This window comes from Panthera leo, chromosome C2, assembly GCF_018350215.1.
Source record: "Panthera leo isolate Ple1 chromosome C2, P.leo_Ple1_pat1.1, whole genome shotgun sequence".
Lineage (NCBI taxonomy): Eukaryota > Metazoa > Chordata > Mammalia > Carnivora > Felidae > Panthera > Panthera leo.
The window spans coordinates 34,377,666-35,531,098 of NC_056687.1; the positions used below are offsets into that span (position 1 = coordinate 34,377,666).

Sequence of the window (1,153,433 nt, forward strand, 5' to 3'; positions counted from 1 at the left end):
GAGAAAGGGAGACAGAGGTTCCAAAGTAGACTCTGTTTTGAGTGCCGAGCCTGATGTTGGGCTTAGACTCACAAACCGTGAGATCATGACACGAGCCAAAGTCAGACACTTAACCAATGGAGCCACCCAGGTGCCCCTAAATGTTACCAGTTCTAAACAAGTTTCAAATTTCAGTTGCCATGGTCTGTTGGCCATGTAATTGCATAAAGTATGAACTTTCTGATAGCTTTTTGGTCTATAAATCCTTATGTAAGTAACATCTCTACATCATGATTAGTGGCCAATAGCATCACTTCTTTCAAAGTATGTTGGTTATTCATCACTGTATGTCTGGTTTTCCATTCACGCAAATTTCATATAGTTGTGTTGACTCCTTGTCTTCCATGATAAACCCACAGGCTATTTTCACAAAAATGAATCATTGGAAATGGGAATTGGACAAGAAAAATGAAAGTATAGGAAAGAAATGGTAAGTTATAAATGCTGGAAGGAAAATTAGAATCAAATGTAAGTGAAGTTCTGGGAAACAAATCTCTGACTGTGGAAATGTTGCCACTACCAACATTCAAGAGACTCTTGATGTGTAGCTAGATACTCACTTGTCTACTGAAGGTGGCTTATTGACATAAATGAGGCAAGTGGTTTTGGGAAAAAGGATAAAGGTGTCCCAGAGGAAGTGATGCTGGCCAAAAAAACTACATTCAAGGAATCCTCAGAGATATTTCATGGCACTGAAAGTTCAAAGCATAAAATATTGGCAGCTGATTTTAACTGATAAAGGAGTACAATTCGCCAAGACATAGAAACGATGTTCTTTCCATATCGGAAGTTATAGGACAAAAAGGCAAGCACTGTTCAAACTACTCTTGACGTGTTTTATACAGAGAAATCGAACACATTCATTGTCAGTGTTTCAAGTGTTTTCAATCAATGTGCATCAAATAAATATTAGTTTTGCTACTTTTTTTTTTCATTTTCCTTTACATTTATCACCTAGAGTAAGAGACATTTTAGTGCTTTGACAAAAATTTTGCAAGGTTGTAAAACAATGAAAACTTTCTTCTTGATCACAAGGTGCTTTTGCATGGTTTCAGCTTGTTCAGTCATCTTTAGGATTTCTCATTACTGTGCAAGCAAGGACTGGGTACACGACCAATTCAGTTCCAACAGTGGTTGCTTGTGTCCTGTGTTGTATTTTGGTATTTTTGCTGAGGAACTTCCTCAACCTCCTCAGAGAAGGTCATTAGCAGATGGCAGGAGGGGGGTATTGCCAGGGGCTTCTAGGCATTCTCCTGAGAATTACCTACGTTAGTGCTGTAGGCAGCTGCAATAATCAACCGCAGCTTCTAGCAGTATCTGGGCATCCTCCTGAGAATCACTGGCTTTGGTGTTGCAGAGAGCCAAGTTTATTAGTAGTGGCTTTTCTGTAAGTCTTATATTTCTGGAATTTCTGAAGGCCTGAAGTAATCCTCCTTACCTTTGCTTTACCAGCCCTTTCATGTTCTTAAAATAAATCACTTTGTATTTGTAATACCTGTAGTGATGTGTGTTTTCCTGACTGCCCCCGACTGATACAATATTTGGCACCAGAAGAATATCCTAGGTAAAGAGCCACCTAAAGATGAATCTTTGCATCGGTTACCCTGCATAGTAAGAAATGAAGGTAATAGTGACTCCATCATTAGTGAAAAATGAGATGGTAGTCCATACGATACAGTGAAAAACATTATTTATCACTGGAAGTTAGCCGGAATGTAGAGCCTAATGAAAGCAAATATGGGGACTCCAAGTGACTCTTGGAAAATAATGGCAAGATATAGATGAGCACAAGGACTATAGGAAAGATGCTTACTTCTGAGTGCACTAAAATTAAGGGGGAGGGGTGCCTGGGTGGCTCATTCAGTTAAGTGTCAGACTTCAGCTCAGGTCATGATCTCGTGGTTGGTGAGTTTGAGGTCTGTGTCGGGCTCTAGGCTAAAAGCTTGGAGCCTGGAGCCTGCTTCGGATTCTGTGCCTCCCTCTTTCTCTGACCCCCCCCCCCCACTGTGCTCTGTCTCTCTCTCAAAAATAAATGAACATTTTTAAAAAGTTTTTTAAAATAAAATAATAAAATTAAGGAGGCAAATTCTCAGGGTTTAAATTCTCCAGCCAAAACATTACCAGGAAATTAGCCTGGAATAATCTTTCATCTCTTATGTCCTCAGGACTGATGAGTCCGAATGTCCGACTGAACGTTCGAGGCTACAGGTTGCAAAGTCACAGTGCAGGTTCAATTTTTGACCTCACCAGTTCTCTTCAGCAAAAAGTAGGGCACTGATCTGTGCCTAAGTCAGGATGCAACTAGAAAAAAAGAGAAACCATTGGACTATTTAAAACACAGGGAATTAAGAGCAGGAATTTGGTTACAGTGTCAATGAAAGGGGATTCAAATGCATTTAGGGTGATTGACACATGTTCCTACCTGTGCAGTGGTACTGAAGCTACTCTGGCTTCAGGCCATCCCCGTGTCTGGAGCAGCAATCACATTGGACTTTACAAGCAGTCTCCCAGTCACCAACATTTCTCCCCTAAAGAGTATACTTCAGAGCTTCCTCCCGAGGCACAGTGCTATGTGCACCATAACATAATAGAGGGATTTGGCTCATGTTCTGTAAAAGTGTGGTCAAATCTTAACTATAGTGGAATCATGGGCAAAAGGCTCCTCTGAGTCAACATTTTCCAACAAGTAAAAGGGAAAGGATTGGTATAAGTTGGTAGATTTCATACTTTTGTTTGCCTTGGAATATTCTTTTCAAAAAATACTATGTGGAATTACAAACAGGGAAAAGTAGAGTTACTCTGAATGAGAGATATGGTTTACATAGACTTAATGACCCCGAATTCTTTGCCCCAGACCTCCGACCACCTTGTAGTTCTCATGGGGATCCCTCATAGCACATTTTGAAAACCACTAGAGTAGTAGATTTTAAGGTCCATCCATTCATCTCTAAATATCATTTTTTCTTACATTGTGAATAATCCTAATGACTATATCATAAGTAAAATAGAATTCAACCTTCTTAACTTAGACACTGAAGGACACTGGTCCAGATTTATCATTCTATCATTATTCTTTATCTTTTTTTTTCTAGTTAGACTTTAAACTAGGTACTCATGTTGAATGAATTAATATGTGTTTAGAAAATGCTTAATGTAGTTTCCTCTTCTAATATACTAATATTCATTCTCTCTATATATCAACAGCCTTATTCACCTACTGGAATCTTATATATACGAGTCCTAGCTCTTGATTTTTTTCATCAATTTGATCATTTAGTTTCATTGATAAGTGAATCATTTATGTTTGGATTAACTACATGTAACAGAAAAATCTTAAATAGATTAGTAATATATAAGGGCTGATTTTTCTTTTACAAAAAATAAATCCAGGGGTGCCTGGGTGGCTCAGTCGATTAAGCATCCAACTCTTGATCTCAGCTCATGACTTCAAGCCCTGTGTTTGGCTCTGCACTGGGAATGAAGCCTACTTAAAAAATAAAATAAAATAATAAAATAACATAAAATAATTTTTCTAAGTTTATTTATTTTGGGAGAGACAGAGACAACACGAGTGGGAAAGGGGCAGCTAGGGAGGGAGAAAGAGAATCCCAAGCGGGCTCTGTGGGGCTCGAAGCCACAAAGCCATGAGATCATGACTTGAGCCTAAACCAAGAGTCGTATGCTTGAGCTACCCAGGCGACCCTAAAATAACATAAAATAAATCTGGAGTAAAGGTAGTCCATTGTTGTATGATTGGCCTACAATCATCAAGAATCTAGCATCTTCCAACTTTCTCTTCTACCATCTAGCATGTAAAGATGTCTCATGAGCTAAGAGAGATGTAGACCTCCAGCCATTTTATCCATATACCAAGCAGCTGAAGGAGAAGGTAAAGGTTGTTATTAGTAAATGCCTTAATTGTCTATTTTCCATTTTAAGGAGACTTCCTGGAAGTTCTACCCAACATCTTTGCTTGGAATTTAGTCACACGGATGGAAATATGATGTCTTTTGGCAACTAAATAATGATTCTATTATTATGGAAGACAGAAGAATGGGCATTGGATAGAAAAGTTGTAGATTCTGCCACAACAACAAATCTATTTGCTCCTTTGAGACTACAGTCAGCATACTAAATTGTGAAATTCTATTACTTATTTATCTTTACATTCCTAGCACCTGGCACAGTATCTCAATACACAAATGAACAATAATGAATGAATAACAACCTTATCTTTTTTTAAACTGACATTTGGCTAGCCAGCCAGAAAGTCAAGAAGGGGCCCACATAATACTTGTACTAGGACTATGAACAATACCAGAAATAACTGGCCAAAGGGGACAAGAATCATTTGTATTTGGGAAAAGGGGACAAGAATCATTTGTATTTGGGAATGCTCCTTCAAAAGAAAGAAACTAAAGCTGAATATTATTAACTTCATTTCTGTAACTGTCAATAAATACATATCATTTTACCCAAGTTTAATTTTTACTTTTGTCCAATATTGAGTTTATGTTAACTTTTTATATTACCTTCAGATTTCTAATATAATACATTTTGAGGTACATATGTATATATGTATTATATAGAGAGAAGTTTGTAAAGTACACACAAGAATTTATTGTTTTTGTCACACAAGGAAAATTCATCATTTTTTCATATATATTTTAATATGTTTCACACATTATAATTAGATTTAACATCCTGCTGCCACAATATTGGGTAGAAACCTTCACGAATCTAGAAAATCCAGGTTTTAGATTAATGAAATATCAAGGGAAGCCCCTGTACTTCTCATTACCTCTAAGTGGTTCCTCAGCAACTAGTCGCAGAATACAGAAACGTATAGCTACGACTATGCCATCAGAACAACAAAAACCATATTTTAAAAATTTATGCCTCTATCCATCCATCACCTATTGAATCTATAATATATCTACACATCATCTATTTACTTCCTTACCCCAAAAATGATTTCAGTGGTTTACAAATATATACTACGATAAGCAAAATAAAAATGATACTTAAATGTATAGATAACAATAATCAGGGCAAAGGAAGATACGGGCAACAAAAACCGAGATCAATTCAGAAATTAGGTAATGAAATGACACGCATACCAGGAAATCTTACTCTCTTTCCAGAGGAAGTCAGCCATCAGTCTGGTTCTAAGGTTTCTCATAACCAGGGAAGCTGGTTCCAGAGAACTTGGAGATCAGTACAGGCATGCCTCAGAGATATTGTGGCTGCAGTTCCAGACCATTGCAATACAGCTAATATCTCAATAATGTGAGTCAAATGAATTTTGGGGTTTCCCAGTGAGTATAAAAGTTATGTTTACATGATACAGTAGTCTATTAAGTGTGCAATACCATAATTTCTAGAATAAAAAGTATATGCCTTAATTTAAAAAAATAAAAAAAGTACATACTTTAATTTAAAAAATACTTTACTGCTAAAAAATGCTAGCCATCACCTGAGCTTTCAGTGAGTTGTAATCGTTTTGCTGACGGAGGGTCTTGCTTTAAGATGATGGCTGCTGACTGATCAGGGTGGTGGGTTGCTGAAAGTTAGGGTGGCTGTGGCAATTTCTTAAAATAAGACAACAATGAAGATTGTCACATCAATTGACTTTTCCTTTCACAAAGGATTTCTCTGTAGCGTGCAATGTTGTTTGACAGCATTTTACCTACAGAACTTGCTTCAAAATTGGAGTCAGGCCTCTCACACCCTGCTGCTGCTTTACCAACTAAGTTTACGTAAAATTCTAAATCCTTTGCTGTCATTTCAATAGTCTTCACAGTATCTTTACTGGGAGTTTTCATCTGAAGAAACCACCTTGTTCATCCATAAGAGGCAACTCCTCATCTGTTCAAGCTTGATCATAGGATTGTAGCAATTCAATCACACCTTCAGGCTTCACTTCTCATTCTAGTTCTCCTGCTATTTCCACCACATCTGCAGCCACGTCTTCACTGACATCTTGAAGGTCATCCGTGAGGGTCGGAATCAACTTCTTCCAAACTCCTGTTCAGGCTGATATCTTGACCCCTTTCTAGCTTTAAAAAAAATTTTTTTTAATGTTTATTTATTTTTGAGAGAGAGAGAGAGAGAGGGAGAGAGAGTGGGGGATGGGTAGAGAGAGAGGGAGACACAGAATCTGAAGCAGGCTCCAGGCTCCGAGCTGTCAGCACAGAGCTTGACCTGGGACTCGAACTCACCAACTGTGAGATCATGACTGAGCTGAAGTCGGATGCTTAACCTACTGAGTCACCCAGGCACCCAACCCCTTTCTAGCTTTTAAGAAATGTTCTTAATGACATCTAGAATGGTGAATCCTTTCCATAAACGTTTCAATTGACTTTTCCCAGATCTATCAGAAGAATCACTATCTATGGCAGCTATAGCCATACAAATAAACACTTCTTAAATTGTAAGATTTGAAAGTTGAAATTACTCCTTGATCTACGGGCTGCAGAATGGATGTTGTGTTAGCAGCCATGAAAACAACATTAATCTCATGCATCTCCATCAGAGCTCTTGGGTGACCAGGCACATTGTCAACGGACAGTCATATTTTGAAAGGTATCATTTTTTCTTAGCAGTAGTTCTCAACAGCAGGCTTACAATATACAGTAAACCATGTTGTAAAGACATATGCTGTCATCCAGGCTTTGTGTTCTGTTTTATAGAATAGGCAGAGTGGATTTAGCATAATTCTTAAGGGACCTAGGATTTGGGGGATGGTAAATGAGTACCGGCTTCAACTTCAAGTCACCAGCTGAATTCTGCCCGGAAAGCAGAGTCAGCCTGTCCTTGAGGCTTTGAAGCCAGGCATTAACTTTTCTCTAAGTATGCAAATCCTGGATAGCACCTTCTTCCAACGTGAGATTGGTTCATCCACTTTGAAAACCTGTTGTTTAATGTCGCCACCTTCATTAATTATCTTAGTTAGATCTGCATAACTTGCTGCATCAGCACTCATTGCTTCACCTTGCACTTTCATGTAACAGAGATGGCTTCTTTCCTTAAGTCTCACGAATCTGACTCTGCTAGAGTCAAACTTTTTCTTCTGAATATTCTTCATCTCTCTCAGCCTTCATAGAATTGAAGAGGGTTAGGGCTTTGTTCTGGATTAGGCTTCAGTTTAAGGGAATGTTGAGGCTGGTTTGATCTTCTATCCAGACCACTAAAACTCTCCATATCAGCAATATTGGTCTTTCATTTTTTAAATCATTCATGTGTTCCTCAGAGTAGCACTTTTAATTTCCTTCAAGAACTTTTCCTCTGCATTCACAGCTCAGCTAACTGGTGCAAGAGGCTTAGCTTTCAGCCTTTCTCACCTTTCAACATGTCTTCCTACTACACTTTATCATTTCTAGCTTTTTAAACATGTCTATTTATTTTTGAGGGAGGGAGGGAGAGAGAGAGAGAGAGAAAAGGGAAGGGGCAGAGAGAGGGGGGCAGAGGATCTGAAGTGGGCTCCACACTGACAGCAGAGATCGCGAGGCAGGGCTCGAACTCATGAACCATGAGATCAGGACCTGAGCTGAAAGTCGGACACTTAAACCAACTGAGCCACCCAGGTGCCCCTCATTTCTAGCTTTTGATTTGAAGAGAGATGTGTGACTCTTCCTTTCACTTAAACACTTAGAGGCCATTGTAAGGTCATTAATTGCCCTAATTTCAGTATTTTTGTGTCAGGGAATAGAGTGGCCTGAGGAGAGGGAGAGAAATGGGTGAATGGCTGGTCAGTGCAGCAATCAGAACACACACAACATGTATTAAGTTCACCATCTTATTTGGGCACAGTTCATGGCACCCAAAAACAGTTACAATAGTAACATCAAAATTCACTGATCACAGATCACCATAATAAATATAATGATAATGAAGTTTGAAATATTGCAAAAATTACCACAATGTACCACAGAGACATGAATTAAGCAAATGTGGTTGGGAAAATTGTAACAATAGACTTGCTCCATGCAGGGTGTCACAAACCCTCAATTTGTAAAGAACATAGTATCTGTGAAGTACAATGAAAGGATGCATGCCTGTACTGAAGGACTCAGTTAAACACCTATCAGGAGAATTCTGAACCTAGGGAAATTAGATTGCCCACTGATGGTTAAATTATGAGATCAAGAAATGATTTTAATGGAACAATGACTCTGAGATAAGCTGACCTTGAACTGAATACACACACACACACACACACACACACACACACACAGATTTTGAAAGAAGAGTTATTGGTCATAGAAGCACAGAAAAAGGAGAGCCATACATTTTCAAGTTATTGTACCCAAATGGTGTTTTTTTTAATTTTTAATATTTATTTTTAAGAGAGAGACAGAGCATGAGCAGGGGAGAGGCAGAGAGAGGGAGACACAGAATCCAAAGCAGGTTCCAGGCTCTGAGCTGTCAGCACAGAGCCTGACGTGGGGCTCAAACTTACGAACGAGCCGTGAGATCATGACCTGAGCCGAAGTTAGACCCTCAACCGACTGAGCCACCCAGGCACCCCCCAAATGGTGTTTAAACAAATATAGTGGCTTTTTTTTCAAGATGTTTATTGACGTTCCTTGAGGATAAGAACTGAGTTGAACAATATTAAATAAGTTTGGGAAACACTGATTTAAACAATGTTAGACCAGTTTCTTTATCATACGAATTCACAGGGTATTTAATATTTAATTTGCATTATGAGCCTATAAGGGGGATTAGGTATATAAGATTTTCCAAACGTAGTTGACAATTATGGCAGATGCTATGCTATGTTTTCATTGTACTGTTCTCCCTTCCAAATATAGAGAGATCCAGCCTCTTTCACAGTGGGCAGGCCAATGTGACTGACTTCTAACAAGGTGGGACAAAAGGGGTATAAACTACTTCTAAGCCTGGACTTATTCTTGCAATTCTTCAGTTTTCTCTTCTTTTCTTGTGACTTTGGAGGCCACATATTCCAGATAGCCAGCATGAATGAAAAAATACACTTCCATTTTGTCTAGTGATCAAGATTTTAGGGTTTATGTATAATTTCAGCCTAGCTTTGCCTAGTCTGCGGATTGTGGTCAAGCTCTTAATTTTTGGAGAACATTTACAAACATTTTATATCTTAACATGAAATGTTTTTCTAAGATAAATGGTTGCAAAATATATACCCGAGTATCTGAATGAATTACTTTGCATATAAGCTTGCTAATAAGTTACATGTGGAAGAAGTTTTACCAAAAATCCTGTGTATTGGTTTCATAATGTTTTTATTTGCTCATTTGGAAGTCACGACCCAAATACTAAGTATAATATCTTGGAGGAAGTAATCCAACACAGACCAACAGGGCAGAAGTTTTAGACATTTACTTCCACATAGTCATGATTTTAGACTTTTGCTTTGTCTCTTGGTCAGGAAAGAAGATGGCAAAAAGACAATTGGTCATCACTATTTCTGTCACTTTAGAAAATTGCGGTCAGGCTCTTAGGCTTCTACGCTTGGTCTCTTTTCAGTCTTGGCTTGTCTCCCTGGGAACACAGATGTGATCTGTGGTGACACTGTCTTTTCTCTGTAAGAGAGAATTGTCTGTGAAGACATCTGTCTTCTTTTACACATTTTTTTTTTTTTTGTAAATTATTAAGTAAACTACATCTTATTTGAATTTCACTCGTTTTCCCCTAGTGTTTCTTGTTTCAGAATTTTGGATATCACAGTACCTTTAGTTGTCATGCTTAGTTAACCAACTCTGGGCCAAGATAGTTTCTCAGACTTGTCTTGTTTGGCATTCCCTTGGCTAGGCAGGTATCTCTGCGATGGTTACTCTTATATATCAACTTGGCTAGATTATAATACCTAGTTATTTTAGTCAATATAGTGGTTAACATCTGTAAAGGGTTGACTTTATAAGTATGGGGCACCTAGGTGGCTAGGCTGGTTAAGCATCTGACTCTTGCTTTTGGCTTTGTTCCTGAGTTGAAGTCCTGCATTGGGCTCTGGGCTGATAGCGTGGAGCCTGCTTGGGATTCTCTCTGTCTCTCTGCCCCTCTTCTACCTGCTATCTCTCTCTCAAAATAAGTAAAAATAAACAACAACAACAAAAAGGAATTGACTTTATAAGATTACCCTTGATAATGGGGGCGGGGCCTCATCCAATCATTTGAAGATCTTAAGAACAAAAACTGAGGTTTTCCAGAAAAGAAGTAATTCTGTCTTAAGGCTACAGTATCAGTTCTTGCTCAAGTTTCAGTTTGCCAGCCTACGCTGCAGACTTCAGACTTGCGTTAAAATACAACTCTTTATATATGCCTTAAATATTATGCAGATATATACACAAGTATATGAAATCTTATGCACACATATAAACACAAAAGCTTGTATGCATGATCTCCTGATATATAATCTATACACACACAATCCCTCAAATTTTTTTTATTTTTTTTCATGGTAAGACTAGCGTTATAGATTCAGAGGATTGTTTTTTTTTTGTCATTCTCATTTCTTCATCACATTTTATCAAGAGTACATGCTATCAACATGACCCCCTGATGGTGCTAACCACAATCACCTGATTGAGGTAGTTTTCCAGGTTTTCCCGCTACAACTTATTTTTCCCCTTTCCTTACTCTGTTCTTTAGAGGGTGATCACTAAGTGCAGTCCACACACAAGGGAGAGAGTTGCAGTGGGGAGAGTCAAGCTCTACCTTTTTGAGGGGTAAAATTATTTAGCATTCTCCTGTGCCAAAGATTTCTCTCTTCTCCCCCATTATTTTACTTATTCAATCATTTATTTATTATCAGTATGAACTCATGGATATTTATTTTATACTTTATGCAGTAATACATTATTTATTTTGTTGCTCAAACTATTTCAGGTGCAGCCCTTGGGTACCTTTCAATTGATTCCTGTGTCCCTTTGACATGCTCCCATTCTTTTGATTTGGAGGCACTTCCTTACTTTCTGGCACTACACGGAGCTCCGGGCACATCTTGTCTATTCCCTGCTCCACCTGTAGAATCAGCCATCTCTCCAAGGAGTCCTAGTTCCTTTTACTGGAGAATAACATTAGAAAGCAGGAATTGGGAGCTGGGTTCACGATCTTTTAACTTTTTATTTTGATGAGATTCATGACAAAAATAATTCCTGGTACTTGAACACCATCAGACAACAGAGTGTGGAGCATTACACGGCCGGATGTGGTTTCAAATGTCACCTCCTTCGTTCACCAAAGACATTCAAATCCAAAGACAAAGTAATAATACAAATGAGAGTTAAATGTTGACCCCTGATCTCGAGATTGCCAAGGATCTCCTGTGGAAGATGGCAGAGTACAGTAGGATGAGCAGGAATGGTGACTGGAACAAGGGTAATAATCATCATTTTGCAGTTTAAGAGACTCGGTGATATGTAGAAAGTGCCAGCACAGGGCAGAGTAAAAAGAAAGCACTCAGTACATGGCAGCCAATGTCTTCTAAAAAAATGCATATGTTTGGTAAAGAATTCGGCATTCTACTGCAGTTTTGGTATAACAGTGATAGAGGCGATAGAGAGTGACCCTGTGTGTCTGTTGGGACTTCTACATCACATGAGGTTTTAAGCAATAGTTGACAACAAGGCTAGAGGCATTCATGAAATGCAATTACGTGCGGTGTTTTTCATTGTTTATATTACTGTTGTGAATGGAAAGTGACACTACAAACTCAGTTAAAAAGAATTCCTACGGATATACATAAAGAAGTGATCGAGGTATTTCATTTCCCTCCTCTTCTTTTTCTAAAAGAAAAACAAGACTCATAGCCAAGGAGTTTGGGGTGAGAAATTCTCAAGAGGGTGTGAAACATTCACTGCATTTCATTCCAAGGTTTGAAAACTTCTTTAGATCCAAATAAAATCACATATTTAGATTTGATGTTCATAATACAACCAGGAAAGCGTCTAAAACTGGGTAGTATCACACATAGTGATCATTGGGTTCAAGACAAATACTGGAATCGGTGAACTTCATGGGTTTTCAGGTTACTTACAAATTACATATGTATGCCTACATGTCTTCATATAGCCCTATATATGTTGTAAATACATATATGCTGGATGGATTTATTCATGCATTTACAGTTTTCTACTGCCTGTATTACTGGAGACAAGCATGCACAATTTGACCACATCTCAATTTATATCCTCTGCGGTGAAGTAATTTAGGGTGATAGCTTTTTTTGCTAGTTTTCTGCTGGGCACTGTCTTATTGTAAATGCCAAATGACTGGAAGTTGCAGATCAATGATTGATATCACTCCCCCTTCTTGAAAAAAAAATATTTAGTTGTGCAAACCTTTATTTAATGAATACGTGTATTTCTGATGAGAATACGGACTTCCAATTCGAAAAATGATGGGCTAAACTGTTTCTAACCTACGAGCTCTCCTTTGCAATTCTTGTTTCCTCTGGAATTTATTCCTTCCATTAGTGGAGTGAGCAGCAGGGGAAAAGGGAGAGAAACATGGGCCCTGGGCACCTGTGGCTATTTCACTGCATATACAGTTTACCTAGTTTACCTTGCCCTACTGGTTACCATAAAGGGGTTGTTAACTTTCCCTCACAAGGCTGAGTTACAGAAGTGCAAAGTCTGAGAGTAATTGGCACATGAAAGGGGCAGAACACTGACTGCCTGGGAATGGAATTCACTGAAATGTCCTCATACACTCAGAGAAAAAGCTAAAATAAGCAAATGAAAGCAGCGGTGGAGGAAGATTGACATTTTGGTCACCTGCATAGGTGGAGGAAATGCAAAATCCCCTTCTCTGTAAAGCAGCCCACACATCCCAGCCTGGGAGAGGGTGGATAACTTAGCGCAGAAGCTTTGAAGGATAGACAGGTGATGGTGACAGTGTGTCCCTGACAACGAACTCGGAAGATGTCTCCACTGACTCACCATCCATTCGGCTATTGATCAAACAATAGCATTTACAAAACTGATGTCCCCCCTACCTTTGTCTTATTGGTCTAAGTAAGAACTAACAGTCTGTGAGTGCTTTCTAAAATGCGGTACTGAAAGTAAGAGCTATAACCTGAACTCAGGCCTTCTGACCATTATATCACACTGTTCTTTTAAAATACAGTGCGGCTTTCTAGGTGAGATTGTCTACACAGAGTATGTGAGGGCCAAATACCTCTCTCTGGCCCAGCACAGATCATAGGAAAAACTGGAAATCATAAGTAAAGTTCTGAATGACATGCCCTGTAGCATAAGCATATCTACCACAAAAATACATTTTTTCATGTAAATAAACATTACATTCTCTGCACAGTTCTTGCCAAGGGTTAAAATCCAGATGTAATGTTTTAAATTACAGAGAGACAAAAAAAAAAAAAAATACTTACAGCTACTGTATCTTAATTTCTCATACTACCAATTAAGAAATTCTGCCCTAAACTATGAATGTTTCTCTGCAATTCTCTACAAATCACCATTAATAAGATAATAGAGCAGAAAAATTAGTAGGGAGTTCATTTGATTCTTTTCCCCCCGAAGGCTGGCTTTAGTGGGAAAATTTATCTACATTTTAATTCTAACGCATCGTGAATGATAAATGAACTCTACTGCATAAAGGACATGACATTGGTATGCTTAGATTTCTATTTTCTTTCATCAAAACATTCTACCTAGCAAAGTTCATAGCTCAGTGCTTGTCTCTCTGAAAGGAATATATAGATGAATGGAACCCACGACTCTAAAGGACCCCCCGTTCAGGACATGACTCAAATAGGCAAAAAGAAATCATCTCAGAGGTGTGAGGCCAGGCAGAAAGCTGTGTTACCGTTTAGGTTTCTATAGGTATGTCTGCACTGGCTTGTTCTAAACAGGAAGAGCAACAGGAAACCTATTTTATGTTGCTTTCATCACCAGATCCAATGGCTGCAGAACCAGAGACAGTGAAAAGATATTTGCCCTGCAGCTGCAGCTGAACACGAGAGGAAAACATATTACCCTTCATCACTTCCCCCAGATCTGTCTGCGCTCTCTCCTGTATTATTTGAAGAATAGGCTCCTTATTCAGACAACCTCCTGTATGATCCCGCATAGCAATGGCTATAACCCTGATGGTTGACAAATGTTGAATTGATATTGCTAAGGGGAGTGCTCGAGTCAGAGGAAAAAATACGTGCATTCTTTCACTGTTGCCACAAGAAAAGTCCATTTATTGTCACTGGTTATTTTTTGAACTTGAGGAACATGGTGGCTAAATCCCTCATTTTATGTTGGAGATGAATACATCAGTTAAGAACAGGGCAAAGTGAAAAACATCAAATGAACAGGAAAAAAAAAATATGAAAGGAGCTGACCATCAGAGTTCAAGTGTTATAAAGTGGGAAACATTCTAGGGAAAATGTTTACAGTTCGAGTTTTGGTTATCAAAGACAGGTATTTTCTGAGTAAACTAATATTAAAGGGTAAATATAAGGGCTAATATTAAGGGGTAAATTCTTTTCTGGGTAATAATTACTAACACTCATTAATATTAAAAAATGATGGAAAGAAATCTTTATGTTTTCTAGAACATCAAAGATTAGAAATGGTAAAAACACTTATTCTAAAATAGTCAACAAAGAGGACTCTTGGGGCACTTTGGTGGCTCAGTCGGTTAAGTGTGATGCTTGATTTTGGCTCAGGTCAAGATCTCACAGTTTCTGGGTTCAAGCCCCATGTCAGGCTCTGTGCTGATAGTGCAAGCCTGCTTGCGATTCTCTCTCTCTCTGCGACTCCCTCCGACTCTCTCACAATAAATAAACTTATAAAAAAAAAAAGGTACAGGACTGTCATTTTTTTAATGCTTATTTATTTATTGTGTGTGTGAGAGAGAGAGCACACATGGGAGGGGCAGAGAGAGCTGAGTTATTACCTGAGCTGAAATCAAGACTCGCTCAACAGACTGAGCAACCCAGGCACCCCCAAGGACTCTCATTTTGATGTGAGTGATAACCACATCAGAGAAGTAGACATTATCATAAGGCACACAGAGTAAAATTTTCCATCTCTCTGTTGTGATTGTTGAAAATGTTTAACCAATAAAAAGAAAGAACTTCTCACCTAATTATATAATGAGAATGTTATTGATACAAAAATTGAGACCTAAAGTGAAATACAGTACATTACAATGTTCTAGAAAGACTGTCTATTCTGACAGGAAAAATAACAGCAAAAAGCAACAGCAAAAAACTACATTCTATGTTGGACTCCTAATATTTTGTGTGTATTTTTTATAATTTCTACAATATCCACTTATTGTTCTCTTTTTTTTTTGGTGGGGGGAAACACTTGATAAAGGCAACTTATATTACACTGTTAAATTCAAAGTTTACACTGTAGAATCTAAATATCATATTACTAAGGTAAATCACTACAATGAAAACATAGCATTGTTATTATTCTGGTCTTTTTGACTTTGCCACAGAGGTGACAAGGGAAAGAAAATGGGTTTTAGATGTGAAGTAATTTCTGGTTATTTTTAAAGAGCTATGATAGAAAATTCCCATATCTCTTCATATATAAGAAATGAAAAAGAAATTATAAAGAAGAACACAAAGCATCATGGTTGTATGTTGTGCTGTTATCCATAACAGGTACAGTGCACAGATCATGAAACTGTTAAGACATTAATAACATTCCTGTAACAGGAAAAGAATCACAGAAGGCTTTCAGTAATGTTCCCTGGTATGTATCATCATTAACTCGCATCACGGATTCTTTCAGGAAATCAAACTATTACTTTACTTTGAAGTTAAAGCAAACAACATGTTTCAGACCCAGATTCAAGGCTTTACTCAAAAAAGTTGTAAGAAAGATGGTTAATATATAATAGGTTTAGCTATAAAAGTCTCCTTCGCTAACCTTTTCCAGTACTGAATAGGTTTTTGATAGAAAGACATCCAAGTACCGCTCATTAGTCATGAACAACCAGGCTAAAAACATACAATAACAAAAAGAAGCCGTCACTATTAATGTATTAATGTAAAGGCGCAAGATAAGACCTTTAAAAAACGTGAGATACTTTGTCTTATAAATGCATCATAATTTCTCAGTTATGAATGAATTATGTATCAATGATTTTAGACTTGTGTCCTACTATTTAATGAATTGAGTGGCGATTTCATGACTGAGTGTTCCACTTAGTTTGAGATAGTTAATTCAGCTTCGAAAAGTGTTCAGGTTTATAGCTGGAGAGTAGCCTGGATATCTGAGTTAGTTAGTATAATTTCACATTACAAAATAGTACCTAAAGACAAATATTATTACCTCCCATCCCCATGCCTGGACGATTGTGCACATGTGCATATATGTGGGGAAGGTATCAGAGTTAAGATAAGGCATTTTAACATTCGTCCTAAATTAATCTTCACAACAGTACAGCAAAATAAACATTAGCAAAGGCAATTTTGCAATTTTTAATTTTATTGATCTAAAGTAAAAGACGTTTTGTGAATTGTTACACTTACTATTTCAGGCCTTCAGAAAGACTGAAATATCAGCATCCACAAATATACTAAGTGAAGCAGAGATCATGAGATAAAACTTATGCAAAATGAAGCATGGATGAGTTTATAGATAAAGAATTTTATATTATCTTTGATTCAAGTCTTAATGTTATATTATTACTACATATTTATTACAGTATTTCTAAACACAATTTGAAAAAAAAGCATAGTGACAATCTTGGCACTTTGTAATTTAAACCAAGAGATACTTAGAACAAATAAAGTCATCAAATATTCATCTTAAAAAAATACTGTATACATTCAACAGAAATAATCATACATGACACATGATTCAAATTTGAACTTTAAGTATCAAATATTGGCATGGAAAGTAAAGCTGTTTAAAGACATTACATATAATACTCCATTTGAGAATCCTAGCTGCTCAGATGCCTGGAAAATATAGTCTAGAATCCTTGAAATTGCAAAAATATTTCTCCCTCTCCTTTGATAAAAGTCTGACATTCATTTGCATAAACCAATATTAAATTTCAGACACCTGATGTTTCGTCTAGACAACTGTATTTTGAAAGGCTTACATACTACAAGCTCTGTGACAATGAGAACAGGAAAACAAAGCACACATCTTCTCGTGAAGCTGAAACCACGTCTCTTCAATTGGGCATATCCACGTTCTGAAGGATGAGGCCCACTCGGTTCGGAATGTACACCTAAGTCAACACAATCGTGTCAGTGCAATGGAAAGAAATACTGAGCATGGTGACATTATATCAAAGGGACAAGATTCAGCCTCCCATTTGCTTCAAGTTCCAGTTATCTTCAGTTATAGTCTGCAGGCACCAGGGAGACAGTTCTACAGTTCCTCAGTGCTGGCAGCAACGTTGAGGCTCCTTTGAAGCAATCACCACTAGAGGGCTCCATACACTTTACAAAACCCAGTGTTCCTCAGACATAGGCAAAGAAAGGACACTGGCTGAGGTTGAGGCACTTACCTGGTGGTACAGGGAGGCTGCCCTAAGGTCACAAGGTTATTCCATTCAGGTGAATAAAAGTAATATACAAAACACTGCTCTACACCAAGACACCGGTCTGTCATCCTGTTTTGCCTTCCATCATTTTAAGAACTAATTAAATGTAATATAAGGGATCCTAAAGGTTTTTAGGTCCCTCCCCAATTTAAACCGTTCAAAATGCTTGCCACTGCATTTAAATACAAAACACATCCTCTCCCTGCCTGCAGGGTCCTGACTCCCCTTCTGGCACAAATACAATACATCTTCCATCTCAGCTCAGTGTGACACTTGTCTCTTCTCCCCTCACACCAGGCTCCAGCCACAGGGGCCTTTTGGATCCTTAAACAGGTCACATCTTCCCTCCTTTGGGTCTCTCAGAACACTCTTTACCTTGCTAGTTCCATATCTCTTGCATCTGAAAAAATCCCAGCTCCATGGAGAGGTGTCCCTTGCGAACACTAGGTATGATACTTTTCCAACTTCATTATCTCTTACAGCTCCGTTTATTTTGTGTGTGTGTGTGTGTGTGTGTGTGTGTGTGTGTGTGTGTGTGTGTATTTGTACAACCTTGGATGTGTTGCTTTTCCTCTCTGGGTCCCAGATTTCCCTTCTTTATGGTGAGGATGCAAACCAATAATGATAGCAGTTAAGAGTTACTAAGTGCTTAATGGGTGCTGTGCATTACTCTACCTGTCTTTTAAGTACTTGCTCATTCACCCTTCACAATGACCCAAGGACACAGTACTATTATTATCTCCTTTTTGCACATGAGGAAATGGGAGGCACAGGGCAGTTAAATAATTTTCCCATCCTCACACACTTAGTAAGTGGCAGAGAAAAGAGCTGAATCCAGGTCCTCTGGTTAAAGGGCATTTTTAATTCTTTCTGAACACTTAACACAATTTGTGATTTTGTTTTTCAAGTTTATGATCTGAACTCCCTACCAGACTATGAGCTTTACGAGGGCAGAGCCCTGTGTCTTCATATTTCTAACTCTTAGTAAGGTGCCAGTAGACAAAGTAGTTGCCAAATGATGACTAAATAATGAATAATGAATAAAAGAATAAATAAAAGTGGGACCAATATGTACATGTATCATAAACTATTATTTAATATACTTCTATCTGAAATACTTTTAATAAAAATGAGAAGTGATCTGATGTGTATCTGTCTATGTGCTATTTCACGTATAACATACTTACTGTTAACAAACAGTAAAAATAATATTACAGACTGCTGTTGTCATTGTGACAGTATCTCTCCATTTCCGACATTGCGAGTATTTTATTATTTCAGTCATTTTATCTTTAAGTGAAAGTCTGACTGATGGTTAAAAAAAAAGAAGAAAAAAAGCTTTTATAGTTTAGAATCAGAATGAAAGAGGCAAAGCAGAAATGGCATAAAGAAAAAAATAAATAAAAGAAGAGAATAGCTGATTTTTACTGAATGAGACTATTGTATATCCAATATATCTCAACTCTGAGAATGAACACAATGTTTTCCCTTACAGTTTTTGTGATAACACAACTCTTAAAAAAAAATCAGATATACCAGTATAGTTGGTTAGTTTTGAATAATAAAGATTAAAGCAATTGTAAAATGATAGCATTTTAAGAAATGTATATTATGAATGCAATAACCAGAGAACAGTTTTTCTAATCTTCAATTAATAGTGATTTAGAAAATGATCACCATCATCTGAGAAAAATTTCACAAATGCTAACAGACACTGACTGGCTCAATTTCTCACAGTTTGATTTGCTTCCAATACTTTGAAAAGATAAATATTATATCCTTGCAGTCATTAAGTGTAGGGAAACCCTTTACATCAATGCCATAATCTGTTTCCCTACAATTTTCCTATAATTTACAGGTTCAACCAATTCTCTCTCCAACTTTTATCAAAATAGGCATGAGTCAAGAGACACTTCTGCCCTTTCAAGGTTTGCCATATACTTACTCTATTACTGTGTGTGTGTAGTTTGGGGAATCATAGAAACTAGGTATAACTAATCAGTGGGACAGCAGGTTAGAACACAATGATTCTGAATTTTTCTAAGCATTTTAAAACTGAAGACCAATCTAAATTTTTCAGTAGCACCAAAGTTGGACAAAAGATTTTCAGTTCCCTTTACCTGAAAAACATTTCTCTGATATAAGACATGGGCTTCTATGCGTATAAGAGGATTCTGATAAGTCCAAGTCTCTTGGGAAAGATGCAATGAAACAAGTCAGGCCTAAATAAATGCTGATAGGCCTCTGTCAGTGTGGCACAGTGATATATCAGGACAGGTCATATCAATCTCCTACTTGAATCCTACACAGTTTTGGTATCTGCTTTGTTTGGTGTATAACCTCATAGGTAATTTCGTTAATAAAATACAATGATAACTATAAGCCTATGATTTATTTATTTATTTTTTTTCTTTTCAACGTTTATTTATTTTTGGGACAGAGAGAGACAGAGCATGAACGGGGGAGGGACAGAGAGAGAGGGAGACACAGAATCGGAAACAGGCTCCAGGCTCTGAGCCATCAGCCCAGAGCCTGACGCGGGGCTCGAACTCACGGACCGTGAGATCGTGACCTGGCTGAAGTCGGACGCTTAACCGACTGCGCCACCCAGGCGCCCCATATAAGCCTATGATTTAGAAACAACCTTACTTTCTGTGATCTTTTGGCGTTTCAGCCACCCCCAATTTGAGAGTAAAACAAAAGGGACGATAGAAGAAGTTCAAGGTTTGCAATACATGCATTGAGTTTCCTGTTTTGGCATTTAAGGGTTAAAAAATGCTCCAAGAACTCTTACTAAATGATGCTGGTCATTTTATGTAAGGAACTTTATGATGCCAATTCCAGTCACAGAGACCTCTTAACACTATCTGCTCAAAAACCTTCAGTTGATAATTGTATAGTATCATTAACGGGAATATTATGTAATTATATTTTCCACTGCAGTGTTAATTACTACAATGTGTTTATGTTGCTCTAGAGTCCTTGCAGTACAGGCAACATGAGAGAATTTCCCCAAGCAAGTGATTTCTCTTAACTATGGCTATTTATGGAATTTTGAGTTTTCTTCTTTATTAGGGTTCTGAGTATGTAAATCAATTTTCTTAGTGGTTAGAAATGACTACCAATTATACTAAAGGTTTAAGATGATCAGAAGTAATCCTTATGATGAGACAATTACAGACATGAACAGTTTGGGGGCTCTATTATTTAGTGCTAAGTATTGGCTATGTAACTCTCATTTTATAATTTTAATTCTAAAAATAGTTTTGATTCATAGAGCAAGGGAAAAGAAATATGAACATAATTTAAGTAGGTTTATACATAAATGTTTACGTATACTTAAATATAAACAATTAATATTTAAGTACATGTATATAAAACTGTTTAGTAAGCACATCACAGTTAATATATGCTGATTAACATATATGATGCTGTTTTAGCCATTAAGCCTTAAGGATTTTGTAGTTAGGATCATATTAAGAACATATGAGACAATGTAATGTATGGCCATGAATTTCATGTTTTCTAGCTATATTTATAGTCAACACCTCAGAAGAAATCAGACTGCCACAGTACAATCCAATTCATTTATTAAGAGAGGCAAAATACATGCTAACCTACCCAGTTACTTTGACTACCTTAGTGATTTAATCACTATGCCAACCACTAACATGGCCAAAAAACCCCCCAAAAAACAAAAAACACCCCAAAACCCCACAATGGAGCATACAATAATCTACTATATTATGTCATCCAGGCAAAAGTATTATGTTCTTCTAGGATCACAACTGAGCTGCAAAAAGTAATTATATATTTTTGAAAACAGGGTGTCAAAATTAGAATCACAAAATCTTAAAATAATTTTAAATAAAAAAAAAGTTTAAAGACTTTCAATATTTACAGCTGAGGAAAAATAAAAGGTATATCTATGCCGAATTCCCTATTTTAACCAAAAGTCTACATTTGAATTTCCAAATTTAGAATGAGAATAAATAGACTACTTCTTAATAATAAGGAGCCTAACTGGCAAAGTAATAAATGCGAAAACTATTGCCTTACTCAAATTCACCCTTGAGACTACCTGAGTTACTGTAAAGGAAACTAATTCATTTTTGATTCAATAATCTGTTCTTCCATTTGTACCACGGAATTTGAATTTATGAACCAGAGAAGAGCAAGCAAGCCTCCCTGCTCCCACCACACTGGCTGACATATAAGTAACATCTGAACTCATATAGGTTCCTATATTAGAAACCAAAATACGGAGAAATGATTGCGCTAAAATGGAGTTTCCCAATAATTGTCAGTAAAGCAAATAGAGAAATTCTGCCCTATCACTTCTTGGCATTTGTGAATGCTCTGATCTTAGCAGATATGTTTCAATGGTAGTACACACACGATTCTCCTCCGGCTTCACAGTTTCAACTGATGGAGTACATACAGAAGACGCGGGAATGTGGTACCTGCTAATGCTGCAGCATATATGGCTATTTTAAGATTCCTTCAAGCTCTATTTGTTACTGTCTTTGAAAACAGATTTGACACTTATTCAGCAGATCCTTTGGATGACTGAGTTTGCAAATTAAGCTTTAGTAAATAAATACTGCGTAGTTGTTGTGATGGACAGAAGTTTCATGGAGAAGGAAAGAAGCCTTCTCTTCTGCCCTTTATTCAAGGCATGTGGGAGGCAAAAGTGATCTCTCACTGGTGGTGGAATGAGACCTGTAGTGCCCATAGTCATGTTCAAGAAACCTGACTGGATCCCAGTACCTATGAACCAGTTTAACAAGGAATTCCATTATAATTGAGGCATTCTTAGAATACATTTGTCTTTTAATGCATTCCTCCCCCCCCCCCCCCCCCCCCCCCCCCGCCACCCCGCCCCTGCCCCGGCTCTTCAAAGGATAACTCTGGCATGAAGGAACATGTTTTTACTGGATTTTCTAGTCTATTTGGGCTGCTTTATTCTTATATTAAAGCCAGTGTTGTTGAATTCATCTGGACCCTAAAGACATTTAAATGAGTGTTTCCTGAAGCACCGGTAGTCATTGAAAACAAGATGCTGCTGCTGCAAAGACAGAGCTAATCTTTACCTTTTTGACAGAGTTGGAGAATTCTGATATGGGCAGTGGTTAAGCTACGTTCTCATGTGCTTATGTGGGGCTTATGTGATACTTTCCACTCCGCCTGCAAATTTAGAACTGCACACATCTTATTTGTAAGATAAATTCAATTAGTACATGCAAAATAATCTCCTGACTTTTGCTGCCACTGGTTAGTTGGCTTGTTTTAATTATGACAGGATACTTTTGCTCTTACAAAATTGAAAGGATGGCAAGATATTTTCTGCCCATTCTCAAAGATTAGGAGTCCTTGCCTAAGACTATAATTTCCTCCAAATTGGGAGAAGGTCTTATTAACTGCATGTCCTCAAAGCATCTAGTAACTTGATGTGCTTAAAATACACACAAAGATAACTGAAGAGCCCTGACAATAATAATCTAAAAATACATGTGCGATAGCATTTTGCAGTTTCTAAAAACCCTGGCCACGGTAATGAATGAGTTTATGCCTCCTAAGAATCTCTTGCTGTAGGGAGGATACCATTACTAATTCTCATTACACAGATGAGGGAAAATGCAGCACAGAGAAGGTTAAATTACTCAAGGTCTCACAGCTAGGAAATGGCAGACAGGGGGCTTGATACCCAGTTCTCTGCTGAAACATTGTGGTTTTTTCAATGTGTTACCAGGCCTCTCTCCCCGATAGAACCTTCATTGGATACATTTAGGTAACCAATTGCATACATTTTGAATCACTGAATTCAAAATTTTAGAATGTTCACTACATACAAATTTTGCCTGAACTTTTCAAATTCCTTTCAGTCTGGTTTGATTGGTTCAAGTTCAGCGTTGTTGCAGTCAGTTGCTACTTCTCCATGATTCCTCTTTGCAAGCTGAATGATCTTCCCTAATCCCTCAGGGGCCTTTAATTCTTTCGGTTACTGCAGAACTTTAAGACAACTTTACAAATTTATTTCAGAACCTATTTTTTATCAGTCTTTACATGGCAAAACTTAATATTCTGCAAAACTACAATAATTTTTCTTTGTGGAAAGCATCTGATAGTATCATTAAGCCCTCCCTCTTAAAAATGCATATGTATCTATACTTGTATCTAAAAAGTATCGCCACCATCATTGCATACTGTTAGTGTAACACTCAAGTCTCCTGTGGCCATTGAATTTTCCTCAGAGTTAATAATCCACAGCTCAATCTTGCTCATTTCTGCTCTGCTCATTTATTTATGCCACTGTCTTTGACAAGCCAGTTCGGCATATAATATGGTGACTTACCAAGTGACATACTTGCACAACTTTAAGAGGTGGGAATATAGTAGAAAAATGAAGGAATTAGGGGTTCCTTATGAATTCTCCTTTTTGACTTATACCTAAATTTTTGAAAAACAAGAGAATTTAACAGCTATGATAACAGTGTCTATACTTTTGTTAGATATATCCTGGCTTCATGAAAGTGAAACAAATCTTAATCTAAGACCTCTCATGGTGAAAAAATTGCAGATTTGAGCCATAAAGAGAGAGCGAGGAAGAGAAAGAGGACAAGAGGGTGAGAGAAAGCAAGAATGAGTTAGAGCTAGCAACAGCATGAGAGGGAGAGAGGAAGGAGGTATATGACTGGTCAGGAAAAGGAAAAAAATAAAAAAAACAACATAATGTAGATGTATGGACTTGAGCTTACTACCTGGACACAAAGTAGACAAAGAATTCTTCCTCCAAATCTGGAGAGTTTCTAAATTCTACATTTTTAAAAGAATCTAAACCTAGTATTTTAAAGCAATATTCTTTCAGGTGCTAACAACACAAAGTAAAAATGAGTTATATAATTTAATGTTTTCCTCAGTAATATGAAGAAATAAGAAAATCTTATAATTAGAATGAATTCAGTCTTTAATTGACTACAGGGAAGAAAAAGATATTTTTTTTTATTTACCCTTTTAAGGTGTTTTAAATTACACTTCATTAGACAGTCAATAATGGAGAATCCTGCTTGATGCAAAATATTACACAGAAAGCAACAACAGAAGGGAAGTAAACTGTTGTATAAAAATAGAAAAAAAATGCCTTCCCCTTATTTTTTGAGAAACATTTTTAATCCTATTAATAAACAAACTTCCCCAATTGTCCACCAAATACCTCTTGCTATTATTTTCCAAAACTGAATTCATCTCAGTACCACATACACTGCCTCTGAATATTTCAACTCACTTCTTCCCTATCATCCCTGACCCCATTTCTTTGTTTGTTTGTTTGCTTTTGTTTTCTCTTTTAGCAGGTCAAAGACTTGTTGTTTCTTTGGATAAAAACATCACTTTAAAAATAAAGGGTTGGGGCACCTGGGTGTCTCAGTTGGTTAAGTGTCTGACTTCAGTTCAGGTCACGATCTCATGCACACGGTTTGTGGGTTCGAGCCCCTCGTCGGGTTCTGGGATGACAGCTGGGAGCCTGGAGCCTGCTTTGGATTGTGTCTCCCTCCCTCTCTGCCCCTCCCCCCCCCCCCCCCACACACACTCTCTCTCTCAAAAATAAATAAACATTAAAAAAAAATAAATGGTAAAATTGAAATGCAATGAAAAGATCTTAAAAAGCTTACTTACCAAAAGAGAACAGGGACGTTCATTATGTTTAAAAGGTTGAGAGAAAAACTCGGTACTATGGTCCAGTCTCTGGTGCCCTCCATACTCTGCTGCATCTGTATCTAGCACAATTCTGAATGTAAAGCTTTTAAGGAATCACAATGGTTCAGTGGTTAAATGAGACATTATAAAACACGTTCTGAGACGGCAATTTAAAAGTGAGTATTCTGAACACTGTTAAATCATGATTTGTGTTATTACGCACTTCTTTTCTAGTATTTCAGAGATTCTTATGTTTGAAAGGGGTGCTGGAGACTATCTGGTCCACACACCCATGTGATCCTTGCTATCCTGTACCAGCTTATCACATGATCATCCAGCCTGGGACACACTATACATCTTAACAGAGAATCTACTTTTCTCTTAATGTGACCTATTCTATTCATTAGGAATTCACCTCTTTAGTAAGTGGAGATTTTTGACTCCTTGGGAATTTTCAATCCAGAAAAGCCATAGAGAACAGATTCAAAATGCAGTAACCTTTCAAATATTTAATAATAGTTATGCTATCTCCATGTATCCTCTGCATCTATTACTAAATACATACTAAATACAATCTCAGAACCTTTAATACTTCCTCATTTGATATGTGTTTTTACGCATTCCCCATCTCTGAATTCATTCCAGTTCTAGATCCTGGTTATCGAAGTGAGGAACACAAAAGTGAACCAAGTGTCCACATGTGTCTGAAGATGCAGAACTAAGCAGGCCTCCTGTGCACACACAGGATCTCGTAAACATACTCCCCGCCCATGCTACAGGTACATTCATGTTGCCATCCTGTGTTCTGTTCCAGTGTAACATCCGATTTTTCATGCTGAGCTATTAGATATGTTTCATTATTGTCTTTGCAAGAAAGTAAAAGCTACGGCTATTATGTTCAAATTTATGATCAGATTTTCATTAAAAAGTATCACACTGGGGTGCCTCGGTGGCTCAGTCTGTTGAGCGTCAGGCTTTGGCTCAAGTCATGAACTCACGGTTTGTGACTCTGAGCCCCAACATCGGACTCTGTGCTGTCATGCAGAGCCTGCTTCGGATCCTCTGTCCCCCTCTCTCTCTGCCTCTCCCCTGCTTATGCTCTTTCTCTCTCAAAAACAAATAAAAAAACATTTTAAAAATATATCACATTAAAAGTATGTGTGGGTGACAAACAATGACCATAATTTCTTGCTTCGGGAACCTCTGTCTGGGTAAGAGATGCGGAAGAATTCACTAAAGGAACTGTTGCTGGGAGGGGTGGCTGCATTTCATTCAATCTAGGTCAGCCTGCTCTGACTCAAATTCAAACTGATAATCATATTATTGGCATTTAATGAGAGAGGAACAGAGAAAGAACAATTGGTTGAGATTCAAAAGATGACAATTGGGCACAGGCACATTCTAAAGTCACTCAGTACAGCTGAAAATGACTTGAGCACACCACATCACTTAATGGTAAAACACAGATAGCGAAATTAAATAACTGGAAACATTGTAAATAAATGGAGCCTTGTGGAATGAAAGGAACTATTAAATTTAAAGTTTAGCTTTTGCTCATCCTAGTTCATTAAATACAAATCCTCAAAAAACAAAAAGAAGAAGAAAAACAAGTACAATTTTAGAGAATAACGTCCTAGAATACTTTAAAAACTTTTGTAATAGAGTATCAATTATTAGATTACTAGTTAAAATTACATTATTATTGGTAGTAGTGTCTGCAGACAGAAAGTATCTCACCGAAAGCAGGGGTTCCCATTCAGTGGGCTGATATTCACTGGTAGCTGTGTTATTATAAGGATCTCATTGAATGAGTAATTACGTTACTAGAAGGGACTGGGGATCTATATTTGCTTCAGACATTGTCTGAAGACTACATTATATTATTACATACATCTGATACTGTATTTCAAATAATATGTATTTTTTTGATTAATAAAATGCAGATTCATTTAAAAAGTCACAGGACTTAGAGTAAGGTTTTGCTTATATATATATTTTTTTCAATCAAGGATGCTGAAAGAACAATTGTTACAAAATAATCCATTTCTTTTTGACATTGAAAGGGATCATCACACTTAAAATGGCTGGAATCTACTCACTTAATATATATAATTTGTAGCTATAAAGCAAAAGCTTACAAAAGCCATAATGCAACTTTCAAAACATCAGTTTGGACCTGTTTCTCTGATCTATAATTTAAAGGAAACATTCTGCTGTGGCCACTTTTGGAATTACCCAGCCCTGTGTCCATATTACTCAGGGAATACAATAACGTCCTTTGGGAAAGCAACCCTTAAACTCCAGAAATGACAATAATTTAAAACACTAGATTAAAAGTAATAATTGTGGAAGAGTCTTAGAATTGTGAATTACTACCCACATACTATTCAAGAATTAAGAAACCCATCTTTTAAGGATGGTGCTTAGAAGGACAACAAACAAAAGCAGTTATTTGAGCAACTGGGTTGATTGACTCTTGTGCTCTCACTTAGGCATTTCCATACTCCTTCTTCCTCACATGCACATGCATATGCACACACACATGCACAAACACATGTGACAGGGCACTCATACAGCACCAGTATCCCTGCAAACCCCCATCATCCACTTAAGAACATCTCTCTGAAAATATAACTCAGAGCCAATGTACACTTATTTAAAATTATTTTTTAAATATGGCTTCCAATTCCACAGCAGACAACAAATTTAACAGGATACTCTCAGCAGGCCTTCTTTCATTCATAGCTACCTCCCAACACTGAACAGAATATCTTTTCATGAAAGCTTCTCAATACATCTTTGAAACATTCAGGACAATTCTGATTCACCAAAAAAGGCCAAATTCCATATCTTATATTTTTGTATTAAAGGAAAGTAGAATAAGTTCTCTTTACTCTCCCACTAACTTACTGGATACACACAATGTGTAAGGCACTGTGCATGATAAAAAAATGACTAAGATATAGTCTTAGTTTACATACAACTTGCAGCCTGTAAGGAGAGATGATACGTGCACATGAAATGTCTATAAATAAAGCAGAAAGCAATATGCAATGAGAAGTAGAGCCAAGGAGGAAAGGTAGGATTGATTGTCTGTCTATAATGGGTTTTGAAAGCCGGGCTAGGCTGTTAAGATTTAGTTTGGTAATTAAGTATGAGAATGTTGAAGACTGGTGAGAAAGAGCTTGACAATTAAGAAAATTAACCTAGAGGTCAGGGTAGAATAAGATGGACAAAGGAAAGACCAGGTCAGAGAGAACACTCAGGAGTCTTACAAGGGTCCAAAAATAGTAGTATGGTTAAACCTGGAGAGAAGGAATGGAGAGGCATAGATACATCAATGAGATTTTGGATGGAAAAGTAAGGACACCGATGCACAATTTGGGGAGACAAAAGTAGAAGGGGAGAATGTGTGTGTCCAGAAACATGCAACCAGTTTAGTAGCAGAGCTGGGATGAATATACCAGTCGAATGTAATCTAATTGCCTTACTCTCTACATTGGGGCATCTATTTTATACAGAGAAGCAGGCAGAATCATTTTGTAAACCGTTTCTTGTTTAATTCTAAAGGTGAGATTCTAAGGATAAAGTGACCAGAATGAATAGGATATGAGAGGAATAAAAATTTAAAAAGCAGATAAAGTGATATTCATCTAAATGATTAGTCTAATTCAATTTAAAAGATTGATGTTAAAAAACTGAATTCTTAACATTCCTTATGGTGTCTGAATATCTGACATTTATTGTATTTGTTCTAGATCCATCTTTATTCATTAGGTTCATTCAGTCATTTTATTGGTGAATACAAAATATTGGACCGAAAACTTTACCTTGCTCAATTTGGCAAATTATAGTGGGAAAAAAAAATGATAGAATGATGGAATTATTTTATGAAGATTTTTCTAAAAAAGAGATCAAATAGGTCCCTATCCATTTGAATGTCATTTAAAAATATTATGATTTCTTCTTATTTTAAATTCAATAGCTTCCTAAGTATTTGATATATCTATCAACAGGTTGAAATAGATAAGTTTTAAGCTTTATTGTATAATCTATGTCCTTAAATTTGAACCAAGAAAGAGCCATGTTCTGGAGACCTGTACTAATAAGATTAAAGAAGAGTGAGGGCATGAAGACTCTTAAATTCAATGGCTCTTCAAATACTTCAAAAGCTGCTGTGTTTGCTCAGCCACTTGATAAAGTGTCTGTTCAAAGTATAAGGATTTTGATGTAAGAAGTACCATCATTTATATCATTCTGTACTAAACTCACTTCACTCCTGCTGATGAAGCTAAGGAAATTTATGGTAAGGTCCAACCCCCAAGGTTTCAAATTGAGCAACAATGAAAGGGGCTCTCCAGTCACTAGGTGACCATAAAAATGGCAAAGATGGTAAGTTACCATATATCTTTACATCTAAGCCATCATCAATTTTAAGGTGCATTATTTTATATATCCCCAATAAAGAGAGAAAAAAAAAATCACTACCATGGCATTTATTGTAGGACATACCCCAATGGAAGACATGCTAAAATGTGGGAAAAAATGCACCCCTTAGAATATATGCATTTATTATGTTATTTTCAGATCTGATTCTTTAATCAACCCACCCACATTATTACAGCTGCAATAACTTCTGGGAGCTCAATGATCCCAGGAGAGAGAATCTACGTCAAAGGCAGGAAACATCCTGTAAGAAATTTAAGGAATTGTGAACAAACATCTGGTAGAGTAAGAACAGGTGCTGGAAAGCAAAGACAAGTTTATATTTTTAACAGCCTAAAAATAACTACCAGCACAGGACTTGGCACAGTGTTCTAACATAATCCTCCCATTTTTATGTTTCATGAATTTAATTTTTTTATTGCCAGCTACATTCCACAAAATCTTCAGTTATACCTGTTGACCATCTTAAATAGACGTCCCTTTATTTTATAAATATTGCTAAATTGAGCCGAGGCAATACTCTGGGTCATACATTACAACTTTTATTTACTCTCTCTGGTCTTGTTCCAAATACAAACTAGCAAAGACTTGTGATGTGTAGTTATGTATATTATTAATCTGTATGTGTGTTAATGTGAGGTGTGTGTGTGTGTGTGTGTGTGTGTGTGTGTGTGTGTGAGATTTAGGCAGTCCCACAATTAATTCTGTGACCTTAAATATATATTAACTTAAAAATTCATTGTTGAAAAGGAATTTTGGTATTTTAATTATTTTTTCAAAACTATTTTACGGCAATGTGGCATTCATGACTACATTACTTTTGATGGAAAATATCCATTTTTTTTCTTTTCTTCAGTTTAAAAATCCCCAAAGATTATATTTCTAAAACAAAATTAAAACAGGGAGAAATGTGAAATACATAAAGGAATTTACTATTGAATATAACCAAAGTATATTTTAAGATATAATAAATGCCACAACACAGCATCTCTCTAAGGTGACCATCTTTTTTTTGTTTAACTCTAATTAGTTCATATTAAAGTTTTGGTATCTGCAAAAAGCACCATCTTCATGCATGAGCTACACATAAGCATTCAAGTTTGCGAGCACTGTCTTCATTAAAAGTTTAAATGACAACCACATGTTTTAATTAAGTACAAAATATATTTCTAGTATATTTTAGGATGTGCTCGTTTCATCAACAATAGGTTTCTGCAATTAACTACAATTCCTTCAAGTTTACTTCCTTGGCTGTAAAATTTTTAGAAACTGTATAATGCAGAATAGCAAATAAAACAAACTCAAAGGATGAGGGGTTCAAATACGATCTACCATATTAATTAATGGAGTGCTATGCTTTTTGAGATAAATTTTCATGCAAATTATTAGTTTATTCTTCAGCATGCATGCTTAATGACATACATCAGTAAATAGCAAATTGAATGATAATACCAAGTACTGTGTGTCACATATCTCTCTATGCAAACAGGAAAATTATTCTAAATACTTTACAGAATACTTCGACTGACCTAACTAGGAACTTTTTATTTGTCTTAGAAGATTATATAACTTGAAATAAAAAATTCCATTGTTTCTCAATAACTCAAGAAAGAATAATAATGAAAAAACATGCCCACAGTTAAAGTCTAATAATGAAAAAAAATATGCCCATACTTCTAGCCTAACCATCCTCTAAAATTGTTGCTTTTTGTCTGTGACATGAAGGATTACCCAAAGAACTTGTAAATTCAATTATTTGATGAAGCAATAGCAATTATTTAGAATTGAAAAAGAAAAAAATAAGATTTTTATTCACCTTATAACCACATACTTTGTCATCTAAATGAGTTTTGACCATGCAGATTCAACATTTTTTACAAACACATTGTGCTTTTGAACTCAAAATAATTTTGACTTAGGCTATAAAGAAACACCTTTCCCCAAACTTACTTAATACAGCCTTCAATGGAATCCAATGAAATATACATAAATGGAAAAGATAATTGGAAACTTCAAAGTCCCTGAAAAATAATGACAATTATAAGCAGTAAGTAAGTGTCATCTGTGGTGCCTTGCAGACAGACTGGGATAGGAGAAATCATCCTTTAAGAGTAAAATATGGTGGGTTCATCCACATGCTTTGGGGACCAACAATTACTTTCGAATCCCAATTCTGGCAATTGCTAACTGTGTGTCTCTAAGAAAGTTACAGAACTTCCTAGAGGCTCAGTTTCTCATTGGTAAAACAGAGGTGCCATATCAGAGGCTGAGAAGATTCACTGAAGCAATGTATAACCAGTGCTTAACATTGTGTCTAGTGTTGGGGAAGATTCTCAAATGATTAGCTACTGTTTATATTATTATTACAGACCCCGGACCATTTAAACTGATGTCATAACAGATGAAAAATGTAAAGAGGGTCTATTTATTCTCTATCTTACTTTTTACACCCAGTTTGGCCTCTTCTTCCTTAATGACATTTACTTTCATGCCCTTACTCCCTTGACTGTGTTCTCACTAGAATTCTAACACTTTTCCTATTATATAGAAATTTAATATTAAGGATTCGTAAGACAGTACATCAATCTCTTTGAGAACTAGATACCTTTTTAAATTTTCAGGTTTTTAAAAATTTTTTATAGGCTTTTAAAAATGTTTATTTATTTTGAGAGACAGAGAAAACACACACACACACACACACACACACACACACACACACACACACACAAGCAGGGAGGTGCAGAGAAGGAGAGAGAGAATCCAAAGCTGGCTTCATGCTGTCAGCGCCGAGCCCAACGTGGGGCTTGATCTCATGAAGCTTGCAGTCATGACCTGAGCTGAAATCAAGAGTCAGATGCTCAATCAACTGAGCAACCCTGATGCTCTGAAGTTTTATTTTTTTTAAAGAAAAGTTCTCCTCAAGCTTCTGAGAAAGATTGGGAAACTACTCTGAATACTCTAACTGAAAACTAGCACCTCCCTACGCCCTCCTGTACATGGTCTAGTTTTTCACCATACCATTATCAACCTTTAATATACTATAAGCTTAACTATTTCATTTTTCTACCTTTCTTTATTAAAATGCAATATCTTTAAGGGATTTCTGTCTTTACCCACTCCTCTCCTTACTTTCCTACTACCTAAGGCCTGGATTAATACCTGACATATTTATTGAATGGATTTTCTTTTCATTAGATTTTCTTTTCATTATTGGAATATAATTTACATCCTCTTTGGGTTTTGATCTATGAGTGCTTTTGCCAAACCTGGTGAAATAATTTAATACTACTTTGGTTATTAAAAAAAACAAAAAAACAAAAACCCAACCTTGATTTTCTTTCATTGTGTTATAGAGTTAATATTTCACATCTGTACAATATCTCTTCTAATACAATCCCATTTCATTATCTACAAAGTTTTACTTGGACATTTTAAAAGATTTATTTCCTTCTTTTTGGAGCAGTCACAATAGTAAAATAAATGCATGTCAGATTGAGCTAGTTAATTCTTAAAGTGATTGGTATGTGCCCTGGAGACAGCCATTTTATATAATTGTTAGTTTAAGTGGATGATTGATTACATATTTACTAAAGTCAGCATATAAAGACCTGTATTATCAACTTGACTGGTTAGCTTTCTTTATACAGATGACTGAACTTAAGCATAGAACATTAAAATGACTAGCCAAAAACCATACATATACATACATACATTAATACATGTATGTTTGTATATAAAACATAAAAAAATACATAAAAAATAATTTGGCAGGGCCAGGGTAGACATCTAGGTATAATATGTTCTACCACTCTATCACCATTGCTACTGAAAGACTGAAAAGTGTATGGACATTAAAATACTTCAACATTTGAAAGCTGATTATTTAGCATTGGTAGTAAACATTTTTTTCTTTATTTGAAGTTATAACTTATGTGTGTAGCTAATGTATATTCCTCTTTCTCTTGTAGGTTTCAGACCAAATAGAAAATCATAATACCCTGGGGCTCACTCAGTGCTTTAGAAAACTAAATGAGAATGGGTTGAGCTAGTTTCCCTAGAAAAACTGTAAAGAAAAGCCTGCAGGCCTGTGTGTGTGTGTGTGTGCACGTGTGTGAGCGCGCATGTGTGTGTGCGTGGGCATGTACCCATACATGCCTCATCACTCCCTGTTATTCCTGAGCACTTCTGGGCACTCAGCCCATAACTATCATAACTGTATCTAGATTGATGACTGAAAGGGAAAAGATTTGAAGTAAACATTTCCCCACAGGCACTAAAAAAATGAGTGACACAGTTTTAAACACACACACATGTGACTGCTAATAAATACATTTTCCAGGGGCATAATGAATCTGATACAGTAGTTTGCAATCATCTTTAAAACAGTCATATTGGTTAATCTTACTAGGTAGACATGCAAAATAATACAAGCAAAGAGCAAAGCTGAGAAGTTATTTCCGCAAAGTGCTTGCTTGTACAATTCAAAATGAAATAACAAATGTTTTGGTATGATAGTCAGACATGGAAATGAATTATATAATTCCAATGAACAAAATTTCTGGCAGGTTTTGAATCAAATTCTATGTAGATTTAATTATTTTTTCATAGTTATTTCACAAATGTGAGCTTTATTTGCAGTATCCAATTATTATTAAAATTCCAAAGTGATGACACTATTATGGTCATGAGAGAGTTAATCGAATGCAGTAATATGATTCCGTATACGCTTTAGGTACATTGAGGCAGCCAGTAGACAAAATGTCACCAGGAGTGAATATCCTACATTCAAAATTATTAAGGTAAGAAAAGGAAATATATACAATTACATGCTTCTAATATAAATCTACACGGAGGCTCATCTCCCTAAATCTGTCCAAGACTGTGTCTCTTGTGTGGGGCTAAAACAAATCAGAACTCCCATGCTGTAAACCTATGCCGGTGATATGGAGCTCCCATGCATGTCATAACTTCCACTACTCGGGGAAGAACAGGAGCAACAGATTATCAGGAAAGCTGATGAAAGCAGACCTCTTATCCTTCACTTCTTTGTAAGTGTCTTCTTCTGTTCTATGGGATGCTTAATCCTCAAACCCTTTTATCCTTCAGTATCCTTCAGGATCTACACTTTCCCAGTCAGCACTTGAAGCTGAAATATACTTAGGTTTATATTTTACCCTAGAAATATACTTAGGTTTATATTTTACCCTAGAAAGTTATTTTACCCCTAGAAAAGTTTACTTTTAAAATGAGTATATTTGTTAAAAAAAAAATCCTATTTAAACTGATCTGTGTTTGAGTATGTTAGAAACTAGGATAGTTTAACACTGGAAAAATGACATTTAGTCAGGGTTACCATTAACTCTTACAAAGAAATGCAAAGAAAACATAAAATTATAAGTAATTAGTGAGACACCCTTTACTGATTTTAATGGCATTTTGACAGGGCAACAAAAAAAGTGAATTATCTGGTGCCCATATGAAAGACTGCTGAAATTAAGGGAAGTAGATTTAAATCACATTTATTCACTTAACTAGGAATATGATCTTGTGAAAGTTATAAATCTTTCTAGTGCTCATATTTAGGTTGAGGATAAGAGAAGTCAAGGTGAATAAAAGCATTCACACACTGTAAAGTGTTATGCAGATTTAATTTTTGGTACTAATTTAGAAACCATGTCCTAAAATATATCTTCTAACCCAACCAATTTTATCTAATTTCAATGGGCTGAACCAGGTCATGCTAGGCTTCTTCTACCTCTCAAAAATCTATGCTTCTATGCTGCTTGGTATTTCCCAGTGGTCATTAAATACCACAGAACTATAGTCGATGTAGGGTACACCTCAGCATAGGAGGGGTGATTAGGGACCATCTTCACAGGGTTGAAGCTCTGAGTGTGTGTGAGTTCTTCAAAGGAAGAGCACAAAGAAGGAAATAAAATAAAAACTTGGATTTGGACCTGAGGAAACAATAGCACAAAGTGGGTACAGAGGAAAGGGGAATCAAGACAATGCTGCAGCAGATGGAAAAATGGAGTGGGAAAGAAAGGTGAGCCAATGATAACAGAATGTGGAGAGGATTTAGCCAGGAGAAGACTGAATTCCAGGATGGTAAAAACATAGAAATGAGCTTGTGGTGGTGAACTGGGGAGCAGGAAATGAACAAAGTAGGACGTGACAATGTAGATAACAGAGGGGATTTGTAGCTACTTCTCTCATCCTTTCCTTCCCTTCCTTTTTTAAAAAAAATACATTTAATTTTTTAAATTAATTTTATTTTATTTGAGAGAGAGAAAGAGAGAGAGAGAGAGAGAGAGAGAGAGAGAGAGAGAGAGAGAGAGAGAGCGCATGCACAGGTGGGGGACAGGGAGAGAGAGAATCGTAAGCAGGTTCCACACTCAGCATGGAGCACAATGTGAAGCCTGATGAGAAGCCCGATGAGAAGCCCGATGGAGGGCTTGATTCTACAACCCTGGGATCATGGCCTGAGCTGAAATCAAGAGTCAGATGCTCAACCGACTGAGCCACCCAGGCACCCCACCTTTCCTTCTTTTTATGATCAAATTTCTAATGCATTTTTAGGTCAACGATGATGCCAGTAATGTTGGCTATAGCAGGTAACACTGAGCTCATGGCACGTGGAGGACACTATCACTAAGCCTTTCACATGCATTAATGCATTTAATTCTGACAATAATTCCACAAGTAGGTGTTTTAAAGATGAGGAAACCAAGAAACAGTGAGGTTACTTTCATAACACGAATAAGCTGCAGGGAGAACTTGAATGCTTAGACAGTCTTATTCTACCTTCAGAGCACAAGGTTTTAACCACTATTCTAGTAATGAGAACAAATTTCTCTACATCTGCAAATATAAGAACTGGAAATACAACTACTGAGCCATTGGGAGATAAAAATGTTACAGTAAGAGAACAAACTGAAGAAAATAATGTTTCAGAATCAGAAAAGAGTGCTACCATCAGACAAACATTTTTCATGTTTTCCTTAGCTAGGAAGAAAGACAGAGTGTTGAAAGGGAAGGTACTAAAGGGAAAATAATTGACTATCTCTAAATATAAACTGATGGAGAAAAAAAATTATAGTAACGTTTATAATTTTACAGACAAAATAATTTTCTGTCTTAATGTTCCTGTGATGAAACACTTATTGTGCACCAGTAAAAGGTAATATGATTGCATTTCATTAAGTTATACGTTAATTAAATAATTATTCTCAGTAACATCTAAAGAATATTTTCCTTATTCAATAATTAATACCATATAGCAACCAAAAAGAATCAATTAATTTCACAAATAAACTTCACATACATAATAGGAATCAATTAGATATTTTCCCACCATTCAGCCAACAAATACTATATTAATAGAATTAGAAATGGTTTTTACACATGGTTATAACTGAAGCCACTGTTTCCAAGAACACACTGTGTATAGCTCTACTTTTGCCACTCTTCTCTGGAGAAACAGAAACTCTTCTTTTGGTTGTGGCATCCATATATTTAATAAATATATTAATTGTAGTGAACCTGTTATTGTATCATGGTTTAATTTTAAGAACCTTCTGGAGTATTCAGGTAGCATTTTCACATATAAATGAAACACTGACTATTCAATTTGATCCTGTGAGATTCTCAGAACAGCTTAACAGAAAATGATGAAAATGAAAATACCTCACTTATATAAAATCTAAACAGCATTCTGGCATACAGGAGATATTTACTGAAACAAAAAAACAAACAAACAAACAAAAACAAAAGCAAAAAAGCTAATTTCTACTGAGATCCAGAAGGAAAACGTAATTTAAAATTCAGTATTAGAAATTTATTTTAGACACAGGATGTTCTCTTAAAAAAAAAAAAAACAAAAAACTGGCATCAGATATAAAGAAAGGTGATGAATACAATTATACAACTTTTTTTTTTTTTTTTTTTTTTTTTTTTAAGGAGTAGAGAACCATCTGTTTTGGACTACTTAAATACAGGACTATTTTAAAAGAAAGGTCAGACATGAAATTTTTCAGGCCAATGTTTTCTTTTTAGATTTTCTCCTTCTATAGTTGCAATGCTGTTCCCTATGAAAGGAAAAGGTTTACTAAGTGAGATAATAAGTGTAAAGTATTTGCAAAGTGCACTGTACATAGGAAGTTTATAAGGGAGGGTAGATCTTATTATGAAAGTCTGTTCAGCAAATATTCTGACAATATACTCTAGTGTGTTAATTTTGAATATTACAAAATCATGATGTATCTTCTTGACAATATTTGATCAAGTTTCCCTTTATACCATTTAATATCTACTTTAAGGGAAAAGCAATAAATTCTAGTTAACTTTAGTGTTTTAATTATTTAATTAAAGAACTCCAGGGGTTCTTTTGCTATTAGGTAGCTGTTATCTTCCATCCATCCATCTATCCATTCATCCATATGTCTGTCCATCCACCCAGCTATCCAACACCCATCCAGCCATCCACTTCTGTCTGCCCATCCTTCTACTCATCATTATCCATCCATCCAACAAAAATTTAGCTTTATGTGTACCCAATACATTTTCAAAAAAACTTAAAACATTTCTTTAAGTTTATTTATTTTGAGAGACAGAGAGCACGAGCGGGATAGGAACAGAGAGAAAGGGGAGAGAGAGAATCTCAAGCAGGCTCTGTGCTGTCAGCACAGAGGCCAATGTGGGGCTCAACCCCACAAACTGTCAGATAATGACCTGAGCCGAAACCAAGAGTTGGGGGCTTAACTGCCTGAGTCACCCAGGCGCTCCGAGTACCTAATACGTTTTAGCTAAAGATATAATTGCTAATGTGCGGGTAAAATTCTTAGTCTTACATGTATCTTGTCATCAATTTCCACATACTAGTACCTTTTTTTACAGAATAGTAACAATAATCAACCTGGGCACACATGTTTTTCTGCCCATTAGCAATACAATTATTAGGTAAGTATGTATTGTTTTTAAAGGTTATAACAATGTTTCTGATTTCTTTCTCCCCCACAAATGGACAAGAAATAGAGGACAGAAATCTTGACTGAGCTATTGTTAGATGAATTTCTGGAACCAGAGGAGACCATTCCCGCACAACTGAACTATTAAACAAAAAATGCCAGAAATGCTGTTGAATATCTCAGAGCACTGAGTGAGATACTACATAGCACTCAGACATTTAAGAAAAAAAAAAAAAAAAGAAAAAAAAGAAAGAAAGAAAAGACAAAAAAACACACTTAAAACCATTTGTGTTTTAAGGGCCTGCTCATTATTCATTACTGCCTATAGTCTTATGAATATATATTAGGCCAATCTAAAATTGTTACAGCAGTGGCAATATTTTAATCATGCAAAATATTTTCTTACTCTGTTATTCATCTTAAATTCCTGGGTAGAAAAATGATGCTAAATCATAGGCTCTTTATTGCCAGTGGAGGTGGGGATATGCATCTGTCATTATCACTAAATCACAGGGACTGTTGGACAGTGTTTAACAATAAAAAATGATCAAAAGGACCTCTAGATAATGTTTAAATGTATTACTATCATCTTGAAACTAAAGAGGGCTAACCTGGCAATGAATGTACATTCACTTTGAAGCTATAAAAACAAAAGTAGGACCTATATTAAATATGAAATTGTTAGTCTCTGCTCACATAAAAAATAGCGTCATTAAATTGTAGTATAGAGTAAAAGCACACACACACACACACTGACACATACACACACACAGAAAAGAAACATGCTTACATCTGTTCAAAGTCATTGTTGTAGATCTTTTATGAGAAAACCTTGTATATTTTAACATGTTTTTCTTTTTTTTAACCAAAACATATATAACCTGGAAAACCAGGTTGAGATGCTCTTATTTTTTGGTCCAGAAATTAACCTTTATATATAAATTCTTGATGGAATGTGACATTTAGCTAATCCAAAATTAAGTCCTTTGTTTTTGTTTGTAGCATAAAGCATAGCTTCTATTAAGCACAGTGTTACATAACCATGCTTCAAAGTCTTCTGTAAACTAAGCAACGCACAGCAACCTCTCTGCCTTCAGCAATCACACTCCAGTGAATCATCCAAGTGACCTTATTTGCTCATTAGAAACTCTGTGTACAGGTTGCAAATGTCAGAGTCTGAATTTACATCTTAAAAAGTACATCTTGCGGCAGTTTAATGAAAATATTTCAAAGATCTCGGGTCAGCTTCAACTATTTACTCATCTGTTCCCTTCGCTTTAAATATTTTTGGCTGGGATTCACATATTTTTCACAAGCCATACTTCATGATCACTCCTCTTAACATTTCAGGATTGTAACAGTTTAAAGCGCCATGTGGAAAGGAGGCCGCCCATACACTATTGTTTCCGCCCCCGTCTCAGCATGGTGACAAATAATTTAAAAACATTTTATTTTAGTGTTGTTCATGCTCTCGGAACAGTGTGAATCTGCACATCCCAAGACACGCACATTACAAATAAGGTGTGGAGGCTTCAAGTTGACTCTGAATGTTATACAATAATGTTAAATTGATGCGACGCCTTGAAGGAGTTTGTTTGGCTTTGGACATGGAATGAGGACACATTCATATTCTACTTGAGAATACAGAAAAATTCCCTCGACTGGAGTATGTACATGTTACTCAGGGGTTGTGAGGAAGAATTTCTGGGAAAGAGCCTTTGGGGGTGATGGCGGGATGCTGAGGGAAGTTGGTTGAAGACAGAGAAGCTTGCCTATGCTGTGAATTTGTGTATAATTTTCTCATGCTACCTACTGTCCCATAGAACTATATGTAAATTATTTCAAGCATTCTAGAAATAAGTCATCATTGGCAAATACCACTATTGCTACCGCCCCTAACCACACGTAGGCACGCATGAACTGAAAGAGGCACCATGGCATAGTAGAAAGGACATGAGCTTGGCAGTCCACTGCTCAACCTTTATCAGCTGGGGGCTGGAGGGAAATTAGGCAGTTACTTAAGGGCCTGAGTTTACTGACCCGTCACACGAGGCTAACATAACCTACCTCATAGAGCTGCTGGGAATACGAAACTGGATACTTATTAAAAATGCCCAGGTAGGGCACCTGAGTGGCTCAGTCGTTACGCACCCCACTCTTGATTTTGGCTCAGGTCGTGATCTCACAGTTCATGGGTTCAAGGCCTGCACTGGGCTTTGTGCTGAGAGCGTGGAGCCTGTTTGGGATTCTCTCTCTGCCCCTCTCCTTCTTGTGTGCCCTCTCTCTCACTCTTTCTCTCTCTAATAAATAAATAAATAAATAAATAAATAAATAAACATTTAAAAAACATAAACAACTTTTTAAAAAATGGCCAGCAAACACAAGGTCCTCAAAAGAGGTCCCCTAGCATCCACTCCTTCGTATCACTCAAAATGTGGTATCATTATTTGTGTTATTCAAAATGGATTAGAAAGAACAGTTTGTCCTTGGGGGCTTAGCAGTTTTCCTTTTGATTCAATGCTGATTTGATGACATTCTAAGTGAAGAAATGTGATGAAAGACAATAATGATTCTGATAATATTAATGACATTATGTTTTTTTTTTCTTTCTTTCTCTACAGCTAAACAATATTAAATCGCAGGCAAATATGACAGATTAAGTAAATGTTTTTTATCTTCCTAGGTATGAAATGTGTGACCTGCCTACTTGTCCGGTATATTTAGATCTGAGTTCTGCATCACCCACATTGCTATTTACTAATTAAAGAACGTTGGTGGTTAAAAGACCAATGTGAGACAGTGTGTAAGCAAAGGGTATTCACTGGTTTTTTGTTTTGTTTTGTTTTGTTTTTAATTTTCTGGAATACGGCTATAGATTCCTTTTGCAGAAACATTACTATGTCCCTTAGCAGTACCATTAAGACCACATTTCAAAATCTTAGTGATACACATCAGACTTCTCTTTTAGCTTTCCGAAATGTATCATCTTATTCTGAAGTGATAGTTAAGGGCATCCTTAAAGTGTTTCTTCTACTTTGCCTGGCATTGTCCCCAAAATAGTTCACCTTCAAACAGTTTCTTGGGAAGACAGTCACCACCTATTTCTACAGATTTGAGTGAAAGTTGATGTCTTGCTATTTGATAGACACACAGGATATACAGGTTCAAAAAATGGAACTTGCTCAAGAATTCAGACATGTTACCTATTCGTGGTTTATATTTCACAGTGACAGAAAAAGTTCAAATGATGTCTTTAGAAACTTTAAGTTTGTTCTGGCACCAAATCCTACTTTGCAGGGAATTAAAAATTTGATGAATTCCTTGACTTGATTAATATAGCCAATCTTGCCACTGTGGATTCTTCACAGTGAAAATCTGTATTCAATTCACTGGCTCAGGAGTTGGAAATACCGATGGCACAGGACAATTCGGCAAAGTCAGAAAACACAGCATAGAAATCCTAATTTTTTTTTTTTTTGTACTTTCCATATCTGAAATGATTCTAGAATGCTGAGCTACAATGTCTTTTAAAGGTATAGGACTAAAGTCAGAAAGATGAAAGACCGAAAAGAAATGAGACTTGTAAAATGCTAAGGATAATAAAGAGAACTCTTAAAGCTAAGCTTGAAACAATAAGAGCTGAAAGAAAGCATAGATGTATCTGCTGCTGATGGAAGATGGTATGATCGTAACATTAGTAACAGAGAACTGTTGTCTTCCCCATTAACAGGTTAGAGGCAAAAACCAAAACATATATTCCAGAATTCCAGAATTCTAAACATCATCATTGAAATTCTAAACATCATCATTGAAATTCTTCTAAACATCATCATTGAAATTCTATGTACCTCCATTTATTAAAATCCCAAATTAAAACTTATATTTTACATACACATATATATTTTTTTTAAGTAAGCTCTGTGCCCAATATGGGGTTTGAACTCCCAACACCTAGATCAAGAGTCACATGCTCTACTGACTGAGCCAGCCAGGTGCCCCTAAACTTATATTTTCTATTCCCCTAACTGGTTACTCCACCTTGCTTTGCTATCCTAAATAATTATACCACTACCATTCTTCCCCTTGTTCAAAATGAAACCTTATATTTTCTCTTCTACATCCCAAGTCCAAACAACTGCTGAGTTCTTTCACAAGAAAGCAGTTCTATCCTATTGTCATTCCTTCAGCTCATGCCCTAATTATCTTTTACATGTACTGTAATTTCTCATAATTAATATCTGTACTTCCAATCTGTTTCTTCAAGAAAGCTCTCTTACACACTGGGTACATGAGAACTTTTCCTAAAGCATACATTCTTATCAAGTAGTTCCCCAGCTCAAAAACCTTCAGTGACTCACTATGAAACTATGGAAAAAAGTCTAAACTAATTAATATGGCACTGAAATCTTCTATTAGGTGATCTCAATCTATCTTTTTGGCTTTATCTCTTAGTATTCCTTTTTAAGGTCATCATTCTCCAATTAATTCATTGTGCTATTCATTAAGCATGTTCTATGCTTTCCAACAGCTGAGATGGCCTCCCTTATTTTTTTTTTTCTACTACAATTTTATCCTTTTCTCAATGTCCAGGCTTAACGGTCTTTTCCTTAAATGAGTCAATCCATCTATCAATTTCTCTCTCATACTCTTTATTTTTTCTTTTACTTATCTCCTGTTCTCCCATGGAACCTTCTCAGTCCCTTCTCATTTACTGCATTATGCCTTACAGCCTAGTTTGTTTTCATACATCTCTTCTCCCCCACTGGCTTAGGGTCAAGAACAGTTGCTTAACAAAGGCTGCAGTAGATCCCAAGTGTACTGTAAATTGTAAATGTATTTTGGCTTGATTATAAAAAATTATATTTGACTGTATTTTTATTATATCACATTTTCAGGTATAGAAAGATTTAGTGTAGGGCATTAGCAGTTTGGGGCTGAGAAGGGTCATGTTATGAGTTGCTATATATCTAGTATTTATTTGCATTTCTTTACAGAAATGGTGAGTACATTTGCTTCTTGGAGCAGTATAGCTATTCTTCAGTGCAGGTAATCCCATCACATTGATGGGAGCATTTTATATGTTAACTGGGGCACATTGGGCTAGTAGTCACAGCCACAGCCATCTCTCCTATGCTCTGAAGTGATGTGGAACTGTGCTCTGCTGGGAAGGAAAAGGGCAGGGAACCATCGCTCACCATACTCAATGTCATGGAATAGCACAGGGTAGTGGTAACTGCTGTGGGCTACTTAACTAGATAGCACTGTCCTGTTCTTTACTGTTGGAGAAATGGTCTGTCTGGGTAACCATTTCACTTCCAGAATCCTACTTCCCGAGTCCACTTTCTACTTCCTGGAAACCCAAGGTAGTTCTCTCGATCAATAAGCCAGTTATGGTGATATAATTCTACCTCCTAGAAATGTCTTTGAGGATGTGAGAGTGAATTCTGGTCAACAGAAAATAAAAGAAAATTTCCTAAAGTGACTTCATTCTTAAAAAGAGGAAAAAAGAAATCCATTTGCCTTATGTTGTGCCTGAAGGTTACGTTTGGAACCATAGCTGTTGTCTTATAACTATAGCAGGTACCATCCTGTGGACACTGCTGGCACCTTGAGAGTTGAAAGCAAAAAGAAAGAATGAACCAGGGAACTTCGTGATATTGTCACAGTGCAGGGGTCACACTACCTCAGGGCTTATTATGTGGCCAAATACATCTTCCTGACCGTTCGAGTCAACTGAATAGGGAGTTTCTTATACTGTAGCTAGAGATACCCTGACACATCGGACTTCATGGTGGCACCAGGCACCTGCTCAGGTGGCGGATGGTGATCACTGGTAGGACTTCAGGGAAGAAGAACGCTATTTACACTGCCTGCTTCAAAATTTGTGTTGGGTTGTTGCGAGGTCCTGAATCTTTTTTTTTTTTTTCCATGGATCTGGTAAATCATAAGGTCCTTAAAATACACTGCACTTTCCCTTTTGCAACATTTACCACACTTAAAATTCCTAACATTTTTCTTCTTCACTAGTTTAAAAGCTCCATAAGGGCAGTGAGTGTATCTGCCAGGAGAATTCCTGTATTTACAGGACCTAGCAAAGCGCTGACACACCAGTGTTCAATAAGCAGACACTCAGCAAATATCTGGGAAATGAATACATGAATGACTAAATGAACATCAGAAACATTCTCTCTGTCATTTCCTCTGCTCACACTCCTATGCCCTGGTTCCTCACTGGTTCAGGCCTTCAAAAGTGAGCTATGTCCTGCATTGGAGGAGACAGGAAAGAGAAAAGGGAAGGAAGCCATCTTTACAGCTATGGTCTGCATCCTCAGTAGATAAGGGGAAAGGAGATGATTCTCAAAGGCAACTTACAAAATATTTTCCTAGAGAAAAACTACAGTCATCTCCTGACGTGCATATGGGATCAAAATATCATTAAAAAAAAAATGTTCAGAATCATACTTTTTAGAACCAGGATGAAGCTTAGGATTGATTCAGCATAATAGAGCTGAGCAAAGATTTACCAATCAACTATTTCAAGTTCCTCATTTTTCAAAAGAGGAACTGAGAGCTACTGTCACCAAGATCAGCATTAGTCTTTCTTAGTTTCTATGATGTAATAAATAATTGAAAGCAGACAGTAACATTCACTGGCAACAAAAAGGATATTTTCCTGGCAATGTTGTTCCAACTCGGTAATCAGTGTAGCTCTTGCTTGGATGAAAGTTGAAAATAAAAACAAGACCTGCTCTCTCAAAAGCGATGATCTTATTGCCTTCGTGCTTTTCACTCACATAGGCCTGCAAGAATTAACACATACATCACATCTAAATAATACCTAGATGCTGTTATAAGCAGATTATGTATTAAAAAGTGTTTTGGTCTTTATTGATAGCCCTGTTAGCTATTAAGTCAACAAGTGAAAATGCCAGTCCATTATGTTTTTTAACATGTTGCAATAGTGTCATATCAAACTGTAACAATAGTCTCAAAAATGGCTTAAAGTATAAAAATCTCACTAGCTATAGACAACTTCAAACAAAGCATAGATGATTAACATTGTGGCTCAGGTTTTAAGAACACAGTATGTATGCTACATGTAAAATGTGTGTGTGTGTGTGTGTGTGTGTGTGTGTGTGCGTGTGTGCGTGCGCGCGCGCGCACGCGCTTGTACGCATGCTGGATGTGTTTACAAGTGAATTTTCTTTAAGACTTTTAGTCTCCAGACTAATGACTTAAGCTACATAAAATTACATTTTAAAATAAAATGTAACATTGTTATTGTACTGAGATTTCTGAAGTTGTAGTTATCTTAAAAACTTTACATTATTGCCCACCTTTATCAGATTCAATGGCAACATAATGTTCTTAACAATGTATCTCTTTTTTTTCTAATAAAAGAGAAGGTCTAAAAAGAAATTATATCTACAAGGTCTCCCATGTTATACATCATGTTTTCAGTAGGCAGTGAGAAGCCTTTGCTTTTTCAACACCACCCCCTTGCAGCTCCAGCTTTGAAAGGACTTATTTCCATGCATATCAGCAGAGCCACTCTTGGTAATTTAGCAATGTGAACTAAGACTCTAGAGTAAACAGCATGCCTTTTGGTATTCAACATTGTTCCTGTTGAAAAGGAGCATCATTTTGCTCTCTCTTTTGGAAATTGCATTACTAATAAATGTGATTAGGGCATTCGTGTCATGTAGCCAATCTTAGTGAATATATAAGTACCTTTGTTCAACCATTAAAAAAAAAAAAATCATAGACACCAAAGTAAAAACACATCAACAGTAATTTCAAACAGCACCAGTAAAAAGTAAATGGATTATAAGTAACACATACTATATGCTAATTTTTGCAAGGGAAAAAAGCCTGTATAAAATTTGCACCTGTTAATTACATTTTCTAAAACTTATTGAAAACGGGGACTTTAATTCCAGAGGAGAATCAAGCTCATGAAAAATACAAAACAGCATGCAGGTGTAATGGCATCTAGTGAGATGACAAGTTAGAGCAGTAAAGGAAGGAGGGGAGGGGGGAAGAATAAAGAAATCTACATGTTGTCCGAGTAGTCTCTTTATGACAGCAAAATTATTTATATAAAGAAAAACAGTCAAAACAATTAAGATGTTTCTACAGTAATTTCCAAAATGGACTCCATGCCGAGCTTTTGTCATTTATTTTAACCAATTGAAATAAAAATTACTAAATTTAAACAGCAACAAACTAAACAGGAGAGTAAACAGGGCATTATGTTTAAGATTTTCATTATCTATCGGAGAGACTTCAATGACATGTTTTGACAACCCGAAGTATGTTACAGGGCACTACACACTGAATAATAAAGTGCTGTTTAAAAGATCTGCATATAGATTTAAATCGATTGCCATTCCAAGCATGTACAACATTGGTGACTAAAACATAACATTTAGAATAAAGAGCTTACCTGTGGAGCTGAAAGCCAACCACATCTTTCTTCCAATTTATTCATATCCCTGTCAAAGTTATTTAGGAACTTATAGCGAAGGAGGTCATCATCAGTTAAATGAAACTGCCTTCTGGCATAATGGTAGCTCTCATTATTTCCTTTTCTTGGGAAGTCTAACCATTCAGGATGGCCAAATTCATTACCTGTGTGGAAGAACACATATAAGCCTCACCCAGTAATATTAGCATTTCTTCCTAAGGTGACTAAATAATTATATCTGTTAAAGTCCTTAAAATCAGTGTAGGTTATAATTTACTATAGCTGCACCCTGTGAAGGATGTACAACCCTGCTTCAAAGACAGCACAGGGCAGCACAAAGGGTACCGACCGCATCTAGACCCAGAATTTCAGGGTCCGGTGTTAGTCCGGTCACATAGCCCTTGCAACCTTTGTAACATACCTTTTCCTCACGCAAAACTGAGACCAGTTATCTCTATCATACTTATTTCATCTCTGAAATAAACCCACTAGCTCTGAGTAATTTCAAAAATCTGTTTCCATAATTTCTGTAATCTGTACAATGCTTTACAATTTCCAAAGGCTTTGAAGGCACATATTTTGATCCTCAGTGGGAATCTTTGTTATATCCATCTCACAGATGAGAAATCCAGAGCGTTGGACAGTTAAGAGAATTGCCCAAGCTCTCACAGATAATAAGTACAAAAAACAACTATTACAAGTTAGTTCTTCTGATTAAAATCCAAAGGTTTTAATGAGGTGCTTTCTACCTCATCTCCACATTAGGCAAGTACGTTTTAAACTTCAGGTGCCGTAGAAACCCAAGTCTTCACTCGTTTATTCATTTTTCCTTATTTCTTTCTCAGATCCATGTATTACCATTAGATGTATACCTTTAATTTCAACTGCATGTGTGTGTGTGTGTGTGTGTGTGTGTGTGTGTGTGTGTGTGTGCATGTGCTTAGCTAGGACACTTGACTTAGAACTATTTAAATATTATTTCTCACTATAATGATGAGAACCAGAAAGTCAATACACTTGAAAAATGAAATATAATAGTAACACCCACATATTCTTCATTCTCAAAATTGAATTTAGATATTGGTTGTCTAATAGATTGGCCCTTATTGTTTTCCCCAAGGTGGATTTCTACTTTACAGTTTTTTTTCCCTTAAAAATTAAATACTACTTTCCAAAATTTACTTTCATTTGCCACTTTAACGCTGCAATTTTCTGAGTCACAAGTTTCTCCTTTGTGTTAGAAAGTATTATAGCCAATACGAGTGTCCTACTTTAATGAAACTAATACAATGATATTCCAATAAGTAAAAACTAGGAAACCAGGATGCAGTTCAAAATGATTTACTGTAGACTTGCTTTAAAATGGTAACCTCTGTTAAGAAATGCTGCAATTTACATTTAACTGTTTGAGACCAAAGTCATTAAAATAAAAATAATATCCAAACAAATATATCTATAGCAGTTTCATAACAAAGTGTCTACAAACATTTTGCTGAATTCTAGCATTTCAGTCTAAATATTTCTTACTATTTTGCCTGCTATATGAAGAGGAGGGAACTGGATTTCTGATTCTATGGGTCTATATTTACTTTAGGATATCTTCAAGTGACATAAGGAATTTTCCTCTGCTGTGCTTAGGAGTCCTGCTTAGATCTGGAGCCTGATTCACAGCAGACCATGGGGTACCTGCTTGATCATCCATTTAGTTTGCAAACTCATGCACCTTCAGAATTGTAGTAGAGCACATTCTTTACCGATAAGGAAGATACTGCCAGCCTGGGGGAAATTAGATGTCTAAGTACTTGTGAGATTTCAACTAGGGGAGAACTTTGGAAAGACTAGAAATGACAAGATGTAGCTAAAGTTTAGTAGCCTACATATTGGATCCAGCCTTTCTATAGGCACAATATTTTTATTTTGGTATGGCCGGGATCTCTGGCTTGACTACCATATTAATCAGCAATTCCTTTAGCCTTTTCTGGGGGAGACTTTTACATCGTTGCCAACATGATTATCACACAGAGGCAGCAGCAAATGCTTAATGTCTCTTATTATCTGTCAGGCACATACATTGCACATGAATTAATTCATTCCATCTTCAACAACACTAAAGTAGGTAGTATTACTGTCCCAAGTTTATAAGTAAGGAAACTACAGCATAGAAAGTTATTAAGTAGAGGGACCTATGAACCCAGACAGTCTGGTGTCAGCACCCTGATTCTTAACTCCACCATATTGTCAGAAATAAATACCAGGGAAATACAGTGCAAAGAATGACCAACCTCTCCTACATGGACAGATTCCAAGCTAATGGAATGCCATGCACAGATGCATTGGAGTGAGAAGGTGAGATGTAGTGAAGAGTTGGTCTAGCCATGAAACAAGGTTAGTGGCAGGGAGAAGTGGGACAGACAGGATTAGGTTAGATTAGGACAGGCCTCATAAAATTAGGACCTTACATTACAGGCAATAGGGAACTAAAGGCTATTTTCTAAGTTGGGGAATGAGGAGTCCAAATGCATTTATTATTAAAATACCTTGACAGTGTGAAAAAAGACTCTGCATATTGGGTATAGTTGAATAGTACAAAAACTAACATGGAATCCAAAATATAAGGTAAGAGGTGACAAGAGGCAACAGGAAGAAGGAAAAGAATGATTCAAATTCATTTCATGTGCACTGTTGATGGGACTGTAAATTGGTACAGGTACTGTAAAAAACAGTATGGAAAAGTAGAATTATACTATATGATCCCATAATTCCACTACTGGGTATTTATTCAGGGATCACAAAAACACTAATTCCAAAAGATATATGCACCCTATGTGTATTGCAGCATTATTTATAATACCCTAGAAAGGGAAGCAACCTAAGTGTCCACTGATATATGAATGGATAAGAAAGATGTGGTGTGTGTATGTATGTGTGTGTGTATAAAGTATAGGAATATTATGCAGCTATAAAAAGGAAGAGGTTGTGCTATTTGTAACAACATGGATAGACCTAGAGGGTGTTATGCTAAGTGAAACAAATCCAACTGCAGAAGGCAAATACCATATGGTTTCACTCATAAGTGGAATGTAAAAAACAAAACAAAATAAACAAAAACCCCTCAAATCAACAAAAAGCAGAATCAGCCTTGGAAATACAGTAAATTAAAGACTGCTGGGGCACAGTGGCCAAAATAGGTGGCTGGAATTGGAGATAAAGGCTTCCAGATGTGGAATGAAAAAAATCACAGGAATAAAAGGTACAGCATAAGAAACATAGTCAATGATACTCTAATAGTGTAGCATGGTAACAGATGATAGCTAAGCTTGTGGTGAGCAGAGCATAATGTATACATTTGTCAATCACTATAACACCTGAAGCTAATGTAACATTGTGTGTCAACTGTACCCAAACAAAACAAAAGGAAACAAACAAAAACACAAATGACATTTACGAGGTGGAAAATAACAGGATTTGATGACTGCCTGATCAATGCAGGTTGTAAAGAAAAGGGAATTCTAAGGGTAGTTTTAAAGTCCCAAGCTCGGTTGACTGAGTAGTGCCAGCATTAACCGCACTAGAGAAAAATGGTGACAAAGGAAGTGTGTGGGAAGGAGATAATGAGTTTTTTGGCATGCTAAATTTAAGAACTGAAGAATACACAGGCATCTGTGGATATATAATAACATTGATAAAAATAAGGTACTGAAATTCAGGAGAGAATTGGGGGTGAGGACCAAGAGTAATTTGTTAAGGCCTCACTAAGAGACAGTAGATATACACACAAAAGGAAAAAGGCCTGTGGACAGCATCCTAAGGAACTGCCAGCAGAAGATTAATTAGAAAAGACTGAGGAACAATGGTTACCAAAGTAAGAGGGACATCCAAAGAAATATATCAAAGGCTAAGAAGAGTTTCAAAAAGGATGGTCAGTGACAAATGCTATAAACTAAGAAACACTAAAAAAACAAAACAAACCACAAACCAAAACAAACCAAACAAAAAAACAAAACAAACAAACAAACCCCAAAACCAAAACCAAACCAAACCAAACAAACAAAAAAAACAAACCAACCCAGAATTTGCTATATTACCATCCATTTGGTATAGGAATAAAATAATGTAAGCCTGTGCTTTTCCATCTATAGTATGCTCCAGAGGAGGTTTATAGATTCCAAGGAAGCTTATTAAAAATGTCCATCCTCCAGATGAACATTCAGTACCTGATTCATTACCTGTGCCTTTAGGCACAGTCCCAGACAGGAATCTACATTTTCCTCAACCTCCCTGTACTGAAAGGAGGTGCGCTAAAGGCCACACCTGAAGGAGAACAGGGTAGAGATTTGAAAGTTCTTTACATGTCTAAGTAAAAGACAGTTATGCATTATGATGCCCATGGACACAGCAAGACTTGTGTTTTAATTCTAGTGAGCCGCTTGTACATGAATGTAGGCAATCTAATCTCTCCAGTGCTCAGTTTACTCGTTTGTAAAATAGGATAATATGTTTCATAAACACTCTTTTATGATTCAAACATGGTAAATGAGGTGCGGGGCACAGGGTCTGGCAGTTATCAGCTTCTAATGTACAGAAGCTTTCATGTTACACACGTCTGCGCATTACTGATGCTGCTCAGCAAAGAATTACATAAAGGGCAATACATGAGAGTTATAATAAAGCTAAAATCTAAGTGAGGGAACTGATTCACCCCACTCTACAGCATACATACAAGTAACCAGGATGAATTCAACAGGCAAGTAATTAGTTGACTCCTCTTATTTTTCATGGTACAAACTTATTCCTTTCTTTAAAGTACTGAAATTCTACACTGATGCATTTATTCATTTTTTTTTTTAAGTAGGCTTTATGCCCAGCATGGAGCCCAGTGTGGGGTTTGAACTCAGGACTCTGAGATCAAGACCTGAGTTAAGATTAAGAGTTGGACACTTAATTGACTGAGCCACACAGCTGCCCCCTTTATTCATATTTTTAGTAATACAAACGAATTTCCCTAAGCCAAGTGTTAGTGACCTTTAAATTATCTACTATTTTAGACATTTAAAAAGCAGAATTTAGTGTGAAAAAATTTTGCTATAAGACACCCATACGGATGGGGTAAACCAGACGGCTATGTTAGGAATCCCCTCTCTACTTTCTTCCTTTGTTATTTCTACCTGTTCATTTTGTAAAACCTCTGAACATGTTCTCAAGGGTTATACATATATATATACGTACATATGTACATATGTATATATGTATATAGGGTTGTTATATAAAAAATATAATGGTATATATATTACACATATACTATATATAGCATATATATTTATATACTATATTTATCATTTACTATATAAGTATATATAGTATACAGTTGGTTACATTCCACTTAAAATTAACATTTTAGGAACCGTCTAAAACTAGAGTTCTGCTTTAGCTGGAACACTATTGACACTTGAGGCTCCCGTATCTCCTAATTTCTCCCCAGCTTTCTAGAAAATGTGACCTCAGCTTATAGCCTCTGTTGCTTGTTATCTTTTCCAACTGCCTTAGGTAGACTAAGAAGGTGAAAGTATAAATTCTCCACTGTATGGTTTAGTTTCTCTCTTAGAATTCCTCCTTGGCAGCATAGTTTTCATCAGTATAGAATGGGATGGTGTTTGACCAAAACAACTGAGGATGGTATGAACCCATTTCATAATCTGATTAAAAGCTAAGTACCTGGTCCCCAGAAACACACACACACACACACACACACACACACACACACACACACACACACACTGGATATAGCCTTAAGGGCTTATGAATTCCATTCAAAAACTGATACAATGTGAAATCATATTATCATTTATTTCTAACATTCTAGCATGAAAATCCACATCCTTATAATCTATAACATAAATAAGGATTTAAAAGTAGCACAATTACAATGAGGTAAGGTATACAGATTATTTAGAGGAATACAAGACACATAATGTGTGACAATAAATATTACTTTCTTATAGTATTATACTTTCTTTTATTATGGAAGTAACACACTCATAGACACATTTTTTTTTAAAAAAAACAGAATTACACACACGCCCACACACATAATCTAAAATCTTATGAAATAACCTCTTGCTATGGTCTGAATATTACTGTTTCCCCAAAATTTGTATGTTGCAATCCTAATCCTCAATGTAATAGTATTAGGAGGTAGGGCCTTTGGAAGATGTTTAGGTCATGAGGGTGAAGCCCTCCTGGATAGGATTAATCTTCTTATAAAGAAGACTCCACAGAGCTCCACTGCCCCTTCCACCAGGTAGGGATAAACTAGAAGTCTGAGAACGGGAAGAAGGCCTTCATTTGACCGTCCTGGGACTCTGATCTTGGACTTCCAAACTCCAGAAAGCATGAGAAATACATTTCTGTCATTTACAAGCTACCGGCTCTGTGGCATTTTGTTATAGCAGGCCAAGTGCACTAAGATAACATTGTTTTCTTTCAGTAAATATTTTATTTATTTTCATTTATATCTATAACTGTATATCTGTATATCTAGATCCATAAACATAACCATCCTCTCATCTATCTTATCTCCCTATAACTTGTTTTGAAGAAACATAGACTTCTATGCTATTTTGAATTTTAATATAAGCATTCTCCATCTCAAGAAGTATATATCTCCCCAGGATGGTACTTCCTTATGTGTATACAATCCAATTTTATTTAACCATTTTCCTCATGTTAGTCATTTTGGCTTTTTTTTTTTTTTTTTTTTTTTTTTACTATTTTACTCTTATAAAATGTGAGCAATTTTATAAATACATCTCTGTACACTTGCCTGGTATTTCCCTCACAAAACTGAATATGTAGAATAGCTGTTGAGAAGGTAAAAAGCAGATATGATTCTAAGAGAAAACATTTCCCAGGTTTTGAACATGACTAATTATTTGAAGACATAGGCACAAATTAACAAGCTGTTACTGGAAATAATGTTCACCACACACCCACAATTATATTCTTCAGTGCATATGTTTAAAATTCTACTTTAAAAGTATTTTTAATCATTTGAATTTAAGATTTCACTTTATTGTGCTCTAAGACTTGTTAACTTTAAACATTCATCTTTTTAACAGCATATTAAAAATTATTAACAATTAATAAAAAGCAGGTTACATGAGGTCAAATTAAGTACTTGAAAAAATAAAAGACAACGATGAAAGCAAGACAAATGTTTGGTGTCATAATCCAATTTAGGATTTGTTTTATGTATTTTAACTTTCACCTCATTTATCCTTTATAAGTATAAAGTCACTACTTTAAAAAAAAATTGCAATAGCATATTTATATATAATGGAAAATGAAATTGAATTTCTAAGTTAGAAAAAAGAGTCATTTAAAAAAATTCAAGATTTAATGAAGACCCTATTCTAGTAGAGAATTGTTTATTAATCTCTATTAGAGACTAATTTAAATTTTCTGAAAATCTTCTGGACAGGCTTCTTTTTAAACCAAAAGATAGAGAAAGTTGCATACAACAAAGAAATAGATAGAAAAATTATGTTAGTGATTGCAGACAAAACATTCTACAGGGTGGCTTTTGAATGTTATCTCTGTTGTAAATGAGCTGACAAGGGGCAAATTAAGTTTAATGTAGACAAACGCAACATTAAATTTCATATTTGGTCCAAAACTGTAAACACAAGCATAAAATAAATGGAAGCAAATCACAGAAAGACTTTCAAAGTGACCTTGGAATAATAGTGAACCATTCTCAGACTGAACAGAGAAAACTGGAAAATGCCTGTTAGTATCTTACACTAGCTCACAGCTCACAAACCTAATGAAGAAAAATACTACCATTAAAACAAGTTAAGAATGTTCTTCTCAGCTATGGTCTACAAATTACTTAGGAAATGTGGCAGCACTTGAGACAGTACAGTGAAATATGGCCACCCAAATAAGCTTATAACTAAGGGCTGCTGTATATAAAGATGGATAAGAAATCTAAATTTATTCAGGTGATGGCACAAAAGGTAATTGATTTGTTTTAGTACAGATAACTTGATGGAATAGTAGACACATAATATGAATAAGTATTTTAATTTAACAAAATAAAAATAATGTATGTATATATACTTCCAAATCATATACAAATGTTATGTATACATTCATATATAACATATGTATATATTCCTCCATGAATGCAACAAGTATTTGTAACTTGGAGTTCATGCATTGCTAGGGATTTCCTGATATTTCATGCAAAATGTTGTATGCATATTCCTCTGTGTGTGTTTCTGCGAAGAGAGATGTTTCCTTCACATTCTCCGGGAGTCTGAGTCTTAAAAAAGGTAAGAACTACTCACTGTATTAGTAACTAGAAGAATGGGTCATAAGGTAAGAGTTTCTAAACTATATAAAAAAGAAAAGAAAATGTGGAAGCCTAAATTGAGGGAAGCATTTTTAAAACCTTGAGTTGGTTTATTCAACAGATAAGAAGCTTAGAAAAGTCACATTTAAACTGACTCTAGCACACAGAGGCAATGACTATGACACTCAGGAACAATACTTCTAAGTCAAAAATATGCATTGCAAGTAACTTGGCATTAACCATCAAAGCATGATCTTTCTGCTTGTTAAATTATGACTATGATCACTAATGTAACACATAGAATGTTACTTATTTCCAAATGAAGGGAAGACAGTAATTTTTTGAGCTGTCACTTGGGCTATTTTGTCAGAGAATTCACAGTTCATGCCATGATTCACTGCACTCACTATAGTAACAGAACTGGGTGCTTCCAGAAAAACTGAAAGCTCTGGCTAATAAATAAGTTTAAAACAAAAACAGTGAAGCAAGTGACTAACATTGCTATAGTTAATTAATGATTCTAGAAAATTCTACCAAGTTCCTTCTTTCCTTTCCATTTCCTCTGTAAACAGCACCATTCATGTCTGGTTAATTGTGAAAAACCTCTAGGCACAAAATTCCTATTGGGATTGCTTTTCCTGTAATTAATTTTTTGCTGTTTGATGTAAAGGTCCAAACTATAAATTGACAAGAAGCCAGCTGGTTCAGTGATGAAATTCGAGACAATACAACTAATGAAAAAAAGCCCCAGCTCTATTAGCTGAACATTTTGATTAGCAGGTTTGTGTGTTTTGTTTCTCTAAACTGTAATGCATACTAATTTTACCTAGGAATTAATTAAAGTCTATCACAGCCTCCATACTGTGGATGTTATACTGAATGAACGTAGCTATGAGAATAAGGTATAGTGCTCCTAAAAATGTAAAAAAAAAAAAACTTTAGTTCCTACTCCTTTTAACTGTACTGAAGACTACCTCTTAGAAGGAAGTATCTACTTTCAAATCAAACACTTTGGTCTTCCTCTAGTCTGTTAGTGATTACTCAACTCACCAAAGGATGGGGCACAACATAAAATATTTTTCCAAATAGAAAAATAAACTTTCTATTCATTCCTCTGTCCCACCTTTGGTACTGATCAATGTGGTGCTGATGGTTCTGATCTCTGGGTTCTGTGGCAGGTGCCACACCCCCTTTTTTTTATCCCCCTCCATAGCATGCTCCACTGCACTATACCTACAACAGAGACTCCCTTAATATTTGTTAAAGTTGGATTTTTCCCTCTACAATTGTTAAAGATCTAACATCATCTCTTTTGAGGCACAGAAATGAACTATAAAAATCAGACCGAGAAGAGGGTATGTCAACAGAGGCAAGCAGAATAAAACTCAGCAGTGGTGCTGGGGATTTACCATTACAGTCCACCCCAGCCTCTGTGCTGTGGATTTTAGGTAACTCATGGTTGATGCCAAGTGTATTTATACATACACTTTAAATAAATATGTGTATAAATACATACGGGAGTGCATGTAAATATGTATATATGGTACAGTCCTAATGAAAATAGTAAAAACAGAGTTCAATGTCCCGAAGACTGTTTTGAAGTCAAACGCTCAACCTAGTTTGGTCTCTAGGTCTCAGGGATCCCTCCGTGGAACCTCTCTCATGCACACTCCTCCTTTAAAAGGTACAAATCACTGATTATATTCTGAGCTCCAGGACTCGTTGTATTGGTCATATGCTCACCTACAACACAAGATTATATTTTTTAAAAATAATTTTTATAATGTGTACTTATTTAGAGAGTGAGCAAGCAGGGGAGAGGCAGAGAGACAGGGAAAGAGAGGATCTCAAGCAGGCTCTGTGCTGTCAGTGCAGAGCTCAACACGGGGCTCAATCCCACCAACCATGAGATCAAGACCTAAGCTGAAATCAAGAGTCATAGATGCATAACCGACTGAGCCACCCAGGTACCCAGATTGAGTATAATTTTAAGAGCATTAAAGTGTATCCTGTGCATCAGATAACATGCTTACTGCATATCAGCATGATCCCTGTCCTCATAGAGCTCACAACCTAACAGGGAAGAAAGACAAAATTAAACAAGTATAAATATATATATTTCCTTTTGAGAGGGTATGGAGGACAGGGCTCAAAAAAGTGAAAGGATAAGAGTAAAAAACAACAGAGTAGTAGGAAAGGAAAGGAGAGAATGCCAACAAATTCCACCAAGTCCTCCACCTCCCCTTGCAAAAAGGAAACCATGGAGGCACTGAGATGGAGGCAGAGCAAGGTAGAGGACAGGCCCGAAACTATGCCAATGGACAGGCAAAGTGGGGAGTGGCTGTCTTAGAAACCTAATCTGTGAATTCTAGAAAATACCTGTGGTGTTCAGAAATAAAAACTGTCTTTGCATACTAGGCATGTATATGGCTTTCAGAAACATACAGGGTAACTGATGTCATGGGAATGGATGAAATTGCCCGGGAAGAACATGCAGGAAAAAGAGCATAAAGGGACAAAGCCCGAGGAACACTCACATGGCACCATGGGGCAAAGGAAGAGGGGTCTGGAAAGAAACCTGAGGGGGAAGGGCCAGAGAGAGAAGAGGAAAGTCATGGCTAGGGGTAGTGGGGGAGACTGGAGACTGACCCCAGGGAAGGAGGGTTTTGTTGAGGAAATAGTGGTCAACAGCAACAGGAGTCATGGTTGAACTAAAATCTCAAGTCCTATAGCAAACAGACTGAGTAACAAGACAGAATATTTGTGAATAGAAAGGGAGCAATAGCGTGACGTATACAGTAAAACCAAAGAATTGAAAACTGTATGTTGAGTATTAGATGCTTTATTTTTCCTCTTTGTTTATTCTAGGATATTCTGACAGGGAGTATCTAACTAAATACCTAGGAGTGAATGGTCTGCCTTAACTATACGTAAGCTTTGGACTCATAAATTTTAAATTCTGAGGTGTTTTATAGTATATAAAATGCACCATATCTTAAGACATTAAAAAAAAAAAAAAGACTAGTATACTATTAGATCTTCTTAGAATTCCTACAACAAATTTACCAACTAATATTTTGAATAAAATACATGAGAAATTCTAGTCGTTAGTGTCCTAGGTAAAGGGGACGGTGACCTGAGTCAAACACCATATGTGCTCTCCCTTTCCATCTAGTATTACCACCCACACCCCTGAAAAAGGCCAGGAATGGTGCTTAAAGTTAGAACCATTGTAGCAATGCTGGTGGATACCCTTTTTCTGTTCTGCTCTCCCCAATCTTCTCCTTGATAAATTATGCATAAAAAGTCTTGAAGAAAGGGCCAAATGAGCTCTGGGCACTTAAAAAAAAAAAAAAAAAAATTCCAACTTAAACTATGGGTGGACAATGGCCAAACCCATCAATCCCTCTACTTATCTACATGATTACAATTGCTATAAAGAGTAAATTCCTATCAGCAAGGCACGGGATAGTGGATGAAGTAAATGGTTAGGTTAAGCATTTTGATAAGAAAGTTGTCAAAATAAAACAAACATAAAACACTCTTAATTATCAATGTTCATATGTACAATATAAGGATAACTTTATATTGCATATACATGTAGTAGAATAAATGAAGACACACTTATAATCCAGTCTTACTAGTTATGCTGAAGAATTAGCATTCTTATATTGAAGGGTAAGGACTTATCTCATCATGCTTTTATTTAAATCAAGAATATGGAAGAACATTTTAAATAAATGAAACATAATCATAAAACTGTATTAAGATAATAAAAGCAACAGTAATTCCTTGAGAACCCTCTGTATACACAGACTCTATGCTAGAATTTTAGAAGTTATTTCAAATAATAGTCACAAAAACCTTCAATATGGGAGGGGACTTTATTCCCATTTTCAGACAATAGTTCAGGAATATAATGTGACTTTCTAAGATTATGCATGTATTAGGTGTCAAGGTTGGTATTCAAAGTTAGATTTGTCTGTATTCTTTCTAGGGTATCTGGCACTAGGTATTTGATTTGAGCAACATTAGCTGGAAATCTGTTATGAATGTACAGACATTAGGGAAGATAATAAAAAAGTATAAAAAGATGTATAAGAATGCATTTCCAATTTCACTATCAAGTTTACAAAGAAAGTAAATTTATTACTGACTTGTGCCTTGCATGTTCTGCTATCTGGATGTTACTTCATGTTATAGTTGTTTGGTCTCCATGAGGCCTTTAATATCCTGCAGGAAAGCTTTGGTGCTTGAGTTTCCACTTACACTTAGATATATATTTTTCCTTATTGAAGCAATTATTGAATACTATGATTTTTTTGGTGTTGTATCCGCTGTTTTGTTTTTGCCTGTCTCCTTAATAGACGAAGGATAGATACACCATAATTTCACCTCTTATCGTTACTGCCTAATTTAAGTAATAGCAGGCATATATAATACACATTCAAGGATTTATTAAATGTGTTGAAAGAAGAAAATGAAGGAAATCATGTCTGCTTCCTATAGTAGGCTATATATTACTTAGAGTAAGTTTTAGCTTACTTTTGAATACCCAGTTCAAAGCTGAAGGACTCAAATAAAGAAAGTGGGTAACAGATGATTCCTTACTGATTGCAAAATTGGTCTTTAGGAGGGTCATAAGAAAACCCGAGGAAGCTAATAATGATGAGAGAGCTTGGGGCAAGCTGAGAGCAAAATACAGGCTGCTCCCCACCCCCACCAAGGTGGAATATGTGTGATATTCCTCAGACACTTCTGGCTACACAAGAACAAAGGAAAGGGGTTTAAGTGCTTGCCATGTGGAAAACTAAGGCAAATGAAAAATTAAAATTCCTTACTGCCTGCAGTCCATTGACAAGTCCTTGAAAACTGCAGAGTGACCTCCCTCTAGGAGCTCAGCTGCCTGGATGAAGACATTTTGCTGGGGGCAAAAGAGAACCTTGGCTTAACATTGTCCCAATCTCAAGGATCTTGTAAATGTACTTCCTTTATCCCAACTGCCCTGGGATATATGCTGGCAATCATGCTCCAAGCTTATGGACCCCCATATGCATCTGAGGGGTATCATGACTGAGGTTTTATTAAACTATGATAAATGGTGTTTCCCTAGCAACAGTTAGCCCCTCAAGTCCTGGAAACCTCACTTCCAAAATTCCTTAGAGACTTACCCTAACCTTGACCCCCTCCCAACCTGAGGGTATATATTGAGTTAAGTATCAGCACCCCAGTGCAGCTCTTCCTGCCCAAGGGTCCTGTCCCCATGCTTTAATAAAATCACCTTTTTGCACCAAAGATGTCTCCAAGAATTCTTTCTTGGCCGTCTGCTCTGGACCACCCCACAAGCCCCCCACCACCCCAAAACTTCATCACTAAGGGGTGGGGAGGGGTAGATAAAGCAGAGCCTATCCACACCATGGGAGGAGGGGGAAGAGTGGATGTAAATCAGGAGAGAAAAGATAAACCATGTTTTTACAGCCCTTTTATTATCTTACCTAATTGTACATTGGCTACTCTGAAAGCCAAGTCAATAAGAATTTCAAATGGTTTCTGTTGCTATGTATACTTTGACCTACATGCAATTTTTGTGGCACAGTTTTGATTTAAAATAAATAATAAAGGTGTAATCAAACCAAGAATAAAACAATGAACAAAACAAGTAAGACTAAATAGAGAATAACTGTCACTTTTAGGCAAAAATACAAAAATATTTAAAAAACTAGACATTATTTTCTTAAGAAAATTCATAGCAGCAGGTAGTGGGCTTTGACATTCATTCTGAAACCATTTTGAAGCTGCAGGAAGCAGAGGACCCAACATTTTCTGTAAGGGGGGAGAAGCAGGGGAATAAACCACACTAAGAAAGAGATGGGAAGAGTTTGAGTAATGCAATCTTAGCTGAATTCAGACTTTTTGCAAGCAAATTACAAATGCCTTAGAAAATGGTTTGTTAATGGATAGGATTGTAAACAGTGTTAACGGTTTGCATGTGAATAGGGCACCAGCTGAAAGACTCCACACCTTTTTAGGTGGTAGAAAACAAGTCAAGAAAACAGGAATGTGAAAAATAATATATTGGCTGATTACAAAATTGATTATACACATGCGATTTTGTGGCTATTCTAACTTTAGGTGTAGACTCAAAAGTTTAGTAATGGAGTCAAATTGTGCTATTTTCCCCTACAATTTGCCTATAATTGGGATATGCTACCACTGAGTCAGAGTTGGTGCCTTTTGCAAACATCCATAGTAATAGAGATGAACAGATTTCCCGAATGAATTACCGAGAGCTAAGTAGAGACATTTCAAGGCGAAGCATATAACCACAGGAAATGAGACTGGAAAGAAACCGCTCACTGAAATCCTCATGTATGGCACAACTGACATAAATTTAATTCAATCCTGGTCTCATTCCAGGCTAGATGAGCACAAGAACCTCAGGCTCTTTCAAGGCACAGCCTGCTGAAGCTTTCCAAGGTTTCAGTCTCCCCTCCCCACAGCCTTTTTTCTGCAGCCGGCAACTCCAACCCCCTAATAGAGACACTTAACTACCTGCTTAACTTAATCAAAGGACCAGTATCAGTTTGCCTTTGGAAGATGCTTCCCTTGCTCCAAGTTCCTGCCAACAGCCAGTTAGCCTTCTCTGCTTCCCTGCTGTCAGCTCTTGCTTCCTCTCAGGCCACTGGTGCCAAAAAAAATGAGAAAAAAGTTCCAGAGCAGCATGATGGCTTGCGGGGAAACACTGTGAACTTCCTCCCCCAGTAAGAAGAAAAGTTCTCAGTCTTTGCACTGACTGGCTTCAGGTGTCTCTGTCTCTCTCTCTTTCTTTGCTCTGGGTAACACTGGTTTTGAATAAAAAAAAATATATATATATAATAATGACAAGGTTGTGAATTAGTCTATCAACTGTCTTGAAGGAAATTAAAAGAGAGGGTTCAAAATTACATAAGTCATTTTAATGTCTTAAAAGTAATATTTAAATTATCATACACAAATGTCCCAGAGAGGATTGATACAATGTACCCACCACCTCCATCACTCTCCACATAAACCATAACATTTTCCATTGGTCTGAATCGTTCTCTCCATTTCCATACAAGTTAAAATTCTAAATGAGGGAAACAATTTGGTAAAGAACATAGAAATGAAGCAATACCCATTAGTAATTTAATTAATTTTGTGTTTAACTTTTGTCATACCCAACAATTTCATGAAACTATTCCATTTAGAAATGCTCATCACTATTATTTGTCCCTGGATGAGTAAAGTTTCTGTGCTCTCCTTTGACTTTTATGTCCCAATATTACAGATACTGCTTCAAACAGATGACACATGGTAATATGATCATGGCCAATGTTTCCTGCCTGTACATCTTCTTTCCGGTTAGTCCTTGACTTGTAATGCTTGTTTTTGCCTCCAGAAATCCTGTCTATTCTTCAACAACCAGCTTAAGTATCATCTCCCGTGTCAGAAATGTATGTCTCCTTCAGTCAGAGAAACATTTTTTTATTGTTTTCTTTCTTTTCGTTTTTTTTTTTTTTTTTTTTTTTTAGCTAGATAAACTGCTTTAAAGAAAAGACACATTTTGTAAGTTCCATTTATGGCTCTGTGTCTAAATTTTGTCCAATAATATACAAGCAGAACTGTTATGAGAAGATTGTTTGAAAAGAGCTAATTCAAATGGGAGATACTCACTTTTTGTTCCTCTTCCTTCTTCCTTGTGTGGGAAGTGTGTTTGGTACTCTGACTGGACTATATAGGAAGGGCAGCATTTCAGTTTTGTGCCTTTCATTCTATACAGTGAAATGTTTCTACATATAGATATACAGTTAAGTGAATTTAACGTAATTGTACCAAAAGGCCAAAGGGTGTGACAGATACCTAAGTAAACTTCCATTTGTCAGGTTAGAAAGTATTTGTATAGTGCAGAGGGAAACAATATAAAGTATGCTATTTGCAAAGAACATATTAAAGTCAATCTGAAATAAACATAGTGTATTAAATTTTAAATAACATAAAGAAAACTATTCAGAAATAATGCTATAGTTTGCCTAAAGGGTAAAGAAATATCCAAGAGACTCTAATTATACTAAAAACAAGATTAAAATAAGCAACCAAAATTATGGCATAATAGTTATCTGGGTCCTTCACAAACTGTCAAAGTTTTTCCAAACTTCTTGAAGTTTTACAAAGAATCATTAAATGTGTCAGGTATTTGGGGGGAAAAAAGAAACTTTTAACATTCCAAGTGACAGATGTCAAGACTCATGAATATTTAAATATTCATAAGTTATCAGACATTCTAAACAACTGTCTAGGAATATGTACATATTTGCTTTAATATTATTCCTGGGATCCATTAAAAAAAAAAAACCTTATAGGAATAGTGGGAGCACAGAATGAAACATGCAAAGAAAGTAAACTCTACTGACTTACAAAACTACATACTCTATTGCTCATTTTTATGCTTTCAAATAATTTTCTGAGTATAAATTATGCCATCCAATAAATAAAGAAATTATCTTTAGAAAATAGGCAAAATTGTGTCATGCAGCAGGGGAAGCATGGGATATAGATATAAAAGACACAAATTTTCGGACTCTGTTTTCCACCTATGATATATAACTTCAAGCATATGACTTTTCCTTACTTGCAACATAGTTAGAACTTGGATTCATCAGGGGTGCCTGGTGGTTCAATTGGTTAAGTGTCTGACTTTGGCTCAGGTCATGATCTCACGATTCATGGGTTTGAGCCCAGCTTGGGCTCTGTGCTGTAAGTGTGGAGCCTGCTTGGGATTGTCTCTCTCTCTCTCTCTCTCTCTCTCTCTCTCTCTCTCAAATAAATACACTTAAAGAAAAATAATAACTTGGATTTATCAAATACTTATTACATGTGTGACATCACTGAAAACTCTTATCATCATTAAATATTTTAATTGTTACAAGGGCCCAGTAAAATAGGTATCATTACTGTAATCTTTATTTTTGAGATGATAATGATGAGGCACAGAAAGATTAAGTAATGGGCAAAGATGACACCGATAGGAAGTAAAGCAGCCAGAATTAAAATTTAGGCAGAGTGTCTCCAAACCTAACTCTTAACCATTATGTTATACTGGCTCAAAATCAACATTATAAAAAGGATACTGACTCTGCAGTTTTCACTAAGTGAAATCATGCATGTGAAAATAAGTTAAAACTTTAAAAGTCTAAATAAATGCCACACACATAGAAAATGATGTGGGAGTGCATATGGGAAAAAGGACACGAATAAAAAGGATGCTGTGACTTGGCCACTGGCTGAATGTTAAGAACAAGCAAAAGGAAGGAACAACTAAAATGGATCTTACAGTTTAACCACCTGCTACTGGAAAGAGATGATAATACTAATAGTAATAACAATTCTAAAAAGGCATCAAAATTTGTTCAGGGAGGATTTCAGTTTTGGGTCCAGTGACTTTGAGGAGTTGCAAGACACCACATAGAGATCTCAGGCAGGTAGCTTCAAAATTTGTTTGTAGCTTACAACAAAAGGTTGAATTTTGAGTTGCTGGTTTCAGGATTATCTACATTAAAAAGATGTCCAAAGTCTCAAAGTAGATGAGCTTTCTGAGAAATAAAGACTAGGGAAGACATAAAAGAGGCCCAGGACAACAACTGGGCAAACATGAACACTGTAGGGAGAAACAAGACGAAAAGGAGCCTGTGGAAGAGACAGAGGAGGCACCACTGGTTGAACACAGAAGGCAGGGAAGATAAAACACAAGGAAAGCCAACAGAATCAGGTGAAAAAAAGTTCAGGGAGTGGGTGCAGAAATCTGCAAGCCAATGATGTCTTTGGAAACCAGAGTTTCCCCATTGTATAGAGGGTGGCAAGACACCTGAGTGTGAAATATGAGAAAGCAGGGTTAGCACACATAACTACATCACGAAGTGTCGCAAAGTAGTAGAGGGAAAACAGATATTAGCTTCAAAGGTTAGTAACCTATTCCTCAATTTGTAAAACGTGCATTTATACATTTATTTATTTATTTATTATTTATTATTTATTATTTATTTATTTATTTATTTATTTATTTATTGGAGAGAAACAGAGTGCCCGTGGGGGGTAGGGGCAGAGAGAGAGATGGGGACACAGAATCCAAAGCGGGCTCTGGGCTCTGAGCTGCCAGCACAGAGCTTGACACCGAGCTTGAATCCACGAACTGTGAGATCATGACCTGAGCTGAAGTTGTACACTTAACTGAGCCACCCAGGCACCCTGTAAAACGTGCATTCTAAAGCAGTGTTTAAATTTGTTCTGATATTGTCTCAGATTCATTTCTTATTTTATTATAACTATCAAAACAGTTTTAAAAAGTGTGTATCAAAATCATGGTGAAAAGGACTACTCCAGTCCAATGCTTACTATGGATATTGCATGTTTCCAGACACTGCAAATGGAAACATTTTATTTAAGAACAATTCAAAAACAAAAACAACTTGGGTGTCACTAATGTGTATCATCAATTTCCAGAGGAAATGCTGCTTGGTATGAAATATCTTGTGCTAAGGGTCAGAAAAGAGCAAATATACTGATAATTATTTTTAAAATGCAAAAAGAATTTTTTTCTACCAGTAAGTCATAATAATTATATTTGCCTTTTACAATTAATCTTTCCAATATAAAACAAGGTATCACTAGGAAAATACTCCTGACTCATAAGAAAACAAGTATTCTGTGTACCCAAGTTTACATTAATAGAAAATATTGGGAAACAAGACTGTTTATACAAATGGATTTCAATGTTAAATGCTAATGTGTATAATGATTATAGTATTTTCTTCTCTAAGAAACTAATTTTCACAATATGCTTATAATAATATAGAGATATTAGAACTGTTTCTAATTTAAACATGTGACCTACAGTCAACTGATTAAATATGAATGGATATCCTTGTCTTTTACTAAAAAAATGATGGGTGTCTACAGGAAGGAAAATTAGAATTTAAAAATTGTCTCTCTTTATCTTAAGCTGTCTTGGCCTTTGATGTTATATTTGCTCAGGCAACTCTTGCCCTCGTTTAGTCAGGGGCAGCATATACTGGCTGGGGAAGGAGAAAAAAAGCAAAGAATAAAAGAATTAAGTTGGAAGTAAGCTGGCAGCAACTGAAGAATTCCTCCCCCACCCCTCACTTTCAAAAACATTTAAAACTTAAACCTGTTCATTTTTAGCTACTTGAGAAATATTTTCCAAGGGAATAAGAACTCATCAATACCTGTTGGGAAAAATAGGAAGCCAAAGTCTTCGTTTTATTTTACACAATAGAACATTGAGTCACACGGGAATGGCTGAGCTGGGACTCAAGTCTTACCTGTCTATCCTACATGTAGAATGTACACATCAAACCAGAAAACTGAAATGATTATCTTGGAGACAGTTTTAAGAAACAGAACCCAGTAGACAATACTTGAGTAGGAGGCCCCAGGGGTGACAATGAATAATACAGTATTTAGTGTTTTTCAACCTTTTTGTCATTATTGCCCCCCACTCCACACTCACTCTGGAGCCTTTTCAGACATTTTTTTTTTTTCTAATTGCTTCCACCTCACAAAATTTAAATACTACAGATCTACCGTGTATGTGTTTATATGCTGCGATGCTCTGGAGGGCAAAAAAACCTATCGTAATATCTAAGATTATTATTAATTATATTTTGCCCTCCTCTAAAATCAATTTTTACTCCCTTCAGGATGATATCACTCCTACTGAAAATGAGTGAAAAACGCATGTGTATGAAACCAGGCAGCTAGACACGTTGCTGGAAATGGGTATACATGGTTTCTATGTATAAAAGGTGCACATTGTCTGTGTAAGGTAGTCAAGGAATTGTTTAATTATATATCTTCCAAGAACATATAAAGAGATCCTACCTTGCCATGTGATTGCCACCCCCTGGAATTTAGTTCCATCAAGCTCTCTTCAGGAGCTGTCCCAAAGATCTGGTTCCAACAATATTGAGATCAACTAGCAAATATCATAGTAGTAGCTTTCTAACTTTGTAACCAAAAGAACATGTTCGACTATTTTTATTTATTCTGCTGACATTTATTTGGCCTCATTTGTAGGAGAACCCACATACAGAAAGAATAAGTCTCCAAATTAAAAGACACACACACAGAGATTACTATTAGTTCATAGAGCTTTCAGAAGACTCTTGCTTTAATAAATAAAATGTCTTTCAACAAGCCAATAAGTGGATTTTTTAAAATGTACCAGGGTTATAAATTTTTGTATGTTCAACATGTGATAATTAAGTTCTCATGCCATACTACTATTTTAAGGCTAAAGCTAGGGATAAAATAAGCTGATCCTCAAAACAGTATTTTTAAGTGCACAACATTTTTACATTATAATAAAGCAGAAGGAAAGTTAAGAAAATACAAGATGTGGAGTGACTTTTTAACCACATACCTTAATTAACTTTTTTTATTAAACCATAGATAATTTATTGGAATGATAATCCACGATATCTGGATGTTTTCTTTGTGGAAAGGTGCTATTAAGGCTGACTAGTGTGGTGGGAAGGCAAGACCACAAAAATAACTCAGTGTGACAAGCACATATTAAATTTATTTACCCACATTATCAGTTTGTTACTAAATATAACATGAAACTTTAACTCATGACCCATACATAATGAAGCATGACATCTATATGATTAAAGGATCGAAAAGGTATGGATTATCTAGATTTTGAAACTTTTATTTTTCTCATCTCATCTCCCCATCACAAAATGGTCATCTCAGCAAATGTCAAAATGAGACCTTTCCATGAGAGTAGTTTTGGGTGTGTTGGTGAAGATCAAATACCTATCATCTTATGTTATTGAAAGTAATTCATAAGAGCCCATTTAGACCATGGTGTGCAAACAAAATTGCAAAGCTGTTTCTGGGTGATTTCTCCCAAGCTAAAATTCCTCTATAAAAATTGAATGTTGACTTATATTTTTAATAATAATAGTTTAAGATTTTTAGTTAAATGTCAATGGATTTCTTTAATGTGTTTTTAAAGGGAAGATAACTATTGCAGAAATTTCTACAATATAGTTATATAAAGTATAGTTATGCTTTAAAGTTACACTATTATTCTTTTTTCATTTGTAGTTTCTGCTTCTACAGGTACAACTTACTTACACAACTTTATTATATGAAAATGTTTCCATGAAAGATAAATCAGGTGATAATTCTTTACTATATCACAGCGCTCTTCAACAAAGCGTTTTCAATTACACCCCAAAGTATTCATTTTCTGAACTCTAAATTGAAGAAAAATTTTCCAAATGGTAGTTACAGTATAATGTGAGTTATACCTATACTACCACATATTTTTAAAACTACATAAATCAGGCACCTGGAGCATTTTTGAGTTATGAAATAAAGTGCACAGGTTGATTCAAACTTGCTCACCCAAAGAAACACATCTCTTAAATGGTCCACATAGGACAAAAAACCCTAAATGTTTGGTTACAGAGGATGCAGTGAAAATAACTTACCTAAGTAATATAATGTTATTTTTATTTAATATTACATAACTTAGAGAGAGTTGACCATTAAATATCTCTTTCATTTCAGTTAATAATCTGAATGATGCTAGTATCTGTGTGGCCCTGAAAAATGTCCACTTTATTTTCTTCATAATCTTCAGAAAAATATTACTCAAAAAATGAAGTAAATGATTTTGAGCCCATGCACAGGGGATACATCTAATTTACACAATGATGTGAACAGTGTGGAAAGAATTTAGACCTACAATTTTAAACCAATTTTAAAGAATTCCGGTAGCAGAAAATCTCGCAGTGCTATATTTAGTTTGAGGTGACTGCCCCTCAAATCTATCTTTTACACTTTTAGTTGAGTAACATATCTAAACTGTGGATCTGACTCTGTCAATCTCCTATAAAACCCTTCACTAGCTCTCTAGGACTTGGCCTCCGCTTCCATCTACAGCCTTCTCTCTTACCACTCATGTTCTAAATTAACGGGTCCCTCATTCAGTTTCACCTTCTTAGCTTTGTGTAGGTACCACTCCAGTGAGGGATCAGGATAGAGAGGAAAGGGATACTTCCAACTCAACCCCTCTCACCACAGTGAGCCTCTCCTGACAGCTCAAACCCTTCCTTTCCTATCATTTCAGTGTTCTTCCAGAACTTGCTCTGTGCAGAATGTTCAGGTAACAGATGTCACCTAACACACCTATCTCCGTCTGCTTTGTCTGTAAGCAAAGGGGACTAACAAGTGATTTGTAAAATTGGCCCACAATTTGGAAATAGGTCACTTTCTCCCTTGATTTGTGTTATAGATCACCACACAACATGAAATTTGGTGTGCTGTTTTCCTCTTTGATTCACGTCCTCTGAATGAATGTCTCTGGTCAGAGATCTGCCAACACTACCACCCATCTCAGCATTCATTTCAGATAAAGTAATAATACTGGCTTGTATGGGGTAGTGTGTTTTAGAGGCGGACAGAGCTGGGTTCAAATTCTGACTCCTGTATTAAAGATTTAACCTTTCATTTTCCTCATGTGTGAAATGAAGGGAATCATTCCTACTTCTCAGGGTTGCAGGGCTGCAATTCAGACTTAAATGACATAAGTAAAACATTTAGCATACTGCCTTGCTCAGGGTAAATGTTCAAGATGTAGCTATTTTAAGAACAGTATGCTCAAAGACACTAATGTGACAATAACATGTCAAATGAAGACAAGTCACTCAAATAATCCGCATCCCGCAAACCCTCAAGGAAAATATATTCTCAAAGAGAAACCTATGTTTCTCTAGTGAAAAAAATAAAAAAGACTATGTTTTCCAAAGAACTTAGAAAATATAAATTACTATTCTTTACTATTAACGGAGATTATTGTATATGGTTCACCTTCCTGCTTTGTTTTGGGAGTAAGCTGGGGTAAGGTAAGACTCAGAAAATGATTTAAAGTTTTAGAGACAAAGGAATTTATCTTTTAAATTCTTGTCTCCTTTTGGCAAGTAGCTTAGGAGAAAGGGTGCCACAGCAGATTATTTGTGTTTAGAGCACTCACAACCACATAGCTCACCAGCTCTAGCAATGCAGAATCAATCACATTTTGCATCCTATGGTCATAAGGTATTTACAATCCGCTTGAATAGTACTGGAAGAATCAGCATTTACTCTTTGAGCTAAACAACAACAACAACAACAAAACTCTCTGATCAATTCTTTTTGGAAGGAAGATCTACAATTTCATAAAAACCTCTAGAAACCTATGGAAAATGCTAAGAGACTATGAGCCAAATAATAAAACTTACTATGTAATAAAACTGGAAAGGAGGGAATTAGTGAAGGTAGCAAATAGTTCAAGAGCCTAACACCACAGAAGAACTATTTTGAAGCATGAAGAAAATACATACCATGGGATGGGGTGGGTTGAGTGGGATGCTATTCATTTACTGTCATCTCATTTGGGAAGATTCCATCAATAAGATGGGGTTATCACTTAAATAGATCTTTGGGTTGGATTGGGAGAAGGCTTAATTGAAGATATAAGACTAAATTAGAAATTCAGGGCTAGGTATAATGCCCATTATATATTAATTTATCTTTTCTCACATCTCCTAGGATAACATCCTATTCGTCCCTTCTTAGAAAGACAAGCAATGTGATAGAGGATCCTGGACCTAGCTGATTTTCTGAATTTAGGGGAAGCTCTGGCGAGACACTGAAGCTCATGAAGTGAGGTTTTGGAGTTGTTCCAAAATGTTAGGTAATACAGTAATAAAGAAGGTTTGATACAATTTCTGTATTTATGAAAATTGTTAAAGTAGATAGTGCTGCAAACTCAACCATCTACAGCTCAACAATGGAGCTGGTGAGGTTTATATACTAGGGGTCTCCTTCTAATCCAGGGCTATGTAAATAGTGAGTCCATTCAGTGGTAGTATATGTTTATCCATGTGTGTTTACATATACATATGTGTATATATTCAGTGTGTGTGTGTGTGTGTGTGTGTGTTAGCCTAAGAGCAAAGAATTCAGATACTCATTTTATTTTTTTTTATTTCATTAAAAAAAAATTAACGTTTATTTATTTTTGAGACAGAAACAGAGCATGAACAGGGGAGGGTCAGAGAGAGAGGGAGACACAGAATCCGAAACAGGCTCCAGGCTCTGAGCTGTCAGCACAGAGCCTGACACGGGGCTTGAACCCCCGGAACGCAAGATCATGACCTGAGCCGAAGTCGGACATTTAACCGACTGAGCCACCCAGGAGCCCCTCAGATACTCATTTTAGAAGAAAAAAAAAAAGTGCTCCTTTCACCGGGGCTTATTCTAAGATCCAGGCCTACTGTATTATTTTGTTCAATTAGGAAATATGCCATGTGGCCTCCAAGTTGAAATTCCTATTTGTGATTACCTCACCTTGAGGAGATAGAGATGAAAAGAAAAACAAGTGCCTTCCTATACACAGGAATTTTCTTTTTTTATGATGATATGATGATAGACCTTCACTAGGAGAAAGATCAATGTCCTCGATGGTAGGTTCTGGTTTAAAGTTCATAACACATGAGGGATAACATTGCACAGATTAGCATGTTGTGCACGGAAAAAACTTTATTTTACCAACAAGTCTTTGTAATGAAAATAAACAAGTAAACTGATGACAATAATTAATATCTTCACTTTTCTGGCAGGGATTTGTAGAAATAAACCAAAGAGAAAAGTTCCTGTCTGGTATAAAGGGCTTAGAGGAAAAGGACCAGATAGCAGTAGACCTTGCAGTGAATTCCACCCCACTGCTCTCTATCTGGAACTTCAGGAGGAGGTCAGCCCAGCTGAACAGCAGTTCAGGGAGAACCACTGACACCACACACACGACAACCACCGACAACTACACACATCCCCAAAGAAGAAATGCAGGGACCATATAAGTATCCTACCCTGAGAACAAGGCTGAAAGAATTAAGAACAGAGAGTTAGGTTCAGTTGGTTCTTTGTTCCTCTCAAAATCCAGATTTCTAGTAGGCTCTTTTCCTATTGTAAAGGTGTGATGTACTCAATTTGGTCAATGTGAGTAGGCAATAGGAAAAATGTGCACTAAGTTACATTAGAAGCATTTCCCATTAAGTGAACACGTAACGTTTCTTGAAAGTGACTCTTCTCCCAGGTTATGATCCCCAGTGAAGATTTGAAGGTTCTTTTGTGAAAAGTAACCTGGCAGAAAGAACATGTCCAGGACCGAGGAGGGCATTTAATTCCATGGGGAGAGCAAGAAGAGATTCCATCTGCTAACTTCCAGGGATTCTGGATCTGTCTGTTCCATAGTATGGACCTATCTCTGGCCCAATCTTTTTTTTTTTTTTTTTTTCCATTTCCCTCAATCAGTTGAGTGTATCTCTATGTTGTATCTCCACATATTAAAACCACTTGGTGAGTTTTATAAAAATTATTACTGTTGGAAACTCACACTCAGTGACTCTAGCTCAAATAGTTGGTATGGGGCTCAGGCTTCACTATTTAAAGCTCCCTAGGTAACTGTAGCTGTACTTCCTTAACTCTTAGCACAATGTCAAACTCATGGTAAGTTCTCATCGAATACCAGCTAAAATTGGTTATCAGTGTGCTGTGAATCAAACTGGAGCCATTACTTTCAAGTCTATGCCATTTAAAATAGATGCTATTTGTGTCTCTGAGCATTTAAACAGGGCTTCGTGCCATTCACAACTGCTCATATTGAGAATTTTGCAGTTTTTCACAGCTCAGTTTTAGAGACATCTACTAGTCTTGTTACATTCAGTAAACTTGCCCCAACAAGCTAGGAGAAAATGCCAAAAATTAGCACTCCTACTGTTCAGGAGAGTGTGTTTTGTCTTCCTATAACTGCTTCAATTCCAGCGCTTAGCAGGAAGACATTTAAATTTTTATTGTATTCCTATCTATCAGAAAAAAATAAGAATTTACAAGTTTGACACTAAACAATCACAGATGGAAGATTTGAAGTAAGATCACACATTTTACACTGAAGTATAATGTAGCTATCAGTAAATGCAGACTGACAGGACAAAATCCACCCAACTTTCCCCGTGACTTTAGGGAGAATGTAGCATCTTCATTGAAGAATGTCCCGCAAAATTTCAAATGTCAAAATACAATATAATATGTTGAGAAAATTCTTCAAATTTAGTAATAGAAATTTCATGATACTGCTGAGAGAGAAAATTGCCAGTTTGTAATTATGCCTCTTTCTCCACAGGTATCACTCATTACAGAAACTATAATAACATCATGGTAATGAGATTCCTAAACAAGAAAGTAGTAAAAACACATGCACACATATCAGATGACCCACATTATGGACAAAATATAGTTTGCTCTCTATTGTCATGATTTTAGTTTGTTCATAAATAGAGCAAACCATGTGAGAGAAAAGCAGAAAAAGGCTCTGATTTAAATTTTACCTATTGATATAAATATATTGGAGAAAGCTTCTTGATACTAAGCAGGAAAATTCCAGGAGCACCCTCAATCGTATTTGCTTTGCTTGCTTACAGGAAGTCCAAGTCCAGCCTTCTGGTCGTTAACTTACAGTTGGACTCACTACCCACCATCATCTGTCCCAACTATTCTTCTCTGCCCCCAACATCCTTCTCTTGTGCCTTCGATGATTTCTGTTATATAAACAGAGAACTTTCCCATATCTTGTACATCATCTTAGAATTCTCTTTACTTCCTAGCCTTAAGAATCACCGGAGACTCTTTTAAAAATTCCAAAGATCAAGCTATGCCCAAGACCAATTCAATCACAATTTCTAGTATTTTTTTAAACTCCACACGTTATTCCAATGTGCAATTTTAAGAACCAGTGATTTATTGGTTCTCTATTATATGAATTATTTTCTAATACTTTCAAAACTTGTCCCTCTTTTTGACAGATGCCTGACAAAATCCTTCATGATTAACCATGCCTTCTAGAAAAAGAGTCACACAATCAAAAGGCTGACTCAATTTATAGTCTTGACTACAAATCTGAAAAATATCATTCAATATTACCTGTATATCCTACTATGGTTCCTTCGTATTTGCACACCTGGAGTGATGTATTTCATGCTTCTACTTTTTTCTCAAATGTCACTTATTCCTTCCACACTCAGATGATGACCTCACTTGAGAGTATAAAGCTAGCAAGCCTGAACTCTTTGACTTCACACAACTCCACTTACAAACAACTTACACTTCTATCCAGAAACTGACATGGAAATAATGAATTTAACTTGAATGAATGAATGAGCAAACACACCAACGAGTTCGAGTCTCACCGGTTCCAGATTATTTCTGACATTTCAGTTTATGCATTAACATCTGATGTCATGGGGAATATTGTGTTTTATGATTACATCGGTTTTCAGTTTTCTAGACTATTGTGCTGTGTTATATTAGTGAAACATTACTAGTTTTGTTGATTTAACTCTGCTAGTTCAGTATTTTTTAAATGAGAAATTTGAATCATTTATGTGTTGAGATATACCCAGAGAGTTATATGCAGCATTAATATTTCAAATTGAAGGTGTACTCATTTAGAAAATGTTCTTCTATAACACTATCCCCAAGAGGAAGAAAATGACAACCGAGAAAGCAAAGCTTCTGTTGCAAGAATAATTCTTACTTTAGTTCAAAGGCTTTCTGAACAAGTGGAATATGAACATGCCAGTACTGAAAGTGATGCATTCACTCTGCATTTGAATCTCTATCTATAGATGATAAAACTAAAGTAGATGAAGTCAAATCAGAAGGGAAAACAAAACTTCCTTTGAAACAAAACTGGCAGCAAGCTCCCAATAAAAAGATTTGCAGTCCCTATCCTCCCCACCCGCCCCCCCCCAAAAAAAAGGTATTTGAAAAGATTTTCTTAAAGCTATTCCATAAGACACCTGATTACCTGAAAATGAAGAAAATATTTGGAGTTAGTCGTTTCAGGTAACTTTCTCTTTACCACTGCCTAGTCTAGGACAGGGTTACAGAGAGCTTTCTGAAAATCCACAACATTTTTCACCAAAACCAGCTTGAAACTCAGTGATGGCAACATTTTAATGCAATTTATTTTTGAAATTTACATTTAAAAAACTATTAAATGATATTATTTCATTTTCAAATTTAGGGTTAAATTTTCTTCATTTACTTTGTATAGCTGATTCTTAAAATTACATTCTGCCAATATTTTAAATCTGCAAGGTATGTGGTTAATGCTTAGATTTTAATTTATGTTCTACTTGATATGGTGAAATGTTTATATACATTTATATTTAAAATTAATTACTTTCTTTTCTTTTTCTAAACAGTCTTTAATAAAAAATACTATCAATGATATTATTTTGGCATTATATGAAATTAATACTGTGGTAGTTCCCCTTATCTTCAGGGGATATTTTCCAAGAGTCTTAGTGGATGCATGAAATCACAGATGGTACCAAATCCTACATCTACTATGTTTTTTCCTATATATACATACATACATACCTATAATAACATTTATTTCATAAGTTAGGCACAATAAGAGATTAACAAGAATAACAAATAATAAAAGAGAACAATTATAGCAATATATTCTTCATATATCTTTCTTCATATATCTTATTGTACTCTTTCTTCATATAGCCTCTTCTTCATATATCTTATTGTACTAACGCTTTTTCCTCTTGTTATGATGTGATATGATAAAATGCCTACATGATGAGATGAAATGAGGTGAATGAAAGTAGGCAATGTGACACAGCCTTAGGCTACTATTGACTCTGACAATAGGTTCAGAAAGAGAATCATCTGCTTCCAGATGGAACTGGGTGGTAAACTGAAACTGTGGAAAGCAGAATTGCAGATAAGGGGGGGGGGACCACTGTACCCCCATTGAGGTTTTTCCCTAGTGTTGTGATCACTGAACATAGTAGCACATGTACTTGCCTGCCCACACCTCTTTATAGCAATTCCTGATAAGTCACATGGTGAGGTCATGTGACTACTCCCTCTCCTTCAGAAGACTGGATTAGGAAACAGTAGTACTTCCAAAAGAACCAAATAGTCACCAGAAAACTGGGCAAAACATATCCTTATCCTCACTTCTCCTTTGAATAGCTTTAGCAGTTTATCTACATGCAGTTAACATATACTTACTGAGGTTATCTTATATGTATAGCAGATATTTTTTATATTTATTTTTAAACTATCTATTAAGCATTCTTTTTTTTTTTTAATTTTTTTTTTCAACGTTTTTTATTTATTTTTGGGACAGAGAGAGACATAGCATGAACGGGGGAGGGGCAGAGAGAGAGGGAGACACAGAATCGGAAACAGGCTCCAGGCTCGAGCCATCAGCCCAGAGCCTGACGCGGGGCTCGAACTCAGGGACCGCGAGATCAGACCTGGCTGAAGTGGGACGCTTAACCGACTGCGCCACCCAGGCGCCCCTATCTATTAAGCATTCTTAAACAACCAATGATTATAATGGTAGCAAAGGTTTATCCATATAGATTACCAATAATCTTATATCTTATTTTTCTAATCTGTATTCTTTCAGTTATATTATAAACAGAGGGGAAAAAAAAAAAAACAAAAACCATAAAGCCATTCAATCATGAATACCGGGTCTTCCTTGCTGAAGAATTCATGATAATTTAAAGTGATGACAACCATATTTTTTCATTAAAATTTCCAATCAATGAATGATCACTCATTTCATTTCCTTAGACCCCAGTTTTTTCATTTATTTGAGGTTTACTATTCCAAAATGACCTAGTCCTACTTAGACTTACTGATTTCATTATAGAGCTTTCTTGTGCCTTTCTATTCTAATCTAACTGAAGTAGCTCATAAATTCTACCGACAATCTTTTAACCCAGTTTCCTACATATTTATATGACATTTTCTACTTATCTCTATCACTGTATCTAATACATGTGGTAGTATAAAGACACTTGTCTGTTTACTTGTCTGCATTCCCTTTTGAGTTTTGAGACCTTGAGGGCAAGAGCTATTTTTCAACTCAGAATATCTTCCACTTAGCAACACTTGGTACATAGTAGATACATATAAACTTTGAAGAATGAAGGAATTTTATAAATTGTGTTAAAACACATTCTAGAATGTGTTATGAATATGTTAAATTTATAGTTTAAATTGATACATATCTCAAATTTACTAACTTTTAAAACTGAATTTGCTTTAAGTTAATCTGCCTTCTTTCTCTCTCTTTCTCTCTGCTTCTGTGTACATAGAAATTCTCTGTACAGGCATGTCAGAAAAACGTATTAAGTTTTATCTAATGCACAAACTAACATGCAAACGCCATACAAGAGATAATAATAAATGCTAACCAATCAATATATATCCTAGAAATCATCCTAGAAATTAAAACTAGCTGAGGTTACCCTCAGACCTCCTCATACATGAAAGATAAGGTATTTGGGTAGCAATATTCAATGAATGTCACTATGAATTGAAAACAAAAAAATATATATTATTTAGTCTTAGTGAGACTAACTACAGAAATGGCTTAATTTACCACATATATCAACTTGGAAAATGTCATTTGATTTTTAACAAAGAATTCTTATTTTACTGATGTTTTAAAGAGGAAATGAATTAAACATTTTAATAAACTTTTATATTAAACAACGTACCATCAGGCAAAATTATAAAACAATACTCTTAGATGAAATTGGAACATCAGTATCTGGGACCTATTTATTTAATGGAATAACTAAAAATATTAAAAATAGCTAATTAAAAATAGTGAACTAAAAATAGTTAATTTAATTTTATTTTATTTTTTATTTAAAAAAAATTTTTTTTTCAACGTTTATTTATTTTTGAGACAGAGAGAGACAGAGCATGAACAGGGGAGGGGCAGAGAGAGAGGGAGACACAGAATCTGAAACAGGCTGCAGGCTCTGAGCAGTCAGCACAGAGCCCGATGCGGGGCTCGAACTCACGGGCCCCAAAAATTGTTAATTTTAATTGAAACTTAATTTAAATAAAAGTTAACTATGAGCTATGTGCCCCTGGCAATATTCTGAGTCTTGTATCTATATTAAATCACTTTACCTTCAAAACAATCCTCTGTGGCAGGCGCTGCTCCATTTTACCACTGAACAAAGGCCCAGAATGGTAATGCGTCCTACACAAGTCACACAGCTAGAAATCTTGGATCCCACTCAGATAGTTTTCTTAACCACTATGATCTACCTCTTCCTAAAAGATATTCATTAATTATACTTTGGTGGCTAATCTACATATTGACATAGATTCTTTTTTTTTTTTTTTCTTAAATATTCTCAAACTGGAAATCAGAAGAAAGAGACAACTGACAAGCTGCTGTCATTTTCTGGCTGTACAACATTAGTTGTGTCTCTTTACCTTCGTTAATTACAGTTGCAGCAAAATGGGACTTGTGACATTGACCTAGCACACCTTAATACTTGTCTAACTTTCTCTCCAGGTTTCTTTTGAACTAAGAAAGCGCTAAGTTAGATGATGCATATGAAAATGCTTTAGAAAGTATAGAATGTTATGCCAATATAAATTTACTTTTATTCATATTTATTATTTTATCTCTTGTATGATCAGTGATATAAAAATATAAAACATATGAAAATAATTTAACCATCCCTGCTCCCCTCTCCTGTATTTGATTCTTTCATGACTGCATTGTAGAAGAATAAGAAATATAAATGTATTTATTCATAACTAATTAAAAAATAATCTAGCAAATAAAAAATTCACAGCAAATATTGTTCTGCTTTAAACAGAGTGAAAGAATTTGTTGAAATTCAAAATTGTTCTGCTTTAAACAGAGTGAAAGAATTTGTTGAAATTCAAAATTGAAGTATATAAGGCAAAAAAACAAGCAAAACAAAACAAGTCAGCCAAATTGGTATCATTCTGAAAAAAGTCAGTATTGGCCTTGATGATTTGTGATGAATAGAATACATATCTAAGTGCCTAATGAATTTATGTACAATGTTTTAATAAAAAAACTATAAAAATGTGTTTTCTTTTCTTAATTCATTCTTCTTCTACTAAAGGAAAATAAAAAAAAAAAAAAATTCCAGAAAGCTAACAAGTTTAAAAATGCCTAAAATATGAATAAACAACCAGATTGCTCCTCAGTCTTAAAAAAATTTCTTAAACTGATCTTTTTAAATATTAATTTCTTATATGCCACTTGAAAAAAAATTACTCTACTTACAACTACAACTGGTGATTGCAGCTAATGAACTACTGCTAAAAATATTACAAGGTAATATTTTATTTATATATACATCTACCTATTTATTACATACATATACATCTACCTGATATCCTTTTTTAGAAAAATGTGGAAGCCTTGTGATGTGCTGCTAGATATTATGCCAGAGTAGTTCCTGGAGATATAATAGTGAATAAGATACAGATGACCCCTATTTTCACTGAGTTTTAAATTTACCAAGGGAGTCATATATTTAATAGTTTTTCAAATGTAATTTTGTTAAGTGCCATGAAAGGTAAGGATGGGGTAATATAAAAATGTGTAACAGGGGAAACTGGTGTAGCATGAGGCTTTAGGGAATGCTTCCCCAAGGCAATGAGATTTGCAGAGGAAGGATTTGGTCAGGTATGGGAGGGGGTGTTTGAGTGGAATGATTTCAAGAAAGGAGAACTGCAAAATGTATAGAGCTCAGAGTGGAAGGAGGTTGGTACATTCAGTGAACTGAAAGAAGGCTTGCTTGGCTGGAGCAGAGCAATCAACAGGGAGACCCACAGGAGACCATTCATGCGAGACTTACAGGTCAGCTGGAGGGCACTAGTCATTGAAGCCATTAAGCAGGACAGTGACATGATCAGGAAATGGAAAAAGAAAATATTTGAAGTCATGATAGCTCATAGGGAAAGATTTCATAAAACAACATCAATAATCAGAAATTATAGAGCTACTCGGAGATTATTGATTTTAAAGTTTGCACAGAAATGCTAGATTTAGATAATAAGACAGATGGAATAAAAAAAAAATAGGTGTTATACTGGTGTTAAACATTAGAAGCCATTTGTTTTAAGGACACAAGAATAAAACGTCAAAGATCTTAGTTCTCTATCAAAGAATAATTTCAAGATTAGATTTGATACCACAAATATGCTCACTTTATAGGCCTTATAGAAAGAGGTGTTAGAAACAATTATGTTTCTTTATTGTTACTATGGGAAGAGTTTCCAAAACAGAACAGGTGCTCAGCCTGTCTTAGGAGGGATATATATTTCACAAAGCTTATGAGTTACTGAGATTTGTTAATGTCCTGGCTGTCCAAGACCCATTTTTACCATTATGGAATATACACCAAGACTCAGGAAATCATTCTTATTACGAATTTGCATCAGACCTTTCTTATTTAAAAGTTATCAACATTTATTTAACTAGGACCATTAAGCTCCATCATCTGTGGATAGACCGTTTTACTCTGAAATTTGCCTGAAGGTTCTGTTATGCGCTTCAGGCTAGAACTGTCTTTGGCAAAGGATAGTCTCAGGTAAAGGACTTTATTAAGTACTTCAAACTACTGACACTCTCTACTCAAAGGTACAGCCTCTGAGTTGACAATGCTTACACAATTTCCAGACTAAAGCAGTAAACTGAGTCAGGTTACTAGAGTTCTTGAATGCAGTGGGTTTCTAGAATTAATGACATAGGACCGAATTAATGACATAGGACTGGCTGCATAAACTCAGAGATGTTCTTTTATTTCGGTTCTCTGTTTGGAAAACTGTTTCATTTCCACACATACAAGGAAGCCCTCTCAGTTTCTATTTAAGCTTAGACTGTAACAACTTAATTAACTGCTTTTATAAATGAAATGAAACATTAAAAAAATCTCACACTAAAACCTCAGCTCTCCTTACTTTACATGGTGACACAGTTATTTACATACATTCATGGATTCTATCTTTTTCTCAGGATATAATTGAATGAATTGACTGCAACTAAGGCCTTACTAGGATGGCTATATTTGTGGACAATGTTCACAGAGTCAGGGAGGACCAGTTGCTTTTAAGCAACTGAGGATGATTTTACTTATGGATATCATGCCTGCAAAGTCCGCTCAGGAAACCTGGCCTGTGGCATGGCTGACACAATGCAGTCCCTCAGGTCAGGAAGGTCACTTCCAGACAGTTTAGGAATATTAACAAATTTCTGTGATCCTAAGAGGAGAGGAATACACCCAAGGGTACAGTCCATACGGGTGAAATCTGGTGCATAAAGGGTTGGGCTTGCTAACCTCAAGCTAGCAAACAATAGAGACTATTTATTTATTTAACAATAGAAACTTTTAAAAGTCCAACCAGAGGTTCCTTATAAAAATTTCCAGATAGAAATGAATTAACTTGAAGCTCTAAGGCTTTTACTTTAGAAAAATAAGTCAGCCTCCCACATACACTTCCCGTCTAAAAATGATGAAATCTCCTAAAACTCAAATTCTCAAATAATCGTTGTTGACCAAACAGAACAGAAAATATTAGTTGATTTCTATATTGCAGCATTCAACATCCTTCAGACAACAATGACCTTGGAATATTCTTATTTTTAAAATAATCTTCTATTTTTAATATTAAAATATTAAATATTTTAATAAAAGTCTTCCTATTTTTAAAATAAATACACATTTCATTTTTGTACATCACATATTCTTAGTCTTGGTTTTCACATTTATCATAGAAACATGCTGGTGTACAATTACCTCAAAGACCAATAATCTTAGCTGAATATGTTATGATATGACAATGATATCTTTCTTATGTTCAATATGTGTGAACACTAAAGTAATAAATAAACTCAAATGATGAAATTCAGAATAATAACTCTAAGCTTTAAAAATAGTTCATGCCACTTGTTGACAAACCATTACATAAAGTGCCAGCTATCGCTGTACTTTTGTATTGTATATGAGTATAACAATGATCATACAGTAATTTAATTTCTGCAGTTTATATGTGAGTGTATTAAAAAAATAAAGTTGTAATTTTTTATTTTAAATCTGAACAGCCAATTCAAAACATTCTACGTGATTTATGTTATAGGTAATATTAGTTAACATTCTGAACACAGATGGGGTATGTGTTCAACTCCTACTTACCCATGAAATTGAGATAGCCTTCTCCACCGAGAGCATGAGTAATGAGTCGAATCATTTTATGAAGCTGTATTCCACGATCAATAACTGGAGTAAACGGGGTCAGAACACTCATGTTGGTATACATTTCAGCATCCATCAACCAAAATGCCAGTGTCTTATCCCCAACTAGTGCCTATAGAAATAAAAGTCAGTGAGATAAATGCAAAGAATAGGTACTAAGCAGTTTTAATTTGCACTAGAGTAACACGTGATTACACAGGATGGGAAACAATCTAGGAGAGGGTGTTAGAATTAGTATTAATTTCATGTATTTTCCAATAGTTGCTTTCTACACTGAAGGTGAACTGGTATAATCATGTGAGCTGGTCAGAGATCAACGCATATATTTTCAGGACTGGTTTTTATTTTTAAAGAGCTTAGTGAAAACTCAGGATAAGCCGCTTAAATATTTGTTATATCTGAACTGATGCTTCGAGTTTTCTGAAATTGGAACAAATATTTATTATAATTGTTGAGAATACTAAATAAACTTTAAAAATAGTTTGCATTACCATTTTATTTGTTTTGAAAGAATGGAAGATTTTCTTAATCATTTCTATATATTTATATTTATGTTTATGTATTTATATACATAAAATATGTACATAAATATACTAAAATGGACCCTATTCTCCTTCAGCAGAGGGTTGACAGCTTTTTCTTAAAATGTAAAATTTGTTTTCTCATGGAATCTGTCATCTAATCTAAAATTAGTTTGCTTTATTTTATTTAAAAAAATTTTTTTTAACATTTTATTTATTTTTGAGACAGAGAGAGACAGAGCATGAACGGGGGAGGGTCAGAGAGAGAGGGAGACACAGAATCTGAAACAGGCTCCAGGCTCTGAGCGGTCAGCACAGAGACCGACGCAGGGCTCGAACCCACGGACCACGAGATCATGCCCTGAGCTGAAGTCAGACGCTTAACTGACTGAGCCACCCAGGCGCCCCAAAATTAGTTTGTTTTATATGAAAATATAACAGTTGGTAAATGGGGCAGGTAACTCAGAAACATAGTAGAAGAGAGGCCTCTTAATAATCCAAAATTTTATGGCTAAAAATGGCTAACTAACACAAAATGTTTTTTACTGACAAAAATAATTTATAGTGAAACATACAATAGAGCATAAACTGTAATCTCCTTATCCTATTATAATAATTTTCATTTTTAGAAAAATATTTTTACTTATAAACCTATTTTAATCTCAAATCTATTTTGATTAAAATGATTTTTCTTTAAAATACTGTTTCAAGACTATCTACTCATTCTGTCAGTCTTGTCCTTATTTTGAGGGCCAAGAAAGAATTAGCTCAGAATATGGCTGCTGGCACAAGAATTCTGAAAGTTTGATTAGATGGTAATTGTCGTCTATCTTACTCCAGTTCAAATTATTTCACTTTATCAAAGTAGACTCTTTGTTCTCTGACTCAAAGGTAAATATTTTAAATCTAAACATATGAAGTGGAATGTGTACAGTTACAGACTGAATTGTGTCCTCAAATTCATGTTGAAGTCTTAACCTCCAATGTGACTATATTTGGAGAGAGGGTCTATAAAGAGGTAGGTAAGCAAGATTAAATGAGGTCATAACAGTGAGGCTCTAACCCAATGAGTGGTGTCCTCATATGAAGAGAAAGGGTTACCAGGGATAAGTGTACAGAAGAAAGACCACGTGAGAAAAGAAAGATGGCCATCTGCAAGCCTCCGGGAGAGGCCTCGGGAAAAACTAAACCTGCGGACACCTTGATTTTGGACACCAAGAGCTGGGAGAAACACATGTCTGTTGTTTATACTGTCCTGTGGGATTCGGTTATTGCAGTCCTAGCAGACTAATACATGTACCAATAAAATGCAGTTTCAATCAGACATACAACTCAGAGCGCTGTACAAACTTAGTTCAAAAATAGGCTCCATCGCTAAAACAGTTTGAAGATAACGCATAGAAGATATACACATTAGTTAATAGATAATACTGGTTCTTAAACAATTTTGCCCTTTTCACTTGTTTTAAATTGCTTTGTTATATTCTTATGTGTGACTGGGTTTATTTCTTTAAGTTATGATTATATTACAAAATTATTTTGATAAATTCTGATTAGATTTTTACCAGGATGTCGATTTTTCTATAGTATTCATCTTATAAATACACATCTTTATAATTTTATCAGATTTAAGATTCAATGTATTTTTGCTTTTAGAAAGAGATACAAAACTTGCATCTTTTTGTACATTACTGACAATTTGTCATACCGGGCAGAATTACATCAATCTTTAAAGTATGAAATAATTCTTGGTAAATCCATAATTTTCTGTACATTTTGGGAGTAAAACTATGAAAATAGTGTAGGTGTTGCATCCTTAATTTATTTAACCCATTCATTTACTCCTTCGTTCATTTATCTAAAATAAATATATCTAGGGAGCTCAAATATGTTAAAATTGCTAGGAGTTTGCAATATAAAGAATTTATGCATTTATTTTAGTTTTCATTATTGTTATATATCTGGTGAGAGTTCCTCCACACTTATTAATACCTGTTTTTTTTAATTTTTTTTTAAATTTTAGTTCTCCTTTTTTTGGTAGGTATTGATTTGATCTGCTTTACAGCCAATTTAAGTTGAAAAGAAAGCACTGCTCTGATTTGGAAGATACAAAATTTAATATACATTTACATCATGAATCAGCAAACTTTTTGTAAAGACTGCATAGTACATATTTTAGGTACTGGGGCTACTTTCTCAGTCTCCACCACTTAAATCTACCATTATGCCTCAAAAGCAGCCGCAGACAATACATAAGTGAATCAGTATGGCCATGTATCAATGACTTTTACAAAAACAGGCAGCAAGAAGAACTTGGTACATGGGCTTTAGTAGCTGACCTCTGGTCTACTTAACTGTTTCTTAATAATTAAAGGAGACAGCTGAAAATCTACCTGTTTACCTTAAATGGTCAAATTCTGCTAAAATAACAAGATTATTGTTTGAGCTTCAATTTCCTTGATGCACATACTGCAAATAATCTCAGAAATGTTTACTGTCTCCTTTATAATGCATACATGTTGTTTATGTTTATGAGGATTAATATGGCTTTAAATAGCTAAATGGCCTTTGTTCCTACCTTTACTTATGTTTATTGAATGACTACTAGGAGCAGTCACAGTGCTAAGGCTGGATATATAAAGGCAATGGAAACTAATGTTCTGCCTAAAATGTGATGAAAGCATAGAGAATGAGGCCACTATTTTTCCCCATACAACTAGATGAAGACTTCAGGGAGAATATGACATCAGAGTCAGGGCAGGAGGGCTTCACAGGAGCTCCCAGGTACACTAGGCATTTTCAGGTGTGTGGGGAAAGTACCTGATTGGAACAAGGATGACCTAGTCAGGAATGGGTGGGAATTTTATAGTCCTGAAGAATAAAATGCTTGGAGAGTTGAGCAGAGAATAAAGGTGGAAACTTTGGCTTGGGACAGAATATGAGTGGCCTTGAATAAGAAGATCTAATCAAAAGATGTGGGTTGACAAAATGAGCTTTGCTCTTTGGAAAATATCTCAGGCTGAGTTAGAAAGGATGGGCTGAAGCCGGAGAAACAAGGGTCAGGGTGATTACTTAGCAAGAGAATTCAGTGATTGCAGGAAAAAATGATGAAAGCTTGTCAAAAGGCATAAAAGAAAACCTCAAGAAGGAAAACTAAAATTGAAATTAAAATTAACCTGGATCAGAACCAATATTCCTCTTGTTACAACAAAGGAAAACATGTAGGAGAACACTTGCAACTGTCATTTACAATTTTTTAATTACAGTTTTGCTTAGTAAAAATAGTACTGCGTTTTGAAGCTAGAATTTATAGATCTGTAAAATATTTTTTAAATGTTTTCTAAGTCTGAGCAGTTTTCACATAAAGATAGCTATAAATTATATTAACTGTACTAAACCTCAGAAATTTGTATTTGGATATTTTTGTATTAGATATGTTAATAAATACAGAGAGAGACACAATTAATTTATATACATATTCATTTACCTGATCATGGCTCTCTGCATAAGCAATGCATTTTTCAAGGTAGCGTCTGTTTGTGAGTGTGTATACAATATTGCCCATATTCCAATCTTCATCTTTAAACTCTTTAAGTAGCTAAATACAAGAGAGAAAATAATTTGAATAAACCATTATAGTTCTTACTTTATTTAAATCACTATCTGAGGGCATCCATCGCAAATCCAAATTATTTGACATATAGATACAAGTGCACCCACATAGCAAAAATATCTTAGGTTAAACATTTACTAAAATCGCAGATTTTATACAGATTGTCCAAATGACAGTGATGTGGTGTGTATGTGTGTGTGTGTGTGTTTGCTTTTGTGCAGATGGTTTGATCAGTGCACTTTAGGATTTTTTCAACTTTTTTCCCCCGTAACAACCGCTACCTCTTGATTAATGACCACAGTGAAGTGTTATTGTGCAATATATCTGTAACTTTCAAAAGGGAGAGATATTCTTGCTACATTTTTAGGTTTGAATAAAGAAAATTTTAGCAGGAATAATGTTTTGTTCCATTCTTTTAAAAAAGTGATAACTAAAGAAAAAAAAAACAACTTGAAAGTTTAAAGGCTAATTATCATGAAATAATTACCATCTTAGCAGACCACACACCTCTCTCTACTTCAGTCTCCAATCTGGTTTCTGCTGCATTTTGATGCAAATGACCTTGCCAAGACTGCAAATGACTAACTCTTAGGTAATATTTTCTCTATCTTAGGCAAATATTTGCTGTACATGTTGAGTGCTGACTCTATACTTTCCCAAGAATGGCTTTTCTTCTTAGTCTACCAGAGTGAAACTCTGGATTGTTTTGTTTTCCCACCTCTCTAGGCATCCTGCAGGCTCCCCCTCTGCCTATCCTATAAAGTTGATGCTCCACAAAGTTATTCCTAAAAATAGCCTCTTTCTTCTACTCAATACACTCTTTCTGCATGGGCTCATTAATCTGTCCAAAGTGTCAACTGTACTCTGATATGCAGAATTCCAAGACGGTCCCCATAATTCTTGCTCCCCCATATTCACATTTCTGTGCAATCCTTTACCTAAAGTGGAGGTGGAACCTTGTAAAATATGATAGATGTCCTCTGAGGAAACCATGAGGTAGCAAGTGAGTAATGTTTTAAGTTATCAAGATTGTGAAAATTTGTTACACAGCAACTAAAGCAAAACTGCTGCAGATTTTGGTACAAGAAAGAAATGGGATTCAGGCCTGTTCATATCTTCCTTTGTTGACTTTTGTTCTATGGAAGTCAGAAGTGCTTATCCATGTCTCATAATTTCAGTGTGAATTGTTGGGCACCAGACAGCAGATTGTGTTAGGCAGAATAATGGTCATCCATAGGTTGTTCACATCCTAATGCCCAGAACCTGTGAATACGTTCCCTTACATGGAAAAGGACTTTAGAAATGTGATAAATACATTGAGGTGGGAAGATTATCCGGGATTACTTGAATGGGTCCAATATAATTGCAGGGACCTTTGTAAAAAGGAGGCAAGAGTGGTCAGAGTAATAGAGAAATATGAAGATGCTACTCTGTTGGCTTTGAAGATGGAGTAAGGGGCTATGAGCCAAGGAGTATAGGTGGCTTTTAGAAAACTAGAAGCCTTTAGAAAAGGCAAGGGAACTAGACCACCAGAAGAAATGCAGCCTTGTCAATACCTTAATTTTAGCCTAGTAAGACCCATTTCAGATCTGTGACCTAAAGAACTTTGAGAACTATATAATGGCTAATTGGTGTTGTTTGAAGACACTGTTGTGGTAATCAGGTACAGCAACAATTTGACACTAATGTATTGACCTACAAAAATATGCTCACTTAAATTTGACTAATGTGCAAAGATAATTCAATGGAAGGATAGACTTTTCAAGAAATCATGCTGGAAGAGCTGGAAATCCACAACAACAACAACAACAACAACAACAAAAGGAAACTTGAAATAAGGAACTAGGTCTTACACATTTGTTGCACAAAAATTAATTCAAAATGGGCCATGGACTTCAAGTGCAAAAGTACAAGTATAAAATGTTTAATAGAAAACATAGGAGAGTCAAAGAATTTTTAGTCTTGATACCAAAAAAGGTCCCTGTAAGAAAAAAATGATAAATTTGCCTTCATCAAATTTATTATAGACAAAGAACTTTTACTCTGTGAAAGTCCACATGAAAAGGATAAAAAGATTAAGCAACAGACTGGGAGAAAACATTTGCCAACTTTATATCCAACAAAAGAGTTTAATCTAGATTATATAAAGAACTCTCAAAACTCCAGAGTAAACAAATGATCTAATTAGAAAATGGTCAAAAGACACGAATAGACATTTTATCAAGGAGGATATAGAGAGGGCAACTACACACATGAAAGATGTTCATCATCATAAGCCACTAAGAAAATGCAAATTAAAACCACAGTTAGATATGACTACACATCTATTATAGAATAACTAAAACAGGTGCAAGGATGTACAGAAAGTGGATCTCTCCAACATTCCCAATGGGCATGAAAAATGGTACAGTTATTCTGGACAAGTTTCATAGTTTGTTAAAAATTTAATTATCCATCTACTTAAACATCCAACTACTATATGATTTAGTAATTGCACTATTTGTCATTTATCTTAGAGTAATTAAATTTTATGACCATACAAAATCTGTACACAAGTGTTTATAGCATCTTTATTTGTAATAGCCCAATCCAGAAACAATCCAGATGTCTATAATGGGTGAATGATCAAACAAAGTATGGTCTATCCATACTATGGAGTACTATTCAGCAATAAAAAGGAATGCACTACCGATACGTGCAACAACCTATATGAATTTCCAGAGAATTTTGCTGCGTGAAAAATGGCAATCCCAAAAGGTTAAATATTGTATGATTTCATTTATATCAGATTCTTGAAATGAAAAAAAAAATTACAGAAATGGAGATCAGATTAGTGGTTGCCACAGGTTAAAAAGTGATTGGGAAAACATGAAGGAACTTTATGGTGATGGAGTATTTTATATCTTAACTATGCCAATGTCAGTATCTTGGTTGTGGTACTACACTATAATTTGCAAGGTGTTACCACTTGAAAATACTGGTTTTCTCACTGTATCACAACTGTTCTTACAACTGCGTGAGAATCAACAATTAAAAAACCTTCTATAATAAAAATACAAAGTGCTCAGTAATTTTTGGTGGAATTAATGTATAAATGAATGAATTCAATTAACCACTTATCTCAATTTAACATAAAACGGTAATAAAAGGTAGGTAGGTAATAAAAATGATAAAATAAAAGGGATTGCAGCAAATTTGGCATATTTTAGATAGGCAAGTATTTGTTCAGTAAATGATTAAATATGATTAAATGTGGTATTCCAAACTACTGATTTTGAACAATACAAGTAGAAATAATTTGCTTTTGAACAACAAAAACATGAATGAAATCTAGCATTCTGATTTAACTCAGACCCTATGGGGAAATAACAATGAATGCCATATATTCTGAGTACAGCTACCATTTGGATTAATACTCCTGTGTACCTTTTGAGGAAATAATAGTCATTTATGAGATTATTTTTTTAAATGCACAAATTACAAAAGTAGGGGATATCACTGAGCTTTTTATAATATTATTTTAACTTTCTCTTGTCTTACTAACTAGGGTTCCCACTTTGGTGATGCAAAAAGATTTTTAAATAATTACATAAAACAGAAGATAACATCTGCCTTTAGACAATTCACAATCTAAGAAGACATGATGATCCTAAACATAGGACAGTATACTTTTCCGTTTGTATGAAGTACTAACTAGTACAGTACCTTGAGCATACAAGGTACTAAATGTTTTATAAATTAAATTAAATTAAATTAAATTAAATTAAGTATTTTTTAAAAATGTCGTCATTGGTAAGAGAAGGAAATACCCACTGTGGGCTATGAGTGATGGGAATAATTCTAGGTTGATGTACCCCTTGAAATATTCTTAAATCTGCACAAAAACTGATGGAGGCTTTTCAGTAGGAGGTGAGAAAAGTAATACTTGGCACTTGTGAGGGGAAAAAAGTCTGCATGGAAGATTGGAAATCCTAAAAGATGGTGGGTAAAGACCTTTAGACCAAGGTGAGAAAATTGAAGACCACACCATTTTTTTTTTTTAAATGACAGATATAAAGCAACTTTCCCAGGTATTAAAGCTAGAATACATATTTGTTTCTTTGATTTTCAGTCTAATCATCTCTATGAAACATTTGCTTTTTTGACTTGACAATGTTTAGGAATCATTATAAATGGAGAAGCAAAAATTATGTTGGTAAAGATTTAATGTCACAGTTGTGTTTTGCACAAATTGCCTGGAGAGTACAGGGAAGAAAGTTAAGATAGGATTACAATAATTAGTTCCTTCAGAGCAGGCTCCACGGTTTTTCTATCCAAGGTTAAACACATCTACAGTTCACGGTGTACTAAAGGGCTCATCAGAAAACTGATTATTTGATACAAATATGATTATTTGATACAAATACAAAGCTGACTCCTTATGCATATTCAGCCTGTCATCAGGGACATAGCCACTCAGAGTGTTCTATGTCAAATCTAAGTCTACATAAAAACAATGGTCTTTTAGGCAAATATTAAATAAAACAAAATATAATCGAAGCTATTTAACTATAATAAAATTTAATACAATTTTATTACAAATAATGTGCAAGGTGTCATCTACAATTATGCATTCCTAGTGCTTGGCACACGGTAAGGATTTCTTTTTTTTTTTTTTTTAAATTTTTTTTTTAATGTTTATTTATTTTTGAGACAGAGAGAGACAGAGCATGAACGGGGGAGGGTCAGAGAAAGGGAGACACAGAATCTGAAACAGGCTCCAAGCTCTGAGCTGTCAGCACAGAGCCCGACGCAGGGCTCGAACTCACAGACCACAAGATCGTGACCTGAGCCGAAGTCGGCCGCTCAACCGACTGAGCCACCCAGGCGCCCCTAGGATTTCTAAATGTCAAATAAAGGAATGGATGAATCCAAATCTGCTGAGGTAAAAACATACTATGAAGCAAGTAAGGGGAATTAAGGAGTAACTTTTACATTGATGAATTGCAGGCAGAAATGGATGCTTGATGAAGCTGAATGTGTTTTATACAGAGAGCAATGAAGTTTCACAAAACTGCAATGATAATGCAAAATTTCATATACAGAGCTCACGTTATGTTAATATTTTCTCCTTGCCTAAATAACACAAGAATGAATACTTTAAACTAGAACTTTTAGAAGTTTGTGAAACATCTTATTAAAAAGCATAAGAATCAACACACTAATGAGAAAATTTTTTAATACTTCAATTATAATGATTATAACATTTATAACTAATGATCACAAGTTAAATAAATCAAAGAGATAAAAAATAAACCAACAAAATACATAGTATTTTTAGGGAAAAAAATGCATAAATCTTACCTGGATCCATTTATCTGGAATTGCCATAGCTAATCGATAGTCAAAGCCGACTCCTCCCTGGGAAATCGGAGAACAGAGAGCTGGCATTCCTGACACATCCTAAAACAACGTCATCAATAGTATCAGTTCACATTGTTCAAATTCTTAGGAAATATTCTTTTGACAGTAGAGAATAAATAAAATAAATAGCCCTATAAATAAAAACAGTAAATGGAGGCATATCTTTTTGGAGTGTTTTGGTAGCATAATTGTAAAAGTAGTTAAAACTGTAATGGGAGATTTCATTTCCCACTAAGTTTTTGTGTAATTCTTTTCACTGCAGGACAACTTCAATCTCATGAGGCGTTTTTTTCATTTTTTTTTCTTTTCCTTCGTATGACAAAGAGAACAGAAAATAGTAAAATGATTACTGCTAAAACATAGTATCTTAGACTTACTTTTGAGCCACTGTATGAACACTTAGCTCTTGCTTTCAAACACAAAAATACATGTGGCATATATCTGCTGTACTTGCTCTCTGCATAAAGTACTGACATGGAGTGTATTTTGTGAGCATCTAGCTTCTGATGAGACAGAAGACTTAGTATATTAAGAATGAAGCAATAAGATGGCTTTCACTATAGTCAGTCACACTTGAAATGGATCTAAAGGGTATCTAGTGGACCTTCTTCATCTAGAAGACACAGAAACTGAAGCTCACTCAGGTGAAGGGATTTCTAAAGATATGTTTCTCGATAGGGTCAGATGGCAGGCACTTCAACAAAGTATCTTCCTCCTCTGTCATGCCACCACTAGATTACTGATAATTGGGAAGTTAAAAAAAAAAAAAAAAAGATGGTATAAGGAACCAGATGTAGTAAAATATATTATAATAGCAACTCTGGTCTCACGCGAGACATGTATTAGCAATTCTAACTCTACAATATCTTTGAAATCAATTCTTCTCCTTTGCTCCATTTCTACGACCATCATCCTTCTTATTTAATCTTCATTACTCCTTGCTTAGACCATTATGCTCCCAAAAGGAATTCCCATCTCCAGTTTCCCTTCACACTAACTGCTGCCAAAACAACAGTTTATGAGACAGCCTGCTATCACTCCCCAACAATGGCTTTCAATAGCCAACAATCAAACACTCAAATTCTTAAGCTAAAGATTCAATTCAACAATCATCCTTTAAACACTGACAAAATAATTTCCTATTTGATTATCTGCCTCCTTACGTGTTGTTAGAATGTAGGATCCATGGGGCAAAGGTGTTGTTGTTCACTGATACATGCCAAGAATTCAGAGCAGTAGGAGAGTAACTGGCATGAAGCAGGAACTCAATAAAATTTGATGAGTGAATGAATAAAGGCACTGTCAGGAATTTAAAGGTAAATAAGGCAGAATATTTGACCTTTGGGATTCATAAAGACCTAAATAAACATATACACACTTATTATCATGAAATGATAATGCCATATAGTTGTTACAATTGTTAACTAAAGTACACAGAAAGCAGAAGGGAGAAGCCTACATCTTTCCAGCATAATTTCTAGTATATTTCAAGTACTAAATACATCATCCATTTTGAAATATTCACTCTTCCCTGTGCTTGTCACAAGCTTTTCTATGCATGTCACTGCACAAACTCTTCCTTGTATTATTATCCTTACTTTCTAAAAAGACTGTTATACACTCAGAACTCTCTGAAATTTAACTCAAATACTTTTTCATCTACAACACCATCCCCAAATTCTTCCCACAGAAAAGGTGGAAAAAAGAAATATATAATCTCTCCGGACTTATAAAATACTTTATTAATTGCTTTTTAATGGAAGACAGATACACTTAAATATAGTGCATAGTGAAATACATTCTGTAAGAAAAAGAAATATTTGTCAATAAAATCTTAGTTCTACATAATATTTCATAGGTTATAAATGTAAAAGGAGAAAAAAGTGAAAGGGATGCATGCTTAATAGAAAAAAAACATTTTCAGAGAAGTTGTATCTATTATATATGTCACATTTTCACTGATACAGTAGGTATTTAGTTTGATTCCTTACAAACATTGGCTGTATATGTTTTAAATACCAGGTACTCATGTTAGGCACTGGAATTATAAACAAAAATGCCTTCACAGAAGAGTTCTCATGAGACTAAGTTTTCCTAAGACTGGTGATAGGCTGGTATTAAAGATCAAGATATTTTTTTTCTCAAGAAACATTAAGGTGCATTCTATATTTTCTCTAAAGGTAGTTTTAGGAAATACTTTGATAGGAAATAGAATCTGCTAAGAAAAATATTTGGACACCACTTGGTCTTGACTTCTAAAACTGAATCCTTAGAAAGCTACTCCATTAATATATATGAGATATTTGCAGTTCTCTTTTGAAAGAGGAGAGTTAATGACTATCCTTTTAAAAATCTTAAAAAGAAAAAAAAAAGGTAAACATAAAGGCCACTAAAATAAATATATTTTAAATATAAAAAAGTTGATACCTACCAACATAGAATATAAAAATGATTATGTGTTCCAAATAAAGTTAAAATAGTTTTTATTTTTATATTTAAGGATCACTTATGACTATGTCAAAGGGAGAGAAAACCTCAATCAAAAAAACATTTTTAATTAATATACCAAATAGAACCATGGGAAATGGTAGGTATATTCTAGGAAAAAAGGTTTCAATTTTAATAACTGTCATTGTAAATAAATTTAAATTTCTACTATAGGACTTTATATAAATTGCATTACTTATTTGTTACACCATATTCCTTTCTTAAAAAAAAAAAAAGTTCATGAGGATCAATTTCACATTTTGAAGAGACTCCCACTAGACAGAAAAGTGATGTACTGAAATTGAAGTAGTTTTCAATTTAAGTAGAATAAATTGAAGACACATCTTGTTAAAAAAAAAATCTAAAACCAAGTAATATAAAGTAGACTAAAGTCTCAAAGTTTCATTGGTAGAAACACTGATAATCAGACAAGGGCTCCCTAGATGATGAAACTATTTTACTTGAAATGAACGGAGAGATCAATGTAACAATTTTACATTTCATGTATTAAATAATTGCTTCTTTTTCTTCAGTACCCAATTTTGATTTGTGCTGTCATTAATTGTTTATAGTAATTTTTCACTTAAACTATCTCTGCTTTGAATTGCCATAAACATAATCGACAAACTTTTTTGATGTTTGACAGATAAAATAAAACTATATAAAAGACAAAATAAAAGTTTAAAATACACTCTGACATTAAAAGATATTCAGTGCATAAAGTATTTGCAAGATTTGTAAGATATGACTGAATTTAAGTAGGTAGGAAGTGTGGAATAATACAGGATAATCAAAATGGTATTATAATTGCGTGTTTTAAAATTCTATATAAAAATTTATTCCAGAAATTTAGGATCCACTGCTCTAGTCCTAGAACATATTTAGAAGGCAAAATGTCTAAAGGAGGTAACTGTTCTCTATCCAGAGATAAACAAGGAATCATTCCACCTAGTTGAAGATTCGGGGTTTTGAGAAGACATGGATAGAAATAAGTCTATACAAATAATAAATACCACAGGAAGAAGGCTGTCATTACTACATTTCACGCCCATGAACTAAATGCCAACAATGTGAAAACACAACTGAACTCTGACTCTTCTAACGATATTCTTGCTATTTTTATATGCCAACCGCCACACTTTTTACAGAACAGTTTTAACATACTAAATTCAATTTTAATAATAATTTCTAGTAAGAGGACTCAGAAAACCAGAGGGATTTTAGAACTAAATCTAAATTAGCATAAGCATTTAACAAACTTCTTAATTTATCACATTTATCACCAAGAGGGGAATTGTCAATTATGCATATACCGAATTATATCATTACAGTGCAGCTTTGGGACAGTTAATCATGAACCTTCAGTAATCATGAATAACTAGTGAACATTTGGCAATCCAAGAGCAATAACGTAAACAAGAAAGGTAATCGCATCAGAACAAGAGAGACTTCAGAGAAGCTTGCAGGCAGCGATCCATGCCATCTCTAATGATTAAACCAGGAAAGAAAAAATAAATAAATAAGCAGACACACATTAATATTCAATTCTTTTCTCTGCTGAAGGTCTCACGGTGGAAGGACCTGTCCACTGATGAGGATATTTTACTTTCTAACCATTGGCATTTTCTTTTTTAACAATGGAATGATGACAAGTAATTAGTGCACACTATCTCCTAATAGAAAAACACTGAATTCTAAATAATGTGCCACCCATACAAGATAGCTGCACTATGGTCAGGGTCCAATTTCAGTTATGCAATTATTGACAACATGAGATTAATCATTCAAATATTGTATGCCAACAAAATGTTCTATATTAAAGGGGTTCAGAGGGTAGAGATCATTATGGCTTTACCTCAGCTACTGTTATAGAATCGGGATACAATGTGTGAACCAAATGATTTGCCAACATGAGATAAATCAAGGCATCTTCATCAACTTGAAGTCCAAAATATTCATGGTAATCACCTGAAAAAGCTTGACCTAGAGAACAGAAAATCGATACAGATGCATTACGTTAACATGCAAGTCTCAACTCAGCACAAATGCCCCCACCAATTAGTCTATTGAGATCAGTTTTGTTATCATACCAAAGTGTAATGAGCCTTAATAGCACAGAATATTATCATCAGCAAATATATGTTCTAACTTAGAAGAGTACTCCGTATCAAACATTCAGAATTCAGACAATCCTGCAAATCAATTTTTGCTTTTCAAAAGCAAACAAAGCACTTTAATTGAAAATTTGAATTTAATTTTAACATAATTTTGAAGGAAAAACATGAAATGCTACCAAAGGGAATGCTAGATTTCAACTTTTAGATATATATTTTTTTGCATGTCAAGAGATCCCTGTGAAGTAAAGAAAATACGAAAACCATCATAAAATTGAGACAAAATGTTTATATTATTTTAAATATGTGCTTCAATTTATGCCATACAGATTTCTTATGATGACAAAAAGATTTTAACATCCTCCAACTTCCTTTTACCTTCTCTTCCCCCACATCCTAATTTTGGTTGCTTATAGTATGTATCACTTATTGGGGTTATACTATTTGCTTTCTATTCTTTGAATTGTTACTCATTTTTCATTAAATTGAATTAGTGTTCAACACCTGCCTTTCCCCCAACCCCCCCCCCCCCCCCCCCCCCGCTTCCCTACATCAAATTTTTTATTTTGACTCATTGTTTTTTCAGTTTGCTGGATTCCATCACTATATGGTATTTTCTGGAAGTTTTATTCATCAAGCTCTTTCAAATTTATACCTGAATGACAATTCAATTATCAATTTTCGAGTCAAACTTTGTTTCCCTAAGGATTTTGTAGACATTGCTGTTAGCAATAGAATAGTATGAGTTCAGCCATTGTTTTCATCTATACAGGTAAATTGCTTTTTCTTCCTAAGATGTCATATGCTGAACTTCTTTTTATCACTGAATTTTATAAATTAAACACTTTGTGTCTTGATGTTAATTGCTTTGCCTCATTTTTCCCCCCAATTCATTTCCCTAACTCCACAATTCCTTGGAAGATACCAAGGCCTCAGAAGAGAGAGGTTCTACAGGGAAATGCAGGAGTTGCATATGTAATCTAGAAGGTGTTGTAATCTAGGAGAGACTCCTTCTTAAATTTTGCCATGTTTTCCTTTTTCATTCCTTAAGTCAGTTTCTCTCCAAACTGGAAGATATCAGTGAAATCTATCATGTTTTAATAGATACAACTTCTTTCCTAGAAACATTTCATGGGGGCAATACCATGCATGATTAAGAGCAGATAGCAACACACTCTGAATATAGCTTCATTTCTTGGCAGCCACTTTTCAAAATTTACAAAGTCCTTGTTTCAGACTGGTTGTTGCTTGGTAATATTTGGCCATTAAAAAATAATAATTATTCTCCATGTTATCTACTAAGCGATTAGGATTCCGTGATCCCATTTCTTTGTGCAACTTTAAAATTTTTTTTAATGTTTTATTTATTTTTGAGAGAGAGAGAAAGACAGACTACAAGCAGGGGAGGAGCAGAGAGAGAGAGGGAAACACAGAATCTAAAGCAGGCTCCAGGCTCTGAGCTATCAGCAGAGCCTGACACATGGCTCACATGGCTCGAACTCACCAGCCATGAGATCATGACCTGAGGCGAAGTTGGACATTTAACTGAAGAGCCATCCAGGTGCCCCTCTTTGCACAACTTTTAAACTGAAGGTCTCTGATCAATGATTTTAATTACAAATTCATTTATAATTAAATTTGAACTGTGAACACCTCTATCTAAAATATACATATTTTCTACAGTGTTTAATATGCAAATGAATCCACACATTCACAAAGGTTCTCATTTTTTTGTGTTGTTGTTGTTATTTTTTTCTCATTACAATTGCTGTCATGTTCACATCCTATGGGTGCTGCAATAAACTGTTTGCTTAAAAATATTTTATTTCTTTCACTAGGACTTCTAGTGCTGTGTTGAATAAAGTAGTGAGAGTGAATCTCCTGTCTTGTTCCTGATCTTAGGGGAAAAGCTCTCAGTTTTTCACCACTTTTAATATTTGCAGATGACATGATGCTATATATAGAAACACAAAAAACTATTAGAACTGATAAATGGATTTAGTAAAATCGCAGGATACAAAATTAATATACAGGAATTTGTTAAATTTCCATATACCAATAATGAATAGAAAGAGAAATTAAGAAAACAATCCCATTTAGAGTGGCAGTAAAAAGAATAAAATACCTAGGAATAAACGTAATCAAGGAGGTGAAAGACCTGTACTCTGAAAACTATAAAACACTGATGAAAGAAATTAGAGATGACATAAACAAATGGAAAGCTATTCCATGCTTATGGATTGGGAGAAACAATATTGCTAAGGTGCCCATACTATCCAAAGCAATCTACAAATTCAATGAAATTCCTATCAAAATATCAATAGCATTTTTCATAGAACTAGAACAAAAAAACCTAAAATTTATATAAAACCACACATTACCCCAAATAGCCAAAGCAATCTTGAAAAAGGAAAACAAAACTGGAGCTATCACAATCTCCCATTTCAAGGTATACCACAAAGCTGTAGTAATCAAAACATAGCAGTGCTGGCACCAAAATGAACACAGAGATCAATGGAACAAAATAGAGAGTCCAGAAATAAACTCAGACTTTTATGGTCAATTAGTCTACGACAAAGAAGGCAAGGATATTCAGTGGGAAAAAGGCAGTGTGTTCAATAAATAGTGCTGGGAAAACTCAACAGCTACATGCAAAAAAAAAAAAATGAAACTGGACTCCTTTCTTAGATCATATGCAAAAATAATGTCAAAATAGATTAAAGACCAAAATGTGAGATCTGAAACCATAAAACTCCTAGAAGGAAACATAGGCAGTAATCTCTTTGACATTAGACATAGAAACATTTTTCTAGATAGGTCTTCTTTGGCAAGGGAAACAAAAGCAAAATTATACTACTGGGACTACAACAAAATAAAAGGCTTTTCACGGTGAAGGAAACCATTAACAAAACAAAAAGACAACCTACTGGATGGAAGAAGATATTCGCAAATGATGTGTCTGATAAAGAGTTAAATATCCCAAAAATATAAAAAAACTTATACAACTGAACCTCAAAAAAACAAATAATCCTATTTAAAAATAGGCAGAGGACATGAATAAACATTATTTCAAAGAAGACATACAGATGGCCAACAGACACATGACAAGATGTTCAACATCACTAATCATCAAGGAAATGTTAATCAAAATCACAATGAGATATCACCTCATACCTGTCAGTACGGCTAAATAAAAAACGCAAGAAATAACAAGTATTAGCGAGAATGTGGAGAAAAAGGAACCCGCGTACACTGTTGTTGGGAATGTAAACTGGTGCAGCCACTGTGGAAAACAGTATGGAGGATTCCACATCGCCCCCCCCCCCCCCCCAATTAAAAACAGAACTACCATATGATCCAGTAATTCCACTACTGGATATTTACTCAAACAATACAAAAACACTAATTAAAAAGATATATGCACCCCAATGTTTATTGCAGCATCATTTACAATAGCCACGATATAAAAACAACCCAAGTGTCTACCCAGAGAAGAATGGATAAATAAGTTGTGAATATACATACATATATACATACAAACAATGGAATATTACTCAGCCATAAAAGAGAATGAAATCTTGCCATGTGCAACAACATGGATGGGCCTAAAGGGTACAATGCTTTGTGAAATAATTCAGTCAGAGAAAGACAAATATCATATGATTTCATTCCTATGTGGAATTTAAGAAACAAATCAAATGAACAAAGAAAAAAGAGATAAACCAAAAACCAGACTCTTAAATACGCAGAATAAACTGATGTTGCCAGAGGGGAGGTATGTGTGGGAACAGGTGAAATAGGTGAAGATGATTAAGCATACACATACCGTGATGAGCACTGAGTAATGTACAGAATTGTTGAATCATTATTTTGTACACCTGAAACTAATCTAACACTGTATGTTAATTACATATGAATAGAAAAGAATGAATGAAACATATTTAAAAGAAAGCTACATAGTAAGGATAGCATATTAAGTAGATATATTTCACAGAAAGCATTATCTTTTATTTACTTATAAAATGTATTTATTTCTGACCTCTTGCCAAAAAGGGATCAGAAGTCTCTAGAGAAAAGACATACACATTGGAACTAATAAAAATCAAGCTAACACTGATGGTCATTGCAAGCTCTGAAACTGAACCCCAAACCTGGTTTTAATCTACCAGTAAAAAAAAAAAAAAAAAAAAAAAAAAATCATTATTTGCATATGTAATATATCAGTTTACCTACCCATTCCATGGTGATGATACAGCATGGATGTAACACCATCAAAACGAAATCCATCAAAGCCATATTCTTCTAACCACCATCTTATGTTTGACAGAAGGAATCTTAAAACTTCCCAGCTATAGTATTAGAAAAAAATATATTTAAACACATTGTATATTGTGGTTTCTTTAATTGTTATACATTGTTTGCTAAGAGTATTAATTATAAATTTCTATCTTAGGAATCATGATGTTCAAAGAAATATATCACTTAAAAAACGGAAAACCACTAATATTTATCACATTTGTTTGATGAAATTCATTCTAAGGATTATTAAATTTCAATAGTTGCAAAATCACTTAATACCTAAGAAAAATTGAGGAAAAAATGTCTAAGTTGGGTCCAAAGTACAGGGCCTCTCTTGTTCATACCTATGTCCTCAGTAACCCTATAATGATTACTCCATAGTAATGCTTACAACAACAACAATGAAAAAAATCTATTACTCATCTCTAAATTTTCAAGATTTTTCATGTAATATATCCAGTACATAGTTCTTCCTTTCAGAAGATATAATGTCATTATCATTAGAAAAACTGCCTTCAATAAGAGACTCTTAAAAACTGAGAACAAACTGAGGGTTGATGGGGGGTGGGAGGGAGGGGAGGGTGGGTGATGGGTATTGAGGAGGGCACCTTTTGGGATGAGCACTGGGTGTTGTATGGAAACCAATTTGACAATAAACTTCATATATTGAAAACAAATAAAAATAAATTTAAAAATATTGAAAAAAAAAGAAAAACTGCCTTCAATGGTTGTCTGCTTAAAATATTTCCTCCTTCTACAATTTGAAACAGATACATTAAGAAAAAAAAAAAAAAGACTTAAAGTCAACTACATGATAACCAATATTACATTTACTAGAGTATTGTTTTGTGAGAGTAAAGAAAAAGAAATCTAATTACTAAAACACACATATATAATAAAGTAAAAAGTTTTACTAGTTGGAATCCTACAACCATAAAAACAGAAGGAAAACAAAGAACTGTTATAACTCAATTAAAAACGCCACACGAAACAAGCCTATTTCGGACAACTGAAAAGAAGGCATCAGCAATTAGTACTTTCTTTAGTCATACAGTTATGGTTGAGTTCTTTATCTTATTATAACTCTGGTTTTAAGACTTTAATACCTCATTTAGCTTAATGACAAAGCAGTTATAGTGAACACCAATCTTTAACCCAGTTAAAATTTATGTATTTTTTTTAAACTGTCCATATATTAAAGAGCAATCTGACATAAGTAGAGATTAAGTCATCACAATCAACTTTGGAACAGTAAATCCAAACTTTGGGGAAAGATGAGTGTTGGTAGTAATTAAGTGCTTTAAATAAGCTACTTTGAGTTTTGAGAATTTACTGAAAGTTAAAAAAAAAATGAAAAAAAACAGAAATACATGTAATCTGGTAGATATGAAAGATAGCCAGGAGGTTTTAGATTGCTAGGTCCAAGCCATGATGAAGGTAGAATTTGCTAATGTTTCTACAAATGCATATTTGTTTCGGAGTTAAGTAAAAAACAAAAACAAAACAAACAAAAAAAAAAACATGTTCAACAAAAATAAAAAAAACAAAGAGGTATTCTACACCTGAATGAGATCAAAATTACTCTGTTTTGCATAGGACTAATTTCTATACACTTTTTGAAGTTTTATTTAAATTAACAAACTTGATTTTTAGAGCCATTTTGGTTCACATTAAAATGGAAAGGAAGCATGTCTATACTTTTCAACCAAGTTGCTATAGGAATACCTCAGAAAGAGGATGTGAAGCAATTTGCAATCATTAACACTTTGTAAACAATATTTTGAAAAGGATATACTTTTCTAATTTGGTTATTCAACTTGTAATGTATATTTTAGTCATAAAGGTAAACTGAAAGATATTTTTAGTCAAAAATACCCCAGAGTAGAAACAAAAACTTGTTTAAATGCTATATACCTTGGGTAGATGTATGAAGATACGAATATGCAAGCCAAAGATCGCAAGCTGTCCCTGGGCCTTGTCTGTCACGCACTACTATTCTGTTGCCTTGCAGAGTACTTCAAGTTCTTACTTTGAATGCCTGGAGATGGAACATGTTACTCCCAGCTCTTTCCAGTCTTTACTACTCTGCATTTTCTAGTACCAGCCCTATTTACTGATTTATATCACTGGCTTGGGTTTGTAGACCGTTGCTGTCAATTTCTAATATAAATACTACCGACTGAGTGTTTTCTAGGTAGACACAGGTTCAAATGTAAAATCTGTGTCCTAGTATCTACAAAGATAAAAGAAAAAAGACAATAATAGTGCAATCCAATAAAAATGAAAAAGGGAGGTGATGTGAATTTCATAACTGAAAAGAAAGCATTGCCCAATATCACAAAGTTGATTAAGGGCAGCATTATTAAATGGCCTATTGGTTCCTGTTACTATACTATTTATTCTCTTCTTGACCAAAAACAGTAATAAAACTTCACATAACATATTAAAAGAAAAAGACAACTTAGTTGTTACTACATGATTAGACAGATTCTTGGCATGGATGAACAGGAAAAGAATTCCCTGTGATAATCTGAAAAGAAATGACAATGGAGCATCTAAATTAACAAAATCTAATGGGTTAAAAAAAGAACTAAATTCTATATTTTATTTTATTTTTTAATTTTTTCTTTAACATTTATTCATTTTTTGAGAGACAGAGAGAGACAGAGTGTGAGTGGAAGAGGGGCAGAGAGAGAAGGAGATACAGAATCCGAAGCAGGCTCCAGGCTCTGTACTGACAGCCCAGAGCCCCACACGGGGCTCAAACTCATGGACCGTGAGATTATGACTTGAGCTGAAGTCCAATGCTTAACTGACTGAGTCACCCAGGTGCCCTAGATTCTATACTTTAGAGTTTAACATGCTCTTAACCTGGGGCACCTGGGTGGCTTAGTCGGTTAAACGTCTGACTCTTGGTTTGCTGTTCAGGTCACGATCTCACAGTTCATGAGTTCGAGCCTCACATCTGGTTCCATGCTTACAGTATGGTGCCTGCTTGGGATTCTCTCTCTCTTCCTTTCTCTCTGCTTCTCCTCTGCACATGTGCAAACTTCTCTCAATCTCCTGAGACAATGTCTAAACAACATCAACAATCCTAGGGGGAAAAAAAATCACTGCAAAGTTAAACTGACAGGAATAAATCAAATTTGTAGTGCTTTCAAAATAATTTATTTTGTTATGTTTTATAAATCATGGATGAAGCATAAAATAGATGTGTTATCTGTAGAGACAGAAAAGAGATATACAAAATTTTATAGGAGACCAAACTAGAACAAAAACAGTAAAGAAATAAAATCTAGAGAGTTTTATTTTGTATTAACACAATCTCAGGAAATACATTCAGAAAAATAAAGTTGGTGGCAGCAAATGGAAAGCAAGTTTATATACATTTTCTAAAACTAGGATATTAAGAACAGTAAAAACAACAACTAGTCGTGTAAATCTTATAATTATTTTATAAATAATGAAATTTTGTTGATTAAGAAAAAAATGAACTATTAGTTCAGGAAATAGGGGGGGAAGGATGGACTCACATATATTACTCACATATATTCCTCACATATATTCCTAATAGTTCTGTGGTCCCAATTTGTCTTATCATCTTACATGATAAATCTAGACAGACTAATTCACTCTTTGTAAACTCAGTATCCTGATGCAACTAACTTTAAAACACAGACTGCTTGTACAGAATCAGAACTTTAGAGATCAACAAGACAGAGAACCAGGAAGACTGAGATGTGAGTCTCTAAAATAACCAGACCATACACATGAGTACTTTCACAGACACAAATCTGAATTCAAAGTGGAGAAATAGTAGGTGATAGAGTGTTTATATTGTAATTGGAATGAAGATATAGCTTTCCCCCCCTTTTTCTTCCACTATGCAAACATCCAACTTGATATAGACACTGTATTTAGCTATTACATAAATATATTTATCCCAGATCACTGAACTTAAATTATAAGAGGAAAGCTATGCCAGGAATTCTCCAGAACCTCCAGGTTCAGTGATTCACTAAGAGGACACACAGGACTCAGCATATAATTGTGCTCACAGCTCTGATTCATTATAGCAAAAGGATAAAAAGTAAAATAAGCAAAGGAAAAGGTGCATGGGCAAACTTCAGAGGAGTCTAGACACAAGCTAGACACAAGTCCTCTCCTGATGGGGTCGCACGTAATTCTTCCAACAACAGTCACAACACTAGTGAAATACCTGCTGGGGAAACTCATTAGAAACTCAGTTCCCAGTGATTTTTTTGGAGGTTGGTGACCTGGTATATCATATCAAAATCTAGATTTTCAGAAGGCAATAGTGTTTAATATAACACATATTGTTTATATGAAGAGTATAGGTGCAGTCGCGGCCAATATTGTAGGCAGGTGTTTCTAAGATTAGCAGTCTTCTCCTCCTCCTCCACTCCCCCTCCTCCTCCTCCTTCTTTTTTTTTTTTTTTTACATTTATTTATTCTGGTGGGGGAGGGGCAGAGAGAGAGGGAGACACAAGATGCAAAGCAGGCTCCAGGCTGAGAGCCATCAGCACAGAGCCCGACGTGGGGTTTAAACTCACAAACTGTGAAATCATGACCTGAGCTGAAGTTGGACACTTAACCAACTGAGCCACCCAGGCGCTCCTAAAAATAGCAGTCTTAATTGTGCTATAGTAACTCTTTTCTTCACAAAGCAGAGCCTAACATTTATTACATAATTATAAAACACTTACCATAGGTTTTTGGAGATAAACTTCTTCTAAAGTCATTTTATCTCAGAAGTACTCAGATTTCAAAACCAAGTGGAACAATCTAAATACACTTTAAGAATCTAAATATGTGGGTCGCCTAGATGGCTCAGTCAGTTAAGCGTTGGACTTTGGCTCAGGTCATGATCTCACCGTTTGTGGGTTTGAGCCCCGGATTGGACTCTGTGCTGACAGGTCAGAGACTGGGGCCTGCTTCTGATTCTGTTTCCCTCTTTTTCTGGCCCTCCCCCATTTGCTCTCTGTGTCTCTCTTTCTCAAAAATAAACATTAAAAAAATGTAAATAGGTAAGGAGCCCAGGTTGAGGTGCTCTGTCTGCAAGCTTACCTTCCAGTAGTCCCATGGACAATGAACTCATTCAGCATGTACATGAGCGCATTAGTTCACTGAATCTAAGATGCCTTTTAACTAGAACACCAGAACAAGCTTAAAAAATAGGTACCAGTGAAAACACAGATTTTTGGAAGATGTCTATTTCTATTTCTACTGTCATATTTTCAAATTCTGCACCCATAAATTCCATTTTTCCTTCTTTGAGGCAAGGGGACTGAGAAGAGGGGTTATGATGTATTCTAAATTATGACTGAATTAGAAATATTACTCAACATGCCCTGCAGTAATAAATGAACTGAATCATCTCAACTGTATGGTTTGATCAAAGTATGAAAATGTCTGGCAAAGGGTACGATAAAAAATGCAATTCACATTTTCTACCTCAAAATGTCATCAGACAGCCCATAACACAGTTGATATATCCAGTTGATTAGAGTCCCATAAAATATAAAGCAAAATTTAGGAGCACAGTTTTATTCTGGTGTGTTCCAGCAGACTAGGTAGGACTTTGATTTTTAAGATTTCTGCACTGACACAAGGCTTTCAAACTTATTCTTAGAAACCAAAGCCTAGTTTCCAAATAATTAGAAGAGTTAGATGCTAAATTTAAGAAGGTGATACCACCATAATATATACTCTGGGGACCAGGAAGAATGTGTATGAGAAGTAACCTATGTTAGTTATTAGCTTTATATCTTAAACTAATTAACAGGTAAGTTAGAAACTAATACTATGTCATCTACACTGCCAAATTAATTGATTAGTTTACTCATATTTTTTTATTAAGCAAAAACAAAATCGCTATAATCCAGAGAAAGCTAATAAACTTCAGCTTTCTTGTGAATCATAAACCACTAAAAATGTTTAAATCGCAGGTGTCTGATGTAAAAAATGAATATTGGCTGTATAATATATACATTTAAGAATTTCTGGCAATCAAAATAGTCATGATTCTAATTGATTTAGATGTCTGAAATATTCAACCTGTAATCAAGTAATGAAAATTTATTAAGGAAATTTTGTTCCACAGATAATTCCAATATTAAGGTTTTTAGAAAATATCCCTAAAATCAAAAACTGTTGATTGTCTCACATTCTGCCAATGAACTTTACGATGAAATAAAACATAGTCCAATTTTCTTAGTGAGCAAGTATAATCAGATATAACAACATTTATTAGCTGAAGTTACACTTTGTAATTTAAACCTATTTGCATACATGTTTTTATTTTTGGTCCTGAGTAACTTTTGAGATTTTCACAGTAAGCAACTTTGTCCACTGGATGTTATTAAAACTACTGGTATTGTATAATTAGTAGGAGATATTATTGAAGAGTAGTTAAATATAAAAATATAAATAAAATAATTTTTTCTTAGTTATTCTAGAAGCTTTGAAGCTGAATAGCTATCAACAGTACATCATAACACGATGAGACAAAAACAACATTTTTATTTTAATGTGCGTGTGTGTGTGTGTGTTTTTGTTTGTTTGTTTGTTTGGTTTTTTTTTTGAGAGAGAGCACAAGGGGAGGGGTAGAGAGAAGGGGACAGAGGATCCCAAGTGGGCTCTGAGCTGACACTGTGACAGCAGTAAGCCCAATGTGAGGCTCAAACTCGGGAACCATGAGCTCATGACCTGAGCCAAAGTCCAGATGCTCAACCGAGTGAGACACCCAGGTGCCCCTAAACCACATGCTTTGATCTGGGTATTTCAACTCTGGCAGTAAATCTAACTTGAGCAGAGAAGGAACTTTAAGACTTTCTTTTATGAAGAAGATATGGTATATCAAATAAAAGGACAGAGTCTGAAGTACAATAAAAATAACATTTTCAAAAGGAAGATACTCTATTGAGGCTACTGCCATTGAAAAGCAGGTAATATCTACCTATTCCATTTTTTAAAATTAAAAAAAAAAACACCTCACATGTGAATTTAAATTTAATTAATCACTAAAGAAAAAAAATGTATTTTTTTGCTTATACTTTGTCAAAGAAATTATACTTTGTCAGTCAATAGAAAATGATTAAGTGAGAAGCTGGAAATGATCAATATAATCTAACGATCCTATCCAATACTAGACAGTAGTGTCACCAATGATAAAATGTATCTAGATTTTCAGACACTGAGAATTATATTGAGGCTATTGTATACATTAATTTCAAATAGAATTAGGTAGCAAGTAGCACAAAATGTTAGTGAGACAGATTGTTAATTCAACTACTAAAACTCTGTAATAATATAAATTTCAGAACACAGGTGGTTATTATAAAATATGATTTTGAAGATTTCAATATCACATTATTTTCTGTATTTCAACCCACACAACTTTATTTTATATGAATTAATATGTTGTTTAATCATATTATATCCACTGAGCCCTGGTTATCTACATTCAATATTACAACACAACGTTTTCTTTCCCTGAAGGCCTAAATTGTACTTAGCTTATTAAATATTTTATAAAACTTACCTCTATTTCTATTACCTATAAGTCTAATCAGTTATTCTCTAGGAAATAAGTAGGAAAAGATAGCATATCGTACCTTTATATGCTAAATGCTTCCAATTATACTTTTGCTTAAAAAAATACTTGAAAAATTTCAAGTCTCTTTTTTCTCTCATTTTATCTATATTCTTAACAAGGATGGTTACCTCCTCAAGTAAGATTAGGAAAGGCAAACTTGAAGGGGCTTGTGTTTTTACCTGTGTATGTATGTGCATGTGTGTGTGCACATACAGGTGTGTGTGTGTGTGTGTGTGTGTGTGTGTGTGTGTGTGTGTGTGTGTTTGGGGAGTAGTACGGGACCGGAGGGACTAGCAGTGAGAGCAAAAGTGAAAGTTTTCAGTCCGATATAAAAGAAAGAGACAAATATAAATCAAATAATAATCCACTCTGATAATAATTAACCTTTGTGATTAAGAAATTAATATTCATATCATTTGTTTGTAAATTGCTCTATATTTTTCTGCTTCCTCACAAAGATTGTTACCAAAAGTGATTTTTTCAAAGCATTAATGCCTATAAAATATCCTACTAAAGTTTGGAGAGAACTTAGGACTTTTTCAAAGTAGAGGCTCCAAAAAGTTGAGCAGGTCAAGAAACCAGAAAGCCAAACTAAGTCACTCTCTCTGGTGAAACATAGGTAAGGTATTATGTGAAATTATTACACATCTCATCTGAACAAAACATTGCTCTTCTCCAGAAGAAATCACCATAAATTAGCTAATTATATTTAAATACATATAGACAAAAGTACCTAGATACACACATATCCATGTCTTTCAAACAAGATTAAAAAATCCTCCCTTACTTCTAGAATGAAGCTAATTTCTGCTCCAGATCAAAACAAGTGACAGTGACTTGAACATATATAAATACATATTATTGACAAAGACTAAACCGTAATAGGTAGTCAGCTTTTAAAAACTTATTTTAATAGTAAAAGTTTAGAAACATTAACTGTTCATATGCTTCTGCTTTTTCATTTTTTCCCTTCTAATTGATTTCCTTTTTATTTTATGGTTTATTTATTTATTTTTTGAGAGGGAAGGAGGGAGGGAGGGAGAGAGAGAGAGAGAGAGAGAGAGAGAGAGAAACGCAGAGACAGGGAAAGAGAGAATCCCAAGCAGGCTCCATGCTGTCATGCAGACCCTGATGTGGGGCTCAATCTCACAAGCCACAAGATCATGACCTGAGCCAAAATAACAGAGTTGGACACTTAACTGACTGAGCCACCCAGGTGCCCCTAATTGATTTGTTTCTAATAAATTAATATTTAAACAAGCTATTATAATACTTGTATTATACACAAATACATTCCTGAACTTGATAATTTCCCACCATCTATTCAGATTTATAATTAGGTATAAAATACTTGTTTACTTTTATTTAGCCAGTTTCATTTCAAAAGATAGTTTGAGGCAACTTATAGATAAATACATCTGAACAGCATCAAAAATAAATGAGAAAAATACAGATGAAAGAGAAGAAAGACCTTGCAGATATATAAGCATAGGCATCTGGCAATTAGTTTTCATTTCCAGTCCAAAATAATTATAATTTCACACATCATAGTGACTACAAGAAGATTTTCCTTGACTATCACCCCCAAATGATGAATATTTTTAGGGCAACATTTGAGGAAAATACTAGTATTGTTTATATAAAGATATAAATATTTAGAACACTACGGAAGTTGTTTCCAATATGCAATAATGTACTCTAAGACTAAAAATGGATAAGTACTCCAGATAGGAGGTGAACTGGGGACAGAATTAAGGCAGGGTGCAAAAAGAAAAGTACCTAGTTCCTCAGGAAATGTGTGTGTGTGTGTGTGTGTGTGTGTGTGTGTGTGTGTGTGTGTGTTGGGGTGGGAAACCAAGTAAAATAGTACAAAGCTGGTTTTAGTCATATTTAAATTTCAACCATCCTTCCTTCAGCAATTTTCAAATTTGCCTTGAACTTACTAAATAGCAGATAGCTCTCTAATGTGTATTTGTACACATTCTTACAAAGGGAACTGGCTTTTGGTAGGCTGGCTAGAGTAGAATAGAAAGGGGAAATGTAAATATTAAATAGGAAAGAAAAAAGGAATTCAAATTCCCTGAGTCTCTACTGGCTTCCAGACTCCACATATTATATAGTCTCACTTTAATGAGACTATGATATCAAGTATGTTTTATGGCTGAGGAAATGGAAATTTAGAAAAGTTAAATAAAATACTCAGGGTCACGTGGATAACAGGTACAGATGAAACTGAATCTTTTAAGTAAGTCCAAAACCACAATTCTTAAGTATAATCTTATACTACCACATTCAGCATTACCAAGAATATATTAATTCTTGTTTTGGGCAATTTCCTTGGTACATACCCAGTGCTCTAATACACAGTCATATTAATTGAATGAACGTGAACAAGGTATTTAACTTCTCCAGGCCTCAGTTTTTCAACTGTAAAATGGAAGATAATTTTAGCACCCTCCTGAAGGGGATTAAATGAGATAATGGAATGATCATACTATTAGCAGTTTGACAATAAGGAATTAAAGAGAGCTTCTATTAGAAAATAAAAAAAAAATTAAATGTTTATTTGTTTAAATAATAGGTTAACTATAAATTAGAATATGCCAGTGACTTCTAATACTACCTTTTTATATTGAAAATGAATCTTTGGGGCACCTGGGTGGCTCAGTCAGTTAAGTGTCTGACTTCAGCTCAGGTCATAATCTCACAGTTCATGAGTTTGAGCCCAGCTCTGGGCTCTGTGCTGACAGCCCAGAGCCTGGAGCCCACTTCAGATTCTGTGTCTCCCTCTCTGCCCCTCCCCTGCTCATGCTCTGTCTCTTACTCTGTCTCTCAAAAATAAACATTAAAAAAATTAAAAAAAAAAAAAAAAAAGGAAATCTTCGTGAAGGTAAGAATGTTTGGGCTAATATCAAAGAAAACAAACCTCACATTTTAATTTGGTATTTATTTTTTTCTCAGGAGTGGTGTAGTATTTACTTATTGATGCATTCAACAATTATTTCTTGAGTATGTACTTTCTGCCAGGCACCATGCTCAGTGCTGGGGTTAGAATCATGAATGAGAAATACACAATACCCATTTTATTGTTTTTTTAATTTTTAAATTTTTTAATGTATTTATTTATTTTGAAAGAGAGAGAGAGAGTGTGAGCAGGGGAAGGGCAGAGAGAGAGAGGAAGAGGGAGAATGCTAAGCAGGCTCCATGCTGTCAGCACAGAGTCCAATGTGGGGTTGATCTCATGAACCTGAGCCAAAATCAAGAGTTAAACACTTAACAAACTGAGCCAAGCGGTGCCCCAACAATACCCATTTTCATGGAGTTTGAAGTCTAAAGGGAGAGACATACGTTTTCTAAGTAATACCGGAAATATATTTATTTACAATAGTGATTAATAATACAGATGGGGCGCCTGGGTGGCTCAGTCGGTTAAGCGGCTGACTTCGGCTCAGGTCATGATCTCGAGGTCCGTGAGTTCGAGCCCCGAGTCGGGCTCTGTGCTGACCGCTCAGAGCCTGAAGCCTGTTTCGGATTCTGTGTCTCCCTCTCTCTGACCCTCCCCCGTTCATGCTCTGTCTCTCTCTGTCTCAAAAATAAATAAACGGTAAAAAATATTTAAAAAAATAAAACAAAATAATACAGAGAAAAATATGGTAGTATGACACTGTATTTTGAGACGATCTGTTAATCTACTCTTGGGAGGTGAAGCTAGGCTTCTAAGATAGTGGTATTGAAGACTGAGGTTCCATACGATAAATTAAACAATATATTGCCCACTCAAATTTATGAGAAATAAGTTAAATTTAGTTCAGAAAAGCTGCCAATCCATGTCTGAGAGACATAGCAGGAATACATTTTATTACTTACTATCAGTTCTCTAGTGTATTATTTATTTATTTTTCTTTTTTATTTTTTTGCCAGTGTATTATTTAACATAGTGCCTCCTTTAAAAATTGATGCCAATATGTGGCCAACACAATCAGATTTTGTAGAAAGGTATCAAATTAGCCGTCAAATAAACAAACAGGTGAGGGTTAAGAAAAAATAAGGTGAACATATTTATGTGATCACTTTGTGACTGACCTCCCCACATAAAGCTCAAGTATTCTTCCCTATTGTAATCATGTTTTTCCAGAATTTTTCTCTTTAAAGAGAATATCTTTGGAATAGTACTCTTTCTAGTAATATACCTTCCTGAGAAAACCCCATTATATGTCATAGCCCCTTTACCTATCAAATTTCACTATTCTCTTGACTCCTGCCCCAATTCCTGTCTCCTTCAACCCAGACAGATCTTTCATTCCATCTTGAGACTCTATTCCTTTCCTCTGTTGTTCTCTGGGGCTACTTCATCCCTAAACTAGCTCTCCGTATGATCTCTTTTTCTTTTCCTTTTCCTTCTCTAATCTCTTCTCCTCTTTTTCTTTTCTCTCTTGTTAGCCTCTTTTCCTCCTAAATCTTCACTGAAGTAGCAAAATTGAAAGCCTATCAAACTAAACCAGCTGCTGTTCGAAATCCATTAAATATATATATATACATATATATATATATACATGTATATATATATATATGAATTTGGAAAATTAAAGAAGCATTTTGAAGCTGATTTGCAGCATTTTATGAGAAAATCATGCTTACTTTATTTAATGAAAATTAACAAGACATTTGTATTCACAAAGAAACAGCAGTAAATTAGGAGTCAAGAAAACTGTATTCAAGCCAACTTTTTAAAAATCAGTATAAACATATAATTGCCCTGAATCCTAATGTGATAATTTTTAAAAGAGAGTACTACATTATTTGTTTTTATAATTTCATAATTTTTTGTTAAAGTGAAATATTAACTGAAGCTAAAAAAAAATTCTGAGTCTTACGATATATACTAAATAATTTGAATCATTTCACTATATGCTAACAGAATTCAAACTGAATGATTTATCACATCAAATACTGTGTTTTAGACAATAACACAATTTTGGATGACCTGGAAAAATAAACATCCACATTCAAACACAAAACTAAAACTATCGAGCCTACTACCCCTTCCCAAATCAAATATAAGAATCACTGCTATTTCCTTCCTATCCAAACACTACTCAATATTCAAATCCTGACATGTGCATCATAAAATCTTCCTGACAATTTCTTACATTAGTGCTATATAAAAAACAACAGGAGATAAACTGGTTCATGCAAATAAATCTGGTCTTTCCAATTTAACCATAAATGTCTATGTGGTAGGAACGATGTCCTATATTTTTTTTAAATTAATTTTAAACAAATTGACCTGAACTCAATTAATAGGGTGCACAGAAACCTAAAAAACTCAAATAACAAAAAGTAGCATTTACTTTTAAAAATCCAACATTAAAACACTAAAAAAAACAAACCAAAAGAAACCAAATTAAACTAATACATATTACTTAAGTAATCCCATTTTCAGAGTCATCGAAATAGGAAATGGAAAATAAGAACGACAAACTCTATTTCACTGGAATGACTTAAACAATGATTATACTTTGGACACCTACAAAAGGGCCTCTGTAATTTGTATGATGTAGGCTTTTAGCAACATATTTCCATGAAGAAAACAAATTAAGAAATAATTTACTGGGGTGCCTGGGTGATTCCGTTGGTTGAGGGTCTGACTTTGGCTCAGGTCATGATCTCGCGGTTCATGAGTTTGAGCCCCACGTCGTGCTCTGTGCTGACAGCTCAGAGCCTGGAGCCTGCTTCAGATTCTGTGTCTCCCTCTCTTTCTGCCCCTGCCCTGCTGGCACTCTGTCTCTCTCTGTCTCTCTGTCTCTCTCAAAAATAAACATTTAAAAAAAAATTGTTGGAATACTCAAATAGAAGATTATCCCCTTCCTTTTTCCCCACAGTTTATAATCCTTGTTTAGGGGATTTTACAACATGTTTACCACTATGAAAAGTAAAATTGTTAAATTTTTCATTAATCTTATTGCCTTATCAATGCATGTATTTCTTAGAAATTTTAACACACATGGGCATTTATGCAAACATATACCCCAATTAAAAAAAAGAAGTAATTTGTCCAGCCTCTAGTTTAGAGTGGCCTGTCTGTATAGCCTACAGTGGAATAAGAATGCTTATGATTAAATATTGAAAATTTCCCCAAATGTTATATAAATCTCTGGTGATGACAACAAAAAGAAGAAACCACAAAAACATCAGTATCCTTAAGGAATCATCAGTTTCTTTTTGTTTGCTCCAGTTATAAATTTTGCATTTGCACATTGCTGGCTAGATTTTCAAAGGATTCTGCAATGACTAATTTAACAATCTACCCAGATTGCTGTAATATATCCAAGGACTTTTACCTATATATAATTTATAATATCCATATCAAGGACAGATTAGTGGGCAAAATAAAACTTCCAACATCCAGGAGTATTATTAATGCAGAAATGGGCAAGTGTTGTCAAAATACTACTACTTAAAAACAGACTTCTCAGAGTTGGATTGGTATCCCCAAAGATGTACATAAACAAAGATCCATCTTCAGAACAGTCAATTTGGCCTCACGATTTGGAAGTAAACAAAATGGATTTTTAAAAATTCTAATAATTACAAATATATATTGAATACTTACTAAATGCCAGACCCTACACTAAGTGCTTTGCATGAAGTGCTCAGAGGCCATAGTTTGTTTGCCTATGTTTGTAATTAAAATTCACATTTTCCCAGTGTCAGTATGTAACTTTCACAGAGCCACAGAGCTGACTAGTGAAGAAGGAAGAATTTGAACTCAGGTCTCTTTCACTGCAGAACCAAAACAGCTTGACTACTAGGAGTATCTGTCTGTTGATAGCAATTTAAATAACTATTTAGGAGTAAAATAAACACAAATATATTTTAGAATAAAAGATAAAACAATAGAAGAACTTAGCATTTGGAACGGATGCAGCCCCTTGGAAATAAAAACTCAGAATATCAGGATATCTGGTGAAAAGTTTGAAAATTTAGCCTATGTTTACAAAATGAGCTTTTTAAAAAAAAGTCACAAAATTATTTTCAAGTCTCATGGTATGGTTTAGGATTCCTTTTCCCACATAATGACACAGAATGAACTGTTAAAACCATCCACTTAGAAATATCTATCTATCTGTCTATATGTGAAAAAAAATATATATATATCTGATATATATAGTTACAGTTATAGTTACAATATTATAGTTATTGCTATTAATGCCCAGGCACTTTGCAAATATAGAGTGTGATGCCAGATAGAGAACAATGACACACAGTCGGTCCAAATTCCCGCCTATTCAGAGTGACACTGCCCTATTAAATCAAGTCTCATCTCACTTGGAATAAAATCTAGTCTGTAGAGCTGGTTACAAGATTCAATATGATCTTGCACCAGTCTAATATGACTTCCTTCTCTCCACTAAGAACCAGCTACAGTGGCCTTCTTTTTGTTCCTCAAGGACAATCAAGCTCACCTCAGCAATAGGGACTTCACACCTTTGCCTGGAATTCTCTGCCCCGGAATGGGACTCCAGCTTAACTGTCAAGTAGATTTCCCTAATTAGGACATCTGAGAGGCCATCTTTGGATGCCAGGCTACTATAGCAACAACAACATCCTCATTCTCAAATAATTATGTTTTGCTTACCTTATGTGATACTGTGATCTTTTTTCTGTTTTAGTATTTGAGTTTTTGTTGCTATTGTTATTGTTCCTTTATTTTCTATGTAGCAATTATATAACAGCATGTAGTTTCAAAATTAATTTATTATTTATCTTTGACATAATACATCTATGCTTCTGAAGTAGAGGTGCCCTGTTTCATTGCTACTGTATCCCCGAGCTTAGCAGAGTGCCTGGCACTTAAGAGAAACATGGTAAATATATGTGAAATGAAAGAATAAATGAGAGATGGGAGAGGAAGCCCAGACTTAGACATCAGAACTTCCAGTCCTTTGTTGTGCACATTGTATCACATGGTCCCTCCTGGTTATTTACTCAACCTTGGAGAACCACGCATAGGAAAGAGGGCAAAAAGCATCTAAGCCTCATAGAAATTACAGAATTTACGCTATGCTTTAACTCTTTGTAATTAAGTTTCTCAAAAGTGAAGCTTTGTTTTAATTCATTAACTTTTATGATAGACTTTTAATCATTTCTTACTATTATTTTCATATTTGTTATCGTTTTTAGTTTATTGTAGGACAGCACAGAGAGTACAGATAAATGGGGATTGCATATAAGAAGAAATTATGTCTTGAGCAAGGAATTTTATAATGCTGTTCATTTATGATTAGTTTTGTATTGGCCCCTCAAGTTCCTTAGAATTAAATCTGCTATTTTTACCAAAATTAATTCTTGTTGCTAAAAATCACTAAATTGGACACTGGTTGAATATCAGCATGTCATTATAACCACTAACGGTTTTCTGGATCAGTGGTCAACTTTCCACACCAACCATTTATTTCCACTAAGAGGGAATCTGCAACCCATGCACTATGGTTTTCTCCTTTGTAATCACTGGTTATGGGCTATGCCACATAACATCACCTTTGCACAATACGGAAGTAAAGTAACGGCCTGCGCTATGTAGTTAAATATACTATGCTGCTTCTACTGAATATTGTTCTCAAGAGAAATTTTATTTAAGAAATATAAATGCTGAATGTTATTCTCTTATTAAATGAGGCATTTAGGAAAGCTCTTTATTTGGGCTACAGCATCTTTTTCCCTTTCAGAAAAGCCCTCCCAAACTATATTTTCAACACCTTTTTCAACATCATGCACTGAAAGTCACTGAATAGGTTTCTGATATTTGCTTTTTCATTGGCATATAGAACTGTCACTGTGAACAGTTCCCACTACATTACTCAATGACCCCCAAACAATAAGCAGGACAAGATAACTGGCAGTCATGATATATTGTGTTAACTCCTGAAGATGATTTCCTCTCCCCTTTGGCTGCTGGCAGTTTGTATGCTGGGGAAACAGAAAGAATAGAAAATGACCCCTAAGTTTACTAAGGATCTATAATGGATCAAATGCTTTATCCACTTAATTATACTTAATGTTCTCACTATATTTAGAGCAGAGATTATTACACTCTAATTAGAGATGAGGAAACTAAAAGAAGAGAGGCTACGTGATTTTCCAAAATCACCTGGGCAGATAGGTGAAAGACTGGGACACTGGTCCACATCTGTCGGACTTTCCCTCTTCCAAAACAATGTTCACAGACAAAAAATGATAATGTCAGATTTTCTTCTCAGACACACCAAATATACCAATGATTACAACCCACAGGTTCCCCTGCCACCCAAAGTATTCTGACATTTTGCTTCCTAGGTTTTTTGTTTTGTTTTTATTTTTTGCTGTCTCATGTTATTTTGCTTGTTACGATTACAGACAAAGTTAATACAATTTTAGGTATAATACAGGAAGCCAATGGTGTTTTACCACAATGTGCCATTTTACCAGTCATCCCAACATGCCTTTTCTCGAGGCTTCTTGCTCACAAATGCTTTCTACTAACTTACTACCACCATAATGTATTTCCTTGTTGACACTGTTGATTGCTAATTTTCGAAACTACTTTAGAAATAATTATAATATTAGAACAGTTTAATGCAGATGTCAGATATTGTAAGCACAAAAATTTCTCACAAATGAGCCTCAAACAGCTAAAATTTGGCATTCTGCCTTTTCACTAACATAAAAATGTGATTTGAATTCATTCATAGTCAGTTACATGAGGGATAAAGGAGGAAAAAAGAGAAAAAAAAGGATGCACAAAGTTAATAAAGATATAAATGTGAGCAGAGAATGAAATAGGCCTGTAAATAAGTGGAAAGGTCAAAAAAATAATGGCCATACATAGAAATCAGTATTGCTCTCAAGTATTAATTCTTGTGATAATTTACTGATTTTTTTTCAACAATTATGATGTCCTGTGTTACATGTCTACCCCATTAGTTCAAAATGCACCTTCTCTAACACTAGAGCAACATCAGTATTAGGCCAGCAAAAGCAAGTCTGAACACGATGTTTCCACATCTCTCCATTACCATCCTGGGATACAATTCTATGAACTTTGCTTGATATAGCAAGTTAATTAAAGAAATAATTTGAAAGATGCTTTGTTTTATAGTTCCTTGTTAGTCTTTGGCAATGGTTTATTTGATAAAAAGCAGTCTCTTTAAAGATAAAATAGAGGAATATGTAGTTGAAGACAAATACACTTTTGTGAATAAAATATTTGTCGTGTTTATAGATAAAACGCTTGCATTTGTTTCTCATAATTCCTAACACTTCATAAGCAAAGGCTTCTTTGACAGTTTATGATCTTATTAAGAGAGGAAATAAAAAGTGATTTTGATAAATTGGAGGTGGGATATACATTTCTAATGTGGCTTTTCAGAGACAAAAGTTTGAAAGTGGCCCAGGAACTTCAGAAAGGCTATTATCACAATGGCTGGCTGAAGCAAAAATAACAATGGCTTGTTGATAACACCTGTGATAGCAGGTGGCTCTGCTTGAAAAGAAACTACCACTTTCCTCTTCAGTGGTGACCACTGTGTTCCACAGTGGGTCAGAGGTGACCAGGGTGCTTTCAAGTTCAGTTTTATAATTCTGAAGAACTGGACTGTGAGCACAGACAAGATTTCAATTTAGCCTGTTGAAAACATATACGTGGTCTGCTTTTCCTCTTTTAACATATTACCTTCATTCACTAAGTATAGCAGGGGATTTAATCTAGCGATCTTTTGGAATTCAATTCAAATTAAATGATTGGTTTTAAGATTTTGACTACATATATATTGAGTTGTTTTTTTAAAAAAAGGTAATCTTTACAATATTCTCAGTGGAGATTAAATGAGGTTAAAAAACAAAACAAAATGAAACATTGTCGCTAAAGAGTGATTTCCCCCCCCCTTACCTTGTTTACAAATTATTTAGAAATCTAGAAGACAGAACAGCACCAATTCTTTTATAAGACTAGCGTTTTGACACAGTTGTAGTTTTGAAGTATAAAGTAAGGGGTAAATAACAAGAATACAAGTTATGCCTGTGCTGGGCAATGGCTAAGACATTCCAGACTAAAATATACTATGATATAGTTACAACTCATCTGGTATGTGACGTTTAGTTTAGAATTCCACATTTAAGAGGGATATATATAAATTTATACTTGCTAAATAAATAAGAACTCAAAACCCTGTAATACAATAGGAAAAACAATTGGGAAGAAAATGGAAATACTTGCTCTGGAAATAGAAAGAACCCCAGTCTATAATATTCAAATACACACACTATGTAGAAAAGCAACTGGATCTCTTTTGTGAACTTTCATGGGTTACAAGCTGGTAGACAGGTTTTTTAACTCAATATGACAAAAATTTTTTTCTATTTGGGAGACTGGTCCAAATATGGAATGGCCTACCTCATGAGATAAGTTTCACACTAAGGAAGACAGGCAAGGGCAAGCAGAATGAAGGATACTGAAGAAAGGACTAAAGATTAAACTATGATGCTGAGGCCTCTTTAAAGTCTTGTGTCTATGAACTTTCTAGTATGAGAATTCTCTACAGTGAGACAGCTCGCAGACTGAGAAAGAAAACATCTCAGAGTAAAATAAATACCAGCATATAATGAATAACATTTGTAAGCAGAAGAAATAAATTTAACTAAGATATAGTTTATAAATAACCATCCCCCTTTTTCTTTTTTGATGAGGAGTTACAGAATACCCAAATACAATCACGGCGACAAATGTGAATTGTCAAAACCAGCATGTACTGAGGAATGTGAGAAAAATCTCAAGAAAGTTCATGTATTGATGAAAGAGCAATGATCTGTATTAGGCCTAGTAAAAGCAAACACTATTACTAATCTTAATAATATGTATTTAAAAACATTTTTTTTTAAATGTTTATTCATTTTTGAGACAGAGCTGAGCTGAAGAGGGTAGAGAGAGAGAGGGAGACACAGAATCCGAAGCAGGCAGGCTCTGGGCTGTCAGCAGAGAGCCCGACGCAGGGCTCAAACTCACCAGCTGGGAGATCATGACCTGAGCAGAAGTCGGACACCCAACTGACTGAGCCACCCAGGCACCCCAGTAATATGTATTAATCAGTACTAAGCTAGGAGTGGTGGGAAGAAAGGAACGCTAGGTAATGAACCCAACTTTCCAGTTACATAAGGATAATAGCACTTGTTAGACAGGAGTGGTTCATTAGAAATTTACTAAGATTACCCATCTTCTAAGACCATGTTACTATTATAGTGTTAATTCTATGCTCATTTAAGAAACCTTAAAATTACTTATTTGGATTAAAAAACTCTTTGGAACCAAACAAAGGTAACTTGCTTATTGAATACAAGGATCTTGATAACTTTTTAAGGCATACACTCCATCGACTATTATTAGATCCACATTTGTTTTATAGTTTTCTCTTACAAATTGAGTGTATTTCCTCTCTGGCTCATTCTAGTCTAAGGGGAAAACCTGAGTTTTAAAGTTAAGGATCGGCTTTGAACCACAATGATTTTAATTGGCATTGATGTTCTAAGACTGCATGCACACCAGATGTCTTGATTTCACTAAATTTAAACACAAGTTACTTAAAAAAAATCTATTTGAAAAGTTATCACCTACATCAGTTTTTTTAAAATGAAGCTACTGTCAAGTGCCTATGAGTGGTAATAGTTAAATAACCATTAACATTTTTATATGCTTTCTCCCAGCCACTTTGTTTCTTTTGCAAAGAGGCTTTTAAATTTTTTTCAAGTTTTTATTTAAATTCCAGTTAGTTAATATATGAGGCTTTTAAAATTTTAAATTAAACTTTTGATTTTGAGATAATTGTAGACTACCATATAGTTATAAGAAATAATACAGAGAGATCCTGTATACACTTTATCTGGTTTCCCCAAATGGTAACATTTGGAAAACTGTGGTACAATATCACAGCCAAGGTATTGGCACTGATAGTCAAGATACAGAACAGTTATGTAACTAGAAGTAGCTCACCTGATGCCCTTTTATGGTCACACCCACTTTCCTCCTGGGTTCCCACCATGATCCTTACCCCCTGGCAAGCACTAACTTATTCTCCATTTCTTTATTCTGTCACTACAAGAATGATATATGAAAGGATATATCATGCATGTGTTAAGGATAGGCTTTTTCCTCTTAGCATAATCCTCTGGAAATTAATTCAAATTGCTGTATATACCATGCAGTGTTCCTTTTTATTGCTGAATAGTATTCCATGGTATGGAGTACAATTTGTTTAACCATTCACCCTTTGAAGCATACCTGGGTTGTATCTGTTTACTGGGCATTATGAAAAAGCTGCTATGAACATTGGTGTAGCTGTTTTTGTGTGTGTGTTGGGGGGGGGGGGCAATTTCTTTGGGATAAATATTCCAAAGTATGATTGTTGGGTTGTAAGATAGTTGTATATTTAGCTTTACAAGTATCACACTGTTTCACAGAGTGATTATAACATTTAACATTCCCACTAAGAATGATGTCTCTTGACATCCTTGCTAGCATTTCGTGTTGTCACCATTTTTAATTTTAGCCATTCAGATAGGTATGTGGTGATATCTCATTGTGGTTTTAGTTTTCAATTTTTTTAAAGTTTATTTATTTTTGAGAGAGAGGGAGAGAGACAGAATATAAGTGGAGGAGGGGCAGAGAGAGACGGAGACACAGAATCCGAAGCAGACTCCAGGCTCTGAACTGTCAACACAGACCCTCACGCGGGGCTCGAACTCACCAGTCATGAGATCATGACCTGAGCAGAAGTTGGACGCTTAACCAACCCAGCCACTCAGGTGCCCCTCTCATTGTAGTTTTAGTGGCTAATGATATTGAATGCATGAATGCATTCTCATCTGTTTATTAACCAAATATATATATATATATATATTTTTTTTTTCTGTCCCTCCACTGATACCACAGTCTTGATTACTGTAACTATATAATAAGTCTTAAAATTGGGAAGCCTGAATCCTCCCATTTTATTCCTCTTTTACAAGACTGTTTTAGCTATTCTAAAACAATTGCTTTGCCTTTTCACATACTTTAGAATGATCTTTATATGTATAAAAATTCTTCATAAGATTTTGATAGAATTTTTTTTTTTTTTATTTGGGAAGAAATAACATCTTGGCTATGTTGAATCTTCTAATCTATGAGCACAGTATGCATTTCCACTTATTTAGGGTCTTTTTATTTCATTTGTTTTATAGTTTTCAGCATACAGTTCTGTATATATTTTATTAGATTTGTACCTAAATATTTCTTTTACAGGAGAAAAGAGATGGAACACAGGAGGGACAAAGAAAGAGAAGTAAAGATGAAGGAAGGGAGGTAGGAAGGAAGGGAGAGCAATTATAAAGGGCATATTTTTAATTTTTAAAGATCATATTCACTGCTAATATACAGAAAGAGAATGATTTTTTTTTATATATATATATTTTTCTTGCATCTTGCAACCTTGCTAAACTTCTTAGATTTTGGAGGATTTTTGCTTGTATGTATGCCTTGAGATTTTCTACATATCTTTTGCAAATAGTGACAATATTATTTCTTCTATTCCAATCCATCTTCCCTTCCATTCCTTTTATTCATTGATTAGGACTTCCAACACTATGTTACATAAGAATGATGAGAGCAGACATCCTTGTCTTGTTCCCAAACTTGGGCGTGGAGGGAGCACTTAGTCTTCAGCCATTAATTATATTATTAGATGTGTGGTTTTTAGTAGATACTCTACCAAATTTAGGAAGTCCTCTATTTCCATTTTTCTGAGACATTTCATTATAAGTAGGTATTAAATTTTATAAAAGCCTTTTTCTGTATCAACGAATATGATTATTTTTTTTTTGTTAGTATAATGGACTACATTAATTGATTTTAAGTATTGAAAAGCCTCACATCACTTGAATAAAGCCTCTTGGTTATGGTGTACAATTATTTTTATGTATTGCTGAATTGTATTTGTCAATATTTTGTTAAGAATGTTGGTGTCTACATTTATAAGGAACACTGATCCGTAGTTTCTTTTTTATTATTATCCTTATCTGGTGCTGATATCAGGGCAATACCTGCTTCATAAAATGAATTTAGAAGTGTTTCTTCTTTTACTATTTTCTGGAAAAGACTGTGCAAAATTAGTGTGAATTCTTTTTTTCATTTTTTAAAAATGTTATTTTTGAGAGAGAGAGAGAGAGAGAGCAGGGAAATGGCAGAGAGAGAGAGGGAAATGCAGAATCCAAAGCAGGCTCCGGGCTCTGTCAACCCAGAGCCCTATGCAGGGCTCAAACACATGAACCATGAGATTATGACATGAGGTAGTGTGAATTCTTTAAATGTTTCATAGAACTAACCATTCAAAACAGCTGTACCTGTTGATTTTTTTATGTGCGTGCTTTTAAGTTACAAATCAAATTTCATTAATAGTTATATGCCATTCAAATTATCTTTTTCATAAGGGAGGGGTTGTGATAGTGGTGTTCAAGGAATAGATACATTTCATCTTAGTTTGTAATTTGAGTAAGTAAAGTTGTTCCTTGTATTCCTTTATTACCTTTTTGATGTCTGCAGAGTGACATAACTTAAAAACTAAAGACAAGGAATTTTGTCGTATTGTATTTACCTGCATTTTTTTTTTATTTACCCACATTTTTACTTTTTCCATTTTCTTTCTTACTGATATTCCAGTATTCCTTTATCACTCTCCTTTCTGTTTTGAGAACTTCCCTTAGCAATTCTTTTAGGATAGGACTGCTGCCCACACATTCTCTTTCTTCCTCTCTCCCAAAATGTCTAATTTCCCTGTCATTCCTTCAGTGTATTTTCTACTGGTTTCCTGGTAATAATCTTGTGATAAATACCTTTATGTATAAAGTATTTTATTTTCAGTATATAATAGGTTTATACAGCCTTAGAATAAAATGCCTTAATTGGAATAATTCAGTGATCATGCTATAGCATTTTTAAATATAAGTACTGACAAATTGCTTTCCAAAAGGATTGTAGAAAACTATACACCAAGAAAAATGGTGCATAGATATAATTCCCTACTCCTAAAGACAGGGTGGACTAGTTCACATCAGAAGATCCTTACAACTCCACAGTCCATGAATTCAAATGATACCGATGAAAGTCATTTGTTAATTTTTAAACATGACTATATTAGTCGAGGTTCTTCGGAGAAACAAAACCAATAAGATATATATGGGCATATATGAGTGCACTTATTATAGGAATTGGCTCATGCAGTTGTGGAGGCAGACAAGTCCCACAATCTGCCTTCTGCCAGCCGGAGAACCAGGAAAGCCAATGATATATATAATTCAGTTCAAGGCGGAGCTGATGGTGTAACTCTCAGCCCCAAGCTGAAGGCCCGAGAACCATGGGGCTACTGCCATGACTCCCAGAGTCCAATGGCCAAGAACTCCAATATCCAAGAGGAGGAAAAGATAGATGTCCCAACACAAGAAGAGAAAGAATTTGCCCTTTCTTCACCATTTTGTTCCATTCAGGTCCTAAAAGTATCGGATGATACCAGGCCCACACCGGCGGGCAAACCTCTTTACTCAGTCTGCTAAATCGTATGCCAATCTCTTCTAGAAACACCCTCACAGACATACCCCAAAATAATCTTTACCAGGTATCTGGACATCTCTTAGCTGAGTTAAGTTGATACAAAAATTTAAGCATCAGAATGACAGAGAATAATGAACTTTGAAGAGCAGTGAGAAGTTTTCTTTTGCCTTTGACATTCTCAGTCAACACTGGTTTACTTCCACTCCAGTTCACTTTGATGTTATTGCCTCACTTGTCTCCCATAGCTCAGAAGTTTCACTGATAACATCTCCTACACTGAATTCTCCTTTGTAGAAACAGTTTAGGGATGAGTGTATGCCAAGCTACAATATATATCTATAGAATACGTCACTGAGAAAGTAAGATTACTTACTTACACACCTACTAGAAAAGTTATGACTAGAGCCAGAGATATTTGTGTTCCATTATTGATTTTTACCTTTTAGTAAACCTACTCATCAAGCACTTTCTGGACCTGAAAAACTGCCACATACTCAGAAATGCCTTACCTAATACACCCTTGAAAATCTTCGAACTTGTATATGAGACACTTTACAAACACTGATTCTTTCAATTATATCAAAATAATATGAATAAAATTATAATCTTAAATAATTTATGATTTTATAACAAATATTAAATATATGAGAAATATATTAATATGAATTATATTAATACAAATATAAATTAATATAAATACATGATATTGACACATTGGGCTCCATCATATAAAAAGCAGCATAAATAACCATTTTATGTAGATGTTGAGCACTGCAGCTGAACTATAACTGTGATATTCCACATCTATACTGAGTTGACTCAAATTTATCCATCTATAGAATAGATATAGATATATGTAATTTTTCAACTTAAACTTAGAATGAACTTAGGGGTTTCATAGTCTTCTGCTATATTTGCCCATGTTGACGTCGGAATAAAGAGAAATGAGAATAATACATCTGACATATATTAAATGTACAATTCTAGGCTACTATGCTAATTAAATAAAATTGACAATTTGATCACTTATTTCTATATTTAAGTGCATATTTCTGTATTTTTATATTTATATAAATTGTTTATAAATAAAAACGATTAATTTGGCAGTTAATTATATGCCATGATAGATATGATAGATAATGAAATGGTAGTTTGGAACTTAAAAATCATTTAATACTTAACATATGTTTCATGGGGGGGTGGGTAAGAGAAGTACTTGATAAAATTATGACTATGTGGAATTGAGAAAAACTGCACAGCAAATAATTATATACATAATTGTTTGAAAATTATCCTCTAGGTCAGAGACATTCACATTTAAAAATTCTTTAGGGACTTAATTAAAATAGAGAGTTATCACTTTTCAAAAATGTGATCAAGAGATTTAATTTTGGCTTTACATGTTTTATTTTGACATTTTTAAATGCATTTTAATGTGAAGAAGCAAAGCATCATTTTACATTTAAAATAAAGTTTTTCTATTTGCTTTCTTTTTAGTGGGTCTCTTAGAGTAAAACCTTTCCATCGTAAGTAAAAAACAGTATAGTATTAAAATGTCATGACAATAAATATATATATATATATATATATATATATATATATATATATATATATATTTATAAAATAAATTATCTCCACACTTAGGAAGAAGTAGACTTTATATATCAGTTGATATATTAAAAATATATCATGATTTCTTATTTTTTAAAAGTTTCATAAATTACTCAGAGCACCCATAAAATTAAAACAGAACGATATAAAATATATCAGTTAAAAGTCTATACTGCATGGCAGCATAAGAAGATGAAAATATTTTTGAAATAGAAATAATTTTTAATATCAAAAGCCAAAGGGAATGGGCAGAGCATTTTGCATCAAAATATCTCAAGAAATGTACAGAGTACTACTCTCTCAAGATATATACTTTTATTTTAGCTATGATTCTAGTAGTTAATAAGCATCTGCATTGGAGAACAAACACATGATGTGGAAATAAAGTCAAAAGGCAGGTCATTGGGGGCACCTGGCTGACTCCTGAGCTCAGGGTTGTCAGTTTGAGTCCCATATTGGACGTGGTGCCTACTTTAAAAAACAGAAACAAGGCAGTCCACTGAAGTGACATGTTGTCCAGTACAAAATATTAACATGGGGAGTTTTTCAATGTTACAAATTATTAGGCCTATAAATTAAGTATTTAAGAAGGGGAAGTCCAGATTACATCTGTTGAAATGAATAAGGAAGGAGAACAGTTAAGGGGCAGGTACTGAGGTGGTAACGGGAAGGCTTTTATGAAGGTTTCCTATGAGGGGAGATAGATATTTGGTCTTGAAATATAAGATACTTCAGAAAGTAGAGAAGGGAGAGCGTTCCAAAGGAGAAGGAATAACTAGCATGTGTAAGGCACAGACTCAGTGTGTGAGAGGAACTCTACATTGTAGAATTTAGAGAGTTAGTAAGAGGTCAGATATTAATTAATTAGAGCTCCTAGTTTGCCAAGAACCTAGAATTCATCATCTAGTAGAATTACTTTAAATATGTGGTCCTTTCCTCTCTGACATACCTCAGCACTCACCGGATAGGAATCAAGGGGTTGAGAGAGTAGACAGTTGAGCAAACACCCTACCTTGATGCCTCAGGACACAGGAATGACTCATTGCAACTACTGTCTATTGTTTTTAAGATTTGTGTGCTTCTTCCCAGAGACTGGCCAAGGGCATCCATACAATATAGAAGAAATGTCGCCACATCCCTATTACAAGTAACTTTTAAAAATAATGCCACATCTTTTAATATGTGTATTTTATTAAAATTTAGAATTAGATCCTTTTATCCATCAAAAAGTTGTAATTGAATGTACCCATGAACCTAGTTTCTGACCTGGAGAAAAATCCAAGGAGTTAGGATTCTGTTGGCACACCCCATGTACTATTTCAAACACATGTGCACATGCACATGCACATACACAACCACCAGGCTTTTCCTGACATAGCTGCCAACTGGACAATAGCCATGTGTCGTCTACTACTAACTGCAATTCTAACTACCTAGCGAACAATGGCATTTTTGTGCTCAGGACCATTCGGGCAATCTAAAGGATCCCAGCTTTGGTCAGTGGGACTAGAAACAATAAGGATAATATCTGAGAAATACTTGGAGTCATATTTGATATAGATTAACTGGCATATGAAACGCTGTTTTCTATGTCTCTGGGTCCCATATTTCTATCCTATATGATCAAGTATCCAGCTATGACATAATCTATAAGGAGGAGGCAGCCTCAAGTGTGAGAGATTCTACAAGCGACAGTAGATCTCCATTTTCACCAGAGCTGTTAGCATCCATCTGTTTAGATGGCTATGGCTTACCACACAATGATTTACCTTTGTGAGTCACACACCAAATCTGCATTTGAGAAAGATCACTCCAGTAAAACTATAAAGAATGTACTTGGTGATGAATTGAGTATATTCAAATCACTTGTCTCTCAAGCTTACTTAACTTATAGTTAATTATACCCCCTGCTGTGACTGATTACTTAATAGATCTTACCTGAAAAAACTATGACTCTGTTATTAACTGGAAAAATTAACTCTACGAAAATATAAGGGAAATGGAGAAGGCAAATGTCACTCGAAAATCTATTGAGGGAATCCTAGGAGACTGTGCTTCTCCCAACTTTAAAACAGCCCTCAGAGGGATTTAAGAGAAGGCCCCGAGTCCTAGCAGAACCCTAGCCCTGATCAAATTTAACTTTTTTGCTTAGTTCAAACCTGGGTGGGTCCTCAGAATTACTCAGGAATCTCATCATATTTCCTTAATGAAACAACTCCCCCACTCTCTCACATGACAATTCTACACCTCTTCTCACCTGGAATTTCTAGTACCTCTCCCTTAACTTTTCACTTTCAGTGGCTTGTCCAGCTTTTTATATTTAATTGGAAAAATAGAAGCAATTAGAAGACATCATCAAACCCTGATCAAATCTACCCCCCTCACTGGTTAAAACCCAAAGACTCTGCCTCCTATTCCATCAGTGAATTGTCCCTGAACTTTTCCAAGAGCAACCCTCCACTGGTACACCAAATCCCATCTTTTCTTCCCTTCTGAAGTGGTTTGCACCTGTAGTTACCCATTCTCTGCTGACTTAGCAATTTCTCCTTCTCTATCAGTTCAATTTCATTGGCTGAAATATTCTTACCTTAAAATAAATTTTCTAATGTTAACCCTCCCTTTTAGCTCCCCGTTAAAGAATAACTCCTCATCAAATTTATCTATACTTGCTGCCTTGATTTTCTCACTTGCCATTCTCTTCTTAACCCATCTGAATCAGAACTTTATTTTTTTTAATTTTAATCCCAGGGTACCTTATATTAGTTTCAGGTGTATAGTATAATGATTCAACACTTCTATATATTACTCAGTGCTCATTGAGATAAGTGTACTTTTCCTCCTCATCACCTATTTCACACATCTCCCTACTCACTTCCCTTCTGGTAACCCTCTGTTCTCTATACATAAGAGTCTGTTTCTTGGTTTCTCTCTGTTTTTCCCCATATGTTAATCTGCTTTGTATCTTATATTAATAAATTAATTTAAATTCCACATATGAGTGAAATCATATGGTAATTGTCTTTCTCTGACTTATTTCACTTAGCATAATACTCTCTAGATCCATCCATGTTGTTGCAAATGGCAAGATTTCTTTCTTTTCTATGGCTGAATAATATTCCATTTTTTATATATACACCACATTTATTCCTCACTGATGGACATTTAGACTACTTCCATAATTTGGCTGTTATAAACAATGCTGCGATAAACACAGGAGTGCTAAATGCAGCCCTTCAAATTAGTGTTTTTGTAATATTTGGGTAAATACCCAGTAGTGTGACTGAATCGGAGTTCTAGCCCAACCATTCCACCAAAACTCTTTTTACTCCAAATAAACAACCATCAGTCCAAATCTGTGGTCCTGGGCCCTGCAGATGCAGTTGGCATTGGTGGACTCTACCTCCTATTTCACCTGCGGATCCTTCCCTGTCTTCTTGGCTGCCTTCCGTTTGTCTTCCTGACCTCTGCCTGGGAGAGTAACTCAGAGCTCAGGGGCAGACCATGGCTCTCCTCATCCTCACTCTTTGAGTGCCCTGATACAACCTCATAACTTGAAATAACTTCCATTAGCAGGTAACTTCTAGTTTTAAACTGCCAGCCCACCAACTGCACACTTGCCCCACACCTCTCCACCATCTACTTTATCCTAGAGTGGGCAGAATTACCTTTTCAATATTGTCACACCATTCCCATGATCCAAATCTTTTAGCAGGTTCCCATCACACAGAGAATGAATTGACTAAAATAGAAGAAAATCCAAAATCCTTATAAGGTCTTACAAGGCTCCAGGATCTGAAAACTGCCACCAAACTCTCTGGAGTTTCCTAAAATTCTCTCTTGCTTACCATCCTACATCTCTCTTGCCTTCTCTTGAAGACAGCAAGCCTGTTCATCCCCCCACACAGGGACTTCACAATTGCTTTTCTCCTCATGGTTCACAGTGGATTTTATACTGAATTTTATATTGTACCCTTCCATTCAGCTCTCTGTTTAAATATCACCTCTTTAGAAATGATAACCTTGACCACACTAAAAGACAGCTGCCATGCAACACGATACTGAACCAGCTACCTTTGGTTTTCTTCATGGAACCCGCCACTATCTGGAAATTTCCTTTATATGGTCCCTTCCCCACAGGCAGGATTCTGAGGACTGGTGTCCTACTGTTTTTTGTTTTGTTTTGTTTTGTTTTTACTGCCTCATTCCCAGGGTTTAGACATGTTGGGTACACAATGTATTCATTGTGTAAGTACTCAATACATCTTTTGCTAAATAAATAACTTAGTTAAATCAGCATTTCAATGTGCCAAAAATATTTCTGATAAGTGATTCTCAACAACAAATTACTTAATCATCAACAAGTGTCCAGAAAGTCTCCGGCTCCTAATACTTATTTACTCATTTTAAAAAGCTAAGACAGGGGCGCCTGGGTGGCGCAGTCGGTTAAGCGTCCGACTTCAGCCAGGTCACGATCTCGCGGTCCGTGAGTTCGAGCCCCACGTCAGGCTCTGGGCTGATGGCTCGGAGCCTGGAGCCTGTTTCCGATTCTGTGTCTCCCTCTCTCTCTGCCCCTCCCCTGTTCATGCTCTGTCTCTCTCTGTCCCAAAAATAAATAAAAAACGTTGAAAAAAAAATTTAAAAAAAAAAATAAAATAAAATAAAATAAAAAGCTAAGACACTGAGAAGTTCACTTTATATACATATGTAATATACATATTGAACACACTTATGTTCTCTTAACACATTTAACAGACATTTCTAATACAGAGAAAGCATTTCATATCTATTTTTAAAACAAAACTCCCTTTGCTTTAAAACAAATCCACTTGAACAGCCTAGAAATTTATATTCTATCCTATTTTCTGCCAATCTTAGGGGTGTGGAGATTATGAGCTGTAGTGAAGTGAAAGAAACCAAAATGTTAACTAATCTATGATTAATCTGTATAAACTTTCAGATTTTAGATGCGTATACAAACACACACATATGTAAATGATGAGAAAACACAGGAAAACAACCTACGGCATATTCATGTGAGCTAGTTAATATCTATGCAGTAATACAATTTATAAGCACATACAAGAATCACCTTTCAACTTTCTCCAGGATGTTAATGCATCCTGCAGAAAAACCTCCCTCAGGTTTGTTCCTGGCATCTCTAAATTACTTAAGTTTAGGGGTGCTTGGGTGGCTCAGTCGGTTGGGCATCTGACTCGGTTTCAGCTCAGGTCATGATCCCACTGTTTGTGGGTTTGAGCCCATGTCGGGCTCACTGACAGAACATATATTAAGGCTTTTAAAAAGAACATAGAGATAATTTTCCTTTGGCTCTTTTGAGAAATTGACAAGCATAAATAAACAATAAAAGTCTTCACTTTTTTTGGCTCTCTTCTTTTAAATATCATAAAGCTGAAATTGCTAAATGTACAGCTGAGATCTATATGGGGGGGGGTAGAAATACAATGAAAATAAGGAGAAGAAAGGCAGCTAGACAAACTTTTGATGCGCTGTTGCAGGAAGACTAATACATAGTATTTTCTTAAGTAAGTGCAAATCCTGAAGCAGGTTGTGCTATTATTTTCTGCTTGAGGAAATAATAATAAAGAAGTTTCATTTCTTCAAAACGTACATTATAAATAAAGGATACAACATGTTGATAGGGGTTTGGGAGTGGTAAAGAAGAGATGGAAATATAAAGGTTTCAGTGAAGTAAGTACATAATTAAAAATGATGAGCCCCCCTTGGGAAGGAGCTGCACATAGCCTAGACACAGAAGAGCTTGAATGACAAAGCAAATCTACCCTAATTCCCTCCCCTAACTACCACATGTTACTGTCACTATACCTTTATTGGTTAAAGGATTAGTGAAAATTTTTACTTTATTTCAAGGATACAAATTTCAAGTAGGATATTCTTTACAAAAATATAGACACCATTAACAATGTTTATAATATGGAATTTTCACATGCCCAACTGATACAACGGTATATTTCCTAACTATGAGATCAAAGGAAAAATAGGTAATTTGTAACAATTTTAAAATACAGAATGTGACTATCACAAATTTTAGCCACAGATTATCATAAATAAATGACAGATAAAAAGAAGAAGCCACAAATAAGCATTCCAGGGGAATTTACACTGGTAAAGAAGGGGCTTTTACACTGTGGACTGGAAAACACATAGGAGATAGCCATACAAGGGAAATACTTGAAGCAGAGAGAGAAGCATGTGCAGAGGCCCCGATGCAGGAAAAGCACCAGAGTGGTAAGAGATTAATGAGCAATAGAAAGAATATGTTAAGATGAGAGCAGATACAGGTCCTTCAAAAACCTCTTAAGCCATGTTAAGAATTTTTTAATTTTTTTAATTCTCATCAAAGTGCACTGAAGTACTTCAAGGTCAAAGAAATGTGAGAAATAAAGTATTATTGTATAGCCCTTACTAGGAGGTTCAAAATGCACATTAGCTAATTAAACATCCCAAGAATTTTAACTATAAAGAAATGTGTTGAACTTGATTTAGTTCAAGGTTTTCCAAATTTATTTGAGCACTGAACACTCTTCACGTGACACACATTGATATCCTGCTGAACTTTCTTCCTCAGTGGATCATTTCCCACAGTTATACTGGAACAAAGAGCCAGTGAGAAACCTTGATGCTATTGTTACTTCATGAATTAACTGAAAGACTATTTGCTATTACTGGGAATAAAAGGACCTAAAGTATTACTCTGTAGAGATAATGGGTTTCATTGTTGCTCAGCTGGACAAACATTTGACAGTCTGCTCTGGTACGTTCTGAGAGAGTGTGCTAAACAATAGGGTTATAAGATGGATGAGATCTATATTGTCATTTGGGAACACTAGAAAGCATAAATACATTCATTCATTTATTTATCCATTCAATAAATTTGTGTCTAAATGAGTCAAGCATTGTTCTAGAGAGAAACAAGGCAAACATTGTCTTTGCCTTGCTGAAGCTTACATTCATGCTTGGTATACAGGAGAAAAGCTAAATTACAACAACATAATTCAATAACTGACATAAATAAAACATATATTTGCAGGTAAGAGAGCAAGGAGTGAAGGTAGATAATCAAATAAAAGCATTTAACTCAGTGCAGGGAGTAGAAAAGACAATCTTGATTTGAAAAATAATTTGGACATACTATAAATAAGAGTTGTAATTGTTAAATGGATACGCATTCAGAGTTTGTATGACACATAAATATGAGCTCAACAATTTAGTCTGGATGTGGAATAAACCATGGAAGTTTTAAGAAACAAAACTGATTCTTACTCTATTCAGGAACTATGCTAAGAATTTTACATATTTTTAACATTTAAAATCTTCCAGCAGCATCATGAGGTAGGTCCCTTTAATCACCACTTTAGAGACGGATGTGGACACTAGAATATTTAAAATTAAGTACGTGGTTTACATTATATTTCTTTTGGACAGTATTATTCTATATGCTCCTCAGTAGGATTGTTGGTTTCTGTTTTGCATGATTATTTAATGTATACCTTGCCTCTCATTTCCCATTTTTCCCACTGACCCTGCCAGCCCGCAGCCTGACAGCAGACACAGCGGCCCTCAATGCTTCTCTCACCACCCCTATGGCCTGAAAGTGTTTGCTACGTTTATCCACTTCATTTCATCACTAAGCTCCCTAAATTCTCTTCTTGTACAGGAGATGTGAGATACCTTACTTCTGGAAAGGTCTGGGAAAAGATGGAGAGATAGACTATTTCTGATAGCCTTTCAAATGTAACCACACAAGTTGGGAGATGAGCTCATGGCAGAAGCAAGAAGGACAAACTGTAGGTCAAGCAAAGCCTATGCTAGCTTATTATAAGGAGACTCTGAATAATAACACTTTGTCAGAGTGCCTGGCTGGCTTAGTCTGTTTTAAGCACCTGACTCTTGATTTCGGCTCAGGTCATGATCTCATGGTTCGTGGGTTCAATCACTTGTCAGGCTCTGTGCTGACAGCTCAGAGACTCCTTGGGATTCTCTCTCTCTCTCTCTCTCTCTCTCTCTGCCCCTCCCCTGCTCACTCTATGCCTCAAAAATAAATAACATTAAAAAATAATAATAACACTTTGTCAGAAAGAAAAAGATCAGGGGTAAATGCTATTCCATACAGGGCACCAAACAACAAGCATAAAGGTATGATCTCCCTACTTATAACCATTGTCACAACATCAATGGCCAGTCAAAACAGAAAGAAAAAAAGGACTGTGGCCCTTCCTGCCTGAATTAATCTAGATACTATTACCAAAAACAGCTTAGCCATTATACTAAAAAACTCCATTACTGGAAAAGAATAAACAATCTGATTTACAATGAACACTCTGAGACTAAAAATCAGAATAGACCACCATACAGTAGTGTCCTAAAAAATATAAACATGGTCCCTGATTTAAAAGTTAATTCAGGGGCACCTGGGTGGCTCAGTCATTTAAGTCAGCTCAGAGCCTGGAGCCTGCTTCGAGTTCTGTGTCTCCCTCTTTCTCTCTGCCGCTCCCCTGCTCATGCTCTGTCTGTCTGTCTGTCTCTCTCACAAATGAATAAACATTAAAAAAAAATTAAAGCATCTTTAAAAACAAAGTTAATTCAATAGCTGTTTCATAAAATGCCTTTTTCACCAGAAAATTTAAAAATAATAGTAAGTAGACAGATGTTTTGCTTATCCCACATTGGAAGGGAAAAAAGCAATACACACAAATGAAGTTTTTACAGTAATCCTCATTAAAAAAAAATTGTTGACAGATAACTTTAATTTAATCCTTACAACAACTTTTAAAATTTTAACAATTTTAATGGAAATACTTTGAAATTGCATTTTCCTTCTTCCTGGCATCTTAAAAGAAAATTTTCGAACATGATAGTTTTTTTAATGACTCACGTTCATTATGATTATTCTACACTGCAGTTTAATGATGCCCAGAGAGACAACTGGAGTGTGGAACTGTTTGCTGCCGCACCTACGTGGCCTTACACTGCCGTGGTTTCACTTCTGGTTTCTGACCTTGATGGGTTTTCTCTCCCTTTAACATTGCTCTTGGCTGTGACTTCTCAACACCGTTAGATGTTGACTATCATTGGTCATTTCCACAAATGTTCCTAATTCTGTGCTTCTACTAAAAACAAAACAAAACAAAAAACAGCTTAATGTGCTTTTAAAAAAACAGTGTGAAACCACACGAACAAACGAACAGACCCACAGAGATCACGGCATGTCCTTTGGCTGATGAAAACAAAATGCTGTTCCTTGTCTTCATGCCTCTGATTCTGTTTCAGAGGATGAGGCTGGCTGGCTAATCTGCCCACAAGAAAATTATGACAATTATATGGTAATAATGGTGACAATGCAATTGTCTCGACTGTAAGTCAGACGTGGGGATAAATGTGTCACTAAACCTTCACAATCACAGGAGTCAGGTACATTTAGAATCTTATTTTATTGGGGCGCCTGGGTGGCTCAGTCGGTTAAGTGTCTGACTTCAGCTCAGGTCACTATCTCGCGGTCTGTGGGTTCGAGCCCCGCGTCGGGCTCTGTGCTGACTGCTCAGAGCCTGGAGCCTGTTTCAGATTCTGTGTCTCCCTCTCTCCCTGACCCTCCCCCGTTCATGCTCTGTCTCTCTCTGTCTCAAAAAATAATAAATAAACGTTAAAAAAAATTAAAAAAAAAAAAAGAATCTTATTTTATAGAGAGGGATATCAAATTTAGAAAGATTCATTAATCTGGCTGTATTTACATGCTAATCAGTGGTACAACTAGTATTTGAGTCTAGGCTTGTAACTAGAGTCAAGACCACTACCCATTCTCTGTATTGCCTCCAAAGGTCAATAACTACATTCACTTTTTTTTTTTTTTAAGAAATCACAACTAAGATACATGGTCTTAAACAAAGGTTACTGCATTTTAACTATGTAGATTTCTTCAATAAATGTACATTGTTTTATTGAGCCAATCTTAAAAGGCACTTATTTATTTTGTTGATTTGTCTGCTACCAAAATCAAGGAGATATTAATGCAATTTTGCTGAGTGATAATATCATACAATCAGTTTAAGTTTATGAAATTCTCACTGTTAATAAAAAAAAAAGAGTTACAATGTTGTGTTTAATCTATAAAAGTATCATTGTCCTTATCATATTTGATTCACTACCTAATTTACTACTTAATTTTAGAAGTTTGGTAGAATCTGATATTGTCACAGCCCAAGGCATATTTTAGGGTACAGAGATAGCCCTGGTGGCCCAGAGATTATAGCCACCTCAAATGTGTGTTCCTTTGGTCTGGTAATTTCAAAATTTTATATTAATTGCTGTTAGTTTGCAACTTCAGGAGCTTTCTAGGTATGATCTGAAACCTGAATACAGGAAGGGTGGGGAGAGATCATGTAAGAGGCAAGACAAAGACACTTCAGATTGGTAGGTGTCAGTTTTAATAAGCAAGGGAATTTACATATGAAGCTTGTTTTGGGCAGCTGCAAGATGAATAGATTCCCATACCTGCCTACCAGAATCTGAAAATTTTGTATAGAGGCCTTAACTGGCTTCAGGTACATATACTGCTAAGATAGTCTCAACAACACTTTGCTCTCTCAAGGCTTTGTCCTTGGAACAGCTCCTATTGTGGAAATGGTAGGCAGAGTGGACATTCCAAGGACAGACGAGGGGGTGAGGAGCCTCTGATTGCCTGAGTCCAGCTTGGAAGTCAATCAGTGGTTACATTCTCTTGCTTACCTCTTCCAGCAATTGTAGACATTTAAAAATGGAGAGATTTCAAATAAAGTGTGGAATGCTGACTTAAAGAACTGGACGATGTGGCGCCACAGGTTACATTCTCATGTGGAAACTGGCAGGAGCCCTGGGTGGTGGTCCCCTTAGACACAACCTGTTTGCTCCAGATTACCAACAGCACCACCTGGCCTGGCTCCCTCAGTTACCTGCCTGATTTGTGAGCTGAGCCCTGCTTTCCTTCTTTACTAAAACTTGGAAAGTACGTCTCCAAGCTTTCCTTAACAGTCTATATTCTAGTTCACCACACATTTTCAATTACTGTTTAAAATAGTTTGAACATCTGCCCTGTGGCACATAAATAATATCATTATGAGTTCTTTATACATGAAACAGATTCAAGTGCTAACCTACTCAGTTCAAGATCCAAGTCACCTAATTCCAAAACCATCTCTTTCATATTATACCAGATCTTATCTATTTAATTATATATATAAACAATATTATATATTATATACGTATGTAACTATATTATATATCATATATAATATACACATATAACTATATATATGTATGTGTGTATACATCTATATGTATATGTATACATATAGATGTATGTATATGTATAGATGTACATACATCTATATGTACATACATATGTACATACATCTATATGTATATGTATACATACATATAACTATATTTATGTATGTGTGTATACATCTATATGTATGTATGTGTGTATAATCTTTTGTAGGCTCCTCCATTGAATTCAGTTTGAAAGAAAGGCAACCCCACTGAATCAATATGGTACAGTGTCATTTTCATGGAAAACAAATTTGTTTAATTTGTTAATTAATTAATTAAATATTAATTAAAATTAAATTTTAATATTAAAAATTAAAATAAAAAACAATATTTAATTAAAAATTAAAAACAATATTTAGAATGTCACAGAGTGGGTATAAGTACAATGGACAAAAATTAGACATGAAAAGGAGAGAAGGAATGGTGGGGGACGAGAGGAGTCATTTTACTTAATTATTTTTTAATATTTATTTATTTATTTTGAGAGAGGGAGAGAGAGAGAGAGAAAGAGTGAGAGAGAGAGAGATTGCACAAGCAGAGGGGCAGAGAGAGAGGTGAGAGAGAATCCCAAGCAGGCTCCATTCTGTCAATGGCAGAGCCTGACATGGGGCTGGAACTCACAAACTGTGAGGTCCTGACCTAAGCCAAAATCAAGGGATACTTAATGGACTGAGTCACTCAGGTGCTCTTGGAGGAGTCATTTTATATCAGGTAATCACAGAAGGAAGTTCAATAATATATGTAAAGTACCAACTGCCTCCAAATGGAATGTTCCTTAACAATGGCCACCACTGTAATCATCATGATTATCATCAGACAACAAAGACCAGGTGAATAGACCTGGACATCCAGTTGGGCCCATTTGCTATCCCTAACACAGTACTAGGAAAAGATCTCAAGTTTCAGAACAGTTAGCTATCATGCTGTTTTGTTTCCTGAAGCACTGAGAGAAAATGTTAACTCTAACTGCCCCTGAGTTTTACTGATGCTTTCAGCAGACAGAATTTTGAAAGGCTACACAGGCAAAGGTCTAATCTTTGGGAGGCATATTATTAGCCTGGAAGGAGACAATGAAATCAATCCTGAGGCTGAGGGCTTCTCTTACTAACAATGAAAGGAAAAAAAAAAAAAGACAGACTGAAGACCTGAGGTACAACCAAACAGGGATATCTCACCATCACAAAATGTGGAGTGGAAATTCAGGAGTTAGAGACAAATAGGCCTGATTGGTAATCTAAATGAGTAGGGGGAAAGCTCTCAAAGGTGAATAATCTTTGTAATACTTACAAATGTGTCCTTCCAAAATTATGAGATACCTATATTTTCTGAAAATAATTGGCTCAGTGTAACATGGATTATTTATCTGCAGCTTAATGTTAAGGAAATCATTCATCTAGGAAACCATGAAATACTGCTTTATAACTTCAAAACTGCTAGTCCATTCCCTAGAAAATAGACCTGTTTAAACAAGTTGTTTTGTTACACACAGACAGGAAATAGATTTTTTGTCACCTTTTACCTGCTTGTTTATAAAGGTCATTAACAAAACCAGATATTATTATTATAGACTCCATGAAATTTCCACATTTAAATGAATAATCATTGAATAGGGACTTTTAGACCATTTTCACTATCATGGACCATTGTTTTAGGCTAAAGAAGCAGCTTTTAGAGCACAGCATTTTCAAATTTAAGGCAAATTACCAAGTAGAACTGTCCTACTTTTAAAGTGAGTTTGGACTTGAAAAAGTGAATGGTACTGGTGAGTAAGACCTAAATACTCAAGATATTTTCACAATATCCCTATGTACCTAAATTTTAGACTTGTGGGGAATAAACGGGGCAGATAATACCTGGAACAAAGTTCATACAAAGACTGTAAATCCTCACCCCTGTGCTGTGCTCTGCATCGACAGAAACCTTTCTGCTAGGCTGAATAATCTCATAAACCCTGTGAGAGAAGCTACATTTCTACTATTCACACTGAAATCCAGACAGATTAGATTGATATAGCAACTTTCTTAATCTTTTTTAAAATAGAGCATTAGCCTGTCTGAATTTTGAATCTCACTCTACTTTCTTTGAAATAGTAGATTTAACCATTTTCCTTAATCAAGCTGAAATAAGGTTCTGGCTTATACAACAAAGAAATACTAAAGGGAAAAGAAAATGTACTATAAAAGAAGAAAACAGTTAAGACTTTTTATGGCATATCCAGCATTCACTGAAGCTATTAACAACAATCTTACTGTGGGATTTTAATGTTCTTAATGAAGAATAGAGTATTATTTGTTTGTTGTTGATTGACTGTCTTAGCCATAGTTAGCTGTTTGCTATATCAATGTTCAAAACTGTCTTTTAATCATCTATCATTTGCTTCATACAAATCATTTGTTTGCTTTTTGAAAATTTATAAAGCAAATAGGACAGATATTTGTCTGTCTAAAATGATGATGTATTACCTCAGTTAAAAAAATATATAAATGTTTGGAAACCGATCCAAAGAAATTAAAAACACATATTTTATTTTAGGGTTTGTGCTACATTTAAATATATTGAAAATATCACGTCTGTAAAGGCATGATGCTTGGTAGATATTTCATGTTTGTTAAATAGTCAATAGAATAAATGAACTATTCAGAAAAAAAAGTTAATTTAAAAAAAGTGTATGATGTTAACCTAAAAATAGATTATTTTTTTAAAAAATTGTGATGTTAACCTTAATTTACCTAAAAACTGATCTAATTAAGGGATCAGTAAACTTTTTGATTGTGTGCCCTATCAGTGAAAACTTGTCAACATCCCTCCATATATGTATACATCCCTCCATTTATGTATTTCCATATGTATGTATTAGTTATTAATTGCTTTTTTTGTGACACTTTAGTAACACGTTAAGTGCACTGTTAACTCATACACACAAAGAAACTAATTTTAAAATAAAGATAAAATAGTCAAGGGTCTGGTTAAAGTTAAAAGTCACCTTGATATGTGATTTTAATGCTTCTCCTGGCTGTAACAGCTCACTAAAATACATAGATATAAATGAGATAATCAATGGCTGGGATTATTAAATTATAAAAGTTTTTTTTTCCAACTCCCTCCATCATCTATCATCTTTGCTAAAATTTGACTTGTATATTTCCACTTTCCCTGAAGTTAGGTAACCACAAGAGGATTCATTTATATTTATATTTACATTTTATATCTATATTTATATTTATTTATATTTATATATTTATAACCAATGGGCTTGCAAAATACTAAAACTGAAACCCTTTTAAAAGTTCACCAAAAACTACTTCCAAGATTTATGTGTATGAAAAGAACTTTTTAAAAATATTTATTTATTTTTATTTTAGAGAGAACGCACAAGCAGGGACAAGGGGTGGAGGGAGAGAGAGAGCGAGTGAGCTGAGAGAGAGGGAGAGAGAGAGACTGAGAGAGAGAAGGAGAGAGAGAAAGAATGAATCTCAAGCAGGCTTCACTCTCAGCACAGAGCCCCATGAGGGCCTTAATCCATGACCCTGGGATCATGACCCCTGCCAGAATCAAGGGTCAGATGCTCAACCAACTGAACCACCCAGGCACTCCTGCAAAGAACTTTTATGAATGAAATTGTGGCAATAAAATCACAACGATGGAAATTTTTTTCTTGACATTTTCCCCAAATCCACAGAAATTTCTTTAAAAACCATTATTTCAAATTAATTTTTAAAATATTATCCATACCCTGAAGAGAATGACTTTTTGGTCTATTTTTTCCCAAACTTCTGATTAGCATATGCTCAGGAGTTTCCCAAGCATATATATTTTGCAATGCATCCTAGGACATATGAATCTTTAAATTTTCCAGATAATACCAAACTGTTAGTTGCACACATTAACTTTTCTATGCTATTTTCTGTTATTGTGGTCATTTTTACTACCATAAAAAGAGAAATTATTTCACCCCATGACACATGACTTTTTGATTTTTTTTTTTTTTTTGCTTTTAAGAAACCACAAAGAAGTACATGCCTTTTAAGTTCCCTTTAAAGTAATAATATTACAAGTTTCTAATCATGTCCTGAATACTTAGCTTTTAAATGTCTTGCAAATCAAGATACACCATACCATATACTCGTTAGCTAATACATCAATGTACAATAATCCTTAAGATTCATCGTTAAGAACTGATTTGGTCATGGTAAAATATTATATATAAATATACTAAAATTTTGTCTAGAATATGAGCAACTATGTTCACGAGGGTTTACCCCAGGAATGCAAGACTAGCTTAACCTTCAAAATTTAATAAATGGAATTTACTATATTCACAAACTAAAAAAAGAAAAACCATATAAGATACCATAGACCACTTAAGATACAGATATCCATTCTAAACAAGAAAGGCCCCCCCATGAATTTCCTTCCACATTTTAACTTATGGAAAGGACTACCACAATTAAAAACACAATTATTATAGTGTCTGTACTAAGGAGTATTTCATTCCATGTGATTATGACGCTAAAAAGCAAACCGGATTTACTTTTGTTCCTAAAAGGAACTCTAGTAACTCAAGATAATAGTAGAATATCTTTCTACCTAATAGTTGTTTCATCATGAACCCATGCTGAAGGAATATGATTACAATACCTTTGTGCCCAAATGTAAATTTCAGAGAAAAAAAGAACATTAGCTCTACTATGTTATCTCCTTTGAGATTCAATATCTTATCTCTGAGAGAAATACTCAACAAAGAAAAGGTACTCATTTGAAGCTTTAGTAATAGTTAAGGCACAATTGTTTAAGCTCAACAAATCTGCAGTTATCTTGTTATTTTATCAAGGGCATTTACACAGTGCCAGAGGAATAAGCAAAACAGAATTTAAAACTTGGACCTCTAAATTGTATCCATTATTTCTTAACTCTAGAAACTTCAGAAACTTATGGATGACAAATTTGTCAGAAGGTTCTCTTTAGCAACTAAAGTAAGGACATCCCAACCTCTGTTATGAACTGTCATTAGTAATTTAGCAGGGCTAGAAGGCAGTTCAGCCAAGTAGACAGAAAATTAAAACATGGGCAGCTCTTGATTGGAAATTTATTCATAGCAGGTAATGAAATAGCACAGACAGATCTCTGGTATTACTCGGAGAGATTTAATTCTGATAACTTTGATGATGGCACTTGAATCAGAGAGCATAAACGGTGACAGGTTATGACATATAGATAGGATGAATAAGCATCAGCAACATATCTTTACAGAAGCTGATTCTATATAAGATTAATTTTTTTCAAACAGTAAATACAATTATTTCAAAATTATTACACGTTTTCAAAACAGAGGCTTAGGCCTTACACAAGCCATGTACCATATTTATATATGCTTTTCCATGGAGTGTAATATTAATCAACAAATCAAAGATAAGCAGGAGAAAAGAACTTGTATTTTAAAATATGTAGCTTCTGATTTTATCTGGGTAAGGAATCAACCCAAAATAACAGGCAGAGTAGCTTTTCCATGGGGAGAGTAATAGGTTTCCATGTGTGTATACATATGTTTAATGAGTTTATAGTCATTAAATGCACTCACGTACAAAGAATATTATTTATACTTATTAAGAATAATATATTTTTTTTATTTTGGAAAACGTGGGTCTTTTTATATTTTCTAATTGACAACAATGACATTATTACTTTCATAATGAAAGGTACATATTTTAAAAAAAAAAATTCTGTTTCAGGGGCACCTGGGTGGCTCAGTCAGTTAAGGATCCGACTTCAGCTCAGGTCATGACCTTGCAGTTCTGAGTTCGAGCCCCACATCGGGCTCTGTGCTGACAGCTCAGAGCCTGGAGCCTGCTTCAGATTCTGTGTCTCCCTCTCCCTGCCCTCCCCCGCCTCACATTCTGTCTCTCAAAAATGAATAAACATTAAAAAACTTTAAAAAAATTTTGCCTATTTCAGACAAAACTCTCTACCACAGAAATACAGCTGAAAAATAATATTTCCACATAGACAAATATTTCAATATATTTTTGAATTTGTCAAGTGGTATGTTCATTGTATGCGGTCAAAACTTGTTATAGATGGGTATTTTAAAACACAGAACTAAAATTCTTTAATGCTTCTGTCCCTTGAATCTATAACTATTCAATCTATATAGTTTAGAGCAGAAATGATGCTGTGTCAGCTTCTAGATCCAGACCATAAGAAATGGCAGCCTGAATGTCATTTGGGAATTCACTATTGTAAGAAAGTCCAAGTAGCTTGTGCAGTGGGCTACAAGAGGCACTGAAGCCCTTTGGCCCACAGCCATGACTGAGCTCCTAGCTGAGAGCCAGCACCAACTGTCAGTCATGTGAATGAACCATCCTTAAACAAAGTGGATGTTCCACCCTTGAATTAAACCACTCCAATTGACCGGACATACAGAAAGGAAGAGCATTCCTCTTGATCTATACCCAAATTGCTGGTCTGGAACCATCTCTACACCCAACATGGGGCTCGAGCTCATGACCTGGAAATCAAGAGTCTCATGCTCTACTGGCTGAGCCATCCAGGCGCCCCAACAACTGCTATTATCTGAAGTCACTAAACTTTGAGCTGGTTAAGCAGCAATAAATAACCAAAAGAGCAGGATAAAAATTAAAACATAAATGCTGATTATAAAAAAGGCTTTAGCATTGCAGCAAAGCAATGTTACTGTCACATTGCATATGTTATAACTAATCAGAATAGAAGGAAGAAAATCCTGATAAGTTTCATCAAGCTAATATAAATTTTGTCAATAAAGTTTTTAATCAATTGTATACAGTAGTGAGAAAATAATTCAAAGAGCCCTAGAATCTTTACTATTTTATATATTGAGCAATCTAAGTATTAAAAAAATATTTGTTTAAATTTGGTGATTTAACTTGTTTAAATTGGCTTTGTAGGGTTTTATCTATATTGTATAATGATGTCATAACCGATAGTATTAACCTATATACAAAATACTAATTCTCTTAAATTGGAAAATGTAGGTACGGTATTGTCAAACAGAACAACATATAGAATAATAAAATGCATTTTACATGGAACTATATTTACAAAGTACTAAGCCTCTACGACATAATGTAGCCAAAAGAATTAGTCATATTAAAAATTATAAGCCAGAATCATGCTATATATTATTTACCAAAAGCAAGCACCTGAGAAAGGTTAATAGTTCCATAACAAAACAAGTATTAAATAAAATGTTAAATATGTCTTAATTTCTATGATAGAAATGTTTCTTAAAAAAGTTATGTATAATCTCTTTTCTTTAGAAAACTGGATGGCTTTTAATGGACCATGGGAGCTCCAGGTATAGAAAAATACACTATAATAAATATTTTAATAAAATAAATAATCGTTTTTGTAACATTTAAAAAATCCACCTAAAGTTTTTTCTTTAAAGACATAGTTCTACAGAAGAATTGTGTCAGAACACAAAAATTTAACTATTTAATGCATTTCTTTCATAAGGCACAGTTCTATAGTACAGAGTCTACTCATTCATCCAGATATGAACCAGAGAGTACAATTAATTGTATCTCTTGCCCACAAACTACTTTTACAAGATTTTCTCAATAGTGGAGTTATATCACAGAATTAGCATGCGTTCAGTCCTTTTTACTTGTTATACATCCATAGTATGAAAAGCAATGTTCAAAAAGGTGACACAGATACAAAATACCTTTACAAAGGGAATTGTATTAGCCCCCAAACTCTGCTTCCTCTTATAATGAAAAACCTGAGAACCAGAATGATTAATCGATTTGTTCCAGACCAAAACTAGGCCTGGAATCCTGCCACCCGCTTCTACCTCTTGTGTCTTTTCTAATATGTTATGCTCCTTCATCTGGCATGAGTGATTCCTATACAGTTACGAAATACAAAACAATGTATAACATTCAGGAAAGAGCAAAGCAAAACAATTTCCTCCATATGAAAGTCATCTAATTTATGTTGAAAAATTAGAAACCTTCATTTTGTCAAAGTACTTGCTACAGCAAAATACATCCAGATACATAAACATCCAGATACATGTATGTTTATGTATATATAATGCAGCATACAAAAGAAAATTCGTTAAATACTTTCAAAAATATTTATTATAAAAAGTTAGTTATATGTTGATACTCTGCTACTTTTTATATTCCTGACACCATATTTTCATTATATTTTCACTTATAATCAATAATGGATACAGAGTATTTTTGATATTTTAAAATATTTTGCCCTATTAAGCTATCTAGATTTAATCACCTAAAACACCCTTCTGTTTAAACAGTAAAAGAAGTCAGAGATGTGTTTAATCTTAACTGTTTCAACAATAAACTTTAGCTTACCTTTATGTAACATGATGCTAACAATAGAACTTACCAGGTGTAAGTAGAGTTGTTACGCAGAATAAGGAAAATAAAATATGTAGCTAATATAGCTAAAACACTTGGCATCATACCTGATATATTACATACTAATAAATGTTACTTGTTATTAAAGTTATGTTAATTTAGCTGTGATCAGGAATATGGCAATATTATTAAGATAGCAAAATATGAAGTAACATTTTAAAAAATTGCTTATTTTATACAATATATATTTCTACTAAAAGGAGACTTGCTACAGTTAATTCAACTTCATAAAGTATTATTTTAGATATTAAAGAATTATTCATATAAATCATTTTAAGTGACCATATAACCAATATATTTTAAGTGGCCTAAGATTGGTAAAACTGAAATTTAATGAAACTTACCACAAATACATGGGCTATTCAAAACAAGGAAAGTCTATACATATGGTAAACATTCCTTACATAATTTTTAAAAATCAGCTTAACAAGTTATATACCAGTGAAAGACTACACACACAATGAATTTAGCAATATTCCTTGAAATATTTTTTCAGTAAAAACATTTCCATATTACATGTACCTACCTGGAGTAGATAAATAATCGACTGTCCCAAAGATCATGATTCCCTCTAGGTCCAGAATGAAAATAACAGGAATCTGTTCCATCAAACATATTCAATCCATCTTCTGAATTTTTTGAAGCATGGCTATGCACCACATCTAAGAGGACTGTAATACCCATTGAGTGAGCTGTGTCAACCAGTTCTTTCAGCTCTTCAGGCGTTCCATAACGGCTAAAGGTAAGAATAAAGCAGAAACAAAATCATATCATATTTAAATCAAAGAACCATTTACTGTGTATCATTTGTTTTACCAGTGCAGTACTAGGTACTTTAAATATGAAAACGCACTACGACATAATACTTGGGTACAAGTCAAAGTGGAATAGTATTTCTTAGTAAACAAATTTTAAGGCATTCCATAAAAAAATAATTAAAATCCAGCTACTAGACATAGATTCATATCCCAATGAAAATTCACATTTTGAGTTAGTAGGTAGTAAATTATTTTTCTTTTAAGTGTTTATTTATCTTTGAGAGACAGAACATGAGTGACGGAGGGGCGAAGAGAGAGGGAGACACAGAATCTGAAGCAGGCCCCAGGCTCTGAGCTATCAGCACAGAGCCTGATGCAGGGCTTGAACCCACAAATCATGAGATCAAGAGCTGAGCTGAAGTCGGATGCTTAACCGACTGAGCCACCCAGGCGCCCCAGTAGGTAGTAAACTCTGTTTCTCTAAACTCAGAGTTTCTGACTTTCTTTTCCAAGGCTATTTTGCCTGGGGAGCATGGTAATCCCTGTTCATAAACCTGGCCATTCCTGTGAGTATGTATGCTTGGAATGGCAGTCTCTTGGAGTATTTCTTTCAATGTCCTTGGTATCTTGAGTGAGGTCATCCCTCTTGTACCTACTTATTCCCAAACTGGAATGCCTTCAGGTGCCAGAAGGCCAAGAGGATAGGCCATGTCTGTCACCACCCAAGCAGAAAACATGGGTAGCTCAAAGGCACGCATGTTTGTGTTAATAGCAGCTTTCTAGTCTGCATGAAAAAGAAAACAAAAATCACTCCTCTAAGAGGGAAGGCTTTTCTTAACCTATGTAAAATCTCAATATTGGCCTTCCATAGCATCAACTTTACTCTTTAAGTAAATAATCACCCAATCACCCTTGTGATTATTTATTATCTCACTTCCTCACTACATCATATGTCCCTTGAGGGCAGAGGCTCTTACTATCTGGTTTACCATGATGCAGTACAGTGCTTAGTATATCGCAGGTCTCCTGGTAGTCAACTACATTGGGCAGCAAGAACTATCTTTAAAAAATGAAAATGTGATCATTTCATCCTCTACCTGAAGTCATATTTATACTCCCATTGTGCTTAGGATGAAGACTGTGGACATTATCAGGACCTACTGCACTGCCTAATTTGGCTCCTTCCAATAACTTTAGATTTAGGACACTTTACCCCTTTCTCTCCTTATCCCAGCCTTTTTTCTACTCAATGAACAGCGTGTTCAGTAAATAAATAGCCTTAAAATCTCTTTCATTCATTTGTGTTTTCAACGAATACTTATTAAGCCATCTACCATGTGTCACGAAATTGTCTGTGCTCTAAGATTCAGCAGTGAACAAAATAAATATCCCTGCCCTTATGGAATTTATATTCTAGTTTGAGGATTGGAGGACTACAAATAAATAAGCAAAACATGGGGGATGTCAGATAGCATTAACTTCTCTAAAGAAAAAAATGAAGCAAAGCCACTGGTGGAAAGGGCAGGTATGCTATTCTAAACAGGGTTATCAGTGAAAGTTTCATGAAGAAGGCAATGTTCAAGGGAAGACCTGAAAGAAGTAAGGAGCAAGGTGTGTGAATATCTAAAAGATAGGATGTCCAGACATAAAGGGTATTGGGGACAGAGTTAAGCTAATAAGCTAGGAACACTGGAAGAATAGCAAATAGGCTAGTGTAGCCAGAGTGGAATGATCCAGAAAGAGATGAGCCCCGAGAGTCCACCAAGACCCAGAACACATGGGGTCTTATGGACCAATATAAGGCCTTTGACTTTTGCACTGAAAGAGATAGGGAATCGTTAGTGGGTTTTGAGCAAGAGAGGGGCATGATCTGACTTTTATTTTAAAGTGGTTAGTCAGGTCACCATGCAGAAAGTAGCCCATGTATATGGAGGAAAGAAGGCTAGGGAAGGGGTGGAAGAACAAGAGGAAACAGAGTGACAAGTTAAAAGGCTATTGAAATAATCCAGGTTATAGATAATGGCAACTTGGAACAGGATGGCAGCAATTGAAGAAGCCAGATTTAGGATATATTTTGAAGTTACAGGTGGTTAGGTTTTATGATAGCTGAGTATAGGCAGGTACAGAAAGGGAAGAGTCCAATATAATGTAAAGTATATTTAAGGCATAAGAATGGATGAGCCTTGATGAGACCCTCAACGTACATCATACATATACAGAAGAGAATGGAACCAAGGGCTGAACCCTGGGAGGTCCAATATTTAGTGGTCAGAAAAAAGCAAAGCAAATTAAAAAAAAAAAAAAAAAAAAAAAAAAGCAGCAAAGAGATAGGAAATACACAAACAGGAGAATAATAGTTTCCTGAAAACTAAGGAAAGAAAAATGTCCTAACAAGGTACAAGTAATTAATTGTGCCAAATGCTGACAGTTCAAGTGGGATAATAGCTGATCATTGGACTTAACAGTGTGGAGGTCATCAGTATACTTGACAAAAGCAATTTCAATGAAGAGGAGAAAAGCCTACTCGGAATGAGTTCAAGAAAGGAGAGGAATGAAAGATTTAGAGATCACAAATACAGGTAATTTATTCACTATATTAGAGAATATATAGAGAAACAGGTAAAAGTATCAGTATTTTTTCTCTATGCCAGAAAAACTATCTCCTTATTCCTACTTTACTCCTCCCCCAGTTCACTCTTACTTATGTTTTATATGTCAGTCTCAACATCAGTTCAGATCTAATCTAAACTGATCAGACCCCTCATTCTAGGCTTTTATAGTACCCTGTCATTTTCTTCCTAGCTTTTATTACAGATAGAAATCAGTATGTATGATTATTGGTGTCTATATTAAACCAATATGTATGATTATTGGATTGATGTCTATATGCCACAACAGTGTAAGTTCCATGAGATGGAGACAATGTTGGACATGTTCAGGTCAATACCTCTTCAATTACACAGGACTCTTTGGTGTCTTTCTGCCCAGAGATCCACATTCTTTGGATTTAAGCCCAGAAAGAAGGACAATCCTTCTGTGGGCAGTAATATGTCCTACCAAGAGCCTTCTCAGTAATGTTCCTACATGAGCCAATCTCTTTCCAGTAAAGGATGTGAGCTCTGGCAATAATGACTTCCATGAGGCATGATTTTCTGATTAAGACTTGGGCCTCCAAATGCATGACAATTTCAGCACATTAACTGGATACTTTTTAACAGAAATCATTTCATGAAAAGCAATGTTGAATCATGGCTAGCCACTAAGGCTTGATGAAAAGAGAGTCTATGATTGTAGTTAAAAAAAAAAAAAATGATAAACTGTTAACCCCCAAATAGATTACAAAACAATATCACATAAAGTGTAAAAATTACTTTTATTTATTTATTTATTTATTTTTCTCAAATAAAAATGGTTATAATTGAGACTTCCATTTTACCTTGAAGCTGCAAAGAAGCTTGTGATCTGGTAACCAAAACTGGCATAGTAAGCATGCTCCATGATTGCCATCATCTGAATGCAGTTGTATCCTATATAGGCACAGATCAAGTAGAAATTAAAAGCAATATTAAAAAAAAATAAATGAAAAAGAAATTATATATACACACACACACACAGCATCTTTGTTCTAAGGACATTAAATTTTACATACGATCATTTACATACAAAGGATTTGATCACTTTGAAAAGTTCTACTTCTTTAACATCTTTGACTTGTCTGACCTTCTAATACGAAATTGGACAGTTAGTTCTTGAGAGTGGTACTCTAGTTATTTGAAATGTCTTCATTTTAACAAGTAATAAATGATATGCAAATATACTCTTAATTTGACTTTAGAATATTAAAGATGGCAATCTACATATGCTAAACTTCAGTTGCACTTATAATATTCACAGTGAAGATTATGAAAGCTAAATAAAAGTAACCAGTTGCATGCCATATACTTTTTATTTTACCTTTTTCTTTATATTTCAATTATTTCTACCATGTAACATAAGATATCCAGTAAATCCATGTTTCCACTAGGCAGCTATTACAAAGCCAGCATTAATTCTTCTACCTATACAATTGCTCCAAAGTTGTATGTGTGCACGAATAGCCACACAGAACCTTAAAAGTATTTACTAATGTGTTTTTTAATATAAGCCAATAATCAAAGAAGAAGAAACTTGTGATTTTTAAAATTACAACTAAATGAAATATTTTTTGCATCTTCAAATTTGGCAAAATTTTCAAATATGATTTGACTGGTTTGAAAGCTACATTTCTCTAATATACATAGAAAATACTCTGTCCTCAAAGGCCAATTAATGTCAATATAGCTTCTCATGTACATATATCAGTACATAATTAATTTTGCAACAACTGCAATGTCACATTCCGAATTAGAGATTCATGGTTAAAGAGTAACATAAACTATACTTCATAATCTGCTGAGAAGTTATTATTCCTGGCTTTTTCATTGTGAAAACAACCTCATTCACTTTATCATATTTCCATCATGACAGAAATATGTGTATAAACTGCTGCTCAGATAGCATAAATCAATTATATATCTTACAACAAAATACAGAGTTTGTAGTTTCTCTATTATAAAATAAAAATCATTCTTATGATCAAGCTCCAACTTATAGTTTTTATTATTAATTTTATGGCATTACTCATTCTTCGATTCATTTATGTTCTGAGTACTGGGCTATTCAACTTATGCACAACAATGAGAAGAAGAGAATCCTTGTTCTGTCCAACCTTTTGCAAGATCTGGGTCATAAACAATGTACTACAGTATGAAATGGCAGCACATCTCAAATATAACAATTTAAATATAATATCTATTAAATATAATTAATATTAAATTATTCATACATTTAATTAATTTGGGTTTCACGAATTTGACTTCACTATCACAGACAATTAACAGCAATGTACAACTAAAAACTTTAACAGTGAGTTGCAAACCTTTCTTCTAGCCAAAGTTTAGACTGCCTACCAGAAGCAGAATAATTAAATGTACTTTATCTTCCTGCCTAGCTGTTGGAGCAGGTGCTAATATGCTGTGAAATGATAAAAAGTCATTACCTATAAAAAGAAAAATAACAAATTTAAAGCATACTGAATCAATAATTCAGCAGTACACTATTAACTCTCCTGGCTGTTCCCATGAAGACAAGAATCTATGTCATTACAATCCAACATACAAACATCTAGAACGATGTATCTCAGAAAGATGTACCATAAATATCTGTCAAGTAAGTCATCCTGACTGGAGCTATATATACCTAGATTCTGATACAAAATGAGTTCCAGTAACCTTAAAAAAAAATATATGATTTTTTTTCCCCTAAAAGACTAAAATGAACATGCTATAATCAATGACCACTTAAATTGATAAAAGTTCTCTCCTGTAGAAAAGTAATTATGCTTACATATTTATCTACAATTTGGAAGCCATCAGTTCACATTACTTAAAATTGAAATTGGAATAATATCTTGAATTCTTACACTCTATCTTATTCCATTTCTCTTTTCTATGCTATCACTATTACAGGGCAATTTGAGAAGCCTAAAATAAAATGCATTTCTATTACATATTTAATCTCTTAACACAAAAAAAGAGACACTTGTAATTAGCTTTTCTAATAAGAGAACAGACTCATTAAAATTTTATCTGAATAAAAATCACAGTTATTACTTACCAAGGTCTTTGATTCTTGGTAGTACATTGTATGTAAAATGTTTATAAGAAGCTATTTTTCCTTCATAGGAAGAAATTCCCACATGAGATTCATAAATTCTTACACCTCTTGGCTTCTTTGGTCTGGAATGCTTAAACTACAGAATATAAAATTACATAAAGAATTAGATTAGAAATGCAGGTATGATACTATCTGATTTAGCATGTTAAATGGAATGGTGAATCAACTCAGTCAAACAGTTTGGAACTGTTTTTGCATATAAAAGGCATTTGGCTACATCCATTAAATTTTTCTCTTAAAAGTAAATTCCTTTTTAGAACCATATTAGTGGATCTGTTTGAAAAGAGTAATCATGCAATGGCTTATACCTTATCATTGAGCCTTAAAGAAAACATAAGAGCTTAAAATGCATACATAATTATCAAATGCAAAGCATTTATCAACATGCTCCAATAACTTAAAAGACAGAGATGTGAGTTCAAACATACATAGAAACCTTGAAAATAACCCTAAATAATATATTCATGAGGTATCTTCCCTATTCCTTGTTCCTAAGGACATTGATCCTGCTTCTAACTCATGACAATGAGAAATATTACCTCACTGAAGATTCCATGATGAAACAGAAATTGTGGTTTAAAAAAAAAAAAAAAAAAAAGCAGTATCCCTTACAGGTCAGTATGTAGAGATTTAGTTTTCTTTTTCCCTCCTCCTAACCTCAGTAACACATGATAAAACAAGAACTCACTACTATATTTTACTGGCTACAGATGATGGACTCTGATAATGTGTAGAGCATATCGGGTACACTATGATGTAAAATATAAAACTGGCAGAGAAGAGAGAAGTTGAACATTACTATAAAAGGTATAAAAATAAAAATTAATTTTCCTAGAAATATTGGAACAAGCATGTATTTAAAGATTTGTTGTTCTCACTTTATATGGGTGTTCTGGATCCCAGTGTATCCAATCATAATTCACATTTTCACCTTCACGAGTCACATACTTCGCCCATGGTGAAATACGATACAAGATCTCTCCACTTTTACTCCTAATAACTACCTAAAAAGAGAATGAGACGTTATTGCTTTAAAATACTTCGAAAGCTCTAAGATAATGCCTAAGTTTATGAGCACTGCTACAATTAAGAAAAGGAGGAATGATCTTAAGAATCTAAACTACCACACTGATGTGTGGCCTTAAAAATGTTTAAATTCCATGGAGTTTACTTTCTCATCTCATCTGTTATAGTATATGATTATTTAAGTAGATTCCAACTTAAATATTTTATGATTCTCTGGCAACTGCCAACATTGCCAACCAACCATTAGAGTGCTTAATTAAAGTAAACATAAAATAGATAGTAAAAAAAAACCAAGAATATTATTTGGAAGCTACTGTCAATAAATTAATCAACAAGAAGAAATAATCTTACTGTATTAAAAAAAAGTAATGAGCTATATTGCCATCTCTTGCATTTCTTTTTCATAGCAATCATAACATTTTCAAGAAGCTAAAGGAGAAAAATGGATTTTGATTAGCATTTGTATTGTGCACAGGCACATATACATACATACATACATACATACATACATACATATATACATACACACAGATACCACCCTGCAAATATTTTCCACCATTTTCAACTTCCTCTGCACCCTATTCCAAGTATGCTTTACCATATTAAACCAATAATTTCCCCCTTTAAACATCCATTCCTATATTTGCCAATAGAATCACTATTATTATCACTAATAAAAAAATCAATAAAATGCAAATCCACCCTTTTAGAGAGGATACTAAATAAAGGACCTTGAATTGATCGACAAGGTTAGATAATAAAGTGAGTCACATGAGCAGAGCTTCCAAGTGAATGAAATGGTACCTTTTTAAGAAAGTTTTTTAATTAAACCTTCTAAAAGATGGTATACGATGATGAAAATTGTTCAGATTAGGAGCTATACCATTAGCATTGAGAGAGAATATATTCTTCAGTCTCCTTTAATAGTAAAAAGTCTAGTGTGCATAATTATTAGAAATTAAATATTTGTATAATACTTTACAGTTTAGAAAGGACTTTCATCATCATATCTTACTAGATTCTAGAGAAACTTTATAACCTAAATATTACATGAGATTGAATTGCCAAAAGTCCCAAAGTCACCAAGTAGCAGAGCCAAAGCTGAACACAGAGCCTCTGATACTCACTTCCTTACTCTTAACAGGTAACCACTGCACTTCCTACAGATACTAAAAAATAAATAAATAATAAATCTTGATTTATGATGGAGGGGGCAGGTTAGTGGTGAAAAGGAATATCTAACTTAGACGAACAAAATTCTTTCTCCTTCATTATTATTATATCCACTGATTGAACCCAATGACAGCCAAATATTTCTATCATTCAAATCATTATCACCAAAAAATGAATAGGATTAATCCACTTCAGTAGTAGTTCATCCCAAAAAAATATGTCCCTTGAGCCACATGAATTTCTGGTATAATATATAATAGTAATATGTTTAAAGCATATTACTTTTTTCTCACTCATCAACTGAGTACAAGCTATGGGAAAGTAAAATATTAGAAATCGGTTTTCAATAAATAGCACTTTGCCTAATCCACCCATCTATCTTTTCTCTCTTTTGGAAAATGGCTCCACAGTCCCTGCAAAGGACGATCATGAACCCACAATTATTTGTAAAAGTATCTGTTGGCAGAGAGAATGTTTGAAACTTTAAGTAGCTGACATCAAGAATCTCCTCATGCTAAATACAATTTTCATTCTTTAGAACACTGCTTGTACACATGTCTTTAGACAACATCATTAGAACATTGCTTGTACACATGCCTTCAGAGGCTACTGTGTGATGTATGTTGAAAGGAACAGTCCTCTATGGGTCTCTAATATTCCTACATATTTTGCTGGGTAGGCCAAGAATACAAGGCCCTGACAGTTATTGACAAAAGCCATTTCTCAGAGTTGTGTTTGTAGCATGCTACCCTGAGGAATGAGATAATGTCTGCCTTGAAGATACAGAATAGGCTTGCTTATTGCTTGCTATAAAAGAATGGATTCCCCAAGATGAATGTTCCTGAGCTATGATGCAAACCAACTGTGTCAGCAGCAACCATCTGGACCGTGTGGTGTCACCCATGGGATTTGAAAACAAAGATAACCAATGCAAATATGATGCTCATACTGTTTACTCTGCTGTGACTAATAAAATCATTTGTCTCTGACCCAGGAGTCCTGTGCATTCTGCCAGGTTCCATAAAATAATAACAAGTAATAAGCTTGTAGGTAGGGTAAAATCAAACTCTACACCTGACAAAGGATTATTTAATCATTCACTGAGTGACCTCAATATCCTTGTTTCCAAAAGTTCTATTTCTTCCCTCACTAATAGTCTATTAGTATTGTTACTTAGGGTAGAAAATTTTAAATATCCAATTGCCTCTTTCCTTTTCAGCAACAGAATTATAACCCAGGTACTTCAATGACATGTAAAGCAAAGCTTGTCATCAAATCTGAAACACTTATCTGTGATCATTATGTAAAAGGTAAGTAAAATCTCTTCTTTAGGCCCCTGATTTGGAGGCTTCTTTCTTACAATACTTCAGTTTTTCCTAAGCACTCACCTGTAGAAGCCACCTCACCTTGTTTTTTTTATTTTTTTTTCATTTGCTGTCCTTAAATTGTTGTGGTAATCAGCTAAGAGTATTATAAGAAATCTAAATAAATCTAACTTGAGAGAAGTTCCAACGAATAAGGAATATAATCTTTCTGAACTAAGTTTTGCACACATTTGGGGAGGTGCAATACCTAGATTTTGGCTCTCATGAGTTCAGATTCAGATAAAAGGATTTTTAGATGATGAGATAAGATTTTACATCACTTAATTTATAACCTCAAAATAGCATATGGTATATAGCAAACTGAAAAGAGATAGCCAGATTGATCTTTCAAGGATAATAAGTCTAACAGCTGAAGTATAAGAATTCTCTTGAGACTATCAAATTAAAAGGCTTATACACTGCTAGTATAAGTGTAAAACAGTATAAAAGCTCTGAGGAGCAATTTGGCAATATGCCTAAAAAAATTTTTCAAAAATTCTCAATGACTCAGCAATTCTAATTATAGAACTTTGCCATGGAAGTAATCAGAGATGTGTCCAAAGAACTATATCCTTGTCTACTGACCTTCATGTTACTTTTATTGGCAAAAAGAGTGAATGACTGAAGAATGTATAGCTGTAAAAACTGTAGCAATGAATTATATTGAAGGTTGTAAGAATATTCTTTCAAGTTATGAAAAAAAATGGGCTGCATCTTCCAAATGTAAATGCATACAAACCCATGGACTGAAGTATTTAAACAAATAGAAAAAAAAAATATTTAGATAGTTGGCTATGGATAGATTATTAGCAGCTTTTGTTAGCAGTTTCTATATATTACTTCATTTCATTTATATAACTTTGTTGATCAGAAACAAATAAGGACTGTCAATACATTTATACAGCTGCATATACATTTGTAGAGCTGTGCTAGTCAAGTTGCATATTATGTACCTTAAATATATTGACAGTGTCAGAAATAAAACTCCAAAAATATATCAAATTACTTTAAAGGAATATGCTAATGAAGATAATATTGTGATGAAGTTTTTATAGGGCAAATAGATACTTTTAAAAATTATAACATTTTCTTAGATTATAAAATATTAGCAGGCTCATTTTTTAATAAGCCAAATTATCTCTTTGACTTATGGGAAGCTGCCATCAAAAGATGTTACTAAACAAACAAGTGTATAAAAGAAACCTCTACCTGTGCAAAAGCCAAATTGACTTACTGACTATATGCAGTCAAATTTTATTTATAAAATGTCATTTAGAACTGACATAAACAATGTAAGGAAGTTTGGTAAAATAGAAAAGATCTTTAAAAAAAAATGTCGGGCACCTGGGTGGCTCAGTCGGTTAAGCACCCGACTTCAGCTCAGGTCATGATCTCGCAGTCCGTGAGTTCGAGCCCCAGGTCCGGCTCTGTGCTGACAGCTCAGAGCCTGGAGCCTGTTTCACATTCTGTGTCTCCCTCTCTCTCTGATTCTCCCCCGTTCATGCTCTGTCTCTCTCTGTCTCAAAAATAAATAAACGTTAAAAAATAAAAATAAAAAAAAATTTAAAAAAATGTGTGTGTGTGTGTGTGTGTGTGTGTGTGTGTTCATTCATTCTAGGAGTATCTGTTGAAATGCTTCTTGCCAGAGAATAATGTTCCTATGGACTGAAGAATTACTGACATAACATGCTCCTCAGGTGGTCAACAATTGCTTATAAAAACAGTGGAAGTGTTAGCATACTCTAGAGAATGGTATTGAATGTAACTCTGGGTTTCGTGAATGAATGTGTTGAAGACCAAGAGAAAAGACAGACATGTTGAATATTATAATTCAATTTGCCCAAATTATACTACTAAAATTACAACTATGTGATACATGGTAAACTTTTCCTTAAAAAAAAAAAGTGTACAAGGAGGATTAATTTAAAAGATATTTATAAAAATAACCATTTAGTGGGGCACCTGGGTGGCTCAGTTGATTAAATGTCTGACTCTTGTCATTGGCTTAGGTCATGATCTCACACTTCATAAGTTCAAGCCCTGTGTCGTTCTCTGCGCTGACCGTGCAAAAACCTGCTTAGTATTCTGTCCCTCCCTCTCTCTACCCTGCCCCCTCTCCTGCTCTCTTTTGCTCTCTCTTGCTCTCTCAATATAAGTAAATAAAAACTTTAAAAAAATAACTATTTAATGGGGTACAGGTTAAATAACCAAGCAAATTTACAAAGCAATGTTGTCTTCACTTTTAAATTATCTCTAATTTATAGAACATCTAAATTAATACTATATATAAAAATATATAAATATAATAAAATATATTGATATATTACATATTATGTTATGTATTAATATATATGGAAATGTATATTATTATAGTCATACCAATGTGCAATGCTGAATATCAGTATTCTGTCTGCATGTGTTTAAAATGTTACTCAAATATATATATATGTATATATAAATACATATAGTTGTACAGAGAAAGAAAATGTACATACATAGAAAATATATTGCAATTTATTCTTAAGTAATTTTTACAAGTGTATGGAATAAAAATAAAAAAGACATTTTTAGAAAAGGTAATCACCATTCATAATTAAGTAGGAAAATAAGTGATATTCCAGAGAAGAATGTGATGATTCTATCAGTGAGCAGAATCCTGAGGAAATGTTTTAATGTATACAAATAATATAGTATAAATATATATCATCTTGGGGCGCCTGGGTGGCTCAGTCGGTTAAGCGGCCAACTCTGGCTCAGGTCATGATCTCGCGGTCTGTGAGTTCGAGCCCCGCGTCAGGCTCTGTGCTGACAGCTCAGAGCCTGGAGCCTGTTTCAGATTCTGTGTCTCCCTCTCTCTGACCCTCCCCCATTCATGCTCTGTCTCTCTCTGTCTCAAAAATAAATAAACATTAAAAAATATATAAATAAATTAATAAATAAATAAATATCATCTTAAACAAACACATAGAATTATTAAAACTTTAAAATAGCTGAATATATTTTCAAAAGCAGCTTCTACATCTCATTTTAATTCAACAAAAATTTTACTACTAATCATTGTTGAAAAATGATGTAGGAGTATACATTTTTTTTTTTCAGTTTTGTTTGTTCTTCCTGCTTGGATCAGTTTTAAGATTCACCAAGATTATATAAGAATGAATCACTTTGCCATTTTGGGAGGTTCAAAAATAGCCCCTCAAAAGATGTTCACAGCCTACGCTCTGGAATCTGTGAATGATACCTTATGTGGCAAAAAAAAACAACCCAAAACAAACAAACAAACAAACAAACAAACAAAAAAACAGGATCTTTTCAGATATGATAAAACGATCTTAAAATGGAGACATTAACCAGATTATCCAAGAAAGAAATCACATTTATCATTATAAGTGGGAAACAGGGATATCTACGAATAGAAGAGAAAAAAGCAATGTGACCAAGGAGGCAGAGACTGGGGTGTTGTAGACACTAGCCAAACAGTGCCAACAGCCACGAAAAGCTGGAAGTGACGAGGAAGAAAGTCTCCCCAAGAGCCTCCAGAGGGAGTGTGGCCATTCCAACACCCTGATTTCAGACCAATGATGCTGACTTTGAACTTTTGGCTTCCAAAATTGTGAAAGAAGAAATTTCTACTATTTAAAGCCACCAACTTTGTTCAGCAGCCACAGGAAACTAAGTTAGGAAGAAAACATTAGAAGCAATCACAGTTTAAGAATAAAATGGAATGTATTTAAATTTAGCTAAGCTTTGTCAGTGCTAGAAAGAGTTAAAAGATGAAGTTATTTTAATGAATAGTCTAAATAACACATTTTATCTTATTAACTGCTTACTCCCAAAAAATATACCAATGCATTTCAGTAACCTTCACTAAATGAGGTTTAGTCTCCTTGACAATTCCCAGGAAAAGTAAACTCCTTCAGAATAACTGCTGTTGAGTTTCAGAACTGATAGGAGCCCACAAAAAAAAAAAAAAAAAAGTAAATTTTTAATACACAGTTTTTATTTCTAGTCTACTCCCATGTAATTGTATTCAGAGATTGAATAAAAAGAACTATTCTACATGATGGAAATAAAAGCTCTGAATTCACCACAAGCAAAGGCTACAGAGCTATTTTTTCTACCTTGTATCTGATATATTTGCTTCATTAAACAGAGATGAGACTATTTCAATAATCAGTTGCCAGTAATAATAAAAATATTTATTGAAGAAATTGCATTCTGAATTTTCAATTAGGGATCTTAGAAACACTACCTGATATTAAACGTATTTCATTGTGAATTTTGAGTTTATATTTCAATTAATTGAGGGGAAAAAAGAAGATATCAATAAAAGTATCAAGGTAGTTTTCCATTTATAATAAACCTGTAATATGCAACTATTTTATAGATGAACCTTCATAAAATTACATATATTTGATTGGTAAAATTATACAAATCAGGGTTATATATGAGCTATAACTGACATTACCATTGTTTATAAACTGAGACCACTATGGGTACCAAATAAACATTAACTTTGTTATTTGAATTTTTAAAAAGATCTTGTTAATTTTATCTGAATATTAAAGTTCATACATGTTAGATATCTCCATTTTTTGTTTGATAATTTATATCATAACTTTATTTAATCAAACAACCTTACATAAGCCATGTGCATACACGATCATCATAAAAATTTATCACATCCTAAAAGACACATGCACATTGAAAGTGAGGGTGTGGAGAAACATTTATGAGGCAAATGGATGTGAAAAGAAAGCTAGAGTAGCAGTACTTACATCAGACAAATACACTTTATTTTTTTGATGTTTTTTAAGTTTATTTATTTTGAGACAGAGACAGAGACAGCATTAGTGGGGGAGGCAAAGAGAGAGGAAGAGAGAGAATCTTAAGAAGGCTCTGCGTATCAGCGCAGAGCCCAAAGAGGGGCTCAAACTCATGAAACCGTGAGATCATGACCTGATCTGAAACCAAGAGTCGAACATTTAGCCGACTGAGTCATCTAGGTGGCACTCTTTTTTTTTTTCTTTTTCAAAATAGACTTTAAAACAAAGATTGTCACAAGAGACAAAAAGGACACTCACATATACAATTTAAGAAACAAAACAAATGAACGAAGAAAGAGAGACAAACAAAGAAACAGACTCTTGACTACAGAGAACAAACTGATAGTTACCAGAGAGGCTGGTGAGAGATTGGGTAAAATAGGTGAAGGGAATTAAGTGTACTCTCATTTTTATGAGCACTGAGTAATATATGGAATGCTGAATCACTGTAGTGTCCACCAGAGACTTGTATAACACAGTATGTCAACTACACCGGAACTGAAATTTAAAAAAAAATAATAACTGAAAAAAATTATCATATCTTTTGATGCACTTTATATCCACATTGTTCAGAGACTGAGGTAAATGGAAAAGAGATTAAATGATTAGATTAAGTCTCGGGCTCTTATGTTATGCAGTATGAGACAATATACAAAAGACAAAAACAAAACAAAACAAAACAAAAAAAAAAAACTGTGATATCCTTCCAAGTAGCTGTACTAAGAAAAAACAGAAATCAGTTGAATTTTGAAAGCAATAACCTACTGTTTAATTTTCATTGACTCTCATTATTTTAGCTTTGTGTGGATTTTGTTATCTTAAAATAATGCATTACAATTCATTTTGTTTTCTTTCATAAGAAACAAGAAATCTTTCCAATGTGGAATCCAGTAACAATGCTTGAGTAGAAACAGTTAAAGTATTTCTGTCAAAAAATGAAGCCACTATTAAAAAAAATGGTTTTAAAAGAAAAGATTAAACATACTAGCTATGGAAAATAAATCTGTAAACTGACACAAAGTAGCATCTGATCAAATTATATCAAACTTTGACATCAATGACACCAATGTACAGAACAAAAAGAGACTATAGTCAAGGCGTAACACTAATAGCTACTTTGCTCCTGATTTAGCACCAGCTGTAGAATGACAGAGATATAAACATCCATTTCTGTAATACTTTCACATGGGAGAGAAAAGACCTCAGAATTTTATAAAAAAAGAAATACATGAAGATCAGTAGTTGCTCCTTATAAAAGCAGGTTTTTATTTAGAATGATTTTTAAAGGGACAGATGCTGCTGTACTTAAAACAAGGAGTATTACTCCCAAAGGTTTCCACCCCAGATCCCCAACCTTCTAGTCTAGTTAAGAAGTATTACAACCATAATATTTTTTCTGTCTCTGCCTTTGACTGAGGCAAATCTTTAAAGAAATAAAGAAACAACGAAGTAGAACTGATAAAGTGTTCGCTTCATTTCAAGTACATTACCTGAACAAAAACCTTATAAAGTGAGGTCACTATAAAAAGACAAAATCCAAAGGGATTATGCGAGATTTAGGAAGCAGGCATTGAAAAGGATACCCCTGAGCAAGTGAGAATAACTACTCCTAAGTGAAAAGAATAGGAACAATGCTGAAATGTTGTAATCGGGTAAAGATTGATTAAGTGTCTTAGACTAGAAAACAAATGAATTACACATGATATAAAAATATAGGATTTAAACTTCCAAGATATTGAAAGATCAATAGAGTAATAAAAGAAAAAAGCTATGAAAAGGGGAAAAAATCAGTGAGTTTTCATTACTGAAAAAGTGTGCTTCAAAGAGACTCATCCATGTGCAGTGAAGGCTAGAATTCTATTAAGTAAACAGAGTTATAATCTGGTATAATGCCAATAGAAAAAAATCTGAGAAGTATTTTCAGAAGTGCTAGGATAGGGCAGGGTACTATCATAAGATGAGTTAAAGTTCTCTTTAAAAATATAAGTATAATTACAAAAGTCTATATGGTAATAAACTGAATCATTTGAAAGAAAATATGATTCTTAAGCCATCACATGAAGTGCTATTGCAATGAGGTAAACTATAAAGTGTGGGAGGAAAAGAGAAATAATTCAGTCTCTAGAAGGTATGTACAGAAATTCCAGAGATATAGATATCTCTGGATAGATATAAAGTTCATAATAGATGATAGATATACATAGATAGATAGATATACAGATAGATATGAAGTTCATAATGGTAAAAATTATAAGATTTGAGAAAACATACAATTATATATTTAATACATATTGAGACAAATATCTCCCAGAATGTAATTGATAACTACTAAGAAAACAGTTAATGATGAAAATAATTCTTCCTGAATATTTAACATTCTTTATATGCTAAGCTATCATAATAGAGATTACAACATTAACAGTCTTTTCTCTCTTTTCACCCACAGAAGACATGTATTTTCCTAGGTACACATGCTATCAGGGGAAGAACAACAAATAAGTATGTATAAATATTGATAAGGAAATAAGTATACCCATCAAGAAATGAGAAAGCAATCAAACAGATGATTAAATGGGGGAATAGAAAACTACACGTGAAATGGAACTCAAGATAAACACTTGGATAATTTCTTGTCAGCTGATTTTATAGCATTTTTAAAGTTTTTATTTCAATTCCAGTTAGTTAACGCACAGTGTAATACTAGTTTCAGGTGTACAATAGTGATTCAACAATTCCATACATCACCCAGTGCTCATCTCAACAAGTGTACTTCTTAATCCCCATCACCTACATAAGCCATCCCCCCAAACGCTTCCATTCTGGTAACCATCAGTTTGCTCTCTATAGTTGAGTCTGTTTCTTGGTTTCTCTCTCTCTCTCTCTCTCTCTCTCTCTCTCTCTCTCTCTGTCTGTCTCTGTCTCTGTCTCTGTCTCTGTCTTTAATTTTTATTTAATTTCTAGTTAGTTAACATACAGTGCTATATTGGTTTTAGGAGTAGAATTCAGTGATTCATCACTTACATACAAGACCCAGTGCTCACCATAACAACTATCCTCCTTACTACCCATCACCCATCTAGTACATCCTCTACTTACCTCCCTCTGTATTAGTTTGTTTCCTTCTTTCTTTTTCTCCCCCTTCCCATATGTTCATCGATTTTATTTCTTCAATTTTACTGAGTGAAATCATGTGGGTTTGTTTTTCTCTGACGGACTTATTTCACTTAGAATTACACTCTCTAGCTCTATCCATGTTGTTGCAAATGGCAAGATTTCATTCATTCATTTTTTGTGGCTTAATAGTATTGTTTTGTTTACATATACCACTTCTTCTTTACCAATTCAGCAGTCGATGGACACTTGGGCTGCTTCCATATCTTGGTTATGGTAAATAATGCTGCAATAGACATTGGGGTGAATGTATCCCTTTGAATTAGGGTTTTTGTATATCTTTCGGTAATTGCTGAATAGGGTAGTTCTATTTTTAACTTTTGGGGGCACCCCCATATACTCTTTTCCACAGTGGCTAGACCAGTTTGCATTCTACCAACAGTTTAAGAGGGTTCCTTTTTCTCCACATCCTCGTCAACACTTGTTGTTTCTTGTGCTTTTCATGTTAGCCATTCTGACAAGTGTGAGGTGACATCACACTATAGTTTTGATTTGCATTTTCATGATGATGAGTGATGATGAACATCTTTTCCTGTGTTTGTTGACCATCTGGGTGTGTCTTCTTTGGAGAAATGTCTGTTCATGGCTTCTGCCCATTTTTTCATTGGATTGTTTTTTGGGTGTTGAGCTCTGTAAGTTCTTTACATGTTTTGGATACTAACCCTTTATCGGATATGTCATTTGCAAATATCTTCTCCCATTCTGTAGGTTGTCTTTTAGTTTTGTTGACTGTTTCCTTTGCTGTGCAGAAGCTTTTTATTTTGATACAGTCCCACTGGTTTAATTTTGCTTTTATTTCCCTTGTCTCAGGGGACCTATCTAGGAAAAAGTTGCTATGGCTGATGTCAGAGAAGTGACTGCCTGTGCTCTCTTCAAGGATTTTTATGGTTTCAGATCTCACAGCTAGATCTTTAATCCATTTTGAATTATTTAAGTGTATGGTGTAAGAAAATGGCCCAGTTTGATTTTTTGCATGTAGCTGTCCAATTTTCCCCATATCATTTATTGAAGAGACTGTGTTTTTCCCATTGGATATTCTTTCCTGCTTCATTGAAGATTAATTGGCCATATAATTGTGGGATCATTTCTGGGCTCGCCATTCTGTTCTATTGGTCTCCGTGTCTATTTTTGTGCCATTAGCATAATGTCTTGATTACTGCCACTTTGTAATATAACTTACAGTCTGGAATTGTCATACCCCCAGTTTTGTTTTTCTTTTTCAAGATTACTTTGGCTATTCGAGCTCTTTTGTGGTTCCACACAAATTTTAGGATTTTTCATTCCAGTTCTATGAAAAATGCTGTTGGTATAATGGATTGCATTATATACATAGATTCCTTTGGGTAGTACAGACATTTAGAAAAATTTTGTTTTCATAATCCATGATCATGGACTATCTTTCCATTTGTTTGTGTCATCTTCCATTTCTTTCATCAATGCTTTATAGTTTTCGGAGTACAGGTCTTTTACTTCCTTTGTTAAGTTTATTATGAGGTATTTTATTATTTTTTGTATAACTGTAAATGGGATTATTTTCTTAATTTCCCTCTCTGCTGATTCATTACTGTGTATAGAAAAGCAACAGAACAGGGGCCCCTGAGTGGCTCAGTTGGTTGAGCATCCGACTTTAGCTCAGGTCATGATCTCGTGGTCTGTGAATTTGAGCCCCGCATCAGGCTCTGTGCTGACAGCTCAGAGCCTGGAGCCTGCTTTGGATTCTGTGTCTCCCTCTCTCTCTGCCCCTCCCCTTCCCTCAATCTCTGTCTCTCTCTCCCGAAAAAAGAAAAAAAAAAAAAATTACAAAAAAAAAAATAATGAAATGCAATGGATTTCTGTAGATTGGTTTTGTGTCCTGCAAGTTTACTGTAGTTTTTTGGTGGAGTCTTTTCACATAGAGTCTCATGTCATCGGCAAATAGTGAAAGTTCTACTTTTCCCTACTGATTTGGATGTCTTTTTTTTTGTTGTCTGATTGCCATGGGTAGGACTTCCAGCACTATGCTGAATAAAGTGGTGAGAGTAGACATCCTGTCTTGTTCCTGACCTTAAAGGAAAACTCTCAATTTTTCCCCATCAAGGTTGATGTTAGCTGTGGGATTTTCAGATATATACCTTTACCTTTTTGAGGTATGTTCCCTCTAAACCATTTATGAAGGGTTTTTATCCTGAATGACTATTGTACTTTGTCAAATGCTTTTTCTGTGTCTATTGAAGTGATCATATGGTTCTTATCCTTTCTCTTATTGATGTGATATATCACATTGATTGATTTGCACTTACAACGTTTTGTAGGTCATATAATAAGGCAAAGTATCAAAGCAAAGGTGGTAACAGTAACGATGGGAAGAAGGAGTGGTGAATAATAGGAGTCTTCACAATAGAGCTACTTATATTAAACCTTAGTAGTTCAGGTGTATTTAAATTATTAAACATAGATACTCCCATGTTATGTAGAAAAGACAGGCACAGGGAAGCAAACAAGCCTTGATCTCCAAGTTCTCTTAAGAAGGAGACAAGAGCTCTGGAGAAGCAGGAAACTTCTTTGGCAGCGTAGTCTATAAGGCATAGTTTAGAGAATTGCCCATCTCACATTTTGAGTGAGGCTCAGAGAATATACATGTAGTAAGATACAATGACCTATATTTGAGTATTTAAAAAAATTATCTATCTATCTATCTATCTATCTATCTATCTATCTATCTATCTATATCTGTCCATGAGACTTTTTTTCCCAGTCAGAGCACACTGAGTCACGTGGAGAAATTTATAGTTACTAGCATATTAGCATAGGTAAAGATGAACAGACTGCAGAGTAAAGAAACCAAACAAACAAACAAAAAAAAACAACAAAGAAACAAAACAAACAAAAACAATCCCACATTAAATTGAAGAGAATTAAACATAAATGTTGACATTTAACATATATTTGACTGTGCTGCTCAATAAAATAACTTACTTTAAAGGTAAATATTTAAATCATAAAAAGATTATATAGTATGTGCTTTACCATGAGAAAAAGGTTATGTCCTGTAGGCATACCTATATTCACTAATATTTGAAGGCATACTCTGCCAACGTGCAAATACTTCTATTAAATATAACCAAAAATAATACCTACCTTAACAGTCATAAAATGCAATTTCCTTCCTTTTTCTGGCACAGCATTAAGGGATCAAATACTAAATAAAAGCCCTATAAAAAAAACTGATGCCTACATAATTTAGAGGACAAAAGCATGAACTACTTTTATTAAAAAAAAAAAAATACTCCTAAGGAAAAATGACAGTGTTCAATTCCCCAGACTTTATAATCATATTTAAAATCTAGTATGCCCAGATTGAAGGACAAGAGAAGGTTATAAGTGTAAGATATTTCACAGTACTTGGATATAAGGAAAAGAAAGTCTGCTAATGCATTTAAAGTATTTCTAGAATTAGTGTTGACATAAAGAAAGCAATCAGGCAACAGATATTTATGGACAGTCTGATTTTCTAGATACCTTTGTGATTCACCTTTATAAGCACTAAAACTGAAAGAGGAAAATAATATATATATTTTTAAAGGTAGCTCTCTAAAATGTATTATACATTCCCTTGTGGCTTTAACAGAGGGAATTAAACACTTGTTGAAATTGATTTGTATATGCTGAACTGTGACATGTTTGAAATATGAACATTTTCCTCCTGAATTCAGTAAAGAGAATATTAGACTTTTTTATATGTGTCTTTGGCAGCAGTTTTCAACCCTGGATGTGCAATGAGGACTACCTGAGGAACATTTTAACATAAAGATGACTGAGCCCTATTTATATCCAGTTACCACCACCACTACCTGTCGCCCTTGATTCTGATTCTGTGGTCTGCAGTCTCATGCCTTAGCAGATAAAAGCCAGACCTGAGAAAGCAAAAAATAAAGTGGATACAAGAACCAGTGTCCCACTGATGAAAGGACAGGTTTTTATTCAAAAACCGAAGGAAAGGAGAAGGGGAGGAAGGAAAACTCACATTAGAGTTATATGGAACGGATTCTCTAAACCTTGATAGTAACGAATACCTTTTACAGATGATAAAATATATTTTGCAATGAAATTTGTCTCAATCTCTATTTTTTAAAAAAAATTAATGTTTTTATTTATTTTTGAGAGAGAGACAGAGAGACAGAGAGACAGAGCACAAGCAGGGGAGGGGCAGAGAGAGAGAGTGAGAGAGACAGAAACTGAAGCAGGCTCCAGGCTCTGAGCTGTCAGCACAGAGCCTGACACAGGGCTCGAACTCATGAACTGTGACATCATGACCTGAGCTGAAGTCGGACACTCACCGACTGAGCCACCCAGGCGCCCCTCAATCTCTCCTTTAAATTTCTAATTTATTTCTTATTCAGTACTAATTTATAATGTTTTCTCATTCTTCATAGTCCAGTCTCCCTACTAGTTTCTTATTCTTATTTTGTAAACTTAATCTCACTTCAATTACTAAAGGCATCCATGCCGGCTCAAAATTTATTCATTTGTGGTCCTGAGAATGTCTATGAATGTCTTCATACCATCTACTTTTCCTATGTTTTCCACTGTAGCTAGGAATGGCTTTATTAAAGGGTATGGTGAACCTACTCAAGTTTCTGATCTTATCCTATAGTTGTTACCCATTATTTAAAATATTTCACAATTTCTCTACCATGTATCCACACAAATCATTTTTGCAAAACAAAATTTATCATTGCTACTTTAAATGACATTAGTAAAATTGGGTGATTGTCTTTTCAACACTATTTTCTTGGGAATTCTATTTATGATTTTTTTTTTTTAAGTTGTAGCAGATATTAGCTCTTCAGTCAGTCAAACCCCTTTCTGACATTCCTTCCTGTAACACAGAGGATGTGAAGCTTAAAAATCACATTTTCCACACTCCCTTGCAGCTACGTTTTTGCACGTAGAAGACACACCTATAGGTGCTTTGGGAAGAAGAAACTAGTGCATGAGATAAATCATGAGAAGATCCATCTTCTTTGACTAAACCCCAAATGATGCTTAAACTAATCAAGTGCCATTTTCTCCATAGGCATGAACAGTGGAAAACTCAAAGGTAATTGACATGCCACAATTAATTAGCTCACACATTCATTATTTTCATTTGTACCTTTCTACACATAATTACATACACATTCAGAATCACCCTGTTGATGAAACACAATCACAAAAAAATGTTTGACCTGGAGGTAGTTCTTTGCTCCCTGCATTTGGTTTCAAAGTTGAAATTTGAAAATTCAGATTTTGTATTCAGACTTGATTATCACATGAAAAGAAACAGATGTTGACAAAACATCAGAATGCTAGGAGGCAGAGAGAGGATTGAAAGGTGGGGATAATCTGTACCTAAACTGGGATTGATGCAGTACTCTTTCTATGAAAAATTAGAGGAGGATGTTCTGACCTAAGACAGGACATGACTTTAAAAGAACACATCAAATTGGGAATATGATACATAGCAGAATCAAAGTAAGTTTGAGAAAATAAGTGGAATAAACAGGCTCATAAGAGGAAAAGTTGGAAGTAGAAATTGGCAACTAGTGGCCTAAAGAATTAGGGAATGGACCAAACTTCAAAATTAGATGGGCAAAAATAGAAAACTCCTAAGATGTGTCAAAAAAGTGCCAGCACTAAGACAAATTTCATAATGGTTCCCAAACCTGGACCTAAGACTGATGCTGCCTGGGCCCCTCTGGCCAACCTGAAGTCTTATAAGTTTTGGCAAGCACCCTTAGCCCACATGATTGATGAACTAAACCTTTTTTTTTTTTTTTTTTTTTTTTTTTTTGTATGTTTATAGATCATGCGTTATCTCCTATAAAGAGAAATTTGACATGACACCAGGCTCTCCTGCACCGCCCTGGACACCAAAGAACCAGACCCCCTTGCGCAACCTCTGAGCACCATGATAAAGTCTATAGCTGGCACCATTGAGGCTGCAAGTAATCAAGAATTGTCACAGACCACTGCACTCCCTTAACCGATTAACTGCCCTAAATCCCTTTCAAAATCTCTGGGCCAGGCAGAAACCTCAGAGTTGGCTTTTGGAGAAAAGTCCACCTTCTCCCCAGGTGGCTAACCTCCTGAATAAAGCTCTTATTCCCTTCCAATCAAAACTCATCTCTTGAATATTGGCCTTTTGAGAGATGGTCAGCCAAACTTGGGTTTCGGTAACAAGAGGACCAAAAAGCTTTGAAAAGAAAAATAAAACACCTACAAGATTAATTTCTTCAGATGTTAAAATTACTTCTGATATAGCCCTGACTCAGGAACAAATGGAATGGGTTGCTCCTCAGCTGAGAAGCAAGCGTTTATGAGACAGCTTATAGCTGTTGCTCAAAGAAAAGACCATGTTTATGGGAAAGCTTCCAGTTGCTTTAATCATCAACCAAATATTTATTAAAAGTAAGCACAGTAAAATTATCTATTTGTTAGAAATAGTGTTTCAAGATTTACAGGTGAGTGAGGTGTTACTTTCATGTCTGACTTACAGATTCATTTGAAAGAACAGTATAAATATTCACATGAACAAAGACTTGCAAAAATCACCCACTTGCAATTACCAGTGTAAGACATTATGAATTATTATTTCATTATTACTATTATCACAAACCTCGACATGACTGTTTATGAATGTGACTTCTTAAGTCAATGACATAGAATTAATTGGCCATCATACACTAACAATATTTAGCATAATGATAGAGTAAATCCGGTTTAATTAAAATATGCAAATGTCAATGACATTGTTATTTACAAAGGTAACAAACAAAAGGCATTACCTGTATATTCTTCAACTTAACAGTATTTTATTAAATCCTGATGTGTATAGGAAATCAGGCCTATTCTGAGAGGTTGTTTTTGTTTTTTGTTTTTTTGTTTTTAAGAGTATTTATTTTGAGAGAAAGAGAGAACATGCAAGTGCATGTGCAGGGGAAGAGCAGAGAGAGAATCCCAAGCAAGCTCTGCACTATTAGCACAGAGCCCAGCTCGGGACTCAAATTCATGAACCATGAGATCACAACCTGAGCCAAAACCAAGAGTTGGATGCTTAACTGACTGAGCCACCCAGGCACCCAAAAGTCTTTTTCTCTTAAATTCAGGGGCAGTTTACAATCATGTTTCATTATAGTTATAGGTAACTATAACTATAAATATAAAACTATAACTAGAACTCTCTCTATATATATACAGTTCTGAAAGTTAATTTATGAAAATTAAACAAATGAAAACTATCAAACTGATATTAGACGTGAGACTGTTTTAAAAAAAATTTTTAATGTTTATTTATTTATTTTGAGAGAGCAACCACACATGTGAGGGAGAAACAGAGAAAGGGAGAGAGAGAATCTGCTGTCAGCGCAGAGCCAGAGGTGGGGCTCAATCTCACAACCATGAGATCAAGATCTGAGCCAAAACGAAGAGTCAGACACTTAACAGACTGATCCACCCAAGCGCCCCTAGATGTGAGACTTTTTTAAAGTAAAAGAACCTACTTTGACTCTTGCAAAAATTATCTTTTTACATGACACATAAGCAGTGTTCTTGTGATATGGTAATGGTTAAATGAAAAATCTCTAAACCAGAATCCCTTTATATTTTGTAGGCAGAGTTTCAAAGGAGTACAAAACAAAATCTAAGACCATATCCACCAAGATACTCAGCGCTGGTGAACAATTTACAGGTTAAGTCAGAGCACTTCCTAAAGTGCTGATACGGACAGAAAAGAGTACAGAAAAAAGAAAATGTTCTTGTAAACAATGGTAGTGAAGGTAAAGTATTCATTTTAGTGAAGCACAAAAAAACCACAAAATTATTATAAAATTAGTTTAGCTATTAACCCATACAGATTTGTGTGACATACATTAAGTATATTAATAAGTTTTTATTTTTTTATGATAGTTTGTTATGCCAAGGTAGAATGCTATTAATTTCTAGCTTTAGGCATCACTTCATTAATATGAGTATGGAGTTGATTCAAGTCAGAAAAATACTAATGTACCTTTTCAGATTTGTAAGATATATTGAAGGGGGGGGGGTTAAATGGGGGAAAGGAGAAGTAAATTGGAAAACAATAAGCATGGAATAATCATCTATTTATGATAATGCAAAGCATATAAATACAGAGAAGCAGAGTGACAAGCAGAAAGACAGCTTATAAATGCCTAGAAACAGATCAGAAACAACACCCACAAAACCTAAAACAGTAGACGGTAGGAGATGAGCGATTTTGCTGTTTTCTTTCTCCATTTCTTGTTGTTTTAAGTTCTGTTTCTTAACAGACATTATAAATCATGTTTAATAATTTTGCTTTAACAAAAAAGTAAAATCAACTCTCTAAGTAAAAATGAAAACATTTCAAATATGAAAATAGAGTTTCCCTGGATGCAAACACATATCATCAAATGGTCTATAGTTCTCAAGCTTAAACGAATAAATATATGTGCATGTGCAAACAGAAGTTTAACTTTTTTATAAATGTTATAAAATTCCAAAAGAAAACTATTCCAAAGAAAAATATTATTTTTACAACTATATGCTCAGAAAATTTTGTAAACTGAAAATCTATAAAGAATAATTTAATTGCAATTAAATGCCATGCCTTAACTTTCCAAAAGAGGGAGATATAACTCCATTTGCCACAAATGTATCTATTTGATACATAAATGATATATTCAAAGACACAACTTATTGAGTTACTTAAAAAAATAATTTTAAGAAAAAACTTTAAATTATGTGTTTATTTTAGCCTTATGATTTTAATTGCCTAAAGAGCACAGTTAAATCTATGAAAAATATCATGATCCACAATAATAAAATGGAAGCTGTTCCAACTCTCTTATAAAACTCTCCATAAGAGGTTTTTGTAGAATAAAAACAAGACAGAAATCTTATACTGTCTGTAATTTGAAAAAAAACACAAATTCAGAGACCACAGATGTTATAGTTATTAAAAATTGTGAGTTCTTATTGTTATTTGAAAATAAGATTTATTATTCAGAAGAACCAGAGACAGAATGCTGTTTCCTGTAGTTGTTATTAAAAATATGAACATTAAATGCTGTACCTGGGGGCTTCCTACTGAAAACAATGTTCACAAAATTTACTTTATAAATTAAATCAAATCTTTAAAAAAGGCACTGCATCTTTTGAAAAAAAAAAAATAAAAAGAAGAACCTAGTTTATAACCTAGTTTCTAAATCAAGAAAAATAAAATCAGCCAATGAATTAAAAAACTCAAAGTAAAAAAATATTTGAGTTATATTATAACCAAGAAGACATGACAGTGATGTCAGAAAGGATATTAGCATTAAATCGCAGATATTCAACTTGATAACAGCAACAGTATCACTTTCTGAAAAAAAAAAAAAAATTCTAAAAAGAATGTGAAATTGTTCCAGGTTATACACACACACATATACATTCAAATAAGAAATGCAAGTAAGTAAAAACAGTTGAAAACAGGGCACCTATTTATTCAGAATGCTATTTACCATATTTCTTTATTTCATCCACTTTCTATGTAATTACAGTTAAAAATAAATGGTTTGTTTCTCTTGATCAGCATGTGGCCAAATCACCAAGTTTCCACACAATTAAAATAAAGTTTGAGCTAGCTGATTACTATCACTCTCCCAACTTCAACATAAGTCAGTATATTGCAGAGGAGAGACTAGAAGATTAACATTTCGGTTTGATTATTGTTTCAGCCACTTATGACATTGGACAAGAAACTTAATCTAGCTAACATCCACTTTCTTCAGCTAAAACTGGGAATAATTATAGTATCTATACCTCATAGGACTGTTAAATAAGGGCTATACACCAGAACAAGCTGTTAAGCAAATAAAATGCTTAAAATAGTACCTTTAACATACTGAATACTCAAAATGATACTTTTCAAAATTCCAACTAAAATACTCTAACAATTTAAACTCATAAAGGAATAATGGTATCCATTAGAAGACCATTCACGGTCAGGAAACATACTGTAAATAAAAGTAACCATACTGATAATATTTTCTTATTTATACTTTAAGCAACAACAGACAATCTATTTTATGATGAGTATGAGCTGGTATTTTGTAGGCACAGACCTTACTAACATGAAGAGGTGCATGATTTTGGGCAAGTTATAACTTCTCTGAAATTCAATTTTCCTAACTAAATCAAGCATATTTGACGAAGATGACCTCAAAGTTTCCTTCTTGTTTGCAAGCTCTAGGATGCTCATTACAAAGAGAAAGTAATATTGTGTGTATGTGCACACACAGATTTACATGTATACAGATAAATAGAGAAAAACAGGATAATGAGAGTAATAAAAGCAGAATCTGTAAGTTCTGAGGTTATGTAAATAGGTGTTTACTCATAAGGGTTATTTCATTAAAGAAGGGACTTCTAAGCCATTTTGAAGGAGGAAATGGATGTGGAAAGGCAGAAACAAAGAAAATGGGCCATGGAAATGGAAATGAATAAAATAAAATAGGAAATGAATAAAAGGAAATGAATAAAATAAAACAGATATTCAAAGGTGGAAACAAATTCAATGAGAATAACAAAATGTGATTCTAGAAGATTACACAAACCTCCAAATAAAAAACTGGCAAGCTGAACACAAGAAAGTTTAAAACAGCAACAATTAATTAATTAATGAAGAAAATTGAAATGCCATACTGAAGAGTTTAGGATTGAGTAACAGCTAAATAAGTACTTATGTTTCCTAAGTAATCCTTCAGAAACCAATAGTATGATATAAATAATAATGACAGATCATTAGATCATTTTTATCTTTTAAAGGTATCTTCACAAAGTCATTAGGTGGGACTGGTAAAATATATTGAGCAAATAAACTGAGGAACCAAATATAAAATCAAATAGCTAATTACTAATAGTGAAACAATACCCAAAGTGCCTGACTGACCCCAGCCCAAAGTTACTTCTAAAAGGCCTGTAGTTCCAAACTTGCCACCCACCAAAATCATCCGAAGCTGTTTAAAAATACACATCCCTCTTCCTCTGTGATAGTGATACAAAGCTATCTTTGAAAACTACTGTCTGCTGTGGTGGAAAGGGAAAGCCACTGAAGTAATTCAGACAAAAGGCAATAAAGGCCCAAGCTACAAGTGAAAAGGAACAATAATCCAGAAATCCCACATAGGTAGAATCAGCTAAATTTCTCAACTGATTGAATGTGACAGTAATAGAAAACAAGAAATAAAAGAACTGTAAATTTACAGTTTTAGGGTATCAGGAGTATGGCAGACTCTTTGAGAATGATAAGGAGACTGGAAGATTATTCTGCCTCACAACTGAAAAAATTAGCTTGTGTCCTTATATTAAATGTCAACTGTATACTTGAATCTCATCAGATTTACCTCACTTAGACAGTTTTGATTCATACATGTAACTGAAAGATATATGTATTTTCGCAATATATTCAGAGATTTTTTTTGTTAATAGTAAGCGACTTAAAGACTGTATGTGCTATATGAATGTTTATGTATGAAAATACTTTGTGTTTATGTATAAGTTTACCTTTCCTCATCCCCCACCCTAGCCCAGAAGAACACAAGCACTGTTAAAATCCAGAGCTAAAAAGTTAAACTATATTAATCTCATTATTTACTCTTCTAGATAAAAATGTTTTTTAGCTAATTAGGCCAGCAAAACAGGGCTGCCTAATAAGTCTAAATTATAAAAATCCTTATTTTCAAGTATTTGTTATTTTCAGAGTTTAGTCTAATTTTAATTAGTATCCTACATGTAAGTCTAGTAGAAGTCTTCTCATAAACAAGTAAGGATCATTTACAAACAATATAAAGCACTTAAAGTAAAGCAAACATTTGCTTGGTAAGTATACAATTTACATGTGTGAACTACTGTTTAATAAAGTTGAATCACATTAAAGCTAAGGATCCTTTTGCAAAGGCATCTTCCTTTTAGAATACATTCCTCATTAGCCTAAGAAATTTGCTTTATCTGTATATTACTTATAAGTTATGATAAATTAAGACAACTTTTATATTTTTAGGCAAATTTCAGTGTGGTTATGTTTGGACAATTACATAAAACACAAAAATTATTGTACTACATGTCAAGTCAATATATAGTTGATAATCTTCAGGAGTTATAAAAGCAGAAACAGCCAAATTTGTTCTTGTGACTTGTTAGAGGTCACTGAAAAGACTAAGGGAATTGTCTTCACCGAAATATGAAAGGCTCTCTTGGTTATCGAATGGACAAAAACGTGTGTGCAATATGAGAACAGTATCCAAATTCATTCCGGTGCTCACAGTTTAATACATTTCCTATGATATGCTTTTTCACATTGATTAGATCTTATTGATCATTCACATCCAGTCCTTGTATTTGATTAGTTTCAAAACAACTAGCTTTTCTCATTTCCAATGGTTCCTTTCTTCATTAAGGATTCTCTATCCATCTTCACTGTGGTAGTTTCATTTTGGTCTCACCGTCTCCTTGATCTCTCCCATAACATTTCATTAAGATTTCTTTTAAAGTTGTACAGAGATTTTATACATAGTTTCAAGATTCTTAAAATGTAAACTTTGAATAAAATGAATGCTCAAAAAGCACATAAAATCCTTTATAGGAATAAGTGCTGGGCAAAGCACGCGCCTTTTACAAACACTCATGAATTTTTAGACATTGGTGGGTGAGCCCATGAACACAACAGCTGAATCTCAGGAAACAGAGCATTTTGTAAGGAGGAAGAACAATGCTGATTTACAGACTCATCAGGTACTGCCTTATTTTAGATTTATAAAATATTTGGCCTGCACTCACAAAATCTGCAAAGATGTTGATTACTGAAATATGGCTCTGAGCACTTGCATGCAAAATACATAGCCGAAATTACAGAGAATTAACTTACTACCAAGCATTGTTGTAAATGCTTTTATACCCTCATCAAGTCTATGGGGTACTATTATTAATCCCAGTTTAGGGGAAGGAACTGAGATATAAGAATGATTAGCTGAAGGTACCGCCATTAGTAGGTGCTGGAAACAAGTGAACACAAGCAGTTTGGCTGGAGTCCATATTTATGTGCATTATGCTTTTACCATGACTCAAGAGAACATGGAGAAATTTATCCTCTGAAATATAGGTAGTACTGGCATGGATGTAAAGCCCGAACCATCTAATAGGCAGAGTTCACAGGAGTAATGTCACATGGTATCAGCACGCAGATGTATTTGGGTATTCAGGTGAGACATGGTACTATGATGAATAATGTTATTGGGCAGTATACTCAAAAAGATGATTTGTTCTATAGATGGATTATGAAAGGACAAAAATTTAAATAATTAAATATGTACCTTAAGAGAATAAAAACAATCACCATATTTCCTATTTATTATAAATACAAAAAAAAAAAAACACAGAAAACTGACATCTACTTGAGTACCATTTATGTGAAAAATTTTTCAAATACAAGTTACATTTTTTTAATGCAAACTTGGGAATACCCAAACGGCTCAGATCTGTAACTTGCTCAAAGCCATAAATGGCATATAATAAACTTATATATTTCAAAGTCCTTTATCCCACCTCTATATAAAATAATTCATCATGACACCTAGTTAACAAAATAGTAAATGAACTCTTAGTAAACACTGACTTAGTTATTCCAACTTCCTCCCAGATGCTTTGCTTTTAAGAAAACTGCTATAGCAGGGCTCCCAGCACTGGCTTAATATAAAGTAACTACATGAATCCATACGTCCTAATCTTGTATTATGGGAAAATGGCTGAGGAATTCTACAACTGTGATTATATAAGTGTCACCAATTAGCGTCATTTGACGTGGAGCAGTGAAAGAGCATACTTTGGGTAGTAAGAAAAATAGGGATTTAATGGAGAGTTTCCCTGCTCAACAAAATAAAATAAAAACTCTGTTCAAGCATTCTCTTATCGCCCCTCGCCCATATTCTTCAAAATCATAATTAAAACAGTTGTATATAACTAATCCAAAAAAAAAAATCACATTTTTTTAAGGGACTTTGAGATCTACAAACAAACCCAAAAAAAGAAAGACAAAGAAATAAGATTTGAGGATGCAATCCTGTTTTTTAAAGCAATATCAACTAGAGGCAAATGCTACACAGTAACAGAGTCCTTTGAGCAGTTCTCAGTGTGGGCCTCACACTAGCAGCACCGGCATCATCTGGGAACTTGGCCATTGCAAATTGTCAAGTTCATCCCAGATCTACTGAATCAGACACCCTGGGCAGTGTCTTTTAACAAGCCCATGCTAACATTTGAGAACCAGTGCTTTAGGGTACTGTTACACAGGTTGTTGTGAACATGGCAGGTAGATGGCATGGAATTGGGGAGTGGAGAGTTTATGGGGGGAGACAGTATTTGCAGTGTGATCACCATGGTACCCACCCACTGACAGCCATGCAATTGAGGGGAGTGAGTTGAGAGAAGGGTAAGACCACTGAGCAGAGGAGGTGAAGGAACTGAGAGGCCAGTAGGCTAACAGGTCTCCTAGGAGGGTACTGAAATCACCAAAATTATTTTTCTTTAAAATATTCTCTCAGGGCACCCGGGTGGCTCAGTAAGTTAAGTGTCCAACTCTTAATCTCAGCTCAGGTCATGATCTCATGGTAGTCGAGCCCCACGTGGGGCTCTGTGCTAACAGTATGGAGCCTGCTTGGGATTCTCTCTCTCCCTCTCTCTTTGCCCCTCCCCTACTCTCTCTCTTTCTCTCACTTTCTCTCTCTCTCAAAATAAATAAATAAACTTAAAATACAAAAATAAAATATTCTCTCATGGGTACAACTGAACCATTTTAAAGTGTTTCTGTCCTATTTTATGATTTTTCCCTGAAATATCTTTTAGTAGATCAATTTAAGACTATAACTCTTTCTTTAGTAAGATTCAGTTTACTAATGGTTGCCTTTAAAATATTTAACCAGTATTAAATTAAAAAAAAAAAAAAACTTGACCTTTAAAAAAATAATAATAAAATGTTTAACCAATTTACCAGTTCTAAAAAGCAGTTTTCTTTCTAAAGCTCTAACACTATGTAAAAAAAAAATTAAGTCCTTTCATTAATTACAATAATTTTACAGATAAAGGCTGACTCATACATTTTCCTTCTAATCTGATGTTCCTACAAATTTATTTCAGAAAAGGATGAATTCAATATGTATATTTAAAAATGCTCACCACCAAAACAAAAAAGAAATGATTAGAGCCAATACCTATTTAGGTTTGTTAACAAGGGAAGGGAAATGATTCTTCTTAAAGCTTAAATTGTAGGTATCTCAAATGTACCCATCCAGCTGTCCTATGAATCCTCCATTATAGAGGCAGTCAGCTTACATGCTCAATTTTGCTATTCGAGAAAATGAGGTTAGAGCCCGGTTGCTGCCCAGTTGGAAAATCTGCTCAGTATGCTTTTACATCCCACACTGCTATATTTACATGCAGTGTTTTCATTAAAATCCTACTCTTGTGCAGAAGTTGTTGTCAAATTAAAAATAGCACAGCATTAAAAGTGAGACTAACAATTCATGATAATTTGGACATCCTTCAAAAAGTGGAAGCATTTTAAGCCCCACATAGTATTGTCTAACAAATTCCAGATCGCTTTAGGATTTTACTTTCACTTTATTTGTTTAATGTTGGAGTTTACAATGATCTAAAGTATGTCATTATAGTTGTACACTATTAATACTAGTTATATCCTTGAGTGTATATTATTATCAGCTGTACCCTGTAAATTCTTTTTTTACTATTAAGAACACCATTCTTTTTCTAAATTATAATGATTGAACTCGTGAAAGTTTTAAAACTTTTTTTAAGTCTTAAAGGATAACATTATTTACAGTTGATCAGGGAAGTATAAAAAAATAAAAAGTAAAAACTAAAGTAAAATAAGATAATAAATAAAAGTTTCTAGCACAAGGTTAATTCTTCCATTTCCTTAAAAAGTTCCTTTTAAATGGCTATGACAGTAAATGCTAATTGCATTGCAAAATCAATGCTCCATTTTTTTCTTGAAGACAGAACCTGCTGAATTTTAGCTGGACAAATGGCCCTCAAGCTAAAACCACATTTTCCAACATTCCTTGTAGCTAGGATGGCCAACGAAACTAAGATCTGACCAAAGGGATGTGTATAGAAATGATGTGTTCACAACCTTAAATGGGAATGCCTTGACCTGTTTTCCTCTTTCTGTGGGAAACACAGAGATGGCAAATATTTTTTATCGTGTGAGTAACACCCCTGGCAACAGAAGACCGATAGGATGTAACAAGGAAACCCATCAGAGACTATCCATAGAACACCTACTGACCTGAACTTTTACTTTAAAGAGAAATGAAATCATCTATTTTGATTAAGACACTGCTATCTTGGTGCTTGACAAAGCCAAATAACCAATATCTTACCTAATATTATAGCTGAGAAAAATTCCTATGTCCCACTGAACCAAACCTTAATAAAGTCAACCCAGTGTAGTGCTGGACCAGCAAAACACATTACAATTAAAAATAAATAAATAAAAAGCAACAGCATGGTGGAACCTCACTCACCATAGCCGGCTCACATCACACCTTATTCTGTTTCTTTAACCACATTAATTACAGACTTCTCCAACCATACTCTGTCTACCCACACCAGCTTTATAAACGACTGGGTTTCTTTCATGCTCTATCCTCAGCTTTTCTTGGTAGATATATTAGTCTCTTTGTTTTTTGACTCTATAACGACACTGATGGCCTTCCAGGTACCATGTATAGTCTCACCCAACCAGCAGATCCTTGCTTTCTGAAACTTGTCCCTTCATCAGAGCCCAAGCTGACAGGTCTAGCCAGAGAGGTATGACATGGATGTATGTTCACACCAGGTATAGGACTAGTCTAGATTTAAAAAGGACAAAGTAAAATCCACCTTACTTTAGAATGTTTTGGCTTACATAGCTATAAAACCAACTACACACACACCTACCAACACACATCTACACACACGCGCGCGCACATGCATATGTACCCAGTGGCTAGCAACATCATAAGATGAAACCGTTTCAATTTGTGTGCCTATCTTCCTTTGAAAATCTTCATTGTAAGCTGCCCTCACTTTGACATCATGGTGTCATCATTAGTAGTCATGATTCCATCAAATACCTAACTTGCAGGGCCCCTGGGTGGCTCAGTTGGTTGGGCCAATGACTTCGGCTCAGGTCATGATCTTGCAGTTTGTGAGTTCGAGCCCTGTATCAGGCTCTGTGCTGACAGCTCAGAGCCTGGAGCCTACTTCAGATTCTATGTCTCCCCCTCTCTCTACCCCTACTCTGCTCACGCTCTGTGTCTCTCTGTCTCTCAATAATAAATAAATGTTAAAAAAATTAAAAAAAAAATACCTAACTTGAAATGTATATATATTATATATAAATACATGTATATGACTAATAGCATAAGTACTATTGAATGTTCCTAACAATTAAAAAAAGATATATTTTTTTTTTTGTTCTCCCAAATTTATTACAGTCATTGCCACTTGCTCATAGAAAAACATGTACTGTAAAAACATATCAGAATTTGCAAAGGTTTATTATTAAAGCCAAGGGTTATGCTTGGTAGTATTTTCAAGTCAAGTTCTCAAGGAGTCACAGGAAGTATAATTAAACTAGCAAATTATAGCAGCATAGCATAATGGTTAAGAACACAACCTCTACAGTCAGCCTTCCTGGGTTTGAATCCCAGCTGTACCAACTATCAGCTAGCTATGTGACTGGGCAAGTTATGTAATCTCTGTGCCTCATTTTCCTCATCTGAAAAATGGGAATAATGATTATAGGACATTCCTGATAGGGCTGCTATGAGAAATGAATGAATTAATATTTATAAAGTGTTTAACACCTGGCACACAGTAAGTTCTATAAAATAAATAAAGGAATCTTTTTATAAAGAAACAAACTGATTATAGCCTAGCTTAGGCTATAAATTCTTTACAATCAATCACTGCATATATTAAATTATGAAATAATTGTTTTACATATTGAATTCTTAGAAGGAAGAGTAAAACATAGGAGAAAATGAAAAAAAATCAACAGGTTTATAAGATTCTTTCTCTTGTGCTTGTCTCTGAAGGTGACCTTTTTGGGAAAACGTATGTTATTTGTTCTCTGAGCTGTGTATGATTAGTTTCTTCATCATACACAGACAAATTAGAAAGGCTGCTGTGGTGCCCAGAAATCATCCGTTAAACAAAGTCAAAATTAATGATAAAATTGAGTTCCCTTTGTGTTTGATTTTCATCTATCTGCACTCAATTATAAACGAGCTACCAAAGAACGCTACCCATTAGCTGTTAATTCATAATGACTTCAGAAAGCAATCCCTGTACTGCCAGTAACAGCTCACCAACCACCTCGTCCTCTACAGGGCTTTAGCTTGAAAATGAAAAGGGAAAACAAAACTACATCATCCACGCTGCTCCTCATCCCGCCATGGAAAACTCCAATGCACAGAAATCAGGCTTAATGCAAACAAGCTGTAGTAAGATTTCATCTATATATCTAAAAAAGAAAACAGAACTAGTTTGATAATTTATTATAGCTTAAGTAAAATAGACAGAGATATAGTAATAGTACATCCCACATTTCTATTTCATTGTATCAAAAGTAAATATTCCTTAAGGTTAGAAAAAGTTTTCAATGAGGAAAATGTCTAAAACAGAGACGAGATGTGTCTCACCAGGAGAGAAATAACATAGAATGATTAGTTTGGGGTACAATAAGAGTGACATTATCCCATAACTGGACTTTTCCCTTTTCGTAGTACTCGTCTAAATATTCGGACCTCTGGCACATCCCATAGTAAATCCATTTTGTAGCCTCCTAACTGGTTCTGAACAATAAGGAAAAAGATTTGGGCACCATCTATTTACTCACAGGTGATGTAAAATGTTAAAACAACATTTTGGGTCTTGACCTGAAATAATTTGAAGCCCTAATTCACAAATTTATATACATTTAATTTTTTCTTACTTCTAAAACAGGAGAAAAAAAACTTAAAATTAAAAAAAATATGTAATAGTTAAAAACAAAATGAAAACAAAAGAATCAGTAGTTACAATGAAAATGGTCCAAAGGAGAGGGATGCTTGAGTGTCTCAGTGGGTAAAGCGTCCGAGTTCAGTTCAGGTCATGATCTCATGGTTTGTGGGTTCGAGCCCTGCGTCAGGCTCTGTGCTGACAGCTCAGAGCCTGGACCCTGCTTCAGATTCTGTGTCTCATTCTCTCTCTGCATCTCCCTGACTTGTGCTCTGTCTCTTTGTCTCTCAAAAATAAATAAATGTAAAAAAAAAAAAAAAAAAATTAAAGAAAAGAAAATGGTCAGGAGGAGAGAAAGGCTGGAGGGCAAGAAGGTGAGATAATGGTGTAGGACTCTGGAGTTGGATGGTTATTGCCATTGTATGTTTCACTTAATTTTAAGTTTTCTGACAGACAAGAGAAAAGGGGGAATAATCGTGAGATAAAACCAGAGGCCAGGACATGGAGGGCCTTGTATGTCAAGCTAAGGAGTACAGAATTTAAACTAGAGGCCAGTATTGTTCAATTCTCTCAAAACAGAAAAGCTATTAAACATAATCATACATGGGAGCCAACTATAAAACAGAGAAAGGATCTCCTTATTTCAAGTGAGTACTGGGGAATCTGAAAACTCCCCAGGTCAGCTTCTAGACACAGTATAAAAACCCAGGCTATAACCAAATCAAGGACTGGGAGAGTTCATCACAAGTTTAAAGCAGATAATATGAGCAGATTTAAACTCTTAGAATGATGACTGTAGCTATAATATGAAAATGGACTGAGGAAAAAATGAGAACCACGAAGAAGATGAGTTACAAGGATAAGACCATTTCAGGAAAAGAGTAAGAAATAAAACCATGTGTTAACATAGATGGTAGTGGCATTTTTACAATAGCAAGGATATAGAAGAAATCTAAGTGACTACCAGGAGAAAAGGCCAATTACATGCACAGGAATGAGAATAAAATAATCAAGATTTTTATCAGTAACACTGGATATAAGAGAACTGCATCAATGTCTTCAACACGCTAAAAGCAAACCACTTCGATTCTATTTTTTTTTTTTTTTTTCAAAATTTTATTTAAGTTCTAGTTAGTTAATATATAGCATAATATTGGTTTCAGGAATAGAATTTCATGATTCATCACTTACATATAACACACAAGTTTCCTCCTTAATACCCATCAGCTATTTGGCCCATCCCACCACCCACCTCCTCTCCATCAACCCTGTTTGTTCTCTATAGTTAAGAGTCTCTTATGGTTTGCTTCCCTCTTTCCCCCCACCTTCCCTTACGTTCATCTAAACAATTCTGAATCTATATATCCATAAGGAAATTTTAATCCTTAACGAATATAAAATACATAAGACCTCAAGCCATGGCTGAAAGAATTTCTATGGAATGTGCTTAGGAAAAAAGTGTTAACAAGTAAACTACAAAAACAATGACTTATGACAAGTTTTGAGTTGGCAGGTAGTATACAGCAAATGGATGTATTTTTTTCCAACAGAATAACTAGAAATGATCCCTCAGAAACTGCAGAAGATTGAGACCCTATCATACGTCATGACACATTTGAAACTCACATCAATTTATATGAAATACTGATACAAATATACAGTTCAAATTATTTCTAATGGTAGAGGAGATTTACATTGCTTCATTCATAGGTCTTAAGTTTAAATGTGCCACCACCCAGTTATTTGTACTATTTTATTTTTTATTATTAAGAGTAAGGGAGGATAGAAACCAATGAATGGAAAAAAAAAAAAAAAAAAAAGAAACCAATGAATGGGATGTGGGGATCTGGAAAGAGCACATGCATATGGCAGTAGGTTCTTCTTTCTAGGAATCCCTACCATACAAGAGAAAAAAGAGAAAATATTCAGGGTCCACTAATAGTGGCAAATTTTTGTTAATTGAAAATGAAGTTATTTTTACATGTTATAGAAGAGAGAGTATGAATATTTATGAGGGAAAATAAGATCACTAATGGTCAAAATGGGGGCGGCAGAGTTAAAGAGTAAGTTGGTCATTATTAAAAATTGAGATTTAAAAAAATTTTTTTTAATATTTATTTTTGAGAGAGAGACAGAGTGTGAGTGGGGGAGGGGCAGAGAAAAAGGAAGACAGAATCTAGAACAGGCTCCAGGCTCTGAGCTATCAGCACAGAGCCCAATGTGGGGCTCGAACTCACAAACCGTGAGATCATGACCTGAGCCGAAGTTGGATGCTTAACCAACTGAGCCACCCAGTTGCCCCCCAAAAATTATTGAGATTTTTAAGAAACGGATTTAAAAAAAAAAAAGCAGAATTAAAGAAAAAAAAGCAAAAAAGTTTAGCAGTTATGTTATCCTGCACATTTTCAATGTATAATCTCCTCAAAGAGATTCTCCATTTTTTTTTTTTAAGTCTCCCTATACATATGATATTCTCATCAGTCAAACTGGTCACTGTCTCCTATATAGAACTGCTAATTCCTGCTAAATCTTGCTTAACTTCACATACTTTTATTCTCTAATTGACCCCAGACAACTATTCATTAATCTGCATCTATTAACTCCCACAAGCCCAAACTTAAAATGCATCTCTTCCCATAATCATTCCCTGACTATTAAACCTATGACCTTTATTCTTCTCCATCTCTCCACTTCCCCCCAAATTTATCTCTAACTCTTTGTCCTCTCTCCCTGTCATGTTCTCTCTTGGGTTCCTTCTTGGCCCCATTCATATTTAGCCAAAAATGAACAGAACTAAACCACTAACAAAGAAAAAAAGAGAAACAACCATATATGCCATTTACTTACTCCTCTTTTACTGCCACGACCATCTCAAAAAAATATAAGCATATTCCTCTACTTCCCAGCCACAGAATGCTCAAGCCCACCCATTTGTTAATGGAGAGTTTTCTCGAATGGACAATAAACTCAAGGTGCAGGCATTTTATCATTTGTCTCTCCACATACATCTGGAAAGACACTACGTCATGTGCAGAAAACATGAAATAAAATATATGTTAACTAATATATTAAGAAAGAGAAAGAGCAAAATTTGATAAATTAATGTGGAACAAACTCAAAGTAGAAAAAAATACTCCCACTTTCTACCTCACCCATCTGCTCTAGGCAAGCAGAGTTAGTCTTTAGACAGGCAAACAGACTCCTCTGGAAATTTACACATTTATTTTGTGTTTTCTATCAACATTTTAGAGAACTTCAGGAAAAAAAAAAAGAAAAGAAAAATGAATCAATTAACAAGTCTTTATTCTTATCTACAGAGGAAGACCATGTCCTGGTATGCTATTTAGGTTTATTAACATTCATATTGTATTTTGAAAACACAAAGAATTAGAATCTTTGTGGTAAGGGAAGGAGTACCTAATTCTAACTATGCATTCTCTCACAAATTAGATGTTTCAGGTTCTTAAAGATTGATTAAGTTGAACCAGGTAACAAATGAAGTGAGTAGAGGATTTTCTGTGGGTCATAAAGAGGAAAATCTTTATCATGTATAATAATATGTAAAGACATCACAAGCAAGAAATAATCAGTTTGACCAAAATCTTATAATCATGGCACACCATGAGAATATAATGACCCCAAGGCCCCAGAATTATAAAATATTCTTCTATCCAGCAGAGGTACTGTATTCTTCTTTAATTTAAAAAAAGGTGTTTAGAGGTATGAATTAAAAATGACAAGCCTAACAAATGCCTGTTGAAATCACAGCAAAGCAACACAAAAAGTATTAAAAGAGAAGGAGGCAACAAGAGACCAGTAATTTCAACAAAACTTTGAAAGACAGAAAGTAGCTTAAGGGTTAAAAACCAAGGCAAAAAATTAAAATGGGGTATTGCAGAAGAAGAACCTGAATACAGCTGGTCAGCTTGCTTCACAGCACCTCTAGGAGACTCGGTATCTGTGGGCTCCTAACACTATGGAAGTAAGATGCAGTGTTAAATAAGGGGGCCGTGGGCTGTGGAGCACATCTCCCTAACCTGTACAGATAAATGTATATCCCTCCAAAACACCACCTCTTACCCCTCAAACAGGAGACTAGAGGTTCATGCTCTAAAAAACAATGAACTAGGAAGTCTCCAGAAACAATGAGTACAGCAGATGACAGAACTGACTCACATACTGAAAGTAGGAAGATTGTCTCAGTAGCATCTTTCAAGGTGGAACCCTCCTCCACTTTCCCTGTCTTCATCCATGAATGCCTAGAACCAGGTACACTCCACACCCCTTCCATCCACCCCCCCTGTAGGGGACTGGAAGATTCATCTTTGGTTAAGGGGTGAGGAGGGGTGGGAGATCCCATAGAAAAACCACTTACTGTTACCAATTTAAAGGCTGCCTCACTTTCTTACTACCCAACAGTGAAGCTTACCATGAATAAAGCTCTGTTCATGTGCACAGAATTTTCAAAAGTTTTTTCTTGCCTCATTCTAAAATATGATTATATAGCCATGGATCACCAGGCATTTGGAAACAGCCTGCAAAATGAAAGACAGAGACTAGAAGAAACCCAAGAAAATGAAATCGAGGGGGGGAGGGGGTGGAAATAAGAGAAGAAAGTCAGGAAGTAAGAAGCAAACTTGAGGAAAAAAATAAAACAAAATATCTAATATTATTAAAAAGATACAAGTATACTCGAGGAAAAAATAAAAGAAAATATCTAATATTATCAAAAAGATAAAAGTATATTTGGATATTTAACAATAACAGGATTTATGAAAAAGGGAGGGAACAAAAACATGTTATTAGAAATGTTAAAAATGTGATTATTAAAATGAAAGTAGTTGAAAGCTAAAGTAATTACTCCAAGTGGAACAGAAAGACAAAATGATGGGCAACTTGATAGAAAAAGATAAAAAAACTTAGGAGACTCAGTATCCAGGAATTAGAAATTCCTGAAACAGTGAACAAAGACTGTGGGGACAAGGAAATTGGTAAAGAAATAACACAAGAAAATATTCCAGAAATGAAAGGTAAAGTCTTTACGAGATTTACCTTCTTCCCTCCCCCACCCCCCACCCAAGGATTTTAGGAGTTGTATGCCAAGAACTGGGACAAAGACTAATAAATACATATTTTTTTATTGTATCGGATAAATAATTCACATTCACCCCTTTAAAGTATTCAGTGGTTTTTAGTATATTCACAAGGTTTCATGGTATGCAAACATCACCATGACTTAACTGCAGAACATTTCCATCACATTAAAAGGAAACCGTATACTCATAGCAGTCAACCCCCATTCTCTCCCAGCTCTTGGCAACCACTAATCTACATTCTGTCTCTACGTTTTTGTCTATTCTGGATGCTCATAAAAACAAAACCATACAAAATTTGGCTTTTGTGACTGGCTTCTTTCACTGAGCATAGCATTTTCAAGGTTCATTCATGTATCAGTACTTCATGGCCAAATAATATACCATCGTCTGTAGATAAGTTGATGGACATTTCTACTTTTTGGCTATTTGAATAATGCAGTGGTGAGCATTCATGCACAAATGAACATTTCCTTCTTAAGCAAATATTCAGATACAAAAAATTTTTCACTAATTTTTCACTAATTTCACACCACATCCTTGCCCCAAACTATTCAATGGCATCCTTCTGTCTAGTAAACTCATTCCAGATCTCAATTATTAGTTTCACTTTACTTAACAAATCTTTTATTTTACCCCCTAAAACCCAAACCTTCTACAAATTATGTATCTCCTTTCTATTCTTAGAGAAGATCACTTCAATACTCTCTTTCACAGCATCCTGAAATTGGGGATAATAGTTTCCACACAAAAAAAGCAAATACAAATATAGTATAAGATGATTTGATAAATCTGAGACTCCAGTTTTATTTCCTGTGTATCACTTTTTTTTTTCCTTCTTTTCTCTGTGAACCCTTAGCCTAACAGGCATTGTAACATAATGGTTAAGAGCATGGGCTTTGCTGTGAGACAAGCCTCAATTCAAACCCACAGGTGAGTGTACTTATGTAGGAAATAAGAATATAATAACAATACCTTCTCACATGTTATTACTTTATGAGGATAAAATTAAATATGAATGTAAAGCAATCTCTTTTTTTTTTTTTTTTCATTGTGTCTTATCTAAGAAAACTGCAAATATAGGTGTTGGGTTTTATTCCCCTTTCTACCAATCATTGCGTAACATCTTAATATAATTAGAAAAGCATTATGATCTGCTTTGAATTGTGCTCCCCTCTAACCTCACATGTTGGAACCCTAATCCCCACTGTGATAGTATTGAAAGATGGAGCATTTGGGAAATAATTAGGTTTAAATGAGGTCATGGCATGGGGTCCCAATGATGGGATTAGAGCCATGTGAGGACACAGCAAGAAGGCAGTCAAATGCAAGCCAGGAAAAGAACTTCCATCAGAACCCAACCCAGATCTGAACTTCCAGCCTCCAGAACTGTGAGAAAATAAAATTCTTTTGGTTAAGCCACCCAGTGTATGGTATTTTGTTCTGACATCCCAAGCTGAATAACACATGAATCCTCTGAAAATATTAAAGGTCTAGGATCAAGAAACTTCTGTTCTAGTTCATTTTGTAACGGACTGGGAAGGAAAAGTTAAAATACACAAACATCCTAAACACTAAAAAATGAGAAGACAATTCTCATTGCCATTGCTAGTCATTTGAGCATTAATTAGAATGAGAAAAGAAGGGGCACCCCTGTGGCTCAGTTAAGTGTCTGACTTCAGTGGCTCAGGTCATATCGTGGTTCATGAGTTTAAGCCGCACATCAGGCTGGCTGCTGTCCACAGAGTCTGATTTGGATCCTATGTCCCCCTTTCTCTGACCCTCTAACACTTGCGCATGTGCTCGCTCATTCTCTCTCTCAAAAATATTTTTTTTTAATTAAAAAAAAAAAAGGAATGAGAAAAGAAAATGGGAATCAGAAGAAAAGAACAAGAATTCTTCACTGGAACCCATCTTCCAGAATTACTTTCCCTGATCTCTCATTTTTTCCTGACCTGAGGTCTTTACTGACCTCCTGAACTACTTTTTACTAGTATGGACAGATCCACTTCTCACCTAGCTCTCTGCCCCAGGATGCTGGCTCATGTGGACCATATTCTCCAGAATACTGGTTTCTCATTGGGTTTGGTCAATGTGTAGCCCCAGTTAAGAGGTCAGAGAGAAGGAGAATAATGAGACATGAGCGTATTTGTTTCCTTATTCCCTGGCTCCTTCACTGTAAGGTTGCCATGAATAAACTATGTGTCTCACCAAAGCTCAGTGCTTCTCTCAAGATGGCCAACTCTTTTTCTGTGTTCCAGTAACTGATTCCTTATTCCTTATGGCTTAGGCAGGGTTGTTACCTGGCTGTTACTTTGGATGCTACTAGGCCCCCTCACCCCACTCTCCTTTGAACTCTGGAGTGAATCCCCTGTACGCTCAACTTTGAAAACAGCCTTTTGGAAAAATAAACAAACAAAAAACATTGTTCAGGAGTGTAGTCTTCTACTCTTTCCTTATATCTCTAGAGTCTTGAAAGTTTAATTAGCCTTATATTAATTTTTTTTAAATTTTTTGTAATGTTTATTTATTTTTGAGAGAGAGAGAGAGACAGAGTATGAGCAGGGGAGGTGCAGAGAAAGAAGGAGACACAGCATCTGAAGCAGGCTCCAGGCTCTGAGCTGTCAGCACAGAGCCCAATGCAGGGCTCGAACTCATGGACCATGAGATCATGACCTGAGCTGAAGTTGGATGCTCAACCGACTGAGCCACCCAGGCGCCCCAGCCTTATATATATATTTTTAAATATTTTCTATTTGGTAAATTCACAAACATAGAAAGGAGACATTTACATGGTCACATAAGCAGTTAGTATTTTCTTCCAAAGCATTCAATTGAAAAATGTTTTACAGAGAAAACAAAGCTATTATCTCAATGGTAGGTAACATTTCTTTTTTGTTAATGGTTACCAGATAATTCATAAGAGAAACATCCTCAAGTGAGTTATAAAGGTCAATCCCTTGTGAACTGAAATAAATTTTCAAGTTCAATTTAAAACAAGAATTTTAATTACCAAGATAGACTATCTAGGGATACTTCAGATAGAAAGGCCAAAAACCTCAAGTTAGTTGATTTTTAATAGAGAACTTAACCCCTCCTCCAAAGAAAATTTGATACATCATTTCCCATAAATAAAAAAACTAATTATATCACCATATTGACATTATAACACCATCTAAATGTTTCCTCACCATTTGAAACATCTAAATACTATGAGTAATATTTTGGACCTAAATTTCTAGTCAATTATCTTCACTGAAATTTTAAGAGAATAATAATGAAGAAAGATTCCACAACAGTTTACTTGATACTTGTTGAACATTTATTTACATTAGATGCTGATTTTCAAAGCCAAGCGAAAAGGTAAAAGCTGCTTTTATTTATTTATTTTTGAGAGAGAGAGAGAGAGACACAGAGAGAGAGCACATGCACACAAGCAATGCAGGGGCAGAGAGAAAGGGAGACAGAGAATCCCAAGCAGGCTCTGTACTGACAGCTCAGAGACTGACAAGGGTTTGAACCCATGAACCAGGAGATCATGACTTGAGCTAAAATCAAGAGTCCAATGCTTAACTGACTGAGCCACCCAGGTACCTCTACAATTGTTTTTTTTTTTTTAATCATAGGATCATTTCATCTCATCAAAGTCAATTAAATTTTTGAAAGAAAGAATAGTATAGTACATAGCATCCTGGACAAAGCATCCTAACCTGCTTCGGCTGCTATAGCAAAATACCACAAACTGGGTGGCCTACACCTAAGAGAAATAGAATCCTCACAGTTCTGGAAGTTGGAAGTTTGAGATCAGGGTGTCAGGCTGGACGGGTGAGGGCTGTCTTTAGGGTTGCAGACTTCCTACATCTTCACATGATGGAAGGACTAGGGATCTCTCTGGAGCCCCTTTCATAAGGACAGTAATCCCATTCAGAGGGCTGCCCCCTCATGACTGAAGCACCTCCAAAGCCCCACTGACTAGTACCATCACATCAATCATTAGGATTTCAACATATGTTTTCTTGGGAGGATACAGACATTCAGATCATAGCAAAAAGTATAACGGATTTGGAGCTGGATGGGAAAGGCAAATGTTTACCATTTATTGCTTGTATGTACCAATAATCATTCATTCTCGGTAATCAATCACTTTTCCCCACGTATAAAAACGACTTGTCAAAATTAATTCAGTCACCATTTAACACAAGAAGTAGGTAAGGTGTCAGAACTCATAAAGTTTTCAAATTTAAGAGGGCAACAAATTTAAAAAGGAAAAAAAAAATTAGTAAGTTCAGTTCTTAAAAATAAAAAACAAATGTCCATAGGACCTAAAGTGACAATGACACCAGTATAACAGTTGCCTTGCCTCAGAGTTTTCTAAAAATCAGGCCACATAACTATACAGGAATCAAACTCTTTGGCTTATTCTTTCAAGGACTGGGCCTAAAAGTGGCTCTAATATTTAATAAATACTTCTTGAGTGTTTGCTCTGTGCCAAGCACTGTTCCAAGAATTAAGAATAGACAGTATTAGGAAACAAAACAGCATAGGCCCCTATTCTTGTGGAGTTTATACTGACTTAGAAGGGATTATTTATATTAAATGTAAATCCCTCTTATTGTATACAGTAGCTACTTTGTCTCCTTTTCACTATAGATTAAGAAGAACCTTGGCTGCTATCCCATGTTAAAAAGTCTCTTTATTCCAGGCAATACACTCTTCTGGTAACTATATTATGTGTGGCAATATTTCAGTAATTTTCTGATATGCTTACAATTTCATGATTTGTAAGAGAAATAAAATAAAAAGACGACCAAAAAACCAAACCAAACCAAAACTGCAAAACTACTACACAATACATTTTGGTTTTACTTTAACTGAGTTAATATTGTTAAATAACGAACACCAATAAAAATAATAATTTAGTCATAGGATTTGTCATGATAAATGCTTTGAATGCAATCATATGTCCAAAGAAGGGAAAGAAATAAGGGGACATGGAAACATTATATAATTTTATTAGCATGGGATAAACTCAAGTAAATGTTAGAGGAGTTACATAACCAAATGCCTGAAATCTGTAATCCAGGCTATCAGACCCATCCTTCCAGCTTCCCTTGAGGCGACAAGAGAGGAGAGCTGTGTGGGTTCTGTAAACCCTGAATACAGAAACATACAGTTAGGCAAAGCAGTGGGTATGTGGAGGACGCTCAGTCTGCCTCTGACAAGGAGGTCCCTAGGCCAATCCAGGTAACCTTAATACAGAAGAACAGGAGAAACAAGAGCCTTGATGTTCAAGACCAGAAAGAAGAACCACCAGGAAAATCATGTCCCCCCAAATGCATAGATCTCCAACACACAGGATTGCCTCCCACATTCATGTGGCTCATCATAAAATCAATTTTATCAAGACTCTCTTTACAGGTAAAAATTCTCTACATTTGCTGCTTTGAAGACAGTTTTCATTTTTGTATCAAATTTTCTTTTTTTTAAGTTAGACTTCTGTAATTATTCAATCACTCCTTATATATAGTTTCCAAAGTTGATAATAATAGTTAATAAGTTTAGTACCTTACCAAACATACAGTTCCAATATAACACAATTTGTTGATGACTTCTCATAAATTTTCCTCTATTTGAATATTTAGACTGTTTCTCCCATAATTATCATGCATCAGTTTACATTCTAATATTTTCAATCAAACTTTGAAAACAGAACAAAAAGAAAGTAAGTTCACATAAAAACAGGAGGGTAGAAAGTACCTTTAATTTGGATCCATGAGGTACAAGTTGAGATTTATTCTGCTTTGGTGGGATATAAAGCTCCCACTTTCCATAATCCAGTTTCTTGTATGGATATGAAAATGGATTCCAATCATCTAAAAAAAATAAATAAAATAAAGAAGATCAGTTAGCAACAGCATGGTAAGACTAATATTTAATGGATTTCAAACAAAGCATAATATGCTGCCTACTTATACAGAAATTAAATTGCCTAAAAAATGTTAAGTTTTCTAAGGTGTTAAGCAAAATACTCACTAACCTTTTAGAAAAAAGCAGGTTATTTTTAATTTATTTTTAAGAAATGTATTTGAAAGTTTCCCTTTTGCATCTTAAAATTAAAGATTACAACTTTTTCAATTGTTCTTCCAATTCTATCAATAAATAGAATGTAAAAGAAAATTATGGGATCTTTTTTTAAGAAAAACCATCAACAAAGGGAGTTAACATGGAAAAACAGAAATGCATTCTTGGTGATTAGACAAGATACATATTATAGCGAATAAAAATGATGAAAAATAATTAAAATCATATTACATATGTCCAAATCCACAAGTGTATGACAGAATTGAGTTTAAAAGGTTGTAAAATATAGGGGGCAGAAGAAAGGTAGATTGCTGATCCTGGAAGAAAGTCAAAATGAACAACAACAGACCCATGCACACATGGAAACAAAATCAGTAAGTAAAGGACACACTGTTCAGTAAGTGGTACGGGGACAATTGGCTATCCTTATGAAAAAAAAAAGAAAAAGAAAAATAGATCTCTACCTAATATTATGCCCAAGAATCATTTGAGCACGGATTGATATTTCAACATGATAGGCAAAACTGCAAAATGCTTACAAGAAAATACAGAAAAATATATTTATAATCTCAGGTTTAAAAACTGTTTTTGTAAACAATATACAAAAAAAACCCATTAAGAACAAGCCTGATAAATTCAACCAGCAAAATTATAAATGTATCTTCACAGACGGATGGATAGACAGAATGAAAAGACAAACTGCCAACTGGGAGAATACTTTTATAATGAATATACCAAGAAAAAGAGAACATTCAAAGTATAAGAAAAATGTCTATAACTCTCTAAATGTCTATAAAAATGACAAAAACACTCAGCAGAGGACACACAACAGGCCAAGAAACATGTAATAATGCTCAAGCTCACTCATAATTAGGGAAACACAAATTAAAAGAACAGTGAGACGCCATTTACCACCCACCGGATTAGCAAAACTTAAGAGTTTGAAAATAACAGATAGTCAGCAAGGATATAAAATAATGCTGCAACTGAGAGTATAAATTGGTAAACAACTTGGCATTATACAGCAAAGTTGAAGATACGTTCACTTAAAAGTCCAGCAATCCTACCCCCACCTAGGTAATAGCTTAGAGAAATATGCACGAGATAGCATTCACAAATGTTCAGTGAAGAACTGTTTAGAATAGCAAAAAATGGAAGCTATCAAAATGTAAGTCAGACATAGAATGAGTAAATATGTTGTTATAATTAAACAATGAAATGCTATACAACAATATAAACTAAATGGAACAGAGCAAATATATATAGCAAATAAAATATAAAAATTAATTTTAAAATGGTATGAAAGAATGGCATTTAAATGAAGTTCAAAAATACGCAGAAGAGTATTATATAACATTTATAGATACATGTGCGTATAAAAAAATATCAAAAGGGGGCGCCTGGGTGGCTCAGTCGGTTAAGCGTCCGACTTCGGCTCAGGTCATGGTCTCGCGATCCGTGAGTTCAAGCCCCGTGTCGGGCTCTGTGCTGACAGCTCAGAGCCTGGAGCCTGTTTCAGATTCTGTGTCTCCCTCTCTCTCTGACCCTCCCCGTTCATGCTCTGTCTCTCTCTGTCTCAAAAATAAATAAATGTTAAAAAAAAAATTAAAAAAATATATATATCAAAAGGAAAATGAGAATGTTAAACATCAAATTCTACGGGGGATTTCCACTGGGTAAAGAAAAGTGAACACAGCAAGCTTCAATAATATCTGTAACATTCTATATCTTAAGGTAGGTGGTATATAAAGAGATGCTTATTATATTATTTCCTATTTGTTTCTATCTAAATTATTTCATAGTTCTAAAAAAAAAAAAAAATAAGCAGCACTGTGATGCCATGCACTGTGGTGCGAGGACATTAGATTCTCAAGAAGGTAATAAAAACATCAGGAAGCTTGTTTTATGCCATGATCTCCTTCTCTACAACACCAACGCTTTTACCACAACAGTTCTAAATATCTTCACCTCCAGCCAGTCTGAATGTTGGTTGGGGATAGAGTGGGTGTAAGAAACAGTGTTTAAATAAAGATCTTTCTAAACATTCCCCTACTTTTCATCATGAAGACATTCTGAAAATGTCTTAAGGTCGTTTATAATTAAAAAAAAACAGCTCAACAGGCTCTGTGTTCTTATAGTTTCCTGTTCTTAAAATCTCAAATCCATCTGAACTACATACAGTGTGACATTCCTTTACCAAAGCAAAGAATTCAGGGCATAATTCGGGAAAAAAAAAAAAAGCTTGAAATATGAATATCTGGGTACTGTAACACTTCACACATTTACTGAATTTCTTTTTAAGCTAATCACTAAAGACAATTAATAAACTTAAGACAAGCAGCAGATCTTTTCCTGGTTAGTTAGATCTGAAAATAAAGGGTACAGTTCATTAGTTCATTCATTCATTCCTTAAATTTGAACTGAATGCTTAATATCGGCCCCGCTCAATGCCAAACTCAAAATTAGTGTTCAGAATGACAGTCATATCTCAAGAAAAAGTTAAATTAAGTAAGAGTACACCAAAATGAATAATAGAATTTACAATAGAGAGTCACTAAAAACTCAACTACAAATAAGATTTTATAATTTTGAAAGTGAATCTTCAATTATATGGGTAATTTACAAATGCAGATTTATGTAAAAGCTGTTTTTAGCACTGTGAAAATCAATGTGCTTTTGAATATTACTTTTTGAATTTCCGTTGAACTAGTTCTTCAACTTGCACTCAAGTTTTAAGATCTCATTAAACAAGTATTAATATTTGTATAAAGAAAAATACTTTTACTGATACACATTTTCCTTATATAGTATCTTAGAGATATAAATCTTCTAAAGCACATGCTGATTATTTGTAATTCTCCATTGTGAAAAAAAAAAAAAAAACTTGTTCTGTCATCTTCAAGGGTTTCATGTTATTAGCACCCCTCCAACTCATGGAAACTCAGGTGCTTATTTTATTGCAGTTACATTTTTCTTGCCAAACCCACTTCAAAGCAAAATTTAGAGCATCTTCACATATGCCCCCAAAGAAAATCCATGCCACCAACCGCCATAAGCAATGTAGAATATATCTAAACATTTCATATGGGAAAGAGAGGAAAGTTTACAAAGCATGGATGCATGAAACAACTTGAGATGTTTTCATCAGACAATTCTCCACACAAATCCCTCTTGCGCCACACCACTGAGTCAGATGAGTCTGTCATTTTCTTGACTCTTTCTCCAATTACTGTTAGCCCTGAATTTTCCTCACTCATCTCCTTCATTAGTGTGGCTTCTTTTCCATTGGAAACATGGACACCAATAATACTTCCCACTTCCATACTATAACACGCATATGAAAGACTGTTACTCCCTAAAATGGGTTTTCCAAAATAGTAATAAGATGCTTTTCTCCAGAAATAGATCTAAGGCCAAGAAAAAGAATAATAAAAAAAATGGATTTGGACCTGACACTTAGTTAAGAAAGAAGGAACCAACATTAAGGTACATCTAGGAATAACTGAAGGAACCAACTGTGAAAGTACACAAATTAAAAATAAATTAATTAAAAAATTAAAATAAATAAATAAAATTAAAAGTAAATAAATAAAAAGTAAATATCAAATGACCAATATAAAAACTTTAAATAAAATTGAATATTTTATTTGTAAATTGAATTTGCTTCACAAAAATACAGAAGGCAAAAATAACAGAGGCTGGAAGACAAATTTTAGGAAAATATTTCCTTTTGTGAAATGAGTCAGGAGACTTTATTCCTAAACATAACTGAAAATAATAGCAACAACAAGAATGATAAATGATTCTAAGCCACACCAGAGATAGTTTTAGAACCAGATTACTCAAACTTTTCTCATTTTAATCTTGCAAGGTTTATATTCGGAGTACACAAGATGGAATCAACTTTATTTAAGCAAATGGTTTGTATCCCTATGTAGGCCTCAGGATAGGACCAAAAATATCCTATTACCACATTGGACAATTATTTGCTGCTCTATCAAGCACAGAACTAACTTTGAGAGTTCTGCGGTTCAGTGATTCAGTGGTTCTCAAACTTTAGCTCATAACTAGAATAACCTGGGCTTATTAAAACAGAGTTTTTGATTCAGTAGATTTGAAGTATGGCCTAATACTTTGTATTTCCAACAAGTTCCCAGGTGATGTTGATGCTACTGGCTTAGGGACTATATTCAAAACAACTGCCTGGTTCAGTAGGTATGTTCAGTTGTGCTCCACTCCTAGCTTTGTGAGTGATTTTCTACATTAAATTAAGTTTATGGACTACCAAATAATGCTCTAAATCAATAGGTCAAGGAAATTCTGAAATAGGAAATGTCATTAATAATCCTTCAAAGTTAGTATTACTCACATGAAATTTAGGATTTAAGATTTGGAAATAAATAGGGTTGTAAAGCCCAGAAAGAAGACTAGTGAGATAAAAATTGTAGAACAGAGCTAACATATTAAGGACTTTAAAAAAAAAATTTTTTTAAGTTTATTCAGTTTTGAGGGAGAGAGAGAGACAGAGTGTGAGCAGGGGAGGGGCAGAGAGAGCCGGAGACAAAATGCAAAGGAGGCTCCAGGCTCTGAGCTGTCAGCACAGAGCCCGACGTGGGGCTCGAACTCACAAACTGTGAGATTGTGACTTGAGCTGAAGTCAAACGCTCAACCAGCTGAGCCATCCAGGCGCCCCTAACATATTAAGGAATTTTAATGTATTAATGTCAGGGAACAAAAATTAACAAATTTAAATGTGAAAAGATAACATATATTAAGACCATTATTCAATATACTGTTATTAATGTCTACATATAATGTTTTCTAGAATATTCTCATCAAGAGATTACTTGGTTAAAATGTTTGCCCCACTGTTCACTGACCATGAATAAAAATTTGGAATCTTTTATCTAGAAAAGTAGCATTAAAATTTTAAAATGCTAACATATTAACTCATTTTTCTTTCTATGCCTCATTTCCTTCCATAATGTAGACAGACACTGCCAAGTTCAAGGATTAGAAACACCCAAAACAATTTGTTTAATTGTTCTAATTTTGGTAAAATTTTAAGATCATGTTTCCTGCCTGCATAAATTATTGCATTATAACATTTTCTAGGACACTTAATATTTATCAAGTTATGATAACCTGACACATTTTTAAAGCAAACAGTTTAATAGGTATTTTATTATTAAGTGGCTAAAATTTACCATCATATTTGATAATGCAAAAGATTCTATTTGTCCATAGACTCAAAACAAGCAGACTAAATTTAAATCGAGATATGGAAAAGAAACAATGTGTGATGCATAGTTTAATATGAACTGCAAACACACGTTCGGCACAGGCAGCCAAACATTAACTTAAGGTCACTGCATCAGGCTCACTAACTCTATATTTATCTCAAACCCAACAACCTTTCTTTTTCTGATGTAATAATCCTCACATAAAATTCTTAAATGTCAACCTCCCTCAAATATTCCCAACTCTTTAACCCACAGTAAAGTATTTCTCTTCATCAGCACTTATGCACCTCATTGCTATAGAGTTCTTGAGTTTCACACAAAATTTCCTTATGCATGGTTGAAATCATTCCAACTTACCGTGTAGAGCCTTACACCTTCGATGCGGATGTCAGTGTGCTGAAGAACATGGTCCACATTTAGGCCAATCCCTGATGCATAGACTTCACACAGCAGTGACTTAAGATCCCTGGTGAATGCAGCAGGTAAAGCTAATACAAAGCCACTACTGACCTGTATGGCAGATTTCAGTCACTTCCCATCTGAGTGCATAACAGTTATACACTTACGTCATTACAGTTGTTCAATATTTGGAATATGACCTCCTTAAAGCAACTAAACACTCTTCATCATCATACAATGTTATTTAATTATTTCAAGCTTCATATCATGCAAACTTTATGTAGATTTATGCAAAGTTAGTTTGTCAAATGGAAGTTCCAGGGACTTCTCTCATGCCAACAAAGCATCTACTATGTTCCCAAGAAGTCATAATGTTGAGAACTGAAACTTCCCATGGCATTGCCTTTACCTAGGATTATGAGAGGAATACACAGCCTCTGTAGGTGGAAGACAGTAGTCCTTTCTGACATACACCCCTGTCAAATCTCCTTTGAGATCTCCTCTCCTTTGTTTTTTTCTCCTCCAGGAGATCTCCTTTGTTTTTTTCTCCTCCAGGTAATTCTTCCCTTAGTTGGGTAGCTGGGAATCATCATTCTTCAAATTCTGCTTGCAGCTGGTACCCTGGGAATAATCTTATTAAGACCTCCAGCATTTATTTCTTAGGAGAAATGCTCTTAACACATATTAGTTTAGGTTACCTGTGCTTTTCAAAAACAAAATCTAGAGTAAGTCAGAATGCCTCTAACTTCAGAACCAATTGCATATTAATACCTTATTATAAGGAACAATGTTCAGTCCTGTGGAGCTTTCTGGAAATTAGAGAACAAATCAAATAATCTAGAGCTTCACTCACTGAACTGTTTTTAAAGGTATGCACAGAAGAAAAGGGCTCCATAATCAAAACAAGCATGACAAAAGTGACTTCATTAATCATGTTTCTTTAATTCTAATTACAGGAAAGGTATATTATGACACATTTTGTGAAAGAAAGAGGATGATAAAACTGAATATGTGTAGTTTCTTGTGATTTTCAAAAGTATGAAAATATAATCCCAAAAAATGAATAGAAGCGATTATGTATATGGGAAGGAATAATACTGATGAGTAGTTTACGGTATTATATTTTTGACTACAAAATGAGGTAAGCAAGTCAAATAATTAAAAAACTTATTGTCAAAAAGAAGGATAATAAGAAAAAATCCCTCAAAGTCGAAACTGAAATAAATGAACCTATGTACTGGTATTTGGAGGTGGGGCCTTGGGAAGGTAACTAGGCCATGAGGGTAGAGCCTTCATCAATGGGCTTAGTACCTTTATAAAAGAGGCACTAAACACCAAATCTGTTGATGTCTTGATCTTGGACTACCCAGCATCCAGAACTATGAGAAATAAATTTCTGTTGTTTACAAGCCACTCAGTCTATTCTGTTGCAGCAGCCCAAGAGACTAAGACAAAGCTTATCTTTACTTTTCTATATACCAAGAAATTTCCATAGTAAAAATTTAAAAACTAATGGTGTAAAGTTTCTGTGCACAAATACTTGCCTAAATCTCTTTCCTTGTTGTCAATTATGAAAAGTGATCTTATCAAACAATGGGGTATAAGTATTTTATTTATTTATGGTTCTAAATTAGATTAATAAAAACTACTTTCTAGATAGACATTTCCAGTTCATATTTCCACCAGCAGCATATGAGTATGCTTAACTACTCCTATCCTCACCAACACTTGGGATTATAATTTTAACAAGGCATGCCAGCCTCACTCAGGCAGGGATTACTAAGAGAATGAGGCCCTAATGCCCAAAGGATCCACTGTATATAACAAACTAATTTCTCTTCAATACATCTGGAATAGTACTCATTATGACCATACTCAGGAGAATTTAGAAAATAAGCATTTGAATCATTTTCTGTGTTCTGTGGATCAGATGAGGAACAGGCATGAGAAAAGTTGCCTCTCACAATTGTCCTAGCTACAACAGATAGCTTTTGATACAGTGTTTTCATTTCTTTTAAAAATAGGCTGTAATTAAAACTTTTGATTATTCTCTTCTCTTATTGTTATTTGGGAGGAACTGAGTGGTGGGTGTTATATTTTCTTTCAAGCTTTTTCATTTATTTATAGTTTTATTGAAATGAAATAATGCGGTGTACTTTATGGCCTAATACAGTGGTAATCACTCCAGTGATTTATTTACCAATCTACTTATTTTTAGTAATATAAACCACTCAGTTACCTCAAAATAGATTTTATGGAAAACTCCATGAAAACTACATAAAACATGTGAAAGCAAAGTTGCTCTGCTTGAAGTTCCCCTGCCTAGCTGGGCTGGGTCCCCTCCTCACCAATTACTGCTTCGCTTAGAGCCCACCACTCAAGTTCTAAAAACACTCAGTTCTAAAAAGTGTTCTGATATATGTTCTACCTTTGTTTATATTCCATATCCTTGAAAATATGTAATTTGTTTTAAGATTTCAATTTATTTTTGGTTTACTTGATTCTGTACAAATTAAGAGTACACTGAATTCTATCATGGCAATTGGGTTTGAAAACCTATTCAATTTCTAGCAACTCTTGCCATCTATACTTGACCAAGAATAATTGTTACTTGGGACGTAAGGGTAATGGCATTTATCTTTGCTCTGACTCCTATTATTGATTTCTATGCCATTTTACCTGGGTTTGGTTTTGGTCTGGACTTGACTATCCTTTTATTTTACAATCTTTAAGTGATACTAAAGCAGGGAGACATTAATAGTTAAAGAGCTAAAGCTATGAAGTGGTACAATATTTGCTTAAGAAAGAACATAGAAAAGACAAAATATCACCTGGGTGCTCATTGGGATGAGCACTGGGTGCCAATATATGGAAGCCAATTTGACAATAAATTTCATATTAAAAAAGAAAAGAAAAAAAAAAGACAAAATAGGAAAGGGAAATAATGGAAGAAAAATACTAATGCAATATGATCAATCATCAGAGGCAGCAACAGCATTCCATGGGCCAAGAATGGCCCTCAATTATGTTTTAATTGACCAGTATATTGAACTGTATCCCTCCATGTCAACAAATATCGGAAGCCGAGTAGGGAGGCTCTCATAGAACACACACTCCAGCTCACTTTTATATGCTTATCACTATGGGTCACAACTTCATCCATTTCTGACTTCCCTGGCTTCAGCACAGATTTGAATTTAGGAATCTCCTCTACACCTTAAAATATAATCTTTTATCTTAAGATATTCTACCTAAACTGGACTCTGGGCGGTGGGGGAGTACACGTCAGAGGTCTACAGTAATCAGACAAGCAATTCTAAAGTTTTCCTCTGAACCCTATAACCACCTATGAAAATACACCAGTGAATGTAAAATAATATTTACTAATATAGCTAGCAATGTTACAACCCAGGTGTCTGTGATCAACTGATTTTTGACAAAGGAGACTAAGATCATTCAAAGAAAAAAGAATAGTCTTTTCAATGGATAGTACTAGGACAACTGCATCTCTACACACAATAGAATATATTTGGACCCCTACTCGAAAACATGTACAAAACTAATTCAAAATGAATCAAAGACTTAAATATAAGAGTGAAAACTATAAAGTTCATAGAAGAAAACACATGAGTAAATCTTTGTGACCCAGTTCTTAAACATGGCACCACAAGTATGAGTAACAAAAGAAAAAAATGGTAAATTGTATTTCTCCAAAATTAAAAATTTTATGTGTCAAAGGACACTATCAGGAAAGTGAGAAGAAAACTCACAGAATGGGAGAAAAGATTTTCAAATCATATATCTAACAAGGGACTTAAGTCTAAAATATGCAAATAATATTTAGAACTTAATAATAAAAAGACAAATAACCAAACTTCTTAAATGCGCAAAGGATATAAATAGATCTTTTTACAAGGAAGGCATAGAAATGGCCAATAAGCACATGTAATGATGTTCAACCTCCTTAGTCATTAGGAAAATGAAAATCAAAACCACAATAAGATATCACTTCATTCACAGTGGGGTGATGACAGTCAAAACCAAGGATAATATTTATTGGTGAGGGTGTGGGAAAATTGCAAACCCCATTCACTGCTGGTGGAAATGTAAAACAGTTTGAAGGTTCCTCAAAAAGCTAAAGACACAAAGATATAGTTACTATTTGACTCAAAAATTCCACTCATAGTTATATACCCAAGAGAAATAAAAGCATACATCCATACAAAAACTTGTATATGAAAGTTCAAAGCAGCATTACCCATGATAATTAAAGGTAAACACACACATATCCATTAACTAATAAATGGATAAAGAAAATTTTGCATATCCATTCAATAGAATGTTACTCGGCCATAAAAAGGAATGAAGTACTTACACATGCGACAACATGTAACCTTGAAAACATTATGCCAAGTGTAAGAAGCCAGTCACAAAAGACCACATATAATTTCCCTTATGTGAAATATCCAGAGTAGGCAAATTTATATAAAGTATTGGTTGCCTGGGGCTAGGGAAGGGATGGGAAGATTGTGAGATGATACCTGTAGGGTATAGAGCTTTTCGGGTGATGAAAATTTTCTAAAATTGCCTGTGGCTATGGTTGCACAACACTATTTTCAATACACTAAAAACCATGGAATTGTATGCTTTAAATAGTTAAGTTGTATAGTATGTGAATTATATCTCAATAAAGCTGTTAAAAATAAGAAAATATTTTAAAGGTCAGGTAGCCTTTATCTGCTCATTTCTACTGAGCTTTTGCCCTACACTAAAATCAGATTGTATCAGAGATATCGTAAAGGGAAAGACCATGCAGGGAGACATATATAAAAATTTAATGCTGAGAAGATAGCTTGGTCAATAAGTAAAGAGTCAAGCTGGATAGTTGAAGCCTTCTCTGAAGAGAAAATGATTAAATATTTCAAGGCTTTGCAAAGATAAACAACTTGACCATATTAGAAGATGGGAGGGGGGAAATAAGTATATCTTCTCCTGGAGCCCAGACTAGCAGATTTATGGGTGATTACCAACGTAAACATACAAACTGCTGCTGATGTTAGAACTTATGCTGGACTCTAGAAGAGTCCTATAAGGAAAAGAAATCTATAAAACTATCATAAAACCCACTCTCTTAAAAAAAAAAAATGGTTTGAGCAGAGGCTGTCACAAATGATACAGGGATGGAGGGTTTTATTGTGATAGAAGAAGTAATAAAAGTCATTACATTAACAAAAAATAGGATGACTTGGTGACACTGAGGGCAGCAACAGTAGTTATGGGTTGTCCTCAGAGCCTGACATTCAATATATAATTCAATTACCTCAACAGTCCTATAAAGTAGTACAGATTTCATCTGATGGATGAGGAAACAAGCTAAAAAAGAGGGAGAACAATAAAGCCAAAGTCCCACAGCTATTAAATGACAGAGCTAGGATTTGAATCCATGTTAGTTTGACTACTGCTTCTGTGTGTACTCTTACTCTGTAGGACATTCATAAACCATCTGGACCCCGTCCAGCTTGTCTCTCCATTAGAAATCTGCATAACACACATTGCGCTCTTAACTAGATTTTATGTTTGTACTATGCATTAAAGCTATTCTTTTGGAATCTTATGCTTTAAGAAATAACTTCTGCATGTGGATTTTTTAATTAATAGAAAGCTCAACAGTATATGTTTTCAAACCTTGAAACTGTTAGGCAGGTCTGTGGCAGTTATCAGAGAAAGAGATACATCAGTCTGTCAAACACAGGGCACTCTGGACCACAATGCCCAAACAAGTCACCATTCCCAGTCAAGCAACTGATAGAGCACATGATTCAGGCTGCTCTTTAGACTAATTCAATGCTAACTGTCAACAATAATCCTAGCATTACCCTCTGTGTATAGCCATATGGAAGATAACTGTAGAATTAAAAGAGAGTGACAGACAGAGAGAGAGAGAGAGAGAGAGATTTTCCCCATGGGGCCTACAAGGTGTGCAGGAGCAGAGAAATCAGACAGTTGGATGCAGATTTACAGGGCAAGTGTGGTAGAAGGCCAGTATTCAAAGAAAAAAGAAACTTTCAGGAAGATAGTGATTGGAGAGCCTAGATCAAGGGGTCCAGAGCAAACATCAAACAGATCTAATCATGTCAGAAAGCATCATGGATCTAGAGGTCTCATTCAGCCTGGAGTAACTTTCATCATGGAGTCAGGAACAGGGAAATGTTGCTATAGCAATCTTGGCACCTTTTTTTTTTCCTTTGCCCCTTTTACACAATGAATTTTGATAATGCTTTGCAACAATTCCCCCGTCCCTCATCAGCAGCCTCATCCCCCACCAAAAAACATCTTGATTGCTACCCCATCATTTTCCCTAAGTATATCTAGACCCCTAAAAACCACAGCCACCCTAGAAAATCCATAAATACATGTGTGACAAATAAATGTTACTGTTGTTACATATCGAATTTGGGATAGTGTGTTACACAGCATTACTATGGCCACAGCTGACTTGTGCACCTAGGAAGAGTGAGCATTACCCCTCTGAACATCCCACAAGTAGCCTAAACATGTATCTGTTACAGCACTTATTACATGTGTCTATCATTTATTTTTATTTTGCAAGTGAACATAAAGAGAATTCCTTTAATAAGACTTCATTATACACTAAGATTATAAAAAATTATCTCTATTTACCAAGAAATAGAAACGATTCAGAAGCACAAACATCTAAGTAACTCCTTTTTATTAATCTTTTCAAATAATAGGTATCACTAACTAAACTATGAAGAATTAAAAGCAAAATTGTATTAATTAAAAGAAACATGAATGTGTTTACTCGTATTTGAAGAATAGATCTTGATTTTCTCCTTTATGTTCTAAACTCTAAAAATATGTGTAACTTATATAATAAACATATTTCAGAAGATCACATTTTTATGAATGATAATATTTAATTATGTATTAATTATAGATAATATACACGTAAAGAGAAAAGTTACAAAACTGTAAGGTTTTAAAAAGTATATATGTGTATATTATATATGTAAAAATATAATTAATCTGAAATATACAATTAAATATCACCATTCAAGGGGCACCTGGCTGACTCACTCAGTACAGCTTGCTCTTGATTTCAGAGTTGTGAGTTCAAGCCCCATGTTGGGTGTAGAGCTTACTTCAAAAAAAGTATCACTGCTTAAAGCTGATTTTCTAAAATGTTCAATAGGCTGTTAATCTGAAGATTCACAAAATGCCTAATTATCCCTATCTACACACAAATAGCATCTAAAATAGACCTCTATGTGTGATATCTACATTTATAACACACATAACACATAATTCATTAGGCTATGCTCCTTCTTTTCTGAAATCCCAAATCCAAGAAAATTGAATCACTTTTAAATGAACCAATGTGTTTATTAGATCTGTGGGGTGTAAGAAAACTTCAATTACTGCTCTGTGTCATGCTGATATAGGCATAAACTCTCAGGTTAAACTTCCCTCTTTGTAGTACAAGTTTCAATTTGGATTTTAAAAAGCTTGAGGCCATCAATTTTCACATCTTTCCCCACTCCCATTTCAGAAATCAGAGAGCCAATTTCAGGAAAATACTGGCAAGTTATATGGAGGTTTAACATGTTCAAGAATAAATCTGACTTCCATTAAGGCAATTCCATTAAAATAAAGCACATTGAAACCCCTTACTATTACCAGGTTTTCTGGCTTCTAATTTAATAGTCATTTATCTAAAGTCAAACAAAGTGAATAATCATGTTTTTTTTAACTACTGTACTGATCAGCTTCAAAAACTCTAAAATTTGAAACAAAATCATTAAAATGTTTCTGTCACTTTTAACTACCTCCTAACAGAACCTGCAAGGCTCTGCCTTCTTATCCCATTACACTCTTCCCCCATCACTAGAGGGCAAGGCCACTGTACCACTTTTTTATTTTTTTTAACAGACTAAGCTCCCTCCATCCTCTCTTGATCACTGGCCATTTGTCCATATACAAACCCTTTGAATCAGATAGAGAACTATTTGCTTTCTCTGTGCCTGCCCCTGGTCTCTATTCACAGTAAGGAGATCTCCTCATTTATGGAAACTGCTGTCCTACCTTGTACTATGTGGACCCAGTTCTCCGATATCAGGTGGACACTCAGTATCAATGAAGGTCATATGTACATCCCTTCATCCTATCTCTATGTACATGTTTTCTCTCTAAATTCCTCCTATTAAATAGGTTCCCAAAGAAATGAATGAACTAGATCTCATTATCAATCAAGTAAAACAATAAAAGCTAGATACAGAAATAGCAATAAAAAAGTAATAAGGTAGATATCTCTCCAGCTCTAGTAGTGGATCAGGCACATAGGAGAAACTCAATATGTGCATTAAACAAATAGTTACCAAAACTAATCATTGTTTTATAGTTACATTTAACGTGCATTTTTAAAACTACAATAGTGATACTGTTCATCTTAAAGTATGGACTAAATGTTGGTTAATAATTCATTTCTTTAGCCATTATTATTTATCCTAACCGAATGAATATCTCCAAATATTCCACAAGAGTAGCATGATCATAATTTTAAATGATACAATTTTTTTAATCATCTCTGATTAAATCTATGAAATTCATCTATAAGAGCCATCTATGATTCTCTTTATTGTCCTGTTTTCCTGTACTAGATGTTATAATAGTTGTTTGGGTGATTAAGCCCAACTTAAATAACTCAGTTGATACTTACCAAAGACCCCCTCTTTCCCTAAGATAGTACACTCAAAAGTCAGGTGGTTCTTCTTCAATACCTACTACTACTACTACTACTACTACACACACACACACACACACACACACACACACACTTCAGTACATTAACATATACTTCATACACATATATTTATACGTTATTTATTTTTATTTATGGAAACAAAAAGCTGTGTGTGGTGTATATGCTTGTGTGTGTCTTAAAATAAATGACATAATATTGAATGTTATGTCCTGTAACTTGATTTCCACCTTTCCCTCATTCACCATATTCAATCCAGTCATATCACCCAGCAAACTTTTTTTTTTAATTTTTAATTAATGTTTATTGATTTTTGAGAGGAGAGAGAGAGAAAGAAAAGTGGGGGAGGGGCAGAGAGAGAGGGAGAGAATCCCAAGCAGAGTTCACGCTGTCAGCACAGAGCCTGACATGGGGCTCAATCTTACAAACCATGAGATCCAGACCTGAGCCAACATCAAGAGTCGGGCACTTACCCAACTGAGTCACCCAGGCACCTGGGCCAACAAACACAATTTCTTAAAGCTTTCTTCAAAACTAATTTCAAAATCACCTTGAAAGGTGAAATTCATACAATTAGAAACAATCCAGTGAAACTGTATGTGAAAGATATAGTCAAAGAAGCTGAGATTTGAAAAGTGGCAGCCAAAAATTAAAAATGAAAGTGATCTTAATGATATGAAGTTTGACTCTTCAAATACTTTGAAAAGAAATTAATATGAGTTCTCTTTCAAGTCAGTCAACTTCGAATTTTCTTGTTTCACAACTCAAAGGTAAAGAACATATACTGTTTAATTACTTATACTATCTATTGTCATATATATACACATATACATATGGAATTTGGATTCCATATATGTCACACACCCACACACTCATACACTCAACTTTGATGTCTTAAAGTTTGTATGTAAAATTATCCCAAAGGTATAAATCAGCTTCTGGAGATATAAATTTCAGAAGTACACCACAGTAGTTATATGTAATTCAAAGGTATGAAATTGGGAGCCTTAATAGAATGATATGGGTAGAATACTGGTAGATAAACCTTTCGAATACTATTTACTACATATGTGACTTTAGGCAGATTATATAACTTCTTGAGTTTGAATTTCCAGGTCTGTAAATTATAGGCAGAACTCTCTGTTAAGCAACAATTTCCTACACTACAAAGAAAAACTGCAAATGGAATTCACTTCCCATGAGGTCATGGTGCTCAACCCTTCTCTAGTTCAGTGGTTACATCACAGGAACAAAACGGCTTGAATGCAATCCCATCTCTAGCATAGGTTAGCTGAGTGAGAGTGCCATAGTCTAAGTCTCAGTGTACTCATCTGGATTGGGAGGACAGTAATCATATCTACCTCAATGGGCTATGGGGAAAATTTGTGAAAGTCTTTATTAAGCACTTATTGCACAGTTAAGTGTCCACTACATTTTAGGTATTATGAAAATAATACAATAACACTGTATATATCCATCTTTTCCTTGAAAACCCTCTTCTCTTTTTGTGTTATGATAGGACACTCTTCTCCTTCTGTGTTATGGTTGGACACTCTTCTCATTTTCCTACTGCAATTTCGTCTCTCCTGTCTTCATCATCCTTTTACCCCTAACTGTGAGCTTTCCAGGGTTCTATCTTCAACTCGCTATTAATATTGTTCCAAAGACTTCTAATTCTAAGCAAAATACTGAAATATTTGGTGAAGGGATGAATCCAATATCCATAGGAAAGGAATTATCCTGGAGAAACTTAAGAGTAGATTTTACCAGGTACAGTCTACTTATTCCATAGAAAAGAAATGTTATGCTTTCAATTACCACCAATACCACCACCAGTGAGCCTAGCAAGAGAGTCCACAGCTTCAAAATGTAACCCGGCAAGGGCATATTTTGACAAACTAGACAATAATATTCATATTCTTCATTTAAATTGGAAAATGCCAAAGACAAAAATGAGTTAGTGAAGAAATATTTATTGTGAATGTACACAGTGTCAAGCCCTATGCTAAGAGCTCTTACATACACATTTTCATCTGATCTTACTTGCTATACAACACTGTACATAACAGGCTCTTCTTACATGGCTGATGATGAAGGTGTGGGGAAAAAAAAAAAAAAAACAATAGCAAAGTCTAGATGGGGATAATCTATATGCTTACAACAACAATGAACTCCCATTTTCTGTCTGCCTAACATGGCCATGCTTTCTTACTAAGCCTCTAAGAGTGAATGAATCTTTATCTTCATTGAGAAAAGATTAACGACTATATAATGTGGCAATTACCTTCTGGGTAATAATGTATATTTATAGGAGATTGCAGTTTGTGATTACCTCACCCTGTAGAGAGGAGAAAAAAGGAGAACAAATATGGACTATTTTCTATAGAAGCGTTTCCTTTAAAAAAGAAATGAAAGTTACAGTGAATAGACTTACCTTTTGACAGAGTTTATTTTGATTTAATACGTACAATTAACCTGAGAGACTTTTGTGCTAGTCAGCATGACCTACCTATTTAAAAAAAGTTTTAATTCCCAGGAAGAATAAAGTTATAAAGCATCTGAGTAGATCTATGATAATGCCCCTCTTCTGACTTTGTAACCTTTAGAAAAAAGTTGACTGACAGGAACCACAAGACTGGTGACAGACCAGAGCTGCAGCAATTGGTGTCAGTTCTGTCCCCTATCTCTACTCCTTCTGCTTTTCTCAAGTGAGAGAACCAGCATGGCCCAAAACATAGCCCAAACTTCAGTGTCTGCTCAGAACAAGGGGTAAACAATGTCCTGAAATTAGGGGATGCATTTCCAGGGCTCGGAACCATGGTCGAGATTAGTAGCTGACTACATGTTCGTCTTTATTTAACTTACATTTTTTTTTCTAATGCTTTGGATGAAGAATACACAATTAGATAAGACCGAAGGATTGAGCTTGGAGCACTCTAATTTCCTCTAATTAACCTAAAACTGATTCTGTTATCAGGGTTCATAAATCTGGCACAGATATGTATGTATATAAATGTATAAATATGTATATGTGTACATATACACATATATGCTCATTTGCTTTTCTACTTTGGTAACTTCATTCTTCAGATACTATAACTTCTAGAAAAGTATTATCCACTGGGGCGCCTGGGTGGCTCGGTCGGTTGAGCGTCCGACTTCGGGTCAGGTCATGATCTCACGGCCTGTGAGTTCGAGCCCCGCGTCAGGCTCTGTGCTGACCGCTCAGAGCCTGCAGCCTGTTTCAGATTCTGTGTCTCCCTCTCTCTCTGCCCCTCCCCTGTTCATGCTCTGTCTCTCTCTGTCTCAAAATAAATAAACGTTGAAAACAAAAAAATTTAAAAAAAAAGAAAAGTATTATCCACTGAACAGTATTATGGATGAGAAACCAACCCATCAGGTGATAACAATAAAACACTAGAAAATATGATTCATGCTGATTAAGGAGTTGTGTTGATGAGGTATTAGGAGGTTTCAGGAGGCAGAGCCCACTTTTGGTCTCAGTTTTTAGTTTGGTTTGATTAGTTTGGTTACTTTCTCCATCAGCAGAAAAGTAAACCGTACTTTGATCCAATATACAAAGTTATAACATCCTTTCAGAAACTTTCTTTATATGTTCACTGTAATTGTTCAATTAAAATGTACCTTTTTGGGGCTAAATCTTATAAAGAATCCCTATTAAAGGCAAGTCCTGAATACAAGTTAAATACAAACTAACCATAAATTTAATTTAAGATTTTAAACCTATTTCTAACTTAAAGAAAGGTTAAAGCAATCTACTTTTAATTAAATATATCTATGGCAACTTAATTCCAAACCTTAAGGTTCTGCAACCCAATTTCTCATGATAAAAATATTACTAAAACTCATCTGCACTGAATGACAATCTTCCATTCCTCTCAGCTCTCTGAATCCATTATCTCTCTCATGGGAATGAATGCTTTGCTATGACTGATGATGAATAAGATATATAGGACAAATGATGCACTTTTTCATTTAAAAGACTAAAAAGGAAATTCACTTTAGTCTCCTTTCTGCCTAGTTTCATTAAAATCTAAATACAGCTATTCTAAGAGATTTTTTCTAGCTCACTTCAGTTTGACAAAAAATGTCTCATGTATCATTTAAATCAATTACAGATTCTCTGGAAATATACCTCAAAAGTTTCATTTTCATACTTTTGGTTTAAAAATACAATCACCAAAATAAATAAGCAATAAAATAAATCCTTTAAAAAAGCCACTATCGTGAAAGAGTACATTATTTATTACTAAATTATATTCTAAGAGCTGTTTCAACTTTAGAAACTGCTTAGGAAAAAAAACTTTATATAATTCTTTATTTCCTAAAATATCTTTATAAAGTGCTATCTTAGAATAATATCAAAATCTCAATTTAATTTTATGACTAGGTGACCTTAGATAATTATTGCTAGTTAAAAGGACACCAGCCATTTCCCCTGCTAGATGAGAAGGTTATGTTCCCCCTTTTGCATTGGTGAATTTCCACTATTTATTTATTTATTTATTTTTTTTAATTTTTTTTTTTTCAATGTTTTTTTTTTTTTATTTATTTTTGGGACAGAGAGAGACAGAGCATGAACAGGGGAGGGGCAGAGAGAGAGGGAGACACAGAATCGGAAACAGGCTCCAGGCTCCGAGCCATCAGCCCAGAGCCTGATGCGGGGCTCGAACTCACAGACCGCGAGATCGTGACCTGGCTGAAGTCGGACGCCCAACCGACTGCGCCACCCAGGCGCCCCGTCCACTATTTAGCACAGTGTCTGCCACATAGAAGGTGTTCAATAAATACTGCTACTTCTGGGGAAGAAAAGTAGGGAGGGAGGAAGGTGAAATTGTTGAATTTCAATTCCACACCCTAACTTAAAGGACTCTAGCAGATATCTTTTTTTTTTAATAAACCTACTTTAAAAAAATCACTATATACTCACATACAACTATGTATTTAGTGAATTGGAATATTATTTGGGAGATTCTACAATGTTAACAAAGTAAGTACCTTATTTTAAGATTATATTCTGTAATTTCAGGGGGAGAAAAAAAGAAAACTTGGATTTTACTTGCCCAAATTTCAGATGTAATGGTAATAGTATAGACTTATTTTTATACTATTTTAGAAGCCTTGGATAAATTGCTACAAAGTTCATTGCTTGCTTTTCAGTAGATTAAGAAATAAAGTTCCACGCTCCTGGGGGGCTCAGTTGGTTGAGTGTCGACTCTTGATTTCAGCTTAGGTTTTGATTTCACGGTTCGGGACCTAGCTCCACATTGTCTCTGTGCTGACAGTGCAGAGCCTGCTTGGGATTCTCTCTCTCCCTTTTCTCTGCTCCTCCCCTATGCACACAAGCACTTTCTCTCTCAAAATAAATAACTAAACATTAAAAAAAAAAAAAAAAAAAGTTCCATCTTCTTTTCCCTAAGAACCCAGACCCTTTTGTAAACCTTCAGCTTCTTAATGTTTAAGTTACTAGCCTTGTTCAGGGTTGTTGATATTAAGGATAGATCCAAGGAATAGAAGGAAGGGAGGGTGGGAAGGAGGGAAGAATGAAAAAAATGGAGGGAGGAGGGGAAGAAAGGAACAAAAGGAGGGACAGGGAAGGTGCAGGCAAGGCAGGAAGGAAGGGAAAAAGAAACCAATGCACAAAAAATGTTTTCTTCTTCTTTGAATGGAAATGTACATAATACACTCTTGTAGTTATTTAAAGAAGATGGGATTACTTAGAAGCAAATAAACTCAGAAATGTCTCTAGTGATTTGAGTTCCCTCTAAATCATATTAAGAGAACTCTGGGTAGCTATATCCTGGTGATTCTCCATTTCTCCATGCTAGGAACCACCTTAAGATCCTTCCGAATTTCTTAGACCTGCTCGAGGCCTTGGAGGCTGACGTTAGTAGATGGCAATTCCGAGACTCCCGTGCACTCCAGCTGCAAGTTGGGACTGGCCAATGGAAGATCTTGGCATAAGAGAAATGAAGATATTTAACACCCACTCCACCCCTGCTTCATTCTGGCCATGGCTGCCTTTTCCCTGGCCACAGATCCCATGATCAGATGCCTCGTTTATGACTCCAGCTCTATGTTCCAGGAACCATCCCCTCCTTTCTCATACCTACGGCAAAAGAGCCAACAGCTTCCAATTCTAGTTGTTCCCTTAACCCTCACCAGCCTTCTGTAAGGAGCCCTTCATGAAACTCTCCAGTGACAACCGAACATACCATCTGTGTCCTGCTCTATGACTGATACAGAGGCTAAAATCTTGTGACTCTCCAGAAAAACTCTTAAATAGAAGCAAGTCTATGAATAACTACCACCTAGAGATGATGGCCTTGTTCACTGGAGCCAAGCACACTTATCAGTCAACTGAGATAGCAAGAATAAAGAAAGCAAATTACAGTAGCCTAGGTTAAAAACAAACACGCAAACTTCTATAATGTGCCCAGAGTTGTGAATCTGCACATAGTTCATTCACCTCAGTCCTGATCAAGCTCTGTTGTCACTTATTTCCCCCTAATTAGGATGAATATATTTAATAAACTTCTTCATATATCCATCCATAAAGCAATGTCTAGATTAAGCATGTATGTGCCCAGCATGTCTGTTTCATGTGGTAAATATATCAGATGTATTACACTGATATATGTATTTTTATATATATATATATCAGTATATATACATGTAACAGTATAAAAATATCTGTTTATCATATAGGCATAATTCATTTACATTTTTAATGAGTAATGTTTAATTACATGGACATGGTTACTCATATAACAATAGCCTTTTAAAAATATCTTCCTAAATGTTGCATTATTATTTTTACAGAAACAATTAAAGCACTAAGTGTTTAGTGATACCTCTGTAGGCTAATTCAGAAGTTAAAAACTAATGAACGTTTCTTAAATTATAGTAAATATTGTTCATTGCAGAGCCAAGTAGAAAATTGGATTAAAGGCTTGCCCACAGTCCCATAACATGACCATGTAGGACTCTTGTTAGTCTGTCTGGCCTGCCGTAACAGGTGGCTTAAACAACAGACCTTTATATCTCATAGTTGTGAAGTCTGAGAAGTTTAGAATCAAAGTGACAGAAGAGGTGGCTCCCAGTGAGGGCCCTCTTCCTGGCTTGTAGACTGCCTTCTCACTGTGTCTTCACATGGGACAAAGTGAGAAAGAGTGCTCTGGTCTCTCTTCCTCTTATTTTAAGGGCACTAATCCCATCATTGGGTCCCCATGACCTCATCTAAATCTAATTACTTCTTAGAGACCTCACCTTCAAACACCATCATACTGGGGGTTAGGGCTTCAACACATATTTTGAGGGTGGTGGGGGAGACACAAAAATTCAATCCTTAACAGCCACCTAAAGAAGACTCTTTCCAGCATCATGTTTAAATTGAGCCTTAATTTTATTTTCTTCTGCTGAAAGCCTTGTTTCATATCCTAAAATTTTCTAACTTTCCAGATGGTTTCTCCATTCTACCATTTTCCTCCCAGGGAACCTCCTCCCAGGAAACATCATGGGGTCTTCTTCACCTGGTCCCTTGCTAATTGTCTATTTAATGACAACTTCTCTTTCCACTTTACTCTTTGCTAAACCTGAGACACTTGTTCCTGCATACCATGTCTTCCTCTTTCTTGATTCATTCCCTCATTTAGTGGGTATCCATACATAATTTCCTAAGGAAGAATGCTTTGAAGATAAACTTTCTGTATCTCTACATATCTGCGAATGCCTCAGCTCTGCCTAGGTATCCAGCTGCAAGTTGGGAGTGGCCAATGGAAGATGCTGGCATAAGAGAAGTGAAGATATTTCACACCCACTCTACCCTTGCTTCATTCTGGCTGTGGCTGCCTTTCTCTCTGGCCACAGATCCTGTCATCAGACTCCTCGTTTATGACTCCAGCTCTATGTTCCAGGAACCATCCCCTCCTTTCTCATACCTACACCAAAAGAGCCAACAGCTTCCCATTCTAGTTGTCCCCTTAACCCTCACCAGCCTTCTGTAAAGAGCCCTTCAATAAACTCTCTCCAGTGACAACCAAATTTCCTCCACCCCAGCAATCTGAAATAATTGTTTCATTGTTCCTTACCTTCCACTGTAAGTGACATGCCCATCTGATTCTTTCCTAGGTGACATGTGTTTATCCCTCCTTCTAGAAAATTTTCCTAAATAAAGAATATATAGGTCACTGCTTTTAGGGTGCACATTGCCTACTATGTGCTAGGAAAAGAGAATATATCTGTGACTTCCCCATGAAGATAGAAGGGAAGAGATGAAAAGGAAGAATATAAGATATTACAACAGCCACTAGCATATAAATAATACAAATCCTCAAAAAAGGAGGGCAATGCATCATCAACATTAAACTCTACCCTAAGACTGTGACCCAGAAGATCTGTTATTTACCATGGAATCTTCATTTTACCAACATCCAGGTTACTCTGCTTCAAGTGATATATGGACCACTTACTCAGAAAACTTGTTTGAGACTTAACAAAGCATGATGAAGATGAAATTGATCTCTAGTAGAGGAAACATCAAAATCCTGTTTAAAATAAAGCAAAACTGGGGTGACTGGGTGGCTCAGTTGGTTAAGTGTCTGACTTCAGCTCAGGGCATGATCTCAGGGTTCATGAGTCCGAGCTCCACATTGGGCTCTGTGCTGAAAGGGTGGAGCCTGCAGCCTGCTTCAGATTCTATCTCCTTCTTTCTCTGCCCCTCCCCTGTTTGTGCTCTCTCTCAAAAATAAATAAATATTTAAAAATGTGAAAAAAATAAAATAAAGCATAATGATTTTGCTACAATACAGAGAAAGAATATAATAATATATCTCATTGCTGAGCTTTTTAGAACTTTGAATAAAATAACTGAAATTCTGTAATACATATCTCTTTATCACAAAAAAGACTTAAAAATTCACAAAGTTGGTAAACCTAACTTTTTAAAGAAAATGTTTATTTTTGAGAGAGAGACAAGGAACATGAACAGAGGAGGGGCAGAAAGGGAAGGAAACAGAGGATCCTAAGTGGGCTCCATGCTGACAGCAAAGAGCACAATGCAGGTCTTAAACTCATGAATTGTGAGATCATGACCTGAGCCAAAGTCAGGGCTACTCAGGCGCCCCGGTAAACTTAACTTTCAAAAAAAATTATTGAAAATACTTGAACAGAAACAAAGCCATTGTACTGAACCATGGGGTGCTTTAAAATATCTAATATACAATGTGAAAAGCGTACTGTATATTTGTGTAATTCAGCAGGCCTAATGGAAGAGAAACATTATTCTAGCAATGAGAGGCCAGAGTGGAAACCAAGCTACCGATTTCCAACAAAGAACCTTAATACAGGGAACTGGTTACACAGGAGGTCAAAGAACTAAGAATTCAAATGGAGATTAGCAATAACAGGAATCTGGTAACACCCCTAAGGGAGAGGCAGGATTACTGGAACTCAGAAGCCAGGGCCATCCAACAAAAGGTGGCAATAAGGCAACCCTGCCTGGCAGGAGCTGAGCTCAGGACAGAAAATCAACAAGAGCTACAAGGCATACCTGCTGCATGAGAAACATCCAGCCTCACTTTAGATAGACAGAAGGGTAGGCAAGGGATTGGTGGGGGGGGGGGGGGGGGGGGGGCATTCCTTGGCTTCTCCCTCCTCCCACCCTCAAGCTATCCATTAGTATCTCCCATCAAGCCAACTCAAGAGAAGCAGAGGCCAAGGGAGCTGGGGAAATGTGGTGCAGAGCAGGGTGGGGGAAAGAATCTTCGGGCAAATAATCAAGGCACAGTAAAATATCTGAATTTGGTAAGAACATCAATAACCAAGGCAACTCAAGAGAATTGAAAGCACATATTCATATATAATCTTGTACTCAAATGTTCATAAAAGCATATTCACAATAGCTAAAAAGTAGAAACCACCCAATGTTCTGCCAGTAAGGAATGGATAAATAAAACATGGTGCATCTATACGGTAGAATATTATCCAGCCACAAAAAGGAATAAAGGACTGTTACGTGCTACAAAATTAATGATCCTTGAAATCATTATGCTAAGTAAAAGAAGGTGGAAAGAAAAGGCTACATGTTGCATGATTCAATTTATAGGAAATGTCTGACACAGGCAAATCCACAGAGGCAGGAAAGAGATTAGGTAGTTGCCAGAGAACACAGGCGTAAAAGCATTTGGGACTAACTGCTAACAGTTAGATGTTTCTGTTTAGTAGGATAGAAATGTTCTGGAATCAGACAGTGATAATAGTTGCACAACCTAAAAGGTACACCAAAACCACTGAGGTGTTTACTTTGAAATGGTAAATTTTATGATATGTGAATTATAGCTCAACTTTTAAAATGTTAAAAAAAGAAAGAAAATAACTAAGAAGTGGGAGTATGTAATAAGCCTACAAAATTTCAGCCAAAAGTCATTTAGTCTCCTTCGTTGTTGGGCAGTGGCATTGCACAACTGTATTACTATCCAAGGGCATTGACATTTGCTGAGAAAATGTGGTATTTTCAGGTTCCTAATTTCATAATGCATCTGAGGTGCTTCTCCCACTGATTTATAAGCAACTAAGATGGCTAAGTGACTTTTTCAGGAACGCATGATGAAAGGTGGGTCTCTGTCAGTCAAAATTAAAATTAGTAAGGGCGCCTGGGTGACTCAGTTGGTTAAGCTGCTGACTTTGGCTCAGGTCATGATCTCATGGTTCATGAATTCGAGCCCCACATAGGGCTCTATGCTGACAGCTTGGAGCCTGGAGCCTGCTTCGGATTCTGTGTCTCCCTCTCTCTCTAACCTTCCCCCGCTAGTGTTTGGTGTCTCTCTCTCTCTCTCTCTCTCTCTCTCAAAAATGAACATTATTTTTTTTTAATTAAAATTAATATTTTCAGTTTCACATGAAGGACTGCCAAGCAAAGTTTTCCTTGTTAATTTTTTTTAAGATCTATAATACAATTTGAATATAAAATGAATAGTTTAGTTGTGATCAAGAGGCAGAGATGTTGATAGATGTTATCATCGGTCGCACTTGGGGCCACATGTGACTGTTTAAAAAACAAAACAACACTTCTTTAAGGAAATATCTAACTTGATAAAAGAATAATATTAATTATGTCCCTTCCTTTTATGTAAGTGGTGAGTTTAATAAAGTCACATTAATGGATAAAATTATAAAAATTTCAAAAGACAAACACTGAAGAACAATCATAAACCAAGTAATCTTACAAACATTAACTGTAAGGGAAATACCAAAACTGAAACCTAACAAAAAGTATTGTATAACCCAAACAGCATAAATTTTTAACAGGATATTTATGAAAAAGCAAAACGAGGCTAGAAAATTATCATTTATGTCACAGAGTTCAACATCTACCTTCTAGCATTAAGGTCTCTAACAGTATTTTCCTAAAATCCCAGGAGGTAAGGATGCTTCCCTATAAAAATAATCACATTAGACATTATAGCAAAGCTCTCTGATCCAGCACAACTGGGGCAAAAGTTGGTACATATTTTGAAAATATTGGTTAAATCAGAGAATAAAATATGTATATGCATATGTATACACACACATACACACAAACAGTAAAATTTTTGTTTTAACTTAAAATAGAAATATAAATATTCACCCATATTCTGATGTAAGATTAAAGGCATATCTTCTTAGGTCCTCTGATTAGGATTCTGTAGTATCTTTCTTAAATGAACCTACACCTACAATGCAACATTTATATTTCCAATTCCCTTTGGATCATAATGGAAAGAAAGCTAAAAGGTACACACAGAGTAATCTGCATATGAAATTGTTAGATTTATATCATTTTCTCACAGTTCACTTGCGCATACTTAACTCAAAATCATTTTTTTCCAACTTGTCCTTGCTGAGATTTTCCCAATACTTAATAATTTTCTTTGCTGTCACACTTACAGTTCATCACTTTATATAATGTTATATTGCAGAATTATAATGAGAAGAATTGGCATTCACAGGATTTGAATGGGGTGGGAAACTGGCTCGCTAACAAGCACTCAAGGTAACTGGCAGCAGAACTGCATACATGTATAGACTACAGTTTACTATCCATGCATGCTCACTATCCTGGGGAAAGTTGTCATTATCATTTACAGTGAGCCTGTCAAGCAGAAGTAAATTCAGTGTGTTTGGTAAGTGGACATCAGCTAAGTAAACCTCTACTCCATGTAAACGGAACAATCTATCCATGAAAACAGATAAAAGGGGTGAGAGTATCAACATCAGGTTGGAAAGCTAGAGAAATTCTTGACAACTTCCTACAAAAAGCCTTGGCTGATTAGTTATTTTAAGTTTAGATATGTCAAAGAGGCCATGTCTCACCATGGTGCTGAATTGGCTAATAGTCCTAAAGCCTTCCACCTCTACCTCATAGTTGCCACCCTTTTGCCAAAATAAACAATATCAAGAGTCCTCAGACCAGAAATTTTCTTTTTAAAAACATCACAAATCTCTAATAAGCCAAACTTAGGAGAAGCCACATAACAAAAAATGCACTCACAGAGAACCCCTTGAAGTTCCACTTGAATCCAGAGGTCAGTAGAGATTCCAGAAAAAAACCTTCTCAACAGTCAATGTAGACAAGCCAACTCTACTCTGCTCCAACCCCCCCCCCCAAAAAAAAAGAGAGCCTTTATGATAACTAGAATATCAAAGAATCTGTAAAATTCTGTAAAATTTACACTTTATGTGTTTGTTTGTTTGTTTGCCATGGGGTCATTCATACTATTATTCCCAAATTTTCATGAGCTTCCATCAATAAAAGAGGATTCTGCTTCCATGCCCTATTGACATAAGGCTGGGCCAAATTATTTAGTTAATGAAATGGAAGTGCAAATCACATTTGTCACTTCTAAACTGAAGCTTTGAAAGCCATAACAGGTTTCCTCCATTGTACTTTCTCTCTGTCAGGAGTTCAGCATGTTCCACACAGGGGCTGCCCCATCACCCTTGATCCTGGGAAGAATTTGACCCTTGGGACTGAGCCACAACTGATAATTATAGCCTTTGTTGTTGCAAAGCATTAAGAGTTTTTTTTTTTTTTTTTTTTTGTAACATGCCACACTACAGTGAAAGCTAACACTTATTTGAAGGAAAAGAATACAAAGGAGGTTGACATCAGAACTATACCTTCTAACCATAAAAGGCTTCTAAACCAATAAATAATCATGAATTTTCAGATGAGTGTTTCCCCAACTGTGATTATGTGAATCAGTGATTATGAATCAGTTACTTAAAATTTTTTTTTCAAATCTATTACAGACCAAATCTTATGTAAAATGTAATACAATGTATTATTAGAAAATCAAAAGAAGACTTTCAAAATTTATGGCCCAATTTTTGTATGACCATTATCAGATTCACCAGAAAAAAAAAAAAAAAAAAATTACTCAGTCAAACTGCTACTAAAATTTCTAAGTGCTTACAATCCCAATTTCTGGCAATATATCACTGAAAAAGAATTACAGTGCATGGAACCACACTGGCCCACACACTTTGAGTAGCAAACACTGTTTCAGAGCATGTGGAATTAAGAAATATAAAGGCTTTTTGTGATGACGTAAACTTCTGGGGAATTATATAACTGAAAACAAAATTATAGATAAATTTTGTCCAGGAAACAGGAAAAATTCTCCTTAATATCCTCCCTACTCTGTAAAAATATCTGTGGTTCCTTTTTTCTACAGGCATGAAAATCAGGGTTGGTTTTTTTTTTGTTTTTTTTTTTTTTTTTAGTCTATCAGTGATAGACATTTAGGTTATTTGAAAAGTGCCTAGCTCCCAGACTTAGTAATTTTAAATGAAATGTTTTCAGTTATAGCAAATAGAACCCAATTATTTTATATTGACATATGTAGTTTACTACCTTTTTCTCTACTTATTATCATCTAGTGACTGGAAAGCACCTAGTTTTCTTCAATTATGTAGCAAGCTGCAATAAACCTGGTTTGGTTCCAAAACTCCAAGTATATTTTAAATCACATTTAATTTTCTAAAGAATGAATCTGTGCTGTATTGAAGATGATTCAAAGTTTTAGAAATTCATCTCGAACCTTTAAAGTAGTTTCTGGCTTGCCCAGAAATACTTTTTTGGGTGGTAAGACTCCAATCTTGATGAATGTCATTATACATCCACTGTCCTGGGCTGCTGCTGCAGCTGCTTAAAAAGCTAGTTTGTAAAAAATGACTGAAAGGAAGAGAAATGATTGTTTCATTTTCTCTCAAATAAAGAAAAATACGTGTAATATATTTAAAGTGAAGTTGCTTTCCAAGTTTTAAAAATGTGGATAGCAAAAGCTAAATCCGCCTTGGTTTGGGCAAAACAGAGACTAAGTCATTTGACTCTTGCAAGAGTCAACTACCATTTGAAATTAGTAGTAATTTGTTTAATAAGAAAAAAAAGACCATTACAAATGGGAGAGGTTTTTTTCAGTCTCATCAATTAACATTTCTATTGCACTGAATAAGGTATAAAATGTTTTCACATTACAATCTAGTTAGTATCTACTACAACCCAGTTTAAGCAGGTAAGACAAATATCACTTTATCCCCACTGAGCCAAAGGAAGAACCATGTTTCCAGAACTCAATTATAATTTCAAACTCTTTTTTTTTCCTCCATACCAATTCTGGGCAATTTCTTTCTTAAAGATCATCTGTATTTGACTATTCTAAGTAGTTGTACCTAAAATATCGTCAAATCAGTTGGCAAAAAAATACACCAGAAAAACAAATTATTTACCAGCAATTTTTTGAGCAAGACCAGAAAAGGAACGTATAATGTGGTACATTTCTAAAATGATCAGAAGAGGAGAAAAATTCATCATAGTATTTTGATTACAGATATAACTTTTCAAAATACAGAATTTAAGTCTAGACATTAATTTTAAATTCTTCTGAAAAAATATCAAAAATGTCTAGTCATTCAGACAAAAACTAAATTAAAATTTTCCTTTTCAGGTCAATTTAACCATTAGTAGAAATAAGGTTTTTGTTGCTGGTGTCTGATGATCTTTTTATTATGTTATCTTTGGGGGCTGAGAGAAGAGGTAGGTACAGAAAAGCAATGTTTTAAATTACATTTACACTTTGGTGATAAAAATAGAAACAAAATTTGTTACTTTTTAAATCTCTGACAATAGGTAAAGAAGCAATTGGATTTTTTTAAGGTGATATTTCAAGTACATATACAGAAAGTTAAGCTGTGTTACATTACATGACAAAGTAAGGAACGGAATTCTAAAAAATGATCAGTGTTATTATGGTTAGAGATTAATTCTATAGGACCTTTTGAGTTTATTGCTTTTTAACCCATCACCTGATAAATAGAAGTACAGTCATGAATACGGTTAAATGTTTTTTAAGTGTTTTTAAATTTTTTCAAAACATTTTAATATGATCAGCAAACTACCAAGAACATTTTAATTAATCTTCATATGCATTTTTTAATAAAAAAAAGATACTGTAACTATTTAGCTAATTAATATACATTTTCTTTTCCTTTTGGTTTAGTACAAATTTATATATTAGAAGACATAACAGTAAAATTATCTAACCTATTTTTGATCCTGAGAAAAAGCTCAAAGAAAAATGACTTTCTTCTTGCTCAACTCTCCGAAAGAAAGAAAGAAAATGTAAATAGGAAAAAAAAAATACATTGAATTCTTCATGTTAAAAAAAGGTATAGTTAGTTCAGTTATTTAAGGGTATATTTTCAGCTATGTTGTCATTATCATCAATATTCTGTGCTCTACACAGTCATATCAAATTAATGCTCACTACTCGCAGGTACATTTTTTTTCTCAAAGAAATATTCTTTAAGTGCATTATTAACCCCCAATTTTGGTTCTACTCTGAATTTTCCAACTTTCTTTAAAAAGTCAAAGCTCCTTAGTGAGAAAACGTTGAAATATGTATACAAAGACCCTGAGACTATAACTTTGGGCAGAAAAGCTATTCTTTCAAGTAGATAAGAAAATAGATCAGTCATTTAAATTTTCCCAGCATACTGTCTATTCCTATTTTCTTTTTTTTTTAAGTTTCAAAAACATAAATATTAACATATATTATCATAAGAAAAGAGCAATAAAAATAAGTTTCCAAAAAAACTAAGTAATATATTACATAAAATGAAGAAAATCAATCTTGACAATTGAAAATAAGTTGAATTATTTGGGGTTTTGGCACTATGATCCTAAGAACAATGCGTATCAATGGTGTTATCTTTGATTCTATTCCTATTTTCAATCACAATTTCACTTATATCAGCTTTCCCATCTCTCCAGTAAAAATAAATGCTCATTGATTAAATCTGATGTTCTTTGCACTCTTCTTGAACACTAAATAAATAAATATTGTTTGATAAAAATAATTCGCCAAATGCTATCCCAAGGATATGGAGAAATTTTAAATTATGCAATACACCTTCACAAAGGTTAGGGTTTTCAAAAATCAACTTGAATTGGAAAAAAAAAAAAAAAAAAAACTTAACAGGACATTTTTACATTAAAACAGGAAGTAGGTAATTTTTAGTTTTCTGTTTACAAAATGTTTTCTTAATTATTCAACTTTTAATATATAAGCATTAAATTCTAAATAAACTTAAAATACAATTCTCCAAATGCACATATGGTCTGACTATATTGGTAAGGAACAATTTCCAATAAATCAGTCTTTATGATAGTTCCCAAAATCTAGTTTTCATATAGTTCCTTTCCCACGTTTTTGTATTTCCAAAACCTAATTAGTGGGTTTAATCATGAATATGTGGGAGGGGGTACCTGATGCAAGTGCCAAATTTTCACTGAGGTTCTTATAGTAGTTTTGGTATCTCTGTGTAAAAATTTAATTTTAACATTCTCAATCAATACTTCTCAATCTTATAAATGGCTGTAGAAAGAAGTAATGGAATAGAATGCCAAAAAGGGTCTTAACAATAAGTTAATATCTAAATGGTCTTTTAACAAAAAACTACTAGTCAAGGCATTTTTATAGGGTAAAACCATGTCTGTATATAAGAAAAAAAAATTAAGGACTATTTTAACAATAATTTAACTGAGAGAGGTCTCTTATCTCCAAAATATATTGCATGATTATCGTTAGGCGAACAAAACTAAACTGAGTCAGCAGATCACAGGGTCTTTCTCAAAACTTTCCATGAAGTTCTCAATAACTCTCAAGAAACAGGCAGCTTATATTATATAATTTGGGGAACTACAAGTTCTTAAACCTGTGTTTTATGATAGAGGAGCCAGCTAGTAGACACATGTGGCTATTGAGCACTTGAAACAAGGTTGGTGCAAATGGAAAGCTGAACTTTAAATATTATTTAATTTTAACTACTTTATTAAATTAAAATTTTAAAGCTATTACTCAACTCAGTTACTAGAACTTTTAATTATGTTTGAAAAAACCTGGGTATGTATTCTTAAATTGAAAATTTTATTAAAGGGGCACCCGCAGGGCTCAGTCAGTCAAGCGTCCAATTTTGATTCAGGTAAAGATTAGTGGGTTTGAGCTCCGCATTGGGCTCACTGCTGTCAGTGCAGAGCCTGCTTCAGATCTTTGGTTCCCCTCTCTGTCTCAGCCCCTCTCCTCCCTCCCTCCCTCCCTCCCTCCCTCCCTCCCTCTCTCTCTCTCTCTCTCCCTCCCTCCCTCTCAAAATATAATTTTTTTAAAAAAAGTAAAGAAAATTTTATTAAGTCCAAATATAGATCAAATATTCCCAATGAAGAAATATCAGAGCTAAAAGAATACAGAAGAACAAAAATACCTCGTTAACGAACTTTATATTGATTATATTAAAATATTTTGATATATGGGGCTAAATAAAATTTATCATTATTAGAATTCATTCAGTTGTCCTTCTCTTACTTTTGTAATATAGCTCCTAAAAGTTCTGAATTACATAAGTGGCTTACATTATATTTCTATCAAACAGTACTACTTTAGACAACATATATAAAGCCAAAAGTTTTTAAAAGTCAGCTTCTTTAAAGTATAATTTACATGCAATAAATTCACTCTTTTATGAGTACAGGTCTATAAATTTTGACAAATGTATGCAGTCATGTAACAAGCAGTACAATTAGGACATAAAGTATTTTCATCACCCCCAAGAAGTACCTTTATGCTCCTCTGTACTAAGCTCACAACTCCTACCTCCAAACCCTGACAACTCTGTTTTCTGTCCCTACGGCTTTCCCATTTCTAGAATGTCATATAAACAGAATATATAACGTGTAGAGTTTTGAATCTGGTAAAATCAAGTTTTAAATACTCCAGCACTCACACGGAATTAAAGGATGATTATCATTCTGATACTTCCTTATATTAGGAACATTTTGCCAAGGCCTATTTTTCGTTATTCCACTTCCAGAACTGAGCTTTCTTTCTTGTCATTAATACAGTGATTTATTTATACTGCTAGAATAAAAGTGAAGAAATTGTATTATACTTATTTACATATAGGTCCCTCCTCCCACTAGACTGTAAACCAGAAGCCTGACTTCTAGCCCAGCTACGCTTTCCATAGGGTTAACTGTCTAATGAAATTAACAGCACAAATAATAAGGTTGAGAGGTATTTGTTAATTAAAAAAAAAAAAAACAAAAAAAAACTGAGAGTGTATTATAAAAAAAAAGAAACCAAAAGGAATTCAGTGATGAAGTTAGCCCTCTATATTAGATGTCTACTTTTATTGAGGTCTCAAAAAAAGAATATCGGGCTCTAGAGGATCCAAGAGCTACAATGCCAGCTAACCAGGTGCAAATGCTAGTGGAGATTTAACTTACACCACTATTTTTACCCAGATTGCTATTGATTTTGTGAGGGCTTGCTAACAAAGTTGAATAAATTTGGAGCAGTCTGCCTAGTACTGTTTTTCTCATAAACTCTGTTACTTCTGGTACATGATTTTCCAGAACATAAAAGTTTTTCAGAAACACATGGATTACATTACAGCAGAGATACCAGCACCACGTGGAAGCGAAGATTCCACAAAGTCTGTGGTTCTATCTGAAGAGTCAGATACTTTTAATCATTAACTTTCATAGAGTTAAACATATGAACTAGAACAAATCTGTTTCAAGTAAATAAATAAAATAGTACAACTGACTTTAAATCTTTCGAAACACTTACTGAAGTCTCCAGTGAGAAAAACTCCTTCCGCTCCTGGGGCCCATTCTTTGCAGTACAAACCACCATCAGCACATCTGTGGACACCAAACGATTCATAACCTCTGGAAAACTTATCAATACCACCTTCGTTCTCTCCGATGTTGTTCAAAGTCTCATTAAACTTCTTATACCTTTAAAGAAGTGCAAAAGAAGGAAGTTAGAAAATAAAATTGTCTTCCAAGAAAGCTACAATAATTAAGCAAATGTGTTACTCTTATTCAGAAAAAGATTTAAAAAAAAGATATTAAAGAGGAATAACGTGAATAATTTCACTTATTGGTAGCGGTTACCTCAGAGGATAAAATCATTCTTATCTGAAATAAAATGAACGAATCTCACATTTTTGAAATAATTTCATGTATTTTGGTATAAGAGAGAAAATATGACTCTATATTCCATGAAATTTTAAAATCAACATTATAGCAACTTCTACGTCAAAAGAGGATAATGAAGGAAGATCCTTATACGTCTCTCTTCTAACGCCTAAGAAAATAAAAGTAGTCAAAAGCCAGCAAGATAAATAAAATGACCTTCCAGTAGGGTTTGGCACCCTTTTCCTGTTAAGGGGTAGATAGCAAATTAGTCCATTTTGCAATCACTTAACCATCTCTCTGAAGCATGAAAATTGCCGCAGACAATATGTAAATGAATGGGTATGGTGGTGCCAATAACATGTTATTTGTCAAGCAGTTATTGGCGAAATTTAGCCTCTGGGCTGTAGTTTGCTGAGCTCTGCCCTATAGTAACTAAGCATGGAAAGAACATACTACATCAGGTCAAACTGTAAAAGCTAGTGGCCACAAGAAGAAACCGAACATTCCTTCCCAAGCAGGACCAAGAAGAGTACATGCTGGTTCCTGACTCTCTCCCAGGTCCCAAGCCCATAAAGCTATACCAAAAACATGCTGTTATCTTCACTAACACCAACAAACCTAGGGAGAAGCTGGGACAAAACAGGTAAAACTGGAGAAGTGAAACATGTGGTAGGTACTTTCTGTCCGAAGTGAAGTCTCCAGAACAACGAACTGAGCAATTAATAAGCTTCTCTGCACTTCCCCAGACCCTGAGGGGTGAGCAATAGAACCCCAGGAGGATGGCATGAATCCAGGTAGGGGATACACAAGGAATATACAGCATGAGAAGCTGATTAATAAAGGACACTCCAAGTGAGCTGAACAGAAAATGCATCTTTCCAAAGATTTGGAAATTCTTACAAGTATTTCACACTGTATTTCAATTTTAATTAAAAGTGAACTGAAAAAAAAAAAGAGAGAGAGAGAGGGAGAGATGGGGATTATATGATGAAACAATAGAATGAGAATAAAATGAGACTGTAGAGACCTAATGAAACAAAATAAGGAACAAAATCTATCATTGGAAAATAATCAGAATTGGTAAGAACCAAAATGCACACACGGTAAAAATGCAAATTATTCAATGAGTAAATAATTGGAAATTTATATAATTAAATAGAGAAGAAGACAAAGAAATGGAATAAATTAAAGACAAGCTAAGAGATACACAAAATCAACAAAAAATGATCTAAAGAAGGATAGCTAGTATAAGGACTCTGAAGAACAAAACCAAATAAAATGGATGCAAAAAATATAAAGCTGGAAAATTTTTCCTTAAGAATTAAATCTGTGTATCAAAAAGAGCATACTGTGTTTTAAGAAAAATTTGGAAAAAAAGCACACAAACACACAAGTGCAACATCTCCCAATTTAAGCTATTGAAATTCAAAGGATAAACAAACAACTCTTCAGACAACCAGCTACAAAAAAGGAAGCAGAGGGAGGTTTTGGGTTTTGTTTCCTTCTATTTTGTTTTTTCCAAAGGAACATTACATTAAAGAGCAGAAGATAATGCCAAGCCCACACATTTCAGGGAAGGAAAGGGAGTAACCTAAGGGTATTATAGGAGGCAAGTTCCTACTCACACCTAAGGAATTCTTTAAGTAGTGTCAAATTAAAAACTAATCTTAAATTTATGACACTAATGAACTATGGTTGAAGGAGGAAACAAAAACAAAACTAGGCAATTAAAAGATTAAACACACACACACAGAGGAATTAACTGTCATTGCAGCAGTGTTGCTGAACCGAGTCAGTAAATACAGAACGATGGCAAGGCGATTGTGCAAATGTGTGAATGTGATAACAAAAAAAAGAATCTCAAGGGATAAAATAAGTTTTATTATTAAAAAAAAAAAAAAACAAAAAAACAAAAACAAAATGAGTGAAAAGAAAATGGAAGAAAATACAGGAGTAGTCGGACCCCCATTTTAAAAGAGTAATTGATCACTAAAATTAAGGTTGTCTTCATTATAATTTTTAATCTCTTTTTAAAAAGATTTTTAATGTTTATTTATTTTTAAGAAAGAGAGAGACAGAGTGTGAGCAGGGAAAGGGCAGAGAGAGAGGGAGACACAGAATCCATAGCAGGCTCCAGGCTCTGAGCTGTCAGCACAGAGTCGGATGCGGGCCTCAAACCCAGACCCCAAGATCATGACCTGCGCTAAAGTCAGATGCTTACCCGATTGAAGCACCCTGCCACCCACTGGCCACTCTTTATTTTTGTTCAAGTATAATTAACACACAGTGTTATACTAGCTTCAAATGTGTAATACAATCATTCAACAATTCTATACATTACTCCGTGTCCATCACAATAAGTGTACTCTTAAACCCCTTTACTTTACCCATTCCCCGCAACTACCTCTCTGGCAGCCACCAGTTTTTCTCTATATTTAAGAGTCTTTTTATTTGTCTCTTTTCTTCTTTATTCATGTGTTTCTTAAATTCCACATAGGAATAAAATCATATGGCATTTGTCTTTCCCCGACTCACTTATTTCACTTAGCATTCTAGGTCTCTCCATGTTGTTACAAATGGCAAGATCTCACTCTTTTGTACGGCTGAGTCATGTAATATACATATACATATATATGAATAAATGTGTGTGTGTGTGTGTATATACATACATAAAATGATATACATATATCACTTTTTATGTATCCACTCAACTATCAAAGGACATTTGGGTTGGATCCAGACCTTGGCTTTTGTAAATAATGCTGTAATAAACATAGGGGTGCATATATCTTTTTGAATTAGTGTTTTCATTTCCCTCGGGTAAATAGCCAGTGGTAGAATTACTGGGTCATATGTAACCCTACTTTTAATTTTTTTGGGAAAACTCCATACTGTTTTCCGCAGTGGCTGCACCAGCTGCATTCCCACGAAAAGTGTATAAAGGTTTCTTTTTCTCCACCCCTCACCAACACCTGTTCTTTCTTGTCTTTTGTTTTTAGCCATTCTAACAGGTATGAGCCTTTCTGACAGGTATGACAGGTATCTTATTGAGGTTATGTTTTTCATTTCCCTGAAAAGTGATGCTGAGCATCTTTTCATGTGTTTGTTGGCTATCTGTATGCCATCTTTGGAAAAATGTCCATCCAGGTCCTCCACCTGTTTTTAAATTGCATTTATTTCTTCAGTGTTAAATTGTAGAAGTTCTGCATATATTTTGGTTATTAACCCCTTATCAAATATATCATTTGAAATTCTCTTCTCCAACTCAGGAAGGTTGCCTTATTGTTTTGTTGATGGTTTCCTCTGTTGTGCAAAAGGCTTCTATTTTGGTATAGTCCCAATAGTTTAATTAGGTTTTTGTTACCCTTGCCTGAGAAGACAATATTTAGAAAAATGTTTCCATAGCCAATGTCAAAGAAATTACTGCCTATGCTTTCTTCTAGAAATTTAAGGTTTTAGGTCTCACATTTAAGCCTTTAATCCATTTTGAATTTATTTTTGTGCATGCTATAGAAAAGTGGTCCAATCTGATTATTTTGAATGTAGCTGCCCAGTTTTCCCAACACCATTTGTTGAAGAGACTTTTTCCTACTGTATATTCTTGCCTCCCTTGTCATAGATTAATTGACAGTAAAAGTGTGGCTTTACTTCTGGGCTCTGTATACTGTTCCACTGATCTGTGTCTATTTTTGTGTCAGCACCATACTGTTTTGATTACTACAGTTTTATCTTGAAATCTGGGATTGTGAAACCTCCAGTTTTGTTTTCCTTTTTCAGGACTGCTTTGGCTATTTGGAGTATTTGTGGTTTATACAAATTTTAGGATTATTTGTTCTAGTTCTGTGAAAAACGTTGTTGGTATTTTCACCAACAACATCTTGGAATGTTGTTTCACCAACAACATTTGATGTTTTCACCAACAACATCTTGGGATCAGGGATTGCATCTGTAGATTGCTTTGGATAGTACAGACATTTGAACACTACTGGTTCTCCCAATCCATCAGCACAGAATATCTTTCCATTTTTTTCTGTCACCTTCAATTTGTTTCATCAATGTTTTATAGTTTTCAGAGTACAGGTTTTCACCTCCTTGGTTACATTTATCCTTTAGGTATTTTCTTTTCTTTTCTTTTTTTTTTTTTTTTGGTACAACTGTAAATAATTTAATCCCTTTGTTGGCCTTAGATGTGAACTCCAGAAAATAACATTTTTGAGTATAAAGACATTGTATATAAATTTCACCCCTTTCTTTCATTTCACTTCAGTTTGTTTCAAATAATTTAACTTAAATTTAACATATGTTTTTCTCATGTTTCATTATATTATTTCTAGCTATCAAGATATTTCTCTGTTCTCCTACATACACATAAGCATATAAAAATATCAGGAATAATGGTCTCCAAATATTAGTGACAACTTTTTTCACATGGTTTCTTTTTACTTTCTCCCTTGCATTGTTCCAATCGTTTATAACAAATGAGCAACATTTAAATAAAAACAAATGAATTTTTTTTCTGAAACTCTATAATCTTTACATCATTAAAACATCTACATAATTCTATATAATATTCTTTAGGAATTTTACTTGCATGTACAACTATGTTTATAAAATTGTGGGAATTGAAATTATTTGAAATAGATATATGGAACAAAATCAAGTCCCTGAAATAGCCTTTGGCATATGTAGAAATTAAACATCTAATGAAAGAGTATTTCAAACCAGTAATGAAAGGATCTCTTATCTAATAAAATATTGGAACCTATAATCATTTTTAAAAAGAGGATCTCTGAAACCAAAATAACTTCAAGAGAAATCATGGTTATAAACATTAAATTAAAAACAAATAATACCAGTAGTTCAGAGAAAAAATTACAAATGTCCCAATAAACATATGAAAAGATGTTCAAATTCATACATAACTAAAGAAGTACAAATCCTGACTTAAAAATTGTACTTTCTACCTAAAAAAAAAAAAATCAGTAAACATGATAGTCTGTGTGAACAGAGTACAGTGCAGAAAAACATTCTCAAATACGGTTTGGTGGGATATAAATTAGAGAACTATATGGCATCACCTATGAAAATTTCAAAATCACTGAGTAATTCCAGTTTTATGAATTTACCCTATGGATAAATAGAACAAGGAAGCAATGACATCTATGGTGTACAATGATGATAATTATAGCACTATTTATGACACAAAACCATGGAAAATACCCTACCAGATCAACAATTGGGAGACTAGTTGAATAAATTGTGGGACTTCCAAACAAAAAATTACACAAGAGTTATAAAGAAGAATGAGGTAGAGAGAAATGGGCTGATAGGCAAAGGTGCCAAAAATGTACTGTTTAGGGAAAGAAGTTATAGAACGATATTCTGAAAAGCAGTTATTTGCATAAAGAAAATATAGATCTAGCTACAGGGCTTGTTCCTCAGCTCCAGGGGTTGGGGAGAGGCCTTAAGCCTTCCTAACACCACCACAGTAACCACATTTGCCTCAATGACAGAAGTATGCCACATAATCTGATCAGTGGACTGAAGTGGCCTATAGGAGTGGTAGGTGTGGGTGGAATATTTTATATATGACCCCAAATTATATTGTTAACTGAAGTAAATTTGACACAATATTACATTAGTTTCAGGCATACAACGTAGCAATCAGACAGGTCTATGTCATACTATGCTTACCATAAATGTAGCTATCATCTGTCACCATAAAACACTATTGCAATACCACTGACTATATTGCTTATGCTGTAACTTTTATTCCATAACTGGAAGCCTGTACTTCTCACTCCCCTCCATCCATTTTTCTCATCCTACTACTCCTCTCTCCTCTGGCAACCACCAGTTTGTTCTCTGGATTTATGTGTCTGTTTCTGCTTTTTGTTTGTGCATTTGTTTTTTAGCTTCCACATATAAATGAAATCATATGGTATTTGTCTTTTTCTGACTTATTTCACTTAGCTAATACCCTGTAGGTCTATCCATGTTGTAAAGGGCAAGATCTCATCCTTTTTCATGACTAAGTAATATTCCAATGTGTATGTGTATACACAGCACCTCTTCCTTATTCATTTATCTACTGATGGACAATTAGCTTGCTTCCATACCTTAGCTAGTGTAAATAATACTGCAGTAAACATAGGGTACATATCTTTGAATCAGTCTTTTTGTTTTCTTTGGGTAAATATCCAGTAGTGGAATTATTAAGTTGTATGGTATTTCTATTTTTAATTTTTTGAGGAGCCTCATTACTGTTTTCCACAGTGGCTGCACCAATTTGCATTCCCACCAACACTACACAAGGGTTACTTTTTCTCCACATCCTTGTCAACATTTGTTATCTGTCTTTTTGATACTAGACATTCTGACAGGTGTAAGATGATATCTTATGGTTTTGATTTGCATTTCCCTGATGATGAGTGACATTGAGCATCTTTTCATATGTCTGTTGGCTATCCATATATCTTCTTCAGAAAAATTTCTATTCAGGTCCTCTGCCCATTTTTTAATCATTTATATGGGGATTTTTGGTGTCGAGTTGCCCTTCTGTATCGTATATATACTTAACACACTCAAATACACACACACACATGCACACACACACACGTACATGTGCATGCACACACGTCCATGGTTTTATAAATATAAAAATTATATTTAATCCGTGATTTGAAACAAATCAGCTTTTAACAAAATGGCATAAGCCCCATCTTACTGACGCCCTTACCCCAGGGGACACAAACTGAACCTCCCTCAGAAACCAGATAGGTATCACATACATGAGGAGTTGCACCACATAAGAAACATGAAAGCTCAATCCTGATGAGAAAAAATGAAGTTCGCCTTAGAGTACGGAAAACAAAGCAGAAAGGAACTCTGGTGAGATAGTGACTACAAACCCCACTGAAAAACAAAACCTTCTATTTAGTAGCTACAGCCTATTGTTACCATGCATGATTTGCCAGACCAAATAATTGTTCAGGGACCAATAAAAAAAAGAGAGACAGATTTTTCTATGAACTCTCCCTAATTTAAATATTGGCAATGTTTCAAAACTCCTTAAAATACTGACCTGTACAAAACAAACAAACAAACAAACAAATAAACAAGGAAACAAACAAACTAGGTCTATAGATATGATGAGGTACCAGTATGCAAACTCATATTCTTTAAGTCCTGTGAGAAAATGTGTGTGGTGGGGCGGGGGAGGGGGGGGGGTGTTGTTGTTGTTTGTTTTGTTTTTGGTTCTTACAAACATCATTCAGCCATCATTCTTGGTGTATGAAAATTCTAATCCATATTAAACCACACAGTGACGACATTCAATAAAATGGTCAAACAGTTAAGGAGCAATCAACAAAATTAATTTGGAAAATTACTGATTAAAAAAAGACACAAACTTGGGGGAGGGGGGGTTAAATAAATGTGGTAATAATTTTCTTGTTAATGTGAGTCAAATCTCTTAAAAACACACTTTAGATTTATTTAAGGTTTAAGTTTAAAAAATCATTCCTACGAACTTTCATAAGATATGTACAAATGTCCCATTTATTAAAAATTCAACAGAAACAGGATTATAGCGTAATATTACTTTAACTAAATATCTTGACTTCCCTCAAGGTCAGCCCTATAGCTTCTGATACAGAAATACACATTCCACTTTGAAATCGCTGCAGCTCAAAAAAGAAAATGCCTGAGGATACAGCAGACTCATCATACCCGTGCCCTCTGCTACTACACTCATCTCTCTTAATATTTTGCTTGAATTTATAGGATATTTAAAAACTAGGTCAAATTCTTAGTAACCAAAGAACATAAAATAAAGTTAGTATAGCAACTAGCATTCTGTACAGATATAAAATGCTATAAATATCATCAGATTTGATCTCTACATTGATGTTTTTAATGCTTTTTACGAAGGAAGAAACGGAGGCACAAATATGTAGTTGTCCAAGGTCAAGAATGTAACAAGCAATAGAGATGAAATATCATTCATCGCAAAAGGTATACTTAGTAAGAAGACAACAATCTTAAGCTAAGTGTCACATTTTCTTTTTAAAAGAAGTCCTTAAAGTTTCATTCATAAGACTTTTTTTTTTTTTTTTTTTTTTTTTAATTAAGAGAATCAGCTTAGTCTCTAGAAACAAAGACTAGGTTATATCCAAACCCTGTTACATACCTTGAACAAGTCACCTTACCTCCCTTTTCCTTAATTTCTTTGCGTTAAATTGAGGAAAGGAAACAATGAAATCGCACTGGGAGCCATCCTCACAGTACCCAGAAAGTGCTCAGTAATTGTTGGTTGCAAATTTTCTCCACCTCAGTGAGGGGCAATGCTGTAGGAAACTTTTTATCTTTTTTTTTTTTTTTTTTTTTTTTATTGACAGCACTTGTTTACATTTTAATATACATGTTAATTATTAGAAAACATTAAGGATTTTTCCCTCATATTCTAAAAGTGTTTGAGAATCTTCACCATCTTTTTACTGCTATGAAAAATTACAAATACAGGCATACTACTAACATATAACACACACTAAGTACTCCATATGGACTTGAATACATGGATTATGGCAAGTCTGGGAAAAAAAATAAGTAGGTTGGATTGACTAGCGGTGCGGAGGGGAAGAGTTATTTTACAGAAGTAGCAAGAGATACATTTAGAAAAAAAAAAAAAAATGAAACAAACTGAAATCTTTGCTCTATTGGAAGATAGTTCATCCTAGACCAGTACCGAATTTCTAATTTCAAGCAGAGTTGTGAACATAAGAGATAAGTCAAGGGAGATGGATTGTACCTTATCTAGAAATGTCTAGGATGTAGAATCCTTTCTCACGTGTTTCTGAGTGGTCCTGAAACCTAAGGAACCCAGGAGGGGGAATTCCTTCCCAGCTAGCTTAATTTTCAAGATTTTAGATTGTTGTTTGTTTCCTAGAGGAGACATGGATTAGAGGCAAGAAAAAGCACAGAAGTAAAAGCTCAAGAGGTATTTTTTATTTTTTTTATTTATTTATTCTTTTAATTTTTTTTTTTTTAATGCTTATTTATTTTTGAGACAGAGAGACAGAGCATGAACGGGGGAGGGTCAGAGAGAGAGGGAGACATAGAATCAGAAGCAGGCTCCAGGCTCCCAGCTGTCAGCACAGAGCCCCACACGGGGCTCGAACTCACTGCGAGATCATGACCTGAGCCGAAGTCAGACGCTCAACCGACTGGGCCACCCAGGCGCCCCCAAGAGGTATTTTTTAAAAAAATTTTTTAATGTTTTATTTATTTTTGACACAGAGAGAGACAAAGAATGAGCATGGTAGGGGGAGAGAGAGAGGGAGACACAGAATCCGAAGAAGGCTCCAGGCTCTGAGCTGTCAGCACAGAGCCAGACGCAGGGCTCAAACTCACAAACCACGAGATCATGACCTGAGCCAAAGTCGGACGCTCAACCGACTGAGCCACCCAGGTGCCCCATCAAGAGGTATTTTTAATAGCTAAAAAGAGGAAAAAATAAGGTTAAAAGAGGGAAGGATGGGATTTTTGAAAGAGAAAAAAATAGCTTCTTGAATCAGCCTTTAAGAAGACTTCAAAGTATTTGGTAGAAACTTCCTTCTCTGGTGAAAACTACCCAGAATATGCAAAATTGTCCATATATTAAAACTATCATATGAATATTCAGGCATCTGAGACTTTAAAGCGAAGAGTTTATGTCTCTTAATCAAGGATAAAAATTCCACAGCCACAAAAAACACAATGTTTTTACTACAGAATAAAAATCTTTATTGTGTGCTAACAATCCAGTTACATAAAACAAAATCCTTCCCTTTAGAAGTCCATCAATCCAATGGAAGAGTGTTTGACTCATGACAGGACTGGGCTGGGATAAACAGGCACTGACAGAAGAATAAGAAAGACAACAGAAGGAACTTGTAGAAAAGGAGGGTAGAGAAGGCTTTAGGGAGTAGCTGGCATTGATGCTGTATCTTGAAAGAGAAGTAGTATATTCTGAAAGCCAGAGACTGACAGAGAAGGACATTACATGTGTAAGAACTAGGAAGTCCTTGCTGATATGACGACTAATAGCTGAGTGCAGCCAGAGTGACAGAATGGGAAGGGATCTAGTGGCCAATCAGGATGGAAAAGACAGTTTTCAGCTAGACAATAAAATAAAAACCATTGAAGACTTTACAAAGGAGATAACTGATACGATCAAACACAGGTTTTAAAAGGAGGAGTTTCAAGGATGAATTTTGGTAGGCAGAGTCCATAGGTTCACGAAATCTTTATTAAATAGACTCAATATTAAAGGCACAGGGATTTGTAGACTCTTCTGTTATACAAGACCGCTCAATGAGAAGAATTTTAAAATTGGTATTATACTACATGTGGTTTCTTATTTTTAAATGTTGTTCCTTATTTTTAAATGTTTAAAATGTCATTGATCAACAAATGTGTAAATTTCCAAACACTTCCATTTAAAATCTCAGTCACACTCATAGGGCACCTGGTGGCTCAGTCAGTTAAGTGTGTGACTCTTGATTTCAGCTCAGGTCATGATCTCACAGTTCATAAGTTCAAGCCCAGCATCAGGCTCTGCCTTGACAGTGCAGAGGCTGCTTAGGATTCTGTCTCTCTCTTCCTCTGTCTCTGCCCCTCCCCTGCTCATCTGCTCACTCCCTCTCTCTCAAAATAAATAAAATTTTAAAATTAAAAAAAATAAAATCTCAGTCATATTTCCAAGCTCCATCCAATTTAGTGTATGTTCAACTTCATCTATCAGGAAACACTAGATGATGTTTAAGTAAAGGGGAGGAACAAGGAGTGGTGAAATCCATCTATTTATTCCATATGTATAACTGAACATCTAGTATATATCCAGTGCTATGCTAGTCACTACAAACACAGAGATGAAAGACATCACAAAGCCCATGACTTTAAGACATTATTTGGTATGTGTGTATGAAAAGAGTAAAGCAAAAAACAAAGGGTGAGAAAGCATCACATAAGGCACTATTAAAGGCTTATAACCAGATAACAAAAGTAGCTAGAATATAAATTCCACAAAGACAGGGAAAATTATGTTTTGCATAATGATGTAACCGAGCCCCTAAAATATTAGCACATAGTAAGCACTCAATGAACAAATTATTTAGTGAGCACTTATTACTTGTCAGACTGTAGCTAAGCAATGGTGGCACGATGGTTAGATTTAGGTTTAAGATTAGAATTATTATGCTGGGATTTGAATCCCAGTCCTACTTCTTACCAGCTATAACTAAGACTAAATTTCCTAATCTAAGAATAATAACAGAACCTACTTCATAAGGTTGCTTTGATAATCAAGTGGGTTAATATATCTAAAAATGCTTAGCAGGATACCTTTGCATGAAATAAACACACCACTAGGATAATAAATATATTAAATATGATTGCTACATTTGAGATCAACAGAAAAAAAATCTTAAAATATAAGAGAGTTACAATGCACTGTAACTGAACTGTATTCCCTTATTCACTCAGTCCCACTGGCCCTCCAGGTTTCATGCACTCCTTTGACTGGCCTTATGGAGGATATGGCTCGCGAGCCACTACCAGTAGAGGTCAGACTCTACAACACAGATGTATAGAGGAATAAAGGTCCCACAGGACAAACTCTGACCAGTAAGATATAGAAAATGGGAAGGAATCCTCACAGAAATTCTTCACCCTTCCTCCTGAAGATCCTGTGTGACCAAACAGCCAGCTTTGTAAGGAAATACATTATCTCACATAAGAAGCTGATTCATCAACTTGGTGCTATATCAAGATCAAACATATGGAATCACAAAAGTAAATAGCAAACCGGGGGATGTGATAACCCAATAAAGACACCAACTGCCTCCAGGAGCCAACACACATCCCCCTCAGCAGTCAGCACTATTTAAGATGAATATAAACCATTCTGTGCTTTAGAACCAATCAAAAGTGAGTGGAAGGCAATGACTTCCCATCATCTCACTTCTACTCAAACTGATAGCATCATGCATGTCTGTGGTTTTTATTCAAGTAGTTTTTCTCACTATTATAATCCTTACCAATGCCTATGTTCATAAGACTTGGGACTAGATGTTAATTAAAGCAATTTTTTCACATATGGAATAAGCCTAAGACTATAAGTGGTATGGACCACCTACTAGGTGCCAGGGATGATGGCACACCAGAAAAGACAGACTTTAGAAACAAAAGATTAGGTTCAATCACTAGGCCCATTAGCAAACTGACCTTAGGTTTTCTGCTTCATGATCTCAGAGTTTCAGCTTGCCCATTAATAAAGCAGAAAAAGGGGCGCCTGGGTGGCGCAGTTGGTTAAGCGTCCGACTTCACCCAGGTCACGATCTCGCGGTCCGTGAGTTCGAGCCCCGCGTCAGGCTCTGGGCTGATGGCTCGGAGCCTGGAGCCTGTTTCCGATTCTGTGTCTCCCTCTCTCTCTGACCCTCCCCCGTTCATGCTCTGTCTCTCTCTGTCCCAAAAATAAATAAAAAACGTTGAAAAAAAAAAAAACAAATAAAGCAGAAAAATAGTACCATTGATGTCAGGGTTGTGCTTCTGTACATTTGACCTTTGAACAACACGGGTTTGAACTGTGTGGGTCTACTTATACTGCTGATTTTTTTTCAATAAATACAGTATAGTACTGGAAATGTATTTTCTCTTCCTATGATTTTCTTAATAAAATTTTTTTTACTAGCTTACTTTATTACAAGAATACTGTATATAATATATGCAAGATACAAGATACATGTTAATAGACTACTTATAATATCAGTGAGGCTTTCAGTCAACAGTAGGCTATTACTAGTTACATTTTGGTGAGTCAAAAATTATATGCTGATTTTCAACTGTGCAGGGGTTGGTGCCACTAATGTCTGCAACATTGTTCAAGTATCAACTGGTTAACTAACTCACCAAAAAAAAAGTTATTTAGTGGCATGTCTCATATTTCTTTTTTTTTTTTTAAGAAAAAAGAAATTAAGGGATTTCCAAGTAGAAAGAGAAACCAATAAAATTTTGAAAAAAATGAAATAGTTCTATTATGCTAATTACAATACAATCTAAATATTAATTCATTTACAAGCAAGCATTAAGTGTGTTATTTTTAACCTTTTAAAAAAATCGTATTCATTTCGTGCCATATCCAAAACACAATCTAATGCACTGAGCCAATCCGATAAATATATCCTTAGATCACATTTAAAAACAAACGATTGATCTCTTATTTTCTGATGTTGTAGAATAAAAGCTATGTAAATGACAGTTTTATTCTTTCTTGACCTAAAGTTAAGTGTAATTTGGCTACTTTGAGTTTCAAATTAATAAAATAGATGTAGAAAATCATGATTATATATGTCATTAAAACTTTCTTTTCAGAGAGGGGGGGAATGAGGTCATTTCAAAACTGTCAAAAATTAACTTTTAAAAGTTAGAGTTGCTACTATTTAAAATAGTGTCCTAAAGGTAAACAGTGGTTGTTATTCATTGAATGTTCTCTCCTAATTCTGGTTCTGGGCCATAGAAGTGAAGGGGGTGGGGGAAGTTGTTGCTGAGATCCTCCCGATTCTAATCATACAAAACCCAAGCCACAAAATGTTCTTATTCAATGAATGAAGATCTAGATAGATCTCCTTAGTTGTATTACTTAGCCTTATACAATTCCCTATTTATTTTAATAATAAAGTACTTATCTCTAGAATTCTGCTTTTAGGATAATGGAAATGACATTTAATACCTCAACTTAAAGAACTACAATATAGCCATTAATGTAAACATATTTTCACTTCTAAACAGATTAATTAATTAGAATAAATTAACAAAACGTAGCTAGAAATTAATTTTAATCACTGTGCCTTGTCTCTTGGTCGCAAACAAATTAATAATATATTGCCCTTGCATTTTACCAAGGTATGATTAATGGTCAATATTAAAATTTCTGGGGTCTTCTGGCAATGTGAAAACCTGACTGCCTGACTAGAAACAAAAATCATCGGAATGTAATAAATCAGCATTACTGAAGGTAAGCCCTGTGAGACGGCCCATCTGGTCAGGCCTGGAAGTGTCAAGTGTTGTCCCACGCACTTGGAGCAGCCAGCCTCTTTATCAGCCACTCTCTTTCCAGTCACGCTCCTGCTCACATCTTTGCTACATGCTCTGCTGATTACCTTGGAAAAGGGCAATGCTGTAACTGTTCAACTGACCTTTCAGTTTATTTTCTCTCGTGTAATATGAAACATGAGCTAACACAGTCTTAGTCACTGATTTTCTAGGAAGAAATCTAACTCAATGTTTCAACCGCTCTTGGCTCAAATAACATTGTTCTGTGGGCAGGTTTCTCTTCTTGGAAAATGGACATGGTGAAGACCACAGGTTTGGGTTAGAGAGAAAGGGGCTTCAGGCTCTTTGTGATGTAGACCGTAATCTACAAAATAGCTATGCTCCTGAGAACATAAGGCCAACGAATCTGCTGAGAAGCAATTCCAGTCTTCCAAATCACCACCAGAATCATCTTCTTCATGTGACTCACTGTATCAATAAACAGATTAAAAGCAATAATGGCTCTGTCTTTTCATCTCTTAATATTGAATGTCACTGTTACTCGAACACTGTCAAAAATTCTATACTCACTAAGATAGAGAGGGAGGTTAAGGAGTCAAAAGACACAAGTTCTAAACGGATTCTAAGGCATTAGCCACATGAACCTCAGGAAGATAACTACCCAAAGCTTTAGATTCCTCTTCCGTAAAATTGAAGAAGCTGAACTGAAAAGTCCCATCCAGGTCTAAGAACCTGTAATCCATACTCTAATCTCCTCTGATTCAACATTGGGTCCTAATTCCAACCAAGAAAGGAAAAAATACACTTCAATACAAAGGTGATTTGGACATCTCCCACATATACCAAAAAGCATATATTTTACCATGCACAAGAGACATAATTTTAAGTATATATTTTTTTCCTTAGAGTAAAATGCAACATATAAGCTGTCTATGAAACATAAAATGCACAGCAAATAAAACAAGAAAAATAATCTGGCAACAAAAAACATTATAAATAAATTGTAAATATCACCAATCATAAATGATAAATGACTAACACTTCATAAAGTCTTTACTATGTTCTAGGCACTGTTAAATAGTAACTTATTTAAACCTTCACAATAACCCAATGTGAAGGGTACTACTGTCATTCTTACAGTACAAATGAAGAAACAAGAGTTTAAGTTATTCTGTCAGGGTCACCCAGATCTTAAGTGGGTGCAGCTGGAATATAAATCCAAGACTTTGTTTCCAATGTATCTGACCTTAACCATTAGCCATAATATACTCAATACATTGTATGGTTTACAGTTTTCCAATTAATTTGGACTTGGTACTAAATTTAAATCATTTGTTGCTTAGAATTTGGCAAATGATCTTCATAAGCTAAACTTCTGTAGGAAAAAAAAAAAAAAACTTTGTTATTAAGTAAGAGTGATATAAATGGTTAAAAATAAAATCACCAGAAAACTCACATGAAAAAAAAATAAATAAATAAAACTGGCTTTATTTACACTGACTAAATAAATCCACAAAGCATTTTTTTTTTCTGTTTTATTTTTTAAAGACTAAAACAGAACAGAAATCACATTAGTGCTGATTCGAATTGCCCAGAAAATGTTATCTGGGGAGTGGGTGTACCTGTTACAATGAACCTGAGTTAACCAAGCGAAGCAAAAATGCAAAAAGTACTATTTATACCCCTGATATATGTTTCAAACTGGATGGTTATTATATCAATTGTAAGATAAAAACTAACAAACATTATTATTTTATTTTTTACTTAGAACACTGCCAAAGATCAGAAAGCTTAAATACTGGCACTTGGCAAATCAACAAACCCAATCACACTCTTGAACTTATTAAATATAGCCAGATAGCCATGGACTTTATCCTTGTGAATGTATTTAATATTAGAAACAGGATAAATGAATCAATTTTCACTTTGACAATGACATAGAACACACTATATTAATATATATCAAAGAATCCAAGAAGATATATATATCTCCAACAAAAAAATCCACATCTTTTGGACTAAATAGCCATGAAATATCAAAGGTCTATCAAATACCCTGACAGTTCTTTGCTTTTACTGAGGGAGACAAAGGTTTCAAAATTCTGTCAGCTACAAAACCAAAAGATCAAAGAGCTTTCACAGTGACTTCCAACATATTGGTAACATCTCTTTTAAGTTAAAAATCAAATTTTCTATCTATCCATCTATCTGTATATGTATATGTAACTATATTATATCATATATGCTTACATATATTTATATATTATGCATACATGTAATATATGTATTATACTCACAAGTACACAAATTTCTTTTTTCTTTTTTTTTTTTTTTTTTTTTTTTTTTTTTACATCTAATAACCTAAAACAGACTGAACAGAATAGGACTGAAAGCATGGTACAACTTTGACAAGTAGAGTGGTCTGCTGTACTGTTAACGTGTCCCAGTTTATTATCTCACCTAAATTATATATTTTCTTTTAAATATTTCTAAATTAAGTATCTCATTATGACCGAAAAACATTACTCTATAGGTTTTATAATAAAGTATGAATTGTAAAATAAAATTTATAAATTTCACTTACCAAACTACCAAGAGTCCCTGTACCAAATTAAACTACTATAACCATATATATTTATAAATAAAACCATACAAATTAAACTACTGTAAGCAGATATGAAAGAAAACCCAATATTAAAGTCCATTTAAGTTCGATTAAATCTGTTTGCTAATAATGCCACCATGAATCTTCATTTGGAAGCTTATTTGACATCAGTAAAATGGAAACTAAATTCATCTAGGACTTTTATTGCTTATGGGCCACTGTTTTCCAATTTGATGTTCCTAAAATGCTCTGGCCAGATCACAAAGTGGTATTTATAATTAATGTGGCCTATTCATAATCAAAACTACTGGAATTGTGAACTCACACAGATTCCTCATTGCTCATAGGCCAACCAGTCCCAAGCCTGGGTTCACAAAGAGCTCTAGCCAAACTGTCCCAAAGGTATAATCATACAGTTTTGTAAATTTTGTAAATTTCCCTGCTGCCATTTTTCTTCACCAGATTATGGACACCATAAAGCCAAGGATCATCTTTTGTTTAATTTTACATCCTCAACATCTAGTATAGCACCCATTAAGGAATAGGGATCGGACAAATGGTTCCCTCAGTTATGTTTCACCATGGGGCATTTATAATCACAGACAATGTCTTAACAACCTGGGGAGATTTCAATGATAAATGTTACTTATTACTGAGCACTTACTATGTACCTAGCATTGTGCTAAGTTCTCTACTAACAGTATTTCATTTAATTCTCAATTCTATGTGTTGAGAACTCTACATTATACAAATGAGGAAGAACCCAAGGATCAGAGACTAAGCAATTTGATTAAGATCACTCAGCAAGTTATTGCAAGAACCTGAATTTAAGTTTTTAATTTTAATTCCAGTATAGTTAACATACAGTGATGGGGCGCCTGGGTGGCTCGGTCGGTTAGGCATCCGACTTCGGCTCAGGTCATGATCTCACGGTCTGTGAGTTCGAGCCCCGTGTCGGGCTCTGTGCTGACAGCTCAGAGCCTGGAGCCTGTTTCAGATTCAGTGTCTCCCTCTCTCTGACCCTCCCCTGTTCATGCTCTGTCTCTCTCTGTCTCAAAAATAAATAAACGTTAAAAAAAATTTTTTTTAAAAAATAAAAAAAATAACATACAGTGTTATATTAGTTTCAGGTGTACTATACAGTGATTCAACAATTGTATACATTACTCATTGCCCATCATGGTAAGTGTTCTCTTAACTCCCCATCACCTATTTCCCCCATCCTCTACCCCCTCTCCCTCTGCTAACCATCAGTTTGTTCTCTCTAGTTAAGGGTCTGTTTCTTGGTTTGTGTACCTGTCTCTTCCTCTCTCTCTTTTTGCTTTTGTTTTGTTTTGTTTTTTGTTTTGTTCCTGAAGTTCCACAAATGAATAAAATCATGTGGTATTTGTACAGATCTAGAATTTTAAAAGATCTATTTAATTTTATGTTAAGATATCTTTAAAAAGTCGTCATGAAAATACAGTAGTCCCCCTTTATACACAGTTCCGTTCCCCATGGGTTTGTCACCTGCTGTCAATCATGGTCTAGATGATGCTCTTTCTGACCTCAGGAAATCAGTAGCAACCTAACACTGTGTCACAATGCCTACATCATTCACCGCACTTCCATCTCATCATGTAGGCATTCTATCATCTCATATCATACAAGAAGAATGGTGAGTATAGTACAGTAACAGATTTTGAGAGACCACATTCACATAACTTTTATTATTGTTATAATTGTTCTATTTTATCATCAGCTATTGTTATTAACCTCTTACTATGCCTAAATGATAAATTAAACTTTATCACAGGTATGTATGTATAGGAAAAAGCATGGTATATATAGAGTTCAGTACTATCTGCAGTTTCAGGCATCCACTGGGGTTCTTGGAACATATCCCCAGCAGATAAGGGCAGATGACTATATGATTTATAACAGTGGTTAATCTTTTGGCTGTACATTCAATTCAATTTCAAATTCTCTATAAGAATTCCCAAAGTTCATGTGGAATAATTTAGCTGTTAGGATTAATATTCATACATAATATCTTCAAATTTTTGAGTACCCCCATGAAAATCACAGGTAAGGTTTTACTGAATATGTATGCTACATCACAAATAAAGTTTAAGTATTAAATCTATATTTATTGACATAAAAAGATATTCATAGTACACTCTTAAGTGAAAAATAATAAAGATTAAAAGGTCTTTGTTGTTTAATTATAAATGCATAGAAAAGTATCTCAAGATTATACATCAAAATGTTAACCATGATCTCTGAGTAATGAAGTTATGAATATTTTTTCTGTATTCTTTGTCTTTATTTTTCTTTTTCCTACTATAAAAATGCAAAGACAATAGAATATGAAATAAATTATGAAAGGACCTACAATATAATTATCAAAGTTTATTGCTCAAAAAAATTTAAAAGTTCTAAGGTAGAGCATATTTCATTTAATTGTCTAATTTAACAAAAGTTTTAAAAGACTACTTGTCAAACAGCAAATGAGGAAGAAACAGGGAAGACAACCAAATAATGAAAACTTACATCTCATTAGCTCTTCTACTATTCAAATCATTATAATAGAAGGCATAACTCTCCTAAGTCAATAATATGATCTTCTACCCCAGATCACTCTACTGAAATGGAATATATAAGCCCCTTTAAAGCCTTAAAGCAAATTGATTCTGCCTATACACATTTCTCCACCTCCCTGTAATCCATTTATTAATTCTCATACTTTAAGTCTGAAAAAAAAAGGCAAAAAAAAAAAAAAACAAAAAAAACAAAAAAAAACAAAACAAAACAAAAAAAGAGCTAAATATGATGCCTGTCTTCAAGGAAATTCAGTTTGGTAGGGTTCCCCAGTATTATTATATACATGCTTTATCTATATAATATATATAAGCTTATATATATTATATGCTTATATATATGTATGCAGTAATATTATATATATGCTTATACAGCATCATTTCCTCAAGGATATAACCTACCACAATCTTCCTGATACTTCCTTACTCACTCTCAAAATGCCAACCTCACCCACAGCAGAAACTGACACACATTCTCCCTATTAAATAAAATTAATGGTTTTTAAAAAAGAAGACTGCACTATCAAAGGTGCTATATTTAAATAAAAACTACCACCTGTAGAACAATAGAATAAACCATTCAATTTTATCACCTTATTTTTTTTCTTTAAAAACAGTGCAATACATCTTAAATTACTTCACTGCTTGTGCACAGACAGTTCCAGTGATAGATCTATTTTATTATTGTTTGCTTCAATACCTATTTCCCTCCTTTCTTCTTACTTCCAGCAACATTCTCAAAACCACGCTTACAAACAATAAATACTAAAAGCAGTGGCGCTGAAGCATGACATACACATTCTCTTCTAAGACTGGTTACCACCAGAGCACAAAAGTCCCTCTCTGCACCCTCAAGAGTAACATTATTTCTGTTTTAAAACCCCAGAGAAGAGGGAGGCAGCCACGCAATTATGTATCTGTAGCCACTCTATCTGCACTGCCTCCTGCGTATAGACAGTGTGCAGTACTATGAAAAAGCATTAGTCATTCCATCAGTCTTACAAATCAACTCCAAAATCAAAGCCTGAGCTTTGGTTGTGTGTTTGCTTGTTTTGCTTTCTCTGTTTTATTTCTCATCCCTGGAAAACACTAGGTTTCAAGTTCCTTCCCTTTAACTTGCTACTAGAAAGAACACCTAAACAATAATTGTACCCCATCAAGAACTGGGCAATTCAACAACTGCTGAGAAAAGTATATTTGACATTTTTCTCCACAAGACTCCGTTCCCGATTCCTGTAGTGGTTCAGTGAACATGGCTATAATTGAGAGAAGTCCAAATGCAAGGAAAAGATTCATCTCACAAGAAATATATTGTGTATGTATTTAAAATATTTTATACAACTCAGTTTAAATGAAACTAGATTTGTTTCCAAATTCACACTAAAAATAGTATTTGCCAGCATTTTCTTATTAACATGCTAAATTTAAAAGATGAAAATGCTTCCAAGTATGATATGTAAATTATGATAGTGTTCACTAATTATTTCCTGCAGTTCTATGATATCAAGATGGGACTTAAAATTATCATCTTTAACCAGAATGTCCTACTCTCCAAGATATTTCTAGTCAATAAAAAGAATCACAGACAGATTTTCAGGACAGAGAAAATGTTTTCTCTTGTTCAAGGAAAAAAAAAATAAAAATAAAGCTAAAAGCCTCAACCAATTACAAAATAAGTATTCCGAAGTTCTATGTCCAGTTTCCCCAGCTCCTCTACAGAATGCCAAAATGCCTTTGCAGTCTTAACACCCTAGGTTAGCAAACAGTGAGTTAATGATCTCACATGTGCACATGAAAACATGGGGTCTTCCACCGGAGGGGGGAAAAGAATCTCATTCATCAGAAGCAAAAAATAATTTTTCTGAAAGTATAAAACACAAACTTAAAACACTCTAAAACCAAATAGCAATACTGATTTTAGATATTTGTGTCACATAAATTCTCTAAAGGCAATGAATGCATTTGAACTTACATATAATTCCCAAAACATGTGTTTCCGTAAGGGTTGTCCCTCCTGCATCCATCTCAACTCGGATCCTTTCCACAATCAAGATTTCTGAGATGCTTCCCAAAATGTCTGTTAACTAAACCCTATTTCTGGAGATGGGGCCCACAAATAGCCTTCTAAACAAAACTTTTTCACATCACTACTATGCATATAAATCTGTTTTAAATGCTTACTGATGGGTACATTGCTTCTTAAATAAGATTACTTAAACTGATGACCAAGAAGATACATGTTTGCCTCTTTAAAAGAATAAAATATATTAATAACCCAATTTTACACAATGTACCAATTTTGGTAAAATTCAAATACATTTATTTTTCATAAGATAGTATTTCTTATTTCAGGGTAATAGTCTCTAACAATAACTCCCCCTTCAGGATATTTTTTGTATGAAAAATGACCTTGACAGTATCCTGAGACACATCAGTATTGAGAGTATATATGAGAAATACCCCTTCTCTAAAGTAGGCCTTTAGTTCCTTTTTAAGAACAGTAAGATGTTCATTTCTGGACAGGAAGAGGCAGAGATCACTCAAAGGGTTATACATAGAAGTTGCTAAGCAACATTGGGCTTTACATAAATTGTGTTGAAAGTCTGTACCAACAAAGGGATTACTCCAAATGCCCCAGCAATACTTCCCAGAGTGTATGATGCACACTTACCTTTGGGCACCAAACGATGTTGCCCAGCTAAGATATGTGGCCTTATCTTGGTGACTTTGGGAAGGAGTGGCAAGAGAGAGAAATATCAATATTGGTGATGGGGTTTTGATCCCTTTTGCTCTCCTTCCTAAGGCAGAAATGATGCGTATGGGGAATCTAAATCAACCACATTACCAAACTGAGGCAGTTCAATGGGCAAGATCCTTGGTATTTTTTTAATGAAAATATGAAAATGTAAACCTACTTAATTCCTAGGCAAAATTCCCTTCAAATAGGAATTATCCTCTTTCCTTGATGCAATGTGTAACATCTTCTGAAAAGAGACTAACAGATTTTACCATTATTTGAGAAAGAGAACCACAGATTTTAAATCTATCATGAAAACAGGAAAAAATCATTAATTATGTGGTATTAGAGAACCTTTAAGCCAATAGATGGGAATTTGATCAAGGCATTCCCAGAACAAACTATTTTTTATAAAGTATCATCAACCCAGACATGTTAACTTCCTGTACTTGCATGTTGTCAAATGAGTAATTTTCAGTCCCCTGCCATTGAGCAATCATCGCATAATATAAACGCAAATATCTCAATGCAATTCTTCATATGATAAGAAACTTTAACAACAATTTTCAAGCTGAAGTACAAAAGAGAATATGAATGTCATTATAAAGTAAGACTCCCAGCAAAAATAGGAAAAAAAAAAGTAGGCAGTATATTTTTAAGCTCCTTTTGGAAGATAAATTCATGCTGAATAAATTGAAGTGACATTTGGTTTCTCATAATTCCAGCCTGTCCTGATGGCCTCCAAAGTAACAGATTCTCAAATGTAGCCTTCTTTTTTTTTTCCCCACTAAAACTGACACCTAGCAAGAATTGTCAAGAAAAAGATTATTTTTAAATATTCTCATATTATGGTTATTTAGAATATTAGCTAATTATATAGAATTATGAATTAACCTCCTAAATACCACAGAGTCACCAGTAAAAAATTAGTTTCCTGCCAGTACCTATTTTGTGTACAGTTTGGCTGTTAAATCATAAACATTATAAAACACTGAAAATGAACCAAAAGATATAGTACTGAGAGGGAAAAAAGGATGATATGAAAGCATTCTGAATTTAAAAGGTCTCACTGAGGAAGAATCTGCCATTTACATACACACACACACACACACACACACACACACACATTATAGAAACAAAAACATCCTGTCATTCTAAAAATAGCTAAATGTATTCAAAGTGATTTGAACTAAGTAAAAAACAATGCAAAATTTAGTAATAATGGAGTAGGAACTCTATAGGTGGGGGAGAGGAAGAACTCTAATAGTGCTAGAGAAATTGATTTATTCCAATGATACTCATATGCTTTCTAATTACCTTGGCCATAGACCTATTTCAACATAGATAATGAAAATAGTATGAAACCACATCATCCAATTTTTCCTCTGAAGAGCAGAAACAGGCAGGTATTAACAGAAAGAGAACTAGAAACAGTAAATCTGGCTAGCAGTGAATCACCAGGCCGACCTTTTTAATTTAGCCATATATTGCAATGAAATATATGACTGAAATATATTCTAATTATTACTTGGCCATGTGGAGGGGGGCGGGAGGAAGGAAAGAGAAAGAAATAAGTGTTCCTCACCAAAAAAAAAAAAAAAAAAAAAAAAAGGCACAATGGAAAAAAAAAACGCTACTGTATACTACGAAATTAAGTCTAAATTCTAATATGAAATCAAATTATTACTAATGACCTCTTATACAAATATATATATATATATATATATAGTAACAAGAGCTGATTAAATATTTATCATTAAAAAGGTGAGTAAATTCTTCAAAGTGTTCAAAATATGACAGATATTTTCCCTTTGCCCCTCCAAATTTCAGTCCAACCTCCTCCACCTTGCCTTCTCACCCACAAGAAGCTGATATATGTCGGTTACATCAAAGGGAACTTGTGACATTCTCTGCAGATGACTGCTCCCAATTTGAAAAGCAGCTCCTAGCTTCTACTACTAAGTGCTAGTAGAGATTAACCATCTAACTATGACTATGAGATCTGAATTGTCCGAGTTGAACTAGGTAGTATCTGATCCCCCAAACCTTCCATTCTGGACTTGCGGAATGGAATCCCATTACAAAACAGAAGTGGTATATACAAGTAAACTAAACTGCACGAAACAAGACCCCCAAGGCACTTGGCTCTTCACACCACTGCCTCTGCCTCAACCTGAATGTTTGGCCTCAGGACAGGTCCCAATGGCCAAGAAACAGAGGAGGAAAAAGCCTGGGCTTGGAGAATGAGTGCATGTGCATACTATGCCTGCATAAGTTAGGAGCGTACTACAATTCTATTCAGCAGTAACCTTCCCAGTGAGCAAAATGAGTTTGTACATCTGGTTTTCTACTTTGAATGGAATGGGAAGTAACTAGAAGTACAGTTTGACACTAACTTATAGGCTAGTAACTACAGGGTCTAGCCAGCAAGGCCTAAGTTTGGAAACAGAGACATTTAAAAATCAGTGACAGGTACGTTGATTGACTTCTAGGAATAATACAGAGTCTGATGATATTCGTGTCAGTCAGCCATTTTCCTCAGCCAATACAGTCCATGCTCATGTACAAGGTTGCTAGGATGGCAGTGATGGATGACTGCATTCAACGACATGGTCTTCCCCTCACCAAGTCTAATCCAGATGCTACCTATGCTGAGTATGCAGCCAGTCAAGAGCAGGCTGCCCCCACAAAAATCCAAGGATGTCACTGGTCTGAGCTGACGAACTATTTGGTAGTGCGCTAATTACACTGGACCCATCACATCAAGGAGGGACTCAATGAGGGGCAGTATTTTGTCCTCATAAAGATAAATATATTCTGGGTATAGATTTGTCTTTGATGTTTCCACCAGCATTACCATTCATGGATTTACCTTATACTTTATCAGTTGTCATTTTGGATGAAACAACAGTACCTCTGACAACAGGATACACAATGTAATGAGCTAAATCTTAGGCAATTCACCAGTATTACTACACCCTCTATTACCCAGAAACAGCTGCCTTAATAAAATGGTAGAATGACCTGCCAATGGCTAGGTTATGACATTTGGTAGGCAATAGCCTGAGAGGGTGAGATACTATCTTATAAGATTCAGTGTCTGCTTCCAACTAGCAGCCAATATATAGTATTATCTCTCCATAGACAGAATATAGGTCCTTGAATCCAATGGAGGATGTGGCGTAGCCCCTCTCATTATCATTATAAGATACAGGAAGAATTTTGCTTCACACCAACCTTAGGCTTGGTAGGTGTCAAGGTCCCAGTTCCCAAGGGAGGGGGAATTCTTCCACCAAGAAATATTGTCATACTTTTGATTAAATGAAAGCTAAGACTACTCTCTGGCCATCCTATACACCATTAGCCATGGAACCATGGAAAGATGAGGAAGAAAATGAGTTGTCGTCTCACAGTGGAGGTCAAGAGGACTATGTTTAAAATCAGGGGATATACTGTCCCAAAAAGGTATAACCCAATAAAAACAAAACTACCAAAGACTCAGACCCTGCAGAAATGAACCTTGTGAAGTCTCCCCATAAAGGTTCACCTTGCAATCAACCCCATCCAGCCAAGGTGGAGGGTGAAGGATAGTAGACAGAGGTAGGTATGATTACAATGGCCTGTAGCAGCTATATTTTATATTACTTATTTATTTTTTCTATTTTTTTTCCTCTGTGCTATCTTATATGAAGAATACTAGTCATAGTCAATGCTTTATATTTCAGTGAGGGTAGGCCAGTTTGACATCACCTAATGGAGGCATAGATGATGGGACTTTGTGCACTGCCTACACTAGGATCACAAACATTTCACCTTGAAAAAAAGATAAGAGTACAGGCTGAGAGGCAAAAGGAGCAAACTGTTCCAGACATGCTTCGTTTGCCCCCTCCAGGCCCATTCTGCATCATTCTGCATACAGTTCTCTGCTCCAGGACCATGACCTATACGGACCGTATCAACAGATTTCTGGCCACCAATAGGGTTTGGTGACTGGAGAGATCCAGGAAGAGATGGAGGAGGGAGGTGTATCAGGATACTTACGTTCTAGGCTCCCTCCCTACAACTGAGTTTACCATGTCCCCTGACCTAAGACCACTGCTCTTCTCAAGATGGATGTCTCTATATCATATTTTCCTTCCAGATTACATTAACTTCCCCTTCCCTTATTCCTTCAGACTACCTATGGAAGCAGCTCAGAAGCTAAGCCCCCAGTCACTGAATTATCCACAGAGGCTTCCCTACTGCCATATCTTTATAAATATTCATTTTATAAATAAATCAGACTTAGATTATGCTGCTTTGATTGACATCTATTTCCTGTGGAAACCCTGACAGATATGTCTAAAAACTCATCTGTATCCCCCCAAATAAACATTAATCTCTGTATCCAATTTATAGGAAATAATGGGAAAAACAAAAACAAAACAATAACAAACAAAAGACCTTTAGACATACTGCTTATAACACCATGAAGATAACTGTCTGCTTCATATGTTTATTGCTGTAAGCCCAGCACCTAACACAATGTCTGATGCCTAGTAAATATTGAAATATAGTTGTTAAGTCAGTGAATATACATATGAGAATTGCATTGAGTCAGGTCAGTAAGCAAAGTGAAATAGAAAGTGTACTAGTAAGCAAGATAAATAATTAGCAGTCACAAATAGGACATTAGACTACAGTATAGTACCTTTTATATTAGGCAAATATATACAGCAAGCCCATTTTCATCCAAAATAAATAAAATTCCACATTCAACCATATATATTAAAAAAAAAAAAAAAAAAAAAAAAAACCTCAAATAAATGTGGCCTTAAATTCTTTCCTTTTATTCCTAACAAAAATCTTGGGACTATCCTCAATTCCTCTATTTTCTCAAATCCAATCTATCAGGAGGTCCTTTTGATTCAAATTTTATAAGTGCTCCATAATCTAATCACATCTGACCACCTTCACTGCTAAGCTACTAGTCCTAACCATTCTCTCCCTCACCTGGACTATGTAATAGCTATAATCAGTCTGCCTGCTTGCATGCTTGTCTCCTAGAATCTATTTTCTATCTCCTAAAATCTATTACCCAGATATTTGGCTAAACATTATTTCTGTGTATAGCTGTGAGGATGTTTCCACAGGAGATTAGAATTTGAACCAGTAGACTGGCTAAATAAAATTGTTTTCCCCAATGTGAGTGAGCATCATCTAATTCACTGGGGTCCTGAACAGGGAAAAAAAAAGATGAGGAAGTAAAAAAAAAAAAAAAATATATATATATATATATATATATACATATATATATATATATATATATGTATATATATATATATATATATATGTATATATCTCTGCCTAACTACTTCATCTTTTCCTGCTCTGGGAATACAATTTATAACATCTGCACTTGTACTTCTCAGGCCTTTAGAGTTGGACAGAAATTTCCACCACTGGTTCTCCATGTTTTAGGCCTTTGGACTTTTACTGGAACTGTACCACTGGCTTTGCTAGGCCTCCAGCTTACACAGAGCAGATTGCAGGACTTTTCAGTGTACATAATCACATAAGCAAATTCTTCATAATAAAGCTTTTATTTGTTGCTTAGAGAATGTGTGTGTGTGTTGATCTATTTTCCTGGAGAACCCAGAACAATAATAATTTTAAACCAGAAGATCATATCATTTCTCTGCTCAAAACTCTCCAGTGATTCCCCATCTCACTCACAGTGAGAACCAACCAGTCTTCATAATAATCTACAAGTAGTTGCATAATCTGAGCCTTATTCAATTTATCTTCCTATGTCATTTCTTAGTACTCTCTCCTAGCTCACTGTGTCCCAAACAGACTGTTCTACTTACAGTTTCCTAAACACTTCAGGCAAACCCCTAAGTGTTTTTGAACTGGCTGGTTCCTCTGTCTAGAACATCCGTCCACCCAATATCTACATAACTAATTCCCCTTCACATCTTTGCACAAACACCAGATTCTCAACAGCTTCCACCTTAAAAAAAAAAAAAAAGCCTATTTAAAACTGCTGCTCTGGGGGCACCTGGGTGGCTCGGTCCATCTGATTCGTGATTTCGGTTCGGGTCCTGATGTCACAGTCATGAGATTGAGCCCTGTGTCAGTCAGGCTCTGTGTTGAGCATGGACCCTGCTTAAAATTCTTTCTCTCTTTTTCTTTGTTTCTCTCTCCCTCTCTCTCTCCTTCTCTCTCTCTCTCTCTTTCTCTCTCGGCACCTGGGTGGCTCAGTCAGTTAAACGTCCAACTTCAGCTCAGCTTATGATCTCACTGTTCGTGAGTTGGAGCCTGGTGTTCGGGCTCTGTGCTGACAGCTCAGAGCCCGGAGCCTGCTTTGGATTCTGGTCTCCCTCTCTTTCTGTCCTCCTCCAGCTCGTACTATCTCTCTCTGCCTCTCAAAAAATGAATAAATGTTAAAAAAATAAAATAAAATAAAAAGAAGATTCTCTCTCTCACTTTCTCTCCCCTGCCGCTCCCCCAGTTGTGCACGTGCACACTCTTTCCTTCAACAAATAATAAAACAAACCTGCTGCTCCATTCCCACGTTGCTTATACTTTTCTACGTTTTCTTTTTGCCATAGCATTTATCATCCAATATTTGTTGTTTGTTGTATATCATCTGTCTCCTCCAGCCATAAAGTAAGCGCCTTAAATGTACAGATTTTAGTCTGTTTTGTTCACTAACAGTACCTAGCCTACAGTAGACACTAAATAAATTACTGAAATGAATTCTGTTTCTTTGCATGAACAAAGGGTGGGTGTTAGACAGATTTGCCTCTCTTACCTAGTCATCTGTTTCTCTACTCATCTGTTATGTTACTAAATATAAATAAGATTTTATGTAAGAGTATTAAGTATAATCAATTTTTAAAAACCTTGAGGATGGAAACTCTAGTTTATTTATAAAGTTTTCCAATTTAGGGGCATCTGGGTGGCTCAGCTGGTTAAGTACCCAGCTCTTGATTTTGGCTCAGGTCATGATCTCATGGTTCCTGAGACCAAACCCCGAGTAGGGCTCTGCACTGAAAAGCACAGAGCCTACTTGGGATTCTCTCTCTCCCTCTCTCTCTGCTTCTCCCCCACTTGCACACACACACATACTCTGTCTCTTAAAATAAATAAACTCAACAAAAAAGTTTTCCAATTTAACTTATTCTTATTTTAACATACAAGTCATTCAACTCCAGAGTTATATTTTTAAATAGGACATTGATTTTTATATATGAGTGGATGCATGTGTAAAATAAATACACGAAATTCCATAAATTAATTTTCCAGCTAACAATAAAAAATAATCACTATTCAAAGACAAAGCTCAAGTCAAAAAGCTATAGAACTCCGTAAGTTGCAGAAGTTTGATACTGTGTAAGTTGTTTAAAGTGAGTGCCCTCTTTTCAAATTAATATGGAATTCTTTATTTTTCTACGTTTAATTAACACCAGTCATTTGGGGAAAGGGGAAAATTTCATAGACTCAGAAGTGTTGAGCCAATATTTGAACACTGTATTAAGTTAAATTTTGCAGGATTACCAGTTTAAAGCACAGAGTTTATCATCTACCACCTGGCATGTGTGGGTCTTACTAAGGCATCTAGACTGCTTGCTACTCCATGCTAATCAGATTCAAAAAGTATGATGTTTTTACTGTATCAGCCAAGATGATGTTTTCTAGATATCCAAGTGATTAAAATCATTAGTCTGGGTTCTTCAGAGATACAGAACCAATAGGAGATATATAGGTATTTATCAAAGACATTTATTGTAAGGAATTGGTTCCTGTGGTATACAGACTGAAAAGTCCCAAGATCTACAGGGGATAAGCAGAGAACCAGGAAGCCAATGGTTCTTCCAGTTCAAGTCTGAAGGCCTGAGAACCAAGAGAGCTGTTGGTGTAGTTCCAATCAGGGTTCAGAGGCCTGAGAACCAGAAGAGCTCATGGTATAAGTTTTGGTCCAAGTCCAAGTCTGAAAGCTGTAGAAGACTATGTTTCAGCTCAAAGACAGGCAGAGAGAGAGAGAATTCTCCCTTATTCCATTCCATTTTTGTTCTATTTAGGCTTTCAACAGATTGGATTAGGCCCATCAACATTGGGGATGGCAGCTGGCTTTACTCAGTGTACCAATTCAAATGTTAATTTTATCTAGAATGTCCCTCACAGACACCTGTAGAGTAATATTTAACTTAATATATGGGCACCCTGTGGTCCAGTTGACACATAAAATCAACCACCATAACATCACTATGAACCATATTATGACAGAGATCAAGAAAATGGTCATTGCCGTATCCTAAAAATGTGAAGGTTTTTCAGCTCTCCCTGCAAGTTGAAGGCCATCTGTCTGTGATTGTCCTTACTAATCAGCATAGAGAAAAACAACACCGCCACCAGATCAAGTGCTGTGTACCAAGGACTGTACTGATACTACATTTTAGAAAGCAAAACAACTGGAGCCACTCTAATTAGATTTACTTTAGTCCACAGTTGTTCTCTGAGATCATCCATCAAATCAGCAAACCGAAAAGGGAACGTTATAGGAATCCTGTATCTTTGCTGTATAATTCAAGTCTTTGAAAGTGACCCTACTTGCTGCAATGTTTCCAGGGGTGTATTATGATTAGAATTTCCTTTTTCGTTAGTGACGGGCAGTTCTAGAGGCTTCCACTTGGTCCTTCCTAAATAGTCCTCACACCACAAGTGGTCAGTGTGAAAATTGTGTCAATTCCCTAGCCTGTTGCAACAATGTACTCAGGAAACTGGAAACTAACTAAAGGATTTGTCTGGCAAGCCATTTGGACCCACAGTGATGAAAATCACATGCCCTAGAAGCCTCAATTCTGATATGCCATTGTGGCATTTACAACCCCAGGATTAATCCAGGTTCTGTTTTTATTAATTCTCAAAAGTCTGGGCTTTTTCCTGATAAATAGCAGGTCTCCTTGGGAAAATCCTGAAAGACTTAAAATGTGTGTATACATATATATATATATATATATATATATATATATATATATATGTATACACACACACACATATATGTATGTATGTATTTTATATCTATCTTTTATATCTTATGTCCTTTCTCAAGGGAAATAAGCCTCTCTTTTAATCAAATGGCTCTAAGAGAAACTGTTCTTCATATTTCAGTGACACAGGTCAGGTTTCTACTCAACATACTTAGAATTTCCCCAATTATATAGATCAGGTAAAAATTTAGTAATCTACCAATGTATCCTATTTGTAAGGATGCTGTGATCTATTAGCCACACCACATAACTCTACATTTCAAAATAATGACTGCCACTCTACACTTGAAGCTCCTTATGGCAATTATAATTACTTAATCAATGAAGCCTACACACACTCAAAGCATTTTGCTACCAGATCCCATAATCCTCAGTAAAATCAATGAGTCTAGTTCAATGGCAGCATATCTTACTAATATTTCCAAGCCTTTAGCTACTACCAGATATCTGTTCCCCTCACCACTACACTTTTAAATTATTAATCAAAGTTGTGCCCTCATCGAGGGGAGAGTGACATGGTGGATGAGACTGTACATGATTAATCTATTCTACCATTCCCATCTTCCCGTGCCTCTCTTCTCCTTCACAGCATAGAATGTTTAGGCACCTTAATCTTATTATATGTTAGCTGTTGCTGAGCTCAAGTTCTAGTCAAATAATCAAGCCAACTGTTGGAGCCATTAAACTAAATCCACATTAAATCCAGATTCTTATTAAGAATACTCATATAGATAAATTTGGCTCAATCTGAATATACTCTTATCACTATGTTCCATCCTCCTTAGTCTACTTTTCTTAGAATTCAACCCAGCACACTATTTCCACATTGCTGCAGACATAAATTAGCTTGCTACCTAAAATGCCAATCATTCTTATAAAAGGCTAGGAACTGACTCAGCTATGGGCCTAAAGGAATTGAGAGGCATGCAGGTATCTTGAGAAGAACAGTATTCTTTTCTCTATGGAAGCAAAAAATGGTCTCCATACCTCTAGTTTATTCACATTGATTTTAATACTTGGAAATCTTTTGAATCAGTATTTTTTTTCCCACTTACACTAACACCACCCCAATCTAAGCTTCCATAATCACTCACCTAGAATGCAATTTCCTCCTAAAAATGTAATTGAAAATGTAATTGTTACATACCATTCAGCCAAAGAGACTATAATAAAAACATAAAGACACTAAAAGGTTATAAGCAGACTTACTACTTCTTTTTTTTTAAGTTTTTTTTTTTTGTAACATTTATTTATTTTTGAGAGACAGAGAGGGACAGAGCGTGAGCAGGGAAAGGCAGAGGCAGAAGGGGAGACACAGAATCTGAAGCAGTCTCCAGGCTCTAAGCTGTCAGCACAGAGCCCGACAGCGGGGCTCGATCTCACGAACCGTGAGATCATGACCTGAGCTGAAGTCAGATACTTAACTGACTGAGCCATCCAGGCGCCCCTAGAAAAAAACCATTCTTGTAGATATAAGATGGGAAGTGATAAGTACAAACAGGAAGACAAGTTCCAAATTGGGTCAGACATTGATGGTGGTTTATACCAGAGTGTTAGCACTAGCCATGTAGAGATGGAAAACAATGGTGAGATTCAGTAGGAAGTAAATGAACTGGTTGGGGGAGGGGCAGAGAGGAAAGAGAGGAATCAATAATAGATTTTTACTGAGTAGATATATAGTATCATTTACTAAAAAGAGAGAGATGGTCATCACCAAGTATGACTCTATCAGAGAAAAGATCTGAGTAGAAATAGAAATCTTGAAATAAATGAATATACACATTAAAGCAATACTACAAAAGAGTGTGATTTGTGGACCAATGCTGAGCTGCCAACTGGGTATTACTGGTCCATGATGAAATAAGCAGCGAACTTTTATAGCAATTGTAGAAAGTATTTTCGTATCTTTCAAATGTAATTTAAAAACTGAGGCTTTTATTTTAATTTTTATAATAACTTTTGTTGAATTTATAAAGGCTCTATTAAGTTAGAAAATCTTAAAAAATAAAAGACATCCTTTTTCATAGGTTGGAAAGCACTGATTTAAAGCTATGGTAGTGGATGCATTCACTTAAGGAAATAAATCTAGAAAAAAAAAAAAAAAACCTCTAACTTTCAGGGATTGGGGATGGTTATGTATTTTGTCCTTGTTGCCCTCATCAGCTTACAGCATCATAAAAAAAAAAATGGTATACCCTGGAACGCAATTCCTAACATCACTTTATCATCCATATCTCCTTATCACCATCAATAATATTTACTGAGCATTAACTTCTTGCCAGGCAGTCTTTATATGGATTATTTCATTTAATCCTCACTAAATCTCAGCAAAGCTAGTATTATTACCCCTATGTCATAGAGTCAAAAATTAAGGGCTAGGGACATTAAGTAACTTGCCATGTCATTTAATACATCAGAGAGCTAGGATTGGCTTTAGCTAGCTCATACTCCCTATTTTCAATTCTAAACTTTATCTTGCAAACTTTGGTTTGTTACTGCAGCAATTTCCCTTTGTTACAGTTGGGGTCTATGTTTACTAGGAAGAGTAATCAGAACTTTGGTAGTCTCCAACAGGTAATGGCATAGTTCGTGATTGCTTTGTTTGGGGTTTTTGTCTGTATTGTTTTGGCTTTTCTTAAGGGTCAGCATTACAGAAAGGTGGACACCAGTTTAAAATCAAAACAAAACTTGGGGGACCTGGGTGGCTCAGTCCGTTGGGCATCCGACTTCAGCTCAGGTCATGATATCGTAGTTCGTGGGTTCGAGCCCTGCATTGGGCTCTGTACTGACAGCTCAGAGCCTGGAGCCTGGTTCAGATTCTGTGTCTTCTCCTCTTTCTGCCCCTCCCCCACTCATTCTCTCTCTCTCTCTCTCTCTCTCTCTCTCTCACTCACTCTGAAAAATAAATAAGCATTAAAAAAAATTAACAAAACAAAACAAAAATGCTCCCTGGCTGAAAGTCTCATAAATTCTCAAATGGCTGATCTTGAATCAGCCTGCAAACACCATCATTTAAAAGTATATAATATATAAGAGCATAATATTAAGTTATTGTCAGCTATTATCACTTTACCTCTAATTGGCTGATCAGCCAGAATATCAACTAAAGGTCACAGAACAGAAACAGAACTGAGGGAAAGCAAACAGTAGGAAAGGGAACAGAAAAAAAGACTCAGTTATCACAATGAGATGTCTAATATGTAATGAATGCATATGTGTCTCTGAAATTACGAGTTAGCTTTTATTAAGATATTGAAATTATACTGTAGGGTCTGCACCCTTCATCTATGCATCCACTCGAGAAGCAAATACTTCCCTAATATACTCAAAAACATACACCAATTCTACTATCCTGCACTACACAGAAACATCAAAATAAAACACCAAGAAATCTAGTATAAATTATTTGCATCCTTTCCTTTTTTATAAGTTAAATGTGCCTGGGGCGCCTGAGTGGCTTAGTGAGTTAAGCATCCGACTTCGGCTCAGGTCATGATCTCACAGTTCATGGGTTCGAGCCCCATGTCGGGTTCTGTGCTGACAGTTCAGAGCCTGGAGCCTGAATTGGATTCTGTGTCTCCCTCTCTGTTCCTCCTCTGCTCACACTCTGTCTGTCTCTCTCTCTCAAAAATAAATAAAATATTTTAAAAAAATAAGTTAAGTGTGCCTGCAGATTTGTAATGACTAGGCAAGGAGGAAGGTGAAAAGAAATGGTTTAAGGTCGTGTCAAAAACATTAAAATGAATGCTTAATTATTTGTATGACAACCAGTTGTTATCTGTTTAGTCCAGAGTTAGCACTATATTTGTTACTTTTTGTAAGAAAATCTAAAATGCAGTAAACGCTCTTAAAATATCTTTTCCTTCTAGATCTTACATAGACTTCATTTACAATGTTCTTATTTTTCTCCAAAAGAATTTCATTATAATTATTTCAACCTAAGGAAATAAATAGCTAACCTATTCCTTCCCAGTCTACTCAATGAATGAATTACATCTGCCTATAACCAAGCCTCTGCCTCACTTCCCAGGAACCCTGAACATTTAATGGTCCCAGTCTTTCCAATTTGAAGGTAACAAATTTGGGGAGACTTGCACTATTCCTTTTTTGCCTTTCACAGTATATAAAATCAATGCCCCCCCCCCCCCAAATCTACCACTCCCTAATTTCAATCATGTAGACTTCATTATTAAAAATGATTATCAAATGATCAACAGCTGCCTTAGAAAATTACAATGAGCTTCTGCTGTATTGCCAAAGAGTGCTGGATGCATACATACACACACACACACATTATTTAAAATCTAAAAACCGACTGTACCCAAAAGATTCCATCCCAAACACTAAGAGCTAGAAAATCTTAGGGAGTTGTTATGGACTGCATGCTTGTGTGCCCCTAAAATTCATACACTGAAATCCTAACCCCTGTGATGGTAGTAGAAGATGGGGTGTTTGGAAGGTCCTGACAGTGAAGCCTTCTTGAATGGCAGTGCCCTTATAAAAACAGATTGGAGAGAGCTCACTGATTTTCTCTCTCTTCTCTCTTCCAAATAAGGATACAAGGAGAAGACTGACATCTGCAAACCAGGAAGAGTGTCCTTACCAAACACTCCATCTGCCGATGCCTGAATCTCAGACTTCTCAGCCTCCAGGACTTTGAGAAATAAATTTCTGTTTAAGCCACTTTGGTGTTCTGTTATAGCAGTCCAAAGAGACTAAAAGAAGAATCTATCAGCCAAACCTGTCAGTCATTAAACAGAGGTATAGGCCACTAATTGTTCAGCCAAAAGATTGTGTCTTTCTTACACACACGCACGCACGCACACACACACACACACACACACACACACACACGGATGGGGTGCGGAGGGAATGTCAACAGACCCAGATTTAGAAAGTTAAGGGAAAAAAAAAAAAAAAAGAAAAAAGATCATGGAGCACCCAATCTATTTGTGGCTCAACCGCGATTTTACTCTTTCTGAGGTTACAAATGAACCTAATTAAAAAATAAGGTAAAATAAATTAAAACCACAATGTAATTAATAAATAACAATTAACAATACATCTGAAAACATCTGTATGTTTCAGTACACCATATGAAAACATCTCTTCATGTCATAAAATATTAAGTACCTAAAATTTGAGTATTTATCACTGTATTTTCAGCCTGAACTTTCCATTAATGCCAAAATGGAAAAATAGTTGTTAATAATAGATAATATTGAGTAGTGTCATAAGCATGAGAATTATTTCATTCAAGAAAACATTTTTTTTTTTTTCCAAAGAAAAAGTACTCAGACCTGGAGTGAATCACGAGGTGACAGAGCCTCCGTTGTATTTTAAAGTGTAAATTCTGTTTTAAGCTTTTCCACTCTACTTGAGAAAGAGCAACGACAAAATTCCCAAATGTCAACACAGATGGAAGTTGAGAGGCACAGCAATGAAATTTAAAATGCAAACTATAACCCAAAAAAAGAAGTACTGTATCTTTCTCCTTTTTAACACTATGATTACTATCCCCAAAGAGAAGAAACTCCCCATTTTCTGCCACATTTTGACACAGATATCAGCACAATGAATAGGAAAACCTTTATTTCCACTCGGATGAGACATGAAATAAAAGCCATTTATACACGCAAACACACACATATGATATGTATCTACATACAATGTTAAATACATATTTATAGCATAGCAGAGTTCAAATGTTAGTTTAGGCTGAGGTCTTTATATATACACCCTACAATCACTTGAAAAACTTGATATTGTAATAGATATTTCAAAATCTACCCTAAAATAAGCCAGAATGGCTAATGATAGGAGAAAAAAAAGGCTTTCTCTTGGATACTTTTGTTTACCAGATTTGCCCCATTAAAAACCTAAATCTCTCTAGAGTATTATTACTGAAATCAAACCCAAAAGCACCTTCAAGAGCCCCAACTTAGAATGCTCTTTTATCACAAGACAAAATCAAGCTTAAATCATAATCATTTGGGATGGCAATCAAGATAATTTGTTTCACTCACTTTTAAGAGACCTTAAGAGGAATTTGCTACCTATGAAATGAACCTGAATGCCCCCACCTTTTTTTTACATCAGTGAAACAGCCTCTTATTCTAGTGTTAATACTATTGTTTGAGAACGTTTTGTGGATGATTTTAAAAGTTCAGGTAGAAATAAATAAATAAATAAATGTATGTATGTATGTATGTTTATGTGGAAAGTTAAAATTCTATTCATTAAGAAAACAAAGTCTAGTTTGCAATCTAACACAAGTTTGAAACAAAAATAAAAAAATAGGCATGTTTTGTCCTTAGTATTAAAGCAAAATAATATTTTTGTAAGCCAAAATAATATCAACAAATAGAAGGGTTACACATCCCAGCATTTGCTATGCCATAAAAAAGAAGACATTCCTAGGAAATCTATATAAAATTTCAACAGTGAAGGTGAATGAAGCCAGCAAGGATGGAAATTACTACTGGCCTGGCTGGAAAAGCATGTTGGGCCTGAGGCGAAAGAAGTTTTTTAAATAGGAGAATGTTCTGAAATAGAAAGCATGTTAAATAGAATTGCCTGAGGACTGTTAGGAAATGAAAAATTACACTAACTGCATTGGGAACAGCAACCTGATAAAAGCACAATGCACAAATTACAATCTTCTTCACGAGTAGTATTAGACGTGAGAAAGGTTAAGCTGTATGTGAGAGAGGTTTTCCCCACCACAGGCCACTACATGATAGAAGAATTATTTTCAAGCGTTTCTAGGGACCCTTCAACAACTATAGCAATAAATATTTCTAGATTTCTAATATTACAGAACAAGCTGGACCAGACCCCCAGTCAATATCAACTTGCAAAGCACCCCCTGAGTAAAAACCTCTATTCTATGCTCTGTGGAAAACACCTAAAAGACAATAATGTGTTTCCTAAATATATTCTTCTCTTCTTAAATTCAAAACACACAGGCAGCATCCCAGGGATGCACAGTGAGTCAGCATGCACTGAGCAGCTATAATGTGGAGAAAACAGTAGTAAAGAGAGAAGGAAACCAACATTCCATGGGAAGAATCTGCTTGGTACTTCATGACGACAAGTACTTTTATAAATGGTAATGATTTTTATTGTTGCAAGGGTAACTATTAAGTATGCAAAGAGAGTAAGAGCAAAATAAATAAAAAGTATAAATACTGAAGAAACTACTGTATAAAGGAAATAAGAAAAGCAAGTCATGAAGAAAAGGGCATAAAACACAAAACACTCATGTTCGTGCATGCACACACACCCACAGTACTGTCAATAGCTCCAAGAGTGATCAAGGAACAAGCTTTCCAACCTTTCTCTCTTACAAGCAGAGGACCAACTCTGGAATAATGCAAGTCATAATGAGTCACTGCAAAAAGCAAGATTCTTAGGACAACAAAGTTAGGAACAGCTGTCATAGGCTGAGTCAAAGTAAGGCTGGCACATCCCGAAAGGTCTAGGACCGTTACAGCACAGAGGAGCCACCTAATCTCACTTTATCAAGAAGGACCAGATTTACTTTGGCTGTTTATTTTGTTTTGTTTGTTTTGCTTTATGGGATAGATGTACTGCATTCAGCAAATAAAAATTATATAAATAAGAATCACCTAAATGAAAAGGGCAATATGGACTAGCCATGTCAAATAACTTGTGGAAAACTTGACTACCTAGTAGATCCCAATTAATTAAGTACATGACATATCTCTATGTTTATATTTATGATATCATCCATTTATATTTCTGTTTAAGTATTATTTTAAAAAGTCACCAGTCAATAATTGCTGACTCTCAAGACACCTGGGTGGCTCAGTCGATTGAGTGTCCGACTTTGGTTCGGGTCATGATCTTTCAGTTTGTGAGTTCAAGTCCCACGTTAGTCTTTGTACTGACAGCTCAGAGCCTGGAGCCTACTTCAGATTCTTTGTCACTCTCTCTCTGCCCCTCCCCTGCTTGTGCTCTCAATCTCTCAAAAATAAGTAAACATAAAAAAATTTTAATAATTGCTGACTCTCTTAAGCAAAATCAGAATCACTATGGGAATACTTCCCTCTTTTATCAACAACACAGACCTGACTGAACCTCTCTCCCTTCTTAATCTTTCCCTTCCATTATCTTTATCAGTCATACCAATTCTTTCCATAAAAACTCTTCTTCCAAATGTATAATCTAAACTTGCACTCTAATATGTTAGCCACTAGCCATACGTGGCTATGGAACACTTGAAAGCTGTGAGTGCAAAATATAATCAGATTCCAAAGACTTGGTATGAAAAGCACATGTAAAATATCTCATCAGTAATTTTTTTTTTAATGTTTATTTATTTATTTTGAGAGAGCAAGTGGGGGAGGGGAAGAGAGAGAGGGAGAGAGAGAATCCCAAGCAGGTTCCGTGCTGTGAACCCGTGCACAGACCCCAATGCAGGACTCAAACTCACAAACCGTGAGATCACGACCCGAGCCGAAATCAAGAGTTGGACACTTAACCAACTGAGCGACTCACGTGCCCCTCTTATCACTAACTTTTAAATCATATGTGGAAACAATAATATTTTGAATACACTGGGTTAAAAATATATATTCCAAAAATTCATTTTTATCTGTTTCTATTTATCTTTTCCCATGTGGCCACTAGAAATTTTGAAATTACATATGTGGCTTATATTATATTTCTACAGAGTAGTGCTGATCTAGGTGAGACACTTAGGGTGTGATCAGGTGGAGAAACTCAGCATTCCTGTGCATTTCTGAGACCTTCCTGACTGGGTGACACTCATCAAAATGCTCCCCTGACTCATTCAGGAATGGATGCCCTTAGCTTACTTAAGAATTGCTTCATTGCCTCTAAAAATAGTCCACAATCCCTTCCAAAATGGGCTTATCTGTTAAAGAAACATGCTGATGTGTTATCAAATATGATTTATAAACCATTTTAGAGGCTTCAGTTCTTACACAAGATGGCAACTCTTACACAAGCATATTTTGCAACTGAGCCACTTTTGCAAGTAAACTTTCACTTAAAAGCAATAAAAGCTGTGTAGCAGTCATATAACTTCATCATAGTTTTAATGTGGATTAATGTTTTAGCGACCACATTCTGTGACTCCTTCCAAAAATAGCTCAAACTTTGTCCACATTCATTAAGACTCAATCCTTCTTTTATAGAGGGATAATTTTAAGAATTTCAGGCAATTGAAATGAACCCCTTTGTGGTATATACTCCACTTCCTTAACAGAACAGGATATGCTTTCATCTGTCTTATACTGAATTTTACGCACAAGTATCTACTATAACTGCATTTGTTCATGTCCCCAGTTAGAACTCCTGTCAGGTAGGAAGCCTACCTTACTCATAATTGTTCTACTATCACATAGAGAAATGCCTGGGACAATGAGGAGGTCAAAAGTAGATTTGTTAAACAAATTAATGAAATAGCCTATGACTTAGATGCTTATGTATACCCTGGAACACTAGTGTGGCGAATAATTTTCTCTATGTAGTCCTCTTTTATATCTTATCCTGAAGACCTATATGCAGCATTGAAACTCACAATGCAAATATGAGAAAAAGTAACTTTGATAATGATAAAGCTCCTTTTACCAACAGTAAATAGAAAAATCATTGTGACATTTAAAAATTAAATAATCTGGTTAACTATTTAGTGTATATGGATCACTTATTTTCAAAAAATTAGAAAATATAACTTAAATATTTATAGAATAAAATTTGGCCCATTACTAACACAGTTTTAAATTGAGTTGGGGTCATGTTGTGCCTTGCTAATCAAAATATCCGTGAAATAGCAGCATCAGCACCTCCTGGGAGCTTCTTAGAAATACAGATCTCAGACTCAATACACATAAAATTATGTATACATAAATTGTAATAATTATTATTGTGATGATGATAATTTATTATCAGTAGAGCTGGCAGAAGTCTCTTCTAGATGTTCAGTGCCTCATATTCATCATAGTGAGTAATCAGTGTAGAATGAACAAATCCTCAAAAGTTCCACTTTACTTTTCTGTTTAAAGATGGGTAAATTTTTAGCTATCTTACTCAAATTTCACAAATTTTGCCAAATAAACGTACTAATAACTTTCATCTCTCAACATCTAAGCAATTTCTGTCTCGAAATTGACATGCTCTGATTTCTATTATACTAATAGCACAATGAATCTGACAAACATCAAAGTAAATATTAAGATTGAAATAAACCAAAGGGTAATTTCAGTTAGATAAAAAGTCACTAATCTTAGGAAATATTAACATTACCTTACTTAAGATTTAACATATTCATTCCTAGAAGTAAGAGCATAACAAAATGGTTTTGAAGATTTGCTTATTTAAGTCAAGAAAATAAAATGAATGAAACTTATTTTTAAAAGCAATATTTTTTATAACATTGAACTGAACATTATGTGGTACTGACAAGCAAGTGGGTTCTAAGTATAAGACATGAAATAAGAAGAACCTTAAAAAGTCAAATTAAAATTACAAATTCAGTCTATATGTTTAAGATATAAATTAAGAAATGTTATGGCATAAGAGAAAAATACGAAAATTAAATATTGAAAAAAATGCAACACAAGATGACAAGTGTCATCATTCATATATTTCAGTGAGACCTAACTAAAACACCAATTTATTTTGCTCAGGTGGCTCTTCAATACAAGTCTGTCAGTTCATGATCTTAAAAAAGAACCAAATATCCATAGGCAATAAAATATACATTTCTGGTTGAAATGCAAAATGGCAAAGATACCATGGAGAGTAGTTTGGCAAGTTCTTATAAAAATACGCATACACGTGCCATATGACCCAGCATTCACGCTCATAGGCATTTCTCTCAGAAAAGTAAAATCCACATGTAAATATTAATACCTTAACTTTATGAAAATATTTTTAATAGCCAAAACTATTGGAAATAATCCATATGTCCTTCAACAGGTGTACACACTATGGAATATACATACCATACTACAACATACATACAGTGGAATACCATTCAGTGACAAAAAGAAACTATGGATCTGTGCAACTTGGGACAGATCTTAAGGGCATTATGCTGAGTGGGGAAAAAAAAAAAAAAAAAGCCAATCTCCAAAGATTACAAAGTGTATGGTTTAAGTTTCAAATCATTCTACAAATGAAAAAGGAAATGTTATAGAGATGGAAAACAAACCACTGGTTACCAAAGGTTAGGGATGAGCAGGAAGACAGACAGCATGGGTATAAAAGAACAGGGAGTTCCATTTTGTCCATGGATGGACTAGATCCATATCTTCATAATGAAAGTGTTTACATTAACATGTACTAGTGATAAAATTGCAAAGAAGTGGATACACACAAATAAGTGCATGTAACAAAAAGCTCATGAAATCTGAATGAGGTCTGTAGATTGTATCAATGTTCACTTCCTGGTTTTGTTTGTTTTTAATTTTTATGTTTTATATATTTTTTGAGAACAAGAGAGGCAGAGCACTAGCGGGGGAGGGGCAGAGAGAGAGGGAGACACAGAATCCAAAACAGGCTCCAGGCTCTGAACCATCAGTACAAAGCCCAGCACAGGGCTCGAATTCACAGACTGTGAGATCAGGACCTGAGCCGAAGTTGGACGCTTAACCGACTGAGCCACCCAGGTGCCCCAACTTCCTGGTTTTGATACTGTAATATAGTTATGCAAGAATACTAACACAGGGGCAAGCTTCAGAAAGGAGCCTTCTTTGAACTACTTTGCAACTTCCTATGAGTCTATAATTATTTTAAAATATTTCTTTTTTAAATTCAGTCTAGTACAATTTGCAGTTATCTAAATTCACTCAATTTTTAAATATCCTCTAACCTTTCTTTCCTTTTTTTTCTTTAGGCTCATTGTTTTTTGTTTGTTTTTCATGTCTTCTAACTTCAAAGGTACTTTGGACCTGCCACAACAAAACTTATTTTAACACCCTTGTTTCTATGTATTTCCTGCTTATATGTTATACTTGTGAGTAGAAATTTACCTAATACCACATGGATAGCATATAGTTTTCAATTACGGGCAACTTAGGGAAGTGAAGCAAAAACAGTTAGTTTCATTACATTCATATCTCTAGCAAGCACAATTTTAAAGAACAACCATAATATTGCCAACTGAAATGGTCAGGAAAATGAAAGACTCCATGTGTAAACAACAACAACGTACAAATAACAAAAGTATCAGGGATTTTTAATGCAGAAATATAAGAGCTGGAAAAAAACATGGAAATTACAAATGAACTCATTTGTGAACTTCCAGAATTCTGAAACAATAACCAGTCCTCTTGAGAGAACACTGTAAAACAATTAAAAAACAATAGTAATTCAGGCATTAGTTACTCATGATCTCCAAATAATAGTACAGAAAAATCATAGATACTAGGCCTATAACCTCTTAGGAGAGAAAGTTAATATGACTCTGGACACAGCAATGGTCTTCTATTCTGACAACAAAGAGGAATCACACTCTTCCACAAATCGCTCTTTAGTCCTATTACCAAAGACAAAACCCTAACCTTGCCTATGATGATAAAATCCTATATTTATATGAAAAGTCCATGCTAGGTATGTTGTGAAGAACAACAGTAACAAGCTTTCAAAAGAGAAGCATAGGAAGGTATAAGATTAAAGCCCCATAAACATGCAAGCCGTTGGATAATAAAAGACAATTCATGTTTTAAAGATTGAGCATAAATTGGCATCTTTAACTTTCTTTCTAACCTCACAAATACTATCTTCTCCAAAAGACTTGAAGATATATCAGATCATTTTGTTTGCCATGTTTTAATGTTTATTTATTTATTTTTGAGAGCAAGAGAGTGTGCATGCATGTGCATGAATGGGAGAGGGGCAAAGAGAGAGGGAAAGGGAGAATCCAAAGCAGTCTCCATGCTGTCAGCACAGAGACCCACGCAGGCCTCGATGTCATGATTTATGAGATCATGACCTGAGCCATATCAAGAGTCAGACACTTAACTGACTGAGACACCCAGGCACTCCAGTCAGATCATTTTTTCATGAGCCCAAGAAAATATATATATATATATATTATTAGTAATTGATAAACTCATTTCCTCTCAAAATACTCATACTTTTTAAGAGTAAAATATCTGTGGGGCGCCTGGGTGGCTCAGTCAGTTAAGCGTCCGACTTCGGCTCAGGTCACGATCTCGCAGTCCGCAGGTTCGAGCCCCGCGTCGGGCTCTGGGCTGATGGCTCAGAGCCTGGAGCCTGCTTCCGATTCTGTGTTTCCCTTTCTCTCTGCCCCTCCCCCGTTCATGCTGTGTCTCTCTCTGTCTGAAAAATAAATACACGTTAAAAAAAAAAATTTAAAAAAAAAAAAAAAAAAAAAAGAGTAAAATACCTGTGAAATTAAAAGGAAAAGATGGTGGTGTTCCCAATGCTTGAGGTCAGCTGAGGGCACCTAATCAGCTCATTTGGGGCCAGAGCAGTCAAAAGTCTCTATATTCCCCTAAGAAAATAATCCAGAAAAATACAGATCAGGTTTAGAAAAGTGAAAGCCATGACTCAGGGGTTGGTGATATTGAGGATAGCTGTAGACTTTTCTTGGGAGAAATGAAAACATCCGGGTTCTCTTCAGAGGGTTTTATACACAGATGTGATATTAGGGAACTACAACACAGTCTCATTGGGTCTTTTCATCTTTAGGCAGAAATAGTGTCCTTTTTGGAGCAAAGGACAGAGCTCTGGGATGTTCTGATAGGTGAGGCCAAAGGACTTTTCTCAGGAAGGTGTATAACTGAAAGCCTTGAGTATCTAGGCTCACTTTCAGTCAAGCAAGATCATGGAACAGTTCTGATCAATAATTTGTAAACTGAAAGATGTAGATAAAGTTTATAGGAAAATTAACGTATGCTTGGTTAAAATGGACAGAGTGAGCGGGCATGAACGTGTGGGCCTAGATGCACCCAGCCATCTTCTAAGCATAAGAATATAAAGACTATATGCTAAAGATAATAGAGCAGAAAGATAAAGGATGGGTCAATGCTAAGGCCAAACCATTCATCTTCACTTTCTTTGTGAGAAATACAAATTTCTATTTTAATTACACAGTCTGTGGGATCTTCTGTTAATTGAGAGTATGCTGAGTTTTCTGTTACATAGACCTAAATGCATAACTGGTTTTATTATGTTTCTGTAACAGAGCATGTACCTGTATCATGCAGTTATTCATAATTAAATATAACCTGTGGCTAGTTGTTTATAATTTATGAAAATGAAAATAAATTAGATTGAGGATTGAGTAACATATGATTTCACTGGTAAAAGAAATATTTAATTCTCACTTGATAAATATTTGGAAAACTTCAAGGTTACCTATATAAGAAGTGTATCTGTTACCTATACCAAGAAGTGTACACTTTGTTTCTGATTATTATATTTTAGATTTCAGACCTACAGCACATACCCAGAGACTGTGACTCATTGTAATTTCTGTTCCATGGATCTACCAAGACACCCATGAATATTCCATTTCTCTGTTTTACATATCTCATTGTAAAATCAAACATATTGAAAATAACTGAAATCATCAAATAAAGAGAAAGCACAAGGAAAGATACTGAATTTAAATTTTATTCTTATTAATAGATTATGTTAAGATTCTACTGAAAAATTCTTTCATTTTCAAGCTTTTAAGCTGCTATTATATATTTTTTTTTTCTCATTTTCAAAGTTATTCCTGCGTATCGGTAAACTTGATATGACCATTCTTCCAGCCATCCAGAGTTCAAGAGGAAGAAAATTCCTATAGTTGTTTGATGCCCAAGAATATGAACAGTTAGCAGTCAGATGAAAGAAGAGAAAAGATGGAAAAGGAAGATCAAAAGAAGGGTGATTCTGAGCCTCTGCAGGCTAGCATTTACCTCTCTCTCTAAAGAAAGCTTTATGCTCATTATATCCTGGAATTATCTTGCCTTCAGCTTAAACAGAGAATTGCATTATTTCCTCTCCAAATGAAGGATCAAAGTTTAAACATATTCCTTTCCTTGTATACTAGATTATGATTAAAATTACCGCCTCCTCACCTCATTCACATAATGGCTCTACTGGGAAAAAGAAGGAAGTCCCTAAAGTAAAGATGCCATCCAACAAAATGAAGAGTTGTGGAGAATTTCTGGTCGTATTATTTACCTGATAGTTGATTTCAGGATACAGCATTAAAAAAGCTAACAATAAGATCTTTTGAAAATAATATCCTAGTGAATATTTAAGATGGAAGGCTATTTTGCTTATAATATTATCATCATCAAATAACTATCATTTATTTACAGAGGATCTTTAAAATACTTCTAGTCCTCAAGACACTCCTAGAAGGTAGGTCCCGTCCATATTTTACAGAAAACGAAATTGAGGTTCACAGAGGTTGATTAATTTGCCCTCAGATTCAAAGCTCTTAGGACACATGAGAGTTCGAGTTCAAGCTTCATCTTGCTCTTATACTTTGCAACACATACACAGCAATATTTTTATATACTTTCCCCTTTTACATATTAGGAAACTAAATTTAGAATCTAAATTATTCTAATCATTTAAACATCAGAAAACAATCAGGTTTTAAAAGTTAGTCACTATAACTTAAATAGTATCAAATAAGATGCAACATAATTGCATAATAAATTAAGGAATGTAGATTGTATAATAATGTATGCTTACTGTGGAGTTTTACCTTTTATTCATGTATTTAGTTCCTGTTACTCTAAACACAAAACAGAAATATGCTGCTTTTGGTTGTTAAACACAAAAGAACCCTGGATTCAAAACAGTGGTAAGCGTCTACTGATGGGTAGACATCATAAGAAGAGAATGTACTCGTTAGTAAAAAATAAACTTACTTTAGAAGGAACTGGTAGCAATTATCTCCAATGAAAACACTTTCATGTTTTCTTTTAATATATATAAATGTATAATTGAAGTTTAACACATGCTTTCAAATAACAGCAGTATGGTATTCTTATCAGTCTAAAACTATAGCACATTTCACTGGGACTATATTAAAATCTCGCTGACTAACTAGGGCCAGCTTGGTAGGAGCCGAACGGAATCCTCTAAGAAGTTATCACATCAAGAGTCATTTCCCAGGAGGTATTACAGCAGGCACCAGAGCCTACCCAAATGCTCCACCAAGTCATTTTAAGGCACTTTGAAAATGAAAAGAGGTCAAAGCCTCTTGCCCATCGCTGTAGAAAATTCAGGAGTAACTCTGGAGTTAGTATAGATCTCAGCTGCAAAGGGCAAATAAATCTACTAGTACAGAAGAGTGAGCCAGATACATCTTGTAATCTTCAGATTTATCCCTGCCTTCTAGAATCACTGACATTTGACTTTCTTCAGAGCCAATAACTTGGCCAGGCACTGAGAAAAAAGTGCACCATGCAGCTATGATATAAAACTTCTATGCTGTGAGAATCAATTTGGTGTGGCTGCTGATACACAAATACAAAGCACTTTCCAACTCTGATTAGCTACCAATGTAAAAACTAACTTCATTTCTAACAAAATAGAGATGTTCACTGTAATTGTAATGCTTAGTATACTTGGGGTCACAAAAACCTCTCCTCCCATTCTTAGGCACACAATTTCACATCAGGCTTTCTCAAACTGAATATCCCTTCAGTGATTAAACCTTTAGTCTCTGTGTTGGGGCACGTGGGTGATTCAGTCGGTTAAGCATCTGAGTCTTGATTTTGGCTCAGGTCATGATCTCACAGTTCATGGGATGGAGCCCCAAGATGACAGCGCAGAGCCTGCTTAGGATTCTCTCTCTCCCTCTCTTTCTGCGCCCCCCACCATCACACGAGCACACACTCTCTCCAAATAAATTGAAAAAAAAAACAAAAAACTTTAGTCTTTGTGGAAGTATCTAATTCATAATGATTTTCTTCATTTTCCCCAGTTACCTTTAGCTCTTTACTTGAACATGTATTTCCCCTTTCCCCCAGATTGTCATACATAATCCCCTGGTAACTGCTGCTGCTTCTCTCTTTATCCTAGCATTCCCAACAATTTTTAGCTTAAGGTAAGTTGACTGAGACTCATTGGTATAAAAAAGGGAAAAATATGGGGTGCCTGGGTGGCTCAGTTGGTTAAGCATCCAACTTTGGCTCACAGTTTGTGAGTTCAAGCCCTGCATCGGGCTCTGGGCTGACAGCTCGGAGCCTAGAGCCTTCTTCAGATTCTGTGTCTCCTCTCTCTGTCCCTCCCCTGCTTGCACTCCATCTCTCTCTCTCTCACTTTTTCAAAAATAAACATTAAGAATTAAAAAAAAAAAAAAAGAAAAGAAAATGAGAAAAATAAATAGACGCAGAACACATTCATTTAAATTCTATACTGTTTCCTGTAAGTCAAGTATGTTTCTACAGATTGAGAATAGTAAACAAACAAACAAAAAACAATACAGGAAAAGTGCCCACCCAAGGGAGCCAACAATCTAGTGGGGGTACAAAAGAGCAGAAAGACAACTATATTACAGTGGATGAGCATCTTTAAGATGAGGGTGTTCAAGATGGTAGACAAGAAATGAGGCTCCTCACCTAGCCTGGAAAAAGGTGTAAGGATAGGGTGAAGTCAGGGAAAGTATACCTCTAAGCTGTTTCCAGAGGCACATATAGGAGGATATAAGGCAGAAGCAAAGTATGCATAAAACAGAACAAACAGCATGTACAGCTGGAACCATGTCTAGACCAAAACATTTGGCTTCCAACACAGACTATTCTGGACTACCTCAAACTGATATCCTTTATAAACATGTGTTAAAAGATCTATTTAATGGAATAGATGGTTATATTAATAAAGAATGTATAAAAGGGTTCACTTATTAATTCATTTCCACTAAACTAGTCATTTCTGATAAAGATTAAAAACGTTTCCAGTTCTTAATCTCCTTTGCCGATTATTCAGTGATTTTCCTAGACCCCTAACTTCTTGTGAACACACACAAATGAAAATCTTCGACATTAAAAAGGAGTACATGTGTGAAAAAGATATCATGTTTTCAATTGATTCCAGTGATATTTTAGTACCCCTTGTGGAATGGCCATCAGACATCTCAGCTGCCTCTCTATCCCTAGGCTCCCTCTGGTAACACAGAACAGAATGAGAAGGAAGGTCCAAAGATGAGGCTTAAAAGGTAGACAGAGACCATATGATTTAGAATCTTGCACATCATGAGAAGTCTGTGTTATACCTTAAAAGCTATGGGGAATTGAAAAAAAAAATTGAAAAAAAGGCAAGAACTGTAAGGCTATTTTTGTAAACCAGGCTAGAAAGGCTACTACCACCTTGAGTAGGATGATGGCAGTAGGACTGTAGAGTTGGCATATAGTTGAAAAATAGGAGCCATCATTGATTAGACTTGGAGATAAGAAGAAAGAGAAGGTGAGAATTAAGGTTAAGTTTTAAGTCGTAGGCTTGAGCAGTTAGTAGATAAGGATACCACACACAGAGACAGGGTATAAGGGACAAACGTTTGGATTGAAAAACCCTAAGTTTGGCTTTAGGCATGTTGAGTTTTACTTCTAGGACATCAAAATGTAGGTATTTATAAATACGACCAAACACTCATATGAGGACTTTAAGACACAGAACAGATGAACTCAAGGGAAGGGAAGCAAAAATAATATAAAAACAGGGAGGGAGACAAAACACAAAAGACTCAATATAGAGAACAAACAGAGGGCTACTGGAGGGGTTGTGGGAGGGGGGATGGGCTAACTGGGTAAGAGGCATTAAGGAATCTACTCCTGAAATCATTGTTGCACTATATGCTAACTAATTTGGGTGTAAATTAAAAAAATAATAAAATTAAAAATAAATAAATAAATAAATAAATAAATAAATAAATAAATAAATATGACCGAGAACCAGGAGAGAGACTGGGGGCTGAAGATAGATGTGGGCAGTGTCAGTACATAGATGGAATACATGGATGGAGGAGAATGTTTAAAGAAAGTATATAAAGTAGAAACACATAAAAGGACCTAGGGAAGAGTCCTGAGAATCTCTTGTGTTAAATAATCAGAAAGAGATAGAGGAAAAACCATCAGATGTAATAGAGGAAAAGCAAAAGATTTCCATGTCTTCAAGAAGTGGCCCAAAATGTCCAATGCTAGAGATAAAGAGGAAAGAGGTATCCGTTAAATTAGCAAAAAGTCATTGTTCATGAACTTGTTGTAAAAGGTTCTAGAAAGAAAGATTAATCCCACCTGCAGTACTACTAACCCATGTAAACTTAAGCCAAACATTTGACCAAATCTTGGGTTCATCTGTAAAACAGGAAAAACAAAATTCTTCCTGCCTCATGGTTTTGTTATCAGGATTAAATTAAAATCTGAAAATACTCTATAAACTTTAAACAGAGAGTATAGATAAGTGTTACTGCAACTGTGTTGATCTTCAAGCTGTTCACAAATGTCACTTTTATGTTTCACACACAAGGCTCAAAAGTCACATTTGACTTACACTGACTGATCTAATGTATCAGCAGAAATGACCCACTCATAGACAAAAGCTGTAAGAAAAGGTACATAGTTCAACATGTCCCCTACAGCAAACATTATAGAAGCATGTTTCAAAACGAAGACTTCATCATCCTATATTCTTGAGTGATTGCCGCAAGGAGAGCCTGACTCATGTTAGCATGTAATATTGGCACAATTAAAGGCTATTCTTTAAAACACTAAGATTTTGCAATTACACCACTGCAATTAATTGCAGTATAAATGACAGGTGAAAAAAGCAGGAAAGCCAAGAGGAAAATCCCATCTTAGGAGGTAATCAATGAGACATTATAGGGGCTATCACACACACTAATGAACTAATTTTTATTTCATGTAACAGAGTAATTCACTAATCCTCACACTGGATCCAACATTCTTACAGTTACAGAAAAGGTAAACAAGAACAACAAATGTACATAACAGAATTTCTGATGAAGATACTTTGGTTGAGAAAGGATGAGACAGCCCATCAATGAAAAGAAACTGACTCCCCCATCACCATTCCTAAACACTGTTGTTTGTACCCTAAATTTTCTGCACTCCTCAGTAAGTTCTACTTTGCACTTGAATGTTTGACTGCTTGTATATTTGTGTTAGGCCAAAGACAAAATGCGCCAGTGGGTTATTAGAAATAAACAGAGAATAAAGTAACTAGAAGCAAACTTCATGAGGGAAGGATGTTTTATTCTTCAAATGTTAGCAGTAAAAGTTACTACTGCCAAATGCCAAATGACTATTTGATATGCCTAAATGGAACATGTGTGCTGGAAAATGGCAATTACTCCAAACCAAGACCAGAAGTAGAATCCAGGTCAGAGTGAGGCACAAGGGCCCAGTGGACCAGCCTTTTCACCAAGAATAGTGGTTTGCCCCCACTTTTCTTTATTGTGGCCTTTGTCTCTCTCATTAGTTTTGACAAACCATGAAAGAGCATCATAACTGCTTCAGTCCCAATGGAGTTGAAGTCAATTACATGACAAGGGATGTTTGTCTGCTGTGATCATTTTTTTTTTTTTAAAGGAGGTGGGGGAACAAAAACAAAACATTCCCACAACTCTCTCCTAGAAAGGTCTTAAGTGCCATTTACAAAGCATACAAATAAATTAAGTATCATCATCAATAAACACATCAAAAAAGTCTGACCACCATCTCTTTGCTCTAAAATTTGACTATTTCTAAATCAAATTCAAGTTTGAACTATGAAGATGATGCACTCAGTGACTTTGAAAGCATAAACTGTAAATACTGAAAGCAATTTCACAAGGCTGCATAAGGTTCCAATCATCTGATCAACTGAGTGACAGCTCAAGGTGACTACTTTGAGGAGGGCTCATTCTTTAGGGTATACAAGCTCTGGAATGAGATGTTGTATTGAACTTGGCATCTCTTATTTTTTGTTCATAGGGACTCCTTAAGAAACAGTTGCTGGATTGAATGCAGGTAGTAGGTGACAATGCCAATCATGAACCTAAGTGTTTTTTGTTTTTTTTTTCCAAATTCCAAATAAAACCTGTTTCATTACCTCCAACACTGCTTCTTGGCCATAACTAAATGGCTGTTTTCTATTACTTGAAAATTTGACCATGCGTATTCTGTTGCCATGGTAGTTTTTGCCCTGGAGTCTCTCGGCTAAAAGGGCTGAAACCATAAATCACAATGTGCTTATCTCACAAATGAAACTACTATAACTAGTATGACAACTATTTCAATCTTACAAACTATACCTTCGAAGTTGAGCTGCCTACTAGAATTATTATCCCGGCAACTCAATTGTGCTAAACCAATGTACTGTAGGATGTTAGGAGACAAACTGAAGCTAAAGCCCCTAAACGGGCCTCCAGAAGTTTGGCTCTCCTGGCCTTTGTCCCTCTTCGGGGTGGCAATGCCAAACACGGGCAAACTTTGCTGACAAATGTCGCTGTAAGTTTCCTCTTCAATGTGGGCCCACGGAGGGTAAATAAAGTGGCCAAGGTAACGTTTCATCTTCTCTGAAAGGAAATATTAACAAGGAGCAAGAGCTGCCTGAGAGAATCGTGGATATAAAATCACAATATTTGCAATGAAATAAACGAAACTGTAAACGCACGATTACACACGCCGAGTGTTATGCACACGCTAATTCACAGTACAACTCTGTTGAATGGAAAGGTCACAAACCCTGCAGTGGCTTTGCCTCCCTCAGTATCCGCACCTGAGGAAATCACTGCTGGGAGCCAAAGCACGTACTCAATGGCGCACACCCGCTGATCGAAAGGAAAGGAGAAGGGATGAGGCAAGTTTATTCCGCGCTTCTACGTCTAGTCCGGGGACCAGAGTTGTCATCAACCCACCACTCTGGAAGACACAGGACCCAGCGAAGTCACCCCGACGCCCACCCTACAAAGTGGCTACTCTCCAAGGTCGGGGGCGGGCCAGCGCAGGGCGGGGCGGGGCTGAGAGGCGGGCCCGGAAGGGGGCGGGACCTGCACGCACCCAGCCGAGGGGCGGTTCGACCCCGGAGCCCGCGCTGGGAAGGCAGCCAGTCCCACTCTGAGGAGAGAGGGGGGGAGGGGGAGAGCCCTGAGCGGTGTCAGGCGGTACCTGCGCTGGAAGTCCAGGGCGAAGGGCTTCAGGTACGGGTCGAGCTCCAGAAGTCGGGCTAGTTCCGGCACATCCGCCAGGGCTGCAGCCAGCGCCGCCTCGGAGCACTCGCCCCGAGCCACCGGAGCCGCCATCTTCTGCTGCAGCCCGAGTAGCCGAGCCCGAGTGGGTCGATTGGAACCTGAGCGGGAACTGGAGCTGTAGTTGGGAGGAAGGCGGCGAAGGCGGAGTCGGAGGAAGCTGAGGCGAGCTTCGGAGTCCCGGGGCCCTTTATAGCCGGAGAGAACGGCCGCCTGCCTCCCCTCCCTCCCTCCCCCCCCTCCCCCGCCCCCCCGCCCGGCGGGGCGGAGCGGGACCGGTGGCGATTCCCGGACTCTCGTCCGGAGCCGGAGGCGGGGTGGGGGGTGGCGATGAGGTGCGGAGGGACCTCCGCCCGCTCCCGCGGCTAGCACCTGAAGGCCGCAGAGACCTGCCCTTTCCTCCCCAGCCTTTTTCCCCCCCGCGGGACTGAGGCCATCCTGGCAGGCGGGTCCCGAGCCGAGGTAGCTCTGCCTTGCCCTCCCTAACCTCACCCGTATTTGGCTCCAGAGTTAGCCCTCAGCTTTTCTTCGTTTAAGCAACTCCCACTGGCGGCATCCTTTTCAAATATGATGCGTGCTTTTCTTGAAGGCGACCTTCTCAAAGTTCTGAGAATTTCTTGTTAGGGCGGTATTGCAGACAGATAAAAAAAAAAAAAAAAAAAAAAAAAAAAAATCACAGTAAGAAAAGGGAACAGTCAGCGTGGACATAGTAGTACCTGGGAGGATGTTCACACCACTGCCTAACCAGAACGCCTGTAGATTTTTCCAGTCTCATGAATTAACCAAAAAAGTCCCGATCCTGGAATCATCCCACGAATACTGTGATGTGATGGGACTATTCTCTGGGTTGCCAATGGCTGAGAATTGAAACCATGTCAAGAACTTTGCCCATTTCCCATACCTCAAAAACAAACAGAAAAGAAAGGAGAAAGGAAAAAAAAAAAAAAAAAAAAAAGACCTTTTTGTCTTTGTTCATAATTGCAACAAACGTTTCTCAACGGTTGAACTATCCTTGATGAGACAAATAGTATTCTAGAGAAAAACGTTAAATTGGACTTCAGCTGTACCCCTTATTGGTGAAGTGCTTGTGCAAGAAATCTCTTTTCCTCTTGGCTTAAGAATGGGGGACCCTATGTAAACTTCCCCAATGGGAACTTCTGTTTCTCCATACCCGTTAACTGGCTTGTCAACGATTCTGTTTTGAGAACACAATTTTATGTACATCCAGAGAATTGGACCCACCACCCTAGCAGTTTTCAAACTGCTTTGAACCTAGGAACTGGAGAGACTGGAGGATCTCTTTCCCAGTTAACATTTGGGTGTGGAGAATCCTAGGGACTATGGAGAAGGAAGAGTGTGGATCATCACTGGCCTTGAATTTTAAAACATTCAAAACATTTTTTGTGCAGGCATTAATAACGGACTTGATGAGAGATATCTAGCAACCGAGGACCTCAGAGTGAAAGAGTGAGGAATCTGACAACCTTTGGAAAGGCATGTCTTAATTTTCCATGAAGACGGCAACATGCAAATGTTAGTAAAATAGAAAACGCTGTAAAACGACACTGTAAACTCAGAAGCAGGACACCCAATAGATGCACAAATCTGTATCTCCAATCCTAACCTTTTCTCAGAAATCCAGGTTCATATCACTATCTGCCTACTGAAATTTCCATTTAGCTGGCCAGAAGACCTAAGCCAACTATCTCCAAAATATACCCTAACGCAGTCTTCTCATCCTTTGTTGGGTCACTCTTAACAGGAGCAGCCTCTCCTTTGGACTAACACATCTAACCCATTTCTTCCATGTAACCCACATCTCTTCCATTTTTTGTCCCTTCTAATCCATTCACTAGTGTTTGTCAAGTGTTAAATGTGCATATGAATCGCCTGGGGATGTTGTTAACAGCACTTAGTCTCATTCAGTTCTGGGTGGTGCCTCAGATTCTGCAGTTGTTTCAAGCTCAGAGGTGATGCTGCTGTTCCCGACTGGGAGTGAGGTTTGAGTTGTAAGGCTCTACACAAGAATAAATCAAACAACTTAAACGACATGCTGATTCACTCCGAGTTCCAAACATAAACTTCTTACCATTCCCTAACTAGGCTTTTTAATCTGGTCCCTATCTTTCCACCACTTTTCTCATCATCTTTTCTCATTTTTTCTGGCTTTACTATTCTGTAGAAATACTGACTTTCCTGGGACTCACTCAGCACTTTGTAGCCTCTGAGACTTTTTATTTGTCCTTCTCTCTGTTGGGAATTCTCTTCATGACTCAGCCAAACATAACTGATTTCTTCCCAGCATTCTTGAGATCTCAGCATAAATGTCCACTCATCTTAAGCCTCTGCTTCCACTAAAACTTCAGTGTCTGTTAGAGCATGTTCTCTCCTACACAACAATTAACAAAACTTAGGTGTTTCTTTTTCTCTTTTATGTATTGGTCTCCCCCTTTAGAATATAAACTCCAAGAGAGCAGATACCTATTCTCTCTTACTCACTATTGAACAAGTATTTAATGAAGTCCCATGTGTCAACCCGTTCAGTTTCCTGGGTGCTGGGATTAAATTGTAAACAAGACGAGTTCCAGTTGTCATAAAGCTCACACGAGGTGGAGTGTTGTGTGCTTGTCAATTAACATATAAGAAATACTTCTCAAAGCCCAAAATCCCCAATAATAATAAATGCACTGTAGAGAATTAAAGTTAAGCAATAATGTCTGCTTTAGTTCTCATGGTAAAGGAGGGCCATTCAGAACTGACATTGAAGCTGAAGTGTGTAATGACGGGGAAGAAGCCATGAGACAAAGAACATTGCCAGTAAAGAGTTTGTGCAATGGGGAATGACTTTAGTCACAGAAAGAGACAATTCTAGTGTACCTGTTACATAGTGAGAAGAATACCAAGAAGTAAGGTGTGAGAGCTAGACAGCTGTTTGATCATATAGGGCCTCTAATTTAAGTATGATAGGATGCTGTTGAAGGGTTTTGAGCAGAAAACTGATTTAATTTGATTTACATTAAAAAAATATTTTCTCTATGGAAAATGGATTACAGGGATAACAAAAATGGAAGCAGAGAGACTATTAGGATACCACTGCAGTGCCTAATTAGATATATATTCCTTTAAATTTATCCATTAAAATGTTCTAAAACTGGATGAGGCAAAGGTTACATAATTCTATAAGTTTACCCAAAAATCATTAAAGTATACACTTAAAACAGGTGAATTTTATGGTGTAAACTGCACTCCGTAAAGCTAGTTTAAAACTTTCTTTTCCGTAAGACTGTAAGAATCTCCTTACAGTGTATATAATAGCTAGCAAGTTTTGGTATCCCAGTCTCCAAACTAATATGCACTTATTTCTGGATTAAATTCTGCAGAGGCAGTAGCCAGCTAAACTGCCCCTCTCCCACCTTGTGAAGCCTTTCAGAGGACCCTGGAGGAACAGATTGTCATTTTGTCTTCAGACTCGTTCACCATCTAACCTCTCTATTTAGACTGCCAAATGGTGAGTGTTCAATGTGATGCTGGTTGTCACTGCCTGAAAATCAGAGTTAGGCAAACAACTTTTTTTCAAGGGCAGTAGGTAATAGTTTTTAGATGATAATGATTTTCAATTACTTTTGTGGTTTTGTCCTTATAAGTTGGGTGAGAATCAGTGTCCTAAAAGTGAAAGGCTCTAACTTTTGTGACACATCCCCTAAGTATCTGGTCCCCTCCATTAGAACTTAAACAGGGGCACCTGGGTGGCTCAATCAGTTGAATGTCTGACTTTCAGCTCAGGTCATGATCCCATGCTTCATGAGTTTGAGCCCTGGGTTAAAGCCCTGGGTTGGGCTCTATGCTGTCATCACAGAGCCTGGAGCCTGCTTCAGGTTCTATGTCTCCCTCTCTCTCTCTACCCCTCCCCTGCCCGTGCTCTGTCTCTCTGTCTCTTAAAAGTAATGTATACATAGATATATACATATATACATATATAATATATATGTATATATTAAAAAAAAAGAACCTAAACAATTTTCCTTGGTCTCAGACTTACCCAAGCAAAATGGCAGTTTTTATTTCACTCAAGTTATAGGCTTCCTTTAGGCCTTTATATTATATCTCTAGTGATTATTTTATATATTTGGAATTTTCAGTACTTCTCAACTGTTCCTTATTTGAAAATTTTGCAAACCTTTTAGGCATAAAATCTTGTAAGAAAGGATCAGATACCTGAGTTCATCATACTGGACTTATTCTGAAAGAAGACTATAGTGGTTCTTTACAATAATAACTAATAATAATAACACACTGCTTTCCACAGTCTAGACACTTTTAACCATTATATGGTGGTGGTGGTGGTGGTGGTGGTGTGTGTAAAACCCTTAGTTAACCCTATGATGAAGGTACTTAGAGATGAAGAAAATTGTTTAAGGTAATGCAGCTAGTAAGACTCAGGATTTGAATTCAAATACAGCTTTTACAGTCTGTAGTCAAACAGGATCTGAATCCAGATATACCTTTTGCAGTCTATAATTTTAAGAATTATTTTATCCTGCCTCTCAGAAAGATGAATATGAAGACAAATATGTAGAAGAGTTTTTTTTTAAAGACTTTAAGACCAAAATTAGACAAAATTTAAAACACTGTGCATCTTGCCACTTTACCTGAATGAAACCCAGGTCCCTGGAAAACCTAACTAGTCCACAGTAAAACAAAGAGCTAGGAAATAGGCAAAAAATAAAAAGTCTTTTTACATATAAAATTTAAATCACAAAAGCCCATGGATTACACCCTCATGCAGCTATCATTACTTATTATGGTGCCTTGAATCGTGGCTCCCCAAAATATACGCCCAGGTCCTAATCCCCAGAACCTGTGAAAGTTAAATTATTTGGGAAAAGGGTCTCTGCAGACATAATTAAGCTAAGGATCTTGAGATGAGGAGATCATCCTGGATTATCTACATTATCTGGTTCTTAAATCCAATGACAGTGTCCTTGGAAGAGATCTGCAGAGTAGACACAAGCAGAAGAGGTAAGTGGCCATGAGGGCAGAGATTGGAGTGACACAGACACAAGTCAAAGGTCAGTAGGCTCCAGAAGCTGAAAGAGGCAAAAAATAGATTCTCCCCTAGAGCCTCCAGAGGAAATGTGGCCTTGCTGACAACTTGATTTCAGACTACCCATCTCCAAAACCATTAGAGAATATATTTTTGTTATTTAAATCACATGAGAGAAGAACTGCTTTAGGACATTAATTGGCTTATTTATATACCACCTATTCAACAAAGGAATTCAAGGTGGCTAATAAAAATACTTGCAATAAGTAAAACAATACTTGGAAAAAGCAAAAACAAAAAGAATAGAGAAAATCTATGATATTTGAGTTCAGACCTTAGTTCCCAAGTGCCTAGTAGCAAAAGCAAAACGGGAAAGTTATCAAGGGTTTATAATTCTATAACCTTTGGAGCACCTGGGTGGCTCAGTCAGTTAAGTGTCCATCTTCGGCTCAGGTCATGGTCTTGCAGTTCCTGAGTTGGAGCCCTGCATCAGGCTCTGTGCTGACAGCTCAGAGCCTGGAGCCTGCTTCAGATTCTGTGTCTCCTTCTCTCTTTGCCCCTCCCCTTCTCTCTCTCTCTCTCTCTCAAATAAATAAACAATAAATTAAAAAAAAAAAACAAAAAACAATTCTATAAGCTCAAAATTGTGCCTTCTAGTTAGAAATGCCTCCATAAGTGATAGGAATTGAGAAACATTTTGAACCATATACTTGGAAACCAATTTTAGATAAATACGAAGGCCTTCCCAGATTTTTTGTGGACAACAGTATGATAAGACAAGGACACAGACTTAAGAGCTAAGCTGCCTGAGTTTGGATCTCAACTCTCCTGCTCACTAATATGTGATCATGGGAAGTCAATCTCTGTGCTTCAGTTTCCATTTCTACAGGGTGGGAATGATAATAGTATTTGCTTTCATATTGAAAGGATTAAATGACTTAATACATATAAGATATTTAAAACTGGACATAGCATATAATAATCACTTAATAAATGGTAACATATTTCTGCACAAGCAATACTATAGCAAAGAAAAGTAATGTTTTTCATATACAATGCTCTCCAATAACCTAGATTAGTACAAAAGTAAGAAAGCGTTAAGATCTTGAAGATAGTTCACACATACAGGGGGAATAAATATTACGTCACTGAAACCTGACTTGGAATGTGATGGACACTAACACTGAGTTGCACTTTTCAAAAGGAAGCCTCTGATCAGAGACCAATATGTTCCATACATAAATGCTGGTAAACAAATGTTTGTGACCTATCCACAAACAAAAAATACAGAAATCGGGAAAACATGTTTAGAAAGTTCAATATCAGTTTGAAAAATATAATCATAAGAAATTGGGCTTTATATTTGGTATTTAATTTTTTTTTTATTTCTTTAGAAAAATATTCTAGTTGTATTGTATGAAGCTTTCAATCCATGACTGATGACAGGGGAAAAACAAGAAAAAAAACTTTCCTTTGATTAGCCTTGTGCTATATACAACCAGAACCATTCTCAGAAAATCCTTTATCTGTGCAAATGCCCCAATGGGTACATACTAGACACTCCCAAATTCTCAGTAAACAAAACAGAACAAAAACAGAATAGGAATTGGAACTGACTTGGAACATTTTAATGAAATTATACTTATTTTACATATTCAAAGTCAAAGCTAAATTATTCAAGTAGAGCCAATCTATTGAAACTGCATTGTAAAATAACCATGCCGAATTATTTAGAGACAAAAGACAAACTGTGAAGTATGAGAAAATTGACTAAAATAGGACCCTGTTATTTTTTTTTAGGTAGAAATGTCTTCAGAGTTGCATAGGTTGAGCCAACTGACAATAAAGAAATAGGCAATGGATGACTCAAAAAACTATAAAAATGTCCATTTACTATACAAAATAATCTGGGTGCTTTACTACAAACCCAACCATGCTGTATTCTTCAGGACATGAAATTCTAACACTCATATGTTAATTTTTCACACTTTGGACTTTGAATACAGCCAAATTCTGGTCTCAGTTCTATCATTTATGAGCCATATGACCTTGGGCAAGTCACTTTTAGAAACTGTTTCATTTTCTATAATATAGATATAATAAAACTTGTCATTGGGAAGATATGACATTAAAACAATATCAAGACCATGACAAGAAGGGTAGCAGACCAGGGTAACTCAGTTAATTCAGACGGGAGGAGGCAGAGTTGTACTATTGTGGCTGTGTCTAATGAAAGTCAGGGCAGGTAATCTTACCCAACTCTGCCTTCACTCCAATAGGATTTAGTGCAATGCTGTAATTGCCCCCACTTAAAAGACAAAGAGCTCTGATAATTTTGAGGTGAGTGAGTTATAATTATAATGGATTGTAATGCTTTAGAATACTGCTTCTGTTAAAATTGATGACAATCATCTTAAAAATGAACTTCTGCAATATTACATTTCTAAATCCCATATTGCCTATACTTTGTTTTTACTCAAGAGAATTACCTTTAAAACTACACTATTGGAGAAAAAAGGAAGCTAACCTAAATCAAATTCAGAAAATACTGTTTTGACTAGATTCTTGAAGGCCAAAAACAAAAAGAATTGTACATAAACACTATATTCTAGTTGATAAATTTATTTTTCACAGCAGTATGGACTAAGTATTCTAAAGCTACACTGCATGTATACTGCAATTTGTTGAGCAAATAAGTAAATAAATTGTAGATAATGGGAGCCGGATTTCATTCTGTCAGAGATAGAAGTTACAAATAAGCAATGGGGGAAGGGGAGAATAAACCCTGTGGTTCTGAAGTTAAAGTCAGAGATAGTGAAATGAACTCACCTACCCCCTCAAACACACACACACACACACACACACACACACACACACACACACACAGATATTTTTAACATGTATACACATGGATTTGTATTACACATATATTTCTTAGCTCTGTCTGCTGAGAGGACATGAAAGCAATAACATCACAGTAACAACAAGCATACCCAGCACCGAGATCTTAGATTCTGAAAACCATTCTCCAACAAAAAGAACCAGGGGTCCTTGGATAAATGGCTGATTCTAGGGCTGGATAGAAAAAAATCCAAGATAAACCTAGAGAATTTGATAGGACCAGAAGGAGTGTTAAAAAGGAGAAGAAAAAGAAGAAAGACGAGGTGGTGGAGGAGGAGGAGGAGGAGACTATGGGATCATGTCAAAAGGGCCCAAGGAGCAGGGTGCCTGGATGGCTCAGTCAATTAAGCATCTTAATTGATGTTAATTAAGCTCAGTCAATTAAGCATCTAATCAGCAATTAAGCCAAAATTCTTGATTTTGGCTTGGGTCAAGATCTCACAGTCATGATCTCATGGTTCACGAAATTGAACCCTGCATCAAGCTCTGCACTGAGCATGGAGCCGCTTAAGATTCTTTCCCTCCCTCTCCCTCTGCCCCACTCCTGCTTGTGCTCTTTCTCTTTCTCTCTCAAAAACATATACATTTAAAAAAAAATTTTAAACAATAAAAGGACACAAACCAAGCAGAAAGATTCTCAAATAGTCAAAGCAGGATCCATTGAGCAGCAAAATAAATAATTAGTATTGGACTGTTAGTAGCATAAGCATACCTCATTTTATTGTACTTCACTTTATTACACTTCACAGATACTGCATTCTTTGCAGACTGAAAGCCTGTGGCAATCCTGCATCAAGCTAGTTTATTGGCAACATTTTTCTAACAGCATTTGCTCACTTTGTGGCTCTGTGTCACATTTTGGTAATTCTCACAATATTTCAAACTTTTTTTATGATTAATATATTTGTTATGGTGATCTTTGATCAATGGTCTTTGATGTTACTATTATAATTGTTTTGGGGTGCCATGAACCACACCCATATAAAATGGTGAACTTAACAGATAAATGTGTGTGTTCTGTTTTCTCCATTGACTGGCCATTCCTTATCTGTCTGTCTCTCTTCAGGCCTCTTTATTTCTTGAGACACAACAATATTGAAATTAGGCCAATTAATAGTTCTACAAATGGCCTCTAAGTGTTCAATTGAAAGGAAGAGTCACATGTCTCTCACTTTAAATCAAAAGCTTGAAATGGTTAAGCATAGTAGGGAAGGCATGTCAAAAGCTGAGCTAAGCCAAAAGTTAGGTATCTTGTACCAAATAGCCAATTTGTGAATGCAAAGAAAAGATTCTTGGAGGAAATGTAAAGTGATACCCCAGTGAACACACAAATGATAAGAAAGTGAAACAAATAGCCTATTGCTTATATGGTGACTGTTTTAGTGGTCTGGATAGATCAAACCAGTCACAGTGTTCCCATAAGCCAAATCCTAATCTAGAGCAAGGTCCTAACTTTCTTTAACATTATAAGAGCTGCAGAGGAAAGCTGCAGAAGGAAAGTTTGAAGCTACCAGAGGCAGGTTCCTGAAGTTTAAGAAAAGGACCTGTTTCCTTAACATCAAAGTACAAGGTGAAGCAGCAAGTGCTAACATAGAAACTGCAGCAAATCATCCAGAAGATCCAGGTACAATAATTAATGAAGGTGGCTACAGTAAACAATAGATTTTCAATGTATTGAAAAAGATGCTTCTGGTGGAAAAAGATGCCATCTAGGTCTTTCATAGCTAGAGAGAAGTCAATGCCTGGCTTCATATCTTCAAAGGAGAGGCTGACTTCCTTGTTAGGGAGCTAAATGCAGCTGGTGACTTGAAGTTGAAGCCAATGCTCATTTATCATTGTGAAAATCATAGGGTTCTTAAGAATTATGCTAAGTCTATTGTGATTATGATGTATAAAAGGAAAAACAAAGCTTGGATGACAGCACATCTCTTTATGACATGATTTACTAAATATTTTAAGCCTACTATTGAGACCTATTGCTCAGAAAAAAAAAAAAAAAGAAAAGAAAACTATTCCTCTCAAAATATTACTCCTTATCAACAATGCATCTGGTCATCTAAGAGCTCTGATGGAGATGTACAAGGAGATTAATGTTGATTTCATGCCTGCCAATATAAGATCTATTCATGCTTCCAACCCATGGATTAAGGAGTAATTTTGACTTTCAAATCTTACTATTTAAGAGGTGCATTTTTATAAGGCTATCACTGACATAGATAATGATTCTTCTGATGGATCTGGGAAAAATCAATTGGAAACTTTAGGGAAAGGATTCACCATTCTAAATGCCATTAAGAGCATTCGTGACTCAATGGAAAAGGTCAAAATGTCAGCATTAAAAGAAATTGATGCCAATCTTCATGGATGACTTTGAGGGTTCAAGTCTTCAGTGAAAAGAGGTAATCACAGATGTAGTGGAAATGACAAGAGAATTAGAATTAGAAGTGGAGCCTGAAAATGTGATTGAGTTGCTGCAATCTTATGATAAAACTTGAACAGAAGAGGAATTGCTTCTCATAAATGAACAAAGAAAGTGGTTTCTTCAAATGTAATCTACTCCTGGTGAGATAATTTGAAGATTATTGAAATGACAACAAAGGATTTAGAATATTAAATAATCTTAGTTGATATAGCAATAACAGGGTTTGAGGGTTGACTCCAATTTTACAATAAATTCTATTGTGGGGAAAATGCTATCAAACAACATCAATGCCACAGAGAAATTGTTCATGAAAAAAAGAGTCAATGCTGCAAAATTTGTCTTATATTAGGAAACTGCCACAGCCACCCCAACCTTAAGTAACCACCACCCTGATCAGTCAGTAACCATCAATATCAAAGCAAGACCCACCAACAGTAAAAAGACTACAACTTACTGAAAATTCACATGATGGTTAACACTTTTTAGCAATAAAGTATTTTTGAATTGTCACAGACTTTTTTTTAGCTATAATTCTATTGCACACCTAATAGACTACAGCATAGTGTAAACATAACTTTCATATGCATTGGGAAACCAAAAAATTCAGTGGACTCACTTTATTGTGATATTGCTTTATTGCAGGAACTAAACCTGCAATATCTCTGAGCTATGCCTGTAATAGTATTTATAACTCAAAGACCAAAGTAAATATTCACACGTACATCCTAATATATATAATTTATTGACAAAATAATGAGGGAGAAAGGAAAGTGCTTCCTACAGAAAAATTCTAAATAATTTATTCTCTCTCCAAGAGGTGGAGCTTAATTTTCTTCCACTGGAATGTGTGCTAGACTTTATTACTTGCTTCAAAATAATAGGCTATGAAAAGAGAAAAACAGGAACTTTACAGTGGAGAAACCTGTCAGATTCCACCTTAAGTGAAAAAAATTGACACCACTGGTGATAAGACATGTTGTGATACAACCCTTGATAGGGTTTGATAAAAAGCACATTTCACTTCTGATATTCTTCCAAAAATTTTTTAGAATTTCTAATAAGTAAATATCAGATAAAACTGAATCAACGATGGTCTACAAAGCACCTGATCAATATTCTTAAAAATTATGAAGGATGTAGGGCACCTGGGTGGCTCAGTTGGTTAAATGCCAGACTTCAACTCAGGTCATGATCTCACAGTTTGTGAGTTCAAGCCTCATGTTGGTGTCTGTGCCGACAGCTAGGAACTTGGAGCCTGCTTCAGATTCTGTGTCTCCCTCTCTGTCTCTGCCCCTCCCCTTCTTGCTCTCTGTCTGTCTCTCTCAAAAATAAATAAACATTAAAAAAATATGAAGGATGTGAAGAGGAAGGAAAGACTGTGATACTGTCACCAGCTGAAGAAGGCTAAGGATACATGATGACTGAAAGTTAAGTGGTATCCCAGCTCTCTTGATTCAAACTATACTACAAAGCTATATTAATAAAAACAGTATTGTACTTGCTCAAAAACAGATATGTAGATCAATGGAACAGAATAAAGAGCCCAGAAATAAACCCATGCTATATGATCAACCAATCTATGAAAAAGGAGACAAGAACATACAAAGGGTAAAATACAGTCTCTTCAATAAAGTATATTGGGAAAATTAGACAGCTACATGCCAAAGATTGAAACTAGACCACTTTCTTACACCATGTACAAAAATAAACTCATAATAGATTAGTGAAAGACCTTAATGTAAGACCTGAAACTATAAAAATCCTAGGATGAAACATAGGCAATAGATTCTTTGGCATTTGTCCTGTCAACATTGTTTTGGATATGCCTCCTCAGGCAAGAGGAAAAAAAAAAGAAAACACAAATAAATGGGACTACATCAAACTGAAAAGCTTTACACATTGACAGAAACCATCAACAAAACAAAAAAGACAACCTAATGAATGGGAGAAGATACTTGCAAATGATGTATCTAATAAGGAGTTGTTACTGAAAATATAAAAAGAATTCATACAACTCAATAACAGAAACAGCAGCAGCAGCAACAACAACAATAATGAGCCTGATTAACAAATAGAGGACCTGAATAGACATTTTTCCAAAAAAGACACACAGATGGTCAACAGGAATGTGAAAAGATGTTCCATATCGATAGTCATCAGAGAAACCCAAATCAAAACCAAAATGAGATACTACCTCACACATGTCACAATGGCCGTTATCAAAAAGATAAGAAATAATAGGTATTGGTGAGGATGTGGATAAAAGGCAACCCTTGTGAACTATTGTGAGAATGTAAATTGGTACAGCCAATATGGAAAACAGTATGGAGATTCCTCAAAAATGTATAGCAATCCAGCAATTCCATTTCTGGGTATTTATCTGAAAAAAAGAAAAGAAAAAGAAAACACTAGTTTGAAAAGATATGTATACACCTATGTTCACTGCAGCATTGTTGACAATAGCCAAGATATGGAAGTAATGTGTGCCCATCGATAGATGAATGGCTAAAGACATTGTGGTATATATATGTGTGGTGTATATATATATATATATATATATATATATATACAATTGAATATTACTCAGCCATAAAAATGAATGAAATCTTGCCATTTATGAAAATGTGGTTGGATTTAGAGGCTATTGTGCTAAGTGAAATAACCTAGAGAAAGACAAATAACATATAATTTTGCTTATATGTGTAATCTAGAAAACAAAACAAATATACCAGCAAAACAAAACAGAAACAGATTCATAGATACAGAAAATAAACTAGTGATTGCCAAAGGGGAGATCGGTGGAGGCATGAACAAAATAGGTGAAGGGATTAAGAAGGACAAACTTCTAATTATAAAATAACTTAGTTATAAAATAAATAAGTCACAGGGATATAATGTACAGCAGAGAGAATATAGTCAATAATTTGCAATAACTTTATGTGGTGTGGCAACAGATAGTAACTAGACCTATAATGATAATCATTTCATAATGTATAAAAATATCATCACTCTCTTTTACACCTCAAACTAATGTGATATTGTATGTCAATTTAATTCAACTTAAAAATAAAGATTAATGAAAAAAATATATAATTCTGACATATAAAAATTTGTGTTTGACATTAATTAGAAGTTCATACACACATATATATGTACATACATACAGTTAAACTGATATCCCCTGGAATGGATCATGGAATTTAAGAATGTGAAATATTAACAAAATCTACAAGTTAGTTAATAGCATTGTACCAGTGTTAATTTCTTGATTTTAATACATGTGTTTGTATAAGATGTTAGCACTGAGAAACTTTCATGAAGGTATATGATAACTCTTTATACTGTCTTTACAATTTTTCCATAAATCAGAAATTATTCCAAAATAATTCCCCTTTAATCTATAATATCTACATTTCTAAAATCTTAACATTTGTTAATTTTGGAGAGAAAATACATACAGGTTTCAAAAACTATTGTCCTATTTATTTTTCTGTAATTTTATTTTTTCTAAAAGAAAAATACTGCAATATTAATTTTCCCCCTTTCATTCAATGATATTTAGTGCTTACACAACCTTAGTTAACATTACATAAAAATATATAATAATGTTTTAATAACATCATAGTAAAAATTCTGACTCTAGTGAATTAAGTGTAATGGATTTTTGGAGCCTCTATTAACTCTGAGTTTACAAGACTGCTGCTTAGTTATCTAGTGGCATAGTGTTCTGAGAAATTTAAAGGAACTGCTACAAGTGCCTAATTAATCCTTACAAAGTTGAGATAATCTGATTCATTAAAAGAACAATGTGTGCCTGGTACTGAACTAGAAATTTTTAATTACCATTTTGTACTTTGCTGATAACTTGATCTTCAGTGAAAAAAAGTGACTGTCTCTAGGTGACGTATCAAAAAGTTTAAAGCACAAAACTTCAGGAAATATAAGAAATCTCAGATAAATGACCTAGATTTTCAGAATTTATTTTTCTCATTTTGAAGTCATTTTCCTTACACTGTATGATTCTTAGGGCAATTTTAATAGAACCCCTCTTTCTAACACAAAATTTTCGTAACATTGAGTCACTTAAGCATTGAATACCTTGAAGTTGCTTTCTAATTTAATTCTTCCACTATTTGCTTCCATCTATTTTCTTCTAATGTTAAATGTATCCTATTTTCAAGATTTTCTTTTTTTTTTTTAATTTTTTTTAACGTTTATTTATTTTTGAGACAGAGAGAGACAGAGCATGAACGGGGGAGGGTTAGAGAGAGGGAGACATAGAATCTGAAACAGGCTCCAGGCTCTGAGCTGTCAGCACAGAGCCCGACGAGGGGATCGAACTCACAGGCTGAGAGATCATGACCTGAGCCGAAGTCGGACGCTTAACCGACTGAGCCACCCAGGCACCCCAAGATTTTCTTTTTTATTAGCAGTTGTAGTAATCCCTTTTAAACTTGAAAAGACTCACAGTGTTCCAAGATATTACAGTGAAACAAAAGTTAGTTACTTGGTATTAGATTTAATACTAGGGATTTTTTTAAACAAACATCTGTCTTTACATAAAATTAATAATCTACATGTGAATTTACCTATATCAAAACATCTTTTGAGAACTTTTTCAGAGATAATTAATCTTGTAGATATCTTTGCATTACTTCCCTTCATGAACACCTCCTAAATTAACTTTCATGTGGAAAAGTAACAATTTCTAGGCCAATCATATTAAATTATTTCATGAGAGAGTTTATCATTTCACCTGACTCAATATTCTACTACTTATACCTTTGATCTAAAACCTGTTTGACAGATAAAAGTTGAAACTCTTCCTTAGTGGGATGAGGTTAGAAAATTCTTTAAGATCTAAGAATAGTTCTAATATAAAAGGATTGAAGGGGGGCCTGGGTGGCTCAGTAGGTTAAGCATCTGACTTCAGCTCAGGTCATAATCTTGCAGTCTGTGAGTTTGAGCCCTGTGTCAGGCTCTGTGCTGACAGCTCAGAGCCTGGAGCCTGGTTTGGATTCTTTGGCTCCCTCTCTCTCTGCCCCTCCTCCACTCACATTCTTTCCCTCTTTCAAAAATAAATAAACACTAAGAAAAAATAAAAAGATTGTAGAGGCCAAATTTGAGGTACACATTTCTATGAAGTTACCACTGCCTATTAAATAACAGATACTTTTGCAGTATCCAGGTCTTTTTTTCTTTCTTTCTTTTTAACTTTTTTTTTCTTACTTTTTAAGTGAACAGTATTTAGAATTGAATTTGGTGCTCATTAAAATTGATACTCCCCTAGAGTAAAGTAGTTTAAATTAAAAAGATATACATATGTATGTGTATAAAGAAACTTTGATTCAATATTTTACCATAAACTGGAATTTCTGCAGAACTATATATAGATTTCTTAATATTCCCATGGCCCATCTCTATTATTAAGTTCAGCTGGGACTTCAGCTTCAAATGAGATGTAGTAATAAGTACTAGATTTACCCTCCTGTGTAAAACAACAACAACAACATCAAAATCAAGGTGCTGGGCATCAAGCAACCGAAGAGAGTAATCCCTGAGAAATAGAAAACATCTGAGGTGACCCCTACAAATGTAGGGGCTTTCTGCCATGAGAGATTTCCAAGTTATGGTTCAGAGAAGAAGAACACAGGAAGAACCTAGCCTGAGGAAGTGGAAGTCCAGAGAGAAAAAGCAGCCTAGAGTTTACAGGGCAACACCATAAAGGAGGGACCTGCACAGAAAAATAACCCAGACTCATGCAGAATGATCCTGCTGAATATTCCACAGAGAAGTGATCAGTGATTGTATTTGAGGAGACTGCCAGAGGTAGTAAAAAGCATCCAAAAGGATTAAAGCAAATAGTGCACAACATTGACACAGGCCAGGAAAAGTACCTGTTCCATACAGCCATACCAGAAAAACTCATAATTCATGTAGCATTGGGTAGGGTACTCAGAAGAGTCTTGTCTTAGTAGTGGGGGATAGTTAGCCCTATACTGGGCACTTTTTTGGAGCCACCTAACAAGTCATAAAAGCAAGACCATAAAGGATCTATTTCCAAGTAACCTTACTGCATACAAGAATGAAGCTTAAGGTAGAATCTGAGTGAGCCCTTGCAGAATTTGCTTCCCCTCTCTGGAACCAGGTCACCATGGCAACTGGACTGAAATTGATGAGAGCAATTAGAGTTTTTGAATTTGGTGGACCGGAAGGGCTGAAATTCCAGTCGGATGTGGCAGTATCAACTCCAAAAGACTATCAGGTTCTAATCAAGGTCCATGCACGTGGTGTAAACCCAGTGGAAACATATATTTGTTCTGGTACTCACAGGATAAAACCACTCTTACAACCTATACTCCTGGTTCAGGTGTGGCTGGGGTAATAGAAGCTCTATGAGATCATACATCTACTTTCAAGAAAGGTGATGGAGTTTTCACTACCAGCACCATCTCTGGGGGCTATGCCGAGTATGCTCTTGCAGGAGATCTCACTGTTTACCCACTGCCAGAAAAACTGGACTTTAAACAAGGAGCTGCCATCGGTATCCCATATTTTACTGCTTATTGAGCTCTGCTCCACAGTGCCCATGTGAAAGCTGGAGAAAGTGTTCTGGTTCATGGGGCTAGTGGAGGAGTTGGACTGGCAGTATGCCAGATTGCTAGAGTTTGTGGTTTAAAGGTTCTGGGCACAGCTGGTACTGAGGAAGGACAAAACATCGTTTTGCAAAATGGAGCCCATGAAGTGTTTAACCACAGAGAACGTAATTATATTAATAAAATTAAGAAATCTGTCGGTGAAAAAGGAATTGATGTGATCATTGAAATGTTAGCCAATGTAAATCTTAATAATGATTTGAATCTTCTGTCACATGGAGGGCGAGTAATAGCTGTTGGCAGCAGAGGTCCTATTGAAATAAACCCACGGGACACCATGACAAAGGAATCTGGTAAATTGGGGTTGCTCTCTACTCATCAACTAAGGAGGAATTTAGGCAATATGCAGCAGCCCTTCAAGCTGGAATGGAAATTGGTTGGTTGAAACCTGTAATAGGCTCTCAGTCAGTATTCATTGGAGAAGGTGGCCCAGGCTCATGAAAATATCATCCATAGCAGTGGAGCTACTGGGAAAATGATTCGTCTCTTAGAATGATTAAGTCATGTATTTCTTGTGTAATTAGAAGTTTCCTGCCCCAGTTTTACTTATACTACTTTTGCTCTAATTAGCATTCATTTGATTTAGTGAGTTTCTTATATTGAAAAACAAGATTTATCTTTAGAGATCCGAGCATTGGAGTACAATTTATTTTATAGTTCACAATATGCTTTATGCCTCACACCAACCTCTAATCAAGGAATCATCATAATGGGAAGTAGAATGTTATAGCCATTTGGCATTGGGTATTACAGAAATTCCTGGTACTTGATAATTAATTCCATACCTTGGACTAAAGCAAGCTAATTCAAAATAAGACTGCATGATTTCCAAGCCTACTTGTCCTTGTAAAGGATCTTCAGTATATGTTTAGCCCAGAACTATATTGGACTCAAGATTTTCTAGACTAAACAAGACCCCTTTTCCAAACTAATCTCATTGGCAAAGTAAACAATGTCCACACAAATTTGTTTTTTTAAAAAATAGTTTTCCAATATTTACCCAAATATTAGAACATTCACTATGTTAATTGTTGATTACTAATTATCCATATATTCTGTGAAGATAACAGCCTTATCTTTGTTATAATGTGATAGTAGGTCCATAGTCTCTCCAGACAGATACTTCTTGATGATTTGATTTTCAAAGTAGATTTAGAATTATCTGTGTGATGGGAGTCATATATTTTTCTTTAAATTACTAAACAAATTTGACATATTAAGAGTGGGTGGGTTTTGTTTTCATAGCATGGTAACTTGCAGTAAATTCTGTAGAAAAATAAAAACTGTGTTTATCTATTTCATCCTTATATAATACTTGCTTTACATCACATCTCTTTTACGTTGTTCCTAATGATTAATGCCTAACAGTGTTCTGTGTTTGAAGTCTTTATCTAAACTAAATAAATGTCATTAATGTTATGTGCAAAAAAAAAAAAAAAGAATGAAGCTTAAGAAATATTTATAAGAATGGATGCTTGGGTAGCTCAGTCAGTTGAGCATCCGGCTCTTGATTTTATCTAAGGTCATGATCCCAGGGTCATGGGATTGAGCCCCACATCAGGCTCCATGCTGAGTGTGGAGCCTGCTTAATATTCTCTCTCTCCCTCTGCCCCTCTCCCCTACTTGTATACACACACACACTCTCAAATTAAAATAAACAAATACATAAAACTGCTTTAAAAAAACATAAAGAATATTTATAGGCATAAGAAGACTCAGAAAGTAAAATCCACAAGGTCTGTCACCCAACCAAAGATTTGAAGACATGCAATGAAACAGAAAGATATGATCCATACTGAGAATAATCAATCAATCAAACCTGATTTAAAACTGACATAAGTGCTAGAATTAGCAGACCCAAAGAATAAACACAGTAATTATGCCTTGAATACATGTGTCTAAAAAGTTAAGTAGAAATATTGAAGATAGGAAAAAGACCCACATCAGACTTGTAGAGATGAAAACTACAATGTCTAAATGAAAATTAAGGGTACTGAAGAAAAAGCAATAGACACTGTCCGAAATTTAAAACAGAAAATATAATTTTAGAACAAGTGCAAAGCTCAAGTGAGCTCTGGAAGAACTTCAAGCAACCTTTTAAATATGTAACTGGATCCCTGAAGTAGTGAAAAAAGAAGGGGCAAACAAAACAATCTAAAGAAACACTGGCCAATGTTTTTCAAATGTCATGAAAATTAAACACCCGTATTCCAAGAAGCTAAATGAGCTTTAAGCACAAAAAGTAAAGAAAATCACATCAACACACTTCATAATACAATTGCTTAAAACCAGTTATAAAAGGAAAACTCTTAAGAGCAGCCAAAGGAAAAGAGATATGTATACAAATAAAAGTTAGGAAGAAAGCAGAATTCTCACTGGAAAAATGCAAACAGTGGAGGAATATCTTTAAAAATGTAAAAGAGAAGACAGAAAACCTAGAGTTTAATACTCAGTGAATATATTTTTCAAAAATAAATGAAAAAACAAGGGTAGTTCAAATATATAAAAACTGGAAAATAATTTTGAGGAGACTTACACTACAATAAACTGAAAAGAACTTTCTCATGCAGATGAAAAATGATACCAGCTGAAAGTATACATCTAAAGGAATTAAGATTACCAAAAAAGGTAACTATGTGGGTAAAAAAAAAAATTTTCCTATAATTTAAATTTCTTCAAAAGATAATTCACGACTTAAACAAATTCATTGTGTTTTATAACATGTATAAGTAAAATAAATGAAAAAATACTAAAAGACCAGGAAGTAGAAATGGAAGTAAACTATTGTCAACTTACATGTACATATAGTGATATAAAATCACTTAAAGTCGAATATGTTAAGTTAAAGATGTATACTCAGTATACATCAGTATAAACCTCAGTACAATCAATAAAATAAGAAAATAAAGAAGTATAACTAATAATCCAAAAAAGGAAATGAAATGGAATCACTAAAACATACTGAGTCCACAAGAAGACAGAAAAGGCAGGAAGTAGAACAAAGAGCAGAAAGGACAAAAAAAAAAAAAAAAGGAGATGATAGACTTAAATCTAAATATATGAATAATCATACTAAATATAATAGGTCCAGACATTCCAATTAAAAAGAGATTGTCAGATTAGAAGACCCAGATCAATGCTGCCTATAATAAATTCATTGTAAATATAAATATACAAAAGAGATGCTATGCTAAAACTATTCAAAATGAAGCTGAAGCAGCCATATTAATATCAGACAAAGTACATTTCAAGGCAAATAATATTACAGGAATAAAGAAGATTACTTCATAGTGATGAAAGGGTCTACTTATCAAAAAGACATAATAATTCTAAATCTTTGTGCATCTAATACCAGATTTTTGAAATACATAAAGCAAAACTGATAGAACTGAAAGAAGAAATAGACAAGTACAGTATTACAGGTAGATATTTCAATACCTTTCTCTCAAAATATGATAGAATAAATAAACAAAATCAGTAACAATATGGAATTTTTGAAGAATATTATCAACACACTGACCCAATGGACATTGGTTAAATGCACACTCTTCCAGTGCACATGGAAAATTTTCCAAAATAGACTATCATGGATAATAAGAACAAGTCTCAATAACTTTAAAAGATTAAAATTATAAAGAGTTTGTTCTCTGACCACAATGGAATTAAATGAGAAAACAAGAGAAACATATCTGGAAAATCCCTGAATATTTGATAATAAATAACACATGGGTTAAAGATGAAATAGTAGAATTGTAAAATATTTTATAATAAATTACAATAAAAACACAGGGTTTCTGGGAGTACTTAGGAGTAAAGCAGTACTTAGGAGAAAATGCATGCATAGCTCTAAACACCTGTTGGAGAGGAAAAGTCTCAAATCAATGACCTCAGCTTCTATTTTAAAAATTAGAAAAAGAAAGCTAACTAAACCAAAGTGAGTAGAAGAAATTAAAAGACCAAAATAGAAATGAATGAAATAGAAAACAAAATCAATAGAGAAAACCAAAAATAAACAAACCTAATTCATTGAAAAGGTTGATACAATTGGTAATCCTATAACCAGATTAATTAAAGGAAGGAAGGGAGAATAGAAGTATGTTACCAATATACCAATATGAAGAATGGAAGCAGGGACATCACTATGGATTCTGCAGATATTAAAAAGACATTAAAATATTATTATGAGAAACTTTAGCCTATAAATTCAACAACTGAAACAAAATAGAAAAAGTTTTTTAAAGACAAAAACTACTAAAGCTTATTGAAGAAGAAATAGATAATCTATAAATATATATGTATATATGCATGCATAAACACACAAATATGTGTGTGTATATATATATATACATACATATATGTGTATATATATATACACACACATATATATACGTATATATATATATATATATACACATATATATATGACATTCAATTTTACTAAGTAAACTTCCCATGAAGAAAGCCCAGATGGTGTCACTGATTAATTCTATCAAACCTTTAAAGAAGAAATTATACCAATTCAACACAAACTCTTCCAGAAAATTAAAGAATGGGAAATACTTCCAAATTCATTCTATAAGGCCATCATGACCATTAAACCAAAACCAGACAAAGACATCACAAAAAAGAAAACTAAACATGAATATCCTTCATAAACCTAAATGAAAAAAATATTTTTAGAAAACTAGTAAATAAATTTCAACCATATATAAAAGGGATAGTGTATCATGAACAAACAAGTAAGATTTATCTAAGGAATGCAAGGTTGGTTTAACATTTATGAATTAATATAATTCACCACATGAAAACAATAAAATGAAAAATCATGTGATCATTTCTATAAGCACAGGAAGACAATGTGACAAAATCCAACATCCATTTATGATAAGAATTCCCAGCAAACTGTGAAGAGAAGGGGCCTTTCTCAACCTGACAAAGGTCATCTACAAAAGTTTTTCTGCTAACATACTTAATGGTGAAAGACTAAATCCAGGGACAACACAAGGATGCCCATTCTCATCCCTTCAATTCAATATTGTTTTGAAAGTTCTGGACAGTGCATTTTGGAAAATAAATAAGTTGTCTAAGTTGGATAGAAAGAGAAAATGCCCTTAATTACAAATTCTGTGATTGTCTATATGGAAACCTGTAAAATATCTACTAGAATTAACAAGTGAGTTTAATTAATTACAGAATATGAGATCAAAATACAAAAACCAATTGTTTCTGTACACTAGCAATTAATGAGAGGTAGTTGAAATTTTAATTTTTAATTTTTATTGTTATTTATTTATTTGAGAGAGAGAGAGCACACAAGGCAGAAAGGAGGGCAGAGGTAGAGAGAGAAAGGGAGTGTTAAGCAGGCTCTACTCTCAGGGTGGAGTCTGACTTGGGGCTTGATTCCATGACCCTTGGATCATGACCTGAGCCAAAATCAACAGACACTGAACCAACTGAGCTACCCAGGCACCACAAGAGGTAACTGAAATATTTAAAAGATTGCAACTGAAAGAACATTAAAAAATATGAAGTACTTTGGAATAAATCTGGTAAAAAATGTTCAAGTTCTGTACACTGAAAGCTATAAAATATTGCTTCAGCAAATTAAAGAACACTTAAATAAATGTAGAGACATATTAGGTTCAATGATAGGAATAATCAATGTTGTTAAGATGACAGTTCTCCCTTTACTAATCTATAGAATCAATGCAATCCCAATTAAAATCCTAGTATACCTTTTTTTTTTTAGAAATTGCTAAGTCAATTCTAAAAAATTCACATGGAAATTCAAAGGACTTGGAATAACCAAAACAAGTGTTTAAAAGAAAAATAAATATTACCTGATTTACAATACTTATTATAAAACCATAGTATAAAGACAATGTGGTCTTGGGGAAAAGACAGATAAATGAGCTGTTGGGACAGAATTGAAAGTCCAGTAATAGACCACACCAAGCAATTACTTGATTTTTGACAAAGGTTTAAAGGAAATTTGATGCAGAAAGGATAATCTTTGATACATGAACAATTGGATTTTTACATTTATTCCATATAATCCATACTGCTAATTAAATACAAAAGTCATAAAAGAGAATCATAAAACTAAATTGTAAACCTAAAACTGTAAAAATTATAGAAGAAAACATAGGAGAAACCATTCTGACCTTGGGTTAGGCACAGATTTCTATGTTTTTGAGGTTATTTATTTATTTAGAGAAAGAGAGAGAAAGCATACGCATGGAAGCTGGGGAGGGGCAGAGAGAGGGAGAGGGAGAATCCCAACCCGGGTCTTCTCAGTGTGGAGCCTGACACAGGGCTAGATCTCATGACAGTAAAATCACAACCTGACCCTATATCAAGATTTGGATGCTTAACAACTGAGCCACCCAGGCACCCCCTAGACAAAGATTTCTTTTATTCAAACACAAAAGCTTGGCCCATAAATAAATATATTGATAAATTTAACAATAAAATTATTATTTTTTTTTATTCTTTCAAAGACACTCTTTAAAGAATGAAATGACAAGACCCAGGCTGGAAGAAAGTATTTGCAAAACATTTATCTTAAAAAAGACTATAACTAGAATATATAGAACTTACAAAACAATGGTAAGGTAGTTTGACTCCTGAACACACTCTTGGCTCTACTGTCTCCTGGACAGTACAAAGAGTGTTATGGAATTACCAAGTAGACCAACTAGGCTGCAGTAGTAAGATCATATAGGGAAACTAGGCAGCAACATCATGTTAAAGCATGAGGCATGCTGGAACCAGGAAGTAACACTGAAAATGGTGGAGAAAAGTAATGCAGGATTACACAGGACTGGGGAAATGATTTAGTTAGATTGTGTACATAGTATGATCAGTCTAGCAAAGCTGTTCAAAGCACAGGGTGTAAAGCTTGCTGTGCCTGGAGTAGAGGTTACAGCATGTAGTTCTACTAGGGTATCAAGATCTTTGTTCAGAGAATGTGTTTTAAGGGACTTATTCCTAATGGAAACTAAAGTACTATATATACATTTGGAATCATGTTTGAAGACTTGAGACAAATGCACCCTTAGAGGGCAGATGCAGAAAATCCAAAAAAGAAGACAAAGGAGACAGAAGTCTTAAGGTAAAAGAAAAATAATAATATTTACAGATATCAAGGGAAGAAAAAGTTTCAAAACACACCTCATTGAAAATTATAGAGAAGTCAAGAAGGGGACATTAAGAATCGATGGTTAGATGATTAGTTATGACCAGTAAGAGTGTAGTACTGGTAGACTGGTGGGATAGGGAATGGATACCCATGGGGACAAACTAGATCTGGAAACAGATTGTCCAGGTTTAAACACTGATTTCATCCTAAAAAAAAAAAAAACAAAAAAAAAATTGCAACTTTGGCCAAATTTCTTAAGCCTTCTGTCCCAATCAAATGGGGATAATATAATAATAATCACATCATAAATTATAAAGATAAAATAAAAACTTTGTCACATAGTGTACAGTAAAACTAGCTATAAAAATCATATATTCATTTGAGAAGTTTAGTTATGTAAGGCAAAAGATAAATAGATATAGTTCTCCTTTTTCTAGGCCACACCAATTATGGAGAAAATTTAAATATTTATGCTACTATAGTAACAGATACCTCGTCCTAGGTCAGAAATGGTTTTTTAATTGGGATTAGAATTCCACCTGCTTTCCTTACTTTCTGCCCTTAACTCCTGAATCAAGAGAAAGTATTTCTTAATAGTCCCCTTTTGTAAAATATATCTTCTGTTGGCTATCCCTGATACTCCCAACCCTGCACTCTTTCTTTCTTCAGCATGTATGCCACTGATTGCTAATTACTGACCTCTAAGATGAGATCATGCATGCAATGAAGCTATAAGAAAGATGTACTAAGAAGAACATATGGAACATAAGTATTCTTAAATTATATCACTGTCAAGATTTATTCATAAGTGATATATTTTCCATTATTATATTTATAAAAATATATTCATTAGAAGAATATATCTGTGAAAAAATATATTCATTCTTGTGATTATACTATCTTATGACCTCAATCTTTTTTGTCTACACCGCAGTCTTCCACTCTAGCAATAAAGAGGGCAGAGACAAAAATAAATATTTTCACAAAGACTTATATAATCACAATAAAATCTGGTCAACTAAAACTAAATAGTCAAACAAATTTGGAAACTAATAAGTTAGTGAATTGAATTCTGGCAAATTGTGTTCCCTGCTTGCCCTTGCATTCATTGAGATTTCTTTTTATCCTTGTAAGGAATTTCCTCCCTTTTTATTTAGACTAGTTTAAGATGAGTTTTTTTACTTGCTTTCAAAAAAACCTTGACTAACATATACTCTCGTATCTGGCTCCTTTCCAAATGCATGTTTCACATCTTCCCTTTCAATGTCAAACTTTTTAAATGAGTTTATAATAACTTCATTACTTCCCTTCTCAGTCATTCCTAGTGGTTTCTACCTGTACTACACTGCCAAAACTAATCTAACCACGGTTGCCAGTGAGTTCTACGTCAATAAATCCAGTAGAACAACTGCAGTTTTTATTTAACTTGATTTTTCAGCAGCATTTGACATTGTTTCACCCTGGAAATTCTTTCCTTCATTTATTTAATATTTTTTCTATATTTTCTATTGATTTAGCTGTACCTTTTTGATCTCCTTTGTCATATCTTTCTTACCTGATCCTTAAATGTCAGAGTTCCTCTGGAATTTCTTCCTCACTACTGTTTTTTTTGTTTTGTTTTGTTTTGGTTTTTTTTCCTTTTTTTCTCTCTGGTTTTCCTTTTTTTTTTTTTTTTTTTTTTTAAAGAAATGTTATCACCACATACCCAGTTACTCAAGAGAGAAAATTGGGACTCATGCAGTCATCCTTGGTTTCCTTTTCTTTACTGCCCCTATAAAAGAGTCTACCTTCAGATTGCTCTTAGGCTAACCACTTTTCTCAGCTTTACTGCCAGCCACCCTGTTCTGATTCCCACCATCACAGTCCCACCTGAACTTACTACAATGTTTTTTTAAGTGATCTACATCCAATTGATTTCTTCTCTAAACTATTCTTTAATCTCAGCTACAATGTTAAAAAAATTTAAATCATAAAATGAAATAATTCTTACTTAAGACCCTTAACAGCTTTCTAATATTTTTAGAATGAAGTCCAACAGGGCTTCCCACAGTGCAGATGGTTCCCACCTGTTATCTTCAACCTCATCCCTTACATGCTTCCTTCTTTATATTTCATTCACATTTGGTTTCTTTTGGCATTAGTAAGGTACTATTAGCTCTTTGGCCTATGGGCCCTCAAGTGGACTGACTTCCCTGAGCCTGGGTAGCCCATCCCATTCCCCACTTTCACCACATTAATATGCACTCATCTTTGAAGCCTTAAGTAAGTTGTCATCACCTTGGCTCTTATCAAACACAAGGCTGGGTTTCATGACATCCTTCCCATCTCTTTTGTAATATCTATTACACATACAATTATTTAATATCTGTATTTTCTTCAATATTATAAATTCCCTAAAGGCAAAGGCCAAAGCTATTTTATTGCTGTGTCTCTAAACCTAGCCCAGGCCAGGCTGATAACAGATGTTAAAAAAAATATGAAATGAATGAGTGACTTTTTTCCAGAATCCATTGTGTGACTATAAACTATATTATATTTGTAAACTATATTATAAGCTTTTCCTTGAGATAAAGCAAATGCTTTTCCTAAACCAAGGTGGTCCTTGCATTGATGGCTTGAAGTTGTAACTATACAATGTGAATAGATAAAAAATCCATTTGCCCCAAAATATCTTACCTGGTAATCTATCATAATTCTCTTCCTTAGTATTTGTCCTAAAACTGACCTGCTTTCACCCACATTCACTTGGAATCCCTAATTATGGGATGAAGTATTAATTGCTTTCCAAAAAGTCAGTGTGAAATGCATATCATTTTTTTTTTCCCTGGGGGCAGAAACCCACTTCCCTGTCTTCAGCCAATTGGAAGGTTTATTAGATTTGCTAATTGTTAAATGCTACCCTTGAGGATATGAGAGAAAGAACACATAGCTGTTACTAGGGACTGTAAACTTAACCCAGAAAAATAGGGCCTTTCTGACCTTTATGTTTTGGAATGCTAAGTAAGAAAATTGGCCATCAGAAAGAAGGATGACAATGAAGACTAAGTTCCTCACAAGTTTGTATAACCAGCCCAAATGCCTTTAAAATGGATATGTATTTTGAAGTAATCCTTTTAATATGTAATAACAGGGTAGTACCTAGTTATTGCGCCCTTGGGCCAGGTTTCCCTGATAGCTCTGTCATTGGCCAACTGAAGGCAGAATAAATGAAATTAACTCTCCAGGAATAAATGGCACCAAACTCCATGACATAGATTGGAAGGAACCCAAACACAGGCTTTAAACTCCATCTTAAAATGAAGGCCAAATCAACAAAATGGCCTGTACATAAATACGATTTGAAAAAAGAAAAATGAAAGAAGGCAGGTAAGTAAAATACAATGGTGCTCAGTAGTAGACAGTAAAAGTACTACAAGGGAAAAAAGCATATCAACATACAGAATCTTACCACATTTCATCAATTCTATGGTATGTTCCTTCTCTATATTTCTCATCTATGAAATGAGGATGTATTTTACAATTGATGATGTGTCAAATTTAAATGGAAATATGTTTTATTTCTTAGTGGTGCATATAATGATGTGTCTTATAATCAATGACATCTTAGAATGATTGATTGAAATACAGTATTTTCTTATAAATATATCCTGGTGGCACATGTTCATTGCCATATTTTCAATTCATGTCATAAACATTTTTATGTTTGGCATAATTGCCACATATAACCCGTGAAAGAGAACAGGAAACTTATGTAATGGATATATTTGATGGAGAGTTAAAACATGACAAACCTCCACAGATAGCAACAATCCAGAAAGGGCAATAAATTCTTGAATTTGAATAGATCAGTAAAGACCCTGTATTCTACAGAAACAAGTCATTAGATTTATACATAGAGAGAGGAGGGAGTGTGAGGGGTGAAGGTAGAGAGAAACAGAGAGAGAGAGAGCGAGAGAGAGAAGGAGAGAGAAAACACACATGATATGCAGATATGTAAAAGCACCAACCAATATAATTTTCTTCTATTTAAAGATGACAGGAAAATCTCTGAAGTTAGGTAACAAAACTTTCTTTCCCTTTTTCTTTCTTTCTTGCTTTTTTTTTGTTATTGTTGTTACTTAGGACTTTCTTTTTTAAAGTTTACACTGAGTGATAATTAGTTGAGTTGGAAAATGCCAAATGGAAGTGAAAATCTAACACAGGCTGCATATGAATGTCTTCTCAGGAAATTCTTGTAGATTTTTTTTTTCCTTGTCAAGCAGTGTATGTCGGTGAATTGTACCTAAAGAAAGATGACTATCAGACTGGTGGCACCAAAACTAGTCAAAATATTCTTTTTTTTTTTTTTTTTTTTAATCAAAGAAAATCAAGAGAATCAAGAATAGCAGAGAAAGGTAGAGGGCTTTATGCTAAAAACAAAAACAAAAACAAAAAACCCAAAAAACAAAAAAACAAAACAAAAAAACCAATCCTTGCACAAAAAGCAAGAACTAATCACAAAGAAACCTCAGAATTGCCTTCCCATAAATGTTCTTTACAAAGCAGTGCATTATTTTACAAGTCACTATTGATCAAAAGTTAGTTTCAATAAGGTATTTCTATCACTGGAAATGACTATTGGACTCTTATTTATTTGTATAAGTTTTTCCTGAAAAAATACAAAGATTTTAAAAATATTTGTTCTTGGGGCACCCGAGTGTCTCAGTTAGGTGTTTGACTCTTTATTTCAGCTCAGGTCATGAACTCACTGTTAATGAGTTCGAGCCCCACATCCGGCTCTGTGCTGATAGTGCAAAGCCTGCTTGGGATTCTCTGTACCCCTCTCTTTCTGCCCCTCCCCTGCTTGCACATGCACACACATGTGCTCTCTCTCTTTCTCTCAAAATAAATAAATAAACTTAAAAAATGTATTTGTTCTTGAATGTTGCAAAAAACTCCTCAATTCAGAAGAATTGAGAGCAAGTTGAAACAGATTCTTCTTCCTCTTCCCAACCACATCAGATTAAGAACTGACTATAAGCCTTATTTGTTGTTGTTGTTAAGTATAATTAACATACAATATTTTATTAGTTTCAGGTGTAAAAACATATTTCTTTAACATTTGCAACAACGTGGATGGAACTAGAGTATATTATGCTAAGCAAAATAAGTCAGTTGGGGAAAGACAAATACCATATGATTTCATTCATATGTGGAATTTAAGAAACAAAACAGATGGACATAGAGGGAGGGAAGCAAAAATAAGGTAAAAACAGAGAGGGAGACAAACCATAGGAGACTCTTAAATGCAGGGAACAAACTGAGAGCTGCTGGTGGGGTGTTGGGTGTGGGGATGGGCTAAATGGGCAATGAGGAGGACAGTTGTTGGGATGAGCACTGGGTGTTATATGTAAGTGATGAATCACTAAATTCTATTCCTGAAATCATTATTACACCATATGTTAAGTAACTTGGATTTAAATTTTAAAAATATAAGGGAATTATAAAGTATAACATAAATATAAATTAATGAAACAAATACAAAAAAAACATATTGCTTTAACAATTCTATACGTTATTCAATGCTCACCATTGTAAATGTAGTCATCACTTGTCACCATAGAACATTATTACAATATTATTGACTATATTCCCTATGCTGTACTTTTCATCTCTGTAACTTATTTATTTTATAACTAAAAGTTTATATCTCTTTATCCCCTTTATCTATTTCATCCCCTCACCTCCCACCAACCTTCCCTCTGGTAGCCATCAGTTCACTCTTGTATTTAAGGGTGTTTTTATTTGTTTGTTTGTTTGTTTTTTTAGATTCCTCATATAAGTGAAATCATATGGTATTTGTCTTTCTGTGTTTGACTTATTTCTCTTGGCAAGTCCATCCATATCCATCCATGTTGTCACAGATGGCAAGATCTCATTCTTTTTTATGGCTGAATAACATTCCATTATGTATATAAAACTTCCTTATCCATTTATCTATCAATGGATACTTGGCTTGCTTTCATATCTTGCTTATTATAAATCATGCTATAATAAACATAGGGATGCATATATATCTTTTCAAATTAGTGTTTCTGTTTTCTTTGAGTAAATACCCAGTAGTAGAATTATTTCTATTTTCTTTTTTTAAATTTTTTGAGGAAACTCCATACTGTTTTTCATAGTGGTTGTACCAACTTACATTCCCACCAATAGTACCATAAGGGTTCTTTTTTCTCCACATCTTTGCCAACATTTGTTATTTCATTTCCTTTTACTTTTCTTTCTTTCTTTCTTTCTTTCTTTCTTTCTTTCTTTCTTTCTTTCTTTCTTCCCTTCCCTTCCCTTCCCTTTCCTTTCCTTTCCTTTCCTTCTCTTCTTCCTTCCTTCCTTCCTTGCTTCCTTCCTTCCTTCCTTTTTCTGATTCTAACCATTCTGACAATTGTAAGGTGATTCTTGTGGTTTTGATTTGTATTTCCCTGATGATTAGTGATGTTGAGCCTGTGTCTTTTTATGTGTCTGCTAACCACCTGTAGGTCTTCTTTGGGAAAATGTCTATTTAGGTCCTCTGCCCATTTTTTAATGAGATTATTTGGGGTTTTGTTACTGAGTTCCATAAGTTATTCATATTTTTTGGATATTAACCCCTTATTGGATATATCTTTTACAAATATCTTCTCCCATTCAGCAGATTGTCATTTTCTTTTGTTGATGGTTTCCTTCACTGTGCAGAAGCCTTTTGTTTTGGTGTAATCCCAATAGTTTATTTTTGCTATTGTTTCCCTTGCCTGAGAAAACATATCTAGAAAAATGTTGCTAAGGCTGTTGCCAAAGATATTACTTCCATGTTTTCTTTTACCAGTTTTATGGTTTTAGGTCTCATATATAGGTCTTTAATCCATACTTCTAATGTTTATTTTTTGAGAGAGCATGAGCAGAGAAGGGGAAGAGATGGGGACAGAGGACCCAAAGCAGGCTCTGTGCTGACAGCAGTGTGCCCGATGTGGGGCTCAAACTCAAGAACAGTGAGATCAGCTGATATCAGATGCTCAACCAACTGAGCCACCCAGAGGCCTTGGTCTTTAATCCATTTTGAGTTTATTTTTGTGTATGTTGTGTAAAAGTCCAATTTCATTCTTTTCCGTGTAGCTGTCCAGTTACCCCAGCACCATTTATTGAAAAGAGTGTCTCTTCCCCATTGTATATTCTTGCCTCTTTGTTATAGATTAATTGACCAGATAAGTGGGTATATTGCTGGGCTCTCAATTCTGTTCCATTGACCTCTGTGTGTATATTTGTGCCAATATCATATGGTTTGATTGTTATGGCTTTGTGTAGTATACCTTGAAATCTAGGATTGTGATACTTCCAGCTTTGTTTTCTTTCTCAAGATTGCTTTGGCCATTCAGAGTCTTTTGTGGTTCCATAATGAATTTTGGTATTATTTGTTCTAGTTCTGTAAAAATAAATAAATAAAATAAAGTCCTGTTAGTTTTCACCAAATAAGCTTTATTTTTTTTTTAATTTTTTGTTTAATGTTTATTTATTTTTGACAGAGACAAACAGAGCATGAGCGGGGGAGGGGCAGAGAGAGAGGGAGATGCAGAATCCAAAGCAGGCTCCAGGCTCTGAGCTGTCAGCACAGAGCCCGACGTGGGGCTCGAACTCACAGACCATGAGATCATGACCTGAGCCGAAGTTGGACACTCAACCGACTGAGCCACCCAGGCGCCCCTCACCAAATAAGCTTTAGAAAGAGCCTCTGTTTTAGAGGTGTGGGCCACCAAAAAGAGAGTGATAGTATCCACTGTCCATTATCCCTAATGTTCCAGCGTTGGTTTTAAGGTTTAACACTATCAAGATATGGTCCTATGCTCACAGTGGATGTGGCAGGTGATTGCTTTGCTGGTCTTAACTCTTCCTGGGCTTTGGATCTGCTGTTTCCCTGCAGTTTATTTGATTTTTTTCTAACTATTTTTCAAAAGAGTAGGATCACCCTATAGGAACGTACTTTGGGATAAAGATGGCAACATTCAACTTTTGTATGCAGTTTTAACCTAATTTTTATCATTGGAAGAATGAGCTGCTCCTCACAGATCCATTTTCCAGAATGTTTTAGGTGAGAAATGGGGAGAAGAGGGATTTCTTCACATTGGCTTATCTCCTCCTAAGTAGCATTTGCAGGACATGAGCCTTTATTTGTTGCCTCAATTTGTTTATTTTGCCCAGTTAAATGAAGTTTATTTATTTTTATTTATTTTAATTATGAAATTTATTGTCAAATTGGTACCATGCAACACCCAATGCCCATCCCAACAGGTGCCCTCCTCAATGCCCATCACCCACTTTCCCCTCTCTCCCACTCCCATCAACCCTAAGTTTATTCTCAGTTTTTAAGAGTCTCTTATGGTTTGCCTCCTTCCCTCTCTGTAACTTTTTTTTTCCCCTTCTCCTCCCCCATGGTCTTCTGTTAAGTTTCTCAGAATCCACATAAGAGTGAAAATATATGGTATCTGTCTCTCTGTATGACTTATTTCACTTAGCATAACACTCTTCAGTTCCATCCACATTGCTACAAAAGGCCATATTTCATTCTTTCTCATTGCCATGTAGTATTCCATTGTGTATATAAACCACAATTTCTTTATCCATTCATCAATTGGTGGACATTTAGGCTCTTTCCATAATTTGGCTATTGTGGAGAGTGCTGCTATAAACATTGGGGTACAAATGCCCCTATGCATAAGTACTCCTGTATCTCTTGGATAAATTCCTAGCAGTGCTATTGCTGGGTCATAGGGTAGATCTATTTTTAATTTTTTGAGGAACCTCCACACTGTTTTCGAGAGCGGCTGCACCAGTTTGCATTCCCACCAACAGTGCAAAAGGGTTCCCCTTTCTCCACATCCTCACCAGCATCTATAGTCTCCTGATTTGTTCATTTTGGCCACTCTGACTGGCATGAGGTGATATCTGAGTGTGGTTTTGATTTGTATTTCCCTGATGAGGAGTGACATTGAGCATCTTTTCATGTGCCTGTTGGCCATCTGGATATCTTCTTTAGAGAAGTGTCTATTCATGTCTTCTGCCCATTTCTTCACTGGATTATTTGTTTCTCAGGTGTGGAGTTTAGTGAGCTCTTTATAGATTTTGGATACTAGCCCTTTGTCTGATATATCAGTTGCAAATATCTTTTCCCATTCCATCAGTTCTCTTTTAGTTTTGTTGTTTCCTTTGCAGTGCAGAAGCTTTTTATCTTCATGAGGTCCCAATAGTTCATTTTTGCTTTTAATTCCCTTGCCTTTGGAGATGTGTCAAGTAAGAAATTGGTACAGCTGAGGTCAAAGAGGTTTTTTTCCTGCTTTCTCCTCTAGGGTTTTGATGGTTTCCTGTCTCACATTCAGGTCCTTTAGCCATTTCGAGTTTATTTTTGTGAATGGTGTGAGAAAGTGGTCTAGTTTCATTCTTCTGCATGGTGCTGTCCAGTTCTCCCAGCAGCATTGGTTAAAGAGACTGTCGTTCTTCCATTGGATATTCTTTCCTGCTTTGTCAAAGATTAGTTGCACATACTTTTGTGGGTATAATTCTGGAGTCTCTATTCTATTCCATTGGCCTATGTGTCTGTTTTTGTGCCAGTACCATGCTGTCTTGATGATTACAGCTTTGTGGTAGGGGCTAAAGTCGGGGATTGTGATGCCTCCCACTTTGGTCTTCTTCTTCAATATTACTTTGGCTATTCGGGGTCTTTTGTGGTTCCATACAAATTTTAGGATTGCTTGTTCTAGCCTCGAGAAGAATGCTGGTGCAATTCTTATTGGGATTGCATTGAATGTAGATTGCTTTGGGTAGTATTGACATTTTAAAAATATTTATTCTTCCAATCCATGGAGCATGGAATGTTTTTCCATTTCTTTGTGTCTTCTTCCATTTCCTTCACAACCTTTCTACAGTTTTCAGCATACAGATCTTTGACATCTTTGGTTAGGGTTATTGCTAGGTATTTTATTATTCTTGGTGCAGTTGTGAATGGGATCAGTTTCTTTATTTGTCTTTCTGTTGCTTCACTATTAGCGTATAAGAATGCAACTGATTTCTGTACATTAACTTTATATCCTGCGACTTTGCTGAATTCATGTATCAGTTTTGGCAGACTTTTGGAGGAGTCTATCGGGTTTTCCATGTATAATATCATGTCATCTGCAAAAAGTGAAAGCTTGACTTCATCTTTGCCAATTTCGATGCCTTTGATTTCCTTTTGTTGTCTGATTGTTGATGCTAGCACTTCCAACGCTATGTTAAACAACAACGATGAGAGTGGACATCCCTGTCATGTTTCTGATCTCAGGAGGAAAGCTCTCAGTTTTTCCCCATTGAGGATGATATTAGCTGTGGGCTTTTCGTAAATGGCTTTTATGATGTTTAAGTATGTTCCTTCTATCCCGACTTTCTTGAGGGTTTTTATTAAGAAAGGGTGCTGAATTTTGTCAAATGCTTTTTCTGCATTGATTGACAGGATCATATGGTTCTTTTCTTTTATTAATGTGATGTATCACATTGAATGATTTGCAAATGTTGAACCAGCCCTGCAGCCCAGGAATGAATCCCACTTGATCATGGTGAATGATTCTTTCTATATGCTGTTGAATTCAATTTGCTAGTATCTTATTGAGAATTTTTGCATCCATATTCATCAGGGATATTGGCCTGTACTCTTTTTTTGCTGGGTCTGTGTCTGGTTTTGGAATCAAAGTATGCTGGCTTCATAGAATGAGTCTGGAAGTTTTCCTTCCCTTTCTATTTTTTGGAACAGCTTGAGAAGGATAGGTATTATCTCTGCTTTAAATGTCTGGTAGAATGCCCCAGGGAAGCCATCTGGTCCTGGACTCTTATTTGTTGGGAGATATTTGATAACTGATTCAATTTATTCGCTGGTTATGGGTCTGTTCAAGTTTTCTATTTCTTCCTGTTTGAGTTTTGGAAGTGGTTGGGTGCTTAGGAATTTGTCCATTTGTTCCAGGTTGTCCACTTTATTGGCATATAATTTTTCATAGTATTCCCTGATAATTACTTGTATTTCTGAGGGACTGGTTGTAATAATTCCATTTTTATTCACGATTTTACCTATTTGGGTCATCTCCCTTTTCTTTTTGAGAAGCCTGGCTAGAGGTTTATCAATTTTGTTCATTTTTTCAAAAAAACTAACTCTTGTTTTCATTGATCTCTTCTACTGTTTTCTTAGATTCTATATTGTTTATTTCTGCTCTGATCTTTATTATTTCTCTTCTTCTGCTGGGTTTGGGGTGTCTTGCTGTTCTGCTTCTATTTCCTTTAGGTGTGCTCTTAGGTTTTGTATTTGGGATTTCTTGTTTCTTGAGATAGGCCTGAATTGCAATGTCTTTTCCTCTCAGGACTGCCTTTGCTGCATCCCAAAGCATTTGGATTGTTGTATTTTCATTTTCATTTGTTTCCATATATTTTTTAATTTCTTTTCTAAGTGTCTGGTTGACCCATTCATTCTTTAGTAGGGTGTTCTTTAACCTCCAAGCTTTTGAGGTTTTCCAGTCTTTTTCCTGTAGTTGATTTCAAGTTTCATAGCATTATGGTCTGAAAGTGTGCATGGTATGATCTGAATTCTTGTATACTTATGAAGGGCTGTTTTGTGACCCAGTATGTGATCTACCTTAGAGAATGTACCATGTGCACTCGAGAAGAAAGTATATTCTCTTGCTTTGGGATGCAGAGTTCTAAATATATCTTTCAAGTGCATCTGATCCAATGTATCATTCAGGACCCTTGTTTCTTTATTGATCCCATGTCTAGATAATCTATCCATTGTTGTAAGTGGAGTATTAAAGTCTCCTGCAATTACCACATTTCTATCAATAGGTTGCTTATGTTTGTGATTGTTTTATATATTTGGGGGCTTTCATATTTGATGCATAGACATTTATAATTGTTAGCTCTTCCTGATCAATAGACCCTGCAATTATTATATATTGCCCTTATTAATCTCTTGTTACAGCCTTTAATTTAAAGTCTAGTTTGTCTGATATAAGTATACCTACTCCAGCTCTCTTTTGACTTCCAGTAGCATGATAGATAGTTCTCCATCCCCTCACTTTCAACCTGAAAGTGTCCTCAGATCTAAAATGAGTCTCTTGTAGACAGCAAATAGATGGGTCTTGTTTTTTTATCCATTCTGATACCCTATGTCTTTTGTTTGGAGCATTTAGTCCATTTACATTCAGTGTTATTATTGAAAGATATAGGTTTAGAGTCATTGTGATGTCTGTGGATTCATGCTTGTAGTGATGTCTCTGGTACTTTGTGGTCTTTGCAACATTTCACTCACAGAGTCCCCCTTTGGATCTCTTGTAGGGCTGGTTTAGTGGTGATGAATTCCTTCATTTTTTGTTTGTTTGAGAAAACCTTTATCTCTCCTTCTATTCTTAATGACAGACTTGCTGGATAAAGGATTCTCGGCGGCACATTTTTTTCTGTTCATCGCATTGAAGATTTCCTGCCATTCCTTCTGGCCTGCCAAGTTTCAGTAGATAGGTCTGCTACTATTCTTATGTGTCTACCTTTGTAAGTTAGAGCCTGTTTATCCCTAGCTACTTTCAGAATTTTCTCTTTATCCTTCTATTTTGCCAGTTTCACTATGATATGTCATGCAGAAGATTGATTCAAGTTAACGTCTGAAGGGAGTTCTCTGTGCCTCTTGGATTTCAATGCCTGTTTCCTTCCCCACATCAGGGAAGTTCTCAGCTATGATTGGTTCAAGTACACCTTCAGTCCCTTTCTCCCTCTCTTCTTCTTCTGGAATTCTTATGATATGGATTTCGTTCCGTTTGATTGTATCACTTAGTTCTCTAATTCTCCCCTTATACTCCTGGATTTTTTTATTTCTCTTTTTCTCAGCTTCCTCTTTTTTCCATAATTTTATCTTCTAATTCACCTCTTCTCTCCTCTGCCTCTTCAATCCATGCTATGGCCATCTCCATTTTATTTGCACCTCATTTTTAGCATTTTTTAATTCATCATGACTATTTTTTAGTCCCTTGATCTCTGTAGCAATAGATTCTCTGCTGTCCTCTATGCTTTTTTCAAGCCCAGCAATTAATTTTATGACTATTATTCTAAATTATTGTTCCCTTATATTGCTTAAATCGGTTTTGATAAATTCGTTAGCTGTCACTAATTACTAGAGTTTCTTTTGAGGAGAATTCTTCCATTTCATCATTTTGGCTAGTGTCTGCAGTAGCTCCAAACTGCAGGGCACTTCCCCTGTGCTGTCCGGAGTAACTTGTGTTGGTGGGCGGGACTGCAGTCAGACCCGATATCTGCCCCCAGCCCACTTCTGGGGCCACAGTCAGACTGGTGTGTACCTTATCTTCCCCTCTCCCAGGGGCAGGACTCACTGTGCAGTAGTGTGGCCCCTGTCTGGGCTACTTGCACACTGCCAGTCTTGTGGTGATGCTCTATGGGACATGGCCAAGGTCGTATTAGCCGGGGTGGATCCGCAAAGTGCACAGGGATGGGAGGGGCAGGCTTAGCTGGTCCCCTTCAGTGGTCCCCTGCGGGAGGGGCTCTGCAGCATTAGGAGGAAGGCAGGCCTGCCAGAGGGATGGATCCACAGAAGCACAGTGTTGGTGTTTGTGGGGTGCAAGCAAGTTCGGTGAGGGGAACTGGTTCCCTTTGGAATTTCAGCTGGGGGATGGGGGAGGAAAATGGTGCTTGCCAGTGCCTTTGTCCTCCCCCATCCCCCAGGTCTGTCCTTCCGGGACTTAACAACTCTCCCTCCCAGCGTCCTCTCGCACTCCCCACTCTCAGAGAGCAGAGCTGTTGACTTTAAGAATTCCAGATGTTAAGTCCCACTGGCTGTCAGAACTCATACAATCCGGCCCCTCTGCTTTTGCAAGCCAGACTTCAGGGGCTCTGCCTTGCCCAACAGGATGCCCCTCCACTGCCTGGCTCCCTCCCAACAGTCCATGTAGTGTGCACCGAGTCTCTGCTCTTCCTACCCTCTCCCATGGGCTTCTTGTCTATGCTTGGCTCCACAGAGTCCATTCTGCTAGTCTTCTGGCAGTTTTCTGGGTTATTTAGGCCAACGTGGGTGGAATCTAAGCAATCAGCAGGACAAGGTGAGCCCAGCATCCTCCTACACCACACTCTTCCCTGATCTCCTTGTGAAATGAAGTTTAGAAATACTAGGAAATAAAACATTTATTCTTTTTTAAAAAAAAAAAAAATTAATGTTAATGTATTTTTGAGAGAGAGAGAGAGAGAGAGAGAGAGAGAGTGCAAGTTAGGGAGGGGCAGGGAGAGAGGGAGACACAGAATCTGAAGCAGGATCCAGGCTCTGAGATGTCAGCACAGAGCCCCAGTCGGGCCTCAAACCCACCAACCATGAGATATGACCTGAGCTGAAGTCGGACTCTTAACTGACTGAGCCACCCAGGTGCCCATAAACCTTTATTGTAATCAGTAGTAGCCAACCACACAAGATTGTCACTTTGTCTGTTTTATTTTTTTTTAAATTAAAGTACTTTTCATCCATAATAGCTTGGTATATATATTCTCTTTTCCTCATCTCCATCAATAAGATAATATCAAATAAGTTTAAATATGCCCTATACAGATGGAAATTTTAAATTTCAAATCTGTTAGCATCAATAAAGAAGTTTAATATTTTTAAATTTTATAGTTTGATATTTTTATTCTAACCAAAACTTAGTAGGAATGATAAACAAAAAATGGTATCGTGTGTAGCTATTTCTTATTATAAATAACCAAGGTCATACATACTTTCAGCTTTATTTGAACAATTCATTTTAATGGCAATTAGTAGTAAAAAAAAATCGTAGCTAATTCAGAATAGAATTCTTTTTTTTTTAATTTTTTAATGTTTGTCTATTTTTGAAGGATAGAGAGAGAGACAGTATGAGCTGGAGAGGGCAGAGAGAGAAAGGGACACAGAATCTGAAGCAGGCCCCAGGGTCTGAGCTATCAAGGCAGAGCCTGACACAGGGCTTGAACTCATGGGTTGTGAGAACATGACCTGAGCCAAAGTCAGACACTTAACTGACTGAGCCACCTAGGCGACCCATCAGAATAGGATTTTTATGACATCACTTTTCAATTTGCTAAAGCTAACATAGTAGGGTGAAGTTTATCTTCAGTCAACTTTTGTAACTTTTACTTGGCAATTCTGGAAATCAAACTCGTCTTTTAAGTGTAACACCACTTCTGCATTAGCTTCTTGGATTTGTTGAGCTAATGTGTCATCAGACCTATTCCTCAAACTGTTATTTTTCCATTTTTGAAGAGTAATGTTCTTGGCCAGCTCTGTATGATATAGACTAATGATTGGACTCCCCATCCTTTAAATGTTGTATCTGTAACACATTCCTTAATCGGCAAAGTCTGCTTTTGACAATTGAAAACATAAACATAACGGATAGGATAATGATACACACAAATCAATTAAATTGATTTGAGCTTGCAATGTTGATGCATCATTTAGTTTTGCAGACAGGTATCTTTAATCAGACAGTACAGGAGCTACTTTTGGCTCCCAGAGAACTTTTTTTAGGGCACTGAACCTCAAATACACTTTAGCACTACATTCATTTTAATAGTCAGTGGTGACGCTTGGATTTACAGGTGCTGATATTCAGTTATAATTTTGTCAGCAATTTAAAGCACTTTGTGAATTTTGCTTTTGAAAAGAAGAAAGAAATGTATCAGCCGTCACAAATCTCTCATACCCTGATACCCTATTCCCCCACCAAACCACAGATCTTTTATTAAATTCCACTATGCCTCTGTAGGAAATGTGAATAGTCATTGAAACTGGTTCAATGCCAGGATTTGAAAGCTGATACTTTGAAGAATGTACCCAGTATATATTAAATGAACACCAAACTCCCTGGCAATGAGAGAAATAATATGAGACGATGACACGGTTAAATTTAGAAACAGAATTCAAAATATCCCCTGGGTTTTCATTTCAAGGTCATTCACAGACACATTCTCATAATCCTGTGGAATTTCATCCCAGTTGAAATCCATTTCACGTGTGATGTAGTCTTTTATTTTTCAGTCTATTAAGATTTTTCCATATATACAAGAAAGAAAAACAGTATTTATTAAGTACTTACTATAGTCCTGACATTATGCTAAATGCTTCCCTGTATATCTAATGATTACAAGAAGAATAATATTAGCTGATATTTGGGGGGGGGATACCTCCTTAGGGAAAGACAAGTTTACTAAACAATTTTGCCTCTTGGTTATACTTTTTTCTCACCAAAAGTTCATGACTTTTACAAATGAAGAAATTGATGTTTACAAAGGTTTAAAAATTAATCCAAAGTGGTTGCTACTTTACTAAATGGCAGAGCAAGATTCGAACCTCAGTTACTTTGTCTCTAAAGCCCATATTCTCAAAACAATGACAATACAAAGGTTTTGGAATCAGACTGTGTTTTAAATGTCTTCATTTGTGAATTGCTAATAATAATAATAGTACCTACAATAGAGGATTCTAGGGAGAATAAAATTAGTGAATAAAAATAAATTTTTTATAATGATAATGCCTGGAACGTAGTAAACATTCAAAAAAACATTAGCTATTAGTATTTTTGTTTAATGATAAAAATAATTAGGTTGCTATATTCTAAATGTTAGTAATCTTTTCTTTATATTTTTATCTTATTATTAGAAATACAAAGCATTAAAAATTAAAATATGTACATTCTCCTGTCATTCTAGCTTCCCAATACTTTAAGATAAAGTTTGGGGATGCCTGGGGGGCTCAGTTAGTTAAGCATCCAACTCTTGGTTTTGGCCAAGGTCATGATCTCATGGTTGTGGAATCGAGCCCCATATTAGGCTTATGCTGAGTGTTGAGCCTGCTTAAGATTCTCTCTGTCTCCTTCTCTCTCTACCCCTCCTCTGTTTGCACTCTCTTTCTGTGTGTGTGTGTGTCTCTCTCTCTCTCAAAATACACATAAAATAAAATAAAATTACAAAGTTTGAAACATTTATGCTAAGTATTATTTAATAAATTTAGTATTGGGGGGATCTATGACCTATTATGTAAAATCAGCATGCCACAAAAAATATTTCAAAACCCCACTAAAAGCAACACCCACTAAAAGCTTTGCTATTTGATCCTCAAAACCACTATTTCATTTTCAAAATGTTCATCATTCCAGAGGAAATAAGAAATTGAATATAAGACATCATGTGAAACTAACCACTATTCATTGTTCCCACCACACAGATAATGTTCTGAGATTCACACACTGCTGTATTTTTTAAACCATCCCTAAAATTCTTTTCTCTCATATCCTTAATGGACTGGGAAAATTGTTCCTGTATTTTAAACTTCAATCTATTTCTCAATTTATTAGTTATGCATTATCTAATAGTAGCCAGTCAAAAGGTATTTTGGCAAAACACTTATCCATAAAATGACTGAGTTTTCAACAAAGCCTTGACGAAAGAACTTTAAAGGCTGAAATCAGTCTCAGTTTAAAACAGCGATAACGGTATTTACCTGTTATTCCCTTCTTTAGACCTTTGTTTCCCAGTGAGGCAGATTGCTTGCCAAGAGCTGACCACTCTTGATGAAGTGTTTTTGTAGCTGACATCACTTAACCTCTCAAAATAGCAGTTTTATCCAAACTTACAATTAGTAGAAGGCTTTTGAAGTGCACTGAAACCTTAGCAAGGCTTCTCAGCAGGAGTTGGATCCTGAGAAGGGTTCTTTTACTAGACTTGGTCAGAAAAAGTGGCCTATTAATATTACTTTCTAGTCATGGTTGTGTTTTAAAGAAGTCAACACTTAAATGAGCTATTCAATCAATAATAGTTGCCTTTACAACATTAAGGTTGGTGCTACGATGTGGAAATCATTAGTGCTCTTCACCAACTCTTTCTGCTCTGGCTACCTGGTGGGATTTTCTTTCATGATTTCCTTTTTACTTGGCTTCCTCAGGTGAGCCCATGTGACTAGCTCTGGCCAAAGGAGTCATGAACACGAGTAACATCGGCCACTTCTGGGCCAGAGCATTTAATTGACAGAGTTAGATCCTCATAAATCGTCTTTCCTGCTGCCACAGCATTCCAAGTAATAGCTACAACATACACATCAGCCTGGTCTCTGAAAGACAATGAACAAAACCCTCAACTGGTCTGTACTGATTGTACACAGTAAGAAAAAAAAATAAACATTTGCTGGGTTAACCACTGAGACATTTAGAGTTGTTTGTTACTATAGCATAATTAAGCCTATCCTGACAGATAAGCACAAGAATTACGAATGAAAATTTGTGGCCATTCTAAAGGCAAGCTGGCATTTTTAGAATGTTACATGTATAGTCTTTAATGACATACTTATGCTTATTGCAATAAGCTGCCAATTTTGTTTCATAGGAACATATATCCTAAAAGTGGACCCATGATTTATGCCATCAATACCTAATACTTTAGTAGTCACTATGAAGCAAGGAATCTCAATGAGTTTTTGTACTATCTTAAACTTTATTGTAAATATACACATGATTGTAACTAATATATTTTTTCACTAGAGGAAGAAATAGAATGAATTGTCTTATAAATCAATTATTCCTTATATTCATTCGAAGCGATACTTCTTTAGATCATTTATTTTTCATGATAACCTGTGTTGTGAAAATCAAAGTGAAAAAATGAAACATAATTACAGATAAATTGCTATTTGTCTATTTAACATTCTATTGCACAGGAGCACCAAGGTGTGGTTACTCTCTTTGCTTTGATCAGAAGTAGTTCTGTCAAGATTCTTCATTTCCTGTAGTAACCCAATTGTAATTCATGCATATCTAAATCTTGCATGAGTTATTTTATATTTTTACTATATACTATATCCTAAAGTGACAAATCACCTATGTTTAGAATTTTTATGAAAGGAAATGCTTAAAAAATGTTTCTTAATTTTGTAAACATAACACTGAAGTTAGTAGAAAAGTCACACAGTTCAGCCTATTAAATACCTCCCATATTTGAATGTATTTCAGTCTTATTTCCTCTTTATTTTAGGTTTTGCAGGCCTAACAGTGCCAGTAATTTCAGTCCATTCTGTTATGGCATCACTCTTAATCCCCAATCCTTTTCATGATCCATTTTAGGTACTTCTCCAATATTGGGCTATCACACATTCAAACAATGACCAAGTTTCAGAAATGACAGCTTATAATGATGTGTGATTATGTTGTGTTCAGAAAAGAACTTAAGCTTGTTGATTCTAAAAGGACTCATATTCTTTAATTTTATAGTTTTATAAGGCCTATTGGCTTAGGTATATTTTTTAAAATAACCTAAACTAACAGTTTTTCTGAGAAAATATTTTGAAGTATTTAATTTTTCTTTCTCATCCATGCAATAACATGGTATTTTGGTCTGCAAAATGGTGTAAAATCAAATTTCCTGAATTAATGGACTTACAAAAATTACTGTAGCTCATAGCAAGGTGCACACTATGAAGCAACCTATCTTTTGGTTTTTAAAAAATAAAATCACTCCATCTTGGATGAGGCAACATAAGGTGTATGAAATTAATTGATTGCACAACTAAAACTTGAAGTAAATTACTAAAATTTAGTTCTCTCATGGAAGGGTAGACAGTGATTTCCTTCAGAATATGTATCTGACTTTGGTTCAAATTCTTCTGTTATGCTGTACAGATGAAAGAAAAACCTATTTTTGTTCTAGATGATAGCACCAGATACTGAAACTGAACCCACGTGACTGGATGCAGATTTTAAAGGATAATACATATCTGTGCACTAATGCATGCTCTTAAAACTCCACACCACAAGGTCAAATGAAAATACCAGTGACTATTTGCAATTCACTGTTATGTGACAAGACAGATGATGACAGCTAATATTTTTATAATTTGTTTCTATGTAAATTTAAAATGTTAAATACAACACAAAAGCTATGTTAGCATATTGACTCATTTCTACTTTTACCTACTGATTAAAAAAAAAGAATCTCCCATCTCTATTATTTTTGAGTATAAATAATTCATGTGTATAAGAAATGACACCTAAGGTATATTCAGTTATCAACTACCTAGGATTTTGGAAAGTTGAAGTAACATAGATAGTTCAAAATTCTATAAAATAAAAACTTTATCATATGTTTTGAGTGGGATGAATTCTATTTTATTTACATAGCATATGCCAAATATAACCAAAGGAAGCAATTCAGAAAGGGCTAGGGTAATCAACCATGTAATACAATATTGCCATGGACAATCTACAAAATAGAGAATCTATGTACAAATAGTCATGAATGATAACTTTAGTCCACCTATTTTGAAACAATTTTGAGGTAGTTTATTGTAAAAGCATAGTATAGGAAATGTTAAACCATTAATGCAAAATTTAAATGTACAAATTAAATTGTAAAAGGTGAGGATGGGGGAAATTAAGTAGGAAATATCTGTTAGCTCATTCTTTAACCATATAAAAAGCCTTGGATATCAATCAAAAGATTGAAAAATGAATATTTGCATGTGTTAATTTAAAGTATATATTTGTTCATGTATATGTAATTTTTTTAAATTTCCATATTTTCCAGAAATTTCAGTTAATCAATCAATTAGATTGCAGTTGTGTAAGGATAAGAGGGTACCTAGTGCATTCAGAAATGATGATAGAGGAAAATAGTAGCAGTTGGGAATAAAATTTAGGTTCCAAGCAGAAGTGGATTTGCCATGTTGTTGATAAGGCCCCAGCTTCAAAAGCCCTGAACTAGAATGAGGCTCTTCCACAGCCCTGTACCTAATTTAGTATTCATGATTTTATTATTTTTTTAAGTTTATGTATTTATTTTGAGAGAGAAAGAGGGAGAGCATGAATGGGGAAGGGGCAGAAAGAAAGGGAGAGAATCCCAAGCAGGCTGCACACCATCAGCACAGTGCCAGATGCGGGGCTTAAACTCAGGAACACTGAGATCCTGACCTGAGCCGAAATTAAGAGTCAGACCCTTGTCTGACTGAGCCGCCCAGGCACCCCTTGTGTTCATAATTTTAAATTCTTTTTTCTGAAACAAGGCTCCCAAAATTATATAAGCCTGATGTCCCATAAAGCTTGGATTGGTTCCTGGCTTTAAGTTTTTGGCAGTTTAAGAAAAATGTACTTGATCACACAATACTTAATAATAGGGAAATTTCCGGTTAATCAAGACCAGTAAACATTTCTTCTAGTTGATATGCTCATACAGAAACTTACTATTAAATACTTCATGTAAAGTCACTGAAAAAATAAAATAAAGTTATAGTCCCTTGGAAATCATGTCACAAATGGCAATATATCACAGAGATATGGAACATTATTTTACCTACGGTGTTTCTTTATATAAGCAGCAAGGGCATGCTATTAAAGCATATTTCACATACTGTTCTTTTTTCAGGGTGGCACAAAGGAACCCTGGAGTCAAGTTTGCTGGAAAGTTTGTTAATGGGGTAGGGGGTGAAGAAGAATAATAGCAAACTCAAGAGGTAGGACAGAAAATAAAATAGAAAGAGATGAGCTAGAAGAACAAACACATTGTGTACAGAAAGGATATTATCCAGTCACAGTAAAGTAGAAAGATGAACTATCTTGTGGAACTGCAAGATTCAACAAGTTGTGTGCAATTTTCCATTACCATCATGCATAAAATGAGAGCAATAAAATTAAAGCATTAATAGTTGTATGGAAACAAGATTTTCAGTACAACGAACTGCCAAGATGATATGAAGGTAATTGGTCATGAGAATATTTAGCAATTGTAATGGTTGTCTTTAAAAAATTGCTTTACCATAAGTAAATTACAAAAAGTAATTGTTTCATTGCAGCATATTCCTATATACCATATTAAAGAAAACAATAACTACTTCAAACAGTATGAATATTATTTCCCAACAATTATTATTCAAGTCAGGATTTCTTCATTGCTATGTTACTGATGCATTGAGGGTGTCTGACATATACCAGATTCTCAATAAATATTTTTGTAAATTAAAAAAGCACTCATGACACTAGAGACATTTAAAATGTAGTTTTGTTATGAAAGGCATAATATGAGTATAAATATACTTACTGTACACAGTAATTATTTAAAAAGGACTCTGTGTGTAATAAACTATATATATATAACAAAATCACAACTCTATATTATAAATTTAATATATTACAAATTTTTACCTAGTCATTATAAACATAAATTGCACTATATAACCAAAAATTCGCTTGGAGAATGCTCACAATAAAAGGTGATTCTGATTGTTTGCATCACTTTACAGAACCATCCAAAGTAGGGGCGCCTGGCTGGCTCAGTCAGTTGAGTGTCTGACTTTGGCTCAGGTCATGATCTCACAGTTCTGACAGCTCGAAGCCTGGAGCCTGCTTCGGATTCTGTGTCTCCCTCTCTCTCTGACTCTCCCCAGCTCACACTGTGTCTTCCTGTCTCTCTCAAAAATAAATAAACACTAAAATAATAATAATAATAATAATAATAATAATAATAATAATAATAATAATAAAAATAACTATCCAAAGAAGCTGATAATCTGGCTTCATTTTCTTGCACAGCAAGTGGAGATATTTAGAATTATTTGCTAGACTCTAGAAAAGCACTAAAATTTGGGACAATTTTTTATAGAATTAACAATCGAGGTATCTAACATGTAAGAGCTTCATCAACAGCTTCAGTTGGGAAACTCTAGAGAACTGTTTCTTAATGATAACTTTCTTTTTCTTTGTACCTTCATACTCCCAAAAAATAGTCTTGAAGGGTAAGAGAACTCAGAAAAGAACTAAAACTAAAACTACTTCAGAAGTGTGTGTAGAAAGCAGAAATGTAATGTCACTGTCATACTCATCTGTCCTGGCAATAATTGGTGTTTATGCTTATTACATGGTAGTGTTTATCTAAACATTCCCTGGCGGAGTCAGTTTGTGACCCTCTATTCTGTATTTGAGTCCTTGTCTAGTGCCAGCAGCTTGGAAGTCTGCCTTAGACATTGTAGAATAAATTAAAGAAATAAGTTAAAGGTATGAAATAAACTAAAGTAAATAAATTAAATAAATAAATAAATAAATAAATAAATAAATAAATAAATAAATAAATAAACAAATAAATAAATAAAAATGAATCAGTGCCGAAATTCAGAGACTTTTATTTAGGATAATGATTTCCTATTTAAGTTTTTATACAGTAAAGATTTATTTATCAATCCATCTGTTTCTCCTTCAGGCTACAGACAACCTCTAGATATGATCAACAAAGAAAGAGTAGAAAGACAGAAAGTATTCTTTATCATTTGTATATCCCATTTACTAATTAAAACAATATATCATTACGTATGTTTGAGTGATAAAAACACATTAATAAATTACCACTTGATCAGCCATTTGAACTTTTGAATTTAGTTACCTCATCACTAAATTTACAGTTTGGTAAAGTGATTCTTATGCGCACACCAGTTGATTTACTATAATTTTCTAATTTTGAGTTATGGAGCATGGTAAGCTATGCTTTAAGTTATATAAGTAGAACATATTTATTCTTGCCTATACAATAATTAAAACTTTGGAAAATATTTTATGGACATTTTAATTACCATTATTTTAAGGAAATTATAGATGTTTGGGAATAAGAATAAACAATAACAAGAGGATTTTCTATATCTGAGATAAAATGTTTTTGGTTTAAAACAAAGAAGAACTAGAGGTACATCATTCTGTATATTATTGACCATAATTGTTGAATCTTAAAGGGAAAGATCAGGCTCTTAAAGAGAATAATCAGTGAAAGTAAAGTGCTGCTTAGGTGCAAGAAAAAAGGCATAAAAGCACAAGAGCAAGTATAGATAGGGCAGGGAGCACACACATTAGAAATAATCTAAGGGCTAAAAGTAGGTACTTTCCTGAAGCAAATACAGAATTAATCAAAACACTGACATCTAATTATAGGAAAGTCCTGGGATAACAAATATAGAGGCCTAAGAAAAATAAGAAAATTAACATTTAATCTGAAAGGGTTAAACCTGGCCATGATTATCTTAGAAATTGAAATGGAAATTTTCCTCCCTGACTATAATGAATCAGCCCTAAAGTCTGAAGCTGTTCAGGACCAAGGACAAAGACAATTCAATACAGCCACATAGATTTTCTCATCTCACTTGTCTGAGATTCATATATAATCATATAGCTGGAAATGACTTTAGAAATCATCCATCCCAACTCCTTTACTTTACAGATAAGAAAACTGAGGCACAAGGTTATTGGTAACTTTTCGAGTCACTCTATTAATAAGGGATAAACCAGTTTAGAATCTAAGTCTACTTTTATACCTGGTACAGTGTTCTCTGAATCATACAAATATATAGAATCACATGTGCAGAAGATTGTGAGTGCTTGTTTTCATATTAAAAAGTAATTTATAGTTGGCTTTTGTGGATGTATTTGTAGGTGTGTGCTCGCACGCGCGCGCGCACGCGTGTGTGTGTGTGTGTAGAGGTTAATAGTCTAAATGAACAGAGAGACCTTTTTCTGAATACCCCACTCTAATCACAAGTGACTATGTTTCAGACCAAACATCTAATTTTGGTGTGTTCATTTGGAAATGGTCAAAAGAAAGCTGCCCAAATTCAGAATATCTCCTTGGTTTTTCCTTTGGTTAGCAGTATTTTATTTTAATTTAATTTAATTTAATTTAATTTAATTTAATTTTATTTTATTTTATTTTATTTTATTTTATTAATTTTTTTATTTTATGTTATTTTAGAGAGAAAGAGCAAGTGGAGGAGGGGGCAGAGAGAGAGAGAGAATCTCAAGCAGTCTCCATGCTCAGCACAGGGACTAACACAGGGCTCAATCCCATGATCCTGGGACCATGACCTGAGCTGAAATCAAGAGTCAGACCCTCAACTGACTGAGCCACCCAGGGGCCTCTGGTTAGCAGTATTTTAAATAGTTACTTGCTATTTTGTTCTCTTTATTCTGCAATTTTCTTGTTTGATATCTGGGACCTCTTCTTTATTTGTCATTTCTGGGTGTTCTATGTTTTTTGCATTGTTGTTAATTTGTAAATAGTTCTGCTGACTTTTTTTTTCTTCTTTTTATCTGAAGGTTTGGTCAAGAAGAGTTAGAATTTATAAATATTAAACTATTTTTGAGATTTTATGAGAAAAAAAATCAATGAGGGAAAAATCTACTTTTAAGCAGAAATATCAAGAGGAATTAAAGGTTAAGTTCCAGTGATAGTATAAGATCCAGAGGTTTGTTTTATGATCTATACAGCCATTCAAATAGTAAAACAAATTGGGAATTGAAATATGAATCCTAATTTGGAAACATTTTTTTAAGAAAAACTCTTACCTGCTTAGGTAATATTACAACTACTTGGTATAGTGTAAAGATTATGAACTTTGGAGTCTGAATGAAAATGTTGGCTTGACCCATTCTATAATGTTCAGAATATTTCTTAGCTTCCCTCAGTCTCAGTTTCTCTTTTTGAAAAATAAAAATATACTTTTGGATAGCATTAAATCACACATGTAGGCATATTAATTCTCCCTGATGCAGACCCCTAAGTAGCTGAAGAAATCTTATGTATGATCCAGAGTTAACTATCATGAATCTGCCCAGCTCCTGCCATTGTGATAAACTCCAAGAGCCAGGGGATTAAGTCTTGTTTTAGACATAGACTCCCCCCCCACAAAAGGAATCTAGTAGAATCTTAGGGGGTTTTAGACTTTCTCTTGCCCTAAATAAGAATTTGTGCCTTTTTCTCTGTGGATCTCTAATTTTTTTATTCTTCAGCCCTTGCTATCTCATCATACCTTGCTGTGGGTTTTTGGAAGGGATTTAGCTGTTGAAATATACCTGACTATTGACAAAGAAGCTTTCCTTCATTTTATACAGGGTACCATTTCTGTTTCTGCATGTCAAGCTATTACTGACTGATAGTAAAGAGACACTGTGGAAGTCACACACAGTTCACATACATTCCATAGATTATAATAAAGTTAAATAAACATTAAAATTTTAAAAATATGCATCGTTTTCTTAATGAAGAGGTTCTGGGAAAATCAAGCAAAAACCTTTAATAAGAAAAAGATACAAATATATATTATATGTCCATAAATACTAATATTTGCTTCTGTGTACTTTACTCACATATCAATTATTATATTGAAACAATTTGAGACAAAAACTTTTGTGATTTCCCTTGATTATAGATTGCATACCTACATAAACTCATTAGAATTTCCCCATAGATCTCAGTTCTCTTCTTGAACTTCACAGCTATAGTTGTTGAAAAGTTTGTTTGTTTGTTTGTTTTCTTATATTCAGCCAAAATCTGTTTCCCAGAACCTCAACTCACTGATAACTTTGACAGTCACTAAGTCCTGGGAGTCACTAAAAATGGGGACACATTATATCTTCTCTGGAAATACAATCTAGCTGATAGTTTTGTGCTTTAGTTTCCTTTTCTGTAAAATGGCAATAGCAGCATATATATTATGCTGAGCGTGAAATGTAGTAATGATTTTCTACATGTCAGTTCATTCCATCCACTCCTCTTTTTTCCCTGCCTCAGAAAGTATCTCCTATTGTTGAAGATGGAAATGGCTGAAACAATTAATAAACAAAATGTCAGTATGTAATTAAGCATTAAATTGCTGCTGTATTTAAAATATACATATTAATTTGTGGAACATATAATATGCATGTTGTGGATTTAACTTAGAAATCAATACTTTTGTTGTTGTTGTTTACTTATTTATTTTGAGAGAGACAGAGTGCAAGCAGGGGAGGGGCAGAGAGAGGGGAAGGCAAAGAGAATCCCAAGCACTGTCAGCACAGAGCCTGATGTGGGGCTCAAAACCACAAACTGTGAGATCATGACCTGAGCTGAAACCAAGAGTTGGCCTCTTAACTGACTGAGCCACCCAGGTGCTCCAGAACTCAATACTTTTTTAAAAATGTAATTATGTTCCTCTGTGATACTTGGATGTTCTTCTGTGTTTTTTCTTTTTTCTTTTCTTTCTTTCTCTATGGACGTGTCTGTTAACTACTTCTCTCTCTCTTCTCTATATCCAATCAATGACCCAATCATATTGATTATATCCCAGTGTTGTTACACGTTTGAGCCCCTATTTTCTCTTCTAGAGACCAGGGGCTTTTCTCTTCTAGTCCAGACCCTTGTTAACCGTTTCCTGAACTATAGCATTCTATTCCCAACTGGTCTATTTGGCATGAGTTACGTCCTTCTTCAGTTCATCCTATAGACTCTAGCTGGTTTAATTTTCCTGAGCAAAATTCTGACTAAGATATTGCATTGCTCAAATACTCTCAATATTTCATATTTTTTCATGTTCTTGAAAGAAGTTCAAGTACCTTTTCTTGGAAATTAATATTATCTAGATAAAGCTTCACTCTGACTTACTCCTGTTTTACACTTTCTTCACTACCCTGCTTAACCCCTAAGGCCCTGCCAAATTTGATATTTGCTGCTTTCCTTTTGCACTGTATAACTCTTGCCTTTGAGCAATGCTTACCTATCATCTCATATTGTCCTTCCCTCTTTATAGACTTTTTACCATCTTTAAATGCTTACACCAGATATTACCTAAATACCCCTCTTATTTGTGCTCCTACAGCTCACCGTGACCATTTTAGAACACTCATAATCTTTTGCCCTGTTTGCATGAACACGTTTACTCTCCCCAGCTGTATTATAAACTGCTTGAAAGTTGTCTTTATGTAAGGCACCTAAGTTAGAGTTTTAAACCTGTAGATGACAAAAATATTGCTTTTGAAGTCTCCAGAGTCACTGCGATTTGGAACAGCAGAGTTTGTTTCATAAGGAAGGACAGTCTTTGAGTTGGACAGCAGGGAATTTAAGGGAAGACTTTTCCCAACAAAAGTTTGTATAATGGAAGGCAATTACCCTGAGTAAAGACTTGTGTTGAGGGTAAAGTTGGAAATAAATCCAAGTACTTATAAAGGAGTCTCATCATAGAGATCTTGAAAAACAGAAGAGTTTAAAAAGGCAAACGATGATAAAATAAAAATATTATATCAGGAGTCAGGAGACCAGTCACAATTTAACTTCTGATAGGTTAAGACCTTAATAATGATTTTTATGCACCTCAGTTGCTAGTGTGTGAAATTAACAGATAAGATTCAATAGTTTCTAGTCTCTTCTAGCTTTAAAATTTAAATTTCTTTAGCCTATAAAGAAGTAATGGGCTACATTATGTTTTTGGGCAATTAGTGGCATATAAAAGCAGTAGTTAAGGAAGATAGGAAAAAGATCAATGAGGATTAAAAAAACTTTATAAATATAATATTTTAGCTACTTTATTCTATATAAGTAAAAATATTTAATAACTTTGGAGACATCTGTAATCATATAAATAATGTGTTACAAGTTAGTGAGTGTATATCCTAATTTTTGTCAGTTTACCATTTACTAGTTGAATGTTCAAAATCCTTAATTTAGAACCATAATAGTCTGAAGGGGTCACAACTGTTATGCAGACCAACACTCAAATTATCCCAGACAAATGAGGTTCTATCTTTGATTTTAAATACCTCAAGGCAAATGGCACAGTCTTTTCCTGGCTCAAATAGATCCAATTACCTCTAATGACCCCGTTACAGTTTATTGAGTGTCTGTGATCCAGGTGCTTTTGCTGAAGCCTAGAGTAAAATTTTATATCATTTTGTGAAACTCCTGGACAAAATGAATAAAAATTACTGAGATCTTTTCTTACAAAACCATTTTTTTAAATGTGAATATTATTGAGAACCTACTGTGCGAAAGAGATGTGCTAGGCCCCACAGAGAAGCCAAAGATGAGTAAGACAGCCTTTGATCTGAGGGAGCTTGTAGTTTGCTAAGATGCAGGAAATATGCAAAATAGAGCTTCTGAAGGACTGACAGGTGGCATTCAGTAAATGACAAGTCAAATAATGCAGAAGTTAGACTATGGTGTGTACTACCAGAGAAATACAAAAAGCAATGGGAACTCGGTATCCTAGATTATATATGGAGAGAGAGGAAGACACAGAATCTGAAGCAGACTCCAGGCTCTGAGCTGTCAGCACAGACCCCAACACGGGGCTCAAACCCACAAACCATGAGACCATGACCTCACCCCCAGTTGGACGCTTAACCAAGTGAGCCACCCAGGTGCCCTAATGTTTGTTTTTACAAGTCACAGATTTTTGGGGTGCTTGTTATCTAGCATAATTGTAGCCATCTTTGACTAATACATGCATTATTTTGTAATATTTTGATAGCTATGTTTCCTAAATAATGGTAAAATATAAATGGGGTGTTAGGAACAGGAGATTTGTTGTAATAAGTTAAGTGTTGATTAAATGTCTCAAAATAAATATATCTCAATAAAGGTAATAAGATTTTAGTAACTAAAAATATAATCTTCTCTAGAAACCATTTTATTCTCATTGGACCCACAAGAAAGTTGAATCTGAAAAAGAGATTAGGATACACAGTATTTATATAGGAAAACTGTAAATCATTTGAAAGTTTCTGCTTTTCAAACTAACATTTATACATGTCCCCTTCTTAAATTAAAGCACAGCATGAAAAATTGCTTGTAGGGGCCCCTGGATGGCTCAGGCAGTTGTGCGTCTGACTCTGGCTCAGGTCATGATCTCATGGTTTGTGAGTTCAAGCCCCACATCAGGCTCCGTGCTAACAGCTCAGAGCCTGGAGCCTGCTTCGGAATCTGTGTCTCCCTCTCTCTCTGCTCCTCCCCCACTTGTGCTCTATCTCTCTCTGCCTCTGAAAAATAAATAAATGTAAAAATTAAAAAAAAATTCCTTGTATATCTATACCATTCATCACCTGTGCATTTTAATCCCTTTGTAATTTAGTTACTAGGGATCATGATGCAAGGCATAAATTGCCTTTGTTCTGATGGGGACTTATTTGGAATAAGTGGCCAAAAGATGTAACTATATATTAAAGTTTTGTAACTTTTAAACTATGTATAGATAGGGGACCATGGGTGGCTCAGTTGGTTAAGTGCTCAACACTTGATTTCAGCTCAAGTCATGATCTCACAGTTCATGAGATTGATCCCTGTTTTGGGCTCTGCACTGACAGCATGGAGCCTGCTTAGGATTCTCTCTCTCCCTCTCCCTCTCCCTCTGCTTCTCTCTGGCTCACTCTGGCTTCACTCTGTCTCTCAAAATAAATAAATAAACTTAAAAAAAAAAAAACAACTATGTACAAATACTTGGCAGGAAAAAGTTGCAATGTCATATAAGGATATACTTAGGAATTATAGACCCAACTGAATAAATTCCTCAATTCTAATGGATGGCCTATGCAATTCAAATAAGCTCATCTAATTTTTTTAGCATGAGTATGTATATATATATACGTATATATATATATACGTATATATATATACATATATATATATATATGAATATAAAGTTGTGTAATTATAGAGTGAATATTTCCATTTCAGATGTCAAAGACATCCTGTCAAAAGCCAAGAACTATGAGTAAGTGGATGAAAATACTTTGCTTCATAAACAAGTTGGCCTATTTTTTTTTTATCCTACTTCTTTAAAGAGACAATTTCCTTTTATAGGTAAGATAGTAATTGTTGAATAATTAAAATATATTTCACAATAAGTCAGGAACACATAAAGCACATCAGGACCATTTTGTTTCAACAAGACTAAAACCGTTTTCTACATATTTGTCTATCAATATGTAAAAAACTCATTAAGTAGATGTTTTATTATTATGCATCTCTAATTCAAATTTCTTAGTTGCAGGAATAAAACCTTTTTGAAAATATTTTGAATAGTTCCTTAGCAAAAGATTTTTGTCTACTAAGATTTCCACTTTAAAGTTGAGGTTATGATGTAGAACTGATTTAATATAGGTTATATTTAGTTAGTTGGTTAATTCCTGGATGTAAAAAGAAATAATTATAGCTAGACATTTCACTTTTTTAAGCATACATAGTTTTCTTGGATTTGAAACATCATAGTTACTTGGGCTTTGTTTTTTTTTTTTTTTCCTTGCAAAATCATAATAAGCTACCTCTATCCATCTTCCAATTAAGTACAAATATCTATGTAGTTTTGTAATTAGTTATACATATTTTTTAAATAAATCTTTCAGCACCTAAAACAACATAATTAGGGACAAAGAATATCAACTTAACTAATGAACATAGAGTTGAAAAATAGAATTCTGAAAAATTAAATGAACTCTTGCTTTGCATGTCAGTGAAAACCTTTTGTTATTTTCTGGCAGGTATCTAGATAGACAGAAGCTTTCCCATGTATTGACAGAACTGTGCAAAACCCAATTAGTTCTTTAGCTTTACCAACATCTGTTCTTTCCTGAGAAATTATTCCAAACAATTCTTAAGCAAGCAGAAAGTTATTCACATTATAAAAAGTTCAAGAATACTTTAGCTTAGTTTTATTTTGGGCTTTGTAAAGGCAGACAGAAACTGTCACAGACACCAGCTTTAGATAAAATCTACAGTACATTAAGCCTGGTGCTTCACCCACGTTATAAAGACCAATAGCCAAGCTAATGGAGAGAAACTGCATGTACAAAAAGTCAAAAGAAGAAAATAGATGAGAAATAAAATATCAGAAGTGTATGAACATGTGTACATTTCAGATTGCATGTAAATCTAGCATTTAATTTATATAGTTGCTGCATTATGCTGTATTGTTTCAAGTGTAATAATCATCTCCTTGACTATGATGTAAACTCCTTGAAGCAGGCATTGTGTTTATAGTCCCTTTGTATTCCTTAAAAGAGCTAAGCCTAGTGCTGAACAACCATTAAATTATTATTGATAAATTGATTAAGATCATAATTCAAATTTGATAGGACAATGCAGTGTTAGATTGTTAATTGCAAACTGCACAACTGTTAGGAATTCAAGTTGAATTGACACGAATAGCTTTAGGTTACCCCGACATTGTTTATTTATTTCTAATTTTAAGATTGCTCTAACTTTATGGCTAATGACTAAAATTTGTAAAACAGTTTTCACTGTAGTTAAAAAATATTTCCCATGTAAATGTGGTCTGTGTACTTCTTTTTTATTATATTTTATTCTTCCTTTGGTTTTGTGCAAAAAGAAAAGATACATTATATGCTCTTTAAGCATTGCTTTCCTCCCTTTCAGACACACATTAAATCTGATGAAGTCAGAAGACTCCCATTTTGATAATCCTTTTATCTTCACTCTCCAACTAAAGTTAAGGAAGAAAGAACTATTGGCATTCAATAAAGAATGATGGGAACCCCTGCTTTCACTTGCTCTAACCCCACATAGGAAGAGAAGTAAGTCAAAGAAAGTCATAATGACACATAGTTTTCATTACTATGTGATATTTCAAAGTTAAAGGAGAGAGGTAATACAGAGGGTATACTCTCTCTTAGACTCATATCTTTTCACAAGGTTCCCAACCAGGATATGGTTATAGAAGGACTATCCTCTCTTCTAGGGACCACATTGTATTCGTAGGAAAATTCTAGTAGACGTTGACATTGTGATTCTGTGTATTTAAGTGTTGTAGCTTTGTTTTAGGCATAAGTAATTGAATCTGGCTGTAACCCAGCCTGTATCAGATTACTTCACTGGAGTTGAGTGGGTTTAGAACTCACCTCTCCTCTCTTTGGGTCCTATGGTGGGAGCTGCACACTCTTGTTGAGACAAAGAAGATGACCTAAGATACGTTTCTAAGTTGTGAGTTATTTTTACGCAACCTTGTGATAAGGAGTATGATCTTTACAAAAGGAGCAATGGTCTTTATTAAATAGGTGTCTAAGAGTATTACTGAAGAAGGATGTCTTTGGTGACTGTATTGTTGGTTATATCTGACTCTAATTCACGGGATATTGCTTTGAGAAAACTATTGCTAATAGTCCCTAGACTATCAGTGACATTTCCTGTGTTATTAATCATAGAAAAGCTGCCATAATTTCAATGTACACATCTTCCTTGACTTATGATAGGGTTATGTCCTGATAAAACCCTGATAAATGTTGTAAGTTGAAAATATCATTAGTTGAAAATGCATTTAATATACCTAACCTACTGAACAGCATAGCTTAGCCTAGTCTTTTGAATGTGCTCAGAACACTTACATTAGCCTGCAGTTGGGCAAAATCATCTAATGCAACACCTATTTTATAATTAAATGTTGAGTATTTCATGTAATTTATTGGATGTTGTGTTGAAAGTGAAAAACAGAATAGTTGTGTGGGTGCAACATGGTTGTAAATGTATCAGTTGTTTACCCTCATGATCCCATGGCTGACAGAGCTCTGACTCACTGCCATTGCCGAGCATCACTAGAAAGCATTGGACTGCATGTTACTAGCCTGGGAAAAGATCAAAATTCAAAATTCAAAATAAAGTTTCTACTAAATGTGTATCACTTTCACACTATCATAAAGCTGAAAAATCATAAGTCAAACCATTGTAAGTTGGGGACCATCTGTACAGTAAGTGGCATATAACTAACATTCTTGTTTATATGTGAATTTCACATGTTTTATCTTTTGGCTTATTGGACATAGGTCAGTGAAAAGTAAGCATTGTTAGCACTAGGGAGTTTTCCACATGTTATGTCTTTAAACTCAATGAATCACTGTAACATCCAAACTGGCATTGCACTATTTATACTGTCTAATCAGGAATATAATTTCACAACATTGAATTTGCAGCACAACCATAGCATTGCAATTTAGCACACATTTTGTTAATGTGCTTTGTATCCCATTAAAGTCTCATCTTCACAGCCCAGTGCCATATGTTACCGGTCTAGAGTAAACCTCTTAAGCAAGAGGAAATAAATGGGAGTAAAATTACAATGTGACATATGCTATTGGTTACCTACCAACAACCAGTCCTCTCTTCTTCCCTGATCAAACCCCAATTTTGTTCAAGTTTGGGAAAAATGTGCTCAGGAAAGATGAGTTCACTTCTAGCTCAGGTGTAAAATATGAAGGATATCGCCATAGTATCATTCCCCTTTCAACCAGAGATTCATTTGGAATTTGTATGTAACCGAGTTTTGGCCAAGAGGACATAAAAAAAAGTCTGTTGCAAGGCTTCTGGAAAAAGTATTTTTCCTGATAAAAGAAATACGCGCTAAGGAGAAAACTCCTCAGTTCCCTTTCCTTTCCAGCCTTTGGATGTTGTTATGAGGATTTAATGCATAGAGTTACTGCTGCCTAAGGGGTTGGGGATGAGGAAGTTTGTGACAGGCAGAGCAAGGCAAGCCAGAGGTTAGAATGAGCTTAGGTACTTTAAGGCATTGTTAGGCTGCTGAGCCAATGCTTAGATCTGTTTCTCGCTGGACTTCCTCCTGAATGTCATAATAAATGTCCTTATTTTTTAAGCCACATTTAGCAGGGTCTTCTGTTACTTACAGACAAAAGCATTCCAGCTGATAAAAGAAGTTAGTTAAAAGAATGCAGTTCGTACCATTGTGGTTGCTTTTCTCACAGGCAAAGGTAAGGCAAAGAGAAGAAAGAGCATTTCTGGCTTACTAATGAGCTTTTTGTAGATCTGGTAGTTTACAGCTTGAAATGCATTCCCCCCACAGAAAATATTATAAATGGTGTCCAGGTTCCCAAGGTAAACCCATAAGACCTATTTAATCCAATAATACCACAAAATCTGTATGGTCTAGGAGAATTGAATCACCTTGAAAAACAATGTTTCCTTTGGGATGAAAATGTATTCAAGAAAAAAAAATGAATTCAGAGATCCAGCTTGGCAAACACAAAATAATTACCCCAACATCAACAAAACTGAGGACTTCTCTTCGTTATGGATAGAGTAGTGGGAAGATTTATTAACCCATATCCCAAAAGGCAGTGGTAATACCTGTTGCCTGAGAGTTAGTCTGAGAGGGGTCAAAGGAGCAGGATAGAAGCTTGGCAAGGGGGAGGGCTAAATGTTTTCTTTCCCCTCTACCTCTAGTTTCAGGAATTTACCTGCCTGTTTCTATTGCTATGCTACTATTTCTAATAAAACAATTATCTTCCTTTCTTCTCCCTAGAGAGAAAAGTTATCCATAACTTGTGGCATACTCGGGCAGAATTAAGAGTGTTATATTAATATTGTTGCTTACCTGGTTCTGTTCACTCTGAACTGCTGGTTCTAGATGCAGAACTAGATGCAGTTCACTCTAGAACTGCTGGTTCTAGATGCAGCCTCCCAAAGGCTAATTGTAAGATATTGTCTACTACCTAAGGTATCTCTATATGAGTAAAGCTATGGGGGAGGGTATTTAACTTGGGATCAAGTGGCAAGACATTCTACCACTATTAAATTGTGTTCTGTTTAAACCAGTGAATGGGGAAGACGTGAGAAGTCTGTTGCTTGCTTCTCCCTAAAACTCAAGAAGTTTGCCAGATTTTGTGTTCTGAGTTCTGAACTCTTTGCTTGTGGAATTCTTGACCACTTTCATGTGTCAGGGCCAAGAACTGAAGTGTGATCAGGACCCCAAAAGACAATTTCCACCCTGTCTTTGTTGGTTTGTGTTCTCTTTAAGCCTAAACTTGTAGAGAAGAAGGCAGACAAACTGGGGAGGAGATAGGCTTTCCAGGAGTTTTCTCAGAGCTTAGAACATAAATGAGGATATAGAGGCCTTTCGTTGAATTCTAGAAATCTGAGGCCTGTTCCCACCCTGAACCCTTGAGATGTGTCCAGATCTTTGATGGGCAGTACAAGGATGGGGGGGATTAGTTCTTGTGATAGGCAATAAAAATAATTATAATAAGAATATATCCAGTCAATCACATATAAATTAAATATGAAAGGTGATGTGTCTGATATGTCTCTGAGGATTTCTCTGCTTTTTCCAATTTTCACCGAGTTCTGTGAATATGAACATGATTTCTAGTATACCACACTTAAAGTCTCCTTTATGCATAACCCAATATCATATGGGTTTCTTATGCACACAACTCCTTCGAGGATTGCTAAAGATTTTTAACTGATAATAACCACAAGAAGTAGGAAGTAGGGATTAGGAAAATGGTTCCTTTTTTACTATTTTAATATTAGTTTCCTTTACTTAGAACTTCACTTCTATTCTCCATGTCTCAGTCTGTTCAGGCTGCTGTGACATAAGTACCATAGATTGGGGTGGCTTATAAACAACCAAAGTATATTTCTCACAGTTCTGGAGACTGCAAGTCTGAGATCACAGTGCCACCATGGTCAGGTCCTGGTGACAGCACTCTTCTGGGTTGCAAACTGCCAACTTCTTGTTGCACTTTTACATGATGAAGAATAGAGAGAGGAAAAAAATGATCTCATGATTCTTATAAGGGTACTAATCCTATAAGGGTTCTACTGTCATGACCTCACTTAATCTTTATTACCTCCCAAAGGCTTCACCTCCTAATACCATCACATTGGAGAGTGGAGTTTCAACACATGAATTTTGAAGGGACACAAACACTCAGTATATAATACCTTTAACTCTAGGAGCTGTTAAAGAAAGAAACATGAATTTGTTCTGTGGAGTTTTGAGAACTGATAAAAAAATATCAGTCTTACTCTTATATCTTACAGAATTATGTTTTATACAGTAAGCTCAAGAAATACATTCTCACGAAAAACATGTGAGAAAATATTAGTCTGGGTAAAGTTCCCCAGTGAGGCTTCTCCAGGATCCATTTTTCTCATGGGAAATATATTTGTATCCCAGCAAGGGTCATCTGCCTGTCTATGGTGGAGCCTGGCAGGCTGGGGAAGTCCTCAGTGGGGTTTACCAAGTATAATAGTAAAATAATAGTCTATTGCTGTATAACAAATTACTTCAAACTTAGTGACTTAAAACAAACATATTTCTTATTTCACAGTTTTTGTGGGTCAGGAGTCTGGACAAGGCTTAATGGGTCCTCTGCTTAGGGGTTCATAAAGCTGCAGAGTGCCCATTGGGCTATGTTTTCATTTGGAGAAAAACCCACTTCGAAGCTCATTTAGTTTGTTGGCAGAATTGATTTGCTTGTAGCTATATGACAGAGGCTGGCTTTTCTGGGTGTCATCTGGAGGCCACCCACAGGTCCTAAAGGATGGTTGGAATCCCTACAGGCTACCCCCAGTTCTTGGTCACATATACTTCCTCAACATGACTGCTTACGTCATCAAGCCATCAGTGAGATTTCCCCGTCTCTCTGATCTGCTTAAATGGAGTTTTGTGTAATGTAATATAATCATGAGAGTGATATCCTATCACCTGTCCAAAGTTCTTTGGCTAGAAGCACATCACAAGTCCCACCCTCACTCAAAGATGAGGATTTACATAAAGGCATGGACACAAGGAGACATCAGGTGGTGGAAATTATTGGAGGGTCATCTTAGCATCTGTCCACCACACCAGGTTTCTTAAACCCTAACCATATCCTAGAACTCTAAACAATAGCATTATATGACTGTAAAAATTATTTTTAGCACATCTCCTGGATCTGGATTCTGGGCTCAATTTCTTACTATGTCATTAGCATCATCTTGTACCGTCATATTTCAACAATATAATCCTGAGCAGTCTGTACACAAATACAAACTATGCCAGGAAGACATGGGACATGCAAGGCTTTGCCAGGCCCACAAGTCAGCCCCGCTTCTGAAAGCCAGGTAGAGAGGGAATACCAGAAGGGTCCAATCAGTTCATTGCACTTTTCCCACTATAGAGTTACTATTGAATATGATTGGTTCTCTAGTGATGGCTTATTAGATGGTTTAGATCTTTGTGCAAACTATGCTGGTGTTCCATATTTGAGCCCAAAGTTCATAGCTTTCAGTCACTATTTCTACAGTCATAAACCAGGACAGTTGTAGCCTTGCCTCTTTAAGGAATCCTGCTGATCCCAGATCAAACATATTTTTCTCTTCCCTCCCAGTGAATTTCCCTTAGGGGCTTGGGGTGTCAGTGGCTGTCAGAATTTAGTCAGGGTGACCTCCCTCCATTAAATAGTTTTCCTTACTTTTTAGCCTCAGGGAGAAGTGGTTCAAATTTCCCCTCCTTCGTTCACCAAGAGTTCCTTATGTAAATTGGTGCACCCACTTCTGAGGCTCTGATTACCAAGAGTTAGGTGCAGCCCTGCTAAATCTAACAGATTTGTTCAGTTAGGAATGACTGTGCCTTACATTTGTATAACTGCATAACTACACAGAATAGAGAAGAATGGCTTTAGGATGACTTTTTTACCTCTGCCTAAACAGAGAAGCAGCTGGTACTATGCTCAGTAAAACAAATTAAAGCTCTGCCTCACCAGGCATTCCAGGCACCCCATTACGCTGGTATTTTATTATACACATCTTCAAAGCAGTATTTAAGTACTGAGTCTTTATCAATTGAGTTCTATGGGAAGTTTTACTCTTCTCCATTATGCTGCCAAATGCTGACGAGATGTGACAATTCTCTGTCATTCCATCTCCAGAAATATTTGTCTGTTTTCTTTATGCATCTTGTGGCTATAGGACAAGTGTTTTAAGGTCCTTTTGTTGGGGAAAGTCCCAACTGGAAATACCTGCCCCATAGGGCAGAAACAAGGAAGCCATGGCATTTCTTATGTAGCATGTTAAACAGCCATCCCAGGTGTTACAGTTTATTTTTTTTCACATGGTACAGTATCATGTGGATTATACAAGCACATGAAACTTGAGATTTCTCTAGAGCCTTTATGGCTAGGTATAAAGAAGTAAAAAGTGGACGTTAGGTATATGCTTTTCTCTGGTCTTTGCTATTTGTACTTTGCTTTCTACTTATGCCTCTCCCTGAAAAACCATATGCACCTAAATTTTAGATTTATGTTTTCTCTATTTAAATCTATGAACATATGAATCCTGTGATAAGTTTAGAGTACTGAAGTTAAATGAGTTAATATTTCAGAATTAATCTCGGCTAATAACTTCCTGAAAATTTCATTAAAGAAGAGGCAAAGACCCAGTATCTTGAAGTGAAAAAAAAAAAAAAAAAAAAAAAAAAAAAGTAGGACAAATGTCTGAGTTTCGGATGCCATCCCTTTCCTTGTAAGAACTGTACACTAGAACTGAGTGGGGTGTATCGAATGGACACAGTTGTTAATTGTGGTCTTCCTAGCTATTGTTAACTATCCTATTATTGGCTGAACTTGGGCATAAGAGATAGTCACAGGAAGCATTAATTGAGTGGAGCAGATATTTTAAACTGCTACATTTTGAAGTGATTAGTTACACAGCTGTAGATAGATAATATAAGCCTCTTACATAGTACTATCAGGAGAGCCTCTCTAAAGAGATTATATTTGATATGACCTGAACAAAGAGTAAGAGGCTATTTGATACTCAGGATGTTAAGTGTTCCAGGCAGAAACAATAGCAGATACTGACCTTAAGGGAGGGGAGAACTTGAATTTTCAAGGGACAGAAGAAAGGTGAGTGGGTGCAGAGCATTATGAGTGCGATTAAAGGAGGATGAAGTAGGGAGAGATAAGTAGAAGCCAAATTCTTTAAAATATTGTAGGTCCCGGTAAGGAATTTCGATTTTTTCCTAAGTGCAGTAGCAGCTATTAAAACGTTTTAGTCATATGAGTGGGGTGACATTAGAGTGGAAGGTAAAGAAGTTGAGACTTCTTGATGTACTTGGTCAAGAAGTTTTGTTGTGACAGAGGAAATGATCTAGGGTCAAGTGATATTTTTCTTTTTACAAATAGGTACAACTAAGACTTGTTTGCATGCTGATGGAAATGGTTTTAGAGTGAGGAAGAAATTAATGGCGCAGGAGATCGAAGGAATAATTGCAGCACATTTGTCTTTAAATAGGCAAGAGGGATGAATTAGGATGTACCCAAGAGTCTATTTCTCTCAGTAGAAGCAAAAACAGAGAAGAGGCCAGATACATGAGGACATTGGCAGTTAGATTGATGAATCTGTAAAAATGAGGTGATTTTGTCTGATTGCATCTATTTTCTCAATAAAATGTTTGATTTAATTGTGGGTTAAAATTGGAGATGTAGCAGGTTTGAAGAAAGATGCTATAGATATTTGTGTTGCATGTCTGAATAAATGGAACACTCAGTTGCTTTCCATTTCAAGGGGAAAAAAAAAACAACAAAAATAAGAAAGAGAAAAGCAAGCTGATATGAGTTATTTAGTCCAAAAAAAAAAAAAAAAAAAAACAACCAAACAAACAAACAAACAAAAAACAAGGCTGGTGGCAAGGAGGATACAAGGGAAAGAGAATGAACTAAGAGAAAAGTTTATCTTATTTTATCCTCCTTAGAATTCTAGAATGTTAGAGGGAAGCTTAGATCAGTAATATTTAGGCAAAAGCACACTCTGTGAAACTTTTTTTTGGGGGGGTGGAGTGGGGTCTTTTCTGTTCTTTTTTATTTAGTTGGTCCAACCAACTATGTATTTATATTTGTAAAATGAACTGATAAGTTCTGTTTCTATCACCAGTGGATCCAGCATGATCATAACTAAAAACTTGGGACTTTGACTCTGTTGAGCGGCACCAATAATTATCTGGTGGGATTCTTTCATGCACCAAAATAGACTAAACAATTACTTTATTTACTGCAGTATTCTAGGTCTAGATGTGAGTGAATAAGACAGATTTAGCCTGCTGTGTCCCTATTCTTACATTCATTTAGCATGTAGATGATAATCAAACATGTTTTCAACCTTTCATCTACATTACACACTTCTACTATAAAATGTGCATCTAAGACATACCTAGAGACAGCATAATGTAGTGTTCAGAGTGTGGACACTGAGCCTGACAAAGTTTAAATCCCTTAAACTCTCTGTGCTTTGTTTCCTCATCTGTACTGTGGACACAGTGATAGAACACACCTCATTCAGTTCTTGAGATAATTAAAAGAATTTTTCATATAAAATGCTTAGTACAGAGCCTGGCACATAATAAGTGTTATATAAGTGATTCCTGTTAATTAATGTGAATGTATCTTCTTCATAATATTGAAAAGACTGAGACTTTTGAAATAAATTTATTTTAATATAAACCAGACATAATTTAAAAATGAAATGGTGTGATATAACCTATTCCCCACCCACACAGTAATGTAAGGACTTCTAAAGCAGATGTTTTTTGGGGCACCTGGGTGGCTCAGTTGGTTAAGCATCTGAGTCTTGATTTCAGCTCAGGTCATAATCTCACGGTTTGTGAGATCGAGCCCCACATCAGGCTCTGTGCTGGTAGTGTGGAGCCTGCTTGAGATTCTCTGCCTCCCTCTCTCTCTGGCCCTACCCCATTCATGCTCTCTCTATCAAAATAAATAAATATAAAAAAAAAATGAAGTAGATGTGTTTGTACATATATATCAATTTATTTGCATATCCCACTGTTCCTGTGGGAATGATGTGTTCATGGGAGGAATCAGACACTGGTTTTGATATTACTTTTATTCTGATAAAGTTTATTTTCATATCACAATTTTGGAACTCTATTTTACAAGTTATTGTTAAAATCTCAGTTAGTGCTGGAACTAAAAATGTCAAATCAAAATCAAGCAACCCTCACAATCAACCATTGAATAATTTAACATATATCTTGTTCTACAAAAGCAAATCACATGAACATAGGAAGTCTTCCCATTAACACTATCCTTCCAAGTATGATAAATGCTTCAATGATATTTATGCCTTTAAAACCTGCCATTCCCCCTCCCCCATTGATGACAAGGTACATGTTTCCATTTAAGCCTATACAGATCAATTATTTAGCTTTTTGCAGGTTTCTTTTTAAACATAATTACCTTGAGAAAGAAAGATGAGTTCATGAAAGCTTCTAAGGAATTTGTGCAAAAAAAAAAAAAAAAAAAAAAAAAAGGTGCCCAAGTTCCTTTTCATTTTTAGAGGGCTTTTTTTCTTTATATATTTAAAGACTACATTGTGTAGTCATTCATTCCGTAAATTAAACCTTTTGATTTGAGTAGCATTATGCAAAGCTAGCTTATTGTACCTATTTCCAAATACACTATATTAGTGAATGCTTTCTTTTTCTTTGCCCAAATTGCCAAAATGTGTCACAACAAAGGACATCTTAAATGTTACCAAAATAGAGAGTTTTGTGTAAGCTACGATAAGCACAATATATGGTATAGTCACTCCAGGCACTCAAAGAGATGTGAAACTTATGAAATGGAAAAAAAAAAAAATGAAAGCACTGTGAAAAAGTTAAAAGCACAATAATATGAATGTCATGGAAAAGTCACCTAGGGGCACCTAATCATTGAAGCACAACTACTAACATGAAAGAAAGTTTGATGAAACTAGGCTTTGGGGAATTTTTCCCAATCCCACCCTTTTCTTGCACCAAAAGTAACCATTGGCACTTCAGATTCCCTGGGGTCTTCTACATTGGGCAAGAGATCTGTCGGAATAGATCCTTAGAAACAAAGCAGAAGAAATGCAGTAAAACTAAGTTGCTTAGATATTGCAGACTATTTTGTCACTATTTTTGAATTGTGACTAACCCTCCCTCCATTCTCTTAATTGTATTTAAATAGTTATTTACATGGGACATCACAAAATCCCAGTGATAGGACAGGATCTGAAGATATGAGATAGAATTTATAGAGCTAAGATGTTTCTGTATCTCCTTATCTACTCTTTAACCACTGTATTTAGTAAACAGAAAGTTAAAAAAAGGAGGAAGGAATTTGTTTATAGTGAGGAAGTTTGCACAGGGCCAGTGAATCAGGGAGAAAATGAAAAAGGGAGTTGAGTGTGGAAAAGAAAAAAAAAATCTCTTTCTTCTAAGAATTTAAGAAGAAAGTGGACTTAGATTATGTTATGCATTCTACAGTGTTGTCCATTTAAAGGTGCTTTGGTTGAGTCAGTATACTTTCAAATACTTATATACTGTATAGACACAGAAAATATTTGAGAGAAAACACTTAATGGCATTGTCAAATGGCCACTATTAAAATAAAAATGCACTTCTAGCTAAATAATTTTAACCATAATACTTTTGTGTCTAAATATTATAAATTAATATAAATTATATTTAATATAAATCTAAATTATGAGAAAAAAAGAAACATAGATTATTTATCCATGAAGGCAAGGAGACTGAGGAACAATCTAATATTCATATATATTTTTCATATATATGTGTGTGTTATGTATATGTGTTTTAAATATATATGTATATATTTATTTTTATTATAATTTATTCTCCTGGTGGTTTGTTCATTTGCTGTACAGTATTTACATTTCTAAACTCTCTTGGAGTTCTCACATCACCTCTGCTATTCATTACCTCACCTCCTTTAACTCTCAGAGACAGTGATGAGGTCTTATTTTGAGAAGAGTGTGAGAGGAAAATATTTAAGTTCAGAACATGATTTACATTGCCCTTGGGAATAGTGTGATAGTGAAAAAATATAAATTCATAAACAAGTCACTGATGGATGTTCAGATCCATTTAGGATCTTCAGAATTTTTTGTTTTTTACAGATTGTACATATATGTGATTTCAATATAGTTTAACAATGATCTTATAAATGTTTGAAACTAATTTTGCCTTGAAAGTTGTTTTTGTCTACAGAGAAAGAAAAAGCATTTGAGGATGAAAATAGATACTAGGTATGGTGTAACCTGGGTTCTACAGTGAGCCTGGGGTCCTTTATAGTAAGTAATACACTTGTTCATGCTAACTTGAAGGCGATGTGCAAATTTATACCCCCCCCCCCCAAAAAAAATCCATTTTCAGTGAAGTCTATGGAAATGGAAGGCAAATGAAAGAAAAGTTGTAGCTTCTGGGGCCCAACTTGCAGAAATTTTGATACCCACAGGCCTGAGTATGGCTGAGCAAGGCTTTCAGTGGCCAGATCAACCCCCCTTCCCCAACTGCCCTTGGTGAGTCTTCTTTGGTCTTAAGCTGTATCTGTTTACCTTAGAGTATAATACACAGTACAAGTGTTACCATTTTCAGATAGGAAAACATTGCCCTAAGGAGCTATGACTTCCTGGGCCTGAGAATTGCTTTGCATTTGTTTTTGTAAAGGATTAGTCTTTGATTATACTGCTTGCTGTATCTGTGCCTATGTCTATGCCTATATTCTTATCTATATTTCTTCTCCATATATTTCTTAAGCACACACCGTATGCCATAAACAGTACAAAAGAGTCAAAATCTGATTTTGATGCATGTTATGCAGACAAGCAATGTATAAAGTGAAAACACAATCTGCAACAGATAATGACTAGACGCTTTGTCTAATTTATACAATATTTTTATTTGTTATGAAGTGAATCTTCTGATTTTTTTAAAAAATGCATCCCGGGAGATCGTTGGAAGATGGCGGCATAGGAGGACGCTGGGCTCACCGCGCGTCCTGCTGATCACTTAGATTCCACCTACACCTGGCTAAATAACCCAGAAAACCGCTAGAGGATTAGCAGAACAGAGTCTCTGGAGCCAAGCACAGATGAGAGGCCCATGGAAGAGAGTAGGAAGGGCGGCGAGGCGGTGCGTGCTGCACGGACTGGCGGGAGGGAGCCGGGGCAGAGGGGCAGCCTGCCGGCCAAGCAGAGCCCCCGAGTCTGGCTCGCAAAAGCGGAGGGGCCGGATGGAGTGTGTTCCGAAGCAAGCGCGACATAGCATCTGGGAGGTCATAAGTGAACAGCTCTGCTCGGAAAGCGGGAAGGCTGGAGGAAAAAGGGAGGGAAAGTTGCTGAGCCCAGGGACGACAGAGCTGTTTGGCAGGGAACAAAGGCGCTTGCCAGCGCCATCTCCCTCGCCCATCCCCCAGCCAAAATCCCAAAGGGAACCAGTTCCTGCCAGGGAACTTGCTTGCTCCGCGGAAACACCCAATGCTGTGCTTCTGCAGAGCCACCCCTCAGGCAGCGGGTCTGACTCCCTCCCGCTGCCACAGGGCCCCTCCTGAAGTGGATCACCTAAGGAGAAATGAGCTAAGTCTGCCCCTCCTGCCCCCGTGCACCTTGCCTACCCACCCCAGCTAATACGCCAGACCCCAGCACCACAAGCCTGGCGATGTGCAAGTAGCCCAGAAGGGCCATGCCACCCCACAGTGAATCCTGCCCCTAGGAGAGGGGAAGAGAAGGCACACACCAGTCTGACTGTGGCCCCAGCAGTGGGCTGGGGGCAGACATCAGGTCTCACTGCGGCCCCGCTCACCAACTCCAATTATTCAAGACAGCACAGGGGAAGTGCCCTGCAGGTCCGCACCACTCCAGGGACTATCCAAAATGACCAAACGGAAGAATTCCCTTCAAAAGAATCTCCAGGAAATAACAACAGCCAATGAACTGATCAAAAAGGATTTAAATAATATAACAGAAAGTGAATTTAGAATAATAGTCATAAAATTAATCGCTGGGCTTGAAAACAGTATAGAGGACAGCAGAGAATCTCTTGCTACAGAGATCAAGGGACTAAGGAACAGTCAGGAGGAGCTGAAAAATGCTTTAAACGAGATGTAAAATAAAGTGGAAACGACCACGGCTCAGATTGAAGAGGCAGAGGAGAGAAGAGGTGAACTAGAAGATAAAATTATGGAAAAAGAGGAAGCTGAGAAAAAGAGAGATAAAAAAATCCAGGAGTATGAGGGGAAAATTAGAGAACTAAGTGATACATTAAAAAGAAATAATATACACATAATTGGTATCCCAGAGGAGGAAGAGAGAGGGAAAGGTGCTGAAGGTGTACTTGAAGAAATAATAGCTGAGAACTTCCCTGAAGTGGGGAAGGAAAAAGGCATTGAAATCCAAGAGGCACAGAGAATTCCCTTCAGACATAACGTGAATCGATCTTCTGCACGACATATCATAGTGAAACTGGCAAAATACAAGGATAAAGAGAAAATTCTGAAAGCAGCAAGGCATAAACGTGCCCTCACATATAAAGGGAGACCTATAAGACTCGTGGCTGATCTCTCTTTTGAAACTTGGCAGGCCAGAAAGGCATGGCAGGAGATCTTCAATGTGATGAACAGAAAAAATATGCAGCCGAGAATCCTTTATCCAGCAAGTCTGTCATTTAGAATAGAAGGAGAGATAAAGGTCTTGCCAAACAAACAAAAACTGAAGGAAATTGTCACCACTAAACCAGCCCTACAAGAGATCCTAAGGGGAATCCTGTGAGACAAAGTACCAGAGACATCGGTACAAGCATAAAACACAGACATCACAATGACTCTAAACCTGTATCTTTCTATATAATAACACTGAATGTAAATGGATTAAATGCTCCAACCAAAAGACATAGGGTATCAGAATGGATAAAAAAACAAGCCCCATCTATTTGCTGTCTACAAGAGACTCATTTTAGACCTGAGGACACCTTTAGATTGAGAGTGAGGGGATGGAGAACTATTTATCATGCTCCTGGAAGCCAAAAGAAAGCTGGAGTAGCCATACTTATATCAGACAAACTAGACTTTAAATTAAAGGCTGTAACAAGAGATGAAGAAGGGCATTATATAATAATTACAGGGTCTATCCATCAGGAAGAGCTAACAATTATAAATGTCTATGTGCCGAATACCGGAGCCCCCAAATATATAAAACAATTACTCACAAACATAAGCAACCTTATTGATAAGAATGTGGTAACTGCAGGGGACTTTAACACTCCACTTACAGAAATGGATAGATCATCTAGACACACGGTCAATAAAGAAACAAGGGCCCTGAATGATACATTGGATCAGATGGACTTGACAGATCTATTTAGAACTCTGCATCCCAAAGCAACAGAATATACTTTCTTCTCGAGTGCACATGGAACATTCTCCAAGATAGATCATATACTGGGTCACAAAACAGCCCTTCATAAGGATACAAGAATTGAAATTATACCATGCATACTTTCAGACCACAATGCTATGAAGCTTGAAATCAACCACAGGAAAAAGTCTGGAAAACCTCCAAAAGCATGGAGGTTAAAGAACACCCTACTAAAGAATGAGTGGGTCAACCAGGCAATTAGAGAAGAAATCAAAAAATATATGGAAACAAACGAAAATGAAAATACAACAATCCAAATGCTTTGGGATGCAGCGAAGGCAGTCCTGAAAGGAAAAGACATTGCAATCCAGGCCTATCTCAAGAAACAAAAATCCCAAATACAAAATCTAACAGCACACCTATTTCTAAAGGAAATAGAAGCAGAACAGCAAAGGCAGCCTAAACCCAGCAGAAGAAGAGAAATAATAAAGATCAGAGCAGAAATAAATAATATAGAATCTAAAAAAAACGGTAGAGCAGATCAACGAAACCAAGAGTTGGTTTTTTGAAAAAATAAACAAAATTGACAAACCTCTAGCCAGGCTTCTCAAAAAGAAAAGGGAGATGACCCAAATAGATAAAATCATGAATGAAAATGGAATTATTACAACCAATCCCTCAGAGATACAAACAATTATCAGGGAATACTATGAAAAATTATATGCCAACAAATTGGACAACCTGGAAGAAATGGACAAATTCCTAAACACCCACACTCTTCCAAAACTCAATCAGGAGGAAATAGAAAGCTTGAACAGACCCATAACCAGCGAAGGAATTGAATCGGTTATCAAAAATCTCCCAACAAATAAGAGTCCAGGACCAGATGGCTTCCCAGGGGAGTTCTACCAGACATTTAAAGCAGAAATAATACCTATCCTTCTCAAGCTATTCCAAGAAATAGAAAGGGAAGGAAAACTTCCACACTCATTCTATGAAGCCAGCATTACTTTGATTCCTAAACCAGACAGAGATCCAGTAAAAAAAGAGAACTACAGGCCAATATCCCTGATGAATATGGTTGCAAAAATTCTAGCAAATTCGATACTAGCAAATCGAATTCAACAGCATATAAAAAGAATTATTCACCATGATCAAGTGGGATTCATTCCTGGGATGCAGGGCTGGTTCAACATTCGCAAATCAATCAACGTGATACATCACATTAATAAAAGAAAGATAATAACCATATGATCCTGTCAATCGATGCAGAAAGGCCTTTGACAACATTCAGCACCCTTTCTTAATAAAAACCCTTGAGAAAGTCGGGATAGAAGGAACATACTTAAAGATCATAAAAGCCATTTATGAAAAGCCCACAGCTAACATCATCCTCAATGGGGAAAAACTGAGAGCTTTTTCCCCGAGATCAGGAACACGACAGGGATGCCCACTCTCACCACTGTTGTTTAACATAGTGTTGGAAGTTCTAGCATCAGCAATCAGACAACAAAAGGAAATCAAAGGCATCAAAGTTGGCAAAGATGAAGTCAAGCTTTCATTTTTTGCAGATGACATGATACTATACATGGAAAATCCGATAGACTCCACCAAAAGTCTGCTAGAACTGATACATGAATTCAGCAAAGTTGCAGGATACAAAAATCAATGTACAGAAATCAGTTGCATTCTTATACACTAATAATGAAGCAACAGAAAGACAAATAAAGAAACTGATCCCATTCACAATTGCACCAAGAAGCATAAAATACCTAGGAATAAATCTAACCAAAGATGTAAAAGATCTGTATGCTGAAAACTATAGAAAGCTTATGAAGGTAATTGAAGAAGATATAAAGAAATGGAAAGACATTCCCTGCTCATAGATTGGAAGAATAAATATTGTCAAAGTGTCAATACTACCCAAAGCTATCTACACATTCAATGCAATCCCAATCAAAATTGCACCAGAATTCTTCTCAAAACTAGAACAGGCAATCCTAAAATTCATATGGAACCACAAAAGGCCCCGAATAGCCAAATTAATTTTGAAGAAGAAGACCAAAGCAGGAGGCATCACAATCCCAGACTTTAGCCTCTACTACAAAGCTGTCATCATCAAGACAGCATGGTATTGGCACAAAAACAGACACATAGACCAATGGAATAGAATAGAAACCCCAGAACTAGACCCACAAACGTATGGCCAACTCATCTTTGACAAAGCAGGAAAGAACATCCAATGGAAAAAAGACAGTCTCTTTAACAAATGGTGCTGGGAGAACTGGACAGCAACATGCAGAAGGTTGAAACTAGACCACTTTCTCACACCATTCACAAAAATAAACTCAAAATGGATAAAGGACCTGAATGTGAGACAGGAAACTATCAAAACCCTAGAGGAGAAAGCAGGAAAAGATCTCTCTGACCTCAGCCGTAGCAATCTCTTACTCGGCACATTCCCAAAGGCAAGGGAATTAAAAGCAAAAGTGAATTACTGGGACCTTATGAAGATAAAAAGCTTCTGCACAGCAAAGGAAACAACCAACAAAACTAAAAGGCAACCAACAGAATGGGAAAAGATATTTGCAAATGACATATCGGACAAAGGGCTAGTATCCAAAATCTATAAAGAACTCACCAAACTCCACACCCGAAAAACAAATAACCCAGTGAAGAAATGGGCAGAAAACATGAATAGACACTTCTCTAAAGAAGACATCCGGATGGCCAACAGGCACATGAAAAGATGTTCAACGTCGCTCCTTATCAGGGAAATACAAATCAAAACCACACTCAAATATCACCTCACGCCAGTCAGAGTGGCCAAAATGAAGAAATCAGGAGACTATAGATGCTGGAGAGGATGTGGAGAAACAGGAACCCTCTTGCACTGTTGGTGGGAATGCAAATTGGTGCAGCCGCTCTGGAAAGCAGTGTGGAGGTTCCTCAGAAAATTAAAAATAGACCTACCCTATGACCCAGCAATAGCACTGCTAGGAATTTATCCAAGGGATACAGGAGTACTGATGCATAGGGGCACTTGTACCCCAATGTTTATACCAGCACTCTCAACAATAGCCAAATTATGGAAAGAGCCGAAATGTCCATCAACTGATGAATGGATAAAGAAATTGTGGTTTATATACACAATGGAATACTACGTGGCAATGAGAAAAAATGAAATATGGCCTTTTGTAGCAACGTGGATGGAACTGGAGAGTGTGATGCTAAGTGAAATAAGCCATACAGAGAAAGACAGATACCATATGGTTTCACTCTTATGTGGATCCTGAGAAACGTAACAGAAACCCATGGGGGAGGGGAAGGGAAAAAAAAAAAAAAAAAGAGGTTAGAGTGGGAGAGAGCCAAAGCATAAGAGACTGTTAAAAACTGAGAACAAACTGAGGGTTGATGGGGGGTGGGAGGGAGGGCAGGGTGGGTGATGGGTATTGAGGAGGGCACCTTTTGGGATGAGCACTGGGTGTTGTATGGACCAATTTGACAGTAAATTTCATATATTAAAAAAAAAAAAAAAATAGACCTACCCTATGACCCAGCAATAGCACTGCTAGGAATTGACCCAAGGGATACAGGAGTACAGATGCATAGGGGCACTTGTACCCCAATGTTTATAGCAGCACTCTCAACAATAGCCAAATTATGGAAAGAGCCGAAATGTCCATCAACTGATGAATGGATAAAGAAATTGTGGTTTATGTACACAATGGAGTACTACATGGAGATGAGAAAGAACGAAATATGGCCTTTTGTAGCAACGTGGATGGAACTGGAGAGTGTGATGCTAAGTGAAATAAGCCATACAGAGAAAGACAGATACCATATGGTTTCACTCTTATGTGGATCCTGAGAAACGTAACAGAAACCCATGGGGGAGGGGAAGGGAAAAAAAAAAAAAGAGGTTAGAGTGGGAGAGAGCCAAAGCATAAGAGTCTCTTAAAAACTGAGAACAAACTGAGGGTTGATGGGGGGGGGTGGGAGGGAGGGTAGGGTGGGTGATGGGTACTGAGGAGGGCACCTTTTGGGATGAGCACTGGGTGTTGTATGGAAACCAATTTGACAATAAATTTCATATATTGGAAAAAAAAATGCATCCCATCTTTCCTGTGATGTAATCTAGGTAAGTTTAATATCCTTGTGTTGTCAAAAACCAACCCATGTGCTTCGGAGCCAAAATATACATGAAGACAGAATTTGGGATAAAGAGGAACAATAGCTTTATTGGTTTGCTGGGCAGAGAAGGTTGCAGCAGTTTATGGCCTTCAAAATTTGCAAGCCCTCCTGGAGGAAGGGGCTTGGGACATTTATAAAGAAATACAGATCTAGCCAGTTTCGAGAGGAATCATGTATGTGCTGCAGCCTCCCAAATTAGTAGTTTTCAGGGTGGTACCAGGTTCCTGAATCAAAAGGCTAAGACAAGAAGGGAGGAAGGGAGGTTTGCAGGGAAAAAAGTTACTTTGAAATCAATCTTCACTGAAGCATTAGGGCAGCCATTTTGATTTTTGTTCAACTTTACACTTTTAAGCAGTTTTACTTGCTCTTCTTCTAAATATGAAACTTTATTCTTGGTCTTTTCTATGAGACTGGATTATCTGTTACTCTAAATATTATTGATTTAAGAGATCCTCATCTGGGTATTTCTAAGCAAAGAGCCAAAATATACTGGTATTTCTGTTTGTGAAGATTCAAAAGCAATGAAACAAGCATTTCCCTTGAATGCTGTTATTCACAACAAAGGAGCTAACTGCTTAATTCCAGGGGTCTGTTATTATTTGTAAACTGGTTCTTAAATAAGGATACTTACAGATGCCTCTTGCTCCAGATGGTACCATTTAACTGCCTCTGTTACTCATGAGTGGTTTTCTGGTTTAGCTTTAAACAAATACTTAACAAAGCAATTCTGTTATCAAGAATTCTCTCTTAAAATTGGAACAAAATCCTAAAGTACTGCATGAAGTGACAGCAAAAGCAATTTCCTTCAGCATGGGACACATGGGTTAAAAATAAACAGAGCATGAAGGTATTGGTGGGGATAAAAAAAAGAACTGTAGCCAAGTGGAAAGGGAAAAGATCTCTGGACTTATTCTGAAGATCTGAGTGCAAATCCTTGCTCTGCTACTTAATAGCCTGGTACCTTGATAGGTCGTGAAAAGGTAGGATAAGGTCATCTCTTGCACAGGATTTGAGGACTAAATAGAATAATCAATAATTTCCCACATTATATCTGATGTTAATAGATGTTACCAGGAGAGGAAAGATATGTTTGTGACTCTCCAAAGAGACATATGTATCACTGTGTTTGCTAAGCTTGTTTGGCCCTCAGCCAGCACTCTTGTTGGAAAGATATTCATTGTATGAAACACATTTTGGGAAATACTACTCCACTCTCCAAAGTGCTGTTCAAACGTAAGCTGTTAAAATTTAGATATAACAGTAGACAGTAATCTGGGACCTGTATTTTACTAATTTGTGTTCTGAAGAGCTTGCCCATCTTATTCTCAAAATCAATCCATTATAAATAACATTTAAAGATAAAGTAGTTAGGGGTGCTTGGGAAGCTCAGTTGGTTAAGCACCCAATGCTTGTTTTCGACTCAGGTCATGATCTCCGGGTTTGTGAGTTTGAGCCCTGCTACGGGATCTGCATCAACAGTGCAGAGACTGCTTGAGATTCTCTCTCTCCTTCTCTCTCTGACCCTCTCCTGTGCGTGTACGCATGCTCTCTCTCAAAATAAGTAAATAAACATTTAAAATAAATAAATTAAATAAATTAAAAGTTTTGAAACTTAATACATTAGATATTTAAAAATAAACAAACGAAAAGCAGAACAAATCAAAAATCTTTTTGTGTCCACAGGCTCAGAGAACACTTACTATACTTCTCCACTTTATGTTTAAAACATAACCTGATATTATTTTTCCTTCTTCATGGAATTTTTACTTTAGAATTTTATTGGTACAGCTTAAACTGAAGCTCTGTGAAAATTTTAATGCTATTGTTGCATTAATTTTAGTAATACCTAAAAAGTAGGTGAGTATTAGAGAAACAGTCTAAGTACTCTTAACCTTGGATTCAAATCCTAAGAGCCACTTGTTCTGTGATCTCTACAATCCACATACCTCTTCAGCCTCACTTTTCTCATATATGAACTGGGTATATTAATAGCTGATTTTCAGAATATTTGGGAAATACAGTTAATGAAATCATCAGATGAAAGCAATTGATGTGCAACTGTTACTTTTGAATGGTAATAGAAAATCACATATTTCCCTATTTATTTATTTATTTATTTAAAAAAAATTTTTTTAACGTTTATTTATTTTTGAGACAGAGAGAGACAGAGCATGAACAGGGGAGGGGCAGAGAGAGAGGGACACACAGAATCTGAAACAGGCTCCAGGCTCTGAGCTGTCAGCACAGAGCCCGACGCGGGGCTCGAACTCACAGACCGTGAGATCATGACCTGAGCCGAAGTCGGACGCTTAACTGACCAAGCCACCCAGGCGCCCCAACATATTTCCCTATTTAAATGAAGATGTTCATAGCACTGGGAATTAGACCACAAATTTCCAATTTTTAAAAAATGAGAAAGAGATTTATCTTTCTTAGAATGATTCTAATCTAAATGATGATGCAGTTTAGTTTCAATTTATATTGCAAAGAATAAAACAAAATATCTGATTTATGCTGCATATCTGTATCTATGAGAATCTTTCCTTAAATATCCCTTTCATATTTCTTCTCTGTGTCCCATTGCATGCTTTGTGGTTAGTTAGCTCTTATATGGGATTTGAATTTTAGTAGTTATGCTTTTAAAATTCTAAACTCTTGTCTCTTTTTATTTTATGTTTTTGATGGCCTTAGGAATAAACTAAGTATATTAATTATTCTCATTTTAATATTACTGTCTGCCTCTGGTACTGACACTTTCTTCCACTTTCAGTGCCTGTTTCATCAGTCTGGTGATCACTGGCACATATGAAAATCATAGCGAACACTGGTTCAGATTCTAGGGGCTTCACTTCACTGAGGTAAAGGAGAGGAGGTTCATAGCTGATTGTTGTGTTTTAAGACCCAAGAAGAAGTTGCCATTGAAGCTCAAGTATTCGTCTGTTAGCAACTTAAAGTCACCTAGAATAAAACACCAGCACCAAGTCTGGTGTCTCCAGTAGCAATGCCGATTCCAGATTTCTTTTTAGAAACCTGTCCTAAGTCTTTATCTTGGAGACAAATACTATGGCAAATCTGAGAGTGAGGGGCTGGTATGGCTGTTCCATAACCCCTTGATTAATGTACACCACCATTTGCCATATTTCTGCTTCTTAGTCTAGTCTGGAGTTCTGATGGGAATACTCACTTCAGAGCAAGTCTCTATTTTTCCTATATTATACTAAAGTTTTCTCAGGTCTGTTAAATTTTCTCATCTGTGTCCAATTGCTTGGTATATTCAGAAGTTCTTTAACTTTCTGGTCAATACTGTGAATGCATTCTAATTTTCTAATTGCTTCTTTCTCTCCAATAGGATTTTTTTTGGAGACAGGGAGAGGTAAAGTCCCCATCTTAAATGGATAACTTTAAAAGATTAATGTCTTTTTAAGCCCACATTTTTCTCCCTTTGAGTCTATACATGGTCACAATGAGAACTTCTCATTCTCCTTTTTAAACATATTTGACTATAACCACCAAAGAATCTTCTTTCTTAGCTTTTGGTTTGGTTTAGTTCTTCAACCGAAGAAGTCCTTCAGAGTTGAATGTGCTTTATTTATTTATTCATTTGCTCATTCATCAAATATTTGTTAAGCACATCTTACCTACCAGATGCTGAAGAAGCACCGACAAAGCCTCACTAGCAGAGAGCTACACTCCTTTTCTGCGAACACAGAGCAAGCTTTCTTTATTTTTGCCCACGAGAAGAGATTTGCCTGTACCTTTCTGCTTATTTTAACTATTAGCATAACATATGTTTAGTTTTTGTTTAAAAAATTACTTACTCTTTGTAAAATAAAAATCTTCACTATAACTTGGCAACTGAAAAGTATATTGAAGATTAAATATCAAACTTCAAATATAACAGAAAATTAAACTGACGTTTTAATTTCACCGTCAATACCATGTATATTCTAGAGACATTCTAATAAAATTGTTGCCATCATGTAGGATATACCTGATGGCCCTTAGTGCAAGTGGCTGTTTTTAAATTAAATTATCTGAATTTATTTTTTATACGTCTCCCAAGAAATGTAGAGTTAAAATGCATTTTGCTTCTATTGAAGAAGGAGCTTCCTGATGTTAAAATGGGATGGTTTCCAAGGTTGTTTATGGAATTCCTTCCGTGCAGAGCTTAGGGAATAATGTGTCCTCCTATGTCTTTGGTAATTTAAATGTGATTATTCTTGAGGGCCAGAGACTAGACAAAGTAGCCTCCTAAGGTCCCTTTCAATCTTATAACCTGTGCACAGCTCAGCCTCATCATCCCCACTAAGTGAAGTGTTTGTGAAAATGCCAAATGTACATGAAATTACACTGTATATATGGAAATGAGTTTGTAGGTCCAGAGATAGCTTGTTGATCCTGGAGGTCTGTGCCTTTCCAACTGGGACATGCACAAGCCCAGGGGTTCAGAGTGTTATGCCATGATATATCTGAAGCTGTGGGCTGCACATGGTCCATCTTCCTGCCACGTCAATAATGCTAAAAATATTGGAGTAAACATTTTGGATTTTAGTTTTATTTTTATTATAATAAATGTAGATATCTTATGGAGTAGAAATCACAAATTTTTGCATTGATTAAAAAAATAAGACGTAAGTTTTCGAAATGATTTCAGACTACTATGGATTGTTCTCCCAGTGCCTTCCCAGGGACACTCATTCACTCTCCTTTCCTATACCTTAGTGGCAGTCGTCTGAGGGCTCCTATGTAGGTGAAATGTATGGCCTAGAATACTGGTTGCATTACCCGTATCATTATCGCAGCATGAGTCACAATGTTTTTTTAATGCAAGCAGTTAATGTATCAAGATTCAATAAAATTTTGCTTTAAGACTAGCAGATTAGAACTTGATCTTTTTACAGGTTGATAAAAGGGAAATATAAACCAGCCTCATGATTATATCTATATCTCTTTTTATACACATTAGTTATTTGTTTTTAGAGATTCAAGTATTAACGTCTGATTGAAAGTTAAATATCAGAATGCATCAAGCATGCAAAATTGTTCTTAGAACCTTTACAGGTGACACTGTCTGTGGATGGTTACTAGCCTAGCCCTAACAGCATTCTTCTTCTCCACTCTGACTATACTCAGATTCTCTTTTTTGTGAATCTCTGAATTAGCATCTCTAAACTTTCAAAACTGAAACTCTAAATGGTATTAAAATACCCTGAAAATCATGAAGAAGTTTGCGATAAATCACATGCATATTCAAATTACACAAATGACAGCTTTATTTTTAGTTAATTTTCATTTATGGATGCCTCTCAATTTTCTATCAAGTCCTGGATAGACAGAGCCATGAATTCTGGCAATTTTTTTCCATTTCTGGCATCTATTTTGGATATCTCTACAAATAGAGAAATCTGTAAATACAGCTCCACTTGTTAACCTCACACATTTCCCCCCCTCACTAAAATCCCTAACGTTTAACTCCAGAGACAGGGCCAAGGTCAGACACTGAGGAACGAGTGGGCATGTTATTTTTCTTGCTTATCCTGTTTCTCCCTTCTCTTCTCTTTAGAAGACTGCTGGGGAAAAATTATTATTGTCCCTCTAACTTTCCTTTTATTCCTCTGGGAAACATCAGACAGATGGGATGTAAGCCAGTCCTCATATTTCTAACCTTTTGCCAGTAGTAAAAACACTGAGATGTGTGCTGTCCTGCCCAGTTCATTTTTAAGCAGTCCTCTCCATGGGGCTCAGCAAAAATAATTTCATGAATGAATTTTGGCATTCTTGATTTGAAATCATGAATCATGGACCTACGAAAGCAAATATCTGAAAATCAAAATGATCATTCAAAACTTAAAGTTGGAAAGCATCATTTAGATCTAACCACAGCACTTCTGGATGCCTTTTACAAAATTGCTATCTAAGGTCATTCAGTCTCTTGGACATTTTCAGTAAAAAGTGTAATTTCAGATACTTTCAGTGAAAATCCGTTGCTCCAAATAGGCAATCACATTGGCAGATTTCACTGCGAAAAAGTGTGGTCTTGGGCACCTGGTTGGCTCTGTCGATTAAACATCCGACTTCAGCTCAGGTCAGGTTGTGGTCCATGGGTTTGAGACCCGCGTTGAGCTCTGTGCTAACAGCTCGGAGCCTGGAGCCTGCTTCAGGCAGCCTGTGTCTGCCTCCCTCTCCGCCCCTATCTCACTCATGCTGTCTCTCTCTGTCTCTGAAAAATGAATAAACCTTAAGAAAAAAAAAAGTGTGATCCTAAAATTGATCCCAAATCTGCCATTTTATATTTTGCATTGACTGGTTTGGTAATGATCTCTGGAATAAATGCTAAAGTCTTATCTTCTCCGTGGTGTACTTCAAATATTTGAAGGAATCATATCTTATATTAATCTAGTGATTTGCTAGAGCTGGCATTCCCAGGTTATAAAGGCTAATGTTTAAATTTTCAGGAAGTTTGCAGACTGGTGGTTAAAACTAGCCATTATTAAAAATTAAATTATACTAACTTGAAATTAAAGAAATTATATTTAAAAATAATATACAGTGCATCACTTACTATTAGTTTACTTTTATTTATGATTGAGGCCATTTATATCTATAGCAACATGATAAAAATACTATAAATTGCTGTGTTACTGCATATCTCTTCCCAGTCCTGCATTCAGTGATACCATATTAGTAGCTTAAAAATGGCCATGGTGGGAGCATTTACACCATAGAAATTAACAAATGCTAAAAAATAGGGCTTTTCTCTTTCATTTTCTAGAGACCCAGTTATCATAAATTTAGACCATACTACTGCCTCATCTCTGATCTACCTGAACATTTAATGCAGTTCCTTTTATCATCTTATAACCTTTCAAAATTCATTTCTCTACAATTTTATGAGCAGCTCTATTCTCCCACATACCTTCCTCCAGATGTCCATTAGTTTCTATTAGTACCCAGAACCTAACACAAAGTCTAAATGCATTTTCAATACAAAAAAAGGCAAAAATTACAAGTTGCCCCATGCACAACACAGGATTTTTGTGGGGCTCCAACAGTATAAATAAAAAAGAACCATGAAAAACATAATGTGTTACAGAAAAAAAAAATATTAGGGGTGCCTGGGTGTCTCAGACGGTTGAGTGTCTAGTAGTAATAGGTCTACTGCAAGCTTCAATGATCAGAACAACTGTCAAATAGTATTCTTAGTCTTGGCGCCTCATTTTCATAACAACATGGATAAATTAGAGTTAAGTCCTCAGAAGGGTGCCCAAAATGGTAAGGAACTTGGCTTTGATTTTGTTATGCTATAAGAGACTTAGCTTTCTAACTATGGTTGTTTTTTGTTTGTGTTTGTTTTGTTTTTTTTTGGTTAAACTAATACTACTTATTTGTTTATATTGTGATTCTAAAATTATTAAATATTATCTCATAATTAGGTAATACATACATTGATAACTACGAGTGGGTCCTCCAATAAGCTGGCTTTCTATGAATTAAAAAAATTCGGTATTATAAGTAAAACATTCTTAAAATTAGGTTAGTTTCCATCTTCATATTCTTAAGATAATCCTCCATATATTCAGAAAAAGTGAAAGAAAACAACAACCTTTTATAAGTGTGGAAACCCAAACCTTTTGTAGCAGAATAAGATCTATCAGAACCTATTCCTTGAAGTGTCATCATATATAATGAATAAAACTAAAAGTAAATATGATAAAGCATTATCAACTAGATTAATGTATTATAGAAAGATAGAGACATGGAACCGGGGCAGAAGTGAAATGAAGAAGACAAGGCAAAAAGTACTGGGGATTGTGGGATGAGGTTTCAAAGGTAGATTAGGCTGAGAGTACTGCAGATGTCATATATATTATTAAAGATAAGGAACATACTTTGTATGTAGCAGGGGTCACTAAAGATATTTTTTAAAGTTTATTTGTGTATTTTGAGAGAGAAAGAGACAGAGAAAGAGCTAGCACATGACTGGGGGAGGGGCAGAGAGCAAGAGGTTGAGAATCCCAAGCAGGCTCCACGCTGCCAACACAGAGATAGATGCAGGGTTCAAACTCTTGAGTTGCGAGATCATGACCTGAGCAGAAGTCAGACACTTAATTAACTGAACCACCACAACACCCCTCACTGAAGATCTTTGTTTGTTTGTTTGTTTGTTTTGTAATTTACATCCAAGTTAGTTAGCATATAGTACAACAATGATTTCAGGAGTAGATTCCTTAATGCCCCTTCCCCATTTAGCCCATCTCCCTTCCCACAACCCCTCCAGTAACCCTCTGTTTGTTCTTCATATATAAGAGTCTCTTACGTTTTGTCCCCCTCCCTGTTTTTATATTATTTTTGCTTCCCTTCCCTTATGTTCATCTGTTTTGTCTCTTAAAGTCCTCATATAGGTGAAGTCATATGATTTTTGTCTTTCTCTGATTGACTAATTTCACTTAGCATAATACCCTCTAGTTCCATCCACGTAGTTCCAAATGGCAAGATTTCATTCTCTCTGATTGCCGAGTACTACTCCAGGGTATATATATATACCACATCTTCTTTATCCATTCATCCATCAATGGACATTTGGGCTCTTTCCGTACTTTGGCTGTTGTGGATAGTGCTGCTATAAACATTGGGGTGCATGTGCCCCTTTGAAACAGCATACCTGTATCCCTTGGATAAATACCTACTAGTGCAATTACTGGGTTGTAGGGTAGTTCTATTTTTAATTTTTTGAGGAACCTCCATACTGTTTTCCAGAATTGCTGCACCAATTTGCATTCCCACCAGCAGTGCAAAAGAGATCCTCTTTCTCCGCATCCTCGCCAACATCTGTTGTTGCCTGACTTGTTAATGTTAGCCATTCTGACAGGTGTGAGGTGGTATCTCATTGTGGTTTTGATTTGTATTTCCCTGATGATGAGTGATGCTGAGCATTTTTTCATGTGTCAGTTGGCCATGTGGATGTCTTCCTTGGAGAAGTGTCTATTCATGTCTTTTGCCCATTTCTTCACTGGATTATTTGTTTTTTGGGTGTTGAGTTTGATAAGTTCTTTATAGATTTCGGATACTAATCCTTTATCTGATATGTCCTTTGCAAATATCTTCTCCCATTTTGTCGGTTTCCCTTTAGTTTTGCTGATTGTTTCCTTTGCTATGGAGAAGCTTTTTATTTTGATGAGTTCCTGATAGTTCATTTTTGTTTCTGTTTCCTTCGCCTCTGGAGATGTATTAAGAAGTTGCTGCAGCCAAGTTCAAAGAGGTTTTTGCCTGCTTTCTCCTCAAGGATTTTGATGGCTTCTTGTCTTACATTTAGGTCTTTCATCCATTTTGAGTTTATTTTTTTGTGTATGATGTAAGAAAGTGGTCCAGGTTGATTTTTCTGCATGTCACTGTCCAGTTTTCCCAGCACCTCTTGCTGAAGAGACTGTCTTTATTCCATTAGATATTCTTTCCTGCTTTGTCAAAGATTAGTGGGTCCATTTCTGGGTTCTCTATTCTGTTCCATTGATCTGAGTGTCTGTTCTTGTGCCAGTACCATACTATCTTGATGATTACAGCTTTGTAATACAGCTTGAAGTCCAGGATTGTGATGCCTCCTGCTTTCATTTTCTTTTTCAAGATTGCTTTGGCTATTCAGGGTCTTTTCTGGTTCCATACAAATTTTAGGATTGCTTATTCTAGCTCTGTGAAGAATGCTGGTGTTAGTTTGATAGGTATTGCATTGAATATGTAGACTGCTTTGGGTAGTATTGACATTTTAACAATATTTGCTCTTGCTATCCAGGAACGTGGGATATTTTTCCATTTTTTCATGTCTTTAACTTCTTTCATAAGCTTTCTATAGTTTTCAGTATATAGATTTTTCACCTCTTTGGTTAGATTTATTCCTAGGTATTTTATGGGTTTTGGTGAATTATAATTGGGATTGATTCCTTGATTTTTCTTCTGTTGCTTCATTGGTGGTGTATAGGAATGCAACTGATTTATCTGCATAGATTTTATATCCTGCCACTTTGATGAATTCATGGATCAGTTCTAGCAGTTTTTTGGTGGAATCTTTTGGGTTTTCCATACAGAGTACCATGTCATATGTGAAGAATGAAAGTTTGGCCTCCTCCTAGCCAATTTGGATGCCTTTTATTTCTTTGTGTTGTCTGATTGCAGAGGCTAAGACTTCCAATACTATGTTGAATAACAGTGGTGAGAGTGGAAATCCCTGTCTTTCCTTAGGGGGAAAGCTCTCAGTTTTTTCCCATTGAGGATGATATTAGCATTGGGTCTTTCATATATGGCTTTCATGATCTCGAAGTATGATCCTTCTATCTCTAACTTCTTAAGGGTTTTTACTAAGAAAGGATGCTGTATTTTGTCAAATGCTTTCTCTGTATCTATTGAGAGAATCAGATGGTTCTTGTCCTTTCTTTTATTGATGTGATGAATCACATTCATTGTTTTGCAAATACTGAACCAGCCCCGCATCCCAAGTATAAATCCAAGTATAAATCCACTTGGTCGCAGTGAATAATTTTTTTAATGTATTGTTGGATCCAGTTGGCTGATATCTTGTTGTAGATTTTTGCATCCATATTCATCAGGGAAGTCGGTCTGTAGTTATCCTTTTTAGTGGGGTCTTTGTCCGGTTTTGAAATTAAGGTAATGCTGGCTTCATAGAAAGAGTTTGGAAGTTTTCCTTCCATTTCTATTTTTTGGAACAGCTTCAAAAGAACAGGTGTTAACGCTTCCTTAAATGTTTGGTAGATTTCCCCTGGAAAGCCATCTGGCCCTTGACTCTTGTTTTTTTTTGGAGATTTTGATTACTAATTCTATTTCTTTACTGGTTATGGGTCTGTTCAACTTTTCTATTTCTTCCTGTTTCAGTTTTGATAGTGTATATGTTTCTAGGAATTTGTCCATTTCTTCCAGAAAGCCCATTTTATTGGCATATAATTGCTTGTAATAGTCTCTTATTATTGTTTTTATTTCTGCTGTGTTGGTGGTGATCTCTCCTCTTTCGTTCTTGATTTTATTTATTTGGGTCCATCCTTTTTCTTTTTGATCAAACTGGCTAGTGGTTTATCAATTTTGTTAGTTCTTTCAAAGAACCAGCTTCTGGTTTCATTGATCTATTCTATTTTTTTTTTTTTTTTTTTTTTGGCTTTAGTGGCATTGATTTCTGCTCTAATCTGTGGTGGTATTTTTTTCATTGGCTTCCATGTACTTTTTAATTTCCTTGTCAATTTCTTGGTTAGCTCATTCATGCTTTAGTAGGATGTTCTTCAGTCTCCAAGTATTTGTTATTTTTCCAAATTTTTTTTGTGGTTGATTTCGTGTTTCATAGCATTGTGGTCTGAAAGTATGCACGGTATGATCTCTGTCTTTTTGTACTTGTTGAGGGCTCATTTGTGTCCCAGTATGTGATCTATTCTGAAAAACATTTCATGTGCACTGGCAAAGAATGTATATTCCACTGCTTTAGGATGAAATGTTGTGAATGTATCTGTTATGTCCATCTGGTCTAGTGTGTCATTCAAAGCCATTGTTTCCTTGTTGATTTTCTGTTTAGATGATCTGTCCATTGCTATAAGTGGGTTGTTGAAGTCCTCTGCTATTATGGTATTATTATCAATGAGTTTCTTTATGTTTGTGATTAATTGATTTATATATTTGGGTGCTTCCACATTTGAAGCATAAATGTTTACAATTGTTAGGTCTTCTTGGTGGATAGACCCCTTAATTATGATATTATGCCCTTCTTCATCTCTTGTTACAGTCTTTATTTTAAAGTCTAGATTGTCTGATATAAGTATGGCTACTCTGGCTTTCTTTTGTCGACAATTAGCATGATAGATTGTTCTCCGTTTACTTTCAATCTGAATGTGTCTTTAGGTCTAAAGTGGGTCTCCTGTAAACAGCATAGAGATGGGTCTTATTTTCTTATCCATTCTGTTATGCTATATCTTTTGATTGGAGCATTGAGTTCATTGACGTTTAGAGTGAGTACTGAAATATATGAATTTATTGCCATTATGTTTCTTGTAGAGTTGGAGTTCCTGGTGGTGTTCTCTGGTCCTTTCTGGTCTTTGTTGATATCGGTTTTTTTTTTTGTTTTTTTTTTTTTTTTTGTCTTTTCTGCCCTCAGAGAGTCCCCTTTAAAATTTCTTGCAGGGCTGGTTTAGTGGTCATGAACTCCCTTAACTTTTATCTGGGAAAATTTTAATCTCTCTTTCTATTTTGAATGACACTTTGCTGAATAAAAAATTCTTGGCTGCATATTTTTCCAATTCAGCACATTGAATATATCCTGCCACTCCTTTCTGGCCTGCCAAGTTTCTGTGGATAGGTCTGCTACAAACCTGATCTGTCTTCCCTTGTAGGTTAAGGACTTTTTTTCCCCTTGTTGCTTCATGATTCTTTCCTTGCCTGAGTATTTTGTGAATTTGACTATGATATACCTTGTTGATGGTCTGTTTTTGTTGAATCTTATGGGAGTCCTCTGTGCTTCCAGGATTTTGATGCCGGTGTCTTACCCCAGCTTAGGAAAGTTTTCTGCTATGATTTGCTCACATAACCCTTCTACCCCTTTTTCTCTGTCTTCATCTTCTGGTACCCCTATGATTCTGATGTTGTTCCTTTTTAATGAGTCATTGATTTCTCTAATTCTTAAATTGTTCTCTTTTGCCTTAGTCTCCCTCTTTTTTTTCTGCTTTATTATTCTCCGTAAGTTTGTCCTCTACATAGCTGTTTCGCTGCTCTGCACATCCACCCTTGCCACTGTGGCATACATTCAAGATTGCAGCTCAGTTATAGCATTTTGTATTTCACCCTGAGTAGCTTTTACTACTTTTATTGCCACAGACAGGGATTCTAATCTATTTTTGACCCCAGCTAGTTTTCTTATTTTTGTGATTCTAAGTTCTGTTTCAGACATCTTGCTTGTATCTGTGTTAACTCCCTAGCTGTCATTTCTTCCTGCTCTTCCTTTTGTGGTGAATTCCTTCATTTTGTCATTTTGAAGGAAGAAAAGGAATTAATAAGGTAAAAAAAATGAAAATTAAAAAAGTTAAGAACAATACACACACACAGAAAAATCAAATAGACGATGTTAGATCCTAGGTGTGTTTTGGTCTTGTTATTGAAAGGGGTTTGATAGAGAAAAAAGGGGACAAAAAGGAAAACCTTTGAAAATTTGAGAAAATGAATAAAATGAAATAGAATAAAATGAAATGATGGAAGTAAAATAGAATTGAAAAATTTACAAAAAAGTAAAAAGTATAGTAGAAAAAATAATGAAAAATATTTTCAGTAAAAATTGAAAATAAAAATAAAGTTTTTCTCTTTCTGTATTGAGGAAAAAGAAAAGAAATGAAAAAGAAAAAAAAAACTGAATAGATGGACCAGTGAACAGACTGAAATGCCATTGAAGTTACATCGTTTTCCTCTAGAACTCAAACCTTGAAGCACTTTATAGTCTGTAAACTAAGCAGGTGGAGAGATTTATGGTGTTCCTGAATAGTGAGGTTGGCCCAGTTGGGTGGGGCTTAGTGTAACAACTCCGATCTCCCCTAGATGGTGCTGCTTAGCTTACTGGGGTGGATTGTTGTGGTGCTTGTAGGTATGTATGCGCATGCACGGGAGGGGTGAAAATGACGTCACCCAGCTACCCAATCTCAGAATGGGAACTCTGTTCTCCCTGATCAGCAATTGCACACCTGTTTTTTGCGACTGGCTTCAGTCCACTCCCCACTTTTACCCTTTCTGTGACCAAGCCATCAGGTTACCAGGTGTCACCTCCCTCCTGAGTTTTGTGTCAGGAAACTATTTCCTAACCCCTCATCTTTGAGGGACTGTGGCTTTGACCCACTCAAATCCTCTGGGGGAGGGTCTCACCATGCAATGGCCAGGTACTGGCCACACCCAGGAACATTCACAGGACCGTGCTACTGCCAATGCCCAGAGGCGGTGGCTGTGTGCCAGTCTGCCCCAGAAAAAGTTCACGAGATCATGTAGCAGCAGCATTTCAGGGATTATGGTAAATCACAACACACATCTGGCACCAGGCTTCATCCTTAACAACCTTGTTTCAGCACCAGCAAATGTGGTTGTTCTCTAGGGTCTTCTGGGATCAGGTGGCTGCACAGCTTCTACCAACTGTCCTTCCAGCAGTGGAAACACTTCTCCCCGTGTGACCCGAGGACCTCCCAGACCCCACTCTGCTCCCAGGGATTCATTCTTCCCACCAGACCACTGCCAGATATTGAGCTGCAGAGTTTCAGACTCTGCATTCCCCCTGTTTATAGAGTCTTAATGGAATTAAAACCCTCTCCTTTCTCCTTTCTCCATTTTTAGTTCAGTCCCTGTGGCTGTTTTGACTTTTCCACTTTCTCTCCAGCTGCTTTTGTGTGTGAGGGTGCTTTTCCCATACTCTCCTCCCATCTCCATCCTCTCTCTGCATAAGCTTCTTCATAAATATGCCATATTATTTTAATTAACATTTTGAATTATTTACACTTACTTTAAAAAACTATATTATTATTGTAAATGGGAAAAAAACATTAATAGAAAGTAATTATAAAATAAATAGAAAACTACTTATACCAAATATGAGAATATTATATATCCCTGAAAACTGACTTTTAGACAAGTGTTTTAAGCGCTATATTTCAGGAAATCCAGGACTAAGAAAAGCCACTCTATATATACAGTGAAGGAATTGAGTTTGGGGGAAAAGAATTTGATTCAAGAGACAACTGATAGTTTGTGAGCAGAATGACTATATCAGCTTGTACTTGAAGTCACCTATAGTATCTGGGATGGAGGATGTAATGTTGAGTGACAAGAACTGTGTGCTTCTTGATGCTTAAGTTGGATTTTGGATGTTCACATAGAATATCTGAGAGATGGTAACTTTCTCGTTTCAAACATGTTGCAGAATTTTGCTTTCCATATAGTTATATCTCTAATAATGTGATTTTTGGGGGCGCCAGGATGGCTCAGTCAGTTAAGAATCTGACTCTTGATTTCAGCTCAGGTCATGATCTCACGTTTCTTGAGATTGAGCCCTGCATTGCTGAGGGCTCCACGCTGACAGCATGGAGCCTGCTTTGTATTCTCTCTTATGCCCACCCTCTCCCTCTCTGCCCCTCCTCTGCTCACACTCTCTCTTTCACAATAAATAAACTTTAAAAAAATAGCGTAACTTTCCATCTCTGCTGCAAGATGTTTCTTCTTAAAAAAAAACAAGAAATGTAAGCATGTTCTAATAGAGGACTAAACAGGTAAATATAGGGCAAAACAATACTTCTAGATTTGACATAACTATATTGAAAGATAATGCTCTTCTTTATTTAGTGTTAGAGGATGCAATTAGAATAAAATTTAAAAAAATTAAAAACACCTCTTTTCTCTTTTTAAATCCAAGTTGCTTTTGGTAGGAAAATAACCTCTCTTTTTATAGCCACTTGTAGCATTGAAGAGAGAAGGGATCTTTCGTGGCAAAAGGATATGCTGGAATGTACATGTCCTTCCAAATGTTAAAAACTTATTTCGATTTGCAAAGAAATTGTCTTTGTACAATGAAAACCTCTCAGGAAGTCCAACTGCTTATTTGTTTGTTCTTTGAAGTGAGACAAATCATCATTAAAAAGGTTCAGCTTCAAATTAAGACCTTTTAGAAGCTTAGAGGGACTTGCTCACAAAAGTTCAAATCCCTTAGAAAATGGCTCATTGCTGCCTCAGAGAAAGAGAAAAATAGCTACTGATGAGATTCAAATCATTCTCTATCTTCTCTTTCATTAATTTTAAACATAATTCATAGGCCATTATGCTCTGGAAATCAAAATAATTATTCCTCATTGTAGCCTACCATTTTTCATCATTATACACACACAATGTCCAATTTCACCCCACTCATTCAAAATGGCGCTTAAAGCAGGCAAAAAAGATTAACTCCAATACTTACATTTGGCTTTAATTCATAGCTTTCTAAAGAGTTTTACTAGTCTAAATATGTATTTACACAATAGAATGTGATGAGTCATTTCTAAAATGTAAACATACTAGTTTAAAAAATTGCTTAAATATGTATTTCTGCCTGAGCTTCTCTCAGGATATTCCTATGAGATTCACAGCAATAACTCCCTAATATTTGAATCATATCACTTCTCAACACATTACAAATAATTAGAAAAGAGTGGGCAAGGGGTAGAGGTACCTCTCATGCTGGTCAAAATATTGTAGTCTTTTGTCTTTCTTGCTGTTGGATAGTCAGAGGGGCCTTGTTCCTCATTTCAAATGGGATCACCTTCAATCTATTCTGACTAAGCTTTTTATGAGGTTGCCGTTTACAATCTCTAACAATCAAATACCTGGGCAGATGTTTCAGAGAATAATAGTGTTCACTTTCTATAAAGAAATATGTAGCTCAGCACTTGGGCTTTCGTTCTTGGCGAGACATACATTTCACTGCATCATCAGTGAACTCTTTGATTTTAAACAATCTGCAGCATATTAAAAAACATTCCAAATCTTATTTTCTTTTGTTGGTGAAGGTGTTCATCTGGTGGCCAGTGTCAATATCATCTTATGTCTAAGGTTTGTGTCTCTGCCTTAATATGCCATTGCTGGTACCAATTTTGGTCCGAGATGAAGCAGAAGTGAATTAAGATGGCAGGGTCCATAGATATGGACATAGAAAGATAGGAAGCAGAGTAATAAGACTTATCTGGTCTTTAATCTCTATGTTATTAATGACACCCATTTCTACCATAGGGTAGTCTAATCTCAACATTGCTCCAAGCAAACTATTTTGTAAATGCCACAGGTAGTATCTCTGTCTTGAGTGTTCTCCGAAAAGTTCTATATATATCTATTTGACTTATTTGAAGATGGATGACTCCCCAACTCCCATTTTCTCTCCTCCCTCAGCAACCCCCCTCCCTGGTTTTTCTGGGAACCAGACTTTGAGATGCAGAACTTTAATGGAGTAATTTTATTTGGGAATGTTCTCTAGATAAGTAGCCATTGAAGAGAGAATAAAGCAAGACTGAGCAGAAGGAGAAGTTGAACTGAGAGACACTCACAACAAAGGCCTCAGAGAGTCTCATGGAAGCTCTGGGGCTGGGATGTCCCTTCAGATCAGTCTTGTATTGAGAAAGGGAAGGATCAACTAATGCCTTGGTTAGGAGACTGAGGATTCAGTGTTTAGGATTCTATAATCATCAGAACAACTCGGTATTATATGTCAAGTTTGTTCACGAATTTATGAGAAACTGTTTTTGCAGAAATACTTATGTTGATACTTCTAAGACTTCAGGGCTCTGCCTCCTTATCTGGAGGGTGGTGGAATTTAATAGTTCTAAAAAAACATTTATTGTGTACTTGTGACCCCAATGTGTGGTATAGATGTCATCTCAATTCTGAAAGCCAGGCATTATATTTTTCCTATTTTATTTTATTTTATTTTATTTTATTTTATTTTATTTATTTTTTTAACGTTTATTTATTTTTGAGACAGAGAGAGGCAGAGCATGAACAGGGGAGGAGCAGAGAGAGAGGGAGACACAGAATCCGAAGCAGGCTCCAGGCTCTGAGCCATCAGCCCAGAGCCCGACGCGGGGCTCGAACTCACAGACCACGAGATCGTGACCTGAGTTGAAGTCGGATGCTTATCCGACTGAGCCACCCAGGCACCCCTATTTTTCCCATTTTATAGATGAGGAAATTGATTCTAGTGTGATGGAGTGAACCAAGGTTCACACAATTAGCAGGCTTGCATGCAAACCTATATTTTCCTGCTCAATGGAAAATTGCATTGTACTTTTTTTATAGACTTTGAGGAGATAAGGAGAAGGGGGAGGGAGAGAGATTGACTAAGCAATGCTGGGGCTGAGAAGTCCTGCAGTCTGCAAACTGGAGAATCAGGAAAGCCTGTGATGTAATTTATTATGAGTCTGAAGACCTGAGAATCAGGAAAGCTGATACTGTAAATCCCAGTCTGAGGGCAGGAGAAGATGAAATGAGATGTTTTAGTTCAGGTACTGAGCAGGAAAAAAAAGGGATGAATTCCTCCTTCCTCTGTCTTTTGTTCTATTCAGGCCTTCAATAGGTTGGATAATGCTCACCCACACTGGGGAGGGCAATCTACTCACTGTACTGGTTCAGATACTAATCTCATGCAGAAACACCATCCCAGACACACCCAGAAATAATTAATCTGGGTACCCCATGGCCAGTCAAATTCACACTGGTTAATAATAAAATTAATCATCACAATGATAAAATTAGTCATTGCATATTCATATTTGGAAATATCCATTCTTTCAGGCCTCTAGATACTGTGGTAATTGATGCTAAACACTTGAAAATTTAATGTGCCTTAAGAAGATTAAGACATTTTATGATATCAAGGATAATAATGCCAACCAAGAAAAATCAAATGCCTAATGTATTCCAGTCCTGTGTCAGTGACTTTAGACACATTATTTTACAACATGAAGACTGTTATTATTATCCCTATATTTTAGGGGGGAAATTTAGAGAAGTTAAATAACTTTCCAAAGGCAATATTACTAGTAAGTGGCAGGTCTAGAGTTAAAATTCAAATTAAAATCCGAGTTTTGAGCCACTACTCAAGTTTCTCAGTGATCTTTCTGAAATGTAGAAATGTCAAGATGTAAATTGTTCACATGTTGGTTTGTCATGGAAACTTCAATTGGCTCTTTCTGATGTCACTGTAATTTATTGAATCAATTTATACCCTTCCCTTCCTTTCTGTGACGAAATGGTTTGTCTGTCACTTTTCTTAACTTGGAAATTCCATTTCTTAGAAACTCTTCCCTGTACAAGGTCAGAGTTGGCCAAAATAAAAACTTGTATGAAATTTGGGATATGAAAGTTAAGCAGCAGACACTGTCGTCTGAAGTTTGTCAAGGTTAGTTGTGGTGACAGACAATTACAGAGGTATTGACAGGTCCAGGCTTGTCCTCTCTCAACTCTGCTTTAGGTCTAGTTCTTCCTTACTGTTGACCCTGATGACCAACAGCAGCTTCAGTATTGTCACTAGTTTCTTATATGGGTGTTCAGAAAAGCAAGAGCTTCCCATAGACTTTGCTGTTAGGTTCTATTTCATGGTCTTGTTTCAGTAGCTGGATATGACTGGCCTCTCAGAACTATCAGTAATTTTTCTGATCCTTCAAATTTCCCTCTTGGGTCTTCACTTCCCAAATATCCCCCACATTTGTGTGAGTTCTAATTCTTGTAATCCCTTATCTCATGTCTAATTGCTGTTCTGCTTCCCTTACTGAATGTTGAGTGATACAGAAATTAGTACCTGGGAGTAGGTGCAAACATAACAAAAACCTAAACCATGAGACTTTGGGGGCAAGGGGTGAAATTTAAAAATATTTATAGAAACTCACAACGTTTTTAGGAAAATTTTACTAGAAAACACAACATGTAGTCAGAACCACAAGGGCAGTTTAAGCCAAAAAAGGGACTGTAGGCTCCAAATTTCTAGGCAGAAAGCAGGTTGAAAGAACTTCTCAGATTAAAATATGGGCATTTTTTTTTAATGGAAAAGGAAAGGCATCTCAGAGGGAAGAGCCAAGACACCAGATAGTGAAGCCAGCCAAGAACAGTGGATTAGGGAACCATTGCCAAAAAGCAAAACGGGATGAATCAAGAAATATTTTCTGCCTCTCATGAAATTGGGAGATCTGAAAACATGTTCCTAGTCTATTTTATTTTACTCGTTTTTCATTTCTCTCCTGTCCTCTTCTTTTTCTTTCCCTTCCCTGCCCTTTCCTTCCATCTTTCCTTTTGTTTGCCCAGTTGTAGTTTTAGAATTGCTATGAACTCATGACTATGATTTCCATTCTTCTCCTTTGTGAACAGAAGTGTCTATTAGAGTTGTTTTGTCCCTGTGTCACCATTGGATGTTGGTTATGCAAGGGTCAGATAAGTTGTATTTTTAAGTCCAGAGGTTTTTAGGTTAAAAGGAGCATTAGTACATACACCAACTTTTAATTCAAACAGAGTCTCATTTTACCTTGATCTCTTTAACAACCCCATGGAAGAACTTTAATTCATTTAACTTCTACTGATGGATATTTATCAAATTTTTGCAATTACAAATAAAACTAAAAGGAATATACTTGTAAAAAAAAAGGGAGTTGTATCTGGTAAGCCTCATCCATATCTGGACCTAATTTAAATGAGGACATCTTGTACTTTGAGCCACCTGATGCCATGATTGAATAAAACGTTGGGTATCTTGTTTGGAGATGAGTGCATTTTGCATCTGTAAGGAATGTGAGTTTTGGCTAGGCAAAAATTTCTCCCAAGCCTAGACATGCCACTCCTCTCATCAAGAAGTGGAATCTATTACCCTCTTTTTGAATCTGGGCTGGATTTGTGAACTTCAGTCAACAGAATGCAGAAGAAATAATGCTGTGTCAGTGTTTGACCTATCCTTTAATGGGGCCAGCAATTTCTACTTTGCCTTCTTGGAACCCTGAACCACTATGTAAGACATCTTGTTACTCTGCTGGAGAGAGAAGTCAGCACTTCTCAGCCATTCCAATCACCCCAGCAAATATGGGGATGGAGTCACCTGGGAGATTCCAACTCCAGCAAAGCCCCTGGCAGAATGAAGCTTCATGAGTAACCCCAACCAGATGGAGCAGAAAAGCAGCCTAGGTGATTCAAGTCAATCCACAGAATTGTGAGAAATAAGAAATTGTTACTGATTTCAGCCACTAATTTTGAGGTATCTTGTTATGTAGTAATTGATAACTGAAAGATTTATAAATGAATGAATGAGTGAATGAATGAATGAAAAAATGAATTAAGGAGTCAATGACTGATTAGCACAAAATTTCTGTAAATGGATGTAGGTTATATTACCTAGAATATCACTGGATGTGTTATCACAAATGTGTGTTGCCCTTTCCTCCCACTTAGCACTTTCTGTGAAGTTTTATACCCATGATTGCCTATGGACACCAAGATGCTATGGAAAGGTTCTGAATCCTTGTATGTGTTGAGATAAATATGACGGAAAAAAAAAAAAAAAAAAGAGAGAGAATGCTGTTGACTTGCCCCAAAAGTTTAGATTAGAACAGGTTTTTTTTCTTTTCTACCTCTTTTCAGGGCAATATCATGCTCATTACTTAAAAAAACAAAACAAACAAAACCCACCAAAACAAAACAAAAGCTCATTTCTACCAAATGTTGAATTTATTTTAAAAATGAGATAGAGAAACCTATCCTTAATAAAGGAAAAGACCTGAAAAGTAAAACTTTTTAAAATTTATTTATTTATTTTTTAGAGAGAGAAACAGAGTATGAGTGGGGGAGGAATGGAGGGAGAGGGTGACCCAGAATCCAAATCAGGCTCCAGGCTCTGAGCTGTCAGCACAGAGCCCAACGTGGGGCTCACGAACCACAAAATTATGCCCTGAGCCAAAGTCGGATGCTTAACTGACTAAGCCACCCAGGTGCTCCGAGAAGTAAAACTTTTATACTGTGGGAGAAAAGTAACTATAAGACAACAGCTAAAACAAATTCAAAGGATCTAATATATTAAACAATAAAATGTCACTGAAGGACTTCATATCAGCATCCTGTAAATAAATACAAAACATGGAATAGAAGCAAAATGAGAGAGAGTCTTAGCGACTGGAGCATGTAAATGATAGAGATAAGGAAATCCTTAGGAGGGAAATAGATAGACTTTATAGATACTACTAAAAAAGCAATAATGAAGAATGATTTAACAGAATTCAAAGGTTTCAGATCATTTGAGAGCCTGTAACAGCAGATGGTAAATATAGTTCAATTCAGACAAACATAAAAAAAAAAGATGCGTAGCAATAGAGAACTACAAAAAAAGGCTGTGGAAACACATTTCAATGGACTAATCACCCAGTACGCCAACCAGAAAATATCCAAAAACTTTTAATTATCAGCTTGGTGCAAAGAAACAGTGTTCTATGATGAAGGTCAGAATATAAAAAAGTGTTTCAGGTTTTTAGTCTTAACTATTGAGGGAGGGGTGGGGAAGAGGGGAATGAGAAAAATACTCAGAAGTGGAGAAAGATAAAGATATTCTATGAAACATGAGATTCTTAGTCACAAACTCCAGAGGATTTAATTTTCTCCATGGAAATAAAAAAGCATTTTGATATGGGTGTTAACTTATTTAATAGGGTGCATTTTAGTACCTTATGTAAGAGACTGTCTAAAAATAACCAGCACAGCTTTTTTCCAAGTGGAAATGGATTATACAGCCTGTAAACTACCAGTTGTTTACACTGATGGTCTTCGTGACAGAGGAGGATTCATATACATTTATATGGTCAAATTGGCTGGAACATTTCAAGGCATCTGTTTCCATGTGGTTTCTGTATTCAAACAGGCACTTCTCTTAGAGGAAGCTAAGTAGAACCTTCACACCCACCCTCTTAATACAAAAATCTCTTATTAGGCTGTTCTCCCAGGTTCCACAATATACTCAGAGAAAACAGAATTGGTCTTTCTAACAATAGCATTTTCAGTATGTTATTAGGTCAACAATCACATTTTTTTTTCTTTTTACCATCAACAAATATTTCGGAACAAAATGAGGCAGGCTCATGCAATCTTGTCTTTCGTTAGAGACAATTTTGACACTAACAGGATTGTTATGGGTTTCCGAATTAACCTGTGATGTCACAGTGCTTTTGTATGTAATGGTTTTGGACTGAACATAAATCTATCCTATAAGGAATATCTAGAACTAAGACATTGAAGAGGAAGATAGAAAACAATATGCCTTGGAGTTATGGAAGATTTTAAGGTAGGAAAACTGATTGGACGTCTATAGGAATATCTCTCTAGGTATGTAAAAACACAGTAGTCAACAAAATATGTTATATATGTTTAAATTTGACTCCTGTCTAAAGTCCAGAGATTAAAGTTGACGGTCTTTAAAGAACTCCTCTAGGGGGTCCTGTGTGACTCAAGAGCATCCAACCCTTGGTTTCAGCTGTCATGATTCCAGGGTTGTGGGATTGAGCCCAGCATCAGACTCAGTGCTGAGCATGGAGCTTGCTTGAGATTTTCTCTTTCTCTCTCTCTCTCTCTGTCTCCCTCCCTCCCTCCCTTCATCCCTCCCTCCCACTGTGACCCTCTCTCCTACTTGTACGTGCTCTCTCTCTTGCTAAAATAAATTTTAAAAGTAAATAAAGATCTCCTCTAAACTGATTCTTCTTTATTTTTTATTTCTTTTGATAAGAGTTTAATTGCCACTAGAATTATTTTCAAGTTAAGAAGATAAAGGTTTTTTTTTTTTTTAACTATTCAAATGCTTTAATGGTGGCGTCTATACAGCATGTGGTGTCAAGACAGGAAAAACAGCAAGTGCACACAGAGACATGGTTATCAGATAACAGGTTGTGAGTGAATTCTGAGTTCACCTGGCTTCCACATACTTTACTAGCTATCAGCTCTAGGCCACCTCTTCCTCTGCCTCCTCCTCAAACTCACCTTCTTTCTCAGCCCTGGAATCCTGGTACTGCTGGTATTCAGACACCAGGTCATTCAAGTTGCTCTCAGCCTCGGTGATCTCCATCTCCTCCATGCCCTCACCTGTGTACAATGCAGGTGCCTTCACCTGTGTACCAGCACAGAAGCCCTTGCACCTGAGCATGGCTGTGAACTCCTCTGAGATACACTTCAACAGTTCCTGGATGCCTGTGCTATTGCCGATGAAGGTGGCAGACATTTCTAGCCCTCGGGATATCACAGATATCTTCATGTTAGGGATATATTCCACTAACATTTAGCATCTGCTTGTCCACCCTCTTCATGGACATGTGGCCCCTGAACACTGTAACCATGGTCGGATAGAGGTGGTGGCAGAGGTCACAGACAGCCATCACGTTCTTGGCATTGAACATCTTCTGGGTAAACTTAAGCAACCTCAGGGCCCAGTACCGTTGGCTGCCTCTGCTGATCAATGGGGCGAGGCAGGACATGAAGAAGTTCAGGCAGGGGAAGAGGGCCATATTGACAGCCAGCTTGCGCAGGGTCAGCATTGAGCTGGCCAGGAAAATGCAGGCAGGTGGTGACCCCACTCATGGTGGCTGACACCAGGTGGGTGACCTCCCGATAGGTGGGTGTGGTCAGTTTTAGGGTTCTGAAGTAGATATCATAGAGGGTCTTGTTATCAATGCAGAAGGTTTTGACTGTTTTCTACAAGCTGGTGGACTGAGAGGGTAGCATCATAGGGCTCCACCACCATGTCTGACACCTCGGTGGAGGGCACCATACTGAATGTGCTCATGATACTGTCTGGGTACTTCTCTTGTATCTTGCTGATGAGGGGGGTACCCATCACAGACTCAGTCCCCCTACCCAGGGAGTGGGTCAGCTAGAAGCCCTGCAGGCAGTCATCGTTTTCAGCTTCCTTCCTCAGAACATCCAGCACCAGGCCGACCAGCTCTGCACGTTCTGTGTATTGACTCTTGACCCAGTTGTTCCCAATACCACTCTGACCCAAAACAAAGTTGTCTTTCCTGAAGATTTGCCTGAAGGGTCCTTAGCGCTTGGAGTCCATGGTGCCCAGCTCCCGGTCCAGGAGCTCAGCACAAGACACGTACTTGCCACTGGTGGCCTTGTTGTAGTACACATTGATCTGCTTCAACTTCAGATCGCTGTCTCTGTGGTAAATGTCTGTGGTCGATGCCAGGCTTGTCACTGATCATTACTCCACCACCGTCCCATCCCCCCCACCGAACTTGGCACTGATCTGGTTGCTGCATTGTCTGGCCTGCAGGTGCACTATCTCCCTCATTGCGGCAGCAAGAGCCAAACATTGGGCGGCAGAGTGCTAAGAAGGACTTTTTAAACTTCAAAATGAACTTCGCTGCTATGACTGACTGTATTTCCTAATATGAAGAATTATAAGTTTTCACAATTAAAGCATAAGCTTTTAGGATACTTTGATTCTGGGCGTTATGCCTCATCCATCTGCCACATAGGCCTATTCCAGTTGACATCCTGATAATTCCTAGCATGCATACAATCTGCAGTTTAAAACTTATTACTTATCATAGGGAAGCTGACCCAATATAAATGTGTTTTAAAATTTAGTCTTATCTAATAAAAAAATAGAAATGGTCAATAGAAAGAAATCTAATTTTAAGAAATTTAAAATATATTTGGAATTACTGGAGATTGCTTTCTTGTTTAAACTTTTTTAAAGTTTACTTAGAGAGAGAGAGACAGAGAGAGTCAGCAGGGGAGGGGCAGAAAGAGAGGGAGAGAGAATCCCCAGCAGGTTCCACATCGTCAGTCAGGGCAGAGCCCAAAGCGGGTCTGGAGACCACAACTGTGAGATCATGACCTGAGCTGAACCCAAGAACTAGACGCTTAAGGGACTGAGATTGCTTTTCTTTTTTTTTAAGTTTATTTATTTATTTTTAGAGAGAGAAGGAGAGAGGCAGAGAGAGAGGGAGAGAGAGAGAATCCCAAGCAAGCTCTCTGCTGTCAGCATAGAGCCTGAGGCATGGCTGGAACCCACCAACCATGAGACCATGACCTGAGCTAAGACCAAGAGCTGGATGCTTACTCGACGGAGCCACCCAGGCACCCCATGAGATTGCTTTCTTAATTAAAAAATTAAGTTAGATTAAACATTTTTTTGGTGAAATTCTCTCTCTGTCAGTTGGCATGTTGGCACAAGTAAACCCTCCTTGCTTTCCCCACTAAAAAGACTGTGGCCATGATTTCACTAAAGGCAACTTACCTATCATTCTTGTTTTTTTGTTTTTTGTTTGTTTGTTTATTTGTTTGTTTAATCTTCTGTGCCCAAAACAGTGCTAGATGGTGGGCTAGCAAATATTTGTAGGAAAAAGGCATAAACTGCAGTTTAGTACTTTTCTATGGTTTTAAATAATGTTACAAAGACAAAAATAATTGAATAAAAATGGAAATGACTAAATATTTTAATTCACTTAATGGTATATGTATATTCCACTTTTGTGAGAGCAAAGAGAGGGTCACAGAAAAATCAGAAGATGCTAGGCAGCTACATTTTTTTTTTTTTTTTAAATTTTTTTTTTTCAACGTTTATTTATTTTTGGGACAGAGAGAGACAGAGCATGAACGGGGGAGGGACAGAGAGAGAGGGAGACACAGAATCGGAAACAGGCTCCAGGCTCTGAGCCATCAGCCCAGAGCCTGACGCGGGGCTCGAACTCACGGACCATGAGATCGTGACCTGGCTGAAGTCGGACGCTTAACCGACTGCGCCACCCAGGCGCCCCTAGGCAGCTACATTTTTGAAAAGATCAAGTGCCATTGAATTTGCAGAGTAACAGAAAGTTATATTTAGAAGTAGACTTAAAATATGACAGTTCATGACATGGTATTTATTAAGGAACACACTTCACATATGGGAGTTGACTTTTTGCTCTAGGATGCCTTGCCTTACACCTCCTTTATATAGAACAAACAAAAATGCTTTTGTACAGGACAGAATGACAGGGTTTCTCAATTCGGTTCTCTGATGTAGTTATAAAACGGCTTTAAGTAGTTATCCACTGCATAAGTTGCCATTTCAAAATTGATATAAGCTAATATAAAATTGGCATCAATACTGCATCATGTTACTGAAATCTATTTTTGTTTTTTTGTTTTTGTGTTTGTTTCTTATTTGAACATACCCCTCGTAACCATCCAGTGCTTTCCTCATGGACCACCATCCTCATGCTCTCTTTGGCTGATGGTTGAAATAGCTAGGTGTCAAAAATAAATTTTTTTTTGCATTCTTCCATGGATGATTTGTTGCTGGGAATATGGTTGCTCAGCTAGAGACCATATTTCTTGGACTCTCTTACAGCTAGATGTGGTCCTTTAGCTATGGGTCTTAAAATATTGGGTATGTGAATTCTTTATACTTTCCCCTTCCCATGAGCTGCAGTATGGTCACTTTTGGGATTCTAATCAGAGAAAATTCCATTTGTATTTTTAAGCTTCTATATTTTGGAGTATCTTATTAGAGCAGCTTAGCCTTCTCCCTAACTAATACAGTTGGGCCCAGCAACAGTTTTAACTCACTTTAGTCCCAATGAAACCAAACTCATTATATTAGATGCTGGCACTTTCCTTTGAAAATGAACCTCAGAACATTTAATTTTGTTACTGAAAGGTGAATCATATGAGAGGTAATATATTCATTTAAGTGGTAGTCATATAAAAACCCAGTTTGTAGTGACTGTTGGATAGAATTTCAGGCCAAGTTGGATTGAAAATATTTAGGATATTTAACAATCATCAGGTGCTGTGTACAAGTAAATTCCATTTTATAGGATACTGAGAATTCCAGCTTTACACAGTGCTGCTCTCTAACAGTGATACTAAAAAGTAAAAGCCAAAAGGAGACCTTGCACTTTTCATGATCTTCGCTGCATTTACCCTAAGGACTCTAAATGACCACTAGGCTTCTAAATCTTGATGTTACCTATCAATTCTACCTTGCTTTGTATGGATTATCTCTTCCCTGACTTTAAATGCACTGCTATGAAGTTCATTTAATGATGTATGCATTTATTCAACAGATGTGTGTTAAGTGAATGAACACATATTTATTGAGAGTTTACCAAGGGTCAGGAACTATTCTATTACCCAGAGATTCAATAATGAATGAAAGAGACAAAGTTGCTGGCCTCATGGAGCTTGTATTTCAATTGGCAGAGACAGAAAATATATAAGTAAGTGAATAAATAAAAATATTCAGATATTGATAAATAGAATGGAAGAAATAAAAGCAGGGTGCTAAATAGGTGTGACTCAGGAGGAGTGTTCTTTACATAGGGTGCCCCCAAATTCCTCTCTGAATAGGTCGTATGAAACTGAGATATAGTTGATAAAGAGAAGGCAGATAGGGTTAAGAGTGTAGGCAGAGAGAAAAATAGGTGCTAAGTACTTGGGGGATTTACATTCAGTTTTGATGCCATGTATATGGTACTTATCTAATTATTATATAATAATAGCATGTGAGTGATAGAAAAGTATACATCAAAAGAATCAATAATTCTACAGAGAGCTTAAACTAAAATATTCAGAGCTTTATCTTCACCTTATTTAGTATTGGAAGTTGTGTGAATCAGGTATGCAGGCTTTATAACTGCTGACAAAAGATTATCATCTAAAATAGATTTAGGGGTGCCTGGGTGGCTCAGTTGGTTAAGCATCCAACTTCGGCTCAGGTCATGATCTCGCAGTTCAGGCGTTCCAGCCCTGCATCAGGCTCTGTACTGACAGATTAGAGCTTGGAGACTGCTTCAGATTCTGTGTCTCCCTCTCTCTCTCTGCCCCTCCCCACTCACACTCTGTTTTTCTCTCTCTCTCTCTCAAAAATAAACATTAAATAAATAAATAAATAAATAAATAAATAAATATATTTAAACAAGGAGTCTTGTTCAGCATAATAATTTATTTTACTTATATTATTTTAATGCAAAATTTAGTTTTCAGTAAGTATTATTTTGTAAGGTTTGACAGGTATAATTAGGATGTAATTGCCTTTAACTAAATAAGTAAAATAAAAATAAATACAAATAAATAAAATATAATTAATTGATATAACTTTATTTTCAATTGTATGGCAGTAATGATTGCATAATAAAATTGAAGTGGTCTGAATGTAGATGAAAAATCGAATAGGCACAGGTGTAATTAAATAACAGGGGCGCCTGGGTGGCTCATTTGGTTGAACATCCGACTCTTAATTTTAGCTCAGGTCATGATATTGCAGCTCATGAGATGGAGCCCCGAGTTGGGTCTGCACTGACAGTTTGGATTCTCTCTCTACTTCTCTCCCTCCCTCTCTGTCTGCCTCTCTGCTGCTAGCACATGCACTCTCTCTCTCAAAATAAATACGTAAACATTAAAAAAATAATTAAATAACAGAAAGTAACTTAGCAAAAGGAAGAAAATGCGAGGACTTCCTTGATCAATGCATATTAGAAATTGTTGAAAAAAATACTGGAAATATAAAAACAATTTTTCTGTAAAAATCTCCAAAAATCTTCACTTTAACACTTCTAAGCATAAGCCTATTAAAATATGAGAAATGCAATCAATATCTTGCAGAAACCAGTAAGGACAATTTCACTGCTGAATAGAATGTCCGTAACCTGGAAAACAATTTAAGGATTTAAAAAAAAAAATGACTCCCAACAGTTCTTTTAATAAGTTCAGGTAAATTGGAAATCAAGTATGCAAGATGGCTCTTACTCTACTTCTATATCCTGTCTGCAATGCATGAAAAAATCAAAATAATATTTGCCATAATACGACAGGAAACAATCTATGAAATTTAATGTCCCAAAGAAGATTCAGCATGCCTGAACAAGAGTACAATGAAGAAAAAGTTCCTATAATTATGAAACTTATGACCATTAAGTTATTTATATTGTATATATTTGCTGCATCTTTTTGGAAACCTTTAAATGAGCAATGTAAGAAAATAATTTTCTGGGAATTGACTGAGATAACCACAGATAAAAAATTAAAATGAATTATTTGGCAACTACTGTATAGTAACATTAGGTATAATTCTACTGTTGAAATTGCCTCTGTATTATAAGCAGTTAGAAAACACTTTCTCAAATGATCAACATCTATTTCCAAAAGTGTAGTTATGGATAATATGCATAGTTACAAATCATCATGAACTTCCTTCAAGATTTAATCCAAGGAGAAGTATTCAGACAAACAGATACCTTTTAATAAGTTCCAGCTGTGAACTTCAAGACAATCATAAGAGATAAACATAAAGAATCCAGGCATAATACAAAATAAGTAAGTCCTATAAAACCGGAAATCTGCAGAGTTCTAAATCCTCAGGAATCCATAGGATGTCCACAAATGCTTTTAGAGGGCAAGACTTTCAGAGCTAATATAAAATCTGACTCATTATCTTACTGTAATTTAGTATTTCCACTTATAAGAATTCTAAATAGAGGGTAGCTAGAATAGCTGCATTAATCTAAACTTCTTTTCCATCAAAAGTTCATTACAAGCGCCCTTGGCTCTGTTCTCATCCCTTCATCCTTGCACATCTCTCCTGCATGACTTCAAAGAGAACTTTCCACACAGGAGATAGAAAAGGGAGGCTAGAGGATGAGAACAGGGCCACCTCTGTTAAGAGAGAGGCTTAATTAAGTACATATTTGAAGAGTGCCTTTGACATGAAAAAGCAGTAAGAAAATTCAGTACTGTTAACACCAAATGAGAAGTGCTTGGTCCTGGGAGCAAAGCCTTATAGAGATTAAGAAAAAGTTTATATTTTCCTCCTCCAGGCAAGTATTTTTCGATGGGGTTCTTTATTGATCTGTCATCCTAAGGGAGTCTGTAAATCTAGCATCTGCATATTGATTTTTGGTTTGCATGGAGGAAGAGGAAGCAGAGAGTAAAAGATACATCTTTCTTAAATGTGAATAAAACTACAGAATGCATGCTTCAAATGTATACTCTTTTTTTTACAAAAGGACTTATATGTAAAATTTGGAGTAGAATAATTTGTATAATAAATGAGAATCTTTATTATCATTTGTTACTTAATAGAAATTTAACTGGTGTGTTATTATCAAAATGACCAATATTAACATAACAGCACATGAAAATTGGAAGCGCTGTATTCTACAGATATAAAATTCTAAAGTGAGATGTGAAATCAAAATGCAAATCATCCAAAAATAAGTAAATAACTGGCTAGAAGTCTCTAGAACCCATAATGAAAGGATTGAAAAAGAAAGTGAAGTAAGAACAGAGTATTTGTGCAGAGATTTCCTTCAAGACCTGGTTCTGGATTCTTAGTCCCACTAACAGGACTCATCCAAGGATGAGGAGTGGGAGTCCTCCTTTCTCTACCTGAAACATAGAAAGAGGAGCTTTATTAAAGTGCTTATTGGAGCATGGATATGCCCTCACAGTTTGGGGGATCCTTTGATCTGCCAGCTGACAAATGCCTTGACATTCTTTAGTGCAAGGTCATGGCTTTCTGAGGTGGCGGGGCTGAGAGAAAGAAGAGGGTTCATTTGTGAGATACGTGCATTTTCACTAGTGGTAGGGCAAAAAATTCATGAATTTTTCCTGCGGATGAGATGTAGATGACAAGAGTGGAGCCATCCTGGAGCTGTTTTGAATTCTATTCAGCTGGACTTCCAGGATGGGCAACAGGACTCTAACTGCTAGTCTCTGTCTAAAGTAGAGATGAGAGAGATGCAGGCATCTGAAGAAATGTTATTGCATAAGTAGTCACAGGTATTGTAGCCAGAGGAGGCTAGCCTCCAAAAAGTCCACAAAACCTTTAAACACCTGCCAGGCCAAGTTCCTGCAATGTCATCTTGTGAAAGTAGCTGACCAAGTAAGAACTTCCCTTTCCCCATTTGGCTTCCACTCTTATTAATTGAGGAGTGGTATTTACAGGAACAGGTGAGTACAGGATGGGATGAGTGAGACAGAAAGACTGCTTTCCTGTACCCTCTACCCCCCAAATGGCCAGTCATTAACCAGCCCTGGGTGAAGAGAGAAGATAGGATAAATCAAGGTCAGAGTTTTGATTATTGGGGACTGAACAGTGCGATTTCTGACACAAGGCTTTGTTTTTGATATAAGCTGACTGTACAACCAACGTATAACTACCAAAAACTAACAAAGGGATCAACTTCAAATGTTTCATCTAGTATCAAGTGAAAACTATTCCTAATGGTAAAGAAAAAAGGAAATGGGATGAAAGGATAGTTTTGGTTTCAGTTTGCCCCATGAGTCATGCCTACTAAATAGCAACCAAGCTTAAAATCTTTTTTTTTCCCAAAAAATCTATAGCTAAGAAGTAACTGATTAAAAACGGGGCATATCTTCTATTTTGCTATGTAATCAAATTAGTCACCATAGGACACAAACTTATTATTCTTTAAAGTTAAAATATGAATTTTTTGTACTGTACAGTATTGAAAAACTCCACATACTGTATTGAAAAAAATCTACATATAAGTGAATCCATGCATTTCAAACCCATGTTGTCCAAGGGTCAACTGTAAACTGTTTTCCTGAGTTCTGTGAACTGCTTGAGCAAATTATCAAACAGAGGAAGGGGCCATGAGAACACAGTGATTGTAATTGGTATCTGAGGTGGTAGAACGCAGTCTTGTAGGATTCAGCCCTTTACCTGTGAGATCTGACACTAAATCCAGATGGATAGTGTCAATTAAAATATGATTTTAAAACTCAGAGAGAGAAGTTGAATAAAAACTTCATCAAAGCCTTCAGCTTTATCTTAAAATATTGTAAACAAAAAGTTCACCTGTTTATAATTATACCTAGAAAGCCAACCAATTATTTAATGACACACCAATAATTAAAAGACCAGTCATAGCACATACATAGTAACTATTTTAAAGTTTGCTTAATTTTTGAAAACAGAATTATATGTTAGACAAATATAAGTTTTTCAATAGAATGGAGACCTGGCAGCCATTATCCAAGTAGAAGATATGCAACAATTTTGTGGAAGGTTGACTAGATGGCCCACTTGAAAAAAGTCTTTCAGGGTTTGTATTTGTCTGAATATTTAATGCAGACATTAATAAGGAAATGTCTATTAATGGAAACCTAAATATTTACTAATTCTGCCATAATGTTTTGGTTGCGAACTCTTAAGTCAACTGAAATTTCTCTGCCATGATCTGTCAAACATTAACCTTTTTTGTGACTTGAATGGATTTCTTTTATTAGAATCAGTTTGGGCAATAGCACTTTGGTTCTATTCATTAACTTTCTAGAAAAATGAGTTTCTATTTTTTGCTTTAGAGTCAAAGCCTAGGACAAAAGGGGATGTTATTGCAATAGTAGTAAAGAGACTGATAAGGCTTGAGATGCAAAGAATAGTTTTCAAAACAGTGGTTCTGTGCAATCTTTAGTTAGTAAATAACATCTGTGCAAATAGTTACTTATGGAACTTGTATTATTTTATTCTTTTTGAAATTTTTTTCCAGACTTATCTAAAGCTTAGAAAAATGACTGACAAATGAATCAGTTTTGAATCTGTCAGTTTCTATTCACACTGTCTAGATCAGACCTTCATCTTTCAACTGAATTTTGACAATATCTTCTTTTCCCTTTATTTACTTCCCTGACTTTGATGTTGTTCTCCCCTCATGGACCCTCCACAGCATAGACAAAATATTATTTTTTTAATGTTTATTTATTTTTGAGAGAGAGAGAGAGAGAAAGAGAGAGAGGGAGGAAGGGGCAGAGAAAGAGGGAGAGGGACACACAGAATCCGAAGCAATCTCCAGGCTCTGAGCTGTCAGCACAGAGCCCTATATGGGGCTCCAACTCACAGACTGTGAGATCATGACCTGAGCTGAAGTCTGATGCTTAACCGACTGAGCCACCCAGGCATCCGTAGACAGATTATTTTTTTAATGAAAATCCGTTGACAATTCTTTTTTGTTCAAAATAAATTGTTGGTCTCCCATTTCCTAAAGGAGTGTTTCTCAGCATTAAAAGAAAATGTCTTAACATACATACTCATACATAGGACAAACTAGGTTGGGAACAGTTAGCTTCAGTCTCATTAGCTATTTGCTCAGCTTTTTTTCCTTCCTACCCACTCAACAAAGCACATTGAAATTTAAGGGACCAAAAGGGAAAGTAGAAGTATACGCTTTTTTTTATTAAAAGGAATAATTTCTGAATTCAATCTATTGATATTAACAAATTACTGATATAATAGAATATCAGTATACTTAAGTTTAAAAATCCATTGGACTATAGGATAAGTCCAAACTACTCAATATGGTATCCATTTTCAGCTCCTTCCTCAGTCCTAGCTGCCTCTGACAGGGAAATAATGCAAATTACACCGGAGGGGAGAATTTTCTGGGAGGAAGGAACATATAAGAATAGGAGAGGCTAGAGAACACTAGACTTTTTAGAATTTAGTTTATCTAAGGTTAGTCCTATCCATGAATCTTCTCATACTCAGGAATCTCTTCTCATACTCAGGAATCTCATACTCAGAATCTCTCATTCTCAGGAATCTCTTAACTAGGCATTGTTATATTATTGACAGCCATTCAGTTTATAATTCAGATAAAATAATAGAATTTAATATACGGATCTAGGACATAGTTGTTAAACTTCTTAGTAATTCTGGAGATTAGAACTTCGTAATTTGAATTTCATAGTCATGTACATTTTTTACTAGCATTATGTTAATCTTTACAGTGGTAGAAAGTCACAAATAACTGGATTTCAGTTATTAATACTACATTTGAATATCTTATATGTTTTTAACAAATGTTAATAATTCTATACCTAGGATATTTACAAAAGTAAGATTAATTATTTTATCTGTAGGTAGAGTAACTTATCAGATATGATAGTTGGTGAATTACTGTCTTTAAGATCATTTATCTTTTAATGTTCTGTTCTAAACTGAGTGAAATTTTCCATTTTGCTATCAAAAAAACACTTTCCTTAGCTAAGGATTCAGTGACACTACTGTGTCAATATTCTGTGTGCAAATTTTTAAGTTATAAAAAAAAAGTTCACATTGTTAAATTTCACACACATCTGTCTAATATATATTTTCTTTTTTAGTTTCAATTTTCTTTCTAAGCCCGCATTTCACAATTATACGCTACTTTGAGCCTACTTTTTAATGAAGTTCTCCATCTCCCTAACTAAATATTGGTTTCATTCGAGAAAGGAATATGCATTCTATCTCTTTGTATTCCAAATATATAGCACAGTGCTTTGGGGATACTAAGGCAAATTTAGTTTAAAGGAAACTAATTTTGAGAGGAAAATTTTGAGAGGAAACTAATTTTGAGAGGAGATTTTTTTTTTCGAAGTGACTCAACATCATTATCAACAAAAGTTTGGATGCAAGAACTATCCTATATATGGGTATATTTTGTAGCACTTTCCCTCAAAGAATTTACAATCTGTTCATAGACACAAGCTGCATACCCAAGGCTCATTCGTTATGTTTTTATTAAAGCACAGGGACAGGTCCCATGGGCAGGAAGATCTGCACTGGGATTGTGAGGCATTGATTATATGTTTTCAAGGCTCATTTATAAAAGAATATAGACCTTAAAAGTTGGAAGAATTCCAAAAAAAAAGATGTGACCAATCTATATAGTGTTATCAGAGAAATTTTTAGGTATCTGGGTGGAATTAAATAATATTCCATTCAATTTTAACATTTGAACTTATTTAATTCTCTGAGGTAGGAGTTCTCTTGGCAAATATATATGTGAACGTATCACTAATACCATTTTGAGAATTAGCCTCACCCCTTTTTTTTCCATTGCATGGCCATGAGTTCTAATGAGAAGTCATGCATACTTTGTAATGTGAAGTTTTATGTTTACAAAAAAATCAAATTCAGGACATATGAGTATTGCAGTCAAATTTACTGCTACATTTGCTTTGGCAGTGGAAAAGTCCAAAGGCCAGCAATTGGACAAAAATAGTGGTAAAGTCCACCATTTATAAAAATTAAGGAATGGTAAATTATTTCAATGGCAATGGGCAATATTTTAACAGTCTTGCACTATCATGACTAGGCCTTGAAAGTGAGACAACAAAAGCCTCTGATTTCCAATTTTGGTTTCATTAAATCCCAAGAGGAAACAAGTTCTGAGAGCTCTCACTCAAGGTATTATATCACTTGAACTCCAGCCTCATTCTATTTGACTTCAAAGCCCATATTCTTTCTGGTTTACCATGTTAAAATTAATCTGGTCATTTATGCATGTATGTACATGTACACACACGTACACATACACATACACACACATGTGCACACACAGAGACGCTTAATTTTCTAACAGGTTTGGGTAATGTTTTAGGCACAAGGCATTTCTCTTAGTTGATCAACAAACACTATGTTAAAAATTACAATATGAAAAAAATTAAAATAAATAAATAAATAAATAATTACATAATGAGGATTCCTATCTTAATTGTTCCTGTTGCATCTTTGGATTTCTATAGTCATAAATAATATTTATTCATTTATTCATTCACTTATATATTCTGCTAGGTGTGGAGGATGAATAAGGAAGTCTCTGTGTTCTAGTAACTGTCTTGTCAATTGGGAAAAATAAATATATAAACAAATATATGCCACAGGTAATTAAGATGAAAGTACTTTCTAGATCCAGTGAAGAAATAAGAGAGGAGAGTGGACAATCATTATATGTGAGTTATAGTAAACTGGAGTCTCTATTTTGTGTGTTTCCCATCTTGTTATAAGCTCCTTTTCATAATCACAGGTTACAAAGGTCTTGGATGGTGTCCAGCATGACCTATCAAATGATGAATTTAGTTTTTATTCTTGTGCCTTCCCTTAGTATATACATAATTCTGTCATGTACCTTGAAACATTTAGGTTTTTGCTATTTGTTTAAATGTTCTAACTTGACTAGAATAGTACCTCCTAAAGCCAGAGTTTTTATTTTCTAACATAGAATCTAACATATTTCTAACATAGAATCAGAGTTACATAAGGCATCCAATGAATTTTCATGGAGTAAATGAAATAAATCTCTTCATAAAACACATAAATATATGCATATGTATTATATATGTATACATGTGTGTATGTGTAGCCACATGCTTACCTACATACAAATGTATAATGTATGTACATATGCATTTGTATGCTGTGTGTATATAATACAAAATTATATATGAGGGAGAAAGTTACATAATTAAACAAAATGTAATCTAAATTTTATCCTAAAAATGATGATTATAAGATAGATCAGGGAGTAATAAATTCATTTCATATATTAAGAAACCAATGCTCAGAGAGATTGTTTGGACAAGTTCAGATATAAAGCCAGAGGTAGGACATAGGTTTACTGATCCCCAAATCAATGTCCTTCCATTTTACTATACTAGTAAATGCACTAACACAGGAAATAGGAATAATGACACCTATTTTTTCCTTTCACCCAAGGTACTCAGCATGCCTTGCTAATTGTATCTACAGTTAGAGAAAAGAAAGCTCATATACCTCCCGAATTTTGTATAATTCATTCTGCACCCAGTGGCTGGGCCCAAAATATAGCCCTTCCTTCATTTTGATCAAAAGATCATATTGGCTATGCCAACCTATTAGTGTCTAGAGAAGCTGTGGGTTAAATTTTTGTGCTTCAAAGTATAAAAAGCATCATTTCTGTTTTGAGATGTTATTAAAAAAAAAAAAAGATTCTGCATGTAGGAGGTTCATTCAGCACACACTCCTAACATACTTTTAAATCTATCTTAAAATAGAAGTCTGTCTAGTTCTTCTGGATCTCTTATAAATTGCTAATGTCAATGCTAAGAATGTGTTATTTAGTTGGAACTTTTAAAAGCAGTACAGTTTATAAGTTAAAAATTATTATTACACAAGACCTCATTTATTTTAATGTAATGTCATGTTTAAGCAGTTATGTTTTTCACCCTCATATTAATCTTGGGAGGCCATATATATAAAAGATACTTGGTGTACTATAGTCATTCTTTAATTTAGTCCTTTAGAGTAGGTGATGATTGCAATCAAGTGTTTATAGATAGTATTTCTGGCAATAAGTGTACATATTCTAAGGTTAAGTAATAATGCACCTAATTAGAAATAACAACTATAATTCTAATATTATAGGAAAAGATATACATACTTGAAAGTTTCTGTTGAACATGCTATGAAATGTGTATATCAAAATAAGTTTATAATTTTGCCTTTTGAGTGTTTTACTCAAATCTTTTATCGTATCTGAATTAATTCAACTATTGCCTTTTTATTGTGTAGGTACTTTGGGGTAGGCAGACTTAAGATAGATTTTCTCTCTTCAGAAATTATCACTAACAGTCAAACACTTAATTAGATCCCCAAGGAGTATAATTTGGTTATTTTGGCAAAAATAATGAGGTAGTCATTTTTTGGTTCAGATATTGACACTATTATGTTGTCTCATAACTTTTGGGATATGTTTGAGGGATTTCCTGTTGGTAAGTTGGGATTTACTGATCTATCTTCAACAACATTTAGTGACTTTCAAAGCTGACCCCCATTGATGCAATCCTGTATCTTCTATTGAAAGCATCCACCCCAACATCAGCCCCTACTTTGCAATATTTTTCCAATGTGAGCGCATTTGTCTAATCTATTTAAAAACCTTAATTATTGAGTACCTTAAATATGATGGCATTGTGTTAATTGTGAGAATACAAAAATAAACATCACATGCTATATTCTCAAGGAACTTATTATCAGTTAGAATAGAGAACATCTTTAGTTCAACTATAGTATAAAAAATTTCATGGCAAATAAATTGAGGGTCATATAGAGGAAAAGCAATACATAAAATATACTGGATATAGGATAGAGAGTCAGTATAATGTATAGATTTTGAATATTGCCTCTCAACCTATACTGCATTAGTTTAAATCTCAATTCAACCAGCTTAAAGTTGAGTGACTTTGGGCAAGTTAGTAGAACTTTCTATCAGGAGTTTATTACATTTTATTTCTTCATAGTGATACAACTAGTGATAATAATAAAGCATATATGTACTTCAAAGGCTTCTTGTGAGAATTAAGTAAGTTAATATATGTAACTATGTCTAAAACATAGGAAGGATATATGAGTGTCAGCTAATAGTAGTAGTAGTATACTAAAGAATAAGATCATAATGTAAATGAAGTGCTTAGCAGAATGCATTTTTGATAGTAGCTAATTGAAAATTTTAGTTTATTATTATCATTATGATATGTGCTGGGTTGCTATGCTGTGTTATGAGGAAAGTAAAACCAAAGCAAACTGAACCCCTGTATGTATATAAATACACCTACAAGGTTAGTAAGGACTGATATATTTGTACAACTCTACATCTAATTGAAAGAGAAATCATGTTATGTTGTGTTGTGTTTAAGGGATGGGTTTTGAAAGTTATGTGGAAAAGGGAATAGTCTAGTATATTAATACTTAGGTAAATCACAGGGTGAGACACACAAGAGTGAATGAAAAACACACCTGATATTACTTCTGTGTTCTGGCTGTGAAAAAGGACTAATCTTAATGTTAAACGTCAGTCAGTTGCCACGTACTGGAAAAATACCTCCATTTATTCCTAGTAAAATGACATAAGGGCTATTATAGTAGGATGAGTGAAAAAAAATGCCCTACACCCTAGAACTTCCTCTTGCTTCCAAAACAGAAAACAAAATAAACACTGCATCCCAAGTAAGAGTGCATATATTTGTGCTCCCATCAAAGATTTGAAAGATGCATGCCTGTTAACTTGCCAGTTTGGCTTGCACCAAAGTCAAATGGGTTTTGTAGAATAACAGTGGATTATCATATGCATATCCACTGACAATTCTAATTTCAGTAGCTATTCTAGATAGGTTTTCTTTATTTGAGCAAATCAGTACAGTATCTGGTAATTGGTATGCAACTATGGACTTTGCAAGTGCTTGATTTTCTAAGTGATTTAGTTCACCTGAAAGAGATATCAGTACCCCTACACTTTCTGACTTCAGGACTATGTCAACTTTCCAGGTTTCGTTTCACAAACTTATCTGCAGAGATTTTCTTTATCCTATTATTTCTTAACAACATTGTGCTGGTATGCTACTTTTGTGATACTACATTTATTGGATTTGGTGAACAGGATCTAATAAATAAGTAAAATATGTGGTAAGACATATGCATGCCTGGGGGTGGAAAATAAACCCACTGGAAACTTGGCAGATGGGAACTCAGTTGTCAGGGGAAGTACTTTGCACTGTGGTAGCAAGGGGAAGAATAGGTCAAGGGAGACATTGTGTGACATATGCATTTGACCTAAGCCTCAAAGAATGGATGGGATTTGTGTAGTGATAGGGAAAGGAGGACATTTTAAGTGCAGAGAAAAATATGGGAATGAAGACATGGAAGTTAGTAAGTACAGTAGCACAAGAGCTGTTTTGGAAATAGAGTACAATAACTGGAAAAAAAAATGTGGCTGGAAAGGCAAGTTGGGCTTGACTTGCCAAGATAAGAATTTTGATGTTTATTTTTTATAGTAAAATTTGCATTTGAATTACAGAAAATGTTTCAGTGGACCTAATAATGTACAAGAGGATTCTGGACTGTAGGAAGGGGTGTTGTGACATGAATGCTCTATTTTCTTTCCCTTTACCCAATCCACTGACCTCAAAAGTCTTATAGGCTGAGTATTATTGATCCGTAGTTTAGAGTTGTACCTTTAAGTGAACTATTAAAACAATGTAAAAAACATGGTAGATTTATTTACCTAGACTTTTAAAATCTCAAATAGTAGGAAAAAAAGAAAAATTCAAAATCACAATTGCATGAATGGTCACGTCCACTGCTATGGCAGATAATTTGCCTTTTAGTTTTTTACTCTCTAAATGACCAGTCCCATAGCAAGAGAATAGATTGAAAAGCATTGATTAGATATCTAATTTAGAAATGGTATGAAAGGAAGGAAATTATTGATATTTGCACTTTACTAAATTTTTTTTTCAGTTAGTGGGCTAAATAAAAGATGTTACTGGTTGACCCTCAGGAATACTGAGTTTAATAGACTTCTCATGGTGGCAGCAGTGAGAGTAACAGCAGTAGTGGCAGGGCTGGTATAGTAGTAATGCTGTACATTGTATTTTTTAGAAACTGGCATGTCAGGGACAGTTCTATCAATCCTTCCAACTACAACCCCATGAAGTAGATACTATTACCATCTCCATTTTACAGATGATGAATCTGTGACAAAGAAAGGTCACTGATTGATCAAGGTCACATAGCTGGAGGAAAGGGTTAAACTGGGCAACCCAGCCAGTGTGGCCTCAGAGGCTGCACCCTTAATTCCTGCACAGCTGGTGAATAGTTGTGGTATAACTTATCACTCATAAAAACCTAAGAAGCCTTGGGTGTAATTTCTCAAAACAAATCACAGTTGTTTGTTTTAATAGATGAAAACAATTAGCCTATATTTAAATATGTGATCTTTGCCTTATTAGCATTTTCTCTAATTCCAGTCTTAATGAATGGTAAAGGTAAATGTGAAGTATCATCATTTATCCTTTTTTCATTAGTCACAACAGTCGCTAGTTTTTTTTAAAATTTTTGTTTAAAAAACATAAAATTTTTTAAGGCATAATTTATAGACAACAATAATTACCAATTTTGAATGTCTGATCTGATGTTTTGAAGATGCATGTACATATTGAAAAATATATATAACCATATATAATATGTAGAATATTTCTACTACCTCAAAAATTTAACTCATGCCCTTTACCACTCAGTCATCTCTCTAATCTCTCATCTCTGATGACTGGCTGCTGATAGGCTTTGTTTCCATAGTTTTTCCTTTTCTAGAATTTCATATAATTATACAGTATGATGTTTTTTGTGTCTGTCCTCTTTCACTTAGCATAATGCTTTAGCTATTTATCAATGTTGTGTACATCAGTAGTTTTATTTATATAAAAGTATGCAGTAATTTATTCATCCATTCAAAAGTTGATGGACTTTTGGGCTGTTTCCAATGTTTGGCTATTATGAATAAAACTGCTTTGAACTTTGTGAGCACAAGTTTAATCTCTCTCTTTCTCTCCCTTTTTGTTTTAAAGTTAATGACTTATTTTGAAAGTCATAGTAATTTTGTGGTGCCTGGCTGCCTCAGTCAGTTGAGCATCTAACTCTTGATTTCAGTTCAGGTCATGATCCCAGGATCCTGGGAGATCCAACCCTGCTTTGGGCTCTGTGCTGAGTGTGGTGCCTGAAAATTCTCTCTCTCTGTCCCCGTCCCCCATTCACTCTCCCTCTCCCTCTCAAAAAAAAAAAAAAAAAAAAAAAAAAGAAGAAGAAGAAGTCATGTTTACTTTAAAATTGTATCATTTTTCTCAAGTTGAGAATTTTGGTTGATTGTTTCCAATGTTGTATTCTTTGTTAGTTGTCTGATTTGTTAGTTACCTACACTAACAACTTTATTTTAGACTCAAGTGTTTGGCATCATGTCCAATTATGTTAATAGTTTTTGTTCTTGACACTTCATGTTAATACCACTGTATTTTTACAGGTATGTGATCATTGTATTTTGTTTTTTTTCATTTTTGCATGTTCAGATATTTAAGCCACACTTGTAAATCCCATTTTAGCTCTGTCATATAAGATAGGTAGATCTGGATCCAGTTGATCTCCCTATTTGGTAGATGTATAAACTATGCCTAAAGGCCACTGGTCCTGGGCCAGAAGGAAGGACGACCAATTAGTAAATGAATAAATTATCCGTCAGTTTATAATTGAATTCCACAATCTAATTTTGTTTAAACAAAGCCGTACACCTTAGTCCTGAGCTTAGCATATTAGCCATGACTGATCTTTGGTTCCTCTTGTGCACTGTAAGACATGAGATTCTAATATATTTAGAAACTTAGGTAGTTTTATTTATTGCTCATTATAATGGCAGATAATCAAGGCATAACCTTCTTAAATAAGCAATTCACTTTCAGAATTAAAGTACATGCAGAAGAATAATTTTTGAATTTTCTAATTATTGTTCTTTCCTACAGATAATGAGTTAAACTTTTTGTCAGCTGTGATTTGTAGTCACAGTATTCATTATATTCTGATTCCTGTCTGTATACCTTACTATATTCTATCTTTCTCAAATAGGACATTTCCTGAGGATAGCATTAATAATCATTCTCATTAAAAAACAATAAAACTCAGCGAAAATACTCTGGATTTTATTACTGAGAAAATCTTAACTAGACTGGTGATTTTTAAAAACATTTAACATTCTTGTGATAATTAAAGATTTTCTTTCAGTACAATCACATCTCTTAGCATTTCTCTCTACGTAAGCATTTTGGTATTTTTAAGCTAAAAATACAACACAGTTCTGCCATATCATATCATATTTATTACTAAATGATTCACAATATTAACTGCACTTTTTACATTGGAAACCAAACATATATTGCAGAAACCTAAGGTCATCTATAAAGTTCAGAAGGCTTTTTGGAATGGTAAAATGCTTATAAACTTTAAGGAAAATGTCAATTTTATTCTAAGAAATCAAGTAAAAAAACTGAAATAGTTAGGGATAACACATTTAAAAATTGAAAAATAAAAAAGGAAAACAGAAAAGACTGATTTTTTTGGTGTGATGTTGACATTGGAATAGTCCTATGAAGTTTTTTGTCTGTTAATTTTTTTCCTTCTTTTTTTAATTGAAAAAAGCACACATGTTATTATCATATTCAAAAACAGTTGCTTTACCCACAATTATATGGTCAATTAATCCTTCACAAAGCAGGAAAGAATATCCAATGGGAAAAAGAATGTCTCTTCAACAAATGGTGTGAGGAACACTGGAGAGCTACATGCAAAAGAATGAAACTGGACCACTTTCTTATACAACACACAAAAATAAAGTAAAAATGGATTAAAGACCTGAATTTGAAATAGGAAACCATTAAAATCCTAGAGAACACAGGCAATTAACATCTCTGACATTGGCTGTAGCAACTTCTTTCTACATATGTCTCCTGAGGCAAAGGAAACAAAAGCAAAAATAAACTATTGGGACTACATCAAAATAAAAAGCTTCTGCACAGCAAAGGAAACAACCAGAAAAACTAAAAGGCAACCTACTGAATGGGAGAAGATATTTGCAAACGATATATCTGATAAAGGGTTAGTATCTAAAATATGTAAAGAACTTATAAAACTCAACACCTCAAAAATGAATAATGCAATTCAAGAAATGGGAAGAAGACATGAATGGACAGTTTTTCCAAAGAAGACATACAGATTTCCAAAAGAACACATGAAAAGATGCTCAACATCACTTATCATCAGGGAAATGCAAGTCAAAACTATAATGCAGTATCACCTCACACCTGTCAGAATGACTAAAATTGACAACACAACAGTTGTTGGCAAGGATGCAGAGAAAAGTGACCCTCTTGCACTGTTGGTGGGAATGCAAACTGGTACAGCCACTCTGGAAAACAGTATGGAGCTTCCTCAAAATGTTAAAAATAGAACTACCCTGTGATCCAGCAATTGCACTGCTAGGTATTTACCCAAAGAATACAAAAACACTAGTTCAAAGGAATACATGCAACTCAGTGTTTATAACATCATTATCTATAATAGCCAAATTATTGGAAATAGCCCAAGTGTCCATCGATTGATAAATGGATTAAGAAGAGGTGGTGAATATATACATATACATATATATACATATACATATATATACATACATATATATATATACACGTGTATGTATATGTATATGTATATATATGTGTATATATATATACATATATATGTGTATGTATACATATGTATATGTATGCATACACACACACACCATGGAATATTACTAAGCCATAAAAATGAGTGAAGTCTTGCCATTTGCAATGATGTGGTTGGAGCTAGAGAGTATTATGCTAAACAAAATAAGTCAGAGAAAGACAAATACCATATGATTTCATACATATGTGGAATTTAAGAAAGAAAACACATGATCATAGGGAAAAGAAGAGAGAGACAAGTCAAGAAACAGACTCTTAACTATAGAGAACAAACTGATGGTTACCAGAAGGGAAATGGGTGGGGGAATGGGTTAAATAGGTGATGTTTATAAAGGAGGGCAATTGTAATGAGCACTGGATGTTGTATAGAAGTGTCGAATTGTACACATGAAACTAATATTAACTGGATGTTAACTAACTAGAATTTAAATACAAACTTAAAAAGAAAAATAGTTGCTTCATCTTTGAATTTTTGGTTGATTATGGCTAAGCAAGAGATAGTTTTCTTCAGAGAGATAAAATGTGAGTTAGTATCATAAATTAAAAACAAGGTGGACTGAGAAGGCAAAAAAAATGCTTTAGGTCGATTAGTCTTACCTGAAAACATTTAAATTGATGAAAAGAACCAAATTCATGAAAAACAAAACAAAACAAAACAAAACAAAAACAACCATTATTCCGATTTCCATAGGCATTTTGTAGTTTCTGGTATAATTACTTAAAGGATACAACATATATTGTTTGATTTCTCACTAAAGAGTAAAGCATTGAATGTTCTTTGACAGAAAATTTAGAAGAGCAAATGAATTTGGCTTTTTAACTTTGCTAGATCCTATGAGATTATCCATTTCCCTGTTCCTGGTTTGCCTATTTTTTGTTTCATTTTTTTGTTTGCTTTTTAATTTTTTTCCACACACCTGTGAATGAAATGACTATCTTTTCATACACTGAAATTATTCAGCATGTACTTTTCAGATAGTTGTTATAGGCCTACGGTGCACAGAGGTAGATGTGGAGAAGACAGTGGAGGTGATAAGGAGGTAGGAGAAGATGAGGGAACATGTGGGAGGAATTTTGGCATCAGAGTCAGAGTTCCTAGGTTTAAATTCATGCTGCACCCTTATGAGCAGTTTGGGACAATCTCATTAGTCTACAGGAAAAAAAACAAGACATGGAAAAAAAATGCTTGAGAGGATTGTGTCATGGTCTCACTATGAAAGTTATATCAGATATTGTGTGATGGCACTTTGTAACTTGATATGCACTATTTGGGCATTAGGGGGTGTCTGAAAATGAGTACTACAAAATTTGGAATTCCTAATAAATATTCCCAGATATCTAATGGCTTCTCTGCAACATAAACTTCCATGGTGAAAAAATTCTTATGAAACTCTTGGTACTATGTGGATAACTCTGTTTTAACAAAGTACAATTATTTTCTTTATAATTTCCCAAATATGAGCTGACTGCAGGACAGAGAAATCTATTCTCCCCCTACATCTCTAGAAAAAATGTTCAGTGTTACCTGGTTCTTTTGTTGACTGATTGCATATATATTTCTTTTCTTTTTGTAAAGTGTATGTGAGGTGAAAACAATCTGGATTAAAGTGTGTACTTTCTTGTATAACTTTTATTTAGCAGGCAATGCTGGGTAAGGCTGGAACCAAATTTTGTGGGACTGGAAGCATGATCAATTTGGAAGGACCTTGTTGGAGGAAAAGAGTGCAAAATTACCAATACAAAAATAGATATGAAAATGAAATTTTATTTAGAATGAGAGAACAAATTAGAACAGGTCATGTCCCTTTCTCCTCATATCTTTTCAGGCTGTTTACTAGAAATGCTTTATGATTACAACTTGAATTCCCCTCCTCAGCTGAATCTTTATAATTCCCACTAACTCCTAGTAGCCATAGAAGCCTGTGCAAGGAAGGGATCTTGCAGGTTTATCTGATAAATCTGCAGGTTTATCAGACTCTGACTGTGGGGAAAGATCCATTTAACTGCATTTGTTGTTTCTCTTCACTAAGTTTATCAGGGCAACCTACACAACGCTTTAAAAAGCACAAGTCTCTCTTCCAAGGATTATAGCCTTCTCGATCAACTCTCCCTGCAGTGTAACTGCTAAGTGATATCAGGCAAAGGCCCTCAAAAAAAATTCCTCTTGTAGGTAGTTTTGTGTCTAGGAATTAAAATAAAACTTCCCAGAGGCTAGATCTAGAGGTTACTTTCAGTGACCACCTGCTTCTTACCTCATCAGTGATTTTTATTTGTTTTGTTTCCCTGTTTCCCTGTCCCTCAAGGCTGGGCACCCTTCATTGTTTTTGAGTATCTTCGTTCCACTGCATGGAGCAGTAGCCCTCTCATACTTGTCTACATCTGGAGGGGACTTTCAAAACTACTCTATTGGGGTATTATTGTTTAATTATCTGAGGTGATTTTACTGTATAGCAAAAGTTGAGAACCATTGTCTAAGATCCCCATGGCCTGTATTGTTTTTTTTTAAAGATCTACTAGCCTTTTTTATCTTTATTTTTTTAAATAGAAATGGCTAAAAATCCAGAGGTGAGCATGCATATAAGACCCCAGTAATTTGTGTACTTTTTTGTTGAAAAATAAACAGGCTGCTGGATTATTCCACATAGTTGAAAAGAATTGATATCTTATTGAATGATTCTTAAATCAGTTTGGATATTGTATATATTCTCTTAGCCATTGAAAAGATGCAGAATCTAAGGATTAATTTCATTTTAGGTCTCTAAATTTGTTGCTTTTTCAATTTTATTCAAACTAGATGGCTGTACTTATCAAGCTACAAGTTTTTTATATTTTTAAGGTTTCTTAACATTTTATCATTTATAATTCTCCTATTTGGGGAGAGTCAGTGGCAGATCATAGATGAATGTGGAATTGGGTAAACCTGGAGGAGAAGGCTGGAAGCTGTTCTATAAAGTGGAATGGCTAGAAGATGAGTCAGGCTGAATGGGAAAGTTGGTGTGTGGTGCTGAACTTAAAATCCAAGGCAGACATTGAGTCCAACTGAAGGATAGAAGCAATGTTTGAAATCTACAGAGATCTGTAGAGGGAATGAGTATACAGAGTTACCTTCTGGCACAAAACTGGCATTACAGTGATGTGACCAAGATAAAGAGAGATCTTGGTAGGCGTTCCCAATAGCTCTAGAAGACCTGAGATGTGATGCTGAACTCAGTGTTTTTGTTTCTGTTTTATCGAACTTCTTTAAAAAAAATTTAAATGTTTATTTATTTTAAAGAGAGAGAGAGAGAGGGAGAGAGGCAAGGAGTAAGCAGGAGAGGGGCAGAGAGAGAGGGACACACAGAATCTGGAGCAGGCTCCAGGCTCCAAGCTGTCAGCACAGAGCCTTATGTGGGGCTCAAACCCACGAGACATGAGATCATGACCTGAGACGAAGTCAGATGCTTAACCAACTGAGTCACCCAGACAACCCCAAGTTTAATCAAACTTCTTTATGTGAGTGGATAGTTAGGACAGAGGGCATGCTCCTCCCTAGGGTAAGGCACGGTTCTGTAGGAGCTGAAACCAAAGCAAAGGTTACACCCTTTTGTGAGAAATGTGATCAAATTAAGATGTTGTGACCAGCACTGTAAATAAATTAAATTGAGTAGAATTGGTAGAAAATGCTGTGGGTATATGTAGATTCACAGAACTTAAATAGATAAACTTGGACTCAATTTATATGGGATGAATTGCCAATTAAGTATAGTTAAGATAGAAGGGACATGTAGCAAAGGGAATTCTGATAATTTTGGTACTTTTAGTTTTAGAGTAACCTAATAAAACCTAAGAGTTGTGGGCAGGGTAGTGGGATGCTAGGAAATTATTACAAGGGTCAGATCTGGGGGTAAGGGAGAAAGTGGGAGAAGTATACTATTTTAAGACATTCAAAAGGAGAGTACTGTGGAAGTAGGGAATGGAAATAGAGTGTCTTGTGAAAATTACAATGCATCTTGGTGGGAAAAAGTGTCTTCTTATTTTCTTTTTACTTTTTTTAATGTTTACTTAATTTTGAGGGAGAGAGAAAGAGAGACAGAGTATGAACAGGGGAGGGGTAGAGAGAGAGGGAGACACAGAATCCAAAGGTTCCAGGCTCTGAGCCATCAGCACGGAGCCTGATGTGGGGCTTGAGCTCACAAACCATGAAATCATGACCCAAGCTGAAGTCGGACACTTAACCTGCTGAGCCACCCAGGCACCCAAAAGTTTTCTTATTTTTAAATGTTAATGAAGAATAAAGTCTGGTGAATGAAGCGTGAGCAGGAAAAGTGAAGGTAGCCAATAATGGAAGGAAAAGTAGGATAAGATTTGCACACTCCCAACAGGACAAGGAATAATACATGGCAATTTGGTCAAACCAACAACAACAACAACAACAACAAAATAGATAACAACAATATAAAATAAATAATAAACCTGAACTAAAATGAGAAAATAAAATTGTTTCAATCATTATATAACAAATAACAAATCCAGTACATCTATTGAAAGAAAAAATTGAGAATGGTCTTTAAAAAAATTCCAAGTCTCCCACAATCTCAGTTAAATACTGCATATAAAAATTATTAAGACAAAGTAATAAATTATGCTAATGTAAAATGTATATCTTACTGTGTGCCATGTAAAAAGAAAACCACTGATTTTGGAAGTTGTATAATTCTAACCTGAGTGTTACCCACTTGTGTGTTTAGTTGGTTGCCTTATATATTCTTACATTTGCTCAACACATACTTATTAAATTTTCAACATTCTCCAAGTATTGGAAAAAGTGTTTGAGTTACAAGGTAAAAAAGAAAAACAGGGTCTCCGATTTCAGGGAGCTTAAATTCTAATGAAAGAAATAAATAATAAAGAAGTTTAGAAAGCCAAAAATCATTGTATATTATGATACAGGTTATGTGGGAAAGAGTCAGTGTGGTTGCTGTACAATGACAGGAGGTGACATAATACAGAAAGTGTGGTCAGAGAAGGTGACTGTGAGAAAGTGATATTTAGTCTAGTTCAGTTCAACTTCTATGAGATACAAGATTCAGAGTTTTTACATTGAAATTTTATAGCCTGTTTCCTATTTCTCAGTCATGAACCTTTAATAAAACTTATAAAGAGAGTTATTTCATTTCCCTATATAAAATGAGGTTCTGATCTTTACAGACTTATAATGGGCTCATCCACTTAATTATAATATTTGGAATTAAATCAGACTATTTTATTTGCCTTTAAGTTTAAAAATACATCTGAAAGTAAATTGAAGGAAAAGAACCTCTAAAAATTTTTCTCTAAACCAGTCTTCTAAAAATAACATCAAAAAACCAAGTAATTAGCTAAATAGGCTTCATATTCAAAGAGAAATTACCAATTAACCTTCCTCTGGCCCCCTATCAGGAAAGACAGCTAGAGAGTTGAAAAGTGAGGAATTCCTACAGAGGGAGGATCTGATCCATTTTGAGGGATGCCCTTGCTGGAGGCAATACTTACTTGAAAGAAAATCCCAGTCACTGATTCCACTTAAGTTTAGCAACCTCTTAAGGGCTGAAAGGGAGAGTTCTGTTTGCTGAGAGGAAAACAAACAAGACAGGGAGGGGGCTTGGTTGACAAAGCCTGCCCAGAGTCAGATAAGTTTTGTGTCAGTGGGTTTAGATTTCCGCTGGATATAGCCAAGAAGATTATGTTTTATTTTGGGCTCAACATTAGTGAGATGTAATATGCAAACATTTTCTAAGCTGTATAACCTTAATTTGCTGATAAGAAGAGGATGTACTATTTTGCATTAGAATCTGAAGCCTTTCAGGAATTCGGGTACTGTGTGCTGTGCTACTGGCTCTCCTTGGTAGATTATGCTGTCTTTATGTCACTTACAGAAATAGCACATACTAAGCAATCCTTACTTACAAATAGAAAATTGAAAGCAAAGATCTGGGTGTTCTCATTTCATTGCACCCATTTTCACTGTATCTACCACTCTATTTTTGTATTTAATGAAGAAGTTTACAACCGTTTACTTACAAATGTTCTCTAGATTATGAACTCTTTGAGAGATTTTGTTTATCTTTGTAATATCAGTGCCTAAAAATGTCTGACCTACTTAGAAAACAAAACTGGGAATTCAACCATATTTAAAATGTATAAATCCACTCTAACTCGGGCTTTTGCCCCCACCTCTCTGACAAAACTATTTATGTTCTCCAGTAACCTACAAGATGTCCAATGGTCAATGCTTTAACTATTGACAGCATTTGGCACCATTGGCTATTCCTTCCTCCTGAAAATATTTTTTTGTTTGCCTTCTGGGACAACATATACCTTTGTGTTACCACTGGAATGACTCAGGGCTCAGCTCTAGGATTCCTTTCCCATCACCTCTCCCTGACGATCTCATCTAGTGTCCTACAGTGAGGCATCCACATTTAATCTGCACTCCAGGCCTCTACCTGGAATACCATATCATTTATCCAGTAGCTTTCATGTAGTAACTTAATTGGCAGCTCAATTTAATCTGTCCAACATCAAAGCCTGATTTTTCTCCCTCGAGCCTATTTCTCTGCAAGCCTTTCCCACTTTTTAATTTTTTTTCTGTGTGTTTATTTTTGAGAGAGAGGTGGTGGGTATGGGCAGAGAGAGACAGAGAGACAGAGAATCCCAAGCAGGCTCTGCACTGTCAGTTCAAAGTCTAATACAGGGCTCAGTCCCACAAACCATGAGATCACCACCTGAGCCAAAATCAAGAATCTGTCACTTAACTGACTGAGCCACCCAGGTGCCCTAAGTCTCCCACCTTAATAAATGACAACTCTATCATTCAGGTGCTCACACCTTAAATCTTACCTTCCTTCTTTGTCCTCTAGGCCAATATTTAATTTGCTAGAAAATTATTTGTCTCTACCTCAACATATATTCAGAAACTATTTTTCATCACTTCTGTTACTACTTTCCACCAAGCCAGTGTAATCTCCCATTTGTATTATTACTAAAACGTCCTGATGACCCTACTTCCACACTTGGCTTCCTGTAAACTGTTCTTCATGTAGTGGCAGGCATGATTCTGTGAACTTAATCCAGTTTACGTCACTTCTCTGACCAAGGTCTCCCGTGGCTTTCCACATCACAGTAAAAGCCAACATGCCTAACATAGCTCCTGAAAGAATCTGTGACCTTTACCCAACTTTCTCTTTTGCCTTACTACACTTTCTTTTACTCTATCTCCTCTTGTTCAGTAAAGACTAGCCTTCCAAAGCCTCCTCCAGGCCAAATATATTCTTTGCTTCCACCTGAAATGCTCCCAGCCCCAAACAACCTCATGATTACTTATTTCTCTCTGATCGTTGTTCAAATGTCACTTTATCAGTGGGGACTTCCTTGAGAGTCCTGTTTAAAAAAATATATAGCAATCATTCCTTCTTTCTTGCTCCCCTTTTCTCTATTTTTCACATTCTATAAAGCTTGCATGTTTTATTCTTACTATTAGTATTTCTCTGCTAGAGTGTTAACTCCATTTGGGAAAGGTTTTTTGTTTTTTGTTTTTTGTTTTTTTGTTGTTTTTGTCTGTTTTCTACATTATTTCTTCAGCACATGGAGAAAGTTTGGCATACAGCAGGCATTCAATTAATTATCATTAAATGACAGAGTTTATTTAGGTGTTGGAACATTTTATTTGTTTAAGTTACTGAAAAACTCTGTTTTGTCTATCAACAGAGTATGTAGTTCCAGCCTACAGAGTAATCAAGTTCGTCATTAATGACGAGTAGGATAATTAATACCATTAATTGAAATGCTGGAAACCCAGGAGTGACAGTGAGAAAAAGTGGGTCAGAATTTAGACAACTCTTTTTCCTGAGGGTGTGGCAGAGGCTAGCAAACCTAGCCCACGTAGGCCCCAGAGGCTGACCTTGGCTCTCTGAGCATAGGTTCCAGTGAGTGCAACATTCCAAGTTTTAATTGTCAAAGTTGTTGACCCTGGCATTGATGCAAGGAGGCAGAGGGAGCATTGCAGAGGTGAATCAGGAGGTAGGTAGCACTCTATGTTGTGGCGAAGGAAGATAGAATTTAGCGCGCTCTAGTGTTTTCACCCTACCAGTGGCCCACAGGAGAACAGGATGTATAGAGGCTTCCTGAGGGAGACTGGCAAGAGTCTGGTACCATGGGTTGAGCTTTAGAATGGTGTGCTAAAGAACCAAGAAGGGAGATAGGTCAGAAGAAAAGAGAGAGGACTTAGTGCTATCCTGTTCTAGAGTCTTGGACAACAGAGGATGAAATGAGCAGAGGGGGTTAGGAGTGCTAAGCTCTGAGGATGTGAGGTTTATCATTTGTGCTCTGGAATTTAGGACATATTGATGAAGAGATTAGGAAAAAGAAACTTAGAAGTCCTAATATTCAGCCAAGGCCATTAGTCCTGGGTCAGGGGACAAGGCTTTATTCTAAGTCTCACCAGACAAAAGTGGGGATTGGAAGGGGGTGGGGGTGGGGAATAACTTAGGCAAATATGTCCTATTTCCCTTGCAATTAACTCAGTAGTATCAAAATATTTATCAAACATTTCCTCTATACAATACACTGTATATTCATTTTCACTTAATCTTTACAATATTAACACTTAGTTGGCATCCAAATTTAACAGAAAACTGTCAGTGTTGTTCCCAAGGTCATGGTGTGGAAGTGCACAGGTTTGAAATCTGAACTCAGAATGGTTAAACTACAAAGCTTGTGTTCCTTTCACTATTTCTAAGTGGTTCTCAATCCTAGCTGTCCATTAGATTCTCCTGGGCAGCTTTTAAAATAACATATCCAGACACTATCCCCAGATATCTTCATGTCTTTTGTCTACAGTGAGGCCCAGGTATGAGTATGTTTCTTATTTTGGTAACCATCCCCCTGACTTAAAAGTAGAGTTGGGATTGAGGACCATTGTTATACAGTATTGTGGGGTGGGTGGTGGATGGGGGAAATATAGAATTTAGTGTACTGTAATGTTTTTAAAGTGTGGTTTAGGATCAACAGCATCAGTCTCATCTGAGAACATATTAGAAATGTAAAAACATTGAATTACAAACTTCAGGGGTAGGGCTCAACCATCTGCATTTTAAGAATGCATGCTAAAATTTGAGAACACTTGGCAAATTAAGGGTCTTGGATTTGAACCTAAGAAGACCTAGGTTTTAACTGTCTTTCAACATTTAACAGCTATGCACACCAAATCAAGTAACTTAACATATTTAGATCTCAATTTCCCCAGGATGTGAAAAAAAAAAAAAAAAAGGTAATGTTATTTACTCCTCTGATATATAATGCGATATTTATGTAAATCATCTGGCCCATACCAATTGTTCAATAAATAGTAACTAATACTAAGGGGTATGTATTTCAGAAAGAGTAATGAGTCAGAAATGTATCCTATAAGTGGAAGCTTTAATGAGCCCATCCTTAAAGATTTGGGGAAGACAGCTAGGAGAATATAAAGCAGGTAATCCAGAGTTGCATGAGTGTATTATGCTTTAAAGGGTTCTCAACCACTAATATTGAAAAATTGACAAAAATATCTGGCTTACTGAATACTTAAAGAGTTGTCTTTCTGAACAGAATTGAAAATGCTTATTATGTGGGGCACTTGGGTGTGTCAGTTGGTTAAGCATTCAACTTCAGGTCAGGTCATGATTCTGGGTTCCTGGGTTCAAGCCCCGCATATGGCTCTGTGCTGATAGCTCAGAGCCTGGAGCCTGCTTCGAATTCTGTGTCTCCCTCTCTCTGTGCCCCTCCCTTTCTCTCTCTCTCTCTCTCTCCATCTCTCTCTCTCTCTCTCCCAAAATAACTAAACATGAAAAAAAAATTAAAAAAAATAAAATGACTATTATGCATAATACGGGATATACAATGGCTATATAATAGTCACTAGCATTTCCTATTTTTTTCATTTGGCTAGATAAAAATATTGCTGACTTGCTTTTAGTTTCACTTGTTTAAATACTCTGAATGTTTAGATAATAGATTTGACCATGCAAAGTACTGATGATACATGGGTTAGATTTGAACTTTGGGCTTAAGTACACTTCCTTTTTGAGCCAAAGCTCATTACGTCCACATTTTCCATTAGAGATCCAGAGTTTAAAACCAAGTGTCTTACCAGAAGGAAGTCACGTGGTGAAAATAATGTAAGAATTCCTGACACCTTAAATTAGATCTACCTGTTTACTCCTGGAATGTTTTTATATAGTTCAGTGACAAAAACCTGTGTGTGTCTTTGTCTGTGTGTGTATGTGTATGTGTGTGTAAAATATCTTTAAAATGTTACCAAAGATTATTGTGGACAAATAACATGGGAAGGTATGCATTTAAATCCATCAAAAAGGAGAAGAATCTCAATTTTTCATTTAAGCAGCTTTCAATAATTAATCACTGTGATATTTATAATGTCATAAGTTCTATCTAAATCAGTACTCTAAATAAAGCAATTAAACCTTTGTGTAAATACTTGTACTTTTCTTCTGAAAAATATTGGTCACTAATTTTCTCTCTTATATTTGTAAAAAGAGATACTTATAGTTTAGTTCTACTATGGTTAACCTTAACTTGTTAGTAGATTATTAAAGATTTTCAATTCTATTTACTCTACTAATTAAAAAGTGAGGTTACCATAGTAACTAGTATGTATTGATACTCTGCTTATGTAGCCTCTGAAATTCAGAGTAGTTTTTCATCTGATTCTTCTATAAGCTACACCAATTTCACGTGCTCTCCTGCACTTTGGACTATAAAAGAAAATGCTTTCTTTACTGATTAATCAAGTAGGAGTATTTTTAGACAATCTGTTTATAATATAGAGCAAGTGTGTCTGATGTTTGGGAAATTTTAAAGGTAGAAATAATTTAAAGGCACTTTCAAAAAGACTCTAGGAATAGTACAGAGGTGGTGGTGGAATATTTGTTAGGTAACTGTGGACTTAGGATTTCAGTTTCAGAAAATGCTTTGAAGTAAAAAGGATCAGTCATTTGATGAATATGTTGTTCTGAGGAATTCTTCTACAGGAGAGATCACATCTTGTTACTGGGAAACTATCTTATTAACTCAAAACATGTAAAGAAAAAGAAATCTTGCTTAGCTCCTAATAAGGTTTGCTACAAATAATATATGTGATTTTTTGCACTGAATGAGAGGACTTGGAGTTCTGGAAATTTAACACATTCTTCATATGACTTGTTTCATTGCTCTCAAATTTTTCTGTATGCTGTTGCTTCTTCTTGGAATAATTTCATCATTTCTGCACATCTCCATCCCTACATTGCTCCTAATATTTCTTGACTTACCTTTATCTGTTCTTTAGATCTTAGCTGAAATGTCATATTCTTTGGAACTATTGTTCTGACTCTGCAAGACTATGTGAAGGCTCTTCCTACATGCTCATGTAACACCTTTTGAAGATAGTTTCATGCCTAATTGTAATCACTGGTTCACTTCTCTGTCATTCACTCCCTGACGTCTTCTTGAGGAAAAGATAAAGGTATTACTATGTGCTATGGGCTCAAAGACCCACTTAGTGCCTGGCCTACAGTTTAAAAATATATATACATTATATTAAGTAGCTGTATTAGTTTCTTAGGGCTCCTGTAGACAAAATACCACAAACTAGATGGCTTAAAACAACAGAAATATATTTTCATGAGTTCTGGAGTCCAAAGCCCCAAAACAAGATGTTGGCAGAATTATTTACTGTTGGAGGTTCTGAGGGAAAATTTGTTCCACAATTCTCTCCTAGCATTTGGCAGTTACTGGCAATCATTGACATCCTTTAGTTTGTAGACATAGCACTTCAGTCTGTGCCTTGTCTTTACATGGTGTTCTCCCCTGTGCATGTGTCTGTATTCCTTCTTCCCTTCTCATAAGGACCCCAGTAGTATTTGCTTAGGGCCCACTTTAATTCAGTATGACCCTAACTTGATTGTATATGCAAAGACCCTATTTCCAAATAAGGTCACAGTCACAGGTACCAGCAGTTAGGACTTTAACATATCTTTTAATTTTTTTTTTTTAACGTTTATTTATTTTTGAGACAGAGAGAGACAGAGCATGAACGGGGTAGGGTCAGAGAGAGAGGGAGACACAGAATCTGAAACAGGCTCCGGGCTCTGAGCAGTCAGCACAGAGCCCGACGCGGGGCTCGAACTCACGGACCGCGAGATCATGACCTGAGCCGAAGTCGGCCGCCTAACCGACTGAGCCACCCAGGCACCCCAAACATATCTTTTAAAGAACACAATTTGACCTGCACCAGTAACCATCTAGTATATTTTTACTTTAGGGTCATGTTGATATAAAAATGTGATCTTAATCATGGACAGTTCAGTTACCAAGCTGCTAACTCTCATATCATTTAGTCACTTTACTTATCAGGACAACATTCATAGAAGGAAAGTACTAATTTCAATTATTTCGATGCTCTTAATATCCAGACTTGATAATCTCTTAAAGGATTTTATTTATTGATAATAAACTCTTTGACTCAGTTGCCAAGTGTAGGAACTAGTCTTCTCTATGGGCACACCTTAAACAATTCTAGAAAGGATAAATTCATATGTAGTGCTTTAGAAAGAATTAGGCCCAAATAACTGTGCTGTATTCAGAGCATATTAATTCTTATGGGTAACTTAATATCTTATATTTCTCATTTGGGTCATCTTTATTTTATACCCACTACAAGGCATGGGGAGAGGAGGCAATAGAAAAAGTTATTTTTTGGCATTTAGCAATTAGTTGATTAACATGCAGATTTATTCAAAGTAATATAAAATATGCATCTATTATTTTTGTTTCATCAGATTAGCTTATTTTTAATTTTAATAAGATGCAATAAGAATTAAGCGATTTAAAATATATAACTTAATACTGAACTAGTTTCTCAGTAGTGATGATTGCCAGGTCACACATGAGGTTCCAGGGACATGCTCAGCTACAAGGTCCAACAGACAGCAGGCAGAGGATGGAATCTGGAAACCAGCCCATGCTGGCGAGGACTAGAGAGGATTGCAGAATCCCAGGGAGAAGAAATCAAAGACCCAAATTGGCACTAGGGAAAAGAGGGATTTGGGCATTTGTCTGTGCATGTATGTGTTATATACCTGTTTGCATGTTGTATATATATAGTCTTGGGTTAAGAGGTTAATATGATTTGGGATCCAATTGGGACTGAATGTATGCAGCTGGAAATGTGTATGAATGCTAATGGGTCTGTGCATTTGGTACATAAACGAATGTTGCTGCTACTGGTAGATGTTGCATAACTGACACAAGATATGTCTTCTAGATTCTCTATATTACTAAGATTTTACTGTTTTATTTTAAGAAATTCTCACAAGGGTCTTCTTATTTTTACTATTCTGCTAAGCCAGCAGGGGGAATTCACACATTACTTTTTGGTGGGCTTTTGAAACATTTCTTCAGACTTTTTTTTTTTTTTTAAAGGTCTGTTTTCTTGCAAAGAAAGAAAGAAAGAAAGAAAGAAAGAAAGAAAGAAAGAAAGAAAGAAAGAAATTACTAAGAGTGTTTATGGTATGATTCACATAAGCACACTAGTATCAATTTTTAAAGAGTACCCTTAAACTTTAAGTTTCTTATTTTTTAATTAAAAAATGAAGCACCCCAATATTCCTAGTAAAAAGTAATTGCATTGTTGATGATATTCCTAATGCTTTCAAATTGCTAATTCCATCTGTGACATAAGAAACTTAATTCTAAATTTGTATGATGCTGCAAAAAGTAAAGGAAAATCTATTAGTCAATTTTTAATACTAAAAGTAAATGATTTTAATATCTGCCACTGTATTCTTTATCTACATTTTTTTTCAGTTTAAAAATACCTGGGGAAGAAGGGAAACATTTTAAATTTCAAGATATAAACCAGAATAGCTCTTTGCCAATGCAAAACAATATGGAGACTCTATGGCTATTGTTTCTGAGAAGAGCTGATTGCCTCATATTGTCTGCCTTCTATAGGAAAAACATTGTAATGCTTCCAGGACTAGTAATGGGATGATCTAAGTCAATTCATTGTGTAGTTTTGAGTGACATGGAAGGATAACACCATTATTCTTTGTATTTTAGTCTCTGTACTTAGTTAATCATGTTCACTGTTCCATCAGCGATTGTCACTCACTCATTATGTAAAATTTGAGCATCTTCATTTAATGTTATTGTATTGTTTCTGTTTACTACAGCTGGTTGCAATAGACTCAAATGACAATTTCACAGCTACCATAAAAGGTCACAAAAATAAACATTCAAAATAGAAACATCTTACTTTGCAACAAGTATACAATCTAAATATGAGTAAGATGTCTAAATTTATGAAAATTGGAATGAGTTTATCTCATTGTATGTAAACTCATCTATTTGAAAGATACTGTACATTTTTAAATTTTTTTAAGATAAATGGTTAGGTAACAGTTATCTTTGAAATCATAAATTCTCAATCATTATGGTTCTTCTATGTTGTTAATTACATATAAATGTTTAAAATATTACAGAGAAAGATAATAGAAAATAATGATCACATATTTAACAAATATGAAAAAAATATCCAGGAATATAATTATGAAGTAAGATTCAGGTCAAGAAATAGAGCAAAAAAAATTTTTTTTTTAATGTCTCTGACTAGAAAAACAAAACTATAATTTGTATGTTGCATATTTTGGAAATTTTTATTTTTTCTACACACACACACACACACACACACACACACACACACCAGCTAAAGTGCAGAGGAAAAACTTTGCAGTGGGAGAGCAAGCAGAATAAAAAGGTGACAAGGTAGCCATACCACCAAATTTATATCTGTCATCACCAGGACTTCTTTAACAGTGTTAACACAAGAGGACATCTAGTAACCTGCTCTCAGAAGAATATTGTTCACTACTGTTGGATTCAAATCACAAATGGCTAATAAAATAGGAATGAAGTAATTGTTTTATTTCATTGATAGGAATAGTACTGAATTATAAGCCTTTCCTCTCACCTCTGGGATTGAAATTTTAGCCTGGAAGGAGTGTATTATTCCTAAAATTTTATGAATTTTAAAATTATGAGAACAAAGCAGTTATATGTTGTTTAGTGCAAACCAGACCTAAATTATTTTCATTCATTAAAAATAATGAAAAAAATATCAATAACCTTTAGATATTGGCAAAAAGACATAGAATAAATGATAATCTTAAGAACCAAATGAGGCATCTAAATATAATGAAAAATTTGGGGGGGAACAATTAGGGGAGGTTACTCTAGTCAGATTATATTTTCTCTAACAGTAAAGTTTATAACTATCATATTTACTTTCTAATCCACTCCTCCAAGCATAACTGCCATATAATAGGTACTAAATGAATATTTTTTGAATGAATAGGTTTCCTTCCAATTTATGTAGTACTTTAATTTGGAAATGTAATAACAGGAAATCACCCCATTTTTAGCTCTGCTGATTGGAGATTAGAACTGGTATTACAATAAACATGATATATAGTAGAACCAAATGCATTGATTATATATTACCCAAGATTCACTTAAATTTTCTGCATTTTATGTTGTTACTTGTGATATCTTTTTGTCAACATGCCTCATGCTAATTTAGGAGCAGTTACATAGCCTTACAAAAAATATTAAGGCTCTTGGCTTAAAATGTTCACTTGCATTAAATATTATGTAAATTTATATGTTGGGATTAAGTGGCCTGAAGTTCAAGTATGTAAGATAAAATGGAAATAATGCAACCTACTGCAATCATATTGTGCCAATATTCAGGCAGGGCACAGAGGAAAGACACAACAGGTTTTGAAACCAATCAAATTAATCACAGCCTAAGCTGAGAAATAGAGAGGGAAAGATTGCTGCTCATCAGGTCATGCTGCGCAGATGAAGGAAACAGATCTGGTCATCTGATAACAAGGCTATAGATACAGAATTGGGGAAACTCTTCCCAAGTAACTAACTTCTAGTGATGTGTGGGTATTTCTGCAGCTTGAGAGCATGAGTTGAATCTCTCTTATAACCCATGGTATGTTTTTAGATAAGGGCTCTAAATACAACCCAAACCATGCAAATCTCAGATCAAGCCACAATTTATATACACAGCAAACAATACAGGAAAGGGAGGTAAATAGTGTGAAAGGGAAAACTAGAGGACCTGAGTAGAAGCCCTTGAGGTATATGAGTCACAGACCAATAGATAACAATTGTAAGCTTCTGCTTTTCATTATAGTGTCATGTTGACCCCTTAAAAAACCTTTTTTTGGTGTCCGATATTCATCCAACTCTACTTCAAGGAGAAGTAGGAAATGGAATTCCATGTAGGAATTGGAGGAAATTCCATTCCATGTAGGAAATGGAATAAGGCCAGCACTCTTCGCCTATCAGCTCCAATCTGCTTTCCCCTTGAGTTCAGTGGTGCCATTTAAAGAAAGCTCTGAATGACACAATGTGTTTGTTAATAATAAGTTTTTACCTGTATAACAAAGCAGTGGTGACTAATAGTGGACTATTCTTAGATTCCATGTAACTTTGATTAAAATTTCTGATCTAATATTTTGTGTGACTTTGAGCACATTGCTTATTCTTTTTCCTCAGTTTCTTTATTTATATAATGGAGATGTTAACATCTACTTGATATGATTGCTATATAGATAGTGAAGTGATATATGTTAACTGTTTACTGGAGTACTTTACAGGTAGAAGATGCTTAATTGGCTAATAGTATTTCTGTAGGCCACAAGATTCTCTTTACTATTTAAAATTGTTATCGTTTGGAAGTGGATGATTTCAAACTTTGGTGACATTAAATACATTTTCATGCTTTTTACCTTAAAATATGATATAAAATAAGTTACCACTAAAGAAATATTGGTAATTCACAAACTTTTCAGTCTTCAAATTCTGACTATTTTGGGGCACCACATTACATAAGCCAAGACAAATACTTGTTCTGTATTTTAATGAGTGAAGCTGATATAATAACTTTTTAATGTAATGTATTTTCATGGCTCCTGTCACTGTGAAAACCAAGTATTCAAAAGAAACACACTTAAAAAAGAAATGGATATATGAATGCTTTTGGTCCCCCTCTCTTCTAGCCATGACAGACAAAGTGAAAGATTAAAGGAGAGCTCAATATTTTGAGAAATGACACCTTAAATTAAAATGGCACTCTTCTCTTCCTTTCTTAGAAGTCCCTTTTATTGTAAGAGCCAAACACTTGTTATGAGCTGAATTGTGTCCCCTAAAATTTATATATTCAAATTGTAACTCCCAGTTCCACAGAATATGATTTTATTTAGAAATATGGTCATTGCAGATGTAATTAGTTAATATGAGGTCATACTAGATTAGCGTGGGACTCTATTTCAATATAATTAGTGTCTTTATAAAAGGGAATAATTTGGACACAGACATGCACACAGGTAAATCACCATGTGAACATGAAAGCAGAGATTGGGATGATACTTCTACAAGCCAAAGAATGACAAAAACTAGCAGGCCACCAGAAGCTAGGAGAGGCATATGGAACAGGTCTTCCCCATAACCCTCAGAAGGAATCCTGTTGACATCTTGATCTTGAACTTCTAGCCCCAGAACTGTGAGACAATAAAATTTTGTTGTTTAAGCCACCTAGTTCGTGGCACTTTGTTATGATAGCTCCAGCCAACTAATACAACTCCAGACTATTTACTGAGATATGAGTTTTGGAGAATTGTATATAAATCTGTTTTAGACTTCTATTGCTATGAAACTAATGATCATAACTTAGCAGCTTAAAACAACACACATTTGTCATCTGACTGTTTCTGTGGGTCCAGAGTCCAGGCGCAGGTGAGCTGGAGCCTCTGCTCAGGTTCTCACAAGACTGAATCAAGGTGTTAGCCTTGATTAGCATTCTCATCTAAAGGCGTGACTGGAGAAGAATCTACTGCCAAGCTCACTCAGGTTATTGGCAGAATTCTTTTCCTTGTGCTTATAGGACTGAAGTGTCCCCCAAGCCCCAATATACATGTATATATATTGAATATTTTGCTGTTGAGTGGGAGCTATTTTTAGTTCCTAGAGGCTATCTGCTGCTCACTTTTGGATATTCTTCTCTATAGTCAGTTTACAACAGGACTCTTTTTTCAAGGCTAGCAGGCCAGTCTACTAAGACAGAATCTTACATAATGTAAGATAATCATAAGAGTAATATCCCATTACTTTTGCCATATTCTATTGGCTAAATAAATTCACAGCTTGGGCCCACACTTAAGGGGAGGTCATTGCACAAGCAAGGAACTCATTGGAGGTTACCCTTGGGTGATTTGATCAAAATACCTAATAAAATAAAAAAAATATATATATATATATATAAAATTTTTAATTTTATTTTTACTCTTTTAAATATATTTTTAGTAATGAGAAAGTGTAATCAGCCTTGACACACACACACACACACACACACACACACACACACACACATTCAACAATGGAAGCAGATCAGTTGTCCTATTAGAAAATAATCATAGCATTACAGAGGTTGCAATCCTATAATAATCAAATTCTGCAAATTCTGAAGATAGAGATATAAAGCTATATTTACCTGGAGGAGGTGAACAAGTACAAGTATAGTCAAGATATCCTAGGATGTCCCCTTACATTTTTCAAAAGATCCTTTGGTTTTGCAATTTCTCTCAATTTATGATTGATTATATTACCATTTCTCATACACAGAAAAGATACACTTAAACACTTTTGGAGTACACTTGAAGTAAAAGTAAAATGTTTGTAATTATATGCGACAGAAAAATAAAAACATTTTAAATTCTAAGTATGAAAAGAAGGAAAAATAAAATTGACCAGAATTAGTGGTGTATTTTTAATTAATTAATTCTTCCAATGAGAGATACAACTAAATATATTTAAGACATGCTCAAAGATGCTATTATAGATGAAATTTGGGGATTTTAATTAAATATAGTTGGTAAAATATTTTCAAAGTCCTAGATTTATCTATTCTGAAAAATATTATATATTGCAATTCAGTTATAATTTAAATATGTAGTACAAGTAAAATTGCATTCCAGTTAATACTACATTTTTCTAGGTACCCCTTCAATAGATAAAAGGGAAATTATTTCATAATTTAACTCAGTGATATGTGATTTGATTCTATGATAAGATGAAGTACTATATTCTCTTACTTTTGTTTCTTTAATCTTACAAAGTTCTTCCTGAAGTTATATATTGATTAGATTAAATAAACATTCTGCGGAGTTAAAATTAAAGTATGCCTATCATATAAGAGGGTTGGTCAACAGGGATTGGCTTCTAAATTCTATGTCCCGAGACAGCCATCAGGCAGCCAGCAGAAACATGCATTTTGAAACCATGAAGTCTTCAGTTTTTATCTCTGACATTACATTGAGATTCGACAGATGGAAGCCCAGCAGCAGACATGCAAAATGGATGCCAAATGAGGCACATATACATAGCAGAGTGGTGCCCTACCCAGGTGGTCATCTTCTCCTTTCCAAACCTTTAACATGGCTTACTCCAAACTTGACTATGCAGTAGCGATATTGACACATTCTTCAGTCATTGGTGAATGTCAGTGGGCTCTTGGCTCTCTGCATTAGGAACTTTAGCACGCTCTCTGCTCTGTACATATGTCCAAGTTGGCAGCCAGTTGGCATGGCTGCTGATGTGTCTCTATCTGTCAGATCTCCTCATCACCTCTGGGACAGAGATAGACGATATGAGTATGTCAGCAAGAATGTTACCATTGGCTGTGAAAATATGTCCAGGGAAATAAAAATTAGGAGGTATTTTAGAAGTGACTTGGCAAATTATCTTTATCGCCTAAACCAAGGATCTACTTATCTTTTAGAATACAGGAAAAATTCAATTAAGGTAGGAAAAAAATTAATGATAATTTTAGCCAAGAATTTAAATAGTCTTCAACAGTTAATGGATAAAACACACCTTGTGCAATTGAGCCAAAGAGAGTATAAATTAAGCTTATGAAGGACTAAAACAGTTTTTCTAACACAATATCAGGCAATGTTTTTAAAAACAAACCAAAACAAAAAACCCTACTAACCAATCTTTTCAACTGGGTAAAATTACAATAAAAGATTACATGAAACAGAATTATACAGATCTTCTAAATATTCTATGTAATCAATTTTCAGACATTTTTAGAATGATTTGTATGTTTCTACATTCACATGCACATGTCTGTATTTCCCATTTGCCCTACACACTGCCCATCTAACACACAGCACCAAAACAATTTTGCTTCAAATTTGTCAGTTAACCCTGAAATAATTGGTTGAACTGGTTCCATTTTAAATTAACTTCTCCATCATCTTTTCATTTAAGTGATGATATCTTTAATTCATCTATGCATTTATACCAACAAATATTTACTGAATTCACTAACACCTGTCCAAACTTTTAAGCAGTTCCTCTGATTATGTGCTCTAGTTAATTTTATAAAATCACTATCCACTCACTCACTCATTCACCTGAGGCAAAAACTTGAGAATCATCCTTGATTTTTCCCTTTCACTGACATTTCACATGCAATCTGTTTTTAGTCTTCTTAATTCTATTTTGTACATACCACAGATTAGTCATCCTATTTCAGGTGTCAGTAGGTATTTTTCCCTATGTTTTCAAGTGATCACGAATAGAACTATAGAGCCCAGACTTTGTGAAATATACTAATGTCACCCTGTCTCATGATAGTAAAGATAAAGTTTTCACAAAAAGGATAAATGTTATAATTTTTAATCATCCTGCAGAGATCAATAATGAAATAGCAATAGAAATAGATACTGGGATAAATGTTGGAAGAAATTTTTCCTCTTGTATCTGAATGGGGGTAGTGGACAGTCACGTCTCATTTTTAGATGTGGAAAAGTTGTCAAAATGCTCTTTTTAAAAGTAAACATCTTATTTTACTGTCACCCCTAGATTAGGAATGGAAACCTTAACCTTGGCTTTTTGTAGTGGCTTTGACAGCACAAAAATAACAGAAAAGAGTAACCTGAATCCAGGACAACATCTCTGCTCTGTTGCAGGTCAAGGGGATTTATCTGAGTTCCAGTTTGATGAATCATGGAAAAAAGCCAAGAAAATAAGCAAACAAAGAAAAATGAATAGCAATATAATAATTCTTTGGGGATTCTGGGGCACAAAAAAGGAAGAGAGGATTGGATTTACCTAGGCAAGTTCTGGCTCGGGATCCTGCCAACAGTTTATTGGCTTCAGTCCTATGTAATTGCAATATAATTTAGTGGTTACAAATATGAGATCTGGTGATAGATTCTGTGGGTTTGTGTTTGAATCCTCCTAATCATTATCAAATAATTTAACTTCTCTAGGTCTCAGTTTCCTCATATAAAAAGAGAGATAATAATAATGATAATACCCATTTGTGATGGTGTGATGAGGTTTAAATGAGATAACACAGGTAAGCATTTAGAATATCCTTAGACATAGAGTAAGTGATAAATAGATTGAAGAGATATATTATCTATGATTGTAATCCAGATCAAATAACTGAAAGTGTGACTTATACTGACTTTACTTCCACATTCTATCTTGCCTTCAGGTTGCCTTCTCTGAACTATCCTTCACCATTGACAGAATTGACAGAATGTGCTTTTTAAAACCAGAATTGATTATGTCATTCCCCAGGTTAGCTTTCTTCAGGCACTCTCTATAACTTTCATTTTAGATCAACATTTCTCACCATAGAATTTAAGTAGGGTGACCATATGATTTCTCATTTAAGCTTAGGAATAATTACTTTGGGGTGATAGGCATAACTGAGGTTTATTACAGGTAGACAGGGACATATCATTATTGTGGATATGAAGTCTTTTTGTGATCTTGTTTTCAACCTCAGTAGTTAGTTTCTGGTCTTCTGCTGCAGCCACTCAGACTCACTAGCAGCCTGTAAGCTATCATGCTTCTCTGTGCCTTTGAACATGGGGCCATGACAGTCTTCACTTTCTTCTCTCCATTCTGTTACCATAATTATGCTTGTCACTTTAAGCCACTGAAGAATCCTGGAAGTCTTTCTGGATTCACAAATTCTAAGTCATTTGTGTGTCTGTATATAATATGTGGGTTATCTTTATCATTATAATAATGAAAAAAAGAGTTGCCAAGTATGTATCTTCTATGCCAGTTACAATAGTACCAGAGTATGTGCTTTTTCTAAACAATCCTGCAAAGTAAACATATATTTTCTGTTGTTTAAAGATTAAAACAAAACAAAACAAAAACAAAAACATAAACAAAAACAAAGCCCTGGGAGGTTAAGTGACTTGCTGAGTTTGATAAGTGGCAGAGGCAATATTCAAGTTCAGATTGATCTGTATCTAAGCCCATCTTTTCACCGAATTGCCCTCTCACCAAAACAGTTATTACAAAGAATTGCGATGAACATATGTATCGTCTCTCCATCTATGTTACAGATTTCTTGAAGGTTAATGCTATTCCTTACTCATTTTTTCTTTTAAAATTTCTTATAGGTACATGATAAGTATAGGCATATGCTAAGCATATAATAAATGTTTGATAGATGAATGGATTGCTAAATTTTGACCGATTCAATGACTCTGTAAACAGTAACCAGTTTTTCTCAGTTCAAAGTCATCCTTCCCAAGTTTTCTGTCTTCAGACACATTCTTAAACCTTGGAGTGCTAAAGTTCTTGGGGCTCAAGGTTTTGAAACCTGAAGCCAGCACTGGATTAAAGTATTTACACACAAAAAAAAAATCAAGGCAAACTTACACATACAAGCAAGGCACAAAGGCTTTATAGGAGGATGATGGATCAAGTTAACAAAACATTTACTACATAATACAAGAGGAGTTTTATGTAAAGATTGCCTCTACTGTTTTGTCTCAGAATTAACCAGAAATATCCTTTTTCAAAAACTTTCTAAAATCATTAAGGAAATGGCAATTGTGATAAGAATAGGAAGAGGAAGAATGAGAGACAATTTTGGAGCATAAGGTTACTGTGGAGGAGGCCAGATCTTAATGGGATTTTAAAGCAGGGGACTTTGGCTAGCTAGATGACAGTATGGCAAGACTGACAGTATGGTGGCACTGGGAGTCTGGTAATTGAGGAAGAGAGTATCAGGTCATGAAAGAGGCAGTGGCACAGAAAAGTGTTTAGTAAGAAGCACCATACATAACCCTCACTGTTCAATTTTGTTTCAGACTAGTCCTTACCTCCTGTGAAAACCCAGGGGCAAAGTGAATCTGCCATTTGACTCATATTCCTGTCAACTTCAGGGTGACTGCTGCAGACACAGGTGGGACATCTCACTGTAGAAAGAAACTGTGCAAGGGTACTTTATGACATGAGCAGCTGTGCATGCCCACAGTTTGGAAGGGCCTGTGCAGATCAGTCACCTTTAATGTTTTGGGTTTAAAAATGTTGAACTCTTACTGTTCTGTCTCAACAAAATAGAGGAATCCTCCCAGTCTTTATGTCTATTTCAGTTCTATCTATATTTACCTATACATAGAAAAAGCCATGAAAACCCAGTGAGATTCAGTCCAACATGGAGAGAATCACAATTTAGATGGCTCAGAGATGACTTCCATAAATTAATGCTCGGAGTCCTGAAGCCTAGATTCTATTCTCAACCCTGCCATGTGACCTTGGGTAAATCTCTTGGCCTTTTAGTGTTTCTAGTTCCTTAGGTTTTAAATAAGGACACTGTGAGAGAAAATCCCAAAGGTACTTTGAAGTTGTTTATTTTATTTTTTTTTAATATTTGTATTATTCCTAACAAAGTTAGAATTGCTAAAAGAACATGGAATTCTGGAATCAGCTAAATCTGAGTTAAAATCCTTAAACCACCTCTGAGTGGCCTTGGGAAAGTTATGTATCCTCTCTACAGCTAATTTGTTATCTGGAAAATGGGAATAATATTGCTGACCTTGCAGGCTTGCAATGACCATCAAGTGAAATTAAACGTGAAGCTGACAGCATATCACCTGCTGCATGGAAGATATTGATAAATGGGGGTAATTATCAGAAAGTTTTTATAGGCAGAGGGAAATATCATTTCCTATGAGAGACATGTCAGATGGGACATTCAACTTACTGTTTGCATTCCTCACCCGTAAAGGTGTCCGTGAATTGAAATTAGCATTGTGTGTGAGCCTCATGGGATTCAAGTGTTGCTAAGGCAACCACTAATTTCCAAATCAGGGTAAATAGTTTCACAGAATGTACAGTTTCCTTTAACAAATTGGATTCCAGTGAAGGGCACACCTTTTCTTCCCCTGCTGCTCTGTAACCAAGTTAGGGCTGTGCACCTGCAGCTCTATGTGCCAGGGGCTGCTTTCATCTTCTGCCAATGACACTCTGAAGGGGAACAGCCAGTAACAGAGATCCCTGAGCTCTGTCAGCTTTACCCAGTCTTTACCTTTTGTACTTTGTCAAGTTGTAGTCACATTTCTTGACTCACACAGTAGGGCACTGAAACAGCTCCTTGGCACATTCATGTAATAGACTTCCAAGCAAAGATGCCATGCGGTTTGCAGCCATCTCGTTCTGCCTTCTCTTCCCCACTCTGCAACTATCCTTATTTCCCCTACTCACTCATATGAATTCCTGCAGAGAATGAACCTATTATTAAGCCGGCATTGCCTCTCTTGCTATATTCTTGTGTTAAATTAGTCCTCTTCATTGTTGCAAATAATAGGCAACCACTTATATATCAATGAAAATTCACTGCACTGCTGTGGGATTATTTCAGTCCTCAGTAAACTACACATTCCTGCCATTGTTTATGGGAAGTGATTTTAAGTCTCTACTGCTTCATTTTAAATGTTTTCTTTTGGGTGAGGTGGCCAATATTCTGCATGTACTTAGCATATTTTCTCCTTTAACCCCTTGGACTAGTGGCCACTGTAACAGGGACATCCTTTTTGCAATAATTCATAGTGTTGCCTTCTGCTTTTGAATATGCCAGTAGCAAAGCATGAAGAATATAGTAAAAATTGATAGAAGTATGTTAATTGCCTTCCTTAAGAATATGAAAAAAAAATTATGATTATTTAGTCTTTTCTGGTCAAGTTTTGAAGTGAGAAAAAACCTCACTAGCTTTTTCACAGCTCCTTGAGGAAAAGGCTTGACCAGTCACTTTCACTGAAGTTGTACCTTATGACAGCCACACTGCTAGACCTCTCATGCATACTATCTCCTTTAGAATTCAAAATAACTCTGGAAAGTACACATTATTGTGTCCACTTTACCAGTGTGGAAACTGATTGGAATTTTAAAAGATCTTACATTAAAAAAAAATTCAATTTGGAAAGCTCATGGATCCTTGTAGTGTACCAAAATTGCTGATATAATCCACAAAGCAAAACATTTATTGCCATGCTAGAATATACAAACTATATTGTACATAAACAAAAATGTATATATTTAGCTTAAAGAATAATGATAAAGTGGACACACATATATATGCATTGCTGCCTTAAGAAAAACAACCTACCATCCTAATGTGCCTGTCCTGGGTTTATTGGCCCTTAGATCTACACTCTGTATCTCAAGAGGGAAGGACTTTGCAGGTTCCTTGACCCCAGTTCCCTTCCACCTGTGGTAGGGCAGTGCGAACCATTGCAGGAGATGGGAAGGCAGGAGGAAGAAAGAAACCAAGGCATTTTGTGTCCCCGACCTTGTCTTAAACACACATGTGGGGTAACTGTATATTCTCAATGGCTCTTGAATAGGTCCTGTGGTTCCAGTCTGGGGTCTGGTAATACCATCTCCCCTTTTTTCTTTGGCCTAGAGATGATAGTGGAATCCTGCTTTTTCTAGTGTCTGCCCTACCTCACTCTCTTGTATTTGGTTTCTCAGCTCTTTAATCACTGATGTAAGTAATTTCTGATTAAATTTCCTGTAATACAAATTCTTGACATGGTTTCATTTTTTAATGTTTAGATCCTGATTAATGGACTTTAATGCCCTGTGTGCTCCTCCTTGATCACACTTCCCATGGAACCCCAGAAATAACCACTATTCTGATTTTTAATTTTAGTATTTTCTTGGTTCTCATTCTTGGTTTTGTAACCTATGTGTCCTTAAATTATATATATTCTTTTTTACTTTTTCAGTTTTTCACTTTATTTATTTATTTTGAAATGTTTATATATTTTGAGAGAGAGAGACAGAGACAGAGAGAGAGAGTGAGAGAGCATGTGTATGAGTGCATGAGCCAGGAAGCGACAGAGAGAGAGGGAGAGAGAGAGAATCCCAAGCAGGCTCCATGCTATCAGTGCAGAGCGCAGTGTGGGGCTCAATCCCATGAACCACAAGATTATGACCTGAGCTGAAATCACGAGTCAGATGCTCAAATGACTGAGCCACCTAGGTGCCCCCAGTTTTTCACTTTATGTAAATGGAATCACACAGTGTGTTGTCTTATATTACTTTCTTTTTCTCCCTCAACAATGTTTTTGAGACTTGTCACAGACTTTGAGTCTGGAGTTCTCTCTTGTCCAGCAAGAGAACAGACACAGAATTTAATAAACGAGAGGCTAATGTCCGGGAGGAGACAGGAGCCCCAAGTAAAGGTCCTTGCTCTGTATTTATTAGGATCAGAAGGCTTACAAATGTGATGGGTGTGAAGAAGGAGACAGTGAAACAGTGATCATTAACTCATGTGTGTGAGAGAAAAGGGTTTTAAAAGATATGTGGTGTTAGGAGTTTGGGTCAATACAAAACAAAATCCTGGTGCCAAGCAGATGGTTGTTTACAGCAGCAGCAGGCACCAGGTGCTGTGTCTGTTGATCTTAACTTGCCTAGGGGATAAGACAGATAGACAATGCTACCCCAAAGTTGACAAGGCACTTTTTTTGCTAATTAGCAAAAAAAAAAAAAAAAAAAAAAAAAAAAAAAAAAAAAAAATTAGAGCAATTTCACCCTGCTGTGGCAGTCTTTCACCCTGTTTACCTGTTTACCTATTCTTGAATGCTTTCATCCTGTGGAAGCGGCTTCCTGCTCTACATTTTTGTTCTATCCTGGGGGGCGCTTTCACCCTGTGGCCACTTTCTGCTCGAAGCCTTGTTAACCCATTGGTGCAAGTTTAGGAAATTCCTAAACTTATTCTCCACAGAGACTCATGCATATTAAACATGTATCAGTTCATTAATATTCTCTGCAGCATAGTATTCTACAGTATGAAATTGCACCATTTATTCATTTTACTGTTGAAAGACTTTTGTCTGTTTCCAGTTTTCACTCTTATGAACATGTTACTGTGAACATTTTGGTATGTGTTTCCTGGTACCTACATGCAAGAGTTTCTCTAGTACAAAAAGTCTACAGGGCCATAGATCACATAAATATTCAGGCTTACTTAATAATACCAAACTGTTTCCCAAAGTTATTGTACCAATTTACCATTCTAGCAACAGTGAACAAGTGTCCAGGTTATTCTAAATCCTAGCCAGCTCTCAGGTTTATTGAGTACTAAAGATTCAAATGAAAACAAAGTCTATATAACATATCTAAATAAGCTATTTTCTATACTTTCTTACAGAGGGATGTTCTTGGATGGATAATTTTTGCCAGTCATGAAAGTAAATGTGTTTCTGTGGTTTCTATGTATAAAACCCTTGCTTATTTGTAGATTAGAAAACTCCCATAGATCATTACAGTCAACTTTTCGTGTTATAGAGGTTAGGTGATTTGCTAAAGGTGGCTAGCTAGAGAAAAAGAGGATTTAAATTTGTGACTCTCTGTAGATCATGTTTGACTAAGCCACCAAGATGAAGAGAAACAGTAAGGGGAATACCATTCCAGATTGAGATTCTAGGCCACGTAGTCATAACTTGCTGAGGAGATCCTCCAACAGGTTGTATAACTTTATAGCCCAATGCCCATTGAGAGAGCAAAGTGAAGAGATGAAGAAAAATATTTCTTTAGAGAAGTTTGTTGCATTCTTATTATATTCCCACCACCCATAGGAGAAGGGAATAAAGTGCTTTTCTGTCACCTTGTACTGAATCTGAAGAATGTCAATGGAATGCCTTGGAGAGCTCTACTTGGGTTGCCTGCACAATGGATGGCACCAACTCCAATCCTAGAAAATCATAAAGGCAGAGTTGTAGCTGGGCAGTTGCTCTGATGAGAGTGAAGAGAGGTGCTGCACTGGAAGTCACATTCACTCCACATGTTGTCAAGTCAGTGGATCTATGGACTGAAAGTGAGCTTGAGAGATAGCTTTGTGCTAGGTTTGACTTAAAGGACCATGGCACCTGGTTAGAGAGCTGAGCAGCATGGATTGTCTGAGGTTGAGGATGGAGAAGTAAGCAACACCACAAAGAGAGTCATTACTATGTCAGGTGAGCAACATTTGGAAGTTCCAAGAGTGTGTGGATAAGGAGTGGGTGGTGTTTTACAAAGAACCTACAAGAGAAGTCCACAAAGGAAATATTCATTTTTCAATATACACCAAGACTAGCGAGCATCAATTCCAGATCTCTTATGTTCCAGTAACCAGTAAGGTAAGATCTTTCTTGCTCTTTCCCTGGCTCTGCCTCTTACCCTTTCTAGTTCCTACAGGAGCTGAGGGATGGATGGTGGGAAGAGGAGGAAGAGCACAAAATGAGAAAATAGAGAAAAAGTCAACCACATGTCCTGTGGGGTCTAGCATGAAGAATGCTAGTGCTGAGACAGAGCACAACTTCAAAATTAAATGAATTTCTCAGTTTTGCTATTATAGTTACTGGACAACTTAATTACCTGAATTAAAATGTTTTGTGAATAAGAATGACAGAACTTTTGAAAGTGAGGAGAAAAATCATAGGGAAAAAATGGCAGTTTGAGTATAAATAGTTACCTCTTCTCTATCTGAAATTCCCCCCATATCTTCAGTGAATATATATATACATATATATGTATATATATAAAATACATATAATACATATGTATATTTAGGTATAATAAATATATATGTATATATAATAAATATGTAATAAAATATAAACATATAAATATGTATGTGTATACATTTACATATTTTTAAAGGCATAAACCCACTAACAAGGTGAATTAGAGTGGAGGCAATAGCAGACCCAGCAGTAAATTTTTTGAGGCTGCAAACCAGCAGAACAAGATGCAACAGACAAGGCAGAACTCAGAAAGCTGAATCCTCCACAGTGGGAGAGCTGACAATCAATTGGATTTAATTAAAGAATTATTAAAAGGCTCAGAAGTTTGACTAGCGCTAGTGACATGTAGAAGTGTAGATGAAGTTGGATGGAGTAGAATTGTTGAATGTCTGTTTAAAAACTATTAGAATCTTTAGGTCCCCTCCAGATTGCTCCATGTCCTTCCTTTATTCTTCCATAGCCCTTTTATATTATTCTATATTTCCAAATAATGTATTTATATCCTCCTTCATGACTTCTCACTTTCAGTTAGTATCTTTTGACTTCCAGCTATTTACTTCTCCATACATTTTTTATCCCTGGCAGTTTTGTGGTCATTTTCGATGATTTATATATTATGTTTACATTATAACTATGTAAATGCTATTTACTACTAAGCCTTAGTTATTTTTCCTGAAAACATTTTTGTTTTCCATGGCATTAATAAGTGACTTACTTTTTCAATTTTTGATTACTTTTGTAGGCCTATATCCAGAAGAATAAAATGATGAATCATACAGGATATTCAGTAGGATAAGAACATCCACATTCAGAGGACTAAGGCTTTGAGGAAAATCTGAATTTGGGAATAGAGCAAGAGAGTACAGAATTGGAACCACTAGGCAAGTCATACTGATTGGAGAGGTTGGATGTCATTTCGGTTCAATTTGATCTAATATGGTATATTCTTAGCACTGAGTTAGGCACTTAGAACACAAACATACTCATTTTCAATACGTCCATGCCTCCTCACCTGTCACATTAAAGTGCTGACAGAGAGATAACCGCAAGTTATATCACAATGTATTTGAAGAATCGTATGAGGATGGAGGTAATGATAATGAGGAAAAACTTTACAGGATCATAATGCTTGATATCTTTCATGGGACAGGTGGGGATTAAGGAGAGATAGAATAGAGTGAGGTTTCAGACAAAGTAATTATTTACAGAATTGTTTGGTATAATATTTTAGAGAAAATATTTTTCAGTGTTGTTTGTTGAAGATGAATTTGGAGGAAATTAGATCAGTTTGGAGCTATTGAAATAGTCTAGGCAGAAAACCATGAGGGCTTAACCTAATACTTTGTGCAGAAAACCAGAAACTGATTTGAAAGCTAGTATAGCATTCAAATTAATAGGACTGTGTTACTACCTGGATGTTGGGGGATGTAGTAAATTCTTGGGTATTATAGATGCTTTTGTTTGGGGCTACTAGATGGATAAACATGCCATTCACTGAGATAGGCACATAGGAAGTAAATAGATTTGGGTGGGAGATAATGACTTTTGACCTATTGAGTGTATATTATTTCTGGAAGATATGTATGAAGAGAATTATGAGGTATCAGTGATGTTTTAATTCCTTTTCTTGGAGTCTGTTGGTATTCTAGCCCGGGAAATTTAGAGTATCCCTTCTATACTGCCATGTGGAAAAAAATGATTACAATAAAGCAGATCAAGAGTTAATTCTTAGGTTTGATTTCCATAAGCCTAGGACTTGCCATAGAGAAAAGATTTAAAAAATCCTCATGAAAAAAAAAATAGATATAAAAAGATTCCTCTTCTGTAAATCTCCTTTCCTCTTAGACTAAAGAAAAGTCATGGACTCCAGGAAGGGACCTCTCATATTCAACTCCACAATATGGAGATTTGGCAAGTTACAGAGTTAATTCATAACATGCAAGAACAAGGGCAAAAAGAAATCTCCTGGTATGTCTAGGCAGATTGGCTAGGCAGAGGGCTTCATGGAATTTCCCATAGCCCTGATTGGTTTGGGATCAGGAAGGTATTTTCCATGTGTCCTAGAGTGGCTCATACATGGCTGAAAATGTGCTGAACTTAGTGAAGTTGGGGGAGGAGAGGTTGCAGCACTTATTTTTGTGGTCTGATGAACAAAGTATAAACTGGGAAAAGGGACAGCTTAGCAAATGACAGGTGGGTATGTAAGCACATTGTCCTAAAACCCTACTGTGCCTCCAGAGTTTATAAAGCAAGTCTAGGGAGAAAGCAGATTGCTCCTTCAACTGATTAAAATCAAGTTTCCATTTTCAGGTGAAATAGGCTTTCAAAATGTAAGTTCAATTATTGAAAAATAAAGAAAATCCATCAAGTTAGTATCTAGCTTTATAGACTGGGATTTATATATGTTGTACACAGTAAGCAATTGGATATGTTTTCCTGGGATATGATTGATAAAGCTCTTTTGGAGGTATTGAGTTAGAAGTCATCAATATATCTGTAGTGGTTGAAAGCCTACCAATAATCAGATTACCTTGGTAACGTGCAAAGCAAGAGAAAAACAGGTTAAGGGCAAAAATCTCTGAAGAATGCCCATATTAAAACAGGTAGAAGTAGTTTATGTCTGAAAGTTTAACATTGCTGGCCTTGAATTTCAATTCAAAAGATTTATCATCTAACATGTCTTGGTTTCATGAGAAATATTATATATTGTTAAAATAAAATGTCTTTCTTGCCTTTCATCATGTACATAATTAAGCTAACTGACTTCTGCAATTCTTTGTTTTATATTAACTTTGATTTCTGTTGGAACAGAGACTTTGAGTGTTGGTATATATTAACATATCAATGAGCTTTTATTAAAAAAAAAAAACAAAAAACAGTGTTTCCCTACCCCCCCCCCCCAAAAGAGGAAAACAAGGGAAAAGAAAATGCAAGAAATAGCATTCAAATAACACAGATGAGATTATAGGCAAGCTATGATTCACCATAAGTAGCTGTATTATAGAGTAGCCTGAAAAGTTAGAGCTTGGTAGCTTGGTAATTTCTGAGCCTTTATTAGAGTTTCAAGTGTCTTCAAGTAACCCATGGTAATAAGTTTCTTCTGGTGTGCATGCTGGTATTTTTGAGTACGTTAGAGGTATAGACTCTTATTTAGAATGAAGCTGAAGAGGCTGCCAACACTTCATGTGTCAGCGTTGGTGGAAACTGATGTTCATGTGTTTCTGTCAGTTGTCACCTGGGATGAATTTCAGTTGCCATTGTGAATATAAAGAGCTCACTATCCCATTACAAATTCCCATGAGTTATTTAGTCCTGTCTTTCTTTTTCTAAAGGTTAAACTCTTATCTTTCTGCTAAAAAGTTAGATAATTAACATTCTCACTTACAATGCTTCCATAACATCTGTAGATTATGCACCATTAATCAAGTTCCTCTGCAGGCATGATTGACTTTTACAAAGAAACTTGGGGAATAAATCCTTTCTCTTTAGTAATAACTTTGTTGTTATTATGGTTTAAAAAAGTCCCTTTCTGAGAAACTCAATTTAGAGTAACAGTCTCTAGCTACTTAAAATGGGTATTATAAAACCATATAACAGAAATAAGAGTAAATGATGTATTTTAGAATCTGTAAGAGTGCTGACATCTCTGCATTAAAAACTTTAGAATCTGTGATTTCCAAAGTACTGCATATTTATACAATCATTTGTATTGACATTTAAATTCTCCATTTTCAAATGACAGAAGCAAAAATTAAGCATATATACTTTATTAGTATTTCAAATTGAATTTAGATTTCATTTGTATAGAAAGGATAATAAAGAAATCATATTTTAACATTGTAGAATTTCTGTGCCTGAATTATTTGTCAAGAGCACCTGCACAAGGCAAGTGCTGGACATTTATAGAATATATGTCCTAGAAACAATTTGTTCATGGAAAAAATCTGTTTTATATCTGTGATGTTTCCTTGACATTTTCTTTCTGCTATAGGTTTCTTATAGTACCTCCTTGATCTGTCTGAGGAGATAGATTGTGGGAATTTTTTGGAAGCTTTAGAGATCTATTAAACATAGAAATAAAACTTCTTCTTTTCCATTATAAGACCTTGTTTTCCATTCTCTCCCTCATGTTTCCTTTTTTCTTTTCCTCCTAAGTGAGCCATAGGAAAAAACAAAACAAAGCTCTTTGAAGAAAATAAATTAACATAAGATTTTGTTGTTGCTGTATAACAGAAAACATACATACATTGGGTCAATAAAACTAGATGTTGTATATTATGTCAAAAATATTAATGAAATATCTTGACCTAAAAGGCTCTTTTCCTTTTTTTTTTTTTTTTTTTAGGATGAGTTACATTTATTACTTAATTTTTTTCTGTTATTTGTGAGCTTAATTCATTTCTGTTAACCGGGAATTTAGCCATCATTGTAATGTGTTGTTTTTTTTTTTTAATTTATTTTTTAATATATGAAATTTACTGTCAAATTGGTTTCCATACAACACCCAGTGCTCATCCCAAAAGGTGCCCTCCTCAATACCCATCACCCACCCTGCCCTCCCTCCCACCCCCCATCAACCCTCAGTTTGTTCTCAGTTTTTAACAGTCTCTTATGCTTTGGCTCTCTCCCACTCTAACCTCTTTTTTTTTTTTCCCTTCCCCTCCCCCATGGGTTTCTGTTACGTTTCTCAGGATCCACATAAGAGTGAAACCATATGGTATCTGTCTTTCTCTGTATGGCTTATTTCACTTAGCATCACACTCTCCAGTTCCATCCACGTTGCTACAAAAGGCCATATTTCATTTTTTCTCATTGCCACGTAGTATTCCATTGTGTATATAAACCACAATTTCTTTATCCATTCATCAGTTGATGGACATTTCGGCTCTTTCCATAATTTGGCTATTGTTGAGAGTGCTGCTATAAACATTGGGGTACAAGTGCCCCTATGCATCAGTACTCCTGTATCCCTTGGATAAATTCCTAGCAGTGCTATTGCTGGGTCATAGGGTAGGTCTATTTTTAATTTTCTGAGGAACCTCCACACTGCTTTCCAGAGCGGCTGCACCAATTTGCATTCCCACCAACAGTGCAAGAGGGTTCCCGTTTCTCCACATCCTCTCCAGCATCTATAGTCTCCTGATTTGTTCATTTTGGCCACTCTGACTGGCGTGAGGTGATATCTGAGTGTGGTTTTGATTTGTATTTCCCTGATAAGGAGCGACGTTGAACATCTTTTCATGTGCCTGTTGGCCATCCGGATGTCTTCTTTAGAGAAGTGTCTATTCATGTTTTCTGCCCATTTCTTCACTGGGTTATTTGTTTTTCGGGTGTGGAGTTTGATGAGCTCTTTATAGATTTTGGATACTAGCCCTTTGTCCGATATGTCATTTGCAAATATCTTTTCCCATTCCATTGGTTGCCTTTTAGTTTTGTTGGTTGTTTCCTTTGCTGTGCAGAAGCTTTTTATCTTCATAAGGTCCCAGTAATTCACTTTTGCTTTTAATTCCCTTGCCTTTAGGGGATGTGCCGAGTAAGAGATTGTTACGGCTGAGGTCAGAGAGATCTTTTCCTGCTTTCTCCTCTAAGGTTTTGATGGTTTCCTGTCTCACATTCAGGTCCTTTATCCATTTTGAGTTTATTTTTGTGAATGGTGTGAGAAAGTGGTCTAGTTTCAACTTTCTGCATGTTGCTGTCCAGTTCTCCCAGCACCATTTGTTAAAGAGACTGTCTTTTTTCCATTGGATGTTCTTTCCTGCTTTGTCAAAGATGAGTTGGCCATACGTTTGTGGGTCTAGTTCTGGGGTTTCTATTCTATTCCATTGGTCTATGTGTCTGTTTTTATGCCAATACCATGCTGTCTTGATGATGACAGCTTTGTAGTAGAGGCTAAAGTCTGGGATTGTGATGCCTCCTGCTTTGGTCTTCTTCAAAATTACTTTGGCTATTCAGGGCCTTTTGTGGTTCCATATGAATTTTAGGATTGCTTGTTCTAGTTTCGAGAAGAATGCTGGTGCAATTTTGATTGGGATTGCATTGAATGTGTAGATAGCTTTGGGTAGTATTGACATTTTGACAATATTTATTCTTCCAATCCATGAGCAGGGAATGTCTTTCCATTTCTTTATATCTTCTTCAATTACCTTCATAAGCTTTCTATAGTTTTCAGCATACAGATCTTTTACATCTTTGGTTAGATTTATTCCTAGGTATTTTATGCTTCTTGGTGCAATTGTGAATGGGATCAGTTTCTTTATTTGTCTTTCTGTTGCTTCATTGTTAGTGTATAAGAATGCAACTGATTTCTGTACATTGATTTTGTATCCTGCAACTTTGCTGAATTCATGTATCAGTTCTAGCAGACTTTTGGTGGAGTCTATCGGATTTTCCATGTATAATATCATGTCATCTGCAAAAAGCGAAAGCTTGACTTCATCTTTGCCAATTTTGATGCCTTTGATTTCCTTTTGTTGTCTGATTGCTGATGCTAGAACTTCCAGCACTATGTTAAACAACAGCGGTGAGAGTGGGCATCCCAGTCGTGTTCCTGATCTCAGGGAAAAAGCTCTCAGTTTTTCCCCGTTGAGGATGATGTTAGCTGTGGGCTTTTCATAAATGGCTTTTATGATCTTTAAGTGTGTTCCTTCTATCCCGACTTTCTCAAGGGTTTTTATTAAGAAACGGTGCTGGATTTTGTCAAAGGCCTTTTCTGCATCGATTGACAGGATCATATGGTTCTTCTCTTTTTTTTTGTTAATGTGATGTATCACGTTGATCGATTTGCGAATGTTGAACCAGCCCTGCATCCCAGGAATGAATCCCACTTGATCATGGTGAATAATTCTTTTTATATGCCGTTGAATTCGATTTGCTAGTATCTTGAGAATTTTTGCATCCATATTCATCAGGGATATTGGCCTGTAGTTCTCTTTTTACTGGGTCTCTGTCTGGTTTAGGAATCAAAGTAATACTGGCTTCATAGAATGAGTCTGGAAGTTTTCCTTCCCTTTCTATTTCTTGGAATAGCTTGAGAAGGATAGATATTATCTCTGCTTTAAACGTCTGGTAGAACTCCCCTGGGAAGCCATCTGGTCCTGGACTCTTATTTGTTGGGAGATTTTTGATAACCGATTCAATTCCTTCGCTGGTTATGGGTCTGTTCAAGCTTTCTATTTCCTCCTGATTGAGTTTTGGAAGAGTGTGGGTGTTTAGGAATTTGTCCATTTCTTCCAGGTTGTCCAATTTGTTGGCATATAATTTTTCATAGTATTCCCTGATAATTGTTTGTATCTCTGAGGGATTGGTTGTAATAATTCCATTTTCATTCATGATTTTATCTATTTGGGTCATCTCCCTTTTCTTTTTGAGAAGCCTGGCTAGAGGTTTGTCAATTTTGTTTATTTTTTCAAAAAACCAACTCTTGGTTTCGTTGATCTGCTCTACCGTTTTTTTTAGATTCTATATTGTTTATTTCTGCTCTGATCTTTATTATAATTTCTCTTCTTCTGCTGGGTTTAGGCTGCCTTTGCTGTTCTGCTTCTATTTCCTTTAGGTGTGCTGTTAGATTTTGTATTTGGGATTTTTCTTGTTTCTTGAGATAGGCCTGGATTGCAATGTATTTTCCTCTCAGGACTGCCTTCGCTGCGTCCCAAAGCGTTTGGATTGTTGTATTTTCATTTTCGTTTGTTTCCATATATATTTTAATTTCTTCTCTAATTGCCTGGTTGACCCACTCATTCGTTAGTAGGGTGTTCTTTAACCTCCATGCTTTTGGAGGTTTTCCAGACTTTTTCCTGTGGTTGATTTCAAACTTCATAGCATTGTGGTCTGAAAGTATGCATGGTATAATTTCAATTCTTGTAAACTTATGAAGGGCTGTTTTGTGACCCAGTATATGATCTATCTTGGAGAATGTTCCATGTGCACTCGAGAAGAAAGTATATTCTGTTGCTTTGGGATGCAGAGTTCTAAATATATCTGTCAAGTCCATCTGATCCAATGTATCATTCAGGGCCCTTGTTTCTTTATTGACTGTGTGTCTAGATGATCTATCCATTTCTGTAAGTGGGGTGTTAAAGTCCCCTGCAATTACCACATTCTTATCAATAAGGTTGCTTATGTTTATGAGTAATTGTTTTATATATCTGGGGGCTCCGGTATTCGGCGCATAGACATTTATAATTGTTAGCTCTTCCTGATGGATAGACCCTGTAATTATTATATAATGCCCTTCTTCATCTCTTGTTACAGCCTTTAATTTAAAGTCTAGTTTGTCTGATATAAGTATGGCTGCTCCAGCTTTCTTTTGGCTTCCAGGAGCATGATAAATAGTTCTCCATCCCCTCACTCTCAATCTAAAGGTGTCCTCAGATCTAAAATGAGTCTCTTGTAGACAGCAAATAGATGGGTCTTGTTTTTTTATCCATTCTGATACCCTATGTCTTTTGGTTGGTGCATTTAATCCATTTACATTCAGTGTTATTATAGAAAGATACGGGTTTAGAGTCATTGTGATGTCTGTATGTTTTATGCTTGTAGCGATGTCTCTGGTACTTTGTCTCACAGGATCCCCCTTAGGATCTCTTGTAGGGCTGGTTTCTTGGTGATGAATTCCTTCAGTTTTTGTTTGTTTGGCAAGACCTTTATCTCTCCTTCTATTCTAAATGACAGACTTGCTGGATAAAGGATTCTCGGCTGCATATTTTTTCTGTTTAGCACACTGAAGATATCGTGCCAAGCCTTTCTGGCCTGCCAAGTTTCAAAGGAGAGATCAGTCACGAATCTTATAGGTCTCCCTTTATATGTGAGGGCACGTTTATCCCTTGCTGCTTTCAGAATTTTCTCTTTATCCTTGTATTTTGCCAGTTTCACTATGATATGTCGTGCAGAAGATCGATTCAAGTTACGTCTGAAGGGAGTTCTCTGTGCCTCTTGGATTTCAATGTAAAAGGCTCTTTTCCTAAAGTTTGAATATAACACAAATTTTCACAGAAAAAGATTGACAACATTGACATAGAGGCGCATATATATATATATATATATATATATATATATATATATATTTGTTAACTCAGAAGTAGACTTAGAAATAATTTTTTAGGCAGCAGACCCAGAGTTTTCTAAGAAAGAAGTTATAATTAAAAGAAAACAGGGGCACCCGGGTGACTCAGTAGGTTGAATATCTGACTCTTGATTTCGGTTCATGTCATGATCCCAGGCATGTAGGATCTAGCCCTGCATTAGGCTCTGTGCTGAGCGTGGAGCTTGCTTAAGATTCTCTCTCTCTCTCTCTCTCTCTCTCTCTCTCTTTCCATCTCCTGCTTGCATGCACTCTCTCTCTCTGTCTAAAATTAAAAAGAAAAAAAAGAAAGAAAACAGGGTGGTGCCAATAGATCATGATCAGTGTACTGATAACATTATAGAGTATATGTATCTTCTAAAAATTAAGAATTAATCTGATCTTTATATTAGACTAAGATCTTAAAAAGGTGATACATAGAATAATTAGCCATCAAGTAACTTGTCTTTATAAAAAATTTGCTTGTGAAAATCATTACATTTAGTATTCACATAAAGTTTGATTTCTAATCATATTGTACCATTCACAATTACCTACACCTTTAAATACCTTTAAAGATATTAAATTAGCTTACAAATTAGCTTGTATTGACCCTTACTTCTTCCCTTTCTGGTGAACTTCTACTCATTCTTAAAGAGTCAAGGAAAATGTTTTCTCTATGAAGGTTTCATAACCCTTTTATTCTGAAATAACCCTTTTCTTTATTATGATCCTTTATTATTTGGAACACAGTGTAATTAATCACATTGCACCTTACCTTTTTGTTTGTGTGTTTTGTTTCTCCATGTTAAATGAGATCTCAGCAAGGACAAGGGGCCATATTTCAGCCATCATATTCCCAGCAATGAGCTCAGTACCTGACACTAGCAGTCATAGTTTAAAAATATATTTAAAAAGTAGAGAAATGTATATTCTTAATGATAGAAACAGAAAGGGGTGCAGTTAACATTCTGAGCTTAGGAAATGCTTACTTCTTCAGCTATGAACAGCCTCCATGCATGATTTATTATTACTTCTTAATGGAAGAGTAAATTAAGAGTAAAAATGAGTAAGAACAGAGATTTAAATTGCAGATTGATAAAACTGTACAATTCAAACATTATTAGAAAAAAAGTGACATAAATATTTAATAAACTTTCACTTAAATGAACCATCATTTAGAAAAACTTAAGAGAAAAGATCATCAAAAATCAAGCATTTGGAAAAGGAAACTGTATTTCTAGACTTATTTTATGTGACCTTTAGCCAATAAACACAGTGATGTCAGAATAAGTGTTTAGGATATCAAGTACCAGTTGTACCCAGAACAAATGACTGAGCATTCTTAAAAGGGTGTTGTACTAAGAGTTCAGCAGATGTAGACACAAGTAATTCTTTTTTTTTTTTTTTTCAACGTTTTTTATTTATTTTTGGGACAGAGAGAGACAGAGCATGAACGGGGGAGGGGCAGAGAGAGAGAGGGAGACACAGAATCGGAAACAGGCTCCAGGCTCCGAGCCATCAGCCCAGAGCCTGATGCGGGGCTCGAACTCACGGACCGCGAGATCGTGACCGGGCTGAAGTCGGACGCTTAACCGACTGCACCACCCAGGCGCCCCGACACAAGTAATTCTACTTCCATATTTATTCTTATGCCTTTGAATTTAAGTGTTTGTGTTCCTTTTATTCTTAAGTATACTGAGAGCAAACTTGACGAAGGAGATAGAGTAGAAATTGTTCTTCTAATGAAACGTCTAGTGTAAGTACACATAATATCTTAGTTCTAATCCTTCTCTCTCTCTCCACCCCCCCCATTCCACCTCTTTGTCTCTCTCTGTGTATATATTCTTGTTTATAATTTTTTTGGTGAATTTTTTCACTACTCTATCCCCAATCATTGGAACAGTGGCTGACACATAGTGGGAACTTATTAAATATTTGTGGATGGATATATATTTCCATATTACCAAGGTAGGTTACACACAGAAACAGAAGACATGGTCCTTTTTTGGTATCTGGTGATACCTAGATGATTAGAAAACCTGTACTACATATACTCTGGTTAGTTTTTCTAAACATTCTTTTTGCTAAAATTAGAAATGCCTTCATTCTGTTCTCCTGTAGTATTTGATAAAAATAAACTAATTATAAGACCTTGTGACTAGGGCCATATTGGTCTCCATCCCCAAAGTCCAGAGGCAAAATTGATATGAACATTGCCCTATTTCTTCTACTAAACCAGTTTGAACATTGATTGTAATATAATAAAACATATTTTCTAGAAGATATAAATATTTTCAGTATGTATTGTCAGAAATCAAGTGTTTATTGATCTTTGAGCTCCCATGGCAAAGAAAATGCCTATCCTTAACAATAATGTATAAGATTTATGGGTATCCAATAATTTTAACATTTAAAATTGAAATTTATAGAGTTTAGAAAGTCATTATTCCAGGACCTTCCATTTTAAAGTGATAGAATGAGATGTAGAACATTCAGGTGACTGAGCAAGGACACATAGTTAGATAATGAGCCCTCAAAAAAGAATTCATTACTTCTGGTTGGTATATAATGCTGGTTTCAGTACACCCCTATTGCTCAGTATACTCCATAATTTAATGAAATCCACATATATCCAAATGTAATAACTTAACCATTATTATAAGGTAGAATGAAATATCTTACTATAGAGCAAATCAGAGAAGGAAGCCATGTTTTTCTTAACAGAGAAAACCACAACCTCTGTATAGTGTGCATGTTGTGGAGAGCTCCATCATGTGGAAATTTTTAGAATTTCAATGTAGATGGTCCCAGATTTCACAAGCTCTAGACATTATGGTAGGCCACTATCTTCCTTGAGTTGCTCCAATTTCTCTGGGTCTTCAGTTGGATTTTTGTTTTCAATTTTTTTTTTCTAAAAATTTAACAGAAATCTCTGTTTCTAAACAGAGAATTCTTCAGAATCTGTTTCTAAAGGTTATTTTGTGCCACCTTCAACTGACTGGAAGACTACATGTTTGGAAGACTGATGTGAAATGTTATCTTTGGATGTTGGAGATAATTCTTTAAAGCACTGTAGTGTTTGGAAAATGGTGTTTGAATCAATAAATAATTAAAATAATGATGATCTTTTGGGGAACGTATTTCAAACTGAATCATTGAGTTAGTCTTTCAACATTTCAAAATACCAACCAGAAAGGCAGACAATAGAACATATACAAATTAATATCTTGGTCAGGTGGAGAAGTTAAAAAAATCCTTTAATAGAACTGAAAGTGTAGCTATTGATTTCTTAGGAGATAGGATTGCTAAAGGCTGAATTGCTTCTATGATTAAATCACAAGCTTCAGCTCTGGCATCAGTGTTTCCTTCAGTCAAAATCACAGAGGATATCTGCAGATCCCTAGAGCTGTTTCTCTGAGTAAACTAGTAAAACATAAATATTTCCCTGAGGGGTTTTGATCCAGTGCTAGATTAGCTGCCTGAAGTTGATCATTTCAGTTTTTCTTGGAGAGATCTATAGAGGCTAGTTACCTACTTGACTTGCCCTTCTGTAGCTGAGAATTAAAATGGATAACAGTCAAAACCTCTGCATTTATTTAGTGCACTGCAGGGCAAGATGGGAAAGCAGGTTCCTAATGTATCAGCTTTTTATGTTTTTTACCTTCTGGGTTAGATATTATTGCTTTTGGTGATTGAAAATGCTATATTTTAGAAAGGGAAGGAAGTTCTGTATTTAGAGCTCAGAATTCATCACAAGCCACTCTTTAATCTCATGAGTAAAATAAAACACAATTAAAAAAAACAACCTTGTGAAACAAATCACACACACACACACACACACACACACACACGCACGCACACCTCAAATCCCTAAAACCCCAAATGTAACTTTGTAATAATGACATGATTAATGGGGTGGGGTGGGAGAACAAGTAAGTTTTTAATCAAATAAGTTTACCGGACAAACTAAAGTTGAGGATATACAAACCCAAGATAATTTAATTTTCTCCAATCATTGCTTCAACAATGCTTCACTGATTATCCTTTTTCCAACCCATAATGACATCTTGGGAAATCTCATCACTTTCCCGTCACTTTCTATTATTAAAAAGTCTTGTTCAATCTAAAACTTCAATTTCATCATCTTCTGTCCTCCCAATACTGACCAAGGAGTGTTTTCATTTCCAGGGCTTTGCCCTTGCACTCTTATTTCTGGATTTGATTACCCCATTGACAGGTGGGAGGAAGCATTGCAGAAATAGGCAATAATCTTTTAACCTCACTGGTACATTTTCCCTGCTGTAAATACTTGTAAACATAGGAATGGTCAGCTGTGGATGTCCTCTGACAGGCATCGTAGGCTGCTTTTCCAGGCACAAGTGTGATCCTTTGGGAGCTATGAGATATTCCTTCCCATGTCACAATCCCAGAGGCAGGAAATTCACTGGCTGTAGTTCCTCTAACTGCTTTTCCTGTCTTCCTTCCACCTCCAAAGGCTTCAGCCCTGTTCTTACCTCACAGCCCTTCTACATTCTGTGTTCACCTTTCACTGGTGGGGGACCAGGGAGATAACTCAAACCTGACTACCTTTTCTAATTTCTACTTGACTCATAGAAATCTGCTGCATTCTCCATGGATATGCAGGCTCTTCTATTGTTCCTATCTCTTCACATTGTCTTTTCTAGACTATTTATATTATTATTATTATTATTATTATTATTATTATTTTGACTGCTCATATAGGCCCCAGAAAAAGACTAGTGAGTTCATCGCATAAACTGACTTCCTTCCAGGAAACGCAATGCCAATCTCCCATCTGGAAAGTGTTACTCCTTACTTGGCTATTGAGTAGGATGACCATACATTTCATTGTCTATACCAAGTTGCTTTTGACAATAGAAGGGTCTAGAGGCATAAACCAGGATATTCCTGGGCCAACACAGGGATATGTTACCCTATTAATGGGAAGATAGAGAGTACTTTTGTTTGTAGGCCTCCCCCTTGTAAGCAGAGTAAGCCATAGCACTCTCTTCCTAGGATAAAATTTCAAAACTAAGGATATTCACCTCCCACTTTCCCTAGTATTCACTTTAATGGGGTGGATGGGGCGGGGTATAGGGCAGTGGAGGTTAGTGGTGTGGGTTGCATAGTGAATTTGGCTACAAGCAGGGTGTTTGGCTTTGAATTTTTTGTGCTTCAGTTTAGAATGTTAGGTATTTGATGCCCCTTTGTTCTTAGCTTCCAATCCTTCATATCAGTTATAGGCAAGAGGAAACAAAGCATAACATCACCTCAAATATAAAAATGTAATTGTTAAAATCAGATATTTCAGGAATCATGATTTAATATAGGATTAATGCAACCCAATTATTTTCAACTAACCATGTGGTAAGTTGTGTGGTTTTCCAATAAAAGGATCCTAACACTCTTAAGACTATTGTCTTCCAATAACTTCCATTCTACAAATATATCATCTATCTCACATAGCATTGATTTTCTCCTCTTTACTGGATAATTCTCCTCAGCCTACATATATCCCATAATACATTATCTGTCACCTTACCAAAAACTCTGTTTGATTCCACCTTCTGTGCCTACTACTATATATTTTCTTTGCTCCTTTTCATTTCAAAACTTCTCAAAATAATTGTCTATATGTTTTTGAACTTATTTTTTATTTCTTTTCAACCTTCCAAGCTTTATTACTTCTTCTACACTAAAATTGTTCTTGTTGTGGTTACCAGTTGCCAAATCTAGTGCTCACTTCTATGTCCTTATCTTGACCTCAGCAGAACTCAATAGTGTTCACCCTCCCTTCTATACATTTCTTTATTTGGGATCTGAGACATAAACACTAGTGGCTTTATTTTTACTTCAATCATGGCCTACTTCAAACTTTTTAAGAACTATTCCAAATTTTCAAATTATAGAGTGATTCAGGGATCATTTCTGAGCTCTTTTTAAGTAATCTATTCCTAGAGCTAAAAATATAATCTCTATATAGGTGATTTTCAAATATGTCTCTACCCCTGTTCCCTCCAGACTTCTTGTATAACCATCATCTTCTCAATATCTCCACATTCTTAAAAAATGTTTATATATTTTGGAGAGAGAGAGCAAGTATGAACAGGGGAGGGGCAGAGAGAAGGGGGGGCAGAGATCCTAAGCAGGCTCCATGCTGTCAATGCAAAGCCTGACATGGGGCTCGAACTCACAAACCAGGAGATAATGACTAACTGCGCCACCCAGGTGCCCCTCAATATCTCCACTCTTAATCATCTTAAACATTTTGTTCAAGACAGAGTTGTTGTTGTTGTTGTTTTAAGTTTATTTATTTTGAGAGAAAAAGAGAGACAGAGAGGCAAGAGAGGAGAGAGAGAATTGCAAGCAGGCTCTGTGTTTTCAGAGCAGAGCTAACATGGAGCTGGGTCCCATGAATCCATGAAATCATGACCTGAGCTGAAATCAAGAGTCAGACGCTTTACTGACTGAGCCACCCAGGCTGCCCACCCCCCCCCTGCCCAAGGCATCCCCAAGGTAGAGTTCTTGATCAATTTCCCCTCCACTCTATATTCCTCAGATCAGCTATTTGATACCATAAACATCCAAGAAAAAATCTTGATACAACCTTGATTCTTTTTCTTCTCCCTTATCCCATCATATCTATCATATCTATCATATCTATCAGCATAGCCCAATAACTTTTATTCCAAAGTTTATAATAACTTGTCCAAATAACTTCAATCTTGAATGCTAACACTATAGTCCAGATAATACAGGCTATCTTCAGCTAGATTATATCCTGACATGTCTAATCATCTTAATAGGAATAGAATCATTTTTATAAATAGAAAGTTCTAAACTATTCATTTTCTCTGACATCACAATATGGATAATTTAATGCTCTCTAGGATTTTTATTTTAACTTCCTAATTTCTGCAAATTTCCAGAACATATTTCTTTTTTATCTGAGGAGGATGGCAAACAAAGCCTATAAGCAAAACTCTAAAACTCCCTAGATCTAGGTTTAGTCTTGAAAATCTTTTTAAAAATAATGGTTAACTCTCATTTACATTTCATTGTAATACTCATACTTTATCTTATTTATACTATTAAAAATCTCTTGGATGCCAAAAATGTTATGTTTTTACTTAGTAATTTTATTAACTTGAGTTTTCACTCCGACTGAAATGGAGAGGAGTGGGGTAGGGGACAAAGCTTTTAAAACATAACCACATACAAGATGGGAACCAAAGGTGCGTATGTATAATGGACATTGTGGTTCTTTCCCCAAATCTATTCTTTTGCCTCTAGGTAATTCCCTATACAGCTTCCGAAAAGCCTAAGATTTTTTGAAGGAAAATTGGCTTTATCTCTTGATCTAGAGTTAGGTCAAGTGGCTCAAACCTAAGTCCATTAGTATAAAACTATCCTTTAGGCATAGATTCAGGAGAAGGTATATGATTCACTATGGGTTAATGAGACACGAGCAGCAATTTGCTTCAAGATTTCTGGGACATAAACTATGTTTTCAAGAGAATTTCTAAAAGTAACTGTTCGTTTCTATGGGCTTAGATTAAGAAGCAGGTAGGCTTGGGAGTTCATAGTAACCATTTTGAGCTGTATAAGTCAACCTTAGGGGGAAGCAGCAATTCAAGGAGGCAAATCCATGATACGGAAAGAAACTGGTTCTTGATAAGATTATCCTGCTGTGGAATTAAGTCACTTCTGAGGCTCCCCGTACCTCCAACCAGGAAAACAAATGTATCTAATTTTGTTGTTTAAGCCAGTTTCAGCTTTGTTTTCTGACTACCTCTTAAGAAGTACAGTGATTTAGAAAAAGAGTGGTCAGCTCTGCTTCTTTCAGCGTTTCCCAAAATTTGAGAAATGAAAATTATTGCTCTTAAAAGAAATACAAGCACTAAAGAAAGGGAGAAACTTGATAACTTATAACCCCCTTTGAGTTGCAACGTTTTTACCATAGCCTCATTAGTGTGTAAAAAATTAAGCATCAATAAATCTGTGTTCATGTGTTAGTACAGACATTATTATAAAAAATAGTAATTGCTTTCCCTTAGTCCTTCAGATACCTTACTTTAAGATTTGTTTGATCACTGAATGGGCTATCCAGAAAACTGATCACAAGATAAAAGCAAAACTTAATCAAGAGGATGCTATTACCAAAGAAACAAGAAATTGTAAACTGAAGTCAAAAAGACATTTTAACTTTAACAATATGATAAAAGGACAAGATCATTGAAAACAGACAAGAATTAATTTTCCTACTTTATTGGCTTGGTTTACAGGTGAGATGTGTCAAGATCCATTAAAGGCAAGCATTCCTTATCATGTGATTTCACTCATATGTGGAAATTTAAGAAACACAACAGATGAACTTAGGGGAAGGAAAAGAAAATAAGATAAAAACAGAAGGAGGCAAATCATAAGAGACTCTTAAATACAGAGAACAGACTGGGAGTTGTTAGAGGGAAGGTGGGTGGGGGAACGGGATAAATGGGTGATGGGCGTTAAGAAGGGCACTTGTTGGAATGAGCACTTGGTGTTATACGTAAGTGATGAATCCTGGGTTCTACCCCTGAAACCAATACTACACTGTACGTTAACTAATTTGAATTTAAAAAACTAAATTTAATAAAAAAATAAGACAAGCATTACCATTGCTTTCTTCACCTCAACACTCTTCTCCAGTCCGTTTGAACTTTATATACTTTTAGGTAAGAAAATGAAATCATATTAATATTCATATTTCTTCCTTATGATACACATTTTAATCTTTGAGCCACTCAACTCAAAAAAATTCTTTCAATAAGAAAACTGGATGTTGAAATAAAAATTTTAGGCTTTTAAAATGATTATCTCCATTTTGACAGTCAAAAATTTAGGATTCAACACTTTGTATTTCTAGTTTGGCTCTCCTATAAGGTCGACCTGTACTGGAATCTAGAATCAGACGCTTAACCAATGGAGCCACTCAGGTGTCCCCTTAAAAAAAAAAAAAAAAAAAAAAAAAAAAAAAAAAAGTCCAATTTTAACTACACAAGGATCATAGTAAAAGGCATTTCTAAGAAAAAAAAAACAAAAAAAACAAAAACTCCTGTAGGTTACTATTTCAAAATGTTGATATTGAATGTATATAAACCAAAGGTTTCCTTCTCAGTGTTGCTTCTCTTAATCTGCTAGGTATTTAGAATTTTAATCTTAGATATCTCATAATATTTCTTATGCAAAATATTCCTCTGTGATTATGGGTCTCTCCACTGATGCTCTTTGGGACTGCTTTTTGATGCTGTTGATTATCTCTTGTACTTGTAAGCTATAGTCCGCTTAGTGAACTAATGGCTCTTCTTGACTGGGTCTTGAAGCAAATGGATAGATCAGATCTTTTCTATTTTTTTCACCCTGTCATTCAGCCTCCAGAAGACTAATGTACCAAACTGCAGGTATATGTAGTCAGGGAAGTTTCATAAGGAAATTATAACCTAGGAGAGAAAAAACTTAAGTTCTAGTTAATTGGGGCTTCCCTTTGAACCTGGTATCCAGTTCAAATACATCTTTACAAATACATCTTAATAAGAAGGGAGACTGCCATGCCCTCCTTTCTAGATCTCTAGTTTGTTATATTCTTTATTTACCCTTTCAAGTTTCTCCATCTGAAATTTGATCTTATTTCTCTCTGAAAATGCTAACTTTCCTAAGATTTTGAGCCTGTAATGCTTATACTGTTCCTGAGTCCTACAGATTTAACAGGGCTCCCAGCTTTGGTTAAGTGAGCATGTATGTTTGCAACTTCCTAGTCTCCTAGGTCACAGTCTCAGGGAAGAAGGTTAAAGTAAATCTTTCAACTTTATGTTTCCTTTCCCCCTTCACACCGTTGTTCTCACTGTTAGACAAACTGTTAAGAAAACTAATCTTAGAATTACAAACTTTTTTTTTCCTTTTAAATACAGCATCATCTAAACCTATATTGAGGAAAGAATATTTCTTCTATTAGCAAAGCTGTGCACTGCCAGTGGGTCTGCAGTCTTGTACAATGGAGCACTTGGGGTCTGGCATCAACACAAAGAACCGCAGTAGCTTTTAATGGTTGCTTTCTCTGTTGGATGGGGAATGGCATGAGTCTCAAATTAATTCCTGGGATTTAGATTCTCCTCTGATATGAAAGGGTGGGGTTGCAAATTCCTGTCACCACATCGATGTGGGGGTTCCTTTAAAGTCAAGCCAAAAGTTCATTAAATTTTAAAAATTTCTTTGCTTTTGTTTTGACTTTAAAAGGTTTTTGACCTTAGGCAACTTATACAATGCCAAGCTTGGTTTTATAATTTAGTAAATGCCAATTATACAAGTTAGTTATTCTTCAGATATTAGGAAACTTTTAGTATATTGCATTTTGCTTGTACCTCTAACTAAATATTTACTAAAATCTGCCTTGTTTTATAATTACATAATTAGTCATGCATTAAGAACCTTATTTAAATAAGGCAATGTTCTGTGAAGCACTGTGAAAATAGAAGGATATACATACATATACATTTTCCTCTCTTCTAGCAGGTAGTGATATCCTTGAAAGAAGGGCCTTATCGATTATTACATCTTCTATTACATGTAGGACAGTGTGTTGTCCAAAATAATTCAGAGATTATTCACAATTACAGAGGATGAGAAAACTATTTTCATAAAATTTGCAAGGCTCTTACTGAAGTATATATCACAATACATTGATCTTTCTTTCAAATGGATCAGAGAATAATTCAGTTCTTTGACTCTTGTAGTGTAATCATAGACCTCAACATTTTAACCAGGACCAGAGATTAGTGTGACCTTTTTTTTTTTTTTTTTTTTAAATCATGGCTTGTTGGTTGTAATCAAGTTGCAGGTTCATTACGTGTGATCAATTAGAATTATATCTTCCCAGGACTTACAGGTGAGGATTATTTTCTTTAAAAGAAGTGTTTCAAATTGTTTAGTGTTTGTCTCTTTGTCTGATATGATTTGTTTGTCTGATATAAATTGTTTGTCTGATATGAATTATTTGTTCAATATGATATTGTTTGTATGAATTGTTTGTCTGATATGAATTGTTTCTTTGTCTGATAAGATATTTTCTAGACTGTGTGTGCTTAACAAATATTAAATGATAATTCTTTATTGACCTAACTGGGCTTGGGGAGTTTTCAAAATTTTCAAGGAAGTGTTTTAAATGCTTTGTGATCTTTAAGATTTTAATATACAATTATGATGACCTTTCCAAAGCAAGAAAGGAGAAAGTTGCTCCAATCTGAAGCCAAGCAGTTAAAACTGAAATGATTGGTCTCTTTTGACACAGAGATGAAGCTTTTGTTAAATAATTGACACACTGTTAATTCCAACTTGTATTATGTGCTGGGGATGGTATTACAATAAAGCACAAAATGGCCTCTGTGGTATACAGTGGAGTGGAGAGTCAAATACTGCATGGAGAGCCAAACTAGAAAACTTGGGTTCTCCCTATATTCATAATGTGAATTTTGATGCCAATTACGATGCTCATAAGTTTCTGGTGGCTTCAGCACTGCCAAGACCACAGGAAGGTGGTCCTATAAATAGCCCTATACCATTCGTAGTTCCTATTACTGTTGTAACAATTTACCAAAACATAGTGATTGAAGACAACAAGAATTTATTATCTGACAGTTCTGGAAGTCAGAAGTCCAAAATCCAAGTATCAGCAGAGCTGTATTCCTTCTGGTGGCTCTAGGAAGGAATTCTAGGAAAGAATCTGGTTCCTTGCTTTCTCCAGTTTCTAGTGGCCAGCTACATTCTTTGGCTCATGACCCCATTCCTCTATTTTCAAAACCAGCAGTGTAGCATTTCTGAGTCTCTCTCTTGTTCTGACATTCATGTTTCATTCTTATAAGGAAGCTTATAAGCACATTGAGCCCACCTGAACAATCTAGAATACTCTTCTAATCTCAAGGCCCTTAATGTCATCACATCTGCAGAGGCAGTTTCTCTCACCATATAAGGTAATAATTCACAGATTTTAGAGATTAGGATGTGAACATCTTTGGGGGTGGGAATTATTTTGCCTATCACATGCTAAAAATAAAGATATAAATTCTTTTATTTTTTATTATGTTTTTAAAGTTTATTTATTTATTATTTTGAGAGACACAGAGACAGCACTAGTAAGTGAGGGGCCGAGAGAGAGAGAGAGAGAGAGAGAGAGAGAGAATCCCAAACAAGTCCTGCACTGCCAGCTCAGAGCCCTATGTGGGACTCGAATCCACAAAGCCATGAGATGATGACCTGAGCTGAAACCAGGAGTTGGATGCTTAACTGACTGAGCCACCTAGGTGCCCTAAATTCTTTTAAGGATAATTTTATATTATGATGCTATTTTCAGTGTAGAAGAGCAGAAGATTGTTTCAATATCAACACAATAAATGTAAAAATTGAGCAAATATGATGACTCATGTGGTGGAAAAATTGGGTTTTTGACTATTGTGGGTTTTAATCATGTCAGTGCTGAGTATTTACTGAAGATTTTGTGATCTACAATTTCATTATCTAGATAATAAGCTTGTAATGCTTACCTCACAGGATTCTTTGCAAAGCCTTATGCTGTGTTATCTATCCACACCTAGCATGGTAATTTCTTGACTTCTAATTCATTAACTATCTAAACCGGAAGAGCTGAAGTTTTAATTGTTAATTCAGTCAGTACATTGTTTGGTAAGTCATGGGCTGTTCGTTAAATGCAACTAAAGATAGTATTTGGAAAGTCTTTAGTATGGCCCTAAGAAGGAGGCACAGATGTTCTATCCTGTGCTTTTACCTACTAGGATAAGACAGACAAAGGAAAAACAATATCTGATTTGGCTAATTCCAGTACTTTCTCGAAAGTTTTGGCTTCAAAGCCTTCATCAGAAAGAAATGCAAAGCTGAATGTTTAATATCAGAGAGTATTAAGTCTAAGATGTCATGGGTTGGTGACTGGACATTAAGCTAATTAATGTCTTCAGTTAAATAGATTCTGTTGAAAAGTAAAACAAATGAGAGCCAATAGGTGTTTTAGTCAATTAATAAATAGACTGTTGTTATATCCAGAAGAAAATGGGTGAAAATTGAATTCTACATGATAAAATATTATTAGTTTTAATGTTAAGACATATTGGCAAGTACTTCTGTCAAAGTTTTTTTCTTACCCCTAATTTTTCCCCTCTTGGGTTTGTTATGTAAATACGTGGATTCCAAGTTCTCTGCATTTCCTTTGAGTTTATCTGAAGTCCTGATTTAATACTATAATGTTATTGTCACTAGATATGAAGAGTTATTAGACTTACTTTGGAAATATGCATCCTTTGAGTGCCTTCCTTAAATATTCTAGAAAATTATTTTTTAAATTATTTTGGCTGGTTATGATTTGTCAAGATAAAATAGGCTACAATTGGAGAAATATACTGCCATATTTCTAATTTTAATAATGCATAAAATCATATGTTTTAGGAGATTTGATTTAGTGCTTCTTGAAAAGGTTAATATTAAATGATACATTTTGATTTTGTTACCCCATTGGTTAGATAAAATTACTATTTTTTTTTACGTTGAATACATTCATGTAAACGTGCCATCAAATAGCTAATAAGGTATAAAGAAATCATTTAGCCTTTCTTCAGAAAGATATCTAAGCTGGTGAACTATAAAATTTTGAGTTCTTCTGAGTGTCACTTGGAATTCCGGGGGATGTCTCTCTTTTGAATTCAGAAATCATAAATTGAATATCTTGATATACTTGAGCAAGCGGGAAATGAGCACTGCTTTTGCAATTGACTCATAGATGTGATCCTAAGCAGGAGGGCAAGGATGAAGAGGGTAAGAATGAATAATAAATGTATTTGAAAATGAGATTTAACATGTAGAGAGTACCAAAATTTTTCCAGTACTCTAAAGATACAGTTGTTGTTTTTTTTTCTTTTACTGGGCTTCCTAGAACAGAGTTTGTGACTGATAAATTATTTCATTCATATGAATTATTATAATATCTTAAAACAAAAATAAAGACTTTAGAACTATTTATTGTAATAATATGCTCAAACAGCTTTATATTTTACAAATCTCATGTAGAAAACCATATTTCCCCTAAGACTGTCTTTCACTGATATTTGTAGTTAATATATTTTAAAATTTTTCATAGAAATTTACTTTGTTAACTTGACATTGGGGTTAAGTTATTTTAATTGCAAACAAGTGAAAATGAAATCAGAAGTGTGCTTTATGGAGTGGAAAATTTCCTTACAACTTCAGCTTCTTTCTTTCCTTTCATTTTTTTTCTTTAAGAATTCTGAAGAATTCCAGCCTCCCTACTGTTGCTTCTTACATAGATTCATGTTGAATATGTATTTCCCAGCATCTAGAGATGCTGATTCAGTGTAGTTGGTGACAGGTGTCTCAATGACAAAGGCAGGAGGCCTTTAAAATCTCCAGTTTGGGAGTGTCAGGATGGGTATGACATAGGCCCATGCTGACAATCTAAAATGAAGGCTCTTGGCATAATTGCTTTTCATTCAAAAGTTAAGAAATGCAGCTGCGTCCTCTTCACCTCCAATTCTTGCAATCTCTATGCATGGAATGGAGAACTGCCTCCTTCATTTCTGAATTTCTGTTCCCTCCTTCTTTAAAGTAACGGAAGATCAATGAACTTAGTGCTATTCTGGTTCTTACTAAACTTAGCCCGGCCAAAATAATCCATTTACCTGGAAAATAATCTAATATAAAGAGAAAGACTCTGTGTTCTTATTTATAAAAGAGTGAGTATCTCTTTTCCTTTCAGTGACAGGGGCACACAGGCAGGCAGCACAACCCCAGGCAAAATAGAAAAAGAAAGGAGAAAGCAATACCTCTCTCCAGAAATGACTCACAATATTCATTCAGATGACAGGAGGAATAGAGTAGTTGAAGTTTTATAGGAATCTATTAACTTTTGTGCATGAATGGTGGGTTAATTGAACTATAAGAATATGCTCATCCATGAATTGGTCTTAGCCCTGTGAGGCAAACTGTGTGGATAAACACACATATGTTAATCATTTTTAAAAATAAGCCTGATTTAAGATAAAACAATAGTCTGCCATGGGTTGAAAATGAAGGTATAATCAATGTCATTCTGTATTTCTTCACATTGATTAATTACTTACATATTTTCTGCCTGAATTTAACCATGCATATATACAACTCTTCAGGATTTGGTAAGGGAGCTTTTGTCACAGTGGCTTCCTACACAGTACTTTGAGTTGTTGAATAAAGGCTCTCCATAAATGAACATCATTATAACCTCAGGGCTTCTAGATAATTTCAATCGGTTTTACAATCTACAGCTGGGGAGTGTAAAAGGAGACACCGATGGCCATAGGAACAGCCTTGACAATTGTCAGCTTACCGTACACCCAGTGCAGTACCTCTGAATTTGATCACTGTCAAGAACAAATCATAGGTAAATGGATACCAATTCTGATAATGAAGCAAACTGAAATGGCCCAAGACCTTCTTACTAAATTTAAAGGAAAGCAGCATCTGAACCAAATAGCTATTGCCCAGCCAACATTTTTCTTTTTGATTACACTATATAGTAGGGTGGAAAGACAGGTAGTTTTAGGAATGTGTTGAAGCTAGCAGCGAGGTTAGCATACAAATTCATAACAAAGCAAAAAATATCCTCATGTGGGAATCTGAGGAATAAAACATGAGATAATTAAAGGTATATAACTATTTAAGTCACCATTATCATCAACAACCCGTGGGTGGGTTCAAATTACTAGCTTCTCCTGAAAGAAAAGCTCTTACCTTTGAGCAGCACATTATGTTTTGTGTTATATGAAGCAAAAACTCCAGTGTAATTCTTGAATGTTATTTTCAGGTGGTTTCTTTCCTTCCTTTCTTCCTTTCTCTTTCTTTCTTTCTTTCTTTCTTTCTTTCTTTCTTTCTTTCTTTCTTTCTTTCTTTCTTTCTTTCTCTGTCTCTCTCTTTCTTTCCTTCTTTCTTTCTTTCTTTCTTTCTTTCTCCTTCCTTCCTTCCTTCCTTCCTTCCTTCCTTCCTTCCTCCTCTCCTCTCTTCTCCTCTCCTCCCCTCTCCTTTCCTTCCTTTTTAAATTCTTTTATTTGTGGTTCATAGATATGATATCTTAAGTATTAGGACATGTGATTATGAAAAACCTGCAGATGGAACTGTTTATTTAACTAGTATATACAGATTTTGATAAAGTAAATCCAGAAAAATAATATTGTTCGTGACCTAAAATGATTCTTGAAAAGGCCTTTGAAGATTTAGTGTAAGCTCTCCTCTTGGTAAATATATTATCCTGTTTAAAGATAGTGAAACTCTTGGGGTGACTGGGTGGCTCAGTTGGTTAAGCGGCCGACTCGGTTTCGGCTTAGGTCATGATCTCATGGCTTTGTGGGTTCGAGCCCTCCATGGGGCTCTGTGCTGACAGTGGGAAGCCTGCTTGAGATTCTCCCCTCTCCCTCTCTCTCTCTGCCTCTCCCCCACTTGCTCTGTCTCTGTTTCTTTCAAAATAAATAAATAAACTTTAATTTAAAAAAGGATAGTGAAACTCTTAATTTGCTTTCATTAAGATGTAATATCATTCAAAATGAACTAAGCCATAGGTTGCTTAATTAGTTAACTCAAGGCTACTGTATGTTTCTGACAGCAGGTCTACAGGTTCTCCTCTTCCCTGTGTTTTTCCCATATTTTTCAAAGTGTTGATCCCTTTGGACTATGACATTTGAGGAATGCTTTTGTACCCTGTGTTTTATCAGTGTACCAGCTGTGGAGTGATTAGTGGATCACTTTAGGACATTACATACTAATTGCTAAAATGATTAAGGCTCTTTCCTCTCCTGTACTCAATCCCTTAACCCATCATTTTCCACTTTTACAATTTAAGTGCAGAGTATAGAAATTGTGATTCACTAACATGCTCATTTAGCTGAAGATAAAATTTTGTTTCTGAGATAATCTGCATTAGTTTTCCCTGATCTCTTGATTCTGAAATGGCAAATCACCACTCTTGGCCAAATGGATGGAAAGAGAAGGAAAAGGGGGAAAGGGGGGGGTGAGATTTGCTAATTGTGGGACTGACTTGGGGCTAATCTGTCTATTTCACCTAGAACTGCACTGAAATCTAAGCACATGAAGACGTTGCTGGCTTTCTGCTCCATGAAGGATAAACTTCACAGTACCTGAACACTAAGTAACATTCCAGACAGATGGAGACAAGACAATTACGTATTTTTAAAAAACGATTTGAAAGTCCATTTTGTTGCAAACAGTCTTTTTGCACAGAACCTTTTCAGAATCTGAATATCAGTGTGTATGTAACAATCCTCATAATATCATATTCATCTCCAGAGATAAGAAAATACTACCACATTCTTGAGAGCAAAAAGAAAATTCTGACTGATAAAATGGTTAAATAGGGCTTGATAACAATTTATTTCTGACCTTTTAATGCCTTCTGTTCTTAATGATTTTCTGTCATTTCTGTCTAGTCCAGACTTGAAACTCAGTCTCAGAGGTACTTAGCTTTATGTTGCCACTTAGCTTTCAACTTCCATTTTCAGCACAGAAAGGTAAATCAGTAATTGTCACTTTGGCTTCTCAAGGTTTGTCAGGCACCCGAATGGGATTATGACATAGATTTGAAGGGTATTTCATATGACTTTGACTTTAATTTTGATGTAATCATAGAAATGTCTTAGGACTTCAGGAACTTAATCATCCTGTTAGCCTTACCTCTTCCTTTGCTTGGGTGTTTGGCTCACACTGCTTTGGTCCTTTCTGTCCCCTGACCTGTGGAGAGGTGATTAAAAAAAATAAAAAGAAATCCAGGGGCGTCTTCAATGAGATGTCTCCTTAGCTGACCATCATCTCTTTCTCAATGCCTTCTCTTTCTTTTGTCTTCTTTTCCATTTCTTTGGTAATTTGTTTCAAGGGAGATACCATTCTCTAGTTTGGCTCTCAGTGGAACAGTTGTAGAGCTGGAGAAACCACCCTCTGAGAAGTTGGTGCTTTGTCCTTTGCTTCAAGATATTTTTGAGTCTGATGTTTTTTTTTTCTCTTTTTTTTAATCAGTTGGAACCCAGAATAGACTGCAATCTATCTAGAGATCTTCTTTGGAAGAGGGGATACATGGGAAAAAGGAGTCACAAAGAAATGGTCTGTGGAGAATTTCTGTCTTGAGAAGGTAAAAACCTGTTTTGTATGCATTTATCCAGACATATTTGTCTACAGATCTGTGGATATAGATTGGTGTGTGTGTGTGTGCGCACGCACACGCGTGTGGATTAACCCAAACTTCACTTACAGAAAGAAACTGAATTCAAATTGGCTTAAACCAGGAAGTGTTTAAGGATGACTGGACTCAGAAACCCCAGCAGTTTGCTAATTATTTCTTGTTCTGTCTTCTTCACCCTCCCCCTTTTTTCTCTTCTGGCTTGCCTCTGCATCTATGTGTTGCCCTTATTTTCTCCTGCCAAAGATTATCTCTCTACATATGATGGGAAAGGTGGCTAGTGGCAGCCCCAATCCAGAAAGAAAAGGTATTTCCCCACTAGAATTCATAAAATATCTTATGAGAAAGTATTCCAATTAGGTTGGAAAAGTATTCCAACCAGTAGTAGTGACTGACTGTCCTACTATATTGGATGGGAGAAGGACAACTCACAAAAAGAAGATCGGTGTCTTGCTACCAGAAATAGGGGTATAAGAAAGCATGTTAGGAAAGCCATATTAACTAGAATATAGATTTATGATATTGCTACATATATAGCAAACCAAACAATCAGCATACTTAAAGGGATTGATTATTTATTTATTTATTTACTTATTTGTAAAACTTATCATATATGCACATATGATATTATCTAGCTTTTTGCCTGTAATGTATTTGGTAGTTATATTTTATGGCCTAGATATGAGAAAATTGAACTGATTCTTATTATCATCTTTACTCAAATACAGAAAACACATTTTATTGAATATGTCCTATAGATAGAAAATGGTTCCAGGAGCTACCTTTTACTTTTTTTCCTAACAAGTAATAAGCACACTTTGCATTTTCATGGTGGTTTCATATCTATAATTTTAAGAATTCTCAAACAGATATTTTTATTTTTTTTAAAGAGGCATGAAGAGGTTAGGCAACTTGTTTATGATCACCCATGCTAAGTTTTACCATGTTTTTAAACAGCTGTTCATAAAAAATTCATATGAGATTTCAAAAATATATATATTTAACTTCATATTATAGATAATAGAAAAGTACCTTAAGATTACTGTCCTGGGCAATGATTCCCTTGAGTCTTATTTCTAGACCTCATCGATACATTGTTAACACTTAGATCAATAAACAATTATTGTTCTTTGTGAGATGCTGAGAGTAGATTTGGAGAGTTTGTAGGTAAAAGGCATACTTTACCAGGGCTGTCAAATGTCAAACTGACAACTAAAATGTATTATGTGTCTATCTATCTATCTATCATCTATCTATCATCTATCTATTATCTATATCTGTGAGTCCAGAAAGATCTGTATGTATCTATCAACCAAGTCATATAAAATACATTTGAATTTTTTTTTTTCTTTCTACAGATTTCCACAGGGAGCAGGGCTGATATTACTGGCTCAGCGCCTCATGGTGAGTTACAGTTATAATGGGGACAGCAGGCTTCTATAACTCTGTTTAATAGAAAGCAGGGTACCAGCAGAGATTTTCTAACTCTGCATTTAAAATCCCCGCAATAGCTATTATTACTTCTTAAAACCATTTGAGCATTAGTGCCAAATCAAGTGGAATAGTTTCATTTAAATAATTTAAGGGGCTGACTGATATGCTCACATTGACCATAATAAATAATATTATTAATTTCAAGAGAGAGAGAAGGATCAGAATATTGTGATTTTGGTTTTCTTTCAACTGAAAAGTATTTTGAAAAGGATTAAAGGAACAGATTTCCCTCCTCTGAGTTTGACTCCCTGTGTATCCCACCTCTGGTCCTTTCATAGAAACCCCCACCCATTGTGTTTAGCCCCATTTACCTGCCCCTGCAGGGAGGCGTCCTGTGGAGGGAAGTTTTAGTCTTCTGTGGAACAAGCTTATTGATCAGCAGGGTTTGCTCACTCAAGTGTAAGGACATTCTGATTCTTTTCCCTTGGGTTTTCTTTTCCTTCCTAAGAAAACTCTATGAAGAATTCTTTCACCCCTCTTATTGTGTTTCCAGTCAATCTTCCATTTGATATGATATGAAAAAAAAATAAGCAAAAAAAAAAACCCACACATCTTAAGACTTATCTCCAAGTAAAAAACTGTCTACCTACAGTAGCTACTCTCCTTTGTTTACATTATCTGTATTTTCTCTGTGTATCATCCCAGGTAGTCATCATAACTCCATTTTTAAGACTGAAATATTGAGTATTTTTTTAATCACTTCTGTGCTGCCAATAAATATTTAAATACCACTATGTTTCTCAATATTCTGATCATAAAAATTATTTGAAAGTACACATTTCTAATTTTCTCCTTGAAATTTGGATTTAGGATATCTAGGGTAGGGCTTGGAATCAGTAATTGTAGTATTTCCAGGTGATTTAAGTATTGGAAATACTGAATTATCTCCTAAATTTGACAATTTAAAGACAATTGCATCTCTTGATGTTCCAAAATGAATATCAGCATTAGTTATTTCATTTCTTCTTCCTAGTATTTTGGGCTTCATATTTCCTGAAACTACTGCTGTCATTTCCATTGAATCCTTTCATTTTAGAACTGAAGTTGCCTCTGCTCAGCTCTAGTCTTCTTTGAGGTGAAATTTGAGGGTCTTTGGTCACTTGTGATAGACTAGAGGAGAGGAGAAAGAGCTAAAAGGAAAATTACTATGATATGGCTGATCTAGCTCTAAGGATGAGGACCAACCAGGAAGTAACACGCTTTGATAAATGTGTAATGAAAAATTTACTTGCAGAGGAAACAAGGCTGGAGATGGCTGGGAGCCAAGAACATCTGTGTTCCTGGTATCCCAAATGTGTGGAAGTAGCAGATGTAACTGAATATATAATAGAAACCCTGGCGCAATTCCTAATAAAGTGGAAGAGACCTCTGGATATTACAGAAAGCTTTCCAAAACCTCCCAAAATGAAAAATACTGGGGAACTCCTAAGTAATATTATTAACTATCTTTAGGAGAGATATTATTAAAGTGGCTCAAAACAATGAATATGGCTTATTTACATAAGACAAAGGGAAGTTACCCACTGAACACAACTGATAACACAACTCAGGAAATATATTGTGTGTAAATATAATAATGAAATTATGTTTAGCATACATATAGGAGGTGAAGTATAAGATATGTCACACATCATCTTTGCTTTAATAGTTCTTCATGCTTTTTATAGGCTCAGCTAATACTTCTAAGAATGACTGGACTGAGGAGGAATGAGATATTAAGAAAATAGAATAAAATATAAAGTGCAGACTAGGAAAAGACAGAATATAGCAGCTGCTGTTTTGCTTAGTCCATTACATAAAGAAAATTTATTTTATTTATTTTTTATTTTTAACTTAAATTTTGTTTAATGTTTATTTGTTTTTGAGAGAGAGAGAGAGAGAGATTGAGAGAGAGAGAGAGAGAGAGAAAGCATAAACAGGGGAGGGACAGAGAGAGACAGAGACACAGAATCTGAAGCAGACTCCAGGCTCTGAGCTGTCAGCACAGATCCCAATATGGGACTTGAACTCACGACCTATGAGATCACGACCTGAGCGAATTCAGTCACTTAACCCACTGAGCCACCCAGGTGCCCTGATAAAATTTATTTTAAAGCTCTTATTAAAAGAGTATCTGGGTAGGCCACAGTAGTTGGCACACTTTTAGTATTATATATGTGGTTAAAGTGGATACACAACACCTTTTTCTTTACTACCTTCTAGCTAGGATTGACTGTGTGACACAATTCTGATTAATGAAATGTAAATGGAATTATGTTGGGTCAGTTTTTTTTTTTTTCTTGATAAAAGTAGATAGATCTAGCTGGAAGGCCCCTTGATCCTTCCTTCTTCCTGCTTACATTGTGGACATGATGCTAAAGATACAGCAGCCATACTGTGATTATGAGGTGACAACCATAAGGATGAAAGTGGGCCATGTAAACAAGACAAGGTGCAAGGACCTATATCAATACCCCAATGGCCACTGTGCCAACACCGGACTGCTATCTCTATATTTTTGGTTATGTGAGACAAAAAAACTAATTTGTTTGTGCTACACTTGGTTGGGATTTCTTATACTTGCTGCTCAACCTGTTCCTAATGGATGTAGTAGTTACAAATTATTAGGACTGTCAACATTGTACAAAGTTTTAAATTAAGTTGTCAGTATCCTTAGCCTCACTTTTCTACATAATTTCCTCAGAATCACTACTGGTCAGTGCTACCTGTCTTCAATGAACAATTAATTATATAGGTCTCAAGTATCCTCATCTGCTCTATCCATTATATTTTCTTATTTAAAAAAATTTTCTTTTAATGTTTAATTTTTGAGAGAGAGAGTGAGACAGAGCGTGAGCCAGAGAGAGGGAGACACAGAATTGGAAGACACAGAATTGGAAGCAGGCTCCAGGCTCTGAGCTGTCAGCACAGAGCCTGACGCGGGGCTCGAAACACAAACCGTGAGAACATAACCTGACCCGAAGTTGGATGCCCAACCAACTGAGCCACCCAGGTGCCCCCCATTATATTTTCTTATTAAGAGTTACTAAAATATGTTATATTTAATTTAATATATATTTATCATTGATATATATACATATATATGTACATATATGTACATATATGTACATATGTACACATATATACATATATGTACATATATATGTATACACACACACACACACACACACACATATATATATGGGTGGCTCATATCAGTTAAGCGTCTGACTTCAGCTCAGGCCATGATCTCACACTCTGTGAGTTCGAGCCCCATGTAGACCTCTGTGCTGACAGCTGAGAGCCTGGAGCCTGCTTCAGATTCTGTGTCTCCCCCTCTCTCTGCCCCTCCCCTGCTCATGATCTGTCTCTCTCTGTCTCAAAAATAAAGAAAAACATTTAAAAAATTAAAAAAAAAAAAGAAAATGTGACCTCAATTTAAAACACCCTGCATGTGCATTATATGACATGAAAACTTTGTCAAAAATGGGAGTGTTAATTGTGGAGTTTTGGACATAAGCTAGAAATGGGAGAATTCCAGCAGTGAGTGGAGGGTGAGAAGGAAAAAGTCTTAAGTAACTTCTATCACATTCTGTTCTAAGACTAATGCTGAATAAAACTTCTTACCTGGTTTAGATGGATCAGCTATATTAAATGTTTATTTTATGTGCCTTCCTTTGTCATCAATCCTAAATTTCTTTTCTTGCCATTATATTGGGACCCACATCAAATTTGTTTAAAATGATTATTATACTATAATAATAATTTCCTTCATTCACATGCTTAGAGAAGTCACCAAATTCCCTAAATACAACTAGATCAGATTATTGGTTGAACTTACATGGTTACAAGTATGACTGAGTAAAAGAAGAAAAGAATGTGAGTGGAAATTTTGTGGCCTGCCATGCCACTGAAGGACAGTTCTGCAAAGCTGTTGGGGACTTCTTCAGACAAAGTTGGCTGTCAGAAGAATCTCTCAGGTAAGAGGCTGTGTCAGTATTTCCATCATGCTTAGTTACTGCTCTGAGCAGTCTATGGAAAACATTTGCCTCAGTACAAATACAGTGATGGATTTCAGAACTCAGCAGCTGTGGTTCTTGGGTTATTTACACTCCTATAGATGGAAGTTGGAAAGTTACATTCTCATGGCTACCAAAATAGGCTGTAAAATATCAACTTCTAGGGAAAATCACTTAAGAATTTTTTCTTAGAATTTTGAAAAAAACAGTCTAAGGTAATTAATTACTACAGAATAATCTTTCTTTCAAAAAAAAAATACTCATAATGGTAAACAAGACCTTTAAAAAAGTGAAAGATCTTTCAAATCAATTGCTTTCTCCACAATATCTTCATTTCATTTTCTTCTTTTAAAATCACTTCCGATTTTAGGCAAAGCTACTTTCGAGAAGATAGGAAAGAAGAATATCTCAAGTTGTGATGATTTACTCTAGAAAAATATGTATAATATTTATTAAACACTTATTGAACAACGTCTATATATATTTGGTATTTTTATATTTGATAAGAATATAGCACTGAACAGAAAAAAACACAAAGTATCTCTACTGTGGAGTTTATGTTCCTTATGTTGATCAAAGAATGGCTAGGTCATTGTCAGAATAGGCTATGCATGTAATTTCCAAACTTCAGTGTGCAATAGAATCACCTGGAGGACATGTTAATACACAAATTACTGAGCTCCATTCCCAGAGTTTCTGATCTAGTCAATAGATGTAGAATAGAGCCAACTCACACTACTGTCAAGGTCCCAGGATATGAAAATGAATGAATGGAATATTTGGTGAACATTACTTCTTCTGCCACAAGTATGAAAGGTAGAGAGGGAAGAAAAAATTTGAATAGTTATTAATAGGTATAAATATAGGCAAAGCTACTTGGTCAAGCAATTCAGATATCGTTAACAACTCAAATGAAGACATGGAAGACATGTCCAATGTTGTGGATAACATATAATTAGGAAAAATAATTAAGATTTTAATTAACATCTGAAATTATATACCAAAACCAAAGGACAAAAATCATTACAAGTCATGCATACATTTAAAAAAAACATCAAATATAGGATTCAAAATTTATTCATTTACTCACTTAACAACTAATTATTAATAACTAGTATGTGCCAAATATGAATTTGTGTCAGGGATATAGTCATTATTTATTTCCCCTCTGAATTTACTGAGATATTATTGACATACAGCATATGTAAATGTAAGGTATAAAATATGATGATTTGATACACATATATATCATGAAATGATTATCACAATAAGATTAGTTAATTCCATTCCTTCACATAATTACATGTTTTGTGTGTGTGTGGTGACAAAATTCTCTTGCAGTAAATTTAAGATTTATTCTCTTAACAATTTCAAGTATATAATAAATACGGTCACATTAGGTCCCTAGACCATATTCATATGACAGCTATAAGTTTACACTCTTGACCAATGTTTCCCCTGTTTCCCCATCCCCCCAACCACAGGCAACCCAATTCTATTCTCTATAAGTTTGGCATTTTAGTTTTCAAATATAAATAAAAACATACAGAGTTTGTCTTTCTCTGTCTGACTTATTTCACGTAGCATGATACACTCTAGGTTCATCCATGTTGTTGCAAATGGCAAGATCTCATTCTTTCTCATAGTCAAATAGTGTTCCATAAAGTATTCTTTATTATCTAAAGAAATACACACACACACACACACACATACACACACACACACACACATATGTGTGTGTATACACACACACACACATACACCACTTACAGTAGTGTGAGTTGGCTCTATTCTGTGTGCATATATCTTCTGGAATCACTGTTTTTGTTTGAATAAATACCCAGTAGTGAAATTACTGGATATGGTAATTCTATTTTTAATTTCTTGAGGAACCTCTATGCTATCTTCCATAGTGGTTGCACCAGCTTGCATTCCCACCAATAGTACATGTATTACTTTATCTTACACATCCTCATCAATACTTGTGTTTTCTTGTCTGTTTGATTCTAGCCATTCTGACAGATGTGAGGTGATATGTCATTATGATTTACATTCCCCTGACTATTAGTGATACTGAGCATCTTTCATGTGTTTGTTGGTCATCTGTATGTCTTTTTTGTAAAAAAAAAATGTTCTCTGCTCATTTTTATTATTTTTTTTAAGTTTATTTATTTATTTTGAGAGAGAGAAACAGAGAGAGACAGAGAGAGAGCATGCGTGAGTGGGGTAGGGGCAGGAAGGGAGAGAGAGAATCCCTATCAGGCTCTGTGCCTGCTATCAGCACAGAGTCTGCTATGGGGCTCTATCCCACAAATTGTGAGATCATGACCTGAGCCGAAACCAATGCTGAGCCAGAAGTCCAATGCTGACTGAGCCACCCAGGCCCTTTTCTGATCAGTTTTAATTAGATAATTAGTATTATTATTCTGTGTTGAGTTGTATCAGTTATATATATATATTGGGTATTAACCCTTATTGGATATATCATTGGCAAATATCTGCTTCCATTCAGTACATTGCCTTTTTGTTTTATTGTTGGTTTCTTTTACTATGCAAAAGGTTTATTTTGGTGTGTCCTAATAGTATATTTTTGTTTTTGTTTCTCTTGCCTCAGAAGATATATCTAGAAAAATGTTGCAAAGGCGAATATCAAGAAAATGACTGCCTATGTTTTCTTTTTTTAATTTTTAATGTTTATTTACTTTTGAGAAAGAGAGAGCAAGAGTAGGGGAAGAGCAGAGAGAGAGGGAGACAGAGGATCTGAAGTGGGCTCTGTGCTGACAGCAGGGAGCATTACATGGGGCTCAGATCCATAAACCATGAGATGATGACCTGAGCCAAAGTCAGACGCTTAACTGACTGAGCCACCCAGGTGCCCCTTTGTTTTCTTCTAGGAGTTTTCTCACACTTAGGTCTTTAAACAATTTGTTTATTTTTGTATATGGTATAAGCAAGCGGTCCAGATTCATTCTTTTGCATGCAGTTGTCTAGATTTTTTTAGCACAGTTTATTGAAGATACTGTCTCTTCCCCATTGCATATTCTTGCCTCCTTTGTCATAGATTAATTGACCATATAAGCATGGGCTTATTTCTGGGCTCTCTATTCTGTTCTGCTGATCTATGTGTCTATTTTTGTGCCAGTGCCAGACTTTTTGATTACTACAGCTGTGTAGTATATCTTAAAATCTGGGATTATGGTACCTCCAACTTTGTCTTCTTTCTCAAAATTTCTTGGCTATTTGGGGTCTTTTTTGATTATATACAAATGTTATTATTATTTATATTTGTAGTATTATAGTGGTTTTTAATTGCCTTTCCCTCATGCTGGGACATTTCCATGTTCCATCCTTTGTATGCTTCTTTGGAAAAATGTCTATTCGGTCCCTTGGCCATTTTTTAAATCATATTGTTTATTTAATTATTTATTTTTTGCTATTGAGTTGTAGGAGTTTTTTTTTTTTTCTTAATATATATATATTGGATATTAACCCCTTTAGATAGATGGTTTGCAAATATTTTATTCCGGTCTGTAGGTTGCCTTTTCAATTTGCTGATTGTTTCTTCTTCTCTGCTGAAGCTTTTTTAGTTTGATGTATTCCCACTTGTTTATTTTGCTTTTGTTGGTTGCACTTTGGGTGTCACATCTAAAAACATAATTCCCAAGACCAATGTCAAGGGACTTTTTTCCTATGTTATCTTTTAGCAGTTTGCAGTTTTGAGGCTTACATGTAAGTATTTAATTCCTTTTGAGTTGATTTTTGTGAATGGTACAGGTAGAAAATAAATTTTATTATTTTACATATGTGTACGTGTTTTCCCAACACCATATTTTGTAGAAACTATCCTTTCCCCATTCTGTGTTCTCTTATCAAATATTAGTTGGCTATATACATGTGAGATTATTTCTAGGCTTTCTATTCTGTTCTGTTGGTATATGTGCCTATTTTTATGACAGTACTCTACTATTTTGATTACTACCACATAGTAATATTGTTTGAAATGCAGTTTGAATATAGTTTGTGATGCCTTCAGTTTGTTCTTCTTTCTCGTGATTGAATTGGCTATTCTTGGTCTTTTGTTGTTCCAAATAAATCTTAGTATTGTTTATTTTATTTCTGTGAAAAATGCTATGGGACTTTGATAGGATTTGCATGGAATTTATAGATGGCTTCAGGTAGGATGAAAATTTTAACAATTTTATTCTTCTAATCCATTAACACGGGATTTCTTTATATTTATTTGCAATTCCTCAATTTATGTCATCAAAGCTTTCAGTTTTCAGTGTATAGATATTCACCTTTTTGGTCAAATTTATTCCAAGGCACTGTATTGTTTCTGATGCCATTGTAAATAGAATTGTTTTCTTCATTTCTTTTCAGACACTTTATTATTAATAGGTGGAAACACAACTGATTTTTGTATGTTGATTTTGTATTTGCTACTCTACTGAATTTATTGATTAGTTCTAACAGTTTTTTGGTGGAGTCAGTAAGATATTCTGTACATAAGATCCGATCTGCAAGACAGTGACAATTTTGTTTGTTATTTTCAGATTTAGACGACATTTGTTTCTTTTTCTTGTCTAACTGCTCTGACTAGGACTTCCAATATTATGTTCAATAGGAATGGTAAGACTGGGCATTCTTGCTTTGTTCCTAATCTTAGAAGAAAAGTTTTCAAACTTTTGCCATTGCATATGATATTAGTTATAGGTTTGCCATATATGACCTTTGTTATGTTGAAGTAAGTTTCCTCTATCCCTAGGTTGTTGAAAGTTTTTATAATGAATGGATGTTTAATTTTATCAAATGCTTTTTCTGAATCTACTCAGATAATTATATGATTTTTAAAATATTTTATGCTGTTAATATGGCGTGTCACATTTATTGATTTGCATATTTTGAACTGTCCTTATACCTCAGGGATAAATCTCCCTGATCATGGTGTATTATCCTTTTAATATAATGCTGAATTTGGTTTGATAGTATTTTCTTGAGAGATTTTGTACCTATACTCATCAGGCATATTGGTCTGTAAGTTTTTATATATGTGGTGTATTTATCTGGCTTTGGTATCAAGACAATACTTATTTCATAAAATGAATATGAGAGTATTCTCTCCTCTTCAGTTTTTGGAAGAGATTGGAAATGATTGGTGTTAATTCTGTAAATGTTTAGTAGAATTACCAGTGAAACCATTGGATCCTAGGATTTTCATTATTGAGGAGTTTTAGATTACTGATACAATTCTACTTACTTGATATTGGTCTTTTGAAATTTTCTATTCCTTCATGATTCAATCTTGGTGGGTTGTATGTTTCTAAGGAATTTATCCATTTCTCTAGGTTATCCAATTGTTGTCCTTTCATTCTTTGTAGTAGTAGTCTCATGATTCTTTTTATTTCTGTGGTATCAGTTGTAATGTCTCCTCTTTCATATCTAATTTTATTTATTTTAACCTTATATCTTTAAGTTAATCTATCTGAAGTTTTGTTACTTGTGTTTATATTTTCAAAAACCCAGTTATTTGGGGGGCAGGGGTGGGAAGCGCCTGGCTGGCTCACTCAGTTTCAACATATGATTCATGATCCTGGGGTCTTAAGTTCAAGCCCCACATTGGGCATAGAACTTACATTAAAAAAAAAAAAAACAGGTTTTAGTTTTGTCATATTTTCTGTTTTTGTGGTCTCTATTTCATTTATTTCTCTTTTTTTAATGCTTATTTTTGAGAGAGACAGAGCATGAGTGGGGAGGGGCAGAGAGAGAGAGAGAGAGAGAGAGAGACAGACAGAATCTGAAGCAGACTCCAGGCTCTGAGCTGTCAGCACAGAGCCCTACACAGGGCTTGAACTCACCACCTGTGAGATCATGACCTGAGCTGAAGTCTGATGCTTAACCGACTGAGCCAACAAGGAGCCCCTCTATTTCATTTATCTCTTCTCTGACCTTTGTTATTTCTGTCCTCTTGATATCTTTGGGCTTAGTTTGTTTTTCTCTCTGTATTCCTTGAGGTGTTAAAGTTATGTTGTTTATTTGTGATCTTTATTTTTTCTTTATGTTGCCATTTATTATTATATACTTCCCTCTTAGAACTGTTTTTCCTGATTCCCATAAATTTTGGTATGGTGTGTTTCCGTTTCATTTGTTTCAAGGTATTTTTTTAATTTTCCTTTTGATTTATTGTGTGACACATTGGTTATGGAAGAGTGTGTTGTTTAATTTTCATACTTACATGAATTTTTCCAGTTTTCCTCATTTTATGGATTTCTAGATTTATACCATTGCTGTTTGAAAAGATACTTGGTATGATTTTAATCTTCTTACATTTACTAGTTTGATGACCTATCATATGATCTATCCTGGAGAATGTTTCATGTGTACTTTAAAGGAATGTATATTTTGCTGCTATTGGATGAAATATTCTGTATATGTCTGTTAAATCTATTTGGTCTAAGGTATAGTTCATATCCAATGTTTCCTGATTGATTTTATGTCTAGATGACCTATCCATTGTTGAAATTGGGTTATTGATGCCTGCTACTATTATTATATTGTTGTCTATTTCTCCCTTCAAAATTATTAGTATTTGCTTAATATATTTAAGTGCTTCAATGTTGGGTGTATATATATATTCATAACTGCTATACCCTCTTGATAACCTGACAACTTTATCATTATATAATAATCTCCTTTGTCCCTTTTCTTTTCTTTTGTTTTTTTTCAAGTTTCAGGTATGCAATTTAGTGATTCAACACTCACATACAACATGAGGTTCTCATCATAAGTGCACTCCCTAATCCTCATCATCTATGTAACCCATCCACACACTCACCTCCCCTCTGGTAACCATCACTTTGTTCCTGATAGTTAAGAGTCTGTTAGTCTATTTTTTGGCTTTCTTCTTTTTTTCTCCTATGATCCTTTGTTCTGTTTCTTACATTCAATACATGAGTGAAATATGGTATTTGTCTTTCTCTGACTACTTATTTCACTTAGCATAATACTCTCTAGCTCCATCCACATCATTGCAAATGACAAGATTTTATTCTTTTATGGATCAGTAATAAATATTCCATTATATATATTATATTCCATTATATTCATACATATGATTCCTCTTCTTTATCCAATCATTAGTTGGTGGACATATTTGGGCTCTTTCTATAATTTGGCTATTGTTGACAATGCTGCTATAAACATCAGCATGCATGTATCCCTTCGAATTAGTATTTTTGTATCCTGGGTAAATACCTAGTAGTGCAATTGCTGGTTCATAGGGTAGTTCTATTTTTAACGTTTTGAGCAACCTCCATAATGTTTTCCAGAGTGACTGCACCACTTTTCATTCCCACCAACAGTATAAGAGAATTCCCTTTATGATCTTCTTTGTCTCTTGTTATTGTTTTTGACTTAAAGTTCATTTTGTCTAATGTAAGTATAGCTACCCCTGCTCTCTTATGGTTTTCATTTTCATGAAATATCTTTTTCCATCTCTTCACTCAAGTCTGTGTAGATCCTTAAAGTTAAAGTGAGTCTCTTATAGGCAGCATATAACCGGGTCTGTTTTTTTAATTTATTCAGCCATGCTATGCCTTTGCTTGCAGAATTTTGTCTCTTTATATTTAAAGTAATTATAATAGGTAATAAGTTACTAATGCCATCTTATTAATTGATTTTTGTCTATTTTGGGGTTCCTTTGTTTCTTCCTCTTTTGCTCTTTCTTTGTGAATTGGTGATTTTCTGTAGTGGTATACTTTGCTTCTCTCTCTCTCTCTCTCTCTTTTTTAATTTTGTGTATCTACTGTAGGTTTTAGCTTTGCGGTTACCCTAAGGCTTGCATAGAACATCTTGCACATATAATAATTTAAGCTGATAACAACTTAACTTTGATCTCATATAAAAACTCTTTTTCTTTACTGCCCTCATATTTTATGTTTTTGATGTCACAAATATCTTTTTATTGTGCATCCATTAACAAATTATTGTAGCTGTAGTTATTTTTAAAACGTTTGTCTTTTAAACCAGTATACTAGAGGTAAGTGATTAACACACCACCATATTACAGTATTAAAGAGTTTCAAATTTGACTATATGTTTACCTTTACTACTATGTTTTATATTTTCATATATAAACTAGTATGTTTTATATTTTCATGTTACTAATTAACATCTTTACAGTTCAACTTGAAGAACTCCTTTTAGTATTTGTTGTGATGCATATCTAGTGGTGATGAACTCCCTCAGCTTTTTGTTTGGTGAAAGTCTTTTTCCTTCTCTCCTTGTCTGAAAGATAACCTTGCTGTATAAAGTATTCTTAATCATCCCACTCTTTCCTGATCTGTAAGGTTTCTGCTGGGAAATCCGTAGATAACCTTATAGAGTTTTCCTCATTTGTGTGATTTTTTTTTCTTTTGCTGTTTTTAAAATTCTCTCTTTGTCTTTGATTTCAAACAGTTGTAATGCAATGTGTCTTTGAGAAGATCATTTTGGTTTGACATTTTGGGATGACCTATTAGCTTCTTGATCTTTAATGTCCAATTTTATTGGGAAATTCTCAGACATTATTTCTTTAAATAAGCTTTCTGCCTCTTTCTTCCTTTCTTCTCCTTATAGGACTCTAATAATATATAGAATTTTTTTTCCTTTAATGGTATCCCATTTTTCATGTAGGCTTTCTTCACTCTTTCTCATTCTTTTTTCTTTTTGCTCTTCTGACTAGATGATTTTAAATGACCTGAAAGTTTACTAATTCCTACTTCTGCCTAGTTGAGTCTGTTGTTAAAGCTCTCTATTAAATTCTTCAGTTTAGTTATTGTATTCTTCAACTCTGGAATTTCTGATTTATTATTATTATTGCTATTGTTATTCTTGGTTTCTGTTTCTTTGTTGAATTTCTTATTTTGTCCATGCATTGTTTTCCAAATTTCATTTAGTTGTCTACTTATGTTTTTTCATAATTCACTGAATTTCTTTAAGAAGATTATCCTGAATTCTTTGCCAGACTATTGATCTTCATTTCTTTAGTATAAGTCAGTGGAGTTTTGTTAGTTTCTTCTGGTAGTCTTATGTTTTCTTGATTATTTATGATCCTCATGGCCTTATATTGATATCTGCACATTTGAGGAAGTAGGCACCTCTTGCACTCTTTGTAGACTGGCTCCAGTAGGCAAAGCTCTTCACCAGTCAACCCATCCATAGATCCTAGGTGGACCATCTAGTGGTGTCTGTAGGTTGGTATGTTGCTGAAGTCTTTGGGTAAGCAAGTCTGGTGCTTTGGTCAGCAAGTGGGCAGCTCTGTGCTGGGGTATGTGGTTACCAGCCTACTTCCTGTGTCTGCAGGGTTGAACCTAGAGCTTGAGTTCACTGGGTGGGCCTAGTGTGTCTGTAGTGATAAACCTGGGAACTGGGTTGTCCTGGGTTCACATAGACCAAATAGGTGCTGAGAAACTCTGGAGTGGGCCTAGTGTTTGGTTTCCCAGGGGCCATTCCAGTCCTGGGATGAGTTAGGAATCGGATTTTGCAGGAATTGGCTTACAGGTTGGGTCCAAAGAGGCCAGCCTGGTGCTAGGGAAAGCCTTGAGGCTGAGGTTGTGAGTCAGGCATCCTTAAACTTGGGACCTTAGAGGCCTACCAGGAGGTTGGTCTGGGGCAGAACAGGAGTCTGAATCTTGGGGAACTGGTCTTGAGATGGGGATCATGGAGGCTGGCCTAAAGCTGGAGTGGGCTACAAGCCTGGTTTTGCAGGTCTGGTCTGGAGTTTAGGTTTGCAGGCACTAGCCTGGTGGTGGAGTGAGAGCTGTGCCAGGCACTGAGGGAGCTGGCCTGGTGCTGAGGTGGATTTAAAGCATGGGTCTGTGGTAGTAGACCCGATGGTGGGCCTGGCCAGGAACTGGGTTTGTGGTGTCTGCATGGAGCCTGGGATTATTGGAATCTGTCAGGATCCCAGGGCCATGGGGTTGCAGGAACTGGCTTACACCTGGATGAGTAGGGGTCTAGATTTGTGGGAACCTGTGGGTAGCCTGGGGACATGGAAACCAAATAGAGCCACTGCAGTCAGCAGGCACTGGGCTAAGCCTGGTGTCTGTGTTTGAAGGAGCCTGCAGGGAGCCACCTAAGTCCATGAGTTGGCCTGCTGTCAGGGTGGGTCAGCTCTGGGGTTTGTGGTGAAGTCAGGGTACTTGCTTCACTCTTCTTTCACAACAAAGGTGTCTCTGTCTCTCTGTTGGGTTGCCCAGGTTTGGGAGAAAGTGATGGGTCTAATGTGATTTTATGTTTCCACTTCTCAAAGCTCTTTTTCTATTTCTGTGTTTCACTCAGGTGAAGTAATCCACCACCTGGAATCCTTAGCTCTTTTGAAGGTATTTTCATGCACAAATAGATGCTCAAATTGATGTTGCAGAGCAGTGGGTGGGGACAAACACAAGAAATTCCTTTGTTGCCATTTTGCTAATGTCCTCAAGGGGAGATTTAGAGATGTTCTTGTTTTCAAGAATTTTCATTAGTCAAAGACACAGTGGGAGTCAAAATATCGCAAAGCCATTTAAAAACGAATGTTCTTATAGGTTACATTAAAAGAAATGTGACTGTGCATAACAAATTCAGGATAAGGGCTCTACTGACAGACTAGAATCCACATGGAACACTGCCTTCAATTCTGGATAACCCCAAAGAAGGACAGTCATATGTCAGAAGAATACAGAGGTGCAATCAGGATAGTAAGGGGTCTGAAAAGCATTTGAAAAACCTCAAATGATTACTGAAAATTGGGGAGTTTCAGCACTAAAAAACAAAAACAAAATTAAAAATGTATAGCCATGACATAATAATAATTTTCAATGGTTGAAAGGGTTTCAAGTAGAAGAAATAAGTTTCTTACTATCTCCTCCAAAGGGTAATATTAGAAGAAATAAAAATAATGGGGAGGAAGATGACTGCAAATTAGAAAGATTACTGCAAATTCCTGATAGATGATAAAGAAATATTTTCTGAGAGTTAAGCCACCTAAAAAGGAATGTGCTAAGCCAGCTTTTATTAATTTATTAATTTATTAACTTATTAATTAATTTATTTATTTTTTATGTTTTGATTTTTTTAAACCATCTTTTTAGATAACACTTCCAGTGGATAAATTTTCACTGTAGGAAAAGAGAATGCGTTTCATTTACCTTTGAAAACTTAGGACCCTGAACATAGACTCTCCTTATTAATACCTATGTAATGAACACATTAATTCTATTCCGTTCAAATATCCTCTGAATTTAAATTCCTGTGCAGTTAGAATATATGCACACTACATGTGAGATCCCTCCTCCATTCTCTAGTTGCTTTGCCTTACATGGGTATATAGGACATGGCGTCCAGCTGGGCTAGTGAATAAACACATGCTGACCACTCAGGAAACAGCACTGCAGATACGCCACTCTTAGTAAGGCAAGCTGTGGGACTAAAGACAGTACAAACTCAGAATGTTAAAGCAAATCTAGAAGACATTTTATCTCTTAGAGGCCAGTACTCCCATATATCCATTATGGAGATTATGGCTCATGAAAGGATATAAAAATGATTATTTTTTCTTCTAGCCTCTATTGGATGTGAAGCACAAGCTTAGGTTGCTGCAGCTAGTCTCAGAAATTGATTCAAAGGGTTACTTATGCTTTCAGGACATAATCCTCTGAAACAGTTCTAGCATCAGTTTTTGCTATTGTGAGCTGTCTATTATTTGGTTTTCTGTCAACCAGACAAGATGTCAAGTCATGTTTCCTTGCTTCAAATTGCTGCATATTATCTATCCCCTGGTGAACTTCTTTTTCACATGTTCATATTTAAGTAGGAATAGAGGTGAATACATAAAGTTGAATGCCTGAATTGTTTTTAAAAGGCCAATTCAGAATATTTTTAAAAGTATTTTAGTGTGTCAAATGTGAATTGACACACAGTATTTTGCTCACAGCAAGCTGAAAAATCTTCAGAATATGAACTTTTTATATGACTTAGTAACTAACAATTCAAAAAGGTAAACCTGACTGTTTTGTAATAAATGTTTTTTAGAAACACAATTGAAATCTATTCTTCACCCAATGAGCTTGGATTTGTATGTCTTGGGCATTATCTTTTCTTCACTTGGCAAGCAGAGCTGCAGAAAACATTTCCACTTGTCTAAAGAGTTTCTTTGTTGGTAAAACTTTACTCACTTTTTAGTGAGAGAATGATGTTTTCGAAAAGAAACCCTAAAAGAGTTTTAAGCTGCTTTGTTACAATGCTAGAGTTTATCATTAGTACTCATTATCTGTGTATTTGGCAATGCTGTATTTATGTTTAGGATAAATAATTTCATTTGGTTCAAATATAGTTTTTGACATTTATTTAAGAATGCCAATTCTCAATTTCTCAGAGTAACGTAGAAAAGCCCAGTCATGGATTATCCACATAATGTATTGGAATATGGAGATTAGGCAGTTATAGTAATTAACATATGCATCTTTCAAAGTAGAAACTGATGTTCTGCAGTTTTGTTCATCTATAACTGGAAAGTGCTGAAATTTCAAGCAGTTATAACCATCAGTGTCATATATACAGCAAAATATATTTATATTCATAAGAATACAAAAGTAATGTCAAATATACCAGAAAAAAACAGTTCTTAAAAAAAAAAACAATTGCTGTTTATCTACTCTTTTTTAAAATTTTTTTTTTTTTAACCTTTATTTTTGAGACAAAGAGAGACAGAGCATGAATGGGGGAGGGTCAGAGAGAGGGAGATACAGAATCTGAAACAGGCTCCAGGCTCCGAGCTGTCAGCACAGAGCCCGACGTGGGGCTCGAACTCACGGACCGCGAGATCATGACCTGAGCCACCCAGGCGCCCCTATCTACTCTTTTTTTATTCACTTGTTTTACACATAGCTGCTAGTTGGGTTTGGTGGGTGAGGAAGTAAGTAGGAAGATGAGTGGCATCATTATTTCCTGGGTGGTTGTATAGTTCCTTGTGAATGAGAGAATAGGGAACCAGGAAATAAGACAGGTCCATAAGGTAGGGACAGGAAAATGGAATGATCTGGGAATGAATGGAAGGAATGAGACAGAATAAGAAGGGAGGAAGGACATCAAGAGTCACTGAGTATCTATTATGTGCCAATTCCTATCAGTACTGGCTATTTTATGATCATAAGCTCATTTCATACCAACATCAACCCTTTAAAGTAGATAGTATTCTCCCCAATTTGTAGATAAGAATACCAAGACTCAGAGAGATTAGGGAACTCACCAGGACTATACAACTCAGTGGACAATTTAGATTAATTTTGATGTCTGTAAGAAATAAAAACAGAAATGGTGAATGGGCAGTGGATTATATATTTGGGAATTAAAGGGAGAGAGATAAAGGCTGGAGGTAGAAGTTTGGGAGATATCAAATTAAAGATACTAATTATGTCCCGTGTCTTGATGAAATAACTTAAGGCAGAAGTAGAGATATACAGAGGAGACCATAAACTCTTTCACTAGGTTCTAATAATGAATAAGCAATTCTATATAAGTGTGGTCTTGGCTTGATGGCATGAAGATCCTTATTATAAATATGTAGAAGATTTCATTTTTTAAATTCCTCTATCTTAGCCCTGTCCCCCCTTTTCCTGCTAAAGAGAGAAGTATAAAAAGGTGAATATCATTATGTCCCGTATTGTGTTTGACAGATATGAGAGTTGGTGGTGGGCAGGAGACTCCAGTATGAGGTTTGGTGTCAAACAATTGTTTTCATTGTGACATGGGTAAGAATTAATTATAAATGCAAAATCAAGAGATGAGGCAAAAGATGGGGGAAAATAAGTGACACAAAACAGGGTATTAGTATCAAGGCATAAATATGGTTAAAAGCAAAAAAAAAAAAAAAAAAAAAAAAGGACAAATGATTGAGGACACATAAATACACTTAGTAAGAAAAAATTTCTAGTATGTTGCATGACTCAGTACACAAAAAGAAATCAAGAAATAAACCAGCTTTTCTCAGTATAACTCTATTAAACCTATGTCTCCTAGTGTGGTTTCTCCACTTGGTCAAACAAGTTGAAAAATGGGAAAGGAAATAGGTAAGACAAAGAAAACTTTGTGTCTTGCAAGACAAGGTAAATTAATTATGGCAATATCATTTCATATAAAAGAACACTTAATACTGTATTTGAAAGGTTAAATTTGGCAGGATATGAAACAATTATTCATCATATTACTAGAAAATGGCTTACATTGCCTGAAGTCAGAGCCAGGGGTAAAAAAATACTTTCTAGGAGCCATTAGGCAAAGATTTGATAGCCATGTCCTGAAGTACCCAATGTAACCCATTAAATACAGTTATATTTGTCTGTCTAATTTCTCTTGCCATTGTTCATCTTGAATGCCCCCATCCTTAGTCGTTTCTCTTTTTCCCAGATCCTTTATTCTGTACCTCGTTTTTGCCCACATAAACTGTCAACTAATTTCTCCTAAGATGTTCACTCTTAGATTATTAGAAACAGGGACAATAAATGGAAAAGTACTGGAGCAGAAGACAACGGTCATGATTATCCAGTCCTGGCTCACATTAATTTTCTGTTCCTTGGTTTTATTAACTACAAAATAAGAGAGATGTAGTAGACTCTCTAAGGTTAAATTAGATCTCTAGGGTCATTCCAGCTCTAAGAGATTCAACTGCATTCTTTTTGTTGTGAACTTTTATAGTTTTTGCCTTTAGAGGTAGAAGTGTTATGACTTCTGGTGGTAAGGTTCCCTGGAAAAAGTACTGTGGAAAATATTGAGACTTTCAGAGAAATTCTGTTGGGATTCTACTGTGCAAAGCAACCATAACATATTGTCATCTTTTACTCTTTTTCTTTCTTAATTTTTCTGAGTTGTCCATTCTACTTCCTAAGGGTGTCTCATTCATTCCTACATCCCTTCCTGCTGCTACTTGCCCTTGTTAAAATCCTCTTTCACTTAAACTACTATAAATGATTCCTTTTTAGAATTCTCATCTCCATTTTAAACTTTCTCCAATCTGTTTGATATACATATTGATTTTCCTCAACTTGGGTCTTACTCATTATATATTTCTGCTCAAAAAGTTTTGATGCCTTCTTCTGTCTACAAAGTCCAAAATTCTTACTAAGATAATTAAGGCCCTGAACAATCTTTCAAACCTGATCCATGGTCCTGATACTACTGCTATCTTCATCTACCCACTAGTCTCTGAGTGTATCATGGACTCAATAACCACTGCCTTTTCTGGTGATATTCCTACTATCTGGGTTATTCCCTTTCCTTCCTCATTTCTTTCTGTCAAAATCTCACATTTCCTTTAAATCTCAATTCAGCCACCTCCTCTGTGAAGCCATGTTATGGCTAGACTAATCTGTCAAAACACTGTATTTCTATGTGTATTTTAGAACAGGACTCATTCTAACTTTTATAATTGTTTGTATTGGGTATCCCAAAAGTCTCTTTAAGCAAGCTCCATGAGGTGGAACCTAAGAGCATTATTCATCTATGAATTCCCACATAGTGTCATATATCTAGACAGATATTCTAAAAATGGTTTTTGGATTGAATTCTCCCAAAGAATGGAAAAGTTGATGTAGGAAGAAATAGTCACTTGACTGGCAAATGTTGTGATGTTAATGGTTTTGATGAGAGTAAAATGCAGTTTAAGTGGAGCACAAGGGGTTATAAGAATGCCCTAGCACCTCTGTGGAAATGAAGGAAAGTGGGATGAGCCGATAAGAATCACAACTGATCAAGAAGCAGCCAGAGAATGACTCCAAAATCCACTGGAGGTACAAGAGGATAAATAGAATTTCAATTATGAAACATGAGGATATAGCCACCTTTTCTATACAAAGAGACTTGTTAGCTATGTGAGGAAAGCATTTATTTTAACTGGCTTGGCAATGGTGTTGATAAGCTTTCAGTTTCTGCATATGTTCAGGGACATCTCCTGCTGAAGGAGAGAAGGTAAGATTCACTGGGGCTTTAGGAGAAAATAGTCTAATGTGAAGAGATGATATCTTTCAGATAATATAAGAAAAACCAAAAAGGCTGAAGAAGCTTAAGTATCCTTCTACACAATAATGTACCCCAGTCAGGTCCCAGGGTGTTCATATTTGAAGTTCTTTCTACTGTTGGCAACATGCAGACTTAAAGTCATATGTATGTCTTCTAAGTGTCAAACCTCCTTCCACTAATGATTCTAGGATCAATGAGTGTTTAGAAAGATAGAATTCCAGGACAATGTGCTCTTATTGTATACCATATCTATGGGGTGCTGGCCTCTGAGCAGCGAGTGTTGTCATTCATTCAAGGAATATTGAGTGCCTACCATGTGTCAGATGAGCAAAACCAGACACAGTCCTGCTTTGAGGAAGTATAGAGTATAGTAGGAAAGGCACACATTAGCCAACATTAAATACCTAAATGTATAATTACAAAGTGTGATAAATGTCAAGGGGCATAGTGTCATGAGAATATTCTGGTCTCATCTAATAATGATAATGTTGACTTATCATTTAGTAACTTTATTGACTACTTGTGTTCTCAGGCAATTACTTGACCACTTGTTGCCTCAGTTTCCTCTTTGGTAATATGGGAAAAATATAACCTACTTCATAAGGTACTTCTAATAACATCTGGCATATGGTAAATGTTCAATACATTTTAGATATTATTATTATTATTATTATTATTATTATTATTATTATTATTTTAGTGAATCAGAGCCCTAGTCATGGTAGTTATTCCCTTTCAGTAATAAAAGAGGTTCATTCTCTCGTGCTCCTTTTGAGCAGATTCTGTGGTTTAGTGTCACACAGAAACCTGGAATGAATAGCATAAAAATACTGGAAGTTGATATATTAATTATATTCTAGTCATTTGTCATATAATAACAAAAGCAGGAGAAAGATTTTCTTGGTTATCTGCTTTTACTCTCTCATTCATCCCTTCACCCACCCATATATCAAACATTTCTTGAGAAAATAAAGCCAGGTGCTAGGGAATGAAAAGACAAATGAGCATCAATTTCTGACCTGCCTTCCAGTCTAGTAGGGCTGACAGACAAGTACACAAATAGTTACAGTGTAGTCAGAGAAGTATTGTAATTGAGAATTGTACCAAGTACAGCTGAGGCACAGTGTACCACTTCTACTCAAGTTGGGGAGAAGAGGGAAGGCAAATGATAGGCAAATAGGAAGCCCTCCTATTATTTTCCTTATCTTATACATGGAGGTTGTAAGAAACTAACCTTTTCATTATCATTATCATCCATGGGATATACACTAGAGAAGTCTATGAAGATTTCTAATGCTATTCTATTATCATAGTATAATTTTATTAAGGAAATAAGTATAACAATATACTTTCAACTTTTGACTGACTGTAGCAATCATATATAGTGATTCTTGAAAAGTTTACATTATACTATCCATTCAGTTTATCAGCATGACTCTCTATTCCTGGTCTTATTAAAAAAAAAAAACTAATGACACTTTAATATTCTTGGTTTCTAGTTTTATACATATTTTCATTAAGCTACCCTCTTGCTCCTTTTTTCCCCCTTTTCTCCTTTGCTGGCAGTTTCACTGCTAATCCTATCTGACTGTCAGTTTCCAACAAAGAGCAGAAGATGGTCCATTTCAAAAACACTCTAGATGTATGTCAACTATATTTCAATTTAAAAACATACAATACAAAATAAAAAAACACCGTGGAATCACATATCATAGGATTTGGAAAAAATAGCAAGAAGTAGCATATTATAATAAAAGTTGCTAGTGACGATTTTTAATCTACATTATAAGAAGAAAGAGGAAGAAAGAAAAGATATGAACCGAGAAGCACAAAAAAAATATGATTTAGGCAGTTTCTGATGCATATTTCCTATTACATCCATTTTGTGAAGTTTCTTACTGCAGATGGTAAACTGACAGTAGAAAGCCAGTATTTCTTAATTAATCAAGAACTAGGTTTCACCAATACAGATTTATTTCACAGGTAAATATTTTTGTATTTCAAAGGTAGGTGAGCAGAGTAATATATTGGCTGTGTTTAAAAGTTTCATTACCTGCTGGGAAAGGGCAGAAATAATTTTTCAAAAAATGAGAAGGAGCAAGGTACAGTAGATGGTAACTTGGAAAAGAAAGACATGGTCACTGAAAGGAAATGTAAAGTTAAAAACAACAAGTTATAAAGGGTGGCCTGTGGCTTACTAAACTTGACATAGACAGAAAGGATGACTATGATAATATCTATTATTTTAAGAGGCAGAATAAAATGAAAAGTAGACAAAACAGTGATGGCATGTGCCTTGCTTTGCAATAAGAAGCTGCTGGTTAAAGTTACTATAAATGTCTATGGCAGCTGTAAAACACCTTTTCAGAAAATGTTCACAGAAGAGGAGGCACCATAATATTTATTTACTGAAAGAGTCATGGACAAAGACATTTGGTTGAGATGGCAGCACTAAGGGGAAAATGTATAGATTGTCTATAGTTGCAAAACCAATCAAAGCAAAAGGAAGACAATAGAGATAAATGGGAAGGGGAAGAGAAGAAGAGAAATGTACTTGAGAAAGCAGAAAATCTTTAGGGTTTAAGCAAGTAAGTGCTAGGAGGATAACAGAGTATGAAACAAAAAGAAAGAAGCAAATGAGAAATTATGGAAAAAATATGTGTATCACAATTGACCTGATTTCCAGCCCCACTCACAGCCATTCCTTCCTGGGACACCAGTCATGTACCATCAGAAGTTGGCTCAGAGTCAACACTGAATAAAGCTGTATTGAATGAGTCTTGTTATGCAATTAATCTAGCTGTGGGGGGAAAATGTAAATATGGAGGGTGTAGGAAGACCTTGTAAAATGAAATACTCATGGTGATTCCTTGGAGATGAACAGAAAAAGGATTCTGCAAGGATAAACACCTAATGCACTGTTGTAACCTCTAGGAATCTGAAATGTGGGACTTGGGCAAGGGGGGATTTCAATGATTATTTTCACCAGTTTTGTCTGATTTTTTATAGGAATTTGTCATAATTTCTTAATTCAAAAATTAAAGATTTTTCAAAGCTAAAAATGGACTAACTGTTGTTTACACATTGTTTAGATAACTTTGTCAAGGCTATAGGACCAACTAATTGGTTAGACAATGAATGATGGATCCACTATACCTACTTTCTTTTGTAAAAGAGAGAAGGCAGTTGAGCCTGAACTAAATCAGATGAGTTATGAATTTTTTTCAAGGTATTATTATTTTTTTGTGAAGACGGTCCCACCTTTCCCAGTGGTATCTCCTTTCCTAGTTTATAACTGTATGTTTTCTTTTGAAGATCTTATGCAATAGTTGCTGAAATACAGATTACTAAATTCTTTTTAACATTCTATAGCAAAGGATTGGATCTGAAGACCCACATTTTAAATAAGTAACTTCTAGGACAGGGGTTGGCAACTTTTTTCTGTAATAGTAAATTATTTTAGGCCTAGTATATCAGTAGATCTCTTTTGTAATTCTTCAACTCTGGCTGTGATGCAAAAACAGCTATAGACAACATGTTAAATGGGCATGTCTGTTCCAACAAAACTTTTTTTTTTTTTTTTTTTTTTTTTTTAACAAAAATAAGTGGCAGAGTGGATTTGGCCCAAGGGCAATATTTCCCCCCACCCCTCCTACTCTCTCTATAGAAGATTCTTTTCAAATGGCCTTAAAAGACATTTTGAGGACATTTAACATTAATATACAATATTTTACTTAAGTAAAACTCACACAATTTTACTTAAATAAAACTCACACAATTGTAAAACTCACAAAAGGAGCAAAAGATTCAGGGCAGTGAGATGTAAAAGGTGTCTTCTCTTTTTTCACAGGGATAGTGTTACATCAGGAACTGGAAAACTTAATTGCATGTGTAATAATGCAATTAATGGGTTTAGTATACTGATTGTCAGCACTGAGCTATTACCACCATAGCCTGCCGTTTTGATAAAATGTCAATGATGGAGCACTGCATGATGAAATGCCCTTGACAACATTAATGATAAAATGTCAGTGTTAAGATGCTGTATGGAGAAATGTTCCTACAATGAAAAGTTGTGTAAAAAGGTGTCTTTACAATAAAGTGGTCAGGCAAATGTCCCCACAACAAATGAGTATACATATATGCACATACAAAAATGCACAGCAAGAAATGATATGGTGACTTGTCTGACTAATTGCTTTCAATATAATTTATATTGATAGAAAGCCTTTTTCCCTTTTAAATCAGAGACTGCTAGCACATTTAAATGCCAAAAAGTTTTTTTTCTTTTTTCTTTTTTCTTTTTTTTCCCTGGGACACTGCAGGTGGCCCCTTTCATCTCTGTGCTTCACACTCCGCAGAATGTTGCCGAGCAGGTGATCCTGGCATCTCTGAGTCAAGAGAGCTAGTTCAAACGCCTGCTTTGCGTTCCCCACCTTTCCCACCTCCTTCCCAGTTGGAACAGTAAGTTCTCTGTGAAAGCTTCTGCAAATGATGACAAGAAGGAGAGTTCTCGGGGAAAGCAACTGAGCTTTAATGCAAGTAAAACTGTTCCAAATGTAAAACACATTTGAAAATCTAAATGTGTGCCCCCTAAACCACATCAATAGAACCTTTAATGATCTTCAGAACCAGCCTTTTCTCTTCCAGTCAGTAGGAAGATTGTTTCAAATCTGTTTGTGCCTGAAGCACTTTTGATTGTGACAGTCTTCTCATTCATGGGCTAAACATGGCGTCCCACTGGAAGTGCCATCCAGGTTCACAGCAATACAGTATGATATGAAAGTATAAACAGAAGTCGGAACTGCATTTCTCCTCTGAGATAACAAGTGCAACTAGATTTTCAGACCACCTATTATGCCATAAAAAATAAAAAGGAAAGAAAAATAAGACCTACTTTATGTCAGCTGCCTGGTTCGTGGCAATGAAACTTAACCAGGTCAATATGGAGCCCTTTAAATGACTTCTGTAGACAGCATCTCCATCCTTGCTCCTGGACAGTTATTAAAATTTTTCATAAGATAAATGCAGAATTATTGACATCAAACTGAATTGCTTTTTGCTTTTTGTGGGTTGGTTAATCATAATTGATTAAATAGTGGATTGTTTCACAACCTGAGTTTTTCTCTTTTGCTTTGAGTCCCTGACCAAAATAAGGCCTCAGCCATACATAATGTTTGGGCTTCCCGACATACAGATTAAGATTTAAGATTCTTGTAACCCTGTTTCTCATAGTAATGAGCTGACTGGATAAAATAACACTGGTTTTCTCTATAGATAAATATACTCCACCCTCATTATAGAACTATTTTCAAAAGCCAAGGATATTGAAAGTTATAACAGTAATGTCAGCCCTCATGATTAAATCATGAGGCACATGAGTTTTTCGTTTAAATTTGATGTTCTCATGATCTCAATATTTTTCATGCAAATCTTGTTATTTCTGCATCCTTTCACACTCCAGCTTAAATTGCTTGTCAATCGCCGTGCTTTTCTTGAGTGCAGCACTTCTGAGCTTCTCCAATACGATTTTATACATCTATTTATTCTATTTATATCTACTTCTTTAGTATATTTTCCCTTAAAGAAGACATTGGTACAGCATTCCAAATCACATTTAACGAAGTCTTTTGAATTGGAAGCAATGACTTTGGAGGCCAAAGGAGATGAGGCAGGAGGATTGGTTTGGCCAGGATATGTGGGGGTGAGAGGGTATTATAGGTTAAGAGAGGAAGAAGCTCTTTTATATTGTAAAATCTATAACATTTTTTCACATTATACCTAAAGTGCTTATACTAGGGGTTGATTAGAGCAAAGGCAAAGCTTCAAGGTAGCAAAGAGAAAGACCATAAATAGGAAGATCATTACAAAGTCTGGCAATAAAAAAGGACCTTAGAAAAAGCCCTCACAAATAACCCTTGAAATCTCAAATCTTGCAAAGGATCCTAATTTTTCAGAATCTATAGGCCTTTAAATTTTAATTTTTATCCACATGTTCTTTTTTTAGTAAATACTATTTTTGATTTCTATATTTTCTGGTACCGTCATCTGCTTTGATCTTAGATATCTAAGGGAAAAGGACCAGAGCCAAATATGCTTCAGTCAAAGTCAGTGTTCCTTCCCTTTCTGAATTTTATGAGACTTGCACTATGTATATCTACAATTGCACAGGCAAGTTTTAGTCCCCTGTCACCAACCGCCCTAGTGCTCCATCTTGCTTTCTCATACAGGGGAATGTATTACTGTGTATCTTGTAAAAGCAGTTACTGTGCTTGCACTGGGCTGGAATGCCACTGGTATAACAAGACATGCACTAATGTGCACTCATGTAGTTGAGGACACTTCTAATTGATTATACATTTATTTGCCACACCACTATTCTCCTTGGAATATCGCTTAAGAAAAAAAAGTGTTTGAATAATCTCATACTGTTTAAGGGATTCCTGCTGTTTGCTAATGAATACACTACAAAGCTTTATTTTTCAAATGTGTTCTCAAATGTGTAACCTACTTATTGCTTTTTCCATGCATTTTTATATTCCAGAGGATCCTCTAGTGACAGAACATTTTCAATCATTACTTCTCTTTGGTGGAATCAATTACCTCCTGATAGATTCTCTTTCCAAGTTTAAAATTGCATTTAAAAACTCATCTCTTTTCTGAATTCTAATTGGGTATACTTTGAACTCTAGATTCTTCTGGTGAATATTTGTTTATAAATCTTTCTATGACTTAAAGGGCTTGCTAACACATTTATGGGTTGAGTATAATAACCAACATATAATATGTAATTTTGGAGAGGAATTACATTTATTAAACAAAGATTTTATTTACTCTTAAAGGAAAAGCCAAAAACATAGTCCTGATAGGGTAAAAATTGAGAAGTGCCAATATATTTTAAACATATTTTATTCTGCCTACACAATTTGCCTAAAGTCTCATTTGAAGACATCAAAAAAAGAATTGCTTATAATTGTCTCCCTCTTACAGAATCATATATAGTGGCTCATTTATATTCTTTATGTATAAAGGAGCCCATCAGCTTTTCAGTGGTTATTATTTTGCAAATTTATTAATCTGCATTATAACCAAGAGGTGAGAGAGTAGGCAAAACATAGACTCTTAATCATTATTCTACTATGTGTGAACATTTTATTGGCAACTGTCATGTACAGAAGACTCTACATTATGATATTTGTTTTTTACAATAACCCTATGAAATGGGAAGTTTTAGTCCTGCTGTTCAGATGAGGAATATAGGAATAGAAATAAAATGACTTGTTTGAACTTCTATAATTAATTAGTGGCAGAGTTGGCAGAGTTGAACATAGCTATAGCTTACTCTAAAGTTATTCATACACTTCCTAATATGGCATCTTATCTCTCAGAGTAGACTGTAAAACATTCTTGATTTAAAACATGTGCAGGGTGCCCGGGTGGCTCAATGTGTTAAGTGTCCGACTCTTGGTTTCAGCTGAGGTCATGATCTCACAGTCATGAGCTTTAGCTCTGCAAGGAGCTCCACATTGGGCTCCATGCTAAGCTCTCCCATGCTGAGAGCAGAGCCTGCTTGGGATTCTCTATCTCCCCCTGTCCCTGCCTCTACCCCCCTACAGTCTCTCTCAAAATAAATAAATAAACATTAAAAAAATGTGCAATTTTATTGATAGAAGGAATTTTCAGGGCTTGACTTGGAACCACTTATTTTACTTAAAAACAAATCTTATTGCTTGTTTAACAGATCTTTTTAAATCCCTAATATGAGATACTGAGTAGAAAGTGGATAGAGGAAAGACATTAATGCTGAATACATACCTGGCAACCACTTTTAACTTAAGATCACATGGAAGACACACAGTGACATGCAATGGAAATAATGCAAAACTTAATTCCCAACCTCAGCACTCTGGAGGATTTAGCACTATTCCAGTAGGGGTAAATCCAACTGCTGAAGCCAAAGAGAAAATTTGATCCCAGTTTCTTCTGACTTTAGGTGAGTGCAAGACCATTCTTTTTTTTTTTTTTTTTTTTTTTTAATTTTTTTTTTTTAACATTTATTTATTTTTGAGACAGAGAGAGACAGAGCATGAACGGGGGAGGGTCAGAGAGAGAGGGAGACACAGAATCTGAAACGGGCTCCAGGCTCTGAGCAGTCAGCACAGAGCCCGATGCGGGGCTCGAACTCACATACCGCGAGATCGTGACCTGAGCCGAAGTCGGAGGCTTAACCAACTGAGCCACCCAGGCGCCCCACAAGACCATTCTTTTAAGTCAAGGTCACAAAATCTCCTCCTTAGTCTTTTTAATTGGGCTGGCTGTGTCTTTAAAAATATGAATTTGAATGCCTTTAGATTTTCAAATGTTTGCTTTAATCACAGGCCCTATTACACACTGCCATTTTACTCCAAACCTACTGGAAACACTTATATAAACATCTTAGCCCATGAAAATATTTGAGTTTGCAACTCTTACCCTGATATGTCATGTACAGATAGGCTCCTTTTCCTATTTACTCCAGTTCCACCCATGGTTCTTCTAGAGTACCCAAGAGGGCTAGGATTAGGGTAAGATGATTTTACCTTGGGCATAAATTTAAGATGGCACCAAAAAGCTCAGTAATCCAAATAAAAGATATAATAATGCAATATTAAAAAAAATCAAAATTAAAGGGCACCTGGGTGGCTCAGTTGGTTGAGTGTCCAACTTCGGCTCAGGTCATGATCTCATGGTTTGTCACTTCAAGCCCCCCGTTGGGCTCTGTGCTCGCAGCTCAGAGACAGGAGCCTGCTTCAGATTCTGTGTCTTCCTCTTTCTCTGCCCCTGTCCTGCTCATGCTCTGTCTCTCTCTCTTTCTCTCAAAAATAAATAAACATTTTAAAAAATTCATTTAAAATAATGAACATTTTAAAAATATTCATTAAAATATTAATGATAAACAAAATAAAGGCATCCCATCATTCTTACTCTGGTATCCAAACTGTCTTCTAGAGATTATGTTTTTGTAATAACCGCCTCAAATCTAAAGTCCTGATTCTTACTTGGTTAGTTTCTGCTTCTCCTGTCCCATAACCTAATCTGAAAAAAAAAATGGAGAGTAGCTACTGATCCTGATTGGAAGAGAGGAACTCAAACAGTAAACCCATATGGCTTTATTCAGAATATGAGCCTGCATTCCATACACCTTGAAGAAAGTCTCTGTATAGTTAATAATTTTAAAACAGGAATAGCTAACAATTATTGAGGATTTTTGTGGAGGCTCTGTGCTAGGCACTTCATTTGAATTATTTTGCTAATTCCTGACAACTATGTTATGTGATAGAGATTGCTATTATTCCCAGTTTACATATGAACCTAAGTCATTTGCCAAGTTAATACATGGTAGAGTAAGGGATTAAATTAGAATAGCATAATTGCAGAACACACATTTTGAAGGAGATAACTAAAACTGACTCTGAATCATAAATAGGAGGCTAAATAATTTTACCTGGAGAAGCAGGAACATGCTACTCTAGGAGAACTCATTTAAAACTGGTTATCATGTGATAATATTTGGAGATTTCTTTCCAGCTTCTCTTTTTTTCATCATCATCATCATTATTTTAATAACTGCATCGCAGTTCTCCCCCGGAACTAGGAGTATTCATTGTCTAAGCAGAAGGACAGATACAGTCTAGGACAGAACAAAGTAATTTTTCTGTTTTAAATTTTCAGATTGATTTTGTTTTTAATTCTCCAACAGAGATTATGAACTTGAAAGCCCTCCAATTTTTAATTGTTGTATTTGATAAAGAAATGGGCACTTTTGTTTCTAAAACCTGGGCCTAAAATACCAAGAGCCATGGCATGGAAGACTCACATCTGGTTATAGCAACAACTAGAGTGAGGAGAACTCCAGGATGATGTTAGAACTTTCAGATAGGTAAGAATTTGACCATCAAGAGTAAGAGGGAGATTTAGAGATGTTAAGTGTGGTGACTTTCTGCGTGCAGGGAAACAAGCGTTGCGGAGAAACCCCACACTCGATGTGGTGCTTAACAGGTAAAGTACACTGACTGTTTTGCCACTTAAAAAAATATTTATTTAAATTCAAGTTAGTTAACATACAGTGTAGTATTGGTTTCAGGAGATGAACCCAGTGATTCATCACTTACATAAAACATCCAGTGCTCACCCCAACAAGTATCCTCCTTAATGCCCATCATCCATTTAGCACATCCCCCACTCACCACCCCTCCAGCAACCCTCAGTTTGTTCTCTGTATTTAAGAGTTTGCTACTCTTTTAGTGGGACTGTAAGTAGTGTCACATGGTTTGATATTGTATGTCTCAGTAGTGTGCGGGGAGGACAGCCAAAACTATTGAAGTGGATGCATTTGGAATAAACAGGTTGCAGAGTGAATGTACTGGAAAGGAAGAGGCCATAGCAGGACCTCTGACATCTTCAGTAGGTAAAAAGGGATTAAAAAAAAACACTCAGAAGAGGCCATAGGGAATGGAGAGGACCATAAATTTGTTGCAGCACCCTTTTTTTTCCCCTTACCCCTTGCTGTCTCTCTGTGCCCCGATGTTTTGTCAACCTTCCTTGGAGCCAGAGTCATCCAGGAAGAAGGCAAGGCAAAGAGGGAGGTAGGAATACTGTATTGACTGCATAATGATAACAAAGAGATTGCGATTTAAATCAGAAGTGATTGTGTCTACTCTTGAATTTGCAAAGTTGAAGTTTCCTTAATCTTCAGAAATGGGGAACATTGAAATAAAAGTACTTGTGAGAAATAATGGAAAGATATTATTGCATATCTGAGTGTTGTAATGGTAAATTTATAGCAGCTGTAGAAAAATAATTTAACAATCTTATGGTACTTTAAGCTTCAGTTATCTAGAAAATTAATCTATGTGGAACTCTGTTCTCTCACTATGATAGAAAGTTAGAGCATCATTTTGTGTATAAAATATCAATTAAATTTAGTTACCCATCTAACAATAGAATCTGAACTGTAAATTTTAATATTCTAGAGACTTTAGTATAATTATCAAATGCCTTTTATGACTATTATATCTTGGGACTTAGAGATGCCAGATTATACCAAAATCCAATAAAAAAAGTAAGATATTTTTATGATCACACATCAGCACTGATCTACCATTTTCTCTGGTGTTTTTCAGTTTATCAAATTAAGTTTGATGATTTTTGCTCATAAATCCATATTCATCTTCTATATTAAAAAAATCCTGTAGTGTATGTTTTACTGGGGTTTAATGTATTTCACAGTCTAAATTCAGCTCATATTTAAATTGTAAGTAGCACACTAGAAATCAGCAGAGGAAAAATGAAGAAATTGGAGTTCAAGACAGAGTCTGGCAGCAAAAAGAAAAGCCACTTTTTTGATTATTCTTCCAAACCTTAAAAAATTATGAATGTGACAACACTGGACTCTGAGCTGCTTGCTATAAACTTCTTTTAGCTGCATGCTCAAGGTGAAGTAGAGTTTCATTTATATAAGGGTATGTGCTTCTGGGATTCATGATATCTACTAGAGAAATATCAGACATTCTTATAAATCACAGGGAGAAATGTGAGGATTTTAAGGAGCCCCCAAAATAGAAGTTCAAAGAAAATGCTATGTCTTTTTAAAGACATTTCAGACATTAAAACTGAATTTTTGTTTACTGGGATATTTTTTCCCCAATATGCTGCGAAGGAGAGCTAAGGCTACAGTGATATGATATGAAAACTACAAATATTAGGAATCAGTAAACACTTTCCCTTTTCTGAAGTCAAGGTGAGCTATCTTAGCAAACTTTACCTACCTTAAAGTAAGGATTCTCCTACCCACATATTTCTTTTAATAATTATTTGATAATATAAAGTGTTAAACTGTATAATTTCTTACTTTGAATTAACCATCATATTATTTCAACTCAAAGTAGCAAAAGAAAAACATCCCTCTCTACCATATATATGGAAACATCACCTGTTATCTGATAGAATAATTATTGTTATTTTGGTTTCTAGATTAAAAGCAAATGGCAGGTAGAATGTAAGTAGGGATTGCTGGGAAGAAGGCCAGAGGAAATTGGAGTTAGAAATGTAAAATGTGTGCAGGAGTTTGTCTAAGGAAAAGCAAAGCCACTATGTTTGGAAAAGGTTGAAATCTCATTATTTTGCAAGAGGTACATTAACAACTGCAAAAGCTTCAGAAATTCCAGGTAATCAAGAGTCTTAGAAGCTCACTGAGCCAGCATGCTTCTTCCCATGAGTGCTGCCTCTATAAAGCAGATTTTTCATTTTCACATTAATAGCATGGTTGAGAAGCTCTTGATAGAGTAGCTTCTGGGGGAATGGAATTTGTCTGAAGAAGAAATAAGCCTGGAAAAGCCAGAGTAGCCATAACTAAAGGCTGAAATTTACTTCCCTACCAGGCCTTCTTTGGGGCGGGGGTTGGGGTGGAGGAGCTCTGTTTTTGAAATCATGTTCTGTTTCTAACAATTTAGAATTCCTGGAATTATTGGGCATCAGAAAGAAAAGTATTTTAAAAGTATCTTGTAGGCAGGTTTTATTTCTTTAATTATATAAAATGTTTAAAGAGACAGAAAAGATGCTTGACGTCTCCCCGGATTTCACTGAACAGTTGTATTCATGATAAATCTGTAGCACCTTTACCCTCTGTCTTCTATTACTCTGCTAGTTACTGACTGTAGCCCGAGGTAAAGTGATTGCTGTTCCCTCTCTCTCTTCATTTCCACCTCCTAACTGTGCTCCTTGATCACTGCTCTCCTACCTTCACACATTTTCTCCCTGATGTCCTCATTTCTTTATAGCACAATTTCAAGTGTGGATTTCCCTGGTGGAGAAATATAGCATGGTCCGAAAATGAAGCAGAACAGAGTTCTATATTGATGTAGATGACCCAGACAATACAGAGAGTTTTTTTTAAAAGGAAAACCCAAACCTGAAAAGAAAGCAAACAAAAATCGCAAGTAAATGGGAAATAAAGCAAAAAGCCAAAATCCAAGGGACACCTTGATTTTCTTCACACCACTCATTACAACCCTGAGCAGTTTACTCCATAAATATGCAAAGGAAGGTTTTTTATTTACAGGAGTGTTTGGTTTGACATGGCTAAAAACATTTCCCAGGTGCACTGGAAAATTATTAAATTTGAACACATCCCTTTTCTTATCCTATTTGATACACGATGTTGAGGGAAGGGCAAAAAGTCATCTCTGGTTTTATAACTCCTAATACTAAAGCTTTACTACTGTGTTTAATTTTATAAAGTTTTCATAAATAAAATTAATGTCATATATACTATTTTGTAGATTAAAAAAATAAATTAAAACACACATAATTAATAAACAAAAAGTTATTAAAATCTTATATCAGGAGGTGCCTTGGTCACTCAGTCAGTTAAGCATCCAACTCTGGATTTTGGCTCAGGTGATAATCTCATGGTTCATGAGATCGAGCCCTGCAACAGGCACCATGCTGACAGCATGGAGCCTGCTTGACATTCTCTCTCTCCTTCTCTCCCTGGCTCTCTCCCACTCATGATCTCTCTCTCTCTCTCAAAATAAATATACTTAAAAAAATCCATTCTTCTCTTCTTTAAAAAAAAGTCTTATTTCTAAAAAAATAAACTTCTCTGCCTTGCTCTGTATTAGTGTTGTTCTCAACTCTTTTTAACTTTTTCTTCTGTGTATTTGTTCTCATATTTCTAAATAATATTATAACATTGCTAACTCTTGATTTTGTATAATTTAGGCCTCATCCATTGACATATGGCAGATGAGGAGTTAGCTCTCTGAGATCTCCTTCTCTGTTTTCCCTTCATTATCCCAATATCATCATGTCCCAACGTGAAGTTAAAATTATATTTATGTTTTATATCGTTGTAAATAAATACTATTTACTGTTGAGCAAAGGAACATACTAAATTTATTTTCTTGAATATTTTTTTTCCCTAGAGTCAGAAACTTCCTTATTGTTCTCAGGTGTCTAGTTGTCTACCAGTTCTTTCCATACCCTCCAACAGCGTGCAGTAGAGCTTTCACGTGATCAGATGTATCCAATTATTTTTCCATTGCATTTTGTCTGTCCACCAGGTTCTGCCCAGAATGGATTATTATCTACTACTTGAACACAGGTTCCTAATGTTTTAGGCCAGCTATGGCAGCTATGATCCTGGAAATTGCTCTCACTAGACTTCTATTGCTAGAGCTCTATTTCTTGATTTCATGTCTTCTTTATTGGTTGCCTTTGCATATTAAAAAATGACTTTGATACCAATTAATGAAAATTTTATTTATTTATTTATTTATTTATTTATTTATTTATGAATTTGTTGAAAAAGCCTATGGCATTTTTCCACTGCATTGTGCTTTGGAAATAAGAATATCTAAAGGCTCTAGGTATACAGTATAGTAACTGACCCCTAAGTTTCTTATTGTTTTTAACCTAGTCAAGTGCCTTCATAAGGCACTTCATAAGGCACTTTTTAACTTAGACAAATTGTTTTAATGTTTATGTATTTTTGAGAGAGAGAGACTGAGTGTGAGCAGGGGAGGGGCAGAGAAAGAGGGAGACACAGAATCTAAAGCAGGATCCAGGCTCTGAGCTGTCAGCACAGAGCCCGACATGGGGCTTGAAACCATGAACTGTGAGATCATGACCTGAGCTGAAGTCTGAGGCTCAATGGACTGAGCCACCCAGGTGCCCAAAATATTCTTTTTTAAAAATTTTTCTTTAAATGTTTACTTTTGAAGGACAGAGTGACAGAGAATGAGCAAGGCAGGGACAGAGAGAGAGGGAGACAGAGGATCCAAAGCAGACTCCAGGCTCCAAGCTGTCAGCACAGAACCTGACGTGGGGCTTGAACTCATAAACTACAAGACCATGACCTGAGCTGAAGGCAAACACAACCGCCTGAGCCACTCAGGCATAATAATTTGTGAATATAAATGTATTAAATTTCTGTAATAATCTTTAAATTATACTAGTGGGAAATTTTATCTCTTAGGTTTATCTGATTTGAGAAATAACATTACAACATTGAAATTTTCTAAATGAACTGGAAGATTTTTTTTTGAGAGGGCACTGACATGAAGCCACACACACACACACACACACACACACACACATGTATATGTGTATATGATATTATATATAATACATATGTATAATGTACATATATGTATGTGTACATGTACATATATAAATACCATTTGAAATGGGGAGAGAATGAGCACTGAGTGCTATGTTTACACTGATTTTATTTTTTTGTACTTTTTTATTATTGAAATATAGCTGACATAGGATATTATATTTGTTTTGGGTGTAAAACATAGTGATATGACAACGCACTAAATTCTTTTACCTACATGATTGCGTTTAGTTCTCTGAGAGGCTATATGGTATACCTGATGAAATACGGAATTTGAAGTTAATGGTCATGGTTTTTGAATCCTGGTCCTGATAGATAATATGGGTAAATTGACTAGCACATACTACTGCTTCCATTAATGCTACTTTTATATGACTAGCATATATTACAACAACAGCTACTACTGCTACTACATTTTATAGGTAAAGAAACTAAGAGCTTATACAGGTTAATAAATTGAATCAACATCATATTCCTGGTAAGGCAGAAAATAGGGATTTGAGAAAGGATTTCTTTTTCTTTTTTTCTTTTTCTTTTTCTTTTATTTATTTTTTTTAAAGTAGGCTTCACACCTGTGTGTAGACCAATGTGGGGCTTGAACTCACAGCCATAAAATCAAGACCTGAGCTGAGATTTAAAAAAATCAAGCACCTAACCAAGTGAGCCACCCACAAATCCATGAAAAAGAATTTTTCTGAATGACTCTTAAACCTTCTCAGTACGTTACACACTCTATATCAGAAGCAAACAAAGCTATCCCCATCATTTGAGACCTTTTGATTTACAGAGTAATAAACATCCCACTGACCTCTGCAAAGGACAAGGTAGTTCAGAAGGACAATCTAACTCTGCTTAGAAAGCTAATCATTGTATGGTTTGGACCAGAAGAGTAGAAATTTTTTTGTTGGAACCTATAATAAAACATTTGTCTTTGGTTTTCCAGTGACTAACTGTAGGACCAATTACCAATCGCAAATTACAAGTTGTTTTTTTTTTTAATTGTATCCTGGACATTTTGTATATTATGTATGAGACTATTGGATCATGCTCAAATCTTATATTTGAGCAGGCTTTCTTGTAATACCATGCTGATGGGCACAGGTTGGGGGGCACCAGGTCACCTCATCGCTGCCAAATGGAGGTACAAACCCAGGTATTCCTTTGTTGGCCATCTAGAGCGGGGTGCTTCCTTACTGCTGGGGATGGGGGTTAAGTTCATGCTCCTTATTAAGGCATACGCTGACCCCATCAGGGCTGGGAGGGGGAGGATCTCCTTGAAATTCTCCCCATGTGGCCTGCATGGACATCATAGGGTAGTAGGTAAGACTTGTTACTGTTGGAAAGTAGGGAAAGTCCAGGCTTCCCACTGGGCCTCTTGGGATACCACTTTGGTAGGGAGATTATCTTATCAATAAGGGATCACCTTATCACCACCTGTTGGAGGTGGGAGTCCTGGATACCATGTGGTCTCCACCAACATCATAAAATGAGGAAGCTTTTTATCTCAAGGCAGGCATGTAATTCCCAGCTCTGACTCCACTCTGACAGGGATGAGCACTTCATTGCTGCTGCAGAGGAGCTAATTTTAAGCTTTCTACTTGGGCTTTGTTGATCAGAGTGGAAGTGGGCCATGGATTTTATCTTTTTTTTCCCGGTTTTACTGAGATATACATGACAACATTATGTAAGTAAGGTATACAACAGTGATGATTTGATATCATTGATGAAATGATGCTAACAGTAAGATTACTTAACATATCCATTACTTCACACAGTTACTAATGTGTGTGTGTGTGTGTGTGTGTGTGTGTGTGTGTGTGGTAAGAACATTTAAGATTTACTCTCGTAGCAAAGTTCAAGTATACATTATTGTTAAGCATAGTCACAATGCTCCACTTTAGAACTTACCTATCTTATAACTAAAATTTTGTACTCTTTGACCAACATTTCTCCATTTTCCTCATGTCCTATGGTTTTTCCCCATGGTGCTTGGCTGCACTAGATTAGTTATCATCTAAAAATTTTTTGTCTTGCTGTGCTGCCCTTGCCTGTTCCTTTGTCTAATGAGAGCAGGTTTTAGTTGGACTTTTTTGGTTTGCACCCAGTGGTATTTCTGGATTGCTGCTTCTCCAGCATCTCATCTGGGATGTATGAGGCCGAAAGAAAACCCAGTGAGTTCACTACCATGTCATTTCTCAGGTCCTGAGATCCCCTGTTGGTCTGCCCTTCTCCATCCTCCCTTTATAGTCTTGCTATGTTTGTTTTATATAAAATGTCCAGAGTTTTAGTATTTCTTAGTGGGAACACTAGAGAGAAGGGCATCTACCCCACATCAGATAAGGTATTTTGTGAGAAATCAAATAGCTATATTCTGGGTTAGGAGATTATAGGGAACACATTGCAAAGCAGAAAACTGCTTTCTGGCCTTGGTGAAAACAGCAGGCCAGGTTCCGCTTATGTAATTAATGTATATTTAGAGGTTAGGTCCTGCCGATGCTCATAAATTCCTTAGACCATGTTATCACATAGAATATTTTACCTTGTCAATTTGTTTTTCTGCACATTTTCTATATGTTCTTACTGTATGTAGCTCACTGACATATTGCTCATTGTTTCCCTAAATGTATGCTCAATAAATACGGGAGCTAGAGAGCAGCTCTGGGAGACTTCCCTTAGCCTCTCCTCACCTCTCTTAACTTGCATGGAGTCTTGAGTAATCTTTTCTGCCATCTTTGCTGGACAAAACCGAAAGCTGAACCCACAGTATTTAAAACTGGAAGTCCTTTACCCACTTTCAAGTCCTATGGTTTTCATTGAAACTAATAATGAAATTGGTACACTTTACTCATAGAACTATTTAAAAAACATGAACACAGAATTTTTTTCTTAGACACTACTGTTAGTTCTGAACCTCATACATTACATATCATTTCTGTGTGCTCCTCAGGGTATACTAAATAAAATTGTTGGGAAGTATGGGAAATACAATGTTTGGGGGGATAGGACTATTGAGCCATAGTGTGGTCCCTTGACAAACAGCATTAACATCAGTTAGACATGTGTTAAAATTACAAATACCCATCCCCACCTAAGATCTATGGATTAAAGAACTCTGAGAGTGGGATCCAGCAATCTGTTTTTAAACAAGGTATTTTTAATTTGAGCTACGGTTTGAGAACCACTGAACAAAGGGAATACCTGAGGACTCTTGCAGTTTAGTATGGTCTGCTTGTGGGAGAATGCTCCAGAGCCCCGACATTAATACTCTGTGCTGTACGTGTATGACTTATCCTGAAGGCTTCTCACGCAGCCTTTTCTACTTCTTCCTTAATTCTATGGGTAAGCAAAGGGAAAGAAAGTAGGCATGCTTGATGCTGAAGTTACAAGTTGCCTGTACAGTCTTGGAGTAGATAGGAACTCAAATCTACTTATTTCCACATGAGAGATATTAATATAGTCAGAGCCTGCCTTCCATTTAAGTCTCAGAAAAAAAAGAAGAATGTTTAAGGGTTTCTTGTATAAAATATGCTTAAAATTCCACTACGGAAATTATTTTAAAGAAATTGGCATTTCCCCAAAGGAAAAAGCAACACATAAAGCTGCCTTTTCCTTAGTAATAGAGGAGGAATAAATTGAAAGCTAATAGACTCTAAGCCTCTGTGTGAAGAAGATCCAAGATATGCAAAGAGGCCATAATGAGAGGGAATGCAGTTGGGGACTTAAGTAGGAGTGTGCCAAACCAGCTTGGCTGCCCTGCAAGTTCAGGACTCATGGAAAGCAGCATCAGTGCTTTGGCATGCCATGGGTGCCCATCTATAAGTGGCCCATTCTGACTGAGTTGGTTATTGTCATCCATTATTACTAACAGCACTTAGGGGAACTTAACAATAATCCTATATGTTTGTAGGCAGAGAAGCATCTAGCTTTTCAGTGAGACCGTTTTCTCAGTTAAGGTGAAATACAAACTATGCATGGTAAGGGACATTGTTTAACTCAGTTGAACATTATCTTTCTTATTATTTCTTAAAGACATCATGATTCCAGGTGTCTTTCGACACCATAGTTCATCATCATCTACCTTAAGGATTCTGTAATGTTTGAAATCTCTTGGCCCTCAGGGGTGGATGGAATCACATCTCACTTGCTCCCCTAAAAGGCACAAAATCAAATTACACCAAAAGGCTCCTTAGAGTACAGCTCTTTGCCAATTACTTGAATTATTTTCAGCCACTTTGGCACATTTCCCCTCCAGATGAAATGGAAATCTTTTAGTCTGCACCAGTGAAGGATTTCATATTTCTTAGTGCTTCCACATATACAGTATAATGAGAATAAAAGCTTCTCTGCCTCACAGATCTTTCCTATGGTGCCATAATGCAGGGAAAATAACATCCATTTCTAACACATGAAGCCCACATATTTTCTAAGGAGGAAGAGAAAGACATTAACATTACACAAGAAAACTATTTGCTCTTTGCTTTACATTTCCAAATTTGAGCACACCAGAGATTTCAGACTTCAAAACTACATACATCTGTGCTGAGATATGGACCCTCTAAGGTGCTTCATTATTGGCACTGAAAGCTGGTTTCATGAAACACCTGCTCTGAGTAAGCAATATGATCAGAGAGTGTCAGCAGGGCAGACAGATTTTAAATGGAAGATTGTTACTTACCCAAAAGCCATTTGGAAGCTAAAAAACAGCAATATCAGCAAACCAGTAACAATACCTTAAATATCCCCAAGTACATTATTAACACTTCCAGCCCTCGAAAGATCAGATGACTTCTTTTAAAAGTTTTTGTGTCTCAAGAGAACAAATCTTTCCTCCACATTTATCATTTTATAAAAATATTATTTTGCACTGATAGCCTTACTTATCTTTTATTATTTCCACTTGGCCCTTTATTTTCCCTTTTGATTTGTTATTTCTTCTCCACCAGTGCCAAAACAGCGTTCACTGAAATCAGTCCCAGTTGCTCAGTATTCTTCCCTGTTTTCAGTAGTACAGCCCTTAAGGATTGAATCCCTTGCCTAGAGCATTAAGAACTGGGGGAAAAAAATTCACTACTCATTGCTTTGCTTGCAGTTCTCATTTGGACTAGCGCTTGCAGAAATGGAACTGAACTTTCTTCACTGTTACTGCATCTGTAAGGTAATTGCCTAAACTTGTTGAGCCAATCGCAATTGCTGTTCTGGAGTTTTGCAAACGTGAAGAATCCGATGAAGCAATTTGTAAGCCATATGGGGTACATCCCTCTTTCCCCACTCAAAATCATATTGCTCTCTATAGGATTTTGTATGACCCTTATGAAACATTACAGTCCAGAATTCTATTTTAAAAGCTCTAAACATTAGCGTTTTTTTTTAAATCATTCTTGTTTATGGTATCATTTTCATTGCCTAAATCTTATATTAAATGAAAGGGGCTTGAAACTCTTTAGCACTCTCTGCAAAATTTTGGGTAACTCAAAGAAATAGCATTTAATAAGAGAGAGAACACACACACAATATAGCCCTGTAAAATGAGAGGAGGTGTAATATGTCACATGCTTGCAGCATATTTTTTTTTCCTACTACAACATTTGTGTTCAGTGTAGACATTCCAAAATGCCTCATTACTACTGCGTCCTGAGTTGGAAAAAATGAAATATATATGATATATAAAGAGAGAGACAGAGACAGAGAAAGAAACAGAGAGATGGAGAGAGACAGAAAGAGCTTCATACCTTTAAAAGAAGCTCAGAGAATTTAAAAGCTTTATGTATTCTTTAGCTCAGAGGCATAGTGAATAAACAAATTATGTATTTCCTGGACCATATTCCTATGCCTGCTTGTAAAATTTAAAGTACTTCCCTTCAGAAGGGAAGGTATTATTTCTGACCCAGTTGAATCCTCACTGAATGCCTGAAGAACTAACTTAGCCCTTCATATTTGATGCCATACAGGTCATTGTCTCCTCAAAGAGACAATTACTGAAAACCAGTCCAATATGGAAAATTTTAAACCTTTTTCTGTCTCTTATAGATCAATCATTGGAAAGATAAAATAATCACTTAAAAGTAATTCTGCAGGTCTTAGTACACATATTTACCTTGTTGTCTCATTGTTTTTATAGCCATGTTATTCACAAATCCTTGATTAATGAAATGTACTGACTTGGCCTAGAGAAGCATTATAGTGAGACTCAAGGCAAATGCCTAAGAAACTTCAGTTAGCTTAGGACAGTGCAAATGATTACACCTGCAAAACAAGACAGGGTGTGTTGTTATGCAAGAGCTATAAATGTATAAATCTTGTAACACTTGAGAGTTCACAAGAATCGAAGTGGGATGGAGATTGTACAGAGCATATTGTAGTGTCATCAGGCTATCTATCCGCAGGAAGCAGTGAAACCATTTCAGTGCAGTGTGGCAATTATAATGATTAGTAAAAATCATAAATGGAAAACTGTACTTATATGGATGTGTGACATAATAATGACTGATAGAAAAATACTTGTGAGCCACCTGAAGAGAGTCAAAATTGGGGTTTGAACAGGAGCTATGTACTTGAAGGAGGCCATAGCGGTTGTGTGGAAATGGCGGGGTGGGGAGGAGAACAATGGAGGTCACACTTTAGATGAATCACTTTAATCATTAATACTTCTTTGTCGATGACATTATTATAGGTGCTAAGTGGATTGGCACAATATAATATGGCCTTTATTTTCAATAAAATTGTGATGTGAGGAGCATCAAAGAGCAACAAAGTTGTATTGTACTTATCAACAATTTATCGACGAATAAAACACATGCGTATGTGTACAGATGGTAAACTCAGATGATGAAAACACGTGGATGCCCATAAGCAGACATGCTGCTGAACCAGGTACCATTAGGATGTGAAACGGAGTTTAAAAAGTCAGTGAAGTATTCCAGTAAGTGATAAAAATTGTTTCCAAATATGATGAAGAGAACAGGGTCTATTTTGAGAAGATGGAACATTTTAAGAAAAATCTTAAATATTCAACAGAAAAAAGTTGAAAGAGCATAAAACTCACACAACAGCTGGAAAATCGTATAAAAACTGAGTTGTTTTAAGGAGGGTAGAAGAATTTGATAGATGTTTTGGAAATCTGGCCAGGAATTCTGATGTAAAAATTCAGGAAATTAAAAGCTTTTCGGAGATTTAAGGAAACAGGAACGTAAGCATGCTTACAGAGGACAAAGCTGCCCATCAGAAGGCACAATATGAGGGCACAAAATAGAAAAGTACCTAAGAGTTTTAAAAAAAGGGGTATAAGTTTCTTCTACAAATCACTTCATTTATAATTGGAAGATTCTCAGTTCTGGATAACTAAAGAGATTTTAACGCTAATTAGATTGTTGCAGTGACAAGATTTTATTTTTTTCACATAAACATACTTTTTCCTCCATTGACTACAAAAATATTTTCCTTTCACTTTATCACAGTAGCTCATTTTGATTATGCTCAGACCTCAGTGCATCACCTACACCTACCCAGCTAATCTGAGTAATTAAAGAAAAATGATGCATGATGCATTTATAGTTAAGTGAAATGAGTATAAATCTCACATAACAGCTGGATTCCTATACTTGGCAACATGGCACAGTTTGAGAAAAGCAATCATCTTCCTTTCCTGTTGGCAAAACACTTCACTGATCTCTCCAATTTGAGGCCTCTTCAGGATTTAGTGTCTTCTCACTTTGTAATGCACAGAACGCGACTTCCAGATGGACAGCCTTGTCATATGCTATTTTTAAGCTGCACTTTCAAATTTTCAAGTGGGAGCAGTTATTCGCCAAACATGAAATGTATCACTTATTATATACATTTTCAAATCAGCATGCTCAACCAGCTGCTGATGAGCTTAATACACTCAGATGAAAGAAAGCATGGGTAAGTCAGACAGTCAGCAGACATTGAAGTTCTTATGTTGTGTTGAGCTGATGAGGACAGAGGACAACTCAAAAAAAAAAAAAAAAAGGCAAGATTCCTTCCCTTGAGTGGTTTCCAATCTAGCATGGAGATTAACAGAAACATATACACTTGACAAGCATTTGAAGGAGGAAGGTATCCTGGAAAATGTGTTATGCATATCTCAGTGCAGAAAAAAAGAGTGAGAGAGAGAGAGAGAGGGAGAGAGAGAGAGAGAGAGAGAAGTGGAGTTATCAAATTATTAAAGTCAGACTGCCATAAAAGCAGAAGGCCTCCAGAAGCAGATGAGTTGTAACTGGGTCTTGAATGAGATTGTATATCTAAATTTTAATAGGAAAACCTTCATTTGTGGTATGAAAAGAGGTTAACGGAAAAATGCAAATATTACTTAGAGCAGCTACATAATTGATTTGGCTGGAATATAAAAGTGATATATAAAGAACTGAGATAGGACATTAGAGAAATGGATTGAGGATTAGGTGTTTGGAATTGATACAGAAAGACAATAAGGAGATACTGGAGATGATAGAAAGCATGAAAAAGGTGTGGAAAGAAGACTAGTTTAGTAACTACAGAAATATGGTCAGGGATACCACATGATCAACAGAGTAATTCAAACCTTAAAGGGATAAGAGCCTAGTCTGTACAGATGGATAGGAACTGATCACTTCTCATTCAAATTTTAATTCTATGAATGAGTTCATTTTTTTAATATAAATAAACAGTATTTTAGTATCTTTTCTGGACAGTGCCTTAGGAAATCAAATCAATAAGAGATATAGCTAACTAGGGGCGCCTGGGTGGCTCATTCGGTAAAGCGTCCAACTGTGGCTCAGGTCATGATCTCACGGTTTGTGAGTTCAAGCCCCGCATTGGGCTCTGTGCTGACAGCTCAGAGCCTGGAGCCTGCTTCAGATTCTGTGTCCCCTCTCTCTCTCTGCCCCATCCTTGCTTGTGCTCTGCCTCTCTCTGTCTTTCAAAAATGAATAAACATTTAAAAAATTAAAAAAAGAGAGAGATAGTTACCTCTGTAAGCAGGACTTTGGGGTGCAGAAATGCTTGCTCAATTGTGTGGGGTTAGAGGAAATGCAAACTTCTAGGAAGCATCTCATTAAAATAAAAATAAGTCTTTATTGTTTCCCATGTACAATACACTCTGAATAATAATCAACTGGCATTAACTTAAAATCAGATTATTGTCCACACTTTGAGCGTTAAGTAATTTTTTCCCCAGAAAATAGTTTGAAATGAGTTTGAGAGATACCTCATCTTTCAGTTAAAAATGGTGCTTAATGATTCTCAAGCATTTTCTGCTTAGTACAGCTGAAGAATATGATAAACCCTCAAAATCAGTCTGGCTGTAAATGTGACTCTGTGAGTCTGGGGGTAGATGGTGAGTGATAGTGAGGGTTGTATAGAGGAGGGAGCATAAGGCAAGCTGATACCCTGCAAACCCCTTCCCCATTTCAGGTGTGACATTCCTTAGCCATTCCTGGCTGCCCTAAAGCTAAAAAAGGGAAAAAAAACCAAATGATTAAGTGATAGAGATCACAGTCCTGCAGGACCCGAGTCTCTGTCAGTTTATAAATGTCTTATTAAATTATAAGAAAAAGGCAATTATCAATTACCTAACCTCCACAAACCCGTAGACTCAGCCCCAACATCACCGTCTCTCCATACTGATGTGGGGAACAAAGGTAAGAAGGAAATGATAGATAAAATTAAATTTCCTTATAAACTGCAGCCCATTGACAAACACTTCATGCAAATACAGAATATAACATTCCTCCAGGAACTCCCTACTGTCTTTATATAAATGCTTTGCTAGAGGGAAAAACAACCTTAGCTTGACAACAGCTAGGCCTCCAGTATTTTATGAGTCCTCTTTAGTATATGAAAGTCTTTTTGGAAACTTCCATTTTATCTTTACCCCCCCCCCCAACTATATAGTATATCATCTGTCACTCCTCATAACCCCAGTGCAGCTCTTTCTGCCCAGGGGTTCTGTCTGTGTGCTTTAATAATCTTTTTTCACCAAAGACATCTCAAGAATTCTTTCTTGGCTGTTGGCTCTGGACCTCCACCATCACTGCAAAACCACATCAGTATCATTTCGGAAAGTTTTGCAAGTATTAATTTGGAATCCTGACTGCCCCCCCCCCCCCCCCCCCCCCCCCCCCCCCCCCCCCGCTAAAACCACAATCATGAAAATCATTGACTTGACTGATGGAGTTTTGAGGAGGGGTGGTGAGAGGGCATTTCTCTATGTAAAACTTAATTGTGTGCAAATAAATGAAGGCAAACCAAATGAGAAAAGGGAAGGCTATTTATTCTGAGCTTCCTCATAGCAAGGAAGTTAACCATTATCACTTGTGTTTTGGCATAGACTTGAAGGCAGTAAGAGGACTGGGAAAGCTTTATAGTGGAAAAAGGGAAGGCTTCAGGTGTGCTCTGATTTGGAGGTTGTTGGCATGGGGAAGCTGTTGACAGGCTAACTAGAAGTAGATCATCCTTTATAGGGATGCATATTTAGTTTTCTCTGGTTGGTGCTAAGTTGGAAATGGGAACAAAAACTAGGGAAGCTATCAGTTATTAAAGTCCTGGCCATATTGGGCTGACTGTTACAGAAGTTCTTGTTTAGCTTCCTGGATTATCACCTGATAGCAATCTGGCTTCCTGCAAGTCTGACCTACAGCAGACTGGCTTCTTGGGCTGTTTGTTGTAGATAAGGGAGTTGGTTTCCTGGGCATGTTGCTGCAGGTTGTAGGTCGGAGCTCCGTTTTTATATGTGGTCTGGCCATGGTCCATTTGTATATTCATTCTCTCAGATGTTATTGACATATCCCCCCTAGAGATCTATCCTGTCACCGCATAATGTTGTTGTATCCTATCCCTTAGTATATATGCAAATGTGTATAGTTAAATGTGCACAGATAGCTAGATGGCTTTCTCTTAATGTTTGTATTTAAAATCTTGCCAGTTTATGTTGTTTAGTGAAAGTGTCTGTGTTTGTTTGTTTTTCTAATTTGTTAATATGAAAATACTTTATATACATATCAAGAAATCAAGTTGCCACTCACTAGAGAAGTCTTAATCAGTTGTGATAACAAACCCAGTCTTTTCAAAATTCACTAGTCTCCTTCATCACATCTCATAATTGAAGACTGGACTGTAATAGTTAATACCTATCCAAAATACTCAGCAGCCTGGCTGCCTTACTCTCTTGCCCTCTGTCTATAAAACCTTCCCTCCTTCATTTCTACCTATTTCACAGTTCCAGGATTGCTTACAATCATCTCATTTTCTGACCCAAAGAGAAGAAAGCAATGCCAATAATTTTGACTGTATTTATGTGGACAGTGAAATAAAATATTTGAAATCAGGATTGCTTTGACAAATACAGGCTATATTATTTTTGATGCTTTTGGTTGCAAGTAACAGAGGACAGTGTGTAAAGTTGTTTATGCAGTAAGAGGATTTATTATCCCAGGTAAGGAATCCAAAGGTATAATTTTAGATTCAGTAAACTCAGTGGGTCAGTATATCCTCAGTGTGCCATCTCTCCTTCTATGTCTTGTCATCCTCAGCGTGTTGACTATTGTCTTCAGCCTATTTCCCTCATGAGTAAAAGTTGCTGCAATGACTCTGTATTAGTTTCATGGGGCTGGGTGACTTAAACAACATAAATGTATTTTCTCATAGTTCTGGAAGCTGGAAATATGAAATCAAGATCTTGACAAGGTTGGTTCCTTCTGAGGAATGTAAGGAAGGGCCAGTTCCATGCTTCTGTGTTACTTGCTGGTGATTTGCTGGCAATCTTTGGTGTCCCTTAGCTTGTATATGCATCACTTCAATGTCTGCCTTTATCACTACATGACATTCTCCCTGTGTCTCTGTTTTCACATGGCCATCTTCTTAAAAGGACAATAGTCGTATTGGATTAGGGTCTCACCCCACTCCAGTCTGACCTCATCTTACATAAATTATATCTGCAATGACCCTATTTCCAAATAAAGTTGTATTCTGAGTCATGCCAGTTAAGACTTCAACATATATTTTGAGGGAAACACAGTTCAATCCAAAACAAAGCCCTTGCATCATATCCTTGTACAACAATGTTCGAAGGCTGAAAGGACAAGTGCTTCTTCCTTATTTTTAAAGACTATACCTCCTCATGTGTTCCTGTGAAACACACGATAGACTATCCCCAAGCATCACAAGAAAAGTGATGAAGAAAAGTATCACCTGCTTTTGTTCTGAACCAATGACAGTGAGGGAAATGGAATTACTACTAATGGCTTAAACTAGGGATTGACAAACTTTTTCTTGTAAAGAACCAGATAGCAAACAGTTTCTATGACAACTACTCATTGTAGCCCCAAAGCATTGATAGACAGTAATGGATGGGCAAGGCTATGTCCCAATGAAACTTCCGAAAATGTTTTTATAAAAATAAACAGTATCTGAATTTTACTCAAGGGCCATAGTTTGCCCTTAGACTAATATAAATATATTATCTGGAGCAAGTGACTGACCCAGACTTCCTGAGAATTTAAATCTGAACTTTTTTCCCCCCCTTTTCTTTTCTTTTATTTCTTTTCTTTTCTCTTTTCTTTCTCTTTTCTTTTTTTCTTTTTTTTTTTTTAACGAAGCTTGATATTTGTTGGAAGGGAACATATGGTCAATATAAGTATAGCACTTGTCTTCTCTAGTCTTGAGTTGTTTAGGGTACAGCTTGTCATGACTACTCACTTGGAAATGTTGCCTTGCAAGACAGGTTTTGAGGGTAAGAGCATAGCATGGTAATTAGGATGCCTGTGTTCAAATCCTTGCTTTCCAACTAGCCAGATGGATGACCTTTATAAAAAAATTACTAAGCCTTCTTCCTCAAATTCTTATCACTAAAATGGTGATGATAATAATAGTACATACCTTATATCTAATATATCAGAGGGTTGTTGTGTGGATTAAATGATAAACTAGGAATAACCATTCATTTACTTCAGCAGTTTTTAGTGTTTTACTTTGAGTACACGGTCTGTTTTTAAATTGTGGTGGAATGAGAACTTGAGCGAAAAACTTTATACAAACTTGCTTTTCCCAGTAGTATTTTGTCTTAGACTACCATGGTTTAACATTCCCTTCATGACTAATGAATTAATTCACATCATTATGTATATGAGTGATTAATAGATACAAGGATCAGTACAGTACAAGAAGTGATAAGATTGCCAAGTTCAATTAACGATACTCATGGTCACAGCTGGAGAAAAACAGACCTTAGGACAATAGATTCAGTCTATAGATTTGGGTAATATTGCCTTCTATAATCAATACAGATCATCCTAGGATGGAAAGAGCAGTAGTGATCCATATTGATGTTGATGCGTGGCAGAGGAAACTCAAAGGGTTTGTTCCTGCATTACTTTGGTTTGTTTTTATTGTTTCTATTGTATGTATACAGATGCAGTTTAACTTGGAGCTACTTCCCCCATGCTTACTGGGTTTGTAGCATTATTGTTTTCTCAGGGAGAGAGAATTCCTTAGAATGACAAACTTAACTTTGATTTATTTTCTTCTCCCTAAGACTCACATTAGTGATGCCTTTCTACAGGATACTAATTTAACTACTACTCACTTCTTTTTTTCAGGATACCATTAATATCTACTAAATATGACATGACTGAATAAGCCCTCTTATCCTTCTATGCATATTCATACTTATTTTCATTCTAATAAAAGTCAGGCTCAACTCTCCTTTTGAATTTCAGAATTTTAGAAAGGGAAGGGGACTTCCCCACCACATGGAGACCAGTGGACTCTATAGAAAAGGGGTTGACCAAAGTCATATTGCCATTAATACCAGATAGTTAATATTCCTTATGCTACAGAATTTATATTATGGAAACATTCAAAACATACTCAAATATAATAATTTAACGAACTGCCTATGTATCCATAACCTAACTTCCACAATTTTCGATTCTTGCCTTTTTTCATTTCTGCTAAAATTAGGCTGATCACGTTTCCTAGTTTAAATCAATAAATGACTACTAATTATTTTAACTTTCCACCACTTCCTCAAAGGTGTTCCAATTTGCACAATGAATTATATGGTCATCTTATCTATATACCTTATTAATTGCTCTCTCCACCTCCCTCTCATTGGGTTATTTTGAAGCAAGTCCCAGGCCTCCTATCATCTCATCTTTTAATATTTTTACATGAACATCTTTCTTAATAAGAATTCGTAGCTTGTCATATGTCCATTTTCTCCACAGCCATATTAAAAATTCTGATCAATAATAAAATATTTTAAAGTACAAAATGCTTAGATCGATGCTAGATAATCTCCTTCTCCTCTTCTTCCTTCTTTATTTTTGAGCTGTGTTTTAATACTCCAGATGGACCATTTTGACTAAATTGACTGATCAATGTCAACCTGCATGACTCATTATTTGACTTCAGGGACTGCTTAGTTAATGGTTTGGCCAAATTCACTGGTAGCTTTGGCACCTGCAGGTGTACTTCAGTTGCTGAATATTTGATATATGGGATGTTGTTTAGGGCTTTGGTAAGACAAAATAAATTAGGTCTGATAAATATCCTTTCTGTATGACTTACTAATTATGAAATTAAATACATAGAAAAAACCTTCAGTTTTTGACACCTTTCAAAAAATTCTAGTAATTATTTTTCTACCACTGTATAAAATATTTACTGAGAAAATGTGTATAGCAATAAAAAAATCAAAACATGTTTAGTTTGATTTTAGCTAGTTTGAAGCTTTCTTCTAATGTGTTATTCTGGAGTTGGGGGAGGGATTTGTTTACGTGTGGCACAGTATTTTGTGTAATAAACTATAGTAATTTAAATATGCCAATTGTTACCTTTTTCTTAAGTTTTAAGAGATATGACAGTAGTGAAACTGGAACAGAAGGATCAAAATGATTAACTCTTAGTTAATAATTACTTTTAGCTAAAGCAGATAGTACCTTCCTTTCTCTACTATATTATACTATAAAACTTTCTCTGCACTTAGAATTTGCTCCCTAAGATTCCAGGTTGAGCTGTTGCAAAGACTACAACCACATGGGAATATTCACTGCAAACTGATAAAGTCCAGGTAAATTTCCAGCTGGGACATTTTGAGCAAATTGTATATAAGGTTTTGTGTGTTGTAACAAAAGTGGTTAAGACCTTTTGACAAGTTCTGAAGCTTTCAGTTCATTTAAAAAGGACAAAATGAAGACAACTAGTTTCTCTCTGTGTGTGTGGTGTGTGTGTGTGTGTGTGTGTGTGTGTGTGTGTGTGTGTGTGTGGTGTGTGATGTACTTACTATTACTGTATTGAGAACTTTGTCTTAGATTTCTCCATAGAGCAGGATATGAATAAAAAGTTAAAAAGTCATTTCTTTCGGACAAATACATAAAATCAAGAGAAGAGTGGTCAGTCGGAAGTTTTTTACATTAAAACCCAGGATTCCTATTCATTTTCTGTCACTAAAACATAACCCATCTAATTTAAGCACAAGCATTATTGGTCTTAGAAATGAAGATACTGGGATTGGTATCCAGTCTTGATCTATTTCCTGATTAGTTTCTCTCTCTTGCTTGCTCTATTTCTTTTAAGGTTCTTGGTTTCTCCTGAGGTCTCTGCCTTTGGGGTGTAACAGCTATAAAAGTCTGTGTTAGAAGTTACAATGCAATTCACTTTGCTTGGCTCTGTGTTTATGACATGATTGGTATCTGTGAGCAGGTAGGGAATTGAAAAAATGTTCCATCTCACTCTGAATGTGGCATAGTCTGATTACAGCACAGACTACGAGGCAGATTTCTTTGCTCTGATCCTAGGAACATCCTATTGCTCTTGTACTGACACCAGGAATAGTTCTGTCTTTTTTAACCTTTTCCAAAGATGAGATTATTCTGGGTTCTGGGCCTTGACGATAACTCTAGCGTGTTATCAGTTGTCAAGGCATGCTCTCTATAACCTTAATACATCCTGACAATCACTATACTGAATGACTCTCTGCCCTAACCTCTAAGAAATTCCTTATCCTTGCCAAATATTGCAAAAATTTGCAAGTTCATATGCAACTAATGAAAGGAGGTTAAGCCCAAAGCTTTTAGCTTAATTGTGCATGCAGTCAAGGTAGAAGAGTCAGAATACTGCATCTTCCAACTGTAGTGACTTGTATTTTCTTATAGTTAAGCCTCAAACCTTTCTAGGCTGGCATGCATAAATAAAAAGATAAGGGAATTGAGCATGTGTCCTGAAAATGGAACTCTAAGTACTTAGAAAAGAACCTTCTTTAAGAGTGGGCAGAAATCTGTTCATCTTCCACAAGCCTGAAGAACAAGGCAAAGGTCTACTAACTATAAAAAGATGGAGATAAGAACAGCTGGAAAAAGCTTAAATAGCACTTTTTTTTCTCATTTACATCCTCTTCATGGTTCTGATTTCCCTCTAAGGAAACATTTCAGAAAGCAAATGAAGAAATGTACCTGGGAATTCCTAATATGCTGAAAGAACTAGAGAATGAAGATAGTTTGAAAGCGAGGAAAAATCTTTGTAGATGCCACTTTTTTTTAAATGGTCACCCTGACTTAACTGATATTCTATAGATAGGTCTAATGTAAATTTTGGAAGGGATTTTTTAAAAAATATCTGAACATTTGTTTTGGCAATGTCAGAGTGTCTTTTGGACTGGAAATACCTTTGTTAGTTTCAGAGGATCAGAAAGAGTTTTATACGCAAAATGACTTTCTAGAGAAACAAGCATTTCATTAGGCAGCTGCCTGGAAATGTTAAGAGATGCTAATTGCTTGGCAGACTTAGATGAGCAGGGAGCACAGAGGGATGCTCTTGTTACCCCAATTTGTGGAAAGCAGAAAGTGACACCAAGCTGAATCTAAGAAATGTATTTTCTGGTTGAGATACTACTTCTTTTCTGCTTTAAACAAGTTTTATTTACTTATTTATTTATATACTTATTTTTTGTAGCAAGATATCAGGTAAAATTCAAAACAGAGGAAAATAATTTAATTCGTCAAGTTATAGAAAGTCTCAAATAGTGATTGTGCTTGAAGGACTAAATGTCTCTCCCAAGAAGTTAGCATTTTTATAAGGAAAAAAATCCTCAAATATATCATTATTCAATTATTAAACAAATAATATCACACTTAGAGGTAGAGTTAATTATGAGTCACACTAAAGAAATACTAGAAGGTCTCTACTAAAAACAACAACAAAAAAAGTCTTCATTAATTGAATATTTCCGCCTTAAACATCCATGATTTTAGTTAAGATATTGCATCCCCCTCCACCGTTGTTTAAAAAATAAAACAGCCTTCTGAGTAAAAGTCTTCTAATTAAGTAAGTTTAGGGGCATCTGGATGGCTCAGTCACTTGAGTGTCCGATTCTTGATTTTGGCTCAGGTCATGATCTCACAGGTTCGTGAGAACATCCCTAACTAGTACATTCTCTCTCTCTCTCTCTCTCTCTCTCTCTCTGCCTCTCTCTAAAAATAAATGAACGTAAAAAATAAGTTTAAAAAATTTCAGGAGTATTTTGAATAGTTTCAAGAGTTATTTAGGTCTTAAAATAAAACATGGAATTTTCAATAACTATTTATGCCTTTTGAAATTAAAGCACAAATTTACTGAGTGCTTATTCTGTGTCAAGAACTGTCCTAGTGTTTAACATATATTAACTAACTTAATCATTTTTCTTTTATTAACTAACTTAATCCTTACAACAATTGTATCAAGCAGCTATTTTCATTATCATTACCTTTTTTTTTTTTTTTTTTTTTTTTTTTACAAGAAGACAATAAGCATACGGAATTCTGATATCTCTCCCAGAGCCCAGTCAGGAAGCAGTAGAGTGATAATTGAACCCAGTTGGGTCTCTGGGCCCCTATACTGGCCCCTATACTGTAAACACACCAGTTGTTCTCAAACCTCATTTTGCATCTGAAATCATTGAAAGGTTGTTAAAATGAAGATTGATAAGCACCAGTCCCAAAGTTCTTTATTCAGTAAGTATGCATTAGGGCCCAAAAGTTTGCATTTTAACAAGCTCTCAGTTAATGCTGATGCCGCACTTTAGGAGTCTACTCTTTGTTAACCTGTATGCCATGCTATAGTATTTAATTTACTTAGAATCATAATCTCTTCTATTGGACCAGATGGTTGTCTTTTTGAGAGCAGAGGGTTTGTGTTGCATTTTCAGTTTTCCACAGCTGGTCTTCACAAGTAGCAAGTGAGTATTTAATACATGTTTGTTCCAAGTATGAATGAATGAATGAATTTCTAGAATCCCCTTTTAAAATAGGAAAGGCCCTCGGAGTGATATTTAATTAAGCTGTCATCTTACAAATAATTTAGTATGAATTCATTTATTTGGAATTAACAAATTAACCACCTACAAAGCCCTAGAGGGCTATATGGCAGGGCTCTCCGATGCAAATTATGAAGAGTGGTTGGGAAGAAGCCAAGGAGCAATGTCCTGGGTGTAGTACTGCAATGTAGGACCCAGGCATGGAAACATGAGTCTAATTTAAGCTTGGGTGCAAAGATGGAACCCAATGGTGGGAAATGGTCATTAAAAAGAGATAAGGTTGAGTGGCACCTAGATGGCTCAGTCGGTTAAGCATCTGGCTTCAGCTTAGGTCATGATCTCATGGTTTGTGAGTTCCAGCCCTGCATCAGGCTCTGTGCAGACAGCTTAGAGCCTGGAGCCTGCTTCGGGTTCTGTGTGTCCCCCTCTCTCTGCCCTTTCCTGCTCATGTCTGTCTGTCTGTCTCTCTCTCTCTCTCTCAAAAATATACATTAAATATATATATTTTTTTAAAGAGATAAGGTTGTTCCTTTGCTTAGCAACAAACCTGGTGGGATAAGTTTATGGACTCATTTGAAAACGTTGTGAAATGTGGTAGAAAAAAACAAGGCTTTAGAGGCAGCCAGATATGGGTTCAAAATGCTGGTTCTGCTACTAACTAGCTGTATGCCATGGACTTGTATTTTCTCATCAATAAATATTATTTGACCTGTATTTTCTCATCAATGAAATCACTTAACTCATAAGATTAACATGATAAGATTAATAAGATAAAGCAACTTAATATTTATGAATCATATACCATCAATGATTGGTACTCACCAAGAGTTAGTTTTCTTCCTTCCCCAACATTTCTGATTCATGCTACATATTAATGCTACACTTTCCACATTGGTGAGAAGTTGTTAGTAAAAGAATAAATATGTACATTTCTCTCTCATCATATACTATATAGAATACACCTAAACTTTTCGGACTATTCACTAAATCTGCTTATATTATTGTTGTGCCTTTTATACTTGACTAAACTGAAACGTACAAGACACATTTCTTTAATTATCAGATTTTGCTTTATTCTCTTAGACCAGATATCAAGGATAATTTATAATTGGTTCTGCCTGATTATCAAAATCAGTAATATTTAAAGTATCACTTCTGTAGTCTTTGTCCTTTAGTATCCTCTGATTACTCTTGGAAAAGGTTTATCTTTTCTATTTTTAAAGAAGAGATGTTAAAGCACAAACACGTGAAATAGAAGAAAAAGTCGTATGTTGTTAGAATGCAGTTTCTCAACACCTACTTCAGTGCTTTGTTAGGTGTTGCTGCTTCATTGAATTACAAACAATAGAACTGACATATTCCTGTGCATTGTATTAACCACACTAAAAGTTTTGTTACTATAATGCTGGAAGAAACTTTTCACATCTTAGAAATCACCTACTCATATGTTTTAAGAAGACCATTTGCTACAACTCCTAATTTAAAACCATGTTTCTTTTATAACCATTGCATTTAGCTCTTCTCCCCTCATCCCTTTTAGAAATGAGTGAGATGGAAATGAGAAAGAGGTTTCTAGATGCTCACACAAACTCTGTGATCATATTTACCATACTTGGTGAGTTTATGTTCACTAGTTTATGTGTCATGGCACTCTTTCCATGCTTTCCTGGTTGTCAACAACTCTCCAAGCACATTCTAAGATTTAGAGATTTTTTTAAAGCTCTATGCCTGACTTGAGGCTTGAAATCATGGCCCCAAGATCAGGAGTTGAATGCTCAAGGGGAAAAGAAAGAGAGACAAAGGCCAGCCAAAAAACAGACTCTTAACTATAGACAACAAACTGATAGTTACCAGGGGCATGGTGGGTAGGAGGAAAGGGTAAATAGGTAGTGCCCTTGTGGTGAGCATCAGGTGTTATATGCAAGTGGTGAATCACTCTATTGTACTCCTGAAGCTTATATTACACTGTTAAATGGAATTTAAATAAAAACTTAAAAAAAAGAGTTGCATGCTCTACTGACTGTGCCAGCCAGGTGCCCCTATAACCAGTTTTAAACAATAGCATCTTTTGCTTTAAATGCTCAGTTCATTTTTTTTTTTTCTGAAAAGCAAAACAAAATTCACAATAATGATCAAAATGAACTGTTTAAAACATTTGCTGCATTCCACATAATTATTCAGATAATACCCTTCATCCATAAAATGTCTCATTTGCCTTGAAAACATCCCCTTCCCTCTGGCTGCTTTGGTCCCCATTTTCTTGTTGTACACTATGCACTGTTACAGAGAGCAGAGCTGGGCAGTGTTCTAAGAATGTTGTAGAGCATTTCAATCATAGCTTCCACAGTTGCGGTTGCACATCCTCATAGTCACAGATTTGTTAGGAATTCAGATGCACGTGCCTTTTTGTGTTAAATGATTAAAAATACTCTGTGTGACTTTATATTTTTAATGACCCTTGCTTAAAAACCCTGCAGTCTTATGAAATGTCATTCATAATGAGACCCCCCCCTCCCTTTTAAGTGTCAACAGAAGAAGATGTAAATACTCTAAGACACTTGATAATAGGCAATAAAAATTTCACCTTTAAGTAACTAGCTACAAGCTAGTTTCAATTAAGACCATTATTTATTATCAATATAATAAATGTATCTCTATGAAGCAAAACAGTTTAATGACTGTAAGAAGAATCTAAATAGATATTCCTTTGTCTTCAGTGACTGCAGGTCTCAGTCACTGGTTCTGAACCTTCATTTAATCCCAGTAGACCTGAGGTCTATGACACAATCCCATTTGTAACACAGGCTCCCTTTTGCAGTGTGGTGGAGAACTGGGTGGTATCTGAAGTGGGGACTAATTAATTAACTGATCAAGCTGGTCATTTAACAAGACTGAGTACCTACAATGATATAAGCATTGTTCTAGATACTGGCAATAAAGCAGTGAATGAAACAAATTCACCACCCTCTTGGAACTTATATCCTATTGCTGGGAAATAGACAATACAAAATAAATCATATAATTTCAAATAGTGGTAACTCCTTTGAAGAAAAACATCAAGCAGGATAAGGGAATTGAGATTGATTGGGGAGAAGATCCAGTTTAGACGGAAATAATGTGTAGTGTTAGAATCTGTGATAAATAATATGTCTTAAAAGATCCTTGGAAGTTATAATATGAAGAGTGGACACAAAAATTATTTTTTGAATAAATTAATGAAGCATTATTTCCTCTATAATATCCAAGAATCATTGTTCTAGAAGGCTTGCTGTGGATTCTCATTAAGAGGTAAGAGATTTCAAGGAGTTAAGATGGTGGAGTAGTAGGAGGATCTTATGCTTGCCTCATCCCTTGAACACAGCTAGATAAATATCATTCATTCTGAACACCCAGGAAATCAACCTGAGGAATGAGAGGACACTGCACAATTAGAGGGCGAAAAGAGGTCACATCGTGGAACGTAGGGGGTACGGAGACATGATTTGGGGGAGAAAAGAATTGCTGGTGCTGTGGAGCGGACAGAGTCCTGGTCAGGGAGAAAGGAGAGAGAGAGAGAGAGAGAGAGAGAGAGAGAGAGAGGTGCACAGGGCATTACACAAGAAATACACTTATCTAAAACCATTGATGGAGAACATGAGAGGGGCTGACAATTGGAAATTCTTAGAAGCAGCAGAGCTCACACTCTGAAGTTTTAGAAGTCTTTGCCATCACTTAGGTGGAGCCTGGCAGGCATAGAGGTGCTTCTCTGGAGAAGGAGGGCAGAGGCCCAGGAGCAGAAAGTGTGTCTTGGGAACCCCTGGGTCACACTGGGAGAGACAATTCCTCTTCTTGGAGTGTATTTGGGAGAGGTGGCACTGCCTCTCCAGGGACAGAAGAGCTGGTGGGTGCCATTAAGGTGCTCTGTTCATTAGTATAGGAGCAGAGGAAGTTGCTAAAGGCATCTAACCAGGACGCTGACTTTTGCTGTGATTTACCATAAACTCCAAGCCCCTTCACCTTCCTGTGACTGCCTTTCTAGAACAAACTAGCGCTAGCCATGGTGAGGCAAGACCCTCCCCCAGAGGATCAGTGTGGGTCCCTGCAGTGCTAGGTCCCTAATATCTGGAGTTTTGAAACCCAGCCAATGCACCTGAGATAAAACACAGGAGCACTGTGAGGCTGGGTAGAAATACAGCTTGGACACGGATAAGGTGAAGGCAGGGACCTGAGGAAAGCCTGGGACAAATGAGGAGAGATCGTTTGCTCATGTGTGAGGACTTCTTGAACTGAGGCAGGAGCAAACCCCCCTCTCTGGGATGAGGGGATGATAGAGCCAGCAGAAGCCATTTTTATCCCCACCCATCAGCATGGATGGACTTCAGTGAGCAGCATAGCACCTACAATGGAGACTTGAGCTGCTTATACCGAGCCTTACCTCCCTGTGCTCTGAAGGTGCTTTTTAACTAGGGCAAGTGTGCCTGAGAGTCAAAGTAGCAGTGGACCACTCACTCAGAAGACCAGCACAAACCGCACCCCCCCCCCCCCCGCCCATGCACCAAGTCCACTGACCATAGAGTGCTGCAAAACTTCTGCATAGACGAAATAGGATGTAGCCTTGTTTAACAGGCAGACCAAAACATACCTAGTTAAAACTCATTCCACCCTGGATAAGGTCCAAATACTCCCCACTGTGGACAAGGAGAAACTCTGCAGAGAACTGACCTGAGATAAAGAGCAGCCAAAATACAACAGCAGAGTACATACAGCATATACTAGAAATACTTCCTGAAGCATCAGGCCCTGGACAGGGTGTGACCACTTCTTAATACAGCATTACTCTCAGGAGCAGGGAATGTAACAGATTTTCCTAGCACACAGTAGACAGAGGTCTAGGCAAAATGCCAAGATAGAGGAATTCATTCCAAAAGAAAGAACAAGATGTCATGGCCAGATATCTAATCAAAACAGATATAAGTGATATGCCTGAATCAGAATTTAAAACAGCAATCATAAGGATACTAGCTAGGCTTGAGAAAAGCACAGTACCTTATCACAGAGCTAAAAGATCTAAAAACTACTGAGGCCAAAATAAAAAATGCTATAACTGAGATGCAAAACCTACTAGATTTAAAGACAAGGATAGAAGAAGCAGAGGAATGAAAAAGGGATATAGAAAGTAAAAATATAGAAAATAATGAAGCTGAAAAGAAGAGGGAAAGAAAAATATTGGATCATGAATGCAGACGTAGGGAACTTAGTTACTCTACAAAGCATAATAACATTTGTATCATAGGAGTCCCAGAAGATGAAGAAAGGGAAAAGGGGCAGAAGGTTTACTTGAGCAAATTATAGCTGAAAATTTACCTAATCTGGAGAAGGAAACAGACATTGATATCAAGAGAACTCCCATCAACATGAACAAAAGCAGGTCAACACCAAGACATATCATAGTAAAATTTGCAAAATACTGAGATAAGGAAAGAATCCTGAAAGCAGCAATGGGAAAGAAATACCTGCCTATAAGGGCAGACAAATAAGGTTAGCAGCAGATCTCTTCACAGAAACTTGGCAGACTACAAGGGAGTAGCATAATATATTCAATGTGCTAAATGGGAAAAATAAACAGCCAAGAATATTTTATCCAGCAAGTCTGTCATTCAGAATAGAAGGAGAGATAAAGAGTTTCCCAGACAAATAAAAACTAAAGGGGTTCATGACCACCTGAACCAGCTCTACAAGAAATTTTAAAGGGGACTTTTTGAGTGGGAAAGAAAGACGAAAAGCAAAAAGATGGAAAGGAACAGAGAACATCACCAGAAACACCAACTTTATAGGTAATGCGATGGCACTAAATTCATATTTATTGATAATCACCCTTAATGTCAATGGACTAAATACGCCAATCAAAAGACATAAAACAAACAAGCAAGACCTATCTATATGCTGCCTACAAGAGACTCATTTTAGACCTAAAGACACTTACAGATTGAAAGTGAGGGGATGGAGAAACATCTATTGTGCTAATGGACATCAAAAGAAAGCTGGAATAGCCATGCTTATATCAGACAAACTAGATTTTAAACCAAAAACTGTAACAAGAGGTGAAGAAGGGCACTATATCATAATAAAGGGGTCTATCCAAAAAGAAGAGCACCCAAATATCTAAATCAATAAATAACAAACATAAAGAAAATCATTGATAAAACTATAATAAATTGGGGACTTTAACACCCAACTTACAACAATGGACAGGTCATCTAAGCAAAAAATAAACAAGGAAACAATGGCTTTGAATGGCACACTGGACTGGATGGACTTAACAGATATATTCAGAACATTTCATCTCAAAACAGCAGAATACACATTTTTTTTTTTGAGTGCACATTGAACATTCTCCAAATTAGATCACATACTAGGTCACAAATCAGGCCTCAACAAGTACAAAAACTGATATCATACCATGCATATTTTCAGACCACAACACCATGAAACTTGAAGTTAACTACAGGAAAAAATTTCAAAGACTACAAATACATGAACATTAAAGACTATCTTAGTTCAGAATGAATGATTTAACCAGGAAATTAAAAAAGAAATAAAAAATACATGGAAGCAAATGAAAATGGAAATATGATAGTCCAAAACCTTTGGGATACAGCAAAATTGGTCATAAGAGGGAAGTACATAGAAATACAGGCCTAAATCATGAAGCAAGAAAAGTCTCACATACACAATCTAACCTTATGCCTAAAGGAACTAGAAAAGGGACAGCAAATAAAGCCCAAAGCCAACAGAAGGAAGGAAATAATGAAGTTTAGGGCAGAAATAAATAATATAGAAACAAACAAAAAAAAAAAACCCAGTAGAACAGATCTATAAAAAGTAGGAGATGGTTCTTTGCAAGAATTAATAAAATTGAGAGACTCCCTAGCCAGTCTTATAAAAAAGAAAGAAGAAAGGACCAAATAAATAAAATCATGGATGAGAGAGGAGAAATCACAACAAACACCACAGAAATACAAATAATTATAAGAGAATATTATGAAAAATTATGTGCCAACAAATTGGGTGATCTGGAAGAAATAGATAAATTCCTAGAAATGTAATAACCACCAAAATTGAAATAGGAACAAATAGAAAATTTGAACAGACCCACAACCAGCAAACAAATTGAATCAGTAATGAAAAATCTCCCAACAAACAAAAGTCCAGGGCCAGATGGTTACTAGGGGAATTCTAGTACCAAATATTAAATACCAAATGTTAAATACAAACATTTAAAGAAGAGTTAATACTTAGACTTCTCAAACAGTTATAAAAAATAGAAATGGAATGAAAACTTCCAAATTCCTTCTATGAGGCCAGTATTACCTTGATTCCAAAACCAGACAAAGACCTCACTAAAAAGGGGAATTACAGGCCAATATCCCTGAATAGCATGGATGCAAAAATTCTCAAGGTACTAGCAAATCAAATCCAACAGTACATTAAAAGAATTATTCACCATGATCAATTGGGATTTATTCCTGGGCTGCAAGAGTGGTTCAGTATTTGCAAATCAAGCACACAATACACTACATTAATAAAAGAAAAAGTAAGAACCATATGACCCTCTCAATAGATGAAGAAAAAGCATTTGACAATGCTTTCACTCCAGAATACTATATCCATTCTTGATAAAAACCTTCAACAAAGTAGAGATAGAGGGAACATACTTCAATATCATAATGGCCATATACAAAAGACCCACAGCTAAGATCCTCAATGGGGAGAAACTGAGAACTTTTTGTCTACGGTCAGAAACAAGACAGGGATATCCACTCTCACCATTGTTATTTAATATAATACTGGAAATCCTAGCTTCATCAATAAGACAACAAAAATAAATAGAAGACATCCAAATTGGCAAGGAAGAAATCAAACTTGGACTATTTGCGGATGACATGATATTCTATGTAGAAAACCCGAATGACTCCACCAAAAAATTGCTAGAACTGAAACACCAATTCATAAAAGTTGCAGAAATAGGTTGTATTTCTATACACCAGTAATGAAGCAGTAGAAAGAGAAATAAAGGAATTGATCCCTTTTACAATTGCACCAAAACCATAAGATACCCAGGAATAAACCTAACCAAAGAGGTAAAAGATCTGTACTCCAGAAACTATAGAATGTTTATGAAAGAAATTGAAGATGAGATGAAGAAATGGAAAAACATTCCATGTTCATGGATTAAAAGAACAAATATTGTTAAAATGTCTTTACTACACAGAACATTCTACACATTTAATGCAATTCCTATAAAAATATTAACAGCATTTTTCACAGAGCTAGAACATGCAATCCTAAAATTTGTATGGAACCACAAAAGACCCTGAGTACACAAAGCAATCTTAAAAAAGGAAAGCAAAGCTGGAAGCATCACCATTCGAGACTTCAAGCTATATACTACAAAGCTGTAATCATGAAGACAGTATGATACAAGACACATAGATCAATGGAAGAGAATAGAAAACCCAAACCCAAAAATGGACCCACAACTCTAAGGCCAATTAATCTTTGACAAAGCAGAAAAGAATATTCATTGAAAAAAATACAGCCTCTTCAACAAATTATGTTGAGAAAACTGGACAGCAACATGCATAAGAATGAAACTGTACTACTTTCTTATACCATGCACAGAGATAAATTCAAAATGGATGAAACACCGAAATGTGAGTTAGAAACCATCAAAATCCTAGAGGAGAACGTAGTTAGGAACCTCTTTGACATCAGCTGCAGCAACTTCTTACTAGGCACATCTCCAGAGGCAAGGAAAACAAAAGCAAAAATGAACTATTGGGACTTCATCAAGATAAAAACTTCTCCACAGTGAAGGAATCAATCAACAAAACTAAAAGGCAACCTTTGGAATGGGAGAAGATGTTTGCAAATGACATATCTGATAAAGTGTCAGTATTCAAAATATATAAAGAACTTATCAAACTCAACACCCAAAAAACAAATAATCCCAGTAAGAAGTGGGCAGAAGAAACAAATAGACATTTTTGCAAAGAAGACATGAAAAGATGCTCAACATCACTCATCACCAGGGAAGTACAAATCAAAACTACAATGAAATATCACCTCACACCTGAATGGCCAAAAATAACACCACAGGAAACAACATATGTTGGTGAGGATGTGGAGTAAGTAGAACCCTTTTCCACTGTTAGTGGGAGTGCAAACTGTTACTCTAGAAAACAGTATGGAGTTTCCTTAAAAGTAAAGTAAAAAATAGAACTATCAGCAATTACACTACTAGGTATTTATCCAAATGATACAAACATATTGATTTGAAGGGGCATATGCACCCCAATGTTTATAGCAGCATTATCAATTATAGCCAAACTATGGAAAAAGCCCAAATGTCCATAGGCTGATGAATGGATAAAGAAGGTATGGTATATATATACATATACATATATATATATATATATATATATATATATATATATATATATATACACACAATATATATATACAATGGAATATTACTCAGCCATAGAGAAGAATGAAATTTTGCCATTTGCAACTATGTGGATGGAGCTACAAAGTATTATGCTAAGCAAAACAAGTCAGTCAGAGAAAGACAAATACCGTATGATTTCACTCATACGTGGAATTTAAGAAATGCAACAGATAAACATAGGGAAGGGAGAAAAAAAGATAGGGAGGAAAAATATAAGAGACTCCTCTTTTTTAAAGTTTATTTGTTTATTTTGAGAGAGATGGGGGAAGGGGCAGAGAGAGAGGAGTGAGAGAAAACCTCAAGCAGGCCCCCATGCTGTTAGCATACAGCCTGACATGGGGCTTGATCCCATGAACTATGAGATCATGACCTCAAGAGGCCATGATGCCTTTTGAGGCCATGATGCTCATCCTCAAGATGAGCCAAAATCAAGAGTTGGATGTTTAACAAACTGAGTCACCCAGGCACCCCAAGAGACTCTGAACTATAGATAACAAACTGAGGGTTGATGGACGGATGTGGGTAGGAGATGGGCTAGATAGGTGATGGGTATTAAGGAGGGCACTTGTTAGGATGAGCACTAGGTGTTACATGTAAGTGGTGAATCCCTCCATTCTACTCCTGGAACCAATATTACACTATATATTAACTAAATAGAATTTAAATAAAAACTTGAAACAACAACAAAACAACAAATAGGATGTAATAGATTTCAACCTCGGGAGATGAGAGTATTTGTGAAGGTGGTGGGTGCTGTACAAAGCAAAGTGCTTAAGTAGAGAACCCTCTCAAGCACAGGAAGTCTTTGACATCAAAAGTGTTAATTAAGCTTCTATATCCATAGATTGGGTCCTTAAAAGACTTAATAGTGACAGTCTTTTGTATCATAAGCACTTGAGTTCCATGAAATCTGACATCAGTGTGGGTGATGATAAGGAAGAGAGAAATATAGATAAATAGAATACTATTCAAATATATAAATCAAGGCATTTTTCATTGTGTTGGGTAGCAATCAATAAGATAAGGAATGAATAGGTCTCAAAGAATCCTTTATTGCTGAAAAATGTACTTTAGAGAAAAAAAAAACTTAAATTACTTCAGTGTATATAAATCTAGGAGTATATAAAGAGCCTGAAGACTATTCTAAATTCCCACCAAGTGCTCTCTACAGACATAATATGCTATTGCATCGAAAGTATTTGATGGATAGAAAATCTGTGTCTTCCAAGAAGAGCTCCCATTAGTGTATGAAAATTTCTCAAAGGCATTCCATGGCCTGAGTTCCTCTTCAGAAAAGTGACTATTGAATTTGAAATGTTCCATAAGTTAATATTTTACCCCTGCCAGGTGATATTTTCATTTGTGTGAGGATTAAAGCCCCTTGAGAAAGACAGGAAGCTTCTAGAGGGGGTTCAAGGCATCAGGCATATAAGGGAGATCTTTGGAGGAGATTCTTAACATTTTACCAGCTAGTCACTGCACTTAAGAGTAGTGCTGAGGTACTCTGATTACACGCACAGGCAGACAATTTCATATTTTTGCGAACTATACTCAAGGTTAAAAAAAAATTAAACTTCCCTACATTTATCTATTATGCACTCACCTCTCACCATTAAGTTTTGCACATTACTTATTTAATTAAACAGACGGAGGGAGGGAGTGGGGGAGAACTCCCACAAAAATATCACAAATAAAGCCCGAGTCTTGTTCAATATTCACTTTTTTTTACATTTAGTGTGTATTAAATTGTCAGCATTTCACCATTTTCTTCTCTTTTGTAATGCTTCACCCCAGTAGTAACTGAGAGTACTACAGCATACAAAAAGGAACTTTTATCCATAAAAGAGCTTTTCTATTGAATGAATCAGAAGATAAAACCAAGGCACTTTTTAAATATATCTCTATCCTTTTTTTTCCTCAGCTTGTTGCTCCAGACCTTGAGTTTAAACTAGTTCAGAATCAATCAACTCAACTCAGAAATAGAATGAAAGACTTCTAAGAAAGTGAGAACAGAGGAAAAAATATATTTTTAAATTGCCTATCATATACCGTGTATCTCAGAATTTATCAATGTCTCATTCAGGATCAAGGCACATGGTGAAGCCCTTGGAGAGCAAATCCTCAGGTCAGGCAGCCAGAATTGTCACATAAATTGCAAGGTTGGTTGTGAGTCATTAGACAAGATAGTAAACAAAACAAAACAAAACAATAAATGGACAGTCCATAAAAATAAAATCTACATTTCATTAGTTTTTATCTGGAATATAATGGTAGCTGAAAACAAATCTGGGTTGACCTTAGAAGAGCAGTCAATTTACAATTTTACAACTCACAAAAATACTGTAAAGTAAGAATGGAATCTCCTTGAGGTAGAAAGGGAAAGGGCTTTCTACCTTGTTTGGAACATCCATAGAGTTTATTGATGCAGGTGCCTTGGTGAACTTTTTAGGACCAAATTATTTTTGATAAAATGAACTTTCAAAACTCATAGGACTATAGATTCTCAAGATTACTGTTTTTTATATTTAGCATTAGTTCTAATAGACACTTAGTGATAACCTAGGAACATGTTGGGTGTGCCCAATAGGAGTAAATGCTTCTCTAAATTTTGAATATGCATATGAAATAGGAGGATTAAAAAGGATTCCTAGGAGATCAGACTTAACTGTTTATTGTGTACACAGGTAAAGGCTTTAGGAGTGAAGGATTAACAATGCTCATGGGCATGCTGTGTCAGGATCATCAGTTAACCAGGAGGCTCTCATGCCTTTAGTAATCACAGTGACAAAAGGAGAACCTTGGCTTGGAGGAAAGGGAAATTGATGGGAGTCATATATTACCATCAACTCAGGTAGAGCAGAACTCATTTTCTTCCAGTTTGTCTTTTGTGACTGGCCATCCTTAATTTTTTTTCCCTTTTGTAAACTTCATTTTTATGGGTACTCTGAAAATATTGGTTATTGATTTTACAGTTATCATGAAGTTGATAAATGCTCAAAGTTTCTGCCCTAGGACAACAATTTAAAATAAAATTATAAAAAAGATGAGAAGCTACTAAAAGAAAGTAGTAATGCCTATAAATGTATGTTTTTTTTTATATATATATTTATACCACACTGGGATGTCTAATTTGTCACTGAAGCTTTTTCAAGTCATTTACTAGCTCATTTATTCATAAACTTAAATTGAAGTCATTTACTAATTCATTTATTCATAAACTTAAATTGAGTGTTTACTAGGTACCAGACACTGTGCATGGGGCCAGAGATAAGAAAAAAAAAAAAAGAGATGAATAATACCTCATTCAGTTCTCAAGAATTATTTATTCTTGGGGACACTAGTCAAGGATCAGTTGGTGATCCCACTGTCATAAATGTTTTTCTGCAGGCTTGCCTAGAATATTATAGGGGAGTAGAGAAGAGTGAGATATGTCTTTAAGGAAAAGAGCACATCTAAACTTGAGTCTTGTGTTCAAATTGGAATTAGCTTGACAGAGGAAGTTGTTCCAACCAACCAAACAGTGGATCTAAGTGAACCATGGTACTTCACTATTGGTATGCCCACTTCAGGGTTTTGCATGGTAGGCCCTTGGTATATAGTAATTGGAAGAAGAAATCTGCATACGTGAATTGGTAAGGTTACAAAAACATCTCTAAAATATTTGGGTAAGAGAGGATTATTCTTATAAGGCTGAGACAGTAGCTTCTCAGGTAAAATATTAAATTATTTCTGCCATTGTGTGACAAAAATTCCTCCATTAACCAAACTCTACTCAGGTTTCTCTGAGCTTGTTTTAAACGAGGGCTGACTTTTGGACTTCCATTGTCATCTCTGCATTGTACATTTTTTTAGTAAGAACGCTAATAAGTCAGTTTAAACAGAACACCCCATCTTCCACATTTGATCACTCTCCATATCTAATTGTGTTCCTCATTCTCTACCATCTCTCAGGTGATTCTGATCATTCTGGCCTGCTTTCAGCAATAATCCTTTTAGGTTGGTTTAGCCAGAATCCTCCTAACCCCTGATGTTTTCTCTTTGTAATTTTCTACCCACTGACCCCTATCCTGGTCCTTGGCTATAAATTCCCATTTTCCCATGCTGTATTTGAAATTAAGTTCAATCTCTCCCTCACTACAAGATTCCATTGTAGTGGTCCTAAATCAACGCCCCCCTTGCATTAAGTTTTCATTGTCCTTAACAAGTGTCTTTCTCTTTCTTTCTTTCTTTCTTTCTTTCTTTCTTTCTTTCTTTCTTTCTTTCTTTACTTTCTTTCACAGGTCTTACTATACCTTTTGTTGTCATTACTGGTATTTCCCCCTTTTTCATGTCTCTTTAGGAATAACAACAATCTAGTTCTCTTACATCAAGGAGAGAGGAAAATTACAGAGCTAAAGAATAGGGGCATACAAGATATAAGTAATCAGATTAAAATAAGATAGAAGAAATTCTTATTTAAAATAAGATAGAAGTAATTCTGAAGCCTAAGTACTCTTAAAAAATTACTAATGATTTATAAAGCATATTTTAGAGTTTTCAATAGTAGTGGAAAGTAGTTTTATAATTAATTCATACAAACTCAGTGGAAGGTAGTAAAAGCAAATGTTCAAAACAAACTATTGTTTGTATGAAATAAACCCATCAAACCAAAATTTGTTTACTTAAGAGGCCAGTTGAATTTCTTAATATTATCCGGTAAAATTTAGAGGGATAGGCAAATGTTGTTAATAGTGAATAATATATCTATTTAACATTGCAAATGTTGTTTCTTAAAGGGAGATGAAGCATCAATCTGATTATGGGAAAGATATTACAGAATTTTTAAAAAACTCTTCTCTTGGTTTTATAAGGAAGTAAAATATATCTTCCATGTTTTGGCTTGGAATATTGAAGTAATTGTCCTTCCTGCTTGAATAGGACAAGTCATGTTTTAATTCCACACGTTGTCATAAAAAATAATATTAAATAGTTGCTCCAGTAATAACTAGCCTTCCCCACCTCATCTCTCTCCTTATCTAATTGGGTCAGAGGTGGAAATATATAATAAGAAATCAGAAAAAAATGTCCACGTAATAGCCTTGGGAGATGTGGACTGGTACCTTGCTCTGCTCTAAATGGACAGACATCTCTTTTTCATTATCTAATAAAATGCTTGGTTTTGCTGAGGGATAAATTTGATTGAGCCAGATGGGTGGCCAGGGGTTGATTTTTAATAAACTCATTTCTACCTCACCTAACCCACGAAACTTTTAGGCATCAGTGCATAATGTGCCCAAGGCTCTGGACACCCAGCCTTACATAAATGCCTTATCTAACTCCCATCAGTCTATGAAGTAAATACATTTATTACCCCATTTCACAAGTACAGAAATTGAGGCTTATTATTAAGTAGCTTTTCAAGGACACAAAATTAATAAGTGGTGGAACAGGGATTTATTTATTTTTTTATTTTTTAAATTCCAAATTCATTGGTCTTAACTATTATGTCATATTAAGGTACACATAATTTTATTGTTTACATGTTGGCTATAGTATTTAGGTGCAGGGAAAAATATGATGAAAGACAGACCCCAGCAGCTGGATGAGTTTTTCTTCATGTATACAACCCTATGCAAGTCTAAACTACTACAACAAACGATGAACTCAGTGTTGGCATTCTCTCTAATGTGGTTTAATTCTTATACATTTCTCAACTGGGTTTTAGCAAAAACTGTATTTAGTTTGCCTTGAAAGAAATCTAATACTTTGCCTGTGACTTTCAGAAAAGGATGTGTGCACACAGTGTAAAAACCTCCTAAATTAAATTTGCAAAATAAACTCATCATTTCTAGTTGTCTCTGTTGTGCATAAAGCACAAGGAGTGCTTATGCTATTGCTCTCTGAGGGCTTTTTATACACTGTGACAGGTTGAAGAACTGCTGTAGGTAAGAGTCTGGAACATCAGAGGCTGGACATACAAGTCACCCCTTGTCTTGCCTAGTTAGTATCAGCAGAGTTTAAGAAGGTCCGACACCTGTATGCGATTCCGGGAATTAGGATCAAAGAGATTCTTCCATGATCTGACTTTGGTTTGCACTCCCAAGTGTACCTTGATCTTGCAAATCTATTTTTCATTTTCACCATCTGAAAAAAGAAGCTTTCTGCTTTAACTAGAAGCAATAAAACATGGAAGTAGAATCGATGAGTCATAAATTAGCTATTCGAAGTTTCGTTGAGTATAAGCTAGATAGGATACCTATTTAGGGCATGGTGTTATTACAAGCGGTCAGTGGTTGTGTTCAAAGATTTAGTTGTCTCCACAGTTTATTTTATGAAAAACAAACCTATCCTTTAAGAGAGTTACCCTGGTAAGCTTAGCAGATCCTCGTCTAGCAGAGATGACAATTCTATCTTTAAGATACAGAACTTAAATAAGGTCTTTGTTACAGGTAGTGTATGGCTGCCTGCCAAATGGTTCTAACTCACTGAATGGCATCTGAGGGAGACTAGCTAGAACTAAAATACACTCGTGATACAGGAAAGACATTGAAAGACTGAGGCAGAATTCTAGGAGAGGAAAGTCATTAGCAGAAACATTATTGAGCATTTAGAGAGCACTTTGCTTATAAAATGTCTTGTAATCTTTTTGGTTTTTTTATTTGCTTCTTGTAGGCTTTCAGCAGCAATGTCAATTCTGTGATATTGTTCTCTCGGACACTTAGGCTGAGTATTTTTAGTTCAGTATATTGGAGGATCTTGCTAACCTCAACTGCCTTTAAGACTGAGGCATCAAAATACTCTGAAAGGTCACATTAAAAAATTAAACATGACCTCTCAGCTTGACAGACCCAAATTGATTTTTTTTTGGTTCTTCCCTCCATTCATTGAAGGGTTTTGTGCAAATACTCTTCCCATTTTAGAGATTAATGATATGAAGCTCACATCTTTCTCATTTTACAGATTAATATAATTAATAACTTAAAAATGAATAAGGCAGTCATAGGTTAAGAGAAGGATTTACCTTTAAATTTGCTCCATTGCTTTCTAAAGTTGTTAGTAGTAAATTGTGATACCTAGTTGTATTCGTGTGTTTTGGATCACATGGACAATAAAAACAAGATTCCTTATTTTATATTTTAAGCATACCCCTATTTAAATATTATAAAACATATGAAAATTTGGACAATTAGTTTCTTTAAATGAGTCAGAAATAACTCATAAATTTTCAAAAACTCTATAGATGTGCATTTTGAATATGTTAAACAAAATTCCCTTGTGTTTACCTGGAGTTTTAGGGACAATTCTGTAGTTCAACTTGCATGTGCAATTTGAAATGGTCTATATCAAGGGTAAAGTATAACCCATATAGGCTGTAGCCTATGACCATTTAGTAAATGTTTTAGTAAAATAGAACCATTCACATTCATTTGTGTATTGCTTGTGTTTATGTATTGATTTTGTGTTATAACATCAGAGTTGATTGTGACAGAGTGTATGTCATGCAAGCCTAGAATATTCACTATCTGGACTTAAAAAAAATGCCTATCCCATATCCTATGTGATACAAGCAAAGAATCTAGTCCTCATTTAATATAATAAAAATATATATAAGGGTTTACATACTTACATATATGTGAGGTCATGCAACTAACATTTATTGAACTCATATTAGGTGCCAGGCAGAGGTTTAAAATGACTGCAAATGTAGAGATTAAAATTCAAGATTAAGAAAATGTCCTATCGAAAGTTTCTCATCTCCAGAATTTTTATTGGTATGTTTTCAGCAACCTAGAAAGTTGCCAACAATCCAACATAAGAAGTAGAGAAGCATTAACTCACTAGTGATGGATTCAATTCCATTTCATTCCATTTCAGTTACACATAGGAAGCTGGCCATTGCATTTGCACATAAGCCAACCTAAGGTATTTAAAGTGAGACACGTATTACTCTTCTCAGAATTCATTTATCAAACAAGTTATAACAATCAAAGAGGATTAAAGGAAGAAAAGTCTTTTACTGTATGCAATGTTATGCAATGTACTGAATCAAGGAAAAGGAGAGCAATGTTATAATTCTGTGGTTCTAAAATTACGTAGATCTTAAAGTTTTTAAAAGAATTCTGTGCTTCACAAGGAGCACACTGACAACACTTTTGAACTGCTAAAGAAAATTTAGAGGGTAGTAGAGTTCAAAAAGCTAAGAATTAACTATTATGCTTGCATGATTAAGACCCAAGTTTTTCAATGTATTTGTCTTGATTTGGTAGAAACACAAATATTAGGTAATTATCTGTACTTTCATTTTGTTTTTGTTGTTACTTTAATAATCCTTTTTAACCAGAAAACTGGACCACTGATAAGGACCATTTTAAATAAACAACTTCAGAGAACAGCTTAAGACCATAATTCATTAGAGGGTTGTTACTGTAACAAATGTGTTCATTTTCCCAACTTGCACACTCAACCATTTTGAATGTTCTATAGATTAATTCATAGCCAAGGGAAAGGTTTTCTAGACTTTAAAACTATTTATTAAGCACTATGGCAAATGTAAAATGTTATAAATAAATTTATCTTAAGTTCAACTCAATGGGCATAACATACTAAATTTAAAAAATGGAAAAAATGTTATATGGACCACAAAAGCTGTGACATAAATTATATCACACATGCATTTATTTTAAAAATCTCCTGTAAAATTTCTCCAAGCTTTTACTTGCTTTAGCCATGTTTGTTATATATAGATAAAATAATGAACTTAGATTACCAAAATAAGGGCAAGAATTTATTTTATGTTTTATCAAGGTTTGTCTTCTGATTGGATTTTCTTTTAGGTTTAGTCTTGTACTAGGAAGTATAGGCTTACACAATCAATTAGAATTGAGGTGTGAGTAAATTAGGAAGGGTTCATTTCTTCTTACATAATGACAACCATGGATATAGAGTGGGAAAATGACAATATGGCAATAAAAAGTTTTCCATACATTTTTTTTTTTTTAATAACAAAGACCTGTTTTTTTAGATGGCATTTGCTCTGGTTATTACCTGTTGAGACAATCTTATCCTATCTTCCTTCCCCTTCCCTTCTTTCTTTTCTGTAAATCTTTTATCATCCTCTATTACTCTATAAAATTCATTCGTTATGCTTACTGTTCATTGTCTGACTCTCCTGCTACAGTATAAACCTTGCTAGGGCAGGGATTTTGTCTGTTTTGTTCCTGCCGCATCTTACCTGCCTGGTACATACTTGCTATACAGAATTTCAGCCCCTATTTGTGGAAGAAAGGCAAGAAGGAAGAAAAGAATATCTACCATTTGAAAGAACTGTTAAGGTAAACCAATAAGAATTTTTTAAGATATAGCAAGGCAGTGAGGCACATCAACAAAACTAGTAAAGTCCTTAGGTAACTCTGCTTTTTTTCTCTTTCACCGGGATTACCCTAAATGATGAGACCTAGCTGAGAGCAGGTGGAAGCTGAAATCCAGTCCAAGCCCCACTTACCAAATCCTGAACCCAGATGTGACTTGTCTCCCCCAGAGGGAGGACCTTTTCCTAACTAACACAAAGGCCCAGTGTGGATCAGAAATAGTCTACATGTACTCATCCTTTGCCATAATCTTCATTCTTGGCCTGATGCTCTGTCACTGCAACAAAGGTTTTCCATATTCATTCTGATGACTTACCCTAAATTTAGCACTTTTTTTCTATTAAAGCAATTTTCTGATTTTTTTTTTACATTTGAAGTTTTATTTCTGTTTTCAAGAGAAAAACATTCTGCTGTTAATTCTCATTGTAGAATTCTGCCAGATTGAATACTCAATGGATAAGGACTTTCTTTGCATATAGAACACAAGGTCTTTTTTATTTCCTTATGAAATAGAGGTCAAACTTGTACATTGCATAATTGGTCCCAATTTTTCACCCCTCCTGCAACTCACCATTTTACTATGGCCTTCTCATGGTCAGGAGAATTCCCCTGTCCTTTGACTTGGTGATATGCTTTGGCTAATGACACATTGATATTGGAATGATACTGTGTTTTAAAAGGTCTAACTAAGGCAGGGGTGCCTGGGTGGCTGTCAGTTGAGCATCCAACTTTGGCTCAGGTCGTGATCTCACTGTTTGTGGGTTCCAGCCCTGTGTCGGACTTTGTGCTGAATGTTTGCTCAGAGCCTGGAGCCTGCTTCAGATTTTGTGTCTCCTTCTCTCTCTGCCCCTCCCCTGCTCACGCTCTGTCTCACTCTGTCTCTCAAAAATAAATAAATGTTAAAAAATAAAATAAAAGGTCCAAGGCATTTCCACATACTGTTTTGTACCTCTGTCATTGCTACCAATAAAGCATGGCTCAGCCAGTCTGCTGCTATAAAGAGAATGGAAGATATGTGGAAGAGAGATTGTCCGGCTGCCCTGTAGGGCTGCTGTCTGTGGTGCATGTGGGGGTGAGAAGAACCACCAGCTGAGCCTCCCATGATTAACAAAAGCAACCAAACTGCAGGTTCACAAAAATTATCAATTTTCTTTCAATCCCCTAAATTTCGTGTCATTTTGTTATGCAGTATTTTTGGGCAATGGCTAACTGACACAAAAGCTAACTCTGTTTTTTGTTGTTGTTTTTTTTTTGTGTGAATACCTCAAATGGACAGTTATATACTATTCATGAGACATTTACTATGTGTGGACATTTACTATGTCCAACACCAAGGAAAGAAATTTTAATGTGCTTTACAATACTCTACTTAATTTTATCTAGATGTCTCTGTGCCATTTTTTTCTTAACATGATTTGTATGTATGCATTTATGTTCTAACTTATGGTATGTTAACAAAATATTCCATAACTCCTTGTCCACATTTTACATGATGGTAAAGATGTGAAAATTGGAATAAGGGACATCCATCATATATCTTCTTTTTGTTCTTGAAAATTAGTGCTCACCTTTTTACTTGGACTTTTTTTACAACCACTGTAGCAATTATATCTGTTTTGTACTTCAGCCCGTATGTGAATTAATTGTCATCTCAATGTATTCCTATAAAAATAGGGATTCCTAGGGAAGATGCTTTCACAGGATCAACTTAATTATTCAGAGGCCAATTATCCTGTTCTAGACTCTTCACATTGTTTTTATTTTCTCTCTTTTCCCTACATTTGAATATTTCTCAGTCCATTAACAGTCTCAGTCCATTTTGCTTCTCATTAACATCTCTGGTAGAAAGTATGATGAAAGTAAAGTATAAATGAGACTTTGGGAAATGATAACACTTGAATTAACTAAACTCTGGGTGCTCTACCTTATTCTCTACCTTATAAAGACAAATAGCTGAGTTTATTGCATTTATAGATAAACCTATACTGAGAAAGGCTTTATTATGGTGGTCGTTCAGATTCATACATATGTAAGGAGGGCATCAAAAATGTCCTCTTTTCATAAGAGTATAAACTGAAATTATAGCACCATTAGCCTCTTCCAATAAATCCTTTTGATATTCTCTGGCCTTCAGGTTCAAGGTTGTTAAGTCCATGGTGACAGTTATTAAGTATTGTATTCCAGTTCTGTGCTGTGGGGGGCTCTGCAAACTACATTTCTTCTTTGCCAGCTATTTTCCTGTTCAGTCTGTCAATGGAGGTTACTAAAGAGGTTGAAATATAGTTGGAAGGAGAAGGTATTTGCTTCTTCCAGGTGTCTACTGCTCCTGTCAATCTCATCTCAGCCATAGCTTCTCACCTCAGTAGTAGCTGTTGGTTTAGCTTCTGGGTTTCTTCCATGTTCTTGGAACCAACTTCATGGCATTTCTTTGAGAAACTAGTAGCAGTCTGGTAGGACCCTCTTCCAGGTTGGCAGGACATCTCCTTTGAGCTCTTGAGATACCAGCTGTCATCAGGGATTCTCACCTCTAAGAGAGCTGAGTCAGAGCTTCTCAAGTCCTCTTCTCTAGTGTACCACCAGTCTCAAGCTCATCTCTTGTTGTTTGCATTCTACAGATAGAACCTTCCTTTAGTTACTATCCATGTGTTAGTCGAGCATTCCTTTTTTGATTGTTCTGTTGTTCAATAACTCTTTTAAGTAATTCCTTTATTTGATTCTCTCTGTTGAACTAACTAGCATATTTCCCATTTGCTGGCTGTGTCATTTGCTGATGATATGGTGCTAAGTTTAATTTTTTTTTAATGTTTATTCATTTTTGAGAGAGAGAGAGACAGAGTGTGAGTGGGGGAGGGGCAGAGAGAAAGGGAGACAGAATCCAGAGCAGCCTCCAGGCTCTGAGCAAGCTGTCATCTCAGAGCCTGACACGGGGCTTAAACTTACAAACTGTGAGATCATGACCTGAGCCGAAGTTTGACACTTAACCAAATGAGCCACCCAGGTGCCCCATATATGGTGCTAAGTTTAGATGTCAAACACCATGAAGACTGTCTTTTGGCTTGCTTCTTTCCCTGATCTCCTTAGCTCATAGCTCACTGTAAAAGTGTTTGCTGTATATATAATCACAGGAGGTTTCCCTGGCCCCATGCTCTGATCACTAGGTAGCTATTTTACATTGTTTGTACCTACTACATTTTGGTGTTGGCTAACTCATGTTAAGTAGTTCATTTACACTATTTCCCTCATCAGACACTGAGATCTCATTGTCATGCTCTCTGCATCTTTTAATTAGTCTCTCTCCCATAAGCTGCCATTATTTGGCTCATTTCTATCCTCAGGGAATGTATCCTCCTCATCCTCATCAGCCACTTGATGAGACTGAGCAGTATAGTGTCAGCCTGACTCTCACTTGAGTTTTCATTATTTGCCTCCGAGTTGTCAACATTTCCTGCCAAAGGTTGATGTGAGGCTTTCACATTAGGGCTATTAGTTTTAAGTAAGGGGTGGTTGTGGCCAATTCTAGTCTAGCTCCCTTGTGCCTCCTTTCCTCGAAGCATTCCACTAGTCATTATGACATGATATTGTGTCAGAAATTAGTGCTGAGAAAATGGCCCAGAAGCAATGTCTGAGCCTTTATTCAGCATTCACTGTGCTGCTTTCCAGAATTTCAGATTTCCTTTCCGCAGTCAAACCAGCCCTGAGGCCAATTGCCTCTTCTGTTTCATCATTTCTTCACACTTACATTGTTAGTTCTGCATATTGTCACTGAAGCAGAGTTCTCTACACACCATACTGGAATTTTGGTATTGGCTACAATGTTCAAAGATCAAGTTTTTTCTTCTCCCCGTTCGCCCTCCCCACAGCTAATTAGATGAATGATGATTTCTGTATCTCAAGAAATTTTCTCCAAAAGCATAAGCTTTGGGGCGCCTGGGTAACTCAGTTGGTTAAGCATCTGACTTTGGCTCAGGTCATGATTTCACGGCTCATGAGTTCAAGCCTTGCTTTGGGCTCTGTGCTGACAGCTCAGAGCCTGGGGCTTGCTTCAGATTCTGTCTCCCTCTCTCTCTCTCTGTCCCTCCCCCATTCATGCTCTGTCTCTTTCTCTCTCTAAAAAAATAAATAAACATTTAAAAAAAGCATAAGCTTCAAATTTTATCTATGTCAAATATCAATGGACTTTTGCCATTTATTTTTAATGTATAAAATGCACATAAGAAAGTATATCTGAAATATATAAATAAGTTATACAATTCAATAGAAGAAACAAGCAACAACAAGAAAAACTAAATCCAATTAAAAATGGGTAGAGGAACTGAATAGGCATTTTTCTGAAAGACATTCAAATTACCAACAGTTATATGTAAAGATACTCATCAACACTCAGCATCAGGGAAATGCAAATGAAAAACCACAATGAAATACCATCTCACACCTGATAGTATGGCTGTTATCAAAAAGGCTAGAAATAACAAGTGATGATGAGGAAGTGGAGAAATGGGAAATCTGTGCACCACTGATGGGAATGTAAATTGGTGCAGCCATTATGAAAAACAGTATGGAGTTTCCTCAAAAAATTAAAAAAAAAAGACATTATATGATGCAGCTATTTCACTTCTGGATATTTATCCGAAGGAAATTAAATCACTAACTCTTCATGTTCATTGTAGCATCATTTACAATAGCCAAGATATGGAAACAACATAAGCGTCCATTGCTAGATGAATGGATAAGAAAAATGTGATACATATATACAATGGAATATTATTCACCCATAAAAGAAGGAAATCTTGCCATTTGCAACATGGATGGACTTTGAGAGCATTATGCTGAGTGAAGTAAGTGAGACAACAACAAATACTATATGATCTCACTTATACGTGGAATCTAAAAAACAAAAAAACAAAATTGCAGATACAGATTATAGATTGGTGGTTACCTAAGGGAGGGGGTAGAGGGTGGGTAAAATGGGTGAAGGGGGTCAAAAGGTATAAACTTCCAATTATAAAATAAATAAGTCATGGGATGTAATGTGCAGCATGATGACTACCCTTAATAATACTGTATTGTATATTTGAAAGTTGCCAAGATTGATGTTAAAAGTTCTCACCAAAGAAAAAGAAAACTGTAAGTATGTGGTGATGGATATTAACTAGACTTATTTTAGTGATCATTTCACAGCATATACATATTTAAATCATTATTTCGTACACCCGAAACTAATATAATATGTCAATTATATCTCAATAAAACAAAGAAAATTTAGATTTTATTTTTAACTCTAGTCTGGGCTTTTTCGTTCACTTGACTTCTCATTTAGATCCTTTGTTACTTCACAGTCTATAGATACTGTATATTAAATAGTATCTTTCAAACACCTGCAATCCAAAGAGAATTTAAAAGATTTATCAAGACATATTGAATAACCCTTGTCCCAAATCCCTAGATTAGGTAAATGAAGTATTTTATTTCAGATTTAATGGCTGGAAATAAATTGGTAGCAAATAAAATTACAGGGTTAAATTTTTTGGAGCACAGTACAGTGTCATAACCATAACTATAATCTCTTGTTTTAGAAAATAATCCAGAGGGTAGAGACAAAGTCTGTAAAATTCTTTTTAGGTTGTGCCTGGTACATAGTTACAACATTCTGAATGCTAAAATGAGAAGATTGTCTTTATGGCAATTTCTGTTTTTCCATGTCAATTGAGGAAAAGAATTCTGGAGATTATTTTAATGGAAGAGAAAATTAAACATTCTTTTAATAGCTTTGGTACACCTATGAACAAGCTTTGCCTATTTCTACTGAGCAAAGCAGTTGTGATAAAATGGGAATCATTTGCCTTGAACCAGTAGTGGTGGAAGAGCTTTGAGCTAAGAATCAGCAAACCTATTGTTTAGTCCCTGCTATGCCACAAATTCACTCTATGAATCATTACTATGAAAATTTTGGGGGGCAGATTGCTTACAAAGTCCCATCTATTTTTGTCGATCATTTCTCCAAAGTATGCCATACTTACCAGATGATTCCCCTCTTTAATTGAGGGTGGGGAGAGTGTGGTCTTTCCGGACTGTCCTCTTTCCTGCTTGGTGCACTGTATTGTAGAGCAGCTCTGCTCCTTCCATTGTGGGCACTGACAGGTGTCATCGGCCTTCTCCTATCATGATTGGCTGGAAGCCTGGAACCATAAAATGGCCCGTATCTCTGTTTCTACAAAGCTGTTGGGCCATTTCCGTTTTGCAGCTGCTTAACTTGAATGCCAAATTCTACTAGCGAGTGCTGACTGACCACCTGGCCAAGGCCATGCAGCCAGCTGCCACTTACAGCTTGAGGCTAACATGCAAGCATTCTGATGCCTATACTCAGCCTCATCGAACTCACTTCTGCTCCCAGTTCTTTTACTCAGCAACAGTTAATTCAGGCTTGATTCTCCCTCCTTACTTCTTCCCTCATTTGCTTTCTTCTTCCTTTCCTTTTTGTATAAAACAAATATTCATAAATTGCCTATTAAATGTTCTGCACTGTGTGAAGATAGAGCCCATTATTTATATCTCTGCAAATTTGTGAGAGTCGAGGTTTTACATGCAAGAAAAAATGAAATTAAATCTCTGAAACATTACAAAAAAAGAATTACCAAGTTCCATTCTTTCTCTATTCTCAAAGCTAACAAAATTTCATTTCCCCATCCTTCTTGGAAGTCACCTGCTCCCAAATGCTGCTCAGTGCATTTAAATGCTATTCAACAATCCCAACTGACAGTTGTTAGCTGACTCTGTTTCTGACATAGCTCATATCTCTCCCAGGATGTTTTTGTTTTGGTATACAGGCAGCACCGACAGTTAACCTAATACATTTCTGTCATTCTCCTGGGTGCCTTTTTGCAGCTAAAAACTATTCCATGTTGTTTCCTAATGAGAGTTTTGGTCAAACACAGAGTGGTAGTAGCAGGTCAATCCTTAGGTTTAACCCTCCAGCATTTCCCCTTTGCTTTTAAAAGCTCATTGGACAAAAGCCAAGGTAGCAGAATCCAGAGGAACCCAGGGGGAGAGGTTTATGAATGCATGGTGAGCTCATATTATCAATTCCTATTTTGGTGTTTCAAATTCTCCCCTGGTGTTTGTGAGTACCTTGATAATTAGAAGAAAATATTACCTCCTAAAAACTGCATCTTCATTTCAAAGTAAAGATTTAAAAAAGATTCCATTTTATGTAAGTTGGATAAATTTTGCTCTTTCTTTCTTTCTTTCTTTCTTTCTTTCTTTCTTTCTCTTATTTACTCATTTCTTCTGTATGCAATAATGCTGATAGGGAGAAATATAAATAATTAGTTCTGGAAAAATGTGCCATCTGACCTATTTTTTTTTTTTTTTCCTATGGCAGTGCACCTTTCCTATTTGTATCAAATACTCTGCCCTGGGATGATTTTAGCTTTGAGATCCCAGATCCTATATCGACTTGTGTAAGTCTCCAAAGTGTATATTAGAACTGAAACCAAGATCCTTATAAAATGTGAAACAAACACATTTTTTTAACACGTAAAAGTGCACTCTCAAATACTTATCGCTATAAATCTCTGATGAGGATAAACAAATTTGCAAATATATGCATTTGGTACTTGTAGCAAAACATTCACATGATTTAATGAAGTAATCCTTTCAGATGATTTTTTCATACTTTAAATTTTCACAGTAACATTGAACTGGAATGTGTGGGTCTCCTGGAGAAAAACAAAGGGTTCAGACAGTATATGCCAACATTGTTCCTTTCCAAAGTGATGCTGGAGAAGGATGCAAACGGATATATTTAGGCCTTATGGTCTCATCCCTCTTACTAGCAGAGCATTACCAGAGCCTAACATACTGCTTTGTGACATAATGGGTAAGGGTCTGACATGCCCACACAAACAGGGGCATTAAGAGGCCACTTTGGGTTTTTGGTTTCTTGCCAAATAGTGAATAATCTTATAATCAAATGTGCAGCAATAACAGGCCTAGTCGGGAGGATTAAGAACTAAGTATCTATTGGGCTGCCTGATCTCTTTGTTCTTTAGGTTTAGAGTAGGATAAATGAAAAGGGGGAGGCCAAGAGGGAGTGGTTTAATATAGAATAAATTGTCTAAAAGGATCAGTGAGAGCAGGATTATCGATGAGTTGAAGAGTGAGCTTGCTGACTTTTTATTTTAAAACTAAGTCAGGGAAGAGGTATGGGGATAAGGTAGGAAATCAGATAAGAAAAACAAAGGATGCAGGCATATTGGCCTTAAGTAGTCTTTTTCTGTTTTTGAGATTTCTTATGTTCTTTTGCTCTGAGCCAAGATCAATTGAGATTAATCAGTTGTATAGAAAGCATTGTGATCACATTGCAGGCTTTTAAAGTTTAAATTTGTTTATTGAGCACAATTTGGTTAGCATCAGGTGCTGAAGTTATAGACACCAACACTAGCATAGAAATTACTTTATTTAGCTCCCAGTTGTAAGTTTCTATAGCAACTGGGTCCTATACCAGAAAGCTGAGATTCTAGAGCTCAAATGACTCAGTCAAAGATGGCAATATTATATTTGGGGGACACTTGCTCCCTTTTTTCCATTTTATTCCCCTCTTTTTTTGTGGGAAGTTTCTTCAATGTGACTCCATCTGCTTAGTCATACTTTTAATTACACCTTTGCCCTGAACTTTCTCCCCTTGACAGCAGTATAAATTGTCTATTTCAGTTGTGTTTCGATTTCCATTGACTAGTTAGCATGTTGAGGCAGAGGAGTGGATGTGATCTGTTTTAAATACAGTTAAAAATTTCAAAAAGTGAGGAAAGTGTCCATGGTGCCAAAGTTAGTTAGCCACCCAAGGCAGAAATTAGGATGTTAATTCAAAAAGGAAACCTAACCTAATTTCTGCATTATGCTTTCATTCTGTTCATAAATGTAATGTCATGATCCTTTTAAGCATGTGGAATGTCCCTTATAAAGTTTTCTTTGTTTAATTTTTAAGTAAACATATACTTGAAACAAAATTGATTTTATTTTTGTGTTTTACAAATGAATGTTTTTATTGTAACAAATAGGGATTTTCTGGACAGCCTTGTTATGGTTGAAGTAATATTTTATGATGGTAGTTAGGCCAATACCATAGAAAGGCTTAGGAAAAATAATTACACCTGGGTTCCAGTTGAGAGGATAATCATACATTAAAAAAATAAATAAACATAGTAGAATTCTTTCTGTCCATGTTTTTGAGAGATTTTGATGCAAATACAGACACACACACACACACACACACACACACACACAAACACACACACTGAGGGAGGGAGGGAGAGAGAAATAAACCTTAGATAAAACAAACCCACACAGGAAATACATGTTTTTAAATAATGTCATATTTTTGTTGAAAACTCTTTGTTTTATAAGAACTGCCTTTCAATATTTGAAATAATCCCTACCTGGTTTAAAGTCTAGTTAGCAAAAGAATGCTTACCATATATTAGTTTGGAGAGTAACAAGAATATACTGTAAAAGCAAATATTCTATGTGTGCCCTGATAAAACAAAACAAAACAAAAAGATTTCCATTTAACGTTCACACTTATTGCTTACTTGGGGCCTATTAACATTTGGAAAATACAAATTCTAAAAGGCAGCTGCTAGTGATAGGCCAATTATAATTTCACAATTCAAAGAGAAAATCTTATTTGACTCTAAAATTCTGTACTTGTCTTCCCCTTTCATGAATGATCACACAGCCAAAACAGCGTGTGTGAGAGGAAGGCTAAAACGGGTTTGCTTCCTGATCGTCTGCAGAAGAGCATCACCTCAGATGACCTTGGCTCTCTTTGCACTAAAAACAGAAGCTTCTTCTTTTAATTTTACAACAAATTTAATTATGATAAAATCAATTGTATGAGTAAAATAGATTGTGATTATCTCTGTTTGTTCCCTGTTTTTATGAGGAAATTTGAAATGTCACTAGACTTGTAGAGTGTTTATGCCATTTCTATTATATCACAATACATCCAAAAGTCATGTGAGACCCATTGTTGATCTCCCAGACAAGTAGTTTCCAGAGCTCTGTTAAAACTCTGAGAAAAAAAATTTGGTGAATAAAGAGCAGTTATTAGCCTATATTTACACTTGTGAATATAAGAGTTTGGAACTTTTACAAAATGGATTCTATGATGGATCACCGACTTTATTTTCCTTTTCAAATCCATCCATGATAAATTCTTTTCTTTAGGTAACCAATAATAATATTGTTTCATTTAAAACATATTGGTTGCCTAATGCAGTAACTTGATTAAAAATGTTAATCAAGTTAAATGTTAAGTCAAAATAATATTACATAGAATATAGACCTTGGAAACAGCAAGTCAGATTTCTCAGTATTTTACTGCAGAAATGAAAATAGCAAGTATTGGAGTAGATAAATAATTCATACAATTTGGTTCTGTTAGCTAAATCAAAGTAGGCTTATTTTAACACATATATTTTTGTCAGAGATCAGTTTTTATAATCACCAATCATAACTGATTCCCATTAAATCTTTGTTGGTAGCATCAACAAAAATAAATCCAAATCAAAAGATTAGACTGTCAAAAGATTTTTTGTGTGTGTTATGTACAAAAAGAGTTAAAATAGCAGACCTGAGGTTACTGTCTTCAGAGGACTTGTTTGCAAGCTTGACCGTTGGCTGGGTTCTGAGAACTTGGCTTCTGAAACATTCCCTAACTGATATGGTAATTTTTCTGGGCCTAGGCTGTTTGTGCAAACAGTGTAATTTAGTGTGAAATCTGCTTTCCTTCTGTGAGTCTGATATTTCCATATTTGTTAGTCAGAGAATGACTATGTGATAAGTAGACACTGAAACCTCTAAACTCTGAGTTTAAAATGGGCATGACTTAGACATGTTCTTGATGCCTTTTTTTCCCTAAAAGGAGAATGTGCTGTGTGTGACCTCTCACACAAGGTAGTGGGGAGAAGATATAGGGATTTCCATTGATTTCTTCTGTCTTTACATTATGTCTTTTTCTCTTTCTGATCTGTGATCTTTATTATGTCTTCGTAATGAATATTAGCCATTAGTACAACTGTCAGGCATGAGAAAGCGTCTGCGTTGAGTGAATGGAGGTTTTGGTCCTGGCATTCCCCATGAAATTTATGTGGGGATCCACGCTGGGGACAAAGACAGCCAGAACGAAAATGGCAAGCACAAAGTTTATTGAAGGGAAAGTACACTCTCAAGGTGGGGGAGCAGGCAGGTTCCTGGAGTGCCTAGGTTGTTTTGGAATTGGATATGATTGGGTTATCTCTGGGCTGGGAGAAGCTGGGAGGAACTGTGGGGTGGTCTCTAATAGAGGCTGCTTCCAATCATTTGGAGGACTCCTCCCACAGGTTGTAAGGGGAAGTTTTTGATGGCAGCCTTTCTCAATGGGGGGCGCGATGCAAATGAATTATAGTAAGTTTAGCGGTTACCCTGGGGGCAGAGGTGGAAGAAGAGAGTGCATGTTCTGCACCTGTGGCTTTTGGTCTGTCAGGCCCAAGGTCTTGGAAGCCATAAGGTTAGAACGTTGAACCCCCAGGCTTATAATATGTAGCTTATTAATTACTGTTTTTCCCTCCCACTTGTGTCTCTATCATTACTCTTCAAGGCTTGGGACTCTGCCTCTGTGCCTTTCTTCCACTGCTCATATCTAGCTTTAACCTAACACAACTATATGCCTGAGTCCTCTGAGTCTTTCTGGCAAATCATTAAATATGTGTGTGATCTTTGGGGACCCCAGGAACAGATTAATACTCTGGCTGAGTTCATCATTGTTGGAGATGAAAACGAAACCCAAACTGAGCCATGACATGAATTGGATATTCGGAAATAAATATCTGAAGAGTAAATCTACATTTCTGCAGATGTGCTGTGACAAATGTGCTTTCTACCACCTTCTCATTAAAATACTCATAAAGACTCACAATAATACAAAAGCTGGTGTCAGCTTTGTAAACAAAATTTTAAAAAAAAGAGAGAGATTCTCTGGCAAGGTTTGGTATAATTTACATCAAGCGCACTATTGTCATTTTTGCTGTAAGTATATGTATCAAATTCTGGTGGAATTTGAGCTTCTGTTTTGGTGACTTTCTATCCAAAGCAGGAAGTCATACAGGAGACTCTAGAATAACGGTGAGTGAATAGTAAATGTGATATGCAGAAAGGCTCAAGGAGACTTGACCTCTCTAAAGCTCGGTGCTATATGGAAGTAAAATTAAAACCACCCTTAAAGGTTTATAAACGTGAGCTTCCCCTCATGCTAGTGTGAGGGCCAAATTCACAAAATTGGTGTGATCTAAAATGACTTAGCAAATAATTTAATTTAAAGTGATTCTGGGTTGTTAGTGGCCATGGTGTTTGGCAAAGGCAAGTACAAGTCCTTCTCCAGAGTTGCATTTTCAAGCCAGGCCATGTTCCATTTTCAAGCCAGTTCCATTTTCAAGCCAGGCCATGAAGAAGTCCCATTTCTTGATTTCCAAAAAATTGAGATTATAAAAAACTATAAAACACATACAAAACAAAACAAACAAAAAACATGAGTAAGGGTCAGCAGAAAAAACAGACCATAAAAATAGTAAAAAACAGTTGGATATGCCTGACCTGCAATAATTATCCACAAAAAGTTCTCTGGACAATAGTGGTTTAATGGGAAAGTTCTTTCAAATGATTAAGGGGATAGATAATTCTCAAACTATGTTATCTTATCTAGACACTGGAGGGGAAAAAGAGCTTTCTAATTAATTTTGTATGTACGTATTTTGTATAATTCCCATATGAAAGTTTGACAAAGCACAGAAATAGAAATTGTAGACCATCCAACTTTTAATTGTGGATATAAATATCTTTAACCAAATACCAGAAAAATGAATTAAAAGTTAGATTTTTAAGGAAACAAAATAAAAACTTACTGGAACTACATCAAGATAAAAAGCTTTTGCACAGGGAAGGAAACAATTAACAAAACTAAAAGGCAACTGACAGAATGGGAGAAGATATTTGCAAATGACTTACCTGATAAAGAATTAATATCCAAAATCTATAAAAAACTTATAAAACTCAACATCCCCCAAACTAAATAATCCAATTAAAAATGGATAAAAACATGAATAGACATTTTCCCACAGAAGATATACAGATGACCAACAGACACATGAAAAGATACTCATCACTTATCATCAGGGAAATGCAAATCAAAACTACAATGAGAGTTCACCTCACACCTGTCAGAATGGCTAAAATCAACAACACAAGAAACAACAGGTGTTGGTGAGGATGTGGAGAAAGTGGAGCCCTCTTACACTGCTGTTGGGAATGCAAAGTGGTGCAGCCACTCCAGAAAATAGTATGGAGGTTCCTCAGAAAGTTAAAAATAGAACTACTCTACAGTCCATCAATTGTACTACTAGGTATTTACCCAAAGGATACAACAATCCTAATTCAAAGGGATATATGTGCCTTAAAGTTTATAGCAGCATTATCTACAATGGCCAAATTATGGAAACAGCTCAAGTGTCCATCAATCGATGAATGGATAAAGAAGAGGTGATACACACACACACACACACACACACACACACACACATACATATACACACAATAGGATATTAACTATAAAAAAAGAATGGAATCTTATACTTGGAATGACATAGATGGAGCTAGAGAATACAATGCTAAGTGAAATAAGTCAGTCAGAGAAAGACAAATACCATATGTTGTCATTCACATGTGGAACTTAAGAAACAAAACAAACGTGCAAAGGAGAAAAAAAGAGATAGAGACAAATCAACAAACAGACTCATAACTATAGAGAACAAAGGATGGTTACCAGAAAGGAGATGGGTGGGTATATGGGTTAAAAAGGTGATGGGGATTAAGGAGTCGCTTGTGATGAACATCAGGTGATTTATAGCAGTGTTGAATCACTATATTGTATACCTGAAACTAATATTCCACTGGATGTTAAATAACTGGAATTTAAATAAAAACTTTAAAAAAGTTAGATTTTTAATTTTTTTAAGTGTATTTATTTATTTTTGATGGAGAGAGAGAGAGCGCACACACAAGCATGGGTGAGGGAGGGCCAGAGAGAGAGAGGGAGAGAGAGAATCCCAAGCCGGCTCTGTACTGTTAACACACTGTTAGCGCAGAGCCTGATGTGGGGCTTGAATTTATGAACTGTGAGAATATAATCTCAGCTGAAATCAAGACTTGGACACTTAACTGACCGAATCACCTAGGAGCCCCTAAAAAGGTAAAATTTTTAAATCATATAAAATACTAAAATAAAGATTATTCAAGTAATAGAATGCTGATTTATTTTAGGAAATCTATGAATGTAAGTCTTCATTACATATGTACTTCCAATAAAAAATAATCCACACGGTTATCTAGTGAGCCTTGAAAAACAATTCGATAAATGAAGTCCTACCACAAGTCAGCCAAAATCTCTTAGTAACCAAAGAGAGAAATATATTTCCTTATCATGATAAGAAATGGTATTTCTCCTAAATGAACAACAACAAAAAATAAATTCCTGCTGGACCATATTATTCAACAATATTGTGAAGTGTGTAACAATATTATCCCCAAACTGGGAATAAAAGTAGCTAAGGCACAATTAGCTTGACAATTTCACATGGTTGTTGCGAGGGGGAGTCAGGATTTGAATGAAGCAATGACATTTCAGAATCAATGCTAATAACTACCCCCTTCAGGAGATCAGATTCAGAATGTTAAATTTGAGTTGATTATTATATATGAAGCTAGTGCTATGCGATTGGATGTAGGAGTCCAGAGTTCAGGAAGAAAGTCTGAACTAGAGAAAAAGCTTGGGAATTATTAGAGCACAGATGTAATTTACAACCATGAGAAACAATGAGGTCACCAAAAAGACGAAGACGAAGACGAAGACGATGAAGAAGAAGAAGAAGAAGAAGAAATCTAGGAAATTCATTATTCAGAGGTGATCACGCAAGCCTAGAATGAACCAATAAATGAGACTGAGAAGAAACCACCTGAAAGGAGATGATTCATAGAAACCAAATGAATAAAGTATTCTAAGGAAAAAGAAGTAATCTGTGTCCAGTTCTGCTAATAGGTCTATAAATGTGACCTGAATTAATTAACGGATTTAGCAACCTGAAATTGAGGATTCATTGAGAAGGTAATACCTGGTCTCAGAAAAAGGGATCACAGAACATACTGAGATTATAGAAGATTTTGTTGTTGATAGATGTAGAGTTCCAGAAGGGGCAATGGGAAGGTTATAAATGGAGGAGTGGTAGGAACTTGGAAGAGAATAGAGGATGTATGGAGCCACATGGAGAATAGAAGGAAGGAAATACAGGGTGGGGGTGATGGTGACCTGGGAATCTCCTTTTGTGGAAATAGAAAAAGGAAAAAAAGGACATAGTGGGACTCCTATTGGCTGTCTCAAGGCAAGCAAGGAGGTCATGAGGGAGGGAGAGGCATTAGAGGAGGGTGACCAAGAACCCTGTTCTACTTTTATAGAAGGTAGTATGGAAGTCAGGCTAGAGGTGGTCTTATTCTGAAGGCCTATAACTCTTTGAACTGGCAGGTGAAGGCTGGTAGATCTAAGGAGTGTTTAAATGTTAAGGGTTCACTCAACACCTGTTGGAGGTTAATAATGATCTTGAAGCATGAGAGGCTTGCTGTTGACTCCTGTAATCTTAGGATATGATACTAAGGGACAAAAAAGCAGAATGTAAAACAAGATTTTAAACTTGACTCCTCTTCTATTTCTAAAATTGAGGACATACACATACAAATCCATGTTCACTGAAAAATAGAATAGGAATGTAGACATCAAAATATTAAAAATTATATTTCTGATGTGAGATTATAGGTGATGTTTACACTCTTATTCACTGTCTCTTATATTTCCTAAAGTAAGCACCCATAATCAGAAGAAAGCCTTTCATATCAGAAAAAAAAGTTATTTAAAATGAACACATTTCCGGTTATAAGGTCCTGCATTTAGTAAATGCTTGCTGAACTGGTGATTATTTTGAATATTTGTAATGGGTGTTGTTGCTTAATTCTGAGAAGCCAGAATTCTCACTAGCAATGATAACTTTTAAATAATTAAAAAAATAAAATGTTACTAATAACAAAGAATGGGTGTTCTCACAGCTGATTTTCAGTTAAAGTGTTAGAATATGTAATTTAACCACAAGAGAGTAATTTTATATTTACTTGAGTGGTTTAAATAATTACCTGGAGACAAGGCAGGTATTCCTCTGCCAGAATACTATTAGAAAACAGTGAGGATGATTTAAGGAAAGTCCACAAGTTTGTGTTGGGGAATTTAAATCAGCATTTCAATAATTGAGAAGGATTTAATGTAAAACAGAGAGCCTTTCTGAAATAAGCAATCAAAATAATTCATTAAAGCAGTAATTACTGGTAGGCTTGGGTTTTGCTCTACTTGATATGTAAACAAGATTGGTAAATATTGTTGAAATGACACCTCACCTCAGGTAGTTTAACTTTCTTTATTGCTGAGGGGAAAAAGTGGTTCATTATCACCCTGAATCTTCTTTCCGCTCTCTCCACCCCCATCCCCCGCCCCGGTATCCAAACGGGAGAATTCAACCAAATAAAGAATTCCCAAGACCATAAATGTGAATCAAGTTATTATTTTTAGTCTACCATATAAACAGGACCAACTAAACTTGCTGAACATGATCAATTTTTGAAAGTATCAAAGATGAGTCAAATGGAATTTACAGTTGCTATAGGTTCACATGACTTAGTGCATTTAAGAACACAATTTTTATGAAATACAGGGAATGAACAAACGGATGTCATATTTGCTTCTCCATCTTTCACTCCTTTTACCTGCTCCTCCTTCTGTGCCACATGTTCCCAATTAGTGTTTTCCTTAACAAAAGTAAAATCTGTATTTTATGAAAGAAAGGAATTTCCTATTACGTATGCTTTTGACCTTACTTTCCTCCCTTCTTGGGAAGATTTTGAATCTCCCTTTGCCTGCGTCATTTTTTAAAATTCACTTTTTTCTTTTGTGAGGTTGTACTTATCTGAGATAGTAATCACTCTAACTTTTATACGTACTCTATGTTGTGTGTTGTGTGTGTGTGTGTGTGCGCGTGTAATTTGCTTTCTACCCTATGAGATATTCAAGGACAGGAAATATCATTGACATGTTTTATGTCTAGATAAAGTTGGAGACTAGAAGCAGGTTTGGAAGAGTTAGAAGACTGTGGGACAGATCGCTTTGATAATCTACTACTACTACTAGTTATGAAATGAATGACACCTAAGTTTTGGAGATCTGACAGAAGTTTGGGTCCCTTAGAATCTAAGCAAAGCCTTTGCAAGAAAAGTGACACCCATTGAAATGTTATAGATGTATGCTATGGCACTTTTTCCCATTTTCTTTTATTTATTATTTCCCCCTCGTTGGCAGCCTGACTGAATTACAGTTTGATATTCTGAACACTATGATATTGCCTCATATACTCATTAATATGTATCATGTTTGAGGTTTTAGGTATTATCTGTTTGGATGAGGTTTCTCTTTGAGATCTGAGACCTAAGGTCCCAAGATCAAGGTAAAATAACCAAACTGATTCTAAATCACATTATTTCAAGTAATATCAGACTTACAAAGTGATAGGATGGATTAGACCACATTTCACTTTGACTTAGGGTTTGAGCAGGAAGCTGGAACTCTGAGCAAGTATCCATAATATGGATTTCTAATCTAAAGAAAGGAAACACAAGGATGTGAGTTCAGGGCTTGAATCAAGATAGAGAAGTCGTTTCTAGTGGGAAAATCAGATGGAAAGAGGTTGAAAGTAAGAGTATAGATATTCAGTTATTTGGGTAAAGCAATTGGCTTGGTTTTAAGGGCAAGAATCAGGAATGGGGACATAAACTCAGGAATCTAAAGAAAAAGGGAGCACATTTTAGGAGTTCAATGGCAGGAGCACAACTACTGGGAAATGATTCAGCTAAAAAATAAATATTAAAGTGTGCATGACCCTTGGCTTGGGGGAGTGACTAGGACCACAGGTTAGGAATAAATAGAGCATAGGGAGGATATTAGGAAGAGCTGGGAAATGCAGTATGAAGGGAGTGACATATATGAGTTTATTTACTAATTACTAGAAATGAAAGAGATACGCATAATGTTTAATAAAGCTTTGGGTCAACAAGATGATCGCAACATAGTTACTTTTAATTCCAGATTTATGGTCAGAGGACTCCTGGGGCATTGCTTCCTCTAGATATGACTCACATTGAAGATCTGTCAATAATCACCATTTTCATTTCAATATCATGACTTGGGCTAAGATTATCCAAGTAGACAGATATCTTCAGCTACAGGATAGTACTGTAAAATCTTCCTAGTTCTCTAAGAAGCTTATGCTAATAGAAATAAATTCATAAGCAATCATCTGGAATCTTCCTTTCAATCCATCTTTTAGGACTTGTACAATAAAGTAGATTAGGAGTAATAACAAAAACTATCCCTTTTCTTCATGTAAAAATTGTGAGATCTCTGGTTAAAACTCTCCATCCTGTTAAAATTAAAATTTCATGTTATGATAATTACTTTCCCTACATGAGAGGAAAGATAAGCAGTCACTGTATTATACTGATGATGTCATAATTTATCCATATAACAAACAGTGAGTTGTCTCCTCAGGTGTAGATAAAAGCATTGATAGGACCTGCTCCTTTCCTCAGGTTGCTCACAGACTAGTGAGAGAATCATGTAAGAGGAAATAATTACAGTCTATAGAGGGTAAGTACAAACAAAAAAAGGCATGTGAGTTCTATCACAGCCTAGATGGAAGGTACAAATTCATGTGGGGGATGAGGAGTACTTCTGAGATGAATCTTTAATAATGAGGGGCCTATAATTAAATGAAATCAGGGAACGACCCCAGCATGAGCAAGGCAGTGAGATAAGCCACCATGGTGTGAGCAGAGAAGTGGAAGCAGCTTGGTGTGGCTAGACTATCAAATACAAAGCATTTGTTGTGGAAAATGAGGCTGTGAGACTGAGCAGAATTTCGGAGCCAGATCATGCAGATACATATATCCCCTGTCAAGAATCTAGGTTTTATCCTGAACTGGATAAAAATAAAAATATGTTTAAGAAAAATATGTTTAAGAAAATATGTTTAGGGAGTGTCTTAAGAGAAGCCTCTGGGAAATGGATTTAACATTTGACAGGAAGCATCCTGGAGGAAGGACCATCCATCAATTAGGATTCATGATGAAGTTATCCGGTCTGTAGAGCATTAGGGTCTAAATCGTGGGTGAAAACCCTGGCTGCACATTAGAATCACCTGGGAGCCTTGAAAACTATTGATACCTGGGTTCCATCCCAAGCAATGCTGCTGTAATTGAACTGGGGGTGATGCCTAGGGATCAGAATCCTTAAAATTTTCCCCAAGTGATGCTAATATGTACCCCAGACAACAGTTTTGGGGATTAGGAAGAGGAGATGAGTTCAAGCTAAATAGAAAAGGTAAAATGTAGTGATTATTTGTATATGTGGGATAAGAATGATATCAGTATTAAGAATGGTTCTCTTTCTTGGCTTCTGAGTTGATGGTAGCACTGTAAACTCTGCTAGATAAAGCAGGTGAAAGAAAAAGTTTGAAGGAAATATGAGAAGATAAGTTTTGAATGTGTACAGTTTGGAGTCTCAAGGAAATCTAGAACACAAAGCTTAAACTTGAAGAAGACTAGTGTGGAGCTATTTATGTGGTGTCTTCAAATTCATTAGACTCTGCCTCATACAACCAATTTGTGAGGTATGTAGGACAAATAAGTTTACATGATAGTAAGCTTTATTTTTTAGAGCAGTTTTAGGTTCACTGCAAAGTTGAGAAGAAAACTACACAGGGTTCTTATATAGTCCTGTCCCCACGCACGCGCAACTCCTCCACTACTGACATCCCTCACCAGAGTGGGACACGTGCTTCTCACTCTAGGCAGTCCTATGTTTCTCATCCATTCCTGTTAGCAGAACATACATACTCTGATTGTATTAATTTTACATATACTTTAAAAAATGTTCTGCAACTAAATGACAATTGGAAACCACTAATTTAAAGAATTCTAAAGTTCCTCAATTGGACTTTCCACCTGATAACCTTTTCAATTCATTGCGTATAATCTCATCCAAAGTCCATCGTTTATATCGGAGTTCACTCTAGTCTTCTTACATTCCATGATTTTTGACAAATGTATAGTGACATATATCCACCATCGTAGTATCATACAGAATAGTTTCACTGCCCTAAAAAAAAATTTGCTGTGTTCTGCTTGGTCAGCCTTCCCACACCCCAACCTCTGGCAATCATTTATCTTTTTACTATCTCCCTACTTTTCCTTTTCCAGAATGTCACATAGTTGGAGTCACATAGAATATAGCCTTTTCAGATTGTCTTCTTTCACTTAGCAACACGCATTTAAGTTTCTTTTATGTTTTTAATGGCTTCATAGCTCCTTTATTTTTTTAATGCTATATAATATTCTGTTGTCTGGATATAGTTTATTTATCCATTTGCCTACTGAAGGACATCTTGGTTGCTTCCAAGATTTGGCAATTATGAATAAAGCTGCTATAAACATCTGTGTGCAGGCTTTTGTGCAAAATAACTTTTCAACTCAGTTGGGTAAATACCAAGGAGGGTGATTGCTGGAACACAGTAAGAATATATTTAATTTTGTAAGAAACTGCCAAACTACCTTCCAAAATGGCTGTACCATTTCACATTCCCACTAGCAAAGAATGAGAGTTCCTATTGCTCTGCATCTTTGTCAGCATTAAATCTTGTCAGTATTCTGGATTTTGGCCATTGTAATGAATTTGTAATGGTATCTTATTATTTTAAGTTTCATTTCCCTGATGCCATATGATGTGCAACATTTTTTCATATGTTTATTTGCCATCTGTATAACTTTTTTAATGAGATGTCTGTGAAATTCTTTGGTCCATTTGTTTAATGTTTATCTATTTTTGAAAGAGCACAAGTGAGGGAGCGGCAGAGAGAGAAGGGGACAGAGGATCCAAAGCAGGCTCTGTGCTGACAGCTGTGAGACCGATGTGGGGCTTGAACTCATGAACCTGAGCTGAAGTCAGATGCTCAACCAACTCAGCCATCCATGTGTCCCTCTTAGGCCCATCTTTAGTCAGATTTAAAAAAAAATTTCTTACTATTGGATTTTAAGAGTTCTTTGCATATTTTACATAACAATCCTTCATCAGATGTGTCTTCTGCAATTTATTTTTCAGTCTGTGGCTTGTCTTTTTCTTCTATAATAATACTTTTTAAAAGAAATAAAACACACTCTAAATAGCACCTTCTGGTCCTGCTCCTCTTCGTTTTTCCTCTCCTAGCATATGTATCTTTACCTGCACAGTTCCTCTGGAGGATAATGCAGTCAAACTCCACACATTATCAATGGTAATCAGTAAATAAACATGATAATCACAACGGAATGCTGTGGGAATATTTATGAGTATGATTAATAGGAATTTAGGTAAGTCAGTAACTATAACAAAATATGTCATTGCCGTCTTGTTTGCTAATGTTAATTATCCAGCAGAGAATAAGAAAGAGCACAACACAGCTCTAATGCTGAAGAGATTGTTGTAATGTTGTGACCTCACATATCATTTGGTTGTAAAAAACTGAAGGGATCAGAGATGTTTTATGGGATATCCTGAAAAGCTGAAAAAGTATTCCAGGAAAAAGAAACAATAAACAGACATTCTGGTAAGTCACCATTATCTTCCTCAGCCTATGTGGACACTCTTCTAGTTCCAAATGAAGAAAAATAAGTTTTAGCCTAGACTGGACTGCTCATGATGTTGGAAAGCACACAAAAACATGGCACTTATTGGAGTTATAAATCATCCCATCTGAGGAAACTAAATTATCACGAATCAAAATGCAGTTTAGGAACAAAGTGCTCCAGAGAGTAGGATGCAACTGATATTTCTTTGGTATTGATGTGTTTGGAATTTGTGGTGAAAAATAATGGAAGCCATAGTAAGAAATACTAATCTAAACAGTGATTTGTGAACTATTCCACAGGGCTTTAGAGTTTTAAGGAGGTACATGAAAGTCATTATGCACAGAAAAGGAAGGGTTCGATAAAGTAGTCCTATGGTTCTCACCCATTCCTGTTAGCAGAAAATACACACTCTGATTATATTAATTTTACATATACTTTAAGAAGTGTTCTGCAACTAAATGACAATTGGAAACCACTAATTTAGAGAATTCTGAAGTTTCTCAATTGGACTTTTCACCTGATGACCTTTTAAATTAATTGCTTATAATCACCATTAATCATTCTGAAATCAAATCTCAGCATTATTGAAGAGAATAAATTAGGACTACCATTTCAATCACAACTTATATTTTTCTTCTTCAGCTGCTCAAAAGTAAATTCCATATAATGTACATACACTTGTATAGTTGGAAAATAATTGTTTTTTCAAAAGCAATTTATTAACACTCCAAGTAGGTGTGGTGCAATTTTGAGTTAGTCATTTTTAATCCCATAGAGCTTTCATTATAACACATACTTGGTACTTTATTTGTATGAGTTCCTTGCTACAAGAATTATCACTCAGTTATCTTGTCAATAAATATTAGACTCAGCCACCTGTCAAAATATGTGATCTCAAATAATATTAAACTAACTATTAAAATCTAGGGTGTTTTGGAGAGCTTGTTATTATAATAGTAATTTTTCCAGCTTCAGTAAATGTTAAGTCATTATGATCTAACTGGATTAGCTAGATAAGAAGCAGTTCTTTGATCCTGAGAATGTGTTTTCCTTTTTCTGTGATTGAATATATTCTTTTAACATATAAAGAGCAATGATTTAGGTCCTGGTTCATTCCAGGAAGATCCGTTTTTAAAACACTGGCTCATGATATACTAGCTATTATTCATTTGTAAATTAGATGGAGATTTTTTTCAGAATGGAGATTATATTTTGCTAGTGATGAGACATCTTGTGTCTATGATCCAGGTGAATGTTTTCTTATATAAAGCTTATATAAACCAAAGAAATTGAACTTGTAAGTAATATGACTGTGGGTGTTCATGAAAGAAGAGGAAAGACATTGGGGTGGTCTCAAATATTTCATCCAGGTTGGTTTAGATTCAGGAGAATTATCCACATTATACTATAGAACAAACCTGTTTAGATACTTGAGTATTCATGATAGCCATTCTCTCTGAGACAAAGCTGGTTAGCTGGACTAATTTTAATATATAGCCTATTATTAATCTCCATATAGGCTGTGGCTTTTCTGTTTTGAAATAGGGATATAACCTCAGACACAGTGTAAAAGAGCTGAGTTGATTATAGTTTTCCAGGAAACTTAAGTGTGTTTGGTCTCTTTGATTGGATTGCATAGATTGCTTTGGATGTTTGGATAGGTTACTACCATAGATGGCCACATCCATTAACGTAGTTTGGGTTATCTTCCAAGTTTATAATACTCTTGCCCCTATGCCACAAGTAACTCATGGTAGCCATATAATGGCACGTGATGTTGCCTCTCAGGCATTGATGGTTGGATTGAATTGGACATGGCACAATTGATGCCAAATAGATTTTGTTTTGGGTATTTTGGAATTGGAATAAGAAAGCAAGTGACTTCTGCTTACAGACAACATTTCAGGTAAAATTAGGAGCTGTAATCTGTCCATAATATTCTATATGGATAAAGAACCAGAAAGAAGAAGAATGCAGCTAGGCAAAGAGAAGCATCATTGATAAAAATAAAAATTCCTAATAGTTTACATATCTCAGTTCTAGTCAATATAGGTTCCTTATGACTGCTTCTCTCCATTTCATCATAGTATAGTTCTCTCTCTTTCTCTTTCTCTCTCTCTTTTTTTTTTCCCTTAAGGAAGCATGAGTTGTTTCTATCACTTACAATGAAGATATCCCACTCAATAAAGATTGAATTCATTAATGAGGACAACAAATATGAAGATACATGTAAGTAACATGGTGTGTGTTCAACATAATTAAATCTAATATTAAAATGTTATGATCTTTACAACTTTCAGTTTCAGTGGGTAACCTTTATTTGACTTTGTCTTCAAATTCTGGGAATCCTTTACTCTAGCCACTCAAGCACTTTCTACGATATTTAAGACATACTTCAAATCTAAGATTACATGAAATCATTTGCTTTATTTCATAAGACAAAATATTGAGACATTATCATCTAATGAGTTGTTATTGAATTTGTACAGGCAAATTAAAGATCTCCTTTTATGCAGCTAGAAATGCTGATCTTACCCATTATGTTAGCTTGCCATTGATATCTTATCTTATTGACAAAAATGTAAAAGTGAGAAGCATTATGTCAGTTCTGTGTTGAACTACTGAATGTGTAAAATGTAAAAGAAGTAGACATTGTTGGCTAGGAATAATGTTTATTATTTTTTTTTATTCCTACAAATGGCTGCTTAAGCAGTTGAAATGTGTATAAAACCTTGTGATTCTTTGATTTGTATCCTCATGGCTTATTCCTCTCAGGAACTGTCAGTTTCTTGTGTGTGTGCATGCAATATATTTAATTTCTTATTTTATTTTTTTTAATTCATATAAAGTGGAGAAAATAGGTTTGGATCTGTTTGATCAATTCCTTCAGGTGCTAGTCTTCTTTAATTGCAGTATTGATTGCAGCAGGTGTAATGGGACCTGTGACTTCATATGACACTATGTCAGCCTTCAGAGGAAACAAAAGCTTTGGAAGAAAGTGGTTCAGGTTACTATTTATCTCATGACCCTATGAAAGTTGACATGTGTCATTAATAGTGACATGACAAAGATTCAGATTTCTTTGGCATAGCCTCTGCAAGTTAAGACTATTCTCTGAATCTTTATAGTCTTGAAATCTTTCCATGTACATTTCCCATGAGAATTTTAGTATTTCTTGAGTTCAGCAAGGTCAGATGAAAAGCAATCCCCCCCCTCCTTTCTTCTGGTTTCTGGTTGACTTTTTTGTTTTAGATAACAACCGGTGGAAGAATTGTGAAATTCTAAGAGCTCATAATTTAGTAAGGGAAATAAGCAATGGATACAAATAGTGGCAACCCAAGATGGTCTATTAGTGGCATATCTGAGACTAAGGCAGTTGGGAAAAGCCATTTCTGAAAGTGGACACAGGAGGCTGGTGGATCTGTCTCAGCCACTTTTTAGCTGTTTCCTCACTGGTGATTTGAGCAATAAATATAATCTATATAAACTTCAGTTTCTTCATGTGAAAGATGGGACTAATAATAATATTCATTTAATTAGGCTGTTTGTCAGCAGAAAACAAGACAGTATATATCTCTAGATAATCATATGCACTCAAAAAAATGTAAATGAAACATAATGCCTGCAGTAGAAGAAGAAGTTACTTTTACCTGGAATATTCAGAGAAGAAGCCAAGAAAAAGAGAGAACATAACTATAAGGGGTGTAAGGTTTCAAAGACTGAGATGATGGGAAATGCCTAAGTGATGGTTATCAGAGGTGAAAATGTGACACATGACCACAGGAAAGTGAATAAACTAGTTTGAGAGATATATAATGCTTCTGTATTTCAATGCCTCTTAAACTTTTCAAACCAAAAGACTCCTAAGGGCACAGGAAAACATGTGTCCCTAGGGAAGGGAACACCACCAATACCTCTTCCAATGCCACCTAGTAACAAACATGTATGAATGTTTGCAATTGACTTTGCTCTATGCTTTACATTCACTGCCTCAGTTTATTGGCAAAATAACTCTTGGAGATTGCATGAGTCTCACTGCATGAGAAAAGGAACATGAGGATCACAATTAATGAGTTAGTAGGTAATGGAACTGGGGACTCAGGAGTATGACTACAGGGCTTTCTTTCTAAACCATTCTGTATCCTGCCTCAGGAGACTTGATTCAGGGTGTCCAATTTTTTTGAAGTCTCTTATTTTATTATTATTATTTTTAAACCATGAAAATGTTGAATCCAATTCCATAATATATACATTTATTTTGATATAATGTTTTAAAATACTTTCTGTGCATATGTTTTCATCTATCTGTTCAGTGGGTTACACAGACTCGATTTCAGAAGCTCTGACAATTTTCAAGTGTCTCTTTTCAAGGATATTAAGATATAACCTTGAAAGAGCTTCTAGCAATTTTTAATTTGCTTGTTTGATGGTGCTTTTCACTATATAATTCCCAGCCAAGACTTTTGCTGCTTTGTTTGAAAAATGAAATAAAGAATCTAATGCTCTTTCTTCAACATTTGCTTGATTAATTTTAAAATTTTCTATATTTATAACTTTATGCAGTTATTAATTAAGGTTTTATGATAACAGAATAGCTTTGTATAAGACTTCCTTAAAGTTTTATGGTTTTTTTCAGTTGATGATTTATAATTAAATACTTGTCATGAGGAATCATGAATCTCCTCTGAAGAAAACTTGTAAATGGATTCCTAAACTTCAAATTTGGAGTCAAGTTTAGAGACATTGAAATATTTATTCTATGAAATTAATAAAGGATAATTTTAAAGGAGTTGTAAATATCTACATTACACAGGATTATATTCTAATTAAACTTATTTGCAGCATTATAGAAAAGTATTGTATTTTAGTTGCAAACAATTATATTAATCTATGTAATGTAGACTTACTATTCACAAATTATCTTCTGTTTGTACTTTAATGGTGAAGACCAAATACCAATTTGAATCAATTATGTTTAATATCTTGATTAGCAGCATATCTCTTGGAAAAAATAATAAAGTTTGCAAGATTTATGAAATTCAGACATACTTTAAAACCACAAATGCTTTCATTTCTTGAGAGCCAAAAATGAATGGAAATTAAGCTTAATGTATTAACTAAAAGCAAATAAACAAAACATATACCTAAATAACACTAATTTTGGTTCTAATTTAAGTAAGAACTTTAATATATGGAACTTTAACTCTTTAATTATGATATACCTAGGAAAGTGAATTATGATTAAATTCATATGCAACATTTCATAGTAAAGTTATAAGAAACAGGCCAGAAAAGAGAGACAAAAATGATTTAAAGAAATCATCATGCCTACAATACTGATTTTTTTCCTCTGGCATGTGGCCAAAACATTGTCTTTTCCAACAGGAATATAAGACTGATATTTTGGTTACAATTACATGGGAGATGTGTTTAAAGACAATACCCCAAAATATAATTGATTAATTGTTTTATTATTATTATTATTATTATTATTATTATTATATTTTTTCATTTAAGACAAGGGAATACATAAGGTACCTGGGTGGCTCAGTTGGTTAATTATCAGACTCTTGGTTTCAGCTCAGGTCATGATCTCACAGTTCCTGAGTTAAAGTCCCACATCAGGCTCTGTGCTGACAGTGCAGAGAATGTTTGGGATTCTCTGTCTCCTATCTCTCTCTGCCCATAGCCCTCTTGTTCTCTCTCTCAAGCTAAATAAACTTAAAAAAAAAATTAAAAATGACAGGGAATACTTTATTCAAACCCATCAGAGAAACGGACAGCTTGGGTGTGAAAAAAAGCATTGTATTTTCAAGCATTGGTCAGTAATTGTATATGAGAGTATATACTGCTACATACAAATTAACTGATTAGAACACAACTTTTCAATGTTTAAAACAATAAACTTCCCTGCAAAAGCAGCACTTTTGGGACATTTTTAACTTCAGTATTTCTCTCCTTCTTCTTCACCCTCTTCTTTAACAGAAGCCATACTGACCTTCTCATAATTCTCAAGGGCAGCCATGTTATCATGGGCCTCAGAAAACTCTCCATCCTCCATGCCCTTGCCTATATACCAGTAAACAAAGGCATACTTGTCATACATCACGTCAAACTTGTGGTCCAGGTGAACCCAGGACTCAGCAATGGCTGTGGTGTTACTCAGCATGTACAGTTTGCTGTACTTTGGCCAGTTCTCCACCAGGTACCACAGTGGGAGGCTGGTAATTAATACCAACTTTGAAGCCAGTGGAGCACCAATCCATACACTGGATTATACAGTTGGTCTTGATGGTGGCAATGGCATCACTGACATCTTTTGGAATCATGTCACCACAGAACAGCAGGCAGCAAGTCATGTATTTACCATGGCAAGGGTCACATTTCATCATCTGGTTGGCTGGCTCAAATCATGCATTAGTGATCTTTGCTACAGAAAGTTGTTCATGGTAGGTTTTATCAGCAGAGGTGACAGGATCATGTGTGGCCAGAGGGAATTGGACATGGGGATAGGATATCAGGTTGGTCTGGAATTCTGTCAGATCAACATTCAGGGCTCCATCAAATTTGAGGGAAAAAGTTATGGAGAACATAATTTGACCTGTTAACCTATTCAGGTTAGTTTAGGTTGGGTGTTCAATATCAAGATTTGTATGACAGGTGTAATAGATTGCCTCATTAGCACAGAGTGCTCCAGGGTGGTATGGGTAGTGAGGATGGAGTTTTAGGGTTCAACTACAGCTGTGGAAACGTGGGGGCTGGGTAAATGGAGAACTCCATCTTGGACTTCTTGCCATAATTGACATAGAGATGTTCCATCAACAGGGAGGTGAACCTGGAACCAATTTCCCCTCCAAAGCTGTGGAAAAGCAAGAAGCCCTAAAGACCTGTACACTGGTGAACCAGTTTCCTAATTCAGTCCAAGACAAGGTTAATGATCTCCTTGCCAATGGTGTAGTGCCCTTGGGCATAGTTATTGGCAGCATCTTCCTTGTCTGTGATGAGCTTCTCAGGGTAGAAAAGCTGGCAGTAGGTGCCAGGTGAGAAGTCCATCAATGACCATGGGTTCCAAGTCTACAAACACTGCCCTGGGCACATGCTTACCAGCATCCATTTCAGTGAAGAAAGTGTTGAAGGAGTCATTTCCTCCCCCAGTGGTCTTGTCATTTGGCATTTGACTATGGGGGTGGATAGGACTATTGGTGTTCCAAGCAATAGAGCTCCCAGAAGGCATTGTCAGTATAGACACCAGCCTGGCCAACATGGATGGAGATGCATTCAAGCATCGTTGATCCTTTGCAGCTGTCAAGCAGATGGCAGAGAGGAAAACAGGAGATTGTTGCTTCTTACAGTGTGACTCCTAGGCAGTTAATATAACAAAACCTGCCAGAATATAGCTTATTAAATGAAATGTAAATTTTTTATTTTTAAATAATACTTTCTCTGTGTGGAAAGAGTAAAAATCTGATGGACCAATAATTTATGATAAGGTTATTTCAGTTCCATGAAATGTGAAGTGCTTTTTAAAAATGGTCTGCATCCTTGGGGCACCCAGGTGGCTCAGTTGGTTAAGCATCTGACTCTTGATTTCAGCTCAGGTAATGATCTCACAGTTCATGGCTTTGAGCCCCTCATCAGGCTCTGCACTAACAATTCAGAGCCTGCTTGGGATTCTCTCTCTCCCTCTGTCTCTGCCCTCCCCCACTTGTACTATCTCTCTCTCTCTCTCTCTCAAAATAGGTAAATAAATGTAAATCTTAAAAAAATAATAAAAAAATAAAAATGGTCCACACCCTTGACGAGTTCAAGTTTAGCAACATATAAAAAATATAAGTAACTAAATTATATTATCATATTTATTACTGCCTACATATATCGTACAAGGGAATGAGTAGTGAAGTTTATTTGAGATCAGTAAGGCTTCACAGAGATGGAGCTTATATACGAATAAATGAAATATGATGAGATAGTCATCTAATGAATCTAACATGTGCAAACAACATATGCAAGAGAATAGAGAAACAAAGTAATATGATGTATTCAGAGGATGTGAATTTGGCATTTCCAGACGTTAAGAAGGGGAAGGGTTCGATGGATGGGTATGAGACTGCAGGGCAACTGTATCATAAGATGAGTCATAAGTTATAAGATCCTGGAGGTTTTATTATGTAGATGAGAAAATATCTTAGAAAAGTTTCTATGTCAGCTATTCAAGATAGGATAGTTCACACTACTAGTGTAGAAGAGGAATTCACTAGTAGTGAGCCAGGAGACAGGAAACTAAAAGGTTATTTTCACAGTTTGAATGATAAATTCAGTAATACCTAACCTAAGAGAGAGGTGGTAAAGATGAAGTAGGACAGATTGAAAGCCATTTCAGTATGATTTAATGATTAAATTAATACATATATATAGTGAGAATGGGAGAGTCAAATTAACTTCCAGGAATGTGGCTTTGGGGAGAAAGAAGATAATAGATTCAATTTGGGCATGTTGAATTTGAAGTTCCCATGGAGTACACAGGTTATATAAATTCAGTAGAAAATCATATATACAAGTTGTGACCTTGGAGAAAAGGACAGGGTCATAATAGTATATTGGTGGCTATCATATTCAAGGTCCCAAGAGGAAGCTTAGGACACATTCAATAATAATTAGAATAGTTTCATGAGGGTGCATTTACAAAGAGACGGATTGCAAAAGGATGGGCAGGATAAAGGAAACCAAAAGGATATTGAAGGAAGATGTTACTAACAGCAATAACTATTACATCTTTTAGACCTAAATAGATGAGAGAAAGTAAATTATACCTAAATCCAGATGTAAAGATATATAGGGTGAAAGTGGCCATCAAACAGTGTCCATCTGTTGAGGGGCACAGTCAGGCAGAGAGGAGATATCATAGGAGGGGAATACATAACCGGATCTGACTTTCTTCCTTCTCTCTAAACTTCTGCTGGTGATCTCCATTGGCCAAGCTGGTCAAAGGAAGACATAGTGCATGGAAGCTCATTGATATAGGACCTAAAGGTTTGCTTCTTAGGGCACAGAACAAAGTGAGAGAGCCAGGAGTTAATCTGGAGTAAGCAGTAGAAGACACCCATCACAGAAGCACCAAGGGATGCTTACCTCAGGCAGAGTGTGCCAAACAAGTAAAAAGAGAGTCTCTGAGAGAAGAAAAGTGGGAAAAATCAGCACTGACAGTAAAATGAAAGGGAATTGATACAGTGGTTGTTATAGGATTGCCTAATGTTAGGCCACTCATGGAAAGTCAAACTCGTCATAATAGAAAATATGGAGAGGTCAGGAAACAAGAAAACGAGGACAGGAGAGTATATATTGTATATTGTAGGTGGTGATCCTAATAATAGTTTTAGTGGGGTGGGGTGATATTACAATGGATTAAGGAGTGAAAGGAAGTAAGGAAGTTAAAAGCAGTAAATGTAGATTCCTTTTTAAGGGTTTGTGAATTAAGAAAGAATGATGGTTAGAGGGGCAGTCAGGATGTGAGTTCCTTGAAGAAATATTCAAAGGTTATGAGATTTATCTAATGTTTTAATGCTATAGTTTTAGACTCAGGAATACCATGATTCTACTTTAGAAAGGCAGCAATGTTCATATTAAACAAGGCCAATATAACCCTCAACAGAGAATAAACAACTACAGTGTGAGTCTCTTCCTCTTGGTTCTCAAACTCTGTGTGCTAGAACCTGGGCAAGGGAGTATGTGAAATATTAACTAAATATGTTCTTAATCTGGTTTTCTAGGCCACAGTTTGACCTTTACTGATCTTGATGGTAAATGGAAGTATATTTCTGTGGCTACAGTCTACTGCTTAGAAAAGAAAGTCCCCAGATGTTTTTAAGTACTAGGCTTCAAATGATATCATTGATGATGAGACAGTACAGATTGTAGAGATTTTAATAGACAACAGGTTTCTATCTTCCTTCTTCAACTCATACTATGTATATACAAAATACCTTTATACTAGGAAATATAGTCAGTGTTGAGCAGTGGTTCTCAGTGGAGGGTTGTTTTGCACCCCTTAGGGGACATTTGGCAATGTCTGGAGACAAACTTGGTTGTCACAACTGGGCATGTGCTATTATCATGTAGTGGGCAAAAGCCAAGAATGCTGCTAAGCATCCTATAATGCACAGGACATCCGCACCTACAATGAAATTTTATGCAGCCCAAAATGTTAATAGTGGGGCTGTTGAGAAATCCTGGTGTCCAGTTCTGAAGAAAGAGAGGAAAAATACAAGAGACATTAATCCTGCCCCTGCTCAGTGATTCCTCAAAAGGAAGGAGTAGATATGCTAGAGTTCCTTATGAAGGTGTGGTGTTTCAGAACTAGAAGAAACTGGGATTCTTCTATTTTATAACTGAGTTTGTGAGTAGCAACCCACAAAGATGTCCTACCATACTGAGGCTTGAATGGGGGAGAAAAACTATGGCAGCATAGTGAGGAGTTCTGGACATAGGATGGCTTCCAGATCATCCCCTGATTTCCCACTCCACCAGAGTAACACAGAAGTAATCCAAAAATTCCGGGACCCAGGAAGGCTGAGAGTAAGGGCCATGTGCTTGCCAGTGACTAAATACAACGTAGAGAATTTCATAGAAGTCTCCATAAGGTAAGTGGTGCAAAGTTGCCAGCTGAACTTGCGGAAAGCTGAGGTGACTGTGCTCTCAAAGGGAGCAGCAAACCCTGCCGTTCTTCTCCATAAATGATCATCCCAGATCTGACAGCTGCTTGCAACCAAAGACTCTTCTGCCATAAACAGTTCATGCCCTGTCCTAACTGAAGGTCCCTAGGGAGCTGAGTGAGCTTCTGGGAGCAAGCAGTCAGGGCCCAAGTGAGGCAATTAAGATGACTTTGTGAACACTTTGAGATGGAAGTTAAACAATATGGTAACTACTTTAAACAAACCAGGGTAAGGGAGTAAAAATCTCAGGTGGACTTCATAAAGATTTCTGCATGAAGTGGGGAGATCAGAAACTTGGATTGAGTTGAAAAAAGTTCAGTTTTAGAACATCTTAATTTTATTGACTTATACTGCAGATATTTCAGATCCACTGCACATTTAAAAATTAATATTGGTTATTCAACTGTTAAATTTCTCTTACTTAGGAATTGACTCCCCTGCCCCATGCCTCTTTAACAGGACTCAAGATTATATATGAAAGTATTTTACATTTATATTGTGCTTATACTGATTTCTAAAATCAGCTTATTCTGATTTCCTTATACATAATTTTCTGTCACAAAAAATATAGTGATTAAACTATTTTATGATTATTTCTTGACAATTGGCTATAATAGAGTTTATCCATGAATGTTTTGTAATACTATAAAACCAGTACTCAATTTAAAGAAAAGCATCAGGAATGAGGGATCCATAAAAGCAGTATCACTGGGCCACCTAAGTTTTAGAAGAATATCATTAGGCATACAGTTATATTAAAGAACAAAATATAGCTTTATTTTTTGGAGAACTGATAAATAAATAGAAGTTTTTTGGTAAAATCTCCATAAATAAATCTTTGTGTCTAAAGTAGCTATTTTAAAAGATTGTAAGAAGCTTACAGAAATACTATGGTATTGCTTAAATAAATTCAGGAAGAAAACCTAATGTCAAGAAAAACTTTATCTCCTCTTCTCCAATTTCTTTTCTTATATCCTTTTAGGAATGCCTTATTCATATATAAACTTTCTGAATGCATACAAGTGGCCCTGTTAAAGGTCTCCTGATCATCCTTGACAGTGGAAGTTTCCAGCTCCCCTTTTGCTCCCTCCCTGGTCACTACTACATTCACCTTCTACTGCCTAAGACCTCTCCATCCCCACCTCTTTGCACTTCCCACCCTGCACACTAAAGCCTTTCCCCATTACTATTTTTTCAATGATACATCTCATTATCAGACTTCTACCATACAGAGGGTAAGGGCTGGTAAGAAGGAGGGTAAGAGGTTAGGAAATGTGGGATAGACACTAATGAGTTGTTTCAGATTGCATAGTAGCTGTAATCTCAAATGGGCACTCCCATCTTAGCTCTGCCATTGAAGAAGGCCAACTATTCTTTACCTTAATTGTAGAAATTTCCCGGGTTTCAGTCTATTACATGAGCCAAGAATTTGGGGATTTAGGCCATTGCTCATTGTTTTTCTTTGAACTATCCAGTGCCATCAGAAGCATCTGCTCAACCTGCAGCCCTTGAATGCATCCTTCCTGGCATTCTGTCCTTATGGTAGTTGCTCAGTTTCTCAAAGCCTTCAACGAGCTCTTTTTTCCAGATTACTATAGATAAGATGTGAATCATAGATATGCTATGCCATGCTGGGTGTTAAGATTATTCTCCTAGAATAGTAGGTGAAGTTTTGGTTTGTTTGTTTTCAGCCCTAATTAAGCAAGATGAATAATTCTAAATTCCATCTTATTTACCAAGATTGTTTAAGGCTAGATTACTGTGGTACAACTCTGGATGCCCTGTGTGTATCATCATGGTAGCCCCTCCAGGGTCACCTCTGCAACCTACTCATGGTATCATTTTGTCCCCACCAGTCAGAATTATTTATTCCAGAAACTGCAGATTGTTTCTTGCGAATTTGAACTGCCAAACAACTCATTTGGAAAAAAAATATATAACAGGAAAGCTAGACAGATAGGCTCAGAAAAACTCAGAAAACCTAACTGGCTAGAAGCCTAGGCAAGGTCATCTAAGGAAATACCTGTGGGTAGAGGGCCAAGGCTGCCACCACTGGATGCTGGGTTCTTCCACTGGCTCTGCTGTGCCTGGACTGTGGAGGCTACTACTGGCAGCACTTGACTACTTCCCCTGGACAGTCAGAATTAATTCTAACATCGCTCTACTTCCCTGGCATAAGCACCTACATGATGAAGCATAGCTTCGAGCAATCAGAGAGAACACATGTCTAATATTAAAGCTTCTTTATTGGAAGGTGGTGCTTAAATTTTACGAAGTTAATACATTGGTAAATTTCCCCAAATATAAATAAGGGCTGTGGGCTAGAAATATTCCAGCACTTTTTCAGATTTACTCTCCATCCTTTTGCACCCTGCTCTATGCCTTGATGCTGACTTGTGCAGACTCCATCAACTCATCTCCTTATTGTCTGGCCTCAGCTTGGGTAGCCAATAGAAAGCCCAGGCAAGAGACCAGTGGGGGAGGAGAGAGATATGAAGGTATATCTTTCTTTCTTTTTCTCCTAGCAGTGTCTCCATGGACTGGCTATATCATCTGACAGAAGTGTTAGCTTTTGTAGGAGACTTCTCCAGTTTTTTTCTAGCTTTCTGGGTCACTGGGATCCTATAACTGCTCCCTTTGCTCCTTAAAACCTATGGATGGTAATGGCATGAGATACTACACTATCCCTTGTGGTTTCCTTTGCACTACGCTCATTTTTGTAAATTGCCTCTTAATTAAATCCTCCTCAAATTATCATCATTTAGATGTGCCATCTGTTTCTGACTGGGACCCCAACTTATATAGGCACCCTCAAAAATGTCAAGTGTCCTCTCTCAAGGTGTTTCTCCCTGTGGCCTCAAGCAGAGCTGTCCTGTAAGGAACACCACATATTCCTCTCTGTTTTCCCCATTGTGGTCCTTTTTTGCTTTCTGAAAGTAGACACCTTTTCAAGAAAAAGAAAATTTCAGGGCTATTTTACTGTAATAGCTACATGAAAGAACTTAGGGAAGGAAATCCCAAAGCAAAACTATGTAAAATAGAGAAAACTGGGGGAAAAAACTATTGTGTGGAAGAGTGGAATGTTTTAACCCTTGAACTCCCGATAAGGACACAAATTGATTATACCAAAGTGTTACATGATGTTTTTTACTTATAAAGTAGCACCTTCTATGTGGGGAAGGATATGGGCATTGGAAGGGAGGGTAAGGAAAAGTCAGTTAGAAAACAGAGTAGTGGCCATCACCTACTGTTTAGCATTAATGAAATAGCACATCGTAATCTGCTTATTTGCTATAGGCTATTATGTTGGAATGAGTCATGCAGCCAGTTAATGAGTTTAACAGACTGATTGAAGTCTATATATAAAATCAACATATTTTTAAATTTATGGATTAAAATTATGGATTTAGGAACATCTCTGGGTGTTTAGCTTTTAAAGAGATTTGTGATTTTTTTGTGTGTGCCTCAATGCCAGAATCTACCCTCAGTTTGGTAGTTAAATGACACTATTATTTTCCTATTTTATGCATTATATTTTATTGTTATAATGGTTTAATGAATTATTCTTTCCAGGTATAACCTACTTTTGTACAAAGTATATCAAGAGTTTAGGCTAAGGGGATAAAAACAAATGGGAGGATTTCAGGCACCAGAACATGGGGATAGTTGCTAAAATACGTTTAGAGAAAGTAGTTCTTAGGCACTTTTCATCACAATGTGTGTGTGTGTGTGTGTGTGTGTGTGTGTGTGTGTGTGTATTTCCCTATTTTGCTTTGGCATGTGACTAGAAGTAGATTTCTGTACCTGGCATAATCATACCCTTCCTAGTTTTATGAGAAAAGAAACAGATGTAGCCCATGTCCCTCCTAGGTCCCTTCTGCACATATCTAAACCCTGCAGGTTGCTTACTGTGAATATCTGTGACTCTGCTGAGGGCTTTGGTGTAGCTTGGGGGGGGGGGCATACTTGCTCCTTACACAAGGCCAGCTGAAAGGGCAAGTAAATGCTCCAGCAATGACAGAAGGAGACTTAGTGGGTAAATATCTCAGATTTTCCACCCCTTGATTGTGATGATGTCATCTCTTCCAACAGCCCTAATAAGATTGAGCCACTTGCCCAAATTGATACCTAGTCTGATAACCTACCTTTTATTGGTTTCCTTGTCCTTCCTGTCATACTGTCCAACTCCCCGAGTGGTGCTTTCTGGGATCACCTCTCAAATAAAGTACCTGTACTTGAATCCTTGTCTCAGCAACGGCTTCTGGAATCCAAATAGACAGTTGATGCCAAAAATGGTCATAAGAGAAGACCCTCAAGACAAGATTCTGGAACTGGATTAGTCACCAGCTGTATGGCAATAAGGATCCTATAACTGGTGGTAAGCTGTGGTGTTGTAAATATCTCTTATGCTAAGAGTCTCACCTGTGGTGAATTGGAATGAGTTACAGGGGAACGAGATGCCTGAGTTCAGGCAATACTTCTAGCCTTTGGGAAAATGGGTAATGGTATAAGCATATTGGCATTGGTTGGCATATGACAACTGCAGTGAAGCCTTGTAGTATAAAAGTGACAGGCCTGAGGCAGCCAACTATCAGCTTAGCTTGGTATGATAGAAAGACCCTTTCTTCCAAGAGTGGGAGGGCCAACTGCTGACAGAAGTACATAGTGAGCTGCATTCATAGTCCTGGCAAGGCTCTTACACTGATGTTAGGGCCCTGCTGGGGAAAGAACAGACAATGATACATGGGATAAGTATTTTCTGGTGGATACTTTAGGAGGAAATATATTATTTGCTAAATGAGTTACAGAATCTGTATATTATATACAGTAGAAAGTACTGGGAAAAAGTGCTTGAAAATGAATGCTAAAACTGGTACACCATGATAGAGGGTGGGGAGAGGAATTAAAAGCAGGAAAAGGCAGTTTATTGATATGGGGTATTCTCCTGAGATTCAAGATTAAGGTTCTAACACTTCCTTGGAAGAAATTTCTTAGAAAATATTAAAGAAGTGATTAATAGACTTAGCAATGTGGTTATGTTAGAATGACTTTATTATGTAATACTAGAGAATAAACAAGTTGACTATGTTCACAGGTAGGACTTAGTATTTCTTTCTCTAAAGTGATAGAGAATGTGATAGTTAAGGGCATATAAATATTGTTGAGAAGTAGAGGTATTTTCTGTAGATCAATTAATGATAGGAATTGAGAATGATACTAATTTGTAATTGCTGAGCCCATGTAGCTACACTCAACTATCAGAGATTTATATGTAATTCATTAGACACCAGTCACTTGATGGCAAGTTGCTTGTATTGCACTGCCTACATACTGGGAGAAAGGACAATTCATCCTTATTGGTATTGTAAAGTATCTCCAATTTGGGTTTACTTTTCTACCTGCTCCAATGTCCAATTTGAGATTGCACATACCACTGCCTTCATTCTATGGTAAGGGAGTTATGACATTAAGCCCTTAACCACAGGATTTACTCATTCCATCATAGACTGTACCCTTCAGAAGTTGCAAGCGAGCCAGAACTTTAACTGGGTCTGTAAGAAGCTATTCCAATGTTCCTTTACTGATTTCTTTCCCTTCTCTGCTTCACACCTTCACTCCTCACTGATGTTTCCTTGGGATCACATCAGAAATAAAAGACTTGCACTTGAATCCAAGTCCCAGAATTTGTCTCTGTGAAATCCCAAACTGAGAAATATATCTGACTTAAAAGATAGGTAACTAAAAGACGTATGATCTCTATCAGTTAGGTATGGGTTCAGCTTCAAGCAATAGAAAACCATATAATTAAAACTTAAATACCCAAAAAATTGTTTAACATAATTACAATTTGGAGATCTTCAATCCAGGGCTGGTACAGTCTCTCAGTTATGCCAACAGGATCCAGGATCTTTCTCAGGTGTTCACATATACACCTTATTGTCCTATGTCACAAGAAGGCTGTGACATCATGTGATGTGACATAGGCCTCATATCATTTTCTGGGCAAATAGAAGTAGGAAACATTTAGAGGGAAAGACAGAATCAGCAGATATCTACCTAAATTTTTCAGTGGGAATAGTGAGAACATGGATATCCATAGCAGCAAAAGTGTTTGGAAAGCTGGAGTTTGAGCAGTTGAGTTTACGAGTTTTTGCAACCTTTATAATAAAAGCATAGGAGAAAAAGGATGAAAAGGGAAGTTCAATCAAACAACCCATAGTGTTACTATATGAATAGGCAAACTGAGAATTAAAAAAAAAAACTGACCTAAGTTTTAATCTACTTGTTTCCATTTTCCTAAATAAACAAATAATAGGGTGCAATGTGAAACTATAATACTCCCTAGAGTGTTTTAAATGTGAAAGCACTTAAAATAATTCACCACATTTAGTTGCCAAGTTTTCACATGCCCTATTTATTAATTTGAAAAATATATATTAAGTGTCTACTAACTGACTTCCATGAGCACTGCAGACAAGATTTCTGCTCTTTAGTTTCTGTTCTATGTATAAACTCATTCAAACTGCCTGGTTGCATCAGAGTAACTAATAAGAATTATTTATTTTGGGGGGCCATACAAATTCATTAAAATTTGCAAGAATTTTAAAATTCTAACTGTAAAAACATTTTTGTCCTCTTAATAATTAGAAGAACATCAAAATTAACTTTTCTGATTCTTAAATATTTTTCAAGAATTTCCAAATAATTTCTGATACTTATTTTTCTCATACAAGGACATCCAGGATCTTTAGCCTCAAAAACTGTAAATTGTTGAACTTACAAAAAAAGCACAAAATATAAAAACCGTAAAAGAGGATATACCTGTTTTTGCTCATAACCCTGAGTTATTGGCAATATTCCTCATATGCGATTATTTGCTATTACTTGCATCTTTGCTCTGTAGACTCCTGCCTTCGACTAAATAGCCGCAGATGAAAGCTGACACTAAAATCTGGAGCATTCAATTATTTTTCTTTTTTTGTGGCAGCAAATGATTTTTTCTCTGCCAATTTTGTCTGTTAGGTTAACGGTCTTACATATTTTTAATTGCTATTTCTATCTGCACTCATATATTTTCACACCTCCTATAAGTAATATAACAGCAAGATTTTTATCACCACAACTGGTGGACACCTGTGTCATCCTATTGACCATTTAGGGAAATGTTCCCAAGCTGTAACAAAGCCATGTCTATGTGCTCACTCACTTTACCCTGCAGCTTCTCTGAAAACTATTTTTGTAGTGAAAAAAAAAAACAACTAAAAAAACCTTATAATTGATATAATTGATATACAAAGTTGTAATGTATTTGAAATGTATATAGTGGTGATTTGATATACATAGACATTGTGAAAAGATTCCCCCATCTAGTTAATTAGCAAATCTATCACCTCACATATTTATCTTTCTTTGTTGCTGTAGTTGAGAACATTTAAGTTCTACTTTCAGCAAATTTCAGTTATATAATGCAGTATTATCAACTATAGTCACCATGTTTTATGTTAGTCTTCATACTTTATTTATACTATAGCTGGAAATTTGTATCTTTTCACCAACCTCTTCCTATTCACTCCCCCTCCTCCCAGCTCCTGGCAACCAGCTACCAACTACTTTTCTACTATTTCTGAGTTTGACTTTTTTGTTTTGTTTTAAGATTCCACATATAAGGTATATCATGCAGTATTAGTCATTCTCTGTCTGGTTTACTTCACTTAGCATAATGCCCTAAAGTTCGATGCATGTTATGGTAAATGGCAGGATTTCCTCCTTTCTCATAGCTGAGTATTATCCCCTTGTGCTTGTACATGTACATATCAAGTTTTCTTTCCATTCATCCATCAGTGGGCACTTACATTATTTCCATGTTTTGGCTATTATGAATAATGCTGCAACAAACATCACAGTGCAAATATATTTTCAGTATATTTTTCAATATATGGTAATTCTATTTTTAATTTTTTGAGGAACCTCCATACTGTTTTCCAGAATGGTTGCACCAATTTACATTCCCATCAACAGTACACGTTTCCCTTTTCTCTACATTCTCGCCAATTCTCGTTATCTCGTCTTTCTCATGATGGCCATTCTAGTAAGTGTGAAATGATATCTCATAGTGGTTTTGATTTATATTTCCCTGATGATTAGTGTTGTTGAACTTCTTTTCACTCAGCTATTGACCATTTGTATGTCTTCTACAGAAAAATGTCTGTTCAGTTCCTCTGCCCCTTTTTAACTGGGTTTTATGGCTTGTTATTTAGGTGTATGAGTTTTTTCTTTAATATATATTTTGGATATTAATTTCTTATAAGTTATATGATTTGCAAATATTTTCTCTTATTCAATAGATTCACTTTTTTTTTTCCTGTGTGGAAGCTTTTTAGTTTGATGTAGTCTCGCTTGTTCATTTTTGCTTTTGTTGTCTCTGCTTGTGATATCATATCCAAAAGTTATTTCCAAGACCGATGTCAAGGAGCTTACCCCCTGTATTTTCTTCAGGGGTTTTTATGGTTTCCAGTCTTAAATTTAGGTCTTCAATCTATTTTGAATTGATTTTTGTGTATGTTGCAAGGTAGGGATTCTTTTACATGTGGCTGTCCAGTTTTCCCAACATCATTCACTGAAAACGCTATTCTTTCCCAATTGTATATTCTTGGCTCTTGTGTTGTAAATTAATTGTCCAAATAGGAATGGATTTATTTTTGGAATCTCTATTCCGTTTCATTGCTCTATATGTTTGTTTTTATGCGAATACTATATGATTTTGATTAGTATAGTCTTGTAATAAAGTTTGAAATCAGGAAGTGTAGTGCCTCCAGCTTTGTACTTTCCCAAATTGCTTCAGCTATTCGGGGTCTTTTGTGGTTCCAAACAAATTTATTTTATTTTTTTTTAAACTTCTGTGATTAATACCATTGAATTTTGATAGGGATTTCATTGAATCTATAGATTGCCTTGCACAGTATGGACATTTTAATAATATCAATTCTTCTAATCCACGAACAAAGAGTATCTTTCCATTTATTTATGTTTTCTTTCATCAATGTCTTATAGTTTTCAGAGTAGAGATCCTTTACTTACTTGGTTAAATTTATTTATAGGTATTTTACTATTTTTGATGCAATTGTAATAATTGGAACTATTTTCCTGGTTTCTTTTCTGATAGTTTTTTTTTTATTAATAGAAACACACTGATTTTTGTATATTTATTTTGCATCCTGAAACTTTACTGAATTTCTTTATTCCAACAGTTTTTTGGTGGAGTCTTTAGGATTTTCTCTGTATAAGGTCTTATCATCTGCAGACAATTTTACTTGTTGCTTTCCAATTTGGATGACTTTTTTTCTTGCCTAATTCATCTTATTAGGACTTCCAGTACTATAAAAGTGGTAAGAGTGGACATCCTTGTTCCTGATCTTACAGGAAAAGCTTTCAAGCTTTTCATCGAGTGTGATGTTATCTGTGGGTTTGTTATATCTGTTCTTTATTATGTTGAGTTGTATTCTCTTTATAATCAGTTTGTTGTGAGTTTTTATCATGAATGGATGTGGAAAATTATCAAATGTTTTTCTGCATCAATTGAGATGATCATATGATTTTTCTCCTTCATTTTGTTAAGGTGATATATCACATAAGTTGATTTAAAATATTAAATCATCCTTCCATCCCTGGAATAATTCCACATGATTATGGTGTCTGATCCTTTTAATGTATTATTGAATGTGGTTTGCTAATATTTACTGATGATTTTTTGCATATGTGTTTACCCAGGAAATTGGCCTGTCATTTTCTTTTTTTCTGGTGTCCTTGTCTGGTGTTATCAGAGTAATTAACGCTATCCTCATAAAATGAGTTTTGGAGTGTTTCCTTTTCTGTATTTTGGAATAGTTTTAGAAGGATTGGTATTCATTCTTTAAATGTTGGAGTTCACCAGAGAAGCGATATGGTACTGGACTTTTCTCCATTTGGAGATTTTTGTTTACTGCTATGTCCTTAGTCAACATTAATTTGTTCAGATTTTCTATTTCTTCACGGTTCAGTCTTGGTAGGTTGTATGTTTCTAGGAAGTTATCCATTTCAAGGCTGTCCAATTTTTGGAATATAATTGTTCATAGTGGCTTTACAATTCTTTGAATTTCTGTGATATCAGTTTTAAAGTCTCCTCTTTCATTTGTACTTTATTTTAGCTTTCTTTTTTTTTTTCTAGATAAGTCTAGCTAAAGGTTTGTCTACTTTGTTTATTTTTTCAAAAATCAGCTCTTAGTTTCACCCATCTTTTCTATTGTCTTTTTAATCTCTATTTCATTTATTTGCATTCCAATCTTCTTTATTTCCTTTCTTCTAATTCTGGGCTTAATTTATTATTATTTTTTGAGATCCTTGAGGTGTAAAGTTAGGTTGGTTATTTGAGACCTTCTCTTTTCCTAATGTAGGTGTTTATTGCTATAAAATTCTCTCTTAGAACTTCTTTTCCTTTATCCCATAGGTTTTGGTGTGTTGTTTTTTTGTTTTTTTTTTTTTTCATTTGTCTCAAGATATTATTTGACTGCTCTTTCAATTTCTTCTTTTACCCATTGGTTGTTCGATAGCATGTTGTTTAATCTCCACATAGTTGTGAATTTTTCAATTTTCTTCTTATGATTGATATCTAGTTTAATGCCATTGTGGTCAGAAAGTCATGTTTGACATGATTTCAATCTCCTTTAATTTATTAAGGTGTGTTTTGTGGCCTAACATATGATCTATCCTGGAGAATGTTTCACATGCACTTAAGAGAAATATATCTGCTGCTGTTGGAGAAGATGTTCTGTCTGATGTGTACTTTACATCCAATGTTTTTTATTGATTTTCTGTTTGTATGATCTATCTATTGTGAAAAGTAGGATACTGAATTCCTTCACTGTTATTGTATTGCTGTCTATTTCTCCCTTCAGGTCTGTTAATATTTCTTTCATATATTTAGGTGCTCCTCTACTAGTTGCATAAATATATACAAGTGTTATGTCTTCTTATTTATCATTATATAATGACCTGCTTTATCTCTTATAAAATTTTTGGCTTAATGTCCATTTGTCTTGTATAAGTTCAACTACTCTTGTTTTCTTTTGGTGTTTATTTGCCTGGAATATCTTTTCCATGTCTTCACTTTCAGTCTGTGTATGTTTAAAGCTAAAGTAAGTCTCTTATAGGCAACATATAGTTACATCTTTTCTTTCTATTTTCTTTCTTTCTTTCTTTCTTTCTTTCTTTCTTTCTTTTTTTCTTTCCTTCCTTCTGCCACTCTATGTTTTTTAACTGGAGAATTTTTTTCCATTTATACTAAAAGGGATTATTGATAGGTATGGAATTACTACTGCCATTTTGTTAATTATTTTCTGGATGTTTTGTAATGTCTTTGTTCTTTTCTTCTCTTGATCTCTCTTCTTTTGTAAATGATGATCTTCTGTAGTGATATGCTTAGATTCTTTCTCCTTATCTTCTGTGTAACTACTATATGTTTTTACTTCGTGATTAACATAAGGCCACCTAAAACAGCTTACATTTAAAGTAATCTATTTTAACTTGTTAACAACTTAAATTTTGACACATTTTAAAGTTCTACAATTTTATTCTCACCTCTTGCAACATTTATGTATTTAATGTCACAATTTACATCTTTTAACCTTGTGTATCCATTAACAAATTATTATAGTTAATTTTAATACTCTGACTTTTAGCCATCATAGTAAATTCTCAACTAAACTCAGATATTCCATTTTCTTGCCCTTGATGTATGAAATGGCTCCTGATCTTACTTTTATTAAATCTAGATTTAATCATTTTAGGAAGGTACCAGCGCTAGTCAACTACATGAAATCTTCTCATGTAGTCATGTCTGACCTGGGTATATTATTAGTTTCTCTATTTTGTAGAGTATTATATACACACACATATAAATTTATATACAAAGCATAGTTATATTACCTGAAAGTTTCATTTCAAGTTATGCTATAGAACAAAATTTAGTAACAAAAAGCAACTTCTAGGTCTTGTAAATTTTGAGCCATTGGTCTCAAGCATACTGCTTTTCAATCACTTTTATTTTTTTTAACATTAATGACATAAAATATGTGTAGATATATGCATTTATAAAATATAAATAAATCTATATAAGATATAGATTATATATATGTATATATGTATAAAGTGACAATGTGATTATTTAATATACATATTAAGTTGTGAAATGATTACTACAATCCATTTACCGTATCCTCATCTCATATAATTATCATATTTTTGTGAATGTTTAAGATCTCCTATCAGTAAATTTGAAGTATACAGTGCAGTGTTATTTAACTATAGTTACCATGCTGTACGTTACATCCCCAGAATTTATTCATTCATTTGTAAAGTATATTTAGCATATTAGATGTAAGGATCAACCTGTTATGGTATTTTCTTTCATGAACACTGTACCTTGAGCATTGACAACATTTCTTTCTTTATTTCTCTCTTTTTCTCTTCCTTCCTTCCTTTCTTCCTCCCTCCCTCCTTTCCTTCCTTCTTTCCTTCCTTTCTTCCTTCCTCCCTTCCTTCCTTTCCTATTTCCTATCCTCCCTCCCTTCTTTCTTTCTTTCTTTCTTTCTTTCTTTCTTTCTTTCTTTCTTTCTTTCTTTCTTTCTGACTTTCCTTTTTCTTAGATCTTTGGAAACCAACCAAAAGACAACAAGAGTAAACAGTCTTTCCTTAGATATTAAAATGTTATCTATCTATCAGATTGTAGTCATGTCTAGGAACTCTAAGCCTTTAAGAATTTATTTATGTTGGTAATACATATCTCTAATTTTTAAAGTAAAATTATCAGGGAGCAACTTGTCAATATCATTTCCATGTTTAAGGGAAATACCTTGCAGTCACCTTCATTTACAACCTATAAAAATTTTTATCAGTTTGTCATGTGTTTTCCTTGGCATTTGTTTTAAATCTATCATTTTTCTTCTCTTTCCCATGAATAAATAAAAAGATCATTTCTTCCATAATTAAAAAAAATGATTAAGTTAGAAAAATCCTAAAGAACACCCTGATGTGCTCTCATGTTTTGTTTCAAACAGTATGCTAAGGGCTGATAGGCAAACAAGTGTTGGTGTTGTATGTAGAATTAATTATGTATAGGAAAACATGCTATTACCTTTGCATCCAAGAACAATTATACTTAAAGTTAATTCTGTATTCCATATAGTCATATAGATTTCTAACTTCTTCAGTTTTGTAAGTTTGAATCTCCTTTATTTCACAATTTTTATTGAGCATATATTGCATTTTTGCAAATGATCTTTGGGATCTCTTTGATGTATAAAATTATATAATTTCATAATATGTATAAAGTATTTACATTTTATAGTATACAAACTGACTTCTAGTAGGCCATAAACAATTTCACAGATTATTCAAAGTCCTCTATAATCATAATAGTTTAATCATAACAATTCTTCCTTTTAATAGGGCAAATAAATGACATATGTGTAAATAAAGTGATAGTGTAGGTAAATGGCCACAGGCATACTACAATTGCTCAAAATTATAAAAATAAAATAAAATTAAAAAAAAATTTGGACAACAGTCCATTTACTATGAATTAGATGATTCCAGAAATCTCAATAGTTTTTTTCTTTTTAATAAAAAACTACCATTTCTCAATTCTTTAAAAATGGGTTTTGAGGCTATGGTGTTCTTTCAAACATGAAGAACACGCAAAACTCACAAATCAGTCAATTTTATTAGCCACGGATTTTCCTAATGCCTGAACTGCCCTAGGAATTAACCTATTGTCAACATATACACATCAGTGTAATCTAACAGAAATTTTCACCTGAGTTAGTTGATTAGTGCTAGTTAAATTAGTCTATCCATTTCCTTCATGTTGGCAGGTACATTTTCCTATGTGCCATGTGACTGACAGATTTGGCTGATGGAACAATGAGCAATCACTCCTCTTAGCATCTCTTTAGCCTGAGGCATCCTAATTTCCCATCCCTGTGCTTTTTGTAACTTTTCCCTTTTTTGGTCACCTATCATGGCTTCCCAACATTCTCATTATGTTCACTAATAACACCAGGAGAGGCTTGGAATCCTCTGGGTACATTCCCTTTTCTCACAAGAGCACTAATGAGAACTAATGTTCAAGGGAACACACCCTGTTCCTGGAAGGATTAGACAAAAGAGAAAATGGAATGCTTTGTGTTCCAAATCACCACTGATCAGGTGATTCTAGTATTACAGTCCCTGCAACAGAGTTTGGGAAGTAGAAAGCTTAGGTGTAGTACAGTGCCTGACAAATAATAAGCACTCAACAAACACATTGCTAAATCACAGATCAATTAGGTCAATTTGAATATATTGGTGTTCTCTTGAGGAAGACCTCTTCAAAACCAACAATGATTAAACAGTACCTGACACTGAATGACTTTGACTAAAAGGCCAAGGTTCACAGTACATATCCCTTCGGTATTAGGAAGGAGGGATGCTGCAAGAAGCAGCAGTCATCCAAATCTCAATTAGGCTTCTGTGCTTGACTTGCCTTGTGATTGAGAGTTTGGAAACCTCAGTAGAGAAAGAAAAATGGCTTATGTAATTTCCATTGGCCTTCACTACAGCCACATAGGTTGTCATCTAAATCAACTTGCAGTTGGCAGCAGCTGGGACCAGAAGTGGATTGCCTGTATTCAGACCCATGTGTCACATTAGGACAATGAAATTAGAGAACAATATATACCTGTGATTATAACAGTCTTTTGCTTTAATGTAAAGAACACACAACCCTCTATTATGTCCCTGAAAGTATTTACAAATGACTTGAATTGGAACAGATTATTCTTTCTACAAAATGCAATGAATACTATTTCATCTTGTCTTGTACGGTTTTACAACCTTCAAAAGAGTTAATGTCCAATGGTTGGTTGGTTTTATGCTTTTGCTGGCCAACTCATATTTTTTAAGTCTAATAATTTTCAGGAGCAGTTGCTGAAATTTCAGAGCATAAACTATTTTGAGATAGGAAAAGAAAGATAAAGACCAGAAAAGAACTTTGCCAGGGAACATATATTGTCTATTTGACCAGAGACATCCAACCAGTGTGACACAAAAGAAAAATGCTCTATATTAGTGGATTGTTTCAAGACATATATAATCATAATGTCACATCTAACTCCCTTTTGCCTGATCTTGACATGTTAGCAATGTTCCAGTCAATAAGTTATCAAAAGACTATTTCATTACCTGGCATTAGCCTCAGAGATACAGAGCAGCATCCTATATTTTGGGAGGAACATGAGATGGATTGGAAGACATTAATTTGATGGAGAAACATTCATCCAAGTTATTCCACAAAATGGGCAGTCACCATGTCATTACCTGTTGCCTGAAAAAGAGATAAAAAATCTCCAAAATGACCCTTCTTCCACTTCAACAATGTAACTCCCAACAAATTACACTGCTATGAAAAGAATAACTAATTATGCTTCCACTAGGTACTATAAAGTGTCCAATTATGGGTCTAATTAGAAGGGAAGAGCATAAAGTAATGGGTCTTTATTTAGAAATGTTGTTATTCTCAGGACATCTTCTAAAGTGGTTTCTGTGTTTTGTTTTGTATTACATTTATTCTACCTTTCTGCAACTTGCTCAGATTTATCTCAATAGGACAAACATCTGTCACATTTTGCATATTGCTTTAATTTGATTGTCCCTGACCCCTTAGGCAAATATAGACAGGTGGAAAACATACTGGCTATTTCACACAGCATCTGTAGTCACTTTAGCCAGTCTTTTTTATGGCTTATCACAGCATGAGAGGGCTGCAGAAGCCAAGCAGTAGCAGGGAGAGAGTACCGGGTGGAATCGCACCCTCTGTTTGCTTGAGCAACTCTGTACCACTTTTCATTTACAAATGCTGGCTGAGGAGAACAGGCACCTGCTTGCAGGTCTAGTCCTTAAGAAATGGGGGAAAAAAGAGAAAAAGTAAAAAAAAAAAAGAAAAAAAAAAGGACAGGGTATGCCTTTAAATTAAGTCATTATCTTTATTCTGTAACTCCAATGGAGTTTAATAAATGACCACACACGCAAACACACACTCATGTGCACACTCACATGCACATTCATACACATAATGTCTTTAGCAGCAATTTGATGTGATTAATGAGGCTGCTCTGGCACATCTTGAGGATAGCATATTAGTCACAGTTAATGACTCCTGCATAGTCTACTCAAAGAACAATATATCCTTGTTAAATGTCTCTAGCATAGAATGGAGAAAGACCTTAAAATATCCTATGGTCAATGACCCTACCTCCAATTTTGATGAAGGGACACACCCTGAAATAGCCAGGATTGATAGATGATGATGATGATGATGATGATATTTAAGCAAGACACAACAAAACAGGAGTATAGGTTTTCCAAAATGTTTTTCATGACAGTTCTAAGCTATAATCATTATTTAAGTCAAGAAATCTTTTCTTGTAAATGAGTTCTTACTTTAATCCGAGTCAGTTTCCTCTTATGTAGACAACAATAGAAAGGGAGAAAAATTGTTCAGATACCCTCTTATATATACACTTCATATATTTGGAGATGGTTATTAAATCATCTTCCTGCCCCTTTTGCTACCAACTAAAGTTAACTTCTTTAATCTTTCTCGCTAGAATTAATTTCCAGCTTTTAAAATAAGTAGTTTATTATTATTTTAAAATGTTTCTCTGGACACCTCCCCCCACTAATATTTTCAAAGTGTGGGAAGGAGACTACCTCTATCACCTGGGAGATAATCACTTTGGGTGCCTTCAAAAATGAATATTCTTGAGTACCCCCATCTATTCAATCAGAGGATCTTTGGTTGGGCCCAGAATCTGCATTCTTAACATGAATCTTAGGAGATCCTCATGTGCATTGATATTTAAGCACTAGTATTCTAATTTCTCTTCAGTTAAACTATTCCAGATATCTTTTTCTACGAGGCACCAATGACATATGACTTTTAGTAATTTTATTTATTTTTTATTTTTTTTAATGTTTACTTTTGAGAGAGAGACGGAGCGTGAATGGGGAGGGGCAGAGAGAGAGGGAGACACAGATCTGATGCAGGCTCCAGGCTCTGAGTTGTCAGCACAGAGCCTGACACAGGGCTCAAACTCGTCAACCGTGAGACCACGACCTGAGCAGAAGTCGGGCGCTCACCCGACTGACACCCAGGCACCCCAGTAATTTTCTTAATCAAAGAATAAACATGGGCCCCTCCAATCTATTTATAACCCTTCCAGCTTTATCAGTTATCATTCTTCCTTCTGAGAGTCTTTTATCTCTTTGTAGTATGTCTTTCTAAAATGATTGCAAAGTAATTTTTTTAAACTATAATATCAGCTCTCAATCACCACATTTCAGGTTCACATTTGAAGTCAATGTGACTTTGTGTTCCCACCTCAAGCATTGTCAGAAGCTAATGCTTCCTTCCACCAAAGCTTGACTGAATCATATTTTCCCGGAGTTGCTTCCAATAAATACTCTTTAAACATATTGTCAGGTCTACATTAGGATGCAATGTCATTTTCTATTATTAAAAAAAGTATATGCAGAATGAGATTCATCTATTAATGATCTGTCATTGCCAAAAGCAGCATTCATGTTCTGTAAAAAGGACAATATTACTCTAATTTTCTTCTGTGCCTTTCAAAACTAGACATTTTCTTGCAAATCTTACTAAAGGACTTCAAATCTAGATAATAAAATGAATTCTTCACTTTCTGGTACATCACACATTGTTTGTTTTCAGAAATTTAGCCAATGGTCACCACCAAATTTAAATAGCTGCATCACAAAATTTCAAAATATGAAATTTTGTCACAATACTCCACCTCTCCTACTTTCCCCAAAAAATTGAGAGTATTTTTCTTTTAATTTCCATAGGAGGCTGTATATTCAAGAAGACTGAATCAATTTACATTTTGCTGATCCAGTGCTCTTTTCATTGGCTGGTATCTTTGGAGAGGATAGTGTTCTATGTGACCTAGCAATTAATACACTTTTGCTTCTCCCTAGACTACTGTCTTCAAAACTATTTTGCATCAAATCATAGGGTCTCAATTATCTTCTTCAAATTTACTTCTTTATAGTCTTTATATGTAATAAATTGTCCTTTTCATTTTATCATTAAAAGTTAAATCTCTGTCTCATTTTTCTCAAACACAGTTGTGTTAATTTCAACACCTGGCCTTTATTTGTGTTGCTGTCTCTGTTGGAATGTCAACAAATATTTATTGAGCAAAATCATTATGAATATGGCCTTTTGAAGTCAGAAACAAGTAGTATGAGCTCTCATTCTATCACTTCAGATCAGTGTGACCTTGCATTAGTCATTCAAACACTCTAAAATTTACTTTTCTCAATTATAGCTTAGAAATAATGGTGATTATTATGTAAATCACTACTAGATAAGAACATTAAGAGATGTGATATTTTTTCATCATTTGGAAAATTCCTGGTACAAATAAGTGTTGAATAATTTTTAGCTTATTACTGTTAGTTGTAGCAGTTATAGTAGTGGTAATTGTGACCATGTAGTAATGGAAAAGTAATCATAGTAATGCACAAAACAATATGCTAAATGCACATGGGGTTCTTAGGACTTATAAAAAGAATTTGTAGTCTATCCAAAAAGGATTGTTAAAGAAGGATGTTGAGCACTAGAGTGGCTTGGTTGGATTTTTTGTTTTTGCAGATTGTATTGATTTCTTAGGGATGCTGTAACAGATAATTACAAACTGGTTGACTTAAAACAACAGAAATGTATTCTTACAGTTTTGGAGGCTAAAAGCCTGGTGTCAAGATGTCAGCACGCAGGGCCATGGTTTCTCTGAAGGCTCTAGGGAAGGATACTTTCTTGCCTCTATCTTCTGGTGGTTCCTGGAAATCTTTGGTATCCCTTAGCTTGTAGATGCATCCAATTTCTACCTGTGTTGTCTCACTATTGTATAGTACTCTCCCTGTTTTGTTTTGTTTTTCTGTGTCTAATTTTCTCTCTTTTTATGAAGACACCAGTCATTGAATTAGGGCCCATCCTAATTTAGTATACCTTCATATTAACTTATTTCCACCTAAGGTCACATTCACTGGTATTGGAGGTTAGCATTTAAACATATCTTTTTAAAGAACATAATTCAATCCACAACACTTATTAGTATGGTAGCAATTTGGAGAGTTGATTCTAAGAGAATATTTAGAAACAGACGGGATAGTTATACAAGGATTTAGCAGGAGTGCAAATGAACAAGAATGATGGCCTAAACAAGCATTGTGTTAATGGGAAAATAGGGACATAGATTCACTAAATTGAATTCTGGAGGTAGAATCAACAAGAGTTGCCTATTGATAACTATGTTGAAAGAGTGAATGAAACAGAAGTCTGTGAGGATTCATGGTTTCCTTCTTGGGCAAGTGGATGACAGGTGACTGAGAGGGGAGAATGGAGAGTAATTGGTATGTCATGTAACTGAAAGACCTATCATATCTAAGTACCTGTTCTGTGTCTATGAGGTGCTAGGCTGCGGATACAGCAGTAAGTCAGACAGTTATAGGCCTGCTCTCATGGAGCTTATGGCCTTGGCTAGTCACATAGAAGGTGATTTCTGCTTTAGTAGGAATTCCATAAAATTTTACATTCTGCATCACCCATCTACTGCAGTCATCAATGTTTTATCAAATTGCGGCTGCATCTGCTCCCCTGTATGTTGATTCTCTGGCCTGAACACTTTCTGGAGTAAAGATTGTATAATATTTTGATGTGGCAATTTTCTATTTCTCATTTATCTGCCTCTAATTATCTGTCTGAAATTACCTTTTGCACCATCTGATCTTTACTGCCTGCATTTCCCTTCGTTCCTTCTGTCTACATAGATTCTGACCCTACTATGATCCACTCTTCTCAACTATCTTTCTCATCTTTCCTCTCAGCTAGTCATTTTGGAGAAAAATCTGCTTTGGTCAATGCAATGTGTCCAGTCCTTTTCTCCCTACCACGTGCACATCTCAGTGCTCATTGATGCCAGAGCTTCAGTATCTTTGGCTTTAGGGTCTTTCCATAGGCCTATCATTTTTTCAATGTTCTTCATCATACGCTCCCAGGGTTTTCTAGGTTTCAACATTCATTTACTCATTTATCAAACACATATTGAGTTGTTACTTCATTCCTGTCATTGTGTGTGCTCTGGGCAGCCAAAGACCAATGTGAAGTTCTTATTTTCAGGGAATTTAGAATGGAGATATAGATAAACCAACTGACTATTACAAAGGTATGCAATGAATGCCAAAGACTAAGGAGAGCCCACAGGTGAAGTACATATTCTGGGTTGGCCAGTTGATGGGAGACAAATCAGAGAAAGCTTATCAGGACAGGACACAAATAAGGTGATTCATGGAATTCTAGTAGAAGCTACCCATAAAAGTGATGCAATGGGAGGGTGGACATGGGGGAGGGAAATTGATGTTGGGGATAAAAGGGGCAGAAGAATGAAAAGCAGCAAATGTAATGTCAGAATGTTAAGAGAGAACAGGGGTGCCTGGGTGGCTTAGTCACTTAAGCATCAGACGTCAGCTCAGATCATGAGCTCATGGCTCATGAGTTAAAGCCCCACATCAGGCTTGAAAAACTTTAAATTTTTTTTTTTAATTAAAAAAGAATGTAAGAGAGAACATGATAATTCTAAAATTGCAGAAGTATATGCTGAGTGTGCCGTGACAAAGCAAGTGTAGGAGGAGACAGGATTAGGCAGATAAATAGAGGCAAGGTCAAAATTTGTGTGCTTGTGTGTCTTATCCTGACCCGATGCCTTTTAAAAAGGACTCATTGTCAGTAGTATTTCCTGCACTGAATCTAAATCCTGACATTTATGCATTCCTTCATTGTTATCCAACACCACTTACACAATTTCCTTTCCTTTAATATCTGTACACATAATATGACTATAGATGTGTTTTGAAATGTAGATTTATTCCCGGTTATGGGACCCTATAAACGTAATATGCCACACTGAAGAGTCTGGCAGCTTTCTTATAGACAACGATAAAACAAAATGTATTTTGAGTTACAAGAGCTATGTTTTAGAAGGTCAACAAAGTGAGATATTAATTAGTGCAGGTGAAGTTGGAGAGGATAGACTGGTTGAAGGCTTTCTCATGTAGTGACTGAGCACATGGACTCTGTGGGCAGACTTTGTAGATTTGCATTGATACTCACATACTACAGATATGATCACTTCTCTGTGCCTCAAAAGGAGCTATAATGATACTATTTTGAAATATAGTTGTGAGGATTAAATAAATTGATACAAGTAAAACACTTGTTATGATACTAGACATTGTATAAGTATCCTTTATTATGTTACCAGAATAACCCATAATGATAAAGATCCATGGTGATAAAGTAGTGATTCAAGCTGCATTTATGTAGTCACAGTCCATGTAATTTATACCTGGTGAATTAAAGTAGCTATTAGCTTTATATTTGTATTGGTTTCTTAGGGCTGCCATAACAAAGTACCAAATACTAGGTAGCTTAGAACAATGAAAAAATGGATTCTCTCTGTTCTGGAAGCTGAGATTCTGAAATCAACATTTGCAAGATCATGTTCCCTCTGAAATCTGTAGGGGAAGGATCCTTGTTTGCTTCTTTCAGCTTTTGCCCCAGATATTTCTTGGCTTCTTGGAAGCACAACTCCAATATTCACTTGATATTTTCCCTATTTCTCCTTGCATTGTTTTCCCTCCGTACATATCAGTCCAAATCCACGCCCCTTTTAAATAATGACACCTGTTGTATCTAATCAGGGTCCACTCAAATAAATTCATCTTAACTTAATTACACCTATGAAGATTCTGTTTCCAACTAAGTTCACATTCTGAGGTACTAAACATTAGGCTTCAAGATATATTTTTTTGGTAGGGGACACATTTCATAATTCAACCCCTCAACATCACTTCTGCAATTATTGTAAAATATTAATATTTCTAACATTTTTTTCAGTAAGGCTGAGTTTTAGTAAATAAACAGCATTGTCACTAACCAAAATTAGTGCATGGTTTTATTAAATGTGGGCTTTATTTTCCATATTAGGTCATCTACCTTGACTTAATAAACAGCACAAGATATTTTTAAATGCAGAAGTAGTGAAGAAAATTAATGAACTTATTTTATTTTCTCCTGTCAAGAAAGAACAGAAATTTAATTTGTGATCCATTATTTACATATCTGTGAAACCAGAATACAGCTATAGGATTTTAAGATGTTATCTGGTAGAAATTAAAAATAAACACTACAATAGAGAAAAATATTAGATCTGAGATGAATATGGGAATTTTCAATAACAACTTGCACTTTCAGAGAATTAATCCTGTGAACTGCTTTGCCATGAGAAACACATTTATATCTAATATAGCGCGTTAGGGAAGAACTGGTAGACCATACATTCATCACATTCTTACATACATAGAAAATAATATAGTGGTACTTGTTCATTAATATCCACATTTTTCACATTAAGATTCCATTGATGAAAACTGGAGGAGGAAAACAGTAGCCAGAAATTGGAAAAATAAATTTATATGATATTGAACATCTAGGGATCTAATAGTAAATCAGAAAAAGAAGGTCTTACTTTTGAATTCAGAAGGTTATAGAACAAGGAGGGAGTAATTATGTTTTAGATATTTATTAGGATATGCAAACAATGAATAATTGAATCATTGAAAAATAATTTCAGAAATGGGAGTAGTGTGATGAGATTAAAGAACCTAAATGAGTAGAATTTTTTTCCTTGTACTACATTGCACTCACACTATATTGATTTCTTTTTTTACATAAGGGAGAAAACTAGAGAAATTGAAAATGAAAATATTAATGACAGTTTTATCAGATAAGATTCCAGTATTGCTTCCTGCAAAATAAACAAACACCCCCCAAAAATGATCAATACATAATTAACAGGACAAACATTTTTGACAAGTTATTAAAACTTATATTGAGGATTATTTGAAGACTGATTATAATGAAAAAAATTTAAAAAATATTTCATGAGAAGGATTAGATAGAAGATGGATGAGGAGGTTTTACTGGCCTTGCTCCTTCAAATACAAAGAAAGGTTATGAGCAAAATATGCCATCTTCAGGATACAGACTAGGAAAAGCTTTCACTCAAGGATTAAATATTGGCTGCCAGCAAATTGATTTGATATTATCAGAAAATAGTGTTTATATTGGGAACAAATAAAAGGCAAAAGAGAGAAGGGAACAAACATTTAATAGGTATTTACTATATGAGGCACTTTATAACTGTTATCATACTGAATCTTTTTTTTTCCATACTGAGTTTTTAGAAGAATTTTGTGAGAAGGCATTATTCCCATTTGATGTATGAGGCAAAGAAAGCATAAGTGGCCAGCTTACGGTCATATAGATGAGTTGAGAAATGACATTCAAATGCTTTCTCAAAGTCTGAGTCTTTCCTACTAGGATATAAAGAATCTCTGAGAAAAAAAATTTTTTTTTTCTAAAACATAGGTAATGTCACATTCTTCATTCAGTTAAATTTCTGAAGGTCTAAAGACTTTTGACAACTATTTCCCAAAGCAGAATGTAATTGTTTTAGAAAGTACTGGTCCATGTCTCTGGAATAAACTGGAGTGCATTAGCATGGCAAATGGCATAGGATAATACACCCTATTTAATGATGTTGATGAAAAGTAACACTAGATAACAGTAGCATCTTAGTTTCAACATATTATTGAAATGGCAAGTTCATAAAAATAACCATTACATTTATAGACTGGGCTCAAGATGCTGCCTCTGGGCCTGCTGACACAGCTGAGGACAGGTCAGAAACCTTTCAGAGAAGCTCCTGCTAAAGCCCCACTAACTTCTCCCATACCTCCCAGTCTCCCTGTCTCCCTGCTTTGTTACCTCCAGACACTCATAATGTAGAATTTTCCTCTGAGTCTCATTTCTGTATTCCTTCCCTCTCCCTAGTGTTGGATTTGCCTTTTCTTTCTTTGAAATCAGACTATGAGCTTGGCCTACCCCTGCTCCATTCCAGAGGTTAAATGGAAACAATTTGGGTAATGCATTTTAAAGAGAAATGACCTTATTCATACTCAAATAATTTTGATTAAAAAGTCTATGTTTTTATTATTTTATATATATCAAATGCAAACTTATTGCAATCAAATCAGTGAGAGAAGAAATGAAAATAAAGAAATGGCAAATAACACATTAACTATGATTAAATTGTGATTCCAATAGTATGAAATTAAAAGTTCATGGCAAACCTTTTATGACTATTTAACTTAGAGCCAAAAGTGTCAAGTAGGTGGGAATAGAAATTAAAAAAAGCTTTCACTAGAATTAATGGGAAATGCTTCTTGGTCATAAGCCAAACAATTTAAACACTTATCTGGTTTTATATTATATTTTTACATATATAATTGGTATGATGGCCTGTCTCCAAGATATCCCCTCAAGATCCTTGTCTTTGAGTATTTATGCCTATCTATTCATGCACATTGAATCAGGGGTGATTTGAGTTACCAATAGAATACTATAGAAGTGACAGCATATAACTTTTAAGGCTAGGCTTAGAAGCATTGTAGTTTCTTTCTTGTTCTTTTGCATTGCTTACTCTGAGGCAAGTCAGCTGCCTTGAAAACACCAGAAGAGCCCACATGGAGAGGAAATAACCTGGCAGTATTAAGGTTAAAACACCTTGGAAGTGGATCTGCCAGTCCCAGACGAGCCTTCAGATGACTATAGCCTTAACTGACATCAGACTGCAACCTCAGAGACTCTGAAACATTTCTGAATTTCTGGTCTGCATAAACTGTCAAAGATAATACATAATTATTACAATTTTGAATCACTAAATTTGGGACGATTTGTTATCTAGCAATAGATAATTAATACAATTGGATAAAGTGATATATCAAATAGACAAAAAGAGATAAACATTTCCATATGCTGCTTTCCCCAAAAGTGATGTTTTAAATAATCTACAATGATTTCTTCTAAGAATAATAATGAGAATGGTCACAATATGTAGTGGCTAACAGTGATCAGCGATTAATTGGGAATGAAATGGAGACACGGTGACATTCAGAAACTCCTTCCCAGAATTTGGTAGTTGAATTAGTATCTCAGACTTTTAAAAAAGGCATAAGTACAATAATAAAAGTAATAATTTCTTTATTTAGTGAGGAAATATTAACTGAGCACATACTATGTGCTAGCCCTTGTGTCAGGTTTTAGAGATAAAGTAACAAATGATACAGATTTCTCAATGAAATTCACATCCAACTATCAATGAATGTTAATGTTTAATTAAAATTAAATAGGGTAATTTTGTTTACATTTTTATCTCTTTTGTAACACACACAAAACATATATTTTTTAGTTTTATATTGTTAATGAGCAACTTCCTCTCAATTCCACTGGTTCTGATGAGGGGCCTGCTGGTTTCTCAGTAGTACTGAGAGAAGGAGAGAAGGAAAGTGAATAATGATTGCAAAAATTCCTTTGTTTTTAAGAGAAATTTTGGAGTTATAATTAGATTTTAGTTCATTCATTCATTCCAGAAGCATTTATCAAATGTTATCTCTATTTCCATATCCTTAATTTTATTACATTGATTCAACTTATTTGATTCAGTAAATGAGTCAACTTAGTTTGTTTTCATAAAAACAGTTTAAAATATGTTTATTATACTCTGTTTTCTAAATTGGTAACAGAGAAAATAATTAAATATTTTGGTTGAAAACATATAATTTAATGAGACCATAGAATGAAATTAAATCATAAATGAGATATTGTGTCCTTTTATTTTAAAATGTATGGTTTCTGGAGTAGAAAATAAGATGGATTAGACATATTTTGGGGGTCAATATTTTACTTTATATAAAAAGATACTTGGATAAAGAGTATTTAAAAAACCTGCAATAAGTGGTTAGTCAATAATAAATTTTATAATAATGAATTCAGTCTTATAAATAGGTAGCCAATATTTACCTCTTAATTTATAAATTACTAAAATAAATTTCTGGTTTTTCTTTAGAAAGCTATATATACATTTGTGATGGAGATTGTGCTGTGTATTTTAATATATATACTTTTCAAGCATGAATATATTAACTGAAGGGGTCTTGGTTAGAAGTGAAATTATTTCCTAAAAAGTTTATTTTCCTTTTTTTTTTTTTTTTCTTAACACTCATCCAACTTAATTTGAAACAGTTCAAAGCCAAACAAAAGAGTAATTTAGAGTTCACTTTCAGGCTAATAGTTAATTAACAATTTCAATAAAGAAGTAGTTCATTGGATATCTCACTCAAGTGCTTTAGGTTAATACCAGAAACAGAGAAAGTTGAATCATAGCCAAAATGGAACAAAATTTCAAGAAATTATGTTTAAGGTATCTCTTTGCTTTCCCAGAAACCCTGAAATTGTTACTTTTTAGCAAAGTAAACCTAATAATTGCCTTTTCTTTCCCTGGTGACTTCCAACAGCTTAATTAGCTGATTCAGGTCAACTACCTGGTTCATCAGTTTTTGAACATCTGAGATTTAGTCTTAAATTCCCTGTTGAGAAGTGAATTCCCATCACAAAGACCCCATGGGTGTGTATGTGTGGGAAAATAATTTTGAGCAATTAGGAATTAATGATGACCTTTCAGGGGATAGTAGAGGACATAATCATAAAAGTTGAATATACATCACCAGGAATGAGTAATGCACTCCCATTAGCATAATTGGCTAGTATTAAAATGAGGGTGTCTACAATTATTATGGTTTGGAAGCTTCTTGGGAATATGAAGAGGTACTGGAAGGTACAACCTTAGACATTACTCTTGAAATCAGTGATAATTTGGAAGCATATATAAATTAAATTGTTAGAGTTATAACGTGGAAAAATACTTTAGTGAAACAAAAATAGAAAAAAAATCACATTAAAAATAGAAAAAATCAAGTGATATTGCTGTGTTTTAGACACTTTTTTTTTTTTTAATTTATTTTTGGGACAGAGAGAGACAGAGCATGAACGGGGGAGGGGCAGAGAGAGAGGGAGACACAGAATAGGAAACAGGCTCCAGGCTCCAAGCCATCAGCCCAAAGCTTGACGTGGGGCTCAAACTCACAGACCGTGAGATCGTGACCTGGCTGAAGTTGGACGCTTAACCGACTGCGCCACCCAGGCGCCCCTACACTTCTTACAAAGAGTAGCAATCTAGTGCTTAGGCTATGTGTTGTGATAACATCTGAGTTGGATTCATTGCTTTCCCACCTCTTAACTGAATGATGTCAGTGAAATTGTTTCTTGTTGCCTTGAAAGGTGGTTATAATATTAGTAATTATTTCATAGGCTTAATATAAGAAATAAACCAGTTAGTAATAGTACCTACCTGTGTCACTTATCTGTTTCTGGTTAACAAACCACACCAAAACTTAATGGCTTAAAAAACAATTTATTATTTCTCATTGTTCCAGGAGTTGACTGGGCTTAGCTGGGCAGTTCTCACGTGGGGTCTCTCACACAGTCACATTCAAGAACTGCCACCATTTATTTGTTTGTTTGTTTAATGTTTATTTATTTATTTTGAGAGAGAGAGTGTGTGTTCGAGCAGGGGAGGGGGAGAAAGTGTGGGGGGATAGGGAAACCCAAGCAGGCTCCATGCTGTCAGCACAAAGCCTGACATGGGGCTCGATCCCATGAATTGTGAGATCTTGACCTGAGCCAAAATCAAGAATTGGACACCCAACTGACTGAGCCACCCAGGTGGCCTGGGACTGCCACTATTTAAATGCTCAACTGGACTGAATATCCAAGGTGACTCACCAACATGTCTGACAGGTAATACTGGCTGCAGTGTGGGGGCTCAGCCTCTCTGTGTGATTTGGACTAGATAAGCTGCATAATTTGCAGGACCCAGTGAAAAATAAAAGTATGGGGCTTCTTGTTAAAAAGTTATTCAGAATTTCAAGACCATGGCAGCAGAAGTTTCATGCTTATAAATCTAGCCCTGGATTTGGGCTTCTCACCTTATAATGGGTGGGTTCTAAGAAGAATCATCCCAAGATGAAAGACCCAGATAGAACTTGTAAGGTTCCTTATAACCTCATTGATCATGTTTCTATTTGTCAAAAGGACATCACAAAGTCAGCCCAGGTTCAGGGGAGAAGAATTAGACTCCATCTATTGATGTGAAGAGTGGCATGCCTGTTCAGGGAGAGAAATAATTGATGGCAGCCATATTTGGAGATTATCTCCTATATGACCTTGAAGTTGTAAAATAATTATTAAGAGAGATAATTCATATTAATTAGTAGATTGTGTAGCCTATAAAAATGCTTATATAACAACTTACTATTATCCTAGATTATAAACTTGGAGAAGAAACTAAAGTTGACATGGCTTTGTGTATCTGCTATCTATCTGACTGAGTTAAAAAATGTAGGTGATTTCAGATTTTATCGTTGCTAGTCTATGCAATTTGTCTCGTAAAATTATTAGAAAAACTAACAGTTATTGCTGTCAGATTCTGTAATGGCAAAAGAACATTCTGAAGGTAATTATTAATGAGTTTAATGTTGTTCTCAATGATAATAAGGCCTTCTCTTTTACCTAAAGGTATTTTGCAGAAGTGGATAGTTTAGCTTTGACTTTTCTGCCTATTAAATAACCATCTGCCACCTGTAGTCTATTGTCTTGCTGCATTTATCACAGATGAGTGCAGAACAAAAAAATGAAAATAAATTGCTTTAATATAATACTCTTTTCTCATACTTTGCCTTAAAGTGCCACATTCGTTGAATGTATCTTAGCTAGTGTGTAACTTGGGATTCCAGGTTATAAAAGCTTTTTATAATCTTTAGTCATTTAACACTACCTACACCTCATTTGATGACTTTCTTTTCATTTCGTGCCAAAAGCAATATAATTTTTCAATTAGGAAGCAAACATGCTTTTTAAAATGAGATGCTGTTTCTGACATCCAAATTTTGTTTATAGGCACCAAAAATATTCTAGAAAACCTTGGGTGTAAAGATAATTATAAGTGAAAAGAACTGCTAAATGATCATCCAGGACACCAGAGAACAGTTTATTCTGTTGTGATAAAGACAAAAGAATATAGTCAATTACAAAACTATGTTTATTCTGTTGTGCAAGGCCTTTGGAGTTCACTGACAAAATATATTTTTTTAAAAACTCAGTACACAAATAATGTGAACTCATGTTAAAGGAGGCCATGCAGCTGAATGTCAGTAAATCTGTGATTCAATTTTGAGTAGTGAATATTTTTTATGAATTGCTGAGCTTAAAGATCTTTATATTCAGTTTGCAAGAGTACAATCTTTCTAAACGTTGGTCCTTTTCTTATTTTTCCCTGGACTCCTATTCACTTTTATTATAATTTTCTTATGATATCTCATCTTCAAGGTGCTTTATATACCATAGGTATCACTTACATTATTTTTTTTGATTGAAGCATAATAAACATAAATTGCTTATGATAGAAGTGCATATCTTGGTGAATTTCTGAACACACTTTTATATCCAACACCTTAGAAGTCACCCTCATGCTTCCATCCAATGACTAAACCGTTCCTCTATCCCCCAAGGATAACCATTGTTCTGACTTCCACCAATATATATTAAAATTCCTAGTTTGTACATTTATATAAATGAAATCAGACAGTATGAACTTGTTGTGTGTGCCTTCTTTTACTGAAATTTGTGTTTCTGAGATTCATCCACATTGTTGCATGTTGTAATATCACTTACTCTCATTGCTTTATAATATTCCATTGTGCAACCGTGACACAACTTGTTTATCAAATCTATTTTTATTAGGCATCTAGGTTGTTTCCAGTTTGGGACTTTTATAAACAGCAGAACTATAAACATTGTCACGCATATCTTTTGGTGAACACTAGGACATGATTCTAGCAGTGGAACCGCTGAGTCATACATAGGGTGTGGGTATGTTTAACTTTAATGTATACTGACTAGCAGTTTTCCAAGTGACTGTGCCAATTAAGACCTCTACCTGTGATATATTAGAATTCTAGGGGCTCTCTACATCCCTGCAATTTTGCTGTTTTTGTCTCTTTATTTTAGTTATTTGGTCAGTATGTAGCCCTGATGACTAATGAAGTTAAGCATCATTCCATACTTTTATTGGCCATTTGGTTAACCTCTTCTGTGAAGTATGTTCATGTGTCCAGGTAATTTGCTTATATAAATATAAGAAATGCAATTATTAAAGAGGGTTATCAGTATTTTAAAGATTAATTTGTAGGAATCCTTATTAATTTATAGAATTAAAAAATATATTCTATCAATGTTTGTTGTATATATGTATTGTGAATATCTTTTCCTACTCTTCAAGTTCCTTTTATGCTCTTAATAGTATCTTTTTACTGACTAGAAGTTCTTCAATTTAATATAGTCTAATTAACATTTTTTTTCTTTCACAATTAGCTTTATTAGGTATCCTGCTTAAGAAAACTTTGAAGATGTTCTATTTTCCATAAATGTTTTATTTTATACTTTCCAAATTTAGATCTGTAAACCATATGGGATTGATTTTTGTGTTTTACGCAAGGGACATCCAGTTCACCATGCATCATTATTAAGGAGAGAATCATTTCTCCTTGACACATGATGTCAATTTTGCTTTGAATTTGGTGACTGTTAGTTGTAGATGTTTCTGGACCTGCTATTAGGTTTATTTAGTTTTGTAACCAAAGTTACTCTGTCTTAATAAACCAAATGCATTTTTCATTAAAATAATTTGAGTAACTGAGATCATTTAGCAAGGAGCAAAAACACTATGGTTTTTCCTTAATAAAAATAATATAATCTAGGGAAGTTGCTATAAATTCAAATTTAACAACTTTCATTGCTTTTGTTTAAATATGAAACATAATCCACTGCATGAAGGATGAAGATGTCTCCATATACATTTATTTAACTTTTATTCAATAACTACAATGTGTGAGACACCAGGAATAAAAACGGTAACTAAGACATGTTTTCTGCTCTCAACATGTTTGGACAAGATTGAACACAATATGGGGGATAACTATTTTTTGTGAAATAAACAACTAATAGCCTACTGTTTGGTTTAATGGTAACATGTGAGCTAGACTAAAATTTGGAGTAAAGCCTAATGACAGTTCCTAGAAAACTGGATGGAGGCCTGGAAACAATTGAGATGGATTCATTTAGTTTACAGTTTTCTAGAACAATAAAATTTTAGCAAGATAGTGGGAAAAAGTTGAAGACATTGAGGAAAGTATAATTTTGATGGAATCTAAGCTACTTAGTGAAAGATGTGAACGGGAGAAAGGGCTGTTAGGAGTAAAACAGAGGGGCTAAGGAACTGGAAATCCCTGGAAGAACAAAGAAAGTTGCACTGGGAGTTACAGAGAGAGCAGAAGAGAAAGGAAGATGTGGTGGAGAGTATGATTATTTGAATAAAAATTATGGTTGGATCACTAGTCTAAGGCATTGCCACAGGAGTGGAAGATTTCAGAGGAGTTAAGGTGAGGGTTGCTAGAAATAAGGGGAAGTAATTGAAAAATTAGGGCATCGGTTGGGTCTTATAGACATTGAAATAATTCAAGATGATGGCACGACATGGAGGGGAAGGAAAATGAGTGTTCCTTGTACTAAGCTTTGTAGTGAGTGAAAAGGGGAACAGGGATTGCAGCTGAGGAGACAAAAAGAGTGTTATTCCTAGATGTCATCAATCTTCATGTATCAGTGATTTTGATGTGGTCGTGACTGAGTATTGGCCCAGAAATACTGTTGAAAAGCGAGAACAATGTGCTCTTTATTGAACAACTCTGGAATGAGTGAAATCTGTGAGAATGAGTGTCTTCAGTTGAGAGGGCTACATGAGAAATGGTATCCTCACAAAAAGTTTCTGTTAATCAAGAATAAAATAGGAAGGTATTGAGGATGATTGGTATTCCTGCTGGTATAATTAAAATATTTGGAAGAAAAGACCAATATGGTTCAGGGAAGGACCTAAAGTATAGTGTAGAAGGGAGTGCAGGTTGGGGGCAGATAAAGAAGGAGAAGGGTGTTTGTGAGCCAATATGGAATTAGGATATTTCAAAGGTTTCACAGCAACTGGACCTAGAAATCCTTTGGAAGACTGATTCTGGTAGACGTGAAGGGGATTACCTATCAGTTCTATAGGTGTTTCAAGTGTAGTGATCAGAATCCTTGATAGAAAAACGTATAAACTAATCTCAGAGGTTTGGACTTATCTTGTATGAAAAATAGCATTTTAATCAGAAAAATAATTGGAATGGGAGGAGCAAAATGGCAGGAAAATGTGTTGAAATGATCAATAACAATAAATAAAAGAAGAGAAAATAATGGTAATTGGGATGGAAAGAAGTGAGATTTTATAGATACTTCAGAAGTAGAATCAACAAGATTTGTTCTTGGATGTGGACAATTAGAAGTAGTAGTTGGGGTTTACCTATGTTCCAAATTAGATGTCTGAGTGAATGTCTTAAAGTTAAACTGATAAACCAAACAGGGAAGGCAGCATATATTTAGGCTGGGTTTTGGGGCTTTTTTTTTTTTTTTTACCTCTCCAACATCCATTTTCTTTTACCTGCACCAATTCCATGTATTTCTTGGAGAAGGATACTCCCTTCTTTTCATAGTCCATGCTTTAAATAGAGCTGACTCCTTTGCCAGTACTAGAGATGACCAATCATAGTATGGAATATTCTTCCTCATACTAATGGAAATATTGGTAAGAAAGACTCTCTTTGGTTGGAAGCTGCTGAGAAGACATGATGTAAATCTGAAGCTGATGGTCACCTTAAAGAATGGACTCAGAACTGACGACAGCTGAGATGGAGAATGCAGAAGATTAGGATAGCATTTTTCTGAGGTCTTTAATGCAATCATTCTTAAAACTGATGAATCCTTGGAGTTTTCTGAAACACAGCCAAAACATTTTACCTTCCATTTCCTTTCCTTCCCTTCCCTTCTTCCCCTTCCCTGCCCTTCCCTTCCTTTTCCCTTCCCTTCTTCTTCTCAAAATTGTCATCTTGTTTACTTTCTGTCCTGTTCTAAAAATATAAAATTCTTGAGTATATATGTATATATAGTTGAGGAGGGACTATACTCAACTATACTCAACTATACAGGGAAAGATACTTTTTCATTAGAAATGTTAAATTCAAAGGTACCTGTACTAAAATCTGACAGAGATTGTTGGTGGGCCATTACAAGTAAGGAATTGGCTCAGATGAAAATTCAGGGTCAGAGACAAATGAGAAAAAATACATAAAAGCTTTTTGAAGTCATGGATACAGAAAATTCATTCAGGATGAGCTGATAAAATAAGCATTTACACTGCTGAAGCACAGGCTCTCATAAAACTCCAGTGTTTAGAGTTCAGAACACAGAGTAGACAAATGAGACAGAAAAAGAATGGTCAGAGAGGTAGACAGTTGGGTGGGAAGTAAATTTCCAAGGTCAAAGAACTTCTGAAATCTAGAGCAGTGCTACTCTAAGTGCCCCTAGAGAAATTGTTTCTGGATAGTGACAATGTAAATAGCTGTCACAAAATATAAATCAGACAAGCCCATTGTTTCGTTTGGTTGAGTTTTGCTTTTCATTTCATAATAAGACTTTCTCCATGTAAAGGAAGCAATATGTGGGTTTGCTTTCTGGCACAGGCTCCTTATGAGACCCAGTAACAGTTTAATGGTCACACTTTCAGCAGCACTGATGTAGATCCAGCACCTCTCTGCCAGTGATTATTTTGCAACATAATCAGATCAGTACAGGGTGCATATCATAGGGAACACAGAGAGATTTTGATTTAAATTAATTTATAGAATTTAAAACATAAATAATTGATCATAGGAAATTAAACATATACAGGTATGTATTATCTAAAGATTTGGACTCAGGGACTTTTCGTACTGAAGACGTTTCTTGATTCATTCTGAAAAACAAAATTCTTAACAGTAAAATGCTCTTATTCTCTTAAGAAAGTTTCATTTAGAACTTTGATGTTCAAAACTTATCATGAGAGCTGTCTGTGGTAGCAGGGGAAGGGGTGAGTGCAGAAGGGCTAGAGCGTGGTCTGCTAAGGCACCTCTTCACCTCTGTGCTACTCCTTGAGATTCCAAAATGGAACCACAGGATTCTACCTTTCACAGTTTGAAAACCACTGGGATTGACCACAAAAAGCAATTAGATTTGAATTCCGTGTTGACTCTTGACTCTTGCACTTTCTGGTCCCTCGACCTGAAGAAAGCCACTTAAGCTTCTTGAGGCTCAGTTTTCTAATCCTATAAGACTGGGATGCAATAGCAATTTGAAAGAGTGGTTCTGATTACCTAATCAGTAGGTATAAGTGAATGTGCCTTGTACAGTTGAAGGACTTGACTAATGCAAGAGAGAAGGTTAACATTTCATTCGGAGAGGACCTCTCCAATTCTCACTCCTACCCCACGTGCTTCAGGGAGCTCTGGCAGCAGAAACTGTGTGGCCTCAAGTTGGTGTTTGAATCTCTCAAGTTCACTAGCTCCTGAAACCTGGTTGTTTCTAGGAAAGTGAATGAAAAGAATGAAAAATGAGCACAGTAGTCTAGTGAAGTCTTGTCACTATGAGCAGGGACTTGCTAAAGTGTGTGAAGGGTCAGAGTCCATACATGTTAACAGCACTATCAAAGGTATAACTTAAACTTTCAGTCCCTGATTTTCATGGTAAAGGGACTAACATAAATGGAGGTGAGAGATTTTTCCTTTCAGAGATTTTATTCAGAATTCTAGTCTTCTGAATTATCTTTTCAAGTATCCTTTATGTTTATTTTTTTCTTAATTTCTCTCCTGTTGTCTATCTTCTTACTTTTCCTTATCACTTGCTTCCTCACTCTGCTTGTTGAACTTGCGTTAGAGGGGGGATTGGTCCCCGTGCATGTATGTAGCACTTTTTTCTTTGAAATTTAGAAACTATACATACATATTTCCTTACTTGTCATGTGTCCTTTTTGATTAAAAAATGGAATTACCAAGTTTTCCTACTTTCTTCATTCATTGCTCTTTGTTCAAACTCAACATTGAGTTTCAAAGGAAAAATCAGCTCAAATTTCAAAGATTGAAGATGTAACATCCTTCAGAAAATGTGAAAGAATGTGACTCATTTTTTTTGAAGGCAATCTCCAAAGAAAAGTGGCAAAGGTGCGCTCAGTAATGACAACACTTAAGCAATAATTCTAACAGTCATCATTAACTAAGCACTTACTCTGTAGGAAGCACTTTTCCAGGTTCTCTATTAACTCTTAATTCTTATAATAACCTAATGAAGGAGATACTACTCTTATCCTCATTTTATTGATGAGGCCATTAAAGCACAGAATTGTTGAGTAAATTTCTCAGCATCACAGAGCTGAAACATAAGAAGGTGGGATTTAAACCTAGGCCATCTGACTGCAGAGACCTGCTTTTACAGTATACTATGTGAAGTACATTCATAGTCTCCAAGGTGACTGATTGGTCCAATGGGCAGAGCCTGTTTTTCCTCTTCCTAAGATTAAGAACCAAAAAGATGTAATTAAGAAAGCATGTGCACTAGTCTGATTCCCTGGTAATTTTGTGGAACAGTATATGGAATAGGGATTGTCATTTTCATTGATTCATATACACTTGGATCCCACACAGCAGAAGGCATTGGAGACTCAACAGATTGTTCCCTAATCATCCAAATCCATGCAGTTTCTCATGAATAAAAGTTTGTAATATTTTCAAACTGCTTAGAGATTGGCAGCTGGATACACTATTAATTCCTTTTGGAGCATGCCACTTAAGATGGGCCGTAATGAATGCAGCATTTTATTTTTAATTAAAATACTTAGTTCAGGGAGCATTTATTAATAATTCTAACAGCAACAGATGGTCTGCTTATGTGTTGTAACAATCTTTACCCAAAATCAGTCAAAATAATTAACAAAATGTAAATTATTAAACACTTAAATATGTATTATGTATCATTACCATTCCTATAACATATTTTAATCTTTGATGAGAAAAAACATGACAGTTAAACAGTAATATATAGAATATTGCATACCAAATGTTCAAAAACCTAGATTTTATTGTGTTTTTTAATATTAAAAATATCATTTGCTTTGGTGGTGTTTTCCAGCATTCCTGCCACCTAGAAATGGAATAAAACCAAAGCTAAATAAACAGAATTGTTCTTTGGTAAAAACATTGTATAAAATGCTTTACAAAAGAATTATATTTAATTTTGGAGAAGGATCTAAAAGTTCAGGTCTGTAATTATTTTTGTTGTTGTTGGAAACCTGGGAACAGTGCTCATCCTGCAATTTGATAGGGCTGCTCTCAACCTTCGTTTCTTTCGAGTGCCTGAGAATCTTTGGCAGAAAACAGCCACCAGTGTATAAAGATTTGGTCCATCTCCCTTGCCCCTATCTTCTCATTCCACACATTTTGTGCTGCCTCTAAAATACACCTCTTTGACTTTTCAAATGAATAGTATTGTTTTATCTTACTTATGTTCTTCGGTCATCAAAGTGACATCTATTTCTGGAACCTGTGTCTTGGTGAGCTTTGAGGACTTTGTAGTTAAGGCTAGATTTTAACTAGAAAATGATACTTGAAATTACTTCACCTGAGAACCCCCAAACAGAAAATCGGTTCAAGGTTGAAAAGGTGGGCATAGCTCTAATAAACCCCTATTTGGTGTGGCATTTGGGAGAATACGGATCTGCATGGAAATTATGGAAACCGTGAATTTCCTAGCCCGGATTCTGAAAAGCATGCTTTGTTATGGAAGCAGTGTCTATATACACAGGGATTAAGTAACCCTTTTTTAATTCAAACTGTATTTAATTTGAAAATTTCAAATAAGTATTTAAATTCAACATTTTAATTCAATTTGTATTTAGATGATATTCTACAGTTGTAATAACAGATTTAAAAGGAAACCAAAGGTCATTCCAACTGTGTAATTTTGAATTTTGCTATCATAAGCAATTTACTAAAAATTTCCAAGCCTTAGTTTTTCCACCTGTACACTGGGGGTAGTAGGACTAGTACCTGATTGATTTGTTGTGACTAATAAATGGAAAGTTCTTGCCACAATGACTGGATATAAGAAACTATTTAGTTTATCTTACTTCTTTTAAAAACCAATGAAGAAAATAAGTTCATAAAGGTTAGTTAATTTTTCCTAGATCACCAAATTGCTAGAAATGCCACAGTAGAAATGTTGTATCATGGATACCAGGTCAGGGTTCATTTAATTAGACACTTCCAAAGTTTATTTGCTAGGAAAGAACAACTTGCCTCTAAATTTTCAGGCTGTAATTTGCTACTAATAGTCACATTTTTGTCCACAGGATGAACAGCATCAGTAAATTAGTTTTCAAGAGGTTTCAGTAGCTGCACATTTAAATAATTTGCTTTAAAGTGCATCAAACATTATTTTTAAAAATACTTAATTCACAATTTTTGTCTGGTTAGTTTTAATATTTTTAAATGTTTTATGGTATATAATATTTTCATACATTTAAATTTTACTCTGTCATTTTGTGTGTATGTGTGTGTTTAAAACTACTAAATGATCATGTAAACAGTTACTCCATATTACCTATTCTAGTACCCAAAGGAAACAGATTTTCTTACAGTTCGACCAAACACATAAATCAGCAAATCTAAGTATGATACTTTATTATAAATGAACAATTCTCTGAATTTTTTGGTCATTGAAAACTTTTGTTTTGCCTTCCAGCAGCTGTTTTCTATAGGAACAGCTGCTAATACTTATATATAACATTTATCAGGTTCTTTTATAAGCTATAAAACACACAAATGTTGCTTTAAAAGAAGTTTAAAACTCTGCATATATTCATACACCAAATGGTTAAATTACTTAGAAATTTTTTGGATAGATTGGTAACAGAACTCACCGAATCAATTTTTCTTTAATACTTAACTACTTGTCATTCATGTCTTTGTAAAATGTCCTTTCATTTGTGGACCAACATAATTTCTTCTCTGACAAGACTTAGTCTAATCCAAGTTATTGATTTATGTAATTTGTTTAAAGATGAGGCATAGACAGTTATATTTATTATTCAGGCTTTTTTAACAGTGAAGATTACATCCTTATCATTAAAGATGTCAATTTAGAGATGATAATGCATCATCAGTGTGAGTGTGTTCCTCCGTTTTATTCCCTTCCTTTCACCCAAGTAGAAACACCTGTGCTGCATTCAGGACGGCTGCTGCTGCCTTGGAACATAATCAGTCACGACTGTTCAAATGTCATTTGTGGAGGTCCTGAGGCTAGATGGTCCCTGCGGTGTTTGAAGCCATCCCCTCATTCTGCATTTCCTTCTTAGTCTGCCCAAGACGGTTGCTAAGCTTTGCAAAGTGCACGTGCAGTTGCCTTGGGGTATCTAGGGCAGCATTGTGTCTAGAGGGTTGCAGGCATGAATGATCAGCCTCTTCTGCTGCACATGGTGGCAGGGAGGAGAATTGGGGATTAAGCAAGCCAGGTAGAACTTGAAGAAGAAAAATGAGTTGTGCTCTTTCTGCATATTTAGCATTCTGTCAGCCTCCTGGTCAACAGATCCTGCGTAGGGCCTCCTCAAAGCAAAGAGGCAGATGCTCAGGGCTTGGCTATCAGAAACCTGGGAATATCTCTAGGGTAGGGTTTGGCTTCATTAACTACTTGTCAAACGTCTACTTTCTTAAACCTTTGTACTGCTTGAAGTTTTATGTGAATAAGGCCATGGCTCTTAGGATCAGAAATACAGAGAGAGTGAAAGGAAAGAAACTAAGATCAATTTAAAGAGTTTAATCTTTTGACAATGAAAGTCCCCTTCCCCTCCACCATCTGATCAATTTTCTGAGAAATAGTTTATGGGTTTTTCAGCACTTTCTGTAAGCTGCCTATTACCACTTTAAACATGTTTCGTAAGGTGCAATTTCCTTTGTTCAAATTCATTTTTGTATTTCTGTAAGCTACTCATACCTACATACTTTTTTCTCTTGCTCTTAATCTATAAATAATTTCAAAATGAGTCATCTGTTCCACTAACTCCTTACATGTAGGTGTTGATCTTTTATTTTTTTTCTTTTTTATCTAATTATCTCACTACCATTTTGACCTCCAATAGTTTTAGTAGCATTTTTGAAAACAGATGGCCCTTCATGTAAGGACCTTGATGTTTTATAGCTTTTCAATCTCCATATCAGCATTTACTTAATGTTCTCAAACTTTCTGCATTGACTCTGTACCTTGATAATATTTTAATTTTTTTAACAAACTCTTTTCTCCATGAAAGTGTTTTGTTTTTGCTTGTGTTTTTTACATTATTCAAACTTGATTTGATAATCTCATCTGTGTGATGAAAAACCCTATCTGTCTATATGCTGAGCAAGGTCTCTGTACATATTTGATGGTCAGTACACGTTTGCTGGGTAAAAAGTGAAAGATGAATGAACAGGACACTCCAATCCTTTGCATAATTTGCTTCAAATCAAGACAGGAGAGTAGAGATATCCGGTCTCCTAATATAAAACTCACCAAAGAGAAAGAATAACAGTCGTTTTCCAGGAAACTTAAAACAGTAGAGAGTTTGAAAATCCTAGTAGAGCATTTAAGCCAGTTGTAAGAACCTTAGATTTTCAACTAGCTTTGACAGTCCTATTGAATGAGTGGCCTAGGAGATGAGATTTAGGTACATTTAACAAAGCAGTATTTTGAATTTACTAAATAAATCACTCTTCAAAACTAGCCCAGATCTTTCTTTAGCTTCCAAATGTGCCTTGTTGTCTCATGGAAACTAACTCACAGATGTGAGGATTGGCATAGGATGGACATCATATGGTTTTGTATTTTAAGTGTGTGATTGTGTAAGCCAGTAGTAATTATGACATATTAGAGCCTTTCTGATAGATTCTACACAAACCAGGAGACTTGAATCCCTACTTCATACTTTAGGGGTGGGGAAAGCAACAATAGAATTTCTAAGGACATAAAGGCCAAAGGTTTGCCATTTTGGAGTGTTATGGGTATTGTATTGGTAAATTACCTCTATTTTCTGGCTTACACCTGCCGTGGGAGAAAAAAAATTAAAGCCCTCTCAGAAATTATACATAAGTAGGTTATGAAAGTCTGCCAAATAAATACCTCCCATAAAAGAAAATTGGCAATTTCTAGCTTAGTAAAATCAAGAAGAACCAGTCAGACACAGTACACACGTAGGTGAGTCTAGGTCATTTAGGGGCTTGTATGGAAGAGTACTGCCTTCACTGTAAGCAACAATAAAAAGTGTTATTCTGGAATACAGATATGCAGGAAACTCATTGTATAGATATCATTTATTGTCTATAAAAGCCACTGTCATTTTCATTGCTAACAAAATCTTATTGAAGATATTATATCAAGTAGAGACCTTTGAATTGAGTAAAAATGGAATCTAGCTCTTGTTCTGGGTGGGATGTGTCCTAGTTTGGACCTGTTAAATATAAGAGGGTGTTCACTAGAGGCTTCTGGGAAGGTTCATCTTCACTGATAAATCTTTTTTTATTAGCTAATAATTGAAATGGTTTGTTACGTACTAATAGATAATGAGAATAGTGACCAGTAATGAATAAAATAATGTTTCATCTGTGGCAAAATGTTTCACAATTTTGAGAACAATTGAAAAGGAAAAGTGTTTAAATTAGGTTTTTTAAATTGGAAAGGTCAATTTTCTGTCTAGTTCTTTTTATATATACAAATTCAGCCAAAAGAAAAACACACCATATATCTACTGCTAGAAGGGTGAAAAGCTGTTAAACATGTGTGACAATGTGATGTGCATAGCCCCACTTTATCTCTTGTCCATGTCCAGTGGATTTAGATGGGTTCGCCTCCAGATTTTAGAGTATCGCATCTTTCTGTAGTCCCGATCAGTGATGCAACCAGAAACTTGAACACTTATAAAGATTTCCTTTTTCTCCTCCAGAAAGTTCTTGCCCTTGAGCAGGATTCAGTAGAAGCCTGCAATATTTGAAGCAGTCACCTAGCAGTTGTTTAACGTGGATGACTATGCCCTGCAGGCTTATACAGAAGGAGATGGAGCAGGTTGTCAATTATTTCTGCACTCAGGGCTATGGACTAACAATATGCTCGAGTGAGGCAGAGGTTATATATCAGCTGCAACCCCACAGGCAATCCAAATCTGCCATTAATGGTGAGGCACTGAGAGTTTCAACAAGGTTGGGTTTCGTTGGTAGTGAGTTCCTAGTGATGCAAACTTGGACCGGGATATAACGGTTCTTGTTAAAAGTCAGTGCATCAGCTAGGAAATGAACAGGTAAGGGATGGCAGCAACATGTCATCAAATTATAGTTCAAACTCCAAGGCCTATGTGTTGTCAGACCTTTATGACTCCGAGACGGGCGTCTTACTGACAGCGCATGCAATGTAAGTGTTCTTGCAGATGTTGCTTTCTCTGGAATAAAAATGTGGCATGAATTCACCTTATTATAATCCCATAATATAGCCATTATGTGAGGTTTAAACCACGGAAATACAGAATAGAGTGATTATGGCAGCTAATTAGAAGTCTCAGGGACTTCTAACGTCATATCATAACGTTGATATGATCAGGGAATCATAGGATGGACGTTTATTAAGTTATAGAATAAGGTGGTGAAGACATCAGCCATAAATGGGAACTGTTGGTAACAAAGACACCTGTCGAACAAATTTTGAGGTTAAATTGGTTCCAGCACAACTAATGTCAAAGCACTCCCCAAGGCAAAGCCATTCCTCATAAGAATCATTAATTTATCTAACCAAATGAGATACCCTCTTCACTGAGAATGCTGTGTTCCTTTAAATCATGCTATAACGTGGTCCCAGCCCTGTTATTCAGGTGTTTCTTGTGATCCTTCCCATGTGAAACGCAGACAAATTCTATTTCCTCTTCCACAGATCTGTGGATAGATCTGATGAAGAGGAAATGCAGGTCATTCTACTTTTAGAACCTCTGAACTATTTATCATTCCTTGCCTCCCTGCCTTAGAACTAAATGGAGTGGGTTTAGAGTCTTAGCCATTGTCCTGCAAGGTCCTGTCTGTTTCACTCCTTTCTCTCTCCCTCTTGTGCGCTTTTCCTTATTATTCTTAAAGCAAATTTTAACTAATTTTGGAGCTTGAGAAGTGGATGGGGGAACTGTCCCAGACAGATAGTTTTCCTTCTAATTTCCTTGTTTATGCCTTGGCTTCTGATATTCACATGCCTGTTATTTTGCAACCTTTCCTGGAGGCAATGGATGTCTCTGGGTTTAGTCTGAATGAGGGGAAAGCTATGGGGTAAAAGAGTATTAAAAGAAATGAAAAGCATGGGGAACAAAAGCACACCAATATATTAAAATTTTGTTTTACTATTCAAATACAGTGATAAATCCATTTTAAATTTTGAGTCTTTTCTTCTTCTGGCTACTTCCTCATTTATTTTTCTTTATGTCTATTTCCTCTTTCTGGATAGAGACTTAGCTCACTCATACAATGTTAGTGTGTATTGGTTAGATTTCTGCAGAGAAACAGAACCAAAAAAGAGACATAGACTGATAGAGAAATACAGCAGTTTGCAAGCATAATTCGTTCTGGAAACATGCTTGTAATCCAAAGCACTTGCATATCAAGGTGAATTTCCCCGTAAGAAATAGTGGAAACTCAGATAACTTGTCCCACAACCCAAGAATATTCATATAAAAATGATTAAAATACTGTAATATAATACAAAATAATAAAGAAAAAACAAAATATGAGAAAAATAAACAAATTAACCTGCACTTACCTTTGAAAGACTTTGTGGCTGGTGTTCGGGAGACAAGAGACATGAGGGTTATTGTGTAGGATGACTTTCATTATCACTAATGGATGTTGACTACAGTATAGTATTAATAAACTCTTGCCATATACTGTATTTAATGTAACTGGCAATAAGGCAGCAGAGGAAAGGGTCTATATCTGCAGGCAGCCTGACCTGAAATGAAGCAAGGCATGACTAAGTGTCCTCTTGTATGGAAAAGCAAAGGACTGTCCATAAGTGCCTTTTATTTTTTAAAATGTATTTATTTGTTTTGAGATAGAGAGAGTACAACCTGGGTAGGGGCAGAGAGAGGATATAGAGGATCTGAAGCAGACTCTGTGCTGACAGCAGAAAGCCCGATGCAGGAGGGCTCCAACTGACGAGTTGTGAGATCATGACAAGAGCTTAAGTCAGCCACTTAACCAACTGAGCCACCCAGGTGCCCCCATAGGTGTTTTTAAGTAACAAAAAATACACTAGTGCCAGTTAAGGGCACCTTCCAACATTCTGAAAAATCACTGATTTCTGCCAGACACTGCAGCCTGAGACTGAGCATCTGAGCATGGGAGATGATTACCCACAATCCCACAGAGAGAAAGAGAGACAGAGAGAGAGAGAAGAGAAGAAATATTGTTTCAGTTGTGATCATGTGACATTTGGCATCATGTACTACTCATATTGCAAGACATGGCTCATTTATCAAGTTAAAGTTTATTGGGAATGTTTGCTTGTCTTGTGGAATCCTCACAGAACAAGTTACTTGCAATCCAAGGTTTTAGTGTTCATTTATCTATCTACCTACTTTCTTGGAAAGAGATTTATTATAAGATGTTGACCCATATGACTAGGAAAGCTGAGAAGACCCATGATTTTCAAGGGAGATATCTGGGAAAGTTGGTGGTGTAGTTATGTTGTTCCAGGGAATAAGAACCAGGAGTCTGTGGGTAGGGAAGATTGATGTCTCGGCTCAACCATCAGGCACACAGTGATTTCAAATTTAGTCTGACTTTTTCTTTTGATTAGGACCTCAATGGATTGGATGATGCCCGCCCACACTTTTGTGCCTTACTTAATCGATCCAAATGCTAATATCTTCCAGAAACACTCTGACAGACATACCTAGAAATAATGTTTTACCAAATATCTGGATATCCCGTGACCCAGTCAAGTTGACACAGAAGTACTATCACAGGGTGATTGAATCTTTTCTCCTGCGGGCTAGATTTTTCTTTACTGTTAATGCCAAAACCTGATCAGTAATTTTTTTGTTGTTTTCTTTTTGGAGAAGACTCTGATAGTTTTACCAGTTTTATGTGTCACCTTGTCCAGGCTACAGTCTAGTCTGCAGTTATTTAATCAAATATTACTAAAGATATCGCTGTAAAAGTACTTTGTGATTGAAGCTATTGAAGTTAGTTGACTTTAAATAAGGGAGATTGTGACAGTCTGGGTAGGCCTGATTCTATCAGGTGAAAGGTCTCAAAAGCAGAAGTGAGGCCTGATTCAATCAGGTGAAAGGTCTTAAAGGAAGAACTGAAGAAGAAATCCTACCCATAAGCAACGGCTTCTATTCATGCCTGAGAGTTTCCAGCCTGTCCTTCCTGATGGCCTGCCTCTGGATTTCAGACTTGCCTAGCCAGCCGCCACAATCCGGTAAGCCAATTTCTTGCAACAAATCTCTCAATATATAACTCCTGCCGGTTCTGTTTCTCTGGTTGAACCCAAACTGAAACAGGGAAAAAAGGAGTTGATGGGTAAAAATGATGCAATACATTGTCTTCCTTTGAAAAAAATTTTGCTTCTTAAATGCGTTCAAGTGGATTCAAATATTGGCCTCATAGGTTATGCTCTGTATAATTCTCATGGCACCATTCGTATATAAAATGTTGTAAATGGCATGTCCTGGGGATTTTCACTGTGGTCACCTTCATTTCAGTGCCTTCTTCTGAAGTGGGGAAAATGTGGAAATCTGAGTCACTATCAATATCGGCTCTTTTGGGCTTTAGACCCTTGATGCTGGTTGGCCTCTCCTTCACCTCTACATAAAAGCAGCCCCAGAGACACCTAGTCCCAGAGGATACAATTGAACCCACCTGTTGGAAAAACCACTCAGGATGAAGGTTGGGTCTTCCTCATGAATAATTACTTCCACTGAGGTTATGTAGCTGTGTTCCTAAAAGCATGCTACCTTTCAGATAGAAACCCTAGAGTCTGGACAAGGGCTGGGTACTGGAAATTGGATTTCTAATTCTGGTGTTGGAAAATCGCCTATATGAAGCTGTACTGAAGGGCTGGTGGTCTAATCACAAATCTAGCCACTGCCAAGGAGAGTTGTACTTTCCAGAGCCTCTGTGGGTTACTGTTTCCTTGGAGCTAAAGGATCACATTTAGCAAGTGGAATATGAGATTTCTTATCCTATAATTTTCTTGTTTTTTCAACTTTTTGTCTTCCTATTTTTCTTCCTGATTTCTTGATTTTTTTTTTGTTCATTTCACTTAAATGATGCAGCATAGAACTCACAATTCTGATAAATCATTCTGATAAAAACGGATTGATTGGCTTATTACAAAATTTTTCTTTGTCAGGTCTCCAAAGGAAGTTTCAGCTAAGATGTTTAAATAATATGTCAGAGTACCCTATGAAATAATCTAGAAGCCCTGAGCTAGACAAAATAATTTTAGAAAAGCATCCAGCTTTTATATTCTCTGCAACGACTGTCAGTACTGCACTGTCAGGTCACCTAGCACCACATGTGTGACCCCACGGTATGCTGTCTTTTAAAAAGCATGCTCTTTTTCGCTATCCCCAGTCCTTTTCTCCATCTGCCTGCTGACCCATGTGGCTGTTTTAACATCCACCTCAGTGGAAGCCTCATACCTGCCTGGCCAGCAGAAAGTAACACAATGACAGCAGTTTCCGTGGGACTGCGGAGGAGGGGCTGGGAAACCTCGGATGCCCTGTCTTTTTCTGGACAGCTAAAATTAAGATAGAGGACAGCTCCAGGAAAAGTCATGCCCTGGAATTTTCAATTGGTGCACAGCAGTTGAGAGAGGGGCTGAATAAATGCGCAATCTACTTCAGGGCAGTTTCCCTTCTGGAAGAAGGGGCAATTTGTTTTAGGGTCACATGCCGGGCAACTATCTGCATAAGAAACCCAAATAGTTTTGGAGCACGAGCAATTCACCACAGATTCTTGTGATCACTTTCTCGGGAGGGCGAGTTTGTAATGAGTCAGAGCCTGTCGACACACTGATCAAGATTGTGTTCACCCCAGTAGTCACTGAGAGGCATTCTGGGTGGTAATTGCTTCCTTTGAGAGTATGCAAGGTTATTTACAGGCTAGTTTTCATCTGACTCTCTTTCACATTTCCTGACATGACATTTAACTAGTGTAATTTCTTCAAATGATCATGTCGACAGTTATGTTAAGAGACTCCAGTGCCTGTTTACTGAGTTATCACCTAAAGCAAAATAACATTTTAAAAGAAAAGTAGCAAAAATTTTAGTTTTATTCCCTCCTCCCTCAAAAATGACCTTTGCTTCACAGTAAGTGGAGAGAGAGAAATAGTTTTACTCATTAAAAAAGGAAGTCCTCTTTTATTAATCAACTCAGGCTGTATGGACTGCAATTATTGAGTAGATGAGACTTCCAAAAAATCATTTTCGGGAGTATCACTGCTGTAATTAAAATGCATTGATAGTCTTGAAAATAATTAAATAGCCACGTAATGTATCTGATGTGCATGTTCAAGGCTAAACTGTATTAAAGCCAGTAGACATTTTTCCAATCATACATGAGGCTGCCAAGTTTTCTTTTGAGGTTTTAAATTTATTTGAACCTCAAATTCACATTAAAAGTTTCATGAGTGGTAAAAACAAAGCTTGTCTTAAACTTCTGTGAACTGAAACCACCACATCTTACAGAGCTTTAAAATTTTGCACAGTAGCGCTTGTGAGATGAAAGCTGGGTTCCGCGACAGTCTCCGTGGTATTGTGTCTCCAGCTCTCTGCGTGTAACAATTGTTTGGTGGCTTCTGCACCTCTGTAGGTAACTCAAAAAATCTGTCTGACCGAACACTTGGGGAGGCACTACTCGAGGTTAAAACCCTTACCGAGCTTGCCAAGGCCATCAGTTAACTTCGGAAATGCTCATTCTGTCAAAACAGAAAGTGTCATAATGAAAAAGAAGACAATTCGCCCATATCCCTGTTTTAAAGTTTATTTGTTCACTTATGGCCTGAAGACCATTCCTAAAAAATACAGCTGGTCAAAGGCGATCAAGGGCACCTCATTATTTGGGGGAGAATTGAAACTTTAAGGCAGCTGACTACTCTGTTCAATAATAGCAATCTCTTTAAACACAGTTAGGTCGATAGTGAAATATTTACTGAGGATGCTTCCGGAATGATTTGAAGCCAGCTCTTTGGAGAGCATTGATAATCTCAGGGTAATCTGAGACATCCTTATGTGAGGTGTCAATGTGCCACACTGAACAGAACAATGCCTCCCATACGCATCTTTGGATCATAAATAATAAAAAGCATTTTAAGAGGTTTCATAGCCTCCACATAAAATTACCTGTGACTAAAAACAGGACAGGGCAGTTCTCAGTGGGGGATGAGAAAAATGTGAGATTTTAGAATATCAGCAGTGAAGATCAGAACATGGTGAAAGCCCAATTATATCAAATTTGAAGGACCTTTAAAAACTTTTTTTGTCAAAAAGTAGGTTCCCCCCCCCCCATGTGTGCTATAACTTTTGCTCTATCTTTTGTTAGCTGTTCTTTTTATTTTCAGTCTCCCCATTCCCCTATCACTACATGTGCTTCAGTTTTGCCGGGACAGAGATTATGGATGGACTTTTCTGTGTTTTGTTGATATCATCCTGTGAATTTATTAAGAAAGTTAAATTTCTAGAAGTATGTATTGCTACAAACAAGTGATGGGCCAGTTCCGACTAAACTGCTGTTTAAATTATCGACGTGTATCTCCAGAAAACAAGCTTAATAGCCCATTATGAAGCTTTTTTGAGTGAAAAGACAAAAACAGTCACTCACAAAAATCGTCTAGCAGCACTTCACAGACAATTGCACAAATTATCCAGAAGCAACCGTGACATGAGCGCCATTCCATTTATAATATGACATAGATGATATGGCCCACTGCTTACAGGGCCATATCTCAATTATTTTAAATAGAAAACTGAAACACATTCACTCAATTAGAGCCCAGTTTTAATCAATTGCAAACTGGCCAAGGCGATGTCACTTTTTAAAGAAGCAAAACCTTCCTTCAAACAATTATGGGACTTGCAAAGATCATATGCATGGGATGAAGCTATAATTCTAAAAATGGATGGTGCTTCTGCAAAGATACCTAGTGGCAAAACTGCCTTGTGCAGCATATAACTTTGAAGAAAAAACTTGGGTGGCCTGCAATATGTTACTGATAAACCAATCAGAAGGGGCTTCCTAGTGCATTTATAAATTTCATCTTTAAAACTCAAAATTCTAGACTGTGATGAATTATTGTATTAAAACATTCTTTATATGTTCCTAATTCATAAGATAAATGTTTTATAATTGATGGAGCATCAAGATATATAAAGTACATTTCTCATGAAATCTCAAGGAATGAATTATGGCTTTGAATTAATTTTAAAAGGAAAACCTATAGATGATAATATTGGTATACTCACATAAATCTAATTTCTTATACTTGCAATAAAATGTGGCTGAAAATGTTTAAGGAATGCTTCCAAATGTTTAAGGAATCTACATGTCATTAACTGCATCAATTCAATTAGTGATTTGCAAAATATGTAAAAAGTCTTAAGAATGAAACAAGAATCCTTGTGTGCATAACACAATGTTTTAAAAATAAAGGTATTAGTCAAATTTTTAGAAGGATGTTATTGGATGCTTTCATAATTTAATGGTCCTTCCTGATTGGTTTCTCATTTGTCATAGCACATCCCAAAGATATGAAGGGGCACGGTTAAATGGGGCTGTAAAAGTCATTGTACGATTTATTAAGGTATCTGTGAATGTATGCATGTGTGTATATATAATTATGTGTGTATGTATATATATTATTCAACATAAGGTTCATATTTAGGATCCATACACTGATGAAGTAACCTGGCTGTTTATGGGTGATTGGACCGGTGTCTCTTCTGATGTAATTATCCTAATAGATGTCAAAATATTTTTAATATTACTTTGTATAAAACAAGCTGATCAAGTTTTGATAAGCAGCACTGCTTATTCTAATACTGCAATACTGAGTACTAATTTTACTGTTCACGTAAAATTTCATTACCAACCTACGAAGTGAAAATTTGGGGAAATAGTACTAGATAAAACACAGGGATCATTTTAGCTTAGTGAAGAAAAGGTTTAGGGTTGAAAATGTTTAACGTTCAAAGTAACCAGAAGTTGGATTTGTACACATATGATATGTCAGAAAAAAATCAGTGTACCTGCCAGGAGTGGTCAGGACCTATATAATACACCCTTACTGAATCCGGGGGTTGCTTTCATCACTGAAAAGTTCTGTGGTTGTCAAAACCACAGTTCAAAATGTCAGCATCTCTGGAAAAATAAAGAGTTATGAATTAAATTTAAACATCTTTGTCTATTCCTTTTTAAAGTTTTGAACAGGACATCTATAGCTTGAAATTCAATATCTTTAACACTTGTATTCTCCCTTGTTGAGTTTTCACAAGAAAGAAACTGCTTGAATAATGCCTAGTTAAAATGAAAACTCCCAGCTTTTTTCCCCCAGAACCTAGTCATTCATTATGTATCTCTATCTAATCTATTGGATGAGAATAAATTGATCTCTTTTCTCTAGCACCAGTCTCTGCCCATTCTCTAAGAATGTATCACTGATTTCTGTCATGTTTTCATATTTAAAAGTACTATATAAAATATTTTATGTATATAAATACCAATTATATATATACACACCAATATATATACATATATATATAATACCAATATATAAAATACCAATTATATAAAAAAGAATCAAGTGTTTAAAATTTCCACCCTACAAGTATAGGACAGTATTATTTAAACCATAGTTGTTGAATGTTAAGTATAACTCATTTCCACCTCACCCTCATTTTTCTTCCTAAGTTAAACTACAAATTTATGAGACAAAAAAAAAAGATCTGTTGATTTGTTTGCTTTTGCTGTGTACCATATAAAATTTGGATAAAATTACTTGCTCTTTCTCCTAGTTTTCAACAGTTTCATGTTCTTAAAGTCATTCTTGTCTTCTTCCTAAATTTACCATTCTAGTACCATGTTGAAAATATGGGGAAAAATGGACTATTTGGAATAATTCTATTGTGGGTGGCCGAATGCTGACTCTACACCAAAATACTGACTCTTCTCTTAGCTCTTTGATTACAAGCCACCATTTTATTGTAGACGGTTTTTATGACTTGAGCATTCAACTAGTACTCTAATATAATATAAACTAATTCATTACTCTATTATAGATATTAAAAGGCTAATTTTATTAATGTTTATAAAATTATATGACAGATGAAAATTTTCAGATCTGTCATTATTAATATATCTTATAAAATTATTTTGCTAATATGTATATGTAGGAAAAAATGATATATTTTACTCTTTGTACCAAACTAGTTAAGACATTTACCCCAACACTCTTCCTGTTTGCACATAACAAGGTGAAATTTATTTTCCTTTGTAGTTATTCAATTCAACTCAGTAAGTTTCTAGATTGACATTGAGCATTAGGAAAATCAAAAAGAAGATAGTGAAGTGTCTCAGTCAGTATTTGATTTGATATTCCTTTAAATTTAAATCATAACCCAGCTGGATCCCTAAAAGAGACTTTTTTTTTTTTTTTTTAATCGCAAGTTGCACTCTATTGAGCTGTTCTTGGAGCTGACTTCAGAAGTATTTGGGAACAGAGAGGCAGGTGCAGACATCCATCAGGATTGAGGTAGAGGCTGGGATGAAGTTCTTCTCAGGCTCCTCTGTGAGCAATGGGAAATAGCGTTTCCATAGTAATTAAAATCTTCCACCTGCGGAAAGGGAACATAATGAGTTGTCATTTCTACTCACTTTGTGGAATTTCTCTATTCAGGTAGTTTCTTAGTGAGACTCGCTGGCCTTCTGGTTTTTGAAGAGAATATAGAATGTCAGTTTATGTGCGAACAGTAGATCTCCAAATCTCTATGTTCTTTTAAAAGCCAATTTAGATTGTGACTTCTATGTCAGACATTTCAGTTAGGCTCAGAGTTGGAAGAATGGCAAACTTAAGAAATCAACTCTGATTTTAGAAACAATCATATACCTAAACATCAACCAATATTCTCCCCTTCGGAAAATGACTGCTTGATTTGTCCCCTTTCCTGCCCTCTTCACTCCAAAGATTTCTATATAAAATAGAAATGGAAAACTCATAGCACACTTTAATTTCCAAGAGTCATGCAGAGATTTTATGTATTTGCAATTGTGTAAAATTCTCTTCTGTAAAGCACTTTGGTGTCTCAAATTTGGCGCTCACGGAAGTTAAAAATATTACCCATCAGCACTCTTGAGAACACAGAAGAGGCTCTGAGGGGTTAAAGTCAATCACTGGGACCGGGATTACTTCCAATAATCCTACACCTGGGAAGACTTAAATTAAATTTGAGCCATTTTATCTACATGATCTGCTCTTGATAGGAAGTTTTATTTATTTTTTGTTTGTTTGTTTGTTTGTCTTTTTACCACACTGGGGACATAGGCAGAGATAGTGGCTGAAATGGAATCCACTGCATCAAATGGCTTGTGTACTGATTGAATTTAAAATTGGACTTTCTCATTACCTGATTTTTTGCTTCAGAGATGTGTGACAGGGGAGGCAGGTGTCTTGTAAATAAAAAAATGTGACTCAGTCATAAAACATAGAATGGGGGGAATAAAAAGCTTCACTGCCCATTAAAAAAAAAAAAAGAAGAAGAAAAAGGATAAGAGTCTGTGTAACATAAACAATCTTGGCAGTTTCCAGAGATCCACTTTTGTACAACTAACCCAAATATCAGGATGCTTCTCTGGTTCTGGTTTTCACTAAATTTTAATGAGAGTATTGGGATAAGTTTATCTGAAAAACAATGCTGACCTGTCTAAAAATCCTTTTCCCTTCATTTACCAAGGCTTCCTTAACAACAACGTTTTTTTTTTAAAGAAATAGAAATAAAATAAATAATTAACTTCAAAAAGATTCTTTGGTAAATAAGATATATGTGTAGTGTGGCAGAGGGACAAATGTTTACATAATACCCCACTTATTATGTTTCACTTAAAAATTGACAGTACAAGTTTCACCCAGTAATTTGAAAACATTTTAGTTTATTTAAGTGATGTACTCAAACTACATTATTTTAGAGAGAAAGAGATAAGGTAGCCAACCTCAACCTCTACCTCTGTAGGAAGAGACTTCATTCTTTTGCAATATAGCAAATCTAAGCATCCTCTTTTCAGTATGTATTCATTTCCTTACTTTAGTTTTTTCCATTGAAATCATACACTAAAATTCGATATTCTCCTTTCAAATAAAGCAAATTCCCTGTTGCCTTGAAGAAAGTTGTTCTTAGCCACATCGAATTTAAAGAGGAAAACTCCAACAGCAGTCAACAAATAAGAAACACACTGAGTACTTAAAAATTCTCTCTTGGGTATTGTCCAAGAGACTCTAGGGACCCAGGAAATAGAGTATTTTAAGAGAAACAAAAACATACTTCAAAGAAAGAGGTATTGAATTTCTTCCTGAATGTTTTCATGTCTTTCCTCTGTTGAACTAGGGAGTAGGGATTTTAAAGCCTGTATCTTTAAAGCCTGTGCACAGATCTTGGTTGCATCGCCTTCAAATGATAAAATCACAGGAACATTGCACATTCTATTTGATTCTTAAAATGTGGGACAATGAACAAACTAAAAGGAGAGGGTTGATGGGGGAAAATCCTGGCTGGAAACTAAATTCTCCGTAAGAGTACATCAGATGGAGTAAAGATCCAAAGGTAACCAGACACTAGGTCTTATGATTTATTTTGTTTGACAATGAATTATTGAGTATATATTATATCCTGTGATGCTGCAGAGGAAACTTAGAATTATTCCTGATCCAGAAGAACATAGATTAAATGGTGAGGGAAAGTCTGATAAATGATCTCAAAAAGAGAACCAGAGATCCTAATGTATTAACAATAATATCAGTAAGAGTGAGGCTAAGAAATTTCCTAAAACTGTTATATAAAAAATAACCCCCAAACCCAAAACACCCCAAATCAATTAATATCTTTGGTAATAATTTAATAGATGGTACAAGCAACATATTCATTACATAAATGTCGCTATAGAAAACCAAAAAAGAAAATAGAATACAGACACAGACAACCACTTAAATGTTTTAACCTATTTTCTTTCATCCTCATTTCTATGTGTGTTTGCATGAATGAAATAATAGATTGCTCCTCCCTATCCTTCATTATCACATTATCCCATACCACCATTCAGACATCAGAGTTACTTTAAATACACTGTGCCCTAAATGTGAGGTTATATTACAGTCTAAAAATACTATGTGAACTGGAGTGCAAAATGGGATTTTGAAATGTATTACAGTCTTGAGAACAAAGCTTTTATTTGTAACTACCAGGCTTTGATGAGACAGGATCAGATTCCTAGTTTCTAAGGAGCCAGAGCCTGGAAGACTTAAAATGAAAGTTTATAACATAAACTATAGAGTAATTTCCTTAAGAGCTCTTTCCCTTCCAAAACCATGTAAGTACAACTGACAGGGGATGGAATATCAAAGACCATGACAATAGAGCAAACAGTGTTGTCGCTGCCCCCTTCTAACATTAAAACTCTGGATGTGAAGGTGAAGGGCCCTAAGAAGAAGGCTTTCCAGGGTAGAATTGTGGAGACTGTAGGGCTATGATAATTTTCACATATAATGCAGTACCTAAGTACAGTATGAGCTGTGGCAAGAGAGGGGTCTATGTAGAAAATCCTGAATATCCAACATGATAGAGGTGACTCAGTCTCCCTGAGTCTCAGGTTAGAAAGAGATCAGAAAATGCCAAGAAGTTTAGCCAATCAGTGGAGAAATAGGCAGACTCAGAGAACAAGGGTTTTAAAGTCAGAGGTCGTGATGGAACCAAGGACGTAAGTGGTAAGTAGTAGATGCAACAGAGGGAGTGGATACCAGGAACACCAAAGATAGGTCAGGCAGGTAAGTAAGATGGAGGATGGTGTGTAAAACATATGATTATCTACTGAATCAGGAACATCAAGAAAGCCCCCTGGGAACTTAGACCATTCTGGAAGAGAAAAATAGACAATGAGGAGGAAGGGAACCTTGATTTAACTCAGTTGAAACAATAAATTGAACAGTAATAATCTGAATAATAAATAACATTATTGTCCATCTTGATTTGAATTATTGTTTTCTTCCAAACTGAAATGGGAACTTATGAGCTATTTTTTATGTAATTGTCAAACAAAAATTGGATGGCATCCCAATACTATAATTTATTTATTAGTTATTTAATGCTTGACATTTTAGATTATTTTTCTATTTTAATTAATCTACAATAAGTGCCTTGTAGAAATATTTTAGTGTGTCTCACTGATTAATTTATAATGATAAATTTCTAGAAGTGCAATTACTGGATCAAAACATCTGGTTATTTGTGGGAATGCAAGCTGGTGCAGCCAGTCTGTAAAACAGTATGGAGTTTCCTCAAAAAACTAAAAATAGAGCTACCCTATGACCCAGAAATTGCACTACTAGACATTTATCCACGGGACACAGGTGTGCTGTTTTTAAGGGACACATGCACCCCCATGTTTATAGCAGCACTATCAACAATAGCCAAAGTATGGAAAGAGCCCAAATGTCCATCACTAGATGAATAGATGAAGAAGATGTGGTATATATATACAATGGAGTATTACTCGGCAATCAAAAAGAATGAAATCTTGCCATTTGCAACTACGTGGATGGAACTGGAGGGTATTATGCGAAGTGAAATTAGTCAGTCAGAGAAAGACAAAAATCATATGATTTCACTCATATGAGGACTTTAAGAGACAAAACAGAAGAACATAAGGGAAGGGAAACAAAAATAATATAAGAACAGGGAGGGGGACAAAACATAAGAGACTCAAATATGGAGAACAGAGGGTTACTGGAGGGGTTGTGGGAGGGGGGATGGACTAAATGGGGAAGGGGCACTAAGGATCTACTCCTGAAATCATTGTTGCACTATATGCTAAATAATTAGGATATAAATTTAAAAAAATAAAAATAAATTAAAAGATAAAAAATAAAGCCTATGCTAATAGCCCAGTAAAAACACACACAAACGAAAAAACCCAAACATATTTGTTTATCTCACAGTCTTTCATTAAAGTCATAATCAACTTGGGCTGTGTCAGTAACAGCCCTTTCAGTAACAACCTTTTTTTTTTTTTTACATTAGAGAATGTTAACTACAGTGTAAACCTTCAATTATCACTGTCTAAAATTATTTCAGACTAGCTCTGTTTATAGTTATTCTGAAAAATACATCATTGTTTATTAAAAAAGACATCTGATTATTTCGATTTTTTTTAATTAAAAAATTTTAAAGTTTTTATTCAAATTCCAGTCAACATACAATGTAGTATTAGTTTAAGTTGTACGATATAGTGAGTGATTCAACACTTCCATACAATACCCATTATCCATCGTGACAAGTATACTCCTTAATCCTTATCACTTATTTAACCCACCTCCTACCCACCTCCCCTCTGGCAACCATCAATTTGTTCTGTATAGAAAGGTTTTACTATATATTTTAAATTTCCTTTCAGAAAGAACATACCATTTTATTCTCCAATTAACATTGCCTAAGAGTTTATATTTCTCTTGTCCTAAAACAGGATGATAGCAGTTTAAATTATTTAACAATTTGAATGGTTAAGACATGGTAGTTTTAATTTCATTTCTTGATTTCTAAAAGATGCTAAAGCCTCCAAAATCGCTGAGAATATGTAATAGTTTCTAAAGTTTTCTTCTGTTTCTTGAAGTAAAACAAAAATGTTTCACGGGGAAGCATTTGTTTTCATTCTCAGATTGGCCCTGTTCATGTGTCAGAGTCTATCTCTGTTTGCTCATATTTAATGAGATAGGGGAGATAGGCCTATCTTAAGCAATGGAGCTAAAACAAGTTGGCTCCAAGACTGTGTGGATCCTCTTTCATGTGTCCACGATGAATAGAGAAAGGAAAGTTAAGATTTGCTGGAGTCTAATTCGCTGCACTAAAGTTCCACTTGCCTGAGGGAAGCAAGAAGGAACTTTACTTGTGCCTATCTGGAAGGGATCTTCATTGCTGTTCTGAAAATTTTCTTTTCCATTTTTTTTTTTTTTTTTTTTTTTGCAGCACACTGAAGTTAGTTAGAATATTGTGCACCTCCCCCCACCCCACTTTCTAATTGGTATTTTTGGTGGCAATGGGAAGAGAATTTAACAATGGATTCAAACTCCCAGTTAAGCCAGAAGTCACTATACATGTATTAAGGTTTTGCTATGGTTTATATTCCCATCATCAATGCATGCAACTGCGTGTTTATCTACACCTTCACATATTCCAGTGTGATAGACAAAAATGCTGTCATTGTGTAAATTTGGATTTTATTGAATGAGGGTGATTAATATTTTATAGGGTTTTTAAATTATTATTACTTTCCTTTTTATTAACCTACTTGAAAAATATATAACAAATTACCCCTAAATTTAGCACCTTAAAACAACAAGAATTTATGAGTTCAGTGTTTCTGTGGATAAGGAATTCAGAGGTAGCTTAGTTGGGTGGTTCTGGATCAAGAAGTCATAGTCAAGATGTTGCCTGGGGTTATAGTCTTCTGAACGCTTGAATGGGTCTGAAGGATTCAGTGTCAAGATGGCTCACTCACATGACTGTTGGCAAGTAGTGTTAGTTCTCTACTGGCTGTTGATGGGAAACCTTAGTTTCCCTCAATGTGAGCTTCTCCATAGGCTGGTTAAAATGTCCTCACAGTATTGATGTTGCCTTCCCTGGAGCAAGTAATCCAAAATAACAAGACAGAAGCTTTAATGCCTTTCATGATCCAGCCTCAGATGTTACACTCTATCACTTCTACAATATCATATTGATAATATAAATTAGCCCTATTCATCACAGAGGAGGACTCTAAAAGGATTCTAAAAGTCAGCATCTTGATCCCCTCACACATGGATGCTATTCTCACCCGACTTAGGTTGTGATACCTCATACCTGGTTGCTCTATATGGATAGCTTCTTCACCTGCACATGGGTTTCACCATCCTGCAGGGGTCTACACCTTTGTGAAGGTGCTCTACTCACTCTTATTGGGCTCTGAAACCAGGGTTCTTTTGTGTGAACCTTCTCACTATGGAACTCTGGCAGTCCTCTTTGGGCTGCTGAGACAACTCCTTCACCCTTCATCCACTTGAGGGGACATCTACCTTTTTCTATCTTACCAAGAAGGAAAAGGAAAGAAATGGAAGAATTGCTGGTAGCATTCCCTGAAAAGTCAGGAAAACAAGGTTCCAAATATCTGCATTATTATCTGACACTATACTAGATGTTACAATAAGATGAAAAAAATAAAAATAAAATGAATAGCTTAAGGATTAGAAAGAACAAATCAGAATGTTATTACCTAGAAATGATATGACTATGTAGAAAAGCCAAAATAATTTCCAAAATAAAATAATTTATGAACAAATTATTAGACACAGTAAAGGAGTTTAGCCAAATGGCTTGCTAAAATTTCGGTACCTCAGCACATACAAATACATTATTATATTTCTACTCTCAAACAATAACAAACAAAAATTAGGAAACTTAATTAAACAAAAACTGTAATTTATAATAGTGACAAAATTATAAGTTATCTTGGGAAATAAACTAAAAAAAATGTGCAAGACCAAATAAAAAATGTAAAATTATACTAAAAGATGTTAAAGGAGACATTAATAACAAGTGATATCTCATGTTCATGAAAAGAAGACTCAATAACAAAATTTGTATATCTTCCCATCTTGACCCCTGGAATTGATGAAACCTAACTGAAATGTTAAAAGAGTATTCGTGAATTGTTAAGAAGAATAATGAGGGAGAGTTTGCCTTATCTGGTATCAAGACTGCTCATAGAAATAAGAAAGAGTAGTGTTAGGTCCCATGGACAAATATATTGACCAATAAAACATTATAGAATCTAGAACATATCAGTTCAATTAAAATTGAAGTGAAAACCTAAAAAGTTTAGTGAAACTTCCTTTTTAAATAAATTATAAAAAGCAATAGCCATAGATACACAATTTATGAACTTGATTCCAATAAAATTAAGAATGTTTCTCATTATAAAGAAATGAAAACACAAGTTGCATAATGGAAAATGTATGCAACATAAATAACTGAGTATAAAAGCATGTCAATTGTGAAGAAAAAGTATCGAATAGAATAATAGGTTAATGATGTAAACAGGTGTGGTAGACAGATGCTAGAGTAGCTCCCCACCATGATTCCTGTCCCCCGATTTGATTTTCAAACATTTGTGTAGCCGGTAGGTGGGGTCAGTGACTTGTTTCTAACCCATAGAATTTGGCAAAGATGATGGAATGTCACTCCCAGAATTATGTTACGTTACATAAAACTTTTGCTAGCAGAGTTGTGCTAAAGATTCTTCTTGCATGCTTAAGACAGTAAGCTACCACTTTGAGAAAGTCCTTATGGCAAAACTGTTGGCAGCGTTTAGAAGCTGGGGGTAACTTCTAGGAATTGAGGGTGTCTTCCAGCTTAGTTGTCAAGAAGCTGGGGCCCTCAGTCCTACAGTCAAACAAAACGAACCCTGCCAAAAGCCTGCATGAGCTTGGAAATGGATTCTTCTGCAATTTTGAGTGTCCCAGGTGCAAATGAAGCCTGGGCATCACCTTGACTGTAGCCTTGTGAGACTCTAGGCAAAGAACTCAGCTAAGCTATGCCTGGAGGCCTGATTCATGGAAATTCTGACATAACGATGTTTTTATTTTAAACTATTGAGTTTGTGGTAAGTTGTTAAACAGCAACAGATGACTAATACAACATATACTTCACAGAACTTGAAAGACGTATGGCCAAGAGAAATATACTTGACCTCATTAATCATTAGGAAGATGAAAATCGATACCACAGTTAGATATCTTTTCCCTAACTAATATATTAGAAAAACGTAAACATCTGTAAATAGCAGGTGCTAATATAGAAGTGGATAAAGAAGAACTCATTTCATTTTCTTTTAAGTACAAACTGGTTTAACAGCTTTGCAAATCAGTTTGAAATTGTCTTGGAAAGATGAGCAGTGGATGGGTGGGAGGAGGGTGGGAGGATCCTGGGGCTGTAACAGGGAAGGAATGCTTAGGTAAAAAAGTTCCTTGTAATGTTCTCATTCTTTTATTGGGTGGTGATTGACAGATGTTCATTTTATTAATATACTTCATATATCACCCATATTATAAATATTCTTTTCAATATTTTATAAATGTTTTAAATATTATGCAATTAAAAAGTGGTGAAGGGAAATGATAAAAAAAAAAGTTTAAACCATTTTAAATATTTAAATAGAAAAAGAGACAAACTTTGTTCTTGGGAAAATATCAAAACAAAATACTGACTCCTGCTGTCAGTGTGTGCATGTGCACCTGGGTGGGTGGGGTGGAGGGGAAAGGTAAAGAGAAAATGAAAAAGTATATGAAATCAACACAATTATGATCAGGCATAAATAATACCATTAAAATATTTGAATACCTCCTTTCTAAGACAAATTATTTATACAATAAAATAATTAATAAGTTAATAATAAATTAATTAGATAATGTTTACTTTCTTATATCTAAAAGTTGATGTTTCATTGGGCTCTTTCCATCTCACCATTATATGCTAATACTCCTTCCTTAGAAATACAATAGACCTCATCCAGGAATTTCTTTATTGTGTCAGATAGCTTACGGAAAATACATTAATTTGCTTCCCTTTTGCAGAAGATGTTCAATCCTGTTCAGAAGTAGATGCCATAAACAATGTTATCACTTTTGAGTAGTTACTAGGATGAAATCACTAGAGTGAACTATGGCATGACTGGAAATGATATATCAAATCTGTATCAAATTAATCTTTTAGTTTTATTATATATATATATATACACACACATATATGTATGTATTATGTATATGTATATATATAATACATATATGTGTATATATATAGTATATATGTATATATAATACATATATGTGTATACTATATGTATATATATGTATATATGTATACATATATATGTCTATATATAATACATACATATATGTGTATACTATATGTATAGTATAGGATAATGAGATCCCTCAAAATTCTAAAAATCCAGTATCCGCACAGTACCTTATATATTAAACCGCACTAAACATTAAAATTAAGTCTTTGATACATTAGAAAAATATCAAAATAGCATTTTTGTTACTTGAAGTCAACTCCACTGACAGCGCTCTATTTCTTCATCCATTTTTTACAATTAAATTATATTTCAATGAAATGCTTTATAAGTGAAAAGCAGGGATTCTTTGCCTATATTTTCCATAGGTCTCCAAATTTATCCACATGCACACACATGCATCCAGACAAATATGTATATGTACTTGTTAATTTTTTTCTTATTGGGTGATTTTAAGTAAGACATGACCACTAAAGTAGGCAACTGTAACATTTTTTTAACCTTAAAAATAAAAGAACAAACTAAAAGTGTCCTTGTATAACTTCAAGATCTGTTTGACTTTCAGGTAAAATCAAAGACTTTTCTATAGTTTATTCCCATTTTTATATTGAGCTTATTTTAGTCTCAGTAGAACTATGATATACTGTTCTCAGTGGAATAAGAAACAAGTAACATGGATGGCTTAATAGAGAATTTGACTTTGAATTTATTTCCTATTTAAGCTTCAAGAAATTTTCACAAAGACTGAAATGTTTTGGACTATTTTTAAAAGAACAAACAGAATTCTCCCTGCTCATACACTACCTACAGGCTAAAAAGCACTCTGACAGCTAAAAAAAAAAAAAAATCCCTTTGAGATGGCAGAATGGAACCCCAAGTACAGTACTTCTCCTAGCATAATGTCATTGAACGCTTCCAAGTCCTTTGTTCTTTCTAAGCCTACTTTGAAAATGGAAAAGTTAAAGATGTGCATATGATATAATGGAATTCTTTGTGCCCTTTTATGAGAATAGGATATTTCATGATTGAAAGAATCCATGAAATTTTGCTATTACAGGTCTATCCTTTCCTTTGAGTTTGAACATGGAACTAGGTTACTTTTTTGTTCTTCCATGTATTTACAAATCCATTATCAATTCTCTTTATGATGATTATTTCTTTTATTTAATGTCTCCATCAAGAAGGATGCAACTTCTGAGCCTCACAAGTACAAGGTGACCTTCTGTGTAACAAAGGAAAATAGATTAAATAGGAAATAATTTGTCCTATAACATGTATTTCACGTTTTAGCAAATAACAGCAGAACAATTTGTATCAATGGTCCTTAACTCTAGAATGATATAATAGCATTATTGAAGTGCTTATGAAATAAATTTTTATTATCTAGTTATTTATTGCAAAGGAAGAGATTCTTTACAGGTCAATTCTTAAAATAATATATTTCTGACCACTCTCGAATATAACATTTAACTGGCACTGTTCAGAATTTAACAAAACCCATTTTAAAAAAATTATTTTAAGTGGCAGCTTAATCATTGTTTCTTCAATTTGTAGAATCTAACTGCAAATATAATGAAAAAAAAGTTTTTTTTAAATAAATACCCCTTTACATATTTCCTAATTCCAAGTATAAAATAATTTTACTTTAGAAATTATTCAAAAGAGTGTATCTAATTATATTAATTTTCTTATTCTTTTTAAAAATATTTTACTTTACTATTTTAATAGTGTCAATATACTGAATATGAGTATATACTATACTAATAGTACCAAGCAAAAGAACACCTTGTAGCCGTTTCTAAGCTTGATTTTACACTTTAATCCCTGGAAAATGTACTGCTATGCAGTTCAGTTGAGGCTTGGCATCTGTAACCAAAAGTAATTTTTATTTGATATGTACATATTATGTTGCCGTTTTTAGAAGGTGGTTATACAAAAAGTGCACTTTATTCCTATAGGTTTAACAAACAAACTCCATTTTGTTTTTCTTGTCCTGTAGTTCAATGCGTTTGAAAAGAGATTAGAAAAATAAAACTAATGTCTTAAAGTATAATTGATAATGTGTTCTTGGCTGGTGTAACTTGGAGGACTTATGGTATTAATTTGAGCTAAGGCTAGATGGGAAGCAAGGTGATGTGTTCGTTATGATTCACCACTGCAGCTCATGTACCATAGTAAATAGCCAATATTTCAATATAAGGGATTGAGAAATAATTTCCTCACAGGGTGAACTTATTTTTTAATGTATTAGCCATAGCTTGACATGATATGAACTTATTTCATAAGGACAACGTGTCACTATTGGAATTTTGCATGGAATGTTAACTAAACCAAGGAGTATCATAGTATAAATTCTATCTTGGTAGGCAATGGACATAACTAAACTAGGATAAAATATAAAAGGTACCCAGTATTAAGGGCAATTTAAAATGGAAGAAAAATACTGGGGATCTAATATAGTTTTGGATTAGATAGGCTAGTATAATAATTTGTTTTTTGATTTTGTTCAATTCCTTTTTACCTTTCAACTATCAGTTGTATTTATAAATCTGAAGTTCCAATATATATTATTAGTTCTGTTGCCTAAGATTACCTATAAATGCCCCTTAATCACATGGCCCTTTTGAAATTTTTCTCGACATGACCAATCTCCTTTCCTCAAGAGTTGCTAACCTGTCATTCATAGTTTATGTTTATCAAATTTCTAATAATTGATTTTAAGACCATTATGATTCACTTATACATTTTTGGTATTTCTTGGATGCAGCATAAATCACAAGTAAATAGAAATATTACCGGGATTATTTGTAAATCTTGATGAATAAATTGAAAAATACTAGCAACTTTAATACAACCCCAGGATGATAACGTTAAATTACTTCTAATGAGTGATTTAAAAGTTAATTGACTACTTTTATAACAGTAACAAATGGAAAAAGATATTACATCCCCAAGCATTTTTCAAAAACTTAATGAGGCAATAAGAGCTCTGTAAAGCAGGTAATCACTTGTTAATTGATCTGTTATTAGGATTATATTAAACCTGGAATAATATATTTCCTTCCAGATTTCTTTAAAATAGACAAGGTAGTCACACCCTTCCTGGAAAATCTTTCGTCTGTTGCTTAGGTAACCAGTTAGCCATTTATTACAATAGGAAAAGTAGTTGACAGATCATTAGTGAAATAAATATATGATCTCTGCGAATTCCTATCTATCTACATGTACTAACTGTCTTGTGATGTGAGAATACATCACAGCCCTTAAAAGACATTCCTCCAAAGTGTTTGATGGGAAGAGTGTTATGCTGGGGAAAATAAATGCAAAGAAAAATTACCACCCTGTGAGAATTAATTTGCTTTGATTTCATTTGAAAACTTCTAGATACATTCAGCAGTATTCCTTAGTGAAACCCACATGTGAGTTAGCTAGCAGGATAAATGGAATAATTCACCTTTCAACATTTCTTTGTTGGCATCCTTCAAACATTAAAAACTGTTAGGATCCATTATAGTGCTTTTACCCCTCTCCCACCTCACTTCCATATTTTAGCCCTAATTATTTCTGCAAACAGATATGTTTCCACATATTGCAATGTAATAGATTCATTCTTATCTACACACCAGTGTCAGTTTCCTTTTATCATATAATTTGTGGAAGATATCTAACTTAGGTTCTTTCTTCTCAATCTACACTTGAAATCGGAAATGCCTTTTTGTGATTTGTCTCCCTAAATTTCAGACACTTTTCAGAAGTATTTTCCACGTAAAATAAACAAAGCCAAACTTTTTTGTATTGGTTTGTTTCAGAGCTTGAAAGAGCCACAAGATCTGACCTGTCCAATTCAGAAATGCTGTTTTTTCCACCCTAACAAACAAGATCATATTAATCATGTAGTGAACCAATAAAGATGAATGCCTGATTAACTCCCTGGCCAGAATTAATTATACCGGGAGCAGTTGTTCTTACAACCTAAATTAGAGCTTGTAAATGATATGGGTAGTCAGTGAATTACTGTTTTTGATACGGTGTTGGAAATGTGCATTAGATGTATCTTACACCAATAACAGGTTATCCAGTGGTGATGAGATTATAGTGTGTAATTAGTCTATAAATACACTAGCTATTTTTGTAATTACAGTTGAAGTAAGTAGACATTTATTTTACTTCCTGTGGGCAAGCTAGCTATATTGTTAATTCTTAGTGTTCTTTGTCCCTAATTATTTTATTTAAAGCTGGAGATTGTTAGCATCAGACTGAGCAAGCAGTGTTAAAGTATTTCATAAGAGGCATCATAAAACAAAAGACATTGGTCATTTGGTATAATTATTTTTGTGTTCTTATAACTGCTTATTTTAATTTTCTTTTCCTGTAGATTGTTCTCTGCATCCTTTTTCAGGAGGTTTTTTCTCAGTTCAAAATAACAAAGCCTTTGTTACTGTTTTTCCAGACATTTATCATTGCATTCCCCTGTGAAAAAGTGAAGAAAATTTCTCACTGTTTTTTTTTATTTAAAAACTATTTTTTTCAGTTTATTATGATTGATTTTGTGCTATTGTACCATTTTTTGTGACTGTCCTCAAACTCAATAATTATCTGTTTTCTGTCTAACCTACTTCTAACAATATACTATCAAAGTTGTTTAGTTTTTACAAATTCTCTTTTTGTGTTTCTATCATTTATTTTTCCTAAGGCTGAGTGATCTATGGATCATTAGGTTGTTTGTTGTATAATGTAACCATTGTGGGTTTTGATGTTACCTATTTTATTGTATAATTTTTTCCTCTTCCTAAACTTTTTAAAGTAAAAAAAATTACTTTTCAATACTTTGGCAACCTTGAAACTCAAAAAGAAATCATACAATTAGTACTTTGTTATTGTGCTTATGTATGATATGTATACAAGACATTTTTATTTAATGATTGGGAAAATTTGAAATGAAAAGTCATTCAAGTTTAAGAATTATGGACATTAGGGGCACCTAGGTGGCTTAGTCAGGTGAGCAACCTGGTTTTGGCTCAGGTCATGATCTCACGCTTCATGGTTTGAGCCCTGCATTGGGTTCTGCACTGACAGAGAGGAACCTGCTTGGGACTCTCTGTCTCCCTCTCTCTCTTTCTGCCCCTACCCAACTCTCCTTCTCTGTCTCTCAAAACAAACAAACAAACAAACTTAAAAAAATTTAAAAACATGAGGAACAAAGTTTAAAAAAAAAAGAATTTTAGAGATTATTACACTTTGTTGTGAGCTGTAATGTGCTGCATGTAGTTATTCTAACTTTATTTTTTAACCTCAAAAAACTTTCCAATCAAAAGATATTTTAAAGTTGAAAGTTTAAAGTTTTAAAATGGTAATGTTTTTCAGTGAGTTTCTTTTCTGGTGATAGAGAACTAGGAAACTAGGACCAATTCTCCACTGGGATCAGTTAAAAATTGGACAATATATTTATGAAACCAGCTTATTTGCAGATATACTATTTACATTTTGTTGTATAGCAAATGAACCCCAAATTTAACAGCTTAAAGCAGCTACAATTTATTTAAAATTTTTTAAATGTTTATTTATTTTTGAGAGAGAAAGAGAGAGAGTACAAGTGGGGGAGGGGCAGAGAGAGAGAGAGAGAGAGAGAGAGAGAGACACGGTGGGGGAGGGGGGGAGACAAAGAATCCAAAGCAGGCTCCAGGCTCTGAGCTGTTAGCACAGAGCCTGAAGTGGGGCTTGAACCCATGAACCATGAAATCATGACCTGACTGAGCCACCCAGGCACCCAGCTACAATTTATTTAATTCACAAATCTGTGAGTTTGGAATATTGAGTGTCATTCTGGTATGAGCCAGGTTTAGCTGATAATGGTGACACTCCTATCTTTCAGGTAATGTGTTACATGAAGCTTCTTGGCTTATTTACTTCATCTGGAATGGCTGAGATGACTGAAGTGTCTTTCCATAGTTTTTCATTCTTCAGCAGAATAGTCTGAGCTTGCTCGTATGTTCACTGTAAGGCTCCCACGAACAGCAAGAGTGTAAGTTGCAAGGAACAACTGAGTCTTGGGCTTTGAACTCATACAGTGCCATTTCTCCAGTGCCCTTCAATTAGCCTAAGCAAGCCAAAAAGCCAGACAAGATTTAAGAGGTGGGGACATAGAATTTGAGATTCCATGTTTTGATTAGAGGAGCTATAAAATATTGTAACTATTGTTCACCTGGCACATAAAGATCCTACAAAGCAGTGGAGAATTACAGAGCTAACTTCCAGGGAAAGAAGGAAGTACAGAGTGATTAAATTGACCTTTGGATTTGCTCTTTTCCTTGTTACCTGACAATTCCAGCAAGGAATTTCAATTGAAAGGAATTTAAATATTCTGAAACTTGTTTTTGACAGATTTGTGGGAATAGGGAGACAAAAATGAAAATCCCAGGTGCACCAGGGAAAAGGACCTTCATAAATGCTCCATACTCTGGGCTTTGATGGGTACACTAGCAATTTTCCTGGTAGAAAATTAAATTCAGCTTAAATATAAATTCTCTTTGGAGAAATACACCATCATTCCAGGACTCAAATGATTTCTATAACATTATCACATATAATAGCTAGCATGTAGTTTAAAATAACCAATCAACCATAGTCATATTAGAACAAATTACTGAAAACCAAAGACGTACAAAAATATTAAGATAAAGTTAAAATCATCGTTAAAGGTTTGAAATCCTACAGAGTATGTTTTCCAACTGTAGTGCAGTTAAGCTGGAAATGTACAATGAAATGTAACCACAAATTTGTCATATGATTATAAATTAAGAGTGCACTTCTAAATAAGATATTGATAAAGAAATAACAATAAAATTAGAGAAACATTTGAACTAAATGATAATGGAAATACTAAAAATTAAAACTGTGGCATGTAACTAAGGCTTCATTGGAAAGAAAATGTATAGCTTTAAATGCATAAATTAGAAAATCATAAAAGCTAAAAATCAATAACTTAATAATATATTCCATCTTAGAGAATGCAAAATAAAAGGAAATAATTTTGGAGCAGAAATAAATGAAATATAAATGAAATAGCAAACAAAAAATGGGAATATGAACAAGTGAAAGTATGGTTCATTTTAAACATCTAAGAAAATTAAAACCAGGTGAAGCTGTTCAAGAAGAATTACATGAAACAATAAAAATATGGAAAATATTTGCATAGATACTTTGAAAAAGAGAGTAAGTAGCCAATAAATATATAAAAGTGTTCAATTCTATTAATCAAGGATTTTCTACTGACCGAGGCCTATACTTCTCTACTAAGACAATCAAAGGCATCCAAATAATATTCTTACTGATATTCTTCTACATCTCTGCCTGTTCTTAGCTGCATTCACAATTCGTATCAGTCGGGATGGCTATAGTAACAAGTAGTTCCCAAATCTCAGTGCCCTAAACAAGGCTTATTTCTTAGTCCCACAATATGTGTACTCTGGACACTTAGTGGCTCCACTCCGCGCCTTCCTTATTCCCGCAGCTCTCTGATATCGCAGCCATCATCTGCACTACCATGTTTATGCAGACATCACAGAAAAAGAAAGACCTTTAATTACAAAACAGCTCTTACGGCTTTGTTTTTAATTTGTTCAAGGAAATCATGACTCTGTCTAACTCTAGAGGCAGGAACCTGTTCTGAAAAAGAACTTTGAATATTGCTGGACATCACTAATAGTCCTTACTTACTCGACATAGAATTTGCCTCATTTTTTCACAGTATTTCCTTCCTCTGTTATCTTTTTAGCCTTCTTTGCCTTTTACAGGCTTTATCCTCTGTCTCCTCAATTTTCTGTGATCTGATTTTATCAATCTTTCTCTCTTGTGCTTTTCTCTATATTGGCTATGTCCTTTAAAATAAGATTCTCTTATCTGAAATGCAAAACAAAAAAAAAATGCTATCATTGACACTTCTTTTTTTTAATATTTTTAAATGTTTTTATTTATTTTTGAGACAGAGAGAAACAGAGCATGAGCAGGGGAGGGACTGAGAGAGAGGGAGACACAGAATCTAAAGAAGGCTCCAGGCTCTGAGCTGTCAGCACAGAGCCCCACGCAGGGCTCGAACTCACAGACTGTGGGATCACAACCTGAGCTGAAGTCAGACGCCCAACTGACTGAGCCACCCAGGTGCCCCTCATGGACACTTCTTATACCTTTAGATATCCCTTCATCTTTTGTCTTTCCTTTCATATCCAAAATAATTAAATATCTATATTTTTTGTATTTGATGGTTTTATTTCCTCAATACATACTAACCCTTTAATTCTACCCTTTCACATTCAAGCACATCACTAAAATCTTTCTCATAAAAATCATCAGTGTTTCCTAGTTTGTAAGAATTGATGATCTTCATTTTTTATCCTGTTTAAGTTTTTGCTTTACTGTAATTGGTGACAGTTTGTTTCCTATCCTCATGTCTACCTCTCTGTCTTCTATTCAGTAGCTTCTCTTATATGTCTATCTAATGGTCATTCTCTCCAATTTTCAATATTTTTTTTTTTAGTGTACTTTTACATTTATCTGTTCCTAGCTCTCTCACCTATTCTCTATCAACTAATATCTAATATGCATTTCAGCTTTTCCATATTATTCTTATATTTAGGCTAATATCACTAATTGCCTGATTGGCAATTCCAAGTGAATCTCTAGCATCTCAAAACTCAACATGCCAAAATGTGAATTTATCATCTATTTGTATTTATTTGCTTTTTCTTCTGAAGTCCATATTTCAATGAATGTCATAAAAAATAAACTATCCCAGCTCGAAACCATGTAATTATGATTGAATTCTCCTTTCTCATTTTTTCATAAGTTCAACTGAATCTCCTTGTGAAAAGCTATTCTAATTATTTTTCTTAGTTCTAACTCCTTGTTAAATTTTTGTTTACAGTTTCTGTGTCTGCCTTCCTTTTTTTTTTTTTTTTTTTTTCCAAATGTACTTTAGATATTAAGTACTTTTTGTAGAATTAAGGCAACACTTCTCTATTCATGGCTATTAATTTTAGGATTAATCTGAGATTCCATCCCTTGTCCACAATAACTTAATTTAGTTAGGGATATATGAGAATCTAGGCCAAATTTATCCCAAACTTACAGAAAAGTTTGAAGTGAAGTTCAAATATTTTTTTTTCCTCTGAACCATTTGAGATTAAGTTGTTGACAATTCTCCATTATTCTCTAAATCTATAATATGTAATTCATAAAAACAACATTCTCCTTCATAGAATCATAATAACTATCAAGATCAAGAAATTAATCAATGCATTAATACCACTCATATTAGTTTGCTGTTGTTCCTGGATGAATTTCACACATTTATTATGTAAGAGTTCTGGAGACCAGAAAGCCAAATGTGTCTTACTCAGCTAAAATGAAAGTATTGGTAAGGCAGCATTTCTTCTGGAGGCTCTAGAAGAGAATCTGTTTCCTTGATTTTTCTGGCTTGTGGAGTTGACCTACATTCCTTGATTCATGGTTCCCTCCCTCCATCTTTAAAGCCAGGAACATAGCATCTTTTAATCTTTCTTTGACTCTGACTCACCTGTGTCCCTATTTCAATTATAAAGATTACATTGGGCCCACTTGAATAATCCAAGGTAATCTCTCATCTTAATATCCTTAATTTAATCACATCTGCAAAGTTCCTTTTGCCATGCATAGTACCATAGTCATGGGTTCTGGGGATTAGATGTGTACATCTTTAAGGGACCACTTTCTAATCTTTAGATCCAGCTTAACTTTTATCAATTGACCTACCCAATAACACCCCTTAGAGTGAAATAATAAATCTTGAATCATGCATTGCATTTAGTTGTTATGTTTCTTTAGTTTCTTTTTATCTGGAACAGTTCCTCAGTCTTTCCTTAATTTTCATGTCCTTGATAATTTTGAAGACTGAGTGTTATTTTGAAATGTATTTCTCACTTTGGCTTAGTCTATAAATCCTTATTTTTATTTTGCATCCTATCAGGTAACAACATTTGTTAACTAGTCATATTGCTGATAATATTCACTATGATCACTCAAAGTGGTATCTGCTAGAATTCTCTATTTTAGAGCTACTCCTTTTTGTTTTACTATTAATAAGTACTCTATGTGGAGGTATTTGGGGACTATATAAATATGCCATTTCTCAAACTTTCAATTTTTTAATGTCTTTATATCAGTAGGGATATAATGGTAAAGTTAATTACTATTTTATTTAATGGGTTTTAATCTGTTACTATCATTATTTATTTTGAAGCTCACATTGTCTCTATACAATGGAAGTCCCTTTACATTAGTTTCAGTGTTTTCATGACCTCATTATGCTTTGAGTAAATTTGTGTTTTCTAGCTGTGCTCTTGTATCAGTCATTTCTTCAAGGAGCACTGGCTCATTTTCTTAGAGAATGAGAATTAGAAGCCAATATCTGAATGTTAAGTGTGTTTACTCCTATTGGGGTAAGATTACTTTTAGAATTTCTCAGTGAACCAAGATAGGGAACACATACTTAACTTTTATCAATTGACCTACCCAATAACACCCCTTAGAGTGAAATAATAAATCTTGAATCATGCATTGCATTTAGTTGTTATGTTTCTTTAGTTTCTTTTTATCTGGAACAGTTCCTCAGTCTTTCCTTAATTTTCGTGTCCTTGACAATTTTGAATACTGAGTGTTAAAGTTAAGCTCAAAAACTATGTGTTGGGACGCCTGGGTGGCTCAGTTGGTTGAACATCTGACTCTCGATTTCGGCTCAGGTCATAATCTTCCAGCTTGTGGGATAGATGCCCATGTTGGCCTCTGGACTGATAGGGTGGAGCCTGCTTGGGATTCTTTGTCTCCCGCTCTGCTCCTTCCCTGCTTGCCCACACTCTTTCTCTCTCTGAAAATAAATAAATAAACTTAAAAAATATGCATGTACACTGAACTATCATTTCAAGCTCAGTACCACATTTTAGTTTTCTAGGACTAAACTTTTGGAGAAGGAGGAGGAGAAGGGAAAGAAAAAGGAGAGGCTTGGGAATAATCTTTCCTCAAATAAATTGAGGTAAAATATAAGTACAAGAAAATTTCCACTTTTAAATTCAGGATAGAGAGCATTTTCTTCATCCTCAAATGTGCCTTCATCCTCCCCTGACCTCTGGCCTCAGGTTAACTACTATCTGCTTTCTTTCACTTTAGTTTCACCCTACCATAATTAGACACAAGAAGAATATTAAAGCATGTAGTCTGTTGTATTTAACTTTTTCACTTACCATAATGCAGTTTAGATGTATCCATGTTGTTGCATGTATCTATATCTATCTATATGTTGCATCTATCTATCTGTATGTATGTATGTATATATATATTAAGAGAGAGTGCATGAGCAGAGGAGGGGGGCAGAGAGAGAGAGAGAGACAGAGAGAGAGAGAATGAATCATAAGCAGACTCCATACTCAGTGCAGAGCCCATGTGGGGCTTGATTCCATAACCCTGGAATCGTGATGACCTGAGCCAAAATCAAGAGTGGGATGTTCAACAGTCTGAGGCACCCAGGTGCCCCTTATGTATCAATAGTTCTATTTCAGAGTAGTATTTTACAGCACGGATATATCACAATTTATTACAGTTGTTGACTTTGAGTGCTTCTCATGTTTTATTTCTATGAATAATTCTGTTATAAACATTTGTATACAAGTCTCTGTGAGAACATATGTTCTTTCTCTTGGGCAAGTAATTAGAGGTGTGATTGCTATATATATTAATATATATATTAAGATTAATATAATCTTAAATTATAAGATGCTGGAAATCATTTCAGAAGTGGCAGTACTGTTTTGATTTCACCTACAATGAGAGTTCTAGTTGCTTCACATCCTCCCCAGCACTTGGTAATGTTAGTCTTTTTAATTTTAGACATTCTTATGAATATATAAAGATATCTTATTATGGCTTTTCTTTGTATTTCCTGGAGGGTTAGTAATGTGAATCATCTTTCATGTGTTTGTTATCTACTTGGGTATTTTTTTTAGTAAAATATCTTTTCAAACTTTTTGCCACTTATTAATTGGGTTATTTGTCTTATTGTTGAATTATAGGAGTTCTTAATGTATTCTGGATACACATCTCTTTCCAAGTATGTTTTGCAAACATTTCTCCCAGGCTGTGTTTTGTTTTTGTAACTGCACCTTTCAAAGAGCATTTTTTAAAATTTTTTTTTAATGTTTATTTATTTTTGAGAGAAAGAGACAGAGTGTGAGCAAGGGAGGAGCAGAGAGAGACACAGAATCCGAAGCAGCCTCCAGGCTCCGAGCTGTCAGCACAGAGCCCAATGCAGGACTCGAACCCATGGACCACGAGATCATGACCTGAGCTGAAGTTGGACACTTAACCAACTGAGCCACCCAGGCGCCCCTCAAAGAGCATTTTTTAAAAAAAATTTGATGAAACCCAATTTGTCATTTCTTTCTTTTTATGGTTTATGCTCCTTCTGTCTTACTTAGAAAATCATTGCCTAATCTAATGTCATAGACATTTTTTCTCTTGTTCCTTTGGACATTATATTGTTTTAGTTTTTACATTTAGAATAAGATTTTTTTGAGGTAATTTTAGTATGTATTGTGAGGTAAAATTTTAGATTCATTTTTTTTCCATATAGATTCAGTTATTCCAGCTCCACTTGTTAAAAAGACTATTCTCTCCTCCATTGAATAACTTTGGGAAATTGACCATATTAATGTAGATCTAGCTCTAGACTTTCTATTGTATCCCACAGATCTCCAGGTCTATCCTTTATCTTCTATCACACTTTCTTGATTAGTATTATTGTAGTTAAGCTATTCAACTCTGTTCTTTTCAACATGTTTTTTTGCTAAATCCTTTTCCTTTCTGTATAAATATTGGAACAGGCTTGTCAATTTTCTTAAAAAATGTTTATATGTTTTATTCAACCATCTATAGATCATGAATCTGAGATGATGTATGCCTGGACCTATTGTTGATGTCTTGTAATCCTATGGAAGTTGAGAATCAAGTGAACATTGACATGCATAGAGATATGAAGAGAAATTGTGTCCAGGTGACATCTTCTGAACCTCTGAATCAAGCAGCTGTTTGATTTTTTTTTTCTTGAGGCAATAAATTCTACTTTTTTTCAACAAACCAATTTATGATATTATTTTTTGTCCTTTGCAAATAGTAACCCTAAATTTTACATTCCCATCAGTTATTCTATTTCAGTCACTTTTTATCTCTTCCAGAACTATTGCTGCATAAAGCTATACATTCACAGCTATTAGATCAGATAATTTTAAGAAGCTTCTCATCACTTATAGAAAAATCCCAAACTTTATTCATGAGATTTAAAACTTTTGATAATTGGGCCTTATTATAATTTTTAAGGCACATCTTTTACCCTTACCTCCCTCACCTCACATCATCTTTGATCCAATTATATTGCCATTCTCATTTTATCTCCAATATACCTTGAAGTAGCACTCCTCTGATTTTTTGTTATTGTTGTTGCTGCTTTAGAAAAGGGGCAATATCCTTAGCCAATGTAATTGACTCTGTTTCTTGCCTCCTTTATTGTCATTAATGCTATATAGTGACATGGCAGAGCTGGCTGGTGTTGGCTCTCAGGAACCAAGTGTTAATATTCAGAATTTTTTCATGTATTTACATCACTTACATCATTGGCCATGATGTAAATAATCTATGGATAGTGGCAAATGCTACAAATTAGGATTCCCACTGTCTAGGTCTGTTTGGACCTCTGGAACAAAAATACTATAGACTAGGTGACTTAAACAATAAACATTTTTTTTTTTCCTCTCACAATTCTGGAGGCTGGGGAGTTGAAGATCAAGGTACATGATCAGTGTCTGGTGAGAGCTTGCTTCCTGATTTATAGATAACCATCTTCTTGCTGTATCCTTATAAGGCTAAAGGGGTAAAGAAAATCTCTGTGGTCTCTTTTATAAGGACACTAATTATATTCATGAGAGATCCACATTAGATTATGATCTAATTACCCACCAAAGGCACCATGTCCAAATATCACATTGGGGATTAGGTTGCACATATGAATTTGATGTAAGGGGACACAAACATTCAGTCTATAGCAACTTCCTATATGAATAGCACTCATTCATATAGTAAAGTGGTTTACCAATATACCACTGACTGTGATAGTTATGGGTACTCTTATTTTTGTTTTATAGTGTTCTTGTTCCATAGAAGTCTGTCCAGAGAACCTGCTTCTTCACATAATGTGCATCCACTAAGCACTAGCTTATCTCAAAGGTCTTGAACTTTTTCATTGTAATTATTCCCTTCAATGCAGGGAACTCTCTTCTTTAACAGATGGGTGTTCAAGAGGCACCCCCCCCCCCCACCACCTTGACCTTGGGAAGGTGTGACCTTGGGAAGTCATGGGCTTCTATCTAACTGATTGTTGTTATGCAAAACTTGGCAGACCTGATATACTTTGTTAATGCGACTTAGACAACCAATACAATGTTCCTGCAGACACTATCAAATGAGATTAGCTAACTGGGGCTAAGTTTTATAAAGCTCTTGGCAGAAGAACAATTATCCTAAAATTGGTCCTTATCAGGGTCTTTGTTATTAATTGATGATTGATAACATTCTCAATTCTACCTATTCTGTTCCCAACCTCATCCAAACTTTTTCCTCTGTCTGTGGTTTCAAAACAAAAGCTAAAATATTCTTTCCCTATATTTACAACTGCTGAACAGGCCATAATTTAATTGAGTTAGGCTTTTTCTAATGCTTAGACATTTCCTAATGCAATATGCTGAATATTACTTATCTGGCAATGAGATGCAGCATGAAGGAAAATTAGAACTAAGGGTGGGGTTAGAGCTATGCCCGTGGATCATTGCAATGGGTGAAGGTCCTCCTGCCACCCAGCCTCTGCGGGAAGAAAACATGCTCAGAGAAAATACTTATTTTGAGGGAGGAAGGAAATAATGAATCCCTACTCTTCAAAAGTACTCTTGACTTGAATTCTCGACCACAACCAAACCTTAGCGAGTTTGGCTTAGTGTTCTGCCTGAGTTGGGGTGGAGTGGTCTGGTCAACTGATCGTGATACTCTGCCTCAAGGGAATTGGGTCACTTGCTTCTTCATTACTGCCAAGGATGGGGGCCTGAGACAGGGAGGTCTCAGAATTTGAAGGGTGTTGGTGAGCTTCTCAGGACAGAAATGAGTTTAGATTAGTTTTGCACTTTTAAGGGCAGAGATCATCTTCACCTAGCTGCTCTTCTATTGAGGGATGGTTATATCTATATCTCTATATCTATATCTCTATCTATATATCTATATCATCTATACTATACCTATATCATCTATTCTATATCTATATCTATATCTATATCTATATCTATATCTATATCTATATCTATATCTATATCATCTATATCTATATCCAAATCTATCATCTATATCTATATCCAAATCTATATCTATATCTATATCCAAATCTATATATCTGTCTATATATCTATATATATCTCCATATAAAGGATCTGTGTGAGTTCTTTTACACAGAATCTTACTGGGGAAAATAAAACAGAGGGCTCTGCCTTCCTTAGGTTTGTGCATGGTTTCTTGTATATTCTTTTCCCCCCATTATAATTTAGCATTTATTAATATATAGGGGAGCTTTTGTTTTCAAATAAAAATTATTTTTAAATTAATTTAAATATTAATTATTAAAAATATAGACGAGGAGGAAGAAGTTTGGATGGGGATAAGGTGTATTAAGTAGAATGGATATTAAAAATTTAGACAGGATAGGGATGCCTGGGTGGCTCAGTTGGTTAAGCGACCGACTCTTGATTTCAGCTGAGACAATGATCTCACAGTTTGTGAGTCTGAGCCCCACCTTGGGCTCTGCACTGACAGTGCGGAGCCTGCTTGGGATTCTCTCTCTGTCTCTCTCTCTCTCTGCCCTTCCCCCTGCCAGTCTCTCAAAATAAATACATAAAATTTAAAAACAATTAGAGAGGATTGTATTGTGTCTCTTTTTGTCTGACCATTTGTAATGGATTTGAGGACTAGGATTGGATGGATCCTTTTTTTTTTTTTTTAATGGGAAGCTCTACCTAAATCTTTCAAGTACAATCACTGTCAAAAGCAAACTCTCTTATAGCCTTTGGACTCTTGAGAGGATAGTAAATCGTAAGGATATATTCAGGTAATTTATATAAATTCATTAAGATAAGGGGGTCATGTGGGAATCTTTTTAGGATGGTGTAAATGCTATTGCAGGGTATGGATCCTGAACCCATATATACCCACATATTTAACTTAGAATTCAGAAACCTTAAGTTTCTAAATGAGAAATCTCTACTTCCCTTTTTCCCACCTTCCTATTTAGCTTTTCTTAGCCCATAGAGTCCTCTCAAAAGGCCTAAAAGCTATAGCAATTAATCCTAGAAAACACTTTTCATAGAAAAAGGAGATGTTTAGAAAGAAAATCAATCTATTATTCTATTTAAAACTTTGTTATGCTCCATACAGTTATATTTTAAGTTCCAATAATGAGTAGAGTGGGATTTTCTAATTTTAAATGCTTATGTTTGAGAATATGAGTGAAAAAATACTAATTAACAACAACAACAACAACAACAACAAAAACCCCTGAGAATCATACACATTTCTTGCAGAACTCAAACTGTCTTCATAGGTAGAGCTCTGTTCTTTGGTTCTTCACTTCTAAGAAACATAAAGACATTTAAAAAAACACATTATTATATTATAGGACAGAAGGCTTTTTTCTATAGCTTTGAGGGGTTATATTGTAAATTAAAAGTAATTTCCTTTTGGTCAGATTTTACTTTTTTTTTTGAAAAGTAGTTTAGGATGGATGTATTATCTTTCAAACAAATTCACTTGGAGACAGATATATAGATACAATAAATTAGGATATTATCACTTTAATAAAAAGTTTCCACCAAGTTATTTATAGAGAATGCTATGGTGTGTCACCCAGATCCCCCTTTAGGGATCAATTTCCCTACTGTCACAAGAGTTACCTGCAGGCTATTGACAGTTAATTCCACCCTTAGGAATTGCTCTCAGCCAAAGAGAGTTGTGTCACCCATGTATGTTCTTTTCCCTTGGGTAGCTTATATATATTGACGGATTCATGTTGGGAATAAAATGTGTGCCCCTTTGTGTTTGGGGGGACAACTATGAACCCCTGCAACTTCAGAAGTCTCCATGGAATTGACTGAGTTTTTGTTATAAAAACATTGCAGCTCAGCTTGTTCCTCTGTCCATTCCTGCTTTCCTCATTCCTCCACAGGTGTTGATCCAAATCAAATTAACCTTTTTGTGTTCAAATCCTTGTTCCCGATTCTGCTTCCCCATAAATGAAGACTGACCTAAGAGAGTTGGTACTAGAATTGGGGTGGAAACCAATTCTGAAAGAGACATTGAAGTTTGGTCACCTGCCAGTCAGATGGCAATGTATACTTCATTATGGATGGTGAACGGAGTACAGATATTTCCTGGTATACTATAGCGGCACAATTATTAAAAAGTTTTCATCAATGGTGAACTGAGACAACATACCGGTAGAAGGGAATGCGCTGATGGGCACAATAATTCCAATGATTGAGAGACTTGATACAAGTTGTAAATATAGGACAATAGAATTTGATGTCTGCTTCTGAGTTCCATCCATTTACTGGGAAAGACAAACAAAGGCTTAGGTTGTTAATCACCAATTTAAAGTGAAACATGAAAACCAGAGGGTCTTTTTCGGTAGAATATGAAAAAACTCTCATCTCCTACAGCTAAATAAAACAAACAAAACAAAACAGAGGGTCAGACTCAATTATAAGGATTGTGGAGCTCTAGACAAGACTGAATTATCAGCCTCAGCAAATAATCTATGCCAAGGTTAGGGTCCTGATTGGGAAAGAGTGGGACCCTTCTCCTCACCTCTCCCAGCTTTATTGAGCTAGAATTACATATAATGTTGTGTAAGTTTAAGGTGCACATGATGATTTGATGCACTTATGTATTGCAAAATGATTACCACAGTAAGGTTAGTTAATGCATCCATCACCTCACATACTTGTGTGTGTGTGTGTGTGTGTGTGTGTGTGTGTGTGTGTGGTGATGACTTTTAAGATTAACTTCTTAGCAACTTCCAGTATACATTATTGTTAACTGTAGTTATTGCGTTGTATATTAGAACCTCTGAACTTGTTCCTCTTAGAGCAAGAAGTTAGTACCCTTGGGCCAACATCTTCCCATTGCCCCTACCCTCCTACCCCAGGCAAGCACCAATTTCTCTCTGTTTTTATGATTTTTTAAAAGGATTCTACAAATGAGATTATACAGTATTTATCATTCTCTGGTTTATTTCACTTACTATAATGGCCTTAAGGCTCAGCCATAAAGATGCAAACAGCAGGATTTCCTTTGTCTTATGGCTGAGTAATATTCCATGTATAAATATACCACATTTTTGTTACCCATTCATCCATCAACAGATACTTCGGTTGTATCTAGTTTTGGATAATGGAAATAATCCTATAATGAACATGTGGGTGCAGATATCTATTCCACAGAGTGATTTTGTTTTATTCCGATACATACCCAGAAGTGGTGTATGTGTGTATCTCCTTATATATATATATTTGATATTTACCTGTTTTGGGATATATAATTTATCATTCTATTCCATAGGTTGCCTTTTCAATTTATTGATTTTTTTTTTTTTCTGTACAGAAGCTTTTTAGTTTGATGTAGTACCACAAGTTTTTGTTGCTTGTGATTTATGTGTCCTATCCAAAAAATCATTGCCTGTATCAATGTCAACAACCTTATTCCCAAATTTTCTTCTAGGAGTTTTTATCTCAGGTACTACATTATAGTCCTTAATACATTATGAGTTAATTTTGTGTATGGTCTAAAATATTGGTCCAGTTTCATCCTTTTGCATGTAGTTGCTCAATTTTTTCCAACACCATTTAATAAGGAGACTGCCATTTCCCCATTGTATATTCTTGGTCTCCTTGTCTGAAATTAATTGACTATACATGCATGGGATTATTTTGGGGTTCTCTATTCTTTGTATTGGTATGTGTACTGTTTTTATGCCAGTATCATAATGTTTTGATTATTATAGCTTTGTAGTATAATTGGAAATCAGGAATTTTGGTGCCTCCAGTTTTGTTCTTCTTTCTCAGGATTGCTTTGGATATTTGAGTTCTTTTGTGGTTCCACCAAATTTTATGATTGTTTTTCTATTTCTGTGGAAAATGCCATTGGGATTTTGGTAGGGATTGCACTAAATTTGTAGATCATTTTGAACAGTATGAACATTTTATCAATATTAGCTCTTCTGACATATGAACACAGAATAGCTTTTCATTTATTTGTATATTCTTCAATTTCTTTCATTTATGTCTTACAGTTTTCAGTGTACAGTGATTTCACCTCCTAGGTTAAATTAATCTCTAAGTATTTTATTGTTTTTGATGCAATTATAAGTGTGATTGTTTTGGGGTGCCTGGTTGGCTCAGTCAGTTAAGTGTCTGACTTTGGCTCAGGTCATGATCTTGTGGTTCGTGGGTTTGAGCCCCACGTTGGGCTCTGTGCTGACAACTCAGAGCCGGGAGCCTACTTCAGATTCTGTGTCTCCCTCTCTCTGCCCCTCCCCCATTCACACTCTGTCTCTCTGTCTCTCTCAAAAATAAATAAACATTAAAAAATTTTTAAAAGTAAAAAAAATAATTGGGATTGTTTCTTTATTTCTTTATCAGATAGTTCTTGGTTAGTGTATACAAACACAACTTATATTGTGTTGATTTTATATCCTGACACATTACTGAATTCATTTATTCTAACAGGTGTGTGTGTGTGTGTGTGTGTGTGTGTGTGTGTGAAGTTTTTAAGGTTTTTAGTATGTGTAAGATCGTATCATCTGCAAATACAGACAATTCAAATCTTTTTAAAAGTAATTTGGATGTCTTTGATTTCTTTCTCTAGCCTAATTGCTCTAGCTAGGATTTCTAGTACTATTTTGAAAAGGGATGGTGGTGAACACCTTTGCCTTGTTCTTGATCTTAGAGGAAAAGTTGTTAAAAAGTTGAGTCTGATGTTATCTATGGGCTTGTTATATGTGGCTTTTATCATGTTGAGGTACATTCTTCTATGTAAAATTTCCTGTCTTTGTTTATGATTTGATGACTTTTTGTTGTGATGTGGTTTGACTCCTTTATTATAATCTTTTGTGTACCTATTATAGGTTTTTTCCTTTTTGTTTACCCTGGGTTTAACATAAAATATCTTAGAGTTATAGCATCCTGTTTTATTGTGGTAACAACTAAACTTTAATAGAATATAGAAACTCAATACTTTTATGTTTCTGGCCCTCACATTTTAGGTTATTGATGTTATAATTTATGTCTTTTTTATGTTGTGTAGCTGATAACAAATTATTGTAGCTGTTTTTAATAAGTTTAATAAGTTTATTAACTTCTAAACTAGAGTTGCAAGTGATTTATGTACAACCAATACAATACTAGAAAACCTGACTTTGACTATATATTTACTTTTACCTTTCGCACATTCATATATTTTTAGGAAGTTCATGATCATCTTTCCATTTCAGCTTGAAGGACACCTGTTAGCAAGTTTAGAAGTAGTGAGCTCTCAGCTTTTTGTTGTTATTGTTGTTTGTTAGTTTGATAAATTCTTTTTTTTTGTCCCTCCTTTCTGAAGGATAGTTTTGCTGGATGGAGTATTTTTGTTTGACAATTTTATTCCTTCAATAAAGGTACTATCTCATGCTCTCTTGACCTACAAAATTTCTGTTGAGAAACCTTCTGATAATCTTAAGGAGGCTCCCTTGTAAGTGATGAATCACTTTTTTCTTGCTGCTTTCAAAATTCTTTCTCTTTGACTTTTGACAATTTACTTATGTGTCTTGTAGCACTGTTCAGGTTCAAACTATATGGGGTCTTTTGTACCTCATGAATCCAGGTGTCTATTCTCTCCCTAACTAGGGCTATTTTTAGCCATTATTTCTTTAAATAGATTTTCTATCCTTTTTTCTTTCTCTTCTCCTTATAGGATTCCCATAGAGTATATTTTGCTTCCTTTTATGGTATCCCATTAGTACCATAGACATTCTACATTACTTTTCATTTTTTCTTTTCTTTTGCTTCTCTGGCTGGATAATTTCAAATGATCTATCTTGAGTTCACTAATTCTTCTACTTATTGAGTCTGGTATTGAATATCTCTATTGAATTCTTCAGTTTAGCCATTGTATGTTCCAGTCCTAGATTTTTTTTAATGTTAGTTTCTATTTTTTTAATGTATCATTTTGTTCATTTATTGTTTTTCTATTTTGTTTAGTTGTCTCTGTGTTGTTCTTGTAGTTTGTGGTATTTTAAGAATATTATTATGAATTCTTTGTCAGACAGTTCATAGTTCTCCATTTCTTTGGGGTCAGTATTAGAGCTGTATTAGTTTCTCTTCTTGATGTCATATTTGTTAATTCTTTATGATCCTTATATTCTTGCACTGGTTTTTGTGCATTTGAGGAAGTGGGCCTCTCTTCCAGACTTTATAGGTTTGCTTTGGCAGGGAAAGACCTTTACTAGTCAGATCTGCTTGGGGTTCTGGACAGTTCATCTGGTAGCATCCACAGGTAGGTGGGGTTTTCTAAGAGGGTCTCTAGCTGGGCAAGGTCACTGTCTGTGGAGTGATGGGGGGGGGGTTGGTGGGGGGATGCCATAGGATGAATAAGACTGCTGGCTCTGCTCTGTAGGTGGCCCCACTAATTGGTCTCAGCAGTCATGTCTGTTTGGGTAGAGTCACAGGCTGTGTTGCCTGGCAAGGCAGTGCCACTTGCATTCCATGGTTGGACAGGGCTGTGGGCTGGACTCAGCAATTGCTCCTGGTCAGGTGGGACCTCAGGCTATGTCTCCTAACTGGAAGATGCCATTGGCTGGACTCCATGGAGGGTCTTTGTGGTCAGACAGGGACTTAGGTTGAGCTTTGTGATGGGGGCTGCAAGCTGTGTCCTGAAGTTTGGTGGGGATAGCAACCCACCAAATAATCAGGTTGGCTTCATAATCAGGTGCTTCATAATCAGGTTGGCTGCTGGCTGTGCTCTGCTGTTAGGTGAGCTTGCAGAGAAGCCTGGCTCTCTGTTTAGCCTCTTCTATATCCTGCAGTTGGATGGCAGCTAGAGATTGTTCCATGATTGAGTGGGACCACTCTCAAGGCTTTTTGACTAGGTGGGGATGCAGGCTAAGCTCTGTGAATGGATGAGGTCACTGACTGGGCTTTCTGCTTAGATGAGGCTTCAGGGTATGATCAGCAATATATTATGGCCATAGGCTGGGCTCTGCTGTTGAGTGAAACTTTCAGTGAGTCTCTGTGCCTGAGTGGTACCATACGCTGAGATCCCGGCTGTTTGAGGTCACTGTTCTGGGACCTTGGTCCTGAAAACCAGAGCTATGCTCAGCTGGCTTTGTGCCTTGCTTGAGCAAATGGTAGGATGAAATCTGCACCTACTTGGGTTCTCTGGCCAGTATTTCCTGTCAGATGGGACTGGAGGCTATGTTCAACAGTTGGGTGGGGCTACTGACTTGTTCCACTGTCCAGGAAGCACACAGGGTATACTTTTTGGCCGCTGGATGTCTATGGCCAGGCTTCCCAGTGGAGCAGGACTGGAGTCGATGCTCAGCAGGTGGGCAATGCTTTGAACTTGCTTCCTTGCCCATTTGGGGTTATTGGCTTGGCTCTGAAGATAGGAAGAGCTGCTGGCTGAGATATCTGCTCAGGTGCCACTGCAAGTAGTGATGTGACCCATCTATGACATCTGAGTGCTTGTTGCTGTAAGCCTTGTCTGCATCTTTATCTGTGTCTGGTCATTAGTGGTTGAGTCCAGCAGATCCCCCCAGTGAATCATGAGATGTGATGCTCAAGTGGGCTCCCAGGAAGCATCTTGCAAAGCTGGGGAAACAGAATGTCCACCTTGGTCTTTCTTTTCCCACTGGAGAAACTATATGCCCAAGAAGAACCTCTTATATGGCACTTATTGCCTGTAGGAAAGATTATGTTGTCAAAGTGTAGACTCTCCTTTTATCCTACTAATGTGGTACTTCTTGGTGTCTGTGGTCCAGGGTGAATGTTTCAGCCTCACCCCTGGGTTCCAGGATTTTCACAATGGTATCTTGTCTATGGATAGTTGCTAGTTGGCCTTCTTATGAGGAGAACTGATATCGGGAATGAATGACCTATTTTGTCATCCATATGATATCACTGTTCTCCTCCCCCCAAAACCTTAGGATGAGGAAATCTGAGTCAATGCACTTTGAAAATTTTCACCCATAAATTCTTTGTATTGGCTGAGTCTTCACAGTAGTTTACTCTTCCATATTAAAACTCCGTCTTTCCCCTTGCTTGAAGACAGTCCAAGGTTGTCTTATAAGAAAATACCCATCCCACCCCCTCAGGATCTACTCTACCGCCGGTCCCGACCAAAGACTAAAACTTAGTGGTAAATGACAATATAATCTAGCTAGATGTGTTGGGCTTGCTGAAGAAGAAAAGGGATGACAAACCAAAGGAACTGCAGGATTTAGCTAACTTACTCAAGTTAGCTAATTTAATAGTACTGGCAGGAATCATGTATATGTGGGATTGGATCTTAAAGGAGCTGGATTATTCCAAGCACTTTCCCCATGATACACATAATTTTGGCAAGGATGAGAGAAGATACTGCTAACATAAAGAGCTAGGTGGGCTCTTAGAGGTTGAAAGAAAGTTACAGCTCTCACTTAGTGAGATACAAATGCCATAACTAAAATGGCAGATGGTAGAATAAAAGGTAAAAAGAGTCAAAGAGGTTGGCTTCCTAGAGTGGATAAATTGCATAAAGCCTTCAAACTCACTAGCTGCCTATGTTTTATAAGAATGTGGAGGATATAGTGTTTTGCACAGTGATACGATGAGAGTGGCCTCCCCGTTTTTATGAAGATCAGTGGCGACTGTCCTCTGAAGACCCGAATGATGACAGAAGATGCTGGTACATAATACTGGAAAGAGTTAGAGTGGCCACTGGCAGCTGGAGACCTGAAATATCCCTGATAAAATGAGAAACAGAATCCTGAAATAACACAGGTTAGATGGCAGTGGTGCAGGGTCAGAATGTCAGCCTGGGAGGCTGAGTCACATAGAAATACAGAGACGTTTGATAGAAGATGGTAGTCTTAGGGAAACCACGAAGGAGTAGTTGACAAGAATATTTCTCAATTTATAAAAATCAAAGGAATTCGAGAATGAATGATCAGGAGGTCGCAGGCTATTCTCTCCATAACATGTCATAATCTCTTGCTCATTTTAATAATATGGGCTGATTTTAAGTTCCACATTACACTGACTGAAGGATAGGCCAGTTGCTCAGAAGGAAGGAACTTGCAAAACCAAAGCAAATGAACTGTGCTGTAATGATTCAGAATCTTTACTCAAAGGGACCTATATCCATCTACTTGGATAACCATACACTAGGGAAAGGGAAATGACAAGACATTTAGAGAACAGTAGGGCATAGGGTTTGAGTTGGTATTGATACACAAGTGCTGGAAGTGGTACCAGGATTCCCTCAATCCCCTTGTTAGAATGGAACATAGAGAGACCAGGTAATAAATGAAGTCTTGGGTACACTGAGTACATAAGCCCAACTACTAGACATTTCTTTAGTGTTCAACTATATACTTAAAATGCAAAGACTACATTTAATTTCATTGTTTTGTTGAGTCAGAACTGCTGGAATGGAGAATACCAAGTAGAAGTCCCTAAAGCTGGTCAAGATGGTCAAAAAATCAGATGGATCCTGGAAGGTGACAGTGAATGACCACAAAGTACCACAAAAACAGTAACCCCAATCGGAGGCATTTTACCAGATGTAGCAATATTTTAAATAAAGGCAGAATCAGAAACAGGATCATGACAAGCCATATTAGAGCTCAAGGCAAAAGGAAAAATAAGTAATGCATATTTTTTCTTTATTAAAAGTTTTGATATTTTGTTCATCATGGATTTTTTTGACTGATAATGATTTCTTTAAAAAAATGCATTGAAATATTATTTATCTTGATTATTGAATTTTTAATGTTCCCTTAAATTTTGTGTCTGATGCAAATGTTTTCTTCAACTCACTCTAGTCTTGGTTCTGTATAACAGAGCTTCAGAAACTTGGTAAACAGTCGGTATTCTGATGAATGCATTATTCTTCCTTTCTAATGGGAAGGAGATCAGAAGTTAACATTCATATGTGATGAACAAAAATAAACATTTATATTCTTCTCTCAGGGCTATAATAATTTTCTTACTCTGTGTCATAAATATAGCCTGAGGGGAACTGGTGATCTTGGAAATCCATATATCACATTGGTCCTCTATTTCAAAGTCATTATATTAAGCAGACTGGAAGAAGCAGAAGTATTTATTCTGGTGACCCTGGTAAGACTGTGTAGTCTAGAGTGTGAGAAATAAACCCAATGAAGATTCAGAGACTTGTTACATTGGTGTAGTTTGTAACAATTCAGTGAACTAATATATACACCAGATCATTTCCACAGTGAAAAACAATTTATTGTATCTTTCATCTTGCCACTAAGAAGGAAAACACAAGTCCTGGTATGAAATGACACAGAAGGCCAACACCTTTGAGTTGAACACATAACAGGAGCATTCTGTAGGAGCTTCTGGCTGTTGTAGCCCTCCCACATGGGCCCCTTGCTTGATGATAATACGGAAGTCTCTATGAGATTGAAGGTGTCTGTAGTAAGCATGGATCACCATGACTCAAATGGAGAATTATAATTTAGACCCTTTGGTGTTCTGCAGCAAGCCTTTGCCATCTGCAACAGAAAATCATCTTCTATTAGATTAACAGTTGTGGCATGCTAGGGGTCTTGATAGAGACAGAGAATGTAAATGGAAATCAAGTAACCATGCAGAGTTGGATTCTGCCAAACTCATCTACTCAAAGGTTGATCAAGCCCAATGGCAATTCATCATTGCAGAATTATTCATGAGCAGAGCCAGAGGGTACACATAAGCAACACAAACAGGTGGCTCCGACTCCATATCATCTACTGTTGCATTGGACTGTCTCGTTTAGCATGTGCCAATGGTGTATGGGGAATTCATTTTAAATAGCTCATGAAGGAGGTGAAGGCTGAGCTTAAGTCATAGATGGGTTGGCTTTGTATATTAGCTAAAAATCAAAGTGCTGTTCTACAGACCAACATAAGGGTGGGCTTGAAAGATAGGGGTAAGGAGAAATCCTCCCAATTGGTATAAGTTTGAGTAGTATCCATCTATGTGGAGAAAAGTGGCTTGGGTTGAAATAGATGTGGCTTCATGGTCAATGATGACTGGATCAGGATTGATTAGGGGCTTGGAAAGAGAAAGATTGAGGATTGGGAAAAATTATTTTTTTGGGGGGAGGAGGTATTATAAACAGACCTAGGGGAAGCATAAAGTATAGAGAAAAACCTTGTAATACATGATAATTCCTGCCATAGATGAGCCATCATAGAAGAAGCACTACAAAAAAGTTTACAGGATATCTTGGCCAGTGGACACAAGCCATATTTGGCCATCAGTCCCCCAGTTCGGCAAAGGGGCAGCATAAATAGAAGAGTCATGAGTGGCAGGGATGTTGATCAAGCCTAGGCTCAACTGAATGGGCTGATCTAGTTGCTGCTGCAGAGTGTGCAACTTTCCAGCAACAAAAAACAATGCTGAGCCATTAACAAGGCACTTCCTCTCAGGATGCCAACAAGTATTTGGTAGCAAAGTGATTTCACTGGCTCCCCAGCACTATCGGGCAGCAACTCATCTTAATTTTATATTAACACATGCTGCAGATATCGGGGTTGCCTTACGGACAGGGCCTCATCCAGCTCCACTACCCAAGAGTCTGGATTATTTGTTCCAGCATAAAATTCTGCTTCATATTGTTCTGGATCAACGAACCCACTGTACAGCAGGCAGAATGTGACTGTCGGCATCTGACCACTGGATCATTTGTCTTATCATATGCTATATGACTCAGTTTTGTCAGTAGGACTAAGCAATGGAATGGACATTTGAAAACTTATCTGAGGCACTAGTTTAGAGATGATGTCCTCTAATATTGGTATTCCATCCTCAAAAATTCAGCAAAAAATTTAAATCAATTACAGTTATAGGATATTGTATATTCAACAAGAAATCATGCATTTGAGAATAAAGGGGAAAGAGTGGACCCATATAACATTATTCCCAACAACCCACTTGGGGAATTTGTGTTTTCCATCCTCTCATGCCCATGCCTTTTGACTGAAGATTTGGAGGTCCTGATTTCCAAAGGGGAATGCTTCTACTGAGTGTCCCATTACACTTTAAGCTATGGCTATTACCTTGAATCCTGGAGTAACTGTACCCAGGTGGGACACATTTATCATCTGAATTAAGTGGATCTGAGCAGCACAAGGAGTGGACAGTAGTGGACAGTCGGGTGCACTGCTCAGATTCCTTTTCAGCAGCGAGATGGACCATTTCTGCTGCCAGGAAGAGCTGCTGCTGAAGACAAATGAATGACTCTCAGCCTGAGTCCATTGATTGGTTGATGTGGGAGCACAAAGGCTAGCCCCCTTGCCTACTGCTAAGAGCTCTGAAAGGACATCTAAATAAATTCCTAGCCCTCAGTTGGATTCACTGAATCTGTTGCAACTGTGTAACAGTTTCATTCTCCCTCTGTCCAGCCCCAAGCCCTTCAAACCCTCCCAGAGTCTGCTCTGAGGCCACACCCCAGTAAATAGCCTACATGTAAATTTCTGATGCTCAAAGTCTGTTCTCTGGGGAAGTTAAACTAAAACAGGATTCCTTCAAATTGCCAGGATTCATTTACCACAAAATAATTGAAAAAGGAATTTTGCACATAAATGTTGAAGAGTAAATCTGCATAAAGTAAACATCTCTTCCTATGTACTTTTACTTTGCTTTTTTCTCCATTATTTTTTCTCTTTCTACTTTCCTTTTTGCTAATTCAATTGTAACATCAGATATTATGGAAAAAATTAGATTTAGAAGGCTTTGCCCACCCCCTCACCCCACCCCCGCTCTAGGCCTCATCATGTGAACTTGAATGAATTAAGTTTCCCTGGGTAAGAAGTGATTAGTTTATTAATTGGGGGGATTGTACTAGGTGGTTGATCTTTAAAGCATCTTGGAACTTTGAAAGTTAAATATTCTCCTTTTCACTCTGTTTTTATACTTTAAATGTCATTGCAGTTTGGATTGGAGAGTTACTGAGTACAAAGGGGAAATACTAAAGAAATGTTTGAATCTTAGGAGGTATGGGTGTGGTCACTTGCAAAATAGGTGTAAATTGTGTAAACATTGTTTACTGATGCTTATAAGACAAAAGAAAGATTTCCCCATGGCAGATGACTTACTACAGGCCATGTAATAATAATGCAAATAATTTATTATATTCTCCAAGCATCTGTAGTATTTGTGATGTGAGAATTTGTAGACATGATTGTATTCATGATTCCTTCAGCAACTACTCACTGAGTGCCTATTTTGTGGCCAGACTGTACTAGGCCCTGGGGATACAAAGATTATTAAAATAAGATCCTAATTCGTGAACAGCTCAGAGTCCAGTGGGAGAGACTGACATATACACAAATATTGCAGTGCAAAAGATCTGCTATAATGGAATATAAACAGAATGCTGCTGACAAATTTTGTAATGATTTTATGCAGACAAGATATATTCCTTCTGTAAAGATTGTCAATCAGTTTGAGTACCTCTGCATTATAACAAAGGCAAACCTGATCATGGTACCACAAATCCACAAGGCCTGGCACCTCCTTTCTACAATGAGTAACAATTGCTATGATAAGTAACAATTGCTACAACAATTGCTCTAGCTATTTACATCAGCTCTGTAGGACATTTTCTTCCTCCTGTTCTACATCCGTGCAAGAGATGGTCTCTGTGGTAACTGAACAGCAGAAGCTGCCTAAAGTCCACAATTCTTTCTACCATTTTCTGAATTCAAAACAGACTGGAGAGCTAATGCTAGGGGATGGTAGCTGATGGGGCTGAGTTTGTGAGGAGGGGAGGGAACAGTCTAGCAAACGGGGGAGGGCTTTTGAGATTAATGAAGGAATAGAAGGCGATTTTCCTGGACTGAAGGGTAATAGAAATCAGGGTGTCCTAGAGAAGCAAAAAATTCTGATAGCTCATCCAAATTGAGACAATTTTGAGAGTGAAGTCTGGTACAAAAATATAATAACATTTATAATTAAAATTCATGTCTTGAAATATTTATAGATCAACCAATTGACTTCATAACATTGGTTGATTCTTCAAATAATTTTTTTCAAAAAATTACATATTTCTAAAAAATAAAAAAAAACCATGTTAGCTATATTAAAGCCAGTTTTAATTATCTGACTTTGATTATATGTATATTAAAAATAAGCAGAATAATTATTCTTGGTGCATACTCATACTTTAATTCATCTCATTCTGTAATCCTAAATTGTTGGCATTTTTCTGAAAATACATTTTTAATTGTCTTATTATTAATTATGTAATGAAAATTCCCTATTTTCATACCTAGAAGTGATTTCTTTCTAAATGATCCTATGCTTAATTGAAGAAGGTTCATCAGATTCACATAAATGATATCTTAGTCAATCTCAATTGTATTTGTCTTAGGTTCAGCATATAAATTTTCTTTTATTTTCAATTTTTTAAAAAATATTTATTTTTGAAAGAAAGAGAGAGACAGAGTGAGAATGGCAGTGGGGGAGCAGAGAGAGAGAGGGAGACACAGAATCTGAAGCAGGCTCCAGGCTCTGAGCTGTCAGCACAGAGCTAGATGTGGGACTTGAACTCATGAACTGTGAGATCATGACCTGAGCTGAAGTCAGATGCTCAACCGACTGAGCCAACCAGACACCCCAGCATATAAATTTTCAAATGAAAAATTGAAACTCCATCAAAAAATCACTTTTGTGAATTGATACATTCCGAAGCACAAAACAGAATTTTATTTTTATGTTTTTAATATGAAATGTATTGTCAAATTGGTTTCCATAAAACACCCACTGCTCATCCCAACAGGTGCCCTCCTCAATACCCATCACCCACCCCAGAATTTCAGAAATTAAATTGTATATATTTTTTGTATTCTCATTATTTAATGCGTGCAGCGCCTCCTTTGTTTTTGTAGGGATAAATTTTAATGTCATTCTGCCTACAAGCTTTTGTTCAGTAATTTCAGTTTGCTAAAAGATTTAAAATTGGATATTTTTAGTGATGATGTATTGTCTAAGTCCATTTCAGCTGCCATAACAAATATATTATAGACTAGGTACCTTAAATAACAAACATTTACTTCTCACAGTTCTGGAGGCTAAGAAGTCCAAGATCAAGGCACCAACTGATTTAGTGTCTGGTGAGAACCTGTTTCCTAGTTAACTGATGGCTGCCTTCTCACTGTGTCTGTCCTCATATGGCAGAAAGGGTAAGGGAGGTCTTTAATAAGGATACTAATTCCCTTCATGAAGTTTCCACCCTCATGATCTAATTACCTCCCAAAGTCTTCACCTCAAAATACTATCACCTTGTAGATTAGGATTTCAGCCTATGGATTTGGGGAAGATACAAACATTCAGTCCCTAACAGCCATTTAGTGAATAATTAAAAGTAAGATTTGACAGTTGGCCTTGAAGAAAGTACAACTAAAATCTAGAAGCTTCACTTATAAACACATATAATGCCATTGTAGGAGAATTAAAGTCTTTGTTCAAATGTTCAAACATTCTAAAATCTCACTGACACTGGACAGCAGAGCATGCACAATTCCTTCTAAATTCATGTCTGCTCCATAGGTTTCTTTACTAAGTAAGAATATTTTTCCCTGATAGGTTATGGTCACCCTAAATTTGAATTCATATAATAAACATAAAACTAAGAAATAAATGTTCAATTTGAGCTTTTAAATGAATTTATAATAACACTAAAATAATACAGTATTTTCATCTTTAACCAAATGAACTTTCAAAAGCCCCGCAGGGACTACCTCACTCTCCCTGCACACGTGAATCATGTTAGAATCTGGTAGGCACAGGTGGTGCCAAGAGAAAAAGGAAGACCTTCTGATCTCTGGTCTCTAGTACTCATTGCTGGTATCTTTAGAATCCAGTCATACATGGCTCTGCCTCCTCATGTGTGTGGATCCAGAGACAGCTGGTGGTGTATTCCAATCAGCTCCTCCCTACCTGCTAGGACACATGTGTACATCTCTTCCCAACTCCATATTCACTGATTTCAATTTGATAGCTTAAAACTGTCTGCGGCGGGACTATTTACACCACAGAAATTGGCAGTTCCTACAAATTACATTTCCTCACCCTACCGTAAGAGCTGGTTGTTAACTGTTGACCAGCATACCACTGCAAGAAACCCTAACACGAATCCTTTCTAGGCACCTCATGCCTCTCTTCCTTGCTGGAAAGTCTCCACTTGAAAAGAATGCTGCAGCAGAGTGGGTCAGGACGAACCACTCATCCTGGTTAGGCTAGCACAATCCCAGTAAGCACCTGCTGTGCCAGGGTCCTGTCCTGCTTGGCGCTTACACCGGAAATAGTCACTTTGTAATAATGTGTAAATAACAAACACAATTAATGGTTGCATTAAAGTTAGGATGCGTTTCATAGAACTTCAATTTTTATTTCCAGCTTCTTTCTACCTTTGATCTTGCCTAGTAGTATGTGGAACACATACGCTGTGATCAGGACTCTCTCTGGATATATGATTAAATAAAAACGACCATCAGCAATACCCAATGCTCTTTTCCTGAACCCTTGCACACACAGCGTAATTTATACCTCTCTTTCAAGGGCAGCATGCTGCATGCTCTTTGATAATAAAATCAATGTACTCACACAGGAGCAGGTGAGGCTTAGCTAACTTCAGTTGGGTATGTGTGTAGGGGAAAAAGGATTCCATATTGCTGGCCCTCCTGGACACTTGGTATATTACTGTCCTAAGTTACAAATACCAGTTTAGGCAAGAAGTGAAGCGCAGTACAGTATCTTATTTCTTAGAAATGATCCCAGTCAAGGAAATATTTTGTAGTCTCACCAAAACTGAATTTATCAGAAGGGATGAAACTCAGCTTCTAAGTGATTAGGCACCGGCAGTTTTTGCACCACAGTTAAATGTTGTGTGCATAAATTATAAATTATATAGCCAAATGTTTTTATATCCTAGCTTTGGATGGACTCAAAATAATATTTTCATAAAGTACACACTAGTTAATTGAAGTTTATGTAGCGTATCTAAAGAACAATCAGGTGTTTAAAAATAAAGTATTAATCAAGGTGTATTACTTTTCTATGACTGCTGTAATAAATTATAAGCATAGTGGATGAAAACAACATAAACTTATTATTTCACAGCTCTGTAGGTCAAAAGGTCTGACATGGGTCTCAATGGGCTAAAAATGAAGGTGTTAGTGAGGCTGCAGTATTTTCTACAGGCTTCTAGGAAAAATTGTTACCTTGTTTTTTCCAGCTTCTAGAGGACACCTGCATTTCTTGGCCCATTGTCTCTTTCTTCTTCAAAGCCAGTACTGTTGTAGCTTTCTTTTTTTTTTTTTTTTTTCAAATTTTTTTCATGTTTATTTGTTTCTTGAGAGACAGAGAGAGAGAGAGACCATTAGGGGGGGATGAGAGATAGGGAGACACAAAATCCGTATCAGGCTTCAGGCTCTGAGCTCTCAGCATAGAGCCCAACACGGGGCTCAAACTCACGAATCACGAGATCATGACCTGAGCTGAAGTCAGATGCTTAACTGACTGAGCCACCCAAGCACTCCTTTTTCTGCTCATCCTTCTATACAGTCACGTCTCTCTTTCTCTCTCTGATCATATCCTTGAAAAATTTTCTGATTTTATGGAGACATTTTAAGGACACATCCAGATTGGTCAGGATAATCACCCCAGGTCTAGGCCTTAGCCTAATTACATCTGCAAAGTCCTTTTCACATGTAGGTAGGTAACTTATTCACAGGTTAGTGGTATTAAGTTTTAATTGTCTTGGGTGGGGTTGCATTATTCTGCCTACCACACAAAGTGATATTTTCAGCAAAGAGTAAACTATGTTCTTGGGGCACCCGGCTAGCTCAGTCAGTGGTGTTTGTGATTTTTGACCTCAAGTTTGTGAGTTCGATTGCTATTTTGCATGTAGATATTACTTAAAAATATCTTTGAAAAAAGGATATACTATATTATTAAGATCTAGAGTTCATTCTTCTTTCATTTCTTTGAAGATATAAAACAATTACCTAAATTTAGAATAATTTTTAAGATTAATCACAAATGGAAGTGTGAATACATTTTTTCATTGTTGTTATTGTTTTGTTTTTTTTCCTGCTTTTATCAGGTACTACTTTCCTACGTAGCATCAAGAAGAGTCTATAGCCAGTTAAAAGCTCTCAATCTGGATAATTTCTTCATTTCTGTAATTCCTTGAAACTTGTGTTCATGATGGCCAGATGTCTATTATTTGGTTAGAATTTAATTCTGTAATTGTTAAAAAAACAAAAAAGTGTCTACTGTCTAAGCCCATACCTGTTCCATACCTGTTGCTCTGGTGAATTTCTTTTTTTAATTTATATATTTTATTTTATTTAATTTATATTTTTTAATATGAAATTTATTGTCAAATTGGTTTCCATACAAAACCCAGTGCTCATCCCAACAGGTGCCCTCCTCAATACCCCTCACCCACCCTGACCTCCCTCCCACCCCACATCAACCCTCAGTTTATTCTCAGTTTTTAAGAGTCTCTTATGGTTTGGATCCCTCCCTCTCTAACTTTTTTGTTTTTCCTTCCCCTCCTCCATGGTCTTCTGTTAAGTTTCTCAGGATCCACATAAGAGTGAAAACATATGGCATATGTCTTTCTCTGTATGACTTATTTCACTTAGCATCACACTCTCCAGTTCCATCCACATTGCTACAAAAGGCCATATTTCATTCTTTCTCATTGCCATGTAGTATTCCGTTGTGTATATAAACCCCAATTTCTTTATCCATTTGTCAGTTGATGGACGTTTAGACTCTTTCCATAATTTGGCTATTGTTGAGAGTGCTGCTATAAACATTGGGGTACAAGTGCCCCTATGCATCAGCACTCCTGTATCCCTTGGGTAAATTCCTAGCAGTGCTATTGCTGGGTCATAGGGTAGATCTATTTTTAATTTTTTTTTTTTTTTTTCAACGTTTTTTTTTTATTTATTTTTGGGACAGAGAGAGACAGAGCATGAACGGGGGAGGGGCAGAGAGAGAGGGAGACACAGAATCGGAAACAGGCTCCAGGCTCCGAGCCATCAGCCCAGAGCCTGACGCGGGGCTCGAACTCACGGACCGCGAGATCGTGACCTGGCTGAAGTCGGACGCTTAACCGACTGCGCCACCCAGGCGCCCCTCTATTTTTAATTTTTTGAGGAACCTCCACACTGTTTTCCAGAGTGGCTGCACCAGTTTGCATTCCCACCAAAAGTGCAAGAGGGTTCCCGTTTCTCCACATCCTCTCCAGCATCTATAGTCTCCTGATTTGTTCATTTTGGCCACTCTGACCGGCGTGAGGTGGTATCTCAGTGTAGTTTTGATTTGTATTTCCCTGATAAGGAGCGACGTTGAGCATCTTTTCATGTGCCTGTTGGCCATCCGGATGTCTTCTTTAGAGAAGTGTCTATTCATGTCTTCTGCTCATTTCTTCACTGGATTATTTTTTGGGTGTAGAGTTTGGTGAGTTCTTTATAGATTTTGGATACTAGCCCTTTGTCGGATATGTCATTTGCAAATATCTTTTCTCATTCCGTTGGTTGCCTTTTAGTTTTGTTGGTTGTTTCCTTTGATGTGCAGAAACTTTTTATCTTCATGAGATTACAATCGTTCATTTTTGCTTTTAATTCCCTTGCCTTTGGAGATGTGTCAAGTAAGTAACTGCTGTGGCTGAGGTCAGAGAGTTTTTTTCATGCTTTCTCCTCTAGGGTTTTGATGGTTTCCTGTCTCACAGTCAGGTCCTTTATCCATTTTGAGTTTATTTTTGTGAATGGTGTAAGAAAGTGGTCTAGTTTCATTCTTTTGCATGTTGCTGTCCAGTTCTCCCAGCACCATTGGTTAAAGAGATTGTCTTTTTTCCATTGGATATTCTTTGCTGCTTTGTCAAAGATTAGTTGGCCATACTATTGTGGGTCCAATTCTGGAGTCTCTATTCTATTCCACTGGTCTATGTGTCTGTTTTGTTCCAATACCATGCTGTCTTGATGGTTACAGCTTTGTAGTAGAGGCTAACGTCTGGGATTGTGATGCCTCTTGCTTTGGTCTTCTTCTTCAAAATTACTTTGGCTATTCGGGGCCTTTTGTGGTTCCATACATATTTTAGGGTTGCTTGTTCTAGCTTCAAGAAGAATGCTGGTGCAATTTTGATTGGGATTGCATTGAATGTGTAGATAGTTTTGGGCAGTATTGACATTTTAACAATATTCATTCTTCCAGTCCATGAGCACGGAATGTTTTTTCATTTCTTTCTATCTTCCTCAATTTCCTTCATTAAGCTTTCTATAGTTTTCAGCATACAGATCTTTGACATCTTTGGTTAGGTTTACTCCTAGGTATTTTATGCTTCTTGGTGCAATTGTGAATGGGATCAGTTTCTTTATTTGTCTTTCTGTTGCTTCATTATTAGTGTATAAGAATGCAACTGATTTCTGTACATTGATTTTGTATCCTGCGACTTTGCTGAATTCATGTATCAGTTCTAGCAGACTTTTAGTGGAGTCTGTCGGGTTTTCCATGTATAATATCATGTCATCTGCAAAAAATGAAAGGCTTGACTTCATCTTTGCCAATTTTGATGCCTTTGATTTCCTTTTGTTGTCTGATTGGTGATGATAGCACTTCCAACGCTATGTTAAACAATAGCGGTGAGAGTGGACATCCCTGTCGTGTTCCTGATCTCAGGGGGAAAGCTCTCAGTTTTTCCCCATTGAGGATGATATTAACTGTGGGCTTTTCATAAATGGCTTTATAATGTTTAAGTATCTTCCTTCTATCCCAACTTTCTTGAGGGTTTTTGTTAAGAAAGGATGCTGAATTTTGTCATGCTTTTTCTGCATCAACTGACAGGATCCTATGATTCTTATCTTTTCTTTTATTAATGTGATGTATGACATTGATTGATTTGTGAACGTTGAACCAGCCCTGCAGCCCAGGAAGGAATCCTACTTGATCATGGTGAATAATTCTTTTTATATGTTGTTGAATGCCATTTGCTAGTATCTTGTTGAGAATTTTTGCATCCATATTCATCAGGGATATTGGCCTGTAGTTCTCTTTTTTTGCTGGGTCTCTGTCTGGTTTGGGAATCAAAGTGATGCTGGCTTCATAGAATGAGTCTGGAAGTTTTCCTTCCCTTTCTATTTTTTGGAACAGCTTGAGAAGGATAGGTATTATCTCTGCTTTAAATGTCTGGTAGAATGCCCCAGGGAAGCCATCTGGTCCTGGAGTCTTATTTGTTGGGAGATTTTTGATAACTGATTCAATTTCTTCGCTGGTTATGGGTCTGTTCAAATTTTGTATTTCTTCCTGTTTGAGTTTTGGAAGTGTGTGGGTGCTTAGGAATTTGTCCATTTCTTTCAGGTTGTCCAGTTTGTTGGCATATAATTTTTCATAGTATTCTCTGATAATTGCTTGTATTTCTGAGGGATTGGTTGTAATAATTCCATTTTCATTCATGATTTTATCTATTTGGGCCATCTCCCTTTTCTTTTTGAGAAGCCTGGCTAGAGGTTTACCAATTTTATTTTTTCAAAAAGAAAAAAAACAACAACTCTTGGTTTCATTGATCTGCTTTACTGTTTTTTTAGATTCTATATTGTTTATTTCTGCTCTGATCTTTATTATTTCTCTTCTTCTGCTGGGTTTGGGGTGTCTTTTCTGTTCTGCTTCTGGTTCCTTTAGGTGTGCTGTTTGGTTTTGTATTTGGGATTTTTCTTGTTTCTTGAGATAGGCCTAGATTGCAATGTATTTTCCTCTCAGGACTGCCTTTGCTGAATCCCAAAGCATTTGGATTGTTGTATTTTCATTTTCATTTGTTTCCGTATATTTTTAAAATTTCTTCTCTAACTGCCTGGTTGACCCATTCATTCTTTAGTAGGGTGTTCTTTAACCTCCATTCTTTTGGAGGTTTCCAGACTTTGTCCTGTGGTTGATTCCAAGTTTCATAGCATTGTGGTCTGAAAGTGTGCATGGTATGATCTCAATTCTTTTATACTTATGAAGGGCTGTTTTGTGACCCAGTATGTGATCTTGGAGAATGTTCCATGTGCACTCGAGAAGAAAGTATATTCTGTTGCTTTGGGATGCAGAGTTCTAAATATATCTGTCAAGTCCATCTGATCCAATGTATCATTCATGGCCCTTGTTTCTTTATTGATCCTATGTCTAGATGTTCTATCCATTTCTGTAAGTGGAGTGTTAAAGTCCCCTGCAATTGCCACATTCTTATAAATAAGGTTGCTACGCTTGTGATTAATTGTGTTATATATTTGGAGGCTCCCGTGTTCGGCGCATAGACGTTTATAATTGTTAGCTCTTCCTGATGGATAGACCCTGTAATTATTATATTATGCCCTTCTTCATCTCTTATTACAGCCTTTAATTTAAAGTCTAGTTTGTCTGATAAAGTCAAGTTTGTCTTATATAGCTCCAGCTTTCTTTGGTTTTCCAGTAGCATGATAGTTCTCCATCCCCTCACTTTAAATCTGAAGGTGTTCTCAGGTCTAAATTGAGTCTCTTGTAGACAGCAAAGAGATGGGTCTTATTTTTTTATCCATTCTGATACCCTATGTCTTTTGGTTGGAGCATTTAGTCCATTTACATTCAGTGTTATTATTGAAAGATATGTGTTTAGAGTCATTGTGGTGTCTGTAGGTTTCATGCTTGTAGTGATGTGTCTGGTACTTTGTGGTCCTTGCAACATTTCACTCAGAGAATCCCCCTTAGGATCTCTTGTAGTCTGGTTTAGTGGTGATGAATTCCTTCAGTTTTTGTTTGTTTGGGAAGGCCTTTATCTCTCCTTCTATTCTGAATGACAGACTTGCTGGATAAAGGATTCTTGGCTGCATATTTTTTCTGTTCATCACATTGAAGATTTCTTGCCATTCCTTTCTGGCCTGCCAAGTTTCAGTGCATAGGTCTGCCACTACTCTTATGGGTCTACCTTTGTATGTTAAGGCCCGTTTATCCCTAGCTGCTTTCTGAATTTTCTCTTTATCCTTGTATTTTGCCAGTTTCACTATGACATGTCATGCAGAAGATGGATTCAAGTTACGTCTGAAGGGAGTTCTCTGTGCCTCTTGGATTTCAATGCCTTTTTCCTTCCCCTGATCAGGGAAGTTCTCAGCTATGATTTGTTCAAGTATGCCTTCAGCCCCTTTCTCTCTCTCTTCCTCTTCTGGAATTCCTATGATACGGATATTGTTCCATTTGATTGCACATGGGAGGTGCCCTGCAGTTTGGAGCCACTGCAAGGACTACCCAAAATGACGAAACACAAGAGCTCTGGTGATTTCAACAGCCCTGCTGTTACTGTCTTTAATTAGAGCCATGGTTCTGAATATGCACACATTTCCCCACCCCCTCCACACACAAAGGCTGCGTGCTCACTGAAGTAAATGAAAGAATTAATCATTGAATGGAATTCCCTTAGATCTTGAGCAAATGTTGTGTAAATTTTAATCCAAAGATTACTTCAAAGATATATACAAAGGAGGATGATATGTGAACCAATTTTGTTTTAAGTTTTTAATAATAGAACTTTGGTCAAGTTTAAAGTTAAATGGATATGTGATTGAACATTTATACATAAACATATATTTCTTTTAAATATTTGTGCATTTATAAATATAAACTTTCATAAAATAAGGCATATATAATTGTAGGAAAACATATTTTTCAAGTGAAATTTCTTTTTTGTTTATATTTTTTTTAATGTTTGTTTATTTTTGAGAGAGAGGGAGACAGAGCATGAGCAAGGGAGAGGCAGAGAGAGAGGGAGACACAGAATCCAAAGCAGCTCCAGGCTCTGAGCTGTCCGCACAAAGCCTGATGCAGTCAGGGCTGAAACCCACAAACCTTGAGATCATGACCTGAGCTGAAGTCAGATACTTAACCAACTGAGCCACACAGGTGCCCCTCTTGAGCGAAATTTCTTAAAATTTGTTTTCTCTTTTATGTAATACTTTTTTAAATTATTTTTTAGAGAGAGCATGAGCTGGGAGAGAGGTTGGGGGGGGGGGTGGCAGGGAGGGAGAGAGAGAAAGACAGAGACAGAGAGGGAGAATCTTAAGCAGGCTCCACGCTCAGCACAGAACCTGATGCAGGGCTTGATTTCACGACCCTGGGATCATGACCTGAGCCAAAATCAAGAGTCAGAAGTTCAACTGACTGAACTACCCAGGCTCCCCTCTTTTATGTAATTATTAGAATAAAAGCAAGAAATATTTGGAAAAAGATGTTATATAACACAACTGAACACAGAGAATAATCTCTGATATAGACAGTACATTTAGCATTGTCTGAAAATGTTGAGAATGGATGAGTTCAAGAAGGAAAATAGTCTATAAAAGCATGAGATAATTTCGGTTAAACATACTAAGAAACTTCCCTCCTTGAAGATGTAATTCTACTATCATCATCTTGAAATGTCGAGAATGAAAAGGTCTTAAAATTACAAACTCCCAATAAAAATGAGGGGTGCCTGGGTGGCACAGTCAGTTAAGTGTCTGACTTCAGCTCAGGTCAATAATCTCCTGGTCTATGAGTTCGAGTCCCGTGATGGGCCCTATGCTGACAGCTCAGAGCCTGGAGCCTGCTTCAGATTCTGTCTTCCTGCCTCTTTGCCCCTCCTTGCTCTCAAAATCAATAAACGTTAAAAATTTCGTTTTTTAAAAATAAAAATGATTCTGTCTCCCTGTATTCTGCCCCTCCCCTGCTCTCTCTCTCTCTCAAATATTTAAAACAATGAAAATGAAAATATAAAATTTGTATTTCAAATTAAACTTAAATTAGATTTGTTATTTATAAATAACTTATTTTTTATTTTCAAAAAATTTTATCCTTATATTAGTTTCTTAAGTCTGTTGTACCAAAGTACAACAACTGGGTGGTTTAAAGCAACAGAAATGGGGGCACCTGGCTGGCTTAGGAGGTTAATGTGTGACTCTTGAATTTGTTTCAGGTCATGATCTCAGGGTTTGTAGGATTGAGCCCCGCATCAGGCTCTGCAATATCAGCGAGGAGCCTGCTTGGTATTTTCTCTCCCTGTTTTTGCCCCTCCCTGACTTGTGCTGTCCCTCTTAAAATAAATAATAAACATTAAAAAAAAATAAAGCAACAGAAATGTATTCTCTCACAGTGCTGGAGTGTTGCAGTCAGAAATCAAGGTGTTGGCACCGCCATAATCCTTCTGAATCCTCAAGGGGAAGATCCTTGCCTCATCCAGCTTCTGGTAGCCCTAGCCATCCCTCAGCTTGTGTCAACATAACTCCAACTCTTATCTCTATATTTACCTCTGTGGCCATTGTCTGTTTGTGTACCTCTGTATCTTGTTACTAGGATATCAGTCATATTGTCTTGTTTTGTTTTCCTTTCCTTTCTTTGGACACCAGTCATATTGGATTAAGGGCCCACTCTACTCCATTGTGACCTCATCTTAACTAGTTACATTTGCAAAGACCCTATTTCCAAAGAAGGTTACATTCTGAGATACCAGACACTAGGATTTCAACATACCTTTTGCGGGAGACACAGTTCAACCTGTAACAATTCTATTGGTGAAAAGTCTGGTTCTCTTCTGAGGCTTAAAGAAATAATCAATATAAAGCTTGTGTGGCTTTTTCTGTCTCATTCTTTAGTGGATCAAGAATTAGTCTAAGTTACTAAATCTATGTTTACACTGGTTCAACAATTCAATTTTCTGATTATTGTATTTTTAAAAACTTTGGATATGGTTTTAGAGAACTGATAAAATTGAATGTGTTTAAAAGTCTATTTATAAGATATAATGTACATTTAATAAAGTACAAACTAATTAATTTCATTACTTAATGAATTAATTAATTTAAGTTCAGCCAGCTTCTGCCAAGTTTTTGTCTACTAGTATATGAAGCAGCAAACAAGGTTCTCTTTTAACATGTGATTGAATAGAAAACATGATCAGCAATAATTCATTATTCTTTTTCTGACTCCTCCCAGATATAAAACACTGTATTCAGGGACATAATACCAGGTTCTTGCTGATGCTAAAACAAAATGCACTTTGACATCGTGGGCTTTGGTCAGCTAACTCCTTCTGACTATGAGTGGTGGTAGGAAGAAAATTACATACCAACACAAGAGCAGTGGAATATTTATATTAATGAGCAATAGTCTTAGAATTTTTTTTTTAACTCACCAGAGTATTAGGATGTTACATAAAAACTCATGGGCATATCATCCCTGTGTTTCAGCAAGAATACATTTCAAAACTGTTTTTTTCATTAACAGGAAAGGAATACTTTTTAAGGTAACAACTTACAGCACAACACTCTTGGTTATGCCTAATTTTGTCTACATGTTCAATCATCTAACAAAAAAGTTGAGAAAAAACAAAGGAACCATATAAAATGGCATACAATAACATACTAGAATTTGAAAAAATCAGACAGAATAAGGGAAAAGAAAGCTATTTGGCTGCTTGACTAATTATATGCACTAATAGCTTTCCATTGGGTTCTCTGGTTTTTAAGAGTTCATTTAATTGTTGGATCAAATTAGAAGTATTTCTAGACTCTTCTCATAGCCAGCCATATATGCAGAAATACAATAAAATCAGGAATCAGAAAACTTAAATTTAAATTCTTCACTTTCTAGTTTTCTTTAAATACTCTGAACTTCACTTTCATTACCTATAAAATTGAGATAATAATAATAATTTAACCAAAAAAAGCTGTTCTGAGTATGACCATGAGAAAAATAATTAAAACATGTAAATAATTATATAATACAAATATTAATCTGAATTACCTTGAACCATATCTTTGAACAGTTATAGTGCCTTCATTTGCTCTAATATGTGACTAAGTTTCATTCTATTATAGATTATATAAAACTATCACTTTTATTTTTTAAAATACAAATATCACCCCTTACCAATATTTTTTGTGAACTTCATTTTTTGGAGCCATTTTAGGTTCATGTCAAAATTGAGCAGATGGCACAAAGATTTCCCATAAACCTCCTGCCCCTCACACATGCATAATTTCCATTTTCAACATCCCCTATCAAAGTGGTACGTTGGTTATCATCAATAACCCTACATCGACACATTATTATTTCTCAAATTCCATAGTTTACATTGGGCTTCACTTTTGCTTTGGTATATTCTATCAGTTTACATGAATTTATAATGATGTATCTTTACCATTACATCATACAGAAAAATTTTATTGCCTTAAAAATCCTCTGTGCGCCACCTATTCATCCTTTTCTCTCCGCTAACCCCTGGTCACCACTGATCTTTTTGCTGTCTCCATAGTTTTATCTTTTACAGAATATCATATCATTGTGATAATATAGAATGTAGATTTTTCAGATTGACTTCTTTCCTTTAGTGCTTTTAAGTTTCCTCTATGTCTTTTTGTTTTAAAACATTTTTTTAAATGTTTATTTATTCTTGAGAGAGCGAGCGAGAGAGAGAATGTGTAAGCAGGGGAGGGACAGAGCAACAAAGGGACACAGAATAGGAAGCAGGCTCCAGGCTCTGAGCTGTCAGCACCGAGCCCGATGTGGGCTCGAACTCACGAGCCATGAGATCATGACCTGAGCCGAAAGTCGGATGCTTGACTGAATGAGCCACCAGGGCCCCCTCCATGTCTTTTTGTGGCTTGGTAGCTCATTCCTTCTGCCTTTTGTTAAGAACTGTTCCACAGATTTAGTAAAATTGCAGGATGCAAAACAGCATACAGAAAACAGTGTCGGTTCATTTCTTTTTAGTGCTGAATAATATTTCATTGTCTGGATATACCACACTTCATTCAATCACCTATTGAAAGACAACTTGTTGCTTGCAAGTTTGGGCAGTTATGAATAAAACTGCTATGAACATCCATGTGCAGGTGTTTCTGTGGACATAAGACCTCACTAGTCTTGGGTTAATACCAAAAAGTGTGATTGGTGGATTATATAAGTTTTTTTTAAGAAATTGCCAAATTGCCTTCCAAATTGGTGGTACGTTTGGCATTCCCACCAGCAGTAAATGAGTTTCTATTTCTCCATATTCTCACCAGTTGGTATTGTCAGTGTTAATTGATTTTGACCATTCTAATAGGAATGTAGTGGTATTATATTTTAATTTGTATTTACTTGATGACATATGAGGCCACCCACATATGATGTGGAGATTCTTTTCATATGCTTGTTTGCCAATTTGTCTGTCTTCTTTGGTGACGTGTCTTTTAAGGTCTTTGACTCATTTTTGAATCAGGCTGCTTGTTTTATTCTTGTTGAGTTTTAAGAATTCTTTGAATATTTTGGATAACAGTCTTTTATTAGATATGTCTTTTGTAAGTATTTTCTCCTAAAGTATGGCTTACCTTTTCATTTTATTGATAATGCCTCTCATAGAGCAGAAATGTCTAATTTTAAAGAAATTCAGCTTATCTATGATTTCCTTTATACATTATGTCTTTGTTGATGTACCTAAAAGTCATCATCATACCCAAGGTCATCTAAATTTTCTCCTATGTTATCTTGTAGGAATTTTATAGTTTTGTTTTTACATTTAGGTCTGTGATCTATTTTGAATTAATTTTTGTAAAGGGTATAACATCTGGGTCTAGGTTCATTTTTTTAAACTTCTCAACAGGTTTTAATTAGACTAATTAGGTACCAGTGAAACATATTTTAATTGTTCTCCTACATAACCTGACCTAACATGAAGTAGTATATAACTATGTAGAGATTATTATCACTGAAACCATAACACATAGAAACATCTTATTTCAAAGCTATTACTATTCTATAACTCTAAAAATAATATATGAAAATTCATAGTAACATATATGTGAAATATTTGCAAATAACATTAATTATCCATGTTAACAACTGCAACATTTCCAACGTTAAGAATTTAAAACATAAAATTAATTTATTCTAATAGATGAGGAAAATAACTGTTCACTAATCCTTCCACAATATTTTTCATGTTTTTAAAATTATTTACAGATATCAAAACTTTTTTTTTAATTTTTTTTAATGTTTTTTATTTATTTTTGAGACAGAGAGAGACAGAGCATGAACGGGGGAGGGACAGAGAGAGAGGGAGACCCAGAATCGGAAGCAGGCTCCAGGCTCTGAGCCATCAGCCCAGAGCCCGACGCGGGGCTCGAACTCGCGGACCGCGAGATCGTGACCTGAGCCGAAGTCGGACGCCCAACCGACTGAGCCACCCAGGCGCCCCTCAAAACATTTTTAATAAGGGAATGCAAACAAAGGAACTTCTAAAGTTAGTTTATGTCACTCATACATTTCACAGAGGCATAAGCCCTTTTCTGCAAAAGAACTATAAGTTTCTACAAGTCAGAGACTACATCTTATTTATTATTGTACATTAAACATAATACTATTTGTTAAAAGAGTCAGCTAAGAATTAAGAAAACTAAGTAATCAATGGTAACTACTTATTGTCAATTAACTATTCTATATGATACTGTAATGGTGTTACATGTTATTACACATTTGTCCAAATCCACAGAATGCCCAACACAAAGATTATCTTTGTTCCATTGTATTGTCTTTGCTTCTTTGTCAAAGGTCAATTAACGATATTCATGTGAACCTATTTTTGGTTTGCTTAGACTGTTCCATGAATCTGTTTGTTTTTTTTCTTTTATCAACGTTAACTGTCTTCATGAGTGTATGTTTATAGTACATCTGGAATTTGGGGAGTGTCAGTCTTTTAAGTTTGTTCTTTTCTCTCAATATTTGCATTGGCTAGTCTGGATCTTTTGTCTCTCCCTATAAACTTTAGAATCATTTTGTTGATGTTCACAAAATAATTTACTGAGATTTTGAATGGGATTGCTTTGAATTTATAGATAAAGTTGAAAAGAACTTACATATTAATAATTTTGAGTCTTCTTATCCATGAACATAAAATATCTCTCCATTTATTTAATTCTTCTTTGGTTTCTTTTATCACAGTATTGTTACTTTTTTCATATAGGCCACCCACATATTTTATGAGGTTTAAATCCAAGAATTTCTTTTTGTTGCAATGGTAATGTTAATGGCCTTATGTTTTTAATTTCAAATTTACCTGTTCATTGCTGATATATAAGCAAGTAATTGATTTTTCTATATTAGTCTTATATTTTGCAGAATTGGTGTAATGACTTTTTGCCTCTAGAGTTTAAAAATCATTTATTTTGGATTTTCTACATAGATAATAATGTCACCTGTAAACAAGATAGTTTTAATTTTTTTCTTTCCAATTTACTTACCATTTATTTCCTTTTATTGTCTTATTACATTTTCTAATACTTACAGTATGATGTTGAAAAGCAGTAGTGAGAGGGAGCATTTTTGTCTTGTTTGTGATCTTAGTGGTAAAGCTTCTACTTTCTAAAAATAATTATTTGATGTAGGTTTTTCTGGGTATTCTTTATCAGGTGGAACAAGTTTCCCTCTATTCCTAGCTTACTGTGAGTTTTTATCATGAAAGTGTGTTGAATTTTGTAAAATGCTTTTTCTGCATATATTGATATAATCTCATAATTTTTCTTTAGCCTGATGATGTGATGGATCACATTAATTGATTTTTAAATGTTGAATCAGCCTTACACAACTGGCACAAATCCTACTTGATAATGGTGTATAATTATTTTATATATTGTTGGATTTATTTTGCTAAAATTTTGGTGAAGATCCTTGCATGTATGTTAATAAGAGATATTGGCCTGTAGTTTTCTTTTCTTGTAATGTTTTAATCTGAATTGATGATAGAGTAGTGCTGGTTTTGTAGAATGAATTAGGAAGTAAACTCTCTGCTATGTCATTTGAAAGATTGTAGCGAATCAATATAATTTTTTTCCTTAACTATTTGTTAGAATTCACTAGTGGAAACATTTGAACCAGGTGCTTTCTATTTTGGAAGATTATTAGTTTAAATCAATTTCTTTAATAGATATAAACCTATTCAGATTTTTTTGTGTGAGTTTTAGCAAATTGTGTTTTTTAAGGAGATGGTCCATTTCATCCAGGTTATCAATTTGTGGGCATAGAGTGTTCATAGAATTCCTTTTTTATCCTTTTTATGATAATAGGATCTGTAAGGATGTCCCTCTTTCATTTTTTGAAGCTTATTTATTTTGAGAGAGAGAGAGCACGCAGGAGGAGGAGAGAAGGAGAAAGGGAATCCCAAACAGGCTCCGCACCATCAGCACAGAGCCCAATGTAGGGTTTGTACCCATGAACTGTGAGTTTATGGCCTGAGCCAAAATCGAGTGAGACACTTAACCAACTAAGCCATCCAGGCACCCCTTTCATTTCTGATAGTAGTAATTTGTGTTCTGTTTCTTTTTTTTTCTTATTTAGCCTAGCTAGAGTCTTACCTATTTTATTGATTTTTTCATAGAACAACCCTATATTTTATTTATTTTCTTTACTAATTTGGTGTTTTCTGTTTCATTGATTTCTGTTAAAATTTCTTCTTATTTCTTCTGTTTACTTTAGATTTGATGTGCTCTTCTTTTCCTAGTTTTTAAGGTAGATGATTAGGTTATTGGTTTTAGATCTTTCTTTTTTTCTAACACACATTCACTGTTAAAAACATCCCTCTAGGGGCGCCTGGGTGGCTCAGTCGGTTAAGCGGCCGACTTCAGCTCAGGTCATGATCTCGCGGTCTGTGAGTTCAAGCCCCGCGTAGGGCTCTGTGCTGACTGCTCAGAGCCTGGAGCCTGTTTCAGATTCTGTGTCCCCCTCTCGCCGACCCTCCCCTGTTCATGCTCTGCCTCTCCCTGTCTCAAAAATAAATAAAAATGTTAAAAAAAAAATTAAAAAAAAAATCCGCTATGCACTGCTTTTGTTGCATCTCACAAATTATGTTGTGTTTTCACTTTCATTTAAAGTAGTTTAGAATTTCTCTTGAGATTTTTTTGACCCATGTGTTACTTTTAAGTATTTTGTTAAACTCCACTTACCTGATTATTTCCCAGCTATCTTTCTGTTAATGATTTCTGGTTTAATTACATTGTGGACTTTAAGCAGACACTGTATAATTTCTATTATTTTAAATTTGTTAAAATGTGTTTTATGGCTCAGGATGTAGTCTACCTTTGTGGATGTTCTATGAGATTCAGAAAATTTGTTTTCTGCTGCTTCAGGTTGAAATAGTCTATGGATGTCCATCGTATACAGTTGATTGATGGTATTATTGAGTTCAACTATGTCTTGATTGATTTTTTGACTGTTGGCTCTGTCCATTTCTTGGAAAGGAATGTTGAAATCTCCAGCCATGATGGTGGATTCATCCATTTCTCCGCAATTTTATTAGCTTTTGCTTCATGTAGTTGGATGCTTGATTGTTGGGCATATACATGTAAAGATTTTTATATCTGTTTGGGGAATTGATCCGTTTTTAATTGTGTAATGCCCTTTGTCCCCTCATAGCTCTCCTTGCTTTGAAGTCTACAATGCCTGTAATTAATATAGCCACCCCATCTTTCTTTTTATTAAGGTTTAGCATAGTTTATTTTCTCCATCCATTACTTTTAGTCTGTATGTGTCCATATATTTTAAGTGGCTTCCTTTAAAGAATATGTAGTTAGGTCTTGTTTTGATCTACTCTGGCAATCTGTGTCTTTCAGTGGGTGCATTTAGATCATTGATGTTCAAAGTAATTATTGATATCATATTTGTTACTTTTTTCTTTAGGTTGTTCTTTGTTTCCATTTTTGTCTTCCACTCTTTTTTTTTTTTTTTTTTTTTTTTTTTTGCCTTTGGGTTTTTCTTAATTTCTAAATTTTTATTTATTTTTGAAAGAGAGAGAGAGACACAGCGCAAGCAGGGGAGAGGCAGAGAGAGAGGTAGACACAGCATCCAAAGCAGGCTCCAGGCTCTGAGCTGTTAGCACAGACCCCGACTGACCGGGGATCAAACTCACAGCTGGGACTTGACTTGAGCTGAAGTCAGATGCTTAACTGAGCCACCCAGGCGCCCCTGCCTTTTGTGGTTTTAACTGAGCATTTTATATGATTGCACTTTCTCTCTTCTCTTAGTATATCAATTGCTAAGTATATCATATCCTCTTTTTACTGTTTTTAGTGGTTGCCCTGGAGTTTTCAATATACATCTGTAAATAATCCAAGTCCACTTTTAAGTGCATTATATTGTTGCACAGGTAGTGTAAGTACCTTGTTAAAACATAATACTAATTTTTCCCTTGTATCATTACAAGGAAGCATTGTCTTTCATTTTCCTTTTACATAAGTACACATAAGCATATTTATATATGTAAGCATACATAACTGAATACGTTGTCACTATTATTATTTTGAATAAGTTATTATCAGATCAATTAAGAATAAGAAAAAATAAAAGTTTTTTATTTTATCTTCATTTGTCTCTTCTCCCGTGCTCTTTTTTTCTTTATGCAGATTGAGTTTCTGACCTATTTATTTTTCTTCTCTCTAAAGAACTTTTTTCTTAAAGTATTTTGCAAGGCAGGCCTGCTGGCAACAGATGTCCTCATTTTTTTTCTGAGGAAGTCTTTATTTTTTCATCATTTTTAAAGGATGATTTCATCATTTTAAGAGGATACAGAGTTCTAGGTTGGTATTTTTTTCTTTCAACCCCTTAAATATCTCACTCTACTCTCTCCTTACTTGCATGTTTTCTGAGGTTCATGTATAATTCCTATATTTTCTTCTTTCTAGGTAAGGTATTAGCTTTGACTTTGTGTGATTTCAAAGTGGTATATCTGTCATGGGTAAAAGGAGTCAAAACATACAAACTTCCAGTTATAAAATAAGTAAGTCATGGGGATGTAATGTACAGCATGGCAGCTATAATTAATAATACTGTATGATATATTTAAAAATTACTAAGAGAGTGTGATCTTGAGAGTTCTTATTATAAGAAAAAGAAAAAATATGTAACTATGCATGATAACAGATGTTCACTAGATTTACTGTCACACTGATCATTTCACATTGTATACAAATACAGAATCATTATGTTATACATTTGAAACTAATGTATATCACTTATAACTTAAATTGAAAAAAAAATATCCTGATTTTTCCTCTGTACCACACTGCCCTCCTTATGTATACAAATGAATATGTGTGTGTGTGTGTGTGTGTGTGTATGTATATATATATATACCTGTAGATATATATATACATATATATATGCCTATACATGTGTTCATATGTAAATGTGTGTGCATGTTTGACAAATGACCATTCCTGTTGCTCCTAAAGCATAACTGAAAAAAAATCCACTTTTATTGAGATATACTTGACAAATAAAATTATAAGATATTTAAAAAAAAAGATATGCCAATTTTGTGTGTGTGTGTGTGTGTGTGTGTGTGTGTGTGTGTGTGTGTGTGGAGGGTTCATTTATTCTCTTTGCTGTCCTCTGAGCTTCCTGGATCTGTGGTGTGGTATCTAACATTAACTTGGGGGAAGTTCTTAGTCATTATTGTTTCAATATTTTCTGTTTCTTTCTTCTCCTGATATTTTCATAATACATATATTATACCTTTTGTTATTGTCCCACAGTTCTTATTTATTCTGTTTCTTCAGTCTTTTTTCTTTTTTCTTTTCAGTTTTGGACTTTTTAATTGGAATTTCCTCAAGATCAGAGATGTTTTCCTCAGCCATGTGCAGTCTACAAATAAGTCCATCAAAGTTATTCTTCATTTTGGTTTTTGATCTCTAGCATTTCTTTTTATTCTTTTTTCTCCTTTCTATTTTACTGTTTAAAATGTTTATTTACTTATTTTGAGGGAGAGAGAGAGTATGTGAGTGAAAGTCGGGGGAAGCAGAGAGAGAGGGGGAGAGAAAATCTCAAGCAGGCTCTGTGCTGTCAGTGCAGAGCCTGATATGGGGCTCCATCTCACCAAAGATGAGATCATGACCTAAGACAAAATCAAGAGTTGGATGCCTAACCAACTGAGCCACCCAGACACCCCAAATTTCCATTTTTATGCTTACATTACCCATCTGTTATTACATGTTGTCTATTTTATCCATTAGAGCCCTATGTATATTAATCATAATTATTTAAAATTTCCAGCCTGATAATTCCAACATCTCTTTCATGTCTGAGCCTGGTTCTGATGCTTGTTCTGTATGTTCAAGTTGTGTTTTTGCTTTTAGTATGTCTTAAATTTTGTCTAGTCAGACATGATGTACCTGGCACTGGTTACTGTGGAGATTTTTTTTTTGTGGTTTTCTGTTCTTATAAGTTGTGATTCTCTGCATTCACCTACTAGTCTCCAATTTGAGGGCAACATTCTGCCTTATGACCTCATTTTTCTTGTGGATCTAAGAAGCGTTGCTTTTTTAGTTTGTTTGGCTTTTTACCTGTTAGTAATACTGAATGGAGATTTCTAACCTTCTTACATGCTGGATCAGGAACCAGAAGCCATCCTTACTGATTTTGTGTAAGCTAGCATATCAAAAAAGATACCACTCAAAGATGTTGCTTAATAAATGCAGTCTTATTAAAAAAAAGTCAGTAAAGTATGCTGCCTGAGGATTTTGAAACAGTAAAAATAGTGTGTTTTTCCTCTACAACCAAACAAGAATCACCATTACATGAAACTTTTCTACTAATTTCACTTGGGTCCCCTTATCAAAATCACTAGAAATTTAACAGTGATATGAATAAATAACATTTGATTGTGTTTTATATAAAGTTTATTTGCATTTCTGTTTTCTCCACCAATATGGAAACTTATACAAGGCAGGACCATGTCTTCTATTGTTATTTCTTGTGATATTGCTAATCTTTAAAATGCAATATATTTTTAAAGTTTGACAAGCAGAAAGTATCTGTATGAGATATTTCTTTGCAAATAACAGGTGATTATTAATGACTCATATAGTATATAAGATCACTGGATAGCACATATATAAACAAATTTGGGACAGATAGCATGATAATAAGTGTGACTATATACAAATGAAGAGATAATTATTATGGGCTGATTAGTAGGCATATTCTTATTAGTGTATTGAATTTCTGATGGTATTTCTCATCTGCTCTTTACACATATTTTCCACACTGATGGAAATTCATAATGAAGAGACACAGAATATAAAATTAACTTCTGATAATTTTCTTGTATTACCAAAATGCACCCAGTTTCAGTAGCAAAGTGAAATGAAATTCAACGACATCAATCTAAAAAACAAGCTAATTGTTATCTATTTACCTAGATAAAGCCTCATACTGCCACTTAATCCCCCCCCCACCCCGACTATATTCATGGCCTCTGTTAAAATACTATCCTTCCAAATTGAAAACAACAACAACATGAAAGGATTATGAATTCCATGCACAGATTTGTAACCTAGTATGGCTAGCGAGCTCATAATGAACTACATCATTTGAAGTAGCATTTTGTTATGGAACATGGTTTTTACTTGCTCTCTTATTTCTGTTCATTAAAACAATGAGCACATAATAATGAATAAAACATTTGTATGGCATTTATTACATTCACCACTAAGGTGCCAACACTGACCATAAATTGAACTCATGCTCTCTCATGTTCATGCCAAAATCCATTTAATAGACATCTAAAAATTGTTGAAAAAACAGAAGGTTGGGTTTCCCAAAGGCTGTCAACATCTGTATGTCTTTTAGAAACTTAAACACTATTCATTTTGGAAGGTAGAGAACATGAAAAGATGGAATTTGACCTTTTGTGGCACAAGTATAAAGTAAATATACTTTCCTTTGTGTTAAATATAATTCTGTAATTATTTAAAAATTGTGCTTTTTTCAGGAATTAAAATAATTAGAAAGGATTTAGAAAGGTATAGGGAATTCTGCCTTCTAAGTCATTAGATTGTTTAGTATTTCTAAAGAATAGTAAAGTTATATGATCTGATGCTGTCAGGGGAAAGGTATTGGTAATTTTTTTATTTTTAATTCTGAGTCTTATTACTTTAAACATCAAATTTTAAAATGTTTACCATATTTGTTGGAATTATTTATGGCATATATTAAGTGCTTTCCAGCTGAGGAAAAAAAAATCTTTATTTTTACACTTCCTCAAAAACAAAAAAATGAGTATTTTACAAGTTTGGATTAATAGTTAAGCTTTTAATTAATCCACAAATGTAAACAATATTCATAAATAATACATTGAAAAGTAATGAAGAATATTACTAAAATTTCAATTCTTGCCATTGGAAAGAGGTAGAATTAAAATGACCAAGATTCTAGAATTCTCCTTACTAGATTTTGTTATAAAATATTAGCTAATTATAAAGATGAAATTAGCATGAATGAAAGGACCATCCATCTATTCCTAAATTTATTTTAGTGTTAATTATGTGCACTGATTTTGCTGACCTTTGTTTTATAATAGAAAGATGGGGATTGAGGGAAAATTTCATGTGGGTAACAATTTGGGAAGAAGAATGGCAAGTAGCAATAGCAGATGCTCTCAAGTCTCTCAAGGGGATTTGAGAGATCACTCTCATGTATAATCAGTAATTTCTTCACAAAAGCTAATCCATGGTTAATAATATCATCACCATCATCATCATCATTAACACTTAAGAAAGGAGATGAGATAAATGAGTGCCAATGAAGTGGACTAGAGAGGATCTAGAAAAGCTTTGTGAAGAGGTAAGAATTTGACCTATAGGAAAGAAAAGGACTTAGAGAAATGGAAAGGAAGGCAGGCAGTGTTCCTTACCTGAACACTGGTGTGAACAATAATATTAACAGAAAACATGTATTTCTCTATTTTAAGGAATATGTACAGTTTATTTCTCATAAATGTGCAAGACTACATTTAGGAATTGAGATGAGTAAAAACACTATATTTACATAAGTTCTTAATTCAATGTCCCAATTTGCATATCATTTGCACCTCATTATCCTACTTGTCAATCCATTCTGGACACCAGCCAGCAAAGTGGCACACTCAACCTTAAATTAGAGGAAGAAAAAAAATTGACTTTAATATAGCTATATTATATATATATTTTAGTGGTAGAATATGTGGATTTGGTTATGATTATGATTTGAATCATTTTGATATTTTATGAGCAATAGCGTTATCAAGCACATTATTCAAAATAATCTTTAGTTGAATTTTACATGGCAATGTAATCACACATTTATAAAGAATGGGTTTTAGGGAGGGAAATTACTCTTGGAGTCTAAATACATAGTCATTTTTTTTTCTCTTTTGAGGAGTAATGTTTAAGATTAAAGTATCATAAGTCTAAAATATATTATGACCTATTTAAAATTAATGAGATTAATCATGATTAATAGATAATTATTTATACCATAGCAGTTAAGAATTTGAGTTTTGAATGAGATAGACCTAGATTCAGATTTTAGTTTTCCAATTTACTTGTGCTTGAACTTGGTGAACTTGGTTTTCCTCTTTAATAAGATGAGTATATTGAGCAATATATGTCCATTAGGGTTTGTTTTCTGTGAAAATTTATGTGATGATGTCTTTAATGGGCTTAGCACTGTGCATGACACAGAGTATGAGATCAGTGAATGATGTGTTTTTGTTTTTTGTTTTGTTTTGTTTTTTTGCATTCACTTTTGGATCTTAATAGCTTAGTGTCTGTTGTATAGTTCAGCTGTTGGTATCCTGAAAGCCTTGGCCATAGAAGAAATAGGATAGCAGTCTCACATATGCCACTAATTAATTTAGTTGGTCACTAGCATCCCTGGTCTAGTTCCCTAAACAATCCCTTCCAGTACTTTTGAGGTTACTCTTTCAGAAATCTTGCACAGTAGTATAACACTAGAAGTGTTTCAATTTAATTATTTTATTTATTATTGTTGCCATTTATTCTATTTATTTAAACAAAAACAAAAGCAATTCACCTATTTCTCTAACTCCGCACCCCTCTGCCTCTGGTCACCGCTAATTTATTCTGTCTCTATGAGCTTGATTTTTCTTATTTCTTTATTTGTTTGTTTGTTTATATAAGATTCTATGTGTAAGAGAGATCATACAGTATTTGTCTTTTTCTGACTTGTTTTGCTTTGGCATAATGCCCTGAAGTTTTATGGGTGTATGTCACACTTCTTTATCCATTCATCTATCCATGAATGGATAGCGCTTAGGTTGTTTCCGTATCTTGGCTACTATAAATAATGTTGCAAAAACATGGGAGTGCATGTATCTTTTTGGATTAGTGTTTTCATTTACTTTGAATAAGTATCTAGAAATGGAATTGCTGGATCCATGGTAGTTCTGTTGTTAATTTTTTGAAGAACCTCCATACTATTTTCTATAGTGGCTGCACCAATTTACATTCCTACTGACAGTGCACAAGAGTTTGCTTTTCTCTACATCCTAGCCAACACTTGCTATTCATAGTCTTTTTGATAATAGCCATTCTAACAGGTGTGAGGTGATATCTCATTGTGGTTTTGATTAGCTTCTCCTTGATGATTATTAATATGGAGCATCTCTTTATGTGCCTTTTGGCCATCTGTATGTCTTTGGAAAAAAATGTCTATTCTGATCTGCCCAAATTTTTTAAAATTTTTTTAATGTTTATTTATTTTTGAGAGAGAGAGAGAGAGAGAGGCAGTGTGAGAGCAGGGGAGGGGGAGAGAGAGAGGGAAACACAGAATCTGAAGCAGGCTCTGAGCTCTGAGCACATGGACTGTGAGATCATGATCTGAGCTGAAGTCAGACACTTAATCATCTGAGCCACCCAGGAACCCCTGATCTGCCCATTTTTTAATTAGATTGCCTTTTTTGTTTGTTTGTTTTTTTGCTGCTGAGGTGTATGAGATTTTTATGTTTCAGATATTAGCCCCTTATCAGATATATAATTTGCAAGTGTTTTCTCCTATTCAGTAGATTGCCTTTTTATTTTCTTGATGGTTACGTTTGCTGTGCAGGCACTTTTTGGTTTCATGTAGTGCCTCTTGTTTATTTTTGCTTTGGTTGCTTTTAGCATTAGCTTCAAAAATCATCACCAAGACTTATATTAACAATCTTGGTGTGCTTGGGTAGGCTCAGTTGGTGAAACATCAACTCTTGATTTTGGCTCAGGTCATGATCTCGTGGCTCATGGGATTAAGCTCTATGCTGACAGTGGTGCTTGGGATTCTCTCTCTCTCTCTCTCTCTCTCTCTCTCTCTCTGTCACTGCCCTTCCCAGCTCAGGTGCACTCTCTCACAAAATAAATATATAAACATTAAAAAAGAATCTTACCCTATGTTTTCTTCTAGTAGTTTTATTGTTTCTGGTCTTATGTTCAAGTATTTTATTCAATTTGAGTTAATTTTTGTATATGGTATAAGAAAGTGGAACAATTTCATTCTTTTGCATGTGACCAATTTTCCCCACACCATTTATTGAAGAGACTGCCTTTTCTCCATTGTGTACTTTTGGTTCCTTTGTTGTGAATTAATTGACCATATATGGTTGGGTTTTTTCTGAGCTCACTATTCTGTTCCTCTGAGCTTTGTATATGTTTTCATGCTAATACAATACTGTTTTAATTTCTGTAACTTTGTAATATAGCTTGAAATCAGAGAGCATGATGCTCCCCACTTTGTTCTTTGTTAGTTGTTCCCACTTTACTCAGGATCTTTTATGTTTCCAAACACATTTTAGGACTGCTTTTTCTATTTCTGTGAAAAATGTCTTTGAAAATTGTAGTTCTTTCATTTGAACTCTTTGCATTTTTCTATAAGGGAGTTGGAAGTTAAGGTTTCATTGGTTACTGGATCAGCTCTTTTTTACTTATCTCTTTCAGTAAGGTTTTGTCAAACATTTGCCATATAATTTGATACATTTGTCACAGCTGCACCAAATTTTTAACATTTTTGATACATATTGCCGATGGCTCTCAAGAAATGTTGCATATTTCCATCAGTGGAATGTAAAAATGGGCAATATTTTAAAGTCTAATAGTTTTAAAAGCTTTTGCTCTTGTGAAAAATGCCCTGGACTGAGGTATGATAGGCATTTAATAGCTATTAAATCTAAGAACTGTGTGCATTGCAAATGCTCTGGGCATCTATTTCTCATCTTCACGGCAATGTATTTGAGTTACGTTAATGAGTATATCCACTTGATAGAAATTTATTAATATTCAAAGAAAGTATATATTTGGCAAACAATTAAAAGTTAAATACTAAAAACAATTTAAAATGCAAGTGCTATGTGTGTAAAACAGCTCTTTGTAGTTATGAAAAAAAACAGGTATGAGTTATTTATCACGCAAAGATGTAACACTTGATCTATCAAGATCTGAGTTCTAGACAGGGCACAGTCATTATAGAAGTACTAAGAAAGGGAAATTTAAGAGTAAGAGAGTAAGCATAAGATAATTATTCCAACCCTAACCAGCTCAAGTCCTCAGAAATCAGGAGTAATTGAATGCTTTTGCATTTAGTCACAGTAAGTAGGCATCATTTTTCTATAGATACCAACATTTTCTTTTTTTAAAGTTTTTTTAAATTTATTTATTCTTGAGAGAGAATATGAGAGTGTGAACTGGGGGGCAGCATAGAGAGAGAGAGAGAGAGAGAGAGAGAGAGAGAGAGAGAGAGAGAATCCCAAGCAGGCTCTACACTGTCCGTGCAGAGCCCAACACAGGACTAGAACTCACGAACCCTGAGATCACAACCTGAGCCAAAATCAAGAGTCAGACACTTGACCAACTGAGTCACCCAGGTACCCCAAGATATGAACCTTTTCTGGATGAAAGAGAATAGCTTTCCTAAACAGGAAGCAGAGGCACAAAAACAATCTCTGTAAGTTTCTGAGTGCATAGCTCACTCAGGTAGGTCCGCAGTGGGGATTTACAAACTTGCTTGCACTTGTCCTTGTACTTTTTCATTTCAGTCCTTCCAGTATGCTTGTTTGTTTTCCTTTTAGCTGAGTGTCCAGCCTTTTACCAGTATGACAATGCCACTTAACTGCCCCTGGTACCTGTCTTACATCCAGTTGTCCAGTTTTGATTGACTGATCATGCTTAGCCTAAGTCCAGAAAGTCTGGGTCCATATATCAATGCCCTCTCTGTCTTTTATTCTGGGTATATTTTCTTGGATTCTGGGTATGTAGCATGTCTTTTGACAGGATAACATTTATAAAACTAAAACAGAAGTATATAATACTTTGGAGTAAACCTACATGAAACAAAATTGCATTTCATCACACATAATTCTAATAAATTGAAAAAAAAACAATTACCAGTTTGTTGAAGGAAATGTAATGTGGTTTGGATTCTGATCAGGCAGTTACAAAATTTCCAGTTAACAAACAAAACTATGATATTAGAACAAAAAAATTACCATAAACTTGACAAAGTTGGGAAATGTTAATAGGCAGTGTATTCAAATATGTAATCAGCAGGAGGGTGAAAATCAAAGGGTCATTGTTAAATATTTTGTGAATTCATTATAGACTAATCTAATTTTCATTTCTGATTGGTAGTTTAAAGGAAGTTATACATAATAAATATGAATGTGAACAATGCATTTAACATGGTAATTTGTGAACATTTGAAAGATTGTCCTCTTCAACTAAGTATATACAAAACTTTGGAAAGAACACATGAACTGCAGGGAGGGGAGAGGGAATATCTATAGTGTCTATTAGAGCAACAGAACTGATTCTGGCACCAGATAGGATGGTTACAGTCGACAGCCCTTGTAGCATTGTCACGATATCTTTGTGGATAAGATGCAGAAACACACTGGGTGCTGGTAAAGGACTGTGGTTTGAAGGACAGGTGATTGCTGATTAATGCATCATTGTCTACTAAGATAAGGTCTTGAGCAATATGTTTCAGAGCTCTACTCCTTTAAAAATGTCCCATTCGACAGTTCTATTCATGGTTTCTTGGAACACACAAAAGTCATTTGTGGGTGATCAAGATTGGTAGTGAATACATTATATGCAAAATTTAGATTCTAAAGATCTTAACAAGTGTGAAGTCAACCTATGTGAAACAAACAAGAAGGAATCTGAATCAAACAAGAAGGAGTTTAATGGATAATACAAAATTCCACACTTAATCCGAAACACATTCAAAAGAACAAAACAAAACAAATATCCTTTATAATGAAATTGAAATCAATGAAGTAATGACACTTTATGTAAAAAATTATTTTGAGGGCCTGGATAACTCTAAGATTGTTACAAATTAATATGACTTGTGACTACCACAAATAAATTAGGATGCATTGATGGAGACCTTGTGTACAGAAGAAGGCTAGACTATACTATAATCACCATTAAGGAATTTGGGATGCATTCTTAGAAATAGGGTGCATAGAACTAAAATATACTCATTTCTATTTTGTGTCCAGCTATTTGAATCACATTTTAAGGGGATGGCAGACATAGTAAAGATTACATAGGATGATGAAAAACAGGTACTATATGGAATACTCCAATGAAATGGGTATTGAAGCACGTGTTAATTACTGTGTATGGGAGAAGTGGGTAAGTACCTGGCTTGAGGGATTAGTGAGTAGGACATAGTCAGTGACTCACTGGGCCCAAATATAAGATGATGCCAGGAGGAAAACTGTGTATTTGAAATCCATGCCCATCAAATGACAACTTTGCTCAAGAAATGTCTTTTAGTCACAGATGTTATCAGTTGAGACTAGACTGCCCAGAGGGAACAACATAATTAAAGTGACAATAGGTGAGTTGCTGCAGGGAAGCCAGGAATTATCAATAACATACCTTAAATGTCAGAAATAATTTTTCTGACAATTTCCAACTGTGGTAGATTACATATTGTTCCCAATTATCAGAAAAATCATCTCTGACATTTAAGGTACATCTCTCCCAGGGAGGCACTGCAGTCACATGGCAGCCGTTTGGGATATATAATCCTCCTTCAGGGAGAGCTACACGATTTGTAGTGCTTCCCTGTGAGGCGAGTGTCCTTTTCTTTAGGCTTGGCCATGTGACATGCTTTAGTCAATAGAATATAAGCAGAAGTGATATGAAAAGCTGGAAAGAAGTTTTAAGGGTTATTAAGGGGTTCAGCCACTTCATTTTTCCTTTTTCCGTGAGAATGAGAAAGGAACAGCTCAGAAACTTGGACTCCAGGAAACAGGAAATGCAGAACATTACTGAAGACTTGCTACAGATACCCAGCTAGAGCACAATGTGAGAACTAAATAAACTTTTTTTAGGTTAGGCCACTGAAATTTGGAGATTGCTTGTTCTTGAAACTTCCTTGGATAAATCTGATTGATGAAATAACACAGAAGCCATGGAAAGTATGTGTGATAGGGTACTGAGGTGAGGCTCTTGGAAAGGCCACATCAAACTTCTACGATGCTATTTGGCTGGTGAAGCTTAAATGAGAGGCTTGAAGCACTAGAGCTTTGTGAGGAGAAGGCCTCGGGGTAGACAGATAACTGCCTCTAAAGGCCAAAAAAGCAAATTTAATCATTGAATCTAGGCAAGGAGGATCTGTGTAAAATGTTATTTCTCATAATTCACTATAGAGTATATTGATGACATGAAAGACTTAGTGTGTGTTTGCTAGTCAGGGTCACCATTCTCATTAATGATCTATGATTAAAAGTTGAAGGATCACAGTGAATTGACCCAATAACACAAAATGTGATGACCATATAGAAGGTAGAAAAATGACACTGCAAGGAAATTTGGGAAAATTGGAAGTAGGTTTTGTACAAACACAATTTGGTACTAACTGAAAGTTACTAAAAGTAATCCAAAGACCTGTGTATGAAGAAAGCTGATGCTTGACATAAGGTACTGTTGGCATTGTCCACTCCATTTTGTACTGCTATCCAGCTTTCTAGAATTGTCATCTCATAAACTTTAGGTGTCATGTACCCCAATTCTCCTACCCTGGCATATGTTTGCACACTATATTCATCTTTTTCTTAGCTTTTACCCTTACTATAATACCCACAGTCTCATAGACAAGCTATTAAATTGCCCTGTCCTCTTCATCAAATGCCTCACTCCCTAAATACTATTTATTTTAAGGAACTGGAGAGTGTTATGCTAAGTGAAATAAGTCATACGGAGAAAGACAAATACCATATGTTTTCACTCTTATGTGGATCCTGAGAAACTTAACAGAAGACCATGGGGGAGGGGAAGAAATAAAAAAGGTTAGAGAGGGAGGGAGCCAAAACATAAGAGACTCTTAGAACAAACTGAGGGTTGGTGGGGGGTGAGAGGGTGGGGAGGGTGGGTGATGGGTATTGAGGGCACCCATTGGGATGAGCACTGGGTGTTGTATGGAAACCAATTTAACAATAAATTTCATATTAAAAAAAAAAAGAAATATTCAAGTGACCTGCTTCTATGTAACTGGTAACTAGGGCTTATAGCATTGTGAAATAGGCCACTGATGGTTGAATTTACGATAAAATTTCAGATAGTATGATAAAGTGAAATGAATTATTAAGAATAGTAGATATATGGTATCTGAGACCTGGTAAGTCTTTCAAATGTCATTTAAGCAAATTACAAAATTAATGTAATTTAGAGAATTATCTGGATAGTTGACTTCAGCAAAACTAGAAAAAGGTATGAACAATCAGATCAATCCTTAAAAAGGAGTAAAGATGAAGCACTACAATTAGAAAAAGTTCTTTAAGTTGGTTTCTTTTTTTTTTTCTTCAGCACTTGATACATAGGCCATAAATATTCACTGTTATTGTTTTGTAATTCATGTAATTGTCTCTGATAGTTTCTACGTACTCTCTATTTTCATATACAAAGTTAATAGAAGTTGATGAATTTTTGGTTTGGGATGGAATACATTCTTTCATGGTCAATATACCCTTTGAAGACAGAGACACGTGATAAGTACAATTCAAGAAAGATTTTTTTTAATGCACGCTATATTCTCTTTGTGATGTGTTTAAGATCCTGAAAATTCACTTATGTTGTGATTGGAGAAAAATAAGTTTAAAAATAGTTAATGGTTTTATTTATGTTCTCTCTATTTGCTGTATATTGTCAAAATGAATGTGAGGTAGTGTAATAAATGTAACCAATTTCTTGAAGCTAATAAGTAATCCTGAGTGAATCTGAACCGATGCTATAGCCCATTAAGTTTCAAACTATGGTTATAATTTTCTTCAGCAGACCTAGATACAGGATATATTTTTTCATTATCATAAACCTGAAGAGCAGACTGAAAGTGGAAAGCTACAGAGGTTTGCATGGTTCTTACAAAGGCTCTTGTTAAAAGGCCAGAGTAGTGGATTAGAAAATCTAAACCTGCTTTATGGTTTTGATATCCTCTTTGACTATTAAATATGTAGGACTGTCAAGCATGAGACACTTATGGAAATAATTCAGGAGGGAACCAGGACTCAACAACAGTACAAACAACAGAAAATAAATGGTCTTTAAAGACTTAATAAATGTACATGTCTCTGTCACTAACTAGATGGTGTGAAACAGAACAGAAGGTACCCCTACCCAAGCAAAATATTTGGCTTTAATACCAAAGCACAAAAAAAGCACATCTGTGGTGTTAGCAATACCTTAAACTTTACTATTAAAAAAAAATATTTGGATTGTAGCCACATTTAAAAGAGAAAACCAATATAAGTCAAGTGCCCTTTCTTTTCTGGTGCACAGCTTATAGAAATATGTTTATTTTGCATCTCTGTATTTGCATACATACCACTCTCCTTGTTTCTTTGATAAAAGTTTTATGGGCAATAAATTATAAATCATGCTTATGTATAATTTATCCCTTTAAATACATATTTTATTTTTTGGCTTTTTAAATGAAAACCGTCTTTAGCTTTGTATTTTTAAGAGATTCAAATTCAATACTTTAAGAAATTCATGAATAAGGCATGTTTCAACCTTAATTTGCATTTTTATAGTGTCTGCTGTAGAACAGTATAGATTTTGCTTTCTGAGTGTACTCTTTCAAGCAGACACGATTCCCTTAAGAATAAGCCTTGAGAAAATTCACTTGCCCTTCATAAAACATACATTTCATTATCTCCCTATAAATTGGACACTTCCCTAACATGGTTGTGCATTTGTGTCTACTCCCTGAATATTGTAATATCCTCTAGTTCACATACACACACTAATACAAACAGAAAATGACCATTTTATTGTGTTGCATTGAATGGCAAGTGGCCTGACATGAATTCAAAATGCATTCTACCTTCAAGAAGATAATCTTGAAATTGTACAGTCCTTTAAGTAAGAAAACCATGTGGGAGAAATTAATTTTCCTGAACTATAATCACATTTTAGAATTGGTTTAATATGCTAATACATTGGTTAAAATAGCTAATATATTCTATAAGTTGAGAATATATTTAGAATATTGAACCAAAGAACTTTGGTTGATAAACTACAAGGGGATAGACCTCTCAATCTGTTAGAAAATGAAACTAAGGACTATAGTGATACCAATAGCATAGATAACATTCTCTTTTCTCTCTCTATTTATAGGCCATCTACACAGGCCTATTTTGTAGCAATCACTGGTGTTCATGAAGCTTTTGTTTTATTTTTTTAAAGTTTGTTTGTTTATTTATTTATTTATTATTTATTTATTTATTGACAGGTGGGGGGAGGGGAGAAAATCCAAAGAAGGCTCCACACTGGCAGTGCAGGGTCTGATGTGGGGTCAAACTCACAAATGGTGAGATAATCACCTCAGTCGAAATGCAGTCACATGCTTAACCAACTGAGCCACCTAGGTGTCCCAAGCTTTTGTGTTATAATTAGGAGAGGATTTGCAATTTCCTTTCAGCTAGAGCTTTGAGTAAAAAAGAAAATTTAGGTATCACTTAGGGAACACCTTCTTATTGTACAAGAAGGAATCTCTAATGATCCCCTTTCTTTCACTCTTACTCTTTTCTAATGTCAGAATGCTCTACAGTCATCATCATCTTTTAACAATTTGTTCATTCCTCTTTCTTGCTTAAAGAATTCTCTAATTATTTCTATTATTGTTTTCCTAATTGTATCTCCTCCCCCCAAATAAGACATGATGAAATGCTATCCTAAGTATCTCAGAATGTGACTTTATTTGGAAATAGGGTCTTTACAGAGATAATCAAGTAAAACTGAGGTCATTAGGGTGGGCCCTAATCCAGTATGGCTGGTGTTCTTACAAAAAGGGGAATTTTGCACATAGAGAAATGCACAGAGAAGACCAAGTGAAGACACAGTGGGGCCGGGGGGGAATGCTATGTGAAGACAGAGGATGGGAATGATGTACCTATAAGCCAAGGAACATTTGTGGCTACCAGAAGCTGGGAGACAGACATGGAATAGCACTTTGCCAAGCACCTTCAGAGAGATTATGCCCTGCCCACATCTTGATATTGAACTTTTAGCCTTCTTGTCTTCTAGTCTCTCATAATGTGCTAAATACCTTTGTCATAAAAATTATCTCATTCACTAATTTAATGTATACCTTTCTCTGCAAGACTAAACCTTACTTGAGGGAAAGGGCTATGTTTATCTGGTTTATGCTTTAGCTCTAGTACTTATTAGCTGCCCGATAAATATGCACTGAACAAATAAACAACAGAATGGTAATGTGTTGTCTTTACCTTGCCCTGATCCTGTGTCTAGGTTTGTGTTCTCTTACAAGAGGCATGTATTAGCTTCCTAGGGCTGCCACACACACACAAAAATTGCCACATGTTTGGTGGCTTAAAACAATACAAATTTATTCTATCATAGTTCTGAAGGCCAGAAATCTAAACTCGTGTCTTGGCAGGGCAATGTTCACCCTGAAATCTCTGAGGTAGAACCTTTCCTTGCTTCTTCCAGGTTCTGCTGGATCATGGCATTCCTTGGTTTGTCATTAACTCCAACCTCTACTTCCTTCTTCACGTGGCTTTTTAATGGTGTCTGTCATTGCATTTAGGGTACATTCTAAATCTAGGACCATCTCCTCTAGATTAATTTAATCACATATGCAAAGACCCTTTTTTCCAAATAAGATCACATTCATAGGATAACTTGACTTTTTTTTTCCTGACAATTCTTCAACTCACTACACAGTGAAGCTGGTTGATTTTATAAGATTTTGAGACTGCGAGCTCAAACTTAGCTGTTTTGTGTTCTAGCTGAAACGTATTGCATGGAGGACAGGGAGTTATTTTCTCTACTGTTGCACAGAATTGTGGAATTTGGGAATCTGGTTATCTGGTACCCAAAGGACTGGTGGCTTTACTGGCAAGAGGACATTGGTATGCACATTAGCATTCTTTTAGTGGCAGAAGCTACAGTGACACTGGTGATGCTTCTTCTAGCAGCTTCACAGGAAGAGGCTGTGGGCAAAGTTGGAGCAGGAAAAGAAGTTGCTTGGTGGACACCTAGGGAGACTGCAACCAAGCACAGAGGTTTCTGGGAGCTTGCTGAAATAACTGCTTGAAGGGGAAAAGTGTTGACCATGGATCCCCTGGAATGGGGAATAAATGTCATAGTGAACCCATTTTTATTTTTATTTTTTGTCACAGGCTATAAGGCTAGGTGACATTTAGTTTACAGCTAAAAATTGAAAAGAGAGAGAGATTTCTTGATTATATAAAATAAAATACAAGGAATTTCCAAATAATTACATTAATGTAAAAAGGATGAGATGTATAGTTGAAGTTCACAGAACAGTCCATTTAATTTTAGACTTAAAGTCACTATTTTCCTCATTAACATTACTGTAAAACAGAATCAATGAGTGATTTGAGACTCCCTTTCTTTGATTGAAATCTCCTAGTGAGCCTAATTAGTAATAGCAATACTAAAAAGCATAATCAATCTTGTATTTAGATAGAATAACTCCTTTGACTTGACTAACTGCCCAGTATGGTGCCCTAAATTTCCCTGGGTTAAATAGAAAATATCCCTGGAAAGGATCAATATTTTATACTAACAGTCACTTCCATTTGCCAGAAATGATTTTTTTTTCCTGATACTTTCCAATATGATATTACACTGGGGCAATTGTCTTGTGTGTAAAAGACTTAGTGTGATATGATCAGGGAAAAAAACTCCACAAAGAACAAAGAACATGAAATCAGAATTTCTGTTTTGAGTCCTAAATAATCACATAATCTTGACATATTCTTTCTGATAAATCCAAAGGGCTCCTAGCTCCACTACTTTATGATTCTAAAGGGAAAATGTATGACAAGATCTGTGTGACTTTTGCAACAGCCCCTTTAGAGGGCAGATCTGTTTGTGGCACCGTGAGTGAGATTTTACATACCAAAGCATCAGCTGAAGCTTTTGGCAAGGTCCCTGGAATCTACAAGGGATAATTTTACAAAGACTTTCAAAGGAAACCAAAGTCAAATTAATCCAGTTTGTCTGGGGCTAACACCACCAGAGAGTCAGGTAGAGAGGCAGAGTAGAAGTTATAGAACTCATACAGAGAAGAAAATAAATCTGCTGGCTATTTATTTATTGTTTATTTGTTTTATTTATTTAGAGAGAGAGCATGCATGAGTATGGAGGGGTGGTGTAGAGAGAGAGAGGGAGAGAGAGAGAGAGAGAGAGAGAGAGAGAGAGAGAATGAGCAGGGGAGGTGCAGAGAGAGAATCCCAAGCAAGCTGTGTGCTGTGGGAGCCCTATGCAGGGCTAGACCTCAAGGACCATAAGACCATGATATGAGCTGAAATAGAGTCCCATCCTCAACCAATGGAACCACTCAGATGCCCCTATTTATTTATTTTAAAAATTACTAGTTATATATTGAAAACTAGTATTTAGCTTGTGAAGAATCAATTTCTCAACACTTTCATTATCTCTTGCATATCATATCCATATGTAGATTATACACTATGTATAAGGTTGACACTTAATTCTCCTTCCTTCCTCCTTTTATTTCCTTCTTTACTTCCTCCTCCCCTCCCCTCTCCTCCCCTTTTCTCTCCTTTCCTTTCCTCTCCATTTTGAGGCTTTTGAATAAGAAACATGACTTTCTCCACATTTGGACTTGGGTTTAGTTGGGACTCCTCTCTAATATCAGAGGTGAGCTTTTCTTCTTATTCACTTATGACAAGTACATATTTCAAACTTATAACAATAAGAAAACCCATCCTAGGGTGAAAAAGGAACGAAAATGAAATAAAGGTAGCAATTTATTCAGAGAAATATTTTAAAAAAGCAAAGTTTGATCTTTCATGTGACTAGACTAAGCTAGCTAGTAAAATAAGAAATGTACTTATCAATATTTGCTATCAAAATCAGTTCTCTTCTTTAAAACATGATTTTAGATAAGTTATATTCTTTCATTTCTTTTTGGCTGAAGCAGCAAATGAAAACTTGATTCATTTTGATAAGTCATTGCATAATTACTACGTTATAAAATATAAAAACATTTTTGGAATAGTAATTAAAACAAGAAGTTTTGAAGGTAATTAACAGAGAAAATGGAAATAAATCCATTTTGGAAACATACATGGCATGATAACAATGGTACTTGGTTATATTTAAGGCATCAATTGAATATATACATTTCGTATTTTTAGAAGAACTAAATTCTAAATGAGTAATAACATTTTTTACTTTAACAATCATACTAAAAGGCAATGTTCTGGCTTTTAATTACTACCTGTCCCAAATGTAAAGATTTCTTCATATTTTTGGATCATGGCTTTACTGAATGGTATTTATGACCCTCGTGGAATCATATAAAATATAATGTAAAGTGAAGTCTTTATTACCATAGTTGAAATATAGGTTTTGGTTGTATTTACTTGAATAACAAGCAAATTCTTTTCAATTTTCTTTTCATGTTTATTTTTAAGAGAGAAAGAGTGCGATCAAGGGAGGGGCAGAGAGAGAGAGAGAGAGAGAGAGAGAGAGAGAGAGAGAGAAAGTGACAGAATCCAAAGCAGGCTCCAGGCTCTGAGCTGTCAGCACAGAGCCCGATGTGAGGCTTGAACTCATGGACTGTAAGATCGTGACCTGAGCCGAAGTCAGACATTTAACCAACTGAGCCACCCAGGTACCCCAATAACAGGGAAATTCTTGATGACATATGTAAGAAATTCATTAGAAAGGAACACAGGTATCCAATAAACAAATGGAAACCTCTTTGGCTTCCTTACTAATGAATGAGATATGTTCAAATAACAAGATCTCATTTGTTAATAAATTAATAATTATTAACAATAATGGTGACTACTGGGGCCTGGGTGGCTCAGGTGGTTAAGCATCCAAATTCAGCTTAGGTCATAATCCTGTGATTCATGGGTTCAAGTACCACATCAGGCTGTGCTGACAGCTCGGAGACTGGAGCCTGCTTTAGATTCTGTGTCTCCCTCTGTCTCTGCTCCTACCCCACTCACATTCTCTCTCTCTCTCTCAAAAATAAACATTAAAAAAATAAAAAATAATGGTGACTAAATTGATGAAAACTCAAAAATTTTATAACCTTTCAAGAAGGTACTTTAGCAATAAGTAGCTTTGTGATATATATATATATATATATATATATATATATATATATATATATATATATAACAATTTTACCTCTGGGATTTTATCATTATATAGAGATATTCAATATATAGACAATAAATATAATAATAATAATAATAATAATAATAATTTTTCATCGAATTTTTTAATGTTTGTTTACTTTATGAGAGAGAGAGAGAGAGGCAAATTTTGGGTAGGCAAGGGGCAAAGAGAGGGGGACACAGAATCTGAAGCAGTCTCCAGGCTCTGAGCTGTTAGCAGAGAGCCTGATGCCGGGCTGGAACCCAGGAAGTGCAAGATCATGACCTAAGCTGAATTCAGATGCTTAACTGACTGAGCCATCTAGGCACCCTAATAATAATTTCTTAAATTTCCTGTTATTATCATATTGCCAAATATTGACTAGCTTCTTTCCTTTAAAAACATGTTTATTTGAGAGAGAGAGAGAGAGAGAGAGAGAGAGAGGAGAATCCCAAGCAGATTCCATGCTATGAGCACAGGACCCAACTTGGGGCTAGATCTCAGGAACCATGAGATCATGACCTGAGCTGAAATCAAGAGTCCAATGCTTAACCAACTGACCACCCAGGCACCCTGACTAGCTCTTTTCCCGAGTCATTTCTTGAAATCTTGATAACACTCCAAGTCTTTTATAGTTTCTGTTTTGACATGTAAGGATCTGGGAAATTGCCACTCAATCCTAACAGCAAGTAAAAAGCTGAGCAAGTTGAAAATTAATACCTCTTCTTAGATTTGTCAGGAAATTGAGGTCACAGGGTCCCCCAAATTGGAATAACAGACAGGCAGAGACAGAGAATTACAACTCATCTGAGCAGAAGCGCAGGAGTAGAGACCTCCATGAGAGCCAGTGCCAGGATAGGAAAACCTGAACCATGGTTATCAAGTTTCTCGAGACTCTGTGTGGACAATTCTGGAAGTTGAGAACTCCAGAGGGACTCAATTTTAGTAGAGGACCCTCACACTTTTTGTGAAGTTCATCTCCAGGAGCTCAGTATCTCATGTTGAAAACTGAAGAAAAATCCCTTCATGTTTTTGTCAGGAAGAAGGGAAAAGTAGCCATTTTGAAATACATGTGAAATATTCTGTTCTTGACAAGTCCCGCCCTCAGGAGAATTTCTTTATGAGAGCCTAACCTGCTGGAGTCTATTGGAGTTATTGGAGTCTAACTTATCTGGGAGAGGGGCAATAGCCAACTCCAGCCTCCGCTAGTCATTCTGTCCCATGTAAGAAGGGAAAAAACTGAGAAGCACTAGTGAAGGTCATAGCCCAGGGGCACCTAGTCACTAAAGGACTGTTACCTAAACACAGGACTGTGGGATGCTTCCTCTCCTCTGACATCTCACCACCACATTGCTAAGGGTCTATTTGCCGCAGCATCTTTTACCGAGTATGCCATACCCAGCATTCAACAAAATTTATAATGCATACTAAAAGACAAAAAGCAGTTTGAAGAGAGAAAGCAGGCATCAGAACCAGACTCGGAGATAGCACGGATGTGGGAAATATCAGACTAAGGATGTAAAATAATTATGATCAATATGCTGAGGGGACTCATGAAAAAAGTAGACAATATTCAGGAACATATGGGCAATGTAAGCAGAGAGATGGACATTCCAATAAAAGAATCAAAAAAAAATGCTAGAAATAAAAAAAAAATGCTATAACAGAAATGGAGAACACTGTTGGTGGGCCCTTTAGTAGATTAGACATGGCTTTAGGAGATGTCCAATCTCTGTCTGAAACCGAGACATAGAAAAGTGAAGATCACACAGCTCTCTAGTAGCAGATAGACTCTCATCCAGATTTGTTTGATGCCAACGTAAAATGCTCTCTCATTTTGCTGGCTTCACTTTCTTCTTTCTTTTTATGGTAGCATAATGGAGTTAGCAATTAATTATTAGATAGTAGAGGAATATATGCTAAAAAAGGAAAAAAAATCCACTAAATTTTCAAGAAAAAAGCTCTAAAAAATATGTTCAGTTTGATCCAAGTTTATCAAATATTACTTTTCATATGTGTTTTAAACATAAAAGGATTATACCCACATGCCTATTGATGTATATTTCTGAACATGGGAATTACAGGCACATTTTTTTTTTCTTAATTTGTTAGGGCTTTTCTGAATTTGTGGATGTTTCAATAATGTATATATATGATTTGTGATACTAACAGCTAAAAAATATGTTGAAAATAATAATAAAAACAAAAATGAAGAGGAACAGAGTCCTCTTATATAACAGAGTTATATAAAATTATAACAGGGGCGCCTGGGTGGCTCAGTCGGTTGGGCGTCCGACTTCAGCTCAGGTCACCATCTCATGGTCTGTGAGTCCGTGAGTTCGAGCCCCGTGTCGGGCTCTGGGCTGATGGCTCGGAGCCTGGTGCCTACTTCCGATTCTGTGTCTCCCTCTCTCTGCCCCTCCCCTGTTCATGCTCTGTCTCTCTCTGTCTCAAAAATAAATAAATGTTAAAAAAAATTAAAAAAAATTATAACATAAACAATATCATGAGCAAGCAAGCACAGAAGAAAATGTTGAGAGATCTGTATTAAAACTTTTATCATTATGTAAATTGATTAATGATAACATATTTTCCTTTAAGACTATTTATATCATTTTTTAGATTTTCAGATTTTGATATCAATAATGAATCATAAGAAAATTTGTTGCTATTCTCTACCTATATCTCCTTCTTACCCACTAATAATGATGGCTAATAGTATTTGAGGGGAGTTGTGTTCATGCAGGAGAAAGTGATACAACATTCTCAGCCACTACTTGAGTGTCTGCGGTTCACATGTTTCAAAAGTTTATGTCATCCAGGTAGAAAATATAATATATATGGAGAGTTGGAGGGTTTTATTTCTATTTTTTTCAAACTTGTCACCTTGGAAGAGAAAATAACTCTTTATTTTGTAACTCAGACAGGAGGCAAACAGCACATGGCATTGCTGACTGAGCTGCAAAATCAAAATTGACAAATCCTAGAGGAGAAGAAACTTACCATTGCAAAGTCAGGCATTGCCATGTGCACTTCCTGGACTTTCCTGGTGTCCTCCTGCTGCTTCTCAGCAGCTCCCAGGGTCTGGCTGACAATAGTTTGGCTTCTTAGACGTTTGAAATGATGTTTGAAAATGAAAAAATGAAAAAAATGAAAAAATGAAAATAATGAAAATGAAAAAAAAATAATTTTATCATAAGGAAATAAAAGGGTTGGAACAGAGGACCAGTCGCTCTTGCTGCTCTTACTATGATGGAGGGTCAGAGAGAAAGGCTGATGCACAAAGTCAGTATGAGGTATGAGAAAAGAGTTAGATTTCTGTTTACTACCAATCTTCTTAACCTAAACATCATTCAAAAGTTAGTAGCAAAGACTCACTGATGACCTAGCGCCACTAAAATATTATGCACAGATATCACCGGTGGCAGTGAAATTCAGCAGAATGCTTTTGTGAAGTGTTTTGACAAAGGCTACTAAGAACCATGTATATGTTCATATACTTTGGTATGTTCATATACTTTGGTATACATATACAGTGCTTCTATGCAGATCCAAATACTCACATGGTGTTAGACACTGGGAAAATTGAAGCTAAGTAAACATACTTTGATTTAGGAATATTTGTTCGTTGGTTAATGAAAACATGGTGCATCAGTTTGATGGAGTGTTATGCAGTTATTAATAATTAGGCAGAATGGATAGAAACATAGAAAATGCTTAGAGAGCAATACAACCTTGGCAAAAGCATTATGTAGATATGTATGTATCCAGTGGTTTAAATTTTATGCAAAAGATGTATATTTAAAGGACAGGGATGTTAGTGATAGGCAAAATAATACTGATCATAGATGAAGGAGATTAAAGGTACTTATTGTGATAATAGTGAGTAACATATCGAATCGTTGAATCATTTTATTGTACACCTGAAACTAATATGCTGTGTGTTAAATAAAATTAAAAAAAAAAAAAAAAGACAACAGATTAACAAGTTTGAGCACAAAACCAAAGAAATAGTATTTAGACTTAAGTGAATGTCGGGTGCCTGTGTGGTTTAGTCAGTTAAAGTCAACTTTGGTGCCGGTCATAATCTCATGGTTTCTGGGTTCGGGCCCCGCATCAGCTCTGTGGCTCTATGCTGACAGTTCAGAGCCTGGAGCCTGCTTTAGATTCTGTGTCTCCCTCTCTCTGCCCCTTCCCTGCTCATGCTCTGTCTCTCTTTCAGAAATAAAATAAATATTAATTTTTATAAAAAGAATTCGGTGAATGTTCATATTAATATTGTAAAGTTTAGAAAAATAAAAATGTACTATCGAAAAAAATAATGAATTAATAGAATAATGACTAAATGTAAATCTTACTCCACTTTTTCTATTTTAAAAATTTTTACAATGTTATACTTTTTGTATATTAAGAAAATCATAAAATGATAGAACAGTTTATATCTAATTTTTGCTTGCTAATAAACTACCATTTGGATTAATTTCAGGAAGCATTTAAGAAATGAGTCATACTATAATCTGATCTTTATAATTTATGCAATAATCAGCAATAAGGAAATATGCATGTAATAACTTCTAAGTTGTATTAGCTTAACTGTTACTAATGTGATGTGCACAATTTGAGGTGAAAGGAAGAACTAAACACTGAAGCAAATAAGTTGCACAATTAAGCTGATGCTTGTCAACAGTTCTCAAGATTTCTTAAGTTAGTATAGAACTGGAAAATGGAAATGACTGTATGGGACACTGTGGCACATAGAGGGAGAGGTACTCACTAGATAGAACTTAGAGGGTAGGGCTGAAGAAAGCTTCATTTGCTGGGGTTGCACCAAACCCACCTCTGTTTCAAGTGTCCCAGAGTAGTAATAGTTAAACCTGCTTGAAATATATTGAAAAGTTCTGCTTTGAAAAAACTTTTTGTTTTTTAATATTTATTTGTTTTTGAGAGAGAGAGACAGAGCGTGAAAGGGGAGGGGCAGAGAGAGAAGTAGACACAGAATCCAAAGTAGACTCAGGGTTCTGAGCTGTCAGCCCAGAGCCTGACTTGGAGCTCAAACCCATGAACCATGAGATCATGACCTGTTGCTCAACTGACTGAGCCACCCAGGTGCCCCAAGAAATTCTGCTTGCAAACATGGTGCACGAAATAGAATAAAATGACAAAAGTAAATTTGGTGAGAAAATGTGTGTGTGTGAGTGTGTGTGTATGTGTGAGACAGAGAAAAAAGGAGGGAAGCAGGGGGAGAGAGGGAGTGGGGAGGACAGAAAGGAGGGAGAGAGAGAGACCGAGAGAGAGATAGATTCCGGACCCTTGTGTGTGCTTGCTTGCATTTACAAGGGATTGGGTGAATGGAGGCTCATAGAAATTCATTTCTGCTGTGACGTACCACTACTGTTTAAATTTCATTTCAATAGATAATTATGTTAAGACTAGCCTCCCAACCCATGGGCAAATCTGTAAAGAGTATACTGATCTGACCTATGAAGTTGAAAGCAAAGAAATAGGCAGCCTCTAATTACTTAGGTAACACATTTACAGGCTTATCATCTCTTTTTTTCCCTATTCATTCCTTAATAAAGTTGTCTGCAGGTAAGAAAAAGCTGCTGAGATTCATATCTTGTATAGTCATAGGTGAGTTTATGACCCTTTGCTTATTAGTGAACAGAGATTTATTGAAGGAAAATGTATGATAGGGAATCTCCAAATGTAGAAAATGATAATTTTTCTAACTACAGCAACCGAACTTGAAACACTTTAAAGAGAAGTAAAGCAGTACAGCAGTGTTTTTAAATCTATAGAAGCATCAGACCAAAATGTAACTTATTTGATATTTTTGTATAAATTTAAAAGAGAATAATTATGGATATCTGAGAATATCAGATATTAATTTTAGATGGTTTAAGCATAAATATAATGTCCCCCCCTCCCTTTTTCTCTGTTTATTTGATTGCTAAATTAAAAATAATACTTAAAAGATCTGGTGCAGCCTAACAGATGCTGGAAAGTTTATTGACCACTAATTTTTATTAATTTCCTCAGCATGTAAATTGTTATTCAGGAGTATTTAAGCCTTTTAACACCCGTGAGTTAGAAAAGTATTGCCATGAATCTCCTACTATAATCAAGATTAATCATTTTCAAACTGTTTTCTTTAGAGCTGTGTATCTCAGAGAGTCTGCATACTTTTAATCTGGTTTTTATTTTTGTATATACTGTAGCTATTAGGAATTATGATAAAAGTAACGTGTATTCTTCAGTATTTGCAATTAAAAACTACTGATACATTGTTTTATCTGCACGGAAAATTGTGTCTTGCCGATCTTCCCTTATTGAACAATGTTCTGCAATTATTATGAAAGTAGAACAGGGGTACCTGGGTGGCTCATCCGTTGAGTATCCAACTTTGGCTCACGTCATGATCTTGCAGTTTGTGAGTTGGCGCCTGGTGTTGGGCTTGCTGCTGTCAGCACAGAGCCAGCTTCATATCCTGTCTCCCTCTCTCTCTCTCTGCCTTTTCCCGGCTTGCGCTATCAAAAGAATAAATGAACATTAAAAACATTAAGAAAAAGAAAGTAGTACAAACAGTTTTAAATTCCAATTGGTCATCAGATTTCCTAAATTCTGTGTAATGGAAATAAAACTCAAAATTACATTGGATGCTAGAATAGTGATATGACTGTCATTGTCATTCATAACCTGCAATTCTAAATGTCTGTGTTCACTAAAATCATCTCATGGTTCTCATTGGTTAAAATTGCAATAAATACATATAAATTTGATTGTATGGAATAAATTTATACTAATAAAGTAATTCTTAGGCTTTTTTTTTCTTACAGCGTGGGAGTTTATTGTAAGATTTCATTTATATAAATGATTTCTGTGATTAACTAGACCCGACAAGTCATATAAATGCTTTGGGGAACACATTTGTATTGCAGATCTTCTCACTGCAAACCTCCCTTTTGAAAATTCTCACTACATAGGTATGAGAACATCTCCAAAATACACTTTACTAATATAGGAATGTTTTATTATTTGGTGTGACAAGAAAGCACTTGCCTTTAATCTGTAAGGACTGCCATTGGCTGACATTTTCCAGCCACAGTGTGTTTGAGATCCCTTTGGGCATTTGCACCAGGCAGCGCAGAGGTCCCCACTGGGTTGGTTGGGAGTTTTTCAGATCTGCCCAATTCTATTTCTCCCTTTTTACACTCCAAAGACATGCCCTCTCCCTCCCACCTCAAACCTACTATATTTATCTCTGCATCTGCCTTTCTGAGGGATCTGAAAAGCCTTATTTAGGTCAATGTTTATGTATACATTTTTATTAGTTACATATGTAAAAGTTACTGAACAAATTAACGTATAAGCAGGATTGTTGGGAGACAAGAGTGTTTCTGTGAGTTCCTGTACTTGAGACAGCGATTTTAAGATTATTCAACACTTTAGGTGTGACTTTTCACATTTTATCCTCTGAAATAAGATGAAACATATCAAGTATATAAAGTTAGCTTTAATAAAATTTTTTTAACATTTATTTATTTTTGAAACACAGAGAGATCGAGAGAGAGAGACAGAGAGAGCGAGCACAAGCGGGGTAGGGGCAGAGAGAAGGAAAAACAGGATCTGAAGCAGGCTCCAGGCTCTGAGCTGTCAGCACAGAGCCCGACACGGGGCTCGAACTCACAAACTGTGAGATCATGACCTGAGCTGAAATCAGATGCTCAACCGACTGAGCCACCAAGGCTCCCCAAGAATATAAATTTATCTTGATCAGTCAGCTCTTTTAGGCTAGTTGTAGTTACTGTGTTTGGAAGTATAAAGACGTTAAAAGGTAACTTCAAAATTTTTGATACATTTTATTTTTTTAAGTTTTTATTTGGATTCCAATTAGTTAACAGGCAGTGTAATACTAGTTTCAGGTGTAGAATTTAGTGATTCATCACTTACATACAACACCTGGTGCTCTCTCTCTAGCTTCATCCATGTCATCGCAAATGGCAAGATGTCATTCTTTTTGATGGCTGAGTCATATTCCATATACCACATCTTTTTTATCCATTTATCAGTTGATGGACGCTTGGGCTCTTTCCATAATTTGGATATTGATTATAATGCTACTGTAAGTATCAGGGTGCATGCATCCCTTCAAACCAGTATTTTTGCATCCTTTGGATAAATACCTAGTAGTGCAATTGCTGGATCATAGGGTAGTTCCATTTTTAACTTTTGAAAACCTCAAAAAAAAAAAAAGAAAAAGAAAAAGAAAAAGAAAAGAACACTGTTTTCCAGAGTGACTACACCAGTTTGCATTCCTACCAGCAGTGTAAGAGGGTTCCCCTTTCTCTGCATTTTCACCAATCCCTGTTATTTCTGTGATACATTTTAATACAATATATCACGATTCAATGACATACATTTTTCTTTACAAAAAATATGTAAAACTAGGTGAAATGAACAAAAAATATAACTAATTGTGCAATGGGGAATTCAGCTACTGTGGGATAAAGTTAATGGAAGGCTTTTAATATTCTTATTTATTTTTAATTTTTATTTATTTGATATATTCTGTACTTCAAATAGTTTGACATATTTCATAGATAGCTCCTATATTGTACTGTTCTTCAGTCAAAGCATTGTATTGCTTAGAAAATACCTTTTCTTTTATAATCTATATCTCATAGTTTTAGACAACTAAGTAGACATTCAATTAGACTAATCTAATTAGATTCAACTGGTTATATCTGGAATCTTATGTATGTCATAATTGTGTGCCTATAATTATATGATTTAGAGAGTAAATTCAAGGCCTTCTTAATGCAAATTGGGTCTGTGTAGGTGGGTGAGGATTGTCCTTTCCAGTTCTCCAAGCTTAAACTTGGACACATTTTACATTCTCCTGTCATTTTGTGGCTACTACTTTAAGGTAATCAGGATCAGGTTAATCAGGATGCATTCCTTGTCCCTATACCTTCATTTATTGTAAGGATATAATAAAGATGATTACTTGCATAGTGACTTAGTTTGCATAGGATCCAAATTTCTAACTTCAAATCCATGTCTGTGGCTATAAGCACAAACATCATTTTGTGGGTTTTTAATCTTCACTTTTTGTTTGTTTGTTTGTTTGTTTGTTTGTTTTTGGTGAAAATCAGGTATCTATCAAAACAAAGAAACAAACAAACAAACAAAAATGCAAAAACTTAGCATGGATGTTCTATGAAGAAAACCCTCAACGAATCAAGTGGATTAAATTTTATGATATTAAGTCTTGAGTCACTGCACCTGTTTTCACATAAATATTTTACACTATCTTATGTACAATTTGAAAACAAAATGTTTTTAAATGCATAGAAAACTTTACTATATTTGAGAAAAAATTATGATATATTGGCTATAAAAATACAAAATTAAAAAAACAAATGCTTATCCAGTCACTGAGGGAAAATTCCTATAAAGTTTGTAATCTTGTTTTTGCTAAATGACCTATTGAAAATCACATATCCATATTCTTTGTTGTGGCATTAAATAAAATCTTACTTTTTCCTGTTTTCATGATGTAGTTCTCTAGGTAGCTGGAAAAACACACTGCCCATTCAGCAATTATACAATTCTCTCCTGGTGTAACAAATGTATTCTTTGTGTCTTTATTCTTAGGATTATTATACTGAGTTAAGAGGATTAATCTACTGGTGGAACTCTATTATTCTCTACATTAGGTCAGGAAAAAAAAAAAGATTAGTTTTGTGGAGAAAAATTACAAGGCAGTAGTCACATTTGATATTTTTTTCTGTTGTTTTAATTAAGCTATATTCTGGATTCTAAAGAATAAATATATTAGTAATGAAATTATTTTGGAAGTTGGAATAAGCCCTGATATCTGGAACGAGCTATGTAAGTGACCTTATTCAAAACATTTAATCTTCATGTACCTTCTTTTCTTCATTCATGTTTCTTTACACATCTTAAATCTTCATTTCTTCTCTGTGTTGTATGGCATTAATTAATCTTCTATGTGACCTTCCAACCTCCAGGCATTCTTCCTTCAGTCTGTTCTCCACACAGGCACCAAAATCATCTCTCTAAAATGCAAATTTTTTCATGTTTGCCCTATGAGTAGAAATGTCAGCAGTGTTTCATTGCCAAAAGTGTCATCTATACCTCGAAACCCTACCTGCTTCTATGGTTACCTCCTGATTCTCTTTCTATACTTCAGATTGTAGTCACATTCAACCACTTGCTGTTTCTCAATCCTATCATTTCAGGACCCCACCATTTTCTGTAGATTTGTCCATCTGCTTTAAGCATTCTTCATGTCATCAGCCCTTAGATATTTTCTATGTATCCAGCAACTCCCACGTTAATAATTCCTTAAGAAATATTCCCTGAATGACACAAATTCTTGTTTTCTTGCTTTATGTCCCTTTCATGTTATATAATGGTCATTTCATCATGTCTACTAAACTAATAGACTGTGAGCAATATGCATGTCTTATTATACAATCTTTCTAACACAATAGAGCATCCACTATGGCAATGGAAAGGCTTGTAGTCCTTAGTACTGCTTCTTTGATCTTGGACACATTACTACGCCATCTTAAAAATAGGATAATAATTCCTTGGTTGGAAGGAACATACATGTATGTCATTATTGAGCTCACATACCAGGTCAGGTAAGCATTTTTAGACTTTTTAACTGCAATAGCTTTTACAGTTATATTATGGCCTTGCAGTAGAGTTGCATTGATAGGGCTTTTTTTTTTTTTTTTTCCTTGATGTACACATGTGCAGCTCACTTTATTAGTTAAGGTCTAATTTTTACCCTAAGTGCCTTTTGTGTTCAGAACTCTTTTCACTGGACTAGTATTTACCCCAAAATGGTTCATGGCAGAGAAGAAAAACTTTAAAAAATTTACGAGTTCTGCTTCCATCAGCAATATTACCCCTTGTTACCAATGGCTTACATATTTCCATTTCTCGCATTCCATAAAGCTTTTCTCTGTTGTGAAAGGATAAATATATGCCTCTTAAAATTATATGACATGACCAATTTATACCGTCTATCATTTCTAGAAACAAATGTAATAATTTTTAAAACTCCTTTTTACTGGTTATGTTATGAAATCAAATAAATCTTTAAAAACCCATTCGGGAAATATATATATTTCCCCCAGAAAAGCAATGGGCATATTATATGCAGTTAATAAAAGATAAATAAAATGACACAGGTACTGCTAATTATAATTTCAGTATACTTGATACCCCGCTCAGCGTTTGACAAATTCCAGGTGTTCTAATAAGTAATCAAGAGATTAAGTGAATGAGTAAGGGAGTTAAATGAAGGAATTAAATCGAATTAATGGCTGTAAACTGTGGTTGTTCATCAGAGTCACCTTTAAAACAATTTTTAGAAGGTGAATGCCTGCTTCTAAGTAATGATCTACTACCAGAACATAAATGTGAGGCTAAGACATTTGTATTTTTAAAAGTTCATGATGTCTCTGCACAGCAATGTAAATGTACTTAATGCCACTGAACTGTAAATTTAAAAATGGTTGAGATGGAAAAAGTTTGTGTTATGTATATATTACTACCATAGAAAATAAAGAAAAATAATCTATGGTGTTTATTCACTATGGCCATGATTCTTAATGGTGGAATACCCTCTGGGGAAACGTGAAAAGCGTCAGTCTCAAGAGTTCGAAGATCACATATAGATTGAAAAAATAATAGAGTCTGCACAAATGCTGAACGTTTTTACAGTGTGTTGTTTTCCTTCGTCCATAAGGTAATGACATAAAATGCCTACCTCTTTCTCTGACTTAGCTCCTATGTCAGATTATTTTATCCCTCTGAGTTTTCTTTTTTTATCTGAATCTAGTTAAATCTCTGAGTCTTAAGAGCCGACACCTGGTTAAATAATGTCCAATCCCAATGTCAAAGGACAACCCAATGCCGAAGGGAGGCATAGAGGGAATGAATGGTATCCATACACAGCCAATTAACAAGTACAACTGGATAAATGCTGTCATTAGTCACTTCAGATATCTTAGTTTGACTCCTCCATAAGTAAACCATGGTCTCCAGAGAAATTCATTCTCTGCGGTATGCTGTCACAAAACAGTACACAAAAGTTTGGAACATGCCTCTATCGATTTTTAGATATTTTAAATTGATTGTATTGGTTTTGATACAGTGTGACTTCTAAATATGATTATTTCTTTCTGCTCTGTCCACCAGTGATATTCCTAATTGCTTTAGTAGTAGTGTTTCTGAATCTAGTTGTATTTAAGCAAGTGGTACAAAACTTTCATTAAAAGAAAAAATAACATAGAGAAATCATTCTCCAACTTTGCTGTGCAGGAGAAACACTCAAGGTGTATGTTCAAAATGAAAATTTCTAAGCCAAACCTCAAGAGATGATTTTATAATTCTCTAAGGGGTATGCATTTTTAGTAAAACAAATGACATAAATGGTTTAGGCAAACACTAAAACCCATGTAACCACCCCACCACCATACCACCACCCCAGTACACTAATATTAGATTTGGGTAGGCCCATGGAAGAAGATATGTTACTTGTTTTCCCTCACTTGGCAGTTAGATATTTTTCTTAAATATAAGTACATGAGCAGATGATTTAATAAGCAAATGCTATACCATTCTTAGTATTCTAATGCTTCTCTTATTTATACTAATAAGTGTTTATGTAGCAAGTACTATTTTTCCTTTGTAACTAGTATTTTTACTTTATTTTTTTTAACTCTCTTTAAATAGTTTTGTTTTAAAGTTATATTCATGATGGGGCACTTGGGTGGCTCAGTTGGTTAAGCGTCTGACTTAGGCTCAGGTCATGATCTCACAGTTCACGAGTTCAAGCCCCTCTGTGCTGATAGCCCAGAGCCTGGAGCCTGCTTCAGATTCTGTGTCTCCCTCTCTCTCTGCCCCTCCCCTGCTCACGCTCTGTCTCTCTCTCTCTCAACGATAAATAAACATTAAAAAAAATTTAAAAAAATGAAGTTATATTCATGAGATCATATTGCAAATAATAAAAAAAAAAACCTACAAAATATGTTGTTTGTGGTGGGAAAAAGACAAATTTTACCTGTTATATTAATATGCATGTGTATGTGTGTTCATGCATTTATGAGTATGTATGTATTTATGTATCTGTATAAATTCTATATAAATTATTGATTATAATGAAAAAGTATTTTTGAGTTTCTGTGATGTTGCTAATACTTTTTTAGAATTTTATTTATAACTTATGATAAATTACTTTTGAAGTATGTTTTTCTGCTTTCATGCACTTACACAAAAGTTGTTAAAACCAAACCATGCCAGTTATAAATATTTATAAAGCAACATCACATAATGAATTTAAAACCACCTGTCACTTTCTCACATCTCTGTAGATAGTGACTAATATGAACTAAATGGAAACTGCCATTTTACTGATTCTTCAATTTCATTGTTTATGATAAGAAGTGAACAGAGATGGAGATGTGTTCATAAAAGTAACTCAGAGGCTACCCATGTCTTTGACTTCGATTATATTTAATTCACCTCAACTATGCCAGATGCTTTCCTCACTATTCCGCAGATTATAAAGTTATTTTGAAAGTAGCTCTTCTTCAAAAGAACTATGAACAATCAAAAGAGTATTCACTGCCATCCATTCAAAATGTTACAGCCATGTGATAACAAAGGCAATTTAGGACACATATTTGTAAATCAACAGGCAAAAATTCTTACACTTAAAAAAGGAGTGGGAATTTAGGTGGAAAGAGGCAACATCAAATCAGGCTGCAAGATTGGCAGCAAGAGATGGATCCTTACTTGCTTTTTCTTCAATCCTCTTTTAACTGCCCTGGCGTTTGAAAAGCGGGAATCTGAATTAACCCCCCAGGCTGTTTCTTAAATTAATGGAGAAATTCCCCCCTCCTATTTCTCCTACCATTTTGAACTTCCCTTGGAGGCCCACTCTGAGGTACACCCTGATTCAGTGGAACTAAACTATGAATTAAAAAGGCATAGTCACCTAATTTCTCCTCCTAGCATGAAAATTAACCAGTAGTGCCTTGGTGTAGAGAAATCAGAGCTTTTGGTTTTGCAATACTCAGGACAAGTGCAGTCATCTTCCATGACTGACCTTTGCTTAGTGTTTCAGTGAACTGTTGTCTGTTCTTCCTTATCGATAATTACTTGATTTTCTGTTTTTACCACTTTGATTATTGGCTTATAATGAATTCACTTCAATGGAAAAACCTCTTTATCAAAGACCTTTTTCCAAATGTGACCTTGAACCAATGCCTCTTAAACCTGATTTGATTGTATTCTATTTATATTGAAACTGGAGAAATTGTTGAATTGTCCTTAAAGTTGAGGCTGGATAGACTCTGTGGACTCTGGTTGAGACCTCTGATTGCCTCCCAATCCCTACCCCAATGCTGGGGCACTGTTTAAGATCCTAGAATTATGGAACAGTCCTGGGGTAGATGAAGAATGCTATTAAAGCATGAATAAGATTAAATTTGGTCATTAGATACAAAGAATGGTTGCATAGACTCAGAAATTAATTTCCATTATAGAAAAATAAGACAAATGCTATGCCTAGCCTCTGATTTGAGCTGCATACCTGCAACCTGCAATACATGTTATAAATTAACGTGGATCATTTATACTTCAGTGATTTTCTTCATCTACAGTTTAGCAATATTAACTGCTGAACTAAACCAATGTGGCTTCTGAAAAGACCACACGGAACAAAACGCAAATTAAAAGATATGAGGACTTGAAAGAAAGGAATAAGTAAGGGTGTATAACAAATATCTCTCTATTGTACTGTATTGGAAAACATTTTGCAATGGAGTGACTAGCCATTAGCTTTGTATCATTTTCACGTTCTAGAGAATGAGGAATTAATTATATTTTTTAAATTTTTTTTTAATGTTTATTTTTGAGAGAGAGAGAGTGAGTGAGCATGAGTGGGGGAGGGGCAGAGAGAGAGGGAGACACAGAATCCGAAGCAGGCTCCAGGCTCTGAGCTGTCAGCACAGAGCCCGACGCTGGGTTCGAACTCACAAACTGTGAGATCGTGACCTGAGCTGAAGCTGGACGCTTAACTGACTGAACCATCCAGGTGCCCCAAGAATGAGGAATTAATTTTAAACCATTCTTTGATCATAACCAAATCAAGTATTACATTTTGGCTTTCCTTTTTGAATACTGACAATCCCCAACTTAACAATGGTTGACTTAAGATTCTTAGGATTTATGATTGTGTGGAAGTGATATGCATTTGCTAGAAACCATACTTCCAATTTCGAATTTGGATCTTTTCCTGGGCCAGCGATAGGCCATATGATGCTCTCACCTGACACTGGGCAAGGGCAGCCAGCCACAGCTCCCAGTCAGCCACGTGATCATGAGGGTAAACAACAGTATGCTTATAACCCCATACAACCATTCCATTTTCCACTTTCAGTAAATTACATAAGACATTCAAGACTTTACTATAAACCAACCTTTGTGTTAGACGATTTTATCTGACTGGTGGCTAATGTAAGTGCTCTGAGCATGTTAAGGTAGGCTAGGCTCATCTATGATGTTCAGTGGGTTAGGTACATTAAATGCATTTTCAACTTAAGATATTTTCAATTTAGGATGGGTTTATTGGGACACAACTCCATCAGTCAAGAAAGATCTGTATACTAATATGCTGGCATATGAGGGCTGGGACAAATAGAAGGAGAGTGAGGGCCCTGTGGTACGAACTTTAAGGGAATACTGACTTTCAGGGTCACACAAGTACTGACTCTGCACTTGTGTGGCCCGAGAGTGAGTGCCTCCTTACATTTTGCATCCTACGTTTCTTATTCCCTTCACCCGAGTCTCAGCCCTTCGACTATGTTTGTGTTATTATTAGACTACATGTAATGTAAAAGCACATTTGCTTTTGAAATGAGGCTAATATATTAATGTTTAGCATTAGAACACCTTGCTCATAAAAACAAATGGCTATAGAGCTGTTCATCTTTCACTCTTATTATTTGAGTGTCTTATGAGTTGGAATTTTGGATGCTACATTGTCTTGACTTATGATGTAATTAGTCCAGCAGAGATTTTCTACAGAAAATTAGTATTTGAAGATCTGCTTTTCCTTGGCTTTTTATTATTATTATTACTTTTATCTTTTACAAAGACTTAAAATGCTTGATAGAATACTTTTTAAAGCACAGTGAGGGTTTCAACGTCGTAAAGACTCCCCTAAAGCCTGAAACATCTCTGGTGCTTAGTATACTGATTTGTGCCACACAGGAAATTTCTGTTCCAGCAAACTTATTTCAGGATGCATAAACTGTGAAGGCTTAATTCTACCTTTAAAAACCGAAATAAATGCACTAAGACAATATTATTCTGAGTTGAAAAATCATTAAAAACAAAACAAAACTCCATATCTGGTAAAGGTCAAGGCAAGGAAATTTCCTGGAGCACTTTAGCATAATGAGGGAAATCCTTCTATCTTTAGACTTCTTGATGGGGCTGACTTATTCGCTAGGCACAGAGTTATTAGGGACAACAAAATACATTTTAGTTTATTTTAAAATCAGAAGCAAAACCAAAACCAATTAGGCCATATAATATTTATGTTTGTGTTAATATACTTATAAAATAGAGTTATTAATATTTTTTAATAAAAAAAATAAGACCATAAACACAACAGCTCCTAAGGCCAATGACAATCGTAATGTGGCTTTGTTCATTGGCACCGGAAGAGATTTACTTCCCGGTCAGAAGCATCTCGTTTCACATGCCCATCTGACTGGGCCAAGTGCCACCACAGTTTGAATTTGAGCACAGTTTAAAAGTGAAGTGGAAGCTTAGGCAACAAAAAACCCCCAAATAAGTAGACAAGTCAAAAATTACAGCAAATATCTATTTCATATAGTGGTTAAACCTAAATCCTGAAAATAGGTCTATTTTGTGTCAAAGTTTAAGGAATCATTATTGGTTGGAAACTGCCAGTTCCTCTCAATATTAGGCCTGTGCTTCTGGGAAAAGGGTGATACAGAGAGATGCATTTTCTATCTACGCTTGAGCTGGACAAAGAAAGTTATAGAAAGACCAGGTTTTCATCTAATTTGTTCCTCCATATTTAATACCAGAATTTAGTTTTAATGACTTTCTATGATATGGTACTGCCACTTTTCCCTGAATTTGTTGCTCTCTATTTAAGTCAGCTTTTATTAGGTGGATTCATTTGCTGGGTTACTGTAACAAAGTACCACAGACTGAATGGCATAAACAATGGAAATTTTTTTTCTTACAGTTTTGAAAACTAGAAGTTCAAAATCAAGGAATTGATGGGGCCACTTTCTTCTGAAGCCTTTCTTTTTTTTCTTACGTGACTGTCTTTTCTGTGTTTTCACATGATCTCCTCTCTATAAGATCTGTGTCCAAATTTCCTGCTCCTATAGAGATGCCAGTCATATCAGGAAAAGGCTCATCCTAAAGACCTAATTTTAACTTAATTATTTATTTAAAGCTCCTATTCCCAAATACAGTCACCTTCTGGGGTTTACAGTTTCAACACATATGAATTTTGAGGAGGACACAATTCATTCCACAACATGAGGTAGTAAAAATAGATTAAGCATACTGTTCTAACTACATATATGTTTAATTATTATTGCAGGTTTTAATATTTAATATGTGGTATGCCTTAATATGAACTATATAGTTAGAGCAGTGGAAGGTGTTAAGGGCATAGGATTATGCCATTTAAAGTCAGAGGAAATTCAAGCCACTGTGACAAATAGCATGATAAAAAACATTCATTTTTTACTGTGACCCAATAATAGCATTTCCTATAAAGCAGTGTTTCTAATATTGTGATCCATGTATCACTTACATCAAAATCACTGGGGATGCTAGTTTTTGGCTCTACCCTTAGCCACTAAAGCAGAATCTCTAGAGGTAGGGACCAAAATTACCTGAATTTTTATGAAGCATTTCAAGTAATGCTGGCAATAATGATTTGAGAACTGCTCTGTAACCAAATAGTATTTATTCTTTTAATTTTTAATTTAATGGATGCTATAGACTAAAAAATTTTATCCCCCTAGAATTCATAGATTTATTAAGAACCTAATTCCTAATGTGATGGTCTAATTCCCAATGTGATGGTATTAGAAGGTCGGACCTTTAGAAAGTGACTAGGTCATAGGGCAGAGCCCTCATGAATAAGATTAGCGCCCTTATAAATGAGACTCCAGATAGCTAGCTTGCACCTTTCACTGTGTGAGTACACAGTGAGAAGATGGCAGTCGATGAACTACAGAGTGGGCTCTCAGCACTCATTATGTCTGTACCATAATCTTAGACTTACCAGCCTCCAGAACTGTGAGAAATAAATTACTGTTGTTTATAAGCCACCTAGATTATGGTATTCTTTTTTTTTTTTTTTTTGACAGAGAGAGAGAGGGGGAAAGTGCATGTGAGTGGGGGACAAAGGTAGAGGGAGAAAGGGAGAGAATCTTAGGCAGGCCCCACACTCAGTTGGAGTCTAAAGCGGGGCTTGATTTCACGACCCTGGGATCATGACCTGAGTAGAAATCAAGACTTGGACGCTCAACTGACTGACCCACGCTGGTGCCCCAGTGGTATTCTGTTCTATCAGCCCAAACTGACTACGACAGTGGCTTTCAGATTCACAGAATTGGAATAATGATAATCAGCCATCACATCTGTTTATAATTGCTCCATTGGCTCATCTATCTATCTATCTATCTATCTATCTAATCTATCTATATCTATCATCTAAAATACATTGCATGCTCTTGAACTCACCAACCAAATCAAGAACTAACATAGTGACAGCAATTGATATCTGCTTATATGTTCTCTCCTATCCCATGCCCCTATCCCTCTACAAGGGCCATTATCTGAATTAGCATATATCATTCTCTTGCATATATATACGAGAAAATATGTACAGACAGATGTATGTATGCATAAATGTATGTCTTTCTACATACAACCGTATATAATGGGGCACCTGGGTGGCTCAGTTGGTTAAGCGTCCAACTTTGGCTCAGGTCATGATCTCACAGGTTTGTGAGTTCAAGCCCCACATCAGGCTCTGTGCTGACAGCTCAGAGCCTGGAGCCTGCTTCAGATTCTGTGTTTCCCTCTCTCTCTGCCCCTGCCCCCACTTGTGCTCTGTCCTCTGTCTCTATCAAAAATAAATAAATGTAAAAATAAAAAAATTTATATGCAACCGTATATGTGTGTGTGTGTGTGTGTGTGTGTGTGTGTGTGTGTATACACACCTTTAACTGTTTAAAACTTTCTTTTTTTAAAAAAGGGTATCAGAGTGTTCATAGTCTTCTAGGATTTGCTCATCTCCTTTTCCACAATACCAACATTGTATTGAATTTCATTATTCTAAATTTTTGCAAATAACTTTGTTATCTGTTCATCTTCACTGTTATATTTGTCCAGTTTCACTGTTATAAGATGATATTGAATTAATATATCATAATTTGTTATTCATTCTCTTCTTCATTTGGGTTAATTTGTAGCATTGCCTTTCATAATTAGACTTGCTAGTAATATTCATGCATATACATCCAAGTATACATATGTGTGGGGTATTCTTGGATATATACCTCAAAGTGAAAATGTTGAATAGTAGGATATGAGACCGACAACTTCAGGTAATATTGCCAAATTATTTTCCAGTTATTTTGGTTATTTAAATTCTGATCAATAATGTTGAAGCTAAACACTGTAGTACAAAGTATTACTGCAGTTCCTAATTTTTGTCAATCAAGCAGATATGAAACAGTTTCATTGTGGTATAGATTTGCATTTCCCTAATCACAAAGAGATTGAGCATCTCTTTACATGTTTCCTGGTCATCTGTGTTTCATCTGTTCTGAAATGTCTGTTCATGTCTTTTGCCTATTTTTCTAGTATGTTGTTGTCTTTTTCTTATTGATTTTTAGAAGAGTTTCTTTCCTTTTAATTTACCCTTTATCCTATTCCCTTGTTGTATTACTGCCAATATGTTCTCTCAGTTTTTACTTTATATTTTCTCTTAATTTAAGGTTCCTTTTGAAAAAGTGGAATTCTTAATTTAATTAGTCAATTTTATCAATCATGTCTTATATAATCAGCACCTTTTCTGTCTTCTTTGAGAAAGTCTTCTTTATCCCAAGGTCAGAAACATATTAATTTATATTTTATACTCAAAGGTTAAGCTTTATTTTTGATATTTATGCTCTTGACCTACCTGGACAAAGTGTGTAAACTATGAGATAGGCATCTAATTTACCATAATTTTTTATATAGAGATGATCATTTTTCTTCAGTTTCATTAATTGATTTTTTTAAACAACTAGTCTTGCATGCCACCAGAGTCATATATCAAGTTCCCATGTATTATGGGAACTCTAAACTCTCTCTAAACTCTTTATTATACTTTATCTGATAGCTTGTAAATCCCCAATACAAGACTATACTACCATATTTATTATAGCTTCATAATAAGACACAATATCTGGTAGAGTAAGTCTTCATTTTATTGTTTTCTGCAAAAAATTCTTGGCTATTATTGACCCCTTAATCTTTCATATAAATTTTAAAGTCTGCCTGTCAGATTTCAGAAGAAACCTTGTTGGTATAAAGTGCCAAAAGAAAAAAAACAAGCAAACAACTATTCAACCTGTGCATTCACCAGGGTCACAAAGAAAAGAAAACAAAAATATGATTCTGGCCTCTAAAGCTACTCTATCAGAATCACAATATTTACACATACTTCATTTAGAAAATAAATCCTTAAATAGTATTTACTTTGAGGGTTAAAATTTACATTTGCTTATGGCCTTAAAGGAAAAAAATTGTAATTTAAAGTTTATATTTTCTCCTCTATTCATGGTTTGCAGAGTGTGAGTATTTAAAATGATGCTATTTCAGCTTCATTTTTATAGCTATAATGGACTATTTTCTTGAATATGTCTTCATGCCTTTTTATTTTATAGATGTTCAAGTAACAAAGACTATAGTTTGGTTAAAAGATGATTTATTTATTATTAATTGAAAATAAATGAATCTTCTTCCACAAATGTTAAAATTTTATTATTTAGCTAAATCTTAATTGGTTTAACATTCACACTCCTCTTGATAATAACAGAATGTTACCTATAACACCACCTTGATTGTTGTAAGGGAAATAGTTTCAAATATAAAATATAACTTGGAGGCACCCACAATATGGCATTCATAATATGACTCCATTCTCTCATTGCTTCATATATTCACTGGTTGCAAGTTAGGTAGCATGTAAATCTGCAGCAGCAATTTATGGAATAGAAATCTAGTGATCAAAGGGAGTTTGCGTAGTTTCTTAAAGTGCATTATTTATTCACGGTCCATAGCTTAGATAGTGGTACAATTTGGCTTAGTGCATATGTATGTAACTTCATTGTACATCTTTAAGCAAAGAGTTTTTTTTTTTTTTTTTTCAGTTCAAATTTGCTCAAGGACATAGAATGTGAGGACATTTAGTATTCTGGTACAGTGCACTCTGTTCTGCTAATCCTTTTTATGCTGAGAAGCTGGAATGTGAAAAGGTTGTAAAACAAGGAAACAAACTCAAATGGTTATTTCTTGTGTTAGTCTAATCTCATTATAATACAGCACCAATAAGCATGGTGGCTAAGATAATAAGAGTGCAACCACTCTACTTGTGTCTTAAATTCACTAAGACATCAATTTTAATTTGCATTAAATGAAAAAGTATTTATAAAGCACAAAATAAAAGAATTAAAATAATGCAACTCATTCTTCTGACCATGTTCTTTGCAGTGAGTTTTTGTTTGGGTTTAAGCTTTTACTTTGGACTAAAATCAGTTAGAAAAAATTGGATTCTAGGACTCGAGATCTCCTCCTTGAATAATCTGTAAACAGAAAGGAGGGAGAAAAGCAAACTTCATAACTGAGAAAAATTAAAATCCTCCCTGTAAATGAGGTTTACACAACATCAGACCACAAATGAACAACAAGTGAGATCAAAGTATGAGTCTTCAAGCACACAGGGCATACTGCAGGACAAATGATGTCTCCAATATAGGTGAGATCAATTTCATGCACAATTTATCAGTGCTGTCATGGATGGTCTGTCTGTTCTAAGACAGAATCTAGGTGAATTGAGTTATTTACCTACCACAGTACCAAGTGGTCTTTTAGAGGAATGTTTCCTAAACCTTCCTGTTTCCTAGGGTACTTATTCAAAATACAGATTACCTTGCCCTACCTGAGATCTACCAATTCAGAAATATGGTGTAGGAATTTTGGAATCTGTATTCATTGTTAGTTAAGTTCAGAATTCTGCTCTGGAGAAAGGTAATGGAGGAACCAACATAGTGCTAGTCATATATGTGCTTGCGTGTGTGTGTGTGTGTGTGTGTGTGTATGTGTGTGTGTGTGTGTGTGTGTGTGTGTGTGTAGTACTACTTTATAGAAAGTAACACTTTGGCTTTTAAATATCTCACTAAAAATGCACAAACCTGCAGGAATGATCTAGTTAATATTCATTTGACTTCAGTGATTTTCCTACAAGTGTAATGATGGCTCTGGCTTTTTCTTTTTCTTTTCTTTCGTTATTTTTTTGTCATAAAAACATCTATGTTGGAATGAGCATAGGCCTTCTCATTAGCTAAACAGAATGTATGAAAGTCTCTATAGATCAAGCAAGTTCTAAAATTTTATCTCCTTCTGATAAGTGGAAAAGGATAATTTAAAATATAGTTTTTTACTTATCTCAATTAAAATAGCCAACATGAAGGAAATTTCCCATGTTTGATTTTCTCTATTAGTAAATAAAATAAAAATTATTTAAAGCAACAACCAAAACATGGTGCATGCCATTCAATAACTTCAGAATGTGTTCTTAGACATAAACATTTTATAAAGAGGATTTCAATTTAATTGTATATGTAACAATTACACAAACACATTTCCCCCTGAAAATTAGCGTATTTCGCCTATGTAGCATTGCTGTTTAGGAACATTTACTCTCTGGAAGGTGGTGTATGTTTTACAGCAAGCTATCCATTTTTTCCAGAAGGAAGATGGGTTCAAAGAGATTTAGCAACTTGCTTGGAGGCACACATCAGTCAATGGAAAAGTCAGAAGTAGGGGAACGATTCCTCACTGACCGCCTGGCCTCTCATGGAAATGTATTTTTGCCGTTGCTCTTTCTGAGACAACGTAGCCCTAGAGAAATCCACATTTCTTGCTTTGTTGTCCACAGTAGCCCTTCCTTTCAGCATCGTAGGTGTCAAAACTGCTTTTGAGGATGATTAGTCAAAATAAATGCATTCCCCCTACATTTTAATCTTCGTAGAGCTTTTCCACGGGAGCCATTGTGAGGGGCAGATGCTCCACAGCACAAGCCTCATCTTTTCCTCCTCCTGTGACCACCTGCTTCCTGCCTCAGCACTTGGATCCACCTCACAGCCCAGCTGCTTCCTCTGTTCTGGGCCCCATGGCTCCCTCAGTCATGGCGCAAGTGCTGTGTGAGCAGTGACCCTTGTGGCTTCCCTGTCATCGTCCAGCTGCCTTCAGCCTGAGCACTGACTTTAACAGATTCCCCTCACATTTCTGCTGTCAGCCTGACGCCAGACTTCACAACTTCCCCGGTCCATTTTGCTGCCCTCCTGCCTCTGTGAGGAGACTCAGAGATTCTCAAACACGCCCCATCTGCCCACTGATGCCTCCCAATTTAATGGCTTCCTACCTCCTTGGACTGTGCCCACTCTCATCTCTAAGGAAAGATACAATTCTCCTCTGAAGAGGAGGAAATGAAGTGTAGAGGGCTTCTCCAAAATACAGTTGACAATGTTGTTCAACTAAGCCTCAAATTAATTTGAATTTTGTGAAAATAAGCATTAAAAATATGCCTACATCATACTTAAGTCAGATGCAAAGGTTATCTCGCAGCAGGCTTAGAAGACAAGCATAATAAGAGACAGGTAGCATAATTGCGGTAGAAAAAGCACTACTGTAAGAACTGAAATATGCCAGAGTACTGGTTCTCTAATTTCTCCCTAACTTTAGCAACATTTCTGGCCTTGGGAAGTCGCTTTGCTGATCCAGGTCTCAAATGCCTCATTAATAAAATGTAAATTGTAAAATTTTGTCTGCCTAAGGATCATGGCCTTCGCCAGGTAAAGGTTTAAATTAAATTCATTATGAAAGCAAGATAAAAATATTTAACATTTAACAAAATTTGACATTTAATTCTGTTGAAAAGATAACATTTTATGTTATAGTAGGGATGTGAAAACAATATTTTGAAAATATATGAAATAAGAAGCAAATCTCTTTTAATAAGATTGTTGGAGTTTTTTGTGTGGGTACATAGAGAAATATGCACTCTTTCCTTCTCTCTCCCTCTCCTATGCACAAAATTGTGTACTTCTAATTACCCCCTTGCTTTTTCACTTATATTTTATATCATAATTTTAATTTTATTGCAAGTATAGTCTCATTTTATTTCAGTTTATATCTTAGTTGTAAATGGTTATATTATGTTCTATTAACAATTCTCTTTGGATTTAAATTTTTGATTTTCATCAAGTTACAATCATAGAAATTCATCAAGTACTCATTACATTGTAAGTTCTGGTAAAATTATTTTCCATATAGTATCTCATTTGATGGACATTTAATATTTTAATATCCTGTTTTATTTCCAAAGTACTTAAATAAAGTAGCTTACAAGAAATGTAAAATAACATGTTGAAAATAGCACCTGGGAAAATTGCTGTGATAGGAAACTAAGCATAGAAAAAGTAAACTAAAGCAAGAAGTATGAAATGCATGCATGAAGTTTTATACAACCATTAGAGATGTGCATCAAATTAGATTTGGGGGCTTTAACAGCCAAATAGGAGGGAGGGAGTGTTGGTTAGCATGAAGGTGGAATTAGTTATTCAAGTCCTCGTATTACAAAATGAAATCAAACCAAATCCCTGAAAGTGAGCAGCTTCCTGGTATGGAGATGAAGCTTGGACAATAAAGATGTTTGTTCATATACTTTTACTATGATTTTTAAAGTTAAAAATATGAACATATTTACAACTCTTGGTACATATTACCACATTTCTTTCCCAAAGCAGCCCCGGGCATTGTCACACAAGTTGTCCAGTGCAATAGGTGGAAACATCTCCTCTTTGTTTCATTAATTTCTATTTCTTTGATTTTTTTAAGATTGAATATATTTTTTCTCAATCTCTTTGCCTCTTATGAGCAAATATCTCCTAGTTTGTTAATATCCAGCTCATTAGATTGAATTTTCCACAACTAGGCATTTGTATCTCATTATATTATGATGGATTATGGTGGGATCGGATCCCTCTTTGTATGTAACATTTTTGGCAGAAATATCACCTCAATTTTGATATGTTCTTGTTTTTATTTTTTAAAGACTTCTCTCTCTCTCTTTTAAATGTTTATTTATTTTTGAGAGGGAGAGAGAGAGAGAGAGAGAGAGAGAGAGAGCATGAGCAGGGAAGGGATGAGAGAGAGGGAGACACAGAATCCAAAGCAGGCTCCAGGCTCTGTGCTGTCAGCACAGAGCCCAACGTGGGGCTTGAATTCACAAAGAGAAATCATGACCTGAGCCGAAGTTGAATGCTCAATCGACTCACCACCCAGGTGCACTTGCTCTTGTTTTTACTATATTACTTAAAGTTGAAGAAAAAATAGATAACAGGATGAAAATGCACTTTGTCATTTTATTTAGGCCAACCAGATCTCCTGTAAGCTTGAAAACTAGAAATACTTGGACTAGATATAGAATTAATACTTTTTGTTAATTATATTTGCAATCAAAGACACATATTTTTTCTCATCCTATGACAATAAATCTTTGCTGTAATCCACTATTAAAAAAGCTACTATCTAATTTTCCTGATACGTTTTCCTGTTGTCAGCTCATTCAGGAACATCATTGGATCTATGATTCAAGAACTCATTCTGTGAACACACTATTCTTATCACCTGCTTTTCTGTGTTGTGTTGCTTCCAAAAGAATTTAAATCCTCTGCAAGAAAGGGTGGGTGATGTTTTTTTAAGTTTTTATGTTTTATGAGTTATGCTAACATTTATTTTATAAACAAAGCAGCATGTTTTCAAGGACTGCTTTTAATCAGATCGCTCTCTTAGCATGTGGCCTATTTAACCTAGAGCCTTCTGTGATGATGCATTTTTGAATGTTTCCAAGAAATGTTGGACATAGTTCTCTCAGACAGGCAACCTGCTCATATTCCATCACGTTGACTGAGTCTGCCCCAGACACGCGGCGAGCGTACTTGGACTGCTGACATCAGGAGAAAATCATCACTGCCGCATGTTGTGATGCTTTCCCTGGAAACACATACTTATAAATATCCTATTCTGTATTTTCTATACAGAGGTAACAGTACAGAAAAACAAGCACATGCTTATTTAAAGCCTAGGCCTTTAGAAGATTGCTACCTGATTTTTAGCTACAGAACTTGATGGGGATGGAGAATGTCGATAAGCCTGGGGGATAGAGCAAAACAACAAAGAAAAGAATTTGAATTCCTTAGTCTGAAGAGAAGGTTGGAAGGTTAAAGACTTTCTTATTAATGGAATTCAAGTTATATAGAAGTTTTGTAATTGAGTCAAAATGAATTAACCTTTTTCAAAGGCAATTTTGATTTCTGTTCTAGTGTCTTTAAATAAGAGAAAGCGGGGGAGGTGTGGAGAAGGACAGGATGATAGAATGTCCATGAGCGTGGAAACTTTCCTGGGGTTTCCTTTATCTCACCTCCTGATAGTGCTCTCAGGACTCCCCTATCTAATTTTTCCCCTTTCCTTTCCATCTCTCCTTTTGCCATTTCCGTCCAGAATGAAACATTGTTCTGACAAAACTGTCCCGTGTGCACACTGCAAGGAGATATTCAGAGATTGGTACCACTGCCTTCTGATGTTAGAATGAGAGAGATCAGCTTGTCAGAAGTTACCAAGCAGGATTTTAATTTGGTGTAAAGCAGACATTTCTGACAGTGATGGTTGTTAGACACAGAGCTCCTGGGCAAGGTGGCTATGCATTCTTCTCCCTGCATCAGGGTAGCCAGCTTTACCAGTAGAGAGAAAGTTGACATGAAAAGCAAGAGATGCCCCCAAATGCTTTTCAAACTTTTCACTCCAGTTTATAGTATCCAAACAATATAAACTTCTTTTTTTCTTTTTCTTTTTAGAGACAGAAAAGGAGTGAGAGCAGGGGAGAGGGGCAGAGGGAGAGACAGAGAATCTCAAGCAGGTTCCATGCTCAGCATGGAGCCCGATGCAGGGCTTGATCCTACAGCCCTGGGATCATAACCTGAGCCAAATAAAAAGTGGGACATTTAACCTACTGAGCCGCCCAGGTGTCCTTAACATTTCTTAATCTAGACTATTTGTAATGTTCTATTAACTCTAGAAAATATTGTACTGTATGATTTTCACCGATTTTGGTCTTAGACTTTTTGTTTTAGTTTAAAATCAATCCTGGGGGATGGATTCATTATTGCTATTGATCAAGATTATAATCCAGGGGCACCCAGGTGGCTCAGTCTGTTAAATATCTCAGTCTTGATTTTGGCTCAGGTCATGATCTCACGGCTTATGTGTTTGAGTCCCACATCAGGTTCTGCACTGACAGCGTGGAGCCTGCTTGGGATTGTCTCTCTCACTCTCTCTCTGGTCCTCCTCCCTGCTCGTACTTTCTCTCTCTCTCAAAATAAAAACAAAATAAAACAAAATAGAAGATTATAATCTAAGTGATCAAAATATACTTAAAAAGTAATAGAGGTTTTGTTTGTTTTTGGAAAACAAATGCAAGTCTATGCTTCTATATTTTCTTAGTTGTCAAATTGGATCAAAGTTGACTTCACTTTAAGATTTTTATTGATAATCAGTACTATGTGATTACTAAGTGAAGTAGTCTAGATTTAAAACACGTAGAGGGGTGCCTGGGTGGCTTGGTCGGTTAAGCATCCGACTTCGGCTCAGGTCATGATCTCGCAGTCCGTGAGTTTGAGCCCCGCATCGGGCTCTGTGCTGACAGCTCAGAACCTGGAGCCTGTTTCAGATTCTGTGTCTCCTTCTCTCTGTGACCCTCCCCCGTTCATGCTCTGTACCTCTCTGTCTCAAAAATAAATAAATGTTTAAAAAAATAAAATAAAACAGGTAGAAATTATGTCTAATACGCATACTATTGGATGTTTTTTTTATGTTTCCAATGCCTACTCATAAAACTATACAATATTTACTGTTGTTTCTCCAAAAACCATAATGTAAATCTGTTAATCAAGTAAAACTAAGTTTAGTAGATATGTGGTATTGAATGAGAATATCATCTTGACAAAGTCTTAGTGTCTTGGTCAGGTATAAGAAGATATTCTCATCAACAGTGCAAAAAAGTTCCCCTTTCTCCACATTGTCACCAATACCTATTGTTTCTTGTGTTCTTTTAGCTGTTCTGACAGGTGAGAGGTGCTATCTCTTTGTAGTTTTGATTTGCATTTCCCTTGTGATAAGTGATGTTGAGCATATTTTCATGTATGTATTGACCATCTGTATATCTTCTTTAGAAAAAATGTCTATTCATATCTTCTCATTTTAATCAGATTATTCATTTTTGCATGTTGAGCTTTATAAGTTCTTTATATATTTTGGATGTGAACCCTTTATCAGCTATGTAATTTGCAAGTATCTTCTTCCATTCCATAGGTTGCCTTTTAGTTTTGTTGATTGTTTCCTTTTCTGTGCAGAAGATGTGGTTCCAATAGTTTATTTTTGCTTTTGTATCCCTTGCCTCCAGAGACATATCTAGAAAAAAGTTGGTATAGCTGATGTCAAAGAAGTTACTGCCCGTGTTCTCTTCTAGGGGTACATGTGAAACTAATATTATACTGTATGTAAACTAACTGGAATTTAAACAAAACTTTTTTAAAAAGAAATTATTTATAGAGATTCAAGCCTGAGCTGGGTTATTTTAAGGCAAGTCTTGCAAGGTTGAGAACTAGTAGGAATTGTCCAAAGTTTAGGGTGTAAGAGGTTTGGATTGGTAGATACTGGAAAGTGAGAGTCTTCATAAGAAATTGATGGCCAAACTGTTAGTTTTGTTAAGTAAATTATTTTGTTTTGAGAGAGAGAGAGAATGCATGAGTGGTGGAGGACAGAGAGAGAGAGACAGAGAGAGAGAATCCCAAGTGGATTCCACCACTGTCAGCATTGAGCCTGACGTGGGGCTTGAACTCGGGAACCTATGAGATCATGACCTGAGCCAAAATCAAGAGTTGGACACTTAACTGACTCAGACTCAGCCACGCAGTCACCCCTTGATAAGTAAATTCTTTAATTGGTACAGTCATACCTTGAGGTAGCAGGTATTTTATGGAGCAAGAAGCTAAGTTATTTTGCTTGGTCTCAGCATTGTTTAACGTAGAGACAGGAAAGTATACCTGGTCCAGCATTAACACAGGGAAGAGAATTATGTCTATTTTATTTTATTTTTGATTTTATATCAAATCTCTCAAATCAGTAGCAACAAAATACAGTGCTAAAATTGTTATTATTATATATTAAAAACAGATGAAAGCTTAATTTTGAGATTCCTCATTTTTCCTTCATAATGAAAGAACAAATTAGCTTTTATTTTCCTATTTTATTTATCTAATATTTGTGATTCTATTGAGGTTTCTAGCTAATATGAGATATTAAATCATAGTGTAATTTTTAATACATGAATTCTATGTTTAATTGTGCTGAAGCAAAACTCTAACCTTTTTGAAGTTGTACATCCCAAGCTGATTTTAAGAATATTCATTAAGACCATGATTTGAAATAAGGATAAAGCTAGGCAATGAAACGTGCTGATAGAAAATTTACTAGAAAAATTTCTTATTAAAATAATGTATTTTTCATGTTACTGGAAAGAGGAAAGAATGTAAAATAATACTTATAAATCTAAAATACTGACTTCTTGATTGACATAATACTTTGTATAGAGCATTATGAACCACAAATATTTTGAATTAGTATTGAAATATTTTAATATTAATAGAAAAAAGAAATAAAACCTTTAATGTCTGTTCAACAATAGTGGAATGAATCAACGTGTGACTAAGCAGACATATAGCCATTACAGTAATGTTTATGATAACTTTCTGGATTATGAAAAAGTGTGTATAGGATAATTTAAGTATAATAAAATCAGCAAAAAATCACATTTTCAGTACATACACTCTTGCGGCAGACGTTATGAGTTGCTTGCTTAATATCCACCTTATTCCCCTGCCCCCCTTTTTTTTTGCACTGATTCGTTTGAGGGGAGAATGCCCAGCTAAATACTATCCTGCCCCAAATCCCTTTAAGGCAAGGTTGACCAGATGATATTCTGCTGTGATTTGTGGGAAACTTCTTTACCAACATAAGCATTATCTCATGCTCTTTGATGCTTCCTTCTTTCTGGGTGGAATAGTTATCCTGGGTGGAATAGTTGGTATCAGGTTGCTATGAAGATAAAGCTGCATGTTAAGGATGGAGGAAGAGAGAGAAAGGACGTTGTCCCTGGAGGCACTGTAGCAGCTCTGGACTGCCTATCTCTACATAGCTTGTTACATCAGGACAAAGAAAACAATAGCCAAAGCTTGGGGAAATATTAGAAACAACTTTTCTTGTTAAGCTAATCGGTTTACACTGCATGCTACTGAACACAATCCCTAACTGATGTAGATCTCAATTCTGCAAATAAACAAACACATAAATGGAGGAAAGACATCAAATATTAATTGTAATTTATGTGTAGTGATTGTATACAATTTTAAAACTGTAATTCCCTTTGTGCTACACATTTTTAAGCATGTACGAAAAGATATTTTATTAGAAATACATCATTTTATTTATGTATATTAAAAATAAATATATTTTTATGTAAAGTGTAGGTTTATAAAGTGACAAAGTTAATATATCTACATATTTTCCTGACACAGATGAGATATACATAAAAGAGACGTAGAGAATGTGATGTCTTATTTGCCAAAGAAAAAGTCTATTAGGAAACAAATATGGTTTTTGGACATACTGAGAGTCTGCCCAAACAAGTCTAACAAATGTATAAATAAAGAAGATTCAACAAATTTAGGCAGAGAAACTAGGAACCCTCTTTATTTCTTTCATAGGCTGTTTAGAAATTGAATTCAATAGAGAGGCTTGTAGCAACAAGCCTTATGTTTAGCAACACCTAAGGACAATTAATAAATGCTCCTAAATATGTGTTAGTGTGGTGGCAAGGTGAATGGAAAGGGAGTGATTACATTGATCAGCCCTTCACAGAAGTGATTCACGAAATAGGCCAAAGCATTATTAGTGGTTCTTTGAAAGGTGCTCTTTATTTGGCTCATGATTGGTCTCTTGTAGTGTTAATATTTTTGAAATGAAACCTGCTTTTGTTTTGTTATGAAATAATCATTTTAACGAGAGGCTCTGCTAGTTATTGCACTCCTTCTGGTGAGTATTTTTTTATTTATATTCCCACGTCTCAGCTCCCCCAACCCCTCCCTGTGATAATTTAGGAGTAAGACAAATGAATGGATTTGTTCTGCTCAAGTCGTTTTTATGTCAAAAATGTTTGAGAACCATACATAGTTCCTAAAGTGTAAGATATTCAAGATTGAGGTAAGAGAAGTTCATATAAACTTTACCTATGGAGATTTATTTTCTTTTGTCCCATAAGTGATTCAACACCACTGGCTGGACCTCTGTGTATATCACATCACTCCATTAGCATTACAGGAGGTTGAAACAATCAAATTGAACAGTTCTTTCTGTAAGTGTTTAAAGTCATCCTAGTGGGAGGGAAAATGGTTTATCTACAAGTTAGAGCTGGAAGAGTGCTCACTTAGTCTACTCCCTTTACTTTATGGAGGAGGAAATCTAGCACCTTTTGAGTCCCAAACTGAAATGCTCTCATTTTCCCCAAGTTTCAATCTCTTTCTCACCTTAGGACCTGAACACATGTTGCCTTTTGCTAACATACATCCCAGTTTACTGGATAACTCACTTTCTCTAGGAAGCTGTCCTTGAACCCTGCCCTCCTACAAACGTGGATTAGGTTTCTTTCTTTGTTCTCTCAGAGAAACCTGTACACTATTTCTTTTGTCAGTTACCACGTTGGTTCATAATTGCTGTTTTGCTTTTCTCTGTGAACATCTAGATTGTAAACCTAACCGGGGAAGATTAGGGACTCAGCTTTCTTCTGTTCATCATGGCCCTAGTGCATAGCAAAATAGCTTGCAAATAGTAGTACTCAAACATTTATATATTGAATGAATGACTTGCTAAAAGTTAATCAAATGTGTGTGTAATTTTATGTTTGGCATAAAATATCCCAAAACCTACATATAAAATACAAAAAAATATTTTGAGAATATTAAATTATAGGTGAAAAAAGCCATAACAAAACAAAATAATAGCTCAAATTTTAAACTCTTGTTTTAATTTAGCAAGAAATTAAACTTGTTTTAATTTAGCAAGAAATAGGGGCTACTTTTGATTCCATGTAGCTAGAAAAACAGTATTAATATTATTCTAAACTGTAAAATTTGGAGAAGCCTGGATGGCTCAGTTGGTTAAGCATCTGACTCCTGATTTCAGTTCAGGTCATGATCTCAGGGTCATGAAATCAAACCTCATGTCAGGCTCTGTGCTGAGCGTGGAACCTGCTTGACATTCTCTCTCTCCCTCTCACTGCCCCTCCTCTGCTCACTCTCATGCTCTCTCTTGTTATCTCTCAAATATAAGAAAATACATATTAATTAAAAAAACCCTAAAACTTAAATTTTTCAAGAACCATTGTGGTTCTGTGTGGTAACAGTTTACATTTGTCCAGAAAAATGGATAAATTATTATACTTACACATAGCTGCAGTGAGGATAAATGAACTATACACCACATGCAACAATATGAATGAATCTCATGAAAACAATAGTGAAAGAAGCACAAAACTAGAAGGTGTAGGTCTATTATCCCACTTATGTTGTATTTGAAAGTAGGTAAAACTAATTTATGATGTTGGAAGTCAGAAAAACCGTTATCCTTTGTAGAAGTAGTGACAGGAAGAAAGGATGAGGGGATTTCTGTGGTGCTGATCCTGTTTGGCTTCTTGTTATCATTTCATAGGTATTCATCTTGTATGAATTCATCGTGATATACAATTACAGTCTGTTCACCTCTTCTGCCCACCTTAATTACAATAAAAGTACATACATGTGCCTCTGCCTCCACATACCCCAAATCTTTCCAATTTTAGGGCCAATGTAGTAGAACTGACCAATAGCATAACAAGTTATAATTCAACATATACACATCAGTTTATGCTCATTGCCATTATTGTATCATCCAGCTAAATATTTTCTTTTTCCCTCTATAGTTTGTTCTAGGTCATGTAAGTTAAAGCTTTGTAAAGATTAACCAAAGATGATTACAGCTGATGAATATTAAAATTACATGTGAAAGCATCCATGGATTTCATGTTGCTACAGCTTTACCCAATGTTAAATGTCTTATTTACCAATCTTATTATTTCCATGTAAAATATAGATTTTCAACATATATAGACCATATTGAGTAATGATTACAACATCAATCGTTTTCATATTTTTGCTTTATAAAATTAGAGTATACCCCAAATTCATTTGATGCCTTTGATGCTTGGCCCTCAAATTCCTTGATCCTCCTGAGTTTGCCTATGATTATGCATAGTACACTGTAGACTGACAGCTTCCCACCCTTGTCACTCTTTGAATATAGAATTTCTACAATTTTATAGGAATTTTGAAGGAGTTAACCATAACTGAGGGCAACACTTGGTGCCCAGGGGGTGGGAATCTATAGAGAAATTCTTCAGTCTCTCTAGCTACCTGTAGGACTATTGCACTGTGGTTTGGAGTTCCAATTGATGTACATGGTATTGGCTTTCTACATACCATACCTGTCCCCCACAAATATTTCTCCATTTTCTCCTTGTGTTTTCCTGCATCACTTCCTAGACTACCTGCATCAAAGTTCTTGCCTTAGAACCTTCTTTGGGGGACCCACAAGTATACTCTTCTATGTTAGCATGTACTTATCACTATTTTTTAAAAACATGATTTGTTTTCCTTCTATTATCTTCTGAATTTCATGGGCATAGAGTTTCAGTAGACATGGAAATCATAAGACAGCGTTCCACTCCACCTCCTTTCAGCACTTTTATGTAAGTACAACCAGATACTATAAATAGAATAGGAAAATTTGAGCAGTACTTCCTCTTAATTTTTTCTCACTCTTCTTCAAGGGTAAGTGTCCTAAAATAAATTAGTAGTGACTTTCCTCAGTGTTAAGGATATATTGCAGGGAGTCTGTAGTTACAGTGTCAGGGATGATGCTATAATATATTATTAGCCATTACCTCTCCACACAAATGTTTCCAACCTCACTCAAGGCTCTTGATAGGAGGACTGTCCAACAGTGAATTCACAAGGAAGCCTCCCATTTCTCCCTTCTGCTTTTCAGCTTGTGTAAGTCTTGTGTTTGAAAATCACTGTATTAGTCCACTGAGGCTACCATACCAGAATACCACAGACTGGGTGGCTTAAACAACAGAAATTTATTTTCTTACAATTCTAGAGGCTAGAAGTCCAAGATCAAGATGTCAGTAGGATTAGTTTCTCTTGAGGCCTTTCTTAGCTTGCAGATAGCTTCTTTCTTGCTGTGGCCTCACATGGCCTTTCCTCTGTATACACATTGCTGGTGTCTCTGTGTGTCCTAATCTCTTATAAGGACAGCAATAATACTGGTTTGGGCCTCAATTTAGTTACCTTTTTAAAAGATTTTGTAAACAGAGTCCCATTCTAAATACCAGGAGGGTAGAGCTTCAGCATAAGGATTTAGGGGAGTCATAATTCAGCCCATTAGAGCCACCTTGGTTCTAGAAAACATAATGGTGGAATTCAGTGAAAGAAAGCAAGGAAGAAAACTGACCATTGATGTGGCTAAGCATAGAGAAATGAAATAGAGTGTTCTGCCCAGGCTAGATACGCATATTGTAGAGGAGAGGGATAAAAAACAGAAGTCCAGATCAATAATAAGGAATGTGACTTTTCTGGAGTTAGATGTCACCTCTGCTATTTTTTTTCTGCCACAAATTATACTGATACAATCAGGAAGGACACAAGGGCACAGTCCTCTACATTACAAAAGTACTTATCAGTTTTTTGGACTGGTATGGGAGAAAGAATATAAGGTGTAGATACATACTCTTGAGAGATTTTGAGTTCCATATCTATCAGCAACCAGTTCTGGTATTGTACCTGCTACTTAATCTCATGATTCTTTATGCGGGAACTGAGGATAATATCTCTTTTAAAGAATTCACGTGGGACAATGCATATAAATTGCCAAGCATGTAATAGACTTTAATAGATGCTCAATTTTTATCTGCATGTTCACGTTATTTTACAAATCCTGAGAAAATAGTTTATGTCATGCAAGTTTTGAAATGGTGAAGAAGGCTGAAACAATGGAAATTTTTAGTGGTCAGGGGCATGAGAATACTTAGGAGTTTAAGAATAGAAAATATTCCTATAAAAAGGGTACATAGGTAGAGACTGAGTAGAAATTTTTATTTTTTCCCACTATTCTTTACTAGTGAGTTGGGTTATGTGGAAGGGCACTGGTAGAAATGACATTGTTTATGAAAGCCAGTAATAGAAGCTAATCAGGCACCAAAAGATTAACCAAAAGAATTCATGCTCATCCTCAGAGAACATTAGCTTTCAATCACTCTATATTGCCATTCTGACATTATATAGGAAACTAGAAGGCCAAAAACGAGCATCTTTTTATGGGGCTTTGTACTTGTTTGTTGATGCTTTTAGTTGCTTCCTCTTTGTACTTTTCTAGGCATTTGCCTAATGGATTTGGGGATATTGACAATTGTAGAGCCATGGATTTGAGCCATGCAGAGTAAATACCTAAATGTTTGTTTGTTCTGTGCACACACTAAGAAAACAAACGTGGGTATCTTTTAAAATTATGAACAACCACCATAGAACTAGTCAGGTTAAAGCAGAGTCTAAATCATCCTCTAAGATAGCAGAACAAATAGGCACAGAGCTTACTGGTGGTTAGCCATTTTGCACCGACTACAGCCATATAATTCCCCAAATATTGTTCCTTCAGTTTTGTGTGCATTCTAAGCATGTCACCCTTTCCTATCCTGCAAATACCTTAAACAGTATAATTTAACGAGTAAATAAACCTCTGAAAATTTGTATTTTTCACAAGTTTTATTGTTAATTGCCCAATACCTGCCAATTTAGGGCATACTAAATAATGTTCAAAAGCTGAATGGCTTTCTCTCCATTTCTTTTGCTTGTGCCTCATTAAATTATAGTGTAGGAGAAACTACGACATAATAAAGGCACACAAAGATGTATTGGAATATCATAAGGAAGAAAGATGAGATGCCAACTATAAAAGGCTGGGGAAGATGATAACAATGACAATATAGATAGGAAAACAAGTGAAAAGAGAGATTATCCCACTATTTGGGCTCCATTTCTTTGTGATCGCTTCCAACTTCTTTCAAAGTAACTTGCTTCAGAATAGTATATTTACCTTTGAGGATATATTCATGCATGACTTCTGCCCGGAAGTTTTGTGCTTTTATTTAACCAGGCACTTTTTGTTTAGATCATATTCAGCCATTGTTCATTTGAAAAAAAAAAAAAAAAGACTTGTGCATGTACACTAAAAGTCATGGCACATAACTCTAATGATTTTATAAACAAGCTCTCTCCACCTCAACAGGATAATCACTGTTCTATTTACAATGGGGAAAGCAAAAAGAACCCTTCAAATTAATAAAAAGACTTCATATTTAGAAAAGGCTCTGAGACTTTGCATTTTGCATTAATAGTTCTTGGCCAAAGGAATTAATTATTTAATAAACCAGTAATATTTATTAGTATCACTAACACCAACAACATATACTTCTCCATAAAAATACAATCATAATCTGGACTTTTATATTTCTGTGTTCAGAGTGCATAAATTTGACCTTCTAAAGGCCAAAAATATTTTTATGATTCACCCTTTAAGAATGAACAAGTAGTATAAATTTGACATGCAGTGAGTTAATTTAAAAGCATACTTTATTAATAACAACAAAAACAAAACCAAGTAAAAAGTATTTGCAAAAACATGGATGGATCTAGAGAGTATTATGCTAAGTGAAATAAATCAGGGAAAGACAAAAACCATAGAATTTCTCTCATGTGGAATTTAAGAAACATAATGAGCAAAGGGGAAAAAAGAGAGAGAAAGAGAGACAGAGAGAGAAACCAGGAAGTAGACTCAACTATAGAGAAAAAAACCTGATGATTAACAGAGGAGAGTTGGGTTGAGCGATGGGGAAGTAGGTGAAGGGGATTGAGAGTACACTTACCATGATGAGCACTGGGTAACATATAGAATTGTTGAGTCACCATATTGTACACCTGAAACTAATATAACACTATGTTAACTATACTGGAATTAAAATGTAAAAGAACGGGTAAAGAATCTGAATAGAATAGACATTTTTCCAAAGAAGACATACAAATGGTGAACGGTGACATAAAAATGTATTCAACATCACTAATTATCAGAGAAATGCAAATCAAAACCACAATGAAATGTCACCCCAGGCTTGTTCGAATTTCTGTCATCAAAATGATAGGATAAGAAGTGCTAGCAAGATGTAGAGAAAAGAAAACCTTTGTACACTGTTGGTGGGAATATAAGTTGGTACAACCACTATGGAAAACATTAAGAAAGTTCCTCGAAAAATTAAAATGGAACTACCGTATGATCTAGCTTTTCCACTTTTGGGAATTTATCTGCAGAATATGCAAATATCAATTCAAAAGGATATATGCACCTTATGTTCATTGCAGCATTATTTACAATAGTCAAGATATGAGAGCAACCTGTGTCAATCTATGGATAAATGAATAAAACATTTTGCTATATGTATACAATAGACTACTAGTCAGCCATAAAAAGGAATGGAATCTTGCCATTTATGACAACATGGATGGATCTTGATGTTATTATCCTGAGGGATACAAGTAAACGGAGAAAGACAAATACCATATGATTTCATTTATTTACAGAATCTAAAAAGCAAAACACAACAAAACAAACTTAGAGTTACAGAGAACAGGTTGATAGTTACCAGAGAGGGAGAGGGCATTGGGGTCAGGCAGAATGGGTGAAATGGCTCAATTATATGATGATGGAAGGTAACTAGACTTATGTTGGTCATCACTTTGTAATGTCTACAAAAATCAAATTACAGTGTTGTACACCTGAAACATATTATATACCAATTTTACCTTTTTTTTTTTAAAGCATGCCTTTATTCCTGAAATAATTTTATAGGTCAGACTTAGGTATAACATCCCATTTTCTATATACCACCTTCTCATCTCTCTAATCTATCCTTTATATATTAATAAAATGCATTATTTTCATGAAATCTGATTTGAATATTGACACACCTGTTCTGATTTTTTTCTGATGGCTGCACATCAAAAAACATGCATGAGGGATGTTAATCTGTATTTTTTGTTTTGAAAATTTTCCTTACCCATTAATGGCAGTGCTTTTAACTATACTGGATGCTTCAGAGACTAGTGACAAAATGCTTGACAGCTGTTAGAGTCAAGCGGACCATATTTCTCTTTTCAGAAAGAAACCTGAACACCAGGGATTCTCCTACTGCTACTGTCTTTTGGTGATTTAAGTGGCCTGCCATCACAAGAGAAAGCTGACATTGTTGAAGCGGTGGCCCTTTCATGCTTTTTCATTTAATTTTTTTTTGACAACTAATGTTCAGAGTTCCTTTTTTATTGTTGTTTAGGTGAGGCTCTATAAACAGCAGAAGAATCATGAGATTTAAGGAGAGTTTTGATTATTTCTTCCATCTGTCTGCTTCTTCTAAACCAAGGATGTTTAGCGAAGGACGATTAGAATTTAAAGTAAAACTCTCTTTTTAAAGTTTCCTTTAAAATTAATTATTTACAGTATATCTGAAATATATTTGTTTTATACCTTAATCACTTAAGAAGTCAGGCATGAATATATTTTATCGGTTTATTGGCTTAGAGACGTTTGTGGGAAAACAGTAAGATTAGCCAATCAGGTCAGGAATCAAGATAGTAAAAAGTGATTTTTCTCATTTATTTTTTGTTTTCCTTCCTGACATAAATATGAAGAGGAGAGATAATCACACAAAACTTGCACTTTGTGTTTTTGTGTTTGTTTTTAATTATACACATAGTTACTTTAGAGCCAAGCAGTTCTATTATGAGCCAAGTAGCACCTTAGGCCATGAGACAGTCTAATTAAATATACACAATTTATACTTGTAGTTTCTCTTTTTCCACCTCCCTAAATGTACGAATTGCCTAAGTATATGCCCTTAAACCCTTATCTCTCCTCTTGATACTCTCTCTGTTTGCAATCCAATCCACTCCTACATATTCTACAATACTTTGAGCTGTCATCGGGCCTCCACCTCCCGATTCCCCTCACTGGTTTCCAGGCAGGCAAGCAGGTGGTTTCTCAGAAACAGCTGAGTAGGAGATTGCTACATGTGGCTGGGCCCCAGGTTCCAAAAAGAGTTCCTTTGCGAAGAGCACACTGGATATGTGTCATTGCCAATGTTACAAAACACCCCATTATCTTTCAACCTGTCTTTTGCATGATATATAAAAATCTCCAGATATCTCAGTGATGCTTATGCCCCAAAGAAGGTGCTGTGTAAGCAAAAATATCAAGAAGGTGAGAACTTTTACAAAGAGAAAAGGCAATAAAAATGGCTTTATAATTTTTCAAAAGCATCAAAGCTATCCCTCGGCCCAAGGCTCCCTCCATTCTGTGTTCTCTATCACAAATGGTATTTATCCTGACAAATTAGAGTCGTAAAGCATTTCACTCTCACTAAAATCTGTAAGATCTCAAAAAATGAATACCTTTGTAAAGCACGTTATTTGACCACAGCTTTGCCACTGTCACAGAGTACTTCTGACTCACACAATCATAAATATTGCATATCATGAAGTCTTAAACTAGAATTTACCCTTCTTTAGTGGGTTAGAATTATAGTTCTTTAGCAAAAGGGAGTCAAACCAAGTTATGTCATAATAAAAAAAATACATGAATGAATCATTTTGCTGTTTAAAAAAATGTAGTGAACAGAAATGAAAAAGATGTAAGGTTTGGGGACACATCAAATGAAGGATAAATTCCAGTATTAGGCTTTATATTGCACTTTTTGCCTTTTGTGGTGTGTGTGTGTGTGTGTGTGTGTGTGTGTGTGTGTAGAGAGAGAGAGAGAGAGAGAGAGAGAGATTTTTTTTTTTTTTTTGAGAGAGAGAGAGCATGAGTGGGGGAGAGGGAGAGAGAGAAGGGGACAGAGGATCCAAAGTGGGCTCTGAGCTGACACCATAAAGCCTGACATGGGGATAGAACCACAACCGTGAGATCATGATCTGAGCCAAGGTTGTAGGTTTAACCGACTGACTCACCCAGGCACCCAGGAGCCCTGGCATGTTATATTTTTTTATATAACTGCATTGTCATCTCCCATCCCACCTCTTCTTACAAGGTGATTTGCTATTTCTCTCACTGACACTTGAGGTCTGTATTTTCTCACCTTGCATCTAGGTGAAGAATTATGATTTCTCTGACCAATAGAATACTGAAAGAGTATTATCATGTGACTTGTGAATCTAGGTAATAAAAAGAATAGAGACCCACATGATTCTCCCCTGAGAAACTTGCCTTGGAAGCCAATCATCAGTGCTGTGAGGAAGCCCAAGCTAGCCCATGAGGAAAAATCACAGAGCAGCATGAAGGCCCCCAGCCAACAGCCACCATAATCTACCAAACACGAGTGGACAGACCTCAAGATTACTTCTGTCCCCAGCTTTTCATTCTTCCTGGTGAGGACCCAGGCAGTGTGGAACAAAGACATCCCTTCATGTCCTGTCTGAATTCCTAAGAATTCATGATCACAGAAAGTTGTTCTCTGCCATTGCATTTTTAGTTAATTTGTTATACAGACACAGTGATTGGTGCACCTGCCTCCTCTTAAGTGAAAAAGCATTAAAAGTGATATGAGAGTCAAGTTATTGGTTGATTTTGCCATTAGACTGACTAAATGCACAATTGGAATCATGTGCTAGATCTTGTTATTCTATATGTACATTTATTAATAATCTTTTAAACTGAATAAAACAAAACAAAACTTAATGAAAACTCATATGATTGTGTGTGTATGTGTGTGTGTGTGTGTGTGTGTGTGTGTGTGTGTGTACAGTCGCATTTCTATCTGTTCTCTAGTTCCGTGACCCACACTGTATATAATCTTGGATCTTTTTGTCTCTCCATACACTTTGGGTTTTCATTGTCACAATAAGCCACTCTTGGTCATATGGAAAAGCATCAGCTGTTTCCTAAGGTTGTGCACAAAATGTGGATACTCTCTGAGAAGCTATTCTCTGGGAGTATCTGCTTTAAAACTCCCTGAAACTCTCTAAATTCTACTTTGTATTAATCTGCTCTGTGGCACTGGTGGAGAATATGTAGGGTTTAGCACATTTTCAATTTTTTAATATACTCTCTGATTTAATTTCCATCTATAAGACATTATGGTGAAAAAGTATTTGAAATGTTTAATTTGCTCAAATTGAATATTGGGAAAGAATCAAATAACTACAGTTAAGATAATTAAGGAGAGAATGCAAAGATTCAGTCTTGTAGTGGAATGTAGTTTTATGGTAGAGTTATAGAGAAAAATAGTGTAATTGTTAATGTTTATTTTAAACAAATTGAAGATGATTTGACATTTGAACTTTAATTGCTTATAGCATGATCCCAAATGGTTCTCTAAAGAGATTTTTTTTCCTCTACAAATGGATTTCCATTCAAGACTATATTCATTGACTGTCTTTTAATGAGCTAAGTAGCAATAACAACAACAAATGCTTTTTATTTATTTATATATTTTTTGAGGAATAAATGTCTGTGGGCTAACATGGTCCCCTAAATATCTTAATATTTTTTCTGTCACAGTGAGTAAAATATCATACCATCAAAGGGGCAGTAATCCAAGTAAACACATTTTACATGTTATTAGGAGCCAGATCTGAAGTTAAATGCTCTAAAGATCACTTATTGGAGGAATGGTGCCATAATTAGGAATGGGAAGAAATTTTTCTTAATGACCAATTTTCTAAAAACACAATTCTTTTGACATAATGTGTTTTAAAATTAAATTAAGAGTCAGAGAAATAAGAACATTTTAGTGAATTTTCAGAACTTGCACTAGGATAAAATTAAACCATATTGAAAATTTTTAAAACATCTATTATACATTTATATATGTATGTGTACATATGTATGTGTGTGTATACATATATATACATATATATACATTTATATATATTCTCACATGTACAATATTTTGAAGGATATCCTCAATGTTTTTCACCAATTTTAAACAATGTATTAAAGAAAATAACTCATAGTAGCTCCATAGGAGTTTGAATATTTCTGGGGTTTGCAATAAACACAGATGTATTTATTGCAATGATTAGATATTTAAATAAATGCAGTTAAGTTATTTGAATTTCTGATTACACATTCAAACTGTATGAAAACACAAACTGTATAAAAAGCATATCCCCTCTTATATTTTCTTATACATTTTTATTTTTTTAAATGTTTATTTATTTTGAGAGAGGGAGAGCTCACATGCATATGCACGTGAGCTGGGGAGGGTCAGAGAGAAAGGAAGAGAGAGAATCCTAAGCAGGCTCCACGCTCAGTGCAGAGCCCAACACAGGCTCAAATTCATAACTGTGAGATCATGATCTGAGCTGAAATCAAGAGTTGGACACTTAATACACTGAGCCACCCAGGAGCCCCTATATTATACATTTTTTCAATCAGTGGTCTCTGAACAGAGATTCCTGAGACTCTGAATTGTCATGTAGACAGACTTACTCAGTTTTTCTCCATGTGAAACTAATTCTTCATACAAATCTGAAAATATTTTCTTTGTCTAACCCATGTAATCTTGTATCTTACTTTAAAAAAATCTTCCTAGGAAATGCCTAGGTTTTTTTCTGTTTTTAAAAATTGTTTTAATATAATTATTGGGTCATCTTGAATATCATGAGTGATTTAAAGGAAACAGTTAAATCCTGGGATAAATGAATGTCTCATCCAACTGTTGGATCCCAAGAGTCTAAGGAAGAAAAAACAAATCAGAAAAGAATTTACATTATTATTCAATGGGAAGTAATGCAAATTGAGATCCATTTAATTTAAAATACTTTTATGTAAAAGATAAACTGAGAGATGAAAGAGTAATTTTATAAACACTGATGACAAATGGTGCTGTAATTAGAAAGAACACGTGTATCAAAGAATGTTCCTTCTCTAGTTCATTTTGAATGTGTTCATGACACTGGAACCACGCATTAAATACTGGATGAAGAAGTAAATAATAGCATGAAGAATAAAGTGAGGCTGTGTATAGGTAGACATTTTTTTCTTTTTTTCTATTTATTCATTCTTCTTGGTAACTTAATTTTAAAAGAACTTGGAACAGGTAATGAAAAAAGGAGAACGGATAATATATATGCATATTTGTATTAATACATTTAAGTTGATAAATTAAAAGATATCTCCTCTTTTAAGTAGGGTCCCATTAGCAGAAAGAACAACTATGAGTCATATTTAGTAAGAAACTTATTATAGCTATTTGTCCTTACTCAGTTGCAGGGGGCACTGGTAAAGCCGTCCAATTCAGGCTTTTCTGCTTCTTGTGTTGAAGAAGTCAATAGGGCCAGTGCAGGAAAGAAAAGATGGATATGAAGTGGAGTTGATCCTTGGGTAACAGACTAGAATTTGGGAGAAGAGACTGACATGCAAAAGGATGACGTGGAACCTGTGTGCCTCTCTCTCACCTCCTGCCGACTGGAAGATGTGCAAACTATGCTAGTGCTCTTTATCATCATACATGGCCCAGGGCTTGCAGAGGGTGGCAGAGGAAATGTAGCAAGAACTGACAGATTCTGCCAGCCCAGGACAAACAGGATGAGCTTGCACTGATGGCAATGTTCAGAAGCAGCAGCATTACTTGACCCTGTATTAATGGGTATGATAAAATGGGTATGACAGTCCTCTCCAAGGCAACAAAGATTCGTTTAGGGGTGGAGTGGAAAACTTATTACAATAGTCTCTTGTCCTTCAATACTTAACACAACTGGACAAAGTCTTTTTCCTTGACATTTAATTTCAAGAGGATGGGAGGCATAATTAGGAAAAAGGAAGCTAAAAAAAGACTCCCGTGGAAAACAACAATGAAAAGAAGTGTTGAGAAAGCATTGACACCAACCCTTAAATATCAACATGGTGACTGCTTCACTTCTGCCTTCCAAGTCTCGTGCAATTTCTATAATGGCCAGTCCTAAGACACAGCACTTAGGCACTGTACTTATGAATTTTGAAGTTCCATATTTCCAATGTTTCTGTGCCACAGTGGAAATAGCATATCCTTTGGGGACTTAGTTTCAAACACATGTCTGTACTCTGAGCTAGTGGTCTGACATTGAGCAGGTTGCCTAATGTTCTCAATCACAAAATACAAATTCCACTGTGGTCTCCCTTCACTGTTGTGAAGTTTAAATGAGGTGCCACAAGTGAAAGGACACGGTGTGGAGTGACATCAGGCTGAACAGGTGCTCACAGCTACAATGTGTGTCTTGTGCTATGCGATACTACACATAGCCCTTTAATAACATTTAAATGGTAGAAGGACTTCTGAACATTTCTAAGTTTAGAAACCATTTCAACTTTACAGTGGTGGAAACTTGTTTTTAGAGAAATTAGATAATTCATCCTAGTTGGTCAGTGGCAGAGTTCTAGGCAACCTTCAGATATCTAAAATCTCAATCTGGTTTTTTACAGTGATATAATCTGTTTCTCACAAGAGTATGGATCACTATTTTTGTTTATTTACTTTTTTACTCTTTATTAAGTTTATCTATGTTTGAGAGAGAGAGTGAGTGAGTAATGGGCATAGAGAAGGATAGAGATGGAATCCCAAGCAGTCTCTGCACTGTCAGGGCAAAGCCACACATGGGAACTCAGACTCCCAAACCATGAGATCATGACCTGAGCTGAAATCAAAAGTTGGATGCTTAACCAACTGAGCTCCCCAGACGCCTCTTATTTTTTATTTAAAAACATTTTTTTTGGATCGCTGCCTTTAATTAAATCGAATGGTTTATTTTTTTCTAGTACTTTAAGAAAGTATTTCCTTTGGATGTCCGACCAGTCACCAAAAAATAAGGATGTCTGACCAGCAGCTGGTCTGGTGTTGAGAGTCCAAGATTTGAAATCAGACCTGGATTCCTGTGATCCGGGTTTCACAGTTCACTGATCTATAATATCTTCCAAATTACTTCCCCTTGTTAAGTGTCAATTCACTTAGTAAAATGTGTTCAAAATAGTGAGATGAAGAAGGTCAGCATTTAAGGCAGTGGCACACATGGAGTTCTAAGTAAATGTAGCTATTACTCTTGTTCTACTCCTGTAGAGTTTTAACATGAACATGCTAATGGCAACAAAACAGACTTGCTTGATGAGAACCCAGGGAGCAAAGTTGTGTGTGAGTTGGTTTAAAGGAGTAATATTATGCAGAAAGTCATGTCCTCTGTGAATTACCTACACTAGAGATACAACAGCTAAATTCAGGGAGGCAGTAGTGCAAGACATTTGAAAGCCAGTGGAGCACAAGGCTGGACGAAAGATACATTGTTATGTGAAAGGCGGGCTGCAGAGGATATCAGTTGAGAAATTATTATTCAAACTGAATGACCCATATGATATTGCATTGTATTATCCTGAGGAAGTCTTGCTAAAGTAGATTTTGTTATAGGACTCTGCAAAATTATTACTACCCACTAGAAGATGCTGAATTTTTACAAGGATAGCATTCCTTCACAGTGATCGGATGATCTCAAACTTATACTGAAGAAGATTTACTGAATGAAAGAAATTTGTCTATTAGTTTTGCCTAAGATTTCTCAAGGGCAGTTATGCTAGATTCGATTTTATCATACTCCTTAATGATACTAATAACTTCTTTCTGCCTGCACTTGCTTTTTTTTTTATCAGAGAAAGGGAAATAGCAATATCTAAATCTAAAATGGTCCAAAACTCCCTAAATGCCAAGCTTTCTGATTGTATTCAACAACTTCTAATACTACAGATTATCAAATTGTACTTATACACTCTAATATTATCTACAGCTACAAATTAGTGTCAGGAGAATTATCTACTTACAGATTGCAATGGCCTTACTGTTGTCATTATTATCTCATGTTATGTAAAAGACTTTGAAGTTGGGGAGGAAAATTCACTTTCCCCAGGGTCCTTGGAAGAGGAGAAGAATTAAAATCCAGGGATGCTTGGCCCAAACCTCACCCACCTGACACACCTCAACACGACACTCATTTTTTAAAATTTTTTTTTTAATGTTTATTTATTTTGGGGGGGGGGAGGGAGAGAATGAGCAGGGGAGGGGCAGAGAGAGAGGGAGACACAGAACTGGAAGCCGGTTCCAGGCTCTGAGTGGGTCAGCACAGAGCCTGATGTAGGGCTCAAACCTACGAACTGCAAGATCATTACCTGATCTAAAGTAGGATGCTTAACCAACTGAGCCACCCAGGCGTCCCAATACACCACTCATTTTTAAATGTCTTTCAATTGTTAGGATTTTCTGACTGACTTTCCCTTTTCTTTCCAGACTAAAAGTTTCAGTTCAGAGCTTGTCAGCATTGTTTATCTTGCTTAATTCCCCCTTTCCTATGGGTAGTGATCAAAGTCATCCACAATTACTAGAGAATACATCAATTTCGTGTCCAGAAAGTAATAGTGGCTTCTAGAGTGACTGTATGCCTCAGTTTTCCAGAGAGCATCTTTGGCTATGTTTGTTGTCTCATTGTACTCTCTTTACTAGGATTTTTCCTGAATTGTTCATTTTTAAACAATGTGTTACTAGTTTTAACTATTGCATTACAATAATCTGAGGGGCACCTGGATGGCTCAGTCAGTTAAGCATCTAACTTCAGCTCAGGTCATGATCTTATGGTTCATTAGCTCGAGCCCCACGTCAGGGTCCAGCTCAGAGACTGGAGACTGCTTCTGATTCTGTGTCTCCCTCTCTCTCTCTTCGTCCCCTGCTTGATCTCTCTCTCTCAAAAATAAATAAAGTTTAAAACAAAATTTCAAATTAAAAAAAAATAACCTGAGATAGGTTTGTGAGACCTTCCCCAGGACCTTGTAGCCTTGGGCATAATATCACTTAGTAGTTTGTGATATTTGTATGCAATGAGCAGAATTCTCTTTCCAACACATGATTTAATCTGAAAAAGTAACTCTCTCTTTTCCTGACTATATTTACTCTACTGAACTAAACTCTTTCTTTCAAGACAGCCTCTTGCAAGCACTTGAACTGAAGGAAATGTGCTTACATGGGACAAGTAGGGATCGCTAACTTGGTCTGGTTTGTGGCAGTGTGGAGAGAAATGGATGCTTCTGCAGGCCCCCTGGCTGCTTGTGTACCAGCTAGTTCGTATGAACCATACCTGGGACTGCACATGCAAAAAGTCCCAAGGCCAACAGTGAGTGGGATCACTGGAAAATTTGGTAAATGCCAGGTTAGGTGCACATGAAATATGTATGAAAAATAAAAGCTAAGCAGTCATGTTATATAGAAAGATATCCGCTTACACTTACTGCTGAGGAATAAATCTACAACTATTAATTTTAATGTTTTCTAATGCTTTTTATATTGTAATAAACCTATTTGCCATCAGTAAGTAATAAGAGAAATGAAAGTGAATTTTTACACTGTGAGAGTAAGGAATCTTTGATGATGAAAAAGTAATGTGCGCAAAATATATCTCAAAATTTATGATCCAATATAAGGAGCACAGTGGCCACATGAGAATCAGAAGACACAAATCTGTTTAAGAAATAAAAATTTCGGCTACAAAAATCAGTTATTTTAGAAGAATGTGCCTGAAGATGACGATTTAACACATGCAGCTGAAGAAGTTGTGTTTACTCATCACTCTGTGAAGCAAATTTCATTTAGTCCAGGGATGTGGTTCTAAGTTATTTTTGTTAATTGATGATGCCAAGTTTTCTTGGTTCATATTCAACTGAAGCTATAACTGTTACTTAGTTGACTCCATTAGCAGAAGACAGCACTGGAAGAGAAATAAGTAATGAAGGATTTATCTCAATGTACCCTGATGTTACAAAAAGGATATGAGTGTTAATTCCAATCAGAGGTCATGGCAGCTATGAGGTACATTGCTCAGCAATCCCTTCAAGAAAATGTGGTGTAAGGAATGTAGTTTAATCTAAGCTTCCCCAGATCCACGGTGACATTCCTGACAGAGCCATGCTTCTTCCAACTGCTTCCATCCATTGTCTGAGCATGGTGGTGGTACCAGGGCCACATAATGCCTGTTCAATGCAGGACAACTGTTGGACAATCTTTGCTCAGTGACTCCCCATTGGCCTGGATGAGACTCTCAGAACTGGACTGAAGTGCAGATTGAAATACTTTCTACCCGGTCCTGCTGCCTTCACACTTTCTATTCACAAGTGTCAGATATATATTACAGTCCAAAGGCTCTCCCTGCTTTCTCTTGTCCTCTGTCCAGTGTCCTTTGCCAAGGATCCCTCCATAATTTTCTTGCTCATCAATCTTATCTTGGCTTCTATTTTTCTTTCTTTCTTTTAAAGTTTTTTTTTTTAATGTTAATTTATTTTGAGAGAGAGAGAGAGAGAGAGAGCACAAGAGGGGGAGAAGCAGAGAGACAGGGAGACACAGAATCCTCAGCAGAGTCCAGTCTCTGACCTGTCAGCACAGAGCCCGATGCAGGGCTCAAACTCGTGAACCTCAAGATCATGACCTGAGCTGGAGTTGGACATTTAACTGACTGAGCCACCCAGGCACCCCTTGGCTTCCACTTTTCAAAGGCATTGAACTGACACAGAAGTAGTATCTACCAATGAAAAAGAAGCTGTGACTATCAAAGAAAAATTTTTATTCATACACAGAATAACTGAGCAATAATGTGTGGAAAGCTGATTTTTTAAAAGGAAAGCCACTTTCAGTGTGACAGTATATATATTCTTTGCTCAGGGCTTACTATAATTTCAGAATTATTTGATCCCTTGAAATTCTGTGACTTTGCTTTACAAGATATCTGCTTGATGGAAAAATATTTTGATGGTTTCTATTTTGTTACGATCAACATATGCTCTATATAAAAATGAGATTAAGTTGATAAATCCAATGATTTTTAGCCTCTGAAATTGGTAAAATATACAAAAAATTATTGATAAAGATAATTTATTTGACAAATTGTGTCTTACAAAAGTATTTGTCAAAGAACCATACGTTTAATGGCTGCAAAAAGTGCCTATGATAATACTTGGGCTGAAATATTTGTACATTTCAACCTGGAAATTAGAATCTAGGACATCCTACATTTAACAAAGCTTGATCTGAGCTTTCTAGGTACTTTGATGATCTCTGAAAATTTAATTAAAAAACTGAATATGACCAGATAATATTGAAAAACTATACCTTCAGAAATATGTAGTGGCCGAATATAAGAATATGATTAAAATGGGTGATTATGCAGTAACCTCCTGCTTATAATTGACTAGAGATTTGGGAATCAAGCTGACTCTCCTTTTTCTCTCATCCAAACTGAGAAAATCTTGCCAGATCAATTTTCAATATATATTTCAAATCCAACAACTCAGCCCATATACCATAAACACACTAATCCAAACACCATCATGTCTTATCTGGACTACTGCAGTCAACTCCTGATTTCCTAGCTTCCAGTCCTCTCATATAGTCTAGTTTCAATACAATCCTTTACAAATTAACGTCTGATCATTTTTAGTTTTCTGCTCAAAACCTTCCAATGGCTTCCCATATCGTAATAAATTCCATAGTCCTTCAATGATCTATAAGGCCTTGCATGATCTCCCCAACACCAACTTCTTAATATCACCTTTTATTACTTCCGGACTCTATTTTTCACTGTATGCAGGTGCACTGGCCTCTGTAATATTCCTTAAACATTCCAAGCACACTCTCCTGGGCCTTGAATCTCAGTCCTTTTAAGTAAAAATGCTTCCCCTAAAAGATTAATCAGAGAGTTCCCCACTAACCATCCAATTTAAATAAGTATCTATTTGTTCCTTTGTATTCCTTTACCCTATTTTTATCCTCACAAATTATACCACCATCTAATATACACATATGTCTTATATATTTACTTTCTAGTCCTCTCTTTGTAGAATGTAAATTTCAAAAAGTTTGAATCACTGTTTTGTTCACTGCTGTATCACCACAACTTTGATCAGGGTCTGGTCCATAGGGACATCCAATAAATATTAATTGAATAAATGAGTGACTGAATGATAGTTCCAATCTTGTACTCCAAAGATTGCTCCAGTTTCCTGCATTTGTAATTGCCCTTTATGCATGCATCAAAATGTTATGGATATAAGTAGGTGGTGGGAGACAATTCTCAACTGGTTTCTTGTTCTTCTGCGTATCTTGTGAGCAGAGCCGCTGACTACCTTTGCTCTGGATAAACTTTCCAAGGATGTTTGTAAATAGCCTTGAAATACAGAAGCCCTATCTCCCTCTAAGGCAGAGAGCAGATTTATTTCCTGACAGAGTAATAAAGATAATCTCTTCAGGACAAAATTTGGGCAAGCTCTCTGTTCATAATAAAAGATTGGAATTCCATAAATTTAGAATTCCTTGCCTTTAACATAATCCACTTCATGTGCATCATCACCTGGCCCTCAGTGTAGCTATTGCAGTTTGGACAACTGAGGCTGATACTGACGATGTGACTACTGCTATTGATATGAGTAATCAAGTACTTAGTCTCTGATTCAGGAGTGTGGGGTGGGTCTCTTTCCACTACCCATGAAACAGAGGCAGGCTCATTTGTGAGCTTGCAGACAGATTCAAATCTCAAGCTTTAACAATTCTTCATAATAGGCTGAGGTCACTATTAGCAGTAATTGCTTTCTATTTTAGAACTATTAAGATTATATCCTTAATTATTGGCCTCTAAACATATTTTGAGTACTAATCATTATGGCCCACATACCTGTGCTAGAACCTCTGGGGAGATATAAGTTGAGAAAAATGCAATTTCTGTCTTCATAGAGAAATGTATATATTTTAGACAATTTATGCACGCATATGTATTACAATTTGGCGTCCAACAAAAGAAAGATTAGGACTGAGCAATGGTCAAGAAGAATTCTTGAGGACATGAAAGTGAACTAGGCCTGCAGGAATGAATCAATGTGACCAGAAGGAGAAGAGGGAAGAAAAAGGTCTTTTCATTACACTAACAAGAAAATCAGAGAATAGTAAGCAGTCTTGTTTTACTAAAGCTGAGTGTGCATGTCAAAGAGCTCTGAGAATCTATAAAGAACTAGAATCAAAGAGTTATATAATTTTAAGTTAGAAATCAGACTTATATTGTAAAAGATCCTAAATGCATTTTTATAGAATGGGGAATGGATACTAGAAACTGTGTGTGTATGTGTGTGTGTGTGTGTGTGTGTGTGTGTGTGTGTGTGTGTGTGTGTTTATGTGTATGCATTTTTTTCCAGCCAAATTTGTTTTTTCTCTTCTTCTTTCTTTATTGTCTTCTTTTTTAAGTAGAGGTGACAAAACCAGCTCTGTTTATTGAGAGAGCACAGGTGGTCCTTTGGGAGAAGGGAGAAAATCTAGAGGCAGTTGTGTTTTGCAATAATTATGTGAAAGTGATCATTCAGATTCAAGGGAGATTTTAGTTGTCGAATAAGGCACATGTGGTTAATAATTTGGTCTCCATGACATAAAGAAGAGGATGAGCTGAAGATGATTTGGAGGCTTTCAACATGAGAAGCTGAATGGGTGCTTAGGACATTAACATGACAGTGAATATAATAAAAGCAGCATGTTTTTGAAGAGAAGGTAATGAGTTTATTTGTGGACCTATAGAGTTACAGATGTTACCAAGTACCCAGGGAGCAATATTGAGTAGACCTTTGGAAATGGGATTCTGGAGCTCAGATGAAAGTTGAGAGTTAGAAATATAAACTATAAAATTGGGTTATCATAGACTAATGCTTTCATTTTTAGTATCTGTAATAATTTTGAATCTTATTTTTGTTACTACTTCTTAAGATGAATAATACTTTGTTTTATAGTCATTTTATTTTCTAATAATTAAAATGTTGGTAAATATTTTTTGAGATTATCCTTTGGCTGAATGTCATAGATTTTTATGTGTCATATTCTCATTGTCATTTTAGCTACTTATTTATTGTTATTATTATTATTATTATTATTATTATTATTACTAGAGTTACTTAGATTGATGCCTTTAAATGTCTGGCATTAGATATTTTGGACTGAGAAACTTAACAGAAGACCATGGGAGAAGGGAAAGATATCTATCTCTATCTATCTCTATCTCTATCTCTATCTCTATCTCTATCTCTATCTCTATCTCTATCTCTATCTATCTAGATCTGTTACAGAGAGGGAGGCAAACCTTAAGAGAGACTTTTAAACTGAGGGTGGAAGAGAGTGGGGGAGAGGGCGTCGGGGAAAATGGGTGATGGGCATTGAGGAGGGGACTTGCTGGGAAGAGCACTGGGTGTTTTATGTAAGTGATGAATTACAGGAATCTACTCCCGAAGCCAAGAGGACACTGTATATACTCTATGTTAGCAACTTGACGATAAATTATATTAAAAAAAATTTAAGTTTTTAATATTATAGTCAGTGTAGCCTGTGTAGTTTTAGGTTTGGTTTTATTTTTGCTATTTATTGAAATTCAGCTTGATGTGCTGTCAGCTCAGAGCCTGGAACCTGCTTCAGATTCTGTGTCTCCCTCTCTCTCTGCCCTTCCCCCACTTGTGCTCTGTCTCTTTCTTCTCAAAAATAAATAAATGTTAAAAAATTTTTTAAAAAATAAAATATTTTATATGGTTATAATTTAATTACTTTTTGATATTATTTCTGGTTATCTGCTATGGATATTACATCTGATTACCAGATTGAGATTAGTAATATCTTCAAAAAACAAATGAAACAGTGTTCTGATTTAAAGGGATTGAATTTAACTCTTTTACAAAAAACAGATGACTGCTTTGATTCCTTACTCTTAAGTTATAAATCTAATAAATAACATTAATTTTTTTTAACGTTTATTTATTTTTGAGACAGAGAGAGACAGAGCATGAACAGGGGACGGGCAGAGAGAGAGGGAGACACAGAACCTGAAACAGGCTCCAGGCTCTGAGCGGTCAGCACAGAGCCCAACGCGGGGCTCGAACTCACGGAGTATGAGATCATGACCTGAGCCAAAGTCGGACGCTTAACCGACCGAGCCACCCAGGCACCCCTCTAATAAATAACATTAAATAAATATGTTATACAAAATAAACATGAAGAAAAAGAAGATTGCTTCCATTTATCAATTGACTTATTTACTTGGCTTCACATGAAGTGGAAGACTAATTTAGAATCAACTACAGAGGTGGGGATAAAGGGGAATTTTCATATACAGATGTTACTGGATACAGAACGGTTATTTAAAATTGGGTTAATTTTAGACACATTTTGTTTAACTGCATTTATTTTACATCTTTAAAAAATTGTTTTTAAAATCCGATCTCATTGTTATGGCTGAATAATATTCCATTATATACATACACACATATACACACACCATATCTTCTTCATCCATTCATCAGTCAGTGGATATTTGGGCTCCTTCCATAGTTTGGCTATTGTTGATAATGCTGTTGCTATAAACATCGGGGTACATGTGTCCCATGAATTATTGTTTTTGTGTTTTTTGATCACCTGTTTATCTTACCACTTTCTTGTTAGGCACTAGCGATGTTACTGACAGGGGGGTCCTCAGTGTGGACGTTTGGCTTGTGACTCATCTAACAGAGCTATATTGCACCACTTTCCTTCTTCTCAATATGCATTTTCTTCTTTGCAACACATACTGTGGCCTTCATTCCCAATATTCAGACATTGCCTTTGAGTCAGCAGAGTACAGATTCTTCTCTACATCTATCCCCAGCAAGGAATATTTTGGGGGAATGAGTTACACATGCTGTCCTGCTCAGATGATCTCTTTGCCTCCTGGTGGCAAGCAGTCGGGGGCTGCCCCTCTGAGAGATCCAGGTCAAAAGGCTAGCCACCAAGTCGTCAGGAGTGTGCCTTTGAAATGTCTCACTAATCTTTTTTTTTTTTTTTAATTTACATTAGATGGAATATTACTCAGCCATACAAACAAATGAAATCTTGCCATTTGCTATGATGTGGTTGGAGCAAGAGAGTACAATGCTACGTGAAACAAGTCAGAGAAAGACAAATACCATATGATTTCATTCACATGTGTAATTTAAGAAACGAAACAAGTGAGCAAAGGAAAAAAAACAGAGAGAAACAGGAAATAAACTCTTAACTATAGGGAACAAACTGATGGTTACCAGAAGGGAGGTGGGTGGGGGGATGGGTGAAATAGGTGATGTGGACTGAGGAGTACACTTGTCATGATGAGCACCGGGTGTTGTGTGGAGGTGTACCCTATATTGCACACCTGAAACTAATATTACACTGTACGTTAACCTCACTGGAATGATTAGAAATCATGCCTCCTAATTGTTTAATAGTCAGTGCCCACCCAATGGCATTTTTGTTTTCTTTTGTTTTTTATAAAGCTACAATAATTTTCCTCAATTTAAGGTGAAAAAAGAAGGTTAGAGATGCTTGGTAAATTAAGAGGTTTCTACTGGGAACCAAAATCTGATTAAGCCAATTAAGTAAACATGTTTCAAATTAGATGATAAAATAGCATTTATTGTTCTACTTATATGAAACAACAGATATATTAATATATTAGTATTTTCCTATATACACACCAGGTATGTTTGCATTTAAGATATGAAACCATTTCAGAGAACTACTTATATGCTTGTTTAGTTATATTGGTGCTTCCATATGCTTTGATATTTACTTGATGAAATATGACATTGCCAAGAAATTGTCTTATGGAAATAATGGTTTATTTATAAATGTTTTTATTTATAAATGTATTTATAAATTATTTATAAATTTATTATTGACATTTAAAGAAGCCAGACTAACCTGTGAAATCATCCACTTTGATTACTCATGAAAAAGGCAGTAAGAAAAAGGTTTAAATTGTTTGAATGAGTCAATCTGGTTTTAAGAAAATAATTAAAATAAACTCTTTTTGTTAGACATTAGAGAAAATGAAGTTGTTTGCATTAGGGTCACTTTGACCAAATTCTTTCCTTTAAAGTAACTTATGAATAAAAATGAATAGCTATTTTTAGGTTCATGGTACATTTCTTTCATAAGACCTTAAAACATGACTATAAACTTAAGAAAATTACTTTCAGTGCAAATAGCCTACACTCCATATTTTATTTATTTTTATATGAAATTTATTGTCAAATTGGTTTCCGTACAACACCCAACGCTCATCCCAACAGATGCCCTCCTCAATGCATGTCACCCACCCTCCCCTACCTCCCACCCCCCATTAACCCTCAGTTTATTCTGTTTTTAAGAGTTTCTTCTGGTCTGGCTCCCTCCGTCTCTAACTTTTTTTTTTTTCTTCCTCTCCCCCACCCCCATGGTCTTCTGTTAAGTTTCTCAGGGTCCACATAAGAGTGAAAACATAAGGTATCTGTCTTTCTCTGTGTGACTTATTTCACTTATCATGACACTCTCTAGTTCCATCTACATTGCTGCAAAAGGCCATATTTCATTCTTTCTCATTGCCAAGTAGTATCCCATTGTGTATATAAACCACAATTTCTTTATCCATTCATCAGTTGATGGACATTTAGGCTCTTTCCATAATTTGGCTATTGTTGACAGTGCTTCTATAAACATTGGGGTACAAGTGCCCCTATACATCAGCACTCCTGTATCCCTTGGGTGAATTCCTAGAAGTGCTGTTGCTGGGTCATAGGGTAGATCTATTTTTAATTTTTTGAGGAAACTCCACACTGTTTTCCAGAGCGGCTGCACCAGTTGGCATTCCCACCAACAGTGCAAGAGGGTTCCCGTTTCTCCACATCCTCACCAGCATCTATAGTCTCCAAAATCTCTACACCCCATATTTTAAACTAAGAGTCTTCTCCCTAGCATCAAATGTCACTTGATTTTAGTGATACATACTTTTTTGAAATAAACATCAGATAATATATCAAGTTATTTTGTATGAATTATTGCTTTGATATATAATATAAACATGTTATTTTTTCTGGCAAATCATGTAAGAAAAAGGGGGGGCAAAAAAACAGACCAGTTTTTTATTAATCATTAATGATGCTTGATAATAGAAGCCTATCATAAAATTCAATTGGTAAAAGAAAATGTCCTATTGTTCTACTTTGTAATAGAGAGAAACGTATGTGGTACATTTACTGCAATTGATGAACCAATATTGATCCATTATTATTAATTAAAGTCTGTAGTTTAAATTAGGGTTCAATCTTTGTGTTATAATTCTATGGATTTTTGAAAAATATATAATGATATGTATTCAGTACTGTTGTATCATACAAAGTAGCTTCATTGCCCTAAAATTCATTTATGCTTCACCTATTTATCCCCCCTTCTCCTAAATTCCAGTCAATCATCTCCATAGTTTTGTCTTTTCCAGAATGTCATGTAGTTCAAATCATGTTATGTGGCATTTTCAGATTAGCTACTTCCACTACCAATGTGCATTTGAGGTCCTTCCATGTCCTTTAGTGGCTTAATAGCTCATTTCCATTTATTCTTAAATTATAACCCATTGTATGTATGTACAATGTACAATTTTGTGGTTGTACTCCATTCAACCATTGAAAACTGCCATGTTGCTTCTAAGTTTGGGTTATTATATATAAAGCTGCTGTAAGCATCTCTGTGTAGGTTTTTGTGTGGACATAAGTTTTTTGGTTATTTAGGTAAATACCCAGGAGCACGTTTGCATATATACACATGTGATTTTATACAGGAGAGAGAGACAGAGACAGAGAATTGTGTATGAAATTTCCAAACTGTCTTCCAAAGTGGCTGTCATATTTTGTGTGCCCATCAGCAGTGAATGAGAGGGCCTCTGTATCCTTGCCAATGTTTGATGTTGTCACTGTTTCCAATTTTAAACATTTAATAAGTATGTAGTGACATCTGTCATTTTGATTTGCTATTTCCAAATACATTTGATGTTGAGCATCATTTAGTATGTTCATCTGCCACCTGTATAACTTCTTCTGTGAGGTGTCTAGTCAAATATTTTTGCCCATTTTTTAATTGAATTGTTTCTAATTATTGAGTTTTAAGAGTTCTTTGTATATTTTACCTACTAGCATTTTACCAAATATGTGTTTTGCAAAGATGTCCTTCTAATACATAGTGTGTCTTTTTATTCTTTGACCTGTTGTCCACAGAGTTGACATTTTTAATTTCAATGAAATCTAACAACAATTTATGGAATATACTTTGGTGTTAACAATATTGAGTCTTCCTATACATGAACATGAGATATATATGGATATTATTTACATCTTATTTAGATCTGCTTTTATTTCTTTTATCAGTTTTTATGGTTTTCCTCATAGAGATTGTGCTCATATATTGGTAGATTTATACCTAAGTATTTCATTTTTGTGTGTGCTAATGTAAATGGCATTATGGTTTTTTGTTTTTTTGTTTGTTTCAAATTCCAATTTTCCATTGCTGGTATACAAAAAAATAATTGACTTTTGTGTATTATTGTGTGTCTTATAACTTTGCTATAATTTATGAGTCCCAGAAATTTATTTGTCATTTCTTTTGGATTTCCTACTTAGACAATCATGCTGTCTGCAAACAGAGTTTAATTTCTTCTTTCCAAGTCTGTGTACTTTTATTTCCCTTTCCTGTACTATTTTTGCTAGGCTTTTCTTATGTTATATTAGCTAGGGCTTCAGTATGGTGTTGAATCTTTTTCTTAATTTTAGTGAAAAAACATCTAGATTCTCTCATTAAATTATGGTATCAGCTGTAGACTTTTATAGATGTGCTTTATCAGGTTGAGGAAGTTTCCCTTTTTCTAGCTTGCAGAGAGGGGTTTTTTTTTTTTTATCATGAATGGGTGTTGGCTTTTGTCAAACGCTCTTTCAGCATGTATTGATATGAACATATGATTTTGTACTATATTTTGAAATTATGTAGAAAAATAAGATAAACACAATAAATAAAAATAGAGATATGCTCAATGTTATAAAAATACTTCCTTATTTCCTATTTTATCCATTTAAAAAGTTGATGTATTGGGGCGCCTGGGTGGTCAGTCGGTTAAGCGTCCGACATTGGCTCAGGTCATGATCTCACGATTTGAGAGTTCGAGCCCCACGTTGGCTCTGTGCTGACAGCTCAGAGTCTGGAGCCTGCTTCGGATTCTGTGTCTCCCTCTCCCTCTGCCTCTCCCCTGCTCACACTCTGACTCTCTCTGTCTTTCAATAATAAATAAACGTTAATTTTTTTTTTAAGTTGATGTCTTAAAGAAGACTATGTTTCAAAATATTGACGGTTGACCTAAATGCTTTTATTTGAGAATCTCTGTTAGATAATGAAGGTAAAAAAAGAAAATCCCTAAAGCAGATATTCTTAAGGCAGAAAGAAGAATACTAATTCAAATAATTAATTCAATTACTTTCAATATTTATTAATTTCAATTCAATGTGATCTGCAACATTTTAAGATACTAATGCCATCATTGGTTAGTTCATTCATTCAACAGATGAAGCAGATATGGGTAGTTTTCTACCATAATATTCATTTTCCATGGCATGACAACCATGTCATTGGTATTTGTTAGGAGATCTTTTCAAAGGCAGGTGACACAGACTCCTCATGTTCTACAGGGGACAATAGAAAAAAAAATAAGTAAGCATGTAAATATTCATTAAGTGGCAGAAAGTACAAATAAGAAAAAATGGGGTAAGGAGATAGTGGGCTGCATAAGGGGAGGTGCAATTTTTTCAGTGAATTCCTCTCTAATGAAGGAGAATGGAGCAGAGACATGAATGAAACGAGGACACAGGTCCTGTAAGTACCGGAAGAAAGGGAGTTCTGTAAAGAGGACCTAGCAGATGCAAACATCTGGGTGAAGAGCTATGTGGTGTGTTTGAAGATTAGATGGAAGTGAGAGCACATGTAAGGGGTGTAGATTAGATGTAGCATAGGGCCTTGAAATCATGTAAGGAATTGGGATTTTATTTTAAATGTACTAAAGGTCCATTGAACTAGTTCAAGCTGAAAAGTTGCATGAGCCTATTTCTGTTTTTTAAAAGAACCATTTCAATGTCTGGGTGGCTCAGTCAGTTAAGTGTCTGACTTAGGCTCAGGTCATGATCTCACAGTTTGTGAGTTCAAGCCTGGATCGGGCTCTGCACTGACAATGAGGAAACTGCTTGGAATTCTCTCTCTCCCCTGTCTATCTTCCACTACCCTGCTTGTGTTCTCTCTCTCTCTCTCTCTCTCTCTCTCTCTCTCTCTCTCTCTCTCAAAATAGATAAATAAGCTTAAGAAAATTAAAAAGAAAAACACTTAGCTACTGAATGGCTACAAGATAAAATCAGATAAAGTCAAAGCAAAGAGACTGGTTAATAGACCATTGCAATAATTTAGACAGAAGTTAATGGTGGCTTGGACAATTGTGACACTCTTGTGGCAGTGGGAATAGAGAGAGATGTTTGGATTTGAGATATATGTTGGAGGATTTGCTGCTGGGTTAGATATGAATTATGTTGCTTATTGTAACACTAGCTACTATAACAAGCAGAGTCTATTTTGGCTGTGGCTTGTGAAACCTAAAGCTTCAGGTTGTTCTCCAAACAGCCTACTGTAATGTTTCTGGTCAGTGTATGTGAGTGAGAGTGGTGGTTGTCATACTGGTTTCTACACAGTCATGCAGGTTGATGGAGGCCCTGCTAACCTCAACATGTGGCTTCTGTGGTGGCCCAGGCACTGATATCCAGCTGGCTGATGGAGAAAGAAAGAATGGAGAAGGCAAGTTTACTTCTTAACCATGTTGCTCAAGAAAGATGACTTTCTACCAATGAAGATGAGCCACTGTGCCCCACGTTACATGCATAGGGCCTGAGAGATATATCATTTGCTCCTTGGACAGCCACTTCTCCATAACAACTCTGCTATGCAAAGTGACAAATCGGTAATTAGTAGAAAGTTAGTCATCACTGCCATATAAAGTCTGAGGAAGAAAGAGGAGTAAAGTATGCTGTTAATATTTGGAGTCTATCTACTGGGTGGTTGTCAATGTACTAGGCAAGTGAGAAACCTGCAGGGCAGGCAAGAACTTGTGTTATGTAAATTAATTTGACACATCTCAAGTTGATAGTCAAGGAGAGAAGAGGTTTTATCAGATATACATTTAGGAGTAATTAGAATAAAGAGGACATATAAAATCAGAAGACTTTATGAACTAATTTAGGAAATCATGTGAGTAAGGAAGAAAAATAAGTCCAAGGATTTTGCCACTATGGAAAGTTTACTTGCAAACCCCATTGTGCACACAATAAAATTACGGCAAGAAGTTAATGAAAGAGAGAATCAGAACTAGAAATAAAAGTCATATTAATTATTGTCCAATACCCTTTCTGCATTCCTTCTAGAAATGGTAGGTAGCTCAGGGGCACCTGGGTGGCACAGTCAGTGAACCCTCCGACTTTGACTCAGATGGTCATGATCTCACAGTTCGTGAGTTCAAGCCCCATGCCAAGCTCTGTGTTGACAGCTCAGAGCCTGAAGCCTGCTTCAGATTCTGTGTATCCCTCTCTCTCTTCCCCTCCCTCTCTCCCACTCGCTCTCTTCTCTCTCAAAAATAAACAAACATTAAAAAAAGAAATGGTAGATAACTCAAATAGCTATAAAACCAGTTTCCTCAAGTAGCCTATTTGTGGTAGATATTTTAAACTTTTTCTATCTGGGTTCCCATATCCTAATTTTCATTCTTTGGGCAGTTTTATTCTTTGTTGATGTGCTAGCTCAATAATGGACACTTCTTAGCTCTAGGGAACTGCTCTGTTTTATTTTTAATTGAATCTGGGACTTTGAAAGTTTGAAAGCCACTTTCTTTTCACTGCAGTGGTTAAGAAGAGATTGTAAAAATAGTGTTTGTCAGAATTTTTTGCCTTACTTTGGAGGGATGGCATGTAATCCCCACATGAAGTTATAGACGCTGCCTCTGAAACACACTTTCTTTGCTTCTCATACAAGTACAGTAAAACCTTGGTTTGCAAGCATAATTCATTCCAGAAACATGCTTATAATCCAAACCACTTATATATCAAAGCAGATTTCCCCATAAGATATCATGGAAACTCAGATGATTCATTCAACAACCCAGAAATATTCATATAAAAATGACTACAATAGTGTAATATGATACAAAATAATAAAGAAAATATAAAGAAAACAAATTAACCTGCACTTACCTTTGAAAACCTTTGTGGATGGTGTGAGAGAGACGAGAGAGAGAAGAGGGTTAATGTGTAGGACAATTTTCACTATCAATAATGGAATCATTGCTATCTATTGGCTCAACAGAATCTTTTTTCTTTTTGTGCAGCTTTAACAATGAACCTATCCAATGACACTTGATTTTGCCTTCTTTTGAGGATTTCATGAAAGCATGACGTTGCACTGTTGTTAAACAGATTCATCGCTCCCACTGCTACAGCCTTATTTGGGTGGTGCTTTTCTACAAAACTTTGCACTGGTTCCCACATTTTACACATCTCCCTAATCTCATGAAACAACAATTCAAGTTCTGTTCCAGAGTAGGATAGCACGTATTTGGACAAACTTTCTAAAAACCAAAATGAGATAGAAAGTGTCAATGGTATATTTCATTTTACATAAATGAAAAGGTTGTCAAATGCAAAAATGTTCACTGTAATTATTATAATTCAGAGAATATTGTTACATGTGATATAACATAAGAGAGTAGTAATGAAAAGGTATTTTGAAGACCTAAAAAACAGTAATGTGTTACTTGTGTGACTGTTAAAGAGAAAGGAATGCATTAAATAAGTGATAATACAAAAATTGAAACATGATTCGCTGAGTGATATAATGGTGCAATTTACAAAAGCAGAGATATTAGCAGTTTCATAAGGTTTTTAAAATCCCTACGTTATTCTCTCTCAACATTTTATTTTATTTTTTTAATTTTTATAATGTTTTTATTTATTTTTGAGACAGAGAGAGACAGAGCACGAGCAGGGGAGGGGCAGAGAGAGAGGGAGACACAGAATCCGAAGCAGGCTCCAGGCTTTGAGCTGTCAGCACAGAGCCTGACGCGGGGCTCGAACTCACGGAGTGTGAGATCATGACCTGAGCTGAAGTTGGACGCTCAACCGACTGAGCCACCCAGGCTCCCCTCTCTCAACATTTTAAACATTAGTTGAGGTGATCTAAGAAGCATGTGATCTACTAACTACAAGAACATGCTTATATTTTACCTGGATGCCATCCATAAACATTTTTTTGGTCAACCTAATCAGGAAGGCTTTCAATAGTGTGTGTTGGGAAGAAGAATTTCTACCAATCTACTTACAATAGCTAAAGGGAGGTATAAATGGTAGATGAGAGAAGAGAATAAATGAGAGATAAATGGTAGTTCATGTGGACAGAGAGTTTAGACAGGAACACAGAACAATATTTTCCTTGTAGGAATTGCAAACTTGTAGTTTATTCAACTTACAAATTCACTGTGGTTGGCTTTAACAATATCTTAGTATTTCTCTGTTCACCAGAAAATCAATATCTTAGTTCACCAGATAAGCTTTAACAATATCTTAGTATTTCTCTGTTCACCAGAAAAACAATATCTTAGTATTTCTCTGTTCACTTGACTCCTCTTGTATATCTAACCTGACTTTATTTGTGTGACTCATGGAGAAAATCCACTTTGCTTCTCTTTACTTTGGACATTATAGACCTAATACGAACTTGAACTTAAAAAGCATGAGTAATATTCAAAATCAAAGCCAGTATGGTTATCTCTGTTCTCTTCACTCTCCCACTCTCTTTCAGGTGACTGTGTATATATTATATATGTATGTATGTGTATATACAATTTTAATGATATATATGTAAGCTTAATGGTATATATGATATATGTGTTTAACGATATACATATCATTATATATAATCACATATGTATACAAATGTATAAATAGGTTTATATATACATATATAAAAGTTTAATTTTTCTGGAATTGCATGATAATCAAAAAAAGTGTAGTTCTTTGGGGAAATTCTCTTAATATGATAATGGTAAGAGAAAAATAAGACAAAAGTATATGATTTTGATTTTAAAGTGTATATACAAACCACAAATAAAACGTAACAATTCAGATATAAAAAGACATAGGTTTATAAATTTTAAATTTTTCTTAATATTTTACAAGAGTAGTCTATACTTAATATCATCAGAGAAACAGATTTATGTAGCTATTAAATCTGAGGGAAGATATACTTAAGAAGGCATATATTCAAAGATAAGATATGAAAGTATTGTCATAAAATGATACATATCATGTATGTTGATAAGGGAACTTAGAAGGTATGTGCCTAATTCAGGTCATAACATGATCTAGGAAAGAGCTTAGAAAGTTTCTCTGTAAGGGGCTAGATAGTAATATATATATATATATATATATATATATATATATATATATATCTATCTCCAAATGAAACTAGGGCAAAGTTAAATGTACTAATATTATAATGCTTTGACCACTTCCCCCTGCTTTGTATGTATGCAGGTAGTTTCTGATGCGCCCACAACACGGCATATTGTTGGGAATATATATATATATTTTAAGGGAATATATATATATATATATTCCCATATTGGGAATATATATATATATTTTAAGAGAGGAGAGAGAGAGAGCATGAGTAAGGAAGAGCAGGGAGAGAGGGAGACAGAGAATCTGAAGCTGGCTCCACACCACCATCAGTGCAAAGCCTAATGTGGGGGCTCGATCCCAAGAACCATGAGATCGTGACCTCAGCCAAACTGGCCCACTCAGGTGCATCCTGTAGTAAATATTATAAGCTATGTGTATTGGAATGTTTCTAGTAACTACTCCACTCTGTTGTGGTCACATGAAAGCTACCATAGATAAACATTTCTTAAAGCTTAATTTTAACAAAACAAAGCAAGCAGGCTAGATTTGGGTCTAGGACTGTAGCTTGACAATCCCTAGTCTAAAATATTCCCAAGCATTGACACTACTGGCTTGTCATCCACCCAGAGAAATTTACTACATGACAAGTTTCTTTTTTGTTTAAATATTTATTTTGAGAGAAAGAGAGAGAGAGAAAGTGAGTGAGACAGAGCATGCAAACTGGGGAGGGGCAGAGAGAGAGGGAGAGAATCCCATGCAGGCTTCTCGCTGTCAGCACAGAACCTGATGTGGGGCTCAGTCTCACAAACCATGAGATCATGACCTGAGCTGAAATTAAGAGTCCAGTGCATAACCAGTTGAGCCACCCAGGTGCCCCTACCTGATAACTTTCTTAAAGAATAAGAGGTTTGTCATGTATTTTCATATCACTCACAACACCTAACACTTACTGGCACATAGTAGACACTTGAATATTTAATGAAAGAGTGAATGAATTGGTTATTTGAAAGTCCAGTCCAATAATACACTAACACAGTATTATTTTCTCTTGTGAGCAGGGCTGATATTCAGACAAAGCAGCTAGAAGTAATGGGAAAAACATGGTCTTTAGTGCCTGATAGAATGACTGGGTTTAAATCATTGATCTACTAATTATTACACTTTGGACAAGTTATTTAATTGTTTTCAGTTGTAAATTATCCATTTGTCAAAAGGAATTGATATTAGTGACGTATTAGTAAGATGAATTCATTAAACAATAAATCACTATTTTTAAATAAATGACATGATAAAGAGTTGGTACCTGGGAAAAAATTAGCTTTCAACTTCTTTTTTTTTAATTTTTTTAACGTTTATTTATTTTTGAGAGAAAGAGACAGAGCGTGAGGGGGAGAGGGTAAGAGAGAGAGGGAGACAAAGAAATGGAAGCAGGCTCCAGGCTCTGAGCTGTCAGCACAGAGCCTGATGCGGGGCTCGAACTCATGAACCATGAGATCATGACCTGAGCTGAAGTCGGACGCTCAACTGACTGAGCCACCCAGGTGCCCCACAGTCACAGTTTGATTAACTTTTCAGGATCATAAAATGAGAGTAAAGTCTTGATGGTAGTTAAGACCTCTTTCCCTTTTTTACCTTCCTTCTTAGATATTAAAAAATCAAGGCCCAGAAAGATTAAAGCAGCGTAAAGGACCTCAGGATTAGGAATTAAGAGTCTGGAATTTAGTTCTGATTTGATCAACTAATTATGTCATATATGTATATGAGAGTTATTTAGCTATTTAGGACTATTGCCTTGACTAGTGGAGACTTTAATCCTCTAGCCAATGTTAATATTCTATATTTATATTGTCAAATTGGCTCACCCTTTTCTCTCCAATCCTGCTCTTTCCCTGGCCACAACACACACAATTATGCCCACCCAGTTATACAAATGTATGCAATTCTAAACATATTCAAAATGATCTATAGGGGGAGAGAACTTAAAAACAAAATTACTTAAAACACCAGAAAAGCATTTTCTGAGGCTTACAGCATATTAAAGGAGTAAAAAACAAACAAACAAATAAATAAACAAAAAACACAGAACCAAAACAGGAATGACTTTTTTGATTGTTAAGATAGAAATCCAGTCCATGATGACAGGATAAAGGTCTGTTGTGTCAGGTGTTACCACATTGCTCACATCACTTTAACATTCCTTGATGAGGCATTTCTTTCTGGAACCACTAAAGAGACCCCACATAAGTAAAGAATAAATAACAGTGTCAAAACCCAGCTATTTGCTGGCCTTTTCACTGTGGTTCCCCCCACTCCCTCCTTATTTTCCCCCAAGCACAGCTGCAAGGTTAAGTAGACAGGCAAACTATAGCCACATACATCGACTGCTGAATCACAGCTGTGCGCATTTTGCCTGTTAAACTTTTTTCTTGTTTGATTAACCCTGGTTCTCTCCTCCCACAAATGTTCAAGATGGCAACATGACAAGCCATATCTTTGCCGTGTTGTGGGCGCATCAGAAACTACCTGCATGCATACAAAGCAGGGGGAAGTGGTCAAAGCATTATAATATTAGTACATTTAACTTTGCCCTAGTTTCATTTGCAGTCAAATGCTCTACCAATGAGCTATACCCCCTCTTGCCCTAGTTTCATTTGGATTAAAATTAATTACAGATTTCTCACAGCTTCATTTGTTTCCATTTTAAATGCAGTTGGTTTACTGATAATTTCTTGATTATATACATAGTACATATACGTTATATAAATAGGTATACATGTATTTACACAATATATGTATATATTCATGTCTATGTAATATACATATATATGTATACATATACAATATTATATATATACTAATATTTATACCATATATACTATATATTTATTAGGTATATAAATAGATATATTTAGTGTGTGTATACACACATATAGAGAAAGAATATACATGCCTGTGTGTTTATATATATATGTAGAGAGAGAGAGAGAGAGAGTTTATAAGAAAAAACATTCTGATATTTTAAAAATTTTCATTACAAAAAGAGAAAAAGAACCCCAAAGCAAACAGCAACCATTTTCATGACTAGGCATTTGGCTTTCCAGGAATATGGAAGACAAAAAAATGTTCATTCATTCTTAGTATAAATAGTAACTCTAACCCATTTTCACCTTCTTCCTCATACTTGCAAAGCTGAAAAATGTTCAGTATATTAACTTATAATATGTCATTTCTGAAAAGGGAAAAGAAAAAGTACTATGATAAATATAGCTACAGAAGCAATATAACATTTTTAACTTTAAAACACTTTTTTAAAGAGAAAAAGCTCTAATGTCATAGGGGGATAGATGTTAAATGGTATAAAGGGGAGAATGAGATCATCACATAGGTTGACTCTATTTATCAGAAATTTCCTTTGATTGTGTAGTACGAGGAAGAGAAAGAGACAAAATTGCTGCTTTCCTTAATTTTACTGAAGAAACTTTGTTTTATATCTTGCAGTAATAGCATGTGGATTATACATTTAAACTAGATTACAAAATTGTATTTAATATTAGATGCTTAGAATGATTTTAACCATGATGAACATCACCTTTTTTATCATTAATTTTTAAATTATCTTTTTAAAGTATTCCTATAATATTTTTTAATGTTTATTTGAGAGAGAGAGAGAACATGCACATGCGTCCGAAGGGCAGAAAGAGGGAGAGAGATAATCCCAAGCAGGATCATGACTGTTAGTGCATAGCTTGACGTGGGGCTCGATCCCGTGAACTGTGAGATCATGACCAGAGACGAAATCAAGAGTCAGATGCTGAAACCGACTAACCCACCCAGCTACCCTTGTTCCTGTAATTTTCTATATTTAAATCTTGAGATATTTGTAATGGAAATTACAGGATCTTTTGTTAAATACTAAGATGAAATCCTTTCACTGAGTGCTTCTCAGACACAAAAGTGCAGATTAAACACTTGGAAGCCTTGTTAGAAATGAAGACTCTCATTCAGATAATCTGAGGTAGTTCCTGTGTTTCTAGTTTCCAGGTGATGTTGATGCTTAAAATCCATGCAAAAAAAAAAAAAAAAAAGAAAAAAAAAAAGAAAACTGAGTAAAAGGTTTTATTTCAAATCAAACAACAATTTAATAATATAATAATGATCATAATGACATTAATAATAATAGTTTTATATATGTCTTATCTCCTGAGAAATTAATAGTTAATATAAAAATTAATAATTAGGCACATAAGAAAATCAAATTTACTGAATCTTGTCTATGTAGAACATTCTGCTCTAATGCTGTATTAATCAATTGAATTTCTGTAGTTGTTCTGTGGGTCACTTGCCTAGCATTGATCTCTTGTTGTTTGGCTCCATATCTGTTGACTGACGACAAATTGTTACCCTTGAATAGAGTTAAATATTTCTGAAGCTTTTTAAGTAAAAGTCTATCAAGAAACAGCTAAAGTGTTTTTGAACTGTTATAAAGTCTTTTGGAATCCCAAGGAATTAAGCTAAAAAGTTTATTTGCATCTTGAAGCCATAACTCATAAGCTGTGAATGAAAAGACAACCACAAAAGAAAAGGATGGGTACATCCCACTGTAAATTAGTATGAAAATATGAATTTCATCTAGTGATAAACAACACTCATTAGGGATACTGGAGGTTAGACCAGATCTGTTCTGAAATCTAAATGATTGTACTGGGAAGTACAATGAGGGGTTCTGGGAAGATGGTTAGCTATAAAGACTTGGATATGTAATAGTTCTCATGAACCCTGTGTAAAGAAAATAAAAGAAGCTTTATGTAGCACTGGAATATCTCTGACAATAACTCCTGCAATGTTAGGAGTTACATTAGGATTTAACGGAGTTAATGGGTGTTAGGATGTTAAATATCCCAAATGTCCTATTCCAAAAGCAGGTTTTTAATAAATGGTCTGGCACATACATATACTTTTGCTCTATGCTTGACTCTCTGCTTCAGACATTTCCAATGACAAACTTGAAGTCTTTCTCATATATCTTTACGGACATTTGTTTATTCTTGGGCTACACTTGTCATAGGCATGAGGCAATATTTGTGGCTGATCAAGTGGTGCATAAAACATTTTTAAATTTTTTTTGGTTTTATTTTTTTTTATTTTTGAGAGTGAGAGAGAGCACAAGTGAGGGAGGGTCAAAGAGAGAGAGGGAGACACAGAATCTGAAACAGGCTCAAGGCTCTGAGCTGTCCCACGTGGGACTCAAACCCATGAACCATGAGATCGTGACCTGAGCTGAAGTCAGACGCTTAACCGACTGAGCCACCCAGGTGCCCCATTACAAGACTTTTGTTTTAGGGAACTCATTTCACAGGTAAGGATAAATAGTGGTGGGGTAGGATAACATCAATCAATTAAAAAATACAACTACTGAAGGCTGTGCAAGACATTGTGGTAGTTACTGGGGAGAATTCAAACTAATAATATTATGAATTAAATACAATGCAATACTATTTCAAAGCACTATGTGTAATGCTGAAGGAATTGTCCAGCCAGTTAATGATTTTCTGCAGAGTGGTTATGAGATTATTTTTGCTTGCGTAGCTTTGTGAACACTATTCTGTGATCCTACTTTCTACTAATTTGCTAAGACTCACATAACAAATATTGTAGACTGGGGGGCTACAATATTGGTTGATTGAGAAATTGATTCTCACAGTTTGGTAGGCTTGAAGTTCAAGATCAAAGTGTTGACAGGATTAGTTTCCTCTGAGGACCCTTTCCTTGTTCTGCAGATGGCCACCTTCTTACTGTGTCCTCTCATGGTCTTTCTCCTGAGTGTGTGCATCCTGGGATATTCTTTGTATGTCCAAATGCCCTCTTCTTATAAGAACACCGGTCAGATTGGATTAGGACCCACCCTAATAACCTTATCTTAATTTAGTCACTTTTGTCTCCAAATACAGTCACATTCTGATGAACTGGGGTTTAGAGCTTCAGAGTATGAATTTTGGGGGGATGGGTCACAGTTCCGCCTATTACACACTCAAAATCCTGTGTCTATAAGAGACCCAGTTCAGACCCCTGTTTTGTATCTGAGGAGTTAGAGGCTATTCCAAAAAATTGAAATGGACAAGGTCAGTAAATTATTAAATGTTAGAGTCTAGAATAAATCATAGATATCCTGAATTCCTGATGGGTTTGTTTTCCTTTTTCACTTTTCACACCACTAATGCAAGCCCAATATGCTTCTTACAAATATCAGGGGTAGAGCTGTACTTGAGGAATGAGCAGGCACAATAATTGGGGAGACAGAATATATGGCTAATATCACTTTTTCCAATCCAGCTCTTTTAGTTGAGTGAGCTTTGTCAGAGACAGGGGGTTGTCTCATGAGGAACACTGGGATAGATTAGCACAATGAAGGTCTGAGCCTGGATTGAGTATAATGGCCATTATTTCTAACTTGCTAGTGTGAGAATAAATCAATGTTCCTACAATTCCTGTGGTTTGATTCTTACCATGATCAATAAATAAATCATTTTTTAACAGAGCTGGGTTTCAAGGTTTTAAACATGTATTTGTGATGTTTGTTTTGTTATTTTTGGTGACAGTGGGATAGATGACATCACATAAAATATTTGAGAAAATTTTATTTAAGAAGCCAAAAACTTTACCATCTTGAAGGATAAAATAGTAATATTAACTATTTTTTTTAAAAAAATAATGGAAATTTCTAAAAGTATAAACCAATTTAAATTACAAAGATTCTTAACAAATACTTTTTCTTTTCTAAAAACTTTCAGGCTTCTCTTAAGTTATTAATGTCTGCTTAAACTTTACTGGCTTTTCAAAGTTCAAAGGTACAAATGCAAAAATCAATTGAATTTCATATGAATTTGAGAAACTAGCAAGCTAGTTGCAAAGTAAAATAAAATGCAAAATGCAGGGAAGCTTGGTGCCTCAGTTGGTTAAGCTTCCTGAATTTAAGCCCCACATTGAGCTCTGCCCTAATAGTGCAGAGCCTGCTTGGAATTTTCTCTCTCTCTTTCTCTGCCCTTACTTCACTGTGCTCTCTCTCTTTCTCTCGCTCTCTCAATTAAGTAAATAAATGTAATAAATAAATAAATAAATATATATATACATAAGGAAAGAAAGAAAAAAAAGAAAGAAAGAAAGAAAGAAAAAAGAAAGACAGAAAGAAAGAAACAAAATATAAAATGTTATCAACTAAACCAAAGATAGGCATATTTAGGCTAATTATGGCAAAATGATGCCAAAATGAGTTTCATTTGTAAAAACATTTCTACTCGGCAAATACTGGAGAAAGTTCAAAATGACTGCATTTTCTTGTCAGATCCATAAGCTCTCGGATATATGTTTTCCTATGTTTTGTCTGAGCACTTTAGAGTCTGACCCATATGCCTATGACTAAAGAACCAAACATAAACCAGCAAGCTGCTTCTCCTAATGAAATTCTCTTTCCACCACTTCCCCTAGAAAATGGCTCTGAAAATGAAAGCGTATTGGAAAGTATTTGTGCAATATAAAAGGTTTAAATCCACTCTCTGGTCAGGATTAGTTTGTGGACTAGCTATCCCTACCTTCTCCAAAATGATTGTCAGTTATTGTGACTATATTCCTTTTTTTCTCACTTTAGTCTTTTCAAAATGAGCTTATTAGTTAGTTACAGGATTATGAAACACTTTTGATCTACCCATGGCAGGAAATGACCCAATGGAGTCAAGCAATAGCTATTTAAGACTCCAGTGTCACCTCCATATGGTAAGACATCCTTAACCATTTTATCCAACACAGTGATCAAATTTCTGTGACCTTCCTTACCAAGACCTTGCTTTATTTCCTTTCCAGCATTTATCCTGTACTAAAATCGTATTGTTTTCCTATCTTCTGTCATTAGATGATAAGATCTGTGTAATTGGGGCTTGGGCACTGCCATATTCCTAACATCTGAAGGTATATCTGATATAAAAAATACCTGGTATAATATGTATATATAAATTAATCAATGCCTTTATTTTTGTAAACTATATTGTGTTCTGTGATGCTATGGTTATTGTTGTTCTAATTCTCAAGAAGCCAGTGTTTGATTCAGGTATTATGTGACATCAATAATTACAATAGCGTCTTTCTCAGAGCTGCCCAATCCTCACTATTATTTTTATAATAACTGATGTCAGGGGTGCCTGGGTGGCTCAGTCGGTTGAGCGGCTGACTTCGGCTCAGGTCACGATCTCACGGCTTGTGAGTTTGAGCCCCGTGTCGGGCTCTGTGCTGACAACCCCAAGCCTAGAGCCTGCTTCGGGTTCTGTGTCTCTCTCTCTCTCTCTCTCTGCCCCTCCCCTGCCCATGCTCTGTCTCTCTCTGTCTCTCAAAAATAAATAAGCATAAAAAAATTAAAAAATATAATAACTGATGTCCGAAGTCTTCTACCAAAGGAACTGTGTGGGGGAGTAGGGTGTATATTGCCAGGATTTTTTTTTAAAGTACTCATTAAACATTCCTATAGGGTGTTGTCAGTTCTATGGGAATATGTGATAAGGTGCAGCATAGAGAAAGCAGAAAAGGTAGAGGCAGGGATAGGAACACACAAATAAAATGAAATTAGAAGAGAATTTAAAGGTATTACAAGTAGCTAATAACAAAGGAAAGAAAGAAACTTTTTTTTAATAATTCCAAAAGTAATTATTAAGAGCTTATCCATAAATATGCTGCAGTGTGTAACTTACTGGGTATGAAAGGATGTTAATGGGAAGCTTTTCATTATTTTCCTTATGTCTGTGCATGCTTTTAATTTTGTATGATTGAAATATTAAAACCTAGACAAAATACCATTATATATAAGAACATCGAGAAAACTTTTAGATCATGACAAAAAATTAAAAGTATAGATGATCTAAAAACATCAACTATATAAATTCACAAAATGACAGTAACACAGCTGCAAAAAGATAACTTTAATAAGTATTTGTTTCACACTCTTGATGTACAGGAGTTTCAGCTTAGTATGCCAGACTTTTAATTATTGAATTTTTTGATCTTTCTCTCTTTTTTTTTTCTTTTATTTTTGAGAGAGAGAAAAGAGAATGAGCAGGAGAGGGGCAGAGGGAGAGAGGGAGACACAGAATCTGAAGCAGGCTCCAGGCTCTGAGCTGTCAGCACAGAATCGGATGTGGGGCTCAAACCCACGAATCATGAGATCATGACCTGAGCTGAAGTTGGACACTTAACTAATGGAGTCACCGAGGCACCCCTTCAGTTTCCTCCTTTATGCAGAGTTTGTAAAAGTTCCTGATTCAATTTATTAACAGCAAAAGAACAAGCATTATTAACTTATTTTCTGCATGTTATTTTCTAGGTTCAGTGTATCCAGATCAAAGCATTGATGTACTGTTGATATAGAAGTGCTAACCTGTCTGAGTACCTAGGTATATTCAATAGTGAGACATGTCCGCAGAACAGTCAAGAAACAAAAAGTCTTATAAGTGAAATTGTCCACTGGTGTTGAGACACGTTCTAGGTGTAGGTCCCTTTCTTCAATATAAATTTACTGGGAAAGATAATAAAACCTCTAAACACAGAGTACCCCAGGTGAAGAAGCCAGTGGCAATCTGGGATCCATATTCATTCTATTGTCACCTACCCCACAGCCAAAAAATATTTGAACTGATGTGTAACCAGAATCATTATGACTACCAACATCGGTCTGTTTTCAGAGCTGTGTTCTCTAACTTTATGTACAAGAATACAAGAGAAAGAAATACTTTTTTCTAAAAGAATCAGATATTTTTAAAGGCCCTTTGTCTTCTCTATGCCATGGGGCTTAAGCAGAGTGTTGGGTCCAATGTAAAATAAAGGTTTTCGAAAAAATCTCCTAAACTCAAAATTCTAACAATTAGTAAAGTCCAATGCTACCAGTCATCACTTAGGCCATACATCTTGGTACCCTGGCTGAACATTGGGAAGTATAAGTCCTAGATTTTATGTATCTAAAAGAGAAAGCAATTATTTTAATTTTCTCTCCAGTATTTGACGGCATTCTTTTAACATAAGTTCACTAACTCAATTAACAGGAAATAAAAAGTCATTGTTCACAGGTATGGACAATGAAAAGTATTCGAAACTTAAAGAGGGATTAAGTAGAAGGGCTAGAAGAATTAATATTTTCTGCCTGAGTTAATTTCCAATTCTATTTCAAAATTAGACACCTGTCTTATTTTCAACAAAACTCTGCTTAAATATTTCCAGTTATCAGAGAACATGCTATTCTGAAATGAGACTCTTTCATTTGTGGAGTTCTAATTATCTGGCAATATTTACATAGAACTGAAATCTGTCTGCCTATAATTATGAGCCATTATTTCTAGTTGTCCAGTATGAAAAGACAAAGGACGGTCTTTTCCCCCTTAATCATTCATTCATCCATTCATTCAGCAAATGCTTCTTGGGTACATTAGCTATACTAGTCATTGTGCTCGGCAATAGGGATGCAAGAATGGATAAAGAAAGGTTCCTGTCTGGGGGAAATTTTAGAGTACTTCATGTTAGACCGGCATAAACAGCATAATAGTGTAAAATAGAAGATTCCGGGTGCCTCTTTTTCTATTTTGTATCTTAATTTTGAACGTTATGTATCCAGTTACTCAAACCTGAAAACTAAAAGTCACTCTGGATTCTACCTTTTTTCCTCACTTCCTTAGTCAGCCTATCAATAAGCCCTATTAACTGTACCTCTAAAGTGTACCTTGAATACATCCATTTCTCTCCATATCACTACAAACTCCACATTCCAACACATCACCATCTCTCAATTAGACTACTGCAGTAATTCCCTACTTTGTCTTCTTGCTTCCACTCTTGGTGGTCCACAAGCCTTTCTTCTCAAAGAATATAGGGTGAACTTCTAAAAATATGTCACCTTGTATGATAAATCTGTTCCAAAAACCTCCAAAGAGTTTTTGGTGCCCTGAGAATTAAATCCAAATTTCTTCCTTGATCTGCAGAGCTTTGCGTGACCTAGCTAGTGCTTTTCTTTCACAATGTTACCTCATGTTACTCTCCCGTTGAGTTTTCCACTGTACAGGCACCTTTCTTCAGGATCCTTGTTTTTACTCTTTCTCAGGGTTGATTTCTACACATATCACCAGCACACGCCTAAATGAAACTTCATACGGAGACTTTTGGTAACTATTTTAGACAAGGGAGCTAACAGAAGTTCCTTCATTAGTGGTTCTTTCTTTTTTACACTTTATTTTATTTTTATTTTTTGGATTTTTCTTGTTAAGTGTCTCCTCCAACAGATTCCATAATAGTTTGTAGCTAAAGCCCTCGTGTTTAGTTCATTGCTTAATACATAGTAGTCGCTCAGAAAATGTTGAATGAAAAAGCAAGTGGATTAATCAATACATAGTAAGGGAACCAACCATGTGCTTGGCATATTTATTTCATAGACTTATTTGACAAAGTTAGCAGGTGAAACTGTGTGTGTGTGTGTGTGTGTGTGTGCGCAACAAAGTTAACAGGTGAAAGTGTGTGTGTGTGTGTACACGTGTATTCTTTTATGTTTTTACATGGAGCTTGGGTTTCAGTCCTGTCATCATCTTAGTTACCCTTTTCAGGATAAGTGATTTTACCAATATTTATCTTAAAATATGGAGTTCAAATATTCCTGCAATATAAATTGCAGTGACCTTTATGGAATAAATTTGGTAATACATATTAAAATATAATATTCACCATTTTGACCCAGTAATCCCAAGTATAGGATTTTATCCTAAGACAATTATTAAATCTGTAGACAAATATTTAAATATAAGCATTTTTCATTATCTGTCTACTTAAAAAAAGAAAAGTGCTGGATAAAATCAAAATGTGTGTCCTGTAATACAATTTAAACACATATATAGTAGGACTCCCCTGAATAATTTTCAAAGAAACATGAGTTTATAGTACAAATTACTAAATCCAAAAGTAAATAAGCCAACATGAGCAAGACTCATAAGAAGTAGCAATAGAATGAGACTCACAAAACCTTCAAATATCAAAAATTAGGATAAATGTTTTAGTTTGAAAAAAAATCCAAACAGTGAAGGTCAAGGTAATAAAAATATTCAGTTTAAATTAAAAATTTGATAAATAACTAGAGCATCTAGAAATAATACATTATTTTATTTTATTTATTTTTGAGAGACAAAGTGAGACAGAGCACAAACAGGGGAGGGGCAGAGAAAGAAGGAGACACAAAATCTAAGCAGGCCCCAGGCTCCGAACAAGTGTTCAGCACAAGCCCAAAGCAGGGCTTGAACCCACAAACCATGAGATCATGACCTGAGCTGAAGTTGGTCACTTAACTGACTGAGCCACCCAGGCACCCCATAGAAGTAATAAATAATTTAAATTAAAAATTCAAAGAGGCTTTCAGGAATAGCTAGGTAAATTGTACTAACTTTGTCACTCTGATAAATACATACATGTCTAAAAAATAGTCTTCTTTAAAGCCAGTATTTGAAATAAAATGGAAATCCAGAGGGATAAGTCTAATGTTTGGAGCCACTTTTCACATAGGGATGATTGCTGATGTTGTAGTTGGTGGTTGAGAGCTTAAGAGTCTGGATAATACTTTTGTCAGCCTCCTGGGCGAGGAGGGTACATGCTGAGTACTGCTACCTGCCAGGGACTCTAAAGAGGTTTGCAACAGATATAGCAGTGCACCTTAAGTAGTCCAGCCTCCACAGGGACTACAGTCCAAGTTTGAATAATTTCAATCCTTGAAATTGAATTCAGATAATAGGATATTGCTACATTTCCAGGAGCCTATGAAAAGCAAATAAAAAATTCTCTCTGAAATAAAATAACATCATCCTAGGTCTTGCATTATTTTTGTAATTTTTCAAATGCAGTGTCCTGTAAACAATAATAACAATAATATAGAATAACCAGGTACTCTGTGAGATAACACAAATGAATGAGACCCAGGTGAAACAGTAACCAATAGAAACAGACCTACAGAAGCTGCTGTTGTTTGGAATTATCAAATACAGATTTTGAAGCAAATTAAGTTTAATATATTTAATTCAAAAAAGGCAAGATTCAGGAGTCAAAGAAATTGGAGATATAGAAAAGGAAACAGAGTAATATAGATGTTCCATGACCAAAAAGTAAGATAACTGTATTAGAAATTCAACAGCAGATTGGGGTGCCTGGGTGGCTCAGTCAGTTAAAGTGTCTGACTCGATTTCAGCTCAGGTCATGATCTCACAGTTTGAGTTTGAGCTCTGCATTGGGTTCTGTGCTAGCAGCATGGAGCCTGCTTGGGATTCTTTCTCTCTCTTCTCCTCTGTCTACTCCACCTCTGCTCACTCTCTGTCTCTCTCAAAATAAAAAAATAAACATTAAAAAAATGTTTTAAAGAAATTCAACAGCAGATTAAAACAGAAATATAAATCAGAAGAAAATACCCAGAGGCAAACAAAGAGAGAGATAAGAAAGAAAAATGGATATCTGACATTATAACTCCCGCTTGCATGAAGCTAATTTAACACATATTTTCTCTGTAAGGCACACCGCAGCCTTCCTAGGCTTAGGAACACTAAGCAACCCTTCAGCACTATGCTTTTAAACAGTGAAGTCACCAATGAAAAGTACCAACATATGTAAAATATGGCACGTAAATAGACCATGAAAAGGGAACTTACAATATAAGAGCTGAAACAAGAAGGCAAGAGGGTCATCTTATTTAACTTATCTGGGAACATGCACATCAGAGGCTCAAATATTTTATTCCTTGGTGCATGTCAGCAGGTAGCCATGAAAGCACCACGAATATTGATTTCTATTCTGTCTGCTATCACAGAACACCATAGACTCAGTGGCTTTATTCATAACAGAAACTTCTTTCTCACAATTTTGGAGGCCAAACAATGCAAGATCAAAGTGCCAGTCAATTCTGTGTCAGATGAGAAACACTCAAAGATGACTGTCTTCTTGCTGTTTCCTCACATGATGGTAAGGGTGATGTTGCACTCTGGGGTCTCTTTTATAAGGACGCTAATTCCATTCACCTCCCAAAGGCCCCACCTCCAAATGCCATCTCATTGGGGATTAGGTTTCAAACTATGGATTTGAGGGGAACACAAGCATTTGGTCCATAACCTATTACAAATAAACTTTAGTGAGTAGGCAAATTCACAAATGCAGAATCCACAAATAATGGGAATTGACTATAATCGGAGTAGCAAATAAAAGTAGAAAATGGGGCAAAAACATTTGAAGAGATGAAGGTTGAGAATTTTCCAGCACTGGTGAAATATATGAATATTTATATTTGCATATCTCTAGTGCCCCCCAATAAATATAGATCCAAACACTATCACATCCAAGTTAAACTATTAAAATCCGAAGACAAACAAGTAAACTTAAATGCACCCAGAGGAAATAAAGATACAGTAGATGTAAAACATTAGAAATTTTTAACTGAGAACTAATTTCTGAGCAGAAACATTGAAATCAAGAAGACAATGGGTATCTTTATATTTATGAAATTAGGTAAGAAATAACCTAGAAGTCTAGACCAAATAAAAATATCTTTCAAGAATAAAAGAAATTAAAGACATTTTAAGGAAAAAAAGCCACTTATCACTGATAGGTATATACTACAGGAGAAACTAGAGGAAAGTTAAGAATATTCTTCTAACAGAAAGAAAATAATTGAAGATGGAAGATTGAAAATGTTGAAATAAATGAAGACTAATTGTAGTAATAACTCTGTGGGTAAATATAAAGTAATAACTTACTAAATAAAAATAATGTCTAATACTCTTAACATAAATCACACAAAAAACATAGCATATATATCAGTAAGGAATAAAAATAGTTAAAAATGTGAATTTATTATATACTTTGTTAAGAGGGAAAAGGTGCCAATTGATGCTAGATTTGATTACTTAGGGATACATACAGTAATATTTAGTATAAACTAAAAAATAGTAAGATAGTAAATAACTTCTGAGTTAATAATAGAAAATGTCACATTATAGAGTAATCAGCCATTTCAAGAGAAGAAAAGACAGGAGAGAAAAGAAACAAAACAGGCAGAGCAAACAGAAAGCATGTGCAGTATACAAGTTTTAAGTTCAAAAGATCAGCAATAATATTGACTAAATACTCTTCCTAAAAGATAAAGATTGTAAAACTTAAGAAAATAGTATGAATTTAAAAAAATGAAACAAAATTTAAAAAAAAACTGAAAAAGTTATAGAAAAGCAACTCTAAATAAAGAGAACTTAGCTGTATTTCAGGGAGAAAAAAAAGGAAACTTTAGAAAATAATGTTGATTCAAGATAAGAAGATGCTTCAGAATAATAAAATTTTCAATTCACCAGGAAGATACAGTAATTCTAAATGAGTATGCACCTGGTGACATATACAAAATATGGCACGCACTGTGGTAGAGTGTACCACAACTTAAAAAGTTGACTATAAGCATTATGCTCTCCTGCCAAAATTCAATTATGTGAGAAAAAATAATAAAACCATACTGTAAAATATCAATATATTCAAAATAACTTACAGAACAAAGAAAAAATGTTAATAACAACACCAGGAACATTTTGAACTAATGATACTGAAAGTATTACATATCACAATTGTGAATTCATGAAGTATAGGAAAATTTACATTCTTCAATATGCATATTAGAAACAAGAGAGGTCGAAAATCAATAAACACTTATCTCACAAAAGTAGAAAAAGAATAATAAAATAAGTGTAAAGTAAAGAGAAAGAAAACATAACCATAAAGGCAGAAATTAATGAAACAGAGAGTGACAGCAACATAAGATGGCTGCCACCATGGGCTCGGGAGTAAAAGTCCCTCGAAATTTTAGACTGTTGGAAGAACTGGAAGAAGACCAGAAAGGAGTAGGAGATGGCACAGTTAGTTGGGGTCTAGAAGATGACGAAGACATGACACTTACAAGATGGATAGGGATGATAATTGGGCCTCCAAGAACAACTTATGAAAACCAACTATACAGCCTTAAAATAGAATGTGGACCTAAATACCCAGAAGCACTCCCCCTTTGTAAGATTTGTAACAAAAATTAATATGAATGGAGGTAATAGTTCTGATGGAGTGGTGGACCCAAGAGTCATATCAGTGATAGCAAAATGGCGGAATTCATATAGCATCAACGTTGTCCTGCAAGAGCTCCAGTGCCCAATGACATCTAAAGAAAACATGAAACTCCCTCAGCTGCCCGAAGGACAGTGTTACAACAATTGATCAAAAAGAAAAACCACAGGCCCCCCTCCCCACCCCATTTGATTTAAGCAGTCTTCATTTTCCACAGTAGTAAGTTTTCTAGATACATCTTGTAGACCTCAAAGTACTGGAAAGGAAGCTCCCGTTCAAAGGCAAATTATCTTAAAATACTGTAAATGATACTAATTTTTTGTCCATTTAGAATATATAAGTTGTGCTATAACAAATCATCCTGTCAGGTGTAACCGCTATCCATATAGTTGAACTTCTGGGATAAAGAAAGTATATTTAAACTGATTCCCATCATAACTGGTGGGACACATCTAACTCAACTGTGAAAAGACACATCACACAATCACCTTGTTGCTGATTACATGCATGGCCTGGGGTCTCTGCCTTCTCCCCTTATCCTCCTCCTGCCTCCCTGTCTCCCTCCTTCCCTCCCTCCCTGCAACAGCCTTCCAGCTTGGAGTGGCTTGCTAGAGTAGTTGTGAAGGTTTCAGGTCACAGCCTGTGGGACTCCTAGTGGTTATGTGGGGGTTCTCTAGCTGCATCCCTGCTTTTTATAAGTCTTAAATGATGCCCCACCACCACTACCCCAAACCATTGTCCCTTCTTCACTTTCTACCACCACCTTTGGCCAAAGAATAGATTGTAACCCCCTCTGTTCCCCTCTGAAATTGGCCTTTGGTGAGGAATTCAGGGCTCTCTCCATATCTTCTCCCCCACCTTAATTGAGGGGTTCAGCTTTTTCCTTCTTCCTCCTCAACTCTCTTTTTGTACCATCACCACCCAACACTTTCCACAATACTTCCTTGCTTTGGCCAGAAACCATCAGGTAAGGTTGGAAAGAGTCTCTGACTTGCCTCGTTTAGTTTTGGAACCACATTTAGTTCCACATTTAGTTTTGGAACCTCCACCAGCCTGGGAAGGAATATTGGGTGCTCAGCCCTGCCACCCTCTGCTGTCATCATCAGCTGATGCGGCTTTTAGCTCAGGTTTTGATAAAGTGAAAAGAACAGTCACCAGGGGTACTCAGACCTGCCAGCTCTCAAAGTTGTTGGTATTTAAACTTGGAGAAAGGCCACAGAAGACAGTTGTAAGCACACACAATCCCTCTGAATGAATTGTTTTCCTGTAATTGCTTTTGCTTTTAAAAATTGAAGAAGTTTTAAACAGGGTTGTCATGTGGACATCTAGTTTAGAATGTGGCAACTGGAACAAAAAGAACCTTGAATTCGGTTCATACTTTGGTTTTGGTGCTGCTGCTTCTCACGGTCCTTAGGAGGGATTGAAAAAGAAATGTGTGTGCACAGCAGATCTCTGAAATTGGCAGGCTTGACTTCGTGGCAAATTGCTGTGTTTTTCCACTTTTCTGTTCAGGACCACTATATGCGGAGATGTGGATGCATACTGAAATAAAAGTGATTCATTCTGTTCTAAAGTGTTTTGTTTTGTTTTGTATACTTTAGTGTTTGCGTAAAACCACCTTTTGAAGCAGCAGCTATCAAGTCTGAAAAGCAATCGATATTTCCATTAATCTTTTTCTAGGGGAAACCTTAGTTCTAAGGATTTAACATCCTGTAAGTAAGGTTTAACATAACAGTATTCCATAAGCAGCCTTTTTATTGTCAGACCATTTCCTGATTTTAATATAATTAAAAAAATGTGGGTTAAAAAAAAAGAAACTAATGAAATAGAGTATAGGCAGAATAGAGTATTAGCAGAATGAAATGGTCTGTATTTGAAAGACCAAATAAAAGATAAATATCTTGTGAGGCTGATTATTAAAAAATATATATATATATATAATATAAAGAATGCAAAAGGTCATCATTAAATATTACAATAATATTAAAGTAATAATAAGATATCATAAGGAATCTTATGTGAATAAAATTTAAACTAGAAATAAAAATGCATATATTCCTGGGGCACCTGGGTAGCTCAGTCAGTTAAGTGTTGGACCCTTGATTTCGGTTCAGGTCATGATTTTGTGGTTCCAGGGATCAAGCCCCACATCTGACTCTGTGCTGACAGCACAGAACTTGCTCAGGATTCTCTCTCCCTCTCCTTCTCTCTCTCTGCCATTCCCCTACTCATGCTTCGTGTCTCTCGCTCCCTCTCTCTCAAAAATAAAAATAAAATAAATTTTAAAAATGCATATATTCCTTAAAAATATTTTATCCTATCTGTTGCAAGAGAATATGGGAAAGTATGACATTTTTTTAGTATTTAATTATAGAAAAATTTATAGAAAAAACATTGAAGGAAACCTCAGCTATGTTCATAGAGAATTCAGTAACAAAAGAATGTCAGTTCTTTCAAAACTGTTGTATAGAATTAAAATCACTTAAATATAAATTCCACCAGGGATTATCATGTATTTAAAATGTAACACTGAAAATGTATTGATTGTGGGTATTATATTTTTGTGGTAAAACTATAAAGAAAATAAGAAAATAATCCACTACAGTGGTTATCTGGGGGTGACAAAGGAGAATATGATTAGTGAAAGACACAGAAATTGGCAAAGATCTATTTCCAGTTGGTTTGAAATAACCACATGTTCGACTTTTAAATTATTGTTTTTTTAATTTTTTAAATTAAAAAAAATTAAATTTATATCCAAATTAGCATATAGTGCAACAATGATTTCAGGAGTAGATTCCTTAGTGCCCTTTACCCATTTAGCCCATCCCCCCCCTCCTACAATCCCTCCAGTAACCTTCAGTTTGTTCTCCATATTTATGAGTCTCTTCTGTTTTGTCCCCCACCCTGTTTTTCTATTATTTGTGTTTCCCTTCCCTTATGTTAATCTGTTTTGTTTCTTAAAGTTCTCACTTGAGTGAAGTCATATGATTTTTGTCTTTCTCTGACTGACTAATTTCACTTAGCATTATACCTTCCAGTCCATGTAGTTGCAAATGGCAAGATTTCATTCTTTTTGATTGCTGAGTAATACTCCATTATATCTATATCTATATATCTATATAGATATCTATCTATCTATCTATCTATCTATCTATCTATATATATATATATCACATCACATCTTCTTTATCAATTCATCCATCGATGGACATTTGGGCTCTTTCCATACTTTGGTTATTGTTGATAGTGCTGCTATAAATATTGGGGTGCATGTGTCCCTTTGAAACAGCACACCTGTATCCCATGGATAAATACCTAGTAGTGTAATTTCTGGGTTGTAGTTCTATTTTTAGCTTTTTGAGGAAACTCCATACTTTTTTCCAGAGTGGCTGCACCAGCTTGCATTTCCACCAACAATGCAAAAGAGATCCTCTTTCTCCGCATCTTCCGCAACATCTGTTGTTGCCTGAGTTGTTAATGTTAGCCATTCTGACAGGTGTAAGGTGGTATCTCATTGTGGTTTTGATTTGTATTTCCCTGATAATGAGTGATGTTGAGCATTTTTCATGTGTCGACTGGTCATTTGGAGAAGTGTCTATTCATGTCTTTTGCCCAATTCTTCATTGGATTATTTGTTTTTGGGGTGTTGAGTTTGATAAGTTCTTTATAGATTTTGCACACTAACCCTTTATCTTATATGTCTCTTGCAAATATCTTCTCCTATTCTGTTGGTTGCCTTTTAGTTTTCAGATTGTTTCCTTTGCTGTGCAGAAGGTTTTTATTTTGATGAGGTCCCAGTAGTTCATTTTTGCTTTTGTTTTCCTTGCCTCCGGACACATGTTGAGTAAGAAGTTGCTGTGGCCAAGTTCAAAGAGGTTTTTGCCTGCTTTCTCCTTGAGGATTTTGATGGCTTCCCGTCTTACATTGAGGTCTTTCATCCATTTTGAGTTCATTTTTGTGTATGGTGTAAAAAGTGGTCCAGGTTCATTTTTTTGCATGTCACTGTCCACTTTTCCCAGCACCACTTGCTGAAGAGCCTGTCTTTATTCCATTGGATACTCTACTGCCTTGTCATAGATTAGTTGGCCATACGTTTGTGGGTCCATTTCTGGGTTCTCTATTCTGTTCCATTGATCTGAGTGTCTGTTCTTGTGCCATACTGTCTTGATGATTACAGCTTTGTAGTATAGCCTGAAGTCCAGGATAGTGATGCCTCCTGCTTTGGTTTTCTTTTTCAAGATTGCTTTGGCTATTTGGGGTCTTTTCTGGTTCCATACAAATTTTAGGATTATTTGTTCTAGCTCTGTGAAGAATGCTGGTGTTATTTTGATAAAGATTACACTGAATATGCAGATTGCTTTGGGTAGTATCGACATTTTAACAATATTTGTTCTTCCTATCCAGGAGCATGGAATCTTTTTCCAATTTTTTGCATCTTTTTCAATTTATTTCATAAGCTTTCTATAGTTTTCAGTGTATAGATTTTTACCTCTTTGGTTAGATTTATTCCTAGGTATTTTACAGTTTTTGGTGCAACTGTAAATGGGATCTATTCCTTGATTTCTCTTTCTGTCACTTCATTGTTGGTGTATAGGAATGCAACTGATTTCTGTGCATTGATTTTATATCCTGCAACTTTGCTGAATTCATGAATCAGTTCTAGCAGTTTTTTGGTGGAATCTTTTGGGTTTTCCATATAGAGTATCATGTCATCTGTGAAGAGTGAAAGTTTGACCTCCTCCTGGCCGATATGGATGCCTTTTATTTCTTTGTGTTGTCTGATTGAAGAGGCTAAGACTTCTAATACTATGTTGCAAGAGTGGTGAGAGTGGACATCCCTGTCTTGTTCCTGACCTTAGGGGGAAAGCTCTCAGTTTTTCCCCATTGAGGATGATATTAGCATTGGGTCATTCATATGTGGCTTTTATGATCTCGAGGTATGACCCTCTGTCCCTACTTGCTTTAGGGTTTTTATCAAGAAAGTATGCTGTATTTTATCAAATGCTTTCTCTGCATCTATTGAGAAGATCATATGGTTCTTGTCCTTTCTTTTATTGATGTAGAATCATGTTAATAGTTTTGCAGATATTGAACCAGCCCTGCATCCAAGGTATAAATCCCGCTTGGTCATGGTGAATAATTGTTTTAATGTATTGTTGGATCCAGTTGGCTAATATCTTGTTGAGGATTTTTGCATCCATGTTCATCAGGGAAATTGGTCTATAGTTCTCCTTTTTAGTGGGGTCTCTGTCTGGTTTTTGAATCAAGGTAGTGCTGGTTTCATAGAAAGAGTTTGGAAGTTTTCCTTCCATTTTTGTTTCTTGGAAAAGCTTCAAGAGAATAGGTGTCAAGTCTTCCTTAAATGTTTGGTAGAATTCCCCTGGAAAGCCATCTGGCCCTGGACTCTTGTTTTTTGGAAGATTTTTGATTACTAATTCCATTTCCTTACTGGTTATGGGTCTGTTCAAATTTTCTATTTCTTTCTGTTTCAGTTTTGGTAGTGTATATGTTTCTGGGAATTTGTCCATTTCTTCCAGGTTGCCCATTTTATTGGCATATAATTGCTCATAATATTCTCTTATTATTGTGTTTATTTCTGCTGTTTTGGTTGTTATCTCTCCTTTTTCATTCTTGATTTTGTTTATTTGGGTCCTTTCCTTTTTCTTTTTGATCAAACTGGCTAGTGGTTTATCAATTTTGTTAATTCTTTCAAAGAACCAGCTTCTGGTTTCATTGATCTGTTCTACTGTGGTTTTTTTTTTTTTGGTTTCGATAGCATTAATTTCTGCTCTAATCTTTATTATTTCCTGTCTTCTGCTGGTTTTGGGTTTTATTTGCTGTTCTTTCTCCAGCTCCTTAAGGCGTAAGTTTAGGTTGTGTATCTGAGATCTTTCTTCCTTCATTAGGAAGGCCTGGATTGCTATATACTTCCCTCTTATGACCGCTTTTGCTGCATCCTAGAGGTTTTGCATTGTGGTGTTATTCTCATTGACTTCCATATACTTTTTAATTTCCTCTTTTACTTCTTGGTTAGCCCATTCATTCTTTAGTAGGATGTTCTTCAGTCTCCAAGTATTTGTTACCTTTCCAAATGTTTTCTTGTGGTTGATTTTGAGTTTCATAGAGTTGTGGTCTGAAAATATGCACTGTATGATCTCGATCTTTTTGTACTTGCTGAGGGCTGATTTGTGTCCCAGCATGCAGTCTATTCTGGAGAATGTTTCATGTTCACTGGAGAAGCATGTGTATTTCGCTGCTTTAGGATGAAATGTTCTGAATATATCTGTTAAGTCAATCTGGTCCAGTGTTTCATTCCAAGCCATTGTTTCCTTGTTGATTTTTTTGATTAGATCGTCTGTCCATTGTTGTGAGTGGGGTGTTGAAGTCTCCTCTATTATGGTATTACTATCGATGAGTTTCTTTTTGTTTGTGATTAATTGATTTATATATTTGGGTGCTGCCACATCTGGAACACAAATGTTTACAATTGTTAGGTCTTGGTGGATAGACCCCTTAATTATGATATAATGCCTTTCTGCATCTCTTCATAAAGTATTTTAAAGTCTAGATTGTCTGATATAAGTATGGCTACTTTGCCTTTCTGTTGTTGACCATTAGCATGATAGATGGTTCTCCAACCCCTTATTTTCAATCTGAAGGTTTCTTTAGGTCTAAAGTGGGTCTCTTGTAAACAGCATATACATGGATCTTGTTTTGTTATCCATTCTGTTACCCTATGTCTTTTTATTGGAGCATTGAGTCCATTGATGTTTAGAGTGAGTACAGAAAGATATGAATTTATTGCCATTATGATACCTGTAGAGTTGGAGTTTCTGATGGTGTTCTCTGGTCCTTTCTAATCTTTGTTGGTTTTGGTATATATATATATATATATATATATATATATATATATATATGAACACATACACACACAACTATTAGGGACTCAGTCCCCCTTAAAATTTCTTGCAGGGCTTGTTTAGTGGTCATAAACTCCTTTAATTTTTGTTAGTCTGGCAAACTTTTTATCTCTCCTTCTATTTTGAATGACAGCCTTGCTTGATAAATAATTCTTGGCTGCATATTTTTCTGATTCAGTATAGCAAATATATCTTGCCCCTCCTTTCTGGCCTGCCAAGTTTCTGTGGATAGGTCTGCTGCAAACCTGATCTGTCTTCCCTTGTAGGTTAGGGACATTTTTTCCCTTGCCACTTTCATGATTCTCTCTTTGCCTGAATATTTTGTGAATGATTCTGATATGCCTTGTTGATGGTTGGTTTTTGTTGAGTCTAATGGGGGTCCTCTGTGCTTCCTGGATTTTGATGTCTGTGTCTTTCCCCATGTTAGGAAAGTTTTCCGCTATGATTTGCTCACATAACCCTTCTACCCCTATTTCTCTCTCTTCCTCTTCTGGGACCCTTATGATTCTGATGGTGTTCCTTTTTAATGAGTGACTGATTTCTCTAATTCTTAAATTGTGCTCTTTTGCCTTAATCTCCCTCTTTTTTCTGCTTCATTATTCTCTATAAGTTTGTCCTCTATATCGCTGATTCTCTGTTCTGCCTCATCCATCCTTCCCACCGCTGCATCCATCCATGATTGCCGCTCAGTTATAGCATTTTTAATTTCATTCTGGCTATTTTTTACTTCTTTTATCTCTGCAGAAAGGGATTCTAATCTATTTTTGACCCCAGCTAGTATTCTTATTATCGTGATTCTAAATTCTGGTTCAGACATCCTGTTTGTATCTGTGTTGGTTAAATCCCTGGCTGTTGTTTCTTCGTGCTCTTTCTTTTGGGGTGAATTCCTTCGTTTTGTCATTTTGAAGGGAGAAAAGGAATTAATGAGGTAGAAAAATTAAAATTAAAAAATTAAAATTAACAAATATTAACATTAAAAAATTAAAAATACACACAAAAATCGAATAAATGATGCTAGATCCTAGGTGTGTTTTGTTCTGGGTGTTGAAAGTGGTTTGGCAGATTAGAGGAAAAAAAGGGGGGGGAAGGAAATTGTTTGAGAATTTGAAAAAATGAATATACTTAAGTAGGCTAAAATGAGATGATGAGAGTAAAATATAATTTGAAAAAAGTTACGCAAAGTAAAGAATATAGTATAAAAAATTAAAGAAAAATATTTTAATAAAAATTAAAAATTAAAATGAATTTTTCTTTCTCTATTGAAGAAAAAGAGAAAAAAGAGAAAAAAGGAAATAATTTGAAAATCTGACAAAGTGAATAATACACTGCATTAGACTAAAATAAAATGATGGAAGTAAAATAGAATTTGGAAAAATTTATACAAAAGCAAAAAATATGGTAAAAAATAAAAATAATTTTAATAGAAATTGAATATAAAAAGGAAGTTTTTCTCTTTCTGCATTCAAGAAAAAGAAAAGAAACGAAAAAGAAAAAAAGGAAAAAAGGAACTCATTTGAAAACTTTAAAAAGTGAATATGCTGAAGTAGACTAAAATAAAATGATGGATGTAAAATAGAATTTGAAAAAATTACACAAAAGTAAAAAATATATTAAAAAAATTAAAAATATTTTTAATAAAAATTGAAAATAAAAATGAATTTTTTCTTTCTGTATTCAAGAAAAAAAAAATGAAAAAGAGAGAAAAAAAAGAAAATTGAATAGATGGACCTGCTAACAGATTGAAATAGGACTGAAATTACTTCGTTTTCCCCTAGAAGTCAGGCTATGAAGCGCTTTATAGTCTTTAATCTAAGCAGGTGATGAGACTTGTGTTCTTGAAGAGTGAGGTTGGCCCAGTTGGGCGGGCCTCAGTGTAACAGCTCTATTCTCCACTACATGGAGCTGATAGCCTACTGGGGTGGAGTGTTTTGGCGCTTGTAGGTGGGTATATGCATGCGCGGGAGTGGTGAAAATGGCATCACCCAGCTACCCAGTCTCTAGTACCGGAACTCTGTTCTCCCTGATCAGCAATCATGTACCTGTCTTCTGTCTTCAGCTTTCTTCCACTCTCCACTTTTTCACTGTCCATGACCAGGCCCCGGGCAATACCTCTCTCCTGAGTTTTGTCTCAGATGTGGCTGTTTTTCCTGGCCTCTTACTTCTTAAGGACTCGGCTTTGACCCATTGCACCCCTTTGTGGGAGGGTCTTACTGAGCAATGGCCGAATGAGCAATGGCCAAATGTTGGCCACACCCAGGAACGCTTGCTGGACCCTGTTGCTGCTGGTGCCCCGAGACTGCAGCCAGGTGCCTACCTGCCCCAGAAAAAGTTCACAAGATAGTGTAGCAGCACCTCCCTGCCCACCATGTCTTCTCGTTCCCCAAGTTCACCTCTCTGTGCCGTGTACCTGCTGAATTCTGTTGTCAGGTAATGCAGATTGTTGTGTTAATCCTCCAATCAGTTTCTAGGTGTGCAGGATAGTTTAGTGTTGGTCTGGCTGTATTTCATGGGTGTGAGACACACAAAAAACTTCCATGCTGTTGGGCCATCTTGGCTCCTCCCCTAAATTATTGGTTTAAAATTGTGGGTACATGTTCCATACACTTTGTATGTGATCTTTTTATAATTTAAATCTTAAACAAATGGATAAACAATAGAACTGTAATCATAAAAATGTATAACATGCAAGATTTTTATACAAATATATGTATACGTACCAACATAAATATAGATATTCTAGATGAATCTGAAGCCTAAAGTTTTTCTTTCAAATCTTGACTATCAAAAGTGAAATATTCTCACTTAAAAACATAGCAACTTTTCATCTACTAAGTGTTTTAAGGCTATATTTTCCTTGGAGACACATTGTCTATTTTGGGGTAAATGTCCTTGATACATGATTTTGGATTATACTAAGCAGATACTCACCTGATGTTTTTCAGAAAGACCCAAATGCAATGAAGAAAATGACTGCAGAATCATCTGAATGATTTAATGTCTAATGTAGTTTAATAATTAGGTGTTCAGTTCATATTAAAATTAGATTTTCTATGCCTCTGCATTATTGTGTTCATTAAAGAAAAGATTGGAGAAATATTTTGCATTCTTTTTATGTTTTGTGAAATGTTAAAGAATAATTATAGTAAAAATGACATGAATATTTCTATAACACTGAAATTTAAATTTAGATTAAAGATCTTTTAAGTCTGTTCAAAATATTAAGGCAGGGACCATAGATGGCTTAGTCTGTTAACTGTCTGACTCTTGATTTTGGCTCAGGCTGTGGTCTTATGGTTCATGGGATTGAGCCCTGTGTTGGGCTCTATGCTGACAGTGCAGAGCCTGCTTAGGGTTCTCTCTCTTCCTCTCTCTCTGCTCCTCCCCGAGTGGCATGCTCCCTGTCTTTCTCTCTCTCCCTCTCTCAAAATAAATAAACATTAAAAAATATTAATAAAGCATATTTTTAATCTCATTTCTGTCATTTTTTCCCAAAGAGATGATTTCCAAGTAAAAGGTGTTTTGAAGTAACAGATTCTACCACTCATCTATGTTTATTAAAAAAGAATCTGTTGATCCGTTTCTCCTTTAATTGAAAGATTACAGGTGAGCTGAAGTTTTGACCATTTGAAGGATTTGCCCAAACTCATAGTTTGGCAGATTTTCCAATTATCTGTGGCCTTACCCTTCTTTTTAGTCATCACCTAAGTTTGGTGGGATTATGCAATATTTTTATTATCTTCTTTGTATTTTTTATGTATTTTCCAAACCTTTCTCAGAAAGGGAAAATACTGCTGTTGTAAGGAGAAATTACCTCAAATTAATTGCAGAGCCCGGCACAGAACGTAAACCTCCAGTTGTGGCCTGAACGATGCTGACTTGAGTGAAATGATTACCCTCTTTACCTGGACTCTTGACTTGTGTTACTGTGCTCAATGTTGTATTAGCTGCTGTGACATCTTTTTGGCTTATATTGATCTTACAGTCAACCAGAACCCAGTGATTTTTTCAGAAAGATTGTTGTTAAGGCAGAATTGTATATGAGATTTTGTTAACCAAAATGTATTTATCCGCATTGATGTAATCATGTGTTTAAGATAGCATTCTCAGTTTTTCATACATATTTCAGCAGAACAACATATAGCTAAGAGGCCTTGACTCTTACTTAACTAATAAAATCAAAGACTTTGAAAATTAGTCCTTGCAATGTCCTATTATTCCATCTCAAAATTTCTTTGCAATATTATCTATTTTTATCTTTAGACTGAGAAAGAATTTTATTCCTAAAGTCTCTCGTATATTTTAAAAAATGTACCCTCCCATAAATCCTAACACTTTATTCATATGGGTGCCTAGATCTTCTGTATTCTTTTTTTTACTAGTTTTCTTTATTTTTGAGAGGCAGAGAAAGACAGAGTGCGTGTGGGGAAGGGGCAGAGAGAGAGGAAAACACAGAATCCAAAGCAGGCTCCAGGTTCTGAGCTGTCCGCACAGAGCCTGATGCAGGACTCAAACCCACGAACTGCAAGATCATGACCTGAGCTGATGTCAGACGCTCAACTGACTGAGTCACCCAGGCATCCCAAGATCTCCTGTATTGTTAAAAAGAAAAGTCCCTAAATCCATTTCATAGCCTTTATAACACCTCTCAAACTCTCCCACTTAACTCTAAGTTTATTTTAAAAAATGGGTCTCCATTAGTATTTTAGACCTTTGCAACTTAGAATCTACCATAACATTCTGTTTGGCTACTTGCACAAAGGTCACAGAAATTCTAATTATAAATGTGAAATCTTGCCTCTAGGCAAGAGCTTTATGTAGGTGAAGTTTTCTGGGCTAAACAAGTCCATAACTTTAGTAAAAGATGAATACCAGGAACCTGGACCCGCAAAGACAGGGAAACGTATTAATTTTAAGGAAATGATTGAAATTTGTCATCATTGTTTGGTTTCCAGATTCTAAGTAATAAATGCATTAAAGTAATTCAGTTATTTTTTTGGTAAACAGCATAACTTTTCCTCATTCTTACAAGACATAAAATTCAGAATTCTCATAAAGTCTCCTTTTGCACTTTAAAATCCCATCTAACCAAAAATCACCAAAGCCTCTATTTTCCTTTGGAGCATACTGTCTTTTACCTTAATACCTTCCTAATTGCCTCATTTCTATTTTCCTGGCTCTTAATTACTTCCAGAGCCTTATAGAGAGTCTCTTCCCTGTTGATGCTCTAGACCTCCTCCAATCTATCTTCCATACAGTTATCAAAAAGTCCTTTCTATAATGTAGCTCTGAGTATATATTTTTTTCGCTGTGATAACTTGGTAGGTCCACAATATTTTCCACATAAACTTCAAACTTCTTCACTTAATAAGAAACATCCTTGTTGATAAGCTCCCTGTCTATCTATAGTCATTTACTCTCATGTTCCCATACTCCACCGTTCTCTACCTAAGTGCCCTTAATGCACCAAACCTTTTTTTTTTTCCATTTCTGGGTCCCTTTTCCCATTGATCTCTGGCTGTAATATTATTAGCCCTACTCCTGTAGTATTGTTTCATTTAATTAACTCCTGCCCTTCCCAATTTTACTTCAAGCAACATCAGTGCAAATTCCTGATATGATCTTGAAACCCCTCTTAGGGCTCCCATGACCGCTGGCAAATTTATAGCATTTAACAGATTTGCTTATCTCCCACACTAAGTTATAAATTCACTGAGGAGAGGAACTTGCTTGATTCAATATCCTTAGTGCCTAGCAAAATGATTAACTCTCAATGGGCACTCAATAAATGTTTTTTGAGATAATATTTGTCATCTTTACTTTCTGGAGAACACCAACAAAAAGAAATCCCACAGTTAATCACCTCTGAAACTACAAATATCTTTATACATGCACTCATGACACATTATTTTCCTTATAAATAGCTTTTATTTTTCCCTGTGGATTTTTTTTTGACATTTACATCTGATTTCACTCTTCTTGCTAAGATTTTCAAGTTTCTCTTTGTGCAACTACTTCCTCCTCTAACCCCATGGTAACTGGAGTGGGCATATGACTTGTTTGCAAATTCGACAATCAGAACATTCCTCTCTCTTGACCTAAATAATTGATCCATGGACTTTTGACCCAGTGAAAGCTATTGAGAATCAAATGCATATTTGACAGAGTGTTGGGAAGGAAGCATAGACCTTTCCCCACTGGGTTTCTATCTTGGAATTTATACAATGGGAAATGCTGTAGATCATCTTAATACTGGGTGGAGACTGAGAAGAAAGTCAGCTTTGAAGAGAGAAGAGCCAAATAATGCAGTTTAGACCTCAGTTTAGTTTCTGGATCAAGCAGGAATTTAGCTGAACACTTAATTTTTACTTGTGTGAGCCAATAACGTATTTAATTTTTAGTTATTTACCTCAGACAATTTGAATTGGATTTTTCTGTCACAATGAAAAATTTCTCAACTAGAGTTAATCTCCCTATGTATGTCAACATATACCCTCATGTTGCTCTCCTATAAACAACCCGTATGACTTACCATCTATAAGATTTCCTGGTACAAAAAGCTACTCATGATTGGTTTCATATTTATCTATTCAGGCTTATATTTTTCTGTCTTCTCCTTTTCCCTTCTCTGTCAGTTTTGCTGCACTTCTCCCTTTTGGCCATTTATTTTTAGAAACTAGTTGGATGGGTTCATATTGTTCATACTATTCTTATAATACATTTTATTGCATACAATTTATTACATGTAGCTGTTTACATTTATGATGCTCTCTCCTAGACTGCAAGTTTCTTGAGAACAAAAATTCTCTATTAGTAAAGGTTAAATTGGGGCAATAGGCAAGCAAAGTTGGTGTTTTTTTTAGTCAAAAGGGTTTTTTTTTATTTTATTGAGCTATCAAATGTACAGTCCATGAGTTTTGACACATATATCCACTCATGAAACCATCCACAATTAAAAACTATGGCTAATACTAGCAAAAGATTTATTATGCCCCTGTGTAATATATCCCTTCATCAACTCCCAACCATCCCTGTCCATAGGCAACTATCTATATTCTTTCACTACAGATTTGTTTGCATTTGTGTTTTCTAGAATTTTATATAAATTGAATCATATACTCTTTTTGGTCTCACTTCTTTCATCTAGCATAATTATTTTTATATCATTCATGCTGTTGCATGTATTGGTAGTTAATTTCTCTTTATTGCTGAGTAGTATTTTGTCATGGATGTGGCACAATTTGTTCATCCATTTACTTTAGAGGAATGTTTATTAAAAATAAAATTGATATGAACATTTGAGTACATGTATTTGTAAGAATACATGCTTTCATTTAAATTAGAGAAATATCTAGGATTGGAATGGCTGGATGGTATGGTGAGTGTAAGTCTATGCTTTTAAGAAATTGCCAAGGTGTTTTCTAACATGATTTAAGCATGATAAACCAAAGAGCAATGTGAGAAAGTTTAGTTACTCCACATTCTTGCTAACATTTCACATATATATCACCAATATTTCATAGGTACCATTGCCATTCTGCAGGCTGGGTGAATTTCCTTCTATTCCCATTTATGAAAAGTTTGCATCATGAATTAATGTTAGATTTGGTCAACTGATTCATCTGTTTTTATTGGGATGATCATGTGCAACTGCTTTTATTTTCTATTTATCTGGTGAATAGCACTGATTATTTTTGAAATATTAATTGGAACTCTTGGGGTAAATTTCAATTGGGCAGGATATATCATTCTATTCAAGTATTTTTGGATTCTATTTGCTAAAATTTGTTAAGTTTTGCATTTATGTGCATCAAGGATATTACAGAGTGTTTTGGTACTCACCTGATAAAAAGTATTTTTCACCTTCAATTTTCTGGAAAAGTTTGTCAATATTGATAGTATATTTTTTTCTAAATTTGTAGTATAATTCATTAGTGAAGCTATCTGAAATTTTTTAAAAAGGTATTTGACTGAAAATTTAATTTTACTAATAAATATAGAGTTATTCAGGTTATATATTTTTTTGAATGAGTTTTGATAGTTTATGCCTTTTAATTATGTGTCCATGTCATCTAAGCTGTCTAACTTATTGTCATATTGTTTATATTTTTATTTCCTCTTTAGTTTATTATCATTCTGTCCTATAAAAGTTTTAGTGACATCACTTCTCTTATTCCTGACATTGGTTCACTTGTGTCTATGTCTTTTGATCAGTCTGGATAGCGATTTATCAATTTCATTGATTTTCTCAAAGTGTCAGTTTTTGGTTTCAGTGATTTTGCTATTGTTTTTCTATTTCCTACCTCATTTTTTATTTACTTATTATTTTTTCTTTTTTTTTTTTTTTTTTTTTTTAATATATGAAATTTACTGTCAAATTGGTTTCCATACAACACCCAGTGCTCATCCCAAAAGGTGCCCTCCTCAATACCCATCACCCACCCTGCCCTCCCTCCCACCCTGCCCTCCCTCCCACCCCCCATCAACCCTCAGTTTGTTCTCAGTTTTTAACAGTCTCTTATGCTTTGGCTCTCTCCCACTCTAGCCTCTTTTTTTTTTTTTTTTTCCTTCCCCTCCCCCATGGGTTTCTGTTATGTTTCTCAGGATCCACATAAGAGTGTAACCATATGGTATCTGTCTTTCTCTGTATGGCTTATTTCACTTAGCATCACACTCTCCAGTTCCATCCATGTTGCTACAAAAGGCCATATTTCATTTTTTCTCATTGCCACGTAGTATTCCATTGTGTATATAAACCACAATTTCTTTATCCATTCATCAGTTGATGGACATTTAGGCTCTTTCCATAATTTGGCTATTGTGGAGAGTGCCGCTATAAACATTGGGGTACAGGTGCCCCTATGCATCAGTACTCCTGTATCCCTTGGGTAAATTCCTAGCACTGCTATTGCTGGGTCATAGGGTAGGTCTATTTTTAATTTTCTGAGGAACCTCCACACTGCTTTCCAGAGCGGCTGCACCAATTTGCATTCCCACCAACAGTGCAAGAGGGTTCCTGTTTCTCCACATCCTCTCCAGCATCTATAGTCTCCTGATTTCTTCATTTTGGCCACTCTGACTGGCGTGAGGTGATATCTGAGTGTGGTTTTGATTTGTATTTCCCTGATAAGGAGCGATGTTGAACATCTTTTCATGTGCCTGTTGGCCATCCGGATGTCTTCTTTAGAGAAGTGTCTATTCATGTTTTCTGCCCATTTCTTCACTGGGTTATTTGTTTTTCGGGTGTGGAGTTTGATGAGCTCTTTATAGATTTTGGATACTAGCCCTTTGTCCGTTGTGTCATTTGCAAATATCTTTTCCCATTCCGTTGGTTGCCTTTTAGTTTTGTTGGTTGTTTCCTTTGCTGTGCAGAAGCTTTTTATCTTCCTAAGGTCCCAGTAATTCACTTTTGCTTTTAATTCCCTTGCCTTTGGGGATGTGCCGAGTAAGAGATTGCTACGGCTGAGGTCAGAGAGGTCTTTTCCTGCTTTCTCCTCTAAGGTTTTGATGGTTTCCTGTCTCACATTCAGGTCCTTTATCCATTTTGAGTTTATTTTTGTGAATGGTGTGAGAAAGTGGTCTAGTTTCAACCTTCTGCATGTTGCTGTCCAGTTCTCCCAGCACCATTTGTTAAAGAGACTGTCTTTTTTCCATTGGATGTTCTTTCCTGCTTTGTCAAAGATGAGTTGGCCATACGTTTGTGGGTCTAGTTCTGGGGTTTCTATTCTATTCCATTGGTCTATGTGTCTGTTTTTATGCCAATACCATGCTGACTTGATGATGACAGCTTTGTAGTAGAGGCTAAAGTCTGGGATTGTGATGCCTCCTGCTTTGGTCTTCTTCTTCAAAATTACTTTGGCTATTCGGGGCCTTTTGTGGTTCCATATGAATTTTAGGATTGCTTGTTCTAGTTTCGAGAAGAATGCTGGTGCAATTTTGATTGGGATTGCATTGAATGTGTAGATAGCTTTGGGTAGTATTGACATTTTGACAATATTTATTCTTCCAATCCATGAGCAGGGAATGTCTTTCCATTTCTTTATATCTTCTTCAATTACCTGCATAAGCTTTCTATAGTTTTCAGCATACAGATCTTTTACATCTTTGGTTAGATTTATTCCTAGGTATTTTATGCTTCTTGGTGCAATTGTGAATGGGATCAGTTTCTTCATTTGTCTTTCTGTTGCTTCATTGTTAGTGTATAAGAATGCAACTGATTTCTGCACATTGATTTTGTATCCTGCAACTTTGCTGAATTCATGTATCAGTTCTAGCAGACTTTTGGTGGAGTCTATCGGATTTTCCATGTATAATATCATGTCATCTGCAAAAAGCGAAAGCTTGACTTCATCTTTGCCAATTTTGATGCCTTTGATTTCCTTTTGTTGTCTGATTGCTGATGCTAGAACTTCCAGCACTATGTTAAACAAGAGCGGTGACAGTGGGCATCCCTGTCGTGTTCCTGATCTCAGGGAAAAAGCTCTCAGTTTTTCCCCATTGAGGATGATGTTAGCTGTGGGCTTTTCATAAATGGCCTTTATGATCTTTAAGTATGTTCCTTCTATCCCGATTTTCTCAAGGGTTTTTATTAAGAAAGGGTGCTGGATTGTGTCAAAGGCCTTTTCTGCATCGATTGACAGGATCATATGGTTCTTCTCTTTTTTTTTGTTAATGTGATGTATCACGTTGATCGATTTGCGAATGTTGAACCAGCCCTGCATCCCAGGAATGAATCCCACTTGATCATGGTGAATAATTCTTTTTATATGCTGTTGAATTCGATTTGCTAGTATCTTATTAAGAATTTTTGCATCCATATTCATCAGGGATATTGGCCTGTAGTTCTCTTTTTTTACTGGGTCTCTGTCTGGTTTAGGAATCAAAGTAATACTGGCTTCATAGAATGAGTCTGGAAGTTTTCCTTCCCTTTCTATTTCTTGGAATAGCTTGAGAAGGATAGGTATTATCTCTGCTTTAAACGTCTGGTAGAACTCCCCTGGGAAGCCATCTGGTCCTGGACTCTTATTTGTTGGGAGATTTTTGATAACCGATTCAATTTCTTCGCTGGTTATGGGTCTGTTCAAGCTTTCTGTTTCCTCCTGATTGAGTTTTGGAAGAGTGTGGGTGTTTAGAAATTTGTCCATTTCTTCCAGGTTGTCCAATTTGCTGGCATATAATTTTTCATAGTATTCCCTGATAATTGTTTGTATCTCTGAGGGATTGGTTGTAATCATTCCATTTTCATTCATGATTTTATCTATTTGGGTCATCTCCCTTTTCTTTTTGAGAAGCCTGGCTAGAGGTTTGTCAATTTTGTTTATTTTTTCAAAAAACCAACTCTTGGTTTCGTTGATCTGCTCTACAGTTTTTTTAGATTCTATATTGTTTATTTCTGCTCTGATCTTTATTATTTCTCTTCTTCTGCTGGGTTTAGGCTGCCTTTGCTGTTCTGCTTCTATTTCCTTTAGGTGTGCTGTTAGATTTTGTATTTGGGATTTTTCTTGTTTCTTGAGATAGGCCTGGATTGCAATGTATTTTCCTCTCAGGACTGCCTTCGCTGCATCCCAAAGCGTTTGGATTGTTGTATTTTCATTTTCGTTTGTTTCCATGTATATTTTAATTTCTTCTCTAATTGCCTGGTTGACCCACTCATTCGTTAGTAGGGTGTTCTTTAACCTCCATGCTTTTGGAGGTTTTCCAGACTTTTTCCTGTGGTTGATTTCAAGCTTCATAGCATTGTGGTCTGAAAGTATGCATGGTATAATTTCAATTCTTGTAAACTTATGAAGGGCTGTTTTGTGACCCAGTATATGATCTATCTTGGAGAATGTTCCATGTGCACTCGAGAAGAAAGTATATTCTGTTGCTTTGGGATGCAGAGTTCTAAATATATCTGTCAAGTCCATCTGATCCAATGTATCATTCAGGGCCCTTGTTTCTTTATTGACTGTGTGTCTAGATGATCTATCCATTTCTGTAAGTGGGGTGTTAAAGTCCCCTGCAATGACCACATTCTTATCAATAAGGTTGCTTATGTTTATGAGTAATTGTTTTATATATCTGGGGGCTCGGGTATTTGGCGCATAGACATTTATAATAGTTAGCTCTTCCTGGTGGATAGACCCTGTGATTATTATATAATGCCCTTCTTCATCTCTTGTTACAGCCTTTAATTTAAAGTCTAGTTTGTCTGATAGAAGTATGGCTACTCCAGCTTTCTTTTGGCTTCCAGGAGCATGATAAATAGTTCTCCATCCCCTCACTCTCAATCTAAAGGTGTCCTCAGATCTAAAATGAGTCTCTTGTAGACAGCAAATAGATGGGTCTTGCTTTTTTATCCATTCTGATACCCTATGTCTTTTAGTTGGCGCATTTAATCCATTTACATTCAGTGTTATTATAGAAAGATATGGGTTTAGAGTCATTGTGATGTCTGTATGTTTTATGCTTGTAGTGATGTCTCTGGTACTTTGTCTCACAGGATCCCCCTTAGGATCTCTTGTAGGGCTGGTTTCGTGGTGACAAATTCCTTCAGTTTTTGTTTGTTTGGGAAGACCTTTATCTCTCCTTCTATTCTAAATGACAGACTTGCTGGATAAAGGATTCTCGGCTGCATATTTTTTGTGTTTAGCACACTGTAGATATCGTGCCAAGCCTTTCTGGCCTGCCAAGTTTCAAAGGAGAGATCAGTCACGAGTCTTATAGGTCTCCCTTTATATGTGAGGGCACGTTTATCCCTTGCTGCTTTCAGAATTTTCTCTTTATCCTTGTATTTTGCCAGTTTCACTATGATATGTCGTGCAGAAGATCGATTCAAGTTACGTCTGAAGGGAGTTGTCTGTGCCTCTTGGATTTCAATGCCTTTTTCCTTCCCCAGGTCAGGGAAGTTCTCAGCTATAATTTGTTCAAGTACCCCTTCAGCACCTTTCCCTCTCTCTTCCTCCTCTGGGATACCAATTATGCGTATATTATTTTTTTTTAGTGTATCACTTAGTTCTCTAATTCTCCCCTCATACTCCTGGATTTTTTTATCTCTCTTTCTTTCAGCTTCCTCTTTCTCCATAACTTTATCTTCTAGTTCACCTATTCTCTCCTCTGCCTCTTCAAGCCGAGCCATCGTGGATTCCATTTTGTTTTGCATTTCGTTTAAAGCGTTTTTCAACTCCTCGTGACTGTTCCTTAGTCCCTCGATCTTTGTGGCAAGAGATTCTCTGCTGTCCTGTATACTGTTTTCAAGCCCAGCGATTAATTTTATGACTATTATTCTAAATTCACTTTCTGTTATATTATTTAAATCCTTTTTGATCAGTTCATTAGCTGTTGTTATTTCCTGGAGATTCTTCTGAGGGGAATTCTTCCGTTTGGTCATTTTGGAGAGTCCCTGGCGTGGTGAGGACCTGCAGTGCACTTCCCCTGTGCTGTGGTGTATAACTGGAGTTAGTGGGCGGGGCCGCAGTCCGACCCGATGTCTGCCCCCAGCCCACTGCTGGGGCCACAGTCAGACTGGTGTGTGCCTTCTCTTCCCCTCTCCTAGGGGCGGGATTCACTGTGGGGTGGCGTGTCCCGTCTGGGCTACTTGCACACTGCCAGGCTTGTGTTGCTGGGGATCTGGTGTATTAGCTGGGGTGGGTAGGCAAGGTGCACGGGGGGTGGAGGGGCAGGCTTAGCTCCCTTCTCCTTAGGTGATCCACTTCAGGAGGAGCCCTGTGGCAGCGGGAGGGAGTCAGATCCGCTGCCGGAGGTTTGGCTCCGCAGAAGCACAGAGTTGGGTGTTTGCGCGGAGCGAGCAAGTTCCCTGGCAGGAACTGGTTCCCTTTGGGATTTTGGCTGGGGGATGGGCGGGGGAGATGGCGCTGGCGCCTTTGTTCCCCGCCAAGCTGAGCTCTGCCGTCCGGGGGCTCAGCAGCTCTCCCTCCCTTTGTCCTCCAGCCTTCCCGCTTTCCGAGCAGAGCTGTTAACTTATGACCTCCCAGACGCTAAGTCGCGCTTGCTGTCGGAACACAGTCTGTCCGGCCCCTCCGCTTTTGCCAGCCAGACTCGGGGGCTCTGCTTGGCCGGCGAGCCGCCCCTCCGCCCCGGCTCCCTCCCGCCAGTCCGTGGAGCGCGCACCGCCTAGCCGCCCTTCCTACCCTCTTCGGTGGGCCTCTGGTCTGCGCTTGACTCCGGAGACTCCGTTCTGCTAATCCTCTGGCGGTTTTCTGGGTTATTTAGGCAGGTGTAGGTGGAATCTAAGTGATCGGCAGGACGCGCTGTGAGCCCCGCGTCCTCCTACGCCGCCATCTTCCGGAACATCCCCTACTTATTATTTTTTCTGTTTAATTTTTTTTTGTTATTTTTCTAGTTTGTGTGTGTGTGTTGTTTGTTTATTTGAGGGAGAGAGAGCACACAAGGGGAGTAGAGGGGCACAGGAAGAGAGAGAGAGAAAATAAGCAGGCTCCACATCCAGCCCAGAGCCCAACATGGGACTCAATCTCAGGACCATGACATTATGACCTGAGACAAAATCAAGAGTCAAGAGTCAGATGCTTAACTGATTGAGCCACCCAGGCACCCCTTTTTTTTCTATTTTTTAAGGTGAAATTTGATGTCATTGATTTGGGACCTTTCTTCATTTCTAATATAGACAGTTATTGCTATAAATTTTTACCTAAGCACAGTCTTATTTGTATTCCTTAAACTTCTATATATTTTGTTATTTTAACATTTTGTTCAAAATACTTCCCAATTTTATTTTTGATTATTTTCATCCATGTTATTTAGAAGTATGTTAATTAGTTTATAAAAAGTTTACATTTTTAAATTTATTCTGTTTTGATCTTTAATTTGCGTGCTTCATAGATAGTATAATTTGTATGGTTTGGATAGTTTTAAATTTATTAGAATTTGTTTTATGGTCTATCTTATTAAGTATTCTATGTGAATATGAAAAAAATATATATATTTTATTATTTTGGTTGACGTGGTTTATAAATATTGATTAGGTCAAGTCAGTAGGTAGTGTTGTTCAAATATTTTGTGTTCTTACTAAATTGTATTTGTGTTCTATCAAATATCGAAAGTTTTGAAATCTACTATATTTGTGGATTCTTCTGTTTTCCTTTCAGTTTTATCAGATTTACCATGTTTTTGGAAGCTCTCTTATTGAGTGCTTAAATGTTTAGCATTGCTATATACATTTGTTTAATTGTCCTATTCAAACTTACGATATATTTATTTATATCCAGAGGGATATTCTTTACTCTGAAATATAGTTTGTCTAATATTAATGTAGGCATTACAGCACTCTTTGGATTAGTATTAATATGGTTAACTTCTCCATTCTTTTACTTTTCACCTATATTGTTTACACTTAAAATTGTTTTCTTATAGTCAGATTGCAGTCTCTATTATTTAATTGTTACTTCTAGGCTTTGTACATTTAATGTGATTATTGATACGGTTGGAATTAATTATACTATTTTTCTATTTGCTATTTGTCCTATTTATTCATTTCTTTTTTTCTTTTTTCTATACGTTCTTTTAAGAACATTTGTGTGGAATTGGTATTATTTCTTTAAATGTTTGACAGAATTTTCCAGTGAAGCCATCTGAGCCTGTGTTATTTTGGGTCAATATCAGTTATATCATTTTTCTCCTCATTACGGGTCACACTCCTCTCCCTATTTTTTAATGCCTGTAATTTTTTTATTCAACCTCAGACTGTATAAATTTCACCTTTTAGGTGTTGGATATTTTCTTGTCCCTATAAGTATTTGAGTACTCTGTTCTGAGACACTATTAAGTTATTTAAAAATGGTATGACCCATTTGAGGCTTGCTTTTATTTTATGTTTTTACATTTTTTTAATTTTTTATTTATTTTTACTTTTTTTTTAATTATTTTTTTTTTATTTTTTAATATATGAAATTTACTGTCAAATTGGTTTCCATACAACACCCAGTGCTCATCCCAAAAGGTGCCCTCCTCAATACCCATCACCCACCCTGCCCTCCCTCCCACCCCCCATCAACCCTCAGTTTGTTCTCAGTTTTTAACAGTCTTTTATGCTTTGGCTCTCTCCCACTCTAACCTCTTTTTTTTTTTTTTTCCTTCCCCTCCCCCATGGGTTTCTGTTATGTTTCTCAGGATCCACATAAGAGTGAAACCATATGGTATCTGTCTTTCTCTGTATGGCTTATTTCACTTAGCATCACACTCTCCAGTTCCATCCATGTTGCTACGAAAGGCCATATTTCATTTTTTCTCATTGCCACGTAGTATTCCATTGTGTATATAAACCACAATTTCTTTATCCATTCATCAGTTGATGGACATTTAGGCTCTTTCCATAATTTGGCTATTGTGGAGAGTGCTGCTATAAACATTGGGGTACAAGTGCCCCTATGCATCAGTACTCCTGTATCCCTTGGATAATTTCCTAGCAGTGCTATTGCTGGATCATAGGGTTGGTCTATTTTTAATTTTCTGAGGAACCTCCACACTGCTTTCCAGAGCGGCTGCACCAATTTGCATTCCCACCAGCAGTGCAAGAGAGTTCCTGTTTCTCCACATCCTCTCCAGCATCTATAGTCTCCTGATTTCTTCATTTTGGCCACTCTGACTGGCGTGAAGTGGTATCTGAGTGTGGTTTTGATTTGTATTTCCCTGATAAGGAGCGATGTTGAACATCTTTTCATGTGCCTGTTGGCCATCCGGATGTCTTCTTTAGAGAAGTGTCTATTCATGTTTTCTGCCCATTTCTTCACTGGGTTATTTGTTTTTCGGGTGTGGAGTTTGATGAGCTCTTTATAGATTTTGGATACTAGCCCTTTGTCCGTTGTGTCATTTGCAAATATCTTTTCCCATTCCGTTGGTTGCCTTTTAGTTTTGTTGGTTGTTTCCTTTGCTGTGCAGAAGCTTTTTATCTTCCTAAGGTCCCAGTAATTCACTTTTGCTTTTAATTCCCTTGCCTTTGGGGATGTGCCGAGTAAGAGATTGCTACGGCTGAGGTCAGAGAGGTCTTTTCCTGCTTTCTCCTCTAAGGTTTTGATGGTTTCCTGTCTCACATTCAGGTCCTTTATCCATTTTGAGTTTATTTTTGTGAATGGTGTGAGAAAGTGGTCTAGTTTCAACCTTCTGCATGTTGCTGTCCAGTTCTCCCAGCACCATTTGTTAAAGAGACTGTCTTTTTTCCATTGGATGTTCTTTCCTGCTTTGTCAAAGATGAGTTGGCCATACGTTTGTGGGTCTAGTTCTGGGATTTCTATTCTATTCCATTGGTCTATGTGTCTGTTTTTATGCCAATACCATGCTGTCTTGATGATGACAGCTTTGTAGTAGAGGCTAAAGTCTGGGATTGTGATGCCTCCTGCTTTGGTCTTCTTCTTCAAAATTACTTTGGCTATTCAGGGCCTTTTGTGGTTCCATATGAATTTTAGGATTGCTTGTTCTAGTTTCGAGAAGAATGCTGGTGCAATTTTGATTGGGATTGCATTGAATGTGTAGATAGCTTTGGGTAGTATTGACATTTTGACAATATTTTATTTATTTTTAAGAAAGGGAGAGACAGAGTATGAGTAGGGGAGGGTCAGAGAGAGAAGGAGGCACAGAATCCGAAGCAGGCTCCAGGCTCTGAGAGGTCAGGACAGAGCCCAACACGGGGCTTGAACTCACCAACGGTGAGATCGTGACCTGAGCCAAAGTTGAACACTTAACTGACTGAGCCACCCGGGCACCCTTGAGACTTGCCTTTAAAATTTGTAAGGTGATACCATAGTGATCTATAGGCCTTTTCTTCTAAGTTTTTAGTACAATGAAAATATCATTCTGAATATTCTACACAAAGTCTTGTGAAATGCAAGATTTTTCCACTTAGACTGGTGGTAGCAAAAACTATTCCTTGCCCTATGTGCTAGAGATAGGTCCACCTATTCCTTTCAGGTAGTTTTTTTTTTGGGTGGTTTCATCATGCAGATGGATTTATCAGTTCCAGACTGAAGACTCAACAGGGATTCTCTGTAGATCTCTGAAGTAGACTTTCTGTGTAAGTCTCTTTTATCTAGTATGCTAGCTTGCAAACTCTAGCCACCTGTGCTTTTGAGGGCACTTCTGTATTCTTGACTCATACACATCACCAGGCTTCACCTGTGTTCTCCTGTCCTGGACTGCAGTGTGGAAATTATCTTCAGGCAGTAAGGTGAGGTAATCTTAGGATTCAGTTTGTTTTCTGTCTCAAGGATTATTGTTTTGGACTGCCTATTACCCAATTCTTAAGAAACACATTTCATATTGTATTCAGTTTTTTATTTATTTCAGATGAGAGATTCATTTCATGTTCCTCCATCTTCCTCCAAAAGTATAAGCAGAAAAAATCACTTACCCAGGAATTAAAAAGTTATTCAAATTTTGGGAGATTTGGGACATGAGATTAGAAAAGCCATTTCCAAGATATCCTAAGTGCAAGAAAAGATGGTTGGTTTCTTCTAGTAGTGTCTAGGGTGAGTGATGTTCTGGAGGACCCTACCACACCAACTTGGAATCCAAGGGAAATCTACCTTAGAGATACTAACTAGCTGCTCACAATGTGTGATTTCCAGAAATACCTCTGAAAGCCAGTAGAAGCCATTATAGACAATCTTAACTCAGTGAACAAGTGGCAACTGTTGAAACATGGCTCGTTTTCCTCGTGAAATATTGGAGAGGCCCTCAATGGTAGATCAAACCCAAAATAATAGTGTAAAAGAATTCAGGCAAGCGGCACTTGGGTGGCTCAGTTGGTTAAGCATCCAACTCTTGACTTCAGTTCAGGTCATGATCTCATGGTTCATGGGTTTGAGCCCTGTATCAGGCTCTGTGCTGACAATGCCCCTCCCCTGCTCCTGTGTGCTCTCTCTCTCTCTCTCTCTTTCAAAATAAATAAATAAACTTGAAAGAGTTCAGACAGATGTAATTTTGAGCTTCTTCTCTACAGGACAGAATATAGAATAGGCAGGATAATGTTAACAATGGAAAATAGGATACAATTCATACTTGTGTCAATGAAGCATATGATATTTGACATATAGTTGGTATTTGATAAATACTGAAGAAATAAGTGAAAGGAAGAGTTTTGTTAAGGTATTGGACATGCAAATTGGTCTGAAGATCTAAGCACTTTGGAATAAGGAAACTAATATGCCATAAAGATACTGAGCAAAACAAAAAAAGTTTTGACCTATGAGTGAAATGATTCCTTTATTCTTTTTGAATAAAGAATAATAAAAAAAAAACACAACACTTGATGTGTCACACTGTGTAGAGAAATTGCTGAATGTTTGACTAAATTTTCCTGGAGATCGATACAATAATACAAACCTAAGACTTTTTTTTTTTTCAAGATCAGTCTGCTCCTTAGCCAACTTGACTTTTTTTTTTTTTTTTTTAATGTTTATTTTTGAGAGAGAGAAAGAGAGAGAACACATGCAGGGGAGGGGCAGAGAAAGAGGTAGACAGGATTTGAAGCAAGCTCTGTACTGACAGCAAAGAGCCCCGATGTGAGACTCTAACCCACAAACCATAGGTTTGAGCTCACCCAGGAACCATGACCCGAGCTGAAGCTGGACACTTAACTGAACGAGCCACCCAGGCACCCCCACAAGACACATTGTTTTGAAATGTTTATGGCTTTTAAAAATGGTCAGCTACTGTATAAACTTGTAGTATTTTTTTCTGAAGGATCTTAAAACTGATGATAATATTGTACAGTTTGCAAAGTGTTTCAAACATGTATTATAATGTTAATAAGAGTTAATAATAAGTTCAATTCTGATAATTAACAGAACAAAAATAAAAATAGCAATGGTCTATTATGAAAATGGTATAGGTTTAGTTTTCTGGGAAGGGGTATAACAGGTTTGGATATGCTTTTGTATGCATAGTTAAGTTTACTGATTTCACTGCATTATGGACACTTGTTTTCCTCCATATAAACCACAAATCAGAATTTACAAAAAAACTCTCAAATAAGTGGCTCTTACTAACTCTGAAACAGAAAAATATGAATCGCTCAAGCAAATGGTTAATGGAGTAAATGTCCCTGTTATCAGGCCATACATATTAGCCATCATTATTATTTTGGATTACATCAAGTGGCCAAGATAAAATATGTTCACTGAAAGTGCCTAATTTAACCAGATTGTCTTTATTAACAAGGCCCTATTAAGTGGTTTCAGCTGTAATAGCATTTGAGTTCCATTAGGTTTTGAAGTGATTTAGAAATTCAAATTATTTTTAAAAATTAGATTTCAGGGTAGTGGATAATTAGTAAATACTAGGTTGAAGTTGCAAATTTATACTGAGTAGTGGAATTGAACAGAAACACTGTGTGTTGTTGAACTACAAACATGGAGCTGAGAAAACGCTTTTAAAGCCACTTGGTTTTTGGCATGTGCAATAGAAAATATTTAAGCATTTAAAAATATTATGTTCATTTTAGTAAGATATAAATACAACAATTAAGCTAATTTTGCTCTTTTTAAAGGCTGGAAAGTGATAGGTATTTTACTTGTATGCCTACATATGGCAGCTGTTAATTACTTTCAATAAACAATTTTACCACTAATTTTTAAAAAATGATTCCTGATATAAAAAGGAAAAAGCAAATGCATAAATAAAATAAGATATAAGGTGTACTCTTTGAAATGATGGGCGTGTTCATTAAGTAGGTGGGAGGAATCCTTGATGATGTATACATGTATCAAAACATGACAATGTACGTTGTAAACATCTTACAATTTTATATGTCAATTATACCTCAGCAAAGATGAAATTAAAAAAAGAAAAGGAAAGGGGAAAAAAGAAGCCTAAACTATTTGCTCTCAAATCATCTATTCAACATTACAGTGCAAAAAGGAAAGAGAAATAAACAAAAGCCATTCAGATTGGGTAAAAGGAGTCAAATTATTTTTATTCTCAAAAAGTCATCTATACAGAAACCCTAGGGCGTGAGCAAAAAAACAAAGAATCCTGCTAAAATACAAGTATTTTAAATTTTTTTAATGTTTGTTTACTTGTGAGACAGAGAGAGACAGAGCATGAGCAGGGGAGGGGCAGAGAGAGGGAGACACAGAATCTGAAGCAGGTTCCAGGCTCTGAGCTGTCAACACAGAGCCCTATGTGGGGCTTGATCCACGAACTGAGAGATCAAGACCTGAGCCGAAGTCGGTTGTTCAACCGACTGAGCCACCCAGGTGCCCCAAGTATTTTAGTATTACTAGTAGTATAAACTAATAATTTCATGGAATAAAATATCAATATATATATAAAAATTGTCTTATATACTTGCAGAATATACTTGAACACTGAAATATAATTCAATAAAATACATGTGCATCAAAAATATGAAATACTTTAGAATAAATATGATGAAAATGTAAACTTATACATTGAAAATTACAAAATATTTCTTGGAGAAATGAAAGGATATCTAATAAATGGAGGTAGATGCACACTGCATTTATGGATCAGAAGATTCAATATTGCTAAACTGTCAGTTTTCTCCAAATTGATGTTTAGACTCATAGCAATCTAAATGAAGTTCCCATTAGGCATTTATGTAGAAACTGACAACCTCACACTAATATTTATATAGAAATTCAAGGACCTAGAATAGCTGAACCCACTTTGAATAAAAGAACAAAGGAAGATTTGCTTTACCTGATCTCAAAATCCGTTATAAAGGCAATCAAACTTCAGAAATAGTTACCTAGCATTCTATTCAATCCAGAGGTGGCTATAAAAATTGCTTTTGCAATCTATATCTACATCTCAAGCAAAAGACACAATTTTCCTAATTAGTATAACAAGTGTCAGAAATGAACTTTCAATTATTTGTGAAATGAATGAGATTGCACATGTGTGGATGACCGAAATAGCTAGAGACGCTCCCCATACTACATGAAAGGGGCAAATAATTCTGCTAGGCACATAGTATGTATCTTTAAGGATGATACTCCAGACTAAAGGCTTGGGTGTGAATGTAGAAGATGGTGCATATTTGATGTCAACTATAAATGTAATAACATCTTTCTTTTAGAGCATTGGATAGTTTACCATAAATGCATCTTTTATGCAAGGTAGTGGTCAGAACAACTAAAATGACCAAAAGCTAACTTTCTGTGGTATATAGAACAAGATGTATTGTTTTTTTAAACTCACTTGCTAATATTGTTTGAATATTTGTATGGTAAAAATAAATGTGGCAAACTTTGGTCTGAAAGTATATTAATTGTAATGTAGCAGTAAGATTTTGGTAGAGTGTAAACAATCTTTATCTGCCTTAAATTTTTCATTGACAGCAGTAGCTTACTCAAAATGCCTGAGAATTGGGTTTAACTCAATTGGTCCTCAAGTGAGTGAATATAACCTTTTAAAACATTCTAGTATATTGAAATCTTCAGCTGTCTCTATTCAAATTATGCAGCTTTCATCACCTCTACTTAATGTTTCCAGACAGCTATTCATTTTGAAACTTCAAATTTCTTACACATTTGTCTGTATGGAAGAGCCCCAATATAGCAAGATATATTCATTATTTTTATTGTTTTATATTATTTTTTTAAACATTGTCAAGAATGGCAGCAAAAAACGTAAAAGAAAACTTTCAAGATAAAGTTGAAAATGTCTTCTGTTTTCTGAGTGGGTCTTTGAATTTGACTTTTGAACTTGGCAAGTGTCCATTATTTGAGAGAGCCTTTAAGAGATCATTTAAGTGCATCTGAAATTGAAACATTAATGGAGAACTTTAAGGAATGGAGTTCTTTTTAGCAATATAAATTAGTTGTATGTTTTGAAGCAACTCTCCCTCTGTACGTTCTGTTCCCTTTATAGACATGTGTTCTTAAATAGGGAATCCCACTTCCCCTCCCCCCACCTCCCATGTGTGCTGTTCTGTGTGCTGTTACTTGGGCCATAGCATGAAGAAGCCGGCAGAAGACAGAGGGCCATACCTTCTCCTCACCGAATGCCTGGAGAAGACTGAGTAGAGGCAGAACAAAGTTGGACGCAGTGCCATAGGGATTGTACCGTTAAATCTCTTATGTGAAGTTATTTCATACCCAATACAGCCTGGAACTTGGCAAATTTTTGAGCTTGGACTTGGAATTTTTAATTCCTTTTGGGAATAGAAAAGTGTTTATACCTCTTCCTTCTCTGCACCCACAGAGTGAGGACACTGGCAGTGGTATTTATTGCCTCCTGACAATTATCCCGGGATCCAGAGCAAATGCTCTAGTACTAGGGCATTAGTTTTTGGATGATAAGACTATGTTGCTGGGAAGGGTGAAGAGTTGACTCTTTCTAAACTTAGAGAGAAGGTTCTGGCATCATAACAGGAGGAGGGGATGCCCAGGCCTTTCCTCACTATGAATGGCAGTGTGACCTGATGTGATTGATTTCTCTCTACCACAGTGAAACAAGCCAGGAGCTGGCTTATAACTCGCATACATTTGGGAAATGCTGTAGAAGGGATGGGGCCTTTGAACTCTTAAGGAAGTCCTATTGAATGTGACATTTAAAACTATCTGTGTTGCATTTCACTTGTGTTTTTTTCTAAGCTTTTAGTAAATGTGCAGTATTGAAAGAAGCTGAGGGTCAGGTGTGAACCCATGGTTGGAAATTCTGTGCCGCAGGGAAGTCCTGCCCCGAGGCTGCAGGAGGCGAATTGCAGAAGAAAGGAGCGAGGCTTAAGGGCACACTGACAGCCGCAACATTAGAGCATGTGGGGCAGTTCAAGACACCTTATATGCTTTAACCCTAAAGTCAGGGAGCTTTGCTGACACACAGTTTTTCTGTCTCACTGTCAGGTTCTAAAGGGCTCTTATTTAACAGTATCTTATTAGACCTGTATCCTAAAGAAATAATGGAAAGCATGGAAAAGGCTGTATGTTGAAAAAATATTTGCTTAAGTGTTAATTACAAGTGTGAATATTGGAAGAAATCAAACTGTCCAGTAATGGGAAATTAGGGAAATAATAATTTACTTGATAGAATATTTGCAACCATTAAAAAATGGTTATAGAGCCTTGGTAAAGACACTTATAAATTCTTATTACAAGATGTTAAATGAAAAAAAAAGAATACAAGATGTCATCCAGTGACAACAACAGTGTGCACTGGAGAAGAAAATGATACACTAAAATGGGAGAAAGGATTAGAGGAGGATGGTTGGATTACACTATAAGAAAGAGAGAAATTAAAAAAAGAAGAAAAGCAGACTTGTCTACATAGGTAGCCTAAAAACTGGGGCAAGAGACAAACAGAAGAAGCTAATTGAAATTTAGCTGCTCCTTATTCTGTTCACAGAATAAGGATTTTTATATTTCTTTTAACCTGAAATTACACTATTAGGTAGTTTACATGATTTACTGAAGTAGAAAGTCAAAGCACCATAGGCCAAGATAAAAATATTTTGTAAATTAGGATTTTTTATATTTGAAAGGAGGGTTTGTTGAAACAAGTTCAACTTTATATCGCTAGAGATTGTGTTTTCATCCTCCTTGAACTGACAATGTCTATAAGAATTGTGCATCCTTCATGAGGACATGGGTCTCCTCTGGGTCCTTGGCTTGATAAAAGTCAGTTCAGGGTCCTTGAGTTTTCTTTTAATACTGCCTTTTTCCTCCAGTGTCCTCACTCTGTGGGTGTAGAGAAAGAAGAGACATAAACACTTTTCTATATAATTTCCATTTTATTATATTTTTCATTGGCTGTTGTCCAAATGGGCAACAGATAAACAGATAAACATTTTCTGCATAGGTTAGATGTTACTGTATGATGTTACCTGTGAAGAAGAACATATATATGCCTAGATATTTATATTTCACACTGTGGTTTAACACTGGGCCAATGCAGCATTATAAAGTAGAGGGCATGTGTCTTTAGGAGTTTTAAACTTCTTTTTCTTTTTTTTCCTATTTCCAGCCCTTCTCTGTGATGCCTTTTATTTCTCTCTTCCTTACTTTCTTCATTAGCGTCTACCCTCAGGAGAAGATCTGAGGGGAAAAAAATTATTCACCTTTGAAACTATGTAAACAATTAACTCTTTCTGGAAGAAGAACATTTCAAAAAGGACACAAGCTTTAACTTTTAGTAAAAATTTGATCACTGTCAAAATGACACGTAGATTTGGCTGGAAGGGTGGAAAAATGTTTGAAGGTAATAAGTAACATTATGAGAATGAGGCCAGGACTTAAAATCAAGGGCATCCCTCTTGAAGAGGAAAGACAAAATTTATTTTATCATTCACTTCACTTCTGGTCTTTTCCTACCACAGGGATGGTGCTGAATAGTAGTAAGACCAAATGAGGCAAACACACAAACCTAACTAAGAAAATGTGGTTATCTATTAAAAAAATAAAATTGGAGGCAGGAAGAAAGTGATAGAACATAATGACATCATTTAGAATAATGAAATCAAATCTGTCTACCTCATATCTCTTCCCCAATTATCATAATCATTATCATTATAGATAAAATGTATACGCTATGTACCGTATGTGAATCACCAGACTAAGAACTTTTGTGAATATTCTCAATGAAATTTCATAACAATCCGGGAGAAATATTCTATTATTCTCTTCTCAGGGATGATAAAACAGAAGTTTAGGAAGTATAGTTGTCACAGATTGGATTTCCCAGGAAACAGACCCTTGGGTGGAGTTTAAATGTGCAGGGTGTTTATTAGGTAGTTCTCTTGGACCAATACGTACAGAAGGGAAGGGAAACAAGCAGAAGTGGGGAAAGAGAAGGTGAGATGCAGTGAAAGCCGAAAAACAGTCTTGGAAGAGTCTCCTGGATCCCTGGGGCTAACACACCACTTCAAAGATGTCCTGCTGGAGCAAGAGATTGGTTCTTTATAGCTCACTTAATCAGTCCTTAGATGTAGGCCACCTTGGGAAGAGGGTATGACTTCAGACAAGGTAGATCTCTTCACTTAAGGCAATCCTTAAAAGTACTAACATTTTTTTTTAAGTTTATTTATTTATTTTTAACGGAGAGAGAGAGCACAAGTGAGGGAGGGTCAGAGACAGAGAAAGAGAGAGAGAATCCCAAGCAGGCTCTGCACTATCAGTGCAGAGCCCGATGCAGGGCTTGAACTCATCAAATGTGAGATCATGACCTGAGCCAAAATCAAGAGTCCGATGCCCAACCAACTGAGCCGCCCAGGTGCCCCAAAGGTACTAACAGTTAAAGGTGACTGCCAGTGGCACTCTCCACAGCTGGAGCCTCAAGCCCTTCAGTGAAGGGGGATCTGGGTGGTGCATCGTGCTGTCTACCACCCTGTGTCTAGTTCAGGGTATCACAAGAGGAGCCAGGGCACTAATCCTGGGAATCTTATTCCATCTCTGGATCTCAGTCATTAGCATTCTGTTGCTTCTTTTCAGCCTAATCAGCACTGAAAGAGTCCGGTGTAATATGACATTACTCCATTATTTTTTTTAGCCTTTGTTACCAGTACTTGTGTTATAAATTCTTTAAACATTATGAGTTTTGTAAAGGAAATGTAATTGTGATAATTTTGCTAAGGTGATAAGTTCGCTCCCCAAATACAATGCCAGTATTACACTTGAGAGATGGCTTTCCTTTTCTCCCACACAAATGGAATAAAAATGAAACAATGTCTCGTAGAATGATCATTATTTTCCTTATAACACTTTTCTCATCAAGAGATTTTGCATTTATTTGTTAGACTATTTGGAAATGTTTAACAACAAGTTATTAAATGGGTGAATAAGTTAATGAATTTTTAAGAACTATGCTATTTTCACACCTTATATGCCCTCATCTAAAAGAGTAAAAGTTTGGGGTGCCTGGGTGTCTCAGTCGGTTGGGTGTCCGACTTCAGCTCAGGTCACGATCTCGCGGTCCATGAGTTCGAGTCCCGCATCAGGCTCTGGGCTGATGGCTCAGAGCCTGGAGCCTGCTTCAGATTCTGTGTCTCCCTCTCTCTCTGCCCCTCCCTCGTTCATGCTCTGTCTCTCTCTGTCTCAAAAATAAATAAATGTTAAAAAAAAATTAAAAGAGTAAAAGTTCTGGGCCTTTTGATGTCAGGGTCAAATAAGGCAATTTAACTTTTAGCTATTATTTCTCAAGGCTTTTTTTTTAAGTTAAGGTTACAGTCTTAACTCTGTTTAGCAGAAAGATAATGCATTGTTTAGTAACTAGTTGAGTACTTTTTTTAACTTGAATAAATGAATTTGTATATGAAACAGAAGAAAAAGTATTCTATAACAAAGCTTTTGCAAGTAATAAAAAGACTTTATATTTGCTGCCAAGAAGATTGGTAAATTAAGGATATGTGCATTAGGCTGAAGATAAAAATCGTTTTTCTGGGTACACAGACATTGGCTTCTTAGTTAACAATTTTCAATAACATTGGTTGTTATGATATCTCAAGTTTAAGTCTAGAATCACTTGAGATGTATGGAATTCATGAAAATGTTTTAGTATCTTTTAAGAGTAACTACAGAATCTTGTTAAAGCCATTATACCTCCATGGAGGTAAAAAAATGTCTTCAAACTACTAATTTTTGAATATATTATCTTAATCATTTGGACTCCTGTATTAGGGAAATAATAGGGAAAAGAGTGATTACTGAGGCATAACTAGCACTAGAAGGTTTTTTTTTTAATGTTTATTTCTGATAGAATAAACACAATCAGGGAGGAGGGGGCCAAAGAGAGATGGGGACAGGGGCTCTGAAGCAGGCTCTGTGCCAAAAGCTGAAAGCCTGATGTGGGACTCATACTCAGGAAACATGAGATCATGCATGACCGAAGTGAAAGTCAGACACCTAACCAACTGAGCCACCCAGGTGCTCCTGGCACTAGAAGTTTTAAAAAAAGTGGATGAATTGCAAACTGGAACTATAGTTGGCAATCTGATCTCTGTAGGAATAGATGGGTACAGAAAGATTTTAAAGGTCAATGCAATAAAATAGATATAAAATTAGAAATGTTGGGGGCACCTGGGTGGCTCAGTCGGTTAAGCAGCCGACTTCGGCTCAGGTCATGATCTCACGGTCCGTGAGTTCGAGCCCCGCATCGGGCTCTGTGCTGACAGCTCAGAGCCTGGAGCCTGTTTCAGATTCTGTGTCTCCCTCTCTCTCTGACCCTCCCCTGCTCATGCTCTGTCTCTCTCTGTCTCAAAAATAAATAAACATTAAAAAAAAAATTAAAAAAAAAATTAGACATGTTGAATTCCACTGAGGCAAGACCAAAAATTTAGAAAGACAAAACTGAGCTGAAACTGAAAAAGAAGGAGCTTAAAGCTAATGATGTAAGAGCAAGGACTTTTTTAAAAAGGGAAAAATGGAAAGATGACAAACCTGGAAAAAAAAAAGGACGTATAAGCTCTAATGGTACTCATATAACCATGTTGCCTGTAAAAACATCATTTATACACAAAGATTAAATTCTTATAAGTTCAAATAACAACACATAAGGTAATAAAAATAATAGTATTTTTTTAACATAAAAACAGTTAATGTAGTATATGTTTTAATTCCTGACCCATAAGTGTGAACTTTTCACTTTCTAATGCCTGGCCCTTTTATTTATCAAGGGCAGATATTTTTCAGCCAACTACTGAGTTCAGAGTTACCTGGATTAAGTTTAAAATTTATTCAGACCAACTAAACTAACTGGCTTGAAGACAGAGTTAATAAATAAAGAAAAAGTTTTCTGTAGTAGGTTCCTAGCTGCAGGCTCTTAGGTTTACTTAGATTTGAAGAAAATATTCCTTATTTCCTACTCTTCCGACCTGGCCTTATAATTTGCCTTGTTATAGCTAATGAAATTCTACAAATACCATTTTTCATTCCTTGTTAGACACCTGTTGAGAGTTACTCAACTATGTTTACTTTCTGTTAAGTTCATCTGATCACGAGAAGGGGCCACAGGTTTTAACAACTTGGAGAAATAATATTTTCGGGGAAAAAAAATTACATATTTGTTTAAATTGAGTGTTTCATGTATTACGATAAATAAAATATATATGTTAAATAATACACAGTACTTTATAAATTTCTGGTACTCATTATTTCATATGAAGGAACAGTAGGAAAAGGGGGGCAGACTTACAGATAATTGATAGTCTTTGTCAATTATTTCTTAATATAGCATGCAATACTGAATAAAGTATATTTATGCTTCCTCAAAGCAAAAAAAAATTAAAAAACTGATTTCTATGTTTTCATTCATTCTTTCCCTGAAAATATCCCCCTGAAGATATTTTGAGTCAAAGCAGTAATTGAGTATGTTATTTTCTAGTCTGACTTATTTAGGAGTAATTTTACTTCATCCATTATTTGATAGCCAATCCTAATTTAAAAAAAAATAAGAAATAACAAACAAACAAGTAAACAAACAACTCTCCAGTACATTCATAGTGTATAGTATTCCTTTGTTGTGATTTTCATTTTAGTCTTAGTAGACAGTTTATATCTTAGCATTTTTCTCAATAGGATAAATTGTTATTAATATTTTGAAAGAAAGTGAACAATTTTCTAATACCATTGCTTAAATACTTCAATGGAAATTTTTCTCAGAAGAGTAACCTCACTCTGTATATCACATAACCCTATACATAATTGAACATCTTGATCTCTTTGTGTCATTCATTATTTCCTATTTTTATATGAAACTTATTGTAAAATTGGTTTTCATACAACAGCCAGTGCTCATCCCAAAAGGTGCCCTCCTCAATACTCATCAACCATTCTCCACTCCCTCCAACCCCCCCATCAACCCTCAGTTTATTCTCAGTTTTCAAGAGTCTCTTATGGTTTGGCTCCCTCCCTCTCTAACCTTTTTTTTTTCCTTCCCCTCTCCCATGGTCTTCTGTTAAGTTTCTCAGGATCCACATAAGAGTGAAAACATATGGTATCTGTCTTTCTCTGTATGACTTATTTCACTTAGCATTACATTCTCCAGTTCCATCCACGTTGCTACAAAAGGCCGTATTTCATTCTGTCTCATTGCCACATAGTATTCCATTGTGTATATAAACCCCAATTTCTTTATCCATTTGTCAGTTGATGGACATTTAGGCTCTTTCCATAATTTGGCTATGGTTGAAAGTGCTGCTATAAACATTGGTGTACAAGTGCCCCTATGCATCAGTACTCCTGTATCCCTTGGGTAAACTCCTATAGTGCTATTGCTGGATCATAGGGTAGATCTATTTTTAATTTTTTGAGGAACCTCCTCACTGTTTTCCAGGGCGACTGCACCAGTTTGCATTCCCACCAACACTGCAAGAGGGTTCCCATTTCTCCACATCCTCTCCAGCATCTATAGTCTCCTGATTTGTTCATTTTAGCCACTCTGACTGGCGTGAGGTGGTATCTGAGAGTGGTTTTGATTTGTATTTCCCTGATGAGGAGCGACGTTGAGCATCTTTTCATGTGCCTGTTGGCCATCTGGATGTCTTCTTTAGAGAAGTGTCTATTCATGTCTTCTGCCCATTTCTTCACTGGATTATTTGTTTTTTGGGTGTGGAGTTTGGTGAGTTCTTTATAGATTTTGGATATTAGCCCTTTGTACAATATGTCATTTGCAAATATCTTTTCCCATTCCGTTGGTTGCCTTTTAGTTTTGTTGGTTGTTTCCTTTGCACTGCAGAAGCTTTTTATCTTCATGAGGTCCCAATAGTTCATTTTTCCTTTTAATTCCTTTGCCTTTGAGGATGTGCCAAGTAAGAAATTGCTGCGGCTGAGGTCAGAGAGGTTTTTTCATGCTTTCTCCTCTAGGGTTTTGATGGTTTCCTGTCTCACATTCAGGTCCTTTATCCATTTTGAGTTTATTTTTGTGAATGGCATGAGAAAGTGGTCTAGTTTCAACCTTCTGCATGTTGCTGTCCATCTCTGCCAGCACCATTTCTTAAAGAGACTGTCTTTTTTCCATTGGATGTTCTTTCCTGCTTTGTCAAAGATTAGTTGGCCATACTCTTGTGGGTCTAATTCTGGGGTTTCTATTCTTTCCATTGGTCTATGTGTATGTTTTTGTGCCAATACCATGCTGTCTTGATGATGACAGCTTTGTAGTAGAGGCTAAAGTCTGGGATTGTGATGCCTCCTGCTTTGGTCTTCTTCTTCAAAATTACTTTGGCTATTTGGGGCCTTTTGTGGTTCCATACAAATTTTAGGATTGCTTGTTCTAGTTTTGAGGAGAATGCTGGTGCAATTTTATTGGGATTGCATTCAATGTGTAGATAGCTTTGGGTAGTATTGACATTTTGACAATATTCATTCTTCCAATCCATGAGCATGGAATGTTTTTCCATTTATTTATATCTTCATCAATTTCCTTCATAAGCTTTCTATAGTTTTCAGCATACAGATCTTTTACATCTTTGGTTAGGTTTATTCCTAGGTATTTTATGATTCTTGGTGCAGTTGTGAATGGGATCAATTTATTTGTCTTTCTGTTGCTTCATTGTTAGTGTATAAGAATGCAACTGATTTCTGTACATTGATTTTGTATCCTGCAACTTTGCTGAATTCATGTATCGGTTCTAGCAGACTTTTGGTGGAGTCTATCGGGTTTTCCATGTATAACATCATGCCATCTGCAAAAAGTGAAAGCTTGACTTCATCTTTGCCAATTTTGATGCCTTTGATTTCCTTTTGTTGTCTGATTGCTTATGCTAGCACTTCCAACACTATGTTAAACAATAGCGCTGAGAGTGGACATCCCTGTCGTGTTCCTGATCTCAGGGGGAAAGCTCTCAGTTTTTCCCCATTGAGGATGATATTAGCTGTGGGCTTTTCATAAATGGCTTTTATGATCTTTAAGTATGTTCCTTCTATCCCGACTTTCTCAAGGGTTTTTATTAAGAAAGTCGGGATAGAAGGAACATACTGTATGCTGGATTTTGTCAAATGCCTTTTCTTCATCGATTGACAGGATCATATACTTCTTATCTTTTCTTTTATTAATGTAATGTATCATGTTGATTGATTTGTGAATGTTGAACCAGCCCTGCATCCCAGGAATGAATCCCACTTGATCATGGTGAATAATTCTTTTTATATGCTGTTGAATTCAATTTGCTAGCAACTTATTGAGAATTTTTGCATCCATATTCATCAGGGATATTGGCCTGTAGTTCTCTTTTTTTGCTGGGTCTCTGTCTGGTTTGGGAATCAAAGTAATGCTGGCTTCATAGAATGAGTCTGGAAGTTTTCCTTCCCTTTCTATTTTTTGGAACAGTTTGAGAAGGATAGGTATTATCTCTGCTTTAAATGTCTGGTAGAATGCCCCAGGGAAGCCATCTGGTCCTGGAATCTTATTTGTTGGGAGATTTTTATTAACTGATTCAATTTCTTCACTGGTTATGGGTCTGTTCAAATTTTCAATTTCTTCCTGTTTGAGTTTTGGAAGCGTCTGGGTGCATAGGAATTTGTCCATTTGTTCCAGGTTGTCCAGTTTGTTGGCATATAATTTTTCATAGTATTCCCTGATAATTGCTGAGGGATTGGTTGTAATAATTTCATTTTCATTCATGATTTTATCTATTTGGTTCTCTCCATTTTGTTTTTGAGAAGCCTAGCTAGAGGTTTATCAAGTTTGTTTATTTTTTCAAGAAGAAAAAATAACAACTCTTTGTTTCATTGATCTTCTCTACTGGTCTTTTAGATTCTATATTGTTTATTTCTGCTCTGATCTTTATTATTTATCTTCTTCTGCTGGGTTTGGGGTGTCTTTGCTGTTTGCTTCTATTTCCTTTAGGTGTGCTGTTAGGTTTTGTATTTGGGATTTTTCTTGTTTCTTGAGACAGGCCTGGATTGCAATGTCTTTTCCTCTCAGGACTGCCTTTGCTTCATCCCAAAGAATTTGGATTGTTGTATTTTCATTTTACTTTGTTTCCATATATTTTTTTTATTTCTTCTCTAATTGTCTGGTTGGCCCATTCATTCTTTAGTAGGGTGTTCTTTAACCTCTATGCTTTTGGAGGTTTTCCAGACTTTTTCCTGTTTCATAGCATTGTGGTCTGAAAGTGTGCATGGTATGATCTCAATTCTTTTATACTTATGAAGGGCTGTTTTGTGACCCAGTATGTGACCTATCTTGGAGAATGTTCCATGTTCACTCAAGAAGAAAGTATACTCTGTTGCTTTGGATGCACAGTTCTAAATATATCTGTCAAGTCCATCTGTTCCAATGTATCATTCATGGCCCTTGTTTCTTTACTGATCCTGTGTCTAGATGATCTATCCATTGTTGTAAGTGGGGTATTAAAGTCCCCTGCTATTAGCACATTCTTATCAATAAGGTTGCTTTTGCTTGTGATTAATTGTTTTATATATTTGGGGACTCCTGTATTTGGCACATAGACATTTATAATTGTTAGCTCTTCCTGATGGATAGACCTGTAATTATTATATAATGCCCTTCTTCATTTCTTGTTACAGCCTTTAATTTAAAGTCTAATTTGTCTAAGTATGGCTACTCCAGCTTTCTTTGGACTTCCAGTAGCATGATAGATGGTTCTCCATCCCCACACTTTCAATCTGAAGGTGTCCTCAGGTCTAAAATAAGTTTTTTGTAGACAGCAAATATGATGGGTCATGTTTTCTTATCCATTCTGATACCCTATGTCTTTTGGTTGGCGCATTTAGTCCATTTACATTCAGTGTTATTATAGAAAGATATGGGATTAGAGTCATTGTGATGTCTGTAGGTTTCATGCTTGTAGTGATGTCTCTGGTAAGTTGTGGTCCTTGCAACATTTCACTCACAGAATGCCCCCTTACGATCTCTTGTTGGGCTGGTTTAGTGGTGATGAGTTCCTTCAGTTTTTGTTTGTTTGGGAAGACCTTTATCTCTCCTTCTATTCTGAATGACTGACTTGCTGGATAAGGGATTCTCTGCTGCATATTTTTTTCTGTTCATCACATTGAAGATTTCCTACCATTCCTTTCTGGCCTGCTAAGTTTCAGTAGATAGATCTGCCACTACTCTTATGGGTCTCCCTTTGTAAGTTAGAGCCTGTTTATCCCTAGCTGCTTTCAGAATTTTCTCTTTATCCTTGTATTTTTCCAGTTTCACTATGATATGTCATGGAGAAGATCGATTCAAGTTACGTCTGAAGGGAGTTCTCTGTGCCTCTTGGACTTCAATGCCTTTTTCCTTCCCCAGTTCAGGGAAGTTCTCAACTATGATTTGTTCAAGTACACCTTCAGCCCCTTTCTCTCTCCCTTTCTCTTCTGGAATTCCTATGATATGGATATTGTTCTGTTTGATTGCATCACTTAGTTCTCTAATTCTCCCCTCATACTCCTGGATTTTTTTTTTTATCTTTTTCTCAGCTTCCTCTTTTTTCATAACTTTATCTTCTAATTCACCTATTCTCTCCTCTGCCTCTTCAATCAGAGCTGTGGTCGCCTCCATTTTATTTTGCACCTCATTTATAGCATTTTTTAGCTCCTCATGACTATTTCTTAGTCCCTTGATCTCTGTAGCAATAGATTGTCTGCTGTCCTCTATACTTTTTTCAAGCCCAGTGATTAATTTTATGACTATTATTCCAAATTCTTGTTCCATTATATTGCTTAAATCGTTTTTGGTCAATTTGTTAGCTGTCACTACTTCCTGGAGTTTCTTTTGAGGAGAGTTCTTCCATAGGTCATTTTGGTTATCCCTGCGGTGGCGCTGAACTTCAGGGCACTTCCCCTGTGCTGTCTGGAGTAACTTGTGTTACTGGGCTGGGCCACAGTCCGACCCGATGTCTGTCCCCAGCCCACCGCTGGGGCCACAGTCAGACTTATGTGTACCTTATCTTCCCCTCTCCCAGGGGCACGACTCACTCTGGAGTGGAATGGCCCCTGTCCAGGCTACTTGCACACTGCCAGGCTTGTGGTGCTGCTTTGATGGGATCTGGCGTATTAACCGGGATGGATCATTTATGTGGGCATCTTGTATAAGCTTGGCTCCGGAGAGTCTGTTCTGCTAGTCTTCTGGTGGTTTTCTGGGTTATTAGGCAGGTGTGGGTGGAATCTAAGTGATCAACAGGACGAGATGAGCCCAGCGCCCTCCTATGCCGCCATCTTCCCCCCAGACCATTCATTATTTCCTAATCTCCTTTATAACCTGACACAGAATTATTCAGTCTTCTTTTGTTTTTGCCATATGTTATCTGGTTCATTAAGTGTTTTATCCACTTAATAGAGTTGTTTCCGAAAATCTTCCCTAAGACTTGTCTCTTCTTCAAGAAAACTCTCACCCTTTGCAATCTCAGAACAACTTGCGATGTCAACAGTACTTCCTTAACCTTACATGTCCAAATATCTTACCCAACCACACCCTCTCTTTGAAGTTCTATTCAATAGTTGAAAGTCTTCATTGGAAACACCCATTCTGAATCTTTAAAATATTTTTTTTAAGTTTATTTATTTTTGAGAGAGACGGAGATAGAATGTGAATGGGTTAGGGGCAAAGAGAGTGGGACACACAGAATCAGAAGTAGACTCCAGTATCTGAGCTGTCAGCACAGAACCCAACATGGGGCTTAAACTCACAAGGCTTGAGATCATGACCTGAGCTGAAGTCGGATGCTCAACTGACTGAGCCACTCAGCCACTCAGCCAGGCTCCCCCTATTCTGAATCTTGCTAACAACTTACATCAGTGCATCTGGCACTGAATGAGTTGTTTTTCCCTCAATCCTATTTTTTCAATGCACTCAATTTTATTAGTGGATCATTTTCTTACATATTTTTTTCATATTGTATTTACTTTATATTCCCATTGTACAGGAAAGATGTATAAATATTTTTATTGCTTTGATAGTTTTAAATACAACAGATAGTCTTGGTTGAAGATCAATGAATAGATCTGAAGGTGAAATGAACAGAGGAGAAAGATTGGGATTGATATGAGCTTAGTTCGGGAATGTTTTGGAGACTTTACAGAAAGAAAAGAGACCTAAACATGGGGTAGATATGTTTTTATTATCTATAATAAGTTGCATAATGGACTTTTTAATAAATTATTTTTGCATTTTTGAAAGAATAGTAAACATTTAAAAAGCTTTCAAATACTTGTTAGATGTTAAACTGATTGGCATTCCTTTGAATTTTGCACTAAGCTCAGACTAGACTGCAGGTAGCTAGGCTTTATTGGGATTACATGCACTTGGCTCATATTTCTCTCATATTTTTATCAAAACTTCCTAAAAGTTAGAATTTCCATTATTATAGTTTCCCCAGGATATTTAGTCTTTAATATTTGTTGAGTAGAAAATAAATGAGCGATTGCAGACTCACATAACCTCCTCACAGTTAAAGCTTAATATATTTTCCTCAAAGCTTCTTCTTTTAATTTGAAATGTATTTCAGTGTCTGTATCTGTTTACTAACCTAAATTGTGAGTTTATTCAATTTTAGTAACTTCTGTCCTCTTATAAATGTCTTCCCATATACTTCATGTGACATTTTTCATTAATGACTTTGACTCATCTACCTTCCCACAGTCTAATTTCTCTTTTCAAATATGTAAGACTTCCTCCTCCTTTAGTTCTGTGCCTTTATGATAAAAGACACAGGACATGTTGAACCAGCTCACCTAGTGTAGGTCTCTTGACTAGGACCTGGGGTGACTTGCCTGCCTCTTCTTCCCTCTTAAGCTCTGGGGATTTTTCCTAGTAGGATGGCTTTAATCTTGATAGAGGTGAAAACATTTGAAGCATGCGTATATTTCCAAGACTTTTATAATGAGGCTGAAGATTACTGAAGTTGTGACTCACTTAATTTCAAAGCAACTCTAAAAATAGTCTCATTAAATATCTGGAGTAAAGAAAGAGACTAAATCATGTTTAAGAATTAGTGGCAATAGGAACACCAGGGTGGCTCAGTTGGTTAAGCATCTGACTCTTGATTTCAGCTCAGGTCATGATCTCACAGGTTTATGAGATCACTGAGGAACCTGCTCGGGATTCTCTCTCTTTCTCTCTCTCTCTCTTTCTCTATCTCCCACTCTCTCTCTCCTCTCTCTCTCTCTTTCTCTCAAAATAAACAAACATTAAAAAAGAACAAATTAAATCTCTAGACTCTGTCCCTGAAGACATACAGACACTGAACTAAAGACTTTAAAACAATTGCCTTAAATATACTAAAACACTTTTAACAAAGAAATAAGAGGCAATACCTTTCCTCTGCAAGAATAAGACAGTTGGGAAAGAACATCAGCTGGTTTCCATTTGGTACTCTTGGCTTTTGCATGAGTTCTAATTACAACAGCAAGCACAATATTTAATTCAACTTGTTTTCATTCTTTGACACAATGGCTTTCAAAAATTTTTGACTCTTACTCAAGTATATTCATTTATAGTACACATGAGATGAACACACACACACACACACACAAAAGTGAAACTGAAGTGCTATGAATGCATACTTACTCTAATTCACTTCATTATTTATTCTATATTTAACATATTAGCATTACTAGTAGTAATATCAGTAGAATTTACTGGTAAATTTATTTCACAGGCTTGAAAAGATCATAAAAAACACTGAAAAACACTGCCATGGCAGAGATAATTTAATTAACTGGTTTTAGCAGCAAATGGGATGAAGGACAAACACAAAAGGAGGCCAGGATAGGCAAGAGTATATTTACTCTATGTCTTTCCTTGAGATACTACCTATCTATGTGAAATTACTTTGTACTTTCTGGTTTTTACAATAAATTTTAAAATAATAATATTTTAAAATGGAAAAGCCTTATCTTTACTATAAAAATTATCATCTCCACTAGGAATTTATACATTTGGAAAATATTTCACAGTTTGCAGTACGAAAGATTGGCAAACTATATCTTGCTGTATCTTACTTCAAGAAGTACTTGTACAGATATGAAAAAAAGATAAAATTGGATAGGGTAAAACCTAGTGGTTAACCTTTTAAAGTCTTTAAATTTTATACTTTACAAACAAATTATTATATCAGACTTAAAAATGTGACACCTGGTCTTCAAAAATTTGTTGTAGAATTCTCAATTTACATTAATAAAGATCTAACTATCAGGAGAAAATGGATTTACTCAACCACTTTTTTAAAAAGCATGATAGTTCATCATGTACTGTTACTTTCTGTCTCCAACTGTTAGTAGGAAAGAAAACATAGATTGTCAGATTCACAGCTTGGTTAATATCTTCAAGATGTATAAAATGTATTAAAGATTTTTTACTTATATTCTAGAATTTAGATCAAAGGTAGTTAACTAGTTTTCACTTCTGATTGATTGAAAGAGGCTATCACCACATATAAGTAAAAAGAGTTTTGTTTTGAGTTCATTACATTCTCGTGTTTCTAAGTCCACATCACCAAAATGGCCACATCATAGTGGCTGTGCTAAAATAAACTGATATTTACTCAATATCTGAGGATGCCTGAAGGTGAGAATAATGCTGAGACTTGAAGTCATTGTAAACGTATTCCTTACTTTATAGAATCTACTGGTCTGTGAAGTATGCTTTTAAGAGTAGTGTCCATTCATCTGTCCATCCATTCATCTATCCATCCGTTCATTCAAAGGCATCCAATGAATATTTTCTATGTTTCAGTGTGTTAGGAGCTGAATATTCAACAATAAATGGAGTATGTATGATCTTTTTCTTCTGTGTTTGTTTGTTTGTTTGTTTGTTTGTTTGTTTGTTTTGACTCCCTTTGACTAAAGATCACATTCATTTTATGTGGAAAACAATTTGCTTGTCATTGGTTTTCACTAATTGCTGATGCCTATATGACTTTTCTTCAGCTGTTTTCCTTTAATTTTAGTCAATGTCTAGACTGTGCTTTGGAATAAAGTAGACTGGCTGTCTCAACCTTCCCAGAATTGTAAATTGATTCCCGCTTTGGGAAAATCCTAAGCTCAATGATGAACAACTAACTAGGACACTTGATGTGCCATAAATTAGAGTGATTCAATTGGCCTGAAGGATCTATTGGGAAGTATGCTTACTGACATGCTATCAAATAGATGTTGTCTATCTGGAGGTCAGCTTCAGTTGATTTGGAGGCTTCAGTTTGTCTCTTTGTGAACCTCTCCCTGGGGCTGCATGGGTTTATTCCAGCATTAAAGCTGGGTTCCAATAGTTAATGTGCTATGAGAGCCGGGCAGAATCTATAATGCTTCTTATAACCTAGTATTAGCAGTCCTAGAATATCACTTCTGATGAATTCTGTCAATAAGATAAATCATAAAATGGAGAGAAATTAGACCTCACCTATTGATAGGAAGAAAATCAAAAGGTTGTTTTTTCATCTCAATTTAACATATATATTAAGTATGTTCAACATCCTATTCTTAGCTTTGTCTTAGATATGGTTTTGAATCTAGAGTTTGTCTTTCTTCTTTCTCCTTTTCATATTTCCTTCCTTCCTCCCTTCCTTCTCTCTTCCCTCCCTCCCTTCCTTCTTTCCCTTGCTCCCTCTCTTTTTTTCTCTTTTCCTTTCCTTTCCTTTCCTTTCCTTTCCTTTCCTTTCCTTTCCTTTCCTTTCCTTTCCCTTCCTTTCCTTTCCTTCCCTTCCCTTCCCTTCCCTTCACTTTCCTTTCTTTTTCTCTCTCTTTATGTCTGCTACATGTTTTCAGATCTTATATCAATTTATGTGTCTCCTGAACCCTCTCTTTGTTTCTTCTCAAATGTAGTCTAAATTAATTAGATTCAAGTCAGGTTTCCAGAATCATGTCTTTCCCCTTCACTACATTTCATAAAAATTTCGTTTGTTTGTTCACTGTAAAGAAGGATGAAAGATGTTTCTCCATCTTGCCTGAGCCAAAATCATTTGATGTAGCCCGAACATTGTCGTTTTCTTCATTTGATTCATCTTCCAGTTTTGTTGTCTTTGTGGGTCATACCATTTTAATTGTTTTCTATAATTTGTATATTGAATGAAAATGACTTTATTTTTTAAATGTTTTATTTTTGAGAGAGAGAGAGAGAATGAGCAGGAGAGGAGCAGAGAGAGAGGAGTGGACACAGAATCTGAAGCAGGCTCCAGGCTCCGAGCTGCCAGCACAGAGCCCAATGCAGGGCTCAAACTCACAAGCCATGAAATCATGACCTGAGCTGAAGTCGGACACTTAACCGACTCAGCCACCCAGACGCCCCCAAAATGACTTTATTGAATATCCCAATCTAAAATTATAGATGAGATTCAACATTGCTTTTAAACCTGGGAGAAGTCATGCTAGTAAATGGGGGCAGAGAATTATATTCAGGCAGAAATTAGTAATCAGTTGTCCTTCCTCATTCTTTTTATTTTTTCCTGGGCACTTCTCTATCAAACCATATAAGACATTTGTTTTCTTTATTTTTAAGAGGGGAGGCTGTTTACTGATAAATTTCTTGTAATTATTTTCTGTTGTCTGAAGTCATAGTCACCTGGAGGTTTTATATTGTCTCCTTCTAAAGCTTGAGGTTAAATTTGAATGCATTAAGTCCTGACTACCCAGTCTAGCTCTGTTAGTATGGAAAGGAAACATTAGAATTCATGCTTACATCAACATCTTGACTTAAAAATATATAATTATTCTTTATTAATAAGTTTTATACAAATCGATGCTGATGCATGTGTCACACAAGATGTCCAACGCATCCTGAGACGTGGGTGAGCTTTTCACAATACATAGGGATTGACAGTGATACCTCCATCCTTTTGTTTAAGTATGTTTCTATGTATTATGATTTACCTGTGTCCAATTAGGCGGCATTTAAGGTTATATTATGTATTTCAATGAAATTATCATCTTATAGACAAGAAAGATATTGTGTAAAATAATTCCTCTGGAGAAGTAGCAGGTTGAATCAGCAGAATTGACCAAGACATTATTAGCATAACTAATATTTCACATAGATTATGAATTCAGCCAGTATATTAATATACATTCTTTTTTTATTAATATACATTCTAAAAAGAGAATATGATCGAACAAAAATGTATCCCCAAAACTGCAGTTTTCAAGAGGGCTTATTGAATATTTTCACAATCAAAAAAGTTTCTCTCAGTATCAAGAGAATTTTAGTTAAGTATAACTCCATATTTTAAGATATTACTTTGCTTCTCTATATGCAATTTTATAAGTTTGTATATGTTTTAATGCACATGATACAGTGTTTTATAAAAATTATATCAATTAATATAATAATTTTATATTGTATATTGAATTTTTACATATGGTATATGTGTAAATATTCCATAGTCAAATTGTTGGCAATTAAAAATTTTGACAAATGGCCTCTAATTCTTTGAAATATTTTTCACAGCCCTTAGTGATCAGGTTCTATACTACCAATATAATCACTGTGCAAACTGTTGGCTCCAGACAAACAAAATAATTCTTTTTCTATTCATTGGTGTTCTCCTTCCAGCTGAATTTCTCAATCTTTTGTACATTGTTTTCATCATAAGACTTCAGTGATCATTATGTCAGCTTTATAATTATTATTAATTGCTTCATTACATTTTGATCTTTTCTTAATTCCTATAGCAAGGAGTATATACAGTCCTATGTCTTGCATTGTTACTTCCTAATCTTTCCAAATAGGTTTATAAACTCCTTGAAGTTAGAAACTAATTAAAAACAATACCAGAAAAAAATGTAAGATGTGGTCTGAGAACCTACAGAGCAGAAACTAAGCTAAGATCAGAGAAAACATGCTCAGAATCTGAGGGGGAATATAAAACTGCTTGTATAGTTTGTTACCACATTTCAAATTTAGGGTACAATCGTGTGACAACAATTTGAAAATTAGCTTCAATGGACCATTCATAAATTTAAATCCAATTTCAGAGTCAGTGAAGGAAAACATTTTCTTATTTAGACTACATGCCACAAAAATGATTTTCTATACTTAGTTATATTAAGATATCCTGGATAATTTATCGTGATGTCAGCTGTCTAAATAAATAAGTAAAATCTCTTATACTGTAGTCTTTTCTTTCCTCAAAACAGCTTCATTGGAAGTCAAGTTCACTGTAGCTTAATATGATGTAAATAACTTCAGACTTTCAGACTTTTCTTATAGTGTTTTGGTGATTGTGATTATCAGAATTCATGAGAACAGAACTGAATTTCCTTGTATATTAGAGTGTTTCACTTTTATTCACTCATCTTGCAGTCATCATCTGTTTGGTTCATGGTTTCCTCTTTTAAAGAATATTTATGCTAAAAACTTGAAACACAGATGTTCTTCAAAGCCCTGAATTTTTAGAGAGATGATAGCATTATTATTTGACCATTATTGAGTGCATACTAAGACTACTGAACTAAGTATTTTACATAGACTCCTTCGGTCCTTCAGTCATTGTCTTTTCCCTTCCTCATCCTGAAACAGTGCCTGAGACAGACAATCTAGTAGTTTATTTTGGAGGTTCTAGGTTGGTGGGGGGGGGGGTGGGGTGGGTAGTAAAAGAGAAGGGAAAGTAAAACAAAGAAATTCTGTAAGGGTGGGTATTGAGCTGTTTATTACAGTGGATAGTGGAGTTTCAATCCCACTAAGGACCTTTTGAGGAACTCTGTAGAATGCACCTCAGAATCATGCATCCAAAAGATGAGAACTGAAGCATGTACTTAATGAGAGCTTCTCTATACCTCCAAGCTGCGCCTTGTGTTCATTGTAAAAGACCTCTTCTCACTTTGGAGAAAGACATAGGGTCACAAAGAAGATTCCTCCTGCCACCAAAGTGGGATGCCAGTTTTGTGTTAGGGAGCTGCCCCCCATTGTTCTGTTGAAGCCATGTGGGTGAAGAGGGTACTATTTAATTTAGACTAGTAATTTAGAGCTGAAAAAAACTTTCCTAGAATTAAGAGAAGTGAATTATGCAAGATGACAGGTAGTAACTGGTAAATTCAGGATTCAAAATCTATCCCTTTGGCTTCAAAATCAGAGCTCTTTTGCAATATAGACTAACATATGCAGGTTCTTGCCTGAAAAGATGTTAAACAAGTTCGAGCAGTAACTGCTATCCAAAGTGTTTTAAACGTGTCATGAGTTTTCTTATAGTGGTTAAGGACACACATCCTAGAACCAAATTGGCCTTAAGTTTCAGTCCCTCTACTTCTTAGCTGAACTTCTAATGACAATTACTTAGCCATACCCACTTTCCTCATTTGCAAAATAAACTTTACAATAATTTCTTGTTCATAGAGTTTTTGTGATAATCAACTGAACCTCTTTAGGTAAAACACTTCAATATTAATCTGAGGCACAGAAAGTGTTATAAAATGCAAGTTACTTTCAATACTATTCTAGTTCTTTTCAAAATGCAATGCTATTCTAAATGAGAAGAAACTGGTATTTTAGAAGACTTAAAGATAGATTGTGAATTTCTGAGTGGAGGGGATTGTGTCTTGCTAATCCTGTCTTTTCTCACTGCCCAGCAGTAGTTTTGTGTAACATGTGACATCACACATACAGAAAGAAACAAACAACATCTGTTGTTTCCTGTGTTGATAATTTTAGCCATTCTGATGGGTGTGAGGTGATATGATATCTCATTGTAGTTTTGATTTGTATCTCTCTGATGATGAGTAATGTTGAGCATCTTTTCATCTTTTAGCCCATCTGTATGGCTTCTTTGGAAAAATGTCTGTTTATGTGTTCTCCCATTTTTTAACTGGATTATTATTATTTTGAGTGTTGAGGTTGGTAAGTTCATTATGTTTTTTTTTTTTTTTTTGGATACTAACATTTTATCAGATATGTCATTTGCACTGCTAGGTATTTACACAAAAAGATCCAAAAATACATGATTTGAAGGGATACATGTACTCTAATGTTTACAGCAGCATTATCAATAATAGCCAAATATGAAAAGAGCCCAAATGTCCAGTGACTGATATATGGATAAAGAAGAGTTGACGTACATATACAATGGAACATTACTCATCCATCAAAAGGAGTGCAGTTGTTGTGATGAACCCTGAGTGTTGTATGTTAAGTGATGAATTCCTAACTTCTACACCTGTAACAAAAAACGAATAAATAAATAAAAAGAAAAATAAAGAAAGAAAGAACCCTTATCAAACAATATTTCCTAAAGTGTGCTCTTAATAATTGTTGTCAGCTGAAGTCCAAACTGCTATAGATGTCAACAATTTACCTGAAACATTTAGTTGATTCATAAATTTATGATAATACAAATTAAAAAAAACAAAAAAAGCCCACTATATTCTAAAATCATCTTCAAATAATATATAATGTAACTGTATTCTCTGTTAATTTAAGCATAACTACAGCAAATTACAGATTCTATGCAGTGAGTTGTGAATAAAATTTCTCCTATTCTTCTCAATAGTATTATTTCCTAATTTGTTCTTTGGAAATCCTTAAACCAGTATAGCTGGAACAGGAATATATATATATAATAGTAACATATATATACACGTATATACATATACATACATATATACATATCTATATCTATATCTATCTATCTATCTATCTATCTATATATAGTGTTTATTTTTGAGAGGGAGAGAGTGCACGTGTGCACAAGTTGGGGAGGGGCAGAGAGAGAGGGAGACACAGAATCTGAAGCAGGCTCCAGGCTCCAAACTGTCAGCACAGAGCCTGACATGGGGCTCAAATCCATGAACTGTGAGATCATGACCTGAGCTGAAGTCGGATGCTTAACTGACTGAGCCACGCAGACACCCCTGGAACAGTAATATTTTTATGCAATATGTAATAACTTCTTTTTCTGGAAGTCTCCAAATGTTGTTAATCTGCTTTTATGTGTTTTAAACAGGGGTCACATTTTCGTATCTCAGGATCCTTAATATTATATGACAGAACAACATCCTTGCTAAAGAAGATTTTCCTTTTTACATTGTACACCTCAAACTGCAAAATTCTTGCCCTGTTTCTGCATACTGGGTGGGGGGCTTGGTGGGTATTGGAACTGCAGCAGTATCTCTTTTGACCTGAGTATTGTGTCCTAAAGCAGTGTGCTCTGTCATATTCTGTTGTGTACATCAACATGTCACAGGACAATAAGTGATGGGGATGTTACTGGCTCCTTCCTCCTTCCTTCCCTCCCTCCCTCCTTCTCTCTCTCTCTTCTTTCCTTCCTTCCTTCCTCCCTCCCTCCCTCCCTCCCTCCCTCGCTCTTTCCCTCTCTCCTTTCCTTCCTCCCTCCCTCCCTCCTTCTCTCTCTCTTTCTCTTCTTTCTTTCCTTCCTTCCTTCCTTCCTTCCTTCCTTCCTTCCTTGATGGGAAGGGAATTTCCTGATTGGAGTCTGAAGGGGAAATGATTGCCCATTTGCCAGGCCATAGACAGCATATACTTCTTGGTTGTCCTAATTAAAAAGGTTTATTAGCAAGATTTCTCAGGAGAGTTTCTGTTTAACCCCTCCATCCTTGATCTAGAGTAGGCTGCTTTTGCCTTTAGCAAGTACTCAATACCTATCTTTTGAATAAATTAGTATGAATGATAACAGTTTTATTTCCATATTTAGTATGATCTGACAACTGAAGCAGTGTAAAATGTAATAAAAAGTAGCAGAATGCAGTATAAATTATAATAAAAAAATCAATGCCAAACATACATAAAACTAAGACATTTAAAATTGGTATAAAGAAATATAAATAATTTATTTTCACATTTTTCTCTTTCCTCAATACAGTACTTTGAATACTGTATCATATGCCATCTGGTTTAAGAATGGGAATGAAATGAATATAGAGTTTAATAGTTGCTACTTCAAATGCAGTAGCTTAAAACAATATTCATTTATTAGTGTTCATGAGTCCATGGATCACCTGGCTTGTTCTTTTCCTCTTGGCTGAGCTCACTCATGAGTCTGTAGTCAACACTGTGTTGTGCAGCCAGCTCTAATAATTTTAGGACTGTATAACATGTTTGCCAAACACCTCTAGGTTACTCTATTATTTCCTTATCTGTGATAATTAGAGTCTTCTCCACATCATTTCTCATCACCCAATAGGACTTCCTGGACTTAGGTTGGTAGTGACCTGGTTCCAGGTGGAAGTAAGAGCTTTGAGGTCCGTGCTTAGATTTTCACCCAAACATTCTATTGACCAAAGCAAACCGCAAGGTTAACCCATACTCAAGAGTGGGGAAATATACTCTTCCTACTGATAATGGGGTTTCAAAGTTACACTGGAAATAGCTTGGATATAAAAAAGTATTGAAAAAAAATTTTACAGTCTATTACCATAACTTTAAGAAAATAACTAAAATATCTATTTCATAACATGCTTTGCCTTCTGTAGAGAAAACTAGTAAAATAAAATACTTTTAAAAATAATATTGTGTAATCTTTTGACATTTAAAAATTATTATTCTAGCATTAAACTGTTATGTATTATCTATTAAGAGACTACTGCTGGCTTCTTCTTTAGGTCTGTTTCCTTTAAACTGGAATAAGAGTACCTTGAGAGTACATAACGATATTGCAAGGGATAAATGAGCAAAGATAGTTTCAAGGGAATAAGATTCTAAATAATGATACAGAGTGGTAAGTTCTGAATTTAGACATGTGTGAGTGGCAAAATGCAGTGTCTCCCCACGAAGAATTTACAAATTATTGGGGAAAATAGCTGCAAAGTCACTGTTGTAGCATCCAGTTCATTGTGGAGTAAGCATAGTGAGAGAAATATAGACACATGTAGAGCTCGTATAGTATGCTTTAATGATTTTGCAGTTTATCATGTTGGAGATGGGAAGGCTTCAATGTGAGGACTTAAGCAGTTTTAAATCCCAGCAAGAAGAAGGAAGAGAACTAGCATTCAGTCAGCACTTGCTATGTTTGACCCCTGATGCTACCTGTCAAATTGTACCTTATATTATTTTCACAGAAATCCCAGAGCTGATCTCATTTCCAGTACCGATGAGGATACTGAATTAGACAGGTTAATTGATTTACCTAAACTCGTATGTCCTGCAAAAGTTTCCAAGTTTTAAAGCAGTCTGCTTCACTATTCCATTTTCCTCTATACTAAAGGTTTGTTTAAAGTGGTGTGGAGTGGCATTGAGTTGAAATTTTTGGCAGTATGATAAATTAGGGTAACATTAAAAATTCCAGATTAAATGTAATGAAGACTTGAGTCAAGGAAGTTACTATGAAAAGAAGAGTAGTAGATGCTTGGCATATAATTTGGTGAATGTCTTTTAATCTGTACTGTGGCTCAGAAAGTTGAATGCCCTCAAAAAAAATTAAGTACTATTAAGTACCAGTTAAGAAACTGGTTACTACCTATATGCAAAAATAACTTGTTGAAAGATAGATTATACTTAATCTAAGACTGTTGTATGTGTTTTCACAGTCATGGGACCACTATGTTTTATTTTGTCTCATTCAAATACTTGACTTATTCTGCAAAATGGCTGTGTTACTATTTCCATCCTATATATGAGGCAGAGATATATTTCAGTACAATTTTGGAACTTTTTCATTGAAAAATGTGTATAGGTGCAAAGGTGTCATTAGACTTTATTTGGCAGTAAGCTATAAAATATTCATGCACGACAATATTTCATTTTTCTGATAATGTGAGAATAGTTTTCATGCTCATTGCAAATGCTCATTCTGAAATAAAATATTTTCTTCCTTTTACATATGTATTATACAACAAAAATATTTTAAGTGGATACAACAGTACTCACTGAAAGTGATTCAAATCAGACACATGCCGTGATACAAGCCAAACACTTTCTTCTTCTTCTTTTTTTTTTTTTGTAATTTAAAATTGTTTCCTCATAGAATAAGTAATATTTTACCCTTGAAGGATTTTCTTTCTTTCATTTGTGGAAAGACCAGATGGGTCTCACAGGTCATTCACAGTTATGAAAGAAACAAAAAAAAATCTCTCTTCAGAGGTGAGATATCCTTTATTTTTCACTAGAAAACAAATTATTTGCTTGGATGGAAACCTTTTGTATAGCAGTGTAATTGCTGATATCTGTGGGGTGTCTTGGAAAATGAGATGCTCTGTCTCAAGGAGTTATAACTTATCCTTGTGCATAAAATCTGAATAAATAAATGGGAGCAGACCTTGGAATTTCTTTCAGAGAATAGATACACAAAACACAGCTGAGAAATCAGGGCTAACCCTCAAATCCTAACAAGTGAACATGATAAAATTACTTACCTGTGGGATTAGGTTGGTCTTTCTTAATGTTATACACAGTTTTAATTTTTTTTTGTATATTTTTCATGGAGACTTTGATTCTCTCTGATCTCCAAAAAGTAGATTATATACATCACATGTTTAAGATATTAAAACTGATACATGTTTAAGATGTTAAAATTCAGTCATCTTTAGCCATCTGATTTTTGTTTATTTAATTGGCTTAATAACTTTGTGAGCTGTACGATAGTAGGTAAAAAAACTTACTAATTCACTCAGTGTTTATTGAGTGTCTGCTATGAGTCAAGCTCTGTTCTTGAAACTGTGGGTAGAGCAAAGAACAAAATAACAAACATGTATTTTATCTTTTTTTTTAATGTTTATTTTTCAACTAGAGAGAGTGCAAGTGGGGAAGGGACAGAGAGAGAGAGAGAGAGAGAGAGAGAGAGAGAGAGAGAGAAGATCCTAAGTGGGCTCTGCACTGCCAGCAGAGAGAGAGAGAGAGAGAGAGAGAGAGAGAGAGAGAGAGAAGATCCTAAGTGGGCTCTGCACTGCCAGCAGAGAGCCTGATGTGGGGCTCAGACACATGAATGGTGAGATCATGACCTGAGTCGAAGCCAGACACTTAACTGACTGAGCCACTCAGGTGACTCAAACATGTATTTTATCTTGAAGGTATGGACTACTAGAGGTAGAAAGAATATAAATAAATTATTATATAGTACGTCATTTTGTGATGTTGTTTTGAAAAATTATAGGGTTGTCTAGAAAGCCCTCTCTGAAAAGGTAATATTTGAATAAATATTTAAAGAAAGGGATAGAACAAGCCAAGCAAGTGTCAGAAAGAAAGATGCCCATGACAGAAAGAGAATCACATGCAAAGGGCCTGAGGGCAAAAGTGATTGGTGTGTTCATGCACATCAAGGAACTGTGTGAGTCTTTATAAACAGTTGTATTATAACTTTACACTTATGAAGAAGATAATGGAGGATAGTCATATGATTAAATATATTCATTTAATTTTTATTATCAAATTCTTATTCTCCTTGCACCTATTGATGTCTATGAATTTTGTCCAATTTGCAGTTATTTGAGAAATTTAAGGCAATACAGAAACTTAGGATTTTCCTTCCATCTGCTGTTATATCCATTCCCCAATATTGGAACAGGATTGAACATTAAAATGTCCCAAAGAACTGAAAATAAGAGGAGAGAAATATGGCCACTTCTAGAACCTAAGTTCATATGTCATACTTGTGTCTGAAATATGAAGGACTTTGACCAAAAATCATTTAAGTGGAACCAAATTGAAAAAAAATAGTGAAAACTTAGTAAAATTTTGTCTCTCTGAGAAAGGAACACGATATCACAGGGAGTGAGTAGAGGAGATCCTAGCCGTAGACTTTGAAGGGCAAAGGGAATATTAGGACTGACTGTGGGATGGACAACATTCGTCCTGGATCATCTTTAGGCTGAAAGATAAGCACTTTGAGGGGCACCTGGGTGGCTCAGTAGGTTGAGCATCCGACTCTTGGTTTTGGCTCAGGTCATGATCTCACAGCTTGGCGAATTCTAGCCCCACACCATGCTCTGTGCTGACAGCATGGATCCTGCTTGCAATTCTCTTTCTCCCCCTTTCTCTGCCCCTCCCCTGCTCATGCTGTCTCTTTCTCTCTCAAAATAAATAAATAAACTTAAAAAAAAGATAAGCATGTTGATAGCAATAACAGGAAGAAGGCCAGGGGTACATCAGGTCAGGAAGCCTAAGAGCAGGGAGTCTTCTGGAATCACAGATACTACTAGCACGTTGACTTTTACAATGGGAACCAAGTCAGTAAAAGCACACAAAGGTGTTCACAACATAAAGTATTTTCCAAACAAGGAGAATTGACGCATATATTCTAACACCACAATTCTCCCAATTTCCAATTTTTACTGAAATTACTTAAATTAATATTAATGAGTCTTCTAGACAGATCTGACAGGTTTTCTAATCCAATCTGGGAAAAGAGTGAAAGCATCTAATGAGTGGAGAGCCCAGTCCTTCTGTTTTTGAGAAATACTAGATTTAGACAGACTCATATTGTTCACTGAGTAAAAATGGAACATTTGGGGAAAAAAAGATTACTGTATAATTTTTTAAAAAAACTTAAATATTAACCACTTATTTCTTCTTGGAACACCCTGTGTTCCCCTCTTCTCCATTTCTAACAACTTGCCATTAAGGGCAAGAACCTTAGACTGTTTACTGTTTACTGTTATTTTCCTAACACCTAAAAACAGTGTCTGTGTCACAGATGTTCAATAAATCTATAGAAAACAGATGATTAATGTCTCTGACTTTTCTTTGTAACGTTACCATTGGTAATTCCTTCTTAGTCTGCCCAGTCCTAAATATGGCTGGTGTCTTGGGGCTTCTTCGCTCACTGTCCCCCAGCAATCCCAATATCACGTCTGAATGATATACCGGTGCATGAATTCTCTGAGTAACTATATTTGCAACTGTCTGCTTGATATTCCTACCTGAGTATCAAAACCTCAAATTCGGCATGTCTAAAATTAAACTTACCGTCTTCCTTATCAGTCTGATCATCCTCTTAGATCACCCATTTCAGCCAATGGTGACTTTATCTACCCATTTGTTCAAACCAGAAACTTTGTTTTTATTTTTGCTTTCTTTCTTCCCTCCATGTCAACAACAATAGGTTCTCTCTAAATCAAAAAGTAAGTGCTCCAATCCATCAATTTTTTTCTGTTCCCATTATCATCAACCTTGTTCAAGTCATTTTTGTCTCTCACTTGAATTACTGCTTGTGCTTTCTAACTGCTCACTGTTTAGGATCTTCCAACATGATCTCTCCCAAATGCAAATCTGCTGACAGTTACTTGCTTACCTAAAAGTCTTTCATGGTCTCATTGCTTTTATGATGAAATTCAAAGTTATTATCATGACTGTAAAAACATTTGGTTAACTTTCTCATATTTCTCTCTTTGGTCTCATTTCTCTCCACTAAACTTTTAGAAAACTTTGTTACAGGAATTGAACTTTTTTTCTTTCTATTTTTTTGTTTGTTTTCCCTTTCCTGAATATGGTGCTATTCTCTCTTATATCTAGATCTCTGCACATAAGTTATTCTCTGTCTGAGAAACATTTCTGCTCTTCTTTCTCCTGTCACCATCCTTCATCCTTTCCTCAGCTAACATCCCCAAGTCTTAGTTTTGGCATTACTTGATCTGGGAGGCATTTTATGATCATAAAATCTGGGTTAGGTTCTCATTCTTTATGTACTAGAATTTGGCAATTCTATCCAAGCACTTATCAAACTGCCTGTTGATGTGCCTAGATCAACAGCCCATTAGAATGTAATATTTATGAGGACAGGAATATGATTCTGTTGACTGGTAAAGTGAATGTATATTGTAAGTACTCTTTGAATAGTTTTGAATGCAGGACTGGATGATTGAAGATATAGAGAGATGTTAATTGAGATTACCCTTGGACAATTTGAGTAAAGATTTTATAATATCCTGCCGTATGCTTTTCTATTTTAACTAAATATTTTCAACTACATGTTGCAATGGTTAGTTTTATGTGTCGACTTCAAATGTCTAGATAGCTGATAAAACATTATTTCTGGGTGTGTCTGTGAGAGTGTTTCTGAAAAAGATAAGCATTTGAATTGGTAGACTAAATAAGGGATATTTCCTTCACCAATGTGAACTGCCATCATCCAGTCATTTAAAGGCCTGAATAGAACAAAAAGGCAGAGGAAGGGTAAATTTGCCATCTGTTTGTTCTGGGACATTTAGTTTATCTCGCTCTTAAATATTGGACTCCTGGTTCTTCAGCCTTCCAGCTTGGACTGGGACTTACACCAGTGGCCCTGGGTCTTGGGCCTTTGGGCTCCAGACTGAATTATACCACCAACTTTCCTGGTTCTCCAGATGGCAGATCATGGGACTTGTCTATTAACATTCCTCTATAATCCCATGGGCCAATTTCTGTAATAAAATTTGTGTCTCTGTCACTATGTATCTCTCTGAATGGATAGATAGGTAGACAGATAAATCTATATATACATATATATATATATATATATCTTAAGTTATATATATATAACTTAATCTCTCTGCAAAACTATATATATTATAACACACATGTATTACATGTCTTAAATATTGATTAACACAATTGTAACATTTCTGCATGCTTCAGGTTTTTAAGGTGTTCACTGAGACAAAGCATACTACCAATTGCATATATATATATATATATATATATATATATATATATGTACATGTGTGTGTGTGTGTGTGTGTGTGAGCTAGTTATATTTTTAAAATATTTTTTGCCATTCTTTCAACCTAATTTAAAAATAGTTATGACTATTCTTTCAGCTGGAAGGGAGCTTTGTGTATGTCAGAAAAATAGCATATTATAGTATTCCTTTCTTAATTTAATTTTTGAATCCTATATAAAATAGAAGTAAAATTTACTTTGAATACACTCATTCTTTCAATGCTATCATGGAAATACACACTATCAATTTATTAGTCTAAAAAAAATCTTAATATCTTGTTTCCTCTTTCTCCAGGACCTATTCATTGAAAATGGCTGCCCTAAAATTTTATTCTTCTTGGGCTGTTAACTCTTTTTTTAGGATTATATGATCATAAAATTCTCCTTAATTTTGCACCTCTTTGAGTTGTCTTCAGTAAGTTTATTGTTGTCCAATAAATGCCTGGTAACAGAATAAACTATCAATAAAATATTACTAGCTGGCAAGTATATTCTTAATCAAATAACAAAATGAATTTATACAGCATCACTGACCATATGTTCATCATAGTTTTGCCCTCATATAGTGCAATACTTAAAAGCATTGACAATAACTGTGATCTATCTTAGATTACTTAACTTGTCTGCAAAATAACTTATTTATCTATAAAATAAAGACAATTAATTTCCTATCTTACATGTCTTATGAGAATTTAAATGAGGTGATACATTTAAAACAATAAATACATCGTACATAATAAACACTCGATAAATGTCGTTTCAAAGTGATGAAAGGCATCTTGCCCATTGTTCCAACAACAGTGTATATGTGGGTTTTTTTTTTCTTTTAACGATTGTTATTTTATTCATTTACTTTTTAATGTTTATGTCTTTATTTTGAGAGAGAGAGAAAGAGCATGCACGTGAGAGAATAAGGGGAGGGGTAGAGAGAGAGGAAGAGAGAGATTCCTAAAGCAGGTTCCATGCTGTCAGCTCAGAGCCAGGCAAGGGGCTGGATCTCATGAACATTGAGATCATGACTTGAGCCCAAACCATGAGTTGGACGCTTAACTGACTGAGCCACTCAGGTGGCCCTGCCACACACACACTCTCTCTTTTTTTTCTGCTTTATGGAATAATCTTCATTGGGTAATGTCATGACAGTCCCTTTTCTGCCAGGTCTGTAGAGGTTTAAAATTCCTCTAATGTTTTACCTCAGAAGGAGTTGCTACCCATCATTGCTGACTTATAGAGGAAACTGTACTAATCAGGTATTTTAGTTTTCAGTGATTACTGCTTTAAATCATTTTGTTTGAAACACATCCAGGAACTCCCTGTTAGAATGTCAATTTTAGAGGGGATTAGGCACAACATTAACTCTTTCAGTTTCGTGGGGTGCCACTTCGGAAAGTACTTCTGTCGAGATTGAGGGGCACTCTAGACTGAGAGGATTAATGTGTCCTCAGAAATGCCTCCCATTACTTCCAGGAAAAATTCACGAGAATAAATTGTCCATCGAATGAAGATGTGAGGTTAATATACGTACACACTTAAAGGAAATCACTTTCTCAAAATCGGTGGAATTAGTCACTATAGTCCGATTTGAAAGCCCATTGTTACGATTTATTTCAACATTCACTGAATGTCAGTAATGCACCAGACACGCCAGAGTGACACAATTCTCTGGCGATATCAGTAATTATGCAGGTTAAACTAGTTTTGTTACATATATGCCAAAGCCCAATTTTTAAGCAACTTCATTTCACCTACTTCAGACTCAAAGTCATAGAGGACATCACGCACATACAATAAAAAGCTTTAAAAAGTTCACTTGTTTGCTAGCTATCTATGACAAGCTTCAGAAACTTGAAAAGGAAGAGTGCTGACAAAGCAGAGAATACGGGTACACTTCTTTTCAAACAATAACCCACAAATGAAAGAAGAAACTAAAAATTCAACCAGAAATAAACCCCTGATTGTTCTCCTGTCAGCCTGTCACCTACATGAAACAGCTGCTAAAGCAAAGACAGATACAGCAGCTGTTGCCACTAAAAGTACTAATGCTGAAGCTTTCCACAAAGACTTTTATTTTCATTAATATAAAACCGTGTCGACATGTTTCATCAATCCAGTGACGCCGTCCATCTCATTTCAGCTCTTCACAAGGCTTCTGCCAGTGTCATAGTCTGGTCCAATGTAGTACTCATATCCTTTTATCGGAACTCAAGCTCTGCTCTCCCCCATTTGCTATATTTTATCAGCGAAAAATATGTAAAGATCTTTCAAATAGGCTATCACGACTGATACAAAATCAAAATGCCTCTAAATGTTAAGCCCTAGAAAAAGGTAGGAAAAATGTCTTGCCTTCAATGTCTTCACAAACAGCTAACCTTGCCAATACTTTCCAGAGAGAGACACAGCAAAGGGAAATATCCAAAAACAAACACACAAACAACAAACCTGAAAATCCAAACATGAGGTATATAAGAAGAATTCAGACCTCAGCTCTTATAACTCCTTAAGTTCCCGTACCTCAATTTCTTTGTGCGGCTCCCTGGGCCTGGAATACCTTTCACATCCCTTTTCAACTTGGTTACTTCTAATTATTCCTATAAATTCTTCAGATGAGATGCTCCATCCTGTTTTCGGTTCCCTTAGGCAGAGTTAAACAATGCCTTCTCTATTTGTTATAAACTTTATATATATTTGTCTATATAAGCACTTCCTATATTGAAATGTAAAGGCCACTTTGTTTTTGAACCTCTGAGGGCATGAACTTGCTTTTAGCACTTGGTAATTCGTCTACCTAGCTCCAAGCCTGTTCAACATTAAGTTCAATAAATATTTGATGAGTGAATGAAGGAGATAAGAAACATCACCTCAATAGAAATTAACCGAAGTGGAAATTGTTATTTTCTGTAACTTGTTCTGTAGAGCCTAATGTAGAGAAACTTTTTCTACCCAACATAACAGATGTGTGGAGAGGAGCTATTACAGAACACGTGCAAGTCAGGGGCGCCTGGGTGACTCAGGTTAAGTGCCCGACTCTTGATTTCGGCTCATGATCTCATGATCTCATGATCTCACAGATTGTGAGTTTGAGCCTCTGGTTGAACTCTGCACTGACAGCACAGAGCCCGCTTGTGATTCTCTTTCTCCCCCTCTCTCTGCCCCTCCTCTGCTTATGCTCTCTCCCTCTCTCTCTCTGTCAAAGTAAATAAATAAATATTAAAAAAAGATAGAAGGACCAATGAGTAAAAAATACTGAGACACAATCAACCAAAGAGTTAACAATAGATATGCTAACAATTAATAAAATCCAAAGGTGGAATGAGACAGGCTAGAAAATAGTGAATTATTTGTCAATAAAGATATCAAAATACTTGGTAGAGGAAATTCAAGCATTAAAGGGCTGTAAACTAGTTTTATTTTAAAGACTCTTCCTTTAAATTTGGCAATGCTAATATTCTGGTTAACAAAGTTAGGGTAAGAGTTTAGGCCTTGGGTTTTCAGAATATTTTAGCTTTTTTTTTTCCTCCATCTACTTTTAGTGCTTTAAGGAGACGTTTTTAATGCATCCTTTCATAAAATTAGTTCTGCTATGGGAAATCCCAGGTTTATACATAGTTCCCTGGCATGGGAAGTTAAAATACAATTGCTATAGATTTTAACTTAGTGTTTTTAATAATGTGGAAGTTACCACTTTTATAGTTAGTGCATAATTCTCCCTAATATCTGAAGCACTTTCTCTACAAATGGCAAACTATATATATATATTGCATTTTTCAACCTTGAAATGTCTGTTCTCACCACTTTATTCTGTTGGAGGCTCACCATTCAACGCAATAGGAAAAAAATAAAGTGCATCCAGATTTGAAGGTAGTATTAAAACTGTCCATTCTCAGATGACATGATTATCCATGCAGAAATCCAAAGAAATGTGTTAAAAAAACCCAAAAAACCTGTGGGTGCCTGGGTGGCTCAGTCCGACTTCGGCTACGATCTCATAGTTTGTGAGTTTGAGCCCTGGGTAGGGCTCTGTGCCAACAGCTTGGAGCATGGAGCCTGCTTCAGATTCTGTGTGTGTCTCTCTCTCTGCCCCTCCTCTCCGCTCACACTCTGTCTCTCAAAAATAAATAAACATTAAGAAAAACCCTGATAGATATAATACGTGAGATTAGCATATTGGCAAAATATTGCATCATATATGATAGCATTAAAAACATAAAATATTTACATATCCGAAGCACATGTATAGAGCCTTTTTACTGAAAACCACAAAGCATTGCTAAGAGAAATTAAAGACCTAAATTATAGGAGAGATAACCATATTTGCAGAAAAGAACATTCAACGTTGTTAAAATGCCAATTATCAGTGCAATCCCAATTAAAATCCCAGCAAGCTTTCTTTTAGAAATTGACAATCTGATTCTAAAATTTATATGAAAATGCAAAAGATCTAGAATTGTCAAAACACTTTAGGGGAAAAAATCAAATTTGGCCTATTAGCCATTATCTGATTTGCCTAATAACTTGTATTCACTCAAATGTTTGCTATCAGTATCTAAAGACAACCAATGATACTATTGTAAAGTGTTCTTTTGCCATGAATATATTTATTTAAAAATAATTTTGAATTTGAATATATACTACCCCATACATCTTTCCCAACTTTGTAACATTTCCCCATTTTATAACATTGCTGTGTGTTACATATTATTTAAAACATTATTATCAATATTCTCATCTAAAGAATGTCTTTTATAACTATTCATTTTTGCAGTTTGGTTTTTTTTTTCTTATTTTTGCATATAAACTATACTTGAAGCTTTTTTTTTGTATTTATTTCCTTAGCATGTTTTTCTGGAGTCATAATGACAGAATCAAAGTGTCTGGACATTTTATATCTTACATATAACTATATATATATATATTTACATACATTTAAAATATATTTTATATATAATAGTACAATATTATACAAATAATTGTATATATAATTCAATTTAAAAAAATAATATTTATTTATTTTTTGAGGGACATAGAGAGACAGAGAACAAGTTGGGGAGGGGCAGAGAGAGAAGGAGACACAGAATCTGAAGAGGCTCCAGGCTCTGGGCTCTCAGCACAGAGCCCGATGCAGGGCTCCAACTCACGAACCGTCAGATCATGACCTGAGCCGAAGTCAGATGCTTAACTGACTGAGCCACCCAGGCGCCTCTATATATAATTCAAATATGCATTAATACACATCTAAATGTTTATACTTATAATAAGCTAGTTGAATATCTGTCTGTACATCTATCTCTCTCTCTAAATGTATAGTTTCCTAAGTGGGTTTTCCTAATTTACTTTTCTTGTATTGATTTTTAAAAGTAAGTTGTTTATCTCATGTTTATCAGATTTGGGTTTTAGAATTTTCAAGCTTTGTTAATATGCTATGAGAAAAATGATGTATATTTAGTTGTCATTTCTATGGTAACTATGATGATCTTCCTTTCATATATTTGTTTACCATCTGCATTATCAGAGGTGTCTGTTTCTGTCTAAGCCCTATATGTCTACTCAACCAGTTATTTTTTTTTCATATTGGTGCCATTTATATTATAATTAGAAGACCTTTTAATTTTTTTGTAGTAAATGTGAGTTGTTTGACTTTAATTTTAACAAAGAAACATTAAAATCTCTCATAGTCAATTTTTTTATGATTTTTCCAATAAATCATGTTTATTGATTTATAAATTTCATAGCTGGAGTGTAATAAATATTCACTTGCATCTAGTTTTCTGATCACTTTATTTCTTACAACTAACCTTTTAATTTTACTTGATATTTCCTTTGGTGTATATTGTGAAGTGAAAATGTAATTTTTATATCTATTTTGCTTTTTTCCCAATTGGTAGTGAGCTGCCCCATAATACTTCATGCATACATCCTCCTTGACAAATGGTCGGAAGTACTTATTTGGAGCTTGATGACTTCTGGTCAATATCACTTTACCTTTTGATGTCTGCCTTCTAAGTCAAAGCTTCTCAGATTAATTTCCAATTTTTTTGCTATTCTGAAGCTTGGTAGGGAGGAAACTTTGCACATTAGTCTTACTATACTTGTTTGGTTATTCCTAAAGCTTGCCAGTTCAATGTACATGTAATTTTCTTTGAAATACACATTTCCAAATGCCTGCCAGAACGGTTAGATACCCATGTCTAATTTTGTGTTGTAATCTTTTACAGTGTGATAGATGAACTAAATCTCATTTTCAGAATTTGCACTTCATACAATTCTTCTAGGAATTGTTTAAAAATTTTACTGATTTTTTTTTTCTGAATTGACTTTGTAGTTTCATTGACCTTGCCTGAAGTGTTCAATTTTTTCACTCTATTTTTATCTTTTCCTATGTGCATTTAAAAACAATTTTTTTCAATGTTTATTTATTTTTGAGACAGAGAGAGACAGAGCATGAACAAGGGAGGGTCAGAGAGAGAGGGAGACACAGAATCCGAAACAGGCTCCAGGCTCTGAACTGTCAGCACAGAGCCCGACGCGGGGCTCGAACTCACGGACCGTGAGATCATGACCTGAGCTGAAGTGGGACGCTTAACCGATTGAGCCACCCAGGCGCCCCTCCTATGTGCATTTTAATGCTAAATTATATTAAATATTTTTATTGCATAATAAAACTGAGGTACAGGAAATTACATACAATGAACGTATAACTTAATGAATTATTATGAGGTAAATATGCTTATAATATTGATCCAAGTACACAGGTTGAAAACTGGAATTTTGCTGGACATTCTATGAGACCCATCCCAGGAACAACCTCTCTGCTCTCTGCCAATGAAACCTCTATTCACAATCTTACAATTTCTTTATAACTATATGACCCATGCATGCACTTTCATTTTTATATTGGTGGCTAATATCTAGATTTGTTACTTCATATAGTACTATCAAATGCTTATGTTTTAATTATATCAGTATGTCTGCACTTTTCACTTAACAGAATGTTCTATAAAAAGAAGTTTCCCCTCAAGTGCCAATTTTTCTACTATAGTAGCATTTATAGAAGAAAAAAAGGATAAATTTTTAAATTATTTACATTTATTTACCAGTTTTCTAGACAATGAGTTGTTATCCTCTTTCTGAAGTGATCAGTTAACCCTCCATCTTTCATGTGCAGTTGGTTTTGTTTCCTATTTTTTCAATTTTTTTCCCTGTTTTCTTAACCTTTATAAAATTAAGTCTTAATTTTCTTCTTTTTTTCTTATGGTTACTGGTTTGGTGTAAATCTTGGAATATTTTTCTTAATCTGAAATTGTAAAAATATTCACTTATATTTTCTCCTAGCACTTTTAGGACCTTCATAGTCTTATGGCCATCTACAGTTTTAAATCTTTAATCACTTTAGACATTTTTCTCCGGAGGCCGACCTGACCAAAGCACTGGTCCGAGTGAGGGCACCTCCAGTTGTGAGGGAGGCACAGGTGGTTTTAGGAGAGGTGCAGGATGAGCCCCATAGCCTTGGGTCCCCAAGCTCTGAAGCAGCAGGTCTAGGAGGGGAAGCAGACAGAAATCAAATAACCGTGCACATCCATGTGTGATGATGAGCTATGCCAAGTGCCATGCAAGGAAGCTCGGGGCTTTGACAGCAGATGGAATGAGGCCCAGAGTGTGTTGGGATGGTGGATCGCCAGCAGAGGAGTGAAATGGCATTTATAGTTACAGGGTGGTATTTCTACCCTGTTAAGTAGAGGACAGGAAAGGGGAACCTGAGAGAGATAAACATGACTGAGCCACAGGGGGCCCTTTTCTCCTCCTTTCTTTCCCCCAGGATCCACACTGGTGGTGGCTGTGAGTATTGGGTGGGATTTCCAACACCATCAGGGACACCTGATATCAGGTTCTGAGGCTCTGGATTCAGGCCGACTTGACTTCCAAACCAGGTCCTGACACGGAAGGGTCTCAGTTTCCCTATGTCTAAAATGGGAATAATAGCCTTACCATGAATTTATCAAGGTTGGAAGGACAAACCAATTGTCATAAACACAAAGCAAAGGGTACCATGTCAAAAGTGGGAAAATGGAGCGGAATAAGTAAAAGGCCTGCTCCTGGCACGTGTGCGGAGTTAATAATTGTAAATTCCTTAATCCTACCATTTCCCAGACCTGGGACTCAGATGTTGATGATTAGGAAAAGATACTGGGGTTCACCTCCTACCTTCACTTTTGAGTGGAGTTTCTTGTAAATAGCTAAAGTCATTTTTCTAAAACAAATTAATACAACTCAAAAATACCGAGAGTGTGGAAAGCGTTCTTAAAATATTGAGATGAAATTCACACAGTATAAAAGTAACCATATTAAAGTGTACAACTAGTGAGTTCTCTGAAAGACTCTTGATTTTATCTCAGGTCAGGATCTCACAGGTTTGTGAGATTGAGCCTGCATTGGGCTCTGCACTGACAGAATGGAGCCTGGTTGGGACTCTCTCTCTCTCTCTGTCTCTCTCTCTGCATGCTCTCACTCTCTCTCAAAATACATAAATAAACTTAAAAAAATGTACAACTAAATGGCATTTAGTCCATTCACAGTGTTTGTTGGGCAGCCACCATCTACATTAAGTTCCAAAACATTTTCTTTATTCCAAAAGAAACCCTGTACCTGACAAGCAGTCCCTCCTGTTCCTCCCGCTGCTCAAGATGCTGGCAATCACCAACTGCTTTTTGTCTCTGTGGATTTAAGTATTCTGGATACTTCAAATAAATGGAAGCAGATGGAAAAAAAAATCCTCCAAATGAATTGCAGTTCTACAAACACATAAAATTCCTTTTTATTAAAGTATAAGATGCATACAAGAGAGTACAATTTAATGAAGTTCCACACAGTATACACATCCGTGTAACCAAGTAGTTAAGGCTCACTTTCAGCATCCAGAAACCTCCTTCCTTGTCACTTTCAATTAAGTATTCCCAGTTTCCTACTCCTCCAAAGAAATCACTATTCTGAATTCTAACTTCAAAGATCACTTTTTCTGCTTTCAAAATTTATATAATTGAAATCATAATATATGTATTCTTATGTATCTGGCTTTCTTTGCTGAATGTTATGAATATCTCACCCATGCCCTTAAGTGTAATATAATTATTTTTCATTGTTTATAAAACATCCTTGAATTAATACACCTTATTTTCTTAATCCATTCTACAGTTTATGGGTACTGTCTTGGTTCTAGTCTTTGGCTATTATACTTTGATCATATTTGATTGTCTTTTGGTGCACATACGTATGCATTTCTGTTTTGTAAAAATCTAGGAGTAGAATTACTGGGTTATAAAGAATGCCTTAATCAATATTTCTAGACAGATATACAAAGCATTTTTAGCAATTTATTTTTCCACACTCACAGGTGAGAGACTTTATTGCTTCATATCCTCATCAAAACTTTCTTTTTTATTCTATTGTTCCATTTTGTTATTGCCCACCATGATTGCAATGTTTTAATTAATAATTTTGTAAAATATTTTCTAATTTACTATATGATAGAAAAAATAATTGGCATTCTAAAAAATAGACAAATGCATGGTCAACTGAAATTTGAATAATGGCTTGGAGCTAAACGTGAATGTATTCTCTGTAATTTCTCATGGATCAACTCATCTCCAATATATAGATATGAAAATAGAAGGTAAACCTATAGAAACTCAGGAAAGTATAATTTTCATGAAAATAAAGTGTAAAGTATTTTACTATCTGACAAGCTGCAGTAATTAAGAAATATCAAATTTTTGATCTCTTTGTGCATTAAGTAGATTACATTACCACCACCACTTATAGGCACCAAATAGTCATGTCTGCTTGTGTGTAATCATTTCCATAATAATGAGTCCTTTGTTAGTCAATACATTTTTATGCTAGGTATAGTGTAGTTGCTTTGGTATTAAATTTCTTTTTAAATTATGGGATAATTTTGAATGCCTAACATATCAAATTCTATTTCCCTTCTAGTGTGCCAATCATCTTGAGTAGGTAGAACTGTGAAATATTAGGTAAAAGAGCTTAGGAATCTATTTTTTCTCTTTCTTACTTGCATTTTTATCATGTTGCCTTCTGTATGGGAGGCTCCATTTGTGCAGCAACAAATACATATTTTGGCATGCTAAAATTATTTAATTTCATTGAGGATATGTTGAGGATAAACTAAATTCATTCTGTCTTGCTAAGTGTGTCATCATCCCTTTTCTTTTCCAAGTTAAAAACATTTTCTCACTGAGTAAGATTTTTATCCTCCATTCTCACTAAAGCTGGGAAAATATTTTGGCCCAAACAACTGTCATTATTTAGAAAGTCATGTACTCTATAGTCTCAATCATTATACCTATAAAATTATATAATCAGAATTTAACAAATGGAAACTACTATAAAAAGGAAGCTATTAAATTATCAAAAAACAGGAAAAATATGTAAATTCTTAGAATAAAAGGAAAAAAAAGAATTCAAAACAAAATGAGATGCAATTACACATGACATAAGGGGAATTGTAAAGCATTCTTTTCATGTGGCTGGTCTCAAGACAAAAACAACAACAAAAAAGAACTAGGTAAAGCTAATAACACTAAAAACAAAACAAAACAAAACACCCATAAAACAGATGTTGCTTTTTCTAACCTGTGCCATTAAAAACAATTGAAATGGGGGGCTCCTGGATGGATCAATCAGTTAAGCCTCTGACTCTTGGTTTCTGCTCAGATCATGATCTCATGGTTTGTGGGATCGAGTCCTGCATGGGGCTCTGTGCTGACAGCACTGAGACTGCTTGGAATTCTCTCTCCCCCTCTCTCTGCCCCTCCCCCCCCCCTTTTCGCTCTCTCTCTCTCAAAATATAAATAAATAAACTTAAAAAAAATTGAAATGGGAACCTATAGAATAAAAGGCCAAAAAACTGAGGTGGAATAGGGGAAGGAGTGGGACGGAGGAAGTACACCAATGTACAGATCCTGGGTATGTCAAACTTGTTAGGCACTGGTGATTTGAGTCCTAACAGAAGCTAGTAGGCTTTCTTATAATTCATTGAGAATCACAAAGACATCTGATGAATCTTTTGTAGCTAAAATAGAAAAATGAAAAATGTTATGCTGAAAACTATATATTTATCTTATTTTATTCACAATCTTGGAATTATGCTTGCATCTTAACTAACAAAAGTGTTTTGTTTTTCCCTACACTAGTGGTTAGAGAAAGAATGGCCCATAGGATTTTTTTTAAGATTAAAAACCCTTGTCATACCAAATAATGACTTTGGAAGATCCAAGGAAAATAATAAATGTAATCAATCTTCATATTAGCAAGACTTTTGACTTTGTTCCACATGACATATTCATCAATATATTGGAAAATGCTCACTGTTTAACTGAACTATTAGACCCACAGCTAATTGTAAAATAAGTGTATAGTGATCTAAAACATAATTATTAACAGTTCAGGGTGAGAATGGAAGACATAATAAGAAATGCTCTATAGAGATTTGGCCCAATTCTATTTGGCCTTTTCATTCATGAACAAGATAGCATGGAAAATGTACTCTTTAACTAAGTATAGGGCTAGCATACTAAACCACTATAAAATATTAGAAAAAAAAGATCAGAAAAAATCATAAAATATTTGGTGTACTATAAGCCAATATTTAACAAATACAAATTGGAAAAATAGTTTGTACAAACACAGCAGTAAATAACTCACTTCTTTTGTAAAGTGTAAGTTGAAAATATGTTAACCCTATAATACTGTTTATAAAAATCAGAAAGTGTGTTTGCTGGAATGCAAACATACATTAAACCCTCTTAAACTCTTATATTCAGCTGAAGTTTCGACTTACATAAAGCACATTTTGAAAAAAAAAAAATAAAGGCGACCATAGAAAGGAATGGAAACTTGTATTTACAAAAGGATATAATCCATTGGTGACACAAGAGTATTTGAAGCTAACAATGAACAAAGGCGTGTTTTAAGAGTGTTCTGAGTATTTTCTGCTACCATGAAATTCAGAATATATTTTATTATATTTGGGACTTAATTGGGAGGTTTGACAAGAAAAGAGTACTATGGTTTAGGATTAAAGGTAGGAAGCTTTTTACTCTTTAGTCTGGCAATTTTCAAGACAATGATTAGTTGAATTTCTCTCAGCACTAAATTAGGTCTTGAACCTGCTTCCATTTTGTGACCCAGGATAGTCCTGATCCTTGTAATAAAGAATGTAGAGATGATAATCTTTTGTATTGATTGGTTACTCCACTTGTCATGGTAGATATAGGTAGGAGGAATCCTAAAATAACCCCCAATCATGCACACACTGTGCAATACATTTCCCCTGAGTCTGTTATTCCTTCCAACCAAAAAAAAAAAAAAAAAAAATGTGAAGAAAGTGAAGGGATTATGTAGATATGTGAGGGTCCCAAATCAACTGACTTTATATTAATAAAAGGATATATGAATCAAGGGAGATTATTGATGTTAATCAAAAGGTAAGCCCTTTGGAAGAGAGTCTAGAAGTTCAACACCCAAAGCAGAGGAGATTCTTCTGCTGACTTTCAAGAAGAAAGCAGCCATGAGTTCTGTAGCTGCAAGGAAATGGGCCTGCCAATAACCTGAGGGAACTTGGAGGCTCTTTTCCTATTCAAGCTTCTGGTGAGAATGAGCCCTGTACCACCTTGGTTTCAGCTTTGTGAAATCCTAAGAAGAGGACCCAGCTATGCCATGGCAGGACTCCAGACACAGGATCTGTGCAATAAGAAATGTGTGTTGTTTTAACCACTAAATTTGTGGTAGTTTGTTATGTAGCATAGAAAGCTAACAGTAGATTTGGCTCAGTGACAATGTTAAGATTTAAGACAATTAGCTTCAGCGTGCCTGGGTGGCTCAGTCGGTTAAGCGTCTGACTTCAACTCAGGTCATGATCTCGCGGTCCATGAGTTTGAGCCCTGCGTTGGGCTCTGGGCTGATGGTTCGGAGCCTGGAGCCTGCTTGGGATTCTGTGTCTCCCTCTCTCTCTGCCCCTCCCCCGTTCATGCTCTGTCTCTCTCTGTCTCAAAAATAAATAAACGTTAAAAGAAATTTAAAAAAAATAAAAAAAGACAATTAGCTTCTTATTTCACTATAAGTTTAGTTCTACTTCTTCACGTTTCACTGGCCAAGGGTATTAGGATTACATTTCACTCTAGAATACGCCACCAACTCAAATCAGAAATAATTCACATAAAAGGGTCCTTAAAAATTTATGTGCAAGGCCTTTGTGAAAGTCTTGGATGTGTACAAAGCTAGGACTATGGGAATTTGTTGTCAGGTTCTTTTTCCACTCTGCTGAAGCGTATTTACTTCAGATCTCATGTTTGCTCTCTGAGTGCCCCTTGGATTTGTACTTTGGATCCTTGTTTCTAGAAATGTTTTGCAATATTTGTGTTTTCCAGGGTTCTCTCAGCAACATGGCAAACTCATTTATTGTCACTTCCATTCCCATATTTGTTCAGAACAGAAAGTCAGACAGAATTGTAGATAATTCAACAAATGCACTTACAGTTGAAATTTCTTGTGCTTCTCTTGTGGTCTGTCTCTACCTGCCACTTTCTTCTTGCCCTCTGGTCACAGAATTCCCTGCCACACAATGCTGTCAGCAGCTCGTCATATAAATAGCAATTTGTCTACTTCTTTGTACTTTGGGGCAGACATCTTAATGAGGAGAAACTACCACAAATTGGCACTCTTTACAGACTATTCATTTGGTGAATCTTTCTTAACTATTTATTATATATCCGTGTAGTGCTGGCAACATGAGTTGCAGAAAGGGTCCTTTAAAATAAAATAATAAATTTCCATCTGAGATTAATATACGTTAGTGGAAATGGAAACACTTTACATTTCACCGTTTAATCACGTCAATGGATAATTGGTTCCATTATACTCATTTATTGTAATAATATTTAAATACATATTGCATTTGGAACCCTGAAAACTGAGTACTCTGTCCTATAATTCGCCTTTGTGGTTAGGTAACTCCCTGGCAGACCTGTTATGATCTAAGCAGTAGAACTGAATAGAGATGAGGACACAGGCCCTGAATTTCAGCCTGGTCTCTACTTCTTACTGAGTTAAAAAAAAAAATACTTCATTTCTCTGTGCCTTAGACAACTTGTCTCTCTAGCAGGGACAATAGTTGTATTATCTATTAAAGGTATTGTTGACTGAATTAGTTAGCATGTATAAAATAAATTGACATTAGTTTTTGGACATGGTAAGCACTCAGTCAATATTAACTATTATTACTTACTATTACCTACTATTTATTTTTATTATTCAATTAATATTACTATATTTCCCTGTCTTGCCTGGATTATAATGATCCATCACAAGTATAATTATAAGGAAGTTCAGGGGCGCCCGGGTGGCTCAGTCGGTTAAGCGTCCGACTTCAGCTCAGGTCATGATCTCACAGTTTGTGAGTTCAAGCCCTGCGTCGGGCTCTGTGCTGACAGCTCAGAGCCTGGAGCCTGTTTCAGATTCTGTGTCTCCCTCTCTCTCTGCCCCTCCCCTGCTCATGCTCTGTCTCTGTCTCAAAAATAAATAAACATTAAAAAAATTAATAAGGAAGTTCATATTTATTCTTTTTATCTAGTCAGAGAAGTAATGGTGTTTACTTCATCATTTTCTTATTCAGCTTGCTGTTTTTTCAAGTCCTTCAATTCTAGCACATTCTCGTAGACATAAACCTTAAACTACTCTGGCTACCAGATATAACCAAGTGATCTTACTATAGACCCCTCTGAAATCTCGGCACTTTGTAGAGTTAGTTTTTAAACAAAGCAGCAAAAACGTTTATACAATATGGGAAGCTGTGTTCACTTGCATTAAAGGAACAAAGGAAAGTTCCTGTGAAATTATGTACATATATCTTCCCAGGAGAAAAATACTTCATTACAAAACTTAAGAAAATTGAGTAGCTTAAATGATTTAAGATGATTCAGGATATAGGAATATGGTCAAATCAGAGAATTGTTTTCTTTCTTTTCTTCAGTGTCCCTGTGCACATTTCCCCCTTTGCTTTCTAAAATTCACAGTGACAGAAACAAGTAGCCATTATGAGTTATTAATTCTTGTGGCTTAAAAAACTGATTTTATTTTATTTTAATTTAATTTAATTTAATTTAATTTAATTTAATTTAATTTTATTTTTAACGTTTATTTCTGAGACAGAGAGAGACAGAGCATGAACAGGGGGGGTCAGAGAGAGGGAGACACAGAATCCGAAACAGGCTTCAGGCTCTGAGCTGTCAGCACAGAGCCCAACACGGGGCTCGAACTCACAGACCGCAAGATCATGACCTGAGCCGAAGTCGGCTGCCAACCGACTGAGCCACCCAGGCGCCCCTAAACTGATTATATTTTAGTCTCAGTGTGATACATTCAAAATGTCCCTTTGTCATATTTGTACATTTTAATCCTTATGTGCATGTGTATATTAGTCAAGATTATTCAGAAAAATAGAATCAATAGAATGTATATATCTATATCTAGGTGGGAGGGTTGACTTATTATAAGGAATTGGCTCCTGCCTTTATGGAGGCTGATAGGTCCTATCATTTGCAGTCAGCAAGCTAGAGACCCAGGAGAGAAGGTATAGTTACAGTCCAAAGACATACAAGCTGAAGACTCAGAAAGAGTCAATGTTTCAGTTCAAGTCCAGAGACAACAAAACAACACACACACACAAAATGGCATTCTAGTTCAAGACAGGCAGGTGGGAAGAAATTCCCTTTTATTGATGAGAGTGTCAGTCTTAATTTGTTTTTAAGTTTATTTATTTATTCTGAGAGAGAGTGCACATGCAGAGGAAGAGCAGAGAGAGGTGGGGAGAGAGAGAATCCCAAGCAGGCTCCAGCTGTCAGCGCAGAGCTGGACGTGGGACTCAATCTCATGACACGTGAGATCATGTCATGAGCAGAAATCAAGAGTCAGTTGCTTAACTGACTGAGCCACCCAGGTGCCCTTCAGCCTTCTTTTTCTATCCAAGACTTTAACTGATCGAGTGGAGCCTGCTCATATTAGGAAAGGCAATCTGTTTTACTCAGTCTACACATCCCAATGCTAGTGTCATCTAGAAACACCCTCATAGACACCTGCAGAATAACGTTTGACCAAATGTCTGGACACTCCATAGCCCAAACAAGATGACACATAAAATTAGCCACCACAATGCATGTATGCAATAAAAATGATATCAAACATTTATAAGTTAGTAGAATTTGATGAGATCCGAGAGCAATCCTGAAATTGGAATTAATGGCAAGACTCCTTTTGGCTTTAGTTTTTCCTTTCTTCATCTAACTTTCTCTTCCTTTCTTCAACATAATTTATTAAGATACCACTAAAAATACACACAGCATAGTTAGATAGCACACAGTACAATACTGTAAATTCTGATGATGCAGTAACTATTATGAAAGGCCATAATTAAGTGACTATGGAATCTCAAAAGAGGAAGAGACTTAACTGTCTAGATATGCCAGAGTGTTTCCCTCGATTAGATGTCAAATAAGTTGCGATTCAAAAGATGATTTTATATTTGTAAATCAGCCTGGATGCATGTAAAAGGTCATTAAAGTCATAAGAAACAGGTAGAAGACATTATGTAGTCTATTTCGGGAAAACCAAATTGCTCTGTATGACTGTGGATGACTGTGGCAAAGAGCATTATATTTTATGCAAAGGCATTTGAACTTTATCCTATATGCAAGTGGAGCATTGAAAAAATTTAAAGTAGAGAAGTATCATAATTATGCATTTTAGAAACATCCATCTGGCTGTGGGTTGGGGAGAGTGGAGAATAAGTTCGAAACCATGTTAAAATTAAAGACATGTGAAACATGAAGTTTTTTTCTAAAGGAAATGATGATAGTCAAGGTAAGAAAGTTAAAACAAAGAGGGTAATAATGGCTAAGACAAGACAGAACTGAAATAGATGGACACAGAAGCATAAGGACTCCAATATAAATGTTAAAGAAAATAAATGAATCTCTCACCTATGTTTCCAGTTTGAGCAACCAAATTGATTGTGGAGTCCTCTACCAAAGTGACAAATACAGGGAAAGGAGAGATTTTTTCAGGTTAAGTAACTAGTGCAATGAAGGACACTTAAATTAAATTGACTTGTAAGTCAGTAGGGTAAAAATATCCGGTAGAAAGTCACCACAATATTTGTAATTGTGACTACGGGTAAGGTTGCTGAAAAGTAGTACATGAAACAATAATAACAAGGGGGAAAGGCAGAAGGCAGAAACTCAGGGAACACCAATATTTATGGAATGGTTTGCCAACAGAAACCCACCTAGAATACTAAGAATAATGGCTAAAAACAGTGAAAAAAAATGCCTAAAAACAACATTAAAAAAGTGATACAGACTGAAAAAAGGAAAGTGTTTCAAGGTGAAAGTGGAAGACATCTTGGAAATTTCAAAAAAGAAGTTGACTACAATCATATTTAAAAGTGTTTTTAGGGGCACTTTGGTGTCTCTAGACTCTCCAGTTAGTTTTTCATATTCCTGGCATACCTAAATTGTTTTACTCAGTATTTGGTAATATATTTGTACCAATGCCCTATCTTGTAACAATTAACAAATCTTGATACAAAGTATGTTTGACAATGGAGTCACTTTGTTAGTAGTATTAACATTTCAGTTAATTGAAACATTTTTTTTTTTTTTTGTAAATAGAAAAACAAAACACTCAAACAGAGATAAAGTTTAAGGTTCTTGGCTATTTGTGACTGCTTGATCATTGGTAATTGTGTCACCCTACATCATTCTAAACCGATGTAGCAGATGTATCTTGAGTCTCTAGAGAGTCAGAAAAGGAAAATTAAATCAGTGCTAGATTTTTTTTTTATTGCTTGAGACATATTGGAAATGGGCCTGTTTTCCTTGCTTCTAAATAGCTATGGCTACCTTCGGTTTGTTAACTACATTTTGGAATGCTTTCATTGTTTTTATCTTATACACTTACCCCTCTATGCTTCCTTTCTTTGGCTGCCAATGTGTTTAAACTCATTTTCCAAAAGAATGTTTAGTTTGTAAAGTATGGCTTGCGAAAAAAACAAAGTGAACTAACTGGAGGTCTAAAATGAAGAGAGGGAAGCACTTTTCTCTCCAGGAGCCACTTTTTCCTTTATACAGCTTCCCCTCCCCTCCCCATTAATAGACACTGTTAAATGAAGTGTCTGGCTTTGTCTTTCATGGTATTTTTCCCCATTAGAAAAGCATTTTGTTTATACGTATGAAAAATACAGTGGCTACTTTGGCATATGTGTATCAATTAGATCCTTCCGTCTTAAATTAGGTCATAGTTGGAGACACATAAGCTTCCAGCACTATATTCTCCACCATTCTAGAATCCAGGAGTGGGGATATTTGAAATCCAGGGAATGAAAATTATCTCTTCATGAGGGATCTTGGTGTGGAGTGTGAACTGATAGAGTTTGGTGGCAATTTGTTATTGTCATTCTTACTTGTTCTGATATACTTGTCCGGATTACATCATTTTGCCATTCTGATTGCTTTAGTTTAGAACTTTGGTTGCTATGATACTGTTGCATAAGGCAATGCATCTTTTCACCTATATTTAGTGCCCAGAATTTTCATTAAAAAAATTGCAGCTACTTATTGCACAGTAGTTCAATGTGTAGTGTATGAAAGAATAAGGAGTAATTTAGAAGAAAAAATATATTATTATTCTGTAAGGAACAAAAAGTATTTCAGAAAAATTCATTTCACCAGGGGACTTGGGAAGCTCATCAACTTACATCTGTTGCTAAATACAGCAGAAAAGTCATTCTCCACCCGCATATTGAGGAGACAATGGAGAAAAGGATGTTCTTACATCTGTAGGTCTGTATGTATTTTTTTGTGTTTTTGTTTTTAGCGTAGTTAAGACATCTGACTCAACGAGTGAATCATAGGAAGAGCTATTGTCAAGACATTGAAACTTATTCCTGCATATTTCATCAAAAGAAACAGAAATAGATATCACTTAAACATATTTCAAATGAATACCACTCGTACACCATTACAAAAATAAACAATACACTCACAGTGTGTTTCGAATTTTAGTAGTAAAGTCATTCTTTTTGAATATACTTGCTAACCAAGTTTTAACTGAAAACGTGTTTGATTCTGTCATCTTAAGAGGACTAGCTGTAGAAAAAAGTCTCAAAGGCACTAACTGGCCACATAATCTCTCATTTTCATAGAAAAGGTACCATTTTACTGTCATATAGCCAATTAAAATTTAATTATGGAGTGGTGAAAACAATAACCAATCCAAAATATAAGTCTTGATAAAGTATTAGGAGAGAACTGCCAAAATTGTGCATGAACCACATTTAGATTTGAATTTAACTTACTAATAAGACATTTAAATAAAAGAGAAAAAAATCTTCAAGCTTTATTCTAGCTGACACACTAATGTTTATAATAAGTATAGATCAAAGCTAGGGTAAATAAGATAGAGAAACTTTATTGCTGACAGAATTCTTAATATTTACTTTAATATAAAATAATAAGAAACACTCATATTCACTTTATTCTGAAGTGCTGATTACAAGCTGCGGTGAAAATAATATATTTTAATGTACTATACTCTTATTTAGAAAAATCATATGTAATCTTTAATAGAAAGAACAGAATGTTTATATTGAAATATATGTTTCAGCATCAAGAATTACTTTATTTAAATAAAGCATATGAAAATATGAGCTGCACTGAAAAAGAAAAATCAGTCTCTTAATTGTAGACTAGCTAACAGAAGATTTTGAGCATAATATATTACATTTGAAAGAATAATTTACCCAAATGATTTATGTAGGTGCTGCAGAATTTATGATTATGTTATTATCTATCAGAGAAATATTATGGGTTTTCTTTATCTGAATCCAATGACATGGAAGTTTTTCCCATCTTTCTTACAAATATGATTAATGAGTACTTTACAATCCAGGGCAATAGCATGCATATATTGTTTGCTTTTGTAAAAAATAAATATAAAGCCTTCTAAATATGCTTCCCAGGGTTTTCTACTTTATGTATATCCAACCTTTAGAAGAATAGGAAGAGAAATGAAAGCTTGACGTCTAAAATTATAAATCCATATCATAAAGTAAATAGAATTACTTTGTTTTTAAAAATTAAAAATATTCTTCATGTTTACAAGTTCTTTTGAAAGTGAATCTGTCCTCTCTAAAAAAAGTCACTAGTAAATTAGACTACTTTCCTTGTCAAATTAATATTAATGTAGTTTTCATTCTTAATTCTCATTTATACTCTAACCTCATCCCCCACAGGAAGTATCTAAGCACTTTAATATCTAGTCATACTCTATAATTATAGAATGTAAAAGTGGAAATCCACATGATACTCCTCCTAGCAGTAAAAAAATAAATTTTTTATAGGCTTAATTCTGTTACATGCAAAGGAATTAAATTGTTTTCCTAACTTGAACAAACATTTAAATAACCTAAATATATCTATTTGAAGACTATTCATATATGCAGCATATCAGTACACTGTATTGAATTTTTTTTTATCTCAGGTTTGTGTTTGTATTCAGGTATTACTCATGATTAAAAATTCTTGTAAATTTTCCCTAGGATCTTACTTTGCTACTAAAACATCATGATTATCAGCTTATGTGCTGGGTAAAAATGTTTCTCCTTCCTTGCAGTCTGTAGGGTACAACATAGAGAGCTGGTTCATAGTCTTGATTTTGAGGAAGGATGGGAGGGACTGAATTTTAAAAGATATTTCTAGAATGATAAGCATAATTTGGGGATAGATGTGTTTGCTGCAAGGCTTTAAGATAACCCAAGGTACGGTATGCAAGTGATCTCTTAATGGACTGTTACTGACCTAAAGTGGGGATGAATCATAATTATGTTAGAGTTTCCTTAAGAGAGCTTGGGAGATGAAGGGGAAGAAACATGGTATTCCAATTCTTCTCCATTGTGTTTCGTTACTTTATTACTCGATTTGAACTATTTTTCCAGTCTGTAATTTTAATGTCTAATGAGTATGTTATAAATAACTATTCCTTCACTCTCCAGGTGTTTAATTATCAAACAGCATAGGAATCTTTTGTACTACTATTTTCTTTTTATATTTTATAATGATATTAGCCTGCCAGGACAATTATTTTAGTTATTGTCCTCAAAATATATGTAACTCATTTTAACATAAAATTAGTTCTTCCTTACAATTACCTCCTCCTCAGCACAGTCTGTCTTTAGCAATTTAGCATAGATGAGCTCTTCCAGCATTTAAATTGTGATTCATGCTACTTGCATTCCAAGTTAGGGTTTTGTCTGTCTGCCTGTCAAAGTATGCCCATACTCAGATGGATATCCTTGCCCTAAGGCACTTCAGTGCACCTAATTTTATTATAATAGTCTGGGTAGCAGCCCAGATCTCTGAAATAGTCCCCATGTATCATTTCCACAAAATGTTGACTGTTGCCACTCTTCTCCATGGCCATTGTTCCTCTGCAACTATGGATGGACTTCTCAAAGTAAAAAGAAAAACACTGCAGAATTTAAACAATTTAACATAAGAAAAATCTTTAATGACAAATAAAAATGTATCTTCTCAGTAACTAAGTTTTTAGAAATGCAATAATGTATTCATTCATTTGATTGAAAACTTCTTAGTAGAAGTAGAAACTGGGATAGTTACCGGAACTTTCACTGAATCACTTGCAGTTGAAGACTCTAACTCTCAAATCTCAATTTGTAGAACTGGGATGACATAAATCAAGGGGAAATATAATAAAAACACATGACTACATACTACATAGGATATATATAAATGGTGGTTATTAATGTAGGCTTTTTATAGTAATACAAAAGAGTGTAGATTTTATAGCCAGACTATTTGAATTTAGTTATATTCACTGGTTATATGAACTTAGACAAGATACTCTATTAAATGAAAATGTAGTTTTATCTGTTCCTTAGGGTTGTTATGTCTCTAACATTTTGTCAAGTTGGAAGTTCAAAGAATGTGTGTAAAAATTTTAGGAGAATAAAGTAAAAAGTCTTGGTCTTTTTTAAGTTATTCTTTGTGATTGAATTAAATATTAGCACCATGCAATATAAAGTACAAAGAGGAACAAAGGACAAATTTCCATATATGCAAAAAAAAAGGAGAAAAAACATTTTGAAATGGTTGTGGAAATACTCAGCCATAATAAGGATTTTCTACTTTCATATGTTCTGCTTTTAAATAAACTCACTGTATGATTTAGTGTTTTTAGTTTGTAAATATCTTGTTTGTAAATATCAGCCATTAGAAGCATAAAGACTATCTGTTAATTTTAGGAACATTAATTGGTATTTGAGAAATACTTGTATAGATAAGGACCTCTGTAAAGTTTTTATACCTGAAAAACATGATATTTGTATGGCAAATTTACCTACTATGTATCTGTATATTAATAAATTGCAGATAATTAGTTTTAGGAAACTGATGCAATGTCTGGGGTTTCTCGGCTCTAGGATTCTTTTACTTCACTGTTTCCTCTAACTCTCCCACTGTTATAATGAAGTTGCTGAGAACTAAGGAAAAAAAAAATAATTTAGCCAAATGTAGCTTTTAAAAATTCCAATTTTCTGCTGAATCCTAATTACTTTCCTATTCCAACCTCATGGAATTATTATCATGGAAGCCTTCTAAATCTTTTCTTTAAACATGTATTTTTTGAGAGATAGAGCATGAGCAGAGGAGGGGGAGAGAGAGAGGGAGACCCAGAATCTGAAGCAGGCTGTCAGCACAGAGCTGGACACAGGGCTTGAACTCACGAGCCCTAAGATCGTGACCTGAGCCAAAGTCTGACACTTAACCATTGAGCCACTCAGGCACTCCAGATATCATGGAAGCCTTCTAATGTACTCTTTACCCTCTGTCTCTCAAAGTCTGTACCTGAGACGGTTTCATGACAACTTGTATCATACCCCAGTCTTGCTTCACCTTCCAAAACAAGGGACTATTCAGAGGAGTTCACAATCAGGTAAAATTTCATCACCCCAGCCAGTATCATTTGAGGAAACAGTGCTAAAAGGAAGAAATGTTCTTTGATTACCATATTCTTTGTGCTAGATTGAATTATGTATACTGGGGTTCTCATATTTGTTCCTAGCTTTGAGCTAGTGATGATATTCAGGGAAGGTAGCCAATAATGTTACACTATTAATTTTCTGATGCAAACCAGAATTCTCTTCCCGTAGGAGGTTGAGGCTAGAGAGAAAATGACAAGTGTATATAATTCCTTAGCAAATATTGTGATGCTGTTGTATTATTGTAAGCAAACATTTACTAGGAGTGGTTTTGGGAAAAGCTGGTAGGCTATTTCATTATTCTGGTTTAGTCAGAGTTACCACAAAGATAATCCTGACTTATAAAGAAATAAAAATCACTGCACAGAAAGTGTTGAACATTTATACTACATATGTGTATATTATAAATAAAAATGAAACAAAAGTAAATCACTATGCATAGATATTTATATGTGTATACATATATATATTTGTGTATGTACATATACATATATTAGTATATATGTATAAGTATATCGATGATTTTAAAAGCATTTTTCATACATTTTTAATATAGAAACTGCAGTATTGAAAAAATCAATTTTCGTTACAGAGTTGCAATATTGATTATTTTCTTACAGTATCTATCAAAATGATGTCTGAGTATCAGTGAACTATTTTTCATGAAAATTTGATGAACAGATTATGGGCATTAAATTTATATTTAACAAGTTCCATTTTTTTAGAATTACCCCTGTCCCCTCCCCAAATTAAAATGCCCAATTTTAACTGATCTTCCCCAGTGACTATTGTATATGTGTATGTAATACAACTATACAAAAAGTGAATGTACTTTGAAAATGGATATACATGTGTTATTTCCTTGATCTTTCTTTTCAAACTTCCATGGTGACCCTGTTCAACCCAGTGAGTTGTCTTTGAAAGTAAACCTGAGATCAGCTCATGTGAAAGTGTAAAATCTACCACTAACAATGTTGACCTGTAGCTAGCTAATCTCTTTGTAAAGTCCAATTATAGGCTTATTGTTACTAGTACAAAATAAGACTATTTCTGCTTACTTCAGAAAAAAATTACTTGAGTATGATTAAATTGATTTGATGATTAAAAGTACTTAGAATTACTTCAATACCCACAAACTAGGTATGGAACAAGACAGCCTGAGAAAATGCTTGGTCACAGTACAAAACAGAACTAGGAGACAATATTGTCAATCTTTTAGAAACCACAGAATCTGCTTATTGGTTGCAAAGATTCGACTGTGTGTGTGTGTGTGTGTGTGTGTGTGTGTGTGTGTGTGTGTGAGATTCTATTAATTATATGTCCTTTAATTTTGATCCTGAAATGCCATGTATTACCACTCTTTTTGCTATGTGACTCACAGTACAATGGCATAAAGAGTGATGCTGGGAATATCATAGCTCCTTAGCATCCTTTGTGTTACGTACTTAAACTGTATTTTAATACATGATTAGATACAGTAGATTTTCATAAAGGTAACAATTCACTACTCTCCGAATTGATTCTTTCTGTTGAGCTCATGATAATATAATTCTTATTCTAGTCTACAGGGAAGGAAAAATTTTCCTCTGTCTAGCTTTGATTATTTCTCAAGAAACAATTCTAATATATATATTATATATATATATATATATATATATATATATATATATATATATTTTTTTTTTTTTTAATATGAAAGTTTCCTTCAGCAGCACAATGCCAATGACTAACATGATGTAATAGGCACAAAGTACAATAACAATCCGAATGCATTGCTAAAACCTAAGCCCTAGTCTCTTGTCTGCATGTATATATTATAACAAGTAGTAACCTTTTAGGTTATCTCTACAATGGAGCAATTGCTGAGTTATAAATGAGGTCTGCCTGTAACTTTCCTTTATACAAATTACCAAATTGTTGAAATAAAACATTTTACTAACACTTCCCCTGTATCTGGAAATTCTATTTTAAGAAAACCACAGATCGATATAGCTTTGCTTATTAGAATGTTCTCATTTTCATGTTGTTTTTTGAGTAAATGATTCATTGCTGTCTTTTTATTGTTTTGCCTGAAATAACTGAAAATGAATCAGATTTACTGCTAGGTGATTAACCTATAAATGGTTAATCATGATGATAAAATAATCCTGACTTATCATATCTTATTAAATATAACACAATATAATATAATGTAATATAACAATAATATAATGTAATGTAATATAGTGTGATATGATAATTATATTCTGTTCCACAAGATTTATATAGTGCCTACCTAGTGCCAGACATTGTTATGTGTGGCAAGAATAGAAATTAAGAATAAGAATTTTGAGACCATATGGACTATTTGGTCTGTTAATATCTCTTACTATCTTTATGGATATGAGTAATTTATCCTAATATCTGGAAACCTTAGTCTTTTCATGTATAAAATGGGACTGATAATACCAACATGATAGTGTCTGTGTGTGTTTGTGTGTGTGTGTGTGTGTGTGTTGTGTGTGTGTGTGTGTGTGTGTGTGTGTGAAATTAAAAAAAAAATGCAAGCAAAGCTCTTATCCATAGTCTGCAAGCCCTCCATGGAGATTAGCAGATAACGATCACAGCAGTTTGGAAAAAAAGGTTAGAGGTAGACTGCACGTTCCATTATTTTCACAAAAGAAGCAGGCATGTAAGTAAACAATATGAGTAACAGTAAAAATGCAAAATATTGAAGCAACATAGGAAGAAAAGAGATTGGGAAACTCTTAACTGAGGACATGCTGCTTAATTAGATTTTGAAGGAGGAAATGTAGTTTCAGAGAGAAAGAAAAGCAAAACAAAGTATCTCACACTGATGAAATGTGGTTAAAAAACAAGGAGGAGCAATGCGGCATGGATCTCAGTGGGTAGGAGCCATCAAGAAGTTCAGACTGATGGGAAGGTCAAGTATGAGGGAGTCAGATTTTTCCACAGCGTGTGTAAAGACTGTTCCTATTTTTTTTTTTCTTCATGGACAGATGATTTTCCCTTGTAGCTCTGAGAAAATTTCACATAGTTTTTAAAGGCTCATTATTTATCCAAACATCATTTATAGATGCCATGTATAGTCTTGTCAAGTGCATCAAGTTCAACCATAAGTATATTCTCTTTTCCTCACCTTCACAAATGCCTTTTCCTGGATTCTTATTTCAGTTAATGTAACTGTACCTAGGAGCCCAACAGATACACCTATGATTTCTGAGTCCTCTTCTTCACTCTGTAGAAGAATTTTACCCAAGGTTCTGTAAATTAATGCCTAAAATGCCTCTAAAAACCCATTGACATTCTAATTGTCTAATTCTAATTGTCTTCATCCAGTTGATATCATCTCTTGTTCATATTATTTCAGTGGCCTCCTAATGGCATCCGTGCTTCCACTCCTTCTTCCTTTCCAATATCCACAGTAATTATGATCATTTATCAAAACATGTCATTTCTTTTCTGGCTCATCATAGCCCAAATGAATTCATTACCATTCACAATCTGGCTTCATTTTTATAACTTCTCCCCAAGTGGATCTCTGACCCCAGATGCCCTATGCATCTAGATGTCTTTACTCATGCCTTTTCCTTTGCCTATGCTTCTTATCCTTTCTACACTTGACAAATTTCTGGTCACCCTTCAAGTCCCAGTGCAAATATCCTCTCTTCTATGAAGTCTTAACAATCTCATTCTTTCCACTCAGAGATTAATTTATTTCTTTCCCTGTGATTCCCTATAACTACTTTAGTCATAGTTCTGGGTTAGCACTTATATTGTAGCATAGTTGTTTATAAACCTGTCTCCTTTTTTGTATGGTGTGCTGCCTTAAACTAGGCTCATACTAATTGCTTTGTTCTTCACAACTTAGCAGAGGACTCCTGGGATATGAATAGAAGTTCATTGAATGATATTTTCTGTCTCTAAAACCTTTTTTGTGTGTGTCTGAGTACAACACAAATATAGAAAAATTGGGCTTTAAAAATGAACATTTTTATCTTTATTTCTTATCACATAATGAAAAGTTTTGAGGAAAAGTAAAAAAAAGCATACCAGAAAAGTATATTTCTTCTAGTAAACCTCCCAAGACATTCTGACTGAAATGAAATCATAATGATACTACTTTTAATTTGGAGTTGTTTTTCTTCAGGTCTTGTTGTGAGATCTATCATGCTTCGAGACTTATGTAGAAAAATTATTATCACCTTTCTTAATTCAAGCAAAAGACATAAGTCAAAATATATAATGTGTACCAATGAGTTCGAGTCCCAATTACACAAATTGGACTGTGGGTTGTTTGAGAAACGTAACTCAGTAGGGGCATGTAGGTGGCTTAGTCAGTTAAGCGTCTGACTTTGGCTCAGGTCATGATCTCATGGTCTCTGAGTTAGAGCCCCACGTTGGGTTCTGTGCTGACAGCTCAGAGCCTGGAGCCTGCTTCACATTCTGTGTCTCTCTCTCTGTCTCTGCCTCTCCCCCACTCACAGTCTGTCTCTCTCTCTCTCTCTCTCAAAAATGAATAAACGTTAAAAAAAAGAATAAGAAAAATTATATATGGGTTGCTGCCATCAGTGCTGTAATTAAACATCTAGCATTGAAAACATCTGAAAAATAATATGCTATTTTTATTTCTGAATAACACAAATGATTGTGGCAAACATGTTAGTTTATAGCATATGCACCTTTTCCCAGGTTCTCCCTATCTCTTGCAAAAATAAAATAAGATTACAATAAATATAAACATACGTATATAAGGTAAAATAAAATAAAAATAAATGAAGCTTAATTTAAAATTTTAGGAAAAATCTGAAAGAAAACAACCATCCCTATTATGGGACAATATAATGTGCTTAAAAAAAATCATTTATATAGGGAGTAATGGCAGTATAATTTTTTAACTTTTTGTTCAAGAACATCCTACATGAGAACTAAATTTATGACAAGGACAATTTACACATAACATTAGGGAATATTACTTCCTTTGTTTAAAGTGCTAGGGTAACTATTCATCCTTGGTTGGATATTTTGATGTGATATAATGCTATATTTCTAAAATCGTGTTGCTTGAAAATACCAGTCTCCAGAATTCATGAATCATCATTCCTGGATCTGAAGCACCCTACCCAGGAAACAAAACTTAATGAAGGTCAATCAGCAGCAAAGAATAAAGACATCATTATATTTTTGTAATTTTCCTCTAATAATTTGTTATTAATTTATGGTACAAATGAGGGTTTAATTTTCTAACTGATATTAACTTTATATTTAAATAAGTAAAACTAAAAGGTCATCAATTAATTCATACCTATATTTTCCATGTCCCAATCAAAATCTATTTCTATAACTTTCCTAGCTGTTTTATAAGTTCTTGGCATAGTCAAAGATTTTCCAACCAAATGCATTATTGAGAGTTAGACAAAATACATGGGGGGTGGGCATGACTTAAAATAATTTCACAAATCCCCCAATCATTTTCCTGAAAATCTATAGAGATATCAGCTTGGTATATTGACCCATAGGGTGGAATTTTTATTTATGTTGTTTAAAACTGTTCTAAAACAGTGAATTTCCTTGGAAATCACTCTGAACAGCCAGAGACATGCATTATAAGTAATGGATGCACGATTGATAAATCAATACTCTTCAGACAAATACGATATTACCATTCATTCTAATAATCAGAAATTCTACAGAATGGGGAGCATAAATATATTACAACAAAGGTGGGGGAATAACTTACAAAAGAAAACTCAACAAACTACTTCTTTCAAAAGAAAACAGCATGTTTCTTATTCATCATAGTACTTTATTGGATAATGTAAACCAATAGATAGGAAGAAAATGACTTTAGGAGACCACAAAAGCAATAGGTTGAAATTGAATATTTTTGTATTGAATAATAAAAGAATTGGACTTTTTTTTAAGAAAATGACATTCATAAAATGAAGAGAAAACACTGAGACACATGAAACTTGTTGAAAATTTTCTAATTAGATCCTAAATTTAAATTCCTGTCATATAAAACATAATACTAATAATAACAGAAAATAAATAAATTCCTGTTATATAAATCTATAAGACATTTCAGTAACTAGAGTGTCTTTTTTGTGAAATATTCTGAGAAAATGCAAAGACAGAAACGTCTCATGGAAGTGCTCGTATAAAATGTGATAGAATACACCTGAAAGCCATGATGTTTAAATATCTAAATCTTTTAAAAAGAATTTCTATCCAGAATTTTTAATGAAGATTAAAAATGTTAAGGGAGAATATGTTCTTTTGGTTTTTTTCCTAAGGCATATTGCCTAGTATTTTTCTTTAACCCTCTTTATTACAATAAGAGGAGTTTTTGCCTCTGTTTTGCTCAAATTATTTTTGAAGTATTTAATTTGCACCCTTGGTACAATAATCTAAAACAGTAACACAAGCTAAATATTTTCCCACTTGCAAACAAGGACAATGAAAACCAGAGAGGTTAAAATATGTGCTTAAGGCATGGAAGAAAAATTAGAATTAAGTAAGACTCCAAATACTTAAATAGTTCATATCTAATGCTGTGTAGCCATATTTTGATGTTACTGTACTATGGATGAAATGAAATTCACTGAATATTTTTTATGATTCCTATTTTTCTTTTTAGGTGCCTGTTTTTGACAATCAAATAAGAAATGTCTGTGTTTTGTTTATTTATTCTTTTCTGAAAAATAAACCTATACCTGTGATTTGTTGTTTGGATTTTAGGAAAAAATGAGTACTCTTTTTTGTGCATTTGAATATAAAGTAGAAAAAGATTTTTAAAAAGGACTGTTAATGATTGCCTGCCATAATTCCTTCTTCAGGGAGGTTGTACACTTTTTATTACAGATATGTGAATTTATGTAAATATTTATTAAATTTCTTCAGTAGTTCACAATAATTTATTATAGCTTACCTTTAAAACACTAGTTTGTTTTTTATATGTGATAGAATTAAAGGATTAAAAGTGTCAAAACACCAATCAAGCTGCAAATCATTATTAGTTACTAATGCTGTGTAGTAACCATTATAAATATCTATGAAAGTATCCCTAGGCTAAAAATATGAACAGGAAATTCATGGAAGAGGAAATTCTAATCACTAAGACACTTATGGAATAGTTTTTCACCTTGCAAGATCAGAGAATTATTCATTAAAACATGAGTGGGATACTGATCTCCTCCATGAGATCAGCAAACAATTCAAATATGATAATATCAAGTGTTGACAAAGAAGTCGGTAAGGATACAGGTCCTCTCTCATCTGATGCAGAAGCACTCAGAACAACTGGCAGTAGCCACGAAATGTTTACAGATACATTCTCTATGACTCAGCAATTCTAATTGAGGCTAGGAGAAATCCTCCTGTAACCATAGGAGAAAAAAAATCACAGGGACATTCACCAGAGCATTGTCTGTAAAAGAAAAAGAGGCAAATAAACATCAATTAATAGAAATAAGTCAAATGCAATAGGTTGGGATCATGTATACTACTTTGCTAGGACAATGCCAGATTTAAAAAGAATATATTTCTGTGAGTTGTCTTCTTTCCTCCTAAATAATATGTGAATTTCCCATGACTGCGTGTGTGTATGTGTGTGTAAAATATAGAAAACAATTCTGAGTGACATATAATAATTTGTTACCAATAAGAAGATTTAGATCGGTGGTATTAAAAGTAGTATTTGCAGTGATTTTTTTCTTATGTACAATAGTTTGGTTTTTGTTACATGAAAATGTTTTTGTATTACGTATATAATTGAAAATTTCATTTAACAATTAAGTTGGGGTGCCTGGTTGGCTCAGTCGGTTAAGCATCCAACTTTGGCTCACAGTTCATGAGTTGGAGCCCCGCATCCGGCTTTCTGCTGTCAGCACAGAGCCCGCTTCAGATCCTCCTCTGTCCCCCTCCCTTTGCCCCTTCCCCGCTCTCTCTCTCTCTCCCTCTCTCTCTCAAAAATAAATAAACATTAAAAGTTAGCTTAAAATTAATATAATAATACCTTTAAGAAAACAAAAATACAGTCTCAGGGCTAATGTTCTTCATTTAGTTTCCATTTAACTTTGTGTCAGCATTGAACTATAACTTTTCAGCTCTAGATGATCTTTGATAAAATTATAATTCTTCTATCTTGAAATAAGTTATGTCTCACTTTAAACTGTCTTCAAGTGCATGTATCACAATGTTATTTCTGAGAAATAACTGCTTTATATTTATTTCTGAGAAATATTCTTCTTTAATAATAGGTATTGTAAAATACTTTATGTCATTTGGGTTATGCATAATACTCAGGTTCTTTTTGTTGGGTAATGATAACCTCTGGAGAATTTGGAGGTAGGTGAAAATTGGCTCTTGCCCCTATGGTCTTGCTACATGCTTGAAAGGGAAGAAAATTTTAGGCCAATTCTAGCCATGTACACAGAAATTTATTAAGCAACCATTGACAAATAGACATAAAATAGTTCATGCCACTTATTTTGGAAGTCCAATAAAATCCCAGGTCTCTGAACTTTTGATGCTTCAACCACACCTTGAATCAAATGTTTTTATGAGGCAAACATGCTAATATTGCAGAGATAGGATTTGATTTGATTTTCCTTTTAGTTGATAACAGTAATTAGACATTTTGAATCCAATGGCTGGACACAGACCATCTAATGATCAAGTTTTGTTATAATTTTATCCTCTCGTTATGATGCAAAGTTGAGTAGTGATTTTTAATTATTTTAGTCAATTTACATATTTTGAACACTATTAATTTTACTGAGAACCCATTGCTAATACTCATGATGATGAACAAGCCACTAATTTCACCAATAGAAACATATTTCTAACATTCATTATGGTATTTGGAAAAGGACTTAGTATTGATTGACAAATGAATAGTAGAAGTGCTTTAAGCAATTACTCTCCGTTTAGATTTCCTAAGTTTAATTGCAACTGAACACCCTTAAAGCTCAAATTCCTGATTAGGGCAACTGACTAAACTGAAGTGCAGTATAATTTATCTAGTGCATTAGCAGTGTTTTAAGTATCATCAAAACAATGAACATACTCAGTTCATAAAAATACGTATTATGTATTAACTGAAATTTATTGATATGACTGGAGAGTTTGGAGTTCATCACTGTGCCATAGGACTGTGATTGAGAACTAGCGCATCACTGAACATTTGCTAAGATTCATTTCTTTTGGCTTAAAAATGTTTTGTTCATTTCACAGGTAACTTATTTCCTTATTATTTGTTTCCGTTACTGTAACAGTCAAGAATCTTGGTTACAAAGACATAATCCAACTCAAACTGATTTAACAGTTCATTAAAAAAAAAAACACACAGAATCAACAAAAATAGAAGGATCTAGGTTTGTCTTAAACTTGGGTGCATCTCTATTGTTCCATGAGTTTCCAAGACACTTCCTACTTCCTATCTTAGTTCACCTTCAGAAGGGCATCCCTTTAATAGCAAAATGGTTGCAGGGCATCTTTCCAATATACCATCCTGATTGGTCAGCATTTTGAACAGATTCTATGCTTCACTCTGATTGAGCCACCTTACTCACATTGTCCTCTCTGATACGTCACTATAATTTCTGATAATTTACTCTTCTGTGGCCAGGGAATGGATTGTGATGATTGTTGTAGTGGGATTCATGCTTACTTTCTTAGATGGGAGTTAGGTTAATCTCCCTGGAATAACATGTAGAAACTGCGGACAATAGTAAAGAATAAGCAGTAACGATGAGTGTTTCGAAGGAAACAAACATATATCCACTGAAGTTACAAATCTTCTACTGTCTCCCAATGAGGATACTATGATAAACCCTTTAATTTTAAATAGCTCAAAAATGCAGGGGATATATAATAAATAAATAAATAATTGTTAAAATATTAAATAATTTGTTCATGCTCCTCCACACTGGACTTAGCAGATGTCATAGAAAGAGATAATCACTTTCTAGATATTAACTTAATACACAACCATTACAAAAGGACCATATAAAGAGCTCTTCTAAATATTCTTTTTGATCATTCTTATGCTACACTGGTAAAAGATGGATGATATTCTTAAATACATGGGTGTTAATCAAAATGCCATAAACACCATACAGAGAAGGCAAAGGGAAGACACTCATACTTTTTCTCCAGAGTGCATTTTTCCCAATTAAAGGTAGAGATAATTTAGGAAACAGAATCCAGTTCTACTGGTTTCTGAATTCTTGCTATTTCCAATGCTACTTTTGTCTTTTTTTTATCTTTATTTTTTTTTTTTTTATTTTTTGAGAGAGACAGACAGAGTTTGAGTGAGGGAGGAACAGAGAGAGAGGGAGACACAGAATCTGAAGCAGGCTGAGGTGTCAGTGCCGAGCCTGATGCTGGGCTCAAACTCACAAACCGTGAGGTCATGACCTGAGCCGAAGTCGGATGCTTAACTGACTGAGCCACCCAGGTGCCCCTATCTTTAAAAAATACTTGACTCTCTCCCACTCTATATAGAGTGACGTTTGCTGCTATAAACACCCTGCTTGTTGGTATGAGACTGACAACCAACTAAACTATTTATCTTTTCCATTTTGAATGACCACCAAAGCCTTGGTCCTGAAGATGCCACTAGAGTTTTATCAAGTACTTAAAGGATAACACCTGAGACTGGAATGAAGGGAATAAATTAAATGTTTGGGTATTTGGTGCCAAAAAAAAAAAAAATACTTGAATGGAGAAGCAGAATTTGGTCATTTTATTGTTCTTTTACCTGGTCACACAACTTTACTTTCATTATAAAATTAATGTCTCTTTGTACTCAAAACAAAAATTCTCATTTTTTCCAAGTTGTTCAAGTAGAATACATTTGTAATATGTCCATTTATTTGATTTAAATAATTCATGCCCAGTTAGGCATAAACTCTTATGTTGAGCTCCCCTTGCCTCTAGTAATGCAGAAAAGAACAGAAGCTAATAATAATAGGTGCAGTCACATTTAATTACTAGAATTAATGTAAAGACTTTGTAATTACTTTCTATAAAGCTTTTTTTTTTAATTCAATAAAAACAGGCCAGAAAAGCAGCTAATTTCAGAAATCCTGTGGCTTCTTGCCAAGGGTTTAAGCAACCGGTGATACTCAGGGTCATTGGCTCTCTGAAAAACCAAGGGTGCCTGCTAGTTGTAGGTTTCAGTAACACCATTGGGAACTTTCAATTTAACATGCTCCTTAAACGGCCAGTGGGAGTATTCAATAAGCTCAATCAATGTTGAAAGCAAAGTGCTATTAAAAACATGGGTAAACATTGATTTTGGGCTTCTGGTCCATTTAGGAACTGTTCTTGGGGAGGTCTCTACCACCTTATTCCTAGAGAGAAGTGACTGCTACGGTAACACAGAAAACTGCACAAAATAATTGTCACATCAGCGTCTGGCCTATGTTCTTGAATGATTGCATTTTTAAATCATGTAGCATTTTCTTAGTATCCATCTTAGGATGAAAAACCTCTTCAAGATTTGAGGCCTGGTGTGGCGTGCATATCTAATTTTCAATATGGCTGTAATTTTTGGCTATGCAACAGGCAACAAATCTTATATTTCGAGCATTCCCATTAGTGTCACTTCTGAATCCATCATTATTCAACTTATGTCTACTGAAATACATTTTGCTGATCTGGACATAAATGGGCTGTGAATTGTAGCTGCAGATGGCTCAGAAACATACTTTATAGTGAGCAAACTTTGGATGACTGAAAGAAAATTGACAGAAATACTACAAGGAGAAATTGTATATCATTTCAATAACTGAGGGAATAAACTGAAATCAAAACAACAGGAGCAATAAGAACCTGCTCCCCAACAAAAAAATTGTGACATGTGCCTGATGGATTAACATGAGTTTGGCCGTTTCAAGCAAGAAACAGAAGACTTTTCTGTTCTCCCTGTGGTAGAGGATTTCCTGGTTGGTCCTGGTTGATTTTCCTGGTTGGGGCTGGCAGGACCTGAGAGACTTTGTGCTTTCAGAAGTGATGCACTTTAGGGAAGGCCAGTGTGTGAAACTGAGTGAGTCCTTGAGGGGGACCGGGAACCTGCTGAGTAAACCAATGTGAATGCCAAGTCCAGAGGACAGAACTAGATGGTAAACAAGAGCAACATTCTAGCTGGGAACCAGATTGTGGCTGAGGCAGATTGTGAAGAAGTGAAGAGAAATAGGGCCAAGCATTATGGAGAGGTATTTAGCTGCTGTATATGAATAATTGCTTAGAAAGTGAACCCATTTAAGTGTTACTAAAAGCTATTTCCAACTGTAAATTCATAATTTTATAAATAACCATTTTAAAATCTCTTGTAAGTGAACTACATAAATATTTGCTGTGGTGAAATCTCTTTTTTTTCTGTTGCTATTGATCTAAGAGCTTTTAGGTTCTTCTCTTTTGGTTTTATATATCATAAGCCTGTGTCCAGGATTAAGTCTCCTTTACTTACCTCTCTAGACATTTGGTATTCCTGTTCGATTTGGAAGATTCTTCCAATATTTAGGGGAATAATTTCTTCATTTCTACTTCTGCTTTTTAATCATTTATTAGTTTAATATTATCTCAGCTTACCAATGCTTTCTTTTTTTTAACTTATTTTTCACACTCTTTCCTCTTTGCCATATCCAACAGAATTGCCTTTAATTATTAAAGTTGTAAATTATATTTTCAAGATTTGCAAATTTCTTTTGTGTTCTCTGCAATTCTTTTCTTCAAACTTTTCTTGTTTATATTTTACAGCCTCAATAATTTATTAAACAACTCTAAGACATAAATTTGACATATATAAAATTTCTCCAACTTTCTCCTTGTTTTCTGAAATAGTATTTTCTCAAAATTCCAGTGACCTTGGCTTTCTGTTAATTTAAGAACAAAGAGTTGGCTTGGTTTGCAGCTTCTTCTCTTTGGCTTAATTTCTCAATGTGTATGCTTTGCTTTTCAATCTGTCAGATATACTTTAATAGCATTTGCATGTTGATCAGTATATGTAGGTGTCTTGGGATTCCTCTGTCAATATGTAAGGAGGCTCAGTTTCTCAAAGGTCCTGTTTTCTTGATCATAAGGCTGACTGGCAGTTGAAGGTATGTGGGAAAGCTGTTAAGACTCACAGGCAAGCTTTGGTAAATGTATGGGGAGACAAGAAGGAGGCCTGCTACTGATTCTACCTCTCCCCTGCAAATCTCAAGTGAGAGGAAATGATTCTGAAGTCTTAACATCATCTTAGGAAACTTCATTTTTCTGTAGACATGCCCTTTCTAGAAACAGAGCTCCAGTTTTTACCCTTGACAAAAATACCAGGTGCTAAATCCCTGTATATGCTGAGTTGGGGGGGGTGGAGGGTATATAGGGCCAAATGACCTAACAACTTATAGCACAGAAGACCTTGAAATTCATCAACCTGTTTTCTATCCACTCCTCACTCCCACTTTCAAAACGTACTTGTCCCAAAGTCACAGATTTTTGCAAAATGTCTTCCCACCTCTCCTCTTGACTTCTTAGATTTGTGTGCTAGATTACAGCTTCTTCTATTCTGATTAATTTCTTAATATGTATGTCTTGATTTTCAACTTGCCAGAAATATTTTAACTGTGTTTGTATGTGGCTGATCCATCCTTGTTATGGACATTATTCTCCTCACTGTTAACAGATTTTAGCATTTTGGACTTCGTTGCAATAAATTTAGGGGGAACTGGAAGGCAGATGAGGTTGCTCCTTCTGCCACCCTGAACTAAATTTTAGAGCATGATTTTTTTAAACTCAAAGATTGCATTAGATTTCTGTTATTGCTGTAATGAATTACCACAAACTTAGTGGATTATAACACAAGTCTTTGTTTTGGAGTTTGGAAGTTTGGAGGTTAGAAGTCTGAAAATGGACCTAATATCAAAGGCTTGGCACCACTGATTTCCTCCTGGAGATTCCAGAGCAGAATATATGCCTTGCTTTTTCCAGTGTCTAGAGGCTGCTCACATTCCTTGGTTCATGGTACATCACCCCAACATCCCCTTACTTGTCACGTTTCCTTTTCTGAGTCTACTGTCTCCTTCTTCACCTTATAGGGATGCTTCTGATTACATTGGGACCACATGAATAATCTCGGCTCCAGAATTTTTTTCTCAAGACCTCCTTAATCACACATGCACAGTCCCTTTTGCCATGCAAGGTCATATATTAACAGGTTCCAGGGATTAGGATACAGGAATCTTTGAGGGGCCATTATTCTGCCTACCATAATCATATACATGGTTTTATGTCATCAATCAATATCCTGGAACATCATAACTAATTCTTATAGAGATATTCCATCAATTATATATCATAATTTAGCAACAAATGTATTTTCTGTGGCATGCGTTTGACCTAATTGAGGATACAGATAAAACTAGGAATTATTTCCAATAATAGCTGAAACTAAGGAAAAGGTTTAGAAAAGCCAAGACTGAATTATAGCTACTTACTTTTGACCATTTCCAGTGGTTTCTGTGTTTATTATAGATCTTTTTAGCCAACTGGGCTTCTATCACTTTAGACATAAACTGCTATTCCCCTAAAATTTTATCCGTAAAATCAGTAAGAATCTGAAATGTTATGTAGTTTAATATCTCATTTTTGAGAAAAGAGTTCCAAGAAATTATAGTACTTCTTCAACAAATTAGTGTAAAAGCAGAGATAAAACCTAAATTCTCTGACTAATGTGCATTATGTAAAATATTATAAATTATTTTAATGTCTGTTCTTATGATTAATAAAGATTCCACAAAATTATACATGCAAAGTCATATTCTTTAAGCAACCTTGGAAATCACAGTCTTTTATGTTTCTTGGATATTTGTGAAAAGATTCAGTATTTTATTTTATTTTTAAATGTTTACTTACCAGAGAGCATGTGAGTGCTGGAGGTGCAGAGAGAGAGTGACAAAGTTCCAAGCAGGCTCCACACTGACTGCAGAGAGTCCAACGTGGGGCTCGAACTCACGAACTGTGAGATCATGACCTGAGCTGAAGTCCGCCACTAAACTGACTGAGCCACCCAGGTGCCCTGAGATTCATTACTTTAAATTGTTAGGTTAGATTGTGCAGTGGTAACAAAGTGGTTAAATCCAAGTATCCATGAGAGGAAACTTGACAGCATTCAGATATATTCTGTGATCTGTGCGTCAACTTTAAAAATTAAGAACACACATAAATGTAACTATCAGTACCTGCCTAAAACTGAAACTTTAGGATTTCCAAATTTAGCAGAGAAATAGTGCCTCCAAACTTGTAGTCTTTGCCATCCCTGAAACAATTTCGTCTAAGCAAATGGTAAAAGAGTAAGGGAGTTGGCTGAGAGAGCTCTCATAGACTCCATGAAGGCCAGAGTTGAACCTGATGTTTATCTTATGTTTTCTACATTTTTAAGCCCGGTTTTGTATTTGCTGGAGCTCAGTTAGCACTGGTTGATAGATTAGGTGAATTCTCAGAAGCTGTAAAAAAGGAAATCATTTGGAAGATGAACATGAGAATGTCCAACTCAGACTCCAGGTTACTTTCTTACGGGATTCCATGGTATCAGAGCGGTTTATGTCTCCGGTGACTCCTGAAAATGGCCTCTCTGCACAATGAAAAAACGAGTTGTTGAGACTATTTTGACCACAGTTTCCTTCCTAGAGAATAAAGGCAACACAGAATGACTATTCTCTGAAATTCTTAAAGGCAAGATACACCTTATAGCCACTGACTGTTGACACAGGAAAACATCTAGTGTATGTATTGATTTATAATGAAAACCTTGTCTTCACAACCAGATTGTTTATAGAAAGTAGGCTGGAAAAATAGTGGGCTATTCTCCAGCCCATACCAATCATTATTTATGAGTAACTTCAGTTGCTGAATTAAAGAATTGTGATACAGATCTACAAAAATGCATCATTAAATCACTGCACTGAATTTTAAAGGAGAAGGCTGTGAAACCCTGGGGTGCTACAGGCAGCAACCTAATGTGCTGTGAAAACACATTAACTTAGAAGGATCTGCTCCACTACCACCATTTGACCCAGAAAAACAAAACAAGACATAACACACGCACACACGTGCGTGCGCGCACACACACACACACACACACACACACACACACACACACATACAGAAAAACAAAAACAAAAACAGAAAACCTCAGACGTAGAGAATGTTTCATCTTGTAGCAGACTGTGTAGCTTAAACAATGAACATTTATTTCCTACATTGCTGGAGACTAGGATTGTTTCCTTCCAAGAACTGTGAGGGAGAAATTGTTCCATGCCTGTCTCCTGGTTCCTGGTAGTTTGCTGGCAATCTTTGGTGTTCCTGAGCTTGTGACAGTAGAATTCCAATTTTCACATGGCATTTTCTGTGTCTCTTTGTCTGTGTCTCTGTATCCATTTTTTGTTTCTTTTTAGAAAAACACAGGCATGTTGGATTCATGTCCATCCTAATGATTTCATCTTAACTTGATTATCTGTGAAGCCTCTATTTCCACATAAGGTCACAAGCACAGAAACTGGGCATTAGGACTCCAGCATCTTTTGGGGGAACAAAATTCAACCCAGAACACTGTCCTTTGAGGACTATCTCATGTCTGACATGGAGCTTGCAGAAGAGGTGGCATAATTGCCCTTGATGTCAATTATGGGCTACACATAGGATAAAATGCCTACTACTATGTCTGCTGCTTTGGGGTGTTGTAGAACGGTGATGGCAGCATGGTCAGAATTAAATGGGAGAGAACCATTTAAGCCTGCACATGCACCTCAAGCCCAAGGTATTGCAATGTACCATTGGAGGACATAAGTACTGGTCTAATCCTAAATCTGACATGGGTGAGAGTTAACTAAAAATCCTAGTGTTAGGTCCATTCTGGTAGCCTAATATTGCATGATCCTATAAAAGTATGGAAGTACTTTTGATTTTTCTTTGGTGGTATGGAAGAACTTTTGATTTTTAATTTTCTATTTTTGCTTCTTATTGCTTATTTCCAGGGGAATCTCTATGGTGATAGACACCAGCTTATCTAGAAGAAAAAAGTAATGCACCAATACCATTTCATTAGGAAATTAAGAAGTGCCTCCATACAAACATACTGTTGATGATATGATGTACAGAAAGTGACAAAATTATTTTCTGTTTTGGTATTAAACAGGAATTTCTCTTAGATATTGAATCAAGTAATTAAAAGAACTGAATGGAATAAAGATTCCATTTACATAAAGTTAGTAAAAACAAGGTGGTAAGTTTTCTTTTTATAATGATTATGATTGCCTTCTAAAAATGGTGTCTAAGAAGACATACCTGGGGCACCTGGGTGGCTCAGTCGGTTGGGCATCCGACTTCGGGTCAGGTCATGATCTCACGGTCCGTGAGTTTGAGCCCCGTGTCAGGCTCTGTGCTGACAGCTCAGAGCCTGGAGCCTGCTTCGGGTTCAGTGTCTCCCTCTCTCTCTGCCCCTTCCCTGCTCATGTTCTGTCTCTGTCAGTCTCAAAAATAAATAAACGTTAAAAAACATTTAAAAAAAAAGAAGACATACCTTGCCACTTTGGTCTGTAAGTCAGGGGTACATCAAAAAAGAAAAGCAGCTAAGTAGAAATTACTAATGTCAACGATGTTAGAGTCTTCATTGAAGAAAACTTAAATAGAAAAGAACTATAAAACTATATCCCTGACAGAAAGTCTAAATTAAAACATATTTTAAAAACTTACTCTCAAACTATGGGTTCTTCATTAGCAAGAAGATAGCTGTTCCAATCTCAAAGTATGTGAAGTTTCAAATTCTAAGGAGAATACATGTCAACAGTATAATTATCTAGAATTAGTAGATTTCAGGGGAAAAAAAGGTTTTCTTTTAGTGAAAACTTATTATTTCACTAAATGAATCATAGTTTGACTAAATTCAGTTTTCTCATTCAGTGATAATTGAACTTTTAAAATTTGGACTTTATCATAGTCTAGAGGAAAGATGATGAGTAAAAATATCTAATCAGTTTTTTGTTTGTTTGTGTTTGGTTTTTTTTTTTTTTTTTGGTTATCTTATGCCTTCATGAACATTTATTTCATGGAACCAGACTCTGGTTCTTAGTATTGTATAATCTGGATATTGATTTAATCAGTCTATTTAGCGATGGTTCATGTGCTGGTTTATTCATCCAAATAACAATAGGTTAACTTAAAAATCAGAAAGCAATTTTGTAACTGTGCATGGAGACATTCAAATGTTTAACCATGATCTCCACTTATATCTTAAGAATATTTCAGTGGTTTCCTGCATTCTATAGAGTTAAGTTTATTATATTTTTCTTGGCATGTAACACTTTGTGACTTTATTCCAAACATGTTTCTACCCTTATCTGCTTTTACTCCCCTCCACACCTGCTATACTCCAGACATTTTTCTAACTTCACCTTTTCCTGATTGTATTTGTTAAAGACATTATACTGTACAAATGGTATTTGTACTGTTGCTTGTTTCTAGAGCTTTTCAAATCCTTTCATATTCAGCTCACATTGTCTCCTTTACAAAAGTTTGTCTTACTCTAACTCCAGCATCCAAATGCCAAATGGTGCATTATCTTTTTTCTATATCTTTTTACTTAGTATTGTAGCAATATTTCATAGATTTATTTCCCCTATGATTATATACTTTAAAGATAGAAAATAAGACACCAAGCCATATTTATTATTACATTCTTCATAGTTTTGTGAAAAATTTCCTACATTTAGTATTTTCTCAATAAAATAATAATCTCATTGCATATGCTGAAATTAAAAAAAACAGGCAAACAAAATGGTTATATCAGTTAATCAGTTCACAAGCTTATTAAGTGATTTGACTTGAGGAATTTGGAGAGTAGTACTAAGTAGCATTGATAAAATCTTATAGTTTAATCTAACCCTCTACACCAAAAAGAAATATTTGCCAATATTTACCTTCAATTTGTGGTTCCTATTTTCTAAGTAAGAGCCATCATATTATATAATGTTTGGCCCATAAGTAGGCACTCAATGCGTGTTGCCTGAATGGATGCCAGTGACAAATTCTGGCCCTTTGGCTCTCTCCTTTTCTTCCCCCAGTCTTCAGGCATGCCTTAGCCTTCTGCTGACATTACATAGAAGTTACAATTAATTAGGTCACAGTTTATCCTACATTGGCTTTATTTTAGTCTTTTTAATGAGATTTGAGAATCACCCTTGTGTAATTATTCTCACGTTTAGGAGCCATCTGTTAGAATGGGTCACTTCTGCAGATGGCTAATCTCATTAATTTATGTTGAATCTTTCCAGCTTCAATATCAGAGTGAAATTTTACTACTAGTTACCAATCTTTGGAGGAACACCTCATTTGGAGTCTTCAGCCATCTATGATCTGGAGAAGGAACTAAATGTACCCTGATTTATATGCAAATTTCTTTTACAATGAGAATGATTCACATCATATGAAGTACAAGTCAAATTGACACCACATTTAGATAGCCTATTGTTACTCCTCATGGAGAGCCAGCATGCCATTTTAAAAGGTGGTAATTTGACACTTAATTAGTGTTGACTCAAATGGTGACTCATGACAACTATGTTCCTTCAGATATGACAAATGATGAATACCATTGGACTCCTATATTTTCACTCAGTTCTAAACATAGCAGAGTTTGAACCTGTATGGAAGTGTGTCCACACTTATCTTTAAGAACAATATTTGGTCTGCACCTTTCAGTTACTTTGTCTTTCTACACTGGTTAAATAGTAATGTTATTAAAAACGGTCCTAAATTGTATATTTTGCATAAATGGCACTGAGCAGTTGCACATATACACAATCAAGAACATTCAAGGATTTTAGAGAAAGATGGCATAACACTAATTTATCAGAACTTGATATTATAATATATATATATTATCTTCATAAAAGTGGAAAATTAATGTCACAAAAGTTAATAATATTCTGAAGAGAGATCACTAAGTGTTAGAACTGAAGCAACCTTAGAGACTTTGTTCTCAATCACTTGGCTTTTCGAAAAGGAAATAAATACACAAATCTATTGTGACCTACGCATGGCCAAACTGCTAATTATGGAAAAACGGGGACTATAATCAGGTGTCCAGGGTGGCAGAACTGTGTATGTATGTGTGTGTGTGTGTGTGTGTGTGTGTGTGTGTTTTATATAGACTTTATTTTGTGAGCACTTTTAAGTTTAGCAAAGTAGAGTATAAAGTACAGAGATTTTCCATAGACTCCAGCCCCACATATGCTTGGCCTTCTCCATTGTCAACACACTCCACCAGAGTGGTACATTTGTTATAGCTGATGAATTCACACTGACAGATCATAATCACCCAAAGTCTATAGTTTACATTGTCAAGTAACCCTTGGTGTTGCGCCCTCTATGGATTTAGAAAAATGCATGGTGACATGCATCCATCATTATAGTATCATACTGAGTAGTTTCACTGGCCTAAAAATCCTATGTGCTTTGCCTCTTCATCCTTCTCTCTCTGTCATGTGGCAGCCACTATATATGTTTTTTTATTGTCTTCGTAGTTTTGCTTTTTCTAGAATGACATGTAGTTGTAATTATGTAATGTATCACTTTTTCAGATTGGCTTCTTTTACTGAGTAATATGCATTTTCTATTCTTCCATGTCTTTCCATGACTTGACAGTCATTTCTTTTTAGCACTGAATAGTATTCCATTGTCTGGATGTACCACAGTTTATCTGTTCACCCCTTGAGGGACACCATGGTTACTTCCAAGTTTGGGCAATTATGAATAAAGCTGCTATAAACATCTGTGTGTAGGGTTATGTGTGAACATAAGTTTCCAACTCACTTGGGTAAATACAGAGAAGCACAATTGCTGGATTGTATGGTGAGAACATTTTACAAGAAAGCACCGAACTGTCTTCCGAAGTGGCTGCACCGTTTTGCATTCTCACCAGCAATGAAAGAAAATTCTTTTTGCAAAACATCCTCACCACCATTTCGTATTATCAGTGTTCCAGATTTTGGCCATTCTAATAGGTGTGTAATAATCTCATTGTTGCTTTAATTTGCATTTCCCTGATGATATAGGATGTGGAACATATTTTCTTGTGCTTATTTACCATCTTTATATCTTTGGCAGGGTTAAGACCTTGGCCCATTTTTTTAATTAGGTTGTTTCCTTACTATTTTAAGAGTTCTTTGTATATTTGGGCTAACAGTCTTTTGTCAGATATATGCTTGCAAATATTTCCTCCTACTCTGTGGCTCATCTTTTCATTATCTTGACAGTGTCTTTAACAGAAGAGAAGTTTTTAATTTTTATGAAGTCCAGCATATCAATTAAATCTTTCACAGATCATGTCTTTGGTGTTTTATCTAAAATCATTGTCATGATGTCATCTGTCCAGGTTTTTTTTTTCTTATGTTATCTTCTTGGAGTTTCAGAGTTTTGCATTTTACATAGGTCTTTGAGACATTTTGAGTTGATTTTTGTAAAAGATGTAAGGTCTGTGTCTAGATTCATTATTCTTTCATGTGGATTTCCAAGTATTCTCACACATTTGTTGAAAAGACTATCTTTGTTTCATTGTATTTCTCTTACACCCTTGCCAAAGATCAGTTAACTATATTTATGGGGGTTTATTTCTGGATTCTCTGTTCTGTGTCATTGATCTATTTGTCTGTTCTTTTACCAGTACCACAGTGTCTTCATTACTGTAACTTTATAGTAAGTCTTGAAGTCGAGTAGTGTCAATCCTCCAACAGTGTTCTTTTTCAATATTGTGTTGGCTATTTTGAGTCTTTTACTTCTCCATAGAAACTTTAGAATCAAGTTTGTTGATATTCACAAAATGACTTGCTGGAATTTTGTTTGGGACACTTATTGAATCTATAGGTCAAGTTCAAAAGTATTGATATCTGGATGTTATTGATTGAGTCTTGCTGTCCATAAACATGGGATATCACTCTGTTTATTTAGTTCTTTGCTTTCTTTCATCAGTTTTGTACTTTTCCTCATATAGATATTATATGTATACATATAGATATAGATATATAGATATAGACATATATGTCTATAGATATAGATATAGATATAGATATAGATATAGATCTTTAGTTTTATATCTACAACTTAATCCTTCGGGGTGCAAATGTAAATGATATTGTGTTTTTTTTAAGACCACTTGCTTATTTCTGGTATATAAGAAAGTGATTACTTTTGTATGTTCTCTATATCCTGTAATCTTGCCATAATTACTTTAGGATATTGGTGTGTAGTTGTCTTTTCTTACAAAGTCTTTACTAGATTTAGTACAGGATAATACTGGTCTCATAGAATGAGTTAAGAAGTATTCCATCTGCTTTTATATTCTGAAAGAAAATGTAGGGAATTGGTATAATTTTTTTTCCAAAGTATTTATTAGACTTCACCAGTGAACCCATCTGGGCTGGGTTCTTTCTATTTTATAAGGTTATTAATTGTTGATTTGATTTCTTTAATAAATATAGGCATATTCAAATTGTGTATTCTTATATGAACTTTGGCAGATTATTTCTTTCCTGGAATCCATCCATTTCACTGAGGTTATAAAATTTATGGGCACAGAGTTGTTCATAGTATTCTTTTATTATCCTCTTAAAGTTCATGGGATCTGTAATAATATCCCCTCTCATTTATGATATTAGCAATTTATGCCCTCTTTGTGTGTATGTGGTTTCCCATCATTATTATATTATTTTCTTTATAAATGTACGACCATAATTTATTATAGACAATAATCCTGTCCAGATTCTCTTACAATAGGTCCATTTAAAATTTCACAAATTAACATTAATTATCTCTTTTTCCCCCTTATTTTCTGTATGTCTGAGAGACTAGGTTTCTTCAAATACATAGAGTAGTCCTGAAAAAAATTATGGCTCACAATATAGAAATAAATTTTTATCAGTACAGAATCTTTCCTGATTTTATGTTACTTATCTATGATAACTAATCAGCAATACTTTTAACATTTCCTTGTGGCTAATAATTTTCCCTTCTGAAGCTGAAATGGATAGAAAATGAGAAAGACATTAGCAAAAACAGAATATGATATCTTCATTAGCATGTGTGATTGCATCAATGCACAGGAGAGCTAGAAAACCTGATTCAGATTTTGGATTGGCCCTATGTGAGATATTGCCAATGTGGGAGTAAAGGGCAATGATAGAATCACTTTCTGGCTCTTAAAAATTGTCCTTGGAAGGGCTATGTGATATTCTGCTTACATTTATTTGTCTAAAGTAAACAACAGAGGCATTTCTGATTTTAATGAAGTGGGAAATAAAATCCCTCAAGAAAAGAGCATTCAAATATCAAGTCTAGACCTGATGAATGGCATGAGGGATCAAACCCTTCTACAAATTTGGGTAGCAAAATATTTGAGAAGAGTTACAGAATCAATTTCAGAACCTAGAATTAACATATATGAAAAAAAGCTATCTGTAGACAGTAAGCTAATTAACATTAAAATGACTAAAACATCAAGAATTTGTTTCTGTTTTCTAATTAATTATGAAACCTATAGTTACTATTCTAAAAAGATTTCTTATTAGTGCCTGACACTTGAAATTAATTCCTTGGTGCCTTATTTTTATAATCTTTAAAGTCCTAATTGAATAATGATAGAATGAAAGAAAGAAAGTATGCAGAAGTATAAAGAGAGAGATGAAAAAGAAGGAGAAAGGAGAGGAGAGGAGAGAGGAAGGGAAAGGAAAGGAAAGGGAAGAAAGAGGGAAGAAAGAAGGAAGAGAAAGAAAAAAGAAAACTTTTCATAGGTGTTGTGGTGAGAATAAATATCCTGGTTTTTCCAGAACCAAGGGCTTTCCTTCCGTGTGGAATTTTCAGTGCTAAAACTGGGAAAGTCTGGGAAAATGATCACTTTACTGGAATACTTGATAAAGAATATGCATAGAAAACACATCAAGGAGTAGAAAGTACAAGTTTGCCTGTCACGGTTTTCTGTATACTGAAAGAAAGACATGCTATTCCTGGGTCAGAGACAAAGGACTCTTGCTCATCACAAAGGGAGCAGTATGAATAGTGGCGTTTTCTCCTTTTCATGACCTGAGTCCCAATCCCCACAGGGTGATGTGAAAAGCTTAAGGGTGCACCTGCACATACAGTGAGTTGTGTTACAAGAAAGGAACTCTGGGCTTAGGGAAACAAATCCTTTTAAATAGCTAATAAACCCGATTTTTGTTCCAGAGGGAAATGTTATCTTTATTATATTGGACACCAAGAATGCCTCTTCTTGTCTCTGGATGGAAACATTATCTCTACCTTCCAAGGCTTTTCGTTTACACAGACATCCATGAACAGATAATCCGGAATACAGGTAGTCAGTATCTCTGCTGGCAAGATGTGCAGAAATGCGACAGACCCAACAATTTTTGTAGATTTTTAAAACTCTTACGGGTCGTTTAGCATTTTGAAGGAAACTTGAGAGAGAAAATTCAATATTCTCTCTTCTGTGATGTATTAACATATAGGTATTGAAAAACTTTGACATAAGGAATAGTGATGTAGGGAGTTAGGACAGCGGCCTAGAAAAATAAAATTGCTTTTAGTCATGCATACGCAATAATTACAACCATGACTTCACAAAGTGTGGTTCATACAGACTGATCCACAGATTCAGGAGTGGTTGTAGGACACTGATGCTGTGGTTATACGTATAAAAATAATAAAGAGTCCCCCAAATTGTCTGCATATTGCTCATGAAATGATAGCAAATCCTGTGATTGCAAGTGGGTTTCTTATCTTCTTTGTCTCGAAGGTGCTTCTGGGGACTTGGGTTGTACTTTGCATGGGAAAGTAGGCTTGACATTCTGTCATATGCCTTCTCCACGACCCAGTTTTCTTTGACTGTACAATTTGCCTAAGACTGCATTTCAGCTGCCCAGAGAGTCTCAGATAGCCTTGTAATAAAAGCAATATAGCTGACTGATGAGTTCTGGATTTGTCTGTCTTGTCTCAATAATTAACATGATTTTATATCTGTTGTTAGATATATTATAAGGCAATGGTCTCCAAATGTAGATTTTTGCTCCCATGGGACATTTGGCAACATCTGGAGACACTTTTGGTTGTCACAACTTGGGGAAAAGGGTTTTACCACTTGCATCTACACTGTAGAGGTCATAAATGTTGCAAAAGACCCTATAATGCACAGTACAGTCTCCCACAATAAGGAATTATCTGTCCCAAAATGTCAATAGTGCTGAGGTTGAGAAACCCTACTATAAAGTACTGTATATTGTTAGCCACTTTTAATTCAATACTTAGCAAGTATTATAATTCTATCAAGTGTATACAAATAATTATTCTCATGTATTTTATTTTGTTACCCCTTCTGCTACTGGTTGTGTATACATGTCAAAAGGAGTATCGTAGGTTTCTTCAAAATGAATTGCTGACCGGTATACCAGATAAAGAATGTTCGTCTATCTAGAAGTGATTTAAAATATACAAGACTACAAACTATTGTGTGTTTGACTGTTAAAACTCTTTTCAGTACATCCATTTCTGTAAGACTGAAGAACTAAGCTTGAGTCAGGGAGAGGTTCATGAGGTGCTAAATCTAGTGGATTTTTAATTATTTAAGATGTACCTTTTAAAAAATAGTCTGATTTCTCAATAACCCAGGGACCATTTCTATTATTTATTTGCCACATCAGGTGTTTTATGGTCTGCACTGCATTTGTTGACACTTTAATCATTGAATGTTTCTCGGTTTATCATATTTTAACATGAGGCATCAAAATCTTTAAAATTTATTCTATTCAGCATCTATTTGGGCAATAAGTAACAGAAGAGCTATTATTATTGGCAGATGGATTCAACAGAAAGTATAATTCAAGGATAAAAAGTTTTATCAATGGCTGAGGCTGTTTTGGCTGCTGTTTCTGCTGCCTAGCATCTATAGTTGCTGTCCTAGTGGTAAGTGTTTGGAGCAGGTAGGGGTTCAGAGTGTTAATCTACTTAGACAAAAATCTAATTGCTGCTCCTTCCCTTGAAGCAATAAAGCTTCATTTGAATCTGACATTCCATCTGTTAATCTCCTTGAAATTTCAGATAAACAAACTGAAAGAAATCAATCACCATCCCACAGTATGCTTTGTGAGTTTCAGGGATTCCTGGGAGGCCACAAAATTGAGTGTGATCACCAATCTCAAATTGGAGTTCAATTACAAGGTAGGAAGAGAATAGAAAGGACATGAATTATCACTACTGAAGCATAGATGGAGCCACTTGTGAGTGGATTTCAAATTCTGCAACCAGTTATCTTTAATTTCTGAAATTGTAATAAATTTTCAGAGGTTGTAGTGGATTTTCTTCTTATCTGAATGGGAATGTCCTGAAAACTTATTTTAGAAAATTGGTCAAGTAACAGGTTGCATGTGGCTTGCTAGGGACATATCTAAGCCCTTCTGCACCAAAGTAAAATGGAATTAGTCAAATGAGTTTTAAATATTTTTAAGTAGTTTTCTCTGGGAATTATCAGCATGTGGTTCAAGTGTAGAGTTGTGGACTATGGATGGTCAACATATTTACTTACAAGTTACAGTATTGCAAAATGGGTATACTATCCAGACACTCTGCATTGTTTTTTTTTGTACTGCTAGTCTGATTTTAGAAACATTTTCTTTAATTGTTACTTGCTTTTTAAATATTGTTTAGCTACTTAAAAAAAGTCTGCTTATGGCAGGATTTTGCCTTAAATCCATTCAAAGTTGTATATTTGTTTTTCAATGAGAAAATTCTCACCCTACCCTCTCCCCAAAAAACCTACCCAGCCCCAATTCACAGGGTACACCTGTCACATAGCAGTTGTGGATTTTGGCCACTGAAAACTCACAAGTGCTCTCTCATGGCTTTCAGACAAAGGTGGGCCTCCTTGCCAGGGAACTTTCCCCTTGAGTCTCCTGGGTCTCCTATAGCCATGCCTGACTGTCATGGAGGTACAAATATTTGGCCACCTTGCATCTAGGTGGAATTTTGTGGTGTGATTTGTGGATCAGAGATTCCTGTGGGATCAATCTTAATCTATACTTTAGCAGATAACACATCAGTTAACACCCCCTCCAATGCGTGCATGCCCACGCACACACACACACACACACACACACACAATCCTATTTTCTTCACTCCCTCTTCTGTGAGCTTCCCCCCAGTTAATTTCCTAATAAGAATCACCCTCTCACTCTCTGCTTCTTAAGACCTAAAAGTACCTACTGATAGAATAAAAATAGTATTATTTATGTATTTTGTTCTTAATATAATTACCTGTTCTCAAGAAAATTACAATATCAATAGCTAATATTGATGAGCAATTTTCTCTGTTCTATCCAGTCAGCAAATTACATAAATATATCTTCTGAATTTGCATCACTTAAAGCACTATAAGTGGTAGTTGCTATTTTTTTCTATTTTACCTTTGAATACACTGAGGCAAACAGAAATTAGTTTGCAGAGTAAATTAAATAAGATATATGTTGCATGATTGCAGAATTTTTTTTATATTCTGTATGCAAAAGAAACAAATCTAAGATTTAAGTCAGTACAGTATTTATTAAAATGACAATGTGATGGATAGATGATAAGTATTATGGAGAAAAAACATTAAGGGAGATTGGGATTTGAGTAAATGATCATTTAAAAAAAAGTTTATCTATTTTGTGAGAGAGAGACAGCAAACACAAGCAGGGGAGGGACAGGGAGAGAGAAAGAGAGAGAGAGAGAGAGAGAGAGAGAGAGAGAGAGAGAGAGAATCCCAAGCAGGCTCTGTGCTATCATCCAGAGCCTAACACGGCACTCAAATCCATGAAACAGATCATGACCTAAGTTGAAATCAAGAGTCCAACACTTAACTGCCTGAGCCATCAAGTGTCCCAAATGTGTGTGGTTTTGAGTATGTTTGCTGGTAAGGGGTGGGGGACTGCTTGCTATTTTTTGCAGTTCTCTTTATTAAGAACTGAGGTATGAAAAAAGCTAAAGAGTGAGTTACCTATGCAGATATCTTGATGAAAAAAATTCTCAGCAATGGAACAGCAAATTAATTTTTTTAATGTGTATTTGTTTTTGAGAGAGAGAGAGAGAGAGAGAGAGAGAGAAATGGAAGCAGGGAAGGGACTGAGAGAGAGGGAGACACAGAATCCAAAGCAGGTTCCAGGCTGTGAGCTATTAGCACAGAGCCTGATGTAGAACTCAAACTCATGAACTGTGAGATCATGACCTGAGCCAAAGTCTGACGCTTAACAGACTGAGCCACTCAGGTGCCCCTAGAAAAGCAAATTTAAAGACCCTGACAGGTTGATGTGTCAGATGGTGTAAAAGGAGGTTACATAGGCATGAGCAAGGGTGAAGAGAATAAGAACAGAGAAGGCATTTTCTTTTATTCTAGGTGAGATGGGACATAAGTGACATCTTGAACACAAGAGGGACATAACCTGCCTTCTGTTTCATTAAGGGACCCTTGGGTTTCTGTGTGTGGTTCAGAGGTAAGAGTAGAAGCAAGCAAAGCAGTTAGAAGATGTATATGATTATTCAAGAGATAAAGAAAATAGCTTGGATCAATGTTGGGATTCTGACATCTGTTCTGATGTGTAGTTTCTTTCCCCACACTAAACAATTATTTGACATCAGTTGAGTGTACTACTGTTTAACTCAGTTCTGACCCTGTCTACCTTGTGATAGCATCAGATCCCACAGGTTAAAGGCTCAGTCCTGTAGGATGCCCCCACCCCTCTACTCCTACCTCTGAAGTCAAATGCAAATACATGTTATCACTTGCTCTTCTGGCCACCTGTCTATAGATTAGAGATTCCAACAACTTCCTCCCTGGGTTGGATTAATTTGTTAAGGTGGATCACATATCAGAGAAGCATTTTACTTACTAAGTTTCCTGAGGATTATGAAAGGATATAACTCGGGACCAGCCATATTGAAGAGATGCTAAGACAAGGTAGGACAGGTACAGAACTTCCATGCTCTCTCTGAGCATGCCGCTCTTCCTGGGTCTCTATGTGTCGACCAATCTAGAAGCTCTCTGGACCCCATCCTTTTGGGTTATTATAGAGACTTCATCACTTAGGCCTGGTGAGTTAAACTGTTGGCCATTGGTGATTGAACTAAACCTCTGGCCCTTCACCTTTTCTCTCCAGCTGAGCAAGGAGTAGGAGGGCTGGGGATTGAGACTGAAAGTTTCATCCCTCTAATCACCAGTTTGGTTCCCTTGGTAGCCAGCCCCATCTCTAGGTTACCCAGGGGCTTCCCAAATCATCTCATTAACATAACAAAAGATGCTTTTATTTCTCTCATCACAAATGTGATGTGGAAATTATAAGAAGAGATCAGATTCTAAATACATTTTGAATAAAATATTTACTTACATAAAGAGTTAAACAGCATTATTTTTCCTGGTAAGCTGCCCTGACAATTTCTCTTAGGGAGGCACTTGCCGATATTGAGACTAAGCCTTAATAACCTTTCTTGGCCTATAGGTTGAAATATAGAACTCAGAATGGCTGAGTGCCAGGATTCCAGGCAAGACAGGAGGAACTCTGCATAATAAAATGAGAAGAATTAGGACCCGGGGCATGGGGCAAGTAGGGGTTTGAGAAAGAAACAGAACATTGGACGGGGAGCCAGATGACATAATGCTGATCGCTGCCCCAGGGATTCCTCCCCACTGTTTCCAAAATCTTCAGTGTTCCTACAAAAGTCTTGAGGTAATTGAATCTCTTGTGGAGAAGCAGCTGTTTCAAAACTAGGTTGACACAGGGATATGGCTAGGCAGCATCAGGGACGAAACAGTCGGGAGGCCTCCTGCAGTCCTGGGGTTATTAGAAACTTAAGGAATACTCAGTGAACTGAGTTCATTAGTCACTTTGACAGACTGCTCACCACCAAATCCCATATAAATCCCATACAGTTGTACACGTGTGTGGCTCCATCATTAATAACAGGAAATTTACATGTTTTTCTAGTGGGCATTTATAACTGGATATTGTACAGTTCTCACCTTCCGGACATCAGTTCCATGCTGCGTTCATCACTCCATCTCTCTCTCCTCTCTTTCTCCCTCTCTCAGCAAGAGAAGGAACTCAGCAAACCAGTAGAGGAAAATTTCCTATTGTCTTTTCTCTAAAGTCAGACTATATACTTATAGGACAAACCTATAGACATTAACCTAGACCACCACCTGAAGCATGTTTATATAAATAAACATTTAAAAAAAATGTGAAGTTGCTTCAGAATGTTTGCTAGATACTCTTCATTAAGCTAGAGGAAATTCACAATGGAAAAAAAAAATTAATGGACAGACACCCATGTATTTTATAACCTGAATATCTTTGCACTGTTCTATAGGGACTGGGTGATGGGCAAGTCTATAGCATACACATGTCTAAATGTATAAATGTTTAGCTTGACACTTGAACAAAATAAATGACACACCAAGTGAATTTTTACCTGTGATTTGCTACCATGACATATACATGAATTGAAACCACTATAATATACAGCATAGTAAATAATTTCACATAACTAGTGATTTTACAAATAGATCCTGATCGTGAGGGGGAAAAACATTCTTAAATTCTTTAATAAAAGTTCAAAAGTGCTCAATATTGGTTTATTTTGAAATGTAACATCACATTGTAAGAAAAAAATTTTATTTTTATGACATTTTAAAAACAGCAGGAGTATAAACTATGCATAAATTCCAGTAATGTTTATGTTGATTATCTCAGTGAAATCCAATATCACAATCACATCATCAAATAATGAGATTCAAGAAAGCATTATTGTTCAAACAGGTAGCTCAGTGGGATCAAAATAAATGTAAAAGAGTACAACCATTGTTTTCCAATAATAGCAAGAATGTGAAAAATAACCTTTGCAGAGGGACAAAATGACATTCTTCATAAATACTTTTAATGTGTAATAATACAAAAAATTTCCTATTACCTCCAAAGTGATAGATCACACTTTGAAAGTCTCAGCAGTAGCTTAAATCAACTTAAAAAAGAGCAGTATCATTTGTTAGCTGACACTTCAGAGTCAGTGTGATACTTTTGCAGCAGTTGTAAGCACTCTAACTTTGCTTCTTTTTATATGAAGATGTCAAATTTAATGCTTTATCACTTACAAAAGTAATCTATTATTTATAATGATAGTATTATAAGTATTCTATTTATGTAGGCAGTTATAGCTACTGTCAGTGGGTAAACAAAGTCTAATTTTATTGTGATGTTTTGGAAGAAAAAAACAAAATAAAAATTCAAAGTAAAAGCATATACCTCTTATTAATGTCTTTTATGCATACTATATGGTAGTAATCTGGGTACATAATGTTTGCACTTACTAAATTTTATATTCAATATTTCCATTCATTATTTTCTTACAATAGCTACAAGGCAGAATTTAATAGGTAATGTAATAGGCCCTACTTTAAAAAATATGGAGAAGTTATCAACGTATTGTGTAATGGATACACTAGCTTTATTTAATTTTATTTTACAGCAATTACAGTCTTACACTTCTTATTGATTTCTTTATATGCTCAATAACCTTAAATGTGTCATTTCATTTTGTCATATGTGAAAAACATTATTAAGATGACATTACAAGAAATTTGTAAATCTATTGAACAAACAAAGCAATAGAAAAAGGTGAATAATGTAGAAAATTTTCATGTTAGAGTTAATTTGCCCAATAATTTTATTCATAATTTGTAATACATGCATACATACATACATATATAGATGAGTCTTTAGAATACATCAGTACATGTTCAATCCTTACAGGTTGGTCACTCATGATTTTTTAATACAGGATAATCTCTTAAATTATTGTGTTCTCTAAAACTTTTATATAATTAACATCACTAATTTAGAAAACACAAACAGAAGTTAAAAATGGAAACACAGGAAATTTCTGATGGAAAATTAAAACAAAGAGAAAGGAATAAGGCAGAATAAAATGGAGTGAGGGAAGATTATTTCAGACAAGACTATGATAATTAGTAAGAAACAAATTAAAGGGCAGCAGTTTCTTGTTTAATGATTGGGCATAAGCATCATGTCCACTTATAAAATCATCTCCAGATTCATTCTGGAATCACAAGATTTTTGTGTCTATTATATGGATAAAGCTTTTTCAGCAACTAAATTTCTTTTTAAAACAGTTGAATACAGAGCTGTATTTTCCTGAACTATAGACTATGGTTGCTCATTATATTGCAATCTACATCCTACAAACTTTGTTTTACTATTCCAAAATGCAGAAGAAAGACAGGCAGATGGCAGGAAGAGTTGAAACTGTCCAAATTACTGAATGAAATTACGTATTGGAAGATGAGAAAAAGTCATGTATTTTTAGGTTTGCTTTATAAAGGAGTATATTTTAATGTTAAGGATAGAATAAAATTAATTTTTCAGGCAGAAAGATAATAACTTCAGTGATAGAAAAGAGAGAAGATGCTCAAACTTTCATCTCACTGAATTGCTGTATGCATGAGTTATTCCAGGTCAATATTTTGAAGTTTTTTTTTTTTTTTTTAAGTTTATTTATTTATTTTGAGAGAGAGGGAGAAAGAGAGAGAGCGAGCATGTGCATGGGTAGGGGCAGAGAGGGAGGGAGAGAAAGAATTTCAAGAAGGGATTCTGCCTGTCAGCACAGAGCCTGACACAGGCTTGAACCAATTGTGAGCCTGAGCCCAGATCAAGAGTCAGACACTTAACCAATTGAGCCACCTACGCATGCCATCCAGGTCAATATTTTGAAGTGAAGACTGAAAATGTCAAAAATATGACAGAAGAAAAATTTTGGAATTATGTGAAAACAGGTGAGCTCTACCCACCAAAAAAATTTTGTATCTAAATACAAATGCTTGGAAAAATTTGTGATACTCCAAAACATTCTGGCAACAACTAAGGAATAAAAAGAGTTGAAAATAGGGGTAGAATCCTCAGGGGTAAAGGTGTAAAATTAGGAGGTTAAACTTCCTGAATTTGAGGGAAATGTTCACAAACTAGGAGATGGATGTCTTTTTTCTACTGAAGAGCACATGCTTCAATTTGAACATTTTGAACATCATTTTGAACATCATTTGTTCAATTTGAACATCATTCTTCAATTGAAGAACAAAGATAGATAAATGAATTGTTACTCTTTGAAACTGTAGTGTCCATTTTTTTTGTTTATTCCATCTCAGTATGCATTGATTTTAGTATAAAGAATTCAAAGAAAAAATGTTTGTTTGACCATCAGAAAAAGCACTGACATATATTAGATGTTGCAGATTTAGTAGTTCCTACCCATAGTTCACAAAGCATGGGTCTAAATATGAAATGTAAAAATATTTTTTTTTTGAAAAAAGACTTGAACTCAATATTAGCGTATACATCTAAAACACCAGGCTTCACAGCGTTTGATATTTGCTGTTAACAATACTTTCACTGCTGTCTCCAGTGGCAACGGCCCCTGGTTGCCTAACCATAGGTTCACAATATGCTCATCCTCCTGTCTTTAAATGTGTGTGATATTTCTTTTTTGGTATTCTAATGCATCATGCTGATGAGATGATGGACAAGAAGTAAGGTGACATGAAAGGGCTTTCTCAATGGTGATTTTATGCAAAGAAGGTAATAGTTTATTTATTTATTTATTTATTCATTCATTCATTCACTCATTCATTCATTCATTCACTCATTCATTCATTCATTCATTCATTTAATTAATTAATTTATTTGAGACTAAGTAGGGTAAGGGCACAGAGAGAATCCCAAGCAGGTTCTGCACTATCATGGCAGAGCCCATGCAGGGCTTCAACTCACAAACTGTGAGATTATGACCTGAGCCTAAGTAAAAATTTGGATGCTTAATGGACTGAGCCACCCAGGCACCCCAGTTTATTTGTTCTTTTAATAGCGAGTTACCAAGGAATGTCAAAAGGAAACAATGATGTAACTCTTAGTTCTCTGTCTCATCTGCATGGCCAACACTATTTCTCTCCATGATCATTCTCATGTATTCTCTATCCACTGAGTAAAACTTAATTATGTAATATTGGATGCATGAAAAATTGTAATATTAAAAAATTAAAATTCAAGAGAAGAAGATTTACATCTGTTTTATAATTATCTGCCTTTTACTGAAACACAAGTATAATTCAATAATGAACTGTTAAAGTTGGAAGGGGCTTGGAGACCATTTGGACCAAATAGCACATTTTTAAATGAAATAATGTTTTAGACATCACTGAAAGAACTTTTTTCTACTCTGTCCATTTACTCTTTGTGTGTATGTGTTTGTGTATTCAGAATGTTCTACTTTATTTGTGTTAAAGATAAAATGAAAATCTCTGAACATATGCAACCTAGGAATTAGATTTACTGATATCAAATTATTTGAGAGAAATATATCTATGCAGATTTACATTACCTACTATTTTCTGACTTTTGGAAACAGATGTGAACATCTTTACCAGGAAAGGTGCTATATTGTGTCATCTTACTACTACTTATTTTTTTTCCTTTTTCTATTGTGGTCTGTCCATTTACTTTTTACAAACAAAATACTTATTTTTTAATTATCTTACTGCTAAAATTATTGATGCTTTCTTGAACTTATGCATGCATTTGATCTTTCTTTATACCTTAATATGTTGATGCCTCTAGCCTACCAGCAAGCATTTAATGAATAGCTACTGTGTACCAGGTGCTGTGCCTTATGATGAGTACATTTAATTTTAGTGATAAAGTTAAGAAGATAGTTTTTGTAGACTAAGATTTTTTTAACATTTATTTATTTTTTGAGACAGAGAGAGCATGAACGGGGGAGGGGCAAAGAGAGAGGGAGACACAGAATCTGAAACAGGCTCGAGGCTCTGAGTTGTCAGCACAGAGCCTGATACGGGGCTCAAACTCACAGACCACCAGATCATGACGTGAGCTGAAGTCAGATGCTCAACCGACTGAGCCACCCAGGTGCCCCAAGTAGACTTTACTTTTAGAACAGTTGTGGTTCATAGCAAAATTGAATGGAAACTACAGAAATTCACATATGGTCCTTGCCTCCACACATGCTTAGTATCTCCTATTGTCAACATACCCCAGCAGAGTGGCACATACGTTATAATTGATGAACCTACACTGATACATCATTATCACCCAGAGTCTGCAGTTTATATAGTTGACTCTTGTTGTTGTACATTCTATGGGATTGGACACACTTATAATGACATATATCACTAAAAGATATTTTTTTTTTCACTAGAAAATATTTTAAGATAACTTCTTGGGGTGCCCAGGTGGGTCAGTTGGTTAAGCATCCAACTCTTGATTTCGACTCAGGTCATTATCTCACTGTTTGTGAGATTAAGCCCCTTGTCAGACTCTGTGCAGACAGTGTGGAGCCTGCTTGGGATTCTCTCTCTCCCTGTCCCCCTCCAGCTCATGCTTTCTCTCTCTCTCTCTCTTTCTCTCTCAAAATAAATAAAAAACATTACAAAAAAGATAACTTCTTGAAATATTATTTATTCTCCATCCCCTTCGTCTTCACAATACTAACATTCTATCAATGCTTCTGGGAGCAACCACAGGATTCTCTAAGCACTGCTTTCAAGTGGAGACTGACATTGTTAAGGACAAAGTGTCAAATAGCCTTTTGAAAATTCTAGCAGAGTCGAGAGCCTTGGAAGCCAAAGTACTTTGGATTTGCAAAAGCCAGACTCTGTGAGAAAAGTCCAAAAGCATTGTATGGAGGATAAACAGTGCAAATCCTGCATGTTAAGTGTAACCCAAGAACTATAGAGCTAGAAAAAAATGCAGAAATTTGTAAGAAGAATTACTGTTTGAATGATTTGAAAATCTTACGAGTGGAAAGCTTTGAAGAACTGGAATGACTGTGGGTTTCATAGGCTTCATTTTCAATACCAAAGCAACATGTCAATACACTTTGACTTTCAGTCGCCATCAAGTAGAGTACTGGGAGTTATGGAAGAAGGAAAATCCTAAATTGAATGAATGGTTGCTGAACCTAAATAGAAATTTCAGTAGACAGTGATCAAAGATATCATGAATTGTCAAGAGTATGATCTGTGTCATTATTAGAAAGGAATTTGAGCAGTTAGATTGTTATAAAGCGATAAACTTGCATTTTTGCATCAGAGTTAGCATGTAAAGTTAACAGTTGCTAAACACAAAATGGGAATTTTTTTCTGGAATGAAATACATCTTGAAAATAGGAGCCAGCGAGTTTGGATCCAGTAACTTTTTTCTGTTACTCCACATAGTTTCATAGTGATGGTTCTCACTTCTCCTCAACTTTGACTCTCTTTTCAATATCACTATAACCCAGACTATTTTTACCTTCTAATCTATCACCCATGGGACTTGGCATTAAGTATCAGGATTCTAATTCTAATTTACTTGGAGAGATGATCTGATGGGCCTATCTTCTTTTGGTTTCTACCCTATCAGTTCTGGTTGGGTGATTGTAGGTGAGGTGGGAAGAGACAAGCAGTTGTATTTATTTTATAAATATGGAGACTAGGACCAGTTCTATCAGGTAATGGACAATTCTTAAGAGGATGTCCGTTGAATGAGAAATCTAAGATATGTTCATTGTAACTTTATAATAATATTCCCTTCATGAAATTGAAAAAAAATATATACAAGAGAACACACATGCCAAAACCCCATACAAATGTTATAAGCATTTACAATCATATCTACGATAGTAATGTTTTCTTTCTTTCTCGGCATGGGGAAAACTTTTTGAGACCTAATCCTCAAACAAACCTTACATACTCAGTTTCTCTTGACAAGTGAAAATTTTTATTTCTCAATTTATTTACAAGTTACATTAAAAGTGGGATTTAGATTTTTACACAGCTCACTTGATTATTTTAACATTCAATTATCTTCTATCCGATAATTCAGATAAATAAAAAATTGGTCCATCCAATTGTTTTGATCACAAAGGATAAACATATTTGTCTGAGTTTAAAATACAACTCTATCCAAGATTCCATGAGCTAACATAAATATTATGCTTATTTATAGTAGATACACATACAATGTGTGACATGTAATAAAGATATAAGTATAGAAATACATCTGGAACACCTGGGTGGGTCAGTAGGTTAAGATTCCTACCCTTGATTTCGGCTCAGGTCATGATCTGATGGTTCATGAGTTCAAGCCCCGAGTCAGCTCTATGCTGACAGAGTGGAGCCTGCTTGGGATTCTCTCTCCCATTTTCTCTGCCCCTCCTCTGCTCATACTCTCTCTCTCTCAAAATAAATAAATAAACTTAAAAAAAGGAAATACATATATTCTAACTTTTACTTTGAAGCTGCTTTCTTTTAAGTAATCTGTTTAATATACAGACATATTTGAAATGTTGTGCTATTTAGAGTAACTGCATTTCAACTCTATGTGGCTAAACACTTTTACAATAAGGGAAGCTAATAAAGTTTTAAAAATTGCATACTTTATTAACATGTGAGGAAACTTATTAAGAAATGATGATAATAAGAATGAGGTGACTATTTTCTGTCCTTTTCCTACTTAGTGATTGCTTTGTGTTTTTTTTTCTTTTTTAATCTACAACTACAAAAGCTTCAAATTTCTGTGAAAATCTCTTCTATTAGCCTGCCTCCACTTGTATAATACTTAAAAAATGTGTCATATTTATATAGGGATAATTCTCAAGTAACACTGAGAGAGCAGATGGTTGGGACTAGGGAGTCTCATTTGCGAATTTTTGTCCAATATCTGCAAGATTATCTTGCAAAATCTTCAAGAAAGAGGCAATTACCTATATATCTCCACAATAAAGATAGAGCATTCAGTAGAATGAATGATAGTAACCCGGGAGGTAAATGGGTTGTCAAACTCTGTCACCTTATCACTGAGGATTTCCTACATAAAAATGACAGGGAGGATATGTGATAACCTTAGACTTAAATGATAGTAGAGCAAAAAATAGAAAAGGATAGTCACCTCTGTAGAGTAAATCTGATTCATTCCTCAGTGTGGGAAGGTGAGCTGTCTTACAAGTACCCAAGGTATTGTTACAGATTCAGAATAGTAAAGATGGCACCTTTGTATCTATATTGGTGGAGGGTGATAATTACTGTTCCAGGAGAATATTAATACCTCTCCTCTTCAAAAGGCAGCTTCAGAGTGGGAACCTGAACTGTGGCAGCTACCCATGTGCTGTGAATAAGGGATGCCAGCTCCCTCAGTTCCACAGGGCAAGTGCTTTGGCCTTAACTTCCTATCAGACGATTAACTCCTCTGGACGAACTCATTGCAAATCCAGAAACATAAACAGACAAACATCCTGCACAGGACTGATTAAAATGCTGCCCACTAAAGGATATAAAATAATCTATTGTTACATTTTTCTCAATTTAGCCATGGATTAAGGTATTACAGTGCCCGCTCGAAAGGAAATGGACACAAAATAAGCACATAGGAATAGAGGAAATTATCAGAACATCTCCCCCAGTGGGGTCAGGCCAGTGACGTGTGGAAGGCATACTGTCAAGGAAAGTGAATATATGTGGCTGCCCCACCTAAATTATTCGGGTGTATAGAACCCCACTTTGTTTTTAGAAAATCATAAATCTTTATTAATAGGTTAAAAATTCCAAATGTGAAGATATTCCTACAGAAAACCACAGCACTGTCAGAGTTTTTTCAAGGGTCAGTGGTAAAGTTGTAAAGATCATGCCTTAGATGCGGTGCCTCTATATGCAGATAAGAAGTGTTCATCTTTTCCTAAGCCCAGGAATTTACTCACTTGCAACTATTCCTCCCAATATACTGACATGTGACATAAATTCTGAAATAAGGTTCAGATAAATAACGGGTAAATATCAAAATTCTAGGAATACATTATTGTAGGAAAATAGTATTGATCTCCTACTAGCTGTTTCAAAAATCATGTTAGGCAGGTAGTTCCTTCTAGTTTAATTTTTAAATAAGCATCTATTCAGATAAAATGCATACGGAAAGAAGCAAATTTATATAAATTATATGACTCAGCTCCTCACTACTTCTCACTGTGAAATATAATGTGTCAGAAAAATACAATAACCTATAGTACCCCAAACTAAGCTATTATCCAAAATCCCAGTGTAGCTGATGAAGATACGCTCTTCAGCCATGATGGAGAGCAAGAGCTATAGCTGGAAAGATACTAAGGGGGACAATGCAGTATTATTCACGATTTACTTCTGAACTAGCCTTTCACAATAGAGAGATGGAAAACCACTTTTTAAGGTGGCTAAGAGCATTTTGAGCCTCAGTGCCCTCCATTTTTACTTTTAAATATTAATTTTGCCACTATAATTGTCATAAATGCCACATACCCTTTAGCAGCAGAAAAAGGCAGGAGCACAAAGCATCCAGTGTTGCAAAGTTAGGGAAAGCAATTGGCTGGGGCAGGAAAAGCCACAGAAGTGATGCATTATGTGGTTGACACATTTCAGCCATGATTTTTCAATACAGAATTGATTAAGGACAACTTAAATACTAATATTTCCACCGTAGTTTTTCAAAAGAATGATGAAGTACCGAGAATTCTTTCTTCTGTCCAGAAGTCAGAATAAAAAGGTTTTTGGTCAGATACCAGAAATTTTGGCAAAAGCCTATGTCCATGTGTTTAACTATACCTAAATATCATAAAATATATTTTTTTACTGTAGAAATATATGCATAATATAAAATATAGCTTTTAAACTACTTTTAAGTGTATAGTTTAGTGGCAGTAAGTACATTCACATCATATTCCCAAACTGGAACTCAATCCTTGGAATAATAACTCCCATTTTCCCCTCTTCCCTAGTCCCTGGCCACCTCCATTCTAATTTTTTAAAAGTTTGTTTATTTTTGGGAGAGAGAGAACGCGCGAGTGAGGGAGGGGCAGAGAGAGAGGGAGACACAGAATCTGAAACAGGCTCCAGGCTCTGAGCTGTCAGCACAGAGCCCGACGTGGGGCTCAAACCCACAAACTGCAAGATCATGACCTGAGCTGAAGTTGGACACTTAATCAACTGAGCCACCCAGGCGCATCAGGGGCCACTCTAGTCTACCTTGTGTCTCTATAAACTAGGTACCTTTTATAAATGTAATTATGTAACATGTCCTCAAGTTTCATCTATATTGTAGCATATATCAGAATTATTTTCTCTTTTAAAGTCTGAATAACATTCCACTGATTGTATATACTCCATTTTCCTTACACATTCACCCAGGGATAGACACTTGGATTGCTTCCACCTTTGAGCTATTGTGAATAATGTTGCTATGAACATAGATGCACAAATATCTCTTTGATTCTCTGCTTTTCAATTTTTGTGTATATATCCAGAAATTGAATTGTTGGGTCATATAGTAATTCTATGTTTAATTTTTTAGGAACCACCATACCAATTTCTATACCCGCTGCATCATTTCCATTCTCACCTGCAATATATAGGGTTCCAATTTCTCCACCTCTCCATCAGCACTTGTTTTTTTTTCCTAGGTTTTGTTTGCTCAGTTTTGTTTTGTTTTGTTTTTTGAGCAGAGCCATCCTAATCAGTACAAAGTGATGTATCACTGTGGTTTGATTTATTTTTTTCTAATGCTAAGTTATGTTGAGCATCTTCCCATGTGATCTTGGGCCATTTATTTATGTATCTTTTTGGAGAAAATGTCTGTTCAAGTCCTTGGTCCACTTTTTACTCAGGTTATTTAGTTTTTGTCATTGTCGAGTTGTGTTATTTATTTATTTATTTTAGTTGTTATGGTGGAAGTTATAATATGCATTCTTGCCTTTCTGGAGTCTACATTAAATTTATAATTTTACCACTTCCCAGTAAGGTAATTCCTTTATGGAATAAATATTATTGATTCATGATTTTAATACAAATAATTACAGATGACTACTATGAAAATTAAAATGGTTGCAGTACCTGCTGGATTCATCAAAACAGAAGAATAAAATGAAGAAGGAAGGGAAAGGGGAGGGGAGGAGAGGAGGAAGAAAAGAAGTCAAGAGCCAAATAAAAATATCTATACGGTGAATGAAATAACAAGAAAGAATAAAATGACAAAATGAAAGCTAAACATTTAATTAATCTTAGTAAATGCAAATAATTCAAAATTCAAATTTCCTGATTGGCAGGAAGAAACCATTTATACCCAACCATTGTGTATTTACATAGTTTCTAATTTAAAAATAAAATAATATAATACAACAATATATTGCCATTTGAGTAGTAGGTTGGCCACATAGGATAAGAGTGGATATAACATAATCCAGGTGGTTTCTCCTGGTTTACAGTCCCTAAGTATAACCAAGGACCTGCAGTTGTCACACATCTGGAAATCGCAATGGTTACCATACCTCTGGGTACTAAGATTATGATCCCAGATGAATTTATACTAAACATCTAAGTGCTTCCCTTTAAGGGATTGCTTACAAATATTGTTCTGCCCTGTTTCCTGAAAGAAATTCAGACACAGTCAGTCCACACTATGCTCCCATAGGAAGAAGCAGAATCCATGGCTACCTGTTTTTCAAAAAATGTCTGTGTTTGTGTGTTTCCAGAATTCCTGAAAGCTCATTTTTCCGTATCCTCCTATTTATTGACCAAGAACATCAAAACAAAACAGAGAAAAAGATAACATTATCAAAAACACATCTAAATCAAGGGGCACAGAAAGATATTAAAAGTCAAAAGTAAAGTAAATGCATAGAGACATAATGTAAGTGATGAAATAGTAATACTCGAAGAATTTAAAGCAAAAATTGTTGCAGGGTACAAAAATATTTTTCAAATATTGAAATAGACATAGTTCATAAAGTTATAAAGGCTTAGTACTGAATAAAATGATCAGGCTAATGAAAAATAATTTTAAAGAAGAAGAAAGAAAAATAGCATAGAATATATTTTTAACGCACTTTTTGAATCCCGGGCAAAAATAAGCAAAAATAATGATAAAGCAAACAAAATGTTATAATGTAAAAACTAACAATGAATAAACATTCAGGAATCAATGTAATATTTAGAAACACTCATAATATACAGAGCAAAGTGAAAACTTGCCAATTATTTTTCCAACTAGAATTGTGTGGATAAATTTAAGACCAGAATTCAACAAATTGAGAAATTAAAAATGTTTAAATAAAATAAAAACTTTGAAAAAATAGCAAGAAGGGTGTCTGGGTGGCTCAGTGGGTTAAGCATCTGCAGTTCAGGTCAGGATCTCATGGTTCATGAGTTCTAGCCTTGTGTCAGACTTTTGGCTGTCAGTATGGATGGAGCCTGTTTCAGATATTCTCTCTCTCTCTCTCTCTCTGTCAAAAAAATTTTTTTTAATGTATAGCAAGATATTTTAACTAAGAAATAGTAATCTGAAGTTAATCTGGAGAAGTAGCTGAAAATAAATTAAAGACATGAAGGCACTTGTTCTTCTATATAGTAGATACATGATATAACTAGAATAATTTTAAAGATGAGCTATGAGCATCTGTAATAGAAGGATTGGGGGGTGTCAGATATAGGTGATTTTGTTGAGGAGTGCACTTGTGATGAACACCGGCTGTTTTATGAAAGTGTTGAATCACTATATCTTACGCCTGAAAATAATGTAACAATTGTATGTAACTATACTGGAATTAGATTAAAAGATAGAAAAGGATGGAGGGATGGGCAATACGGGATGAAGGCGGGCAGGCATTATAGGCTTCCACTTATGGAATAATTCACACAGATGAATGGCACAGCATAAAGAATGTAAATAGTGGTATGGTAAGAGTGTCATAAACTGACAGATGGTAGCTACACCTGTGATGAACATAGCATAACGTATAGGTTGTCAAACCACTGTGCTTTACCCCTGAAACTAATTTTTTAAAAAGAGATAAGTTTCACAAACAAAAATCTCCAAAAATGGACATTAGACACAGCTCATATATGTGATAAGATTTAAAATTAAACCACTCCTGATGAACATCTATTTAATAGTGCCAGGGTACATTTTAACTACTTGGATAAAAATAAAATCTTCAAAAATACCATGTGCAAAAAAACATATATGTGTTTTTTTTGTACACACACATACACACACACACATATATATTTAATGGAAGGATGGATTGCAGGAAGGAAGAAAGAATAAAAGGAAGAAAAACCCCAAGTGATTATATGATTAATTCTGGTTCTGAGAAGAGATTGTCTAAGTATACAGCTATATGGTATATTTTCCCCCCAAATCTATATACTTCTTTTATTTATACAATTAAAGAAATATGATACATATTTATTTGTAAGTACATGAACATCTAATTCCATAGTACAAAGTGGTATCAGTTGATTTTGCAAAGTTGTATATTAGCCAAAACCTCAAGAGGTAAGCTAACTGTGCACTCTAGATCCCATTTCTCCTGGGACATGAAGACTTTGACTAACCCTGTCCTTACAAAGCCAGAGTAAAGACTTCCATTTTCCAGTATTACACGTAAGTGGCTTGGAAGTCACCATTCCATTCATTTATTTTTCAAATCTAGAATTAATCTTTATTTATTTATTTTTTTTATTATATGAAATTTATTGTCAAATTAGTTTCCATACAACACCGAGTGCTCATCCCAAAAGATGCCCTCTTCAATGCCCATCACCTACCTTCCCCTCCCTCCCACCCCCCATCAACCCTCAGTTTGTTCTCAATTTTTAAGAGTCTTTTATGCTTTGGCTCTCTCCCACTCTAACCTCTTTTTTTTTTCTTTTTTTTTTCCTTCCCCTCCCCCATGGGTTTCTGTTAAGTTTCTCAGGATCCACATAAGAGTGAAAACGTAAGGTATTTGTCTTTCTCAGTATGGCTTATTTCACTTAGCATAACACTCTCCAGTTCCATCCACGTTGCTACAAAGGGCCATTCAAACAAGTGAAAAGCTGAACAGACTGAAAAGGAAACAACTCTTTTTGGATCCATAAGAAGGGTGAGGATATAAGACAATTTATTGCCCTTAAGACTGGAGAGACAAACACGTGAATACAGGGAGTCAAGGCTAAACCTGAGAAGAGGCTCTAAGCGGAAGTCACAAGGGGAACCAGTGCCCAGGTAGGAAAAACTGAACTAAAATTGACAAATTGATGGAGGCTCAGTGCAGGCCAGTCTGAGAATTAAAAACTCCAGGGCATTAAAAATCGTAGGGCTGCCCTCATACTTTTGTGCATTTTACATGAAGGAGCTTAACCAGGTTCTCAGAGTAAATTTGGAGAAAAATTCCTTCCTGCTTCCAGCAAGAGAAGGGAAAAAGAAACTATTTGAAATATGAAAGAACATTCTGATCTTCTTAACAAGGCCTGCCGTCAACTTAGTTAACCAAAGCCTCACTTACTGGGGTATTATCACTGCCTAATTCACATGTGGGAAGAGAAATACCCAACTCCAACCCACTCTAGCCATCCTGTCCCATGTAAGTGGGGAGAAAATAAAACAACTGAGGAACATTTGTAAAGTTCTCAGTCCAGGGTCATAAACTCCCTAAAATACTGAGACATAATCATAGAAGATAGAACGTCTCCCCTTTTCCACATGTCACCACCATATTACTAAAGGCCTGTTAACAGCAGTTCTTTTACCTCGTACATCATGTCTAGCTATCAAGTCAAAACTTACAGAGCATGCCAAATCACAAAAACAAGCAAACCAACAAACAAAACAATTTGAAGAGACAGAGCTGGAATCAGAACCAAACATCACAGGAATGTTAGAAATATAGACTGGGTGTTTAAAACAACTTTGATTAATGTCTTTAAGTGATCTAATTGGAGAAAAAAAAAACAGCATCCAAGAACAGATGAAATATGTAAGCAGAGATTTAGAAATTGTAAGAAAAAGATAAAAAGCAAACGCTGGTGATCAAGATCACTCTGACAGAAATGAAGCATGCCTTGACGGGCTTATTTGGACTGAATATGACTGAAGAAAGAATCTCTGAGCTTGAGAAAATATCAGTAGAGACCTCCCAAAGTAAAAAGCAAAGAAGACAAAACAAAACAAAATAAAAAGAATATCCAAGAACTGTGGTCCAATTATAAAAGGTGTAACACACATAATGGGAATAACAGAAGGGGACAAAAAAGAAAGGACAGAAGTATTTGAAACACTAATGACTGAGAATTTCACCAAATTAATATCAGACACCAATCCAGAGATCAGAGAAACTGAGCGAACATCAAGCAGGATAATAATAAGAAAAAAAAAAAAAAAAAAAGAAAGAAACACACAAAACCTACATCTACACATATCACTTTCAAACTACAGAAATAGGAAAAAGGAAAGGCATGAAGACAGGAAATCGGACAGGAAGAACAACTCTTGAAAGAAGCCACAGGGGGTAAAAAACACAAGTTATTTATAGAGAAACAAAGATAAGAATTACATCTGACTTCCCAGAAATCATGCAAGCAAGAAAAGAGTGGAGTGAAATATTTAAGTGTTGTGAGAATAAAAGCACCAAGCTAGAATTCTGTACTCTGAAATTATCCTTTAAGGTGAAATGGAAATAAAGATTTTCTCAGACATACAAAAATTGAGGGAATTTGTTGCCAGTAGACCTGCCTTGAGAGAAATGTTAAATGCAATTCTTCAGAGGGAAGGAAAATAATATAGGTCAGAAATTCAGATCACCATAAAGAAAGGAATAGCATGGAAAAAAGATTAAGTGAAGGTAAAATAAAAACATTTGTTTCTTAGTTTTAATTGACAGATAACAGTTTGTTCAAGATAATAGTAACAATATATTCAATTATGTATCTTATGTTTATATTTTTGTGTCTTTATATCTGTATGTATATATGTGTGTGTGTGTGTGTGTGTGTGTGTGTGCGCTTATATCTAAGTGAAATGAATGACAGCAGCGATATATGGTATGGAAGGAAAGAGAGATAGAAAGAGGGGAAAGATGGGGAGGCGGAAAAGTAGGGTTATTTTGTTGTATAAGCTAATCATACTACCCATGAATCTCTGTAGTGTTGTATGAAAGTGGACTTGAATTAATTGTAAAAGTATATCGCAAACTCTAAGGCAACCAATAACAAAAAGTGTGGAAAAAAAAGCATAACATATTCTAAGACAAATGAGAAAATACAATCACATAACAAATAGTTCACCAAAGAACATATGTAGATTGCATAAGACATAGATGAAAAGATGTCTACGACCTATGTCATCAGGGAAATGCATTTTAAATAATAATGAAAAAAATAATAATGAGATACAGTTTCACACCTATTAGAACAGCCAAAATCTGGAACACTGACATCAAATGCTGGCTAAGATGTGAACAACAGGAACTCTCATATATTGATGGTGGGAATGCAAAATGGAAAACCCACTTTGGAAGATAGTGTGGCATTCTCTTACAAAGCTAAACAGTCCAGTAATGGTGCTTCTTGGTAATTACCCAAAAGAGTTGAAAACCTGTCTACACAAAAACCTGCACATGGCAGTTTGTTTCTATCTTATTCATAATTGTCAAAAACTTGGAGGCAGCCTAGCTGTCCTTTTATTGGTAAAATAAACTGTAGTACATCCGGACAATGAAATATTATTTAGTGCTAAAAAGAAATGAAAAGGCACCTTAAATGCACACTAGTAAGTGAAAGAAGCCGATCTGAAAAGACTACATCCTATATGATTCCAATTATATGGTATCCTGGGCAATATTCTATGACAATAAAAAGATCAGTGGTTGACAGGAAATTTGGGGAGAAGGCAGAAGAGGGATGAATAGGTAGAACTCAGAAGATTTTTAACACAGTGAAAATACTCTGCATGATTTCATGATGGATAGATACATACCATTATACATTTGTCCAAACCCTTAAAATGTACAACACCAAAAGTGAAGTATAATGTAAACTAAGGACTCTGAATGATTAATGATCTATCAATGTGGGTTCATAATTGTAATAAACATACCACTGTGGTAGGGATGACGGTGACATGTATGCATGTGTGGGAGCCAGGGTATATAGGAAATCTCTTTACCTTTCTCTCAACTTTGTAGAGAATCTAAAACTTCTCCAAAGTAATAAATTCTTTAAAAAAAAGTCATGGGGATCATTTTAGGACAAAAGGTCAAGAAGGATTTTGAGGAGAAGTGAGGAATTGCATAAGAAGTTACGTCTGTATTATCTAAAGCTAACCTTGGTACTTAAAACATTTTTGGTTATAAACTTAAGAAGCAAACAATTTCAAGTTGGAAGGAAATAAATTTCTATCTTATCTTTGAATTTTAATAGTGAAGATAGGATCACTAAATTTGTGTTGACCAAGACAAACTGAATTTAATTTGCTACTAGTATTTGTTTTGCAGTTTCAGGCTGAAATATCAATACAAGGCAAAGACACAGAAGAAAGGCACATAATAGCTTGAAATGTTTGCCTAAGTATATATTTCACCTGTCTGAATATTAAGCACAAAATGTTAAAATTAATCTAGAATGCCAATTAAAAATTAGAAATAAATATTTACAACATACATAAACAGAAGTATATGATCTCTAATAAAATGATCTCATGTATACCAATAAAGCAGGGGAAATTCTCTGGTGAAAATAAAGGCAAAACACAATAAATTACTTAAAAGAAGAAATGAAAAGTCTTGTAGAGTTATTTAAGATTTATGCTTCACTTGAATTAAGAAAAGCAAATGTAATATATTATGTGGTGGAATATATATGTGGTGGAAGATTGAGTGGTAAAACCACTTTCCCTGATCTATGGGTGACTATATTAGTGTATAAATTTCAGAGAGAAATTTGACAATGTTTGTACAGAGGTTTAGAAACATCTATGACCTTTACTTCGATTTTTTTTCCTGTGGCTACATACTAAGGGTATAATCAGATACTATTTGCAAAAATATTTGTGGCAACATTATGTGTGATAGTCAAAAGAAAAAACAAACAACTTAAGTCTTCAGCAAAGCATAAACATTTGTTAATTAAATTATAGCAAAAAGATATTTATAATAAAATTACAGCACTAAATTAACTTATAGCACTAATTTATAATAAATATGCTTTCAAAAATACATGAAAATGTAGGAAAATAAATTTGAATAAAATGTTAAATAAAAATTTTAGAGTAATAATATGACACATCATAGTGTTGATTTTGTTTTAAGAAATATCCTTGAGAAATAGATTAGGTAACAACCCATGAGAATCTCAATCCGGGGATTAAATCATTTTCCCAGTCTCTGTCTCTTCCTCATTCCAAAGGTGTTCAATGTCTACAGTGTAATGGTTACTTGATAAAAATTCCAGATCTTGAGAATATAGACAGGTTTAAAATATGGATATAGTGGCCAGACAGAAGAAGTTATCATCGGCTAGAAATCTTGCTTTCAGTTGATTTATTTTTTAAAGCAGATGCTAATGAGGAGAGAAAAATAAACACATTACTCTAAGAGCTGTAGTTGTGGGTGATCACTGAGCATGAACTTAGGGGGAAAAGTAAGGCATAATGTGCAGAGGCTGAGAAACAGAAGAAGAGACAAATGACTGTTCTTTTACCCCTTCCCTCCTTTTTTTTTTTTTTTTTTTTTAAAGCATTTAAGTGGTGGTTGGTTGCCGTGTTTAGCATTTTGCTTCTGAACTTTGTTTTAATCCTCTTATGACTCAGCACTGAGGCTCAGAACTGGGATTTAAAGCTGAGTCCTTGAGAATTCAGTTGGTGAGACTTTAGTATCTCTCTTATCCTTTACTGCTTCGTATTGTAACTTGCACCCTCAGCAGCATCCTGGAGAAATGTCTTTTTTTTTTTTTTAACGTTTATTTATTTTTGAGACAGAGAGAGACAGAGCATGAACGGGGGAGGGTCAGAGAGAGGGAGACACAGAATCTGAAACAGGCTCCAGGCTCTGAGCTGTCAGCACAGAGCCCGACTCGGGGCTCGAACCCACGGACCGCGAGATCATGACCTGAGCCGAAGTCGGCCGCTTAACCGACTGAGGCACCCAGGCACCCCTGGAGAAATGTCTTTCAACATTCATCTTGAACACTAATTTATAATGAAAATAATGTAACATTGGTGTCTGATCAGGAAAATATTCTATCTATGTTTTATAATGATGACTCAAGGCAAGTGTAATTAAGATATATTCTAAGTATAGAGATTCCCAAATACCCATATCTTGGAGGAATTTTAGTGTTCAAGTAAGACAGTCTAAATGTTTTAGATATGAAAACTGAATCACAGAATAGAACATTGTTTAATCCCGTCTCTGTGTCTATCAGTTTCTCTGGCCCTTTATTTATTTTTTTACAAATACAGGCAACAGCAGCAATCCTCCACACTTTAACTTGTATCATTCACTTTTAAAGTAAGTATAAACAAGGGCACCTGGATGGTTCAGGTCATGATCTCCTGGTTTGTGAGTTTGAGCCCCCCCATAGGGTCTGCGCTGACAGCTCAGATCCTGATGCCTGCTTTGAGTTGTGTCTCCCTCTTTCTCTCCTCCATCCCTGCTCATGCTCTGTCTGTCTCTCTGTCTCTCTCTCGCAAAAAAATAAATAGACATTAAAATTTTTTTTAAATAAAATTAAAAAAAATAAAGCAAACATACACAGCCCAACTTCTGCGTAATTAAATCTTCTCAAATATTTTTTTTCTTAAGTTTCCTGGCAGATAAATCTTCCAGTTTACTTGTATACTTTACTATCAATAAACAAAGATATTTGAGGTAAAATTCACAAGCTGTTTTTGTCATTTTGCATAGATACTAACAGTTTCATTTAAATATCCAAATGAAAGTGAGGGAAGTAATATGCCATGTGATAATTAGAAAGTCTAATTAGAAAGACATATTTTCCCTAATGCAGTTATATTGATATAAAGAAAAGGAACAGAATAGGAACTGAAGAGCAAAAGGCAATATAAATATGCTTTTTATTTATTTATTTTTAAAAAATATTTATTTATTATTGGGAGAGTACAAGTGGGGGGAGGGACAGAAAGAGGGGGACAGAGGATCCAAACCAGGCTCTGTGCTGACAGCTGTGAGCCCAATGTGGGGCTCGAACTCATGAACCATGAGATCGTGACCTGAGCTGAAGTTGGAGGCTCAACCAACTGAGCGAGACAGGTGCCCCTAAATATGCCTTTTAAAAAATGAATTCCCAAACCATTCTGTTTAAAACTATAGATACTACTTAAAAATTATATAAATGTGGGATTGAATGGTAAAATATTAAAACACATGCATTTTTCTGTTGACAATTGCTGAGAGCATATCTTCACTAAAATTTCCTTACCAAAAAAACTTTAATTCACTTCAATTGTTACCAAATAAAGTGTTGCATTTATTGATATTTACATATCAGTTACTTATATGTATTTTACAAGAGTTCCTAAACTATATCTTTGTAAGTAAAGTGTAGGTTTGTATTGCCTGATGACTCATTTCCAGAATTTGAATTTAAAAGATATAAAAGAGTATAATTTACTTGTGAATTCAATTGCAAATAACTCAGTTTGGTGTTTGTACTTTATCTTCTCTCCTAATCCACCCAAAAACCTAATCCAAGTGAACATAGAGTTAGTCCATCTCATACTAGGGCAAGGATAATGGTAACTGCTTTAAGCTTCCTTAACTTCAGCCAGCAGTGATTTTCAAGATATCCAGTCTCTTTTTTGAAAATCATGGGCACTGAAAGCTGTTAAAGACAGAACTTCATTCGTATGACAGAATAATATTTTGAAATCATTTCTTTTTCTAGAACAACATAAACTACTTTTTGACGTTCTCAACTTGGTCCTAGACTGAACTCTGTGCTATGACTCACATCCACTGTGTAGAAGGAAGGAGGCATTACAGGATTGACCTGCCATATTGGAAGTGTGGAAAGCCATGTACAAGGGACATATCAGACTCATTTTATTTGTCTAAGGGCATAGGGGAAGGGGTACGAGTAGAATATTTTATTTTTCAGAATAAAATCGCACAATTAACACCTAGAAATTATAGAAGTATTTTTTTTTAAACAGGAAAAACATAAATTTGAAAAAAAAAGAACAGCTCTATATGTATAGAATCCATGTTGATCACAGACAGGTAGGATTTTTTTTTTCTTTCTTATTTCTCAAATTACCTTTTCTTTTATCATGTTCACCACCCCCACTCCCACCTCATGAAAATACCAAGGCAAAAGAATCCTGAGGCTGTTGCCTAGGGAGGAATCAGCTTACAGTGCCTTCTGCTTTGCTGCTTCACTAACCTTTCATCCACTGTAAGCATCTGGAAAATCTACATTAATACTTATTGTGGCTTAAGAGACACAGATGGGTGTATGTAAATGGAGTAGGAAAGATCATATGTCAAGCATTTGCTCCATGTTGAATTGTTTTACAGCTTCCGATCTCTTTCAGTGAGGAGTATAGAAAGCAATATTTTGCTCCACAGATAACATGGAACAGTGTTGATCAGTGGGTCATTTCTGCAGCTGTGGGAAAGATATAGTCTCAAGAATACAGAATAAAAAATAATAATGATTAAAATTAAGAGGTAGACCAAATTGGAGGAGTGCTATACATTTGCTCACCAAGGGAATTGTGTTTAGATTTGTTTTTTCTAGTTTGGATAGATGGATAACCATCAAGAGAGGATGTAAGATATGGGAACAATGGCCAGTACTTAAAATAAAGCTTAAATTGTGATATGCGTAGTCAACTCTTTATCCACCTTACCTCCTTTAGAACAAAATTTTATCTACTTCTCTTTTCTCATGCAACACTCAAGGTTATATGTTGATCCCTTAAAAGGACAGCCACCATTCTGAACTGTTCATCTTTTCCACAGATGGTAGGTATAGGGAGCACCTACAGCACACTGGGACTAGCACAGTTGGAGACAGGCGTGGGTGGAGATTATAGGAAAGTGAAAAGTAGTTTGAAGACTGGGGGAGTGAATATAACAGATTAAATGGTTTCAGGTTTATAACAGATAGAATCAAAATAAATGCTTAGTTAGGTGTTCCTGGAAAACTGACTGCAAGAAATAGCTATAAATTTTAGAGTAAGAGTATTAAGTCCAAAGCTGTGAAGGGTTTGAGATGTTATCCTATTTTCAGGCTAACCAGTTAGCCTGACAACATTTCTCTTTCTCTCTTTCCCTCTTTGTCTCTTTCTCAAACACACACACACTCTCACACACATACTTTTACACACATATACACGTAGGAAGCTCAGACCACTGCATCAGAGAACAGATTTTGTGTTTCCTCATAGATCAATCTTATCAGCACTGGATCCCCATGAGCCAGTTTTCCAAGGGCCAGACAATGAGACCCAGATGTCACCTGTATGTGCAGTAGGAATTGTAGTGCTGGAGAGGAATCACAAAATAAGGAGACTCAGAGCATATACAGGGTGGCTGGCATATCTATTCTTCCTCCCTTCCAGAGAGAGAGAGAGAGAGAGAGAGAACTGAGAGAGAGAGAGAGAGAACTGAGAGAGATTTGCTTTGCTCTGGAATATAAACAAATCCTCTCTGAAGAAGATAGAAAATGTCTCCATCCTGAAATGTTAGTTAGCAAATGACTCCAGAGCAAAACCAATCTCTAAACTTACAAATTATGCTCATGATTTAATCATTCAGTCTTGACCAGGCAGAAACATGAAAATATTTGCAGAGAAGAGCTGTTTCAAAACAATGAAAATTTGTTTGGCAGCATGATTTGAAATGGGTTGGTTCACATGCCAGGGAAAAACAAAGAAACAAAACCGGATAATAAACTCTTAGAGGATAGGGATGATTTCTATGTTTTTATAACCTCTTTTATAACCCAATATTATTTTAGAAGTTTATAATATTGAAATATGTAATATAACATATTAGACATTCATACTCCATTTTTTCACCCAACTGTATTGTAACATATTTTGAACAAACGTGACTCATGGAATTCAACCACGAAGTGATTTCACTTTTGTCTTCCAATATCCCTTTAAAACATTTACTGTGGGATATTTACCCACTACTTCTGGGAAACTCAGGAACTCCTTGTTTTTCCCCCACCATTAAACAAAAATCCTAGGTTTAGTAAATATTAATAAAAATAAGCACTAAGTTACAAATAACAATTTGAACCCCCTACTTGGAATGTTCAGTCATCCGTAATAGTGTGCCCAACTTTATTCAGAATTAGAGCTTTTCTTTCTCCTCTCATGTAAAAAAGGCTGAATATAGCTATATGATGCCCAGAAAAGGGAAATAGTTACTGACTGCTTTTTGTGTTATTCACCTCTAAAACTTAACTGTTTTATTTCTCCAAAGTTGAAGCTGGAAAAGAGAAGTGAGAGAAATAGTAAATATTTTGCTTTATCAACAGTTTCACAATTGGTGGGTCCTATAGATAGTTAAAGCTGAATTTGTCTTAAGTGGCACTTTCCTGTGTATGGGGATACATCATTACTGGAGTTGTCTTAACTGCATCCTTTGGCAACGCCCTCTTAATTCCACTGGTTGCTTCCACAGGGCCTAGAAATGTTGTCATTGACTTATGCTTCTGATAGTTGTATAACCATCTTAGTTATGGTCCTATTTCACAGTTCCTAAAGGGAACCCATGGTGGGGTATTCTTAAGTGTGGCACATCTCTGGTGGATGCACATTCACAAAACCTTTGATGCAACCGCGGCTTGAGGTACAAGCAGATCCCATTGGGCCACTTTCCCCTGACTCATCTCTCAACATTGAACTAGCAGCCCACCTTGCCCTTTGATTTCTCCAGCAAAAATTAGGAACCAGTCTGCCCTATGTCACCTCTGCTTCCTCACACTGAGCGGGGCAAGTACTAAAACCGCTAATCTCCTTAAGACCTTTCTCTTGGAGCATGAGGTGGAGAAACTATGTTTATCTTCTCTCCCACTTGGTGAATCGGAGTCACAGAGACTTTCTGCAAAGAAATCCTCCTTACAAATCCCCTTTTCCGGCATTTATCCCGTCTGTAGATTCAATATAAGTAAGGGGTTTAAGACTGAATCTCAGCTACCTCCATTAGAGCATTTTGAAAGGCAGTCTTCTTTAAAATACAGAATGCAACATCCTCATGCTTTCAGCCTAAACTCAGTCAGGAAGTGTCCTATTTAACTTCCTATTACTATGCTATAGGCTCCTCTAATATAGTAATTTGCTCTTATGTATCTTTTTTATACCACAATCTGCTGGGTTTTCAGATGATAAAAAATAGCTATCGGTGAACTAATAAGATCATCATTTCAAATGTGTTTGAATAATTTTGTATTAACAATGCAATTTGTAGACGCGTGTTGAAGATTCCCTCTGTATGGACAACAGGCTTTGGCATGAATATTTCTGTTCTTCTTTACTTGCTGTGTCAACTTGGTTACGTTACTTTACATCTTTTTCTGAGCTTCAGTGTTTTAATATATATATAGCTGGGATGAAGCTATTTTACAGTGTCTTTGAGAGAATTCCATACAATATATGTAAAGTTGACAGGGCCTGGCACATGGAAGCATATAAAATATTGAATATTTTGCTACTAACATTTCCCACCAAATTGAAATTCTGATATAGGTGGCAAAATATAGTTGGAATTCTGTCTCCATTTTTGCCCTGCTAATCTTTCAGTGCAAAACTAATAAAGGTGAAAATCAAGGTGGAGGGAGAGACAGAACATAAAAGGGAATGGATATTTCTCCTTCTAGATGATCTCTCCAACAAGTAATTCATTATTGGCTGTATCCCTGGTGATTTTGACTTTGAAACACTGTGTAAAAATGGTTCATATGATATATAGCCTAGAGTACGTATCAATTGAATTAAGAAAACATTTTAAAAATACTTGGGAAAATGAAAATTTTCCAAATTAGTATTTGATAAAAAATAAAGCATAGTTTTTAAAAACATGATTTAAAAATGTCATATTCAGATATTAACTTGTGAAATATTGAATTATTATCCTTTGTGTTGAACACAGGAAAATAAAAAACAAACATACCTTTAAGCTCTAAAAAGGACAACTATTTGTAATCAACATTGCTTCAAAGAATAATCTTTATGGAAATGAAAGTCTGGATATCTGGATAATTATTGTTCTCACTATGAGATACAATAGATTATTGTTATGATATCAAAAATGTATGATAGGATTTTAGGAAATATGTTGTCACTTATTACTATGTATGCAAGATAATCATTAATGCTCAAATAATACTTGTATATTATAAAGCTTATAAATGGGAGCTAGAACACAAATCTATAGCAGTAAAGTAGGAAAAAGATCTCAGATGCTGCATTTCTCTCTAATAAAACTATGCAGCCTTTTAGTTAGGGCTAAAACATTCTACTTCAACTGGCTTTTATCATGTGGAAATAACTAAAAAAACATTTGTGTGCGTTCAGACCGTCATGAAGGCCAACAGCTTTTTAATGCAGAGGCTATAATTTGAATGGTGAAAAAGAAATGTTTTGAGCTTGTGAGGACTTAGGTTTTTCAGAGAGAGTTGCTAACATTTCCAAAGTATGATTTGATAGACTCTGAGTTCTGGTAATGAATAGAGATATTTTATAGTTACATGTATACAGCATAACAAAACAACTTTGAAAATGCTTTCTTCATATTATTGTTTTAAATATATATAAGACAATTCTTTACTGTGAATTAGTACTATCACCTAACAATGATTTGCTAATTATATAACAAAGGTATATTAAATTTTTAGCAATTGGAACAATACTATAAATTAATACATATTATTACATACAAATGCAATATAGTTCCATTTTAATCTTTAAATAATTGCTAAGAGAACTATTTGCAATGATATAAATGTTTTTGTACTGTACAATATGGTAGCCACTAACCACGTGTGACTATTGAACATTTGAAATTTAACTAGTGTGTCTTTGGAAATGAATTTTAATTTTATTTAACCTTAATCACTTTAAATTGGAATTCAAATCACCGTATGTTATCAGTACCTTCTGTATTAGACAACACGCCTTTAAAAACTCAACTACATACATCAGAAACCTGATGATCAAAGGTTCACCTTACAGTGGAAATCACTCGTCAAATGCTCCTAATCATTTCTAAATTATTTGCTGATTTTTCAAAATTGTATGAAGTAACATCACTAGGTAAAGCATGGCCTTCTCTGGTCTCTAATCTGACAAAAGGAATTGTGAATTGCATCATAAATACTTATCCTCTGAATTTCCCAGCTTCCAGCACTTTGTGCAGCCAGAGGGCAGCCAGGCGCTCTGCCACCTGTCCTGTAGATGGTACATACGTTATCTCAGTGCTTCCCACAACGACTGGTCTCAGGAAGACTTTGTGACTGTTGCAAATGCTTACAAAAATGCTGCCTGTTTTGCCACCTGCTTCACTGGCCCCAGGAAGTTGAACTCCCTTACGGCAGCGTGTGGAACCAGCACACGCATTCACTCACCTGTGCTACTTAGTGACCACCGCTAGCAATTCTTCCAGGCCCCATTAACTGTCACTGTGCCCACACTATGCAAATGTGTGCCACAATCAGTATGGAAATGTATGAATATTGAACAATTGGTGCAAACTTTGTTGATCATAATCACTGATTACATGGGCTTAGGAATCACTGCTCTTCTAAAAAAAACTTTGTTGATTTTTTTTTCCTGGTGTTTATCACTTTAGATATTAGCAGAGATTGGATTTTATTTTTTGCATATATCACTTAGGAAATTCATACAATATTTTGAGGAGCTGATTATGTGTAAGAGTAGGAATGAAAAATGAGGGGGGAAAGCATGTTTACCTGGTAGAAACAACACCTTTTAACTTTCTGTCTAGATGATTTCTGTTTGGTTGATTTATTAATACATTTTGAACTTTTCTGATGTAGTTTAACATCTGTTCAATTATCATATTCTTAACACACATTTCCTCAGCATGTTTTCTGCTCCATCTTCCCTTTGTTCTCTTGGACAAATTGAGTGATGTTGATTTCATTTGGGATGTGCAGTATTAAAGGTTAAGTGGAGATTGTGCAAGTGAAGTAAGCCATCAGGATAACATTGGAGAAGTTCAAAGGAAAAATAATGGGGAAAAAGTGTTCAACATAGAGAGAAAGAGTGGTAGGAAAGTAAAAGGAGGACATATTATATAAAATGGAATTTTTTTTTACCGATCTGATTTTTTTTCATAAAATTGTGTCATTCCAGTACAAATCTGGTAAATATCACACCACTATTACCTTACTTTGATGAAAAAAAAATAATAGTACTGAAGTTACACTGCCCGAGAGAATTTCCCATTTTCATCTTTCTGTGCTTTCTCCAATTACTTAAATTTGCAGCATAATCTCTTAACAGGTTTACCTCGAATTTCTCATTTTCTGAATTAAAATTAACCTTGTTTTTGACTTTGAAAGCTTTCTCAAGGTCTCATGTCATTCATTTTATAATTTGTACCTTTCAATGTTTCCTTGTCTTTATCTTTTCATTTTTTGCATAGCCTTTAATAGACAATCACCTAATAAAGATAAATATGGGATCCAAGCTGGAATTCAGTTTCTGTATATTTTCTTTCTCTCCCTCTCAGTGTGAGAAGTGAAACTATCAAACTAACCACTAGTATAGAAAGCTTACGTTCATGGCTAATATCAGACTGTCTTTAATAGGGTACAATTATTAAACGATGACCTAAGCAAAACACATACACATGCATAGCTTGCCCATTTGACTCAATATGTTAGATCTGTGGGTTGTTTTACTACCAATTACTTTAACTGACAAGCTTTATTATATTGAATCAGTTAATTCTAAGTTCATATTAAATTTTACAAAGTCCTTAATTATGTTTCATTTGTTAATGTAAGTTACCATGGACATCAAAATATAGAGAAAAAATTATAAATTTCCTTTACAGAGATGTTTGAATGAAGTCAGCTTCAGTATCTTAAAATGGAAACGCCTAACAATAAAAATGTGATTTCAGTTGCTATCATTTCCTTAATTGTATAATGAAATGCAATGGAAAGATTTTACATGTAAAACAGTAGAGACAAAGCTAGGAGCAGAAAATGGCAGGAGGGACACCCAATATTTAACTGTAGCCATGAAACCTTTCATCAGGACTACAGAAATCTATTCTTTGTGTTTTATATTAGAAATGTAATACATTTCAATCTTAACTTGAAGATCTTAACTCTAAGATCTTTAATCTCAACTCTAAAACTTGACTCTCAAATTTTAGAAAGACTGTTTAAAAAAATTTTTTAATGTTTATTTTGGAGGGAGAGAGAGAAAAAAAAATACAAGCAGAGGAGGGGCAGAGAGAGAGGGGAACAGGGGATCTGAAGCGGGCTTTGCACTAACAGCAGTGAGGCCAATACAGGGCTCGAACTCATAAACCAGGAGATCATGACCTAAGCTCAATGAAGTCAGGCGCTTTACCCACTGAGCCACCCAGGTACCCTGAGAAAGACTCTTTTTATGCCTTTCTCCCAACATAAGTCTTCAATAATCAGAACTATTTTACTGATCTGAGAACATAAAATTAAACTGAGGCATAGAAACATCAATTATAGGTATTTTTATTTATTTATTTTTTACTTTTAAGTTTATTTAGTTATTCTGAGAGAGAGAGAAATTGAGAAGAGGAGGGGCAGAGAGAGAGGGAGAGAGAGTGAATCGTAAGCAGGCTACACATGGTCATCACAGAGCCCTATGTGGAACTTGATTCCACGATCGCGAGATCATGACCTGAGCCGAAATCAAGAGTCAGATGCTCAACCAACTGAGCCACTCAGGCACCCCAATTATAGGTATTTTGAAAACACGATATTGCTTGCTGCCTTCCTATATCACCTTTACACATAACAAATATGAACATTTAGTTATCTGTATATGGCCATAATTTTATCAGGTTTCATACGCACACACACACACACACACACACACACACACACTCATCTCTTTTTATTTATTACTAAAAAATACTTTCCCCTACATGGCTTTTACATTCAATTTTTGCTATGATTTTATTCTGATGGGTTTTGTAGCACATCACATAGAACAAGAAACTGGTAGAGAATTATTTCCATATGTAGTACCAACCCCCAAACACCTCAGGTAATTATTAGAATAGAGTGAAGGGAGGTTGTAATGTATCAAGCTATCCTATTTTAACTGTACTGATTATATTTCACTGGCTACATGGGCCCCTTGTGGATTGTATGAATTAATATGCCTCCAAAAAGGAACAGCCTCACCCTTCTCAAAGAGTAGAGTTAGTTTCTGTGTTTTATGCTATCACTTCATAACTTAATGAATGAAAGTTAATTCTCTCCATGATTATCTATAACTCAGACAAATCCCATATGCATATTACTGAACCAAAAGTATCAGTTATTACCATGCTCTTATTACAGCCTTAGTTTGCTAAGTCTTTAAAAACAAACTGAATTTGAAAACGTCATCACAAACTTGTGTGTTTAACGAATCATGCTGCAGTAACTACTCATCACATTCCCTTCAATATTTATTTATTGAGAGAGAAACCACACATGTTTATGTTGATATAATACAATCCTGATGATTAGTTTTTTTAATTCATATCTGTCTCATTTTCTATAGACATTATTTTTTCTTAAGGAAAAGTTATTTTATTTAACTATACAACATGAATTGAGTTTCAGTGGTGATTAATTATATAAGCAACAGCTTTCAGTTAAACTGCCCTGACCACACTTAGCAACTTGAAATCGCTAAAATAGAAACCACTTTCTTAACAAAGTGAAATATTTACAACATATTTAATTAAGGTATCATTAAATGAGATGTATAGCGTTTTAATGGAAAGTCATCTTAAGTACATTTTATAAATGGAATTTCTAAATAAGATTTGGGTAATATGAGGCAAAAATCTGAATAGACAGAATTGGAATAACTGTATGAGAGAGTTCACCTCAAAGATGAGTCCCTCATTCAAGATACAATAACCAAAATAAACTGTAAGTAATTTTATTTCTCTAATTTCTTCAAGATTTTATCATGTAACTCAGAATTTTTGAGCTTTTACTTTGAGCAGGAGGTTATTAAGTGCTGTGAATTGCTTTTCTAATATTGTGATATCTAGTAAGACATATATCTCTGATATATGCAAAAAGAAAATTTTGACTCCGATTCCACAACTTCTTGTAAATTAGCAAAAACAATGACTATTGCTACTTCCCAATGTGAATGTTTTTCATATTCATATCTATTGCCACCACAAGAACTGAAGAAGTGTTTATTCAACATGATGTTTTGTGCTTCGGAATCAGAATTAACCATTGAAAAGTAGTATGTTTGTAAATTATTTATCCCAATAAACGGACCCCAGTAAGCTTGAAAAATGTAATAAGAGGTGTCAGATTACTAGAACAAAAGAAATATAGAGTAAGAGTGTACTGGTTGAATTTACTCACTAATTAATTTCTTAAACCAAAATTTATTATACATCTATTTAATATAGGCTTGCACTGGCTCAGGAATGGCTCACGTACTGGTGAAGATGACTGTATTCCTCCACTCAAAGACCTTATAAATTTGTAAATGAGACTTATATAAATAAAATTTATATTGAATCATAGTATATTCTGTATTAACGTGTGCCTAGAGAGCTTTAGAAACACAACGATAGTGCATTGGGAGTTAGCAAGGAATATTGTGGTAGACAATTAATGTGGCAGATATAAAGAACCTGAAAACAACTTATGATATTTCTAGAAAACTTTAATCATGGTGTGTTTGTAGAATCCTTGCAGTAAATGAATTTGGAAATATTAATAAGGAGCACCTTGTAGTTTCCGTCATGATCATCCTCATTTTTACTTCACATTACATGGATAAGCCAAATATTGTACTTAGTGTTGTTCTGTGTGTGGGGAGGGGCTATTTGTATTTATTTAAACATAGAGTTTTAAATGTTATTTTGAATCCTCATAACTAATAGCCACTGTCCTAAAGGATTGTTGAACTACATACTAAGTTGACTTTAAGGTGGGCAATGATAACTGACGATAGCATGTAGAGTATATAGGAAAATACAAGGCTGAGGGCAAGAAACTCTTTAAAAGATTCTTAAGAGTACAGAACTTTGTTAAAATTTTTTCTCATTACTATGTGTACAGCACTAGAACAGTGCTTGGTGCATCAGTAGACATGTGATAAATACTTATTTTTTTAATGTTTATTTATTTATGTTAAGAGAGAGAGAGCATGCATGTACATCCATGAGTAGGGGAGGGTCAGAGAGAGAGGGAGAGAGAGAATGCCAAGCAGGCTCCGGCTATCTGTGCAGAGCCTGATGCAGGGCTCAGTCTCACAAACTGATCATGAGCTGAGCTGTGATCAAGAGTTGGATGCTTAACTGACTGAGCCACCCAGGCACCCAACTTATTAAAGAAAAAAAAAATAGGTATCACAATATCGCACTTCCTGAACACTAAGGCTACTAAAAGAAAGCAGGGAAAAACTTGTGCAAGAAAATGTTTAGAAAATGGAATCAACAAATAGATTAGGTTGGGTATGGAGAGGAAAATAGATAAGTAGAGGATGGTAGCCCAGTTTTTGACCTGAGTTACTGAGTAAGATGTTGAAATTATTAACTGAAATAGCAAATACAGGGAAAGGATGTTTTAACTCTAGTTTCCTCAGAAGGTAATGGCCAAGCATTACTCATCTTACCTACAGATTCCATATGTTAAGATACATATTCCTGAAAAAATTGCCTTCAGAAAAGCTATGTGCATTCATTCTATGACTCATATGGGTTAGTTTTCACTTCCCTTTTGAAAGAATATTCCAACTGAATACAATTCTCCTTGACAGAAAAGACAAGAGAAAAATAAAGGTTTGTAGAGCTACTTTTTTTTTTTTTTTTTTTTTTTTTTTTTTTTTTTTTATCATCTGGCAATTTAACACTATGATACAAGCTTTGGGTAAATTTTTTTCTTGTTCCTTTTCACACTTTAAAATTTGTTAAAATGGCTGGCTGTACCGTAATTTTATGATAATATTGTTAATTCACATAAATGCATTTTCTTTCTATTTCTCAGATTTATATAGGTAATTTGCTAAAAGAAAGGCAGTGGGAATAGATTAGATACATTTTGGAGATTAAATTGACAATGCTTGTAACTTACCGGATGAAGGAAATAAAGGAGAATAGATTCAGAGGAAGAAATTTTAAGCAGTAGAACTGAGGTCCAAGTTAGAAAATAAAGGAACACAGAGGGTGTTTGGGGTTATTTTGTCTAAGGGTGGTCAAGCTACTTGTACCAGTTTCTTCATCAATGAAATATTTTACTTTGTGAACAAGCAAAAAGTAAAACACATCTTTCATATAATACAATGGCTTCTTCCAAATGTTTTCTGGAAATAGTTCTTAAGAGGAGAGATGGTTTCATTGACAGATTTTACGAGACATCATCAGTATATTAATCTCTGGTGATATTGTTGTTCCCGCTAAACAGAAACCATTTTATCGGCATATATCTATATGTCCTGTGGATACTGTTTCTAGCTGTCGCTCCAGAATTGTAGGACCATATGTTGTTCGCCCTGACCGTAGGTATTTATGGCATGTTGTTTTACTTGTACCTCAGTTGACATAATATTTTTCAACAAGTTCACATGGTACTTTTAAAGGAACTTCGTTCAACTCTTGTAGACAAAAAGAAACATTTCCTTGCTATGGTCATTCAGGATGAGATGGTTGCACCAGAGGTCTCAGTAACACTGCTTCAGGGAAATATTTCTAGGATCTGACACATTCAGTAGAGAAAAGGAAGATGAAAAGCTGGCCTTTTTTTCTGAAAATGTGATAAAAGCAACATCATACCACAAGAAAACTAACAGCGAATGGAGGTAGGTCCACCTATGAGACCTATAGGTCAACACATATTCAAGTGCAGATCAGAGAATGAGCTTTCCCAGAAGAGGAAGCAGGAGATCTGAAAGAGAAATCTTTTCATAGAAAGGAAGCGCTCTATTTAACAGAGCTTGACTTCAATATCAGTCAATTCAGGGGGTTCTACACGGAGGAAGCATCTTAGCCCAATGTCCAGAGAGAACAGGCACTTCCTGGACTTTTGAGCAAACGTGCCATGAGGTCATTTAAAAAACAGCTACTCTTTCTTGGATGTATAACATGAATCATACCACTGGGGAGAATTTCTTTCTCTGGAGGGAAATTAGAATCATTATAAATATTTTTTTAAAAAGCCAACTAATGAAGCCCAATTGTAACATAAAAATCATGGGTGTATTCCTGAAACTGAAAAGATCATGACAATTTATGCAGAACACAAAACATATTCTAATGGGAGAAGGTCACTTTGAGCACCCAAGTGATTGTTAATGCAAAGAAAATCCAGCATTGCTTTAAAAGGAGGTACAAATTTCAAAAGTACATTTTTAGAGGGGAAATAAAAAGCTGTAAAGCTACAGGTATGAGAAGAGAACATAAGATCAAGAAAATAATCCTGATATGAAGAAGTTAGAGGGAAGCTAAAAACCGCTAAAACCTGTCAAGAGTTCTATAACTAAAAACTAGTAGTGACATGTAAATACGCCATAATATGTACTATTGTGTACTTAAATATAATCTTCAAATAAAAGGGTTCTATTCCACAAGTGATATAAAAATTAAAACACGTTTTCCTTAAAAATGCATTAAATGCTATTTTATCTGTAGGATAATCCACAAAGTCCTACATGACCCAAAATATAACTGAAATTAAATTATTTTACATATTTTTCTTCCAACCTTCTTATTTTAACTATATTATAAAGATAATGTTCTCCATTCCATTCTTTTGTTTCTCCTTCCAATGTTTTAATTTGCTAGTTAAAGAGGCTTTTGTGATATCTTGGATTACTTAGCAGAAGGACATGGCCACAGAATTGGGGGTGTATCTCTGTCCTAACTTCTATGCTATAGACATGGAATTTTAGATTCTAGCTAAAAAGAGACAAAAGAATTGAAAGAGAATTTTAAATGTTATAATCATGGAAATTTATCTCCAAAGGCAATTGATTAAATGTTCAATAATTTTGTGTAAAGCCAATTTATAAAGTAGGTATGTGGTTATAAACATAGAAAATTGTGGGTAGTTGAATTTTGTGATTCAAGCAGAATCAAGTCATAGCAAAATATCATAACAGAATGTGGCTTCTTTTGGTTTTTTGGTTACAAGTCATAACAGAATCAGCAATCAAAAAAGATGTCAAAGATACGCTAAAGGATTGAATGTAGCAAAATGAAATTTAATAGAAATAAATTTAGCAACAGACTTGTGTCCAAAAAATCCATCTGTACAGTGCAGTATGTGAGAGACCAGTGTATATACATATAAATACATTTGGAAGCTTTCTGACTGTGAAGTAAATGTGAGCCAACCAGGAGATCTGGTTGCCAAATTGATACAGTCTTAGATTTCATTATTAGTACTAATTGGTGGGGAATGGTAGTCCCACTCCACAATCTGTTGTCAGACCACAAATGGAACTCTGTGTTCGGTTTTGTTGTATGACAGTTTAAGAGGCAAAACACGACACATACTCAGAGGCGAGTAGCTAGCGTTTTGAATGGATTTGTAGCAGTGGCATACAAGGAATGATTAGAGGAGGCAGAAACACTTAATATGAAGAATGGAAAATTATGGGACAGCAAATAGGCCCACACTGTGAACCTCAGAGGCCCCTAGCACTTTATGAAACCAAATCTCTCATAAATATTCAAAATATGAAAGCTCAGAAACATGAAAGATGTGAATGGAAGTCTAAAATACTTCTATTTTTTTCTATTCCTGTTAATAGTATTTTTGATACATCAACACTCTGAGTTATTTCAGAAAACATTATTACATTTTTTTGAACCTGTTTTGCTGATGCCCTACACACATAATGCAGAGCATCCTGGAGATAGAGTGGACTGGTTAAGAAGGTCCAGAGTTTCCAAATACCAGAAGTATTCAAACTCCGAAGATAATACATTCAATATTCAAGTATTTAAAGTGTAGTTGAACCAGAAGACTGCCAAAGTTTCTTCTAAATCAAGCATTACTATTTCTGTTCCTAAATAATAATTTAGTTCCTATTAGTTCACATTTATATATAAATTAAATCTATTACATAGAAACTTTCAGATCAAGTAAAACTGAGACAAAATAGGTTAATAAATGTTAGGCTCTATATTTAACTAAGATGTGTAGCTAACTGAAAGTTATAAAGTCACCTTTTCAATTCTGTATTCACCTTCTCACAGGGTTCATAGTATTGATTTAGTACTTTACTCATAGACTGCTTTTGAAGATTATTGGTAGATCATGCCAAGTGAGGCACGCATGTATCATTTGAACACAGGAAGATATATCATATGTTTCTATCTGTTTTGTATCACAATTTGATTCGTAGACTCATTTTTAGTTGAAATTCTTGTTTCATGTACACACAAAAAACAAAGCTTAATTCATTTAGAATGACTTAAATGTATTTAGTCTCCAAAAGAACACAAGTTGTTGTTGTTGTTGTTGTTGTTTGTTTGTTTGTTTTGTTTTTTATTCTTGGGGAGAAATTCTAAGTTCAAAAATCAATAGTTTTAGATTTTATTTCAGACATCAGTTGCTTCAGAAACAATAGAGAAATCTCCTGTAGAAGTTTAGAATGACTAAAAAGCAATGTGTAAGTGAATATCCCTCTTTCCTTGTATCTTGGATGATTAAGTTTGAACTTAAGGTATATCCTGATTCTTATTTTCATTTAACCATTTTGTTGTATACCATAAAAAAAATTGGGTTTAGCTTTTATCAATTTTTAAAAATAATTTGCTAACCAATACATTTGAAACTAAGTGCTAGAAATTAAATTTGTATGACAAAGAATATTCCCTTTGAATCTATACTCCTTAGAAGTGAATGAACAACGTTCATTTATTTGTGTAAGCAGTCAAACATATGAGCCCAAACCTTATATTTAAGAAGTAGGATTACATGTAGGTAATTACATATAAGTAAAATGTAATTTCTTCTTTTCCCTCCTTCTCCTCCTCTTCCTCCTTCTCTTCTATTTCTTCTCCTTCTCCTTCTTCCTCTTCCTCCTCCTCCTCTTCCTCTTCCTCCTCCCCTTCTTCTTCTTCTAATAAGTTTATCATTATTGTTACTTTATTTGCATTGTTGTTGCTGTTATTATAAAACTGAGGTCTCAGAAAAGGTTGCCCTTCCCTCTATTGCTATGGAGCTGAAATTATTGACCAGCTCAATGCATTTAGCTTTTCTTTTTCTTTACTCAGTTGATTGGGCCAGAGGTGAACATATGATATCCTAAAGTGTAAAATGGTCCAATAAGTTTCTCTTAGCTGGGTGTTAGTACTTAAAGAAACCAGGATAGCAAGCATAGAATATATTATATTGTATCAACTTAGTACCTGATGGTATTAATCAATTTGGGGCAGCCATTACATTCTATGAAAAGGTAAATCATGAGGGCCAGAGATAGAGAAAGAAAAAAAAAGTAAGCAGAAACCACAAGATGAGAGTGGAAGGAGAGAGAAAGAGGGACAGAGACAGAGAAAGAGAGTTTGAGAGAGACAGAAAGACAGAGTGAGAGACAGACACAGAGGAAAATAGAGTTTTTTATACAGGTTGAATTTCATTTACTTAGTTCCTTCTGAACGTTTACACTATTCTCTGCCTTGTATATTCCCTAATTAATTTCATCCCAAATTTAGTTTGAATATGTTCCTGTTTCTGAAAAGTAAAAAATCCTTAGTCAAAACATACAAGTAAAAGGAACACTACATTATTTTAATATTCCAGTTGACCCTTGAACATTTCAGGTGTTAGGGTCATCAACACCCCTCACAATTGACAATGAATATATAACTTCTTTAAGTTTATTTATTTATTTGAGGGTAGAGGGGCAACAAGAGGTGAGGAGAGAGAATCCCAAGCAGGCTCCACGCTGTTAGTGCAGAGCCCGACACAGGGCTCAACCCCATGAACTGTGAGATCATGACCTGAGCTGAAATCAAGAATTGGACACTCAACTGACTGAACCACCCAGGCATGCCTGCATATATCACTTTTGACTCTCTAAAAACCTCACTGCTAACAATTTACTATTGACTGGAAGTCTTACTTATAACAAATAGTCAATTAACACATTGTGCACATTATATGTATCATATACTGTATTCTTACAATAGAATAAGCAAGATAAAAGACAGTGTTAAGGAAATAATAAGGAACAGAAAATACATTTGCAGGACCATACTGTATTTATTGAAAAAATATCTACATATAAGTGGGCCCATGCAGTCAAAGCTATGTTGTTCAGGGGTTAATTGAATTTTCTTTATATTACAATTGAAAAAAAAAAAAAAGATTTAGTGAGGCTATAATACCATGTGTTAACATTTATCCTATAGAAATATTCTTTTGTAATCTCATTTTTTATAAATGAGTATTTTTATTGAAATGCAATGAATGCACAATAAAATACACAGATTATAACAGTTCAACTTGAAAGGTGAGTGTATCACCTTTTAGGAGTAGTTCATTCCTTTTATTACTGACTGGTATTTCATTGTGTGTATATACTAAAATATTTTATTCAATTTTCTGTTGATGAACATTTTCTTCCACTTTTTGGCTATTATGAATATAGACACTATAAACATTATGTCTTTCTGTGCATATATTCTCATGTTTGTCTTGAATAAATGAGATTGGAATGCTTGTTTAAATACCAGAATACTTACTCAAATTGGTTGCACTGCTTTACATTCCCATCAGCAATGTATGAGACTCGTGGTTGCTCTGTATATTCTTCAGCACTTGGTATTGTCAGGTTTTGTTTGGCTTGTCCATTATAGTGACTGTAAAATGCAGTCTCATTGCAGTTTAATTAACATTTCCTTGATGGCTAATGATGATTAGCTGCTCTGCATGTACTTACTGTTAATTTGTGTTTTTTAAATGTTCATTTATTTATTTTTGAGAGAAAGAGAGCATGAGTGGGGGATGGGCAGAGAGAGAGGGAGACACAGAATCTGAAGCAGGCTCCAGACTCTGAGATGTCAGCACAAAGCCTGACATGGTGTTTGAACTCACAAACTGCGAGATCATGACCTGAGCCCAAGTCAGACACTCAATCGACTGTGCCCCGAAGTGCCCCTATTTAGGGTAATTTGTGTATTTTATTTTATAATATGGCTATTCAATTATTGGCCTTAACATATTAGGTTGTTTTGATAGACAGGAAACCACCAAAATCCTAGAGGAATCCTCTTTGACCTCGGCTGCAGTAACTTCTTACTAGACGTGTCTCTGGAGGTAAGAAAAACCAAAGGAAAAATGAATGATTGGGACTTAATCAAGATAAAAAGCTTCTGCACAGGGAAGAAAACTGTCAATAAAAATAAAAAGCAACTAACATATGGGAGAAGATATTTGCAAGTTACATATTGGATAAAGAGTTAGTATCCCAAATCTATAAAGAACTTCTCAAACTTAACACCCAAAAAACAAATAATCCAGTGAAGAAATGGGCAGAAGACACAAAAGACACTTTTCCAAAGAAGACATCCAGATGGCTAACAGACAAATGGAAAGATGCTCAACATTGCTCATCATCAGGGAAATACAAATCAAAACTACAATGAAATACCACCTCACACCTGTCAAAATGGCTAAAATTAACAACTCAGGCAACAACAGATATTGGTGAGGATGCCGAGAAAGGGGACCTCTCTTGCCCTCTTGGTGGGAATGCAAACTGGTGCAGCCACTCTGGAAAACAGTATGGATGTTCCTCAAAAAATTAAAAATAAAACTACCCTATGACCCAGCAATTGTACTACTCTAGGAATTTATACAAAGGATACAAAAATGCTGATTCAAAGGAGCACAGGCACCCCAGTGTTTATAGCAGTGCTATCAACAATAGCCAAAACATGGAAAGAGTCCAAATTTCCAAATTTCCAATGATGAATAGATAAAGAAGATGTGGTATGTATATATATATATATATATATATATGTATACACACACACACACACACAATGAAATACTATTCTGTGATCAGAAAGATTGAAATCTTGCCACTTGCAACAACATGGAAGGAGTTAGAGTGTATTATACTAAACAAAATAAGTCAGTCAGAGAAAGATAAATATCATGATTTTAGTCATATGTGGAAATTAAGAAGCGAAGCAGATGAACATAAGGGGAGGGAAGAAATAATAAAGTGAGATAAAAACAAAGAGGGAGGCAAACCATAGAGACTCTTAAGTACAGATAACAAACTGAGGGTTGCTGGAGGAGGGGTTGATGGGGGGATGGGCTAAATGGGTGATGGGCATTAAGGAGGGCATTTGTTGTGATGAGAACTGGATGTTATATGTAAGTGATGAATCCCTAAATTCTACTCCTGAAACCAATACTGTAGTATATGTTAACTAACTTGAATTTAAATTTTAAAAAGTATGTTGTTTATATATATATTTTGATGATTTTTAGGATTTCCTTAATCACTCTGAATACTAGTCCCTATGTTCTGCGAAATTTTTTCCCAGCCTGTGCCTTGTCTAATAATTTTCTTAAACATATTTTTTGATGAGGAGAAATACTTCATTTGGAACATGTCCAATTTATCAATTCTTTTTGTCTTTTATGGTTTGTGTGGAGGGTTTTGTTTGTTTGTTTGACAGAGAAACAATAATTTTTTCCCTACTCTGAAGCTACAAAGATATTCTTTTCAAGAACTGTGTAGGATCTGAGGTTTTATCCTATTGGCAAGCTAATAAATTAAGTCATTACAGTTTCAAGGATGCTATTAGAATATCTAATACTCAGGTGTCTGACACAAAAGATTTTATTAGTCAAGAAACAATAAACAGCATGAACATTCACATATTTTTGTTAAACACCTTTGACCCCAAATTCCATGAAGTGATATGGATGGACCAAAATTGGTGTCTGTATGTTCAGAGGGTGGAGTTGCCAAAGAGAAACCCTGAGATTAGGCAACCTAAATCTTTAATAATATGCAGTAAGCTCTGAGCTCTGTGCTCTGGAGGGAGACCTTATCTTAATTATAGTCATCCATAAGAATATCTTTGTTCCAGAGGAGATATTATCTTTATCTTCCAAGACTGTACCCAAGCTTGCCTTTTGTTCTGGAGGGAGATACTACCTTAATCTTCTAAGACTGATTATTATAAAATATTTAAAAGGCAGTCCTGGGGCACCTGGGTGGCTCAGGTCATGATATCATGGTTCGCAAGTTCAAGCCCGACATCAGGTTCTCTGTGCTATCAGTCCAAAGCCAGCTTCAGATACTCTGTCCCCTTCTCTCTCTGCCCCTCCTCCACTCACTCTCTCTCTCAAAAGTAAATAAACACACACATACGCGCGCAAACATACACACACACACACACACACACACACACACACACACACAAGGGAAGTCCAAAACAAAGTGTAGTCCAGGTAGGGAATTGTGTTACAGTTCTGCTAGGTTTCTTCCCAGAAGTTTTAAGATTTTGGGTTCTGTGTTTAGGTTTATGACCCATCTCAAATTAAATGTCGTATATGGAGTGAGAAAAACATCATGTTTTTGTTTTTTAACATAGGTATTTAGTTGTTTCAGAGAAATGTGTTAAAACAAAACTTTCCCTATTGAATTGATTTGGTGTCTTTTTATAACTTCAACTGTATACACATATTTGGACCTATTTCTATCCTCCCTATACTGGATTTATCTATCCTTTTCATTGCTTTAGCTAATTGTAGAAAAAGATATGGTTTTAATACAGTAGTTGTTACATAATAGAATTGACTTTCATTGTCAGGATCATTTTCTAAGTCAAAATGATGATTCTGCTTGAAATAATGGCTTGAATAATCTGTTCTCTCTACCTTTACATTTTATCTCCCTGGATTTTATTTTCCGTATAAATGCCAGAATGATCCTTTTAAAATGAAAGTGAAACCAGATCATTCCTACTGATCATTGATTAATTCAGAGCTATTACAAGTCTTCACAATGGTCTAACAGCCTTATGTTTTCTGGACCCTTGCTTTTACTCTGGATTCATCTTCTGTCCCTATATCCCCACTCATTTTACTGTAGCAATTCTGGTTTCTGCTGTGTTCCTTTGAATTAGAAGCAGGTTCCTGCCTCAGGGCTCTCTCCATGGTTTACCTCTTAGCTTCCAATAGTTCTCTGCTCACATGTTGTCTTATCTGTGAGGGCTTTCCAGACTACTCTATTAAATTTGAAGAATCACCCAACTGTCCTATATTGCCTCTCCCTCTTCTCATACATAATTACTATCTGGTATATTTCTTTATTTCTTCTTCTGTTTCCTCCCACTAAAACACAAAGACCGTGAGGGCAGAAATTTTGTCTCATTTGTTCATTTCTAGAATTATATGCCTAAAATACATACTAGAATATTGTAGATAATCAATAACATACATTGAATAATTTAACAAATTATCTCTCACATTATCTGCATCTATTCTCAGAAATATTTTAGTCTTTTTATTCTTAAGTGTGTTGCAATAGGACAGGCATTCATTGTATCACATCACTTCACTGTGGAAATAAACCTCACAGAGGTTACATGACATGCCTAAGGTCATTTATCTTGTAAGATCCCAAAGAATCACTCTGGACTTGATTTTCAGTGTTTTCCACACTAAATGTTCTTCTTTAGGAAAAGTGTCTGTCTGTGTGTGTGTGTGTGTGTGTGTGTGTGTGTGTGTGTGTGTATGAGTTGACAATATAAATAGAGATTTGCTACAAAAAGAACACACTCTTATTTATGGGTCATAAGATTTTCTTTTCAACACAATGCTCACATGCTAATTTATCATGTATAAGATATAAACTATAATAAGGAATTTCATCATGTACTTATTTAAATTTAACAAAATTTTACTTGCCATTAATTTTGAAAAGAAAAAGGATGGAAATACCCAATAAGGGTGTACTACACATCACAGATTTTTCTTCGTTATAATTAAGAAACATAGTTTCTTTGTTTTTCTCTTTTTGTGGAGAATCAGATGTCATCATATTCCTAAATGAAAAATGTGGACTATGAAAGCAGATGTCCTTCACATTCACTTAGGAGAGAAATAAAATATTCTAAGTAGATCACTCTCAGATAAATAGAATTAATTCTACCTGGTTGTACAGAAAGAGGATAGTTATTTCAGAAAATGACATACAATTAATTACTTTAAAAGGCTGCAAAACTCAATAATGAAATCACAGTGTTGAAAACCCATACATGACTGTAATATCAATGACAAAGAGTCAGAATTCCCAGGACATCTAAGACCACTCGGGAGTAGAGTAAAATGAGTTTATTTAAAATTTGTAAAACACGCAGCTCTAATCCAATATGGTGTTCTTTTCTTTTTTTCTCTTTTCTTTTCTTTTCTTTCCTTTCCTTACCTTCTTCTTCTTCTTTTTTTTTTTTTAAACTCAAATTTAACTTTATTTAAACTACTTAGATGGGGTTTTGTGAAACTACTCCAAGATTGAGTTTTTGGATTTACTACCCGGTGTTTCATTTGGATAACTAATAGGTAACTAAGCTTTAACATGATCAGAACTTTAAAAAAATCAAGTCACTCCCCTGTTCGAATTCTACGGTCACCACAAATACATAAAAGCCTATCTCCTGAATATATTTGCTCTTGCTTCCATGCTTGATTCCAACCTTGTGCACCTCTCAGTCATCATTTTTGCTCATCCCCTTGCTCAGTCTTCTCTCACCAGGTGCCTATTCTCCTTTCTGCTTCTCAAACACACTAAGTTCAAGACCTCTTTCCTTCCCTTAACTTTTGTTCTGAATTCTTTTTCTTTCCAGTTCCGTTTGTTCAGTGCTCTGTTCCTCATTTCATTCGGTGGTCCAAATCCTCTTCCTAAAATTAGTCTTCCCTGATTTTTTAAATAGTTCAAGGGCTTTTGAGTAGCTCAGCCAGTTGAGGATTTGACTCTTGATTTTGGCTCAGGTCTTGATCCCAGGGTCATGGGATTCAGCCCCATATGAGCACGGAGTCTGCTTAAGATTCTCTCCCTCTGCTCCTCCCCTGTTCAAGCAGATACACACTCTCTCTCTCTCTCTCTCTCTCTCTCTGTTTCTCTGTAAAAAAATATTAGTAAATAAAAATTCAAAATCTTCCCACTCCCATCACTCTCTCCACTTTTCCCAATTTGTTACCTTTCTTGTCATTATGTCCTTTGTATATTCACTTGTCTGTTGTCTGTTTCTCACTCAAATTTAAACTCTTGGAAAGTAGAAGCCTATCTTCAATGTTTAGAATGTGTTTAGCTCATTCATTAGGCATATATCATATAACGGTGGAATATATGACTAAAATAGCAGGTTGGGAATTCTTAGTGTTTGATTCATAGTTTTCATGTTCAAAATATACATGGAAAATAAATTAATAAATTTACAAGGAAGCTATTTCAAAGCTAAAGGAGGTAAAGCTATACTACCAAAGTCTAAAATTGAAATGGAATTATTTAGATATTTGATAGGAACTGGCATGGCTTCCCCTTCCCACATTAGTTGCTGACTTGGAGTACTACTCTACAGAATACTCACTTGTATATTTGAATTCCATGGATTAAAAAAAAAAAGCTTTTATATTAATTAACTACTGAAGAAATCTTCATGTATTAAGCTTTCTAACGTGTTACTATTTACTAATTTAATGAGGATGGACAATCTCAATTATTATAAAAGGCTTCATTAAAAAATAAATAAAGGCCTTGCTATCACTGCTTTCCGTTAGATTATTGTATTTATGACCCTCTTATATCTGTTGTTCAGGTAAAAACATCATAACTAGCTAGAATGTCTTCAGTAAGAAAAAAATAATCTAAAAAACAGTAAAATTTATAAGTAGGCAAAAAGTAAGAATAAGAATTATCTCAGAAATTTGAACAAAATACCCTCTAGATTAGCCTAAGAAAATATTTTATTTTATTTTATTTATTTGTTTATTTTATTTATTTTATTTTATTTTATTTTATTTTATTTTATTTTACTTTATTTTACTTTACTTTATTTTAATTTAATTTAATTTAATTTAATTTAATTTAATTTATTTTAGGAGAGAGAGAAAAAGAGAGACAGAGAGGGAGGGGTAGAGAGAGAGAATCCCAAGCAGGCTCCACACTGTCAGCGCCGAGCCTATAGCGCGGCTGGAACCACAAACGGTGAGATCATGACCTGAGCCAAACTCAAGAATCAGATGCTTATGCGACTGAGCCACCCAGATGCCCCAGAAATTCTTTTTACTTTATTGATTTTGCTAAATTATACTAGCAAGCTTTCTACTATACCCATTTTTTGTTGGATGTTTGTAAGTGAACTTATGCTGAATGGCTCTACCAAGAAATTTTGTCTGGAACAGACAGCATGATATTCTTTTACTTGTAACTGATGATAATGTTACTTGTATTACACAACCAAGTTGAAATATACTTTCAGATAAAATTAAATAAATAAGATGATAGATTTAATATAAAATGGATGAATACATATGCTACATCTGTAGATGAAATCATCAAAAAAGAAGGGAATCTCTTATATTTTCTAAGTCTTCATGAGTAAGTAGCAAATATAAAATTTTAAGAAGTAAAATAATTACTTTTAATTATTTATATATAAATGTTAGTATAAAGTAAAATATTTATTTTAATTATATGTATATATATATATATAATATATATATAATATATATATTAGTAAGAAATTTTGCTAGGACGTATTATCGATAGAAACTTAAATTATTTGCCTTAAGATACATAGGGTAATACAGTGTTAGAATCTAATTAAAATTGATACACCATTCACAGAGAGGAGGGAAAAACAAGAAAATAAACTCAGAAAAAATATTTATTTATTTATTTTTAATGTTTATTTAGTTCTGAGAGACAGAGTGTGAGCGGGGGAGGGTCAGAGAGAGAGGGAGACACAGAATCTGAAGCAGGCTCCAGGCTCTGAGCTGTCAGCACAGAGCCCAAGGTGGGGCTTGAACCCATGGACTGTGAGATCATGACCTGAGCTGAAGTTGAATGCTTAACCAACTGAGCCACCCAAGTGCCCCAAGGAAAAAAAAAAAAAAAAAAAAAAAAAAAAAAAAGATCTAAAATCCTATAGATTCTTTGGCTAAACAATGTTTTCAGCAGTTAAAAAGCACTAACCTTTTGTGTGTGTGTGTGTGTGTGGAGAACTGTATAGATGTTATTTTAAAATCTATCTCAAGCTAAAGGAAATCACATTTGAATGTAGAGCAAGTTTTGTAAGGAAAGATTTAATATGCTATAAGTATCCTCCATTTAAGCTCTTCTGGCCCTTTTAATTTGAAATTTCTTCTCCTATTGCCCCTTGTCATATCTAGGATGGAAAATGTTCTGACTGTACAGGTGTGCTGAATGTTGATGATATAATTTGGGAGTTTTAATTGCTAACTTAAAATAAAATCTTATACAAATCTCCAATGATCTTGTAAAGTTTAGAAATCTCCCTGGAAAATATAAATCTTTTAGAATTTAATATATTGGTTTTTACCATAATCAGAAGGCATGGGGATCATGACACATAGGAGGATCTATTTGTTTTATTATAAATGATTTATGTAGCCCATTTTTGATAATTAATACTTCGATAATTCTTTCTAAAATGATTTATATTATGGGTAAATTTTCAGTGGAATTAGAATCTATAACCTGATTTCAAGCAATGGGTTGTCTCCAAAATTTTACTGTTATTCTCAGTCTGAGTCATGTAAGAAAAAAAAAATGGCTTTTTTTTCTGTCTATGAAAAGTTCATGTGCAATCAGAAAACACTAGAAATAAAATTTAAATTAGATATTGCATGGTTTAGCTCTGAAAGTTGAAGGACAGAGAGGGTTTTATTGTTTCTATTGCCTTATAGGAATACATTTTTAAAGCTACAGAAAACCTGTTTTCTTTTAATTATTTGTTTCATTTTATTTTCCTTACTAGTTAATAGTATATTTTGCTTTTATTATTACACTCAGTTATAGGAAAACATCAACAAAAGATAGTGTTCAGAAAATTGATTGAAGTAATTCATTTCATTTAAAATAATGTGTAAAACATCTCCTTTCTATACTTTCTAGAATATACCTTATAAATTCTATTTTCCAGATGCCCCAAGAAAGTATTACTATTCTACCATATGCCATTTTGAGTTATCTATCATATCACACTAGCAATAATATGATGTTACTAAGTGAACCAAATATTGGACCTGAAACTTTTGACAGAGTAAATACAGGGCTGTCACCTTGAATATGTCGCACTCAGAGTTCAGCAAAGTATTCAGGCTATGGAAACCACATGCAGTTATATACATAGCCAAGGTCCACAATTCCAGGAAATGAGAGATCTATTGATTTTTTAGATAATAACATGGCCGAAATGCCTGAATTTTCTTCCTAGATAGGATTTAGTACTTTTCTTTCCCTGGGATCAATACTCCCTTTGATTTCATTCCTTTAATAGTTATGAGATCATGAAAACAAAGTAGTGTATAAGCAAACACTAACCTAAGAGGGGGAAAAGGTAATGATGACAAAGGACACACATCAATGTTGATTATCATTACTATTTCAGTAATTTTGTGGGGAAATTTAAAATGTTTATTATAAGCCTATAATAGTATTCTAGCATTTGTCCACTTTGTGATTCCTTACTACTTTATTCAGATTGTTAGTATAAAACCTTTTGTTACTTTATTTTTATTTTTATTTAAAAAAATTTTTTTTTAACGTTTATTTATTTTTGAGACAGAGAGAGACAGAGCATGAACGGGGGAGGGTCAGAGAGAGGGAGACACAGAATCTGAAACAGGCTCCAGGCTCTGAGCTGTCAGCACAGAGCCCGACGCGGGTCTCGAAGTCACGGACCGCGGGATCATGACCTGAGCTGAAGTTGGACGTTTAACCGACTGAGCCACCCAGGCGCCTCATAAAACCTTTGTTACTTTAAAACCAGTCTTGTGTTGGACTGTCTCCCTGCTACATCGTGAGCTCCCTAATTGAGCCAATATTCTTATTTATTTCAGAAGTTCAAGTTCTAATCCCAGAAGCTGTCACATACAAGGGCTCAACAGGTTTGTTTAATGAATTAGTAAAATAACAGATGCTGTAGATGTTTCATACATACCTCTTTTCTTTCCTTTAGCAATTGAGACACATTGATGTACTTTCAGAATAGGAGTATCTGAAAGGTATAGGTATTCAGGAGATAGGGAATTGGTTAAAACATTGTATCTGATACTTAAAAACTTAAATATTCCTGTATAGATGATACATTCCAGATAGATATTTTAAAACATCTACTGGTATTTTTCTACCACAAGAGGATGTTTTGTCTGTAGATACTGGTATATCTTTAAGGATTTTTCCAGACACTACGTTTTCTGACTTATTCATGTACATTTTACTGCAGCAGCCATGAATACATGTTTGCTCATTATCAGATATAATATACACAATGATAACAATTTATTGTTAATCAAAGTAAAACACCATTAATAATTAAAATCTCTTTAAAAAAATTAAATGCAAACTTCAGGGTAGGATTACATATAAAATGAGCCACTTTCTACTTTCATTAGTGCTAATAACACAAGTTATTTTTTGCCCGTGAGATAAAGAAAATATAGAATTAGCAAAACAAGATTGGAATCCGGAGTCGCGTACAGTGTGCAGTGATACATAGGGATTTATGGGTCAGCCTTCTTGAAAAGGTAACATCTGTGCAAAGGTTTGAAAGAGATGAGGGAGTTAACCAAGGGGTTATATGGAGAAAGAACATCTCAGCAGACCGAACATCTACAGTGAAAGATCTGAGGTTAAATATGTGCTGGCATGATCAAGGAACAGGAAGAGGAAGAAGATCAGAGGGTAACAGGAAAGAAGTTCCGGGAGGAAGAAGATCTGGACCATGTAGGAGTTACAGAACACTGGTTTGGTATAAGTGTGAGTCAAATCAAGAGAAGGTTTTGAGTGAAGAGGTTAAGCAAATCCCTTACGGGAACTCCAGAAACCAGAAATTACAGAGCCATTGGCAAATACAAAACTGTGAATAGCTGCATTGAAATGAATAAGGCCTGTTCTCTTTACCTGTGTTTGCCCCAACCCCAGCCCGACACTTTTCAGCGTGGCTTGTGGCTTCCCCCTTGGGGAGGAAAGAGAAAAGCGGAATGTGTGCCCAACATTCTTGCTCTTGGGAAGGCTGCCCAAGGGAATGGTTTATGTATCCCCTGATTTGAAGTGCTAATGCACAGTCTGGATTTCTGGGGGCTGCTGAAAGCAAAGGAGAGCTTGGGCAGCTTGTGACAGTAGAGGGCCTGTGGTATCACAAACCAGAGGTTAGCCCAGTTCAGCACGACTGGGAGGAGGCACTCAAGTGGTGACTTTCCCCACAAGAGGGAGTCAGGAGGGGGAGCACGTGTCCAGTGTTTTGACATTTTAGAGAGCTGTAGGAGGGAGTTATTATTGCTCTGTTTATACAAGAAAAAATACGACTTGTACCTCTTTTTGAGCTAGAAAATGAGATTATAACTTTTTTAGGAGTTTATGATTGGAAAAAAAGAGTTACTTATGCCAATTTGTTTCATACAGTCCCCCTTTAGCTTTGCTATATTTGGTATTTAACAGTCATAAATTTACAAAGATACGTATTACTTTATTTCATCAGTTAGTATTGCATTTATTTATTTATTATTCATTTAATTTATTTATTTTTAATTTAATTTATTGTCAATTTAGCTAACATACATTGTATACAGCGTGCTCTTGGTTTCGGGGTAGATTCCCATGATTTGTCACTCATCCCAAAAAGTGCCCTCTCAATGCTCATCACCCATTTTCCCCCCCATCAATGCTCAGTTGGTTTTCTGTATTCAAGAGTCTCTTATGGGTTTGCCTCCCTCCCTGTTTGAAAGAATTTTAAATTGAAAGCCAATTTATTTCTCTGAATATAAATTCATTCTTCCAAATAGTGCTATGTTCCTAATATATATTATAATTATTTCTACTTTTGATCTTAAACATAAATAACCACAAATAAATATTCCATCTCTTCTCACCTATTAAAATTTCCTATTGGGATATTTTTATAAATAAGATCTCAAAATTAATACATTTCTACTGAAATAATGCAATGTGTGATAATTATACAAATATAATTATTAGGTAAATCTAGATCACCAGTATTACAATCCATTAAAGGGTTCACAATATATCATTACAAAACAGCTAACTGTGAACACATTTATAATGACATCAAAACCTTGATATTGAACTGGGAATATGTTCAGTGCATAACCACTTTCAGTGAAATTTGCTATAAAAAATGGTTACTTCTAAAAATTTTTACTGATTATGAATTTAGTTTTACTTAAGCTTTTGTTTTAATATCATTGGCACCCAGAAAATATTGACAAAATAGGGCTTTTTTTTCCTATAAAGACTGTAAGTCCTTACCATCTCTCTCATTTTTGCAAACCTAATAAAATAAGGTTTTCCTTTCCCTTCCCTTCCCTTCCCTTCCCTTCCCTTCCCTTCCCCTCCAATTCCTTCCTTTCCCCTTCCCTCCCCTCCTCTTTTCCTTCCCCTTTCCCTTTCCCGTCCCCTTTCCCTTCCCCTTCCCCTTCCCCTTCGCCCCCTTGTCCTCTCTCCTCTCCTCTCCTCTCCTCTCCTTCCCTTTTCTTTGTAGTAAGGAATTTCTTGTATCCCCACAGGGTCCTTTATTTAGTTTTCCTTAAGATATAAAATGAGAATATCAGGCTTGCCCCTCAATAATTTTGCTGACAAATAAAAGTCATATGGAAAACAATATCCCTCTAGACTCTGCCATCAAAAGTGAGTCACTTCCTATACAAAAAGTCCTGTTGCATGGAAAAGGTATGTTTCTGGGAAGGAGAACTAAAGCAGAGAGAATCCTAATTTGGGTAAGGAGAAGACAAAAATATCTTGACTTTAAATAGAAAGAAGAGTACAAACTCTTCTTATGAAAAGCAAAAAAAGACACTGAAGTTCCTGGGTTGATCAGACACACCTAGGATGAGCTGTAGTAGGGATTGTTTAATTTAGGTTTAGGGTAGCTAGATAGGTTTCTCTCATGAAGCTTAGAAGACAAGGAAAGAAAAAAGGTTCGCTCACATGCTGCCTCCCCCACTCTTCTTTTTCAGTCCTAGTCTCTTATATACATAGAACTTTGCCTCTGAAAATTTTACACAAATGGGGAACATAAAAGAACAGGTTTAGTCTGGCTCTTTAGAACTTTTGAGCTTTTCAAGTGACCGTTTTTCTAGCTTGAAGTAAGTGGATAGAGATGGTGGCCAGCAGCAGGGTAGTGGGAGAGAAAAAATGATGGCCTACTCTACTGGAGTACATTTTGATTTGGTAGTCGTTCTTGGTCCGCATAGTTTTGTGACACTTTTCTTTGTGTTATTACCTCCACGGAAGTAAGTTATTTTTTAATACCTTAGCTAAGTCAGTTCATAAATTGAGGCTGCCTATACTATGCTAATGATATATATCAGATGTTCATGCTGGAGCCAATTCATAGACAATTAAGCACGATCAGTACGTAAGGATGAAATTGTATGTTAGACATTATATGTGATGATGCACCTGTGTTGACATTATCAGCAGTTAAATTTGATCTCCCATAGAGAATATTGTCATTTATATTTTTACTTTGTTACTTTGGTATCCAAATTTATGTACTTGGCTCTGAGTGTAAGACTAAACTCTGATTTTCATTACATATTTTCATTTTTTATTTTCCTTAAGCAACTGTTTTTCAGATCTTCACACATTCACTCACAATGTCAGCTCCATGATGCACAGAAATCTGTCTGCCTTGTTCAGCATTGTATTCCTAGGAACAAGTTTGCACACAGTAGGTATTAAATATATATTTTAAGTTTATTTATGTATTTATTTATGCATTTATGAATTTATTTAGAGAACACACACAAGGTGAGGAGAGGCAGAGAGAGAGGGAGACAGAATTCCAAGAAGGCTCTTTGCTCTCAGTGTAGAGCTAAATCCCACAAACTGTGAGATCGTGACCTGAGCCAAAATCAAGAGTCAGATGGTTAACTGACTGAGCCACCCAAGCACTCCGAATATTTTTAATAAAGTAAATGAATGAGTAGGTGAATGAATTTTTTTGTAATAACTACTAATTTGTATTAAAACTGTGGGAATAAAAAAAATCTTTAGCTTTGTCATAAAAGTTAAAGAGTTATCCAGTTACCATGCAAGGATTATCTTCTCTGTATAAACATTTTTTACAATACAACTAAGAATATTGAATATTTTGCTTAAATATATTTATAGAATTAAATGATGCAAGGGATATTAACATTATGGAATGATATATAGTCTGTATATAGCGTATATGGGGACCATTTTTGTGTATAGTGTATATGGGGACTATAAACATACTAAAGTTTGAAATTATTCTCGTACAGATCTCTGACATCATAACTCTTCTGAAATATGTCCCTTAAATTGCTTTATACCATTTGGTCTGAGTTGGTATAATGCATTTACTAACATTACTTGAGAGTTGTGTTTAATGGAAGTTAGTATGGGAAAACGGTGAAGAATGTGGGTTCTAAGGCCAGAAAACCTGCACTCAAACCAATTCTGAGCTAGCTGAGTGACTATGAGCAAGCTGTTTAGTCTCTCTGAGCCTCATCTGTAAATACGAATAATAATAAAGTTGTGAATGTTAAAATCAAATAATGCACATAGAGTCCCAGCACTATGCTCAGCACTTGAGAAATACTCACTAATATCATGATTTATTAGTATATTAAGAAACTTTATAGAGAGAACTAGTGCTTGGAGAGAATTAGTATGTGGAGAGAGATAATACAATTAATACAGTGTCTGATGTCCTGTGGACATCAACTAGGAGAGTCTCTGAGTGACTGCAGGAAAAGTTGACATCACAGTGCCTATATGAGTTCATGGTGCTGTTTTCCTACAGTGGAAGAGTATATGAGTCTTTTGGGGCACTTTTAGGAGCAGTGCCCATGCCATTAGCTAATGACATAGTTTCTTATCTCATCTTTCAGATAATTCGGAGTAACTTGTAAAAATTGGTATAACCTCTAAGTTTTATAACTGAAAGTTGGAGTGTTTTGAACTTAATGGTATTCTCCTGAGGTAATATTTTTCTCATCCTGAGCCTACAGGATTAAAGACTTTGAGTGTAAGGATGACACCAAAACCTCACAATACAAATTGATATTAGTTTTGCCCCCCAGACTGCAACACTGGACACAGTACTTCATCCCTGCACCTCTCTTTCTATCATTTTCCAGATGAAGTGTTGATATCAGGTCATTGCCAGATGCATTGTGTGGCCTGTGGCCCACTTTTACTTCCATCATTTTCTGTTTAACTTGATATCTTCAATCCCTTTCCTCTCTGACATTATTAGAACGAAAAAAGCACCCTAAGCCTTAGAGCTTTATACATGTGGCTAAAAGAAGAGCTTTTGCAAAGACGAGAGACATCTACAATGAAAAGTTAACTTTTTGATCAACAAAAAGTGAGTGTTGCTATGAGAGGGGAGAAAAGGTTTTTTAGAAGAGGCTTGTAACACAAATGTGTAAAAAAAAAAGGAATGGAATATGAGATATGATATTTGTGAGACTGTAGAGAATATATTTTCCTGTTTCTGCACAGTTAGTTCTTTCTGAACAAAACTAAAACAGAAGCATGGGAACTGAATTAAAGAATAGGGTTTTACCTGAAAGATGACTGAATAAATAGTAAGGAATTTTATATTAATGGAGGTATGTTTTCAAATGTCAAAGGAGAATAAAATCCTGAACCATAGAAACATTCCAGGGATTGAAAAACTCAAACACTTGTCTTATCTTTCTCCATAGACATGTATTTACATTCCAAAGCATAAAAAGCCAGGAACTTTACTCATCTTTTCTGAAAGAAGATTTGTTTCCATCAGGAGATTAAGTTTTTCTTCCTCCTTCAGAAGGAGACGGGGACAACATGTATATAACCTTACATATTCATGTTTTTAAAGTTATGTCCTTTCAATTTAGACCACTTTTATATACATAAGTCTGCCCATCTAGCTCTCTTCACATTGCTACAGAAAGGAGAAAGATTGGGAGAAAGGAACCCATGTGGTTATAAATCAAGTGTTTACATTTAGTATAACATGAACATATGTGGCTATTGAAAACTGATCCATACCATGGAGTAGAAATGGAAAAGAACCGAAGCCTTTATTTGCCAATTATTTCTCACAAATTATTGATGACATCAGAGCTGTTTGCATTGTTATTCTCCAAGTTGACCTATATTCATTTGTTTGAACTGTTAAATATTTTACTAATGGGGAAAGAACATGGGGACAGTGTGAGTGGAAGCAGCTAATGACAAACTTTGTTATTTAAAATGTGAGTCGGATTGTTTAGGGAAAGGTTAGTTTTATTCTCTTCTTTTTTTGAAGGAGAAGCCTTTCTACCCCCTCTTCCTCATCCAGATCTGGGCAATATAAATTTTGAAGCTCTGCTAAATGACTTGGTCATTCATTTCCATACTTCTTGTCTGCAAAATTTTTCTCGGCTTTGATCATAAGGAACTCTTCTGTTAGTATGCCGTGCTTTTAATGTTGTGTCTAACTTGATTTTTCTTCATCTCCTTGTCTTATACCATACTGAAGCATAAGAAATTTAGGAGAACTAAAGGGAGGAAGATACCTGATCCTCTTTCATTCATGTAATTTCTCTTGTTCTTATAAAATAGAACAGAACAGGAAGTTATCACACTACTACAACACTCATGTAATACCTGATTATGAAAGACATTCATTCTGCTAAGTTCCTCTCTGTTTATTGTGATCAATTCAGACAGCTTTCAGAGACAGATACTGGATGTTAGATTCTTTATGAAATAAATGGAAACTCTTTGTTATGTGAGGATCTAACTTTATGGATCTTCTGACACAGATTCAATTGCAATAGTTGTTCCTTCTTATCCACAGCTGATGAGTCTACCTTGTAAACAATTGTGTTCTCAGGCAAGACACATTGACATTTTCAATTCATTGATGCTTTCACAAAATATTTAAGAGATAAGTCCTTGATGATGACTTTTAGCAGCTGGATGATTTCTTGATTTTTATATTGGCACAAGGTTTATATGTAAGTAAGAGGAGGCAAAGAGAAGAGATGAAAATAAAAATAAAGAGGAAAAAAACGATAGTTAAAAATAAGAGCATAGAGAAATAGAAAGTAGAAAACGGGATACTTTTCATCAAGTATTAGTTTCAACAATGATGGTGTTCTTTTAGTTTTTCTTTTATCATATATTCAGTAATATAATATTCAAATTAATGATACTTGATTACATTATATATCAATACAGAAGGAGAATTGTAGTGACAACAAATGAGGATTATTTAGTTAATATTAATTGAGAATTTACCATGCTACAGATACCCTGGTTCTTTAAGTATATTAAATTACTTACTTTGCCAATATCCTGTGAGGCATTTACTGTTCTATCTTCACCTTTAGGGTTAAAAAAATGAAGGCTAGAATTCTAAAACTACTTGTGAAGGTCACAAATCTGATGAAAGTGGCAGAGCTAGGATTTAAATCCATGCTGCTTTCCCTAGAACCTGAGCTTCCAAACACTTTGTGATATAGGATTTTTAGGTAATTTTTTTCTAGCACACATAGCATCATATTCAGGTGGAATTTTCCACTAAGACCCAAGGACAAAGTAAATTTTGATGGCACCAGCAGTACATGCAAAAAAGAAATGATAAAAAGCCTAATGTTGTTATGTTTAAATCTCCTTGCCAACACCAAGTATATAAATTGTGGGGACCTTGGAAGAATTTGTTTTATTTCGTTTTTTAAATGGAATTTTAGCAAGAGCTAAATTTTGCTGTAGGCATGGATATACTTTTCTTATACTCAAATCAAGAGAAAGAATCCGTATGGAGAAAAATCAGGAAGTTTTAAAGTTGCCCTCTGCAGTTTACGACTGGTGTTGAATTCATGTCTGTCAACACAATAGGGCAGAGAAATCTTCATGCTCAGAGTTTTTGTGGGCCAAAAAATGCACTGTTTCTTGAGAAGTTGTGGATTGTACATTCTATAGAAGATGTTTGGGAATCTCCCAGTTCTTCTCCAAGAGGCAGATTCAGAGACAATAGATGTCAACAAAAAGAAGCTTCATCTTCCTTGAAACACTTAGTGCCTAATAAGACAAGAGTAAGTGACCGGCCATATTGGACAATGGAACTCCAAATGAGAGATCCCAGCAATTGAGAAAATCACAAACACATTTCATTACTCAGCTAGCTTTAAAAAATAACCACACCCAGGGATTATGGCACTGTATGACTACAATTTTAAACAAGTTAGAACTTTTTTGCCCATCTCTCTGTCCCTGCCTCTCATGAACTGTTTACCCTCCTGAGACCCTATCTATTCTGCAGGGATATGAAATAAAGGTTGACACGCTGAGAAATGAGCACAAATATGAAAAGTAGAAAGAAAAAAGCCCTCAACCCCACTTAACAGCACCCCACTACACCCAGTAAGACTTAGCAAGTCTGGTCTGGGAGAGTGGGAATGTTTTGCCTTGTAATGAAGTTTAAAGTTTTCAGGATTTTGCAGGAATGGACAGAATCGTTATTTTAAAATAATTTTAATGGATTTTATTCTTAGAGCAGTTTTAGGTTCACAGAAAAATTGAGTGAAGGGTCTGGACAGTTGCCATAAATACCCTACTTTCACATACACACAACCTCCCCCAACTATCAACATCTCGCACTAGAATGGTCCATTTATTACTTCAGTGCACCTATTTAACACATCATTATCACCATTATCCATACATTAGTGTTCTTGGTTTTGTAAATTCTATGGGTTTGGACGTGTATATAATGACATGTGTCTACCATTGTAGTATCATACAGAGTAGTTTTGCTGCCCTAAAAATACTCTGTGTCCTGCCTGTTTATCCCTTTCTCCTCTCATCCCTTTGCAACCACTGATCCCCTCAGTATCATTGTTTTGCCTTCTTCAGAAGGTCACATAATTAGAATCATATAGAATGTAACCTTTTCAAATTGGCTTCTTTCACTTAGTAATATGCATTGATGTTTCTTTTATGTCTTTTCATGGCTTGATAGCTTATTTCATGTTAGTGCTGAATAATATTTCATTGTTTGGATGTACCACGGTTTATTTATCTATTCATCTACTGAAAGACATCTTGGTTACTCCCAAATTTTGGAAATTATGATTAAACTTGCTATAAATATACAAGTACTTGGTTTTGTATGGGTATAAGGATATAAATTTCAGTTCATCTGGGTAAATACCAAGGAGCACAACTGCTGGATTGTATGGTAAGGAACATTATTCAATTTTGTAAAAAACTGTCTAACCACCAGCAATGAATGAGAACTGTTGTGCCACATCCTTGTCAGCCATTGGTATTGTCAGTGTTTTTGGAGACATATTTATAATTGATTGGAGGTTATTGTATCACAAAAAAAGTGACCAGAGGCTCAAGGCTCTTCACCAAAATTTCTTCTAGAATTAAAAATTAAAAAAAAAAGACCCCTACAAATTAATATAAATAGAAGAGGAGAGCTCATAATGGTAACTTCATATTATATTTCAAGGGTGGTGCTTATATAATATATTACAAAATTAAGACATTTCTACTCTACATATTTCACATGGCTTTAAATTTAATACAGTCAATTTATATATGTTTTAATGGAGACTTGCAGGCTGCATTCAGCCTGCCATTTCATGAATTTGGGGACATCTAAAAGGTGCCTAAGGTAGTCTTAAGAATATTTATTAGTTTAGGGTGGCTCAGTAGGTTAAGCATCTGACTTAGGCTCAGGTCATGATCTCACAGTTCATGGGTTTGAGCCTCATGTCAAGCTCTGTGCTGACAACCCAGAGCCTGGACGCTGCTTTGGATTCTGTGTCTCCCTCTCCCTCTGCCCCTCCCCTGCTCATTCTCTGTCTCTCTCTGTCTCCCAAAAATAAACAAACATTAAAAAATTTAAAAGAATTATTAGTTTAATTCTGTGATTTAAAATTTACTAAGTAGTTTACCTAGAATATGCCAGGCAGTATGCTAAAACTGGAGATAAATATATGAATAAAACATGGCTTTTGTCCTTAAATAATATATTTGTTGAAGTTGTTTTGGTTAAGTGTGACAGAAGCACCACTCATACTGCTTAAACATAAATGGGAATTTATTGCTCAAATGACTGGAGTCCAGGAGTAGAGCTTACTTTAGAACTTCAGTGTTCTTTATATACATTTCTCTGTTTCTATCTTTTTTTCTCATTGTCTGTTTACTTCAGAATTTATCATTTCTCTGTGTATTGTCATAATCACCCTTTGCCTTGATGCCATTGAATTTCATCAGAATGGTAAAGATGACACCAATGTTGCAAAAATTCTGGAAATACATCATTTCTATTTATAATCCCAGAGTAAGGAAACTTTTCTCTCTTTGGCATGTCCTTAAACGTCTGATTGGACTGGCTTGAGCTACACGAGCATCTATGTAGGAATATTATGCCTACAGAAAAAGATGAGATCTGTGGGGTGCCTGGGTGGCTCAGTAGGTGAAGCGTCCGACTTCCGCTCAGATCATGATCTCACAGTTCATAAGTTTGAGCCCTGCATTGGGCTCTGTGCTGACAGCTCAGAGCTTGGAGCCTGCTTCAGATTCGGTGTCTCCTCTCTCTGCCCCTTGCCCACTCGCACTCTGTCTTTCTCTCTCTCTTTCAAAACTAATTAAGCAGGGGCACCTGGGTGGCTCAGTTGGTTAAACATCTGACTTTGGCTCAGGTCATGATCTCACAGTTTGTGAGTTTTAGCCTCACATCTGGCTCTGTTCTGACAGCTCAGATCCTGGAGCCTGCTTCAGATTCCGTGTCTCCTTCTCTCTCTGCCCCTTCCCCACTCATACTCTGTCTCTGTCTCTCAAAAATAAATAAATATTTATATTTTTAATAAATATTTTAAATAAATAGATATTTTTTAAAAAAAGAAGATGAGGGGCGCCTGGGTGGCTCAGTCAGCTGAGCGTCTGACCTTGGCCCAGGTCATGATCTCACGGTTTGTGAGTTCAAGCCCCGCATCAGGCTCTGTGCTGACAGCTCAGAGCCTGAAGCCAACTTCGGATTCTGTCTCCCTCTCTCTCTGTGCCCCTCCCTAGCTCACTCATGCTCATTCTCTCTCTGTGTCAAAAAATAAATAAACTTTAAAAAAAAAATTTAAATAAAAAAGAAGATGAGATCTTTGTTAAAGGGTACAATGATTACACCTGTCCAGATAATTAAAAGGACTCACAAGACTCCACAAGGTATATTTATATAATGCTTTAATCAAGACCTGAATATGATGCATTAGGATAAAAGAAGCACAGATAAGAATCATGGGTCTGAATATTTCTGGGTGTAGCTACCTAGGACACTTTTACAATTGCACAGAAAGTGCTTCATCTCTAGATTATGCACCACCAGAATACATACAAGGAGTTTTGGTTTAAGGAGACATTGTGTGAAAATTTCCAGTGATGTCTTTTATGCCATACTGATTAGGTAGCTAAGCCAGGTTGTGTAATCAGTTAAAACTGGACTAAGCCATCAATCTATACATCCCCAAACAATGTAAAAACAAAAACAAAAATAAAACAAAACGAAAAACAAAAAACAAAAATCTGACTCTGAGTCTCTAAGTTTTAAACAGCAGATTATAAATTATTAGCTAATCCCATTATTTTTATATTGGCCAGCAGTCAGTATTAGACATCTAAATGTCCCTAAAGGGAAACATAAAATTCTCCCAGTTAGGCTTAAATATAACTATCTTACACATAGTGTGTGTTATAGAATATGGGGTGGATATCTTTTCTTATGATTGGGAAATATGAACAACTTATTATGCTATTGGGAAAGAAAAAAGAGAGAGAAAAAGAGAGAGAATGAGACAGAGAAACACAGAGAGAGAGAGAGAGAGAGAGGCAGAAATAAAAGATTGAAGCCCAGAACACAAAGGGCAGTTACTTGGTTAAGCAAAGTACATGAAGAAATTGCAGAATATGGGATAAAAAGGAGAGGTGATACACTTTAAAAAAATGGAATAGATAACTTTTATATAGAAAGGAAGGAGATCCAAGCTGATAAACAGAAAAAGACCCTCTAACCCTGTTCTAGGGGGTGAATGACAAGCAAAATGGCAGACTTGTGAAAAGCCCCTGTGAATCTGAACGTACAACCAGAGAAGTTTGGGATAGAAGTGAGTTCAAGATGAGAAAGATATTTTATCCTTTGTTGTATTCTAAAATGTTTATCTTTGCTTTGCTTTAGAGAAGGCTGAGTAGTGAGTGCATGGATCTATCTTTGAAAAAACCCTCTATCTGATCCAATCTTTCTCTCTCTATATATATATATAGATTGAGATACAGATATTTTATCCACCATGACTTGAGGCTAGCAGTGAGAGGGTAAGTAATACATGGGCCTGAGTCAACGTTCCCTCCAATAATATGCACAGTGCATGGGGGACCCAGAAGTCCTGGCTCTTCCCAGCAAAAGAACATGGAGGTGCTCAGACTATAATGGTCTAGCAGAGTTGTGGTGTTGGAAAGAAGAGGCAGAGGACTGAGACCAATAGACATGGCAGGAATCATACAGAGAACACAGTGCAGTGACCAATCATGGAGCTGACCAGTCTACTTACTCTAAGAAGGGACCACCAAAGACATAGAAAACAGCACATGGCTCCTGCAGCAATGAGACATAGTAATAGACTTCAAACAACCCGATACCATCTTGGGGAAAATAAAAAGAATATTGTTAACCTGAAAGACTCATAATTTGCTAATAAATAAAATAATAGGCATCATTTAATAGGGTACCAGAACTGTTAAACTAAGTAGTTAAAATGAGGGGTACCTTGGTAGCTCAGTCAGTTGAGCATCCAAGTTTGGCTCAGGTCATGATCTCCTTGTGAGTTTGAGTCCCATGTCATGTTTTGCACTAACAAGTGTGTAGCCTGTTTCAGATTATCTGTCTCCCTCTCTCTGCCCCTCCCCTGCTTATATTTTCTCTTTCTCAAAAATAAATAAACTTAAAAAAATAGTTAAAATGTAAATAACAGGAAAACTATTTGAAACAAGAATGTCTCAAAGAGTATTATTTAGCAAGAATAGATTGCCTCCACACTTTGAACAATGGGGTGGCAGAGAAGATCCATAGGTGTTATCAGAATGATGATCTGAGCTTTATGCTAATTTTATGGTGTCTCCCATTATTTATGAGAACAAAGTTCTCATTTTTTTAAAATAATTTTTTAATGGTTTTATTTTTGAGAGAGAGACACAGAGACAGAGCATAAGTTGGGGAGGGGCAGACAGAAAGCAGGAGACACAGAATCCCAAGCAGGCTCCAGGCTCTGAGCTGTCAGCACAGAGCCCAATGCGGGGCTCAGACTCACAAACCCCAAGGTCAGGACATGAGCCGAAGTCATACCCTTAACTGACTGAGCCATCCAGGTGCCCCCAAAGTTCTCATTTTTGAAAAAGGTAAGGTTCTTTACAATCCTGTTACCTCCAATGCTTACTTTTAAAAGCTTTGATTGTCATTTTGATTAAATAGGTAACCAAGTGCTGTTTCTTCCTTACCTATAATCCTATCTGTAGTGGGTTAAATAGTGACTCCCAAAAGTTCATGTCCACCTGAAACTTCAGAATGTGACTTTCTTTGGAAATAGGGTACTTGCAAACGTAATTAGTTAGAGGAGGTTATATTGAATTGGGGTGTGTCTTAATATAATTACCAGTGTCCTTAGAAAAGAGGAGAAGGCACACAGAGATACATATAGGAAAGAAGGTCATGTGAAGAATGAGGCAGAGACTAGAGGGACTTGTCTACAAGCTAAGGAATGCCATGAATTATAAGGAGCCGTCCGGAGCTAGGAAGAGACAGAAATGCTCCTCCGTGGAATCCTTCAGAGATAGCATGGCCTTGTTCTCACCTTGATTTCAGGGATAGCTGAGAAATATCCTAGATTTTTTTGTTCTGAGAAACTGCTTATTGCAAAGAACTCCCTACATATTCTAATAACTTATCACCTGCACCTTGTTGTCACCCTTCCTCATGGCTCTAATAAGACTTCTGTCCATGCCGCCTCACTTTATTTTTCTATATAAAAGCCCAGGGCCTATTCTTCCTTGAAACAGTTCTCATTAATAAATAGCCTCTCCATTGCAAAATCCTAAAGATAATCATTTAATTATCCAGTATGTTTTTATTTCTCATAACCCTGCCTAAGGAATATTTGGCATAAAAGTATCAGAGCATAGAATCTGAATTTCTTTTAAAAAATTGTACATAAAAAACAGAGGAGAAAAAGAACAGAGGAAGTTGCAAAATGATTTTCTGAACTCAGATAGTGAGCAATTTATTTTTATTTCAAAGTGAAAAAGGCTCTGAACTTATCACTCCATGAAACAAAATGGTGTTATAAGAAGAAAAAAAGAAAAAAAAAAAAACAAAAAAACTTGTATACCCAACAGCTTGGTCCAGGTTGCTATGCTGACTGTTGGGAAATTACATGAATACAACTGAGTAATATATTGCAGAGCTAAGAAAACGTGTTTATATTTTTACTTTATTACAGGACAAGTACAAGTGTATAATCACAAAGCTTCAATGATTCATTAATATCAATAATAAACATGAATTTAAAGAAAAAAATATGCATCTTTTATACATTAAATGTTTTCTGAAGAAAGATACATTTATTTTTTAAAAAAATCATCTTTAATTCTTGAATAGTTCCAAGGATGTTAAAAGAGGAAAAATAAAAGACTTGTTGTAGACAATGATTAAATAATTTTAACATAGCCTTAGCAGGTGGGATAATAAAATGATAGAAACAATTACAATTTTACAACATATGGGTTAAGCCGTTGCTTTTTTGAAATGCATGTTTACAAGGAATTATTTGGGTCCTAAATAATAACTATAAATATTATTAGAATGATTAATTCAAAAGCAGTGTGATATAATTATCCCTTTAAGCTTTCATGTCACATTTTCACGATAAAGAATGATAGGCAACTTTTGATTTAGACCTTTTTTGGTCTCACATTTCAGGTTTCAAATATTGCCTCCACTGAGATAACTAGTTTCTTTAGACAAATAAAGATAAAATCAATTTTTCAGAGTAGATGTATGCTTTTTTCCTTATTGACTACAATTTAGCATTTTCAAAAAGTCACACAGGATGGTGGCTCCACATAATTTGTATTGACTCTGATAGAAACTGTATTGATCAGTTTCACAGTATGTGTAACCTTTCGATAAGATGAAGAAATCTAAGCATTATGGGTAGCAAGAAGTTCCTCAGATAATACAGATACGAGCAGCAGTTTTTGCAAGATCAACAGTAATCTGCCAGTTACTCTATATGCAGTTTTAAAGGTAATTATCTTACTACATAGCTAAATATATTGCCTTTAAAACTCTAGGTATCCTAGCTGAATAGTTATAATAATAGGTTACTTGTTTATTCGGTGAAAGTCAAACAACCAAGCCCATTACTTCTGCTGAACATTTCAAGCAAGCATTCTGCTGCATCTCTGAATATTCCTGCTCATGGTCCAGTATTCCGTTCTCCTTCCATTGAGCAGACATGTTAGGATGATAAAGGGCTTAAATCAAGTAGGTTGCTTGCTACTTTTGAATGCCAGCAAGTATGAATTTGAGTGTAGCAACATAAAAATAAATGAGATTGGGTTGGACTCGCATCAACAAAACCATACAAATCTACACAGGGCATTTAGAACAGCTATTAGTTGATTTGCTAATTACCTCAGTTGAAACTCAAGGTTTCCTAATGTTCTGTCTCATATCAGGGAAATGCATGTTCTCCCTTTGTTGTATTCAAGGAGTAGGCAAGCAGCACTTAGAAAACATATATTGAAAATGGAGATGAGGTAAGACACAAGGTTACTTTTTGTATTGTTATATCAAGCAAAATATTCAGCACTTAAACCAAGTGAAGTTTCTAAATGCCAATTTGAAAACCATGAAAAGTCTTCAACAAATACATTACAATCAAGAAGAGTAGGCTAAATATTTTTTCATATCATTTACCAGTGATTGTTGTAAATGTACTTCCACCTTAATTAATAAAAGATGATTTCAAAATGAATAAATCACAAAGGATTTCCTTCCAGCACTTGGCCTAATGATGAATAAATGAAGACAAGAGAATTCTACTGGAACATAAAGACTTTTTTTCTTAAAGGTGAGCTAAAGTGGCTTTTAAAAATACACAAGAAAAATGTGTTTTACTGAAAAGAAAAATCTTCATTTACTATATTTGACATTAAAGCTAAAAGACATCTGTAGAAATGAAGTCTCCTCAAAGACCTCTTTATTTGTAAGCACTCTGATTAACTGATTGAGGACAATAATATTTTTCTCTCTCGGTTAAAAAAAAAAGTTAAAAATAAATGCATTTAATACAACTACAACAAAGGAGTCAGCCAAGTGAAACAGTCAATGTTATAGAATGGTGAGATAGCAATAATCATAACAAAAGCAGTTTTAAAACAGGGAAGAAGGAAAAAATGCAATTTACTGTTATGTTAAAGGGGGAATTTTATATACTTATGAAGGAAAAATTTCTCAGCATATTTTATATGCTAAATTTTATAGCATGTGTATTTCCATGTTGAGACTAGCTACTTAGTGAAAGGGAATAGTTTAGGAAAGAGAGATGTCCTAGCCACCTTATTAGTGCTCAATATTATGATTAACTGAAGATGAAAAGAGCATAATGCTTGGGATACCGAGATCAGGCTTCAGTCTGTCAATTAACATCTTGGTGCTTTTGTGCATTCACATCCCAAAGCTTTAGATCATTTTTGGAAAAAAGGAAGGCATTTAAACAGAAGATCTCCAAGGCATCTATTGGCGTTATATTTTTAGCTTTAAAAAAATCTGTGGTGTGACATCAAATAAAAGAGAAACAAAAAAAGCTCTACAAATCATAAGAAACTCACAAGACTTTGTATAGCATCATTTAGCTTTAGGAGCTTTTGCATTTCAACAATTACAGCAAGATTGTCAAAATAAATTAAAGCAAAACAAAACTTGTCTACTTCTTTAAACATAGAAAGAGGAAAACAGAGAGGAGCTAGCATGACAGAGTGTTTTCATTCTATTTAGCTGAGATAGAGTTTCGAATAAAAATGAAGTGATGAGTTGAGTTGACTTGAGAAGAACTGTTGATAAAAAGCTATCATCCAATGTATGATGAAATGTCACAAAGAAATACACAGACTCAGTATCAAAGTCAGACAAACTCAAACCCAATATCACAGTTAAACTTTCCATATCATTTTTCAAAGAATAAGAAAACATTACAAATCAGAATACTGTAAACATTTTTTAGGAGGCATGGATTGAAAAGCCTTTTAAAGGTTAATTAGCTACTTCATCTTTCCCTTACCAGTGATTGTTATTCACAATCAGTTCCTCACAAAAATAAAAGATATCAGGTATTCATTTTCAAGTCTTCACTTTGTGGTTCATTATATTTAGAAAGTAATATAACTTGAACAAAATTTCTGAATTTGGTAGAACTTCTCAGATGGCTAGCTGCACAGATATAATTTAAATCACTCTATCTGCATGTAAGAATCCAAATTTTCACATAATTCTTCTATACGTTGAAGAACGATTGCTCTTGGAACAAAAGTGCAAATTAAAAACAAAACAACACAAAACAACAACAACAAAAAAACACGTTGTTTTATCTGTCCTTTTTCCACCTGAAACATAATCTTAATAAGTCCATTGTATTACTGATCTAAATAGTTGAAAATGGATAGAATTTAGAGGTGGTAGGTGGTTTTCAATAGCTTTCATCTTTTCAACAATATCCACGTCATATTAAACCTGTTGAAATCTTCCCTAACCAGAAATTGAATTAATCCACCTAATGAGACAAGTAAAGATTCAAGCTTGGAAAGGTCTATAATTTTTGCCCTGTGCAACAAATTCATAATTTGTAACTGTAAGGAAAATAATATGTTAGCTTCTAATTTACTCTATCCAGTACTAATTAATGAAACAACATCTTCCAATAAAAGGGTTTTTTTGTTGAAATTTCTAATATAATTGATTCCTAGTCACATGGCAAATTTTAAATGATTGTGCACTATAGAACTACTTAAGTAAATAGATTAGGTAATAGCAGATAGAATTAATAGAAATCTGGGAGGTTCCAGTGGTTAGCATCTTGGCATTGTGACACAATTTTATTGAAGCAAAATTTTAGACCAATACCTCAGTTTGTTGTATATATTTCTGATCTGCAGGTGAGTTTTATTGTAGTCAGGGAATGAAGTAGGTTTTCTTGAGTCAGGGTGAGTCAATCTTTAACCCTGGATTATCATTTTGGGGAGGTTTTATGCAGTTCTAATATGACTTTTTGTCTTCTCTCAAAAAATATACTTTAACATTCTAAATATAGACATATTGGGAGATCATAGGGTAGAATTTGTCAAAGCACTTGCAAGAAACAGTTTATTAGATGTGATTTCTTTTCGAGAACTCAAATTTCTGAATTAAATACTCTAATATAGTGTAAACTAAAAAAAAATAGGCTACAGAATTTGTGGAGCTTTAAACAGAGATACAAACATATACTGAAGCAACAATAGCATTTTCTTCTATTTTTTATTATTTATTTTCCAACTTTCTATTGTCCTATCTTTCCTTAAAATACTTGGTTTCTTTTGAACGATTTATTTATTTTTGAGAGAAAGAGACAGAGAGGGAGAGAGCACACACATGAGCAGGGGTAGCAGCAGAGAGAGAAGGAGACCAAGAATCCTCAGCAGACTCCAGGCTCTGAGCTGTCAGGATACAGCCCTGTGTGAGGCTCGAACTCAGGAACCATAAGATCATGACCTGAGCTGAAGTTGGACGCTCAATCAAATGAGCCACCCAGGTGCTCCAAAATACTTGTTTTTGTACCCAGTTATTTCCATTTTAAGTACATACATATGTACAGTTTCCCCTACAAATTAACTCACACAATCTTCTTGATTTCCTGCTTGCTTGGTTATCTTCCTATTTACCTTGGTGGAAAATACTGTATCGTTTATTTTTGTAAGAAAAAAGAAACAAAAGCTATAGCAAATACATAGTAAAGTTTCAGGTGAGGGAAAATGTGGTGTTTTCCACAGCAGAACATACTCCCCCAGAGTGCAGGCTTCATGAAAGGCAGCAGTTTGATTTTTACAGCAATTTATGCTCATTTACCATTTATACTGAAGGTGTTCAACAGGTAATTCAGAATAAATTAATTGATGTGTTGACTATTTTCTTCATTTCCTGAGACCTCTTGATTGTTTAGAAATATTTAAGGGAACCATTGAGGATACTCACCCAGATATTTAAGGATATGGGGCCAAATGTCAAGGGAGAACTCATTTTATTTTTCAGTTCATAAGTAATTGCTGGGTTCACTTTTTAAGACAGTGAGTAAGCATTATCATAAGTCGTAAGTGACAGGCATCAACTAGAAGGGTTTTTCTCTGATGTCATCTTAATTTTGTATTCATGGTAATAATAAATTTGATTTGCTGGGAATCTTTCTCTTGTTGAACTGTATTTCTCAGACCCTCCTCTTCATCCCACACCCCCTTAAAATAATGGGTAGATACAATATGTTCATTTGTGGTCAAGTTCTGTGAATAGTAACTCTTCAGTGCTTCCTTATGTTTGAGATGACTCACTTCCTTTATTTATACCTAAGGATTGATGGTAGTGACATTTAATAACAATGTTTCCTTTATTATTTAGATACAAAGAGGTAAACTGTCTCTCTTCTACTGAATTATTACAAAATAGCAAGTTTGTCAAAATTTTCATGACACAGTTCAAATACACATAAGTTTATGTTCTCTTTCCTTTATAACTTTTATATATTATCTCATGGTAATTGAATAGTCTAGACCATATTTTCCTCATAACAGTTAGCAAGTTCCATATGTTCAGAGCTAAATAAAACATTGCCACATGGTAAATGGCAAAAGGCCCCTCAGGCCTGCTTTAACAGGATTTGCCAAACATCCCTTGGCGCATGTAGTGTTAATGCAGGTAATACCCAGGGTAATATGTTTTGCCGAAGGTTTCCCAATTGTGCTTTTTTGTCTTCATCTGGTGAAAAGTTTTGCATATTTCTAATTTTTGATTATGGTTCTGCTCGTAAGAGACCCAGTTAATTGCATAAAAGAAAACAGTTACATCTTGGAACTTAAGATAATGATCTTTAATGGTAGGAAGACCTCATGATATTATGAAGTAATATATTTAATCACTTCCTGATCACCAGTTAGTATGACCATTAACAAGCACTGCTTTGCATATAGTAATGTGGCATATAGCTTCTTCTAGAACCAGTAATATCCCCCTTTGTTGAAATCTGGTGATTTGGGGCACCTGGGTGGCTCAGTCGGTTAAGCATCTGACTTTGCTCGGGTCATGATCTCACAGTTCATGGGTTCGAGTCCTGTGTCAGGCTCTGTGCTGAGAGCTCAGAGCCTGGAGCCTGTTTTGGATTCTGTGTCTCCCTCTCTCTCTGCCTCTCCCTTGCTCGTGCTCTGTCTCTCTCTCTCAAAAAGTAAATACACATTAAAAAAAAAAAAAGAAATCTGGTGATTTAAAATTATATGTTATTTTGAAGTTCTACCAATTGTATCTGAAATATACCACAAGACTGTGCTAGCACATTGTTTTGTATAAACATATAAACATAGCTGAATGTGTTATATTAAGAGATATATATGACTTATAGGGTTTAGGTATAAAAAAGCCATAGGTCTCTGGATATCCACAAACTGATTCTAAAGTTTATATGAAGAGGTGGTAGATCCAGAATAGCCCAAACAATACTGAAAGAGAAAAAAAAATTGAAAGACTAATACTACTCAACTTCAAGATTTATTATAAAGTTATAGTAATAAAGATATGGTGGTAATTTTTTAAAAAAAGGCAAACAGACCAATGGAATAAGATAGATGGTACACAAATAGACTCTCATAAACAGAGTCAATTGGTCTTTGACAAAAGAGCAAAGGCAATATAATGGACCACACATAGTCTCCTCAACAAACAGTCCTGGTAAAAAGTGGACATTCACATACAACAAAGAGTCTAGACATAGACCTTATATCCTTCACAAAAATTAACCCAAAAGTGGATCACAAAGCTAAATGCGAAATTGTGAAATTCCTAGAAGACAACATAGGAGCAAACCTAGGTGACCTTGGGTATGGTGATGACTTTTTAGATACCACACCAAAGGCATGATCCATGGAAGACATAATTGATAAGCTGGACTTCATTAAAATTGAAAATTTCTGCTCTGTGTCAGACACTTAAGAGAGTGAGAACACAGACTGGGAGAAAATATTTGCAAACAACACTTCTGATAAAAGACTATTCTCCAAAATATACAAAGACTCTTCATATTCAGTAATAAGGAAACAACCCAATTTAACAGATGAGCCAGAGACCTTAACAAACACCTCACCAAAGAATATATACATAGATGACAAGTAAGCATGGGAAAAGATGCTCCACACCATATCTCATTAGGAAAATGTAAACTTAAACCAAGGAGACACTGTTCTATACTTCTACGAACATCCATAATAAGGAGGACTGACAACACCAAATGCAGATGAGAATGGTGCAGAAGGAACTCTCATTCATTGCTGGTGGGAATGCAAACTGGCACAGAAGCTTTGGAAGACGGTTTCTTACAAAAATAGTGATACTCTTACCATAAGCTCCAGCAATTGTGCTCCCTGGGATTTACCCAAAAGATCTGAAAAGCAACAGCCACACAAAATGCTGCATATGGGTGGTGATGGCCGGTTTGTTCATAATAACTAAAACATGGAAGCAGCAAATAAGTCCTTCAGTAGGCGAATGGATTAATGGTCCATGGTATATCCAAAGAGTATAATTTTATTCAGCATTAAAAGTAATAAACTATCAGGTCATGAAAAGACATGGGAGAACTTTGATGCATATTACTAAGTAAAAGAAATCAATCTGAAAACACTACATAATGTGTGATTCCAACCATATGACATTCTGGAAAAGGCAAAACTCTGGAGACAGTGAAAAAGATTAGTGGTTGCCAGGGATTGGAGAGGGGAAGGATAAATAGATGGAGTGCAGAGGATTTTTAAGCAATAAAAATACTCTGTATGATACAATAATGACCGACACATGTCATTATACATTTGTGCAAACCCATAGAACGCACATCACCAAAAGTGAACTATAATGTAAACTATGCACTTCGGGTGATTATAGTGTGTCAATGTAGGCTCACCAGTTGTAGTAAATTACTACTCTGGTGAGGGGAGTTGATAATGGGGGAGGCTATGCATTTATGGGAATAGAGGGCATATGCAAATCTCTGTACCTCCTTTCATTTTGCTATGAATTTAAAACTGTTCTACAAAATAGTCTTAAAGAAGTAAAAGGGTTTCCTTGAAAGTAAATTTCATTTGAAAAAAAAAAAGAAGCAATATGCAGAAAAAATATTAAAGAGTGAGCTATTCTGTAGGACCCACTCATGGGTGTAATATTGGATACAAGGTAAAACCAGTTAGAGCCAATAAAATGTCCACTAGCAATATGGCTTATAATTTCTACATAGATCTATCTTAAATATGTCTTAGATTGGAAAATTACTCTGGACATCCCAATTCAGGAATCTTCCTTTAAAAATCTATTTGGTTACTTAAAGAATAGAGGAGAGAAAGTTGTAGGAAAGGGTTAGATTTTTTACTGCTATTCAAAAATGCATACCTTGGCAAATCAAAACAAGGGTCTTAGTGCAGACCCAGATTAACTAAGTAGAAGAGACCATCAAATGACATTAGCAGCCATTTTTCTTTTCCAGTCAAAGAGCATATCATGTTTATTTCATAGCTGAAATTTAAGCTTTCTTAAGAAACATGATCTGGAATTATCTTCCCTAACTTTAAGGAATAACTTCTCTCTTTGTTGACTTCCATCGAATCAGTTTAATCAGAAGAAAAATAAAATAAAATGAAACCTAAAAGACCCATTTTGGGGCACCTGGGTGGCTCAGTCGGTTAAGTGTCTGAGTTCACTCAGGTCATGATCTCTCAGTTTGTGAGTTCAAGGCCCAAGAAGGGCTCTGTGCTGACAGCTCAGAGCCTGGAACCTCCTTCAGATTCTGTGTCTCCCTCTTTCTCTACCCCTCCCCCCCCCTCAAAAATAAATAAATTTCAAAAAAAAATGAAAAAGACCCATTTCCACAGATTGTATGTAAATAAGCCTTATAAGCCTGTTCTTGCTTTTTTCAATTAAACAATGTATACTATTGACCTTTGTATATGAATAAACCTTAGCTGACTCTGTTTTGTTTTTTGAAAATATTGATTTCTGGGGCACCTGGATGGATTATTCAGTTAAGCATTGGACTCTTGATTTGGGCTCAGGTCATGAGCTCATGGATTTGTGAGATGGAGCCCCACGTCGGGCTCTGCACTGACAGCACAGGCTCTGCTTGTGATTCTCTCTCTCCCTTCTCTCTGCCCCTCCCCTGCTCGTTCTCTCTCTCTCTCTCTCTCTCTCTCTCTCTCAAAATAAATAATAAGCATGAAAAAGAAAATACTTATTTTTAAGTTATTCTCTGAGCAGTTATTTGAATATACCTAGGAATATATTCAAATATACTTAAATATTTCAAATATATTCATATATATGTGTATATTTAGAATTTTTTTCAATGTTTGTTTTTGAGAGACAGAGACAGAGCTTGAGTAGGGAAGAGGCAGAGAGAGAGGGAGACACAGAATCTGAAGCAGGTTCCAGGCTCTGAGCTGTCAGCACAAGCCCGATGCAGGGCTCAAACCCACAGACCATGATCATGATCTGAGCCAAAGTCAGACACTTAACTGACTGAGCCACCCAGATGCCCCTATATGTGTTTTTAAGTGGCCCACAAGAAGAGAAAAATACATGTATTTTGGAGTTGGGGATTCTCAGTGATGTGGTTGGGAAATATCTTGATTGGTAGTTACTATGTAGAGATGGGCAATTCTCTCTGTTGTGACTCATATAAACAATGACTACTACCATTTCATGAAGTTGGAAGGTAGATGCCTATCAGGTAGGCAGCATATCTAAAAAGGAATCAGAACACATGTCCAATAACATACTGAGGCAATTATAAAATTTAAACCAGACTGCACTTTATTTTTAAGATAACCAATGAAGTTCATAATTACCCATATGTATTTCCAATTTAGTGAAAAGAGTTCATATAAATAAAAATATGTGTATATACACTGTAATTTAGTGTTAAGAGACCATCTATAGCAAGTAGATCTGATTGTAAATTCTGGTACAATTTTTAATTTGCTGCATGATCTTGGGGAAATAACATTTGTTTGACCTCAGTTTATTTTTTTTTTATAGATAAAAGAAAAAGTAAAAATTAGCCAGCTGGTTTATGTTTATTATAGAGGGAGATGATGTATCTAAATGACCTTAGGACAACCATACTTAGTATATAATGATTTCACTATTGTATCTTTAAAATAATTTTCTATAATATATACTTTTTAAAGCACTTAAATACATATTATTTTTTGTAATACCTTGTTCAAGTTAGAAATTCTGTATAAAAATACTGATGTATAATAATTTAGGCAATGATCATTCTAAGTTTTTAAATTTTTATTTCTATTACCTACACACATTGGCATAATGTGTGTTATGTACATATCTGGTATTATTCCACCACCTGCTTATTACATTATCACCACATCTTCCATGATACCTAACTAATTCTTCCAATGTATTTATCCAAATGGCTAGTGCTGACATATCTAATGAAGATCACATTCTATAGCAATTTGAGTGGCAAACATTGAAAAAGAAAGAAATAAACAGACTGGGTCAGCAAAAATAAATAATGTCTATACTCGGCATTGCCTTTTCCCTTACATATAATATTGTCAAAGATAACAATACTGTTCCATTTGTGAGGCACTTTTAAAGAGTTGAGGATTAAATGTCATGCCTGGTTATGGCTTGTTGTGATAAGATTTTTATTCCAAAGACCATCTTTGTAATGATTCATATTTATTCAAGTTTGTGTGTGTTTATAAACAATTTTGTATCTTCAACCTATTCTTTATCAGAAGAAGCTTCTTTGTTTTTGAAGCATACAATGTTAAATAGGATTTACCAGCATTGAAGTTCAACTGGAAATACATTTAACATGTTATGCAAAATGCCCTTTATTTGTGACACATTTAAATTTGCTAAAATAGAAGACTCAATATCTTTGTCTACCTGAAGGGGAGAGAGGTTAGGTGACACAGTGAATTAACTTTAAGGCTGTCTCTTTTCATCTCTGATGATCTGAAGGTCACATTTACTTATATTGACTTACAAATGGGAAGTAGAGTAGTTCTAGAAATCACCCATGTACCACACAAATTACCAATCATGGAGATCTACACTCAGAAGCATCCCAAACAACAACAAGGGAAAAATGAGATTAAAAAAAAAAAAAAAAAAAAAAAGATACACAAAGTCTTTACAAGGAGTTTTTTGTAGGAGGCATGATGAGTTCTAACTGTAATTCTTAATGCCCTCCATAATGTTATATAGTGATAAGGCTTAGTAATCCTTTTTCCATTTATTCTTTTCTTTTTAATTTATTGAGAAAACTATGAAATAAGAAAACCCAAGTAAGCTAGTCAAGGTCAAGGTCACAGAGTAAATTAGTGCAAGACTCAGAGGGAGCCATTATGTGTGTTGAATCTCTTTGTCAAAGTTAGTGGAATCACTGCAATACACTGAAAATATCTGCTTTGTTGATTTCTCTACTGCCTCCTGTCACTCTTCTGAGTGAAAGTGTAAACCTTTAATATTTAAATGTTTACTCTTAACTGACTTTAATCTTTATTGTTTCTTTATTGTGATTTACTTAAACTAGCATTATATTTTCCAATCCAGTTATATACTAGAAAGCTAATAGAATATATAACCATGATTATTATTAAAACAAACAGAATCATGGATATCTTAAGTATTTGCAAGTGCACGACTTTAGGATGTATTAAGTACCTGGAGATTATTTGGTTTTCCTGTGAACCCTGAAAAACATACTTCCTACATTCCTATTTTCTGTTCTTTGTTGCTGAGAGTATTATACAGTGGATCTTGTCAAGCAATCTGGCTTAGAATATTATCTCTTTATAGAGCTGTCTCTATAAAGTGTATGGAGGATTGGGAAGATTACCCTGGGCACCATAATTTAGGAATAATCTCTTTTGAGACTGGCCTACAAAATTCAGTGATGAACTAGAGATGGTTGTGGTGAATCTTCAAACTGGTGCTAATGATGCCAGAAGGTCATACACCATAGCCAATAATATCTCATTCCTTCCCAGCCCATACAACTACCACCATGAGAAAAACAGAGAACTCTATCCCTTCCACACATTTTTCTAAGGAGATACTTATTAGCTTTGTAGTGCCCTTATGCTTCTCTTTAATGTGATTATATTGTTCAAACAAGTAGATGAGACAATGGAATTATCCTGTATCCATTCACTTTCAAACTTTACTTGTGTTTCTGCTCTTTACTCCCTTCAAAATGGAAATAAGATAGTTTGAAGTAAATAAGGCCATCATTTTGCAAAGGTATTTATTTCATTTATGAGAAAAATTTTTACTTATCTAAAAAGTTTTGTACAACAATGGTAATTACAAAAATATTCACGAGATGAGGATGTGGTATTTGAAAAGATATATTCAAAATTCACATATCTACAATAAATAGAGAGAGCACAAGAGAGGGAGGGGCAGAGGGAGAGGGAGAAAATCCAAGGCAGGCTCTGCACCTAGCACAGAGCCTGACATGGGGCTCAATCCGATGGTTCGTGAGATCATGACATGCACGATCCGAGCCAAAATCAAGACTTGGGCACTTACCCGGCTGAGCCACTCAGGTGCCCCAGTGACTATATTTATAAGTGGAAAATACAATGATTGTTTTCACAGTATAAGAGAATCTGAATAGAGCTATTCTTTATTTTCTGAATATGAATGGATTTCTGAGTGAGGGGCACTTTTTTTTTTCACTATGAAAGTTACAGCTACCAGTTAGATCATGTAAGAAGGAGGTAGATGATGACGACGACGACGAATGATGATAAGGAGATAGACATATACGTACGCATATATTTGAACACAATTTTAACACTTCTATATTTTCCACACTTTGACTTGTCCTATTAATGGAAGGTTTCTCTCCAGTTTACACTTTTAAGTATCAATCTCTTCAGAAGTTTTTTACTTATACCTCCTTTCTCTTACTATTTTCTGTCACATTTATCAGTTACCAACTTATTGTTTTCCAAAGACCCCAAAATAATTTCCCAAATGATATATCCAAGCTTCAGGTATTTACTCTTCTGTCACTGATTATTTTCTCAAACTTGACACATTGCATAACCCCAAATATTCAGAGCATGCTTTTGCCTCCAATCTGTTGCTGAATGTTTTTATTGGTCTGTTTTTACTCTTCTTTCTTTCATATATATTCAGAAATATGGTTTAAATTGTATATAAAAATGCAAATGGTAAAATTTTTAGTGTATTCTGCCCTGAAATAAGACTATATTGAAACCCATTTTTTAAAAAATCTAAATCTTGTTACAATAATTTCCCCGAACCAGATCCTAACAATATATTTACACCTATAAAACTTAGAGACATTGCAGACATCCACATGAAAAAACATGCATTTATTTCTAGTGTGACTATAACAAATTCTCTTAAGACTAGTGCCAGATATATTGTACTCTGATTCTTCCATTTACAAAATTGAGAGGATGCAAAACCTCTAAATTTCTAAAATCTTTTTCATCCAAATCACATTCAGTGTTTATTTGAACTGTGTTGCTACCCACCAAAGCGATTTGTTTTCGTTGAAATGAAAATAAGAAACTTACTCAATACAGAGAAATACATTTATTTGATTTTTTTCTTAGGTTCAGAGTCAACATTGTAATTGCTCTTCAGTTAGTTTTTCAGTGTTTTCCTACTATTACTAGAAAATAAAAAGACAACCTTTTTGACGTTGTGTATGTCTTCATTTGTGATCTTTTGTCCAATTAAGCTAAAGGACTATCACAGTAATGCTATTCTGACTTTTAGACTTTACATTTTGGATTTATTTATGTTACACTGTTAGCAAATATTGGTCCTATGAGATTCAATGAAATTTATATAATTTCTAATTTCTAGCAAGTTCTTTGACTTTTAAGTGCATTTGTACCATTAAACTGCTCTGCCTAAACTTTATATTCTTTTACATGTGTTTATGTAGAAAAATGTAAAATTGATTGCAAATTTCAGACAATTTCAGATGATCTGCCATTTTTAAAGTAGATAAATTAATTTGTTTGTCAGTTTGCTCCCTTTTTTCTTAGAAAAAAATAGTTGTTTGTTCAAATATATTTATATTTACATTCTACTGAATTATTTATTCATTGAAGCTGCCTGTAGGAGTAAATTATTCTTTTTTCCCATTTCTTTCCAAATTAGAAATTAGAGCTATCCCTTTTAAACTTCCTTGCTGAATCTTCTAAAATTCTTTGATTATGGTTCAAAAACATTATAAAGACTCTATGTTTTTACTTTTATTTTTTTGAAATACTCATAATTAGGTACGTGTAATTAAGTCTTTCATTAAAATTGTCTTAATTACTTTTGTTTCAATAAAAATGACAAACAAATACCTTGAGTCTATTTAATGCCTTAATTGTTCCCCATGAGTTAGATTACACAGTAAGGACCAGATTCATAAAATATTTTATGCACCATTTCCTTCAGGACTTTAAATGCTTTCCTCAAATTAGAGATTTCTGGGCAAAATACAAATAATTCTGATTTATATAACAATCCCTAGAGAGAATTTACTTTTCCCTTATTATACACTTCACTGTGTGCTATGCATAACTTGAGAGGAACAATTCACTGATAAGGAAACATGCAGTGGCCTAACAAATTACTGTAAACTTTTTTCTTCCAATTTATAGAATATTGCAGACAATGACAAGGTAGCCTTAGACACAAACATCAACAGGCATGTATGTCATTTCCTACAAACTGTGTGACAATTAAAGAGATTAAAAGGTCATGTGAGGATGTCATAACAGAGCTACATTGTCATCATGCAGGTTGGATTTCATAAGCCTGGAATCAGGTTTGTAGATTCAGAAATACTTTTCTAAGATGAAGGAAAATATCCTTTGTTCTTGAATTCCATTCATACTAAACTATCAGCTAATACCAGCTTATCCATTTTCTTTTCTCTTGTGTTTTTCACATCCACCTAGTCAAAAATTACTGGTTTTCTGTGTTAGTTTGACTGAGCTTTGCTAGATGGCTGGCTAAATAATTTGATCAAATAAGCAGAGTTTCTAAATTACTTCTTTTAGTGAGCTTGTTTCCATTTTAAGAGGACTACTCAATGTTTCATGTCAAAATAGGGACATTTTTGAGAATTTCTAGTAGGCTGGTAGAATTAGAAATCTATTTAGAAGAGTGCAGAATTATTAGATTAAAGTAGTTATCAAATAACAAAACAAGAATTTCCATGAGTGTGTCCCCTCCATTCTTCCCCCCCTCCCATTTTATTTTCTTTAATTCCTATCACTACCTAAAAATCATTATTTATGTCAACCCCACTAGAATGTAAGTTTGCTTACAATAGGGAATTATTTTCCTGTTCACTTTTGTAGCCCCAACAACTACAATAGTACCTAACATAATAGAAATTTAATCATTTTATATGTTAAATGAGTGCTTCTTTGTCACAAGAGGACAATAGGACTCAGACATCTTGTTGCCCCCAAAGAATCACATTTTCCTATAGTCCATGCCAATCTGTTTCTTCTGGTTTTACATTTCTAATTTTTTTAATGTGTTTATAAAGTTGTTACTATATTTACCATCTAAGTACTTATTTTCTCCAAAATACATTCAAATTCTAACTAAATCAAATATTACTCTCTATACATTTATATTTGCAGTATGACTTAATATACCAACCAAAAATATTCACTTCTGTTTCTCCAGGTTTAAAGAGACCTTTGTTTTTCTTCTATGCAAAACATTGGGGTTTAGAATTCTGGTGACAAATGCAGGAGATTTAGAACCAGAAAAACCTGTGTTTGAATCTGAGTTTTGCCCTTTGCTTCCTATATTCTATTGGGAATACTGTTTACCTCCCCAAAAACCTTAGTTACATCTTCTGTAAAATTGGAAATAATAATCCTATTCAAGCCACACAACAGAATCAAGAGGATGAAAAAAGTTTGAAATTGCTTTATAAACACTAGAGAATTATGCTTATGTCTTTTTTTTCTATTAAACCGACTAATAAAACATTTCTTTGAAATATTATGTAAGAGATCTTCAATTCTTGCATCCAACTCAACTATATTTATAATTGAAATCGTTGGAATATTAAATTTAACACAATCAAGGACTCCAATTCTGTAAAACCATTTCTACTAATGACTTCATTATCATTTTATAGAATTTTGCTGAGTGCTGTTGGGGAATATCAGAAAAGATATGAACTGTTCTTGAAAAAAGTTTAAAATATAATCTTAGGGGTGCCTGAGTGGCTCAGTTGGTTGAGCAGTCAACTCTTGATATCAGCCAGGTCATGATCCCAGGTTCGTAGGATCGAGCCCCACATTGGGCTCCATACTGGGCATGGAGCCTGCTTAAGATTCCCTCTTTCCTCCCTCCACCCCTCTCCCCTGCTCATGCTCTGTCTCTGTAAAAAAAAAAAAAAAAAAAAATAATAATAATAATAATAATAAAATAAAATCTACTCTGAAAAAATAAGTGAAAATGAAATAAAAGTGGGTTAGATAATGCAGGAAGAATGTGAGCATAGTCATTTATCTATCCAGCATTTTTTCAACCAAATAAATAATGTTACAAATCCCAATAATAAAGAGATTTTAAATGTAAAAAGTCAGAGCTGGAATCCAAATTTAAATCTATCCAAACTCCATAAATTTTGAAGAATTTCAAATTGCCACAGTAAATATAATACATGACTAACGGAAGTGTATAAAGTCAACTTGGAACCTAGCCTCCTGAATATGAGGCAGAAACTATTAAAGTAAATTGAAGAGTTATTCGCTCAAACACACACCACCTGATTTAGAAGGTTGAGAGATGGCGATGGCAATATGTCACAAAAAGTTGAACATTCCACATGGCTTTTCTTTAGTGTGATAATAAAGAGAACCATGCACATCCTTTCAAACAACTATACCAGGCCAGCAGCTTTTGGCGATTTAAAGTAGTCTATAAAGCTCTTCTCTATGTCAAGGAAGGCATACCCGGACAAAGATGAGGCAGGATTGTTTGACCACTGTCTTAGTAAACACAAGATATGGCAGTTACTTGTTATGGATTGAATTGTTCCCTGGAAATTCATAGAATGAAACCCTAAACCTGACCATGACTGTATTTGGCAACAGGGCCTTAAAGGAGGTAATTAAGGTTAAATGGTAAGACCCTAATCTAATGGTATTTGTGTCCTTCTAAGAAAAAGAAGAGATACTAGGAGTATGTGTGCAACGAAGAAAGGTCATGTGAGAACACAGCTAGAAGGCAGCTCTCTGCAAGTCCAGGAGAGGCCTCAGGAGAAACCAAACCTAACTCGTGGATCTTAGACTTTTAGCCTCCAGAAGTGTAAGAAAATAAATTTGTGTCATTGAAGCAAGCCAGTTTATGGGGTTTTGTTATAGCAGCCATGGCAGATAACACATCACCCAAAGCATCATTAAGCAATAGTGGCAGTTGAGGAAATGACATTTACTGTGAAAGCGGATAAAAGAGTCAAAAAGACCAGGAACAAGAACTAAGGGGATAGCATATTTGTACAAGCTACTTGAGGATATCATCAGCAAAGCTGGTTACAAGGTAATTTGTGGCCAAACTCGCCCAAACACCACCAAGTTCAAAGCAAATGTGTACTGTAATAGAAAGCAACATGATAAAGAAAACCATATTTGGCATACAAGTTTTATAGTGTTTTCACCCAAACCAGGCATAAACACGCTAAGATTTGAGATTCTCCTCCTAGGATGTTCAAGTCTACAACTTTCTCCTTTTTCCATATTTCAGTTCAATTTCTGAATAGGTAAGTACCTCTAGAAAAAAGACTATAAAAGAATTATAGAGGGGAGTGAAGGGGCAAATCCTAATGTAAGTGAGTGAAATCCACTCCAAACCTGGATAAATTTACCATTATTCAATAATGAAAAATGAGAAAAAACTGGTAAATTTATGAATAAAAATATTAAGATTCCATAACATAAAGGAAGAAAATGCATATGACTCAAGAAATGGTTGAAAAAATGAAAATATTTTTTATTTTAGACTGTAATAATTGTGTACTCTAAAGTGAAATGAAAATTCTGAAATGTACACTAGAGAGAAGATAATATAGTAACAGATTGAGAAAGAAAGCATAATTGATTTATTAAATTTAAAGCTGTTATGAAAAGAAGCAATGATAGCTTTTATGAAATATATTAGAAACATTAAAAAAGTAAATTTTGGACAACTGATAATCATAACAGCACTGTGGGTCATCTGTGTATAAGATGCTCTCAGAATTATGATCAAGGATATGATAATTATGGAAAACACTTAATAGAAATACAATACATAAATAAATGATGTTGTCTATCCATCCATTCAGGTCAAATATTTACTGACTTTTGTGGACTTGTAGAAGGTATAATCCAGGTACTATATTTGGCACTAGGGTCTATCTTATGAACATTAACAGACCCAATCTTGCCTGATATTACATTATGTAACTTAAAGTCCAGAGTGAAGAAAAATAATAATAAAAAATACATCCATACATACTGAGAGACATACATATGCATATATTTCAAGGAATGCATACCTGGACAAAGATGAGGCAGGATTATTTGACCACTGTACTAGTAAACACAAGATATGGGCAGTTACTTGTCATGGATTGAATTGTCTCCTGGAAATTCATAGAGTGAAACCCTAAACCTGACCATGACTGTATTTGCACACACAGACACACATACCTTGAAATGACGCAGACGTCTAGAAAGGCTTCCCTGGAAAGGATGTAACAGTCCTATTGCCAGCTGAGGAATAAGCAGGAAATGCACAGGAGAAGTGAGAATATTCTCTGTAAGAGAATTGCTGAGTAAGATCAAGTTCCCATGCCCAGCAATTACTATTCCTCACTGTCCATATGAGGGACTGAAAGAAGTTTGGTGAAGCTGAATCAGACAGAGAAAAAAAAGAAAAAGGCAACACTGTGATTATGAATGGGGCTGAAGAAGTAGTTAGGTTTTGAGCCAAGTCATTGCAGGCTCCCATAGAGTTTGGTCCCCGCCTATGATCAGTAGAAATCCAGTGAACTATTTCAAACAGAGGAAGGAGAAGGAAGTGAGATGTGAGAGCAGGGAGATGATATGATTAGATTTGAAACTTTAAACTATATTTTTGGCTGAAGATTAAAGAGGACAAAAAGCATGACTGGACTAATCATGTGTATATTGTAGGTGTCGGTTTAAGTCGTATCTTATACAACTCGGTTAAGCAGCAGGAGAGAAAAATGCATAGATGCGGGGATACTGAAGAAGTGAAATCCATACACCTTGGTGATGAACTGCCTCTAGGACCCTGGCTATAGGCCTATGGAATTTGATGCAGTAGTGGAGGTAGTCTACTCATATACTTTGGATCACTGTACCCTGATGTGTGTTTACTCCCAGAAACTGGCACCTTCATCTCCGCCAGAGTGTTGTCCTCAGGCTCATGGAGGGTTCCTTAAAATCAACTCAGTTCTCATGACTCTCAGACACAGCTTTGTATAACTCCTAGGAAATGAGACTAAATAGAACATAGACTATATCCACTCAGGGAAGATAACAGCTCTCTCTCCCTTTAGCTTTTGAAACTTTTTAATTATGCTTCTCCCTCAGGGTTATGTGATGAGCTTTCTTTGGTGAGGGGGTGGGATGCAGTTGAATTTCATTAAATACATGTTGTATAACAAACAATACTGACAATCAGGTATGGTGTGCTTGGAATAATTCAGAGTGTAACGACCTCCATAAGACCCTCATTTACCTTATTCCACACAATATTATATATTCCTTAACCTAGTAATGTAACCAGTTACCAATCAATGGCCAAACTGTCAGGTTTTTCTAAGACAGAAGAAAGGAGTACAATGCTACTCTTAATTTTCTCTTTCCTCCCATTCAATCAGATGACTGGTTGCATATTTATAGTTTCCTCACGCATATTTATGCTTTCCATAATAGCAAATTCTACAATGTTTGATGCATGAAAACAGGTATGGTAAAACATTAATGAATACCAAGAACTGAGCCATCCAATGATAGTTTGGACTTCCCTTCTTTAAAAAACACGTGGTCATAATCCCTTAGAAGTTTTCTGAAATGGGGGCACCTGGGTGGTTCAGTTAGTTAAGCACCAGAGACTCTTGATTTTGGCTCAAATCACAAACCCCATATCAGGTTCTGCCACTGACAGAGCAGAGCCTGCTTGCAATTCTCTCTCTCCCTCTCTCTCTGCCCCGCCCCCACTTGCACCTACACATGCACAAGCTCTTTCTCTCTTTCTCTCTCTGTCTCAAAAACAAATAAATAAGCCCTAAAAAAAGGTTTTCTGAAATGACTTTAACTCTTGGAACTCCCATCCCCCAACACTCACACACAAACACACACACACACACACACACACACACACACACACACGCACACGCACACACATCCACCTCCTTTTGCACTGTGTCGCCCAAAAGGCAGGTAGCTGTGATACACTTAGAAGACTTCCCTCACCTGTCCATTCCAACGACCAGTGCATCCAGAAAAAGAAAAGAAAAATATTGGGAGTTGAAAAGATAAATTTTTTGTAATCTAACATTCCTATTCTTTCATTTCTACCATTAGATCCCAGAAATCTTTCCAAGAAGAACCCCTTCCTTTCAGAAAGCATAGATTCAGCTTTTCATGATGTCGTGTCTGCCATTTTTTTCTTATTGAGAACCATTTGCCATGTATTTTTATGACCATATATATATGTGTATACACATATATATATGTAAATTATATGTGAACCCAATATTCACACCTCTACACATAGAGGAAAAGCTCCTGACATCTTTTCTCTCATCTGTAACATGTTACTTTAACTATTGCCTTTGGAAGCTGAGGTCCATTGATCCTAAGAATGCCAGAGAATTGTTTTTATTAATTAATTGATTATTTAGGAGAGTTTTAGATTTCAGATTATTGAGCAGATAATACAGAGTGTTCCCACATATCTCCTCCCCTCCTCTTATTTCCCTTATTAATAACATCTTGTGTTAGTGGGATACATTTGTTACAATTGATGAGCTAATATGGATACATTATTATTAACTAAAGTCCATAGTTTACATTAGGATTTGTGTGTGTGTGTGTGTGTGTGTGTTGTATAGTTCTACAGTTTTGACAAATGCATATAGCTAATATTACAGTATCATACATAATAGTTTCACTGCCCTAAAAATCTTCTGTGCTTATTAATTCTCATCCTCAACCCCAGACAGCCACTAATCTTTACACTGTCTTTATAGTCTTGTCTTCCCCTGAATATCACATAAATGGAATTGGACAGCATGTAGCCTTTTTAGAATGACTTCTTTCACTAAGCAATATACCTTTAAGGTTTCTCCATGTCTTTTCATGGCATGATAACTAATTTATTTTTATTGATGAAATATATTATGCTATGTAGATATACCATAGTTTGTTTGCCAATTCACCTTTTGAAGAAGAAACAACCAAGAGCTTGTTTCAGGTTTTGCCCACCCATTTTTGCTAACAGGTGTTTAATTCCACTTCACAATCAAATTGCTACTATGCCATGGTAGAAAAGGTACTTCCCATTGTTGTGGTTCTTAGTACATTTTTCTAGTCTGGCAGTGGTGAAATATACTTTTTTCCAGTGAAACACAGTCTTAATCGGTGGCAGAATTTGTCCACAGTCCATTATGGCAAAGTCCTAAAAATTTTCTCTGCTGTAACTCTGTGTAGGGTAAGTGTTGCATAAAGTAGAATATGTATCTATTCTGGACAAAACCAAAATAAAGCACTAGTCCAATTATCTCTGCACTACCTAATATGATGCCTTCACTTCTTCCCATGGTGCAGAATCACCATACATTTTTCAACCAGGCTTCAGTGTCTGCTGGGCAAATTGTGGATTATTTACCTGGCTCGATTTCATCAAGTTCCATCAGGAAACTGGGGAGCTTCCTTTGGTTAGCAGGAAGGGAATCTCTTATTCACGTGAAGGGGCTATCCAGTTTTCTGGAAGTTTTCTCACCAGCCCACAAGAGGTTCAATCTTCTCATGGATGCTATGCACACTCACAGACTTGCCAACGTTTCTTCTCTCCTTTACATCTATTTAACACCCATCACTTCAGAATTTAAAATTCTGGTTCATTGTATAGACATATCACTTTGATGGTATCAATGCCCCAGTGTTTATTTTTCAGAATTATTTTTAAGTGTTTTCCTGCTCATTGCTATAGAGAAGAAAGATATAAGGAACAATGATGGAACATTACAAAATTACCGAAATTTTCTTTACCTCAGATAAATGACTCAAATAATTCTATTTATATACAGCCTTGTTATTTGAATTATTTTTATTCCTAATGGTAGAAAACATTGTATTATATAAAATAAATATTAATTTAAAATAAAATATATAAGCTACTCACACAGAGATTTTTTTTTTTTTTTGAAATCAGGGCCATTATTATGCATGAAATTTAAAATTATAGATAATCCCAATAATTCAACATTTTAGGTACTACACAAAATGACTATTATTAAAAGTGAAATGTTTAAATGCCATTCTAGTTCCATTCAATACATAGGTTTAGAGAAAAAAAAATTAATGAAGTCAAATTTTTAGTCAGTGAAATGCAATAATTATCTGAAATATAATGATCTGAAATCTGTGTGATTTTTGACAAATGCATGCATCTGAGTAATCCACATGTCTATCCAGATGTACATGTTTCTTCTTACCCCTTTACATTCAGTGACAACCACTTCTCTGCTTCTATCATCTTGGGTTAAATTTGCTTTTTCCACAACATCATATGCATGCAAGAGATACAGTTTTCAGTCCAGCTTCTTTGACTCAGAATAAATGTTTGCAGATTCCGTTGGGTTATTATGTCTATCAGTATTTTACTCTTTTTTGTTTTCAAGGAACATTCCATTATATGAATTTAGTATAATTGTTTACCCTAGTCTCCTGTTGGATGTTTGATTCATGTTGGAGAGTAGATCTGGACCAGCTACTCCATCTTGTTTGAAAGCAATGGTCCATTTAACTTCCTGAAAACACTGGTTAAGAATCATAGCATATATAGTATTAGTGCAATCCCAATCTTGAGGCTCTCAGACAGAGCTCAGAAGCCCAAGCACATATTGTTCATAGGTATGTTTGGTCATGAGATACATGAATGAAGAAGGAGGCAAGATCCATCTTGGCTCAGGAAATGCATCACCAATGGGGTTCTTTCAACTTTCATATTGTTTCAGCTGTTGTTCCTCAATTATAGGTTACAAAATCTTGAAATCCTCAAGTACAGTGTATTTGGATGCTTATTTTGAACAGTGCAGAACACATAACAAGATTAAAAAGATTTCTTGTTTAGGGGCACCTGGGTGACTTGGTTGAGCGTCTGACTTGGGCTCAGGTCATAATCTTGTGGTTTGTGTGTTCGAGCCCCACGTTGGGCTCTATGCTGACAGCTCAGCCTGAAACCTGCTTAAAATTTGGTGTCTCCCTCTCTCTGCCCCTTCCCCTGTTCATGCTCTGTCTTTCTCTCTCAAAAATAAATAAACATTAATTTTTTAAAAATTCTTTGCTTATTTTAGATCTGGTACACTTCTATATATTCACTGAATTGATATTGAAAGGAATTTAAGGATCAAAGTCTCAGACATCCTTAAGGCTGGAGGTATGACAGTCATGTGGTTATGTCACTCGTGTCTCCCTTCAAAAATCAGCCTGCTGTTCAAATGCATGGAGCTCATTTGGTTCTATGCAGTAGCAACATCAGGACCCACTTCCGCTTTTAAGTAGGGACTGCACTCTTCTGGGCCAGCTCCTGGCCAATAGGCTAGTGTGGGACATGTCCTGGGGCTGAACTATTTCTGCTCAATGTTGGACTTCCTGTTAGATAATCTTTGCTCTGGAAATGCTATTGGGTTGACTAAAAGTGTCATTTCTACATCTTGGTTTGAGGCTCTTCTTGGCCATTCTGTCCACCCCCCAATCCATGTTTTTTTTTTCCCTTTTGAACCTAATTCTGTCTATTTTATGCTGTCTGTGGCAATGTCACAGCTGTCTATTCACGTTTATAAGTGCATCAACGGAATTTCTAAATATGAAGCCTCTATACTTTCCTCTTGATTTAGCTGGGTCCTTCAGGAAGCCAGCGAGGCCGGCACTGAGGCAGATTTAGAAGTGCAGAAGATTTATTGAGGAAGAAGGAAGGCACCTGTAAAGTAGAAACAAGCAAGAAAGCCTTTGTAACATGATTTGCAAATTTAGAACTAGTAATTCTGAAAGAAAATTTTTTTTTCTGTTTAAAAATGTATCAGTTGATGATTTCTATAAGCCATTCTCATAGGTATACTATTGCAAAATCTTGAAACTTCATAATGAGTTTTGTGTTTTCACTAAAAATCTTACCTCTTTTGCTAAACTTAAAATGTTTCCTCTGGTTCCACAGATACATGTGTGATATACTGGTTTAAAAACCGAAGAGTGGCAAAATAATGCAATTGTTTTTATTAGCCTGAGACTTTAAAAGACTTAATGCAAAAGAAACTGTTGCGAGTGATATTGTTATAAGTAGGTTTCTCAGCATAATTTTTGCTTTAAAAGTCCCAGTGAAAGAACCACATGGCTCTGTAACACCAAAACAAAATTTTCCTTCATGAAACATTTAAAATAATCCCTCAGTCCCAGAAGTTTCTTTTTATGTATTAGAATTCTGAATGGAAACTCTGAACTCATTAACTTCTACCATTTATCCCTTATTTTCTGGATGAGTACTGTAATCAAAATTATATTTGCTTTGCAGTGCTTTGGTAATGTAATAATACATCACCAGGGTAAATTCCTCATAGCATACCTCTTCAGAATCTGCAAACTCCTGGCATCCAATGTGTATCTCTAGCGACTGATAATTATATGTGGTTTTGTGCAAAATCTGATAGAAAGACAGCTATCCATCCTTCTTCATTCATTTCTTCCCTTTTTCACTCATTCAGTAAGCATGCATTCAGCGTGCATCATGTGCCATTTAATGAGTACATATAGATATAGTCCCTGACATCAAGGAGCAAATAAACATCTCTGTTTTTTTTTTCCCCTTTAGAGCTTACAATGATATTGAAATGAATACACTGCTTTACAATTTATATGCAATTGTTTGAGTTGGATGCATATAAAAATCTTGTCCTATCTAAGCACCTTCATTCCTCTTCATAGACTGGCAAGAGGTACAGACCTAGTAACATTGTGTTATATATGTAAAATTCTGTCATATGTAGCCTGTCTTTCTGTGCTCTTGTAGTTCTAAGAAATCTAAGACTGATTTTCTCTGGTCCTGATATAGTCAGCAGCTTACTTTTATGTCATCATAAACCATAGAGGCACCTAAGCTTCATCTTCCTTTTTGGATGAACTTAAGGCTGCCTGAGGTTTTGAGTGAATATGGGTTTTGCACAGGTTGGATCAAATGGATGTGGAGTTCTCAGGGGATTGATAAATTCAGCCTAGCCGGATGCTGGCTGGGGTTTTCATGGTCAACCCCAGAACGAGTAAAGAAAAAAAGGTAACTGGTTTCTGACTTTCACAGGGCTCCCTGGCAGAGGTAAGAAGAGTGTTCGGTGCTGAAAACATTTCAAGAGAATTGAAATTCCATCAGCTTTTTATGGTCCCCCTAACGCCCAGCCTATAATTTCAGATTGGCCTTTAAAACCAGTGACTTTGGACTCAAAAGTCAAGAATTTGCTGCCTTTGTTTTTCTGTTCAGGTCTACTGATCTAGGGTGGAACTTGACATGTTTTCTGATACAAATATAAGAATAGACCATTATGTTTAAGACAATAAATACGTACTTCTAAATATCGTGTTACCATATTGTTCTAGCTATTTATGACTATCCACTCATGCAAGTTTGTTGTTTAAATTAAGACTGTTTTTTAAAGCCATTTAAAGTTCAAAGCAAAATTGAAGAAAAGGTACAGAGATTTCCTGTGTACCTCCACTCTTCCCACATGTTTAGCCCTCTTCGTTAATGTCCAGCTGAGGGGTAGTATTCCTCTCGCAAATTTCTGATATTACTAACTTGTGGCCTCTCTTTCTTTCTTAAGAAGCCTAGCTAGAGGCTATCAATTTTATCTATCTTTTCAAAGAGCCAGTGACTCGTTTTTTCATTTTTTTTCTCTAATTACTATAATTTATTTTCTTCTGATTACTTTGGATTTAATTTGCTCTTTTTTTTTTTTTTCCTAGTTTCCTGAGGTAGAAACTTCTATAATCTGAGATCTTTCTTCTTTTTTATTAAATGCACTCAGGGCTATAAGTTTCCATTTAAGTACTGCTTTTGCTGTATCCCACAAAATCTGTTTTTTTTTTAAATTTAAGTTATATTTTCAGTTTCATTCAGGTCAAGATATTTTTTATTCCACTTGAGAATTCTTCTTTGACCCATGTTTTTTTCTGGAGGTGATTGTTTAAACTACATGTATTCTATCATTTTTCTGATTTCTTTCTGTTATTAATTTCTAATTTATTCCTCTTTTTTTTATCCCTGATTACTTTCCTTGCTTTGAAGTCTACTCTGTCTAAAATTAATTTAACTATTGCTTTCTTTGGATTAGTGTTAGTATAGTATGTTCTTACCATCCATTTCTTTAAATACAATCGTGTCTACATACTTAAAGTGGGTTTCTTGTAGGGGAACATATAATAGGGTATTATTTTTTGATCGACTCTGATAGTGTCTGCCTTTGAATTGTTGCATTCAGACCAGTGAAAATCAAATTGATTATTGGTATAGCTGTATTAATAGCTACCATATTTGTTAATATTTTGTATTTCTTGTGCTTATTCTTTGTTCCTCCTTTTGTCTTTCACTTTTTCTGTGTTTTGTGATTTTAACTTTGATTTTGTATAACTCTATTTCCTCTTGTTACTTAAAATATTTGGTTATACTTTATTTTTATTTTAATTTCAGTACAGTTAACATGGTGTTATATTAATATTTCATTTATAGAATATAGTGATTCAACAATTCCATACATCGCCCAGTGATTATCGTGACAAGTGTACTCCTTAATCCCCATCACCTATTTCACCCATTCCCTCACCCACCTCCCTCTGGTGACCATCAGATTATTCTTTATAGGTAAGAGTCTGTTTCTTGTTTTCTTTCTCTCTGTCTTTTCCTTTGCTCATTTGTTTTGTTTATTAAATACACATATAAGTGAAATCATATGGTATTTGTCTTTTTCTGACTGACTTATTTTGCTTGGCATAATACTGTCTAGTTCCATTCACATCATTACAAATGGCAAGATTTCATTCATTTTTATGGTTGAGTAATATTCCATTGTGTATATCTATCTATCTATATCTATATCTATATCATCTATCTAATCTATATATCTATCTATATCTATCTATCTATATACTTATATATCTTTGTCTCTATATATCTATATATCATAATTTTATCCATTCCACTATCAAAGGACACCTGGGCTGCTTCCATAATTTGGCTATTGTAAATAATGCTGCAATCAACATAGAGATACATATATTCCTTTGAATTAGTGTTTTGCTATTCTTTATATTAATACCCAACACCGTAATTACTGAATTATAATAGTTTTATTTTTAACTTTTTGAGGAGTCTCCATAGTGTTTTCCACAGTGGCTGTACCAGTTTGCATTCCTACCAACAGTGCAAGAGGGTTGCATTTTTTCCACATCCTTCCCAACAGTTGTTTCATTTTTTGATTTTAGATATTCAGACAGATGTGAGGTGATACCTCTTTGGAATTTTGATTTGTATTTCCCTGATAAATGATGATGAGCATCTTTTCTTGTGTCTATTGGCCATCTCTATGTCTTCTTTGGAGAAATGTCTGCTTGGTTTTTAGTTGGATTATTTGTTTTTTGGGGGTTGAGTTTTATAAGTCTTATATTTTGGATATTAACCCTTTATTGGATATGTCTTTTGCAAATATCTTCTCCCATTACATAGATTGCCTTTTAATTTTGTTGATTGCTTCCTTCACTGTACAGAAGTTTGTTTGTTTGTTTTTTTGTTTTGTTTTTGTTTTGTTTTTGTTTGTTTGTTTGTTTGCTTTATTTTGATGGAGTTCCAAAAGTTTACTTTGACTTTTGTTTCTCTGGCCTGAGGAGACATATCTAGAAAAAATTATGTTATGTCTAATGTCAGAAAAATTATTGCCTGTGTTATCTTCTAGGATTTTTATGGTTTCAAGTTTCACATTTAGGTCTTTAATCCATTTTGAATTTGTGTGTGTGTGTGTGTGTGTGTGTGTGTGTGTGTGTGTATGTGTGTGTGTGTGTGTGTGTTTGGTATCAGAAAGTGTTCCAGTTTCATTCTTTTGCATGTGGCTGTCCAGTTTTCCCAACACCATTTGTTGAAGAAACTGTCTTTTTCCTGTTCGATATTCTTTCCTGCTTTGTTGAAGATTGATTGAACATATAGTTAGAGGTTCACTTCTAGGTTTCCTATTCTGTTCCATTGATCTATTTGTCTGTTTTTGTGTCAGTACCATACTGTTTTGATTACCACAGCTTTGTAATATAACTTGAAGCCTGGAATTGTGATAACTCCAGTTTTGTTTTTCTTTTTCAAGATTGCTTTGGCTATTTGGAATCTTTCGTGGTTCCATGCAAATGTTGGGATTGTTTGTTCTAGCTCTGTGAAAAATGCTGTTGGTATTTTGATAGGGATTGCATTAAATATGTAGATTGCTTTGGATAGTAGAGACATTTTAAGAATTTTTCTTCTTCTAATCCAGGAGCATGGAATTTTTTTCCATTTCTTTGTGTCATCTTCAATTTCGTTGATCCGTGTTTTATAATTTTCAGAGTACAGGGGTGCCTGGGTGGCTCAGTCGGTGAAGCATCTGACTTCAGCTCAGGTCATGATGTCGCGGTTTGTGAGTTCAAGCCCTACATCAGGCTCTGTGCTGACAACTTGGAGCCTGGAGCCTGCTTTAGATTCTGTGTCTCCCCCTCTCTCTACCCATCCCATGCTCATGCTCTGTCTGTCTCTGTCTCTCAATAATAAATAAATGTTAAAAAAAATAAAAAATTATAATTTTCAGAATACAGGTGCTTCAACTCTTTGGTTAGGTATCTTATTATTTTTGGTAAAATTGTAGATGGAATTTTCTTAATTTCTCTTTCTGCTGCTTTAGTATTAGTGCATAGAAATGCAACAAATTTCTGCACATTGATTTTGTATGCTGTGACTTTGCTAAATTCATTCCTCAGTTCTAGCTGTTTTTTGGTGGAATCTTTAGGGATTTTTATACATAATATCATGTCATCTGCAAATAGTGAAAGTTTGACTTCTTCCTTGCTGATTTGGATGCCTTTTATTTCTTTGTGTTGTCTAATTGCTGTGACTAGGACTTCCAGTACTATGTTGAACAAAAGTGGTGAGATTAGATATCCTTGTTTTGTTCCTGACTTTAGGGGAAAAGCTCTCAGATTGTCCCCATTAAGGATGATGTTCACTGTGGGTTTTTAATTTATGGCCTTTATTATGTTGAGTTCTGTTCCTTCTAAACATAGTTTATTGAGGGCTTTTATAATGGATGAATGCTCTACTTTGTCAAGTGTTTATTTTTTCTGTATCTATTGAAATGATTGTATGGTATTTATCCTCTTATTGATATAATCTATGATGTTTATTGATTTCCCAATATTGAACCACTCTTACAACTCAGGAATAAATCCCACTTGATTGTGGTGATTTTTTTAATGTATTGTTGCATTCAGTTTGCTAGTGTTTTGTTGAGGATTTTTTGAGGATTTTTGCATCTGGTTCATTAAAGATATTGGCCTGTAGTTTTGTTTTGTTTTGTTTTGTTTTGTTTAGTATCTTCATCTGGTTTTGGTATCAGAATGACACTGGCCTCTTGAATGAATTTGAAAACTTTCCTTCTATTTTTTGGAATAGTTTGAGAAAAATTGGTATTAACTCTTCTTTAAATGTTTGGTAGAATTTGCCTGTGAAACCATCTGCTCCTGGACTTTTGTTTTTTGGGAGTTTTTTGATTACTAGTTCAATCTCCTTGCTGGTAATCACTCTGTTCAAATTTTCTATTTCTTCCTGCTTCAATTTTGACAGTTTATATGTTTCTAGGAATTTATCCATTTCTTCTAGGTTGTCTAATTTTTGACATATAGTTTTTCATAATGTTCTCTTACAATTATTTGTATTTCTGTGGTGTTGGCTGAATGGTTGTAATTGTTCCATTTTCATTTGTGAATTTGAGTCCTTTCTCTCTCTCTTTTTCTGTTTTTTTTTTTTTCTTTTTTTTGGATGAGTCTGACTAGAGGTTTATTGATGTTGATCTTTTCAAAGAACCAGCTCCTGCTTTCATTGATCTGTTTGGTTGCTTTTGTTTTTGTTTTTTTAGTTTCTGTATCATTTATTTCTGCTGTAATCTTTATCATTCCCTTCCTTCTGCTGTTTTTGTGTTTTATTTTTTGTTCTTTTTATACCATGTTTAGGTGTAAAGTTAGGTTGTTTATTTGAGATTTTTCTTGCTTCTTGAGGTAGGCCTCTATTGCTATATAGTTCCCTCTTAGAACTGCTTTTGCTGTATTCCAAAGGTTTTGGGCTATTGTGTTTTCACTTTTGTTTGTTTCCATGTACTTTTTGATTTCTTGGCTGAGCCATCCATTGTTTAGTGGCATGTTTTTTAACCTCTATGTATTTGTAGTCTTTCCAGATTTTTTTCTTCCTTGTGGTTGATTTCTAGTTTTATAGCACTGTGGTCAGAAAATATGCCTGGTTTGACTTCGATATTTTTGAATTTGTTGAGGTTTATTTTGTGACCTAATATGTGATCTATTCTGGAGAGTGTTCCTTGTGTACTTGAAAAGAATCTGTCTTCTGTTGTTTTAGGATGGAATGTTCTGAATATATCTGTTAAATCTATCTGGTCCAGTGTATCATTTAAAGCCACTGTTTCCTTCCTGGTTTTCTGTTTGGATGATCTGTCCATAGATGTAAGTGGTATGTTAAAATCCCCTATTATTACTATGGATTAGTTCCTTTATGTTTGTTATTAACTGTTTTATGTATTTGGATACTTCTATGTTGGGCACATAAATATTTACAATTGTTATATCTTCTTATTGGATTGTGCCTTTATTGTTATATAGTGTCTTTCTTTGTCTCTTGTTACAGTTTTTGTTTTAAAGTCTATTTTATCCCATACAAGTATTGCCACTCCAGCTTACTTCTGGCATTCTTTTGCATGATAAATGTTTCTCTGTCCCTTCACTTTTAATTTGCAGGTGTCTTTAGGTCTGAAATGAATCACTTGTAGGCAGTGTATATGGTCTTATTTTTCTTATCTACTCTGTCACCCTATGTCTTTTGTTTGAAATGTTTAGTCCATTTATATTCAAAGTTATTATTGATAGATAAGTGTTTATTCCCATTTTGTTACTTGATTTGTGTTGTGTGTGTGTATGTATGTATGTATGTGTGTAGTTTTTCTCTGATCCTTTCTTCTCTTTCTCTCTCTCATGCTTTACTGATTTTCTTAAGTAAAGAATTCCGTTTTCTTTATTCTTTGCATATCCATTAGTGGTTTTTGATTTGTGGTTAACATTGGGTTTGTATATAACATCTTTTTCATATAGCAATCTATATTAAGTTGATAGTTACTCAAGTTCAAAGACATTCTTCACTCTCCTTGCTGCGTTTTAGATATTTGTTGTCATACTTCACATCCTTTTGTTTTGTGAATCTCTTGACTGATTTTTTATAGAAATGCTTAGTTTTACTGCTGTTGTGTTTCCTTCATTTCATACTCTCACTCATGGTCTTTTCTTTCTACTCACAGAGTCCCTTTTACTATTTCTTGTGGGGCTGGTTTAGTGGTCATGAAATCCTTTAGTTTTTGTTTGTCTGAGAAACTCTTTATTTCTCCTTCTATTCTGAATGACAGCTTTGCTGGATAGAATATTTTTGACTGTAAAGTTTTCCCTTTCAGCGCTTTGAATATGTCATGCCACTCCCTTCTGGCTTGCAAAGTTTCTGCTGGAAAATCTGTCCATAACCTTGTGGGGTTTGTACATGACTTCCTTTCTCATGCTGACTTAATTTTTTTTTTCCTTATCATTACTTCTTGCCATTTTGATTACTGTGTGTCTCAGTGTGGCCCTCCTTTGGCTGATTTTGTTGGGGGAATCTCTGTGCCTCCTGGATTTGCATATTTGTTTCCTTCCCCAGAGTAGGAAAAAATTTAGTTATTATTTCTTCAAATAAATGTTCTGTCTTCTTTTCTCTCTCTTCTCTTTCTGGGACTCCTATAAGGGGGATGTTATTATGCTTGACTGAGTCACTGAGTTCCCTAAGTCTTTGCTCATTTTGCATACTTCTTTTTTCTCTCATTTGTTCAGCTTGATTGATTTCCATTACTCTGTATTCTAGTTCATTCTTTCTTCTGCTTCTTCCAGTGTTCTATTTATTCCATCAAGTGTATTCTTAATTTTATTTATTGTATTCTTTATCTCTGATTGCTTCTTTCTTATCTCTGTGTTAAGGGTCTCACTGATGTTCTCTACTCGTTTCTCAAGTCCAGTGAGTATCTTCATAGTCATATTTTAAATTTTTTATCAGGCATGTTACTTATATCTATTTTGCTTTGGTCTCTTGCTGTGGTTTTATCCTGTTGTTTCATTTGTGACATTTCACCATCTCCCCACTTTGCCTGACTCTCTGTTTCTGTGTATTAGGAAAATCAGTGGTGTCTCTTACTCTTTAAAGTAATGGGCAGGATGTGCACTTTTAACTATGTGGCACTGGTCCTTCTCCACTTGGGAGTGCTGCCACTGTGGAGACCAGGCAGCCAGGGCTGCTCTACACAGAACATGCAGGAGGTTTTGGATAGGTCCTCTCGTGGAAGGGATGTGCATCCCAGGGACTGAGGCTACTCTTTCTGGGGGTGGGGGTGGGGTACAGGGCAGGGTGTAAGCAAATTAGGTTGTGAGTGCCAGTACTGTGCTGATTCTCACAGGTGGCTGTGTGTTTATGGTGAGAGACAGGAGAGGGAAATGTCCCCTGCCAGCTCCTTTGTTCCTGGAGAAGTCCTTCAGGGAATTCTGAGATTAGTAACTAAATCTCCCTCCCATAAGTCCCAGGTGCTTTTCGAACTGCTGCTTCCAAGCTGTATCTCAGAGGACTGGTTGCTGTTCTGTCTCTTTAAGGACAGGGGCTTAGCTTCCTATTGCCCTCTGGGCTTTCTCAGAGCTGAGCTCACAGAGTTTTAAAGCTCCAGGTTTTAAGTCCCACTGGTTATAGGCACTCACAAAATTTGGCCCCTCTGATTTTCAAAGCCAAATGCTATGGGGATTTCTCTTCCCTCTGTAGGTTCCCCAGTGAGCTGGTCTGTTCCTCTCTGTGCCCACAGTTCCCTCTCTCTCTGGAGGTAAGACCTGTGGATTTTACGTTCCTGTGGAGTCCTCCCTCTTCCTGCCCTCTTTGATGTAGCTTCTTCTCTACATTTAGTTGTGGAGTTTGTTCAGTCAGTCTTTGGGTCCTTTTCAGGGCTGTTTGCTCTGGTGTGAGAATTATCTAGTTGTATCCATGAAAGGAGGTGAGTTCAGGGTCCTCCTACTCCACCATCTTCCCCAAACATACCAGTTATACTTTAAAATAATTTTTAGTGGTTTATCTAGAGTTTGTAATACATACACATTTACAGCTAATCCAATTCCACCTTCAAATAAGACTATTTGACTTCATGAGTAAATTGAGTATCTTACAGTAACAAAATAATCCTAATTCTTTCCACCTGTCCCTTGTGTCATTGCTGCCATTTATTATACTTGTGTACTTTTTTTCTTTTAAAGTAACAGAAAATAAAACACATTTGGGAAGGTTTTTACATAGTTTGAAATAATAGTAATCATCTATAAAGTGTATATTTCCGTGAATGAAAATTATTTCCATAGAAATTTAGAATCCACTTTAGATACTAACTGACTCTTAAGGGGGATTCCTTATAGATGGGCCTAACTTGCCATATTAAAAAAAGGAAACATAAATGTCTTAATTTGTAAGAGCAAATTGTTTAATTCCATTTACTTAGGAAATAAACCAATTAGGGAAAAATTGGTTTAGATATGTTTATTATTATTATTATTATTTTTACTTAAAGCATAATAGACACACAGTGTTATATTAGTTTCAGGTGTACAACATAGTGACTCAACAAGTCTATATGCTGTGCTATGCTCACCACAAGTATAGCTACCATCTGTCACCATGCAACACTATTATAATACCATTGACTATATCCTCTATGCTATAACTTTCATCCCTGTGACTTAATCATTCCATAACTGTACTGTCACTACCTTTCATCCATGTTGCCCACCCCTCAGGTTTCCTCCCCTCTGCAATCATCAGGGTTTTTTTTTTTTCTGTATTAATGGGTCACTTTTTGCTTTTTTTTTTTTTTTAAAGTTTCACATATAATTGAAATCCTATGGTATGTGTCATTCCCCAACTTATTTCACTTAGTATAATACCTTCTAGGTCCATCATTGTTGTTGCAAATGAGAATATTTCATTCTTCATTATGATGGAGTAGTATTTCATTGAGTATATAGACCACATCTTCTTTATCTATCCATCTATCAGTTGACACTTGGATTGCTTCCAGATCTTGGCAATCATAAATAATGCTGCAATAAACACAGGGTTGCATAAATCTTCTCAAAGTAGTGTTTTGTTTCCTTTGGATAAATAGCCAGGAGTAGAATTACTGCATCATATGGTAATTATATTTTTTAATTGTTTTGAGGAAACTTCATACTGTTTTCCACAATAGCTGCACCAATTTATATTCCCACAAATAGTACATGAGAGTTCTATTTTCTACATTTCCTCACCGCCGCTTATTATTCTTTGGCTTTTTGATTCTAACCATTCTAACAGGTGTGAGGTGATACTTCACTGTGGTTTTGATTTATATTTCTCTATTAATTAGTGATGTCGATATTGTTCATCTCTTCTTTGAGCCCTCTACTTTATCTGTTAGAGCCCTTACCACATTAATTATCATTGTTTTAAATTCCTAGTCTGATAATTCCAACATCTTTGCTGTGTCTGGTTTTGATAATTGCTCTGTCTCTTCAAATGTAATATTTTTCCCTTTTGTATGCCTTGTAATTTTTTCTTGATAGCCAAACATGGTGTACCAGATAAAGGGAATTGCTATAAAAAGGCCTTAGTAGTGTGGTGGTAAGGTGTGGGGGGAGGAGGAACATCCCATAGTCCTACGATTAGGTCTCAGTCTTTAGTGAGCCTATGCCTCTGGACTGTAAACTTCACAAGAATCTCTAAGGCTTTTTTCTTCCCTCTTGAGTGGCACAGGATAGCTAGAGTGGGCTAGAGTTGATTTTTTTTCTACCTTCAGGTCACTTAGGATCTGACAATCCCCAGAAGATTAGACTTTTGTTAACTAGCTTTCCCTGAGGGCAGGCCTTGAAAAGAACAGTGTACCCTGGTGTATTTCAAAATTGTTCTTTTTTTCCTCTCCCCCTGCCAGAACCAGAGGGGATTTTTTTTTCAGTATTTACTAGGGGAACTTGGTAGAGTTTCTAGAGGCAAATCTCACAATACTGTGGGGGCACCTATGAGGTTTTTAACTTTCAGTCATGTCCACACTGAGCCTCCAGCAAATTGTCAACTACAGTTGAAGTTTTCCTACTTTGGCATTGGTTCCCACAGTGATTTTCATTTGTGAGTCGCTGCTCTCGTAAGGCACAAATCTGTCTGTCTTTTCAATCTCAGGGGCAGTGGTTTGCCTTGTGTTCTTACCTTTCCTATGGATCTGGAAAGAGTTGTTTATTTTTCAGTCTGTTCAGCTGTTTACCTTACATAGGGACCTGGAAACCAGAAGTCCACAAATTAACTTAAATAATAGAACCATAATCTTAGAGAAAATATATTCTACATCTACTTGTTGAAGAAGGGCATAATCTTGATCTTTTGGATAACCAAGCAAAGAATATTATCTGTATTATCTACACATTTCAGGCTAAAAGCTTCCTTTTATTAAATATGGAATGATTATTCCATAAATTATCAAACTTTGCAGCCATTTACCCAGCTTGATACTTCTTAATATTTTAAAATAAATTTCACGTTATTATAGTACTGGGAGAAAAGCTTAAATTTTTTTGTCTAAAAAACGGTCCTTATGGAGTAAGACAAATGTAGGACCAATAAAAAGTAGAAGCCTACATTGTCCTGAGGTAAAATAAAAAATAGTAATTAGTCAAAACATGTCAGTGTCTTTTAAAATTACTTTCTAGAAATGAATATGAAATCCATTAACTGGAACTCTTAGAAGAAGAAGAAGAAGAAGAAGAAGAAGAAGAAGAACCACTACCACCACCACCACCACCACCTAGAAGGGATTCCTAGTAGAAAACAATAAAATGATCACCACACAAAAATTTTAAAATGGTATTTATCCATATGAACTGAGAGAATAAATGAGGAAGCAAATGGAAAATGGAGATATGAATAACTTTTGAAAGTAGATGAGGAATGAATAGGTTAGTACGGTTTAGGAAACAATAATTCCAGATGAGCTGGACACGGAGTAGAAACAAGCCACTTTGTCCACACAAAAACCAACAGTTGAAGATAGAAAGTACCCTATAATACTAAGGTCAGACACAGAGCTGAAAATGAGCATGATGTGAATGTTTTTAGATAGAGCGACTGGAATACAGACTTCTCTGAGTATTCACAGACAAAGAATTGCCTTGACTCCACCTCTATCAGCAAAACCTAAAAATGTTTTCTCTGGACTATTGAATCCAGAGAGGCTCTAGGATTGCGGTCTCCATTTACAGCAGAGATTATAGATGAAGTATGTGCTTAAAGCCAGGGGTTTGATTAAAGATGTAAATGGTGCACAGTTATGTTGTTTCCTAGCTCTCCTTTGAAAATGCTGGAATCCAGTCATATTATTTTCCACATTCTCATAGCTCTTTTCCAAAGAAAGTGATCAGAGGATTTTTTTTTCCTGAAGAAGCTGAAATTTATGTAGAGAAAAAAATATATATCTTCTGCCACAAATTATGGTGCAACCCTCGATAAGACTGCTATAGTTCATCAGATGATAAGCCCCAAGAAAGCTCACAGAGATTCCACCCAAATTCTGCATACATAATTTTAAATATAATTGGAGAATCAATTTTTTTGGAGAAATGGAAAATGGATCAAAAGTTGTAAATTAAATTGAATCAAACATGTAGGTTGTTAACAGTATGAATACAGGGAACATTGTCTTGGTGTATTGAAAAACAGTACATGAAATGCAAAATGTAATTTATAATTGGTCATAGAACTAATAAAGGTTAAGTACTGGAAGTATTTTTATACACATCACATTTGCCTACTTTCTTTTTTGGACTTAGGGAAATGGAGTGAAGTGTCCAAATTTGAAAGCCTGGAAGTTGGCATAACGATAGTTTTGTGCATAATTTACATGTATCTCATAATAGATATTTTCAAAATCATAATTATAATAAAAAAATCAGGACTCTTACTTCCCTCTCCCACTCTCCTTTAAACGAGAAAGGTTGAGAGTTTTGGTAAGAAGTATGAAAATAGAGTCTGGTTGTGTACTTGGGACAGAATAGGCATGATACAGAAGCAGAAATAAATATAAGAAGGACATGAATAAGGAATAAAACAGAGAAAATTTCTCACTGTGAGTCTAAGCTAGCACAGAAAGTCCCTTTGCGTTTAGGTTGGAGGGAGACGAGATGAAATTATCATACCCTTGTATTTTTTGAGAAACATATTGATAGCAGCTGTCACACTGTAGGAAATCCTCATAATTCCTGCCTGTGGCATAAGGTTCTACCACTTCTTGCTGTCACTGTCTCCTGTGTTTTGAAAGAGGGGTTTGACACAGAGCATAGCACAGACTCTCAAGGCTCTGGAAAAAGATGAAGTGATGTTGGCAGCCACATATGGGTATGGACTGCTCAGTGGCACAGTGATTCTGTGGTTAGCTTTGTGCGATAACAAAGGAAATTCAGTTCAGCTACTCTTTAGCTTGAAGAATAGAGAGAGCACATGAAAATTATTGTCTGTTAATTTGAAATTTTACTATAACTCTACAACCGTGACCCAGTAGTTTAGTTAAGATAGCCAAGGTTCCACAGCAGCAATAAACTCCAAAATCTCAGTAGCAAACACAGCCAATATACTTGTTCACTAAGTTCTGCCATGGGTCAGAACAATTCTATGCAGCAGCTGTCCTCCACCTTATGACTCAGTGATTCAAGGCATTTCAGTCCCGTAACATTTCCATTTTAACACTTGATCTTACTGCAGCAAGATGATGGGTAAAGAGAGTTCTGGAGCGTCGACAATCAAATGTTTTGACTTAGAATTGATATATGCTGCTTCCTATCAGACGATTGTTTATAGTCCTATGATCACCTAAATTCAAGGAACGCAAAAGTACAATTCTTTTGTGAGCACTTAAAAGACAGGAGAACTGAATGCAAGTATGGGCATGAAATCTCTACTACACCTGGTGAAGTGTCTGTTTCAAATGCAGAAGGAAAGTTTACCAGAAATAATTAATGGAATTTGTAGAACCATTGAAGGGATAGGAAAAATGCATAATGACTTTTTTTCCCAAATTTTCATGTTGTGAATTTGCTAACAAATTATTTTGGGCTTACCATGGAAGAGGGGTGAATAGAGAAGATAACTTGATAGATTAGGTAGGAATTAATAAAAGGCATGCTTTTTCAAATCAAATTTCTGAAATTCTGCAATCTGCTGAATGATGTCATAGAATCTTAAACCTAGAGTTTTTCAACAATTGCTGTATTAGACAGCAGTGCAGACATTCATGGGGATAAGAATCACATATAGATGGCTTAGTCTTTCTCCTTGAAATATTGATTCAATAGATCCACCTCTAAGTTGGATATCTTTTTATTTTTTTAAAATGACAGCAGCACTGAAGCTGTTTTTTTTTTTCTTTCTAATTCTTTTGGTCCCTTCTCAACCTTACCTACATGATTCCATGGATATTTTTCTATACAGAGATGGTTTACAGTTTTATTATGTAGTTAACATCAGTGGCAATTATTTCTTGTAAATTAATCTCTAGATGCAAATCTTAAAAGGATAATTTAATGGTGGCAGAGGTATGTTTAAAACAATAATTGGCATCACAGGTTGGTGAGTTTTGTTGTGTTTCATTCTGTTTCATATCTACATTATAAAATAACTATGAACCCTCCTGAGTTATCTACCATTAGCTAATCATATAAGAGACAATTCCTATAAATTAGAATCATTGCTCTGCCTTCTTGAGAGGTGTTAAATTAAAAGAAATTAGACCTCTAAGTCCCTGCTTCAATATTTCCTCCCATCTACAAGAATATTTCTTGGAGAAGTGCCATTTCTGCCTTCAGTTCTTTAACTCACTGATGATTCTATTCTTTTACTGAGAAATTCAGTTTATTTATAGAACATACATATTACAATATTGCAGTGATTATCCACTTTTGTTAATTGTTGCCAAAATGTCATCTGCATAGACCTAGCCTTTTTAGAAGGATGCCATCTAGAACATCAATATTCAAATTATTAGGACATTTTTCCTACCATAATAAATAATAAATACTACAACAAACATCACATTGGGTCTTTCCTTCAAGTTACTCATCTTTACAATTAAAACAGTATTATGCATGTGAAATAAACAACTCCAATTGATTCAAAGTATTTTTGCATTTCCAAATTTATTATTATAATATATATAATTTATTTATAATACTTAATACTAGGGTATGCTGATATCTATTTTGGAAGAGATAAAGTTTGTAAATACCATTCTAAACTTATTTTAAGAATGTAAATTATAAATTTTGTTTTACTTTCTGTGTTAAGTGATTAAGTTAATCTTATATTACCTTCAAAATTTAGTTTTAGATCATTGCCCAATGTAACTCTGGATTAGGATTGAAAATAAATTTAATTTATTCAAAATTATATTCAAAATAAATATAATTTGATATTCTTCATTTTTGTGGGTTAATTTATACTAAATTGCTAAAAATATGCTGTAGGTATATATTTTAACAGAAGTGTTTCAATTAAAAACATTTAACTTGGAGAAAGATGGCAGCATAGGAGCACGCTGGGCTCACCGCATCCTGCTGATCACTTAGATTCCACCCACACCTGCCTAAATAACCCAGAAAACCACCAGAAGACTAGCAGAATGATTCTCCAGAGCCAAGCATAGACGAGAGACTCATGGAAGAGGGTAGGAAGGGTGGAGGGGCAGTGCGCGCTGCACAGACTGGCTGGAGGGAGCCCAGGCAGAGGGGCAGCCCGTAGGCAAAGCAGAGACCCCAGTCTGGCTTGCAAAAGCGGAGGGGATGGACGGAGTGTGTTCTGACAGCAAGCAGGACTTAACATCTGGAAGGTTATGAGCTAACAGCTCTGCTCAGAGAACAGGAGGACTGGAGGACAACAGGAGGGAGAGTTGTTGAGCCCCGGATGACAGAGCTCAGCTTGGCGGGGAACAAAGGCGCTGGCCAGCACCATCTCCCTCGCCCATCCCCCAGCCAAAATCCCAAAGGGAACCATTTCCTGCCAGGGAACTTGCTCGCTCCCGCGCTAACACCAAACACTGTGCTTCTGCAGATCCATCCCTCCGGCAGGTCTGACTCCCTCCCAGTGCCACAGGGCCCCTCCTGAAGTGGATCTCTGAAGGAAAAGTGAGCTGAGCCTGCACCTCCCGCCCCTGTGCACCTTGCAGACCCACCCCAGCTAATACGCCAGACCCAAGCACCACAAGCCTGGCAGTGTGCAAGTAGCCCAGAAGGGCCACGCCACGCCACAGTGAATCCTGCCCCTAGGAGAGGGGAGGAGAAGGCACACACCAGTCTGACTGTGGCCCAGCAGTGGGCTGGGGGCAGACATCAGGTCTGCCTGCGGCCCCGCCCACCAACGCAAGTTATTCAAGACAGCACAGAGGAAGTGCCCTGCAGTTCGGCAGCACTCCAGGGACTATCCAAAATGACGACACGGAAGAATTCCCCTCAAAAGAATCTCCGGGAAATAACAACAGCTAACGAACTGATCAAAAAGGATTTAAACAATATAACAGAAAGTGAATTTAGAATAATAGTCATAAAATTAATCACTGGGCTTGAAAATAGTATACAGGACATCAGAGAATCTATTGCTACAGAGATCAAGGGACTAAGGAACAGCCAGGAGGAGCTAAAAAATGCTATAAATGAGCTGCAAAATAAAATGGAGACAACCACAGCTTGGATTGAAGAGGCAGAGAAGAGAATAGGTGAACTGGAAGATAAAATTATGGAAAAAGAGGAAGGTGAGAAAAAGAGAGATAAAAAAAATCCAGGAGTATGAGGGGAAAATTAGTGAATTAAGTGACGCACTAAAGAGAAATAATCCACGCAAAATTGGTATTCCAGAGGAGGAAGAGAGAGGGAAAGGTGTGGAAGGTGTACTTGAAGAAATAATAGCTGAGAACTTCCCTGATCTGGGGAGGGAAAAAGGCATTGAAATCCAAGAGGCACAGAGAACTCCCTTCAGACGTAACTTGAATTGATCTTCTGCACAACATATCATAGTGAAACTGGCAAAATACAAGGATAAAGAGAAAATTCTGAAAGCAGCTAGGGATAAACATGATCTAACATATAAAGGGAGACCTATAAGACTCGTGACTGATCTCTCGACTGAAACTTGGCAGGCCAGAAAGGAATGGCAGGAGATCTTCAATGTGATGAACAGAAAAAAATATGCAGCCAAGAATCCTTTATCCAGCAAGTCTGTCATTTAGAATAGAAGGAGAGATAAAGGTCTTCCCAAACAAACAAAAACTGAAGGAATTCATCAACACTAAACCAGCCCTACAAGAGATCCTAAGGGGGATCCTGTGAGACAAAGTACCAGAGACATCACTACAAGCATGAAACCTACAGTCATCACAATGACTCTAAACTCATATCTTTCTATAATAACACTGAATGTAAATGGACTAAATGCACCAACCAAAAGACATAGGGTATCAGAATGGATAAAAAAATAAGACCCATCTATTTGCTGTCTACAAGAGACTCATTTTAGGCCTGAAGACACCTTCAGATTGAAAGTGAGGGGATGGAGAACTATTTATCATGCTACTGGAAGTCAAAAGAAAGCTGGAGTAGCCATACTTATATCAGACAAACTAGACTTTAAATTAAAGGCTGTAACAAGAGATGAAGAAGGACATTGTATAATAATTACAGGGTCTATCCATCAGGAAGAGCTAACAATTACAAATGTCTATGCGCCAAATATGGGAGTCCCCAAATATATAAAACAATCACAAGCAAAAGCAACCTTATTGATAAGAATGTGGTAATTGCAGGGGACTTTAACACCCCACTTACAGAAAAGGATAGATCATCTAGACACAGGATCACTAAAGAAACAAGGGCCTGAATGATACATTGGATCAGATGGACTTGACAGATAGATTTAGAACTCTGCATCCCAAAGCAACAGAATATACTTTCTTCTGGAGTGTACATGCAACATTCTCCAAGATAGATCACATACTGGGTCACAAAACAGCCCTTCATAAGTATACAAGAATTGAAATTATACCATGCATACTTTCAGACCACAATGCTATGAAGCTTGAAATCAACCACAGGAAAAAGTCTGGAAAACCTCCAAAAGCATGGAGATTAAAGAAGACCCTACTAAAGAATGAATGGGTCAACCAGGCAATTAGAGAAGAAATTAAAAAATATATGGAAACAAACAAAAATGAAAATACAACAATCAAAATGCTTTGGGATGCAGCAAAGGCAGTTCTGAGAGGAAAAGACATTGCAATCCAGGCCTATCTCAAGAAACAAGAAAAATCCCAAATACAAAATCTCCCAGAACACCTAAAGGAAATAGAAGCAGAACAGCAAAGACACCCTAAACCCAGCAGAAGAAGAGAAATAATAAAGATTAGAGCAGAAATAAACAATATAGAATCTAAAAAAAAAAAAAACAACTGTAGAGCAGATCAATGAAACCAAGAGTTGTTTTTTTGAAAAAATAAACACAATTGATAAACCTCTAGCCAGGCTTCTCAAAAAGAAAAGTGAGATGACCCAAATGGATAAAATCATGAATGAAAATGGAATTATTACAACCAATCCCTCAGAAATACAAGCAATTATCAGGGAATACTATGAAAAACTATATGCCAACAAACTGGACAACCTGGAAGAAATGGACAAATTCCTACGCACCCACACGCTTCCAAAACTCAATCAGGAGGAAATAGAAAGCTTGAACAGACCCATAACCAATGAAGAAATTGAATCAGTTATCAAATATCTCCCAACAAATAAGAGTCCAGGACCAGATGGCTTCCCTGGGGAATTCTACCAGACATTTAAAGCAGAGATAATACCTATCCTTCTCAGCTGTTCCAAGAAATAGAAAGGGAAGGAAAACTTCCAGACTCATTCTATGAAGCCAGTATTACTTTGATTCCTAAACCAGACAGAGACCCAGTAACAAAAGAGAACTACAGGCCAATATCCCTGATGAATATGGATGCAAAAATTTTCAATAAGGTACTAGCAAATTGAATTCAACAGCATATAAAAAGAATTATTCACCATGATCAAGTGGGATTCATTCCTGGGATGCAAGGCTGTTTCAACATTCACAAATCAATCGACGTGATACATCACATTAATAAAAGAAAAGATAAGAAGCATATGATCCTGTCAATCAATGCAGAAAAGGCATTTGACAAAATTCAGCATCGTTTCTTAATAAAAACCCTCAAGAAAGTCGGGATAGAAGGAACATACTTAAAGATCATAAAAGCCATTTACGAAAAGCCCACAGCTAATATCATCCTCAATGGGGAAAAACTGAGAGCCTTTTTCCTGAGATCAGGAACACGACAGGGATGATCACTCTCACCGCTGTTATTTAACATAGTGTTGGAAGTTCTAGCATCAGCAGTCATACAACAAAAGGAAATCAAAGGCATCAAAATTGGCAAAGATGAAGTTAAGCTTTCACTTTTTGCAGATGACATATTTTACATGGAAAGCCCGATATACTCCACCAAAAGTCTGCTAGAATCAACACATGAATTCAGCAAAGTTGCAGGATATAAAATCAATGTACAGAAATTAGTTGCATTCTTATACACTAATAATGAGGCAACAGAAAGGCAAACAAAGAAACTGATCCCATTCACAACTGCACCAAGAAGCATAAAATACCTAGGAATAAATCTAACCAAAGATGTAAAACATCTGTATGCTCAATACTATAGAAAGCTTATGAAGGAAATTGAAGAAGATATAAAGATATGGAAAAACATTCCATGTTCATGGGTTGGAAGAATAAATATTGTCAAAATGTCAATACTACCCAAAGCTATCTACACATTCAATGCAATCCCAATCAAAATTGCACCAGCATTCTTCTTGAAGCTAGAACAAGCAATCCTAAAATTCATATGGAACCACAAAAGGCCCCGAATAGCCAAAGTAATTTTGAAGAAGACCAAAGCAAGAGGCATCACAATCCCAGACTTTACCCTCTACTACAAAGCTGTAATCATCAAAACATCATGGTATTGGCACAAAAAACAGACACAGTGACCAATGGAACAGAATACAAACCCCAGAATTAGACCCACAAAAGTATGGCCAACTAATGTTTGACAAAGCAGGAAAGAATATCCAATGGAAAAAAGACAGTCTCTTTAACAAATGGTGCTGGGAGAACTGGACAGCAACATGCAGAAGGTTGAAACTAGACCACTTTCTCACACCATTCACAAAAATAAACTCAAATTGGATGAAGGACCTGAATGTGAGACAGGAAACCTTCAAAACCCTAGAGGAGAAAATAGGAAAAGACTTCTCTGACCTCAGCCGTAGCAATTTCTTATTTGACACATCCCAAAAGGCAAGGGAATTAAAAGTAAAAATGAACTTTTGGGACCTCATGAAGATAAAAAGCTTCTGCACAGAAAAGGAAACAATCAACAAAACTAAAAGGCAACCAATGGAATGGGAAAAGATATTTGCAAATTACATATCAGACAAAGGGTAGTATCCAAAATATATAAAGAGGTCACCAAACTCCACACCCGAAAAACAAATAACCCAGTGAAGAAATGGGCAGAAAACATGAATAGACACTTCTCTAAAGAAGACATCCGGATGGCCAACAGGCACATGAAAAGATGCTCAACATCGCTCCTCATCAGGGAAATACAAATCAAACCACACTCAGATATCACCTCACGCCAGTCAGAGTGGCCAAAATGAACAAAACAGGAGACTATAGATGCTGGAGAGGATGTGGAGAAATAGGAACCCTCTTGCACTGTTGGTGGGAATGCAAACTGGTGCAGCCACTCTGGAAAACAGTGTGGAGATTCCTCAAAAAATTAAAAATAGACCTACCCTATGACCCAGCAGTAGCACTGCTAGGAATTTATCCAAGGGAAACAGGAGTGCTGATGCATAGGGTCACTTATACCCCAATGTTTATAGCAGCACTCTCAACAATAGCCAAATTGTGGAAAGAGCCTAAGTGTCCATCAACTGATGAATGGATAAAGAAATTATGGTTTATATACCCAATGGAGTACTGTGTGGCAATGAGAAAGAATGAAATATGGCCCTTTGTAGCAATGTGGATGGAACTGGAGAGTGTGATGCTAAGTGAAATAAGCCATACAGAGAAAGACAGATACCATATGTTTTCACTCTTATGTGGATCCTGAGAAACTTAACAGAAATCCATGGGGGAGGGGAAGGAAAAAAAAAAAAAAAAGAAGTTAGAGTGGCAGAGAGCCAAAGCATAAGAGACTCTTAAAAACTGAGAACAAACTGAGGGCTGATGGGGGGTGGGAGGGAGGTCAGGGTGGGTGATGGGTATTGAGGAGGGCACCTTTTGGGATGAGCACTGGGTGTTGTATGGAAACCAATTTGACAATAAATTTCATATATTAAAAAAAAAAGAAAAAATAAATAAATAAATAGTACAAATAAAAAAAAACCCATTTAACTTACTGAATGTGGTATATATATTTAAATACATTTCATAAACTAGAAAACAATACAAAAGTATATATGCTAAAACATTAATACTATTTCCTCTGGGTTAGAGAATTTACATGATTATTTTTGGAGCATATTTTAGATTTGAAGATCTTTACCTATAATGTAAATATATATAAATGTATATATATATGTATAATGTATATATATAAAATGTATTATTTAAATGATAATTATAAAGAAAAATGTTATATATTTAGGATATTTTAAGAGTATAACATTCAATTTAAGTAACAGATATTTTTTTTTCTTTTTAAGTTGTTATTATAATTCCAGTTAACATATAATGTTATAGTAGTTTCAAGTGTAGAATATTGTGATTCAAGCATTCCATATATTACCCAGAGCTCATCAAGACAGGGATAGTCCTTAATCTAAGTAACAGATATTAACACATAACATTTCAGTAGGGTGTAGATTAGCACTCTATTTTCTATTCACAAACATTTAGAAAGACATAAATATTTTTAATAAAAAGTGTTTTAATTGTATTACAACAAAATAATGTCCACAAATTATAGCAGAAAATCTATGATGTTCCAATCATAGAAATGAAATCAGCTGAGGAGCAAGCTAATGGGTAAGAATTTTGGTAAACTGTCATGCCAACGTTCTAAATATACATAAATATTTAATTCCAAGTATATGCAAATGAAAATGGCTAGTTTTCATTCTTTAAGAAAACTATTGAAGGCTATGCATTTTCTTCTGGGAATAACTTAAGAACAGCTTTGTTGTAACACATTTTTTATGAAATGTTATTTTATTGCTTGCTAATTTCAGATTAATTTATTGACCAGACACTCTTTTAACATAGTTGATCCTTAAAAAATCCTTGTGAAGTATGTAATATCATTTCCCCTACTTTGCCAGTGGAAAACAAAACCAGATATATATTTTTTTTAATTTGACCAAGCTCACCCACTTAAAAAGTTGGATATTTGAACCAAAAAAGTCTAGTTGCTTTGTGGATTTCTATGTTATACAGAGATCCTAGATAATGCATATTTCAGTCTTTTGCTTTCTTAATATCCGTGCTATACTGAGATCCTAGATAATACTCACTTTTAGTTTTGATCACTTCTTTGATCAGGGCTTAATCAGAGATATATTTTAAAATTCTTTTTCACTTTCATTTAGGTTCAAAGTTCAAAATAAATAAAAAATTATATAATGACAATCCTCCCTCTTAATTCTGTTCCCTGTAACCATTTGAATTTCATCTTTTGTAAAATATGTATTCATATCCTTTGTGTTTTCCTACCAGACTTGAGGTGTTAACTTTTTATATTATCAAAATGCAAGATTTCAGTATGAAAAGAACTTCCCAACTGGTATAAGCAACCTGGAATGGCTTGGTGGTGTGAAATATCTATCTTCTCTGTTTTCTGGTCTCTTCTTGGCTGAGTCTCAACCAACCAGTCCATTTACTGAAGGGTGACATGGAAAAGTTAGAGAAATAAGCTCTTTGATATAAGGGTTGTAATTTTTTTTTTCCTATACCTTTCGTCCTTTAATTTGTTCCATGATAAATTTTATGCAGAAATTTAAAATTTATGCTGCTTGTTTTATCAATCTTTTATGGCATCCGGGATTTGTGTGAAAATTAGAAAAGTCTTTACCACTTGGGGATTATACAAAAATGCTACCATGATTTTTATCTAGTATTTTATGCATGTTTATCATATTAAGAATTTAATCCTTCTAGAATTGATCCGGGCACAGTATATACAACATAGGACTTAATGTTACTCCAGTTCTCTACTCAAATATCCCAACATCATTTGTTTCATCAGTGACTGGGGTGTGTTTATTAAGTTAGAAACAGTGAGAATATATTTTGGCTTTTTTATGGACTTTAAACTGTTTCTCTTAGACGTTTGGTTTACTTATATACCATTAGAATGTTCTTAAAATTACTGATGCTTTATAACTGACAGGGCAAGGCCTTCTGTTTATCCTTTCTTTTTCATGATTTTCAAGATATTCATGCTTTTTACCTTTTCCACATCTTTAGGATATTCATAGTTTGGGGTATTTTACCCTGCTTCTTACGGCATCTATTTTCATTTACTTTCCTACCAATTTCAACTTCATTTGTGTGAAATATTTTGTCTTCTACTTTTATTCTGAGAAAATACACAACATTTTATCCACTTATATGTGCCATCTGTTCTGAGGTGTTGCTTTCCTGATTTTGGCTTTTTTATAAGTTATCATTTAACTATATACGATTGCAATTTGTGAAAGTTTTCCTTATTTTATTGCACCATTTATTCTCAAATATCTTTACATCTCATTCCTTATTTTATTTTTGTTCATTTGCTTATATTCTCTTTGTAAAAGTTCTTCATTAGATTCCTTTTAAATAACGTCCACTGGCAGGCACCTGGATGGTTCAGTTGGTTAAGTGTCCAACTTCAGCTCAGGTCATGATCTCACGGTTCGTGGGTTCAAGCCCCTTGTCGGGGCACTGTGCTGACAGCTCAGAGCCTGGAGCCTGCTTCTGATTCTGCCTCCCTCTCTCTCTGCCCCTCCCCCACTCACACTCTGTCTCTTTCTCTCTCAAAAAATAAACATTAAAAAAATAAGAATAATAATTATAGTATGAATCAGGTAACTGGAATTTAGTGGACGTTGCTCTTTGTGGTGCATTTAGGGGTAGTAAAGTGTCAGGGCTGTGTTTCACACTGGGATATTTCTTGGAGTACATTTTTGGTTTGGGTTCTTTGGGGCTTCTCCACAACCAACAAGAAAAGACACTTGTTACATTTTTCACAATGTAAAGATCCTCTTCTTTGCTGCTACAGAAGTACACTAAATCCAGAAATATGGGTTATCAGTGAGATTTTTTAAAATTTATTTGAGAGAGAGAGAGCACACAGGGGAGAGTGGCAGAGGGAGAGAGAGGAGAGAGAGAGAGAGAGGGAGAAAGGGAGAGAGAGAGAGACAGAGGGAGAGAGAATCTTAAGCAGGTTCCTCATCCAGTGTTGAGCTCAGCATGGGGTTTGATTCCATGACCCTGGGATCATGACCTGAGCCCAAATCAAGAGTCAGATGTTCAAGTGACTGAGCCACCCAGCTGCCCCTTGTCAGTGAGCTTGTTTGTTTATACTCACTTCCTATGCCTTTTGGATCTCATGCAGACCCATGCTGACACTGTTATCAGCCAAGGAAGTCCCATTCCTGCCTTAGCCAACAAGAATACAAAGCTTGTTCTGCAACTTGGAAAAATGTGAATTTTGCTGCACAAAGCCATTTGTCTTCTTGGTGCTATGCTCTGTATCATTTTATTTCACTTTTCTTGCACAGACATTGTTGCTGTTACATCTTTGCAGTTTTTAGATGTTTTCATTATCTTCTAGTTCCCAGTGTTATTCATGAGATGCATGCCAGATTGTTTTCTTTCACGACTAAATTGTTTGGGAATTATGAGTATTTTTCTCTCGCTCTCTCTTTTTCTTATTTATCTTATTTTCTTAGTTATCTTATACTTTTGTTTTCTTTTTTAAATTGCTGTGTACTGGTTTGACTATTATAGCTTATAAATTGTTACTTTTTATGATATATCACTCTTCATTCTGTTTAGTGGGACTTGTGAGAAGTAAGGGAGATGATTCATTTTCAGCAATACCAAATAAAAACTGTGCTGTCCAGTTAACAGTAGCTTTATAACCTACTGGAAATATATATGACTCTCCTTCCCCCATAATGGAGTCCCAAACCCTTGCACACCTCACTTCCTGGCTCTTCTTCTTTTCTCCATATCGCCCGAGCTCTTTCCCGAGCTTTGCAATGAGCATGCGCCAAAGAACAAAGGAGGGACTGAAAGTCTCTGCTTCAGCTCAGGAGAAGGCTGTAACCTCTGTAGTACTCAGCCAGTGAGGAATCAGGGGAGGAGCTTGCACAGCAGGAGACAAATTGTCTGCTGTAACTGCCCCGACTGTGCCTGTTCATCAGACTTCTGCTCTGGTAAGAACCTTGATTAAAGCCTCTCTTAGGTGTTCTCAGAGTCTTGGTGTCCTCCTTTGATTGGGTCATTGGGCTTATTTCTCACAGGTCTTAACTTGAAATTCATCGTTACTTTTATCAAATATTGCCTCTGCTCCTTTCTCTTTATTTGCATTTGTCTAGTATCTCTTCCTCCAACTTCTATTTATAAACTTACTTTCTCTCTTTCTTTAGTGATTTCCTTTAACAGCATAGAGCTGTTTTTCATTTTTTTGCTGAAATTTCTGTTAGTAAGATAAGGTAAACGGATAAATTTACCTTTTATTGCATTGATCTTTTCTTTCTCTTTTTCATAGGACTTATATCGCTCACCAAGAGGACATTTTCTTCAATGTTCCCTAATTCCATTGTAATAGATTGTAGCTTTTATTTTTTAATGCTATTCTCTATTTAACTTTTAAATTTTATTATAATAATTAACTACTTTTAGCTTTAAAACATTGTCATTTCTGTTTCTTGAATTATGGCTCTCCTATATGAAGAACATTTATTTGCTATATTTATTTGGAATTCAAACATATTACCAACTTACTAATATTTTATATATTTCCCCTCATTTTATAATCACCCATTTTGATTTATCTGTATTTTTTACAAAGTCTGCTGCTTACATTTGTTCCTTCTCTTATATTTCCCCATACTTAACTTGTTGTTCTGATTCATTTACTTTTTAGTAAAGTCTTTTCTTAGATATTGTTCTTTGAGAGTGTAGGGGCCAAGGGAATGATGTCCCAAGATGGGCCACTTTAGTATGAACATTATTTTTAGTTAAAACTAATCAAAGCCCAGTAATGGGAAGAAAGCTCTCTTCCTAGTCCTCAACTACCTACATTTACATGGGGAAGGACAGCCTGTACCAGGAAGATAGTTATTAAGAGACTATTTTACCTAAGAGACCACCCTTACCTAAGAAACTTATCTGCATAAAAAGGCAACCTTTGTTTTTCAAAACATCTCCTTTCACCTTTCTGCTAATGGTCTTCCTCCCCTTTGTATCCCTAGACCCTACAGAGCTCCTTAACTCATGGAGCTTCTTGTTGCCTCATTTTCTTTGGAATTTCCACATCTGTGTGGATTCCTGATAGGGAATTTGATTTTCTCCCGTTAATCTGTCTCATGTCAATTTGATTCTTAGTCCAGGTAGAAGGACCTTGAAGCACAGAGGAAGGTCTTTCTCCCCAAGAGAATGCAGGCTGATGTCTTCTCTCCTTCCCTACATATCTACAAATATTCCTATTTCATGGTGATAGGTGAATGAATGATAGCTTGAATAGGTATACATTTATTAGGAACTAACTCCTTTTCCCAAGTGTTTTATGAATGGTATTCCTTATGCTGTACCTGTTTAAAGTCATTGATTCCTATTCTTTAAATGGCGATCTCTCTCTCTCTCTCTCTCTCTCTCTCTCACAACTTGTGAGAATCCTTATTTGTATTTTAAAGATTATACCCAGGGCTATATTCATTTTCTAATCTGTCTGTCATAAATTTGGTAAAACTTTCACTGAGAAAACCTCACTAATTCATTATTATTTCTTTATTTCCTCTATTTTTTTCTGTTCTTTATTTCCTTTTCTGGTAACTTTATGTCAGTTTGGTGATCCTTTGAATTCTGGTTTTCTTCTCTTGTCATCTGACACATTTTATTCATGCAATTAAAATGTTGCATGTTAGAGTTATAAAATAGCTCCATGATAATATTTTCTAGTTGTATTTAGTGGGAAAGAAAACGGAAAATTGTACTTACTCCATCTGATCCAAATGAGGAAACTTTCTAGTGACTGAAATGAAAAAAAAGAAAGAAAGGAAGAAAGAAAGAAAGAAAGAAGTTAGACATCAGATGACACAAAGTTTAACAACAACATCAAAACAAAGAATAGTAAATTTAAAGATAGACCTAAAAATCACTCCATATGTAACAGAGATCAATGTGGATATGAAAAATATGAAAGACAAGTTTATAATCATGGAGAATAAAATGAAGTGCAGCATATATTAAGTTAGAATTCTAAAATTAGACAATAAAGAGAATGAGTAAGAAAAAATAGGAAAAAGAAGCTGAGAAATTTCTAGAATCAATAATTATTCTAGAAAGAATTAAGCATATTGATAAAACAGACTTCTATTTATCTAACACCACTCTAAAATATGTGAAGCTGAAAAAAAGATATGTAAAATATGTAATTAGCAAAAGTTGTGTGTCAGATCTCTAAAGAAATTCTACAAATCAATAAGAAAAACAATATGGGAAGAAGAGACAAAAGATAAGAAGAAGCATTTTTTTTCAGAAGATGAAACACTAATGGAGAACAAAACCATATACAAAGTTTACTTTCTTTCGTAATCAAAGATATGCAAATCAACACCATAAGGAGACCTCATTTTACATGTGTTTTAAATTTATTCAACACTTATTTCATTGAGTTTTCATTAATTACAAGGCATTGTACTAAAAACTTCAGAGGCTATAAAGTTGAAGGATACAACGCAGGCTAACTGCCATCACCAAGTTTACAAAATGGCAGCAGAGAAATAATTTCTATGGAGATAGGGTAAAAAAAATAGTATCCCAGTTAAAGGAGACATCCTTAACAATAAACTATTAACACTGTGAATGTAAAATATTTACTTTTTGGTCTTTTGAAACAGAATTAATTATTCACTTTATTTATAATATTGGAATAGGGCTTTTCTAAAAATTAGTGCTACATATATCTGCTTCCCTCAATACATGGTAAGTTTAATGACAGCAATCTACTTTTTTATCTTGGACAGTGGAGTACATCACTGCATCTGTCTCTCAACAAAATTTAATTGCATGAATAAAATATACAAAAAAAAATCATTTATCCATTGGAATAGAAATTGAAATCCGGACAAATAAATCTCTAATTCTTTAGTAGACAAAAAAAAAAATCAATGAAAATGAAGTGACATGATGAAAACCATATTTTAAGAAGATAAATTTACCTACCCTCTACTTGATAGACTGGATAAAGGAAGAGACTATTACAAGGCAATGAATACAGTCCATTGTGAGAGAACAAGCATGTGAACAAGGGCAGCAGCAGATGAGTAAAGATGATGGGACTATTCAACAGACAAATTGAATCTTAAATGAACAGTCTTTAACAGCCCATAAGGTGGGTATTGATGGCTAGGAGAAAACAAAGGAGGAAAGGACGCAGAATATTTGTTCAGTATGAAACTTCTCTGTAGTGTGTTATGTAGATCATTTCAACTGCATGTTCAAAGATGAAATTAATCTAGTGAACCAGTTAAAGAGAAACAAACACCAACACAATTGAATTGTGTGTCAATAGCTATCCAAGGTGGCTCAGAATAAAAAGAGTAAAGAAATGTTGATTGTGCATTAAAATATGCAAATTATTCAGTGTGGAAATGATTTCTGGGAAAAGATGAATATTGTAAAGGATTATATTAACAAAAGAGTAAGTGGAATTGGAAAATAGGAGTAGCAGATGTTATCTTTTGTTTTCTACTTGTCAGAGCCAGCAAGTCCTGCATTTTCAACATTATGATTTAAATTTCTCTTGCCCACCATCCACTAGGCATCAGGTGTTTGAACTTAATCTCAATACTGGAAACCTTCAAACAAAATGAGACACTGTACTTGGGAAGCATTGCTACCTAAGTTTTTACAATTTGAGCCCCTATTGTCAAATTCTTCACATACAATTACTCAATATGAATCAGGATATTTATAGTATGCTTTACACCTTAACGAACTTGAAAAGTTCTTTCCCTGTTTGTTAATCTGTCTATACATGTGCAATCTATGCTTCTCACTCTTTATCTACTTGTATAATAATATATAAAAACAGATATATAAATAGTATATTAAAATTAGACTAAATTATTCCCAACGCTCAAAACTATATTCTTATTCAAGTTCTGGAAATTAATTTTAAAATGCTGTTTTGAGTTTCCTAACATAGATAATACTTATACATAAGTAGGAACTAATATGAGGTGGTTTTGAAAATCTAAATCTACTTTGTAACTTGGATACAACTTCTATTTGAAGAGTTTCGTTGTTATATTGCAGATGTCTTCTATCCCAAGTTAAATCTTAATACAATATGTTGGTGAATTATCAGACTCAGGATGTAATCACCTGAATATATTTAATGATTTTAATTCATAATATATTTATATAGATTTGACCAGAAAAAAACAAACAAACATTAAAGTGATTTAAAGTCAGAACAACTAAATTTCTGCTAAGATATTGTATAATTTAACATCTTGCCATTCAGTTACTCTCTCGCTAATTATGAAAATGATGTTTGCTTATCACTATTTCAAAAGAAGAGCTAGTTGATGATTGGTAGTTGTAATAGGATCTCTGGTTCTTTGGAAGAATATTCACCAGGGGAATACTTATAGCATCATAGAATTGATTGAGACTTAAAAAATATTTTTGGTTTTAATGGTGTGGGTATAAAAATGATCTCTTTAGCTTTACTCTATATTTATAGTCCCCATTGAGATGAAGGCTGGTATTTCTGTCAACCAGATGACAGTCTCAGTTATTTCTCACCACACCTATGCTTGCCATTTTTTGAAACACCCCTTACGGGAATTATTATAAAACAACTACCAAAACTTTTGCCTTTTAAATAACAATGGGATGACATTATTGAACCAAATTTTTATCAATAATTTTTTTTCTAGACACCAACATAATTGCATTTTTTCTACTGTCTTGCCTGGGCAGACAATCTCTAGGGAAATAAGTATTTCTGTTAATAGCTTTCTCATGAATCTCTTGTATAAATAAACTATCAATTTCAACAAATAAAACAAATTATAACACTGTTCTAACAGTAAATACACGTATACAATTCATGTATATGCTTTAATATTTCAGAAATTGCACCAAAACCTTACAGTGCATTGAGGTCATCAATAGTCATCTTATTAACTATTTCATAGTAAACTTGCATCTTTTTTGCCTCTTTCCTTTTTGTCAAATAACATTTTTATATAATTTTAATGCAAAATATGATCTGTGTCTTATTTTGGATGCTATGTGGCATAGGAAAAATAACTTTACTTGATTCTTGTCTTAAGAAATTTAAATTTTAATCTCCCACTCATTAAAGTATTTAATTCTTATTTCCACAATCCTATGTTGTAACCTAACAGCAGGAATAGATCAGTTTTTTAAACTACGTATCTATCTACACTATGTATAAAAATAACTACCAGTATAAGATTTTGAGATATGTTTTCTGCTCTAATTAGAATGGATTGATTAAGATATATTCTTCGTTGATTTTTATGAGGTTGAAAATAGGCAGAAAATAAAACTGTATTATCCAATACACATAATGATCATTTATGTTGAAGTTCATGGTGAAACAAATAGAATAATCTTCCATAGTTATTTTGTGTGATGAGTGGCAAAATAAAAAGTAACTTGTATCATCAAAACGTTTTACTATTAATTTAAAAATCAAAGACAAATGTGTATTGTAAATCTTAAGTGCATATTACTTTTAATGCAGTTTTATATTTTGGGTGCCTTATACGTAATAAAAATTGAATCAGTATTACAACTCAAGATCGGAAAATAAATCAATTGTGGCCATTCTCATTTTAATGGTTTTTGGTCTTTCTGCTTATGAAATATTTACCTTAATTTTTAAATGATTTTGACTGGCAAAGAACTTGAAATGAGCTAAAGCTTAAAACTATTTGCAATATCCGTTTACTCTTCTGTAAATTTTATAAAATAGCTTAGGACATTTTAAGTAGCAATTAAACACTTCATACATTATTTGACAATTGTCTGTTAGTGCTTTAATATTCCCAAGGTCTAAAGTGGTTCACCATGATCAAGGTGGAAAGACCATGCACCATGATCAAGGTGGAAAGACCATGTGGGGTAGCCTTGAAAACTATAGTATAATTAACTTGATTATCTTCTATACATGTTTAGATTTTTTAAATCTACACTGGATGAACTTGTCTAACTCAGAAAAATATAGCATTATTTTTACATTAACCATTAATTATTATTATTTTCATATATCAAATAATTTTAATTTATATAATAAATCAAAAACATCAGTTTTTATGTTGATAAAATAAAGTGAAGACTATTTGTTTTATAAGTAAATCCATAATTTTATCCATAATTTCCTTTTCTGCAATAGCATAATATTCTGAAAAACTCAATTTTTTCATATTTTCATAATATTTAGCTTATGATACAACATTTAAAAAATTTCCCTGTCTTTTAAAAATCTCTGCAACACTGTCTAAAATACACTGTTTAAAAATACACTGCAACACGTGTATAGGCAAGTCATGTTTTTATTACATTTGTTTAGAATATAGCAATATGTTTCAAAATAAATGTAGAAAAAATGAATTCCTTGAAAATTGTAATGGAATAAATATAAATGTTGATTTATCCAACTTTTTATATTTATGGTTACCATATTAATTAAGTAACATACACATATGTACACACATTCATAGGCAGACATGTACATACATACATATTGTACATGTATTTGTATGCACACAATGTAAATACATTCTGTATCTATAAATTTATACATAGTATGTACAAACACAAGTGTACCATTACCCCTTATGATATAATATGTATGTTCTTTCTCACTGAGTCAAAAGATCAAAAATGTGTAAACAATAATAGAACAAATCTATTTTTCTCCCGGCTACTGAAGAATGAATAAGGTGAATCACCATTAGTTTGACATTCTTCCTTTATTTTTTTATAAAGACAACCTTCACAGAAAGATCAGAAGCTTCTAAGTTGATTTTTCAAAAGTAGAAGCAGTAACAAAACTAAGTTTTGCAGTATAAACACCATTTCCTGGGAGTCCTGAAAGTATCACAAATTCATGGTGTGACTAGGGTATTTATAAAATCTGGACTTTAGATTCTTTGTGTAATCAAAGCAGTGAAAAAGAGCAGTGGCATCCAATATATTTTTAAACTTCAATACACTGTAATAAATGCATTTAAGAATAACAGACTAGATGACATAGACCAACCTCCTTTTCAGAGGACATTTAGAAAAGCGTGAAATTTTAGAAATGCCATCTTGAAAGAACTAACAAACAAACAAGATAGTGAATAAATACTGATTCAAATTGAAAAATGGACAGAAATCCAAAGTTATTCATTTGATTGGGGACAATTTTTGCCTTTGGAGGATGTTGATCTCAAAGACAAGGATTAAGATTGTGCAATGCTTTTGACAGCCTTCAAGTTATAGTGTGAAATTAAAATCCAAAAAATGTCATAGTGAACCCTCATTACTTTGGGAAGGAATCCTAAAAACTCAAATTCTAGGAGTACAGGGAATTAAAAAAAATAAATAAATAACTCAAATTGACTGACTCCCTCTGTGACTGTCTTGGATGACCCAGAAAAATTTAACCCTGACAAGACAATTGCCTTTTTGTTGTCTTTGAGCACGTATCAGAAGCAAATTGGAATCTTCTCTAGAGAATGACATCGTGCAGGACCTCAATTATTTCTACAATTTCTCAAAATATATATCCCTCTCATAATCGATATATCCAGATATTGGAATTATCAAACAGTTAACTTCAAAATAACTATTCTTTCTTTATTCAATGAGATGTTAAAAATTAAATATTGCAATAGAGAATTGGAAACCATAAAATGAAGTAAATTTGAAAAAGTACTAAGTAGAAATTCTAAAAATTAATATATTGACTAAAATTAAGACAAAATTAAAATTAGTGAGTATAATTAGGAGTAAATGGAATACAGAAATAAAGTTAAATGAACAGATAACCAGAAATCCATTATATGTTTCAATCTCAAGATAGAGATTTTAGCAACTCAAGGTAAATGAAAAAAACCCAACTGAGGTATGAAATTATTTTAAACTGATTGTTTAAAATAATGGAAATACAACATCTAAACACAGTAGGAAGGTAAACAGAGCAGAGAGGGATGCATGTAGCCTTAAATACATATATTAGAAAAATTTAAAACACAAAATCAATAAACTTTATATATATTTATAAATAAATATATACACATAGAAAAAAGTAGTAAAATATAAAGAGATCACCTAATAAAAATTATATAAAGAAATCACCTAATAAAAATTACAAAAGCTATTTATGACTCTTTTAAAAGACTAAATGAGACTGATAAAAAATGAGACAGTCAGTGTTAGGAATTAAAAGGAACTTTCACTTTAGACTCTGCATATGTTAATGATATATTAAAATAATTCTTGGATAAAGCTAATAACAACATCTTTGAAAGTTTAAAAGAAAGGGACAAATTCCTAGAGAAACTTACAACTACAACTTATCGAAACTAACATAATGACATAGAAAATTAAGTATTTATCTATTATTTGTTATTCATATTTTTAAATGTATAGAAAAGTAAAAAGACTTTCATAGCAAATGTTCACATACTCAGCACCTAGATTCTATTAATACTTTACTACACTTGTTTTATTACATAACTCTAAACATTCCTCTTGCTAGCCATCAATCCATTTTATTTTGGAAGCATTGGGAAATAAGTAATAGACATTAGTACAATTCCTCTAATTTTTATGTGCAACTTTCTATTGATGGAAGACTTGCATATAATGAATTTTACAAATTTTAAGAGAATGTTTAGTGGGTTTGACAAATGCATAGACCTGTGTAGCCCTAAAACCTTCCAAGGTGTAGAACATTGCCTGATGGCCCCTTCTAGTCAACTCCTGTTTCCTCCAAAGATAATCGTGTTTAAATTTTTTACCATAATTTAATTTTGTCTGTTCTAGAATTAATATAAATGGAATCATAGAGCATACACTTTTTAATGTAAAGCTCCTTTCACTTAGTACAATGATTTTGAGATTCATATTGGTCATTGTGTATAAGTAGTTTATCTCTTTTTGTTGCTGAGTAGTATCTCATTGGGTGACTTTACTGCATTTTTTTAGCCATTCTTCTATTGATGGATACCGAGGTTATTTTTAGTTTTGGACTATTATGAATGAAGCTGATATGAACATCCTTAAGAAGTCATTTCTAAAATGTATTCAGAAATTAAAAGAACAAGACATAGTTAAGATACTTTTGAAAAATAGAGTTTGAGAGTTTGTATTACAGGATTTCAAGCCTAGGATAGACAAATAGACCAAAGAAAGATAATAGAAAGCTGGACACAATCACACACACACACACACACACACACACAGGGGAACTTAATTTACGACAAAGGTGATACTATTAGTAATCATAAAAATATGTCTACCATTAGCAGTATAATTTGTGCCACTGGCAATAGTCCTTGGAGTTCATTGATATTATTGATTTATTGATGTTCTTAGTTTTCAATCATCAGTTTTATGTTTTTCCATGAAGTTTCGAGTTGAGGTTTTGGTGTAAAAAGTTCACTTTTCTTCAAGGTAGTTGGTATACAAAGAATTATTCTTTATAATTTTAGTTTCCCTGAGGCTCTCTCTCTGCAAGGCCAGACTCTAATCAACAGTCTATTAAAGTCAAATACCTACAAAATAGAAAGCAATAGTTACTTGTTCTCAATATAAATCTTGTCCCTCTTTGGTGAATTAAGAGTTCCTTTTAGATTCGTTTAGGAAAACCAATTAAAAAATCCCCCAATATTTTCATTAAAAAAAAGAAAATACACCATAAAGAACTAATGATTGATACATTGTAAGGGTGATATACTTTTAAGCACACAGTTTTTCCAATTAAAACTTGCCAAGAGGAACAAATTATCAACTCTTGTTTTGATACAATGGGAGATATAATTGTATACTCCTATTTTTCAGTCCAATTTGCATTTGATTAAACTTTTCATTTTGATTTTCAATACATAAGAGCTGATGAGAAAGATATATCCATGTGAATAGTAAATGTTGTAAGAAATAAAAAAAAAAATTACCTTGGAAGTAGGCTTCCTAGAGTATGTTGCTCTTTCAATGGTAAAAAGTAAATCAGAAGGTGAAAAATGTTAATTATGTCCAGAGAGTGTAAAATAGAGATGAGTGTGGAAGTATTTACATGTGGCCATAACATGGGACATGAAATGAATGTTTGGTTTATTTTTCCCACTTCCATCATCCATGGCCTGTGTAGGAACATGTGAGGATGTTCTATATTAGCATATTATATCAGGACACTATATCAGAATAGGCAAAGTTAAGGGGAGCCCTACACAAGTGTCAATCATTGTCTCCTACTCTATTCCTAGGTGGGAAGAAACAGAGCCAATTGTTTTGCTTTGCCATGAAAATAATTAAATGAAAAGCTTCTTATTGAAAGAGAGGTAGAAAAAAGTTGAAAAAGAAAGTAGATAGGAGACATGTGAGAAATATTAGGTCAATCCACAAAATTAGGAATGCACCTAATAATCACTTCTGTAATATAAGACGATTCTTGATACTATGAGACTGGCCATTTCCCACTTGTAGTCGGCTATATGGCAAACCCTATGATAAATCCAGAATTTTTTTTTTTTTTAACAAGGGGAGTACTATGATGGCAAGGTGGTTGATCTAATGGTTAGCTGAGAGTAGATACAGAAGTTATCTAGGTTCATGAAGATGTTAGCCTTCTGGTCAAGCAGCTGCCAGTCAAGATCTCCTAAGCCTCACTCACATGTCATATTACAGAGGAATCACTGAATGTCCTGGGCAATGAATGAGAGCAAGTGAGATAGCAGAGACTGAGCTCCTGGGCACCACCTATGCATAGCTGAGATTTGATGGAAACATTAGTAGAGAAAGCCAGCGAAGAACCCCACGACCAGGTGTGGATCTCCTATCACCATGGTATGTATCCACAGTATGTTCCTCTGACTTTTCCCTATTTCCTCTAGGTGATGGTCCAGAAGATAGAGGATAGAGGAGAAAAAGGAAGAACTCTTCAAATATAGTAAAAATTCAGAAAGGAAGCTTCTAATCATGACGAGTTCTTGAATTATGTTAATCATGTTAGACCTTGAATTAGATTATATAGCTTGTCCAAAAGGTATGGAGATTTAGACTAGAAGAAAGAAAGAAAGAAAGAAAGAAAGAAAGAAAGAAAGAAAGAAAAGAAAGAAAAAAGAAAAAGAAAGAAAGAAAGAAAGAAAATATATCCTTAAATTAAAATTAACTATCTCACTGTAGTTGCCAAAAGAAATGAGTAACCCCTAAGGGAAATTTAGCTATGTAATAAAAAATCAGTGCCTTTGCACATCTGACTGGTAGTTATCCAGTTTATACCACTTATAAAAATGAGATTTATGGGGCTCCTGGGTGGCTCAGTTGGTTGAGTGTCTGACTTTGGCTCAGGTCATGATCTCACAGTGTGAGTTTCAGGCCCACATTGGGTTCTGTGCTGATGGCGTGGCACCTGCTTGGGATTCTCTCTCTCTCTCTCTCTCTCTCTCTCTCTCTCTCTCTCTCCCCCTCCCTCCCTCCCTCCCTCTCTCTTTACCCCTCCCCTCTTGCTCACTCTCTTTCTCTCTCAAAATAAGTAAAGAAACTTAAAAAAATAATAAAAATAAATAAAAATGGGATTTAGCAAGATGAGAAAACATAAATGTTGCTTCTGCTCTGGGCCCTGCATGACCCCCTTCATTCTTTCTGGCTTTATCAATCTAGTAGCTTGTCAATCTAAATTCTCTGTGACAGTAAGCACTTCTATTCCTTACACTTAGGTAAGTGAGTCTTTAAGAGGTTAGGTATAAGAAATGTATTAGAATCAACATGGCTTCTGTGGGAGAATATAGAGTGCTTCCAGTATAATATGAAGTCGGGAGAAAGATTCATATGTGTGAATAGATAAGACAAAATGTCATCAACAAGAGATAAAGTAGTTTCAAGTTTGAGGAAGTAGAGGAAGAGAGAGATAATAAGATGTTTCATGATTAAAATTTTTTTTTTTTACATTTATTTATTTTTGAGAGACAGAGGGAGACAGAGCACAAGTGGGGGAGAGGCAGAGAGAGAAGGAGACACAGAATCCGAAGCAGGCTCCAGGCTCTGAGCTGTCAGCACAGAGCCCCACGCAGGGCTCGAACCCACAAACCTCGAGATCATGACCTGAGCTGAAGTCGGACGCTCAACTAACTGAGCCACCCAGGTGCCCCTCATGATTTTTTTTTAAATAATGTTTATTTATGTTTGAGAGAGAGAGAGAGAGAGACAGAGTGTGAGCAGGGGAGGAGCAGAGAGAGAGGAAGACACAGAATCTGAAGCAGGCTCCAGGCTCTGAGCTGTCACCACAGAGCCTTACATGGGGCTCAAAATCCCAAACCACAAGATCCTACCTGAGCTTCAGTCAAAATCTTAACTGACTGAGCCACCCATGCACCCAAAGATGTTTCGTGATTGATGAAGAATGTCAAAACAAACAGGATCCATACCCCATATCTTTTTTACTATGAGCATCATCATGCTTTACAGTATATACTCTTAAAAAAAGAAATGATAGCAACTGTAAGTCATGAGAAACAGCAAAACAATGATATTCATCATGAGATAATAATCACCTACTTCAGAAAAGTTTTTCAAAACTCAAGCTTCTGTATCCTTAATAGGCTAGTTATTGAAGGGTAAAAAAAAAATTATAACTCCCTTGAACAGCAAGCATAATATCATGATTTTCCTCTGCTAAAGATAGAAAACCTTTACACATGTCTATTGGCAATGGTGATTCACAAATGTCAGCATGATGCTTTGTTTTTTAACTTTATCAGTAATATCAGTAGTACTCTACTTGATTTCAGTCACTCTGAGGAATCCAAATACACACTACATTCTCTAGGGCCTTAGGTCCTAAAAAGAAGACATCAGTTCAAAATAAGCAAAAAGCAGAAAGGTCAAAAGGGGTTTTAAGAGAACTTGTAGCCAAAATGAGGGGAAAAATATGTGTGTATGGGGTGTGCATTAAAATTTCACCAAAAATTATATTATAATCATTCTAATACATAAGGCTTTCAAGTCCTATTTTTTTCACTATACTTTATTTATTATTGATGGCTGATAAGAATGTCAAGTGTATTCTAATATATCCTGTAGATATGATCTCTGAATTACTTTATGGAGTCACATCTACCTCTTTCCACACTGACTGCTGAAAATTGTGCAGTTTTATAGATGGAAATAGAGTATCTTTTGTAAATTATTAGTGAGATGTTAATAAACATTCCATGACAAAAGGGACTATAATTGATAAGTTTGAGAAGTGTTAGTTTAAAAAGTTAAATAACTTTGTGTATTTCAGGGTTTCTCAAAAAATTTGCTAATGAGAATTCTAAGAATATATTAGTGGAAGATGCCCTGCTTAGGAAGTCATAAGGGTGATTAAGAGACAAGATTACTCAACATGTGGGGAGTGGTATTTTACTGAATTTTAAAGTCACTAATGTGGTACAAGGAGCCCAGGAAGTGAGGCTGGAGAAATAGGCAGAAATCAATTATGTGGGGCTTTGTCGTTATTCTAAGAGGAGTGGAAAGTCCTTGAAAGATTTCAAACAGAAGAGTAAGTAACCTGGGTGTTCAAAGATGATTCTGGCAGCATTGCAGAATGGATTTGGGTGTGGAAGAAAGCAAGGAGGTCCAAGTCAAGAGAATATACCAACAGTTGAGAGGAGGTAAAGATCTTTAGATCTTCAATCCCTCTATGACCTACAGCTGTTCTAGTCAAAGGAGATATCAGTAAACAAGATAGATAAAGACTCTACTTATTTAGAATGTATATTCTCCTGGATCCAGAAATATAAACAGATATGTAGGCAAACTCACTGCATAAGTAATAAAGATTTAAATGATCGTAATGACTCTGAAGAAAACAAATCAGATACAAGACTATTTGTAAAATAATAAATTAGAATTCATAGAATTGAAAATAACATTCTTAAAACTAAAACCTAAGTGGACAAGTTAAATAGAGACAGCTGAAAGAAAAAGGTGGACAGGAAGATATTAACTAGAATGAAACACAAAGTGAAAAGATTTGAAAAGCAGGTGGGAAAGAAATTGAGAGAAAAGGAGAAAATTTATGATGATAAAGGTCAGAAAATCTGCTACCTTTGGGTGGTTATTTATTGTGACACAATGACAGCCTTCTGAAAATGTTCCATATCATTGGTGTGTACAAAAATAAGTTTGTATCAAGCCACATTCTTATAATTGGCTCAATGTACTGTATGTTAGCAATACCTCAAAAAAAGTAAAATCAAAACAAAATATAAAGTGGATAGAAATAAAAATTGAAAAATATGTTTATTGGAACTTTATATTCAGAGAAGTAAGGGAATAGATGAAAAGCAAAGAGAGAAAACCTGGAAAATTTCCAATGGTGGTTTGTTTAATCTTTGTTTTTGTTTTTGTTTTTTAATAGTAGAAACATGAAGGAAAAAGAGACTATAAAATTAACTTTAACAGGGGAGAAGAGAGTTTGAATTTTGCTTATCTTAGTGTTTTTAAAGATATTTGCAGTACCTCTGTAGCTTCATAAGGTTCATACAGAACGTTCATATAATATAGTGTGAGGGACAATCTATAACACATGGATACTGGATATTCAACTGAAAATTATTCTAGGCGTTCATTTAAAGCAAAGACCTCAAAAAAGGCAACAGAAAACTTCTTTTTAAAGTTATTTTTCTATTTATTTTTGAGAGAGAGAGAGAGAGAGAGGAAATGCACAAGTGGGGGATGGGCAGAGAGAGAGAGAGAGAGAGAGAGAGAATCCAAAGCAGGCTCCAGGCTCTGAGTTGTCAGCACAGAGCCCAATGTGGGGTTCAAACCTACGAACTGTCAGATCGTGACCTGAGCTTCACTGACTGAGCCACCAAGACACCCCACAACAGAAGATTTATTGAAAAGGAACTAGAAGGTTTTATGCTAAGTGAAATTAGTCAGTCAGAGAAAGACAAATGTCATATGACTTCACCCATATGAGGAATTTAAGACACAAAACACATGAACATAAGGGAAGGGAAGCAAAAATAATATAAAACAGGGAGGGGGACAAAACATAAGAAACTCTTAAATATAGAGAACAAACAGAGGGTTGCTGCAGGGATTGTGGGAGGGGAGATGGACTAAATCGGTAAGGGGCATTAAGGAATCTACTCCCCAAATCATCGTTGCACTATATGTTAACTAACTTGTATGTACATTAAAAAAATGAGAATAAAAATAAATAAATAAATTGATTAATTAAAAAAAGAGAATCTGGGGGCGCCTGGGTGGCACAATCAGTTAAGCGTCTGACTTCAGCTCAGGTCATGATCTCCTGGTTTGGGGGTTCGAGCCCCACGTCAGGCTATATGCTGACAGCTCAGAGCCTGGAACCTGCTTCAGATTCTGTGTCTTCCTCTCTCTCTGCTCTCTTCTCCTCATTATCTGTCTCTCATATATGAATAAATTAAAAGTAAATAAATAAATAGAAAAAAGAATCGAACCTTAACCAACTGAGACACCCAGGTGCAAAAAAAAACCATAAACACATAAATACATAAATACATACATACATACATAATAAAAATAAAAAAAGAAAAGGATGTTAGGACTTGGAATGTAAAGAGAAATGGTGCTATAGCTCTATTACTACTTTCAAAGCAACTGGTGCCCTTTAGATTAATCACAACTGTTATACTTTTTTATAACTTTATAGGAAGCCATGAGAGGTATAAGCAAATCTTCTTGAGCTTGTAGGTTCCAGGATGCTAATTGAACAAATAAATATTAAAACAAGAACAGTCTTCTTAATAAGCCTTCCAGGGTTGTACTTTCAACTTTCCCCATTATTTATTTTTCTTCATCCTTCATTTTCATGTCTCCATTCTTTTCCTATGATATACAGTTTTATATTCCACAGTGACTATTGGAAAAGCCATGTCATCTCATAAGCAAAGTCCAGCCTATGGTTCTCTACTGCATCTTCAGTATAATGCACAGAATTTTGCATAATTTGCACCACAGAGATGCCTGTAACAACTCGATTTTCTGTTTACTCATGCACAAAAATATTACTGAACATTCTGGAACAGGTTAGATTCTCCAGAAGATACTAGAGTAGAATTTCTGATGTAAGATGTATATTAAGAAATAGCAGTGAAAGGAAGGATCAGAGAGGAAGAATTTAAGCCATGATATAAGTCTACATAGTGTTGGCCAACTTAGCTGAGAACTCTCAAATGACTACTGCCCATCAAAATGTCCTATGTCAGACATAAATGGCTGAGATTTTCTATTCTGTCTCACTAGAGACCAGAGTTCAGAGTTGTTGGGATGGTAAGCACAAAACCTCCCAGTAGGTACTGGAGATAATGATAAATGGGCCCATTCCTATTTATATCTCATTACCAGAGCCATGTATTTTTCCTTTTGAGGATAGAGTACTACTTTTTGTTCTCTGATTTTATTAATATACTGCATGCTAGAGGATAGCAAAACATCCTCACAGAGTATTGTCTCTGAGCGGACACTTCAGTTATATCTTCAACAACCATGACAATGCTGTAACAACTTTAAGTACATGATACAATAAATATATTTATTTTCTGTTCATGATCCCTCACCCAACCTATTAAATTATTTCCCTGGTCAGGCATGTTTTTATGTAAGATTCCACATGGAAAAAAGCAAACACTTTTACATGCTATCATACTGCTGACTGGTCTCTATGGTCATAGAAGGTGACCAAATCATGGGTGGAATATATGACAATCTTTGTGAGAATAAAGTATCATTATAAGATGGAAAAGTCCCAGTGTAGTCAATTTAAACCATGCAGTTTGTCTGTCTTTGAGAAACTGTGCTGTATGAAAGGCTTAGCACTTTTCACTATTGTTGGCAGGGTGTACATTTGACATCAGCAGTAGATGGTTCAGTATTGATAAGTGTAAGTATGGGTTCATCGTGTTGGCCGTTGGTAGCCTCCATATCTATCAGTGTGGCCACTCTCTTCATGTATTCATTATGGCAGGATTGGGTTGCCCAAGACAGAGGGGCCTATAAAACTTCTGTCAATGTCCATTAACACCCACATACTGAAATAACCAAGCACCCACTTATATATATACTAAATTGTTTTCATTGTCCTTTCCCTTTAGCCGGTCATATGGAATTCTTCCATAAAATCACAGGCACATACTGAAGGAACAGTGCTGCTGTGGAAGTGGCAGATGCCATACTGCTTGTGACTTCTTGTCTTGCTTATTCTCATGTATGCCTTTACCACTTTATTTTACAATAGATTATTGCTAGACCTTCATGACCACATGACTTGGTAGATCTCCAGGACCCAGTTCATATACTAGCTCCAGCCACATATTCATTTAGTATCTCCTGGTCAAGTCTTCTTCCATACCTCCCAGGGCCTAGGGGCATGTAAGAGTTGTTTTTTAAAAGGCATATAATTCTCTTATGGAGATTGCAAGGCCTTGCTTCAGAAATTCAGGGCCTGTGACATAATGCTTTTAATATGTCTTGTTACATACTCCACATGGAATCTTTTCCCTCCACTGATACTCTCAATTTCATAAAGTCTTCCAGATTATAAGGCCCAGTGACAGGGATGCTTATACCACACCTTAGATCTACTCCAGAGGTCTTTCCTGCTTTAAGACCCACTCAGAGCTGGAAGCCTTTTGCATGCCAGATTCATGACCAGAGCATATTCCCATGTGTGAAATTTATTGTTTCTAAAATATGAAAAGGTCCACAGGAAATTGTGCTTCCTACTTTGCAATTGGCCATGCAAAGTGCACTAATTTATCTTTTACTGTGGAGATTATGATTTTTTTCCCCACTGGAATAATTTTTGATATATATGTATATATATTAATATATTTAAATATATATTTGTAACAGAATCTCTTTATTAAAGCTTATTTTAAATTTTTTATTCATTTTTGAGAGACGTGGGGGAGGGACAGAGAGAGAAAGGGAGAGAATCCCAAGCAGGCTCCATGCTCAGCACAGAGCCTGATGAGGGACTTGATCCCACAACCCTGGAATCATGACCTAAGCGGTAACCAACAGTCAGACATTAACCTACTGAGCCACCAGACACCCCTATTTTTAATATTAAAATACAAAAAAATAAGCACATACTTTTTTGTTTCTTTTTTGGACACTTATATAGGTCTATTAGCCAAAATGGGCAAAGGCAATGAGCTCCTTTCTTGTCCTCTACAGTCCTCATCCTGTGTTTGAAACTGCTGACAGCCCTCCCTCCTTTCCAACATAGAAATTCACAGTGACATTTTACACTACAGCTGTGACACATTATGCATTTCATATTGTGTGTGTGTCCCTTTCCTACATCTCCATACTTGAAAACAAAAATATTCAGGGGTACATCCTTCCCAGTGGCATCAGTTCCTATGCCACAATGGGAGGTTGAGATCTTCTGGTCACAAATTATTTAGTGAAAGGAGTAGGGTGGCCAGAGCTGGAGTAACCATTTGCAGAGCCATACTCTGGTATCAGAAGGAGGACAGAAGAAATGGGACAGTGCGGAGGGCACGGTTGCAAGTTGGTAGTCTCAGTGAGAAACTGGGGAGAATTCTCCCCACCAGGTTTAGATAAATCAATGTGCCAAAATTTAAAAAAATATATATAACCTAAAAAATAATCAGTAGTTCAAACACTATTGAAATTTCAAACTGGCCCCAACAAGACAAATCATATAGCAGTAATAATCTAGATCTTTCCAGGAAGTGAAGGTAGAGACCGTAGCATTCCTCCTGAGAGCCTTGTGTTCCCTGCTAGGTATCTGCCCTTACTACAGTTGTTGCTACTGCTCCATTTGCAAGTTCTCAATCCCAAACACAACAGGAAGAACCAGGACCATGAAGGAAATGGTCCCAATCCACAAGGCTTCCCTGGAAAACCTACACATTTTTTGAGCTACAAAGGGGGAGTTCCAAAGTAGCTCCCTCTGCAGAATGGACTCTGGGACCATCTTCATAAGACTCCACAGCCTCTCCAACAGTCTCATCTAGCTCCTCATCATCTTCCTTCTCCAGCTCCTCCTCAGGCTTCTAGGCACCATCTTTTGAAAGCAATTCATCCAGGGACAGGGACACCCTAGAGCTGCCAGTGGCAGTGGTGGACATAGCTCTAGAGATTATGTCTTGACATGCTTTGGACCACTAGATCCTTAAAAATATTATGGATATGACAAACCCTTTGGGTATTCACAGGACTAATCTCCTGATATCTGGAGTGCATGTGTCTTGCCATGACCTTTAGTATGTCCAATTCTTACTCGGCCTACCCAATCAATACGTCATCAGTGTAAGATCTATTTGGTGTTCAACAAACTATTCAGACAGTCCAGGTCTCTTTGTACTATATTATGAAAGAGGGCAGAAAATAAACATAGTCTGGGAGAAAAATAAAAATATATATTCTCTTCTTCACGTGAATGCTAAACTGTTTCTCTGTTCTGATAATAATGGAAAAGAGTTCAGTTGCCAAATCAATGGCTCATGCTATGTGTCTGAGTATTCCTAATATACTCTAGCAAAAATACCGCATCTAGCATGTTGGTTGTAGTCAAGGGTATGACTTCACTGAGCTTGAAATAGTCTGCAACAATTCTCCAGGGTCTATCTTCTTTCTGCAGGAATCATTCTGGTGAATCAGATAAAGATATGACAAACTACTGTCCCAAATCCTTTTGGATTCTTAAGGGTGGCACTAATTTCTGCCAAAATCTTGCCCAGAAGATGGTGTTGGTTTTGATTTACTGTCTTGGCTGGATATAAATAATTGCAAAATCTTCCTTTTGACTTTACTTATTAGGTTAGCCTGTGTCCTATGGAGTAAGAACCCAGTGTGGGGATTGTGCCAGCTTGCAAGTATGTCAGTCCCAATTATATATTTGGGTACCAGGAAAGTGATGATTGGCTGTCTTTGCAAAATGAAGGTATGCAGTGTAAACCAGACTTTGTTCAAGACTCCTTTTGTTATTCCAGCCCTATGTAGTCGCACTTTAAAGGTTCCGTGATAATCCTTCAGATCTCTGGCTATCAATGGCCTCTCAGATTCAGTGTCATCAGTTTCCATGATCTGGATATCCCCTTTTGCTGAATGCACAATTCGCTGTCTAAATGGTGATACATCCCTTTGAGAGAATTATTGGAAGAACCATTATCTTGTATACTTGCTGTGTTGTGTAGGATATTTCTTCCTGAATACCCAGCCACATCTTCAGCTGATGGATTCCAGGGTAGTCAAATGGCTCAACTGTGGGAACCATATATGGAATCATAACTTTTTATTAGGGTCACAGCCCTCAATAATCCAGTCATTCATTCTTTTTTTCTTGCTTACTATTACCCTTGTCAGCTACTGTTATTTGTCTCAGTGATGACATATTTTATTAAACATCCCCATAACTCTGTGGTTCAGAATATATGGGGTGTAACTTTGACATTGTTATGTTGTTGCAGTAATTGTGATCCCCCTCTAACTTCTGGAAGTTAAGTGCCTCCACTTGACTTCTAATGTTTCTATCATCCCCATGCTATATTTAAACTAAGTTCTGTAATAGCTTCTAATATCAACTTGGGTGAACAACTCTAGGTTTTTCTAGAACTGGATGGTTTCCTAGGATGTAGAGTCTTCAGTACTAAAACTAGGAGAATTGGTCATCCTACATACCACCAGTCCTGGGCAAGAAAGGAGAGCCATCACTAAACTTTTTAATTCATGCTGGTACCTCTCTACCAGAATATTTCTCATGGCCTGGGTAAATAATGTGACCTCTGGGTCTCACTGGGAGTCATAATTACCTATTTTATCTCTGACCACACATAGTCTACACTATGAAGCATATCTCATTCCCCCAAATTTCTCATCCCAACCCTTAGTGTTTGCCATGGTAGTTCTGGTATTTCAGTTCATTCAGTGAAATTTAGGATCAATTTTCCATGTATCTAAGAGGCATACTAGTAATGAATTAACACCATTTTCTGGTATAAATGTAAATTTCTTGGGGTCTTTTTCATGATGCTAAATATTGTCTCTTGACAAGTGCCCTTAAGTAAAAAACCTCTTTCCTATCCAGTTTTATGGTTAACATTCCCTGCCCTCTGTCCTCCGCCCTCCCACCAGAAGAGATCAGCTTTCTTGCTTGTAAAGAGGACTCTGGGTTTCTTAGCTGGTTTTAAGTTCCCTGTCACCTACCCTCAGTTCTTCATTGTCTTTCACTAGAGCACCAGTGGTTCCTAGGAATAGTGATCCAATTCCTTATCCCTACAGCCACTAAATCTCCAATACATTTCTAATGCGTAACACATCACATGTTATACACTAGAAACACAGGAATAGTTTCACAGTTCATCACTGGTGAAGTTTTAAGAATTGGACTGCCATCCTGTGCCTGTGGCTTCTGTGTTCCATCTATCACTGGTCCTAGGGTCCTCACTGCCAGCCAGGTAGTGAATCATCCAACTCTAAAATCTCATCACCTGCTTTTTTGGATTACTCCCAGTGCCAACTATTGCAACTTGGGTTCTCCAGAAGTAGACACTGAGATGGAGTTTAAGGTGTGAGATGATTATCAGGGATCAACACCAATGGAAGAAAGGGAGAAGAAACATTAATGAGCAGAGAGAGAAGTCAAGCTGCAGCACAGGCCCAACATGTCCTTGATCCATCGATGAGGAGCCCATCAGATTGTTCCGTGTTGAACCAAAGATCATGGGCCTTTATATGACTCCTCTCAGTCACTGGATGGAGACTATGCTGGCTATGAGATCTCTGCAGCTGGCTATGAGGCAGTCCCTGAAGGATCTCACAGCAGGAGGATACATGGCTGGTTGCAGCAAGTCCTTCTTTGAAGAGAGATCTGGAGGTGGACCTCATTGTCTCCACTTTGTTCTCTGATATCATGCTATCTGAGGTAAAGAAAGCAATATACATTAAATGATCATTTTTTGCCCTATTATTACTTGCATTTGTATTCTGGACAAGAATATTTATAGATATTAAATACATGTGACCATTTTAATAGTGATTGCAATTATGCATAAAATTGACACCATCATCCTAGTAAAATTAATGATATGCATAAGCTATATGTAAAGATAGGGTATTGAATAAAAGCTTGGTCCTATGTGTACTAATTATAATAAAAGCATAGGGAATTAGGATAGAGTTCAGCTGCTTGCAATAAAAACCTGACAAGAAATAGCTAACAGTGGTACAAGTGGGTAATTAGGTTGGTCTTTCTCGTGTTACAAGTAGTGGGAAGGTTAGCATTACAGGGCTGGATTTGCTGCTTGTAGTCGCAGTCTCCTTTTGTCTTTCTTCTCCTCTATTCTTAGCTTGTCTTTTCTCCCCATGTTAATAAGATGGCAGCTACAATACAGGCATGAGACTCTGCATCAGACACAAAGGGAAAGGGTAAATGGTAAAGATGGTTGATGACTCTTTTCCTTTTATCAGGAAAAAGAAAATGCCTTCCCAGAATCTTCCTGACTCGGGAGATTTATGCTTATATCTCAATGTTTAGAATTATGTCACATGGTCACCAGTACCTGCGAGGATGCCTGTAGGTGCCGTTTTCTACCTGAGCACATTAGTATCCAAAACTATATCAAGATTCTTTTACCAAGGAAGAGCAGAATGCAACCTGCAGTGTTTGCCACAGGGCATGTTTAAATTTTTAAATGGCTAACCACTGATTCTTAATACTATTAATATTGTGGAAACAAACTTTATAGGGAATTTTAGTGTTTCTAACATTGAATATACTATAACACACTATGTTAAGCTTCTTTTATTTAGAGATTGAGCCTAGTTTTAACAAGGTATTTTGCCCAGAAACCATCTTACAGTTAACAAAATAAAGGCACATTTTTCTGATATAATCCTCATAAATTTCAAGTCATTCTTCTAAGATATCACGAAAGGAAATGAACTTCTTTGCAGTTACCTCTCATAAAAGCATGTTAACCTTTTAGTCAGATGCTGTTGAAATGTGTTTAAAAATTTCCCCTTCCTTTCGGCATAGAGTAGTAATAGATGAATTATTTATAAAAGGAAAAAATGACAAGACTATACTCCAAAATAAGTTAAACATCCCAGTCTATCAGAAATAAAACAGAAACTCAATAAGGTAGTAGGTCTAATGCCTGAGACCAGCTGGATGGCAACACCTGAGGCAAAAAAAGAAAAAAAAAGGCTAGGAGTTCATTTTCTGTGGCATAATTGTTAATTAAAATTTCCCTATTGAGATTATGGTGACCAAAGTCACTTTCACATAGTGGGCTAGAGCATGGATCTTCTGTCCATGTAAAATGAGTGCAAGATAGCTGAGAACATTCATTGCTTGGGGCTATAATTTCTATCAAGCTGTCTACCTAGGGTCAAAAGAAAGCAGGCAGAGTCTGAAAGCAAGAAATTTAGCCAAGTTACCTAAGTTATTATTTGTAATATCCCCACTATGTCTGTGGGATTGGAGGTCTGAGTATCTGTTTCCACACTGGGGAGTCCCACAGCTAACATGGAGGTAACAAGAAAAGTACTGGACAGATAAATGAATGCCGAATTTCTGCACGACCCAGCCCCCCTAGAGTCATTCTTTAACTTCCTTGGGAATTTTCCCTGTCTCCCTTTGCTCCTCTTCAGTTGTTTGAACCTATGTTTTGAAAAATGATGATCTCAGAAACTCTAATAATCTAATCAAAGTAATTTACTGTTTCTTAGAGTGGTTTTGTTTCTTTTAAATGTTTATTTATTTTTGAGACAGAGAGACAGAGTACAAGTGGGGGAGAGGCAGAGAGAGAGGGAGACACAGAATCCGAAGCAGGCTCCAGGCTCTGAGCTGTCAGCACAGAGTCGGACACAGGACTCGAACTCAGGAACTGTGAGATCATGACCTGAGTGGAAGTCAGACTCAACCGACTGAGCCACCCAGGCACCCCTATTTCTTTTTAAATTGTTAATGTTAATGTGTCACTTCTGCTACCATTTTTTTTTTTTTTTTTTTTTAATTTTTTTTTCAACGTTTTTTATTTATTTTTGGGACAGAGAGAGACAGAGCATGAACGGGGGAGGGGCAGAGAGAGAGGGAGACACAGAATCGGAAACAGGCTCCAGGCTCCGAGCCATCAGCCCAGAGCCTGACGCGGGGCTCGAACTCACGGACCGCGAGATCGTGACCTGGCTGAAGTCGGACGCTTAACCGACTGCGCCACCCAGGCGCCCCTGCTACCATTTTTTAATATATGTCTTGCCCCCATATACAAAGCACACGAATAAAATCAGTTATACATCATCAGCATATTCCTTCTACTTTATATGTAATTTATTAAAATAATATTACCTAAAACGTATGTTAAAAATAGATGGCTCTCTTATCCACCAGTGAGATGCATATTTGATTCGATGTGAGAGAAGAAAGCATTAAACTAAGTAGGGTTTCAACATCATCTATGGTAGCAGAAGCAATAAATGTGCTGTAGAAAGTGAGATGGCTGATTAAACTGGCACAGTCTAATCTTTGACATGAATGGAACTCTCTAAATGTTTCCTTCTTCAGGATCCAGCCTGGAAGTCCTGTAATCATCTTTCTCTGACCTTTCTAAAAAGTCCTGCATATAATTAAAAAAAAAAATACAGTCACTTTCTGCAAAAGAAAACTATTGTAGCAGAATTCTTGCATAGAGAGTCCTGACACCGAGGCCTTTGTTCTGGGAAGCAACTTTATTTGTGCCAGCACTGGCTTAGTTGGGTTCATACCCACAAAATTGAGCCCCAAATGCCACATGGCATAGTCTTTTATGCATTTTCAACTTCTTTGTCTCCCATATATGGCTAACATATGGACATACAGTCTGACTGGGTAGTCTAATGTTACAGGATCTTGAGGGATGTCACTAGCTAGGTTGCCTTCCTTTATCTTGATGTCTTTTCATACCACATTCATTAGGGAGGGGACTCTACCACACTATGATTTCCTAGCCCAAATACTATAATTCCAACTGGATCTTATGTAGCCCTACATTTTTTAGTATTTTCAACAAATCTGAGTTAACATTGGTAGTTCCTCTGATTTGCAATCCTATGAATCAAATAATGCGTACAATTTAAAGAATTATGTTTAGTTAGGCAAACACATTCTCCTATGATTTTGGAAGAAGAAAGTAAATTTCACTTTTACTCTGGCTGCCAAAATGGACTGCAGTTAAAAGCACAGATGATTTGCTTTGTCTTCATAGCATCCACAAACATAACATAGTAAGAGACAAGGTTATAATGTACTTATATTATTTTTATGCATAAGCAAAGGTTTAATTTTTTTCCTAAGAGAATTGAAAATTGAAGATAAACATGTGTGCATGCAGGCAGACACACACACGCGCGCGTGCGCGCGCACACACACACACACACACACACACACACACAGAGTGAATGGAATGCATTTAAGCATTTTTGGTTGATCCAATACCCCAATCCTGTTCTTTTCAGGGGATGAGATAGTGCCTATGAAACACTTCAACAGATACTGTGTTTAGATTTTATCTGAGATTAAATAGATTTTACTGTCACTTATCTGACACAATTGCAATGTGATCCATTGACAGGTTGGTATAGAAAAGTTGGGTTGCAATGAATGATGTAATAAACTTAATTTTTTTCTTAGCAGGTGCAGCACTGGGCACATTTTAGAGTCTGTAAACTTTACTTCTGGTACTTTCCTTTCTCTTTATCAATCTCTCTTTCTTTCAGACTGCTTATCATTTGCCAACCATAATCTAAACTCTTCTATCAGTCTCCCAACTCATGAGAATTACATTATGTTTTATTGCTTTATAGATGAGTTTATACACTATTGGTTCCAAGTCTTATATAGTTAGATGTTTTGCCTGATGTTTGCACTGCAGAAACATGCTAAAAATATCAACAACCATTACCTATACTTTAATCTAGACTTGAAACTTTTCTTAGAAACAATGGAAACTTTGGGAATGTTAATTCTGCCTTCTCACACGGCAGTGATTGTTGAATGCTGAATAGAAGCTGCCCCTTCAGAAAGGTTAGGTAGTCCCCAGTTCACAGAGGCTCTTCAAGCCTATTTTGTATTATACTTGGATTTAGGCTGCTTTTCTCATTTACGTTAACAGCATGGCCCTAGAGGGCTTTTGCATTTGTGACCCCCATTATATAACTTCTTCTCTCAACTGTCAACTAAGCCCAATTAACATGTTTATTGATAAGACAATATCTCCCACTGGTACATATTAATAAGAAATAGTTGAAAGGCTTCAACACTTAAACCTTTCAAAATCTGAAAAAAAAAGAAAAAAAGGAAAAGCAAAGTGGTTAAATAGAACATCCTTTGATAGAAGTTATCTTTGGACCGAGTGTTTCTTGAAAACTTCTTAAACATGGGATGCTGATTCTAGTTTCACCATTGGCCATATGATCCTCTTGCTCCATCTTTTTGAAATATAGAGAAATTGGATGTTAAGACCGTCCCATGCCCACCTCATTACCTCCACATCCACCATGATTCCTTCTATCTATCCCTTAATTTCCTCTTAGTTTTAAAACTAAGATTTATTATTTCATTCTGGAGAATATATTTTAGCTCCATTTTTTATTTAGACAGAGCTCTCTGTATTCACAAGTATTTATGCATACATCTATTATAGCCATTATCACATGGAGTTATAATGTTTTTGGTTTTCCTATATGATAGGGGTGATTTTACTGTATAATATATAGCGGTAATAAGTGTTTGTTTCATTTTTTAAATGTCTGTAGCTTGAAGCCAGATCATCTGTTCTAAGCCCTCAACTTCTTGTCCAGGGGAAAATCCAATTTTAGGACTGTTAAAGAGGAACTTTCTTCTTCTTCTTCTTTTTTTTTTTAAATTTTTTTTAACGTTTATTTATTTTTGAGACGGAGAGAGACAGAGCATGAACAGGGGAGGGGCAGAGAGAGAGGGAGACACAGAATCTGAAACGGGCTCCAGGCTCTGAACTGTCAGCACAGAGCCCGATGCGGGGCTGGAACTCACCGACCGTGAGATCGTGACCTGAGCCGAAGTCGGACGCTTAACCGACCAAGCCACCCAGGCACCCCAAGAGGAACTTTCTTCTTAAAGCCAGGAAAGATCCTCATGAGATCAAACACACTCAAGGACAAACTGTCTCCTGAATCAACCCTCATGACTGCTGATATTTTCATTGAGAGAGGTTCTACTGGTCTCTGTCAAGCTTGGATGGCAGTATCTTAGATGAGACCAGAAGCCTGATGTCTAAAATCCAGTCTCCATTAAGAATTCATTCAGGCTAATCATCTGATAGCTTCTCTGGGACATTTCTCAATAATTACTGAAACCACATAGCCACCCTCTCTCTCTTGCCTCAAGAAAATCACTCAAAAATGTTTTTTTCTCAAGTTGACACATTTCCATCATTTCTGAACTTTAGCATTTTTGCCTTCTAGGAGTTTTTAATTCCATTTGTTCTAGGAGTCTGGTTAGTAATTAAATTTTGGATGCCTACCAATTTTGCCTCTGTTCCTCAAACACTAAGTTTGTTAACAAGTTCTTGAGAGGAGGAAAACAAAAACAAAAACAAAAACAAAGCCTTTAACAACGTTATTAGGATGAAGATGTTGCCATCAAATTTCTAAGATGGCACCATGTTTCCTTCTCCTTGGTGTGGACACTTGTATGTGTCTCCTTGAGTGTCAGTGGACCTGACCTAGTCAGACGAGACATTTTAAAGGAAGGTCTAGAGGTCCAAGACAGGGGAAACCAGAGAAATTTAAAGCTGCATCAAATGATTCTCTACTGAACTTAAATGAGCAAATTACCATGTTGTAGAGAGGCCATGTGAGATCTAAGAGGGACCCTCAACTGGCACCTATCAATAAAATAGAGACTTCCATCCTAAAACTTTAAGGAAACAAATTCTAAAAATAGCCAATGAACTTGGAAAAGGACCCTGAGCTCCAGATGAGAACACAGTTTGGGTGACATTGGTTTTATGACTGTGAAATTCAGACTAGAAAACCTAATTACACTGACTCCAGATATCTGATGCACAGAAATAGTAAGATAATAAGTGTTTTTTTTTTTTTAGCCACTGATTGTGGTAATTTGATATGTATCATAGAAAACTAAAATGGAGATGTCTTACAAGAGCTGGGGAAAAAGACAATTAGTATCTCAAAGAATTACTCTATAGTATTCATGAAATCTTTCTTGTAATTTCATTGAGGGTAGAGATTTGTCTTAGTTGTGTTTGTTTTATCAGTATTAGCACACTATCTGTATAATAATAGACCATATTTTCTTGGATAAGTTTATGGATAATATAAACCAGCAAATGTTATTGTTCTAAGAACTTTAAATATTAAAAAAAAGAGAAATATTTGGGGATTATTTGAGGAAATAGCAGGAGTGAGTATAATACTTTTATGAGAGTATATATTTTAATAAATTTATAATTTTAAGCAAAGGAGATTGAAATTAAACGGGTAACTCTTGCACTGTTGGTGGGAATGCAAATTGGTGCAGCCGCTCTGGAAAGCAGTGTGGAGGTTCCTCAGAAAATTAAAAATAGACCTACCCTATGACCCAGCAATAGCACTGCTAGGAATTTATCCAAGGGATACAGGAGTACTGATGCATAGGGGCACCTGTACCCCAATGTTTATAGCGGCACTCTCAACAATAGCCAAATTATGGAAAGAGCCTAAATGTCCATCAACTGATGAATGGATAAAGAAACTGTGGTTTATATACACAATGGAATACTACGTGGCAATGAGAAAAAATGAAATATGGCCTTTTGTAGCAACATGGATGGAACTGGAGAGTGTGATGCTAAGTGAAATAAGCCATACAGAGAAAGACAGATACCATATGGTTTCACTCTTATGTGGATCCTGAGAAACATAACAGAAACCCATGGGGGAGGGGAAGGAAAAAAAAAAAAAAAAAAAAAAAGAGGTTAGAGTGGGAGAGAGCCAAAGCATTAGAGACTGTTAAAAAACTGAGAACAAACTGAGGGTTGATGGGGGGTGGGAGGGAGGGCAGGGTGGGAGGGAGGACAGGGTGGGTGATGGGTATTGAGGAGGGCACCTTTTGGGATGAGCACTGGGTGTTGTATGGAAACCAATTTGACAGTAAATTTCATATATTAAAAAATAAAAAAAAAAAAAAAAAAAAAAGAAATTAAACGGGTAAATGAACAAGTAAGATAAATTAACATGCATTTAATATGACTTTGTCATCATATAATGAGACATGGGCAGTCTACTAATTGCCATCTTTGTTTTGGAAAGAACACCAGAGACCATGAGAAGATTTCTATTTTCTAGAAATGTTTGTATATAATATCTAAAATAAAGTCACTTTAACTTTTAACAGCATAAAGAAACACACACAGATGCACACACACACATAAAATGAATTAACTGAAAGCTAGTGTTCCTGAAAATCCTACATTTGAAGTAAGGTATGTGTGAACACGGAAGGCACAGGAGGCATTACAATCTAATATTATACAGCAACAAAATCTAATACAATTTGAGACTTCATACAGAGAGCAATCATATCAGGGAGTAGGAAGGTAATAGTTCCTCTTTACTAAGTTCTGGTAAGAGCATTGGGAATACATTGCACATTCAATCCTGGGGATCTCTGCACTGAAAAAAAAAAAAAAGAAATTCATCAGCTAGAAATACGTGAGAGAAGAGGTACCAAAGGTTGGGGTGTTAGAAGGATTGAGGCTCTTTGGGAAAATAACAAAATAACTTATAACATCTAATTGACCTAAATCATCTGGAGTAGGTGAAATTTTCTTCAGTTACATGGAGAGTGTAGTTACAGAAGACACTGAAGAAATTACTAGGGCAGTGCTTCCCAAAGGTTACCTTGAAAACAATTTCTTTAGGAATCTGAATGGACTCGGAAAAGCAATTCAACCTTAAAATTTTTCTCCCCAATGATTTTTCCTATCACTTCTCCCTTTTCATCTTGTTATTTAAAATGTTTGTACTATCCAAGGCTTTATCTTTTCTTTTGGTTATAAACTGGAAGCTACGTTATGCAGAAGGCTATCCATTCTATTGTCATTTTTATTATTATTAACAACTGAACAGAATGATAATCTTTCAAATTTTAGGAAAGTTGAAGACATACATTTTTAATCAGTAGAATGATGACTTAATAATTTGATTTATACTGGTAAAATATAAACAGTGTTGGTGATGGACCGCTGCATGATTTTATGCTTTTACTTATACTTTAGGGGAAACCTAGAATATATAAATGTATTTTTTAATGTTTTTTTTTTTTTTATTTTTGAGAGAGAGAGAGAGAGAGCAGGGGAGGGGAAGAAAAAGAGGAAGACACAAGATTGAAGAAGGCTCCAGGCTCCAGGCTCCAGGCTCTGAGTTGTCAGTACAGACCCCGATGTGGGGCTTGAACTCATGAACTGTGAGATCATGACCTGAGCCAAAGTTGGATGCTTAACCGACTGAGCCACCCATGCACCCCTATAAATATATTTTTAAATGGTGAGATGCAATGCCTTAACAGTTAATTATTTCTAAATCCTAAAATGAATGTACAAAGCCATTGTTAGATTTGTATGTTCCTTGACTTCATTTTCACAGCCATAGGTCTCTGACAGCATTATTTGTCCTATGGTGAGATTTCTTTCTTTTCTGTCTTTAATTGAAAAATAATGATTAGAATTGCCCACTTATTGAATGAATCTTTATAGGGTATTTTGTAAAATTCTTAAAAAAATACTTTAAAGATCCTTTCAATTATTTCCTGTGTGTTGTTTGCATTTAACACTTGGAGTGCTTGTTTTATTTTTGTGCCCTTAAGGAGTTCTTGATTATGTCTCTTCTGAGACCATTAAGCTTACACAACAGGGACTTGCCCTGGTGAGGATCTTTCAGGTTTCTTTGAGATGGAGTTCTTGCATTCCAGCCTAGGAATAGAGGAGTGTGTGCTGTCTGTCTACACCATACGTGGCCCCTTCCTTCTCCTCCCCACTTCCCTTTACAACTTAATCCTTGAAAGAGGAAACCATTCCAGGCTGTTACCCTCCTCATTTAGGCCTTTAGAGCTAGGAGTTGTTACTATTGTGTCCGTAGTCACTGATGTGAGAGAAGTGTAAGAACTGAATGAATCACAATCTTTCAAGAGCAGAAGGATTTGCCTGCCACAAGAGGGCTAAATGGTAACCCTAAAGTCCTCTTACTGAGCAATTGTGTTTCTGCTCAATAAGCAGGTAAAGGCTTTTGCGACTGCATTTTCTTTATAATAACTTATTTTCCTTTAAGTCAGTTCCTTTTTATCAAAAAGAGTTCAGCGGTATACCTTCAGGCCATTACACAATACATGATTATGCTATTTATACCACTTGCAAAAATTGATAGATACAGAAGGTTGCAGTTGGGCTGAGTGAAGATGGTTAGTGCTTAATGAATCACACTTTAGTAAATCCTGCTAACTGATTTCACAGAGGTGTTTCAGCCAACTGGAGGGATACACATAAAAATCCTTTACTTTTTTGTATATCTGCTAATAACCGTACAATGGCAAATCCACTTTGCTAGTGGGAAAAGAGTTTCCTTAATAAATTTTACTTCGATTCCATTTTTTCAAAGGTAACATGGATCCTGAATTTAGTGTAGACAATTTTATTTCAATTCGATATTAATCTTTTTAATAATCCCTTTTACCACAGCTGAGACTTGTAGCTCTGAACTGAAGGCATGGGGTTGTTTATTTTCTTTCAATTCCTTCTATCTTCCCAGGGCTTGTTTCTTGTTTATGGATGAAAAGAAGAGAAAAAGAAGAGAAGATGTCTTATGACACCACCCTTGGTGAGTAGGTTATCTTCCATATTAGTAATAAATGTTATTTATTTTGTGGATAATTACAAATGAGAAAAGGCAGAGTTGCTGATTCCTCATATGGACACCAATGTTGATACATAGTTCTATGGCTGGATGTGGGTATGAAAGCCCTAATAAGCCTTGTTGGTGAGCATCTTCCTAGGCTTTGCCAATTCCTTTAGAGATGGGGCTATATCGTATGTATCCCACATGGTAACATGACGCCACATTCTCAAATGGACTCAAGCTCCAACAATTCCATAGACACTGATCTCACCCATTTCTAGGTTTCTAAGTCAGAGGATAGTAGGCAAAAGTAGAATAACTTTTCCTTACCTCTTCAAGGCAGGAGGATTAGAACTAGTAATTGTCCTCCCTCTGTCTCATAATAGTGCACAGTCCTTTGTCTACAGTGTTCTTTCCCTACAGATCAACCTATGCTGCAGATAAGCATATATCCAATTGGAACTACATGCTGATCCTAGTTTTTGAAAGATAATCCTGTATTTCAGAAGGTTTTGATGCAGTTCTTCCTTGGGTTTGGAAGGGAGTTCCAGTTGAGTACCATCTCCAGTTTCCTTAGGGATATGAAGAAAGAATGTAGGCTTATACTTTCCCCAAAGTCAACCCTCTACTTCCCAAAAGTTAGGAATCTTTACTAAATGGCAGGACCATGTCAAGAGGTCTATAAAACATGCCCAAATTGAGCAACCTCCTCGACAAGAGGTTTAAAAGCTCATTACAATGTCCAAATCATAAATAAGTTGGTGTGCATTCACAAGCATCTACTGTACTCCAGTGTATTTTTAGCCCAATATAATCCCTTTATCATTTTAAAAATGACATCATTTTATGGATTCCTCAATGATACTAGAGTTACTGGATTTCTAAAATCAAGTTTCAGTCGAAGTATATTTATCACATATTGGATTGATTGTAAGCAAAATATCTAACTCAGTGATATTTGTGCTGCTGTTTTTACTCCCTTAATAGACAAGTCTCCACAAAGCATTTCTTTTTTTTTTTTTAACTCAGATTAGATCAAACCCTCTGATAGCTTTCATCAACCTAGAATAAATTTCAAACACCCTGATAACTATGTTATAAGCCCCATTGTAATTTTGGCATGGTTATGTACTAGACCTTATATACCTTTCTATTTCTTCTCTATAATTTTTCTTCTCCAGCCACACAGGCCTTCTTTCTGTCCCTGGGACACATCAGCTCATTTGTACCTTTAAGTTTTTGTTCTTCCTGTCTCTTCTTTCTAGAATATCATTTCTGTAAAAGTCTTTCATAGTATACTCTCTCTTTCTTCAGGTGATACTATGAAATAAATTGTGCTCCCCTCTCCCACCCATATTCCTATATTGAATTCCTAATGTGACTGTATTTTAATATAGAGTCTCCAGGAGGTAAATTAAGTAAGATAAAGTCATAAAAATTGATAGAACTAGTGGTCTTTCAAGAAGAGAGAGAGAGATGTTTCTTTCTCTTTATGAACACCCACCAAGGAAAAGGCAAGTGAACACACAACAAAATGGCAGCCAACTACAAGCGGAGAGAAGAGACGTCAGAATGAAACTTATCCTGATGGCATCTTGATCTAGAACTTCCCTGCCTCCATAATTGTGACAAATTTCTGTTATTAAGTTACCTAGTCTATCGTATTTTTTACGGAAGTACAAGCAGACTAAGAAAGGTGGTGACTCAAATGCTACCTGTTTACAGAGAGCATTCTCAGGTACTCATAGCCTCTAAGATAAATATCAAATATGCTTCATATTTTGATACTTATTCTCAGCTTTTAACTTTACTGTCTTTCCTCTGTTATCTCATTATACTGCCTAATCGTAATGCTTGATAACGCTTTCCTTTTTCTTTTCCTTTAGACTATGACTTAGATTTTTCTGACCGAGCTAACTTCAGCCCACCCATGGCATTTTTTTCCTCTGATCTAGTATAGCACTTGGATGCTTATTTTTTTGTGTGGGTGGAGCTTCATGGGGACTACTCTTAACAGATGTTCCTGTAGCATCTTGAGCACGATTCAAATAACATGGGGAGGAACTTGTATGTTTTGCTTCATGAGTTATTATAATTGCCATTAGAGTAGCACCACTTATTCCACCAAAAAAGAGTGCTTGTTCCGTACTGGTTCTTTATAAACTTTTCAAAATCTTCCAAAATATCATTTGGGATTAAAATTAAATAATTATGCCAGACAAAAGATCTCTGTAATTAGGTTGTCCTTTTTGCCCCACTGGACACACCATAAAAATGATTATGATACGATATGAACACAAATTCAAATATCACAAGAAGTTAAAAATGCAGCATGCATTCCAAATTATTTAACTAATTCTCCAATTTGTTGTCTAGAATAACAAAATAACAAAAATAAATCTAAAACTATATCTCCAACTTCACTGTTAATCCTTCCCCATCACTTTTCTCCCACCTTCCCCTTTTTTAAGCATATTAATTTAATTATGTTAATATGTGGTAATATGGTACTCTTAAGGCTAATAATATACTTTCAATTATTGAACATGACATTAAAATGAATAAATGTTTCCTGAGATGATAGTTAACTCTTAAGTGTCACATGGAAAGTGTGTGCAATGTAACAGTAACCTCTAAGAACACAAATGGACATTGTATTCCAGAGACCATGGAAGAGAAAGGATCTCAAACAAAATTTAGATCTTGAGTCTCATGTTAATCAAATCAATTTGAAACACATGTCACATAGCAAGAAGAAAGAGTTGAGGTGAGCTAACATATTTTGAATAGGATGCAAGTAATACAGAAACAACAACTTAGAGGCAAACAACATACAAATTATTGGATAATTTTATAGAATTTGTTTAGAAATTTTCATGACAAAATGTCTACTTAACACAATATACATATTCTTTTATTGCCTGCTTTTCTCTATCAAAAAACAAAATCAAATTATCTCTACCATTAACTTTGGACTTAAGTGATCATTTTAATAACCTTCTAGTATTATGTTATACATATGTAACATAATAATTTTAGTAAGCCCATATTATTGAACAGTAGCTATCAATGTCTTTATTACTGTGAGAAGTGCAATGTAGAAATTGTGCAATTACTGAATTATTTCCTCAGTCAATTTCCTGATGTGTAGCCTGGGTAAAAGGATGTAATTCTCCTTGATACTTTTGAAAAAAAAATACTTGAAATTACATGTTGTGCTGCTTTACAATACCTATGGTCACCACCAGCATAGCCCTTGGGAATGATTTATCATAGAGTGGACATTCATGGGAATGACTTTTTTTTTTTTAACTTTTTTTTTTTAACGTTTTATTTTTTTTTTATTTTTGACAGAGAGAGAGAGAGAGACAGAGCATGAGCGGGGGAGGGGCAGAGATAGAGGGAGACACAGAATCCAAAGCAGGCTCCAGGCTCTGAGCTGTCAGCCCAGAGCCTGACGCGGGGCTCGAACTCGTGAACCACGAGATCGTGACCTGAGCTGAAGTCGGATGCTCAACTGACTGAGCCACCCAGGCGCCCCGGGAATGACTTTTAATACATGCTCCTGCAAGCCCAAAGTGGTAAAGGATTTTGCTTTAATTTGCATTCTTCCACAAATAATATTTTTTTTTTAATTCTTTTTTTTTTTATTTTTTTTTTATTTTTTAATATATGAAATTTACTGTCAAATTGGTTTCCATACAACACCCAGTGCTCATCCCAAAAGGTGCCCTCCTCAATACCCATCACCTACCCTGCCCTCCCTCCCACCCTGCCCTCCCTCCCACCCCCCATCAACCCTCAGTTTGTTCTCAGTTTTTAACAGTCTCTAATGCTCACAAATAATATTTTAAACCTAGCAATTAATTTCTTTAAAATAATTATTACTTTTGAGCTATTTATACAGATTTGTGCCCTGACAACCCTCTTTTCTGAGTGAAATTACTGGGTTCCAGATCTCTTTTTTTCTCATAAAGTGTAATTTATTTTTTTAATCTTCTTTCTCTTCCTCTTGCCTTCTTTTTCTTTCCCTTATCTTTTTTTTTTCTTTTCCTTTTGAGCAATTTAGTCCCAAAAGCATTAGTAGGAACAAAGCAAGATCGATGTCCATTGTACAGGGGCCTGGGGGTCAGAAGCTACAGTGACATAGAGTAGGGGGTAAGATCTTGCAGGTGGTGGGTTAGGTGTCCACACAGAGTAGTTAACAGCCTGTGTGGGAAAAATAGATTGAGGAAGATGGTCTTGTTTGAGGTGTCATACCCCAGGCTCTGTAAGTAAGGTTTGCATGTGGGGAGATGGACTGTTTTGTCCAACAAGTATGTATAGGGGCCTCTGTATTGGGTCAATGGCCCAGTAGAAGGTGTTCTAACCCAATCAGAGAGAGGAGGCCACCATGGGATTGTGGTAGTGAGAGTGGGTTTGGTGGGGAGAGGTGAGGCTGGTATGGCGACTCAGAGCTCAAACGGGGCAAGAAAGTCATTCATTCATTGCTGAGGCTGATATGGAGTGTCAGACACTGAGAAGTGTGAGGAGGGCATTTCCACAGAAAGCACTCAGTGTGTTAGAGTCCTAACAAGGTTAGAACAGTGTCTAAATAATGCATGGTCTAGCACAGGAAGTCAGAAACCAAGGAGCATAAGGAAAGTAACTACATGGGGGAGGAACTGACAATGAAAATGGGACATTTTTTACATATGAAGGAATTGATCAATTAATTAAATATAATAAGGATAATAAAAAACCAGATTTCTTACCATTTAAGAAACAACTTCTAGTTATAGAAAGGCAGATGGGGCACCAGTTGGTTAAATGTCTGACTTGGGCTCATTTCATAGTTTGTGGGTTCGAGTCCCACATTAGACTCTATGCTGACAGCTCAGAGCCTACTTTAGATTCTATGCCTTCCTCTCTCTCTGCCTTCCCCTGCTCATGCTCTCTCTCGAAAATAAATAAACATTAAAAAAAATCAAAAGGCAGAAAAGAGAAACAGTGGTGTTTGTCCTATATTTATATGTATTTCCTGGAGATAGATAGATAGATAGATAGATGATAGATAGATAGATATTTCTAAATATTTTTGTAATATATATATATACACACACACACACACACATATATATATGTATATATACATATATATATATACACACATATACACACACACACACACACATATATATATATATATATATATATATATATGTATGCATACATACACATAAAATCTTGTAGATCTATTTATTCAGAGATTTGGGGAATAATCACACCTCAATAACAATGAGTAAAGTTATGACATTAGACAGGAAGGCAGGGATTCCTATAGAAATGGCTTGTTTCAAGATTGGACCAGGGAAATGACAAGAAGATGAGCCTGGAACGTATTGTTGTACCCCCAAACAAGACAGTGTTTAAAGAATGAAAGAGATATGTCTAAATAACACAAAAACCAGTTTTATGGGGTTCTTTCTGGCCAAAATGGAAAAAATTGAGCATCAAAATGATAGTAATAACAGATTATTTTGCACTGAATAAACTGAGAATCATGAGTTTATATACAGATATAAATAAGGGAATAAATACATCGAGAGTACGATGATTAATGGGATTTTTTACAGATTCAAAACATTGCCCCATAAAAGGCATATTAACTACAAAACAGTAACTTTATAGCGTCACTTTATAGAGTAAAAGAGTAACTTTAAAATGGAGAAGGCTTACAGATAACACCTTAAGTGATCAAAGTGAACATCATCAATAATGAGACAAACTGATATTGTATACCCCAGGATAGAAGTAGTGAAAAAATGTACCATCACCCCTGTGATGTTTCTCCCAAACATATATGGCCTAAATATTATGAGGAAACTTTAGACAGACCCAAATAAAGAGGCACTGTACAAAAGAAGTGACCTATAATCTCAAAAGTGTAAAGGTCATGAAAATCAAGGAAAGACTTTAGAGATAGTCCATACTGAAGGAGACTGTGACAACAGAATATAAAACTGCAGTAGATGTTGCTAAATGGAAATTTTTGCTATAAATTACATTTAGATCTTTGACAAGACTTGAAGACAGTCTCGGGATTCAATGGTATAACAGCCTCCCAGATGTTCCCATTGACTCCTGATCCTACTATTCATATCTCAGAATAATCCCCTCCCTTTAATTGTGAGCTGGACCTAGAAACCTACTTCTAATGTAAACTATACATTGAAAGTGATAAGATGCTTCTCTCAAGAGTAGGTTACAAAGGAATGGGGCTCTCATCACGCCCCATCTCTTGCTCTGTACCTTCTCACTCTGATGGAAGTTGTCTCATGTTTTGTCAGCTGCTCTTTGGAGAAGCTCACATCACAACAATGTGAGGGAAGCCTCTGACTAAACCAGTGGGGAACTGAGTCCTATGTTCAAGAACCTATGAGTACCAACATCTTGCTAATAACCATGTGAGTGAGCTTGGAAGCAGGTTGCTCATTTGAATCTTCAGATGAGACCACAGCCCAAGTAGATAACCTTGACTACAACATTATGACCCAGTGGATAGATCCAGCTAAGTCATAGACAGATTCCTGACCCATAGAAATTGTGAAATAAAAAAAATGTTGTCTTACATGATTCTGTTTTAGGGCTTTTTTATGAAGTAAGAGATAAATATTACACATAGTTATTAATAACATAACATTGTGAAGTTCTTGATTTTGATGACTGTATTATGGCTATGTAAGAAAATAGCCTATTTAGGAAATATGCACATAAATGTTTGGAGGGCAATGAAGTGCCTGCTTGGCAATTTTCTCTCCAGTGACTCAAGAGAGAAACATTTCCTTATAATACTTCCAATATTTATTATTAAAAAAAGTTTGAAAATTAAAAAAAAAAACTAATAATGCATAGATTTTCCTTACTATTTCATCTCTTTCTGCTTGGAAATGTTATTTTCTTAGGTTTATCTTTAGTTGTCTATCAAGAACATAATATTTGCTTCTCTGGAAGCCTCATTGTTTTCCATGGATTTAAACAAAGGGAGTTCAAATATCAAAGTAGACGAAGGGAAATATGTGAATTCCATAGCCAGACCCAATGTCTCTTTTAACTTCAAGGTGAAGCTTTCTGTGAAAAATACTTACCAGGATACATACTAATTATATACTCTACAGAAATGGATTCCTCTACTAGTACAGATAATCAATAATTAACTGAGCAGAAAGAAAGCTCTATATAGGAGATGAGAATATGGTATCATCACCTGCAAGGCAAGCTCATTCTATTCCTAGTTATGCAATAACCATTGTTATTTAGCAGCAGATTTGGAATTAATGATATTTGTGATCAGGCATTAATCTTCACATTAATTATTTAGAAATTTTATTCTTTGTAATTATGCTTTATTCATGCATTTCTGTTAATCCATATTTAGATTTTTACTTAAGGAAACACTTCTCTTTAAAAATGTCCATTAGATAATCTATTTAAATATCTATGTTTTATTCATAAACAAAGAAAGTAGAATTATTATTTAAATGTCTATGTTTTAATCATAAAACAAAAGAGGAACATATTGTTATTGGGTTTGCAAAAGAAACACAAGTCAGTTCTGGATACAATATGCCTCCACATCATTTGTGCTTGATTTTTTTTCTTTTTCTTTCATTCTACTTTCTTTTTTGCTTCATCCTCTGCTTTCTTTATTCAATACACTCACTTCTAACTCTTTTTATTCTGTTTTTGTTTTCTGAGCCTTTCTATTTCTGTTTTTACTTCCTGTCATTCAGTATTGTTCTGCAAATATGGATTCAAGTGAGATGTTTATGTCTTTTTTTAAGATTATCTTCCCCTTAAGGATATTAAAAGGCTTTGTGGAGCCATAGATTTTAAAAATCATGAAGAGCTGAAGAAAGCACCAATTCTAAGGCCAATTGTTATGTAAGATTTTTGTACATGTTTCTATGCTGTTATTATGGCTTGCATTTTTCAATCCAATGATAAGATCAAGACCACTTCACCTGATATCTGAGCTGCATGATGTAACAGTCAGAAAGATCACATAGAATAAAGGAAATGTATATCAGCCTTTGTCTTCAGTGTAAGAGAAAACTCCCATCATCTTCCTCTTCTCTAGAAGCACACAGTGGTATTAGAATTATGAAACTTTTTATTAGAATCAGTCTTGAGAAATTCTTCTTAAAGCTTTAGAAGTCTGTAAACATCTTAATTTTAGGAAATTTGGCAGAATGTTTAATTACCAAAAGAAGATCAGGCTATTAATCAAAATTTGGAATTGCTACCATTACAAATAAATGATTGTAGAGAAATTGAGGATTTAATTACTTCTTTCAGATGCAATATTCTGTTTGCTTTCTCTTTTGAAATTGTCCTCAAATGAAGACAACACAATAACATCTTGAAGGAAGTACTGATAAACCTCATTTAATTTGTTTCCATCCCTTTTAAGATTCTACTCCTATTAAAAAGGAATGGCTTGTTGATAAGAAAGCGGTCCAATATTATGACAGATTCAATCTCCCCAAACTACTGACTTTCAGTTTGGCTCCAGAGAAAGATTATTACCTCAGATACTTATTTTGCTGGCTCTCATATAGTTGAGTCAAAATGTTAAAAGAATAAAATGGTCAGAGAACTCTGAAAAATCTTATTAATTTTGTAATGGTGCTGAAAGCTTACCAAAGGTTTTTGTTCCCTAAAGCTACTGCTTTGAGTAAATCAGAAGGGATTTCTTTTTTAACTGCTGAAAAGAGGCAGGTCTTTCTCTGGTTTGCTGTGTATGAAATGCCAAATGTGGAGTCTAGGCATGTCTATGGATGCTCGTTTGACTACATCAGTTGTGATTTTTAGAATATATACCATGTGTATACAGACACATGTATACATGCATACAAATAAATATAGAACAATACAAATATGAAGGAACAGAAGTATAAACAATTGATGGCAATTGTGTTTTTGACGGTGATTAGCACATGCCTTATCTTAGTTGTCATTAAAAGGTACAGAAATTCCACAAAGTTGTTGTTTATGAGAAAAAATCATTTGATATATTAAATTAAATGTAGGGACATGGAATAAAAAAAAAGAGGAAGAAGGAAGAAGTGTGGCAAGAGAGGTGTTAACAGGGGAGAGTTACAAGTAAAATCTAAGAATATAGTACCTGTCAGCCTATGTAACAGCTCCCTGGGAATTAACTACAGATGAATAAAAGTATTTAATAAGAAATTGATAACATGCACAATAATTATTATATATAAGGAAATTATCTTCAATGATCTATTTGAGTCACCTTATGAAGTTTTTATTCAGTTAAGTATGCAACAAATATTACATAGTGCTTACTATGTGCCGCACCCTATAGGCACTTCAGGAAGGACAGTGAGCAATACCAACCAAAATATGTGTTTTCATGGACTTGCATCCTAGAGGGAGGACTGACAATGAACAAGTTAGTTAAGTGAAATAGATGGTAATTTATATAGCATGTAGAAGTAGTATGTATAATAGTAGAGATTTACACAGAGTTATTACGGGTGAGAGAGCATCTGCCTTGTGTGAATGGAGGTCTTGGTCCTGGGATTCCACATGAAATTTACATGGTGATCTGCCCTCAGAATAAAGACAGCCAGAAGGAAAGTAGCAAGCATAAAGTTTATTAAAGTGAAAGTACCTTGAGAGTCTCAAGGTGGGAGACTGGGCAGGTTCCACCAGGTGGAACCAGGCCTAGGTTTATTTTGGGATTGGACATGATTGGGTGTCTCTGGGCTGGGAGGAGCTGTCACGTACAGTGGGTAGTCTCTAATTGAGGCTGCCTCCATTCATTTGGGAACATCCCCCCACAGGTTGGAAGGGGAAATTTTTCCTACAAGGTTTGTACCAGAACCATCATGGCATCCTTTTTCCATTGGATTAGGCTGTTTTCACAATGCAAATGAATTATAATGAGTCCAAGGATTACCCTAGGGCAGAGGTGGAAGGGGAGAGGGCATGTTCTGCACCTGTGGTTCTTGGTCTGTCAGGCCCAAGGTCTTGGAAGCCACAGGGTCAGGATGTTGTGCTCTCAGGATTATCAGGTGTAGCCTATTTATCACCATCCTTGTCTTCAGCTCATGGCTCTATCATTCTCCTTCAAGGACTTGGGACTCTCCCTCCCGGTGATCCTTCCACTCTTCATGTCTAGCTTCTACCTAACAGAGTTGCTGTATGTGATAAATATGTAGTAACTGAGATGGTGATAAGTGTTTTGCTGAAAACATAAAGCAGGGAAAAGTTATGGGGATTCAATTCTAGTATGGTGGCTATGAAAGCTGTCAATGAGAAGGTGCTTTTTGAATGAAGACTGGGGGCAGTGGGGGAGTAGCTCTGTAAGATGTGGCAAAATAATATTCCAGATGAAAGGACAGCAAGTGAATGGGCTTTGAGTGAATGGGATATGTTTAAGGAAAAATAGTAACCAATTCTGTAAGAGGTGTGTAAAGGAGTAAGAGAGCAGTACAATAGAAAATGAACTCTTAGAAGTGATGAGACAATCATGTAGTGTCTGCTAGGTCAAAGGATTCTGGCTTTTACTTTTTGTAAAGAGGAAAGCATATGAAGAACGTGATATGTTTTATGTTTTTAACAGATCCCTCTGTTGACTCTAGTTATAGTTTCAAAGGGTGTATACATGTGCCAAACCTTACCAAACTGAACACTTTAAATATGTGTAGTTTTTGTTTTGTTTTGTTTTGTTTTGTTTTCTTTCATTTCATTTTCAGGGGAGGGGTAGATGGAGAGAGAGAGACCAAGAGAGAATCCCAAGCAGGATCCATGCCCAGTGTAGAGCCTGGCTGTGGGATTTGATCTCATGACTGTGTGATCATGACCTGAGCCAAAATCAAGTCAGTAGCTTAACTGACTGAGACACCCAGGTACCCCAAATATATGTAGTTTTTAAATGTCAATTATGTTTCAACAAAAGCTGTTAAAAAATCCATCTGGCTACAATTTTGAAAATAAATAAATTGAGAATAAAGTGAGAATAAAGGGTCCTGGGGTCAAGACAAATTCAGGGCAACCTTTCTGGGGCTCATTCAATAGTAGAATTGTGAGATCACAGTAAGTTGGACCAAGATGATAGCAGCAAGGATACTGAGAAGTGAGCGTGTCTTAGATATATTTAAGATCTAATGCCAACAGGATTTCCTAATGAGTGGATATTCACCATTAAAGAAAAGGGACATGAAGGAAGATACTAAATTTTTGGCCTAAACAACGTTGAAGATGGATTTTCTATTAGCTAAGATGCAAAAGGTCGAGAGAAAAACATGTTTGGCTATGGACTAACAGGAGCTCAGGAAGATTGAAATTTCTATTAGACTTCCAAGTGAATCTGTCAAATCAGCAGTTGGATAATGTGTCAAATTCAGTGGAGTAGTCTGTGCTGGAAAGATCAGTGTAGAGCTATCATCTATCAATCTATATCATATCTACCTATATGTTCACATATCTATACATCTGTATCTATGATGTTTAAAAGTATGAAGCTATCTGTTATTACTTAGAAAGAATGTAGACAGTCAACAGGAGATAAAAATACTGAGCTATGGGGTATTCCCAAAGTTAGAGTTTGGGGAGATGATGCAGTGTCAGTAAGGAAACTGACAGAGAATAGCCAGAATATAAAGGGGAAACAGACGGAGATAGAGTGATTAGCCATGCAAATTACATTAACATGCTACACACAATGAAATCTTACATTTAGCAACATTAAAGTATTAAACTGTTAAACTGTTAAACCATTAAAGTATTAAAGTATTGACCAGTTAGGGTTGAAAAGCTTATTGTAAGAAATTTAAGATAAGGAGGAGAAAAATTGGAAAAAGTGAATAAAAACAAGTCTTTCCCAGTGTTTTCTCCAAAGGAAAAAAGAGAATTATGGCAGTGTTCAAGTGTACAAATATAAGAATTGCTCTTACCTATATTTGGACAACCAAAGAGAGAAGGTAGGATGTATGCCTACAAATGCAGATAGGTAGATGGATATGGCTGCAACTTATAGAAATCTTTGTCTGATTTCTTTTTTTTTTTTTCAATAAAATATTAACAGAAACATTCATTAGCTGAAAGTGAGGTCCAGGTAAGGGATGTTGGAAGTTTGAGAGAGAGATAATTATGAAAGAGTCATTTAAGAAGATAGCAAGTGAGGAAAGTAGGGATGTATACGATTCCCTGACAGCATTTTAGGGCTAAACTGAAATTAGTAATAATGGATATAAATGCATAAAAATGGAGACCAGTCAGCACAGTATATATATTTTTTCTCACTATAGGTATGTTCAGACACATGAATGCAGCTATGTGATAGAAAGAACTTTAAATTTAACCTTGACTGTGATTTAGTGAAAATGAGAGTGACACAAGATCAGAGGTCTCTGTCCCATTTGTTTGGTTTCAAACCTTTTGCTTAATTATTCTACTAGTTTCTTCCCACAGCAACCGTATAGATCCTGAGGTGAGAAAGAAAATATGTTCTAGATGCTTATAATATGTAAAAATATCTAAATACCAGAAATTCAAAAATTAACTATAACCAGGTTTTCACTTATTAATTGGATTCATAGTACTAGATATGAAAGTATTTTACAAGTTCCTTCCAGTTCTATTAGACAAAAGTAGATAAGCATTTTAAAGGGACTCTCAGCCACCAGGTTTTTCAGTATATAAGCAACTGTATTTTTATAATGTTTCCTTAGTAAACATTGTTTACTATAGAAAAATTGTGTTAATAGTAGGAAAAAATGACTTTGGTTATTTAAAAATTTGATACATTCTTAAAAAAGACAATTCTTAACATTACTGTTGATGTTCCTATGTGTAAAAAACGGAACAGCCAGTGAAAAATTACCATGATATTTTAGATTCAGTTTTACAGATGGTGTTTCTTTCAGAAGTTGTAATGTTTGGCATAGCTGCTAGTTTTATGTCTAAAACTAAGCCAAAATATCTAAATTTTAATAAATATTAAGATAAAACTGTATTTTTATATATAAAATATTAGAAGCCAGCCTGAAACTTACTATAAAAAAAGAAAATTAAGCAATTAAATTTGGTCATTCATATTTACTGAACTCTTATAATCCAAATGCTGCTTTTCAGCATTTTTATATATAAAAAAATTCTCAATAGAAGTACACAACAATTTGCAATAGAAGCTAAAAATTATTTCTGTTTTACAAGTTACAACATAGAGAGCCTTAATAGCAAGCTCATACCCACTATAAAAATTTATGTGCAAATATCATCGATGTATATAAACATGCATTATTAGTACAAAATATTCCAAGTGAAATTTGAAAAATCAGCTTATTAGTCATTTGGAATTTTGACATTTTTTATTAAAGAAATATTCAAATTTAATCTAGTTGAAAACTCCTTATTTAAGGAAAATTCAGCTCATGCTCCAATGCAGCGGGAATGGGAATAAAGAGGAACAGATACTATGGAACATTAGTTGGCAAATAAAATAAAACATTGGTAGAACAGCCAACTTGGCAAATTTTTATAGAGCTCCTTTATAACCTGACATTGAAAATATTAATGACAAGACTTATTTAAACAAATTTTCATATGTGCATACACATATACACACACATATATCCTCTATTCTCAACACATATTATATATTGTAGAAAATATATATGTAACTTCATAAATAGGGGAATTCAAATGTTAAGTGAAATGCAATCTGCCTTACAAGAGAAGAGACACTACTTATATTATTAAAATATTTTAAATATTTCTTAAATTGTTATATTATTGAATTATATCAAGCAAATATATTGTCATTTGTATTTTTCATAAAAAATAAAGTTGAAATGTTTAGATGTGTTGCAGATCTTCTAGCAAATGCCACCATTTTGGAAATGATGTAAAGGTAAGAACAGATAAGATATGATTATTGAAAGAAAATACACCTCATAGGTTTAGACTACCATATCATAATATCTGGTCATTCATATAATTCAAAAAGTAAAATGATCTAGTGTAGTTTCTTGAAGGTAAAGTAAGTTATTTGCCACTTATCAAAAATCTATTTTGCTGTTGTATCGACTCTGGATATATAATGCATTATGCAAACATTAATTTAACTTTTACATTCAACTAATTGTTTTAGGTAATGGAAATATAAATATGGAAGAAAGCATTAGTGACTCCAAGGGGACCATAGTCTACAAAGGGAAATAAATAATAGATTACAGTAAGTTACATTCTGACAAAAATAAACACAGGGTGATGGGAAAGCCCTTACAATGAGTAACATTACCAGATGTGTATGTGCCTGTATGTACATTTACATCAGAAAATGATTCACAGAGGAGGTGAGGAAGCAGAATCTTACAGGGAGAGCAGCAACGAATGAAGGGAAGATAGACTGTTGGTAAAAAGGAAATTGCAGAATGAGATACAGCTATGAACCTTGTTCAAATCACCAATATCTTTCTCCCAGATTAATGGCAATAGTCTAAAATGTGGCCCTCCTGTTTTCACTTCTGTGACTTACAACCAGTTCTTAACATTTATTACTTAAACTCATGTCTCTTGAAAAACCTTCCCATGAAAGTGGAAGTCCTTACAAAGCCCTCTGTGACTCCTGTCCCCTCTCCTTACCTCTTTGTTTCCTATCATACCACTCCACCCAGACTGGTCTTTTCTGCCTTAGGACAGGAAGACTTTTCCTCAATATCTTTGGACTTAATATACTATTTGCTTGTCTTTATTTGTTTTTTTTTTCCCTCATTTTCTTCAATCTTTACCTAAATGCTTCTTCTCAATGCTACCCAACTTGATCACCTGAATTTACCTCACAAAATTCCTCCTATGATACTAGTATTCTCTTTGACTATATTCTATTTTTTCCCAAAGCAATTAGTACCAACTAACACAACATGCAATCCAGTCATTTATTATATTTATTTACTTTTTTGGATGCTTTATCTCCTACTCCCACGATTTTAAACAACATGAAGACAATTTTTTTTCCTTTTCTTTTTAATTATTTGTGCATGCCAAATGCCCAAAACAGGTTTGTTTGTTTGTTTGTTTGTTTGTTTGTTTTGTCTTGCCTGTAGTAAGTACTCAATATATTTATAAAATATGCAGCAGAATAGAATGTTATGGGTAAAAAGTTACAGAAAAGTGGCCATGCGACACTCTGGAAACTGCAAGTGGTTTAGAACTGCTAGAATTTCTAAGCTTGAATGTCAAGACTGGAGAGATATCACTCCAAAAACTATGCAAAGGCTTTTCTGGCTTATAGGTCAAATGTAAGGAATACATTTATCTTAAGTAAATAAGATAGAGAAATCTAGGGCTCACATTAAAACTTGAAAAATGTATGCCAAAGGATAAACATTAGTACTTTTAAATACCAAACATCACTCAGAGATGTAAAACTGTCACATGAACATATAATAGTCTCAGCTTGTTTAGCACTGGCCAGAAAGAAATATTTAAAAGTTGAACTCCTTCCCCCATAAAAAAGAATGACCTAAGGATAATTAAATGTCTGGTCTCACACAGAAGTATTAAAAAATTAGGAATTTCTTCTCCTTGGAACCTATGCAAAGAGCTAAGCATACTCCTGTTAAATAAGTCTATTATATCCCTGCAGGACTCAAGCTAATTGTAATAACAAGCTATATATGATTTTATAATAGAAAAAATTACTTGGCTTCCTGTGAGGCAGAAAGACAAATAGACAAAGAAAGCTTCTCATCGTATGGACTCTCTCTCTCTCTCTGTCTCTTACACTTTTTCTATTATAAATTAGAAATAAAGTTTAAATCACTTAGAAGATTATTTTTTATACCCAAGAAGCCAGGCAGGAGTATAATCTATTCTGAAATTCATGAGAAAATCCTTTAAAATGTCAGACAACAGTTAAAACATTCTATGATTAGGGCATATTTTAATTTTCTTAATGTCAAAACTCTGCTGTGGGAGAAGCTTATGCACACTCATTTGATATTCACACGAGCTGATATTAAAATGGAGCCACACTTTTAGAAGTATCGATATCAGGGATTGAGGATATTTTTAAAGGGAGACCAGTCTGACCTTCAGGAAAGACAGTGCAGAATAAGATGAACCAGAAATAAAATCATTTTGAAACAATAAATAGCATAATTTCTTTTAACAGGAGCTGGGCAAGGGTAGATAAAATTTTTCTCATGGTTATTGCTCATTAAGTACATTTGCATTCAATTAAAGGGACTGACCTGGGACATGTATTAAGTGAAGGTTAGACAAGGTGAACTTAAGTGTAAGATGTTTTTATCCTTTCGAATAAAGCATGGGGACAATGGAAAGGTCATGTGAATGCTTCCCAGACATAGATAGTGGCAGATGAATTTAGTGCATTCCATATTCTATAAATATTTCTTAAGAGCATTCAATGTGCCAAGTGCTAAACAATAGGAGATTTCTTTCTTCACTGAGCATGAGTACATTTTTGTGTGGGCACTGTGCTATGTACCATGAATGCAGGAGTGAACACAAGACAAACCCTGCCCTCAGGAGGTTACACTGTAGTGAAAAAGACAATAAAATATAAACCAATCTTCAATTTAACATCAAGTAGTGAACAGTGCTGTGGAAGAAAAGAAAAGCAGAATACAGGGATAAAACAGGACAAGGAAATTGCTCTTTCTGATGGCAGTTGGGAAAGTTCTCTTGAAAGAATGGACATTGGAGCAGTGACCCAAGAAGTTGGAGACATGCCATTTAAACATATGGGAGAAGGGCATTTGTGGAAGAGGGAATAGCAAGTCAACAACTTTGAGGTAGAAATATGCTTTGCACATTTGTGGAAAATTAGAAGCTTAGTATGGTTGTACCAGAGAGAAAAAGGAAACAGAGTGGTAGGTTTGAGGTAAGTCCTAGAGAAATTGCTCCATATCACATTGAAACTTATAAGCACTGGCAAGGATCTTAGACATTATACTAATTATGAAGAAAACATATCAGGGGACTTAGAGCTGGATAGTAATAGAGTGATAAAAATCTGATTTATACTTCAAATAGCTGCAGAGTAAATGCATAGTTTTCTCTTGCTTAAATTCTAATGGCTTTGACTATGGAAAAAAATACACTTGACTTTGGGGTTGATAAAGCAGCAACAATATAGTAAGCTGTATATTAGCTCATATGCTACAACTGACATTACAGATGCCAAGTCTTTCTATATGAGCTACAAGGGTTTCTATATGAGCTACAAAGTGTTATAATTGGCAGGTAAATCTCAGTGTCTTTTGTACATACTGTTTTTACTAAAGAGAATATTTTAACCATGGCCTGCCTAATGAGGGCAAAAGAAATGCAAAGACAATACACTGTGCATGAAAAGTAGGAAAAAAGAAAAGTGAAGACGTTTATATATTGGACAATTATCAACATAATTGTCAAGATGTTAAAATAGAGTATGTAAAAATATAACAGAAAGAGATCAAAAGCAAAAATGCATACCTGATGTCATCCCTAAAAATATGTTTAATATACATGTAGCAAAATTAGGGTACTGTGGTCAACTTAAAATAATGCACATCTATCCCAACTCCCTTCTCTGAGTCATCTCCCTTACTGTGGTATACACATAAAGGAAATGCTTTTGGCAAGTGGCAGGCCAGCCTTCCTGGCAAGATACTGGTTGAGAAGTCTCAGGAAACACTAGTGACAAGCACATTTTGGTGTATGAATAACAGCTTTTGGAATTCCCTAATATAACTCACTTAATAGGCTAATAGCAAATAGCTCTTAGTTATACATAAAATTGAATTCTAAGCAACTTGGTATTTACTTATAAGAATTCATGGTAGGACTTACATTTGAGGATGATTTTGAAGCCAACAGGAGATATTTAACTGCTATAGACTCTACCCTGAAAAACACTATTCAAGTCCAAAAAATTTGAGTAATACCGTGACATTTGAATACATATATTATTTTAATATTTTTGTGATGAACATAGCAAAAAGTTAGCTTATGTAGATATTAGGAATATTAGATATTCAGATGCACACCACTATATATTTCTTCATGTAAAGTTAAAGACAATGATTTTGTTGCACCTTCATTCAATATATGTGGCATTAAAATTATGATTTGTTGTTTTACTTACATTTTTTGTTTTTTTGTGTTAAAACTTTGATTTTCCTTTAAAAGAACAAAAAAAGGTTGAAGTGAAAATAAATACACTTAATCAGATTCTACATCATGCTTATTTAAAATAATGAGTTCTATTTATTTGTATGATGTTATTTGGACATACATGTACTTTTTTGTTAAAGTTCTTAGAAATAAACTCAGAACTCAAATAAAAGTTTAGGTACAAGTGTTCCTATTTTTGTTAATGCAGCCCTTAACTTTTCCATGCCTTAGCCATTTGTGTTACTAATTGTTCTGCACTGGGAAAACATTGAATCTATTTGAGGAGAATATTGCTGGAAGGATTTTTCTAATTATATCTTTGCCTCATCTATGTGTATATATGGCAAATCATTGTTTATAATAGCTAATAGCTAACTTTTAGACACCAAACTAGGCATTACATATTACATTTACTTTTTCATATATATCCTTTATATTTTTTGTATTTACTGGAATATAACCAATAGAGTGATTACTGGAATATAACCTCCATGAAGGGATGGACTATGGCTGTCCTCTTTACCCATGTATTTCTGTTGCCTTGAATAGGTATCTGTTGAATAAATGGTTGAGTAAGTGATTATTCTCAGCACATCTTGGCTCTATCCTGCCCTTTTTATTTCCCCTGCTGCTACTATAGCCATAACCTTTTAAGTTATGGGTTACTTTATGGTCTTCCAAGGTTGAGTCAGTCTTTATATATATTTTCCTTCCAGAGATGCCTTTTCTTTCAGTTCTGCTTACATATTATATCCATTCTCATAACTTTAGGTATTTTCTATGGATCACTGATTTATAAATTTTTAATCTCAGGCCAGAAACTCCTCTAAGCTCCAGTTTTTCAGCCATACTAATTACTTGATATCTCCACTTGTATATTTCTTGGGCATCTCAAATTTACTATGGCTAAATCACAATATTTGCATCTAACCACCCAAAATTTTTCTCATCTAATCCTTACCTTGGGGCTCAACCTGGAAAAGTAGAAGTCTCTTCTGAAGCTTTTATCCCTCATCTTGCTTGCCCCAAATATTAGCAGGTCCTGTTGGCTGTTTGTCAATATATTATAAACCAATGCATGCTCTATATTTGTATTATCATCATGTTTATCCAAACACCACCATCTATATTCTCAATCACCATAACATATGCCTAACTGATTCACTTCTCATTTATGTCCTCTTTTCTCTGTTGAAAGAAACCAGAATATATCACCCCAAACTATACCTCTTTGACCCAAAAAAGCATTTTGAGTTGAAGGGAATTAAGAAGCAGTAAATGCAGAAAAAGCTTCCTCTTTTTTTGTTTAAAGACAGAAAGTAAATACTCTTTTTACTGGAGACAAACTTATCATCCCAGAAAGGACACCAAAGGAATCTGCAAGCAAACCTTGCTAAACAAACTCTATCTTCCTAGCTAAGGAAGAGGACTATCTAGCCCCAGTTGGACTACCCGTAGCTCAAATCCCAAATTACATTTGTAATTCTTCACAAATGTATTGTTTAATCTGCTAAAGGGAAAAAAGCTTCCTGTTCTCCTCATTTCTCTGGGTCTTCATTCTCTTGTGAAGTTCCCATGTACCTGGATTTTTAAAAAATCTGTATGCGGGGCGCCTGGGTGGCTCGGTCAGTTAAGCGTCCGACTTCGGCTCAGGTCATGATCTCACGGTCCGTGAGTTCGAGCCCCGCGTCGGGCTCTGTGCTGACAGCTCAGAGCCTGGAGCCTGTTTCAGATTCTGTGTCTCCCTCTCTCTCTGCCCCTCCCCTGTTCATGCTCTGTCTCTCTCTGTCTCAAAAAATAAATTAACGTTAAAAAAAAAAAAAATTAAAAAATCTGTATGCTTCTCTCCTGATAATCTTTGTCAGTTTAATTTTTATAACCATCCAATGACCCTTAGAAAGTTGGAGAAAACATTTTCCTTCCCTAGACCGTTTAACACATAGTAGTCAGAATGGTTTATTAACACTGCACATTTAAAGATTTAAAGTGTACAGTTTGGTGTTTTGACATGAAATCATCCCTGAAACCACCACCATAATCAAAATAATAAGCATAACTATTAGCCCCAATAAAGTTCCCTTTATAAATCCTTCCTGTTCTGCCTTCCTCCTCCTTTGCTCTACCCTTAGTCAACAACTAATCTGTATTCTGTCTATAAAGATCATAAATTGATTCATAAATAGAGTAATAAGTGAATTAGAGTGTGCACTCTCATCTGCATTTTTTCATTATTGTGAGATTTATCCATGTCGTTGCATAGATCTATAGTTGAGGGTGTTTTTTAAGGAATATTGTGTCACTTTCCTGTTTAAAGACTTCCATTATTTTCTTGTTTGTAGTGCATACTTGAGCTGTTTATGGTTGCCAAATTTGTTTCAACAACTTTATGGTGCCCATAGAATTTCCCATATTGTAAACAATATTCTTTTCTATTGCTGTTGTAACACATTAGCAAAGCATAGTGGCTTAAAATAACAGAAATTTACTGTATTACTGTTTTGGAGGTCAGAAATCGAAAATGGATGTTCAGGGCTGCATCCCTGTTGAAGACTCTAGAAGGAACCTATTTCCTTGCTTTTTCTAGCTTTTATTTATTTTTTTTATTATTTTTTTTAATATATGAAATTTATTGTTAAATTGGTTTCCATACAACACCCAGTGCTCATCCCAAAAGGTGCCCTCCTCAATACCCATCACCCACCCCCCCCCCACCCCCCATCAACCCTCAGTTTGTTCTCAGTTTTTAAGAGTCTCTTATGCTTTGGCTCTCTCCCACTCTAACCTCTTTTTTTTTTTCTTCCCCTCCCCCATGGGTTTCTGTAAAGTTTCTCAGGATCCACATAAGAGTGAAAACATATGGTATCTGTCTTTCTCTGTATGGCTTATTTCACTTAACATCACACTCTCCAGTTCCATCCACGTTCCTACAAAGGGCCATATTTCGTTCTTTCTCATTGCCCTGTAGTACTCCATTGTGTATATAAACCACAATTTCTTTATCCATTCATCAGTTGATGGACATTTCGGCTCTTTCCATAATTTGGCTATTGTTGAGAGTGCTGATATAAACATTGGGGTACAAGTGCCCCTATGCATCAGTACTCCTGTATCCCTTGGATAAATTCCTAGCAGTGCTATTGCTGGGTCATAGGGTAGGTCTATTTTTAATTTTCTGAGGAACCTCCACACTGTTTTCCAGAGTGGCTGCACCAATTTGCATTGCCACCAACAGTGCAAGAGGGTTCCCGTTTCTCCACATCCTCTCAAGCATCTATAGTCTCCTGATTTGTTCATTTTGGCAACTCTGACTGGCGTGAGGTGATATCTGAGTGTGGTTTTGATTTGTATTTACATGAAGAGGAACAACGTTGAGCATCTTTTCATGTGCCTGTTGGCCATCCGGATGTCTTCTTTAGAGAAGTGTCTATTCATGTTTTCTGCCCATTTCTTCACTGGGTTATTTGTTTTTCGGGTGTGGAGTTTGGTGAGCTCTTTATAGATTTTTGGATACTAGCCCTTTGTCTGATATGTCATTTGCAAATGACAGGTCCTTTATCCATTTTGAGTTTATTTTTGTGAATGGTGTGAGAAAGTGGTCTAGTTTCAACCTTCTGCATGTTGCTGTCCAGTTCTCCCAGCACCATTTCTTAAAGAGACTGTCTTTTTTCCATTGGATGTTCTTCCCTGCTTTGTCAAAGATGACTTGGCCATACTTTTGTGGGTCTAGTTCTGGGGTTTCTATTCTATTCCATTGGTCTATGTGTCTGTTTTTGTGCCAATACCATGCTGTCTTGATGATGACAGCTTTGTAGTAGAGGCTAAAGTCTGGGATTGTGATGCCTCCTGCTTTGGTCTTCTTCTTCAAAATTACTTTGGCTATTCAGGGACTTTTGTGTTTCCATATGAATTTTAGAATTGCTTGTTCTAGTTTCGAGAAGAATTCTGGTGCAATTTTGATTGGGATTGCATTGAATGTGTAGATAGCTTTGGGTAGTATTGACATTTTGACAATATTTATTCTTCCAATCCATGGGCAGGGAATGTCTTTCCATTTCTTTATATGTTCTTCAATTACCTGCATAAGCTTTCTATAGTTTTCAGCATACAGATCTTTTACATCTTTGGTTAGGTTTATTCCTAGGTATTTTATGCTTCTTGGTGCAATTGTGAATGGGACCAGTTTCTTTATTTGCCTTTCTGTTGCTTCATTGTTAGTGTATAAGAATGCACTGATTTCTGTACATTGACTTTGTATCCTGCAACTTTGCTGAATTCATGTATCAGTTCTAGCAGACTTTTGGTGGAGTCTATCGGATTTTCCATGTATAATATCATGTCATCTGCAAAAAGCGAAAGCTTGACTTCATCTTTGCCAATTTTGATGACTTTGATTTCCTTTTGTTGTCTGATTGCTGATGCTAGAACTTCCAACACTGTGTTAAACAACAGCGGTGAGAGTGGACATCCCTGTCGTGTTCCTGATCTCAGGGGGAAAGCTCGCAGTTTTTCCCCATTGAGGATGATGTTAGCTGTGGGCTTTACATAAATGGCTTTTATGATGTGTAAGTATATTCCTTCTATCCCGACTTTCTCAAGGGTTTTTATTAAGAAAGGGTGCTGGATTTTGTCAAAGGCCTTTTCTGTATCGATTGACAGGATCATATGGTTCTTATCTTTTCTTTTATTAATGTGATGTATCACGTTGATTGATTTGTGAATGTTGAACCAGCCCTGCATCCCAGGAATGAATCCCACTTGATCATGGTGAATAATTCTTTTTATATGCTGTTGAATTCGATTTGCTAGTATCTTCTTGAGAATTTTTGCATCCATATTCATCAGGGATATTGGCCTGTAGTTCTCTTTTTTTACTGGGTTTCTGTCTGGTTTAGGAATCAAAGTAATACTGGCTTCATAGAATGAGTCTGGAAATTATCCTTCCCTTTCTATTTCTTGGAATAGCTTGAAGGATAGGTATTATCTCTGCTTTAAATGTCTGGTAGAACTCCCGTGGGAAGCCATCTGGTCCTGGAGTCTTATTTGTTGGGAGATATTTGATAACTGATTCAATTTCTTCATTGGTTATGGGTCTGTTCAAGCTTTCTATTTCCTCCTGATTGAGTTTTGGAAGAGTATGGGTGTTTAGGAATTTGTCCATTTCTTCCAGGTTGTCCAATTTGTTGGCATATAATTTTTCATAGTATTCCCTGATATTTGTTTGTATCTCTGAGGGATGGGTTGTAATAATTCCATTTTCATTCATGATTTTATCTATTTGGGTCATCTCCCTTTTCTTTTTGAGAAGCCTGGTTAGAGGTTTGTCAATTTTGTTTATTTTTTCAAAAAAACAACTCTTGGTTTCGTCGATCTGCTCTACAGTTTTTTTTAGATACTATATTGTTTATTTCTGCTCTGATCTTTATTATTTCTCTTCTTCTGCTGGGTTTAGGCTGCCTTTGCTGTTCTGCTTCTATTTTCTTTAGGTGTGCTGTTAGATTTTGTATTTGGGATTTTTCTTGTTTCTTGAGATAGGCCTGGATTGCAATGTCTTTTCCTCTCAGGACTGCCTTTGCTGCGTCCCAAAGCGTTTGGATTGTGGTATTTTCATTTTCGTTTGTTTCCATATATTTTTTAATTTCTTCTCTAATTGCCTGGTTGACCCACTCATTCTTTAGTAGGGTGTTCTTTAACCTCCATGCTTTTGGAGGTTTTCCAGACTTTTTCCTGTGGTTGATTTCAAGCTTCATAGCATTGTGGTCTGAAGGTATGCATGGTATAATTTCAATTCTTGTATCCTTATGAAGGGCTGTTTTGTGTCCCAGTATATGATCTATCTTGGAGAATGTTCCATGTGCACTCGAGAAGAAAGTATATTCTGTTGCTTTGGGATGCAGAGTTCTAAATATATCTGTCAAGTCCATCTGATCCAATGTATCATTCAGGGCCCTTGTTTCTTTATTGACCGTGTGTCTAGATGATCTATCCATTTCTGTAAGTGGAGTGTTAAAGTCCCCTGCAATGACCACATTCTTATCAATAAGGTTGCTTATGTTTGTGAGTAATTGTTTTATATATTTGGGGGCTCCAGTATTCGGCGCATAGACATTTGTAATTGTTATCTCTTCCTGATGGATAGACCCTGTGATTATTATATAATGCCCTTCTTCATCTCTTGTTACAGCCTTTAATTGAAAGTCTAGTTTGTCTGATATAAGTATGGCTACTCCAGCTTTCTTTTGGCTTCCAGTAGCATGATAAATAGTTCTCCATCCCCTCACTCTCAATCTGAAGGTGTCCTCAGATCTAAAATGAGTGTCTTGTAGACAGCAAATAGATGGGTCTTGTTTTTTTATCCATTCCGATACCCTATGTCTTTTGGTTGGCGCATTTAATCCATTTACATTCAGTGTTATTATAGAAAGATACGGGTTTAGAGTCATTGTGATGTCTGTATGTTTTATGCTTGTAGCGATGTCTCTGGTACTTTGTCTCATAGGATCCCCCTTAGGATCTCTTGTAGGGCTGGTTTAGTGGTGACAAATTCCTTCAGTTTTTGTTTGTTTGGGAAGACCTTTATCTCTCCTTCTATTCTAAATGACAGACTTGCTGGATAAAGGATTCTCGGCTGCATATTTTTCCTGTTCAACACATTGAAGATCTCGTGCCAATCCTTTCTGGCCTGCCAAGTTTCAGAAGAGAGATCAGTCACGAGTCTTATAGGTCTCCCTTTATATGTGAGGGCACGTTTATCCCTTGCTGCTTTCAGAATTTTCTCTTTATCCTTGTATTTTGCCAGTTTCACTATGATATGTCTTGCACAAGATCGATTCAAGTTACGTCTGAAGGGAGTTCTCTGTGCCTTTTGGATTTCAATGCCTTTTTCCTTCCCCAGTTCAGGGAAGTTCTCAGCTATTATTTCTTCAAGTACCCCTTCAGCACCTTTCCCTCTCTCTTCCTCCTCTGGGATGCCAATTATGCGTATATTATTTCTTTTTAGTGTATCACTTAGTTCTCTAATTTTCCCCTCATACTCCTGGATTTTTTTTATCTCTCTTTTTCTCAGCTTCCTCTTTTTCCATAACTTTATCTTCTAGTTCACCTATTCTCTCCTCTGCCTCTTCAATCCGAGCTTTCGTCGTTTCCATTTTATTTTGCATTTCGTTTAAAGCGTTTTTCAGCTCCTCCTGACTGTTCCTTAGTCCCTTGATCTCCATAGCAAGAGATTCTCTGCTGTCCTCTATACTGTTTTCAAGCCCAGCGATTAATTTTATGACTATTATTCTAAATTCACTTTCTGTTATATTATTTAAATCCTTTTTGATCAGTTCATTGGCTGTTGTTATTTCCTGGAGATTCTTTTGAGGGGAATTCTTCCGTTTGGTCTTTTTGGATAGTCCCTGGAGTGATGTGGACCTGCAGGGCACTTCCCCTGTGCTGTGGTGTATAACTGGAGTTGGTGGGTGGAGCCTCAGTCAGACCTGATGTCTGCCCCCAGCCCACCACTGGGGCCACAGTCAGACTGGTGTGTGCCTTCTCTTCCCCTCTCCTAGGGGCGGGATTCACTGTGGGATGGCGTGTCCCGTCTGGGCTACTTGCACACTGCCAGGCTTGTGGTGCTGGGGTCTGGCGTATTAGCTGGGGTGGGTAGGCAAGGTGCACGGGGACAGGAGGGGCAGGCTTAGCTTGCTTCTCCTTAGGTGATCCACTTCAGGAGGGGCCCTGTGGCAGCGGGAGGGAGTCAGACCCACTGCCTGAGGGGTGGCTCCACAGAAGCACAGCGTTGGGTGTTTGTGTGGAGCAAGCAAGTTCCCTGGCAGGAACTGGTTCCCTTTGGGATTTTGGCTGGGGGATGGGCGAGGGAGATGGCGCTGGCGAGTGCCTTTGTTCCCCACCAAACTGAGCTCTGTCGTCTGGGGGCTCAGCAACTCTCCCTCCCTTTGTCCTCCAGCCTTCCCGCTTTCCGAGCAGAGCTGTTCACTTATGACCTCCCAGATGCTAAGTCCCGCTTGCTATCAGAACACACTCCGTCTGGCCCCTCCGCTTTTGCAAGCCATACTCGGGGGCTCTGCTTGTCCGGCGGGCCGCCTCTCCGCCCCAGTTCCCTCCCGCCAGTCCGTGGAGTGCGCACCGCCTCTCCGCCCTTCCTACCCTCTTCCGTGGCCCTCTGGTCTGTGCTTGGCTCTGGAGACTCCGTTCTGCTAGTCTTTTGGCGGTTTTCTGGGTTCTTTAGGCAGGTGTAGGTGGAATCTAAGTGATCAGCACGATGCGCAGTGAGCCCAGCGTCCTCCTATGCCGCCATCTTCCCTCCCTCCTCTGCCTTTTCTAGCTTTTAAAAGCCCCTCCTGTATTCCTTGGCTTGTGACCCCTTCCTTCATCTTCAAAAGCAGCAGTACAGCATTGTCTCTCCTTTCTGAACTCTCTTTCCATTCTTACACCTCTGTCTCTGTCTCTGTGTGTGCATGTGCACATGCTCATGTGACTCATAACTATTAACTTCTTTTTTAAATTTTTTTTTTAGTATTTTATTCATTTTCTGAGAGAGAGAGAGAGAGAGAGCAAGGGAGGGGCAGAGAGAGAGAAAGAGAGGGAGACACAGAATCTGAAGCAGGCTCCATGGCCCGGAGCCTGATGTGGGGCTTGAAGTCATGAACCATGAGATCGTGACCTGAGCTGTAGTCAGACGTTTAACTGACTGTGCCACCCAGGTGCCCTTTAAGTTCCTTTAAAAAAAAATTATTTAAATCCAAAGGTGTTAACATATACTGTAATAATTGTTTCAGGAGTAGAATTTAGTGATTCATCATTTACATATAATACCCAGTGTTCATCCTTTTGCATGTAGTAACAAAACATATCCATGGCTTCTGGGAATTAAAATATGAATATCTTTGGTGGGTCATTATTTAGCTCACTACATAAGTTCTCTCACCTTAGAATAAAAATAAAATTTATTATTCTAAGCCTTCTTATGGCTAGAATGTAAGCATGGATTTTAGGTTCCACGAGTCAGAATCATTCAGGCAAAATCATAATTTGGAGAGAGGAATATGAGGAAATAAGAGTAAATTTGTATTTTGTTACACATCATGGGATATGTTCCTAAATTCTAAAGGGTACCAGTGGTGGAACTGCTAGTTTCCAGTCCTGAACAACATCAATGGACATTTCCTTGTCTATAGATATTAAACTGCTGCTGTCAGAAGGTAGTAACAGTAAAAATTTTATTGCAGTAAATCCATATATTATGATTTTTTTTCCCTAGGGAGTTCTGTTATATTCATTTATTCTGTGAGCTCTCTACAAACATAATTCATTATTTCCCTAAGTAAATTAGGGACAAATTAATAATATGGATTTTTTCCCAACTAAAAACTCTTACTGCTATGGAAACTGGTACTTAAAGTGGTTTCTAATGAAAGATCCTAAAGAAAATGGTAATCTGGAATTGATTATGAGGCCTTTTTGGGTCCCAGAGCAGTGAGATGGTGCTATAATTAAAGAATTGGACTTTAACCAGCCCATAGAATGAAGTGGTATAATAGTTAATTAAAGTATTCCCTTGATTTATCTGGAAATAAGTATACAATGAAGGAAAAGCTTTTGAAGCATTATGATTAGCATGAGGACTATAAGGACTATGGAGCTGTGTGTGTAACTTAAAGATTGAAAATTATGAGCTCAAAATCCAGAATCTTAGCCTAAGGAACTGTCAGACAATAGGGGTTTTCTATAATTAGAATAAATGAATCTCAACTAAAACTGAAAAGGTGACATGATCAAAAGTCAACCTGAAAATATTCCATGTTTTATTTTTTATTTAAAACTTGATTTGAATTCAGACTCGGCAAATTTCACTTGTGAAGGAGAAGGCATTAATAGGAACAGAATGGGGTCCTCTGATTGTAATGGGGCATGGGAGTGTTCATCAGTTCACCCAGAGGGCTCTGGGCCCCCAAACCTCCCTGATTTTCCTTTGCCACCAAAGTAGCACCTCTTCCCCTTGGCCTAATGACCCTAATGTCTTCCCATGATATAGTTACTTCCCTTGGAAAGCCAGTTCTTACTTCCCACCCCGATGCCTTTTATTAACTTCATAAGTAGAGATAATTGCCTAATAACCCATGAGGCCAATTATCAAGTCAAATCTTAGAGGGAAAAGGCTTACACCTGCAAAGAACTATGAGATTTTACAACAATCAGAAAATATATACCTATGAATAGATTCTGAAGACCAGACAGAAAAAATAATAATTTAATTTTGATTCAGGTTAAATTTAGCCATAAAGGTACATTTACAAGACAGCTCAGAGTCAATGTTTAAACTCAAGCACCTCTTAATAGTTCTTTTTTTTTTTTTTTTTCCTCAGTATGTTGAATTAGGCATAGACTTTTTGGTAACTTAAGAAATAAAGTTGGTACATTAGAAAACTTGTGACATAATGTAAATGAAGGAATGCAAAGATTTAAGGAGCCAAGAATGTTACAATGGATTTATCATATGCAGTTCTGCCCAGCTGCCCTCTAACCCTAATTCTGTTCCTACTAGGGTATCAGATGAGCCTTTATCAAGATAGTGAAAAAGACTTCATTAAGGGAAGGGCCAACATCTCTGAAAACCGTAACAACTATGTTCAGTAGGTTAGGAATGTTGGTGTGAGACTTTGCCACCAAAATGCGTTCTCATTGTGGGAGTAACGTGTTGCAGTGTTCAACACAGAGCTATCTCAATGTGGTTCGATAACAGAGAATGGAGCCACAATGTTAATACACACATACAAACAATGTCTTCTATCATTTATATATTTGAAACTTTAACATCACTTACTCTATGTTAATTATCATAAGAAGTATTAAAATAGTGCTTTGGAAGGGAGTATGTGTATTCTGTACCCATTTGTTGATTATATTCTAAGACAATAAATTCAAACAGATGCTATAATTAACCAAATAGATTTATTAAAAATCATCACTCTAAGTTATAATAATGTGCTCACTTCTTTGCTCTAACATTGATCTGTGCATTCCTAATAGAACATCAACATAGTACCATGAAAATAATTGTGATCAAATTGTGGTGTATATCACATGCTAAAATCTGGTTGGTATTGAAGCAATATTTACTATCAATTTTGGGAGGAGATGGTAAAGAGAAAAATATAAATTTAAGGAATGGTTTCTAAGGTATAGGCATCAAGTATAAAGTTTGAAAAGATAATAAAAGTTAGATGTTTTGTGGGTTGAGAATAATAAGATCATGCTTGAGACTAATTTCTTTTGGCAAGTAATACCAGGAGAATAGTGCGGCAGACTATGAAAAGTGAAGGCTGCAAGTAGAGAAAACCAATACAAAGATATGCACAAGAGCTGGTCACTGCTGGAGTCCATGGGTTCAGTTCCATTCAGATCTTCCAAACCGACTTGACATGAACCTTAAAATTGTCTGCACAAGGAACAGAAGTTTCTTTTCCCTTTACTCTGGGTTTGCTTATGGGTGTTAATTCCCTTACATTTCCAGGTTTGCTCTGCAGAAGGGCTAAGCTGATTTCCTTAGGCACCCAGGACTGCCATTTCCAAGAAAGTTATTGGTCTCTGATCTTATCTCAATTTAGACTTCCCATAACTTGGATTCCAATGATTTTATACTCCGGGGTGGTGGTCTGGGAGAGTGGGGCATTGATTTCTTTGTCTCAGTCTCAGGAATGCTCTTAAAATTATGCAGTATTCACTCAGCTGATTTTTCTTGAGTGAAAAATTAATCTAGATGCCATTAGAGTAAAATATACTTAGAAATGCATTTTCTGTTTGAATATAAAACTGGTAATTAGAGAACTTTGCATATAAAAAAGAAAACTCTTCACCTGAAATAAACCCACTGCCTGCTGTTCATTTGCATATCTTCACTTTAACAGTTAGATTCAAGCAGTCAGAATATGTTAATAGCTGCACCCATTTCATATTCTAATACAGGAAATCCAATAGCTCAATGATAGGCATATATGCGCCTTAAAGAGAATCTCTAAAATTACTTGGCAAAGGAAAAATATTTCTTGCAGCTCTGCACAAGTTCTCAGGAAGCCCTTTCAGGAGCTCCAGTAAATAGTCCATCAGCACGAGTTTTAAGCTTCAGGAATGGCATCTTTCTACCACAGGCACTATGTAATCTGAATTTTAATCACCTCCTTTTCTTACCATGTCTAATCCTTTCTCTATCTATTCTCAAACAGCCGATCAATTTAGCTTTACCTTATAAAGAAATCTGTTACATAAGTTCTATTCTGATATAGAGAAAAGAAATCCTGTGGCAGCTAATGAAATGTTCTTGGTTCAAATTAGGAAGTGGAAATTTAAAACTTAGTTAAATAACCTCATATGACTCCCTGTTATTATACTAAATCTCTATTTAATCTCATCCTTCAGAGTGCCTAAGAATTACCCAAGGCATTGTTCAAAAATGAAGGTCTCCACACACCCAAAAATATAAATTTTGTCAGTGCAGATGCGACCTGTGTTTCAATGTTGTTAACAATCACAAAGGTGATTCTGATACCACTTTGAGAAATCCTACTCTATACTGACAAAAGACACGACTTGTATAGTATATATGTCAGTAATAAAAGGGAGGTATTATTATATGTCTGGATAATAAATGTAAATCAAATAGCGTCATATATTCTGATGACTTCCTTCCCCTCGGTTCCCAAACAGATTCAGCCAACATGAGGACATAATAACTGCCAGTTGTAAATTGGAACATTGTATCCCAACTACAAAGTGTTAGCAGAAGCCGCCAGATGCTTAACACCTGCATGGTTATTTGGGGTAGTATATCATGAAGTCAGTGTTTGAAATTTCTCATTGGCCGCAAAGACAATACTGTCAATCTGCTAAGATCAGCTTTTTATATCACTTGGCGATAATCATCCCCAAGTATGAAAACTTAGTGCACGCACTCACTTTGTGTACACAATATTTTATATCTGATTAACCCCAGCTCTGTTTGTGTTTTATTTGCTTATTCATTTATGCATCTGCAGTTCCTGGACCTATAAAATACTCAGTCAACGTCTGTAGTTGAAACGATGTTCATAAATCTATTTTTGGAAACCCAATATTTACCTGATTTACTCGGATCCAAATGGTATCTCTCTTTACTTCCTTATTTCATAGTTCATAACCATTTGTATGAGAAGCCTAGTTTGATGGGGCTGGTGGCAGCATTTCAAACTGAAGATCCCTGCTCAGTGAGATAGTTTTAACACCTCGTTTCTTGAATGATATTTTGGAAAACTTCCCAGTTCTACCTCCAAAACAGGTGGGCCTGGGAAAAGATGCATCTGTCAACAGGGCTCTATTACTACTTCGGTTGCTGTCAAGTAGTCCACTGGTGCATTTCCTGTCCCTTCTTAGCTATTCAATACCCAAGCACCCGGTTGTTGGCTGATGAACTGCTCGCTTTCAGCACAAGCTGCCGTTCAGACAGAACACACATGTCTGAACTGCCTACACTGTGGAGAAGCACACTGCAACTATTCTCTGTAAGAGGAATAATTAGTGGCAATCATTTTAAAGGGTCACCCTTAGTCCAAGTGAAAGAATGAGCATCCCATTGTGTTTCAAGAAAGTCAAGTTCACTTTTTTAAAGAATGCTTCACCTCTGTCTGGTGGAAGGTGGTTTAACCACTGGAAACATAAACTTGGCATACAATGGCCAGCATGTGGAATACACAGAAAACACTAGCAGACTGAGCATTTTGATTTAGATGGTTAAATGGGCTATGTTTTATTCCACAGACTTTCAGTATGAGTTCAGTAAAATACTCATGGGACAGGTTCCCAAATAAAGGACATTTCATTCTTTAGTAGTTCAGCGTATTAATATTAGTTTAATAAAAACACAGTTTTTACAGTTACATCACAATTGTTTATTAGCAATGAAATAAAAATATGTTTTACATTGATATGTCTCTAAGAAATAACTAGAAGAGCCAACTGGATACCATGTTTTTTAGAATTCTTTTTAAGGTTTATATATTAACTTTTTTATCTATCATCTTTTTTGCTCCTTGTTGCCCATCTATTATAGATTTATTTGATTATATATGTTGGATGAAGTTAGAAACTAAATTAAAAATTAAAATGCATTTCAAGTATGGACTCCCTTACTGATTTCCTTTCCTACAAAGGCATATTTAACATGTAATGCAGTATTCACCTTTGAGAAAGGTGAATCAAATCAGTTTCTGACTGTACACTGAAAAATTTAAAGAATTATTTTAAAAATAGAGACAATAAAATTGCACATTCCTGAAAGTGATTTATATTTCTTTTTGCTTTGTCACAGGGAAGCTATCCTGTTTTTGTTTTTTTTTTAATTTAGAGTTTATATAATTTGAAGTAACTCTAATAATGTTGGTTTGATATAAATCATGTGTGTTAAAGTTTTTGACAACTTCTATACAAATGGCCAAATCTTATAAAATTATTTTCCAGTTTTAATTCCAAAACTTAATTGAAAGAATTATGCTGAAATATTACAACACAAGTTGAAATAAAGTGGGAAAAGAAACAGATTTTTTAAAAGAACATTTCTATTTAAGTTGATATTAAGAAATAATATCATTTCACCAGTCAACACTATTATAATGCTGAGATATAAAAGAGGCTTGTTATCTATAAAGAGGCAGATGCGCCTGAATTAATTCATGTATATCACTGGGAATTTGCTCTTTAGGTGAAATAAAATTTATCATACTAGGTATAAGGCAGAAATATTTTTTTAGAAACCTATGTAATTTTTTAGGCTTTTATAAGTGGATAGTTGGGAAAGGTAGAATGACTCTTAATTAAACATTCTTGTTATTTTTGTTCTATCAAATATATCAGTGTTCTCAATGTTAATATTGTTTTAACAAATTATATTTAGGGAAAAATAAAAGAATTTGGAAGGCAAGTAAAGGATGTTTAAGAAATTTAATAGGCATTGAATAAAACAGCACACAAAATATTAGAACTATACCAATTAAAAACTATTCTACACACTAATACTAATGTGTTCAGCATAGTGCTAGAACCAACATGGTATCCCCTATTCATTGATTTATAATCTGGTTGGAGAGATAGGATGAAAATAAATAAAATAAAAATAAATTTTAAAAAATTAAAAATTTAATAAAAATAAATTAAAATTGTGTATTCAAGTAACTGCATTTTTGGTACAGGCTAACACTATGCTCTTAAACTATAGTACTGCAACTAATATACTGCTACTTAGTGAAGAGTCAGACCTCTAAGTAGAAGACTACCCACTGAAAAGTAAGAGGGCTAAATGGCTTCACAGAGGAACCGGATGCTGGAGGATGGTTGGGATTGGAGTAAAGAGAAACAAGGGCATTTCAGAGATAAGATAGAGTGCACGTATGTGGGGGAAAACTTAATAGGATTATAGAAATAAGAAAACTGACATGACCACATGTATCTGACTAATTCTTAACTCTAAACAGTCTTTTAGAAATAAGATATGAAGTCATCCAGGAAGAGACCAATAAAGATAGATTCTAAGAATTAAGAAAACAAAGATGTTTTTACACAGAGTATTTCAGAAATAGGAGGTTGTCTCTGTTTCATGAAATGCTGGTCCGGAATGAGCCTTGGAATGTTGTCAAATTTGGTATCTGAATTCCAGTCATTAGGTAGAAAAAGCACCATTAATCTGAAATTGCTGTCAATTTTACCTTCTGAATGTACCACCCAGTTTAAAGTATTCCTTCTTTTCATCCAAAGTCAAAATTAAAAGACATCAGAATGACAATTAAGAGGAGTATCTTCTGTTTCCTCCTTCCAAGTCATCTTTGTCCAGCAGCAAACTATTTTCTTTAAGCTTTTAAACTTAAAGATATCCCTATCTCCGAATACTGTCATCATAAATGAAATAAAATGCTCCCCTTCTTCTTATTCTATGTAGATAATTTTCTCCCTCTATTGCTTTATCTTCATATTTTGTTTTCTATTTTCTATTTTCAAGGCATTAAAAAAGTTATTTTTCACAAAATGTCATTTTATGGTACTGAGAGTTCACAGGTGTTGAGAATCAAAAAGTAGGGGAGTAGGAGACGAAGGGAAACAAAAGTTTAAAGAGGGAACACAATTTGTTTCTCTTTGCTGTTCATCTTAATAAGAAGTCAAAACCATTTACTGTAGCTAACCAGGCAGTTCCTAATAATAGCAATCCAAAGTAGAGGAATTTGAGAATAGTTACTAACAAAATGAGAGATGGTCAGAGAAGAGTGAGAAAGAACCAGAGACATTTTAGTTGAAATCTTGTTTATATTCTTCTAATGTTTAAGTTAAACACACTGTACTAATTCTGTCTTATTAGATACACAAAGCAACTTTCTAAAATTGCAACAAAAGAAGTGAAATATGCCTCATTAAAAATATCTGTTTAGTGGGGTGTCTCAGTGGCTCAGTTATTTGAGCAAGCTCCGTACTCTGCGTGGAGCCTGCTTAAGATTCTCATTCTCTCTCTCTCTCTCTCTCTCTCTCCCTCTACTCTTCCCCTGCCCCCTCTCAAAAAAAAGTTCTGTTAGTAATATATGCTCTTTTTTTCTGTTTAACAAAAGAAAAAGGAAAGTTCTTAAATTTCTAGAGCTGGAAGAAATACAAGAGATTACCTGGTCAATCTTGAATTTTAGAGAAGGAAGAGGAGAAGGAGAAGGAGAAAAAGGAGAAGGAAGGAGGAGGGGGAGGGAGAGTATAGGGGAGAGGGGGAAGGAGAGGGGGAGGAAGAGAAGGAAGCAGAAACAGGAGCAGCAGCCTACACCATTTGTATCTTTTCCAAGAAAACTCATGTAATATAAAGCTTAAAATTTTAAAAATGATACAACTATATAGATATCAATATCTATAGACTATCAATCTACCTATCATCTATCTATCAACCACCTGTTATCTCTATCTATTCATCTACATCTTTAACTATTGAATCCACGTTTCCATTTTAGTGTTCTTTCTAATATACCCAAAATCACTTTTTATCCAAAGTGATATAGTTAATCAAATATATAATGTCTCACACAAACGCAAAAAAAGGAAGGAGAAGGAGGAGGAGAAAGAGGAGGAGATGGAGAAGGGAAGAGAAGGAAAAGGAGGAAGAAGGAAGGAAGGAAGGAAGGAAGGAAGGAGAAAAGCAGAGAAAGGAAAAATAAAAGAAATAAAGGGAATGAAGTTTTTAAAACTCCTTTAAGTTTTCTAAGGAAATATGACAGACAATATACTGTACTTGCTTACTATCAAGAGCTTTTTGAAATCTCATGTCTCATGAAAATATTTAATACAGAAAAGTATCTGGCAGGAGGGGACAAATCTTCTTTGTATTTCTACATATCTTGTGATAACTTTTGCCCTAGATATAAGGCATTTCTAAGGATGCTTATATAGCATCCATCTGGTTTGCTTTGCATCACCCCAATGGGACTTGGTGGAGGGACAAGGGGAACTAATGTTTCAAGAGAACATGAAATTCATGGTATGTGTTATTCTATAGGTAATAGTTCTTTGCCTCTGACCCAGAAATCTCATGTCCTCTGCCATCATCTATGACATTGTGGCAGGGTAAATTTTTAGCTCGCAAGTATGATAAAGCCTTAAACCCTTCACAGTTTCTGATTGAAAACTGCTTCTCTTTGGGGGTAGGTTTCAATGAGGATCTTGTAGAGATGCAGTGGAGATATGAGATAAGTTGCTGTTATCCTTTTTAATGAAATGAAACTGATTAATTTACTGTACAGTTCAATGTGGCCCAATAACTTTATTACTTCATCTGATGAGTGATGTGCATAAGGCATATCTTTCATGAGAATATCATGCACTTTACCCAGATGATGGGCAAGCTTGTTTTTTGATGTTTCTGGGGTTTAGGGTAGACCTTCAGCCTCCAAATTTTTCAATTTGTGCCATTTATTAGGACTACAGTTGTTCTAGAATCGAGAATCCGGTTGAGAGTAATTGGTAACTAGATTGATTGAACCTGCTGTCATCCATGTACCTGCTTTTTACAGCAAGACTGCAGATGTTAGAATATTATTTGTCAAGCACACAGTGAGATAAAGAATCTGGAGATGCTATTTTTTTCATGCCACAAAAATTAGAGAGGATATGCTGAAAAGATAATATACTGTGCAGCTGGGTCAATCTTCCAGGCCAAAATGGAATGTCAAAGTGTCAGTTGTGATAATTATAAGATACATTATGATTAAATGGACTTCCATCTGGAGCTCTGGCAGAAGAATTATGCCTTGAGAAATTATGCCTTGAGAGATATAACTCAAAGGGCTGATGGCACTTGGTACTGCGTAACCTCTGAACACACTCAATTGGCTACATAGCAGAATTCAGATTGATGGTCACTGACCAAATTTGGCACTCTGCTGAGATATTGCTATGATAGGCATATCTTAATCAACTGTTAAAAATATAAGATAGGGTCTTCCAGATAAGGTTAATAACTGAGAGTGTTTAAAACTTGGGATGTGTACTTTTAATCTAATATTTAACTTAGTCCTAAACAAATTTCCTTTCTCTTCCCTCAATTAGAACCATCACTATTTCTTCCCCTAAACCTTAAACAATTGGAGCAGTTCTTTCAAATAAAGTATTCATATTTCTTCTACTGAAATGACACTGATGTTGTCTTTAGATGATCTTACCTCTGCTAACAACTTAATACAATCTTAATGAAATTTGTACTCTGAGTTGGAGACAATTTAAAAAAAATGATGTATAGTTTCACTCAATAAATAATATATATCACATACATACCAGTTCCAAAATATTTTATGGAAGGTGGTACACAAGGAATAAATTTTATAGATGCTCATATTAAAATGCTCACAGACAAGTTAGGGATACATAATATATGTGTTTGAAAGGAGGCAATTAAATGTGTTTGGAGAATGAGATAATTGGGGGCATATGTGATTTCAAACTATAATATTCAATATACATTGACTATTATCTGTACTGGTTTATTGAGAAGTACACGAAGAATGAAATGATAACTTAAATACAAACCTTAAAACTTTATGAAAAGTTGTAACTTTATCTCTGAACACTACTGGTACATATTATTTTCTTGACTAGAAGGCTTAATTTCAGATATAATTTTAATATGCAAAGATATTACATTAAAAGACGGCCACATGGAATTTTAGAAGCCACTAGACTTATCAATTGCATCAATATGACTGTCATTTATTAAAAAGGAAAATACTTATTTATAATAACTACTACTCTTCTCACTAAAAACATGTTTTAAGAAGTCAGTCCGTTCTTGGGTTTGTTTTGTTACTCTCATAGGAGAGTATAAAGTATTAAACTTATATAATTTACTACATCTTTCTTTTTCTGAGTAATGGATAAATATTTTATACAAGTCTACCTATTTCAAACAGCTTATATAAAATCTTGTTAAAATTGAAATATAAATTCCAACCTACTACATCTCATTGCAAGAATTAAGAAATGTATCTTTTTTTCAGTTTTATTAAAGTATAATTGAGAAAGTTGTGAGTTATTTAAAGTGAACATCATGATTGGGGTGCCTGGAGGCTCTTGATTTAGGCTCAGGTCATGATCTCACAGTTCATGAGATTGAATACCACGTTAGGTTCTGCACTGACAGTGTGGAGTCTGCTTGGGGTTTTCTCTCTCCCTCTCTCTCTCTCTCTGCCCCCCCCGCCCCCCAACTTGTGTTCTCTCTGTCTCTCTCAAAATAAATAAAATATATTTTAAAAAAGTGAACATCATGATAATTTGATATATGCATACATTTTGCAAGGATTCTCCCATGTATTTAATTAACACATTCATCACCTCACATATTTATCATTTTTTTGTGTGTAAGAACATTTAAATTCTGCTTCCTTAACAGATTTTAATTATACAATACAGTGTTATCAACTATAGTCACCATATTATACATTACATCCTCAGACCCGATTCATCTTATAGCTGAAAGTTGGTGTCTTTTGATTAACCCCTCCCTAATTCCCCTACTCCCAACCCATGACAACTACTTTTCTACTCTCTGTTACTATGAGTTTGAGGGTTTTTTTTTTTTAAGATTCCACATATAAATGATACCATGAAGTATGTTTCTTTCTTTGTCTGGCTTATTTTGCTCAGTATAATGCCTTTAAGATCCATCCATTTTGCAGTAAATGGCAGGAATTCCTTCTTTCTCATGACATAATATTCCATTGTGTATAAGTATCTCACATCTCCTTTATCCATTCATGCATTGACAGACATTTAGCTTGTTTCCATACCTTGGCTATTATAATGTTATAATGAACCTGGGAGTGCAGATACACCTTAAGATAATGATTTTTGTTTTGTTTTATTTTTTTTCCCTTTGGATATATATCCAGAAGTGGAATTGCTGAATCATATGGTAGTATCACTGATCGATTGATTGGATTGATTGAGGAAACTTCATGCTATTTTCCATAATGGCTGCACCAATTTACATTCCCACCCACAGTGTACAAGCCTTTTTTCTCCACACCCTGTCAACACTTGTTATCTCTTATCTTTTTGGTTATAGTTATTCCAACAAGTATGAGGTGTGGCTTTGATTTGCATAAAATCCCATTTGTAATAAGCTAATATACATAACTAATTTTCTTTCTAGATGTTTATATTTTCTTCTCCATCTCTTCATTACTTAAATTAGAGAGTAGATTTGATTTTTACTGATTGTGACATCTTGCTTTTTTTCTCTTTTTTTAATTCTTACACATTGTATTCCACTTGAAGAATGTGAAAATCCACTGACAGATGAAAATGACATAAAATGTACCAAGGGATAGGCATATTTAACAGTTCTTAAGCATCTTCTTTTCCTTTCCTTTTCTTTCTTTCTTTCTTTCTTTCTTTCTTTCTTTCTTTCTTTCTTTCTGTTTTCTTTCTTTCTTTCGTTCTTTTTCTGCTTTCTTTGGATATATACTTTCTCTTCAGTGCATCCATTTATTAAAAGGCAACTTTTCCTATACTTTATATTAAATTTTCACCTTGTTCTTTTGAATTTAGCTCTCTTTTCTTTGCTGATTTTCTAAAGCTTGTAAGAAATGCTGGCAATATGGAAATGAGGTCTGGCAGAGGGGTGTTGAGATCTCCTGCTACCCAGCGATGTAAAATAGATAAGGCCATGAAACAAAATGTCCTTCTGGGTATTGGCAATTGTAGTGCAACTTTTATAGCAGTTATTAGCCTCTAAGTGCAAAGACTATTTTGTGGTTGTGCAGCTGTTCCAACAGATTGTCTTCTTCAGTGAAGTACAAGAAGTGATAAGAAGTTGGTATTTGTAAGTGAAATCTGAACTCAATTATTTCTTAATTAAGAAAATGTTCCATGATACCAAAGCACAATACAAGAAAATAGAATCAAATAGCTGAAGAGACTCAAAAAGCAAAAAAAAAAAAAAAAAAAAAAAAAAAAAAAAAAAAAAAAAAAAAGCAAAAAAAAAAAAGGCAACACAATATGAAGCAAAATGTGGAAAGTACATGTCAGTGAAGATAAAGAACAATGAGAGATTTAAAGAGAGACCTGACAGAAGATAAGTTACATCAGGTGCAAAACTCGTCATTTTGTTTTATTGCTTTTCTGATATTAATTATAAATGACAGGTGACCTGTCAGCTAAGTACAGTGTGTTCATAGAGACTGTAAGAAAGTTTTAGATCCTCCAATAACTCGACTGGGAACAAAGCATAAAATCAAGTTAATTTTAGCAAGACTATATTATAAATAATGGTGTTAGAACTAATCAGCTATTCAAAACATTTTACAAACATTTGCTAATTAATCCTTGCACTCTTGATAAATAATGCTTTCATTTAGCAAGACACAGAAAGAAACAATTCATATTACTAAATTTGCAAAGTTTCCAAATTTTAGGTAGTACTAAAACCTTCCCATTTTATTCTTCACATCCTCATAACATGAAAAACACACATACTTGGACTGCAAAAATATATATAATTAGATGTTTTTTTTTTCATTACAGAAGAATTACTTGATAAGACTCAGTATAAAAATAGGGAGAAAAAGGGGCGCCTGGGTGGCTTGGTCGGTTAAGCGTCCGACTTCGCCTCAGGTCATGATCTCGCAGTCCGTGAGTTCGAGCCCCGCGTCGGGCTCTGTGCTGACAGCTCAGAGCCTGGAGCCTGTTTCAGATTCTGTGCCTCCCTCTCTCTGTGACCCTCCCCCGTTCATGCTCTGTCTCTCTCTGTCTCAAAAATAAATAAAAACGTTTAAAAAAAAATTAAAAAAAAAATAGGGAGAAAAACCTGCAGCCTATAATCTTTCAGCTCTCATCTCCTCATCTCCTGACCTTTCCAAGTCCAAATTAGATTGTGTCTTACTCAGGTAATTTATTAGCACCCTGATCATTCCCTCTCTATATCAACTGATAATTTTGTTTTTATTTGAGATTATTTGAATACTGAACATTTCCCCTATTAGAAAGCACAAGTATATGAGAGGATCATGTTTATTTCATTCAGCACATAGTAGGTATTAAATAAATATTTATTAAAGAAATAGCTCACCTAGAGACAAATGCAGATATTACCTTTTATACAAGGTGAGATTCTTGGGTGCACTAAAACAGAAAATGTATCCTATTAGTGTGTTTGCACTCAGAGCATGTAAGTAAATATGCATATATGCATACATTTCAAAATCAATATGAGGAGAAAAGAGCAAAATGATTTAAAAATATTTTTAAACCCTCCTTCCATTCCTCTACCTAAAACAAATAATTTGGGCCAAACTAAACACATTATTTTGCTTCTTGTTCCTCGGCAGTGGAGGAAGTACTCAATTTTGAAAGAAACTTCAAAGATCATAGAATAACAATAGCTATCACCTATTGTGTCCTTATCATATGCCATTAAATCTTCATAATTGAAAACACAAAAAGCAGGTATTATTAGTATTCCTATTTTACATTCTTAGAGAGTTAGGTAGCTAGTCAGTAATAAAGATAAAAATGTCTGTTTTTGCTAGGCAGTATATCTTCTTTAACACATTATCTGAAAAATTATTACAAATAATTTTTATAGAATAAGTAATCCCATCCCTATCGATAGGAGATTTCTAACAGATATAAAAGAGATAATTGATAGGTCTAGGTCTGATGAGTGGGAGAAAAAATTATGGTCAATATTGGTCATAAGTACAAGAAGCTGGTCATTTTAGTGATTATTCATAGCCATGATAATAAGTAAAATCTCATGTAAGATTTATGCAATGTGGTCAGTGGTGCTGTAGACATGTAAACAAGATCAAAGCTCTTTAAATACCCATCCCAAATGATTGAAGAAAGAGAGCTACAGAAGAAGGAATTAAGGTATACTCTCCCACCTCTGGAGCCTGATCTGTAGAAGGCAGCATCATATAATTGATATATAACTAATGTTTAAACGGGCTTGCCTCTCAGTGAGAACAAATATTAGCATATTTGTAGCAATATCTACATTACAAGCATATTCCCAACACCTCCACCTCCACTAGCAGCAAATACCACCCCCTGATCCCCACTTCCCCAAAGATGTAGACAAATAGAACTTTAGTATTCCCTGGACACTATCACTTGTTGGGTCCCCTACATGATCAGTGTCCTTCTAAAAGATCAGATTCAATCTGATTTTTTATAAAGTTATGATTAATCAATCCCTTGATTGTGTAACCTATGGACTTCTGCCAAGTCATAAGCAAACTTCTCTGTTCTTAATCTCTGGTGACCACACTGCCATCACCTACCTCTGCAGGAGATATTTTAGAAAGCCCGGTATAATAGTCCTTTTCTTTCTCCCAGAACCTTGCTTTCCCCACTCTTCTGAGGGTGAAGGAGAGCCTCTGAATATAATATGACAAGTTTTAGAGCATAAAGCAACGATAGCTTCCATCAAATGCTTGTCTGTTAAACAGTGGTCCAACCAACATATAGTTTTTTTTTTTTTTTTTAAATCATGAAATACTGAGATAATTCAAAGAAGACCAAAATACAAATACAATATCAATATAATTATGATATTCAAGTACTGAAGAAGTTAATGGCTCCTTGATTATGTTTGGAACATAAATAGGAATTAGTAAAGAAGAATCCTTTGTCTAAAAGCACCTGAAGTAAGATGCTGACACAGCTGAGAGAAACAGCACCTATGTATTGGGGGTTTATTTCACAAAATTATCCTTAGATTGGGATGTTAAAACAGAGGGACACAGGAGGATATTGAGACTTAGAGTTTCTTTGCAATATATAAAGACCAAAATCCTTCCTTGAATAAGAAAAAAAAAAGAGTTTATTTTGTACTTCTCCTCTCCATATCAACTGCATTCCACCAAGCTATAGTGTTTTCTCTTCTTTAGTAATAGTAAAATATGCAGAAAAAGAATAAGGAAAGATTCTACAATTTTCATAGAGAAGGAAATGGTGAATTCAGTAAAATACAGATTAACATGCCATTATTCTCTAGAAAAATTCTAGAATTGTTTATTAAGTGGAAGATATGTAGAAATTGAGTGACATGGGAAAAAATGAAAAGAAAAAGAAAAGAAAAAAAAATAGAAATGGTCATATGCTTTCTCAAAGGAAGCCATGCAACTTTTATCACCTTTCCTTTTTTTACTCTTCAGTGCATTATCAGATCCTTAGAACAAGAGAATGCTTTATTTAGGAACACTGTTTTGAAAATCTTTATGTTTTTATGCATATTTTGTATACTATACAAATGCATAAACAAATATACTCTTAACTTGTTAAAAGGCTTTATGTAAAAAATATTCTTGAGGATCAACATTAACCTGAGACAAGATCTCCAGTAAATGTATTTGCTCTATCATAATGCATGTATTCATCAATGTCTTGAATTGAAAATACATAAAGCATGATCCTCAAATTTCCATATTTCTCCATATTCAACAAAAATTTATTAATTTATTAAATTACTAGGTCAAAAATGAATAGGACATAGTATCTACCCTTGAGAAACTCACAGTCTAGTAGGGAAGACATAAATAACTACCCTAAAATATGAAAAGTGCTATAAAGAATGCTTATATCAATGACTCAAAGGGAACCCTAATACATTCAATGACAGAAGTGATGTATTGATTATAAGTTCAATATGGATCAACAGCATGATGATTGCCAAAACAAAACAAAATAAAACAAAACAAAACAAAACAAAAAGTCTTAGCCTGGATTTGTGTATATTTAGTGCTCAGAAATAAAGAAGAAAATCATATTATAATACAAATTAAAAATTTGGCCACATCTGGACTGTCACTCAGCTATTATATATGGGCTTCCAGTAGTGAAATATATAAGTCACAGGAGTAAAAGGTGCAGCATAGGGAATATAGCTAATGGTATTGTGTTATTATTGTACAGTGTCAGATGGTCACATTTGTGGTGAGCACAGTATAACATATACATTTGTTGAATCGCTATGTTGTATACCTGAAACTAATGTAGCATTGTGAGTCAACTGTACTTCAGTTAAAAAACAAACAGATATGTTTAAAGATTGATAGACAAAACTAAGCAGGACAATTCTAGGAATGGTATTCATGATAATAAAAATCGATGATATTGTCACATTGAAATATGTTAAAGAGAATGAGACGTGATTTTCAAATAATAAGAATACTTGTACTTCCAACGGGTAGAGCTAAGATGCTCTGATACATCGCAGAAAGGAAATTCCTGTTATAACACAAAGAGCTGTTTTTCAATCATTAGAACTATTCAGAAATTGAAGAGGCTTCTCCTAAACTTGCTCTTTCTGACTATACTCAACTTAGAGGTGGCAAAAAGCTGTCAGAGTTGTTACAGTATAGATTGATGCATTGGGTGAGTGGGTGGGTGAACTGGGTGACCTCATGTTATTTTTAAGCTCTTCTCTGTTTCTCTTTTTCGTACACATTCACCTGCACACACACACACACACACACACACACACACACACACGAATTCTTTCAGTCATTCTTATGGATTCTTTCACAGTGCACATACACACTTAAAAATTCATACACATGTTATGTGTGTTTATGTAAACAGAAAAGACAGAGATATCTAAATTCTTTACAGCAATTTTTATTTGAAACAGGATTGGAGGGGGGGAAGCATTTACAATAGAGTCTATCAACAAAGACACATTATCCAGTGATTACATTTGACAGTAAGTATGTGCATAAGAGATTATTGTAATGATCTGCTTATTCTTTGAAACTGGAACTATTTTTAAGTAGGAGAAAATAGGACTTCTACATCAGTAGCTTATAATGTTACAAGCTAATATGTTTTACTGCAATTTTGGACTTTCATTTTCACCTGGTTCATATATAGAGGCCCTTGTCAAGATCCCCAGTATCATACCAATTTCTTCCTCTCTTATTCCTATGTGCAAACTTGTTTTTCATTTGCTTATTTGTTTGTTTGTTTGTTTGTTTGTTTATTTTGAGAGAGAGAGAGGAGTGACAGAGGGGCAGAGAGAGAATGGGAGAGATAATCCTAAGTAGGCCCTGTGGTGTCAGTGAAGAGCCTGATGAGGGGCTCAGTCTCATGAACCATGAAATCATGACCTGAGCTGAAATCAAGAGTCAGACCCTCAACCCAGGTGCCCTCATTTGCTTATTTCTTTACTTGATTTCAAATTTGTGTCTGAGTTCTTAACTTTGAGTTTGGCTTAGTTGGCTATTTTTTTCTAAGAACCCAACCATTCTTTGTTTTCCAGTCTGTTATTTTCAAATACTTCTTTCAGTATTAGATCGTTGGTGATACATGCATATCCCACTTAATAGTGAATGGTATTTCCGGGAACTGATTTCCTATCTTTATATCTTTGTTTTGGACTCTGCTGCTCTCCCTGCAATTCCTAAACCATTTTTTAAAGTTGGACTTACCTTTAAAGTCCCTGGTGTTGGCCTCCTACCACAGACTGAGTTACACTTACAACATTATTATTTGTAATGGAAGTAATCTTGTCCTTAAAAAAATTGAAGACTCATCATGTATGAGGCACCAGGCCAGTTCTTTGAGAAACATCTCATTGACTTCTCCTAGAACCATCCTATGAACTGGATTTTAATGTCTTCATTTTAAAGACAATGACTAAATCTCCAAATAAAATTTCTGTTAATATATTTCAGTATTCCAGAGAGGAATTGAACTCAAGTTATATATTGTAAAGCCAAGTAATTTGTTAAGCAAATTAAAATAGAAACATTCCTCCTGAATTTGAAAGCTTAGCTTAGATTTCCATCATAGGCAAAAATAATCATAGATAAGTATAAGAAAAATTAATACAGTAGTTCAAACATAAAAATGGAATGACCAGTGTAATATAAAATCTAAAAGAATAGGAAGAACTTCTTATATCAGAAATGTACAATGAAGAGTTTAGATAGTAAAAATATTGGTAATTATAAGAGACCAGAAAATGTAAGAACTTTAAAAGATATGAATGAATGTGACATCTAAATCAAGAGTATTAAGATCTCTTGTAATTTGGCTTTCTTACTTATCACTAAGTACTCCATATTATTTATCAGGTATTTTTATATCAATTAGCCAAGTATTTAAGTTAACATTATTTTAATTGTAAATGACATGTGCCAAGATGTGACTGGTTTATATTAAATAGGTCTAAGGAAGCAAAGTTCTTCCTATAATAGAAAATAATTTTCATATGCTACAGAAAGAAGCATTTTGCTATTTTCTGTAGAACCCAAGGACTTTGACTCTTGTGCCTATTAAAGCTGTAGCAAGAAATCTTGGTAAGAAAAAGTGTGGATATTAGTTTGTGTTTATTTCAATTTGTAATTTTTTTGTGAAGTCTTAATAGAAAGAAACAAGCTTACCTGAAAAGTAGTACCTATTAGCATATGTGATTTTACTTTTTTAAAGAGGCTAGGAGTATTATTTTTTATTAGGTAAGGCTATGGTAACAAAGGGCCCTTAAATTTTAGTGTCAGGCATTAGCAAATATTTGCAGCTTACTCATGTGGTATGTTGACTATCTGTCGGCTGCAGCTTTGTGTCTCTAATTCACTTATCCTTCAACTTGGGATCCAGACTAGGGTTGTAGCCTTTACCTTGGCTGTGGAAACAGAGATGTGAATAAGGCATGAAATGACTTTTAAATCTACTGCTTAGATATGGCATATCTTACTTCTACTTCTTATTTTCTGTTGGCCAGAAAATCCAGTCACATGACCACAAGGCAAGGAAGTATACTACTTACATAGAGGTGGGAATGGCCAGGATATATAGATATAAAATGGCTTTATTGGTAAGGAAGTAAATAACTGTAAGCAATAATACAACATACTGTCTACAATCTTGCTTTCATATTCATTTACTACCTCTGTATGAAAAACACACCCTAACAGTTTCATCCTATTAAGACGTAGACTCAAAGTCTCAGGTTTTACAATAATCTATACACCTGGCCTAGATGTGGCTGCTTTTGATCTGGATATCTGAAAACTAAATTATGAGGATATAGAATAGTCAAAGTGGGACAAATAATTGGCATAAATACTATGCTTTATTCCAGATAAAAGTAGACAATAGTGAATGATTCATAGCAAATGTAAAATACTTCTGGGCCGGGGTGCTTGGGTGGCTTTGTCAGTTGAGCATCTGACTTCAGCTCAGGTCATGATCTCATGGTTTGTGAGTTCAAGCCCTGTGTTGGGCTCTGTGCTGACAACTCAGAGCCTGGAGCCTTCTTTGAATTCTGTGTTTCCCTCTCTCTCTCTGTCCCTTCCCCCACTCATGCTAAGTCTCTCTCTTTCTGTAAAAAAAATAAATAAACATTAAAAAAAAATACTTCTGGGCAGATGTTTTGAGGATCATCCCTCCAGGTAGTATAAAATATTTCTTCCTCAAGCCCAGATTTTATGCCCTGTGATTAGTTCTTGGCTCTACCCTCTGGAGTTCATTTTTTTGTCTGTTTTTTTTTTTTTTTTTTTTTTTTTTTTTTTTTTCCATTTTCTTCTTTGGCTAAATATGAAGCAGGCACTGGAGATTATGCCATCCTTGGGGTTGAGTATGTTTCCCAGCTAGCTTTCTGCTCATAAAAGGTGGAATGTCACACAAAGTTTACCTTCATTACCCCAAAGATTGCTGATGAAATACAGCATCCATGCAAGGTGGTATGAATTATCCCTAAACATTTATTGACCATGGTGTCAAATTTCCCTTGGGCAAAAGTCAGAAAACTGAGAAAGAGATAGGCAGAGCATGTATTATTTAGATTGAAATCCCCAGGCCACAATCAGTCCAATCTATGATTTGACAAGTTGGGATTTGACCCAATGTTGATTAGAAATTGAATAGAAATTGACTAAACACAAATACTAACTATCTAAAGGATAGCACATGAATTGTACAGCCAGGCAACCCCCAAGCTAAGGAAAGAAAAGCTAATTGATGTTCAGAATCTATGAAAAGTCCAGCATTTCCACACCACAAACACTAAGTGTTACAGAAGAGTAGACTCTGAAAGAGGAGTCCCCACAAAGGTCATTCCTTATGGTATCCATTTTAGAAGGTGCCATGGAGGACAAAACAAACAATCATCACAGATTGGAAGCCTGTGAGAGTCAGTTTTTCTGCTGTTTGCAATTAAAAGAGCACTAGATAAGGTAAAATTTCCCCCATTCTGCATACATGCATACATATATACATACATAATTTATCTAGATGTAAGGAGTCATTGTTCAATTTGAGTATTGCTACTTATTTTACTAGGAAGATTTTTGCTTGAACCTTGGTGAATAAGTTTTAATGTTTATAATTAATGTACAAGAAGAGCACCACAGTAGGTAAAGGGATATTGGCAAATATTTCCAGAGTCCACCACTGAGCACATACAAGGTATGGTAGATTGCAATAACAATTGACATTTTTCATCCACTTATGTATCCAGGACTTTTGCCATGTGATGTCACATTTTCTCCTACTAAAGAGGCAAAATATATTTTCCTGCCCCTTGGATTGGTATTTGGCCATTTGACTTGCTTGGGCCATTTGAATAAAATGGAAATGTCATTATGCCAGTTTCAAGTCTGATTGTTAGAAGGGCTATTATATGTCTGCTTGCCTTTTTGCACTTCTCCCCATTATTAAGAGCAAAACATACTTGAACAGGCTGTGGCCCAGAAGGGAATGAGAGAGATGAGAGGCAGAGCTTAGCTCTGAGATATGAGTAAATCCAGTTATAATCAGGAGAACCATCCAGCCAAGCCCAGCCTTGATTAGCCATCACCCAGCCAATCGACATAGTCATAACCTTAATAAAAGCTTATTATGTGTTGCGTTAACTGTAGGCATAGTTAGCTGATTCAGTAGGATGACATGTCTCTTCCCTCCTAAATCTAGCTGTGGCCGTGCATCTTGCTTTGTCAACAAAGTTTTAGGAACTGATATGCAATTTGCAAATCTCTCTGTGACATGACAACAGAAGTACTCTTAGAGAAAGTAGGCACCATTGATTTGGATCTGTAACTGTAAAGAAGATAAAACAAAACCACTGGAGAATCAGAATAGGCATTGGGCTGAAATAAAAAATAAATATTATTGCTTTGAGCCCATCCTAACTGGTAAAATAAGTTTTTATTTTTTTCCTTTTCAAGCATGTAAATGTAGAAAAATAAAATATGGCATAGTCTCAAAAAGATTATAATCATTTATATTAATTTATAATAGAATAGGCAGAATCAGCAATAATAAAATAATTTGTTATAAAAATACACAACCAATTGAAAATAGCATAAAGTAAAAATAAATCTCCAATTTCTCATGCTCTGATGAAGTATTTTAAATTTGATCTCATAGTTATATAGTTAGAATAAATCATAATGGTTTATTTTATTTAAACCGGCGATTAGAACATTATAATGTAAAGTAAGAAGCTTTATCTTGTTCACAAAATTCTCTCAAGTATTAAATTTTTATGCCTACTTTCTTACATAATCAAAATCTGAACATTTCCTTACATTCTATTTCACCATGTCCTAATTCTTATAAACAGAGGATACAAATAAACCATATTATAATGAACATACGAATATTTAAGGACAGTTATCTAGAAATAAGATGAAGGACACACACCTACATAAACCAGGTGCTAAAATAAACTGCTACTTGATAAGAAGCACTATCTTTATAAATATTTAATATTAAATACTAAATGTTTGATATCATAAGCATTTTTGTATCTATTATCTCATTTGTTATTTCAAAAATTCCTTAAGTATGATCATTACCAGTTTTAGGGGGACCTATAAAATGTAATCTTTGATCTGTGTTTTGCCAAGGTCACCTCTCTTCCTCCTCTGGACGCACCCTTCTTCAAGGTGCAAAGTCTGAGGGCTCAGTGCTACTTGTACCTCACATTTCTCACTTCAGACTATGCTCTGAGTAAATCTGGACTCTCAAATGTCTGTCCAAAATGCCCATGTCCACTTCAAGGGCTTGTATGGACATCTCACTGAATTTTATTCTCCCAAGTGCTTACTGTGTTACCAGAATTACTGCACACAACTCTAGGTCCATGGAAAGACCAAGGGGCAACTGCTTGAGACAACTGTAGATAAAGGTTGAGGGTTCTGGCTGAGGTTTCTTCACATGTTTTGAATGACCCTATGTGGTCCGAGGCAGAACTAGGTGTCCAAAGAGATGTGAGATGAGCTGAGGACCAGCTTCCCCGACCCACTGAACATGGCACAGAATCCTGAGAGTCCTGACAATTTTAAATTAAAACCTGACCTTTAAAATCACCTTGTGATGAAGTTGTACTGTATTTATGATGGTGGAAGGGTGCAAAACATTTTGTTTAACCATTAGTTTGATTTACTACTTTTAAATCAGATGTATGGCAACTGGGTCTCCATTAATACTCCTGCCCAAATGTACAAATGAAGTGACTTTGGTTTAGGTTATGCCAATTCCTCAATGTCCTATAATTGGTAAAGGACAGAGTAGGGACTATAATGAAAACCCATAGTATTTTAAAGCTCTGTATGCTTGCCCATTTTAGTTTTACACTTCCGATGGATGGAAAGATGAAGCAAAGCAAGGTATAATGTGCAGGGTGTTAGAAGAGTGAAAAGTTGTTTGATTTTTGCAGATGAAAGTACATATTATATATGTCTAATTAAGACCACGTCTTTTTGTATTTTTTCATTTTTTGTAGTTTCAAGTTTTTATTTAAATTCCTGTTAGTTAACATACAATGTAATATTAGTTTCAGGTGTAGAAATTAGTAATTCATCACATACAACACCCGGTGCCCTCCTTCATGTCTATCACCCATTTAACCCATCACCCCACTCACCTCCCCTTTATCAACCTTCAGTTTGTTATCTATAGTTAAGAGTCTGTTTTATGTTTTCTTCCCTCTTTTTTCCTCTATGTTCATCTGTTTTCTTTCTTAAATTCCACATATGAGTGAAATCATATGACATTTGTCTTTCTCTGACTAATTTCGCTTAGCATAATACTCTCTAACTCCATCCATTTTGTTGCAATGGCAAGATTTCATTCTTGCTTAAGACTAATTAATATTCCTGTGTGTGTGTGTGTGTGTGTGTGTGTGTGTGTGTGTGTGTGTATACCACTTCTTCTTTATCCATTCATCAGTTAATGGACATTTGGGCTCTCTCCATACTTTGGCTATTGTTGATGCTGCTGCTATAAACATCAGGTGCAAGCATCTTTTCAAATCAATATTTGTGTATCCTTTGGATAAATACCTAGTAGTGCAATTTCTGGGTTGTAGGGTAGTTCTATTTTTAACTTTCTGAGGAGCCTCCATACTATACTCTTTTTGAGTGGCTGCACCAGTTTGCATTCCCACCAACAATGCAAGAGGACTCCCCCTTTTCCCCATCCTTGCCAATATCTGTTGTTTCCTGTGTTAATTTTAGCCATTTTGACAGGTGTGAGGTGATATCTTATTGTAGCTTTGATTTGTATTTCCCTGATGATGAGTGATTTTAAACATCTTTTCATGTGTCTGTTGGCTATCTGGATGTCTTCTTTAGAAAAGTGTCTATTCTTAACTTCTGCCAATTTGGTTCCTGGATTATTTGTTTTTATGGGTGTTGAGTTTGGTAAATTCTTCATAGATTTTGGGTACTAACCCTTTGCCAGGTATGTCATCTGCAAATATCTTCTCCCATTCCATAGTCTGCCTTTTAGTTTTGTTGATTGCTTCCTTTGCTGTGCAGATTTTTGTTTTTTATCTTGATGAAGTCCCAATAGTTAATTTTTTTCTTTTGTTTCCCTTGCCTCAGGAGATTTATCTAGTAATGAGTTGCTATGGCTAATGTCAAAGAGGTTACTGCTTGTGTTCTCCTCTAGGATTTTGATGGTTTCCTGTCTCGGCATTAGATTTTATATCCATTTTGAATTTATTTTTGTGTAAGAAAGTGGTGTCCAGTTTCATTCTTCTGCATGTCGCTGTCCAGTTTTTCCAGCACCATTGGTTGAAGAGACTCTTTTTTCCATTGGATATTCTTTCCTGCATGTTGAAGATTAGTGGACCCTAGAATTGTGGGTCCATTTCTGTGTTTTGTACTCCATTCCATTGATCTATGTGTCTGTTTTTATGCCAGTACTATACTGTCTTGATGACTACAGCTTTACAATATAACTTGAAGTCTGGAATTGTGATGCATCCAGCTTTGCTTTTCTTTTTCAAGATCACTTTGGCTATTTGGGGTCTTTTGTGGTTCCATGCAAATTTAAGATAGCTTGTTCTAGCTCTGTGAAAAATGCTGTTGGTATTTTGATAGGGATTGTGACAAATGTGTAGATTGTTTTGGGTAATAGAGACATTTTAACAATATTTTTTCCTCCAAACCATGAGTATAGAATCTCTTTCCAGTTCTTTGTGTTGTCTTCAATTTCTTTCATCAGTGTTTTATTAGTTTTCAGAGTTCAGATCTTTTACCTCTTTGGTTAGGTTTATTCCTATGTATCTTACTCTTTTTGGTGTAGTTGTGAATGGGATTGATTCCTTAATTTCTTTTCTGCTGTTTCATTGTTGGTGTTTAGAAATGCAACAGATTTCTTTCCTGTAATAACTTTAAATAAAGTCAATTGTTTTCATCTAACATATATAAAGTTGTTTGACATTTTTGGTTCTTGAAACATTTTTAGCAATTTTTAAAGTGCATTTACATCAGTACAGTGTCAAATTTAAGAGATTTTAATGATTCCATCTCCATGTTGACCAAATGGTTTACCAACTCGTTTGGAAATTATTATCAAATTAATGTTGCTTCTGATGTTATATACACCCCCATATTGTTTTTGAAATGTATTTCTGACATGTTTAACCTCTTTTTATTTCTTAGTGATATAATTCAAATATCAAATACTTTTTTTCCAAATAGAACTTTTCTTGTAAACAAAATATAAACAAATAATTATTTTTAGGCTTTCTGCCCACTGGCATACATTTATAAATTTCAAATTATAGCTACAGAACAGCAAAATAATGGCGTTCAGAATTAAAAGGAAGGGGGGTCTCTCACTGTTTCCTTTGGCAATCGATAGGAGTTATGACAAAAAAAGTGATAGGGATTATCCACCAAGTGGATGTATATACATACATCTGAACTGAAAATAGTTAAGATGTTTCTACTTACATGGGTAAGTAAATTATAATAAGATCTCAGTGGGCTTGAAGCAAATCACATATGTCAATGTTTCCAACCAGGGATACAGATGAGAAATTTCTGGGGAGCTGCTAAAAAATACACTTACTTAGGTCCCATTACAAACCTATTGAATAAGTATCTCCTAGAATCCATGAGGAAAAGAAACACGCGCATTTTAGTTAAAGACAATTTAAATTATATCTTAGGGGAAGTTAAATTCTATGTAGGCACTGACTGTGTCCATTGGCTGGGAAATAAAACACCCTTATTCACGTTATGAACTTAAGTGTTATCTAAATAATGTAACATCTCAAAACCTCATTGTGATATTATAAGAATACAAATTCAATGCAATTTAAGAAAATAAAATTACTTTTCTATATCTCAGCTTTTATATGTACGTAACCTTGAGAATTTGGATAGAAGCTATTGTGAATTCTGAAACTACCCAAGAAACTGCCCTGCATGGAAATCATAGCTTAGCACAAGCTCATGTGTAGCATTTTTCATCTCTAGAGCATACAGGCATTTTGAATACAGCAATAGTGGAGAATTTAAGTCAGTGTATCACTCCATCAACTTCAAAGTCAAAACTATGCCTAGGCAAAAACTGAGGTGAACTTTATTGATAATTCCTTATTTGATGACCACTCCCTTTGACTTTCCCAGAAGTGCGACTGATATTTTATTAATTTCTCAGACTCATAGAAAAGTTGATCATGAATTGAAAGGAATTTTACAAAATTTCCTTACCAAGATTGGTAATAAAATAGCTAATATTTATTGAGTGGTTTAATGTGTGCCAGCTACTCTTCTGAATACTGTGTATGGATTAACTTGTTTAATCCTCAGAACAACTCATTAAATACTTAATATCATTATCTTCCTTCATGGAGGAGGAAACTGAGGTACACAGAGCTTAATTAAGGGGCCTAAGTTTGTACTGGGAGTAAGTGGTAGAACTGGGATTTGAACTCGGGGAATCTGGTTTAGAAGTTTATAAGCATAATGCAAAGCAGAGTGTATATATTTTTTCATTTGAATGGAAGAGCCTCAGAAAAATTACTCACTACGCTTAAAATCATATGATGTAAAACTGGCATTTCCTTTTCCTGTGCTCTTGAAGCTATAGCATACCACGTCCCTCACTAATCCTTTATCTCAGGCACTATATCAACCAGGATCTGTACATCCTCCCTCCTCCTGTGCCATCGTACCAAAGATTTGGCATCTCCATTCTGTTATGCCCTGCATTGAAACATATGTGTCCTGAGTTTCTAGCCATCAAAGGCAAAGTTTCTTTGCCTTCAAAAGGAGCATGACTAATTGGATGTACCACTGTTATCAGAAAAAGGCAGAAGAACTCTCTCTCCATAAAGAAGCAAATACACATTTGAGATGCAAACTGCTGGGTTTGTTAGAATGTCTAGTAAAACATGCTCAGGAAGAAAACTCCTTGCAGGTCTAAAGAGAACTGCCCATGTATCTCTTTAGCTGGTGGGCAGAATAGAATTTCTCCTAGTTCAAAACAACTGATAATATCTTCTGAGGTCTGGATTAGGAATGCTGCTTACAAATAGATGGTTAAGAAACCAAGAAAACTGTATGGGAGTGGGTCGTCCCTCACACCCTTAGAAGAACCCATTGAATAATGATCTCATTTCAAAGCATTTAATGTTTTATTTATTTTTTGAGAGAGAAAGAGCGTGAGCAGGGGCAGGGCAGAGAGAGAGGGAGAGACAGAATCTGAAGCAGGCTCCAGGCTCTGAAGTGTCAGCACAGAGCCCGACATGGGGCTTGAACTCATGAACAGCGAGATCATGACCTGAGCCAAAGTTGGATGCTTAACTGACTGAGCCACCCAGGCCCTTGCTTTTATTTTGCCATTATTTTGCCACTGTTCCCAACATGGACTCTGCATTTTAAAAGTTCTCTTTGTTTCAAATATATTTATTTATTATAAGATATCTAGAAAATAAATTTATTTTAATGCTGATAATGTTGAGTATTTATTTATTTGTTTGTTTACTTATTTTGCCCTACATCTACATTTTTTTTTAAATAGAGCATTAACCAATGTTGAGGAATTGTGGTTATATCAAATACAATGCATTTTAAAGGGAAAAAAAACATAATAAAAATGAGAGCCAGCATGCAATGGCCTTTTCCCCTAAAAATAATAATTTAACAACCATAATTTTTTACTGTCCAAAAACATAATGTCCAAATATTCAGGAGGTTTCAAATTCTTTTTGACTATTTTGCTTAAAAAATTTATTTCAACAAAAATTTATTCTTCCACCCAAACCTATTTTAAAAATTTAAAATATTTAGAAACACTTTGAATTGAAGAATTACATTGAATTTATAAAGGTCTGTTTTTCCTTTAAAATTAATTTATGTGCATAAATGATTCACAAGAATTCCATCATATTTCTACACAATCAGAATAAAATTAGCCAATTATCTAGATTAATTCAGGAAAACACGTTGTTTTTTAGGAATAAAATTATTTCATGTATTTCTGTTATCCTGCTTAAGTACCTACCTATCCATACATTTTCCAGAAAAATACCTACTCTTTTCATCTCTTTCGATATTTATGTTGGTGTTTTATTTTTAAATGTAATTTTCTTGTAGCAAAATATGATACAATGTTAAGAGAGAAAATGTGTAAATTCACATTGCTCAGTAATGAGTTTATGCCAGTATTTCACACCTCAAATTATCAAAGCAAGTTCTATTAAGTTTACATATAATTTAACCAGTTAATTTACAGAAACATCTTTTCATAAGAATAGAAGTTTCATTTCACAGTTTTTCCCCACAAAATACCATTGTTTATATTATTAATAATATCATTTTATATTTGATCTTGATTATCATATATATTAGAATAATCTGTAATTTGATTGTATTTTAATATATGGAGAGTCATCTTAGACATAATGAAACTAAGCCCAATGAAAATATTTGTTAGAGCTGAAGATGAGGTTTAATAAATCATATGGCACTCTGGATCATATCCATAAGATAAACTATTGTGATCAGTCACTTTATAAGGTAAATATGCAGAGGAATTTTACAACGGTGTTTCAGGGACCATTCAACTTTTCAGGTTGTAGGGATGGTTTTATATTAATGTTGGTTGATTTTGTTAATGAGCATTAAATAAGAAAAAGGAAATTAGAATTTAAGAGGCCTTATAAACACAGTCTATTTTACAAAAAGACATAAAATAATCCTTTCTCAGATTATGAGTTAGTTTTTCTAACATATTACTTTTAGGTGCAATTAAGAATTTCTGTCTAAAACATCTACACTCTCTTAGCAAATATGGAATACTGCTTTTCATGTATGTGCTGATTGTTTTGGCTAGCTGAGAGCTCTTTATTTCTAGTTAATCTTTCTTTACATTCTTTTAATTTTATTTTAATGTTTATTTTTGAGAGAGACAGAGACAGAGACAGAGTGAGAGTGGATGAGGGGCAGAGAGGGAGACACAGAATCTGAAGCAGGCTCCAGGCTCGGATCTGTCACCACAGAGTCCAATGTGGAGCTCAAACCCACAAACCGTGAGATCCTGACCTGAGCCGAAGTCTGACACTTAACCAACTGAGCCATGAACTTTACATTCTTATCATGGTTATATTGGGGAGGGAGGGGCGGGGAAAGAGAGAGAAATTTGTATTTCATATAAAATAATAATGTCTACTTTTATATTTCCTAATGTTGATTTAGTTTACTTTAGTAAATATACTTGATAGATCCAAACTAATTACAATGAACTATTTTCGTCAGCTCCAAACTAAGTAGACTTTAATGTCTTAATCTATGTAACCATTTTTGTATTGATTTATTATTGCAATTTAATGAATTTTTTACATTTTCTTACTCTTTGAATTGATGACATAGTGGTTTATTTTTCAGGTTATTAGTGTTATTGTATTGAGATTTTTAAGCTTCCACATACCTTGATATGCCATCCTTATTTTTAGCTTCTGCTTCTTAAATAATTTCTACAATTTGAAAACAGTTCAAAGCATTTTGTTGTATTATTTATATCCTGATATACTGTGTAGCATGTTCATGGACATAATCAATTCAGAGAAAATACACCAGGGACATGAGTTACACACATAAAAACCTGGCTCCCTCTTATGCGCTACCTGGACTCATGCTTGTACAATATTTACTAGTATATATTGAGAGAAACTGTGTTTGAAGGACAAACGTATCTTATTAAAATGATGTCTACTGAAGGATTCTATTTATATTATTGATGATGAGGAAAGTATATCAGGGACTATTTGATTGTTCCAAAAGATTTATCCATACATAAATCTCTAATGCATTTTGCATTCCAAGAAAACACTCCTATGTTAATAATTTCATAGTCCACAGCGCCTCATTATAAGGAAAACAAATATCTGGAGTTTGACAGAGGAAATAAACTGTTAGTAGTCCATTGCTTAAGAGATATCAACATTATTTGTTGTATCTTGACCAAAAAGTGATCAGAAAGTGATTATGTGAGGTTACAGTGGATCAATGATAAATTAATACGTGTTTCAAGTTGTTGGAATACCATGCAGTCTTATTATTAGGTCACTTTTAATCATTTCTTGACGTGAAGTCTTTATGAAGTTCTCTTCTACAAAAAAAAAAAAAAAATCAAATTTTGTAGGGTTGTATCTGGTCACAGAAGAGAAATCCAACATTTTAGTGACAATACCAGTATTATTTGGAAACAAACCAAAAAAAAAATCAAATTTCTATGGTTATGTAAATAATTGGAAGAATTAAAATTGTTCAATCTCTGTAATTATAAGAAGCATATCCTGATATCTAGCATATCCAGACACAGCTTTTGCTTATGAGACAACTAATATGAGAATTTTATAGTTCATTCTGTGAAAGGATGGGTAGCCTTTGGAAAAATAAGTTGCACTCACAAAATCATAGCCTGGTTTGTTGAAAAAAGCTCTGCAAGATGAATACTTTTTCCTTCTTTTTAAAAGTTTTTTTTTTTTTTATTTTGAGATAGAGAGAGAGAGAGAGCACACACGTTTGAGCAGGGGGAGGGGAGCAAAGAGAGAGGGAGAGAGAATCCCACGCAGGTTCCCTATTGTCGGCGCAGAGCCCAACACAGTACTCAAACTTACAAGCTGTAAGGTCATGACCTGAACCGAAATCAAGAGTCAGATGCTTAGCCATATGAGCCACCCAGGTGCCCCAAGATCAATTTTTTTAAGGTAATAAAACTCTCTTTTTATTTGTGTTGCCAATAAAAGAACCATAGATCACAATGAACAGGAGATTTATGAAATGAGACTTTGTTTACATAAATCTTTTTTTGTCTTAACAGCACATTGTTAAGAATTAAATAATATAACTTCACTGTAGAAGGTCCTTTTAATTCCTCCATTTCCATTCCTTATCACTTGCTAAAGAAAAATCTAGACAGAAATTGTACTTTTTTGTGATAATTTCTTGATATATTGGGTCAAGGAGTAATCATTAGCTACATCCATCATCTATTTAAGTAGCCATGTGTCTCTAGAAATGTACTTTGAATATACCATGAAAAATATTTACATTTCAATTTTAAATATCACTTAATGCAAATTTCAACTTGTTACTCTTTTACTTCTTTATTTTATTTATTTTTTAACGGTTATTCATTTTTGATACAGAGAGAGACAGAGCATGAATGGGGGAGGGTCGGAGAGCGAGGGAGACACAGAATCTGAAACAGGCTCCAGGCTCTGAGCTGCCAGCACAGAGCCCGACCGGGGGCTCCAACTCACGGACCGCGAGATCATGACCTGAGCCGAAGTCGGACGCCCAACCGACTGAGCCACCCAGGCGCCCCTACTTCTTTTTTTTTAAATAATAGACTACTCTCCTTTCCTCTGGCATTTAGTTTTTATATTATGACTTTAAGTAAATTAAGAGAAGGAATTTTATCTTATTTTGAGAAGATAAGACAGGGTTCAAAAGTAGACACACAGAAGTTAGTGGCTTAGTAAATAGTTCATTGTCTTCACTTACAACAAGTCTAGGCTGGGGATTCTAAATTTGAGGTTTCTGATTTGTGGTTGCTTAGATCCATGTGGTCACCTAGGCTCCCGGGCTGACAGAAGTTTTGGCATTGTAGAGCTGTGGCTATTGAGGTCACCACAGCTATGTCCATGACAGTCTGCCAGAGAGGGAAAAGAACATGGAGAAGTTTATACGTGAGGTTCTTAGAGACCAGGCTTGAAAATAGGGAACACCATTTCCAATTAGGGTGACTAACTCAATTCAGTTTGCCCAGGTCTTTCCTGATTTTAGCACTGAAATTCCCACCTTGTGGGAATCCTCTTAGTTGTGGACAGAAATGATTAGTATCACCATTTCCGCTCACATGCTACTGTGGAGAACTTAGTCACATGGCCACACCTAAAGGCAAGAAAACTCAGACATAACTTGCTCCATGGTTAAGAGAAGGAGGAGGATTATAGATTTGACTGCTGGCAGTCCATTCACAAAAACCTCCACAAAGGGCTAGAATTTATTAATTTTTAATCCAAGGCCCCTAGCTTAGTACTTGGCTCAGAGTAGAATGTAAATAAATGTTGGTGAAATGAAATGAATGACACAGATATTTCATTGTTCTTTTACACTTAAAAAAAAAAAAAAAACAACTGAACAGATATACAGCTTTCTATGTAAATCTCAGATCAAACCCTTTGTTGAAGAAAAAATATTTCTCCGCTATAATTATTTGATATTATTAATGAAGTCAGCTTTCTATTCTAATGCACATTCTTCTTAGTCTCAATTAATCAGCTTCTCCTGTTTGCAAGGAAGTAAGAAAACATATTTCCCTTAAGTAGGCTGTTAAATATTATACTTAATCATCTCCTCCTTTTTTTGACCTTGGAAGCTCATCTATATTTAGCTGAATGTGTAAGATCTAATTGGCAGGTGCTTAGTGGAAGGAATAAGAGAACTGGATTCAGGTAACCTAAGTGTCATGTCTTAGCAGGTGAATGGTCTTAAGCATGTCGCTTAAACTGCCTGGACTTCAATTTCATTATCTCTCAGATTGCAATATTAATGTATGTCCTATCTATATCAAAGGGTTATATTACAGATAAAATTAGGCGGTATAAACAAAGCACTAGTGAATGTAAAGTATTATGAGCACATTAGCTCTGCTTAACCATGCTATCTACTTATTGAGATGTCTAAAGCACCGTGCTTGCTTTTCAGCTCTGTGATAGAGTGCAGACTTCAGAAATCTTTATTTATCAGCATTTGCTCGTCACTGCAGGTAAAGTTAACTAATGAACCCTCATGTTGTTGGAGACTTTTTTATTTTGTAAGACAAACACCTTAGAATGGAGGACGTTATTTTCCCATTCTTGGAAAAACATTGCTTTTTTGAATATTGGCAGAGAAAGTTAAGTTGAAATGTTTTACAAGTTGCCTTTCAGTCACAATACATGCTTCAGAAATTATAATATGAAGACCAATTGAGAAAACAAAAATTTGCAAAGTGATAGTTTTGAATGTGTAATATAAAGTTGCCTTCCCCTCTCAAAATATATTAAGATAAATGCACATATGGATATACAATTGATGATGCTGATTGAAACTGAACAATAGATTTTAGTCAATGCCTAACGACAGCTTTTTTCTGTCTCCATTCGAATGAATCAGAAGCAGTTTAAGAGTTCTTTGTTCTTTGCAATAATATGAAAGAAACTGAAGGAACAGAGAGCAGAAAGCTAGTAGGAAAGACAGAAGTAGGCTTAGAGCAGGGGTTTTTAAACTGTGTCTCCTGGGTGGCTCAGCTGCCAGGTGGGGAGTGAGAAGAGAAACAAAACAGGCAGGCTGAAGCTCTGCACTTGTACTTCAACCACAGCAGTACTGCTTTTATCTGATTCATGTATCCTGATGAGAAAGAGGTTTCACTCCTTTAAGGGAGTTTGAAAATCTTTTTTAAAATTATATTTAAAATTTTACTTATTATAGGAACATTCTGCATGTTGCAGAAATTTGACCAAGTGTCAAACAAGAGTCCTGGAGAAAGAGTCAAAGCCTACTAAACTGATGGAGATTACATGATACTTTAATTTTATTTATTTTATTTTATTTTTATTTATTTTGAGAGAGAGAGAGAGAGAGAGAGAAGAGAATCTCAAGCAGGCGCTGTGCTATCAGCATGGAGCCCAGTGGAGGGCTTGATCTCATGAATCGTGAGATAATGACCTGAGCCAAAATCAAGACTTGGGTGCTGAACCAACTGAGCCACCCAGGTGCCCCTACATTATGCTTTTGTATAATGAAGGAGTATCTGGGATATGTTCTTAAATTAAAAAAAAAAAAAGAATGCAAACAGAAGTAAAAAAAAAAAAAAATAAAGGTCCCAGAGTTAAACATATAATCAACTAAAGCTGACTCAGTCAGGATCAGAGCAGAGCTCCAAAGACATACATGATACAGAATGATGCCATTGTTCAGATCCACTATGTGGCTTGCTACGTACACCACCACCTAGAGATGAGGGAAGCATCTGCCTATTAGAGGTGCTACCTGGTTGGACGTATCACTGGACAGAGTAAGAATTAAAGTGCTGGTATGACACAGTCCAGTAACTTTGAAGATTTGTTACTTGTGCTAAATAATATCAGTTGTTAATATTGATAAAGTGTTTTCTATGTGCCAAACACCTGAAGAACATAGAGCTCGATATCTCATGAAGATATTTTAAAATTATTATTCCCATGTATCAAAAAGGAGAGTAAGTTTTGGAGGTTGGGTAATTCCCTAATATCATACAAATGGTAAAGTAAGGATTTGGACCACTTGGGCCAAAGTTCTTAACCTCAATACTATATTTTATTTTAAATTCATGTGAAATTTTGATATACTCTTCTAAAATGAAATGACCTCTTTTTATTTGATTTTCTTAGACCTAAAATGTAATATTCTTTTGTAACTTTCAGGAATTACATTGGACAAAATTTATCATTTTTGACCAGTTTTTAATTGATTACTTGGGGGCAGCATAAGCCCAGTGTTTATATTCAAGCAGGACTGGTTGGAATCTGAAATCCATCCTTTATTCCTACTTGTAATTTGAGGACAATAGAATCTACTGCAAAGGATGGTTTTAAGTGTATATGATCTATCATATAAAAGTGCTTAGTTGAGAGCCTGATAGCTCTGTAAATATTTATGCTTCTTGATTTCTATTTCAATTTCACAATTTCCCTCTTGCTGTCTCTCTGACTGTGTGTGTGTGTGTGTATGTGGGTCTCTCTCTCTCTCTCTCCCTCCATATATGTATATATGTATATATATATATATATACATATATATATGTATATATATATACACACTTATATATATATGTATATATATATATATACACACAGACACACAGACACACACACACACACACAAAAGGCTTTTGGAAGTTATTTAAAGATATTGTTTGTTTTTGAGATCCTGAACAAAATTCACACTAAGGTTAATCCCAATGGATTAATGGAACTGTTTTCTAAGGAATAAGATTTTCTTATTAGTGGGATGAAGGCCATGAACTCTTTGTTCTTGGTTTGCTACTACTTTGAAAATTAACATTTCTTTTTGTCTCAGAAATGTTCTGAGAATGGACCCCTTTCCCATTTAGGAGGATGAGAGGAGAGAGCATTCTTTACTCACTGCACTAAAAGTATGTTTGGAACATAGAAATGGAGAGAAAAATAGAAAATAATGTGGGATTTTCATCTTCAACAGATCTAAGCAAAAAGCAAGGTTTTCCTGCCACAGAGGAAATCAGATTCTATATGGCAAAAGCAGGAGGCAAGAGTCAAAGACAATTAGATGCTCAGGAAGGTTCCTCAGAAGTTGTGGAAATGTATTTCTCACCCACAATGAGGCCAAAATCCCAAAAGGAGGATAAATTTTTCAACTAGATTTTGGAATCTGGGCAGGGGAATCCAGAGCATTTTTTTTCCAAATGGGACTGAGGGAATCAGCAAGTTTCCAGAATTCCCTCTCATCTTGCCATGATTCTTTAACAATCAGCTAGATATGACATTAACATGGTATATCCATGTAGAAAGGCCCTGAAACAACCCTTCTGGATTTACTGCAGACCCATAATTACATAAGAACGCTCTAGAATTCTCTGTGTTCTCCAAAAGAGTCCCAGAAATACATGGAGAATGTTTGTAGATTTGAAGAGATTAATGTGGCAATTGTGTAGACAATATTTTAAGTATGATCTTGAAGGAAAGCCTAATGGTAGACTTTTGTGTAGAGACTTGAATCAGGAGAGTAAGTAAGCTATGCAAATAACTGGAGGATGAGTTGTCCATAATCACTTCAATAGGGGGAAGTCATAGGTTGTATTCTAGTAAGAGTGAAATGGCTATACTTCGAGACAGGCAATTCAGTCCCAAAAGGGGATAATCCTTTGGATCCCTTTTTTTCAAGGTCTTACCACAGGCTTGGCAAAATACAGAAAAACCTTGGTTTGCGAGGATAATTCCTTCCAGAAATATGCTTATAATCCAAAGCACTTGTATATCAAAGCAAATTTCCCCATAAGAAATATTGGAAATTCAGGTGATTCACTCCACAACCCAAAAGTATTTGTATAAAAATGATTACAAGATTGTAATATAATATAAAATAATAAAGAAAGCACTAAATATAAAGAAAAATAAATTAGCCTGCACTTACCTTTGAAAACCTTCTTGACTGGTGTGAGGAGGACAAGAGAGAGGAAGGTTATTGTGTAGGACGACTTTCACTGTCACTAATGGAATCACAGCTATTTATTGGATAAGTGGAATCTTTTTCTGCATGGGGGCCATTGTATACACTCGCACTGATGTTGACTACAGTACAGTATTTATAAACTCTTGTCATATACTGTATTTAATGTAACTGGCAATAAGGCGGCAGAGGAAAGGGTCTGTACCTATAGGCAGCCTGACCTAAAATGAAGCAAAGCATTCCTAAGTCCACTCTTGTATGGAAAAGCAGAGAACTATTTGCAGGTGCTTTGAAGTGACAAAATATATACTAGTGCCAGCTGTGGGCACCTTCCAATGTCCTGAAAAATCACTGATTTCTGCCAAACACTGCAGACTGAGACCAAGCATCCAAGCATAGGAGCCGATCATCCACAATCCCGCAGCAAGAGAGAGAGAGAGAGAGAAGAACCACTGGTTCAGTTGTGATCATGTGACATGTGGTGTCACATACTACTCGTACTCTAAGGCATTGCTTGCTTATCAAGTTAAAATTTATTAGAAACATTTGCTCTACTTGTGGAACACTGGAAGAACAAATTATTTACAATCCAATGTTTTACTGTATTTCTATAAAGAACTGATATTAAATACTTTAGTCTTTGTGGGCTTCATGCATTGTGTGTTTTAACTACTCAACTTTGTCATTATAGTGTGGAAGCAGTTGTAGACAAATACTAAAAAGAATGGGCATGGCTGTGTTCCAATAAAAACTTAATTTAGCAAAATAGGCAGAGGGCCAGATTTGGACAGCAGGCCATAGTTTTCCTACTCTTACTTTATAGAAACACCTACAGGATGTACTGAGTTTAATATCTTTTTCTTTTTTATTCCCCATCATATTTTTCAAACAATCAAGCAAATTATTTTACACCTAACAAAATTTGATGACTACCCCGACAAATGCATACTTAAGGGAATACAACATACTTCATACTTGGACATGAATACAGACTGAAATAGCATATCACCTTAAGATTGCTTTTATATTTATGAGAAGTACATTTTTAAATTATTTTACCATAAAACTTAGGAGAAATAAGTCAATGGGGAGATTGAATAAGGACTGTGGAAAATGTTGGAGTGAATTTTCATGTTTTCCCTCAACATCTGCCTCTGCTGTAAATTTTTAAAATGTTAATGCCTTAGATTTTTCAATAAAATACTGTTATCTTTTCCTTTGAATATGATTAAATAAGAGACCAATTTTAAGCTTGACCAAGGGAATCTCAAAGTCAACCTCCATTACACTTAGCTCAAGGTGTTTTGTATAGTTACTCTTGCAAACTCTCTTTCAATTTGACCTCCGAGCTATAGAAATACTAATGCAGTAACTTTGTGTTGAAAACAGTGTAATAGAAAAATGAACTTGCTAAATTAATGCTTGATTACCACATTGCTTATGGTCTGATTGGAAGGCACTGCAATTTTAATTCTACAATATTGAAGAAAAACATTATATATACCTGTGCAATGGGATTTGATTCCTTAATTGATCTGGGCTAAACGCACTGATAATGACGTTGGAAGTTGGATAGTGCATAAACACAGTACACAAAATTAAATCATGGTCTTGATTCAATATTATTTCAGAGGAGAGAATCTCTTTTTATTTCCTTTTTAGTAAAATATATGCCATTCTAAAATGCTCAAGTCAACAAGCCAATAATGACATAAAGAAAAGACAACAAATACTGTATGCTTATGTGTGTGTGTGTGTGTGTGTGTGTGTTTGTGTACATATAAACAAGGTGTATGTATAAATATATATATCAGCCATTTCAATCAGTAAGATTCATATCCTCAAAATTGGAATAGTATATTAATAATTTGTAATATTTTTATTTTTTTAATTGCTCAACCATAATAATAATCAAATTAGTTATATGTAGATAGGTATATATGTTATATATACTACAGTACAGTATATATGTTCCAACAAATATATGCTATATAGATAGAGTATCTATATTTATCTTATACATCTTATACAGTAGTCCCCAGTTATCCATGATTTTCTTTATACAGTTTCAGTTATCCATGGTCAACTGTGGTCCAGAAGAAAATGACCCTCCTGATGTATCATCAAAAGGTCAATAGTAGCCCAAAACTATATCACATCCTCTGTTGTTTAGGGAGACAAGGAGGATGCCTGGGTGGCTTATTCAGTTAAGCAACCATCTCCTGATATCAGCTCAGGTTGTGATTTCACAGTTGTGAGATGGAGCCCTGCATCAGGCTCTGTGATGACAGCATGGAGCCTGCTTGGGATTCTTTCTCTTCTCTCTCTACTCCTCCTCTGCTTGCTCCCTTTCAAAATGAATGAATGAATGAATAAACAAACAAACAAACAAACAAACATTTCTTTTAAAAGGAGGGCAGGGGGAAATACTCTATACAAGTCCCGGACTCCATTCACTCTGCTGTTCCACCATATTTTAGGGCATCTGGAGGGTTATGTAAGAACTTTTAGATTTTAGGAGCCAGACTTGCATCTCTTCCACCACATTTAATTGTGTGTGTGTGTATTTGTATGTTTGCACATACGTGTACAGATTGACGATAGATACACAGATACATAGATACCATACATAACATACATAACTGGTTTACCTATAATTACATGTAGGCAATGATGAAAAAAACTATATTTTTAAAAATATACAGGTGCTATTTTGTTCTAGGCAAAATTTGTTGGTATTTTTAAAGATTTTTTTCCCATTTAACTCTTGCTTGGGATCAGATGATCATCATATTCATTTATTTGAAGATCTAGGGAATACATATTGTGTGATAGTACATTGTGCTAAGGCACTATGGCTATGTAAAGGAAGAGTATAAAGTACTTGCACTCACAGAAATGAAAGTCCGCAGATATAATCCTTTCAGCGTAAAGTAGTAGGGGAAACAAATGAAATTTGTATCAAGGACTTGGGTTTTGTTTAGATACAGACATTAGCCAGCAGTGTGACATTGAGAGATTTATCTAACTTTGTTTTTTTTTTTTTTGTTTACAAACTCTGCAGTGAAAAAAGTATGGTAAATTACACTAGGGATTCTATATCTGGAAGATCCCTTCTATTTGTAAAGTTCTAAAATTTTAACATTAAATAAGACATACAAAATTGTCTCTGCCTAAGTAACAACAAAAGTTGATTGTTTTAAGACTATGTTTTGCCACTAAATGAACCATTTAGTTCTAGATTAATAATAAGTACGGGCTTTCCATTTTTCCAAGTCAAATATATATATATATATTATATATATATATTATATATATATATATAATATATATATATATATATATATAAAAGTAGTAAACAAAAGTTAATTATATTTTAAACTGTGGTTTTATTTTTTTAAGTTTATTTGTTTTGAGAGAGAGTGAGTGAGGGAGGGCAGAAAGAGAGGGAGAAAATCCCAAGCAGGCTCCACACTGACAGCATGGGGCCTGAGGCGGGGCTCAAACTCATGAGATCATGACCTGAGCCTTAGTTTGACACTTAGCCAACTGAGCCACCTGGGTGCCCTAATGTGCAATTTTATTTTATTATTTATGTATTTATTTATTTTTTATTTCTTATATGAAATGTATTGTCAAATTGGTTTCCATACAACACCCAGTGCTCATCCCAACAGGTGTCCTCCTCAATGCCCATCACTCACTTTCCCCTCCCTCCCACCCCCATCAACCTTCAGTTTATTCTCAGTTTTCAAGAGTCTCTTATGGTTTGCCTCCCTCCCTGTCCAACTTTTTTTTCCCTTCTCCTCCCCCATGGTCTTCTGTTAAGTGTCTCAGGATCCACATAAGAGTGAAAACATATAGTATCTGCCTCTCTCTGTGTGACTTATTTCACATAGCATAACACTCTCCAGTTCCATCCACGTTGCTACAAAAGACCATATTTCATTCTTTCTCATTGCCACATAGTATTCCATTGTGTATATAAACCACAATTTCTTTATCCATTCATCAGTTGATGGACATTTAGGCTCTTTCCATAATTTGGCTATTGTTGGAAGTGCTGCTATAAACATTGGGGTACAAGTGCCCCTATGCATTAGCACTCCTGTATCCCTTGGGTAAATTCCTAGCTATTGCTGGGCCATAGGGTAGATTTATTTTTAATTTTTTTGAGGAACCTCCACACTGTTTTCCAGAGTGGCTACACCAGTTGCCTAATGTGTAATTAAAAAAAAAAAAAAAAAAAAGGCCTACATCAGTAGGAAGAAGTAGAATTTCAAAGATATAAGAACCATCCGCATGTTTTTACAGTTCTAACAAAAGAACAAAATCTAAATATATATACAAAACCCTGCATAATAATTATAACTTAAAGAATTTAGATATGTTCATAATGCATTCCAAATTACAAGGTAGGAGTGCTGGATATAAAATACTCCTAGGTCAGTTACTCACTAGGCAAATTAATTTGGGCAGCCCCTAATTTCTTATCTACATGGGTTTTAATATATGATCTTTTAGGTTCTTAAAATTAATGGCATGTGATATGCTATATATGGCTCATTCAAAGACTTCTCATTTGGACATCTCTGAATTTCCCTTGCTCTTATCCATGAGCTGCCATTTTGTAATTGCTATTGTTTGTGCACACATAACTCAGATACTTTTCTTGTCACAAACGGACAAATGCAAACCCTTAAGTTTCAGTCAACACATAATTTAAGAACCATTTGAAGCAGGAACATGAGTCTTGACTGTGATTTAAATACCTTCTGATGAAAATTTCTGGTCTAATAAATAAATTATTATTTTCAAATTTTGCACAATGAGAGTTAACAGCTTGGAAAAATTTTTCCCATTGACAGTAATGAAAAAGTTTTGTAAGAAATTTTGCATCTCAATTGCACAGAGAATATCTTCTGAAGAAGTATAAATAGGGTGACTCTAAGTATAAAAGTAATTTAGAAGAATTAGATTTCAAAAAAAAACATATTTTAGGGATACCTTATCCACTGTATTTACTAATATCTATATCAATAGCGTATATTTATATGTATGTCTAAATTTATGCAACTACAACTAAAGCAGCTCCCTTGAAAAATATAAAATATTGTAAATATACTTATAATTACTTCTTTGTTTTTTTAAAATTTGTTTTAATGTTTATTTTTATTTTTAAGAGAGAGAGTTTGAGCAGGGGAGGGGCAGAGAGAGAGGGAGATATAGAATCCAAAGCAGGCTCCATGCTCCTTGCTGTCATTACAGAGCCTGATGTCAGATTCCAACTCACAAAGTGTGAGATTGTTTGGGGCACCTGGGTTGGCTCAGTTGGTTAAGCGACTTCAATTCAGGTCGTGATCTCACGGTTTGTGAGTTTGAGCCCCACGTTGGGCTCTGTGATGACAGCTCAGAGCCTGAAGCCTGTTTTGATTCTGTGTCTCCCTCTCTCTGTCCCTTCCCTGATTCTGCTCTCTCTCTGTCTCAAACATAAATAAATATTTTTTAAAAGTTTAAAAAAAATGTGAGATTATGACCTGAGCTGAAGTCAGACACTGAACTGTCTGAGCCACCCAGGCACCCCCTTATAATTACTTCTTAATGAAATGTAGGTCATGTTTTAATTGACAGAACTATTTTTTTCTTTTGTACTACATGTATGAAAATGATGTGTTTTACAATTGATGGCATCTTTGATTTTGTAAGATACAATAAAATTACATTATAAATTAAGGTTATTTATGTAAAGATCCTTGGTATTATTACTATTAGTAATAGAATTTTGCTTCAACATCGCTCAGAAACAAAAATGATAAGTTAATATTAAGGTGAAACCAGATATTGGGGCCAATAAGGTGTGTTGGGGTTGTTGAGTGCTTTTATATTTAAAAAGATATATATGACAGAAAAATAATTTATGGAACCAAGTGTAAAAAAAAATGACTGCATCACTAAGCAGAGAATAAATGGATGTGACATTGATGGGAATTGCTAAATTTAATTTCTCATAAATTTAAAAGCTATCTTCTGTTTCTTTCCTTCTATTTATTTGTTTAATATACAGAATAATATTAGAATACCACAGGGGGATTGGAGAGATATATAAGAAAAATCATATGTAACATCAACACTAATATATTGACTTATTTACTTACAAAGGACATATTAGTATTTATTATGTATTATGTTCTAGGTGCTGGAGATTTAGCAACAAACAAAACGGATGAAAATGTCTGTCCTTATGAAGCCTGTATTCTAAAAGGGTCAATAAACAAATAAATAAGTGTGGAATATATATTAAACACGGCAAATGCTCTGACAGAAAATAAAGAAGAGGAAAGGGAGCTCTTTGGACAGTATTTTTAATAGAGGGTAGTCAGGGATGTTCTCTAATAAGGGGACAACAGAAAAGAGAGACCTGAAGTATGAGGAGGAAGATATTTGACTCTCAGATGCAAAAGTGTCCCAAGCAGACATGTCTAAAGATGCTTTGGTATAAGAAGATGCTTTGATAAAAGAGTTTTGAGAAGTTGGCCTACAGTCTGGCATGGTTCTCCATCCTAAAATTTATTTAGATGTGAAGCCAGATGATTCAACTCACTAATCAGTAAATATAAAGTAAATTTAGTGCTCACATCAAGTTAATGATTTTTGGGAAGGGTAAAGCTCACACAGGAGTCTGAAGAGGAAAGGAGGTGAGGGCTAGCTTCAGATTTTTACTGTGGGCAGGGGTTGAAACTGGAATAGGGTTTATCATGGGGGCCAGAGGTTGTGCTGTTTGAAATTCCCACCAGCCTGCAGAGGCAGAGAGCACTCATGGGTGGTCCACCTAAGTCACAAAGGTAATGTGATGCAGTGTTAGAACCAAGAGAGAGACAGGGGGACCCTACTTAGGGTCAAACATCAAAGACAGAGTAATGTTCTTTGTCAAAGGAAATCAATCTAATTTCAAAGCAGGTATAAAACACTTTATCAACATAATATCCCAAAAATATTAAAATATGAAAGATTTATAAACACTGTAGAGTAATGAATGACAAGAGATTTGTTACATAAAAATGTTACAAAGCGCACTTGTGCGGCTCAGTCGGTTAAGCATCTGACTTCAGCTTTGGTCATGATCTCGCGATTGGTTAGTTCAAGCCCCGCATAGGGCTCTGTGCTGACAGCTCAAAGCCTGGAGCCTGCTTCAGATTCTGTTTCTCCTTCTCTCTCTGTTCCTCCCCTGCTAACTCTCTGTCTGTCTGTCTCTCTCTCAAAAATAAATAAACATCAAAAAGACCCTTTTTAAAAATATCTCAAAAAATGATAGGAATACTAGTCGTTGGGGTTAATGAACAAAACTGCATAGTGTTTCCATGTTTCAAACTGTTTTGCATTTTTAACAATTCAAGACTGTCCAATTATTTTTAAATTTTTTTTTTGTCTTTAGCAGCTGATATCCAAATGGTAGCCTCTAGCACCTCTCAAATAATGAGAAGAAATGTAGTAGTAAGTTAATACATGCATTTACAGATATGTAAAATTTTCTGAAAATTTACAGATCGTTAGTAAAGAAGTCACCAAACTAGGGCCTATGGGCTAAATCCAATATGCCTCCTGTTTTTGTAAATAAACTTATAATGAAACACAGACAGGGCCATTTGTTGAGGTATTGCCTGGGGCTATTTTTGTGCTATAGTCATGGAGCTCAATAGTTATGACAGAGATCTTATGATGTTCAAAGCTTAAAATATTTACTATCTGTCCCTTTACAGAAAAAGTTGGCCAACTCCTAATCTTGTTTTATTAATTTGATATATGCCATTAATTCATAACGGTGTAGAAGCATAATCACCCTAACATGCAGAATACTGAACTCACAAATTTTAAAAGTTTTGTAAAGAAATGTAGGAATTTCACATTAGAATGTTCAGGGAATTCTGCTAGTAAGATACATCCTATAGTTTATAGAGGAAAAAAAAACCACAGAATTACATCATAAGCAAAATCCATTTTTAAATCAATACATTAACTACTTCATAGTACTTAACAGACTTGTCCCATGTCCAGATCTAGAAAAATTGAATGGATGACCATTATATTATCAGAAGAGTTTCTTTCTCCTAAAAGAAAATGTTCATTAAAACGAATGTTCATCAAAAACTTTTGATAGTCATGGGTATTTAGACAGCTTTTCTTTCTTTGATTTCATATTCATCTCAGTGAAACTCCTCTGCTATTAACTGTTCTTTAGAAGGACTTTCCTTAGGAAATAAAAGCCAAAAAAATACTAAGCAGTAATAGTATAACTTAAGATGAAAGAACAAAAAATCTATATATCAGATAACATAGCTCCCTCCATATCAGAATTTTCTTGTCAACCTTACACTAATCATGGTCAATCTTTCTGCAAATTATCTTCATGTCTCTCTCTCTCTGTCTCTTTCTTTCACTCCATTCTTCTCTCTCTCCTTCTTTCTCTCCTTTCCTCTTTATCTATCTCATTCTATCTCCCTCTCCTCTTTTTTTCCCTTCTCTATCATTCCACCATTGATCTCTCTTTTCCAACCCTATCTCTTTCTTTACCTTCTTTGCTAATCCTGGAAATAGTGGAATCAGCACCACAGGTGCCCCAGCATTCTAGAAACAAAAGAAGACTAAGAAGTAATTATGCTTCAGACTGTACTTCTTATGATGATGACTCTGAATGTGAATTAAACTCTGATTGATCCCAGCCATTTCTGGGATATTAAGATTCTCCCTCCCCACAAAAAAAATAAAAATAAAAAAAATTCTAGAAAACCATACAAAACAGTTTAACAAGAAAATGGAAAATGATTATTACTGAAACATACCATAGCCTGGTTACCTCTCTATTTCCATCTACCATTAAGTTCATTCCTACCCTAATTTCTTCCTTGATTCTATACACCACACAGACAATGCCTTTCATAATATTAATTATATCATTTGATATTGAAATTAATGTTTGTATCTTAAGTTTTGTGTTTTTTTTTAATTTGTAAGTATGTATCTATACTTTGATTATTTTATATTTATATAAAATAGCTATTATGTTATATAAAATAAATATTATATAAAGTAGTATATTTATATATAAATTTATACTTACACATTTATATTATATAAAAATGTATTGTATAAAATAGCTATACAAATTAGCTATTATACAAATATTATACAAAATAACTCCTATAAAACAAATGCTGTGCCTCTTCTGCTCCTTACTCTATCCCTAGCTCCAAGTTCAATGCCCTAAGTGATTTGTTTGTTTAATTTTTAAAAATGCATTACAGGAGTCCTTAATGATATGAAAAGTGTATTAAAGCATTCCACACGATGGGATATATGATCCCTTATGATAACAAAGGGAAAACATAAACGGTGAAATCTGAAAAGGATGACTTTAGAGACACATACATCAGGGAAGGAGCATGTGAGGTGTTCATCAGAGTTGCCAAATGAAAGAATTGATCTGAAAACATGTCCCTTTCTATATCCTCTTGTACATGGATCGGCACATAGACTAGGTATTTCTTTTGATCACTTTCTGGAAAATGTTCAAATATTATAAATTATCTCCCTATCCTTTACTGCAAATTTAGTGCCAGTCATAAATCTTGTTTGTTTTTGCTTTTTAAAGAAATATGTGCTTTCAGTCTCTTAGTCTATTATTCAAATAAACTTAAGCGAAGGCCACAGCAATCATCTGGGTAGTTCCATTTAGGTAGTTTTTCAAGCTGGATCATTCAGGTCAAATACAAATGTTTTTCAATCATGCAGGTTTTTTTTTTTTTTCCTCCTCGATTTAATTTCCTCATCATTCCACTTCACATTGCCTATGTAAATTAAGCTGTCGTGCTGTAAACCACAGTTCCCCCTTGTCTATCTCCTCAGTAACAGCTTCAAAGTACTAAAAAGCTAAAATAGCTACAAAAGAACAATTAATTTGTGCAAAATCACAGAGGCGCTGTAGGTATTAAAAACACTACAATAAGGCTTTTATCAGCCAGCTAAACTGCACAGCATTAAGCTCAAAACTAATAGGGCTGAACATGCAGCACAATGATGAGGATGATAAAGGAATGTCAAGGACATGCAGAGAACTGGGGTAACATGATTTAGAAGTGATGCAGTTATTTCAAATAAGCATCTATATAAGCACATATGAAAAATGCTGATCTGTTGGGAAAGGCAAGCTTAGACCAGTAAGTAAATTTTCATCTATTTTTGGAGAGAGTCACATTTTTATGGAAATTACTGTTGAAGATTCTGATAATGCACCCTGGGGTTGTTCAATGTATACTTGTTGATTGGCGATTGGCTGACAATTTGATATTTAAAAACTCAAATCTCTGAACTGTAAAAAAGAAGAATGGCAGATCTATCTAAAACCGCTTAAATGTTAACATTAAAACATAATCAGGAGTGCCACTGCCTCCTATGGTAAATAGAAATGGAAACAATTATTTTCATCATCAATTGTTTATTTAATGGCTGCTCTTATGACAAAACTGTGTTAGGTGCTATGAGTTGGAAAAGAAGTTAAGCTATTGTTGTAATTTCCAAGTAAACACATTAAATGCTTCCCGAACTAGATAGAGAAGAATGAATTTCTACTTGTGAAGTAAATACAGTGGAGGCAATAGGACCTAGAGGGAGGAATGATTTTATATCATAGATACTCTAGGGATATATACCTTTATTTATTTTGCAACCAGATATATCTAGATTTAAATCCCAGGCCTTCCATTAATGTACTGTGAGATTTTATGCCAGTTATTCTTTCTCTTTGAGATGAAGTTTCTAAACTGGAAGTTAACTGAGTGGATCAGTCAGTTAAGCGTTAGAATCTTGATCTCAGCTCAGGTCTTGATCTCAGGGTTGTGAGTTCAAGCCCAGTGCCGGGCATGAAGCATACTTAAAAAAATAATAATAAAAATAAAGAAAGAAAAAAAGGAAAGCAAAACTAAATATAAACTGGAAAGTGGGAAGAGTGAAACAGGCCTCACAGAGCTGTTATAAAGAGGAAACAATAAAAATGCTTTAACTGTGTAGTACATAGTAGGCATCAAAGAATATAAGCTTAGTTTATCTTTCCCAAAGATGTCTACCTATAGCAAATTATGCCTACTATACTTGTTTTGTGTTCAATAAGGAATCATTTGGTCTAATGTCTTTAGTTTACAAATGTGAACATTGAGATTCAATAGCAGACATCTGAGATTCCCTCTGAAAAGGAACACTGTGTACAGAGTGCCCTATAAAGAATCAATAAATGTTGCAATGCTTTTCAGAATATTAGATCCTAGACTCTAGCTAAGTATAAGAGAATACTACCATACCAGCCTTTTGTTTTTTCACTTGCTCCTTCTTATTCTGATGTCATACTTCAAGAAAATCTGATTGATTTATTACTTAGATTTGCATGCTTTCATTATAATGTGGCCACATGTCAAATATCCATTTGCATATAATATAATTCATAACTTAATATAAATAAAAGAGTCCCAAGTTTATTTAGACTGACTTATGTAAAACACAGTGGGGAATTACGAAAAGTTATTTGTCTAACATTAGCTCTTCAATAGCAGAAAAATATATTTTATAAATGCAAGATATTCCTATCCAGAGCTTGTAGAAAGCTCACTGCTGTTTGTGATAACTGCATTGTGCTAATTCCATGTATATTATGAGCATTTTTCATTAAATCTGTGATGTGCAATTAGTAAAATTTCCAAACTAATGGAAAAAATTAACAGAGGCTTCAATTTCACACATTATTCTAGATACACAGTTTAAGCTTTTCTACTGAGCATTTTCCTTTATAAATTCCCAAACCTACCAAAATGATGGGGAAAAAAATGTAAAGATATACCTTCACTCATATTCACACATTTTTCCTATCGCTCTATTTCTCTAATTGTTTGCTGAATCATTTGAAGTTTTTGCAAACATTTTGAGAACTTACTCCCAAATATTTCAGCATATAAGTTATATACTACTTTTTAAACAGACCCAGGAAATTTATCATTGATTCAATAATATTACCTAATAAAGAAACCGTAGTCAAAGGATCCTTTGGAACTGTTTTTAAATTCACATAGAAAATTTTGCTCCTGTACCTAAGGTTTTCCAAACTTAGGAGTGTCACAAATACACTGCGTTTTTATCATTGAAATGTACAATATTAACACCAAATATTATAAGGTTTGTTTCAAATTTCAGTTATTTAGCTTATTGTAATATTTTCTAAAATGACAGTTTATGTAGATAAGTGAATCTTTTAAAAATATATTTAGTGTTTGTTTATTTTTGAGAGAGAGAGAGAGTGCAAGCAGGACAGGGTCAGAGGGAGAGGGTCAGAGGGATAGGGACACACAGAATTTGAAGCAGGCTTCTGGCTCCAAACTGTCAGCATGGAGTCCGACGTGGGGTTCGAACTCACCAACCATGAGATCATGATCTGAGCTGAAGCCAATGCTTAACCGGCTGGGCCAGCCAGTTGCCTCTAAAGATAAGGGAATCTTGAACTGATCACTCCACTTAATAATTCAAGGAAGTATAAGGATGTATGATGCAACTGTGAGTAAAACAGAGAATGGTATGCTACATAGTCATATACATCTTTATAGAGATCGTTAAGTAGCTTTGAAATCATAATTTGAAATTCTGTACCCTAAATGTATAGAAAAAGTTTCTTGCTTTCCCATATGGATACTTTAATAGTTAATAATACCAAAAACCAATAGTAACGTTCACTTTTTCATCCTACAAAGATGAAATATGAGCACAAGAGAATCCCCAAAAGTTTAAGTAATATTAAAATTATCCTTAGAGGCTTATAAATGTACAAAAGAGATTCCATTATTAAGATAACTTTAGTCTTGATGGTACATCAGGAAGCTAGCCATCAGTAGACTATTTGGAGCACTAATACTTTAGATATATACCCTATATATTTCATCAACCAACTATGTTAGAAACATTTATATAATGGACTACAATATTAAGCATCCAACTACAGAAGAGATTTTTTTTTAGACTAGCAGAACATTTGACAACATATTTACTTGATTTTCAAATGTATATATGTAATCAATAAATATTGAGTATCTTCCTTGTCCATTACATGAAACCAGGTGATAGAGGGTATACAAATATGAATTAGATACCTTAACTGTCTCAAGATGCAAAAATCTCAAAAAAGAAAAAAAATGAGATCAAAATGCATTAAGTAGCTGAGACAGAATCTATACTACTTCTGGGAACAAATTTCTTCAATTTGTTAGTGTCATAGTTATATTATAGAAAAGAGAAGTCGAATAATTGTTTAATACGAAAGCACCATGATCCAGAGAAGGTCCAAAATGCTAATTTCCCTAACACCCTTCATGTTTCAGATCTTAATGTATAATTTTGAATTACATAATGAATTGCAAATATAGTAAAATTAATATTTTTACTGTCAACAGACATTTAAGGCCTGGGTATTATACGTTAATTTAATATTTATTCAACTCGACTATGCTTTAAGGTATTTTCTATACATTGTGGATAAAATGTGGATCGAATGAGAGACCCAACTGTTTCAATTAGAAAGCCACATGTCGGACTTGACATGATGAGAACGATAAAGAAGGATGATCCTGAGGGGTGCCTGGGTGGCTCAATCAGTTTAATGTCTGTCTCTTGATTTCAGCTCAGATCATGATCTCAGGACTGTAAGATTGAGCCCAGTGTCAGACTCTGCACTGGGCACAGAGCCTGCTTAAAAGTCTCTCTCTCCCTCTACTGCTTGTATGCTCTCTCTCTCTCTCTCTCTCTCAAGAAAAAATAAAAAAATAAAAAATAAATAAAAGGGCCATCCTGGGACTACAGTAGTGCCTTCCATAAGGCGGCACATGGAGATTGTTCCTTTGTAAATGGACTTAGAGAATTACTTACAAAATTCTGTATTCCATTGACTATAGAAAAAAATGTATATGTGGTATATTGATTATAAAAAATTCTGTATTAATACTGTATTCTATTTACTCTGCAAACCAATTAGTTCAGTGGAAAACAAAGCGGAGACTCCATGAATTCTGATGCTGAGGGAAGTATAGATCATTAAAACCTATTTAGTTTGTCCAATGAATTTTCAAAATGGTTGATACTCTGATAATTAAACCTATGTATTAGTTATATTCTATTCTTCCATGGCTCTCCTACAGTAACTGGATGATATTAATTTAGTGCGGGCTGACTTAAAATGGAAAAATGAGTCTTTTATTTTCATTTCCAGGTGTTAGCTTGAAGCATAAAGGGTAAAGGAAAACTGCGAGCTTCTGTAATTTGTAGGAACAGAATATCAAAGGATTGGGTTTCAGGGAAGTGAACATATCAGACAAGCCTTGGGAAATTATGAATGAAGCATGGGAGAAAATAAGCTGTAATTAAGCTTCTGAAGCTTCTCAATAAAAAGTAAGAAGATATGAGTGGAGGAGCATCACCTCCCTTTCTCCATTTCTAGCTTGTCATCCCCCCTAGTCTGTTATACATTCACCATTCAGTGACAGTAATCCTACACCAGACGAGGCCAGTGGTACTGAGCACAGAAGAAAAACAAAGCAGAGCCTTTTCCCTCTGAACAAAGGGCGGGCAACTAATGGGGAGTATGGCACACCTTTGTGTCAAAGGTAAAATGGGCTTGGCAGGAGAGGAACCAAGAGAGATTGGATACATTTCTTGGACTGCACAATGAATGGACAATCCCCAAGGAAAATCTAGGGTTTATGAGTGTCTTTTTCATGAAGAAAATTTGTTTATTTTTTGCTGCACATTATTCATTTTCCTGATGTTAGAGAAACCAGAGGTGCTGTCCACAGAGACACTTTGAATTGAGTGAGAATATTACAGATAACTTAGTGGACACGTTAACAGAAAAGAAAATACCAGTGATATTCACACTGTTCTGGGTCTTAGCATGAGAGTGTTAATTTCCTGGGCCTTGATTGCAACTACTATTTTTAATTGAAAATTCAAAGATCTCATACCGATATATTCCTGTGGTGTGTCACTGATCCAGACACAAGGCTAAGTAAATGTATATGGATAAGATGGCAACTAGGTTTTGGTGAGAAAAAAGACTTAAAAAAGCACAATACTCTTGAAAAGAAATTAGAATTTTATGTGAAAATGGAACAAAACATTCTTATGTAAGAGAAGAATTTCGTACCATGGACATGTTACTGTTACTATCCTTACATTTTTGTTTCTTTTTACTTCCACACATACAAAGAAAACAAAAACTATAAAAAATTTGTAGTCATTCAAATATTAGATTAAAATCTCAGCTTCTCCATTTTTTAACAACACTGAGAAAATTACACGGATCATTAGTTTCCTCTTCTCTAAACCTGGGAAAATAATGTACTAATACTCAGGTAAAGAATCTAGCATGGTGTTTGGTAGGGTCCGGTATATTTTATCTTCTTTTCTTTTTTTTTTTTTTAATTTTTTTTTTAACGTTTATTTATTTTTGAGACAGAGACAGAGCATGAACGGGGGAGGGTCACAGAGAGAGGGAGACACAGAATCTGAAACAGGCTCCAGGCTCTGAGCTGTCAGCACAGAGCCCGACGTGGGGCTCGAACCCACGGACCGTGAGATCATGACCTGAGCCGAAGTCGGACGCTTAACCCACCGAGCCACCCAGGCGCCCCTCTTCTTTTCTTTGAAATTGTTGAAAATTACTCCCTGCATAAATATTCATTGAAAACTTAATACAAGACTAGATAATAAAATGGATTCAAATAAGTGTATGGAGAAACAATGACTGTACATACAATGTTAACACAAAGCAAGCAATACAAGACTAAACACTAAATTTATGGTTCTTCTAGTAGTAGAAGTGTAATGCGTGAGTGATTAAAGTAGCATAAGACAATATGTAATTAAATAGTGATATTTCAGTAAATATAGTAGTAAATTGTTGTATATTACTTATTTAAGGGGTGCAAAGAAAATGGAGAATAATGGCAACTGTACTGGTTAGGAAATATTTCATGGAGATGTCAAGTCTTGGCGGAAAAAAAAAGGAGTGGGACAAAGATAATTGAGAAAAAACCAGCTTTATGACTGAGAAATCAAAGTATGTCTCCCAAAAGCAAAAACAAACACACAAGATTCAGTGGCCATGTAACACCCAGTCAGGAGTGTTTTTATTAGTTCTCTCTTCACAAATGGTATGACCAATAATAATAATCAGACCAAATAATCAAAAAATATATGTGGTAAGACATTATATTTCTATTTTATTAACATTAATGTTTTTTGTTTTTATAAACTCTCATTTATAATGACTTGCTCCAGAGGTTTTCCTAAATATTTATATTCTTGCCTGAACTCTTGGGGGTCCAAGTCAAACTGAATAGCAATTATCAAGGTATAGCTTTAGAAGGACTCACCCATAGAGCTTAACTACATTTTTAATTTTTTTTTTTTAATTTCCCATTATATTTTTCATATGTTAAAAATTTGTAGGGGTGCCTGGGTGGCTCAGTCAGTTGAGCGTCCAACTTCGGCTCAGGTCATGATCTCACAGTTTGTGAGTTCGAGCCCTGCGTCAGGCTCCCTGCTGGAAGCTCGGGGTCTAGAGCCTGCTTCTGATTCTGTGTCTCCTTCTCTCTCTGCCCCTCTCTGGCTCACACCATGTCTCTCTCTCTCTCTCTCTCTCTCTCTCAAAAATAAACATTAAAAAAATTAAAAAAAATTGTAAATAAGACAATAGTGTCATAAACCCTCATCACTCAGCTTTCATGATTACCATTATTTTGAAAATTTTCCTTCAGTTACTATAATTATTTCTTTATTAATTTTTTTTTTGCTATTTTAGTCCTAAAACAAATCCTAGATATGGTTTTATTTTGCCCATACATATTGAATCATTTCCAACAAAAAAATACTTTAAAAAACAATCTCACAAGTTATTGCATTCAGTATAATTAATAATATTTGCTCAATGCTAAGATTTTGATTCTGTTCAAATTTCTGTATTTAGTTCGTAAAAATTTATTTTTTGTACTTGATATTTGAATCAAAATCTGAACATGTTTATGTTTGCTTAATATATTCTTTTTTTTAGTTTGTTGTTTACATACAACTAACAAAATTGTAAGATATTTAAAATATACCAAGTGGTGACTTATACACATGTACATTGTAACAGTATTCCCCCTCTTGAGTTAATTAATACATCATCACCTCACATATTTACTTCTTTCTTTCATTTTCAGTGGACTATATTTAAGTTGTACTTTCTTTGCAAATTTTAATTATAAAATACAATGTTATCAACTATAGTGACCATATTGTACATTAGATCCTCAGAATTTATTCATCTTATAACTGAAAACGTCTCTCTTACCAACCGCCTCCTATTTCCCCTACCCACTAGTACCTGGCAGCTACTTTTCTACTCTATTTGTAGAGTTCAACTTTTTTTTTTTTTTAATGCCATATGTAAGTGATATCATGCAATATCTGTCTTTCTCTTGCTGGTTTATTTCACTTAACATAATGTCCTCCTGGTTCATCTGTATTGTTGCAAATGACAAGATTTCCTTTTTTTTAAGGCTGAACAATATTCCATTATATACATAGAGAATATATGTATATCACATTTAGATATATTCACATTTCATTTACATGATATGTAATATAAAATCTGGATATATAGAGAGAAGAGAGAGAGAAAGGAAGGTAATCACTTTTTGATCCTTTCATGTATATTTTGCCACATAACTTGGCTATTATGAATAATGCTGCAATGAATATGGGAGTGCAGCTACATCTTTGATATAATGGTTTTGTTTCCTTTGAATATATACCCAGAAATGGGATGAACCTCCATATTGTTTTTTTATAGTAACTGCACCAATTGACTTTTCTACCAACAGTGCACAGAGCTTTACATACCCCCGCCCCCGCATTTATCTCTTGTCTTTTCAATAATAGCCACTCTAACAGGTGTGAGACGATATTGCGATTTTGATTTTCCTGGCGATTAGTGATATTGAGCATCTTTTCCGGTACCTGTTGGCCATTTGTATCTCTTCTTTGGACACACCCAATGATTTTTGTCTCCTTCATTCTAAAACGGATTTCTCTCCCCTAAACTTTTATGCTATGTATTAGTTGAAGAAGATGGACAATTTGTTCTGCAGCATTTGGCTGATTTCAACTCTATGGTGTTTTCTAGCATATACCTCGGCCTTTTATATTTCGTACAAACTGCTGGTTGATTCTAGAAGCCTTATTAATATTATATTTCTTCTTTTGGGAAAAAGAAAAAAAACTTTGTGTCAACAGTTCTGTGTATGTTGTAGCAAATCGGGTGGCCCATAGTCTCTGATTTTCTAACATTTACTCATGTTAAATGTGATCAGTGAGTTCTGATGTGGTCATACTGATTCATTCATTGTTCTCTGTCACAACATATCCAAGCTGTTTTGCTAATGACCGGTGTGTTTTGTGTAGGTCATTTCCTTAGGTGTTGCAAATGATGATTTTCTATCACTGCTTCTGCAATTCTTACCTTTAGACCCTCATTTAAGAATTATCACTCATCAGCTATAGTTACCCTGAAATTGAGATGTATGTGAAATGCATTTATTTTATTTGTTTTTTAGAATAACTAGTTGCATATGTTTTAATGATTTACAATTAACATTCTGTTTGACTCTCCAATTGTCTAAGACTGGCCAGTGACTACTGCTTCAAGTTGGCACCTGTGTTCTTTTAGGGACCTTGATATTTTCTATGCTTTCTGGAAAACAAAATACCCAGGCACATCTTGTCTATTTCCTGACCAAGGAAATATTTCCATTTCTCCAAAGAGCTCTTGTTCTTTTAATCACATTTAAAGATCAACAATCTGAAGACTCCATGTGTTCATTGTTACTGGTTTGTCATGATTTCAGAACATTTAAAAAGACAGAGCCAGGAAATAATTACTATTTAGAAAAATAGAGAAAACATCATGTATTTAATATATATTTTTTCATAATCCCAGTTTAAGCCTCATTAATTTCTTCTATTTTTATTTGTATTTATTTTGCTTACACACAAATTTTTTTTTCTCTTAAAGACTGTTCCAGCATTCCTACTTGCTTTAACCTATATTTATATTTAATATCTCAAAATATCATCGTTCTTACTAAAAGGAAGACTAAGATACAGTTTAAGATTCTTTTGATACTTGTTCTAGTTTGAATCCCAGTAAGAATATAGAGTCATTTGAAATAATTTGTATCTGTCTTGTTATAACATCAATTTGATTTAAAAGTTACATTCACTGGTTTCAATTTACTTTCAACTAAAAGTTGAAAGTAAGAAAGGGTTGTTTTAGAAATCATCAAATTGGTGAGGGCAGAGTTTTTTCCATATGGGATTAGAAATTTATTCCATTTATGAATTTTTCTTTGTGATTCTCAATTCTTTCTCCAGCATCACTATTATGGACTTAGAGAAATGCCTAATTCATAGCTATAGTGTTGATTCCTTTTAATAAAGTAGTTTGGAAAATACCATTATATTCTGAGGTATTTGAGCATACTATGTCACTAGTTTTATTGAAATATTTTGTTCTCTGTTGCCAGCTTAATTGCTCTGTTTGTTTCTGTAGGGAGATTTGGAGAAATTTAGAAACACAATTGAGGGGGACCTGGGTGGCTCAATTAGTTAAGCGATTGTCTGACAGGCTCAGGTCATGATCTCGCAGTTTGTAGGTTTGAGCCCTACCTTGGGTTCTATGCTGTGAGATTTGGATCCTCTATCTCCCTCTCCTACTGCCCTTCCCTGGTCTCTCTCTCAAAAATAAATAAAGATTAAAAAAAAAAAAAAAGAAACACAATTGAATGAACATTATTCCCCAACTGCTCACTTACTTTCTAAACTACAGTGGTACATTACTCATTCAAATCTAGCTTTCAATCCAAGATGTCATCAGATCTTTTCTCTTACATTTCTTTAGGAAAGTACTCCTGAAGAATTTCAGTTTGGAGTCAGCAAAATGGGTTTTGATTTCTGGCTACGTGACTTGCTTGATGTAAGAATTTGAATGTTTGATGTAATAATTGAATTAAAAAAAATCAGAAACTTCAGTTACCTTTTCTAAGAAAGGTGTTAATTGTACCTACCTCAGAGAGGAAGGGATAGATTAATTAGTGGCTTAGAGTGCTAGCCACAATGTTGAGACATGGATATTTTCCTTTTATCGCATTGTGATTTAATTTTCTATTCATGCACATTTCAATTGTTAATGACATCAATTAAGAAACAATTTCTATTTTTTCTTTGTAAACACTGAACCTAGGGAATAAATTCCCTAAGAGAAAATTGTCTGGTATCCACAGATATTGAAAGAAGACATTTGGTTTATTTCTTTTCAGTAAAATGTTTACCAAGTGCATGTTGTCTAATAGCAATTCCATCACAAAATTTCTGACAGCAAGCCATCAAAAAATCTAATCATGTTGGCTAAAGAGTGTGGTTTCATTGAAACTATTGATCACCCATTTCTCTCAAAGTACGTATGCTGATTTGTCATACCAGACAAATACAATTTTAAAATAATCACTCAAAAAGAGTAGAATATGTTTGTGTATGTAATATATACTTGCAGCAGATATGTGTAGTACTTGACTTTAAAATATAAATTCCTAGAAATTGAGGGCCATGTTGTGTGTATTTTCTGTATCACTCTTAACATATTGTGAGAGATCAATAAATACTAAACCAACACATTGTGCTTCCACAGAACTAGACATGAATTCATAAAGTGACAATAGAAGCACCAGGCAAAATATCTCATTTGGAACTAACCATATAAAGAGGCAATAGGGAACAGATTAAAGGGCACAGCTGTCTCATTCCACAAGTTTAGTTGGAAAATAGCCCAGAGTATATGGGAATATGTGACTGTATATCTTTCCTATAGACTCATCCCTTCTGGGCTCCACAGGGTTTTACAACAGTACCTTTCCTCTTCACTGCATATCTGTGATGCTCACACATTGGCAACGTTTAGTTCTTCTACTTATTGAACTAAAATTTTAGTGTGACACTTGTTCCCTCAATGACTAATGAAGAGTCAGAAAAACATACACCACATTCAATTCAGTTCCACACAACCTTGGGTTGATTATTTTCAACATGATAGCAGAGAAGTTTAAGTAAATAAAATACATCGTCTACATTTTCTTTAAATAGTATTTTAAAGATTTGTTTCACCTAGTAAAGCTATATCTTTAGTCTTGAATTGCATTCAGGTGCAACTTATATGTTCTCAGTTATCACATATCAGCAGGAAACTGGGCATTTAAAATTATTATTATGTATGCATTGTGTTTTCAATATGTTACATATTTACTTTTAGCATTATAGAAAATATAAAAATATTACAAACAAAGGATTTAGGCTTTTCTACCACTCTATGAAGCAGAAAAAACTGTTTTTTCTCAATACAGAGATGAAAATTTGACCCTAAGAAAAATAATGCAATTTGCATAAACTCATAGTAGGCAAGGGTAAGAAGCCCGTCCAGAACTTGGCTCTCTGGGCTCTCTTCTGGCACACATTTCAAAACAATACATTGGTTTAACTTATTATTATTTAGTTATGTATTGAGTGCCTACTATGTGTCAAAAAAAGCTTTTCTGCTAAAAATGACAAACAATAGTTACTTCCTTCTTGAGCTCTGTAACGTAATGACATAATTATACAATTAATGTAATCACAAGATATGTTACGTGCAAGAAAAGCAATACACGGGGTGAAACATAGGACACCAGAAAAGGCCTGTAGGCATAAGGTTGCCTGATAGAGGGAAAACAAAAACAAAAACAAAAACAAAATAACACGAGTCAAATCTAAATTTCAAATAACCAGCATTTTCTATTAGTATATTTATGTCCTGTATATTTATGTCCAATAAATTGTATATTTATTTTGTATATTTTATTAACACTGTAAAATATTATTTAACCGAAGTTCAGATTTAACTGAGGATCCTGTGTTTTACCCTGGCAGTCTTATTTCAGAAGTAACATTTGAACTAAGACCTGAATAAAACCATAAGCTAACTATGTAAAGACTCAAACAAAGAACATTCCAATAGAAAATCAAGGGCACCTGGGTGGCTCAGTCGGTTGAGCATCTGACTTCAGCTCAGGTCATGATCTCACCGGTTTGTGAGTTTGAGCCCTACATCTGGCTCTGTGCTGACAGCTCGGAGCCTGGAGCCACCTTCACATTCTGTGTCTCCCCATCTCTCGGCCCCTCCCCTGCTCATGCTCTGTCTGTCTCTGTCTCTCAATAATAAATAAACATTAAAATTAAAAAAAAAAAAGAAAATCAGCTAAATTCTGAATCCAGAAAATTCTTGAAAATTTAAAGAAGCCAGTGTGTCCTGATTTTGGTGAGTGAGGATGATAACAGTTGAAGATGATCTTGGCTAGATAAACAGAGGTAATATGGAGTCCTCTAGGTAAGGAATGTGGACTGTATTCTTAGTATACCATATACTTCTTAAGAGGTTATAAGGTAGAGGGGTGTCTGGGTGGCTCAGTGGATTAAGTGTGAGTCTTGAGTTTCGTTCAGGTCATGGTCTCCTGGTTCATGGGATCAAGCCCCATGTCAGACTCTGCTCTGACAGCACAGAGCTGCTTGGGATTTTCTCTCCCTCCCTTTCTGCTCTTCCTCAAGTCTCTCTCTCTCTCTCTCAAAATAAATAAATAAGCTTAATAAAAAAGAGGTTGTAAATTACAAAGGCAATGTCTGACTTATGCTTTAAATTTTTTTCATTTTTTTAATGTCTATTTATTTTTGAGAGAGAGACAAAACTCAAGCACAGGAGGGGCAGAGGGACAGAGGGAGACACAGAATCTGAAGCAGGCTCCAGGCTCTGAGCTGTCAGCACAGAGCCAGATGCAGGGCTCAAAGGCACAAACCATGTGATCGTGACCTGACCCAAAGTCGGACGCTTAACCAACTGAGCCACCCAGGTGCCCCAACACATCTGACTTATTCTTTAAAAACCCTGTAACTTCTGTATAGAAAAGTGGTTGAGGATGGAAGCAAATATTAAAGCAGAACAATTTTCAAGGTACAGGGGAGAAAATTTTGGCTTGAATTCAGGGATGGAAGTATGCGTAGAGAAGCGAATGGATTTGAACTTTACATTTCCGATGGAACCTGGAAGACTTGCTAATAGATCGTTATGAAGGATAAGAAATGGCAGAAATTAAGAATGACTCCTAGGTTTTGGATTCAAATAACCAGTATATAGTTATGATATTCCCTAAGGTTAAGAATGTATAAAGAAAAACTCAGGGGTAGGATTGATAATTAAATGATCTATTTTCAGCATAAGTTTGAGAGATCTGCTAGATTTAAAATGGAGTTGTCAAATCAATGATGAATTCTTGTCCAAGGAAACAGGATGAGAGTCATCAATGAGAGTGATGTTTAGAACAAGACCAGGGAAAATACCACAAGGAAAAAGAATTTATGTAGGGAAAATCAAAAGGTTCACAACTAGAGGCTGATACATGTAGAGGAGTAAAAAGCAGCAAAAGAAAATGAGAAGGAGGTCCTTAAATGTTGGGTCACAGGAGCTAAGATAGAAGAATGTTTTATAAAGAGTGGGATGACTGATCATCTATTTTTTAATATACTGCTAAGACTTGGAATAGATTCAAAACAGAAATATATCCATCTGACTTGGCTAAATGGAATTCACTTTGAGCAAAAGAGCTCTTCAAAGGTATTAAGTGAAAAATTCAAATACAATCTTCAGGTATTTTGTAACTAAAATCTGGGTTTGTTTAAATAATGTTTATATTGCTACTTGTTAGAGATCCAGCACTAGAAACTCTCTCATTTATTAAGATGAGTGGAGGTACTCCTCATCTAAATATCCTTCCCTGTTTACTTTTCTTCCTCTACCAAACATTTATTTTGCATGTATTACTCGTAACCCATCTAATTTGGGGTAGGTAAAAAGAAGTTGGGGATATATTTCTTAATCTCAGAACAGAAGGTAAGTGAAAGAAACTGAAAAGTCTATAATAAACTGTATAATACCATTCCATAAGTGAGAAAATAGAAATGCTAATAAAGTTATACAAAATTCTGTTTGGGATATTTGGTGAATGTTCATTTAAACCAAAACACTAAATAATTTGACATCCTTTGAATTCCAATTAAAGGGGTACTTTTCAAATCATTGCTCCTTGCTGGTCCTCAAAGGCTGAATCTGGGAAATCACTTGGTAAAAGAAAAAAAAAAATCAGTATTATTGTCTTTCTTACTCTATCTTTTGGCATTCATAAGGAATGATTAGAGCTACGTTATTAAAGTAGTTGATGTTAACGTCATGCTAAAAACTACTTATTTTAGTGTGGAGTGCAGAATATTATGAGATGTGTTTTAAAATACATTACATATATCAATTATAATGTTTACTACAATACACTGCAGTTATTTTTGAGCCGAATGATCCCAGTACATTCTCTATATTTTGTTAGTTTAATCTTGCCAAATTCGCTGGAAAACAATCAAAATAAGATGTGTTTTTACCCTCTGGGAGTGAATCCATGGCATTGAACTTTATACATCAATCTATACTTGTGCCTTCCCTAGAGACAAGGACAGTTCATCTTTGTGATCCTGATGCATATTTATGCTTCATTGTTTTGTATCCAATTAAAATGTATTATAGATTTCACAGGGAAGTAATTTGTTTTTTGCTTATATCTGTGAAAAAAAAATGTGTGTTTAATCTTTCCATAATGCTTAATTGGAAGAAGTTCCTTAGAGAGAGTAGCCTTAAAAAAAGGAGTTTGGATGGATGCAACTACCATTACTGAGGTTTTGAAAGGAATGAAAGTTTATGTCAAAGCATGTCAATAAAAAATATTTCCCAAATTCAAAAACGCTCTGTATGTAATTCTCCTAAAAATTGATTTAATGTCTCCAGAACTTTGAAAATATCATCCCTATCCACTAGTCTTCAAAAAGAGTTATCAGTTGAGCTTTTTTATTTTATGATAAACAGCGCAACTAACGACAATGTTGGAGAGTCACTGGTATTGCTGACAAAAAGAAAGAGATCAATTATAGTAATAGGAAGTTTCTCTATTTTTCTATAAATAATTTGTACAAAACCATAAAAATTTGTTAGATGATCACTATCTCCAAATAGAGATAGAAACCATACTTGTGGTTATTCCTATAAGTAAGGCAATGGCAGAAAAATTCTTCCACGGTACCAGTTAGTTAATGTGTCATTGGAGTAAATCTCAGGAGACAATTCTAATATTTAAAAAAAAGAGAAAAAAATTGGTTCTGGTAAAAAAAGTCAAGTGCTACTACTGTCACTACTTCTACTACTGCTACTAATCAGCCTAATATTTCCTGAACACTTACAACATTCCTTCTCAAAAATTTTTTAAGTTTACTTATTTTGAGAGAGAGAGAGAGAGCAGGGGAGGGGCAAAGAGCAAGGGAGAGAGAATCCCAAGCAGACAGCACGCTGACAGCCTGGATTCTGATGTGCAGATCAAAACCACAAACTATGGGATCATGACCTAAGCCTAAACCAAGATTCAGATGCTTAACCAACCGAGACAGGCATCCCTGGACAATTACCACATTCCTAATCACTTAGCGTGCATTGTATCATTTATGGTTCGCAATACTCATGTAAGTTAGGTAAAAGATTCTCATTTTTATATTGGGAAACTTGCCCAGGGAGTTTAATGAAACTACTCAATGTAGTTCACAATGTTGTGAATGAGTGCCGGAATCTGAATTCAACACATGCTGATGTGTCTTTAGACATTTCTAGCATTGTGTCAAGCAGTGTACCACGACACCATTTTCTTTCTGTATATTTTTTTTTCCCTAGAGTTATTTACTTCACTTTTCATTTCTCGGGTATTTTATATTGCTATTTATAATTCTTCCAAACTTTCTATTGGAATACAATTTCCCCACATGGCAAAGCACATCAGGTGATGTACCAGTTCCAGTTAATTTTCTTTCCTGGAGTCAGTCCTCCTGGCGTCCCCTATCCCTTTGTCCCTATTTGTGCTCGTGTTCTGTAGGCCAGCAGCACAGCTGGCTCTTCCTCTTCCTGATCTTCTTCTCTGGGCCAGTTTTCTCCTTCATTTTGCTAGAATATGGCTTCTACAAAAGTACTGATGATGATTTGCATGAATGGTACACTTTTGAGATACTGGAAGCTTGAAAATATTTCTATTTTACCACTATTTTTAACTGAAGCTTTTACTGAGTAAAGAATCCCAGTTTAAAATTAGTTTTCTTTAGAACTTCAAAGACATTTGGTCCTTGACATCTCACTTCTGATGATTTTGTTGGAGTATCAAATGCCATGTTAGCACAATTGTTTACATGTATTTATCTTTTCTTTTCTCTCTCTATTAACATCTTCATTTTATCTTCCTTTTTCAGGGATTTGAAAATATGTGCTGGAAGATAATGGTCTGTGAATATTTTTACATTGGTCGTGATTTACTGAACAAGGATTACTGACAACCAAGGTTAAAGGTACTCTTGAAAGACAAACATGCATTGGACATTAGAAACTGTCTATTTCTCTGGGGCGATTTAAAATCTTCTCTTTCCTGAGGGACTTTCTTCAGATTGCAAAGAGATGAAGTAAAGGCACAAATTTTCTTATTTTTCTAGAGATGATTTGTTTAGATTCCAAAAACAGAGGCCTTTCTTCCTCTCTTCTCTCTCTCAATCTCACCAGAGGTAGGTGGGCCAGATGTCTTATCCTCCCTGTACAAATTGCTAGAGTTTGGAGGTTTTTTTCTTGTGGTGCAATTCTACTGCACATGCAGGTTAGAGCAGGCCCTGTCCTTTGAATCATTCTTTGGGGAACTGGGGTGTGGAGAACTGGTATTTCGATGCTATTCTGACTGGTGTAATTGCCATGAATAATAAAAAATTCAATCTCTCACCTGGAGATCTGCAGGCAGGCTCACATTTAAGTGGATAAAATCTCAGACCTTCACAATTTCAGGTGCAATAATATGCTCAACGTGAGTCATTTGTTCATTATTTGTTCTGGATACCCTCAGTCTAGAAAGCTGTTCTCTTTAGCCTAAGTTACTTCCTTGTATAGGCTTTTGATGACTCTCTTTCCTCCATTTTCTCTGTTCTCTCCTTCTGGGATTTTTACTAGTTATATGTTAGATCAGACTCTACTTTTCTTATTTTTCTTTGCAATTTTGCATATATATATATATATATATATATGCAAATATATACATAATATATATATATATATATATATATATATATATATATATTGGTTTTGCTGTTGGTTTTGCTATAATTTCTACAGTATTACTTGTATTTAATGTTCTTAGTGATATAAAAAACAAGATTTTTTTTTTTATTTTGACACATATATATTTTTTTTTAATTTGAGAGAGAGAGAGAGAACTCACAAGTGGGGGAGAGAGGCAGAGGGAGAGAGAGAGAGAGAGACAGAGAGAGAGAGAGAGAGAGAGACAGAGAGAGAGAGAGAGAGACAGAGAGAGAGAGAGAGAGAGAGAGAATTTTAAGCAGGCTCCACACTCAGCATGAAGACCAATGCAAGGCTTGATCCCATGAACCTGGAATCATGACCTGAACCAAAATCAAAATCAGCAGCCTGACGCTTAACTGACTGAGCCACCCGGGCACCCCTTAACTCCTATTTTAATTTTAAAGAGGTTTTTTTTATGTCCTCTTCTTTAACAACTAATTGTTTCACGAATAAAAATATTTCACCATGTTTAGAGATTATCACTATCTTTTTATTCAAGCACTTTTTTTTCCAGGTTTTATATTGTTTCTCACTGTCATTCCTCAGGGACTTGCCAATTGTTAGGATACCTGGGCAGGGAAATCCCAAACGTGAGCATGCGTTAGTCTTTTCTCTGGAACCATTCAGTTGCTGACTGATGTGGAGTGATGGAAGAGAGTGGATGTTGATGTGTGACTACCATCATTCTAAAACTGAGCAGTCCCAGGGAAGTTGAAAATTTTAATCATTCAATGAAAATATTTTCATTTAACCCCACTCTTTTCGGCACTTGCTTTTCCCTGTACTCCTCTTTGACTGAGATCCCTGAGTTTGTACCCTCTAGCTCAGTTTCTTTACAGAATAAGTCAGGCACTGAGAGTAAATAGTCAATTTACTCCATATTTAGAAGACAGTCTGGTTGACATGGGGAAGACAGTATAGTCTGTTCCTAACATAGACTTTCTAACAAATCCTCTGTTTCAGTCATATCTCCATCGTCTCCCTGCTAGTTATCAGGCACATCCAAAGCTTGGGGATTTGGGGGCTTCAACAGAGAAACTCAATTTGTTTCTTACTAGAATTTACTCGTTCTGGTCTGTTGTTCGGGTTTTTTTCTCTGCTAATTTCTTCATGTTCTTCACCTTTCAAAATATTACTCATCTATTGTTTTATCCTCTTATACTTTTATGAAGTAGGATTAGCTTTTTTCCTCTCAACCTGAGTTTCATGAGGGAATATATATAAAATGTGTGTTCAATTCCCCGTGTTAATTTGGAAGTCCAAATTCACTTTCTGTTTCAAATTAGACAAGTATATGTTTTGTCTAATACTATCCTGGGTTCTATATTAAGCTTTCTTTCTTATCTTAGTTTTCATTCTAGCTATTATCTGTTATATGCTAAACATAAGGGATAAATTTGATTATGAATACAGTTAAACAAAGTCTAATTACCTAATAATCTGAATAGTCTATTCATTCATTTAGGCAACAAATATTCACTGAGTCCTTAAAATGTGTTAGTTAATAAAAAGCCAAGAATTTCTACTCTTAGAGTATATACAGTGGGGAAGCCAGGTACTAAACAATAGGCCTCATTATTAGCCAAATAACTATTTTATATAAGCTATAATGTTTTAACTATCATTTATGTAGTATGTAAGGTGACGATACCTTCTATTGAAAAATAAAATGCAGAAGAGGAAAGAGGGTTTAGAAATGCTAGACATGGTAGGAGAGGGGCAAGTTGAAGTACAAACTGATGGTCTGCCTAACCCTTATTTAGAAGTTAATATCTGAGCAAAGACCTCAGGGAGGTAATGGAATAAATCAAATGGATATTTGGTAAAGGAGGGAATATGTAAACAAAGAGACTAAATCAGAAACATGTCTCCCAACTGATATATTCAAGGAATAGCTAGGAACCTTGTTGGAGCAGGATGCAACAGATACTGCTACTATTTTAATATGTACCAAGGCATTATGTATGTATCAATAGATTTTGAATTTTTTAAACTGAAGACTTCAGTAGTTCATTGTATTAGGGAATTAACTTGTCATTCTTTCTGTTATTGAATGCTGAATGTAACTAAATATTTCTATATGAATATTTATATATATATATATTTATATATATATAATATACAAATATTATTTATATAAAAGCTGTATTAGTATTAATTTTTTCTGGATTTTTCTCCCAAGAATATAGCATTATTTCCTCTCAAGCCTAACCTATCATAAATGCAACTTTTCCTTGGTGAGTCAGGGTCATCAATAGTTTCAGTTTTGTATTTTGTGCTGTAAATGAGAACTGGATTTAATTTTTTTAATTAATTAGTTTATTGTTTAGTAATCTCTAACCCAATGTGGGGCTTGAACTTATGACCCCAAGATGAAGAGTTGCCTGCTCTTCTGACTGAGAAAGCCAGGTGCCCCATCTCTCACTTTTTTACTTTGCTTCTGAAATATCTGCCACATATTAAAATCTGCCACACATTTACATGAGTAAAATATTTCCATAAATTTTGAGGAATGAAATTATGATCAAACCCAAAATATCCAAATAATTTTTATTAAGAGAAATAAAAATCAGTTGAATGAGGGGTGCCTGAGTGGCTCAGTCAGTTAAGCCTCCGACTTCAGCTCAGGTCATGATCTCATGGTTGGCGAGTTTGAGCCCTGCATTGGGCTCTGTGCCCACAACTCAGAGCCTGCAGCCTGCTTCAGATTCTGTGTCTCCCTCTCTCTCTCTGCCCTTCCCCCCACTCGTGCTCTGTCTTTCTCTCTCTGAAAAATAGACACTGAAATTTTTTTAAAGCATTATAAAAATCAATTGAACGATGAAAACAACTTTTATATAAGCAATAAATAAGTTGGAAGTTAACAAATCTATTGACAAAATGTAATATAATGAGTATTTATGGCATTTTGACACCAAAGAAGGATTTGGTGAAGGAGGTGTGTGAGAGAGACTTTCCTTGGAAGGTGACAGAGAATCAGGTGAGCAATTTTTAGGCAGGCAACCTTTATGCCTTGAAGCTTATGGATGTCTTATACTCAAACTGCTCTTAAAACCAGATGTATAATGCCAAAACATCTTTAAGTGAGGGTAGGGTGGGGTAGGGTGAGAAAAGACTAAACACAAGAGTATTTCAACATATATGGAAGTAGAACCTGGGCCGACCAGATTGAAGATTCATAGAAGATGCTACCTCTTGATCCCTAATGCTGATATTAGGCATATGAGAAAAACATTTGGGGCTGGTAGAAATATGGTGCACAGTTCAGTTTATTCTTTATGATATTCTCTGGCCAGAAACAGATGAGTCAAGTCAAAATCACCACTTCTTATAATTATTTAATACATTCGAGAGCAAAAAAGAACTCACTTTGTGAAAAGTGGTATAAGGTTTCAAGATCCATTTTGGCAAAAGTTTATAAGCAAACCATCATTAAGTGAGTAAGATGGTTTAAACACTGAATTGAGTCAGCAGACACTTAGGGCTGGATTTTCACATTTGTAATTCATCTTTCACTGAATGAGTGAATGAATGAATGAATACATACCTACATACATACATATACATAAACACATACATAACCATATACATATAAATATGCATATACATACCAAATGAGTTTAAATGAAACTCTATCCAAACAAGTTAGTGAATCAAAGGTTCAGGTACTATTCTCCTAAACTCTTTTTTATTTTCATAAATTATTGTCATTTATATTGACCTTATGAGCCCTAATTAATTTCCCAGTTAAATGTACCCTCAAATCTAATTTATTTGTATTTATTGGTTAGGAAACAAATCCTTTTTGTTTTTTAGTTTTTGATGCTAGCAATGTAAAAAAATTTATAGTTCAATGTTTAAAACAAAGAATGTCAATGAAAGTCATGAATGCATGTTTCTCTCTGATATGCATGAGTCTATTTGGATAAGACATGACTACAAAAGTACAAAGCATGTACTCTGATTTTAGATTCCCTCCTTCATGTGTGTGAGCTCAACCAAATTAAGTAGGCTGAAGGAATAAACTTATTAATAGGTATGCAGTGTTTATTTGCATAGGTATGTGCACATGTGCGAGTGTGTATATGGGTGCTATATTCCGCATGTTACCTTTTTTTTTTTTAATCTTTTCCTGGGATGGGAATCTCATGGATGATCAAAGGGCATCAATTACAGTGACCTCACTTACTTGACTTCATTAAAGGGCTTTAGGCCTTCTGTTTCTTTGGTTATAAATATTGGAAATTGGTTGGTTTCTCTTGATTCTGGTGATTTGACAAAACCTTGTACACAGAGGACACTGGAGAGCAATTGGAGATATTTTCTAGCATCCCATATGAGGAGCTTCTTTCCTTTCATATTACCCACAAGACAATCTTATTATAGTCCTCTTTCCAATCAGATTCATGAATCACTTGACATTTCAAGGGATAATTTCATTATTGCCACTTAATATTTTATTACTACTATATACTATGTGTTCAAATTAAAATGTCTTAATTCCAGTTAATGGCAAGAGAAAATAGGGAATAGAATAAATATGTATAATAAGGTGTACTATTTGCTTACTATGATTATTTTATCATTGTACAATATCTTACATGGTTTATTTCTTCCTTAACTTTAAAGCCTAGTTCTCAATTAAGTTTATATTTCACTGGTCACCAATTACTATATAACTGTTTGACGGAAATATAATAGAATGTAAATTGAGTTTGCCATATTTCTAGTAGAGGAAAGGATATTTTAACATCTAGAAATGCCTCATAAGTAGAGTGAGGGAACACCAAGACATCCATAATTTATCTTCACAACAAAGTTTCTATGTCCCAAACAAACTCAGAAGTTAATAATAACATTAGAATTTGTTAATATTGATAATTATCTCAGAAAATGTGTATACTTTCCTTTCAAGCTTCCAATGTACTTGAGTCCCCATTAAGAAGACAGATTGCCTGGCTTCAAACTCATGCTCTATCTTTCTAACCTGTCAAGTTTGAAAGAGTTTCTTAACTTCTTGAAGATTCAGTCTCTTTCTCTCTAAAATAAATATAGTACCCACTGCATAGATAATTTTAGAGTTAAATGATATAAGAATTGAAAAATACTTAACATAGCACAGGCATAGGACAATTGTTACTTGTTGTCACTGTCATTGCTGCTATCGTTCATGTTGTTACCACCTTTAGAAGCTTCAGGTATTAAGAAGAGTTGCCCTTCCTAAAAATCTCATGTTTTGTAAATTCTTTCCTCTTTCTAATGTATCATTTCCAGAAATTGTTTTTGCTTGATGGAGATAGTCAAGAGGAAGGTAGAAAGGTTTTAAGTGATACTTTCCACTAGAAGTGAGATCTATTTTAAGGTTTTAAGAATATTTGCAATTAAAAAAATCTATTGGATAAGGATTAGGATAGTTTTATAATTTATTGTCCCAACTAGGCTCTTTTAAAAGTAAGAAGGGTTATTATTAATTACACAGGAACAACAGACAGAATTGCACTTCACTTACGTTAATATATACTTTTAAAAGATGACACACCAGTGGGAAATTTTGTAATGTTCAACCTCAAAGTATGTTATGCTATTACCTATAAAAGGATTTAGGAACAACAACAATAACAACAACAACAAAACATGTGCCCCTGTTTAAATCTGTGTCATTACAAAAGCAATATGATTTAAGACATAATTTTAAATGCAGCTCCATGAAATGCCATAGACATTTCCATGGTTTTATGAGAGAGATGAGTACATCTTTTTGTTTTGTTTTGTTTTGTTTGTTTTTTGCTTTTTGTTTTTTGTTTTTTGTTTTTTATTATTGTCCAGTTAGCTAACATACAGTGTAGTCTAGGTTTCAGGAGTAGATTCCTTTGATCCATCAGTTACACACAACACCCAGTGCTCATCCCAACAAGTGCCCTCCTCAATGCCCATCACCCATATTCCCCAAACCCCAAAACCCCCATCCCCATCAACCCTCAGTTTGTTCCCTGTATTTAAGAGTTTGTATGGTTTGCCTCCCTCTTTGTTAGTATCTTATTTCTCCTTCCCTTCCCCTAAGGTCATCTGTTAAGTTTCTCAAATTCCACATATGAATGAAATCATATGATATCTGTCTTTCTCTGGCTGACTTATTTCACTTAGCATAATACCCTCCAGTTTCATCCATGTTGTTGCAAATGGCAAGATTTCATTCTGGGAGAACTGGACAGCAACATGCAGAAGAATGAAACTGGACCATTTTCTTACACAATACACAAAAATAAATTCAAAATGGATGAAAGACTTAATGTGAGACAGGAAACCTACAGGAGACAACAGGCAACAACTTCTTTGACCTCAGCCACAGCAACTTCTTATTTGACATGTCTCCAAAGGTAAGGGAAACAAAAGCAAAAATGAACTACTGGGACCTCATCAAGCTAAAAAGCTTCTACACAGTGAAAGAAACAATCAGCAAAACTAAAAGGCAACCAGTGGAATGGGAGAAGATATTTGCAAACGACATATCAGATAAAGGGTTAGTATCCAAAATCTATAAAGAACTTATCAAACTCAACAGCCAAAAAACAAATAATCCAGTGAAGAAATGGGCAAAAGACATGAATACACACTTCTCCAGAAAAGACATCCAGATGACCAACCGACACATGAAAAAATGCTCAACATCACTCATCATCAGGGAAATACAAATGAAAGCCACATTGAGATACCATCTCACACCAGTCAGAGTGGCTAAAATTAACAACTCAGGAAACAACAGATGCTGGCAAGGATGTGGAGAAAGGGGAACCCTCTGGCACTGTTGGTGGGAATGCAAGCTGGTGCAGCCACTCTGGAAAATAGTGTGGAGGTTCCTCAAAAAATTAAAAATATAATTACCTTATGACCCAATAACTGCACTGCTAGGAATTTACCCAGAGGATAAAGGAGTTGCTGCTGACCCCAATGTTTATAGAAATACTATTAACAATAGGCAAATTATGGAAAGAGCCCAAATGTCCATCAACTGATGAATGTATAAAGATGTGATATATATGCACAATGGACTACTACCACCAATGCAAAAGAAAAGAGTACATCTTAAAATGCTAGAAGCGAGAGGAAGCTTAGATAATGTTTATTGCAGTATCTCTCTCATATTGTAGACGAGGAAGTAGTAACTGAAATAAAAACTCACCTGAAGTCTTATTATTGTTGGAGTCAGTCTTCCAATCGTGGGCTTCCTTAGCTACATCATGTATGTCACAAAGGATGACAGGAACAAAAATGTAGACCAAATAAATGAAGAGGAAACTCCATATTTCACACAGAATCATTTGTTATTGAGAGTAGAGACGGAAAAGTCACATGAGGTGAGGGTTAAACCAAAACTGTACTCCTATTTTTCAGATTTTTTGGGGGAGCATCAAGTTATGGAGGAGTTTCAAAATAAGAAATAAAATAAACTAATAGGTAACCAGCTTGAAGAAAAAACCTGAAGTACAACGGATTGCAAACAGTGGCTTGAGGGAACAGTGATGGTTAATCTATAGAAAATATTTCATTCATATGTAAGTTCTTATTATGTAAATACTTATTATTTATGCCATTTCCATATTATATTTATACCATAAAGATGTTTATTGATATAACATTTATATTTGAGGCATCCAGTTATATTTTAGTTCATTAAAGATAAGGACAGAGATTACCCTAATGAAATAGATTTACTCTACAATGCATTACTTTAAATTATCAAGGGCGGTGCTATATACATTTATAGTTCTCTGAAATCTAAAGCTTTACTACTATAGGTCATCAAATTTGGAAAGGTGAGATTTCATGATAGGTAAAGTATATGGACATTTTACCTTATATGTGGACAAGACACCTCCTCTTGGCACAAAGCAATCTGAAACACAATTTCGACTTGGAGTTTTTGTTATTAGTTGCGTTTAACCAATCCCAACTGTTCAATACTCATAGGACATCAATTTAGACATAAAAGTGGAAAATAATATTGCATGCATTTAAATATGGAATGATAGTCATCTACAGATGCATTTGCAGAAGCAAGTCTATTTGCCTCTTCTTCTCACTAGGAATATGCATACATCTTGATTTTATATTACTAAGTGATTGATAAATATCTATACCCCTTTTGAAAACAATGGAAAAAGAACCATTTCACATTCTGAAAAGTACCACAAAGTCTTTTTGTTTCCTCATTCACTGTTGCTAATTATGATTGGAAAAGTTTTCTCTGTGTACATAAGATTTATGATGATTTTAAGAAGTAGAGTGCAGTAAGGTATATTAAAATACTCTATTAAGAGTATCTGAATATGTTGATATTTATACATGAAGGCAAAAGGAACAAGCAAACAAGAAACTATGAACAAAATAAGAGTAGGAAAATTAGATATCCAACATGGATTTGTTCCCTCTTCTCCTGTAGCCAAATTAGAGATGTGTAATGATGCTTTGTTAAACGATTCACTGGGAGTTATTTGTTATCACCACTCATCGAGCTACACAATTGTCCTGCTTTCCTTGGGATTTGTCTCTCCAAAGGTAGCTGGGTAAGCACAATGAAACTACATGTAGGCTAAAAAACAGTAATTTATTTAATGAGGTCCAGGAAAACAAATCTCTGCAAATAAGCACTTGAGCAATTTGGAATATTGCAAGTATCTACAATTTTCAAGAGATTAAGTCAAATGTTCTTAACCCAAGTCACGTTAATTCTTCTAGCTTGTAACATTGCTTAACATTATAATATTATAAATGAGTGACAAGAGCAAACACTCAAAATTCCATATATTCATGTAAGCTTTTTTCCTCTGTTAAGTAATTGTTTTGGGAGCTATTAGCATGCTAAATTTCTCAAACTATTTTTAAAACTGTTCTTTGGCATTATTTTTTACCAGAACCTACCAGAATATTCTTTTTATTACAACTAGCTCTGTATATTTAAAAGATAACTTTCACTTTCTGAAATAGCTAAAAACTCTTACCAAAATCTACAACCCTCTTCCAAATCAAAAACAATGTCTCTGAAGTTATGAGATTAATTTACTTGTGTGGGTCAGAAATTCTCTCTACTACTAGTTGTCCATGATTTTACAGTGACAATACAATTGTAATAAAGGTGATTACAGACATAAAAGGTAAATTATGTGGTGGCATCAGTTTTTTAGTTTGTAAGAAAGTTTCATGCAAATTATTTTAAAAATAATCTCATTAAATATATACAGGTAAATCACATATAATCACAAATGACAGTAATACTTGATGATAGCAGAACAATAAACCTGTACATTATCTCAGAAATTCTATCAGATTCTAACTTTGAAACAGCATGTACAAATTTTCCTATTAAGAAAGGGAAGATGAAATAAAGATTTATGGGTTAGCATAGCTTTATTAATAACACTGAAAAATGAAAATATAAATGTCCAAAAATAGAGGATGGATAATTATGTACTCATTACAATGCTTATGAAACATATACATGCTGTAAGAAATTGTTATAATAATTGCAAAAATCAGGATATGAACTGAATGCACAATATAAGTGCACCAATTATGTATGCTAGAATGGAGAGAAGTAATAACAGCTATTTATGTGGTGGCAAAGAGAGGAGATTGTAGGTGACTTTAGTTTTCTTTATTTATACACTTATCATGATATGTTATTAACAATGAACATGTCCTCCTTGTATGGTCAGGGGGAGAGAACATTAGCTGTGATTTACTTAACTTTTAAAAGGAGATAAACAAGAGGGTCTGGGTGTAGATAACTGACTCCATGAGCTCAAACCTTATTCTGATAAACAATTTGCTTTTGGACTGTGGGTTGTTTGAGAAACGTAACTCAAACGTAACTCAGTGGGGGCATGTAGGTGGCTTAGCCAGTTAAGCGTCTGACTTCGGCTCAGGTCATGATCTCATGGTCTCTGAGTTAGAGCCCCACGTTTGGTTCTGTGCTGACAGCTCAGAGACTAGAGCCTGCTTTGGATTCTGTGTCTCCCTCTGTCTTTCTGCCCCTTCCCCACTCACGCTCTGTCTCTCTCTGTCTCTCAAAAATGAATAAATGTTTAAGAAAAATTAAAAAAAAAAAGAAACATAGCTCAGTAGACAAATTCTATCAAAACTCCTGGAAAAATTGCAGGTGTTTAAAATAGACTTTAACCCCTGTAATGCATCTCTGTGTAATTTCTTTAATTCTTCCCTCTGCTTTCCCAAGCCCACCCCATTCCATTGCTTGGGTTGCTTTACAAAGACAACTCACTCTTTGCTGCCTCTCTCCTAAACAAAACTAACTTCATTTAGTACTACAATAAATTAATTTGTGGAAAAGTCAATATTTTTATATGGAGTAAATAATTCCTACTTAGTGGCAATGAATGATAGATTTAAACATTTGAGATGTGTTTGCTTACTTAATGAAAAGCCTATTTATTTCTGGCCTAAATAATCTTTTGTTGAATCTATTGAATCTTTTATTTCTGTGTGTCCCTGAGATTGCTCTCCAATTTCTTTTATGCTGTTAAAATTCATTTCAAGGGGTGCCTAGGTGTCTCAGTTTGTTAAGTGTCTGACTCTTGATTTCAGCTCAGGTCATGATCTCATGGTTCATGGGTTTAAGTCCTGTATTAAGCTCTGCTTTGATTAGTGTGATGCCTGCTTGGAACTCTCTCCCTCTCTCTCTCTCTCTCTCTGCTCCTCACCAGCTCATGAGTGCTCTCTCTTTCTTTCTCTCTCTCTCTCACAAATAAATAAGCATTTCTTAAAAAAAATTTCATTTCTAAAAACTAGGGACAGCTAAGTCAAACCATCTAGGCCATATGGGTCTTTTTACATAGATCACTGGTTAAAACATACATTCTCTTATTCCATAGAGTTTTCACCCAGATATTTAAGAAATTATTCACAGCAACACCAAATCAACTAATGTCTTCCTTCCCACCCTCCCATTAAAAGCTGATTTACCCATTTATTTTTTTAAAGTTGTGTCTACTGAGTGTGATTTGCCTAGAGTAAAATTCACCATTTTTGGACTTTTTTCTGGCCAAGATGGAGTAACAGGAACAAAATTTACTTTTTACCTAAAACAACTTAAAAACAAGGGTTGGGGTAGGGGGAACAATAGTATTTAGACACTGCTTATCAGGCAGTGCAGGACTTCAATCTGTGAGGGATGAGGGAGGAGAAATAAAATAAGTGCTATTATTGACCCAAAATACTGGCTAGAGAGTCCCCACGTCATACTGCAGAGAGGGGGAAGCCAGGAGGAGCCTGTCAGCATTTATGTGTTGAGGGGATGGAACAGAAATATCCAGAAGGGCACACAGATAAATTTTGCAAGGCAGAGAATTGGAGAGGTGAGAAGAGAGCTCCAGAAAGAGTTCTGAAGATCTTAAGAGACCTCTTTGAGTATTCAGATAAATGTATCACCAAATGCAGGTAAGAACACAACCCAATGCCAGGGAAATAACCACCCAAAAGAAACAGATGGAACAATCACCTGGCTCGCACAGGACGAGGAAGAGTTCCTGTGCTCACCATTCTTACCATAGGGCACTGGATAGTTCTCAGAGATACTGCCTAAGAGGCGGAGCAAAACAAACCCTAGAGTAAAACACTTACACTCCAGTCTAATAAAATAGAAAAGGAAGCTTAAAAAATATCAAACCTAAACACATTCCAAAATGAAGCTCAAAGAGATTAATAGTAATCCAAAAACACTCATTTATTTATGTATTTTATATTATATGTATATGTATATTATACATATATTATATATATTATGTATTTATAGGACTATAATAGTACTAGAACACCCCAACAAGGTAAAACGTACAATGTCTAACAATAAATCAAAAGTATTGGGTTTGAAAAGAAGCAAGAGATTATACCCATAATGAGAACTAAAACCATCAATGAAAACAGACCCAGAAAGACACATAAAATAGAGTAAATAGGCAAAACATTAACATAATTATGCAATTACATTTCATATAAGAAGATGAGAAACGTTTGAGCTGATTAAGTGGAGACACAGAAAACATTATATATATATATATATATATATATATATATAGTCAAATATATCTATATATCATAATATGTATAATACATATGTATAAATCACATTTCAATTTAATAAAGATTAAAAATATAATCCCTGATATGAAATCTATATTATCCTGCCTAGACACTGAAGGAAACAGGTCAATGAACTTAAAGACACAGAAAAATACAGGAAAAAAAATGCTGAAAAAAGTAGAGCACAAATGTGTTATTGTGTTATGTAATAACTCCAAGCACCTGAATGTAACTAAATTGGATTGTGAAAATAAAAGAAATAATGGCGTAAAATTACCAAAATTTTATGAAAACTATAATTTCTCAGTGTCAAATAGCTCAATGAACTCCAGATACAGGAAATATGAAAAAAAAACAAAAACCACAATACAAAGACATATCATAATCAAATTGCTTAAACCCTGTAATTAATACAAAATCATAAAATTATCCACAGGGAATAACATAAATTATATATGAAAGAACAAAGAAAAGAAGGATGACCATGCTTTATCATTGAAAGCAATACAAAAGACAATGGGCCAACATCAGTAAAAAACTGAAAGAAAAAAGAAGGATAACTTAGAATTCTATATAGAGTGAAAGCATCCTTCAAAAATATAGATGGAATAAATGCTTTTACAGACAAATAAAAGCTGAAAGAATTGATCACTAGCTGACGTGCCATGAAAAAATTGTGAAGGATAATCCTTTAGGGAGAAGAAACATAATGTACTTGGAAATCTGTATCTATACAAAGAAGAATTAACACCAGAAATCCTGTGGGGTAACCACAAAGGATAACTTGTAATATGATAGTTGACCATTTAAATAAAATGTTAGCAAAGTATTTTGGTTATTTAGCATACAGATAAATAAAATATGTGGCAACAATTCTACAGAGGCCAGGAGAAGAAAAATGGAAAACAGTTTTGTAAGGATTTTAAACTACATGTGTAATCACAAAAAATTACTTAAGGGTGGACTGTGGTGTGTTTAAAATATATCTTTTTAAAATCCAAAGCAATGACTAAACCATAAAACAAAAATTTATAGTTAGTCAACCAATAAAGAAGATAAAATGGAATAATAGCAAATAAAAATAATAATCCAATTAATATAAAAAAGGTAGGAAAAGTGAAATATGCAACAAAGAATATGTGATACAAACAAAACAGATAACAAGGTGATAGACTTTAATTCAACTATAACAATAATCATATTACATATAAATGATCTAGCCACCCTAATTTAAAAGCTGAGATTATCAGAATAAAAAAAAAACTGCAATACTTAACTATGCTGTCAATAAGAAACATGTTTTAAATACAAAGAATAAGTAAATTAAGAGTAAAAGGACATAAAACAGTATATAATGCTAACACTAATCAAAAGAAGCTGGGATGGCTATAACATCAGACAAATTAAATTTCAGACAAAACAGCATATTACTACTAATAGAGTTTTGGTCCATAATCATAAAGGAGTAAATACATCAATTTGGAATTCTTTACAAATTATAAAAATTTGGACTCCTGGGTGGCTCAGTTGGTTGAGCGTCCGACTTCAGCTCGGGTCATGATCTCGCAGTTGAGGAGTTGGAGCCCCGCGTTGGGCTCTGTGCTGATAGTTCAGATCCTGGAGCCTGCTTCTGATTCTGTGTCTCCCTCTCTCTCTGCCTCTCCCCCTCCCATGCTCGGTCTCTCTCTGTCTCAAAAATAAAGATAAACATTAAAAAAAAGTTAAATAAAAAAATTATAAAAATATGTTACATATTAACAGATATTCAAATTAAAATCAAGAAGAAATAGACATATCCACAATTTTAGCTAAAGAGTTTAATATTGTGTGAATAATTAATAGAAAAGTAAAGAAAAAAATCTATCCAGGTATAGGGAACACCAACCTACTTACCCTAATTGATATTTGTAGAACATTCCATTTAACAACAGGAGAATATATTTTCTTTTCAATTACACAAAGAATATTTACAAAGATGGACCATATTCTGGGACATAAAAGGACTCTAAATACATTTAATATTATTCATTATATGAAGTATGCTCTCTAACCCCAATGAAATTAAATTAGAATTCCATAATATAATTATATCTGGAAGTTTTCCAAATATTTGGAAACTAAATAGTATACTTCTAAATGACAAAGATAGAATTAAAATGAAAATTAGAAAGTATTTGTATTGAATGGGAACAATAATTCATTAAATCAAAATATGTGGAAAGTTGCTAAAGCAGTACTTTCAGAAACTTAGAGAACAAAAGGTCTATATTATAAAAGAAGAAAAATCTCAGATCATTGACTTCAGGGATTGATAGATGTGATGTGATTTATAATGAGCAACATACATTTGGTCTTCCTCCCAGTTCCTGACATAGAACAACTAACACTCTCAGAATTTTTCAAGTGATAAAAGCCATAAAGTTGTGATATTCATAACAAACTCCTTTCAATCTCAGTTTATGTTAATAGAGCAACTTTTGGACCCTACCTAAGGGTGGGGGTTAGTTGCCTGGGGCATCAACTATGTAATTGGAGAGTTGTAATTTTCAATCCCCTCTAGAGAAGAGAGAGGGGCTGGAGGTTGAATCAATTAACAGCGGTCAATGATTTAATCAATCATGCCAATGTAATGAGGCTTCTATAAAAACACAAAAGGACTGGGTTCAGAGGGCTTCTGGTTTGGCGAACATGTAGAAATTTGGGGAGAGTATTGTGCTGAGAGAAGGCCTGGAAGCTTCAAGCCCCTTCCCCGTCCTGGCCCTATGCTTCTCTTCATGTGGCTATTCCTGAGTTTTATTATTTTATAATAAACCAACAACCTATTAAATAAAAAGCTTCTTTGAGCTTTGTGAGATACTCTAGCAAATTAATTGGAACCATGAAGGAGGGTCATTGGATCTTCCAATGCATAGCCAGTGGTCAGAAGTAGAGTTAACCTGGAGTTGCTATTGGGATCTCAAGTGTTGGAGGGGGTGGAGGAAGCAACAGTCTTATAGGACTGAGCCCCTAACCTGTGGGATCTGATGCTCTCAGTAGATAGTGTCAGAATTTAGTTGAAAAATAGGACATCTAGCTTGTGTTGGAGAATTGATTGATGCAGGGAAAGAACCCACACGTTATAAGTAAGGACAGAACATAGGGTGTTCTTTTTGTCCTTTCTATATTCCATAAACGCAACTCCACTGTCTGTGGCTTCATGAGATATCTGCTAGACTTTTCCTTATTTGCCTACAAGGAATATCTTCTTTTCTCTAGCTGCCTTCATAATTTTCTTTTCATCTTTGTGTTCTATTTTGAATATGATGTGTCTGGATGTGTGCTCTTTGTTTTGATGCTTCTACTAAACATAATTCTCTGATGTCCTTCATTAATTTGGGGCAATTCACGGACATAATTCCTTCAAGGATTATTTTTGTACTGTTCTTTCTGTTTTCACCTTCTAGGATTCCATTTAAATGTATGTAACACCATTCAATGTATTTCACTGATTTTTTCTTTCATTTTGGCAATTTCTATTGAATTACCTTCAACTCCACAAATTCCCCCCTCACTTGTATTGATACTATTAATGAACACTTTGAATAAACTCATCTCTTTACTGTTTCTTTTGTTTTTGACACCTCTTTGACTCAGAGTTACCGTCTCTCTGCTGAAATTGCTAATCTGATCAAGCATGTTGTTGCCATCATTTTCACTAGAACTTTTAACCTATAAATCAGTTATGGTGAACAATGATGATGGTGATGATGATGACAGTGATATTTAAATTCTGTCTGTAATTCTAATATCTGGGTTATCTCTGAGTCTGTTTCTGTTTATGGATTTACATATTGACAGTGGGTTGTTTTTTATTGCTTTTTGTGTGTTTCATAGGATGGAATTTTTAAGTGAATGCCTAATATCATGTATAGAATGGCAGAGACTAAGGTAAAGAATATTTATGCCTATATGTGGACATATGTCTTTTGCTAGGCCATTTTTGCAGGAGATTATGTCAATCTACTCAGGAGTTAAGCTGGGTTTGAATGTCTGTGTTGCTAGTTTATTAATGCTGAGCAGATTCAAGTTCCTCTAGCTTTGGATGACCTAGGATGAATGCTATTTTGCCTGAGAATTTTTTTTTACCTTTGCTTTTATTTTATTTTTTAATTGACATCCAAATTAGCTAGCATATAGTGCAACAATGATTTCAGCAATAGATTCCTTAATGACCCTGACCCATTTAGCCCACCCCACCTCCCACAACCCCTCCAGTAATCCTCTGTTTGTTCTCCATACTTAAGAGTCTCTTATGTTTTGTCCCCCTCCCTGTTTTTATATTATATATGTTTCCCTTCCATTATGTTCATCTGTTTTGTCTCTTAAAGTCCTCATACTAGTGAAGTCATATGATATTTGTCTTTCTCTGACTGACTAATTTCACTTAGCATAATATCTTCCAGTCCATGTAGTTGCAAATGGCAAGTTTTCATTCTTTTTGATTGCAGAGTAATACTCCATTGCAAATATATAACACATCTTCTTTATCCATTCATCCATCGATGGACATTTGGGCTCTTTCCATACTTTGGCTATTGTTGATAGTGCTGCTATAAACATTGGGGTGCATGTGTCCCTCTGAAACAGCACATTTGCATCCCTTGGATAAATACCTAGTAGTGCAATTGCTGGGTTGTAGGGTAGTTCTATTTTTAGTTTTTTGAGGAACCTCCATACTGTTTTCCAGAGTGGCTGCACCAGCTTGCATTCCCACCAACAATGCAAAAGAGATCCTCTTTCTCAACATCCTCGCCAACATCTACTGTTGCCTGAGTTGTTAATGTTAGCCATTCTGACAGGTGTAAGGTGATTATCTCATGGTGGTTTTGATTTGTATTTCCCTGATAATGAGTGATGTTGAGCATTTTTTCATGTGTCAGTTGGCCATCTGGAAGTCTTCTTTGGAGAAATGTCTATTCATGTCTTTTTCCCATTTCTTCACTGGATTATTTGTTTTTTGGGTGTTGAGTTGGATAAGTTCTTTATAGATTTTGGACACTAACCCTTTATCTTACATGTTGTTTGCAAATATCTTCTCCCATTCTGTCAGTTGCCTTTTAGTTTTGCTGATTGTTTCCTTGGCTGTGCAGAAGCTTTTTATTTTGATGAGGTCCCAGTAGTTCATTTTTGCTTCAGTTTCCCTTGCCTCCAGAGACATGTTGAGTAAGATGTTGCTGTGGCCAAGTTCAAAGAGGTTTTTCCTGCTTTCTCCTCAAGGATTTTGATGGCTTCCTGTCTTACATTGAGGTCTTTCATCCATTTTGAGTTTATTTTTGTGTATAGTGTAAGAAAGTGGTCCAGGTTCATTCTTCTTCATGCCACTGTCCAGTTTTCCCAGCACCACTTGCTGAAGAGACTGTCTTTATTTCATTGGATATTCTTTCCTGCTTTGTCAAAGATTAGTTGGCCATACATTTATGGATCCATTTCTGGGTTCTCTATTCTGTTCCATTGATCTGTTTCTGTACCAGTACCATACCGTCTTGATGATTACAGCTTTGTAGTATAGCTGGAAGTCCAGGATTGTGATGCCGCCTGCTTTGGTTTTCTTTTTCAAGATTGCTTTGGCTATTTGGGGTCTTTTCTGGTTCCATACAAATTATAGGATTATTTGTTCTAGCTCTGTGAAGAATGCTGGTGTTATTTTCATAGGGATTGCATTGAATATGTAGATTGCTTTGGGTAGTATTGACATCTTAATGTTTGTTCTTCCTATCCAGGAGCAAGGAGTCTTTTTCCATTTTTTTTTTTGTGTGTGTGTGTCTTCTTCAATTTCTTTCATAAGCTTTCTATAGTTTTCAGTGTATAGATTTTTCACCTCTTTGGTTAGATCTATTCCTAGGTATTTTATCGTTTTTGGAGCAACTGTAAATGGGATTGATACCTTGATTTCTCTTTCTGTTGCTTCATTGTTGGTGAATAGGAATGCAACTGATTTCTTTGCATTGATTTTATATCCTGCAACTTTGCTGAATTCATGAATCAGTTCTAGTAGTTTTGTGGTGGAATCTTTTGGGTTTTACATATAGGGTATCATGTCATCTGAAGAGTGAAAGTTTGACCTCCTCCTGGCCAATTTGGATGCCTTTTATTTCGTTGTGTTGTCTGCTTGAAGAGGCTAAGACTTCCAATACTATGCTGAATAACAGTGGTGAAAGTGGACATCCCTGTCTCGTTCCTAACCTTAGGGAGAAAGCCCTCATTTTCTCCCCATTGAGGGTGATATTAACATTGGGTTGTTCATATATGGCTTTTATGATCTCGAGGTATGATCCTTCTATTCCTATTTTCTTGAGGGTTTTTATCAAGAAAGGATGCTGTATTTTGTAGAATGCTTTCTCTGCATCTATTGAGAGGATCATATGGTTCTTGTCCTTTCTTTTATTGACATGATGAATCACGTTAATTGTTTTGTGGATACTGAACCAGCCCTGCATCCCAGGTATAAATCCCACTTGGTTGTGGTGGATAATTGTTTTAATGTATTGTTGGATCCAGTTGGCTAATATCTTGTTGAGGATTTTTGCATCCACGTTCATCAGGGAAATTGGTCTATAGTTCTCCTTGTTAGTGGGGTCTCTGTTTGGTTTTGGAATCAAGGTAATGCTGGCCTCATAGAAAGAGTTTGTAAGTTTTCCTTGCATTTCTATTTTTTGGAATAGCTTCAAGAGAATAGGTGTTAACTCTTCCTTAAATGTTGGGTAGAATTCCCCTGGAAAGCCATCTGGCCCTGGACTCTTGTTTTTTGGCAGATTTTTGATTACTAATTCCATTTCCTTACTGGTTATGTGTCTGTTCAAATATTTTATTTCTTTCTGTTTCAGATTTGGTAGTGTATATGTTTCTAGGAACTTGTTCATTTCTTCCAGATTGCCCATTTATTGGCATATAGTTGCTCATAATATTCTCTTATTATTGTTTTTATTTCTGCTGTGTTGGTTGTGATCTCTCCTTTTTCATTCTTGATTTTATTTATTTGGGTTGTTTCCTTTTTCTTTTTGATAAAACTGACTAGTGATTTATCAATTTTGTTAATTCTTTCAAAGAACCAGGTTCTGGTTTCACTGATCTGTTCTACTGTTTTTTTATTTGTTTGTTTGTTTTTTGTTTTTTTTGGTTTTGATAGCATTGATTTCTGCTCTAATCTTTATTATTTCCTGTCTTCTGCTGGTTCTGGGTTTTATTTGCTATTCTTTTTCCAGCTCCTTAAGGCGTAAGGTTAGGTTGTGTATCTGAGATCTTTCTTCCTTCTTTAGGAAGGCCTGGATTGCTATATAGTTTCCTCTTATGACTACCTTTGCTGATTCCCAGAGGTTTTGGGTTGTGGTGTTATCATTTTCATTGGCTTCCATATACTTTTTAATTTCCTCTTTAACTGCTTGGTTAGCCCATTCATTCTTTAGTAGGATGTTCTTTAGCCTCCAAGAGTTTGTTACCTTTCCAATTTTTTTCTTGTTGTTGATTTTGAGTTTCATAGCATTGTGGTCTGAAAATATGCACAGTATTATCTCTATCTTTTTGTACTTGCTGAGGGCCAATTTGTGTCCCAGTACCTGGTCTATTCTGGAGAATGTTCCATGTGCACTGGAGAAGAATGTATATTCCACTGCTTTAGGATGAAATGTTCTTAATATATCTGTTAAGTCCATCTGGTCCAGTGTGTCATTCAAAGCCATTGTTTTCTTGTTGATTTTTTGATTAGATGATCTTTCCATTGCTGTGAGTGGGGCGTTGAAGTCTCCTACTATTATGCTATTACTATCAATGAGTTTCTTTATGTCTGTGATTAATTGATTATTAAATTTGGGTGCTGCCACATTTGAAGCATAAATATTTACAATTATTAGGTCCTCTTGGTGGATAGACCCCTTAATTATGGCATAATGCCCTTCTTCATCTCTTGATACAGTCCTTATTTTAAAGTCTACATTGTCTGATATAAGTATGGCTACTCTGGCTTTCTTTTGTTGACCATTAGCATGATAGATGATTCTCTATCCCCTTACTTTCAATCTGAATGTGTCTTTAGGTCTAAAGTGGGTCGGTAGTAAACAGCATATAGGTGTATCTTATTTTCTTACCCATTCTGCTACCCTATGTATTTTGATTGGAGCATTTAGTCCATTGACGTTTAGAGTGAGTACAGAAAGATATGAATTTATTGCCATTATGTTGCTTGTAGAGTTGGAGTTTCTGGTGGTGTTCTCTGTCCTTTCTAATCTTTGTTGCTTTTAGTCTTTATTGCCTGAGGATTTTAATCAATGTTTCAATTTTCCTCTCAACTTTCAGTTTTTCTTGAGCACCTGTGCCACTAAGGGGCTCTTTCTCCATGTACTTGCCCCTTTCCCAGTGGAACATTTTTGTTGATACTTCATGCTTACTAGCTTTGTGGTCAAGCAGGGTGGTTAGCTGATGTCATGGTTCACCCAGTCAGGCAAGACATGTTTGCCTACATCTCAGGGTGGGGTTTTCTAAATGATCCTCTTCCTTTCTTCCTATTGCCATGAAAATCTGCCTTGTAAATTTGGGGGACTTTGCAGGAGAATTTCCATTTCCTCACCAAGTTGTGAGAGAGTTCTAATGGTATTTGTATAGAGTTGACCCTTGCACAATATAAGCTTGAACTATATAAATCTATTTATACCTGAGTTTTTTTTTATAGTATAATGCTATAAATGTATTTTCTCTTCTTTATGATATTCTTAATAACATATTCATTTCTATAGCTTACTATATTGTAAGGATTCAGTATATAATACACATAAAATATAAAGTATGTGTTAATCAGCTGTTTTTATTATCAGCAAGGCTTCTCGTCAATAGTAGGCTATAAGCAGTTGAGTTTTGAGGGACTTAAAAGTTATACAAAAAATTTTGACTGTGCAGGGCGTCTGTATCCTTAACCCCCAAGTTGTTCAAGAGTCAACTGTATTTAGCAAGTAGTAAAGGATCATCCAAAGATGTCTTCTATGGACCAAATTGTGTCTGCCCAAATATGTTGGATATGCTGAAGCCTTAACCCCCAATGGGACTGTATCTTGAGATGTAATTAAATTTAAATGAAGTCATAAGAGTAGTTGCTAATCTGGTAATACTGTGACCTTATAAGAACAGAAAGAGAGATCTTTTACTACTAATTGAGGACAGAGCAAGAAGGTGGTACTCTACTATCCAAGAAGGACGTCTCATAAGAACTTGACCATGCTGGCACCTTGATCCCAGACTTCAAGGCTCTGGAACTGTGAGACAATAAATTCCTCCTGTTTAAGCCACCCAGTCTATGCATTTTGTTATGGCAGCCCTAGCTGATAAAATTATTTCCAAGACTTAGTCCCCAGAACTGTGAATATGTTACCTTAAATGTTAAGAGGGACATTCCAGATGCAATGGAGAGATTATCCTGGATTATCCAGGTGGGCCTAACTTGCTCACATGAGTCTTTAAAGTAAAAAGCTTTTCCTGGATATGGTCAGAGATAAGAAAACAGAATGAGGATCAGAGAGAGATTTGACATGCTGTCTCCAAAAATGGAGGAAAGGGGCAAGAGCCAAGAGAGGTGGCTGAAAAGACAAGGAAAAAGATTATCTCCTACAGCATCCAAGAGACCCATGGCTCTACTGACACTGATTTTTGTTCAGTGAGACATATATAGGAATCCTGTTTCTCCTAGGAGGGGCTGGCCTTCCTTGAATTAATGCTAATTGATTCGAAAAACAGGTTATGATTTTGTATCTATTTTCTTATACTAAGGATGGGGGCAATGCTTTTTTCGCTTTCTACATCCCAAGCAGAAGCAAATTCCAATTCAGCTTTTAATTCAGGTCTTCCGCCTGTTTAGTTTATGAATGCAAAGGGATATGACTAAATGCAAACCCTAAATTTTAGCATGACTAATAAAATATTTGTACCACATATTCCAGCATGAATAGATTATGCTTGTGAAATCTATTTATTAATAAAAATTAACTACCTATTTCACTTTTATCTGGACCTTCTCATTTTCTAGCTTGAAATATGATCAATATTAAAACTAATGTTCTAATAAGAAAATGTCACCAAAATAAGATAAATCAAGTGCTATTATATAAACTGTGTTATATAAAAATTTGTTTATAGATATATATCAAACATTAAAATGAATGTGGAGAAAAAATACCTGATATGCTGATAACATGGATTTAAATGAGTAGAGATACTAATTTTCTACAGAACCTTAACATTTTCTTCTAGATATCTTTTCTAAAGGAATCATGCACATATACCCAAGAGAATAATAATGCTTCTTTTAATAGTTTTGTAATAAAGAAAACTTGGAAAACATCTTAAGCAGCCTAGAAAAGGTTAGGAAAAATGGGGCTTGTTCATGTAGAAATATTGCTGTTAGAATGAATTGTATTTATATGAATAATACAGATAAATGTCAAAACCAGAATATGAGTGAAATACAACTTTGAGAAAGATATGGACCATATCCTACAATTTATGAAAAATTTGTACAACACAAAGAGTGTTATAAATTCTTTTGAGGTTTGTGCATGTGTGTGTGTGTGTGTGTGTGTGTGTAATATATTATGCAGAGCATAGACTTCACAATCCAAATTCATGATAGAGCTAAACTCTGGTGCTAAAAGGATAGAGGGAAAAGGAAATAGGGCAGTTACCCTTTTGATTTCATCCTTCTCTTTAATGTTTCATTTTTTAGTACTAAAATTATGTAAAGTGAATATGACACAATTTTGTTTGTTAATCTTTAATCATATTACATTGCTATTTATTTTACTCTCCATATTTCCTGAATCTTTATTTTTATAAAAAGTGAAAAAAAAAAAAACCAAAACACTACATTGGTTATGATTTTTCATCAGGTTTGACACTTTCTTGCTTTATTCAGTACTTATGGTCTGCCAGCCTTCTGGGCAATATTTTTAAGTGTGTGACCTTGCATTTATCCCTATTGGACTTTATTATTTCTTTTGGACAGTTCACTAAATCTTAAAGTTGCTGTAGATTTTATTATTACCTTTAGCAATATTAGCTACCTAACACATTATGATTGCCTGTGAATTGAGTGAGCATATTGACAATTCCTTTGTCCAAATCATCTAGATGTTCTTATTGAGTGAACAGAAATAAAGAATGTTTCCTGTTAGGTACTACCCTATATCACACCCTGGGATGATGTTTAGCTACTGGCAACTATCTTGCTGTTCAGCAATGTGGCCCATTAACTAGTCTAACCACCAGAGTCAGAATATGCAGGTCTAGTAGGAAGGAAAGATTGAGACAAAAGAGATTTTCCAGAGTTTGAATGAGCAGAGTCATTAACAATCTCATTGTAATACAGCACAAGTTTACATATTGATCTCTGATTAGCAATACAAAAATCCTCCTGGCCTTCCAAGTAAGGGACTGAAACAATGTGAGGACATAGAAGATCCTAAAATGTGATTCTCACATTTTTAGTGCAAGATTGAATGTGGTAGAGATATGGTTCTCTGTCTCTTTATGAAGGAATCTTAGGAGTACATGTCAAAACATCTGAGAGGCAAGAATGCACCATAATTCATCATCAAATGCCCCCATATTTTTAGTGAGCAGATTTTGAAACTAGAACAAAAACCTGTTAATAAACACAATTAAACACAAAGTTAGTATGAAAGTTACTGAGACTATAAAAGTAAATATCTATTCAAACTTCTAGAATTCAGTTAAACTGACTACTTTGGTCTTCTCTATGTTATCCAACAGTTATCATAAAGTGAATAATAATAAAGATCACCACAATTTATTGAGTAAGTACTATGTTCAATAAAACCTTCAATTCTTTTACATATACTATTTTATTCAATGACAAAAATCATAAATATAGTAAATAAACTTTTTTTTTTAATTTAAAAATTTGTTATACTTGTAATTTCTTTAACTGATTTCTTCGACATTATGAATTCAACTTTGCCTTCTAGATTCTGTTTGATTTCTACATATTTAAAAAACAAGTTTATTTTGTATGATTAGAATTTCCTAATGTGATATTATTTTTCCTGTAGTCTTTAATACACATGAAGATATTATACTTTTATATTGCTGGCATAGTATGTGTATCTATACACACATACTTACATAATATAGGAGATTCATAGATCATGTTTCATTTTAATTGCCTTTATAGAAATGCATTTAGTTATCTTTACCAGCTCTTATGAATTTATTTTAATTATTGCAGCATTTAGGTTTGGACATGCTTTTTAGTTTATTTGTAATTTTGTATTATTTTCTTTTTTTAATTTTTTTAAGTTTATTTTATTTTTGTGAGAAAGAAAGACAGAGTGTGAGCAGAAGAGGGACAGAGAGAAAGGGAGACACAGAATGTGAAGCAGACTCCAGGCACAAACCGTGAGATCATGACCTGAGCTGAAGTCAAATGCTTAACTGATTGAGCCACCCAGGCACATCATGTAATTTTGTGTTATTTTCAAATGGTTTTTCAATTGGTTTTTAGTTAATGTAATTTATAACTAAAAGATGTGTTACCTCTAAGTGTTTTTTTTTCTTTGTTTTTTGAAAGACAGAGAGAGACAGAGAGAGAACATTCAAACAGGGTAGGAGCAGAGAGAGAGAGAGAGAGAGAGAGAGAGAGAGAGAGAATCTTAAGCAGGCTCCACACTGTCAGCACAGAGCCTAACATGGGACTCAGTCTCATGACTGTGAGATCCTTACCTGAGCTGAAATCAAGAGTTGGATGCTTAACTGAATGAACCACCCAGGTGTCCCTACCTATAAGTGTTTTTAAAATGTTCCCCATGATGTATGATTTTCTGCTTACTAATTAACCTATAAAATCTTGTGATGCATTTTATATATTTTATTTTAAAGTTCAAATTATTTGAAAGTCAGAACTATAGGGGAGGAAAACTTTTCCTTCTTCTCTTCTAGATTCTTTTTCTGGCCTAATAATTAAATCGACATAAAACAGATTAACAGGATATATAATTGCATGTATTCAGAAGCCCATAGAAATATGTGACTCAAAGAGGTGACCAAAGCAGGCATCTTTAATAACTTTAGACAAAGAAACAACAAATTTGTGAAGAATTGATAAGAAAAAGGGTTTGGGCTTGGGGTAGTAAGTTAGTAAAGAGGCAACAAAGTTTGTTATACTGCCTTCTTGGCCCTTAAAATTCCTATCTCTGGTGTAAGGATGCTTTCTGACCTCCTGGTACAGGGAGGGTACATTTCCCATGGAAAGTTCGTTTCCTGCCTTCAAGGAGACAAAGGAGGGTCAGAGCATCCTTGCTCAGGCTGTTTCTTAAATAAATTTAATTCAAAATTATCAATATGCCAAAGTGGCATATTTTGAGGTGGCATATTCTATTCTTCTTGAGAACTCTTATTGCAGATATAAACATCTCTTAATAAGTTGTTTTCAAAAATTACTTTAGGAAACATTTCTTTTGAAAACCACACTTTTGCACAGAATATCAAATAACACAACTTATTTGTTTGTTTAGCTTTTGAGTTAGTCATATTATATAATTTTCCAGGAAAATTTAATTGTGACTCTTTGGTATTACTGATTTATTGTAGAATGAGTTTTCAGCTGGCCAATATATAACAAAGTCATTACAGAAAAATAAGAATGGCCACAACATTTTCCTTTCTTCAATCCTTCTGGACTCCTTGTCCTGCATGATTTCCTCAAGATAATGGCAAATGGTTCATCAATGACATCTGACATTTCCTTAATTACCCTCAGGGCACATGACATGAGAATGTTCTGATTTGAATTCTTCCAGTTTTTCCAGGAGATATTTTCTCATTTCAGCCTGATTCTCATTCCATGCTCCAGGTAACAGGCTTCTTCCAACATTAAAAGCTTTATTTCTGGCTATTATCGGTGTTTCTCTTTACCTGTCAAAGTAAGGTAATTTCCTCTGATTCTCTTTTTTTTTCTTAATATACTCACATTCTTTTTTTGAAAAGGTAGGTAATTTTTTTTTTTTAATGGACTGTGTTAGGGGCATTTCCTCTCTATTTCTGGACTTCTAACATCAAACCTAAATAAGTCCACTAATTAGACATTTCAACTTTTTCACCTGACCTTGAATTTTCTGTTTTGTGCAGTATTTTTTTTTTTTAGATCAATGATCAATTATTGAGTTTCTAGGCATATTTTCACATTCAATTTAGTGATACAATGAGATTTTCATCAAAATGAATTCCCACTAAGTGAAATTTCAGAATACTTTTCATTGTATTCAGGCCAGAGTTTTGCCTGGGCAAAAGTTAGTGGCAGAGTTTCATCAGAAACATTCCCTTTATGGGGGCAAAATATTGGATTTGGAAATCAGACGATATAGGTTAAACTGTATCATTGTGACCCTGGAAAAATTTAGTCACCCTCCAATTGTGTTTCAAAATATGTACTGAAATGGCTAAGAATCCCTGCCCTACCTACCTCACAAAGAAGAGTACTTTCATACGAAAGCACTTTATAGACCGTAAACCTATAGACAAATGGAAGTATACTGCTATTAAAAATGTATTCTGTGAAGAACAAACAAGAAAAGGACTGAAGAACTGAGAAAAACTGTTGAGGTCATGTCTTCCAAACTTAAGCATTCCCATAGCATTTGCAGTTATCCTCCAGAAACTCTATTGTATACTTTATTTAGTCAGATGTTACATGGGTAAAGGAAATCTCCTGCTTTTGTAGCTTTATGCTGCGAAAATGGATAATCCCTATGTCATTCCCTAAGGGAGTAGGAGGCTATCAAAAGCTCTTCCCACACAACTCTCTCCAGCTGAGTTGATACACATACCTTTTCAGTTCAATGTCAAGCTCCTATTGAACTCTGTGTCAGCTGAACAGCTCTTCAAATTTCCTTATAAGTTTCATTGCTAGTTTGCTCACTGATGCTGAGATGTTGCCACTCGTTGTATTCTCACTTCCTATGCCCAGGGCTAAAATTCCCTGGTATCAGACAACTGTAGAACATGAAATGTTCAAGTCTTACTGGGAGGCTGTCTTCCTTAAATATTTCACATTTGTCATTCTATTTTTATTAAGCCAGATATTGTAAAAAAAACAAAGAGGAAGAAAGGGCTTCAGAGTCTGCATTAGGGGAGGTGATACAGAAGAAAAAGGATAATATGTTTTGTACTTGATACATTTGAATTTTTTAAGATGTTAATATTAATGATTAAAGTGTCTAAAATGATGTCCTAAGTGAAACTAGCCATTATTTATTTATTTTTGTTCCAATGGGCACATGTTTCTTTTTCCAAGATAACTACTTAGAATGTAAGTACTTACTGGCTAAGTATTAACCCTGGGCTTTGGATGATTCATTCTACTTATTTTAGACTCCATCTTCTAAGTTGTAAAAAAAAATGGTAATATTTATCTGTCCCAAAATCTGTGAACAGTAACTGAGATAATATATAGGGAAGCATTTTTGTTTTTAAGAAGTAGACTATAATTGGTGTATGTTTTACATTCAGCAAGATCTGTAGAATATATACAGACAAACCTATAGTCAAAACTTAAGACATGGGACTGTTATGTCAAAGAGCATAAGATATAATCATGGATCTGCTGCAGGATTTTTTAGCTCAATGTCCAGGGTTCCTTGTGTCACTGCTTCAAGAATGAAGAGGTGCACACAGAATAAAATGAGCAGGGGGCAAAAGCTTATTGGAATATAAGATCAGAAAGTATAAATAGTATGAAAGCTCTCTTTACAGAGAGGGGGCATTAGAAAGTGAATGCCAAGTATAGGCAAGAGACTTTGTTTTATAGGGTTTTGGTTGCCCCCACCTCCCCAGACCTCATCTTTCCCCCTTGTTCCTTCTCAGGTTTTACCCTTATTGGCTAGGTAACTTTAAATACTTAGTCATTCCTTTTTGGCTCCTTTCCATTGTATGAGGGGTGGTCTACGTCCATACTATTCCTTGTGGGTCATATGTTTTATGGTCTACATTTTTTTTTTTTTTTTAGTCAGGTCTTTTGTTTGTTAAATTCCTGAGGGAAACCTGAGGGGAGTAGGTGGTGTCAGTCACATTTCCAAGAGGAACTTTACTCCTCAGGGAATTTGCTCCAGGTCAGAAGTCCCCAGAAGAAATTTTTTTTTTAATTTTTTTTAACGTTTATTTATTTTTGAGACAGAGAGAGACAGAGCATGAATGGGGGAGGGTCAGAGAGAGAGGAAGACACAGAACCTGAAACAGGCCCCGGGCTCTGAGCTGTCAGCACAGAGCCCGACGCGGGGCTCGAACTCACAGACTGTGAGATCATGACCGGAGCTGAAGTCGGACGCTCAACCGACTGAGCCACCCAGGCGCCCCAGAAATGTTTTAAAATACGTGTTTTCCCCCACCCAGGGACCTTCAAGCCTTAGCCTCTCCCTTTCTGCCTACTGAATCCCATCTTTCCCTATCACAGATCCAAGATCCAAGAATATAATTATAGATCCCGTATACAAGGACACAATAGAATACACAGTATACAAAACAGAATATATAGAAATAAACTTGCTAAATATTGTGGTTCAATTATTATAGCTAGGTATTCAGGAAAGTTATGATCAATAAAAAAATAAGGTAGTAGGAAGGACTACACAGAAATTTTCTGGAAGGCTTGGGGATAGATAGGATTCAGACAGGCAGAGTGTCATATAGAGAGACTCACAGGTAAATGCAGTAGCATCCATGAATGCATAAAACCAAAATTACTGAGAAAAAAAATGAGGACTTTGCTTTGTACAACAAGAATGATATTCAGCTGATGTGAACAAAAAGTAAACATTTGGAATATCTTTGGATAGGTAAGATGAAATCAATTTAGAGAAGATTTTAAAAATAAAGACACACTGAATCTAGTGGGATGGAAAATACAAACTAAATGAAAGCTTTTGAGCAAAGCAATTATGTAAGAATTTTTCCAAATTGTTGTGGCTTTTTAAAAAGAGATAGTCTAGCAATGAGAAGAGAAATTAGAATTGATAAAACTGGCTATGAGATTGTGGTACCTATTTATGGTAAGGGTGATGATGTTATGTACTTCAATGTGGTGGGAATAGAGAAAATGAAAGTATTTAACTCACAGAAAAACAAGGATATAGTCAAGACTAAGTATCAGTTTTAAGACTGACAGAAACTGAAGGAAATCACACTGTGACTCTCCTGAGAATTCCTTTTGACCTACTATTTCTATATGAGTAAAATCAGTTAAAATTAACATCAATAATAGCCATAAAAAAGAAAATACCTCACCAAAAAATGAAACGTGATATGTAAGCATTAAGGAAGAATATAGTTTCTTTGTTCCGGCAATGATGACAGAGTTTCTGGACTGATTTTTCAAATGTTCAGATATCATATACCTGATTCTTTCGTTTCAGTTTGCAAAGCCCTCATTGTTCAACTCCTTCAATGACTAAATAGGATTCAACAACATGGAGCTCTCAAGAGTCTGGGGTCTGGGCTGATTTTTCAAAATTGCTCTCTGCTAGATATACTTCTGAAAGCAGTTGTCAAATCAAACAAGCCTGCATTGGCTGCAAGCTATTGAAAGCAAAAAGACAAACATAAAATAAATGGTTGACCTGGCTCAGCATAGCAGTGAAGGAAAGCTACGCATGTCAGTCAGATCACTGTACAATCCTTCCTGGAACAGATACAACTTACAGAAGGAGAAGGAAAAAAAATGAAAACTGAAACCTGGGAAGGATGTAAAGACCAAGTTAAAAAAGAAAACCCTGTGGAAAACAAAAGGCAGGCACAATACAGTAGAAAAGCCAAATTCATTTTTATTTAGTAGAAAATTTAAGCATTCATTTCCCGTTCCTTTTAAGTTGATCACCTTAAGGCCATAATGGTTCACAGAAACAACCCAAAGCACAGGAGAGCAGCTAGAGCATCTGATGGGGAAAAGAATCAATGAAGACAAGCTGGTTTAACTTTGAAGAATTATTAACCACCAGAAAAGTCAAAATGCTTAAGAAACAAGGAAATGTAAGTCAAAGAGGAAAGTGTGAAAGATTTATTTTTAAATCCAGTTGACATGCCAGTTTACCCAGTCAAGAACTAAGGTAATAGCTTAAAACACCTTGGGAACTTTTCTATGAAGTATGGTAAAACAAGAATAGAAAGGGGCTTGCCAGCTCTGTAGGTAGGCACATAGTTATTGCATTCTTAATTTCCCAAAGGCATCTTTTTAAATTTTTTTTTTTTAAATCTGATGATCTTTGTTCACTACTGCTAAAAAATTTAATACCACTTTAAAAGTCACACTGAATATATTAGGGGTAAGATTGGAAAAAAGCAATCCTTTTTGATGACGGGTCTCTGAGTTTGCCTTCATTGACATCCTTTATGTAACTGGACAACTGGCTCTTCTTACTGAGAAATAAAGCCTATGGCCACTTTCAAAAAAAGAGTTTTGAAAATAGTTTAACCACATTTTGAGCCCACCAAAATTATAACTTTATACTAACTTATGTTAAACATGGCAGAAGGAGCTTATGTGCTATTTGGCTCTAAGAAATAAAACAATGTTCTAAAGGTAAACAAAATTTGTTTTCCCAAGTTTCCTGTTATCTTTCAAAAATAATAAATACCTAGAATATTAAAAGTACATTATATTATAATTTTAAAGTATATTTCATACAATTAAGTTTAATGTCTTGGTGAAACATAACTAGACACAAAGGATGGGTAGCTGGACTCCTCTCTACCACACACACACAAACCCAGACCAAAAATATCCGTAGTGTTGCTGTTCTACATCCACAAAGTATTTTCTCCATCTTTTTGGTTTCCCCTGGGAACTATCACTTCCTATGCAGTAATGAGGGATGGACATTCTCCCAAATTCATGTATTTTAAGTTGGGAGAACATTTGAGTATTCCTCCAGTTTCTTTTGTCCCCATTACTCCACCTTCCTTATCTAAAGGCCCATGTGTTCTGAGTCTTATGCCCAGCTTTACCACCCAAGCCTCCTTGCACTCTGTCAGCCACTAACCTCCTAATCACTCCCTTTCAGCTTTAGAGATGCACTGTCTGTCTTCCTACTTATCTCACCATCTGTATCATCTGAATTACATTTCCCACACAGGTGATCCATACACCCTGAGTCGTTCACTTGAGTAAAATGTCCCCTTCCACTGTATTTCAGCTACATCCTCTGTGCCCACAAACTAAGCTTTTGTCATTTCCCTCAAACTATTATACTTCTGAAATAATACACTTATACACGAAGTGATTTATAAGAAGAAATATATATTTAGTCCTGTTTCTGGCACAGAGCTCCTAAAACCCTGGGATTTCCCTTGACAGGAGCCTTAAGGCTATCTTTTGTTATGTTAATGAGGTGGCTTTGGGACCTCACCTGAGGACTGGTGTTGGTTGCCAGTGGAACCACCTTGTAATTAGAGGACTGGAACTTTCAGTCTCACCCCTTTCCCCACTTCCCAGGAGGGGAGAAGTCCTGGAAGTCAAGTTTAATCACCAATGATCAATGATCTAATCGAATCATCCCTATGTAATGAATCCCTGGTAAAAACAAAACAAAACAAAACAAAACAAAACAAACAAACAAACAAAAAAAAAACCAAAGGACTGAATTCAGACTGGGTTACTGAATATGTGGAGATCTGGGGAGAGTGGTACACTCAAACAGCATGGAAACTCTGAGCCCTTCCCCATACCTTGCCCTATGCATCTCTTGCATTTGGCTGTTCCTGAGCTATATCCTTATAAAACAAACTGGTAATCAAGTAAGTAAAATGTTTCTGAGTTCTATGAGCCACTTAAACAAGTTAACTGAACCCAAAGAAGGGGTGTTTGGAACCTTCAATCTGTTGTCAGTTGGTTAGAAGCACATGTGAGGATATGGGCTTGCCATTGGCGTCTGAAGTAGGAATGAGGGGGCCAATCTTGTGGGACTGAGGCCTTAACTTGTGGGATCTGTCACTGTCTCCAGGTAGGTAATTTCAGAATTGAGTTGCATTATAGGACACCCAGCCAATGTCTAAGAATTGCTTGGGATGGAAAAATAACCACAAAAACATTGGATTTAATGTCTGAATCCCACTCCAACTACCATTCCACATTCTTTGGGCTCCCTTAACTTCAGTCACTCTCTTCACCTTTCCTTCTATCGAGCAATCTTCTCCAGTCCCTTGATAACACTGCTATCTTATTAAATCATTTTTCACTTTTTTAAACTTCTGACCCTATCATATCCTTATTGATTTTCAGCCAATGATTTGTATTTTTAATTCAAAGACAGTAAGAAAGTAATCAAACAGAAAAGACTTCACATTTATTCCATCAAACTAAACTCATATCTTCCCCATCCTTTTATGGTTCTTTCTGTTCTGCTTCCATGTTCTTCTGTTTGATGAACCTCTACTCGGACTGTGGTCAGGTCTTATTTTTGACCTGACTGCCCAACTCCCAACCAATTGCAGTTAAGTGCCTCTTCCATTTGTTCTCAAAGCATCTTATATTTCTTCTTCTTTCAGTACATCTATAGACTTATAGCAATAGCATATTAAGTTAGATAAACCCTTCACACTACCAAGCAGACCCTAGAATATCCATTTGTATACATACACGTATACACACACATGAATACAGATATATTTATGTTTCATGTATAACATATACATAGGCTCATTGTTTAGTAAAGTTTTAGATTTACAGGAAAATTAAAAAAAAAACAGTAGAGTTTCCATAAACAGAACATTCTATTTACCTTATTGTTCACACCTTACTTTAATACAGCACATTTATTATAGCTAGTGAGCAGATTTTAATATTATTATTATAGCTCATAGTTTATATTTCCTTAGTTTTTACACACTGTCCTTTTTTTCTGTTTTAGAATTCCATCCAGTATATCACATTACATATAGTTTAGTCATCTCTCCTTAGGT

At 35.3% G+C, this 1,153,433-nt stretch overlaps 1 protein-coding gene, 3 long non-coding RNA genes and 4 pseudogenes across 12 annotated transcripts; 4 read left to right on the top strand and 4 right to left on the bottom strand.

Annotated features, from left to right (window-relative positions):
* Nucleotides 1–2,130: 2,130 nt before the first annotated feature.
* On the bottom strand, nt 2,131–282,482 carry GBE1 (1,4-alpha-glucan branching enzyme 1). 3 transcript variants are annotated; one of them, XM_042903789.1, is made up of 16 exons: nt 282,207–282,482; nt 228,668–228,837; nt 194,736–194,851; nt 154,148–154,273; nt 153,210–153,345; nt 150,952–151,042; nt 147,284–147,493; nt 101,082–101,197; nt 96,590–96,717; nt 92,188–92,286; nt 86,719–86,829; nt 82,651–82,822; nt 47,107–47,291; nt 45,330–45,460; nt 25,228–25,345; nt 2,131–2,340 (listed from the first exon to the last, which is right to left on the bottom strand). In XM_042903789.1, the coding sequence occupies exons 1-16, from the start codon at nt 282,338–282,340 to the stop codon at nt 2,296–2,298; spliced, it is 2,088 nt and encodes a 695-aa protein (XP_042759723.1). In that variant the 5' UTR covers nt 282,341–282,482; the 3' UTR covers nt 2,131–2,295. The 3 variants fall into 3 exon arrangements, with proteins under 3 accessions (XP_042759723.1, XP_042759721.1, XP_042759722.1); XM_042903787.1 differs by lacking the exon at nt 2,131–2,340 and adding an exon at nt 5,501–6,098; XM_042903788.1 differs by lacking the exon at nt 2,131–2,340 and adding an exon at nt 16,462–17,235 and having other exon boundaries at nt 282,207–282,481.
* On the top strand, nt 278,927–555,973 carry LOC122198901. Of its 7 annotated transcripts, XR_006193206.1 has the most exons (9): nt 278,927–282,238; nt 283,696–283,819; nt 285,667–285,794; nt 336,991–337,027; nt 338,689–338,846; nt 457,972–458,083; nt 459,490–459,535; nt 499,902–499,967; nt 501,483–501,692. It is a non-coding gene; the product is annotated as an uncharacterized LOC122198901 (long non-coding RNA). The 7 variants fall into 7 exon arrangements; XR_006193209.1 differs by lacking the exons at nt 499,902–499,967; nt 501,483–501,692 and adding an exon at nt 555,907–555,973; XR_006193205.1 differs by lacking the exon at nt 501,483–501,692 and having other exon boundaries at nt 499,902–500,130.
* Nucleotides 298,808–299,805, top strand: LOC122198900 (annotated as a pseudogene).
* On the bottom strand, nt 380,912–382,258 carry LOC122198899 (annotated as a pseudogene).
* LOC122198903 lies at nt 537,225–539,183 on the bottom strand. Its single transcript, XR_006193211.1, has 3 exons — nt 539,086–539,183; nt 537,953–538,111; nt 537,225–537,310 (listed from the first exon to the last, which is right to left on the bottom strand). It is a non-coding gene; the product is annotated as an uncharacterized LOC122198903 (long non-coding RNA).
* Nucleotides 555,974–559,645: 3,672 nt separating the features above from the next.
* Nucleotides 559,646–570,423, bottom strand: LOC122198898 (annotated as a pseudogene).
* A 202,108-nt stretch (nt 570,424–772,531) lies between these two features.
* LOC122198741 lies at nt 772,532–772,976 on the top strand (annotated as a pseudogene).
* Nucleotides 772,977–850,829: 77,853 nt separating this feature from the next.
* Nucleotides 850,830–936,386, top strand: LOC122198467. Its single transcript, XR_006192995.1, has 3 exons — nt 850,830–851,067; nt 932,542–932,589; nt 936,284–936,386. It is a non-coding gene; the product is annotated as an uncharacterized LOC122198467 (long non-coding RNA).
* The last annotated feature ends 217,047 nt before the right edge of the window (nt 936,387–1,153,433 follow it).

What these genes read in the sequence shown, in the direction of transcription:
- GBE1 (XM_042903787.1), bottom strand. Translation starts at nt 282,340, where the DNA reads ATGGCGGCTCCGGTGGCTCGGGGCGAGTGCTCCGAGGCGGCGCTGGCT. An exon ending in ATCCAGAACACCCATATAAA is followed by an intron (nt 153,346 to 154,147) that starts GTGAGAACAACA and finishes TATATTCTGTAG; the next exon opens with TTTAAGCATTCCAGACCAAA. An exon ending in AGGCTATCTCAATTTCATGG is followed by an intron (nt 47,292 to 82,650) that starts GTAAGTAGGAGT and finishes TCTTCCACACAG; the next exon opens with GTAATGAATTTGGCCATCCT.